The sequence below is a fragment of the Hippichthys cyanospilos genome, chromosome 13, assembly GCF_059441005.1.
Source record: "Hippichthys cyanospilos isolate Australia breed blue-spotted pipefish chromosome 13, RoL_Hcya_1.0, whole genome shotgun sequence".
Lineage (NCBI taxonomy): Eukaryota > Metazoa > Chordata > Actinopteri > Syngnathiformes > Syngnathidae > Hippichthys > Hippichthys cyanospilos.
The window spans coordinates 5394592-6465118 of NC_142381.1; the positions used below are offsets into that span (position 1 = coordinate 5394592).

At 39.6% G+C, this 1070527-nt stretch overlaps 45 protein-coding genes, 3 long non-coding RNA genes and 8 other non-coding genes across 86 annotated transcripts; 39 read left to right on the forward strand and 17 right to left on the reverse strand.

The window, feature by feature from the left end:
- Positions 1 to 8514: 8514 nt before the first annotated feature.
- Positions 8515 to 11344, forward strand: fgf20b (fibroblast growth factor 20b). The gene is made up of 3 exons (XM_088431515.1): positions 8515 to 9154; positions 9407 to 9510; positions 9854 to 11344. The coding sequence occupies exons 1-3, from the start codon at positions 8848 to 8850 to the stop codon at positions 10097 to 10099; spliced, it is 657 nt and encodes a 218-aa protein (XP_088287641.1). The 5' UTR covers positions 8515 to 8847; the 3' UTR covers positions 10100 to 11344.
- Positions 11345 to 32783: 21439 nt separating this feature from the next.
- On the forward strand, positions 32784 to 39411 carry phf6 (PHD finger protein 6). The gene is made up of 11 exons (XM_088431123.1): positions 32784 to 32922; positions 34498 to 34658; positions 35491 to 35592; positions 36319 to 36452; positions 36532 to 36578; positions 36698 to 36852; positions 36968 to 37111; positions 37768 to 37872; positions 37962 to 38095; positions 38208 to 38344; positions 38416 to 39411. Exons 2-10 carry the CDS (start codon positions 34527 to 34529, stop codon positions 38335 to 38337), a joined length of 1083 nt encoding a protein of 360 aa, XP_088287249.1. The 5' UTR covers positions 32784 to 32922; positions 34498 to 34526; the 3' UTR covers positions 38338 to 38344; positions 38416 to 39411.
- A 1072-nt stretch (positions 39412 to 40483) lies between these two features.
- Positions 40484 to 47951, forward strand: hprt1 (hypoxanthine phosphoribosyltransferase 1). The gene is made up of 9 exons (XM_088431124.1): positions 40484 to 40712; positions 43439 to 43545; positions 43793 to 43976; positions 44085 to 44150; positions 44360 to 44377; positions 44458 to 44540; positions 45282 to 45328; positions 45417 to 45493; positions 45964 to 47951. Exons 1-9 carry the CDS (start codon positions 40686 to 40688, stop codon positions 46009 to 46011), a joined length of 657 nt encoding a protein of 218 aa, XP_088287250.1. The 5' UTR covers positions 40484 to 40685; the 3' UTR covers positions 46012 to 47951.
- Positions 47952 to 49257: 1306 nt separating this feature from the next.
- pabir2 (PABIR family member 2) lies at positions 49258 to 55340 on the forward strand. The gene is made up of 10 exons (XM_088431840.1): positions 49258 to 50315; positions 50429 to 50507; positions 50581 to 50634; positions 50888 to 50931; positions 51731 to 51785; positions 52070 to 52171; positions 52277 to 52362; positions 52630 to 52694; positions 53165 to 53261; positions 53870 to 55340. The coding sequence occupies exons 1-10, from the start codon at positions 50191 to 50193 to the stop codon at positions 54009 to 54011; spliced, it is 849 nt and encodes a 282-aa protein (XP_088287966.1). The 5' UTR covers positions 49258 to 50190; the 3' UTR covers positions 54012 to 55340.
- Positions 51910 to 52011, forward strand: LOC148413580 (small nucleolar RNA U109). Its single transcript, XR_015867696.1, has one exon. It is a non-coding gene; the product is annotated as a small nucleolar RNA U109 (small nucleolar RNA).
- A 118-nt stretch (positions 55341 to 55458) lies between the features above and the next one.
- mospd1 (motile sperm domain containing 1) lies at positions 55459 to 60517 on the reverse strand. Of its 2 annotated transcripts, none has more exons than XM_088431841.1 (6): positions 60167 to 60517; positions 57326 to 57608; positions 57162 to 57237; positions 56622 to 56854; positions 56109 to 56270; positions 55459 to 56014 (listed from the first exon to the last, which is right to left on the reverse strand). In XM_088431841.1, exons 2-6 carry the CDS (start codon positions 57477 to 57479, stop codon positions 55983 to 55985), a joined length of 657 nt encoding a protein of 218 aa, XP_088287967.1. In that variant the 5' UTR covers positions 57480 to 57608; positions 60167 to 60517; the 3' UTR covers positions 55459 to 55982. The 2 variants fall into 2 exon arrangements, with proteins under 2 accessions (XP_088287967.1, XP_088287968.1); XM_088431842.1 differs by lacking the exon at positions 60167 to 60517 and adding an exon at positions 59751 to 59861.
- Positions 60518 to 60702: 185 nt separating this feature from the next.
- ints6l (integrator complex subunit 6 like) lies at positions 60703 to 75707 on the forward strand. Its single transcript, XM_088431689.1, has 18 exons — positions 60703 to 60967; positions 61092 to 61169; positions 63239 to 63388; positions 65948 to 66037; positions 66138 to 66321; positions 66426 to 66554; positions 67754 to 67917; positions 68645 to 68797; positions 68953 to 69085; positions 69342 to 69436; positions 69516 to 69626; positions 70388 to 70603; positions 70680 to 70806; positions 70905 to 71047; positions 71283 to 71514; positions 72465 to 72845; positions 73100 to 73193; positions 73705 to 75707. Exons 1-18 carry the CDS (start codon positions 60857 to 60859, stop codon positions 73805 to 73807), a joined length of 2694 nt encoding a protein of 897 aa, XP_088287815.1. The 5' UTR covers positions 60703 to 60856; the 3' UTR covers positions 73808 to 75707.
- Positions 75708 to 77202: 1495 nt separating this feature from the next.
- mmgt1 (membrane magnesium transporter 1) lies at positions 77203 to 79094 on the reverse strand. The gene is made up of 4 exons (XM_088431690.1): positions 78957 to 79094; positions 78595 to 78647; positions 78420 to 78523; positions 77203 to 77908 (listed from the first exon to the last, which is right to left on the reverse strand). Exons 1-4 carry the CDS (start codon positions 79033 to 79035, stop codon positions 77761 to 77763), a joined length of 384 nt encoding a protein of 127 aa, XP_088287816.1. The 5' UTR covers positions 79036 to 79094; the 3' UTR covers positions 77203 to 77760.
- A 358-nt stretch (positions 79095 to 79452) lies between these two features.
- Positions 79453 to 80711, forward strand: pfdn6 (prefoldin subunit 6). Its single transcript, XM_088431653.1, has 4 exons — positions 79453 to 79629; positions 79797 to 79867; positions 79978 to 80102; positions 80424 to 80711. Exons 1-4 carry the CDS (start codon positions 79566 to 79568, stop codon positions 80542 to 80544), a joined length of 381 nt encoding a protein of 126 aa, XP_088287779.1. The 5' UTR covers positions 79453 to 79565; the 3' UTR covers positions 80545 to 80711.
- Positions 80712 to 82216: 1505 nt separating this feature from the next.
- On the forward strand, positions 82217 to 91440 carry LOC148413585 (hairy/enhancer-of-split related with YRPW motif protein 1-like). Of its 3 annotated transcripts, XM_088431779.1 has the most exons (5): positions 82217 to 82456; positions 82698 to 82865; positions 90191 to 90286; positions 90363 to 90456; positions 90768 to 91440. In XM_088431779.1, exons 1-5 carry the CDS (start codon positions 82421 to 82423, stop codon positions 91385 to 91387), a joined length of 1014 nt encoding a protein of 337 aa, XP_088287905.1. In that variant the 5' UTR covers positions 82217 to 82420; the 3' UTR covers positions 91388 to 91440. The 3 variants fall into 3 exon arrangements, 2 of the variants coding, with proteins under 2 accessions (XP_088287905.1, XP_088287907.1); XM_088431781.1 differs by lacking the exons at positions 82217 to 82456; positions 82698 to 82865 and adding an exon at positions 88997 to 89176; XR_015867641.1 differs by lacking the exons at positions 82217 to 82456; positions 90191 to 90286; positions 90363 to 90456; positions 90768 to 91440 and adding an exon at positions 84197 to 84664 and having other exon boundaries at positions 82727 to 82865.
- Positions 84954 to 86220, reverse strand: her5 (hairy-related 5). Its single transcript, XM_088431845.1, has 3 exons — positions 86098 to 86220; positions 85919 to 86014; positions 84954 to 85388 (listed from the first exon to the last, which is right to left on the reverse strand). Exons 1-3 carry the CDS (start codon positions 86143 to 86145, stop codon positions 84954 to 84956), a joined length of 579 nt encoding a protein of 192 aa, XP_088287971.1. The 5' UTR covers positions 86146 to 86220.
- A 1158-nt stretch (positions 91441 to 92598) lies between the features above and the next one.
- On the forward strand, positions 92599 to 99139 carry cab39l1 (calcium binding protein 39, like 1). 2 transcript variants are annotated; one of them, XM_088432172.1, is made up of 9 exons: positions 92599 to 92933; positions 93296 to 93435; positions 93499 to 93663; positions 93807 to 93925; positions 94735 to 94903; positions 94988 to 95047; positions 95119 to 95184; positions 95253 to 95396; positions 96294 to 99139. In XM_088432172.1, exons 2-9 carry the CDS (start codon positions 93319 to 93321, stop codon positions 96483 to 96485), a joined length of 1032 nt encoding a protein of 343 aa, XP_088288298.1. In that variant the 5' UTR covers positions 92599 to 92933; positions 93296 to 93318; the 3' UTR covers positions 96486 to 99139. The 2 variants fall into 2 exon arrangements, with proteins under 2 accessions (XP_088288298.1, XP_088288299.1); XM_088432173.1 differs by having other exon boundaries at positions 92599 to 92929.
- Positions 99140 to 105302: 6163 nt separating this feature from the next.
- Positions 105303 to 183140, forward strand: gpc3 (glypican 3). Of its 2 annotated transcripts, XR_015867684.1 has the most exons (9): positions 105303 to 105855; positions 110056 to 110217; positions 140387 to 141069; positions 148225 to 148367; positions 148658 to 148783; positions 152330 to 152441; positions 168401 to 168587; positions 181200 to 181793; positions 181892 to 183140. XR_015867684.1 is itself a non-coding variant. In XM_088432181.1 (8 exons), the coding sequence occupies exons 1-8, from the start codon at positions 105651 to 105653 to the stop codon at positions 181373 to 181375; spliced, it is 1794 nt and encodes a 597-aa protein (XP_088288307.1). In that variant the 5' UTR covers positions 105303 to 105650; the 3' UTR covers positions 181376 to 183140. The 2 variants fall into 2 exon arrangements, 1 of the variants encoding a protein (XP_088288307.1); XM_088432181.1 differs by having other exon boundaries at positions 181200 to 183140.
- Positions 183141 to 187582: 4442 nt separating this feature from the next.
- gpc4 (glypican 4) lies at positions 187583 to 216986 on the forward strand. 2 transcript variants are annotated; one of them, XM_088431826.1, is made up of 9 exons: positions 187589 to 188323; positions 204925 to 205083; positions 210567 to 210964; positions 211232 to 211397; positions 212621 to 212751; positions 212841 to 212987; positions 213072 to 213196; positions 213794 to 213966; positions 214042 to 216986. In XM_088431826.1, exons 1-9 carry the CDS (start codon positions 188167 to 188169, stop codon positions 214251 to 214253), a joined length of 1668 nt encoding a protein of 555 aa, XP_088287952.1. In that variant the 5' UTR covers positions 187589 to 188166; the 3' UTR covers positions 214254 to 216986. The 2 variants fall into 2 exon arrangements, with proteins under 2 accessions (XP_088287951.1, XP_088287952.1); XM_088431825.1 differs by having other exon boundaries at positions 187583 to 188323; positions 213794 to 216986.
- Positions 216987 to 217794: 808 nt separating this feature from the next.
- brd8b (bromodomain containing 8b) lies at positions 217795 to 229599 on the forward strand. Of its 4 annotated transcripts, XR_015867670.1 has the most exons (20): positions 217795 to 217843; positions 219079 to 219175; positions 219274 to 219343; positions 219441 to 219490; positions 219599 to 219721; positions 219805 to 219885; positions 219988 to 220052; positions 220424 to 220593; positions 220904 to 221095; positions 221802 to 221901; positions 222169 to 222311; positions 223219 to 223651; positions 223730 to 223767; positions 224022 to 224221; positions 224300 to 224392; positions 224510 to 224578; positions 225642 to 225927; positions 227598 to 227642; positions 227743 to 228052; positions 228147 to 229599. XR_015867670.1 is itself a non-coding variant. In XM_088432002.1 (19 exons), the coding sequence occupies exons 1-19, from the start codon at positions 217825 to 217827 to the stop codon at positions 227782 to 227784; spliced, it is 2316 nt and encodes a 771-aa protein (XP_088288128.1). In that variant the 5' UTR covers positions 217795 to 217824; the 3' UTR covers positions 227785 to 229599. The 4 variants fall into 4 exon arrangements, 3 of the variants coding, with proteins under 3 accessions (XP_088288128.1, XP_088288127.1, XP_088288129.1); XM_088432002.1 differs by having other exon boundaries at positions 227743 to 229599; XM_088432001.1 differs by lacking the exon at positions 227743 to 228052.
- Positions 229600 to 230123: 524 nt separating this feature from the next.
- LOC148413591 (DNA damage-inducible transcript 4-like protein) lies at positions 230124 to 231836 on the reverse strand. Its single transcript, XM_088431117.1, has 2 exons — positions 231536 to 231836; positions 230124 to 230842 (listed from the first exon to the last, which is right to left on the reverse strand). The coding sequence occupies exons 1-2, from the start codon at positions 231714 to 231716 to the stop codon at positions 230382 to 230384; spliced, it is 642 nt and encodes a 213-aa protein (XP_088287243.1). The 5' UTR covers positions 231717 to 231836; the 3' UTR covers positions 230124 to 230381.
- On the forward strand, positions 231656 to 270138 carry LOC148413592 (uncharacterized). Its single transcript, XR_015867583.1, has 3 exons — positions 231656 to 232006; positions 250579 to 250665; positions 270034 to 270138. It is a non-coding gene; the product is annotated as an uncharacterized LOC148413592 (long non-coding RNA).
- Positions 239564 to 268036, reverse strand: LOC148413593 (protein phosphatase 3 catalytic subunit alpha-like). Of its 7 annotated transcripts, none has more exons than XM_088431112.1 (15): positions 267917 to 268036; positions 267527 to 267758; positions 257620 to 257820; positions 254604 to 254728; positions 253044 to 253155; positions 250790 to 250935; positions 249605 to 249744; positions 248875 to 248952; positions 247550 to 247644; positions 247234 to 247359; positions 245927 to 246004; positions 245705 to 245789; positions 245269 to 245366; positions 244607 to 244654; positions 239564 to 241655 (listed from the first exon to the last, which is right to left on the reverse strand). In XM_088431112.1, exons 2-15 carry the CDS (start codon positions 267669 to 267671, stop codon positions 241477 to 241479), a joined length of 1656 nt encoding a protein of 551 aa, XP_088287238.1. In that variant the 5' UTR covers positions 267672 to 267758; positions 267917 to 268036; the 3' UTR covers positions 239564 to 241476. The 7 variants fall into 7 exon arrangements, with proteins under 7 accessions (XP_088287238.1, XP_088287236.1, XP_088287235.1 ...); XM_088431110.1 differs by having other exon boundaries at positions 267527 to 267842; positions 267917 to 268029; XM_088431109.1 differs by having other exon boundaries at positions 267527 to 267979.
- Positions 270139 to 270563: 425 nt separating the features above from the next.
- Positions 270564 to 278953, forward strand: LOC148413594 (ubiquitin-conjugating enzyme E2 D2). 2 transcript variants are annotated; one of them, XM_088431288.1, is made up of 7 exons: positions 270564 to 270846; positions 273625 to 273688; positions 276789 to 276820; positions 276937 to 277014; positions 277082 to 277187; positions 277695 to 277788; positions 277870 to 278953. In XM_088431288.1, the coding sequence occupies exons 1-7, from the start codon at positions 270823 to 270825 to the stop codon at positions 277913 to 277915; spliced, it is 444 nt and encodes a 147-aa protein (XP_088287414.1). In that variant the 5' UTR covers positions 270564 to 270822; the 3' UTR covers positions 277916 to 278953. The 2 variants fall into 2 exon arrangements, with proteins under 2 accessions (XP_088287414.1, XP_088287415.1); XM_088431289.1 differs by lacking the exon at positions 270564 to 270846 and adding an exon at positions 271032 to 271123.
- Positions 278954 to 280761: 1808 nt separating this feature from the next.
- LOC148413595 (CDGSH iron-sulfur domain-containing protein 1) lies at positions 280762 to 283146 on the forward strand. The gene is made up of 3 exons (XM_088430563.1): positions 280762 to 280951; positions 281949 to 282151; positions 282523 to 283146. The coding sequence occupies exons 1-3, from the start codon at positions 280885 to 280887 to the stop codon at positions 282610 to 282612; spliced, it is 360 nt and encodes a 119-aa protein (XP_088286689.1). The 5' UTR covers positions 280762 to 280884; the 3' UTR covers positions 282613 to 283146.
- Positions 283147 to 285338: 2192 nt separating this feature from the next.
- Positions 285339 to 288072, forward strand: LOC148413596 (uncharacterized). The gene is made up of 2 exons (XM_088432316.1): positions 285339 to 285619; positions 286438 to 288072. The coding sequence occupies exon 2, from the start codon at positions 286634 to 286636 to the stop codon at positions 287534 to 287536; it is 903 nt and encodes a 300-aa protein (XP_088288442.1). The 5' UTR covers positions 285339 to 285619; positions 286438 to 286633; the 3' UTR covers positions 287537 to 288072.
- A 7727-nt stretch (positions 288073 to 295799) lies between these two features.
- LOC148413597 (uncharacterized) lies at positions 295800 to 318945 on the reverse strand. 2 transcript variants are annotated; one of them, XM_088430885.1, is made up of 6 exons: positions 318872 to 318945; positions 301326 to 301706; positions 299565 to 299682; positions 298880 to 298988; positions 298559 to 298790; positions 295800 to 297277 (listed from the first exon to the last, which is right to left on the reverse strand). In XM_088430885.1, exons 2-6 carry the CDS (start codon positions 301492 to 301494, stop codon positions 297120 to 297122), a joined length of 786 nt encoding a protein of 261 aa, XP_088287011.1. In that variant the 5' UTR covers positions 301495 to 301706; positions 318872 to 318945; the 3' UTR covers positions 295800 to 297119. The 2 variants fall into 2 exon arrangements, with proteins under 2 accessions (XP_088287011.1, XP_088287010.1); XM_088430884.1 differs by lacking the exon at positions 318872 to 318945 and adding an exon at positions 303279 to 303409.
- Positions 298636 to 299090, forward strand: LOC148413598 (uncharacterized). The gene is made up of 2 exons (XR_015867563.1): positions 298636 to 298813; positions 298922 to 299090. It is a non-coding gene; the product is annotated as an uncharacterized LOC148413598 (long non-coding RNA).
- Positions 304189 to 304307, reverse strand: LOC148413599 (5S ribosomal RNA). The gene has a single exon (XR_015867691.1). It is a non-coding gene; the product is annotated as a 5S ribosomal RNA (ribosomal RNA).
- LOC148413600 (5S ribosomal RNA) lies at positions 304398 to 304516 on the reverse strand. The gene has a single exon (XR_015867700.1). It is a non-coding gene; the product is annotated as a 5S ribosomal RNA (ribosomal RNA).
- LOC148413601 (5S ribosomal RNA) lies at positions 304607 to 304725 on the reverse strand. The gene has a single exon (XR_015867695.1). It is a non-coding gene; the product is annotated as a 5S ribosomal RNA (ribosomal RNA).
- Positions 305520 to 308919, forward strand: LOC148413602 (uncharacterized). The gene is made up of 3 exons (XR_015867562.1): positions 305520 to 305583; positions 308263 to 308341; positions 308555 to 308919. It is a non-coding gene; the product is annotated as an uncharacterized LOC148413602 (long non-coding RNA).
- On the forward strand, positions 312630 to 339425 carry psd2 (pleckstrin and Sec7 domain containing 2). Of its 2 annotated transcripts, none has more exons than XM_088430882.1 (15): positions 312630 to 312729; positions 318271 to 318833; positions 319809 to 320561; positions 329726 to 329923; positions 330465 to 330545; positions 331450 to 331562; positions 331968 to 332026; positions 333748 to 333837; positions 333941 to 333984; positions 334072 to 334262; positions 334408 to 334478; positions 335124 to 335281; positions 335355 to 335499; positions 336503 to 336646; positions 337067 to 339425. In XM_088430882.1, exons 2-15 carry the CDS (start codon positions 318355 to 318357, stop codon positions 337295 to 337297), a joined length of 2757 nt encoding a protein of 918 aa, XP_088287008.1. In that variant the 5' UTR covers positions 312630 to 312729; positions 318271 to 318354; the 3' UTR covers positions 337298 to 339425. The 2 variants fall into 2 exon arrangements, with proteins under 2 accessions (XP_088287008.1, XP_088287007.1); XM_088430881.1 differs by lacking the exon at positions 312630 to 312729 and adding an exon at positions 317221 to 317237 and having other exon boundaries at positions 331968 to 332028; positions 333747 to 333837.
- Positions 339426 to 341194: 1769 nt separating this feature from the next.
- LOC148413604 (transcriptional activator protein Pur-alpha-like) lies at positions 341195 to 346077 on the reverse strand. Its single transcript, XM_088430883.1, has one exon. The coding sequence runs from the start codon at positions 345991 to 345993 to the stop codon at positions 345148 to 345150; it is 846 nt and encodes a 281-aa protein (XP_088287009.1). The 5' UTR covers positions 345994 to 346077; the 3' UTR covers positions 341195 to 345147.
- A 3366-nt stretch (positions 346078 to 349443) lies between these two features.
- LOC148413605 (pro-neuregulin-2, membrane-bound isoform-like) lies at positions 349444 to 386741 on the forward strand. 3 transcript variants are annotated; one of them, XM_088431523.1, is made up of 12 exons: positions 349444 to 349992; positions 368882 to 369044; positions 369396 to 369514; positions 369819 to 369942; positions 372394 to 372452; positions 375090 to 375113; positions 378443 to 378545; positions 378828 to 378957; positions 379324 to 379451; positions 380059 to 380271; positions 381583 to 381766; positions 382908 to 386741. In XM_088431523.1, exons 1-12 carry the CDS (start codon positions 349581 to 349583, stop codon positions 383385 to 383387), a joined length of 2139 nt encoding a protein of 712 aa, XP_088287649.1. In that variant the 5' UTR covers positions 349444 to 349580; the 3' UTR covers positions 383388 to 386741. The 3 variants fall into 3 exon arrangements, with proteins under 3 accessions (XP_088287649.1, XP_088287652.1, XP_088287651.1); XM_088431526.1 differs by having other exon boundaries at positions 381583 to 381655; XM_088431525.1 differs by lacking the exon at positions 375090 to 375113.
- A 141-nt stretch (positions 386742 to 386882) lies between these two features.
- Positions 386883 to 391693, reverse strand: LOC148413606 (homeodomain-interacting protein kinase 1-like). Its single transcript, XM_088431527.1, has 8 exons — positions 391604 to 391693; positions 391323 to 391462; positions 388894 to 389073; positions 388583 to 388764; positions 388388 to 388511; positions 388124 to 388234; positions 387651 to 387755; positions 386883 to 387580 (listed from the first exon to the last, which is right to left on the reverse strand). The coding sequence occupies exons 1-8, from the start codon at positions 391638 to 391640 to the stop codon at positions 387197 to 387199; spliced, it is 1263 nt and encodes a 420-aa protein (XP_088287653.1). The 5' UTR covers positions 391641 to 391693; the 3' UTR covers positions 386883 to 387196.
- A 20582-nt stretch (positions 391694 to 412275) lies between these two features.
- On the forward strand, positions 412276 to 598560 carry il1rapl2 (interleukin 1 receptor accessory protein-like 2). Of its 4 annotated transcripts, none has more exons than XM_088431432.1 (19): positions 412276 to 412667; positions 447018 to 447129; positions 528980 to 529149; positions 529512 to 529615; positions 538785 to 538971; positions 539054 to 539207; positions 566525 to 566599; positions 576427 to 576559; positions 580609 to 580754; positions 588955 to 589095; positions 589281 to 589341; positions 589773 to 589882; positions 592312 to 592457; positions 592730 to 592807; positions 592887 to 593003; positions 595628 to 595750; positions 596015 to 596266; positions 596403 to 596433; positions 598046 to 598560. In XM_088431432.1, exons 2-19 carry the CDS (start codon positions 447039 to 447041, stop codon positions 598132 to 598134), a joined length of 2208 nt encoding a protein of 735 aa, XP_088287558.1. In that variant the 5' UTR covers positions 412276 to 412667; positions 447018 to 447038; the 3' UTR covers positions 598135 to 598560. The 4 variants fall into 4 exon arrangements, with proteins under 4 accessions (XP_088287558.1, XP_088287560.1, XP_088287561.1 ...); XM_088431434.1 differs by having other exon boundaries at positions 596015 to 596254; XM_088431435.1 differs by lacking the exon at positions 596403 to 596433.
- An 8187-nt stretch (positions 598561 to 606747) lies between these two features.
- Positions 606748 to 643956, forward strand: LOC148413608 (mitogen-activated protein kinase kinase kinase kinase 4-like). Its single transcript, XM_088431713.1, has 33 exons — positions 606748 to 606884; positions 607567 to 607632; positions 617268 to 617324; positions 619730 to 619855; positions 620821 to 620931; positions 622217 to 622307; positions 622426 to 622556; positions 623152 to 623206; positions 623315 to 623393; positions 624386 to 624558; positions 626474 to 626546; positions 626874 to 626997; positions 627369 to 627464; positions 627545 to 627679; positions 628361 to 628420; positions 630292 to 630618; positions 631046 to 631180; positions 632467 to 632601; positions 633717 to 633787; positions 634162 to 634238; positions 634844 to 634932; positions 635234 to 635328; positions 635842 to 635929; positions 636056 to 636214; positions 636611 to 636716; positions 636814 to 636969; positions 637386 to 637529; positions 637705 to 637839; positions 637943 to 638043; positions 639262 to 639411; positions 640709 to 640868; positions 641024 to 641163; positions 641620 to 643956. Exons 1-33 carry the CDS (start codon positions 606828 to 606830, stop codon positions 641701 to 641703), a joined length of 3786 nt encoding a protein of 1261 aa, XP_088287839.1. The 5' UTR covers positions 606748 to 606827; the 3' UTR covers positions 641704 to 643956.
- Positions 643957 to 646766: 2810 nt separating this feature from the next.
- Positions 646767 to 657393, forward strand: myot (myotilin). Its single transcript, XM_088432039.1, has 17 exons — positions 646767 to 646774; positions 646881 to 647046; positions 647135 to 647185; positions 647400 to 647541; positions 647715 to 647738; positions 648137 to 648256; positions 648395 to 648599; positions 651603 to 651807; positions 651891 to 652756; positions 652911 to 653061; positions 653142 to 653243; positions 653569 to 653606; positions 654079 to 654217; positions 654356 to 654563; positions 654731 to 654896; positions 655318 to 655451; positions 656258 to 657393. The coding sequence occupies exons 1-17, from the start codon at positions 646767 to 646769 to the stop codon at positions 656398 to 656400; spliced, it is 2868 nt and encodes a 955-aa protein (XP_088288165.1). The 3' UTR covers positions 656401 to 657393.
- Positions 657394 to 657506: 113 nt separating this feature from the next.
- On the reverse strand, positions 657507 to 662317 carry hdac3 (histone deacetylase 3). The gene is made up of 15 exons (XM_088431973.1): positions 662139 to 662317; positions 661718 to 661800; positions 661226 to 661368; positions 661061 to 661142; positions 660885 to 660941; positions 660557 to 660612; positions 660346 to 660479; positions 660162 to 660242; positions 659998 to 660071; positions 659697 to 659761; positions 659533 to 659622; positions 659045 to 659103; positions 658800 to 658879; positions 658553 to 658710; positions 657507 to 658463 (listed from the first exon to the last, which is right to left on the reverse strand). The coding sequence occupies exons 1-15, from the start codon at positions 662191 to 662193 to the stop codon at positions 658394 to 658396; spliced, it is 1287 nt and encodes a 428-aa protein (XP_088288099.1). The 5' UTR covers positions 662194 to 662317; the 3' UTR covers positions 657507 to 658393.
- Positions 662318 to 663626: 1309 nt separating this feature from the next.
- Positions 663627 to 663745, forward strand: LOC148413611 (5S ribosomal RNA). The gene has a single exon (XR_015867701.1). It is a non-coding gene; the product is annotated as a 5S ribosomal RNA (ribosomal RNA).
- A 90-nt stretch (positions 663746 to 663835) lies between these two features.
- Positions 663836 to 663954, forward strand: LOC148413612 (5S ribosomal RNA). Its single transcript, XR_015867693.1, has one exon. It is a non-coding gene; the product is annotated as a 5S ribosomal RNA (ribosomal RNA).
- Positions 663955 to 664044: 90 nt separating this feature from the next.
- Positions 664045 to 664163, forward strand: LOC148413613 (5S ribosomal RNA). Its single transcript, XR_015867694.1, has one exon. It is a non-coding gene; the product is annotated as a 5S ribosomal RNA (ribosomal RNA).
- Positions 664164 to 664253: 90 nt separating this feature from the next.
- On the forward strand, positions 664254 to 664372 carry LOC148413614 (5S ribosomal RNA). Its single transcript, XR_015867702.1, has one exon. It is a non-coding gene; the product is annotated as a 5S ribosomal RNA (ribosomal RNA).
- Positions 664373 to 668131: 3759 nt separating this feature from the next.
- LOC148413615 (matrix-remodeling-associated protein 5) lies at positions 668132 to 682667 on the forward strand. Its single transcript, XM_088432301.1, has 16 exons — positions 668132 to 668230; positions 668418 to 668554; positions 671476 to 671605; positions 671951 to 672189; positions 672435 to 672586; positions 672893 to 675751; positions 675893 to 676125; positions 676604 to 676877; positions 676951 to 677094; positions 677295 to 677813; positions 677911 to 678082; positions 678388 to 678648; positions 678777 to 678903; positions 679057 to 679137; positions 679383 to 680529; positions 680623 to 682667. Exons 1-16 carry the CDS (start codon positions 668144 to 668146, stop codon positions 681174 to 681176), a joined length of 7116 nt encoding a protein of 2371 aa, XP_088288427.1. The 5' UTR covers positions 668132 to 668143; the 3' UTR covers positions 681177 to 682667.
- Positions 682668 to 684776: 2109 nt separating this feature from the next.
- Positions 684777 to 691019, forward strand: rab33a (RAB33A, member RAS oncogene family). Its single transcript, XM_088431210.1, has 4 exons — positions 684777 to 685291; positions 686038 to 686178; positions 687456 to 687536; positions 687890 to 691019. Exons 1-4 carry the CDS (start codon positions 684932 to 684934, stop codon positions 688112 to 688114), a joined length of 807 nt encoding a protein of 268 aa, XP_088287336.1. The 5' UTR covers positions 684777 to 684931; the 3' UTR covers positions 688115 to 691019.
- A 607-nt stretch (positions 691020 to 691626) lies between these two features.
- fmr1 (fragile X messenger ribonucleoprotein 1) lies at positions 691627 to 703936 on the forward strand. Its single transcript, XM_088431209.1, has 15 exons — positions 691627 to 692004; positions 694754 to 694806; positions 694902 to 694995; positions 695092 to 695163; positions 695681 to 695829; positions 695945 to 696038; positions 696213 to 696329; positions 696455 to 696625; positions 697658 to 697736; positions 698041 to 698192; positions 698483 to 698569; positions 698696 to 698921; positions 699072 to 699266; positions 699395 to 699474; positions 699706 to 703936. The coding sequence occupies exons 1-15, from the start codon at positions 691954 to 691956 to the stop codon at positions 699892 to 699894; spliced, it is 1809 nt and encodes a 602-aa protein (XP_088287335.1). The 5' UTR covers positions 691627 to 691953; the 3' UTR covers positions 699895 to 703936.
- A 3911-nt stretch (positions 703937 to 707847) lies between these two features.
- aff2 (ALF transcription elongation factor 2) lies at positions 707848 to 821133 on the forward strand. The gene is made up of 26 exons (XM_088432109.1): positions 707848 to 707970; positions 747410 to 747530; positions 751732 to 752425; positions 753717 to 754105; positions 775222 to 775266; positions 778368 to 778454; positions 779222 to 779258; positions 780424 to 780484; positions 783315 to 783369; positions 790021 to 790058; positions 800099 to 800216; positions 800927 to 801032; positions 801139 to 801289; positions 801565 to 801780; positions 801998 to 802199; positions 803691 to 804710; positions 805620 to 805735; positions 807595 to 807802; positions 808411 to 808544; positions 808961 to 809024; positions 809621 to 809757; positions 811099 to 811170; positions 811896 to 811989; positions 815592 to 815644; positions 816992 to 817209; positions 818351 to 821133. The coding sequence occupies exons 1-26, from the start codon at positions 707918 to 707920 to the stop codon at positions 818470 to 818472; spliced, it is 4611 nt and encodes a 1536-aa protein (XP_088288235.1). The 5' UTR covers positions 707848 to 707917; the 3' UTR covers positions 818473 to 821133.
- Positions 821134 to 824592: 3459 nt separating this feature from the next.
- On the reverse strand, positions 824593 to 831117 carry ids (iduronate 2-sulfatase). 2 transcript variants are annotated; one of them, XM_088431954.1, is made up of 13 exons: positions 830680 to 831117; positions 830313 to 830449; positions 830053 to 830230; positions 829835 to 829923; positions 829235 to 829435; positions 828860 to 829030; positions 828658 to 828784; positions 828132 to 828302; positions 827803 to 827909; positions 826515 to 826631; positions 825795 to 825905; positions 825565 to 825693; positions 824593 to 825495 (listed from the first exon to the last, which is right to left on the reverse strand). In XM_088431954.1, exons 1-13 carry the CDS (start codon positions 830744 to 830746, stop codon positions 825415 to 825417), a joined length of 1686 nt encoding a protein of 561 aa, XP_088288080.1. In that variant the 5' UTR covers positions 830747 to 831117; the 3' UTR covers positions 824593 to 825414. The 2 variants fall into 2 exon arrangements, with proteins under 2 accessions (XP_088288080.1, XP_088288081.1); XM_088431955.1 differs by lacking the exon at positions 830313 to 830449 and having other exon boundaries at positions 830680 to 831115.
- A 335-nt stretch (positions 831118 to 831452) lies between these two features.
- Positions 831453 to 833505, forward strand: dcps (decapping enzyme, scavenger). Its single transcript, XM_088431956.1, has 6 exons — positions 831453 to 831699; positions 831985 to 832135; positions 832205 to 832350; positions 832429 to 832542; positions 832844 to 832954; positions 833043 to 833505. The coding sequence occupies exons 1-6, from the start codon at positions 831496 to 831498 to the stop codon at positions 833307 to 833309; spliced, it is 993 nt and encodes a 330-aa protein (XP_088288082.1). The 5' UTR covers positions 831453 to 831495; the 3' UTR covers positions 833310 to 833505.
- Positions 833506 to 844184: 10679 nt separating this feature from the next.
- On the forward strand, positions 844185 to 870107 carry LOC148413621 (uncharacterized). Its single transcript, XM_088431964.1, has 17 exons — positions 844185 to 844472; positions 850973 to 851022; positions 853053 to 853135; positions 856526 to 856688; positions 857407 to 857533; positions 859726 to 859866; positions 859971 to 860024; positions 863129 to 863287; positions 864100 to 864196; positions 864275 to 864494; positions 864592 to 865048; positions 865270 to 866542; positions 866898 to 867001; positions 867684 to 867837; positions 867902 to 868020; positions 868196 to 868289; positions 868454 to 870107. Exons 1-17 carry the CDS (start codon positions 844455 to 844457, stop codon positions 868906 to 868908), a joined length of 3768 nt encoding a protein of 1255 aa, XP_088288090.1. The 5' UTR covers positions 844185 to 844454; the 3' UTR covers positions 868909 to 870107.
- A 22516-nt stretch (positions 870108 to 892623) lies between these two features.
- Positions 892624 to 915375, reverse strand: apln (apelin). Its single transcript, XM_088431972.1, has 3 exons — positions 914981 to 915375; positions 899523 to 899695; positions 892624 to 896473 (listed from the first exon to the last, which is right to left on the reverse strand). Exons 1-2 carry the CDS (start codon positions 915045 to 915047, stop codon positions 899529 to 899531), a joined length of 234 nt encoding a protein of 77 aa, XP_088288098.1. The 5' UTR covers positions 915048 to 915375; the 3' UTR covers positions 892624 to 896473; positions 899523 to 899528.
- Positions 915376 to 936987: 21612 nt separating this feature from the next.
- xpnpep2 (X-prolyl aminopeptidase (aminopeptidase P) 2, membrane-bound) lies at positions 936988 to 962674 on the forward strand. Of its 2 annotated transcripts, none has more exons than XM_088431443.1 (21): positions 936988 to 937229; positions 951726 to 951787; positions 952839 to 952949; positions 953021 to 953084; positions 953420 to 953524; positions 954461 to 954547; positions 954682 to 954825; positions 955855 to 955956; positions 956041 to 956122; positions 956479 to 956683; positions 957216 to 957305; positions 957581 to 957690; positions 957779 to 957856; positions 958226 to 958297; positions 958370 to 958430; positions 958858 to 958927; positions 959054 to 959158; positions 959589 to 959648; positions 959743 to 959819; positions 959906 to 959995; positions 962124 to 962674. In XM_088431443.1, the coding sequence occupies exons 3-21, from the start codon at positions 952896 to 952898 to the stop codon at positions 962325 to 962327; spliced, it is 1860 nt and encodes a 619-aa protein (XP_088287569.1). In that variant the 5' UTR covers positions 936988 to 937229; positions 951726 to 951787; positions 952839 to 952895; the 3' UTR covers positions 962328 to 962674. The 2 variants fall into 2 exon arrangements, with proteins under 2 accessions (XP_088287569.1, XP_088287568.1); XM_088431442.1 differs by lacking the exon at positions 936988 to 937229 and adding an exon at positions 951215 to 951350.
- A 2064-nt stretch (positions 962675 to 964738) lies between these two features.
- On the forward strand, positions 964739 to 971871 carry sash3 (SAM and SH3 domain containing 3). 2 transcript variants are annotated; one of them, XM_088431679.1, is made up of 8 exons: positions 964739 to 964899; positions 966690 to 966785; positions 968323 to 968457; positions 969386 to 969506; positions 969577 to 969734; positions 969923 to 970135; positions 970311 to 970455; positions 971189 to 971871. In XM_088431679.1, exons 1-8 carry the CDS (start codon positions 964843 to 964845, stop codon positions 971437 to 971439), a joined length of 1176 nt encoding a protein of 391 aa, XP_088287805.1. In that variant the 5' UTR covers positions 964739 to 964842; the 3' UTR covers positions 971440 to 971871. The 2 variants fall into 2 exon arrangements, with proteins under 2 accessions (XP_088287805.1, XP_088287806.1); XM_088431680.1 differs by lacking the exon at positions 966690 to 966785 and having other exon boundaries at positions 964743 to 964899.
- Positions 971872 to 974874: 3003 nt separating this feature from the next.
- Positions 974875 to 994908, reverse strand: zdhhc9 (zDHHC palmitoyltransferase 9). Of its 3 annotated transcripts, none has more exons than XM_088431930.1 (10): positions 994683 to 994908; positions 994181 to 994589; positions 985928 to 986088; positions 982919 to 983077; positions 980730 to 980867; positions 980366 to 980414; positions 979546 to 979648; positions 976200 to 976303; positions 975570 to 975690; positions 974875 to 975202 (listed from the first exon to the last, which is right to left on the reverse strand). In XM_088431930.1, exons 2-10 carry the CDS (start codon positions 994342 to 994344, stop codon positions 975020 to 975022), a joined length of 1182 nt encoding a protein of 393 aa, XP_088288056.1. In that variant the 5' UTR covers positions 994345 to 994589; positions 994683 to 994908; the 3' UTR covers positions 974875 to 975019. The 3 variants fall into 3 exon arrangements, with proteins under 3 accessions (XP_088288056.1, XP_088288055.1, XP_088288054.1); XM_088431929.1 differs by having other exon boundaries at positions 994181 to 994370; positions 994445 to 994908; XM_088431928.1 differs by having other exon boundaries at positions 994181 to 994908.
- Positions 994909 to 996672: 1764 nt separating this feature from the next.
- tyw2 (tRNA wybutosine-synthesizing protein 2) lies at positions 996673 to 999381 on the forward strand. Its single transcript, XM_088431646.1, has 7 exons — positions 996673 to 996819; positions 996962 to 997109; positions 997178 to 997376; positions 997497 to 997647; positions 998069 to 998178; positions 998357 to 998514; positions 998971 to 999381. The coding sequence occupies exons 1-7, from the start codon at positions 996767 to 996769 to the stop codon at positions 999340 to 999342; spliced, it is 1191 nt and encodes a 396-aa protein (XP_088287772.1). The 5' UTR covers positions 996673 to 996766; the 3' UTR covers positions 999343 to 999381.
- Positions 999382 to 1000563: 1182 nt separating this feature from the next.
- sytl4 (synaptotagmin-like 4) lies at positions 1000564 to 1014470 on the forward strand. Of its 2 annotated transcripts, XM_088431702.1 has the most exons (33): positions 1000564 to 1000737; positions 1002169 to 1002337; positions 1002683 to 1002898; positions 1003014 to 1003123; positions 1003263 to 1003368; positions 1003772 to 1004020; positions 1004124 to 1004226; positions 1004310 to 1004400; positions 1004468 to 1004565; positions 1005152 to 1005242; positions 1005318 to 1005415; positions 1006680 to 1006770; positions 1006866 to 1006963; positions 1007187 to 1007277; positions 1007356 to 1007453; positions 1007706 to 1007796; positions 1007873 to 1007970; positions 1008783 to 1008870; positions 1008950 to 1009044; positions 1009280 to 1009370; positions 1009450 to 1009547; positions 1009913 to 1010003; positions 1010068 to 1010165; positions 1010400 to 1010487; positions 1010578 to 1010654; positions 1010771 to 1010845; positions 1011394 to 1011566; positions 1011834 to 1011936; positions 1012247 to 1012408; positions 1012898 to 1013003; positions 1013077 to 1013188; positions 1013270 to 1013478; positions 1013844 to 1014470. In XM_088431702.1, exons 2-33 carry the CDS (start codon positions 1002219 to 1002221, stop codon positions 1013990 to 1013992), a joined length of 3663 nt encoding a protein of 1220 aa, XP_088287828.1. In that variant the 5' UTR covers positions 1000564 to 1000737; positions 1002169 to 1002218; the 3' UTR covers positions 1013993 to 1014470. The 2 variants fall into 2 exon arrangements, with proteins under 2 accessions (XP_088287828.1, XP_088287829.1); XM_088431703.1 differs by lacking the exons at positions 1008783 to 1008870; positions 1008950 to 1009044; positions 1009280 to 1009370; ... (1 more) ...; positions 1009913 to 1010003; positions 1010068 to 1010165.
- On the reverse strand, positions 1014053 to 1021469 carry srpx2 (sushi-repeat containing protein X-linked 2). Its single transcript, XM_088431704.1, has 10 exons — positions 1021198 to 1021469; positions 1020632 to 1020706; positions 1020118 to 1020309; positions 1019741 to 1019917; positions 1017738 to 1017861; positions 1017540 to 1017661; positions 1017162 to 1017341; positions 1016195 to 1016328; positions 1015995 to 1016116; positions 1014053 to 1015305 (listed from the first exon to the last, which is right to left on the reverse strand). The coding sequence occupies exons 1-10, from the start codon at positions 1021241 to 1021243 to the stop codon at positions 1015122 to 1015124; spliced, it is 1356 nt and encodes a 451-aa protein (XP_088287830.1). The 5' UTR covers positions 1021244 to 1021469; the 3' UTR covers positions 1014053 to 1015121.
- Positions 1021470 to 1022203: 734 nt separating this feature from the next.
- On the forward strand, positions 1022204 to 1026912 carry tspan6 (tetraspanin 6). Its single transcript, XM_088431500.1, has 8 exons — positions 1022204 to 1022416; positions 1023419 to 1023607; positions 1023699 to 1023773; positions 1023852 to 1023947; positions 1024362 to 1024517; positions 1025753 to 1025836; positions 1026240 to 1026329; positions 1026412 to 1026912. Exons 1-7 carry the CDS (start codon positions 1022330 to 1022332, stop codon positions 1026306 to 1026308), a joined length of 756 nt encoding a protein of 251 aa, XP_088287626.1. The 5' UTR covers positions 1022204 to 1022329; the 3' UTR covers positions 1026309 to 1026329; positions 1026412 to 1026912.
- A 725-nt stretch (positions 1026913 to 1027637) lies between these two features.
- mid1ip1l (MID1 interacting protein 1, like) lies at positions 1027638 to 1029078 on the forward strand. Its single transcript, XM_088432202.1, has 2 exons — positions 1027638 to 1027804; positions 1027945 to 1029078. Exon 2 carries the CDS (start codon positions 1028005 to 1028007, stop codon positions 1028518 to 1028520), a length of 516 nt encoding a protein of 171 aa, XP_088288328.1. The 5' UTR covers positions 1027638 to 1027804; positions 1027945 to 1028004; the 3' UTR covers positions 1028521 to 1029078.
- Positions 1029079 to 1043685: 14607 nt separating this feature from the next.
- On the reverse strand, positions 1043686 to 1062287 carry bcorl1 (BCL6 corepressor like 1). 2 transcript variants are annotated; one of them, XM_088432211.1, is made up of 12 exons: positions 1062126 to 1062287; positions 1054042 to 1054126; positions 1051615 to 1053954; positions 1050223 to 1050316; positions 1049580 to 1050032; positions 1049193 to 1049380; positions 1048107 to 1048367; positions 1047870 to 1048036; positions 1047229 to 1047374; positions 1045947 to 1046024; positions 1045149 to 1045320; positions 1043686 to 1044772 (listed from the first exon to the last, which is right to left on the reverse strand). In XM_088432211.1, the coding sequence occupies exons 2-12, from the start codon at positions 1054045 to 1054047 to the stop codon at positions 1044391 to 1044393; spliced, it is 4287 nt and encodes a 1428-aa protein (XP_088288337.1). In that variant the 5' UTR covers positions 1054048 to 1054126; positions 1062126 to 1062287; the 3' UTR covers positions 1043686 to 1044390. The 2 variants fall into 2 exon arrangements, with proteins under 2 accessions (XP_088288337.1, XP_088288336.1); XM_088432210.1 differs by lacking the exon at positions 1062126 to 1062287 and adding an exon at positions 1056488 to 1056543.
- Positions 1062288 to 1070527: the final 8240 nt, after the last annotated feature.

The following is a 1070527-nucleotide window of genomic DNA, read 5'->3' on the forward strand; positions in this document are numbered from 1 at the left end:
TCCAAGGCTGGACTCGATAAAATGTCACAGGTTTTGCTAAATTTCTTTTCAATGCTCTCCAATGTTAAAGCAGATGTTTCTAAATGTCTGATCTTGATTTAAAACAATGATAATGAGTCTGCTTCCACGGAGGACTAAAAATATCTGGTGATATTTCCTGCTGCTAATTGGAGTTGGACAATAATCAAAAAGAATGATTAATTTGATTATTGACTCACTGTTTGATTATTGACTTAATCGATGCATCTCTAAATAGTAATTACAAAAAAAAGAATGTAACAAAACCTAACGCAACTTTGCTCTGACTTGTCGAGTAATAGGTACTCTTTGTAGCAGTTGACAGCTCCCACAGCGAGAACAATTAGTCAGGAAACAAAAAACATGATGTTCCCTTTTCTCCCCAAATGTGGCATCAAATAGCATCACTTTGTTTGCTAAAGGTGTTTACAAATGTTCAAAGCCATGCATCTCAGATGAATAAGCCATCCAAGGAAAGAGAGCACGCCTTCAGACAAGAGTAATCTTCTCACGCTGACTGATAACATCTTAAAAGGTGCCTTTTTACTTCATGCTTGGTGTTCCCCGCACACAAACACAAGATTTACTGAACTGAGCTGACCTATCTCCACGCAAACCCAAACAAATTTAAGGCCTACGGCTTCTGATCGTGTTTTGGGTAACAAGGTGTAATACATTCTCAAGTGATCGCTCACTGATTGGGAATTGCCGATTCAGGTTTTGTGTCATGTCCTTCAGCCGCCTTTGTTGTGTGACACGGAGATGGGAAGAGCAAGTGTCAGGAGCCATCTCGGGAGGCATGTCCCTCCTGCCTCTGAAAGCATTTCCCAAGCTTTTGTTTGCTCGGGAAGATAGAGAATCGAGCAAAGATAGTTCTGGGTGACTGCTCAGAGAGTTATTCGAAAAAGGGGGTGTTAAAAAATACTAGTTTGGGGTTTGCTGCTGGGAGACATTTACAAAATAGAATACATGAAGCTAAAAAAAACAGCCACATTATTTATCTATTTATTTATTTACTTATTTTAGTCCAGGCTGGACTTCTACAATTCCGGAGGAGAACATATGTATTATTTAGTTGATACAAAGGTCAGAGGAAGACACGCAAATGTCAAAGTTCATCTGAAACTTTGGCAGACCAACTTGTTCCATCTTCTCACCCAGCTCTCTCCCTTTGGCAGGTTTGGCCCTATAATGACAAGATATCTTTGCCTTCAAAGCCTTTAAAGCTTAGATGGGTTGAAGAGAGGGGAAAAAAATACTTTTAAGATTCCAGCCATGTCTCACCAATACCACACACCTTCACTCCTGGAGGGAGCCCCCCTCCCCATCAGCTCAGCGTCTGAGCTCAAGTAGATGTTGTTAGACAATACAGAGAATTCCACAGAAACACTTCATACAGAGTGGCAGTCCCGGAGATGTAATCCAATGCCATTCTTAGGCTTCATAATGTCCGCAGTGATCAGGGGGTGGCCAGTGGGACAAGTCTCAACATAGCTGGGTTCAAACGGCTCCCTCATTCTAGAAAGCAACGCTTTGTTCTCAGATCAATCCAGTCCTTTTTTCCTCTGACAAAGCCGCAACGTTTAACAGCAGGATTAAAAGCCCCGAATCCCAACACTAGCACTTAGCTAAAGCAACACAGGAGAGAGCAGAGAACTGATGCATCACTGGCTCACTTCACCCACTGAGCGAAAGGTGCGTGCTCAGGTAGAAACCTTAAAACCCTATTTGTTCACACCGACCTCTTTGCTTACATCATGCAACCTCGCTGGTTTGCAATTAAAAAGTCCAATGTTATTTAACAACTCACAAGTCAATGAAATCCTTCTTTGAAGTTAAAGCTTGTATCAATATATAACTACACCTTGAAGTAAGACATACAACCAAGCTCTTCCAAGGTGCTGACAGAAGTAGTGATGATTAAATGATGACCTATGAGTTTTAAAAAGAACATAACAACACATTACTGTCATTGTTTGTTGAAGCAGTGGATGGATGGTATTTCTCCATCTCTAACTTTTTGACATCTTAAGAAATCTAAACCTAAAAAAACCTGCTATTAATGAATGAATGGCTGTAGCCTGTCAAGAAATTACAAATTTTGAGCTTTGGTTAAGAGAGAGGCGGTGTAAAAAGGGCAAATAAATGCAAGACCTTTACAAGAACCTATTCATCAACGTACTGTATGAGATGGGTCAATGTGGGCACATTCAATTCAGAATATATTGACTACTCCCCCTCAAATAAAAAAGCTGGCCATATTCTACAATGGGAAATAACGCGCAGATTTTTCTGTACCACGGCAAAGACCCAACAGACCACTTGAAAAGCGGACTCCCCTGGCAGCCATGGTGGGGATCACTTATCCAACAAGCTCCAGTTTGTGTGCTTGGTAAGTACAATGTCAGATTCTGTGATGAGTAATGTTAAAATAGTGATCACTTCTATTCACCTCGTACATCTCAGACTTTCAATATAAATCTGTATATCGCCATTTGCTGCAATTCTCAGATTACTCTGCGTTAGTGAGGTGTATTAGTGATGGAGTTCAGAGAGTTGGTGGACAACTGTGGAGCAGTGCAATCACTAACATTACTGAGAAGCTAATTGTAGACCAACACAAAGAGCAAGCTCAACCTATCATCATCTTCACAGCCGAGGAAATTGAGATTGTGCAACAGTACAAGTACTTGCAGGAATACACATAATGGACTGGATTGATACGCAAACACAAATTCTGTTTACAAGAAGAGAATGAGCAAGCTTTATTCCTGAAGGATGTCAGATCTTTGAATGTTTACCACAAGGTAACAGGATGTTGAAATTTTGTACCAGTCTGTGGTAGCAAGTGCCATCTACTTGGCCAGTGTCAGAGATGGTAAAAAAGATCCATACATTCATCAATAAGGCTGGTGAAAACAAGGGAATGCAAACATTTGAGTCAGATCAAAGACCAAACTTCTCTCCATCTTGAATGATCAATCGCATCCTCACCAAAACAGTGAAGAAGCAAGTAAAGTCTTCCTCAAACAGACTTATTCAGCTTTACTGCTGGAAACAACAGTTCAGAACATCTTACACTGTTCTACTTTCACTTATATAACAATTCTCTATTAGGTTTGAGGAAGATACTACACACTGCGCAATAACATGTGACGCAGTCCAACATTTACGTCCCGCTTATTTCGAGCCTTGTGGGGTCATATAAATGATGTATTTTAATGTACAACTGATAAATGCCTACATAAATACATTGCACTTACCAAACTCTCCATACCATTTTTATTAGCGTATATTGATGTCTCCTAAAAACAGTTAGCAGTTATTTAGTGATCCATATGGATATGTTTCAGCAATGTGTTTCATGTTGTGAATGCAGAACCAGGAAATAAAAAGTGAAAACCATGTTTATGTGGACAGCAAAGCAATGCACCCTGTGTTTTGCTGCCCATGCATTCCAATGGCCAATAAAAGAGAAGATAAGACTAGGGTGTCATAAAAACACATGGCGGACATAATGATGTTGATAACACTGCCAATAACCCTGCATTGACACATTTTAGAGCCTGCATGGAAATAATGGATGGCGGTTGCTATGTGATTTGAGATGCTTGCCACCAAATTAAAAAAAAAACAAAAAACTGCTGAATGTGCCAATAAGAATAGCTGGCATGACAATGGACTGTATATTACTGAAATATAATGAAGCAAAGGAAAGGCGTCCCTTGCAAAAAAGACAAGTGAAAGTTTGCTTCAGCGACACCAATGAATTTGGTTAATATTACATTACACATGATATCTGTTAAAAAAACAAGACAGTGATTTTAAACACAGGTGACAAGAAAATAAGAAGAGGTCAAAACCCGAAATGACAACCAATCATAGTATCTAAAATGAGTCATCATTATATTTATGACAAGCCTGATGGGATTTCCTTGGTCAATGCAAATCTCAAGTTTGTTGCCACATAAATGAGCCATAAAACCGGGGTTGCTGGTAAAGATGTCTATCTTTATGCAGGTGTTATGACTGGAGCACATTAAGCCTGCACATATTGTTTGGTGACACATCCCTAGTGCTTTTTAACAAGCTGTTTTCCAGATGGGACCTAACGTGGGCAGTTTGACAAAGTTATCTCCAGTATGTCGAGCCAAAGAAAAAGCGGAATGAAGAATAAAACTTGCACTTTGATTGGATTAGCGCTCTCTGTCAGCCGTCGAGAAGATGTGAGTTTGCTTATGCACCAGACCAAATTCAAATTTGACAGTGGTAAAGATTGATCATGTAAAACAGAACAGTTTGTGCTTTTCCTCGAACCTGTGAGGTCTGACCTTTCAAATAGGAGCCACGGGATTCAAACTTCCAAAATCTTGTTTAAAGGGGTTATGAAGTGCCATCATGGCCATAAATCTTCGCAGCTGGGGGAAAATGTTGAATGTATTCATCTGCTAACTTGACTGGGGTGTGGTTTGACAAATTTCTACTGAGAACACGGTCAGTTTATCAACAGACGTTTGAGTTGTAACCCGCCTACAGCAGCTACCAGAAACTCAGTCCTAATGCAACTCTCAAAAGCACCTGAGCATGACCAAACAAATGTACACTTCATCCTCCACTATCATCAACTAGTTTAATGAAAATCAGTCCATGCAGTGTCCAATATTTTAGTTATTAAAAAAAAAAACTGGCATGTATAGAAGATATGGCAAACCGTAGACATTTACCGCCTGTTTGCAAGAAGACTATGCTATTATATGCTATACCAAATTTATTTCAAAGTTTGTTGAAGATTTATCTGAGTTAGAGAAGAATTGCAGTACTAAAATGTATCAATACCAAAATTATTGAGTACATTTTCAAGCTCAACAAAAAGAGATTTGTGGAGTGCAGTTGACTCCGTCAACAGGCAAGACCCTTCAGGTCAACAAGGTCTGTGCTAATTGTTGGGGGAAATGGGGCATATTGGTGAGCAACTGGAACAAGAATGTGAAGTAGTCATGGGTAAAGGGATATTTGGAACAGCTTGAAAAAGAGAGCATCTGGCCTTTTCATATAAATTGGATGTCTTTTTAAAAAAGTCTTTTCAACTTTAGAGACATGTCTAGTCAATGTATTTTTGATGAATTTTTCCTTTGAAAAAATGAAGCACTTCAATAGAATTTCATTATCACTGCTCTTATTGCTCTATTACTGTTTTTTATTGCCTACGTTATTATTGTGTGGAATGTAAGTCTGCTCGGGGAAGTGGGCAGAATAAGAATATCTTTGTGTAGTGTTACTATGCATATGGCAATAAAACTCTTGAATCTTGAAACTTTTGAATCTTGATGAGCTCCGTTTGCCTGAAGTGTAGATTTGTATGTGTTTAATGTTATCTCATTAGATTATCAATCTATTAAATCATAATCAGCACCAACCATTTTTCCAAGTAATATCAAGTCTCGCTGACTCAGCACAAGCACCCATCTCCATCTTGACTAAAAGGAGACTGTAAATGCGCATACACCTTCATGAATTATTGAACAGTGTTTTTTCCAAAATGCTGTGAGCTCTTTTGTGACAAAAATACACGATTGTATAAAACAAGGAAGCCTTGCTTAAATTCAGCAACAAAGTGCATGTTTTTTGGACCGTATTTTTCCTCTTTGTGCAGTCAGATCAGAGCGGGTGTATTGGTGAGGACAGAGCAGATCTCTCAGTCAGGTGGCACTCTGCCAGTTCTAATGGGTACAGAGAATGTGTTTCCCCACTGCTTAACCATTAACCCCCCTCACGAACTGACCCCACCAATCATCAGATGTCAACCCAGTGCACCAGAGTTCCTACAGCAGACGTTACTTCCAACGTCGGTTCATTTTCAACTGCTTATTTCATGTGGGATTGTGGGTAAAATGGAACCAATCCCAGCTGACTACAACCCAAATTGGCCACCAAATAATCACAGTTAGAATCAGGCATCCATTCATACTTAAATTCAACCACTATGGCATCGATCCTACGCTGGCCGCTCATAAGTCAGCATTGTGTCCACAACACCAACAGTGACCTAGTTTCAGATATAATAAACCAATTAGCAACAATACTATGGCCACAACCCACTGAGATTCATTTAACAATGTGTTTATTATTGTGTGGCAAGGAAGTGCACTGCAAAATTTGAGAGGTAGCAAACTGTCAGTAGGATTTAGTGCAGTTCTACACCACAGAAAATCAACACAATAAAACAGATTATGTTACAGAAATACTAAGTGAAAGTGTCAGATCAAACTGAGTCAAAATTTTGGCACAGTTATGTCTGCAGTGACAGGTGTGGTACAGTTCATGCTTGGTGTCTACCTATCCCAATTATTTTTTGGGTGAAGGGCGGAGTACACTCAACAGACCACCATCGATTGCCATTTCTATGGCCTATTTTCCTAATGTCTTTGCTTTTATTTGGGAAATTTCACTCTTTTTCATGTGGTACAAGGACTCATGATCGAATGGCACTCACATGTTCAAGTGGCACATATGCTCGTTTCCTTCTGAGGGATGAAAGATTTCAGGCAAGACTGATGTTTACAGGTAACGTGACTTACTATTTTTCAAACGACTCCAAATTAAAGATGGAAAAAAAACCTGCTGTGTTGCATATACGCCAACAAAGGTTTACAATAATAACAAAATCAGTGTTCACATAGCTCATGTTGCTTTTACATTATGGTCATACATTTATGGATTAAAAAACAGGTTGCATCTTTGCTTGGTTGTCTGAATAATAATAATAAAGAAAAAGATTCGGCGAGAAGCAGGTTGCAGCAGGTTGTTTTCTTTTTTCGTTTTCTAATTTTTCAATTATGGTCATATGGGTAATATTAGTGAGAAATCACAACGACAAAGTAAAGGCCAGGTTGATAAATGCCACTGTATTGAGTAGGCGTATCAGATGTTTTTATTTTCTTCTTCAACATAAATACGTAGAAATTGATTTTTATAAAACTTTCTGAAGTGCACCAAATTTTTGCCTGTTTTGATGTCTTCATCAAGACAGTTCTGTGGTGTAAAACAATAGAAACACTTTAGAGTGGTTCTGGAATCAGATTTTTCTTCTTATTATTATTATTATTTTACATCACATATGTTATGTACCGTAGTTGAAGCCATGTGGCATAGGATCTGACTGGTCTCCCTCCCAATACAGACATCCATGGTTTGAATCCAGTTTCTGTGTGGGACACATCACCAAGTGGAGAAACCTGGAGTGGGGACTTGCTTTTTACTACTGTGAAGTAAACCTTTCTATATTCTTCCAAAACATTTGGATAGGGCACTTATTAGGTCATGTGGTCACTGTGCTGTTTCAGCACCAAAGGGCAATGGACAGCGCCTGATAGTGACAACACGAAATATGAGTGCTGTACAATATTCTCCCCCACACACACACAATGATATCATAAAGCCGAACTGCATGGCGCGTCAATACTGCACTTTAATGTGAGAAGCTAGAGCGGAGTCCTGTGTGATGCTTTCAAGTTAAAACCAGACCCTGATGTACTTCTGTAGATGTTTATTTTTTTCACTCCGTCATTCTATGACTTGTATGTCATGAGTTTGACGGATCAGACTGCTCGTAGCAAATAAAGCAGCAGCTTTGGGCACTGCAATCGCTAGGGGGCAGTCAAAAGCAACCAACAGCGCTTGGACTTGTATTCATAACTTGTAAAACATAAAAATCTACATAACGTTTTCAATTTTGTGTTGACAGTGGCTTTTCCTCATCCGAGTTCAGATTTAATCGCAATAAATTCTAGATTGTTATTCCAATCGCTTTTATATTTTTAACAGGTTGAAGTGGCCATGAGTAGGGCTGTGCATATGAATTTTGGTGATGATTGGTCGGTTTTGAGACACTATGCAAAGCGAGCCAGGAAACAATAGTAACGCTGCTGTCCTTTCATTGTTGAGCAGAGGTAGGAAGTCCCCGCCCATAAATTACAACGATTGCTGAAACTTGTAGTTTAGCATTTTTTTTCAAGCACTGTATAATTCAAGACTGTTAGGGAAATTTGATTTTTGAGAAATGATACAAAACTACCGGCTCTATGAATTAATAAGTATCCATGAAATAGTTATCGCTTAGGGGAAAAAAAGTTGGTGCCTCCTAGCCTTTATTCCAATAATACTATGTAATTTATCTCTTGGAAGGTGGTGTATATCAACCCCAATCTACTCTTGTAGTGTTTTTTTTTTTTTGGTTGTGCTTAACCCCTTATGGCAAAATTCAACAATGATAGTTAATCAATATTATTGGCAGAAATAGAGGGCCCATACTCAAACTTAAGGGGCCTCATGAAGGCTTGTGTCGGGGAGGAGGGGGCGGGGGGTGGAGGCAGCCGAGCCAGAGCTTGCCTCGTGTGACAGCCCCGCCCATTCCCCCGTCTCCGCTTTTGCACCTGCTTTACCTTGCTTGCTACTTTGAGCGCAAACCTCCCAAGGAGCTGACTTACCTGCCCGCACTGCAGCTTCTGGGTATCCTTTAATCTCCCCTCGCGGACCACAGAGGCATTAAAAACCGCAGTGACCTGCAGGTTTAAAGCGTGAGAAGTGTTTAAAAAAAAAAAGGCAAGTGAGCGAGAGAGAGAGAGAGAGAGAGAGAGAGAGAGAGAGAGAGAGAGAGAGAGAGAGAGAGAGAGAGAGAGAGAGAGAGAGAGAGGAAGAAGCGTGCATTTGCAGAGCGTGCATGGACAGTGGAGAGGAACCCTTGCACAGCGTGGGTTCAACGGACAACATGGAATAAGTGATCTTAGCGGTCAGGTTCCACGCCAAGTGTGCTCCTCTGCCAACTTCGCGATGGCTGCCTCTGCTGCTGCCGCTTCAGCTGCTTCTCTAGGGGAACTTGGTGGCGTCCTGCACGGCATTGACGGTATCGCGCACGTCGGATCCCATTTCCTCCTGACCCCAATCGTGGACAGTCCGCCAACGCTGCTGGGGGAGCAACTCTTACCAGGGGACAGACTGTCCCGCAGCTCAGCCGCGGATTTAACGCACCTGAAAGGGATCCTGAGAAGGAGGCAATTGTACTGCAGGACTGGTTTCCATCTGGAGATACTTCCGGATGGCACCGTGCAAGGGACCAGAAAGGACCACAGTCGTTTTGGTACATTGACGTAGATTTTTTTTTTAATAGACTTTTTTTTTGACACATTGATTTTGACCCCAAAAAAATGAGAGAAGCGCAATGATAAATGAAAAATTAAAATGGCAATTGTAAAATGTAAAATGTGGAAAAAAAAATAAGACACACTTACCTTGTCTGTCATTGAAACTTGTCTGATTGGTTTGTTGCCAAATACTTTGAAGTCTAACATATACTGACTGCCATACGTACTGTACTATGTTATATTTCCAGGAATTTTGGAATTCATAAGCCTGGCGGTTGGTCTCATAAGCATTCGAGGAGTGGACAGTGGACTCTATCTGGGGATGAATGACAAAGGGGAACTGTATGGCTCTGTAAGTATGATGGCTGCATGGATACATGGAAGGATGCATGGATAGATAAATGTTTATTATAGATAGATAGATAGATAGATAGATAGATAGATAGATAGATAGATTTTTACTGCTCTCCAGATACACAAAATTGTAAAAATACAGAAAAATGCATGCACATAGTCAATTCCACCTTCTACTATATATTTATATTTTTTTTCATGCATTTTAAGTGCTGTGGTGTTGAGGTGCATATGTAAGTCGAAGCCATGAACCACTTGAGTAGATCCATGCTTTTTGAGGTTTTGTGATGTGTAAAAACAAAACAAAAAAACGTTTAAAAATATTTTCCCTCTGTTGTCAGGAGAAGCTGTCAGCTGAATGTGTCTTCAGGGAGCAGTTTGAGGAGAACTGGTATAACACATACTCGTCCAACCTCTACAAACATGGAGACAAAGGGGCACGTTACTTTGTGGCTTTAAATAAAGATGGGACACCAAGGGATGGGACAAAATCCAGGCGACATCAGAAATTTACACACTTCTTGCCCAGGCCTGTTGACCCCGATCGCGTGCCAGAGCTATACAGGGACATCCTGGGCCACAGCTGAGATATGCCAAGGTCTGGTCTGGAGCGGGAATAGCTGTTGCCACCCTTCACATGCAGGCAGCGAGCATCGGGATGGACGCAGGCGGCGCAGGCGGGAGAACAAGGGTCCACCCGGCAAGCATAAAGGCACCAGGGCCCCTTCTAGGAATGCACGGGCATCTCTCAGCGGCCTCAAACAGACGAGACAGTCTGACTCTGTCAGTCTACACGCTGGGCATGATGGGGCCATTTTGTACGTGTGGAAGGAAGAGCCTCAAAGTACCTGCGAAGAATTGGGAGCCCAAGCGGAAACGGCCTCTTTCTCTGGTGGGAGGCATCCAATGAGTCTGTGGGAACGTGTTTATTTGGGTGGACTTTGAAGGAAAACAGTGACTTTTTTTTAAGGAGAGCAAAAGTATACCGATTTATTTATTCTTTTTAGATACATATATTTATGTTATATATTTATTTATTTGAGAATATATTTTTACATTTAGACACATGCACAATAGAGAAATCCACTAGAAACTGTATGAGTTATGTAACGACAAACACTGTACTATTAAAATATCTTATATTCAGAGAAAAGCTCGACAGTACTGTAGTGCCACTATGAATATGGTCAGTTTAATGACATTCTTAATGCACCCTCCCATATTCTCTGCATTTTCTGCACAAGTACACCACAATTGAAATAACCAATCTGGCACAGTTACAGACAAACCATGTGTGTCATCAACAAGATCCTGTTAAAAAATTTTTGGGTCAAACAATAAATACGAAGGTGATGGTTCACTGTAAGAATCAGAGCTAGCATACTATATGTCCAAGGTTACTTCAGAAAGCACAAAGTCATTCAATTCCATAGACATATTTATACATTTTAGGAATACAAACATTTGACCCCTGTTACTTATTTAAAATTTTTTTCAAGTGCTTGGAGAAAGGAGGGTCTAAAAATGGCTGCTGCTAAATGAATAAGTACTAAAGCAACAGGTTATTTTTGGTAATTTAGTTGTAATCAATTACTTCAGTACAAACTGCAGTTGATTACATAAAGTAATCAACTACTTTCTCTGAAGTAATCATAATTACACAAAGCAACTGATGACATTTCAAGACACTCATTTAGCCAAACAATTGAAAAAAAAAAGAAAAAAATCTAAATACTGAAGTATTTCATTACTTCACATCACATTAAAATCTTTTACTTTACATCACTCATTTAGCCAAACATTTGAAAATAAATAAACACCGGGATTACCGTTTAGACCCCAGAAAAATGTAAAAATATGTCTGTGGGATTGACTGGGTTAAATGGACTTGACTGCTTGTCTTTGTCATCCACAGTTTCAACATATAAACCTGCTTACAAGATCAATGTTATGTTTCTTCATGGGTTCCATCAAGCTCAGAGGCAGCTCATATAGACACATAAAAACCTCAAAGTCCACAATGCACATAATGGGCCAATTACAATGGTGACCTCGAGATCCACCCAAGACAAGTTAGCGGCTGAATAAAAGTGAAGGTCACAGTGATAAAGATTACATGACCTCATCTTATTTTTGCAACTAAACTTTAGTTTTTTTTGTGTGGTCACTTTAACAATCATTGAGAAAAAATACGATACAGACCAATTGCATAGTCTCATGAAACCCAAGATCAAAAATCTGCATCTGTAAGAATACCATTGCTCACTTTTGATTAAATGTATCATTGTTGTTATCATTGACAGAATTATTATTTAGTTTTACTTGTGCAGCATCATACCAGAGTTAGTTCAAATATTTTTCGTCATGTCGATAAAATGGATAACCAAAATGCTAACAATGTAGTTGGAGGGTTGGTGTATAAACCCGTTAGCAGTAAGAAAAAAAAAACGAATACGTGAGTGATATATTCTTAGGTTGGCACATTCTCATATATCTATGCACTGTTTCCTCCTTGGTTGAGTGCAGATCTGCACTGATGCTTGAAAGCTCAGCCTGAGATGTGTGTGCGTGTGATGCGATCTCTGGGGGAGCTGAACCTACTGCCGTCTCTCTCTCGCTCTCTCTCTGTCTGGGGCTTTCCCACTTGCACATCTTGAACATCAACACCCCTCTGTCATCGATTAATGTCGGCGCAACATGCAACCGGAATTATAACCTGCGTGCGTGCGGACCTCCCCTGTCCGCTGTGTAAACACACGCATGCCTATCGTGATACACAACTCTAATGTGCTAATGTCACAACTCATCTTTCTTTAACTTCACACAATAGAAGTGATGGAAGGGGTGTGTGTGTTCATCATTCCTTTCCAGTCCCATCCCTCCAAGAGATCCAAACAACACAGTATCGTGCAAAAGGCTGCTTTGTTGTTTTAATGTTATTACCAGCAAACTGATTTAAAAAACAAAAATACCAGTAATTGTATTAGCATGACACATCTATTTGTTACACATTGAACTCATTTTAACAAGCAGCTGGACGTGACACTTTTGCATTCCTATTATTTCTGATGCACATTCATACTTTTTCCAGAGTATGTTTTGGTATCTACGTACAAAAACCTCGTGCTATAGCTCCTTCAGGTGGTGAATGACTTCTTGCTTAAAACACTTGAAGCGTCTCTCCCAAGCTCGACGGATGCCCCCCGACTTTCATCACCTTCTTAGCGGTGGCCTTGAAGGGCTCTTGGAAACCCAATCAAGTGTGTGCACAAGTGCTTGTGCGCATGCATGTGCGCGTGTGTGTAGCGATTCCACATGCAGGTGTGGAAATTGGTGATCGCCCACCCTGACAGGTGTTCCCGCAAGACTCTGATCTCAGACCTATTTTAGAAGCCAAGACAAGGTGGAGAGAGGAATGAATATCGCTTTATATATATATATATATATATATATATATATATATATATATATATATATATATATATATATATATATATATATATATATGTTAGATTAGAATCAGTAAAGAATTATTCATTTGATATCAGCATCAAAATGTTTCAAATACTACATGATTTATTCATCTTTTCCAGACATTCAGCCATCATTGATTTATTCCTGTATTGTACTGTATTTGAGTCCTACCTCGTATTTTTTATCAAGAAGTTGACAGCACTTGGTGGTTTGACATTTGCAAGTAATCATTTGCATTGTATATCAAATATGCTTCCACTCAATTTAAATTTCAAACTCATACTTGATTTACAGCAAACAGATAAAGAGGCAATGGAGTAATTAGGATATGTTTTATACATGTAATCAAGGATGCATTGTCCTTTTTTCAGTATCAGTGACAGGATTTTTTCTGCTAAAACATCAAAACAAAGTGATTAATAACCCCTGGATTCAAAGGAATAGATATTTTCGTTGTTTCTGACAAAAGTGATTAAATGATTCTATTTTACTAAAATACCTTGGAGAATATTTATCGCATTGCTGTGACTGATTAATGACATAAACCCTGACAGCATTTGAGCTAAGCATGTTGAAAGCTCTCACATCTGCTGAGCAAACCTGTGAGTGAATCCCTGCGGAGAACCCATGTCACCCCTTCCGCTGGCCCATGTGTGTGTCCACATTACACAGTCACAAATTAGGGCTTGACATTTGGGTGCCATAATTGCCCACCGAAAAGCATGAGGCATCAATTAGGCTCTCAGCACGGTGACAGGTTATCCCTATAGGACATAATCACCCGGCCCTACTGCCCTGCCAGGACATACACACACACACACATTCTCAATACACGTTCATCAGTTTTTATTATGTTATTACTCTCTGCATTTATACTGTTATTGATTATTAATTACAGCTTGCGTTATTAGAATTTTGTGTGTGTTCTTATATGAGCTCAAGCCATGCAGGAGAAGTATCAGCATGTCTCCCAGTGCCATTGCACTAATAACAGTGTAGCGCTCCCCCTTTGATTTCCCAACTCTGGTGCCGCCTGACAGTTTGTTCTCCCACAGGGCGTAGAGATCTTTGGGGTCAGGCAAAAGGTCAATTGGTTCATTTCCATAGCTTCCACATGAAACATTCCTCTCTGCTTTGGAAGCAATTCAATCAGCAGTGAAAACACTGGCTAGCAGAAATTACCAGCCGCAGCATTCTCCAAAAGATGGATGGATTCCTTTGAGGAATAATTTGTGCATCTGATGGGTTTGGGGAGATCGTTCAGCTGACTGTCAGACATATTATCAACATGACAGATGCCATTCAGTGCCATCTATCTATCTATCTATCTATCTATCTATCTATCTATCTATCTATCTATCTATCTATCTATCTATCTATCTATCTATCTATCTATCTATCTATCTATCTATCTATCTATCTATCTATCTATCTATCTATCTATCTATCTATCTATCATTTTGTTTGTTTACGTTTTTGTTTATATTTTATATTATTATATTACATTTTATTTGTTCATGCTAGGTAGCTAGTTTTCTTGTTTCTTTATTAGAGTGCTGTCAAGAGATTAGAAAATGAGATTTGTTAATTAAGCACTGTAATTATGATATTACTGATTTATCTTTAACATTTCTGAGAAAACCCCTGAGGTTTATTTTTGATGCATTGTGTTATTGGGGAAAATCAAAAAATGTAGATACAACAACGTAAAAGTGGATTCAGTCATTTATTTACTTAAACAGACTTTAACAGGTGCAGTTTTAATCATTTACCCTCTGCTGTATTTGAGACTAGTCCCAAGTGCTGGCTGCAACCTTTAGTTTAGCGTCAGAAGGAATGCTCCTGTTTCCTTTGGTCAATTGCCAAATAATTGGAAATTAATGTCAAAATAAATCTTCCATCCTGTCCGTCGCTGACTCACCCAAGCGTGGCGTGTTCTTGAGGTTAGTTTGGCAAAGAGCTTTGCTACGGCTCACTGCATTAGTGTCTTTGCCGCTATCGTTAGCTGTGGCTGCAGTAATAGCTGGGTGCTTTGCATTTATGTGGTTTACTAAACTTGAGCCGCTTCTACGGGAAGCGAATCTTTTACAAAGAATCACTCTCCCTTCTTCGAAAGACAGTTAGGGAGTTTTTTTTTTTTTTTTTAAGTAAAAGTTATCATTCATCAGACAACCTTCACATGCTCTTCCATTTCACGTCTTCGTTCTGCTCATGAATAGGAGCAAATTAGGTTATGCCATAAACAATGACAGCCAATCTGCGTCCACTTCAGCCTGTGGTTGACCTTTGTTTTCCAACCCCCAACAACTGAGGTGCAAGACGCTCGGTGCATAAAAGCAGATATAGCATAGAGAAACCAGAAAGTTATAGATTAAAAATGAATATGTAATTTTTTAAAAGTGCTTCAGCTATGGTCATAGTTAACTGATCAATGCATCTGTTAATATCGCATGCCTGTTCATTTATTTATTTATTTGTATATTTGCATTTATTTGTCTTAGCGGCAGCCATCTAATGATTGTTTGGTATTTAAGCTTGTGCTGCGGTTGGCTGGGAGAGAATAATCTTGTTTTAGGAATTCCCACGCAAGCCTTTTGACAGATAATGTGTGGTTTGTATTAAATGGTTTTTGTGCATGATGCAATGCAGATGCAAAGTCCATTAAAGAGTATACAGTTTCTTGCACATCTACCAGCTGTCTGTCTGGTTTCCCTGCAGTGCTGTGGATTTTGAAGGGTAAACACAAATTTGAAGGGAGTTATTGGTGAAACCATTAATTAAAAGATAAAACATGCACGTGGTGTTCTCTCGACCCTGCCAAACTAAACAGGGCGCTTGGCAGGAGAGCCATTTCTACCAGCAAGGAGACAAGAGGCGCACAAACCTTAACTCTTATGCCTCTAATTAATTAATTTATTTTTTTATATAATATGTGCACACAAAGTTGCTAAATAAAAGCTATCCCTCATTCAGCCTTGCATCAGAGATGATCTCATAGTGTGACGTAAGACTTCAGAAAGCACTTTTTGTGGCTGGAGTACATCAAGGCATTGGTGTATTTTTGGAGGATTTGCGTTGTTGCTGGTTAGACAGGACGACAGAGTGGGACTGTACACTCACCAGCTGGACTGAACAGTGGAAGTGGAAATGTGCTTTGTCGCCCCTCATTCAGGTGGAAAATCGTGAAGCTATTTGTCATTGTGTGCCAAGACGTAGAGGTCGGTCAGTGGATTCCTTCATGACAAGCTCTTATGTTTTTCCACAGCCTCACCCTTTCACACCTGCACCTCCAGGTAAAATAACAAAACAGGGGAGGGGGGGTGCGAGAGAAAAGAGGGCTTAGAAGCAGCGCGTTAAAGACAGGGCAGAGAAAAAGGATATGCGAAAAGAATTTACCATGAAATCCTGCACGTCTATTGGCCGTTGCTCTTGAGCCCGGCGTACAAGTGGAGCTCGGATTTGTGGATACTACCAATTATTCCTGCTTGTAACTATACTGGCAAACCATGTTTTTTTTTTTTCTCTCTTGGTCACAACAGCAGCTGACGATGTGAGGCAATAAATGGCACACGCAATAAAACTCTTCCAATGCTTGATTTATTGCCTGGTCAGAGGCTACTAGGTGCAATATTTTTGATTGAGTGCTACAGAAATGTCAACTGGTTGAAGGCTTGCAAAAACATATACCACAATGACCTTTCATCCCAGGTAAGTGTCTTCTACAAAAAAACATCTGAGGTCCAACGCAATCCTTTCAGAATGGTTGACCTGTGATCCGTTCAGATTTTTAAGTTCAACTTTCCCGCAAGAAAATAATCAAACTGAAACAATCTGTTCTCGGGTCAATCTTAAATTTAGGCTCATAGGCTTCTGATTAATCCTCATGTTGTGTGTTTGGCTTTTCAGCGACTGTAGATGCATTTTTTGCACATCAGTCATCATAGCAATGATTGGTCACGTCATACAAAGTTAGTTTTTTTTCTTCACACATAACACCTGGCAAATAAATGTTATTTAATGTTTTGTTTTTAGTTTGGGCACGCTAGGAGAGGATGTTGTTAACACATCCTCCTCACAGATCTCAGGTTGTGGGTTCAAATTATTCCTATGTGGCTTTTTTCAGGTTCTCTGCTCTACTTGTGTACGTTTTTTGCTGCTACTCCAGCTTCTCCCCACATTCCCCAAACCTGTTTAATCATTGAAGACTCTAAATTCTCCACGTATTATTGTCATTGTGAGTGAGTGTTTGTCTAGATGTGTCTTGCGGTGGACTGACGACCAGTACAGGTGCTATAGAAAATTGAGATGCTGAGATTGCTATTTTTAGTTTGTTTAGAGATGGGTGTTTAGTGTGTTGATTGATATTCCACTCAATGTTTTTTTTTTTTTTAAAAAGCGGCCATTAATGTCGAAACTCTTCGGTGTGCATCTATCGTCTTTATTAAGGTTTAATTGTTGTAAGGAAAGAGCTGTTAGATTTCTAAGGAAGAAAATTGTCTGAGCAAAAGAGGCAGGTTGGGTTGAGGTGCTTTTTCTGTTTAGGGATTCCCACGAACACAAGAAAGCATTGGTTCAAGTGGGCTGGATGACTCAATGTGGACTAGATAATGTCTCTGTTGCTAGGTTGTTACCAAGGGTCAGCCTACTTGCTGCAGTGGACAATTTCTAAACTAAACCCAATCGTGTATATGTGAAATTTGCACTCCTGTTGTTTTATAAACCATCTTAATCTGAAACGTGACAATGAAAATGATGAAAGATGAACTCAGAAAATACTACTAGAGTTGGTTATAGGCAACAAAAAAATATTTGCTATATATCATCATTGCTCAATGTTACAAAAGGTATGACTGTTCCAAAGTGCGTTTCTATGAAAAATATAAAGCGGATTTGGATCTGCACACAAATCCCCAGCATTTCATACTTGAGTTTCTTCCAGTCATCTCTATTTCACACACATTCAGACTCCTGGTTGCAGCAGTGTATCAAAATGTGTGCATGTACAGTATGTGGGTGGGTGGGCGTGTGCTTTTCATTTTTCCACATGAGACTTTTGCTTCCCATCATTGTCTTTCTCAAAAGACTCATTTTAAAGTGCCGCAGTCTTGCTACTTGTTACTGAATCCTTAAACTAACAGACCAGACAAATCGTTTTGCTTTCCAAGACATTTTCCATGTTTCGAATAAAGTTGAAACAGGGCTTTGTCGTAAAGCACATTAATCTGCTGCTCTCACATTGCAGCCCACTATGATTTACAGTGTAAATCATGGGACTAAACCTGGACGTGTCCCAGCAAGTAGCAAGTGATCCATCCATGTGTGCTTTATAGCACAAAAGGGAAAAGAAGAAAAATATTTCAGTCAAGTCCACGTGAGACAATACATTTGTAATCACCCCCCCCCCAAAAAATTTTTTTTTATAATAATTCAGTGACTAATTGGTCATTTACACACATTGTAGAGTGTGTGGCTAGAATGAAAGCGTAGGAGAGGTTTTCTTTTTAAATTGAGCATATCTAAAGTGAGATGTCAATATAATCAATTTTACTGTAAAATTCTACTGTAAAAGCAAACATTCTTTGTATCATTTATTGTTTTGGTCTTTTCACAAAGCAGTGAATATTATTTGGAACTTCAAAAAATGTTATGGCAGCAGAGCTGTGATCCTCCTCCACACTAATAACTTTGAGTGCTTCTGGAAGAAGGAAATCCCCTGGCCAGGCAAGACACATCACTGCATCATCAGTGCAGAAGCATCAAGCTGGGTGGTTAAAAGCAGCCGATAGACACCACCTTGAAATAACAACAAAGAAGACTGCTGTCCTCGTATCAGAGCCAAAAAACATTTTTTAAATTACACGCTGCTCCATCGGTCCAACATTTTATTAAAAAAATAGGCGTGCAATTTGCAATTTTTATTTTATTAACTTCAGTAAGGCTGAAAAAAATACTCAAATTGAATCTGTTGGTGATTATAAAGGGCAATTATGATTGGCTTCAATTATTTTTTACTATTTTAGTTTCCACAAACACTTGCAATGGAAACCTGTAAAATTTGCATCTTCAAAGGGGTCCCTGACTCCAAAAATTTGGAGAACCCCTACCTTATACTATACTACAGGGATGGTCAAGACCATGATCCAGCCTGTTTTGGATTTTTCCCATCAACCAGCACACTTTTTCAAATAATCACGTTATCAGCAAGGTGATAACAACCCCGGTTTAAATCAGGAGTGTTTACTGATGGGAAACATCGAAAACAGGTTGGATTGTGGCTCTCGATGACCCGAGTTGGCCAACCCTGCTATAACTACAACATGAGTAGGCTTAAATTTAGCTAAATTAAAAAAAAGTCTGTTGTTTTTTTCTAGTCTCTGTAACCAGTCTGTGAAATTTAGCTCCCAAGCATCTGTAAGCACATTCTCATTCTCAGTCGAATAAGCCATGCATCCGTTGCATCTTCCCAGCTGCTAATCGTGGCACAGATCTAGCAAAGAACATGGTCAATAGCCACAGGAAATATCATTGTCAGGTTCTCTCGAGTTTCACGTGAAGCTCCCAAGTTCATTTCCCATGTCATGATCAGGCAGATCTTCATGTTTTCTGCCTCATTAGAGACAATTAGCGTTTACAAGCCTGGATGGAACCTGACAGAGAGCAGGATCAAATGTTTTACGGCAGATAAATCTATAGTATTATCATCCGTTTTTTTTTTTTTTTTTTGTAACGGACATTAAATGAGTTGAATGTTTGTGTATCAAATGTTTAATAGCGCAGTTAGAGCATTAGGCCATCGTGTTGTGGTGAAATTTAATGATGTTCTGAATGATTTTACTGGAGAAAAAAGTAGTTGTTTTTACATAGGAAAAGGTAGAAATTGAATTGATCTGTTACAGTCAAACTGCACCTGGTTTACCTGCAATAGAGGTTTGAAATTTGAGAATGTTTACACTGTGAATGTGAATAAATGTTACTGCCTACCTGGGAATATACATACTAAGAGTGTGGAGAAGGGTTTAACAGCTTTTAAACATATTTTATGAAAAAAAAAACAAAGAATAACAAACACGAACAAATGAAGAGTAAAAACAGGTAATACATTCAAAAATATACAATGAATGTAAAAACTATCAATGTTAAAACAAAAGAAGATCATGATCACGAAAAAAACATAATATAAAAATGTAAAAAAGGAAAAAATACAAAAAAAGAAATCAAACAAATGAAGACAATATAATAAACCAAAAATGTAATAAATGAAAAAACAAATAATATGTAAAAAACAAACAATAAATGTTAAGACACAAAAGAAAATGACCTTATACAACACGGATTTCACTTATTGTGAATATTTTCTTGGAATGTCGAAATGTAAATGAAGGAGCGCTGTTCATCAAAATTTCTCAAGATAAAAATGTTCACTGTCGTTACCCTGGTTACAACTTGTAACCATTCTTGCTTGTGCCTCTTAAAGATTCAAGGACATTTCAAGTTCAATGTTTTAGTTTCTCATTCTCTGTGGAGGTTTTATTTTGGCGGTGACAATGTGTGCAGGTGTCATATTCGCACTTAAAAGCAGAGCCTGCACATATTCTGCCTTTATTCAAGTTTAACACGTTGTCTTGAATGTTTTCTATTAGGGTTTAGTATTTCTCAGCAATGTCTGCTTGGCTCGGGCGCTGCACTAGCCCTGGTATGTTTTTTTTGGAGCCAAACTTATCAGTGAGATGATCAGAGACCTGCTGCCAACGGGGCAGGTCAGCCTCTCAGTGTTATGAAACCAGAATGCATGGTTTAATTGCGAAAAGGGAATAAAAGTACCTTGATGTTGGTAACAGGTATGTTACACAATGCAGCGGCCAATATGACAAATTCGTGGAAGCTTCCTTTAAAAAAGGAATTAAACCCCCATTCTTTTCAACAGCTGAGGCCCACCTGCTTGGCAGGATCAAAGCGCTTGTGTGTGCGCATACAGGGGACTCACTTGAGCTGCTCCAAGTGCCACATGGATGCTAAGCCACACATTCCCCCTGTCAGAAACAAACAAAGATGCTTTTCTGGGAGGCAAATCGCACGGCGTTTCCACAACAAGCCTCATCTGCGGTGACCAATCACAATAGTCGTTCAGATCCAAGGCCCTGAAGGTAGATAGGTGAGGATTTACGCTGTCATTGGTGGATGCTTTACAATCGGGCGCAATACACTGCGCAGATCATGTTTATTTTCACAAGGACCACCTCATTCCTTTGGTCTGACCCAAAGAAATGTGACGTGTAATCATAACAACATTGATAGGGACGCGTTTAAACGTCTGCGCAGCGGCAGACGTTACACATCCGTTCAGCATGCGTTGTGTCAACAAGCACACTGTCATCCTGCGAAAAGTCTCCATTAGGAATATGCGCAGGGAATGACACGTAGACGGTGGAAGCGAGACTCCTCTCTTTAATTGCCTTTGTCTTTTTGAGTGAATGATGTCCCGTCTCCTCATTTAACAAGATCGGCGTAGCTTTGGAGACAGAAGGTTCTGCCAAAAGAAAACACAAGTGCCAAGTTCTCCAAGACAGGGAGTGGTGGCTGCTTCCTGTCTCATTTTATTTATTTCACTTAAAAAAGCAACTGCAGTCATGTGATGTCTCAAATGAAAAGTCAAGAAAAGTCAAGAGTTGATTGGACACGTAATTTCATGGGAAAAATGTATTTTTTTTTGAGCTTATCGGGTTTTCAAAATGAATGCGGTCATTCTGTAGTTGTGGTTACATTTTCGCTTATTTGTACGTAAATACAGTATATAGAAAAATAGCTAATGCTAATGCATGGAGGTTCATAGCATTTTCTATCTTTGAAAATGGCAATAAATATCACTTGTGATAGATGTGATTATTCTGAGAATAAAATGTCAACCTCTATCCTCTTCCCAATTAAAACACAAGAGATTGTTAAGAGATTTGTGCCTCGCCTCACAAGCTCTTCAATCATTAAGGGCTGAAATGCACTGCCGAAATAAATTTTCTCTGTTAAAAACTAGGGATGGGGCAAGATCTCCTACAATGAGATCTTTTGAGGTGAGAACACTTTCTCCTTTGGGTGTGTTTTTTTTTTTTTTTTAAGTACACAAGAGAATGTGCTGCTTGTTCATGCTCGGCACTGCTTGTTACTGTTCTGCATGACAGTAAAATACGGCGCAAAACGTGTGAGAACACCAGCCAACTTCAAAGTAAACCTTATCATACCAAATAATGTATGAACAAAAATGGCTTGGTATGCTTTTATCCTGAAGATGTTCCCAGAGGCATGTCAGGACAATGGTTGACTTAGTTGTTTTTGCTGCACAAACTGTTGCTTCCGGACTGAGTCACGAGTCACCACTCCCGATAACAACTTTCAATCTCCAATCCACTGTGCTAAAAAAACAACTTCATCACTCTGACATTTTACTGTCTGATGCATGTTACCAGCACCATGTCTAGCATAAACTAGCAGCTAGCCAGCAGCCCCTTACTGCTTCATATCACTTGGCAAGAGCAGATGAATTTTTAAAGGCAATTGAATAGAGGTAAATGACTGCACATTTTGATATCTGTGTGCATAATCTTTCTAGATTCTATGGTTTCCTCACACATTAAAAGAGTCCTTAAATGCCACATAAATGTCATAAATTCTCAATATTTTCCATGCAGCCTCACTAATCTAAACACTATTCATGGCCGCCCAAATTCAGAAACCAGGTGAGGAGCGATTGGTCATAACCCAAGCCCTGAGCAATGGTGTTTTGAGAGCAAGTGACAATATGGCCACCACATGAGATGGATAAAAATGCTTTACCAAGCAGAATATTTATTCCGCTAAGTCTAGGAACGCTGCATAAACCATATTATTGTACAGAAGAATTTGGTATTGAAGAAAAATTGACTGGACCAAGCTTCACTTCTGAAATAGAACTAATGTGCAAACACCTTTGTATTGATGCTGTTTTGTTGTTGTGGGGCAGACGAGAGAAGAAAAAAGCTGACGACAGGACACTTTCATGTTCCTTATCGTGACGTCCCATCAGAAGCATCTAGATCTGCCAGACAAAGTACCACCAGGTCCCGTAGCTTTAAGCAGAGCTTCATCTGTTTCATCCTATCTGACCGCCTTTACTCCTCAGAGAAGATGAGAGCTTGGTGGTCTATACTGTTGTACCGTGCTCTGAACGACAGATAAGTCCTGCTGGATCGAATGGGGGGCATCTTTGTTTTGCAAAAAAAAAAAAAGAAAGAAAAACTGCTCACGCACATACACAAACAGGAGAAGAAGAGAGAGTAAATCTCTGATAAACTACACACACGCAGTCTCACGCAACACTTTTCAAGTGGAGATAGAGAACTCAACTCTCAAACGTTCGAAGCTTCAAAGATAAAACATCAGAACGGAGGACAGCGATTAGACAAGAAAGGATGAAAACCTGCAAAGGCCAAAATTCTTCCAGGGACAAACTGTGTGCTGCACTTTGTTGCGTCGGTTTTACTTGTGCAATCCAACTGCTTTTCACATTCCAAAGGTTTAGTGAAGATCCAAGTTTTTGAAGAGTATTTGATTTTATATGCCAGTTTAAGGTTTACCCAGTCTTCTGTTCCTGGTAAACTTTACCTCGCAGTGAGTGACATTCAATGTAAACAACAATGTACTTTTTTTCTCGATTGACGTTCTTTTTTGAACGTGGATGATGAGTTTTATTCCATGTAGAGTGATGTCATCCCGACAACCAACAATAGATAGGCGATCCACCATAATACACTCATTGAGGAGATTGCCAGGGATACATGGAAACATTTTATTATTTAATCGGTATACCAAAATCACAACAGGTGCATGTCAACTCAAGTTGCTGGGGCCGGAGGATACAAATTTTACTATACTGCAAAATCGGAACAGAGCAAAAAAGGTTGGATAATGGGTGCATTGGCCTGTTTAGCGATAAGAAGATAATATTTAGCATTAGCTAAAATAATAACACAAGCACCAGTCACCAGATTGACTATTTGGTGACAAATTATTGCCCTTTTTTTTAACTAAATTGTGGTCTTGGTTTTTATTTTAGAAATGGTCATCCTAAATAAATTTCTACTGTTGAGACTTGACTGTGCAACCTGTTCCTGGCATGTATGAGTGTACCAAACTAGGGAAGCTGCACTACCTGTGACTGTGTAAGTTGTGTGGTCTGCAGGTGAGTGCAATGGAGAAATTCAAAACAGCAGGTGAAAATGAGTCATAACCATCAACTGCAGGTTCATATGCCAGAGGCAAGATTAAATTGGAGTTACACTGTGATGATTATGAGTTCCCTTTTTTTTTAATAAGCCGTACGTCATGTCATGTAGCAAATTTAACGTTCATCTTCTCGTGGCCAAGCTAGGCGATACACCAGAATCAATCAACATTAATCATAGCTGGACCAAAATGGGGCTCGTACTAACGCAACTGTTTATGTCTCGTACTCCCGGCTCAATAAATGTTGAAGGTATTTGGCAGTGACAGTATGTAATTTCCTCTTTTACTAAAGCTCCTGTTCACCGCTTATTTCTACGTGGCTGCAGGTGTTGCAGTGGGAAACCCCAGCTAGCCAAAACTCAGCTCATCTGCGGCAGCGATGACAGGTGGCCGCTTTTGACACAGCAATAAAAAAACGTGTATCTATTTTTCCATGCTTGTAATGCCTGAGCTCGAATTCCACAAATAGCTTCAATTGCGGGCTTGTCATTCTTAGCTTAGTCTCTGGAGCACGGGTGGTGGTATATTTTGGAGCATTGCACGCAAAAGTACCTGTCATCTTTGATCATGTTCCTCTGCACTGTTATATTTAGAGCTACTGTAATAGGAGCCACACAAAGACCAAAAAAAACACATTTTAAATGAGACTAATTTTAGACTAGGTGTGAGCTGCATTATTCAAAAAGCGCACATCTTGAGACGCTACCACTACCGTATGCATCATGGAATTCTTCCATGGCAGAGATAAGGACAGACTGCTCTATTTGTCAGGGCTTGGGGCCCCTTAAGGCCCTGGAGAATCTGATGGCCGCACTCTCTTTTTTCTTGTGCACTCTGACATTTTCTCAGCAGTATGAGGTTACATGTGAGGAAAGGGACATCTACATCACTAAGCCTCCTTTTTTCTGCAAACACACTCTTGTTTCTGGTGACATCCGGGCAGACGTTCCCATAAGGCCGGCCTTGAAATTAAGTCGTTTCTAAATGAGAACGGACAGAAGTTGGTATTTTTAGATGACCTGTGAATCACTCATTGTTTTTACCGACCGCCTCTATTTGGTCTACTGACCTGTGGCCCCGTGAGGTACTTACTGAATTTTGGAAGGGGGCAAAGTGCACAAAGTGTACTGAAGTACATGCCTTGAATTGCAAACGTTTTAGGCTGAGCACTTGCAACCTGCGGTGGCTGCAGGCGAGCGGGGTCACAGCCCACCCATTGGGGGAGGGTGGGTCACAGAGGCTGAGGAGGAAGTACTTTCCCAAAACGAACAGCTCCAGAACCTAAACACTCTCTCACGCAACAGAGGGAACGGGCAATCGCCAAAGCGAAAGGATGTAAATGAAAAATGAACCGTCATAATTGATTTGAAAAAAATACCTGTAATCAGCGATGGCATGATTAGAATTGTTCAAAGTTCATTCCAAAAGTCCCTCTGGAGCAAAATGTTACAAGATCTCTGAAAAGGCAGTCATTGTTCATCATCCTCAGCAAAAATGACTTGGAAAATAGAAAGGGAGAAAGACTAACCATTGGACCAACACGATAGAAGCCCCTGATAGCGAAGAGCACTGATGCGTGAGTCAAAAGCACCTTATGTCCAATATCATTGTCCGAGCAAGCCTAGTATCGTTTGATTTTCTTCTGTTTGGCTCAGGTGACATCCTGTCTGCTCTGTGTGTGTGACAGTCAATATCCTTGCATTCATTTCAGTTGCTGTTCTTTCCAAAATGGAAAGTTTACCGAGCCATTGCTTAATTTGTCACCATCTTAACCAAAAAGTCAATCACACTGCACCTTTGGGGGTGTTTTCTCAATCTCTGAGTGACCAGCAGAGCCATCATGGGCCTACAACCTACAGGTGTGCATTTGTGCATCTATCTATCTATCTATCTATCTATCTATCTATCTATCTATCTATCTATCTATCTATCTATCTATCTATCTATCTATCTATCTATCTATCTATCTATCTATCTATCTATCTATCTATCTATCTACCTACCTACCTATACAGTTATACAAGTTCAGGGTAAAGTAGAGATACAAGGTACAAGAATTTTTAAAAATGCAATGATTTTTTGACAACATAAAAAAAAAAACACACATCCAAGATTTATATTTATATTTATAGATTCTATAGCACACTTCTTGATAATGTCAGGCTTCGACTTTTGAAATATTTCAGTGTTGAAATTGTCTTTATAACCAGGCACATTGGTTGCCTTTAAAATTGCGAAGGTACGGTTTGTCTATAAATCTGCTTCCAATTTCACCTGAAAGATACAATCACATTTTTTTTTCAGCATGAAGTTCTTGGCAAGATGTTGCAATCAGATGCAATCAGATTGCAGCAACCCCATGCCCTCACCACTTCTGTTACTGAGAAGACCTGGTTGAAGTCTACCATTGAGTGGTGAACGATGTTATTACAACTTAAAACTGACCAAATATGGTAGAGAAAACATTTGTATATTTTCACATGTAATCTATCATCAGGGTGTGGCCCACGGGCTACCACTTGTCCATCCCTGGTCTAGAAATTTAGACTAACTGGCCATATTTCAGCTGTCTCTCACTAAGCCATGCCCTCTTTGGATCTTTAGACACACATTGCGCAGGCACACATTTTTTGATGTGTACTCAGGCCCCTCCTAACATGTATTATTTTATTTTATTTTTATATATGTTATTATGTTGATTAGTATTAAGAGATGAATACAGTGATCCCTGATTTTTCGCGTTAATGAGGACTGGAACCTGATTTTTTTTTTTTTTTTAACGCGAAAAATCTTCATAATATTCATAACAAACACAAATTTTATTGCAGAGCATAAAATTAATGAAATCTTAAATTATTAAACCTTATACAGTAACTGTACTTTTATATTTATATTTAAATCTACACTGTTAGATTTATAGTTAGTCTGTCTGCATGCAGGAAACCTTCATAGCACGTCTCTTCACAACATAGCTTTTTTTTTTCTAATCCAAAAAATCCGCAATACACTGAGGGCAAGACAGGCAAGGCGCAAAGTAGCGAGGAATCACTGAATTTTGTGGTGTTTTTGTGGAAAGGTTGAATGGATTAAGGGGATTCCAAGTCATTGCAATTAGACAGACAAATCAAGGTAGAACTAAACTGGTATTTTCAAGTATTTTGCAAGTTTAGATGTTAAGAAGAAGAAGTTAATGCACATACACCTGTGTGTGCTACATGCACTAAAAAGAAAGCCCCTTTTTCTGAACGGATGACAGATAAGCCTGTCTGAGAACTTTGTTCTCTAACTGGTTTCATTTTTCACCTGTGAGTACTGCATCTATGTTGTTGGGTCACTTAAGGTGAAGCACATTAAAGAGGCCAGAGTTTCTCTGCAGATGTGACACACTCACAATGAAACCTTCGATGTTTGACGCACATACAAGTGCAAGCACATGTATGTTTATTTGAATGATATTTGAGCCTGTTTACTTCCTTTGTCTTAGGCCTGTAATTATCTCCCCCAGGTGCAAAATCAAAAGGGATTTAGGTACTGCTTTCATGACTTCATGTTTATTTTTCAGTCCAAGTTGGTTAAAGAATAACTTTTCATTACATTTTGTGAGGTGACGGTGCTTAGAGATGGAAAAAAAAACTGTTCATGTTCAGAAATGCAGTAGTGACCAAGCAGCATCATATCTCTGCATGTGCAGTTTCAGCCAAAATGAGCAGAGCAGCATGATTGAAATACTTTGGTTTTTGGAGTACTCCCCACTCTAATAGGAGTGCAATTCCTTGCAATTTCACACAGTGATTTTTTTTTTTTTTTGCGCATGAATTGGGTTCATCTCAGCAGAAAAAGAAATGATAAGATGACAAAATTAAATACCAAGATACCAACGCATGCTTAAGGGAATTTTCCAAGCTTGTGTGCAATGTTGTCAAGAATGTAATGGATCACAAGACTCATGTCCTATATGAGGCAAGTAGAGTATAATATACAGTGTGTCATCAAAGTGTGCTTGTTCCATAATTAGTTGACAGTTAATGTTAGAGTTGTGAAATGGGGTGCGGGGAGTGCACTTTTTGCCGTTTTATGTGTTATGGCGCTCCTATATGGATAAAAACGGTGACGATTTACCTGAGGGAAGACTACAAATCCTGATGTGCCATTCAACAGCAGTTGGACACATTTTGTTTAGCAGGGTTCCTGTCACCCATTTGCCTCCCACTCACAGGCTATGACAAAGATACACTTCATATAGTTGTAACTTGAAATATCATCAGAAGGTTTTAAGAAGGTTGAAAATTCCTTTGGTGTTACTTTAAGTCTGAGATCTTCACTCCTGGTTCTCCAGGGCCAGTGACCTGCATGTTTTCTAGGTTTCTCTGATGAAACACACCTGATTCAAATGACTGGGATTGTTATCCATCTTCTGCAGAGCTTGCTGATGGTCCGATCATTTGATCAGCCTCCATTTGGTGACCGGAATCCCCATTTTTCTAGAAGGACAATTTCCTTGAGACTGGTTCATTAGACCACTGGGCCTTCCTGATCGTTTCTATACACACACATGAAAAAATGAAAGAGATCAATGGATACACAAAGTGCTGGAGTAAAAAAAAAAAATGCGGTAAAAAAAAAAGTAACGTGGATCTGCATACAAAGTACCCACACAACAGGAAGCACATGCAAGCTCCACAGAAGAGGACCTGAGCTGCGGTTCCAACTGGAGACATGTTGATCTGCAGCTGAGATGTGGGCTCGGTGCTGAGATGTCTGCAGTGGCCATTCTCCTGGCTTCTGGCTGGCCCGTTACTGGCGGCCTGGAAACATGTCCAGCTGTCCCATCATTCTGTCAGCGCCGCTGTCTCCCTCAGCCTCAGATTAAAAATGGCAAAGGGGCCGCCGGGAAAAGTGGCTTGCCCCTTCTCTCAGGACTTATGTCAAAAATGCTTCAGTCTGCAGGTAATTTGCTACAGTCTGGGATCCTTTCACTATTTACTTCAAAGTAGCCTGGCAAAGAGAAATGAAAGGGAGGAAAAATGATATTTAGCTATGCTTATTGACAGATCTACATTCTTGAACATTGACACGCTATCTGACTGTGGGCCTCCTCTGCTGCTGGACTGATGCTGGCTGAGTCCACAGAAGATCTTAAAGTTGACTGACTGATTTCAGAATCAAAAACGTTGTTTGTCATGGATTCTTCATTCAAAATGGTGCTGGATAAAACATAATGACCCCACTGCAAAAGAATGCAAAGTCACGCCTGCTTGGGACAACTGATAATACCATCAAGTGCTCATTTTATTGGTCTTTTAGACAAAATGTAATTGCAAGAGTCATATTTGGCTGATGGAAGGCTATGATATCAATCATTAAATATTTACTAGCAATCGTAAGAAAAGTATTTTGAAGACAAAAGAAAGAGACTGCAGTCTATGCAGCTGATCCGGTAAAGTACTTAAGGCAAAAACGTTCTGGAAATTGAACACTTTTTATGGCAAAAAAAAAAACGTTAGGTCTGTCTTCTGCTTTTGGACTAGCTTCAAACTGTTTAAGAGCTGTGGCTTGAGGAAGAGAAATCCCAACAATGCATTCTATATTCTTGAATGCAATTTAATTCTCTCTGCAATTAAAGCAGCTGTTTTTATTCTGTTTTTATTATGAATTATCAAATTAATAATTATTTTTGATAATTGATAAATACAGTAGAGATATTCAATTCAGAATTTCAGCCACCGGACAGAAAGTATCCTCAGATTTCCCTTGGTCTCTCAAATGAATTGCAATAGTTTGAATTAAAATAAGACACATGCAAACATTTTTGGAAAACATCACAGAGCTATCAGCAACCAAATTCTAATGAAAAAAATGTTACTGCATCGTCTGCCATTTGAATTTGGAAAAAACGTTTGCTTTTAATCTTATTCACATCCAAATGATAGTAGTTGCAACCCTAATTGATTGTAACAGAATGTTTTATAATTTACATTTTCCAAAGTATAGACACCTTTTGTTTTCTGTCCTGGAATACTTTCAGTTCATCTCCACGTATTTTCAAAAACGAATAGTTTGAATTTCTTGACGTCTTCATTTGTTGGAGGCCATTTGAATTTTAAGGTATTTCCATCATTTTGCCCGGCACTGTAATTGTACTTTGTTACCTCCCGGCTGTCACCAATGCATACGGGTGCATTCGCACATCTTCAACAGAGCGTGTGACATTTCCCCTGCACCAGCACATCTCAAGTTTTCTCCCAATCAGGAATGCAGAAGCACATTCATGACAAACAAAACGGCGATTAGAGGCAGTAACAGGATCAGCTCTAATCAGTGTGTCAGGAAAAAATACCAGGGAGTTTTTCCGCCATTGTCAGGTCACTCCAAAGGGTGATCTTTTTCCCCCTTTTCCCCATTAATTATCTGTGCCGTACCGCGGAAAGCATCCTTCGCAGTGTGGGCAACCTTCTCCGCTTTCATACCCTCAAAACATGTGATGAGAGGCGGTGGAGAGTCAAGCTGCTCAATGATGTGCATGCCCTCTCATTTGGCTGACAAAGAACAATGGCTGTCTCATAACTAATGGGACTCACACAGAGGAGCTTCTTCGGAGCAATGAGGGGGGAAAAAATAACCATTATCCAATGTACATGTTCTATCATGTGATTAATTCTCCTGTTCCACAGTGATGAAACTTTTACATGTTTGTTCTAGAAACGTAGTCATCATCAGATAGGGATGTGTGGATCCATTGCGGTGCTGGGAATTAAAAGAACAGAAGAATGGCAATCTGGTTTTATCACTCATGGAACCACTTAGTTTATCTTAAATGAACACTTTTATTATTAATCCCATGATGGAAGGAGGATAGTGAAAGAGTGTTTGGAACATTACCTCATAGTTTTGAAGTTGGGGGTTTAAATCCAGGCTCCGGCTTTGTATGGTTCTTCCCGGGTTCTTTGTTTCCTCGCACCTTCCCCAAACATTTTGATGGGGAATAATTGGGCATAGGTGTGAATGTCGTTCTTTTTTGTCTATAAATGATCTGCGATTGGCTAGCGACTATAGTCCAGCGTGCAGCCAGCCTCACGCGCAGTCAGTCAGATGGGTTAGGCTCCAGCACACCCTAGTGCTGAAAAGTATTGTCGAAGATGGATGGATAGATGGATGGATGGATGACAAGTCAATGATGGTTTTAGCTCAGCATCGTTTAAGAACTATGCAGTTAACGTGCGTCAGTGCTGCTCTCTGCTGGCCAACCTATAAAGGTTTTAGGCCCAAAAATGTTCATCATACATGACTGTGTAGGAGCAATGGGTGGCGGAATTGTTGGAGCCTATCGCCAGCAGTTTTTGAACGATAGGTGGGGTACTCCTGAACTGGTCACCAGACATCAAAGAGCATACATTATAATGCACTTATAGTAATAATATCGGTGTGTTTGGGATTCCATTAGTTACATGGTGTTACTTGTCTATACAACTACTACAGCAATAACTACTACGACAACAACAACTACTACTACCACTACTACTACTATTACTACTGCTAATAATAATAATGGTAATCATCATCATCATCATCATAGGCTTCATAATGGAGAGTGAGAGAGAGAGAAAGAGAGAGAGAGAACTCACAAATCACATTTGGCACATTGGCGATTTAATTTCTTTTTAAATAGGAGTTTTGTGTCACCAATATTTCTAACGAGGAAGTGAAATGTCTTGTTTACAGAACCCGTGCCTCTCACTGTGTGGCTGGCTCACCCATTTCACAACATCATCCAATGACAGCCGGCCACGAAACATCCATCCATCCATCCACCTTGACTGCTTGTTCTCATGAGCATCGCAGGGTGCTGAAGCCTATCCCAGCAGACTGATTGAAGGGGCCAAAACAGGTGTTTCACTGACATTAAAATGCAAAGACGAGTACATATACCACTCGCCAACTCCTTTCGCAAGGGCAGCAGCTTTAGCAGGGAAGCCGCGACTTCTCCCTTCCAACTCTTCCAGGGGTTTCCCAAGTCATTCCCAAGCCAGCTGAGAGTTTATCGAGTATGACCTGGAATGTCTTCGAGCCTCCTCCAGGTTGGGACTGTTCCTGAAACACTTCATCAGAGAGGTTTCTAGGAGGCATCCTAACCAGATGCCATGTTAGCATGGCATTTTAGATGGCATTTTGACACCCGGTGGATTGGCAGGTAAATTAGGAGCTGTTAAATTTCATTTGAAGTTAAAAACAAAACAAGAAAGACAATGCCAAAACATTAAGTTAAGAAAATAAGAATAAATAACTGATTTGCTTTAATAATCAATCGTGTCCCATTCCACTTTTGGAAAATCATCAAGATTTGTAAGTCAAGAGGGCACAAAAAACGGTATCGAAATCATGACGAATTTGGATGCATGCTTTCCCGCAGCGACTTGATTTTCGTATACAATGTACTGCAAGATTGTTACGTATGAACATATCATAATTCGACATTGCCCAAGACCATAACGCAGCTCGTCACCTATCCTTTTATTCTGAAATCCTTATCCGGAAGTAGAGAGTGTAAGGCCTTGGTAGCTAGCTTAACGGTAGTTGAGTGTGGAAAGCACACGATCACTTGTGAAGGACGGGGAGAAATTCAGTCGCCACTCGCCACACTTTCCCCATTCTTAACCTCTTGGCGCCGTAAGATAATAGTTGGCAGGTAAGACTTTTATATCAGGGGCTTGCGAGACAGCCAATGTGTTTCGTGGCCTGCTGTGGATCGAGGCCGTTGTGCTGGCGCCCAAGCCAAGCTGCTCTCTTCTCAGAGATACATCACGTATGGCGCTCTTTGCTTTCGAAGCGGTTTGCAAAGACCCGCGCCTGTCATGACTATATCCCTCATTTAAAGGGAAATATTCGCTGCTTTTCCGCTTCCAACTCCCACCGAAACATAAAGCTCTCTCTTCAGACCTTGGCCTTTTTTATTTTTTAAACCGGGGCCTTGTGGAACATTTCGAGGCGTTGAAACGACCCCGCTTGGAGAAAAATCACCAGTTTATAGCTAGTTTTTCGGACAAGTAGATACACACCCCCTTTAATTCAAAACTTTGTGGGAAGAAATCTGGGGGAGTTTCCTCGATTCGTTCACAGCGGCCACGTTTTCTTCACACTGGTCGCCGTGAAATATGCTGAAATGTTCGTTGATGGAGATTGTTTGGCCAACATTTGACTTTGCAATAAGGCGTATTTAAGTGTCGTTTGTTGGCTTATTGTGTGTTTGCGCGCCGCCGCAGTGAGGCGATGGTGGCTCTGCTATCATGGCAGTAATGGCTCGTTCTAGGCGTCGCAGTACATTGTTTGTCTTAAGTAAGGGGGAAAAATGTCCACTTTCGTGATGTCGTTTATTTTGAGTCTTAGCTAAAAATGTTTCTTCTTACTACATCCATCGAGCCCGCTTTGCATAGATTTCAGCTCGCCGTCCCTGAAAATAATGCACACAAATAGAGGTTGTGCTGCCCCTTGTTGACAAGTGCTTTTAATTTTCACATAAATGTATAATTAATGTGTAATATTAATTTATTAGTATATTAAACTCCAATAACATTGTAAATAATTAAATAATCAAAAAAATAAAGGCGTAACCTAAGAGATACATTATCTTAAATCTACTCATTTACCATAGAATTACATTTTTTACTGACTAAATAATTAAAAATACATGTTTTCCGACGTTTACAGGACATAAATAGTGGGTGTTTAGTGTCAGCACAATGCATTGCATCATTTCAAAATTGCATATGCGCAGGTAGTGAGCCTGCACACTGCGTAAATTTTAGGTATAATTTCATTGGTCTGGTTTTCGCCTAATCTAACATTATACTCAAAGTAATTACTTGTGTTGCATGCACAGGCCTCTACTGTGCCAATAGAAGAAAATATTACCCCCACTAAACACTGTATCTCAAGTGAAGTGGTCATTTAAGAAAAAAGTTCATTCATATTTCAGTTTCTCACAGATATATGTACTTCATTTGTTACGCAAGAAGAGATGATTCAGCATCTGTGCAGACTCCTCACACCCGTACAAGCCTCTATTATTTGGATGTACTGTTATTTTATTGTGTATTAATAGCTTTTTAGAGTTTAGTATTCTAGTCATTACAAGTTAGGTTTCTATTGTATCCTTTTCCTTTCTCTTCAGTTTTTCACCCGCACTGTGGTTGAATTGAGACTGTAAATTCCTGTTGGTCTTTTTCATTTTCATTGTTTTATTTTTATTTCATGTTTTTATTAGGAAGTCATCTGCTTTCAGCGGTCCAGATCATGTCTGGACAGAGGAAAGGTGCTGCATCTCGCTTGCCTAAATGCGCCTTTTGTCGAACTAACCGGGAAAAGGAGTGTGGACAGCTGCTAGTGTCAGAGAGCCAGAAGGTGGCAGCCCACCACAAGTGCATGGTAAGCAGACCATAGTGATCTTTTACTGGTAGCATGTGACTTGGAAGTTAACCCTCACTTTGCAAAGATGCCACATAACCCTGCTCAGAGGGTTTCTGTTCAGTCGCCATATTAATGTTATTTTTGACAAATGTTTTTTTTCTAACTTACATGCATTTGTATACATGTTTTTGATAAAGATGGATACACAATATAAATGGTAATTTACAATCTTGTTATTGATGCTACTCTGATGGATTAAAAAATAAAAATAAAAAAAAATGACACAATGGTCATGGCTAATGCCAATAACACATTAAAAAAATGTTACATGAAATGAGTTAACTCTGTCACTAAGTCTCAGTAAAAATACAGTATTTGACATCCATAGCTGTGAATGGCAATGCATGGGTTTATGTGACTTTTTTTGTGAAATGCAGGAGAAGCTATATACACATACACACAAATATATAAATGCATAAGTCACCAATTACCAAAACATCTAGAAGTGGCTATTTTGGGGCGAAACTACACTCATACAGTGTTGGTCCAAAACCAATTGTTATCACGTTGTTCTTCTTTTTTTGTTAATCTGTAATCCAAAAAATTGTCAGTCTTCTATTATTATGAGGCTTCCTTATTTTGAAATTAAAAAACAAACAAAGGAGTTGGAAAGAGAAATAGTTGTATGCTTCTACTGTATGAGACTGAAATGTCGATGTTTTTTTACCCGTTTATTGTTGTTATATTTATCTGTTTTTCTCAAAATCATTGATGATATATAAAATGGGGAATGTTTTGCCTTTTATGCTGGATGATGCAAATAATGGTGTTTTTTCTATTTGTGGCATAGCTCTTCTCCTCTGCCCTGGTCTCATCGCACTCGGATAATGAAAACATTGGAGGGTTTTCTGTTGATGATGTAAAGAAGGAGATCAAAAGGGGAAACAAATTGGTGAGTCTTTTTCAACACCACATTCACAAACAAAGATTGGTGTAAATTGAGACACCCCGGATTTGAATGTGTTACCCGTGCAGTTCTGACGGTACATGTCAGAGCACCAACACCGAGCATGAGATCAAAGGAATTGTCTTTAGACCTGCGAGACGGGATTGCCTTCAGCGGAAGGATGAAGAAAATGTCCTTTAGATTATTAGAGGGAAAATTAGAACATTTGTGAAAAAACGGTAGCCCAGACTTCATGAATTTTATGAAAATGCTGAAATTTGATTGAAATTGTATGAAAAATATGGAAGGAGATGCAAAACAAAAAGTGGTTGGAATAAAAAGAAATGATATTAAAGAATAGGAATAACATGGCCTTTAGGCCTTTACCCTTCACACAAGATTTTATGATGGAACTGTTTATTCCTTTTTCCTGTGAAAAATATAACCACCAACTTTCCCAGAACACAGAAAGCCAAATGTAACCTCTTTTTTTCTTCATTTTTTTGATTAAAACCCCAAGTAACCACTTCCTTTTAACTACTTTTTGTTACACCAGTCCTGCTCGTCAGAGGCGTTTTCTAGCCATACTTACCAGACACCATTCTTTTATTGATATTACTGTATGTCATCAAGCCCATGAAAATGGCTATCCCCATCTGTTAGTAAAATAGAAAAAGTTTGTGACGTTTAAATTTGAAAACAATAATGAAAGAGCTTCCCATACTTTCACAGATGTGTTCGTCATGTCACCGGCCGGGTGCTACAATTGGCTGTGATGTGAATACGTGCCGAAGGACTTACCACTATTACTGCGCTATAAAGGACAAAGCCCAGGTTAAAGAGAATGCATCACAAGGAACTTACCTGTGAGTTATTTTCCCAGTAGATCGCTTTAAATCCTTCTTTTCATTCAACTACTCAACTTCTATTTGCTCCCAATTGTAGAGTTTACTGCCGCAAGCATCGAGATGCTTCTCGAGACGGCGTTGAAGGTAAATTGTCATCGGTCTAATCTGTGCTCTTGACGCCACACTTGACTTGTGCAACATTTACATGAGTAAAAGCTGCATGGCCTGTTTTGAAACTTATCTCTCTGACGATTTGTTTTTAGATGATGAGGAAGGTATGGTCAATGACTCAGACTCCTCGCCGCCACAAAATAAGGGCAGAGGAAGATTTGAGAAGGGACGAGCTAAAGTTCGTGGCCAGTCAGAAGACACACACTCCACTTCCTCTCAAGCTGCAGATGAGGAGATGTCATCACATGTAAGGCGACTTGCCTGCACACAAAGATGTTTTCAGTGTGTGGAACATCGACTTGCATGGGGGCTTGATTAAATTTGGCCTCGGTGATGTCTGACTGGTGTACTGTGTGTTGCAGCGGGAGAGGTCGCCTCTTCGGGCCAGCCCGGGCGATAGCGGCCAGCGCTGCGGCTTTTGCCATGCTGGCGATGAAGAGAATGAAACAAGGGGCGTGCTTCATACCGATAATTCTAAAAAAGTGGCTGCTCACTACAGATGCATGGTAAGGTGTGTGTGTGTGTGTATGTGCATTAAGAGAGAGATCTATTGCTGCAAAGAACGTAAAGGAGCTTTCCAACTAGAATGAGCCCATGTTTTCACTCACAGTCTATAAGCAGTTTTTTTTTTTTTTCGGGAAAATGAAAATAGCTTACATTTTCAATATGATTTATTTGTTTGGGAGAAATGAGCATATACGTAGCTACCCTCAAGATGCCCCTTCTACTCTTCAGTATGCCTACGCCACCCTCTCCTCCCCCCATATCTCAGCGGAGGTAACGGAGACAGTTTGACAACTTGGTGCAGAAAAAGCAAGCCGGTGCCTTCAGTTTTCAATGGGTGTTACAATTTATGCTGAAAGTCGTCACTGCAACGTTTTTCATGGGATTTACCAATAAGCACCATATACCGTCCACATAAGAGTTAAATTCCACATTTAAGTAGATGATAACTTATAAACTAAGCCTGTTGTGCAAAACCTTGATTTCACGATTCAGCTCATTTTCAAATTGTTCGTTTTTAAAATGATTATTTTGTCAAAGTAACTCTAGTTACTGCCCAGCCCTAAGTACCAATGTTCCGCCTATTAAACATCCTCTTTAATTGTTTAATTGTTGTAAATGTGCTGTTATTGCATCCTCTGCTCTTTCTTTTTTACAGCTTTTTTCTTCTGGGACAGTTCAGCTGACCACCACATCACGAGCCGAATTCGGAAACTTTGATGTAAAAACTGTAATCCAAGAGATTAAGAGGGGAAAAAGAATGGTTAAAAGTTTTTTCTTTACTCAGTATTTGATGAATCACTGCTGATTTTGGTCTAATCAGAATCTGTGTTTGTCTTGTTGGATTTGAAGAAATGCACACTTTGCACCCAGCTGGGTGCAACCATTGGATGTGAGATCAAAGCCTGCGTGAAGACTTACCACTATCATTGCGGTCTGCAGGACAAAGCAAAGTACATTGAGAACATGGCACGTGGAATCTACAAGTGAGCACTACACTCACCCGTCTTGGTTCAAGCCTCGTAAAGGAACTACAAGTTTGCGGTGCACCAATTATTATTGTTCTCTGTCAATTAGAAATCTTCCTTTTTTTTCCAGACTATATTGCAAAAATCACAGTGGCAATGAGGAGCGGGATGAGGAAGATGAAGAACGAGAGAATCGCAGTAGAGAAAGAGCGGCCATCGACCACGGAGGAACACCGTCAATGCAAGTGAATGGCAACTAGTTACAATGTGAGTATTTCAAGTCCGTAAACAATCGTCATTCAAAATCTAGTTCTCATTACCCGCTTCATATTTTGCAGGTTTGATTGGAGTGCAAACAGCAAAATTTGTGAACAGCAATGTGTTTTTCCACAAATTCCTTAGCCTACTCTCAACGTTGTGGTTTTTAGTTTCCCATAAACTGTCCTCGACACCTTGCCTTCCCAAATACGTACGTACATGGATGCACTGCATTGAGACTATATGAGCTTTTCACGCACTGGCGGTGCCTCGAGAGCATGGACTCTTGCAGAATTGTGATGAAAAGCCAAAGCTTAACTTTCACAAGAGTTATGGATGCATCTTCAACTAATTGTGCTACTGTCACGAATAAGAGGAAGGTACAATTATCACTCCACAGACTACTACACATGATAAAACCATATTCTTCCTTTTTCATCACTGCAATATCTGTCACAAGCCTCTACCAAATCGTGCGGTTTTATCCATTTGTTTTGTCCATCATATCTTTCAAAATCTGTTAGTTAGCCTTTCTTTCTTGATATGTAATACGTTTGCTACTGTGTAATCATCATGAGTAATTTTGAATGTGTGGATTTCTGATGTTCACGAGTCCAAGTTTTACTGGCATGCACTTGCATTTGTCCACAATGGTGGATTCTCATTTTTCTATTTAGCCGCTAAAGAGCTCTCAGTACACAGCTCTTCAGGAAAGCCGGCTAGACTTTGTTTGGTGTGATGTTACATGTAACTCTACAAATGCATCCAATCATTTTTGGAAATAGAAAATGTTTTGTATTTTACATGTTTACTGAGAAACGTGGTCTTAGAGTGCAAAGAAAACAAAACTTACTTCTCGTCTAGCTGGTAACTCGGTGTTCCGCTTCCAAGAGAGGAATGTCACACCAGCCAAAGTATCATGAAGTCACTGTGTATCTTTGTGAATTTAGTTTTACATTCTTGAACCTGACTGAAGCTTATCATGCTTACCTGGAACATTCATTCTGCCTTTTTAGTATTTTCAATAAAATAATTTGTGCATTTAATTCATGTAAATGCACAGATTCCTCTTTGCATATTTGGTTTTATTCTTCAGCACTTTATCGTTCCGTTGGTTAGAGGTGATCTAAAATTGTCATAGGATAGTGAAGAGAACCCCATCATACCGATTCTCGAGCTCTGCATTTCTCAAATGGGGGTACAGGCATTTAGGGGGTATGGGATATTTTAATAGGGTTTCTACAAGTACCATTTGGCTAGAGCAAAGGTATGGCCCCTTCTATTTTTCATATTTTTATCAAAATGGTTATAAAATAGTCTCACTCTACCTCATGCGACCCTTTTGTGCATATAATCAAAATAAGAGAGTGTGTTTTTTTTTTTTTTATTGACATAAGAAAGATGCCCAGGTCAGGAATGAACTAGCTAAACAAATAGTTTGTGCTCCTGGGGGGAGTACAAAGCTAACATTAGCCTAGATTTGCAAACCTATTACCTGCAACCGTTGCTATGATACAAATTTATTTATTTATTCATTCATTCAATCAAGTAATAAAAATATTTCTATTGATCTGTAAGGTGAACTAATCAAGCCTGTGATAGTTTGTTACCTATTCTTGATGAACATCTAGCAGAAAATCAGAAAAGTGAAAGTTTACTTTTCAAGAATTTTGATGCCAAAATGTCCTCCAATGCTGGAATGACACATATTCTGATTTTAGTCATTTTTTTATCTATTCTTGTTGCAATCCTCTTATTCCATATCGCTCTCGTTTTTCAGACTCTTTTACACTTCAGGGGTGCTGGGATTTGTATTGGAGTGCTTTGAGAGCTCTTAACTGCGTTGTAAATGACAGTCACGAAGGTCACGCCCCTTAAAGTACACATTAACATCAGTGTCGTAAGTTTTGGGTTGATTACACTTGATAAAAACCTGTTTGTGTTTGTATGTTCTCTTGTTTTTTGTGTGCATGTAGCGCTATTTGTCTTCGACAAATGTAAAATACTGTTAATTAGTTGAATCAGTATTAATTTTACCTGCGTCAATTTGTTTTACGTGAAGAACTCATTTTTCCATATGCTGTTTTGAAAGGGGCGTGTCTCCCAAGTCCCGCTGTTTGATTTGCTCGCATTGTCGTGACGTCACCCAAACAAGGTTCTACCTCCTCGAGCGGAGAAACGTGCTGAAGAGCAACCGGAAAAGAGAAGCAGAAGCAGTAACCGCACAGCTAGCTTTTCGGTGTACACGTGAGCTGTCAGAGGCATCTCTAAAATTTAGGAGCTGTTCGTTGTTTTTTCTTCGTTGTATTAGGAGCACGGGACACAAAAGGGAAGCCTGGCGAAAAGTGAAATGGCGACGTCCGGCCAATGTGTTGTGGTAGGTTCCCCTGCCTCACATCACAGAAAGCATTTTTGTACTGTATATTGCTCATAGACATATTGGCGAGCTCTCGCGGGTCGTACGTGGGCGTTACGGTTTTTTTAAAGTCTCTTGTGTCATAAAAATGTTCTGTTTGTAAAGCGCTTTTCCTTAACGCTTTACTGTATATTTGTCCTCGTTTATAGCGTGGCCTGCGGCCACAATGACACGTACGCGCCCACCATGCTTTATGTACGTGACTCAGTGGAGGTTTTTCCCCTCATCACGGCCATTATTTTTTTTTAGGGTGATTATTCTTCATTTTATTTGTTTACGCCGTTGTGCCGCTTTGTGTGGCTTTATCAGTGTCAATTAACGGTATTGCGTTATCATATTTTGTAACGGTCTCTGGTATCCCTCGTTGGAAGGCAAGACTTTGGGGTTCTACCGCGTTTTTGTTTAATTCCAGGTTCGGTCCTGGATTCCAGATGCATGAAATATGACAAATACTTCGAAGTTTTAATGCAGAATATTCTGGGCACAAATGTGATGCAGGCAAAAGTTGCTCTCGAACATAAGTGCAAAGGAATACATCCAAGGCAAGTTTTTTTTTTTTTACACTCTTAGCAGGGTGGTGCCGAAATTTATCAAAACGAAACCGAAACCTAGCAACTGCTTGGGTATTTTTCAACCTGGACAAAAATCAGAGCAAAACTGGATGGAGCTGTTTGGAACAGAGTAACAAAGCAGCACACAAACATGGCTAAATATGTTATGATACAGTCTTCACTATAAATATTATGATGCAGTATTCAATCTTAAACATTCGTTTTTCATGCCTTACCACTAATATCTTGTGTTTCATACACATGGACAAAGATATAAAATAAGTCACACCGATCACTGAAATTTGTTGATACTGACCAAACTAATAATAATAATATGTGTCTCTTTTTAGATACAAACTTTGCACAACACACATTGTATTGTCCATACTTTATTCGGTACGATAACACTTATTTGAAGTCTCACTACAATTGGAGGTATTTTTTCAGTCAGAGCAGTAACAAACAATGCATTCCCCCTTGTACTGGGTGTTGTGCAGGGACAAGAAGTCTCATGGTGTCTTAATCTTGCGAGATCTTGTCACGTTAGAGCTTGTCCCACCCCTACTAGAAAGAAAAAATACTCAGTCTGCTTTCATGAATGATTTCTGAACTCATACTGCTGGGAGGTTGAAATCAGAAGATTTGGACAATTTATAGTTAAACAATAGCAAAAAACAAACAAACAAACGCTTGATTAGTTAATTAATTGGGTAATCGATAAGTTAATTAATTTTGACAGCTCTAAAAGGTAGATGTTTTGACGTGGCCATTTTATAAGTAGCTTGCATGTTTTAGTGTGGTACACATTGTGAGTACAAGCAGAACAAATAACTTATTGTCACGCTTTAAAAAGACAGACTGGTTGCAGCTTTCAAGACACCTGTGATACAAATTAGAGGACACACCTTTGGTCAAATTATTTTCAGTCTTCTATGGGCACAATCACTTTTGGTTAGGCCTATTTAATTATTTCCTTTATGAATAATGTTTAATACAAGAAAATGAGGGAGAAAAGTAAAACAAAGAAATGGTAAAAAGGATAGAAGTAATATTTACTGTACATACAAGTTACTTAGTAGTGCTCCTGTGACATGAGTTCAAGTGCTGTTCAGTGCACCGTTGCCAATCATGGAATTTTCCTGTCCAAACTTCAAAGTAGACAACAGTTCACCTCACATTATGAGGCGGGACAGAACACACTCTTGTCCCATGTGACCACGAGGGACAACTGTTGTGTATGTCACCGTTATCTGGATCTGAGAGTATTTAGCCCAAACAGATGGGCGTGTTTTTTTTGTGGCATTCGTATGTGCCTTAATTATACTCCTGTACCGCTTAACCACATTTTCCGTTAGGACACCTTACGACTGAAGCTCTTTTCTTAGATTACTTACCATAGTCGAAATGCTGACTTTACTTGTGGTGACTCGTATTATTCCCAAGGCACCTCAAGTTCCTCACCAGCATCTCAGCTATCACATGGCACCAGCTATGTGCTCTGGGTTCATCAGGCAACAGCTGTGCAGAGCTCGAGGATATTTGACAAAATACAGGAACCTTTGTGTTTGGTTTTTGAAAAAAAATGTAAAAACATGTATAAATGGATTTTTAAGATACAGACACTGTAGTGGTTGAAATTGACATCAGGTATTTTTGTGGCTTTTCAGCTATACTGAAGATCAGAAAATAAATTGCAAATTGCACTCCTCTTTATCATACAACCGGGTCAATTCCCAATAATTTAGTCAAAAAAAGCATCATAAAATAAATGCTGCTTTAGTTTTGCTAGCTTCAACACCTTGTTAGCAAGCTTTCCACAGTTAAATATATGCATGTAATTTACATTTGGCGCATTGGCAACTTAATTTCTTGTTAAATATGAGTTTTGTGTTTATATACTACTTGTTTAAAAAAAAAAAGGATGAAACATGATGAATAATCAAGATTAATAATCGTGACTTCAATATTGACCAAAATAATCGTGATTATTAATTTGGACATAATCATGCCGCCCTGATTTGAACCTTTTCATTGGAAAGTAAAGCTCCAATGACCTTGTCATCTTAACTTGTACTGCCATTTTTATCAGAGATTAATTTTAGGAAACATTCCTCCCCTTCTTTTGGTTTCTTTCAGATCACCGACGACGAGCAGGGATACGATCTGGACCTGTTCTGCATACCAAAGCACTATGCCTGTGACTTGGAGAGGGTCTACATCCCACACGGACTTATTTTGGACAGGTGGGCTCTTGCATTTAAAGAGCTTGCAAAAATATGATGGATCAGTTGCTGTTAACGTAGAGAAGAAAGTCCTCCGACCAAACATTTTCAATGGCAGTATTCAGGGATATTCTATGTTTATGTATGAAATAAATATATATATTTCACACAGTAAAATGAAAGCTAAAAATAAAAGGAACTACTGCTGACTGGAGCAAAAAAACTGGGCTCTTCATGTTCTGGTCCCATCCGCCTTATGTGCTCCCAGGACAGAGCGACTGGCCAGGGAGATTATGAAGGAAATGGGAGGGCAACACATCGTCGCGCTCTGTGTGCTGAAAGGAGGCTACAAGTTCTTTGCAGACCTCCTGGACTACATCAAGGCCCTGAACAGGAACAGCGACCGCTCCATCCCCATGACGGTGGACTTCATTCGCCTCAAGAGCTACTGTGTAATCATGTTTATCACAAGTTTAGTTTGGCTAAAAAAACAACATTTTTTTTTTTTCAGCTGTCCACTTTTCATCTGCAATGGGTTTGCTTGATTCCTCTTCTTGCAGAATGACCAGTCAACAGGAGAAATCAAAGTCGTTGGAGGAGATGACTTGTCTACCCTGACAGGCAAAGTGAGTGATACTTCAAATGATCACTTGAGAAGCAGCACTTATTGCCGTGCGCTGCTGTGGTGAACTCCCCGCGTTCTTATGCAATGAGCAGACATACTCATCATGTCAGCCTTCCTCAGCTGCATGTTATGATAAATGTTCATTCCATTCATTCGTTCACGAATGATTAAGTGTCTCCAAACCAACTCATCTCAGTCTCTTTTTCACAGAATGTGCTGATTGTAGAGGTATGTATATGCACCAGTGTTGTGCTCCGGTTTCTCCTTGAATACCATCTAATATGAGCTTCTCTTGAAATGTTTCCAAGGATATTATTGACACCGGCAAGACGATGAAGACTTTATTGCAACTCCTGAAACAGTACGATCCCAAAATGGTTAAAGTGGCAAGGTAACGTAAAGCCTTATTTTTCAAAACGAAGACACCATGTGCTTACTGTTCCATGCGCAATTATTTGGACAAGGATAATGCGCTCTTTTGAGTAGCTCCATTTTCAGGGGCTCAAAAGTATTTGGACAGTTAAGAGTTGACCAAATGCAATCCATCCCATTGTCACTTCAAGAAAAACGAAACGTTTGAGTTGACTTTCGGCAGCTGTTAACGTGAAACAAACAAAAAGTGACGAGATGAAAATTTCATGTCACAATGACAGTGGCTAAATAATCAACAATCAATACTATTACTGTATATTGTGTAAACAAAGGTGCAGATTCACGTTGCTAAGGCATTTTTAGTATTTTTTTTAAACAAAAAATATGAAGTCATTATCTCTGTGGATATACTTTTGGTACTTTGTAAACCACAGTGGACAAAATGAACATCTCAAACGTATCAACGGGAAATCTTGGGATAGTGGAATGTCAACAGCTTGAAAGTTTGCTGTGTGGATTAGCAAGTGATGAGCAAATATCACAATTAAATACCACATTTAGCACAAACTTGTTTTTGTCAATACCTTTATCATGATAAAATGTTACTTTAAGATAGAAGTGACCCGTTCTGAGTTCCTATAAACTCTTGTCTATTTCGAAATTCTTCTGGTCTTCTGGGGGTTTAAAACTATTGCCCGATATTTATTAAGTTGAGCTCCTTTGGTATAAATGCAGTCATTTGAGCTGTTTCCATCTACAGTTTGTTGGTGAAAAGGACACCAAGAAGTGTTGGGTACCGACCAGACTGTGAGTTCAAACTTGACATTTTGAAAACTGTTTTTCCATGACTTGAGCTGTCATATACATACTTGGTATTTGGTACCTGTATTTCCAGTCATAGGCTTTGAAGTTCCTGACAAATTTGTGGTGGGATATGCTCTCGACTACAACGAGTACTTCAGAGATCTAAATGTGAGTATGCGTTTTGTATACATGATATATTGCCAACGTCTGATGATAATTCAGTTTCATCTAATGATGGAAAAAAAAAAAATCTTGGTTTACAAGCATGTGTCATACTTGGTCCGGCGAAAATTCTCAGTCATAAACAAAATGGCATTTATCTCATTCTCTGCCAGCCAAACGAAATTTGGCTTTTCAATTTCATATTCTGTCAGTTGCAGTGAATGAAGTTAAGTTGTTGTCACTTAAAGTAACTGATTTACTCATCTTTGGAAAGAAATGCGGGAAGGGAGGTCCAAAGCGGGAGTACATATTTGAATGACAAGTTCGGAGTACAAAACTTGCAGGAAAGAAGGTCATCATGTTAAAATGAAAGACAGTAATGATGTGCTATACGTGCTTTGTGCATTTGAGACTAAGAAATTCAGTTTATCCTTTTACTATTCATCTAATTCTAATCGCTGGCTTTTGTGTTTCAGCATATCTGCGTTATTAGCGAAACAGGGAAGGAGAAGTACAAGGCATGAAGAGCACCTTTATTGACTGCTGCTTTTATTTGTTTTAAACCAATTATATTTTTGAGTACATCATAAAAAAAAACATTGCCTGCTTTTGTTCTCCAGGGAATGCACAAGCATTGTGACATTTGCCTATTTTCCTTCCCTCCACAATCATGCGCCACTTAACCATAAGTATGGTTATAAAGTCTATAGATAATAACTTTTCTCAAATTTGACATGGTTGAACTTGTGTAGCTGTTTTTTTTTCCATTACACAAAGTTCAGAAAGACGAGGCAGTAACATGCTGTTTTTAGTTGGTGGAATCCCTAAATTAGGATCAGTAGTTTTTGTCAGGGATGGGGCAAGGAAATTCGTTTTTTTTCCCCCTTCTTCACATTTTCGAGAACTATCAACACACATTGAGCCAAAGGGATGAGTCACATACTAATATTTCAGGGGAGACAAGTCAGCCCAGAATTTTTTTATGTTTGCCAAAGAGTAGGGTTTTTTTCTCATCATTGCTCTCCTTGAATGAAACTTTTGCAGATTAACATGACAAAGATGACAGAAGCTCCACAAAGAAAACCGCAATTTTAGCTTGAACTGGTATTTAGTTGTAGTGTGACAGTAAATTACAAAATTTGATGGCTGTTAAGCTTCCCCATTTAGCTTCAGTTCAAGGCAAACCAGAAGCTGTCAAGGTTCAATTTCAACAAACTGAGAATATGAATTAAACAGTGGTCAGATTTTGTTTTTGTTACTTAGATTAAAACTGCAAGGTTATTGGAAGTGGTATTTTTTTGTCACCTTACTTTTGGGACTGCCTCCCAATAATGCAGGAAGAGAATTGTGCATGTGTGTAATTTGTAGAAATAATATATAAAAACAGTCGATTCACACGTTTATGTTTTTTTTTGTTTGTTTTTAGTTTGTAAACGTTTTTAAATAGATTGATTTTTGAGGAGTGAATCCCATTTTTCCTCATGGCAATCGTATATTGAATTTATTGGTGTTTTTGAAGCGTTTTGGAGGGTTTAATTTATTTTGTCCTTTCCCCAATGCATCTCAATGTGCGGCAATTATTGCTTATGTTGACTGGCCTCGTCTTTATCTCCAATCAATATCGGGAGTCGGCTGCATTGTATATTAATAATATGCAGTGCTGTGCACATTTCTAATATAATTTACTTAAGAATTGCGGTCATGTCTTTTTGCCCCATAATTGATTGGTAGCTCTTACAGTATGATAAGGCTGCTAACATGGCATACAGTACTACTTCACTGTTTATTGAACATTTTTTCAAGATTTTACATACAAAATAGCATTTGTTAGTCTGCTTATACATGTCGAGCACCCGCATTTTCCACATCCGTGCATTGTTTTTACACATTTTTTCCCCCAATTTAAAAAACTATATATTTTTGTACTCCACCCATTTTCCTCTGTTTTTTGTGGCTAACATTGAACACATCTGCATTTTGGGGATCTCCCCACCAATTGTATTGAACTGGGTGGTGACTATAGACATATTGTCACTATTCTCGGACTGGTCTGGTTCCCATCTATCATGAATATCGTGCGTGTATATGTTGCACATATTCCATGTGTTGAAACCTATTACACACGTGTCATTCACTTTCTCAAGTGAATGCCAAATCAAATGTTACGTTCCAAAACACATGTAGCTTAATGAGTGCGGTTGGGTTTTTTTAATTCTTCCGCCATTCAAAACTGTTGGTCACCATGTATTATATGAATCAAAATAGGATATGACCTGTTACACATCATTTTGCTGTTAAATCACGAATATTTAAAAAAAAAAAGTTTAGATCTGTCTTAACTCAACAGACCTGAACAATTTGTTCAGCTTTACCTGTTTTTCTACTTAACACAAGCTCTCAGCTAGTGTTGTCCCCTTTATGAATTATATTTTGCTGTGCTGCTCAATAAATTTTCAAACCCTGACTTGTTTGTTTCAATACATTGGTCATATGTAGATGTCCAAATGTGGCAATTTCTTACTTCCACATGACTTGCTGACATTTTGCGTTTGTGTGCTGATTCTGTAATTTGTTATTATTATTAGATATGTGTGTTTATTGTTTCACTTGACTAGTTAGTAGTGTTTTGTGTGTGTGTGCGTGCGCGCAAGTCTTGCAATTACACTACAAAAATTAGAGTACAGTATATGGTTTTTGCGTAAACTTTCCAAAAGAAACTAAAATGCTCTTAATTTGACCTCTAAATATTTGACTTTTTGTGTCCAACCATTCATTATTTCTCAGTACTGTACTTTTTTGCACAGTACGGTGTTTTGATCTATTGGATGATCTTTAGTAAATGCACTACTTGAGAATAGTAAACACAAAAATGCAAAATCGTCAGGATGCCCGAAAGACAAGTCGTGGAAATGCATGTTTAAACAAACGCTGTAATGTTATAAAACTCCAAAAGTATGATGAAGAAAACTACTAACATCTCCCATTTACACACATGATGTGCAGTAAGGTTCATGATTTACAAGGCAGAGGCACTTATACTTCCGGAGTGTGAATAAAAATATTAACGTATACAGTATTTGTTTTACAAGCTTGTAAGTTTAAATGAATCACACTATTTTCAACAATATTAAAGCAAGAAAACAAGAATATTTGATTCATAACTTGATTCTTTAAATAAAAAAAGCACCGATTATGAAATCACCTCTATCATATCTGCATGAATGTTTTTTTCTATCAAACCTATGCGTATTAAAGTCTTAAAGAATGCAATGCGTTAGGAATAATTTATTGGCGCCAAACACAGTTTCAGTACAGTTAAATGGAAGGGCTCGCCAGTACTCCCGATTCAAGATGGCGGCTCGGTCTGAACGCCATCAACCCTCCAAGGCTCGCTCTAGTAGTTTTGTTGTCTATGTTAAGAGGACCATATTTCGAAGGAGCAATTTCGAAATGTGACAGACCTGTATGAAAGTTTACAGAGTTGCATTTGCAGATTTTAGAAATGGAATCGTTGTGCGAAAAGGGCAATTTCCGACGTTGCACAATTCCAAACGTCACTTTTGAAATGTAAAAGATAATCAGAATGATTGCGCAGAGCCTGGTGGGTTATTTCCCATATTAAGTTCAAATCAAAATCATCTATGTCCATTATGATTTTTGCGAATTTTTATTGATTTTTAACCCTCTGGGCTCGTTGATGGCGCATTCCCAACAGTGTGACAATTGAAGTGGAGGCTGGCCTGACAGCAATCCTAAAAGGGGCGTGTGAAGTTTGGCCATTAAGCTAACAAGTAGCTGCTGTGATGCGATACTGTGCGGATCCGATGCTTTATTGGCGGCGAGCTGCACAAACGGAATAACGTTACTTTAGGCCGCACATTTCCGTCGTACGGTGCAGAAGTTTGTTTCATCCAGTAGCACGTTGTCGATATCGACTCAGATGGACGCGAGGGTTGAGCTCATGATGAGTTGTAACCCGGCTCTCCGGGCAAGGCATTACGGCTATTGGCGCTAATGCTAACTCTGCTAGCAAGCTAGCCTATTTTGCTAAGCTGCTGAGCTACTGGCGGCAGTTGAATCGGCTAACGTTAGCGTGCAAAAGCTAAGCCCAACATCGCTAACTGCAGCTCCGTGTTTGGGGGGAGATAACCACGCGTTCTCCGGACGAGTTATTGTAAAATAGTTCAAATCGAATTTGACGCGAATGTTCATTGTGTACTTTGCTATCACTTGCTAATTGTAGTCGCTGCGAGATGCTTTATTTGACGCGCTGACGTTCAACGGTACCAGTTTTATTGAGCAGTCACGCTCTTGCAACTATCAGCGCGGGTTAGTGGTCATTGTGCAGCTTTTAGCCATTGCATGCTAACCATCCATCTGGAAAGTTGGTAAGCCCACATAACGCTGCCAAAAGCGCCAACTCGGACCATAATCGGATGTCCTGAATATTGCGTTGCAGGGAATTCTGGTGACAACGTTATTTTGCTCGACAACGTAACGATAGAATTGTTGAGAAGACGGGCCTCGTTGATCGCGGCGGGCTCTGGCTGACTGGAGCATTTTTTGTTGTTTTAAAATCCCACTTGACTGATTGATGGTCTTGCGTCAAAGGTGTGAAGTTGACACGTTCCCTGAGCAAACATGTAATACAGTAGATTTAGCCTTTTGGATCGCAAAAAGAATCGCAGCATTTTTTGGGCACAATGCACAATTCAGGAGTCCTATCACAAGAAAAGATGGAACTAGACCTGGACAGTCCATCTTCCTTAGTTCAGACCGAGGGGCAGCTGAGGAGATCCAACAGTGCACCAATGATTAATGGCCTAAGGTTCTTTTGTTAACTCTTTCACTGAACCTGTTTCTTCCACATATTAACTTCAGTGTCGTCAACATTGAGCTCTTGTGTGTAAGCTTTGGGCTAAGTCAAGTTTGTCGCTACAGTGATAATTCCCAAGTGTTCCAGAGAGAGGTCTTGCGGTGTCGCAGAAATAGCACAACGGTTGTCAACAGGCCCAATATGGTACAAAAGACCATTTCAACATCATTTCTGATGTTGGTGTTCCGATTGTCGTAAACGTCATCTTTTATTCCAGATCCCATCTTCACCCATCCGTGTCCCCAGCACCAGGCTTCATCAGATCAAACAAGTAAGAAAAAGCATCCAGAATAGCAGTCGTGGTAACGTCAGCATGGCAGACCACTATCTCCCTCATAAACCATGGGGATTAATGGTGCCATAATCATGCTAGAGTAACATTTTGGGGTTAAACGGACCTTCGGTCTGAATGGAATGACCGAGTGGCAGTACCAGACTCCAACAGAAACACTCATGTAAAGTCAGTAATAATGCTGTTGTTGTTAATGTAAATATTGATTGAAAACTTGTATGTGTTGTCACAGGAAGAGGGTGTGGATTTGATGAACAGAGAAACTGCACACGAACGGTAAGATGAGACAGAAGTGCTGGGGGTTTTTTTGCGCATGGAAATTTTAGTTGCGAACAAACTAAATTGAAACGTTAAAATGCATCACTTTCAAAGAAATGTTGTTCATAAACTGGTCCAATAAACCAGTTTATTGAGTCCCATGCTGTTTATAGTCTGACAATACAACAGTAAAAATGTTGTTTTAATGTTATGGTCTAACCTTACAATTTGCGCTGGAACTACAACAGGAACTTACTTTTTTTTTTAACTCAAAAGTTCCTTTTTTTGTCTCGCAGCAACTGTATGTGTACAATTTTTGCAGGATGCAACAGGATCATACACAGTTTGGAAACAGAATTTTTTTAGATTTAATGAACACAAATCATTGTTGACAGTTTTGGTATTTTGCACCATGGATATAGTGAAGTTTCTCTACCTAAATTGAGTCTAAAGATTTTGTATATGAGTGCTCGGTGTTAGGTGTCCATGTTAGAACTATACCAACCTGTTGCATTAGCGTAGCCTATGACATTCAACGATCAACTGTGGAAAAAAGGGCTGGGGAATTATTTGTTCATATTGCACTTCAACAAGGTTTAGTTTATAGCATTTACTATTTTCATCTGGTTTTGCACAAGTTTTGTTCTGGGCTCACGTATCACACTCCTGGTCAATGAGGTTTTTTTTTTTCCCCACACCTTCAGTTTACTCTTCTGAATTGTTCTCAGGCAGACAGCTCATCAGTCGTTTGGTAGAATCGTCTAGTTGTTGTCCAGTGTTAAAATGAAGGTCTTGTTTTCTATTTTTGCCTACCCAGGGAGGTTCAAGCTGCTATGCAAATAAGCCAGTCGTGGGAGGAAAGTCTTAGTTTGGTAAGGAATCTGTCAAATCACTTGTCACACACACCAGTGTCGTTTCTTGGCTACGTTTCCTCATGGCATGTTTGGACCTCTGGTCAGCGCTGCGCCTTTGGTGGGGTTAGCGTGAACCAACATGCTAGATTGAAAAATAAAATACAGTTTTACTGTAGTTTGGAGTTAACAGGGCCACCAGTCTTTCAAGGTCAGGCTGAGTTGGTAGTATAATACTCCCACATTATTTTGAAAGTAAACCACCGGTGTGACGACCATGGTTTTTGAAATGAATTTATTTGCAGAGCGACAATGATTTGGATAAGTCTGCGTCGTCGTCTCCGAAGCGTATCGACTTTGTGCCCGTTTCCCCGGCACCGTCCCCAACCAGAGGCATAGGAAAAAAGGTAGGTTTGACTTTTTTTGGCGGTTCAAATGCACCTCAATTGCCACTAAGTAGATCAAGAAGTCTGACAATGATTTTTGGTTGCTGCGTTCCTTGATGGGAGCAGCAGTGCTTTTCCCCTTCTCTTCAAATCCTTGTAAGCAGCAACGGCCTCACGCCCAGTCCGATACCAAGCCCAACCAGGCGCTTTGGGTGAGTCCAAATTGATCTCACGCCCCCCTCAGGTCTCAAGTGTGACTTCTGAGTCAATAGCAGGCTCCCTTTTGGTGTATTCTCGAGTGACATTTCAAGAAAATATTACTGTGTAGTGCCTTAAGCAGTCAGGCAATTTCTTTGTTTACAATGTTATGATGATTTGCATGAATCAGTTAGTCATTAAAGTATTAAAAACAAGTCTGAAGTGGCTTGTGGACAGTTTGAAGCAGACTTGTAAACTCTCCATTTTTTTTTTTCCCTCAGGCGACGTAGCCAGAGCCCTATCAATTGCATCAGAGCCAGCATACTCGGGCCCATGAAACGCAAAGGTAAGATTTTCAATGTTTTTTCAACTTGTTTCTTTAATAATAAAGAAGAAATGGGCTTATTACCTTATTGCCCATTTTGCACCTTTCCATCAATCACCTAAAATGTAAATGGATCTAAAGTACAGTAAACATTACACCCGCATTATAATTCATAACCGTTTTACTTTAGCTATGGCGCTATGTAAAACTTTTTACTTGAATCCAAACGATTAACTACACAGCTTCCATGCATCCTCTTGTACATTCCACAATTGTAATCCTATAACGGAAAGACATCTGTATTTTATGTTGTCCCTATATAAAATCGTTGGTAAAAGCGAGAGTCAGTTTTTATTAAAATCTGAAACCCAAATGTGTTCATTTTAGTACACCAAAAATGAATGAAAAGTCCTTTCCTTTCCAATACAATTTGAAGGGGACTTAAAGTAGGGCTTAATACAATTTTTTTGTTGTTGTCCCCTAACGTGCAGGTGAGATGGAGACTGAGAGTCAGCCTAAAAGGCTCTTTCAAGGTACTACCACTATGTTGTCGTCTGACGTCTCCAATTTGGCTGATCTCAGCTCCTGGTAAGTCAGGCTAAGAAAACCGGACTGATGATTGAACTGCATCAAATCTCACTTTAAGGTGACTGTTGTACTGTAAAAATTGCCCTGTAGGAGTATACTATATCGGAGGTGTGTTAAAAGTGGGTTTGTCCTGAGATCAGTGACCAAAACATCAAACGTGTACAATATTTCAGACCAAAAAGACTGCCTGTCATCAATGCTTGCGTCGTGCTATGAAATGGAATGCAGCCCACCAGAAGAAGACAGAAGAATAAAGAGGCGGACATAAATGTAAACAAACATGTCCGCCCAATGTTGGTTTTGTATGATTGCGTGTTCCCCAGTCAGAAAAAACAACTTTCTAAGCAATAATGTACTTTTTTTTAATTTTATTTTATTTTTTAACAAAGATGCCTCCAGCCCTCTTCAGAAATGCGTTGGTAACTTGCCACATATCTGGGAGGGTTTTTTTCCCCCATTTTTTTTGAGAGATCATGCCTGATCACGTAAGGTCTCTGCCTCAAGAGGGCTTGTTTCGATAACCGTTGCGGAACAGGATTTTTGTGTGTGCTGCTCCGTATTGGGTGTCACAGTACAACCTAACATGTTTGTGTCCCCCCCCCATGCAGCCACTCTCCAGATGGTTTGTTGGACGGCAGCCTGAGCAGCGTCTGCTCCTCCACAGACTCCCCAGGCAAAATGGAGGGAGTGTCACCGTCGTCATCCAGCAACTCTCCCTTCACTTCTCTCCAGGATTTGTCGCCCAAGTGAGAAAATGACAATAGTAATCTTCTTTGGCCAGGGAACACTTTCCCCCGCAGATCCGCCACCTGAAAAACGCCTATAGAAACGTGCGCTTTACAAAGTTGCCGGCTGTCCAGATAGGTGAAAGCCATGTTGTGTAGTGACCGTGCGAAAGACTGAGAATGCTGAGGACAAGCTGCTAGTCTTTGGATGGATGGTGCTCAGCTTCACTGGCATTAGTTCGACAACCACAGTAGCTATCAATCATATGCTTTCCCCGAAAATGGAGACGAGACATGAAGCACTGGACAAAAACCTATTTGGATTTTTGTATTTGCCCTTTGTGCTAGACCCCGTTTTTGTCCAACAGGCCTTTGTATGTTAAAGATGTCACATTGTTTTTGGAAGAAACTATTTAACTTATTGTCTTTCCGCTTCGTTTGCTATTATGTACGTATTAATAGCTTATATAGTTTAAAGTTGGTGTGATGAAATTAATGCTGACACCATGCAGCTGCAGAAAAAAAAAAAAATTAAGGAAACATTACTGTTAGCTCGTTCACGGCTACTAACGTCAGAGCCGTCTTTACTGGCCTGGCAGTGAATGTGTTATTCTGTAGACAACTGTTTCCTTGGTTAAGGTGTAAACTGTGGCTTTTTTTTTTTTTTTTTTAAGTGGCCTGATGTCTGTCACGAAGCAACGAACGACCTTGCGTTTAATTGCATACAACCCAAGGTGGTCTTTGTAGTGTTTAACACTAAAGACCTCTGTAGTTGTAGTTTTTTTTTCTTCTGCAAAAAAATGTTATTTATGGTTTAAAAAAAAAAAATCTATATATATTAAATAGATTGGTGATAGTGTCCTATCCCAAGTGAAAACGTGTGGTCATTTTAGTCACGAGTGCAGTCTAAAACGCCGGTACCATTCAAATGGAACCGATGCTTTGTTTTGTGAAAGGCTGCTGTTCCTGCTGTGGTTCATGTTGCACAGGATACCCGTGAGGGAGAAGTTTGACTGGACCTTCAATTATTAGAAAAATAAAACCGTATGCAAAGGTTAAGCCTGTACTGTGACTTTTGCACCTAATTTGTGATCAAGTCCCTCCTGTCCACCTTTAATGTACAACCAAGGATGTGATTGTAATCTTTATAAAGGAGTTGTGCCCTTTTTACTATGATGGCTTGTTTGCAGTTATGCAATTGAATGTCATATTAATTCATGGCAAAATTAGAATATGGAAAAAGCTGTCAATGCATGAGATTTTCCTTGGGCATGAATTCAATGACGTCAAATGTCAAACCGGCTTTTGCTTATTGTTTGCATTCATATCGATGAAAAAATAAATTATTTCTTTATGTGTGCTGTGTTTGTGTGCCAGCTACGCAGCATGTCGATCGCACATGCGATTGTCAACAACAAACCTGACTCCAAGCATAAGTGGGCCTCTCAAAACTAGCAATAACAACACCAGGCTGATGTACTGACACTTTATTAAATGTTTAATATTGAATATAATAGTACAATAGTGCTTTTTTTTTTTTTTTGACATGAATGCTGGGAAACAAAATGCATTCCGAACTGTACCGACCACTACATGCAGATAACTGCACTGCGTCTTCAATCTACACTTATGATTTGAAACATCAACAATGTTGGTTACAAGGAAATACAACAAAGAAAATTGGTATGGCTTTATATACATGAAGATGCATAATTTTCACTGCTGCTCAATTTCATAACGATAGACAGGAAGCACGAGGCAATCCTGCTTCTTCACAGGTCCTGCTCAGGGACAAACTCCCCGGAGGACACGCCACAGGTCTGTTTACATCCATACGCCACAAACACAAACCTGCATTTGAAAACCAAAACGGCCAAATGTTTCGGTAGCGAAGACGCATCGGGAGGGAACACCTCCTCCTACAGCCACCTCGACCGATGAAACAGTAGCGGCGCTGCAACGTCTGATTTGTTCGGCCCCCTCAACTTCATGCTTTTCATGTGCGTAGTATGACCATTGTGAGAAGTCCTGAAACGAAACGGAGACAAGGATAGCTTAGTTTTACCAAAACTGCGACTTTCGTCCCAAATGATGAGGATTGTATAAAATGTATTCGGCTCACCGAGAACATAAGCAGCTACGAGTTTCTTGTTAACACTTAAGTGGAGGTAGACAGGCACAGTGGATTCTTGCTCCCCCACAGTTGGGAGCATGAGGGCGGCCACGCACACCAGCCCAAGTAGCACCGTCAACAAACTGGGCCCTCCAGTTGCAGGACGACTCTCTGCCGGACAAACATCGGTTAACAAAACTACTTTTCCCTCCCAAACAGACTGTGATTTTACAGCTAACGTTTGCAGAGGAAATGCCAGTTTGAACAATGCGTTTCTATCAGATCAATTTTACAAGGTGCACAAAGACAAAATACATGACCAACGAATACTCGTGAACTTTGAATTTTGTGGAAATGTAATGGTCGAGTCATGGCTAAAACAATTGGGAAACATTTGTAGAATGTGTGCCTGTCTGTTAATCAATAAACTGCTTTTCTCCGTGGATAAATTGGGAAAGTCCGCTCGTATGTCACATACACGAGCAAGTAGCCCCCTCTAGTGGTCACAACATCCAGCCTTACCTGTTTGGAAAACAGTCTGTTCAAAAAAGTCGCTGTCCCCCAGCTGCTCTTTGGCCCTGCGCTCGTCATCTTGTGAGCGCAGGCCGGCCGGCTCCTGCGAGGCGGAGGGTCGCAGCGTCGCCGTGACCTCCTTGCGGCCTAAAGCTTTACGTTGACTTTGCTCCGACACCTGCAGGCGGAACTTGTCGTGCACCCCGTAGTGGCATGGCCGCACGTCTCGGAGACGGATTACACTGCAAAATGTAGTTCCACGGGGAAGGTTAAATGGCAAAACACAAGCAGGAACACCGATTTACATTTACAATCTAAATTCTATTATTTACTTCATGAAATTGCGATTATTGCCCACCTTTGATTCTCTTTATTTGGCATCGTTCCCCTTAGCGTGTCACATAAATATTTATTATGAATCTCTCCAAATAGCACACACAATAAACTCGAAAAGGTTATAGTGCATTTTAGACTTATGCTGAAATTTCACCCGTTATTATAATATTCCTAACTTTTGGGGAGTCGTATATTTTGTAAGTTCAAACTCACATGTCAACACAACACTGTGGCTTGACAGCTCCAGTGGCATCCACCACAGTGTACTTGTTTGGCGCTGTACACAGCACTGGGCAGGAAAAAAAAGGACAAAATACATCAATATTCACCGGTAAATTGGGAAATTCGGGTCCACGTGTTAGTGTGTGCCCGCCGACCTTTGAACTTGAGAGCAAACTCATAGGGGTTGTAGAGGGTGAGCACTTGCTTGTGAGACGTCTGCTCATCGGCGTAGAAGACGAGCTCAGTGGGAAACACAAACACGGGAAGGTTTCCTTCCACCAGCTCAGGCTGTCGATGCTGCTGCTGCATTGGCTCCCACTGAGCTCTTTTCCGTCCCCTGTCCACAGTCTGCCCGGCCCCCCCACCCCTTCCCTCTCTCGGCAAATTCTAGCAGGCTGTGTCAAAGAAAATGGCACTCCTGGGATCTATGGCATGGCACTGTGAGAGGACAGAGGTGGACGGTAATATTAATAAGGCTTCTTGTCATTACATTCAACGCCATAATTTGTAGCCCTATATATGCACGCAACGGTAAAAGATTGGCTCCGAGTATTTTTAGTAGACAACTCTTTTCACATTATTTTATTTTGTTCAACTGCCGATCAACCATTACTGATTCATAAAAAAATATATTCCATCCGTAGCCCACATAAATGTTTGCTACACCTGTGTTCCATTTACAGGTAATACCTCATTTCGCCACTGGGTGACGCATGTCTAATTCAAACTCAAAGAGTGGTGTGTACATACAGAAATAAAGCAATCTTCTATGAAATACAACGAGAAAATGATACAAAACACTGAATAACTCACTCACGTCATTATCTGCATTATTGTGATGAATGAGTAGCGGAGGATGCTAATTGGCGGTTGGCATGAGGCGAATGTAAACCATTCGCACAAACATTTCATGTTCCACTTTATGTAGGTACGTTTTTGATTGCTCATTGTGAAGTGTTAAGTGTTACTATTAATGCGAGGTCATTTATTATGGTTGTGTAAAAACAATTAAAAAAAAATCCTGTTGCTTTCTTCTTGTGCGTCATATCGATAATGAAGCGTTTCCAATTCTCCAAACCTCGATGAATACAGTATGTATGTGTGTTTTGAATATCACTCTGTGCAGGTCCCTATATCTCGTTGTTTTTTTCTTCCCTATTTACCTAGCCAGTCCAGTAAATGATTTAAAACATCATTGTTTAGATCAGGTCATGTTCAATAACAAATGATCAATGTTAGTGCAGTGAGTAGAATCCTTAATGTAATCATATTTTTACTGACCAGATAGAACAAGATGTTTTTCTTATTTGCCGCATAGGTTCTTCAGATTCAATTTATTGTTTTTGATCAAGTCATGTTTAGTAAAATACATGATGAACGTACCTGCTCAGTTCCTAAAATAATACAGTAAATGTATTTTTTCGCGGATGCACCAAGTTAAGAGAAATATATTTTTCCTGTTTGCAGCATGGGTTCTTCCCAAAATGTTTTCCATATGAAAGTAAAATTAGTAATGCATGAAAATCCCCAACTGAGTCGAAAATCAAAGTGAATCATGCATGGAAAAAGACCCTTACGAACCGACTCAAATCAGTTCGGGAAATTTGAATTGATACCCACCCAGCCCTTATGCTAGACTAGTAAAATATTTCCCCATAGATTTTTTTTGGCAAGTAAAAAAAATAAACATTCTGTTCACATATTTTATTTACCCAAAATGCAAGTGTGAGAAGCTATTTAATGTACACATTGAAATACTAATTATATAACAATATTTTCTTATGTTTTATTAACTGTATATTTTATTTCATACAAATAATACTGCAGTAAATGTGTTTTGAGTAAAATATTTTCAAGTGCAGCGGGATGATCAAATCTAATGGAAGGAAAATTTGCATGTTCACCAAACACTTCTGACATTTTGGGTTTGAATCTCAAACGTGTTCTGCCTCAGTTTGCGTTTCTTCCATCCACATCCCAAAAAATGCACGTTAAGTTCACTGAAAGCTAAAAATGTGTCCATAGGTGTCAAAGTGAGTGTGAATGCAAGTTTGGATGTATAACCATCTCAACCAGTCAACTGGGACCTGACCGAAGCACAACTGGGACTTAAATGAGGACAACACGAAATTTCCCTGTTGTCCTCATTAAAGTTATTTCCCATATCCTTTTTTGGAAAGGATATGGAGAAAAGACATTTAAATGTTACACTATGTTATATTATACAAAGGTCATTTGTGGATTATTATTATTATTGCGAGCAAACAAAAAAAATGCCAAATTGTGAAAAGGCCAGCTGATAATTTATTTCAGTGAATATACCCTATAGACGACATACATTGCTATTCTTATTGACATTAATTGCACTGCATTTGTACAGTTTTATTCCAAGTGATCACGGAGTGATGCTTCTAGTAAAAAAATAAAAATAATCAGCGTGTGTATGTAGAGTTATAGAGTGGTATATGCATGTTTGTGGAAGATTATATTAGGCGACAACTTGCCCCACGCGATCATGTGTTTACATGTTTTCATGTTGACCCCGAACACGAGGGCTGGTGGTAGTGTCGCAACACTTACAAACGTAATCTTCTTCGTCGTTTGGGCACCAACGAAACTTCCACGTTACATTTTATGAGTCATGTATGGAATGCTAGCTTGTAATTCTTCGTCTGTAAAAAAAAAAAGGTTCATCTTCGATGCACAGTGCAGCTTTCATCTTAATGTTTAGGTGTTCGTTTAAAGGGGTTATTTTACAAACCCTGTGTATTATACATGTCCATCACCAATCGCCAATTAACTCTGACTATTTTAAATTAGCTGACATTCCATCCGAAGATTTTTGTTGTCATATTTTTGTGAGGGCTAGCATGCTAGGACAACCCAGATGCTAACCCAAATGCTAATCGTGTTGTAAATTGTCCCGTCGCTATTGCCATACTTGATAAAAAAAAATCGTATTTTTTAGAACAACAAAAATTAAAGTGATTAATTACCTTACGTCTAAGGTCAATGTCACCACCGGGGGGTTTCTTGTGCCGAACCCTGCGCCGATGATTCTTTCAAGCCTTTTTTTTCCCCTTTTGTCAATAACAGGCTGCAGAGTTCGCGGTGCATGCCGGGAAGGATTCCGAAGAACGTGCAAAGACGTCAACAAAACGATTTTTTTCATCAGTCAAATGTTTACTGTTTACGTTCTTCACAGCGCCATGCACACTGCACTGTACACTCGAGTGCTTTTTAACTCAATTCATATACATAATCTGCAGTGCTTTGGCAAGATTGAGATTCATATAATTTTCCATTTGTACATTTGTCACAACCTGTTCGAGCTATTCACTCTGTTACTGGGCTTGACCAACATTCGTCGATCCCGGATGCTGCTGCTAAATATATAGATTTGGCACTTGAGGGGCGTGTCTATAGCACGCTCGCTGAGCCAATGACGTCGAGACGGAGGCACGGGGCGTTCCTTTCGGTTGGGAACAGAAGTTGAACAGCGCGAGCCGAGTCAGAACACTGGAAAGGCGGACAGAGGGAGGGCAGAGGCAGCGGCCCTCTTCTGGAGGGGGGGCTTATTATAACAAATATATACGCACATGTGTGACCTGCTTGGCCGTACTATAGGTCATATGTGGATAACAGTTAATTAAAAAAAAGCATACAACAGCGGCTTTCCATTTAAAATGCCTATTTTAGTTTTCCTGTTAGACACGTCCGCCTCTATGAATCAGCGCACTTATTTGGGTACGACGTATCTGGACATTGCTAAAGGCGCGGTTGAGGTCTTTATGAAGGTAACGAATGCTTTTACCCCGACTTTTTTTTCCCAGCGAGCGTGCACCGTTGGCGAGCGTCGGCTTCCCTGAGCGAAATCGGTCGAAATTAATATCTGTTGTTTTGGTTTTCCTTTTTTGACAGCTGCGTGCCCGAGACCCGGCTAGTAGAGGCGACAGGTACATGCTAGTTACATTCGATGATCCACCATACGGAGTGAAGGTAATTAGCAACTGATACAATTGTTACATTTGGCAGTCCAACTTGTTTTTCTGTTCGTGGAATTTTATTGTCCGTCTGGTGTGTTTGCAGCATTCGGTGGCCTTCCGGTAGCAAAAGAGCGGCAATTTATTTGTTCGCGCTATCCGCAGGAGCAGAGCGGCGCTGCCTCCTTACATCCAGCGGACATTTTGCTTTTGTGTAGAGAAAACTCTCGGGCGTTGAGATGGAGGCGTAGAAATTTATTATCGACTGTGACGTCACTTTCCCCCCTCACACTTCACTGTCCTCATTCGCCAAAGAAACTGGCAGTCATAATTTGCCCCGCCCCTTGCCCTATTGTCGAAATACCATTGGTCAAACATGGGCTGAAAGTTGATAAACCTCCTTCGCTGGACGTGAGTGCGATGGAACAATATATGATGATTATTTTTCATGCCGGTACCCGAGCACTGTGTTTCAACACAATCATACCCACTCTTCCCACTCTTATCTCTCTCACGCATTCCTGCGTGATGGATATTCCTAAGGGTTCATCATTGCTTATATTGACAAAATGCATTCAAATGAATGCCCAACCGTCTCCCTAAGCTCCTGCCATTTACGACTGGCTTGTAGTTAAAAAAAAAAAAAAAAAATAAATAAAATTAAGTTATAGAAGCTCTCCACCTTCAAAATACACACCCACGCCATGTATAAATATTGACGCAACCTGTGACATAGTGCAATTCTTCCAAAGCTCCATATCATGTCATCTTTTTGACATGTTTTATAACCTGACACCTGACTTTGGGTTATCAGACCAGATGAATTTACATCCTATCTGTGTTATAGTACCAGCTCAAAGAGCTTTATAACAAAAGGGCAAGACATTGAACGTAATGAAAGAGCTAATCCCGTTCAATGTATATTATGATGAGGACAACCACGTTGGGAACGTTCTGTTTGTCCAGTTTAACACAAACTTTGTGCACAGTATATTTAAAATGCATTTCATTTGATTACTGTATATACTTCATATTGCATTCATTATAGTCTAATGACTGTGTTGATATCCAGATTTGACTTTGAAAGTTAAAGACAAAAATTAGATGTACTGGTATGGGGTAGCACTTTTTCTTGCTGGGGCTTGTAGTCGCTACTCAATCGTGTCGGCTTGCGTTTTGTAACATTTGTAGTACTGTATTTCTAATTTTAGCGCTTTTAACTGTGGACAGGAAGACAGCATCTGTCCCTTTAATGAATACAGTTTGCAAAACTGAATTTTTGCATGGAGGATTGTGATGGAAAAATGTGATTATCCTGCATGGGACTACTACTCAATTGTGCAGTTACACAGGCGATAAATTGTTGATGGAGGAGAGAGAGAGGTGGGGGGGGGGGGGGTTGGGGGGAGGAAAATAAAAAATATTCTGTATTCTGAATTATTGAGTGCAAGATAGGCCTTATATGTCTCGCAGCCTACACAAGTGCGTTTCCACTTTATTATATGCCTGGCGCAGCAGCTTAGCGCTGTGGCCAAAACGGCCTAATAGCATGCATCCAAACACACTCGTTTTTTCAGTCTTACTCTATTCTTGCCTATGTTGTAAGCAAACATGGTACTGGCACGGCAAACTCTTTCCTGCTCCTCCCTTTTCAACATGGGCAGTGGTAATCTTGCAGGTCATCCTTAGATTAAGCATGAAGCTGCAGCACTGAAGTACTTGACCTCACTGGAGAAAAAGTCCAACAGCAACTCCACACCCACATCCTCTCTCATAGGACTCCATGTCTATGTCTCCTTCACAAAGAACTGGCAGCAGTGGGAGGGAGGTGTATTTTTGGACCATTTTGTAGGAAATTAGACTCTTCAGTGTGAATCCGTTTATGTGCATTAGTGCCCATTTGAAGATGTGTCATGGTTTTTGCTACGTTTTGTTCAATCTTAATTGCTTGGACGTCAGTCTGTGTAGAATAAAGTAATGCAGTGTATTTGCCAATTTCCTTTGGATTAAATTGCGCATTTTTGTTTGGATTTACTTTTATTTTAGTTACCATATTGTGTTTTACTGTGTTGAAATTCATTTTAGGCAGGGTGGAAGGAGAACCATGCCACCTTCATGTGTGAGCTAAAGAACCTTCAAGCGTCTGGGCTGACGACATTAGGCCATGCTCTCCGCACGGCATTTGACCTGCTTAACCTCAACCGCCTCGTCTCAGGCATCGACAATTATGGACAGGTACAATATGCAATGTTGACTTTCTCTTCTGCAGTGGTAGTTGTTGCTTCCAGAGAAAAGTAGAAGACGTGCACAATCAATCAAATCCACTGAGTGTTTTACGAAACAAATGCTGTATTATTTTATGGGGTGGGAATATTATATATCTTACAATTCAATTTGTTTTAGATTTTGGGGTCGCCTATTCGATCCTTTTACAGTATAAAATAAGATTAGACAAAAATAAAAATAAGGGAGAAGATACATTGTCATTTCATAGGAAATTACAATGCCAAAATTGTATGTGACAAACTGTTGCCTAAATGAAAAATATTGATATTTCTCACTTAATGACAAATAAGATATGGAAATGAAATTTTCCAAGTGAGCATCTGAATTGATAGTATGGGGAAAGCTTAAAATGTGTGCCAGTTGGTTCATCTGTGAGCATATGGGGAGTATTATAAGTCACAACTGTAACATTTTTTTCTTTCAGTAGAGACAATATTTTCATTCCTTTACATGTGAGTAATATGTGTTTGTGAATTAATTTGGAGTTTGCATGCATTGTTTTGTGGACATGCTGAGGTTTTGTGTTGCTCACGGGGTCATCACACTTCCTGTTTACACAGTTTGCGGTAAAATAAAACCATAGTTCTAAAACAAGAGTTGGCTCGAGCTAATTCACTGAAAGCTGCCTGAAAGACAAAAAAGAAACATTTAAACTCGCGGCCGCGTGAAACCGAGAAGACTGCTTTCAAGCTGCGCAAGCTTGACAATCTCTGACGGGCTGCGTGGTGACGTCATGGCACAGCGCTTAGGATGGAAACCGACAGGAAGCATATCAATTCCTGTTTTATTTTAATATCGATTTAATGACCTTTTTATAGCGATTTAAATCGTAGTAAATGCGAATTGCGATTCTGATGAAAAACGATTTTTTGGCACACCCCTATTATTTTATATATGGCTCACTACACATGCACAAGTTAATTTTGGTTGGAGTAGTGTAAAACTGGTTTTACACTTTTGATTACCAAATGAGAAGGATTAATGTATTCTTAAAAAACAAGGATGGGTAGTATTATTGTATTACAGCCTCCTTGGCTGACTGAAGGGAAGATCTCAGCTTTCTTGTTATTGTTCTACACACGGTTATGTGTGTCCTACTTGGAATAGATCCACACAAAAAGTTTTCATTTAAACTCCTTGTCAATATTCTTTGTCACTGCAAACCCTTTTTTTTAAATACTGTAATTCCCAAATCATTTCCGTTAAACTGCACCATAAACTCTGGCTTTATGGATGTCACATATGCTTTGCTGGCAATGCGTGTTGTGGCGATGCCTTCCATGTGACGTATGGGGATATCAGATGTCATAGTAAATGCAATTAACACAATCTGGTGGCAACACCCATTTTTCCTAAGGCATTAAAAGAACTGTCTATTAGAAGTGTAGCGTCCAAGCAGCCAATCATTTGATGGGCGGATGCCTTTTATCTTATTATAGGTTACATTTTGAAGCAATTGTATTAGATGCCATTAAAAATTTACAGGCGTAATTCTCAAAGAAAACACTCACATGAACATGCCTGCTCGAGTGAAGGATTTGATGAGCGTTAAAGCTTGTAGTTAGGCCTCATTCATAGCAGATATCTCACGCTAATTCTTTCCATCTGGCTTCATATTTTGTACTCCTTTCTCAAGTCTCTTCTGACAAGGCCTGGGTGGATTACTATGCTGAAGGAGTGACCAGAGTTCAGGAGTGTGAAAATCTCTTTAAGCATTCTGTCTGCGTTGCATTAAGACAAGGGTGACCTCTACAGGGCATTCGTGGCGGCCTCTGTACGCATAACACAGAGCCCAATTGTGCTGTCACAAAGCAACAGACACCATCTTTTATAACAAGTATTATGTTGTTTACATGATGCTCATATATTTGTAAATATTGTTCGAGGGGTCGTAACTAGACTGTTGCAGCTATCAAATCATTTTAGAGTCAATTATCCTATCTGCTATTCCCTTAAATATTGTAGTAATAAGATGGGTTTGCATCCCTTCAGGTGTACTAGTAACACATCTTTGCATGTTAATGCAAATGAAATTTCAGTTTACTAAAATTGCTGTAAAGTTAAACCAATAGACTAATTGAAGGCGAAAAAATAATGAGTAGTTTGCATGTAGTGCAATCTTTCTCAAATAATGGGGCGGGGCCCCCTGGAGGTGTGCAAGGCGACGCCAGGAGAGCCACGGGTGAGCCCAGGGAAAGGGCTATGTCTTTGGCAGCCTATTTTTGTTGTCATATTAGATTTTTTTCTGTAGTCCTTGTGTGGAGTTTACACATTTCCTTATGCTTGTGTGGGATCTTTCTCACACGGTCAAAGTTAGGTTAGGTTCATTAAAAAAATAGATTGCCCCTTGGTAAGAATGTGAATGTTTTTTTTAGCCTCATTTGAGTGATGATCATTTGAGAGTGTACAATGCCTCTTACTGTATGTGTTATCTGCTTCCACTTGGCTGGCATGACATTCAACAATTTGAATATGTTATCTAATGACTGTTGGATGTTTCCCTGTTAGGGCCGTAACCCTTTCTTCCTTGAGCCTTCTGTAATCATCACCATCACTGATGGCAACAAACTCACACACAGCTCTGGGGTCCCAGAGGAGGTAAAAAAAAAAAAAAAAGCACAGATGTTGCTTTAGTTTACTCTGACTCACTGATACCGGCAGCTGCATATGTAATGACCTTTATTTTGCATCTGTGTAGCTACACCTGCCACTGAACTCACCTCTGGCTGGCAGCGAGCTGACCAAAGAGCCCTTCCGATGGGACCAGAGGTTGTTTGCACTGGTGCTTCGGCTCCCTGGAGCAGCGACTACAGACAATGAGCAGCTTGGCAGCGTCCCCACCGATGAGTCTGCCATCACCCAAATGTGTGAAGTCACAGGAGGTTGACATACTCTCTTACTCTTTTGTTGTTTTCAAAGTGTCTGTATTTTGTAGTTGGGAAGTATTAATTGATATGCTTTCTGTTTTTGTTTTTTTTTTCCTCAGGACGATCATACTGTGTGCGAACACAAAGAATGCTGAACCAGTGTTTAGAGTCTCTTGTCCAAAAAGTTCAAAGCGGTGTTGTCATTAATTTTGAGAAAAGTGGGCCAGACCCGCCTCTTATAGGTGAAGGTGAGTTACTTAGTGATCCATATTTTATACTAAGTCAAAGCAGTTCCTGTCCTTGAATTATCTTATCATGTAGTAGCCGAGGTGGGCGTTTATTTTTATTTTTTTGCCGGGCCGTCTGTCATCGGTGCCCCACCCCCATTCCGTCATCGTCGGTTTGCCATTGTTTCAAATCAAAAATTGTAATTGTCGCTCACTCCCCCAACTTCCCCCAAGAGGAAATTAAACCTCCGTCATCAAACTAAAAAAAATAAAATAATAATAAACCTCTGAAAAAGTATGATTAAACAGTACTCTCTACAACTATGTGCTCTTTGGTTACTTGAATGAAAAGGCATCCTAGAATGCTTTGCTCAACTATATGCAAGCGATTTATTCATTCAAATCATATTTTAAAAGTAAAATAACACAAAAATCTAAATATTTACTTCTAAACATTGCTTTTTACTTTAGGTCTGTACAATGAATGCGCTGAGCAAGCTTGTGTGCAGTATGCAGGACAGTTCATGAACCCATGACTCTCAAATGCAGCGCAGACAATGAGAAGGAGAAAGTGTTGATCAGTGCAAAACAGTAAGGACACTTTCTCTCTTAATGGTACTTGTTGCATACTAATGCTCTAGTACTTAGCCAGTCATTCCTGGGTGCATGTACTGTATTTATGTTCGCTACCTGTACACATAGACTGTATTTACACTTCTATGCTCCAAAGTATATGACAGTTTAAACATTTCTCTGAAGTTTGGAAGCTTTAACTGGGTGAGGTGACAAACCATAACCAACAGTGACAGGTGGCTCAGGTGATTCCAATGATGGATTAAATGACAGACCAAATCTACCGTTCCGTCGTTATTAGTCCGTTGTTTTAAAAGTTAAAATGTGTTCTTCATCCGGCGGTACGGCGGCAAAAACGTCGGTGACGGACCGACAGACAGTCAGTCAGTACAGACGAACTGCCCACCTCTTGTGATAGCCATAGCAATGTTTTAATCTTCTGCAATGGAGTTCATACTGTGCGGCACCGTGATTGAAAAATGTATTTTTACTGGAACAGATTATCTATGGGACATTTTTTCTCTTCTTCATAACACCAATGGCAATGAAAGAGCTCTTGTTTCAGGAAACCTCCACATACAACACCCATAACCATTGATTAACATGCTATATTTTGACCAAACAATATCCTCTTTGATTTTTTCTAGACAACTCAGTGGAGTCAAGCCGCTCTGTGTCATCCTTTAGTCCACAGCTGTGGCACAGTTGCCACAAACTCATCTATGTGCGCCCCAATCCAAAAACAGGGGTGCCAGTTGGGCACTGGCCCATACCAGAGTCCTTCTGGCCGGACCAGAACTCTCCAACGCTGGTAGGCAAAAACTCGTGGCGCTTTTTGTTTTCTTTTATGTTGGAATTTGCCTGCTGTTCTTGCATCTGCTGAATCAAATGTGCAACCCTGGTATCTCACTGTGAGCTCTTTAATTTTTAATTTTCTTGTTCTACTCCGAGCGGCTTCATTGTTGGGTACACTGTACAGTTGAATGAGATTCTTTAGAGAGCTATTGTAAAAAAAAAAAAAAAAAAGAAAACGTTCATCACTATGAATTATCCATTTGCTAATGAGAATCTTCCCCTTCTTTAGGGCCATGGGTGCGCTGGGGTGCACCCTGTATTTGTTGCCAGGCAACTGCAGGTTTTTATTTACAAACATTCACACTAACATTCACAGTTTTCACACACTTGAGCTCTTTGACCCATTTAGAGTCTTCAAGTAACATTTTGGATAATATGAAATGTGGGGAAAAGCTAGAGTACCTAGAAAAAAAATCAAGCAAGGGAAGTAGCAAGGGAATTCAGATTCAAACCTAGAACCTCAGAACATTTGGGCAGACATGCAAAATGTCCACAACGGAATTGCCTTGGTAACATAACTCTTAGGCATAATCATGGATATCATTATGGAAGACATTTATTTTGATGCTGCGTAGTGCTCCACCAGCGCACCCTGGCCCCAAGTGCAGAGACGCCACTGTTTGTATTGTACCTGTCTTCACTATCGAAACAATTTTGCTGAAAAATCAATTTCCTGCTCCCAGCCCCCTCGCACTGCCCATCCTGTGGTGCGTTTCTCCTGTGTGGACTGTGAGCCAATGGTGATTGACAAGCTTCCGTTTGACAAATATGAACTGGAGCCCTCGCCCCTCACCCAATACATTTTGGAAAGGAAATCTCCACACATGTGCTGGCAGGTAGATAACTCATACGCATCGCTATCATATGAAGCTCAGAAACAGTGATATAGCAATCGTTCCATCTTTAAGTCATGTGATTTTATGCATAGATAATTGCCTTCCATTCCATCACGCATTCCACCAAGCATTCCATCACGTTCTTTCCTTCTCAGGTGTTCGTGAGCAGCAGCAGCAAGCAAAGCGACCTTGGCCACCCTTTTGGGTACCTTAAAGCCAGCACCACTCTCACCTGTGTCAACCTCTTTGTCATGCCTTATAACTACCCAGTGCTCCTTCCACTCCTTGGTGAGACATACAGTCAAAACCTTTTCATCCTATCCAAACTCTTGGATCAGTTTGTCCAAAGTGCTTTAGGCGATTAGGCAGCCGTTATTAGTCGTTAGTCTTGACAGATCAAATTGTATCAATTGCTGTCAGAATTGTCATACGGAACATTGTTGTAGTGGAGAAATGTTGCCATCATTCAATAAGCACAACAATCTGACTATAAGTAAGGAACTGAAGGTCAAATCGGTTGCTCGTGACTTTTTTCTTGTTTCAGATGACTTGTTCAAAGTGCACAAATTAAAACCAAACCTCAAGTGGCGACAAGCCTTAGAAATGTATCTAAAGACGATGCCTCCATACTACCTCTTGGTGAGTCAGCTTTTGATTCATTGCTATTTTTCTTGAAAATAACTAGACATCTCGAATGTTCTCTGATGTCTTTTAACAGCCTTTGAAAAAAGCCCTGAGGATGATGGGGGCACCAAATTTAATTGGGGACAGCATGGACTGTGGTCTGAGTTACAGTGTCATCTCTTATCTGAAGAAGCTTAGCCAGCAGGTAAACATAGCGGGCCCACAGGATCCCCTCGTTTCATCTCGCGGTCGTGCGAAAGCCGCTGAAGACAAGTTCGCTAATTAGAAATCAATCTGTTCGGGAAGCTGCGACACTTCCAATTTGTTTGATTTTAGATTCTCCTTTTTTCTGTAGAGATAATTAAATTAATCTGTTCCTTTAGTCAAGGCTAATCTGTGCTAAAATTGTCACCATTGTCACCAGGAGTCCACAAGATAATGCCCAAGCAATACTTTAATGTTGGACATGGCTTTGAAGTGTTTTGTAGTGGACAGGATAAGAAAAACAGAAAACTATTGTATTTGACTGCAAGATTTGTAGTCAGGTCAAGTCAAATTAATTTGTATAGCCTTTAATCACCACAGGGTCTCAAAGGGCCTCACAAGTTAAAAAAAAAAAAATCAGCGAAAATCACAAATTCACACCGGTATCCTTTGAACACAGCTTCAGTTATACATCGAGTACCCTGACACTGAATATAAAAAGCTTGAAACCCCCTTGTTAAAAGCCTAGCTTTTCGTGACTTGAAAAATAATTGCACATTGCGCACATTTTCCCCAAAATGTTACAACTTCTTCTACCATGTAGGCATACTGCATCCGAAGTGTCATTACGCGTACTGTAGTGTAGATCCAGCCAAGTTGCCTTTTACACACTGAAGAGTTTTCATAATCAATTCAAGAGTCCATTTGGTTTCTGGACACAGATCTACTGTATCAAATTAAATTTTTCTGCCCTTCATCAAGGCCAAGATAGAGTCTGAGCGCCTAATTGTCTCAGTGGGGAAAAAGGCGCCCCAGGAAACTGGCATAAGGGTGAAGAACCACTCCAGTGCTTTGTCTCTGGCCCACCGGAGAGATTTTAAGCAGATACTTCACGGAATCACTGGAGAGGGTCCACTTCGCATGGTGGACATCAACTTAAAGGAGTTTTCTGGATTCCAAATCGCCCTGCTTAACAAGGTAGGTACAGGACATAATGTGCATATATTGAATGCTCATTTTGCATGCGTGGAGTAGTGAAACTTCTTGTTCCCAGGATGTAAAGCCTCAAGCTTATCGAAATGCCTACGACATTCCAAGACGGAATCTTCTGGATCAGCTCACTCGAATGCGTTCTAATTTGTTGCGGACGTCACAAAAACTGATCAGAGGGCAGGATGAAGGTGTATTGTATCATATTTTTTTCAACTGTATATTCATATTTTATTTAACAGTTAAACATAACATACCATAACAATATTACACTGATTGTGCTTGTTAGATTACCTGCACAGCATCCCAGTGGCTCAGATGGGAAACTACCAGGAGTACCTGAAGCTGATGCCATCTCCTTTGAGAGAAATCGACCCCGATCAACCTAAACGATTACACACCTTTGGAAATCCTTTCAAGCAGGATAAGAAGGTAATAACAAAACATAGGCGTACATTTTTTGATCATCTGCATCACATAAACTTGATCTGGCAACAAATGGTTAAACTAAAAGCTACGGTTCCATATTTTTTCTCCAATATGCTTGTGCTCGGTCATGCTACAGATGTGCTCTTATTGCAGTTGAACTTTTTAAGACAGGGCCCAGGTCTGTTTTTTACTGTATTCTTGGCAGTTACTTCAAGGCTTTGTCGTATGTGTTTTCCAGGGAATGATGATCGATGAGGCCGACGAGTTTGTTTTGGGCCCTCAAAACAAGAAAAGGACAAATTCTAGTGATTCAAATGCGAACGCCACTCTGAAGAGAAGGCGGAGCATGTCACCGTTACTACGGCGGCCCCAGACGCCTCCAGCCAACACCAACCACATTCTGCTTGGAAAGAGTCCAGCTGGGGTTCAAGGGCAACAGAACCTCCTTAAAGTTATACCACAGCACAAAGGTAGGACTCCGGTGTTGACGGTGTCAAATGTTGCAAGGAATTAGTATTTTCTTTCGTGGAAATTGTACCAGGCTTTGAGGTAGGGTGACCAACCGTCCCGCTTAGCTTAAGCACATATTGTGAACATATTGTAAATTGATGTGATGATTCGCAAAATCAATGTTTGCTCAAAGAAACAAAAACAAGAAAAAAGAAAATTGGTCACAATATTGTCCTGACCCCGCGGCAACCAAATGCATCTCATTTAGCAGTTTAAGGACAGCTCTGCTGCGATACTCCTCAGTTGAACACTTGATGAGGGTGAAAGGATGCCAACTTTTTGTTGTGGTCATGACGCCATACGGACGTGCACCAAAAGATACACATAGCCTGGGGCCATATGTGTGCGCACGTTTATGAAGTGGAACATGGAGAAAGAAACTATTGCTAGGGATCCCCAACCTGGCCTCCAGTAAAGATAGCTTAGAGCCCTGAAAAGACCACTGAATGAGCATCAAAAAGCCACACTGTTACTCCCCCATCAGGCAAGTGAACAACATGCTTACAGACTCATTTTGTCAAATAGGAAGATAATGCATTGACTTGCTTTCGTACTTGTACAATTGATTAGCGGGCAGGCACACCAAAGTCCAGTCAAGTCATAGTTTATTTATAAAGCACATTTAAAAAACAACTTCAAAGTGCTGGCAAAAGTGTTGTACAGTTACAAAAATACAAAACGAAATTATCAAGCACAAATATAATAATAAATTTTAAAAAAACAGCTATCAAAATCCGTGTAGAACAAAGTTAGAATAAAAGAGATGGTAAAACGGATTACTTGCCTCGCATCAAGTAAATGATATTCAATAGGACGATGACGGTCACTTACTATTTGGAAGTCACACAAATCATACAGACTTCATAGATTTCAAGAGAAAATAAAGGCATGGTACAACTATTTTCTTTAGGGCTCGATGGCAATGTGGTGGTCGCAGAGAGTAACGGTGATGTCATTCTCGGGCCTGAATTGGCGGAGAATTGGCCAAGTGAGGAGGACGCTGTGACAGGAACCCAACCTTCGATCAACTTGGAGGGAAAAGCCACACCTGAAGCAGTGGATCGAGGGGGTGATGTAAGCCTGACCAAGGAAAAACCAGTACATCAAGACGATCAAGAAGAGCGGGAATTAGAGGACAGATACAACTGTGAGCGCCTGAGTCCACAGAGCCAATTAGAAAGTGCAGATCCTGAGCCAAAAGTGCTGGAGACTATATTTATACCGCCGCTAGATGGCAGCCAAGCAGAACTACGGACACGGGTCATCAAGGAAGTCCGCAAACCTGGCAGAAGTGAGTATAAACCAGTGAGGCATGCCCTGCAAAAACTCACACATTCTCACGAGCACTATAAAACTAATGTAATTCTCTTGAACAGCTTTATAAGTGTATATCAAATCAAGAAGAGGTTATCATTCATTTTTGGGCTTTTAGTAAGGTGGTACATTTCTCCAGATGTCTCCAACGCTCTACTGACCATCACTGTGACTTGAGACATTATTGCGGTTTGATTCAGCTTTGTTTCTTTTCTTTGTTCCTGTCAACAGACTTTGAGGCAATACTTGGACTATTGCAGCAGGTTAAAGGACCGGTCAACGTCCAGCGCTACTTTATCCAACACGCTATCAGAGAGGCCTCCAGGTAAGAAACTGTTGAGCAGCATTGTTGCCTCACAATAAGACGCTTGTGAATTCGTATCATTGAGTGTTTACTTAGTCTCTGTGTGTTTTGCACGTACAATTCCAAAAGCAAGCATGTGAGCCTCGTTAAAATTGATCGTACTGTACGTGTGATTGAGTCTGAATGGCTTGCTGTTTTTATGCATCGGTCTCGTGAGGATGCACTCCAACATTCATGTGACCATGCTCTCAAGGGAAGCAATATAGAGAATGGATAGCCGGGGCTCCAGTGTAACCACCGTGAAAATAAAACATCGAAAGTCTACACGCTGCACATGTTTTTTTAAATGCTAAGTTTTCAAGACATCAAATTTGAAAACAGGAGAAACCAATTCAAAATGATCTCTGCATTTATATAGTCTTTTAACCTGACAATTCAAGGATTTTATTTTATGTATATGTGTTTCTAATGTTCTTTGTTGAGTCCATATGAGTTTCATGTATCACACATTTTTCTTACCAATCCTTTTCAGGTTCAAGAAACGGATGCTGATCCAGCAGCTCGAGCTTACCCTCGTCAAGCTGGACGAAAAGCACGGGACACCATCACAGCTTTCCAGTGATCCTGGCAGTTAAGGAACGTCAATAGAGCTGCGTGTAGCGATGGACAACACAAGAATGAGAGGCCAAAAAAGACAAGCATGGGACCAAGGTACCTCTATGAGAACGGTCCACATGCTGTTACAGTACATCGCATCTCGTTTGGGGATTGCCTCCGAGGGGAGGCTTATCTGCACGGCACACTCGTTGGGGATGAGTAGTGCGACTTTATGGATATAATCATCTTCATACAGACAGATGACATCATTCAGAAGACAAACACTCCGCCATACAGACAATAAGCCATAAAACATCCCTAAATGGCAGCACAGATCTTTCTTCAGCTGGTCTGAAACGTGTCTCTGAGGCTCAAACCACTGTTTTGAAAACAATAATGCGTGACCTCCCATTTCTACTGCCACGACTGCTCTCTTTCCTTCACTGTTAAGGATGTGCGCTTCTGTATTTGTGTCTTGAAAGCAATATACGGTAAAACATAGATACATGTTGAGGTCAGGACAGGATATTTTGCCCTCTTGAAATTCAATTATATTGTCTGAAAGTCTCCATAAAGATCAATGCAAATGAACTAACTTTGAACAATTGGAACGTTTTATAATGGACATCCAAAGTTTCTATTGTGCAACATTTGGGCACAATGACTCAACACTTAATATCCTGTTGCACCTGCATGCCGCTTGTGTCATTTGCACTTTTTTTAGTCACACTTTCTGGCATGGCTGGTTTGAACTTACCCTGAAGGTTTTAATTGAGGTTTATTTAAACAGTTCTCAGCGATGCTGTGTTCTCTTAAAACACACAAAACTCTTAATAAGCAGCTCATTGTGATCTGATAACTTTCAATGCCAAAGCAAGACAATAGCATTAACAGTATTTCACAATTTCTGGTTACATTTTGTTGTCAAGAAACAAAATCGGAACTCAAACTTACTTAGTTTGGCTTCTCAATTATGTGTTTTGTCAATGATATATTGCATCCTTATTTCAAACAAAAATAAGGCCAAACTTATACAGTTTTTATCCACAAAACTTCAACAATTCAAATAGGCAACATTTTTTTCACTGGTAATTCCATTTTACATTTTTTTTTTCCATTGCACATTGTGACGTTAAGTTGATGCAGAGTAAATTTAGACAGTTTATGTTCCAATTATACAAGATTAGTTCATTTGCAGTAGTTTCCATTTTTAGATTCTAGATGTGCAAAAGTTCACAAGGGGTCAGCCATTCGGGCAAGATGGAAAATGAGTTTTAAAAAAGTCAGAACTCAAATAATCAGGTTTGAAAATGTGTTTTGTTTTTTTTTATCCTGAGGTCCAAATGGGGATGTGTATTCAAACATAACCTGCAATAGTGTTTTGATAGCTAGCAAGTGATGGGCTAAAGTGGTCATGTCTCAGTGTTAAAGGCTTTATGTTGATGAAATGCAGAGAGGTCCCACTCCTTTACAGCAACAGAATGTTTTCTTACTTTTGTGCAGCTGTCCATTGAGAACACACACACATTTTATAATGTCACTCTGTGAGATTAAGCAGATTTTTAGGAAATTGTCCAGGCCCGTAAGCACTGACCTACAATCGCATCTTCTGTTTTAAAAGTATGGCAAGTCATGAGCGCCAACTTCTCCCATTACGGCGTCTCCACTGACTGGCAGCGTGACAGTTTCATCTGGAAGAATTTGTGCATCTGTGTGGCCTCGGCTGACTGTTGCATCTGCTGCGTTGATGATGTAACAACCCTCCTCCTTAGTTTTCATGACCAATGTACACTACTGTTTCATGTTCATAAGGCAGACTGATTATTTTTATGAATTTGTTCATTACAGAGGAACACAAATATTTTGAAAGTCAATTTTGTAAACTTAGAGTTTTATTGAAGTTTTGTACAAAACAAATAAATCACCTCTAAAATGGTATTGAGTATTTTAAAGAAGTGTGCATGTCTACCTGCCAATGAAATTGCATGCGCATTTGGAATGTGAGAAAAACCGAGGTGGCTTTTTATTACAAAAAGCTTTTCTGGTTTTCAAACACATTTTTAGACCACAAAAATCGATGAAGTACGCTTTTCTGTCAAGGCAAACTGATGATTCTGCTCTCTGGATGGCTCACCAGTGAAGTGAGTGTCACTATTCCTGGCCTCCAAAACAAAACAATGTCAAGTAGCTCCTCGTCATTGTGGTTGCATTCCTTCGCGCAATTGCTCCACTTACTATGTAACTGATTGGAAACAAATGTTGGAATGAACCCAAAATGATTCCAGTATAAAGAACATTTTAAGACTAAAATGTGGCCTTAGTTCCCTTTCCAGGTTCTATTTTTTTCTCACGCTGCAATTTCATTCGTTTTTTAATAGTTACAAAAAGGCCTTACACGTTAGTTTCCTTGTGACTTTCTTAACTAGGGCTTTGACAAAAACGGAGCACTGGATTCAAATTGCTGCTTCCTGTGTGAAGTTTGCATGTTCTCCCCTGCGCTTTTCAGGTTTTTCTCTTGGTAGTTCAGTGTTCTCCCACACAAACGCTGGTCATTCAACGCCCCCACTTTTCCCAACTGCATAAACGCCTTTCAAGAGTCGCTCAGGCAAAGACAACGCATGTTGGTAATTCAGGAAGCTGTCCAGAGGTGTGAATGTGAGACTGAGTGGTTTGTTTTTTCATAGCTGGTGACAAGTCCTCTGTGCATGGATCCCACCACTTGCCCAGGAACAACTTGTATGTGTTTTCAGCCTGAGAAAAATGGGTAGATGGTGATGGATGCATGATTTCGTATGCATGGACGTATGAATTTGATTCTTAAAACAGATTAGTACAATTTATAAGACTACCATACCAACCAAACAAAATGTTTTCTAGCAATCTAGTTTTGACTGTTGTACTGTATTTTTAGGGCTCTCTGTTGACATCTAGTGGACAACACGAGAAATACCGGATTTAGGGAGGAAGAGAGGAATGTTTGAATGGATTAGAATTCATAGGTATCGAACTCCAGTTCTCAATGGCTAGCATCCTGCATGTTTTCCGGTTTTCTCCCCCAACACACATGATTCAAATAAGCAAGCTCTGCAGGAGTTTGAAAACGATCCCAATCATTGGAATCAGGTCTGTTTGCGAGAGAGGGCTTGAAAACCTGCAGGATACCGGCCCTTGACCACTGGAGTTTTGACACCTGTGGATTAGACATATTTTAAATTGAAAGAAGGAAAAAAGGTGATCAACCAGGAAGTAGTGATGATTGAGTGGGAAATTTAAAAGATACTCAAAAATGGCAAGTCGGGTGGTCCTGATGGCAACTCGGAAGCGTCGCTGAAAGTTGACTGTCAAATGAGCAGTTCTGAAGGTATCCATTGAAAATAAACAGAGCTTACTTGAAATGTCAAAATTTAAATATAAACTACATGGAATTCCAACATTACAAGTAAAATCTGGTTGCTTTTATTAAATTATATATTAACAAAATGTCAATGAAAACATGTACCATCATTTTTCTTCCAAGTCAACAGTAGCATGAGTGGTGATGAGTCAACATTTCCTCTCCTCCCAAGTTCCGTCACATAAATCCCAACGGGCACTTTCTGCTTGAGGAGCTGAACTTTATATATGCAAATGGATGAAATTAAACGTTTTTCATACCCTTCATACAGAGAATATTCAGTGCAAAGGGGAGAAATATCCCAAGTCGTGTCGGAAGGGACACAATGGCTAGATGCCTCTGTATGTAAGACTCCAAAGCATTTCCATACTGTATATACAAATAAACTCAAGTGTTGGCACACTGGTGGAGAGGACTACCTTAGTGTACAGAGGTGCATGTTTATACAGCATGACTGATAGATTATGTACAAATACATGATTCAAAAACTAGGGGATGCGAGTTGTGACTCTGGCCCCTCTGTCTAATGACAACAATGAGAAAAAAAAAAAATCCTATCTGACATTAGTAATTTCACAGGCAAGGAAAAGGCCAGTCTCAGTGCAAATGCTCCAACTTGCGGAGCCGTAACGGGTTGGGAAGCGCTTGCTGAGAGGACGGCTCATCTTCGACGGTGCGGAACAACACTCGTCCTCGATGGTTAAAAAGGTAAAATGAAGGATGATTCCTCAGTGTGTCAAATGTTCTGTAGAAGGAAAAACATTTACTCACATTAAAACAGGAACTATTTCAAGTTACTGTTAATAGCACCTCACTGATACCAAGCAGAGAAAGACGATAGTGCGTTTGGCTCATGCTATAGCAGTATTTCATTTCATTAGAATTACTGTATCTATGATAGTTACCATTAGCACATCTAAAACAAAACATTAGTGCGAAGATAGCAGACTTTTGTTGGATAAAATTAGGTGGTTTGCGTAAACATTTTGCTGCATAAAGATTCACTATTTGTGTTCTTTTTTTACATGTCAATTTTATAGTAAAGAAATGGGAGAGGAACACAAACAGCTTGAGGCACACATGCTTTGCCTTTTATTTGGAGAACTGTGCAAACAAGAAAGAACAGGTTTAAATCAGTATGGAGAAGGGTGAAACCAATTTTTAAAAAAAATACTATATAGTCTCGTTATTAATTTTATTTCCCCAAAAATGGGCACCTTGTGTATTAAAGTGTCCATTTTTCATGTGCAACTTACTTGTTTTTTAGCTCTGAGGAGGCGTCCATGTCTTTAAACTCCCCAGCAATATGGACAATGCCATAGCAGGTCATGACGAAAGACAGCAATGTCTGGAGCACAATCTACAAGAAAAAGCCGCAGGGTCAAATCATCTAATGTGCAATGGAAAGTGGGAGAAACCAATAAAACTCACGTCGATTGGCAGCGTTTCGTTTTCCTTCTCTGTTAGTCGCATGTAAGACCGATCTGAAGGGGGAAGAAGATTAAATGAACCCACGTCAACTAAAACGACGAAGCATTTGGACATATAAACAACTGCACACTCAAGTGGTGTTTCAAAGATTGTGACGGTCAAGGCACATAAGGAGAACCATAAAGTTAAGATGTAAGTGTCATCCTTGCGTGAGCTGATCTGAGCTGAGTTAGCATCCTGCAAGCTAGCTGTCGTCTCACAAGGCCTCGTGAGCCGCTAAATGCATTTCTGTGATCCGAGCTTCTGTCCCAAGAGCAAACTGTGCCAATATCCATGCACTCAATCCACGTAAATGAACTCACGCTGTGCCGCTGAGAAAGCTGCGTGCGCTAAGGCGAAAAGTCCAAAGCCAACGACACCTTTCCAAAACGACGAAGCCATTTTCAACGGGGCAACTATGAACGCTTGTGCAGTGCCGTAAAGTGGATCGGCGTCATAAAAAGTCGCACGACAACTATTTTGTAGTTTGAACATTGACAATGTGCTGAAGTGTTGTAAAATTAAAATAAAACGTAACTTTAGCTAATATGTCCACATATTTGTTTTATTGTTGACGATGTTTTTATTGAAGATGTTCTCATTTGGTGTTTTATGTAACCAGTCAAATAAAACAACAGAATCTAACGGAGGAAGTCGACTATTGCTATCGATGTGATGTTTGAATCAATTTTCTTTTATTGATATACGGCATTGTAAAATATCATGTTCGTCACTTCATTTCGTTAGATGGCGGTAACGAGCCGAATATCCGGTTGCTAACCACCATTATGGACCAAAAAAGAAGAACAATATCCGGTATCTGCCATCACCCTTTCCGGCACGCAGGTCCACATTCATCTTCCCCAACTGTTGTTGTCTGACAATTTGACTGAACAAACTGATCATTTGTAGATAAATAAGCAACGTTCGACATGGCAGAGACTATTCAAAAGAAACTAAACATCGAATTAGAAAAATATACTCAGATGCAGAAAGGTACGTGCGTTAGGTGGCTTTGCATGCATTTTTAGGCTATATTTGCCTGTTAGCTTTCCATATCAGGGCAGGGTGTCATCGAGGCAATGTGGATTGTGTACACTGATTTTTTATTATTACCACGTGCATACTTGATTGACTTAATACTTATTTTTTACGCTGCTTAGACGTTAGCAAGAGCATGTCAGCCCGACAAAAGCTGGAAACGCAGCTAGCAGAGAACAATATCGTAAAAGAGGTAATGTAAACTACTTCTAATATCAGTGTGATTTTTTTGGTCATATATTACACATAGATCATAATTCCAAATCCACATAATAACATGGCCGATTTGTTTTCTGTTTCTAGGAGCTCGACATATTAGACGGTGCAAATACAGTGTACAAATTGATTGGCCCCGTTTTAGTAAAACAAGACTTGGACGAGGCCAAAGCGACTGTGACGAAACGGCTGGAATACATCAATGGAGAAATGTGAGTTACTCTGGTTAGGTTCTGTTATCTTTTATCCACCCAACCGTGTGGAATGATTCAGTGCCCTTTTCAGTGCCAATTTTAGGAAGTAAAAGTGGCTTGCCTTGCCTTCAACACACATTTGTGACACCATGGTTCCACCAGATAGCGTCAAGACTTGTTGCTTTTAGCCTGATCATCACACCCAGAATTTTTTTCTTTCAAAATTTTCCCAACCTAAAATTATACAAGTATTGTAAGGTCTTCAATATGTTTCCAATCGAACACAGAATATATACTTGTAATGTGGCTTAGGTTTTCATTTCTCTGCTTTTGTTACAGTCAGCGGTATGATACGCTCCTAAAAGACTTGGAAAAGAAGTCTGACCAGCACCGACAGCTTTTGTCCAGTTTACAGCAGGAGTTTCAGAAAGCGCAAGGCCTCACTGTTGGGAAAGTCTGAAGAATTTTGATTCCTCATTGCACACATATACACTTCAGAGACACACTCGTATCCTGACAGCTCAAAAGATGGGATTGAAATTCTCATGTGTCACTGTCAGTTAAATGCAACATTACTGTTGCAATTCTCTATTTGTAACTAATAATAAACTTTTTTTTTTCATGAAACTGTTTCAACAGCTTGTGTGGTGACAGCGAGTCACACTCCAAACAAAAATGTTCTTATGGCCATGGAAAGTTGTATATTAACTGAAACCGCAACCCTTTTGGTTTTGGCAAACTTAAAAAAAAAAAAGCAGTCATCAAAAGCCTCTACCCATCCTCCTTCAGTACATCGGATTAAAATGATTGAGGTATCAGGTTTCTGCAAAGCTTACTGACGAGCTGATCATTTATGTAAATCAGGTATGTTGCTTCATGATAACATCCACGCTGGATAGGTGCTCTCCAGGACTGGGCTTTGACACCTTTTGAACATTGAGGGAAATGTGGGGAAAAAGTGTTGAAGTATTGCATGGCATTTTTACTTAAGTTCTCTCAGTATTGATTTTGCCATTTTTCTCACAAACTAAACATTAACTTATGCATCCTCCATGAGTCCATCATTTTTGCTGGATACAAGTCCATATACTGTATGCATTACTAAAGTGATATTGTACTTATTTAGCTATTCCAAGCAGTGAAAAGTTAATATTTTGTCTATAATGGATTTAATAACTATGAATTATTTTCCTGTACAGTCAGTACCATTAAAACACATACGTTTAGCCTTCTTAAATCCCAGGTAGATCTGATTGCAACAAGATCTCTTTTTTTCTCGACATAAGTTTATGTTGTTATTGTTGCCAAGCATTAACAAAAAAAAAAACACTCAGAACTAAAACATGTTTGAATTTTGTATGAACTAAGAAGAATTTTTGAAAAATAATCAGTTATTCTGATTATATGCATAACAGGATTTCGTGAGGCAGAGAGAGATATTCAAGTAAAGTTAACTATTTCATAAAAATAAGAAAAATAGAAGAAAGGACAGACCTTTCTTTTTTTAATATTTGGTCTAAGGGCAAGTAAATTTACCCCAAAACTGTATGTTTTAGTATTTTGTATGTGGAATGTTTAAAATTTGATGACTGGGATATAAAATGCCTCCCAATTCTAGAATGACCCATATCTTCTCAATAAACATTTATTATCAAACAAATTTGCACGTAGTAAATACAATGGCCAAGATGGTTTTAGTGAGGCACCTTTCCTCTTAGTATGGCTGTCACAAATGGTCTTTTGTGCCTCAAAGATGATCTATTAAAGTAAAATATCTATTTAAATTCTACTTATGTACAATGTGTAGACAATCTGACAATGTTTAGTGGTATTTTGGGGTAGATAGAATGAAATTGTAGCAAATGTTGACTAAACAGGTCTACATTTACTTTCAGAGTCTTTTCAAGCGTGACAAATTGCAAACGCACCTCTTGGTATTTAGTTTCTAACTGACCTTTCTTTTAATTAGATGTATGCTTGGGGGTTTGCTGTTTTGTTTTGTTTTGTTTTTTCAACAGAATTGCAGGCATCATTATTCTGGAGTTTTCTCTCTTTCAGCGAAATCCATGAATTCCCTCAACAATTGACGAAGCTGAAGATGATTCATACAAACGTGGTCAGAGAATGCGATGTTTAATAACCACAGCTGTCAAAACAGCAGCCGTAAGGTGGAAGTATTCTCGTAAAACGCGTGAGAGCGGTTTGGAATCGCGCTTCCAGTGTGAAGTTGACACTTTGCCTACTGGTGCGCACGAGCCTGCAAGGCCTCTGCACGTGGGTGTGAGCGATCCCACGCGGCCATTTGACGCACAACAATATGCGTGATTCTTGCACTCATGTGCCCGGATGACGCAAATTCTTCTTCTACGCAGGTAGGATGAAATGGGATTATACTTCAGGTTGTTATAATAGCGCTAGCAATATTCTTTGGTTTGTTTACGCTAAGCAACCTAGCCATAGTTTAGTTTAAATTGATTTGATTAAATTGCGTCAAATAACCACAAAGCACAAACCCATTTGCAAGTCTCGTTTAAGTGCCCGTCAATGGGTCAAGTAATCCTCCTCTGCGTTTTAGGCGAGACAAAAAAAATGATGTTTAATCTGTCTTTTTAGAGGCAGATGCCCCTCAATGAAGGGCTAATCTCATTGCTTCCATTGATGCTCCTTTCCTGCGGGAGGTTTAATCCGTCACTGAAAGAGAATTCTGGCCATGCGATCAACCCAGCGGGACTAACGCCTCCATTCAGAGGTAGCAGATTGCACGGAAATTGTGCTTTTCAAGTAAGTTCCCTACCTGCTACATAACAACATCGTGCTGTCTACAGTTTCCCCAAACGTAACTTCAACTTGTGTTACACATGGAAACTTTCCAAACGGATTTTCAACGTACATAGACAGTATGCTGAAAAGCAGATTTCTAATGCGTTTGATGCATCTACAGCATATAAATATTTCATTTTTGAAGTGAACTACAGTAAATATACATTTGTATGATGGGCCTGTTTTAGTATGTTGAGAAATTCATGAATGGCTTCGCATTTTTTTTGTCAGCAGCTGCTCTCCATTCTTGTTGAATGCTTGAAGATGTGCTTGCTTGTACTCTTTTGTTTCCTGATGGTCAATATGGTTACCCCATTAAAGTGCGCATTGTGATGTTGATAAATGAGCTCACAACGCTCTTATCTTTGAAAACAAGTGACGGGCTGTTAACAGCCGTCCCAATGGCTTCCAGATTCAAATGTCTTTAATTGTTCAACATCAAAACAATCATAAGCTTGACTAGTGTCTGCAAATGTTGGAAGCCTTAAAAAGTCTGTTCGTCTGGTTGTTCATGTCCGTGTGCGCCGCAATTGGCTGGAAAACCAGTCCAGGGGCATCGGCATCTGATTTTTTAAATTGTATTTCTATAATTTCATGAATACAGGAAGGTTTGAGGTTATTAATTTCAGTATGGCTCTTTCAACATTTAGGGTTGCCAACTCAGAACTAGCACTAGTCTAATCTACACCAATTGTCTTTGAATATTTTTACCAGATGGACTTGCAGTAAGAAAGGAGGTCAGTGTTGTATAGCAAAGTTACATCCATGCTGTGTTATGCTCAATCATATGCAGGCAGCTACTACGGTATAATAACCTAAATTTTATTCATATTTTTTTTGTGATGCATCTCACACCATCATGTTTAAAATAACATTTTATTGGTCGCTTTACGACACTGAAATCACAAGCTGTATACCGTAGGCATGGTCAAATATTATACCAAAAATGAGACCTGATTTTTGTTTTATGATCCTTATCATTAAATGATGGTTCTTTTACCCGAGGCCCCAAGAGGCTCTCTAAATACACCTCTGTGGAAAAAATTTCAGCTCACACTTAATTTTGGGGGTCTTTTTTTTTAGTATTTAGATTAATTTCTGTTCATATTTTGAATTGGCAAAGGAAAACAAAGAACAATGGAATGACAATGTGAAATGAGCAGCACCAGTATGTTTTGAGTTGGAAATCATCATGTCACTTTATCTGATTCACAATATGGCATATTGACACTCTGCGGGAGAAGTGGCCTTGCGCTTTCAAACAGAACGGAATAATCCAATTGTGTTTGTAGATTGGGTGCAGTCTGGATTGGTGGTGGACATTGTGTCAACAGGCCACTCTTGTGACCTTCTACATGTAAAAACCAACCCAACACTTCATCAGCATGTCAATCGCGATGTCCCAATGTGCATCAAGTACGTGTGAAGTACTATGCTCTTTGTACAATTTCCTTTTTAAATTGGATGACCAATTGACTGCGGAAGCAACTGGACACTGGTTTAAAAAAAGAAAATGAAAAGTAGAAAAAAAAGAAAAATAATGTAAATAAATGTAAGCAAAACCCTGGAAATCAAGTGTACACCCGATTGCATTTTTACACAGTCTACTGCAGGGAACATCAACATGACAGTAAGGACCACATGCACAGGGATTAGGCCTGTTTTTGAAAAAGCCCACCAGTTAAGGGACATTGTGATTTCCTAGGATTGTTCAGATCAATTGAAATGTAAACATTTGCAGAAATGTATAGTAATAAAGTGTTGTGCATTGATATATATCCATTTCTTCTCTTACATTTTTCAAATCATTGTTGATCACTATCAGAAAAATCAACAAACATATCTAGTTGTAGATTTTTTAGTATATATAATTTCAGGAGTGTGTACCAAACTGGTAACTCTTCATATTAATCAGTACCCAAGGAGTGATCCCATTTTCTAAAAAAAAGAAAAAAAAAAAAAAAAAAAGCTCGCCTTGGTGGGCTTGGCATGCCACATATCAAAAATAGAATCAAAAATAGAAACCACTCTACTCCATGAGAAAATTCATCACTGGGGCCAAGGCCTCCACACAGGATCTGGACTCTGAGGGCAGGCTGTGGGTGAGGAAAAAAGCTTCCTGGTGTTACAGTACTGATACTCGGCCGCCTGGTTTGGGTAAGGACAGGAGATGCCTTCCTGGAGCTGGTGCTGGCTCAGATGAAGAGGATACGGAGAGTGGACGTGTGCGGCTGGACTCGCTTCTTGAGACCCTTGGTTGGTGCCCGCTTCATCACCGGCAATAAAATGTCTGATCCTTTGCAGACATGACCTCATGCCTTCCTGGTAGTTGTGCTGCTGCTGGGGGCCAATGGGTAGCTGGCCCTTGGATGACAAGACGGGCTTTATTGCACGTTGACCTCTTTCCTCCTTCCTGTTCAACTTCAAGAATTGCACCACACTCTCCAGGATTTCAGCCTTCTCCACTTTGGGGTTTGATAATTTCTAAAATGGAGAAGGTCCGAGTTAGAAACATTTGGAAAGTATGCGTGGGGCGGGTGTGGTGGGTGGAGGTGGGGCGGGGTCTTAGTTCTGAAGATATGTCTAAAATGTACAACAACATTGGTAAACACATTTCAAGATGATTTTCCTCTGAAGTTATACTTAAGAATCACTCCCCTAGTGGTTGTATTGACCTTGCATCTATACTCTTAGATCTTTTTTATTTTAAACACTTTTTTTCTACATTTTTACGTGAAATACATTTGATCAAGCCGCTATTAAAGTATAAACGCTACATAAAATACTTAACGTGATAATTTCAATAAAATCGAATTTATTTTTTGTTTTCTGAACACATGGGCCTACTGTGCTATTATATTTGAACTTCATGGTACTCACGAGATTAGCCTATCTTTGTGTGAAAAGTCCGAGAACCATTCAGCCAAATGCTTAAAGCAGCTATACAATATTTGAAATTTGAAAGTATATACTGAAACCGAGAACAGCATATACCTCATATAATTTTACTATACCTCATCGTGTGTGTTCTCCAGCATTAAAACCCTCAATGTCTCCAGACTGCGGTTGATGCGCTCCCGCCTGCGCTTCTCCATCACTGGTTTAGACACCTTAAAAAGAGAACAGTCATTTATCGCTAGAATCAGAAACACGCATTTTTCTTCTTCTACTCATTTTTGTATCAGCGGCTTACCCTCCTCATTCTGTGCCTGTGAGCCTGCGGAGAAGTTAAAGTTTTCATGCTGACTTGCACAAGTGTAGGTCAATCTGCAAACTGGATGTTCTGCACCTGGTTTGCAAATATGTGGACGTACCCGCCGCGCCCACAAGTACTCAAGAAAAGAAGAGAGCCCAATTACATTTACATTTAATCCTCTTTGACGCATGCGTGAACGCAAAGGCTACATCGCCCGGAATGTAATTCATATGTAAAATAAGTTCTTAAACTATAAAAGTTGTTGGGCTACGTGTACCGAATTGTGCAACTACATTGTGAAAGACGAGGTACTAAGAAATTAAATTAAACAATATGTAAATTAAATAAAAAATAAAAAAAAAACACGAAAAGACATTGAAATTAAATTTACAAAACGTAAACTGCCAATATCCAAGAAGACGCAATGAACGCATCACAACATCAGATGTAGACCCCACCCCCCGAATAGGGCATTCAACTTTTGCATTTGTGGACATCACAATTAGAATATGATAGGAAATTAAAAACAGGCTATGTAATCTATATTTGGCACTGTGTATGTAAACCATCACAGTTACATTCGCTATACAGTATGTATGAAAGAAAACTAATGACAATATGACACCGATTTAGCTGGTTGTATTTTTATTGGAAAAAAAAAGAGGAAAAAGAGCTTTGTAACCACGAACACACGCACTTCTGCAGCAGACCGGATTGCTCACTTCACACTCGAGCGCCTGTGCGTGTGTTGTTTGTTTTGCCTCTAGGAGTGTAGTTGGTAAACAGTAGCACGAGCACACTTGTGCACCACAACACGTGTCATGTGTTTTGATAAACGCCGGCACACAGTATACATAAAGCGTATCATTTATTTGCTCTATACAGTTAGTAACATGCATGCATGATGTCACTTGGGGCGGTGTGCTCACTGCATTTACGAGCGTCCTGATCCCCCAAATAGGCTCAAGTGTGGAGATAACAACTGCAATGATCGGATCATGGCTATCCCGCGGAGATTAAGCGTTCTTAAGATGCGCTGATACTTCCGTTTCAAATCAAAAAGGTCCGATTAGTGGAGGCCAGGACACCACGCCGGTAACCGTGGCAACGGCCAACAAGCAGTCATTCGGTCTTTCTGTCTACACAGACACTCACAACCAGTGGACTCAACTTAACACAGCAACAATGGGTGTATGAACCACAGTAAATAGACTATATTTGCACAAATTTATAAAGATATAGAAACCACAGTTTATTCCTTCCAAAGCCTGCATATAACATTGCAAAGACACACTTATGTTACTGCAATATATTGTATTTGTATACAATTTTGTGCCTACTGTCTGAGCAAATCTTTGAACTCAAAGCCATATTTGAATCTCTAAAATGGGAAATAGGCCATATCTGATAAAAATGTGTAAATTCGTGGGATGAATCCCTACAAATTGCTGATGACAATTTCAATGTGTACTTAAGCAAGACATAAAACCCTAATTTTATTATTATTTGAATCAATACATTTACCAAAAAAAATACGCTCTTTCATCAAAGTCCCTAAATCCTCTTCCTCACCCATCCAGTTATATATCCCACAATGCATGGCGGCAACATTATGTGCTGTTCCACCTGGTGGGGGTTGTCGTCACGGAATACGCTCTGAGTGGTCTTGTTTTTGGGTTTAAGACCTGTGCGTGCTCTTTTGAATTAGAGGACATGTTGAAATGGCATTTGTGGGCCAGATTTTAAAAATGTATTGAGCCACATGTGATTCACAAGCCTTACTTTGCCCACAATTGCTGTGTATGAAATAATTGCATTTGGCACTTTGGTTTAGATTGGCATATTTTTTTGCTTTGATTTATGACATGTAATGATAATAAAGTCGATTCTTATCTATGAAATAATGATTGGGTTAAAGTGTGGGGCACTTTACATAAAACCAATAACATGCCTGTTATGGAACTAATCACTTTTTTTTTTTTTTTTTTTTTACAAAAGTACACATTGGCACCAAATGGACCGTTTACTTCCAATATGGTGACTATTTCATGCAGTCACCCGACCAAAGTGTGCGAGTGAGTGGTGTGGTTGTGGGAACGTGTAGGGAAGGCAACAAGTGGTCGTCTGGCTTGTGAAGTGAAAACAGGAGGTATGAAGCTGACCCCCGAGCAGCACACTTGACACTCGGGTGTAATCATCATCCTCACACTTCATCATCATCTTCATCAGCGGACAAACGTGCCCGCCGCCCGTTCCCATGGAGACAAACTCCATATAGATAGTCCTCAAAATCGCGTTTAACGTCGTGTTAAACGTCTATGTCTGCGCGAACCCCCCGCACCTTAAAAAATAACATGCAAGAGGACACAAATAAATTCACTGATCCACACCGTCTAGCTCGCACTCGTTTGTCGGTGTTCATCACTTAATGCAAAGTACCAAAGTCTCACACATCATAAAAGCTGAGGAGTTTCTCACTTCGTTTCTGTTCCCACGAAAAAGAAAATCCTTTCCCAGCTTCACACGTTTCAGGGGACATCTGAGGGTGAATTCCACGCATGATTAAAACCCTTGATTTAATTTCTTCAATATGATCAAATTTTCATTTGTATTTATGTGTTGTGATGCCACTAATAAAGAATGCAGTAAATCATGCTTTAATCGTAAAAAAAAATCCAAGATCCACATTCAATCGTCTTCGATTTAGCACGTAATAAAATGTGAAAAAAAACGTATAAAATTCACATTCAATCGTTAATATTGTTATATATAGCCCAATTAAGCTTTCATTGTTGTGGGACATTATTTGAGTTATTTTTTCCCCAAGACTTGATATCAAACTATTTGTAAGTGTATTTTTGATTTTGTGAGGAGGAAGAAAAAAAAGTCTTACTCAAGTTTAAGGTGTGGTCTCAGACACCTGCCAGCCAATCAAAGGCGACCCATGGACGCCTATTTTAAGCACCCCTCTCTCCGTCATCGCGATGTTCCCCATTGCTTCAGCTCTCACTTTTGGACCAACATGACCAGGAACTTTGAGAAAACGCTCGAGGAGGATAACAAGAATAGAAAAAGGGTGAGGCTAACACGTGATCATTTGCTCAAATATATCTTCTAACGCGATTTACGCAAAAAGTCGCCACTAATGAAGAATACACGTTTTGATTTAAGGATAGTTTAATCTCGTCAGTCATTTTAAGTTACTGTAAGCAGAAATCGTGAGAGGTTCATGTCACACTTGAATCGTGGTTTTATTTTTCTTTCTTGAAATTCCCTTTCCCCCCACGTGATTGAAAAATCGTACACAGCAACATTGTTGTCAACATAAATAAGCCTGTATGCAATGTATATACTTGCACTATTCGAAAAAGGAAGCTCTTAATAATTACAATTCACTTTTAGAGTTTTATGGCAGCTTATGGTCACAACTATACAGATTTGGTATTAATTAAATTACAAATCAAAATACTAGAAACAGCCCAGGTATGATGCACAACAAGACAATCAAGAAACCCAATCATAAAATACTTCTACGCGAGTTTCTGAGGACAATCTAAGATGAGAATTGTAGTCTTTGTAAAGGCTCATAAAGTTTTATATTGATATAATTGGATTCAGTGCTGGCCCAAACATTTATGGCAGAGTTTGATTTGAGTAGGCTTCCTCCCATCACCTCAAGTCACCTCTGTTTGCCTGCTACTGGCACAGGTATATTTCATTTTTTTCAATATTTGACGTTTTCTTTAGTTTACTACGCCTCAGGATTGAACATGTTTAAGGTCATGTGCACAGTGTAGAAACGAGTTTGTCCATACAATGAAATGCTTACTTTGCTGTCTACACAAATGTCATAAAAAAAGAATAAGTGCCAAGTTGGGTCCAAAACAAGGTAAAAACAAGGTATAGCAAATACCTCAAGCAGGTCCTATTAGATATTAACGGTGATATTAAGTGTTGGTGAATGTTAATACATGCAGTGTCTATAGGGCTAATAAGGTTTTTCAGAAACTTCATATTTTGTTGGATTATGTCATTGATTTGTAAACCACTTTCACCATCTACTTATGTTGCTGTCAATACTTATCTATAGATTCTCAAACCAGCTGTGGAAAAGAAGAGAAGAGACCGGATAAACAACAGCCTTGCAGAGCTTAGAAATTTGTTGTTGGCTTATACAGCTGATCCGGTGAGTTGTCAGTATTCTTTAAAAAAAAAAAAAAAAAAATGTTGGCGGGAATTGTATTGAACATTATCACCAACAGCGCTTGCAGAATCCCAAAATCGAGAAAGCGGAAATTTTGGACTTGACTGTGGAATATCTTCACAAATGGACTGATGGCAAGAAATTGAGCAATGGTACTGTATAGCCACACAATGTGCTTCATCACCTAGGCCAGTGTTTCCCAACCTTTATTTAGCTCAGGTACATCATTTTAACCCATCTGAAAATTCTTTATGGCACACCTCTAAGCAAAAACGCAGATGACCAAATACGTACATCTTCTGCCATCTAGTGGAAGAGCATTTAATTTTTCCGCTTGTCGATATACATTGCTGACATCGATTGATGATTTACCATGGCAATGGTTTGGAATCGCTGATCTAGTCATGTTCATGTCAACCTTTGCAAGACCTAATGAGGGACCTAATCCCTCTGTCTCCATCAGATGCTCCCAGTGATGCGGTAAGTCTCAACCAGAGTGGCCCCCCTAGCTTTAGCATAGAGGGTGCGGGTTTTCAGCAGTGTGTGTGGCAAATGGCCAGCTACATGCACAAGATGCCGGCGTTGCAGCGAGCCGGCTTGATGGAGGGGCTGAAGCACCACGCGGAAAAGCAGCGGGCCAGACAGCCGCCGTTTTTAAACTCACTCTCGAGGCTGACGGAAGCGGCGTCATCGGAGGCCATTTGCACATCTGAGAGTCAAGACTCCTTCAACTCTCTGCTCCTGACGCATTCCCCGCCTCAGCCTCACGCTTGCTCCACTCCGCAGCACTCCCCCCCAACCTCCCCCTGGTTCTCTACATTTGCTTCCTCTTCTCCTCCTTTCCCATCGTTGTCCTGTCACTTCACCTTCCCCCCTAGCCTTTCACCTCCGTTGGCCAACACCTCTTTTTCCACACTCTCCCTCCACACTCTTCCTGCTCACGTGACTTCCTCATCGCCCACGTCTGCTCACCAAGCAGGTCCCACGGTCTTCCACTCCCCCTCGGTCACCTCCCAGAGGTCTTCGAGACACCCCGCGCAGTCACAGAAGTCCTCCGCGCTCACGTGGAGGCCCTGGTTCTGACGTGTGGTGCCCTCTAGTGATGGATGATGTAGCCCCATCATGCATGCAACGGACAGTGGATGTACATATGAAATGGCAACTATTTTAGAATTCTTTTGATAATAAACATTTTTTTTCCTCTTTCTTTGCAATTGTGTACTTTTGCTTTCAAACTGTGAGCGATGCAGTGGCCTTCAGAAAACATTACAATGTTTATAAGTGTGAACGTCATGTGTACAAAGGTATTCACTTTAGCTATTTTGAACAGTAAATATATATATTTGTAATAATAATAATAATAATAATCAACCATCATTATTACTCGTGCACAATTAATGCTCCTAAAAAAAACAACAACATTTTGCCACTTGCTGTTTACTGAAAATGACATCACATATATTCAGGGCTGAGATAACTACCAATCACGGTTCAGCTTACAAAGGTCACATGACCAACCCCAGAAAACAGCTGAGGCGTGATTGGCAGTTACTTGAGCCTGAATATATGTGATGTCATTTTCAGTAAACAGCAAATGGCAAAATGTTTTTGTCAGGGGCGTTAAGCTGCTGTGATGTCAGTTTTACTCCACAAGAGGCAAGATCCGTTTTTAAAGCTTTTAATATGAAAACATTAAATAAGACATTAAAAATAAATGTATTTTCTTACTGCTGATAATGGCAAAAGAAGTATCCCTTTGAATGTTTTATTATGGCGTGATAATTGTAAACTTGATCATTTAATTTCAGGAGAAAATTAGAAAAAAGGTCCTCTCCCTTTCTTTGTCCTTTTATGTAGGTCCTCTGCCCTAAGCATGCTTTTAACTATTTATTGATAACGAAAAAGGGTTGGACACATCAATAATGAAAATTAATATTCAGCAAATAAAAAATGGATTCATGCTAATTGCTGAAAAGTGACAATATCGGGGATACTAGCCATCTATTTCCATGGTATCAGGTCAACTCCACACCTACTGTCCGCCTCAAGCAGACATGAGAATTCGAATGCACTACATCAAAGTTATAGCACATTGTTGTGACGTTGTCTTAAAATAATAGTGAGTTCATCCGCCCAATCGAAACGTATTAATTTCTAAAACAAATTGACGTTTTGGGGAGGCGGTTCTGGAAAAATGGGCCGTACCCTTAAACGCGATTGGCTAAAATGAATGTCAGTCATTGTGTTGAGGCAAAACATACCCACCCAGCGTCCCCAGGAAGAGGAGAGCGGAGAGGACGAGGGTTTCAACTGCGCTCTAGAGAACAGGGAAATGAAGTTGTCACTCGGGCCAGCCATCTCTTTTAAACTAGGCAGCTAGCTAGTTAAGTGACAGCCGGTCAAAAGTAGCGAGTTAAACACTTAATTAGCACCGCTAGGATGGTCGTACGTCTCAGAATATTGTAGACGCATCTTGTTACGAGTCGAACATAAAGCTACTGAGCTGAGATAAGGTTACATTTACCTAACAGTGAAGAAAAGTAAAGTAGGAATAACTTGCTAGCCTGCTGAGCTAACTTTTAGCAGCCGATCTTTTTTCGACTTTCAAACCGCACCTCGCATTTGGTAGGTGAGTTTTGACGCTTGAGAATCTTTAATATGTGTTTGGTGGGTTGGTGTGTTTACTGTTCATGTGGGTTGCTCATTTTTTTTGCCACTAGGTCACAAGCTAGCGTAACATTGGTTAATAACATTACTGTAGCTTTGACATTTTGAATTGACACTGGCGTCAACTGTTTAACTTTTAAAGTTAGGAGGAAGTCGATGTTTTCACTTTGTTGGTGTTTCGATCTGCTCTTGTGCAGTTTGTTACCCAGTATGTATTTACCAGTTGAATAAGCTAAACAACTTGGCCTTGGCCTTGTTTCCTCAGGTGTGCGTTTGGCAGCCGTTACCTGATGTACATCACCGTTGTATTTCTTTTTTTGACAGGGCTTGGATCATCTCAGTCAACCATGCCTTTTCCTTTTGGAAAGTCTCAGAAGAGTCCAGCAGAAATAGTGAGGACTTTGAAAGAAAATGTCACATACATGGAAAAGTTGGACGCTGGGGAAAGTAAAAAGTGTGAGAAGGTGACTACTCAAACTTTTTCACTCGCAAATGAATGTGTGTTGATTTAACTGTGCGCTTCGCAGGTGGCAGAGGAGGCTTCCAAAAATCTTGCTTCTCTGAAGGAGGTACTTTGTGGGACAAGTGACAAAGAGCCTCAAACTGAGGCAGTGGCTCAGCTTGCACAGGAGCTGTACAACACCAATCTTCTCATTTCACTCATCGCAAATTTGCAAAGGATTGACTTTGAGGTGGGGAAAAAGGAACCCCGTCGCTTTATCTTATCCACAGAGAGCAATAAATCATCAACTATGTTGATGCCATTCATCGATATATATATATATATATATATATATATATATATTTTATAAATATATTTATTTTTTTTACACAGGGAAAGAAGGACGTGGTTCATTTGTTCAGTAATATTGTGCGGCGACAGATTGGTACACGCACTCCGACTGTGGAATATATCTCTACACACCAACAGATTCTCTTCATGTTGTTAAAAGGGTAAGTTCCTCTTGTTTTAGTTATATATAAAAATGGGTGTATGACTAAGATTTTTTTTTTTTCTGATGCGAGTGACATCGCATTCAAATTTGAAAGCTCCTCAGAATGTGTTCTGACAACGCCCAGAGAGCGAGCTTGAACTTGTTACATTTGCTTGTGTGCTAGACGTGTAAATAGACTGAATGATTGTCAATTGCGGATGTGCAGTTAATATTAAGTTAGTCAGCTGAGGCTACTGTCTGAGCAACGGGCTCAGTTGTTTGACCTAGATCAAATAATGCAATATAATGACTGCAATAACGTCTCCCTCCCGGAAGAGTTGTTTTATTTTAATGGCCACGTTGCTGTCCGTAATTTTTCGTAGCAATTTATTAAGAGGGGAATCTTTGTATGTATGATTTTGTATTGAATAATGTCGTTGGCATTTTCTTTTTCATTTGCTGTATCTTTACGATAGGGAAAATTTGAAGACAATTAGCTTCATGTGTTGCTCCTTTTAGCACATGCTGTTTCACAATATTAAAATGAAATAGACGGCTGTGTATTGTCCTGTAGAAATAAAATGACTACATGTGCTTGGAGCCGACTTTATGTTTGGACTTGACACACATTTGAAAGTGTGCTTTTCTTATCCTCTTAAATATCCTTTGATATTTTGTCAAACAATAATTTTGTATTGATCAAATTGTACCAAGGGTAGACACAAGTGTAGCCATTTTGTTTTCTATTGATCATTACTTATTCTTTAATATGCATGTATGGAACTATGCTGATGTAAAAGACCGAACCTGATTTGTCCTCCTGTACAGATACGAGAGCGCAGAAGTGGCTCTGAACTGTGGAATGATGCTGAGAGAGTGTCTTCGCCATGAGGCATTAGCTCGAACGATACTCTTCTCTGAAGAGTTCTACTGCTTCTTCGGATACGTGGAGCTCTCCACCTTCGACATAGCCTCAGATGCCTTTGCATCATTTAAGGTACGCTCCGGAAATTTGGATTTTGTATCCTGTCTGTTTAGCCTTGCCTTGTGTTCTTCTAACAATTTGATTTCCTCCTATTAGGATCTCCTCACAAGGCATAAGCTTATGTGTGCCGATTTCTTGGAGACCAATTATGACCGGGTAAAGCCGCAGATTTCCTCAATAGAAGCGATGTTGTGATTTGATTTAAACTTCCTTTTAAAATATCTTAGGTTTTCACAGAATATGAGAAGCTCCTGCAATCAGAAAATTATGTCACCAAACGCCAATCTTTAAAGGTACGGACCTTACAGCTTTTATAATACAGTATTTGAATTTACATTTAAGATTGGAAATGCATTTTCAGCTCCTGGGGGAACTTTTGCTGGATAGACACAACTTCACAGTGATGACAAAGTACATCAGCCGAGCAGAGAATTTGAAGCTAATGATGAACATGCTTAGAGATAACAGTCGCAACATCCAATTTGAAGCCTTTCATGTTTTCAAGGTGAGTGGTCACTTTACAAAATGTTTTGATGTCAGTGAAAGTTTCTTTAACTTAAATGAGAAATTCATTCAAAGAAGGCTTGATGCATTTTACTGCCTTTTGCCATATACATCAGAAAAAATGTCATGCCGATAGTAGCAACAATTGCTAATGCTCTGCATGACAGTAAAACATGCTGTAAATGTGGTGAGAAGGCCAACCTCAAAATGAACCTTAGTTTACCCAATATTAATATATGGACACAAATACCTTGGTATGTTTTTATTTTGAAGGTAATTTCAGCAGTTTGTTGCAGTGTAATAACTTAAATAGTCTGTTCTGCAACTGTTAGTCCTGACTCTCGATATAAGCAACACTGTTGTTTTAAAATCAATCGCCAATTCAGGGCCCTAACAAATGACCTAATTATGCTTACATTGATATACGGCTCCTGTTTCCAGGGTTTAGCGGTGGCTCGAGCTGAGTTATAGCTGTGTTTAGTATAAATTAGCCGTAAGTTAGCCGCACTTGAGTGTTCCATATAGGCTGGCATGATAGGATTTCATGACTCAGCACTCTTTTGACAAAGTTGCTGTTCCTACTGATCACATTTGAACACATCATGCTGATTCAAATGTGATTTTTCAGATGGCCAATTTGTCTCATGGCCAAGTATTTATGGGTAGAAATTTTGAGACAAAAGTAGTTTTCTGCTAAGCAATGTGTTATCTGGTCCCCTGCGTTTATAGAAAATGTACATTTTTTTTATTTTCATTGAAATACTTAATTGATTCAGATTTTCTCTAGGATACCCGAATACCAAAAGCAGTCACTAGATGCATCACTAGATCAGATGTAGAGGTATGGACATCTATTATCTGCTTAATCAAATGAAATTTTCCTTATTGAAACCGGCAGGTATTTGTTGCAAACCCCAACAAGACTCAGCCAGTGCTGGACATCCTGCTGAAGAACCAAACCAAGCTGGTGGAGTTCCTGAGCCACTTCCAGACAGACCGGTCAGAGGATGAGCAGTTTTGTGACGAGAAAAACTATTTGGTGAAGCAGATCCGGGACCTTAAGAAGCCCGCAGCCCCTGAGGAAGCCTGAGGCGGATGAAGCGCTCCAGAGGTGGTAGATGGATTAGTGGCGGCCAGCATCTAAAGACATGCTTCTTTAAGCTTTAGGGTTCATTACAAAATATAGGAACAAAGTCAAGATAACTTCCATCTCCTTTGTTAGCTTGTCGGATTTCCATACATCAACCTGCGTGGGCCCAGAACTCCTATATACACTCTAGTGCTTCTTGTTTGTTGAACACGTTTGTCTGTTCTCGTAATGTTGGACCTCAAACTGTTGCCCTCTTTTATTTTTGCCAGCACAGACCATAGAATGTCAACGTCACTCTGTAAGCAGTACGTTATTGGCAGAAACCGAAAAAGTGAGAGGAGCCTTCATTTTCCAATATGATCTATTTCAACCCCTCCCTTGACAGATCTGATTCATTGCCTTATTTGTTTTCTTTCACTCGAATATTTGAACAAGGACCAGACACACTTTTGGCATGTGGTCTATATTAATAACCAAGTTTGCACATTGTCATTCCTGGTGCCTAATACGTTCTTCTAAGGCCTTTTTCTGCATTTGGAGGTTAGCAACAAGATTACCGATGCGTTGGCAAGCACAGCAAGAGAAAATCAAAACGGAAGGGCAATTAATTGATTGCGAGGTAGTTTTAGCCGGCGCTCAGCCGGGCTCGTCTGTCTGAAATAGAAACAAGGCATCAGATAGTGCTGCGGGGTAGAAGCTATTCCCGCGCCATCAACACAATGTACCAATTGATCTCACTGGGGGGACCCTGTTCCACCATGGCATTGTCACGTACATAGTAGGAGGTCCACACTCAAAGTGAATACTGTTGCTCTAAAAATAAAGCCACAGAATTCTCAGAAGACAAACAAAAATGACAAATACTTAATATTATTTGGAATGTTATGGCAGGTCTGCATCTTCTGGTATCAGCCAGATGAGTTTAGGTTTGGGGCAAATTTGACAGGAATTCACTGAAAGGATATTTTGAGTCTTGAAATTGTATTATTGCTATTCCAACTTTAGTCCTGTATCATTTCAACTTCAATTTTGTTACATTTTCACTTGTGTATTACAAAAGTATTTTTCCCCAGTGTGGCCTTTACTCTCCTCATATATCCTCTTTGAAACAATGATTAACAAAATTACTTTGTGACTGATGGCAGGTAAAACGGAAATGCTTAAAATGGCATTAATCCACCATTATTCTTATTCTTATTCTATATTTTGCTCATTCGGGAAAAAAAAGTACATTGAACTCATTCAATTCCAAAGGCTTTTTTTAATATAAGTGCAGACATTTATTTAGGTGCTTATTTAGAGATTTTTATTTTATTTTTTTCAATTTTATGTTTTTCTAAATAAGATTCTAAAAACGGCTGGTACTTGAGTGGATTAATTCAAGCTGTAATCAGTTACTTGCTGTAATTAAGTACTAAAGTAATTGATTATTTTAATTACTAAAGTATAGACATTCATTCCCATGTACTTGCCCCTCCAAGGAAAGAACCCCCCCCACACACAAAAAAAACAAAAATAATACAAGTCCCTGGTATGAATTTCAGCTCGTAAAAATATGTCTTTGGGATTGAAGGGGTAAACATAAAAACTTTGTTTTGTTTTGTTTTTTTTGGGGGGGGGGGTCAAAATTTCACAGCACAACATTTTTCAGGGTTAAATAGCAGTGGTACTTTTTTATGTATATATACATAAATTATTGTAATACGTTTGTTCCACTGTGATGCCCTTTTGAGTGATCACTTAAGAGGGATTATTTTAGAATAATGAGTGGTGAAAATATTGAGTTCCTCATAGTCATAACTATTCGGTGTAATTGGTTTACTTGGATGAAATTATTAAGATTTCATGAGGAATTTTGTGTGCTGTCAAATACCTTAAAGGTTGAACTCCTTTTGTTTTTCCTGTTTTAACCTTTCAATTTCAGTGGCTTATAAGGCATTCAGTAAGTGATCTCTATACATGGTCAAACTTGAACAGGGGTTTTCTTTGCGGAAAACATTTGAAAAACTAGTTCATTGGGTGGTGCCGCATGCATGTTACTTCATAATGAATTACAGTGTGGGACTTTGTAATGAATGATGTTTTTTTTCTTAAAAAAAAAAAAAGATTGTGGCGGTCAAGCTCATTTCAATAGTGCAGCATTTTTAAACCAAAGCCTTTGTAATTGAGGGTCGTATTCAGTTCTGATATATTTATGTTTAGTATATAATTGCTATTAGCCCAAAGACACCTAAATGCAATATATTTGGCTTTAATGTCCATTTTACACATTAGTTATGTGTGTGTGTGTGTGTGTGTGTGTGTGTGTGTGTGTGGTACAAGTATCTCCCAACTCTAAGGGAGATCCTTGTATTATTTAGCACCTTCTTTATATTGTGCTAAAAAGCATTTCATCTTTATATCCTACCTCCAATCGTGACTAGATAGACCATAAATCACTGGCAATATAATGTCATTAAGGCTTTGATTGTTAGACAATAGAGCAAGAAAATAATTTACTGTATAGTCTTCCAATTTGGGAGTTGACTGTACTATATTCTGGTCAGATTTGATGCCTTACCCCTTTTTAGACTTAGTTTGTGTGAAGTTTCTGTACATACATTTGTATAAAGAGAAGTAAAGGCATTCATAAAATAAACTTTTTGGCGCTTTAATCGTATGTGATCTTCATTTTCAAATGTACAAAATTGCAGAGGTCGTGGGGGGAGGGGGGGTCTCCTAAAAGGATGATTTAAGGAGTGCAAAAGTTCCGCCTAACGCCAGTGTAAAATGTTCTAATTATTTCCAGCACCTGCTGGACAACACAAGTTAAACTTTCATTTCATGTTCATTCCAAAGGACTATTTAGATCTTTGTGAAGTAAGCAAGCATGAATCATGAATGAACATGCAAACCCCACACTTGTGCTTGAACTTCAGAACTGTGAGACAAAGTACATGCTAAATACTACTACTACACTGTTGCCATTTTAACATCCATTGCATAAATATCTCTGAAGTGCATTGGGCAATAACTTGGTGTATTTGCTAGTAAATTCAACGTGGATTTCACGTGAATAATCGTTGCTAGTGCCATATTCATTGCATAATGCAAACATGGGTGTCTGGCTCTCCCATGAGCTTGGTCGTTTTCCACGCTGCACAAACCGGCAACAAGCAGGACGAGAATGTAGGTCAAAGTTCGAACCTGGAAGAAGGCAAGTTAGGCAACGCCGGTTCCCACAATAATGAGAGGGGCGAAGGGGGAAGGGAAGGGGGTTGCACCGAGCTGCTAACGGCTCGTGGAGGGACAAGAAATAGTAGTGATGAACTTTTTTTTTTTTTTTTTTTTTTTGGTAAGGGGTTGGGGGTATTTGTGTGCAAATGAGGCGGGCTCTTGCAGACTGAGCAGAAGGGTATGTGGGGGCAGGGTTTACAAGGGTGAGAGGTCACAAGCCTCTCCTGGGCTTTTGCTTGAACCAGCACAGATCAATGCAGCCACATTGGCGGAATAAAACCTCTTCGCTCTGTTGTCCGGTATTGGGTTAGATATACCCGAGATTGCCAAGGTGGGTTTCCCCTCGTTTGTTTAGTGTGTTTTTAAGCGTTCTTTTAGTGGGGCTTTACACCCAAGGAGATTGCGTCGTAGGCGCGACCACCCCACCCCCACAAACAGGAAAAACTACTAGAAGATGCTCTCGCGATTTCATGCATGATAAAACGTTTTGTTTGTGCCAAAAAGGGTCGTGCAGGATGCAACATCTGCTCCCGAGGCTGAGTGGACTGGACCGGAGCGAGCTTCTCTGCACGCTGGATCAAGCTTGACTTCTTTCTTTTCCACCCTCGGTGCAACCAACTCAAGGTATGGTGCTCTTTCTTTCTCACGAGTTTCCCATTCATTGAAACCACCGTGGCCTTTCGGAGCATCGCTGCACACCAAAATAATGCGATTGCATTATTATTATTATTTTTTTTTTTTACACAGAAGAATAATGTTTTTATTTTTCAACTTAATTCTTGGGAAGCGTGTGTAGAAATATTTGTAGGCTACATTAAATTCAGTATGCATTTTGTGTAAAGTGATGCGTTATAGTTAGAAATAACGTCGCTGTTTGTTCCATAACAGAGTAAACTGATGTGATCGTCACTGAGAATTATTTTTTTAATTGAGCGTCGACACACTGATCACGAGGTGCAGTTGGCGCCACTTTGTAAAAAGCTGGACACATGATCTTCGATTCTCGAGCTTGTTACCCGGCTCTCAACTAACTTGTTGCTACTGCCGTTAAGAACGAGTATTTTACAATTAATATTAAGTTATTGATAACACATAATCGGATGAAATTCCACGCATTCTAGAGTAGAAGTCATCCACTGAGTACATCCGGGAAGTATTCACATCTCTTCACTTTCTTCTCATTTTATTTGACTGTTTGTTTAGTGGATAAAGATAGTTGTGTTAAGTTGATGGCAGCATAGAAAAAGAAGAAGCTGTAATTACTTTCAAAGGTCTACCAAAATATAGAGCAAAGGCTGTGACTGCGTTTATATATGAGATTTCTTTTTCCTTGTTAATACGTTTACAAGCATTAAACATATTTCATGAAGAAGATTGAAAGGAAACGTATTTCTTTTTTTGAGTTCTAACAAAACGTGCAAAAAGTGAAACACAATGAAAACTTTATGAATGCACTCTACTTCAATTGTAGATAATTGAATGCTAACATAACGTCCCGCTTTCAAAATATGCATTCAGTCAATGATACTTGTTTTTACAAGAGTGGGGTTGTCAAAGTCATTTTAGCTCAGAGGCCACATGGAGTAATATCTTTTCTCACAATTATTAACGTAGTTGGATAAGGTGGAGGGCGGACGTCATTTGGCTGTTAGCAGCAAGTGCCTGTTGCAGCTAACAGCAGCTCGTGTTCGCTGAGGTTGTTAAGGGATTATTTTCAATCAAAGAAGCTAGCAGACAGAACCACCGTCCGAGTCCATCTTTGTTCACACACAAGAAGATTATTCCAGAGTTGCAAGGCTGTGTCCGCTGGTTAGAGAACACAGAAAGGTATTTCGTTTGACTCGTTTTTTAATTGTGGTCTTTTGGCATATAGTATGTACTGTACACATAGCATAAACATCATACACTTGGTGAAACACGGATACTGCGCAACTTCAGGTATTTCTTAACTTCAGGCTATACATGTGACAATTATTCTCTACAATCTCGACAATCTTACAGATATGGACACAAGAAAATATGAAGGGTTTCCAAAACAGATTTATACTGTTTTGCTATAGTTTTTACATTGTTGCTAAAGTATTGGTAAGTTAGAAAACAACATAATTTGACTCCAAAATTGAGAGTGCCTCCTCTACATAGTGTAGGTGTGTCTTATATGGGGAATTATGATAACTTAAAAATGATTAGTGTCACTTAAGTCGATTTGTACCATGCGCCTGGTTCCAATTCTTAGCAAATAGCCATGGCAAATGTAAAAGCTAAATATATTGTTGTTTAAAAAAAAAAAAGTCACAACAACATCACAACAACGTCACAACAATATCAACGAGCACATCAAATGAACATCGTTTCTGGTTTTAAGTCATTACAAAACCCTGTAATGAGAGCAATTTTACAGGTTGTCTCGTTTAAAATGTGTTTGCTGTTTCAGAAAAAAAAAATCACTCCACCGTTTTTAATTCATGAATAAATTCCTAGTGTGTATCTTCTGTATGCGATGCAATAAACAGTTTTCTTTTTTTCATTCCCTTTTTAGACTGAGCTGGATCGGTCTTTCCTGCAATAAAACACAACAATCTCTTGTGGCAGCCTACAATGAGCTGAAGCCCTCCAGCTAAGGTGCATCTAGTGTAGTATAGTAAAATACTTGATTATCTACTGCCCTAGTTGCTCCTTCTGGCTGGAGAGCTTTATCTTTCTCAGTTTCACTGCAAGCAACGTGTGAGAGGGAGTGCTTCACTTTTACACCAATAACATGTCGGTTAACTACTAAATTGTAAATAGCATGCAAAAAAGAAAGTGTAGAGAAGTTTCCTACTCTGAAACAAATCATACCTCGAGGTCATGATGCAAGGAGTTAATGGTCCAAAAATAACCAGATATAAGTGTTCAGTATAATACAAACACAGAAGAAATGGAACATCCAGAAGCCATTTCAATTCTATCGTCATAAAACTAGCATATGAACTCATGAATTTTTATTAAGTATCATTGATAACAGCTATTGAAGCGATGAGGTAACCACTGAAACAAAAAACAAAACATTGTAATCAGCATTTTACTATAGCTGTAAAAAGTTAGCCACCGGGGTACATCTGCACTTGTATATTGATGAATATGTGAAAAATGTATTCTAACACCCGTTGCATTGTAGATGCTGGCTCTTTCCAACTTTGTTCTGCAAAAAAAAAAAAAAAGAAAAAGGCATATCGGCACTGTTAATCCTTTTGATGTTTGCTAACAAGTTTTGTGACTCACGTCACGTGACATCTTGCATGACATCCATTTGAACTGGTGAAATATTTCACACTACAACCTCAAAGGGGCCATAAAATGAAAAGTAAACTTTTTGGAGATTTTAACCATGATGTTTGATGTTGATTTCTCACCCTTAACACCCTCAAAGTGTTATTTTCCTTCCTTGATGCATTTTTGAGCATTCTTTGCTTATTCTGTGCCCTCACACCAACAACATTCATTTATTAGCTACATCGTTTTACTGTAGAAAATGTGTGTTTGAAAGCACACAGCCGGACAAACAACGTCAGTATTAAATAATTCACCCGCGGGCGGAACTATTGTTATGCAAATTGGTTTCCCATGTGCTTTGATAGGAGTACCGCATGTTAGTAAGAGTGGTGTATTGATGACGTTTTGCATTTTGATACAGTAAAACGCCTGTTGTTGGCATATTGGGGTGAGTGCTCAAGATGATGGATGGATTCATGTGTCGTGGCCTGCCGGCATCGAACGATGTCATGAAGGGGGCGAGGCAGCCACACGGTAAAAAGTGCAGTCCCTGCAAACAAGGCGTTTTACTTCCTGGTTAGAAATATCGGTGCCATAAACTCATATTGAATTCGAAATTCAATCACCAATGTGCCAAATGTAATTTACATGCACATATTACACTGTGGAAAGTATAAAATAGCATGCTAAAGTTCCTCAGGATTTTTGAGTTGCCTTGAGTGGTTTCGCTGTAGATGAGAGAGACACACACACAAAAAACTTCATTTGCAATATTTCTGTGCATAATTTAAGTCATTGACTTGGCTGTTCCAAAGTGCTCACAGTGCAGGTAGTGTACACTTGACCTACTGCAGTTTGTGCACTTCAGGTGTTGCCGGTCACTTGGCCATCCACCATCATATGGTACATAGCGTAATTGTGTGGACTTATGGGCTGACGGTGAGTTTTGTTGGTTTGCTTCCAGCTTCTGTCACTTTCTGCTGTGCAAATCCATGCAAAGCTCTCGGTTCGTCCCACTGAACCCACCGAAGAGGTCCCTCGATCCTTGAACTGACACATAATCGCAATGGCAAGGCCAAACTATTCACTTCCTGCACTCTATTTTATGAGAGATTTATACATGAATGCTTTTGTCTTGTGGTTTTCAGGTGGGTGACCTCGCAATTCCAACACTTTAGTCAATGAAAGGAATTGCACAGTATCCATCTGTAATCCGCCAGATAATTAGAGGCCAAATCGGGAAAATGTACTTGTCTTACAATAGGACTACTAGACTACAATGTGGATATTGAATAAATCACAAATGTCATACACAAGGTGCGCTGAATTCTCTCGGACACATAATTTTGTTTCCCACCAAAGCTACATGTGTGAATCGCTGTTTTAAGATTAAAGTCTGTAGTATATGGTAGTCCTTTATTATATACACTTTGTGTTGAACTTGTGGCCTGGGAGTTAGATTTGACCTGACACATTGTTTGTGGCCCAATAAAGCAAAGAAAACGTGTTTATGTGTGTATGCAATGGATTTTTGGTGTTTGTTTTTTAATGGATGTGTTTCTTTTGTGATTTGTTTTCCTAATAACCAGGAAATGCAAGGTTTTTCCACCGAAAAGGTCTTAGTCCTGCTGATAATTTGATAATATTTTGAATGTACAATTACTAACTTCAAAAAGTACATCTAAAACCACATTTTGTCACTGAAAATGACACTCAAGGCTCTGGTAACAATCAGTCACTCTCATCTTTTTCTAGATTTATTCATGTGACATTTGCAAGCTGATCTGTGATTAATAGATCATGATACAAAAGATTAACTTGTTGCTGCTTAAAATATGTAAATATGTTTTGATTTTTAAAATACTCCATTTCATTGTGACTATTTTCCAGGTCGTCTGATTTTGAAATCCATGTATATTGTAAAAAAAAATTAAATAAATGAATGAATAATGAAAGGCAGTCATCCCTGTTTGGCTTCAAAAGCGTTTTACGCTAAATGAAAGGTTTATTATGATGTAGCCCGCAATTAAAATGTTGAGTACCCTGGAAACGGTTCAATCGGATTTCGATATAATAAACTGCTCTGCATTTTTAAAACATTGTGTTGTTGGCACCCAGACCGAACACTAGATGACACCATTTCAACTTTATTAGCGCTAAAAGCTATTCCAAATCTAAGCGCGATCTTGCTGAAACGAAAGCCACCAAAGCAGCCACGAAGTCTAATGTCTAATTCGATGTTCAAAATAAAGAGTGAACTCAAGAGCATTTTTCAATTAGAAAGTTATCACTAAATAGTTTCCATTTTGAATACACGAGCGACCATCTTTTTGGTGATCATTGCTGCACAAAAGACACGGCGGTCTTATTTGCAACATTATTCTCTGGACCGTTTATCATCACAGCTTGTGCGCCGCATTAATCGTGCACGTGCTTCGGTTCACAAAAGAGGACCCCCATGTGCACGCAGGTGTGTACAAGTGCACGCGCTTAGAAAGCGCGCGCACATGTCTGTAGTTGACTGGAGCAGTTTTCAGTGGAGTGGGAGATCGCAACTTGCCAGCGTCGGACAGAAGAACGGATGCTGCCGGAGCACGACCCGCAGAAGGATGCACCCACAAGATCGCACAGCCATCAAAGCAGCGCTGAAAAAAGAACAGCATTTTGAACTTTTAATGCTTTCCCAGATTTAGAAAAATGATTTACAACGTGTCTGCAATTACAGTTAAGTTTTGCGTACCAAACATGTTTAGTTTAAGAGTCACCGGTGCCCTTCTTCTGTGCGCATTCCTGGGGTTGTTCTCCCGGATCGGAGGACAGGCGCCGAACTGCCAGGAGGTTCGCGCTGCGTTTCAGAGTCTGCACCCGGGATCTAAGTGGGTCCCTGAAACACCCGTGTCAGGTAACTACCGCGCCCCGTGGCTTCACTTTTTTACAATGTCCGTGAATGCGCCACTGCTTGTTGGCCGGATGTGGCTTTAAATGCTCGAGTTTTCCAGTTGCACGCTTGCCTTAGTGTTGCATTGTTTAGCTGCAATTTACATAACTCGGATTAGCTCAAATCAACACAACCTGGCAAATATGCTGGTAAATTCAACGGAATTGCTTTCAAGGAGCACGCATAGGAATCAGGGAGTATTAATAGAAGCATAGCTTGGTTTCTTCCTCTACGCTTTGGTTTCGTTTGTTGCAAGTTTGAGATTGGATTGTATTGCTCTGCTGACCACAAATCGTGATTAATGTCTTTGAAACTGCTGTAATTATAGACAAGCTAGCTTTGCTGTTTAGTTGATGAAGTTCGTTTCCTATAAGAAAGGTAGATAAACAACCTTGGTTAAAGCTTGTAAACCAGAAATTCAGTTTTAGAGAGCAAATAATTATCATCAGGTGTTTTCACTGTGATGTCATCTTGTTCAATGTCCTCCAGGTGAACTGTCATACTCCCCGTTCTCCTTTTTCTCTTTGCCAGCAAATGTTCTTCCAAAACAGGAAAGAGTGGAACAAATCAAAAAAGGCTGCAACTTTAAATAGCGACGAAGAAGCGTGACATGCATTAAAACATTTTTTTTGGCTTGCCCTCCACATTTCATATTCATCTCCCATCTGTGTGTGCATGCAGCTCCAGCAATGTGTCTTCTTCATGCATCCACTTTTAATCAAACACCCTCCACCTGGGCCAGCAGACTTCTGATAGCTACTGGAGGAAAGATCCAGCACAGCCACAGACATATTCAGCCTCCACAAATCATAAAGTCTGTCTGTCTTTCACTAAGGAACCAGTTCAAGGAAGTTGACTCACCATGCAGTCATCCAGAGGACACTTGGTCACAATATGGGCATATTTTACTTTTCCAAATAACCATATCGCCAACAAGTTTCCCCGATGCAAATGTCTAATAATCAGTCTCATGTGCCCAGTTGGAATATGTACAAAATAATAATATGAAATTATGCGGTATATTCTAAAGGAAATAGAATTTTTACTTGAGTTGTTCTCATTAAGCAGTTATTTTAAAGGGGTGTGATGCATTGGCTTTGGTCACCACTTCAAACGTCAGTGAATAATACATTGTTTAACAGTGCTTGGATGCTGAATGAGGCTCCACATCAATGGAAAAAATAATTGAGGAAAAGCTTTATTTTGTTGAAATATTATTACCTCTGAAAGGTAGCATAGTAGAACAGGGGTTTGCATGTCTGAATGTTCCATTCAAAATGTCCTGGGCTTATATTTCGGCTCAGACACTTGTCTGTGGAGTACATGTTATCTATGCACAAAGAGCGTTGATTGAAAACTCTAAATCGGTAGTGGGTGTTAATGAAAGTTTAAATGGTTGTTCGATTTCATGTACCAAGCTAACGGCTGGCGTCCAGTCCATGGTGTGGCCCGCTTCTCAACCAGAAGCATCTTCAGCTCCCGCGTGACCCTAATGAGGACAAGCAGTCAAAGAAAATGATCATCTTTACTATAGTTTGTACTGTATAAATGTGGATGTATAGGACACAATAAAACCCCATCCAAAAATAGAACGTGTATGTGAAACGAGTCAAGAGACCGCGTGATGAAGACATAATGTAGGAGGACTCAAATGTCTTCTCTCACAACAACGAATAATCAATATAACATTATGCCAATGTTTCCAAAGTGGGAAGAACAATGTGAGGCGGTAATCAGGATGAAAGATATATATATATATATATATATATATATATATATATATATATATATATACCTGGCTGTGGTGCTTGATGCTTTGTTTAGTAACCTAAAATAAAGCAATTCTTCAAGTAAATATTAATCCTATTTGGCAGCATATCAATCTTAAGGTTGCTTGTAAATTGTGTTAATTGCTCTTGTAAAGCATTGAGCGAAAAGCCCAGAATCCCACAGGGCTTGACATTACACGAGTAGTTGCTCCATAATATATGCTCTTAATGAATATAACTTTTAATATACTCATATATTATTACCAGACATGTTCCCTATGCGTCATCATTAAACGTGCATAGTAGTAACCGGATAATTGGTGCAGGGAAACTGAAGAAGTCATTGTTCTGTCGCTTAAGCTTTTTAGACACGCCAGGGGTCATCTTCAAGTTCTTTTTTGCCCATTAGCTTTCTGTAATGACACAAGTTAGCAACAAGCAGAAAGGTGATTAACCGGCTGTTGTTGAGGTTGTAGAGGTAGAGGCTGCACAATGAAAAACCTTGACAGCTGCTCTGCATGTTGAGTTGTCTGACCCCCACCTCTCATTTTCACTCTATTGATTTAAAGTACATAATAAGTGAAAGGCATCACCTTGAGCTAAGATTATGGCGCAAGTAAATTGCGATTGACCTCAAGGTCAATAATGAAAAGCCTCTCAAGCAAAACAAAACCACGCAACGGTGACAAGGACTTTTAAAATAGACTTGTGACTAAAAGAGATCCAAACCTTATGACGATAAAAGCAGGTGGAATGAAAGGATAAAAAAACGTTCTTTTTTCATTATGAAGAATTCATCTGATAAAATACATTCATCATCTGCCCCTTGACATGTCTATTTGGTCAGATTTGAAAGGCAAATGAATGAATGAATGAATGAATGAAATTAATAGAATATGCATGGTGGTGCTGACAGTTTAATAATTTTCCCCTGCAGTTTGAAATTAAATTGATCTTATTAAGTGGAGACTGTTTTCTGTATTGCTTCAAGGTTCTAGCTGTGTCACTGTGTGCACAAAGGCTCTGTGACAGTTTTATTGCCTTACTCACTCATTAGACTGTGTTCCTTCAAAAGCAAGGGAAGTTGGTAGCGATCAGGAAGTCAGGTGAAGTCTTTGGCAGTGTTGTTCCTTGCTGCTCGTTAATCAGTTTGACTGACACCGGGGCGCATCTCCTCATTAAATTGCCATCCCGTTTGCCGTTTATAGTCTTGTCTGTTTCTCAGGATCAATAGCTTGAAGGGCCAATAGAGATTCGGTTTTATAAGGCGAAGGAAAAAAATTATGTCCCCCACACGACACCTCTGCTGCCGAAAAGGACTTTACACTTTGATCAAAGTATTGCTTGAGAAGCCAAGTAGGGATGCACCGAAATGAAAATATTTGTCCGAAACCAAAAACTGAAAATGAGAAATATTTGTCCAAAAACACTGCAAGAATAAACCAAAAAACGTCACACATTGCCTTGTAGCAGTCAGGTTAGAGAGTGAACTATAACGTCACATGCATTGTCTTGCACAGGTCTGTAAATTATTGATGAAACCCGAATTGTATGGCTATATTTTAATACCTGTTTAAAGGGGCCAAATTATATTTGCCAATTTGCTTGAATGCATGAACGAAAACATAAAGTTAGAACTAGACTTGTTGAAGAAAGAGAACCCGGAACAGTCGCACATGATGTCTTTTGTGCTTCGTAAAAATGCTCTTTTGGGAAACGTGCCCTTTGAGGTATGATCAGACAATTGAAGTTCTAGCACTGTAACACTGCGGTGTCGCCATAATGAACAAATATTATGGAACAGTCACACTGTCTTAATTGTCTTGCTTCCCTCTGGTGTCAGCTTATTAAATTAAAAGCAGTTACGCTACAGCTACCGTGTGGAGGAACTTCTTCGTTTTGCTTCTATCAGTATTCACTTTTGAAAAGATCTTGTGAGCCCAATTAGTTCTTTATCAATCGATGTGTAAACAACCTTGGGCATGACTTGGTAACTCCACATTTCATCCTCACCAATCATAACAGTGTTGGTGTTATCTCAGAGCATGCTGGGTTTGTTTGTCTGCAAGAAGCAATGCTCCCGGCTCCTAAACTTTGTTGAGGGGGGAGACTTTTGATCTTACTGTAGACTGGAGTGGTCCCAAAGTTTCTCTTGACCAAATTGATCTCTGTGGAAATCAGCACAGCGCAAGACTTAAAATGACTCATATTTTTAGAAGCTGTTTATTTTTCAGTAACTCTTCAGAATAACCTCAAGTTTAAAAAGGCAGGATCTGGTCTGATTACTTTGAATGAGCGTGCGAGGAAAAAGCTGTTATAAAACGACGCTTCAGTGGCAATTTGGCTTCCTGTACGCAAGACCGTTTCGCTCATGTCTCTGTTGATTTCCCGCCAGGTGCTGACCTGCAGGTTTGCCAAACCAAAGGCCCGGCCTGCTGCTCCAAAAAGATGGAGGAGCGCTATCTGTTAGCTGCTCGTAGCAACATGGAGTCCAGCCTTCAAATGGTCAGCGCTCAACTCAAACGAATTATCATCCAGAATGCTGCCATTTTTCAAGGTAAGTCCTGTGATAACAAGTCATCAAATATAGAAGTTGAAGTTCATCAAATATAGAAGTCTGAAGTTCTCAGTCACACCTTCTCAGCACAATGTTGCTGTCCCGAAAGAGAGACTATTTTCACAATTTCTTTTCGTTATTATCACCTTTCATTGTTTCTCAAAATTTTATTCGCAATGCAGTCCTGTTATTCTGCATTTTCAGATCGACTGTCCTGTTTTGTGTGAACGCATGCAAACACACACACACACACACACACACATGCACGCCGACACAGACGCACGCACAAACAGCAATTAAAACACGAGGTTTAATGGGAACTGCGGGGTTTGCGCGACTTGGTCGTCTGCAGCTAACAACATTAGAGACCACTGCACTTTCCAAGAAGGGGTTCAATACTAATTGCTTTAGCAAAGGGCTGCAGAGATCTCCCCAAACATCCCCCGCACTGAAATCCTTTTAACATCCTGGTCTTATCCTTCTCCCTCTACTTTATCTTCCTCTTCTCCCTCAGACCCTGTCATCCTCTCTCTCCATCTCTGTCTCAGTCAATCTATTTGACTTTCTCTCTTCATGTGTTCATGCTTCCAGTATTGGGAATTGAGTGCATGTTCTTTGCTGTTCGCTTGCCCCCCCCCCCCCCCCCCCCCCCCCCCAACTCACTTCTAGCACAGATCAAAGACTTCCCCTCTCCACTCGCCTATCTCCGATCTCTTTGAGTGCTCCTGCTTTGAATCACATTGTTCTTGCAGCTCCACCTGCTCTGGTCGCGTTTGCCAAGTGTCACTGTACAGCAGAGGTGGCAAAAGTACTCGCAAGGAAAACATTCCAATGAAATTCCCTAACTATAAGACGCACCCTTAAGTATGGGGTTCAATTCGGGTATTTTCTTTGTTGCCGTGGATAAGACACACCAACACCTTGGCAACAATGTAAAAACTATAACAAAACAGAATAAATATCGTCTTTATTAATATCGTAAAAACTTCATATTTTCTTGTGTTTATATCCGCAAGTTATATATTTGTTAATTTACGCGTGAGCTCACATTGTGAGCTGTCAGTGAATGCCTCGCCGCTGTAATGTTAAATGCGCTCGAAGCTGTTGTTTTTCATTTTCCTCGTGATGTGGTTACCACAAATACCCGAAGTTGCGCAGCATCCGTGTAAAACCAAGATTATGATTGTGTGTAAATGCCAAAAGATCACGATCAATAAATGAGTCAATGGAATACTTTCTCTGTTCTCTAACCGGACATCATAACTTTTACACGATCCTCTCCTTTTTAATAATATTCCTGTGGGTGAACAAGTATGGACTCGGACGTTGGTTCAGTCTGTTTGCTTCTTTAATCGAAAATAATGTTGTAATGCGAGCTGCTGTTTGCGGCAACAGGCAATTGTTGCTACCAGCCACCTGACTGCTTGATTGCCCCGTTACGGTAATTATTGCAAGTAAGAATACGGCCGGTATAATCAGATTTTTAATTTACCATTTGGAGAACGCACCCATTCATTTTTGGGGAAAAAAATTGTGTCATATTTCAGGAATTACGGTAACTTACATATAGACGAAAATGTTAATTTTGTTAATTATGCATAATACTTGTTTTAACTTGGCACAATGCTAACATTAAATCCATACTGATCATACTGAGAAGAAAAAAAAATCACTGGACAGAGCTAGTCAATTTTACATCCATCCTGCAAGACATGACTTACTCAATTGTATGGATGGCAACATATAGACACTTATATATTATTTTACTTTCTTCAATTCAACGGAGTAGCATTTAATTGTTGTGGCTGTCACGCTACGTTGCTGGCATAGTCGGATGAACAATGAAAAACGTTTGCTTCATGAATAATCATTCTAATACAAGAGGAATTGTACAATTTCCTGCATGTATGACTGGCTTCAACATTGGTCCTCTCTTTCCCATCAATAGCAGGACGTAGGTAAGATGTGAGGACTTTTTAATGGTGCATGGCTCTCATGCACATTGCCTTGTTTGCTCTTGGGCAATCTAATGAGCCCTGGCTGATATCTTGATGGCATACTGAGAAAATAATGTGCAATGGAATAATTGCAGCTTCTACCCTGATTCGTGATGGACTCAAATTTCATTTTGATTCCCATTAGCGAGATCATAATATCAACTTCCCCCGCGTGCCATGATTGCCTCACTCGTAATGGGCCGATGCTTTCAATTTAGCTCAGAATGAGATTCTGTGAACCTGTGCCGGGTGCTCATCTTTAAATTTTTAAATGAGAAGTCAAACTTGCACATGCTGGGAATTTAATTTCATAAATCAATTATTAATATTCTGTTAGAGTGTATCAGTCAGCACATGTTGCGGCAGCGTTGGCCGTGCAAATAACTTGATACACAATGTCATCGCAGCAGTCTGTGTCAATGCTGAGGGAGAAGTTGCAGATAGAATTTACAACAAAAAATACTTTGAATGCACATTCATAATACACGAATATTCAAAAGACCACTCGATTAATGTTAGTATGTACATATATAAATGTTCGACTTTGATGAGACACAAATATACTTCTGGGGGGGTCAACTAATTTTTTCTTGCCTTAAGACTATATAGTAAGTAGTCCTAGTCGTCCTTCCGCAATAAGTGTGGACACCCCCCCTCCCCTCCACAAAACGCCAAATAAAAAGGTAAGCACATTTCCTTTGATCGTCACTAAACTAAGATATGCTGAGGTTTGGTTTGTGAGTTGTGAGTGAGTTTGCCCGAAGGCAGCAAGGAGAATAGTTGCGAGCATCTTCGGCTCCGTCAGAAGAGCTGCACCTCCATCATAGAGTAACTGAAGGTAGAAACCAATTCAAACTCCTTATCTTGAGACATTATATTTGAGTGGCAGCTCTAATTGTTTACTCCCCTCATAGATGCTCTGCATCCTGCTGTGCAGCAACAAGCTGTGGATGTGATAAAAAATGTGATTTGTTTGTATTCAAAAATAGTTATAGATTTTAAATAATCTGCTTTAAATGGCTAACATCAATGCAAAGACAATAATCAGTTTTTTTATTTTTTATTATGGCTTATTTTTGGTTCAATCCCAGATGAATGTGCAGTGGAGCAGGCAGGATGTGTGTACTTGTGCTTGTACAACGCTTGTGTAAAATAGCACATCGGCAGACCTCAATGTTGTCGGCTCAGTTTCATCACAGTCCATCGCTCTGTTGCATCCGGGGGGAGCGATCCTGACCCCCGGGGCAGTTACACCCAAATCCAAGGAGCAAACCCAATTAATAAACATGAGACGACAGGATTGGCCTGGATTGTTATAATGTCATGCATAGATATCTGAGAGTGTGATATCTGCTAAAGTGGGGCAGCCAGCCAGCCCGATGCTCCAGCAGTCTCCATCATTGGGCTGCTCTCAAGGTCAGAGCTCGGATGATTTAGGCAGGGCACCTCATAGGCTAAAACAATCCAGTGATATGGGAACTTTTGTTGAATATTTATTTTGCAATCGGGTCGACTTTGTCATAATCGGCACTGAAGACACAGCGGTCGTCCTGACAAGTCTAATCAGAAAGTATATTTTGGTATTTTGCATATTTGAAAAGTGTCACATCCTCGAGGCTCGGTGCAGAGAGGTGTCTGTTTTTTACTTGGTCCCGATGTTGTGCAAGTGTAGTAAAATTTGTATCATGTGCCCCTTCAACTTGAGTTGACATCCTGATTTTAGTTTCTCAAATAAATAATCAAATGTTTCCACATACCCAATGTATTGTGCTCATGGATGAGACATTTCAGTTTTGTGCCTTAAATGGATATTTCTATTGATATTTTAGATGTCCTACTATATGATTGTTCAGTGAACGCATTTCCAGTGAGTGAATACAGTACAGTACTCGCTTCTTTGGTTTCTCAATGTAACTATGGATTGTTCGAAAGCTCGGAAAGGTCAGCTCGCTCTGCTCCGTCATTCATTCTCATGATTCTTTGACATGCAAGCGGGAAGTAGTCCTAGATCCAGTGTGCTAGGCACTGTCTGTAAAATAAAACTGTTGAAACACTTTTTAAATTGCTTTGCATAAGTCACTATGACAGCTCTGTGATTGACATAAACATGGTCCAAAGAATTGTCTTGCTGGACTTCATTTATAGCTCAAAAGTTACATTTGAACTAGTTAGAATCATTGTTTGAAACCCTAGAACATGGGCTTAAAGCTTTGTATACACTTGTTTATCTCCCACAATTTATTGTTGCCTTTCGTTGCTCATTCAGGGCTCTAAGCAATATTTGACAGAGGCAGGGGAAAGCGCACCTGTGAGAATAGCTTCTACCTTCTTCCAACCACAGGCCATCCTCTTGTCTATGTCTGAGTCTGGAACACTGAATAATTTATTGGGACTCAGTAACGTTATATACTATACGTTCGCCATTTTGGACTTCATAAGGGCGCAGGCCAGTCAGAACTGTGGGTGTTGCAAATGGTCTGTGCCAAATTGTTTGATAATATTCCCTATAATATAATAATATACCCTAGACACAACCTTTGGCAGAAATAATGGGGCTGAAGAACTCATCAGGTCAAGACACAAGGCTGAAAATCATGACTGTCTCGGTTAAAATATGACATCTGTTCTCCCTACTTCATCCAAGGGGATAACATATTTCGCGTCTTGTTGGCAGAGCCAATCAGCTTGTTCCCGTTATATTTTTTGTAAGATGGAATCCAAATTGTTAACCCCCTGTGGCAAGATGATGGTTGACCTTGAGAGGAATTTGCCCTCACGTGTCTCCAAAAGTGCATAATGGACATATTCAGTTACTTTATCCCTTAACGAAATGTAACAGGAAGTGAAAAGTGGAGAATAGGCACCAGGCTTGAGTAGTAGATAAACAGAATTGGACCTTTGTGCCCTCTATTCTCTAAGTCAGTCTGTTAGCTGTCCTCTTGACCATAAATGCTGCAGGTCAGTCTTCCAATCATCTACCTTTCTATAATACCTCCTTTGCTTCACTTCCACCATTCGGTCGTTTTGCTAACTAAAGTAGTTTCCCCTCAATAATCCAATAAAAACTGGTGGGGTGTACAATATGCACGGTGTGAGAAGTTGTTTACGTGCTGCCCTGGGCCAATCTAATAACTTAATGATGTGGAGAGGCACTTTTGCTGTGTCCAATGGGCTCCTTGGAGCATCGTTTAGCAGACACGTTGGGGTACACCAACCATTACCACATCTTCTTCCATCAACTTGCAATTTAACTTGAACTTAATTGCCGTTGAGTGCGTTTTATCATGATGCCCATCACGTATTAGTTTGTTCTCGCACTCTCTCCGGCAAACTACTGCACAAAGTGTTACTATGTTGTGGTGTGTGCGTGCTCCCTGTTTGAGCGCAGAGCTTTTGCTTGTAGTTCAAAGGAGTCACCAAGGAGCGTGTCTCTATGCAGTGAATTGCCTCAGAGAACATTTTAGAGTGTGAGTCAGAGGAACAACATAAAAAAAAAAAAGCACCTGCGAATCCACCCCAACTGTGATTTTCCCTCATTATCCATTTGTGGATTGAGTCAAGTATATCTGGTTTCTGTCCCTTGAGGCAAATGCAAAATAGATGCACTTTGTCACTCGTTTAGATGACAAATTTTGCACATTTTTTACGATAAAAAAGTGGCCCGTGTGTTTTTATCGTTGCACATCTGGTTCATCTATCATTGATCAATTTTGTGTCAAAATATATATGTATATATATATATATATATATATATATATATATATATATATATATATATATATATATATATATATAATGTCTTTGAAAGGAGTAAAACATTTCAAATTTAATGACGAAAATCACGCATGATCATACAGCTATCCTATTTAACATTTCAAAATTCCAACACCCTGAAGCCTAAATTGACTTTTACCCAGCGTTTTACCCAGATATCACTTTGTTTTTTGTTTTTTTTATTGTCAATACTTTCATTTTTCATTGTTTGGCTTCCCAAAAAGTCTTTTTTATCCCCACTGGCTTTATGTAGGTTGCCAAGCTCTCCTGTCTCCACAGGAGGCCTCGGCTTCCTTCTTAACAACAGAGCTGGCTCTGTGTTTAAAGTACATTCATAATATACCTTTTTAATCATACCGTGTGGTTTTATTTGACCAACCCAGACATGACAGCTGTCTCTCTGTTGATAATATTTCAGCCCGTCAGCGCTGCATGGGGTAAAAATTCTTCAAAAGCTGAATTATGAAAGAAAAGAGCCTCTTACGACACGCACACACTTTGGTCTTCTCATCTTATGTGTGTGCTTAACAAAGGGTTATTTCTCGTCTGAGAGCAAGCCTGTTGTGTTGTATTCATCCTGAGCTGATCCCCGGTGTTCAAGATTTTTTTTTTCCGACTGCTCGTTTTGAATACGGAGGTGAAATGAGACACTCTGGTAACAATTTGAATCAAGAACAGGTTTCATTGAAATTAAGTTTCACAATGACAGTAGTTCCCGTGTCAGGCTGTTACACGTTTCTAATCCCAAGCTGTGACAGATCTGCCTCATTAGATTCATTTATTCTCTCAAAAAAACTGTTTTTCAGCCGAATCTTTGTGTTGCCGTGGCAGACTGTTTTTCGCGGGGGAGAACACATGATTTCTGTTCATCTGTACGATTCCTACACCTCCTACCGTGCTGTGTTTTTTATGTTGATGTGACCCAAAATTGTCACGAGTGGTTTTTCAGGACAAGCCTAGTAGCTCTTGGTGTTTGAGCCACATTTTAATGATGCGCCCTGTTGCACGCCTCTCGAGCTGAATTTCATCACGGAGGAAAAACAAACAGTGTGCAGTGAGGATCAAAGTGTCATTTGAAATGCTCTCATCAAACAGAGCAGAAGGGACTGACAGCTCCTCCCATCTCCAGCTGAGAGAAGGAGCCTTTGTTTCTCAAGCTGTCTGAAGACAAGTTCATGAGTTGGGATGGAGAGCAGACAAGAGAGGGATTGCCCCATATTGACATGTGCACATGTGCAATGAGCAAATGAGCTTCCATAAATGAGCCCCCGCTATTTCCATATGTCCCGTTTGCTGCCAAATGTTTCCAGATCAACAAGCATTTGTATCATCCAGCAAACCTTTCTTTGTCTCCTTAAATGATTCTCCTGTCACAGGGAAGCTGAGAGGTTGACTGGATTAATCACAAGTCAGTTAAGAGAACAATGCCAAAAGGAATACAAATCACATTCACATAGGGCTGCACGATTAGGGCCAAAATAATAATCGCGATTATTTTGGTCAATACTGAAATCACGGTTATTCATCACATCATGTTTGGTCAAACATGTCTATTTACTGCCCTTCTTTTAAACAAGCAGGATATAAACTACTCAGACTTACTATCACAGCTACTGGCAAAACTCATGGAAAAAAAAAAAAGATTCCCTCACTTTTTTATTAGTGATTCGTATGGAACTTGGAGTCTTTCCTACGTTGAATGTGAGTTGGCTTTGTCAAATGATTTCCGATGTGTCTTTTTCTCTTCTCACCTTTGTCTCTCAACACTCCTTGTTGAGCCTGCTGCTTCCTGTGGAATAAGTAAAACAAAACAAGCGCAGAGGTAATCCTTTGATTCCCCAAGTTATGCTGAGCACAATATGCTAATGTTGCAGCATGCACGACAGTGATTGAAACTCGGAACTTTTGTACAACTTTACACTTGTGTTTTTCGTGACCATCTTGGTCAAATTCCCGATTGCATAAGGTCCAGGCGTGTTTTTGGAAACAAGACTGACCCAGAGACATCATACGGTTTTACTGACTGTCTCACAGCAAACTGTGACATGTCAATTTACCCATGTATAACTAATATGGTTCTTTGCTCTGTGAAGTCCTCATGTAAAGCCATAAACATATGTACTTATGTTATATTTACTTACTTTGCAATTGATATGTTGGAGCCGCAAAGGTTCCTGAGCCTTTTCAAGTTAAAGTCGTCGCACCTTTTCATCAAACGCGTTGGAGTTTAGCAAGTTCAGCCTCACCAAGACCATGAGGTGTTTGCCTGTCAGTCTTTTCTTTGTGCTCACTTTTTGTCAGGTTGTGATTCGGGACCTCTGCACTGGGATTTGTCTTCAAGGTCTTGTTGCTTATGAAAAGCATCTAAGGCCTTTGCAAAGTGCACTCTGATGACATTTCACTCACGCGTCTAAGTTGTTTGAAATGATCAGGTTGGAGCGTGTGTTAAAATTGAGTGAGTAACTTCCCGTCAATTGTTCATTTTAGTTTTCATGGTTCTTTCATTCTTCACCTTATAGCCTCACGGCTTATCCTCTGCCTTTGACCGTCTGCCAACAGAGTGATGTATATTTGATCGCTTCATAAAATATTTAAATGCTTATGCAATATGAGCTCAGTCATGGTCAACCGTGGATGGTTGGAGGGCCGGAGATTTTAGAGAAACAAAAACAATCCACTGAGATAATCCTCAACGTGTCCATCTCAGGACTTGGTTTGGTTGAAAAGTTGGAAAAAAAAACAAAAACTTTTCAATTGATGTTTGAATGGAGATATATACTGTATCAATCTTGTATCAAATCTTGTTTTTCTGTCGATCAGAAAAACAAGATTAGACCATCTATACATTTCCACTTCAATCAAACTGAGGCAATCAGTCACATGACTATACAAAAAATCTTGAGGTCCCCAACCACTCCACACAGAAGCGAATGTTTCAAAGTGACTAATTTGCATGGCCGTGGCAGAAATAATGGAGTCGGAACATAAGTGGCCTCACATTCAGTCTGTGAATACTTTGAAAAATAATTAAATGGTAGCCATTATAATAGAGATCAAGCCCTCTGCAGGGATAATGTTCGGTTAGTAGGTACATCAATATCATTACAAAGAGGCTGCGTAAGACCTGAGACCAGGTAAAAGCAACGTAAGTGTGTATCGCGAATAGATATAATTTCCACATTACTTTTTTCTGTCAATAAACCACATTACATTCACGCCACTCACCAGAGCGACAAGCAAAATGATCAGTTTCCTCCTCACAACCCCCCCAAGAGATGTTGGTAGGCAATGTTCCTTTCTAATTTTGAATTAGAAGGGGGGGGGGGGGGGGGGGGGGTCTCTGAGTATATCAGGGGCCTAGCTGCCAGCCAAAGTGGGCTCATTCGTGACCAGATTCCTTGCAGATATAGCATGGCCAAACACAAATAAATGACCTGGTGCACCCACCAGCCTTGGATAAAAGTAAAAGCCAGAATTGTCAATCGATCGCAAACTGAAAATGAGTTGGCTGCAGTGCTGGCCTTAGATGACTGTCTGACATGGCAGACCGAAGCACATAGTGAAGCTCTGCTCGGGATTGAAGGGGGGCTGGATGGATATTTGAGAGGAGAACAATAAGACATTAGCCAAACACAGCAATGGGGAATAAAACAAGTGAGCGCTTGACCTCATTGTAACAAAGACATTTTGGGTTGGATGCTTTTCTGTTCTCATCAATCTTAAATCTTTGTGTTGCACCCTGAGATTCTTAATGGAAGCTCTTTTTTCAGCAGAAGAACTATGTCATGACTAAAAAACAAGTGATGTGGAAATAGATGGGGAGTACACCGTTATTAACACTGCATGAACTTATGAACTCTGTCTGACTTCCGAGCAATGATACACACATTGGCAGTCGGAAAGTATAAAAGCTCGGTAAACGGAGGTGGAAATCACCATGAATGCATCACTTTAAAAATTAGCACTGCACGGTGTGAAGTATATAGATTTGTTTACAAAGTGTGGAAGGAACTCAATAAAGTCACGAAATGTATTTGCTATAAGACAACAAATGCAAAATAATGAGGGTCCCTGCGGAGTTTGGCAGGTAGAAAAACAGCACAGGGTGTCTGTGATGGATGACACAACTCTGGGGAAAGGAGACAGGTAAAAGTACGGAGACTCATAAGGATGGGTGTTGGGGGGCAAGCGGTTTGAGTGACAGGGTGACACTGTCAGCTCCTCCGCATCGCACTCTTCAGGGGGCCCCCTGAGCAAGTTGTGTTGAGTCAACTGCTGCAGTGACAAGAGTTCCTCAAATATTACCAGGGCGTGATTCACTACTCTTGTTCAAATTCCCTGAAGTGGGCCCAGTGAGCCAACATACTGCCAGTACTCGTCAGACCCTCTAAGGCCAATACAGCTCAACGGAGCCCCCCCCCAAGACTGACGCACAACCCTCTGGTGGCTCGTTACAATTCAAAACAAAACATTTTCAGACTCCTAATGAAAACGTACTAAAAAAACAGTTCATCTCCACCCACTCCATCTTGGCCATCAGGCAGGGATAAATTATGAATGAATGGCTGCTCACTTGGACAGGATCGATACTAACAAGGTCCGAATTTGCCATGACACATTTTTCTCCCTTTTTTACAGCCTTCCCCGTCTAAATGCTGGTTTTTCTCGTGTCAAAAGCTGACTGCCTATGAGTGATGGGCGTTTACCAGAATAGCAATTTTTACAGGTATAATGAAGGTTCTAAAAAGCACATATATAGCGTACCAAAACTGATGTGAGTAACTCGACAGCTCCGATCGACCCACCACTCCCAAACTCCCAGCCCGCCACCGACAGAGCGAGCGGGAATCGACTAAGGAGGGGCGGAGTAATGGAGCTTGTCGTAGTACTCCCCGCTTCACACCACTTAGCCTCTCTTCTATCTAACTTGGTTGGAGATGTCGAGGTGTGGGAGGGAGGCAAAGGTGCTCCTACGGGACTCTGCGCAAATTCCTCGCAACCCAAACATTTCTCCTCACATCAGTCACGCCATGCAGGCAGGGAAGCATGTAGCGCTTCTTTGTGCCACTTCTCTTTCTTCTATCTCACTGTGTAACCCAATTAGTCTTTGCCTGACCTTGACATCCACTCAAAATCCTGCTGGGCTAACATGGTGTCCTCCTTCATCACTCAATATTCACTAAATATAGACAAGTCTACTAGACTTAATGTTATTCCTTTCGTTTTTTGTTTTTTTTTATATGCCTCCGTGCCAAAGATGGTATTTCACAAACGTTTTCTTTTTCTGACTTAAATAAAAGTTGACCAGTTGTGTCCTATTGTGTGTAAGCATTTGTAATTGTCCTGCAAATACTTTTATACATCACGCCGGGTGCAGGTGCTGAACATTAGTTTATGATCAATTTTAAAAGAAAATGTGTTTTCATGGCAAGCCTTCATAGGGTTAGATGATGTACTTTCTGCAGTGAGAAGGCAGATTTAGCGCTAATACAAAACAGCGTCACTCATATTCATATATTTTTCAGAAGGGCACAAGATGCAGCACTTTAAAAAGATGACACACATGCTGCGAAATCAAGCCAAACCCTGTTAAAAGCCCAGGAGAGGTGTTGGGTTTAACCGCAACATTTCAGAACAAACTGGGTACAAGATCCCGGGGGTGGGATCGTGACTAGATCTGCTTACGACATGCTAGTTTGAGTGCGAGGACTTTATGAGGTTAAGAGGGTGAAAATTAGGGTTTTTGTCGGGGTTAATGACCAAATCAGGGGAAACAGTAGAAGAGCTCACACAACAAAGAGGGGAAAGTTGGAGATTTTATGAACTACAGTTTAAAATCCTAAAACCAAACTATTCCAATAAGTGCTGTCATATTTAAGTGTTAACTGTGGGAATTTGTTAAAAATAATTACCTCGGTTAACTCTTTATTTACTTAGCTTTATTTACTTTCCATGGCAGCTGAACTATGTTTACAGACGAGATGTGTGTTTGTGTAGTTTTACTACTACTACCCACTATTACACACGACTGTGCTGCAGCACAATGAGGTGAAAAAGAGGGAGCAAGTCATGCTAAAAGAAGCGTCAAGACCAAATTAGCGTTCAATTATTTGCTCAAGGATAATTCGATGAGTCATCGCCACCGTTCTGTGCTGACCTACAAGGGAGAGACATTTACCAGAGACCAGGAGTGTTCCTCACAAAATATTAATAAATGCCTCATTATTTGTAAACAGCGCACAGCTAGGGTTTAACTAGTTTATTCTTTAGAAAAATTTGTGGAGGCCAATTGTCCTGAGCCTAAACACAGCCATGGCGCTTAGACACTTGGCAACAGCAAATGAATATATCTGCAAAAATAGACGATCTCATAAGCAGAACTAAATAATCCAACTAAATAATCCAAGAAGGCTTTTGAGCACCGTTTTTGTGTCTGTTCAAACCAGCAGGAACGCACGCATCTGTATATTGAACAGAACTGCGCAGACACACTCCTTTCGTTTTTGGCTTGACGAAAAAAAGTCTTTTGTGTGGCTGCTTGTAGACAGTGACCCTGACCGTCTATTCTTGATTCCCTCTTACAGAAAGTTTGACTATTCTTTAGAAAATAATAGAAAGCCTTGGGAACATAGTGAAAGGGATGAACAAGACACGGCATGTCAGAAAATTACATTCTCTCAAAGTTATTTTGCTAAAAAGAAATACGTTTACTGTCCCCCGCTTTCGGGTCCCTCTGCAAGTCTCTTTGTGTCTGTCATAAAATAAAGTTAGAAGAAAAAAAAACACTAAGTGAATCCTCGCCGTCAAAAAGAAAGACAATCAACGTAACTGTTGCTATGCAGGGAGAGATGTTGACTGTCAATGTCATTTGAAAGTCTACAAACCTCGAATGGCAGTTGAGTAGCAGCTTCTTTGAAGCTTTTGGAGCGATACTGAACTGAGGAACAGAAATATTAAAGCTACAACACTGAGCCACTGAAGTTTTCTCCACACTTGCCTCTCACTTCTCATCCTAGTCTTCTATGCACTGCAAAACAACATTAACTTTAACTGGCTTCTGGTTATCTCACGCCACAAAACATTTCAATCAATCTGTGAGAAAAACCCTCACTATTTCTTTTCGGAGAAGCAAACTGATACGACAACAGTTAAAACTGCGCTGCGTTAAACATGATTACACCCGTTGTAGCTTACGTTTTAGGATATGAATTGGCATCTTGCCATCACCATGGTGAATAAATAGTGACAGTGAGCAAGTCTTTGTACATGTACTTTGAATGAATAATGCCCTTGTCAAAATGTGTGTGTGTGTTTGAATATAGCTTACAATGAAAAGGAGGAAAGTTCTGACCTACAAGTCTCCTGTTTGAGTTATCAGCTTTGAAAGATGACATGAAAATGTACTCTTGGAGAGCTTGTATAAACAAATGGAACTTCTGCTGACTTATTAAGTGTGAAATGAAACAGCAAATGTTTTGTGAGTGGATTATCTCTGTATAGTCATGAATAAAATCTTAAATTAATTAATAATTAATCATGAATACAAACAAGAATTTCATTGTGTAGTGTTACTGTGCATATAACTGTAAAACTCTTCAACCTTAGTGGTGTTCTGTGATCCGAAAAGGATTTTTTTTAACCTTATATTTACCATTGGCGCCTGCAGGAATAGGTACTAGGCCGGCCCATGAATGGTTAATATAACTGACAGCTGTTGAAATGAATTGGCAGGAAACAATTGCTATTTTATTCAAATTGACTGTTTAATCAGTATTTTGACTGCCAAGGATTGGCGTTAGCCTGAAAATAGTCATTTCGGTTAGGCCCGGATAAAGTGACATCGTGATCTAAATCATTCAAGTTAAAATTAATATATGATTTTTTTTTCAAGCTAAGCAAAATAATAAAACATACCAGAATTAAATGAATTAATGAGAAATCTAAATAAATAATACATTTTCAATACAAATCCCCTGTCAAGATTCTGCCCTCAGGATTCTAGCATCTTCTATATCCCTCTTCTACTGAGGGTTCATTCACATTTCAGCTGGCATTAAGTTACTCACACAAACATAAGCAAGATGCAGACAGACACATTCTCACATGCAGATGAACTTCCTCTTTCTTTGGGTCTTGCCCCTCTGTTGCTTTGGCCCACTTTGGACTGCCGCAGCAGGCTTCTGAGCCTGCCAGTCACACCCGAGGGAAGACTTTGCTGGCGGGTGGATCAGGTCGTGTTCAGGCCCCGGGTGGCGTCTCATCAAGCCATGACACTGCCCCGCCATTCGTTGCAATCAGAGCTGAGGGCTGCGAACTTCACTGTTGTACAAACACAAAGACAGCAAAATCCTTTGAGATGACACACGCTTGCGGAATAATAACTACCGTACATCGAGGAGTATTGCCTCGTGTCAAAAGGATAGTGCACAGAAAACTATAAAGATGTTTTCTTCAAATCACGCTTGCAAATCTAAATTCTTTGCTGAACGTATGATGTACGATGTCTTACATCTAATGGTGGCGCTGCCAACTCACGTTTTGCGATTGAATTAGGAATTGAATCCAGGAGTAATGGTCAGTACATCTGCTATGCAGATAAACAAGGTCCCAGGTTTGCATCTTTACTTAGGCCTTCCTGTGGAGCGTTTGCATGTTCTCTGCCTTGTTTACGTGGGTTTCTTCCAGCTACTCCGGCTTCCTCCCACAGTTCACATGTTTATTTAATTGAAGCCCCCTAATTGCCTAAAGGTGTGAATGAGAGTGTGAATAGTTGTGTTGCGTGTTGTGGGGGTTGAATTCATTGCTGAGTATTATATCCTCCATGAATTTCATCCTCAGAAATAAATGCCTCTTTTTTTTCATGGCTGTGTTTTAACGGTGCTTCGTTTTCGCGTCTGTGTTTTACCTGTGATTTGAAGATTCGCAATTTAGATTTCATTAAGGGAACCACCTAGTGAGATTGTCCTAATATTTGGTAGCAAAACCCTTGTTGGCAAGAACGACAGACGGGTTTCTTTACTAGGTTATTACACACATCAGAAGTACTTTTAGTTCACTCGTCTGCAGATCATCTCAACATCCTGGAGATTCGAAAATCAAAGCTTCAGCTCTGACCATCCATTTTTGAAGGGCAAAGATCAGAAGACTAGCGGGGCTATTTCATGATTCCAAAGTGCCACTTATGTAGCTACTTCTTTGTTCCTTTGATTGTAGTTTTGAAATATTAACTGTATGTAAACATATCTGCCAACTACTTTGAGTGCAATTGATAGTGTAATGTTCATGTTGACTTGACTAACTTTCCTGAAAGCAAAGCACTTTATCAAGAGTAAAAACACCCTTTTAATTTTGCACAACACTGTGTTCAAGATCAAGATTAATATAATCGTGTATCTTCCTCATAAATCAAGCTTGAGTAATTACCATAAAAAATGTTCTTTGTCTTTTGATAAATTATTTGTCAGAGCGTTTCCTGATCTTTAGACTTAATTTATCCTCTATTCTCACTCGTGTGTGTGCTTGCATGTGCCCTGCCATTCCTCCACCTTTCACCACTACCCACAGTACACTCCCTCTCGCTCTCTTTTCATCTCTTTCCCTTCTTCCAGCCTTTTAATGCCAAAGACATTAAAGCGCTTTCCTGGAATGATAAATGTTTTATTAGGCTGCGCGCTCTCCCTTTTTGAAGGGTAAATACAAAGAGGAAGTGAAGGAAAACTTGGTATCTGTGGCTCCCTCTTGACTTCATTTCCATATCTGTCAGTCTGTTCTCCCTCTTTGCCGTGACCTCTCATCTTGACTCGTCCCTCCTTTCCTCCCCACTTTCATCCAGCCGCTTCATTTAACCCACTCATCTCCGCATACTGGAAACCACCAGCTTCCCTCTGGTTTCACACGTGCCGAATAATCTCCACCAGAAATGTCTCTTGGTAGGAAAAACCGTGGAGAAAACCCATTTTCTTTCGTTCTTTTGTTCTGGATGCTGTGCAGCACATCAACAGCGACTCAGTAGGTGTACAAGTGTCTTTGATCGGATCTTCAAGCAGCTTAAACACGTTTAAGCGCGGGTAGGGGTGCTGGTCGGACTTAAAAAGGACCTAACTCCTCTGTTGTGCTGCTGCCGAATCTTACATTTAGCCTCTGGACTTGTCATGATTGTATTTCCTGTGCTGTAATAGCGCTGTGTCCGCTGGGACAGCGTTCGCGCGCCTCTGGCGCCCAGCCGCTGTGCTGCTGATTGCTACCTCTTTCTGGGGAAAAATGGGTCACCGCATGTGGGCTGCAACCCAACACATACCCCAGTATTCAGGCCGACTAATATATGCATGGTGCAATGTTTTGGTTTCTTTTTTCTTTCTTTCAACCTTTATTTTTTTTTTTTTTACAAGCTCTCCAAAGCACCATCCTCCCCCACCCTCTTATTGTGCACAACATCCAATCACGTCACCTTTAACGTGAGGCTTCTCGATGGCCACCTTATAACTCAATTGGCTATTGCAACTGTCTAATAACTATGTGGGCCCGTTCACGTATGTCTTTGCACACTGCGCAGAAGCCCGCAACTGTTGATTGCGATGGCCCTGGACCCAGGCCGATATCAAACAGCCTGGCGTCACAAGTTAGCTGAATTGTAATTGGCTAAAAACGCTTACCTAAAACAATACTGGGAGGAGCGTAACCAAATGTATATGACACGAAAAGAAGAAAGTATGGAGAATAATTTTACATCTACATGTTTAGTCAAAATACATTTTTCAGGTTCCTTCATTTCTCCCTGGGCTAGCCTATTATGCTTTCGGGACATGTGATTGGTATGCTGGCTAGGCCAGGGCTAATGATGCATAGCGCTGTAGCCTCTGGTTAGACGTCATGGACACTTGTGTACGCTGCAATAATCGGTCATCCCCCGAAACATTAAACATGTCAAAGAGGGTAACAGATTGGCCCAATTAGCATAGAGCTATGATGGAGAGCACACCTAGATTGTTATGGAGCCAACTTTGCCCCCTAGTTTCCAGAGAGACATGTAATAAAATGATGCATTTTAACTGCACATTGTGACCTCTGTTCTTATTGTTACCAGATTGCCGCAGCTTTTACCTCCTACAAGCACAAGAGACGTCTTTAGATTTGATGAACCCATCAGGTTATGAAAACGTCTCAGTACATTTTTTTTCAGTGCTTTTTTTTTTTTTTGTGAACCATTCAAGAGGAAGCTGTACAAAACAGCACATTCAAACATGCTATTATACTGAAAAATCAACAAAACAGAAATGCGTTTGGCTTGGTAACACTGTGACAAAAAACAACAAACATCAATGCATGTTTTTAAACACATTTACGGGGGAATTCAACATGCGGCATTGCACATTGCATTTAAATTAATAATTACATGCAATTACATGTTAAAAGGCGGTGTTCCGGTCCCCATTAACGGCAAACAACGATCGCTGTACTTTTGAAAAATCCATGAAGCTCGAAAACTCGAACCGCTTCATAGCGAGGATCACTGTATCCCTAACTATTGTCGTACAGTATATGAATAATATTGTGTTTGCAAATCAGCATGGTCTTTTAAATGTACAATTAGTTTCACCCCTATGCTTCATTATTAAAAGGAACCAAGACTAAATGTCTACGCTGTACATGAATAGATACTGCTGTCAGCAATTCATTCACTCTGCAGAACAGAAAAGCACCATTCAAGCATTTGGGAAAAAAAAAAAGCGTAGTACTTTTTGTGGTTGAGTAATTCCCTTGGCTGCAGTTTGAGGAAATGTGGTGTTTGGAGGCAATGGCGTCTCAGCTTTCTGCACCCAATTAGACCTTACTTATTATTCAGAATGGCGCTGACAATCAATTTACTCCAACAAAAGAGCTGAAATATTCTTTCACACCCTTGTCAGTTTTGCAATGGCTTTCCTCAGCCATGTACTCCATTATTGCTGATGCATTTTCTGTGTGTGTGTATGGGGGTACGCACGCACGCACGTGTGTGTATGTGTGTATTTGGTGTGTTTGACCCAGGAGTTCAAGGACAGTCTTCTATGTCCTGCCTCTGGCTGCTCCAGTCTGTACCCAAGTGGTCTTTATTTAAGGTGCTCATCTACCCTCACCACACACACACGCACACACACACTGATATAACCTTGCTCTGAGACACATCACCCCGAGTTTTACACATGTATTAATATAACTGTCTCGAGTTTCACACCCTCACATTCTGCATACGCAATATGTCCTCAAGCACACGGTACATCCTGCAGCACTGCCTCCTATCCTGCAGGATTAATTACTGTCTCTCCTGTCTATGATCCCGGGAGCGTCTGAGCCACGTTAGCCGGCGTCCGCCTTTAGCTGGTGGGCGCTCGGAGATGGCAGCGCTCACCCATTCATCACTCTGACTTTGGGAAGGGGAGGCTGCGTGGGCGAGTTAGAGAGGGCTGCCGCAGGAGTGAAGGTGAGCGAAAGGTGGTGGGCGAAGGTGAATAGAAGAAGCCAAGTCCCCTCTGAGTGAGACCCTCATTAAAAATTCAAAGCAATGGTCCAGAATGGAAGGTAAGGACGTCTGTAGCGATTCTCAGAGGATAGGAGGACAGGGTTCAAGAGGGATTTGGGGCTGCGGAAGGTAAAAAGGGGACAAAATGTATTTTTAACTTGCAATAAATAACATATACTTGGCCCTGTGTCATCACTTTGCTTTTGACCCCCACTTTCAAAACATTGTTACAACCGCTTTTAATGTGATCACTTTGTTTTTCCCTTCAAATTTGTGAGTGAGGATGAAAGTCGAAAGGATTTGGGGGGTTTGGAATGGAAAATATGGGGGAACAACAAGCCGGCACAGAAGGCGAGAGCAGGTCTCATTAATGGAGATATGTGTGTCTGTGCTTGCGTGTGTTGCTTTGATCAAACCAGGAAATTGTCAGGGTTGTTGTGCCTCTGTGTATCTCATTTGTGCTGCGGTGACTGAAACACACATTCTGCTAAACTGGCATCAACGCCAGTCGTGAGTGTGTGTGGTTTTCAGGCATGAGAGGGTTTGTGAGGATGTGGTGAAAAAAAGTGGGTGTCGTAGGCGGGGGAACACCTCAGTCTTGAAATCGGCGTAGGTATTTGTGTTTCATCTCTCACACAAACAACAAAGACTTTTCAGTTTCCCTCCCATCATGCAACTGATTTTTTTAGCGCTTACCTTTTTATAGCGCAGGTGGGAGAATGCCTTCACACTGTGCAGCGTTACTTAATTAACTTGTTTATCTATAAACTTGGCTAACAAGGTAAACATTGCTCAGATTCAAGAAAACGCTTTTTTGTGGAAGTTATGTTTTTGAATATTCTTTTGGAGGAGGACCTGAAGCAAGTCAGAATCATTTTTTATTCCACGTAAGCCTCATATGAGGCAGCATTGGATGCTTATTTAATTTAATGTAATTTTAATTCATTATAGTAGGCTATCTGTCGTGTCAGTTAACATCAAACAGCTGCAGTGATGCAAGACTTACATCCTCATTGATGTGCTTGTTTTCACTCGGTTTGATGTAATATGTATTTGCTGAGGGTTTTCTCTGGCTAGTCCAGCTTCCTCTCTACAAAAACAAGTTGGGCTAACTGAAGAATTAAATTTTATTTGGGTGTGAACGTGAGTGTATGTGCTTTGTGATTGATTGCTGTACAGTCCATTTTTTCACCCAAAGGCAAATTAATGGAATATTTTTTGCTCTATGACCTAAAATCTGTGTTAGCAAAGACGATGTTACTACCCTCTTTTGTTTGAGTTAGTTTACCTTTGCATTTCTGTTATTTTCAACTAACTGGTTTAAAAAAAAAAAAAAAAAATCTAGCGCCACACTTTAGTGGTGTTCCATTTAGGTTCCCAACCCAAACATGAGGATGCCAAAAAGTAGTACTCTTCCCATGGTGCTTGGTGGAAACAAATTGTGCATTCTTGTAACACATATTGGAGTGGGAGGTTAACACAAAACAACATGAGCAGCTGTGCTTGGACACACTGCATTCATGTACAGTATGTCTTCCGAGATATTTTCCTCCTGCCCACAGGGCTGCAGTTACTTTTTAAACCGCATTCTATTTTTTTACAGTAATTTTTCTTTGAGGCATCAAAAGTAGTACATTACAACAACATGGGTTATTGGATCAAAAAACAACAACAAGGCTCCTGCACCAGAAGCAAATCAGTGAGAAACCACAAGTGCCGTCTTCATTAGCACAAGACTTTCATGAATCCTGCAGAATGTTTTCAAATCATACATTGCCATTTTTGCGCTACTTTTTCCTGTTAATCCTGTGATCCCCCTGCCACACTAAGTTGTACAGCAACATTCTTTTTCCCCAAATGAATTCATTAAATTCAAAGGGGAGATTATGTTGCGCGCTGTAATGAGAATCCTCAGTAAATGCAATGTGCCGCGTGTCGAACTACCCTATAAAAGGGTTTAAAAACATGCATTGATGTTTGTTGCTCTTTGTCACAGTGCTACCAAGCCAAAGGCATTTTCAGGCATTTTAGAGCAATGACAAGATCCGTACTCTTCTGTTTTGCTGGTTTTGGTGCAGGTTAGGCTGACGTCTTTCAATATGTTTGAATTTTCTGCGTAGTGCAGCTTCTCTCAGCTGGTTCATAAAACGGCTGAAAATATGTACGCTGAGAAAAAGCTGAAAAAAAATCTTTTATTAGATGTGCAATTGTTTCATAAACCGATGGGTTCATCAAATCTAAGGACATCTGTTGTGCTTGTGGGAGGTGACAGCTGAGGCAGTGTCAACTATTGGAGCGGTGCCACAGTCATCAGCAAAGTCAGGTTGCATTATGCCCAACATGATCACACACAATGTGGAGACAATTTTATGGAAAATGAATAGCACAAGTAAATCTTGGTGAACAAACAAAAATGCATGTTTTACATGATTTTATTTTGCTCGTACAGCAATTTTGTTTTGGTTGGGGTTATAGTTAGCTAGTTGTCATCCTTAATATTTTAGTTGTTGACTTTGCAAGAGTATTACTATACTAACTTTGGTTTTCCATACTGTTTCAAATAAATTTCATCGGATCATGAATTACATGAACACAATCATTAAACATGAACAATGTTTTTTCTCAATAGATGAGACATTTGGAATTTCTAGAGAAAATGTGTTTGAAAAACTGAAATTTTAAATTGAAATGTAGACTGATTTTGGAAAGATGTGCAATGATATGGAAACAATTGAATGCCAATGATGAAAAAGTTTGTCTTATGTTGACATTTTGGTTAGTGGGACATTTGCAAGTTGAAAATGTGAATTGAATGAGCTGAACAATTTCAATTCCGTATGAAAATGATGCAAACGCGTGATGTTGAATTTGCTGTTGGAAAGAATGGAACGATCGGGGATGACCTCGGGGATGATCGGCGATGTCTTGAGTGAAAAAAGCAGAATTTTTGCAAAACGACATCTTTTTGAGTTAGAAAAACACCAGCCATTATGGCGTGGATTTTTCTGCAGGATCAGGGAATATTCTGCCTTTCACCCACATTCACCTGGGATAGGCTCCAACTCACCAGTGACCCAGAACAGGATAATTGGTTGAAATGATTGTATGTCCTGTTAAGGGTGTAGAAAGACATATCTGAGACCAGTATTTCACACCACAGACCGTCAAGCAGTGAAACCATCCGAGACCACGCTAACTGTAGCTCCCATCGCGCTTCAGATTGTAGCTTATTGCCTCTCAGCTGTCTGTGTGGGAGGCTTCCACCAGCCTCCTGCTCCTCTTGAAGTCTTTTTTGGCTTTAAATGTCAGTCACGGACTAAAATGCTGTAATGTTTGCAGCAGGTGAAGCTCAGCAATCTGCGTCTCATTGCTGTGTCTGATGTGCTTTAACGCCATTAGTGCGTTTAATGACAGCATCACGTAAGAGCTTAGCTTGAAATTGATTGTTACACAAGAGAGTTCTTTTGAAGTGAGAGCACTCTGCATGTTTGTTGGCGGATATACTCTCTACTCACTTGAATTTGCTTGCTCCCGCGGTGCTGTCACACAGAAGACAAAACAAAAATGTTGACGCTACAATACTGTGTACAAAAAATGTAATTATCTTGATTTGGGGTGTTTAAAATATTGATTATCTCTTCACATGAGGATAATGAACAGATCATTTTAAATGAGCCATTTCAGCTGCTTCTTTGCTCATTCCTTTATTGGTGTTCTGGACATTCTTTGTACTTGACAGTGCCATCAAACATTCTCGCAGTTCACACTTTCAACGTTCAGTGCAGTGTCTTCTTTGTCTTTTTCTGAAGTGTCGCTCTTGGATCTGGCTGCTCCGCTTGTTTCCGTTTCACACTACCGCCACTTTAAATGTCTCTCAACCAGCTGTCGCCTTTTCTTTTTGAATCAAGTAAATGTACAACTGTGTTATACGACAGGACGACGGCACTTCAACACAGAAACTCCTAAGATATGATCTTCTTACTGCTGGATTTAAAAAAAGGTAATGAGGGCACATTCTGCAAATTGCGAGTGTACACTCATTGTTCATACTGATGCCATTAGGAAGGATCCCCGAGCGAAGACGATTTGCTTTTTTTCCATGACGTCATTTATGAGCATTTGTACTTGGCCTAATATGAGTGCCGACTAAATTAATCTGATGACATGTACTTGCACTGGAAATATATGAGGCCAGGAGAGCTCTGGCGGCTCGCTATTAATCATTAAAAGAGCAAGAAAGTGTACTAATTTTTTATTAAATTCAGCTTGTATTCATTAAGGACCACAAAGAACTTTGCTCGCATCCCATTTGTCTCTTTTTGGTTTTTCTAATAAGCATACACATATAGTAAACACCGGATAAACATTAGAGACAAATATAATGGGTATATTGTTTAAAACTCATCAGTTGCATAGTAGGAAGGTATTATTTTTTTCATCCATTTTTTTTCCCAGCAAAACATCTCAATTAGGTGTAAACAGAAGCAACACATTGAAGTCCCTACCTTCTCTCACATACAGTACCTACAGATGACAGAGTGCATTAGTTGGACTCCATTACTTGTCTATGTTGATCTTTCTATTTCCATAACTATAAGACTTTTGTGTATTTGTATTAATTTTGCATGAAAAAGAAACGTTTTCCAAGCAAACAGAAAGTGTGTAGTTCTCAATTCATTTGAGTGCATTCCTGCTCGTGTTTAATGTGACATCTTAGTGACAGTGTAAGAGAGTGATGAGAACATCACCTCCTTGGTGTATATAACAAAAGCAGCAGCAATCTCGGTGACACTCTTACTGGATCCCGCCATCGTTCATAGTCTTTGTTCCTCTTGCTCAGTGTCTTTCACACCGTGCACCCGTCTGTTTGAGGAACTTCAAATAACGTGTCATCTTGTTGCCCTTTTTCTTAACTTACAGATTGTTTCTCATTTATATCCTCCACGGTGCACTTCAAAAAAGATATAATCTTCAAGCGCTTTATGAAATGTCAGTTTGTGATCTGAAACACATCTCTTTGCAAATGTATTCTCGCACATATGAGTGGGTGTGCATGTGGGAGCGTATTCATCAAACGCCACAGGACCTCCTCAGAGATACGCATTGGATGAACAAAGTGTGGCTACTTGATTCCGAGTGCGGCACTTGAGCTTGGTTGTTCATTATATGTGGTTCTAAACTGAATTTACTCACATAAATCTTTTTTGTCTACCACCAGAGCTACTGAGCGGAAATGGTGCAAACCCACTTTCAGTTCATACCACCCTCTTCCAGTACAAGTTTCTGGTTCGCTTGAGTATATAGTGGTGTAAATTGATTGTTAGGTGAGGATATGGGTTGAAAAAATTCCAACATGCTTTGTATATACTTGACCAAGGAAAGTCAACACAGCTTGAGTGTACTGCAAATGCAGTGCTGGCTTTTCATTGCTTCGCTGCGATAAAAAAAAAAAAAAAAAATACACACAAATGTGTGCTCTACATACTGTATGTTAGAGGAAAACAAGCGTAATACTGTCACATGGCTTCCTCTTAACTAACTGTGTTGCGTAGTGACGTTACGGGCAGTCAAATCCGTTCTATGTGTTTGTTCAGACTGAGGCGCATCCAGTCAAGATCAGATAGGAAACTCAAATTACTCAAATCCCGAGTGTAGCCTCAATCCGTCCCGCAAAAATTGGATTTTATGTGCTTTGTGCCCGTTCAGACTAAAAAAGAGCCCTCCAACATCAATATGCACGGGCTAGGCCAAAGTAAGGAGTCAAAAGTTGAGATGTTTCGAATGTAGGAGGCAAAAATACCTACCGCTGATTATCAAATAAAAATTTCACGTGAGGATCCCTTTCTAGAGTGGTTCATGAGTGCAGCCGGGAGTTGTGTCTTCACACTGTGAATGTGGTTGAGTTCTGCCGAGAAGTGTCCGTTGCAACTCTGGCACCGCTTGATTCTTGCTGCCTTTGAATGCAGCTTCAAAGCCTCACTCAAGGTTTCCTCACTGGCAAGATCATACAACATCCGTCCTTCTTCTACCCTCTGGCTCTTTGCTGGGTTAGCTTATGGCCTTGCGTTCACTACAACCCGCTGTGTCCTCTGCACCGCAGAAGCCTGTCCTCTGACGGAGCCTGCAAGTCGGCCCTTTTGACCTAGATGAGCACCGCAGCGCCACGGACTCAGAGTCAATAGTGAAAGTCAGAAATATCCAAAGAAAGGAAGCAGCCACTATATTTTATATCCGCTACCAAACAGCACTACTGCTTTCTGTGTGTTCCTGTTGCAACTTTGAAGAGAGGGTCATCATGGGAAATGGACTTTTATTGAACCCACGATCAATTCCAAATCGAGGGAACGAACGGATATTTTCTTGGTTGCCTTTTACTTATAAAGCAGACTCCATGTAACCAGCCCAAAGGATGCATGCACTCAGTCCTTTAATTATTTAGCGTGAAACCTAGATTCTGAACACCAGAATAGGAGTTCCGAGGTTCCACTATATTTGTTCTGGTATTAGAGGAACACTTCCCACTTTTTATGAATGAAAAGAACAATTTTATGGCATGTGACTTTCTCTCATCCTTACACATACGTCAGACCTGGCTGTCACACTTTGTGTGCCAAATGTCAGTGCACACTGTGGCCACCTGGCTCCTGTTTTGCTCTACGGGAATGCGTTGTCAATGTGTGTGTGTGCATGTGATATTTGTTAGTGCATGTTTACCATGAAGGACAGATGGAGTAACCTAATACAAATCTTATTTCCACCCTGCTGTCCACTGGCCCTCACGGTCCACTGGAGATGCTATCTGGGCGTTAGCAGCTTCCTGTCTGCATGCTTCCTGGAATCAGCCCACCAGACTCTGCTTTTCTGCCGCCATCCTCCACCTTGTAAAACCGTGGGCACCCGGACCCATCCCACGAGAGCGTTTGTCAGGTGGTCAGCTCTCAGATTACCTGGAACAAGTTGTTCAGGGCCTGTGTGTGTTCAACAAATGAGTACTTGTATAGATTTAGAACCTAATATGTACATTTTTCATATTTAACATGGGATGTTTTAAAATTAGTGGTGGGAAACACTGAAAAAAAAACCAATAGAAATGTGGGCACTAGTCAATTTAGTAAGAGGTTTGTAGTTCAAATGTTGGCTGTTGACCTTCTGTGTGGAGTTTGCATGTTTTCCCTAAGGGTTGTTTACTCCCACATCCAAAAAATATGCATTAAACATTAAGTTATCCAAAGATATGAATATGAGAGTGAATGCTTGTCTTGTTTTACTGCGTGTGTATTGTCTAACTCCCAGTCAGCTGGTCACCCACGACCCTAATGAGGACAAGCGATTTCTAAAATGAATGCATGGATGCATTTCAATCTCCATTTTGAGTGGCGCATATTCTTACCCATTCAACTCATAAATTGAAGTTGGCTGTATTCAAGATTTTAAGGGACTTTTTGTCCACTCATGCAAAAAAAAGCTATTGTATTACAGGCCGTAAAAGCTTAATGCCCCGTAGGAAATAACACAAGTTAAAAAGGTTCTGAAATTTACAACCTTTATTAGGGTTTAACAATTACACATTATAAAAGCTAACCACTGGACACTGTGAAACTCAAAAGATGCATTCTCAGTCATAACTGATGGGCAAACTTGCAGATTATAGATCTTATAGATCCAAAATACCTCTTTCCTATGGTTCAACGATATCCCATCTGTGGTGGTGTTTGTAAAGGGTAACACAAAAGAAGAAAAGGAAAGAAAAACTCTTGTGCTGTTAATCCTTCTGAATGTGTCTGCCAGTCGTCCTTGGAATGCTTGCACAAGTGCTATTTTGTCACCGGGACCAGGTGGTTACAACTTCTACATCCGTCTCTATGGCGTCTAGAGGTGACACTCCATCAGCCAAATGGATTAGTCTCATTGTTGTGGTAATTTATTGATGCCTTCCTCACACACGGATAATGAAAGAATGGCGAGAAGATTGATGAGGCGGTTCAGAGCGAGTCTGCCGTTGGACAACCACAGCCAGTGGTCAGCCAGTCTTACGAGCTACGAGCCCCGCAGCTGATTTATTTGACAAGCACTCTGATGGCTTCATGAACATCGAATATGTCTAATAACGGGGCGTTCACAGATTAGATGAAAAGCCTGTTTGGTGTCACTTTCAGTTTTTTTATGTCAGATTGAAGGGGCGTCTTCGCATTAGGTCATCTTAATGTGCGCAGCTTCGAGGCAGAGTTTGGATAGTGACAAGACAAATTGTGAAAGAAGATCTGCCTCATGATATGCTCACACAATGGAAGTGTAACATTGGTGACAGTCAGTGCCCTCCACTGCAGGGGTGCCCGGCCTTTTTATCACCACAGACAAAGCACAAATGAAAGAACTGTTAAAGGAGAAACTAAATCAGTTCCCAAACATTTTTATTTCTGATGCGATACCAGTTGATCCACGGGCCGGTACTGGGCCGCGGACCGGCAGTTGGGGACCTCTGCTCTACAGGATATCGAGAGCATGAATTTTATTTTCATGCATAAAGCAAATGAGATGTTTGAAATAGTGAAACTGGCGTCATCAATGTCTCATCAAGCCTTTTTGCCAAACACATGGCTGCAGTTATAAAAATCTTGATCCTTGGTAAAAATGTTGACATTTGGAGGGTGGAGGCGACTGAGGCAGAGATATTTCAATCGTGCGCTTTCTTTGAATGTTCTGAGTCTCAGAGGACAAACTGGTAGCCAGCTTGCCTCCATCTGTGACACTGACAAAGTAAATGTTACCCATAATTCTAATTGTGTCCCTGTCGCTATCCATCTGTGGGCTACTGGTTTGCTAATGTGTGTTCTCAACCCCCCTATAGTTGCATCCAGAATGTCACAGGTCTCTGACATACAGACCCTCTCCCTCCATTAGAGGACACCTGATCCCGCAAAGGCTTTCACTGATGAAAGTAAAACAGCAGCATGTGCAGGAAATGGGCTTGTGGTGTTTCTTACCATGACCCTGGCTACTTACAGTCATTCAGCTGCATTTATCACGAACACTCTAGCTTCTCTGTAGAACTTTACAAAGAGATGAAAGAGATACTACAGATAACTGCTGAATTAGAGGAAAATACGAGAAAAACAAAGGATACAAGAAGCTGATATTAATTGCTGTAGTTTCTCACATCTTCATCTTGTCTGCTTAGTGTCACAGGGGACGGTACTATGTCTCTCTAGAGTAGTTGCCGTCTAAAAATATGAACTGATGTTAGCCATACCGCTCACTAATCTCAAGACTGCTTGATGAAACTATATCAGTGAAACAAAGGTGATAACACTGCTTTATTTACTTTCTCCTGAAGCATTATGTTATCACAATAAACACAAGCGCATTGAATTACCGTATTATCAAACATCCACTTCAATTCATCAATAACAATCCACTTCACACTCATATCGCTCCATACCTATGCCACAAAGCCAGTTTTAAGCGTGAACAATACACACACAGCCTCTGTGAAGTGGATGAAATACTGGGTTATCACTTATGGTGTGTGTATGTGTGACATCAAGGCAGCTGGCCTCAAAGAGTGAGAACAAGCACCAGGCAAGCACCGACAGAAAAATAAATACATAATTGATCTGTTTTCTTTGACTATATTGAATTGAATATTATTTCAGATTTAAGGGCACAGTCAACTGTACATCAAAACTCAGAGTATTTGGCTGACGGATGCAATCTTCATCGAATGTCGTAAAAAACAGAGTCTAATCTTTAACATTTACAGGATGCACCCATTCTTTTGGCCTTTATTTTGGAGAAAAAAGGACACCCTACATTTGGAGAATTACGGTACTTTGGTGAAAAGCATGAACGGATCTGCACACAAATTGACAATTGTATTTTGGCACCTTGTTCGTGATGTGCTGTTTGTACAAGGGACTAATTTTATATTCAGACCCTGGGCTATTTGTCCTGGTAATGAACGGCCTTTGTGAGAAATGAGAAACCCATTTGTCTGAGTAATTTCAACTAGAGAGCTATAAGTGGCCATGTGGTGTATATTTGGACTGGAACATGTCAGACACCTGTTATTAAGACAAAGCTCAATATCTCCACTTTAAAATCTCAAGAGAAGGATACCTTGTGACCTATGTATCGATCAAACAGGGATGAGATGTCTAAGCAGGTCTACAACTCATAGATCATTAATTAGAGGGCTATGCTCACCAAGGCCTGATGAAGACTACTTTTTTAATCCGTGTTTCAAATTGAACTGCCTTTTAAGTATGCATTCATGGTATTGCTCACGGCCATATGGCATGGCTTGCATAATTGCTTGCTATTGTTGTTAATGGGTGAATAACATGTGGTGAATTTACTTGCCAACAGATACTATTGCGATTACTACAGTATTCTCTTCTCTACCGTGTAAATGTTTTACACAGAAGCTCATTAATAACTCTTACTCAAAGCAGGTGTGCATATATTTTCTTGCTGATGTCACACATTGTCTTCATTGGGTAAAAACGTTCATTGTAAAATCTGTTTTTGCTCTGCACTCGCGAGACAGATTCTCAGAACATTTTGCTGTTTTTCTAAGGGTCTCGGAGGACTGTTTGAAGCATCATTTGATGCAGAATGAAGACAAAAATGAATGTTTCCCATCAAGTCATCTCCCATGAAATCAGACATTAAAAAAGAGATGAAATAGCACGCCGTTCAAGCAAAATAAACCTATAACTGCCTTTAGTGTGGCTCAAAGCAATGCATTTCCCCGCACAAAGAAGCTGGAACTATCCTTCAAAACAGAGGTGTTGTGGACCCGTGGGGGTATAACTTCCACATCTCTTGCCTCTCTCCAGGGAAAAGCTTCATTGCACTGACTCTCAGCTCCCCGTGAAGTTTGGTAATAGTGCTCTAAATCCCTGCTGTTATTGTCCTTTCATACTATGGCTGCTGGCTGCATTGATAAAGCCCTCATCTCCTGTGCCAGCTTGGAGATAAGACGTTGACTCTTTGAGACCCAGAATGCCGCTGATTATTTTCCCTCTTCACTTGCCTTGCTCCTTGCACGCTCTTATGACCACTCGTATGGATTCTTGTATGTATATATCAACGTTGAGTGCACACATGATTGATTGTTGTGTCAGGTTATCAGGGTTGCATTGTATTTTGCACTCCAGAAGATGCGGAAATGGAAGACCTCTGATGAAGCTAGGTGCAAATATGCCGATTTTGAGCCCTGTGTCCCAAGTCCTGGCGGATTTTAACGGCCTCATTGTTTCGTCCCGTTTTTGCAAAGTCCCCCTCCTAGAGTCACTCTTTTTCGAAGCCAGTGAAGCCGCTGTTGAACTGTCATCCAAGATAGAATTTAGCATTAGCTAAAGTATTGAAACAGCCACCAGTGACCAAATTGACACTTTAAAAACAGAGATTACACTTTTATAGATTTATTAGAAAGCATAAATGAACTGCAATAAACACTGTTCATCATGGAAATGCATGACTCACTAGATTTGATATTATCGCTCTCATTTATTTAATTGGAAGAGATTCCAAATCTGCGATGTGCAAACATGGTTCAGGAAAAGCTTCTCTGCAGTTTTTGGTCAACCTATTTTTAAAGCTGATTTATCTGATTTGGTCGACTTTTTTTTTTTTCCCAGCCCTAGAATACATTCCACCTATCTGCAAAAGATAAAATTCTGTGATCCAGAGAGCCCATAAGAAAAAAAAAAACATTTTGAGGGGAAAATATTTGGTGAGCTCAAACTACTGTGAATCTGCGTGTGAGCATCTGGGTGTGAGACGTGGTCTATAGCAGCTCCTGAATGACCGTGCGCACTGTATTTTAGTCCCAGCTTAAAATAAACACCACCTATTTGCAATAATCACTCACTGTTGTTTTCTCGATGTCTTGCAGAGGCTTTTGACTTGGTGCTGCGTCATGGTCGAAACGCTACGCTGGCTATGCTCAAGTCAGAATTTCCCGCTCTCGGAAGTGGAGCTCAGAGCTCCGTCGGGCAACTCTTCCTGGACATGTCGCTCTACATCCTGGGTTCGGACACCACCGTGGATCACATGGTGGCGGTTCTTTACGGCCGCCTTTTTCACATGACATATCGCCGGCTGCTTGGGGGCAGCGGGTCCGCGTCGGAGGAATGTATCAAAGAGGCCTGGAAGGACTCGGGAGCCTTCGGCACTTATCCCAAAGCGATGATGACTCGCCTCTCCCGCTCGCTCCTTGCAACACGGGTCTTTCTTCAGGCGTTGAACTTGGGCATCGAGGTCGTCAATACCACAGACCACCTGCGACCCGGACGGGACTGCGGCCGAGCCTTGATGAGATTGTGGTACTGCCCGCACTGCCAGGGCTTGCTGGGGCCGCCGGTCTGCAGAGGCTTCTGCCAAGCGGTGATGCACGGCTGCCTGGGGGGAGCGGCCGAGGTGCAGCCTCATTGGAAGACCTACGTGGATGGCTTGGGGAAGTTGGCGGCGGCCATGAGCGGGGAGCAGGACATGGAGGCGGTTGTCCTCAGACTTCCGGCGATGATCAAACTGGCTCTTAAACACGCAGTAAATGCACGCAGCCGTCTCAGTGGTGTGGTAAGTCACACATGCACAAACACACACACATACAGAAACCACCCAAAACAATAAAGCTGTTATTAAAAGCGCTGAATTTTATGAGGGATACTGTGATTTTACTGACAGTCTCGATGGCTGTGTGATAAAAACTTTATTGGTGACCAGAAATACCAGCTCACTTTTCTTTTATACTCGTCGCTTCCCATTTTGTTATCCCCGTAAAGCATCTGGTCTCGCTCTTTGCTGTTGCTTAACATTTTTTTCCGAGATGAAGATTTTTAATTCACAAATCTACAAGCCTTGGCAGTGGGTTCTGTGTTTGATTTTTGCCTCAAACCTTCTTGCGTGGAATTTCGCAACATTCTTCCTGTGATTGCATGGTTTTCCAAATGCAGGTTTGTTTAATAATTGAAGACTCTATAAAGACTCAATGAATATTTAATATGTGACCTGCAATTGACCGGCGACCAGTTCAGGGTGAACCCCGCCTCTCGTCCAAAGTAAGCTGGTTTGGGAGGCAGCTTGCCCTTACGTTTTTGACTCACAAACTTAAAATACAGAAATTTTGAAACACAGTCCATTCCATTCATCATTTTAAATAATATTTTTGGCCTTGAGTATTATCTTTGAAATAGGATGCTTTGCAAAACAACTTGCTTTCATGCCGGTGAGCAATGTTGATTTTTTTTTTTTTAATGGTTGCTTTTGTCACAATTTGTCTGGGAATCCACACAAAAAATAAGAGCCATGTCAAACCAGAGATGTCGATAACAAGTTTGGCCTTCTCCATTGAGCAGGGATTTTGTCGCAGGGTGTTGGATACTGTACTGCATGAGTAAAATTTCAAAGATGATCTGACCTTACTTCGATTTTTATTTGATTTTGTCTCATTTCTTCGTCTAATGGGTCATGAGTCAAACCAGTCCCTTGTGTCTACCAGGCCAGATCCTTGAGCCACTCATATCTTGTCCCAAAACAAGAGTTATCCGGAGTCTTTCCCCTGGAGGAAGAATACTGTTTGATGCTACAAATCTCCCTCCCTCCTCTCACCAGGTCGCCTTAAGACTGTTGGACTGGGAGCCCAAGGTCACTCTAAGAGATCCCACATTCACAACTCTTTAATGCCCCCCTTAATTCTACCCACATGACGTGACCTGTTTAGGAGACCTAGGCACCTGGCTGCTACCAGGAGGGCTGCGTCATGACTCCCTCCCCCATGCTTCCACCACCTATATGTTGTTTGAGATGTGTGGCTTTGTCTTTTTTTGTCAGCAAATGTGCTATCCTTGCCATCTGTCTCCTTAGCCATTGTCTTGTATGTCTCTTGTGATGCTCTCTATCTATCTATCTATCTATCTATCTATCTATCTATCTATCTATCTATCTATCTATCTATCTATCTATCTATCTATCTATCTATCTATCTATCTATCTATCTATCTATCTATCTATCTATCTATCTATCTATCTATCTATCTATCTATCTATCTATCTATCTATCTATCTATCTATCTATCTATCTATCTATCTATCTATCAAGTTTTACACATTTTTGGCACCATTAATCTTATTATTCGCGATGGCATTAAAAAAAAATCTTATATATGTTCAAAGTGCGTAGGTGTACCGGTGAGAGTATATTAGAGGCTTTAAAAGCAGCATTTTCCAAGTCATAAAACGAATGTATAAAAGTGTCAGAGAACATTGTTTTAACAAGCATTTCTACTTTTTCCCTTTTTTTTCAGCTGTAAAAGCAGTCCCAATTGCGGTGACCCGTTATGTGTGGTTTCTACTGCAATAAAAGCGTCAGGTTTGTTCGAGGCCCACAAGTGAGTCAGGGAGAAGTGCTCATGAAATATGGAGGCATTATTCTGTCAGAGCGACAGAGCCGGATGTGTATTTGCTCTTGTATATCTGGTGAACTTTTCACTCTCACACCCGGAATCCCCTCAGTGACTGGGTTTCCACTCACAAGCCATCATTTATTAATTCGCAGGTTGACCTCACTTACTTTCGCATCCACAAATCGCTGATGCTCTTTCAGTCTCTCTGTGCAGGATCACCATTTAAAATTAAACACTTTTGGATTCCAGTCGCAGCGGATGACTTTAATGTGTGTTCACGGCTCAGACTGGTTCCACTATATAGGATTATAGCTGCTATGTCAGTGTTTGGCTCCGCTCTGTGACAAGGTCGTGCATGTGTGTCTGAGTGGGTTAGTGTTCCAATGTAATCTGGCTGAGACACCCCTTGCTCAGGGGTGTCATTGAAAGGACAGCAACATTGTTTCCCTTCCTGATAGCTTTGTCTCTCTGAAATGTCACTACGGAAATGAAAAGGCTTAATAGTTTTACCGAAAATAAATATTCTTCACCTTTTAACACCAAATTGAGAATGAGGCGTTTGAGTCATGACAAATGTGGCGTGCCAAGCAGGTGCAGTATATGCGGTGGAAACCTAAGAATCCAAATTGTGATTTCTCTAACTTACTACCAAGTTATTTGTACTTTAATTGAGCAGTAGCTGTTTTTAATCAATTTTTGGGGTACTAAATGCAGAGTATGTGTAGAAATATGTAGAGTCATTTTACACTAAAATTAAAATGTCTGTTTTAAAATACTGGCTTACTGTACTGTACATTTATTATAGCATTATTTTCATTGCTGTGATGTGACCAAGTCGCAAAGTAAAAGTATTTCCACCGTTTTAATTCATGATGGGGCTTAGTAACAAAAAAAACGGTACTTATTTTTACTAAGAAAGAAGAAAATATGCATGAAGTCACCGCAAACAACTTGGCTCCTCGGCCACATGAAATAAAAAGGCAGATCTCATCTGGCCCCTGGGCCTTGAGTTTGACGTATGCAGTAAACATGTTAAAAACAACAACGTAATTTGGAGGAGCATTACATTTAGATTTCAAGAGCGATACGATTCTCGCTCTGAAACGGTGACTGAAAAGTCATTGATTAAAAGCCAAAATATGCGTTTGAGTCTAGCTTGTCTTCATTTGCGATTAAAAGTTTAAACTTTGAAGGCTTTGAAAGACGAATCATTCCAAATGCACTTCATTCATTAAGTCGTAGCTCCAGTGACATGCAGGGATCGACTTTACAACAAACGCCCTCTTAAAGTCTTCTTCAGTAGTTTGTGAAGAATCCTCTTGTGGCGGCTTGTTTGGTGGTTTCCTGTGACTTCAAGCCTCTCACTTAACCTGCCCTCTAGGGATGCTCTCAGAGCTGTTACCCGCAGTGATAGACAGATTGACTGAGCGCAGTCGCCAGAAATGCGTCTCATCTGTGAACACTTTAAACGCGGACTCTGCTGGCGCTGCGACCATCAGAAGTCTGGCGACCTTCTCCCCCAGCGTGGTAATATTCATTTCTTCCTCTCGGCACGAATCCAGCATGAATCAACCTGTTCGGCGAGAGAAAGAGAGGGCGGCCAAGAGCCCCGCAGCTCCAATCTATCCAACTGTCAACTTGCCACCCTTCTCCTGGAGTTTGATGTCATCCACCTCAGTCTGTACATCTCACTCTGAACATTACACTCGCTTTTTCATTCCCTCTTTTTCTGCCGCTCATTCACTCTGCTGCGAGAGAAGATGCATGATTTATGAAGCTCTATTTTTATCGGTTACTCAGGAGAAGGAAGAGCGACAAAGACGGGGACAGAATAGAAGTATGGTGGGGGAAGAGGGGCGGACCCAAGAGGACCAAGGACAGACGAGTGCAGAGGAGACATTCATCACCCGGCCGGGCCTCGGCTCAAACGAAGACGGGAAGTCGGCCGTGACGCAAAGATGATGGATCTGTCCGGCTTTGTTGGAGATTGTCTGTTTTGTGTTGTTTCACGCCGGACGCAGCGGCGAGCGCGCTCTAATGCCATGTCTTGTCACCGTGTCTGTGACATTTGGCTTTCTTCTTTTCTCTCATCTGTTGCGCGGGCAAGTCGAGTCCGAATAGACATGCATAAGGAAACAGAACAAATGAAATGAAAAAAACAAACAATAGCCAATTAGTCTCTAGACTATTCTAGTTAATTTGTGAACCTGCAGCCATTTTTGCCACAGACACACATGCTTAGGATTTTTCTCATCCTGGCTCTCTGGCTGATTGCCACTTCACTTAAATGTGTCCTATTTACTTCACATGATGTCACTATAAATATACCGGTTGTAAATCTCAATTACACGGGATTTGCAAATGATTTATTAATGTTCAATGCGCATAATCACCTCATAATTTCATCCTTACTGGGAATTTATGGCTCCTATTTTGTGTGAAACCTATTCAAACCATTTTTGTGATTTCATCAGTATTGGAAGTGGTGTCTATAAAGGGGAAGTCAGGCCTTTAACAGCCGGACGGTTCAGAAATGACAAAATTGAGTGAAAACTGTGAAATCAATTTCCTTACGAGAACGCTCATAAACTTGCTAAATAGCAGATCTCTATTTTAAACTGCTGTGAATCGCTCGTTGACTCATCTATTTTAGTGTTCACTGCAGATAAATGACTTTAGAACTTCTTGTCATTTTAACTGGTGAGAAGACAGTGTTTTTTTTGTATGAAGGTATATTCAAATAATGATTTTACTTGGGCAAGAATTTATCAATGTTTAATGCATCAATTGCCTTTTTATTCTTTTTGACTGAGTATGAAATATCCAACTGGACTTGAATGCACCATACGTCTGCTCCCCGCGTTAGCAGCTAGCGAAGACTTGTGTCCTATCATACAATGACATCGTAACTGACAAGCGGTTTCTTAGTGTCCTTAATCCGTGATTGAATATAGTTCTTCAAAAGTGGCCTGTGGAAGTTGATAAGTGTGGGCACTTGATTGATAATGGCCACTTGATTCTCAGTTAAGCCCTTGCATGTGTTTACTTGAGGCTCACAGTCCAAAATGTATCAAGCAAACAGCGATGCGAAATTGCTTTCTCCGAGTATTGAGTCAGCTCTATTGCCAAGGTCACCCAGCATCACCGTTTGAAAAGCCCTCCCCAAATAAAGTTTGATTGCTTTATTGATTGATTCATTGATAGCTGGTCAACATGTCACTACAATTATCTCTACAAGTGAAGAGGAATCTGATGAAAACCATTTTATTCATTTATTTATCATTGTAACGGTCCATCGTGTTGATCGTAGACCTGGAGCATGCTGGTGCACACGTGCAAATCATAAAATACAGTATGATCGTGTGTTCTATAACTTGTGGGCAGATCCCGTCCCAACATCGGTTCAGCAGGCTGCTCAGTGAAGATAAAACTGTGCAGGTATTTCCAAGCGCTCCCACTGAGGCAGGCCTTATCAGCGGCTGCCCTGTAGCTTGTGTTAGTCCATCCCCGCATGACATTAATACCCCGCTAATGTGCCCTTCCTTGAAGATTCTCAAAACAATCGGCATGGGTGGACGGAGGGGCGTCGGTGCCGAATCAGTCGCTCCCACAGTCCCCCGTGGCTTCTGAAGGAACGTGCCAACAAAAAAAAGGAGCATGTTTCCAATCACATTAATCATGGCCTGTGGGAGCACCAGCGCTCGCTGCAGGCACAGCGCAGCGGGGACAATTACATGAGAGGAAGATGTCGGGGTGGAGGATGCTCTGACAGAGACAAAGTGTGTGTGTGTGTGTGTGTGTGTGTGTGTGTGTGTTTATATGAATGTGCTGAGGCATTTGTCAAGTTATGAGGCCCTAAAAAAAACTGTGTCTTTATATGAGTGTGCGTTTAGTATAATTTTGGTTACGCATGAACTCTTGTGAGGTTTAATTTTTTTAAGGGCACAAGCCTCCTATTTGGAATATTAAGTGCATGGATGTGTATTTATGGTTTTGTCGGGTATTCCAGGTTTTGAGGATCCGTGGAGACTTGTCTTGTTAGTAGGTAGAAAAATGGGTTTTTCTGTGTCTTTGTGCGTTTGTTTTTATTGTATAGCGATCCAAGAAACATCACATACGTTTAAACAAACATAGTATATGTTTTAACAATGTAACACGTGCATTGGTATGGTTTGAAGTTATTCATCTTTTTCTTTGTGTGTTAAAATGTGATATGCGGCAATCATACATTTACTTTCATTCATAGTCCCAATGACCTTCCGGAGGAAACCAAACTACTACATGGCCGGTGAAAAAGCAAGACTGACTGAGGCGTAAATATCGCCGATACAATGGAGCCTAGAGATTGTGTAGGGGGCCATTAAAAAAGGCCAGAAATAACCTTCGCAACTGAGTGAGCTTCATTTTGTTCCGTCCATTTTCTACAGCCATTATCCTCACTAGGGTAGCTGGTATGCTGGTGCCTCTCCCAGCTGTTTTTGGGCAGTAGGCAGGGGAGAGCCTGAACTGGTAAAAATACCACTATAATAATATGCCAATCACAGTGATGTCACGCCAGTGGTTTGATACCCTTGATGTGGATGATAGAATTAAGTGCATATGTGTGGATGAGTGTACATTGTGAGCGTGATTGCAGAAGTTATTGCTTCCATTTGTCTGAGCAAAGGAGAATCGGATTGTTCTCCAGTGTGCGCTACCATATTCAGAATACAGATGTCCGGTACTGACTATCATTCTCCATCATTAATATGCTGCTCCAGCACCAATCTTTTCAGTTTAAGGAGAGGGAGACACAATTAACTTTTAACGCTAGATGGCAAAATTACGCTCGGTCCAATATCCCCGCGGGAAATTAAACCACAAGCAAATCTTTAACCCGACAGCTAAACATTAACAACAATTTGCATGTTTATAGCACCTGCAAATGTGTGCCAAGTCCATTATCTCTCGGAGACAGAGAGGGACTTTTTTATTATTGTTATGTACGTCCCATGTGAAAACACAATGGCATTTATTTAGGGAGCGTGGCAAACGAGGAGCCTCATTTTATTGCTTCACATTTTGGAGTGCTGGGATGACAAACTGGGATGAGGCGTGAAAAGCTGGCGGATGATACAATGACGTGTTTGTTATGCAAATCCTCACTTTCTTCCCTTCTCCAAATAAACACACCTAAAGAGATGACAATTTGCAGGGGAGCTTAGCAGATCGCGAGCTGACAGCACCTGTGGTGGCATCATTACTATATAAAGTGACCAAAAAATGACTTCATGCGGGAGCTGGAAGTCAAATGGAAGCGCACTCACTGTCCTTTCTCTCTCTTCTGCAGGTGAGCGGGATGTGTGGGCAGTCTCAACAGCGATCCACCCGCTCAGTCGTATCGTCTCCTTTCCAGCGCCCGGCTCCCTTTGTGGCCCGCAACACTCAAACACTTCCCTCAGATCCTGATGAGACCTTAGGGGGGCTCCGCAAGTAAGCAGACAAGTCTTCTAGTTTGTGTAATTTCAGAGCCCACTCACTCTCTGATGAAAAGTTTGTTTGTGTGCTGCCTCTTTTCCCCACATAAGTGATGCAGTAACGGGCCAGAGCGCGCTTTGTAACTATCCCCCTCGGGCCCGCTGGCTTCTTCTACAGACTACCTGAATTAACGCCAATTAGGAGAAGAGACATTGCGACTTTCTCTCGCCTTTGGGACTCTCCGCATAGGCTAGCTTTCAAATTCACTCATGTGATGGGCAATTTCTTGTTTCCCCCTTCTTCAGGGACTTCATTTCCAATCTGAGGGAATTCAGCTCCTTTTACAGTGGTCTCGGGGAGTCTCTGTGCAGCCGAGAACCTGCTCCAGCTAACCACTCTCTTTGCTGGAATGGGCAAGAAATGACAGACCGGTAAGCCGTCGGCTTATCTTTTTGAATGAAAGAGCACAAGACCACAAAGGATGACGTGGGCCAAACTGAAAACATTTGATAGATTTCTGTAGTGATTGTCCTCATTAGGCTGAGCAGCGAGCTGTCCAAGGTGATCCAGGGCGAGAGACAATGCAGACCTTACCCCAGACTTCAGCCTCAAGGGGGACACATGAAATGCATGGGGGGACTAATTGCAATGCAGACCCTTCAGAAAGTTCTTAATTTGCTCCATATTTTTGATACTTCTAGAGTTGTTGTCTTATTTGTGGAGCATTGTGGTGCCCAATCTTAATGGCAAGTATCACCATTGGCAATATTTACAGTACATATGCAAATTGTCCAAGAATAAACCAAACTTGATCAGCAAATGATCACCTTCCCACATTGAACCTCCTCTCTGCCCTTGAACAAATAACCAAAACTTGCCATCATTCTCCTCTTTGTCTAATATTTCTTGTACAACCTCATCTGGTCTTCACAATACTTTATTTTACTTCACCCTTATTGAACACCAGATATTAGTTTTCGCTAACTGGCCATCCTTTCATGCCGTCATTTTCAATTTGTCTCTCATGCTTACACAAGTGCGGCTTGCCATTTGAAATTAATAGTGGAGTTTAATCTTCGCGGTGGCACATTTTGGAAAAAATGTGCTCCAGGTGAATATTTGACCTCTTGTTTAAGAGGGCAGCTCCTGTGAGGGAGTCTGCCTCAAAGATAGAAAATTTGAGAAGGAGACACGGTGCTGGCGAGGGGCAGGGTTGTCCTCAGGGGAAGATTACAAGCTGGACCAAGCAGTGCGATAGGAACGCGTAGGGAGGCTGCAGAGGAGAGTGAATGATGGAGTGATTACAATAGCTCCCGGCAAGAAATTCTCAGTGTCACCTCGTATAGCATGTGTTGCACAAAAACTGCTAAGTACATTTTTACTCCTCAATTTATACTGGATCATCTTCCATTACTATTCCTTATAGGATCTTCATCAAATCGTCTATAAAAGATCGAGTCCTGGGAGAATCAAGCCTGGTTTGTTTCCATTACTTTAGGAGTGACCTCAAAGCTAAATATAGTGCTTTTTGTCAGGCATGTTTACCATAGCGGTTTGGCTAAGATCACAGGAGCAACTTCTTTTCAACGGATCAAACAGCGTCACGCTGATAAGAAAAATATCGGAGTGGTGTGTGATCTCCAAACAGTGCATCAAACTACTTTTGCATACGTGTGAGGGATAAATGATGGGAAAGATGCTTTGTTGAGTCTAAATATTCAACCTCCATGGGAAAAGTTGGTGAAAAAATGCAAAAGATACCAGCGCATGAAAAAGATACAAAGGCTTATTTCAGGTTAAAGTCACACAATGTAAAGCATCCCGACAGTGTTGGTGTACAATAGAGTCACTACATTATTCAGTCTACATGCTGAAGAGTTGACACTGTGTTAAGTCACAAATTTACACCGAATGGGATTGTCTTTGTTGCTAGAATTATTGGAAATTAAGCTAATGATTTATTTTTGTTTACTTTAACCCCAAAAGAGGACGCTTTGTTTAATATTTATTTGTGGACAAATACAAAAAAGTTTTAATGGCATGTTTGAAGTCCTTTTTTTTTAATGCTTTGTACTGGTTAAGGGGTACTTGGCAGAATGTATGCTTTAATCCAGCATAGCATGTCAGCAAATGAAGCAGTGTATGAACAAAAGCAACAAAACACAAGAAAGTGTGACCTCCGTCCAAACAGGTTAGCTAGGGTGGGCGTGGCCCATCACGTAATGTGGAAACATTTGCACATCCGTTGAGGATCAGCCATATTAGTCGCATTCATTTTGGTTAGATGATCTGATCACATTATAGCATGAGACGGGTTTGACAAAAAAAAAAAATATATCATCTGGTAACATTTCAGGCATCTATTACAAGGAGCATGAGCTGAGTTTAGCTCTTACAATATCTGTCAGTCAAAGCTCTTCTAATCCTCCTCCATCCTCAGCGCACATTTCCTCTGATCCAATGCTAAATGGATCCCACATCTCTCTGCATTATTAATGCGATGATTAGCAGCAGGGGTGGGGGTGGATCGTGCTTAATAGGAAGAATAAATAATTAGGGGAAATGTCTTCTGAATTTAATGGAAAGTCGAAATTAGTACACAGAAAAAAAATCTGATTAATGGAAGTTAAAGGGGAAGTGCGTGTGTATCTATGCATGTGCAGATGGGAACAGAGTTACCTCATGCTTGTCAGGCCATCTCTTATTCATGACATGTGCAGACATATTACTTCAGGTGCGTTTTACCACAAAAGTTCACCAGTGAAACAGAAAATATCAGAAAACTACTGAAATGAAACATATTGATTGACACCGTACAATTCAAATTTTCATCTAAATCTTGAAACAATCATGTGACACGCCAGTAAAACTTGCAATAGCTCAGTTGAGGAAGAATTGACTTAGAATTACTTGGACTAGTTTTTGCCAAATGTACGTGCTAAACGCATTTATGTTTGAAAAAGCTGCTTAAAATTTTACATATCAATGGCGACCTACATTTAGAAGTTTCCCTCTCCAGGGGAGTAGGGTAGTAAAACTACCAATTGACTATTTAAAAATAAATGTTTCAGTGTAATTGACTTACAAATGCAGGGGAGTGATCCTTGGTTCGTGTTAGGTTGTGAATTTACATGACCTCTGCCCCCCCCATCCAAAACACAACACAACAAATAAAAACAAAACAAAAAACAAGACTATGGCTGACATTTCCGCAAAATATCACAAGAGGGCGACAATCTCCTAGTTTTGGTCACCACCAGCGCATCCTATAACGTTTTTTTTCTGGTTTTATCAATATTTTTTTCAGTTTTTAGCTTTATCTTTTTTTTTCTTTCGTTTTTCTTGTTTTTATTAATATCTCTTCTCTGTAGAGGGTTCAGTGTAGCCACAGGACAGGTGATTGGAGCTGTTTTAGTGTGTGCCTCAAGGGCCTCAACTGACATGGGTTGAAACACTTAAATACATAGTATTCATTTTCATAATTTTGAAAATGCTTGTAACTCTTTCATTGGGTTTGATAATAATATACTGATGACACGTGACATTGTTTAGTTTTATTTAGCATGTCTGTCACACAATTTTGAGATGATGGGTACAATTCTCCCCGCTTGTCCTGCTTTGAGGATATTGCATGCTCTCCATTTGCTTACATTTTTTTTCCAAAGGTTTTCTCGGCTTCCTCTCACATTACAGAATTATGCTTGTTGAATTCAGCACAACCTTATAATGTTGACAAGCACTATAATAAATAAATAAATAAATAAATAAATGGATAGATAGAGATATTCAAGATTCAAGATTACATAAAGAATTGCTGTCATAGCCGCAATGAATAATTGAAGAAAATCATCATTTTTCCAAAACAACATAATTATAATGATCAATTTTAACACATTTTCTACACCCTTGGGATGTCAGTGCCTTATGTTTAATATTTTCGTTCATCCCCATAATTCATTGTTTTGTTGCCCTGTCAGGTTTTCAGGGCCCAACCTGAAGCGCTCACACTCGGGTTCTGAAACCCGAAGCAGCAAGCCCCTCGAGCCTGTCATCAGTCAGATGATAGACAAACTCAAGCACATCAACCAGGTGAGTGTCATGATTTTTTTCTTATGTCATGGGTATGTGTAATGTCATCATGCGGTTATTTTGCGGGGGTCAGCAGATGACCATTTGTCGATTGTGTAAGTGTTAGTGGCAAGGGCTTGCAAAAACATTTGTGTCATCTGAGACACTTTCACAACAGTGGGGCCAGTGTAGGACACTCACAAGGGCAATGGAGATTGTTTTGACGTTTCAAAATTATTTGCACAGTAAACCCCAGCTGTTTTCAGGGTTGGGGACCTATTTATCATACTGTCATCGCCATGGAAACCACCTTTTGGAGTGCGGCCGGCAGGAACCAGCAATGCTCTCGCATGTAGGCTCAAAGTTAGCAGGCAGATGTATCATGCAACGGCTCTGGCCGAGTTTCCTGTTTCCTGGTGGTTGAACTTGTAGCTGTCAACATGTTGAATCGCCACAGCCCCCCCAAACACAGACACATTTGCCTAAAGTGTTCTGTGTGTGTACGCGAGAGCCTGCGGGCGCCGCGGGCCTGTCTTGGTGGATTACAATACTTCTCTCGGCTTTAAACAACCTGAAAGATCCAAAGAGCAGCTGCCGACCCTCTCGGCTCTTCTGACAAGCAGAGACTCTCAAGAAAAAAATACAGAGGCCTGTGGTTTCCGACTGTAATTTTCTTTTTCGGCATTACCTCACGCTTCGTTGTGCTGGAAAGTCAGGCTTATAACAGCAAAGTTGAAAGTTTGTTCACTCCCTCTCTGTTTTTTTTTATTTTTAACATCTCCCACTCGTGACTCAATTTGACTTTTTTATGGCAACTGGATTTTCTTCTAAACATAGGTTTTATTTTTGCCTGTCAGTATGCAGTCATTTTCGCACTAGTATATTCTGCCGCGTTTTGTGCAGGTGTGGATCCGATTCCTGTCTAAACACCCAACCACTGTTTATCCCAAACCTAGGTTTAAAAAAAAAAAAAGTTTGTGTGTTTTACATCAGGACTCCTGTGTAAAACTTAGCAACGTTCTGATCTGATCCACAGTCTCGGTATTGACTTTCATCCAGGCAAAAATGACTGTAGCGGTATTGGATTGTTTTTATTCTTTCTATTCTATCTTTTAAGATTCTCATTCTGTGCACCAAGCAGCAATGAGTAGTACATCAGCACACCGCAGAGGAAATTTTAAAACATTTCAGCATTTTTTTCGACATGTCAAAATCAGTTCTGCCACAATTTATTTTGTAACTCTTGAAGCTGAAGTATTGTTGTCTGTATTGGATGTGGAAAAAGTAGAATGGAGACATCCCTAGTTAAGACTGTGTCCATTAACTCAGCCCAAGTGACTCTTCAAATATCGCAACGATAATTCGTTGTAATTCGAGCCTCTAGCTCACCTGCAAGCCTAATAAGTACCAGTGCCTTCAAAAATGGATGTAACTATATAATAATAATAATAATTATCGTTTTAATTCCAAATTGTATAAGTTTCAAGCTGTTTGTTTGATCTTAGTTGTTGTACATCAATGTTATAATGGGCTCACACACAAACTAATATATATAATCCTTTCAACATCCCCTGCCAGGGACAAATATTTTGAACAATATGATTACAAGCAGAGCTGCTGCAGTCCATATGAACTATTTGCCGGGGGGATCACGTTTCATATTGATGATATTTGGCTTTGCTAACATGACAAAGCTTATTATGTTACAGACACGCTTTTTGTGCGTGCGCGTGTGCATACGTGTGCACGCAAACATGTAGATTCCTGAACTTTGTATCTTCATGAACTCATATTGAGTTTAAAATCCTGGTAGAACATCTAATGAAAGACCGATTTCAGATTTTCATGCGCCGTGAAACATTTTACAATCCAGCTGTCGAGACAAATATTTACGCAGCAAATGATCATTTTACTGTGGTGTACAAAATAACAGGAATGCTTTGCAAAGTACAGTAATGCAGTCCAATTTCAGAGTCTGGCATTAAGTCGGGAAGTTTATCATGTGCAAACTACTGTTTTGTAAGCACAGCTTTTCAGTCTAGTTAAGGAACATAATCCTGTGTGCGACGCATCTTATATTTCATCCACTTATTTTACAACCCTGTTAAAATCAGGCAGCTTTGAGGGGCTGTTCTGTCTCATGCTCATGAGTCCCTGCTCTCTCCACCTCACTTTATCATAATGCACTCCGGACTACAGTTTTGCCTGACCATGATGTTTGGAGGGAAGCTGAGATATGGCTAATGGTCCCTCACATGAAGTGCATCCAAGGCACCATAAGGACAATAAAAGCATGAATTGCATTCGTCACAATGCCACAGCTATTTATAACATTTTTTCTCACATAATTTTCATGTCTTTTAATTTGCAAGATAATTTGTGCTAGAAATGCCCAAGATGTCATTTTTTAAGCTATTTTAGTCGTTAAGTAGTCTTTGAATTTTCTGCCATTTTTACATGCAATAATGTTTTTGAGTGGGTGTGACCAAAACATTAGCCAAAGAGGTACAAAGGTCATCTGCTATGTTGCCCCTCACTTACCTCTGATTTCTGCTTCCCACTCGTTTTTACATGCCTTCTTTTTATCTTGATCACCCATTGCATGACAATCAACAAACTGTGACGTCAAACCATGTCACAAACTCATTTCGACCTATGCAGTGCATTAAATGAAAATAAATTTGATCAAATATGTCTAATAAATACATACATTGTTTCATTCTGCAAGTAGGAACATTGGACATTCAACCGGTTCTGACCCCGACGAACTGCAGTAGGTTAAAACAAACTCAATGTTGAACGAGAAGTTTTCTTGACAACATGCCAATCAATCAACTATCACAAACATTTTTTTTAAGAGGTAATAATTTTAAACATGCTTTGTCATCCTGGGAACTGTTTATTGACCACACAGCACATTTTACCAACCAAGCTGTTCGGAGTAAGTGTGCTGTAAACATCCTCTGGAGGAACTTGAGAAAGTGGCCTCGCTCAGTTAAAAGCAGTTTTACAAGGTCTCCGCCTCCCCGCCACTCAGCGTCGGATGATGCAGGGTTTAGAGCAAATGGACTAAATAAGCATCTGATCGGAGAAGAAGAAGATGGCTGCACCTCGCTCGTAATTACTCTCATCTGTCTCAGTTTATGCAGCATGTATGAGGAGCTGCCAACAACATAGATAGCATGTGTAAATGTCCCTGGAAATGGACCAGAGGATTTCCATGTTGATTCCACGTGGCACTGCTTCAGTCTCAGGTTGCTCAATGGGAATGTGTACTTCACATTCAAGACATGGGTCACAAATATTTATCAAGTGTTTTTCTAGATGAATTAGCGTAAAGAGAACGTCCATCTTTAGCTGTTTTTAGACTGCGTTCCAAAAAAAATGTTGAATCAGATTTTGAGGGTAAAATAAAACTGCATTTTTACTCAGCAGTTGGGACTTGCTACATAAAGACAATTAGGTACGTGACAACACCAACAGCAAAGGGATGGAAACAGTGAACCTCTGGGGAATATAATAAGGGAATGTTTTGCCAAAAATCAATTTGCTAACCATTCTTCATAGCTATGATCAATACTAGGGATGCACTGTTTTCCCAATTTGGGAAAATGTCCCGAGACAATGGGTACATTAATACCAGATTTCTTTTATACAGTTGACAACATTCTCAAAACATTCAGAATTGGATGTACTATATGTAAGGAAAGTTATAGCCTCTAACAGGCGTGCATTAGCATAGATATGAATGTACAGATTGTTTTGTTTTCATGAACAGCCAGAGTTAAGAAATCTGGTTTCCAAAAGCTCGAATACTCTATTTTATTGCATTTTCATTCAGACTATATTTGGAATGTGAATTTTTTTCTTCTTTTTCTTTCGGCATTTCATGGGCTCTGTGACGGAAAGTGTGAGAAATGCAAGTATGCGGCGGAAATGTGTCATTTTTCACATTGTCAGCATCGATATGCATATCTACAGTCACAGAGGCTATCTGGAAGGGAGACCCGAAGGAAAACACCAGCAGGCATAATATATTTTTCTCACGCTTAACACCGCTGATATCACTGCTGCGCCGCATCCAACGTTAACATGATCTGGTAACAATAAATGGATAGAGAGAAATTGCTTCCCCCTTCTGTTCTAACCTCACAAATTCTTGAAGCGAGACAAGACTTTGAGGAGCCGTGGCACATTTTTGTCGCTGTGTGAGGTCCTCTCTGTGTAGTTTGAAGTATGTCAGGGCTGACACAGTCAAGTGTCCATCAAGGCAACACATCTCCTCAGCTGCCACGATGCGAGCGCATCACGGCGCGCTGCTTTTGACGCATCTATCGTGATAAGTAGCCCAGACAGCTCCTGTGTGGGGACGAGGGCCTTCGAGTGAGAACATGTTATTTTGATGATGTCTTCTTATTCTGCGGAGATGAGCTTGTTTTGCTCCACATCTGCCGAACTTCCCAGAGTATCGGGTTTCTGCTCCGAACAACTAATCTCACAGGAGATGGTTGAGCTAGTGGCAAAATAGAGCAATTATGTGATTGGTCTTTGATTACAGAGCGTTTCCCAGTCATTTGTTGGGTGAATTTGCAATTTAGAGGGTCAGACCTCTTGGGAATTCTTCTGACAAGCTTGACTTGGCTATGTGACACGCTTTAGAGAGGTACATTAACAATACAACAGCTATTGTACACAAGCTACTTTGGCAACATGAAACTAATTCATCGCACACTGTTCAAATGCTATTTTGGCAACATGAAACTGATTCAGCGCAAATTGCTTTCTCATCAGCAGATTAACCCATCTTTGAATTTAGTGTTAAAGTTTTACAAGTTGGAGCGTTTCTTATCTCTGCTGGCTCTTAGGCCCTCTTTCCAACACTCCAGCTGTGCTGACTTGTGTGTGACAGACTCCAGCTCTGTCGCGCTTCCCTCCCTCCTTCCCTCTAAAGCCCAAGATCCCCTCCTCTCTTTCCAGCTTCCCAGGCTAATTGAAGCCAGAACCTGGGAAAATCCTGCAGGTAGAACAGGAATCCAGGGTGGAAAATAAACCAGATCCCGAGTGCCAAAAATTCCATCACACAATCTCACTTCCTCAGAGGCACCGAAGCCTGGTCAGTGTGCGTGTGACACCTTATGCAAACTTGAAGAATACACATACGTTCACTGAGCATGCTGATGCATGCCGTGTAGCTTTTTTTTTTTAATGCATGCACGCGCCTATAATTATAACCAAAACGTTTCACGTGACGCAAAACCAGATGGCTTCAACGTAAAGCGGCACTTCAAATAGCTTTTGAATTGTGTGACGTGCACATTGCATGCGCAGGTTCTAATTACAGCAGATATAAAATAGAAACTGTTTCATAAGGGTGCCGGCAGCGGCGGTCGGGTGTGCGGCTAATCAGACTCATAGACACCAAGGGTGTCAGACAGCGCCTGCTGTTTTGTAAACGTACACTTGCTCACCTAGCCATTACGCTCCCCCAAGTCAAAGCGGCAGACTTCTGTTTGATGTTATTTAGCGCGCGTTATTTAACAAACCCCCTTAGGGCCGTTGTCCTCTTGCCCTCCTCGGTTTTATGTGGGTGAAGAACGACCGCTCTTGAAGTGGAAGAGGAAGGAGCGCTTGTTATTCTGCTATATTTGTGAGTGGGTGATATGCCATGAGGGTTCTTTAAATGAAGTGTGACACCTGGTGTAAACCTCTGAGTGGCTGGGGGCGTTTATGCAGGCGCTGTCATTTCCCTTGTCAAAGCGCCACACGCATGTTATCCTTTCATGGCTTCGGGCTTCATGCTAGGTTTAGGATTGGAGGCGTTATGCGAAGTTATGCTTCTTTAACTTCAGGAATCTAACGAGCAGATAACCCCCTGCTGCCCTCCCAAACGTCCCCACTTCCCCATCGTCCCACGGCGGCACTCTTCCCTGCTGGCTGGGAGGTCAGACAGAGCATGTGAGGGACCCTTTTCCTCCCAATTAGTCTGTCTGCTAATGAGGCCCGACCATATCCCTTCTTCCACTACCACCCGTTCCTCCTTAGACTTCCATACTTCCAACCCCCCTCCAAGCCTTTTGGCTCGAGTCGGAGTCACCTCTCTGTATTCACACCGCGGCCACCCCATTGCACGGCTGTAATTATAACGCAGCAGGGTCATAACATTTCTGCTTGCACTGAAAATAAATTGGACCAAAAAAAAAAAACCCAACTTGCCTTATACAGTTAATCTGAATACTTTGTTATTAGAAGTGCAGCTAATAATCAACAGGTAACCGTCGTATTAATCGATAATTATTTTTCATAGGCAGGGTGGCTTGATAGAGCAGTTGTTAGCACGTCAGCGTTGCAGTTCAGGGACCAGAATTCAAATCCAGCTTGCTCCGGCCTTCCTGTCTGGAGTTTGCATGTTCTCCCCAAGCCCGCGTGGGTTTCCTCTTGGCACTCCGGCTTCCTCCCACACTCCAAAATTATGCGTGACAGCTGTATTGGACATACTAAATTGTCCTTAGGTGTTGCGCCAAGCCTTGAATTTGAGTTTGATCCAATCAAAAACAACTTTTGAGACAAAAAGGAACAGCAATTCAAAATCAAACTATAATTAATAATAAAAAACAACACCCCAGTGGCTATTTTTTTCTTCCATTTCTATTTTTCTTGCTTATCTTCCATTATTTCCTTTTTCCTGAGCTACCTTCTTATCCATCCGCTTCCCTCGCTATTACTTTACTGTCTTATTTCCTGTGTGGCAGACAAGCTAAATACTCAACTATCGCCCTGCCCCTGTTTCTGCTTTGCATTTAACTATAAGTGACCCCAAATACCACATTACCTCCAAAATAAGACTCACATTTTACCTTCTCCAAGTTATCTTGACCAGTTGATGTCTTTCCTTTTGTTTTGATGTAATGCCGGATGACACTCGCACTCAACCTGGTGTGACATCACATGCCCATACATGTGACCATACATGTGACATGAAAACCTCGGGTTTGATGCGAATAAGCTAATATAGTTCACTGTATTTAAAACTGTTTGTTTTTTGCAATCAATGTCAGCATAACAGATTTGAAATGGTAAACACAGTGTTCTATTAAACTGATTTAAAAATGCACTTGAGGTGTACAAAACAGTTGTGTCATTTCATCTCATGCTTGCCGCAGCACAGTGTTTTATTTTTTTGTCTTGGTTGGTTATTACAGCATTTCTCACTCTATTAGTTAGCCAAGATTGCAGATGAAGATACAAACAGCTGAGCTCTTCCTGCCGAGATTTCTGACATCCTGAGCTTGTTGTCACTGGGCGCAGTCACATGCTCCTGTGTAACAGGATCCCTCCCCCTGCAAAGAGGTCAGGTGTCACACTTCCTGTTTCCTGTCTGTGCTAGGTCATCAGAGGGTCTCCATGTGAGGGTCACAGACCTCCTCCGCCTTTTGTTTGGGGCAGTCACAGCGGAGTGGAGGCTCCTTGCTGGACCTGTCAGAGTGTTTGCACACCCTTAAGTTTTTTCATTGCCGCTTAAGGCCCCTAGCTTTTCATCTCAGCGGGCCCCCATTGCCCCTCGGGTTGCGGTAGCTTTGTAGGCTCTACCTAGTCAGACTGAGACAAATAAAATGTTAACGTGTTCTGCAAAGAAATTGATTATTTTCCAACACTGTTTTTTTTTTTCAGACCACTGTGGTGCAATTACTCAATTCCACTGCCCCAAACCAATACCAAATATCGAAACTAGTATTGATTTATAAAATTTCCTAGAAACAAAATAAAACAAAACAATGACTGATTGTTTTAGAAGCAGACCAACATATCAGAAAATACACATTTTTCTTTAACCTACAACAAATTGACAATTTCCCCTTCTAATTTCTATTCCCTGATCAACTGTCGCCACGAATAACAATACTGAAAGTGGTGCAATACACGGTATAATTTTTACTACTATCCTAAGCTCATTGCTGTGTTGAGGTGTAAATTAGATACGACATGTGCTCTCTCGTCTTCCTCCTCAATTTTTATCTCAACAGTCTGCTTTGACAAGACTTGGGGGGGTGTAAATTGTTATTATTTCTGAAGTGGTGAAAAGAAAATGGATTGAAAAAAAATGGTGCAGCAGTACAAACCCATGAAACACACTATTATGGAGCTATCCAACTCATGCTTGCTGTTACATCTTTTTTCATTTGGTTCTATCCAATTCAGTATTTATGTTTTTTTGTAAACAATCATGGATAACCAACCAGCCATGAGAAATTGCTGAAGTTGGAATTTGACTAATTAAAACCCAAATAACAGCAGTAATGTGGTTTTAATAAAAACACAATTTTTTTGCTTGATTTCAGGCATGTCATTATGATTAAAAGCATAATTCCTTAAGTCAGCTTTTGCTTATCATCCCTATCTCTAAAATACACTATTGAGTCCATATTCTAATGTTTTATCCATTTAAGAGTATGTGGGTTTCCACTAGGTGTGATCATGGGATCTTCATGCAGTGACCATCTGCTGGAAACACAGGGTTTCTTAGCAACACATGACTCTGGGAACCACCGCGATAACGTGCAAAGGAGATGAGCAGCAGACAAAAAGAGATTGTCCGAGGAGAGTAATCTGATTTTGCATCCAGCCTCCTGGACAGGAATGAGTCTTTTTAAACAGTTCAACTTCATGCAGACAATCAGTCACATACAGAGGAATGAGTCAAGATTTTCTTAGGGAATGCCTCAGAACTGTTGCAATTTGCTATACTAGATATTTCTCATCCAGGGCTACAAACATTGTTGAATCTTAATCTTCCAAAGGGTGGCATGGCAACAAATGATTTGATATGATAGCTCTAAGATATGTAAATAGCCAGAGAGCTTTATTTCCAAAGATAATTGAAACAAGAAACAGTGACTGCCAGCAAAATATAAATTCCAGTTTCAGTCCAGCTAGAGGAATCTGGAAATAAAGTTGTGGGCTTAGTCACAAAGGTGGAGTGGGTCCGCACCCACTTTTACGACCACTGAGCTGCTTTTCTTCTGTGTTTGTGTTACGACTGGAATTAACATCAGGAAATTAATCTTGTCTGCGTTAACCGTCCGACAGTCTGAGGCAGAGCGACCATTGCGTGACATACTGAGCTCTGGACACGCTACGGGAGGACAAGGGTTGGGTGGGGGCGGACTAGTTTGTGGGGCTGTCAGAAAGAAGAGAAAGAGAGAGAGAGAGTTACTTCGTTCTCTCTATACATTTCACATTGAATAAAAGTTGAATAATGAGCCACGAACAGCAGATGGGACTGCATCACTCTGTATAGAAGCTTTCCATGACTCAGAGGGTGGAAAGCGCCCGCTGTCATAAGATATGTGCCTCTCACTGTCTGACTCTCTGTCCAGCATGCACATGTCAGAATTTATGGCATAGACAGTTAATTTCTTTTATTTCCTTCATCACCAGTGCTGGGAGTAAAACTTTACAATGTAATCACAATAACTTTTGTGTAATAAGGCACACAATAAGAAGATGATATCCCTATGTGACATTCCAAATATATACTAAATAAAAAAACAGCCAATTTGTAATAAATGTGTGCCTATGAAAGGATTGTGTTCATACATGTTCAATGTGACTTCAGTTATCGGACGTCAGTGGAGAGCTTCTCTACTGTATATCAGGCATGGAAGATGTTTTTGTTATTTGCCAACTTCTAATTGCAAAGCTAATTACTTTCACAAGAGTGGTGTTCCAGACACAGTCTCAAATGATGCTAGGAGTGAATAACGGTTTTCTAAACGCGTGTGAACTGAAAACAAATACAGATTAGCGTCACATGATCATATTCCTTTGTTTTACACAACAATCCTTTGTTTTACACAACAAGTTCAAAGAAACTTGCGTCGCAGGATATGACACGATATGATGGAGGTTTGATGGTTATTTTCTTGGGCGAGGTTTGTTTTTTTGGGGGGTGCGGAGGGGATTTTGGCCACGCAAGTGATGGCGGAAGTGCCATTAATTATTGGCTGACGGACCGACAATTACAGTTTGGGTAAATTTACGAATACGACTAACAGATGATGACGGAAGGGATCCGTGTACCGACTGGATTGTAAATGATGGACGAGCAAAACATATAAAGTGCCCATCTCTAGTAACTAACTAAACCAAGTAAACCCAAAACAAAAGATGACACTTTGTGTATTTAAAACAGCCAAACAACTGACCGAAGAAAAGCCCTGTTAACACCTAAATGCTAACTGTAATTAGCACCTGTGTAGCAGTGCTTTAATCCTTCAAACCAACGGATTAACACCAAAGGTTCAGCAACAACATGTAGACAGACAAAATAACATTTTCAATGTAACTCGTTTGTGGTTGGATGAAGTGACAGAATAAGTCGAGCAAGTCGTTATTGAAAGCCCAGATATGAAATTCTTAGTCTACCGATTGGATTTCGTTTTTCAGGTATTAGCTCCGTTTTGCACGTGTCAATGTGTCAAAACCATATGGTGACCGGGTTTAGATGGCTCAAAATACATTTGAAGTTTTCCGCTGGAATTTTATAATCATCTGCTCAGGTGGCATTTGTCTGTGACTTGAGTTTCTAATTGAGTGTCATTTTCCTTAGCTTGTCTGAATGTAATGTCTGGTTGTTTATGTTTTAAGTGACTGGTCATGGGTTAAAATAGATGTCATTGAATGCAGCAAAAACGGATTGGTCACATGTCAGTGAGTGTGTGTACAAGTTTAGCATGTGGTTAGCACGTCTGACTCACATTTCTAAGGTTCTGGGTTATTTTAATACTCCCTGTGGCAACGTCTGATGATACTGTACATGCGTATATATGCAAAGGAGTTCAATCAAAAACAATTTCCTCACAGGATCACCAGGTGGTCCACCAGTGAATATTATTTCTTTTTAAAGTGACATGGGCAGCTTCTCACTTGACATAGATTTCAAAATGTTGTGCTAAATTGCAGGTCGGAACAGGCGTGGATTTAACAGGAATGACAGAAAAAAAATTATGGAGCCTGCCGACCTAGATGTTATAAATTGACCTAAAATAACTGCAAAACGGATTCCTATCATTTTGTATGGGTGGTGCAGACATTTTGATGGAAATATGGGTGAAAGTGCAGATATGTAAATTTATTTTCTGTTTTTGTAGATGGAGTGATGTTTTTTTTCTTTTTTTAACTGGTTTCAGACACATGCAAGATCAACCACGTTGTTTTCATGTGCGTCTGTGGCACTTTGACTTAGTTCCAAGCCAATGCTGGTTTTTGACATATTGTTGCACTGATGTAATGTGGATGTTTGGTTTCAATTGCATATTTCATATGACAAAAGGGATATGGTCTTGGTGATTTGACAGCTTGATGTGAATGTGTCTGCATCGCAATTACTGGAGGAATGGTTACCACTTTCCTGCTCTCTGACTACCACTTTCTTTTCTTTCGAAAAAGCGTTGCACAATAAAATTATCACAAAAAACAAAATACCCCCCCCCCCCCCCCCCCCACACACACACACACACACACACACACACACACACACGCGTCACAAGGGCACTGCGAAAGGATCCATAGCTTTGTTTTGGATAAATAATGTATTTTCGCCCCCACTGTTTAGCTAAGCCGAGGGAACTTTACTCATTAAATTGTGCAGGTATACCTAATGAAACGTCCGAGGAGGCAGTAATGATGGCAGTTTGAATGTTTATGTGCTGAGGTGTGTGTGCTGGCAGGTGGTAAGTTACACATGGCCGTGTTTGCACAAACTCCACTCCACACAGGGTCACAATTACTTTTGGTGTTCTCATTTTTCGTGTTATTTTTCTAAAATACCATGAACCATGTCGTCATGGTGGTGCTGTTCAGGTGTTTGTTTGTCTTGGAGGTCCACAACTGACCAATCAGTCTTATAAATCTGCTTATTTTCTTTAGTTGGGTTGTTTGCTGTGTAAAGGAAAATACTTTTAATGGTCCCTAACACTCGACTACCATGTCAAGGGACAACCTTGTACTATCTTATGCACAGATTTATTTACTGCGACCACCCACCGGAAAAATACTTGAAAAAAACGTCCAAAGTGTTGATGTGCCAAAGCAGTGATTGATTATGAAATTAATATTAAAGTAGAAGTTTAAAAACTTATCAGACTGAAATTATAGGCTAAGTGCTACTGTAAACATGAGCAGCTCTGACGAGGGTCCTCGTGTCAAAAAAACGAAAATGTAGTTATTAATATATTTGAATTCTGCACTTAAGCCCCTTTCACACTATACATAATATATGCAAGAACCTCAAATATCTCAAAATTGGTATTTTGTCCAACATATATAAATTTGTCATCTACACGAAACTTTATCCACCAACAGGAACTCTTTTACCAGAGTGGGTCGGATTCTGTTATTCCCGTACAACTTCATTCAATGTACTCCCTCATACTCATGTCAAGGCAATACATGGTTCTGTTTTTTTGTTTGTTTTTTGTTCCCAATTTAGGATGCGATTGTGCATTCTAAAATCTTTGTACTGGAAAAGGTCAAAACAATAAGGTGAAATCAAGACTTGAGCGAAAGCGGCTATGCGAGGAAAGCAGTAGTCTCTTGGGGAACGAGGGCCCCAAGTTGTGCAGATTAGATTTGTAGACAAGATGTGTTGACGCATTGATAGAAACTTTTTGAGCAGCGGATTCCGTCCGGGCCGAGTCATACGCATCTTGTCCAGACGTGTCCTCTGCATTGAGAGGAACATAGCACAGGACCTGACAAGGAGACCCTTTTTTCTAACATGTTCTGTCTTCATTACTCAAATGCTGTCTGTCACGTGCAACAGTGCTCATTCACTCCCTATAGACACACACGCGCAAGATGATACATGTTTCAGTTCAGTCTTTGTCCTTCCTATTTTTCACGCATCGTTATGAATGGCAAAACGCCACCAGCAAAGCAGGTTTATTTGTATCAGTCCAGGTCCACCGTGGCTCTGTTGCAGCTGTTGTCCAGCAGTGACCCTGAGTGGAGTTCAAGTTCTGTGTGGGAGGCTTTGACAGCCTTTTGGTTTCTGTGATTCTCTCCGAGTTGGCCTGTATTAAGCACAATTCCGCACAATGTTGTGTGTAGCCGCTGTTTAAGTGAGCATTTCCTTGGCATGAGGGGGAGATGAACCCACAATCAGTTGGAGGCTCATAGCTATGTTAAATCCATGCTGCCAGCTCTCAGTGCCTTAATAGAAAGCACACTTAGCAGTTCTCAAAAATGTCTCTTTTATCTGTCCCCATGCTCCATTTTGCCTTGTGTTTTTGTTTTATTTAATTCCATAAAACTCCCTGGTGAAGCAACTCGAGGTTTTGCCGTTTTGTGGCGAATCTGGAGGCGGTTTTCTGATCATGGTTCAAGCCATGCCAAAAAAGCAGCGTCACTTGTGACACAAACACACAACCCAGCCCTCCCTGCTAGCGCTGCCAAGCAGCCGGTGGGGAGAAGCCACCGCACCCTGCCACAGGGGCCCAGAGGCCCACCCCTTCGTGGAAAAGGGCACCGTGCAGGGCTACTGCTTGCTTCCACCACTGCTATAATTATGCTGCCCGCTTCTTTTTATAAAACCTGAAAAAAACCATCTTAATTCTCAGCCACTGTGCCTTGCGGGTATTTATATCTAGCATGATACTGACGTTACTCTTCTCGCGTAGGAATGAAACGAGGTTTGCATGTTATTCCCAGAAGTTACTGCTGTTTGGTCTTTTTTTTTTTTTTTTACTCGCTGTCTGGTCAGTTTAATACATTATTATCACTGCATTATTTAATGAGACCAAATCAATCATTTCTGTCATGGTCTGTGATTTTTTTTTTTCATATTGGTTTTTGATTGGATTGTTCATGTCCTAGTTTGCTTCAGTCCAGTCCCTTGTGTCTGCCAATCAGCTCCCTTGGCCACTTGGGTCTTATCCAATTGTTCCTCACTGTCTTGTCTGTTTACTTTTTTTTTTTTGTATTAGGCTTATTGGTTTCTTTCTGTCTTTGTTGAATCATTTCTTGTCACTTTTGTTTTGTGGTTATGTTCCTTGTTGATGTAAATCCATTCCCAAATTTTAGTTTAATTTGTATCTTGATTTGATGCCATGCAGCTTGAGATTCCACCTGCCCTCTGACCTCACCTCCCTGCTTCCCTGAACTTGGGTTCTCAACTTTGCAAAAACTGTGAAAATTTCAATCAATATGTCTGCCTTCAGCTGGATAATGTTCAATTTGGATGGACATTACCAGAAAAATACAGTGTGTTAGGTTGTGTCTTGTACCAAAAAACAACAAAACTTTGTGTCTAGTCAATGAGTATGATAGTGCTCAAACAAACTTTTTGAAATGTTTTTTACCCCTAACATACCCTGAAACATTTTGTCAATGTGAGATTTGTTTGCCTTCGATGGGCCACAAGGCCCCTTCACAAAGTCCAAACCAGTTGCTAGGGGCGATGAGAAGGAATTTCTCCAAGTCAGTAAATCTATGGAGGCCTCTGGCCATAGTGGACAAACAGTGTTGAAGAAGTCTGTTCAGTTCGTTTAACTCCCACTTATCATTGAGAGAATTTGTTCCCAAGTGACACCTCTTGTCTCACCTATGCATCATCCATTCTGCCTGTGGTAGGCTTTTTGTCCATTCTAATGCGTATGTGGACAGCCTTTTAAGGAATGTTTGCTCTTTTATAGTGCTCGGAAAATAATTCAAGTTTGTTTCACATGGTGGAATGAAACCGTTGTGTATTTCTCCTGTCTGAATTCTAGAGTTGTAAAACCCAGATTGATTTGTTTGTGTGGAAATGAAGGGAACAGGTTTGTTTATTCTCTGCCTGATGTCATTTTGTGATTAGAGTTTTATACTTCAGCTCTCTCTCAGTCTCTGTCTTGCTTAAACACGCACATAAATAGTCCAATCACAGATGACCGGAGACGCAGCACATACGAACTCAATTTTCTCCCACACAAAGCCCAAACAACTAAAACAACAACACAACACGCGTGCTGACGTATCCAGATAGGAAGGAACTCAATAAAATGCAACAAGGAGGCACAGCGCCGAGATGAAAGGAGGACTCGCAAAGCGGGCCGTTGGTATTTAGCACATCTGTTAGCCTGGCAGGGCTCTCAATCATGTGTGATGTTTAGGAGGCTGAAAGATGGTCAGAGAGCAACATGCGAGGTCATCTCAGCACTCACTCACATGTTTTTCACCATTAGGCACAAGAATGACCCCCCCCCCTTCATTCCTCCTCTTTCTGAAATGCTTTGCAAGAATGTTTCCTCTTTCAAGTTGTAATGTTTCACATGAATTTAATAACGGAATTACACGCTGCAATGGATTTTCACAATTCTGCTTTTATTTCTGAGAATAGATTGCCACAGTGCTTATTAAAACACTTCCGTTATGTTCAGCAAAACAAATTTCAGAGCTTCTGCAAATTTCTCGGCAAGTATCAGAATTAAGCTGTTTTTCAGCTAAGAGACTGACTTGTGCTAAGAATCTTCTGATACCTATTGAGGATGTGACACATGAGAGTGGACCTCTGAGATCATGACTGCAAATTATTTATGAACAGAATAACCCATGTACAAATCGTTTTTCATTTCTCATCCAAGTATCATTCATAATATTCATGTGAAAACTCATCCACTATGGCTTATCCCCTGTTTTTTCGGGGAGTCTTTCTATTTCCCTTGCCGTCATTGCAGCCCTGCATACACCTGTAACAAATGACCTTGTAGACAATGGTAGTGTAAAAATGGTTCTGGTGGAGCTCAGAGGCTTGATATTGTTTTTAGTCAGCCTATTTTTAAAGTCACTTTGCTGACGTGGATGACCCCCCCCCCCCCCCCCAATTATACAATAAAAAATAAAATAACGTGGCTCATTCTAGTCACTATTTGAAAAAGCTTCATGCAATGTACTGTCTTTAATGTCAATGTACTGATTGGCTTTATCATTTATTGTTTTTCCCACAGTTGCTGCGGCATGTAACAGTATCTGAGAAGCGCTGGAGGGCCCGGACACGCACAGAAGGGGTGGACGGGTGGAGCGATGAAGGCGAAGAGGGATTTCAAAGCGGCGACTGTGACGATGAGGACGAGTGCACTGGCGTGTCCGGCCTGGGACCACCGCCGCGACGCAAACGGTTACGCGTTTTTGCAGGTTAGATGCAGACATTCATTTTTTAACTTTTTGTCCATCTGCTCGAAGCACCACATGTATACTAATTCTGGTACTACTAGGTAATAAGTACAATGTGATACTGTTTCTATCTGGTGAGCTGGTTTCAAGTGTGCCGAGCCACTACAATATGGGTGATGTAAACTACACGCGATGACAAGATGACAAACACACATACTATAGTTTACCCTACCCTAAAAGTCATAAATAATTGCCTATATTAATAGTTTATACAATATACCACAAACTACAATACCAGAACCCTTAATATGCTTACATACATGTTCAAACATTGTACCCTTAAAAGTATAGTACAGTAAACAGTTTACAGCTCCTTTGTGAGCTGTTGAGCCAAAGTAGCAATATGTTCTTTAGTGTTTACTGATCTGACACTGCTGGATCCAAGCAGAAGTTACATGAACTGGCAGTCATAGATAGGTTGAACTATTTTATGGAGCTATTGTCCAAAGTAGCTGGAGATTTAATCTAATTTGGATGTGTATTGTGCATAATCCTTGTTTGGTGAAACGTTGTGCAACACGAACAATTCGAGTCTGAATCTCTGCTGAAAGATTTGTGATAGGATGAGCAAACTTTGCCTACAGACACAATGGCCTTCTGCCATCTCTCACAGATTTGTGATTAATGGGACAAATAGTTTGATGTTTTTCTGGTGTGGTTGTATGAAACAACAATGGGCTTGTTCTCAATTATAAGAGACCTTCTTTCAAATTTATGAGACAGTCTGTGAAAACATTTTGGTCACAGGCCATTAAATATGGAGAGAGATTTGTTTCAACAATATTCACACAAATATGTTCACGTCTTTCAGATCCAAAAACACAGTATATTTGTGATCTTCACATGTGCAGGTATTTTTTCAATTATTGGTGAAATTTTCAAATCCAGAAGTATATGTATGATTTTCTTGTCTTTTTTTAATGTTGTGTGTGCATTCATCATGACTTATCATTTGTAAAAAAAATCAGCTTCCGAAGTGTTGATGGCGCATTTGCAGATCAGTGCATACAGTATGTATTACTGCTGTGTGTGAACATCCTGAAATGCATGACATTTGTCTGAAAATAATATGTGTACCTATTGATCTACAAATCAACACTTCACAGGCATTATGCAATATTTAGAAATAATAAATCATGATAAATGCACAGAAAACACTGAAAAACACATGATGCATGTATTTGTGAATCTATAATACACAAAACAATGAATTCGTTGATCTTAGAAATACTTGTGGAAATACTGAATATATTTGTGGATCTGAAAGGCACGTGAAAATTATGGATGTATTTGTGTGAATAATCTTTCCTCATAACTAAATAGTTCACTCACTGTAGTGGGAACTTGAAAGGGATGGTCGACTTATTTAATCATTTCCATTGTTATTATTTTGAGAATTTTTTTTCTCAAGTAACATGAATACGTATGAAAACACATTTTGCCAGTTGCTGTCGACTGAAAAGGACCACGTGCTGAACAGCTCAGCGACTAGACGAGCCGTGATTGGTCATTACCCGAACCTTGAGCACAGGTGATTTTTATTCGACAGAAATGTGAAAATAGGGTTTTTAAAAGTATTCATTGTACATGAAAAATGATTTAGCTATCAAATTCATTACTCCAGACAAAATATTACGTTTCTATCCCTTGAACCAAACGAGAGCTTTTTGCTATAAGACACCGGTAAAGCGCACCACAAGGTTCCCACTGCAATGAGTCAAAGTGAGCACAGTCCAAACACAGGCAGAGGTGTTTACATGACTACTGTACATCTTGACACCAACGTGACACTATGAGGCGATAGACGTGAGACTTCCTCAGGTAGCCGCCTCGACTCAACCTTTTGACCTCACTGCTGTCAGTCAGAATGGTCAGACGGACCCTCCTTAGACCAAACAAAGAACAACTGAGGCTACAAACCGCTTGGAGAAAAGAAATCAAACAGAAAAAGAGGGATAAAACTGCCAGTGAGTAGGAACAAGGGAGCTCAAAATGCCGACACAAAGCCGGTGCAGCTGAGCAAACAAGGCCAAGGGAGTAGTCCTCCTGTCGGGGATGTTGTGGCAGAGATTTGGGTTTTCTGAGCAGGGAGCGAAAGTAAGAAGCAGAGGTTAACACAGGAATCCTGCAGGGCCAACACTTCCAGTGGGCTTGGCCGTGAGAGCTTCATACCCTCACTACTGGACTCACTACTGTCTCACTTCCACATCTCATTGCTTTACAAGCTGCCTATGGTTGACACCATGGGACATTAAAGCTCTTTGTATAAGCAAAGCTCCATTGAAAAATCCTGATTTCTGCTTGGTAAATTCCCAAATTAAGTGCGATACAGACATCCTGATTATCGGGCAGAATTTGACATTTTTCCCTTTTTTTTGTAAAGGTTGAGGTTCCCTTTAAATGTAAGCTTCAACTTTGTGACTGTCCTCAGGCTCTTTCGGCCCCCTGCATATAAGCCCAAAATGTTTGCAGACCTTGGAAAGTCCCTGCTCATTGGCGGGACACACAGATAGCTGCTGATAGCCCGTAATGACCCACCAAAACACTGACCTTGCATGGCCTCTCAGCCTGTTTTGGTCAAATATGAGACTGGGGGATTGGGGTTCAAAGGTCAACCTATAGAGCATGAGGCCTAATGGGCTGGATGTCTGAGCTGTGGGGCTCTTGGATGGACAGGCCAGATCTGCTTTCACAAAGCCAGGAGCGCAATGACGATACAACAGATCACACAGACAAACACGCAAACGGGAAGGTGACAGAAGCCACAACAATAAGGTGCTGAAAGGTCCGCCACGGGGCCCAGATGCCCACACAGCTTGGTTGTCAGGCTACAAACAGACAGAGAATGTTCCCAAATGTGCATAATGATTGATCTGTCCTCACTCGCTCTCAACGCAGATTCCATAACTGAGTGATTACCTTTGCTACACACATGCACACACACACTGTTTCACTCCTGACCAATCATTCCCCTCGCCTAACATTCCCAGAACATTCCAGGCCAGGGGAGCTATTCCAGGACAGGCACGACCCCCAGCCCCCTCCATGCCCTCTGTCTCGCCACAAACAGCCAAGCACAAATCAGTCTTTACTATGACCTCTGAAGATGTGCCGTGATTTCTGCTGAAGAACTGCTGAGTCGTTTGAGGCCCTCCCCCTCCCATTTTCTTCCTTTAAACTCTTTGTGATTGGCAGCGCGGTGAAATAATGGCGAGTACGTCCACCTCCGTCAGGAAACGAGTCCCTGTTGTTACATCTCCACATGGAGTTGTTTTTTTTTGTTTTTTTTTTTGTCAGTGTAACTGATTTGCCTGGCAACCAATTGAGGGTCTACCCAGTCTCTTGGCTCAATTCATTTGCGATAAGATCCAGTTTTGTGCCACCCCATCGAGAGCAAGCGGCATCAAAATTATGTGGGCAGAAGTTCTTGAGAATTTCTTCATATTTGTCACACTTACAGAACATGATCTTGTAATGAAATTGCCTCTTAAGTCTCTTGAATGCACCACCATGTGTTCTCTTGCCACTGATGTCCAAACTATAAATTCATTCATATATACATAAGTCATATGCTATGCACCTTACTCTGCAAAAAAATATTAGTGTGCATGTACTGATTGTGATGGTGTAGGTAGTGGTTAATGAAACTTGGAGCGGGCTCACCTGTGTTTTCATGACGCCTGTCCCTCAAAATTGAGTTAATGCGAGGTGACGTAAAATGGGAAATATTCCAAAGAAAGATCATTTTACTGTACAAGGCCGTAAAGATACTAGGACAAATGTACGTCATCAGAATTGCCTAAAGGGCAAACAAGTCAGAGTTCTTTTTTTTTTTTTTTTGCTGCCTGGTAACTCAATGACAGTAGCCATGTGAATAAACCTCTTGTAACAACTGTGCACTCAGATGCTTGGTCGCCTTAAGTTCCCCAAAGGCAAGCTCTTATTGTGGAAGCTACAGAGAATTTTATCAAAACTCCAGGTCACCAAAATACACGTGCAAATATAGCAATCATGTGATGCCAAATACATGACAACGTGTCTGGGGTTTTCTTCATGTCTGTCTATGTAAAATAAAGAGAAATTTGGTTAAAGGATGCAGGCGGGGAATAAAATGAGACAAAAACAAATTTAACAACGGTAGGTTGAAACACAGACAAACGTAAACATCGTGTAACCTGGATGTGAGTCGAATTAACGCCCGTACATGCTGCCAGTGCGAGAACCTGGCATATAAATTATCTGCAGCTGTGACCCTTGACTCTTGGCACCTGATAAGTGAGTCACACGGCGCCGTTACTCCACAGTAGTGTTTACCACATGTTTTCCTCAAAGCGGCCATAATCCAGACACTGCTGGTAACGCTCGTGACCCAGGCTGTATTCACTAAATTTGTTGTGCACTTGTACTTGAAGTTCTATATGCTTTCCCAGTGCTGATGATATGAGCTATTGCACATGAACGTGCTTCCAAGTACAACGTTTACGGACCATGTGCCGGAGTGTTGCATGAAACAGGAAGATGTGTCAGACAGTGAGGAAGGAGCACTTTTTTTTGACTTGACTGTAAACTGTCATTGTTGTAAGATATAATTGCACACACACTGAAAAATTTGGACAACATAGGTTGCATTTAGTTCTGTCTTCACACTACTCACATTTCTTTTCTTTTTTTTTTTCCAACCAGTTGCCAGTCCCTAGACCTCCCCTAATCGTTGTGGTATGGAAAGTTATGCATGACATTGACCAAGCAGATGAATGGCCGGGGTTGAACCGTGGCATTTTTGCACTGAGATTAATTCCAGATAGCCCCCTGCAAACAAAATAAAATTGGATGCCATTTTTCCTGATGAACCATATATATTTTTCCTTACAATCTCTGGTGGTATACTTTAATACCCCCGGTCCAATGTTCTAAACTTCCATTGCTTTTCAGCCAATAAACACCTACTGTAAAGTCAGCCAATCCTGTTCCTTCCTTACCTCTTGCACAAAAATGATGACGTTTACCACCATCTGTGTAAATAGGCTTGGCTAAGTGTAATGGTGCTCTTTGGTTCTTACTGGGTCCAGTGTGTTCTCAGCTATGTGTATGTGTGTTTTTGTGGGGTTTTGAAAGGAGATGGGAGAAAAGGAAGGACAAGAACAGAGGGAGGAAGTTACCCTCTTATTGGACCCTTGCTGGTCTTCTGCCATGCCGCCTTCTCAACTGATTCCAGGGATAAAATCCTTAAGATTATTCAAAGGCTGGACAAGAACCCCTGGCTTAATTTCTGTGGAAACAAGCAAAGATCTGACTGGATTCTCATCGTTTTCTTGAAGGGAGCAGCCCACCGGCGCTTGATTCATTTTGTAGGCTTTATGCATTTTTCTGTTTGTGTATGCCTTTCGGAAAAGCGCTTGTTTGCTCAAGAGCTTTATTTACATTCACAGGCACTTTTGGACGCACTAAATTGATTCCAGGCTCATTCCTGGGTTGTGTCCATCAGCTCAGCCACAGTCCACAAACACTCCGCACACAGCGGGTCCATTCTCGAGGCTCACTCCTCCGTTGCTTGCTGCCACATTTACACACTGCAGCCATTTTGTGGGAATCTCCTAAAGAAACATTTTGAAGGTTCGGATGATTTGCATGTTACACTTGAACACTTGACTCTCACATGCGTCTCACAAATTCTCCCTCCGCGCACGTAGTCGGGTCTCCTTCCAAGCAGCGCTCGCTTTTGATTATGCAGCTCATTCTTGAATGTGATTCAACAATGCAGCGAGCATTGTTGGAGCGCTGCTGTCGATAGACTGTGAGCTGCGGCACGAAACCGCAGGCTGACCACTGGAACCAGCTTCAAATAGTCAATGAAAGCCATCAAGTGGAGCTCTGTGTGTACAGCCAAATTGTCCCTCATTGCATTATTTCTGCCTTTCACCGGACATAAATGTAAAGAGAAAGCTGCGTGATTGTTGGCAGGCATAAAACATACAGTATGTCCCAAAATGCCTGCTCTGCTTCTCTCTCGACAGCCGTAAGTGGAGATTTGTAAATATCTCTGTTGGAATGTCAGACTCCGTCATTATTGGATGACAAAGATAGCACCTAAAGAATTATGTTCCTCAAAGGATCTTTGGCGAGCAGTTCAGGCAAAAGCTGATCCGTGAATCCGCGTGTTGGCTTTTTCCACAGTCACTGCACTCTCTATAAAAAAAGAAAAGCCTTCCAGTCACCCTTAGCCAATCTGACAGCACCAGACTATGAGTTGCAGAAGGTTACAGGCCTTTTCTGTGAGTGCAGGAGCTCCCCACCCTGAATGAGCCCCTCGACATGCCTTCAGTACAGAATCGAGTCTTTGTATGCTTGATTTGTTATAGGTTTTACCTCACTCTCTCGCTCACCCACATTACGCCTTTACAGCTCTACTAGGAATTTTCTTTTGAAATGTATGTTCGTTACTAGATTTTATTTCCCATCCAACTCTCTCAATTTCTAATTATTGTAACTACATTCACCCATAGAGGACTACAGAAACCTAGGTAGTTGTGAAACGGAAATGTCGAGTGTTTGGACAATTTTAGGTCTCAAAATGATTGCCAAGAATTAATTGTTGATTAATTGGGTAATCTGTTGTTTGTTTATTAATGGATGAATGGTTGCACCTCTAATAAAAACAATAAACATAGTATATCTAAGTCAATCAAATATTGAAAGGTGTAGTGAGAGGCCATTTATTAAAAAATGTCTCACCTCACTAACACTTGTTCCCTTCACTAATAATTAAAAGGCGCTGACTTGTATTTGTCCCCTATTAATGGTTAATACAATCTTTGGGAAAAGAAAAAACAACCCCATAACAGGTAGTTTTTCGTGTACTTTTTCAAAACGCCGTTTGTAATGTCATCAGTGTTTACAGGATTTGTCTTATTCTTTCTTTTCTGTCACATAATAACTGCAAGTGTTTAGGAGGTTCTGAGGCCAGAGTCCACTCAGAGAGCTTTGCTGTCCCATAGGCCCAAGTCACGGCCTCCACAGTGTGTCCCGTTTGTATTGGCCTAACATTCCCAGTCCCTCCGATCACCCCTGCGGTCAGCCTGCGGGTGTGGAGGCAGACGGTCACATTCCACGGACAGAAGCATCATGCAAAGCTCCCTCAGTTGCTTCTCAGCTCTCAGTCAGCAATGTCATGGGACAAATTACTCTGGTCAGGTCAGAGCGGCAATATAATTTGACCAGAGCACTGCACAACAAGCCAGTAACCACAGTCCAGTGCCTTATCGGTTAAGCCCCCCCCAATGTCCTCCACACACACAACATACACACACCACCACCACCATCAGATAGATGACAGAAAGGTAGTCCATTATAGAGCTCTGATTGAGTTTCTCCTGTAGTATTGTCCTCTTGTTGAGTTTGCAATTCCATACACTGAACAGCACTCACACAGAGAGAGAGAGCGTTAGAGAGAGAGAGCGAGAGAGAGAGGTAGACACTATCCAAATATGCTGAGTGTAACATTCACTTTATTTTGTTGACATGAGCTCAATGGTAAAATATTTGGTTTACCTCAGACTCTCTAATATCTTCTAAGATGGTAATTCTTGTTGAGAACCTAGATCAAATTTGACCCGCCTTGGCATGTTATGCGCACACCGTGTCTGCCAATGTAACAGAAATCTAAACTATCTCTCCAATTTCATAAGAAGCACCTGTGTTTGGAGACTTAACATTCCACAAACTTATCTAACCCCTGAAAAAAAAATCCTTTGTACATAGCCTACATCTACTGAATAAACTGTACTGGACCCCTCATTTGGCAATGTTCACCCCCATGTATTCAAGAAATACATTATAAATATGCCGTGCGCAATCTAAAGTTAATTACCACTACAATACATCAAACAATTTGGCGTTTGAACAGTGTTTTCAGGCCAACACACGTATAAGGTTTACAAAACATTTGTTACATAATTTACCAACATACTGGAGACATCAACACATCTCTTCTTGTTGGTCCTGAAATTAGTAAAGGCTGGATAATAAAGTCTAGATCAGGGGTGTCCAAACTCAGTCCTCGAGGGCCGGTATCCTGCATATTTACCAGGTTTTATTCCCAGACACACCTGAATCAATTGATGAGCTCATCAGCAAGCTCAGAAGAAGCCTGATAATGAGCCTGATGGTTTGAATGAGGTCTATCAGAGAAAGAAACCTGCAAAACATGTAGGACTCTGGCCCTCGAGGACCAAGTTTGGACACCACTGCTCTAGGTGCTCTGTTTTGGTGGACAACACTCGTTCGCTCTGGTACAAAAAGTTGCATTTGACTTTTTTTTTTTTTTTTTCTTGGCCAGCGCAAGCAAATTGAAAATGTTAGGGAATATTGCTGACCTTGTTGTGCCATGCTGAGCGTTCAAGCTCCGGACACACCTTAAAGTTGGATGACTGAAAGTAAACTAAACTTTAGACCAGCTGGAATTATAATTTAGTTTTTTCCTCAGATTGACGATTTTTTTTTCTTCTTTTTGCGGACGTGCTAACCAGCCCGCTACAGTTGAAAGTATGAAGCTTAAATTATGTCTATTTCCATCATGGCACGAGCCGTACAATGCTGTCTCCATTGTGGGTAACACAATTAACCTAGCCCTGTTCTCTAAAGCGTGTAAACTGAGACAAGGTTTCAGAGACCCAAAATTTTATATAACCCGACGTTAACCAGAATATTGACTTCATTTAAACGTAGCCTATTATGTCCAGTATTACAAAAAAAAAATCTGAATATGTTCATGGTTGACTTAAAACTGATTGTAGTTGTCAGGAAAATGTAGCTTTTCATTGCAGGTTGCCGTTTTGGATACATAGCTCGCTTGTTGCCACAACAGACTGTACAGAAAAAGCCTCAAGCACTGTCACAAAAAGTCCAGACTCCCATCCCCTTTAGCCCCATTTCCTTTTGCACAAACAGCCCACCACATGCATACACGCATGTATATTCAGACACTCCACCACTTTTTGACCCACAACAGGGATCCAAACAAACATCCGCTCACCCCTAAAGACCGCAATTCCCTGACCCGTCCTGCTTCTGGGGACTTGCGGCTAAAGACAACATATAGTCGGAGCTTAAATGCATCAGCGTTTGTTGACTTGCATGTGAAGTGTGTGCCTGCCTGCCTGCCTCATTGAGCCATGCACAACCAGAGCTTTACCAATCAGTGGCTGCACTACTGACCTCTCCCCTGACTTGTAACTTGAGCTCACATCGCCACAATAAAACTAGCAGGGGTACACAAGCAAGTTAGTGTGATTGTCTTAAAATTGAGGATTTGGAGGGTTGTGAATGTGTGCGTGTGCGTGTGTGTGTGTGTGTGTGTGGGGGGGGGGGGTTCTTATGAGTCCATATGGGTTACATTAATCATTCTAGGAGTGGCTTTCTACAAATCCATCTATCTGGCTAATTGTCACTACGTGTTCACTGTTCGGACTTCTTCCTCCACTTTGTGAAAAAAGCAAAACTGTTGTTGATGCACGCTGGATGTCGGTGGCTATCTTTACAAACAGTCAAGACGGTGTCCCTTGCTTTTCATGGTTAATGGGAACCAAAAAGTCCCCGCGAAAAGTGAAATCTGCTGTCGAACCCTCTGGCCCCTTTTCCACCAACCTTGGAGAAGTATTGAAAAGTACTGAAAGGCATTTATATTTTACTTATCTTTACTTTCTGCAGTACACACATTTACTTTAATATTTAATTATCAAACCTAGTTCTTGTGGTAAGAGCATTCACAGAACGCAAGCCTGTTCATACGTGTTTACCCAAAGGTGGGTACATGACCACTTATTCTGGTTAGAAAATGAGTAACTCCGGTGTCTTATTGAAGTTTTTAAAATTCCAATTATGAGCTTATTCAGGTTAGGCCACCTGTGTGCATGACAATTAAAAACATGAATATTGCCAATATTCGACTTTAAAAGGGTTAATGACTGCATGTGGACGGAGTCTGTGTCTTTTTTGTCACTCTAAATCTTTCTCTACTTTGTTATACAGGAGCACAGGTGTTCACTAATTATACCAGGATCTTACTATGTCCAAACCTGACTGTTGGGGATTTAAGTTTGCATAGTGTTCTGTCCCTGAGGAGTTGTTTTTAAAGCTTGCAGAACAAGGCCCCTCTGTGGTCCTGCTCGCATAGCAGGAAGACAGAGGTCTTTTTATTTGTATTTTTTCGACAAACACACACGATTGCAACTGTTAGTAGCTGAAACATAATGCTTTCTCATCGGAAACTTCATCCTAGAACCACTAACAGCCAAATACCAACAAACACACTTGCTCCTGCCCTCCTCCTTATCCACAGGGTATACATGCCATATTGAATTGCACCTTGAGCCTAATTGGCTTGGCATTACAGTGGACCGCTGTCGACAGTGACAAATTGTTCTTTCAGAGCCTCGGTGAATGTCCACCCGGTGCCATGTCATGAGAACCTAGGGAAAGCACACAGTTCAAGAAGAAAAGTTAATTGTCCCTCTGGTCCAAGTTAATTGCAAAGAAAATTGGAGGGGATACACTTCGGATCTTTTATATTTATTTGTGCCGGTCCTATATTTAAAACTTAATGGGAGGGCTTTGTCATATTTGTTGACTTTTTCTAACTGCTTCCGCCGATTGCATAGTAGTTAAGAGACACTCCTTCCTCCCACACAAGAAGCAGAGGACACAGATCAGATTAGACAGCTAACTCCATTTGGAACTGCACGATTTTATGGGCACAGATGTGACAGTGTGTACATGTATCCATGCCTGCATGCGTGTGCACGTCCATCTGGCACTAGCTCATTGGCATGCCAAAGCACAGCACGCCTTATTACTGACATCCTCCCGCCCTTTCTCATAACTCAACCTTCTTATTACAATACAATTACCTCACAGCTTTTCGCTAGACAAAGCATAGCTGTCAGTGTTTCCCTTTCCTACACTCACACACACATAGACATATACACATGTGCATGGGAGGGGAGGCTTCTGCTCAGTGTCAGTAGGCGCACAGCTGTGGATACGGAGCGATGCGGCAGCTGTGAGGAAGAGCTCAGCAGCAGGTGACTAAAGTCCCTGCAACATGCTCAACAAATGGACGAGGAGAAGTGTGGTGGATTCAGGGAACTATAAATCATATTTTAAATACAACTTTTAGTTACCCGAACATAGTATACAGCCACTACTATAACAGGAAAAGTAACACCTCAAAGTTGCAGAATTTATATAGTGAGAATTTCCTGAGCCGGGTAGTAGGGATAGGGCAAGACATGAATGTAACAAGAGGTGATGAGTCACGGGGATGAGGCAAGACGAGTGGAGCGAAGCCGTTTTTTGACTTGGTGATTGACTGCCTTTTCGGAACAACGTTGTGTTGTTCCTATCGGGAGTTGTTTGGGAGCAACGGTTTGTGCAGTAGAAAGTCAAGCTGTTATGCTGTGACATGCTGCTGGGAACAACTTCAAAATAAAAGCATGCCAAGGCATTGGTGTACTTATATTATTTGGTATGGTAAAGTTTATTTTGAAGCGTTGGCGATGTGTTATACTTTCATGGGGTGCATTAACAAGCGATGCATTCCTCTGTGTACTTACACCATCGTACCTCGGGAGCCAAAAGAAAAAACTAAATGTCATGCTGTGCAGGGATGAGATATCTCATGGCCTTCTCATCTCATTCCATTCCTACTGGCTAGGTTATATAGAAATAGTTGTGATCATTATCTTTAAAAATGCAGTTTTACATTTGATAAAATTATTTTTCATCTACAATCAATACTTTTAAAACCACATTTTGCTCCTTGTTTGTCAAATGAAAATGGCACATACTCAGAGCTCAGGTAACAGCCAATCACAGCTCAGCTTGGAAACGTCACATCACCAAACCTAGAAAACAGGTGAGCCATTACCTAGGCCATTACCTAAGTGATGTCATCTTTAATTGACAACAAGTGGAAAAATGTGTTTTCAAGGGCATTGAATATACATTAAAAAAAATTAGTTCCGTAAATTATGAACAAAATATAAACTTTTTACCGCTAAAGTAGCCCCTTAAATATGTTACTGTGCAGTACTGTGTTGTGTTGTATGAACTGTGCATACAAGCAATATGTGAATCATGGATTTTATGAACCATTCCAGCCCTACAAAATATGCAAGTGTTGGCGTTCTATCCAGACAGTTCTTCAATTTATAACGACGGGCGTTTGAAGTTTGGCATGAGGCGACCGTTTAAGGGTTTTGTCATCTCACCACTTTAATTAACAAGTCGACACTTAGAGTGAAATGTGTTTTGTCGCAATGTGTTTTTATTGATCTGGTTAAGCAGTGTGCTTGGGTTTTTGTAATTCTCCCAGTATAGCATTGTTATCACAGCTGTGAAAGACATCAAGCATAAGGAGGACAGACATACCACATGTTTTTCAGCTTTGTGACAATGTCGGGTCTAAATGTCTCCATCCTTCCCATCCTTTCCTGCTTCTCACATATTTTTCATTCTTTCAACCCCTTCAATCACCCACCCATCTCCTTTCTCTATTTACATCCTCTTTCCTCTCAGACCTCGCTGATAACTTCGCAATGGATGACTTCACCTTCCAGGAGCAGCTTCTGACCCCTCGCTTGGCCAAAGCTGGAGTTGGAGACATCCCGTCATCTGGCACCGCACTGCAGAGTGTCTACCTAGTCCTGACGGTCCCCGTCAGTCTGTGTTTCTTGCTTCTGTGTGGCCACTGACGTCTGTCCTCTGCACTCTCTTGCAAACGTTGCAAACCCTACAGAACAAAAGAAACACTTTGAAATGTATTATTCCAGAGGCACGGTTCCTCGAAGATTTGACAAAGCATTAGCATCACACAATACTCCATTCTCTTCGACTTTAGATTCTTTTTAAAGCACAAGTGACAAATTCAAATTATGTAAATAAGAAATCAGTTCTCTCTGCCTCTCCAACGATGACCAAATGAGTCCTGCAGCTTCCTCACTGATTGTGACGCCTGGCGCCCGTTATTACTGAGCGTTCTCAGTAAGTGGACATCGGAGGTCTGTGGACATTATTTTTGAAATGCTCCCTGTCCTTGTCGTCTCTGAAGTACTACCTTGCAGGCCCTAGGTGACATCCATGGGAGTAAATGAACACCCCCTACCTTGACAGGTAAAAACTCTCACACACTGACTGCTGTGTAATGACACACTATCTTCAAATGTCGCAAAAATGTCTCATATATTTCTCTCTTGTTGTTTATGTCCTAGAGATAGCCAAATAATTTCAGACTGGTTGCTCTTATCGGCCCTTTACAAAGAGAGTCGAGGCCCGAGAGTATATGTACAGTATGTCTCCTGCTACAAACTGTACTGTGTAAGTTTCTGTGTTGATTCCATGTTTACAAACAAAGTTTATTTGTAATGTTAAATCTTTCATAGGGCCACAGGGTGGACTGTAAAAAAAAATAAAAAATGACAGTATTTTACATGCTGTCAAGCTGTAATTACATAGAAACATTTACATGTGTAATACCTGTGAATATTATTACCGCCATGAATAACAGAGGGCAATGGAGGAGGCCTTTTTTTTTTAATATCTGTCTGTTTCGCTGCAGTTTTTATATATCTCCTTGGATTTTTGATGATGGGTAGAAGTACTTAAGAGCGTGTTCCTGTTTCTATTAATTTTGATGACAATCCGTACATTCACGATATCGTAAATAATAACGACCATTTGAAATATCTCTAAAAATAAAAGATACCTTTTTCTAACCTCATTCAAATTTTTATGGAAAAGCCATGTGTATGTTGCATTGGCTTTTTAAGTGATTCATGTTTCCCTTGTTAAACTGAAGGCCTTAGATACAAAGACATATACGTACAGTATACACTACTTCTATTACTGGGCATGGAAATAGATCCCTGTGTTTAATGTACTGTATTTGTCTATAGTGAAGGCAATGCAGCGCTTAGCTGTCATAGACATCAGTGGTACTGTTTCGGAATATCCTGCCAATGTCAGCATGAGGCAACAAAATGTTAATACAACAGTCATGGCAATTCATGTGTATTTTGTATTTAAAAATATTTTTAGTTAAATGTTTGAATGTGTGTTTTTTTTTCTCATTGAGCAAAGCTTTGCTATGATTTCTTTTGGTCCTCAAATTTCAAATACAGCTGCCTCCAAGCTGAATTTCAGTGTGAAGGTTTGCACTATAAAGTTGCTGCCACCAAAATGACTTCATATGTGGAAGAGACTGACAACACTTAACAAAAATGGCTCTTGATCATGTTGACACGCAACAGGTCAGTGTTCTGCCATTGAAAACTGCATCAGTATTGTGTATATGTCATGAGAAACCATGTCTAACAGTTTCTACACTTCTACATCTGCATTTTGAAATCCAGATTGAGAAAAGTGACATTTGATTTCAATGAATGTATTTAAAATTAATTAAGACCTATTTATTATGTAAGTAAACAACTGTTAATGTGAATAAATACCTGTTGATTATTATATTTATTTGCTATGTGTTCATAATGTACCATTTCACATTACCATTAAAAGGAAAACATGACCAAAATGAATGTGTCTTTAAGGAGGCTGAGCACATTTAGACATGTTTCACATTTGCTGATCTGCATTGTGTTTTGTCAGATGTTAATTACTGAATACCCTAAAAAAAATAAATTAAAATTGTCGACCTGAGCAAACTTTGATTATTTGATTGTGTCATAATTCCATACTCCGAACAGTGTTATGAGACATGATTGCTTAACCCTTGGCAACTCGGTGAAATTCGGTGGTTAGCAACAGGCATGTTACTGTTGTGTTCGTGCAGTATTTTCACAATACAAGTGTGTCACTGTTTTGTGGAATATATGATGGAGCTGCTCATGTTTCTAAACATGTATGATCCCCGTGTGTGATCCCGTAACCAGACAGATTGAAAACAACATTTAAAACCAGATAAATTAATTGTGTTTTATATTCTAGTGCGGATTATACTTCCTTTTTTTCTTCCCAGTAACGCTTTCGATCGGAAAAAGTCTATAATCTGCTTGCGGGAACAGTTTGAGGAGGGACAGACTGGATGTGTTTGGTATGCAAGAAGTTGGGAACCCTGACCTCAGGCCCATTAAAAATCTTTGGAATGATCTATCATACTCTCAATGCTCTCCCCAGAAGAGTGTTTTAACATCAAACGAGACAGTCTCATTTGTTGCATTGTTTCTATGTGTTAAGACCATTATTTTCGATCACTATTGTATTTTAATGGCATGAACATAGACATCATCATCAAATAAAATTGAACAATTCACAACAAAATGTACAGTTTAGGTGCTCATATTTCTGTATCAAAGAGTACAGCTTTCATTTGAGTCTTTTTTTAGAATGCTTCCACAAAAGTGGAATTTTAAGAATTGGTAAAGTATGTTTTCTAATGATGTGTATTATACTGTATTATCTTCTGTTAGCCTGTTGCTTTTTTTTTTTCAGAGATGGAAAATTGGGCTAGGTTCGCATGATACACTTGAGCTAGAGTGTAATATGCAAACACATATTTATAAAATCATAAGTACAAAGTAAAATCACAGTTTATGGTAGGTAAAATCAAATGTATTTTAGAGTTATGCTATATTTCACTGATGCCCCAATTTATCTCTTGTTTTCTACAACTTAACTTGCTAAGGGTCATTGAGTCATGAAACTTATCCCAATTTATATGCAAGCCTTGAGATTGGGCTGCCATGATTAGTTGACTGGTGACAAAGACTATTTTAATAGTTAACTATTCATCATTTATGTATTCATTCTTTGTTTTTATGCCCAAAATGGCTTGTATGTGATATGCATGCACAGTAGTGGTCTTCTGAATACGGTGGCCCTGAAGTGCAAGATATATTAACAAATTGTAAAATACTTTAATATTTCACAAAACATTTTCACAAGAGACAAAACACATTTCAGAAAACAATTCCCGAAAATCAAAACACGTTAACATTTCAGGAAAATGACCAAAAGCCAAAACACAAATCTGAAAGGGCATGAACCATATTGCTGATTGATGTCCAGACATCAATTAGTCTGAATTCGAATGCAATATTAGGCATGCCCTGCATGCACACGGTCCTTTCTAATGTATGTACATTCTGCAAATATAGATTTTAAAATCAATGAACATATTATGGTGTCAGAGCCAGTATTAATCTTTTGTAAATTGACCTGAGCCAACAAGTGACTCAATGTGACTCATTGTCCTGTGAACACATATAAACACTGTGAATTTGGGTGTTCTGGGTGGCTCATTTCTTTAATTAAAACAATAACAACATGTTACAAATAGAATGCACATTGTTTTTGCACATTTGTGTGCTTAGCAATTTCACAGAGCCACTTCAAAGATCCCTTAAGTCATAGCTTCACATGTCTGGATTCTATTAGTTCAGAAGTGTGAAATTACAGTACATGGATCTCTGTTGCTCAATCTCAGCAGATTATTCATCCTTGTTTCTACTGTAAAGCTAATACCGTGACCAGGTGACAGAAGCTTCTAACGCCCAACAATGATAAAGGCTCATTAGTCTTAATTGTTTTTCTTAAAGCTATCAAGACCAAACATATAACACGCCCACCACTGTAAACACATTTGAAAATCCTTTTTCTCCGTCTGGGTGCTCCACTGTAACTTTTCACACCCTCAGGCCCTCCGTACTGCAGATTGAGATGAAAACGCCATTGTGTTCCAGCTGTGCTATTCTCTAATGAACTTTTTACATGGAAAACAGGGGCTGATTAAGAGATGAGCAAACGCTGGCTATAGAGAGAACAGCAGCCTATCCAAGGTGTGACGGTGGGGGTGTTGTATTCTGAATGCTAATGCGTGGCTGGAGAAAGGGCAAACAGGCCTATTGAGATGCAGAGTTCATGTGTTTTCTCAGGCAATTGAGGCAACGTTGAAAACGGACACATTATGAGAGTGAAAGGTCAAATTGATGTTAGTCAGCATATACACAGAGGAGAGCTGACACTCGGGAATAGTTACATTTTCTGCCTCGCAATGAATATGAATTTCATGGTCGGGTTACTTGACAGACCATCAAACGTTGCATAAAATTCAGATAACATTATAATTCAGGTGCTTCCATGTGTGTAAGATCCCCAGGACAGTCCAGTTTGAAACAAGCTGGATGCCTAAATTCCTCTGTCAGACAGAACGCAGAAGACATGTCACGTCCCTCAGAGCTCATTCATTTCTAATTGCCGTGGCACTGCACCATTTTCGGATCTTTTGTTGGCCTATTAAGAAGAGCGCCGGGCCCACGCTCTCCCAAGCGCACGGCTCCAGCATCCTCCGCCTGCTCCTCGGCAACCCCTGCCTTCCCCTACAGCCACCTCAGTCACACGGAATAAATGCAGCCGCCTGAGGAATGTGGACACAAAAGGAGGAATGTCATTTTGCTGAGTGCTACCCCCAAACCATTGAATGTGCACGCACACACAACCCACAAGTCAGTCTTGTTTAAACATGTTTAAAAGCAGGCATATAACTTTCAAAGATGTGTGCTTTCATTTAATTAAGGGACTTTGTTAGCTGATGAAAATGCAAACTGCAATTCATCTCCAAAGCCAAAATTTATGACCAAGCTCATGGTTAAAGGGTAAGAGTGATAGTCAAGCAGCAGCAGGAGGAATTTGGGGAATTTGAATTTGAAGAAAAATATCTTTCGACAATTGCGTATGTTTGGAACATTTTTCACCTGCAAGAAAGCTGAGTGTGGATTTATTCTGACCAACAAGCAACTAAATATCAAATATATACCTTCCTCAGCCTGATCTGTGTTTGTGTAAAGTAGAGTTGGAGAATTTGGACTCTGCAATTACTGTAACACTAGCCATATTTTAAACAAACCAAGACGTATTGAATAATAAAAGCTTAACTGAAACAGCACCCCTGAACAAGAGCTGCTTTCAGTTTCATGTGATTAAATCTCCCTCAAGAAATAAATAGATATATGTATATTTAAAACTGTTAGAGCACAATATGCATTTATTTTCACATGAAGTCTGTTCCTAAGGGGTACTGAATAAGAAAAGTCACATTTTCACAGTGGTTGTGTTTATTAATTAAGGTTAAGTTTGCATCTGAACACCCTTTAGAAAATGGAAAGTTCTCCCCTTTGTTTCATCAAAATATTCTCCTTTACATGCAACTGAAAAAACAAACAAACTGAAGAATAGTAAATAGTAAAACATAACCCTCCTAAATTGCTGTTCTCGCTATTATTGATCTGTGGCGTTATATTTGCCCAAGTCCACTATGAGCAATGGCTGTGCTCGTCCTTTTTCATTTTCACATTTTTGGGTTTGTTTGTTGACAGTCTACCATTTTCATATTTTTTTTATGAGCTAATGTCAAAAAAAACAAAAACAATTTTGAGACTAATTTTCATGAATGATGACTGATCTTCTTTTGTGTTTGCAAACATCTGATTTTATTTTGGCAAAAAATAACCAAACCGGAAACTGAATCAGTATTCTTTCAACTTTCAACAACTGTTATATACTTTTGGGTTATTTTGTTAGTTTTTAAACAGACAAATTATTTATTTTGTAACCAAGGACTACGGATTTTTCTGGGAAAAAAATGTTTAAGTGAATGTATGCCGCTAAAACCAGCGCGGAAAATTGTCACCTCTTCTTCAGTTTGAGCCGAAAAAGGCCATGGTCAAGTGGTTTCAATGTTTATCTGTAGTAATATACCTATTCATACGGATCAACAGATGAAAATGCCCCAAATTAAAGTAAAATTTTGTGATAAATTTGTGAAGCTGTTGGGTTATCAAATGTTGGGCAGGTGGCAATAAGTAGCAGGTCGGATTTTTTTTCCTCCAACGGTTTTTCCTGTGCACTCCTGCTCCCTACTCCACCCCTGGTGTTTCTGCTCTCCACCCTCTTTGTCCCCGGAACTTCTCTTCTCTCCTGGGTGTCTACCAGCGCCTTCAGCCTGCATCTGGATCGCAGTCGGACCGTTTTGTAGTCCAGTGTCCCGACCCGCAGAAACCACGGCCTTCTCGCGTGTGGACATAAGGCGAGAAAAGAAGCGAAAGAATAAGCCCCCTTTGTCCCCGCCTGTGGTTTTTACTGTCGTCGAAACTGAAGAGCCAGCGTTTGGGATTCTTGTCTGCAGTCCAAAAAGTTTTTTAAACTCTTTCAAAACTTTTTTTTTGGTCTCGTCTTCGTGCTTTTACACGATTGGGGAACCCGGCATTTTTTTTCTTAGACTCTCTTTGTTAGACGGATTAAGAAAGCGTGTTTTCCAGCGGTTTGGGGTGATTTTGATTTTTGCCCCCTCTCCTTTGAGTGAATGACGCGTCTGTTGAGCTGAAGGAAAGCAACGCGTCTCCATGAGGAACATTAGCGTAGCCCATACTTAAATTACAGCACTGCAGGACAGTTTTGCAGTCAACGTTGTGGTTACGTCATCTTGTTTTTTTGTTGTTGTTTTGTTTTGTTTGTTTTTGTCTGAAACTGACACAAAATGAAGACGCTGCTGTTGCTGTGTGTGCTTAGCACGCTGGTCGTGTTTTGTGCGTCGGCCACGGCGGAGCAAAAGTCAAAAAACTGCAACGATGTTCGCGCTGCTTACAGCTCCAAAGGCTTCGACGTCAACGATGTTCCGAACAAAGGAGTTAACGGTAAATCTGAAGTCATTTGCTTATAAGACTGTTGTATACTGTGCGCTGAAGGAATGGCTCTCAATATGGGGATCGGGGCCCGCTTTTGGGCCACAAAGATTTTCTGCTGGTCAAGTTGAACATCGAACGTCCTTATTCGCTTCCGTCTACTGTGTAGACACTTGAGAATCAACATTATATTTTTAAATGTTTACTTGCTTCCGGAGCAGTTACAAATGCCATTTTTTGTTGAGAAGAAAGTCTTTTTCCAAGGCATCTCTTTCAAAAGAAAGTAGAGGCACGAGCTGCTTTGCCATTTGTGACGTGGTCTCAAGTTTAGCGGGTGGCTGGCAACACATCAGTTAGTAAATATAACATTCATTTAGGAAATACTTGAAGGCAATTCATAACAATGGAGAGGTATAATCAACTCACACAGTGTGCTCCCCATTGAAAGAAGCCAGCCTGTGTTTATTCCCAAGCTTCCTCAGTAAAACTTTCAAGCTGTCAGGGAATTAGTTTAGCCTTTGAAGTTAGTGAGAACAAGTTTTCTGGGTTTTTAAAAAATATCTACACACGTTTTCAAGTACTTTAAAGGTATTTTAACTGTGCTTATATTTGACAAAGTCAGCGATGCATTGATAAAAGTAAATAGAAAGAAAAACATGAAATGAAGCTCTGACAATATATTAGTCACAGTAAACAACCTTTCCATTACATGTCAAGTTTGACAAAATTTAGTGTATTATAGGGATCTTCAGATAGATTATGTTATTATACAAAACATTCAAGCTCAGCAACAGCGTAGATAATTGTGTGTTAAACCCAAGTCATGGAAACAAATGGAAGCAACTTTTACTGTGAGGGTTGGAGTGGGGGAGCAGAGTTGGGGTTTGAAATTCCACTGTGCCCCGCATACTTCAAATCCTTCCCTTCTCCCATTTCCTTTTTATGGTGGTTAAATGAATATGCACACTTACCCAGACTGTTGATTTAATTCCAGTCCAGTATGATTTTTTTTATTCTCGTTGCTCCATCCTTAACATGCATTTCAGTTATTGGTCAGCCAAGCATGCCACCATATTTTGGTGTCAAAAATGCATTTGCCAGTGGTTTTCATTAACAACCACCTGTATTTCCCTTTTTTAGATTTCTGGTGTGTGTCTGTGTGTAGGTATGTCTGGGCGTTATGAGCAGACTGTCTCAATGAGTTTCCTTTGTCTTAAATGGAAACGGAGACGATTCATCCTTAAAGAGCTACAAGTTCCAAGGATCATTTTTGTTAAACTGAGTCAAAAGTGTCCACAAACTGCTTAAAAAATCTGCTCTTGAGTACTGTACAATCCAAACCATAGCTTGAGACATTGTTCCAGAATAACTTTAGCTTCTTTTTAGATGGAGGGTGAAAACATGTTTGCCAGGTGCTGGATAAGTACTTCTCGAAATATTTACTGGCACTCTCTCACTGATAATAAATCAGACTGGTGGAATATGACTCTTATAGGAGACACAGGATTCAAAAACCTGCCTTTTACAACTATGGACATCTTGTGTTATTGTTGGCACAGCGCAGCGGTAGGGATGTTTGTTACCATTAATGTTCCTTTGGGGGCTTTGTTGAGGTCCGACAAGAGGTACAATAAAGATGTTGTAATGCAGTAAAAGTGAAATGGAAACCCCAATTGCTTCAGCATATACCAAATTAAGTGATGGACAGTAACAGCGGGCTCAGATTGTGAATTCCTTGTTGATCGCACTGGATCAGTCTCATTCCACATTCTTCGTCCAAGGCCTGATTTCTTATCTGTTTCAGTATGAGGTGATTCATCACAGGAGTTCAGTGGAAATTAAGACATTTGTATGGCTCATGTCTTGTCCGTAAGGCTGTGTACAAATAGGCAATGATTAGAATTATGATTCTATGGAACGTGGAAATGCAATCAGAAATTCAGAAATTTGGGAACTTGAACCAGAAGGAAGCACACTGAATCCTGGAATATTGTTGTGGTCAGACTTCAATGAAAAGGAAACTCAATATGTGTGTTCATTGGGGATGGGATGAGGTCTTGTATAACAAGCATCAGCTTGGTGGAGCAGTGGTTAGCACGGCCGCCTCACAGTTCAACCTAAGTTCTACTAATGGCCACTGTAAAGCACACTTGACTGGAAAAAACATTCCCTGATGTGATACATTTTAAAATAATGTTGAATCTTATCATTTATACCCTTAAATTATTCAGAAGGCAAGTTTATTTGAATAGCATTAGCATAAATATTGGAATGTGAGAGGAAACTTGACTACCTGGATAAAACCCTTACAGGAACAGGGAGAACATGCAAACTTCACACAGGATAGCCGGAGCTGGAAGTGAACTTCTGAACTGTTGGGCAGACGTGCCAGCCACTCCACCATTGCGTTGCCCCTGGAAAATTTATACAAGGCATTATTTTGCCTCTGTTTCCTCCATCCTCTATTTTTCCTCCGTTTAGGGCTGGGTAATATGACTGAAAATTGTATCAAAATATAAGTATTTCATATCAGTCTATCTAATTTGCAATTTCTTTCTTTCTTTCTTTCTTTCTTTCTTTCTTTCTTTCTTTTTTACTCAAACTAAGAAAGTTTGAATGAACTCGAGATAAACTACTATAAAACCAGTATAACACAAGAAATAATGCCATTCAAAATACCTACTTGCAAAATTCAATTTTGTATACAATGTATGCACTGTTTTTGTGTACGTTGTATGCAGTATAATATTCAGTGTTGTGTACATCCATGCTCCCCAAGCAGCACTCTGAATGCTATTTACTATTTGTTGGTTTGGTTTGTCAGGTGGACTGAGTAAACGAGCACTCTGTAACTCAGCAGAGCTCAAAACACGCGTTTGTGCTCAAAATGTATTCTTGTGCACTTGTTATTATGTTACAGATGTTGTCCCTTTGCTACATTTTGACCAAGATAGCATGCATACTTGTACAACCTCAGAGTCTAGTTGTTGCATTTTTTTTGGCACTATGCTCACATTTGAAGAGCATCTATATTATCACTGCAGGGTTTGATGTAATGCCTCAGTTATGGAACAAAGAGGATCATTCTTTACTTTCATCTTAATGGGTCCATTGCATAATGTCTGATACTCTTTGTGTATGCTTGCTCTAAATAAAATGGCCTCAAGGTGAAACCCTTCATATTCATACGTTTTGTGGGCCTTTTCAACCGGTTTTAAAAAAACATTCACTGGAAATTTTTACGAGAGAATTGATAGTGTCTCCCAATAGTGGATAAGGAATCTTGTGCGCACAAAGCCCGTCAAGGCCATTTATTACCCAAAGGTTAATTTTTTAGCAGTCCTTTTCAGAAGCACTTTGACCTAGTATTTTAACTCTTGTAATAATTAACTGTTAAAAAAAAATCCAAATGTTTTGTCTGTTTTTTAATGTCATTTCCATAAAATTCAAAAGACCCTCTTAAGTCAAATATAAAAAAGTTGATTTTCATACCTTGTTGGTACTAAATGTACTGAGCAATATTAGTATTTTTCATATGGGCAGCAGGTTTTCACATATTTCGGTGCAGCAATTTCATGTGAAATGACAATGTATCTTGTTCTACTTTCATATTTTGTTCCATCGTATTTTATATTTTATGTACAATAGGTAACGCTGGTGTAGAAAGGTGCTGACATGTTAAATAGATCGTAATTACCTTTGAACCTGTGTTACGTAACGAATCCTCATGCACTCGGCGCTGTGCCTTTAAACGTCACATCTACTCAGTAACTCTTTTGTGAGCCCTCGGAATAATTTAGTTTATATATCACAAGGAAGAGGTACGGGGGGAACCTGGCTTTGACTTGGGCCGTCTAAAGCGGAGTGGGAGTCCTGCTACACGTGCCTGTCAGCTCAGCTCTGTCTCTCCCTTCTTATCAGCTTTCTGTGAACACAGCAAAGCAGTTTAGACATCAGCGGCTCTCCGCAACTACTTATCGTCAACCCAGACCAATGCAGCAAATCAGTGTCCAGAAAAAGTCTTCCATAGAATTCGTATTTTTTTTCAATCTAAAGAATTGTCCGGATTAGCATGGCCTTGCTATTCCACAGGCTTTGGAAAGCACCCTTCTTAACCAGTCGAACTTGGAATGTTAAGTTTCCCCTCTTACCCTTGTTTATTATGCTTAGTGCGCAGCATCAGTTCAAGAACAGCGTATCTACTAAAAGCCTAAAATTCCATCTTTGCATCTTTCGCTTTAGCCAGAACCTCTACAAATGGCCAAGTGGGCGAGAGAGCAGTGGGGGGTGGATGCTGTGTGTGGGAACAATTGAGTACCCCCTTATATGCTGGCTTGCCTCCCCCCCTCCTCACCACATTCCACACTGGACCACCAAGACCCACACACTGGGAACCCCAGAGCTAGGAACATTTGGCAACAAAGAACTCTGAAGGAATTGACCAAGACATGAATAGAATAACTGGAGATATGATTGACAGGAAAGACTTTGGACTAGGGCAAGTTGATCTGAATGTGTTTTAGACGAAACAGTCGGAAACCATAGAGCCTAAATGCACATACTGTATTTCTCTGTGTACAATCGACCTCGCGTATAAGTCAACCCTGGCTTTTTTACTTATGAATTTTCCAAAAACCCCAAAATCTACCCCTGACTTTAGTGGTATCACTTATCATGGCTGTACAATTAAAACAAATGGTGTGTGTTATTAAAATGACTTTCCCTCTTTTATTCAGTCTTGCAAAGCAGACTGAAGTTATGTGGTGATTCTTAGCACATCAATAGATTGAAGCAGAAATCCTTTTTGCTTGAATCATTTTAAAATGGAAATTGATTCTAAAGTGAATCAGAGACTGCAAAATCGACTCATGAGACAAAGATTCCCGTTCCTAATTTTGCACTTTTTTGGGACTCCAGACATTTCTGTCGGGACCCATAGTTTTTTAGTATTCCAAATATTAACTTTGATAACTATGCATTTTCATAGGACTAAGACGATAGACTGTGACTTTTCATCCTATGACTTAAATCAACTATCCATTATCTGACTTTTTTTTGGAGTCCTTTGCTACATAAACTGTTTGGAATAGAAATGGCTCTCAGCTATCAGTGCTTCTGAAGCTTTCGTTTGTGTTGCTCTGTCAAAATTAAGGGCTGTATTGATTTGGGAGAGATTCCCCTGGGTGACACATCTCCCTTATGAAGTCATGTCATTACTGTAAACTGCAGTAACGGAAAACTCATGATTTCAGTTCTATTGGTTTGCATTAAAGCCGCTCTGGCATTGATTCTGGATTTTATGTCGGTAGTAATGATCGTGATTGGATTTTGTGTTTTGGTTGGGATTTGTATGAATTGAAAGAAAAGGAGTGTGGAGCCAATTTCTTGCCCGGGTCTTTGGGTTGAAATCTCGTGCTGGTTCCCGGCCAGACGACTTGTAATCCTTGCTAATTACTCCCAAATCCTACTTCACATCGCCCTTTGACAAGAACTTCGCTCACACTTAGCTCACTTTTCGAAACTGCAATTTAAATCGGTTACCTAATATTTGTCTAATCTGTCTGTGTCCTGCTTGTGCTTAGATTTATTCAAATATACAAATCTAGTATTTGAGAAAGGAGCAGGAGGTTTTCATTTGTTTTATATTGTCAAACACCCCCCCCCCCCCCCCCCTGCAAAAAAAAAAAAAAACTTAGGCGTGGTCGTGACTGCCTAAGATTTTTGAACTTGACTCATGAACCGATGCCATGTTTAGAGCAAAACTGAAATGTAAAACATGATGAAAACAATGGCAGGCGTCCTGCTGGCTCGAGGCAAAAGAACCTCACAGATCAAAGAATATTTTGTTTAACGACAGCTCTGAGGTTGAAAATCATTCGGTCTATGTCTTTTCTGGGTGGTGCGTGTTGGCAGACAAATGAGTTCGATGGGAACCCTAGTTGACCCGTCATGCCTTAAATTATTGTGAATGAGCGGCATGGTAAGCAGCTGAGCTGCACATAGACATTGACAACATTTTGAACATGGTGCACCATTCATGGCTGAGGTCCATAAAACCATTATGCTGTTAGTCAAGGGACAAGAAAGTCTAAACCTATCTCAGATGAGTGGTTTTCTTCCCATCAACTCAACTGGTGTCCAGTGTCGTAAGGCCCAACAGGTATATCAGAATCTTTGTTGTCTCTTTGTAGCGCCGAGTCTCCAGAAACCTAATCTTGTACCTGACCTCATTCCGCTTGAGGCACTTTGCTTGGCCATGTCCTGGAGTCTGAAGTCTGGCGGACTTCAGCTGCTTTAGTATCTTACGAATGCAGTGTATGATCATTGCCCTTAATGGCATTTTTTTTTTTTTAATGAACACAATATTTTAGTAGTTGGTGTTAAACCTTTAAAAATGTGATTTCAAAAATGGTCCTTACTTGTATTATTCTATATTTAACAAATCTCACCGTACAGTTTAACTGTGTGTATGGGTGGAGCGACCTTTCTTTTGGTGTTTTTGCAGATAATTGCAGTTAGATTGCCTTTTTTCTGGTGGTGGCAAGAGGTTGTGCTAAAACTGTAGCTAATGCTCACTGCTTTTGATATCTTGGTTCTCAGTTCAGCAGGTGGAATCAATTCAATGCACCTAGTGATTAGATTGTGGTCATGAACTGGATTGCGGTCTTCTTCCCTGCTTTTGTGTATGAAACTTGTCTTTTCTTCTGCAAATATTGAAGTTAACACTGGCTTTTTCTTTCACCTTAATACTTTGTCTCACATATTGAAAAAAATGGACTGGATTAAGAGGCAAGATGTGGCAGAAGCATAAGATCGAAGGTGCAAAATGTTTACTGTTCTTAAAAAGGCACATACCCTGAATGCAACAAATGGAAAAGGTGGAAGATCAGTTGTTGCTGGGAATCAATGCCAATTTCTCCTTTATGATTGTGTTCATTCCCATTGGTGTAAAAATTAGTTTATGAGCGTTTGTGTGCATCAGTTGCACTAATCATAAATGTTTTTACAGCAGCGCCTTTGCGTACCAGTCTTGCATGTGTTTAGTAGATCAGAGACCACATTGGCAAATGATGACTATGCTGTGCGCTGGTGTCATTGATTTTTTTTTGGGGGGGTGGGGGGGGTCAAGTAACTAAAAAATGACCCCAAAGTCATTGGCCTTTACTAACTTTACTAATTATTAACATATTTGCCAGTGTTTAGCACTGCTTTTCTTCAACTTACATACAGTGCAAAAACACAAATTTAAGAACCTTTAATTGGCACTTTAATGCAATACGGTATCAAGAATGATGTAAATCCTGCCATGCTCAATACATATCTGCACTGAGCTTCTAAATTTTCCTCATGCTGCTTTGCACATAAAGGTCAGACATTGTCTAAAGATTATTTCAACGCTAACATGTGGGACATTTTGAGGGGGGAGCAACAAAACAGTGGTAGTTCCTTTTTTATGTTTTGCAAATGCTCTCAGGGAAATGTGGAAGCAAGTTGAAATCCTGAAAAAGCAGTGACCTCGGAAGTGGTGATGGCAGGGGAGCTTTTGTGCCCGAACACAAAGCTGGAGAAGGCAACCCAAGAAGGGCGAGGGAAGCTGAGTGAGAGGCTGCTGTGATGTTGGGGAATCTCCCCAGGCACTTCTGGGTAAATGTTCATGGATGACAGCATTTGGAACACTCACAAGTGGAGAATTTTAATTGGCCAGAGGCCCCAACTGGTTTAGTAATCAGTAATGGACTCTGGTGACAACAAACTACGAATGATTTATCTAGCCATGCATTTGGATACAGACAGGCATTGTAAACAATTTATTTAAAATAAATATATATATATATATATATATATATATATATATATATATATATATATATATATATATATATATATATATATATATATATATATATATATATAATTTATTTTGCCACACTTTTAACCACAAATGTTAAGTGTTCAAAATAGTAAGTCACACTACTATGTGCCTCATACATATTGGCACTTTAATGTTTTGAAGGCTGTTGCGGAAGGGTGTTAATCCTCAATTTGTTTAAGGGAACATTTCACACTGTCATTATCCAAAACCATGCCTTCGGATCCAAATCTGAATATATTGAAATTCAATCCAGACACATCTGCTTCGCTGCACAACTTCCTGCCTTTAAAGCCGCTTTAAAGAACATTTCCATTAGCAGCCATGTCTATTTGGAGTCAGACTTTGTGTTTTTGTCTTTTTTGCCAGTTCGCAGTGTCTTTAGGCCACATCTTGCATCATATGTCTCACAAAGCTATTAATGGAATGCCAGATTAAATTCCCATTTACCATCTGAACACATATTACTATTAGGTGTGTAATATTGTCAGTCACGGTTGCCGGATTATTGCCAGGGGAAAATGACTTTTTTTGCACATATCATAAATGTGCTTTCAGTTACCTGTGATAATTAGCTCATAATGAAAAAATATGCAGGTAATGCTTATTTTTATGGGTGGTGGGTGGCAGACTGGTTAGCTTGTACACCTCACATCCCGAGGTCCTGGGTTCGGTTCCGACTCGGGCCTTCCTGTGTGGAGTTTGTTCTCCCCGTGCTTCTTGCATGTCCCAAGCATCTTCTCCAGCTACTCCGGCTTCCCCCACAATCGCCAAAACATGCGTGGTAAGTATATTGGACACTTCCAATTGCGCTTAGGTGTGTTTATGAGTGTGAATTGTCGTTTGTCTCTGTGTGCCCTGTGATTGGCTGACAACCAGTTTGGGGGCGTATTTTTCCTTACTGCTCAAAGACAGCTTGCAAGGACAAGCGGCTAAGAAAATGGATGGATGGATGGATTATGGATGGACATTGGAATAAAGATGAATATAGTTGGACTCATTTGCTGTACTGGTTTGATTCCCTAAATGCGCAGAGATCCGCTTTATAATCTGGTGTTCCTTATAGTCTGAAAAATACCGTATGTATTTTATGTAGGTCTACACTGCAGTGTGCGTAGCCTATCATTTCATAAATACAAATAAATAAAGTAGGTTTGTAACTTGAGCTGAGCTGCTGGCCCAGAATTTCAAATTACGGATAGGTGCTCTGTGTTGGCAGTGTTGGTTTGATCCCCAATCTGGGTAGATGCTGCAAGAGCAAAACAGCACCAGTTGCACACATCTGCTGCCTGGACTGTGCATCCTTGTTATCATCCAACAAACTTTACAGTTGAAATACAAGGCACACATTACTGTTCAAAGTGCGCAGGAGAAAGAATTTCTTGCTGCACAAGAAAGAATTTTTCATTTGATGTTTTATGTTTTCACCATTGAATACTATAGAACAGTGTTTGTAAAATTTTCATTTCACAGTTGTGTGTGTGTGTGTGTATATATATTCTCCTCTGCCAGGAGAAGAACATACACCGTTTGTGTCTTCTATAGTGTGCCAAATACAGTAACATTTGGTTGAAGCTTACAGTATATTACAACGTTTCACACTTGTCATAAAAGACTTTCTGTACAATTATAAATATATATTTTTTGTCTTTGGGGCGTATTGTGTTATTTTTTTTTCTTTGAAGCTGTTCACTCGTGATTGTATCACCAAGAACTTAAAGTTCAATTAATTATGCTGTATTTTTCTTTGCTCATCATGTGAGAATGACTGCTTCTCATCATCTGACTCTGCTGAATGTCTTGCTGTTGAATCAGACACAAGGACGAAACTCTTGTGTGGCTCAGTCAGGCGATGAAGTCAACTATTTATTGAGTTAATGTGTTGCTATGTGGTGTAGCTGCGTGTAATAAACAAGCAGTCATCAAAAAGTCATTCCAGTCAGTAGTTGCAATGAATCAGCAGCAGAATTCTCAATTATTCTATCAGTTACCGCGAACAAAAACAAGTGACTCATTAAAAAGAAAAAGAAAAAAAAGGGAAATTTAGTGTGTTAATGATGCAGATTTCTGTAGTTGGTGTAAAAGGTTTTAGAGTAAAACTTAAAAGTTCAAGGTGGTTTGACTACTAGTAATGAATAGAGTCATGGGACAGCTGTAAATGTGCACTAAAATTAGTTCCCTGCACAAGTCATATCTGCAGCATTTCTTTGGAATTTCTCGTTCAGTGCAAGTAATTCAGTTGAGCCAGCTGATATGCCATTTTAAGATTGGGTTATTATCATGAATATCTGCCATGATTTAGGCATTAAAGTGTAAAAATATAAAGCGTTCATCAAGAAAAATGGCATCTTGTTGGATTTTGGTTACACTAACTTTAGAGTAGGCTCTTAGGAGGCTACGAAACATTCTGTCGGCGATGCCGTGGTTGCAGCCATATTTCCTCCTGACGCCGAGCCGTGACATGCAGTTGTTGATAAGCAAGTCGGAATTCTATTAGCTGTAGCAGGCAGCACTGGCTTGCACAGGATTCTAGAAGTTTTTTATATTTTGAAGTATTTTATTTTGTTCATTTTCAACTATTCTGAAATCCCAGCTGTGTCATTTGTTATTCCAGTAGCATTTGGAAAAACGTAAGAATGTTACCCTGCTCAATAAAAATAAAACATTTTGAAATTTTTACAATCATATCTCGTCGTGGACTCAGGAGATGTCTCGTGGAATTTGTATCTCGTCCCATGCCTACCAACCAGCTAGTTATGAAAATCTAAATATTGCTCCTTTAACCAATCACGTCCTCAATTTGGGATGTCCGGAGGTACTTTTTAACCAACTGTACAATAGCTGATTTAGAGTTATGTACTCAACAATGTTTCCTTGTTTATCACAGGGGTCCAAAAATGATCGTTAATATCAGTATATCAGTATATATCAGTCAATATCAATATAAGTTGTGGTTGGGGGGTGTTACACATTTATTAGGCCATTATAAAACCACACCCAATCCCCTTACACACGCCCTCCTCACTTCATACTTTTGGTGCATTTTGGATGTAAAAAAAAAAAAAAACCTCAAACTTTGTTGAATTAATCCTTTCATTGAACGATGTCAATGTTTTTGATGTTAGCTGTACACGAACATCTGAAAGCAAATACAGTACCATGGTATATACATTGAAATGTAAGGTTGCCTTTAGGATAGCACTGACATTGAGTTAAGGGATATTTGGAATGTGCACAAGACACACTTCACCTTTCTTCAGCTATGACTGGCATGGTGCCCTCGAGCATGTCTGCGGTTGTATCGAGCGGCTACTTGAAGTGAATACGTGGGTGTTTGTAATGTTCCCCTCCGCCTGAGGCTAGCCTCCAAGGTTGTAAAATCGTCCTGCGTCAGCTCACTGCGTGAATGAAGTCTTTGCAATATACGGAAAAATAATACATCGTACATCTGTTAATACTGTGTTGCAACAAAAGATTGTAGCATGAAATTTTGGTGTGAAGTCCTGTTTCTGATGATGCAGCCATATGTTTTGACTATTATTTTGTTTACGTCTCTAAACTTTAAGGGGAGTTTCCCTCACATTCCTCTGCATAATAATGGAGCTTTTGAAACTAGTTTTTTTTTTGTCATTAAAGGTTTGGGTTTAATTTCAACTTGACTCATCCAACATGGAATGAAATTACTGCTTTTCCAAAAATGATCATTAAAAAGCTGCTAAGTAAAGCCTTTTGAGATAGTGTAAGCTCAAGCTATTTTTTGTGGGGAGAATAATGATTAGTCAGAAATTCCTGACTGGATGCCATGTGTAAATGATCTAATTTCTCTTAAAATTCCCTTCAAATTATGTACACACAGTGATGGACCACACCAGAAGTAAAGGAGATGGGGGATATAAAGAAAAGGGAATAATCCAAGAAATGTATTTTATAAAAGATTAAGGTTATTTTCCAACCTTCTTCACCTGTTCGGTGAGCCTTCAGCTTCTGGCATTAAGCTCTGACTGTGTGAGGCATCTCACAAATGCTTCAAATCACGCACATATGAATTTAAACCGTTTAGAATTTATGATGCATAATAGGATGTTAGTGTTAGGCTGCCATATCAGTGAAAATTACACCTTAAGCAAAGTTGTGGAGGTAAGAAGTGCATGTTAGTGTCTGTCAGCGTGCAGATTTTTCAAGTCTTAGTGAACAACACCTACTACTGAGATAATCAGCACTGTCCTTTGTGTGTCACAGCAAGGCATGTGTTATGTTGATTGATAGTCTTTGTGTTCCTGTTTCATGTCAGTTTCTTTACATTTGGAGCTATGGTTCACATACTACCCATTTTTTATATCCGATTGTTTTGAAAACAAATTACAGCAGAGCATGCCTCCAAGTTTAACATTGCAAACATTCCTTGTGATTTGAATCGGAATGTACATAATTTATGGCCAATTTCAGTTTATTATGTACAAATGTTGACTGTGTGGAAGCTCAGAGGACCAGTGGGTTCTAATTAGTTATAGAAGCAAACAACAGTTGTGCAACTTGAACTTATCCCATGTTTTTTTTCACAGTTTGGCGTTTTCTCGCAACGTCTTCAAAATATTATAGAAATAATGCTCAATGGGCTATTATGTCGTCCGATGGAGTAAATTGACCATGAGGCCTTTCTATTTATAGTTTTTGTTTGTGTTTTGTTACTTTTATGACTCTTAATTGCTAGTATGTTGGAGGGGGGGTATTATTACTGGATGACTGAGGTTTCTGCGGTGGGGTACTGTGTGTGGTGGATGTGCCGGCTGATGGACAAGGGGGTGGTCAGAGGACAGGACCTCTTTCAGAGGAGTGGATGTTAACCCTTGACCTCACTGGTTAAGCCTGCAGGGTGGCGGGGGTTGAGACGGAGGGTGTGCAGGCAATTGGTGGGGGCTGCTCCCTGATGTCTGACTGCTTCAGGGTTGCATGATGGCAGGCAAGGAGGGCGGCAAGGTGTCTAATCTGTTTTTTGTCTGAGGCGTTTTCACCTCCCCCGCCATGCTTCTTCTGAGAGAAGCGTTTGAGAGGCAGGACAATGTCAAAGGGAAGTGTCTTATTTTATGAGCCATTAAAAGGGGATGGTAGTCGCCCCACAAAGGAAAGCCAGAGAAGTAGTGGAGTGCTGATGAATGCCACGGCACACAGTCACGTTTGTTTACAAGGTGCTGTTCCCTTGTTTTCACCACCGTAAAGGGCCATTTTCCTCTTCAGTGACACCCCAACACCATTTTCTCTCTGTGTCCTGTTACATCTTTGAGGACTTGGGAAGCTGGTGACTTGAGAGGCCCCTCGAAGGATGATTCCGTTCACCCAAAAGAAAGACTATTCATGTCTGTGACTGAAGGAAAACGACCTGTATATGAATTAGTCACGTCGATAGCCCAGGATGATGACGACTTCTACTGGCATCCAGTGTCTCGCGCCTTAGCCTTTGTGTGTGTGCGTGTTCTACCAGTAGGCCAAAAAAATTGACTTCCAAAATATGCATGACCTAAAAACCTTGGGTTTTTAGAGACTTGAGTCTTTGAGCTAACAATACAACATTTGTTACGGACATTCCTGTGAAATATCGACCATCTCACTTTTATTTGTGTACTTTGGTAACTAGGGCTATTTTCCATGTGGATATAGTCCTTTTGAGTGCTGTGCGGCGTGGCCCCCGCTGAAGGGTGGGGGCGAGTTGAATGTCTGTTAGACCTAAAAGTTCAGTGTGTGTGTCTTACGTGTGTGCTCCCAGTGCCTCCAATCATGCCTGTACAAAGAGCCATGTGTTGAGCAGTGATGTGATGTGTGAATATGTTTAAGTTGGGGCTGCTAGCGTGCGCACATGTGAGCGTGCACGTGTACACGAACGGGGCCTGCTCGGGGTAGACGAGCGTTGGAGAGAGATGAGTTTGGGGAAAGGACTGTGAGAGAAGTCACTAGGGGATTATATAGACTTGATCCCAGACAGAGGGGTCCAGTTTATGGCGCCAGGGTGCATCCCTTCTTTAGATGCCTTTTGAAACTTTCACTCGCTTTTGGGCCTGTCTTTTTTATTTAATTTTTTTACGTTTTTGTTTTTGGTTTGCTCTGTTATGTTACAAATCAACATTTTGTGCTTATTATAACCTATTTATATTTTTATTGCAGTTTCACTTTTCTAAATGGTAGTCTACGTAGATCATTTTTCTTGAACCGCCATGCCATGGCACAGTAGTTTTCCACGACATGCGCCGTGGGAAATGATCCAATTTCACATTTATTTACGTTTTTGGGGGGAAAGCATAATGTGCTGTTGTCGGTAGTGAAATGTGATGTGTTGCGACGTAATCAACGTAATAAATACTCTTGGCTAATTGGTGGCAGCACAGTACTTTGAGACAAGATTTTAGGGGATGTTAAACAATGTTTATTTGATTCCACTTTGGTTTAAGACAGGAGTACTGTGGTGGCCCAGTGTTAGAGTCTTGGTTTTTCGTATGGGAAAGTCAAAATCGTAGGTTTGATATTAATGTACTAGTTAAATATTAAACTAAAATTTGTTGTAGTTCACATATAGTAGAAAGGTAATGAAACTGAAAAAACAGCGTTCAAATGATTTAATCCATAACACAACTATATAATATACTGTATACTCTTATGTGAAATTATGTGCTTATTGCACAGAAGTACTTGTTGTAATGGGAAGCAACACATTACAATAACCGAAATACCCCCCCCCCCCCAAATAATTGCATAATTGCAAAACTAAATCCCTCTACTGAAGCCGAGGTTAAAGAGTCTTGCAAGTTGCAAAAAGCACCTCCACTTGGGGAAAACTAAACACACCGGCATACCTGGCCTGAAAGGATGACTGTGTTCTTTATGTCAACATTGTTATTCCAACTGCAGCTTTAAAGCCATCCTTCTTTTGAATTCATGTCAAAATGTACCTTTGGAAAGCTTGACAATTTGACAGTAGTTTTTGATAAATGCATAATTGTACAGGACAGTCCTGCCTCAGAAATACCTTCTTTGGATCCATTTTAAAATGTCAGCTACATTAAAGTTCTGTTCTTGATGCCGTAATGAATTTTATCATTAATACAAACTCAGTCCTAAGTGAAGAAGACATTTGAGAGTAATCTGCATCGCCATGCACTTTGTTGAATCACTTACCTGCTGAGTGGATTAAGAGCTAATAAACTCACTTTCAAAGGGTGGAAAATTGGAGGATTAATGCAGCAATGAGTTATGACTTGATTTGTAGTTGGATGTGAAATGAATTGCAACTGAGATAATATACAATACAATAAGATAATATTTTGCACTACATGATATTTTGCTCTATATTATCAGCACCATTTTTTTCTGTTTGTTGTTTTATTGCTGTTTATTGCTATTTATGTATTTGCTTGATTATGGAATGTAGTCTGCTGCTCGGGAAGCGAATAAAATAAGAATTTCATCATGTGGTGTAATAATACTAATACATATGACAATAAAACTCTTGAATCTTGAATCTAATGTTTGAAGTGTGGATGCCAGCTGTTAGGTAACTGGCAGCTGTTGCAAGGGTCAAGGTTAGTTTCTGTATTATGTATCATACACTTTAAAAGTTTAAGTTACTTATTCAGCCATTATCAGCAGTAGAAAGTTAATCGTTTGTCTATAATTAATATGATGATGTCATTATTTGATTATTACCTTTAAAACACAGTTTGAGTGAAAATGACATCAGTGTTCAGGAGTTAGGTAAAAAAAAAAATACTCAGCTTGCAAACATCACCTGAACAAACAGAAAAAAAGTTGAGCTGGATTGGTATTCGCCTGAACCCTGAACATTTGTCAGTCTCAGCTGACTCAAGGTGCAAAATGTTTTTTTAAGGTTTTAATTGATAAATCATGAATTAATCAAATTACTTAAATTAAAATGCCCACTTTTTGCACCAGAAAGTAAAGTTTATTTTTATAATACAGTCGTGCGTCAGTAGGCGAGCCTTCACCCACCCAACTTTGATGTACTCGCGTTTACAGTATGTACTGGAAAAATATCTATGATGTCACCAGTGACTAGTCTACTTCACTTTAATAGCGTAGATAAAAAAAAAAGTGAAACCATTCAACCCTTAATGGCAGGATGAAAGAAACAATATTCACATTCCAAATCAGCAAGTGGTTGGGCAATAAAGGCTAAGGGAAAGTTGTTGTAAATGAGTAACTTGGGAATAACTAAACAAGTGCCATTCAAGATTCAAGAGTTTTATTGTCATATGCATAGTAACAATACTAAATTAAATATTTTATTCTGTTCATTTTCACGGGCAGATTACATTCCACAATCGAGCATATAATAAAGTAGGCATAAAACAAAAACAAAACCAAAAAAAAAAAATAGTAATAGAGCAATAAGGGTCGTAATAATGACCCAGTAATAAATGAATAGACTTACATTCCGAGCATATTATGGAGTAAATGGAGCGGACCTGTATACTGAAACTGCATATGAGGATGATAGTGCAAAATATCATGTTGTACAAAATATTCTGTATTTAGCAGCTTTCCTGCACTGTGCAATATTTGCACTGTAAGGTTCGCACATGTGATTCCAAATTAACTTCTTCGTTCAAAATGTATTTTTTTGGTGTGCAACCTGCATTCAAGTGTGAGAAGTTTCCCCACTGTGGAATTAATAAAGATTCTGTGGTGTTGTGACACATGATCTTATTTTTAAAGTGACTTTTTTTCTGTCTTCCAGGAGCATCACTGAAAGTCTGTCCACAGGGCTTCTCCTGCTGCACAGCGGAGATGGAGGAGATGCTGAGCCAGCAGAGTCAATATGATATCAAAGCCCCCGTCTCCAGGCTTAGCTCCAATCTACAGTCCACCTTTAGACAGAGGCACGGGCACTTTGACCGTAAGCAAGCACACGTATGCAAACACCAACCACTTTTCATGCTTCATGCCCATTTGCGGTTGAACCATCCTGGGCGAGCAACAGTAGTGCACACGCTGCGTGATTTTTGACCGACGCTCCCACCTGCCATTGCGTCGCCCCGAGCGGAGACAGTCGGTCTGTGTCCACTGGCCCTTCCACCTGTCTCTCAATGTCTCCCTGCCCTCTCTCAGCGCCCCCTTCTACCGGCCTTATTTCTCTAGAGACGCACACACTCCCAGACGGGCCACACACATCTTGAGAGTTGTGCTTCCTCTTCCTACGTGTGTGCGCATATGTGCATATGCCTGTAAATAGTGGGATCAGATTTCGCATGTGGAAGGCAAAAGCACATGGGAACAAGCAACACTGCGGAATCACAGAGGAAGTGGCACAACTTTTAGCTGATCATATGACCTTAACCACCACATATTCCTTGCCGTAAGATTATTATTAAGGGTATGGAAAGCGGAACGAACCAGTCATGTCGAGATGTTGGCTTTGGTTATGTATGCATGTCATATGTGCACGTCTGTGCATACGTTGGTCATAGAACTTCCCATCTTGTTTGTCTATGAAAGAGTGAATGATTGTCAGCAATACGGTGTGTGTGTATTGCAGCCAGATGTGAACTGGAATGTGACGTGTCGGAATGCAGTGGCAGCTCACGTCGTCCCACCCCTCGCTTTCTCCTTTTGCCGCCCTTTGTCCCCATCTCATGCCTCTCCTGACATTTCCTTTCGTCCCACTCAAATCCCTCTTTTTTCCACCCCTTTCGATTCCTTCTTCTTCACTGAATTTTTTTGGGGGTCCAAGCTGCTGTTTTGTACCAGTTGAGCTCCTCAAATTGCATGAATTATAGCATCAATAAGTTTTTAACACGTGGGCTATCCTTTCCAGGTAACTCGCAGACTCAAACGCATGGTGTTCTTGAGTTGAGTTTTGCTGTGGTTTACTACATTAGTGCCTTTATTGCTGTTGTTAGCTGTGGCTGCAGTCCAGGCAGGGTGACTTGCAGTTATGTGGTAGGCTAAAACTGAGCTGTTTTTATGGTAATCAAGCGCCATCTTTGACAGAATGCACATCACTCTACCTTAATCAAAGTTTCCCTTGAGGCGTTTTTCTTTTATTTACCATTCATCAGATTAATAACTTTTGCAACATGTTTTTTTTTGTGTGTGTGTGTTCTCCTCCCACCCACAACAGGAGCCTATTAGGTTATTCAAAATACTTTAACAGCAGATCAGTGTCTGCTTCAGGGTGTGATTGACCTTTGTTTTCCAAATCTCAACAACATAAGAACATAAAGCCGAATGCATAGAAATGTATCTAATGATCTTACAGAAAGCAGAGATATTAAAAATTTGATTAATGTGATTAAAATAAATTATGCTTTAACCAAGAGATGACTGTAATGAATTGATCACAACTAGTCTTATTTTGACATCTGTAGACTAGTTTCTGAAATTAGCTGAACTCAAACTTAAAGCACAACCCAGATTTTTTTTTTGACTTGACATCTTAAAATGAATGTTTTACTGTTAATATAAAACTCAAACATCCCATGGCTGTGTTTTTTTCTTTTCAAGGTAAATTTTTATTAAATATTTGTTATTTATATTGAAGCCAGCTTTTCATTCATTCAACCTGTGTTTAACCAGGACTATCCTATTGAGATCTGCAGATCTCTTTTAAGGGCATCCTGTCCAAAAGGCAACACTGTGACCCATCAAATTTGCAAAAAACACAAACAATAAGAACAATATCTGAATAAAATGCCTTAAAAAGAAACATTTTGAAACGGCAGCAAGTGGATTAATCCAATTTCAGGTCCTTCATGTTGGAGTCCAACTGAGATAAAGTTACAAGATTTGTCAGTTTTATTGTGCTCCGTAGAGAATTCAGTGCACAACAGTAAACATTCAAGTTTCAACAGTAAATATTCTCCAATTTCCCTAGGCCTCCATAAAAGCAGACCGGTTATCATCATGTTTAGTAAAAATAAAACATTTGCTTTTATACAGGCGAACTGCTTTCCCATTTTCTGTCATTTTAAGTACCAAATCACTAACTAACTCATGTTGGTGCATTTTATACTCCGTCAATTTGAAATACCTTTTTTTTTTTTTTTTTAAATATATATAAGGGAATACAAATGCAAACCTGCTTTTATTCGATTCACTGTTTAATCAATAAAAAAATCTACAAATTCTTAATTATTAAAGTAATGGTTAGTTTCATGCTTTAAATGCAGTATGTCTAAATGCAATAATGAGCATCATTTATTATGGAATTCTGCAAGGTATAGAGTCCACTCAAAAGTCGTGTAGTCGTCTCGGAGGAATCAGCCCAGAGCTGACACTGAAATTGGAAGCAACTAAAACTATCGTACTTTTAGTGTGCCCCCGTGACTGCAGACAGCTTGCGGCTACATTGAAACCGTTAGATGTGGGATCTTTTTACAAAGACCTGCTGCGCTTTCTTCCACTTGCACATTTGACACCAGTCACCGCTTATGATGTGTTCACATTGCTGTCCTATTATTTACTTGTTATACTCCAAGACACCCCGGAGCTGACACACAAAGTGCTTATCTTTGTATTAACTGTTCTTGTAGATGACATGAACGGTGCAAGGCCTCTGTGCATAAACGGGTTGGAAATGTTCATTAAAACAGACATGACTACATGCATTTACACACTAACAAACCCAGGAAGCGGAGTATGTGATTAGACACGCTCTCACCCTGTGCCTGGAGCTAGAAGTCATGGCCAATTAGGGAGCAGAAATAGTTCTCCCCACTTTGCCATGATCTCCGCCCGTCTGTCAACCTTATTACTCTGACCCTGTCCAGCAGAGCGGGCTTATGTGTGGAATTTAAGAACGTGGATTAAGGCTTTTAAAAAGAGACACCCATCGCCGGAGATCCAGCAGCAGGAGTGACGGAATCACATCCCATGAGAAAAGAGTGAGGAGCAAGGACTAATTGGTACAAATAGGGGTGCAATTACTTCTTGGATTGGGATTGGGAGGAGCGCAGTTTAAAGGAACACAGGTGGGGGTGCAAGGAGGAGGAAATGGGAGGATGGAGTGGAAGGTGTTAACATGCCCCGTTCCTGGAATTAATAGAGATCATTTCTTATCGTCTATTGCTCTTATGCAACATTTAGACATAAATGGAGTGAAGACTTTGCTCACCGCCCTCCTCTTCATGTCCATCAATAGCAATTGGCCTTTATGTTGTCGTGACAAATATAATATGATATCTGTCTATGATTATTTCACATTTGGTGTCTTTTTACTGAAACAATTAAATGTTTAAGAGACTTACTTTCGTGTAGTACCTTTTATGCAGTATGAAGTGGACTTTTTGGAGCTTAAATAGAAACTAAACTTATTGAGCTATTTTCCAGCAATAAAAAGTTGAGCTTTTCTCAATAATTATTTTGATAACTGAATTGTTTTTTCTGTACAATTATTACATTTTAAAATACTTTTCAAGTTGCTGTCATCCTAAACTGGCATCTCATGGGCTCAGGTAACAACTAATCATGGCACAACTTTTTTCTGGGTTTGATTATGCGATCTTCGAAGCTTAGCCCTGATTGGTTTTTACCTGAGTACATACGATGCCGTTTTTAGCCGACAGTGTGGCCTGATTGCTTGTTACCCGAGTGTATGTGATGTCATGTTTAATCAACGGTAGTGTGTTTTTGAAGGTATTAATTATACCTGAGAAACAATGTTATCAAATTAATTAAAGATAGAATATGAATTTTTGACTGCTGGAGATGGTGAAATAAGTTTAGCAACCCTTTAATATATTGTTCAAACCATTCCTTATTGAAGGATGTAACCCAATGCACAAAAAGATGTGAATAATGCGGTAAAATGATTGATGAAATTAATGGATACATACTGTATTTACAAAAACAGTAAGCGCCTATTTATTAGCGTACATACTTAATAGAATTTTCACTGGCCCAATTGACTCAGCATCAGTGAACTTCCGGTGGTCCTACATAGTTGGTCCTACATATTTATGTATTCATGTCAAACCCATGTTTACTCATGTTACTGATTTTAAACTTGTTGGTACTACGTACTGTATATATTCCCTGGCGGCGGGTGACCCTTTTCTTTTAATCTCAGTCAGTGAAGAATAGAACTTGGTTTCTTGTTGTTTTCTGTGTGTGCCTGTGCATGTGATTTGGGGGCTGCAGTATTTCCGGTTTCCTTGGCAACACAGTGGGGATTTGGAGTTAAAAAAGCCCTCAATTTAACCCACCCCATGCTGCCCTCGCTCCACCCCTTCCCCGTTTTTTTTCTTTTTAGTGTGTCAGTCTGGAGTGGAAGTGACAGCATTACGAGGGGGCTGTGTGTGTGCGTTTTGTGTGGAACAGAAGTTTTGTCTGTGCGCGGCAGCAAAGGGGAGAAGAGCTAGTGTGGCTAGAAAGGAGATGCTTGAAAGGGGGCTGTAAGCATACGCTTGCATGCATGCACGACTGAAGGCGACGCATTTTTCAGTGACTCTGTGGAATTCTCATTTTGTTCAGATTAAGAGAGTCGGGCTAAGGGGGACTGGATTATTGAGGGTAGGTAAGAGGGGGTGGGGGGTGATGGACATTCCTCAGGATGAAGTAGGTCATTGTTCCATGTCTACTGAAGAGAGATGGCTGAAGGAACTGATGAAGTGAAAGCAGTATAGGGAGGGAGATGTTGAGATGGGTAAAGGCACTGGTGCATATATAGGAGGGGAAACGGTTCTCATTATTCAGTAATCCTATTGAAAAATGCCTCTGAAGGACTGTCCAAGAGGAGCCAGGAGAAAAGAAAGCCAATGGAATGTGACAACAGAAAAATGCTATTGATGGTCAGTTTGATGTGAGATGTCTGCTGAATGGGCCGTCTGCAACACTGAGCCAGACATTTTCAGAAAGTCTCCTACATTGTATAAGTCTGATCCCTTGGCCCAGGACTTCAGTTTCAACAGCATTAGTTTACATGTGTTTTATTTGAGAATTTTTGCAAATAACAATGATTGTTTGGTGGCTAATTTTGCTAAAAAGGGCAACCAATGACATAGGGCTGCACAATTAATCAAATTTTAATCGCGATAATGATATTGGCAGCCAATATTAATTCAGGTGATCCTCTGCGATACTAACATTTAAAAGTCAAGCATTTTTTTTTCGATTACAAGTCAAATCAAGCACATTGTCATCCTACCACCAGGGGGCAATGTTTCCCACATGTATGCATGACCAAAGCCTCAGCTTTTCTCACCCTAATATATTCTGGGTATTTTTTTATATGATCAAATATGAACCTTTTATCATTAAATAAGCTAAGGATGCTTTTAGTGTTGCAATTAATGAAGACATTTAACCGTGTAAATTGAAGATTGCTTAATGATGAAACAAATCTCTCTTGTGGTGTCTTCCAATCCCCTCTACCCCACATAGAGTTCTTTCGGGAACTTTTGAAAAATGCTGAGGAATCACTGCACAGCATGTTTGTACGAACCTATGGGATGATGTACGTGCAGAACGCCGAGCTGTTCAAGAACTTCTTCCAGTCCCTGACACGGTACTACGTGTCCGGCAGCGCGGCCGTAAACCTGGAGTCAATGCTGTCGGACTTCTGGGCCGACCTCTTGGAGAGGATGTTCCGGCTGGTCAACGTGCAATATGAATTCAGCGACGCCTACATGGAGTGCGTTAGCCGCCACACAGAGCAGCTGCAACCTTTTGGAGATGTGCCTCGCAAGCTCCGCATCCAATTGACGCGCGCGTTTGTCGCTGCGCGTACCTTTGTGCGTGGCCTAAACCTCATGCCAGAAGTGGTCAACAAAGTCTCAACGGTAAGAGTGGAAGGAGATGCACTTTTGCTAGCGATAAACCTTTCACTAGGAATGTTTTCTGACTGCATATCATTTTTGGCTACGAATCCATCACACTCTGATAACATAAACCGATTTGTTTTCTCTAGTGTGACATGTTTTTTCACTCTACAGAGTGATTAATTGATGATTAGATTATACTGTTTTGTGAAATAATGTCTTGTAAACTAAATAGTCAGTGACCAAGTATGTTACTGAGTCAATATTTGTCTTGGATCTGCCCTGCAGGTCAGCGCGTCTCCCAGCTGTGTGCGAGCGGCCATGAAGATGTTGTATTGTCCCTACTGCTCAGGCCAAGTGGCGCTGAAGCCCTGCCAGAATTATTGTCTGAATGTCATGCGGGGCTGTTTGGCCAACCAGGCAGACCTAGACACAGAATGGAACAATTTTCTTGGTAAGGGGCAATAATAACACCCTGCAGACTCCCTCTGCCAATTTATTACATAGCCGTTAGTTTCCACAATTGACCAAATTTGACAGTATGGGTGGACAGCTTTTTTTTTTTTTATAACAATAACATAATTTTCTTTTACCACCATTAATGAACACAATTAAGTTTTAATTTAAAGTGTTAACTTTGGAGATTTGTTAAAAATTTTATGAAGCATTACAAAAAATCAACTGTTCTTCATACTACCTGTGGCAGCTGACCTTTGCCAACAAACTGAGAGGAGTTTCACTGGCGCAAAGACAGGCAAAGATTCTGTAGTTTTACTTCAAAAAGTTGCTTGATGGCTCATCGGAAAAATTAAAACATTTTGCATTTTGCAAAACCAAGTTCAAAAACCCTATTGATTGTACATCTTTAACAAAGGTACATATGAAAAAAAATTGTTTTAAAGGATCAAAGAAAGCTCTTCCAACGTCTAAATGAAAGTCTTTATATTTAACAACTTACTACAGAAAATGGATGGATGGATGGATGGATGGATGGATGGATGGATGGATGGATGGATGGATGGATGGATGGATGGATGGATGGACTTTAATTCCAAGCAATTAAGTTCCAACTTAATTAAGCAATTAAGTTGATTTTTTTTTTTTTTATGAAAAATTCCAAATTGTTCATAAAACGTGTCATTCCTAACCTGAGGTTCCACTGTATTTATTTGATGAGGACTTAACGCCTTGGCACAATAAAGCTTGGTAAACACTGCATTTACTCACCATAGTCTACTGTTATTCTACACTTAAAAGCTTGCTGACTGAGGTAGTTCCCTAAGTAGACACAAAGGCATATCAGTTTCATTCCAGTGCAAGTCTGCATGATAAGATTACATCCTGTTGCTATTCTGACACACAGATTTATTGAAATGTAATTTCAACAAAATAATTTCTTAGGGCGGCTTTGTGGCTTGTGTTTAACATGTACAAATTGTAACCCGATGATGTGACAAAAAAAATCATGTCGTTTTTGTTAACCGCATCAAATTTAATCATCAACTTGCTGTTGCTTGTGTGCAGTCACCTACAGTAGGATTCACAGCCTCAGACTATGCAACACATTTTGACTTTGCTTCCTCCTACTGGACATTATTCACAATACACATTTTTGAGGTGGTTAGCGGTACTGCACCGAGAATGAGTTCTGACTTTGTAGTCGTCCAATTGTTTCAGATGCCATGCTTGGTCTGGCTGAGAGGCTGGAGGGTCCATTCAATTTTGAGTCTGTCATGGATCCCATTGATGTGAAGCTTTCCGATGCCATCATGAACATGCAAGAGAACAGCATGCAAGTTTCACAGAAAGTCAGTATTCAGCCATCTGTTTGACATATGTAAGAAGTAATACACATATGATACAGTACAATAATAATACATTTTTCTCTCACTGACAGGTATTCCATGGATGTGGCCAGCCCAAACCGAGCATGGCATTCCGCTCCAAACGTTCTGCCAAGGACCCAGTCTTCACTGGTCGCTTCCGCCCCTACAGCCCTGATGCGAGACCTACCACTGCTGCAGGAACAAGCTTAGATAGACTGGTAAGCACAAAGAAAATATGAAGAACTGTGTGTCTTTTTTTTTTTTTTTGAAGCAGTCTTTGACTTGTGTGTTTTATACACCAGACAAATGATGTAAAGAAAAAGTTAAAACATGCCAAGAAGTTCTGGTCCACATTGCCAGACACTGTTTGTGCCGGTGAGAGAATTGCTCCTGGTGATGATTGCTGGAATGGAACGGCAAAAAGCAGGTAAGGGACATCCTACGTCGCATTTTATGTACAGTTTTTTCCACGGCAAATCACGGTTCATCATGCGCTCATCGCTAGTTGTTTTATTTAAAACAATATTTACATTATACAGTGCAACATCTATTCAACAGACAGTAGATGAGGTGTTGTCCATTAGAGCTAACTGTCCTTTGACTTAACGTTCTTTTTATGGCAAAATGACCTCAAGCTGCGTCACAAGGAAGAGGACAAACAACTGCTTCAAGCACACTTACCGTGCACTGGCGCTGCGTTAACTGACCGCCCACAATGTGGGGAATCTGAAACATACTTAACCCGCAGCAAATTATAATTTACGGATATGAATTCAAGAAAATAGGAAATACTCCGCATGTGCATGAATATACACGGACAATATATTCACATGTTATTATTGCATTTTATTGTTGTGTGTTGAAATGCATTTGCAAAGTGAGAAACAGTGTTAGTAGAAATTTGTGTTTACATGTGCCCAAAGCATTTGGTGTGTCTGAAATCCGCTCTGCAATAAACACGGGTTCACTGGACTACGTAGTAAATAAAACAACATTACCAACTAATTAGTCTTTTGTCACCTAGGTATGAGGCAGTCGTCATTGGCAACGGGCTGGCCAATCAGGTGTCCAACCCCGACGTGGACGTAGACATTACAAAACCAGACATTGTGATCCGAAGCCAGATCGCAGTTCTGAAGGAAATGACAAGTTGGCTGAAAGCTGCCTACAGTGGCAATGATATCTCATTTGAGAATGGTGAGAATGCTAAGATTGTAATTGCTTACCACAATGTGCGCAAATACATGACTATTTGCTTCTCTGTGGTCTCAGACGAGGAAGCCAGCGGAGAAGAGGAGAGCGGCAGCGGCTGCGATTCTCCATCCTGTGACACGGATCGGGACATCTACTTTTCCACTCCACCCAATCCGGTGGATCCCCGGGTTAATCTGGTGCACAGTGACACATCAGCTGGTGTAACCTTGCAGGGAAGCATGGCACTGGTGCTCTGCGGGCTGGCCCTGCTTGCTGCCCACTTGAGATAAAAGTATTTGCGCTGTGAGATGAAGAGAATGACTGAGAACGACGGCGTGAAGGGGGAAACTGTCAGAAAGACTTTAACAAGACTGCCTTCAGGACCTCAAACAGTACATCATTTTTTGGGGGGTAGGGGGTGGGACTCTTCTTAATATAACAATAATTTCAGTTTTAATTATTTGTTTGCATCTTTCAAGGACAACGGTGTACAACAATCTGATTCTCATCCCAAGAAAGCTACGTTTTGGCACAAAACAAATCCTCAACTCCTCGTTTGAGCTACTCTATTGTTGTGCCGGCAGCATTCGAAAAAATATCTTAAGTGTCCTGTTTCGGCAGTCTAATCTCATACTTCAATGTGTGCCTTCTTCAATGGTTGCCCATCTATAATATATAATGAACACACGGTACCTATGATGGAATGTACCGTACCTCCCTCATCATTGGTGTCCTTCCATCGCACAGAGATCTGCAAATATCATAGATTATTGTAGTTATATTAGGTCTGTGATAACGAGTGACAGTCATTCATCACTTGGTGCGCAAACTGTGAATCTCCGCCCATTTATGCATCTACCCGCAATAGCCAGTACGAAACTCTGGAAATGAAGAGTCTTGACTTGTTTCTCTCAACTTGTTCAAACTGTTTTGTTGGGCGTTTGCCTGGGAAAGATAGAATATCTTTTCAGGGCTTCAGCATTTTATCATACAAAGAGAGATTTGACATCCTTTATCAGAGGATGGACTCATTCTTTACAAGGGCTCCCTTTGAGTCACAACCTGCACAGTCTGCATCAGCGTTAAGCATAATAATCACCTCACTTCTAAGTTCCTCTTTTCAGCAGTTCAGTAGTAAGGTCATACCTCATACATGCTCTCTATGTCAGTGCAATCTAGTGATTATGGAGTTGAAAGTGACTGTTGGAGAAGTCATCTGGCTGGCGCCCTGGTGAATAGAGATCAGGCCTGAGAAGGAGCAGGACTCTACCGGTGTCACCCCCGAAGACGACAAAGCTGACAAGTCCCAAATGCCCGCGTTTTGTTTTTGTTTTTTTACTGTAAACTCAGTTCATGACTGAAGATCTGAATTTTTACAGTCTTATATGTTTGAAAGAATTGTGTTTCGCTCATTCATCCAGACAACAGAACCAAAAAAGATGGCTTTGGTCTAAAGGAAAAATTATTTTAATACAGGGTTTTTATGTCGAAGAGGTTCTGTATTTTTATAGCTATTTTTAGAAGGAAGATATATATTAGGTACTACATTGAATTCTGAATGCCACTTTTTGATGGCTGAACTGGTTCGCATGCACCGTGATTGCACATTTGTACGTACCTCCTCCATGGCCTTTTTCAGTACGTATAATTGGACTCCTGATGGACCATTTAATCTATATATCCTGACCCCATAGTCTCATCAATTCAGCTCTTTTTTTTTTATGTCGATGGGTTTGTCACCAGTGCTAAAATGAATGCAATGTCGAGTGTTGATTTTTTTAAGCCTTCATACGTTCAGTAATTAGCAAAGTTAAAAGGAACTTTTTGATTGAATTTATTTGTAACTGTTACGAATAAATTCACTCAAGGGTGTCATATGTTGTGAGCCAAAAAGCACAACATTAGACTTTCTGTTTGTTGAATTAATTGGTCTCGCATTTCCCATTTCATCTTGAAAATTGTGGTGCCTTTTGTAGCGTTTGTACAGTAACTTATGTATCCTAATGTCATTCTCCAAAACTGTCAAAGACTATCTGTAATTTACAGTATTTGTTGCCACATAAACATCAAAAAATCTTTCATTTACGTTTTGGGGTTTTACATATGCAATGTTAAGATTTTTTGTTTGTTTTTTTTGTCTTTAAGAGTAGCTTTTCCCTGTACCTCAATGGACCTTAAAACTTTTGGCCACAGTAAAGCCCAGCATAAAATACTGTACACCACCCTTTGGCCTCATCCGGCTTTGAAATTGACGGGTTGATTGTAAGCTCACATGAATATGAGTTCAAAAAAAGTGAGCAGTCCACTGATGAAGACTGAGAATGAAACAGTGAGGACGTCACTATTACAAAGCTCACTTTGAAGGAACCCCTATGCAATCAGTTTAAAACCCTGAAGCCTTAATTTGAACTCGTGAAGCCTGAGCTTCAGCAATTGGATTTGACGTCACCGTACTTCAATTTGACCGACACTGGTGTATCAATCACAAACAGTTATACAAGTCTCCACGACTTGTAGAAGAGTTGCGTTGAGTGAAGCCCCACCCCTCCTAAATCCACCCCCCCCCCCCCACCCAAAAAAAAAGAACTTTCAGATTAAGTGTTTGAGAAATGATGGTAAATGTCTGTGCTTGTGAGTCGCAGCAGCATTTTCCAGCTGGCAGGAGTTGTTCCCACTGCAGGATGCTGTGTATTTGAACCACAGAGCAACTTCGGTCTTGGGACTAATTTGGGTTGGTAGGTAGTGTTTGATCTGCCTTTGGCCTACAGGGAAACTGAATGGACTCAATCATCTCTGAGGAGAATGTGTGAACAACTGAAAAGAATAAGAGAAATGTAAATAAAGAGCAGCCGTTTTAGATGTCTCTAAAAGAGGCCGTAACATTACAACAGATTTTTACATGTCAGAGTATCTCCTAAATGTTATGGAAAAACAGGATGAGATACATGTTGAATTGTAAGAAAAAAAATGTATATTAAACAGCATTTCTTAGTCTTGTTGAAATAAAGACTGCCAATATTTAACTGATTGTGAACATCTTCATTTTGTCATCTTTGCACTTAACACTGGTTGAAAGATAGCTGATGCCGCCATAGTTAACAACAATGTGTAAAGTATGCGACAGATGCGGCATCACTTTTAGTGGTTGCAGTACTATAAAAGGGGAAGTCAAGTCAGAATTATCCTTTACAATATGTTCTATGAAACCCAACCAGCCAAAAAAATATATATATATTGTATTTGTGAAGGAATGTGACATTCACAAGCTCAACACCTTGGCTCTGTAATTTTATTTTCAGTCAGGTGATGTCATTTTCTTGTATGAAAAGGTTGGTTTTTGGCACATGTATCCAATGACAGTTGTGATGCATACAAAAATAAGGAAGCTCTGAATGCTCAGCAGTCAATGCTGTGAATAAATACAGTATATATATATATATATATATATATATATATATATATATATATATATATATATATATATATATATATATATATATATATATATATATATATATATATATATATATATATATATATATATATATATATATATATATATATATATATATGTATGTGTTATACTTTTATAGCATATATACTTTTTTATAGGGGGGTGAAATTGATCCACAGCGACATTTAGTATAGGTGTAGAATATTTAGTGCATTTTCTACAAGCAAATGTGCATATGAATGGTGTGTAATTCCACTTCCCCCACATTCAAAATGGCAGCACTGTTTACGTATTTTCAACATGGCCAAATCGTTTTACGTCTATGGCATGTGCGAATATTTCCGCTTGTGTGCCACTGAAATTCGTCCGGTAGAAGTTGGGACCTTGGCCTTGTTGTCACAAAAGAAATGGCGAGCGGGATAGGAAGTGAGTAATATTTTTTTCCCTCATTGGCCTCTTTTTTCGTAGTTTAAAGCATAAATCTCTAGAGAATATACTCCAAACGCGGTTCTATAGGTTATATCAAATGAAAATTGGACTTTGATCTGTTTAAAGTAACACAACATCGTGTAGCTGTTTGTGTCTCACGATAGTGTTCCCCCGTAATCTCAGTGCTAAGCTAACGCCGATGTTTCATTTGCAAATTGTTAGCGTTTTCTTATATTAATTCTACTATTTTCTCTGTCCCCTTTAATCAGTTACTGTCACTGCCATGATTCCATTACAAGCAATATAGCCTAATTTAAAAGGGATTGCTGTAAACTATTATCAATTGTTTAGTTCAGCCACTCACGATAAAGTGCAAAAATAAATACGCCAACTCGCCCTATTTTAGTTTTTGTTATCACCTGTGTTGAATTGCATGCTGAATGTTATTGTGTGTAATCTGCTACGGTGTGATAAAATCAATAAGGCAAAACAATCTAGAAAGCCCGAATTTCAAATAGCAACAATACTAGTGTATGTATTGTGTTTGACTCCTGATTTTTATCAAAAAACACTGTATAGCATTTCATTTCTCGGTTTTTCTTCAAGTTTGGAGCGTAGTGGTCACTAAGGATTTATTTACAAGAAAAACTATATATATTCTCGAAAATCACATAAAAGCAATACTGTAATTAGGTTACTGCGGATGATAAATTTATTCATATGTAAATGCAAATTTCATTAGATGTATTGATTGGGTAATGTTTGATAATTATTTGTACATCACATTCAATAAAACTGTGCTTTGGTTATTGTTTGTAAAAACATTGACTGTTTGGGAAACACATTTGAGTATAACATAAATTCTCTACAATCACCATTTTTCAAAAATCCTTAGCAGTCTCCATACAAACTTCTCAATCATTTGTATATCTGTTTTGTCTGATAAATGTATGATTTTGTCATTTTTTAATTGATTTTAAGATCACATTTTTCCTGTTCCAATGAGTCCATATACCTCTTCATAATTTTGATCTTTTAAATAAATTAATTTCTTCTTCATATTATTAATATTAGTATTGTTATTCTGTAATACTAGTAGTTGTAATTGATTTCATATGCAATCAATAGGTAGATGCAATTTGCTCTGAATACAGTACTTTTTTTTTTTTTTAATCATAATGCTTCTGGTAATTTCATCAGTGCCGAATGCGTCTGTCTATATTTTGTTCCAGAACATAAGATTCTGAATGTGGGGCCGACAGAGCCATGGTCGGTCAGGGAGAAACTGTGCCTGGCCTCCTCTGTTATGAGGAGTGGTGACCAAAACTGGTAGACACACTTAATAACTCTCTTCTTATGTACAAGAGAATGCCACTTTGTGTGATGTTGATAACTTAATGTGAATCAACCTCTTATAACACTTTTAGGGTATCTGTAAGTAGAGCCATCAAGCCTTTTTCTGAGCCCGGTCGACCACCTGACTGGTTCTCACAGAAGGTAAGTGATCCCAGCTCTTGTCTGCTGAGCAGATAGTATTGGATTTAATCAATGTCCTTATTATTAACGATCATTTATTCATCTTTTTATGTTCCAGCACTGTGCCTCACAATACTCTGAACTGCTGGAAGCCACAGAAGCCCCAAAGTCAGTACATAAATACACAAATACATACACAGACAACATGCCAAAACAGTGATCAATTGTCACTTTTGCCACATTTGTACTTTGTGTTAAACTTGACTTGTGTTCCAGACGTAAGCGTGGTGAGAAGGGCGAGGTGGTCGAGACCATTGAAGATGTAATTGTTCGTAGACTCACTACTGAGAGAATAGAGGAGCTGAAAAAACTACTACGAGAAACGCAAGAACAGTACAGGTAGTTACGTCGTTTTCAGGAAGTTTTAAGGATGTATGAGAGAGTCGACCTTACACCCTCGCTGTGATTCCTCCCCTCCACAGGAAGTTGAAAAAGGAAGTGGATTTGATCCAAACAGGTCACATGGACCCCCAGTTGAAAGAACTCTGGGCTGAGATAACATTGTGAGATTTGCTTGACCAGCTTTATTTTTTCTTTATTATACCATCCATATCATTCAAATAAGATTGTTTCTTTCCTTTTTTTTTTTCATTTTTCCATGACAGAAAAAAGAAGCAGGATGAGGAGGAAGCAGAGCAAAAGAGGAAAGCAACAGAAATGGCATATCAAGGTGAGAAGTGTCAAAGAAAACAGATTTAAGAGTATTTAGCTCTTACAGATCCCTGTGTTCTAACTTAAGACAAATCCACACAATTTAAAATGTAGACTTAAATTTCTGTTGTAAATAAATATTTTTCCAAGTGTTTGAGACCTGAATTTAATTGAATGTACCACAATCTAGGAAATTACCTTCATTAACAAAATATATGGGTCAGCACAGTGGATAAGCGGGTCGTATGCAGGAAAATTAGCAATGTAAACCTGCAGTAGAAAAGGCTGTGGTCATAAATGAAAATCTGCAATGAGCGAAAAAAAAAAACCCAGAAAAGAATGATCAGTGTATGAATATATTACTCTCTTGACTTTTTGTTTTACTTTCAGCTCGTCAGGCAATTAAAAACACACCCAAGCGTCTGCCCACTGTTGCTGTTCGTTCCCCTATGGGGGCCAGTCCCACTAGCCTGGACTCTCAGACAGACTCCTCAGCCCCTGCCCCCACCCCACCCATAGAACCCACAGGCATTGGCTCAGATGACGCCAGCACCCACCCTGTAAGTACATGCTAGTCTGCATTAAAGTGTATGTTGAACACGATCCATTTTCAGGGATGCTTCAATGTGTTTGTAGGTAGGGCCGTCACTAACGATTATTTCAATAGTTGATTATTCAGTGATTATTTTTTGTAACTCGTCCTCGTCTTTGTTTGCTGGTGGTCAGTTCTTATTTTTTTGTAAATAATGGGTGTTTATTTCAAAGCAGTTTTACATTCAGGGGCAAAAAACGCCATTTTTACATAATGCCAATTGTTAGCCTTTTAGTGCTGTCATGCTGAACATTTTTGATTTTCTTCTGCTGTTCCAGGTCCAAGGTGTGGGTTTTTTTCTCCCAGTGAAAGACGCTCTAGGTACAGGACTTAAAGACGGTGGCCTTGCTGCTCTTGTAGAAGACTCGTCACAGAAGAGGCTCCTGCCTCAGAAGGCTACACCCCCGCCTTCTCCCCTACTGTCGGAACTGCTGAAAAAAGGCAACCACATCTCAGCCAGCCCCCGCCTTGTGAGAGCCAGCATAGCCTGAATTTAACAATTCAAGAAACTAATAAGTCAAATGATTCGTGAAGCTAAGTTATATGCGCAACAGACAAATTGATTATTATGTGTATTTATCAGTTCGTATGGTGTATGTGAGATTGCAGTCAGATGAAATTAAAAGCAGAAGAGCTTCCTCTCAGAATAATTTTGTTAGCCTGTGATGAATGTTGTCCTAGTAAATTAATAAAATTAGACCACAACAGCAATGCAAGAGCTGTCTGATGGTCTCTTAAATAAAGACAAATCATACCTTGTCAGAATTTGTTTTCAATGTATGCTTAAAAAAAAACTTTCCGTTTGTTTTCCAAAACGAAGACCCTAGTTATCCTTTAAGATTGCTTTTCATAGATTTGCCTAAAACAAGTATTTTCCAATTATGGCAAACCAGCTTCAAGAAACAAAAGACTGGTGTTGTCATTTTTTTTTTTTTAATATATATAACTTATTTGAGATGATTTGCATGAAAAAATACTACTGTACATGCAAACTAACATCCATGTTCAAATATTCCTATTATATGATTGCGACCATGTCTTTCATATTGTGAATGATGTCTTGAAGAAAATATTACACACCTGCAACTACCTTTATTTTGGTCAGTTTTAAGGATGCCCTGGTTTTATTTCAGACTGTGTTTATTATTAGAACAACCAAAGATTGTGCTCTTACAGGTTACTGACGGAGATTCCTCGGGAAGCCTTAGCAATGGGATACAGACGGCTGCTGCTGTTGTCTCCGCGCCGTTACCAACTGGACATGATGCCTTAACAGGTAAATGTCCTCATTGTTGTGTTAAGTGAGTTTTGCTTTGCTTTGCTTATGCTACTTTTTTACTGTTAATTAAACCTTCAATGTAAAAACTCCCTTAGCAATTTTTAGATTTTTGTGCATGAAGGATGTTAATTGAGACACAATTCTTACATTTATTTTGCATTTCTTTGATTACCAGCTATTATCGGTTCTTTTGGAGAAGGTCTGTCATGTCATGTATTGATTACATTTGTTTCAGCATCATAATGTAGCCTTTATTTTTCATAGTGGGCGAAGTTGAGGCTGCAGTGAAGGCCGAGCTTGGTGAAGAAACGGGATTAGTAGAAGAGGATCTTGTCGCTGTCTCTTATATGGGAGATGAATTAGACCTGGAAACCGTAGGTGACATCATTGCCATCATTGAGGAAAAGGTACACACTTGATCTGAGTAAACTTTCTCTTTTATGGATAATAGTGGATAGTAGTGTTGCATAAAAAAGGTTTGATGTATAAATCATTATTTGGATCGCATTTATATTTGGTATGAACTTCACATCTCATTATTGAGTGGTACTGGTGTAATTATATCGTCATTGAAAAGACACTTATTTGAACAGCAGATGGCAATAGTGTGCAGTATAGGCAGAGCTCATGTCACTGCCACACAGGTTAAAAGTTACAAGTCAACAAAGATGTAAATGACGCCATCCATTTTCTACAGTGCTTGTCCTCATTAGGGTCCCAGGTGAGCTGGAGCTCAATCTTAATTTAGGCAAGAAGCCATGTGGTGGTTTATGTTCTTCATCTCAAGGGGTTGATCCGAAATAAATTAAATGAAATTAAAACACATGTCCAAAATGTATATAAACACGTAAACAATAGCAGCAGACTTAAATATAAATAAATAGAAATATTTCACATTATTGCACAATTTAGTTGGCTGATTGATTTTTTTTTTAATTGGTTTAACAAACTTGGCAATAATTTGTGTTTTTATTGTTTGCTGCTTTTACAGTAGTTTATATTTACTATAAATGTTTTTGATGTTTGTGTGATTTGATCAGATTTGCAAGTTTACATTATTTGATTGATGCATTTCAGTGATGTCAGTCACACAATGCCACATCTCTCCACTGCAATGACATGGGTGGATATTCAATATATTTTTCAGATTTTTTTTTAAATAATCTGAGCTTTGATCCAGCAACAGTTGTGTCTTAAGTGAACCATATGCACTAAAGGCAGCAAAATCTATCACTACGCTACCAGTACCTCAATTGCACAGCATTAGGCAGCAATCCAGACAAAAAAAGAAGTCATGCTTGCTGTGCTTCCTAGGTGGATGATTCGGTGGAGGCTTTGGACGCTGCAGCAGTGGAAGCTGCACTGTCTCTATGTGAAGAGGCCGTCTCAGAAGGACACACTTTGCCAGGCCCCTGGGAAACTCAGGAACTAAAGGAAACAGACCCAACACCCACTGCCCAAGTCTCCGAGCACATAGAAGAGCCTAGCGATGCGGCGGCACACTCTGTCCCTACACCCGTCAGCCCGGATCCCCCAAACCAACCTGAAACGACAGGCGCAGAGGAACAGGTCAAGGGAAATTGTGAGCCAGCTGTGACCGAAAGCGAGAATAGTCTGTGTGCCACCTCGGACGACATTGCTGCTGCAGGTGACGTTACGGAGGAGGAAACAAAGGCAGACACAAATGCAGGAGTGAAAAACGATACGGAGGAGTGGCACCACCCAGAGGCCAACCCACCATGCCTAGGTGAACAAACAAAAAAGACAGAACATGATGCACCTTTTTATGAAATAAGAGTAACAATCATCATTTCTTGGCCAACAGATTCTGAAGACAGTTCTGTATCAGGCAGAGAGTCCAAGGTAATAGACATAAACAGCATAAAAAAAATCCATTGAAAAAGATCAAAGTTGTTGATGTCCTTAGGCCACACCCTCCTTCAGTAGAAAAATACACGTCACCAGACGTGCTTATATCCAATAAGCGCTCATGTTTATGCTAGTCAAAGTTGGAAAACCTACAGGAAAATGATGATTTGGTCCAACTATACACTCTCCTAGTAATTGTGCACACAACGTACGCTACCATTGATGTTCTTGCTGCTTCTTGAAATCAGGAGGTAAAAGAGGAGGAAGCGGGGAGCGAGTGCGATCCTGAAGAAGGAATGGAGCTGAAAGAGGATTGCGGTGAGGGCGAGGGTCCTTATTTGTCCGAAGTGGAGCGGGCAGCCAGCGAGAGCGAAGACGGTTACGGTCCGCCCTCGCAACGCTACACTGCCGATTCACTGGCCAGCAGCCCCGCCTCTTCGTCCCAACTGTAATTAGCCACCCGTTCGCCGTACTCATCCATTCTTTGGTCATTTGGGTGACAGTCCCGATTTTTTATTCACACCAGATCTACATGTGGTGAGGACCAAGAGGCTGTGCAGGCCCAGAAAATTTGGAAGAAAGCCATAATGCTGGTGTGGCGAGCTGCGGCTAACCACAGGTGCTACTCTATAGAATTGCCTCATCCCTGAAAACAAATCAATACTTTCCATCATCATCATGCTCCACACTGAATGCTATCTTCAGAACTCAGCTTTCTTCAACTTGCTTGCTTCAGGTATGCCAGCGTCTTCTTACAGCCTGTTTCAGATGACATCGCCCCTGGTTACCACAGCATTGTACACAGGTGAGATCGCAGTGTGGCTGCAATTCATTCTGACAACTGTGATGTCGTTTTCAGTTGACAGCGGGTGGCAAAATGGCAACCCCTGAGGTGGATCAAAACGAGTGGAGTTCAGATCAGTTTGATCAAGAATCACAATCACACTTATAAAGTTTACAATACAAAGTTCCTTTTGCCAATCAAAAGGCGTAAAGAAAACACAGATTGCTCATCTCAAACAAGAAAAATTAAGTAGAAAGTAGTTTTCAATGTGTATGTATGTAACTCCTATTCCTAAAGTGCATCGTTAATGCAACTATAATGTTAATAAAATGCCATAATTAAACTATTGGACTAGATAAAATAGATCTGTGTGATTTTGGTATCAATTTATTCCAAGTAAATACTGGTGCCAGTATAACTGATACTGATAACGATACAGATACAGAGTACTTTTCGTTTAATTGACTCTTAGGGTATTTTCATTCACATTTTCTTTTAATAAAATTGAACTTTCTTATAAATAAATACAATTAGCATGAATAAAATATAAATCTGCAAAAAAAAATAAAGGAATATGGGGGAGGCAGACATGGAGATTAGAATCAAAGCAGGACTGCACTCAGATATGTAGCTATAAACCGATTTAAAATATGTATAAAATCAGTAAACCTTGCTCCAAAATAGTATGAACTCTATAGGTGCTTGACTTTTTTAACTAAAATTTTCCTTAAAAGGGAATAAAAGCGAATATAATAAGCGATAGAGGAATGCTGTAGAAGTTGCTTGGTGTAATATTGTTACGTTGGCACTTAAAGTGTTTAACAAATATTGAAAATACAAATGATTAAAAGAATAAGAAACCAAATAAATATGTTTGAAAGATGGGGACTATCGCTTTGCAATTGACATTATTACAATATCAACTACTTGGATCAGTCTGCACAGTCCTAGTGGCCACACGTAGAGCATATAATTGTAAAGGAAGTTTTAGACCTGGCTTCCCTTTTGATTAAAAATGCATAACTCATTGCCCTCCAAAGTCAAGATACCGCTGTAATATCCATCCAAACTCATTCCGTTACAGACCAATGGACCTTTCCGCCATCAAGAAGAACATTGAATCCGGTGTGATCCGCACAACAGCAGAATTCCAGCGGGACATCATGCTGATGTTTCAGAACGCCGTCATGTACAACTCGTCAGACCACGACGTCTATCACATGGCCCTGGAGATGCAGCGTGACGTCCTGGAGCACGTCCAGCAGTTCCTGGCCACGCAGCTCATTATGCAGACCTCAGAAAGTGCCATCTCCGCCAAGAGCCTCCGTGGCAGAGAGGGAAATCGCAAACCGGGAGAGCCAGCTGAGAAGGTGTGTTGAGCAACTTAAATGAGGGGAAAATGGCATCCTGGTTCCTCAGGTGTGTAGAGATTTATTTGAACTCGGACAGTACATTAATTATATCAAGAATCAGATTTTTTTTTTTTTTTTTTTTTTTTTTTACACATACCTAAATTATATGTGTAAATATGTTGAAGACCATATATAAAATGAAGTCCCCTAGATTGTATAAAAACTAGGGCGTATTTCTATATCTTAATTTTCACTCATGGGCATGTGGCCAAAATGGCAGGGGATTTGCTTTAGTTTACTCTGAGCGTTGAGATGTCACTTTTTGGAACACTTCCATGAGTCGGCATGCTCAAGATCTTGTAAAATGGATATATGACGGAAGTGATTCTGGCATCTGTCATAGGGACCTTGTAACACTACAGCTTGAATGTGTGTTTATCTTCCAGCAAAGTACAAATCCCAAGTGCCTAAATGATACACTTTGCCTATTCACTGCCATTGAAGATTATAGACGTCAAAGATCCTTTTTACTGGGCTGACAATGAATGAGTTGGCTTTTTTTTCCCTTGTGCTGAAAATGTACCTTTAACTACATCTGCGTCTTGCGTTGTACAAGGCAATACATTGCACAACTTGCTCAAAGTCACCACCACAGATAGACTGCAAAAGTGAAATTGATTATTTGCCAGTGACCAGTCTTTTCCAACAAATCCGTGGTATCCCAATCACCAGTATGTACAGTATAATGGAAGCAAAAACAATTACATACTGGTATACAGTATGTATCCTCCATTACCTTGATATTTGATTTTATATTCTCCGTGACTGTTGAATTTAATGTTATTATGATATACACATTTAAGAACACACTAGGCGCACACAGGAAACCTGAGACATTGTGTCCTTTTATTTCTGACCTTTATTCTGCTTGCTCACCCTGAAATGCAATGGCGCAATAATTCCTAGCAATATCTTTTCCTGCATGTGGCTTCACTTCTCGTCACCAACATTGTCTGTCTGTCTGTCTGCGTATGGACGTGCGTATGGACGTGCGTACGTGTCTTCCTGCTACTTGGCTCGGGCCATTTGTCAACTTTATATTTAAAATAACATTTCGGAAATGCTTTCCAATGACAAAATCGCTTATGTGGATTGCAGGCATGCTGGAGCCTATCCCAGCTGTCTTCGGTAGGTAGGGTACACACGAAATTGGGTTGCCAGCAGATTGCAGGGCACTCAAAATGAACAAATATTCTCACACACCATTCGCATTTGTCCAAAATCCTCACTTTTCCAAAAGGAGAGGGGGGGAAAAAAAAATCTGCACGATTGTTCAACCAACATTGCATCATCAGAGAGCAGACCGTTTGCAATACTTAAGATTGACCAATAAGTTGCGAACGCCCTCGTGAGGACTGAGCAATATTATCGATTCGTGGAAAAAGAAATAAATCAATACCCCTGCGACAGCGTCAGTCAGAAAAAAGCATAACTGTAAAATAATAGGATCGAATACCATATGTTTACGAGCGTGTGATTGTGCAGGCGTCTGTGTTCTTTTCTTTGGACGCTCGACTTTCCAAGCGCTTGCCTTTTTGCCGGACGCATCAACGGCGCTCGCTCTCTCACATGTGCCTGTGCGCGTATGCGTGTTCTCTCTCCTCACTCCAATGTGTGTCCTTCTGCAGGACATGGTCCCAATGGCCTCTCCTGCTTTCCTTCTCTCTCTCTTTGTAAGTATGCAGGTTATTGATCAGATCTCAGCAGAGGCAGGCTGTGGTCGCTTTTTGTCATGGCAGTCACCTCATCACCTCACTTGTTTTCTCTCTTCAGTTTGACATTTGTGGCATGATTCAAGTCTATTGGGACTCTTAGCGATATCAACTCAAAAGATGAGGGACGGAGCTGGGGAAGACGGTTCCATCTTTGAACACTCACTTGATATTTGTCAAGTTGTTCCAGTAAACTGGTTCCAGTCAGTCCCGGCACACTCAGCCACGCCTCTTTCATGTCTCTGTCCCGTCTGCATGGTGTAATTATTTTTTTATCCCCCTTGAGTTGAATTTTCATTCGATCATTTTTTTTTTCTGTTCTCCATCCGAGAAGGAACCCACCAACACCCCCGAGAGGCATTCTATGTACTGTGCGTGTAGGCCACCGTTACATCACCTCATTTTGTCCGGCTGATCTGCAATTGTCAAGCTAAAAAGCGAGTTCTTGTTCTTTGTTCACTACAGGATGGCGGCACCAGGGGGCGCCGTAGTGCAATGGAGGCTGACCTGAAAATGAAGAAATAGACTTGAGCAAGACCCAGGGAGGCTACGAAGATAGAAAAAAAAAAGTGATTTTGGTCGGGTAGTTCAGTAGAGCGAGTTGTTCAGTGTGTGGGCCTCGTGTATTAGCACATGCGCTAGTGCATTAGTTCTTTTCCATAGATGAGCAATATGGTATGTGCAGGCGTGTTGATGTTTCCATCGAGCGACATCTATTTTTTTATTCTGCATTTCGAACCTAGGATCCCATTCACATCTCATTTGGTGGTACATTCAAAGACATTTGGGATTATGAAAAAAAATGTTGGAAAGATAAACGATGTGAAAAACAAGACTTCTGCTGGTAATTTGTTTTCCACCTATTGACTTGAATGTTGTCGGTTTTGACACGTGTGTTTTTTTAACGTTAATTTATTTTTCTTCAAATATGTTTTGCAGAACTTGATTCGGAGTTGCTGGTGTGGCTTTTTCCATTCTGACAAATGGAAAATAACAATTTAGTACTGTTGCGTGACAATGTTGTTTTTGTACTTTGTTCAGTTCTTGACTCCCATTTTCTCTTTCATTGAATGCCCCACCAGCACAGTTTCCAAATGAACAGTTCATGTCTAAGAGCTGTGTTGATGTTCAAGGCACTTGATGAATTAGCAGTTGTAAACTAGGACTGAACGATTTTGAAAAATAATGGAAGTGCATTTTTTTCTTTGTCATCACAGTTTGAATTTTTTTTTTTTTTTTTTTTTTTTAGGTCTTTGTGTCCCATGTATTTTTAAGTCATTCAATGCTAGGGGTGTATTTTCACTAGACAGATACTTTAAGTATTAAATCAATACGAAAGCATATTAAAGGGATAGTGTGTAAGATTTAGACCGTTTTTCGTCAGACAGCAGGTATGAGCCATAATTAACAGCAACACTAAATTGCAATCTTTCAAGTGTTCACTATGACTACTTTACAAAAATACACCAAATGTGTGGCGTAAACATAAATCATTGCAAACAAATGCGGCCTTTTCGTTGTCCTAATTTAAGTCTTTACTATTGAAAATGAAGATGAAAACGATCAATCGTTCAGTCCTAGGTTTGGCACTGCAATGGCACCAACCTAAAGGAAAGCAAAAATAGCCCAGAGATGCATTCCTGCACAAAACCTCAATGGAGCAACGGTTGAAAGGAGTCAAAAGTGTCATGTCGGTTTTGCTGAACTAATATTGATGTGTCCAGTTACGCTTTAGAATATTTGCCAGAATTTGTGGCGTGAGCCGAGACAGCTTGTGTATTGTGTTCTAGATGAAAGTAAAATGACAAAACATGTTTTGTGCCCATGTGATGGACCACTTAGAGATTGTGTTTGGGTAGCAGATACATGTATCATGTTTTGTTGTACATTTGTTAAATAAAAGATTTGTTTTAAACTACGACGCTGTCCTATTTGCCGTGCATTTGCTCAAATAGAGACTACAGTAGAACAACTGCAACTCATTTTTCTTTAACTTGTTGGTCCTTCAGTGGTCGGCACTAAATCTAAACTGAGCTGATTTGGATGAAAACCTGCTGGAGAGTTTGGTTTACTATACTGTATATAAAAAAAAAAAAAGTATTAATATGGTGAGTAAAATTTTGAGCGAAGAGAAGCTTACAGCTGTAACATAAAATGTGGAATAAGTGTTGCAAAGCTTTCTTTATGCAAGCGTTTGCTTGTTGGCGTTTTACTGTATGATGTGAGCGGTTAGCACATCTACCTCACAGATTTTAGGTTCTTGGTTCACTTCTCATCTTCGGTCTTCCTGTATTGAGGGGGAAATGCAAATGGTTGTCTATGTTTTTCCTTTGTTTCAAAATTTCAACAAATTAGTGGTTGCCAAGCATGTTACGGATTTCGATATTTCATCGTAAGCGGATAGGTAGAAGGTGTGAATTGCTCACTTAAAAACTGGAGAAATTTGTACGTAAAAATGTTTTATTTTCCATAAATACAAATACAGAAAATATCAGGAATGTGACCTGCACCTTCCAGAGGGGATGCATCCAGTGTACACTTGAACATTCAACAATTTGTGCAAATTAGCAGTCAACTTAGACAAATTTACGCTTCTCAAATTCACTTATACAACTTGCATAACAGAGCTGGCGGATTTGTAAAACCTGAGCTTGAACATTCAGATATGTAACATGGGGCTACTCATGTGGTCCTCGGAGGCTACCTGGTACCCCCTGCTGGAAACTCACGGATGACCGGGCTGGCTGAGGAGTAGAGCTTCTGCTTTACCAGCTTGTACTCTGGTTTCAGCTTTAACACTTTGCCGCCCTCAAAAATGTGCTTGAGCGGCGGCCAGCCGTCTTTCGTGTCGGCTTTAAAGACGACGGACAATTCAAATGTCGGGGTGACGCTGGAGTCGGGGAAAACACACCCCAAAGACTTAAGGCCGTTCTTGGTCTCCACAAAGACCCCGATGGAGGCGCCTCGCAGCCCGCACGGCTCATCCATGGAGAAGCGAAGCACGTCGCGGCCGACCCTGGCGGTCATCTGGCGCGGTAGAAGCAGCACCTTGCACTGAAGGACGGAAGCCTTGGCCTCGGTCAGGCGGCGCTCGATGTGGCGTGTCAATTCCTGTTGAAGGACTCGCTCTTCTTGCTCCAAACCGGCATCCATGTTAAAAGCTGTGAAGCATAGCGTCAAGTTCCTTAGTTACACCATTGAAGAAACAAAAAGTGAATCCATGCTATCGTGAAGATTTTTAAATAATTTGCTTTTTTATGGCTTGAGAGTATACAGGGAAGTCCCAATTCAGATTTGTAGTACCACGTTGAATTAGTTAAGACGAAGGGATGTTCCCTTGCTACTGTTAATGAGTTCAGTTCAAAAATATGTTCAATGCGACCCCACTTGCATGAACATGGCATGCGGTGAAGTCAATATTACAAAACAATCTCCATTTCTTGGCAGCAAGATGTTAAGAAAATAAAACTAACAAACGCTATAGTACATATTTTAAAAGTGTGTTTTGAACCCTATAAATGTACATGCATTTTATTAAAGTGTGTGCGCGATGGGCGAAAAATTGGACAGGTTTTCAACTATGGGTTGTAAAACACAACTAGCTGTAAACGATTTCCCTGTGTGTGCAATTTCTTCTATTAAAATACATCATTGTCCAGTCACCAAAAGTGCGCAAGTGAACTGCACATCTCAGCATGACATCAGCTGATTCAATAACCGCACCACTTACGTCAGAAACGCGCTCGCCGAGCGCTCCTTCCGCTGGATTAACTAGTTCAACAACCCCGGGTAAAACTCATGATAGTAGTAGCATCTTAAATAATTTCTTAGAAATCACTAAATTGCATACTTACAATGCAAAGGGCTGTCGGTCCCGTCGCAGCTATCTACGCTTCCCCGCCGGAGCGAACTGCCTCCTTTTTCTTGGCGCAGCGATGCGAGCCTGAAAAAGTAAGTTCCTATCATGTCCGTGACGCTTTCTTCGTCTCCCAAGACCGGCACTTTTTTGCCAAAAAAAGCCGCGGTATAGACCATCGTGATTCCTGTTTGTACGACTCCTGAGTCTCCCCCGAACGCTCACTACGTTTTTTCTCCATATATCGCTCGTGTGTCAAGGGAGGAAGGACAACTGCGGAGAGGAGCCGGCGATCAATTTATAACGGAGGAGTTGGTTGCATCAGCTGAGGTGTCACGCCTGTGGGCGGGGCTTCGAGTTGGAGAACTTTCCCGAACCGTCTCCTGCAATTTTCGCTGGAGTTTTTTTAATTGTACAGTACTTTATTAAGCGGCACGGAGCAGGGCGAGCGGAAAATGCCAAGCACGATGTGAGTAAAGTACAGATTTTTCCAAGCACTCATTTAGAATTGCAAAGACACTTGGTGGACTCCCTGTTTTCAAGGAAATACACTGATGCAACATTACAAAAGTCAGAATCATCTAAAATAATGTTTGGGAGGATGGGTCTGTTTGAACGTTTTTGCAATGTTGACCTTTTATCTCGTCATTTCATTTGATGGTACATTTTTTATAAGATTTTTTTTTATTCTTCAAATCTGAATTTTCTGTGCACTCATGAGCCAGAGAAAGATACGCATTACGGGTCAAAAGTTTGGACACACGTTCTCATTGAATTTGTTTTATTTACTTTTATTGTAAACTCTCACTGAAGACGCCAAAACTATGAATGAACATTTTTGGTATGCACTCGTTTGGCATTCTCTCGGTGAACTTCAAGAGGTAGTCACTTGAAATATTTTTCACTTGACCTGTACTTGATTTATTCGGGTTAACTAGTTGAATTTCTTGCTTTAGCAATAGCGTTGGGACCATCACTTGTGTTGTGCATAAGTCAGGTTCATATGCAGGCGGCAAGAAACAATCAGCAACTAAAGAAAAACAAGTGGCCATCATTTCTTTCGGAAATTGACTGGGGGTGTGTCCAAACTTTTGGCCTGTACGGTATGTGTGACTAAAAAAATACTAAGCGAATGAAGTGACATTTTATTTTGGTTTGACAATACGCTGATCTAATCGGCTGGATTTGATCGGCACATAATTTGTATTTATCGGCTGTATCTTAATTTTTCAGTTGATCAACGACGTAGCATAAAAGAAAACATTACAGCAAAATCTTGTTCACTCCAAATATTCTGTGCTACCATTGGTAATCAAAAGCTTCATTTTTTTTGTCTTATTTTCTCAGAGTTTAATGTTTACTAGCAGTTTTAAGACAATTTTTAGGGTTTAATTGTTAATATTTTTTTTCCAATGTATTTCAATGAGTGTAAAATGTGCCTGTTTGTGAGCATCTTCTTCTCCAATAACATTTGTCCATCACTTTGCTTTAGAAAAAAAAAAAAAAAACTTGTTTAATTAAAAAGACACTTTTGGGATACCCAATATAACCGCGTTTGACATTTAAGGTACAAAAGTATGCTTTGGTTCTTGGTGTTTTCTTTTAATTCTAAAGCATAATTGTAATATGTAATTTTGAGTCAGATGTTAAGCATTTACTAAAAAGCTTTTGGCCTATTTGCATACTTAAGCTAAATAGAAATAACACCACTGATTCACTAACTTATACACAACAGTCAGTCGCATTTTTATTTTTACTATAGAACATTTATAATAACATATAATTGTAGATAAATGTTTTTATTTAAACAGGAACAATAAACTAAGAATATTATAAAGCTATAGCTGTTTGATAAAATGTTTTGTCAAATTATTGCCATTCTATTCTATAATCTGCCACCACACAAGATGGAGGTGAGGCTGCGTGAGCCTGCGTTACCCAAGCGGATCCGAACATGTTACGTGAATCCCACCTCATTCACAGTTGTGTAACACCTGTCTGACTCACCAATGCATTTTTCAATTACTTGTGGTGTGTATGTGTGGTTTTTTTTTCTTTTATTGTTGCTGCTGTACTGTAATTATGAAAAGGTTCCGCTTGCGTTAAATAAAGGCCACCCCACAGCCGCCAATGTCACCTTTACAACATTAGATATTTCAGCCAATCAAAAACACTCGGTAAGGAAATTATTATCACTCTAAAAGCATTTGGGTTCAAAATAACCGATTATGGGGCAAAAAGGGACTCAGCCAAGATTTGTGTCAGTATGACTTCGCTTTCTGGGTGGTTTTGTGCAAAACTTTAAAAAAACAACACCGAGTTGGTTCAAACTGACGTACTGTAAATATCCCTATTCAATCAACAGTTTTTCGAGGGTACCAACCTAACATTTCCAACAATGAGTCCAAACAGTGGAAATTGTATGGAACAATATGGGAATCACCAGAGTACTTAGTCACCAGCTGAGACAATGTTTCTTAATTTCTTATTCACCCGTTGCTCTCTACTGATGAAATAATAAACAGTTGTTTTCTTCTCAGAACTCCAATGAATATGTCCAAATCCATACATGAGCACTGGTGATGTGTCTCATCCAGTTGTAAATGTAATTTTCCCTTTTGGTATCAGAAATCTTCAAGCTTGACACTTTTTATACACGCAGTCGGAAGACAAAGTGCTTTTCAGAGTCACCGACGGGGTAAAGAGGCACGCGCCCACTCACGCAACAAATCATACGCAGAAATGTCTGGAATGAAAAAAACAAGACCCATCTGTAGCTGCCAGAAGATAGTGCCATGGAATATGTTCATGAAGGCGTGCTTAAAAAGTTCTTGACTTTGTTTTTTTTTTTTTAAATAAGAATGTTACGAGCTGTCGTTATGTCATCAAGGAGACTTTTACGCAGGCGTGGACCACAATTAACTCATTACAAAATGTCTTCACATTTTACCCAATGGATAAAACCAGTTTGCCTTTTTTTTTTCTCTCATTGATCCTGGTAATTTCATTCACAGGCTATTGAAGACCAAAGGTTAGGGTTAGAAGATCAACCACAGTTTGTGTTTTGAGATGAAAAAATGTTTTTCAAACCCCAACCAGCATCAGTGTGAAATTTCCAATCATCTTCTATCAAAAATAGAATTATTAAACGGGCTTGTTTAGTTCAACCGGGAACACGGAAAGTCATTGTTAGAGTAGAGTCAGCGTTTCAGCTGATGTCAGCTGCTTACAATGTAACAATAGGAGGAGAACAAGTCGGACCTGTCTCAATAGTCATCCCTCTATGTGAAGAGGATAAAAACAACTTTACACAACCAAATGGTCAAAACACAAGCTCTGTTCAATTAAAGACTTTATCCTTTCGGTCCAAAATGATTTGGCTAGTAAGATATCTCAGTCAAAAACGTTCTTAATATCTCAATAAATTGTTACATGTGCCCTCATTTTCCTAATCATAAAACACTCAGCATTCAAATTATATTAGATTTGTGGAATATTACTTAAGCAGCAAAATCCACCCGTTTTGTCCATCTCAAGGTTAGTGTGAGATGATTGTTATGCCTTGAGCAACTGTGATGTCATTTTCAGGCCTTGTCTACATGTAGCGGAAGTTCTTTCTGATTGGACAGAATTTGGCGACACTACTGCCACCTAGTGACTTGGAATGCTTGTTCACGAATTAAATCGCCCTGTGCTGGATTCGTATAGATGAGATTTCTTTAAAAAAACAAACAGCAACAACGACGGAGAAACTACGCTGGTTTAAATGAGTCAGTTTCACGTAGACAAGGCCTCAATCGGCAGAAAGTGGCAAAATGGCCGCCTCTAAATCGCTAATGTTCGCAGTGTAAATGTTTGCTATTATTTTTATACGCTTCCTGAAGCACCGTATTTTTTATTGTGTACAAGTTGAGTTCCATATAAGTTTCTTGTAAGTCGTATCATGTCTTTTACAAAGCGTAAACATGTTAGACATACTTGTTTATCTTTAACATTTACAAATATCAACTTTTCGTCACGCTTTGAGTGTGAAAAGTAAAACAAACTAAGTCACAAAAGAAATATAGCGTACATTGCAATAATTTTACGCTCGACAAACTCGCACAAAAGTAATTTTGTCATTTTAATAACGCACCGAGGGCGGCTCGGTGGAGCAGTGTTTAGCGCATCCGCTTCATATTTCAGGAACCTGAGTTCAAATCAACCTCGCTCTGACCTTCCAATGTGGTGTTTGCATGTTCTCCCCGAGCCCGTGTGGGTTCTCTTCTGGCACTCCAACTTGCTCCCACACTCCAAAAACATGCAAAAAATTGTTCTTTCCGCCTACTGCCTGAAGTAAGCTGGGATAGGCACCAGCAAGCCAGCGGCCCATGTGAGGATAAGCTGCTCTAGAAAATCAATGGACGGATTGATAACACACCATGATGTGTTTTAATTGGACACCCATGACATATGTAACCAATAATCGCAAGTATCCACTTATACAAGTGTTTTAGTCAAATTCACAGTAAAAACACGGGGCGGACTTAAATTTGTACTCGAAAAAATCTGGTAAATACGGCACCTTACATACCGTACCTTATAATTTGTGTGTATTATTAAAGCCGCTGCTGCCAGATACAAGTGAACTGTGGTGTCTTACAATGTACCACAACACTGAAGTTACAGTAAGTCAAGAAACAATGCTCCATTGTTTGGAATTCATCTATGTCAACGCTGTGAACAAGTATAGCCCCAAATGAGGTCCAGATTATACGTAAAGTTGGAATGACGTTTCTGATGCAACCTTTGAGAGCAGTTGCAGTCTGTCAAGCAGCTGTGGTGTCAGGTGAGGAATCAGATTACTTTTTTTGTTTCTGTTCTTTGTAACACGATGTTTTGCTTGTTATGTGTTGATCAGATTCACATTAAAAATACATTGATGTTCGAACAAATATTGCCTGAATGCTTTCTGCAACATTGTAAATGTATTAGTTTCAGAACATTTATACATGGGTGTACAAAAAATGGGCAATGGTAAATGTAACCCGTGAATCTAATGTAAAATTTAGCTGATAGTTTGAGATAAAAGAAGAAGTATAATATTACAGGTAAATTAGGACCTACACCACCTACATGATAACTGTAAACAAGGCTACAGCTTATCCTCACGAAGGAAGGAAGGAACATGTCGGTGCTTATTCCACCTATCTTCAGGCAGTAGGTGGGTTACACCCTTGAACTGGTTGCCAATCAATGCAGGGTAAACAAAGACACACAACCATGCACACTTACATAGGCACCCAAAAAACAATTTAGACTGTCCAAAATCCCTACCATGCATGTTTTTGATATGTGGGAGGAAACCGGAGAACCGTGAGGAAACCTACGTGGGTTCAAGGAGAACATGCAAACTCTACACAGGGAAGTCAGAGCTGACAGCAAACCCACGATCTGAACTGTGAGGTGGACGTGCTCACCAGGCTTCTATGTTCAAAGTGAATTTTTGACGCCCTCTAGTGCCCAGTGGCCTTCGCATCTGCCTAGATTGCCTGAAAAGTGAACCGGCCCTGCATATAAAACCAATATTGAACTCACTTAAGTGGTCCTTTCATGTCAACAAGCAATCTTTATTTTTGAATATAGGTATTTTAACCCAAAACGGAGGTTTACTGTTTTGCTGTCAGGAATTTTAAGGCCGTCAGCAGGAATTGGAATGTAACATATGGCAAGAGTAATCACCAGTGCTGGGTTCACTTTACTCAGAAGGTAAGATAAGATGAAATATACGTTAGGAATAAAATACAGCAGGTGCACATGTGATAAATAGCTATGAAAACGCGAGTGCTTTATCAAGGTTGCAGTAACGATTACCGGCTAAAGATGTCGTCGTTTAGCAGGAATTTGGAACAGATTCCTTGATACGTCTTTAACGTACCATGTGACCGTTTTACCATGTAGATGTCGTTGTCACTGCCTTACAAAACTATTTCTTCAATTATCAGATTGGACCAGTTTGTGATACTTTTGCGTAAAGGTCTGTAAGCTCTGGATTGGTCCAGTCCATCCTTGGACCGATCTAAATTTGAGGAGGTTCCAATTCCAGATACTATTAAATAAATGAAGATAAAGAGTGCCCAGTTTGAAATTAAACTAACTAACAGATGTAATTCAACTGATTATTATTACTGCAATTTCAGTTTTTTGTGTAGAACTAAAATGTATTGCACTGAGTTTTTGTTCAGTTGATCTCCAGTGTGTTGCAAATGTATTCGGCTTTCCATTAGTCAACGCCCATTCAACATTATAAAGTTCTTTTTCACGCACTTTTTCATTTTGGTTAAGATGTCTTTTCAACATTTTGAACATCTGGCCTTTTTTTTTTTTTCTTTAAGATTTCGGATACCCTTGAGTCTTTCCTAAATTGCTCAAAGCGATGGCAATTCAGTGAACAAGCATGCAGAGCTAGACCCCCAAAATGTAATGTTTGCTACCAAAGCATAGCAATGCGTTAAGGTGCTGGCATCATTGGCCAGCAGCCTGGGAGCTGCAGTGGGTCATTTCTGAACCTATTTACTTTATGTTCGAAACCTATAATGGATCATCAAGGTTTAAATTTGCCACCTGCCTGATCATGTTCTTGCAACTAATTTCTACAATTAGCTCCAGTTCCCATAAGGAAGAGTGGATTTGTGGATCTGGAAGTAGATCAAATGGAATGAGTTGCATTTTGCTCAGCACATCTCAAGTTGATAAATGTCTAGTCGAATGTTGTCAGAGGAGCTCGGTAAGAGGAAGACATCTGTTGTACAAACAGAGTCTCATCTCAGCATCAAACCTTAATTGATTCACTTTTGTTTGTTCTCTCCTCCCAAAGAAAGGGATGAGCGACATTTCTGGGTCAGTGCCAGCTAGCCAAGCAGGAGGCTCTTTTCAGTTCAGTGGAAACAAATAGATGCTGATGTATGGAATACCACACGGCGATGCAGTTGGTTAGGATGGACTCAACAATGCAGCTGTAGAAGCTGCTGAGGACATCACGCCACCAGTCTGGTCACCTCCATCCTGGAGACTGTGGGCAGGCAAAGCAGTCTTGCCGTATGTCCTCAGTCACATTTGGCCACAGCCTAACGGCCCTAACCTGTTTGACGACTGGATTTGCCTTGTGTGCATCTTTTATGATCTTCTTGATATGTTCTTGTCACATGTGGGAATCTCTAAATGCTAGTTTCATGTGGGGAGTACAGTCCTTAGATTGCACTGGTTAAAACGGCCAGCTACGATGAACTGAACCATCTGGATGTGCCGTTTCTAGCACGCTGATGATGTCATGTGGCTTGCCAAGCACAGTTGTGGAGTTGGCTCACGGAGGAACGTAGACAGCGGCCAAAAATACTGATGTAAATTCTCTTGGTAGGTAGTAGGGACAGTATTTGAGGATGTAAGCCTTCAAGTCAGGTGAACAGTACTTGTGGACCATTGCTGACTTCAAATATTACTGTCTCCATTGACTGCGAAAAATGAAAGCAAAAGCACTGTATTATCAAAGAATAATACTTGGGTTCTTAAAACAGCCTCATAGCTGATACCTTTGAGTCTGCCGCCTTAAAGCAGAAGCCATGACAAATATTTACCATAGTATGTTCAAAGCAGGCCTACTGTAGTATTCTGTTTATTAATATAGAGTTTTTTAGAATTTCAGTAATTTATCTATTCCACGGGGGGGATTGTTCATAATGCAGTGGAGTAGATCATCTTAGAGCTGTTTAAGTTTGCAATCTTAGAGACTGGTAGTCATGGTAGAAGCTGCTGACCTTCGCACAGATGGCATGGCTTCAATTCCCGGTAGGACCCAAGCTTAAAATAAAAATAGGGTGAGTGGTGGGTCAGCAAAATTTGCCTTTTGCGCGAAAACTGCGGGACCCCTGATGGGACAAGACAAAAGCTCCAAGAGCTCCAAGAGTAACAATGTGTAGTGTAGGATTGAATGGCTCAGGATGTTTGTTTTTTTTTTTTCTCCAGGAAATAAAGGCTCAGTATCAATACCAAAGGTTCATGCATACTTTATTCAAGAGTAAAAAAGTGAATCGTCCCATGGGGCATGCTTACAGTGTTAGTGACTGGGGAGTTGAAACCAAAAGAGCGGCTGAGCGAAATAGAGAGATGAAAGAGAGAGTGAGAGAAATCAAGAGAGATAATGAAAGCGAGAATGCGAGAGAGAGAAATGAAACTGTGGCACAGTCGCCATGGCAAAGGGTTGCCGGGGGGTTAGGGTTCAACCTAGCCCAAAGAATCACAGCAAGATCAACCAAGGAGCAACGAAACAGAAAGAGCAACTATCAGAGAGCTTGAATATTAATAATAATGTTCATAATAAATATAATAACCAGATCATATATATCAAATAACGAGTAATAAAGATGTATGAGAGTACACTTTTGTCCTTTAAATTGTCACAGCAATTTATTTCGGCGTATCCTGTTCAAATGTGCCTTGCTGCGTTTTGCTTATAACAGCACAATTTCTTTCTTTTTTTTTTCTTTTTTTTACCATGCAATCATGCTTTTGGCCGCCCAAATGTTTGTGCCTCTGTATATACTGTGGTCATTCGATACTAATTCGTATTTCATTAAAAACAATCGCTGTACATTGATAAAGATGTGGAGTCCACACCTTTGATTCAGTGTACCGTCATTCTGTACAGCGCTAAAAGAAACGGGAGGCAGGTGATGAAGATAATTGTGAAGAAAAATCAACGTAACACAAAGTGAATACAAAAGAAGCAAATTAACATTATGTGCAAAATAAATTATTCATTATTCCTCATATGAACCAGAGAAACAAGAAAAAAATCCTACCATAGTGAAACACAGAGCACAAATAATTCACATTATTATCAAATAACTTAACTGTGCATGCACCGATGCTTCAATATAAATGCTTTACAAAGATGTTCTTCTTCAGACTTCATGTCTTGACAGCAGAGGAGTATGTTTTTTTTTTTTTGTAAAATAAAAATGTCTACTTTTTAGGCCAGAGATTGTTGGCCATCACTGCCATTTGGTAGCAAGACTGTGGAAAGGGAATTAATTTCATAATGACTTCACATTATAACCAGCGTCCCCTCATTTACATATTGTAAAGCATTCCATATCTGCCGAGCTGCATCTTGCATCAGGTGTGCAATATAAACGTTCCAAGTATGATATTTACATACCAACGCTCAGGAGAGACTTTTTCTTCTTATCACAACTTAAGTTTCAGACTTTTTTATTTTTTCCCCGAGAGCTAGTTAGCCTGAGACCAGACGGGAAGAGTGGACCTCCACTCAAAATTGGGTGGAAGTGTTGTGCTACAAAAGCAAACAGGAATCTCCTCCCGACAATAACAGACGAGGGCTCAGATCAGTCTGCGGCTGCAATTATCGTTGTCGGATAAGCCGCCGGCCCTTCTTGGTGAAGAATTGCACATTTGTCAATTAGAACTGCATGGATACCGTTAAAGCATTATCAGGAATCCCGTGAAGCATACTCTTGAATGTTCGATTCCCGGTGGCCGTACCTTGACCTGGCTTGCTCCTGGTCAACACAAGGCATTCCGCGGACACGGCCGCATGACGCTGGCGACGGCCGACGCGCTGTAGCTGCTCCCATTCCGCTCATTTCCTAGTTACGCTCCTCTTTGTCGTGCAGGTTCAAGGGAGTCATAGTTCTTCTCTACATAGAGAAAACTTCGTAAAGTCCGACCACACTCAAGCCTTTAACATACAGCAAAGGGAAGGGGTAGATAATCATGTGAGTATGCGCGTGTTTGTGTGTGAAACAGGTATTCGAAATACTGCATTTGTGTGCAATGATTTTGCGTACTGAATATGTCTATGTACAGAGATCGGTCATGATGGTGCTATAAGGGTGTTGTAACTGCAGTAACTGCGTCCGGCCCTGCGACAGTACGCATCCATCACTGTATATTGCTGTTGCTATCGGTCCCATTGGGCTCTCCCATATTCATGCGGCCCATCGACAGGCCCACACTGTTGATGGCATCGCGCCGCGGCGGCATTCTCTCGTTGATTCGGTCCAGACCTTTGGCCTCCTCGAAACTGCTGATCCGATGCTGCGGGGAGAAGCCTCGGATGGCTGCGAAGACAAGCGGCCGCACACAAGCGTGCGTAGGCATTTATTATCTAGATGTTTCAAAGAAACGTATGGCTTCAATCTCTTTAAAGAAACCCTTTTGACTGAATGTCGGTTCGGTTTAAGTCTCAGTCTAATCTAATTCCACTTTTTAGTGATTTCATAGAATACCAGCCAGGATTAGCAGATAATTTGATCCCGTCTTTCTCAGTGAGGCTTTAGGTTTGGATAAACGGAATTTGGTCACGCTGCGCATGTTCTTGTGGCGATATCTACACACGTCAGGCTGTGTTTATCTGTTGTTCTCAGTGCTAGGCATGGATTAGCTGGAGGACCGAACTGCTGAGCCGAGATCAGTAAAACCCTAAAGAGGGCATCTGGATGAAACAAACCATAGCTGTAGAAAAGTGCTCATTCATTTTGTCGCTCAAATATAGTCGTCGTGTTTTCATTTGTTTCGCTTTGTGAAATACCTAAAAGTTGTAGCTCCTCTGTACCATCAGAAACACAACTGAGGCTGCGTGTGCGAGGTTAATACAGTTCATAGTTTCAGTCAAAATTTTGGAAACTTCAAACTCCAATGCTCTACAAGACATTAACAGGCATGAATTGATGTTATATATGTATAACAGTCAGGTTGTCAGTTAAATTTAGAGATTAATGTAAAGTGTGAAAAGAAACAGACATTTACATAATTGCAAACATTTACATAATTGGCTGACGGCTGACGGCTCATTGGAAAAATGAAACATTTTGCACACTTTGCAAAGGACATTTTAGATCTACATCCTTGGTGTAGCAAATCTCTCTGCCCAAGGGTGTCGCAAACGGTGCTGGAGTATGACGCAGTTGGAATGAACAAATCCTATGAGTACGAAGTTTTGAGAATTGTTCTTTTAGAAGACTACAAGGAAATTTCGCTGTACTGGACTTATGAGTGACATTTGGTAGTTTTGCTGAGCAGTTGTATTTTACAGGAGTCACAGTAAAGGATAAACGAAAGATATTACAAAAGCTTTCTTGTAATTTGTAATTTTTTTGATGATTCTACTTTAATCCAATGATTTTAAAGTAAATATCTGTTAAAAACGTCATAGACAAAATGAATAATGGTGATTACTCAAAGATTTTAGTGATGAATTAGTAAAAAACAAAAAAATCAAACTTAGATTAATTAGTTAAAAACTTATTTTCTCAAGTGAAATTTTCAAATAAAAACACAGTAAACCCATTTACAGATTTAGCTGCCATCTATCTAACACAATATATTAACAACAAAAAAACAACATACATGGCGACAGATACTCCCACTGAAAGCACCACTTTTAAGACTGCTACTACATTTTCCAAACATGCTGCCACTTACAAATATTCTCCTCTACATCGCACATCTAACACTAGGCTAAGGAGCCTATTTACATCACAGAACAAAACACAGTACAAGAAATCCCATAATTTATTTGTTTGAACAAATTATGGGTTGTAGTTGAGATAAACCACAGACAAAATCGACTTAATATACAAATCCAGTTTCCAAAGAGGCAGTGTGGGCAAGGATTTTTGAATGCGTTCAACTCAAAAGTTGACGCGTCCACAATTTTGTTGTGGAATTGAAAATATTTTCTTTCGCCCTTACTGTGATATCTTGGTTGAACTGTTGGATAATGTTTTGAAATCCTGGCTTTTGTACTTGCATCAGATCTCAACATTGCAAACATGTCCCATGCTTTTAAGTCCACATGTGATCATTGATATGCAAAATCTTGCTTTCCACACGTCAGAGATTTTGGAACAAGAGTTTGTACTCACTGAAACATTACAATTCATTAAAGCGTGCACTTAATAATCACAAAGCCTCTATACACAAAATACTTACACATTAAATACAGGTACCATGATGTCAATCTGTTTTCATTTTTATTCTTTTTATTATGATTGCATTTTCAAAGGTCTGCATTGAGTATGCATGCAATCTAAAGTGAAGAGTGACAGAGATTTTCTAATGCATCTCGTTACTGCCTGATAAGAACTATGAGTGTTAGATTTTGATTTCATTTATTTTCAATGATGATTAAAAATATATATTTTCATAATGAATTATTCTCATTCAACATGTGTGTGTGTGTGTTCAAACTGTTTTAAGCCATATTCACTGACGAGACTTGGTCAAGCAAATTAGTAGCCATTAGTCATACTCGTGCTAAATCCAATATAGTCAAACATATTCATCAATTATTTAGCAGTGATTTCACATGATTTAAAATAAAAAGTTGTCATTGGGCAGTGACCATGCAGAAAAGTGGTTCAAAAAAATTAAATTATATTTGTACAGTATAGATAGATAGATAGATAGATAGATAGATAGATAGATAGATAGATAGATAGATAGGGCCATGATTATATTTTTGGTGGAGTCAAATCATAATCTGTTTTCTACATGTGACAACTATTTATTTCCCCACCATCACATGTGGCTCACAGAAAGAAACTGATTGATTACATGGTCACCTTAAACAGTATCTATAAGACAGTATTTAAAAAAAAATAGAATGGCAGTAGACAAGAGGTCAAACTCACCTCATCTTCCCTAACCAATGTTCACTTCCACCCACAGCCCTGCTTCTCTGACATTTGTGTATGCATGTGTTATTTTAGAAATTGTTGGCCTTAAAAGGTGAACGTGTGTGGTGGGAGAGAAAAAAAATGTAGTTGCTGGTTGTTCAACCAAGAAAAAAGCAAATGAAGACTATGTATGTCCGTAAAAGAATGTGTTTCAATGTGGTGACCAGCAAGCTGTGGTATTCCACTGTTTTTGAGAGCGAATGCAGTTAGAAAAGCTTTGTGCATCATGGGTAAGCAAACTGATCAAGTGAGCATGGGTGGCAAAGAGCAGAGCCATGCTGCTAACCCCCACAAACGCGCACACACACGCACAGTGATATGAGTGGCTTTACCTTCAGCATCCTTAACTGTCTCGATGGCTTCTATGGCCTCAATGGTAGCTGAATGATGGTCAGACAGGTAAGAAGAGAAAGAGGGGACAGGAAGAAAGACAGATTCCGAGAGCAAAGGGAGGAGACGGAGGAGGAAAAAAAAAACGAGTGAAGGCTGAAACATGCTTCTGTGCAGTACACGTCTCTGGATATGACAGCGTTTGTGGCTCATGGAAGCTTATGGAAAATACAGCCCCCCTGTTGTAAATATGTGTCAAGCATGTTTCAGGTTGAGTCCACGTGAGGCCTGCAGAGCAACACTGAGGCCGAGGCAGGTTAGAAGGCACCTGGGGTGTTAGCGCTAGCTTTGGCTCACTCACACACTATCCCTTTCTCTCCTCTTCACTGCTATCCTCCGCCCTCTGTCTCACACTCACACCCACACATGTACAACCAGCCGTCTGTTAGTATCCTCAGCGCCGGTGAAGTGAAGTGGAGAGAGGGAATGAGTCCGCAGGCCAGGGGGATGACAGGAGATAAACAGCGGTTGAAGAAAAAAAAAAAAGGCCCTCAGTGTGCTCCGACGCTTGATGTGTATCTGTGCTTATCAGTGTATTTTTATTTATCAATTCTGGGCTAGGTTTGACGGTCAAGTATTAAAGTGTGTGTTTGCAACAACTCACCGCTCTGCAGAGTCTGTTTGCCCCCTGAGAGCACTCCGCTTGGCAGCATACCTGTAGGAGTCAATCCCTTCAGGGTCAACACGTTCTCACTCTCCTCCCTGCGGTGAGAGAGAGAGAGAGAGAGCTGAAGCTTAGAAGCACTCCTCTTTTTGCTGTTAAATGGCTCATTTCACAATGCAACAGCACGATAAAAGTATGAGGCCACTTTACTGCCACAGTACTTTTGACAGTAAAGCAGTACAGTTGGACGGATAAAGATGCTGGCACTTCCTTTGGCTGAGGTTTCACAGACTGAAGTTCCGACAACTGTACTACATTATATAAGGTGTTCATTTTTTCATTTCAGTTAATAGGACAACTGTATAAATACCTACTGTACATATGCGACAAATTGCGACAGATATACATTACCGTATATCTTCTTACATGAACTCACCGTAGAACTGAAAACATTTTAGCCATTTTTCCGATGGCGCGGATTTTGTTCTTAATAACCTCCTTCCTGGCTGCAGCTGCGCTTGCTATAAAAGAGACAAACAGCATGTCGTTACTCTTTACAAGATAAACTTAAATTTAATATGGATTCTGAACCGTGTGCTAAGTATTCAGGAATGTTCAACTGAATCAAATGTCCTTGGTGGCGAGATTGAGTTCTTACCATCAAAGATCTCATCGCCATCATTCATGAGTTCGTCATCTGAGCAGATACTCAGGACATTGACCAGCATCTCTGTCACTAAAAAAAAAATAAAAAAATACTCGGCTCACTGCAAAATGACAACGTGAAATGATTTTGTCCATTTTATGAACGGTGGCCTGGGAAAATTGTAAAAGCTTGTGGCCGAAATGGTTTTCTGGCATGTGTAGAACCATCCATCTCAGTGTGCCCACTCAACCTTTTCAAATGGGATCTTAGTATTTCATTAATAATTCATAATTTTGGGGTAAAAGCTAAAGAAGCCTCGTCAATAGTGAATCATGTTTGCGCTGAGCACTAATAGAACACATCTGCAATCTATACAGTAGATACCGCCTGTGAGATTTGAGTCTATGGATTTCATTTGCCCTGCAAACTCAGACAAGTTACATCATCGTTTTCTTTTCAAACGCTTCTAAATACCTTTCTTTCATTGCCTGGTTTGAAGTTAATGGCTGTTTCTACTGGTTATTTGAAGTGTGTATATTTTTGTTACACATTAGTTTCTTTTTTATTAGTCTTTTCAAATTGTTGTAAATTGTTTATTGTGGATTATATAGGACTGTGTAACCCTTTTTGAAAAGTACAATTGAAATAAAATTGTAAATAATTAATTTCACAGCATTATCCGATCTTTTAGCTTGCCTGAAGTTGTAAGAAAGTTGAGTTGTGTTAGCAGTGACGCTAATGCTAGCACAGAATGAGAAGTGTCCTGACTGCTCTATTAATATTGTAGATAATTCAAAAAAGTGACATACAGTCACCATAGCAATGACTGACCCTTTTTTTCCTGCATCATCCAAACAATGTAGATATTTTTTGAGCTACAGTAATGCTAAAGCTTTACAGAATTCCTTTGTATTTTTAGGCACAATCTATGTTTGACATATACAATGGAAGCATATATTTTTTTCGGATGATCACCCAAACCTCTAACACTTCAAACAGGGAATACAAAGCCATAACCAAGCACCTAGTGAAGGACAAATCCAACTGTGCTCTGTGCACCCACCAGTCTTTAATCCTCTAAGTCGAGGTTGGCCACTTTTTAAGCTGAGATAATAGCTATGTGTTATGAAGTGAATTGAGAACAATATAATGGAATGAATCGTTGCTTTTTAAGTGTGCATGTATACAGGAGAATTTCAAAGATATTAGTTTCGGAATGAATAATAACTAGACCTCTATTAAGGACCCAAAAATGTGGAGTGGTGTATATGCGTTTGATAAATGTGCATCATTATACTGTACGTGTGCAAGTGTGATACCCTTTTCCCCCACAAAAGGCAGAGACCAGGTGAAGACATCCATAAAGTTCGGCAACCAGTACGGATGAGGAGAGCAGTTGAACTGACGGATGTTCATTACGTTGTTCTCATATTTTAGAACCGCAGCTGGAAACGCAAATACAGACACATGTATACACACAATATATCTGATAATCTGATTCCTGTTTTCATATTTTTTTTTTATTGCCTCCCTACGTAACAATAAAAATTAGAAAAAAAAGTGAAGCAACGTAAAGAGTTTTCTGATGTATTGCACAGTAGATGAGTTGTGCATTTGTATTCATTTGAAATGTACCTTTGTTATTGTAGACATCCAAGTAGTTTGGAGCAGAGAAAATGGTGATGAGTGAAGGGAAACCTGTTGTTTGACTTTTTCTGTACATACGATACCTGTAATGAAATTTTTACAGAGTCAAGGAAGGAAGAATGTTGTCTCTAAAATTGTAATTTCATGCATGACATTGATCCGTATCCCTATGAAAGTGTATGACGCACAAATGAAAGAAACAACACAACTAGGCAGTTGATAAAATGTTACTAGTGGCTTCACCAAACTGGACAGAAAGTACAACAGCAACAAACAGAACAGTGCTCCCTTAATTGCTGCATTACATTGAAAGGATTTTTCCTCAGATAACAGATGCGGTGGGTGGGGGGTGGGGGGGGTTACGGGTCAGAGAGATTTTTCTCAATGAAGGGGGTAAACCCCACATGACTTTGGATGTCTCTGTTTTATATCAGGATAGCTGTTGAGTCCATTTTAAATAAACCCTCACATGTGAATAAGGTAAGACTGGTTAAATTCGCCCTTTATGGCTTAAAATGTTGATACTTGTTTTATTGTGTAATTGTTGTACTGGGTTATTTCATACAAAAATCAAACAACTTGGACCAAATAGTCCCAAATATTGGGTTTGCTCATTTTTGACACAAAATTGAGTCAACTTTGATGCAGTTTTTTTTCCGAGTGCATGATTTTTATAGACCAAATGCAAATTCAATACATGTAGGAGCCCCACGCCTCATTTAAGGGGTTAATTATTGGCCTTCTTTTGTGTATGATGCCACCCACCACAAACAGTACCAGCAATGGCAAAGAGAAAACTTGATTAAAGTTACAGGAAAAAAATAACCCAATTATACGTCAAAAAAGGACTGAGCCATTATTTGGGTCAGTTCGACACAACTTTCTGACGTTGTTTTGCTTAAAACAACTGTGAAATTGTGTTGTACTGTATAAAAGATATAAGGTCAGGTCAAGTTTGCCCAAATATTGGGTCAGCCCTTTTTTGACTTCAAATTCAGTTATTTTTGACCCGACCTTTAGAGTGTATAGACTTGTTATTTGCACATATTGGGATGTGACAGTAATAAAATGTCAAATATGCTGAGACGTAAATGTGAAACCACATTTTTAATGTAAGGCCTAAAGGAAACTGTCTAGAGTTCTAAAGAAACAGCCTATCTGTTAGTCATCCACCAACAACATATCAAAAAGTGGCCTAGAAATTTTTACACTGTCCAGCATTCTTTTGGTGGTCAAAAGAAGAAAATGTCCCGGTGCATTTAGCTTTTTAACTGAAATCAAATGCTGAACCGCACATTCTACAGTCGGCTTACCCAGCATCCTGTGCTTCATGTGCTCGGATGATGGAAAGCAAGTTGTTGGTCTGTAAAAACTCACACACTGCCGGGTAACTGGAATAGGGAAAAAGAGAAGTCAGTCAATCTGAAATAAAAGCCAAGACAATAGCGTAACATGTAATACCTGCTGTAAAGACCAGTTATACAGACTGTGCAAACGCTCTTAAAAATCCAGTTTTTCTGGTTACATTTCTTAGTTTTGAGAGTTTTATGTGCATCTTTTATCTCCTTCATCAAAACCAACACCATCATGCTTTTTCCTATGTTGCTTTCCCTCTTTCACTGTATCTTAATATCACTCTGTATCTGGCAGGGGTAGTCAGTCGTCATAGCAACAGAACCGTGCAGCTTCCCTTGGGATTGTTGGATATCGTTTCATGCCGAAACAGAACAGTGTTGCATGTATTTGTGAGCGGGCTGTGTTTATGTGTTTAATCTCATAGCCGCGTGTCTGTGTGTGACAACTGGCCAAGATTTGTGTCTCGACTGCTAATCCTAGTGATGGTTATTGGATCTTGGATCATAGGAGGAATTCTTCTCTTGTCACTATATTGCCTCAAACCAATAGTTTTGATTTGTTACTTATATTAATCATGATTTTAAAAATTCGAAGGACCGGTTGGCAATCAGGTTGAATCACAGCGAAAGCATAGAACTCGGTTGGAATTTGGACAACGCGGGCTGCGGCGGGGTCATTTGGTTTTACCTATAGAAATAGGAGCAGCCTCGGACTGTGTTGTGTCCAAAGTACTCTTGTGTCTTCTCATTGCCAAAATCTTCAAGTGGGTCTGCCCACAACAAGTCACACATGGGCCCAAATGCCGGAGGCTCCTTGAATCGGTCCAACTAGGACGCACAAAAACACGATAACATAAGTCTTCCACATATGAAAGGTGTTAGGAATACACGTGTTGCACCTCCCCCCACAAAATCAAACATATCAGCAAATCTCATATACATATATCATAAGAAAGAAAAGCAAACACACCACACATACACAAATATCGTTTCCATGGCAACCCCCATCACACAGGAACTAAAGGATGTCACACCAGCAGATTCACCATGGAAACACTGCCAATAGATGAGGAAGTGTGTGTTCTCTCAATATCTCCAGGCTCATGTGTGGAGTTTGTTTCTTGTATTTTATTCACCATGTCATATTTTATTTAGTGGTCTCTATGAAACATCCAGATTGACAACAGAATTGAAATAATAATAAAAAAAATGATTATGTGGCATTCTTGTTAACATGAAAAGTGCCATTTTTATAAAATGTATGGTACCAAAAGTCACCCAGTTACCTCAGTTCTATATACTTTCTGTGGCAGTTGAATGCTGCTAACTTTGCAAGTAAACTAGGAGGAGAGTCAAAGAAAACAAAAAAATTCACACTCTTTGCTAAGCCAAATTCAAACAATATTTCTTCTCAAAACACTGCTGATGGGCGGATATAATATTATTATGTTCTTATAGTCTTTTGTAAGAAGGTGTTTCCAAACTTTAAATATTCTATGAGAAGATGTGAATAAATAAGAATAAATGCATGCAAAGATGAGTCAGGTTTGATGGTTTAACTCAACAGTTTTATTTTACAGAAAAAGAATGATATATTGTTATTATATATATTTGTTTTGATATTGTTTCTGTGTGGTTTACATATTCTGTTTATGGTTGCAGCTTCCTCCCGCAATCGAAATTGGCAAATGTGCATCATACTTTTTGGACAAAGCCAGCAAGCATAGGATCCAAGTGACCCCAATAAAGGTAAGCACCAAAAGAAATACACATGTTCATTATTTTCTTTTTTGAAATGTTTGAAAATGGCTACATTTGATGCTACAGACGCAAACAAGTCAGAGTGATGCAAGGAGATTGTGGGCGTTCGTACTTTTTTGATGTCGTCCAGTGTGTGGATCTCTGGAGACAGGCCCCCATGCACGCAGAGAAACTGCTGGTTCATCAGGGCTGCTAGGGGCAAGCAATCAAATGCCTCCATGCAGGAGTCGTACACCTGCTCCGAATATTTAATCTTACCTGCAAGACATTTGGCGACACAAGTTGAGAGAAACGTTAAAAGGATTTCAGATGTGCTTTGAATGGTCAGCTTGTCACGCAGTGTGTTTCTCATTGGACTCGAACAAAAAGTATGAAATGAGATCAAAAGTAAGACGTCAAAATTTGCACTGTAAATCTCACGTGTCTTTTATTACGAGTTCATTTATTCTCAGATGCAAATAAATAATACCACACATATCATGGCAAGGGTGCAAAATATGCTTTCAACGCTTTATTTTTCTTTTGAGGGTGTAAAAAGTTGACCCAAATAGGAGCATGAAACACAGAGACATTGCAAGGCACTTTGTTTTGTTCTAAAAACAAATCCTCTTTTGATTTGGCAACAATATCGCTTATGACATCCAACATCTTAAAAGAACATTTCACACACAGCCCTGACAATGCGTCGCAACACAAAAACAACATCACTGGATTAAAATAGTGGAGAGGTGACAAAACGTTCAGAAAAGAAATAAAGGGGATTTTGGATGCAAGGATAAAAGGATAATAATTTCATGAAGGTAGAAGAAAGACGTTTGGAAATGATACAAAGAGCAGAAAGGACTGAGGGCAACATTTGTGGGGAGCTGGAGAAAAAGGGGTTGAGGGATCTACTATCAAGGCTTGTGTTGGAACAGTGAAGCATTTGTGTGAGCCTAGACTTGTGTGTGTGTGTGTGTGTGTGTGTGTGTATGAGTGTGTCTGCCAGGAGTGTCATTGTTATCCTTGCGCCTCGTGTATAACAAGAGATCATTACTGCCAGGTGTCAGCTCTTTTCCTCTTTTTTCTTCTTCTTGCTCTCTTTCTCTCTCTCTCTCTCTCTCTCACACACACACACAAACACACACGCAGCAGATGGTAATTGAGGGCGACCACCATTCGCCCAGAGCACCAGGGGAAATTAGCTTCCTCGTTCCCTGGCCAATCAGACACAGAGGAGGAGGTCCCAGAGCCAATCATTGTGGGCCAAATTAATTCGCCATTAATCACCCACTCTCGGACAAGCCTCACAGGCAGAACGAAGTCAGATAGAAGGCACAGACACCATGTGGGAAAGTGTTGGAAGAATGAGATGAAAAAAAAAAATGATTGGCTGAAGGACTGAGCTAGGAGCATATGAACTTTTGTGTTGTCAACACCCCCATTGACACCCTAGCGCCCACTATTGGTGAGGTGCCACAGCTGCGACTGAACATTAAAAAATAATAGTTTGCGGCAAGTTAAAGTACCAGTATAAAAAGAATAGTTTGCATACTTCCCAAAATGTTTTTGTGAACGTGTCATTCTGCATTTCAGCCATACTGTTACAAAGTAGCTAATATGTCACCCACATCTTACTTAAACACTTGGCCATAGTGAGAAGTCGTGGTGCAAATTTACAATATCTCATTATTGTTTAATTCTGTCACCTCAAGGTTCAACAATGTGACACAATCTTATTGAGTCAGCTCAGCAAATGTTTCATTTAGCAGTTAATGGCCCCAAGAAGAATATGAATGCATCGTTTCTGATAATTGCTTGCTTTGATTGTTCAATTTTAATGTACAGTTGTGCAGTACTATGAAAATAAATGCTGCGTTTTTGCTATTTAATGACCTTTTTCACAATAATTATGTTAATGTCATAAGATGGGACCTTTATGGGAGGGGAATGCAATGGATGGAAGTGCACATACCACTTGACCAGGAGTATAGATTTTTTTTTCTGTAAGGTGGCCAGCATCACTACACCTCAGTGAGGGGTAACTGGGTTGGCATGCACAGCCAAGGTTTCATGAAATATAATATTTGTGTCTTTGAAAATTTAAATGTAATATGCAGTTAATATAAATAGAAGGTACGTAGATGTCAATGGGGTCTAAGAATACTGCATGCATGTAAAAATGGCAGAAAAATCACTGTTATTAAAACATGTCCCCTTGTGTGGGGATGGCCTAAAAGGTGGCCTCGGCCACAGCTGGCCACCATGTAGCTCCACCCCTGTACTTGATTGAAAAAAAAAAAAAAAACCACTCCACATAAGTGGCAATGACACACAGGAAGAAAGATTTTATATATACATTTAGAGGGAACAAATGAATTACTCACATTCTTGTTTGAAGGTGAAATATTCCGTCAGATGTCTACATTCATGGTTTCCCCGTAGAAGAAAGAGTGTCTTTGGGTAGAGGATTTTCAGTGACCACAAGTACAGCACGCACTAAAAAAGCAAATGAATGACATTATATGTACATACTGTATAAAGGTGTGTTTATCTCGGTAGATGTTTTCTTTTGTTCGATTGACTCCTCTTGAAAACCATCGCGTGATTTTGGAGTGTGGGAGTAAGACAGAGTGCACGGACAGAACCCACACAGGCTTGGGGTGAACATGCAAACTCCACACAGGAAGGCCGGAGTGAGGTTTGAAGTAACATGTCTAAATCAATGTAAGCAAAAAACACCACAAATTACACTGAACTTCAAATGCAAATAAAATACTAGAAAATAGAAACTGCATATGCCAGCTGAGGTCCGCACCGTAATTGCTCTACATCGCTCCATCTGCCCTTGACGAGTGTAACAAAGGTGTACTAAATATTGCTCTCTGTCAATGACATAACACTCATCTCATCACGGTTCACTTGCCAGACATTGTGATCACAGAGATACCTTTATGCAGTTGCATCAGAGACAAATGGCCAATCCGTTCATTTTCAATTTTTTGGTAGCAAAATCATACAGTATGGGAATGTTGAATACGCTGTCTTGTTTATGTATGGCAAACGAAAGATGTAAATATAGCATTAATCACAGGCACTTTGTTTATGATTTTTTTTTAACAATGGAAGGCAACTTTTTACTATGTTGTGTTATGGTGACCCCCTTGCAAAATTTGCAGGCCTTCATTTTATTAGGATTATACAGACGCTCATTGAACACACCTTTCTGGTAAATAGACTTTCACCTTTACATTCGGTACTCAAAGCACTTCACACTGACTACTCATTCATCTACTGATGACTCAGCATCTGGAGCTACTGTAAGTTCAGTATCTTGGTCAAGGACACCTCAAACATGGTCACAATAGTCAGGCATTGAACCCATAACCTCTCAGTTGGAACATAACCACTCTACCACTGAGACATGCTGCTCCTGTTACATAAGCCGGAAATATAACAAATGATCTTATAAAAAGCACAACATTGAGGAACTCAAATTGATTCTGAATAAAAGACTTTCATTTAACATGGCCACTTGATTAAAATATTGCCTACACCTTTCAGTCTCTGTAGGCCTTCATCAAAGCAAGCTCGAGTGGACTGTCGTGGAACCGCTTTTATACAAGTAGGTCACAGTAAAAATAAGTATCATTTACAATTTTTTACGTCTTCATTCAAAAGAGACCTTAATCGAAAGGGATAAAGTCAAGTTAAAGTTTATGTATAAAGCACTTTCAAAAAAACAAGCTTAAAGAGCTGACCAAAGTGCTGTACACATACTAAAAACCAAACTGAATTATCAAGCACAAATATGATAATAATGAACAAAACAGAATGCTCAGGTTTATCAGACAGAATTTTCAGGTTTTGCCTACTCACAAAGCACAATTAAATGTGGTGCAAAATGTACCGCTCATGTCCTCAGTCCATTGTAATGGCGTTCTTACCTCAATGCTGAAATAGCCCCTGTCCACGTAGTCCCCTAGGAAGAGGTAGCGCGTATTGGCAGGAGAACCTCCCACTTCAAACAGTTTCATTAGGTCAAAGAACTGCCCGTGGATGTCTCCACAAACTGTGAGAATGACAAAAGAAAGAGTGGATAGCAGGGTCAGCGTTACACTCAAATATATTATTTGAATTTGCACATTATGCTATAGTTCCATTTTACAATTCAGTTGGATTTACACTGCAGGTTTAAGGGCCCACTTTTATTTTTATAACTGTATCTGATATTAAGTTACAGATCTGATACAGTGTGGTAAAACTCATGAAAAAAAAAACATAAAAGAATAAAAACTAGGCAATAACAGCACTGAAGTAAACAATAATACACAATATAAATGTGGAATACTGTTGAGCGAGCCTGGGCTGACTTAGCATAAAGTCAGCATTCCGCCACTGGCTGCCGTCAGCATTTGTTGTAGTTATTTAATGATCTTTCACCAGGTGTTTACCTGTATTTGCGTGTTTGAAGAAGGCAGTGTATAAATCAGCAGGCAGTGTATAAATCAGCAAAGTATGATGATTATGCAAGGCACTAATAAGCTGTTTTGCATCTCTGTGATATACATTTTGGACTTTGCGCTTCATGTAAAAGCACGGAACGCTAAATTGAGAATAAAGCACCCGCTGACAGTCCCAGATGGTTTTTGTGATGTGATTTTGTCATCGCAAAATTAGGAAGGGGAAAAATAACGCGTGATGGTTCCCTTCCTATGGAAATCTGTATTCTTTAGTTTCCTGCTAAACGTGACCCTTTGTATTGTGTTGTATTACGTCACACAGAGAAGCTTTTCCTCAAATATGCATGTTGCTTTCATATTCATGTGTTTTGCACTACCATAAATGAACCTTCTTGTTTGAAGCTGTCACATTGCGAAGACATCAAGACTGTATGATCTGCTGGCATGTGACTTCCCAGCCGCCTCGCTCACAATCTGTTTGCTTTCACTTCGTCAAGTTCTCCTCTGCAGCCGCTTTCACTTTAGATTTTTTGCATCCGTCTGTCCCTTAACCTAGTTGCAATCTTTCTGTCTCTTGTTTTGTATCCTGTTGTCTTCAGCAGTCAACAAGCTTCTGTAAACGGCCAAATGTTTACTGTAATTTTTTTTCCATTTAATGGAAGAATATTGAATTTATTTGCCCGTTATTATACAGTATGTACATCCCTAGCTGAACATTTTTTTTTTTGTAATTAGGAAATAACATTTGGACATATAATGAGCAATATTTGTCTATTATTTCCTTGCACAATCACTGCAAATCCTCTCTTCAGGTCACACACACATATTGCATTTCGTGTTGGTACAGGCCCTGGCTGGCCCATTCTAATTTTTTCTTCATTGAGTGAATCCATTCTTGTGTTGATTGGATGTAAGCTTTGGACACAGCTGGAAGATAAAAATCCTCTTCATCTTCAGCTTTCTTGCAGGCTCTTCACACTGCGCCAAAATTGGAACTGGAAATCAAAATGCTCTCCCCCCTTCAGACCTAGTTTGGGCGGCAAAAATGTACAATGCCAAAATGATGTGCTTCTGTCACCACGTTTTTGAAATTGCATTTGTATTGTGTTGCTTTATGCAGTATGTCTCGGCCAAACACACCCTGTCTAGCATTTTTTTTGCACAGCCTGAACTTCTTTTTTTCTTTTGTTAATCCATCCTTATCTGTTCTTTTTAGAGCTTTTCCAGGAAGATTTTCTTTTCCGTTTAGTACCATATGCCAAAGGTTGTACTAATTTGTCACAGCTTTGTTAAATTGTTACTCATCACTTTCACTGACTCAGACAAAAGTCCTTTGAGGTAGATTTGTCTGAGTCAGATTGTTTATCTGAAGAAGAACACAGAATAGCAGATCAATATTTCTTTGCCGGAAGCAATAGGTGGATAGACCTCTGCACATCTTCTATTCCATCTCTACATCTGCCTGTTTCTGAATGTCCCCGGGGAGCGGTACCTGTGAAAACCGAGCAATGTTCCTACACTGGAACAACCCACACAAATTCATCACACCACTTACATTTGCATAAATACACACAAACTGACACTACATGTGCACAGGGATTCACATACACGCATACACATAGTTGTCAATCGTCTGGATGAGTCTGAGTAGGATTGTCTTCTCATCTTCTCATTTTCTATTTTGCTCTCCATCGATCTCACTGCTCCCACCCTCTATAATCTCCTCACTTCATACTATTTTCCCTGTCAAAGAAAATACATGCAGATATTTTGAGGGAAATAATACACCCTTTGTGTCTCAGTGAAGTGCTACAGCGATTTATATTGAGTGCGCGCTCTGTGATTGGATACACAGCATAGGAGGCAACGATATGCAGGTCGAGCACGCTTATCTGTTTGGCTGTGACGATCCATGTTTCCCGTACTTCTGTAGAGTCATGTAGTCGTTTTCTGGCTTTTTTTTAAAGTGAATTAAAACATACGATATAAAATGATTAATTGCTGGAACTGAAACACACAGACAAACTGTACAAGCAAGTCAATGAAGTCTTCTTGAGCAAAGAAAGAAGAATGGATTTTGTGTTGAATTGGGAAACAGACGTTTTGGTGAATGGAACTAGTGTATTTTTTTGTGTATTTTTATATGTTTTTATAATTTTGTGTTATGAAAAGTGTGTATTGTTTTGCTGTTGACTTGTGCTTGCACGTTTTCATTTAATAGCATTATGATGTTTTTTGTTTGAGTAGTAATGTAAATATTTTCTATTTATGTTCATGTGCATGTTTTATAGTTTGATGGTGACTCATTTGCTGTACCGATTTGTATTCCTTAATTTGCAATAACGTGCTTTATAAGCTGATGCACCCTATGATCAACTCAGTGTGTCCTATTTACAAAAATCATGCATACGTTTGCTTACTCCTGATATTCATCAAGAAGCAGCTCGTGCATGGCTGTGCTCATTCTGTTCATGTGCGTTGCGCATCGATGTTCAAATACCTGTTACTGGTGCCTCAATGTCCAACATGGTGCGCTCCTGGCGCAGAATGGCGGCACCCTCATCGATGATGCGCAGGGCCACCGCCTCCTCCAATCGGCCCTCCTTGGTGAGATGAGCTTTGAGAAGGTCCACCCTTGGTCGGCCCTCGGCGTCAAACACTTCCTTCATGGTCAACCGATGGGCCAGAGGGAAGGGGACCGCTGTGGAGAGGGATCATTTCAAATAAGTGTTGGGATGAAAATAAAAGGATTTAACGTGTAAAAAGAAAGCCGGCGTGCAGAGCGGGTGAAAGGAGCACAACATGATTAATTGACGTTTCCTTCAAAAAACTCGCCTTCAAACATTATGAGCCCTCTGTGCTCACCATTATGGAGCTGCGGGCTTTGACTGCGTGAGTTATGGGGGCTAAGGCGTACTGTAATGAAGCAGGGGCTGCCACAGTTATCAGGGTTGCCTGCTCCCGTTCTGCAGTAATGTCTCCCGCCTCTGTTCTGCAGTAATGTCTTTCTTACATAATGAAGGCCCTCAGGCCGCTGCTGGAGCACGGGGGTTGACTGACGATGGGGGTGATACAGCAAGAGTGCACAGCTGCACGTGAGGAGTCACAATACACAAAAAAAAAACAAGGCACGTTGAAAACATCACAATCATAGATGAGCATGCACAAACTCAGTGACAAAAAACTAAACGCAGAGGCATAAAAGGCGTATGCGTGCATCGTGTATGGAGCAGTGGCATTTACATGACTTTCTGATTATTGTGTGAGGGACGCAGGAACACACACGAGATCATATGTAATAAAAAAATACTGTTACACAAAATCCACTGAGTCTGCGAGCCCCATCAGTGCTAACACAGATAATGGCCTAGATCACACGCTAAAAGTAGGCCTGGCGCTCTTTCTCTCTATACACACACACCCGAACACACAAACACGTTCACTCTACCACTTTGTCTGCATTGTGCACTCCTTTTGCCCCGTCTGTTTATTCCGGCCTCTTCATGATTGCTGTGCCTCTCTCTCTCATTTTGATGCTGTTAACAAGAGACAATCTCCTCTGCGAGTGTTCATACTAATGTCAGTCATGATATTTTAATGTGAATTCCACACTCCAAGAAATAAGCTGTAAACCCTCAATCACATGGGTACGTCCAGTGCTGTAACATCATTCATAATCATACCTATTGGTTAGTCGCACAACTTTTGAATGTTTGATCGGTTTACTGCAAGGAGACAGAATTGCATGTAAAGGGACTGCAGAAGCAACCGTGACTATAAGAACACAGCACCCAGAAAGACAAAATGCAGGTCAAAGTTTAGGGCTGGGAAAAAATTTGACCAAACTGGGTCCTAATGCAATAATGGATTATAACGTGGATGTGGCATACCACCACAGTACTGTACTTTGAATGTCGCTATTAAACACCATCCATTTTCGATTGACGCTTAGACTTATCCTTACTGGGTTGCTGTCGCTGTCGCGCCTGAATTGCTCTTTTCGGGCTAAAACCATGTGCAATAACAACCTATTGTTCTGGCGACATCTTGTGGCATCAGCTCCCCCAAAAAGTAAGCGATTGAGCATCTTTTTGTCCAGCCATAGCCGTGTCTAATAGAAAAAAGGGATTTGCCACCGCAAGAATCTTTGTGGGTGGGCATAAATTACTTGCTTGTTCTCTATTCCAAGCAAATAGCAGATGTTGGCTACACTGTAATTATGACTTCAAGGAATGAACAAACAGTGCACAATGAACTGCACAGTAGCATAAGATGTCGTCACACGTGCAAGAAGGCAAGCTCATTTACTGCTGAACTTCAAGTACTTGGACTGTAAATACTGTGCAAGACAACAGGCATTAGCTAGTGCATGAAGACGCACTACAACTTACAGTAATAGCACCTCATGTTTCAATAAGTAGGCCATTACGTCACCTTAAGAGTGAATACAACACATCAACACACCGGTGCACCCTGACACATCCCAGGACACCAACCGCTGCCAAACTGGAGAGTCTGTTTTCCGTCACTGTATACCGAGTGCTAAAGTCGTCTTTTCCTTTCAGGTAGCGGCTGATTAATATTTGAAAAAGTTTGTGCACACCAAAATGTCAGGGAAAGTGGAAGAGTGCAAGTTACTCAAGCATGTGAATTCCGAGGCAGTTCAGAAAAACAATAGAACAAGCTGTGATCTGTGTGTGACTCAACTTCATAGTCGCATGATGTACAGTGCTGTTCTGTGCTTGATTGCACCATACTGTTCTGTCCTAGTCCAACCAAAAAACACAAGCCATTACACATACGGTAGATGCGCTCAACAGGTGCATGTTACTGGTTTGAGGCAAAAAAAATATAAAGTCTTTGTGTGTGCAAATCATAAATGAAGGGCCCAATGTGAAAAAAGGGCAGGTACAGTATGAGACTGTACCAGACACAGATCTGGAAAAGAAGCTATACTTGGGAAAACCGTTTGCAGAGGAAGAAATCAGCACCAATAAAAATCTACCATGAATGTCCTTTTCAAACGACTGCTGACCTTTTCATTGGCACAAAACACAACGCTCTTTTTTCGTCATTGTTCCGAAAGACATAAGGATTTGAAGTTCAGGGTTGTTCTTAATCACTGCCAAGTCCTCCATTTATAATGCATATTTGGCAGTGTTGCCTTTTCTACCCACATAAAAAATGTCCATAACTCTTATCATGAAATGTCAACTTACAACTAGTTGAGTGGCACTTTTGTCATGGTAGCCTTTGTCGCGTGTTTGTTTCCACTGATCATCCATAAGATGTGCCTACGGCTTAATTGGAGTCTACTTGTTGTTAATTCTATTGATTTGATGAATTTGGTTGGTTTGGAAGTTATGAATGTCTCCTTGTGCATTGTGTGGTATTTATCCAGTATCTTCTAACATTCCAAAACCATGTTAAGTCAAGTGAGGACTCTAAATTGTCGACTTTTGCGATTGTAAGTATGAATGGTTGTTTGTCTACAGAAAAACTACTTGTATTGCTTCTAAATCGATCCGAAAATTATTTCTGAAAATATTTATAGTTTTCAATGATTGTATACTGAGCATACAAATTGCCAAATTAAATAATCATTGCAACTATGTTAAAGGCCAGTTTGACTGTTGACAAACAAAGCTGGAACAGCGGACATTGCCCCCAAATCATGTATTCAATTCATTGTATATAATTTTGAAGTCCTGGTAAATGAGTGTAAATGTATTTAAATGTAACTATGTTGTTTGCTTATTTTACATAGAAATAATGATAATTTCTCTTGAAAAGGGGGGTAATTATTTCCAACTCTTTCAGCAATGACAGATAAGACCACTTTTAGCTACTTCTTTCTGCCTCTGAATACCCTTTTTCAATCATTCATGTTTCCTGTAGTTTATGTCCTTGGGCTTACTCTCCACAACTGAACTCCCAAGTGTGGAATCTATTAAGTGAAAAAGCTGCCAGCTCAGCCCAAAATCTTAACAGCACAGAACAGAGGACAAGCCCATGACATAGCTTTCAACCAAAGCCCCTAAATTTGTTTGGGCTGCTCAAATACCCTAACTGGAGCAGAATTTGATCAGAATCCACCCTCCCATTATTTATAATGGATAAAATCAATTACGGGGGATATTTCATTAGTTTCAGCATCATAGGGCTAACGCAGCAGGACGTGAAAGCAATGGAAAACCGAGAGACGGCTGACATGACTAAAGATGTCATTTAATTTTTGTGTGAACAGAAAAAGGGTCTAAAAGCATGTCACATATTTCATACATAACACATCAAATTTGCAATAAGACATGATACTTTATGTACAACAGACAAGCGAGAGTACCTCATTGTTGTGTCTGTTGTTCATCTACGCACATCTAGCAGACTAAAAAATGTTTGTCTGTATATAAGACACTAGATGTAAGTTGCCTTCATCTCACTAGATCACACACCTTCCAAGATCCTTCAATCTGTTGCTCCGCATGAATAAATAAAATGGGAAGAAAGGGGGATGAAAGAATGAGACCAAGCCATTAAAGGAAAAGCAGAAGAGCAAAACCGGAGTGAATAAGCTGGGACTGTGTGTGTTTGTGTGTTTATCCGCCATCTTTGCCCCACATCAACTGACAGGACCATGAGCATCTAAAGGTGGTGATGGTGGTAAGGGAACAAGCAAAGAAACGTTTGAAGTCATTCAATTAATGCACACTACACACATGAAGAGCCATCTGCGTACACTCTCACACACACTCACACAAACAGAAACAACAGCTCATCCCCTAACAGCCTGCCCTCATTAGACAACACCCTTCTCGCTCTCTGTTTCCCTCTCTAACCCTCTCTCTGGAGTGCCTTCCCTATAAATAGACAGTGCCCTGCCACCCTCCCCACAGGGCACACACAGACCTGTCAAGGTATGACCCCCGGCTCACGAGACAGCACGCAAATCTGACACATTTATGCTCCTAAAATGAAGTTCACACAAGGCCTCGGGGCAACCGTGAGGGAATGGGGCAGCATGTTGCACTAAAAGGAAATATGCCCAGTGCCCCAAGCCATGCCAGAAGTGGTGGTTTGCACTTGCATGAATACATGCATGCATGTGTGCAACTGTGCGCATTAGATACCACCAAGCTTTGATGAATTGATACATTTGTATATGTGCAATTAATTAACTTTGACTAAATGAGAATTTTTTGATAGTCTAGTATTTTCATGAGTTATGCCTGGAGACATGTGTGAAATAAGTACAGAGGTATTTTTAAATTCTTAATTCTGTGTTTCACCCACAGTTTCTATCGGTCATGTGGTACAATGTACATACAGTTCTTGCTCTCCACATTTTTCTTTTAAATCAACATTTTTTGTGAAGAGGTCTTACTTCCTGGTTCATGTAGGATGTCAAGTAGCCTATATTGTGAAGTCAGCTTGGATAGGCATGAGCGATCTCAAAAATTAGCTGCATCAGCTCAAATCTAAAAGGAGGTCTGTGGGGCAACTTCTTCCACCCATTTCATGTCTGCCATACTTTCATACAGAATTGTCACATGAAGAAACCCCAACTTTAACAAGCAGTGTAAAGAGGGCTAGCAAATCTTGTGTAAATAAATTGTGTATCTCCTCCTTAAACTGGATCCTGAGCACATTTCAGTGGGTTTTCTCTTTCCTTAGTTTATGTCTGTCTGACATTCTAGCAACCCACTGCCCCAAGGTTGTGCCCAAAATTCAAATACACTTCGCAGAATCGGACCAACATTTTAATGTGCAGCTCTGGACATTAGGCAGCAGTGATTGAGCCATTTGACCTCTTCCTCGGAACCAGCAGCCAGGCTAAGATAATAATTTAAAACAATTGTATTTGATTGTAAAAATGCTTCTCTTCAAATGATTTTTGTGATTGAAAAAAAAACAGACCAAGATAAATGTCATGGGTCAAAAATGTACTGATAAGTGTGATTATATATGCATAAAGTGAAGATCACTAATGTGCCATTTGGATTTAGTTAGTTGGTTAGATTTAGCTAGTTCCTCGGGTCAGACAGCCAGTAGTCACATCTCTATGGCTGGGACTTTTGTACAGCGAGTTGAAATGATGCCCTGACTCATGCTGCCAACCATAGTTGTGCTTACAAACCAAAACATGCACTGTTCAGCTTCGGCACAGATGAATGATCTATGCCTATAGAGGAATAAAACATTTCTATTTGGCTTCCTTGCCTATCCTTGCACCTTCTTATCCCTCTTCGAGGCATTGCGTCAACTGAGCCTGGAACGACCACACTTATTTTCCTATGATGCCACAAAGCAGCTTGGTCGTATCGGGTATTCTGTTTACACTGATAAGAAATGGATAGAATACAGAATGGGCCCTGTAGTTATGGAGCCACGGCCATAAAATGGCACATTGGTGATGCTATTATTTGATAAAGCTTGCTCAGGTTTAGTTTCAACAAGCAATGCCCACATTTTATGATAGCATCATCAATCTCTGCAGCGTTGAGCCGGATCCTTTTGCAACTAAAGACATAATGGAGGAGGAGAGATTCATTTGAATGCAATCAACATGCTTTATCTCTGCTGTGTGTTCTGCCCTCTTTACTATTAACCGCTATGCATATAATGTTAGCTAATATTATTAGCCAGTTTCTTGGAATCCATCCATTCATTTTATGGTGACGGTATGATGTAATCTGATGTATGGACTGTCCATTCATTTTCTATAGCACTATTCCTCATTAAGGTTGTGGATGAGCCCAAGCCTCAGCTGACTTTATGAGAGAGTCTGACCTTGTGGTGAACCAGTGGTTGCTTGCATACAGACAAAAAATCATGCACACTCACATTCACATCTAAGGACAATGCAAATTGCAAACAGCAAGGCCTAAGCTGAGATTGAATGTGGAACCGTGAGGCAGAAAAAGCTGCCGATGTATGAACTAGCTTTATAGTATTCATTGGTTAAGGGTGAAATAGTATTTCTCAGCACTAAAACGCATTAAGAGTGGAATTGTAATTTTTGTATGTGATTCGGGAAGGTGCGAAAAGATCAATCTCCTTATTGTGCCTTGCTCCAGCAAGACTCCTTTGTGCCCTTTTCACACGGTCTCCTCTCCCTCTCTCACTTCGCCTCGCCCCCACACTTTCTGTCCATTCCTGCGGGTATGCTTTGTCCTCTGGCTCCATCTCCACACACTTCTATCTGACAAACAGCACTAAAATACATAACATGGAGACTCAGTCTACTCAACTAAGTCTAAATGACACCGTGCTGTCTTCATGACTGATGTCACCCCCCACCATCACCAGGTGTGATGAATTGCTTTGTGGTGTTGCTCTGTTTGTGAGTCAGTGTGCTTTCTGAGTGTGATTGTGTATGTGTGTGTTATGGCTAATGCATGAGTATATATGCTGCACAATTGCTCTGATTTGGAGGCAGCTGAGCTCTGGTGGCCCAGATGTTTACAACACAGAAGGAGAGTAACGGTGCAATATGGGAAAGGGAGTCAGTTAAGGAGAGATGGAATCAAACATCCATCCTTGGGTCCATTTTCTATACCATGCTAGAGTCTGTCACAGCTATTGAGGTCACGGTACATCCTGCACTCATCAGCAGTCAATCAATGTTATTTATCTACCCAAAACACCCGTAAAGTGTTATTTCCCTTCATTGGGGCAATTCTAAGAATCCCTTTCCTATTTTGCACGCTCAGCATCGGCCCCGCCTGAGCAGATAATAAGGGACTTCCGTTCTCGAGTCTCTCTATGTAACGTCACAGTGAGGAGGAGGGCCTTCGTACCGTTTCTACAACGTCCTGCCGCCCATGCAGTGTAAAAAAACCCCACATGATGCTGTGCCTATTTTTACTTTCAGTTTTACGCCAGAGTTGGAGAAAAGAGATTTTGTACAATGTTGTAAATATTTTATTTATTTATTTATTTATTACTGTAGCACATGTCGAAGAGTTGAAAGGGTACGTTTGGAAGCACACGTCAGGACCACCAGCAGGTGTTTCTGATCCCGTTTATAGTTCCTAGAGTACACTTACATACATGACAACAACAATAAACAATTATCATTCACTAACATGCAGCAACTGGTCTGATGCTGTAATACACATGTATAGCAGGTATCCACATCAATTGAGTCTGACGGAATTTTTTTTTTCTTTGCCTTGTTGTGCTGGCGCATGCCATCAATCCATTATTTGTAACACTTATACTGACGTATGCCAGCTGTCTGCAGGAAGAGCACGAAGCTGAGTACACCATAAGTTGGTCACCAATCAATCACTTGGCAGGAACAGATAAACCATTCATACTCAAATTCAAACTGACGGACAATTTAAAATAGGATAAAATTATGATTTAGTACTGATTGGTATTTCTAACTTGCAGTCATGTGATCCAGGTTCCAATCTCTGTACTAATGTTAGACTTTTGTGTACAACATTTCTGTTGATTACATGAAGACATTATTATTATTATTATTATTATTATTATTATTATTATTATTATTATTAAAAAGATCTTTTAACATTTTTTAGGGTGCTTGGATTTACTTTAGGAATGCTACGACACCTCTAAAAGGGGGCTAGACACGCCTCTGGACACGATGCTTTCAATGACGCTCGGAAAACTGTGTAGCATGTTAAAGGGGAATTTAATCGTTTTAATGTCTGTGAAGTATGAGGAGGGAGGCAGAGAGGACACCATCAGGAAGTGAAATGTAACTTAGCCCCTTCCAGAAACGCTTTCAGGGAAGCAACCACCTATCCACGATGCTGCCCCAAGGGGAAACCATTCAATATTATCAGCTTTTTCAGGAAATGCAGATTGGCTATCCCAGCACCGCCTACGCACATGCTTACCTAACCTATACGACCACATCCAGGCAATTCCAAATGTCTACGTGAAAAACTGCAAGCCCCCCTCCCCTCCTTCTGAGCTCAACGCACGTACGGAATGCCGGGGCATGCCCGAGCGACGCGTCCAGCTGTCAGATCCGCTCCTTCCGGCAGAGGGACCTTGTGACTTTATTACGAGTGGGTCGACCAAGCATCGTTGCATGTGACATAGATGTTGCGTGTGTTTGCGTGTGCGTGAAACATGTCAGCCTTGTAGTGGTGGCTACATTCGCACGACAACACATGCAAAGCTCCCTTCCTATAGCCAGGCATGCGTAAAGCACCAACACATCCTCGCTCATCAACACATTAAACATTCCATAATCCAATGATGCAATAACACCATTAGTGTGGCACGAATTGCCGTCGTCATCTTGGCGGCGGGCTCTCGCTTCTGCAGCCCAGCGCATCCTCTCACTCCATTTTGTCTCTCATTTGACCGTCAGGGAAACATGAGGGGTAGCCAAGGAAGAGACTGGAGGAGCGGCAACAAACGCAACCACTCTCCAACGCGCAGGCCTTGACGAAAAGACAAACGTGGGGGGAGGGGGGGGGATTTAAAGAGCCACGGTGGGGGTGCCAAGCTTTATAGACGCGAAAATACGTAAGGATGCTGCACATTCGGACTGGAAAAGTTTTGACTGTACCCTAGCGTTTATAAGCGATCGATCACCTGACTGTTTCTAAAAATAAAACTAGACCGCCAATGTAGGCCAGCCATTGGAATAAGCAGACACGCGCACACGCATAAACATGACGTCCACATTAACAATTCAGCATATGATAGGCAGAAATGCTGTAAAATGCCCCCGTAGCAGCATCCTTTCTTCCCTCCCTCCCTCTTCCCGTCGTCGCAACATCATCCCCGAGACCACGTTCACGGCGCACAGCAAAAAGCGCGGATTCAGTCCTTTACCTTTATGTCTGCCTTTCGCTGTCATCGTCACACTGCCAGTCGTTTCATTGGAATAAGACGCTCATCTCTCCCACTCGTTGGCTTGTGCCTCCCCTCTTATCACTCCGTGGGTGACTCTGGAGGGTATTATTCAGTAACAGCCAACCACCGCTAGGAGTAGTGCGCGTCCACGGAGCCCGTGCTTTGCAAACCCACCTTCCCCTCCTCCTCCTTTGGAAAATGGGGTATTGCCTCGTTGACGAGTGAATTCTAATAGAAAAACGAGGGGAAGACCCTTATTGTGTTGTGCGGGGTTGAATACCCCCCCCCCACCACCACCACCACCACCACACACACACACACACACACACACACACCTCTCCACCCACCACCTCTCATCTCCCGCCCTCTCCGAAAAGGTTGAGAGGCAGGCACATGCACCGTGACTTTATTCAGTGATAAGGTGCTACGATAACAAGCAGGGATGAACACAAGACAGCGTGCTACATAAGAGGAAGAGGCGGTGAGGAAGGGATAATCACAGCTGAATCAGTGTGCACACGATTTACAGTTGCCATCAGTGGCCGTGCAGCATTCGCCATGCCTACATTTGATCAGCCGGTCCGCTGGACTTGCGTTGCAGCCGGACATCCTGGGGATCGGAAGCGAGGGGGACTGTGTGTGCAGGAGGGGATTGGGGGGCGTTCTTTGATCTTCTGTCACACACTGTGTTGTCGGGTCCTCCTTCTGCATGTGTCGACGATATGCGCGGGCGCAGGCTGGTGCAGTAGCATCACTCGGCGGAGTCTTCTCTCGGTCGGGGGAAACCAGATGTTGTTTCTAAATGTTGGGGGTTGGGGAGACAGTTAGCTCGCGGCTGTTGGGGTGGCATGCTTGGTCCCGGATTTGTTTTGGGTGAAGATGCTGCGGTTTGAGGGAAAGGAGAGATATGGGTGTAGACGGTTATCGCCAGGAAGAAGAAGAAACCCGGAATCTACCTCTCATTGACGCCCCTGCAAAGAAATGATGTGCAACTGCCTGTTCAGCAACACCCCGGAATGGCGAGAGAAGGAACTCCCACGCATCTTCACGCTCACGCGGGACTACTTGCATCGACACACACACGCACACACACCCTGACTGCCATCCTGTGGCGATTTACACTTAGTACAGGGTTTCCCTCCCACACACACACACAGATCCGACGATTGTGCCTGTGCGGGTTTTTTTTTTTTTTTTTTGCCAAGTGAAATGTCTTCAGGCATGCAAATAAAATTCCAAGCAGAACCGGCAAAAGTACATATACTAAACCCACAACCAAGTTTTGCAAGGCTACAAATACACAGAAAAAAAGACCAATTTCTACTGCCACGTTTTATCCCGTTATTTGAGTAACATGTAAACATCTTGGCGTACAATTGCCTTTCTCGGACACTTGGGCTGGAGTACATCTATAGAACGAGGATTGAGGTTCGGGTGGGTAACTCACAAACATTCGTTGATTGTAATCGTTAGAGAGTAAAATGTTGCCTACAAATTTTACTGCGTGTATAAGACTGCAACTAACAATCCTTTCAATAATCGATTAATCCACTGATAATTGTTTCGTTTCGTAAATTGTCAATGTGTGTCATCTAGTGGTAAACTAAAAAAATGCAAAGATTTTGAAGCACCTGCACTACGGCCACTCAAAGAGAAACTAATACAAAAGTATACTGCTACTATTACTACTACTACTACGACGACGACAGCACTACTACGACAGCAGTCGTAACCGTAACACACATTTAATTCGCACTCTTGTCCACATGACTTGGAAAAATATAAAGATCATCACAATATGTTTTTTTTTTTTTCACACAAACTTAGAATATGTCAAACCAAGCCAGGAACCATTTGCAATCCTTGCCTTCTCCCTTCAGTGATTTTGTCTGGCTAATGTGTCAATGAAGCTTTGGGGCATCCCGGAATTCGTTGAAAGCTGACACAAAAACACCTTCAAACGTTTCACACTTAGGATATAAGATTTAGATGTTTGTGTCATCTCTTCATTTTATTGAAATATTTAATGTGTTACAAAATGTTCATGAATTTGGTGGTCCCCTTGTGGCCAGGAGGCCTCTTAATTCACATCTGTTCAGAAGTAAACATACACATTTTGATCTGCTGCTGAAAAGAGCTCAAAAAGCGTGAAACTGCGCCGGAAGGCGCTATTGACGCATCGGAGGCGACAGAGTGGGACGAGCACATTCACTCAAGTCAGTACATTTGAACTGGAAGCCACATATTGCATTGTGATATCCATTTGTGTCACATACATAATGCTCTAAAAACAGCAACAACAGAAAACACAGTATTCTGTGCAGTTACACCCTGGAGAAACATGGCTGGTTAAAATAGTTACACATTGTGATCTGTTACCACAGTCAGGTTCCAATACAAAGAAAAAAGCAGGCTTGGGAATGATGTAGAGAAAAAGTATACTGTCGGTGCATTTATCTGTTTACAGCTTTTGATTCTAACCATCAGCAAGATAGAAATAGGATACAGTATTAGCTAAAGTTTTAGCACAAACAACGACCATCTGAATGTCGTTTTGTGTGTTTTCTACCGCAGTAGCCGTGTTTAGACTTTTTTTTTTCTGTCAGAGGAGGGTTAGGGTTAACCTCTGGATGGCACGTTAATCCAAGGATTTGGTTCCTTTAGCATATGAGTGTTCTCAATATTGTTTAGCGTCATTTTCAAAACTGCAAATGCGTGGTTTCCAATTAGTACAGGGTTTGTACTTTTACTTATGTTGTAACAACATTGCTCCATGCATTATATATACCGAAACCTCACTTTCAAAAAGGTCTGCACTGTTTAAAATAAAATGTCAACTCTCCCATGACTTTCGTAGATGAATTCGTACGACCTTGCAAATATGGAATTGTGAAGTGATACACAAGTGTTTTATGTGATGCTGAATTGAATTTGTTTCCTCGTAATTGACTATGTTTACCATAAACCTCAACTGATTTCCTGGTATTATACATGTCGCTTGCTGCCTTTCTTTGAGAAAGATGCTAAATGGTAACTGGACTTTCATTTATATAGTGTTTTTTTTTTCTGAAAGCACTTTACACTGGCAACTCATTTACCTACTGATGAAGCATCATCAGGCACAACTGGAGATTCAGGGTCTTGCTCAAGGACACTTCGACATGGTCGCAGCGGTAAGGGGATCAGTCTTAACCTCTTGGTTGGGAGACGACCGCTCTACCCTCGAGCCATGCTTTTTGGATACCCGACAAGTGACCTAATAAACTCATCAACAAGCTCAGCAGAACCCTGATAATTCTATTATTTGAATCAAGTGTGTAGAAGGAGGGAAGCATATAAAACATGCAAAATGTTGCCCACTGTAGACACTAGTTTAGTAGTTTGTAGTAGTGTCCTGAGTAGAGCGCAGTCAGTGTACTGAGAATCACCCAAAGAAAAGTGCGTAGGTTGAGTCAGGAAAAGCGAAAGTAAAACGCGTGTTAAATAAGCAATGCCAGTTGTGGCAACCCATTTTGTGAGGCGTTTTCAACAAAATAAAGCTCAACCTCTGCTTTTCTGCAGAGCGGCATGTATTATTGTGAAGGGGCGCGACCGGATGTTCTGCCATTGTTCCTCTTGTATGGGCACAGGCCCGCTGTGATTTGGTAGCTGCTGCAGTAGGAGGAAGGACCGCGGCTCTACCTTTTCTATCGTTTACTTTCGACTTGGAAATCTGTAGGAAGCTCCTTGTAATAGCGATCTACGATCGTTTAAGTGTACTCTAGTCGTGTTCTATGATAATTACGTCGGTGTGTTATCAGCGGACTGATACCGATCGCCATTTTAACCGCACGTTTCGCCTGGCAGAAGCGCTAGCACAACAATGGCTCTGAAAAGAATCCACAAGGTAAGGAAGTGAGCGCAGAGGCCCTGGATTTCGCAGTTATCTCGGGAATTTTATTCCGGGGTTGCCCGTTAGCTTGTCGTCATTTTGGCTCCATTACGCTTCGCGTAATATCCCCGATGTTGTCAAAATTGTCGCGACCGGCCTGTACTTCGGAGATAACTGCCAGTCAGCCAGCGACGACAGTTGGTGGCTGGGGCAATGCGCCGCTTTTCTGTACATCTAACGGGCCACCTCGATTTACACTCAAGTCGCAGTTTGCCGTGGATGGATGTCTTTTGTATGTTCAACGTATAAACGTTTAATCGCCACCTGTTAGGCTATTTTAAGTCGTTACGGGCTTCATGTGGGAACGACATTAGGTCTGCATTCTCCCTGCTTATCTTAATGTGCCCCACTGGCTGGCTAACGACGATAAACTAAATGCTTCTTCTGGGCTAAGCTAACGCATTGACACTGAGGTGAAAATTGATTGTAGTCGCTAACATTTTTGCGTGTCAGTCGTATCGTCTTGCTAAACCTCACACGCAGATATGATTTGACAACGGTAACTAACGTTTATTTGGAATTGTTAAAAGGAGTAGCTCCACTCGCTCCTCCATTTGACAGTTGTTCGCATAGCGGCTATGCTAACTTGAGCTAAATTAACAACGACTTCTTCCGTTTGGTTAATTGTTGCCAAAATCGCCAATTTGGATCTTTTCGATAACGACTCGACTCATTTATCGTAAAACTCGGATGGATGAATTATGTTCGGTATTTTTATGTCAATCCCGACGTGAGGACGGATGTCAGCTAAAGTAGTTAATACTTGTGCTGTTTTCGTCATATCACTTTGACTATGCGCAATATCGACTATTGATATTTGACATGGTTGTCAGGTGCGAAAAGTTACGATTTGTAATTTGGTTTGTGTTTTGCCATCTACATCGGGCCCGACCGTGGGAAAGCTGGAAATGATGCTAACAGGCCCCACGCGTTGTTCGGCTGATGTCGTGTTCGTGACAGAGGGCAAGCCGCAGGACGCCGCCGGCGACACAACGTTTTTTATTTTTTGGATCGTATTAGCGGGTCGTTGTAGAATTTTTGTTCATTCGCTCGCCGTAAATCTTACTCCGTGCCGAAGCTGTACAAGTTGCGGTTGCTAACTGACGCCAAGCTAAGGTTTACACAGCTGCACCGGCTACTAATAACCAACGACAAGTTGAGCTGGATCTTGTCTGTAATTACATCGTAGTTGTGACTCGGTCCCCAAATTATCTCTATCCTGCCTTGTTTTGTTGCGGGCACTACCTGCAATACCTGGACTAGTATTGTTACATAATGGCGGTGATTCATTCAGCAACACTCGATTGCAATTTCAGGTTATATATATTGCAGATCTGAATTGATTGTGTTTGGGCTAAACCTATTTTTTTCGTCCTTTGTTAACATTTATTTTAAACCTAAGATCACCAACCCAAGAACTTGGAAAATGACAACCACGTTTGACATGGGGATGAAGGAAAAGAAAACATTTTAAATCTCATCCCTTGTTATTTATATTAAAACTGCAGTAAAACAAATACAACCCTATACTTTTGAGGAGTGCTTCTGAACATTGTTGGAGATACTGAACTGCACCAGTTTCTTATGTGCATTTTCTGAACCTTTCTTTAGTGAATGATAAAATATATTTTTCTTTCAAATTCAAGACATAGGTATATGGTTTTGTTTTGTTTTTAAACTGGTTTTACGGCCTAACTCAACATTGTAAATCATGCAGAGAATGCAGACTCCCCTCACGTTCTGTGATACACGTGAATCCACGTTGTACACATTCTTCGGACCGCTTTTTTTTGGTTTTGTTTTTATTTTTTTCCCCAACACCATAAGTGACCTATTTATTCAGGCGTACTTTTGAGTTCTTGCACTTTTTTGTTGTAGATTGAGTGTGGTAAATATATATTCAAACCCATTCAAGGTTGGCCAAAAGTAGGCTGGATGTACCAAAATGAAAATTCTTGACCAAAATATTAACACCAAAAGTAATGCTCAAACTGTCAATCAAGTTCAATCGCTAATTACTCAATTATGCTAAAATCGTTATCCACCTTATTTCTATGACTCAATAAGTCTTTAGGTGAATATTATGCACGACATTCCAGCAAAACCGCCATTTTGGTTAGATTGTAATTTGCACAAATTCACTTTCTATCTCAGTTACAGACTTAAACAACATGACAACGTGAGTCCTTGCAGCTCCGAAGAGAAAACATTTCACTTCTGCTATCTACTCATATAGTGCAGTAGAAGAGATGTGAAAAAAGGCCAGCGTCTTATCGAGCTGTTTAAAGTTTGTAAAATCTTGTTATATCCCAAGTTCATGCTTCACTCTTCATCACAACTTTATCGTGGTGTCTTCATGAAAAGTTATCCCTTTTCAACATACCTCTGAGGCCACGACATAGCACGTGCATTTATACTAGAACCAGATTGCACATAGGGTGACTCTTTTTATCAATATTAGTCATTTAACTCTGATTGCTCAGAAATCATCAGGGAACTTCTGGAGTGTTCCCAAACCGAGACAAAGCAGTCATTTTCACGAATCGGGGGTTTAAGTTTTTGTAAAAAATAAATTTGCTTTAAGCATGAAATGTGGCAAAATGTCAACGTTCAAAGGAAATTATCACTCTTGCAAAACATGCTATATTTGTATTTACTTATTGTTGTTGGAATAAGAACACAGTTATTTGCTTGCACTGACTTCTACTTTTGTCTTTTTTGGGTTTGTTTTAGGAATTGAATGACTTTGCCCGGGATCCCCCAGCTCAGTGTTCTGCTGGACCAGTAGGAGATGACAGTACGTTTATCACCGTAATACAATTTTCCAGAATCGAATGGCTATAGTTGAATCATTATAGATGAATATTGCTAAATGACTAATTTCATTAAAACAGACATTTAAAACATTGTTTAAATAAACGGGATTTCTTTTAATTGTATTTGTTGAATTTCATGTTCTAAGTCTGGAAGTTCTAATAGCGTATTTCAAATTTAACAATTTCCTTCTATTATACATGCTTAACAAGCAATTTATCAACCTAAGTGGCTGTCTTGTTGAGTATGTGCCACACACTACTGTTGTATTGACTCTGTCACCTCTATCCACTTATCTTCAAACAGAATGACCACATTTTTCATAAGATCAGTGCGATACCGTACCTACATACAGCCGTAACAAAAATGTCATAGTGTGACATAAATGGTGCCAAAGAAGAAAATTCATCCACACCAACTAGAACAACAGGAAAGACAAATGCTTCAGTCTGTATGTGCCAAGTTATATTCATACCTATGACTATATGCTGCATGTATACGGTAACGTCTCCAAACGTTGAAACTCAAAGTCATGTGCTTATCAGTTTTATTTGAACTCTTTAATCCCCAAAACATTTTTACGTTTTTAGGAGTCCAGACATTCAACCCTGGGTACTTATATGAAACTTTTGTACTTATATTTGGCTAAGAGCAGGTCTCTTGAAATGGTTTGTACTAAATGAATTAAATACTGAAGTAATCAAATACTTTTGGTAATTAAGTACTAAACAATTACTAATCAAGTAATCTGGTAAAATGTTGAAAATCCACGAAAATCAGAAATAGTTGGTTTGGCTGGGATTTCATACATAATTCTATTTTACCATCTTTTCAGTGTCATGTTTCTCTCAATTTTTGGTGTTGACACGTCACCACCTCTCTTTTCACTCACACACCAAGATATCCACACTAGATTCAGCTCAGACCAACTACTTTGAGAAGAGCAGAGCACCGAGGATGCTATTGAAGTGAATTGAATGTGCTACACAACTAAACAGAGAAACAAATTTCAGATGCATCAAGGGCATTCTGTTAAGAGTGTCTACAGGAGAAAAATATAGATCCCTCATAAGGTCAATTTTGACAGGATACGACGTTAGTTAATTTAATCTGCGAAAGACACAGCTCAAGTTCCACGATAGATTATCAGAATAAAAATAAAAACATTTATTGAACAAAAATACATTCAATATAAAATACACAATCTAGGTTGACCATGGAGCACATATGAATATCACTTTTCAAAAACAAACAAACAAAGACGTTTGTGAAGCCATTAACATTTCCTCGCCACAAAATGCAAGCTGTTTTCAACACTTGAAATTTGTCCATTTCAAAAGCGGTGACTGTCTGTACATGGGGGAGATTTTATGTCAGGCTGATTGATTATGCAAATGTCAGATCATTTTCCTGCATATTAAGCACACAGAAATTACAAATGCAGTCTTTTGAGTGGTAATCGGAGAAGATAGAACAACTCAAATCCATCCACAATTACACATGGCCAAATGTTGTTTTTAATTCAGAGCACAGAGAAATGACTTGATTCTTACAAAGTAGTATTTTTTAAACAAATATCATCCATTGAAAGTCAAAATGTTTATTTTCAGTCGTGACTCAACAACTAAATGCCTATGTAATCAATAGACAGTTTTATATACTTACAATTAATAATTTCAATGGAAATTTGTCCATCCAACCTTCACATTAGACATCACCATTACGGCCAACACTTTTGTCATGTTGTGTATAAGCTGCACGAGTGAGTGATGTAAAACACTATCAGTTGCTTATTGGTCTTGTAAATTTATCATCACTGTAGCACAGGAGATACATAGTCGACGCATACATATTATGTCCCGCTGCATTAAATCTCCATAGGCTCCATTTTTATGAATTTGTTCTTTTTCTGCTAGCCCTCAGTCTCTTCACGAAGAAATTCATTTCCTTATGTGGCCAACAGGGAGACCCTTGTTCTCCTCCCTTGGTGGTTTTTGTTTATCACTCAGAAATGATGCTTTTAATGTGGCATGGTTTTTGCAGATGTTCTCTCTCATTTTTGGGGGTAGAGGTAACATTAGTACTAGATCGGCAAGCAAAATATAGCAGAGCCTACTTTGGCATTGGAAAAAGGGGCATTAGTTCACAGACTGACAGCCTTTAGGAGAAGCTGAGCGGAAGCTAAGTACCACCACCGCATACCAATGAGTCCATGCCTAAACGGTATAATTCAACTGTCAACACACCGGGTTTAAATTGCGTTTCTTAAGCATGTGCAAAACGATGCATACTTTTTAAAATCACATTTATGTTCCATGTTTGTTTTTTAATAACTACCTTAATTGTTGTCACTGTCAAGCCTCGTAATTTAAGCTATCTTAAGTTTTTGTTTTATATTAGTTTGATTTGTTAGAGGTGTATATACCCCTAGCTTGCGTCGGTACACTACAATCAGATTGTATCAAATACAAAAACTTTGACTAATGATGCAGTTTTACTTCATAAGTATTTGGTGCTTTTTTTTTTTTTTTTTTAACTTTCTGGTGTCAAAAGTAGTTCCATGGTAAATTTTCACAGCCTTGTTAAAATAGCATGTGTAAAAATGTTAACGTGACATGTGAAGGCACTGTGTTAGGCACCATGAGTTCATTTTAGAAAAGTCAGCTGTTCCTAGGGTTGCACTGTTGTTCGAATTTTAATCGCGATCACGATATTGGCTGCCACGGTGAATTAAGTTGATCCTCTGCGATATTAAAATTGATGTTTTTTCATTGGTTTGCGCTCAGGTAAGTTAGCCGTGTTTCCCTGTGTGCCAAGTTTTTGCCATGTCCTGAGTGAATTTGTCTTATTTACTTTATTTATTTTAGTTTTATTATTATTTGTAAGTATCAAGCCTTGAAGACTCAGATACTGCTTGTTTAAAAAAAAAAAAAAGAGCAATAAATAGACATGAATAATCGTGATGAATAACCGTGAATTCAATAGTGAACAAAATTATAGGGATTATTCTTTTAGACATAATCGTGCTGCCCTAGCTGTTCCTCAACTACTTTGTCCTCTTAATCACTTGATCTCTGTTGCAGGTTTTCATTGGCAAGCAACAATAATGGGGCCTGTAAGTATTTGCCACTGAGAACATGTCCACTATCTTACTGGATACCACATACCGGTACTTTGTTTATCTTACATTTAGCTTCTTTGACGCCAAATGTTTTTGTGTTTCGCGTTAAGAATGATAGTCCCTACCAAGGCGGGGTTTTCTTCTTGACCATCCACTTCCCCACAGACTACCCCTTCAAACCACCAAAGGTATGCAAGGCGAGCATGAGTACCTTCTAAAATCGAGGAATAACCTCCTTTGATCTGTCTTCTTTAGGTTGCATTTACCACAAGAATTTACCATCCAAATATCAACAGCAACGGCAGCATTTGTCTTGACATCCTGCGATCACAGTGGTCTCCGGCTCTCACCATCTCCAAAGGTAAGTGCTTTTGTGCTACAGTACTCTCAAAACATACATCTACACTCAACTTGCGCACGCAACAATTTTTTTGCAACCAAGAAAAGCTCAGAGAATAAAGTTGTCCATCATCATGATGAATTTCCATCATTTGTGGGGTTTACGAAAAGTCATATGTGCGTACTTACATGCACTGTTGTTGATACCGCTTGTCACAATAAAGATGCCCCGAGAGCTGGAATTTTTAGAGCTCCAACATATTTTCAACATAATACCTACACACTGGGATTGTTGGAATACTTCGCCAACATTGATATGCCCGATTGTGTTTACTAGTGGAGAGTTCTCCCTGGTGGCAAGTAAAATAGCAGTTCAAACTCAAAATGAATACTTAGCATGGTCTTCTGTCTACCAATGTTTATCGAGAGGTTGCCCCCTTGTGGCTGGTGGATGGATGGAGTCTTGACTGTACAGCATGTCATTTGATTTGTTCTTATGTTTGATGAATGTCTTTCATGCCCTTTGCAGTTCTCCTTTCCATCTGCTCTCTTCTGTGCGACCCAAACCCAGATGACCCCTTAGTACCCGAGATCGCCCGTATCTACAAAACGGACAGGGATAAGTAAGTTTTGTTCTGAATGCCTCACACCACGGAGCTCAAATAACAGGTTGTAATGATTTGTGAACCGTGTCTGTGTTTTAGGTACAACAAAATAGCCCGGGAATGGACACAAAAGTATGCAATGTAGTGTTGGTGGAGCAGAATCATAGCCAACCAGTTCTATGGCAAAAATTTGGGAAGCTTGAGATGTAAAGAGAAAACAAACAAAAAAAAGAACACATACAAACAAATGAAATGTTTAAAATAAGATCTTGTTGGTTTCCATTGGAGTGCTTTCATTGAGCCACGCCTCCCCCTCACCAGAGTACCTCTGCCCCCCCACCCACCCCCCCATATGTGTTGTTTCCCCTCCTCCGTATGTTTTCATCTTTTTCTGTCTTGCTTCCCCAACCACTTGACATGCCCTCCCTCCCATGAACTAACAGCCAACTTGCAATGGTAATAAGCGCCTCTTGTTAACTGCTCCGCTCTTTTCTTCCTCACCTCTCCTGCGTTTGATTTCCTTTCCTTGCAGGTCTGGTTGTCACCGCCTCCCCTTTCTTACCCATGTTAACTCACTCATCCACCGCAGATAGTCAGTCACTTAAAGCATTCCTTTGAGCATCTAAACTTTGAAAGGGACCTCTTACTTTGATCCATTTTGGGGGAAGAGGGGCAACAAAATTGGGGGAATTTTTACACTCGGCATCCTTTGTTTCATTTTGACTTTTTGATTGCCATCTCTTGAGAAAGCTGACTGACTGAGTCGAAGGGCACTCGAATACCATCACACCCATGTTCACTCATTGTATACACATGCAGACACACGGACAACTGTAACCTAATATCACCCTCACGGCGGCCACCATCTTTTCTTCATTGACAAAGTGGAGGTTCTGGACCGGGTATTTAAGCTTTTTTTTTTTTTTATAAGTTCAACCTGTGTTTTTACCCCTTCTGCCCCACCCATCCTTCTCCCAACAACTCTTTAGGTTGCTTATTCTTTTTATTTGCTTTTTGTTAAATTTAGAGGCTAACATCATGAATGGCTCTGGGACTGGCTTGGGCTCTGAATGCGAGGAGAACCCACTCTTCTTGCACAAAACCTCTGTATATTGAATTACCTGAGAGGCTCGTTGAGCTTTGTGTGTTGATTAAACTGTGTAATAAAATCCTGTGACTCCTGTGTTGACTCATTCTAACGCCTTTTTGGGAGGACATGGTAGGAAGGACAAGGTTTATTAAATTGGCCAGTCGTGCTGGGGACTGCTTTTGAACTTCCAACGTAAATGTATTGCTGCTTTTTGCTTTTGTTGTAAATTGGGGTTGGCTACATTCACACACTAGCTGAACACGGGTGCACCTACACATGGAGAAAATTATGTTTTATTTATACTTTGTAGCATTTTTCAGTGTCACACAGTAATACAATAAAACAGGAACAACATCTTACAATGGCAACAAACTAGTCTTGTGGAGTTACAATCATTTCAGATTACCAATATCAATTTGATTCAGGACTACTACTGATTTGTGAGAAGCCTGATGATCATAGCAAGCCCTTGTATCACTGGTGCAACAGTAAATACACGCTGACCCGATCCAAGCCATTTGGTTTTGTTCTGGTTCCAAAGTTGAAGAGGAGAAATTTTGCACTGAGTCGGCCAAGTAAACCGCAACGTTTCATTTATTTGTTACGATGTTACACTGTAGAAATGCCGATGTGGTGAAAATATTAGTTTGGAGCACACAGCCAGAAAATCAACGGCAGTAGTAAATACATCATCCCTGATTGGAACTATTGTTATGAATACTGTTTTTTCATGGGACCAATTTGATAGGATGGACCGCTATTTTGCATTTTAAAGTTAGTAAGAGGCCTATTTTGGCTCCTTCATTCACTCAGCTGGGGTAGGCTCTAGTGGCCCGCAACCCTCGTGACGATAAGTGGTCAAGATGAGGGATGGATGAATGTTTTGTGGCCTGCCGACATTCAGTGACGTCATGGAGGTGGCGAGGCAGCCACACGGTGAGAGGTGCGGCTTCAGTTAACAAGACGTTTCACTTCTTGGTTAGAAATCCAGGAACCATAAAGCTCATATTAAAAAAAAATCACCAATGTGCCTAATGTTTATGCATATATTTAAATGTGAACAGAGGTAAAAAAAAAAAAAACATGATAGGTCCTTCAACACCAATAACAGAAGCAACATGCGGAGAAGGGCTCTGAAAGAAGCAGAACTATTGCCTTTACAAAGATAATTTACTTGCTTGAGTGCAATAGTAAACTTTTTACATTTACTGATAAAATTATAGTTTGCAAACTATTGAGGTTTAAATCCCGTGCTAAGCAGTCAGCCTTAAGACGACATAAACATTGTTTCGAAAGAATTGGGCGTAGGTACATAGGTGGAGGAATGGGATGGGTTGTTACTTGTTGGAAGCGTTCAAATACTACATAGCACAATTAATATGGTTCAGTACATTTTATACGTACAGGATTTGCAGGTCGCGTCAGCGAGTTTCTGTCGCCCCCAGATGTTGCGTCGCAAAATTACATCCATACTGGCAATATTAATTGGGAATTGCGTAAAATTCAAATTAGAGAGGCAAAATACAATATGCTAGTATTCAAAGCGCAAAATTACATTGATCAAATTTTGAGTGTAATATTGAAGGATCTGTGCTTTCCTAAATAAAAGGAGTCCGGATTACTCAACTTTGATTTTCTCCAAAGAGTGTACCTTATCAAAGAGGTTCCCCTCCCTACTTGTGATGGTCGTGGAGGAGGCACATGGTTACGTGAACAATATTTCCAATTGTTCGTATATGGCATCCGAACAAAGTAATTAGGATCACCGCGTACAAATATCTCCACCAAACTATATTCAAACTTGGAATTTGGAGACACTCCGGCGAGATTAAGAGCGGAAGCGAACCGGAAATGGTAAGGATGTGTATTAGTAAAGCTTGTTGTGTTCTCTCTGGTATGTCGTATGTGTTGTGGGTGACGCAAGCAGGACGAGACCAACGCTTCGCTGAAAGGACGCCGTCTGTTTACGCACAGCCGCTGGTGACCTTGCTACTGACGCCTAATAACGCAGCGTCCAGAGAAAAATGGCCACCCCCGGTTTACCCGCCATTCCGCATTTGCCAGCCAGTTCGGGAATGAGACTATCAAAAGGTAACGTGCTCAACTATAGAGGCCAACATGCTGCGACTGGCTTCGCTATGAAACTCAAAAGAATTAAAAAATTACAAAAAAATCGCAGCCCCCTGACGTTTGTTGATTTTATGGGAGTTAGTGACTTTGTTAACATAACCGGAAGTAAAATTCCCCCAAATGATTGACAAGTTCGTGGAAAGCGCTACAAGGACACGGGTTGCTCATATTTGGCTACCTATTCAAAGTTAAGTGATCCAAGAGCCATAAATAGTTTACAAGCAGCGATGATATTGAAGGTGATCCAAGCTTCGCACCGTTTCTTGAGACGGGTAAACAGACTGATCACGGGACCTGTTAAGCCTGTCAGGCTGCGCGGGCCTGGCACCCTGCAGACATCTGCTCACTCACTGCCTCGTAAAAAAAAAAAAAAGCCTTTATACATTCCTCCTAAAATGTCCTAAGTACTTTGGTGGCAGTGGTGACTATAATTGATGTCAGTGTTGAAATCTATATGCGTTTGCCAAAAATGAATCTTTTCTATATAACAAAAACTGAGCCCCACCTCTTATCTGTTATAATGGCTTGCGGTTTAATATGCCCTCCAATTACTGGTAACTATATTTACATTTAATGACCAATGATAACCTATGGCAGGTGTTCATCACCAATACAATAAATTATTATTGTTTTTTTTTTGTTTTGTTCTTTTAGTGATTTCTCTAAACAAAGAGTAAAAAGACTCAGGCACAATAGACACGTGCACTGGGCAGTAACTAAAAGATACAATCCAGAAGTGCAATGTAATACATGAGGGGAATGTGTTGACTCTCAATTTCTTCCATTATAGTAATTCAGCCTAATGTCATTGCTTCAAAATAAACTGTACCACTGTTGCAATTTCACAGATTTGTCTTTGTTACCAGACTTCATTCAGTGTGAATCCCACCCTAGCGTACACATTAAAATCCCGAAATACTGTTCAGCATGCTTCCTCGGTACACTTCTGTCTTTGCAGAGCATTTCCTGGTCGCAGTACCCGTGGCGGTTGTCGCAGCCGTAGGAGGCTTCTTGGTGAGCCGTTACCTGAGTGGGCGGGGTTGCAAAAAGGGCCCGGTGAATTTGTGCATCAACAAAGACAGTCCCAAAGTGGTGCATAGCTTTGACATGGAGGACATTGGCACCAAAGCTGTGTACTGCCGCTGTTGGAGGTCAAAAAAGGTCAGATTGCAAGTCGCTCTTTTAGTCATTGCCAAAGAGCTATGTCTCTTTTTTTACAAATGTTTTGAGCGCCACTGTTGTAATAGTCTGTTTGATGATGGTCACTATTTCAAAATCAAAATGAGGTTCCCAGTACAAATATTCTATTTTGCGGTCTAACATTGGCCATAAAGTGTTTAATATTGTAAAAGAAACTGTCATTGTTTGAAATAACAAGGACTACCTGCAAGTGTCATGTGTTAAAATGACTTGGACATTTAATACTGTGACAAAAAGATAAAATCACAGCCTTGATTAAAAATCCAATGAATTGTATTGATTGAGACTACAACACAAGCCCATGTACGAGCTTTTTTTGTCTTCTCACGCAGTTCCCTTACTGTGACGGCGCTCACAGCAAACATAACGAGGAAACGGGTGATAACGTGGGCCCGCTCATCATCAAGAAGAAAGACGTTTGATCCAACCAATCCCAACTTGGGCGCTCCTTTCTTCATGCCTCCCGTTTGTCCATGTGCTGTTATGGCGTCACAAGGACAGTTTAATGCTATTATGTTGTGGAAAAATAATCAAATCACACATGCCTCTGTAGAATCTGCTAGCACAGCAATTTGAATGGGCAGAGGTGATGTGGTGGTGTTAAACCTCGGCCCACTTTAGAATTTTGTGTCTGAAGTTCCACTTGACCACATACAAAGGAACTCAAGGCCTTAAATGAATTCTGTTCCAAGAAGCACTACAAAGACGATTGTTGCATGTTTTATTTTTTTTGTGCTAAGTGCTTAAGCTAAGAGCTGGATGTTTGTCTTAATCCATCATCTTCGATCCCGAGACATGTTGATCAGCTATAACCAATCACTGCGGGAACTCGTATGTCCTCAAAGCTAAACTTTGCTTCCCAAATGCTACTTTGTCTTTAGCTTTTTGACTCTTCTTTTGGATTCCCTGGTTTGTTCTTATGTAACATGTGAATTAAAAACTTTTTTTTTGCCTGAGTTGAATAAGCACACCTCATTATTGTTGTTTTAACTTGGCTAAGTCCTTTCTTTAAAATGACCAGAGGGGTATTTAAGAAAAAAACTGCATCGAACACTGACCCACGCCAGGGCGGTGGCGGAGTTGTGTGCGTGTGCTAGATAAAATGGGTGGCGGGGCTGCGTTCTGCAGTGTCCACTTCCAGCACCGGTGGCCATTTTAAGACGCGTCAGTATGTGTGGTCACCACTAGAAGACGCTGTGTTTACACGAGCTGTCGTGTCCAGAGCGTGTTCACGAGTGTTGGTGGGGGCCCCTGCTGCTATAGTGACACGCGCGCACGCACACACGCACGGACGCGTGCACAGGCTTATGTGGCTGCGTGCCAGATGCAAGCAGGACTCTCGCAAGAGGTGGAGTGGACTTCGCGTCTCGTGAGGAGTCACCTGCGAAAGCGGCTTGAGTCTGTGGCCATGTTTATTGTGTGTTCAAAGGAGGACAGCCTGACCCGGAGCTTATGTTGCCTCAACGTTTAGTTTAAACTATTAATGGTTTGGACGGGCTGCAAGCAGCAGAAAAAAAGCAAAAACAAAACATTGGAGTTGGATGTCAGTTTAATAGATCACTGTCAATAGATCTATGCCGATGCTATATTGTATGTTATGTCAACAATTTTAATACAAACTCTCCTTTGATATGCAGTATGGTACTCGAGTTTTGCACACGTCTAATAACGGGGTGTTACATAATTGTTAAAAAGATAAACCTAATACGAATGTATTACATAATTATTAGGGTCACTGATCTCTCATAAAATGGAATATCAAACATCCTCTATACACACACACACACACACACACACACACACACACACACACACACACACACATATATGTATATATATATATATATATGTATATATATATATATATATATATATATATATATATATATATATATATATATATATATATATATATATATATATATATATATATATATATATGTGTGTGTATAAAGTGTTTTTGATGCTTAAAACTTTTCATACACACCTCTATAAACAATGTTTGAAAGTTTGTTTACATTATGGGATTTCCCTTTTTCAGAATTGATTAATGCTTACTGATAGTACTCACAGTACTTAGTACTGATATCTCATAATTTTGATGACATGAAACTAACACAATGTTTTGTCATCGTCTTAAATGAACAAACTTTGTTTCTTCAACTGATGATTGTCACGTGAAACTGCTGCAGTATAGCGCCAACTATTGCTGAGAAGGACTTACTCGGTCAAATTTTCTTTCCTTGAAGTATCATTCTTAGTATTGGTACCTTTCATAAGTACTTTATACCTAAATATTTTCAGCCCAGTAACTGGTATTGATATTCACCCAACTCTAATGTAGAGGCCTACTCTTTACTGCAGACATTTTGCAAACATATTTCAAAAATAGGTAGGAAATGTCTTTTTATTTTTCACTATTGCTGTAATCATTCCGATGTTTCTCAGCTGTTAATGAGTAAAGGCACACATTTTACATTTGAAAATTCATATGGCAAATTAATAGGACAAAAAATGCATTTCCTAGCCTCTAACCCTAGCCATCAGAAATGATTGCATAACTTAAACCTCACTTTAACACTAACACATCTCAACCCTATACCAGAAAAGCACATCTTGACCCCCCAAAAGAGGTCTGTTCATGTGAGGAGCAGCCTAAATGTCCAAACTTCTCCAAAATGTCCTGACTTATGGGGTGGAAAAAAACATTATATTATTGTAATGAGTATTACAAAGAGCTACCAGTTTGAAACACACTTCTGAAATGATGAATTTGCTCAAAGTGTCTCGTAATGTTTTTGTGATTACTAATCACAATGTAATCATATGTATTCATATGTCCATATGTTGAATGAATATGACATATGAATATGTCCATATGTACATATTCAATGTAATCATATGTCACTAATCATATGTAGAGACATATGAGAAAAATGTATACATGAGTAAATATTTCTTCTTTTGGGGGTCACCATTTCTTCTGTGTTGTATGAATTGCAAAACAAGAAAACATTAACATTAAGTGTTTGTTTTTGTTTTTTGTTTTTTTTCTCAAGAGCTGTCCCGCAATACATAGCAATAGTTTGATGACAGCAGGCGGTCCGGTGGAGTGTGTCACGTTTGTATAAGCGCCGTCATCCGTCCGCACGTCGCAGCGTTTTTGTGCATTTTAGCGGCTAGTCGTGACCACAACGATCGCCACGCCACGGCGTTGTCGGACTGCCGCCGCGCCGTCGAGTCCACTTCGCATTTTGAGCGACGCCCCCAAATTCCGTGCCGAGTGTTTGCAGACCCTCCGGGACGGAGAGGTGGAGGAGGAATCGGCAGCTCGGCCGTCTGTGTACGCTCCAAGCAGCACCAACGCCATTAGTTCATGACTTCATCGAAGCCTTTTTGACAGCGGCGTTCGAAGGAGCGTTTTAGAAGGTAAGTGGGGACGTTTCCACGGCACTTCCTGGTTGCTTCGGACTGCTTTGTGCCGTCGCCTTCCGTGCGTGTCGCAGCGACCACTCGGACTGTGGTCAGCGCGCCGTGGCGTCGGCCGAGCGTCGTCTTCTTAGGTAACCTCAACTCGGCCAAACCGGCCGACAAGCCTCGCCGTTCTACGCCTAAAACGGTCCGCCGTGCTCTCGGGTCACCGCTACGCGGATCCGACGCTCGACGAACACGGCATTTGTCCATAAACGTGTCCGCGGAATATAGCCTGCTTGTTTTTTTTTTCCCCCCTCTATCCACTGCCACCGCATCGTTGCGCACCTCGCCGCTGCTCGTCGTCGATAGCAGACAAAAGACAGCCTTGTTTTCGGACGCTTCTGTGTTTCGTGTTGCCCCGGAAAGCCACATAAGCATGGCTGGCACACATAAGAGCAGTCGTCAAAATGTATTTGAAAAGCGCGCTCCACATTTGACCTGCGCATATGCGCATATCTTTGCATATTGTTGTCGCTCTGTTATTGATTGCATTGATATACCGTGAAATTCTTAAAGGGATACTCACCTCCTGTATGCGGAAATCAGTGGCAATACATGCGCTCATGCTCACGGGGGCCGGTTAGCTTCCCTCGGGGAGTTTTATTTTCAAACAATTGACATTATGACGATGACGATATTGTTGTTATGCATTTGTCACATTCTAAGCACCGCTTGAGCTCTGCTAGCCTGCTGTGTTTACTCTGCGTTTTTCTCCCCCAACATTTCTATTCTTAACCCTCCTCCCTTCGCCCTGTTCATGTGTTGCTCCCCAGGACTCCACGGCTGCTGCAGAGAATGGGAATAGGGACACAGGCCAAGGCTTGCCATTTTGGCTGAAGGAACAGGACAGTTGTCAAGCCCGCGCGCCGGCGTCAATCCCTCTCCCTCACCTCACCTCTCCTCTCCTCCTCTTCTTCCCCCCCTCCGGCGCACACACAAGGACACAAACCGCCGCCCACATTCACGGCTATGTCCACAGCGGTAGACATTGCTGGCCCTTCCTCGCCAGATCAAGCCAACAGCAGCGCTAAAATCCCCAACGAGCCACTGAGACCCAGCCTCAAGCGCTCCAGCCACCCCTACGGCGGCGGCGGCCTGTCCCATTACATTGCCAGCCCTTCCCAAGGCATGGACGTCAAAGGCCTGATCCAGCCCTCCCCGACCCAGCAGCAGGCGGCCCCGCCCGGCCCCACCAAACCTCGCCGGGCCCCCTCCTGGCCCGACATGTGGGAGTCGCCCAGCGGGCTCCACCTGGCCCACGCCGCAGAGCTGCTGATGCGCGCCGGGCTGCTGGCGCTGACCCCCACCGCCACGGAGCAGGCCGGCGCCGGCGCGCAGAGCAGCCAGCCGACGAAAAGGGAGGCGGCGGAGGCCAAGGGAGGCAAGGGGGACGGCGAGGGAGGCGGATCCGGGCCAGATGAGGAAGAAGAGGACTCGCCCGGGTGCAGGACAGACATCCAGCCCTACTTGGGTGCCTGGTTCCCCTTCAGCCCCACTCTCTTGCCTCTGGCTGGCTTTCAGATGGGGGGAGGCCACTGGAGGAGCGCGGCCATGGGGGCCGAGGGCATCGAGGGCCTGGTGGCCGAGGGTCATTCTCCCGGCTCTCTGGGCGGGGGCAGCGGCAGCAGAAGGAAGAGGAAGCGGTGCGGGGAGTGCGTTCCGTGCCGGCGTCAGACGAACTGCGAACAGTGCAGCAGCTGCCGCAATCGTAAGAGGGGACACCAGATCTGTAAATACAGGAAGTGCGAGGAGCTGAAGAGGAAGCCGGGAGGTCCCGGGTTTGAGGGCAGAGTGTCCGCGTTTGACCTCAGAGGCTCCGACTTTTCTTTGGGCCTGGCGCAGGAGAGAAGCGGCGGCACCTTGGATGGATAGTGATGTTTGCTGCGTTATCCTACTTGGATGATTGTTGAGGGGCTCAAGTGTAAAACACACACACAGACACACAAGACACACACTGGACACCATGTTGGTTCAAAGACGTGGACATGTTTAGCACAGAGCTGCACCTCTGTTCAAGAATGTTCTCACTCGTTCCCATCCTTTCTTTTGACAATCAGTGAATTGGAGAGGAGAGAGAGAGAAGGACGCCAAGTTGTCACTGTATCGACTATGACAAAAAAAATAGTTGTAAATAGACTGTATATATTGGGGGAAAAACATTATGTCTTTTTTACATCCCTTTCCAGTTTGGATGTATTGTGTTGCAGCCGTTTAAAAGAAGGAAAAAAAAAGAAGAGCCAAATGTTTAGTTTCTAACGGGACTCTCAATTCTGTTGTCACCGCATCATCAGTAAGCGAGTCGTCTAAATTATTTCATGTGCAACTTGTACTGTATAGATCTGTTTGCCCTTTTGAAATAAAAGAAACTGGCCATGCGCGTTTGTCTACACGCTTGCACTCATATTTAATTGGGGGTATGTGTTTGTTGGCCACCGTGCTTCCGCTGATACATGTGCACGCATGTGCGTGTGTGTGTGAGTGTGTGTGTGTGTGGATTATGAGTCACCTAATGGCGTGGCAGAGAGCCTTATCACCACCCCACAGACACACACACTCACACAAGCACACCTACACGCTGCTTGGCGAGCGCACCTAAGCTGACACACATCACAAACAATCTCCATTCACGTCCACGAACACACTGTGACGCAATGTGCTTTTTATTCACAACTCCGCGCAAGAAAGAGCTCTCCGAGCAAGCTGGGCCGTGTGGGTTTTTCGCTTGTTGCCGTAACGATGGCTGATGTGATAAGACCTTCTTCCTCAGCGCCACACTCCAGGGGACCTCAGGGAAGACGTAACCATGGCAACGGTCGGCCTGAGGTGTCACGCTATAATTGGGCCACGGCTGCACTTCCTGTGCGCCTTCAGTCAGGGGGGATCGCAGAGGGACTGCGTGTGTGTGTGTGTGCGCGCGCGTGTGTGTGTGCGTGCATCTGTGGGGGTGGGGGGTTGTGTGTGTGTGTTTGTCAGGCAGGCGAGAGAGCGAGCGAGAGAGAGAGAGAGAGAGAGGGAAAGAGGCGCAGCACGCCAGCCAACGCAGGACACTGCCAACTCATGGAGAACAGCAGCGAGCTCCAACATCATGCAATTACAACACTCGCTCTGAATGACAAACACGAAATCTTCCACTGAAGTCCTCGCACTCGTCTTTCTGCAGCCCTCGCACAAGAGCAACATTCTTGGAGCCGCAGCTTTTTCTTCTCTCCCCCCTCGTCGGTGCCTTTCTAGTGATTTGGAGCCTAATCCCCCCTCCCCTTTTTCGTCACGCACGCACACATGCGCACATACGCACACACACACCGGAAATCTGTGTCACCCGCTGCCCAGCAGGTCCAGTGACTCCCTGAACGCCTGCAGTCTGGCTCCACTGGCCTGCAAGATGGCAGGAAAGAAAGGGGGAGGAAAAGGGATTGAACAGGGGACAGGGAGGGGGTGGTGGGCGAGGAGGGGGGTGGGGGGTGGGGGTGGGGGGTGCGGGTCGAAAGCGGATCCAGGGAGAGGGAGAGAAGGTGGAGGGTGAACGGGGGTGCTAGGGGGGCTTGAAAGAGACTTGGTGAAGGGCAGAGAGGGAGGAGAAGGAGGGAGGGGGGGGGTGTATGGGAGAGGGTGAAACTGGGAGGGATGAAAAGCAGGCCACAGGAGGGGAAAAAAGAGAAAGAGTGACACGCAGGGAGGAGGACGGGGAGACGGACAGCAGGGGATGGAGATAACGTGGACCAAACAAAGAAAGAGAAGAGATGAGTGCGAGTTCCTGAGAGTGGAGTGATGAAGGTGATAGAAATGCATTGAGACACCGAAGCGCGTGACCGCGTGCCGGGCGCAATGAATGACGGCCGCATCGGTCGGTGCGTGCAATCAAGCAACCCCGTGGCGCCTACATATGTTGGCAGCGACTACTCTCGCACTGCAGTGGAGCACTCTGCCAGCCTGCTCGTTGCAACCTGCGCTTGAGGCAGGGCGGACCCCCACTTGTCAGCCAGACCTCTCCGGTCCTGGCCACTGCGTCTCATTGTGTTGCAAAACACGACCTAGCATCTTTTTAAACACGCCATCAATTTTCTATGGCGCCACCACCCGCCTATTCCATCCGACTTTGGGCGATTCGGCATTGAAGCGCGGACGAATCACCCGAAATCTACACAGGAAGGCCCGGGTAGAGATTTGAACCCCAATCCTCGGAACTGCGAGGCCTAAACACTTTGCCTCTCACGGAACCAGAGCGCTGCGGTTCACGTCTCCCCTTCCTTGAAAAGTTCAGGCTCATCTGCTCTCTGGTTGTATTTTGGTGACACTGGGGTCAGAGGGGACATTTGACCTTTGACTTTTTAAGCTATTAAAGATGGATTTAGAAGAGGCCAGCATCTAAAAACAGCTTCAACCAGCTCAAAGAAAAAAAAAACGAACAAAAATAAAAGCACCGATAAAATAGTCAGAATGAATGGACGTTCTTCTTGTCAGATGTTCTCCAAAAAGATATTTTACTATTTCTTTTAAGTACTGATTTACCAAAATGAAAATGTTTGGACAAAACCAAAAATAACATACGCTTGCCCAAAAACCAAAACACCTAAAAAAACAAAACAAAACAAAACCCCAAACACATCGCCTAATGGCAGCCAATCGACTCATCGCACTACAACATCACAAGCAATATCCCGCATGATATGGCTCTGAATATTTGTGATAATGGTTATATTATTTATACAGAAGAAAGATATGTTATTCTTCATTTTTATTCATTGACTTACCAACCACTAGAATGGGAGACAGAATCCTAGTTATTTGACTAGGTATTGTAAACAAATGACAAGATGGTCCATTTATTGTAATCAAGTAAAATATCAAAGAAGCCATTCCTCTTGATAAACTCAACTCACAACTCTTGATAAACAAACTCAATAGCGTCAACTTTTATAGATTGATGGGAATCCAAGATTATTTAGAAATTTGATGGCCTTTTTTGTGTCTGAGTTTGAAATGTCCAACTGCACTCAAACGCACCAAATACATCGTAGTTGTTATGCTGAAGACTTGTGCCTTTACATTTAACACCAGCATAATGATCAGCGGTTTCTTAGCATCCTTATTCAGATTGAATATGATTGTTTTAAGGGTGGTATGTTGATGCCTAGCTAGCCATTCCAGTAGCACAATTATGTAGGCCAACCTCAAAAACCTTTGTCTCTGCATATAAATAGATGAAAAGAATGTTTTTCGTGTGTGAGGACAATTAGTTGATTTTAATAAGATGCATAAGGTACTTGACAGCCAACGACAATCACGTTGTTAAGCATTTTGTACAGGGTATACTTCTCAATCAAAATAGAGCCAGTGAGTGTTATTAAACTGAAAAAAAGTAAAAGTATAAACAGGACATATTATTAAAACTCACTCCTCTGTTCTGAGTTTTAAGATTTGATTCAGGGCTCTGATTTGAATGTTCTCATTGTGTTATTTATCAATTTATAAACTAATTTGATGCATGTTCATTGAAGAAACTGTCTTTAATGGTGAATGTGAGAGTAAAAGTTTGATTTTTATATGTGCCCTGGTTTTGGCTTGTAACCAGTCCTTTGTGTGCACCACCTGTTGCACAAAGTCAGCTGGGATAGGTTCCAGCTCCCCCATGACCCTAATGGGGACAATTAGTATAGAAATGGATGGCTGGTTCTCTGGAGCACCTGTCTGGCCATCGTGTGTGAAATTAAATGAGCACGAACATCTTTTGTTATTTGCCTTTTAAAGAAAAACGTCTGCAAATTCTCTACTTCCGATCACTGTTATATAACAGTGGGTGCAGTGCAAATAACCCCAGCCACAATGAGTTTTTCAGGCTCCATGACATGATTGGCTCGCCAAAAAAAAAAAAAAAATCAACTTTTGAAAGACGGTCAGTGTCTGGCCACTGGACAACACAGTTTGAAACTCGATCACGCAGAGGCGCTTCCACTGTTGGGCGTAGCGTTGTTCCAAGTAGTGGCATGGCTAGTTTAACGACATTCTCTGCAGCGTGGTCGTCGTGGCCTTGTTTTCAACATCAAATAGTAGTCGTTGGGCTATTGTCGTGATCACATTGTGCGGCGTGTCCGCAGATGCTACATTTCCCCGGGCATTTATTGACCTTGAGTACATCTCTTTTATTTGACGTCACAAATGTACCCCCTGGAGACATCTGCCCTGGACGGTGAAGAAAAATGCATGGGATGAGAAGCGTTACCGACTCTATTTTTGGAGGATGTGAGCAAAACTAGCTATCTAACTAAGCTGTAGTGGTAGAAGTGAGCCTAGTAATCAGTGTTGGGCAGGTAACTTCAAAACTGTAATGCATCATTTATTACTTATTACTGTCATTCCAAAGAAATTGGTTACATTACATTATTATTGTATTTGAAATGTAAGGCATTGTATTGTATTACTTTTACATTACTCTCACCAACTCACCTGGAAATATTACACATTAAACAATTACACATCCAGTGAAATGATCTTAGACTTAAGGGGAATTGCAAAAATATTACAGGGTTAAGGAGTTTTTTTGTGGGCTATATATTATAATGCATTGTAACGTGTGTGACTGTCATTTGTACCGAGTGAAATATTATTACTTTTTGGTGTGTAATGCCTTACACTACCGCATTACAGCAAAAAGTAATGCATTACAGTAATTACATTACTTTTGTAATGCGTTGCTCCCAACACTGCTGGTGATAAATAGCATATTTTCCGCACTATAAGGCGCACCGGATTATAAGGTGCACCCTCAATTAAAGACATATTTAAAAAAAATTTCACTCACAGTATAGTAATACTCAAAGTAATAACAATAATAACTCTAATAATAACTCCAAACTCTCAATAGCATAATAACTCAATGTCAATATGACCAACCTCGTTCAACTGTAAACACACAAAAAAAAACAGGTAAAGCTTACTTTATCAGTTCATTCCCCAGCTACGAATCTCAATCTCAATATTAATCCACATATAAGCCGCACCTGATTATAAGGCGCACCATCAACTTTTAAAAAAAAAATTAAGGCTTTTAGGTGCGCCTTATAGTGCAGAAAATAAGGTACTGAGTAACTCATAACTGGACCATGCAATTGATAAAAATCTCGGTCCTCTGTTCTTATGGTGCATCAATGAGCTCTGTTTTAGCCACACCCAAACATCAGGAAAACTGATACAATGAAAAATAGTTCCAGTCTGCATAGTTTCAGATCTTTGAGCTTTGTCAAATTGTTATCTTTCAACATGTACTCTATAATGTATTTTGAAAAAAACCCTCTGAATTCACTTGAGAGCATTTTTAACAAGCATTAGCTTTGGATAAGCTGCTAATACTTGCTGGTTTTGTGATGCTATTGACCGCGGTAGTCAATATTTATGTATTTAGGTTGAGTGCACCACATACACACAGTGTAGTATACCGTCTGAAATCCTGCCTCCACAAGTAAATCGCTTTTAGCGTCTGGCCCTAAAGTATATACAGTAAGATGTTGCGGCAAGGTTTGATTAGACAATTATGCCAAACTGCAAATTTAGATATAGAAGATATATTTATACGGAGAAGATGTATGCATCAGAATACTCGATCCGTACAGTATTTTGCGAAAAAAGTCACATCCAAATTATTGACAGATAGTAACAGATGTCTCTGTTAAGCTTTAAAAATCATTTTACGCATTTGGCGGCCATTTTGGGCAAAGTCAGGTGGCGTTCTCTCTCAGAGGTTTTGTGTGCACAAAATTCTGTTAATCTTTAGCCTGATGCTGGTTTCAGAAGGGAAAAAAAGCCACCGTGGCTCCAGGAAGTTAAGCAAAGCACGCTGATAAAGTCTGCCTGCCTGCAGGGATAGTTCATCACGGCCTCTTGTCACGCCATCTCATGATGCGGAATCGATTGTTACCACCGAGGATTCAGCTTGGAGCGTCCTTCGCTCCACCATTTGCATCAGTGTCAACAGCATTGCCTTTTTAACACAGTGATAAATCATGATTTGAGCTGTTATTTTGCTTAATTTGAAATAAATTATATAATGCATAAAAATCTTCATTGTGAAAATTGTGATTTCATCAAAAACGCTTTATTCCCTAGTGTTTTTCTCGGTTTGATTGGATGGCAAACAGTTCGGGGTGTAACGCGCCTCATGCCCCAAGACTGCTGGGATAGGCTCCAGCATGCCTGCAACCGTCGATAGAATAAGCGGCTGAGAAAATGGTTGGATGGATAAATAATTTCCAGAAATGAAATGGAAAGGCTGCTTTTTTAATATGTAAACCAGCTTACTTGTTTTCAATCGTGTGAGAGTAATCATCTGTATCTTGAGGCGCTGTCTGAGCTAATGCTAATAGTCTAAACATAAATATTTGTCATGGACAAGAAAATGGAAGACATAATGGACATCTAGGTGGTTTTGTTTTGTACATTTTTATTTCGTCAGAATTTTATTTTGGTGATGGGAACGCTATAAAAAAAATGCACTCAATTCGAGGCTTTGTAAAGAATTTAACAGAATTATTTGGCACAACGCAACTCGCTTTTGCCCAAAGTCAATCGGGAAAGCCCCTAAACCAAACTGAAAAGCATTTTGAGGTGGTGAAAAATCAAATCAAAAGCAGACCCTTGAGATTATTGTCTTACTATTGAGACTATTGTCAAATTCTCTCATACTTTGTGTTTTAACTTTTATTTTGGTATTTTTTGCGGTAGCTTTATGCTAATTGATTATTAGCATCCTCTTCTACTCATTTATCAGAATATGACACAACATATCAACATGGATATGAACGCCCACAATTAAGCTTGGTTTTAACACATTTCTTCAACAAATTGCAATTTAGCAGAAAAAAACAATGCCTTTTTAGAGCATATTAGCATTGAGGCCTTGCATCTTAGCAAGCAGAGGCCTAGCGTAACAGTCAAACCGCTCTTCACATCATTATACACACACTTCATTGACCTAACAAGCAAGCAATTGGTTAGGTATAGACATAAATGAGTTTATCAATGTTTTTTATGTTTGTTCCATTGTATTTCATTATGAGATTTTGCTTAGTCACATCTTACGAGAAGAGTCTCCTTGATCATGCAGAGATGTGCCACCTTGTGGCAAAATGAAGTATTACCTCAAAGGGCATACGCAGGTTTAGCAACCATACGACTGGAGCAGTTTGATAATTATACTGTAAGTTGACACAAATACGTGTTAAATGGAAAAACATCAATTCTGGTTCATATGACATTTCACTCTATGAATGAATTTAATATCTTCGTGTATTCTGCATCGGCATATCATTTTCAACATCGCTGAAAAACAAGGTGTTACGTCCAATGAACTGAGAGCCGCAACTCCGCAGTCTGATCTCCTGTTTCTCAACAAAGACTTCATTGTAGAAGGAAATAGTCTCAGGTGTCCAGCATGTGATCTTTTGACAGGTTCTTTGTCACAGCAGCACACGAGAAGTGTCCCGATTTCTCCTTCTGTGCCAGAGAGGCGTAAAAAAGCACCTGCATTCTTGCCTCTCACACTTGATATGATGTGCACTTTCTTGTGCGGCAAAGTTGACCACTCTCTCCACAATGCCTGGCTGGGAAACCCTACACTGCCCTGCTAAATATAGTGGGCCTTTTCACACTGCGTGCGTGCGTCTAGTCACATGATCCAAGATATGGGACGGACGCAGGCAGACGCACACGCACACACAGACGCCAAATCCTGAGGCTGAGGGTGTGGAGGTGGTGAGGGAATGCTATGAGGAGCTTTAATGAGTCGACTGTGACGTGTTGCTTCCCCGTGACCCAACTCGCATTTGCTCCGTCTCCTCGAGCGTCTCGCCCTCTGTCTCTGCGTCTTAACCACATGCTAATCAGCTTTATGTGCTCTCTGTTTGATCTCTGGTGGGCTGGTTTCTTGCTGAATAGATAATCATTGTGCGAGCCGGCCGCTATCAACAACCGCCTTGTCTAACGCTGCCCCCCCCCCCCCCCCCCCCCCCCCCCCCCCCCCACACACACACACACACACACACACTGCAGACACACTACTTCAGGAAAATCTCAAATTAAAAATTGCATTGCCGTCCATTCATACAAACCAGTTTGGTGAAAATAGTGAACAAAATTTCAACCATTAGAATGCGACACAATGCTGTATTCATTTCCGGTTGCTCAATGGCTATACTACAACAACTTGTTTGGAGGTGGTTCCCTAAAGGGACACAGTGCAGTTTGGTTTGTAAATATTTGACGTGGTTTGACTCCTGGCTATGCTCACCAGTGCATGTGACAACAAATGAAACTTGATGTGAAGTTCCAACATGTGAACTCTTAAGGCAGGGGTGTCAAACTCATTTTCACTCGAGCGAGTGGAGGAAATTCTGTCCTCAAGTGGGCCGGACAGGTAGAATCATGCTATATTCCGTAAAAACAGTGTGGATTATATGTACATTTTTACTCTACTTGCCAGACTGGTCCCAAATTCCTCACGAATAGCAGGGGGAAACTTTAAATCATATGTTGAAAATGTAATTGGTCCCTCTCACAACATAGCATTTTCCTGAAGTTGCATGGAATGAATGGACAATTAAATTTGCACTTTTTTTCTCATTTGTTCATATATTATTATTTTTGATAGAACACACAATAAGTTGAACCTAAAAACAAATAAATACAACAAAAGTTTCCAGAGGAAGAAAATACCCCAACCAAAATCTGCGGTTAAACAGCTACTTTGCAAGGAGTGCAGTGAACTGCAAAGAAATGAACAGAATAAAATGAGGCTGTAGTGTCTTATTTTGGACACCAAGTGGCATTTTACTTATATCACTTGATTAGATTTTGTTCTTCTGGCTTTGTGTCATGTAAGACCTGCTTTCTGGAAATAATACAAAACAACTTATTTAACTATCAAAAAATGAAAAAGTAGGATAACACTGACGTGATTTGTCTTGTTAATTCAGTGTACTAAACATCCAAACACAAAATTATGCTTTTTCAGATCATTATCAAAATATAACATCTTTGGGTTCCTTGTGCCAAGTTTTGTGAAAATAATTTTTTCTTGTTTAATCCCATTTGCTGCTTCTCTTCTAAATATTCTTTCATAGTTACAAAGACAAATCAATCAACATTGTGATGGCAGAAAACTTCTGCACAGTACGATAAAGTTTGTATGAATCCACCCTAAACACGTGGCATAATCCCATTGAAAAAAGTCATTGGTTGATAGATTTCATTTCAGTGTTGTCCTAGTTGTGCCTATATCTCAATGAAAAATTCACCTTTAGGGTTTGAGTCCGGGCCCTGTTTCATCTTCATATGACCTGAGCCCAAACTACAAATGTCTTGCGTGTATGGACTTACTCTCTACATAGTAGCTACCAATGACATGATGCAGTCCATCAGTCTCTTAGCGATCAAAGCATTGTTTTAAAACAGGCCTAGCATCATGCTAATAAATCAAGGGTGTGCCGTGGGTCAGTAGATGAGCAGGTTTGGCAGGTAAATGAGGCCTGCTTAAGCTGTGAGGAGAATCACATCCAAAGGCTTTCCTGAGTTGGGCCACTCTGCCTCCGTAGTTTGACTTATTCGCTTGGTTGTTTACAACATCTGAGAAAGAAAGCGTGGATTTAATTAATTCATGACACTATATATATAACAAATAAAAACTGAATAAAAAGGTTTGCCACTCATTATCAACTAATCAATTGAAGTAATGTATTCAAACTGAAAAAAGATGTTTCTTTCTAGCCCTCTTTTTTTCGTTAGTGTACAATTTCACTCCTTTTCAATATGATGCTCGCAAAATAGTCAGGACAGGATTACCACTGTGTTTTCTTATGCAAAGTCAAGTCGAAAATTCGATCTACAAATAGTTGTTTGACGCCGCACCAATCACAATCAAATCACTCACACAATCAAACTCAGAAAACAGGTGAATCGGGAAAAGGAATTGCAGATTTTTACCGTTTGGTTATGTTTGAGTTTTACACATCGCAAGTTTATTGCAATTGTGGTTTTTGATGAATAAACACTGCTATAGGCCAAAGCATGATTGGTTTTCATGTCTGTTGGTTTAACGTATGCATGACAATGGCACAATTATATATTTTGTTATCAAACAACAAGTATTGGTTGATGGACTCAGTGTGGATGGATTGAGATGGACTTATATATGTAAATAAATAAATATGTATTATTCATTGTTGTTTTTTCTTTTAAATTGAAAACAATACATCAAAAGTCTAAATAACCATCAGTTTTAAGTTGATGCTTCCAAGACAATGAATGGTAAACATGAAAAGCTTATGTGTGTGTGTGTTTTTTTTTCTAAAGTTTTACATGCAACACTGTCAAAACAACCAAGTTCACAACTGCAGCATCGACTTTTGTGTTGCTTCGAGGACATGGTAAGTAATGAGACTACGTGGGATATCGTAGCACTGAAGTAACTGCGCACGTTGCAGGCCCAGGTGAAACAATAGCCCTATTGTCTTCCATTGTGTCTGATGCTTAGCAAGGAAAATAGGCTTCAAAATGCTGTTGGTATGTAGACAAATGGTCAGAATTGCACCATTTTTATACGCCAAAGAACCTTGTGCTGTAACAGTAGTCTTAGAATAGAGGAATAAGACTATGATTGTATATAAAATATGTGCAATGTCAAGGAAACGGCATAAAAATGGATTGTGTGGTTTCACAAAGAGGCAATGACAATTTTGAGAAAAAAACCCTCTTATTAGTTATATTTTAAATAGGTTCACAGTTAGCTTGTGAAACAAAAACATTTTTGTTGGATTTATTCACCTTAATCAATTAGTATTTTGCTACTGTAACACAAGTAAACATTGGCAATTTGTTTTCACCATCAATCCTCTCTCAATTTCTCACCTCTGGCCTGTGGGCTGACCCTCTCTGCCTCGAACAGCTGGGCTTTCAATGCTGCTTTGTTGCCATGACTACCAAGATGGGGCCTGTACAGAGGAGCCCAGTCCCCGAGGTTGTCCGAGCTGCTGCCTGATTCATTGTCACTGCCGTCGCAAGGGTCCTTCGGGTCGTCATCTGCGCTGCAGGAGTCCGTCTCATCTTCGGACGATTGACTGTTTTGCGAGCAGGGGTCAGACTTCACACAAAGAGAGCATGATGGTACAATCAGTGAACGGTTATCACATTCTTCTAACTTAAACAGCAAACACAAATGCATTAACTCACGTCATCAGCGAAGGTTAGCTGGGTTTCTTCTTTAAATCCGAGGTGCTGAGCCTCGTTTCCTGCCTGCATTTCTGCTGTCTGGATTCCATTCATATTATCAGAAGGGAGCCTGCGGGACAGTCAGCAGACAGTCACACCAGCCTTTGAGTCACTCCTCAAATTACTCATTTAGCAAATAAGTCGAATAATCCAATAAATGAGTGGATGGCAAGCTCGCTTGATTTTCCTGTTCTTGATTTATCAGAGACTATTGTGTTGTCACGAGGTCACGTGAGGAGTCTAATGTGGCATGTTGTCACGTGCTGACTGAGTTTCAAGAATCAACATGACAACAAACAAGTTGTTTCTCTAAATTGAGTCGCTTAGTGATGTCGTCACAAAGGAGTGGCCGAGAGTTTTTTTTTTTTTTTTGTGGACGAGAGTTCCACTGGCGATTTATGTTCTGATGTACGTCATTTCCAAGAGAGTAAAGGCAGTGCTGGAAAATAACAGGAGCCACACCAAAAATCTCACACTCTGAGCCCGATTTGGAGGTTTTCACTTAGGCGTCTCCGCACTTTTGCTCTTAGTGGTTTAGGTCTGTGTTTTGAGTTATTATTAGAAAATCAGCATTCACAAAAAAAATAAAAAGAACTGTTGATCATCAGTCAAATGACTGTGTGTGTAGGTGTGTGTGTGTTTTAACCTGTTATTGAGAAGGTTCTGAAGAACTTTGGAGGCTCTGAACTCATCCACTTCGTCAATCACACGGACGCACACATCCCCATCACGACCGAGGAGCCAGCTTACACGCTTACTGGTTGCTACAAACAACGACAAAAAAATTGCTATTTGAACACCATGGATTGTTATGAAGTCTTATGTCCACAAGATGGTGCTGTCTTACAAGTTTAATCCTCTGGCGAACTCTTTGTCCTTGCTTGCTGATTAGTTCTGCCCCTTTGGACTTTCAGTTGCAGTATTAACGCTCTCATTCTTTGTTCAGGGTGCTCTGAAAGGGCCAATGGATGCGGGACTACTTTTTAAATAAAATTTCACCAGTAGTTGAGGCTAATTATATCATATCCTGGCTAGTTTTAAGCCAAAATAAATGCATTTTAGACCTAACAACCACAGCTCATGGTGTTTGTGAAATAGTGATGTCCCAATTTTCTTTTTTTTAAATTGTACACCCCCCGTTTTTTTAAGTAAAAAGGAATAAAGATTATTTTAAAAGTTATCATGACCTTTTAGAATAGTGCTTAAAGGTTACTTTCCCTAAAAATGTTCAAATCTATGTAAAATGTTTCAAATATGAATAAACTATTATTGCTACATATTGCTAACAGAATATCTTGATGACTTTTTTGTGCCATTTTCCAGTCGCACAACCCTTTAACAAACAATATTCCACTTCAATCATAATCATAACCTCATCAAATGTTTAAATCCTTCAATTTCACAATTACAATCAATATACATGCAAACATAAGTATTAAAACAACAGGGGAAGCGCAAATCAAGCTATTTTTAACTGCTGCTTGATAAGCGACATCACAGTACATGTATGGCCAGTATGACAATAAGAGAATACAAAGTAGCTTTTTTTTAAGCAGGCTTGACGAATAAATGTATGTACAGTATGTACAGAAAGCATTATGAAATAAAAAAATAATAATGGTAATAATGTATAGAATTTTTTTCAGAATGCTTTCTATACATGCTTTTTGTACCTAAAAATCCAATGACTAGATTAAAGGGAGTCTTAATTTCCTTGTGAAGTTTTAATTATGTTTTCAGATGTTTGTCATGCACAGCACAAGCAACAAAAGGTACGTGTTGTATAACACAAACAGACTTGGTTGTCTCTCAGGTAACATGGCAGAGATTGGGTAAACAAAGACTGTAATTTAATATATGGTTGAAAACCACAGGGGGTTAGTCAATCTTACTCAGGTGCAAGCCAGTAAACCAAATCGACTCATGCTGATAGAGACTGTCAGTCATGCGTGTACACACATATACACATAGGTGGACCAGGAGAGCCAGGTGACGCTGTCTTCTGAAGTAGAACTAAATAGGGATTTATAAGAGGAGGTGTGTGAAGCCAAAAAGCCTGAGAAGACTGGATGCATTTCTTTGGGTGTAACTTAAACACCTTAATCAGATTGGTAATTTGAGCCGCTGTTACTCCACGTGTGCATGTGTGTGTTTGTCATTGTTCATGTGTAGTCAGGTTTGAAGGAAAACAGCAGGGGAAATTTGAAAGTTAGAAATGAGACAAATGGCTTATTTTTCTATTGAGTCGTACTGCTGAATTAGGACATGGCTTTTGGATAGCAGTACTTTGAATAGTGTCTACAGACGCGTTGCTGTTATAAGATGTGCGGTATTTGTCAAACTGAATTGTTTTCCTCTGCCTTTTTGGTATACAGATGTCACTCGGTCAGTTACAATAAGCAGTTACCTTTTCTTGGCCTGATGCTGATTTCTTCTCCTTCTCGCTCCTCCCTCTCCCTCCAACGGCGTACTTGCTCTTCTCTCATCTTGAGGAAGAGAATCCTCTTTTGTTCCTCACTCAGGGCCTCCAGAATCTCTGGCTCTACCCACATATCCTCCAAGATTTTAGCCAGCATTCTGACGCTCTTCTTCAAGCACCAAGATCAGCTGTCACTGTGGTGGGATTCCAGAAGTTCTTGTTTGAGCTTGTTTGTTCTCAGGCTCAAGTTTCCCAACTCTGTGAAGGATTCGGGTATCCTTTGGCTAGAGTTTCCCCTCGGAGCAATGACAATATGTTGGACTCTCTTCAGATGAAGGTGCAGTGTGTCTTGATCTAGTGCACTGTATGCTGATGAGAAAAATGAGAAAGAAAGATGGTTGCAACCTCAGTGATTTCACACAATAGCTTTCACTCTGCAAACAAAGAGAGCGCATTGGGATAAAAAACAAACAAACTAATACATCCATACATCCATCCATTTTATATTGTCAAGTAGGTTGGGGACAGCCTGAACTGGTTGTCAGCCAACTCACACAGGCATAGGGAGGACATGCAAACTCCACTAGAGGAGAATGGAGCAAGCTGGAATTATATATATATATATATATATATATATATATATATATATATATATATATATATATATATATATATATATATATATATATATATATATATATATATATATATATACACACACACACACACACACACACACACACACACATATATCATTGCAAGATACAACAAATGGGAATTTAGATTCACACAAATTGTCACTCAAAAATACAAACACACATAGTTTTAGTAGCTTACCAAGACACAAGATACTGGTAGTCATTAACAGCCCAGTTAGTTATTAATGGGGGAAGTCCTCCAAAAGCACATTCCCGGAAAACGAGGCTCTTCCGTCAAAGTGTGAGTGTGTGTGTAAACAAAGATTCAAAAAGAGCGACTGAGACGTATCCAATAACATTTGAGCTGTCTGATAAGGCTCAGCCAATGGCTTGTGAAAGGAGGTTGTGTCGAAACAGGTGAAACATCAGGCCCAACTTGTGAGCTTCAGGTGAGGCCACGTGTGAGCCAGATTTGGATTGAAGCATTAAGCTAAAGCTTCCAGCGGGCATGAACTTGAACATCTGAGGGCCTCATTGAGTGGAATGCTCATTATTTTATACTCAGGTAAACAGCTAATGCTAATTTGTATGTTCATTTACAGTTTTCAAGTGAACTCCAATCACCACGCTCAGAGACAATGTGATGAGATGTCTTACAAAGATGTAAAAAACAATGCATGTTTTTAGGATGTGGGAGGAAACCGGCGTGCCCGGAATTGAACCTTGAGTCTCTCACCTGTGAGGCGGATGTGCTAACCACTCTTTAACCGTGCCGCCCAAAACATAAAAAACGGATACATAAAATGTATAAGATGATTAAAAAAAAAAAACAGTATCTCATGCTACGTCGAAAACCAAAGAATCTTGACTCTATCTCTTTGATGTCTGTAAGGCAGGTAGTAGTCTCCACCTGCATGCTCGCCCTTATAATGAACCGTGCACAGTCAACAAGGTTTCAAGAAGCCCTTAAAAAGAGGATCAACATTCACAGGCCTAACTCTGTTGTTCCCGTATAAGACAAAGCTTGCTTCTCTGGCTGAGCTCCAACATGCAAATAGGCTCAGACTTTACTTGTGCCTTAGCTCACATGCGGAGAAAAGGAAGTGTGTGTGAGAGAGGAAGAGGCTCAAGGTGTGTGCAAGGCATACTGAATGAAGAGTTTGAAAAGCCCCCCATGCCAAAACACAGCGCTTGTTTTCACAGTGACAGAGCAGAGTGTGAGAGATAAATGAACTGAGACGGGCTTTAGAATGGCAACGACAACAAAGACGGACGGACGGACGGAGAATGACGGTGGACTTACTTAGTGGCTGCCGGCCGCCAGCATCCGCTTCTACTGGTCCGAGTTTTCTTAGAGTGGTATGATGAGTGTGTGACGTGGTGCATGGAAGTGTGTGTGTGTGTTTGTGCGTGAGTGAGCGTGTGAGGTCAGTCGTCAGACGGGTGGAATGCGGTCTCAGCTCTACGCGGCTGCATTTGTAGTCAGCACGAGTGGGATGGTCCGACAATAAAACCGATATCTTTTCCCTCCTCTTTCCTCGTCACAATAAATGAATCATAGTCACATAGAACAAATAAAACATATATTTTCTGATGCGTGCGATTTCAAATGTTCTTAAAGGGTAAGCAAATTAAAAAAAGAATCTTCACAGTAATGCAGCCCCACGGGATTCAGATTAATATTGTGGTTGCGGGATAAGAATTAAACATCTGAATCCACCTGATTTTATCCATTTCAGGAGGTGGCCATTTTGCTGCTTGCTGTTGACTGAAAATGGTATCACAGTTTCCTCATTGACAACCAATCAGGGCTCAACTTTCAAACTTCACAAGGCCAAGTTTGGAAAACAGGTGAGCAAAGATTACCGTATTCCATGTTTTGCTGTCCAAAATCCTGCCCATGGGAAGCAGCAAATGCTGTCAGCAGGGGAATTAGAGCATTGCTAGCCAATGTCCGGTGCCTCATAAATTCTAGAAATGTTCCTATTCATTTTTACTTCAGAGAATTAGAGCATTTTTTGCTAGCCAATGTCCAGTGCGTCATAAAGTCTAGAAATGTTCCTATTCATTTTTACTTGCGGGACTTAGTCCATGTTTTGCTGTCCAAAGTCAGGCGCGTCCTATAGTAAATTCAAGACCTGCCCATGACAAACAGCAAAATGCTTACAGCAGAAACTGGAACATGGAAGTCAGGCCCATGACAAACAGCAAAATGCTTACAGCACCTGGTATTCCCAGGCGGTCTCCCATCCAAGTACTAACCAGGCCCGACCCTGCTTAGCTTCCGAGATCGGACGAGATCGGGCGTTCTCAGGGTAGTATGGCCGTAAGCGATTGCACTTTTCCGTACGTGACTTTTTCTAGCTGCCTCGCCAGGCCTGAAACTGGAACATGGAAGTCAGGCCCATGACAAACAGCAAAATGCTTACAGCACCTGGTATTCCCAGGCGGTCTCCCATCCAAGTACTAACCAGGCCCGACCCTGCTTAGCTTCCGAGATCGGACGAGATCGGGCGTTCTCAGGGTAGTATGGCCGTAAGCGATTGCACTTTTCCGTACGTGACTTTTTCTAGCTGCCTCGCCAGGCCTGAAACTGGAACATGGAAGTCAGGCCCATGACAAACAGCAAAATGCTTACAGCACCTGGTATTCCCAGGCGGTCTCCCATCCAAGTACTAACCAGGCCCGACCCTGCTTAGCTTCCGAGATCGGACGAGATCGGGCGTTCTCAGGGTAGTATGGCCGTAACGATTGCACTTTTCCGTACGTGACTTTTTCTGGCTGCTTCGCCAGGCTTGAAACAGGCGCAAAAATTTCATCTGAACAATTAGACACTGTGCTGTCATTGTTAGTCCATAGCAAGTGAAAAAATGACCTCCACCAGATATGGATAGAACTGGGTGAATTTTGGTACTCAACACAGAAATTACCAAAATTTTAACGGGGTCTCATACTATTGTAAAGAAAATATATGATTTGACTTTCTGTTTGTCACAATCTTCTACACAGGAATACATAATTTCCTGGTGTGATTGCATAATGTGAACGCCACAAACAGGAACAGGTGGAGGGTTCGTTCTGCATGATTTTATTCATGAACAATCAACTGGTTTGTCGCGCTTGGGGCTTCTTCCGCTGTTTTCTTCCTGCAGGAAGTCCTGCTGGCATTGTGTGAAAGCAGTAATCAAAACAGCACATGTGCAGGGAGGAATGTGCGCACTTAAACTAAGCTGATGACAGGTTGCTGGCACGTTTATTTAGTCGCCCACCTCTCATTGTGTCTCTCGGTCCCGCACTTCACAGTGCCACAAAATAAGAGTCCAGTTGACTGGGCGGTTGTCATTTTCAGGCTCTTGACTGATTATAGTCATTTCTACACACTGGACACTTCATTAGGCACACGGGTCCAGTTCAAGAATCCTTCTGCCACAAAGATGCTGAGTTGTGTCTGTGGAGAATATAAAGCTCCAACAATCAACAGTTCTAGTACACTTTACATACCCCATGTTTTTGTCTTTCTGAAATCAGGCCATCTGGGAGGGAGGCCGTGCTCCTTACAAGGCCACTAGCCCTCTTTCCACTCCGCATACAGTACCGCTGGGCCAATAGTGAGTATGGATTTTGTTACCATGACAACCGGGGGCAGAGCCAGGGGTGGCTGCACTTAACTAGCACCTCAAAACAGTAGAGCTGTATCACACTGAGAGCACACAATATTTGTTTGCTACTTTATTTAGTTCCCTGAGAGCATGGTGTCTAATAAATAGCACAGTTAATCAAAACTGATAGTTATCATCTTTGCAAGTGCAAAGACAAATACAGTATTTTTACAGTAACTTGTTATGTTTACTTTATGGTGATGCACATGCACTCATTGTTGTTGCCAATGTTTTATTCATTCTGTTGACATCTCCTCCTGACCCCGTTAGCCCAACACGTGTGTGACCTACTCTGAGACTCTGTGTAAACACATCAACAAAAACTATTGATAACAACGTTACGGCAAATGAAACTTCAAGCAGCAATCAATACAGATGGTTTCTGCCAAAAGGAGTGACACCTGTTTGTTTTTCACTTTGTCACTAGTTAGACAGACGAAAGGTCATGGTTGACACATGGGAATTTTTGAGCAAAGGCAGAGTGAAGTCTGTCGTCTTGTGAGGAACAATGAACAAAGTCCAGCAAACCAAATTCCGCTTTCCATTGACTTTTTCCTTATTGATTATTCTGAAGCGATTTTCTCCAACAGATTAAGAGAGAGAATATCATTTAACATAAAGTTGAAGTGACTGTGTCAACCAGGAAGGAAATCAGCACTGTAAACCATAAATATCAGGAGACGTTTAAAGAAAAGATGAGTCAGGTGATGATAAGGACCACTCCCTTTCATCAATTGCGGCGGAGAAATTATGAGGAAATCGTTTCCCACCAGGAAACACGCCATATAATCCCTGTAACCACCTTTTATTTGCATTTTCTTTGGTAAACAGTACCTCGGAAAAGTCCCTTCAATTATCCGCACAGCGTTATCGACCACGTGGCCAAGATAAAAATTTGAATGCAGAGCACGTTTTAAAGGTATTTTTGTACACACAGTGACCTCTGCTGGTCAATAGGGACAATGTCACACTAATATTGCACCAAGCGTTTTTATGGACAAACAGACTTTCATCTCTGGAAAATTGAGTTTTCATCGATTCTAACCTAGCCTGAAATTGTCTGACAAACACTTTGAGGTGTGCCCCAACTCTTGCCTTGAGGCTAGCAAGATTGACCTAGCACATTCTTAACCTTAAAAAGGAACATATAAAATAAAAAAACTATACAGAAGTATAGTGGTATACTATAGTAGGCTACACGTGGAGCACATTTATCGAGCAAAGTAATAAGGTGGATTCTTTTCTAAATACTCCAAACCATAAACTGATGATATTGATGTATCATAAATTTTGTATTTTTTTTTTTAAGCCTTGGCCATTTAATATTTGCAATCCTGTACAATGGGTTTGGTTACCTGGTAAACAACAACAGTTTGAAACTACTGGATTATATATTTTGAAATGACTAATTTACATTATTTGTATTGTGTAACTACAATAACAGGCACCCAAACTCATGAAGTAAATTAAAAGGAATTAAAAATGAAATCTTATTCATATATTCGGCACTATTTTTTGTAAATACATCTATATCTGAGGCATACATTGAGTTACGCTGTCACATGGACACTTTACATCTTTGTTGTTGTGATTTAGTTCATATTATTCTTGCACTGCGCAGACGGGATTGTGGGTTGGCGAGCAGAATCAAGTGGCCTCTCACGTGCTGCTTAATAACTTTATCCTTGCCTGCTCTCCAATTCCAGAGGCAGTCATGAAGAATATGCAGCAACATTTTCCACACTCCTGAACCAAAATATGCATCATAGGGCGGAAAGAAAGAGGGGAACAGTGGAGAACAGAAAATAATATTCCATCTGAACCCTTCCCTTTACCCTTCTGATTTTTGCAAAGAATAAGAAAAAGGACAGGCATTGAAGATTGGACATCTTAATTGTGCAGCGTAATGATGAATTGTAATAAATTCAGGTAGAACATTAGAGGATGCATTTAGTAGTTAGTAATAAACTAGACTGGCAGATTCGTATTCAGGTGTGTTAAAGTATGGCTCGTTGGTCATATTCGTTTTTCTTTTTTTACAGCCTGGAACACATTCTAAAAATAACACGTAATGTAGCATGCCCTTAGCTTGTGATTGTCTGCATTGTACTTCTCATTTTCAACACTGGGTGGCCACATATCTCACTATTGGTAAAAATCAAAGAAGTGAGTAGGCTTAGTCATTAGGAAAATGTTACTGGCCTGCTTGGAAAAAGACGATCAAGGATGTCAAAATGATGTCACTGTATATTTAATTAATACGTAATGCTGTTATTGTCGTGATTTAAGACTGGAAAGACACAGCAAAACATGTTGCATCAACGACAGAAGATTAAGCAGATCATCTCTCGCGTTTGACAAAATGTTTCCACACCAACAAATACATGAAGCGGTAAAGCCATTTTATTGTGCGCTGGGATAATGTAGAGTCAAAGTAATAATCTGTATGACATTGTGAAATTCGGTGCCATTGTAAATCACCAACAATATCATCCGGCATATTCAGGGGGCTGACTGGCAAATACTGTGTATGTATAAGTGGATATAAGTGGTAAAGAAATTCTATGTATGGATGCTAGTTGTAATATTTTTTCTTGTTTTTTTTTTTTTTTTTTTTTTTTTTTTTAGATGGAAAGAATCCACCAGCATTCCTCTGTGGCCCTTTATGCAAAGTGGATGACACCACTACATGATATTTGTGGTTGAGGTTTGTGGTTAAATTCGTGGTTGCAGTACATTTCTTTACATATCATTCAAGCAAGCTGGAGCCAGAGGCTTTATTTAGCACCACTCTCCAAAAGCATTTTTTCACTAGATATATTTCACAACATCTTATGCAAAAACAAACCAGCAAACCGTTTTGGAGCAATTGGACATCTCTAGATGCTAACTGAAAGGCATTTTTTTGTTACGTTCACAGGTTAATTGTTGGCGTGCAGAACTGCAATCGGTTCAACTAAAGCAGGATTCATGACTCAAGCATTTGATCATTTATTTAGCTTTTTTTTTCAGTGGAGAGAAATGTGTCTAAATCATGGTTTTGTCAAGTTCTTTAGCGCCAAGCTATGGGGGCCAAAAATGGTTGCCTTTCATACAGCTGGATCAACAATGAAAAAAGAAGAGTAAAAAGTGCGACCGGAACACCAGCTTGAGACGCCCTTCGAAAATGTAGAGTGCCGCCAAAAGTGTAGTGAGTTTGTGTTGGCTTATTCTTTGGAAAGAAAACCAGCGGAGAGCTATGCATTCTATTTCCTGCTGCAAGTTCTATTAAATGATGCACTGTCAGGAGACTGTTTTTTCTGGAATTCAGTTGCAATTCACATAAAAATGGAATATCACATTTAGGACAATTTAAGTCAGCCTATGGAAAAAAGCCGATGGAGACCAACTCCACCCGTGTGTCGGCTACTATTTTTTTGTCCCCTTGAAAATGAAATAGCTTCTTTTAAGTCCATATTTACAACTTGGCATTAAAGAGGAACTGACTGTGTTGTTGTTGCTGTGGCAACGTGTCAGTCTGTTGACCTGGCTGTGTGGCAAAATCATAGTTGGCACGCCGACCGCAATACACAGAGTGAGTTTCAAACACATTGCACACACTGTCATGATGTTGGCAGACTGTCCCATGTTTGTCTGGCTGGCTGTCTCTCAAACACACAATCACATACACACACAAATACACTCTACAGAAAAAAAAATGGACATTTTTCAAGGTGCTAAAGTTTCAGCTCCATGTGGTGAACAAGTGGTCCCAGGTGGACGTGATGGAGACCTCTTCAAAACCCACTTATCTGGGGCAATGTGTCATTCTTCTTTATGCCTGTGGACATGATGACACACACAAACACTCACACACACACACACATGCACACAGACAAAGTCCCCTTCCTCCTCCATGACAAGAAACTGTTATGACTGTAGCCTGAATAATGTCAAAAAGGGCCTTTCCTTTGAAATGCCCTACATTGAGGTCATTGTCATGCTGATAATGCCACATTGCCACTCCATAAAACTGTCAAATGTGAAAAAAAGCAAAACATCTTGGATATCACTGAAGTGTTAAAACGCAAAACACGCTTTTGTACAAGTCACATTCCGTAAGCACAACCATATATGCAGTACTAGCTTAGCTTACAAATTTTGCCACCAACAACACCAGACTTCTGTAGCGGCATCACGGGGGACCACCTAACCCCGACCGACCAAGCTGTTATCTTTTTTCATCACCCAACAATAACTTCGCTCTGCCTCCCTCCATGCCGTTGTCACATCAGGGATTTCCAGCGTTCCCAAAATGTTTCCGCCGTCATGGTCCAGCAGATGTCACTTAGCAGCAGACGCACTCCTTTATTTCACCATCCATCCCTCCGCCTCTCCAGGGACTCCAGCGAGGGAGCAGTGACTGCGCTTGTGTGTATGTGTGTATGTCTACAGGAGGGGGAGGGGAGACCAGCAGGTTAATGAATTAGTAATTAGGATTGACATCGTGTCTGCAGTAGGTTGCCCCGAAACTATTTTTTCAATCTCTCATTCTCTGGTCAGCTGTGCATCTTCTCTTTTGTCATCTGTACACCCCCGCCCCCACACGCCTCATCATGTCTCTCCATCTTTTGCACAAGAACATCCTCTCCAACCGCCCCCTACCTGTCTCACAGTGGGCTTTGCATGTCTAACCTTCTCCTCTCCTTGTCTTCAAACACACATACATGTCTCTTTTGTTCTGCCCGCACCCCCTCACCCCCTCACGACTTTATAAACCCTCTTTTTTCGAACACTCCAGCTTTTTTCTATCGCCCTCTTATGCGCTATTGATCACATGAGATTTCCCCCATTGACTAAGCTTCTCAATCCATAAACACTTGACAGTAAAGTTTGAGTTCGTTATCCCGGAAGGAAACATTATATATACTATACATAATATATAGAGTTATATATGTATTCAAATATTGGTACACTCAATTTCACACATTCGAATGGAATTCACCCAACATTTTCCACAAGCACTGACCTTGGAAATCACACAAGGTCAAACAATCAGTGAGTGTAAAGTCCATCAAGACAGCAGGAAATTTGATGAGCCCTCACTGGCGCTCAGTTCAACTCTGGAGTAAAGTAAGCCAACGCACGGAGGGAGCAGTCAGAGTCCAGTGTGTCTTTATGATGTGTCCAGCTCTGCCGTCTAAAGATGGTGTGATCCAATCGCAAGTTTAGGTTGGTGGTAGCTGGTGTAAAACATTTTTTGCTGGTTAATCCCAGGGACCTGAATTTTTAACCTTAAATAACAATAATGTATTATTATTATTATTATTATTATTATTATTATTATTATTATCAATATGTTCCCAAAAGTACCTGCAGAAGTGAATGGTTTTGGTGCCATTTTTTGTTTGTTTCTTTTCTATAAAAATAAAGAAAAATACATAAAATCAATATTTTTTGTGTCTGGTGACTTGGAGGAAAAATGTAAAGAAAAATACTGAGGCCAACCTTCAGTAGGGTCATAGTTGAAAGTTTGAGTAATAGAGGCTGATTATTGTATCCATTGTATCTGAACTGTTTTAAAACAAACAAAAAACTACTGATGTTATTTTAAAACAAGAATCGGTATCAGGGTTGAGCCTTGTTGAAGACATTGCCGACAATGAACAGAGAATGCACAGGTAAATAACACTCTCTTATTTGACAGACACAATGCGGCCACATCATCACATTTGAGGGCAGACACCAATTGCCTCTTGACAGCACAATCTCACTCTTTTCTCTAATATGTGGGGGGAAATCAATTCCTCATTCTGTGAGGATTGCTTTCTCAGAGACACAATGTCCACTAGTCAACAACTCATTTTCTCATAAATGAGTATTTCGCAAAAGGATGTCAACTGACACTGAGTGCTATTTGTCTTTGTTCTCCAGGCAGCTTAATTGATTTGCTGCATTTCAATGTTTTATTGCATATGTCTTATAAGAGTAGGCTTTAATTTAATTGACAATGCTCAGCGGTCAGAAAAAAACAAACAAGTGATACATGTATCTTAAATAGATACATTTGAGAGTATTCTGTTGCTAATCAAACTTTAGACACATCCGCAGATTATTAATTGTACCCGCTGAAGAATTAGTTTCAGTTCCCCGACATATAGCCATGTTTAAATAAAAAAAAATGTTTTTTTTTTTTTTATGATGTTCATCTATCTACCAGCAAAATAAATTAGCAGGCAAAACAAGTAAATGTTCTCACACTAAAAGGCAAAATTGTTTTCAATGAGACTTGTTTTATTATTTGCCAAATGGTACGAATGAAGTTGGAAAGCACTTTTTCAGACTCATTCGCTGGAGATTTCCTCCTTGACGTGAGTATGGCCATGAATCAGTTTCAGATTGCTCGGTTTATTTATCCTGCAGTTGGCCGAGAATGTGTAAAATCAGACTATTTCATCTTGTTTTCCAAAGCAGACATCAATGTCCTATCTAAAGCAAACTTGCGTGATGAATGCATACGCCTGGATATAACATCTGTGGTACTTTAGACATTGGACAGAACTATTTAACTGGCTGTAAATCATCTGCATGCTGTGCTTTTTTTCGTCTCACTATTCCAAATTCCCCCCCTCCCATTCACGACTCATGTGATGTCAATACTCTGTGAAATAAATAGGCCAGTGCGGGTTGAAGAGGAGGACATATTCAGTCTTGCATCGTCTTCCAGTATTGTACATTTAATACATTTAGAGGTTTTAAATTGATCCCAGCTCTGGCGCTCATCTGCCTTGCAGACTTCACCGGTCGGAGTGACAGAGTGGCGGTGCTCCGGAGCATCTCAGCCGCCCACCACACACTCTGTGCGGCGTTGTGTGGAGGTGGAGACGGGCCGCCAGTTCGTCCATTCAGAGAGAGGGGGGGAGAGAGAGAGAGAGAGAGAGAGAGAGAGAGAGAGAGAGAGAGAGAGAGAGAGAGAGAGAGAGAGAGAGAGAGAGAGAGAGAGAGAGAGAGATTTGGGAGGGGGAAACGCAGCCGTCTGCTCGCGCTATTCCCCGGTGTGGATGCACGGAGAGACGGACGGCGGAAGAGGAGCACCGCCACACTCTCGTTTTACCGGTGAGTGAAAAATATTCATCTTCGATGACTGCGGTTATCGTTTCATAATGATGGCGTTGCATATCAATGGAACCGAAACATGCATTTGGTCTATTTGGGTATCATGATATACGCGCTGCTTTGACGTGCTGTTTTTCTTGCTAATCTGGGACCAAAATATCAGGTCTAGACCTGCAGCCTGTTTGGCTAACGCAACGAATAGGTCGTGGGATTTTATGACAGGTGTGCTCGTATTTTTGCGCTCCTTTTCTGCCTTGCTTGGTCAATCCGACGACACGTTGCTTTTTGAAACGTTACGAAGGTCTATTTTGGAGGAAAAGAAAGGCACCGGCTTCAATTGAGCTTGAACCAAGTCTCCCAGCCATCTTGTTGTCATGGTTACTGGCTCGAGGAGGCTGGGAGGACATCTCTCTCACGCTCTTTCTCTCTGTCTCTCTCTCTCACACAGAACACACGCACTCGTGCGCGCGCGCACACACACACACACACACACACACACACTGCAAGACAATGAGCCCTGTCTATCTAGTTTGTTTATGTCATTTAAAGTGTATTGGGGGACTCTGGGAAAAACAAGCATGGGACAAGCACGTGTTAACAGTCAGTTGGGTGACACGATTGTGCATGTAAGGATTATATAACTAGACAACTGCAATGCAATTTTTTTTTTGGGGGGGGGTGCTTATAGTGGAAAAGGGCTTCCTTGAACGAGGCACCAAATGACATCTTAATTAGCATCCGCATTAGAAAAGGGAGAGTTTTCCTAATTATACACATTTACATGTCTAGTCAAGCTGCCTTGCAATTCACAGCCCTGAGATAATCACACAGTGCTTCTCTGGAGTATTAATCTCGAAGTAAGGTGTTAGACATGGAAGCACTCCAGCAGATGCATCAGGCCTCACTGTCTTGCACTTTATTGGTACAAGTGAAGATCCAGTAGGACTACCACTGCAGAGGATATAACATGTAAACACTCTCAAGATAGATCATTTGAAGAGTTGTCAGCAAACTATGTATATTTATTAGATTTTACATAAGAATAATAATATTGTAGTTCATCCATTGTTCCAGTCCTCAAGACACAATTCTCTTTTGAGAATAATCCAATAATAAAATAAATCCATGCATTATGTATGCGATATGGACAAGGAGCACAGAGACACATCTTCATTAATTAATTAGTCAGGGGTTGGGCTAGACACTTTAGTTTTCTACGAATCTTAATGCACAGTTAGGATCACTATATTCTTTCAATTTGTGGGATTTCGGTGGGGAAGGCTGTGACTGGATAAAAAGAAGTCGATTGATTCGTCTGTCTGTCTGTCTGTCTGTCTGTCTGTCTGTCTGTCTGTCTGTCTGTCTGTCTGTCTGTCTGTCTGTCTGTCTATCTGTCTATCTATCTATCTATCTATCTATCTATCTATCTATCTATCTATCTATCTATCTATCTATCTATCTATCTATCTATCTATAAGCATATACTTGGATGAGTAATCTTATACCACTACCTTTCAAAAAAACTTTGCTGGTGGACCAGACCAGGAACAAAATCATTCGTGGACATCACTCCAAAATTTTGCAAAAAGTACTTCAGTGAAGCAAAAGCGGTTCTCAGTTATATATGTAAGGGTATGGGTTATAAGGAAACGGCAGCAAATGTTTGACCCTGATGTGATAGAAGTGACATATCAGGGTGATTTGGGGGAGCTGTTCTGCTCCACTGGAGGCTGACTTCATGCTGGACATAGTAAGCAGGCAAATACACTCTCTGGATTTCTTCCAACTTTGTATTTTTTCTGCCTTCCTGTCTCAGGCTGACAACCAGGAAATTATTTCTTCCCCCATCTGTATGCATGACACACACATACATTTTTAAAAGGTGACGCTAACACTTTGGAGTGTGGCTGCAATGGCAGTGCCATATACAAGCAGCGGTAGTTTAACAGGGTCAGTGGGTCATTCTGTGGGAAGGCGATATTTTTTAACGTGTCTTTGATATAGGAAAGGGGGGTGGACTTCAGATCTTATACTCGTTGTTCATTTCATCCATGTTCATGCAGATTGTGTTCTCTTTTGAATACTGACTGGAAAGAAAGAAACGCATTAAGCATTCACTGCATATTGAATACTTGACTTGAAGAGAAAAATAAGTCATATGTGAAACTAAATTACCAGTGCTTGATTTTGCCATCCTACAAGTAGAATTGTCAAGAAAAGCTGAGGCATGTCATACTTTCATACATCCTTTTTCTACGCTCTAGGAAAATCTGAGGTATTCTTCCCCTGCTATTTTATGCTCCACTCTCAACAAATGCATTATTGTTCACTTGCCTGGGATGACGAGTGACTCAAATATTCATCCATGGCACAAGTGAATTATATGCATTGCGCGCATGAAGGTCAGTTTAGAGGTCAAAGTGTATAAACAAGCAATCTACAATGTCAAACACATTTTGGGGTGTTGCTCCACTGAAAACATTGTTTTTTATTTATATTGGTGATTTAAATGAATATTTTATCATTTCTTTCTGAAGGAAAGAAAGTATCATGCTAAAATGTTCCTGTTCAACCTTTGGTTACTTACTTGATGGTTGTGCAGTGTCAAGAAAAGGAATGGTTTTGGTCTGATTTTGAGGATCTGGTGATACCGAGTCCCGACACGATTTTTCAACTGGCGCATGAAATTAGTTGCGTTAAAGCCTGCTCTACACATAATGCTCAATTTGTGTCGGCTTTCAATTTCAAATATTTCCATATTACAGATCTTAACATTGTCACATTACACTAGTTTGATGTTTGCTTCCTGCGACTACTACTAGAATGTTCCCTCATTGGCTCCATCAATTTCCTATATATGTTTGGATTGTATGATGAAATGGCAAGGTGTACATTGAATTGATATGGCTTGATTGCAATCTTTAAGTGGATTGTGTTAAATGTGATTGCTAACAAGTGAGTCTGTTTAATTCCATTCTGATTGCATTAGAAGCCTTGCAGGGATGTCTGACAGATCCCAATCATGGTTATCTGAGAGCCTCCCAGCGGACCCCGATTGTGTGTCAGAAGGATCAATACGTCACACCATAGCTTACACAATATACAGATGTGTGTGTGTGCATTAGTGCGTGCGTGTTTATGTGTGTGCCTAAGTGGGTCTGGAAAACAAAGGAGTTCAATAAGAAAGGCATAAGTGACATTTTATCAGTTGTGGAGCTCACTGCTGGCTCGATGGTTTATTTGTCTGGTGTGTATTCACATGATTGGTGGGCTGTCCCAGTGCAAATAATGTAGTTTGATAAGGGTTAAGGGTTTCAGCGTTCTGCTGACAAAAGCGGAATTGCAACAAGAATCGCGTAGCTGTTATATAAACATGCACACGCACAAACACATGCTTAGACGCTCCGTCTATCCTTCTGGTATGTTTGAGTGCACATCTGCTTTCCTCAGTAGTGGAAATCACAAGGAAGCATAGTGGCTGTACTCTTTTTCTAAGACCTATTTAGCTCAATTAGTTGAAAATGAGAGTCTGTCAGTGGATTTAGACAGAGATATTAGGAAACATAATATGGAACAGATGAAGAGGAGAGAAAGGAAGAGAAAGAAAATACTGGAAACAGACATGGAGAGAATTCCCACTTTCCATGTCGGGTTTCATAAGCATTCAGCGTTTCCATTTATGGAGCTCTGTCACTGTTTTGCTTGGGTATGTGCTCACATTTGACTGTGCGTTGATATGTGCAAATGCATGCTTATGTAGCTGCATAAACGAATGCTAATAGTCCTTGTTTGAATATGCTTGGTAATTACTAAAGCTCCACCGTGTACCACATTATAGTTTAGGGCTATTTGGACTCAATTATAATCAGTAATGAAGGCTAGTGGGCTTGTTAGTTGTTTTGACAACATTCAAATTGTGTCTTTAAATGTACATTTTTAGTGTGTTGCAGCTCATTGAATTAATTAAATAGAATTCAGGGCTTTTATCTGCTTCGGGTTTGGCGTTTGCAGATGGACTATATCGACAACATTTGGTAAATAGATTATGCTTCCAATTACTGTGGCCCTGTGAAGAAAATGTGATAGCCAATTGCAGCGCTCAGCTTCAGAAAGAATCTGCTGAGGGATCATTCAGAACGTCCTTTGAGATCAACACATGACAGTGAGAGGGATAAGAGGACGTCAGCAGAGACGCAAAGTGCCTGCCTGCAGAAAAATCACAACCGAGTTGTCTTTTATACTCCCTTTTGGTAACGTTTCCGTTTAATTCAAAGACAAAATATTTTTATTCTGTTGTAACTCTGCATTGATATGACACTTCAGAATCATTCAAATTAAATCTGCCCACACTGCTATAATTTTCATTTAAAAGGAGAAACACTGTTTTTTGTGGCAGAATTTTTTTAGGTAATTGTTCCTGTGTACCAGGGACAATCGGGGTAACAAGGTAGCAGAGGAGGGTTTTGATCCATCGACTTCTGGGCCCAGCACGCTTCCGCTGCACCACAGTAGGTTACATACATAAAAAGTCAAATATCCCGTAACGGAAACAAAGCAACAGAAGTTGGTTTCAATCTATCAACCTCTGGCTTATGTTGCCAGCACACTTCAGCTATGATTTTTTTTTTTTACAATGATTTTCCTTTTAGTGAAGCTAACTTAGGATAGAGTTTCATTTAAATCACTTCCAGTCATGAATTGGAGGACCTCAACATCATTTGTTTGTTTCGACTCCTCCAAGGAGGATATCTTTATATCACCATGGCGATAAAAACTTTTTTATAGAAGCGGAAATGTCCAGTCCATTAGCTCATTAAAAACCTGTTCTGGCGTGAACAAATAATACATCCATTGAATCATAGAAGATTTGAGCAAAATATATGTATTCCATACTACCAGAAGCTGTGATCTCCAGCCAACTTCCATCTGGATTTTATTTAGCATTTCACAACAAATTTTAACATCTGAATTCAATAGAACAATTGTTCAATTGCTAACTGATATTCATATTATTTTGCTGTTAACCAAATATAACTGAGAATGAATATGTGTGCCATATCAATCAGAACATCTGTCGTAATTGGTCTCTGCTCAAAAATAAAGTAATTACAATTCACACGAATGATGAGGGATGAGCCCCAGAGGTCTTGGCTGCCAGCTGAGCGCAACACTGCACCAATACCAAAGAAACCATGTTCATCTCACATTATGCAATTTTCACACAACACAGTGCAAGCTTGGAAGGGAACAGTGAGTTGTTATTCAGCCGTATAATATCTGCAAAGGCAGAGAGTACGGAAGCTCACTGGATCATTTTGACAGGATTCGGCCGGGCTGTATTAAACAGAGCTACCATGTGAAATATGGCAAAGCGATTCAGGAGTGCAACTCCAATTGCAACACATCTAATTAAAGGCAGTAAGACCCTGTGTGGCCTTTGACTGACTGAAAACAACTCAGTGACTGTCTACTACTCCGTATTGACAATCTCTCAGGTGCCCTTTCTGCCTTTATAATTGACTTCTCTCATTATGCTTGCAGCGCATCCTACCCAGCTGCCAATCTGAAGCTCTGGTCCTCCTCCCTGACCGGAGTGGACAACTGCACCCTGACGCGAAGAGCAACATGACCCAGGAGGGGCAGGCTTTGCCGTCGCCCACCCCATCAGAAAACCCAGCCGAGCCCTTCCCAAGTACCGACGATCTACCTACTGAGGCTCTCGACCAGACGGCGCAAGACGAGCCTGGTGCAGACGCGAAGGGAGACACAGAGCAGAGAAAAGAAGAAGAGAACAGTAAAGGAGAGGGGGGTGCACAAAGGGAGGCATGCTGTAATGAAGGGAGGGCAGAAATAAAGACAGAGGGAGGAGATGATGATGATTGGGAAGAGAGCGCTGTGGTCCACGATCAACCGACAGACGGAGGGGAGGAGGAAGAGGGAGATGCGGCAAACGGGGACGGATGCAGAACTGATGAGGTGAGCTCAACAAGGGGGGAGGAAACACATGCCGCAGATGAGATGAAAGAAGACAAGGAGGGGGGAAAGGATGAAGACGTGCAACCGCACACAGAGGACGAAGCAACTCAGCCGCAGCAAAGTGGACGGTCAGTTTCACAGCTCATCACTTTGTCCCGATAATTACCCTGTTTCAATGTGAAGAGGTTAATGCAAGATGGATGGCATACATGGCTCGCAGTTCCTTCAACTTCCTCTGCTTGGGTCATCTGAGGCTTAGTGCACTGAAATCACCACAACCGAATCTGTTTTTGGCAGAGCATCCACTTGCACAGAACATCGCATAAGCAGTTTAGCAACCCTTTTATCAGCTCTAATAACATTAAACAGGACAACAAGCACATACGCTGTATACAGTCGTATTGTTTTGTGAAAAACATTGGTTAGGTTTATGAAATGCTTTAACTAGCGCTGTCAAGAGATTGTAACAAATTGAGAGGTTAATTACAAATTGTGGTTCATTTCTTTGAAAAAAATGTCATTTTAATCTCAGTTAATGTTTCAAAAACTTTATTTTTCAATAGTGTGTGTTACTTTAGCTGATCACAAGATTGGCATATAATGAGAAAAAAGGCTTCAGTTATTTATTTTATTTAACAGACTTAAAAAAGATGCAATGACAACTGTTTCACTTCACAATGCAGAAAGCATAAAGTTAATAGATAAGACATTAGATTAAAAAACAACAACGAACTAACGACAACTGTTATCAATTGATTGCAATTAATCTGTTGTGTTGACAATCTTACTTATAAACTTGCCTACCATGACTCTAAGGGCAAACATTTTTATTTCTTTTATCCTTTTAATTCCATTTAATAAAGAAAACAACAAAAAGCCCCAAGACCAAACAATGCTAACAGAAAATAAACATGTGCTTTTTTTTACATGGTTTACATGGTTTCCTCATTTTTCAGTGTAGCCATCCAAGCTGAAACATTTGTCTCGCATGTGTATGTGTCCTCACTACAAAAAGATTCCAGCCCTGAAAAGGAATGATCTAGTCTGCTTTATGATGAAATCAAATGCACAAGATGATTTTTTTTCTCTTCTTTTTGATGCAGATTAACAAACGGCATAAACGGGACTCAAGACGATGATGAAGGTGCCGAAGGGGACTGCCAAGGATACGATGGCGGGCCTCATATACACTTAGACACTTTTAGCTCTGACTTTGAAACCACTGTGGAACAGGCTGACACAGAAGTGGAGGAGGAGGAGGAAGATGTGCCAAAAGAAGGAGGTGCGAGAAGAAACCAGGACAGTTTCAGCTCAGCGTTTGAGCAGATTGTTGAGCAGGTGCAGGAAGAAGAAGAGGACGAACAGGAGACGGGCTTGGAAGAAGACAGACAGAAAGGTCAGGTGGACAACAAAGATGGCTTCAGCTCCACGTTTGAGCGCATCGTGGAGTCGGCCTTGCTGAGAGGCGGGACCTGTTACAGCAGTTTGGACTCTCTGGACGTGCTGTCGCTCACCGACGAGACTGACAGCTGCGTCAGCTTTGAAGCGCCATTGACACCGCTCATCCAACAGAGGGCTCTCTTGCAGGGCCCTGAGCCTCTTGAGCTGGAGCTGGCAACCGTTCAAGAGCAGGAAGGGGCTGAGGCTGGACCTGATGCCCCGAGAGATGAACCCAGGGATGGGGATGGAGCTGGGGCTGTGGCAGGAGTAGGAGGAAGCCCACTGAGGACCACTATACCAGGAAGCAGGTCAGAGTTTGTTCTGAGTCAGCCTGGACGCTGGGCCATCCCGAATGGATACCATACGGAATCCCAGGAAGCCGTGGAAACATGTGGAGCCATGCGCAACTCTGTCAGGTAAGGAAAAGCTCTGCTTCATAGTATCACGAGTACTTAAACAACCTACAGAGATATATGATGAATGCGCAGGCAATCCAATTATAATCGCCAGATTGAAAAAAACAAGCATGCTTTTTTTCCCTAAAATCTTTCTGATGGATGTAACAATGTGGTGAACTTTGTGCGCTTTGAAGGGTACTCGCCACAACAACAACTTTCATTGCTTTGGCCTTGCTGAGCCAGCAGGGGGCGCGAGGCAGCATGGGAGGCAAGGTGATGGGTGATTGGGCGCTAGGAACGGGCAACCATTATTTGATGTTACTAATAAAACATAAAACTTCTGATATATGAACTAAACCGGTGGTTGGAATGGTTGGAAAATAGACAGCATTTTCTTGTGTATTACTTTATAGATTACTTTTGGAGCGCCTGGTGTCATTGAGTTGTTACTATGTTTTTTTTAAAGGACACTTACCAATATAATGGCGTCACATGTTAGATAAAAGATACAAAATGAGGTGCCTCCTTCAAATATACATGGTCTGACCATATTTTTATGCTGCGTAATGCTTTTGTTTTGACTGGAAGAAAACACATTGACCAACTAAACCAAATTTAAGTTGTGCACTCTCTTCATGAACTCTTAAAGAGCAAATTGCCTAATTACACGTTCTGAATTTTTAACTCTCACGATTTATTAACCCATTCCTCTTACAAAGTAAAAAAATATGCGTAACCATGCACTTTATAGCCTGGAAAATGTGTCTTTTAAATTTGACCCCAGGCGAGTAAAAATGAATATATTTTTTTTAATTAATTAACAGTGTTTATAATACACTATTTTTGTACCCAGGTGAATAATTATGGTTAGATAAGGGCAAGATTTTGGCTCTGTATTTCCATAGTTTTCTGTTTAACCAGTCCAAATAAATTTGTGCGACCAGTGCCCAGAAAGGATTGAGAACTCCTTGATCATGCAGTTCCACTGTACATTTTTCCCAGAATTCAATCAGATATCCAGATATCTGTTGGTATAGATAGGCAAGTTTTATTCTAAGTTTGGCGGGTTTTAAATTCTCCTGTCTCCATTCAACTGGTAAATATCTACTGTATGGTAATGATGGTAATCAATTCACATCTTCTGAGTTGTCATGTTGCTCTAACACTGTCAATGACTTACTGTATGTGATTCAATGGATGTATCAGATCTCATGCAAAAGCCCCAAGGACCAGTGAGGACCACTTATTTAATTTTAATTACCGTAACAGTATCAACCATGGCCGAAGAACACAGATGAGTGCTACTGAAGGGAGCGGTGGTAATAGGAACCATATGAGAAGAGCCATGTAACCTGAACTGTGGTAGCACGTCTGTTTGATTTGCCTGCACATTTTAGTTCCCCACACTGCCCCCACTAGCGTCTCTCCAGTTACAAATGGACCGGAATGCCAAATAGATGCACAGACCTTTGACATGATCTCCTCTGCTAACTGCTGGGATTTGTTCTTCAGGCTCTGCTGGTGTTTCCACAGCTCACTAAGCTTTGATAAGATGATGTGGGTCCAATCCGCTCCATCTACAAATGTTGTGCTTTAGGCACAGGCTTGCTTCCTGGCCACCAGTGCCAAACTGAAAGCGCTATTGTTTATGCAATGACATCATCGTCTTCAGCTTTCCTCTGCCCAGCGGGCTCTTAGTGAGTGTGTATGAGAGATTATTGCCCCTACGTACAAGCTGCCTTGCCACACATTTGACCAATTACATCTAGAGTGGTTACATCTGGTGGGGCAGTTTTCTTTCACTCACTGATAGAAGGTTCAACAAAGGGTTTGGGATATCAAAGAGGGATGTAAACGTGGCCAACTAATATAGTGCAAGTCAGTAAAATCTTTTTCTCTTATAATGGTGGAAAACTGGAATCTTTTTGACATATTTTATGAAGCCAGTCCTTTTTTGGGAGGGAATTTAAGACGCTAATGAAAATGTTGGCATTGTTCTTTTTTGTGACTCACAACATCTGTAAAGCAGATGTTGAGTACAAGCAAATATGTCCCCTGCAATGTAACTGCTTGTTCTCCTCCTCTGTTCTGACCACAGTCATCCCATTGGATAGTCTGGCTCCCATCCGGGGTCATTAAGATAAGTGGTCTTTACTGAGGTGAAGTCCATCTATAGAACAGTTCAGTAGAACTGTTGTAATTAATCGTCTCCCGAGTCCCAAATTCTTTGTTCTAACTTTTTCACTGCCAAACAACATTTCCTAGCTTAATGAACAGACCAGAGCTGCTCAAACATTTTTTTTCTCATTCAAACCCCCCCCAAAAAATAATTGACATCTATTGAGGTCGACGGTGCCCCTCCATATAGTTCCTGTAGTTGTTCTTTAACAATGGCGCTCAAAATGTGAAAGACATGCAATAAATATTTTTTAACATCATGCAAGTGGTTTACTTGCTTGCTAATATTTCAAATTTATGTATCATGTGGCTCAGCGATAATATCGACTGGATTAAAACTATGCAATTTTAATGCAGCTACATAACATGCATTTCAAGCAGCGGTGGGCAATTTTGATTTGGTTTTGATGAACAAGCACCATAGATCCTCCTCTATTAATTGTTCTTACCAGGCTCATGTAGTCATGTGGACTGAAAGCTCCCTGGGCACATATAAAACACTGGCAATCTTTGCAGATGTTTTGTAGCGAGCTTTCCAACACAGAGTGAAGGTTACATTTTACGTTTGAGCCAGTAAACTACAGACAATGCTGATACAGTTAAAACAATGCTGACACAGCATGCTACTACGAAATACTACACTTCGAAATTCGTCACGCGTGAAGCTACTATTAACCTGTGCATTTGCGCCTTGAAATGCGGTTTATCCGCATGTGTATTATGTGTACAGCATCTGTGGCTGCATATTTGGATGCAAGGACGCTTTCTACAGTAATTTTGTGCCGGAGACACACTGCGAGTGTGTTTCTTCCTTTTGTGTTCAGACCCACCAGATCTAAGCCCCATGCACAGGAGATAAAAGCTGGGCCCATTTGATTCCATATCAGAGCAGCCCCGCCTCAGAACTAATCTCTTATACTATCTATGCCGCCATGTGAAAGCACATATGCTCGAATCATGCAGTGTGTGTGTGTGCAAACAAAACTGAATAGTGACAGAAATGTGGTTTCTCATATCTCTTGATGTGCTGAGTTTTTGTTTTTCACCCTGCATATTTCCATATGACACTACTGGAATAAAACCTTTAATGCGATTCTATAGCATGGCAAAACCATCCTGCAGATTATCCCCTCCTGGTTCTCACTAAGGTAGTGATATAGAAACACACACACACACAAGCACACGCACACTGACAGGAATAGCTAGGCACTCATACACAAGTAGTAATACATTCAGATTCTGCTGCATCCTCCCCACAGGCTCTCTTTCTCTCTCTCACACACACGCGCGCACACACAGTCGCTGAATCATTTTAGCACTGACAGATTTATTCTTGTCTATTTATAGCTGCAGTCTGTGTATTCCACACACATCGTGAAGTCTCACTGTAACAACAACAGGTTTAGCTGAGTTTGGCACTTCAACACAAGCTTCTCTCTCTCTGTCTCGCATCTGATGAGTCAAAATTTTGCAAGAGATTTGTGTCCTCTTTTTAGAAATCTGAGTTTTCTTTGCATTAAATTCACACAAGAATTATTGCCTCCAAGAATTTAGCTGTAATTCATTTATCTGTGTGTGGGATGGATTTGTGTTGGATTTGTCATTATATTGATTCATTATAGTTATTTATTTACTTTAGACTGTTGTTAATTTGTGTTCATTTTGAAAATTTGTCATTTTAGTTCATTTTTAAAATTTATTTGAGCATTGCAATTAGTATTACCGGTAGTTTTTTTTAATACATGATATGTTTTGTCAAGTGCAAGATGAAAAAAATAATTAATAAGTAAAATAGTAAACTACAACTTCTGTCTTTTGTTCGCAATCGTAAAATAAATACAATTATATTAACCCTGAAACAAAAATGCAATTCATTACAACTGCAGACGACCAGGCCTTTAGGACTTCCTGACACTGCGCTCGCTGGCAGTCATGGGAAATGTAGTCTTCCTTCAGCAAAACAAGTGCTGTGAAAATAATCATTAGATTATATTATCTATGAATATCAGTTGTATTTTTCAGCACTGCCTTTATGTGGCCTTCTTAAGAACGTTTAAATATAACCTTTTTTAGAATGATTTTCTTATGTTTCACATTACATAATCTATAAATACACTGGATTCCAGTGGTCCCGATCAAAATACGGTTGAGGTTTTTGATTTTTGTTTTTTCAATGCTCAGATCCCTTTTCCCTGTTTAAAGCTGTTTCTAATAAAGTCGCTGGATAGAGTGAAAGCTTTGACTAATGGAGCCTTTCCTGTGGGCCCATACATTAGCGAGCTGCTAATTCCTCCTCTGTTTTAGCTGCCACGAGACGATCACAGCTGTGTAGCGCTCAGTGTTTGTGAAAAACTTGAACAAATGACAAAGGTTATCCTTGAGCCACGGAACTTTGTTTACAAACTGATCAAAGGCCATGCTTAAAAAAAACATTCCGGTGTTGGTGTGTGCACTTACAATATTTATCGGCAAAACACAGCAAGTCATGAAACAGGTTGCTACTCTGTACAAATGTCCTTTATCATTGGTCCATCTCTGTTCCTATCTACTGCTACAGTACACTTCTTCCAGTTGCTTTTCTGTCATCTGCTTCTTTTTTCTATTCAATCAGAAAAAGGAAGAGGGGCATGCGATGGTGTGTCAGAATGTTTTCCTGTGGATGCATTAGTTTGAATATTACATTTGGCCATATATATACTTATACTATATGAGCATTTACTACATTTGCATTAATCACTACAGAAACATGACTAATGCTTTAGTATTGTCGCAATGTTGAGGCAACATACTTCCCAGCACCCCTTGTAATAGATGTTTGTTACGAGCGTGCCTTTGATGATACCAGACAAGGGGACAAAACAAGAAAGGATAGTCTATACAAAAAAGCTTGGTCGACTGGCTTAAGCGATGAGTGAATATGCAGAGTAACTGGGCATAAGGTGTGGCCAACAGCAGCTCTCCAGTAACTCAGGTGTGGAAATGAAGCGCCTCAATCGCCTCCACTGTCCTAAAGCCAGAAGATGTCAAAGCAATAGCGTACATCTATATTAGGACTTAAATCTGGGCCCAAAAACAGCAAACAGGCGAGTTTTCAGTTCAATGAATTTGTGGAGACCAAATTGAAAGAGGAGCAACACTGGGCTCACATTGTAACATTTCCCCCCCACTTTGCAAATACAGTAAAACAAAACCAAATTAAAACCAGAACGACAAGGAGCGACATACTCCAGGACGTGCAGGACTCCTGCACTGATGTGCAGCCCCAGAGGAAGTTGAAGCAGCAGCCATTGTACATAGACCCACCAAGGATCGGACTTCGCACAAGGAAAACTCTCCGCAGCTGCTCTGCTCCGCCCCTACATCCTCTCTGCTGCAGAGTTTTCAGACAGGCAAGAAACTTCTAGGAAAAAGTCCAGATTTATTCCCCGCCCGTCAAGAGTATGGCGGAATAACACAGCGACGTATCACTCGTAGGCTGTACTTATACGAGAGCGGACTTCCGCTTCACTACACTAACATTCGGACTTGGCTCTGCGTGAACTAACCAAGCGGACCCATGCAGATTTGACTGAGAGCCGGATGATGTGTCGGTCGGACATCGCGCCTATAACCAGTCATTTTCCAGCTCTGAAACGATGTGGAAAGAGGAATATGATGCTCACTTCGATTTTTTGCTACAACTGCTGTAAGTTGATTCTCTTTCATTTCGAGAGCAATGGAGGCGTTTACTGTCGAATAAGTGATTTTGTTGCGTGGCTAAGTGGAAAGAGTGAGCCGTTATGAGGAATATCACAACTACTCGAAATATTGACTGAACATAATTTTCCTGCATATCTTTTCATGACATTTTGGACATTTCTGTCAGCGTCTTTTGCCCATCGCGTGCAGCCCAGCAACATAGAATTGTAAATAAATATATTAAAGTGAGCTCAAAATTCAACTTTAAACATGCTCTCTTTTTCTTTATGCTCAAGAATGACCCATGGGGGGCACGAGTTTGATAATATGAGCTAACCTTAAACAAAAAGTACCCTTAGTTGATGAAACAGCAGCCAAATTAGACAGTACACATTATTTTTTGTGCAGATATCATATCTGCAACCCTCATCAGATAAAACATTCTGAGGGACACAATAGCACATACACAAAAGCTTTTCTCTGCGTACCTAGACAAACACGAAATCAACAAGAAATGCCGGAATTTCCTAATTTTTGATTAACCCTCTATGTCACTGGATTAGTTACTGTCCCACTCACCCGCACACGCGTAAACATACCTTGGAGGCAGACAAGGTGTTCGTGCACCGCCAGAGATTAGGTGAGTCACTGGCAAGCACCATCATGTTCATTGTGTCTATCACTGGCGCAAACATTTCAAGACAGACTGGTATCTTCAGTTAGCAGGCGTACAGCAACTAAATGGCAAAATATTGTATTGTTCTAATCTAACATCTCTTCCATGCTGTTTGCATATAAGTGGTCGAACTCATGCGAAAGGTTACCAGTTGGATACACACCTTTGGATTGATTGGAAATTTGCAGGAATGCAGTTTAACTGTGTTCTTAACTAATTCACTGCCACTGCCGTCTATGGATGTCAGAGATTATTTTTTACTTTATAAATTAACTCATTTACTGCCTTGGGTAACTACTCAAGTCAAAAATCAATTTTAACTTGACTGGCAGTGAATTAAAAAAATGTATATAAATAAAGCTGTGTTGTATTTTTTGTGATGATGAGCGCATTGGGAAAAATCGAGCAGCAAGTTGGCCGTTGGAAACAAATACTGACTCAGAATGTTCCTATTCGACTCATCGCATGTTGTCATCAGGGAGGAAGTGTTTTTGCACATTTTAGCCAACTAATGAACATTACATTAAACTGTTAAGTTAGTCAAGGTCATCTAGGCAGTGTATCAGTGTCATTCCTTCGCTATTTGTCTCATATCCTACATGAAGGGTGTTTGCAAAGCTGGAAACTGGACCGTAGAATTCCGCTTTTGTTGGTACTACTCATTTGGTCCACGGGGGCTACCATATTGCTTAACACCTGGCCAAGCACAATTCTTTGCACCAGAAATGTAATCATCTGAATGATTTATGAGAGTTTGATGATTTATGTATTTTAGGTTCTCTTTTTTTTGTACATGAAAGCTCTGCCCAAGTTTTTTTTTTTTTTTTTTTTTATTTCTGCAAATGCATTCATCCTCCTTGCTCCACAGGAAGCACCTTAATCGTATTCCCCCCCCCCCCCCCCCCCCAACCAACTCCATTGGCTGCCCTTCAACACATAACTGTGCTAATGGTTTCACACTTCCGGATATAACAGCTGCCCACCCTGTCCCTAAGGATGAGCCTTGAACTCTCTACATGAAAGGAATTTTGGCAGATAACAATCTGCGTTTTAATTCGGGGTAGTGAGCGTCCCTGTCTTACATACTTGATGGATTAGGTGACAATCTCTGAGTTGTGTTGGTGAGGGGAGTATCTCCTAGCATTGTAGCCAAGCGATATTTGGTTCAAGGTCATATGTAGTACGGAAAATAATTAAGGTCTTACTGAATCAGCCAAGAAAGGAGAATACACCCTCGGATGTAGCAAGATTGTCAAGAGCCTCGCATGAGGTCACAGCAAAGGCTTAGTCAGCTTCTATAGCCTGCAGCATGTAAAAAGGAGGCATAGGAAATATTTGTATGCGTATTTGTCGCTAGGTTTTTCATTGTCAGTCTCTATTCACATAGCAGTTTTTGACGAGCTGCACAATTGAGCCTGGCAGCAATTGCGACTTCATGTAGGACCCGGCGCTTGTCTTCCGCTGTATCCACGGTAACTGGCAAATCCCAAATGATAATGGCTGGTAATAAGTAAGGGTAATGCAATTGGATTGATCTGATTATACAAAAGCGTACCTTCTGAATCATCTGGATGGAATGCTGACATTACACTGATGCTCACGCTGAGGAAATGAACAAATGCCATTTTAATTGATGGATGGAAATAGGAATAAGATATGCTGTGAACCATATGCAGTTTAATGTTTCATTTACTCATCCCAAAGTGGCAATTTAGGCATATAATATTGTGCATAGTAGCAAAATTTGCATCGATACAAGGTGGTACAGGATAGGTTGATGACCAAGAGTCACTTAAAATGTTCTTTAACTCCGTAACCACATGTACCGCCGTAACTGTTTAACAAATATACAAACAGCACAATTGTAGGGTTTTGCCAGCATAAGAAGAATGCTATTTGTCCAACTGACTTTATTGATTTAGTCAACTTGGTCGACTTTTCCCCCTGCCGTAATGTGAATAACAATCAATCAAAGGGTACAATTTTCGTGAATTTGTGAGCGGAAACAAAAGCCTGATTTCATTTCCTTGACAATTTTTAAACTACTTCAAATTGGGCTTTGTTGTTATTATCACTCATACTGTATATGTGCTATGCCAACGGGATGAGATGTTTACAATTTACAGAGACTTTAACTGTTTTTCATCTTGCATAACTGCTCCTAATAGGGGTGACTAAGTTGCGTATATCCAGTCCTAAAAGGGATCAGAGGACTCTGTCTCAGTGTCACACACTTACATCCATTATTTGACGGATCTGCAGCTAGAGAGCATGCGATAGACAATTGGACAATTTAGTGGTTCAGCTGAAGCTCTTTAGCTCAGGGGCAACTTGTAGGACCAGTGAGGACACTTCGTGTTCCTTTTAAAGATCTTGAACACAATAAAGGCTTAGTTTTGTTGGGTCCAAACCACATTTTCCACTGGGTTAGGGTAAGGTGAACCCTGCCTCATTTTGATAATCTGTCAGCACACAGAAAGAGACATTCATTAGATGGAAAATTATGTCAGCATTATTCAGTGTGACTTATTTTTTTTAAATATGTGTATGAGATTAGCTTGTAAATTTCTGTTGCATCCAACTGAGCACCTTACTTGTGTGTTTTTTTTTTTTTTTAAATCAATCAATGTGTTTGCGTTCCTCCCAACAGCGATGCCAACCTCACAGACGTGCTGTCTGACTCGGACGAGTGTGAGTTGGGCAGTCTGGAGCATTTGGATCGCGGTAGCACCGATACTCTGGCCAATGGCTGCCGAGTCGACAATGAAGCTGCCAAGAGGCTCGCCAAGCGCCTTTATCACCTCGAGGGCTTCAAGCGCTGCGATGTGGCCAGACACCTGGGCAAGAAGTGAGCACATGCAAACATGAAAACAACTCACTAAAAAAGTTATCTTCTCATAAAGTCAGATTAAGTTCATTCACCTGAAAGCCAAGTTTTGTCAGTAGTGTATTTTACCAGTCCAGCGTTTGGAAACACTTTCTAAATCAGTTTTTTTTCCTTCTTTATTTTAAAAATACTTAATTTTCGATAAAAACAAATCGTAATTGACATTGTGAAGAAATATTGATGGAATTTTGGAGGTTGGTAAAAATGTTGAATCAGAATCAACACGGAATATGTTTTATAATTTCAATTCAATTCGGCACCATTTTCCGAGATAACAGTTTTGCACATCATGGTATTTTGTCGGTCATTTTATATAAATGGATGATGCTTAATGACCTGTCATGAGTTTCTGTACGCAACTGGGCATTATCAAGAGTTAATACCACGAAAGGTCGTAATGTGACTGAGACTATGTGCATTTGAAAGTGTTTCCAAAATTTTGACTGATGCGCTATGTGCTGTATTTGTCATTGGTTCACTGTTGCCTTCTTCATTCCTGCAGTAATGACTTTAGCCAATTGGTGGCGTCGGAGTACCTGAGTTTCTTTGACTTCTCTGGCTTGTCACTGGATCGGGCCTTAAGGTAATGTACACAGCAGCTTTACACGGTATATCTGCTGGTAAGGCTTTTGGATGTCACATTCGCCCTTCACAAGGTCTTAGCTTTGTGCTAATCAGGCTGTCGTCTTCACTGCCATTAGCCAGTAGAGATGACAGCTGGCAAGCGCATCACTTTCCTATAGCTGACCCGTTGGTGTTCCAACACGTCAGCCCAGGAACAAGAAGCTCAGGGTGCTTCAGAATGTATCACTGCTGTGTCTAACAGCAAACATTTTCTTGTTTATGTCAAATGCCTCTAAAATAACATTTTTTTTGTGGGGTTTTACCAAAAGTGGTTGTATTTTTCAAATTAGTAGAGGGGGCAAGAAATGGTTACCTCTGACCCTAATGAGAAATTGATATAGAAAATGGATGAAAGGATTGGATTGGTAGGTGGCATTTATTTTGAGAGAGTGAAATATTCTTCTTAAAATGTGCAGTTTCTGTCTCTATACTGACTATTACTATTAGAATACCAAGTTGGCCGACAGAGGGCAAACACAGCAATTTGCAGAACAGATAAACAAGGCAAACAAACAAATAAAAAAACAATAGCAGAACAAAAATGCCAACAAGACAGGTTGTGCAAATACAATATACTGTATTTCTCTATGGGGATGATAATACAATGCGGAATGAACCTATGTTGTAGTCTTTTGTTTCTTTTTTGGGGCATTACAGCTCAGCAACAGCATCTTTCAGCAGTCACATGCATTCTGTTAAAAAAAAAAAAATGCAATAGCAAATTTTTGATGGCATCATGTGCTTTTGCAAATGCATGCTTGTTCATATCTATGACTTCACATTCTATTTGCTGCCAAGCGTGATAAATGTGCATGTTTTGTTGTGTAACTTCTGAACTCCAGTTGGCCTTTTTTGTGTGACAGGAACTTTTTAAAAGCCTTTCCGTTGATGGGGGAGACGCAGGAAAGAGAGAGGATCCTGGTGCATTTCTCCAAACGCTTCTGCCACTGCAATCGACAAACACTCACCTCCGAAGGTAAGAGCAATGATGTTGCTGGTTTGCTTGGACAAAACAAGCCTTTTCATACCATAGTTGCTTTGAATAACTTGATTATGTAATGCGTTTTCATGCAGGGACATAGTATATGCGAATGCATCTTGATTTGGCACAAAAAGGCATGCTGAGTTTCCAGTTCATGTTCTGATTAATTTGTTAATCAATTAGATGTCTATTAATCGATGAATCCACTGCAAATTATAACTATGGATACCACATACAAATCTGGTGTACCTCATTTTTAGCCAGCGAATGGCAGTGAACTTGCACAGATGTCTGAATGTGTCACTCTTCACTGTAAGGGAATGCGCTGCATTGCGTGCATGTGTGCGTTTGTGCAAGCCATTTTTTTGACCTCCGCTTTGTGTGTCGTCCCTCTTGCAGATGGAGCCCACACATTAACCTGCGCTCTCATGCTGCTTAACACAGACCTACATGGACACGTATGTGTTTTTGTTGTAATGAATTACACATTATCTAATCCCCCCGCATATTTGAAAAATGCCACCAAAACAGGCCTTTTCCATCAATGGCATATCCTACTTTAGATCTACATTCTTCTTTCCTGTCTAAAGTCCCCCCACCACACCTCCCACCCTCCTCACTGACTCTCCTCACACTTGCCTCCCAGTCTAATTTTTTTTGACCCGTTTCTGTCTCCCTTGTCCTTAGATAATCTCAAGTGTTCATTTTTAACTGGAGCATTGTGATGCAAACCACATAGCACAATCAGTAGTCATCAAATGTCCATGTTCCCTTAACTGCACACATCAACCCTGCCCCTGCTAAACACTCGCGTAGTGAATAGCTCTCCTTTAACTAACATCCTTTCTCTCTTTTTGGTTCCTTTTCTTCCCTTTCAAATCCTCCCCCTGCTCACCACATCCGGTTTCCTGGCCTCTCTCTGTCCCTGCAGGTGGTAAGTATTCATCTGGTACCGACATTAGAATTGCTCCTTGTACTGTAATGTACTCCTTTTGGTTTCCCTAATAATGTCTCAAATTTGGTGCTGATGCTATTTTAAGCTCTTAATCCGCAGACAAAGCTGTTATCGAATGACAGCATTTTTCTGAAATAATACTATACTGTACTTCATTAATCGTTACATAATGTATATATATATATATATATATATATATATATATATATATATATATATATATATATATATTATTTTTTTATATTTATATATATTTATATTTATATTTATATGCTTGCATATATAATGATATATTTACTAAACAATAATACTAATAACAATGAAAGAGTGCATAGCACGTCAGTCTCACAGGGCAAAGGTCGTGGGTTCAAAGCTGGCTCCGGCCTTCCTGTGTGGCATTTGCATGTTCTCCCTTTGCGTGCGTGGGTTTGCTCAGGGCTCTCAGGCTTCCTCCCACATTCTCCAAAAAATGCGTGGCCGGTATATTGGGCCCATCAAATTGCCTTTAGTTATGATTGTGAGTGTGAATGGGTGTTTGTCTCTGTGTGCCTTGGAATTGGCTGGCAACCAGCACAGTGTGTACCCCGCCTATTGCCTGAAAACAGCTGGGATATGGCTCACCAGTGAGGAGAAATGGCTAAGAAAATTGATGAATGGATAGATTGAGATATACAATACTGTAATAAACAATAAATCACGAAAGATGAACAAAAAAAATAGAGCTACACAAGTGATAGCAATATTAATCGATCAATTATTTCACCCGCAAGAATATTGATTGTGTAAAATCAATAAGTAATTCATAATATCTTAAAATGACGGAACCAAATGTAGTACTTGAATCTGAGGAATCATTCGAGGTACTGTTGATTAAATCTTTGGTAGTTATTCATTCTAAAGAACAACCATACATAAGTTACGCAGTTCAAAATGTAGTTAAATGTTGTCCATGCACTCCACCTAAGAATTACTAATGCTTTGTGAAGGATCTTGCCCAGATAGGAATGTGCAATATCAAAACCGAATAGTCATTTAGAATCATCATATACTGTACAAGTGTGAGGTATAGGAAGATATGCACTGCCACCTAGTGGACAGATTCACAACTGCAATCAATTTGAGCCTTTTCAAAGCAGTTGTACAAATAGAATATTTGTCAACTTTGACGTATTTACACAAAATTACTTATTAAACTGTTACATTTCAAAATTGTTCTTTCCTCAGAACATTGGAAAGAAGATGTCTTGCCAACAGTTTATCAGTAATCTCGATGGCCTCAACAATGGCAGCGACTTTCCCAAAGACTTATTGAAGGTACGCCACTCTTTACCTGAAAGTATGCAGCTACCTCAAAACAGATCTTGCGTTTGTTTAAAGATTGAGTCACGCCATTGTTCTTCTTTCCTTTCCTGCACAGGTCTTGTATAACTCAATCAAAAACGAGAAGCTCGAGTGGGCTGTGTGAGTATGCTCTTAGTTCTGCTCAAAAAGAAAAGACTTCACTTCGGGATGTGCATCTCCTGCTTATCTTTTTTTCGCTGTGTGCAGTGAAGAAGAAGAACTAAGAAAGAGCTTGTCAGAGCTGGTGGAGGAGCAGTGTGAAGGCGGGAGTAAACGTGTTGCCAGGGTAACGGACAGCAATAACCCTTTCATCGCCATCCCCATCCTCCTCAACGCTGTAACCTACAAACACGGAGTGCTGACTCGCAAAAGCCATGCTGACATGGACGGCAAACGAAGTGAGAACATAAACATCACCTTACTGATCCATTTGGCTCTTCAGTCAGTTTAATTAACATGCATATTTTTGATTTTATTAAACAATATGTCTGGTGAATCATTGAGAATATCGTTTCTGATCTCACTTCCATTTCCACAATCCAGCCCCAAGGGGTCGCCGTGGTTGGAAGAAGTTCTATGCGGTTCTGAAGGGAATGATATTGTATCTTCAAAAGGTACTGCGTCCCACCCATTTTTCTTTGTTGCCGTAGGAACATGCGCGTGCGCGCACACACACACACACACACACACACACACTACTGGATGTCACTGATTTGCTAGATGCTGTACAGTCATTCTACTGCACTGTGTTTTTTTGTGTCTATGAATGAGGCAGAGGTGCAATGACACCTGGAACTGGAGTGTGGGGTTGTCTCACTCTGCTGGTCATATGGCTTTATTGCAATATAATAAGGGAGAAAGGTGTACCACTAATTGTTGAAGTAAAACGCTTTGTACACCTGCCTCACAGTTCTGAAGATCCAAGTTTGGATTTCAGCTGTGGCGTTCCTGTGTGGCGTGCATGTTAGCTTAATTCAAAACCCTAAATTGTCCACAGGTAAAAATTTGAGTGTTGAATGGTTGCTGACTCAAATCTCTACGCAAAGTCCGCCGATGCTCACCCACGAGTAGATTGATGGATATATATATATATATATATTTTTTTTTTATTCCATTAAATTTGGATGGCTTGAGAATCAGCCACACCTCAAATGCTAGACACATTTTTAAATGTTTACGGATTTTCTTTTCTGATATATGAAGCTTAATGTATTCGTTTGACCCTAAAACAAACCATATGGCCCATTTGTCTTATTTAGGATGAATATAAGCCGGATACTGACATTTCAGAGGTGGACCTGAAGAATGCAGTGCGGATCCACCATGCTTTAGCCACTCGCGCTACTGACTACAGCAAGAAAGCTAACGTACTCAAGCTCAAAACGTCCGACTGGAGAGTTTTTCTACTCCAGGCCCCGTAAGTAAACTGAATAGACTTGTTTGCCTCTCCCTAATGTCTCGTCAGCTCATGGCTGCGGTCTGCCTCTTAGGAGTGAGGAGGAGATGTTGTCATGGATCTTCCGAATAAACCTTGTGGCAGCGTTGTTTTCTGCTCCAGCCTTTCCTGCTGCCATTGGCTCCATGAAAAAATTTTGCCGGCCCATTCTTCCATCCTCCTCAACAAGGCTCAGTCAGGTAAAGAGTATATGGTATTGCTACATACTAATTATGTATAGTATATATCACAGATCACCAACTGCTATTGGGCTTATTTTCATGCCAACCCACCTTCTATGCAGCTGCTTCATATGATGAGCAGGAAGCTCTGCAGGAGCCTGATAACGATCCTGATCATTTGAATCAGGTGCAGTGGAGGAGGGTTACACATAGAAATTGCTGAATAGGTGTCCTCAAGGAGTTGGTGACCCCTGGTATATACAATTATGGATATCAGGCATGGGACGAGATCAGGATTCTGAAATTAAAATGCCATAAGCTTTCTCATCTCTTCACGACCTGTTTGTGAGATCTGTTCTCGTTGGTAGTTTTTTTGGCCTGTTGAGCCAGGATTGCAATAGAGAGTAGGAGAAAGCTCTGCTTGTTAATGACAGTAAAACACGCTGAGAACAGACTAACTTCAAAGTAAACCATACCACATACAGCAATGCCATTGCATTCATTTAATTTGAAGTGTATCCCAGCAGTGGGTCGTGATTTAATGAGTGACTTGACTATTCTGTTTCTGTTGGCCCAGGAATAAACAAAACAACAAACGTTGTTCTGGAATCACTTTTAATCACTGTTTAAAACATTAAAAAGTCACTTATTGTAAGTACGCCGATATTATATTATAACATGCCTGTTGCCAACATTTAGACCTTAGGCTTTAGTGTTCTAGAAACACTTACCATAAAGCTGATATGGTCAGTCCCCATTAACCGCGAAAAACGAGGGAATGCTGTACTTAATATTATAAATTTTGTTCCATCTCCAATTCATATGTATGTATACACACTATGTACAAATATGTGTGTAATGTATATAAAGTCACATCTTTATTATATATTAGCAGAATAGTGTAAGGTAATTTTCACCTCAATCCTAATGAAAAAGCCCCATCTTTTATTAAATTCCATACTTATACATATTTTATGTTTTGCGGGTCTTCTGTTGTTTGCGTGGCGTGTGATTGGTGCAGGAGGAGCAGCTGTTGAGTCACGAGAGCAAACTGAAGCAGATGAGCCTGGAGCTGGAAGAGCACCGGAAAAACCCGCCCTCATCTGACCCCAAAAGCCGCGAGTGGGAGGAGTATCGGCTCAAAGAGCACTACCTCACGTATGAGGTACTGTATATTTCACATTGTTATTCATTTTACACAATCTATTGTGTCATTATTGCTGTTGGTTTATCGGTAGACGACTTTTTCAATTGTTTTCGTGGTTGTCAAAAAAAATTGTAATTGCCTATTGGTGCCACAAGAAGGCAGCAAAGCAATTTTATGTTAGACAAGGCTATGGCTAGATTACATGATGCTCATGCCGTCTGTCCTTAGCACCAGTTGACAGCATCAAATAAATATTTTGATAATCGTCATAGCTTTGGCATAAGAACAAAAACAATGGGGGAGGAGAAGTTTATCTATAATCCGTGTATTCATCAATGGCTCCTTGACATTATTTACCACTAGGAGGCATTTCTTTCTTTTGCTTGACTTAATATCTATCCGTATACCCTCTTCCCACTCTCCTTTCACCCTGAGCAGAAGACTCGTTACGAGACTTACATCAGCCTCCTTGGAGCCAAAATCCGCACTGAGACAGATGATCTGGAGAAGATCGAGGCCAGCGTGTTGGCCGGCCTAATGATGGAAGGCGTCGTGGCCGGCCGCGACTACCACCTCCGCAAGACGCAGTCCTCGCCGTCCATCAACCAGGCTCACAGTGGCTTGAACGGAAAGGGCGCTGGGTGCACTGCCGTGGGACACATGAGCTGAGGAGGGAAGTTGACCACGGAGAACATTGGCCTAAACATGACCTCCCTCAAAGCCGAAACCAGCGCCATGTAACGCATTGGGTTCCCAGCTCGTCGTGTTTACCGAAATCGAAATCCTTCCGCGAATTGATCAACCCTGGTGAACGTTTCCTCCAGCAATAGAACACCCTCCTTCGACACAGTGACTGACCCCCCGCCTCAACCTCCGTACACTTGCACATTGAAAATGATCTGAACTGTGATCGCTATTTATTACATCATCCGTATTAGTCTTTAAGTCGAGCGTGACGCGGTGAAGAATGAGCAGAGAGACCGACCGACGCCAGGCGACGGCAAATGATGTTCGAGCATGTGCGGTTCCCTCTCTGTTCGGTGTCTCTGCAGGCAGCGGCCAAGATAAGAAAAAATGGAAACGGTACTAGTGTAGCATGTCTGCTTTTGCGTTTCACACTCACCTGTGGACCTACATTTTGGGTGGAGTGGGATTTGCAAAGGTGACGCCACGAATCTGTTACAGAAATTTCAAACAAGCTCAGAAGGATCCTCCCATGTCGAACATATTTATTTATTTATTTAATTCATAGATGAAGAATCTGTATTGCGGCGAGTGAACTCACCCTTTGTCCTAACCGTCTCCTTGCACACGCGTAGAAATCGACGCCCTGGTGGAACTGTTTGCCGGAGGAGCTTGGAGTTGAGTGCCTTACCCGCGGCACCTTGACACCAGCGAGTGAGCACACGGTCAACAAGAAGAACTTGAATCAAAATAAGACTTGAAAAAGACACTTGCTTGAAATCTTGCTCCGTGCTTTGAAAGCCGCCCTCTCCCCTAAATGATGACATATATTTCAATATTTTTTTTTCTTTGCGGCTTCTCAGAGGAATTCAGCATGGAAATAAATTCAAGCACTATGCCATGTTCTAACCGCCACCTTTCTTTTCTTGAAAGACTGCACTGGTAATACAGTAGTTTGGTGGATTTTTTTTTTTTTAATATACTGCCAAAATTCATTTGAAATGACTGTGATTAAAAGGTAGACTTAGCTTTAATTGAAGTCATTTTAAACATATGTCGTTTACCATGCATAAATTGTGGACATTTTATGTAGAATATGTCCATTTTCAATGGGTTAAAATGATGATTTTTGATTTTCATGAAAAATGGACCTTCAGAGTATTATGTTTTTCCCACTCGCCTCTTAAAACTGCAAATGTACACTTCACTCACATCCTAGCAGTGTATAAAGGTATGAATTCACGGCGTTATTGTTGAAATACTTCTACTGTTAGTTAGGGAGAAAATGATGTAGCAGGGTCTTGCGCTAGATGAAAATGTTGAGCTTTCAGGTGAGGAACAATCACCCAATGAGACATACCACCATCCTAATCAAGCTTTCTCATCTCAGAAAAATCTTCTTGTGAAATGACAGACAATATCAAAATCTTTTAGCGTGATGTTTTTCATAGTGTTTTTTTTTGTGTGCCCTTGGCCCATTTGGGCAAATGTAGCAGCAGGACTGTTCCAATTTGGCACACAAAACACCAATAAAAGTGTCAGAAGGGTGGCTGGAAAACAACTCCACTCGTGGAATATCCATCAAAACAACCTCCACAAGGCTCACTTTGAGCGTTACGAAAGATTTGTTTTCGAAGAAGCGAATGGTTAGGTTTTCTCAGTAAGACCTGGAAGGCTAAGCAGACATCCAGCATAGATTTAACACAATATCGCATTAAGGCTTCTTCTCTTGGAACTTGCATAATATGAGGACATTAGCGTGTTGAGCGAGTGGCGATGGTACCGATGTTTGCGAGCACCTTATTTATTGATCCCACCCTAATGCATGCACACACGCACACAACTTCAAAATAATTTGCTTATGACACAACTGTAGAGCTTAGAACCCTTGACTCAAACTCAGTGAGGCATTTGTTGACTTTTTACCAGAACTTTCCATGTCCTCATCAACTGTCACGTCTTTCTTGTGGGGTCCAGCTTTCCTGTTGCTAAATGGACAGCTTAGAAAGTCATTTGGGGACTGCACTGGAAACTTGGATTTCCAGCTAGACAATGCTAAATGTAGAAGGCTGTATTATATCAGGATCAATAACGTTTTTTTTTTTTTTTTTTTACACAGACTTCCCCTTGTAGTCAGTTTGGCTGTTGTGCTAACCGATGTTCCCAATGTTAGGGTAGGCCTGTGCTGTAAAAACGGACTGTGACAAAAATATTTGTTGATTGGTATGTTAATTAAAAAAAAAAAAAAGACAATTTAGGCACTTTGACGTCAGCATAAGACCTGTCATATTGCTTTGTATGTTTGAACTGTTTTTTTTCTGATGTTCAGACAGTGTAAAAAAAATATTTACTGAATATTTAGACTGTGCTTCATAAAGTAAGGTTTTATAGAGAAGATTGTAGTTGTGATTTATTAATATTGGCACCAGAACAATGTGCCACTGACATCACCGATGTACTGTACATATTTCTTTGTACTCTATAATAAAGGCATTTTAGAAGAAGAAAAACAATTTCAGAAGTTTCTTCATTAAAATCTAAACAAACACAGATTTTTTTGGTAGCAATAAATATGTTGTATGAGCACATACGCTAAGTGGTCTTTGTTGAAGTTCAAAAGCACTGACTAACACGCAGCATGTGAAGTAAACGGAGGATATTGGACTCCCTTATATATGTTCAATACAAGTAAAATGCACATACAGTACTAGAAATGATTTATTACTCTTTCCATGATCTCTTAACTTGCCATTTTTAAAAGAGATAAGAATCCCATTTTAGTTCAAGCATTCTGAATGAGTGATCACCAGTCAACCGATGACTTGAAATATATTGGTCATGATATACATTATATGGTCGTTTGTGTATTTCCTGTGTGACCCTGTGATTGGCTGACGACCAGTCCTGGGTGTGCCCAAACATGCACCCTTTCAACTCAGATAGGCTCCAGCTCACCGCTGAAGTTGTGTGAAAAAAATGGATGAGTGGGAATGGTTGCTGTTAGTGTAATATACATGTAATGGTATGAAGTGTAATATACATATTAACGTTTACTTTTACTAGATCAATATCACCAGAGGGATACCCTTATGCTTACATTACAAACATGAATTTGTCTTTCATAATTGGTATTTGTTCAAATTTTGTAAAAAAAAACCCAACTGATTAACATTCAAGAAATATTTACAAATTGTAACTTTGCAAGTCACTCCCTGTTTTATTTTTCTCTCAATGCCTTGAAAGTTTCAAAAGGCAAATAATTTAGCTTGCTTTTGTTTTAAATATACTCGCTGACTTTCTTTTGCGCCTTTCAACTTGAGCTAAGTGACCATGAAGATTGGTTCTCAAGTTGGACAAATTGGCACACAAAGGAATCAAAGCAAAGTACACTTAGACCTTGGTGTTTGAGATTTGGCTTTTCGAGTCAAATCTGCATATTTGCCTTCATAGTTGAACATGCATAATGCCTGTAGTAGCCTTTTACTGAATATGTCCTAACACAAGCAAGATTCATTTTGTAAACATAAATAATTAAGATATCTATCTACAACTAAATGTACAGTTGAATAAAAATCAATTAACTTTTTTTTTAACTATCAGGACAAAAGGCACAATTAATCTGACCAAATAGTATTGATAGTGCAGATTTACCAAGTTTGCAGTTTTCAGGCCAGTACAAAATCCATTATTCACAAATGAAGTGACTACATTGTGGATATAAGGGGAATACTAATATCCGTTTCTTTATGCTACTTTTAAATATATGGAACGTTACACTGTTTGAATGAAAATCATGTGTGGCAATACAGGAGCGCTGTGCTTGTAAATAAAACATTAACATCCATATATGTAGTGTTGATTTAGGTGTGCAGTGAGAGGGACACATGGAATGAGCTTTTATTGCATGATTAACCATTTTCAGACAACAAGACTCCCCCAAACATTAAAAATAAACAGCACTGTACAAATCAGCACACTTTGTTTTTTCTTTTGCCATCAACAGAAATTTAGGTGATGAATGATGTGTAAGGACACGAATTTTGATGTTATTGAAATGTACAGGATGAGCTTGATGTCAAATTCAAAGTATAAGCACCATCGTCATGTAGTAAGGAAAGGCCATATTTTGACAGGAAATACTCGAGAAAGGGAAAGAGGAGCTTTAACATACAATAGGGTCGTTATCACAGTTCTCAGACGTTTTTACCAACTTAAAATAAAAGAACAATATTGGTGTATAGCACTATTTTATCATGCAATTTACTTCAGTAAACTTTCTGACACACAGACAAAATATACTTCAATAGTAGAACTCAATACATCTCTGTCCAGCAATAGTCACAAAGCCAGTAATTTATATTCTTTTAATTAGATCCCTATCAAAAATAATATGCAGATTTGTATTTTTCTCAATATATCTAAAGTGCAAGTAGGTATCCATTTTTATTCAATGCTTTCTGTAAGTATAAATATACAAAGCAAAAGAAAAATGTGTTTTTCCCGTTTACATGATATTTTTTTGAAAGGAGGCGCATCATATATAACAAACCATATATATTTTCTTTTCTCTATATATATTATAGATACACACACGGCACAGATAAAATATCTTTGAAAAGTACAACATATCTCATATGGGATGGTAAAGGGCTTCAGACTCAACGGTGACATGGGATATCTTCATTGTGCATTGACACCCTCTTCCCGCACCCTAAAATCTACGTAGGATCCATTTCCCTTCAGAACATCTATACACAACAGTGGCCTATACAATCTGCCAGTGATGGACCTGACAGCTGATGCACTGTGGCTCCAGTCATGTGACCAGAGGCTGCTATTGGTTGTGTGGTTAACCAAGGACTCTGCATGGACAACATTAGACACTAAAATCTGGATGTGCAACCTCTTTTTGATGTCCAGTTTAGTAAATGGAAGGCCACCGCTCACATTCCGGGCAAGGTTGCCGTCTGATGTTACGCCTGCGCGGTCGTCTCAGCACGCTACCGATGATAGCCAGTTGAAATTAAGGGGCTCCTAAAAAGACTGGCTTTGATAAATGTTCATGGAAAATCCTGCTGAGTGCTCATTGTGTTTTGAAATGACATATGCATCACATTTGCAAACACTGTCGCCGACAGAGAAAAGGAACCGGGCAGCTAACGGTAACAAGTGCCTCATGAAGAAATAAAATATAATGCCAAGTCGGAATAGAGGACTCAAAAAATGGCACCACCGTCATTCTAGATCTATGGAGAGTTCAGATGCTGTCAGCTGACATTCTCCCTTGCTACCAAATACAACACCTACTGTACAACGTATGGGTTTTGTTTATGAGGGGGCTTGGACTCTACCCAAAACTATACAGGCAGTTCTATTGCAAGTTTGTTAACATGACTTTCTGTCAGACACGCAGTGGAATTCAAGTTGATCCAAATCACGGGCCAACGTAAGAAATCAATCCCTTCTCAAGACAGGTTATCTATCGTTGGCGGCATTTCACCGACAATTCAAGAGAAAAACCTTCTACCTTTTCTAGAAAATGATAAGCAATCAATTTTTAGCTCCTTGACGAACCCAAATATTAGCTCAAGTGAAAACATCAAATCGGGACAAATCAGAAAGTCATTCCTATGATCATTGGTCTCAGGTGAGAAAGGGGGTCAGACTCAGTCCCAAAGCACCCTCCTGGATTCTAATGAGAGGAGGCCTTGTTGGAAATACTGTGGAGGCCTCCCAAGCACTCCAAAAGCAATATGAGGCCTCAGCAGGGGGGAGGCCGTGTGCGTTTAAGTGTGTAAGACCCCAAAGTGAGTGCAAGCCACAGCAGAGGGTTGACGAGTCCACATTGAGTGTGCGGAGCAGAATAAAAGAAGAGTGGGCTGTTCATAGTGGACTAGCAAACCAACACACGTATCCAAGTTTTATAGAACGTTTTTCGAGCTGAAAAAGAAATAACATTACATTGTTAAGTAAGCACATTGCCATGCTTTCAAATGATCATATACTGTTCCTATTTATTGTTGTTTTGTGATAACCATACACGTGACACTACGGCATGATCGGCATGCATGTAATATTGCACACTAAAGAGAACTGTCCCTCTCTTGTGTATAGCTCTGCCTCCAACTGGGAGGCAGAAACCCGACACGATTTTGGACAAGACAAAGCGGTAAGAACTCGGGGGGGAAAAGGAAGGGGAACGATGACATAAACGTAAAGTGAGCAAAGGAGCAATGGAGGGGCTATAGCACCATAATGACATATACTACCTTGGCCCTGCACCGATAAAAAGGTGCAAGGACACCTCGCCTAGTTCTTTAACAGCTTTTGCCTCCCTCGCACTGACGAAACCGTCTCGTCGAGCCTCTGCAGATTTTTTTATGTTTCCATTTTTTTTTTCTTACATCCTGCTGTGCGCAAAGCCACCAGCGTCATCTCGAGAAGATTTCGGCTGCCGCGCAGCATTCCGAGGAGTGAGAAGCCACAAAGAAGTTGGCGACCGCCGCGCTGGCTACCTCGCAAGGCCTCCCCCGACTCTCAGCAGCGGAACACCTCGATTTCTGTGTCACCGCCCCGGATCCGCGCACCCGTGTCAGCAGGTGTGCGGATCCAGCCGATCTTAGTCGGTATGGAGGATATATCTGCCCGCGTAACAGCGCTCATAAATGAAAGTGGACAGAGGTCACGGACCATCCACACGAGGACACGTAAACGAGCGGAGTGTATAAGGCACGGGTTGTAATGACGTCAGAAAAGATGCCTGCACTGCGCGGGCATCTCCCACCCCCCTTTTAATATTAACCTTTGCACACCCCCGAATGGACCCTTTGCCTTCGTCCCCCCTCCCTCCCAGGAGGTTCAAAGCGACAACAAAAAAAATTCCCCCACAAAAAACGTGGGTATCTTAAGGATTTTTCTTTTTACAGCTGATTCACAAAATCATAATTAGTACATCTAAGTTAGCACTTTTTTCACTGAAGTTTCCATGGAGATGGTGGTGCGAGAGGGTCGGATTCTTATGACAGCACGGAGATAGATTTATCCCATTTGTTGAAGTGCGTAAGAGCTGCATGTTTTTTTCCCTTATAGCATAATAGTAATGCTTTAATTAGATTGTGCATTTTTAGGTCAAATTAAAGACTCTAGCCTACTTTACCAAACCTCTGCTCAGAACACAAACATACAAGCATGCAGACAGGTTTTTTTTTTTGCCATTCTGCAGGTCGCACACTTGTAGAGCGCTTCCATATTCTGTCTGCGTACCTTTATATTAAACGATACATTCGGGATATAGTTGATAAATACTCTCTTTGTGCTGATGTCAAATACGCTTTTGATGAGAAGACTGTTATTTTTATATAATAGAGCTTTGTTGTGATTTCTGGTGAAATCTTTAGTATAGTTTGTTTTTTTTTAAAAGCTATTTGACGTGTGCAAAATCTTTCGACAGAGCTATAAACACTGTTCATCGTCACTGAAATCAAGTAAGTTGAAATGTTACAGTTAAAATTCCTTGATAGCAGCGCTTACTGTGACATGGTGATAAAGTGGGTGACATCCAGTCAAATGAGCGAGGAGACAGCCCAGGTGCTGCCTTGTCTGTGTGTGTGTGTGTGTGTGTGTGTGTGCGTGTGTGTGTGTGTGTGTGTGTGTGTGTGTGTGTGCGTGTGTGTGTGTATGTGCGTGTGCGTGTGGAGGAGGGAGTGGGCTTGCGGGGGTGATTCCCTTGGAGATCTCTTTTTTTTTTCCAGTCAGTCACTTGACACTGTTAAGTCTCATTTCGTCGATGAGTTCTCAGTTGCGTTTGGCGTCCCATCCCCGACAGCTGATGTCAGTCAGTCGTCGTCGCCGTCATCTGGGCCGTGAGGGCCCTCGGGTAGCAGTTCCGAGGCCCGCTTCTCTCGACTCCTCTCCTGGATTTTGCGCATCTCCTCCGCGTATTTACAGAAGGTGTTGCCAAATTTGGACCAGACTTTGCAGGGAACCGTGATGGAGTTCCGGTAGGTGGGCTTTACCTCGCTGACCCGCATGAAGACGCCGTACTTGTTGGAGCCCACGTCGAAGAAGAAGCGCTTGTTGTCCACCGTGAGCGAGGTGCCCTCCGGGAGCTCGGCCGGCTCCTCGTCCACGCCGTAGTCGTCGATGAGTTTAGCCAACGCGTCGCGGAACTCGATGAGCCCCTGCGCCGGCAGAGCGATGGTCTGGCCTTGTGAGCTTCCCAGCCCCGGGCCCCGGTTAACGGTCTGCCGGATCCTCAGGAACCGCCCCCTCTGGTTCTCCTTCAGATCCATGTAATATTTCCGATTCTCGCGCACCAAGAACTCGCTCTTGAGCGCCCGCCGCGGCTCATCCTGCACCAGGTCGGGGTTGCTCGGGCCCAGCTGGGCGTAATGCTCGATAAAGTCACCGAGGTAATCACGGAACTCCACGGCCACCGACATGGAGAGCGTGAGGCGGCTCTTGTTCCCCCCAGCGCCGACCTCGGCTATCTTGAGGAAGCGTCCTTTCACATTCTGCTTGACGTCAAGGTAGAATCGCTTGTTCTGGATGTCGACCCGCTTGGAGGCGAGCTCCTCGGTGTCGTGCTGCAGCCGCGACATGGCTCCCATCGCACCAGGCGGCAGCGAGCCAGGGCCTGCGGTAGGGCCTCCGTGGTCACTGCCGCTGTCTCTGTCCGCCATGATGCTGCCTTCCCTGCTTTACCTTCCTTCCACCGCGTCTCCCTCTGCCTGCTGCAACCTCGACTGCCTGTCAAAACGGCTCCGGCGAGCTATCGCGAGAAGAGCGTTCGGGAAAGGAGGGGGCGGTGGGGAGTGAATAAAAGAGGAAGTGAACTGTGGTTACTGTAGTTCCATGCGAACCGGCACGTTAGCGACCTATGCACTTATATGCACAGCGGGACGCGCTTTACCGTGTTGTTGTGATTCCCGACTAATCATATAAAGTCTTGATGGACGCCTATGCTTGTGTGTGTGAGTGTATGCGTGTGTGTTTTTCTTCCGGTCTGTCCCCTCTCAATCCGCTGTATGCCTGCGTATCCAATGGTTATCCATCTCAATACAAACGCAGAGACAATTAAACACTGATGTCAAAACGAACATTTGTTTTATTAAGAAAAACGATAGACAGACAGACAGACAGACAGACAGACAGACAGACAGACAGACAGATAGATAGATAGATAGATAGATAGATAGATAGATAGATAGATAGATAGATAGATAGATAGATAGATAGATAGATAGATAGATAGATAGATAGATAGATAGATAGATAGATAGATAGATAGATAGATAGATAGGTGCATGCACATTTTGTGAGCTAATATGCAAAATGAAAGTTCCCCTCTCCCATCAATACCCTTTTCCTTCGCACTGATTCATCCCTATGAGACCATCAATAATACTCCTTTGAGAAACAGTCACACGCAAGTCCAATCACAGTGCAATGATTCATAGAGTTTCACCTCCCACGCCCGTAGTCTCCCACTGCAGTTGTTCATTCAAAAATCTCTAACAAACCCACCTTATGCTCAGAACGACGCACTTTAAGCGGACCACGTATAGATTGCTGCCGTCGCTGTCCGCGGTGCTGAAACGCTCAACCCAGGCGTCCGTCGGATTGGGCAATTTGCCAGGTTAACCTTTATCTATCTATCTATCTATCTATCTATCTATCTATCTATCTATCTATCTATCTATCTATCTATCTATCTATCTATCTATCTATCTATCTATCTATCTATCTATCTATCTATCTATCTATCTATCTATCTATCTATCTATCTATCTATCTATCTATCTATCTATCTATCCATCCATCCATCCATCCATCCATCCATCCATCCATCCATCCATCCATCCATCCATCCATCCATCCATCCATCCATCCATCCATCCATCCATCCATCTATCTATCTATCTATCTATCTATCTATCTATCTATCAATCATGTTGACTGGGCATGCTTTAATCAGGTGAATTGAGTGCAAGAGTTTTTCCCTACCTGACATGGTTCTGCCATGGAGTTCTTTGCGCAAAAAGCACTTGAGCAGCACGTGAGCAGCTGAGGGTTTACCCTAACCATTTATGAATAGGTCCCTCCATCCAACTTAATACGAATACCATGTATAGTGGGGATGTGGCGAAAGAAAATTTCAGCTCAGATTTAAATATTCCTATATTGGGAGTAACATACACTAATCCTGGCCCACATGTTGACCATGTAATATACAGTACATGTTATATCTGTAATACTTAATAATGATGCAACCAACCTTGCTTTAGTTTTTAGTTATGTTTAACAGAGTTAGTAAAATGAAATTAAATTCATTATAATTAATTATTGAATTTGATATACTTTTCTATTTTTCTTTTCTATTTTCTGGGTCTGCATTATGAATTGAATGTTGCAATAGGACTAGTTGCCCAGAATAGAAGAATGTATTACTGTTAAGAAAATAATGGGGTTGACTACCCCTTTAATACGAGTAAAAACTGTACTCGTGGCTGCACAAGTGAGGTTTGCATTGAATACATAACAGACTACATGGATGAAGATGAATTATTCGTGAATGAGTAGACAGTTGGGTGGAAAGCAGAGGAGGGGCTGTTTCACTAACCTGATTTCGGGAACTGGAGCAGCAATCACAGTAATGTGGCTCTCATTTAATTAATCGATATTTGGTAGCATTTTAGGGTAAATTGTACCACCAAAATAGCTTTGTTGATTGGATCTTAAGGAGGGCATACAGACCGTCATCACACGCAGTGATGTTCCTAAAGTCAATGTTGGGTTGGTGCATGTGTTAAATCCGTCCAGCTATTTCAGACCTCTGGACAGAAACCCTGCTCTGATGTGAACCTCTAGTTGTGTTTGTGAACACAAATAAAATGACCTTTGCTGCGATTTCCTCATGCGATCTTTATGACAGTGAATTCATTCTTCTCGGGGTGAACATCAAGAGGCCTTCTGACCTCTAGTGAAGGGCGCTTGGCTCTGGACAGCCGATGTCATGATTGATGGGCGCAGAAAAAGGATGTAGTTGTGCCCTCATGATCCCCCATAAAATACTGTGTGTTTTGAATGGTAAGATATTTCACGTTGCTTTGGTTTCAATTGTGCTTTAACCTAATCGTGCAACACCACACTGTGTCTCAGCTGCTGCGGCGTCTCTCTCTGTACATCACACGCTGAAGCGAGGAGCCCATTGAAAGCATTTCGCAGCGTTACTCATCGCAACCGCAGTGTGTAGCAGGGAGCAACGAGAGCCACACTGGCCAGCTAAACGAGAGGCTTGGCAACACGCTATTGTGTCTGTGCACTGCGTGATCCCTACTGCAACCGGGCTTGAGGAAAGGATTGGCGACACATGAATCAGCGGTGCTTTGCAGCGGTTTGTCCCGGATTTTAGGGTGTTTGCGCAGGGAGCGGCGAACCGACGCTAGTGACCGGGCAGGTGATGCTTGCTCACGTAAGGCGCACGCGTGTGATGAGGGACGCAGGGGACGCGGCTGGAGGGTGCGCGCCACTGTTGCACCGCCTCACCGGATAACCGCTATCTCATCCAGTCCGGTCTTCCCCGGGTTCCTCTCTACTGACTAACGGATTTACCGGACAGAGATTTTTTTCTTTGCCTTTTTGGGGCTAGAAGTGGATCAAGGGCCCGAGCTTAAGTGGAGTTTATCATTTATTGCGCCCCCCCCCCGCACGCTTTTTTTCCCCACTCCGAGAGGCAGTGCGCCCACCCATGCGATGCTAGCCTATTAGCCGGAGAGAGGGAAAGAGAGAGAGAACGCGGGGGGAGCGAGAGGGAGAGGTTTCAGCCGTGGATTCAAGAGAAGACTAATTTACGAGCCTTGCTTTGCCTTTCAGGAAAGAGAAGAGGCGGAGGGTGGGTGGTAAAGGAGAATGCAGCAGTCACATTTTTTAAGAATGCGGGAGAAGCGGGCTGTTTCCGGTTCCTAGGCTAGTGTGCGAGAGCGAGTGTGCGTGTGTGTGTGTGTGTGTGTGTGCGCGCGTGCGTGTGCGCGTGAGTGAGTGTGTGTGAGTGAGCGTGTGTGTGTTATCGAACGTGCGTCCCCCCATACGAGGCCAGCAGCCGTATGGGGAAAGCGGCGGCGCACACAGATGGCATGGACACTTCCGCAAGGTCCGCCACTCTGCCTCTGCCCTGCCTCCCCTGCCGGAGCCCGTTCGCCGCCGCCGTCTCTCTCCTGCAGCTCCCTCCGCCGCCCAGCAGCACTGCACCACAGCACAGGCTGACGGTATGAGGCTTGATCCAGTGCATTTCTCCATGCTGGTCATCGGGGTCTCGTTCGCCTGTTACGCCCCGAGTCTCAACTCCCTCCAAGACCAGGCGTACCGATCAGCTGTGGTCATTGAGGGCGAGGTGCGCTCCTCCCCGGAGAACGTCTCCTCCAGGGAGCCCTACAGTGTGAATGTCAAAGTGCTGGACGTGTGGCCAGTCAACAGCGGCGGCCTCGAGAGAGAGCAGCTCGTTACCGTCGGGGACTTTAGTTCCGAGGCCCCATGCACCACGGTGGAGAAGGACCATAGGTACATCTTTTTCATGGACCCGACCGGGGAGCCCTACGTGTTCAAGGCGTCTTACGCCCCCGTGGACGCCAGTGAGCCGGAGCTCAAGAAGGATGTGGAGAGAGTGTTGTGCGAGGACTGCGGTAAGTTCCAGGCGCACATGCACTGTTGGGATCGCTAGAACTGATGTGAAAGGAGACGGGCTCGCGCGTGCGCGTGTGGAGTCAATACAATGTCTGCGCGTGCGCATGCGCGAGGCGATTGACACTTCAATCCGCCATAACCCGGTCACCCATAATCAAATGAGAAGCATGGTAGAAAATGTGTGTGTGGGTGTGTGTCATATGGATGTGTGTGCGTAGAAACTGCCCCCCCCCACCCCCCAGCAACGCCCCCCTCCCTCCCTTCCATCCACTGCAGACTCCTGCTGACTGGTGATCAGTGCATTCCGACTCTTTGAGCATCGCCAGCAAGATCTGCACCATCACAGATTAGAGTGGAGCTCCTGTGTGTGTGTGTGTGTGTGTGTGTGTGTATGTGTGTGGACAACAAGCTTGTGTTGAGGTGACCTTTGTGTCTTGTTGCTGAGGATTGTTGCCAGGGGCCAGTATATCAGATGTCAAATCATGACATGTCTCACAGTTGTGACTGCAGTGACCTGTGAGTGGAGGGTTCAGATAGGCCATCCCGTTCCCTGGGTATCCAAAAGACTTTTTTACGCTCATAAAGTGCACACACATCTGTTGCACTTTTAGCTTTTATCATTTTGGATAATACTGAGATGATGTGCCGGGCCAGGGAAATATTTACAATTTTCTGCTTTTAACTTTGTGTTAAAAGTTTAGAGAAACACATTTTCTGTTCTAGAATGCATGAGTGTGAGAACAAGTGCAGATGAAGAATCTGAGAGCCCTGATAGGTTCTCAAACTTTTTACACAAAGTGCCATTATTATGACCTATAATGTTCAGGAATTACGCAACTCTTTCATTCCTGGCAGGACCAGACAAGACTTTGAAAATGTGGTTTAATTCAGCATTTCTTCATTATTTACAAACTTGACAAAATTGTAGATCAATATTGATGTCATCTAATTAAATCAATCAATCAATCAATCAAATTTTATTTATATAGCCCTAAATCACCGAAGTCTCAAAGGGCTTCACAGAATGAAAAGAGGTCATACAGAGACATCTTTTCAATGTAAGGTACACAACAGCATCCCCTGTCAAAGCTCCCAGAAGGGGAAGGAAAAACTCAAAAACCCCAATTTGGGGAAAATCAGAAACCTCCAGAAGGGACCACAGGTGGGAGGAGCCCCCTTCCAGGCCCACAGGTTGAAGTGGATGCTGCATGTACCGAACACAGAAACAATATAAATTACAGAAAACATATTGTGCTATATAGTGCAGTGATGTCTTGACAGCAGGCAAAGCCATTGGGCAGGAACCATCCCGCATTCCAGCCAGGTGGACCGCAGACGGCTAGACTCCTAACCCGTGATGGTCGACCAGCGCAGGACCCAATGGAGGCGGTCAAGTCAACCCTCACCATCTAGCTAGCCCCCTCTCCCGGCCGGAAGAGGGGGGCAGGAAAAAAGAAGAAGGCTGCAGACAGGCTAATTTAACTAAATGCTTTTGAGTATAGATGTGTTTTTAGTCGGGATTTAAAGATTTCTACCGAGGTGGCTGCGCGAACTTCCATAGGTAGGGCATTCCATAGTACTGGCGCGCGAATGGAAAATGCCCTTGATCCCGCAGACTTCTTTTTAGCCCGTGGGGTCGATAGCAAACCGGCATTTTGTGATCGAAGTTGTCGGGACGGAACATAAGGTGATACTAAGTCGACGAGATAGGAAGGAGCTAAACCGTGTAAAATTTTATAAGTAATTAACAACACCTTAAAATCACATCTCACGTGTATTGGAAGCCAATGCAGTTCAGCTAGAATCGGAGTAATATGATCAAACTTTCTCGTCCTTGTCAATAGTCTCGCCGCTGCATTCTGTACACACTGCAGGCTTTTAATGTGAGACATGGGAAGGCCAGAAAACAAAATGTTGCAATAGTCTAGGCGCGACGTAACAAATGCATGAATTAATGTTTCTGCATCGCTAAGAGAAAGAATAGGGCGAATTTTAGCTATATTGCGGAGGTGAAAAAACGCCGTTCTTGTCATGTTATTAATATGTGTTCGAAAGGAGAGAGTTGAGTCAAATATCACGCCGAGATTTTTTGCAGAACTACTTTGGGAAATAATACAGTTTTCTAGGTTCAGAAAACTCAGTCAATTGATAATAATTGATAATATGAAGAAAAAATGTTTATGTGTTATAATTTTGATTCTTCGTAGGCAACTTTTTCCCCATTTACACCTTTGCACATCTTGGTATTTTCTCAGTCCGCTTTATGATGTGGAATATTCTTCATGAGCCGGAAATACTCTGTTCACATCTGTGTATTTTCAAGAGTTAGCTTGAATTTCCTGACCCCTTAATCCATTTTATACCATGTGAATTTGAAGGCACTTTCAAATGCTTGACTGATACAGTATATTTACTGATACTTTCTATGTTCCATTTCCTTTCAGCAGCTTTTTAGCAAGTAATGGCACTTTCCTTTTCTCCATAAGAGATTTCCTTTCATTTTTTGTTAAATAAGCAAGCCTTTCAGCGCATATCACTCCAAATGAAACTGTGCAGTATGTCATCTGTATGCGTGTGTATTTGTTCTTAAATCTGCGTTCTCATTTTCTACAAAGTATTACTCCATCTGCCATAAAATAGTCTTTGCCACCTTTGATTTCTAAACCAAATTCAACTTTCCCGTTGTGATATAATCATCAACAAATTGGCAAAAAGAAGACATGTTGTAAATGGCAAATGCCTTGAGATAACTTGTGTTCAGTGCACACTTTATGAATCAAATCGAATTGAATGAAATCCTGAGAGGAAGTTGGAACAGGAAGGAAGTCAAACGTCTGTACAAAGAGCTCATCTAACAGCCCGGCTAACGATGTGATGTTCTATTTTTAGCCCTGTGACATGCTAAAATGGTCGAGTCATTTATTTATGACACGGCTGTTGTAATCAGGCTTCAGTGTAGAACATATTTTCAGGCAGCGATAAGTGGAAACACAATGTGAAGTGAGAGCCCATCTAAAGCCTGTATTAACATTATAGATGGCTAAGTAACCAATGAATGTCACAGATGAAGGCAAAACACATTTCATTCTCAAATGGACGGTGTTTTCTTTATTTTTTTTTCAACAAATAGCATTTCTTCATGGGGTTAGTCCGCATAATATTGATCAATATCTTCCATGCCCCCTCAAAAATAAAAAATCCACACCTGGCTGGGTTTCAGCTGGGAGCAGCTCAGTGGTTCTCTGCAGACACACATCCTGAGTTTAACCAATCCACAACTGGGCTCAATACCATTCAGCCAATCAAAGCTATTCTGGAACACGCACTACAGCCCACACCCACCGGTTTCAACCTATCTGCTTGACATTTTGGTTTTGCCTTTGGCTTTAGGAATTGATTTGTGATTGATAATTTGTAATCACAAGAAGCATTTGTTTGGTGTGCATAAGACTTAGGGGAAAGTGCATCTTGTAGTCATGCAAACAAAACCGATTCCCCCTTCATTTGCCCTTTCTACTTACTGTAAGTTGGTCTCTTGAATGGAATCAAATCTATACCTTTAGTGAAACAAATCATTTGCCCGCAAACTGTAATAATCCGGTGCTGCAAACTCTTCCATAGCACTTGTTAAAATGCCGTATTTTTTCTTATTACATAGACAGCATCATGAAGGCTATGCAACTGTCTATTAAATGTTGACATTTACATCATCTGCAGAAAACTCCAAGGTACAAATCACTTGCAGTGACAAAGTCATGAGACAGCAAATCCTTAGTTTTTGCAGTGTAAACAAGCAGTGTAAAGTATATTTAATGGAATGCTTAAACAAATCCTGCACTCTTGACTGTTTCTGCATTGGGTCTTACCTACCATCTCTGCCCCCATCCAATACCCAAGATGACCTTTATGACTAACAATAATAATACACGCTAATCCTATTTCTATCCAGTTTAGCTGCAGGGTTTGAGCTGAAACTCATGCTGATGGTCAAATTTAATGAAAATAAAATCCAGAACATATTTTGTACACATGGAACTGTATTCAAATGGAACTCTATCTATCAGTCAGTCAGTCAGTCAGTCAGTCAGTCAGTCAGTCAGTCAGTCAGTCAGTCAGTCAGTCTGTCTGTCTGTCTGTCTGTCTGTCTGTCTGTCTGTCTATCTATCTATCTATCTATCTATCTATCTATCTATCTATCTATCTATCTATCTATCCATCCATCCATCCATCCATCCATCCATCCATCCATCCATCCATCATTGGGAAAACCTACAATGAAGTAAACCAACCATGCAATTATATACCTTGCTTTTTACAATGGGGCACAGTCATGCTGGAACAGGAAACCGTTCCAATCTTGCAATCAGGAAAGCAGACAATCCTATGAAATGTCTTGGTGAGAGTCAGTATATCCAGTAACAGGTCAAATCCATCCTCTGAATAGGATGATGAAAGAATCAGTCAAGCGATGTCTCAGTGCTAAAGTCAGTTCAGTTGTGGGCACATTGCTCACACATCCCATCTTAAAGCCTAGAGACGTCAATCCAACGTTGACCAAATGTGACCGACATCTACCCCCTGTGGCATTGACCCGACTGTTGGCACGTCTTGATGGAAAAAGGACGGGAATTACACAGTCAAACAGCGAGGCTGACTAATAAGTACCTTATGTGCGTGGCTAAGAAGCAGTACCCCTCCATACCATTGGTGGTGGTGGTTATCATATCCAACTGTTGAAAAATACCAACCAGAAAAGTGTTGATGGGGTGGGATATAAAAGAGTAAACAATACATACCTATATTTTCCCTCGATTACAATTTATCCGCGTTCGTCATGTTCTTGCCTCTTGCGCTGATGCACTGGCTACGTAATAGCCAATCAACCTTCCCAACGCCGTTACGCAATGTCAATTCTCTGACATTATGAGGGTGTTTTATAAACTAATCAGATGCTGCATACTGATAACCAGGACTCTTCCAGACTTGCGACTTTGAATTGGTGTATCTAAGGCTTTACAGGCAGCTGCCTGACAGAGGTCTGTGATCATTGTTGTTGGCATTCCTTTTGAGATACATTGACAGATTCTTCTCAAAATAGCTTATCTGATTACCAAATGCTTCTGTCACTGATTTTGTGATGCACACCACTCTCATGCTCTCTCCCCAATTTTCTTGCCACCTTCCCCTTGCTCTAGCTGGCGTGTGTTTCGATTTAAGACGGACAGGCTGTTAGGAAAATTGAGGAATGGAATAACCGAAGGATGTTGGAAAATCTGTTGCTTTGGCATGACAAATGCTGCTATGATTAATGTTATAACGCTGATAATAGCCAATGTTTTATCAAGAGGGTAAATAAAAAGCTTTAGGCTCATGCTAAAACATGTTGCCATGAGCACTACAACAGGGCAGATGTGAGTTGTTAACACGACCAAAATTTTGGCCCACTTTTCCGGAGCAAACTGCTCAAGTTGTCTCAGGAGGGTCCATTCTCCAGATGGCATGTTTCAGATTTTTCTACAGATGTTCAGTAGATGTTTACAGTAGATCGATGCTCACACAATAGAAGGCCACAACAGAAAAGTTCTCAGTCATTCTCAGGTGTTTTTACTGGCACTGTGTTTACGGTCATTATCCTGTTGCAAGACCCTTGACCTGCAATTGAGAACATGATTTCTAACACTGAGAGCACATTTCTCTCCAGATTAACAATGATAGTTTTGAGATTTAATTGTATCCTTAACAAAAGCAAAGCAAAACTTAACAGAAATTCCTCCATGTTTTACAGTAGGGATACTGTTCTTTTCTTGGTATGTTTCATTTTTGTTTCTGTGAAAATGAGCTTATGTGCTGTGCTAAAAAGTTCCAGTTTTGTCTTGTGTTTGTAGGGTATTCTCACTGATGCTTTGCGGATCATTAACATGCAGTTTGACGAACAATGGAGGATGGTGCAGGGAGTATGGCTAAAGTCCACGGATATTACATTTCTGACCTCATGCCCTTCACTTCACCTCAGACAACCAGAACTTAAGAACTTGTGTATTTTTATTCAATACACAAAAATACAAAATTAAATAAATTACATAAATGGAAATGATTCAAATAGAAGAACGATTTATCTTTAAAAGGAGTGCAAATGCTACTTATTAGCATTCTGCTTTATTTATAACCATAAATAGTACTTTTGTAATGTCACTACTCACATTCACAACTTTTGTGTAAAACGATAAACAAGAATCACTTTGTAGATAGGCATCAGTCCAGTAGTATAAGCAAGTTTAAGTACAAGTAAATACACAATCCTCCACCCATTGTCTTACCGGAGTCACTGAGTAGCGTCCAGCAAGTTCGATAGTGGTGTCTGCTAATCCATCGTGTGGGCATGTTTCCATGACACTGTAATCTATGAGTTTCTTGTGTTGTGTAGTCCGAAGTCTTAAATCTTGCTCACCAATGACGGCACATTAGCAAGGAAAATGCTGGGTAGCCTTAGGTATTAGCTTTAGCCTAACCTCCGTGTTTCCCACAATGTCCAAAATCTACTGATGGGTGTATGATGTAAAATCCAAGCTGTTCAGTGTGAACAGACCTGAAATGAGCAGAAATATCATTGCTATCTTGCAAACACAACGTCAATTATTCGTAAAACCTTGTTTTAAAGTCTTAGAATCAACATGTGTTTCTATATATTTCTTTTAATCTCCCTCAGCAACTGTCTCCTTCACTTTCTCTATTTAATGTTAAAGTGTGATAACCAAAATATCATCAAACTGTATGGTGACTACTTGTCACCCTTTAAAAAGCTGACTGATTGCTCTACAAGTTTGAAGAGACATGTGACGCTAGTTACAAGACACATCTTGGTTGACCACTTTCCTATAATCAAATTATTTTCAATCTTTCCAAGGGGTATCATCATTTTTTGCTTCAAAAGCTTGTAATTGTTATTGAAGCAAAATCCAAAAGCAATGTCTGATTTTCATTGGTTGATTGCCATTAAAAATGTATTTACAATAATTATTATTCTTCCTTTACAGAGGCGTAACAACAATTTTGTCCATGTGCAGATGATGTCAAATTAAAGTGATTTCAACCAAGCCTGCAATGTGTGCACATATTGAGAGCAGGTCTTTATGCTAAAAACTGATGCTTTCTTAGCTCAATCTTGCATCAGTTTAACAACCACCTGGCGGGCAGAATCACTTTGGCATTGATCTCAGAATTAGGAAAACTCTGTTTCTTTTGCAGCAGCATGTCAAGACAATTTTTGCTACAGGAGTTGTATCCAAGACCACACCCTAGACCAGCTTTCGTTAGTATCTTCTCTCCGCGCAAACACATTTTGGGGAACTGTTGTCTACATCTGGTAGCGAAGAGAGACGATGTTACTGAAAAAGGAGTTTCTGATTTATTAATAATTAATTTGTTACAACACTCAGTCCGATGGCCATAGTGAACATTAAAGGGAATATAAATATACTAGATGTGTGTGTGTGGGTGTGTGTGTGTGTGTGCTTTCTGGAAGGCTTGTCACATGTGCCTCAACAACGTTGCGTTATCTGTGCCTATTTCAGACACTCTGTTTCTTTCTCTTCCTTTTCTATCTCCTTCTGCATCTCATACTGTCCTTCCTTTAACAGAGCACAATACCCCCCCCCCCCCCCCCACACACACACACACACACACACACATACGCTGCCATGCCAGTCAGCTGTTGCTGCTGTGCTGCAGATGCCCTAGTGTTGTGTCATTAGCGGGGAGATCTGGGGCTGCTATAAATTATGCACACGGAATAACAGAATGCTGAAGATTTCGCCCTTCGATTGGGTTTGTTGGTGTGTATGTTGGTTTGACAATCTGGCCACTAGGTAAAGTGCATATTATATTCCTTATATTCCATCGGACATTATACCTATCACTTTATACTACTGCACCTTTCTGTTGCTCATTTAGGTGATGACTGCCTCATGTTTTTGTCCTTGGTTATCTTGCGTGTTAAGACTATGTGTGTGTGTGTGTCTGTATATCTGCGTGTGTGTGTGTGTGTGTGTGTGTGTCCTTGGTGGTGAATAATGTATCGGCACTCATCTTTTTCCAAGTCAGCCTCGGTAGAAAGCTCATGCCTCTTAAAGGGGCCGACTCAGTGCCACATGGCTTAGTTTGTGAATGAGGGAGGTCTTTGTGAAACCATTTGAGGGCATGCACACACACACACACGCACCTACACACACATATGAACATACACACCCATGCGCACATGCACAGTAGTGCTTTTGCACTGCACACGCCCACTCACACACTGATGCAGCAGGTGCCTCACTATATCAGCAAAGTGCATCTTTTCAGCCAAGATGGACTTCCTCCTCACTCTTCATTTAAGATGATTTTTTTTTTTTCATAGTGGAAGTGCACACTACATTTAAACTTTAATAAACAGACGTTTAAATGTAGAAAGTTACTATTTTTGACAGAGCATTTAAAAGTACTTTTCTTCTGGAAAAGATGCATATGCTTTCATTGGAAAATGGCCTCAACGCCTGGCATACAGTGTGTCACGTGGCACAAAATAAGTTTGGCTTGCTTTAAATGACGTTAATGCAGTAATATAGCATGAAGTTACAAAGTGATACTATCCACTGCTTCGCATGTTTAATCAAGGCTTTTAACTCATGCAGTATGCTTCCGAGGAAAATAAATAAATAAATAAAGTGAGAGAAGTCAGGTAGGAGATCTGGTGTTAGCCAGTCCGAAATACGAATGCAATGGATTTTTGTCTACATAAAAGGGCAAAAAAAAAAATGCATTTTCAGCTTTCTGCTGAAAGACAATTAAAACCAAAACAATAGGTCAGAAAACGGATGTTCTGCTCCATGCAAAAATAGTAAGAGTCTCTCGGAATTATGAAGACCCATGCATGTATGGGGAAAAACATGCAAATGCCACACAGGAAAGCCGGAACCTCTGAACTGTGAGGTAAATGTGATAACCAGGTTTCCACCATGCCACCCCAAGATACAAATAACTTCATAGCTAAATTGGCTTGGTTTGAACTCAAAACACTGTCAGTCACTTTTATTTATTTATTTTTTTACGTAAATATTTGTGGACTGTTGTGAGAATGTTTGCATCAAACAACAAAAACAAACAAACAATGCAAGAAATGTGTAATATTTCATGGTATATGTGCCCTCAAATTTGACAACATTCACAACACTAAAGAAATTAACACTAGACAGGACCCTGAGGCACATCACAAGATTTGTATAGCCTGTTAATTGGACTCGCCCTTTGCAGCAGGATAATCCACTCGCCACTACATACTTTTTAGCCTAACAAAAGGTCAATGGGACATTTTTTTTTTTTTGGAATCCCACCATTCACTCCCTAGGGAGGACAGATGTGATCAACACCTCAATTACGCATGTTAGCCTGCTTTACACGCCCGTGTCTAATGGTGTATATGCGTGTTTATATGCGTCAGGAGTGTGCGCATGTGTGTGTGTGTGATGGTGGTGATGGAAGAGGGGTGGAAATGAGAGGTGAGAAATGGCTGGGTGAGAGGTGGATCAGCGTTGCAGTGGGGTGCGATGGTGGCAAACCAAGAAAGCAGGATGGATGGAAACAGGAAATAAAATGTGAGAGAGGAAAATCTATCCATCTATCTATCTATCTATCTATCTATCTATCTATCTATCTATCTATCTATCTATCTATCTATCTATCTATCTATCTATCTATCTATCTATCTATCTATCTATCTATCTATCTATCTATCTATCTATCTATCTATCTATCTATCTATCTATCTATCTATCTATCAGAATGGCAATCAATTAATCTGTATGTCTATCTTACTTCTTACTGTTTTCTCAAAATGAGAATTTCAGTCTGAATACTTCATATACTGTATCACGAGGGGAAATGGCAAATCGAGAAATAATTATCAGTCATCACGCATGAATGTTTATAAAGAATATATCTAGTATAATATGTGCAGTGTTGGTGTTGCTCTGTGTTTTTCAACCTATTTTCAATGATGTGCTCCCTGTGATCATCCAAATTATTATGTGAAAAAAAAGAGTGCTGTGCCATTGGAAGGGGCGGCTGAAAGAAAGTGGTGACCACGAAAAGGAGAGTGGTAATATTCATACCTAGATTTCTTTTGTAATAAATTGGAATTTCAAGTGTAAACTCTGCTTGTTATCACGTTTGGTCAGCTACAGGCTTCACTCTAATTAAACGTCTGTGTGCCGTTAATCCGAGGGCAACTGCGGCTCTCTGTGATCCTAACTACAGCCAAGGAATGTAAATGGGAAGGGATAACAGTGTTATTCTGCACTCTCGCACCCGCCTTGCTCAACCACTGTGTACTACAGTCGTTTGACGTCCGAGGAATGTCTGTGGCATGTGTATTTGTCTGTCTGGCATGCAGGGAACCTTCACAGTGCGTCTCTCCACAATATAGTTTTTTTTTTTTTTTTCATGAAGAGAAATATCTGAAATGAACTGTGGGCACGATATATGAGCCAAGTATTGAAGTAGCGAGGGGTCACTGTATAACAACCATATTTTATGTTCCAATTCATTTCCTTTTAATTTGAGAAGAAAATGCACTGATCCTGGCACAGCATTAACAAACCTTAAAGTACCTTTTCTGACACCTGCAAAAACACTGTGAAAATCTCACGTACAGAGTGAAGGCAAACATTTATTGATAATCACTCTTGCAACCTTTAACTGTTTTGTACAAATTAACTTATGATTTTATGAACGGTGATTGTGATTATAAATACTATGCCCCAAAAATGACACGGTCATTTCAGACGTGTGGAGGGCGACTCTTCTGCTTGTGTTGCTTCTGTGCAGAGGTTAGCTGGGCGACACCGCATGCAGGCCTTCTGTGGCTGTTATCCAACAACTGACACACACACATCCTCTTCTCTCTCTCTCTCTCTCTCTCGCTCGCTCGCTCTCTCATTCTCAATCTCATTTTCCCTTTTCTTTCTGCCTTACATCCTCTATCTCCGGCTCCCTCCCTGGTTTCCATGGTGACAGCTGTGCGCTGCAGAAATCACACTGATCGGAGAATGAGATAAGAGCGGCTTCTCTCTTTTATACATGAGCAGAGACACAGGCATGCTCGCACACTTAAACGCATATTTGAAGGGTGCAGGTAAAAATCTAACTAATCGGGCTCTCCAATGACCTAACATGAATGCATCAATGACCAGTGTTTTTTGGGTATTTCTCAATGACGGTGATGCACATTCAACCCAGACTCACAAACGCACACGTTCATCCATGTTTACATAGTTAGCCATGCCTTCACATGATGCCAAGTCTGAACCAAACAAACCCTGGTATTTGCCAGCGAGCCTTATCTCGCCTTCCCTCATCTTCCACATAAACCCCTGACACTGCATGATTCCTTGCTAGAAATGGCAACAAGATATCCCTTTTGTTGACATCCGCTTTGCTGGGTGAAAAAAAGGGGTCGGGGTAGAGGGGAAGGTGGTTCAAACATCAGCTGACCTTGAGAAAAGGACCTCTTGATGGATGGCTGATGGGACCGCTGGTCATGTGTGATTGGCTAGTTTGGAAGGCCACTCATATACTATTGGCTGCATTCTGCTGTCCGGTTTTGCTTCCCCACAACCCTCCTGCTGCTCTTGCTGAGGAATCCTCCCATCACTCAGTGATACAGAAGGCTTGGATCAGCAATTTTGAGTGCTTGAATGCACTCACACTGGCACACACACACACACACACACACACATGCACATGGATACAATGGACAAGGACAATGAAGTGCACATTTGGACATACTAAATGTAGTCATTTATGTATATAACAAATATTCTCACATAATGAACAGCTCTGGTGTTTGAGCAGCTCCAAAAAGTGCTGAACATCAAACGAATCTTTTCTAACCTGAGTCCCTGCAAAATGTCTTTACTCTAATCTGCCTAATATTTCTCAGTGCACCTGAGCAATGGTGTGCCAAAAATAGATTTTTTGACAGGTGCTTAGGAGAGATTTTGACAGAGTTCACAAGATGGATTTTCTTTTTATTAATCACTCGGCGGTCTGAGATAGAAAATAATGTTCCTCTAAATTCATAATCAAGTATTCATATTCAAAGGTCAGCCTCACTCAGTAATATATTCTAGGGTTGTGATGTGGTCATTGTAAATGTTTTGTTGCGGGTGTGTCGAAGTTGCTTCTTATTGGTGTTTAAACAAAGGGATTCTGAAAAATATAAAGGCTTTGATTGAATGGGTAAAAGAAATGAGAAGAAATCAGTCAGTCCATTTGTCCCACCTTTCTAGGTTGTTTAACTCAAAGAGTTGGGTTATTCATTTAACCCCTAAAATCCCATCCATCCATCAATCAATTTTAGTCAATTAGACTAACCCTAAAGATATACTGTATTAATCTACCCTCCGATAACTGAAATTAATGATAGGTTTAATTAGTATATATTGTTAGTTTGAGGCTCCTGCATTGAGACATTTTCCTGACACCAAATATGGCAGCAGCTTTGACTCTTCAAATGAAAGAGTTGCTCGTTGGAAACAACATAGTGTATTTGCTTGACAAAAAAAAAAAGAAAAAATAAATAAATAAAAATATGCCTTTATCTGAATTAAGTCATTTGCTTTCCACACAGATTATTGATCAATATCAGACCAGTCTCTTAAAATTTCTAGTTATCATTCTTTCCGAAGAATATGACTAGTGCATTTCATCAGCAAAAATAACCCTTTTTAGGTTCACTTCCTGTATGTATAAAATGATGTGACAAGCTCCTCACCTGAAAAGTTCATGAGCAAAATTGAGATAGATGTCAATGATTTGAACAGGGAGGAGGAAGAACATTGTAAAACTACCACAAAAAATACAAACTCATTGATTTAACCTAAATCATATACGTCCAATAATTTGCAACACACAATAGTGTACTGTGGTGCATACGTTACATAGAATACCATATACACTAGTATGGTTTTGAATGGGGTAAAAATGAAAAGGGTCGAAATATACCCTTAATATATCTTTGTTATTCTGTTGCAAATAATTTTGGAATCACAATTACAAAGGTGACTTAGTGCCCAAAAAATTGCCATCAATGAAGATGGAAAAAAAAAAAAGCGAGGGTTATATAAAATGACTTCATATCCACATGAAATTCGTAAATCATATCCATGAGGGTGATTTTCCCCTAATTTTCAGCTAACATTTGCCGGCTGACAAATGCATCGCGGTGCCCCGGAAGACGTATCCCAAGAAAGGATGAGCTCATTCGTAACCAGGTTCACCTCCTTTTCCAGCTGCTTTATTCTCACTACTTTTCATTTTCACACTCATAAAGACATAAAAGCCTCCTCTGAATGACTGCTTAGGGCAGCTGTAGCATTACACGTACCTTTAAAAACTAATCTACTAGTGCTGTTGCAGAATGATGTACCATTACATTTGGAAAATTGTCGGCACGCTTGCTCATTAGTACACAGTAAAGATATTATTGTCATATCAAATGACATCATTGTTGTAGGAAAGTCTATTACTATAAAAATGCCAGACAATTCTGTAAGTGTATTTGTTTGAATTTTTTTTAACCCTTTAGCAAACAAAAGACAAGCACTTTGAGTCTAAAGAGGGATAAAATTAGTGAAAAAAAAAACAAAACAAAAATAACATGCTTGCTCGTGCAGTTTAAATACAACCAGACTGCTCTAAAACGCTCTAACACAGCAGACATTTTGCTTCGTCTCACAGAGAAGTGTCCCAAGTGCCTAAGTGTGAAAGATGCAGGCACACACACAATTTACTGTAGCTTATCAGGAGCAACCGGGGTTCAGTGTCTGTTGGGGACTTGAGGGAGTCAAAGCAATGACCTCTTGCATACGAGACTCTGAACTAACAAATATGATTGAGGAGACCATGACAAGGCTTGGGCAGTCTGATGGACAGGAGAATGGACTGTCCTGTTGACATGGAGTGCTGAAAAAGTCGTTGTCCTTTTTTTCACCTCCTCTGGTTCATAACCTCATTTGTGTCTAACTTTAGGGCAAGGCTGAGGTATAAACCAAAGCCTTGGCGATGAAATCATATCTTAAAGATGACAGTCGCATGAAGAATCAAGGTTGGGTGAGTAGAGGCTCATTTGTGTGAGATAATACCCTCCTTTCAAAATAGCGAAATTTCATTTCCTTTCTCAAAAAAGGGTGAAATAAGCTATAATCCTTGGTTGTTGGAGTATTTTGACAAACAGACATGTTCTCAAGACTGCTGAGCTCCATTTATGTGTATAACAAGACGTTACTTCGATCTGATTGGCTGGGTCACGATCGGCCAATTTTGCACAAGATATTCGGCTGTGATGACATAATTTGTTGAGTGTTTAATGATGTCATTGATCGGTTACTCAAAATTTATGTTGTATGGATGTTTTGAGGGACAACAATACTTTTTATTTGCACTATTGTTCAGTTTCGAGAGTGATAGAAATGTTTACTATGGTGCCCTTATGTGTAAAGTAATTTATTTGCGATATAGTAATGGAAGTACAGTACATTGTTGCATACAGCAATCCTGTCTCAAGTTGTTTTTGTTTCACTTTATGTCTGGCCAGTTCTTTAATGCCTTCTTTTACCTATGCATCAGTTTTGCGCATGCAAAGTTTGTTAAACCAGCTTCAATCTTACAGAAATATTTTTGTCAACGCTCTATTGCTCTAACTCAGGGGTGTCAAACTGATTATAGTTATAGTTTCTGTCAGAGGGCTGCTATGACTGTGAAGTCAAATCAATTTTAAGTGTGTTCGTCACACACTTCAAAGTCAAAACAGCACTTAGCGTGCCACATAAAATGATGTGGCCGGCCGGAGCAGACCTAAGAGTTTTGATTTTGATACCTGTGCTTTTTCACTTTTTCCCATGTTTTTTTTTTTTTTTTTACACCCTCATTCAAAATTGGGTTAAATGAATTAGCTCAAAATTTGACACACAATACCCTGATAATGACAATGTGACAAAAGTTTTGAATTTGATAAAAAATTCAAAACTAAGAAATCATATTGACATAAGTATTCACAGCCTTTGCCATGAAGCTCAAAGTTAAGGTCAGGTGCATCCTTTTCCCACTGATCATCCTTAATGTCTTTCTAAAGCTGAATGAGTCCACCTTCAGTAAAGTCAGTTGATTGGACATGATTTGGAAAGGCACACACCTGTGGATTTAAGGTCTCACAGTTGACGGTGCATGTCAGAGCACAAACACCATGCATAAAATCAAAAGAATTGTTTGTAGACCTGCGAGACATGATTGTCTTGAGGCACACATTTGGGGAAGGATAGAGAGAAAAAATATTTTGATTTGAAGGTCTGAATGAGCAAAGTGGCCTCCATTTTTCGGAAATGGAATGTTTTGTTTACACTTTACAAGTTTATTGAAAAAAATAAAGTTAAAAAAAAAAAGCTCGTCAAGATTGCAACATTTTACCGTGGAAAATGTCAGCGGCAGAAATGCGTGTTTTGGGGCACATCGGCGGACATTCAATGTCAGTCACCCATAGGCGGAACTTTGTAATGAATACTGAGTTCCCACAGGGACTGATTTGATAAGAGAAACGTGTGTCACTGTGTGTGATCTATAGTCACTGTTTTGCATTTTAATGTCAGTTAGACGCCTGTTATAGGCTCCTTTGTTCACTCCGCGACTATCGTGAGGATGAGCTGTTTAGATAATGACTGAATGGATGTTTCACGGCCGCATTAAATGACATCAAGAAGTGGGCGTGGCAGTGCACTTCCTGCCAACGAGACTTTTTACCTCACCGTTAGAAATCTTAGTACCATAAAACTTATATTTAATAAGAAATTAAATTGTCAAATGTTTTTTCCAAGTAACCATTACTCCACTGTTTTTTACAGTGTACAAGAAAAATAATTTGGCAGGCCGCCATTTAGCTATTTGTGTTTGACCCAAGACTCAACGTTGGATTTATAACCTTCATTTTACATTTTATTTGTTTATGTCGTCCCATCTGTTTTATTTGTTGACATTTTGCTTGACATACAATGTATTGTTATAATTTTTAATGTAGTTAGTGACGTCTTAATTCACATTTGAAAAGTGCAAAACAAAGATGATTATTCTCTGCCTTTTCTTTGTCACTGTGCTGTCTAAATGTCACATCCTTACTGCCAGGGCTGTTCTAAAGTCTCCTCTGCCACAACGACATCTCATCTCAACCCTACATACGGTACATAGTTATTAGATCTCAGTCTTCATGATGCCCTTATTGTGTCCTGCCAAATAGCCGGGCAAAACATGAGATGAAAGCATCAGACGATCAGCCCAATGTCATTTAAAGAACAATTTGTCTTGAGAAGATACCAAATTGCAATTGTTTATTGTGGAACAAGATTGCCAACACTGGTCTGGTAGTCAGCGTTAGTGAAATACGTATAGGTAGATGATACTTTAAGAGGTTCTCTTTAAAATATGTATCATAGAGGTGTGCAGCATCTCTCCAATAAAAGATGATTTAATAAATATTCAAGGACAAATTTAAGGATTCATTTTGATTCACTGCGATTACGTTTGGGTTAGATAAATTACGCTTCAGTTTGAGAAGGTATGATGCAATGACTGTAAAGGTGGCATTTCCTTCATTGACATACTTCTTAAAAAAATACAATTAGATATTTATCTTGACCAACAATTTGATTCTAGTAAATTTGATAACACCACGCTCACAAATTTTGTTTCCTTCTTGCCTACTTTGATACATAAAGTATTATGTTGGTTGTTGATAAAACATGCTCTGAAAGTTTATTTTCACCTGTTTGATGTTTTTTTTTTCCTCTTTCGGCTGAATGAGAATAAAGAACCGGTACACCTACAGGACTTTTTTTTAAATCCTCTGATAAATTCATTTGGGTCAATACTGATCTGCGTCTTTTTTCAAGCGTCAGCCTCTTTTTCGGCTAAGACTTTTTCTTTCACCAGACTCCAAAGGCTTGTTTTTTAATGCTGGCTGGCACCATGTTTGAAGTAAAGTTGCAACTCGCACTTGTAGGTGAAAAGCTGAACTCTGACTGCACTCATGCACATTTCCACTGCATCTGATTGATTAAATTAAATTGAAATATGTTGGGAAACCTTAGGGCATGGGTAGGCAACCCCAGTCCTAGAGAGCCACTATCCTGCATGTATTCGACGTCTCCCTTCTATAACCCACTTGATTCAAATGATCGGGCTTCTGCAACGCTTGCTGATGAGCTGATTATTTGAATCAGGTGTGGGATATAGGAAAGGGCGCTCAAAAACATGCAGTTGTGTGGCTCTCCAAGACCGGAGTTGCCGGAGGTTGATGAAAAAAATGCGTAATATACAATACCCCGAGAGGAATCAAATTTTAATAGGTTGAGGTTTGAAAAGTTCAATAATATTGAAGTTTTGCAAAAAAACAAACAAAAAAAGGCATGCATACAATGTGTGAATTTTGATTTTGTCTTGTTTTTTCAAAGCAATTCGTGTAAAACTACCATTTTATTCTATCTTTAAAAACTTCATTGTTACTTCAGAAGTTATTTCTTATCTTAGCATAAATTGTAGAATTGAACTGAGATATATAAAGCTAATACCATGACAGCGCATGAGCATCTGGACTTGCCGTCAAGTAAATATTAAAACAGCAAAAAAATCACTCTCTAGTTGAACCACCTCTCAATATGACAGCAACGATGTTCTCTTCAACAGTACAGCTCATTTCAAGGCACAAGCCATAAATAGAGGCAGCATCTGTTCATATTGAAATGATTTACTTTGGCTTTTGACTGGGAATTATACATCACTAGTGTCTGCAAGAAAATGACTTTTTTCCTGGGTGGAATAATGTGTTGCAAATTTTACAAATATTGTTAAGTTCTGTAATTATGGTTGGCTCCTGATTTTTGTTACATGTGATAATAACTCCATTGGAAAACAACAGCTCTTACTTATACATTTTTGTGCTTACTGCTTGTGTGAGAAATGTTTGTAAATATACACACACACAAATAGTGTTTTTAAAAATGGATATTTGCCATTTCTTTTTTTAGGATGGAATATTAATAATCTTCTCCCTGCAGCCATCAACAAACTTAAAAAAGAAGCCTTCAACTGAGTCAGTATTAGGATTTAAGAGATTCTACTGTGCCACGAAGCAGCCTGCTTTTTCAGCTCATGTTTTAATCTGTTGTACAAAATACACTTGCAGCAACCTGCCTTAAAAGTTTTCATGTTTTTTTTAAGTCACTAGAAAGAAAAGGTTTAGGTTCAAATATTTAAACAAAACACAGTACATCATACTCGCCATAGAGCAGACTAGGGTTAGGGTTTGACTATTAAGTTTTAGAAAAATTATGTCAGCCAAAACCCTGTCCCCAATGTGGACACATTTGAAATGTGATTAGTTGAAGAAGCAATTCTTTTGCTAATACAGTTTAAGTTATACTGACCAGCATAATTTATCCTGGAGCATTTTGTTCAGATTGCATTGACATGGTAGCGCAAAGATGATATCTAGACCCCCCCAAAAAAAAAAAAAAAAAAATCCAACATGCATATTTCTGGGCAGCAGTACAGCCAAGAGAAGCACGCTAAAATCAAGAACGTTTACTCTTGTGCCCAAATACACATATTTCATCAAATAAATATTTGAATTTAGTTTGTAAATGTGGTTCATTGATTCCGATCGTGTTTGCCCCTTGACACTGAAACTCAAACACACACACACACACACGGGGTCACTTTTACTCCGTGCAACTGAGTAAGAAAGTATTTAGTGTTGATTCAGTCAAACAAAATGGTAATCAAAATACTATATATCTTTTTGCTCAGCCTCTGTTCCTAAGCTGCGACTGATGCAAGGCCAGTCCCTGATGGAAGGAGACAAACTGTACTTGAAGTGTGAGGCGTCAGGGAATCCAAGCCCTTCCTTCCGCTGGTACAAGGATGGACATGAGCTTCAGCGAGGGAGGGACCTCAGAATAAAAACCAACAAGTAAGTCTGTCAAACTTACTTTAAGTGATGTGTTCAATATATTTGTGTATTTTTAACTTCCACACATCTCATCACTCACATTTTTAAAACAAAGTTGCATGCAAAACTTTGTAACACTTTCACATTTTGGGAAAGGAACCCCAAAACACGCTTGAGGCAGTTAGAAGTCGAGGCCAGTTATTTATTAATTAAAATAAATCAAGAGATTCAAACGTTTTTATTGTCATATGCATAGTAATACTAGTAATAGGAGCATTATGTGTTTATGTGTTTAAATTGCCTTTTGATTCACCCAAATGTGCATTTGCTGAGTTCATGCTTCTGTCTTTACCATCATTTCTTTTGAACTAGAAAAAACTCCAAGGTGCTGATCAGTCGAGTGCGTGTGGAAGACTCTGGAAACTACACTTGTGTTGCTGAAAACTCAGTTGGACAAGAAAACGTCACAAGTATAATCAGCGTACACATCTGTGAGCAATTAATAACTTCAACTTGTTTCCAACCTTTTTTCTTGAACATTTCACACATTTCTGCTGTGACGCGTAAGACTAGATGGCCTATTTTATACCTTAAACAATATATTGTTCAAGTAAAGTGGATCTTTGATGTCTATAGCCATTAATGGCAGTGAAAAAGTTAATTATGCCTTGTAATATATTTGTGGAGGATTCTTACATAAGTAGTTAAACTGGCGGTAGGATGTCCAGCATAATGACTCTCTTTTCAAAGCTTTTCATTGAAAAAAAAAATATATTTGTTGTTTTTGCCGAATAGTAACCACCACCACCTTGTCCCTGGGTGTGAGTCATGTGAGGCATTGCAACGACACAGAAAAGGCCTACTGCATCAATGGTGGAGACTGTTACTTCATACATGGTATTAACCAGCTTTTTTGCAAGTAAGTTGACTTGTCTTATGTACTTCATGATCTCAAGGCAGTACCTCCTTCTATGTCATTTTTCCTTGTCCTGTTATCTATTTGTGTACGGCCCCCGGCTTGCTTTGTGTCGTTCTTTTCTTTGTCCTGTGTCCGCTAGTTTAATCATGCTTACGAATTCCTGCGGCAGGCCCATTACACTGATTGTATTCAATGCAGTGATGCCTTGAGATACGTCATACAAGTGACCTGAAATACAAGTTTTTGAAAATTAAATCCACTTTCAGATTGCTTTTTTGATGCTTTTAACTTGAGATATGGCCATTTTATGGTGGCAGTAAGCTATTTTTAACTCATAATGTATCCCTTCCCCTGAAAAAGAGGCTTTTTAATGCCTATTTAACCAAACAAAAAAGACCCTTTAACTTAGTTCTAATATACATTCGAACAACTGTGCATTTAAATCTTAAAACTATACATTCAAACATGACTCCATTTGAGTCAAAATGTAACATTTTTGAACAGTTTTTAAAGGCATTATGGAAACTACCATTGGCATACTAAAGGTTAGCATTAATAGTTAAAATATTAACGCCCTGTAAAGCAGGGGTAGGGAACTCCGGTTCCTCAAGAGCCATATCCTGCCTCTTTTTGACGCCTGCCTCGCCTTTCACACCTGGTTCAAATAATCAGCTCATCAGCAAGGCCTGTGGAAGCCTGATAACGATCCTGATCATTTCAATCAGGTGTGTCGAAAGTGAGACACATCATAAACAGGCAGGATATGGCTCTCGAGGAACCGGAGTTCCCGAACCCTGCTTTAAAGGGATAGTGCATTTATTTAGCCAGCTTTTGCAGTAAAAAAAGTAAAATTTTGTCTTTGATTTATTCCATAACTATATTGTTTCATCATGTACAATTTATGCTTAGAAAAACACATTTTTCCACTAGCTTTCACATTTTTGTTTAATATGTCCAGGTTTTGTGTGATATGGTGAGAATCTCTTTTAAGTGGAATTTTTTTTTTTCAGTTATTCAGTTTGGTTTCTTATTTTTATGGCAGATGCCATGAATCACATTAATTGTGTCATTCAGCTGTCTGCTCGTTCAATGACATTGATAAACATCCAGTTTTGGACTTCTTTGACTAATATTTTTAGACACGAAAACACCATTAACGTCTAGGTGAGCCAACACAATCGACCAACTTGAAACGGTGACCAATAGCAATGCTCGATCGATGCATTCAAGAGGTAGATTATTTTTTATTTTATTTTTTTCTTATTATCATTTGCTCTTTATTTCAGCTGTTAAAACAATTTAAATGTCATGTTAGCTGTTTGCAACCACATTGACTATTTGACTCACTCGTCACATGTTTATAGAAAAACACAAGTCTGTGAAATTGGAGACCACAATCTGTTATGATTCAGTCAACAATGTTATTATTCCAAGCCATACAACCCAACCCTGAAACTACTTATGGCATAAGAGCCAGAAAACAAACTGAATCCATTATTGTTGTTATGACACTTTTTTGCCATCATATTTTTAAGCTGCTGTCCAAGAATCCAAGAGAAAGCGAATGACAGCTAATCTGCTGACAGACACTTGCACAATAATGAATTGCCAAATGAAAAACTCTTCATTCATTTTTCCTACACAACAATAAGATAGGGTTTGTGCTGCACATTTGGGTGACATTGATAACACCAAAAAAGTACCAAATGCGGCTAAAATTTGGACATGATTTATATCTTGACGTTTTTCACACAATCGTCTAAAATTTCCCGTCAAATTGACATTGCCAACTACTCTTCTTGTGTGTATTCCACAGCGCTTTCAGTCATTGTCGTAGGTGTGTATGAATGGGAATCATTGGTCTGTATGTGAAACTCTGATGAATGGTTCTTGATTTTAATTTTGTGTTGTGTAAATGCAGTCAATTCATTATCACCAATATTGCACCAATGATTTGAGGGAAATCAGCAACCATTTAAAGTCATGCTTGTCAAATTTGTCAACCAGAATGGACACCTTACTTTTGGTAGAATTTGTTTTACTCATTAGGTTGTGCAATGTACCTAATGAAGTGCCCGTTAAATGTCTCTACATGACATGTTAATGTGTGTGCATATGAACTTTAAATGTAGGGGTTGGGTGTTTGCAAACCTTTACTTCCCAGACTACCATCACATGACCGTTACTGTGATGATGGCCTTACTGTATCACAGGTGTCATGTATGGATTGCGGCAATGTGACAGTATGCAGGCCATCTTTTTTCTGTATACTTGGTAGATCGTGTTGTTTCTAATTCAACACTGTGCTTTCTTGTGTCTCCTTCCTCTCCCGTTTCTCCTCCTCTCTCTTCTGTCTTTGTTTATGTTTTACTCCTAAATTTTCCTGCTAAACGTCCCTCTTACCCCAAACCGTTCTCTTTGCCCCTCTGTGTCTTGTTTTCCCTTCATCAGGTGTCCCAATGACTATACGGGGGACCGCTGTGAAAACTCCGTCATGGCCGGTTTCTACAGTATGTTCATTTGCTCCTGTCTGTCTCCTTCCACTGAGATGCAGCATGTTACAGGGGTCGTTAGAGGGGTTGGACATACTGTAAATACAGTATACGTGTGTCTGCATGCTGTGTGCTCTCTTGTTTCCCCGCTACTACTCTGATCAACATTTTCATTTGTTGTATTTTAGGTACATCTCAAATTGTTTCCCGAGTTTATAATGGATAAAGAGGATTTTAAATGGTACTTTAAAGGTAGCTGATCCATTGGTGCTACTACACAAATTAATCAAAGCAAGCATCATACTGTATGTTTTCTCACATAGTGGCCAAAAGGGGGTTTATTCCTGTTCACTGGAAGTGTAATAATTTTGAGTATGACTGTACAGTATACTGCCCTGCAATTGGCTGGCAACCAGTTCAGGGTGTCCCCCGCCTACTGCCTGAAGACCACTGGGATAGGCACCAGCAAGCCAGCGAGCCTAGTAATGATAAGAAACTAGAGAAAATGGATTGGTGAATGTATAGTTTACACTCTTATTTCATTCAAAGTTTTTATCATTCATTTATTTTTATTTTGGAAAAATGAAAGCCAAAAAGGGGGTTTTGGGTTCTTCTTTACCTGTCCAACTAAACGATGCAGCTGGCTATTAACTGAGTCTTTATAATATTCCAGAATGGAGGCCACTATTTGAGGAAATGCAGTATTATTGCTTCATCCTGTGCAATTGGACCAGGAGTGTCAATTCAAGTCTTTATATGGTGAACAATACGCTGTCTTCTGACATTGTTTTGAAAACCTGCCAGTCACAATTGCTGTGGGGGCAGAATCTCAGACGTTGGTAAGTGAATTAAACTAAAGTGGAGCGCTTTAACAAGCCAAGTTAGGTAATGAGACAAAGAAACATCATCCATTGTTACTGATGAGGGCATTCCCCTCTGTGATAATGTACCGTGTATTTTGAATAGCGCTTGAATGAGGATAAAGCTTACTCTTGTGACTTGTTTTCATCCGCCGCATCAATGTGTCATCTCACACATGATGTTACATTTTCACAAAGCTAAATGGTAAAATAATGTTGAATGGGTCAATTAAAACAGCGGAGAAAGATGAGAACACTTCAACCAGCCGCTGCTGGCTACGGTGACTGAGAAGTGCAAAACGAATGAACAAACTTGAAAACACTCACATTTATTTCATCAAACAAATTTACATTTCAGAAAACATATGAACAAAAGCGATATATATACTCTACTATATCTATCTATCTATCTATCTATCCTCTTTATAGAGTTGCAACCATGCATGTATCAATAATTATTACCAATCTTTGTGTCCTCTTTCCTTGCATGACAACACTGGTAGCTAGGTACCTATTAATATTTAGCCAATGTTGGATTTTGGATAGACAGCAGTACTGTTCACAAGATTGTGTGAGTTTGAATTTTGCTGGTCAAGCCCAGTTTTTTTTTTTTTTTTTTTTTAAATAAAAAGACATGGGATATCTTGGCATCAGATGTTTTTTCATGTGCTTTGACTTGTTTTTGTGCATGTGCAATATGTAACAGGCATATCACGTTTTTTGCCCAGACAAAAAACGATAATGAAAAATAGGCAACATATAACCTTTCCTAACTTATTTACGTGCCATTCATCAAAGGTAAGCTTTGCTACGCAGTATATTGTTTTTGGTTATAATGACTTGGATTACATTTGCCAGTGTGCAGGCATCTATGGTTTGATTTTAATTTATAGTTCTCATTGCTAATCTGTGATCACTCTGTAAAAACTACACACCATCAATTCTGTTTCCTGAGTACTGTATATTTGATTTAATCAGGATTTATTCATGCTTTATTCTTCTGTTTCATTATTTTGCGTTGTAGTGTTCTTTCAATCTGTTTGAAAGAACACATTCTGCTCTTTAAAGTGCTCATTGATCCCCTACTGTCTTATACAGTGTTCTGAATGCAAAGCCCTTTCAAAATGTAGATCAGGCTTGGGTGGACCAGAACATCTTTTAAAGTACTATTGCATGCAAAGCAAGCGAAACTCATAAAAACACTTGAGTAGATATGAAAGCAGTAGATACAGTATGCTTAGCTAAAGTTGTCATTAGACAAATGAAATTCAGCATCAACTTCATTGTCTGTATATTGTCATCTGTACTCAGCATTTATGTTCGGCACCATCTCACTGCTTTTCTTCTCTGTTATATTTTTTCTTTGGTGTTGTTTTGTTTCTGTCCAACGTTCTATAAATAGGCTGTATTCAATACGGCAGTAAGTGATGTGGCTTCTTGTCTTGCTATCTTTGTCCACGAGTCTCTGCATGCACTTTCCCGCCTGCTGATCTCTCGTACGTCCTTGATTTCTTTCATTTTCTCCCTTTTGTGTTTGAGTTTTGTGTGCTTTTGTTTTCTTTCCTGACATTTCTGGGGTGTACAGAACTGAGGCTGTGTGACTTGTCTGTCTGTTACGGGACGGCACATTTGTCAGTCAGCATGACTGACAGATTCCGAAGCACTAATGAACTTCCTGGTTCAGCGTATACAGGGAAGGAACATAATATACAGCAGATCCTCTCCAAAGTGGACGTTACAGCTGACCCGTGTCTGTCTCTTTCCTTTTTTTAACCACAACTTTCTGTGCTGGCAGAGCTTCTCAGAATTGAATTTATGGGTATGGAATATTATTATTTATTTTGCTGTGCTTTAAGCGTTTGCCAAGATTGTGTCACAGTCACACATTATTGTGTCACCTTTTTTAAAACCTACAAGCCTGTCCCTCCTTTTCTTCCGCCCACTAACCTGACTTTAAGACTTGCAATCCCTCTTCCCCCTTCTCTGCATGCGCTTTTCTTTATGGACTAACTTGGTTAAGGAGGAAGAAAAATGATAATTGAGACGAATACCTTAAATCCACACAGCGTACGGATATTTTTAAGGGCATGTAAAGAGCCTGGGATGAACTGGATCACATGGAAGAGTAGATCCAATGGCGGTATGAAAAAAAAATACAGTTTTGCAAGTGTTGTAGAGAGCTAGAAAACCGTGAGCGCACTGTTTGCCCTAATTATTGTGCCCTTGATTGAGACAGTGTCAGAGATAAGACAAAGTGCGGGCCTGTCCTAAATCACAAATGCTTTTGGCTCCGCTGTGCAGGAGAGCTTGCCTTCCCAATTCCCTCGGCTTTCTGTATCAGTCCACAATGATACACGGACAATGCGGGGCCAAGGCTGCTGCTGGCTCGTCAATTCCCACTCAGACCCTTTATTTAGAAACTCTAACACATCTTGAAGGTGAAATGATAAGTTGGTAAAGATGACTTGGACTTGTCTCTCTATTCACATAGTAGAGGTGTTTGTTTCACTAGCGTGATTTTTATGCACTGAGCAGCCATTACGTTATGTCCACCTGCACAGTATATTAACATATGCAGTACCAGTCTATAATATAATTCCATCTCTAATTCAGTGTTGAGTCATTATTTTTAAAAACAAAACAAAACAGCAGCTCTGGATTGATATTTAATTCCTACATTTTTTTTTAAAGGAAGTATGATGGAATTACAGTGCTGTGAAAAAGTGGTGCCCCCTTCCCAAATTCTGTTTTTTTTTTGCGTATTTATCACTCGCAAAGCTTTCATTTAATCAAACCGGTATCAATATGACACGAGACAGCCCAAGTATAGCGTATATAGAATGGAGTTTCTAAATGTTTATTTTATTTACCATGGGGGGTACATAGCTATCGGGTATCTATGAAAAAGTAGTTGCCCCTGAACTTAATAGCAAGTTCTGCCAACTTTGGCAGCAATAACTCAAATCAAATGTTTGTGATAATCGGTGATACGACTTTCTCACCACAGTGGAGGAGTGTGGGACCAATCTTCTTTGTTGAACTGTTCAACTCTACCTTAAAAGAGGGTTTATAGAATCTTAATTGGATTTAAACCTGGATTTTGACTGGGCCCCTCTAAAACCTTAACCCTATTCTTTTTTAGCCATTCTTTTTTAGTCATACTGAGGTGTTTTGGATCGTGGTTTTCCAGCGAAAACAAGCAGAATTCTTTTTTCTATTGACCCTCACCCATTGGAGATATTTATTACATAAAATACTTGCAATATTTACAGTTTTTTTTGGATAATATATTGTGCAAGTGGTTGCAATCTTGTGGCTTATTAGTGTGTATGACACTGCTGGCATTTTTGACTGCATGTGCCAATTTGGACAGATTCAGATGAGATATTGCAACTGAAACATCTGTTTCAGTTTGTACATGATATTGAAATCTTACAGTAGTAAACTAGGGCATGACCGACAAGCTTTTAAAGTCAATTTTAAGTTGATGAAAGCACAGTATTATGTTACAGCTTCTGGGGACCAATTTCACCCTCTTCAATGCTCCTGTCTCCTTATCAACCCTACTCCTCCTATTCTCATTATATTTTTTTTCCCGATGCACCCTTAACATTCGTTCCCCCTTTCCTCTCTCGTTCCCTAGTTCGTCCTTCCATCTTTGTGTTGTTGCACTTGCATTTCTCAGTTTTCAGTGTCACACCACAGTAGGGCAACTTAAAATCTAAACAAGATCAATTTCAGTAATCTAGAGGGACTCTGGGCAATTTGAAACAGCGTAATCTCAAACTTGGTTCAGCATGACTATTTGCTGTTTTGCAGGGTAACGTCATCTAAATATAGTACACTCTTGGAACGAAATAATACATTTCCCATAATGAGGCTTTTCAACATATACACACAACTTATTTAATCGTTTTACAGCCCTATTACGTTTTTCGTGGTTGGAGATGAGATGAGAAATTTCTTGGGTCCACTGTGTCCCCTCGTGTTTTGCTTTTGGCAATGTATTGGCCTCACTTCCCAAATTATACTCTGCTAACTTGCAAGGATGATTTTCCTAAATCAAGGCATCAGCAAAAAAAGGGCCAACACTAATCGAATGACAGACTAGTACACATTATTGACTGCGCCCAGACAGCGCATATTTTCAGCAAATTTTCTTCAAACCTCTTTGAGGGATTTCTTATTTGTCAAAGCAAGAGTACAATTCATTATTTTAGGTCTCCCAAAACATGTTTGTTAATAAAGAATGGCCAGAAAGCATGCAGGTGTGAGCAGGTGATACAAGTGAGCTGATAGGGAAAATAAAATGAATTATTTCGATAAATTCGGAAACGTTTTTTCCTAACAAAATCTGTAATTAACTCCAAACAAATGGAAAATGAGATTATTTTGTGGGGGAACCCAGAATTTATTAAGCTTTGACTTTCAGAACATTCAATGCTATTATTGTGGTGTAAACACTTATTCACGTTGAATTTTCTTTTCGATTTGCATTAATGTATGCATGTGTTCCTGTCTGTTTCTTCTCATAAGCGTCTGTAAAATGTTGTCTTAAGTGTGACAGAAACATTATATAAGCAGTACGCATGACTGAAGTGCATTACAAACTAATAACCATTTTGAACACACCACATATAGACATATTTGACTTGCAAACATCTGAATGTATTTGTATGTACATTCACACATACATGCAAATACACTTGAACATGTTTGCAAATACGTTCTAATGTACCTGTAAGACTGTAACGCTGAAATCATAGCATTTTTTTCCGATAATGCCATAGGATGTTGACTTGTGCAAGTTAAAAAATAAATTAATTAATGAAAGAAAATTGGCATTTTAGCTTTTGGCGTACATTATACCAGTCCTTATTTTACCTCTGAAAACTGTTGAGTCCCAGAGACTCGCAATACTAAAAAAGTATGGGTTCCGACAGAAATGTTTCGGGTCCCAAAATTGCGCAGTAAAAATGACAAAGTAAGTCCAATGTGATAACATAATATAGTGTGTGTCTCTGTGGGGATGTGTGCTGTGCATGATGTGTGCGCCCGCATTGTGCCTTTGTGTCTGCAATGCATAAATGTGTGTGCTGTGTGCAAATAAACGTGTGTATATGCACGTCTGTACGTTTTCTGTCACAGAGGCCGAGGAGCTCTACCAAAGGCGGATGCTGACCATCACAGGAATCTGTGTGGCCTTGCTGGTGGTCGGCATTGTTTGTGTGGTGGCCTACTGCAAAACCAAGTATGCCCTTTTGAATATACTGTTCAAATAAACCACTTATGTTAAGTTTATATATAATATATGACATTACATCGATGTATATTTTTATGAATGCATGGTTTGTTTAGTTCTCTCCACTCCAAAAACTTGATCAAAATTGATGTTAATCTGACACACCTAGCCACAATTTCAGGGTTATAACGGGTCAGAATCACAGAATCAGATACTGTTACTCAAGGACTTGAACAATGCATGAACCATGTTACCAAACCAGTTATTGTTTCCCCATTATTTAACTTACAGGAAGCACAGAAAGAAGATGCAACGTCACCTCCATCAGAACCAGAATCAATGCGTGGAGCAACCCAATCGCATGTTGGCTAATGGGCCCAACCACCCTGGGCCTGGTCCTGAGGAAATTCCCATGGTTGATGTAAGTCCAAATAGTAGAAACATGCAGCAGAGAAAGGCACAGGTAATTCTGATGTCAGAATTAACTAATAGACATGTTGCATTAAATACACACGGACATAATCAATACAAAACATAGACCAGAGTTTACAGGCCCAGACCCTTGTCTAGTACAGTTTGTTTGATAGAATCCACACTAGGAAAGAAGTGCGGTCCTCTTTGGTCAAATACTTCCTTTCCACATCTCTCTCTCTCTCTCTTTTAACCAAATGATTTTTATTAGTCCAAATGCCCCTGATGAAAATAGAACGGCTTTGACAACTTCTGAAGCCTTCGAATATTTCAGATCCATTTTTCTTAGTAAAACATGTATGCGTGTGATTTCCAGTACATCTCCAAGAGTGTTCCGACCACAGAGTGTGTCATCAGCCACGGAGCTGAAGGTGCTGGCAACTACGCAGGCAGCAGAATGTCTACCCGGTCACATCACTCAACCACTGCCTCACATGCATCCAGGTAGCTCTTACATACACATCTTCTGTGCAAGCATGTTTTATTCATATGCTTCTGCCCCACAAAACAAACCAATCAGTTTATCGAAGACAGAATACATGTATGGACAGGTCAAGTCTGACTTAAGCTTCGTTTCTGTCTCCTGTCTCCTATGTTATCTTCTGTACTAGTATTATAATGTTAATCAGCATACCGTGTTAAATTACTGTTAAGTTTTTTTTAAGTTTCATATTATTGCTGGTATATAGTTTTTCTTCATTATTATTTATTTATTTTCAATGTAAAAATGTCAATGTAAATAATAAGGACCTCCAAAATGCCTCCTAAAAATTGCTGCAGTGGCTAGTCAGCTATGCTAGCTAATTAGCAGAGGGAGTATCCCAAAAACTACACGAAAATTCACACGCACTTTCCTACACTTGTATGGTTTAATGTGTAAAAATGTAAAAAATATCCTCATGTCATCACCTGGTAATACGTTTTCCTTATCGGAGTTCACGTTTGCCATCAAAAGATTACTTTTGATGGCATTACTTTTCTCCTTTATGTTCTTTTTGCCTTGCCAGTGCTGTGGTAAGCTTTTCAAGTGCTTCTGTACTTACATCTGCAGACACGAGGAGCAGACGTGGAGCATTGAGCGAACAGACAGCATGAATTCAGACTGCCAGTCAGGTGGCCTGTCCAGCTCAGTTGGAACCAGTAAATGCAGCAGCCCAGCTTGTATGGCAAGGAGGGCCCACTGGGGCTGTACGAATGTTTCCAGTCCAGGAATGCAGTACGGCGATTCCTACGATTCACTAAGGGATTCACCTCACAGTGACAGGTAGCAAAATCGCCTTTGTGCATGCATGCTGTAACTCGATCTCAAAATAAGAGATTTGAACTCTTTTCCATTCCTTTTTCCAAAACTAAAATGATCTATCAGATCTATCAAATGATCAGAAGTGTCATTTAAAGACATTATAATATAGCACAAATTTGCTTGCCTGTCAAATTGTCATTTGTATTGACCTAACCACAAAGTAATATACACTTGAAAACTATAGGGGGTGCCTTTGAGTGCGAAACTCCATTCATTCTGTAGGCCTACTGTCTCTTTAAAACGTTTGAGAACACAAACTCTATTTAGTTTTTGACGACACCAAGTGGCAGAAAATATGTACAATTTCCTTCTATAGTCTGTACTAGAAGTCGTGTATACAAGTTCAAGTTGGTGATTTACAGCCACATTTTGAATTTTAACCCCAACAACACAAACTTTGCATGTTACAGTGAAGGTCAAAACTTGAATATTTGATTTGGAAGCAACTACATTCTAATATTTTGTTGCTGTATTGAAGATTTTTCTGGCACGTGTATTTTACTTGTTTATTTTTTTCTATTGGATTTTTAATTTCTCTCCTTTAATTTATATTGCGATACATTTGATATAGGAGTTAAACTTTTATTTACTTTCTCTAACGATGTTTTAAGAACATTTGTGTTGTATTCTGGTAAGCCTCTGCTGATACTTCAAACATGAGCAGAACAAAAGGAGACATTCCTTTTGTGGTGTGGTCACCCTGGATGTGAACCAGAGGTCTCTTCATTGCCCAGGCGAACAGACCTCTGGTGGATTTCTCACTGGCAACAAAAGGGGGACACATAACTTGAATAAACATGTGTATAGGGGGTAGGAGGACATGAGATTTGTTTTTGTTGTTTTTCTTGGGCGGGGGGGCTTCCTCTGACATCAGCTGTATAATTTACGTATAAAGTAATTTTCCATCCAATGTGGCAGAGTCAAGGAAGTCTTAATTTTCATATTTCCATCACCGATCTGCCAATCTGCTTTGCCTGGTGGCAGCTCCGGAGCGCCACTGGAACAGACCCACTTCACAAAGAAAATGACACTTCACTCTAGAGTGCCTCACCTGTTTTCCGCGTTTGGTAACGTTCCTAATCTTAGCCGTTGGCTGAGCAATTGTGAGGTAATTTTCAGTTGACAGCAATTTTCAAAATGCTTTTTCAAAGGTATTAGTTGTCCGTGAAAAGTTATGAAATTATGAACACAAGTTTTTACTGCTGAAAACAACGAAGTAAGTAAAGTATCGATTTAAGTGAAAAACGTGCTGACTGTCTTGTCTCCATGCAGGTATGTGTCGGCGCTGACCACACCAGCTCGCTTGTCTCCGGTGGAGTTCCACTACCCGCCGCTGCCACCCCAGGTTCCTACCTTCCACATCACATCACCTAACACAAGCCACGCCCTCTCCCTACCACCTGCCGCTGCAGCCTACCACAGAGACGACGACCAGCCGTTGCTAAGATGCCCTGATGTGTGTACAGAAGCTTTCTATATAATCTTCCCCCTTATTTATTTGTTTTTGAAAATATTTTCCCAATTGGAAATACAGTATTGGAAAACGTTAGTTCCCAGATTAAAATGCCGCTTCATAAAAACAAATGAATATCAATTACAGTAAAAAAGGAAAAAAAACCAGCATGTAATGTTCATCAAAGACGTGAAATTAAAACTCAGCAAATTATGGCCCATTGGTTACATCCGACCCGCCCACAGGCTGTCACCAGGCCTTGCAGTCTTCATCAAGTCAAAATCAAACATGAAGTACGCAGTGCTTTTACTTGATGTGCAAGTGTGTAGGCGGTAACAGCGGGCAAGAGCAATGACTTGTGTCTTCAGTGCTGCTGACTTTGTGACTTTTCCGAACCCCTCGAGCAACTGCTTTGCAATAAAGCGACCAGCGACGATGTCAAAAGTTGTCCACATATTGCCGAACCTCTTGCAAAGTAAAAAGAATACACCCTAGCAACATTATACAATGAGACAAAATGAGCAACTTATTAAATCAATGCATTTAAAGCTTCACATACATGAAATCATTCTCTGGCAGCCCGCAAAAAAGACGTCTTTGATGTCTATAGCCAGCATTGACAGTGAATGAATTGAATGTTCATCTGAGAAATGGCAGAAATTCAACTTATGTATTTACCTCAAGAAATGCAGTAAATAACTAGCAGTGCTGACAAATAGAACGGCAGACCCATTTGGAAAAACAAGTCCAACCCTCAATTATGCACTGCACATGCCCTGCAGTTAAAGAGCATCCAGTCCAGGTTGTACAACTCTAATCTCAAAGTCATGTGGAATAGTCTCCAGTTTACCTACTGTTAACTACAGTTTACTTACTGTACATTACACGGATTCCGCTAATTGGCCCTAATTCCGTCAATTACACACCCCAATCAAAGTCAGAAAAGTTTTGATTGCACGATGTCCTTAATTTTGTTTTTTCCTCGTCACGTGGCCTCTCTCACACTTTAAACATCAGTTATAACGTTTCAAATCGGTACGCGATCACCCTCGGTTAACCCCTTCTCACGTCGTGAGAGACAGCATGTTTCAAACGGTGTTTACCGGTGCGGCAAATAACCGGCAAGCATTCTTTCATGTGGCAGGACGGCAGTCTGTACAGGCAACCTCGACGACCGCGTCGACCCTACCTGACAGAGAGCACAGGAAGTCTCCCGTCCAGCCCCTACCGTCTACCTGATGAAGAGGCCTATGAAACCACGCAGGAGTACGCCTCCTCAAGGGAGCCCATCCGGAGTCGACGGCGCCCGCGACGCAACCGGCTCAACGGACACGTATCTCAGAGGTCAGCGGGCCTACGGGACTACAGGTCACAGAGCTTCAGCCAATCAGAGGAGGACGAGGAAGAGGAGGAGGAGGAAGATGAAGCTCAAGGGGAGCGAACGCCTTTCCTCAGTATGCAGAACATGAACATGGACCTGCCTTTATCCGTGCCGGGTTTCCATTCGTCGTCGGGGGCCGACGCACGGACTCACCGCGGACCGAGTCGGCCGGGGAATCGGAGCAACGGGCAGAGTCGCGGCTCGCAGTCGCAGCGCTTCAAGTCGGACAACGTGCCCCTTTAAGACTGCCGCCGACCTCCCTCCTCACCCGACCCGCGCAACCCTCCCCCCCTCCCACGCCACTCCACCTCGCACACGCCTCTTCCTTCTTTTGGACTAGAGACCTGCACCAAGGAGAAATATTTTTATTTTGTATAACAGACAGATATTGTAAAAAAATGAAATATTTATTTTCATTTCAGCAAAAATTGTCTACTAGCTAACAGCAAAGACTTTTTTATAATGGGGGAAATATTTATATGTCAAGGTTTTTTGATTTACAGCGGTATGAGAGATGAAATTACGAGAATTACGTGCCAATTTTTTCACAAGTTAGATAACTAGAATAATATTGTGGTGCCTTTTGCTGTATGCTGAAGTCGGAGGTCCCATTGAGTTTTGTAGCCTTTCTTATAAAGACTTCTCATTTTTATAGAGACCGATCCTCTTCCTTACTTTTGCTTTCTTTTCTTTTCTCTGATTTGGGATCCTCCTCTTTTTCAACTGTGACCTGATTATGTCATCATGCAATATTGAGTCCTTCTGTGTACAAGGTGTCTGTTTACATAGTTTCGATTCACGCAAAGCGCTCGCCTCACGGAAACATTAGTCACTGACGCGTTTGGGTGTGCCGGCTAGTTTTCTCACTTTGGATGAATACGCGTCGTTCATTTACGTCTCTGCTCACTGCCTGATTTATTTATTCGGTGAGAAGTGGAATTGTGAATGGGGATACATTCTCATGTACGTGATCAGGGTGCCTCCATAACTCGGGTTGGTTCTCAGCGTGTGTGTACGGTACGCCTGCGCCTCATGCCGTTGTATTACTCGCGCGGTCCTTCCACTGATCCTCATGCTGCCAGAAGCTCCATTGCACTGACCCTTCCCTCGTGAGCAGTCATTGGCCAGGGAGCCCCCCCCCCCACTCGTCCCCATCAAAACCCGCCTGTCCAAATCCAGCCTGACTTCGGCCTCCTGTGGACTGCCAAGCCCACATATTTCCTATGCCAGCAGCTTAGAGCCGCACTGTGTCTCAGGACTTCCCCATCACATCGCAGCCAAAAGACTTGAGCGGAGAGAGCTTGTCATCTCAACAGCCTCTCAGTTCGCGGGCCAGAATCACCCCCCCTCCTCTCTCTTTGACCGAGTCTGATGCGTTCAGGTCAGGGCTGCGGTTGAGGATGTGTGCAAGAGAATGCAAGCGAGTTCCATCCTTTGTTTTTTTGTTGACATCTAGGGGTGTCCCGTACAACCTTTTCACTTCTGATACGACATCAGCAAGAACGATACACGCCTTTATTTTTTAAATATGGCATTTACGAGAGTGATTAGGGCCTCACAGAGCGGAGGTCGCGGGCTAGATTCCGGTCTGTGCAGAGCTTGCTCTCTCCGTGCCCCTGTTACTTCCACATTCCCCAAAACATGCAGGTTATGCATAACGGCAGAGCTGGGGAAATCCAGGTCCAGGAAATAAAAATCCGGCCAGAGTTTGGCTTTAGCCACAAGTGCTTCTAATCAACTTGTAGTCAAATGGGCTCATTAACTTATTTGTTAAGTGAAAGCACATATGGCTAAAACCAAACTGTGGCAAGGTATTTACTTTTCGGACCTGATTTTCCCATCTCTGCAGATCGGACACAACAAATTGTCTTTGTAAGCGTGAATGCTTGTTTGTCTCTGCGTTTCCTGCAACCGGTTCAGGGTGTATCCCGCCTACGGCCCCAAAACAGCTGGGATAGGCTCCAGCACGTCTTCAATTGACAATTGATATGAATTCCTCAAACATGACAATGCACTGCACTTGAGAAAAATACAGAACAAATTAATGGGGCAGTGCAGTAAAAGTTCACAATTCAGAGGTCGTGGGTTCACTTTCGGCTTTGACCATTCCGTGTATTTTGCATGTTCTCTTCATGCCAGCGTGAGTTTCCTCTGGCTGCAGTACTTTGGTTTCCTCCCCCATTTCAAAAACATGCATGGTAAGTACGTATATGGGACGCTCTAAATTGCCCTCAGATGTATTTGTTTGTTTGAATATTTGTCTTTGCATGCCCTGTGGTTGTCTGGCAACCATCTTAGGGTGTACAGCTGGGATAGGCTCCAGCGCAGCTGCAGCCCCTGGGAAGATACCACAAAGAAAGTGCATGGATGGATGACTTGGAGGACTTTAGAATAAACCCTAATAAAGTACAGTGTATGTTGTATATGAGTGCTAAAATCTGGGATTTTGAATTGCTCAATGTAATCCAGTATTGGTTTTTTTACCAACATCTATATTGGAACGGGACACCCCTATTTACATCCAAAGGTTCTCTGTTTCAAAGTGACCACTTCTGATGCAGGGGCGTAGCACAGAATTGCAGGCACCCCTTGGGTTTATTTTTTAGAAATGTTTGTGAAACTGCTCTCATGTGAAGGAAAACGATTGACATCAAGGCAAGGCTGGCTTTACTTTTCATTTAGCTCAAAGCTAATCGCCGGTGTTAGCGCATCCTCGATATGTGTTTCAATTCTTTTATTGGTAAATTTGTGTTGCTTGGTCATATCGACTGAATGCTTTGTTATACTTGTCTCTGCCGACCCCTTCCGCTATCCCGCATTCACACACATTCATGTCTTTATTTACCCCTTGGAGATCTTCAGAAGCATTGGTGAATCAAGGCCCCATCTTCAGCACAGTTACAGTACGGTGACAAAGCCAGAAACCCCTACATTTCAGATATGTACAGCGCATTGGGACTAGAAGCCCTCCAGGTTCAATGTATCAAATACAGTACAATAATATTCCCACTCATATTGTTTTCACACAAGAGATGCATGGATCACAGTAAAAAAAAACAAAAAAAAAACGTATTTTTAAAAGGAGCAACCCCTTCAATCCAGGGGGGATCATATTAGAATTATATATATATATATATATAAAAAATGATTTGCCTCTGTGGCTCTGAGGTCTGCCTAGTTTTGTCTTATTATCACTGTAATCAATCTGGGACTTGCAATGTGGAAATACTTGAGGGTAGTGTGCTTCTAGAGCTAGTTGAATTGTTAACACTCCCAACCTATTTTTCCTCACACTTTACCCTTCAAACCTCGACAGATGTTACACAAATCGCATTCACAACCAAGCACATACACTAACATATACAAATACATGCAACACCCTTCCATATCTGTGTATGTCACGCAGTTTGGCTCTATCATGTTTTTTTTTTTTTTCAACCAAATCCCTTTCTTCTCCTCTCCCCTGCATGTCCTAGTGGTACTGGTAGTTGGGTGCATGGATTAAGCAGTCAGCAAACTGTTTCGTTATTTCCACTTGGTGAAAAAAAATTAATGTGTATTCATTTTAACATTCAGCAATAAATCCCCTTATCTTCATGTCCATCGTTCTTGGAATATGCTAGATTTTTTTTTTTGCAAGATTTATCAAAAAAAGAAAACCATGTATAAGACAAGGAAAGTCCAAACTCATTCTATTCATATGAAAAATAAAACTTTATTCCTATCATTTAAAAAAAAAAGCCCTGACATCTTTATGAAAAAATAAAGATGACTCTCGTCACTGTAGTTCCTACAGTCTCATGCAGTAAAATCAAGTCCACTATAAGAAAATGTTCCTTATTCAAAGGATCTGGTCCAAGATGAGGTAAACAATAAATCCTGGTAGTTGTCCACTTTGAAAAATATGACATATACAAACTAGTGATGGGCGTAGCTGGGATGAAAATGTAAAATCTCCTTATTTACATCAACATTTTAGGCATATTTTTTTGCAATGGACGTGTTTTAAGTCCACATAAACAAAGGTCAGAAGAATGTCCGGGCTTTGTGTCTTACTGAATCTTCGCTGCACATGCACCATCAAGCAGTAAGAGTAAAATGCTTTTCTTCATCCGGGTAAATAAACGTTTCATACAGTGCATACCCTTAGCCTTCGAAGGGTGTTTTTTCCTTATAAATGGGCAAGATGGAGAAGCAACAACACATCTGCAGCCCAGTTTGCCGCATTTCATGGGGCTATGGTTGGTGACCGCTTGTAGGGCTTGATGAAGTCCCCGGGAAAAGCAAAGGTGGGAGTTGTTGTAGATGTAGCTTCGAGTGATGAAGGGATGCCTGAGAATTTTGCTGGGTGTAATTCTCTCTCGCTGATCCCACTTGAACAATGCTTTTAACAGCTCAAAAAAACTGTCAACCTCACTGTTTTTCTCAGGAAACATCTGAATAGTTTGCAAACGAATTTAGTCAGACTTTTGGAAACGTTAGAGCGTTCAATTTGGGGTGACCAACCTTGATCATTTCTTCCATAGAGCGAACCTTGAAGCTCACTTTGCGGTTTGACTCCACTTCACCTTTTTGTTGTGTCTTTGACTCGACATCATATTCCTGTCGCGCCTGAAGGAGGGAAGATAAACTTTTTTTGAAGAATGAGGACATTTTACATGGAGATGGAACGATCCTATGACGCTGAGCTCAAAAGAAGCCACTCATGGTAATTGTATTGTGCTATCAGCTCAAGATAACAAATTTAATTCTTCATATGCAAGCTTAAGCAAAGTTTTCAACCAAGTAATAAATAATGCATTACAGCTTTGAAGTACTATGCCCAACACTGTTATCAACAGTATCGATCATGGGCCTGATGCATGGTACATAAACAGTATCAGTTGCAGGGACAATTTGAAATCAAGTAGTTTGATTGAAGATGTAAAGTTAAGGTTTAAATAATTCTACAATATCTAAAAAAAAAAGTTCTATTTTACCTTGAAAGTCCACTGACCCAAATCGATCTTGTCGAAAAACTTCTCTGTTAACCTTCCGGCTTTGAGGACGTTTTCTGGTGGCAGCCCGAGGACACCAATCATACATTCCAGCTAGACAGATAAAACCAATACCATTTCAAGACAAAGTAAACCAAAACATTCTCAAGTGGAAAATGCTGTAGCTCATCCCCCTTTGTGAATATGATGTTAAAACTGAAATTTCGGAGGGTTCGATAATCATTCCTTATCAGCCCTATACCTTACCAAGTCATAGTCTGTGCTTCCCATGTAGGGGAAAATGCCCAGCACCATCTTTATGATTACAACACCAAGGGACCACATGTCAATGGGCTCAGCATAAGGAAGCCCAAGGATGATTTCTGGAGCTCTTGGAAAAAAAAACGTTTCAATAACCAAATAAAACATGAAACTAGCAAAAATTGTTTCAAAATGACTTACCTGAAATAAGCAACCTGTCTCATTACGACCTTCTTGGTTTCAGGTCGACTGAGAGCCACACTGAAGTCAATCAGTTTCACTGTGAACGGCCGCTTTTTCTGATCCACAAGCATGATGTTGTCCGGTTTAACGTCACCATGGATCACTCCCACAGCTTTAAGTGCATCAAACGCTGTGGCTAGCTAGATGGCAACAATTAGTTATTTATAAAGAAAAATGCTACTTCTGATATATATATATATATATATATATATATATATATATATATATATATATATATATATATATATATATATATTTTCCATGCTCACTTGCTGAATGATGGGTCTGATTTCCTTAAGTTGCATAGGACCATTTGTCTGCAAATACTGAGACAGGCTCATATCCAGCATTTCAAAGACGAGATACTTGTCAGTGGAGCATCCAGCATAGTACTTAACAATGTGGTCCCGATCCAGTCTAATGTCCATTAACAGCTGTAGTATGGATGCCTGGAAACACAAGTTTGGTGATGTATAACATAAATCTGTGTAGATCCCAAGGTTCCTGTTGTTAAAATGGGACAATAAGAGGGAAGTTGTACACAACTTTTACCAAACAATTGTGATGCAAGTTTTACAGCAACTGTTTGCACTACTGGAACTCAATGTGAATGAGCAGCAACACAAATAGTGGCATGCATTGTAACACTGCTTTTCTACAAATCTGCAACAATTTCAGAAAAAAAAAAAAAAACTTTCGAGAAGGCTAGTACCAGATGTCCTGACCTGTTATTGGAATTTACCATCCAGTGGTCATTTAACACTTCCTGAAAGTTTTGGCTCATGTCTTTTTCCAAAGGTAGTCTGCTTTGTACATTTGAAAGAAGAATGTGCCAAATCTTCAAAAAGCATTTTTTGTCAGAACTAGGGATCCCAACTTGGCAACTTTCAAATTCCTGTAACTTAGACAATTTTTTAACTGCCAACATATCGACTTAAAGAGAATTAATGCATACAATTAGAATATATCAGTATCTTTGTGTGAGCAGGTGCATGAGGGAATAAGAAAGAATGACAGCACAAGCAGAGCCTTCCCATTTCAGAAAACTTGCATTGCATGTGGATCATTCGTAGTGCTCGACCTGTGGGGAGAGTTAGTGGCGCTTGTCACGCTCTGATGCACTGTGTGTTGTGTGTTATAAAACTGTAAGTTCATCAAACTTGTTCTTGTGAGTCTCATCCCCTGCAGATCTCCTGCGACCCCCCCCCCCCCCCCCCAAACTAAAGCTACACATCTATAAATTACCATAGTAATTAGCCATGTGCACATTTTTTTATATTGGGTGAATACAGTAGCAATGAATTAATATACTTGTTTTTATTGGTGAAATTTTTGTCTGCATGGTGAGCTGGGCAGCAGCCAAGGACGGGAGCCTTGGCGCGTCGAACCCCAGCTACAGAAGCTAGCTCTTGGGACATTGAATGTCACCTCTCTGGCAGGAAAGGAGCCTGAGCTGGTGTGCGAGGCCGAGAAGTTCCGACTAGATCTAGTTGGACTCGCCTCCACACACAGCTTGGGATCTGATACGCTCAAGAGGGGCTGGTCTCTCTTCCGCTCTGGAGTTACCCAGTTGCATCAAGAGGTGCAAAGCAGGAGTGGGCATACATAATGCCCCCTCAGCTCTGCAACTGTACATCGGTGGTTACCCCGGTGTACGAGAGGGTAGCCTCCTTCCACCTTTGGTTGAGGGGACGGGTACTGATTGTGATTGTGCGGCGTACCGGGCATGTCCCACAGGGAGGAAGGATACACTGGAGGGAGCGTGTCTCTCGGCTGGCCTGGGAACACCTGGGGATCCTCCCGGAGGAGCTGGACAAAGTGGCCGGGGAGAAAGAAGCCTGGCTTCCTTGCTCAAGCTGCTTCCCTCGCGACCCGACCCCGGAATACAACGGTAGAAGATGGGCGGATGCATGGATGGATGGATGGTGAAATCTTTACCGGAGCAGCATGTGCCCCAACTCCTGGAGCAGGAACCGTAGTAGCATGTGTCCCAGTGAAATGTGTCTGGTGACTTGGCAGCTTATAAAGGAAGTCATAAAATGTTTCAAAATAAAACATAAGCTATCAAGTAAAGTATGAAACGAACAACATTGGGACAATTTTATTTTGAAGTTACTCCTGGGCGCCACAATGATCTAGCATGGGCGTCACAATGATTTAGTTATCATTTACCTAATCGTCGTTATGCCATGAGGATCAAGATGTGAGCAGCATTCACTGAACAAAACTATGTTCTTTTTTTCTCGATAAACATGCTTTTTCCGAGAGATCAAACGTATGTACAAATGTCGTATGTACATAAATCGGGATTGCTGTAATTGGGAGCACCCTAATCTGAAAGTCAATTGAATTGTAACACTGGCACCAAAAAGATGATGAGTCAAATTTTAACGCTGGGCGTAGTCAGCAAAAAGAGGGCCCTACACATTCACAATGTGAGCAATGAAAACACACAAACTGAACTTAGATGTTGAACGATAGGTATAATTGTATTGCTGATTACAAAGGTCTTTAAGGAAAATAACTAAAAACTATGTGAATGTTTGGAGTTCTATTTATCCAGCCAGGTAAGCAAGGGATACTGTCAAGGATTTTAGGACTTTTCAAGACAATAGCATTTTCTTTTGCACTTAGAACCGTCTTCACTTTCGTTTGCTCTTCTAATCACCGGTAGTAAAAAATGAGCAGAGCAACACACCTCACGCTGGATGTTCCTCCCCGGCCTGGCAATCTTTATAGCCAAACTTTCTTTTGTCTCCCGGTCCAAACACTTGAGTACAACTCCATAGCTGCCTTTTCCCAAGACTTTGATTGTCTTATACTTTTGAGGAAGGATTTCTGAAATGAGGATGAACACAGGTCAATGTCAAGAAAATTCCTGTTGCAGGATTTCTGAGATGTTCTGCTGCCTTTTATAATCTAGTGCCATTTGCATTATAAAATTTTATTTAAAAAAAGTGGATAGCTCAAAGTGTATACCTTTAAGTTTTAAATTAATCACGTTTTTTTGGGTCATGTTGAATTTGTATTCGTCATTTTAATTTAGGTGCACTAATTACATTGTTTACGTCTTCCTTCACTGAACAAAATAATTGCGGAAGCAAGCATGTTTGAAATTAAGTCTATGAGTGATATCTTACCTTTAAGGGTCTTTGGTTTCAAAGTTATGCGATGATGTCATCAAACGTGATGTTCCTGATGTCGGATGGATGACACCTTGTTTGGCGTGAATGTTGTGTATTGGTTAATTCTGGTAGAAAATAATAGAAAAAGAAATCTAATTCATAACTGATTAAGTATGCTCAAAATTGAAAAGACGCACTTGTCTAAATAAGGTTCCACAGGTGAGTGAAGGGCTCTGCAAACGAAAGGGGCTCTGTACCATCGAGGGAGAAGGGACCCAGCCAGGGATGTGACCAAGATTTCGTTCACAGCTCCAGCATCCCTCCGTAGAGAAATGAGAACCTTCCACAAGGACACCATTTCTGAAGCACTCCACCGATCAGGCCTGAAAGTTACTAGAAATAACCGGTCCGTTAGGAGTTTGCCAAAAAGCACTTGAAAGACTCTTAGACCATGAAAATGAAAGTTTTCTTGTTTGATGAGACAAAGTGAGATCATGGGTGTCTCCAAGCACACTATTAACTTACTTTGTTCGTTATTTATTAGTCTTCTTAATATTGGTATCATCTACAGCAACTGCAAGAAAACATAAGCACCATCACACATTGAAAGAAACCCATTTTGGCCACACCCAATTTCACAAATCGAAGTCCATTTTGAAGGATCTAAATTATGGGTATCAAGATTAGCCTCATTGATTTGCAATCCAGATCAGGATTGTTTTACATTTTAAGATAATTTCGCAATTTTAAAATGCGCAAGCTGGACTGAATGAATAGAGAAAGCACATGTACAATAGTAGAAGCTGAGTAAACTGTAAGTACACATTTTCTAAATTGAAAACATCCATCTTTGATTTTAAACGTCTTCATTTTTTACAGCAAGCCAATGGAAATGATGGTGTAATACAATAGTTTGACCACTGGATGACAGTAGAGCATCGCAAAGATGAACTAGTATATTGAAGGAAGAGCAACGCTCAGAAATGGCTTCATTGCATAAAAGTATGAGACATTAATTACCCCAATTGGATTTGATTCCAAACGACAAAGTCTGATAGTCCTGAGAAACACACATTTTCAATTCTGGAATCGAAGTGGTGGGACCAGTCTTTTTTTTTTTAAAGCTGTGTTTAAAGTACTAATGTAAAATAAATAAACAAATACATGAATAAATAAATAACAAATGTTCCCTCTAGCCTGCCTGTACTCGAAGCTCCCTCGGCTATTTTTATAATGAACATGTCATTCAACACAGCATCTTCTTGCAGGGATTATACTGTTTGGCAAGCACTACTTTAATGCAGAGTGACTGTTCCATAAATTCAATTATTTTTCATTAATTTCCCTTGTGGTAAATTATGTTCATCCAGCCATGTGGCTACAATGAAACTTTATGAGAATAGTCCTTTCAAGTAGCTCTGAGGTCACTAATGTAACAAGATGTGGTGGCAGGGGGTAACTAAAAAGATGGTGGAAAGAGACCTATGGGTAATGTATTAAGATAATGATGGATGAGAGAAATCAAATCAATACACTAAAAGTTTTTTTTTTTATTAAAAAAGGAAAAACAAACAGCAAAAGCAGAGCATATTAGCTCTGAAAGTGCAACTAAACTCAACTGCCAAAAAAATGGAACACTTTGAATGGCCGCAGTAACTGCAGAAGTATTGGGACACCAATAAGTCTTTAACAGAACTATTTTTTCAAAGCAAACCATCAAAAACACGCTCATACAAAAAAAGCAAAGCTTTTTTCTGTGACTTTTGTTAACAGTTTGCCTCTTCTCTCGGCCATTCACTCTATACCAGACAAGTAATTTTGGCTCTGCCTGTTTTACCTCCCTTTTTTATTCTAACTCTGCTCTATATTGATTTTGTTACTGTTTTACTATTATAATTGCACGTGATAACTTGTTTTGTATTTTAGTAATTGTGCAGCACTTTGGTCAGCCCTTTGAGGTTGTTTTTAAATGTGCTTTATAAATAAACTTGATTGGTTTGCATTCTGAGTGACATTCCAGTAAAATATGGTCATAGCATTGTCTATGAGGTGATAAATTATAGAAATGTTGTTTTTATTTCCCCTTGAACAATTAAAGAACTGCAGTGGATATTCAGTCCAACATTAAAGATTAAAGTTGCAGAGATCAGGTAGAAGCAGACGCTTTAATTAGCTGTCCAAGAACTGCTCATAGCACCGTGAATCTGCGTGTGTGTGCATGCATCGAACGCGTGAGCGTATGTATTTGATGGCTGTAATTAGCTGAGAAGTGAGAGCAAACCGACAAATTTACCAACGTTTCTCGACATCCTTTTAATGTGTCACAACCACAGATTTTGATTGGGACATTTTCCTTCCTCTAGATACCTGTGATTTGTTTGTTTCTTTGTTCATCTTTTTACGTATTTTTTTTTAACAAATGGAAAAAAGTCACAGAGGTTGATTTCCTGTAACTTAAGGAAAAATGCTACATTGTGATACATAGGGGACCAAAAATGAAGTTATTTAACTTCATCCTTAATTTTTTAAATGTATTTCCCAGCAAAAGCAGGACAAACAAAAAATTACATACAAATGACACCAACTGTTTTAAAGATATATGACAATTTTATCACTTGTGAATAGATTTTCCTCCATGCAGCTCTTGAGCTAAAAATGACACCCTTGATATGGGGGTTAAAGGACCAGGAAGGAAAGACACCAACAGCATAGGATGTTTGCTCTACTGTACTGTATGCTGACCTATTATAAATCACACCGTGCACTTCCCACACAAGATGCCGATGTTCTGCAAACCCAAAATCGAACTACGAGTGCCCTCCAATGGTTGAGCAAGATTAAAAATTTATTGGCAATCTGAGATATAAAACTGGATGAAATAGCACATTGAGATGAAACCAATACTGTAGTTCTTTTACTGGAAAGGTGTGGAAAGATACATGGCAGTAAGAAAGGTGATGTAGGTTGTAGAAGTAAAACAAGGACAAAGCAGAAGTTGAATATGATTAAGTGTGAATACTTTGCGTGTGTGTTTGTGATAAGGGGAAAGGTTGACAGGAGTGTGATGTCATCAGGTGGCATTTAGTTGACAGGGGCCATGCAACAGATGGCCCGCCAAGATGAGAATGAAAGTTGGTATGTCTTCATCTTATTCAGGTACTGTATGTGTATGTGTGTGTCACTACTCAGGGACACCTTTTGTTTCAAAAGTGATGTGACGGTAATTGGTCCAAAAGGTCCAAGGTTCACGTTAACACGCAATCATGTGGCGAACGATCCCATTTTTCAGTCTCCGTCTGCTTGTTTTTACAAGACTGTCCTTGAGTGTTTTTTTTTTACTTGGAATAAGAATGAGAGCGACCAGTTTGAAGGACATGGAAATAGAACAACAAGAACTTCAGCATCATAAAGCAACATAAAGGTACATTATTGTCAATGACAAATTGGATGAATTTCCAAAAGAGTTGATGATAAGTCAATCATAGTGCGAGGTTTAATTTGTAGGGTGCAGGACATTGTATTTACTGTATAATATATGTATGTTATCCATCTAGAAAAAGTTGTAAGTACCCTTAAGATTACATGTCGAAAGTAAATGACACCTTGACTAGGTGTCTGAAATGCATTGTGACACACAAGGTTGTGGCTACAGACTATCTCATTTGATTAGCCTTCAGGAAGGACACACCTAGGGGTAAATGAGAGTTGAGCTGAGAGTTGGGGTAATTTCTAGTGCCTGTGTGCCAAAATATTGCAATTTGATTTCCATTTCAAAGAGGTTACACGTTTGGCATTTTTCCACCTCCGTAAAATTGCAAATATCAGAATAATACTCTCAGCGTGGGATGCGAAAGCTTAAATTCATGCTTTTGGGCTATCTCGATTTGATTACTGACATTGTTTTATGTTAGGCTTGCCAAAAGAAAGTCTTAAGGTCTGCAGCTTGTAGAAAATGTGGAAGTTTGGGTTTTAACTGGCCATGAGCATTTTACATAAATATTGGCATTTGTCCATCTTCACTGGATTCCAGTGCCATTACCATTTTAATGATTTTTTTCAGCACTGTTGTATTGTCTGTATTTGACTGCACTATATACTAATTACACTAGTTAGAGAACAAACGTTAATTTCTTTTGGAAAACCTGCTGTGTTGCTATTTACAGTATATGACTGAAATGCGCTGGAACAAGGAACAAAAGTTTGCCAAGAAGGCTTGTGTTTCTTCCTCATCTGACCGAAGGAAAATCTCATTTCATTCAGTTTAATTCCAGTTTCCCTGGAGAGTTTATTCTGTCCATCCATATAATTCCAATGTCTTATATTTGCAGTACTAGGAACATTGTGGTAGGTAGGCCTGAGAACATTTACAATTATTGAAGTCAGACTCTAATCTTGTGACCTTTAGGATGTGTGGACGAACATTAATTATCTTGAACCCAACTGAACTTGCAAGGATGAGCACAGCTAGTCTCCTGATGGTGACACGCCGTGACGCTACTTATCACTTAAACACTTCTTTGAGCCATATAAGCCTGTTAATATTTTTTTTACCCTATTGCCATCTCATCTAGCCTCTAGCATCATTAAAAATACCAAGCAAGTTTTCAGTTGTTTACTTCAGAGTACTTTTCATTAGCCAAACACAAATGTTCCTTCCCTGTGGTTTGCAACTTGCCTCCAAGACTTATTGCCATTACAAAGAATATGCTTATGTTTACTTAATACGCGGCACTCCGGGAATCAGAAACATAAACACTTTGAAAACACGGAACACTGGGTGTCAACTAATTATCGTAAAGGATTGGGGATAAATCACTACAAATTATTGTCACACTGATATTTCACACAAGACATGCAGGGAAAACAATCAAGGCATTAGCAGAGTTATTACTCTCTTCACTGGCGTCAGGACGCATTCAATTTTCATCATTACTTTTGCCATCACTTTCTGCAAAGTTTCAAGTCATTTCCCTTCTTATTCTAGTCTACGCTATATTTTTGCTATGATGCAGTGCTTAACACTGCAGTCCAATATCAAGAAGATGATGCAGTTAGACATTTCTATGTGGAGGTAGTGGTCCACCAATACGCCTCAAAACAAGAATATTATTCCACTTTTGCCCCATTTCAACAGCGTGTGCTTTTTCCTCAAACATCTAGGTTCAATTACAGCTGAATCATCAGCCTGAGGTGCAGAAACACACGCTGTCAACTTGGATGAAGATATAAAGTGACAACACACACACACATAGAAACCAACGTGCTCTAGACCGCCGTGACTGTTTGACCACTTTGACACCTGCCACTCTCTTACGATATGTTTTTTTCTCTTTCATTTACTATTGCAAAACATGAACATCCTTCAAGTGGTGGGAACCTTAACACATATGCACTCGGTTTCGGTCAGTTCCCTCACTTTAGTGTTCTCTTGTTTTATCAATGTTCTTTCCGTGTCTTTTGATTAGTATGGACGTCTGCATCAGACGAAAACCATTTACACCCCGATTTTAAAGGCCTGTCTCAAAAGCATGGCAAGCATGGAGGCGGAATACTCCGGCAATTTCAGTTTTGATTACAAAACTCAAACAGTCCTGATTTTATTGCTGAAGCTAGACGATTGTCTTTTTGCCATTTGAGGCTAGATGCATGATTCCTTCCACTTTGCAATCAAGACTACTGCACTCTTTCACATGTTTTTATAATATTCCTTGTCATTCAGGAAGTGGACTGCCATCTACCGCCATTTGTAATCTTTAAAATGGATCTCTTTGCTTCAGCCCAATCAGTATGACATTTTGATGTGATTGCATTTTCTGTCATTCTTAACCATGTAATGATTTAACACCACTTGCAAACTATTCCTGACATCACAGAATAATACATATAGTCCAGAATGCTATTGTGAAGACAATGTATTCCTTACTCTGTATAACACTGCTCCAATTCTCACTATACCTGCAAAAGTCAAGTCCAAATGTAAAATTGGATAAAGATGATTAGATGTTTTTTTTTTCTTAAACTGTAAATAGCACTGCAATATATTTGAAACAGATTGATAGTCAAAGGACTCACAAGGTTTACTTGGGGTTTTACAGGTATTCAGGTCCTTTCTGTCCAGGGAGACTGTGGCTTCTCTCACTTGTATATAATGTACTAGGTAACAAGGTGGTTGTTGCCAGGAGTTGTTTGTCAGCAACTGATTACCTATAGATGGTCGACTTACATTGTGAACACATATGCAGAGATGTGTATTCTTGTTTCAAAGAAATGCATTGGGTTATATACATTTTTAGAAGCATATTTTTATTTGTGGATATTTAATGTGCGGTCTTAAGTTTGACTAATTGTGCAAAATCTCTAATGGGGCAAAACCTTTGCAAGATAATAGACAATTTCTGCAAGATCTCCCAAAAGTTATGGTCCCTCAGAGGCTCCATGCTAAATGGATGTTTTTTTTATATTCTTGAATTTAAGTGGTGATTTTTGTCTGCCTTTTGTTGTAGATTTCCCTTGTGTGCTTTTCTGTCTCATTATATTTTTTTATTTCATTCACTTTTCTTTTTGCCCACCTTTGTGTCGTCCTTCCTCATGCCTGCACCGTATGGGCCATTGGTGGGTGGTATGACATCTTATTGTGTAATGATTGATCTCAAACCTAAACATAAGACACATCCTCCACATTTTAAGAGCTGATAGTCTTTAATCTTCTCGATTAAAGGCAGTCTGGTCTCAAGATGAATATATTTCCCCTGTCCTATTTGGGCTGCCCAGACACACAATCTCTCAAGTGACAGACGCAATAATGAGCCCTCTAGCGCCGTTCTTGTGGACAAGACACATTTTTTCTCACATGTAGTCATATACAGTAGCTGATACCTATAGGCCTACAATGGTTTTTTTTGACACATCCAATGTACATGGCAATCTTTTTTTTTTAATGATATATTGTACATCTATGAAGTTGTAGCTTAAAAAATGAGAGGACTTTGCAACTGGTTACAGCCCAGCCATATATTTATTATCTGTACTGCAACCATTCATTTTGCTCCATCTGTTTAGCTCTATTTAATAAAACTTGCTCGTTTTCCACTTCCGTGTCCTGTATGCTTCTTGGTCCAAACTCTCTTCCTCACGTGCTTACTGAGTTTTAGTTTCACCAAGTAAAGTAAACTATGCTGTCAGCACATAGCTAAAGGGGTGATTTCACAGTGGTCAGGTTCAAATGAAAGGTAAAAAGACCTGGAGGTGTGGGGTAAAAATTAAGGGATTGAAAAGAGGGAAAAATCGGCACTGAATGTGAATTAGGTGAACATAATAACCATATATGAGAAGGATGGAATTATGCAGATGAAGACAGAAAAAAAGATAGACAATAAAGAAAATGAATGGCAGGGAGAATCAGTTTGGCATAAATTACCGATGCTAAAAACTAGTATGTGTGTACATGGTATCATGATCATGTTTGTGCATGTGTTCTTGGCACTGCAAGTCACGCACGATAAGCCCATTTCCCAGAGCTGGGCTTTATATACACAACGCCATCCAAACACTTCAAAAGAGGATAGCCATGCAATATAACAATTGTGGGGGAGGGGTGGTAGTTTGGTGCGAAGCAGAAAGAGCTGGGTTATCAGGCAAGATAGACTCCTTACAGCCCAATTGTGCATCATCCCAAGATGGTTGGATTTGGAGAGGGCAGGAAAGAGAGATAGGCCATAAAAGGGAGGAGAATAAAGGAGGAAAAACTGAGAGGAGGGAATTTGTTTCACATAAACAAAGAAAAAAACACACCCACATGTTGAATTTTAATCTGCTTTTATGTGAAATGAACGTGTAGCGTGTGCTCAGGCTGTTACACACACATCTGCTGATTGAGAAAATATTACTAGTACTGTAACTTAAAAAAAAAAATCAAAGAAAATGCACAATGCTGAATTTTATTTGATTAACGCAGTCCTGATCTTGTTACTTTAGTCTCGATGTTGTCTTGGGCTCAGGTGCCATTGTTTTGATCACTATACTAATATACATTTGAATGACCTCCCATTGTAATGTAAACTTGCCGCCATCTTGGCTAGGGCCAATTACTGTGGTGTTGGTGGATGAGATGAGGTGTAGACCAAATACATCATTGTCCATTATTGTTTTTATAATATACTAGCACTAATTTTATTGCCAGTAAAAATGTTATATTAATCTGACAAACACACCAGTGGTCTAAATGAATGCAATCCAATTATTATGAATTCTTCTATGAAGCAGTTTCATCTGCACATTACTCATTACTCATGTTATATTCTAAGGTACAGCGTATAATTGCCACTCTACATTCAAGCCCCAGGTGCATTATCTTCTTTTGCTTTATTTGTTTACTGTTGGCATAGTGATCTGAAACAGGATTGGTTGCTAGAGGTGTCAAATTGTGCAAAGCATAGATTACAGGATTGCTTTATGTAACAATTAAACACAATCACAGGATGAAAGAGAATTGATGAAGGCGGATGGGCAGACAGAAAGAAAGAAAGAAAGAAAGAAAGAAAGAAAGAAAGAAAGAAAGAAAGAAAGAAAGAAAGCACATGTGCTCTATTGTATGTCTCACATGATACAGAACACAATGGCATTGTTGATCATGTTTCTCCTTTTTGATCTAAGTGGGTTCTGAGACTCTTACCTCTCTTTCAATTCCATCATCTTCAACATACATCACCAACATCATGCTTGCTTCACTTTCTTGTGCGCAGCTTGCCAATAAGATCGAACTCTTGTCCACGACATACAATGTGAGAGGACATTTGGTGTGCAATTGTTATGTTTGCTTCTACTCTTTTACCTTTTTCTAGATATTCTGAGTAGCATTTTACATATAGCAACAGTATCCCTTTGAAAACACAGCCTTGATTATTAACAATTTGTGTCATGAGTTGAGGAGAATTTGGACCCAGACGAACACGGAAGTGGAAAAACAGGAATTCTTCGTATATTAAAAAAAAAAAAAAAATCCAACATAACAGCATGCGTTGCCTCTGTCATGTTTTCAAAATAAACGTTGCTAACAGAAACAGATTAGGAGTTATGGCAATTTGTAGAACATGCAACGCTTTCTGTCATCGCCAAAAGGTCTGTCTTCAGGGTTACTGTAGGTTACACTTTGGCTAATGCTAGCATGCTAATGAGCTAGAATCAAAAATGTTCTTATTGTGAAAGAACTGAACTATGATGAGTTATTCCACACATTTAAATGCAGAGTCCGCGATCCAGCAATTCCATATCGTAGTCAATCGAAGCAAACAAAAAAGCAAAACAGACACACTTTTAGTATTATTTACTGTGCCACGTTCTAAATGAAAGTTAAAAATAAGGAAAATCAGTTGTTGTTCTTTGCTGAAATCCATAAAACAACTTATATTGGCTGTTATTTTCTACTTCCAACTGCTTCGATATTCTCATAAAGAGCAACTTGAGAAATATGAGCAATAAACAACAGAAGACATCTTTTCATCAGCTTGCACAGTTCTGAGTCTCTTGTCAAATCTCTTCACCTATGGAGGAGAGATTATTGTTTTGATACAATTTCCCCGCAGGAATCATTTAAGTTGATTTTTTTCTAACCTCAAATGCCTCTGGTAAAACTCATTGTGACCTGCTGTTTTTCCCTGACAGTTTTTGGCTGACAGCAGGGATGTCAAAGGTCTGTTAATGGCTTGACTTCCAGCTGCTGAAGTTCATCCCACATGTCATATCCTTCTCACAGGAGTGAAATAGTAGAGTCATTAAAGGGCATGACTCACTTTTATGGCGAAGACATTCCCCACTCTAACTAAAATGTTTACTGCTTATGTTGATCATATCAAAGATTTATATGAACTTTTGCCATGTGTGGTAAAGCAAAAATATTACACTGTGAGATACTAAAGGGAAAAAAAAAAGATGCATACCTCCAGAATTTCCTTCGAGATCAATAAAGCGAATTCATCTAATCTTTTTCTCTTCCTTTTGCTGGGGCCAATACAAAGTGCCTTTGCGAGTCATGGAGTACACTTAGATCTTGAGGTCCCTTCAATACTTTTTCATTCCAAATTGAGAACAAAAATCTGGATTGTCCTTCCTTGCTTGTTTACACAATCTACACCATTGGCGGCAAAACAGCTGCAATGTATGTATTTAGATATTATTTAATAATCTATTCATGGTTTGAAAGAGCTAGTTTAGTATCTGAGACTTTCTGACTCCATTCACCCAATTGGAAGAGTGAAGATACAGAATGAAGAAATAAAGGTGGAGGATTTTAAGTATTTAGGGTCAACAATCCAGAGCAACGGAGGCTGTGGAAAAGAGGTCAAAAAATGTGTGCAGGCAGACTTGAATGGGTGGAGAAAAGTGTCAGGTGTGTTATGTGATAGCAGATTTTGAGCTAAAATGACAGATTAGGTGCTCAAGACTGGTGAGAACAACGATGCTGTTTGGCCTGGAAACAGTGCCGCTGAGGAAAAGACAGAAGGCAAAGCTGGAGGTAGCAGAGATGAAGATGCCGAGGTTCTCTTTGGGAGTGACCAGGATGGATAGTGTCAGGAATGGATACATCAGAGGGACAACATGTGTTAGAGGTTTTGGAGATAAAGTCAGTGACTGTGATGGTTAAGACATATCCAGAGGAGAGATAGTGAATATATAGTTAGAAGGATGCTGAATTTTGAATTGCCAGGCAGGAGGCCGAGAGGAAGACCAAAGAGGAGATTCATAGATGTAGTAAAAGAAGACATGAAGGTAGTTGGAGTAAGAGAAGAGGAAGCAGAAGATAGGCCTGGATGGAGGCATTGGATTCACTGTGGCCATTCCTGAAGGGAAATTTACCCTCTGGACTCTTCCCATTCACACACATACAGCAAATGTCTTAAAGACATATCTTGTTACAAGTAAAACAAGTTGCCCTGTTGTTTTTGAACTTTTATGGATTTAAATGCTCAGAGAAAAGCACACATTTGGCAAAATATCCACGGGCCAACAGCTTTGAAATTTTGAAAGATGGATCTGGAAGAATAAAATCCTGTTTACTCATGAGTCTAGTTGGATTAGTCATAGTGATCATTTTTTTTGTTGGTCATCCCTTTGTTAATTTTTTTCTTTTTTTTCTATAAATCCTGATTGAAAAACCTGCATTTTTATACCCTGCCTCTGCTCTTCACAGCTAAATGTGCAATCACACCAAGACACAAATTCTTGTATTTGCCTGCTTGATCACATTATGTAAGATTTGCAAAGCATGTGCTTCTCACATTACATGTCAGAGATTATGTAAAAAGCTTCATTTAGATGATGCGGTGGAGAATGGGACACAGAGTGGGAAGGAAGGGGAGGAGTTCGAGGAGTTATTAAAATGGGAGGAGCATTTTCAAGTAACACTTTTACATGTCCCTGGGATCAGGCCAATACTTGTGTCTCCAAAATCAATCAGTTTTCAGGAAAGACCACGTGACAAGTTTGTTCAACCGTTTTCATTGCATTGTGAAACAGCAAGTGAGTTTCAACCTAGATTTGTCAATTATGTGTAAAAATAACACACGTGTGGGCTCATCCACACTATGGATTTAGAAAAACAATCTGAAAGTCAACAAATGATTCATGATTCTATTATCAATTATATGTCATTAAGATTATTTTAAAACAATGTGAGACTGATTGGAGTCTGGAACGGAAGTTTTAACTTGACTTCCCCTTTAATGGAGATATTTGTGGCAGTGGCTGGGTAGAAGCCTCTTGAAAAGAACATTAGAATTAATTTAGGCCTCAAATAGAATATGGCCAGCAACCAAGTTACTCGCCAGACATTTTCTGTCATTACCCCTGTGCAATTAGGTAGTTAAAAAAAAACAATTTCTTGAGCTAAATCCATAGCATTGAGGACCATGATATTATTTCAAGATTCTAAAGCAAGTTGAAGACAGATGCTGGAGACATAAAATGGCACAGATTGGTTACACAAGTGCACTGTTGCTAAGTGGTTGTGCAGGCGAGATGGAGGAAAAAAAATCAAACCGTTGGATCAAAAGACAAAATGTAATTTTTCCTCTGTTTCAGATCACTATTTGTGTGTATGCGGCCTTATCCACACATAGGAAACCAGTGTGGGCTGTAAACACTCAGGGCTATTCCGGCTTTCCTCTTGTGTCGGTACCATAAGCGTGTGTGTGTGTGTGTGTGGGTGTGTGCAATGATTTTGTATGAGAGTGTGTTGTGGTGTGGGTGTTTGCCAAAGAGAGGGGGTGTGAATAGGTCTTTTCTAAAGGAGGGGGAGAATAAGAGATCAGGGGAGTGTTAGTCACAGAAAAAGACACTGCAGATTCACCAAAGCGTATTTCACAGACATTACTCCTATTATATTATACACAGGAAATTATGTAAGTAAATAATTTCTCAAACGACTTTGCAGGTTATTTAAATTACGATTGTATACATTATTTACTGTATATGCTCCAGCGTATGAGTTTTATCTTAAACAAACTGTTCATGTGGACGTGACCTATTTGATGAACCACTGAGACACGATGATGCAATATGCAAATGCAGAAAGGATTTCATAATTTCAATCCAAGGCATGAAGAGGGGAAACTATTCAAATGATAGAGGTTATCAAGAAAAAAAAAGGAACTGAAAATTTAAGAATTGATGCACAGGCCCCAATCGCAGAGAACAAAATGTAATTATTGATAATGAGAGGTGGCGCATTAGCAAATGGATAACAGAAAGAGGGAAAAAGCAAGTTGCATTAGACAGGAAAGCAATGGAAGAGTGGATGTAAATTGCAGCAGTGTATGGCGGTATTGAAGGAAGAGCAAAAGCTTTTACAAGAGCCATCAGGGATGCACTGGATAGATCCCTCCTTAACAAAGCAGGATGAACAAGTGGGAGAAGAATTGCACTTCAAAGTATTAACTCATCTGAGAGCTTTGTGTGTGTCGGAACAGATTGCACACTTGCAGCCAGCTTCATTAGGTGCTGGAGCAAATATGATGTAATCACATCCAATACAGACAGAAATCTCCCATTTCGGTTTATCATATATACGTACCCACCTTAAAAAAATGAGCAGTTTGACAAGTTTTCTTAGCGGGAATTTAGGAACTCTGAATGCATATATATATATAAAATTGTATGCATCACAACTGTCATTGGATACATGTGCCGAAAACCAACCTTGTACATACAGGAACATGACATCACCTGACTTTATGTGTATATATATATATATATATATATATATATATATATATATATATATATATATATATATATATATATATATATATATATATATATATATATATATATATATATATATATATATATATAAACAGAAGTGTTCATAAGCAGCATTTTAAATACTTGCCGCTGAACTTCATTAGAGTGAAGAAATTATTTTTTTTGGGGGGGGGCAAATGCATCTCAGAATATATCAACGGCAACTATAATAGAAAGACATTTAATAAAGCTGCATTTTATCTGTGCAAGCTAGAAGGAGCGATTTAATAAAGCCTTGGCTCCCCATTGTATGTGAAAATATCACCTTATGAGTCTATGTTTTCTATCCAGCAAGGTTGAGCTTTCATGTGTATGGGTGAAAATATGTCTCCCAGAATATTAAAATGAAATGCTATTGCCTCAACAAATTCATTTATTTCACATTGCTAATAAGATACTCTGTGGTGTGTGTGCGTGTGTGCGCTATCTGGCAAAGGATATTCCTCGTGTGTGACATAAACAGAGACTCTTTCAATTGGAAATGAGTGTTGTATTTTATGAATCACATGATGAAAGAAATTATATGCATAATTTAAATGTGTATTTCCTGCAATAAAAAGAAAATTAAGAAAAAAAGCTCCCTGACAACTGAAAACAATAACATTAAGGTTATTGCACTCAATAAATTTCATGTCAAATATTTGGATGATTTTCCACTGCAAATCTGAAACAATCAGATGGCTAAACTCAGATTCAAGCATCTTCCAAATGTCAAAATTTTAATTCAGTATTTAGCAATGTGAGTGCAGTGTAAACAGACATCGATTTAAAGTTGGTCCTGGAAACAGGTTTTACTTTTGCTGTGTGATGTGTACTTCCATTTTCAAGACACTTGTGAATTGTCAAAGTCAATTTCTGTGTGGGAGTTAAATACTTTTAAAATTGCTCTCAACAGTTTTTTTTTTTTTCTAAATCACATTAATGATTGATGTGATTTAGAAAAAAAGTCAGCACAATGTTTGATACCTTTTTCTTTAGATTAACTAAGATACTGATGCCTCCGCACTAACCTGTATTTATACTGTACAAAGTAAACCCTGTAAACAGTTAACATTTGTTGTAAGTTGATTTGTTTTGTTTTTCTTTTATTGTTAGTGGTTACTTGAAATCGGACATGCATTTCTTCGCAGGACTGCATTTGTTCTCATTTCCTTTCTATTTCTTCTTTATTGTTGTTGTCCTTTGTTTTTTTTTTCGTATACAACCACATACAGATCCCTCACCTGGCTGACGGCCTTTGCTTTTAGGGGCATGCTGGAGCCCAGTGTAGATAGAGGCTTGATGAATAGAAAAGGAAAGCAAAATAGAAAATGGATGACAGAGCAAAGTGAGCTGAAAGCTAAAACAGCAAGTTGTCCTTCTGGATAGCTGAGCTTGCAATGGATAGTAAAAAGGCCAGCAAAGTGCGGGAAAGTAGATGAAACACTTTAGAGGAAGTTGAAACCAGTTAGGTGGAAAAAGGGATGGAAGGAATGTTAAAATTGGAATTATACTTGAAGATATATGAAATTCAACCATAGGTCAGGCGTACATAGTACAGAAGCCAACAGGAAGCGGATCGATTTTTTTTTTTAACTTAGAATTTTGACTTAGTAAATGAGAATCACAATTTTTATGTCAATCAAATGTTTTGCCACACCGTTGTGCCCAAACAGAAGGACATGGAGAGGAAACTAGACCCATCAAGATGAGAAAAATGCTACGTGATATTGTCTGCAGTTATTAGCCTAGTGTTATTATTTGAAATTGAGTATTGTCTGGTGATGTGAGTGACCAACCTGATCATTTATCCTGCTGGCGCTGAGAGCATCTCCGGCGGAGCGGTGACATCATGCATTTTGGCATCTTATCATCTGATCCTGCAACGGCTGGACAAACATTGCTGCTTATCTGTCCGTAGAAGTCCGACTGGATGCAAATGACTTGTTCATTCTGATCCTCACCCAAACAGACAAGGTTGACATTAGAGTTGCTACAGACAAGGATCTTGTTAAAGCCTGTGAGCACTGTCATGTCAATTTTGTCTTGCCTCTTTTGAAGTCACCGTTTAAGGAGACTTACCATGAAGGTTGTGACACCAAAGATGGGCATCAAAATGCCATAAGAAACGGCGGAGCACCGCTCTTGCAGATGGAGCCACACCTCTTCTGGCAATCATCTAATTTCCAGCGGATATTGCCAGGGAATAAAGAAATACAACGTTGATCAAGTGGCTTACCTGGAAGCGGGCAAAATATGCTAAGTGCTGCTCCAATCCGCTACACAACAGGTGTCAAGTTCCGGTCCTCGAGGGCCTGAGTCCTTTGTGTTTTCCAGGTTTCTCTTCTCAGAACACCTGATTCAAAAGATTACCTCATCAGCAAGTCCTGCGGGAGCTTGAAAATTATCCTAATCATTTGAAATAGGTGTGTTTGGGAGGGAAGCATCAAAAATGTGCAGGATACCGGCACTCGAGGACTGGACTTTGGCATCTATGCGAGTCCCCAAGGACGGCCAAGTCCGGTCCTCGAGAGCCACGAGAGCCTGTTGTTGATGAGCAAATCATTTGAATCAGGTTTTTTGGTTGAGGGGAAACATCATGCATGCTTCTACCCTTGGAAGCAGCCATGATAAAGAAAATCAAGTTTCCAATTGTGATAATTGGGCATTAAAAAAAAAAAAACATGCAAAGAACTATATTTGTTTCATCCGTCTGTTGAGATGCCAAACTTCCTCACATTTTAAAATGTTCAAATCTCAGATTATGTCGTATGTGGGTTTTACACCAGGCTGTGTTGAAGTTCTCAGAAATGGTGGTGCTCCAAACCACAAGTTGGGAGTAGTTGGCATAAGTGCATACAGGCCTTTGGATCAAAAGTGAATATGGAGTAAGAAATCAAACCATCTTCCCAACTCTTTGCAAAATGAGTGAGCGTGAGAGAGAAACATTTTGTTCATGTGTGACATGAAATGTCTGCACAGATTCACCTGGAAACATTCCATGATTTCAGCAACAATTCCCAATCACATGGCATCTGCATCACCCACCTAAGAAAATTTGTGACCTATGCTTACACTGGGCATGGTAAAACATGACAGATGAGTCTTAATAAAATGAATGCAACCTGAGTAAAATAAATGTATTTTCTGGATGGAAAGTGGATTTTGAAAAAGAACATTTTATATTGTCCGAGTGAATTTGCTGTGTAGTATGTGAGCATTGCAGCATTATCCGTCCAATTTGATCCTCATTTTATTGCAGCTGCATGTGCAGTGTCTTCTTGCAGTCGTACGTGCTTTCGCCCTATGCTGTTCGAGGCAGTCAGAGTGGAACAGAGAGGACACGCCAGACTTCTGATGTCAAAGCTGAGATGAGATAAATTCTGTTTTACAGGTGCATGGTGGGCTTGTGATGACAAAATAAATACCAGACTTTGCTGATGCTGGCGATAAGACTGATCTCATCAGCATCAGTATACGCCAAATACCAACTGACAGTCTTTGAGAGCAGCAGCATATCTTTGTGGTTTTTTTTTCCCCCACCGCAACAAATGGGCAATACACGTTTTAAATTTGCAAAATAAAACCAATGCAAACCTACAGGTGTAGTAAGTCAAAACGTTCATACTAATAAGCTTCATGCGCCTCCACTGGTCTAAACACAGTCGAAAGTTGAGAACTTCAAGGACAACTTTATTTTGTCTGATTAACTATTTGATGACGGAATTGTTTTTCATGTACAATTTACACATCTTCCATTTGTTGTCCAGTAAAAATGACATCAAGTAACAATTATTTCAAGAGTATATTAATCTTGTGAACATTTTGTTAACTAATTGACAAATTGGATGAAAAAATAAGTTGAAATTTCACAACTTACACATGATATTATGAGGAACCACAACATGGTACTGTTTAATTTCTTGTGAACTGGTACTTGGTAGTGCTGACACAAATTGGTCGGTACCCAGGAAGTAGTGCGGTTTTGATTCCCTAGTAATGTTAGTAAAACACAGAATCTTTTGCAGCGCTAAACGCTACTCAACCAAGCAGTGCAAAAATAGAAATGTTTCCTTCAATTTAAAAAAAAGAAGCTTGAAAGCTAATGATCCCACGTCATTATCAGACATCTGTCTTCATCGGTTTGGATCTACTCCGTCGCCTCGAGTTCCAAGGACAAGATCCAAAGTGTTTTCTGCATCGTTGAGTACTTTGGCTGTCTGCTGGCCTCCGTCAAGGAACAGCGTGACACCAGGGTGAAAAAAAGGGCAGCAAATATTGCCAGTGACCCTTTACATCCACTTAGCCATCTGTTCAAGAGCTTTTTAGGTTTGAAATGACGTCCGGAATCATTTGCACGGGCTGCCATTTTTGTGTATTTTTGCAACCTGTTCTTACCGTGCATAAATTTTGGTTCTTTGCAAAGATCACTGATAATTATAATTTTGATTTTGTCTCGCATGCGTACCTGCGTACCACTTATGTGCATCTGTGGTTATCATACATTTTATTGAAGATTTGACTTCTCCTTATCCAAGAGTGATCTACTTTTTGGTCTGTACAAAAAACATCAGGCTTCAATTCCTCAAAGGATATCGATATTTTGTTCTTTGACTTTCTACTGCGTTTACGTTGTTGTGGAAATTTACAGTATTTACATTAAGGATTAATGGCGACCGGAAAACGCCCATGCTAAGTGAATTCCGCAAAGTAGCATTTTCCTCCACAGACATTGAACGTACATAGTAAAAAGTATGAAACATGTTTAAGAAAATCTTACTCACCTTTCTATCCCATGTCCTGTGATCTGATCCTAACCTTAGTATGTCCAATGTAAATTTTCTTAAAGGATCAGGCTCAGCCTATTTGTCATTATTATTTTCTCATGCATCCCCAACATTGGTCAATCGATCACTCAACAGAGGTGATTTTTCAACCTAAAGTATTTTCTCACAGTATAAATAGTTTGGAGGTGTTGCCTATTTCTAATGTAGTAAAAAAAATAATGGTTAATCTTGGAAGTACACAAGCCAGGATTTCTGATTTGTCATTGCAGTGTCTGAAGTAGTGCCATTGTTTTTGATGGGCAAGGGCAAAGCCATAATTTCAGAAGTGGGGGGTGGGAAAATAATTCCGGAGTAAACAAACTTTTATGAGCAGATAATCACCCTCTCACATTCAACTGCTCTTCTCCGTAATGACCAAAATGTCAAACAATGACAGAAAAGCACAAGTAGTAAGGTAATTAAATGCCCGATGTCAACCTCGAGGGAAGAATCAAATAAAATACATTTGGTAAAAACGATGTTGTTGCCAGCAAATGCCATGCTCACAAAAAGAAAGTGTAAAAAAATTGTAAGATGTCTCACAATATAGCGTAATATTGTGCAAGTACTGTAATTGAATACGACAACATTATTACCGCTGTCCTTTTTTATTAGGAAGTGAACAGTAAAGTCAGCCAAAGAAAATGGTCATCTTTCAGATTGAAAAGAAACCTTTTAACATAGCCAAATAACTGTCTTTATACAACATGCACTGGTTTTTAAGTTGTTACGGGCAAGTAGGCCGTGGCGCTCAGCCTTAAATGCCTATTTTAAATTCCTTAAATTATACTTCACGACGGAACAGGATTATACAAATAAATTGTACTTCACAATAGAACAAGATTACAAAAAAAAGCATGGGTTGACGCTAAACTAGTCCCGAAATGCTCCAACAATGGGAATCTCAATTTATAAAGATGTTTTCTTAACTCATCAGACTCATAATCCAAAGGGTAATTTTGTCGTACCTAAGCCGATTTGCCAGGAGTGGGGTTTTTCACTGGGTCATTTTTTGCATACTGAATGTCACGTGACGACCACAAAAGACCCAAACTACCAAGTTTGCTACCACCAAATAGAGTTTCAAGTTAGCTTAAAACAGAACAATTACATACGATACCTGAGCATTTCCTCTAACAAATCCACTGCGAGAATTTCTATCTGTATGATGATTGTGTCAACATATATGAAGCAACCAAGTTTTACTTTGGGTAGTGCGAAATGATTCATTGGTGCTCACTTCAGCTCGCAATGTAGTACTGTTTTTTTCTTCTTAGTCTCCTGAGGCCCTCACCATATAAAGGTAGAAAAATGGTGCTCCACTTTTTCGTTGCGCACTTTAGTGGAGAAGATAATAGCAATGTGTGAATTTCCTTGTGTGACAAGCCCTGGTTTTACACGTCTCCCCTCCAGGTAGTGCACTTTCCTCAATTCTCACGTCGTTAATCTTTATAACCAAAAGGGGGCAGCACAGCGGCGCTTTTCATGCTAAAAACCCATCCTCTTTCATATCCCCTCATTGAGGCTTTTGGAGCCAAATTTATGAACATTTATCATTTTAACTAACGACAAACAGGAAAATGTTCTGAGTAGATTTGACTGTGCTGGTTTGGGGAGCTGGAAAAAAATGGTGGTGGAGATGTCCCTTTGTTTCCAATTCAACATTTACAGAACGTAAAATTTCGAATACAAACCCTCCTCACAGTTACCACTTTTCTGCAGACTTAAATTTAGGTTTGGATCTGAACCTACTCTAGGGTCCGAGAGGGAGTAGGAGGTGGACGGGGAAGATTAGAAAGAGGAGGAGGATGCGGAGGAGGAGGGAGGCGCATTCCTCCACCGGGAAAAGTGGAGTTGATCTGTCACATAAGCGTAGTAGCCCGTTCCTCCGATCTTCTCTCTCGTTCTCTCGTCATCCCGTATGGTCCGCACGGTCGAAAGCGAAGACATCAACCCTCTCTTTTAACAACCTCATCCTTTTTTCTCCAGTCTTGGTTAGGAGAAGGATGCAAAAGAAGTAACTCGTAACCGGGGTTTCCCTGCTGGTGGTTATAGACGCCTGCAAACGCAGTGAAGAGCAGAAGACTGTTAACATTTTTTTAAACCTTTCTTCCTGGATTTAGGAAGAAAAACACCTTTAAAAATGCTGACAGCGCGTCTAAAGCGATAGAACTTGGGGATTGTTAAAGTTGAACGCATTTTTTGGAATGCTCCGAGTGATATCAGCTTGCACCTTTGCAAATTTCCCTGGAACTGCATTTTGACATGTTTGGAATACAAGCGAATGATTTGACGACGCCAGTCCCAACACATTGGTCATTTTTTGACAGTCAATAAGCCTGTCAATAGACTTCAGATGAGGACTCCGTGATAACAGTCTCACACTGAGAATGACCAGCTCAAAGTTCTTTACTCCCCAAATTCCCATCATCAGCGCTCCGTCTGATTATTCGTTAATATTTTTCGCATGTAAAAGCCTCCCACTCGATGCATTTTGGATGCGTAAAAGTGGACTGGCTGCTCCAGAGTGATGTGCGGGCAACGAAGGACTGACCGGTGCTAGTGTCATATTCAAGAGAAGAGTACAGAAAACGGCAAGGCTTTTAAATGTATTTTTGGAACCCGTAAAGTTCTCGCTGAGTGACGCTCTTGCCAGAAAGGGACGAGAGGACGCGACCTTTTGGAGAGGAGAGGTAATTTGGCTGCAGCGGTGAAAAGACAGGTTGGATTATTCAAAAACTGTGTGAGACTGCCCTAGGTCAAGATCCCATCATTGGCATCCGTTTGGAGACTCAACTTGTGGCTTTCGCATAGCAGGTAAGAGGCTATCACGTTTCTCTTTTGCGTCCGGTTCATAGGCTACTTGACAAGTTGCGTGTGCGCGTCCTGAGTGATAATGAGCGATAAAGTGAGCATACGTGACAGGACGATTTGCATGTGTGTTCGTCGACTCGTGTGTGCATTGCGGGGAAACCAATGAACCAACAAAAACGGCAGGATTTCACACCTCAGACTGGTGAAAGCAATGTTTTCCAAAAGATGTATGTAATATTTTTTTTTATTAAATTTCTCATGACCATATTGTACCTGTGCTCCCCTTCTCGCTGATAATGCATCAAATTGAAATGCTCTTCAAGCATGTTGGGGGCCCCTGTACCCCCCCCCCCCCCCCCCCCCCCCCCAGGGGCCTAGATTTAGGTGCGTATAGCCCCTAGCAAAATCAATTTTTGTATGCTTACCAGCTGTATACTGCACTGCATCACAGTGAGATCTGTTCCTAATATTTTGCCCGTTGTGTAGTTATGTACATTAGACCCCCCCCCAAAAACAAAACACCTTTCAGTATATTGCAGTGCAGTACTGAACTAAACTACAAACTTCTCACATAAAAGAAATCTTTCGCATGTCAAACAAAACAGACTTTTTTCTTTTTTTTTTAATTGATGCTACTCTTCTGTCTAATACTCTGGATGTTATTGATAATTATAGTTGAACAGTACACAGTACCTGCACAATACATTTTATGTAATTCTATATTTCGTGACCTCTACGAACATATATTAGGTAATGTTGCAGAAAAACAACGAAACAGTCTGTTTGTGCTGTTTCACTCATTCAACCAACAGTGAGGACAAAGCAGCTTTTTGGGAGATCCACTGTATAATTTTGCCATTTGTTCAAGTCTTCCGAATACAGACACTGTTTGTCTGAGTGCTTTACAGCCCAGCAGGTGTTTTCTCTTCCTCCTTCCCACTCTTTTCGTGTCGTCTTCTCTGTATAGGCAGTAGAGGGAGTTTCTGTTTAGAGAACAGAAAGAGAGTGTTGGTCATGCAATGGTGTGTATACATGTAAGAGCATAGATGAAGACAGATGTGTTTGGTACAGCCATGTGAAAATGCTACGGCTACACACACAAGGGTTAGGATTCATAGGGTTGAGCAATCATGGCTGTTTAGCAGCAAGGTGCAGTCAATTGTCAGCGTGCAAGTGCGCCCGCAGGCGACAAGGCGTGTGTGATTTAAGTTAATGTCACTAGGGGGATACACATCCATCCATCCATCCATCCATCCATCCATCCATCCATCCATCCATCCATCCATCCATTTCTAGAGCCGCTTATCCTCACAAGGGTCGCAGGCCAGCCGGTGCCTATCCCAGCTGGCTTCGGGCAGTAGGCAAGGAGCACCTTGAACTGGTTGCCAGCCAATCGCAAGGCACATAGAGATGACCAACCATTCACGCACCCAATCACACCTAAGGACAATAACATAACATAACATAACATAACATAACATAACATAACATAACATAACATAACATAACATAACATAAACATAACATAACATAACATAACATAACATAACATAACAACATAACATAACATACAGTAACATAACATAACATAACATAACATAACATAACATAACATAACATAACATAACATAACATAACATAACCATTGTGGGGGTCATTGCTATTTTTGCAACACAATAAGTAAAAAGAACTCCACCACTTCTAAATCTGTTGTTGCAGCAAATGATAGTAATGTTCTTAGGGAGTGTTCTGGCGCCTGTAGGTCAGTTCACAGCAACGTGGAGGACAAGCGGAGTTCAGAATGGAGCCCCGCAGCTGATAAGGACTTGGTGATTCAGTATATTCTCTGTCAGGAGGGTGGCTGTGTGCTGACAAAGGGTTTGGATGACGCTCCTGCACTTGAAGGTTGATTAATGTGAAGCGCTGATTCATTCTTAATGATATATATTTTTTTTTCCACTAACATCCGCGTCAGTGTTACTTGGATATACTTTGGTTGTATTGTGGCCACCATGCAATATACAAAAGCCGTCGAGGCACCGCTAACACAGAGTGGGAGGTGTCATTTAATGCTGTCCAGCTACATCACTTTGTGGATACTCATGGCATCCTCGACAGTAGATGGGCTTCCTGGCATTTTGAGCCTTCTTGGCGGTCACGGTGTCTAGACTGCGACTATTAACTGTCCTTGTGTTAGTCATTCTGGTCACAGGCCTCTTTCTCAATTTACTTGACAAAAGAGGAATTGCGCTTAAATGCGATTGAATCCTTTAGTGCGAGCACATTTTTCATCTGCATCCAGGGTTAGAGAATTCGCAAAACCTTGGCAATGGAGCGGAACACCAAAGGACTGTATCTTGCTGGTGGCTATTTCAACTTCAACTTTTAAACTTACATTCTTTTTCAAGCTGGAAAGTGTACTCATCGACATTGAAACCTTGTGCCAATTGAACCCGGAATCTCTGAATTGTGAGGCAGACGTGCTAACCAGTCTGCCACCATGCCACCCCCTCAAGATTTCTTTTTTTTTCTGCTCAAATCAGGTTTATTGCTTGGTTGATTGTAGCAACTACGATCCTACACACTGCCACTTATTTTTTTTGTAAACATAGAATTGCATTTTTTCATGATCAGGTGTTGTGATTGTCATGCCTTTGGTTTAAAGTCATCCATCAAAGTACATATCAGTACATATCAGAACAGTTAAAATATTAATACGTTCATAATTGTTCATAGAAAAGAGTTTAAAAGCCACGGAAAAATGATGCAAGTGAGACATCTTGACGTGGATGGTTTGTTAACGGTAGGAGGGGTAGAGGAGCAGAGTGAGTCTTATTATGTTAGAGACAATCTTTGACATCGCCGTCTTGGTGGAGTTAAAAAAAAAAGTAACAACTAACGAATATCGTGAGAACTGCGTGTTATGCTTTTTTGGACTGGTAAACGTTCGAACTTCAAGAATGCATTGTCTTTGTAAGTATTTTGTACAAGCACTACATATAGGGAAGCTATTTTTAGAGTGTTCAAAGATCGGAAGTTCATTGAATGTTTCATAGCTGTATTCGTGTATTAGCCTACTGCTAACTTTAGCATAACTTTATGTTCGTAAGTAGTGTTTGTTTTATTTTCCTTTTTATCTCAGTTACCATACAAACAAATAATTTTGTTGAATCATAGTGTCTTAAAGTGTATAACATGTATAATCACGATAATCTGCTATCGAATTTGGAGCGTGCTTCAGAGATTCAGTGTTAAGAGTTTGCATCACTACATAAAGCACCCAGGAATAACTGGCTGTGTGCTAGAACATTAGTGCGAAGCATTTACCATTAAGAGAATTATGTCATTATATAGTGCAATATATTGCACTAAGCAACAACTTATTCTCATTGAAAGCAGCCAGAATGGCTGGGATACCAATGTTTGCAATAAATTTCAGAGTTAAGGCTTCTTGAACTAAAAGGCATACAGCACACAATCCAGCTCAACACGTTCATTTTACAGGCCTAAAGTTAAAAGCTATGTTTAGAATTAAATATTAAAATATTTTCCTGTCATTATGCTTTTTAAATACGATTTGAATAAATAAATCACTTGCATATAGTTAAGTAAAGCATCCTTGGATGGCTTTCCATTGGCAAAGAGGTGATGTCATTCCACTAACCAATGGCCACAAAGTGACACTCAGGCTCTCAGTCCGGAAATTCCAATTAAATGGGAAGAAATTGTTTAAAAGTCATCATCTAGTTAATTAAAATCAGCAAAACCTTGCTATTTACTTGTAATGTAAGTGTCAGATGATATCTATTGCATGTCAATTTCATTTTGTCGACATCAAACTTTAGATAAGTCTTTAGATAAGAGACAAGTCTGCCAATTACAATGTTGTGTGTATGAGCCCTAGTGGGCATAGTTATTGCAGTTTAGTGCAATTTATGAATAAGTTAGACCGCCTTAAACTTTGCTGCTTCGTTAGGATGATTGAAGTGAACACTGTAAAGTTTAGTTTCCGCCTTTTGTTAAAGGATACCGTTCAATAGTTTTTTTCAGAGGTTTAAGTATTTTAATATTATAGTAGGATGGCGAAGGTTACTTTTTTGGGAGTTGGGGGGGGGGGGGGGGATTCGAGACGGACTGACGATTTGGTTAGACGGGCATATAATTACAATTTTCAACTTGAAAAAATGGAGGACCAAAAAAATTGCGAAATGCCCACCTCTGTAAAGCTAACGCCACTTTATAAGAAATGCAAAGGTCTTTCCTTTATGTGCTCTCCCTCCTCTTCATCACTGTGACTCTCCAGTACACCCCTCAGCAAATCTACCAGTGTCTGTAGCCTCTTCTTAGTTGACGTAACATTCCCTGACAGGCCAGTCCCTATGGATTGTGATCAAATGGAGTAATAGTGTACACAGCAGCAACAGTGCATTCTCAGCTTGCCACAACATCAGCCGTAATATGGCAAAGATCAGCATATTATCAAAATGATATGACATGTTTCTGTGCTGATTCTACTTCATTACCCAGAAAAAAAGCAGAGACATCGGTAGCACTAAAGTGCAGGACAGTTGAGCTATGTTCAAGAATATAGTTGAACAAAACTTTGTCAGAAGTACATAAAAATACTCCTCACAACTTCATGGTATTTTTTTGTGCTTGTACAGTATTAAATATTGAGTTCTCAGTTACAAACTTTATACAGCCATTGCTGAAGACATTGTTGAATCATGGTTTTATTTTAACATATAAATATTAAAAACAGTATAAAGCAACAACAAATACGAGAGATGAAAAAAACATACATAGTTGAGCACAGTTCTGTCATGTTTATCCTGGGCCAATCAAAACAACAAAAAGCTGTGAGCTGATTTGACAAGCAAACAGTGTTAGCCAGTTTGGAAAAGTAGGAAAACATCACATGAAATAAGACAATATTTTCTTTTATTGTAAATCAGTACAATCAAAATCCTGGACTTTAATCTGGATGTTATGCTTTGTCTCTTAGTCCTGGGCGTAACCCGCCACTCACCCCAAATCAGATGGAATCAGGTCACCCAGGACCCTTATGAGGACATGCGCTTCCCAAAATGAATAAATGGATATTGCAGTAGGTTTCCATTATGGGTGCGCCTTCAATTAGCCATTGTTCTATTCTTGCTAGCAGTTGGATAACAGATGCAGATGACCGCAGTGATTTCCACTTGGTCAATTTATGAATTTTGTCATGCAGTCACTGTAGTGCTTAGGCCTTGTTCCCCCAGATCAGGCGGGCATAATGACATTTTGCTCGATTTTCTCAGTCACCCAGAACATATGCCACTTTATAATCACTGGATGTTTATGAGCAATTCAATGCGTCTTGAAATGGCTCCAAATGTTTAATTGTATCTCTTAAAGCTTAATCAACATCTTGAGGTATTGGATTTATAAGTTTAGTGGAAAAAAGATGTTTGCTTAGCGGATTATCATTGCCAATAATGGTCACATGTGGTGTACTGATACTCGCCTGACTTCGATACAGGCGTACGGAGGTTCTGTTCTCAGGAACGTGTGAATGAGACAGTGAAAGGCAATCCAGGGTGTAGTCGGCCTTTGGCCCAAAGTCAGCTGGGATAGCATCTAGCTCGTCTGCAACCTGGAACAGGATATGCAGTATTGAAATGAATGAATGGACAGATGGACAGATCACCAATAACCAGCATGGTGTTCAGCAAGCTAGTGAAGGAGTGGCATGCACTCTTACAGTCCTATCTCAAATTACTTTGGACTTGATCAAACTTCTCATGACAAAGTCAAATCTGCCATTCATGACGGTTGGAAGTTTGCTATTTGTATTGAGAGACCAACTTTAAAATATAATCAGACTATGGCTATTGCAATTCGTCCAAATATTAATTTGTGTGTTTTAGTATGTTTATTTTGAAATTCTATTTTTGCAATGTGAATACACAAATAAAAATATGAATATTGTCACATCCATTGCACGCACAAATTAAAATGGATGAAATTTCCACCAGTGCACATCATTAAGTTGGACATATTTGTGGGTGACTCCATTCCAGTGGTGATCCCTGCATACAGTACGTGGTAAGGGTTTACGTTTACAACAGTTTGATTGAACCAAAGTAGCAATCGCGTTTAACATTCGCAGTATTTAGCATGGGCACCGGATTGCCACTGATGAAGTGGAAGCGCTTGAGGGGCTCATACTTCAATGAAAAAAAGGAAGGCGCTGCAGGAGAATAAAAGTGGCTTGCGCATAGTCCCAGGAAAAAAGTAGAAGCTCGGCAGAAATGCATTACAGAGGTATCCAAACTTGGTCCTCGAGGCCTGGTACCCTGCATATTTTTAAGTTCTTGTCCTTCAACACAACTGATTCAAATGATCAGCAGAAGCTAGACAAGAATCCTGATTACTGAGGCTTAGTTCGACAAACGACCTCATAATGACATCAAACAAGTGTTTTAAAAATGTATTAGATAACATTTTTCAAGTATTACATTATATTTCATTTTCAGTATGTATGTATCTATGTTTGTATGTGTATGTATCATTGTATGTAATTATTTATTACCTAAAAAAAAAATAAACAATACATGCCACAATCTGAAGTTTAGGAACACAGGGAATGTTAAGGTGAACTTCTGAATGGACCGATGAACTGAGAAGTTTGGGTTGGCATTCTTAGGAACGTCCCAATCCGATGACCCGAATGACGGTGATTGTGATATCAGATCTTGGTTATTTTCACACTGACAACGTCTCACTGCAAGAATCAGAATCTGAACTGAAGATGCCGAGCAGACCTGAACAAAGGTTTTACTACTTGACACATTTTTTTTTTTTTTTTTGTAACCAGCAGTTTTACGTCCCACTTGATACAACTACAGCTACATTTAAATCATTAAGGATTATGGCTGTCACAGCCTGTTTTCAATGATTTAAAATCAACAGCGGGGGAGTTATCGCCAACAGGCACGAAACAGCCATAGTATGCATATTTATGCGTCCTTCCAACTGGCATAAAAGCCCAAACTATAAATAATCTTACTGAATGCAAAGAACAACATCATTTGTGGCTTTGAAGTTTGATTTGCAATATACAAATTGCCAGTGCAAAGCTTTTAGTAGATGTGCGAAGTGTAATTGGACAGCCAAAAAAGTAAGTGACATTATAATCAAAGTCAGAGTAGACATCAAGGGCAGCATTTACACAATATAGTGCATCATCAGTTTACTCAAAATTTCTCGGCCACTGAAGCAAAGGTTTTGGTTCTTTCAAACGATGATGTGGCACAACGAGCAACTCAAATGGAATTGTCCAACTGGGAAATGGGGAACATGTAGCCGTTGCACAGTATATACCTTGCATGGTTTTACTCTATGTTTTACCCAGGTGAGTTATAATTTAAATGAATTTGTTTTCATAAGGGCAGGCACCTATTCCAATCCTATACTTTAGGTGTATGGGGGTGGTCTTAAACACTATCTGTTAACCTCTTTGTCCTTAGAGGAAACTCTTTTTCAGTCTCTTTATCGAACACAAAATAAAAGCCCTGTTTGGATGTGTGCCTGTGAAAATCTGTAACAATGGAGACCTCTTCTATCCCCATGCATCCCACTCTCCAGTTCTTTCTTCTTCCCTCATTCCTTTCTTCTCTTTCGGCTCTTTTCCCATTAATCTCTGTCAGCCTGTGTTCATAGTAGCCATGGCTTTATTAATGGAGAGAAAGAGAAGGTACGTAGTTGCCGGCTACCTTACAGAGAGTGCTAAAGAGATTCATGCGTTTTCTGTGTAAGAAGGAAAAATAATAAGTCATTTGTAAATGTCACACTGTGATATACAGTTGTGGTAAGAAGAATGAGAAATTTGGAAAACAGGTTGACGTGCGTGGCTGCACTGTGTTGCTGCAGCTGGAACATTATCATGCTGAGCAGCACCTCCATTTAGGCCAGCTAGTCCACAGTGGCACGGGCTCTGCAACTGCCTGAATAAGCCTATAAGATTGTGTCTTTTCTTGCCAGAAGGTGCACACAGTGCTCAAAGGGGTTTCCATTTTATGTTTTGCCAGAGTAGAATGTCTCGGATCAGCGACACACTCCACGCGTGTCCCTGACCATGAAAATGTTCTTGCAGAACCGTTTTTCAACAACTGAGGGCCAGATTCACTAAAGGGTTGCATGGCCTTTGCATGCTGCAATGGTGCAAGTGCATTTGGTGGAGAAATTGCCATCCTCTATGCAAATAAGCTTCATTGAGGAACAATGTCTAATTAAGTGACATGGACGCAAATATCGAAAGGTAGTTTTGTGATAGCTATTAACATGAGCCCTAAGAGCCCAGATTTGCCGCATATGGTTTCTGCCATGGAGTTCTTGGTGCAAAGCAAGCATTTTACTTTGCCTTGAGTAGTATTGAGGGGGAAGCCATTGCAAAACGCACTTTAGCGCAATATCTGTTATGAATAGGTTGTTAAGATGGAGAAAACTGGGTGTGCAAATAAAGTGAAATTAAAGGTGCTGTGAGCGGCTGCAGTATTTGCTCGATGAAGTCGGCCTTGAAAGTTTGGTGATATGCTTGATTGGCTTCCGGCACAATCAAAAATTATTTGCACCTTTCGGTTTGAAAAGGCAAAAGAAAATGGTGAAACACTATTATGGTGATTGAAATAATACCTCACCACTTCACGTTTTATTAAAGAAGACCCTCACTTTACACACTAATTTTCTGCTATATCAAACTTTCCCAGAACCGATGACACATGAAATTTAACAAATGAATCAAATTCAATTCAATTAAATGATGAGAAAATATTGTTACTTCTGAAAAGGGCTAAAAAAGTTTAGTATCCCTTTAACAATTCAAGTTTGCAGGCCAAGGTAAAATGCTGATTCAGGATTTCAATTCCTTCCCATAGCTGTGGACCCCATTTACTCAGTTTGTCAACTCACTCGGGTTCATTTTGTTTTGCTGAAGGTACGTGTGTGTGCTTGTGAGTGTGACACACATTTAAACAAAGACAAGGGAGACTTCTGAGGGAGATTCTGGAAACTGAACGTGAACATGTTTATGTAAATGTGCTATCAGAACTAAACAGCAGAAACATGGTCTTCACAAGCAAACATGGTGAGGTAATCCCACCTCTCTCAATAGATTTATTCCTGGGAATATGACACACATCGAGAAATGAGGCCGCTTGTAATTAAGTTCTACATGTGCAAATCTATTTGTGAAGCATTGCTTATGAGATCCGCTGTATAATCACATAACCCCAAAAGGGAGACTGCTTACTTAGCATTTAAATAGCTTCCTTCTCCCAACAAATGCGTTTGTGTGTTTGTGCATTTGCGTGTATGTGTTGATTCAGGACACATCTTGCATGACACTATTTTCTTTATGCTTGCCTCTCGCTGTGTGAGATATAGGTAAGAATGTTTCTGTGCATGCAAGAGTACTTGTTTGTGCCATAATGTATTGCATCTGTGTGTGTGTGCGCATATGTGAATGTGTGAGCAATAAATCTTGCCTTTAAGTTATTTTTCAGGTTTCCCAGTGGACTATTGTAGTGTCAATAGAGCAGGTTTTAAAACGGGTGCAGAGGGAATATTAAGGAAAATTAAATGCGTATGAATGTGTGTGTGCTTGTGTGTGTAACTAATGCATTGCCATGGAACCAAAACTGATGAAGTATTGGTTTAATGATAAGGGATAAATTCACAGTAGATTAATATCTGTCGAGGCCCAGTAAATCACCATGTTGGTCATTGTAAATGTGTGTACAAGTGAGATCTCAATGTTCCCACTGGGAAACAGCCTGCGTCACACGGGCATTATTATTGAAATGAAACATAATGTCAACTTGTGCCCTGGAGCTCATCTCATTTACCTGCGCCGGGGATTTTGCCCATATCATCTCAATTGTTCCATTCTGTTCCGTCAATGTTTATTTTACTCAATCTCGACCCTGAAAGAATGGGCCGCAATGCCTCCTGCAGTTTCGGGGGAATGTGACTGGTTGGGGAGATGAAACCTTTATGGTGCCACAGTGAATTTGAAGGTGTTTCCATACTTTTGACTGGTACTGACATGCAAGATCTAAAAATGTTAAAAAAAAAATACAAGCAGCATAATTACCATAATTACCATTATATTTGGAAAACAAAATGGACAAATTTCAATAAAGTCCTCATTAATTTCCAAAGTTAATGAGAACCACAGAAGAAGAATGAAAAGGTCACATGAAGCTCAGAAATAGTAGGGTTGCGGACCCTAGTCTAGGGACATGGTGCTAGTCATGGTGTTTGTCATTCAAATAACACCAATTATGTCAGTCAACATTAGTGTTATAAATAAAGCATTTCAAACATATTAAAGATACAGTAAATGCATAAACATTCATGTCTGGTTCATATATTGTCTAACTTTTTTACTCTACAAAATCAAGACACGTTACTGTGCATACTTCTAATTCCTTTTAAAGTGTGGGACTACGTACTTGGATTAAAACAATCTTTTGTGTAATATATTTCCAAATCTTACATCACCATATATCTTTTGTTCTGTTTCTACCTTCAATTTCTATTCCTCCATAATTTTGAAACTCAATAAAAGCCTGAAGGATTGTGAAATGCAGTATCTGCAGGAGAAGCTTCTCTTGTATACAGTTTGATTTTTGATATAAAAATAGCATTGATACTACATTGTTTTAATGATGATTATTTTGAAGTAGTTTAGGCTGCATTTCACAGGCACACTGAATACATATACACACATCACGTAAGTGTACATTGCAAGCACTTGTTAATACATAAATCTGCTTGTGTGGTACTGCTTTCATGTTTTCGCTGTCTGTGGTCGGGTCAGAGGACAAAGTATACAACTCTACCAATTAAAAGTGCATTTTGCCTGGCATGGCGCATTGACCTCCGCATGCCTTCTCAAACTGTGTTGCTCACACTCAAGTGAAAGAAATTCATTGCACAGGCTGAAGACATCTTATATTGATTGACTCGTCTTCTATGCCTGCAATCTTATTTAGCCTGTGGAATAGTACTTTGCCCCCCCCCCCCAAAAAAAAACAAACAAACAAACAAAAAACAATCATCTAAATAGTCAGATTAATTGGATCCAGAAGCGACATAAACATTTTTGGAGGATCTGTATCAAATCCTGTTTCAAAGGTGCTATAGTTACTGCCCAAAGAGTACATTTGATCCCTTACAATGTGGACATACTTGTATTTCTAAAAAAGAACATGACCATTAAAATTAGACAAATGTTAGTTTGCTTGGAAAAAAAAACAAAAAAACTATGCAATGTTATTTAGAGCCTGCTCAATAAAAATAAATCATTTTGAAATTGGAAAAATTATATTAGCAGTCTTATTTTTTGTTGACAATTTAGCAAAAATCTCATATCTCGTTCTCGCCCACTCAATCTCGTGAGATATCTTGTCTCGTGGGATTTCTATCTCGTCTCATGCCCAATATCTAGTATACCTAAAATTGTATCTTTTTTAACACTAACAAAAGTGGAATACAAAATAAATAAACTTTCAACAACTTTTAACTACTTTTTACAGCATTTTTACAGGTTACACAGCAAATTAGTTTAAAAGAGGAAGAATTAACCAAGTGCATTAAAGTGCCTGAAAAAAATCAATAAATAAAAAGATGCCAATCCTTACTTTATTGCAATTACGCTTCAGAACAAAGTCTTTTCCCTGGGGCCATCCACCCCATTCAACTTTGCAAATCAGTTCACAAACAATATAACAGCAAAAGCCTTTCACCATAAACACTTTACAACAGTGCGTCTTAATTATTTTTCGTAATTCCCCCTTAATAGAGACAACATTTCACGCACACCCATTCATTGTTCTTGACTATAAATAAGATCATTATCTATAAAAAAAAAAGGTATATCAATCAAGCATCTACCGGTGCTTATTTTTTACAGGGTTTATAAAGGTTATTGGTTAGACTGAAACAAACAAAATTTCATACATCTCGTTTGCTGAATTAAAAAGATATTTCCGTCCTTATTTAAAGGTGAAACATTGTTGAGCAACAGGACCATTTGATGCTTAAAAATATTAAATCAATGAATAATAAATGTAAATTGATTGAAATTGACCCAGTTTATTATGAGGAGGCGTGCAATTAGCAATTTTTATTTTGTAAACTTCAGTATGGCTGAAAAGAAACACATATACTTGTTGTCAAACTGAATCTGTTGGTGAATAAAAAGGGCACTAAAGTTTGAACTATTTATTTTTGTTTTGTTTTGTGTCTGCAAATATTTGCAAGTAGGGTCCTTTGATAAATTTTGTTCTAAAAGGGGTCCCTGACTGCAAAACGTTTGAGAACCCCTGTTCTAAACATTTTAATCTCAATAAAAATATTTAAAACTTTGAACTGATTGATTTTTAACACATTCATCAATAATGTGATATAGAAAAAAAACTTTTGCTGACCACAATTTAACACATTTTGTGTAGGATCCTGCACAGACTTTGACGACAACATGCCACTGACTACGTCAGGAAGAAATATGTAAACACCCCCAATTCAAGTAATAGATCGCTAAACAGATGTTGCTCAATGCCAAATGGGTCATTACACCAACTACACTCTGCTGGGTGTTTTCCTTGGTGTTAGTGTGTCTTTGTGTGATTCAGCAGACTGTGTGTGGTTATTTGTTATGCATTTGTATGTTTAATTGACGAGCACATATGGTGTTTCCATATGGGATTGTCATGACTGTTATGTTTCACTCCTGCGACCTGAAGATTGTTTCTTATAGTAATATATCTCTAGTATACCACACTTGTTTTTGTCTTTTTTTTTTTTTTGTGAAGATCTCTTTATATGTGGGACATCACATTAGTGAGCATTTAGATATTTGGTCATTCATTGCTTTTTTATGATTTGTATGAGACCACTGCAGATAAGTAACATTGATGGTTATTAAGAGAAATTTGAAAGTCATAAACTTTTTACTGATTATCACACATGTACCGTATATCACTGTGTACGATTTTTTTTCCCCTCAATTATATCCCCCTATGGGGTTTTACTCATACTCGCATAACTCAAAACCAGACCTTTTTCCGCATATCTATGTTTGAATAATATAAATCTGAATGTGAAATAAGTAATATGCCATTTACAAGGCTTAAAAATGATTATATCTCTAATTTGATATTGTATACATCCATTTTAGCGTCTTTGTACTTTCAAATGCGCTTTCGTCAACAACGAGGTGACGTGGGTTATTTTTCCGGTGAACTTTGACACATTAAAAGGAAAAGACAGATTGACTTGTCTCCTTTAGCCATTGGACATGTGCTTTATTAAACAAGCAGGCATGGAAACAACAGAGAGCAAACTTCCACGCTCTGACCCCACAAAAGTCGTCACTTGGGTAAAGAAGTAAGATCATTAGCAAATCATCTCCAAAGACCTCCATTTCAATACCCGAATACAACTTGTACACAGAGAAAATACGATAGTTTTTCAATGCACCTCGTTAACCAAATGCGATAAAATGCAAAGGATTAACCTCAAAAAGACATACAAGAATATTCCAGTCACATTGTTAAGATGGATGTACTCCGCTCACTGTAACTCAGCCTCCCTAAGACATTTTACAAGTATGCTTACACGCACCCGGCATTGTATACAGGCATTATTATGGTCTGAAAGGCTCCGTGCTGAATGTGATGTTATTAGAAGTGGCATAATGGTGCCATATTGTGTCACTTTTCAGCCACACACACACACACTAAGACACTCACATTAAGGCAAACTCAAATCACAGACGTTACGCTAACACATGCCCACAGAGTAAACTCATAAAATCACAAACGTGAAGGTTGAGACAGATGAACAATGCGCTCAGTCATTTTCTTTGTATCCTCCCTTTGTCTCGATTGATGTCAACTTCCAAATATGTATCCAGCGTGTCAACATTTTTCTTTCAGTTTGGTCTTTACCATTCATTCCTCTGCTTTTAGGTGACCTATCACGAATCAGTGACAATTCCAAGAGAAAATCCATTCTTATTTCACATCACTCGGCCCCTTGCAGAAAGAGTCCACGGGATTGTATCGGAATACGATAACCAGCTGAACAGAGCAATGGGGGATCGTGGAGAGGTTAAATTAAAGACACACTGGGCTACTTCAGAAATATAAAAAGACATTTAGAACTTCCACAGATTTTCTCTACATCTTAGTTTCGTATGTATTATTCATTTTGTTATCCGCCCCGTGATCCTTATTTATTGAAGGGTCTGCTTGGATCATGCGATTTGAAGTGCGGTGCACTAGGATGATGTCACGAAAAGGGTGCGGCAGTCTTAGGTGAATTCTATTCTATGCTATTGCAGGAGAAAAAGTAGTATGGTAGACTAGTATTGTTTGCTCAGTTCAACAGGAAAAAAGGCTTTATTTTCTAGATTTCTTGCAGTGTTTCTATAAATATATGTCTGTGCCCTTTCGCTCTCTTCCTTACTCCCCAACTTTTGTTTGTGTGTGCTAGTGTTTTGTTAGTGTGAGCAAGTTTTGTGTATGTGTGTGTAAATATTAGAGTGTGAAACCTCGGTGCTTGGAAATGTCAAAATGTCATTTCAGAGGTGTTTATAAGCACAGCGGGTTTGGCTTTACAAAAATAGTAAGGTACACTAGAGTACAGGGTGTATGTGCGTGTGAGTGTTGATGTGCATAATTATTGATGCCAAACAAAATCAGGCAGCAGCTACTGTGATTAATTTGACATTAAAATACTGTATTTCTATGTTTTCTGCCATCAATACTCATTGAACTCGACTGTTGAACTTGGCTCGCCCCCTCTCTCTGCGGTGCTGTTCGTACAGTTATCATTACATTAATTTTTTAACTTAATCTCATTCCACATTTCTTGTCCTCCATCCCCTCTAACATCTTAAGCATATATCAGTCTCATTTTCTCATTTTTAGTCGATCTGAACGAATGACAAGAGGAAAATACGGCACAAGGAATCTCCTCATTTTGCTTATGTTGAAAAACAGAAGAAATACCAGCGTTGTGAGTTTAGTAGGAAAAGACAACAATGCCCCTCTTGCTGACCTACTAAATAGTGATTACATTCGCTAAATGCTGTTCGTCTCACCAGGGAAGAACAATTGTTGACCGTATGCAGGTTCGTGCTGTTGAAGACTTGAAAGGAGGGGAAAAACTGCTAAGCACCATTTTAAGGGCTCCGCAGTAAAATGATGATATCGGGAGTGAAAAACAGATCCTGAAGGCATTTTTGATGCTGCAATTAAATATTTTTCAAATATTTTGAAACAATCTTGCACTTTAAAAATCCCACCTCTGATAAAAATGGCAATAAAGTAAAGCAGGTAAAGCAAAGTTTAGTGAATACGGGCCAATCTCAGAATTTAAAAAAGCTGAATGACTGATGCAACCAGTTCATAGTTTACGTAGAGGTTCTCAGTCTCTTCGTTTTCTTCGTTTTTCGTCACGAAAATCCTCGGGCCATGCACGTCTTTAAAATAGCTTCCCTTGATGATCCCCTTTGGTTTGCAAAGAGGAGGGAAAAAATCACATTGAGCCAGGAGAGGAGACCTGAAATTGCACATCAAGCTGGGAAAAAATTCCACCGAAAAGCTTCAGCAACTGGTGTTCAAGGTTCCCAAACGCTTTTTGAGGGTCGTCAGAAGAAAAGGTGATCTGACACAATAGTGAACATGCCCCTGTCCCAAATTCATTGGAACGTGTTGAAGAATCAAATTCAAAACAGGTGGAAGTTTATCAGTTGAAACATGAACGTGAAATGCACCGTGACCGTCACTTTATCCAACTGAATTCAGGCTGAAGAATTTTCGCCAATCATTTTTCTGTTTTTATTTACATTTTACACTCTGTCCCAACTTCATCGGAATCGAGGTTGTAATATTATATATGTACCCATAATATTTGACTGAAAACAATTTCTGTCTGTTTCATCTTCTTCAAATCAAATAATCTTAGTGGTGTCTACATAGCCAAGCTTCAACAAAGAATTTGTGGCGTTGCAGAAGTTTTCGAAGTATCATATGTACTACAGGTTGGCAATGTATATTCCTCTATATGGCAACAGCCTGTTTTTTTTTTTTTTAATTAACAACCAGTCATAATTTTTGTCCATCATAATGATGATTATTATTCGATCTGTCATACACCTCATTGACAGGCCATCTAAGCTCGCCTTTGTTTAGCTTTTTCCTGGTTCCAGGTCATGTGGTTAAGTGACCAGCCCGGGAAGGGTGATTGACTTCGACCAAGTAATTTGCTGCCTTCCGACAGGTTATCAGAAGAGTAACAGAAGTGAAAGGCCACCAAGCGCAACTCGAGTGTGGGTTTTAACACCCAAGACTCGTCGTCCGTGCCCCTTTGTCTTGAAAGTAATTTCCACGGTCATACCGAGGTCGCCTTGCTGCTAATTGTCAGGAAGCGGCGTTTTGTCTCAAACTATGTGTAAGCTAAATAAACTCGATGGGTCGTGTCCGAACAGGTGAGTAAATCCCAGCTCTGCAATAACGCCTCTGATGTGCCAATTTGTGGGGAATGCACTGTGAAGGTGGCCCTGTAGTGTCTTTATTGTGTAAACATGCATCAAACGTTGCTTCTCTCTGTCCTTTTGGCAGGGTTCCAACTGCAGCCTGAACTGACCCAATTGTTTTGCCCCTCTGTATCAGATCTTATAATGGCAGTGTGGACGACAGAGAATCAATTTTTTCAAATGCGTCCCAGGCTACTTTGGTGTGCGGTACTAAGTCGGAGACGTATCCAATCTTTTGTCGTGTGACTTCAGTCTGAACAGCCGGGTCGCATTCACCCGCCTCGCACATTATACGCAACTTACAAACGTCACAAATTCTATGCTCAAAATGTGGGAGCCGTTTTAAATAAAACAAAATCGGATGAGCAAAAGGGAGAGTGAGGTGTTATTTGTCACTCTCTCTCTCTCTTTCGCTCTCTCTCTCGTCCGCTCGTTCAGAGCAAGCATGAGAGAGAGACGTTGCTGGCACTGCACAAAATGCCATGGCAAAAAATTTCACCCGTTCCCTCAATGTGATTTACTCCTTAAATTTAACAGAGTGAAAATGTTCTGGCACAGCCATTTAAACATCGCCAGGTCCTTCTGTAAACACGAAGGTTAAGCATGCTTGCTGCGTGTGACGTCAGTGTCCTCAATGCGCATGCGGGACATTTAGGCTGTTGTGCGCTCAAACACGGGTCACATTTATTTGGAAATGTGAAAAATCTCACAAAAAATTCTATTTTACTAAAAATAAAACTGTAATTGGAACATTTAACCCTGCAGTGTTAATTTAGTGAGTTCATCAATTTTTACCCCTGGTTTCTTTCATGCACTAGAAAATATTTGAGAACTTTGTTCAATCAAACATGATTAGGCCTGACGGACGTGGATTCAGTGTATGTATCTTCAGGCTCATCGGAGCTGTTAACTCATCAGTTTCACTGTGTGAGTGTGTTTTGAGTCTTAGAGTTAATTTATGTCTGTCATGCCAAGCTAAATGACTTGTAGGGCATTAGATGTGCCAGTCAAAAAATTGCGTTGTCAGACTTTAATGTGGGTATACAATGTCATCTTGTTTTTGTCTTTGTGCATGTGTGTGCAATTTAGCTCATTGCATTGTTTTACAGAGGAATGAATTGATACACATCATCATGTCAAAACAAAAAGAAACTCATTGGTGTCATGTTTTGGGTTCTTGTTGGCTTATTCGGGGACTAACTCCGTCACCCATCCATCCATCATCTACTGCTTTAGCCAGAGCCGCGTCACGAGGGCAGCAGATTCTCTCTCTGACTTCTACCGAAAGGATTTTGGGGGGCTTAATTTAGACCGGCCAAGTCAATCTCCAAAGTTGAACCCTGTTAAAGTGCGGGCTGAATGGAGTAAGAATAGAAGGCTGCTGTTAAAACCCTCGAAGAGCTTCAAAAAAGAATGTAAAAAAAAAAAAGTTCTCTGGCATGCTGTAGCGTAATGCAACAACGTGATCTTTCATTGCAAATAAAATTAACTTTTCACTTGTGTAACAAATGCAGATTTAAATATAAGGAAACAAAACCGATGAAAACTTAAGTTTCATATCCACTTTTGATGTCAAACCTAAATATTTTCATTCTAAAGCAAAAACAAGGAAATTATTTTCAAGGGATGTACTGTGTACCGCAATAGTTATAACATCTTTAGCCATTCCGTCTCTGCCACATTTTTTGCTCTTCTTTTCATCATCCCTGTTGCTTAACATCATTATAATGCAACATTAATTCCTAATGAGTTACCATCAGTGCAGATCAAACACTGTCTAGCTGTATGTTTTTACATTTTTGTATTTACTTGTACTAAAATAATCAGATGGTCTCAAATCACAAAGGCACAAAATATGAACTCTGGATGTAAGGCGTTTCTTTATGGCTTTAAACATGATGAGAACACAACTACTGAGATAACAAATCTCCATAGATCTCAACATACAATTGACTTTGTGTTTTTCAGTCGCGTCAGTGGGAATCTGTATGTTGACATGACATTACAGTTAAATGGAAGGGACAAATCCCCCATCTTGTACACGGCCAGAGGAGACAGTGGTAAATGTTCAGCATTATTAAATCTGACTGTTGAAGTCAAGTTGTGAGCTGTTGTGAAACACCTGCTAAATGCACAAGTCTGCCTGCATACTGGCTGATTTGGATATTCATGTCACAGCAGTGACTTGGGCTGCATGACGGGAGCTTGGTGGCGTGGTATCAAACTTTAACCTGTGCGCACGCACTGTCAAAGGACATGGGAAGTCCGGCTTGTTCAGAGAAGGAAAGTCCATCTGTGTAGTTCACTTCTTTATTTGAGTCATCATTTTACAGACTATAATAAAATTAAATTCATACCAAAGCTGAAAATGACATGAGGTTATTAAAAGTGCCATTAATCACATCTTATTTGTATGTAGGCAAAACCCATAGCAAAATTATATGAGTCTTCTTATTATAAGTGGATTTAAAGATAGGGCTATATCTACAGTATATTATTTTCTTTTGTACAAAAAAACAGGGAAAATAACTTTAAAAATCTGCTTCGCATATGCACAGGCTATGTAGCATTGCATAGAAAGCACAAATATTGTAAGTATGAAGGCTGTTGGGAAGCCTTGTTTGGAAATGCTCCACAGCACTTTTTAGTTTGTTCCTCCAAAAACAAGTCAAACTCAGCAATTTGCAGTTAGTGTGGTCCTCTTTTGTGATTTCCTCTCACAGGCACTGAAAAAAAGGTCTTGGATAAATATTGCATGAACAAGCTTCAGCATCACAGTCTCAACTGTGGAGGTCGATTCAAAGCCGACGGTGGAGCAATTTGCTGCAAATTGTCATTTTAAAGATTATGCATGTAATAAATAACTGGGCTGTTCCCTTTAAACAGGCAATTTGTCAGCATATGTAAGCCATTCTGTCCTGAGATTTTTTTTTCCAGAACAGTAAAAGAAGATACTTTAGAAAATCAAATGCATCCGTAAACGTGTTCTGCTCCGCTTACAGAATTTATTCCCTTTATGGACAGAATTTGCTTTTTGATGGTCTCAGTTTTGCATCTTTGCTTGATTTGGATGGTGTGGTGCTGTTGCAATCTTCAAGCCATGATTTCCAACCCTTACTGGCACGGTTTCCAAAGCTGAGACCACGGTCTTCAATCATAAAAGGGTGGAGTGCCCTTTTCGGGTCGGGGATGAGATCCTGCCCCATTTGGATGAGTTCAAGTATCTTGAATATGTGAGAGTGGGATGGTGAGGGAGATTTCTCAGTTGCAATGTCTGCAGTGATGCCGACTCATATCTGTCTAATGTGCTAAAGAAGAAGCTGAACCCAAAGGTGAAGCTCTCAAATTACCGGTCAATCTACATTTCACTATTTACATTTCTATAACAGTCCAGTTTGTTATGCAAGACTAACATAAATATTTATGTGTGCACGTAAATTAGTGGTTACCTATTTTTTTCACTTGTATAACCTTTCCAAAAATTCAAATGTTTCTTGTTTTAGTACACTTAGCAAAAGTTCAATGCCGGCGACACTCTTGGATGAGAATATTTATATATTCATGAGTATGGAAAATAGCTTTGACATAACCTTAAAAGAAAATTGGGCACAGCATATTTATCCCTGTGATAGTAGCAGACCGTGCACAATGAGTCTGCTAATTTTGCACCCTGCATTACCCTTTGTTAACAAAGATTGATTTGTTTCCTTCAAATGTTGTTTGATGTTCGATGCAGTTAATCTCTTTCATCAACTACGACATACAGAGCCGCAGTTAAATAAAATAAAAAGAAATGCCGGCAGTTTAAAGTTGGAACGTGACGCAAGCAGGGACTAAAGAGAAATTGTTCATGAGTATAATAGCTTGCGATACAAAATCACATAAACAAGGGGTGACGTACATAGCTAATCAGTAGGACGTATAATACATATGACCCAGCTTTTATAAAGTGTTTCCATTCATGTAATTGCATTCTGATCTGGGTTCCTTCCCACACTTCATCTGGAACATTTTTTTTTTCTTTTTCAGAAGTTTGCCTTGTTTAACACTGTCGGTAGTCACACTGAATTGGATTATGCTAATTTCTGCACCACAGAAGCACAGTCAGGGTTGAATAATTTGCCGTAGATACTATTTTGCATGTTTCATTTTATAGTTTCATATCATGCGAGAGAACCATTTTGTACCACCTATTGCTGCACATCAGTGCATTAATACTGGTCTACTGGTACAGGTATGTAAGAAATGAAAAAAAAAAGTCTCCATTTCGGTGCTCAAAAAAAATAAAATAAAAAAGAGCTTTAAATAGCTTTAAATAGCGTTTAAAGGGCTAAATCTGTGGTGCATTTGTTCTATATTGTTGTATTGAAAACAAAGGTTTAACACCACAGTAATATGAATGTTTACATACTAAACAACATAAACTGGAATTTCTTTACTGCTTATATCAGTTTTTAATTATTCACTATGAATAATATGCTTTACCTTGTCATCCCTCATCGATGAGTGCATTGAGGTGTTTTGCTACAGCCAGATATAATTACATCTTTTAGAATATTGCCTGAAAGGTATCACAATTATGGAGCTTTTCGGTTTGCAGCTGCTTGCTGTGGAAAACCAAGTGCTCAATGAAGAGACCAGTTTGCCGTGTGCTTTATTGCTTTTCTGTAGCCACACAAGCATACGCCTCATCATTGTAAAAGGAAACGCATACATTATAATGTTGGTATATATCTGTCAATGACTAAATCGTAGATTACTTCAAGAAACATTTCTTCCTTCCGTGATTGTATTATTTTCATTGTGAGAATGACACATGGGGCCATTATTGTTTATGCAGTGGCTCCCATCATGCAGCTACAAATGGGCTTCATTCCTTATCTATGCACCATCTAGCCCCTCGATATTTTGATTGATGCCGAGCGAAGGAACATTTAGTATGTTTTTCTTCCTGTAGATTCAGTTTGACGTGTTCATGTGCGTGGCCTACCTTAACCTAAAACTTATTCATGATCTATGCCATGACAGATTTGGTGTTAAATTGAACTTTTATGCGGTGAATGGGCAGCAGCAAATTGTACAAGGAAATTAAACGTCTGTATTCAAAATCATGAATGCTTCTCATCAAAACTGGCATCTTCAAAGTTATGAATTTATTGTTAACTACAACCTGGATTAGTGGTTATCAAAATACGTGACAGTGAGCCTGCATTCTTCATTTACAATGGCTTGGGCCTGCAAAACCTTTCACTAAACATGGGTGATATGTGTTTTAGAAAGAATCTTTGAAGTGAATACACAGCTGCGACCCAAATGCAACACCAGTAAGGGGTGTACTATATAAATATAAAATAAAATGCATGGAACATATTTATCAGGCAATGTTGTAATACAATACATGTGTATGCACGCGAGCTCCCATGAGTTCAATTTAGTACTCTTTGTATTCATTTTTTTTTTACATTCATTTCTCTGATCACAGACTATTACACTTTACGCCATACAAACATCAAAGAAAGCTTGAACTCTGGGATTGTGTGTTGTTTGTACTGTCATTATATGACGTTTTTCTACGGAAGATGCCGCTTGAACAAAAAAATAGAGCATTCAGCATGTCAAACTAAAAAAAGTGAAGTGCCTTTCATGTTCATGTGGTCTTTGTAACTCATACAAATAAGGTAAATTGGTGGTTTCCATGCTTTGAAATGAAACAGTAATGTGTGTGTGCGCATGTGTGTGTACGTTTTTGACCCGTTTAACCATAAAAATCAGGTCATAGAAAAGTTAACGTGAACACACTGTGGATGGTACGGAAGAAATGTCAAATTTTCAAATGCCAACATTTTCATATAAGGGCCAGCTGTGTTCTTACAGCTTTAGACAAGTCCAGTGATATTTGTCAATGTAACTAAATTCAGCTCCGTTTTGTTCCATCTTGGTGAGCGTTGTTGGGTATCGGAAAAAATAAAATGAAATACATTCCAGCAGAACTTATTTAACTCACTGTAATTTAGCATACAACGATTCTTACCTTCAACTTCCACCCCTAAAAAAATCATGGAAAAACACCACACAAAATTCACAGTGTAACTTTAAGTCATTTCGTTTTGGGGATATTCACCTGCCTGATAAAGAAGCAATAATGATTGTGAATCAGTTTATCCTGTGATTGCCTTTAGCTAGACTACCATTTAATAGTCTTAACTGAATTCAATTACAGTATGTGTGCCAAGTGTGTCATAGAGATGAGAAGCAAAGAAAAGCAGCAGAAATATCACTGCATGTTAACCACCAATCTTAAAGTCTATATCATTATATGCCCCAAAAAGGCCTACACTAACTTTTTCCTTAAAGGGACAGTGTGTAAGATTTAGACCGTTTTTCATTCAAAAGGAATACATTTAATGATCGTAAATTTCAAAAACTTGCAATTTAATGTGTTCTTAATGACCAACTGTACTGTATGTTTTAAACATAATTGTTGCTCTAGTTATCATTAAATTATATTACATGGTGGGTGACACCTCTCTGGAGGCGGCCATGTTTGTTATAGCTACAAACAATGGTAAATGCGGCGCCTGCAGCACCTCCTGCTGTCCGTAATGAACAACTGTCTAAATCTTCCACATTATCCCTTAAAGAACGGTGGGTCTCATTTCCCTGAGTAAAGTTTGCTCAGCTGCAAGCTTTGGGGTCAGAAAATACTTGTACGGCATGGTTGTGGGAGTCATAATAGGGCAACAACACAGCAGCGGGACTGCAATTTACTCCTTCGTGCAAGAATGCATCAGCAGATTACTGCCAGAGCCCAACAAATTGACCACTAGCAGGCTACACGTTTGCATGAGTTTATAAAAAAATACTGCTAGGAATAGACTGACAGAGGCTTGAATCCCTTACTTAAATGTCTTTACATTTTATGTGAATTTGAAGTATCAATAAAGCTTTGCAACTTACAGTGGTGGTCTTGACTTTAAGTGCACCCGGTGTGAGACTTTGAGTTGAGAAGAATGTAAATAGTTATACTTTAAATTATAATAGCGTAACAACCACGTTTTTTTTTAAAATAGAATTGATCACTTTTCATGATATTGTGATTATATTTAAACCATTTTGCTTGAGTTCTCTCAACTTTTTCCAAGATGTGCATGTGTCAGAAGTGCGCAAGAAACACGTGTTAGGATGTGACTCACTGTAAATGCTAGTATGATTATTACAAGAGTTTCTTGTGCAGATTCTCAGATAAACTAAGTTATAAAACGATATTACACCACAAAGTGGTGCTTCAAGGTCATATTTTTTGTTGTGTACTATTAAGCACTGTTCACATGCTAGGTATGAAAAGACGCATGTAAATATGGCCCAAAATCCTTATTTTACTATATGTGTTTGTATGTCTGACGATTTTCAGTCATAGGCTGCATCAATTTTAGCTCTCTGTGCATCTTTTCATCTACTACTTCTGTTGTAGCTGCAATTTATATATCAACAGTTGTGCGCGAGCAAACACTTAATACAGTAGAAAATAATACTTTTTCGTGCTGAAATAGGCTTACATAACTGGCAGATCACAAGTGCTTCTTGTGTTTGGGTATTGCCAAATTTGAGCAGTGTGTTCGCCTTAGGGCCGGCTCACACATCACTAACTTCTGAGGTTGTTGCTAACAAGAAGTGAAGTGCCAAATGTGTCTAACATATTGCTGTGTGCACTGCAAGCCCGTACATCAAGGAATTCTATCAAAAGTTATTAGTCAAATGAATATTCAAACCAACTCATACCTAAATTTTGGTCTTTTTTAAAATGTTGAATCCTAAATGCATACGAAGTGCAGGACACTTTTTTACTAAAGCGACTTTATAAACGTGAACATGAAAGGACTCCGTTAAAATCACTGAAAATATTTGTTCAGTAAAATAGCTTGTCATTTTGTATACTGTTATTTTAATACTGTCATTTATTTCATTGTAAAATGCATTCAAAGGCTATAATTAATATCAGGGTATTTTTTTTCCACTTAATTTGTGTTCTTTCCTGATTGTACAACATTGCTCAGTAAAATGTAAACCATTATTAGCCAGCAAAGAATAAAATAACCTTATTTACAACAACTATTTTTCTTTAATCAAGACAAGCATGCTTCTAACTGTAAGCCACTGCCCCGAATACCCCCAATAGGACAATATACACAGGGCTCTGTGATTCCATGATGAAAAGTTGTGACCAGTACATGACCAGCTGTGAGCATATTTATTCAATCAGACATGACGAAATAAAGCATGACTTCCGCCAAGCTTCTCAAAACAGGAAATAAATGGAAATAAAGGAAACAAGAAAGTCTCTAAACAAAATGATGATTATGTTGACAGAAGGACAGACACATTGATAGATACTATATTTTATTCCCTGTGGGGATATTTAAGATGTCACCCTGGCGTAAAGTATACATAATTGATAATCCTATGCAAGTTATCTAAATCTCTTGAGCTCTTTATTGACTGTTTTTTTTTTTTTTTGCGTTGCAAACACATCTGCTCCTCAACCTTTCATTTCCCTTTTACAAGCTACCTTTTCTCCTCCTTCGTTTAACCACCTTAGCTTTCTCCACACTTGAAAGTAACTGGCGCTCTCATCACAAGAGATGCTGTTAAATGTTGAATTAGTGAAGGTGTGAGGGTAAGGATGGCTCACGGCAGCGTCGTCTCTTACCTGTTTAATGGTGCTGTAACCGTGTAAAAGTGAGGAAATGGGAATCTGTTGAGAGCAATTAGATCATTTACTGAACAGGTGGTACTGCATTCATTAGCACACACCTCATGCTGTGTATTTCTCTGTGCATGCATCCATAAATGTTGATGTGTTTGTCAGTGTCATGTAGCTTCGTAACCCTACTGTGAAAGACTAAAAGACCTCCTTTTAAATCCCCGTGCACCCATGCTCTCGCTTCCACAGAGAACAAAATTTGTAAATATTTATACTCATTTATTATTTAGTGCCGCTTTTTGCACCGCTACAGTGTGGCCATAGGAGACTTTTGTTTAGTATGATCACATTCAGGGCTCGATATTCATGCCTGGCACTCGTCTAGTCGTGGTGTGGCGTATCAGAATAGCGCTAGGCGAAAGTCAACTTTCCTTTAAGGCAACAACAGGATGTTTTCCTCCTTTAAAGGATGATTCACTTTTACACTTTGTAGCGAATATGTTTGTTTATGTATTTAATTAATTAATTCAATCAATAATTGCATTTCAACTCATTTAAACTATGTTTATTTTTGGATCAATGTTAAGTGACTTTACCCTCTGTTTATATCCGAATCCAGAGGAGAATTCAAAACGATAAGGTGCTAACTATAGGTAAAAGAGTAGCAAAGATCGCAAACTCGTTACATCAGGATGAAATAAAGTACCGTTTTGCTCCATGTACAAGTCAACTTTGCTTGGATAAAAACAAAACGATTATAGTGGATCAGGCGAAAATATCCTGAGGGAAAACAAAGTGCATTTTCTGTATGCATGTGTGTGTCTCTCTCCTCTTGCTCGCTCAGAGCGAGCTGCTCGCTCCAAACGTGTGAGGGAGACATTGCTGTCATGGCACAAAATGTCATGGCCGTATATCGCACCTTTCCACCTTAAATGTAACAAATTGAAAATACCGTGGCTCTGGTATGACAGCCACTCAGCCAACCATTGTGGTACTTCAGTTAAGCACGCCCGCTGTGTGACGTCACGGTGTCGTCTGCGTATGCAGAACAATTTTGAGCTGTTTGGCATCCACATACAGGTTCATTTATTTGGAAAATTGAACGACCACGAAAAAAATCTGAATTCACCAAAAAATTGGAATTGAGCATTGAACCCAAGTGGGCGGGGCGGGGCGTGTGGAACATGCTCATGATTGATGCACCCCCCAAAAAAACTGGGACCTCCACTTTTGGATTAGTATGATATGAAAAAATCCATGCCTCACATGCATAGGCTGACCGGCCAATTGACTATAATCCTACCCGTTCCAAAGTCTCTTAAAGATCTGCTCATTTGTCTTGCGGCGATACACACAACCTTGGAGTTTGTCTGTGAAATCACCCAAAACAACCACATGGCAAATGAGCCAAACCCCTCCTTCCTTCTTTTCCTCTTCCACAGTCTGTTTACCAGCTGTTCCGCGGCTGCAGTGTGCTTGTGTTTGCGTGCGCGCTTGTGTCTGATCCTTGGTGTCAGAAACGATTCTTCGTGCTTCTCAGAAATGGCTGTAATATTTGAGTGGTAATGCCTTGAATTGTGAGATATTTGAGTCATAAGCAATTGCGGTCTCCGGGGCACTGTGTGTCAGCTTGATGAGGGATGTCAGGGAGAGTTGTAAGACTCACTCGGCGTATGGATAAACTATCTTGACAGTGGCGGTCAAAAGGGCATCTTAGCATGCAGAGGTCGAATATTCAAATCAGTGGGCTTAACAGAATACGATTATACCCACCTGTGGTCTTTTTAGTCGGTAAGCAAATGCTAATAACCTTCAGTTGAGATGTACTACGGATACTGGATCAAACTATTTGGTCCGCTGGTGGTGGTGGGGTCATAAATTGGCATAACGATTACAGTTTGGTGCCAGACGTTCCCACTGTGCACGTGGTGATGATGCGTGAAATATGTCCTTGGCATGCATTGGACTTCATCGGCGCCAAGCATAATCGTGTTTTGCCTTGCAAAGAGGGAGACCAGGCGGTATCGCTATCCAGACAAATCCAGTTTTGTTCATGATCAGACATCCAACACGAGTTACGGGTTTGCCTGAATAAAAAAGTAATCTCATAGAACTTTTAACAAAAAATCATTTAATGATGCAGACGGCAATCAGCACTGCCCAGAAAATCAATGCCTGCCCAGGATGACATTTACCAGCTCTCGCTACTTGAGCAGAGCAAGGAACGTAGTGAGAGACACAACTCATCCTCGTCATCAAGCTTTCAAACTCTTGCCCTCTGGTCAGTGCTGCAAGGCTCAAAACAGCCAGAAAACAGACTCGGAGAAAGCTCTGCATAACAACAAAACAAGAACACACTGAAAATAAAAATTGCACTATGTGTACTTTTTTTTATTCCATAAGTTATTTTATTTATTGTTCATATTTATTTAATACAAGCTATACAATGACAATAAAGACATTCTATTATATTCTAATTTGAGTTTTTATGGCATCAATGCCACCCATCCGCCTTACAATCATAATAATCTAATAATTATAAAACAAAGAAACAAACTGGACTATATTACAATATTATTTTTTCACTGTCATTCACAGCGTGTGAATTGTGGAGGTAAAATACAATATGTGCCTCCTGAGTGACTTTCAATTTAGATCAAGTTAGTATTGTGTTACTAAAGCAGCAAATCACATTGTGAAGACTTTGCCCCAGTAGTCTATGTATTCAAGAGATTTCTGTATTAACCTTGAAGAATAAAGCTTGATCCTGATATTTTGCTGGTATAACTGGTAAAACCAATCTGCTGATAAGCACACAGATGTCATTTAGTTACATTCCAAAAGTCCTTTGTTGGATGAAATCAACATATTCTTACAGGAGAATGTGTGCATAATTGGCCAGGTTTTTAAGTATGCACCATGTCTTTTAAATTAAGGGATGCAAATGGAATGGTCACAACTTTTGTGACTTGTAATGTTGCATTTTCATGTACTGATTTTTTCAGCTAAAAGGGTTTGCATAAACACAATTATGAAATAAAGTACTCAATTTGAGTTACTTATTTTACTTATTTGACATTCACTGAATGATGTTTTCGTTTGCAGTTTTAAAAGTTGGCAGTTTTTGCATAATGTGACTTGTAGGTTTACATGGATAGACAGATGTTTATAACATCTACTGATTTGATCGCGTTTACAAAAGCTATCACTCAAAACTGCAAATGAAAAATAATAACAATACTGTCCACGTACATGCTACCAAACTGCCCGACAGACAGCGCGTCAAAACTAAGCGTTGTCTCCTTTGTAAATCAAAGAACTGAACTGGATCTAAACTGGAAAAATCCACTGAAACTGTTTCGCTGTCACAAATGAGATTACACAGTGTACTACAACACTGAAAAAGTCAAACGCATTAAATAAAAATCCTGAATGTGAAAACCCTGGTGTGCACACGAATAGACGGGAGCGTTTGTCAAAAGAGCAAAAGGAAAGTACTTAGATATTAGACATCGCTCAACCTCAAAGTAATACACAATTTATATCTAGCCTAAATGGAGTACGACACATAAATCCAGATTCAAACTAATTACGCATCCTGATGAGCAGATTAAAAGGACAGATATCACATTTTTCATAATGATGACAAGGCGGCTTATGCTTCCATGTAAAACACAGACTGCTTCTGTAACCAAAACAGCATGACTCATGCAGTTTGGAAGAGAAAAGATAGTGTGACAGAAAAGAGCTGGAGGCTGTCTTTAATATTGGATGTGTGGCTGATGCACCCTAATGGCTTAGCATTGGTCTATTTGAGACCGGAATAGCTTGCTATCTGGGCTCGTACAAGTGTGTGTGTGTGTGTGTGTTAACAAAAGTATGCCTAACTGTTAGATTCAAACTCAAAAGAGATCTAAATCTACACATTGTACTCATTTGAAATTAAAAAGAGGCTTTTCAATGCAAATTCCAGATGAGATTCACTGTCAAACTAAACACAAAATGGAAAGAAATGACACAGTTTAGAACCGTAAAACAACCTCCTTAAGATGGGCCCCACCAGCTAACGCTGATTAGCATCTATATTAAAGTGCTTTAACATTTTATGCACTGGACTGAACACAAATGTGTGAGCAACACACAAAGAGGTAAGACCCACCAGGACTACATAAATAGAATTTCTATTCATCTAAATGGAAAAAGATAGTTTGAGAAACAATAGTTTTTCAATTACGAATGTTCACCGACAAAATCAAACTCATGTCTTTCTTTTGTGACCTCCAAATTCTCAGAAGCTTTTTTGAAATACAAACGGATGTGTGACTTGTGCTTTATTATCTGTACAAACAATTATTAATATGTCACATCACTCACCTCAAAACAGACGTATAATAAAAAAGCAAAAATGACACTTCATAAGATATAATATTATAGAAAAGTAGGCCTCCCAAACACACACTCTAACCCAAAATAAAGCGGAGCACAGAGCAAAGACCGACAATTCTAACAACAATAATGTGTGTCTATGTATCGTGTGCATTACACACACTTTGACCCTGTTAGATCTCTCTACGCTCGTGTGTTGGCATATTATTATCAGAGACAGACAGAAAGCAAACCAACAGAGAGGATGAAAGATATGAGGATTGTAATGCTCTAATAGTATTTGTTCTCCCCTCTCTTTTCCTCAGTCTGATTTCTGCTCTGTGTGTGTGATTGTGTGTGCGGGTGTGTGAGCGAGCGAATGTGTGAGTGAGAGATGAATGGGTGCTGATGGAGGAATCACAAGGTAAGATGCAAAGGGTTGTGCTTTGAGCTGTATAACAATAAGTGTGTGAAAGGTGTGTTTGAATGTGAAGAATAGTAAGATGAAGGATGTGTTTCTTATATCATAAGTCACTTGTCTTATGCGTAAATATAATGTGCCTGCTGAGCCACGAGTCATCAGTGTAATTAAAGTCAAAGCAGGGAAAGTTTTATATATATTTTGATATGAATATTCCTGTCATTTTTAGCATGTTTCACGTAATTACCAGCACAGCATTTAAAACAACCACAACTAAAGCTATTTAAGAACAAAGCACAGACGTCTAAAAATAAGCAAACTAAATTTACTACGAAAAAACGCAACAGCAAAAAAATTAAATGTGCTTCATGAGAGCTCATTAATAGGTTTAGGTTCTGATTGTGGTGTTTTGATTTGATTCTGTTACCTAATGATGCTCAATTCTGACACACGCACACACGAAGAGCGGTAACCAATGTTATGCTTTGCATGGAATTGTGTTAAATCAATTTTGCTTTCAATAGCTTCTTACTGTTTAACACTTAACCCTTTAACCCTTCTAAAACATGTCAATATCAGCCTATAAATTGGTCTTTTTCATAAGAACCTAACCTAAAAAATGCTGAAAAATTAACCAGTTGATTCATATCAATCTATAAACTTGCTATGTTTTGGAGAACTTCAACCAAATGCCGAAGATTATAAGACAAAGATTGTGCAAAATAGTCGTACACAACTGAATGTACTCTATGGTAAAGTAAACATCATTAGCCAATTTTATACAGCCTACTGCTGCTAGTTAGAATGGAATTGGAATCCATCCACAGGTGGTCAAGGAGAGACACAGCTGCTGGTGCACTTTCAATTACTTGATTGAACAAACAGCAAGAAAACAAACAGCCGGTAAGCACATTCATCTACAAGCTCCATTTTCCACAACTCTACACTGTATGTCGCTGTATGTGAGGTCAAATTTGAATCAAACGCGAATCAAACGCCCATTAAGAGTCCCAAATTGTTTTTGAATGACAGTTCATTTGTGTTCGAGAGTACCAGATTTCATTTAAACCGAGGTTAGTACAATTGACATCATTTAGGCCGTACAGGGTTCATGATTTGCCCGTTGGAAGAAAATGTGCGCTTTCTTGTAAAGGCTCCTGTTCAATTGACATTGCACCTTTACTGTCGGAGGAGGAGCAGAAAGAGTCGGAGGAGTAGTCAAGCGCAGCAACGATGTAATGTAACACGCCACAAAGGCTAAGCCGACTTTCAAATAAACACAACACGGACATCAATGCAAAAACCTTATCGGGCTTTTATCTTGAAGTTTTGATCTCAGAAAGGTGGTTGCATCCCGATTAGTTTGACTCATCCCTGCAACTCCATCCAGCCATCCCATTTTCTATAGTTTCTTATCCTCACTAGGGTCACTCGGATGCATATCCAAGCATTACACTTCCAATTTGGCGAAACATTTTTTTTTAAACAGTATCCCTTCATGATACTAACAGAAAATCAGAAGTCAAGCGTTATCCAAATAGTGCACTCACTACTTGAGTGCCAAAAGTGGTGTTGTACAGTATGTTGGGATAAGAAGCAGTGCGTGAGGGAGCAACGTTAATTAGACAAGCTGGGAGCGTTGCTATTTGAGCCACGGGATGACAGTGTTCAGTTGATCCATGGCCTCGTGCTCCGATGATGACTCATACACTGTCATCTAGTGACATGATAAAATTTATGTAACAAAAACACAGTATTGTACAAACAAACCGTTCTTTCTTTCCCGAATAAGTGTACATTTTTGAGCTTGGTAAGTGACATGCCATTTAACCAGGGTAAAGCCACTGTTAAAATTGGATAAATAGCTATGAATTATTATTTGAAGGTAAAAGCTACTAGTTCTTTGGCCCAAAAAGAGTACAGATTTTCTTCATTCGGTGTCACTAAAAGGAAACGGGGCTCATTTAAAACCATTTTAAGGAACAACATTTCTTTAAGTAAGCACTATTATCACTCTTTTGCATTTAATCTTTTCTACCCCCCCAAAATATTTTTGTAAAGCCATTAAAGGGTTGTTAAACTTAGTCATTTTCAGTGATAAATATTTGTCTATAATTAATTTGTTAAAAATATTTTTCACTGATAATTAATACCATTCATTTTTTTTATTTTATTCACTCACTGTTGACTTAGAATAACAACACGTGTGCTCAAGGCTCAGGTCACGACCAAACACTGCTCAGTTGGTGAAGGTAACAACCTTGAGCACATGTAATGTAATTTTCAGTGGACAACAAGTTGAAAATGTGCTTTTAAAGGTATGAATTGTACATGAAAAACCTTTTAATTTTCAAACTATCTTGACAAAAAATTTGAATCAATCTAAAAAACTCAATACGAGGCCTACAACCTGTACACAATGATTGATATTTCACTTCTGAAAATGGATGAGTAATTATAGTATCCCTTTCACATTCCATTAGAAATGACCAATCGTATGGACCCGTGGGGTAAAATATGTATGAAACGGACCAACTTTTGACATAGCAGGTTCCAACTTGATGCCAGTGATATAATGCACTTTCATCGAATGGCTGTTTGTCCTTGAAGATCACACAGTCAGTACATGATCTGCCAGTCAGTGATGTGTGAAGCAACGGTGGTGATGAATGTCGGAAACCGATCGTCGATGGGGATAGGGGTTCAGACAGTAAGCAGCCAGTCGAAAACAAGGACGGGGGTAGGAGACTTTTGCTGACAAAATATGTCCAGAAAAGTGTGAACTTTTTCCACAATTGGCTTGAATCCACATCCACCCTGGTTTTAGATGCGCTTCTAAGTTGGCCCCATCTTTGCCCACCACTGCATCATGTCACACGTGCTGTCATTTTTTCTTTATCTCCATGCTTTTGCTCACCGCTTTTCTCACTTCAGTGTAGGCCCAAACACAGGCCATGTGTTGTTGTTTATGTGCTGTGGCTTTGACCTTTGCTCAGCCAGAACTAATTGGACTCTGTTAGTCACTGGTGATATGCTGCTGTGATGATGTCACTACAGCAGTGTTCCCAAACCTTTATTGAGCCAAGGAACATGCTGGGCATCGGAAATATCTCACAGCACATAGCCAAACAAAAATGTAACAAAAAACACTGTGTACAGAAAGAATGATATAATTTACTGACTTATTTTCTCACTCGGTGTAAAATCAGTGTGGTCTGTTTAGTTGAACACAAGATTAACTTGCAGGAATAGAAAAAATGACACATTTTCAAAAGCATGCCATGATTTATTCTGAAGTATGAATGACAACAGGTCAACAGACAAGACACCTGGCTTCCAGTAAGGAGTGTTAATTGGAGCACCTCAATTAAAAAAAAAAAAAAAAAAAAAGCTCATAATAGTGTACACATCAGTAAAAAAATATCAAGCTAAACACAGACATGACAGTAGAACATACCATAAATGCAATGAAAAATCCAACATAAAATATGGAGATTAATGCCTTGGCACACTTTTATTTTGAAATTGTTCCCGAAAGTTGCATCTAGCATAAATCATTCGCTAATTACCAGCAATCAAGCATTCCATGCAGGCTGATGTGATAGAAATAAATGACTCTGCACATTTTGATGCTGACAGCCTGCCAGTTGCTATTCCCACTGATCATACTGTATTTTAAGTGATCCAGTGGAAATGTGTTATTTGGTCTTTTTGCGTTTTTAATTATTATTAACCAAGAAAAAAAAATGTATTTTTTTATTTGTATCTGTATACTCAATATTACAATTGTATATTCAATAGTTTTTCGAATACCGAAAATACTCAATAGCTGCCTCCCTACTTCCAGGTATCCAGTGGGAGACGACTGATTTTTTTCTGCCTGTTGAATTATATCCCTTTCATAATTGGTATGTAACTTATAAGTAATCAAATATCAGGTGATTTTGTGTTAATAAGGTTGAGAAATAATTGACTGAAGTATTGGTTCATGTGTTGTATTGAGGCAGAGCTTTCAGAACATTTTAATAAAGTTCAATCGTTATTAAACCCAGACTTTTATTTCTATTCATTTTTTGTTGAATTCTTTGCCTCCCCGAAGCAAAGCTGGCATTTTCTATTTCGAGGCTCAAACAATGCTTACCTCAATCAATTATATATATATATATATATATATATATATATATATATATATATATTAATTTCTTGTTGGTTAAGTGACAGGATGATGCATTGCATGTTATGTGTGACAACATTTCTGTCCTGTTTGTTCTTCAGGTCCCAGTGGAGAGGAGAGCAATGAAGACTTTACCCTTCCTTTTTCTCACCCTTGCCCTTCTTGCCTCAGGAATCAGCGATGATGTCAAGTACATCTCCAAGAGGAACTCTGGTAGGATGGAAGCTTTCTATTGGTTGTTGTCCTTGGATCATCTGTCATAAATTTCACCCCGTGTGTTAGTTTTGTTGTTTCTCTCTATGCTGTCATCGCAAATATCCATCGGTCTTCTCAGTGCTTTATTCTCTTTTTTCTTCTTTTTCTGGTCAGTCTAATCATCCCCCCTCTCATGTCTCCATTCTCCGTACCTGTTTCTTGACTTGAAACCATGGCAATAGTGCCGTTTTTGAACAATTTCCGGTATATTTCCACTCTGGCTCTCGTTCTCTCAATCAAAGCTGAAAGGTTCTTCATTCTCCATCTCTGGCTTGGTAGTGGAAACACAAAAGACCTACGGCACGGCTGTTTTCAGCGATGATGTTTTTTCGGAAAATGTGTTCATCAATAAGCAATTGATGATCTTTGTATTTAGGATTGATTTGCTAATAATGATGGTGGGGTTGCCTAATTAAGTCACATGATCTCGACTGTGTGAATTCAATAACGCAGTGTATGATAATGAGCCAATATAGCTGAGATGTCAAACATGTTTGAATCACAGCATACATCTTCAGGGGGATAATGATGGTGATGTATAAATTGATTTGGCGTTACAGTACATTTCCAAGTAAGAATCAATTTAGCACAATTTTATGTCCAGTCAAGTAATACTATAGGTACATGATTTCTTATATAAATAACAAGGGGCCCTCTGGTATTTAACGTAACAAAATGCATTATGTGAGCATTCCAATTAATATTCATAGCTTTTACATAGCATGTTTTGTTTTAATCATTTCGCTAGATATCGTGTTTGCCCGGTAGAAGCTGAAGTTACACCTCTCTGTCCCATGTCGCCCCATCAAATTACATAATTTCCGCTGCATTTGGTTCCTATCCTTTTCATGTTCCGTATTGAACAGAATTCAACAAAAATTGAGGCAAGCTTTTCAGGCAACTTGATGTGGAGGGTTGGCATGTGTGACAGAGTATGAATTAAAATTGGATGTTTTTGGATGTTTTTTTTTTAACCCCCCCCACACACTTAGTGACTGGAAAGCTTCTCTGTATAATTACAGCAGTATTACAATTGTACACCCTCCCGCTGAGCCTCAGAAAAAGATGAAAGCACACACACGCACACACACACACAAAAAGATTCAATAATTTTGCAAATGCTGGCCGTGCAATTAAATCAATCTAGTTAAAATTGATTCCCTGTAATGTAATCCTTTCAAACAATTCTGCTTGTTAACCAGAGTGCTCTTCAATCACGCAGAACACATACATGCATAGTGGAATCACACTTGCAATCGCAAACTTAATAGTAGGCTAGTTAAAAACGCTAGTTTGACACTTAACAAAAACTTTATCGGTTTAATAACTTTAATTGTACCCAAAAGTATTTAATATACAATTATATTACTCATACATCTCTGTCATTATCATTCTAAACTGAGCATCACTGTATTTGTGAAAGCAACATTTAGAGCATTTAGCTTGTGTGGTATCTCTTTAAATGTGTGGGTGCTGAATACTGTACCTAATAGTGAGGCTTACAGACTTATGATTCCCCTTAGATGGGAGAGGTTTGTCAGCCAAAAATGCACATTAAATATACCCCTCAGGACGTACAGCGTAGACGCGTTGGAGTTTTTGACAGACTTTCATTCGCTATCGCTTGCAAAATATTATTTTCCCCCTGCTTCCTCTACAATGTCAAACGTCAAATTCGAGACCTTCGTAGAGTCCGACAGGGATGTAAATGACGTGGAAACGACACTAAAAGGAAAGCTTGAGCTGATGCTTCTAATCTGTTTCACAAACGTAATATATAGTGCATAATACTACTTTATCTGCTAAGGGACACTTGACCTTCAACACGTACGCCTCCTCTGTATGAGTGACATTCTCTGTGTGGTTGACTTACTTTCTTTGTCTTCACCTTTTCCGTTTGTGCGCTTGTGTGGCTCTCTAATACATTCACAAAAAGAATCGACTGTGTAGGCGGTGTGCTGGTAGGACTAGTTTGGTATTGTCAATATGTGTTCTCATATGATCATAGGCCTACCTACATGGTACCCTGTGCATGATTTTGTTCACGTGTGTGTTAGGAGTAGGGGTGTGGAGCTGTGGAGCGTGTATTAGCTCTGCATGCTTCCGTGTGCTCTTTTGAATGTGTGTTTTGATGTGTGTGGGTGAGGTGTGCACAAAGCAATTATGTGATCAGAGCAGAGCCAAGCGGACATTTATGTGGGCGACTGCTAGTACATGCAGCCAAAGATAGGCTGCGAGATCTCCTCTCGCGCACTGCTTGCAAGTTTTTAACTGGACGCCATGTGGACAGGAACTACAATTTCCTGGCGTCACTTTCTCTGCTCTGCCATGATGCAGCAAGCTTTGCAGCTAAAAGGCGACACACTATGAGAAGAAATAGGAAGGGTTGAAGATAGAGAGGGTGGACAATAATACAAGAAGATATTTTGAGTGTTGACTAGCAGTGTTATACTAAAAGTATTCAAGTATGCAAACCAGGAAGTGAACGTGATTGAATACTTTGAATACCTTCCTTGTGTCCATAGTTTTCCACTTTAATCATAACTGTGTGTCCATCATCACTTCATCTTTACCATAAACAGTCTTAGTTCTCCTGCTCAAGGCCAAACCATAACAGTTTCATCACTCTTCACAAAAGCAATCGATTATCTGAGACGGTGAGCACAGATAAGACTTATCTTGATCCAAGCAAGGACAGGAGGGCTAAACACATTCAACCACTAACTAAAGTGACACCGCAAACATCCACCAAAACTTAAAAATACAAAACATGTGCCAGCAGGTACCACTCGACATCATATTTTATTGTTCCCCAGCATTATTTGTCTGTCAGATTAATCCACGCCCTTATCCATGTTATCTGTTCAAAATCTTGGCCAGTGCTCCACCCCTCCTCTTCTTACTTGTATCATCAAATGTACCCAAATGATATTTTTGTAGACCATAAAATAAAATGAAAATGAATTCCAAAAATGTCAGAGAAACGAAGCAGCCCCTCTGGTTACACTAGGCGGGATAGAATATCTGTCATATCATAGCAGCTCTCCTCACACAAAACTGTGCATGTGTGTGTGTTTGTGGGAGGGTGCTCACCCACCAGCCGCCACACGCTGCACATTTGTTGCCTCTCTAAGCCAAAGATGACAGGCTGTTTGTGTGAAGTGGGTGTTCTTCAGCTCACTAAAGAACTAAAAGAAACATTAGCAAAGGCTCGTTTGCTAACCGGCTATTGTGCGGACTGATCTGCTACGTAAACAATTCTTACTGCCAAGATGACATTTTCCTTGTTGATGTCCTAGCACATAATGCAAAGCTCTTCTTTTTTACTCTTCTTCATCAGTCTTCTTTTAAGTGCTTCTTATAAACAATTTTTAACTTTTCATACACTGCTCGTAGCTGTCAACCCCCCCAACAATAATAATATTATTATTATTATTAATAATAATAATCAATCAATAGCAATGCTGTAGAAAATACTCCATAGTCATTATTTCTTAAACAATATAAAGATTATACAGTGATCCAATTAGTGTGTAACAACTTTGTGACAAGAGAATATGAAACTATAGGCCGACTTGCAGCAATGTACATCCCTTCTCAACACCACTTTGTCCCGCTTCCTGTCACTGTCTCTCTTTTTCGTGTTTGTGTCGAGTTCCAAGGTCAGATTAAAGATTCATCCCTTCTCTTGTTCTGCATTCAAATATTGATAAAAGCTGACATGGCGTTGACTTCCTACACCGAGGGATTCTGCTCCGCAAGCAGCGCGTGCACACACATACACACACTCAAACACACACACAATTCTCAATAAAGACCTATACAACTGTACATCTCTTAAAGAAAAAAAAAAATGCTGGTGGCGTTAAATTGCAGCATGCTTAAAAAAAAAAAAATCTAGCAGGGCATTTACTTTTTAATTACTCACTCAATTGACTCTCTGTGGCCCTTGTCGAGTCAAAATCTCTTACCAGCCTATTTCATGAAATGTGCCATAACTCCCCAAATATAGGACGCATCTATGTATTGGACAATATTAATTTTAAGGTCAAATTCTGGTCATTTCTATGTTAACGTGTATAGGATACACCAACAGATTGGCGACAATGTAAAAACTATAGAAAAAAATCTCATCTTTGTAAATTCTTCATATTTTCTTGTGTTTGTATCCGAAAATGATATATTTGTTGCAGGTTAGTTAATGTGTGTTTCAGATTTCCCGCATTTTTAGCAGTCAATGAACACAGCAGCATCGTATGTTGAATGCGCTCAAAGCAGTTCTTTCTCCTTTTCATCGTGACGCAGCTTGAGTTAATTTTACCATATATACCCAAAGTTCCTTTTGGTATTCCCTAATCGTTGCACCCTTAATTGAATCAGATGGAGATATTGTAACTTTTATATGGCTCTTTCAGTTCTAGCAGTATTCCTGTGTGTGAACAAGGATGGACTCGGACGGTGGTTCAGCCTGCTTGCTTCTTTTATTGAAAATATTACAGTAACAACCTCAGCTAACACAAGCTGCTGTGCAACAGGCACTGGCTGCTTACAGCCAATTGACGTCACCCTATAATTCGACCCGTTACAGTAATTATTGTGAGTAAAAATACAATAAGGTCAATAGAGTCAGTGAACAGCAAAATCACACAGTAAAAGAGTCTATTTTGACTCAAGCATTTCAGATAATTTATAGAAATACCTGTGAAAAAAGGTATTGGACTCAATTAAAAGTTGCAACCCAAAGTGTATGCTAAAAAAATATAGATATGGTCTATTACACAAATGTAAATTATTTTAATGTTCACGTCTTTGCCACAAACTACAAAGTTCATTATGAGTTGCTTTGCCTTTGTAATGGTGCTTACAATTGTGCTTATCATTGTTGGATGATCTGTGAAATAAGTGTAGCTGCCACATGTCTATGTGTGTGCGTTTGAGCTTGATTATTTCTGACAGTTTTAATGTGGACAAGCGGCCCCAGGAAACATGACAAAGACAGGCCTTATTAAGTACTCGTTCAGCTCTAGAAATGCGCCTCGATTCTACAGAACTATCACAAAATATGTTGCTGCTGCGTGATGTTTGGAAGATGTAACAGTGTTATGGAAGTAAGTGTAACTAGAGACAGTATCATATGTTATATGCTAATGAATGTTTTTAGCACCAGCATAAAAATGACAGAAATAAAAAAAAAAGTAAAAATTATATTTATTAAAAAAGTAAGATTAAATGGAAATACATTTCCTTGGAGCAAAATATTCTCTACTATATGTGGCATTAAATAATGAATGAAGGATGAATAAGGATTAATACGTACCTTTGAAACTGAGTTGCAATGAAAATGCTTTAGACACTTACCTAGCGTCAATAATAATAAATATGAATGGGGAAAAAGAAATTACTTTTTGCAGGACAAGCATTAGCTCGCAAGATGTAAATAAAACAAATAATGCAAGCGTAGATCACACCGATGTTGACACCTACTGAGTGGGTTTAATCGCTACAAATGATCCATAAAAGTTAAAGCCCCACATGCAGCCCAGCAACAAAAGTATAAACCTGGCTGTTTAATAAGCACACCACGTTGAGCCTAATCCCTCCGAAGCAGCGAGCCTTCACCGACTTTAATGGCGAGGGAGGATATTTGCTATAATTTGGCCCGATTATAACTATGTGTGGAAAAAAATGATGCAAGCAGATGAAAAATGATTGTAATATACTAGTTAAACAATGTAGAACAGAGTATAGTTGAGGTGGCAAAGTGTCGAACTGGTTTGTGTGCCCTGTGATTGGCTGCCAACTAATTTTGGGTATACCCTGCCTTCTGCTTGGATAGACTTCATTACGCCAAGCATCGTGCAAAACGTCTTCTCCCCAAATCCGATGTAAAACCAAAAGTAAAATAAGAGCAGGGGTGCTCAGATAATGCGGGTGTGCTTTTACGCTCCGCTGGTGGTACGAGGGTTGTGTAGAGACAATACGAGGACCTTCCTGGGCAACTCCCACGCCATCATAACCCATGCAAGTCATTTTCATCCGCTTGTTCTAAGAGTGCAGAATAAGCAAGGGCTTCTTAGAAAGGCATCAATGATGAAAAATAACATGTTGGGGGTTGTGTATGGTGAGAAATTCAATTTCTGTAACAGGGGCCATTTATGGAGGTAGAAAAACAATATACAACTAACAGTCATTCAGTGCGGCTAATTGAAATCTAGTAACTTGAAATCATTCAATAATCTTCAAAAGAAATACAGTACTTACCGTATATATATATATATATATATATATATATATATATATATATATATATATATATATATATATATATATATATATATATATGTCTGTGTGTATATATATTGTAAGCATGTGTGTGTGTGCAAAAGGCAGCCGCTGACACTATTTGCTCCAACAACTTGAATAAGCATGAAGCCACAATGTGGAATAAATGGTTTAAGAGGGAGCGAAACAATCTGGAACAAAAAAAAAAAAAGTTAGAAAAATGAAGAAGATATGGCTAAGTGTTGGAGGGGGTGGAGAAAGACAAAGAAAGAAATTACAACACTCGCACATAGTCCTTTCTGTCAGCTAGTGTGTAATTAAGTTCTGCACTTTGTCACGATTGCTCTATACAGTACAGCTGGTAATTTAACTTAGTCTGAGCCAGGGGAGCAGACAGAAGGACAGGGGAAACAAGGCTGCTAGTGGTAAATTACAAGAACAGGAGCCGCAAAAAAATTAGGAGCGCCTGTTTCAGATGTGTGTTCAAATACATAAATAATAAGAACAACAGTGAAAAGAAGAGAGACCGTTCAATTCAAATTTGTCATTTGATTTGCTGTGCAGGTACATATTAGAGATTCGTTAGAATTTAATATAAATCTAGTCGTAAAAAAATAAGCGCAACCTCTTTCCAAGGTCAATGGAATTATTTAATTATTGCATTACATGGAGTTCAAGATCGCAAGCCATGTTAGCTAATGTGGTCGATGTTAATGACGGTATAGCCGATTTGAACTGCGTTCTCAATTGCCGGCATCAGAAATCCGTCGGAGCCGCCATTGTCAAGCACGGTCTAGCTCGGTGCATTTGAACTTTGCACTTGGCTGCCAAACATGACAGAACTGAAATAGTGCTCTTGTATGTCATGAGAAAGAAGACGTCAAGCTAACACTGTTCCAGGTCACCACAAAACCTCCGCGGGTGAGCTGCCCTTCTCTTTCATGGGTCACTACTCATTTTTTTCATATGTCTAGGACCAACCTTCCCTAAAATACTTGGAATTATCTTTTTATATAGTATCTGTGGTATGCTGTTTCATATCACTACAGCTCTTGTCTCACATGCATCACTAATTAATAATGCCTTGAAAAAAATCAATTCAAAAACATGCAAAAGACAAGAGACAACAAAGATGGATTCAAGGTGAGAGGTTGAGTTGAAAAAAGAGAATCTCAAAGAGTTGGAGATAGGATAAATGGCTATTAAATTTTCAACGCTCTTTGGATGGAAGGAGAAAAGAATTGTGGGGAGCAACTGCAAAAGAAAGAGTGTGATCCCACATTGATGAACCCACTCCCTAGTCTTTGACCTTTGGAGAGAGAGGGAGAGCAGAGTGAGAAAATATATAAGAGGATGGTGAGCATGTTGCAGATTTTTGCTGCAGGGAGCCTGAATGGACCAATGCACAAGTGGGACTGTATGTGTGTAGTGGGTGGAAAGAAGAGCTAAAGTATTTGACTGAAGGGCAATTAAAGGATAGTGTTTGTGTATCCGTTAAGGGGAGGGCCACATTGCTGTGTATTGACAATATAATTACCAGTGAATAATGTGGGACCAGTTGTGTGTCCATTCTTCGGCTTGTTATAGGCACTATAATTAGACTGAATGATACGCCGTTGAAATGAATGCATAAATGGACTTGGTGCTGATTGTACCATATTCTTGCGTTAGCCCTCCGCCATGTTGACACCATTTTCCCTTCTTCATGGCAGTTGCTAAGTAACTGATATTTATAAGATTACCCTATCACTATCAGTCTACCATATGACTCCAATTATATTCATGTTGCCTTGCTCTCATTTTTTTAAATGCTTATATATACAATAAACAGTGTGTCTCAGAGTAGTTTTTTCCTCATTTTCAACTCCAATTATTGGGGGGGTGGACTTCTAACTGCATACCTCAAAACCTTTTCACATATGTGTTTGAATAACATTAATTTGAATGCAAAATAAGTCTTAATATCCCAAGTAAGATGATCAGCAAGTAATTTCTGATGACCTCTTTTTAAATCAATTAAATGGGTCTGAAATGACTACCCGTGGAAGAGTGACGAGAAATGCGGTATATATATATATATATATATATATAATATATATATAATATATATATAATATATATGTGTGTGTGTGTGTGTGTGTGTGTATGTATGTATTGTGTAAAATAAAACACAATTTATGGTGTCAGGGCAAGGAAGCGTGGGATGTTGTGGACTCATGTTAATACTATTAAGAAAAACTAATTAGGAAATCAATTGTGGAAAGTGTTCTTGCATCTCTCATTCAAAAAAAAAAGTAGTAAAAATGAGTTGAAAAGCATAGTTAATTTGATCATCAAGAAGGCAACAATCAGGGGTGTATGGGTTGGCGGCGCATTGAGATGCATGTCACATTGGCTCTGTGATGGAGATGCACACTGCCGTATCTGGCGTAATGTTTCAGTAGGAGTTTCCTGTCGCCTGCCCTTCCATTCTTTACCCCCCCCCCCCCCCACACACACACACACACACACACACACACACACACTCACACACACTTTTGTGCCTCCTTCATTTACAATTGAACTTGGCAGAAAATCATTAACTGCATAATGAAAAGCAGCAGACCAGTAATATATACCATCACTGTCTATTGCAGATCCTTAGCCTTAGACCCTGAATGTAAATGAATCCATATTATATTCTGGTAAAGTGTTAACGTGCTGATGCAAACAGCTCACTGTTGTTTTCATGCACGAGAAAGCTACGAATATTTTCTCAAGTGTTTGGCAAATGAACGCCATTCACAATATAATGAATCCAAGATAGTGTTTAAAAATGGTTTCATGAATTCATGCAGGATTATCAATTCAGCAACATCCACTCAACACTAACAAGGTGACACAAAACAGCTGGACAAGAACAACAGGCAACAGGAAGCTTATTGGTTGACACAAAGTGGGCAGGTAAACACTAACAAGGACACACACGAGGGGAACATAAACATGAACTTCGAAAACATATACAAAAACCCACAAAAACAGAACCTCGAAAACCCCGAAAACCAACAGCAACAAAAACAAAACAAATCCCAACCGAATATGACAGTTGTTAAATTTCTCGATTTACAATCTGTTGAATTACCCCCAACTTGTGTGTTTTCTCTTAATGTTTGCGCATGTGCGTGAATGTGCGTGTGTGTGTATACTCAGTTTCTTCCTCCGAATTCTCTTCTTGTAAATCTGCCTTTCCAGCACCAGCCAGTTATTGGTTTTCAGTTCTGATTACACACCTCCTTCATCAAGGTTTCCGGTGCTCTTTGAACCACTTCTTCCCTGCTCGGGGCCATGCGCAAAGTACACACACACACACGCACACACGCATGTTAGGTGCTGAAAACACTGCTTCCCTGAAACTCGGTTGATGTGAAGTGCTAGTAAACCTAAATCACTAATTCAATGGATAATTTGATTTTGTGGCAATTCATTGTGTATTCCCAAAAGCTTATCTTTTTTTTTTTTCACTGACATTGGCGTATTTTCTATGTCATCCATCTTAATAAATGAAAACAACAATCCAATCAGTGAAATAATTGCTAATTATTTTTATCCATTCTACTTTGAAAAGTTAGAAATCATCCCAGGCGCTGGCACTGAGCTGCTTGGCTGATAAGTGTGAGTAACAAGCCGAAATCTGCGAGAAAAGACTGATGGACTGCAAGGAATTACAGTACGATGTTCAATCCACCCCAGTATCAAAGTGAATCCAGGACAATCATGTCTTTGCTGCCAAAACATATACTCCAATCTAATTAGCATCACATACACTCGCCGCAATTGGATTCCCACCCTCCCTCCGTGTTTACTTGACATAAACTGATCATTTACTTTCAGGATGAATGATAAACTAGAGAGTAGAAAGCTGTTTATTTCTCCGTCCCCCATGGCTCACTTGGTCTCTTGTCTGCCTGTGTAACGAGGTTTTCTCTAATTACATTTTAATGGACTGGGAGCTACTTTTAAACACTCTCCGCTTATTTCCCTTTGAGCTTCTTTGCTTTTATGTTGAAAGCTACATTTAAAAGTTGAGATGTAGACTATCTGAAAGTCTTGAATGAGCACTATTTATTTGATCAGAGCACAATTCGAATGTGCGTCCCATATATTCAGGTGTGTCGTGAATGTGGATACAAATCTGATAGTAATCAGTCTTGAGCGGAAATGTTCCAGTAGGAAGCCCCAACCGCCGGTGCCGGAGGATCAACTGGCACCAGACCACACCCAAAATAATCAACTATTTCCACTTTATATGTTATCTGACTCTGAAAGATATTTTACTTTGAAAAAAAAAAATTGAAAACTGATTAGATTTTCTTCGATTCATTTCAGCCACTTGAGAGACAAATTTTGCCTGCAGAGTTCTGTATAGCAAAATGGATAAGACGTTTTTGGAAAATTTCTTTGGAATGACGAAAAAGCCCTGCAAAGTAACAGCAGAAGAGACAACAACTTGGAAGAAAAGGAAAGCTTTTAACAGGCCATACCAGGAGTAGTAAATGTTTGGCCCTGGAATTTTCATTTTTTAACTTTTTAACATCTTCCACACATGATTTTATGCGCTTTGCATGGTGATGTCCTAAGAAATTTAAATTAAAAAAAAAAAAAACACTCTATAGGTTTTAAGAACTAACCACCTTTTACTGCAAATTCCTTTCTTACTATTTTGTATTTTCATTACACTGATTCTGCGACACATATTCCGTGTTATAGGTAATTGCAATAAATAATAAATAACCATGACATTACTCAACCAGAAAAAAAACTGTCGCTTGCACATTGTCGTTGATATTAAACCTTAGAGAATCTCACATGGGCAGATCAGATCACTAAGTGCATTTTGCTTGCAAACCTAGCATCCGTTGTCTATTCTCCCCCTGAGCTTTTTATCTGGCTGTTAAATAAAAAATTCAGTACCCGACTCCTCGGCTGTGCTTATCATAAAAGCTGGTGAACAAATTGCAGATACAACTGTTTGTTGTCAGCTGTTAAGACTTCCACAGAATGGAGGCGGTTTTGATGATCTTAATTAGATACTTCAGGGAAAAGAATAGTCTGAAACGCCCCAGAGCTATTAGCTGGCATCGATTGGGTTGAGGGAGTGTACGTAAAGCAGAGAAGAAGGTAGTGAAGGAAAGAGTGTGAATGTGGGAACTTATTCACATAATAAACTTGTCGTGTAGATAAAACTATGGAGGGATAGTAAGGGAGACACTAAAATACGCTTTTACTAGGACTTACTTTTACTACTAGTTATTAAGCGCTGCGCTCATGTTGGTGCAAACAAATTGTACTCTACCTATACTCTGCAATCATGTTCCATGTTCATTATCTCCGGTGAAGATTCAGATTAACCCTTGTGGAGTATTTTGGTCATTTTTAGGTCATTTTCTTCCATATCGTTCTCATATTTTACCAATGGTAACACTCCTAGTAGTGTGATTACTGAGCAGTTGTGCCATGTTGAAATTTGGCTCGCTGTTACCATCTGGGTGAAATTTCAGCTTCATAGTGTCTTGGCTTTGATATAAAGATCAAAGGATTGGACAAAGTACCGCATACGTGTGCTCAACTCACTTTTTCTTTCAGACTTCATACATTTCAGTAGAAGCTAATTCAATTATTCTCTTAATCCACACCTAGTATACCTGCTGAAAATTCTCATAATGCAGTTTTGCGTACAATTACGTCTCCTGACATTTGTTTTTGATAACCTATTAACCATAGTTTTCAATGGTTTTGATAATCCGTGTTCGGATTAACGGTTGCCTATTCATGCGGTGCGTCGGGTCACGGAGCTCTGATAAAGATGGCAAAGTACGTGTGTGTATCGCACTGGCTCAGTTCTGGTTGTGTGGGTGTATGTATTAGGAAAGAGTGTGTCAAGGTGACTGTCTGGGGGTTAATAACTAGCGACCCACGGAAGAGAGCAGATTGGGGGGGCTTAAACTACACACTCAAATAGACTTTTTTTTTATATAATACACAAAGTCATACACAAAGTCTCACTTCATTCCCTCATTTTAAATGACCCCTAAAGTAGCCTAAAACAGTTGTGACCCAACCAAATTGATTTTGTTCCCAGCAAAGATTAGCACATAACTTCGGGGACTGAGTGTATGTGTTGATAACCTAATCACACAGGTGCTATTGGGAAAAGTACTGTCTGACCTTCAAGTTTCCCCACTTACTTTCTGGGTATAACTTTGAGATTCTGTCTGTTTTACCTGGACAAGTGGCAACAAACCACATGCTGGTGATTTTTACATTTTATTTATTTATTTATTTTTTAATTATTATTCTGCTTGGATATTTCCGTATAATCAATAAAATATATTTAATCAATTTTATTTCCTGTAATCATGACTCTGCATGATTACACATGAGAAACCACAGAGAATTTGTGCCACTCTTGCTTTTCCACTCAAAGGTTTATTTATTTATAGATCTGTTTTTGAGCAGGCATGTACAGTATTTAGACAGGCCAAGATTGCGGACTATCTACAAAGTGTATATGGACAAAATAACAATGTAATTAGGTATATGTCATAGTAGAAGCTTTTCCTTCTACAACTTCAAATTCAGTTTAATACTGAAAATAGCTGCAGGTTAGAAAACTAAAACACTGACCTCTGTTATTGTGTGCGCATTTAAAAGAAGGCACTGTAGTGAGTAAAAGCGAATCCTTTGTAGGTTTTTGCCCCACAGTCTAATTGAATTTTGAAGGAGCTCTCATTCCGAGATACAAGTCCATCTGTGTGTTATCCAACAGTTTTGTTTTTGATGGAAAATAGTCCAACCATCCATCCATCCATTTTCTGTAGCTGCTTATCCTCACTAGCGTCGCTGGCTTGCTGGTGCCTACCCCAGCTGTATTCGGGCAGTAGGAGGGGGACACCCTGGACTGGTTGCCAGGCAATTGCAGGGACAGCAAAAGGTGATAATCCATTCCTCTCACAACCCAATATTAATCTACCAATTGTAGAATCTAACAATAAAAATGTGATGCTAATATATCCTCCATTTATCTCCTTCCTCTCTTCCCTTTTAACATGCAAAAATAGTGACATTATGAATAACCTTTAATAAATGGTACATTTCCTTTAATTAGCATTTAATTTATCTCCTAGGTGTGGTTATTTCAGGCTGCAAAAACATCTTATAACCCCTTTATATTTGAAAGAGTCATTACTGCAGTTGTTCTTTAGATATATGTGCTACTTTAAGGGAGAACATGCAGGACATAATGGCTTTGTGTGACCTGGCCTCCAGGCACCTTCATACTAAAAACAAAGAACAAGTCTGCGATTGAGTGGGTGTATGTCATCAGAAAAGGTCAACATATATGACATCTAACATTTTATTTAAAATTATGAACCGGAAAACAACATTTGGAGTTTATTTCAGAAATTATACTGTATGTTTTGTTGTCAGTGTCAAGATTTGGCCTCCATATTAGTGGGAGTCGACATAATTCAAAACAACAATTTTTTCCACATATTGTGTTTGAGTACAGTAATTCAAATGTGAAATAAGTAATATAATGTAAACGATTCGACGCAGACTAAAAGAAAGCTGAGAAATAAATACATCTCAAATTGATGAGACAAGGAGCACCTGGATAAGAGACAATTGATAGAGAGAGCTGATTGGTTAATACTAGGGAGCGGGTAAATAAGGACAGGTGGACACAATCAACCGAAACAAGACATATACACAAATGGCAAGAAAACATGAACAAAACCAGAATCCAAACCTAGAACTAGACCATGACATAAACGCAGTAATAAAGACATTAAACTTGTTGCACTAGTTATTCATTCACCATGGTCATGTTTATTAACTTGCACTGGTACGTAATAAATCAAAGTATGAAATAACTAACAACCAACACATTAGTTATTGTTAACTAACTAATAATCCAGTTCAAGAAAAGTGCATTTATTTTTGTGCTATTTGTCATGTAGTTTTTCACCACAGAATCCAAAAGGAATATCAGAATAAGATACCTGGTGTCATTTTGGTTACTGACAGTGCAATTACCAGTTCTGTTACAGAAGCTATCGAAATACACATGGACACCATCGCCCATTTTCGTTTGAAAAAGAAGAAGCCTGTTCAGGGTAAAGCTTTAAACGTTTTCATCTTATATATTGTATGGTTTCAGTTCACCAGCAACAAAAGTAAACATGTGACAGTTCCTTGTTGCTATTAAATGAAATGCCATACTGTGATATCAAAAGAGGTTTGGGCATTAATACAATTCTAAACCATTGTAAGAAAGTCCTCAAACATCATAGAAGGGCAATGAGCTGTGTGACAGCACTGCCACGCAGGTACACAAAGCCATTAAAGCAGCAATTTTTTCCTGTGTTAAATGCACCATCACAACAACGGAGAAGCATTGGATTGAAAATGAAAATGTACATCTGGAAAACTTTGACAAAGTCACTAACCCTTTCATTTATTCTGTCACAGTTAAGCACAAATTTCACACAGATGCACATTTGGACTTTTCTTTATCCATTCTCTTTAGCGCTGAAACATTGTATGTTTTTGAAAAATAAAACCTACGATGGTGACAAATGGGACTCTGACCTACAAGACTCTTAGTAGAGAGAGAGAGAAAGAGAGAGGGAGAGAGAGAGGAGGAAAAAATAAATACTAAAATAAATAGTATGTCCTTTTAGCAGAGCGAGAATGTGTCATCCTTGGTAAATAACAAATGCTTACAAAGAGGCGGAACGACTGAGAGACCGCAAAAAAGTGTAAAAACATTGATGAAAGGAAATGGAGGCAGGGACTGAAAAAGAAAGAGAAGGTCCCTGGGTGTTTGCTGTTGAGTCGGGGCTAAATTGTGCACACCCATGCACAAGCACTTATCGGTGCATTCTTTGCAAAACCTCAGGTTATGATGACACCTACCGAGGTGTTGCTCTGACCTATAAATCTTGAGCGGAGAAAAAAAAGCATCAGTCACATTTCTCCCTCACTCTGGTGTCGCAGATGGAATGAAATAAAGACACAATGTGGAAAAAAAAAAAGAAAAACAGAAAAGGTTAAAAAGTCCAGGACACACCAATTAAGTTTTACAGGTTACTTGTTCTGAAAAGAAACTACACGGTCAATTAAAAGTGGTAACAAAAGTAAAATCCCGAGTGCTTATAAAGCAGCTTCGTATGTTCACAGAAGCTGTCTTCTCTGTGCTTAAAAGGAAATGTACCATACCTGCATCAACCCAGGTGCTAAATAATAAAATGCACCAATGAACTGCTTTGGCTGTTAAAACTATCAAAACAAAGAGGAAGCACTTAACAAACCTTTGTTAAGAACTTTGAAAAACACACACGAATAAATGAAAATACTTGAAAGGTTTTATGATTAATAGTGATGTTGTACTTGTTTTAGACAGTGTTCAAAAATATACATTTTAAGTTGATGTTTTAAAGTTGCATAAATGTATACCGTGGTTTTGTTGGAATAGATTTTCCTACATACGCCCGCAAGCTTAAAAGAGTTTGACACCCCTGCACTGGATAGTGCAGTGGTTCTCAAATGGTCTACTTTCAGAAGGAAAACTGTTTTTCCCTAACATCAAGTTGAGAGCCAAATTTTTAAACCATTCACATTTATTTCACAGAAAAATTGCACAGTGGACTTGTCTGTTGATTTAAAAAAAAATAGTGTCTGTGACAAACTAAACAAACAAAAACTCAAGGTAAAAAGCATACTTTTGGATGCGATATGAAGAAGATGATGATGGACGCTACATGTAAGTTCATTCTATTGTAATCAATTTTACTGGGACATTTTTAGTTTTTTAATATTGCGAGTCCGTGGGACTCAGTTTTCAGCGTTAAAATGAGCACTGCACACTACTAAAGAAATTCCTGAATACATGCTGACCAACATAGTGACCAAGCCTCATTCCACATCCCACCCCTGCACCACGCTCCTGTGGTCTCTCAGGGAAATATGCTATCACCCAGCGTCTCCCAAGCAGGCATGCTTTGGGGGGAAAGAAAGACAAATACACGGGGACCTTGTTAAAATAGTGTTGAAAATAGAGGGATAATAGTGTCTAAATCAATCCCAAATTTAAGGACTTGCAACTAATTGGTCCGCTCCATTCATCATTGGATGAGAGTTTATTGAAGCCCTATAAACGCAATCAAAATGATAAACTTATGTAATGTACTGATTGTTGTGCGCTCGGTCTACTTGAAAGGCTAACCACATCAGCCACTACATCAGCTTAGCTTGTGTATCCCTGAGGCTCAATTAGACTTTCAAACTGGAGGCGGATGTAGTGGCAGACATATTGGGGGAGTTATGAGGCCAGCATACACAGATGATAAGGGAGGTGATGCATGGTCTCCAGTGAATTTAGTCGAGTCAGTGGGAAAAGGCTAAAAAAGAAATACTTCCTCAGTGGTTGTACAGTTTCATGGCTGATTGAACTAATAGAGCATTTTCTTCAGTAAAACATATATTTTTTTTACTATTACTTAAACTCTAAATGTCAGCATCGGCTAATGGTATTTTATTATTTTTCATTAATTATTTTATTTAACATGTAATAAGCAGATTTCAACATAGAAGAACAAAAAAGCAAATAAGGACATTGTCAGTATTTATTGCAGTTCGATGAGGTTTATATTTTCAAAAGGAAGCAGGAAGGCGTATTAAACGTATGTCCTACTCCTCGTGTTCTATTTACTCATGTTAGATATTATCTCAAATCACAAAGACAAAACTTTTCACACTGCTTTTTAAATAAAGCTATATTTGGGGTGATAACATAATTAAGTAACAACTATTAGCATCAGATATCATATGGACATATTCACTAAAGAGTAAATATGACAAAGGCAAATAAAGACTACGTAGAATTTAAACTACTTAGAATTGAATTACATGGTGTGTGCTTTGTATTGCTGTTCATGTTGATGTTGAGATATTATTCAAGCTAAAATACACACAAGACACTGAATGTCAGCATTTCTTGCCAAAGGTCACCCATTGATTCCTCAGTGGATAGATAGCTGGATGTTTTATGTTTGTTTTTTTTTAGTTCATATCTGCTAATTTAATAGCAAAAACACTGTCACTGTATGGATCTGTGTGTAAATTTGATTCAAATGCTTGTACTGTATATCAAGCGCTCGTCAGCTATATGAACCTCAGCACAGGTAACTGTTGAAAGCCCAAATTCAGGTGTGGCAATGAGACCTTTTCTGAACATAAGTCACTTTTTCCATTTCTCAAGAGAATGTCATGGCTAAATGCCAAAATATAGTGGTATAGGTTTTATTGGCCGTTCAGGGTAGCTAAACAAGCAATAAACAACACATTTAATCTCTTCAACCCGGGCAACGTTTTTGCCTCATCAGCCTTTCTTCTAAAAATGAGTTTGGATGAACTTTGGGTGTTTTAAGAAATATAACTTTAAAGGTACTAACAGCCATTAACACATCCATAGATCTATTGGAGCAATGATACTTGAACACACACTACGTTGTGCCTTGCAATAATGAGTTAAATCAATACTAAATATTCAATTAGCCGATTGCACAAATTATATTCATGTGTTCTTTTCGGAGCAAACCGTGTCAACACCCAACAGTTTTTCACCAACATAATTGAAACAAGTGATATTGGAGGCGTTTACCAATAAACTACGATAAAATCTCAATTGAAGATTATTTTATGACTTTTGTAAAGTCAAATGGCACAATCCTTAATTTGAAATGCCCCAAAGCGACAAACTGCATTGTTAATATTTCAGTGACAGCATCTTTGTCTTGGCTTTTCAGCTAGCATAGCAATTATAACTGGAGCAGGGGGAGGAATTTAGGTAATGTAATTATGGTGACAACATCCACTTGGGGGAGATCTGGAAGGATGAATAGTTTAACACACATCTGGCTTTTAAATGAGAGGCGGAAAGCACTAATCGGGATCATAACGCCCAAATAAAATCATGCGCTTGTTGTTGTAAATATGGCAATGGAAATTTCAACAACAAATCTTTCACATTTCTTGGAATCTAAAAGTTACAAGAAATAAGACATTTTACCAATTTGTGAGTGTGTTTTACTAGCTCTCTTGAACATGCAGTACGACCTTGAACTGAAGCATGTTTGCAAGTATGTAGGAATTTATGCAAATATCACCAATTTAAATCGCTATATTTATTTTTATCCTCTCAAAATATTATAGGATGTTATGTCATGTGCATCAAAATCTTTTTTGCCACCAGCCTACAAAAGAACCTGCAGCAAAACAAGATATAAACATATTACACAAACATATATATTTTAAATGTATATGTGTGGTCTATGTATACTATATACACTATTTCTTGTTCTGGGTGAATATGAAAGCTTGGTTGTTAAAAAATTGGGTGTATGTCAAGCAAGATGAGCAATCAACATTAGGGAAATTATTTCTTTCCATCTACAAACTAATAAGAGTGTTGCTATCTAGAGTGTTTTTTTTTTTTTTAATGTGTGTATGTGTGTGTTAAATTGAACAAAAGTTGGCAAGGAGCCCGTTGGATCTGAGAAGAGGAGTGGACCTAGCTTACACTCTCAGTGGGGGCAAAAGCCGTACTGTGAACATAACTCCCACACAAATACAGGCAGCACATACATGTGCATTTGCACATCGAGCAGAGCATGTCTATTTTTTTTTTTAAATCTGTTTCTTACAGATATCAAACACATTGATCACTGCACATTACCGAGCATATCTGTGGAAAACATCCATTGTTCTTCAAAGTTCATTGGTTGTTTTCCATGGGGAAGCCAGCAAGATGACAGCACTTCCAAATGACAGGAGTGCAACTTGGAACAATTGTGCCCAAATGAAGGGATGGATGGATGGATGGATGGATGGATGGATGGATGGATGGATGGATGGATGGATGGATGGCAGTCATCCTTCTTATAATGTGCCATTAAGTTAGTCGTTTTCAAGACACACAATTATCCAAGCTGAAGTGGGCTTTCAGCTGTCACATTGCACCAAACACATTGAATGCCCTTGGGTACATTTTTTTTAATACTGACATAGACACTACACAGAGAAGCACACCGCACACGTCACCGTGTTAATTTTAAACCACACGTCCATGGAATCAGTCACAGTATTTTGAGTTTGTATGTGGGTTGGACGTATCTTTTCTCAGGGACAGGTGCACTAATTACCTCGCTCTCATCTTTCTCGTCTGCATTTTTATGTCTATTTTTACCTGCATCTTGCCCTGTATGGACACCTGCTAATTAGCCATGTGCATATCCTGTGAAAGGAGAACGAAGGTGCTCTGTTGGGTCCATTGCATTCTGCGGAAGTTTGCACGGACGCATGCACACACGTTTGTACACACACACACAAACACACACAAACACACAATTTCAACTAAAAGTTAATAAGCATCATAATTAAACCTAATGAAGCTAATATTTAGGAAAATATAAAAAAAAAAATATGCATGCCCTTGTGCTCAGAGGATGAGGCACTAAACATTGGGTGATCTGTGTGTGGGGAGATGTGTCTCTGGTTTTAATACATTTAAACAAATGACTATTTGTTTTTCTTGACATTGTTAGAACGTCAAGCTGCTTTCTTTGCCTTCTGCATCAATCCAGCCCTGCTCTTTGTTACTTTGAAATTCTGTCTACATATATTCAGCAAAATGATGTACAAGAACTTTTTCTTTTCCACTTTTGTGTGCTGTCTTTTCCTTGGTCCAAACGGTGCTCCTCATCTGACAGAAATGTTTAACGTTGAAATTTAGAATAGCTTTTCAGGGAAAACTTTGGACATGTTCAACATTTTATCGTGGCCAAAGAAACTATTAGAACTATCTGGTGAGTCTTTACAATAAAAATATTTAAATAAATAAAAAGACAAGACATTTGTCTGATTTTAAACTATTATGATGAAGACTTCCGCTAAGAAAAAACTAACCAAAAAGCTAAAAAAACAAAAAAACAAAGCTTAAAATAGCCTTAATGACTTTGGTATCAACTGGTTCATTGGTCAATGGTTAATTTTTGGTCATGGAAAGGGGCAACATTCGCTACCTTTGCTGGCAAAAAAAAAGTGTCCCTCAGTGGCATACAAGTGCACTATCGTTTTTGTCATGGCTCAGCAAAATAATTTTAACTAATTCATCTACAAATGAAACCTTATGCCTTTTTGTACTCTGAGCTGTTAAAATATAATCAAGACAATGCATAGTATACATACTATTAATGCATAAGCACACATTTTGTTTCCTAATGAAAGTGCTGATGTATTTTAATTAGCCCCACATACTTCAATATTGCCTTTGTTAGTATGGCAATGAATGAAAAACAGTTGTTACTAATTTCATTTTACGTGATTTATTGGGTTCATTACATCAATGTAGCTGGCTGGATTTAATGAGGTGAATTATCGATCACGGGATGCAGCTGGCACAAGTGGTCGGGTCAGGTCATAATGTGTGAGGGAAAATGTAGGTTCTATTTTCATCGCAAGCAAGGGAAAGGCTTTCTTCCATTGGCCTTTAGAATACATTTACAGCCATTTAGTAAAGGTCTTTATTCAATGACAACAACTTTGTGCATGTAAGCTTAATCGATCCCCAGTCCACAAACAACGCTTACAAATATTATTGTGAAGATTTGGGGAGGGCAAAGCGGGAGATATCTCATGTTGTTTGCAGATGATACTTTGTAATACGTAGACAAGCCCTCATAGACTCCTATCCATCCATTTCCAGACTGCTGCCCTTTCCTCCTCGCTAGATCGCCTCTGTCGATCGTCAAAGGTCATATTGAATAACTGCCGCTGATAAATGAAGTGCAGTAATAAAACAACCAGCAAGTAAAACAGTAAGACAAATCTGTCTGCATGTTTACTGTCAGAGTGAGTTAGAAGAAAACAGAAAGAGAAACGGTGAGATTGGCATTTTCATTTTCTTACAGACTCTTGAGTGTCTGAATGGCGGTAATGGACAATAAACTGGCTGCGCATGTGCGTGCACGCACACATGTTTGCTCTCTCTTATGCACAGACACACTCAATCACAGAGAGATATGGCATTTAGCAGTCATTGTCTTTTATAAGGAGAGTAAATCCCGTTCATGGACCGGGGTACGACAGCGACCAATGTTAGTTTGTCATCCAAATGTCGGCCGTCGAAATGTAATATGCAAATGTTCCGGAGGTTCTCGTTGGTTCGGTTCCATGGCGTCTTAAGAAATCATTGCTAAGCCAGAGACAGTTGTTCACTTACTGAAGGACACCAATCAGGCGTCGACAGTATGGCCGACTTTTCGAACGGCTGCTAGGAAAGTGCGACAAATCAAAACGCGCAACAGCGACGAGACAGCATAGACAGAGCGGATCACAAATCAAAGATGGAGGGTCAGATCACATTACAAATCAAGCCTACTCCAACGTGCGCATGCCCCCTCATACAAATCATGCGGACGCTGTCTCATGTGACATGCGCCCCAGTCGTGGAAAAAAGTGGGAGGAATAAAAACAAAGACAGACCGGTCAAGGTGGCGATCATTGGCACAGAGATGGAAATGTAGAAAACGGAAAAAGATGCCTCTCTTCTTGTCTATTCACCAGTTTGCCGTGCGCGATTGATCAATTGGTTTCATTGCTGATGTGTGTGCCATACGAGTTTCCAAAGTGCATGTGTGTCTGCTTGAGCATGTGTAATGGTATTCCAATTGGAAGGCAGCCATGTAGAACCAGAGAGTAAGTGCCTGGGAGATTCTCAGCTCGACATGCAGTCGATGACAAAGAGAAAGAGAGACAGCAATTGTTTGTAGAAATTCTCAGCCATGGCTCTAAATCTCTCCTCCCTTCATCATTGCTCTGGAGCCTCCCTGTGTGCCCTTGTTTAAGTGTGAATTCACCTGTGAAATGTCTTCTTGGATTCCAACAGCATGCTTGACAAGCTTCACGGATAGAGATAGCGAGATTGGAGCTGATGACCCCTTCTTGCCTTCATGTCAGTCAGAGTTGCTACATCAGACAGCGGAATTGTTTCCGCCAAGTAAATGATGCATTCAAAGGGAAAATACAAGATGGAAACGTTTTGAAGGCTTTTGAAATTATCATTTTTTTCATTGATGTTGTATACATTCTTCTGTTGTTGGTCTTGTTGTTTTTGTTACCAATGTCACAAAAAAGCCAATGGTACTCTTTAGGACTAGTCCCAAGTCCAGATAAGTATAAAGTCAAGAAAGGAATTTGGCATTGCATTGAAAAAAAAAAATGCAAGTGACCCGCTGTTGCGCTTCGTCATGGGAGAAGCCAAAAGTTACAATCCTATTCTTTTACCAAAAAAAAAAAAAGCATCAAAAAGTCTTTCCTCGAAAGAAAATGGCCATCAGTAACCAAGTCTGGACTGGCCATCTGGCATACAGGACTGATGCCCGGTGAGCTGGCGTATTTTAGGGCCAGTGTGCTACTGTGTAATAAATAAATAAATTAATTAATAAATTTCTTCTATTTTACCTCAAAAGACCGGAACAAAATGTACTGATCCATTTCCAATGTAAACTGCAAAGCTATGTGGTAGCCAAGAGTCAAAAATGCCAGAGCTGCCCTGGCATTCACTAACAGCAAAACATTCACCCAAATGATTAATTTCATTTTTTTTCACACCCTTTTGCTACTCAAGATGTATCTTAAATCTCGAATGAATTAGACCATGATTATTGCATGCAAAAAAAAAAGGCGCCATAGTCTCGCATAGAATATTTTTCTTTACTTGCATGGCCTTGCATTGCCTTTTTCATTACATGAACTTTGATGCTTTAATTGAACTTTTTATAACTTGACACAAACATGCAATGACTCAAACTTTAATTTCCTAAGAGTTCTAAGCAGAGCAGGTGGGCTTACAGAAGGCATGTGAATCACACCTACATTCGATTGGAAAAAGTCCCACGTTTTAAAAATAAATTATTAGATTTTCGAATGTGTCACAGTTGTGGAAGGAATAGTGAGGGCAGGGGCAGCCAATTGCAGGGCAGCAGCCAAAAATGCTGGTGGTAGCTGGCGAAAGAAAGTTTTCCATTGTAACTGGAAGTTTCATGAACTAAAACAACGAAAAAAAAAACCTAATGTCCAAGAAAGCCGCGACTGAATTCAAACAAAGATTTGGCATACAAGTCATAGTTAGAAGTCAGTTATTCTCAAACTTTTAAGATGTGTGCCTTTGATTTTTTTTTCATCCAATTACCCCTTTAATTTAAACTTTTTCGGATTTAAAAAAAAAAAAAAAAAAAAAAAAAAAAAACTTCAAACAGAACGCTGTGCCATCTGTGCCTTTTTTTTATTAAACTTTGTAGTGGAGTCTGTACGAATATTTTATTCAGCAGCTTCAAAAGATTATATGATTTGTTTTATTTCTGGCTCATCTGCTGGAGAATTGTGCCACTAATGGCAAATATCCATATAAAACCTAAAGACTTGCAATGCTTTGCATAGGAATCATTTTTAGGAGATTTAGCAATATGTTGATTCATATTACAAATAAGTTGTTCTTAATTTGAAATGAAAACTACTCTTCCAGCCACAGCATTAAAAAAGCATTATATTTACACAGTTTTTACTCTGCACAGTTCAAGAAGACATCATTTACTGAATAAAAACATGATTGTGTAAACTGAGATCAAATGTATGATGATGATGATTTTTCAGTTGTTACTAATTCTGTATAATATAGCACAATCTTGATTAGTGTATTCATGATGGTATTAATTTAACAGTGTATTGATTATCATTAAAAAAAAACCTAATATGTTGGACTTCATTACAAAATCTGCTGAAACATTTTGATAAATACATGCCTGATTGGCATTTAATCTTTGTAATGGCAGAATTTATTATGACACCGTGCAAACAGTTTAGTTATGTCGGCTATGTTGAGCCTTAAACACATTTGTTTTTAAAAACCTTTTCATTTTCATCTTTATCGCGCAACATAGTCAAAGTCAATAAGTTATCGGATATGCTGTAATGCTTGAATAAGCTTTATGGTCCTAGATTCCTTTAAAACTGAGTAGCAATGTTTGTCAGCATTCATTTGTAATCTCTTTTTATAGCATCCATCATTGTCACAGTCAAGCACCTTGGAGCTATTATGGCACCAAGGGTGCCATGACATCAAATTCAGATGAGGGAACTAATAACTATACTTTCCATGCACAATCACTGATAAGCACCCTCTAATATGGTTTAGCGGGTGTAAATCACACATGCATTATTTAGCTATTAAATTGTTAGCAGTGGATTAAGTGTCATTTGCACAACGGTGATTGTTTACATATAATATGCCACAAACATCCTCACAGCCTGCAACTTGTCACACTGTCTCCCACACATATGCCACACTCCTGTCAAACCCAGTGTGCATCACAAAAAGCACACGAGACGAAAACACAGCTGTATTATTGGACAAAATCCAGTGGAGAGAAATCATTTCTTCTACTTTATTTACACATTCCACTGGATGCTGAAATACAATAAAATACTGGAATTTTGCACTTTAAGTGTGTTGCCTATGCAAAGCATACATTTTGATCAACATGTTTACTATGTTAATGTCCTAACCAACATTATTTTGACATTTTTGAAGCATCGCTATCAGTATTCAAATCTGCCCAGCACAAACACAATATCATTATGACGAAAAAAAAAACAACCTGTTCAGCCTTCAAGTTGAAGGCAATCAATATGTCCTTTGAAAAGGTAATAAGGCCACCAGACATTTTGGGCCTAATTTTTAATGTGCATATTTTATCGTGGCACCAGGAGTATTTTGGCTTTCGTCCTGTTTTTTTTTTTTTTTAACTTGTTTACTTCCCTTGACTGGCAGTTGCTTTCTCTCTACCAGTGAATGTGTAGTGGTCAGTAAAAAGCTATCAGTTCTCTAATTGAGAGGTAATGCATCCTTGCTTTATTCGTCACTATAATTGTTCATTCGCATTTTTAACACAGGAGCACTACCATTAGCATTTGTACCAAACAAAAGTCCCTTAGCTTAATGGCAACATACAATGGGTAGCAAAATGACAAACTAACGGAAATTAGCATTGTTGCCGAGGAAATTCTAAACCAAACAACGTATGTGTAATGGACTTTCATCAAGCGGAGGCACTCAAAGCGTTTCACACTAACAACTCATTTACCTACTGATGGTGCAGCAGTCGGAGCAACTGTGGATTCAGTGTCTTGCTCAAGGACACTTTGCCATAGTCACAATGGTCAGGGAATCAAACCCAACAACATCTCAGTTGGGAGACGATGACTCAGCAACAAGTTGAACACAACTTAAAAATTAAAACTTGTACATGATAACTGAAAATTAAATCTGCAATGAATTCTCACTCAAAACTATTGATTACAAATATAATCACCAGTCAATTTGGTGACCAGTGATTGTGTCGTTACTTTAGCTGATGTTTAATGAAATCGACAGCTTTAAACAGCACTCACCTTAATCCAATATTTTTTGCTTGCTTCATGCGTTGTTCCGGTGTTCCAGAAAGCTGAACTCGCTCTTGTCTGACCTAATTTCCCATGATTCTTCGACATGGAAGAAGGAAGTAGTTTTGCTATGGGAACAGTGTGTTTCACATATGCATGGCCCAAACAATTAGCTTGCTTAATTAAAACATTTTTTTTTAAAAAGCCACAACTGTCGGGACACAAGACTCAAAACTGATACCGCCCTGGTTAAAATGGGTTTAATATGTACAGATTGTGTAAATGATTTTCTAAATGTTTAGTGGGTTTCTCTTCAATACTGATGTGTGCTCTAGGCAACATTTTATGGTACTTATACCTTAAAATGTTTTGGCCTTCTCACAAGCAAGTTTAAATTGAATTTTTACTATCTTGACGTTCCAGTAAATTCCCCCCTATAGCTTTATTTTGAAAGCATATTCAAATGTTCTCGTTAAATGTTAAAAGAGCAAGCTGAGCAAATAAAAATGCTTTCACTCTGTCATCGTTCCCCAGCTGCCTCTGAGGCACGCATGCCCCGGTGTGCCCCGCGGTCTTCCCTCAGTCATTCATGCTCAGAATACTGAACGCTATCAACAGCGACTCCTCTCAAAGTGATACAGCGCGGGTCATTCCAAACTGCTGAGTCCTTCAGTCTATCTGGCTGAGGCAGTGCAGATGCCCCCACAAGTAACCCTTGCTTGCAAAGGGTAAATGTCACTCGACATGCTTTATGCAGTATTCCCTAAAAAATAAACTATAATTCACACATTGTGTGGAATAAACTTGTGATAACAGTGATAAAGGTGTTTTCTGCACCATTTTGTTCATCAACATTATATGTGCTATCCCTAATATAATTAATTAATGTCTCTTTAAATGCAAAACCATCTGGTGTCATCAATCGATTCACTAATTTGTGTATTGGTCAGAACGTTGCTCAGAATAAAAATAAAGTAGTTGCCGAGGGAATATTCACTTCTAGTTTACCGTTAAGTTATACTGAAATAGTGTAAACAAACATAATTTGGTCCTGTTGTTAATGCCTGTTGTTAATTTTTATGTTTATCATTTGTGTTTAAAAACAAGCGAGAAAGTGTTGGATTTTTGCCATGGAGTCCATACTGTGAAGCGCTTGTGTCAGTCATCATGCGTCGATGTTGATGGACTTCCCCCTTCTGGTTGTGGCCTCTTTGTTTATGTCAGTGGATGTCCAGCGTTACTAACCAATGTTGACTTATATTTTCACAAGTTTTGTGGATTCCGCGCCATTGTGCGCTGAATCCAATGGCGAATTATATTCCTATCCGCCCGCTCTCTCGCTCACTTGACGTATGCTTGGCGTATACCCTTGTGAATAAGTGCTTTTGATATTTTATGATACATTGAATGCATTATCATTTTTACGTGATCAATTTGTGCGTCTTTTTTCTGCCCTAATTTGTCACTCTTCTGCTTGTAATATTTTGCATTAAATGACTGGCACGCGACAAATGTGCCCATTTTTCTTAACGACACAGTTGTGAGAGTGGAATTAGCTTGCTTCATTTTCCTGTTTGCATCTTGTCCGTCTTTGTCTCACCCTAACTTCATCTCTTTCAATCTACCGCCTGTCCTTCCTCTCCCTTCCATTTCTCTTAGTCCCCTCGCTCCACCCCGCTGTTTGCTAAAGATGACTGCGATATGATGGAGTATTTCCTGTCATGATTATGAATTAGCCTCCCCGTACACTCGCTAATACACACTGCTGCAAATGCGTACACAAGCGGCAGTACACACCTCAATAGGCCCATGCATCATAGCAAGGTCTCTTGAGTCACTTGAACAGTGATGTCATTGATCTCAGTCGGCTTTCAGCGAGGAGACTTGTACACAGAGTGGCAATGGCACACTCATAAAAGAAGACAAAATGATGTTTTGCTACTTTTCCATCGCAGTGACATTATTGATATTGTCTGGGCACCAACCAATTAGGGAGGCTACATATACCAGGGAAGTGGCTTTTGTACTATCACATTTTTATATTTTCAGGTTTTACAGCAAACAACAATCCTTCGTGATTAATTTCTATCAAACAATCACCAAATTGTGGCGATTATCTCTCTATGAAGGCAATTTTTGCTCGAATGTCTTTTTTTTCTATTCTTTTTTTCAGCTGGTCTGGACAAAAACACGTGTGGCAACTTGATGTTAGAGCAGAGTTCAGAGCGCTCAGTCATATTTGGCCCATAGGCCACTGGAAACAGACTGAGCAGCAAACTAGGGGGAGCAAGGGTTAACGTGTTCCCGGACAGATAGCTAGCAGCAAATCAAAGTCAGATGCAGTACAAGTGGGAAACTGCTTTTTCAAAACATTTTTTTTTTTTTTGTATCTTAGAAAAATATTCATTGCACCAGCAAAGCCCCACGAGGCGTGTCAGATTAACTCCATACTTTCCGTATACACAAAAGCATCCCCCTGAACAAAGCTCCCAGATGGAGAAGGAAGAACTCAAAAACCCCAATTGGGGAAAATAAGAAACCTTCAGAAGGGACCACAGGTGGAAGGAGCCACCTTTCAGGCTCAACAGGTTGAAGTGGATGCTGAGGGTTTAAAACACAATTTCTTGACAGAAGTAGAAAAGATGACACAGCTGATATTTCTAATGTTACACTGATATTAGTGCTGGATTTGAATTATTCAAAAAGAGCCTGACAATAAATAAATAATATCATCATCCTGGATCAAAAAATAATTGAAATGACTGAAAATCAAAAACATTCCTTTTATTGTTAATGTGTGTATTGTGTGAATGACTTGTCGGCCCAAATGTGGCCGGATTCAAACCAACAATATTTGGTTTTTATAATGCCTTATTCTTGACCATTTTATTTGTGTTCATCCTGTTGTAATTTTGTCCAGCACACATCATATGGCAAGAGTGTTGGCAGGTACCATTACAACACTAATTGAGCCATTTACCATATGAGGGCGCACTCACACTGGGCCAGAAAAAACTAATGCAATGCCACGGGCGTATATACAGTAAGTCGCCCCCAGGGAGTCGATGAATTACCCTCGCATTACCATGTCATACATGATCACATGCATGGTCTCTCAACGAGAACATGCTGCAAACACAACACAGTCATTCTCTCTGCCACTTATTGAGAATAACCACCACCTTGCAAAGTTTGAAAAACAACTCTCAATTATGCATGTGAGTAAAGCCTATTCTTTGCTCACCCATGCAGTTGTACACTAAAGTGTACGACACTGACAGATTGTTTTCATTAAAGTAACTGTTGCTTCCTGACAGTTAATAATCAACACCACATTGCAAAGGGATACAAAAAGATGTAAAAAAAAAAAGAAAAAAATACCCCGGGTAAGTCGTAAATCAATCAGGAAGGGTACAGTGATGTGTTCTTATGTTTCTATATGTACGTTCATCTAAAAATGTTTATAAAACAACATTAAGGCTGTAATAAATAGTACATTAAACTGTGAGGATTTTGTCAAGTGGAAATCACTTTGCAATTTAGTTTAAGGAAATCATTCAGGCTCACATTAGCCAAAGACTTTGGATCTCAAAGCAAAGTAACAGCACAACCGTGTCATTCAAGCGTAGCATGGTGGAAGCTGGATGGAAGCTGGAATGTACATCATCTGTTTTTGTGTGTGTTTGTGTTTAGATGATGTTGCATTTCAAGAAATCTAAACAAAAAAGGAAGATGAATGCAATGAAGTTTACCAAAATTAGGACAAGAGAAAAATCACAATCGAGGGGAAAATGAGAAAATGTAAGGTTGTTTTATGGGAGACCAATAATTGGATTGTTTTAAATTCAAGCAAAGTAAATTAAATACATGGTAATAAAAAAAGGGGGGTGGGCTATCTGTGTTAACCGACACAGTCTTGCAATTACAATTTAAATGATTTCACTGCAGTATTCTAAAGAGTCGCACACATGTATTTTCCTAAAAAACACACATGCACAGATGTGTTCCATCACTTTGCTGATGGTGCTAAGTGTACTATTTTCAGCATGACCTGGCAACAGGCTCTCTTCACACATATCAGTCTTGCGTCACACACTCGAGTCTTTTTTGTGTCAAAAATGCTCACAGCAGTGTTGTTTGATTGAGTGGGCCCATGCCTTGAGCCAAAGCAATCCCAAACCCCTGGTATGCAAGTCAGGAAACTGTGCAAAAAATATTGAGCTATATGAATTTACCTTTGTTTTAAATATATAAATGAAATAATGACATCCATATTGTTCAAACTACCATCTATTGAGCTTTCAAATGTGATCTATTAAAGAGTTTCTGGAGGTTTTGGATTGCAAAAAAAAAAACATTTGAGTGAAAATAATTCTTGACAGCCATGGTTACAGCTTGAGCTCACTATCTTGTAATCTTTTATATTCACCCACTGATTGAATTACCATGCAGTTTATTGGGCTAAGCATCCATTTATGAATTGGTAATTTGTCACATGCGGTGGGGTGACACCGTTGTGCAGAAATTGCTCACGTAAGACCTGTTTGAGGGAGATGTTTCTCTGTTCATCTCAGCTGTCAAAAACCAAACACGCATTTGTCTGATAAACAGTGGAGATCTAAGTGACAAGATATTGGGAAGACCTATACAGTGGAATCTCAAAATCTGAAAGCCTCAGAGTCATGCCTAAGAAACACATCAATATTTTCAGGAATAATCGCTCAGCAAATTAGGCAGTGAAATAATTCATGAATAAATGCATGATTTTCTTTGTCCTTGTTTTTTGTGTACGTATTTGTGATGCCCGCACCGTAGGGTAGCAAAGATTTAAAAAAGATGAAAAAGACTGTGAATCCAGAAATGGAATTCAAAGCAACATCGGAGGATACATTTTGATGTGACCAGTTAATCCTGCACGCATTCAACCACAGCTTCTCAGTTGTTTAATTTTACTCCCCCCTCAGAAAGAGAACAGATTATAAAAGAATTTGATGGAAAAATGATCTACCGAACATTTGAATTGTGGTGTGTAGACTTTTTATATCCTCTGTATGTGCATACAGATTTTATTCAACCATCTGTCACTGTTTAACCAAATTAGGTGAGAAAATCCATGGTTCTCCCATACCATGTCTAAAATCTAAAATCTACTACAGCAGGGGTCACCAACATGGTGCCTGCGGGGATCACAAAAGCATTCTACAGCCCTTTTCTACAAATAGCTAACAAGTGTTAAAGCATTGTGATTTTGTAGGAATTTTACAAAACGGTTATACATATTACATTTACATTACATATTTGACTTGATTTAGATATTTACTACAGCTCTTCCTTAATTATTGTGAGAAATAAACTGGTAACCCTTCGTATTACTCAATCCCAAAGAAGTAGCTCTCAATTTATAAAAGGTTGGTGATTCCTGTACTATACTGTGAGTACCTCCACCCTAATTTCTCAAAATGAACACATTTTATTTATCTAATTATTGCTTAAAATAAAACAAATGAAGATGAGCCAACGCTTTAAAGTGACACTGTATAAGATTTAGACTGTTTTTCGTTACAAGTGAATACATTAAATTATCATACATTTCCAAAACATGCAAATAAATGGGTTCTCAACAACCAACAGTATGTTTTAAATATAATCATAAGTCTAGTTATTGTTAAATTATGTTACATGGGCAGTGGCACTCCTCCGGAGGTCGCCATGTCGGTTATAGCTACGGATAGCTGCAGGAGGAGTGTGTATTGCTGCATTTACTGTAATAAAGCTCCCACGGGTGCATTTGGGAAAAATACTCCCTTTAAGCTTTGGAGCATTGAGTTCTTATCAAGCGGTAGCCACGCTCAAAGAAACACAGCCCCAGGCTTAAAGATGTGATTTTATGATTGCAAGATGTATGAAATAAATTAAACATGTAAAGATCAACACAGCACTAAAGCTAAACAATTTTTTTTGTTAGTATTATTGTTGTTATTATTAGGAGAAGGCGTATGCGAGCATGGGGAGAACATGCAAACTCCACACAAGAAGGCCGAGGCATTGTTGGAATTGAACCCAGGTCTTCTGAACTGTGAGGCAGATGTGCTAATCAGTTTTCCACCCATCACAATATCTAAAAAAAAAAAGGAAAACCAGCCTCAAAATGGAGGTCATTTCACTTCCTCGTCAGTCAACAAGAGCCCTCTATGTTGGTTTCTATGGTAACAGCTTTATCGAAGTGAGCCATCAAGTTGAGGGTAATTCCAACAAGCTGAATAGTAAACTTGGCGTCCACTTGGGATTCAGGGACGAAAACCCATCGATCGTCACACAAATATGCCCGTCTTCCGAACATTGGATTGGCGCTCGGCTATGTTTACAAATACCGCAGTTATACGATTCGCATGGCTTTGTCGCGTACATCATTCGGTAATCTCCTTCAAAGAGTAATTTAAGGGTGTCACCTTGGATCACTGCCATATAATACAGACCTTTTTTATTGTTTCAAGAACAATTCATCATCTCAGAAGAATTGTTTTTGGTTTGTTTTTTTTACAAATATAAACTACAAATTGCATTTTCTGTTGCAATGACAAAGAGCCGAATCCTGTCAAATTCTAAGCATATTTTGTTTGACATATAATTTGCAGTATACAATTGATTAGTGATTTTTTATTATTTTTTTTCATAAATTAAACTAGGGACACTCCAATCCGATCCACAGCATAGTATCGACTCCGATCCAAGCAAAAATGAAAGGCAGACACCTTTTTCCTCTTGTACTTTTTTCTTCTGAATATAAGAAGAAATGATATACTTGCACAAGCCACTGTGATCAGTCTTTAACAAAAAGGTTTTGTAACATGCAATCGCATTATGAAATTCAATAAGGCATTACTCATGTATGGGTAGTCTGTGATCTTCACCGAAGAAATGACACATAACGTGGGAACGAAAACTATTAGGTAACTATGCAAATGACTCTGTTTCATGTATGAAGCTATTACAACCAAGCAGGTTGTGAAGGAGGAAAAAAAAAAAGGGAGGCTGGAGGGGGTGTTTTGTTAGGTTAGAAAACAATTGATATGTTGAATGTTTTGGGGGTTGACACCAGAACATGTAAGAGTGCTTAGTGTAATAACTAGCATGGATTTAAGGTACGGCCAAGGGGATTAGCGAGATGCACATATCTCTGCCCCCTCATCAGCCTTTTGTATATTGTTGTAAGCACCCCTTAATCCCCTTGAGTGTGGGCTTCAATGACAAACGGACTTTATCATTTGAAAGCTATGGTTGACTATTTGGAATTGACATTGTAGATATCCACAAAGTCTGTCTAGTTTGTGTTTTTGTGACGAGTTGATTTAAGTTTTGCCAAGCGAAGCCTTAATTAGAGACGTGCATCTTAATTTCAACTATTGCATACTGTAATAATGTCGCTTTGGATTTATATGCCTTTGTGGTTTCTCTTAAAGGATATCCATATTTCCGCTGCAGAAATCTGTGACTGAAGCAGCGGTATTTGAAACTAAAAAGCTAGCTATCTGTAGGGCCATTTTAAGAGCCATTTTAACTTGTCATTTTGCCATGTCATTTTAACTTTGTCATTCCTGTCACAGAAATCTACAGTATGATTTCACCTACTTAAAAGTTGATGTAAGAATTTCAAGGAGGGACATGGAGAAACTATCTGCATTTGAGGTGAACTGGCATTATAACTAGCCAGAATTGTATTGTAGATATCACAAAGTGGATTTACAGTTTTTTTTAGATTGACATTTGCAATTACAACCATTAACTACAGTTTATATATCACTTCATATAATTCTCGCTTGGGCCAATTTTAGCACTGTCCCTATGTGCCAGCAGAAATGTGAGTAATATGTACTTTTCACCAAGGAGACCCTTTGATCCCCCATGCTAATGCCACATACTAAAAATATAATTTCTTGGGCCCCTGTTAGTTATTGGGTCCTTAAAATCTGTCTCCCAGTTGTTATATTATAAGTTAGATTATGGTCAAATTGATTTCAATTTCCCAAGGAACAGGACAAAGCTGTGTCAGCATGTAAACATCAGCTACAAACAGGAATTCATTTTCTCTCATCTTGGACATTGAGTAACACAATATATCAACAATATCTTCTGTGAGGAGTTGGTGGAAGTGTCAGTGCTTCTCAGAATCAAAAGCATCTTTTTACTACAAGTGCTCCGTGTTAGAAAAAACAGGATTTATACAGCGGTGCTCACTTTATTTTTGTAAATGAACAGGTATACAGCATTCATATACGAAGTAAGGTATGCAAAACTGTTTAATAATAAATATACATTATTATTTTAATTATTAACTCGCTTTAATGAATAGGATTGTGATTAATGATCCAATGATGTAATTAAATATTTGTTCTATGTAAATTCTATATATTATTTACAATAGATTAAAAAAAATATATCTACTTTGATAAATAAACTAAAAATAATAGTACTGAATAAATACATTTTAAATGGCAAATCAAAAAAAAAGCTTGGAGAAGTTGCGGAGAGAATTGATTCAATCAATTACCCTGGGGTACACATCACTGAGCCTATGATCAGTCAGATTTTGCAGTAAACTTCTGAGGATCCTCTCCTAGTCTATGATAGCACACTGCTTTGTAGCGATGCGTTCATAGGACGGCATCAAGGTTTGTGAAATCAAGTGCCAATAAGAATGTGAGGAAGGACTGCACTGTGGACAACCTAGAGACTGCGCTAAAACAGAATGAAAGGCATAATCAGGGCCATATTGTAAAACACATTTTACCTGCTCTACAATGAGCTGTGGCAGATGGGCAGCTAGTTGTGCCTCATTCCACGCAGAAGCAGAAGCAAGCGCCTCAGGTGCTCTTTGCCCACCTCACATCACAGCAGTGTGGCCCACAACTCACATACTCACTGTCTGCTTTTATCTGTTGCTCTGTTTTTATCTACAACTGGGAAAAAAAAAAAAACATACATCACACTTTGTTCTGCAAAATGATTTCCTTACTTTGAATTCTTATTCATTTTGTTAGAAGCTGTTGGGCATCAATAAAAGATTATTATGCAAAAAGCAAGTGAGGAATGAAAATGTGTAATGTAATACTGATGGAATGGTGTCTAATATTATCGCATGGTGTCATTGCTCTGATTAACGCAGTGTTAAAGGCACATCACGTGCAATTATGGCAAAATGTCAATGCTACAGGGCTAAATGCAAAAATACAGATACATCAAAGGTATGCAAAATGCTGACAATGTGTCAGTGCTACAGGTGTTGCAGCATTAACGATGGAACAGAGATGTGTACCATTATGCCAACGTGTCAGTGCACCGCTGAGTGGTTAGCACATCTGTCTCACAGTTAAGGAATCCGAGTTCAAATCCACCTCACTCTGGCCTTTCTGTGTGGAGTTTGCATGTTGTCCCCGAGCCCGCGTTAGTTCTCTCCAGGCACTCCAATTTCCTCCCAGACTCCCAAAACATGTATGGCAGGTGTATTGGACACGCTAAAAATGGATGGACGTCAATGCTCCAGAGACGACTGGATTAAAAATGCTTGCCTTTTTCTAAGCAATGAGATGAAATATAGTTTTGAGTTAAGAAAAAAAAAAGACAGAAGGAAAAGAAAAAAAATGAATGAGACCTTGAGGTTAGCCTACGTTTCCAAGTTAGGTACACATTTGACATCCGAAACATTTAATAGCTCAAAAGAACCTTTTTTTTTTTCTCTTAGGTCAAGGGTGGGCAACCCAAAATGTTAAGAGCCATATTGAACCAAAATGAAAGCCTTCTTTAAGCCTTATAATGAAAGCAACACATGCTCTGAGTGTCTATCTACATTATGTTTAGCTATATCAGCCTCCTATCAAAATGGCTAGAGTACAATAAAGAACCTTCATGATTAAATGTTAAGTCTCCCTCAAGCGCATCTTAGAGAATGACGCACAGTATGACAACTCTGCATACAAGGGTGCTTTAAGTTAAATTATAAAATTATAGAAATAAAATAAAGAACTCAGATTTTTGTTGTCATTTTTAGTTTGAGGATTCAAAAAATACGATGACAAAATAGAACACCGTACTCAGACCTGAGCAACAAAACATAATAATAGTGTCATCACAAATATATTCCAACCACCTATCTGGCGCCACAAATCTGTTGACAGAAATTATTAAATTTAGTGTTTATTTTAAATTTTAGTGTTTTTAGTCTTTTAGAGGATACGCGCAGATCATGACCATTAACAAAAGTGAAGGTGCAATACTAACTAGCAGATCGAAAACACTAATTTGCAGGATGGCAAATCCAAAGTTCACTCAAACAGTACACAACAATGTAGTTTTAAACTTTCATGGACTGGCAAAACAAAGATTAGACTTTACCAGAGTGACAGAAATATTGAACTTATTTTGGAAATATGGGAAAGCTTGCTGTGTGGCTACACAGTCCAGTGTAATAATTTTCAACATCTCAATATACAAAAAGGCCATTGTAAATCCTGTTTGAAGATTTCACCACAAGACTGATAAAATGCACAGGCAAAGTAAGGAAATCTGTTTCATCAATGTTGCGCACACATGCGTGCAGTGAGCATGAGTCCAGTGGGATGCTAGTTTACTACTGGGGAGTCTGTCGGGGCTGTCTTTGTCAATCAGGATCCAGCTCCACTGCTAAACTGCTGACCTAATCATCGCGATGACAATCTAAGGTGGTCAGAGAACTGTGCTTAGATAGCATGTTTTGTACTCGGCCTGTGTGTGTGTGTTTGAGTGCATCTCTGGGTGGTAGGTGTGGGGTGTAAATTGCAACATATGTATGTGTAAAAAGTTTCAGTATTTGAATTTAGCCCTCTAACCCCCGCACATGGATTTATTTATTATTTATTGTAATGCCAGTCATATTGGCATGGCCTGAATACCGGCCTACTTTGTAGGAAGGATTCTCTTAGAACAATGAGTGGCAGTCAGTGCCTTATATAGTGAGCAAGGTGTAATTTCATTGTTAGATTACCACCATCAAGGAGGCTTCGATTTTTTTTTTGTGTGTAGAGCCTCCAGCTATAGTTCTTGCTCTGTAGAATGATCATGTAGATATTGTACTGGTTATGGATCCACTATTCTGTTCAGAATTCCAGTGCAAAAGTTGAAAAGGAAAGTATGACTTTTTATTGAGTCACTTATATGTAGACTCAGAATCTGCATTGTCAGACTAGGTCTTTTTTATGATGTGATTGGCAAAATAAATACTAAAATACAGATAATGACAATGGGATTTTGGGAGGTTAAATGGTTCATATGAAAATGTAGTCCTGAATAGAAAGTGAATTGACTATCAACAATGATCGAAAAGTGCCTAATTACAGGATTTATAACAAAAAAAGGCAAATGACAAAAGTGTTCAACACTATTAATTGCTCAGTGTAAGCTGTTGTGAATTAAATTATTTTTAAAATGAAAATACAGTGACCCTAAAAATTTTGGACTGAAGGTTATGCAATTTATAATTGGGTTGTGGTGTCTCACGCAAGAACACTTCACTGGTTGTCTAGTTGCAGATTAGCAACTCTCCAACAACAACGTGCTATATAGCTGAAGCACAAAGGATTTCAAAGCATAACTTCCACTGTTCCATTATATTTTATGAACCGTTTTGAAACAATTGCTCAGAAAACTGAGTAAATTATATGGTGGCCAACTGCCTAGAACAAATGGTTCCTAATGTTCGAGATTTATTATTGGAGTACAACGTAAATCTCATTTAGCATTTTCAGGAAACGCCGTGGATTAAACTGCCCAAACGAGAAGCACGTCTTTGCGAGCCCAGGACAACCTGAGGCCATCGAGCGGTGTTTTCACCAGCGTCTGACCTATTTTTAATCATCCAATGTCTGAGATCTGAGTAACTAAAAGCTGGCAAGACAATCCAGACTGGTTGTTTGCGTGTATGCATCCGATCTATTTTTGTTTGTGCGAAATAAGAGGCAAGCACCGTTCTTAATGCAAGCATGGGACAAAGACAAATCTGGGCCTGGTGTACTGTTATGCCTGCAGGCACATCTTTGATTCAGTGTGAACCCTTTTCATTTTTCTTCCTCCAAACATCTTTGTGCCAAATAGCATGATAAAAAGGCCATTTTTTTCCATGACACTTGGAATGCCATTTTCTTAATCTGCCTGACAATGTACAGGAAGTATACCTGAACATAAGCGAAAAATACTATACAGCTTTTTGCATTGATTTGATTTCTATGTTAATGTATAATTGAAGCAAAAAGAGGCGAAGAAGAGAAGTCTGTATGAGTAACATTTTACTTTTTTCTTATGACTGTTTCCTTTGTGACTCACTATTCCTTTACGGTACTGGAAACATCAGTATCTGATATTTAAACAATATTTCAAGACGTTCTATCAAGAAAAGTTAATGTTTTGGAGCCTTTAACCATGTTACGATGTTGATTTCTCACCCTAAACACCTATCGTGTTATTTTCCTCCATTGATGCATATCAAAGCATTTCTTGCTTATTCTGCACCCTCACCCTGGCCCCGCCCGAGCAGAAAAACACGACCTTATCCAAATCCTTTAGTTTCGTTTTAGTTATGGAGTTGAGGAGAAATTTTTGCACCAGCAACGTTTCATGTATTGTATCATGTAGTTTCAACGCTTTACTGTAGAAAATGCTGAAGTGGCAAAAATGTGTGTTTGGGAGCACACAGCCGAACATTCAATGTCAGACACCCGCGGGCGGAATTGTTGAATTAAAGATGATTGATGTGGCTCGCCGTTAGTCAGGAGCTTAAAGCTCAAACTCAGGTGAAAATTTTCATATTCCGTCAGATATTTCTTAGAGACTGCGGTCTTCCATCGCCACTTCACGTTTCACTATTTGTGGCTTCAGTGCTTTGCGTTTTTCTGTCACTTTACAGACGCGCCTACTCAATGTATTGCAAAAACACTCCCACAGTCAGTCATCGACCGCGTCATGGCATTATATGCGCGTTTTGTGCAAGAGTTAGTGGCAGCTCACCCCTCTCTGACGCATTGTGTGTTGTGAAACAAAATGAAGTCTCTGCTCAAAAAAAGTACATTTGTGCCTGTCCAACCTCCATACTTCGGTTAGGAGATCACTGAGCATGGGAAAGAAAAGGAAGGCAAGGTTTTCATACCCTTTCACACAATTTATTTTATATACGTACAATGCCTGTGCGGGGTGGAGACAATTCCTACTTAACGGAATCCACTCATAACGGACCCCGTTTACCACAGAAAACTAAGAAAGATGTTCCTGAAAAATTGTGTTTGGGTATGGTCTTAAACATCCAGGCTTTACAGAAGTATCGTTTAACAATGAATTCCTTCGAGTTTTCTTAGTTTGCACAAGTTTTTAAAATGCTCCCAGACACAAAACCGCCCTCCTCAATACAATAACCTCTTCTCTAGTCCCTCCTATCCCAATATGTGTTTCCCCAAAAGACAGAGGCGAGTAAAACTGTCAAATCCCAGTGATGTAGGGTTCTGTAGGGCAGACTGGCGAAGAGCTTTAGACACAGCAAAAACACACACACAGACACAGACACACACACAGAGTGCAGAGGTAAGCGGGTATTTGACAGTAGACCTTCAGGGAGATGGAGGAGCTGCTGTTGCCCTAAGGGAGGGAAGTGAGTTAGGAAGAGTGAAACAAGGAAATCAAAAATGGAACAGGGCTTGAGAGGATAACAGATGAATCACAAACCTCTCTATAGAAATGCTTGTCGTTGAACCGCTTACTCAGTATTATTCAGATATCAAATAAGGTGTGAAAACCTTTATTCCCTCTCAAGTATATGTTGATGGCCATTTTCTTTAGCGGTGGATTCTGTGTCTACTTATCGCATTAAGGAAATAAAAAAAAAAAGATCATCCGGAAGCTTTATAACTTCTAATACTCACAAATCTTGAGCTCCATCAAGCCCATATGCTTAAAATCCTCCACTTAACACATCAGTCTCTGGAGGATTTCTCCATACTGGATGTGGCTACACTAGTTGACTATATAAGCGGCTGCCTCAGTAACATTCTATGAAGCTTTCTGTGAAACCTTAAAGACTTTGATGATCAATCGATATTATAATTGCTTTTGGACTCAAAGGTCATCAAGTAAGAAGTAAAAAGTGGATTGCCTGATACGTGTGTTTATTCTTAGTTTGAAGATATATATGATGACATATAATGTCATCAGTTCCAATACCAATTACATTGTTCACCAGCTATACAACAACAACAAAGGCATTCCATTTTATAATACAATAATGGGTTTATGGCTTGTGACGAAGCAGTTCTATGGAAAATGAGAGTAAAAAGAACAAATATAATTTCCTAGCTATATTTTAATCTCAATCTGCACCAATCATTGGCAATTCTTAGAAAACATCACCAAATACTTAGGAGAATATCTGAAAATGGCACCTCCCTACAAGGAAAATTTCACTTTCCGTGGTCTCGCTAAAGACTAAACAATAAACAATGGCCACTCACAAAGTCCTTATGCATAGTGAACTGGGCGTTCTGTAACAAACACCGAGGAGCAAAAGTCACATCTTAAGAGAAAAAGCAAATGTAAATGCAAGAGCAAAGTTATGAAAAGGTCATCTGTCACATCTAGGGCCACTCAACTGCAGCTGGTTGTCATGTCACAGTTCAGAACTTCAAAATTCCTTTAGAGTTAATCTCACACACATGCATATGCACGCACACACAGAAACACACACACACTATTCTCTTGATACTCCACTTTTGTTCATACTATTGAAATATATTTTATGAAAGAAACCGGTCGTATGATATGTTTGAATAGGGAATGATAACAAAGTTGTCCTCCTCTGACATTGCTTTGTTCGTCAATTCTGTCATCAAGCATGACATCCCACTTGTAGGAGACCAAATAACAAGGAGGTTAACAGGCTCGGACAAACAGTATTCGGAAACACAATTCAGTGGTTCAAGGAGAGTGTGCGAGGTGCTGCGCGTGAGAGTGCGTATGGTACAACCTTTGTTTTCTGCCCTCCACCTGTGTGTCCTGAATATTAATGCAAATACTGGCTTTGTTATAATGCCGAGCATGCCGTTTGCATAGCCATGCAAATACGGAATTATAGTACATTAATTACAAATAGCTAATGTTGTTGGTAGCACACATGCAGTCTAGACAACTAACACAAGAAGGTTGCACCGACATTCAAATCCATCAGGCAAACGCGACCATGACCACGCCACTGTACTGCTACAAATGCATAGATTTCCATTGTTGAAGATTTTAACCTTCCTTTGAAATAGCAGCAGAAAATGACAGATGCTTTATGTCATCTGGAGATTTCAAATTAAGATCATAACTCACTCTTTCCCATCACATTTTTTCTTTTGTCTTCCTTTTTGGCCTTTTACCATGCAGCAGTGCGAGACTTTTATCCTCAAGGACTTTATAGGTCTATAAACTCTGTCCCATCACATCAAACGCACACTCACACACACACAAACGCACACACACAAACATAAACAGGTCCACGCCGTACATTTCTCCCTGCCGCTTTATGGAGCTATCCAGCACTCTGTCCAATTCTGAGACTCTGTGTCTCGTGTGTGAGTGATGGAGGAATCTACTCATAGTGGGTGGAGGTGAGCAAGGTCAGTCAAACGGCTGTGTTGTTTTGACTCAGTACTTCTAAAGACATTGCTACTACAATTTCTATTTTGGAAAACAGTGCAAAGTGGAAATAAATCACAAGATCTTGGTTCTGTTAGAACAGGAGAATGATGTGTGCGTATGAGAATAAATGTGTTCTGTCATCATATCGCATCAACATTTTTTTGTTCGCGGTAAACTCGATGCTAATTGTATTACATGGGGGGGATTTTTTTTTCGACAATATTTGAGCGAGATTGCATCTGTGAACCGCGTAAACTGCGTTATGATGTACAGATGCACATTTTACATATTGGACGTATTTTTACCTATGGTAATACGGTAACGAGACGCGCTAGACTCGAGGCAGTCTGTCGGCTATTAGCATAAATGCTCCTCCCGCTTAACGAGACGCCAGGCACCTTTCTCTCACTCGCTCGCCCACTCACTAACCTGCAAGTCACCTGCTGTCACTGTCAGCATGCACCATTCCCAAAACAAATATTAAACTTACAAATGCAAATACAAGAACATTTGATGAAATAACCTTCATCCAAAAATGGGATTTATTCTATTTTGCTAAAGTTTTATACATTGTCGCCAATCTGTTGGTGCATGCTATACCAATAACATGGAAAATACCAGAATTTGACTCTCGAATTCAGCGTCCTATACACAGGTGTATCCCATATTGTGGGGAATACGGTAAAACCAAACCACGCTCTATATTCTCCTTAGTTTTCGTTTTTGTCCTTGTCTCATTCATTCACCCATCAGCTGCTTCTTGTTCTAGACTACCTTCAAGCTATTTCCAGGAGAGTGACACAAGACAAAAGTGGCACATAAAAATCATGTATTTTTAGCACATGCAGGCCAATGCATGCACACACGCACACACAACACACACACTCCAACATGCACGCGAGACTACTTTGAAAATAAAGCATCTACCAGAGATGCAATTTGTGGTAAGAACTATCAAAATGGATTATGTCATGCAGTCAAACAAATTATGTTTTATTCAGATGTTTTTAGCTGTCAGGGAAAACCACACACAAAGATGATCTGGACACAAATGTGACTACATAAAGTAAGTTAACAATAGGCGACTGGGAAATGTGGTCCATTGCAGTTTATTAAATGAATGTTTCTAGCTTGTTTTGTGGTGGAAAGGCAAAACAAAGCAAATGCTTTCCCTCAAGAGGAATTGCTGTTGGCTCGTCCTCTCTAGCACATTGTTCAATCATTTAATTTGAGGATGGAAGGGGCGGGGCACTGATGCCTGTCGGCTCAGCAAATAAAAAAAAAGTAACATGCCCACCTTTTGGTCATACATGATTTATAGGTTAAAAACTCATGGTACCTGCCTGTTATACAAACACATCAGCAGTCATTTGAAGTTTAAAAGTTAGCTAATGTTAAAGCTGTCACTTTGAATTAGCTATTAAAGTTTTGTATCTTATGTTTAATGCACTAAAGGTGCTTATGAGTGTCAAGGAAGAGAGCCGTCTACTCTTAAAACCACAAAGATAGACATGTTCTCGCTCTCATCAAATTATAAGTGCCCGCGCTGGCAGGGAGGGTGCACTTCTTTCGTTTAAACTAACGTTCAAGCCCTTCACTGCCGCTTGTAAATATAATCACACACTTTACAAGGTCTTGAATGGAAAGAACTTTAAAATCCAAAGGCCAAACGTTTCATAGACACAAATAATTTAAAAACTAAAACAAACATATGATAATGTGAAAACACTTTAAATGTTTTTAAACTGCGAATTTATACCAATCACTTTCTGAAGAAACAATATTGAGCAAGTCCAGATGAGCAAAAAGTGCATTTTTGGTAACAGACAAAAAAAAAAGAAGAAGAAAATGATTTTTTAAAAGCGTGTAGCGTCCCAAGTCTTGGTTTGCTCAGCGTTTACAACAACCTACGACAAAGCAGAAATATACCACAGCGGATATTGAGAAAATCTGTTACCACACACAGTATACTCAAACAATTGGCATAACAATTCATTTTAATGTACTGAACAATTGGAATCAGTTAAAAAAATAAAAAGATCCCTCGCTTTTAGCAGTTAATGGGCACCGGAACCTGCGATACGTGAATCCTCCTTTCAATTGTATTTAACATTTTTGCAATTAGCTTCTGGTTAGGATTCAAGAAACACAATTCTGGAGATTTTGGATTTGTTTTAGAGAATCTACTATAGCCTATTCCTAATTAGTTTGGTAGTGTTATTCACCAGTTTGTATATGTGTTCTTTTTGCTAAATGCGTGCTCGTTTCAAGCGGACGTTTATTAGGTTGTTTGCATACTCTAGGTCATTGTCTGTGTCATTATGCTAATGGCCATTACATAATTTAGTACAAAATGGGTTGCGTGTGTTTGCGCAATAGTCTTTGAAGTGGTTCTGCCCAGCTGTTTGAAAACACTTGCCAAAGCCAATAATTTCAACACACTATACATAATCACAGTCTGAAGGTTTCGTCCAGTTCCGTCCACGTGTTAGCATATTCAATACCTTAGATAAAAGTGTATCCTACAACTGGTTTCCATTGTGGGGATGATGCATTTCACGCCTGGTAGTTTTCATTCCGAGAAAGTAAAGTAGAGGTCATTTGAGTTGAATTGAAAACACAATTTAAATGTATGTTTCATGGAAGTGTTCGCATAAACTTGGCCACCGTTTTTACTTATGTTACCTTTACAGGAACATTGGCTAATTTGGTTGTTTCTGATTTAACTTGTCTGCTTTCTCGCTCTTTCCGTCTTAACTGCATTTCCATTTCTTTATTTGCATCTATCAGAGTTCCAACTCAAATTGTTTGTGTAGATAATCGCTTCATTAATGTTTTCATTCCCAACTTCCAAATGAATGTACCCAGTCTTTGTTGTTTTCTTTATTCACGGTTGGCCTCTGGGTTTTCATTTACACCCTCTTTGCCATTGCTAGCCAGCTCGTGTTGTTTTGAGATTCTTTATATAATCAACCTATTTAGCTGGTTCTATCTAAAGCCGATTGGAAGTTTCCCTCTTAAGATTATTTATAACTGCTCTCTCACGTTGTTCTTCGTCAATTTCAATGCATATTTTTAATCTCTCTGACATGCTGTATTTCTCTACCTATTGTCTGTGTATCCCTGTCATGTTAAACAGCTCACTCGATGATATGCATCCCCATGGAAGTCAGTATGAACTTAGTGGCAAATAATTAAACATAATTCCACATAATGTGCAATTAACAACCTGTCTGTTCTTTCAAGTGTTATTTCAATTACTGAGACTTTTTTTTCTTTTTTTTTTTCTTCCAATGATGCCCTAAAGGACACTTTTGTTATCCATTCACAGAAAGTAGCAACTGTTCTGTTTCTGTGCAATATAGGTCTCTTTTTTTACTGCCTGTATAAAATCCTCTGGGGTGTATCGATTATTAGCACATGACATGGCAAAGATTGTTGTGTTTAGTGACTGAAACCACTTTCCTGAAAAAAAAAGTGTTATGGCACAAAAAAAAACTTAAATTTTATTCTCCTACGACATGCTGCTGAAACTATTTCAATCCACCTAATAGGCCTTTATTTTGTATCAGCTAATCTGATGGATACACGCTAAAGTTTGATGAGCATGTACCAAAATTTGTACAGGAAGGAAAACATTGCCTCTATGGTTGAGAGTACCAGGAGGGACCTAACAAACAGCTATTAGCTTTAGCTAATAGCATCTGAAAAGCACATTTACATCCCGTCAATAAAGGGTAGACAAATCGCTCGAGCTGGCACCTTGTCTGTGCCGTCTCCTCAAAGCCCCGCATCTCAAGCCCCATACTGCAAAACACGGGAGCAATCGCCGTGTTCGTTGTTGTCTCATTAGTTTGGATTGTATGTTTTTTCCTGTTTCCTTTCGGTTCTCGTCAGGTCATTATTGTTGTCACTGAAGTTATTCTTTGTGAGTGGCATTTCTGTTTTGGAATACCTTTTCAATGTGACCCTCCCAAACCTGTAGATCAGTAACCAATTAAATGAAAACAGAATTAAAATAGAATTAATAATACCAGCAATGAATAAACCTCCCTTAATTTAGTCAAAATATCCATCTGCTCGATGCATTTTTTCATGGGTAAGCGCAAGGACAATTCAAATTAGATGAATGCACCAAACTACTCTGAGTCAGTAGGAGAGGGTGTTCAAATGGAAGCAAAAACACCAACAAATAACACAGATCATGTAAGCTAATAATTTGCACTTTATTGATCTGTGGTATGTCAAGACAATTCCCAATTACAGTGGAACTGTAAGTGAAGTTCATTAGAATATTGAAGGTATTGGTTGAACTCAGAGTTGTAATCTGAATCCAGCATTGATTCTGAAGTAACTTTAATGAGAATGGTGTTATTGATTATTTAATAACTGTGACTGTAGTCGAGGGAGGAATGTATCGATTGTGCATACATTAAAAGAAAGAAAAAATCCCCAAGAGTCTGTCACCTGGAGCAGATAGCAATGAGGGATGAAACTAAAATTAATGGATTTTATGTGGCTAAATTAAAAAGTCCAAACTGATGACATGATGAACCGATATAAAAAAAAAAAAAAAAAACTCAAAGAATCTACATTTTGGATATACATAAATTCGCTAGTACCCTGTGGCTGGACAAGAAGACCCCTTTTCCGACTATTAAGCCCAGGAACTCAGAGTTCCCGGTAGCAGGGCGTCCTGATCCGAGGTTTTGTGTGTGGCCAACAAGTTTGCGTTCACTCCCAGCGACAGCGTGCGCAGTAGTTTAATCAAATCGGACAAATGAGGTGTAGCAGAGGGGCTAGATAACTACATTACCCGTCCTGTCTAACAAGTGCACCAACTTAAAAAAAAAAACAAAACAAAAAAAAATGAATGACAAAAGCAGGATGATGAACAAAAGAAGTGTCGTCATTTGTTGCCACACACAGTGGAGCCAAATGAGCTTTTTCTTTGCCTATCTTCAGCTCTGTTAGCTTTATACTAATTAATTGATTTCGATTTTTTTTTTTATGATGAAAACCTTTAAATAATACACAGAGTGAGCACCAACTGTTGCAGGTTTCACATCATGATCGATGGGATGTAAATCTGCTTCAGTCGACATTTGATCTTTGTATTTTTTGAATATTTTTCAAGGTTTCACCGCATAAAAGTGCTCCTGAAAGGTGTGAGTTCCATCAGCGACTCGCCGATTCTCATAGTCGGAGAAAATTGGCGTCCCTGTAAAGAACTCAAACCGTAATTAAAGACAAAAGATTAGCTCTTGCTTTTTGATTTTCTTAACTGAGCCTTTAAGATCAGGAAAAATGTTTATATTACAAAAAACATTTTTGACCTCAGTGAAATAAATTAGTGCAAATAGTTAATTATTTGCTAACTGTTTTTTTTTAGACTTCATTAGGTCTGTTTCAGAGAGCGAAAAGAACAAAAATTCCTATGAATGTAATTAATGTCAAGAAAGTTTAAAGCAGTTCAACATTTCATTATCCCAGTGGACACAAAAGAAATGTTGTACTGCCAGAGGAAGACATCCACACACTAATTCACATAATCATGCAGAATGTGTGCTTGCATTTGCTTTCTAATACTTTGATGTCAAATTTATTTGTTTCCTTGCTCACTAATTTCAGCTTTCAAGTGTTAGGTGCCCATAGAATGTCAACAATAACTCCCATCCAAAACATCACGTTACATCTATACTACTGGTGAGGGTTTGTCCTTGCACAGAAATCAACAATATCACAGTATTTTGCCAATATTAATGTTGAAGGCATCGTGCAATCTTCAAAATATTTGATATGTCTCACTTCATATCATATCTATGCAAATGGCGATTTGAATCATTGTGGAAACAGCCCTCATGCACATAAAATGACAATTTGCTACTAACAAGCAAATAAGAATTATTTCCATAATCGCCTCGTGTTCCCAATTTGCTGTATTTTATATTATCTTCTATCACTGATTGTACTTTTTTTTCAAATTTAATATCTCTCCCTGTCTGTCATATTATCCACTCTTTCCTTTTCCTTTGATTCAGAAAGAAATCATGTGCCGCGCCTGTCAATACGATAGCTACCCACGCTCAACACTATATATAGTGCTGTCTTCCCACAAACCCTCCCAACCACGCAACCGCTTCTTATCCTCTGCCACCTCCACCTCTACGATTCAGCTTGCCATCAGTAACGATCCAAACTAAAGTGCTCGTGAGATGAATAGAAGACGTTTTAAAGAACATAGATATATCTGCAAAAGAATAAGATTGGGCCAAGAGGAAAGAGAAGAAAGGAAATTGAAAATGGCCCTTTAGTCAAACTGACTGCAGCAGCTTAGCTTCTCAGACCTGAACTCACATGTTTTCAGTCAGATCATTTGACAGATAAATGAAAGAACTTAGATGTTCTCTGCAATAGGCCTCAGAATTAATGACGATATTTGCACTGACATTAGCCTACTAGGCAGATGTCACTTTTTTTTTTTTAATTCAAACAACAGAACTAGCACATGTGACTGTAGAAACCACACCCTAAAGTTGCCTTTATATATATATATATATATATATATATATATATATATATATATACTACAGTATATATATATATATATATATATATATATATATATATATATATATATATATATATATATATATATATATATATATATACTACAGTATATATATATATATATATATATATATATATATATATATATATATATATATATATATATACTATATATACTATATATAGTGCTGTCTTCCCACAAACCCTCCCAACCACGCAACCGCTTCTTATCCTCTGCCTTCTTATCCTCTTCCTTAAAAGTCCGAGAACCAATGCTGGATTTTAATTGGAATACTAATCAGAATTCAGAAATGACCACTGATGATGTTGCGTTGTCGCTCATGTTATGCAAATTGAGAAAACTATACGTCAACAAATATGGTCATGCTGTTTCTTCCCATAAAATTGCACAACCAAATCCTTTGTAAAGCAAACAGCTGAAAAAGTGGGTAGCAACAGTGCTGCCAGTGCAAAGTGTGCGCTCCTGATGTGTAATTCACTACCGTTTGCGTATTTGTCCTGGATTTTCCACAGTACTATTTCTGCATTGTGTGTGCTTTTCATCTTTTGCAAGGTCATTGTCATGTTAGTTTAGAAAAGGCAATGAGACTATGATGCATAATGGATGAAATATTTCATAACACAGTTCTGGCCCTTAAAAATGCTTACTTACTAGAACTCACATTTTGAAGCATAAACATACACAGAAAGAAAACAAAGTTTCGCTAGTGGAGGTCTTCAAAGCTATTTCTGGCTAAATTATATCAGTTGTGTAGCAAGGGAAAATTAGCATGTAAGCTGTTAAAAGTCCTGTATACTGCCTATTGAATAGTTAAAATGTGCTTTACGTGGCATACACAAATAGGAGGTGATGCATAAGTGTTTTCAAAAACACAGTCTTAAGTGCTGCAATATTTCCTTTAACGTTTCTGCAAATGTTGTTTATGCCCTTAATGTATGCGTAGTGAGCTTGAATGAATTTAAAATGTCTAAGCACTTCCGAGTTGCCAGGCACCGGACTGTATCGACAATATGGGCGGATATAAATAAATAATTGCCCTTCATTTGTGTGAACCTGTTTAAAATTGAATGTCAAGACCGATGAAACATGCATTGCCGTGACTTGCACGTGAAGAAAAGATGGAGTCAAACAAGTGGAAAGATAAATGTAGAAGACTGCAGTTTCATTCCTGTTCTTTAGTCACCTGTTTGAAAGCACGTACAGGTAATATACAATTAGTGAATTGAATACATTTTTATTCTATCTGTTTGATACATCATATCAGTATTAGATATTTATATTCCATATTATGTCAACACAGTAGACAAAGCAACACAATTGCTATAGCTTAAGTATTGTTAAGTGATATACTGTTGCATCTTTGCATGCTCTTTTTACATATAATGTATGGCCATGATGTCATGGGAGTCTCAGCTGGGCATGTTTCCATTTGTCAAGCACATACTGCACAGAAAGGCAATTATCATGTTTGTTTCCATGCATAATAGAATGCACAAGTGCAACTCTTGCGAGATCTGCCCCGTGAGAGTGTGATAAAAGCTGCAGTTGTCACCCTATTTATGCCATCAACGTATCGTGACAAGCAGAACAGTTAAATGCCCTTACACTGGATGTTGCTTGGTGGTGTGCCTTTAGATTTTTTGGGCTCAGTAATGATTAGTTTTGGTCAAAAAGTTTTTGCCCATCTCGCTATTTTATCTTGCTGAAGTGTTGCATATTCTTAAGTGCCCTAGATATACTATTATAGGTGATAGGTGGGTTTTAAGGGATAATAGAGGATAGAGGTATTTTTTGTCATAGCGTCTGCACTGTGTGTAGCCCCACAGGTATGCCTGACATCTAAATGCAGATAAGACTCCTGTGCCAAATAACACAGTCTGTGTTATTTTAGCATTCACAAATGAGACGTTGTTGTTTGTGAAAGAAACAGTTGCACTCTGCCCTGAGGTGTGCAGATGACCCAGATAACCTTGTGGCTGCCGGTCAGGTACAAGATCGTCTGGGAAAGCTTTCTTATTAGAGTTCAGGAGCGGGACAACAAAATGCAATCAGAAGAATGATTTAGTTACGAGGTTGAGTAGTATCAAGTCGAGCTATGTCAAACTGATAACCAAAGACCCTAAGACTTCACTGTACTGATCACTTTTTTTTTCTTTTTTCTCTCACAGTAGAGGGTTATGACTTGATCCCCGTTTGGCCACGGGCTTTTATTTGGGTCATAAAACCACAAGAGATGAAATGATTAGATTGAAACAGTGTGGTTAAAATTAACTCCAAAATGAAAAAACACATGTAAATATAAGCAGGAAATAAACACGTCAAATAACTGAGCTCGTACAGTTGATGAAAAGTGTTGACCTGTTAAACACTTTCTAGCTGAATTAATTTTATTTCGCTGCATTTGGAGTAAAGGTGGAGGTTACAACATTGCTTGGAAGCTTGTGTTTGTCGATTTGTCAATGCGCGACAGTGAAAAAATGCTTCCAATAGTAAAGATAAGCAGACTGCCTCCATTAACACTCGCTAACCTATCAAAGTGAATGAGGAGACAATAGCTTTCTTCTTCAATTCTGTTACTGCTGTCACAGCTTTTTTTTGCACGTTTAAATAGGTTTGGAAAAAATATCAAAACAACGTGGACAAGGAATAAACCAAAAAATGTTGAACGTTATGTGCACTCATGTCTGAAGGGGGAAGTCTTCGAAATTTTATCGGATAACTCTTCAAGCTAATTTTGTTGCCCAAAAATAATTGTAATTCTTGCTATTTGCTCTCATCATTTTGCTTTATCGTTGTTGACTTGTTACAAATACCTAAATGCAAACGTACGAACCTAAATCATTCACTTGGTGGCGACATAGCGGAAAAAACTCAATGTTTCACAACTTCTCATGTAACTTGGCCAGTTACGTTAAACAAAAGCAGCATATGTTATTGTAAAGAATTTATTTTCAAACACTGAACTCATATTGAGCACTCTGTAATTTTTATTATAGCTGCACTGCCATCTGTTATTATCTGTTTATCTGCTTGTGCACTCTTCATTGCTGGAAGTATGTACAGTATGAACGTATGGAAGTGCGTGTGTATGCTCGAATGCGTTTGTGTGTTTGCGCTACTGTCGGGAACGATCATTATTCAGATTTAGAGAGAGCAATCTTGCGTCTTCGTGTGTCACTCACATACACACAAAGACAAACTCATTGCAGAGCCGGTTCTCAGTTCATAGACTAATGAGGAAAAAAACAAGAGTCAAGCTGTGAATTTAGGAAACAAGGTGCAGACACATCGAGGTCTTGCCAAGTCTATAAAGCTATCAAGCTGTTCTGTGTATTGCGGTCTAATCTTAGACGCATATACACGGCTATACTGCTTGTAGCACTGGATGGCTTCAAAGGTAGTCCAGAGTGCATTTCGTTTTGAGTAGTCTCTCTTTCGTTTCCTTTTGTTGACTGCGGTTTAGACTCAGAAATGAAAGGATCTGTCATCCTTCTAAATGGCTCATTTTCCACTCAAAATCCCACTATTTATTTTTTTGCTTCGGAAAATACGCCATTCCTTTTCAATGTACATTCTCAAGCTATTTGTAAAGAGTGTTATGTCAATTGCAGAAACGAGCAAGAAATATGCTGGTGTGGACATAAAAGAAACACAACACTAGATTGTCAGGAAAAAGGTGTTGAGCAAGGGACATGGAGCCGCCAAAAAAGAGAAACAAGAAGAAAACATGGTTTGCACGTTAAAGTCAAGTGACAGTTTGAAACAGTACAGTACAGTGGACCCCCATGTTACAGTGTCCCTTGCTCATGTTTTTTTTCATGTTCCGACGTGGAATACTGAGTTTTTTCGTCCCTTCTTTACGGTGTTTTTCCGGCTATGCGACAAAATCCACGGTCATGACCCTAGGGGTTGGCCGTATTTGTGTTGTTTTGTCTCCATCTGCAGGCATTTTTAGGTGACTGCACTTTTTTTCTGTTGCCTGCGATGCCTCCATGCAATGCGTGACTACAATGTTGGTCTGCCATTAATCTGCGTCTCCTCACAGAGATGCTGGTCTGCTATTGGTCGGCCTCACTCCTTTCAAAATGGCGGAATGGTAAAGCTTTGTTCCATCGTTAGTGGTTACCAAAACCATATTTAGAGTGCATTTTACTGCTTAATTCAAACTTGAAACGGTTAGCCATGTGTCCCAAGGTTGCTAGAGAGAATTAAGAAGATGAATTATATGGAAACGAAGCTGGAGATAATCAATCTCGTAACATGGGGGAACCACTGTAATTTTAAGGATCCAGCTTGAAGCACATCCAAGAATTTCGACCCCAATGAGCTTATTTGTTGATATTTTTGGCAAACCTTGTCAGCTAATCGAAGAAGGGGTGATGCCCACAAGTTTGAGAATCCAGGCCCTCATTAACTGCAAAGGACTGGCAACAAATTATTCCCAAAGTGACAATTTGATTTATGATTGTTAGTTTGGTGAAGGCATGTCTAAAATCCATTTTTTTTTGACATTGCTGAAAAGCTGAAAATGGTTTCAATGTCAAAATATTTATAGACTTGATTGTAGTCTGATGGACAGTGAGGAGGAGCCATTGACATAGTTGTGCATCACATCTGACAAGAGCAGACTCTCTGAGCCTGTAAAGCGTGAACACAATGTTTCAAGGATCTCTTATTGGATCAATACTTGGAGTGGGTGTGTGATCAATAACCAATCTGATTATGATGAATATGGGATACAGTTCGGAGTAAGTGTGATGAATAAATGCACACACAACTGAATGTGTGGGTCTCTCACCGGTGGTTTTTTTTTTTTTTTTAAAAAAAGGGTGTAAATAATCTCGTTCTACTACACTCATACTTTTCAATGACTGTGAAAACATGTTTAGCTACTTTTAAGCAAAATCTATATAAAAAATAATCGTAATTAGTCGAGTATTAATAAAAAAAAATAGTATAGTATAGTAAAACTATTACAATGTTGTAAAGTATAGTAAAACCATTAAAATAATAAGTGACCGCCCTGTCATAGTGACAGTCAACATAATATCCTTGTAAATAACGTTGTTTTTTTTATTTATTTATTCATCAATTTTCCTGATTAACATTACTTTTTTCGTCTGCCTTTTTTTTTTTCATAATAACTTAAGAACAAATGCATCTAATGAATCCATCTACTGTGCACTATAATGTGATCATCATGGCCAACTTTACACCGTCCACCCATGGCCGTCCACCTGCAGTTTTTTACAAACGTTCTTTACATCGCTTTGATCTTATCTATGGACTCCGCCATGTTAAAAACTTCGCCTCTTCTGCACCAACTGTAAAGGGGAGGAAAGAAGCCACTTCCATTGTCCGGTAAGCAAAACTGCTGTGTTTACGCCTACAAGGCCAGACGTGACCTTCAAACGATGATGGTCTTTATGGTACTGACTTTTCCGCTGCTCTTGTATCAATAGAGTTTGACTTGTGTTGCGTAACTGGCACAATTCCAATTGGCCAGCCTTGGCGTTCAACTTTGCATTATCAAAACAATGAAGCATAGCTCGCCGAAGCATACGCCACAGTCGAGGGGTCTCTCCACCAGATGACAGCGCTGCTGCCCCCTCGTCCCTATTCTTATCTGACTGCAATAATGAGCATGAGAACCCTTAGCAGAGGCATAGTGACTCACACTTTGACAGTTCTAGTTTTTGTCTTACTAATAATGAGTTCTGACATCCAAACTCTGTTTATATCTGCACCGTCAGTATTTATAGTATAATGACGCTTCCCAGTTTGTTGAAACTGATGACAGGTGGAGACGTTTTCTCTACATCCGACATCAATATACACAATTATCACACAAATATTTGGATTACTTTTTAGATGATTTTATGGATCAATGTCGCATCAGAGCTGTTTTTCCTCATTCACACCTTGCCGGTTCTGATCATCAAAGTTTGTTTGTGAAAATAGCAGGGTTGTTCTCCATTGTTGAAAGAACAGAATGTTGAGTGCAAGTTATTTCACAAAGTGGAAAAAGTCATTATATTGTTTTCGCCGTTAACAAAGATAATTCCCATATCTCCTCTTGCGCGGGCTTGTGTTTCTCCATGACTTAACTAATAAAAAAATATTGTTTTTGTGCACTTTATCTACTAGAACTTGTCACTTTCAAATCATCTATGCCATTAAAATTATATATATATATATATATATATATATATATATATATATATATATATTGAGCATTCCACCATTTTTTACGGTTAAATGGGACTGGAATAAACCCATGAAAAGTTTCTAGTTATCTAATTTAAATGTAAACTAATTTGTTTACAAAATTAAAGTGAATTCAAACAAAGCAAAAGTTTACACAAACACCGATCACAACAGGGACCCAGCACTTCCCTTTATCCGGGCATGGAACTGCGGCTGGGTATTCAGACACTGGCTTTGACTCAATGACAATTTGCGTTAAAGGCAGAAGCTTGTTCTACTACATTGCTAGTGCTTCTCTAAATGAGTATTTTAATGAACCAATGAATTGATTGTATTGCTCCGTTCTTATTTATAAGTACCATCGAGCATTACTTCCTCCTTGTCTCAAGGAGAGCTCGGGGACCACTTTCCTTCATTCACTCAGAGGGCTATCACTGTGGCCAGAATGTGGCTTATCAAAGGAATTTTAATTACTATACTTCTCACAAATGAGGAAGAGACTGGAGAACCCCAAAGAAAGATATGCCTCTAAAAGCATACTTTATAAAGAAGAATAATGAAGGATGCAAGTGAAAGTTGAATTTCTAGCTTAACTTTTTGACTTGGCAGTATGTCTTGAAATGCATGAATAAGCACACACCCAAAAAGGAGAATGTGAATGTCGAGTCAAAGGTTGGAACTGTGAGGCTACAGAAAAGATGTTGTCGGTGATAGTCTGAGATAATAAAGTATGCAGGTCATGACACCAGTATTCTGTGAATCAATCTCTCTCTCTCTCTCTTTTTTTTTTTTTTTACTTATTGGATTTGAGTCTCAGTCGGATTCCACGTTCTCTGACTGTAAGGATCGGTGACTAATTGACTGGCTAACTTGTACTAGACTGCTGATGTGCTGTCTGCCTGGTTTTGTTCTGGCTCAATGGACAATAGATGATGAATGCCCGATCCTCATGGAAGCATGTATTAATGGATAATGAGAAATTAAAAGCATTGTAAATCAGTAAATTGAGCAAATGATTGAACACATCCAGTATTGCCTGGAATCTAGTGAAATTCCCCTGATCTTTTCTAAAGGTGAACCAATCAACAGACAGAAATGGTATACTTTGAATGAAGCAACTAAAGCGGATCTTTCATGCTCCTACGCTTTTGATTCAAAACATTATTAGTCATTTGAATGGATGGTATAATTCAACTGAACCTATTTAGAGTTCGTTCTTACTAACCGCTAAGAAGGTCATTGAAATTGATTTACTTTGATCTATTCCAGGACCAAACTGTTGTCATTAATGTAATATCGTATTTATATATTATTGCATGTTTAGGGTACATATTTCTTTTAAGAATGTTATCCAGAATCTAAAAAAAAAACTGTTATATATAACATTGTCTTAACTTGTACATAACGATGCCTTATTTTACATGATTGTTAACCATGCGGGCTCAGTGACATCATCAACACAGAAAGAAAGGTGTCTCCATTTTTCTGGATAATTTCCCTTTGACTTTGCATGGCCTCCAAAACTGCGTTCAACTGACACGGCGTTACCCCTAATGCATTGAAAAAGTAAACAACGCTCTGCTGCAGTTGTTGGGTTTGCGGGATGTCAGTCAGCTGCAACAGCAAACTACTTTCTATTTGCTGGAAGGTGATTGTGACATTCAAGGACAAAAACAAAATAACTTGGAAAATACATTTACTGAGGCAGAACACATTATCATCTATGAGTTTATGATCTCCCTTCTGGAGTAAATAGCAGTAGGTTCCTTTTTTTTTAAAGATTGGCTGTAACTGTCCAAGCAGAGGGAGTACATTATCATCTGGAGAATTCCCCAGTATAACAATACTTTCAATTTTCTCATAATAATAGGGGTGTAGAAAGTCAGAATTTGGTGGTTGTTTTTACACAGTGATAGGCCACATTTGAACTGCAGATGTTTTGCCTAAATTTTTTTACCGATCATGTTACAAAAACCAATGTGACTTCTCGTGTGAACAAAATACATCAACAAAAGTCTTAAATGAATTGTCTTTGTTTACTCCTATAAAACTGCACTTTTTATTTTATGTTTTTTTTGCACACTCACTCTTTTCTCTGCTGTTTTTAACGTTTTTAAACAAATTAGTCACTTTGCACTTTGGTCTTCTGAATTGCAGAAAAGCTGTGTGGTCATGTGACTCTCTGGCTCTATTTGTTTAGTAGATGTGTGGCGAAAATTGATTTAAAAAAAAAAAAAACATGTCACAGCAGTGGCCATAGTATAATTTTATTTTAAGTTGGCCTTAGCAGCAGTGCATGTGTCCAGGTAGCTTTACTCCTCCTCACAACTACGTTTTCATTATTCACATCACATTTCAACCGACATCAACCCGCGGCCATTAAAAACAAAACAAAACACACTTTCCTGTATAATAAATATGTCACAAGTCTCCAGCTTTAGCCCTAGCTGCTAACTATGTGGTGCATTCAAATACAGTTTACTACTACAGTTTACATTACTTATTAATAATTGCAAATACCTAAACAAGGTGGGTTTTCATCTATCTATCAATCAATCTATCAAGCTGTAAAAGTTGAATAACAAAGTAAAAGTACTTTGATAATTTAAATAATTCCAATAACTGGTACCTCAAGTTATGAATGTTTATAATACCTACCTGTAATCAAAAAATAAGGATCCCATCATCTATTCTCGTAGCTGGTGCGACTTGTTAATGTGTATCATTTTTTTGATTTTAGTTGACAAATTAGAATCACAATTAAAAAAAAAAGATTATGGAGTTATATTTGGGATCCTTCAACAAACATAATATTCTTTGTGAATGATGACTTAAAAAATGACTTCAGTGCCTCGACCAACTCAGTTCATTTAGAAAATATTGGAAGCTTTGTCAGGAGGTAAAAAAAAAAAAAAGAGTCATGATGAGGAGGTCAGGTAGGTGAATGAGAGTAAATTGTGTCTGCCTGCTATGACTCACAGTGACACATTTTCATCCCTAGTCTGATTTAGCATCAATCTTCGGATGGCAAGGTTGGCCCATGAGTTTCATTCTCCATGAAATATTACAACACTCACAAATCTAGCAGGTTATGATTTCTGCTTAGAATAGAACCCTTCATTGGCTATGACTTTGCTTAATTTCAGATTACATTTTGGAGTGTCAAAAATAGCGCTTTCTTTTGTTGAGCATTGCGCGAAACAAGACTAAACACATTTTATTTCACCGGTAAACACACAAAATAAAGAAATAAGTACAACAATACCTGTATTTTTAACAATTTTATACATGGTTTTGGACTGACGTCATACCAGTAAATAATTACTTTGATACTCACTATACAAATGAAAATTTACTCTAACCACAATAGTCAATCATTTTCTAATTTACTCCCAAAGTAATTTACGTGGTAAAAAGCCCAAACAATGCAGTCCTGGCCTGCGCTTTTATTATCAAAACTCCGGGTCACTTTACACACGAATGTTTTCCGGTGGGAATTCTTTGAAATGAGAGAGGAGTGAGCAGATAAAGGCCAAGGACTAAAAAAAAAAAAAACCAAAATGACTGAACCATTCTCCAAAGCGCTTGAACACTGACACCGTAACTATCTGATTAAAAAGAAAATGTGCTCATTATGGCCACGCTATTGTGTATTTTTTTTTAGAGCTCTTCCTACTATCTGGCACAAACACTCACACTCACACAAACTGTATTGTTAAACTACATAGTGCAATGTCAGCAGTAGTGACATGTTATTAACTGGAAGAAGAGAGCCCGTTGGCATCCAGCCACGGCTGCGTGTTTGCCTGGGTTCCATAGTTGCTCGTAACAAGACTGCTGCCGTGAAATCCGCAGCTAGCCGTGTGTGCGCGCACATTGCGGTTTGCATAATCCATGTGTTATGACAGAGCTGCATCAAACGACATTATTAAAGCGGACTGATGAAGCATGTGGACAGGTATAAAATCAGATTAGATGGAAGAGCGCGGGTGATGATCATGATGGCGGAGGGGACGTTGCAAAGAGTACACCTGCAGCCAAGTGAGCGTGAGTGATAATGGTTACGGGTTGATCATTACCACTTCCATAAATGTCGAGTACTGCAGTTAGTGTAGGGGCCATCGCCCATACTGATGTTAATGTTAAGTGCTTCAGTCATGCTAATTCGATTGCCCCGACAGCTATGACAGAAGTCTGGAAGAGGAGAGTTTGCCGTACGATAAGTGACTGTGCTGACACCCTTTTGGCTCGTTAAAGAGCTCTCCATTTTATTTAATTAACGGTGTTGACGGGGAGTATCATGTTGGCACTCCGGCGTGGCTGCCGAATTCTTTCATTAAGGTAGTGAGGAATATATGTTTTACAGTGTCTAGAGCAGCGGAGGTCACATCGATGACGTAGAGACAAAAGGGAAATTTTCTATGTATTTTTCAGACTAAAAAGTACAAACAAATCAGTACAAGGATAGGTCAAGAGTCAAACTTCAACATTTATCACCATGCGAGAAGAAAAGTTGTTCCTACTTTAAATCTCTTGCATTCTATTTTTTTGTGTAAATGTTATTTACAATTTAAAAAAATCTCACTGCAAGAACAGAGGGGCTATTTTTACAGAGCAGTTTTTTTGACTATTCAAATTTATGCAAGATTGACAGTAGCCGTTTTCTCGTGATGGCATTACAAGCTTTCATTTTTATTTAGTTTTGTCTGTGTCCTCCAACAGACTAGGCAAACGCTAATATTTCAACAGGTGGAGCAGAAACATCCCAGTGGGACTCTCCAGCATGACTGGGCTGTCAGAGAAAGAGACTTGAAGTCACATTGACAGCACTTACCACAAACCACTCAACATGCTGAGGTCTTCTGCGGTGCACCCCAAAGAGAGGAATTCTCTCAAAGGGACTCTGGAGTATTTCACATGCATGACCTCTTGAGTCTCATCCATTCAGATTGACAGCAGGAAAACAAGCATGGTAGTAAGATGACTGACTGACCGCCAGTAAAGCACTACAAAGAATAGTCAATCATATTATCTGGTAATTCCCATCTGTTGTGCCTTTTAGTTTAGCAGTTTATTTTGCTTGAAATGCCACGTGTCTGTTGAAGATAATGAATTTGAATTGTTTTTGTTTATTTGTTTGTTTGTTTTTTAAGATTCAATTTAAGTTTTATTGTCATATGCATATTAATAACACACAATGAAATTCTAGTTCTGTTCACTTCCTTGAGCAGACTTCATTCCATAATCAAGCAAATGATAAGGTAGGCAATAAAAAGAAAAAACAATGAGGGCAGTAATAATGAACCACTAATAAATGAATAGATTTACATTCTGAGCATATTATGGTGCAAATTGAGTGAAAAGACTGTATACATATAAACATGTGAACAGTCCAACATTGGAGTGTAAAGCAGTCTTGCTGCCCGAGGTGAGCACATGCTAAAAAGAAAAGATAATTGACGGAACAGGTGGGAGATTTCATTTGTTTGCTGTCAATATGTATACAACCACATTCTGATTTACATCCATCTGTCCAAGATGAATATCCTGTTGAATGGTTTGATGCCTCCTTCAGCCCCTATCCCATTGAAGGGCCAACATTCGCTGTAGAAAGTGACTCTTATAAAAGATGTATATATTTGTTTCCATATCTACATTTGATGGTACAACTGTAGTCGAGCTAGATAGTCTTCAAGAGTTTGATCTATGTGGGCTCTTTCTGTAGGTTCCAGTGATCTACCGCATTGATTGACATGCCGTGTTGAAATCGATAAAATTGAATGCCAATAGCTGTTGAAATTCTAGACTTTGCTCAATTGAATTTCTCAGTGTGAAAATGTGCTCAGTGCAGGTCTGAAGACCCATTTCTCTTCTCTCAGTTTTGAGTTAATTACAAGCATCTTTCTGCTCAGTAATGGAAAATTCTTTCCCTGGAACTGATGGCTCTTCTCCTCTATTTTCCTAAGCTTTCCTTTTAGCAATTATTTTGGAACACATTTTTCAATCTTGCCATAGTAATACCAACAGGCACCAAGTGACAATTGTAAGATGACAACAACAGCAATCAGCAAAGCCTAGCCTATTTTAAGTGTTTCCTCTCCACAGACACACCTTGTTGAAATGATCAGGTCATCAACAAGGTTTGCATTGAAAACAGGCTGGATGGTGGCTTTTTTTTTGAGGGAAGCAGGTGGGGGTCTGTTCGATTTGATTTGTGTATAATAAGCAATAGCCTATCTGTACTTGGTATCGTATCAGTGACAACTCAAGAGATCAGTACTCATACTGGATTTGGTCCAAAAAAGTGGCATTGAGGATCCCTACTCTGCTCTTGAACTTAGATTGTTGCTAACTAGGTCTATTTTTTTTTTAATTATATTTTTTAATGGTTGCTAGAATGGTCAGAGACATCAATAAATACAATGAGATCTTTCGGTCGGCAACAATGAAGAAGTCACCACTTACTCTTGACGTGAGCATATCAAAATAAAAGCAAGACATAATTGATGTTTTATTCCGCCTGCATAACAGTTGCAGGAATCACTGACAGGCCGGCTATGGCTCATGGGTCATATTTTACCAAGATGCTGTGTAATTCTTCAAGTCCATCCATGAGATTGATGGGCTGGGGAAAAAAATAAAACTAAATAACCTCTGGTGCTCATTTAAGAACCACACCAAAAGGGTTATGTGCACCGTGTCTGTATGATGAAGAGTTTATATGTTAATAAGGCTTAACTGAACCTCTGAGGGGAACGGTAATTCTGCTGTGGCCCACAATGAAATTGAATTCAACAACCCTGTTTTGCAAAATCAAGTTCAATTTCAGATGATGTATCTGTTATTATGAGCCTTTTAATAGAAGTTTAAATCTTTTTTCTAATCTTGTTTTTCCAATATTGAGCACATGTGATAAAACATGTTTTTTTTCCAGTTGATACTGTAGTTACTGTCAATAATTTTTCATGGCAAGTGTACTTCTCAATGATGACTCATTAGTTCATTTATTTTCCTAACCAATTGCTTGCTATCATTTTTTGGTATAAATTGATTGCAGTTTGTATTTATATCTACGGCAGCAGCCTGAGGCCACCAGGCCATATGCATTAAACAAGTGAGCAGGTGTTAAATGGAGTCTGGACAAAAAGATTTTGACCTTTGCACTCGTAGCCATCTATCACATTCATGCACACACTTAAACACACACGTGCTTGTGTGTGTGCACACATGCAAGTGATGGATAGGTGTCATCATCAGGTCTCCTTTCTGTTTTTAGCCTTTGTGTGTGGGTGTGTGTGTGTGTGTGTGTGGAAATCCTGCACAGCAAGGCCCAGTAATGAGCAACAATATGGTTTATTCCAGAATCCCACCTGTCCACTTCATTAAAATGTCATAGGTCCCAATGTTATTATCTCCCTATTGCAGCTAAACACAGTGGCATTTCACACCTGTCCCCTAATGTTCTTGTAAGTGCATGCTTTGTTTATATGTAGTTGTTCGATTTGGTATTTTTGAAAATATTATTCATGTTGCAAAGAAAAAGCAAAAAAAAAAAAAGTTATACATTCAGCAGAAGTCTCGCAGTTGGTGAATTTATATACAAGCAATAGAGAGGCACAGCATGTTTTCTCTGCATCCGTAGGTTCATTTAGCAAAGCAATTCTAAGGAATGACATAAATATTTATCAGAGGGTAAACTGAATAACTAATTTCTATCTATCAACAAAGATCTAGTCGTGGAACAAAAATGATAGGGCTGTCAAAAAGCAAATAAGATGACTGTTAACATTCATTGCATTTTATTATGATTTTTTTATTTACTAACGTCAATAATTAATAAATTTGCAATGACCGTTATGTAAAGATGTTTCACAGACAAGAAAAAAGCTGAGACAACAGGCTCACAGTCATCCTGAGACGTCCTAGATACCAGGTGGTGCAATTGCTGTTATTTTATGTCATCACACAATTTTATGACGTTTACTTTCTAAGTTATATGCTAATAATTGGCGATAACGTTGACCATTTGCATGTGACATGTTTGTCATGTTTTGAGCTACACTCATGCAGTCTGATCTCAGCAAAGGTATAGCGAGTCTTGCTCACAAATGATGAAAGAATGAATCGGGAGATCGACAGGAGGCTCGATGCAACAGCTGCAGTGACGCCGACTTCATTGCTCTGTCATACTGAAGAAGGAGCTGCGAAAAAAGGCAATGCTGACGTTTACCAGTTGACATACGTTTCCAGCCTTACTTCTTGTTTGGGTCACGACTGTAAGGACAAGATTTCAAAAAACATAGAGTGCCCGGTCATTTAGGAGGACCGCCATGTATGGCAAACCATGTTTTACAGTATATAGCACTTATCGTACACAAGTATGAAAAGTAGTTCAAAACAAAGGAGACCTAAAAACAAAGTAGGGGAATTAAACAGTATGGACACCAGAACCTCTCAGCATGTTCACACGTCTAAATTCCAACTACACACTTGAGCTTTTGTTGACCCTCAAGCAAACGGTTTGTATCTCTACACTTTCATTTCCCTGGAGATTTGTCCGTAAAAAGGGTTTATTTCTGTACATACCATTTAGTTTGGCCTGGATTGACTCTCTCCTCTGAAAAGACAGCTAACCTCCTCATTACTTTACAGGCTGCTACAAACATTTCTGTATCATATCTGATGGTCCATAAATCTCTAAGCTATTACTTCAGTTGTGATTTATGATGGATGTCTTTGTTATAATTGTGCATATGTGTGAATGTGAATGTTTTGTCATGTCCTCTATGGATGGCAAAAGGCAGCTGAGATAGAGTCCAGCTCATCAACGCTTTTTAGACTGACCCACTTTTAACATTGAAATATTGGAAAAAATTTTGTCACCAAACCTTAAAATAAATTTTGACCATAGTTAAATTATTTCCCCTAGAGTCTTATTTCAAAATGGTTTTGCCTCCATTTGTTTTGTAGATGTCCAAATAAAGTGAGGCGATAATGAATTTGTAGAAGGCAATTTGATAGCACTGATCTAGTTGGTTTAGGACAATAACATAGTATTTAACCACAACTCATTTCATATTTCCTTAGCATGAAATAATACATCTAAATATTAACATTTCTTAAGATATTTGAGTGGGAGTCAGTTTTTATTTTCTTCTAAAGTATTGTACTATTAGTGCATATTGTCATGGTTATATAACATGTTTGTATTATAATTAAAATTTAAACTGGTAACTTAATGAACAGATACGCTGCAATATTGAAGTCTCTCGCCTCTCAATTTGGCGAGAGGTTTTTTCGATCAATATAATATCCCAATGGATGTCCATCAGTTTAACAAAGGGGGAAAGAAAAAAAAAACTAATTATAATCGGTCAAGGGTTACTTTGAAAGATAAACATCACCAGAACAGTATCGTGTAATTCCCTGGAGATGGACTACATTGTTCAAACAATGCCAATGTTGATTAAACTAATCTAAGAAGAGGATGTCCTCTCTTTTATGTGGTTGCCACCGCCCGTCTCATATTTCCCTCCCACTTTCAAGCCTTGCAATGTTTTCCTGTCATCGGGGTAGTAAGTAAAGTTGTGTATACTTGAACATCCACACAAAATGTTCTATTAAAAACGGATATTGGAAAAATGTAAATGAAACGCACGGTAGTCAAGAGGAGTCTGCCACACATTTCGAGGTTCAGGATTCGAACGTCAGCTGCAGGTCCAACATGTCCTCCCCGTACCTTTTTTTTGTAGGATTGACTTGTACACGAGAGATTGCAGATGTAGGGAAACAAAATCGTTTAGGACATTATAATGTTATCGAAAAATCTCCGCAGTGTGTTTCTCTGTTGCCCAGTGTCAAACAGATTGGTCAAGTCACCGAAAAGTAAATATGTCGCACGATTAGTGAGGGCTGCACATTACTACGGCTAATGCCAACGGCACAAATTCATATCCTCATGTCTGCTCCGCCGCATTCTGGGATAAAATCCTCTGACCTCAATTTAGACTTTGTGTCTTGAGCTTAGTCTGTACACGCATGCACACCCTCAGCCCCTATAAGGTCTTGGGTGGGCGTAAAGTGGGTAGGAATTTAAAAGAATTTAACTGCACTTTTATAGTTTTAATTCGTTTTTCTCTTACACTGAGTACTTTGTCTTACTTTGCATTAATCAGCTTTCAAAAACACTGTTATTGTTTATCCATTGATACCAGGGTTTTTGTTGTGCATACAATACTGACCTTTGAACTAGAGTCACTTAAATGTATCTAAAGTAAAAATAACACCAACATATATGGAGTTTTGTGGAAAGGGTGCTCGTTTTTCTGTCTATATTTCCAATCTTCGATTTTCAATTGTTCTGTGTTCCAGCATGGTTTATTCACACAGGGAGTACAGTAGTTCTGCAGCCTTAAGCCTGTCTCTTAGTGTACAGTAAACTGTGTAATCCTTGGGATTTTTTTTCCCTGTGATATGACAGTCTTTGTTGTGATTTGACATTTTTTTTTGATAAATTGATTTTACTGTAGGATAACAGGTACTAACTGTAAAATCCCAGGCAGCTGTAATTTACACAGGTATTTATTGTAATATTACAGGGGTGTTTAACTACAGAAAATTACTGAAAATTAATTAAGGTAATTCTGATAAAATTCTGGTAATTTTTTACAGTGTGAGCGAGTGTTTTACCTAATTAATCTTAGCTACAATTCAATCTCCACAAGCTCCTAAAGTGTAATCAGAGTAAATAATCAAAATGATAATTTCACCACAATAAATAATTAACAGTCTAATTGTAATCTTATAGACAGACTGTCTGTATGTGTTTTGAGGGTTTAAGCCTCCAGGTCAACCAGTGTCAGTGTGTGTAGCATTTAATCCATGTGTTGAGTGAAGGGTGACCATGCTTGCTTTCTGTCTCACACAGCATTGACTCCTACTGTAAGCCGCTTTTCACCCCAATTTAACACCAATCGTCCTTTTCACAATGCTGTCTCTACATTCCAATGTGACCTCTGTAGCACATTTTTTGAGAGCAACCAAACCCGTCTGCCTTTCTATCTGCTAAATCTCTGTTAATAACGCATGTTTTTTTTCTGAATAGTTGATCGCTGGAAAACGTGATTTTCCAACCGAAGGAAATCTGAAAAAGAAAAACTAAGATAATCAGTTTGCAAATGTCACATGACCAAATGGAGCAACTGACCAACAACTGGGCCCTACGCAACTATTATGTCATTTTCAGTCAACGGCAAAATGACTCTCTGCTCAATTTTTTTTCTACTTAATTCATATTCCATGAATGCAACATTAATCGGAATTTATTTGTTGAGTTGCTCAGAATCTATTATTGGAAAAACAAATCTTTAGATTGATTTCATCTATTAATTTAAGATGATTGTAGGACAGAAAAATAGTATGGTGTGCACGTAGTAAGGTTAAATATAGTCTTGATGGTTGGGGGCTTAACTGTTAGCGTTTGTGAGTCTATAACTGTGAAGGCTGTGGGAAGTGTGTTGCCTCCAATTTGCCACTGTAACTGAGTTTTCTGCAGCAATTTGAGCTGACCGCTGCTGCATTCTCTTGCGCACACACAAACACAGATAAGGCTCAAATTAATGATGACAATAATGTGACAGCAGAAACAATCCGAGTGACAAAAACAGAGAATGAAACAAGAACAGATGAGAGCGTATTTATTGATTTGATGCCGTGTCACTCCCTCTCTGTGCAAATTTCAATTTGAAGTGGTAAACAGAAAGTAATAAAGGGCAGAAGGGAACGTTGAATATTTAATTTCAAAGCATATGTGATAACGTCTCACTTTACTTTGGAGGTGTTTTCATTAACTACATGAACTTTTTGTCACTTTGAAATAAAAAGAATCATCCTGGTGGGTGAATAACCCACATATCAGATAAACAAAGATTTGAAGCTCTTAATACTGCTCATTCAATCCTGCCTTTGCTGATTTGTGATCATGTATCCATATATTTGGATACAATTTATTAATTACTTGCAATTATGCAAGCATATTTGACACACAAATCTGTGATTCATCATTATGGTCATTCTTAAATAGGTGTATTGATTAAAGAAAAAAGAACCTTCTAAAACCACATTATTTCAATTAATCCAAAGTTTCACTGTTTGTATCGGTCCTTTCGCAATCCAACTACTACTTTTTAACCCATGATTCTCAGACTAATCCAGTCATTTTGGCCTGGATAAGAGGTTGAAACCGATACTGCGGATGAGCTCACAACATCCCAAGCACACACATAGTTAAAAATTACTTCATCAGATTTTTTACCACTTTCATGCAACATTTCTACATGCTCCCAGTTGTGCATCATTAATAGTAAATAGCTTTATTTATTTATTTATTATCTCTAATTTGTGTGTTGACCCTATGTGACATTGTTTGTCCTAACTTTTAACTCGTTCTGTAGCTATCATACATGTTTGTTGTTACATTTTATGGCCAATATATGTCATTTATTATTGAAAACGCAAGTGTTCATGCAGGTGTTGAACTAGTCCACGAGTCTTATTTGGCACGCAAGCTCTTTGAAAGCTGCGTTCCGAGATCAACAACATACTGTGACTTTGTCCGTCCACACAAATGGAGTGCTGCTGCAGCGGTATGCAGTTATGCAGAAAAAAAAAAAAGGAAGGTTTTCCCCAGGTGTTGCAACCCTTCCGCACGAAAACAAATACAGCACCCACTCATTCATGAGCACATGCATCTTTGCCTGACCTATTTAAATGATCAAACTCACGCCTGCTGAAGAATGTGGGGGGGGGGGGGGGGGGGGGGGGGGGTATTTACAGAAAACTCGAAGGAGCTATGAGTGTGAATTTGTGACTTTGGGGCTAGATTCAGTTCCACCTCACGAGAAACAACACTACTTGACTTCCAAAAGCCTGTTTGAGGGGTAGGAAGACAGGCTAATAAGATCATCATACAGGTGGATTAAAATGTATAGTCACTGAACACTCAGAGTTCAGGTATGTCTGTTGTGCACACTAACTACATGTTTCCTCTTCATTTAAAAGGCCACGCAGCTCTTTCATGCATATTGCATATGCGCAGAGAAGGAAATGCATGCAATCCGTATTTGCACACATGTGCATGTTTGAATGCATGCACACTCAATGTGTTTATGTTTGTTTGAATGCTTTTACTCATAATCACTGGTTGATCACGTTTATATTTGAATGAGCGCTATTATAGAATCCTCACAGTTCAGTTCAGAGACCCGAGTTCAAATTCACCTCGCTGCGGCCTTCCTGTGTGGAGTTTGCATGTTTTCCCTGAGCCTGCTTGGGTTCTCTCCGGGCAATCTGGCTTCCTCACACACTCTAAAAACAGACATGACAGGTGTTTGGGCGTACAAAATTGTCCTTAGGTGTGATTGGGTGCGTGAATGGTTGTTTGTCTCTGTGTGCCCTGCAATTGGCCGCACACCAATTCAGGGTGTACTCCACCTACTGTCCGAAGTTAGCTGACCTACAACGCTCGTGAGGATAAGCGGCTCTAGGAAAGGGATGGACGGAAGCAAAATTAGTTGCATGACATTAATTTACGCCACTGCTAACTACGTCGGCATTGGTAAACTCATTGTCAGATTCATACAGTGTCAATCAACATTGAGATTTATTACCTTTATAAATGTAGAACGTTTGCAGCAGTACTTGTTTTGGAGTTTGTTAGAATCTCTGAGCAATCATATTCTGATGTAAGTGTGTGTGAGCAACACAGTTGGCCTTTTCAGTCCACTTTTATGACTACTAAAATGGAGACCGTGTTACATTATGTACCGTACTTGGTACATAATGTGACATTTTGTGTGAGAGCTTTCGCATGCATTGGCCAATTACGCTATCCGAACATTTTTTTTTTCTCTGTACATTTTCTCCAACAAGTTCTTCGGTGCGTCTCAGTTATTTTTTTTTTTTGCAGTCGTCATAGCACCTTCTCCTATTCGTCCCTGGTCTGCAAATACGACATAACTCAACTTTATTCATAGGGCACACAACAAGGTTAAGTAATCTTCCTTTTATCCAATTGTATTGTTGCTAATTCCGTTCATTTCTTGTCGTTCCCCTCCATTGCATCTCTCATTGCAACTTTTCGATCCTCATCTGCTCCGTTCCACTCCGACCACCGCCGTTGCTACTTTTCCCATCCCCCTCTCCTTTCCTCTATTCTTTATCGTTTATCATGTTTGTATGCTTTTGCAGCTGTAGGGAAAGAGTGTGTGTAATCGCTGCTGTCTGATTAGATCTTGCTCTCCCATTGCTGAACCATGAGATGATTTATTGATTATTTGCAAGCGTGTTCTGGAGATGAGAATGTCTTGATTTTATCCCTGATTTAACTAGGCAACTTGGGGATTAACAGCTGCTTTCATCTAAACCATGCTTTAGGGCTCTGTTAAAAATCAAAAACTCAAAACACTTTAACTTCAAGTGGCATATCACTTTGCTAAATATTTATGGGTCACAAACTAAAACGTCTTGGGATACATTCCGTTTGGAATGTTAAATAAACATTATTACTTGCCGTAAAAGCCAAAATCTTTGTCATTTGAGAGGCCCAAGTGTATGTATAAGTTTAAAGTGTGTGCAATAGTTTCTCCAGTCGAGATGAGATGAGATAACATAACGCCCTGATCCCACTGGCGCATGTCAGTGATGGTAGTCTCTTGATTTTTTTTCAGATTCCATGAAAGGTTGCAATCGTTCTTAAGATGTTCTTAAGGCAAGGAAATTTTGAACATGCATAAAATGTGTTAAGAATGTCTTAAGAATATTCAATAAACAATTCAAATGCCTAAGATGTCAAATATTTGTCTTTATACTGTAAATATTTTGCAGCTGCGCTTTATCATTTTTGCGAGATTTCATCACTTCCCCAGTCTGAAAATGATCAAACGAGGTGTGGATTTGAGAATTGAGATCAACAGGATGGACTCAGGCTAACATTTCAGCATTTTCAAGCATGTAGTCTTGGTAAAGGTAAAAATTTAAGGAAATAAATGTTGCATTTGGATTAATTTGTCAACAATGTGCTAGTCACCATTCCACATCCCACAACTCGAAATCATTGTTTGTTCCCAGATGTCCTGCCAGCTGCCTGATAAATGAGCCGACGCTAAAGTGAGAGCCCCCAAACTAAACCTCTTGTATTTTGCCCCCGAAACCGCCCAAACGTTAATGTCCAGTAGGCCATTTGTGTTCATTGCAGCATTTCAATCTGACAGATACATACACACGGGACGAGATGTCGCTCAAGATAGATGTTTAAGTTGGACCAACATCCCATATGGCACCGTCATTTTTCTGTGTGCACAGATGCAGTGTGTATGAGTATCAGAGGGAGCTCATCCCTCGGGCTGTGCCATTGAATTTTCCATCGTTCACCTCTGCTGCATTCACTCGGCTGAGTCGGATACACAGAATGTATGTGAACATTGCTAATACCAAAAACAACAACAACCAAAACAATCCGTGGAGGATATTTTGAAATATAGCTGCAGGCCTGCGCATCATCAGCTTCTGAGTTGGCAGACGTTTGGACTCCGCCGCTGTAAAATCGCGTGCTTTTCCAAAGGGAGTCTGGACTAGAAGAAGAGAAGTCTGACGCGTTGCTGAGCTGTTGACTGAGACGATTATCATTGAAACTTCCCTCTGAAGCACAAAGTCTTCAGAGTAAATTAACATTTTGTTTTGCAATCCAGACTGCGGTTCCCTGTTGGTCTCTGTGGCTCTTAAATAGTCGGCTATACTAAAGATTTTATGCAGCTTCGTATACTTCTTTCTTTTTATCATTTTGTTCTTTCTGACTGCGGAAACCTTTGGTTTCCTTTGAACGTGATTTAAAAGAAACTTCGGTATTCCAGATCAAACGCTCTTATGTCAAATCCAGATCTTATCTGTCTGACACATTCTATTTAATTTAACAAGTGCAATCCAATTAACTGTGTCCAGTAGATCTCTGTCAAATCTCATCATATCAGTTTTAATTAGTTGTGCTTACGTAGAATCTTATAACATTTTCACTGCTGGAGTTTTAGAAAAGCTATTTCTTTTTGCTATTAAGATTTCAGATAGCTGCTATCAACCTATCAAATGTGTAGACAACAAGTTTTTTTTTATGGATTTGTTTAAAGAATATTTTTGCAGTAAAAAAAATGTGCTGTACTGTATAGATATGATCAATAGATATTTAGCAATTGTGTAAAACTAGTGGTTATAATATCATATTAGACGATTGAGCAATGGCATCTTTTTTTTTTTGGTGAGGGGCAAATGTTTCCCTTCTATTTTCTGTTTACTGAATGTTTATTGTGGTTTCGTGAGAATCATTGAGTTTTTTTGTTATTTTTTTAAGTCCATTTTTGGGTCATGTAAAACCTAATATTTGTCACTGAAACTAATGGCATTGTCACTGAATATATTTGATGCAAATTACTACTTAAATTTGCCCCACGGGGATATAAAATATATACTGCAGCAGTTTGCAGTTCTTTAGTAATCTCAGCACATACTTCATTTCACTTCTAGTGCTATTATGTGAGCCATTTTAGGCATTTGAGAGGTTTTGAATGCCTCAACATTTTTGACTCAAGGTTTTCTCCCTTAATTTCAACGCAGAATACATCAATGTGCAGATCCGATCTTACATCCTTATAAATTATTAAAAATACACTTGCTGTGCGTCAGCAGTGATTTAACAGCTTGTGTCTCACACTAACTCATCAGCAGAGTGACACAAGCCACACACACTGCTGCCCACCCACTCGTACAGTGCCGTGCTGCTTATACACGTGCCGTACTTTTATATGCTTGCACGCGAACACTCTCGCACACTCAGGAGTGTGCACTCAATGTGCCTAAACGCCCCCACACATACATTGAGTTTAAACCTTGATGACTGAGGCTTTTCCTATCTGATTAGAAGTGCAGCGTCTGCAACTTTTACACGGTCCTTCTGAGAATCACTGTCTGCTCCTCTTCTCCGCTGTCTCTATGCATCTGTTCAATACTGCTATGAAAAAAAAAAAAAACTTTTTCCAGGGAAAAAAAAGTGCAAAAGTAACAGTTTAAGATGCTGCGCTGTCTCTCCGAAATGGGCCCTATAAATTGGCAAAGCAGCTGACAGTTGAAAGAAGTTCGGTGATGAACAATGCCGATGTCAACTGGTGTCTCTGCTCTCAAGCGGCACATGGGGAACGGGAATCAGAAATCTGATTTTTTTTTTTGCTATTGAACTTTTGTATTGGGGAATAATAAATAAATACTGTATGCTAATACCATATCAGGTTCATACTTGATTTCAAAGCAGAGCTATCAGAGAGCACATTTTTTATCTCTACCAATTAGTTATCATTGTCTGCCAAAATGACATAAAAGTGAACTTAGAGAGATGCAGCATGAGCCAAGCAAAAACCCATTAAATTTTGTTCAAGATAAAGATTCATGAAGGCTTTATGTTTCATTATGTTTCACTATTGGGCAGTCAACCAACAGTTCCAGCAGGGAAAACAAAGCTTGCTATTGCCACTTACAGGTCTGGAGTGGAATTAGATGTTCTTAATTTAGGCTTTTGTTTGTTTGTTTTAAGTACGCATCACATCAATGCAGTTGATGTGAGATAGTGTATGACCAAAATTCTACCTGGGAAAGCTCAACTCTACTCCTCCAATGTTAGACTACCCTTACCTCCTTCATATTAAATAAAACTAAATGGGAAGGATTCAAAGCTGGATATACTGACGAAAAAATATATATAATAAGCATGGTTATCTGTTCTAAACTAATTTGTAGCTACTTCTCCTTTTTGTCATGAGAATTGATTTGTGTCTAATGTGCACATTTTATTTTGCTCTTTGCTTGCTCAGTCTTGAGGGAAACAAGGTTTTAGTTTTGAGTATAATGATACCCCTGAATGTTTATCCGTGCCCGACGGAGTAAGTTGATCTATCTGATACTAGGTGAGAAAAGAGCTTCGCCACTCTTGGCCATGATAGATGTTTTTGCTGAGATCCCCCCTCATCATCTGAAAATACAACCACTTCTCTCAAAACAAGCCAGTTACAAACTAATCTGTATCCTTCGGAGTGCCGAGATCGAAGCTTTGCTGTCCACTGAAGTGATGGTGTTTGATATGCACCTCATGTTTGCTCGTAAATTCAATACAGTACAGGGCACACTGAAATCATTTAAGTGTTGAAAACGGGGGCGCTTCCTGTCTGGGTTCCAGACAATACCACACTTAATATTTTGGAATGTCATTGACATATATTCAACTCTGCTTGTGACAAACTAAGTTGCAAACTAAACAAAAACACTTTATCGGATGTTGTTTAAATTGTGCTAGGCCAAAATACAAAAAGTCAATCATATATGAACATTTATACAGTACACAGAGATGATCTTGGAGTTTAATGCAACACATATCAACATCTAATTGCTCAAGAGTGTAATCCATGCAGTAATTTTATTAAACCGAATTGATTGATTGTTAATTGCAAAATAGGTTAAAAAAATAACTGGAAAACCTGCGAGGGTACGGTGGGCTGCAGCCACCTTTAAATTCGATCACTTGTCAATTTAATTGCGTCAAAGCTGTGCATTTGTAGACAAACAAACGCGCCTTGTAATGAGCGCATACATTATTAAACATTTTTTACTGTCAATTACTGGCACATCATTAAATACCAATGATAATTTGTGCCGCACTTCACAAAACAAAGAGCTTGTGACAGTGGGGGGTGCTATTAATGGAGCAACGAGAAAGCAATGATTGGATCTGTGCAAACACAGATAAATCACCTGTGCGCCTTAGTTAGATTTCCCATCTGCTGACAATGTGTTGCTATCGAGATGGGGAGATCCACTTTTAGCACTGTGAGAGTTCTGTCCTGCATTTTGTGGCGTGGAGGTGGATGGAGAGTGAGTAACCAACCCAACCCTTGAACCTTGACCAGACAAAAAAAGAGGTTTGCAGATTGGGTGGCTTTGTTTCCTCCTAACTGTAAAGCCAGACTTCAGAAGAACTGTCAGAAGCAGAAACACCCACACAGGGAGCCCTTTTGCAGCTGCCATTTGCCACTTCAAAGCAATTACATTTTATTTATAGTGGAAAATCACTGTCATAGATTTCAAAGTGCTTTTTCATTTCCTGTGAAAGAGGAAAAAAAAATACAAATGATTATTGTACCTCCCGAATGGATAAACCTGGAAGGCTCCAGAATGAACTTGAAACAGTAATTTCTCATTGGAACATTTCAATTGTAATTTCTAGTGTAATTTATTTTCTTACTTGGTATGTACCCTTTACATAATGCAACTAACTGCATGTCTTCAACCTGGTACGCACGCACACGCACAAAATATTTTAAAAAAAAATTCTAAGAATTACAAACCTTAAACCTTATGTGCTACAAATATAACAAAAAGAGAAGTACTATTTAAAGATGGTGTTCAGTAGATTTTCAATAAAACAGTACAATTTATTCATATGCCATTAGATAATATGGGCTAACAAGTGGACTTCATTTGAAGGGGTGATGAAGCGGTGACAGTCAGTGTAGAAAACAAGAGCCATTTTTTTCAGGGTTGAAAGAAGGCATTTGTGAAATTTAATTCCATCTGGTTTTGGATTTTAATGGATATCATTGAGAAATATGACCACACTAAGAAGTGTTTCATTTTCAATGACACTGAGGATATTCTTCAGTCCACATCTACCTGTAAGTGTTTTTGTACGTGTCGGGGCTTGCACATTTCATCTGCGCATGTTCTCCGGTTTCTAACACATTCAACGTGCGTTAGCTGAGAATGAGCACAGACACACAGGAGGTGTGATTATTTACAGACATCCTAGGCTGCTTGGAACTCCTTGGAGTGTGAAGTTTTTCTCAAGACTTGTGTAAGACTGAAAAAAGTACTTGAATAAGTCGATGACCTGGCTCCACAAAAGGCTTGAGACAATTTTTCTTGTCCCAAGAAAATTGAATGCACATATCAGGAAAAATATGTCAAGCAAATCACAGCCATAATTGTTCATGCTCTGCATGATTGTAAAACTCGCCACCAGCATGATGAAAATCCAAATTTCAAAATAAACGGTGACAGTATCAGTTCAAATACAAACCTCAAAATCCATAACTTTCCATAACTTTCAACAATTAAAATTAAGCGCATTATTGAAAGCCCCGGTTTGGACAGTTCCAATAGCATAGAAGTAATAAGATGACTAGCAGCCAGTTAAGCTGGTGTAGGGCTAACTGGGACCAGATAGGTGAGGTTCAGTCATTCTTGGACAATATCTATGGCTGAGGAGGATGCAATCATGAACTTTTTAAGTGTTTTGTTAATTGCATCAAATAATCGCAAAACGATCAGATAATCTAAGACAGTTTCTTCATCAAAAAAGTTTTTAAATTAATAATCGAGTCAAATGGACTAGCTTTCAATGTTCTCCGAGCGGTACACCCAATCTTGCAACTCTTAATTGTATCAGCTTGAGATATCATAACTTTTACATTATCTTCTCGGTTTTAGGAATATACCTGTGAATTAAAAAGGATGGACTCGGGCGTTTGTTCAGTCTGCTCACTTCTTTTATTGAAAATGATGCCGTAAAAACCTCAACTAACTTGTTTGGCTGTTAGCTACAACAGGCACTTGATGCTAACCCTCTTGTCCGCCCTCTTGCTCGTCCTACTACAGTAATTATTGCAAACATGTTTGTGTTTAATGTGCTACAAACACATTAGTACAACACCGGCCGATAGAAAAAATGCACATCTGTGCGTGAAATCTCTTCTTATGAAGCCGACGGATCAATCTTCCTCGAATAGTGTCAAATAAAAATTAAAAAAATCTAATTTTTAAGTTACTGTTTATAGGACGCACGCATACTTGTATTTAGCCTTCATTTTTTAGGGAAAAAAAGTGTGTCTTAGATTTGGGGATTTACGGTATACACGCCTACACTGTATCCTACCTCTATTTTCCATTTTCTTTCTCTGCTGGGTGCTGTCAGTGAGCAGGTGTGCAGGAATTTCTTTATTAATGACAGGCATGATGAGGGCCTGTGGGACCCTCGTTGTGTATGTGTGTGTTTTTTACTGCTGTAAGCCCCAATGACATTGTGACAAATGGAACAGGGAGGAGCAGTTTCCATAGAAAAACATAGAGGATTACAAACATGCTATAAGCCTTTTATAGTTGTGTGGCGAGGAAGTTTTCAATTGTGTTGTAAATTCTTTAGAAATTGTCCATTTGGCCAGATAATTGCATATGTACTGTACAGTATTTTCATTATGCACCTGTAATTTTTCAAAAGCTTGAGGCTTTTATCTACTTTATTTTTGCTCAATTGCCCTTATTTACTATTGCCTAAATCCATGATGATTATGTTGATTAACACAAAGCTCCAAAAAGTGTGACCTTTTAAAAAAAAAAAAAAGTATTTATTTAATAGCGTCATTATATCGCTAAGAAATTGCTCAAGTACTTTCACAAAACAAAGCTCCAACTGCAAATTAACTGGGAATGCAGCCAAATGTGCTACTTTTAGTGGTTAAAAAGGCATTAAAAACCGTATTAAAAAAAAAAAAAATCATGTCGAATGTGTCAAGGATTCATCAGGAAGATTTGCACGGACAAAAAAAAAAAAATCCAGTTTGACTGGCACTGTCAGAGTGGTATTATTTTAAAAAAGTGAATTCAGACCTAATTTGGTTGTGGAGCTGTACCGCATAGAACTAATTAAATGTTAACCTTATAATCAACACATTTTTTTTCTCATTTATGCAGACTTTGTATAATCCTTGCATTGGATGGCATTATCTAATCTGGATGCAGACAAAAGTGTGTTTTGTGTCACCGGGCAGCAGGACTTGTTTCCATCCATTTTTGGGCCGCAATACTCTGCTGTTCATTTATCCTTGTCCGCTTTTGCAAATGTGTCTTCCTGCTCACAAGCCTACACACTTCCGTGCCAGTACCTAATCCAAAATTAACAACCACCCACATTCTAAGATAGACATTACTAGAAGTTGGCCTGGATGTGGGGATGAGAAGTCACTACAGAATGCAAGTTACCATTAAATTTTAAAGAATGCAAAATTTGAGCTGGTAATTCTTTGTTACCTTTATGTATTATCTGCTTACTGTGAATAAAATGCAATAAAGTGAATAAATAAAGCCAGATTCAGGTTTGTACACTATTGAAATGCATTTGCAACTATACAATAAACTAATGAGTTAGACTATGTAAGCAGATATTTATTTTGTGAAGGAATGATATAATTCACAGAAGAACAAAAATGATTGCACTTATATCAGTGATTATTGCACATTTGCCCCATGATTGAAATTGTGAAGGGTGTTTGTACTTTGCTGTAGCCACAGATAATGCATGCTTAATCAAGAAACTGTTTTAATTTCAGAAATATTAGGCTTGAGTTCTTTATCAGTAAGACATGAAATTACAAACAATCATGTAATCTTGTCAAATTGATGGTTAGTCTAATATGCAAGAGCTTATCATGGCCTTATTAAAAATGTAGTCAGGTGCACTTGTGACAAATACACTCTAACAGGATTACTGGGAAAATGCAATATATTTTTCTCTGCAACAGACATGCGCTCTTTAGATGGTTCGCCTTTAAGTGTCCATAGTTATATGCATTGTACATATTAATTCATTTTAGAATGAATAAAAAAAAAAAAACTTTTAAACATGCGCTCTTTAGATGGTTCGCCTTTAAGTGTCCGTAGTTATATGCATTGTACATATTAATTCATTTTAGAATGAATAAAAAAAAATACATTTTAAAGTTCAAGTCTTTGCTCTTTTGGGCTTTCAGATTTTTGTATCAAAGCTTTCGCATGGGATCTGCACTTTTACTTGGTCTTTCAACATTAATCATGCATGGAGTTTCAAGGCAGCATTTTTGACGGAACTTAACAGCAAAGCACAGTGTGTTTCTGCTTTTATGCTGTCATGTAATGCAATGATTTGATGTAATGCAATGATTTGAACGTGCTTATTTCAACAAGAATCAAGAGAAGTGAACGGGATGTCCTCTAATTTCCGTTTTCTGGGGTTTTACATGTTTTGGGAGCACTCAAGTGGGTCTGAATTTTATTCCTAGGGAAAAATTGGGTTTTGTTATACATTTCCTTACACCTAGTTGGAAATATAGAGTGACTTCTTTTAAGCTAGCCTTCTTGCCATATGTTGTCAATTATATTTAGTTGAAAAAAAAAACGGCAAAAACGTTTTACATACTTTTAGAATTGTCGCCAAATTCAACTACATCCAATGTTGGTGTGTGAATTTTTATGGATAACAAAGAAAGAGGTGTTTGTATCAAGGAACTATATTTTATATATTTTCATCCTCTCACCATTCGACGAGCTGGTTGAATATCATGAAAACTCTCAAATGATTGAATTTGGGATGTGCTAGCTCAAAAACTGACAAACTGATGGATGAAGGACTCATTCACTACAATTTTTAATCACAAAGCTCCTGTCTGCGTCAACTGCCGAAGGAGGGCATGGCGCTGCTCCTCGCAGTCAGTTAGAGATGAAGCTGAAGTGACAGATTTTGCTTGAGTCAACAATGTGACGCTCTCTAAGTTTTAGGGGTAAAAATACCTCAGGTGTTAAGATGTAAGGAGATATACGAGATTTCTAGTAGTGTTTATTTGTTCATTTGCCCAACTGGAAAGCAAATTTAAGCCGTGTGTGCACATGTGTATAAATATATTGGGGATTTTCATATTTAGAGCTGTCGCAAGAAATTGTGAGACCTGTGAAAGGACAAGCACCAAACAACAACCAAATAACACTTAGTGGTTTCAAAGTTAAAAGGGAATCTTAATACATATCCAAGTGCACTGTTCTCTTCCAACTTTTTTGTAGCTATGCACAAAATGAGAATATTTCAGGTGCTGAATAAGATCCTGATTTGCTGAATATGTTATGGATATGCTGATAAAGATATGTTACGTTAAAGTCACTTATTTCTTATTCCATAAGTAAACTACAGGGGAGCTGCTTGTTAGCTACTATAAAACCTCTTTCGATACATTCATTTCCTCCATTTTAGCGCCTGTTTCTAACCATAGCATCACTATTTGGAATATCAGTAAAAGATTGTAATCTGAGTAAATATTGTGCAACAAGATCAGTATATGCAATCTTTCAGCCAGTCTGCAATTTAGCGCCCGCTCTTGTGGAATGTAGTGTCAGTTCTAATTTGTTTTCAGAGAGGTATAAAGGTGATAACAAATTATGTACTTGAAGACGTACTATCACATAGAGTTATGTCAGTATCTCGTGTATCATTATTTAATGGTCTTTTAAAAATGAAATGCGGGTTTCATTGCGGCATAGCAAATGTTAAAGAGATATTTTTTTTTAGCACAGCATTATTTTAGTTGTGTCACGTAGAAACATCCATATACAGATTGGGTTGCAGGAAATTATTTACCTTCTCATTCTAAAACTCTATCCACAGATTCAAGCACAGCTGTGGCCTTCTATGCATTCTTATACAATACCATGACAGGAAAAAAAAAAAAAAAAGCACAACCTCTTGTAAACATGAGAAGAAGCCCTGGTAACAAGTACAATTTGATTCTACTTTTGTTATGGCTTACAGATAGAGCCTACTTGCTACCATGTCTCAGAGTGAATGATTTTCAAAGCATTATCATATGTGCATTTGTGTCTTGTCTGTTTCTATCTGACCCATGGCAAACCAACAAACAGCAGTAGTCCAGCAGGCCCAAATCATCATGCTCGGGTGTCAACACCTTCAGTTCTTGTCAGCTCATTAATTCATAATGGTCAACTCTGGCTGGCCTCTATTAATTCTGCTATTTTAAAAGCACTTCCACATGCACATCCACAAACACACACACACACACACACACATTTTATGGCTTGCAAGCTCATAGATACACAATTGACAACACGTAAAGGATGATTTATACCTTCGCCAGGGAGGTTTTACTTTTACGTGTGTGTATGCGCATACACGTGTGTATGTGTGTCTTCTTGAATGTTGACTGTTACACAAAACCTGTCAGGTCGATACGGGTCAAAATGGGTGTCGAGGTGCAGTAAAGGCCAAGAATTAATTCATTGAATTCGTGTGCACATCTGTTTAATAAGCCATAAAACTGCAAATGTTTTACCTTTGGGGTTCCAGAGGTCTGGATTCTTATTGCTTCACTATGAGTGCCATTGAAAAACAGCCACTGTTCAAAAGAGAATTCCCTTCGGAGCCACAGTGTTATGAAACCTCTAGTCTGACAGACCAACACTGCCAAATGACTTAAGGATATACAATAATAAATGTAAATAGTCACTTTAACCCGCTAGCAAAGACCAACCTCACTATGCGCATTCTATGTTTAAAAATATGGAGAAAACAATATAAAAAAAGCACATTAACATACTCACTGAGGTATAATTCAAGGTGTAAAGAATGTATAATGCTTCTCTCCTATAATCTGATATAGACTACTGTTTGCTTATACTGAATGGATCTTTAGAGGAAAGTAAATGTTGCCGTGCAAAATTTGCCGTGTAGATGGTTGACTTGGTAATTGCAGCCAAGGTGCAATGTACATCCGTGGATAGATCTGAAAAAAAATGTTGAACCCGCAGTCTCTTATTGTGGAATGCTTGCTTGCTCCCTCTGAAGATTTGATATGATGGAGCAAGCAAGTCAGGTAATAAAATAATCTAAATAGATTTCACCCCAAATCGCAGAAAAGACCAGAAAGAGACAGAACATCACATAAATTACACAATGACATGGATGAGCACTCGCACTACAGTCCTTTGACAGATTTTGTGAGAGTGACAGAATTAAATGGAGCCAGACTAATGGCAAAAAAACATACAAAGCTCAGTGGAACACATGACCAGGTACACAGCCCACACACAAGGGCCAGGATGGAGATTCCAAGGCAATGTATAACATAAGTGATAATTAGACATACAATGACTAATAACAATTTTTGAATTCATATGCAATACGTATATAATAACTGGTGCTGTTCAAGAGGTTTTAAAAATGAGATTTTAAATAGTATGGGTTAGGGTTGGTAAATAATGCTTTAAATGTGACTGTAATTAATTGATCGCAATCTGTTAATCTCACATACTGTATTTAATGTGCTTGACACAGTCACAGTTGTAGCAGTGTTGGGTGAGAAGAGGCTCAAAGAATGAACAAGTGCTATTAAACTCTGCGTGTTTGAGTATGTGCATGAGTATTCTAAATCTCCCCTGACTTAATGATCATTGCTAAATCTATAAATGTAGCCAATTAAGTATAGGCCCTTAAATTTCTACAACAGTCTCAAACAAATGAAGTCTTTAAATCACTGGCACTGACTTAACTGCACATACATTTAATTGAATGGAGTATATGGGGTTATACCGCTAACATTGAATAGCATCAGTAGTACAATGTAAACCGTTTGTGGTTATGCATCATCTTAATGTGTTTACAATGACAACGCTATTGGTAAAATACTAATCAGTAAGTGTATCAAGTATCAAGTTTTAATACTGGATTCTAATAATGTGCATAGTGAGCGGTTAGCAGAAATACAGCTCATTCTGCTTTTCCATGAAAAGTGTCAGACGGAACCATTGCAAATGTTACCCACTATATGGCATCAATCAAATGAATCATTTTCTCTCCCTCAGTCAGAATGTCTATATTCACGGGGGCTTAAAGTCCGTAAATTTCATTTTAAAAGTTCTCGCTTTGCCTGTGTCAGTCATCTATTTGAGTTCTTTTTTCCATTTCAATGGTCCAATTTTACCTAAAATGACTTATAAAATGCGATCCAAAGGGCGGGCATTTTGTTACTCATCAATCATCAGACATTTGTGAGGAAATACAGACAGCTGCTTTGCATTGTGCCCCTTGTGTACGCAAGTCAGCTGTGGTCGGTAAACAAAGGGGATGGGAACAATATGGATATGAAGCTGTTGGCGTATTTTGGGGTGGATGGCTTTTCAGGGGCTTTATCTCTTCCAGACAGGAGAGCTTTAATTCAAGGCCTCGCAGCAAGTACCTGTGGCCTGCGCTTTAAACAGAAAACATCCATCTTAGCCCCAGACTAAAAAAAAAAAAAAAAAAAACGTTTAAGTCACAGCAGCCTGTGAAGAAAGAAAATACAATATGGAAGAAAATTCCTCGCTGACCTCTACATCTTACTTGCTACCGGAACTTGTTTCTGGTTCATTGCGGCTGACCAATTCTCACCCCAACAAATTTCATCGCAACGCATTTTGTGTTTTTGGCTGTTGTGTCTTACAAGCTGTATACAAGAAGGCATTTCACAAAGTTTTGAGAGCAAAGATAACTTTTCTTCAGGTGGTTCTTCAGTCAGTAGATCATGAATATGCTTTTCTCTTTTTCTCCTTCCTTAGTTGATGGGTGCATCGACTGGTCAGTGGATCTGAAGGAGTACCACGTTCTGGCCGGGGAGCCAGTCAGGGTGAAATGTGCCTTGTTCTACAGCTATATCCGGACCAACTACACCATGGCCACTAATGCCAAACTGCGCCTCATCTGGTACAAGAACAAAGGGGATGCTGAGGTAAACTTTTTTTTTGAGCAAGTGTTGCAGATCCATAAGGAGTTAACAATATATACATACAGTATCATGAAATCGCATGTCCGCAATGTGCGGGACAGTTTTGTGCCGTCTGAAGTTCACACAGAGGTCACATACATTTACCTTTTATTTGGAAGTATGAACGACCTCACGAAAAATCAGATTTCACAAAAAAATCGGACTCGAGCCTTAAGCCCTGCGATGTGAACCTAGCCTAATATAATGGGCGCACAAATGTGCACTGATAATTAAAGGCACCCTGAATTAATGATGATAAATTCAACTGTGAGAAAGCATGTTTTTCTCATTCTCTTCTTACAATACATTCATTCTGCAACATCCAGGAGCCCATCATCTTCTCAGGCCATAGGCTGAGTAAAGAAGACGACTCCATCTGGTTCAGGTCTGCTGAAATGGAAGACAATGGTTTCTACACCTGTGTACTAAGGTATTGTGTGTGTGTGTGTGCGTGTGTGGTCTTATTGATGTTTTTATGTTTCATGAACTAAAACCAATTTGGGAGTCTAAATTTGGAGTGTGCATGCTCTCCCCATGCCCACATGGGTTTTCTCAGTGCACTCCGATTTCCTCCCACATTCCCCGAATCATAGAAAATGAACGGCTGTAATACTAAATTGCAGAATTACCGTATAAGCGAAGATTTCATTTCCCAGCTACAACAGCGACTGTGAAGCAATCCTTTGGAGTAGTAACAGTGACAAACATCCTCGACTATATTTTGAAGTGCATCATCTTACTGAATTGAATCATGTCATATGTGCAACACCAACGTTGCCAATAACCTCAATTATTAAGTAGCCAAGGGGTGTAAACAACATAAATAGGCTTGTAGTAGTATGAACGATGGGTGAATTGGAATGCAGTCATAGTCTACCTTTGCTTTGCATTATAAATCAAGACCACCATCCTCTATGTCTACTTGATTCTTTTTTGGCTTCCTCCTCTACACCTTCTCCTGCCTCACCCCCATTCCTTCCTCCAACTCCAGATTTTGTTTCTTCCACACAGAAGCCGCTTTCCTTTATCTCACCAACTACCTCCATCTTCGCGTCGTCTGCTTTTTCGTTCAGTGCATCTTTCTCGCTGGGCCGCCTTCCTCTGGCTCTTCCTGTCTTCACCAAATTCCCTTTCACACAACCATCGTACTCCTCCACGCGCTCCGCCCACCTCCCACTCCTGCCAGAGCCTGACACCTATCCTCCTTAATAGGCCCCCCCACCACCACCGCCCTTCTCTTTCTCGCCTTCCCTGCTCTCCCAGCATGACAACCTAATTAGGGCTTGGTGACTGTCATTGTCTGAGGGTTTGTTATTAACTCTCACTGCCTCCTCTATCTCTCTCTCTCTCTCTCTTGCTTTCACTCGCACACCAACACAGTCTCTCACTCTCGCTCTCGCTCTCTCTCCCTCCCTCTCATGCACACACACATGCAATAATTCATACACGGCAAACTGCAATTCTAAAATGTTCATGCATTGGTGTATTGTTTAAAAAATGCTATGGGAAATATCTCATGAAAATCAGTCACTATTCCAATCACTATCAATGACTATTATAGGAGATTAAAAGAATTAAAAAATGAAGGTAACTTACCTAACTATCCATATTATACCAGTAACAAGTGCTGCCGAGAAAAGTGTAATAAAATATACCTAGACAAATACAAATGCAACCTAGACAAGGGTTTCGCAAACATTTTGGAGTCAGGGATCCCTTTTAGAAAGCTAATTTTCAATTGCAAATGTTTGCGGATACAAAACCAAACAAAAAATAATAATTTAAGCCAAATATAAGTGCCCTCTTCATTCAGTAACATATTCAATTTGATAACAAGTATGTTTGTTACTTTTCAGCTATTCTGAAGCTAAGAAAATAGAAATTGGAAATTGCACGCGTCCTGATAACAAACCGGGTCAAATTACCCCAAAAACGTTGCTGCCAATTATTTAGTCAAAAACAGCTTATCTTTGCTGTCTTCATCGCCTCGTTAGCAAGCATTTGTCGACACAAAACACATTTTGACATATTTAAAAATGATTTAATTTTTTAAAAAATATATTAACCTGGTTGAATTGATTGCGTGATTGAAGTCATGAATCCTTTCACAATTCAATATCAAATAAAATGAACACAAATATATTTTTTGATTGTAGATAAAATTGCTCAAATCCAGGTGCTTAAAAAAGGTTGCAAAAAATATGGCTCTGCACTGCATGGTCATTGTACTTTGAGTACTTGGTGGCAAATTTAAATTCTTTAGCTTCCGTTCAATTAAGTCAAACCTACATAGCCTAAAAGCCAGCTTAATACATAATCATAGCATGTGTTATCCTCAATCACTTTGCGCAGGTATGGTCCACAAGAAGGTAATCCTTCCATCGCAGTGTGTTTTGCTCTGTTAGGGTAAGGACAGATATCCAGACGAAAAGGATCTATCTAAAGACACTATTATGAAGCCAAAGGTGCTCAGGTGAACAAGCAGTTAGTTTCAATCCCTCCCAGGGGACTGGAAAATAACATTTTCTAAGACCTAAGCTGCACCAAAAAAGGTTTATATAAGACAGAAGGTGAAAAGTAATACATTCTTGAAAGCAGAAGAAGATAAGAGAGAAATGCGGGAGATGTGATAAATGTGAGAGAGTAATTAGAAAATAAAGGATGCAAAGCTGTATAGAGAAGGTAGGATTTTGTAGAGAGGCAGTGGGGAAAATAAAAGCGCGAGAAAGAAATGAAACATTCATTTCCTTCAAATGTCTGAGCTCCTCAGTCAGGGGACAGACTAGGTCTTAGATGAGGTAACACAGTGGAAATTGAGCTTCCTTCATTAACATAGAAAAATAATACCAAAGTAAACAGAGCATGCAGGCGAGAATAAATACGCTCTCTGAAGTGCTGCATAGAGAGAATGGGCTCAAATCTTATGTCACATCCCCACAAAATGGGCTCTGGAGGCTCTATGTGTGTGTGTGTGTGTGTTTGCCTAAAACCGTGTCAAAATGTGATTGATAAAATGAGAGGGAATGAGTGGATGAATGAAAGAGGACAATGAAAATGGTTGGGTGGCTGCATGATACTAATGGCTACATCGTTTAGTGTGCAGGATAATATAGAAAGTAAGCTAAAGACAGCCGCGGTTGCTAACAAGCAAAGGGCATTATTTTTGTTGCATTATTGAGCTGTTAGTTGTCAGCATCACATTCAAGATAAACCCCCACTTCTCACGTCTACCTTTCACAAACATCAATTCAACGCAGCATGTGTCTCCAGTACCTTGGCAACTATTTGAATGCTGGAATCTCCATTATGGATGTATTTTTATACAACACAATAAGAGATGATATTTCTTAAACAGGTGTTGCTCAATTTGGTACATGCACCCTGGGGAGTACAAGAACTGGGCCCCTGCTGCTTGAAGTCAATATAAACAAAAGAACAGAAACTGACGACAAGGCTTAAGAAATATATTTATAATCGTATTAAGATGATCTGGTCTATCACATTAATAGAAACGGTGAACTATCAATATAATGTTTCAGAAGAATTGTTTGTACTCAACATATAATATGTACTTCAGAGTGCAAACATTTACTCCAACCCACATTTTATGTGACTTTCTTTCCATTTTTTGGGACAATTATTATTCTTACATTCATGAAGTAGGGCCATCTGTCCATCCAATTATAAAATGCTACCCAGCAGATTGACGTGCCAATATTTGACAAATAACCCATATAGTGTGTCCTTTGGATCGGCACTGATGGGTATAAACATGCAAACAGTTTGTAGTTGGTCCCTCATTGTAGCTTCTAGGAATGTATCCATACGCAGAGCAACATTTGGCAGTACATATGTCAGTGATTATGAGGTTGGTTAATATTCTCTATTGCAGTTGCCAAAGGTGTTTGACTGGATTGTGATCAGAGTTCCAGACTCAGTCCCAGCCATGCCTTGTTTAAACTTGTTGTACTCTGGGAATGGAAAAGGACATTCCCACAAAGCGTTTCCATTATATTGTTCTAAGGATATAAGTGTTCAAATAGCTTAAATTAAACAATGCGTCACTTCTGTAATGTCACTGTCATTCTCACTCATAATTTCCCGAATCACTTTCGCCATTTAGCTTTTGTCAATGAATTGGAATGAACAGCTGATTTATGTTTGCCATCTGTTTCTTTCAAACGTGCGCTCCTCTGTAGACTTCTTCTATCTCAGCTGCTCCCCGTGGTCTTTCTCGTAAGCTGAACCACCTGTCTTCCTGTACGAGATAATTACACTTCCATGAATGCTCGCACAAAAGAAACTCACACATAGTCACACAGGAGTGTTTTGTGATGCCAGGTAAATAACCTTTCTCCTCAGATTTTGGAGATAAAGGCACAAGCCAACACAATGACTGCGAAAGAGGCAATAGAGGAGAGAAGGAGAGCGCGGTCATTTGAAGTGTCTTTGGCAGTCCTATATGACTTGGCAGCCATTGAGTCAGAATCACTCTCATGCCAGTTTGGGCCACGTGCCAGTTCATGCCAGCTTGAGAGCTTCAGCATGCTTTTGAGAAACGGTGAAAAAAGGTTTAATTGCATTGAAGTTCAATCCTTTTTTTAGGGTGCTCTGAAATACGGTACAATCTGAGTTTGAGTGATATGAAGGAAGGCTTAAAGACAAAAGAGCGCAGAGAAGAAGGCCCCCTGCGGTGAGGTCTACTCTTACAGAGATTGCGGTGTATATAATGAGACTATTGATGAGGTTTCCACAATGTTCGAAGTAGACCTACCTGTACATTTCTGTGAGGAAAAAAAAAAGGTCTCAATCATTAAAAGTAGAGTGGAAATGATTTCCTTTTGCTAAAGCAATTCATTATCTTGAAATTGTAATTTGCCTCCTTAGTTGCAGTGACCCATTACTTGTCAGTGTGGTCCACTTAACAAAGACCTCTTTCTCTTTGGGAGGTGTGAAAACAAGCTGTAGATATGTGTGACTCGAGTATAGGGAATGTTTAAACCCAGTTGAAGAAAAATCAAGACTCAGTTGAAGCTGAATATTTGAAGTCAACATCCTAACCTGAGGGTTTTTTTTCCCATGAAATGCCAATATTTTTAATGCTGATATTTAAACCTCCTCACCCCACTACCTGCGTGAATAATAAAGCTTCATAGCGGAAAGGCATCTCTGAGTCCCTGCAAGAAAATTCTATGTGCTACATGCCAATTTTCTGGCCCAACTTTCAAAGCCTTCCTTTCCACCTCATTACATGAAGGACATGGCACTTATTGCACTGACAGTAATTTTAGGCCTTGGCTGTAAATGATGAGGTGCAGAATCGAATGATATGGACTTAATCCAGAGCAATGTTGCAGCACTAGTGCCGCATTTTTCTTTTTTTAATGTTCCCGTAGCCACTATATTGTCCTACTTAACTTGGTCTTTTGCCGTCCTTAAATTTAATGAGAGCTTGTTGAAATGCATTTGCCTAATGTGAAGGACAGTAGTTATTGCATCTTAATGAACTTAGCTTCAGTGAAGGTTGCATAATAATTTGTATACACTCTCACACACACAAACACACACAGATAGATAGATAGATAGATAGATAGATAGATAGATAGATAGATAGATAGATAGATAGATAGATAGATAGATAGATAGATAGATAGATAGATAGACAGACAGACAGACAGACAGACAGACAGACAGAAGCCGTGTTTTATGACTGCCACGTCAGTCATTCAAGTGACTGCAAACATATTGATGGGGCGATCACCACACTAACAACAAATTTTCAAAATTATTGACTACATTGACACCCACTAAGAGTAAAGCATCAGCATTAATGGTCATTGTCACTCAATAAAATGCATGTTTATTGATTGTCTTGGTAACATAAAAACGGTAGAGGACAATCAGTGAGTCATGTAATGGAAAATGCAATTCATAAAATCTTGCACAAGCAACATTATGGCAAGAACTATATTGTAGTTTAAGTGTATGTGCTTTTCTGTGTAGATGCATCAGTGTGCGCAGGTGTCATCCTCCCCCTTGCTGCCTGTTAGTTAGATTGATAGTCAAATTAATCTGCAGCTCCATCCAGGTATAAACACGCTGCCTGCTGGCCAGGATACATCCCCTTCTATTAGCACCATAACTCAATGTGCCCTGCAGCAGCCTGGCTTGATCAGTAGAAGGTAATTGCAAGGAGAATATTTGATTTATTGACATGGTTGATATGATGTATTACAAGATGATTTGGAGATTAATTCATTTTACATGTTGGGCAATTTGTTTTTTTTTGTTTTTTTTTGGGGGGGTGAATAATTCTGCCAGAACATAAACACACAGAGGCATAGTTTGAGTGCAGTGATCAACGCTTTTTGGAATATACCTGAGCTTAGCTTTGTGTACAGTCATTTTAACTTTCCACCATTCAGTCTTGCAGTTCGGCAGTATGTTTAAAACTGTTGTTGGTTCCAGTTTCTACTTATTTTGGTTTGTGATGTGACATTTGCATAAGAAATTCTTCTCCATTCACTCCTTTCAGAATGATGGAAACATTTGTACATATGGCCAAACATAAGTAACTAAGGTTACTTGGGAACACACTTAAAGTGAAATTATGTTCATGCTGTATAATTGAAATACAAATACATAAAAAATAGACCACTTATTAACTTGCCTTGCAAAAGATTCAGAATTGGAAGAGAACAGTGACTTGGAGGTACTGTAATTATGTGACGACTAATGTGGACTTTAAGTTTATAAAAGCGGAGTTGTCGTTGAATAATCAAGATCATTGATAAATCAAACATATTTGTGTCATTTTTTTGCGATTTGCAGTAATGCGGAAATTTGCAGTGATATGAAAAACAAGAGCTATGATTTCAACTTCTGTCATAATGCTCTGTCAAAACTGGCCCTTTTCTTGTTTTTCAACGTCATTTATGCACAATGTATCCAAGTTCACCTCAAAGACATTGTTCTTAGTAAAATCCAAAATTGGCCAGGGAGTTTCTCAAGGAACACTGTTCTTCTCTAGTCAAGAAGAGTATTCTCTTATCTGCCAAGAGACTGAGCCCTTGAGCACTTTATGAGCGAATGGTAGCTAGACTCAAAATCATTCATCAATTAGTTGGATGTGAGGCTTTATCAGGCATGAAAGCTGCAAAGAATGACAGCAAAAATCATGAGCAGATGCAGAGTGCCCAAAGAGCTTTCTAAACAGCTCTCAATCCATTCCAAGCAGAGTCAACGAGTCTAACGGCGCTAGACTCAAGGAATGTTCCACACACAGCTCTGGCAGCAATGGTGGGTACACATCACCAGTTGACAATAAGAAAATTAGTTGCCATCACTCATGAGGGGGATCGAGAAAAAGATTTCATGTTCAATCTCTCATCCAATCGTATAGAATCACATTTTTATATATTTTTACAAAGCGGAAGAAGACCCTCCTACCTCGTTTGAGCCCAAACACATTAAACTTCTCTCTCACACCCACGGCTCACCTTACCACTATTTTGCTTTTCTGTTAGTACATGACAGGACCGCATGAAGAAGTGTGGCGTTGCAGCGAAGACTTCAAAATACTTTCTGACATACTCCCATGTATTATTACTGACAAAGACTTGTGAAACATTGTGACTTTGTGGGAACAGCACGTTTTAGAAAATCCGATATGTCTGCAGCACAGTTCAATGCCCTTCATGCTTGCAGCTTGTTACAGTCCCTAGTTATTTGTGTGGAAAGTCTCTCAGAGGTTCCCTTACATCAAGGGGCCATTTCCTAAAGAAGTGTTTAGTGTGGGTTGCTTCTGTACTTGTCAACAGGCAAGATGTGAACAGACCTAACCTACCTAACAGTGTGAGCAATGAGACAGCAGGCAATATTCACATTAGCTTAAAAGCCAATTGTTCTGTTCCATCCAATGTAATGTGCATCCATATCCTGGGTTGCACCATCTGTTGATCATAAGAAACTGTACAGGCTGCTTACCTTTTTATTTGCTGCCTATTCTGGTTTCTTTGTCTGCTCTGAGCATGTGGCATAGCCCATGTTAGCATTTTAGATGTTGAACCACAACACATTTTTCACAACACATTGGGTCGAAGTCCTGACAGCGAAGAATTCGAATTCTTCAAATTTGTCTCTTGAAAGGACGTTGTTTCTGATTTAATTTTTTGGGGTATAATTTTGGTGCTCAAGTAATCGAAATATATATATATATATATATATATATATATATATATATATATATATATATATATATATATATATACAAACATTATGTTAACTAGGTTCGCTTAGCTACGCAAAGCTTACATAAAATGAATGAAATGTGTACTGCATGAGAAATACACACCCACATGCAGATAGAAGCAATAACACAATTTACATTCAGAAAGCAGGCATAATACGCCTAACACGCTTGTGACGTATTGTTAAAGGTTTAATTTGCTATTCCATGAGATCCATACAAATGTAAAATACATATTATTAGCTAGAGGATGTTGTCACTGTTTGATGACAAAACGTTGTTGGGTTTAGCTGGGTTTAGGAGGAAGACCATGACACACGATCAGAACACAATAATTTCAATCAACGGGGTTTGAATCACAGCTTTCTAGCTCCACATAACTCAGGTTGGATCGGACGCAAACAAAAACATCAAAGCTTCAAGATTTCTAAATGTGAAGCGTGAATAATGTACTTGCATTTTTTTCATTCTTGTGTTTTGTTTTTATTCAGTGCATAATGCGAAGATCTTTTTTTCTCTCTTTTTTTATTTACTTTAATGCATATGACATTAAGTTAACTAATCCCCCCCAAAACATTTAAAAGAGGTGGTAAAACTGAGTCATAGAATAGAAATTGCTCTTTGATATTTTTGTACATATAGTATATTAAAAATAACATTTTGCCATTAGATCTCCACATAGGTCAATAAATATAAAGGTTCACTGATGACAGAGTTTTTAAAAACAGACAGACAAAATCAGAGGAGCCTGCTGCTAAAGGTAAGTGAATCACTGGAGGAGAAAACAAGATGCTTTAGGCTAGAGGTGGATTGATGAAGGGAAGACAAACTGAAGGATAGATGGATGAAAGGTTTTCATTCTCCTTTTTAATGCTCAGTGCTTCTGTTTAGGTCGATGACTGGAAAAATCCCTGTGAGTGTGTGTGTGTCTGTGTGTGTGCGTGCGTGAAGTGAGAATAACAGGGATCAATGAGGTCTTTTGTGTCTAGAGGTGAACTTGGCACAAAGCGCACATGAGCACACACACACTCTCTTACACGTTCACAAAACGGTTACAACAACAGAGAGATTTTGACATCCAACAATGTGTTGAATCATTGCATCATACAAATCACAGCCTGAGTTTGCATAATTTTCATATATTTTCACCAAAGAAAAAGAGCTGCTTTCTCATGTAAATTTCAAGTGTTTACTGTTTCCTGTTCTATTCCTATCCACTGTAATTTTTCGTGAGACCAATTGAAAAAGTGATACGTTTCAGTCTAACAATATTTTATTAGAATGTGCGGATTGTCCGTCAAGCCTGAGTTTTAGTGTTATCATTAGGTCTTGATGTTTGTTGCCTTTTTAGGAACTCTACATACTGCATGAAGGTGTCTATGTCCATGACGGTGGAGGAGAGCGACGAAGGGAAATGCTTCAGCAGCAACATTCGCTACCTGGAGAAAGCCGAGATAACGCACAGCAAAATGATCACTTGCCGTGATATAGATGACTATTTGGCTCCATACAAACAACCGCAAATGACCTGGTACAAGGTATGTCACACAAACACACCTGAGATGATAGTAACTCACCTTTTCTCTTGCCGTGTAATCAGTGGGAAGTGTGCTCTGTCAGGAATGTGAGCGGGTTGAATGGAGAAGTTCAATTATAGTCAACAATACGCACATCTGGATCCCTGAAGTGGAGGAGGAGGACGGAGGCAATTACACTTGTGAGTTGCAATATGGATCTAGACTGGTGCGGAGGACAACACAGCTCAAAGTCACAGGTAGGACACAGACCGCCATGGATAGATGTATGGTCAATAGTAAGACGAACAAAAAAAAATCCTCGTAGGTGTGGACAATGTGCCGTAATTTTGTGTTTCATCCCACAACAAACACACGTCTGCGCTCAATTCTGGCTGTGCAAAGTTAAAGAAAATACCCAAAGAAAGCAAACTCTACCTTAGACTGCTCTTTGCGCTAGACTTGTGCTGGGCACAAAAATAGGGCCTTTAATGTCATGAAGCTAATATAGAAAAGAGCTGTTGCTGGCCATTAGGCTCCGTTGTCATGGGGATCACTTCTCTAGTGCTTGTGAGGGTCACGGTCTCACAACTATTCAAATGTCATGAAAATGTATTTAGTAATTCCCGCGATTTATAACTGCAGCATCCATTATTGGACAGATGCAGACACTCAGTAATACATCATGATTAGCTAAAGCCCTTGGAAAGTTTACTTTTGTAAACACTACAAAACGTTCACACTTTTTGAACATCACTAGCTCGATTTCTGTCGTTGTAATTAGTGCCTTCGTCAAATTCCCGGATGAGACAGGCATAGTTTCAAGCTTCATTGGCTCTTGACTTAAGTCTGAGTTGGCAGTAACATCTGCCTTCCTTTTGCAGTTTTGTGCTTGGTATAAGTGAGAAAGGGATAAAGATTGCAGTGCCTACAATGGAGTGCATGTCTGCTCGTTTTTTGTTTTTTTTTTGGCTTGTGCAATTTGAATGTTTTGCCTTTGAGCAATGAAAGCCCACTGTTATATATTCTTTGGCATAACTTTAAACGGAATCTTGTCTTTGTGCTACAGACAATGTGACATTATAGTGGAACCTCAACTTTCTGTTATAAAAGTTGTAAAATGCTGGACTTGTAAACCAAAGTGCTTGTCGGGTGGTTGCCACCATGTGAATGACTCAGCAGAAATCTATGAAGTGACGTTTATTACTGTTATTGTTTATTTTATTTTTTTTCAAAATGTTTTTTCCCCTTTTCCATCAGTATGAAAGAACTCTCAGAAAGGTATTTTTTAAGCTTAGGAAATTTTATTTGCTTTTTCTCTCTCAGACATCTCTTGTTGCTGTTCAACAAGAAGCAGTATGTGAAGATTTACTGTATACATGCTGCATTAGTATCTTTTGGTAGCGCCTGACTAGGTTCCTCTTAGGGCTGGCACTAACAATGATTTCACTAGTCAATTAATCAGCGTTTATTCTTCGATTAGTTGACTAATCACAACTAAGGGGTGGGGGGGCTCTGATGCAGATTCTAAATAACTTCATGTGCCCTTTACTTCACCTCGAAGACAATATAGTATATTTATTTACACACTTTACTTAAAAGATGGTATATTTTTATCGAATAGACAAAATAAAAGTTTAAATAAGCTACATCAATGAAAATTATTCCGCTCCTGGCCGCTGATGATATTACATACATAGTGAAAGGATGATGTGGTTTTTAGAGCAGCCAGCAGCCTTTGTCAGTTAATATCATTCATGAGCTCCTGGATTTCATTTGAAATGTTATTTTGGTATGACTGCTCATGCTGTGCCAAAGTAGAAGGAAGATCGAACGGTTGTTTGACAATTGTTTACTTTATTACACAATAAGTTACAGATGTTTGTTATCTTGCACCTGACAAACGTCAAACTACAAGTAATATAACAAAAACATAAAAAACTCCCTCAAATAAAACAATCACACAGGCGGTTTCAAGTCTTTAACCATCCCAAGAAATATGCTTTTGAAATGTGGGAGGAAATACCGAGAGAAAATATATACCCAATTCTAACTTTTCGCCACAGAACCATGAGCTATGATGTTGTTGCTACATATAGCTTTAACTCCCAAGGAAGACTTTGGGATTGTTTATTTTAATTTTTCTTTGGTGTATTTCAACTCACTGGAATTCTATTAAACACTTTGAGACAAGCCTGCAGAAAATGAGGAAATAGAGGATGCCAAGGTTTGTCGCTAACAACTAATTTATAGACATGCTCCACCTTGCAGCCATTAATCATACTAACTGCATCACTGACACATGAGAGCCAAAGGCCAGAGATGCAATCAAAAAAGCCGCTTGCTGAATTACACTAGTCAGCCAACATAATGGTTTGTCTATTGCCTAATGTTACAGTATGTAAAGTGTGTATGTGACTTCCATTTTGTATTTTGAGAACGTTCACGCAGTTTTCATCCGGCCTTTGTACAATATGCATCAAATCTCCTTCGATGTTCCTTAGCTTTCGTCTTTTGAAGAGCAGTGCTACGATCATGCTTTGTTTTGTATTTGAAAATTTTACTGAGAAAAAAAATAAGAAACATTCACTCTGCAGCCTGAAGTAACCCAATTCTGCTTTTTTTTGCCCCTATGAGACCTGTATCTGATCTTTTAATGGCAGTGTGAACGACACAGATGTGAACGACACAGATCTTATTGTGGGGGAATATGTAATGTAAACTATTTGCAAAAATTGATTGAGAAGCACTGGTCTAAAGCCATTCTTTAAATAACAAAATCATATTTTGTGTGTTTGTAAATAATCAAATGTTTTGGTGCAAATGAGATGCCCTTTTTGGTGCATTACAAAGAAAAAGATGTTAAAGTTCTAATGTAATATTGTAACTGCATAGCAGTGGAACCTACAATAAAAAAAAGTCCCCAAAAATAACTGTCAAGTGTCCCAATCCACTGTTATTATTATTATTAATCTGGGAGAAAAACACGCTAGCATGCCTTTATATTTTTGGGTTGCGGATAAACTTTCCAATTTAACTGCTGCTGTCGTGGTTCATCGATGTAATACCATTCATTGCTTCAATTTTGGAGTCTGGCACCAAGGATTTCATTTTGGTACGTTCTGATGATCTTATACTTAACTGAACCAGCCTGTAGGACATCTGCCAGTGTGTAACAAGACTCAACATCCCTATCCTTGATTCTTTAGTTGGTTGTGTGTCTTTTGGCAGTAGCTTTTAATCGCTGCGCTTTCAACGTTAAATAAAAGATTGAAGAAGTGAGAGTAAGTGCCTGTAGATCAGCTGGTGGCTATGATGTTGATTCTTGCAAACACTTGGTCTGGAATGGTTTGCTGGAAATAGTTCCAAAGTTGTGTAACCTCAATGTGTTTGTTAATACTTAGCCCTGATTCGCTTCATCCTCGTTCGCTTTTAATTAGCAGCTGTGCCTCAAGGAAGTGGGCTAATCTCTTGTGTTTGCAATAGTGTCTACAGTGATGTTGATTTTCCGGAATGTCTTACTCTAGAAAATACACAAGAAGGAATTTCAAAGGATTAGACTCCAGAAACATGTGCATCATGTCATGTTATGTTTTAGTTTTGTACTTGCACGATAGCTTTTTTCACACTTCTATTGTCCATTTGCCACTTAGTTTGTGAACATTTGGACATTCAACTCGCAATACATTTTTAAGACACAATATTATGTGACGCAAATGAAGTTAGGAGCTGCAGAGACTCAAACATTTGGATATGAACCTTTTATAAGCCAGTTTTCCTTATGTCCCTGTTTAGTCATATTCCATATGCCATTCTCACCCCATTAATCATTTACTGCCTATTTTGCAATCACTCATGGGCAACAATGAAGAGGTCTCAAAAACAATTGGAATTAAAAAAAAAATCAAAAGCCTTCCCACAATCAGCAATCAGTTCTCTAGGATCTGAAGTAGGCACTGTTAAACATTTGCACTTCGACTCCCTTTGGCCATCCAGTCACACCTTGAACATGACTCACATGATGATCGAATGTCGCACTCATGACCAAAGTGACTTTTTGACTTTCGCTTAGGCCCTTTTGGTACAGCTCGCTCTGCAGAAACAGGTTGGCCACTTTTCAACTTTGTCCAATTGCAAGTGGACTGCAGCGAAACATTGAAAATCGATTGTATTCGCTCGCTATGCTCAAGCTCATTACAAATGGATTCAATTTTGAATCCTCTATCTTGACCTCTCGAATTGTAGTCTCTATATCAGAAAACAAAACAATTACTCGTAAATGTTTCACCAGAAAAAAAGCTTCTTTATCACCTATAGTACAGAATTGTGTATACATGTTGCAAAGAAATAGAACTTCATTGCATTTGCAAAGACTTAAAATCTTAAATTTACCTTTAATCCTGTGAAAATTTGTCATTCTTCTCATATTTGAACTGACTTTCCATCCAGACTCATCCCACCCTCATTTTCCTCCATGAACTCAGATGTTCTATCCCTCATTTTTTGACGCATTCTCTTCACGTAACCCATTTAAAAATACCCCCCAACAAAACAAACTAAAACATTCGCATGCATTTTTCATATCCGTCTCTTAACTAAAATGCGCATTGGTGAAGTATACGTCATTCTGATTTAATGCCGCCGAGAGTGCCTCTGTTGTAGCAAGCAAGGGTTTGCATCTATTGATAGGGTGACAGTCAGAAGGGATTACAGCGCCGTCCAAAACGTTCTAAAACATCACTGGAATATTTTGAGCCTTTTGCGACATTACACACCCACATCCACCAAGGTTCCTTCTCTGCAAATGTCTTCCAGATCACTCTGTCCATATATATTAACAACTCACAATTTGGCTCTTGATTACCCGCTTTTCCACCTTACCCTTTTCTTTGATAGCATCCCCACTTTTGGTCTTCTCTCTGATTTCTATTTCCTGACTTTTAGTTTTGTCATTCTTTCTTTGACTTTTCTGCTCACGCTCCTTCACTTGACGCTTTAGCAATTGAACACACTATGTAACTAGTGTGCTTGTGTGTGTTTGCGCGCACACTTGGCCTGTGACCTAGTTAGAGACTCACCTCCTAATTCATTGTGAAATTGTCTCTGTTCTCCAAAGGCAGAGGATCACAAATGAGATTACTACTCTCCCGATGTCCCTGTATTTTGTATTTTTCATTCTTTCACTTTCTCTCATTCTCTTTTTTCTCTCTCCTCTCTTTCGCTCTCTCTTTCACTTCTACGTACATGCACGCTGACACACACACACACACTAACTTGAGGCAGGAGAGGTCCAGAGACAAACAACACAAAGAACAGAATATTCTGTCATTGTTTGGGATGTTATTGTAGCTTATTTAAAAGTAAAGAGCTCCAGGGTTATTCACGCCAAGATTTTAAAGATGCATAAAGCCAATTTTAGCATTCCTTGTCAGAAGCTGCCTCATAATTCCTGATTCTTCAGTTTAGGGCCCAGTTGTTTTTTTGTTTTTTTTTTCAAGAATGGAGATTGTATGAATATTGTTCAAAAGAAATTGAATCCAAGTAACCAATGAATGATGAATAACACATTTAACACTTTTTTGTTTTTTTTAATTAGATACAAGTCTTTTTTCCGTCCATCAGTGCATGCGCTCCTGAGGGGCTGACTGGGCAAAAGGCAAGATAAACCCTTGACTGGGCACCAGCCAATAGCAGGGCAAATAGTCAAACCTGCATTCACACATTTCTAGAGGAAGCCCGATTACCCAGAGAAAAGCCAACGGCAGCATGGTGAAACCACGCTTTCATGAAAGACAAAACAAGATTCAAGCCCTGACACAACAGAGCGATTAGCAATTGCTTGTGCTACATTCACACGCTCTTAGCTCTTTTCCATCCATCCATATGTTTTCTATAGCCATTTCTCCTCACTATGGTCGCTGGCTTTAACAAGATTGAACGCTAAATTACGAATGACAAATTGTTTAATATAAGAATATCATTGTATTTCTTTACCATTAATTGAATATGAATGAAATAAAATTACAAAAACATATTAAAAATGAAACAATAAATCAATCAAATGCTTTACTCACCAAAACGACTGGCCCCCACTTTTTCAATACAAAATCCATTCTTCTTTCTTTCTTCTGAAAGATACACACTCATTCGAGGTGAGTTGAGGCCATTTATGTGTGTGTTTTTAGACATGATGTTAAAAAAAAACAGAAAAGTCAAGAGGTTCGTTTTGCACACATTCACACAAGATTAATTTGTCTATTGATGGTGAACATACACACATTTTGTTTTTCTACCTTCTCAGATGGCATGTGCATGCACACACAACTTAGAAATCCCAGAGGTCAAGTTAATCGTATTCGCCACACTTCTTCTACGGACCCTTCTGCCTCTCACACATCGATACCTCTGCAAGGAAGTTAAGCAGAGAACCACAAAAGTGCAGCAAAAACAAGTTTAAGGGAAACAATTGGAGCAATTATGCAAATGCATGCACACAATGTTACTCTCGACTTTAAAAACAGCCGTTGACCTCAGGTAAACTTTTTTTTGTGTCTGTGTCTTTCAGACAGTATTACATGTCTGCCTGTTCGCTTCTTTCTGAAGCAAAACAACATCTATAGAATAATTGATCAAGCAGACTGCAGGGTCGCGCTGACTTCATAATGTAGTCGGGGAAAGTTTTTAAACGCATTAATGGATAATGGGTTGAGATGTCACGATAATATCATATAATAAGGGTGAAATGCAACTTGAAGAATAATTCATAACTTTTCATGCATATGTTTATTGTCTTTGTAATGTTATTGTAATTGGAATGTTATGTTCTTTAATTAAACACTCAAGGTACAACATTTCGAGTTTCCTCTATCTGAGAGCCAGGCGAACTAAAAGCTGCGTTTTGAAAATATACCTTAACTCATGACAGCTGTTCAATGTTGAACCTCACAGTAGATGCATATTGATGGTCAATAAGTTACTGTACCTATTATTTACTGGCAAGCGAGCAAAGTCAGTGACCGAGCTTTAAGGGACGGTTCTCAAACTCACGACCCATTGTTCAAGTGCAAACATGGTCTCACGGCCCAAGGTCCACTGTCAGCTCACAGGAAGGAAAATCCAAATTTAATGTTAATGCGGTTTCCGCATTTTTTGCCGTGTCATTGCCCTGGGCCCTTTGTGTCTATGTGTGCGTGTGTTCACCATTTTTATTTAATCACTTAGGGGCATATTCTCCAGAGTCGGGCAACACCGCAGCACCGATGGACTGTCTGTCTGTCGGCATAGGTTAAGATTGAGACGTACTGTACATTTTATTACAAGATTCCACTATTTCATAATTTCACTTCAACAAAGTGTCCGTCAGTATAATAATTATAAGTGGACATGAACTCCATTGCATAAATATGCACAAATTAATCATTTTTTTTCCCGTCCCATGATCACACTCATTACTGTTGTTACTTGACTGTTAGTAGTTTGATGCTTTGCTTAGGGCACTTTTGGATACCACCAAACATCTCTCCAACATCCAATGAGTTCAGTAGCATTGCTGAGAATTTGTTGCGTGATCACCAGGTTAGTTAATACAGTAAAAGCGAGAATTAAATATGTTTTCGCCTTTTCAGGAAATACGTTTCAAGACATTGAAAATACATTACTGTTAGAGTACCAGAGTAAGTGAAAAAATGTGGGTGAGGGGAGAAATAAGACGAAGTAGAAGGGAGATGAAATATGACATAGGTCATTAAACGAGACTTAATGAAGCCTGTTTTCCTTGATAACCACCCATTTCATTAACTGCGCCTTTACAACACTCAAACACCACACAGTCACGTGCACACACATACACACGCACGCACTGCCTATTGTCTGGGACCATGGAGTGAGACATTAGGTTAGACGAGAATGTGAATAATGAGCCAACAATTAATTATAGACAATTACAAGTACCTCTCACTGTCTGTGTCCTGTCTTCTTTTTTGGCTGGTTCATCTCTGACTTTTTAACACAGATCACATGAAGAATGGAAGAACTAACCTAAATTTTAGCTTTGTGGTAACAACCCATAACTGCTTTCAAATAAGTGCTTCATGAAACAACATTCACGACGCACACATTTCTAATTGAAGCATGTGCTGCGATATCCTGGATCCTCCGATCTACGTGGGAGTGTTGGCATACATCTCAGCACCAATATGTTCGTGTAACTTGCATTGCCAATGAGCCAGTATCGCACAATGCCGCAAAATTAGCAGAAGTTCAGTTTTGTCCTCATCTGAGGAAGCGAACCAGTCGGGGAAGCAAAATCCGGACAGTAGCTGCCGACAGCCAGTCCCAAGCGCGTTTCCAAATGTTCATCATTTAGGCTGGAACGGTACGTGGACTTAATAGTCTTCATGTGGGAAAATGCTGACACAAAAGTGGAGCCAAACAATGCATTCAAAAAAGGTAGCACATTTCCACATGTTGGAGGATTTTAGCTCTGTAAGTTGCAAAACTGTCAACTGTCAACTCTCAACGTAGGCTTATAATGTTATAAGGGAAAAAGATTGTACGCTAAATTGCAAATCGCAGTTGAATATAAGAACTCCGTGTTATTTATTCACCATCAATTGAATATGCTGCGGAGAGAGAGAAATCTATATTGTAGCCAAGGAGGCTGCGTTGGAGCAATTCATCCACACATGTGAGCGGTCCGACACATATGACTGGGGCTGTTAAATTTCTCACTGAATGAAACATTCTACTGTACTGTATGGATCGTGATCTTTTTTTTTTTTTTTTTTTTTGGGGGGGGGGTGTCCTTCTCCATCTCTATAGAGTTTATTTAGTTCCCATTTACATATTTCATGATTTCATTGTTTAAATAGGTGTTGTGCTATTATTTTATATCCATATATATCCTCACCCATTATAAATCATTCACACAAAAAAGAGCTGAGCAGAATAGCCGAATTGTTGGATACCTATTGCATCATTCCGCATCAAGTAAAAACAGGAAAATGTGAAGGTGAAATTATTATATGGTGACTAGACTATGCATTTTAGACAGTACCTTCATTAAATTTAGTCATGCATGTATATAATTGGTGCACTAAGGTCAAGCCCCTTCACATGAGTTCGACTCTGAGCTGCAGCTTTGCCGTGTGGAATTTTCATGTTCTCCCGATGCCTGCATTGATTTTATCCAGGTACACTGCTTCTCTCCCACATTCTCCAATATTTCAAAAACATGCATTAACATTGGCTTAACTGGATACTCTCAATTGTCATTGTGTGTGATTGTATGTGAATGAATGCGTGTTTATAAAACAGGTACCCTGAAATTGGCTGGTAACCGTTCCATGGTACTCCCTTGACTTGAATGAGGATAAGCTAAATCACTGTTATGGTATCATTTGTGTTTTATTTGGAACACAAAGATACTAAGTATGTGCATGATTCAGGGGGTGTTGGCGCTAGGCGTGCGACAAGATGAATTTCTTATTTGGCCTTGTCTCATGTATCAGATGAAAATGGAACATTCAAAAGATTTTTTTTTTCAAGTCCAGCAAAGAAAGCAGAAAGAGACAAAATAGCGTGCGTGCACAGTTGTTGCTCCAGCTGCTCTCATCCACATGTTGTTTTCGATCAGTGTGTCAGGCACTGACGATGGAGAAATTCTGACACCATTTACAATTAACTGCCAGCTTGATACGGATCAATTTATTCAGACGTTTGCGAGCAGTACAACAAACGCAGCAGGCAGAAGCAGAAAATAGTGAAATTTTGACTTGGTATTGACCACAGTTAAAAGGATGGTGTGCAATTGATGAAAAGAGCCATAACACATCTTTTCTGTGTTTAGTTACTGTGTTACTTTCCATAATGAAAAGCGGTTCTATACATGTGAGCTGTCATGTAAAATAATAGATTAATAATGACTTTGAATGAAACCTTGAATGATTCCTGCAGTCGAAAATATCGTAATTAGACTTTTTTCTGTCATTTTTAAAATGTTACTGTGATTAAATTTGGAAATTCGCTATTTGCCAACATCACAGTGGGAGCTAAATTTCATCATTTGCGGAAAGAGCAACTCAATACATCAGTTGAATTTGAAAGTATTGACCTTTCAACCTATCACAGACTGTAAGACTCATTAGTTTCAAAAAGTCAAATATTTATAGCAGTGCTGGGTCAAATATGACTGATGCTTAACCTGCAGAAAGTCACATCTGCCATAAAAATCTGAACATGGTGTAACACAAAGCTGTAATCATCCATGTTTTGGTTTTCATGAGAAGGCAAACCTATTTGACTTTGAGAACTTGTATTTTTATAATATATACATGGTAAACATACAATCGAACACGTTTCACATTTTTATTTGTTTATTTGGCTGTCATTTGTCAACATCAGTCGGCCCAGATTGGCTCCCCATATTTTATCCAATTATTGCCATTCCACTTTATCCTTTGAAAAGTGTATGTTGCAGAATGGGCCTCTTTAAAAATGATTCAATGATTTTTAATACAGGAACATGAACAAATCTTGGCAGGAAAAACAAACCTTCACAAGTGCAGTAAATGAAAAAAAACACACATTTTAGAAAGGGTATTATCGAGGTCACAAGTTGTGAACCCATTATTAGTTACATTACAACTCAAATCTATGTCTGCAATAAGGATACAGTCTTCGAGGAGAGTGGTGGAGGACAATACCCCTGGGGGAGTTAAAAGTAAGCCAGTGAAATTAAACGATTCTTTTCATTTTGTAGTCTTGTTTTCCCAACTAAACAATTTTAGAACTCCTCACAGGCCTAACCAAACTGTAGGTATTTTTTTCCATCTGGTTTGATTGGAAAAAAAAGACATTCTTTATATAAAAGCAATTTGGCCCACACAGACAGAGCGACACAATGTAACATTACTGAGTTCGCATGTTTGTGCTACGACTTTCCAAGAGTGGCTGACTAATAGCAAATTGTTTTTGCTTAAGTTCAAAGTTTGAATCGCAGGTCTGTTGCTGAACATTAAGACATGTTTTCTCTGGTCATTATCATAGACGTCACTGTTAGACTTCACTCACACAGTCTGTAAATGGCTTTCTTAGATTGGAATCCTGTTTAAGCTGGTGTTGCCTGCGACAACTAATAGCATCCAGAATTGCATATCAACGACTCTACGTCATGTCTCGGCCTCCAGGCGCCTCCAACAGAAAGTTCCTGTAGGCTCTAATAACGCCAGTGCAACCAAAATACAATTGGATGCCATTTTTTTTCAGATGCACTATTATGTTTTTGTCCAGAGGCACACTTTATGCTTCCCAGAACGTTTGCACCCGCCGCTGAAAATAATCCTAGAGGAAACACTGTCTTTCACTTTTTTAGTTCATGAAATGTGTTATTTTGAGTTATAGCTTTCACTGCGCTTGTGAGGAAAACATAAAAGAATGGACCCAATGTGGTGTTTTCCACTCACATCTGTTAGATCTTTGAGTCCTCCATTTGGCAAACTTTCAGATCAAAACAGTAGTGAGTACAAGAACAGCAATAGAATCATCCAATCTGAATTTTTTATCAAGCAAGGACTTCTTCACTGCCTCCCCGGAAAGTTACAGCATACTTTTGATTGCTGTTGTGAGCACATCAAAATGATGCAAAAGTTTCCAAGTGTTTGTTTTTGTCAGTATTTCTGAGTAACTTTATAGTAGTGTAAAAGGGCTTTTAATCTATTAAATCTTTTCACTTGGGTGAAATATTCAAATCCAGAACAATTAGAGTAAATAGTTTGTGATGAGCAAATGCTTCCATAAAATTATACTTTACAGAGGGGAAAAAAACCTCACTAGAACAATTTTATAGACCATTTTCAGATCTCAAAACTCAGAATGAATCAGAAACGGTGAGTAGTTTGTGATTTTCTACATCTGTTACAATATAAAGCTGAGTCTATTGTACTTTATTTTTGTGTGGAAACCTCTAAATCAAATAGCCTGGGTCCTTTTGGGAATCAGTATGGTTACGAGATAAGTGGAACTAAGGCCCATTGCCTCATACAAGCCAAGTCAAATGGTCAAAGTTGTGATCTGTTATTTGATTTACATCAAATACAATTATGTCCATAATAAGTTAATTACCACTAAGAGGGTGTCATGAAATGCTGCAATTTACTGCTGTAACGCAGTATTCTAAATATAACTGTAAATATGAGATAAGGCAAGCACCTGCATTATGCTTGCAAGATTCCAAATGAGATATATAGTGTTGTTGAAGCAAAGTAGGTTCAAGAGGGTAAAATACTTCATTCAAACACCTTCTTGTAAAGCTTCACCAACATGTTGTCCTTGTCTTCCTCCATCCCACGTTTGCTCCCATTATATCCCTGTTATGAATGTCTTCACATTTCTCTCCACTCTAGGCCCTCTCCTCCCCTCAGGGCCTTTGTGGCTGCAACCGCCTTATTCCCTTGTATTATACTCCACCATTGTATCCCTCTCTCATTGCGCTGGCGCTGGCTTGATAAATGTTGGACAGATTTTATGGAGAAGTCATGCTTTGGGTTGCCTAACTAAATACGGGGGTTGTGTATTCGCCTCTATGTGTTGTCGCCCTAGGTGGCTTTCAAATACAGGATGCGAGAGGAAAAATAAAAATGCCCCGAGTTGTTTCCAATAGATGTCCTGCCCAGCTGCAGCCGTGTGGGTGTGTGTGTGTTAGTTGCTGTTAGTTTATGCTCAAAGCAGAGCAAGAAAAAAATTACCATCTGTTTAAAGCGTGTACATACAGAAGATATTTCCTGATGCATTTCTGATCTAAATTACTGCACATCTGTATCAACATGATGCACACTCACTGGGATTCATCAGTTAAAAAAAAAATCTTCCTCTTCTCGTACGTACAGTATTTTGGAATGCTTTTACAAAGCAGGGATTTATCCATGCAATATTCATCAGTTTGCAAGTGACTTGTAGTGACATGGCCAAAATGTGCATAAGCATCTACTACTTTTCTGCACGATAAGGCACACGTGAAAGCCCTAATAATTCTCAAAATTCGACAGTGTGCCCTATGGTCCGGGGCCTCTTTTGTGATCATAGGGCGGCACGTCAAAATACAACCGGATGAAAGTAGCAAGCGAGTAACAAACTCGAGGGATAGTAAAGATATGTGGAGAATACTCACGGAATCCAAAATGACAACCGAGGGAAACAACAAGGAGAGCACGCAAACATAAACAATTTGATAGAAACTTGGAAAGAATGTAGGAAATGCTGGTAACTGCCAGATGTTCAGAGAATAATCCGGCGGCGGCGCCCTGCCCGGGCTGCGTTTACATTGAGGTGATGGGCAATGAGAACAGCCGATGGTTCCGCCCCTCACTCAAGGACTGCCCCCCCCTGCAATAAAACATAGTTCCACCTGGAGGACATTGAACAGATCACGACATGTTGGACCATTTCCAGTGGAGACAGGACCCTAAAGGATGGACTACATACACTGACTAAAATAAATGGGGAACATTGCATAATAATTGTGGATTCTGCAAAACATTTGTCTAAGGATCTATGAAAATTGCATACTCAGCCTGGGCTATGGTATCTGCTTTAACTTTTGTCAGAGATTTCACAAAATCTTACAAAGATTTATTGCTAAACGGTCGATCGTTCACAAGATGCCGACAATGCTAAAAGGTAACACTGCATGCTTGATTGCAAAACTGTTTGATTCACATACAGAAGAGAAAGACTTTGACAGATTTTGGAGAAAAATGACTCAAAATAATTGTAAGTGCCTTATAAGTACCTAATTTAGCTCACATTGTTGTCATGGGTAAAAGTTAGGTGGGTAACTCGCAATGGTGACTTCTGTTACGCATGTGTACCTTCGTACAAGTTATATGCATACCTGGTTATAAGGCACATTTCTGCACATTAAGGGAAGCAAATAGTACAGTGAATAAGTCCATTTTTGTTCAACATCAATGAACATTCATGCAAAAGATGCACCTAATTATAAGGCACTGTCCATTTTTGATCAAATTAAAGGATTTTAAGTGTGCCTATGCAGCAATTGCCTGGAAACCAGTTCAGGATGTCAGACAGCGGTGATAGAAACCCTAGTGAGAATAAGCGCCTATAGAAATTGGATGGATGAAAGTTTGCCAAAGGTAAGTTTTGATCGTAACGCAAACATGATAACAGGACAAATGTAGTTAAACATCACGTACTGTACCAAACATGGCATGTAAAAGATCTACTTGGATTTCAAAACATTGAGTCTCTTTTACGTCGCTGCTTTCCTGTAGTGCTCATCTCTGGAAAGTCAATGTTTTTACCTTATTGTCCCCTTTTTTGAAATCACTCAAATCTAATTTCCTGTGCCTAATTAGAGTCTGTCTGAATAGCCCCTTCATAAGTATTTAAAGCTTTTTACAAAGTGGCCTTATTCACACTCATATACACACACTTGTTATTAGGGATGTCAGGAGCAATTAAGGGTTCAGTAGCTTGCTCAAGGATGCTCCAACCCATCTCTTAGGAAATTAAGTGTTCACTCTGCATCCTTGTTTTTACGACATGACCCGTGAGTACAGGTTCAGTGAGAGTTTCTATTGCTGTACTCCAGTCACTTGTTGCCGCATTTTAACCTTCACAATAGAAAATAGAGTGTTTTGAGGGTGTAACTCAGTGTCTGTGTAGTTCCTGTTAAAGAGTCAGTACCTGAAGTTGTATCATTATGCAGCCTTCAGTCATCATTGAGGTGATGCAAAGTGATAAAAGAATAGACCAGTTAACCTTTTTTCACATCTCTGTAGTGCACAGGAGTAAACTCTGGTTACGTGTGATGGACAGCAAACTTTAAACAGCCACACACCTGGCTTCTGATGCCTTAATTTGCCTTGTTCCACAATAAATTAAAGGGCATTCATTTGATATACGTGTGTACTCTACAAAAGTATTGGAAAATCTCAAACCCCCAGAACAAACAAACTACCAAAAAGAAGTAAAACTCATCAATTTAGACTCCCTGATAACAATGCAATTTATCAAATAACAATGTCAACGGCAGGTTTTCTTGCTCACTCTCTACCCAATGTAGGCTGCAGTCAGGCTGGGCATCCTTTGAGCAATGTTAAGTAATATTGGAAAGGGCCTTTAGGGCGAACACAATTAATTTTACAACTCTAATTTCCCAGTACACCCGGAAGGCAAAAAAATACATATATTAACACATTCATAATGACACACAATGCAATGCATACACATGAGTCCATTGTTATAGGGAATTAGCCATGCAATATTCATGTAGATAAAATGTTTTACATTTGCATTCTTATACAACAATTCAATCACATTTTCATAAATGCACATTGATGTAAAAAAAAAATGCACTAATCAAAAAAATAAAAACACATTTATTGGCAGAATGTTTGGCAGTGTTAATTACTTTCTTTAACCTAATTCAGTCTCCTCTGAAGGCAGAATTAACCACAGCTTTGCATGTGTGTGTCTGTGTGTGTGTGATGCTTATTGGATCTCAGAGCATTTTACATCTCTGTTTGCATTTTCCCTTGACACATAGCACTGACCCCAATGAAAGTGCATTAAAAGGCAAAATGTTAAACATGAAATTTGCTTGCAGCCAAATATAATCTTCTATTAGGTATGCTCCTTTGAAATGAGCATATTATCGAGCTTGATAAGAGCTTCATTGTGAAATTTCTGGCAGATAGTTAATATATTTCTTTCATCTTACCTTTATTATAGCGTTTTTATAATATTTTTTTTCAGAGGCCAGTTCTGATGACATAAGCTATGTCCCTTTGCATATCATGTGTTTTATCTGATATATGCCATCACTCTAAACTCAACGGGTTTGTTACAACTGCTGTGTAGCAAATACTCATCATTTATTTGAAAGGAAACTCAGCCTAATGTTTCTGAAAGCAGTCGCAGAAAATAAATTTGCTGATATTACTGATGCTGTAAAAACAAAACATCAATTGTTTGTGATAAAACTGATCTGGTAATGGTAGAGGAATAAAACCATGTTGCGAGGAAGCAGTCAGCTTTCCGTTGGAGACGAGGCTTCACTCCCTGTTAACGCGCCGGCTGTTTACTACACCTCTTGGTTTGTCCGATTTGTAGGCGAGTCACCTTATGTTCTCCGCAATGATCAATATAAGGAATGCTTGAAATCTCCTGTCCTTCTTCATCTTCTATCTCACTTTGGCACTGGCTACCTTACTCCGGTGCATCCCGCGCCGTATCAACTCCAGTAGTGTGTACGCTGGCCTCATAGTTCGGGCGGAGAAGATAAACATTGTTTAAAGAGAAAAAAAGTCTGCTATTACTGATAAAATTCTGTAACAGCATACCCAAAGTGGGTGCACTATGACACGAAATGAATACAAATGATATAAAGCTACAATACAAAGAATAGGAAGTGGAAGGCAGTGATGGAATTGAAAGTGTTAGTCAGAAAAGTCAAAGTTACATGAAGAATACTTCAACACTAAGTTCAGGGACGCTAAGACCCGCACTAAGCCATCTTTTGTTTGATTGAACTCATTCCAAGTGTGTGGAAAAATAGCTGTACTGTATGCGGGAGCCATGCGCAATGTTGCATTTAAAACTTAGGACAGCAGACTCACAAATGTGCTCTGCATGCTGCTGTGTGCTGAAATGACCCAGATGCAAGCAAATTCAAAAATGAAAAGAGCTTTGTCATAGAGGATTTTGTCATGACTTCTTCTTGGAATTGCCAGTCCAGTCCATGCCAGTCATCAGATCATTCAAAAGCGCCAAAATTGCACTACTAAATAGACAATGTGTTGCAGTAAAGTTTTTTTTTGTGTTTGCGTACAAAAATGAAAAACTTCTGCCTGAGACGATTGACAATAATATAACTAGAATATGCCATTGCATCTAATGTATTGTTTTTGTCATGTGATTACAGAAAGTGCTGATGACCAATTTGGAATTGTTTAGTCAAAGTGTGTCAGATCTTGTGGCCAAAGCGTGTACATTGACATTAAAAAGAATCTACGAATTAGAGCGTGAGCCCTCAAAAATGAACCTGCTGTTAAGATGTTCCTGTCGTAGATCCATTCATTGAGAAATGTGCAACTGCCTACTTCCAGACCTTGTTTGCTGGTGATTCATTTTATTGCGTCAAGCACATATTTTTGCGCTCTTGGCTAGAGTAATAAAATTTACAAAGAGGAGATTTACATTCAACCTTCTGTGGATTTTTTTTCCACCATTATCTTTGCTGTGGAATTGGGAAATACTGTATCTATTTTAGTGTTGACTGGTTGGCCTATCGCAGTCTTAAATAGGTTATTGGATTTTAGAATGTTTCATCGTTGTTGCATCATTAAACCGTGTTCCTGTTACAGAGCTTCAAATTTAGCCACGGCCGCGTGTCGTACCTTCGTCACATAATCCCTCGAGAACTTTTAACAACTAAAAAGTAGGGGTTTGCGTGTGTATTCAGATTATGTTGAACTTGCATAGAAAAAAAGTGCAAAAAAGGGTTGGGATCTGTTTGGATATTTACGATGACATTTTTTCATGAGATTTTCTTCTGAAAATTCCAGAATACTCTTTAATTGATCAAATTTTAGACAGTTTTCATAGTTGTGTCCTCATTATTATAAATCTATCGTTTTTTAGAGCACCTTTATATTGCGGACCGGGGGGTGCTGTTCTAAAAACATCATCCTTCTCACTATGTATGTACTTTCTTATTTGATCTACAGGTGGAAGTGCCAAGAAGCTCAAACCCCTTTAGCAACCTTCTCTGCAATATGTTCAATTTGGCTTGCTTAATAACATTTTTTTTCTTACAGGTACACCTCAAAGACACACATGCAGTATGCTCACTTTGGCTGTTTGCCTGATATGTGGTCCTACTTCATTAGAGCACCAACAATACACATATGCAATTGAAAGCGCTGGAGGGATAAATGAACCCGAACTTAATATTAAACTCATATTCACATGCACAACCACAAACACACTCACATCCTTTGGCACCATAATTAATACTGTAATTATGTATTGTTTGTTTGTTTGTTTGTTTTTTGGCGGTTCAAGCCTTTTCATACAAATAACAGTTTTCCAATTAGATTATGATGCATTTGTAGATGATGGATGGGTTGCATTTGTACCACTCATACGTCGAACAGAGTGAGAACTGATTTCAAAGTGTCGGTGAGTGATTTAAAGTGTTTTATAAGAGGGACATGTGCATAACGTGATGAAATATGGAGCAAAAAGCTCACGAGTAACCACCTCAATTAGCTAAAATAGTATTCTGAAGTAGTACATGAGAGGGGGAGTGAGAATAGCCATTATGTGGTTGACTTCAGCCAGTTTGTGAATGAGTTTGGCTCTATTACACTCCAACCAGGTTTGGCCTAGCTGTAAAGACAACAGAGAAACTGGTTGGAGGCCAGCAGCTCAAAGGACTATGTCTGTGCCACGGTTATTGAGCCATGACAAAGTTTACCTTCTCCTCCAGCCAGCAAAGTTACACCAAACTTAGTGTGACACACATACATGTAACCAATACCTGAGTTTAGCTTCATTATTATGTTACAAAAATGTTCAAAAACATCTCATTTCTCATCTCATTCAGTTAGAATTTTGCTAACTGTTGGTACACTTTTCAAATGGAATTTGCACAAGATAAATATGAAAAATTCATGAATGTTGAATTGCCTTTCTTTTATACTGTATTTTCATACACCGTTTCATCTCAATGCCCTTCGGCCAGTATAACTGTAGTGCCACCTCAAAGGTCAAATGAAGATTTTATCACACTGGTTCCTGTCCTTAAAACGAGTTGTCAGTTCATAGAGCTCCTCGATTATGGAATGTAGTCTGCTGCTTGGGGGGAGTGAAACAGAAGTGGATTTTCATTGTGTGGTACAACTATACATATGATAATAAATCTCTTGAATATTGGATAAAAATGTGCATCTATTGTATAGATGACACAGATGGAGTTTATATTCACATACCTTTTGTGGAGTTCAAACATATATCAAAATACGTATATAAATATGAATGGTCAATAGTTAGTTATCTTAAAACAGTTCTGATACATTATGAGTGATCTTTTCACTGGTTTTGGGTGATTTTGGGATGGGGGTCTGGATTGTTAAAAATTTAAGCTGTGTGATTTTGTTTGTCATGTGAATTTTAAAAACGTCCAATTTTAATACAAAGACCGTGGACTGTGTCGGCTAATAAAGTCAAAAAGACATTAGTATGACAGTGTATAATAATAATAACAAAAACAATCTATTTAAGATTATCTCTTGTTATTATAGCTCTTACCATTTTCCCAATATTTATACAGTTTACTTCTATATGGGTTTTGAGGCGTTTTTTGTGTTCTCCTAATGAACTTCATCACCAGGGAGGGCGCATACAAAATCCCAATTCTCATATTGTGTCATTATGGTGTTTAGAGCAGCAGTGGGACTGAGCCCTGAAGGTGAGACTAAGTTTGGACTTGATCTATTATGAAACAATCCCTCAAGAAGCCTGTTGGGAAATGGGAATGCTCATCATACAGCTGTCACATCATCCCTCTTATACCGTCACTTCCAACCCCCCCCCCCCCAAAAAAAAAAAAAAGAAAATGCAGGAAGCTGACAGTGTGAAAACAGGACAAGCCAGTTTGATACAAATAGCATTTACATATCACTGAAGTCATTGAAATCTGTGAGTGTCTGGAAATCCCCACAACAGAATATGTTCCTCAGGGTGGTGGTTGATGTTGGATAAAAGGAAAACAAATTGAATTTTGTAGTTGTTAAACAAGCCCTCCTTGTCTTCCCCCGACTCTGCCCATCAAAAGAATCCCCAGTGCAATATAAGAAACAGCGAAGTGTCTGGAATCTGTAATTGTGCGGGATACTCAAAGCAGAGGAGTAAGTCCTCAAATTGAATTTCAATTTGACATGGGAAGTCCTGTTAAATACACTGACTTTGACATTGCAGGTATTAATCCAGGCTCATCCAATTCTATCCCGATTGAAAAGGAACAAAATGTCAAAGGTGTGCTGCTTTCACAGGTCCCCTAACTGGTTGGAGACCCCTTTGTCGTTCTATGGAGACCCCTATGTCATTGTATGTATCCCACAAACAAATTGATATTGTTTCCATTAATGGTTAACGCATATATCCTCATCAATTCTTGGTTCGTGGCCTTGGCATGTTCTTTGATAGAAAAATGTATAAGTAACCTCAGGGCCGCATTTAGCCGCTTCCGATGGAGCTACGGACAAGTTGTAGTGTCTTTTTGTTGATGTATGTATGACGATTTTTATGACAGACTTGAGTCACGCCCAATGCTTGGGGCATGACGAAAGACTTGTTCTTTTTTTTCTCCTCCTTCAACCCCTCATGTAACCTTATCTCTGCTAAGTTCTCGGAGAACTCAGTGCAGCGCATCCCCACAGACCTTGCCGTCTGTCTCCCCCCCCGTCAGTCAATTGTATTGTATGTTTCTGTGAGTGTGAGCTAACGCCGTTCCACCTTTGCAAAAGATATGTTTTTACTCAGAGACCTTGCCTATCACCCAAAGTCAGCAAGGTTGGGCTCCAGCTCAGCTGAGACCGTCCTGAATAAGGAATATTTCCCTTCAGAAAATGGATATTTCATAATGCTGCTTTAAATACTTCATCTGTGCATCGATCCAGACAGTTCACCATGAACTAAGCACATTTTTCCAGGGCTTGTGAACAGAAAACAATGTGTGCATAGAAATAGGTATTGCAGCAAGTATAAATGAAATAACAAAAAAAGATAGTAATTACAATAAAAATGTTTTTTCCCCAAATAAAAATATATATTAAAAAAAAACATAAAAAAAACATAATTGATACGTTTTTGTTCGTCCTTAAAATGTTGCCAAGGTGTCACATCAGGACTCGATATTGGCAGATATTAGTTTACGATGAAAAGACAACACCTTTTTTTAAAGTAGTACAGCTTTTATGGTTAAATTAGATGTTTCTGAACATTTACAACATTCTGAATAGTCATTAATTTACTTGTTTTTCTTCTCACCTGATCACTCCAGTAATTGAACATGTGTTACTCATCTGTTGCTTGATAAGAGAGAAACCAGTCTCCACCCTTCAGCTGGAGCACTCCATGCCACTTTTTTTCCCTCTTTGACACTTGGTAAACATTGACAGCTGGAGGGCCAGATAGTGCAGTCGATTGACAGACAGATGGAGAATTTGTCCATCACTCATGTGTGGAAAGGGCAAATCAGGAGAAATATACAAGAAAGTCACTTGTGAAACCATACCGAATACTGTGTGGAAAATTGCAGCGATTGACAGGAAAGTTGAAATCATTTGTCTCTGTGTAAGACAAAGGACAGCATGCATATGCATTTAGAGACTCTATATAGTTGGTTCAAATCACTCTCACCTAACCGCTGCTGGCCCCATTGACTGCAAGGATAGGAACACACTATTTCCAGTACAGAGGCTTTAGGCGACCAAGGCATCCATAGAGATTAAGTTAATTATCTTCCTAGTTTCTACATTAACTCAGAGCGCTTACTCCCATCTGTGTTGTCTGTCACACTATCCTAGTGTGCAGTTGGGGAAACTGTCAGGATGTTGGAAGTGTCAAGTGACCCATTACCTTTTCCAACTGCTCAGTGTGACAGTCACCACAAACAATAAAGTAATAACATCAACATGGGCATGTTGGTAAGGCTTCAATGTTCTTAATTTAAAACTTTTGTCGGGGAACTGCAGCTGCCTCCAACATTAAAAAAAATGTTTGATCAATTTAAGACTAAACGGTCTTTAGGGACTATATTAGCAACTGTTGATAAAAAGCGCAGCAGAGAAAAAAAGGGGGGATGAAATGCAACTTGCATGCTAATTTGGATAGCCTTGAATAAATTTGATCGACTTTCGATCTGTGTAAAGTCCACCATACACACACACACACACACACAAAAAAAATAAAACTATCCACCATCTTCAACCGAGCAACAGATGACGGAACGTTCTAAAAACGATCGTCCGCCATTGTAATCGTCGGAATAGACATTCTGTCAGATGTCGGTCAGATGACCAGTGGACATGACTTTCAATTACAGTCTAGTCACTGCCTATGGCCTACCTCTACCCCCTCCATCCCTGTGTGTGACTTTTTTTTTTCGCTTGCTCCAGAGCTAAGGACCCAGTTAACAATCTAGCGCAAAAATTCTAAGATGGTGTGCTCTCCAGAAGAAAAGCGGGTGGGCGGGGGAGGGGGTGAACGGCTCTTTACAAAGTCTCGAGTCCTATCATTCACAGTCAAGAGCTGTTCGAAAGGCAGTTTGTAAACGTCAAATCACCACTAGTCAGCTATTTTAAGAACAGACCCACGGGCTACTCATGAGGTACTTGGGAGCTACCTAGTGGCTGACTTGGCAACCCCTGCGCTTCTGACAATTTGGCTTTTGCCAGGGGAGTGGGATATACCTGCAATTTGTCTTCATTTGTATTCCCTCTGTGCTTATTTCTATTTAAAACAGCAATAAAGTTTGCATGTTTTGGGACGACCAGGTAACTAACTACCTACGACCTAGTAAGATCCTTGGGCGTAATTTTTCAAAAAGAGTCCTACCGCAACGATGTAGATTATGATGAGAAATGCATATAAAACACCGGGCATGGACTGAGGTTGTGTGTGAATGTGTGAGTGCTCCTGCATCTGCTGAGAGGTGATAAGACCTTTAATAATGAGTTGGTTTTTCTGTCATTAGTCAATGCGGTGTCACTGTCTCGACCATATTCTGTTTTCATTTACACACAAAGACAATAACAGAGAGACCTGAAAGTGCACTATAGGAACAACGATAGCGGTTTACCATTGGCGAGGTAGCGATAAAGTCTCTCATTTTGTTCCACGCAAATATATTTCCGAGTGAGGTCATACTCATTAAGTTTAACAAGAGCACCTACATACCGTTTTGACCGTGCACACACGTCATCATCATCCATCTTCAGGATGTGAGATTATTTTTCTAATATAGATACCGCTTCATTTCCGAAGAAAGAACTTTAATGATGAGAATGAACGTAAAAATATTTCTCTCACATGATTGATTGTGGGGCAAGGCTCAGATAAAGGTGCAGCGCTGGAAAGGACCTGGGGCCACAACTTGCCTTTGGGGTATTGATGATCAATGTCATCAATTCGCATTAGCTCTCTCACTTTTTATTTTTACATGAGCAGACTGAAAAAATGGGGTCAAGGACTGACCCTTGATGAACCCCACGTGTCATTGCCATTTAATCAGATTAAAAACTTGCAATAATCACAAAGTAACTCCTGCGTTCCAAGTAAGACTTCAACTATGTTATGACTGTACCAAGTAATCCCACCCAAGTTTTCAACCTGTTCACTAATATATTTTGATCAACTTTACCAAACATTGCACTGAGATTCAGCAAGTTTAAAACCGACACCTTCCATTCATCATTAGTGCCACTAAAAATCGATGGACGGATGTATATACTCTTGAATTTGATACCATATTTGGTTTTTAGCAAATGGCTGAAACATGCACTGCGAATCCATATTACTGAAATCGGGTAAAAAGCACAACGTTGGCATATTAGCCATATTACACTACAACAGAGATGTAGGCGACAGGAACTGATATAGAAATGCACACGTGCATTTTCTGATTAATGGATTCTGTTCCCTGGCTTACCTTTGATGCATGCTGGGTAGTTATTCAAATCGTAGCAATTACATGAAAAAAAGGCATAAATTCCATTAAATCCTCTTTGTGCTAAACGGTCAATTCATTTTTCATTAGGAAAAGTGTGTTTGAAATAGAGAAACATCGCTTTATAGATACCGCGACAAACTACATAATGCTTAAGCTGGTTCAAATAAGGGGGTTGTCATAAATTAAATACATTCATTTTATCTGACTATATTCATTGTATCTCCTTGTCCAATTTTGGTGCTATTTCCCTGTCTTTATTTTCATGCTTTCATCTTCATCAAATCTCCTCCGTTTGCATTTTTTTCTGCCTCGTGCCTATGGAACATTTCAGCCTCCAGCTCAGAAAGGGATCACTGGGGTCATGGCCAAATGGATTTGTCATTGTTAGACTCTCAAGATCAATTCATCCAGAGAGAATCATGAGCAGCTGGCTTGAATTGCCTTTATTATTTGAAGCACATTTGAGTCTGGTCAAATTTGATTCAAAATTAGATGATCCGTTTTATGGATGTGTCACCAAACTTTTTCATCGTGTAGTTATATGGTGAAAGGCCTTAGGGTCGTTAGACAATTTAGACGCATCGTTTCAGATGAAAATGAAATCAAATATATTTAATTTGCCATCTACCCGAGTGTCAAAGAATGCTAACTATTTTTAGAGGAATGCAATCATTCCCGTAATGTTCCTGTTCCATTGTTGCTGTACCTGTATTCGGAAATCTCAAACCAAATTTTAATACCCCTCACAATTTCAATCATACACAGCTACCAAATTGGACATACTTGATGGCCCCTCGGTTCTTATTCACACCAACCATTCATATCATGTTCCATTCTTTTCAGTAGCTTTAATCCCTCCCCTTTTAACCTTTAATTTGCATTGCGTGCCTTTGATCCGCCAACCGTGCGCGTGTGGAGCAAAGAACAGCGACGGTCTTCTTAATCAGGTTCTCCGGCGGTTTGGTCCTTGGTTAAAGCGGATGGGTGACCAAGATCATCTATAATACATACCTTATGCCTGTATGTCTGTGTGTGTTTTATCGTGTATTAACAGAGGTACACCTAACTCCAGTTTTTCTCACGTCAGCATTTGTGCCGTGCTCACATTAATGCCTCAAACACACATTTGCTTTATATGATTTGAAACACCCTCAGGGCTCTTCAATTTGTCTCCCGAGAGTGGCTGTTATGTCAGAACTATGCTAATTTTTATTGCAAATAACACCCAAATCTTCATAATAACATTACCTTTTGAGAGGGATTTGCATAATCAGTGCCGTGATTCAGCCCTCTGTTCATCAAAGACTTTTTAGCTGTTTTGAATGACTCATCTATCAGATATTCTTGGCACATGTTCACTTGAAAGAGATCTCTGGTGTCAAGGCAGCTTGGTAATGATTTTTTAAAGAGGTTCATTCAGTGGCAACACTACATTAGGGACAGAAGGACAATGCTTTACCAAATTAAGCAGTTGATGCTGTATTTTTGTTTTTCAATTGCAGGACGGATATGTAATGTTTTCACAAAATCCGGTATTTGTTACGCAAACTGATAGGCTGTAAATTGAGAAAACAGATTGGGTGGTTAAAATCTTTGATTTTGAGATTTTGCCAAAACGAGCCTTCTTTATTTTCATTTCCTAGCCGCCCAAAAGTTAAAATTGTACTCAAAATGTATGAAAATTAGGCAATAGTAGACGAAAGTGCAGGATTGATGAACGTGTTTTTAGCTGAATAGCCAGCTAGCACATCCCTGTGAAGAGTTTATTACCATCATTTTACAATTCCTTCATATAATTGTACATAGTAACCAATAAAAGCCACAGTCACGTCACAGGTTTTCTGCAGGTACGTTCACATCAAGAACTTGCACACAGACACGGAAAGTTTTGGCAGAGTATTTTTTTTATTTATAATGCTGTTAAGATCGCTATAAGCCAGCATCAAAACAATAACTACATTTCGTTGAATTGTTTGACCCTAGAAGACAGTTTGATTAATTTTGTCTAGTCAGAGCCCTAAAATAGTTTTTGATTTGCATTAGATGCTAATTCACATGGACTTGAGTGCAATAAATAAATTATATGTATGTACGGTCCAATACTTATTTTGAGCTATTGAAAAAAAAAAGTCATGAAAGAAGCTCAAAAACAGTGCGAAATATGTTTGTGTGCGGCATCACTAATGTCATCTTTTAGCATTCCTCCACCTCACGTAACACAGTATTTGTCAAAGTATCACTTTATCTCGTCTGAGTGCAAATGTTTCCTGGTCCTGACTTGTTTTTGACATAAGACGATAGCAATGCAAAATCCCCTTGTCAAAGAATTTAAAAAGTCTGATCTGACAAGAGTCAGAAGGGATGGTACATTTAGTTTCATTAAATGTCAAGTGGCAGAAGGTCAGAAAGAAAGAAGTGTTAATTTCATTTGCAGTGGGAAACATTACATGTTATTGAAGATGAAGATTGAATAATTAACATCATATTCGGGAAGCTGGGTTTAGGGTTTTGAATATTGTTCAACTTTAATTAATGCCACACACACGCACACAAACACTTTTTTTTAAGGCTTCCATCCTGAGTTGTTGAAAATTAAAATATGGAAGGAAGCTTACATATTCAACATAGAAAATCTATTTGAAGATGCAAATGCAGCACAAGATAGTTTGTTTGTCTCTTTGGAGTACCCTGTGTCCTCTTAAGTCACATAGACGTAACTTTCTGTGTTCTAAAACTGCCAGGCACTCCCATTTTGGAATCAGAGGACACACAGACGCACACACACCTTCTTCACAACATGAATTTGAAGAGGAAAAAAAAAATCACATTTCTATATTGCAATGACTGCTGTAGAAGCTGAGAAAGCAGACGCTGGTGATTATTGCTCTGTCTGACCTTATGTGCCGGACTTTTCTGAGCTGCCTGCATGGAAAAGGTCAAACTTGATTTGACAAGCAAAGTCCATATGAAGTAGAACTCTCCTGAGAGATTTCCAACCCAGTTTTAGTAATTAACTGTGCTGGTCAATAGATGCAATTAGGTAGTAGATTACATGAATGTCCAAAGTTATCAGGGAACAAATACAACATCGATAACATCATATGTTGATTTGAAAATGGACTTAATTTGCCTTTGGTATAAATAGGTAGGAAATATAAAATATTTCTTCGGTGCATGAGGGCTGTAAGATGGCACAGACATCTTCTTACTGCTCCTCACCTCCTGAACAAGCAAAGTAAAAGTACAGATCAAAAGAGAATATTTACAATTAGTTTTGTTAAAAAAAAACAAGGAGCCACAGCAGTTGCAGATGAAAGAGCAAAATCTGGCGCCTTGTGTTTCCTCATGCTGAATTAGTGCTGCACTTGTACTGCACATGGGCTGACATGATTTGTTTCAAAGGGGTTGCCAATTGTCTCAGTTGTTTAACCTCCTAATTTATTAGATTACAGTCGAATTTAATGGGTTCTTCTTTGGCCCATGTGACACTGTTATCCAAGGTAAATAATAGACCAGTCATCCAACCTTAGATGAAAACTACATTTTCAAATTATGTCTAAATATATCTTTATTTTCTTCCTTACTATTTTACCATTCAAATAACAGTCTCTAAATACTCCTGAGAAAATACTCATCATCATCATCATCTTTCTTTTTGAGCATATACTTCTTAAATGTTATGTAGGTCCTCAGTCAAACTCCCAATATTTTAACCTCATTCAAAATGTTATTTCGATAAGCATAAGAAACTTGTATCATCATGTTAAACATACGAACTGAAAATGCTCACAAAGTTTATAATCTCTGTCTGCTTTCCTCCAGCTCTCCAGACCACCCAACCACCTAAAGTCCTTTTCCCACCGGAGAGACAAGACACTGTGATAGAAATCACACCCGGTAAGTACCAACTCCTATAAAAGTATTAAACACTACACACTTCTCACTTTCAGTTTGAATGGTATCCATTAGAGTTGTGCCTAAAAATCAAACCACAAAAGAATCAAGATTCTCACTGACTATAAAATGTCCGATTTTCTAAATCAAAAAAACAATAAAAGAATCTGCTTCCCGTTAGCCAGTCACGTATTGCCAACAAGAGACAACAACATCATGTCACACATCAACGGCACGCTGCAAAGGACAATCTCAAAGTAACCACATAAAATACATGCATGTCAATGCAATGGTTGTCATATGCTTTTATTTTGAAGTTTGCAGCGGTGTTTGCTACCAACTACCTCTACTCCTTCGCGCTACTCAGATTTTATTGCTATCACGTCACGTCTCTCCAACAGAAAGACTTCGCCATTAAAAATCATATTCAAATTCTTTCCCTACAATTAGAAATGTCTTGATTAGTCCTTCTATCAAAGCACTCTATGATACAAATAATTAGTATGAATTAAAACCTCTTGAAAGGAGTTTAAATGGTGAGTAAACTGCAGCTAAGGAATGTTTTATCTGCCATCTTTCTTGCCACTCCATTGTGCAATTTCAGTGAAATGATTGCAAAAGAAAAGTAAATCTATTTGACCGACACCCCTTCAAATAAATTAAATCACTGGTGTCAAACTCAAGGACCGAGGGCCAGATCCGGCCCGCCACATCATTTTATGTGGCACGCAAAATGTTGATTTAACTTCAAGTTTCTGGCTAAAATACCGAACTTGTCTTAAAAAAAACAACAATTTTCAGTTCCCAACCTGTCTTTTGAAACAGTTACCGGCCTCTGATTTCAAAACTCTGTAAGTTTATGGCAAAAACACTTAAAATGACAAAAACTATAAATAGAATGTGGACCACAATAAAAATGAGTTTGACACCCCTGAGTTAAATCCAATTGTCTAACAAATAAACCTCTTTTGTTGGAAATCTTACGGTAAGAGTGAATTTCAGAAAAGCAATTTGAGGTTGGCAATTAGAGTGAAAGAAACACACAGGAAGGCTCTCATTAAGTCTGTTTCAGAGTTGCTTGTGACTAAATTGTATGGTGCGTCTTCTCCAACACCGGATGACTGATTGCGCTTGTGTTGTGTGCGTGTGTGGATCACATGCTGTGCAATGGAAGTTGCTTGGATGCGCGTACTAGTATATGGGTGTTTGTGTGTTACCATTAATTCCACATCGACGTAGTTGCAAGCAAATAGGCCCTGAGGCCCCTGTACACTGATTACAGCTGGGACATCTTTTAATGGGAATCATGGTCCCACCATCACCCCACACAACTAACATTAGTTTAAATACTCATTCACACACACACACAAGCTCGCATACACACTCTGAAATATCTTGCTTTAACCCTTGAGACATTACGCCGGCAAACACATTTACATTGTTCATTTTGTTCATTTGCATTTTATTTAATCTTTTACTTACTTCAACCATGTTTGTAATTACTTCAGTTTTCCCTCCTCCATTCAGGTTATTCCTCTATTTTTCTTGTTCTCTGATTCTCCCCATCTCCTGTTTCAACACTTTTCGCTGGTCTCCATCACTTCATGTGTAATCAACACAATTCCTTGAACTCATGATTATCTCAATAATGTGGGCTAGAGGCAGATGAAATACATAATTAAAGATTGATTTGAGATAGGAGTACACTGAATTTTCAATGAAAAAAAGATAACTGAATAATGAAGGTTGCTAGAGGAGTTCGAGGGACATCATACATTACAAAAACACTCTGCTGTTGCCTGAGCTGAATTTGTATGACAATTTATTAGCATCTTAAAGAGAGTGAACATGGTTTTGAATGAATGCGTGTCTTGCAATGCGGCTAAGGAGACTGGCTCAATTGAAATATTATTTTTATATGTGCCTTTTTCCTGGGTTAGCAGGATTATACGGAGCCCCTCTGGTGAAATAAGCAATATTTGCACTAATCCGTACCCTGAGTTTACTAATCCGTGCCCTTAGTTTCTGGCAAAAAAATTTTTAAAAAATAATTAAAATGTCAATTTCAACAAAATTTCAAAAAAAAGTGCACCATGGTGAATGTCATATCTTACTTGTACCATAAATACAGTTTATTTTGAATTTGCTGGCTTCCTCACACCATTTGGCTTGTATCTGATACAGTGGCTTGACAGGCAGCGCATTGTCCCGAATGCATCTTTGCACCTCTAAAAAAAATTAACTAGTTCTAGTGTGTAAAGCACAAAGTCAAATCCTCTATTCCTGACTTGACTCGAGAGTCTTGACTCTACTTAGAGAGGACTAACAAGATTCATATGAGCAAAAGAACATCATGTACGCACAGCTACTTGCACTTGATCATAGAGTGTATCAGTATCAATATATGATGCAGCTTGATCAATGTTGATCTATGATATATATGAGAATTTTTCTAGTTTTTTTGCCTCCTCAGTTATCAATGAGAAAGACCTTTGTTCGGTCATTTTTTTCAGAGAACTTACAATCCCGTCCAAATTCAGAAAATTTGCAATACCAGTTGGTTCGATACATGCTACATCTGGCAAGTTGGACAGTTGTTTGCTGGCAAAGTTCTTTGTGTGCGTGTGTGTGTGTGTGTGTGTGTGTGCGTGTGTGGTGTCAGAAAGGTTGAGAACAGATTATTCTCCCGGCTACACAATAAGCACTTTATTTTTCTGGGGTCACTTAAGCCTATTTCTCAAGTAATGTCTGTTGCTACTCCCTCGGGACAAATTCCTCTCTATCCTCACCCTCTGTCATCGTTCCATGAAGTATATCGAAGAGGAAAATAACACTCACACACACTTAAATCACATTCACACTCACAATTGTAAAAGGCACCAGTGAGAGTTTGGCTGTGAAAAACGGGTGAAGATAAGGTGGTATATTTTCTACCCCCCAAACCACCACCGTCTCGGTTTTACCCCCAATGCATTTATCTCTGCGTGTCTGTCTTCTGTCCTTGTGAGGTGTCTGCTTCTATCTCACTTTAGTTTCATCTGCCTGTCTCCCATCTGCTGCCGCCGCTATCGAAAAACAGTTGCACTGTCTGCCTTTCAGCTCATTCTATCTCCTCATTCACATCCTTTCGACTCGTTACACCCGTGTCAGTATTCCCTTTCAAATTGTCAACTTGAGTGGTTTGCATTGAACTATTCCAAGTTGGTTTCATCCTTGGCATTGGTTTTGTTTGCATTTGTCACCCGCAAACCCTTAACTCAGCCTTTGTACCAAATTATGGTGAATAGACTAAATGGACTTTCACTAGCACTAGAATTTAGTTTGGAGAAAGCCTCTTGGTCAGTAGCGCTGTGCGACACAAACCTTCATATTTCATATTGTTTTTAAGTTAAACCTTACCAAAATTATAAGCGGTGATATACTCCAATATTTAAGTTACTGTACCTTTTTTCTCAAAATTCGACAATGTTCTTTATTCATTGATTTATTTTGCAAAGAAAAGGTCTTTCAAACATACGCTATGATTCAGTACAAAACAAGTAATGCAAAGATATGACCTAATAATACTTTATATTAAAACAACATATGATAATAATCTAATGTGCCTACTTTGGAAAAATAATATGAGGTTATACAGTGTTTGTTAAATTTCTATGTTGACAACTCTTCTCAAAACACTTAACTAAGGAAAGTCCAAGGAGATTTTTCAGTTTTTTGCCAAAGTTTCATTATGTATGTAATTCAATTTAGGAACCAACAAATCTGAATTATCGCAATAGTTTTCTCCACAAGTTATTTCAGAATCTTTAATTCTTGCACTGAGACTCAAAACTACTGCCTTTAAGCGTTTTTGGTTCTCTGTGATATCCATATCTCAGTGTCCAATTATTTTCATGCTGTCTATCCTCTCATTCACTCTCTTTTTCGAATGGTGACTTTCTCTGCAGGATAACAATCCTGTGGAGTCGAAATCAGATTTTTATTAGGCAGTAATCCCCTGTAAAAATCCATCTAACCAGGATGTGTGTGTGTGTGTGTGCGTGTGTGTTGGGGGGGTCAGAAAGAACTAATGAATTGAATGTGAGCAAGGCTGTGCAAGGTTGGATATCTGCCATACATCACCAACAACACCCAGAGCAACTGCACAGGCTTGACATATGTTGCAAGTATGCATGTCAGTACTTGTTATATCATAAAACTTTACAGCTAGACACTGCTTGCTCGCCTCTTAGTTTGTCTCCCAGTTTTTTCAAAGTCTTGCACATCTTTGTTTCGAGTATACAGCATAGAACACCGTTTATCAGTCAGTCTGTGTGTTACTGCTAATGAAGGACATCCAACCTAGAAGTTACTTAACATATGACTATTATCTACAGTAAATATGAGGCATATGATCTGTTAATTTTACAGTTGTGGTTATATGCTAGTTTGTAACAGATTTGTGTGTTCAAAAATGTGTGGAAGTTGCAATGGAGCAAAAAACATCTCTCTCTACTCTATCTGCTCTTAAACTGTCAGTTTAGATTTTACAAAGCCCTTATGACTGGTCATTTAATTAACCTTGTCAAGCATATCGCCACTAATCTCCTTTCTAATTTCATCTGTTAATTTAAAACACTTTTAACGAGGCCAGTCCCCTAGCCAATCAAATGTCCAGAATAGGTATGTAAGAGCAAGGAACTTTTTAATTAGATCTGTCGGGGAAATAACCAAATATGGGCATAGAATGAGAATTGATTATCTTTCCTGGGGGGGCTATTAAGAATCACCTCGGGTTTTGAATATTTTTGCTGCAAAGAATCAAAACGCTGAATATGTGTTGGAATGATAAAATCAAGGATAGACAGTATGGTAGAATAATGTGGGTTGAATAGTCAAATCTTGTTTTCCTGCTTTCTGGCAGTTTCATTTCCTGTTAGAAAGAAATGTTTTAATATTTGAAATTATTCTCCATCACATACGTATTTATTAAATCGTATCACTCCAACAAGACTGAATTGCCAAATATTATTGGATATCTGAGCAGCCTTTCCACAGCTAGATAACAGTCTATAACTATGATGAATTATGCATGTTTATGCTTTAGGCAGAAACCGTGCATTCCACAATCGCACTCTCGATCCACCGCATAGTTTATTTTCGCTGACTTCACATTACGATGGCGTCTTTTTATATGTTTTGTCAAATTACTGGTGCTATTTGGCGACGTGGACAGCTCTTTAGGTGTCACACACAAAGTGCACTTAACTATATCCATCTCGTGTTAGCACTGTCCATATTTAACATGTCATCTGCTGCCGCCACACTCTTCCAGGAAGTAAACATTTTGCCCCGGACTTTTCTTATTCGATTTCGCTGTGTTTTTGGCAAATTTGGAGGGGAAAGACCACTTCAGGTTAAAAATGCATTATAATGTATTGCATTACTGTCATTTGTAGCGATTAAACTATTACTATTTTTTTTGTGTGTGTAATGCCTTACAATACTGCGTTACAGCAAAAAGCAATGCATTACAGTAATAACATTATTTTTTTAATGCGTTACTCCCAACATTGGTCATTACAGGTGTGAGGAATTCTTGTTATGATTTTATCATAGCTTGAATAAATTAATTCAAGTATTCAGTATTGTATATTGGAAATGCACACTTGCAGAAGCAATAACACCACTACTCAAAATTACACACTGCAACAAGGCAAAAGGTTCAAGTGAATATATCAGAATAAAAAGAAACAATAGTGGCAGGGAGAGATATGTTTTATAAAAAGTCCATAGTCACTCATAACTTAAATAGAGCAACAACAAAAAAAATGTTCTAAAAAGGATTACCGCTGATAATTCTGGAAGCTGCAGTTGGCAAAAATGATGTGATTTTGGAAAGGTGTCACTGCCACGTACACAGAAAGGATTTAATACTGAAGTATTTGCGGATAAGAGAATAAGAAAGGATTCACATTAAATTTGTTGGAAGCAGGATATAAATGGATGAAATGAATGTTGTCATGCTCCCATGGAGCCCAAGACCCAAAGCTCAGCTTTTATCAAAACAACTTACACACACACACTCACATGCAGACATGCGCACACAGACCTACAACCATGCTCACTTTCCAAACCACCAAATGTGCACCAGCAGATGGACAGAATTTGCACATAAATCGTTGAAGAGTGTTTGTCTGTAGTTCTGCACATTGAATGCACAGAGCAAAATTGCGTGCAGTAAGCAATTCAAAAATGCAGCACAAACATTGCCTTCCCAGACATGCACAGATGTTTTTATCAGAAAAAATTGTTGCCTGGTGTAATTCTTTAAGGACACTTTCTTAATTGCATCTGCTGCATACTAACACACTAGCATTGAACAACGGATTAAAATGGCAGACAAAATATCCTGTTCTGTCAGGCTTAGTCAGCAGTTTATAAAACATCAGAAATGGAAATGGACCTCTTATTGCAGTTGTTTTTGTGGCTACGTCAGGGCTGTCTGTATACATCAATACACTGCTTAAGCACTTATGAGTGGAAAGGTTTTGAATATTTAGTTATGTCCACTGGTATGTCCAACCACCTTTAAGAATGCAAACAAAATCAACTGCAGGAAGGGTTTCATCCTTGTAAAGAAAAACATGTTTAAGTTCGCTTGCGTTAGACCTCATTAAAATGTTTCCATATTAGATGTTATTGTTGTCATTGTTGATGCTATTTGGCTCGCAGGATTCATCATTAAATTAATCCATCAGAAAGACAAGAGCAACTAACTGTTAATCTAATGGAAATGGGCCACTTCATTAAAATGAATCTAAAGCCATCAACACATGAATCTAAAGTCATAAATAGCTTATAATATTCTAGGTTCAGAGTTTGAATTTCTGCCAGGGTGGCAGTGTGTGGAGTTTGTATGATATCTAAAATAATACATGTTAACTAAAGACGGTAATTGACCATAGGTGTAATTGTGAAGGCATGTTTGTATTAAGGTGTCCTGTGATTCAATGGCGACCAGTCCGGCGTGGACCCCATCTCTTGCCCAAAGTCATTTGGAATCGGCTCCGACTAACCCCACAACCTTAATGAGAAGAATGTAAAATAGAGCTTCCTGAAGCCTGTCATGAATAAGCCAGCTGCCCTCCACATCATTATTCACTGCTTTATCTGCTAGCTTCATGCCTTGTATAGCCATCAGCCAAAATGCAAAATTGATAGTTATGGTAAAACTATTGAAGTAAAGGAGAATATTGCTATAATTAAAACGTACATGTTTCTACACACTTTCTCATAAGCCCCTTGATACGGCTGAATTCTTGGGGAAAAAAGGAAAATTCAATAATATAACCATTATTTAATGTTCAGCTTGGTGATAAGTAGGTCATGGAGGAGTGGAGGGGGTGAATCATAGATTACGTGAAATAAAAAGAAATTGAATGACAGTGGACCAGTGCCTCACAGCAAGAAGGTCTGAGACATGAGTCGTGGCTCATGCCTTTTGTGTGTGAGTGTGCGTGTGTGCGTGTGTGTGTGTGTGTGTTTGGGAGTTCGTACAGTCTAATAACATTTTGTAAGTGAAATCATGGCTGCTGCGCGCAAATTTAATAAACATGCAAGTCAGAGGGAAATCTGACAATGACCAAAACGTACAATTTTGCAAGCGAAATAACAAAACAGATGGGAATGTCTAATAACATCACTTTCTCATGCTTGGATTGTGACAGTCATTAAAAAGCACATCCGTAATGATGCTCACATTCAGGTGCTTCTTTGTATGCATGTCAGTCAGGCTTAACTAAAGCTACTGAGATTACATTTTTTCAGATTTTTTTTCACTTTTATAACATGAACCAGTACCGGCTCAGTTGAAAACACACACACAAAGAAGATGGACGTCTTCTTTCAATGATGTAATCAGCATCAGTGTGAAATGATGATGCGCCAGCTTGGTTTAAAATGCCTAACATGAACGACAGCAGCATCCTTTCATGCAAACTCTTTTAAACACACTTTTATTTCAGGCCCAAAAAGAAAATGATGACTCAAATCACTGTGTAACTGGCACACCAAATTTCATAGGTTGAAATTTTGATTAGACAAACAAGCCGTAGCTACTCAAGCATTTGACACACGCAAGGAAAGCAAGTAATATGATTTCAATCACCAGAACATGCTGAAAACACAAAAATATCCTCAGGGTGCTAATCAATTATGAAAGTCTAGAGTCTACACTAACATGCACAAATATACAAACCTTAATCACTGTGTTATTTGGATTGTACAGCATTTTAAATGCATATAGCAGTATGGTCCCAAAAAATGTACACACACCTTCTAGAACAAGATCTCCAACAGCACTCTCCAAACAACAGTAAGCTCCATGAATGTGGGTCAAGCCAATAAATTCCAATTAATTGACTTAAAAACAAACAACTAATGTTATTTTTACTATGTTTTAAAAGAGCGTTGAATGTACCACAACTTGCTTTGACTTTGTGTAACAAAAGCTAAATTCATTTGCTTTCCATAACTGTCCCTGACCCATGAAAATGTATTTGATGCCTGTATTATAGACTAAGCCGCATATGACAAGATCTCACCACATTAGAATGCCACAAGATGTCTCATCCATGCACAGCATGAGTTTTTTTTTTTTTTTTCTTATGGTTGTTTTTTGGGCAATATAGTACACAGGCAAAGGCATAGCTTGTTAATGATCTGCACGTCTGTTACTGACAGTAAAAGCTTCAAAGTAAACATTAGCATTTCAAACAATATACGGGCACGAACAACATGATAGTATTTTATTTTGAAGCTTTTCCAGAAAACATATTGCAGCAACGCTTGACTTGACTCTTTCAACTGCACAAACTGTTGCTCTTGGAGTGAGTCGTGAGACTCCCGATATAACTAACAAAATATTGTTCTGAAATCACATTCGATCTCCAATTCAGGACGCTAAAACAATGACTCAATTACGCAGGGCTCGAGAGCTTTATAGTGCTTTTCAGAAGATATACACTACAGCTACCAGCATGTATTCTGTTAAACTATTTATTATTGAGAAAAGATCTCAGCTGTAGCTAAATTGATAAAGATAAAATTATATTGCATGCTAGGTCGTAATCGTGTTTTTTTGCAGTCTTAAAAGTAAAAAAGAAAACATTTTGAAAACTGGAAAATGTATTTTTGGCAAACTTGTATGAAACAAATCTTGCAAAATATTGTCTAGTCTCATTTTGTGTTTCCAATCTCTTGAGATGTCTCATCTCAGGTTTTTTTTGTCTTATCCCTTCCTTACTTACACAAGCACAATTATAAAACAACAAAACAACATATAAAATAAAATCACAATTTCTGTATCGCATCTGTATCTCTCTGAAGATGGGCATGTTTTTTTTTTTTATTATTATTATTAAATAGCTTTCCTCAGGCTTCACTCATCGCATATTTCTTACTATTACCTTAGACCCTAGATCAAGGTGAAAAAATATGTATACCGTACTAGATGACTCACCTTTAACTCAGCTTCTCTTCAGTGTTGTTATTCCACATCTCTAAGAAACTTGTCAAAGTCTCCCACACTTCAAACTTATGGTTGAAGTTGGTTCGGTAAGAAAATAAGGACATTAATGATTACATTGTGGAAAATAAAGCAAATCATCTCTAGTTCAAAACTGGCAAGCAGAGTGAATCAGTATTATTACTGGAGGTACAACAGACAAAGTATTAGCGAGAAGCAAAAAATAAATAAATAAAAATATAAAATATAGTTGTATTTTCACCCTGAAAGCTCCTATGTATGTCTAATATTCTGTGCATATTTGCCTTTTTGTATTTTACAGGAATGCCTCTCAGTCTGGACTGCAAGGCATTTTTTGGCTACAGCGGAGAAAACAGGAGACCTATCATCTACTGGATGAAAGGAGAGAAGTTTGTTGAAGAACTTGCTGGGCACATTAAAGAAAGTGATGTCAGGTACAGTAATTGCAATCATTATCTCACATTGAGAAGTCACACTGTACAGTCAGTCATTGTAACAAATTGCCCGTTAGTGAGTGTGGGTGAAGGTAGCAGCTTTTTTAAGCTCATTAGGGTTCATGAAGGGGCGGCGGCATGGCTCGGAGGTAGAGTGGTTGTCTCGCAGCCGAGAAGCTGTGGGTTTGATCCCCTGGCTATCGTGACCAACATGAGTGTCCAACATGCCTGCCGTGAGGGTTTTTTTTTTTTTTTTTTTTAATGTCGTGGGAAACCAGAGTAGCCGGAGGAAAAAAAGCATGCAGGCACAGGGAGAACATACAAACTTAACACTGGAAGGCCGGAGCCAAAAGCAAACTCAGGACTTGGGCTACCTAGTGCCGCATAATGTACAGTGCAAAGCGGGAATCAAACCACTGAACACTTGATCACAAGTGACTATCCATGGAAATCCGTAATTACCCTCAAATATAAAAATCATAACGACAAAACATTTTTAACTGTTCACAACAGTAAATGCTGCTTTTTTACGAACGTTGACACCTGCTTGTAAAATGAATGAGCAAGCTTATGGGTATATGTGACTCAGACATGATAGTTGCATACCATGGTGTGAAAGTAATGCCTTTGCAATTGATATTGACTGTGGGAATACAAGTTTCGTTTGAAAGACAGCTTCATTTTAACCATACGATGAAATGAATTATAAATTCAAGTTTTAAAAATGTATTCAATATAAATAAATTACGCCAGAGTATCAAGTGATCAAAGTATTTTGCATCCATGTGATACAATAGGAGCTCACCGGGGAATTTTCAACGTGCTCCAGATGTGCCACTCCAGGTCTGCGTATATGGCGACATACTATGTGATCCGCAGCAATTTTAGTTGGCAAACGACACTGACCTGAGAGAAGCAGACTTACACAAGCCTGTAAAAAATATAGAGACAAATACATTTATGACTGATATTTGTAGAACGGTTGAAAATCAATTTATCTTTGTAATGTAATGACAAAATTCAACCCAGTGGTAAGTGGGATATGTATTTTAACCTCAATGAAAAAATACTTCCAACACTCGTTTTCACATTCTTTGTCAAGGTTAACTCTAGTGTCTTGTTTCATTCTTAATAAATTGGGGCTTGAACCTATCGGCAGGTCCTTATATTTGGGAATGGACTCCATACTAAGCTAGTGATTGGCCTCAGAAGGTCTTCTGTCTCAGGATAGTAGTGAAGAAAGAAGCAGAGTATTTAAATTTGAAACTAATCATGCCCTGTGGTATTTAATTAACCTTTGCCTGATGAGTTCTCCATCTTCTGATCTAGTCCTCTGGCTACAAATGATCCAATCATCTACTGTTCCAAATCCGACATATTACATTTGTTATCGAGAGATTCCTGCTGTGATGTTGAGATCCCACCACCTTGCTGTCACACTAGTTGCTAGTGTGTGCAGTATTTACGTTTAACTGCGTGAAGTTGCTGAAATTATTTCAATATAATGTAGAAGTATTTTATATAGAACACCATTGTCAACAGCACACCAACAAAAGGCCTCCACTTTTTCAGTTCGGCACGATCCAGCTTCTCTAAATTTTTGCAGCTCAGCATTCTCATTGTTCATTCATGTAAACTGAATTATAATGTTCATATGCATATGGGCCGTTGCTTCATTCATTCATTCACTTGGTCTTGCAAGGGCAAACTATCGCCTTTTTTTTTTTTAACCCCCGTGAAGTTTATAGCCACTGAACTACCCATCTGTTTTCTAAACCCACTCTTTAAACGGGTGTTTATGATTCATGATGGTAGTAAGATATTCATGCAGTTGTTTTTACTACAATGTATTTTCCATTAATAGTTAAAGGTGGATTAAAAATACAACACACAATGTCTTTCCATATCTCTTCCACTCACACACCCACTAAGGAAGTCAGGAGGTGCAGATAAAAATATTATTCATGTTGTAGACGCGGTAGGAAGGATGTGCTGAGTTTTTAATAAAGATCTTATATGAACTTAATGCAGTGGCACTGAGAACTAAAATAATTTTAGTCCAGTTAATTTACAGTGTATTCCAGACATCTATTTATAGGCCTATTTATACATGTACTTGTATCATTAAAACATGTTTAAATTGCTCAGGATGTTATCTAGTTATTACTTTGTTACAATAATATGAGAGTGTATTGCACCGAACCGGCAATGCCTGCCAGACACAACTAAACCAAAAAAAGAGTCTCAGTCACAATCAAATGTGTATCTAATCATACTTATCAAAAGGGAAGACTTTTGTCAACTGCTTTTGCTCTTTTACACAACCGGTTATTTTGCAGGCCAAGCTAAAATATAATATTGCAGGCTGATGTGCTTGGGTCAATTGTTTTTGACTCCAACAATACAGTTGCTGGGCCCATGGAAATAGAGGCCATGCCTGCTCCACATTTTTCTAACAGGCTGTAGAGTTTTGAGCTCGGTCTTCTATAGTGGCAGTTTCACCAGGGTGCGTAAAAAAGAGATTAGAAAAGCAACAATGTCTGTGTACCTTGCGTTCATTCTATTTCCGATACTGAAACACAAATAAAAAAAACAAAAACTGAGCTTTTTTCTTTTTTCAATCATTGTACTATGTGTAAAATACAAAACAAAAGCCATTTTCCATGAAAATACAATGACATTGGATTATGTGTTGTACAAAGATCCAACGAAAACATTTTAAGATTTCTATTCACATTTAAGTCAATAATGTGAAACAAAAATGGTTAATTGTGATATCTTTGTGTTAAATCTAAGCGTAAACGTTTTGATTGTGTGTGTTTACGTGGGTTTAATTACCTGTTGTAACAACTGAAATGGCGTTGCATACTGTTAAAAACGTTTATATTGTTTGAATTCTATTTTTTCAAATCAGCTTCATTCAGCGACATGCTGCAACCACTTTGCAGCCCATGATTTTACGATGCCGGTCATCCCGAGCCATCGGGGATACAGGTGTGGGGAAATCATGAAAATCTCATTGAAATACAGCCAAGCCGGAATCTAAACCAAACGTTGTCTTTATTGCATCTAAAATACCGCTATTAGGGTCCTAGATTAGTACAAAAAAAATATATACTGTATATCTCTCAGAGTTCCGCTGACAGAAGTCGGCGTCTCTTTAAATCCATCAGTATTGCTCCAGAGGATGTTATTAGAGATACAAAATCTATCTTAAAGATTCCTCTATGCTTGCATGCTGCAAATACCACACGGTTCAAATGCAGTATTCCTACATTAAAAGAACTTGTGCAAGCCATGTATAGAAAATCTCCTAATTAAGTAAATCCAAAGGTTTTGAGGGGTTTGTGTGTGTGTGCGTGCGTTTGTTTTGTTTTTTACAAGTGGAGGTGTTAGAAGTTGGCAGGTAATGTAGCGATCAAAGCTTCTGGTTTCTACAGTAACAGTGATTCAGAAAGCTATGCTGTTGGCGGTGTGGGACTTTGGGTGGTTTCCTGCACCAAATGTTGTCTTGTGCGGCTTCTGATTGCGGTGGAAATGGCTAAGGCCGCCCCTAAATCAGATTCCAAACGGCGGGTCAACCCCTGAGCCTGTTCAGTCTGCCTCCTGCCATCCTCCTCCTTGCAGGCTTATGCAGTATCTGACCTCACCATAAGGACAGAAGCTTTTTGCACCTGCTGCACTGTTTTCTACACATGCCTCCTTGCTCCATCTGTCCTACTTTTTAATGCACTCTACTCTGCTGCACTCAACTCAACTCCATTTTTCTATGCATCATTTACTCCTTTCTTCGTTCTTGTATCATTTTTCCTCTTTTGTCCCCCTCTGTTGCCTATTTGTCTTCTTCCCTTATGCCTCCTTGTTTTCAAAATTTAGCAGAGCAATTTTGGGAACACGGACCTACAGTACCAGTCTCCAAGTTTTACACTTAGAGAACATCCCATTCGTATTCATTGCATTCTTTGTCTACACTTTCCATGAGCTCAGGTCAAGGTTCACAAAGTCACGGGTGATCATGTAATTTTCTATTTGTGCGTTTGCTTATCCAGGATCTTAAGGGAGCATTTGGGCGAAAAGGAAGTGCAGTTATCCTTAACTTTTGATGCACTTGAGGAGACCGACCTGGCTAATTACACCTGCTACGTGGAGAACCACATAGGGCGACGCCGAGGGAGTGCTATACTGCAGAAGAAAGGTACAAATACACTGCCCTTGTCTCTCTCCCTCCCATAATAGTCTGACATTTGTAAAACTTGAAAATCCAATTTCAAACCCTTGTGCGGTAAGGTCCAATCCTTTGATATTACATCCAAAGGCATTTTACATAAAAGAGAAAGCATTGAAAAATGACACCAGGTAGCTGAAATTTCACCTAAATGTTGACCACATTTTAAATTTCAACAAGGCACAACCACTTACCATATTTTCTCAGAGTACGAGTCAAGTTTTTCTTTTCCGCATTTTCAATTCCCGTAGTAGGGGGTGTGGACTTATAACCACAAAAATCAAAACCAGATCGATTTTCTCCACATATCTGTGTTTGAATAACATTCATTTGAATGTAAAATAAGTTACATCATGTACAGGGCTTAAAATGGTTATATATACCTCTAATTCAACATAGTATGCATCCGTTTTAGTGTGAACAGAACATTGCAAAAATGCACTCTCATTAAGTGCCGCCTAATTGCATCTTTGTCAGGCTGCGTGGCTCATTTTTCGGTGGACGTTAACGCTTTATGAAAAGGAAAAGACAGCTTGACTTGTCCAAGACAAAAATGCGAGAGCAGTTGGGGCGGAGAAACACAATGGAAGGCAACCTTCCACGCTTTTATCTCGCCACAGTCGTCACTTGGGTAAAGAAAGCATTAGCATAGCATTTCTGGAGACCTCCATTTCAAGCAAATCGGAAGGGTTACTTTATGTTACGTTGCTGTACTGCAGGGGTATCAAACTCTGGTTCCTCGAGAGCCACAGCCTGCCTGGTTTTGATGTATCTCACTTTCGATTCACCTGATTGAAGTGATCGGGATCGTTATCAGGCTTCCACAGCGCTTGCTGGTGAGCTGATTATTTGAACCAGGTGTGAAAGGCGAGGGAGTCTTCAAAAATAGGCAGGCTATGGCTCTCCAGGAACCGGAGTTCCCTCCACCTGCTGTACTGTATTACTTTGCGTCATCCTTTGCTCCGCCGTGCCATGCTAGCTATGCTAAGTAGTGTTATATTGTCTGTCGGAGTGAAAAAATCATAATGAAGGATATTGTTATAATTATTGGAACTAATGGAAGTATTAGAAGCGGCAGCAGTAGTAGTAGTACAAGACAAGTAGTAATAGTAATATGAAAGAAAATACTGTAGTCCCCTCTCGCAAGGTTGTGGATGCCACATTGGACACTCAGAGAGGCATCACGGACTGACAGGTGTTGTCAAGAAAGTGCACACCCAAGCAAATAGTGTCTGGAATGACCGAGGAATAAAAAATAAGAAAAACATGATCTCATCATTGCCACTTTTGAGATTCAACTGAAAAATGCATGAGAGTTCCCTGTGTAAAACATTTACGACATGCCTTGTGCGGTCACAAGCCAGAATGCTCGAGAAAAAAAAGAGATGCGATAGTGACACGGTGCAGGGAATGGGGAATTCTCTCTTACCTCGATTTCACTGGATAACAGGTCTGAAAAATTGTGTGCGATTGGATTTAAGTGGGCAGGGGCATGGTTTTGAGAATAAGAATAAAATAAACACAAATTGGAAAAGAGGAAGCGGAGAGCAACATGAACAAGAAATAGTTATTAGATACGCAAGGCAAAGGTGCAGAAGTATCGAAGACAAAGAGAAAAGAGAAGAAAAACTATAAGAGAAATATGAAAGTGAGATGAAGGAGGAGGCAGTGAACTGAAAACAGAGCCTCCTGTTTTTTTTGCCTTGGGTGTCAGATCTATCTTAGTATACTTAACTGGCACCCCAGAGACTCCAGGATGCATGCACACATGTTCACGTGAGCACATCCAAGATCATACTGACTCACTCTTTCAGTGGGGGTCATCAGGGTATGCCATGATTGCTTAACGCAGTAATAACTAGGATGAATAGAAACGTGTTCGTGTGTAGTATGGGGGCAATAGCGCTCTTGGGCATGACGATGACGCAGTACTTGAGGAACACACAGATAAATGAAAACATACATGCAATATCACAAAACAGAGTTAGTGTCTATGCAATACGTAATGGATGCGATATTGAAAGCACGTTAACGAGGTCCAATCCAACAAGATTATAAGAAGAATATTTGGATGCAAAGGTAATAAGTCTTAGGTTTGGTTAATATGAATTTAGTTTGCATTGCAGCTGACTGAGATTTTAACATTATTCCACGTGAGACGAGGTTGCAGAGAAGACAAAAGCACAATAGTAATAATAAAAAATAATAACAGAAAGAGAACAACCGGATTGATCCCCTGACAGAATCAAAACTGAGCTTTATTATATTTATTACAGCAGCATTCCTTATATTGTTTTTCTAGTAAATCTGTCTTGCATGCTTCATGTGGCCAGAGAGTGTTTTTTATATATTGCCTTTGTACAAAAAAATCATAAACTGATATATATAAAAAAACAAAACAGCTCACAAAATTTGGAGAATCAGACATTGTGTCTCACAACAGCCTGCTTTCATAAAATGTTTTCAATAACATTCATGTGACCCACTGACCATCAGTGCATTTCATCATAGTTGCTGAAAAAAAAAAGCATCGTGCTCAGTTTTCGGCAACATAAACAGTGCTTGTAAGAACCAACTTTTAGTAAGTCAACTAAAATAGCCGGAGTAGTAATCTGAAATAGCGGCACAGAATTGCTGTTCAAGTATTGCTGCCAATAACCCTAATATATGGATTGAAACTAAAACATCAATATCTATTTTATATCTATCTATTTATAATGGAGTCATGTGTGGGGCTATTTCAGCCTAATACACAGACAAGATGTGCTTTGTGATGTTTTTAAATAATTGTGGCAACACAACAAACCTTGTGAAATACCACAAAGCAGAGCATGAGACATTTATGATGAGGGGAGCACCGACTCGGTTGATGTCGCTCACCCTTTAGACCGTCGGCAGGTAGGCACTATTCAATAAAAAAAATGCAAGCTTTGACAAATAGCTGCATGAGTCCAGTTTGATCTAATGTGTGTCACTGATATAATCGCATGCAAATAAAAAGCCAAGACTGGAAATAAGCAATTTAAGCGATAGCTCAAAAATTGACAAAGTTTCAGCATTTTAAAGGTTGCCAAGTTGAAAGCCCTCGTTTTGAGAACGATGCATTTAAAGTTTTGACACACTCGTCTTTCAAATGTTTGTCACTTTATGCTAATATCTGGAACGTATTGTATGAGATCAAAGAAATACATTTCTTCAACTCTATATTACGCTCTTTTCCAATTACATCACTTCAAACGTCATTTTGCACTTGTGCTCTGTAAAACTATTTTTGTAAATATGGCATTCTCCACCTGACTTTAGCACCTGTTGCACACAGCAGGCACAATCTGTGAGTGAAGATGTAATTTAGCTGCCACCGTTTAACATCTGAGGAAAATATTGCAATCTTAATGCATAACATGCCCACCAACAGTGCGCGCAATCTGTTCGGATGAGTTCACAATTTTAGGTATTCTTTTTGGGCTTTTATTAAAGAGCCTCTCTGATGAGTAGTCAACAGCCAATTTCTGTAACTCCAGTCCCGCCATCATCAACCACGTTTTACGGCTGACAATGGCAGATGGAAATCTACGTTGCAGGTACAGGTTAAGGAGAACACGCCCGTATACTCGGGTTCGCGTCTCAGAAGTCCTGCACGTTAAAAGCATTTGTGAAATTGAGGAACACGATCCTCAAAGCGCAACCGTGCTTCTTTAGGTGGAAACGAGTTCAGTGGAGGAGGAGAATGACAGCATGCGCTACTCCAATGCCAGGCTGGTAGGCGAACTGCAGAGGGTCCGTCTGGACACGCTGCCTTCTTGAATCTTTTTCTTGAGCCTCCGTAGCTCTTTTCTCACCTGGTTGGTGGAGAGGAACAGATTGGTGTCGCAAGAGGGGGGCTTAAATGAGACAGCGTGTCGACCAGGGCCGCAGCATTGTCTGTGTGGTGACAGGGGCGCTTGTCTGATCAGACCTATTGAAGAAAAGGTTCAGCTCATTCGCTCAGTGCCTCTCAACCATCGTGTCCAGTCATTTCTGGTTGGAGATTGTCTTTGGGCTATCCCTCTGCTCTGGGTGTTCTGCGGCTTATTTCATCCTCCTCTTTTAGGTGGCCCCCAAAATACCCTCTCTGATTTTCCCACCTCTGAGTAGTCAAGGAGAGCTTTTATTGTCAGGAAGAAAGCCTCTATGATCGGAACAATTCAAAGCAGTTCCGCCTATAGTGTGGGCTGAATTTTTTTCAAAGTTCAGCAAGCTCTCTTTCCTTTGTCTTCTGGTGCGGCGCCTCGTAGCAAGGTCATGTCAGAGCGCCGGAACGCAACACGACAGCCGAAACAAAGCACATGTTGTGCTAAGTTAGCGCGCATTATCAAAGCTTGATTTCACACACTATGTGTGATTGAATTATGAGTGCGCTCTAGCAGTCACCCAGTTGGTAATTGCCAAATGCATCTATGTTTTATGTATTTTTCAGACACACATGCACACACACACACACAGGCTTTGTAGTTAAGCAGAAAGCATTGCCCTCAGCCAACACCATGAGTCTTACTAGAAAGAAAGAAAAAAATGTCTGCAGAGAGAGACACTGACAAAACAGAGGAGCAGTCTGGGAAATGTTAAATATTTCCAAGACTTTTATTCTCTTTTGCTTTATCTGTAATTATAATGATTTGGATGTTATCTTTTGTTTTCTCTTTTTGTTTGTTTTCCATCGTCTTTATAGAAAGGTATCAATGAAAGCTCAAATTAAGACAGCAATCTTGATCATAAAGTGTCATTTGTTTTACATTTTTACATTTTAAAATACAAGAAAAGTGTGTTTTTCCATAATAACAGCATTTGGACCACAACTGTATTATCTTGTATTTTGATTCGTCGACATGCCAACCACTAGAATGGAAAATGGAAGCCTTGATTAGATATTGCCAAGATAAGTGATTTTTTTTTTTTTTTTTTGTATTTAAGTAAAATATCATTTTTTTTATCTCCCCATCATTGTTCTTGATGTTAGGTGTTGTATGTTGATAGAAAGTCCAAATTATTCATATGAGTGCCGTTATTAACATTCAACGCATGGACGTTTTTCATCTTTATGAGTTTAAAATGAACTGCATTTGAACGCACCATCTCCTGAGCAGCGAGCACTAATGGTGTCTTGAGCCGAATCGTTCAATGACAACATAATTGACTAGAGGTTTCTTGGCATCCCAAATTAGCTATATTGAATATGAATAATTGTGGTGAATTGGCAGAAAATAGTGGAAAGGAATGCGATGTGATGGCAAATGGTAGAGCGGAGCAGCAGATCTGCCACAGAGCTCGAATACATATGAGTCGTTACAGGTTAGATTTGGGGTTCTTTTTGTTTTGGGTTCATTTTGTGAAGTTTGTCTTTTTTTGTTGTTGTTGTTTCCCTCACGTCTGTCTTTAGTATGATTTGTTCCACCTGTCATCCTTGTGTTTCAGCCCCGTGTCTCAGCCAATTAGTTTCCGCTTCCTCTTGTTCGCTCACAGGTGTTGCGTATTTTCCTAAATGTCGTGTGTGTATTTAAGTCCCAGTTTTTGTCAAGCTATTTGTTGGGTCATTGTCATACGTCGTTGTATTTGCCGTGGTTTTGGTTTTTACTTCTGTTGTTACTTTTTATCCTGTGTTTTTTGTGTTTCGCCAAGCTCCTGCGAGTAAATAAATTCCTTTTGTTGAGCACTCGTCATCCCAGATTCCTTGTATTTTAGATCCACCTTCCCACACACCTCACCACCATTCCCCGTAATTTTGACAGATATTTGTGAACTTTTGTCAATAAAATGCAGATGCCGTGTATATACCCATGGTAGCCAATGTATCAAGTACTCTGCATGTTTATATTTACCTATGTCCGAAAGGGAACAAAGTTCTTGAATTCTTTTTTGTTGCACCTCTCCATGACTCAAATTGAAGCCATGTTGAAGCAAAAATTCCAAACATGCGTAATGTACTTAGAATATTATGGAAGAATTCAATTTCAAATGTCCTATAACTTACATTTAGAGTGACACCAATTGAGATTTTTAACTAATCCCAGTGTTTATTTTATGAATAAAACATTGATGTTTCAAAAAATGTAAAGAACATAAAACAGCCAGCCTTGTGAAAGGGATGTTTAATGAACAGCCTGTAAATGAACGGTCCCCTCTAAGAGCCAAAAGTCCCATCACTCTTCTGTACTCCGAATGTCCTGTGTGTGTGTGTGTGTTGAAGTCAGCTATCACAGCGTAGGAGAGACGTCTACTGGTGGAACTTGGTAATATTAATTCATGTGATAGACTTGTATGCATAAAATGTCAGCTGGACTAAAACAAATCAGGACAGAAATACTTATCTCATGAAGTTTCATCTACAGAGTCAAAAGTATTGGGATGCCTGATCATTACAGCTGTAGGAAGTGAAAATTGATGATTTTGCGTTTTTCTTTCCTTTGTTGCTCTACCCATTGGATCACCATCTAGGTGTAAGGCACTTGATCATGCTCATGGTGTCCCTTTAATGTAAATATACCGTAAGTGTGGTGATTAAAATCAATGATTTTGAACACTTATGTATTGCTCCCCAAAATACCGTATCCGTTTTTTTCTGTCTCTGTGTCAGTCCGATGGAAATAACTCATCAAAAGAAACCCCCAATGCATGCGCTCTTAAACTTCCACATTTGCTTAAGCCTCCTCCAGACACATTTTTAGAAATTGAAATGTCCCTCAAGAAGGCATGCTGAGATCAATTCTTGGGTGACAGGCAGGAGGTCGAAGCCGGCAGGAGAAGAGGAGGAACGAATTAGACATTGAAAATGACCTCCTTTGAATTGTTCAACAGCCAAGACTACTAATGAGAGAAGCACATTTGGCCATGTAATAGGAGACGTAATAATGTACTTGAATAGATCAAAATTTCCTTATCTAACTTCAGACAAGTTGAACATCATTCCTGTGGCCTCGTACCAGTAAAAAATAAAAATTGTAATATACCCTAGAGCCTTAATAGTGAATTCAAGCATTTCCCGCAACTGCTCCCCGAGTTTAAGATGAAATGAGATGTGTGAAAAGTTGCGCAGAGATGGGGAGCTCTGGTAAAATCCCCAAGTGCCTATGAAGTTTTCAAAGTGGTAAGAGTAGCTGTTTGTGTGCTACGGAATTTGTGTGTGCGTATGTGTGTGTTTGTGTTCGAGAGAGAGCAAGATAGTAATAGATCACATTTACAATGGTGTCATTCAGCAAGCATGTTCCATCAATCTCCCATCCACTCCATACCGCTCCTTTCTATGATAACACTATCATTCAAACTCGCACGCTTACAATTCTAAACTTGAGGGAGTTTTGTATGCAGTGGTGCAATATGCTGTTGGGAAGTCTTCGGTCACATATAATAAAGGCAACTTTTCATGTGCTGTGGAATTTAAAACATCACATTCTTTAAGATTGGAGCAAATGGGTACTGTATATTAATGCATGTTATAATTTAACTTTGCTGACTTTTGAGGGCCAAGGAACATATTTAACATGAGAAAAGTCTACAAAATGTAAATGGATTTAAAGGAACATGTTTTGTAGTGAATACTAAGTAAATTTCAGATCAGTGAATCTGCCATTCCACTCTTCATGGTTTGGAGTCACTTGTCTAACTTATGACTTAAAGTAACTTTTACGATACAATGAACTTCAGTGTCTCTTTGCCAGATCACCACTCGTGTTGAGCTCCATTCTTTTGCATCTTTCCAGTTTTTCATTTATGCATCCTCTGCAAAGGAGTTACAATAACAAAATTGAGTTGGTTCATTTTCCAATTATTTTGCTATCAATTTGAAAAGAAAATTGCACTGTTCCCGCTATAGCATTATTAACAATTACATTGGAAATGTTGAAACCTGCAGAAACCTTGTTAAAGTCGGCAATACTCCCTGAAGTGCCTTCTTGTACCCCAAGGGTACTTATACCTACATTTGCTAACCGTTACGACACAAAACCACACATGCACACACACACACACACACACACACAAGGATAGGGGGTCCAGGAAACTAGAAAAATAATGTAGTCACACTCGAATCTAGTTTAAAAGCTGAGATTTTGTTTTATTTGACTTAGTTCATGATTTTATCATTTTATGAATTGAATGTTTTCATTTCCCTCCCTTTGGTCTCGGACTTTGACTGCAGATATGTATCGTTTGGAGTTGGCTGGTGGTCTAGGTGTCATATTGCTGCTGCTGGGAGTCTTAACAGCCCTTTATAAATGCTACAACCTGGAAATTATGCTCTGCTACAGGAGACATTTTGGTAGTGATGAAACTGAAGACGGTAAGTTTTATATATTATCATTGATTTCCAGTATTACATTTACTTTAATAAGCAAATTGTGAAATACTTGAAACTACCAAATAGTGTCTATGCATTTGTAGAGGCCAGTAATATTTCATCCAAAAAAATGCTTTATGTATTCTGCTATAAACCTACTGTTCATGTTGTTATCTGTGTCTGATTAGATAATAAGGAGTATGATGCTTATCTATCTTATACCAAAGTGGATTTGGACTCTTTGGGCAGGTGAGCACACATTCTGTATTCATGTATTTTCTGGTACCTACTTTACTGGTTATGTGGGGAATAGGTTAATCGATTGAACTGCAAGCACATCTGCTTTACTGCACCTTTTTTTTTTTCCTAAAGTCAGCTTATTCCTGGTGAAATAGGCATCATATCTAGGGTGAATTGAGTAAAAAATTGACAGATGGACAGGTTAGCTAATCATTCAGTGAGGTGCAAGCTTGCTTATGAAATATTACTTTGTTGTGAAACCATCTACGGTTTTCAACATAGTGTACATATTATTTAGCCAAAGCAAGGTGGTGCTATGATATGGAAGTTACATTAATATGCCACATCACATGCATGCTCCGTGTATATTTTATGCACCGTTTGTGCAGGATTTTTCATTAAAAAAAAAAAAAAAAAAGTCTTGTTGCTTTTGACTGCAGAACTAGCAGTGATGAGGAAACTTTTGCATTGGAGATTTTGCCTGACGTCTTGGAAAAACACTATGGATACAAGCTGTTTCTTCCAGACCGAGATCTCATTCCAAGCAGTAGTAAGTAGCCATCAGTCATTTTACAATAGAGAAAGTCTCTCTCTCCTCTCCTCTCCTCTCCTCTCCTCTCCTCTCCTCTCACTTTCTCTTTCTCTCTCTAGGGTTCTTGCTCTCTTTTCCTCGCTCCCTCTCTCACACACTCTATCCAACGCCCAATCTCTAAAGCCTCAAACATTCGGATCCATCATTATGTCACAATGAATAAGAATTTATCTTAAATACATCTTAAATCACAGTGCATTGACACATACTCAATGCATGTATGTATGTGTACTGTCACAATTGTACGTCATGTAAACCATAGCATCATTATTCTAACTTCCCTACCCAACCTCCCACATACAATACTGGTACACAAGCATACAACATTTGTCATCATTTCAGAGGTTTTGTGTCACTCTCGGTCCAACTCAAGGGGGAAATGCAACCAGTTATTGCCCGATCTGTCAGTGCTCTGACCTCACTCACACATAAACATTGTTACGGATACACGGAATGGAGGTACCGCCGTCTTTTTCAGGATACTAAAACCTTTTCACATGAAAATATTTGTCTCTGCTTGCAGTAGGCATGATCATTCTTGTATGTGTCCATTTTGCACTCGAATGTTTTTCTGTGTCATCTGACAAACTGTCTTTGCCAGTAAAGCTGTTAACATGGCTGTTGTTCTACGCTTCCCAACTGACATTTTGAGGACATCTTAGAAACGTGAAGAACAAGCTGCCAGAAATGTTAAAAGTAAAAACGTCTTGATAGCCCAAAAGCCACAGTGACTGTTAGATTGATGACGAAATTTTCCTATGATGTTTTTTTTTAATTCTATTATTATTTGATTCATTTGCCAATGGTTAAACGTCAATTAGAGTGATAAGTATTAAAACTGCTCTTTTGATGATGATTAATAAGCTTTATGCCACATCTGTCCAAATAAATAGCAGTGGTAATCATCAAATTAAGTAGCATATTAAATTAGAAAATCTGTTTTGGAAAATATTTTTTGCAACAATGTTTCTTGATAATTAAATGTAAACTTGGAGGAAAGCCATTTTCTGCAGTAAAAAAAATATATATTATTTACTTCTTTGTTTTCGCTGCGTCTACTGCTCACCTGCTCGTCGTCTGACGCAAAATCAAACAGCGTCACGTTAGACAAGATTGTAGTCGTAGAAGGGAAAAATAATATGTGCTCCTGCTTCCTTTATCCACTGCCAGGATGATCTACTGCTCCTTTTTTTCTTTTCATGCTTTGACTTGTGTCGTAGGCTTTGCTTGTTTAATGCAAAACATGACACTAGTTGTTATTTTAAGTGGCAGTTTTTTCGATAAAGTTGTTGAAAAAAAGATTCTCTACTGCTGCTTAATGGCTAGGAATGCTAATCTTTCTTTATTTACATTTAAATGTGTTGCTTACATAGCAACAAACCCCCACCATTCACCAATTGATTTTGTCATCATTAAGCACTTGGAAAAAAAATGAGAAAGAAATCCACAACACAGCCAATCACGGAGTGGTCCAAGGGTCATTGTTTCTGTCATTTTAATATACTCATTCACGTTACACCAAAAATGAAATTTGCAATCGGGAGTTGGGAATAGGGGCAGAGCAACTCTTCAGCCATCCCAGTGGCCGCCCTCATTTCTAGGGAAAGATTTTGATAAATGCCACTGTCGTATAAATAATTAGTTCCACTTGAGTGGCATTTCCACACTGTCATGGTGGTGCTTTATAGAGTGGGACCACTCGTGTTGTTTATGTGGAGCCAAATTTGGAGTGTGGCTATTCGCCCGATCCAAGACACCTTGACTGGCATAATGACCTTTGTGAATGATCCCAAATATATATAAATATATATATATATATATATATATATATATATATATATATATATATATATACACATTAAAAACACCATTAAAAAGTTTGGCTCCTGGTTGGGAATGTTAATTATTAAAAAAAAAAAAACACTTCTAAAAATAATATAAACAGAGAAACGAGGGGAAAAAAAGCTGGAAATTAAAAGCAAGCATACCTAATTTTACTAATGGTCTGTGTTATTTGTGCCAATTAATTACTGAGTGTGAAATTGAAGTGAGTTTGCTGGAAATGTTATTATTTTACCAATTCATGCAAATCTTGTTTTAATTAGCAGCTTTAGGGGTCTAGTTTTTTTAATCAAATAGGAATGTCACAAACATCACGCAAAAAAATGGATATTTTAGGAAGGCACCTCCCTCAAATTAGTTGAATATAATCTAGATAGACAGACCTTTCGAAATATTTTCTGACGCTAACTAGCAGGTTTCTTGTGATAAAAATATGCCATATTAAAATCATATACTCCAGTATATATATATATATATATATATATATATATATATATATACTCTCATATACTCTCTCTCGCTCTCTCTCTCTCTCTCTCTCTCAGCCTACATTGAGGACCTAGCTCGTAGTGTGCTGCAGAGCAGACGGTTGATCATTGTTTTGACGCCAGAGTTTGTGGCCAAGAGAGGTTGGAGCATCTTTCAGATAGAAACACGCCTTCACTCCATGCTAGTAACAGGGGAAATCAAGGTAAACTTTTCAACGCATTCAATAAAATTTGGACTTCTTGCTGTATTGTACATTGAACCCTTCGGCGGGAAATTGTGACCCGGTGCATTGATAGCGGACTCGTATTTAAGAGTCTGTGGATACTCAGCCTTAGTTTTTGTTCATTTTTTTTTTTACATTGAATGAGAAGAATCGAAATAATAATGTAGAGAATGTAAATCAAATAATACATTCCCCTAATTTATATATAGTCCTACTTGTCATTCTCCTCTGCTACCTTTATTTGTGCTTAGGTAATCATGATAGAATGTGCAGATCTGAAGAGTGTGATCAACTACCAAGAGGTGGAAGCACTAAAACATACAATAAAGGTATTCAGAGAGTGGCGAACAGAGTAAAAAAAATAATCTGATCATAAACTACGAAAGAGTAAAATATGCCTTTCCTCAGGTTTTATCGATCATCAAATGGAGGGGTCCGAAGAGCAATGAACTGTCATCAAAGTTTTGGAAACAGGTGGTCTATGAGATGCCCGCTAAACGAAGAGAGACTTTGTCCAGACGTCAGGTAAAATTGTCAGTCGAATTGATAAATTCTCTCCAACAATGGCTGTTGATGTTTTAGAAACATAGATGTGTTTTAACATTTAACATGTGGAGCTACTTGAGCCAGGATAAATCGAAACGCAAAAGCACAAAGTTGTTGAGCGGGAAAAATTTAGGGTGATGAAATCAGCAAGTTTTAAACCAAAAAAATAGATGAACCGAAAATTTTTTTTTTTTAATTTTGATAAAAAAAATTGCAATTAGATTTTTTTACAAAATCACTCAGCCATATACGGTACAATTACAGTACTTATAAACACACAATGGTCTCAGCAGCACGGGAGTTGTATTAATATTACATGTAGTTGTTTTGTCTATTATTGCATTATTGCATTATTTGTGTTCAAATATACGTTGCTTGATGGTGAACCCCCTAAAGTTGTTGTTAATTTTATTTGCGCATTCATGAAGTTTGGTACATTAGAATTAAAGTAATAGGCATTGGTATGTGAATTTTTTCAATATGTTTATTGTCACAATACATTTTTAATGAAAGTGAGTATGAGCAGCTGGAAGGAAGCTATTTTTTAAAAAGAATTGTTCACCATCTGTTAAACTGCTGATTATTGTGCACCGCCTAACACGAGGAACTAAAGTACTTGCTCACAACTCCGAAAAAGCTTGCAATTTGAAAAACTCCTGTCAGGTCACTTGTAAGTCAAGGTTCTACTTAATGAAACCTACAATATCGTCATTGCTTTTGAAGAATTGAAAGGGCATGTTTCTCTGCACCTACATGGGTATTATGTTAGAACATAATACGTGAATTTTACATGAGGTAATAAATGAAGGATAAAGAGACTTAAACAAGTGTAGACTTTTTATGCTCATTTACAGCCTACGGATTCCTGCATAAATATCAAACAGATGGCCCGTAAAATGTCATCTAACTATTGCTAATGTAGTGTATGGATTACTGTGTGAAACTGGGGCAAGATCCTCTGATAAGAAAAATGTTTTCCTGCTGCTTTGTGGAAAGGCGAAGGGTAGCATCCCTAATTAGAGCAAAACAGTAGCGTATAATAAATAGCAATGTGTCATAAGCCTACACATATGACAGAAACACTCAAAAGTGTTGTTTGTAACTTTGATTTTCCAAGAATCCACTTTTTAGCGATGACAAACTGTTGTGTAATTGCCTTATTTCCATATCATGAGCAATGCAAAATGGTGCGTACACTTTTTTTTTTTATTGAAGCATGTTGAAAGTGACTAACGCATACATGTCCCTGAAAAGGCTCATGACAATATAAAATAAATGGCATCTGATTCGTTTTGTGTTTGTTTTTTGGGACATGTTTATGAGCAATGGCATTATGAAAATAAAAAGCACTATAACAAAGTGCCACATTAATATTTAATCATTACATTATTATTTTGAAAATGATCTCATATTTTCGCTCTACCATCACTGGTACCTGACAAAATATGCTCAAACTTGAGTGGATGCGTGGAAGGAGGGAGACCCAAAAGTGCAAGAAACTAAGAGGGATGTGGCTCAAACAAAGGTTTCATGAAAACAGAGGCAAATAATACAAAGTAACAACAAACACTTAATTGAAAGGAACTCACGGGAGGCAGCAGGGAACGGAGACAGGAAGGTAGGAATTACTTGGGGAAGATGGCGGAATTGGACAAAACGACAGCATGACATTAGACAATAACCCACAGCTAAACGGAACTAAACTGGAACTTAAATCCACTCGAAACAGCTGGACGACACGAGAGGCAGCGGAAGCTGATTGGAGGACACGCGGCGGGGGGCAGGTAAACAGACAGGTGGACGAAATCAAACTAACGAGAACCAAGACAGTAAAGCCAGACGCGAGTGGAACTAGGAACATGAACAAAAAATAAACTTCATGTCACCAAAACAAAAAAAAAGGACCCCAACCAAACATAACAAAAGTTTGGTCAATCCTTGTGGGAAAAAAATGAGGAAAAGCCTTGTTCACTTCAGCATGTGAACTCTGCTTTAACAGCATGAATAAAAAAATAAAATAAAAACCAGAAGCTCCAATTTATGGGCCAGTGAGCAGCCAAAGCTCAACCTCTTCATAATAATACTGAACATGAACCATTCATCTTGCTCAGTAACACAATGTAGACTGAATAGCAATAAGGTGGATTTGCTTTAGTCTCAATATTTTCACTCCAAGAAAAATCAGAAATACAATAATGGGAAAAAAGGAGGGATTAGTGCCTTTCTTTGAGTTCCACTGCAGGCAAAAGAAATTCAGACTAGTTGTTAGAGAGCATTTGTCTTCACCCCCCTGACAAATGTCGAGGTGCCCTTTAGCTTGGGACTGACCCTCAATCCCATCACTCTCTGTGTAAATTGAATTTCCCCTTGAATTATTAGAATGGCTGTTCCAAATTCATAATGAAAACATGATTCATCACAAAAACAATGAGCACTGCAATTCATCTGCATCTTATCCAACAATGACTAAATCATACTTCTTTTAGTTCAAACTAAAACATATCTATTCCCAGTATTTCATCACATTGCTAAACAATCCTTGAATTCTGACTCAATTCTTTGCCTGCTCTTTTATATGGATGAAAAATGATCCGTGGTAACAGGTGATGGACTCGGGTGAGCAGGGGCTCTTTGGAAACCTGCAAACATCCGTTTCCACCATTGCCATGACAACCACCTCAGGATCCCTGGTGCCTCCAAGTGAGAATCGGCATGGACATCATCAGGTCAGCCGTTACAATTAAAGTAAAAAATAAAAGATATCTTTTATAATTGCTTTGGAGAGATTGTTGTGGTTTCTTTTACTTCAAAATGCTCCCGTAAAATTACTTCTGAACCTTTATAGACTTTCTATAGATCCTGCTTGGTTATAGTCTGATCTTGAATGCAATGCCCAACAAAACCACTTTGTCACTAGGTCAATTTAATTGCCATTTTGAGTCATACCACATGACAAAAGTTCAAAGAACGTTCTGATTTTTCCTCTGTAGGTTTCCTTGGCAACAGAGATCCCCGACTACAACCAGATGACCTTGCCTCTCGGAGGGGGTCACATGGCTACCGCAGCCCAAATGAGGCATTTTTGCCGGAGCTACGAGTTTCATCTTCCCCCACAGCCACCTGCCCTGTCGCCTCCCCTCCCACCTCCATCCACCATGCAGTTCTCCACTCTGGGCCCTGGGGGGCGCCATGTCTACTGCAACATCCCGATGACACTTCTGAATGGACAGGTGGGGGAAAAGGTACTTCCACTGATGTGCGTCAGTTGGTAGTTACCTTTTAGCATTCCGATCCCGTTTTTCAACCCTTGTCTGAATTTTGTGTGCATGTCCCCAGACTTGAAACCTATTTCAACTAAAACCCCTCTTTTCTCCCCAGGGGTTCAGGGCAGTTGACTGGGGAAGAAGAGGTCTGTTTGAATGAAAGAAATGTAGAAAAAGATACACTTTTATTTATTTGTATTGCTGATAGACTGGGGTGTAGACATTTTTATGTCATCTTGTTATCACATACAGTTTGGTCCAATACATTTGGGAAAGGGCCGAATAATTATGATTTTGTCTTTAGGCACCACCATAATGGATTTAAAAAGCAAGAAAAAAACGGGTGAGATGTGATTGAATATTTCTTCAATGCGTTTTCAGGGGCTTACAAGTTAAGTTTGACGACGTTGGTGTGCTCCTCAACCAGTTTCCTCTCACCATCTCACCACTGCACCCATCATCATTTTCTACTTGTTTGTGGTACTTGCTGTCTTTAGATTTGTCTTTAGTAATTGTAGCTCTTGTTGTGTTATGCGTTGGGTCATTGACTTCTCTATACATTTCTCTTACTTGGAAAAAAATATCTATTGGCTAAAAGAGCATTATTTCAGAATAGTGGGGGCTTTTTAGATCGTTTTAGATGTTTTCCACATTCTTATGTTACCAGTGGTTCTTGAGTCAAACACTGTATTTACTATACAGTCATGAAGGCTCGTCTTAATTGCGGAATTTGCCGTTGATAAATCCTCAAGAGTGTTTATGACTTTGGTTAGTCATTATTGTTGATTTTTTTTTCTTCCCAAAGCAAAATAATTTACCTGTTTTCCAATAAAAGTAAGTCAGTGGCTTGATCTTGCCAAATATGGTTTGGTCATTGAAGGCAAAAAACAAAAAAGGAGACACAAACAAAGTGGCTATAGTGAAGTATAGTGAAATCTGAAAAATATTTTTATCATTTATTTGCTTTCACTGTCACCATTTTACACCACCTGAAAATGTCTATATTCCACATTCAAGGGGACAATTTTGTGGACATTTTAATTTCAATTTTATATATGCACTAGTAGTGGAGTTTCTGTCTAGCTTGCCCGCCCATAAAGTGTGATGGTGTGATTATGTCAAAGGACCAGCACTCTGTATGTGCACAGAGCCATTAATTAGTCTTTGAATGTCTCCAATTAATGCCACAAAATGTCACTAGATTTGTCAACTTTTTTTTTTGTTTGCCTTTTTTGTTTTTAAGTATTCACTACAAGTCGGAAAAGTCACTAATAATAGCAACAGTTGCGAATTATCGCCCTAATTTCGCCGCCAACTACCATGGTATACTTGCCGTTTGTATTGCAACTGAAGAGCCCATCACCAATGCAAGGTGGTATGAACCAGCATGTGACAAGTTGTTAAGTGTGCTGTAATTCTCTATCCTTCACATTTTGATGTAAGGTCATAGAACTCATATTAAAGTACAGGAAATATATTACAGAGCAAACAAATGACACGCAAAGCTTATTTCATTTAATCTCCTTTTTCATTGTCTTATTTCACATCCATTGTGATGGTGTTTCAAGGCAAAATCAAGAATTTTCTAAATCCTTCTAGATGTAAAGGTAGATAACATGATACACCCTTTGCTTTGTGTGTATTAATTATCCAACACTGTGATAATTTTCTTCTTTAAGGATGCACTATAGATTAAAGCCAAAATTCTACTTTGAAGGTGATGATTGCTTAGCACTATATAATGTTGTGTGTCCCCAGGTTTCTCAGAGCAGCACACTTGGAAAGAAGCCGGATCTTCACCTGAACAGCACCTTTGTTCCCCTCACCAGCAGAGAACTAAGCTCTGACATCTGGTAGAAACCTTGCTCCGCTGATACGGGAATAAACACTACCGGTTTACAAAGAAATTCTCACTGACTTGGGACAAAGGTTTTTGGACCTGTCATAGACATGTGTTGGGTTGTCTTCAACACAGCTTGTCGACAAAAACTGGGCTCTAATAATTTAAACCATGTAGACCGGACAAGCTCTGGACTGCTTATGGACCAACTTTGACTGACTGATTAAACTGATTGTATATTTTTACTGAGCCTACCACTCAATTGCAAACTGTAGGATTTAAATAGACATGTATGTTTGCAATACAGGAAGATATGTCACTGAAATTTTGCAGCCTAATAAGAAGCATGAACGTTGGACTTGTTGATGTTTTGATTGGATGGACAATGTTTAGTTATCCACCAACCCTGGGTTTGTTTTAGGGTCACTCTGAAAAAAAAAAAAAAAGGGGGGGGGTGGTTTATATATATATATATATATATATATATATATATATATATATATATATATATATATATATATATATATATATATATATATATATATATAAAATGTGTGTGTGTGTGTCATAAGCAGTTTTTACTGCTATTTTAATGTGCAAATTAAAATTTCCACACAACGCAAACGCCACTGTTCGCCACTGTCTTGCAAGTACAAGATTTATACTTCTAAATTCACTAGTAAATTGTAATATTCATGTCCATCTCTATTGTTATATTTTGACTTTATCCTGTCATTTTTTTTCCTTCAGTATGAACTTACCGGAAAGTATTCAAAGCACTTCACTTTTTCCAACATTGTCACCTTAGAGCCTTATTCCAAATGGTCTTAAATTAGTCTCCGACCTGAAAAATGCTACACACAACATCTCAACAAATATGACTATGAAAAAGGTTTTGGGGATATATTTTGATTTTTACTTACCATAAATATTCATCGCCTTTGCTTAGTACTTTGTTGATCCACCTTTGACAGCAATCACAGCCTCAAGTATTTTTTTGAAAATGATGCCACTGGTTTAGCACACTTATATTTGAGCAGGTCTGCCCATTCTTCTTTGCAGTAATTTTCAAGCTTGGATGGGAGGCATGTGTGCACAGCCATTTTCAGGTCTCTTCAGAGATGTTCGATCGAATTCAAGTCCGTGCTCTAGCAGGGCCAATCAAGGACATTCTTTGAGAACTTGGCTGTGTGCTTTGAGTTGTTGTGCTGCTGAAAAATGAAACTTTGCCCCAGTCTGAGGTCGAGACCATGGGGTTCTATGTCATCTCCCTGACTATGGCGCTTTTCCCCCTATTGCTCAGTTTAGACAGACATGCAACTCTCGGTAGACTCCCTGATGGTTCCATACACTTCCGTTTACGAATAATGGAGGCCACTGTGCTCATTGGGAGCTTCCGAGCTGCAGAAATATTTCTGTATCCTTCCCCAGATTTGTGTTTCAAGACACTCCTGTCTCGCAGGTCTACAGATCATTCTTTTGACTTCATAATTGGTGTTTGGCTCTGACATTCACAGCCAACTGTGGTACCTTATATGGACAGGTTTGTGCCTTTCCAAGTCATGTCCCATCAACAGAATTTACCACAGGTGGACTCCATTTAATACAGGTAAATACAGGTCAAGGATGATCAGTGAAAAAAAGATGCGCCTGAGCTCAATTTTGAGCTTCATGGCAAAGGCTGTGAATACCTATGTAAATGTCATTTCTTGGTTTTCTAAAACTTCACATTGACATATTTTATTATTGTGTGTAACATTTTGAAGTACAGTAAGAATTTAAATTACTATAATTTGGAATAAGGAAGTAAGACACATCTTTCAAACTCAAGGCCCGTGGGTCAGATGTGGCCCGCCGCATCTTTTTGTGTAAAATGTATAAAAAAAATAAAAAAAAGTATAAAAAAGAATGTGGCCTACAATAACGATGACCTTGACATCCTTGCAATAAGATGACAAAATGTGGAAAAAGTGAAGCCTGGGAATAATTTCTGGAGACATTCTAATACTCATTTCACTCTTTCATAATCTTGGACTGGGTTTTATATATATATATATATATATATATATATATATATATATATATATATATATATATATATATATTCTCAAAAAAAAACTGTCCCACATGGTCAAGTCACAAAATTAATGACCTCAAACAACATTTAAATGTGATATATTGGCTACATTAAATATGGACGGGAAGTCCATTTATTCTTTTTTTTTTTCTTTTTTCACAAAAAGTCAAGCTTGTGTATTAGTCCACCACACTCATTTGAAATAACGCAAGTCTTAATTGTTTCATTTTAGATGACTATGACAGAAGGGAGCAGGAATGAAAAACCATTTTACATAATTAGAATATCATGACAAAGTTCAACGTAGAAGGCTCCCCCTGTTCCGGCCTTGTATGCTAATTAAGGCAAAACACCTGCAGAGATTTTCCTCTGCCTTTCAATCCTCCCCGTCTGGCTCTTCAGAATCATGGGGAAGCCTGCGGATTTGGAGGCGTTGGAGAAAAACGTCCATGAGAAAAGGTCTCAAGAGGAAATTACAGAAGAGGCTGAATGCTTACTGTATCAAAGTGCAGTGACATGAAATATTCTAATTTTGTGAAATAGTGGGTTTGAATTTTTTATGCGTCTTTCTTTCATGAACATCAAAATTAGCTGGAAAAATATGACTTTGTGTGGTGGACTAATAAATGAAACAAGTTTTTAAACACACTTGAAATAAGCGGACCTTCTCTTTATTTTGGGGGGGCAAACTTGCATTTCCATGGAAAACATCCACTGATGAAATTAAGAAGCAAATGATGGATGCAGCGGTATGATCACATATGATCACATGTTCTTCGTGTGTCTGTATGGGTTTCATCAAATCTTTCCCACATTTTATAAACATGAATGTTAGGTTAATTGAAGATTGAAAATTGGCCTTGCCCTGCGATTGGCTGGCCTCCAGTCCAGGTTATTCCCCGACTTTTGGAATAGGCTGCAGCACACCCGCAACCCCATTGTGGATAAATATAGAAAACGGATGGATGGATGATAGCTACAGCTGTACGTCCACGTAATTTATTTGTTGAGAAACTTCAGTGTTCAGCTGGTTGAACTGGTGAAGAGATGAACTGGAAAACCTTTACCCTCAAACCACAGTCGTAAAGGACATGGCTTTTTCTATTTGCATGATCACCCGTTTGGATATATATAAAGAAAAAAAAAGATATTCAAAAAATAGGTAGATGAAGAGACACAATCATTTGTCGCAACTTCTTTTAACATGAGGGGTGGTGTGGTGTTGATGGGGTGACAAATCGAAAAAAAGGGAGTGGTTCTCCTAAATGTTGAGATTTTTATTTTATTTTATTTCCTTCTTTAACTTTGGTGAGAGTTTTACCTGGCTTGGTTTTCAATGTTGTTTTGTTACAATAATCTCTGTATAGCTTCAATAATGTACACATATATATCTATACTGGAGTGATTTCCTCCCTGCAGTTTCTGTTTCATGTCATGTTGTTTCTCTTTCAAGATGGACCACGAATCGTTAACAGGGAGCACCACAGGTTTTTGTGAGCTTTAAGAAAAAAAGAAAGATTATTACTCTCAACATGATATTTAAGCAGAGAACATGTTTTGAATTTATGCAAAAGTTCTGTCATTGTCCTTACAGTAATAGAACCAATGAATTCTGGTTATTTGATACAATAATTATCATTTAGCTGTCATATCCTATTGCAATATGACGTCTAGTTGTTGTTTTTTTTTATTTACATTTTTTTTCTGAATATTCTTTGAATATATTGGTTGGAATAATTTAAAGACAAATAAAAGTCATATGGGTTGTTTTATATATTTTGAATCGCTCCTACTACTATTGTAATGCTCTTTCCAGCTCTATGGATGCTGTGTAACCATCGTGATCATCGTCGTCTCCTCTTCAACTGCATATTTTATATCATCTGCTCTCTTCCTGTCTTCTCCTTCCTCTCTCATTCATCATTTGGAAGACCTAACAATAATGTTCCTGGCTGCAATGCTGCTAGGTTCAAGAGTCGAGTGATTGCCTCCTCATATTTAAGTTCATACCCTGCAAATTCTTTTTTTTTTTCAATTACAGGGCAAATTGCTTTTCTTTCATGGATGTAAGCGCACAGCCTCCTTGCATGGCAAGACGTGAATGGACACAGAACATTCAAACACGCTGAACAGAAACAAAATCCAATAGGGTAAGACGAGGACTATATTTCAAATATTTTTCAGGTATTTGCAAAGCAGACCTTGCATTTGGACTCACTTTTTTAATAACAGAACTGACTACAAGGGAAATAAGCACCATGGTAATATCACCATGAGGTGCTTTTGAGCCATCCCAATAAATTACCTCAATATTTGTGCCTATTCACAGGGAGGACAATTTTAACTAATGAAAAACTTGATGGCAGAGCCTCGCATGATTTAGTTAGCAAGAATACTACTGTCTAACAAATACATTTCAAAGTTCTAAAATTTGCCTTGCTTAACATTTCTCCTTGAGAAGACTTGTTAAGCTTGACATTCACCCACAAACAAAAATGAATTAAAAAAAAAAAAGAAACATGGCAGCGATCCGCAATGTCAACCAATTTAGAAAACGGGCAAAATGCGGAACGTAACAATACCTCCGAAACTGCTAGAAGGTTTTCTAAAAGGGAAGTGAAACAAAATGACAGAGAGCGCATAGATTTCAGAGGCAGACGCAACATGTTAAATATGAATTAAAATATACATGATTAATATGATTTGTTTTTTTAGTATGAATATGGCCACACGGTGTTATTTTTAGGATAGCAATATGCGGGACATGCACAAATCATGAGGGGACGTGGTAGAAATAAAAAAAAAAAAAAAATAGAAAGAATTGTAGTATGGTCATTTGTAATAAAACAATCTTGAGGGAGTCATGTGAGGGCATCAAAGGCACTTATTAGCTCAACAACGTCCTCTTGTGGTGAGTGTAAAAAGAAGTCATGAAAATACATAGTTTTAACATATCATGATTTTTTGCAGTGCTGCTGTATATCATTCGACTTCGTGGACCAGCCTTTTATTTGACCACGAACCAATTGTAAGGGTGTTCAACATGTTTGACTATGGAAGCACTTCTGTAGAAGTTTGAAATTGTGCGAGGTCTCTCAACTAATCAGCTGAGAAAACGATTGATTAAAAAAATCCAGTACCTTGCAAGTAAAATTAAGAACGTTTTATGTTGTGACGTACGAAAACGGTTAAATGGTTATTCTGGCTGTACTTTCAATTTTTGAATAAAACTTCAAACGAGCACAATTGCATGGCAATAAAAATAATAGGTACCACTTTAACAGTGTAAAGGTTAAACGCTCTTTTTTGGGTTCAGCGCAGTTTAATGTTCACATGAAGTTGTCTTTCCTCTGGTTTTGTCCGAGACTTGATGGTAGTGCATGAGAGTTCAACAGTCTTTCTGAACAGGGTTTCTGTAGCTATCAGCAAATTGAATTTAATGTCATGACACGAACATAACTGCTTTCTTTTCGGATTAAGAGCACATTAATTGGAACATGAAGCAACTTATGGCTGTGTTCTGGAAGAAGAAGCAATTTACTGCTAAATATTTTTAGTGACTCCATGGCAAAACGCTTCATCGCTTTATTTTGTTGTTTTACACAGTTTTGCATTCTCTTTAGCGACGCAATTTTCCAGCAGACGAACCAGAAGTAAAAGAGATGTAATATATGTTTTTTTATATTAACATAAAGTTTAATAAATCATACAAGGATGGCATAGCACTCTGTTTTTAGGTATTTTTCTTCCATTCCAAATTGTTTTGCTTGCCTGAAAAAAGATTTCACAGGGTATATGGCATTGAAAAAATTTACTTATCCAGGAAATTGGCATACGCAAACCCTCCTCACTTGATCGACAATGAAGGTGTGTCCGTTTTTACGCAGATCACGGGCGCCTGTCTACAAAAATAGGTCCCTAAATGTTTGATGTACTGTAGTCTCATTAGATTATGCTGGTGTGTCCATGTTGAGTGAATTTATAATTTATGTATGTCAGAGGACTGATTATTAGCCCTCGAAGGCATGTAGCTTAGCACCGGGCAGGTCCTGGTTGGCTCATTATATGAAGATGTAATGACAATTTAGAAATGTAACGTTCATTTCACGGCGCAGCAGCTCGTGAAATTCATTGCTGAAAATCTCTGAGTAGTCCACAATGGATACATGGCCTGCATATTTCCAATTTGTCACACTCAGGCTCAATTTTCTAAGCGTCAGTGCAGCATCCTCAAACTCATCTTCTGTCAAAAATGATCAATTTTCACTGTGTTTTTAGCAGTACTGGCCATGAAATTGGTACCTGGGCCTTCAGTGGAGATTTACCTACAACAATCCAGTTTTTAATACCAACATTTTCTTATTGCGTCCATTACTTTCCGTTCGTCAGAGATAAAGACAAGACGAATATAATAGTTAGGTGCTTCAAGAACCACGTCAAATTTGCAGTTCGGGTCACTCGTAGCTTGAGTCTGAGCATTGGTCACTCGCTCAATGACTTCAAAATTGGCTCGCAGCCTCTCCTCCAATCCATCTGCACTGACCTGTCCAATTTGTCGATACAACAGAAATCCCTGTGATCAAAAATCCAATGATGTAGATGTCCTCCACGTCCTCTGTCTACATACAAGATCGACAGACAAACAACCCTCTACTTGTTCCCTGGATCGTTAACGTAACGGGGTGAATGTCCCGGACGGGCAAGAAAGCTCCCTTCAGTTGCCCTTCTCGAAGGAAAAAAAAATTGTGGATTGAGTCAAGAGCCCAGCTGACCAGTTGCATCAATATTGAGTTGTACTAAACGCTATGCTATTAAAAGTTGTGACGCATTAGAGTTCCAGGACTTCTTCAGGCAGAGTGCATTGATCTTTTAACCCATCATAGACTGTAAGACTCAAGATGAATAATCAATTGAATGTTTTGTTTGTTTTAGTTTGTTTAGTGTGATAGGTACCATTTAGAAATGTACTAGTATCAGTGTACCCTAAATATTCTTCTGTTATTTTTTTTTATAGATAGAAGGAAAACCCAAAGAAACTGTGCTTAGATAATAGGTACTGTCCTCGTGGACAAATTGTTGGTACGCCTTTTTCACAGGTTTAATTTTTTATACTGGATTTTCGCAGTTTTTACCACCAGGCGTTCCGATACAAGACATCGCGGTCTACCAGGAAGTGACATCAATGTTTTTCCCATCAGTCGGCACTCTGCTTTACTCTTTTATATTGGATGCATTTTCTGATGTCACCATGATGGCGCGCTCAAGTTGAAAATGTTTCAAATCAGGACTATTTTTATAAACACAATTCAACAAGGAACTTGTGAATTGTATTTTTTTTTTATTTTGCTTCAGAGGAAATAGTTTTAATGTCATAATGCACGGACTTTTATTCAAAACAACTTTCACGTGAATTACCTCATACAAACCTTTTGAAATCTGCTTGTAAATCCTGTGGTTTGGTTCATCATTTGATGTCGTTTGGTCCCCTGTAGAGAAATAAATAGTCAAAATAATAGCAACTCTGTTGGAGCAACACACAACAATCAATCGCTGGGTGATTGTGTTGATTGTTGTGAAGAATGCAGTGTAGTTAAAATTGACTTGCTGCAAAAACTGTGATGATGCGCGTGCACGTGTCCGTGTGTAGGCAGCTGACACTGGGTGTGAACAGGGCCACTATGTGAGACCACAGAGGAAGCATTATTCACTGTGACACACACGTGAGCTCACAACCGCACTCGCGTAGTGCGCTCATAAGCACACAAGCACTCAGACAGTTCGAAAAAGACATTTGCTGTATTTTGGCCATGATTCTGTGTTCTTCCAGGCATACAAACAAAAAGGCACATACAAACTGTGCACCACATAAAGACTTAATTATTTTACCGTTCTGACTCATATGGGTCATGAGACGTTTTTTGAATCACTCATATTTTTTGGAGTGCATTGCATCTATGCATTAAAAATACAAAAATAAGTAAACCATTAACTCAAAAGCGTATTTTATTGCTCTAGTTTGCATCTAGGATCTAGTCTAGATGATACAACCAGAGTTTTTCTTCTATTTTTAGCACCATTTTTTTAAAAAACCATAACAGTTTTTTTTTCGGGGGGGGGGGGGGGGGGGGCATCAACGTTTTTAAATTGGGATCTTGTTGGCAATGAGGTTTTCAGCCGTTTTTCTTGGCGGTCTATGACGGAAATAAAATTGTTGGTATGAGAGCAATAGATCAAGTTAGATCACGTATGAGTAACACAAATTGAAGCAGGCGCATTTCAAATAATGGATTAAAAGAAAGTTCAGCGAGGGAATAAAGCGTGACATTTGAAAAGTAAACTTGATTAAAATTAAATATGAATAATAGTGTTATTACCCAGAGTGTAAACCAGACGCAAGTCTTACAAAATGTGATGACCCACTTTCGTAAAAGTTTTTAGTACTGCCTTTAACTGCATTATTGTGAAAGAACCTTACGGAAACAGTGCGCTTGAAACGGAAGCTTGATACTGTTGGTACAACTTGAGAATGGACTCAAGAGACAAGTCCGTTAGTTTGACGAGAAAACTGGATCGTCCATGACTTGACCACAGAGATCAACGCCCTAACAACATTATTGGCAGCAATGTCGAGAGAAAATACCACTCGAAGTCTGGATAGCATAGATCTTGCTGCGCTGAGAGTAAGAGCAGACACAACTTCTCCACCTTTAAAATGAGACGTTTTATGCAAACATTTGGGTACTGTCAAAATTAACAACAAAATTAATTTGTTGTTGCTGTTTTTGTCACTGCCAACATCGTTTTGGTGGTACTAACGTCGCGTTGTACGTAATGTTTCAAAATGCTGCATGTTGTCAACCTTGTAAGTCCTGTTGAACTTTCTTGTAGAGGTTGTTGTTATTGTCAGCCGTGTCACTTACATTCTCTTGCGTGACTATGGTATGTGTACAGCATTTCTTTCAGGGAAACTTTGGATACTTTGAATAACTGTGCACACTTGATGCGCTGCATACAATTACGCCACAGTGCAAAGAGAAGCATTTTCATGCACACTAGCAGACAAAAACAAAATAATACTAAACTCAGATGTTACATTTTTTGTCATGGTATTTGTGTGCTCTTATAGCTGCTTTAATAACCCCAAACACGTTAGATTGGAAACGAAAAAAAAAGGGGGCTAAGTAAGTGTGCGCATAAATGATAATGTCATCCAGATTTGCAATTCCGCTTCCCCGGTCACCCTCGGGAACAACTGAATTGTGCAATATGAGTACAGTACACAATTTATTTAATCTCAACTTTGTTTGGCTTTCTTGATGCAATCCACTTATGTTTGATTTTTCTTGACCCTATTTTCTGTAGGATCCCGCAGGTATCTTTGAGCTGGTGGAGGTGGTAGGCAATGGAACATACGGTCAAGTGTACAAGGTGAGTTCCACAATATTTTGCTTAGCTTTGTTACTGCTGACTGGTTCCAGAGGTCACGTTAATGCTATTCTATGCAAATGTTCTCCTTAAGTATGCTCAAAGCAATTTTCTCACAGTGACGACCAAAACACTTAGTAATCGTCCAGTAACAGTGCACAATCTATTAAGGTGAAACCTTAATTGGACATTTTGCAAAGCATTGAATGACTGTATGGATAATGATGTCATCATTCTTAACCAAAAACATATTAAACTGATGGTACCATAACTGAAAGCAAGAAATTGAATACTCCCTCATGATGAATGGCAATGAGATGTACATTCCATTTTTCTTTTGTTGTTGTTGTTGTTGTACTAAGCAAGCAGGATGTTTTACTTTAATTACACACTGATTTGTCAAACACCCAATTTTTGTGTGACTCTATTGTTCGGTACTTCCTCAAAATGTTGGCTTGGCTAATTTAAGTATGAAAAGAGTTTGATTAATACCCTCATGATGTTGTGGAGTGACAGTGCATAGGCCAAGCAAAGCGCTATCAATATTTGCTTCAAATCTGATAAAGATTTTCACTGTAGTGCTGAAATGGGTTATTTTACAGAGTATCACTTTGATTCAATTTGAAGTAAACAGAACATTTTGATTCATAATGAAGTAAACAGAAATACCTTTTGCATCAATAAAAACGGCAATAGTGTGTTTCAGCACTTGGTAGTGCATTTGGCTGTTTTAGCTAAGGTAAAACCTGACATAATTAATTTCAGGAATAATACTTATTCTGTGCTTTTGTATAAATGCCAGCTCACACAAGAAAGCCCTCTCATTAAAGTGTCTCAAGTGACCTTTAGAAACAATCATAGACGGGTGTCTTGTCAATGCATATCTGTGGACACAAGCTTTGATACATTGGTCAATAAGGCTTTGAAAAAACACTCCAGATAAGTACCTGTCAGGTCTAACAGTGTATGTTTGTGTGATGTCAATAAATGGTCAGAGTCTATTAGCTTGGTGTACCTGCACAAGCTGAGAAAGCATAGAGCAGGTGTGTCAAACGTATGGCCAGCATGCCAGTTCCGGAGGTTTCATCTGGCCCGCAAGATGATTTCATGAAGCATTGAAAAAAAAAGAAAAAAAAAATAAGCCCAAACCTTTGAGTCTGCTGTCTATAATACGGTAATGCCCTTGCGTGCGTTAAGGAGTCACTCAGCCCTGGTTCTCTTCAATCGCTTCTTTTATTGAAAGAAAAATAGAAAAAATGGTTAACATGCGTGTGGTACTGAGCTGCTGTCAGCCGCAACTCATGCTCAATAACAATTAACTGATTAACAGTCATTCTCCGCAGGCTTCCTCGTGCCTAACAACGAACATTATAAGTCAAAAAATGATTTCTTTTACACGCAATGCCAAGATCAGCACTGCAACTTACAAGCGCAAGTGGCCAGTCGCCATGCTTGTGCCAAATAGCCTGCTGATCGCTTCAGTGACAGAAAGTGGAACTTTTATATTAGCATTAGCATCTAGCTTTGTTGTGCTACTGCTCAGTGCAAGTAAAACCCTTTGATTGCCCGAAGATAGTTAAAATGGGCAAGGGTCGCAGCATGGGCCATTACCAGACATTCGGCTTAGATTTGTGATGTATTATGAACAATTCATCTTGTATTTGTTTTTTAAATGTACTTTATTTTCAGCTCAGCAGTTAGCACATAGCGCCAATGTATTTGACATTACTTTATGACTTTTTCTTCCTGAGTTTTTTAACGTATTTTATTGTGTACACTTTATCATTACGTGGGTCCCACCCAGTATCCAAAATGAAATTGAAATTGAATTTTTTTTTGCAGTTCGCTGCACTGCTTTTTCCAGCATTTTCCCTCTTCTGGATAGTGTTTTATTGTATTTATTTGTTTATTTTTAGTGCTTCTTATTATATGTTCTTTACAATATATATACTGTATCATATGAACCAATGGAAAAAAAAATGATCATTATAAATTTCCATTAATTCCATGCAACTTAAGGACAAATGCTATGTTGTGATACATAGCGGACCAAAAAGATAGTGATTTTATTTTGAATCGTGACCAGGCTGGTTCGTAGAGCAAAAATCTACATTTGATTGACTATTTTTAAGATATAAAGCATAATTTTACCTGTCCTTCCCACTTGAGGATTGATTTTATCCCCATGTAGTTCCTGAGCTAAAATGAGTTTGACAGTCTGCTTGAGAGCAACCAGTTGTATTTTGAAAAAAAGGTAGGCGTGTTGAGCAGGTCCCAATTCAAGTTCACTAATAGGATTTACTTGGAAGAAGTGTCTGGGGCAAACAGTTCACATCGAGTCGGCAGAGCGCAGGCAGGAGCAGAGCGTGTTCTTACGGGAAGGGTTGGTTTTAAAAGGATCACTTCAAATTACAGTATACATCCTGTTTATGCAAACGGATTTTCAGAATTAACAAATGTATATGTATAAGTAGATGGGCTAGATGTCTCATGAGACTGAGTAAATGAGATTTAAGCAAAATGTGTGACATAAAATAATGGCCAATATAAATTTTACACTTTTCAAAATGTTCTTTTTATTCATCAGACTGCAAGAAAATTTCCTATCTAGCGTGCAAATGTAAATTATAAACAGGGGGTCATTTTTATCATAGGCTTATTTTTTTTCAGCTGCGCCTGAGCTAATTTTACAAAATGCATGCAGCTCATGTTATCTTTGGTCGCTTTTTTTTTTTTTTGCTGTATTTACAAACTGTGTTTTACATGCCAATAATTTACCATTCATTTCTCCTAGAAAACCAAAATATTGTCACACTGGTGATTGGAAAGTACATTCATTTTAGTCTACTGTATTGAACTGCCTCTGAAAAATAATACTGCTTTTGGGCGCACTTAAGCGCCACTATCCAGCAGCTGATTTATTCTCGATGCTGCGCTAAAAGCCGGCAACAGTCGGCGTACAATTAAATGTCAGCGCGATTAAGTCCAAGAAGGAAAAAAAGATTTTTTAATTCGAGAATAACTTCAAAATGAAAGTGTGCCAAGAGGTTTGTGCCCATACAATATTTTGTATGGTTTATTTTAAAGCACTGTGTGGCCTTATGACCACATTTGGCTTAATTAATCGTTTCATCCCTGAATGACTTTATCTCAGAAAAGAAAACCGTAATAACTTTTTTGCTTCAATTCAATTCAAAACTGGTGGCCGTTCTTGGAAACTTCCTGTTTGATTTAGAAACCATCTCATGACCGACCAGCTGTCTCAGCACAGACACACGATGGTTAATAACACAATATTCATGTTATTTCCAGTAAAACCTGCTTGAGCTACTTCCGTTTGCAACATAGGAGACATATGTAAGCTTTGTACACCATCATTGGCTTGTGCAGCACATTTTAAAGGACCCGAGTTTGATTCACTTCCTTTTTACAATGTCTGTGCATGCATGCATGAGTGTCACGGTTTGTGGTCACAGCCATATTTAGCTCAACGCTATTGGGTGGGTGTGTAAATCACATCACTTTTTGAATCCCGTAACCTGCATGGTTACAATATACAAATAACTCTATATATACTAATAATGACTAATAATATACTAATAAAGTTATAAAGTTGATAAAAAAGGAGATAATATACACAAATGTCAAGTGTTGCTTAATTGTTCTGTAGATTATGACATGACATGCACAGTACATCAACTTGGACTTTGCAACTGAGTCTTAAAGTTCCACAGCTTTTGATTAGCTGGCATACAATTTAGATAGACCAGCCAACCAATCACAATAACCTGTATTGATGGCATGTGAGAAATCCTTCCACAAGCGCAAAGTTACCTTCGCAGTGTCGCTGAGGCCAAACATCAGCCGCTCCACTAATAACCCCCTAATCATCGCCTCCATAGCGGCGAATAAGCGATACTTTTGACAAGTATCGTCAACACAAAAGGACGGCCATATGCATTCACCAGGTCAAGGGAGGACAGAGCTACGTCATACTAAACTGGGTCTAAGATCACCACGGCCAGTATAACTGATTGATGCTACATTACATTACAGTATTCACATAAGTCGGATTGGAACCGCATTTGTAGCAGTGTAGAGCCTCAGTTAATTGGACATTTGCTCATTTGATACTTTATGATAATGATAAGCTAGAATAAAGACTTCAGCTGCAATAACTATTACTGTAGTTACTGTATATTGCTTTGCAGTTGGTGTAAATCGACAAGAAGTTGAGAGTTAAAGAATGTTGACTGTATGTTCACTGCCACTTACACGTCTATATGTGGTGTCAGTTTGAATGTGAGAAGTTGGATTTGAGTCATGATTGCGTCTTTATTTCCTGAATGTGGCAAAAGAAGCACAGCGAGGAATGTGTACACTCACTGGCTTCTCTTACACAAGGGTAGAAAAGTCCGGATTTTTTCTCATGACACAAATTCATTGATTTCTCAACTCGTAAAAACAGGAAGCTTGGCCACAGGAATCGATGACATAAAAGGGGGAAAAAAGGACTGATAACCTCTGCCCTTAGATGTATGCAATACTTTGTTTCTACTTGCCATCACATGAATGGAAGGGGTTTCTTGGACTAAATGTTACCATTCTCATCTCCATTAGTCAGCATTGTTCTATCTAATGTGATAGACCGCTGTGGCATGTCCAATTCTGAAGACAATGCTCATCTTGAAGCAACCAGTCTTCACCGGAATTTTCTCTAATGCTAAATGTCTCAAGGTCTTGTTGTGTGGTATTCACGCTTCATTTATTTTGAATGCCACTGGATCAGTGTAGTCATATTTCAAATGCGTGGTGGTGTTATCCCTCTGTGAAGTGCCAACTCAAATCATCCATTTTAAAGACCATGGTTGTTGCTGCAGTTATAGCGCATTAATTATGCACACATTTATAATCTTTGATTGATTCGATTTTTTTTTTCAACGCCTGCATCCAAAAGTAAATTGTAGATAATACAATTGCACAATTTTGATAACAGCCATAATAGGATGCATTCTTCAGCTTGGTTTTGCACTGCGACTGCAGAATTCTAAATTAGTGCTTGTGTCTGACCATTTACCATTTCAGAACCTTCCATTCCTTTGATGCTTTAAGATCAGATTTTTCAGGACAGAAAACAGTGTTGACATGGTCAATGCTTTACTGCCTTTGAAAACATAATCGTAATGATAAAGGATAATCAGTCCCTGTTTGGATTACATTTCCTGTTAATACCACCCCGAGAAATGGTGCAGTCATCCCTGTAAACTAAGCCTGGAACATAGCCAACAATCAATAGCCTCTTTTTGTTTGGAAACGCATACACAACTCCTTAACAAAAGTCTAATTGTGTGTTGGATTGACTTGAAGGCAAGCGGCGCTTACAAAGTATCGCTCGGCTCAAAGATCACCCTCCTCGGCAACGTTTGCAGCCTTCCTCTAAAATTAGCCTTCATTAATAAGCTTTGAAAGACATTCACTCTAAATGAACTTTTTGTTGTGCACAACATTTGCAAAGAGAAGAAATATAACTCAAGTCAAGTTTAGCTTGATTAAAAAGGCAGGTTTAGAAGCTCTATAAAAATCCACCATGTGATCAAGACATTCGTTTTGCATGCAAACAAGAAAGGAAGACACCCACTGTGCTAATCAAAATTGTCACACTATCACTAATGTGCTTTTCATCGTTGACAATGGTACAAAAAATATGAATGAGATAAAAGCATTAATCAACCACACACATTTTTTTAAGGAATGGGAATAAAAAGCTTGGAAGAAAAACTGAGAGAAAGGCATCAAAAATATGTTTTTTAAAAAGTATATTTAAAATTATTTATTTAAAATCACATACATATGTGTATTTTGTCAATGTTTTGCTTATGTTTGATAGTGCAGGACCATTTTTACCCGATGTATGCAGGAATGGCAGTTTTAAATTGCCAAATGAATGGAGGAGTTTCAGTTGACCATAGAAATTGAAATGGGTAATCGAAAAGTGAGCTTAATTTCATGTAATCTCTAATCAGTAATGGTGACATCTTAAGAGTTGAGTACTCATCCTGGTATCAGTCTGAAAAACAGATATCGAATTCTCAAAAACTAATGACACACGCTGTGCAAAAGCATGGAGTTTTTATCAGTGTGCCTTTTAAAGTTTGCCACTGTGTCAGACCCTGATAATAAAAAAAAGTAATGAAAATCATTATCATCATTATCATGGTAATGACATTTAAAACACAGATTTATATACTTCTTGTTACGGGACGTAGAAGACATTTCTCCTTCATTTTCCAAAGTAGACGCTGACCTAGTTCCCCTGTGACTTCTTTTTCATTTTTTGCTATTACACATTCACACAAGGCATGCACCCATGCCCCTGCCTCCCTGCTGTGTGTTTAACAGGAACAATCACATGGCAGAATTTGGACAGATAGGATAAAGAACCTTCTTATAAAACTTTGATAGTCTTCTTAGAAAAAAAAAAGTTACTTAACAGAAATAATGTAACTGGAGTTCTGTTTCAGTCCAGTATTATGGACTGCCTTTTTTTCTTTGATAAGTCAATAAAGTGAGTGCATGGTATTCAACAAACGTAAAAAACAAAACGCATAGGATGAGTTATAATAACCAACCTAATTCTGTATTACCTTAAGGTAAATTGTGCCTGTTCTTTTCACTCGTCGTCTAGTCATCATTTTATCTCATTGCATGCTTGCAAACGTACATACACACACACAGGGCGTTTCCTTGTTTGCAAAAGGAACTTCCCTTCCGTGCAAGTCATTTCAGTGCTGTGAGTGTAAGACACTGTGTGTATGCACTGTATGTGAGTGTGTTTTTGGTTTTGCTCCATAGTGGGGCTCGTATTCTAGGTTTTTGCTTTTGTTGGGACCTCTTGTCCTTGTGGGGCGGTTTTGTTGTTCCCCACTTCTCTTTTTGAGGGTCAAGACTTGGATTTGAAGTTTAGGTTTGAATTGGACGCTGGTTGAGGTTAGGGTTAGGCAATCAGTTGTGATGGTTAAGGTTTGAGTTAGGGGCAACATGGGGTAGCCTCACTGGATACTAAGACAAACCTGTGTGTGTGTCTGACAATTTGTGAAAATACTGACTTCACCAAAGTGTAGAAGACACCAATGTTGCACCCCTTTGCTGGTTTGAGCTTAAAAGAGCTAACCTATATATAAAAACATTGTTTGACTTTTTGGTATTTATATTGCAGGTGATATTCAACACCCCAAAATAAATGCATGCACATGATAGAACATTTGCGTTTAGTGTTTTTTTTCAAGGTTTTTTTTTTTTCTGTCAAGGGTCACATGTACAAGGTCGAATCATGCTGCACCCACAGCTGATGTTTCACATTATTGTGACATATAGACGCACAGAGTCAGACTGTACTATAATGCAATCAACATGAATCATTTATGCTTCCCTAAATCTTTTTTGTTTCAAAATCTCAACTTCCTCTCTTTTGGGGCCAAACCATAAGGGGACTTTAGGGAACATCTTCCGAGTTTTATTTCTGTTTGCAAGGGGCACAAAAGAAAGACTTAGCGGTAAGTGGAGCCATGGGAGCACGCAAAGCAGGATAAAGGAAGGAAGACAGAGGTGAGAGGCAGAAAGTCCAAGCACAGGGGAGGAAGGAAGAGGTAGAGAGAGCGATGAAAACTAAAGAGGAAAGCAGCGAATCACCCAAGTGTGTGGCTGACATGGTTGTCACAAGTTTACTTGTAAAACGTTTCACAGTGACCTCCTACAGTCATAGGCCGTAACCAACTTTCCCAATACCTTTCTGAAACATAACGTTTTAGTCAAGACATTTGTGCAAAACACTTATCGTAATTCCCCAAATATAAGACAATGCTTTTTTCCCCCATAAATGAAGGCCAAAAGTATGGCTGCCGTCTTTAAACGGGAACTTAAAAGATTTGATTTTTATTCAATACCATTTGAGGAAGATTGAGCTGTCAGCCATATGAGCTGAGTTTTGACGCACAGATGTGCATTTTTTATCAGACGTATACTTACTTACAGTAATTACTGGAATGGGGTGAGCTAGAGGGTGGATATCAGTTGTTCTGCTGCAACATATATATATATATCAACATATATATATATATATATATATATATATATATATATATATATATATATATATATATATATATATATATATATATATATATATATATATATATATATATATATATATATATATATACACACAATGAATAACTGCCCCTATTTTCATAAAATTTCAACCTAATTAGTTCAGCATGTTAAAACAATGCTGGCATGTCACATGTTGTGGGGTGTAACATAGTCACTCAGTATCACTCAGTATCTACTGTACTTTGTACAGTATATAGTATGAGGTTATTTAACTCCAGGTTGTTACAGTATCTTTTGAAAGAGACAAAGGAAAGATGAAGGCTGTGGTACAGTTTCACACAGACATTGAAGTGAGGAAGTCATTGTTATTTTGTCTGTTTGCATTATGTCATAAATGCCCATAGTGTATCTAATTAAAATACGTATGAATATATTATAATAACCTTTTCACTGGCACAATATTTATAGAGCACTGACACATGTGTGTGCTTGTTTGTTTCAAGGACACCATTTTTTTTTATTATGCCATGTTGGTGTGCACGTCTGATTTCTTCAGCGTTTCAAATGTGGGGCGTAAGTCTGTGTGAGATGTATTGGACACTGTCAGAAAGTGCTTGTGCTCATTAATTCTTGCTCTGTGTGTGTGTGTGTCGGTGTGGCTGTGTCAGTTGTGCATGCTGTTAATAAGTAGAACATTTCACATTTATAACTTGTGGTGGCAGCACGGTTAACAGACACCATTGTGACAGGAAAGACAGGAAGGCCATTTCCTTATTTATCACAGTCATGCTCATCTGCCAAAATTCCGTGCAATTATTGAAATAATGTCAAGGATAGAATGAATTAGGGTTTGTTGGCTTGACAGTACCTCACACTATATATGCTGTACCATGAGTGGAATAACGGCTCTCTGTCATAGTGTGTCTTTAACAGCTACCGATTCAACACATTGTCAGTAAACTACCAGTGAACCTGTGTTATACCATAAAGGTACTACCATGATACGAGTATTTCATACACTGCACGCTTGGTGGGTACAATCACTAATTTTCAGTTATGATGATTGTGTACTTCTCCACCATTGCCTCATATGAATTATTAATCATTACTTTTCTCTTTTGTTTCTGTGTTTTACCTTGGGGGGAAATATAAATACATTGTACATCGTTTTAATATATTGTATGCCGTTGATATTTCTGGGCTCTCTTTTATTGGGATCATCACATCTGATTTGAATAAGGGGAGCTGTGTTTCATCTGACAATGGCACACGACGCCCCCTTCTGTGTGCAGTGGTCAATCAAAGTACTGAAAAAAAGAAAACTCCATCCATGGGCACTGTTAGGCTGCACTATGTGCAAGACTTGCACTGGGTATAAAAACTGAAGAATTCAAAGGAAAACACATTACAAAAACTTGCCTATTTATACATACGTTGCCGCATGTACGTTTACTTGTTTTGCTTGATGTTTCTACATTGTATAACTTAAATACAACCATGCTAATGCCATTCATCATGTTTTCTAACAGGGTCGACATGTCAAAACAGGTCAAATGGCAGCTATCAAAGTCATGGAGGTCACAGAGGTAAAGTTTCATTTCATCTTTAGTCTTTGATAAAAGGACTTAAATATATATATATATATATATATATATATATATATATATATATATATATACACACACACACACATTTGTATTTGTATTTAATGAGGGGGCACAGAGAAGAGTAATTTGCCGTTCTGGGATTGAATGTTGTGAATTCTGGCTCAGACGGTCCTATGTGTTGTCTCTATTTTCTTGGGATATGTTTCCTCCCATGACAAAAATCCTGCATGCTTGGTTTATTGAAAATTGTCAATTTGTGACTTTCAAATGGTAGGGTGAGACACCAGTGTCGGCAAGAGGTTAAAAAAAATCACATGGAATCTTTTGTTTAATCGTTTTGCGGTTTCCAATGGTATGAGATGAATTTTTGCGTTGTGCTATAAGCGGCTATGGAAAATGAATGGATGGATGGTGTTAAGAATGTTGTCATGTGGCACATGAAAGCATACTTAGTTGCACTGTAGTTATTGTTGGGATGTTTGTACCATGTTTGAATGAACGTACTGTACATCATTTTACTTCTAGGCACTAGTAAATGTGTGTCATTCGGGTAATTACTAGCCATCCACTTCAAATTGGATTGCTGTAGAGATTACACCCAACATATGCTGTAGCTGTTCCATCAGGAGATGCTCTGATATGCTTTGCTCTATTTTGTGATCTTACAGCTGCGTGTTGGGACAAACAGGTGAGGAAAGACTAACTTGAGTGCCGTTGAAAACTTATATTTTGCATTTCCTGGTCAAGAGACAATCAGAGAAAAATGCAAATTGGGTGCAGACCAAGAAAGCGGGGCCACCTGCAGTGGAAAGGCATCCCAGAATCAGCAAGACATGTCTTCATGTAAACCATTTAAAAAGCAAAATAACACACAAAAAAAAAATCTTGTTCCACTTAACACTTAATTAATACTTAATTCTAAACATTACTTTTACTTTTGGTCAGCGAGATTGTGTATGAGTTTTGGTTTTTGAAACCAGAAGTAAAAAAGGGAGCAACTACAAATGAATCTCTGGTAAGGTAAATGGTGCATGATAAGCAGTGAATTGAACCAATCCCGTTTATTCTCTCAACTGAACATGGTTCTCCGCTGCTTGGTGATGCCCTAAACTGACCATTTGTCACATTGACTGCAGACTCTTTGCAGTTTGTACTATAAAGATGCCGCAACTTTACAGATTATCATGCAAGTCAGTTGAATCATAATTAAGACTTTATCTGATGTCATGTTTGTCCTGACGAATACAACGACGGATGAAAATGACACTTCCGACATGTTAATTCACTGTTTTTTTTATTTTTTTTTACATTCCTGTCATTCGTCGGCAAAACGGGCGTCCGTCGGTGGCAGACTGACGGATAGTCCGTCAATGCTGATCAAGTGCCCACCTCTGCTCATTAGCATGCTTTGTCTCGACATACACACTCACTCACACACATGCCCATGCACACTGCAGACACAAGCAGGATGGGCTGTGTTTGAGAAAGGGGTGAAAGTTCAACTTCTACCGTGTCATTCTCTCCCCACTGTTCCTGTGGCGATTGAAAGGAGGTCAGCGAACGATAGAAGCGCCCAGTTGTTTCCTGCTATGCGGTTAACATCCACATCCAGCTTCTTTGCCACTCTTCCTCTGTCAAGTTTGGATTTAGGACTTTAAAATCAATATTGGGATTGGGTGAACAAAAATCATTCCTGCTGTGGTCAATACTACTCTCTCGACCCACCTTGACTATGGACTTCTGGTTTAATGTGCAAGAAATGTGAAAGGTCCTACTGAATTTCACCCTTGCAACCAATTGGCAAGAGCTCACTCAAGATAGCATTTAGAAACATATTTCTTCAACAACCTTATTCATTCACCTTATTCAACAAAGTTATAACCTCAAATCATCATTTTAGCTTGTTATGTTTCTGTTCCACCGTGACCCAGTACCAGAAAGCAAGGACCATAATAGCATGCTTGTATGTGTTTGCTGTGGAAGAACTTAACTACCTTGATTTCAAGTATATCTTGAATGAACGTGAAAGAAAATTGTAAAACCAGGTTGAATGAACAAAAATGTCAACAGGCACTCCAATATGCTATAGAAATTCTGGTTCTTGCTGAAACCTGCTGAAAATGCTGAGGTATAAATTTCAAATACATTTTAGTATTTTTTTCCCGTAACTGTTCGTAGTTACTTTGTAACAAGAGTGACAGCTTTTCTTTTAATGGCCTTTTTTTTAAAAGGAAATTAGAGAGAGGTTGGTCAGATAAAAATGGTAAAATAGCCTGTCCTTCCTCCTATTTTTTTTAACTTCAACCACAAAAGTAGGTCGTACGTTTTTTCTCAAACATTTGTAAAGACAATGCACATATCTTAATTTGTCCTTTTTTCTATAGGAAGAAGAAGAGGAAATAAAGCTTGAGATCAACATGTTAAAAAGTTATTCCCACCATAGAAACATCGCAACTTATTATGGAGCTTTTGTCAAGAAAAGTCCTGCTGGACAGGATCACCAGCTCTGGGTTTGTTCCGTTACTGTACAGTTTATATATTTGTATTAAGAAACTCGCTTTTACGGATTAAATATCAAGGCTTGAAATAATCGCTTTCATATCACAGTTTGAGAGTAAAAATGTACATTTTGCACCACAATCAAACACAATGAAACTTCGTTCCACAAATGATCAAAGTGCTGTGCAGTTCACATTACTGTATTTCTCCGAGTACAAGTCGACCTCGCTTATAAGTTGACCCCCCCCCCCCCCCCTTTTTTTTTTACTTTAACTTGGGTGAATTTTACAAAAACACGATTATAAGTCTAACCCTGACTTTAGTGGTTGCATAGATCATGGCTGTCCAATTAAAACACTTGGTGTAGGTTATTAAAATACAAAATTACAGAATGAGACAAAACTACAAGGCAATGTACGGGTGCGCTTAGACGCAAATGCTAAAACCGTTACAACAATAAAATGATTTCAAGTTTCAATGCTTTATTTTTTGAGACAGGCCTAAAAGGCCTAAAAGTCATCATCATTATCTGACGCGTCAAAACAGCTTCTCCCAACATCCTCGTTACTCTTCCACGGGTAGTCATCTTGGGACCCGTCCAATTTGTTTGAAATGGAGGTCTTCGGAGATGATTTGCTGATAATCTTACTTGGGATATTATCCTCAGCTTTAATCACCCAACTGACGACTGTTTTGAGAGCAGAGTGTGGAATGTTGCCCTTCGCTGCTTCTCCCCCACCTGTCGACATCCATGTCCTCGAGTTGAAGGAGACAGTCAAGCCGTCTTTTCCTTTTCATAATGCATCAACGTCCGCCGAAAAAATTATCCACATTATTATTATCCACATTACCTTATTTTTCGAATGACGTCGCCGATTAGCAAAAATTTTTCTCAAAGAAATTATTTCAAGCCTTGAATACATAGTTTATACATGCATGAAGTTTCCGCAACTTCTGATGGCATCTGTCTTTCTAGTTGGTGATGGAGTATTGTGGAGCTGGCTCAGTGACGGATTTAGTAAAAAAAACAAAGGGGAACTGTCTAAAAGAGGATTGGATTGCTTACGTTTGCCGAGAGGTTCTCAGGGTAAGGTAACACAAGCACACAAGAGCTACAAACTCATGACTTTAAATGTTAACGGAATCAACATTTCTACAGCTTTGTTGTGCATCTGTTTTTAATGTACTGTACATTGTCACTAACCAAGAGCAAAAATGAATTAATGGGTAGACGAATGAATGAATGATGGATGAACTACATCAACAATTTACATTCTGAGCATTTGTACTTCCATCTTGTCTTCGAGAAATGGCCGTTCATATTATAAAACATTCTGTATGATGATTTTTGACATCAAGATTATATCTGATGCATCATAGTACAATTTTATCTAATCTGTCCCAAAGATCCCAACTCGTAATCAGTCATTTTGTAAATGTCACATCATGGCTCTGTGCTAACTTTTGCACTGGTATCACTGATGCTATGAACTGGTTCGCACTCATACAGGATTTGGTCACACACTTTTTGCTTACGTCATAATGACCATATTTTGGGATTTACTTCTCTCGGGCCATCACATTCTTTACAAGGATTTCATATATATGATGATGAAATCAATATGTACTGGCTTTTTTATATGCAAAAAAACACCGAATTCCTCTCAAAGTCCTAAATGGTGCACAAATGTAAAATATCTTTTGATAAATCACTGAAACTTGTCGTTTTAGATCATAAATATTTCGGCTAGTACTGTTTCTAATGGGGCCACCACAATGTAACTCATGTCAGCCCCACAGGGCCGCCACACTGTAGACCTTGGTGTTGGAATCTGTAAGGTGTTTATTTGTAGTCTTTTCAATGTTGTGATTAGAATCATAAGGGATCACAAGGCCCTGAGAACCACTTTCTCTATTAAACAAGTGGATTCATAAGCATGGCGGTCAACGAGGCCTGGAATGTTGCCAGCGTTTCTTTTCTGCTGTCGTCAGCAACGCTGTCTTCTTATTGTTTCAACATCATAACACAAAACCACACTAGAGACTCGACGTTGCACGGTGAAGTCATTGTCAGAATTAGGACTCACTTCCTCTGTTTATTTAACCCCCTTTGAAGAAGTGAGAGTGCACAATCACACACATGCAGGCGCAGACACACACACAAGCACACTTTTGAAAATGGTGCTACTCATTAGGATCCTGTTCTACTAGGCTCTACCACTTAAGCTAATAGTCTCTGGTATTTTTTTCCTGAAGGGGAAAAGCATCTCAACAAGCTTGAAATACTGTTACCCTATTCAGTGAATGTTTATGACCTCATTTGTCATCTGACTGTGTGCATGTGTGTTTTTTTGTGCATGTTTGTCCTCCAGGGTCTTTCCCATCTCCATTCCCATCATGTGATTCACAGGGACATTAAGGGACAGAATGTTTTGCTTACAGAGAATGCCGAAGTAAAACTTGGTATGACACATGAACACATGCACAGTGGCATCTTGACCACATGCTGATTGCTGAAGGCACAACAATACACTGCATCACATAGTATTTAATGGTGTTATATTACGGCCATGTGTTTTAGTGGATTTTGGGGTTTCCGCACAATTGGACAAGACCATCGGTCGAAGAAACACCTTCATCGGTACTCCCTATTGGATGGCTCCGGAGGTCATTGCCTGTGATGAAAATCCTGAAGCCACATATGATTACAGGGTATTAAAAAAAAGCTTGTTTCAGACTTCAACCATTTTAAATGTCCTCTATTTGTATATGTACCCTATATTAATGCAACATGGTGAGATACTGCTTAGCGCGTTCGCCACCCAATTCTTTGGTTCAAAATTCATTCCAGGCATGTGTGGGTTTTTTTCTGGCTTCCTCCCACATTCCAAAAACATGCTGGGTTGATTGAAGACTCAAATTATTCGTTGCTGTTTAGATGAACTGTCTGTCTCTTGTATGTTCCATTCGATTGACTCGCAACCTGTCCAAGGTAGACCCATCTTTTTACCCAAAGTCAGCTGAGATAAGCTCCAGCTCACCCACAACCCAAATGATGATGTATGTTACAGAAATTATATAAATAAATAGCAATTATATACATAAAATAGAAATATGTATTGTTATTATGGCTGTCCCGATTTCTTTTTCGTTATCTAATGTTAGTCCCCTTTATGGTGACTCATCTATTGATGTACAACCACTGTTTGCAAGTCTGTTCACATACAATAACGTGATGTGGTGTGCTCATTTTGAAGTGTGTGTATGGACACCCGACTTAAACTATTTTTCCTTTCCTTCTTGTCAGAGTGACCTCTGGTCTTTAGGCATCACTGCTTTAGAAATGGCAGAAGGAGCCCCTCGTAAGTCATATCAAATTACACCTTGCTTTTTATCAACTGTATGTTCACATTCAGCATTTATCTTGACGAACATATTTTTTTTTTTGCTTTCTCCTGATATGTTTCTAGCTCTCTGTGACATGCATCCCATGCGAGCGCTGTTTCTGATTCCACGCAACCCTCCACCCAGACTTAAATCCAAAAAATGGTGAGTTTGCATATGCATATACATACACAAATGCTTATACAATTTCCAATTTCTGTTGAAAGTTTCAGACTCCAAAAAAGGCAACATCAGTCTTATTTTCTATACCGATTGCCACAACAATTACAATTCCCACACAGTAAAAAAAAAAGTCTGCTTCTTCCGTTTTTGCTTCTTCCCTCTCTTACGTCATCTCCTTCAGTCCTTTGCATAATTAATATATGCCTCAGACTGAACTGGTAGTTGAACCATACTGTCTTTCATTTACTATTAATGTCATAAGAAATTAAAGTTCATAGGACAGACGTCAATAGCTCTAAAGGTGCAGTTCTCTCACTGCCCAGCTTCTCTGCAGCTTCAGGCATTAAATGTGTTCTAGGGTAGTGCTCGGCCAAATTTTAGGCACGGCATCCATCAAACGTTGCCAGCTTTATTTCCTACATTGGAATCTTACCTGAACAAAAGAGGGCTCATCAGTTGAATGTTTCTTAAGGGATTTTCTTGGTGGATGTTCTTGTTAATCACAGGTGAGTTGGAAGATCTCTGACAAAATACAGTTTGCTGCAATCTAGGTGTAAAGTGTAAACCTATCTAGACTTTTTGTGTCTCCTTGCAACACACCTGATTCAAACGTTCAGCTCATCAGCAAGCTTTGTGGAAGCTTGATAATGTTCCTGATCATTTCAATTAGGTGTGGTGCAAGTTCCCCACCCCTTGTTTAGAGCATGCATGTGATGTGTTTGTATTTCAGATTTTGCTTTGTGTGTTTTTATTCTCATGTTTGCTTTTTCAGTGCCATTCATAGCAATAGTATCTTGCAATATCTCACTTGATGCGACCTTAAATTGCCAACAGACCAAAACGTTTCTTCAATACCCTCATACACAATGTGAACAGGAGCTGAAAGCCTCTCTTCGGGTCAAATATGTTTTGAAGTCACATTCTTTCACATATTGTCATCCATCTTTTCATTGGTGTTTTTCATCTTTTCATAGGTCCAAGCGCTTTCTGTCGTTCATCGATAACTGCCTAGTTAAGAACCATCTGCATCGGCCCACAACGGACGCACTGCTGAGACATGCCTTCATCCGTGATTTGACTAATGAGAGACAAGTTCGCATTATGCTCAAAGATCACCTCGATAGAACCAGAAAGAAAAAAGAGAAAGGTAATTGGGTGTTGTTTGTCCACAGACCCTGTTCACTTAGTTGGTTTTTTAAAATTATTTACTGTGTTTTTTGCTCACTAACACAGTTGCACAACCAAAATCACATGTTTTATTTACTTACAGCAGTGATTCGCAAATGGGGGTATATGAAAGCAATGCAGGAGATTCTGAGATTTTAACAGGTTTTCAGGTTCAGGTATCAGCATACATATATATATATATATTTTTTGTCTAAAGAATTGAACTTCAAATTGTGTAATATACTTGTCTTAGTCACTGAATGATGAATCCATTGTGATCCGGAAACTCTTTCAGTCAGCAGAGACAGAAAATGAGAGTATAAACAAGGAATTTGAGCGAGAAATGCTGGGGGGTTGGAACAGGGAAACCATCTGGTTTTAATCTGTTAGCTTATAAAACTCACTAATGACTGGTAAAATGTCTTTTTGCATGAATGAAATACTAGTCATATTAATGTGTGGGGTGGGAAAAACAGCTTTAGTTTATTTAAAAAAAAAAGATTAAATCAATAAAATTATGCTGTTCAAATGTGTGGTTTTATAGAAACAAAAGGTTCCTAATTTTTGGTCCCCTTAAAATTTTCTTTTATGTCACCAGAACTTGGCGTTAAACCATGTAGTTGTCGTAGAAAGCTACTTTTGGCTCACATGTCAATGGCATGAGCCCAAATGACGTCGTGGCCAGCAGAGATCACGGCAAAAAAAATTCTCCATCCATAGCGCATGGGAATGGATCTTCTGGCTTCTCTTTATATAAACACCTGTATTCAGCAACCCTTCCACATGTCCATGTTAACATATGGCGTCCCAGTTAAATGTTCATGTCTTACCAAGATACTTCCATACCATATGTTGGCCCAAATGTTGTTTTACGTTGCCATGGCCCATCTTTCTTTCCTGCCCAGTCAACAATATGTTTTCTGGAGCCACCAAGGGAGGGTTGAATTGTTTTCATGGGAAATGCAAACAAGCCTCTACTGATGAATACAAATATTTTTTATACAGTAGTACATGGCATTTTTGGGGCCATATGGCCAAAAAATAAAACAACAATTTTCACCTGTCATTCGAGGCAGTCGAATCAGTTGTAGTTGAAGTAATAAACTCAACAATCATCTTGAGTTTTAATATAAATAAATATTGTGGAAAATATTTAGACAATGATGATGTATTCGGATTTAAATCCGTTTGAAGAACACAGCATCATAGTTTGTGGATGACTTGTTTCAATGCCACAACTAACTCATTCAATCTCAAAGATGTCATTTTACTTATCTCTCATGGGTTTAGGCATTCAATCCTTTGTATTTATTTATTTATTTTTGGGTGTTAGAATAAGGGAGGATCAGAAAATGTCTGGCACTGAATGAGTTATTTATTTAGTAACTCTCATAAACATGTCTTATAAACCTCCCCTCCAGCATTTACCACTTTTGCAAAAACATCAATTTCATGATTTAGCTCATTTTCAGATCTTTGATGTTTAAAGTGATGAATTAAACAAATGAATTACATTCAGTTCATACTAGTTTCACTATCAATAATGAGGCATTTTGGCAATAGTTTAAATACAGTAAACCTGCAAAGATTTAATGTTTTTACTTCTCTTCCAAATACTAGCCTATACCAAAGATTATTTGTTCAATTCTGCAAGTCGACTTGAATAAACAAACTGCAGTATTCAAACACAAGCTGGCAGCTGAAGAGAATTGGGCCACATGCACAATAACTACAAGTGGATCGTGAAGTCTGATGCTGCAGTATTACACTCTGTAGGATACAAAAATGTATATACTGATATTCCAATTCCGAGCCTTACTTTTTGGGTTGTGTGCCGTAAATAATGAACTTAATGTTAACATATGTTATCTTAATTTTCCCACGGTGCTTTTCAGAGGGCCCAGAGTACGAATACAGTGGAAGTGAAGAGGAAGAAGATGAAGTTGCAGAGGAGGAAGGAGAACCCAGGTAAGACCCACTAGTATCATGTTGGATGATTTTGTTTTTAACATCAGTCAGATTGTAGATTGCATAACATGTTTTTTATGTTTACATTCGAGACATAGATCTGCTATAGTGAAAAGTCCCCTGTAGTGAAAAATTTCTGTCTGCAAACATTATTTTGTTGTAGAGGAGTTATACTGTATATAAGGTAAAAAAAATATATATTAAAAAAAACATACATCTTTGGGATTGAATGAGTTAAATATGATGTGATGAATTCATAGGTTTTTCTTCATATTGATCTGATATGATAAAATTTCTGTCCATCTCACTCTACATCATTTCTTCTAGCTCGATAGTGAATGTTCCTGGCGAATGGACATTAAGACGGGAGTTTCTACGTTTACAGACAGAGGATCGAGAAGAGAGCCGAAAAAAGGGCCACCGAGTTGGTGGTGATCAACAGAGACAACAGGTACATACGTTGATTTTATATCAAACCGTGACATATAAAATGAAATAAATCAATATCCAGTATAGCAATAATATATCATGTTGTGTAAAGTGGTTTCTTAGTAAGTGATTATTATAATTTGCATTTTTCATTTGACACAACACTCACATTTTCTTGGGGCTACCAACATTTTATTAAAATTATACTAGTACCTCAATGTAAGAGTGTGAGGATAAGTGGGAATGAGTGTTTCTCTGATTTCCCATACCGAAATATATATCGGTGGTCGCCAATGTATTACCATTAGGAGACGTAAGACAAGATCACCCCCCAAAAACACATAAATAAATAAAAATGTCTTTTAAATCTAGATCTGTGCCATGTTATTGCAGCAAATAGCAGAGCAGGAACAATACAAACAGCAGTTACTGGCTGATCGACATAGGAGGATCCAACAGCAACACGAGAAACGTCAAATGTTAGAAGATGTAAGTGCTCTGTTTGATTTGTCACTTGTAACTTTCAACAGCAAAAAGAAAAACAATGTGATTTCTTTGGAATGTTTCAGCAACAGAGGCGACAGCTGTCGGATGTTGCCGTTCAGTGGGCAGAACTACAAGAGTTAATGCTTGGAGAGGAATCGGAGAATCGTGAGAAGCGAATCCTAAAGAATGACAGATATCAGAGAAATGAGAGGAAACAGGTCAATAGTACATTTGGACTATTTTTGTTTCTGTTTTTGTGTGAAAATTTGCAACTGACAAAGTAGTTAAAAAGTGATTGCTTGAACTGGCTTTTGAAGTTCCACTACCAAGTCCTTGGTCACATTCCATCGTTCAGACGCACAACTTTTCTTCCTGTGACTTGCTAGCAAAACTATTTAGTCATTTATCGACTATTGTTGCAACATGCCTGTCGCAATGTTCTGGAGCATGTTGTTTAAAGCCCTTTCAAATTTGCACAAATCTGTTGTGCATCCAAAATTATTTTGAGAAAAATTATTGTCAGTCAATGCTGTAAGCATGTTGAGTGGCCAGTATTTGATTCAAAGATTCACGAACAAATTTTTGGGGCGTCAAAGGAGTTTTCCTTAGATTTTTAAAAAAAGGACATTTTAAAATATTTAGTGAAGTGTGTTAGCTAAAAGCTGCCCACCATCTAGAAATCTTTGAATATTTTAGACGCACCTCTCACAAGTCATCTTTTTTATATTATCGTAATTATTTTGTATGTTGTGGGCATGGTAGTGCACGGCTGTGCCTATGTGTATGTTGAGGGAGGGTCTTTATGATTGCACTTAAATTACTAGTAATTTATGGTGGCTAAATATGTATCAGTCTACTGCGTATGCATTAAACGTGTGTGCGTTTCATGTCTCAAACAGGACAATGCAGACAGACAGTGGAACGCTGATGTGTCTATAATGCCTCTGGACTCAAAGCAGGTAATTCATTTTCGACAGTGATTTTTGTAGTCGGAGCTGTGAGCATGAAAAATGTGGCTTGCCTTCCATTCGGATGTTATACGGCTAATTTTATGCTTTGAAGAAAGATATGGAGCGGGTATGAGAGACAGTTGCTACATGCCAATGAGTCTACACCAAAATGAGAAGAAAAAAAAGGGGGCTGCCACCGTGAGTAGTTGTGAATAGAAAACACTAAAAGGAAAAGTGTAGTTCAGCCATGGAATTGATTTTGTAGACCCCTGGTTGTACAGCCCATATTTATCATTTTGATGTGAAGTGAAGGGAAACAAATTTGTTTTTAATTCAGGATTTGAGAGATTCCTGTTAGGATTGAGTGAGAAGGCCATGACATACACAATGCAGGAGCTGGGATGTTAGATTCTGACAAGCTTTTAAGCCAATGTTTATCTCAGCAGGCCCTACGTTTTTCTTTTAAAGCCTACTCTCTCTGTCTCGACTGTTCGCTGCATGTCTTCTCTTCCTTTCCTTGTTTTCTCACCGCTGGCCTCCTTCTGGCATTCACAGCATGCGTCCATCTTCTTTTCTGCTATTTCTCTTGTTCTGTCGCACAGCGTTCCTTCTAAAATGTTGCGATTAATTTCAATAGGTTGTCAGCAGCATGTCTCTGTGTGCTATCACTATTGTCTTTCAGGAATGGAGGCTCGAGCTCAACTGTACTGTATACTTGTAGTTGTTGTTCCTCAAGATGATAGTCTACACTCAAATGAAACATTTTGGGAACACTTTGAAATACAATTGAAATATAAACAGTTTTCCTTATTGTTAAAGTACGATGTCGTTGGTGACACTTGTCTCTCTTTTCAGGGTTCTAATTCATGCACAACTATTACTTCTGCAGTGTATATACCATCATGTGCCCTTGGACCAAATTGTTTTTGTGGGGACCTCTTGCACTTGTAGGGACCATTTTAGTGGACCCCATAAGTTTTGACCTTTTTTTTGAGGGTCAACACTTGCTTTTAGAGTACAAGTTTGAATTGGATTTAGGCTGAGTTTTGGATAAGGGTTAGGGTTAGTCAATCTGTTGTGGTGGTTAGGGTTAGGGACTAGGGAAAGCTTTATGTCAACAGGGTGTCTCCACTACGATGAAAAAACCCACTGGTGAATCTGTGTAAATAAATGTATATAACTGATGCCTATGCATCAGGTAAAATATGGTGTACCCTCTATGTGACATACACAGTCTGATTTGTTTTGACTCACTTCTGCATAGCTTGACACAAGGTAATGTAAAATGGCCCTGGGTGTTTGTGACACGCTCAGTAAAAGGTGTTTTCGAAAAGACTTTGTGTTCAAAGCATCCATCATGTTGACACTTCTAGCAGTTACATTTTGACTATTTTATGTAAAATATGATTTAAAGGTCACTCCAAACCACTGTCCGTTCTGTGATGATTCTTTACTCTTTGTTCAGTGTCGTTATTGAATAGTTTAATCTTTACTGACAATACAATACAAATTGAAATACAATGAAACTTAGTTGTTTATTTTTTTTAACGTGCAAACGTGCTCTAGTAGAGCCCTTGTGGTGATTGGGCTGAACATGCCTAAATACTGGACTAAATATGAAAAGTGCTGGTGTATGTTTGGCATTGTTGATTTGCATTCCAGCAACCTATCGAGCATAGTATCCAGATAAATACTGTTATCTATCTAGAAATATGCTAATTGGAGGTCTTTCACAATAGTCGTTTACCATGAAATCCAATTACAGGCTGCTTTCAAAATTTGGGGGCTTTTTACCAATTTTACTGCGCACACATATTCTGCTTCATTTCGCTTCCTGGCATTGTCTGTTTCTATATGTGCTTTCCGTGTTTGTTGCATAGGGAGCTGTGACTCCAAACCAGCTGCTTCAGCTTAAGGCCAAGCACTCGCAGCCTCATCTCCAGTCACCAAGCAAGCCCCAACCTCTCAGCCAGAATCAGCAGCCTTCGTCAGGGAGGAGATCACACCGCACCCTTCCTAAAGACCAAACGCAGCTCCTGTCCCTGCAACACGACAACAAACACAGGGAGGGAGAGCGCGAGAGGCAAAGAGAAAACCTCGAGGCATCTGTCCAAAAACTAATGGCTCACAGCGGGAACACGGGCACCCCTGCCGCTACCGCCGCTGCTTCCTCGTCCAGCTGCCCCGCAAACTGCCAGCGCTCAGCGGTAAAGCCATGCCTTCCTTGGCTATCAAACACCTTTTTATCACTGCCATTGCCCACGTTGCGTTACAGGCTGTCTGTCCTTGGTGTGGCCTTGTCCGTTCACAAATCACTGAACTTCTCTTTTGATGCTCTTGTTTCCACCTACGCTCCATACCCCCAACCGTACTCCTCCATGTGAAGAAAATAAGTGTAACGTTTGGTAAAATATGCCAGAGCCTTGGAACTAACTTTTTCTGCTGCTCAATTTGTGTTTCACACAGCGTGTTTGTTATCGTTAACTAGTACGTCGAATTTCAGGTGCACGTGGATCGCCGCTTATTTGGAATTGCCGGAGTTTTCTCCTCCCACAGATTTTAACAATACAGAGTCAACGTGATTCGACCCATTTATACAACACGCTTACACGCACGATCTGTTCCATGTTTTAGATGGATTACCAGGGCTCAAATATTGCCAGGATGCTCTTAGCTGCCGGCCTGCCCAACGAGATGCACCCAAGGCTAGCTTCTGGTAGCAGTTCAAGTCCTTGTACCCCAGCTATGCAGAGAGCTCACATTAGCCAGGTATTTCACAGTCATCATGAAAATTTATTGGAGTGTAATGGAACTTCCAAGGACAATCTATATAACATTTCCAGAGAGAAAATGTTGATACATAAACAGAGGTGCATTTTCTGGCTCTCAAATGATCCACAGGTTGATTTATTTATTTATGTTGGTGCACATTTATTTCCTCGTAGATGATTTTAAAGGCTAATGGTATAAGCTGATAAGATAGGGCTCACTGGCCACATCCAGCCCGCTCATAGCCTCTGCAACCTTTATGAAATCAAAATGTCAAGTAGGCATTGCTTTTATTTTGATGTGCCCCCATGTCAACAGTGCAAGTAAAGAAAAGCAATGTCTGTGTTGACAACTTCAAGGATATTGGATTCAGTGACCTCTCCGATCATCCATCCATTTTCTCTAGCTGCTTATCCTCATTAGGGTCGCTGGTGCCTATCCTAGCTGTCTATTGCAGTTGGCAGAGGAATTTTCCCTGTTAATTATCTACAATCCTAAGAATGGAAAATAGCGTGATTGGTGCTCATTGGTGCTACACAAAGGTGTAAAGCAAAATGAATTATGTTACACACTTGTTTGACAGGTGATGATGCACATGGTAATGCTTGACTAATGCTCGAAGTATTAACACACAGCTTCATTATAGCTGCTTTGACGGTGCATTTGAGAAATATATCGCAGTTCATTATTCTTTGTCATGTCCAGCAAGCCAGCCACTTGAGTGAGGATAAGCGGCTAAAGTAAATGGATGGATGGATGTCTTGTTCTTCTTTTGGGATAAGTTACTAAGTCAAACTGTAAGAACAAAAAACATTTGCAGTTAATCCTTTGACGCTTGCTTGTTGTGTTCAAATTCTGAAAACTTTGTGCCATGGCAGTCATCTTAGAGCAGCGCTTCTCAATTATTCTTTGCAAAGCCCCCCCACTTGCTTCTCTGACTCTACATAGGATTGTTATCTCTAAAGGTTGTAAAAGTATACATAAAATGGTATCTTTTTTGACATTAACAAAAGAAAAAAGCAATATATATCCAGGTTAAGGGTTAGTCTCATACGGGGAAAAAAACAAGTGCATCAATGTGCCTGAAATAAAAAAGAAAAATGATGACAATCGTTATTTTATTGCAATTACACTTCACGTGGCAAAAACAAAGCCTTTTCCCTGGGGTCATCCGAGGGGGTCCGCCCCACTTTTTCAGAAAGACTGACTTAGAGGTTCCACTGTACAGCGCTAAGACTGCATAGTTTAACATCAGTTTGTGTATTTTTTTTTTTTTCCCCCCCCAGAATGCCAATTTGCGCTCAAGTCGAGTTGCCCCTCACAGCAGCTCAATGTCAGATATGGCTATCTCAGCATTGGCACCTTTCACGCCCATGTCACCCTCCAATGATGTCTTCTGGGATTCTGAGACGCCACCTAAGGTAGTATTTGTCTTTTTTGACCACCCAGGCAGAAAGCACACCAAACCTATTGTAGACTATAATAAAAGCCTAGGGCATAGTTTGTTGTGTATTCTTATAAATAAATGTGTTCATGTGACAAACTGCCATCCAGAAGAGAAAGGCTTTGTCCCTTTAGTGTAAATCCCTACACATTGAATAGTGTTTTTGTGTGTTCTAAGCATCCTATATGTCCACAGTCATAGGATTGGTATGAGTTTGAATTTACAGAAAATATGTGTGCTTTGGGCGGGTGGAGACATTTTATGTTTTACTTCACGGCTTTTTTGTTTGTTTGCTTGTTTGTTTTCCAAACAAAAACACCTCTGTGTTAAATGCACACCACTCCTGTTCTCTCTTCGCTGTTCTGTGTCTAATATACCCGCTGTTCTCTGCCTGGTCATAACAAAGCAAGCCATTAGGTGTATTTACTAACACAACAGCACATGGATTTAATAGGACAACAAATAATGACAAGAAAGGCAACAGGAGGTCATATGGAGTCAACAGAGCAGTTAATAACTCAATCTTTCCTCTGATTGCAGTGTAGCTTTGAACAAGCACCGACAGTGTCACGCAACCTGACAGCCTTGAGTATGTGTCAGACTGGAAGAAAACAAAAATCTTTCTTTCTTTAATTTCAGTCTAAATTGGTCATAAAATGTTGTCTGATCTTTGAAACAAGAATAAAATGTCTGCTTCAAATTCTTCCTCAGGATTCATGAAATGTCTTGTGTAACTAGCTTTTTTGAGATGATGCTATAGCATCTTAATCCGGTTGAGGTCATGACTCATGACTAGAGACTGACCGATTTGGAATTTTTCACGGCCGATACAGATTATTAGTAGTATAGGAAGGAGGCTGATATATAATATAATAACTGATTATAAAGTTGAATGAAATAAAGAGCTTTTTCCATAGAAAATAGAGTAAAAAGGGTTAGGGTTCTATAGTATATATTGTGTATATATGTGTATATACAGTGGACCCCCGCCATACAAAATTAATCCGTTCCGGAGTTGGGTTCGTAAGGCGAAATCGTCATATACTGCATGATAGAAACCTATGGTAATTAACCAATTAACCAAATTTCCAGGTCCCAGAACGCACTACTTCGAAGTTCTACTGTAGAGAACTGGTGAAAGGACACACACGGGCTGCTTCAAGGTAGTAACACCATTTATCTACAATTCCACTATATTCTTGACATGTCTGAAATGAGTCGGATTAAAATTATTGCCATGCCCCTCTAGGTTTTTTTAAGGTGAAGCTTGTCTTTGATCACTTATGTTACCTTTTTTTTGTTGTTTAAATACATCAGTGGTACTTCTAAGACATTGAAACTTGAGAAAACATTTTTCCACATGTAATTTTTAAGTATATATGCTACAGCATTATTGATGGTTATCCCCGACAGCAAATAATGTGTGTTGTATCAGTTTCAGAGCTATAAATGAAAAACTATATGTACTTGTATATGTAACTGCAATCATGTTCCATGACGCCCTGTTTCCTATCTGTGTGTCTCTGTCACCATCTAGTGGCAGTCCTGTGCTTATGACAGAGAAATGTTCAAGGTCTGTGTCTCACGGGTTATCCGTCAGCAGTAACCATTCAGGTCAGTGTCTGTCTGAGATTTATTTTTGGAAGTTAAGAAAAAATACTCCAAGAAAAAAAAAATCACAGCACAAACATACATGCAGTATATTAATTGGGTAATATTAAATATTTCAAGCAAGTTACACATGCTAAGCATGGTCAAAGATTATTCTTTGAGTATAACCATTACCATTTCATTAATTAACAAATTCATTGTTGTGGTTATCTGCATAATTAGAAAACTGCATAGTATTAAAGTGAAACCTTTTTTGCAAGAGTTGCCTTCTGTCTGTCTAGTTAAACCGACAGCTGGAAATAAACTTTGATCGTCATATTTTCAGGCCCTTTTTTGAAGCAGCATAAAATTTTACAGGGTGTTTCTGGAACTTTCTGTCATGCGTATTTTATCTACTCATATAAATATTTGTTTCAGAAATCTGCACTTATTTGAAAGAATGGTTGTAATCGTACTAAATCATCACAGTTGGTAATTAGATAATGGATTAATAAGAACAATCTTAGAATCCCGTCTATGCCAACATTCGTCCAATCAAGATTTAATTGTCATAATTTTCAGTTTTTCTCCTACCAGAACTTTAACTAATATGAGTTATTGTGTTGTAGATCACTTCAAGTTGGCTAGTCCTCGTGCGCAGCAGCGTCTTCAACAGCACAGACGGCAAATGAACGACATCACCGGCCGACATGCACCAGTAAGATTTCTTTGAATGTATTGTTGGTAATGACATGTCTGCAGACTATCACATTGCCTTGTTTAAAAAGAGATTCTCAGCGTTAAAGGGGAAAAAAACTGAATATCATTAAAGTCCATATGGCACCATTTCATCTTGGTAAAAAAAAAGTATCCCATCTTTATTATCACAAACACTTGCACTCACAGATGCATTCAAAAGAGCAATGTTTATGTCGCTAGTTGTCTGGTCTTGTTTTTTTTTGTTTTGGTTTTTTTTCCTTAAACCCGCTGAGCTTGTATTTTTCCTCACCTGTTTGCAGGGTGTCAAAACTGCTCTGAGCCCATTTAACAAAGCCACAGAATATTCCTCCTCCAGTGATGAATTTGGGAGTAGTGATGAAGAAGAGAGGAACAGGTGAGCTCTAACTGTAATTCATAACTACAAAGAGATTTGTATTTGACAAAAAAGTATCACACGATTTGTAATATTTTAAAAACATTCTTTAACAACTTCTATACCTGCATAAGATATGCCACTGCAAAAAGTTAAAACATCAGTTTAAAAAACTGTAGAAAGTTACAGGATTAAAAATATATATTTTTTAAATTGACATTTTTTAAACTCTAGAGCAATTGAACACAAAGAAAGTCAAATGTAAACTCTCTTATGACTTTGCTTTCGAACTGTACCAACTCTAGTTAAGCCGTAACAGACTTGATGATAGTGTTAGTTAATTTGTGCAGTATGACCTATGTAAAGTTTTGCATTTGATAAGTTTGCAATCTTTTTCTGGATATATGATCTCCCTCAGTGTGAGCGAATACCTTTAACATACCGTTTTTAATTGCTTTTATTCTTGGAAGTAGATTTGCCATCATTAATTATTTGGGTGTTTTGTAACTACTTCACACCTTTCTACCTTTCTAGTTGTGGTCTCCCCAATGGAAAGGGAGAGAAATACTTTAAACAAATACCAGATGGAATTGTGCTGCAGCCTCATCACAATCTTAACCAGGTTTGTACGCAAACACACACACGTCATATGATAAAACAGCTAGTTTATTTGCTTCAACTCTTGAGAAGTCATATAATAGTCATAGTATAGTTTATGGTATTCAATTTTGCTCATCAAATTTCTCAGATAACATCAGATGGTACCTACATGCTGCCGGACCTTCTGCAGAAAATATCTTCATCAAATCCTTCTCGAAATGCACTGAACCAGCAGCAGCGAACACGAGAACAGAATTACACACAATCGCCCACGGCATTGCGATCCGCCACACACCAGGAGTTACATGTGAGTACACCTAGTGACAAATAACACAACCTCTTTATTTTATTTGTTTTAATAACAAAAAGAAGCGCCATTCAAGTAAACACAGAAATCCACCCTGTCATCTTGCGCTCGCTCTTTTGCTCTCCCTCTCTCATTCGCTCTCTCACTCTTTCTAGCTCTCTCACTCTTTCATCATCTGTCTGTCTCTATCTGTCTCCAACGTGGCTGTTTTAGGAGTTGCACTAGTTTTATTTGTCCACTAGAGGGAGGTAGTGAGAGAATTATCAGCAGTAAAGCGAAATACTACCACAATTGCTTTGTAATGAACTCACGATAATTAACATTCTGATTAATAATTGTGCACTAAATCTGTGTTCAGATCACTACAGTTTTTCCTCCTTATTCTTTTTTCGTCAGGCTCTCAGCAGTCCAACCAGTCAAAACACATCATCATCTTCTTCCTCTTTCTTCTCCTTTATCGACCCAAGATTGATCCCTGTATCTTCGCCACCGCAAAGTCCAAGTGAGTACACTTCCCAACAAACATGCTTACTTCGTATAAAGTATTTTCGGTCATTTATTATCAGGAGGCTGAGTGTCATGAGATAAAATGTTTTCAGTATGCACTAAGGCTGAGCCAATCAAAAGAGAGAACCACAGGAAAGGCTCTGTGGTGAATGTGAACCCAACCAATATTCGACCACAGAGTGACAGTCCCGAGATCCGCAAATACAAGAAGAAATTCACCACTGAGGTTCTCTGTGCTGGACTTTGGGGTTTGTAGTCTTTTTTTGCTTCAAATGATCACATTAAGCAATATCAGTATCGCTGTGAATTGTTTTTGTTGCGCTTATCAAAATTATTCAATCACCATGCAAATGTACCAAAATAAGGAAGTTGAAAGTTTGAGGTCTCATTATAACTGTCCAAACATTTACACATGTACAGTGTTTTCAAATGTTTTTCTCACATTTTATACTTCTTTTTGAACGTAGAGGAATTCATCCTATTTTGCATGTGTCCCTGAAATTCTTGTCCCCCTGTTGTGATGGGCTAGCTGTCTCTCTTAAAGAAGCTCTGTGAAGAAATTAGACATTTTTGGGTATACATCGCATGATAGATAGGTTGTACTTTCTTACAAAGTTTTTGTAGAATAATACAAGTGTGGTGTTTTGATGGGTTTGCTCTGCAGGAGTGAATCTGTTGGTGGGGACAGAAAATGGCCTTTGGCTGCTTGACCGAAGTGGTCAAGGGAAGGTTTACTCACTCATTAGCAGAAGAAGGTTTCAGCAGATGGATGTGCTGGAAGGACTCAATGTGCTCATTACTATATCAGGTAAACATGCCGAAGGAGTGTCAGGTGTCTATTATATTTTATTACCCATAGCTGCATTGAATATTGTACAGGGTAAAGACGAAAAAAATATTTGAAGACGTTTTCTGCAAAGCCAGCTAACTGTATATTAGTCCGTTTGTGTAAAAATGGTGTTGATTTTTGTCTGTGTTTTAAGGTAAAAAGAACAAGCTCCGCCTTTACTACCTTTCCTGGCTAAGAAATAAAATCCTACGAAATGACCCGGAAGTGGAGAAGAGGCAGGGTTGGACATCAGTTGGCGATCTGGAAGGTTGTGTCCACTATAAAGTGGGTAAGTAGAACATTTTGACTTTCTAGATGTTGCAAATCAAGGTAGGTTTCCATTTTAGTTTTCTGTATATTCTTTTTCACGGAATTTGTGTCTCTTTGTACAGTGCGTTACGAGAAGATCAAATTTCTTGTGATTGCGTTGAAGAATGCAGTAGAGGTTTACGCCTGGGCGCCCAAGCCCTACCATAAGTTCATGGCCTTTAAGGTAGGTAACATTTCCATGTATTCAATATGCCTTTCACGTTCATTCAATATTTCATAGTCCTTAAAAACAAGACTCAGGTTGATAAGGTGTCATACAGCCTGAGTAACGTATTTTGTATTTTATTTGTACATATGAGGAGTCCAGCTCGTTCCCACCCAGTCAGCTGGCATAGGCTCCAGCATGTAGGAGTGCACATGGGGTTTTCTAGATGTTAAAATGCCATCGCCATCGTGCTTAATATAGCTAAACAATATTTGCTCACACCTACAAAAAGAGAATGTAGGTGGTCTAAACACAGATTGAGGTCAGTCTGCAAGCAAAGCTTCTATCACTGACCCATGTGATACATTCAGGCTGCGAGACCTGCACTCTCAGGAGAGTCTCATTAGAGCTGTGCCCCATTTCTTTTCATCCACTGTGGCTTGAGCTACTTTTATTTCCTTGCTCGAAAAAGACTATGAATATACAGTGTTCCCTCACCACTTTGCGTTTCAACGCATATGCCACGACACGCCCACAAGACGCATCATTGGCTCCTGGCGCAACATAGGCCAATGAGGGCAGGAGCGTGTTTCTATTCCTGCCTTCATTGGCCGATGTCACACCAGGAGCCAATCACGTGTCTTGAAGGAGTACCTGATTGACCGATATTCTCGGCAGTCTTGTCCAAGCTGTTGACTGTTGAGGACAATGCTTCCAGACAAGTATGGTGAGGACAAAAGAGAGCGTTGGGAAGGTGTTACAAAGAGTTCCTTTGTAATGAATTGGAATTCCGAGTGTAAACTCTGTTCTCCCGTTATAATGTTTGTTCAGCTACGGGCTCCACTCTCGGTAGACGTCTGAGGGCCGTTATGCCAAGGGCGACTCTGGCCCTCCGTGTTCCCTGACTACGGCTAAGGGATGGAAAGGGGAAGGGATAACAGTACCATTACTTTATAAGTTTAAAGAATTAAAGATTTAAGTAAAAATGTGTGTCGCAGTAATCTTTATGTCAAATATGTAAAGTATAAATACTTTCAAAATCCATCATTTTAAAAATTCTGGTACCCACATACACATGCACGAAAATGTCCGGGGAGGGCTACTTTGTGAATTTCACTTTTCGCAAGGTGTTTTCGGGCCCCATTAACTGCGAAAATTGAGGGAACACCGTACTGCAATTTGTATGACTGTATGCGCCCGATTCGTGTGGGTCATCACATTCTCCCGTCTTTTCAGTCTTTCAGGTCTTTACCACAAAAGCCATTGTCTGTTGATCTGACAGTAGAAGATGGCCAAAGGTTAAAGGTCATCTACGGTTCCTCATCTGGTTTCCATGCAATTGATGTAGATTCCGGTACGCCGTATGACCTCTACCTGCCCACGCATGTGAGTATCTTCCGTACGATATTCTTTGTTCCGTAGCTTGTTTATATGATTGCTTCTTGGATATTTAGCGTAAAATCATTATAGAATTGTAAATACACAACATTCAACCGTGTTCTACTTTGAGTTATGAATGGGGTTGTGAGGTAAGAGCGGTACAGCCGGTCGTTCGGAGAAATAGGCTCTAAAAATATACTCATCCTGCCCCCCCTTGCGTGTGCACATTCGTGTGTGCCTCTACAGTAGCATATTGAACCAGTTTTCATCCAGCTGTCTACCACATTTGTGCCTTAACCTTTCAGCTTTCCACGCCAATTCCCACCTTTTTACCGTTTTTTTCCCTCTTCAACTCTCACACACAAACACACACAGTTAGACATAGGTCCCTAACTTTGGGGACTCCTGAGAACACTTTACACCCACACAAGCACCAGCACACACAGAGACGGACACAACACCTCTCACCCACACAAAAGAGGAGAAATTACACACACACATACACGTACATCGGCGAATCATCTGAGGCGATTTGCATTAGCGATGTAACAATGCTGATTCCGAGGCAGAGGATTAAGATTGCGTTGCGCCTGTGGATGCCGGTGCTGATGCTGAGGATTGTGGCGGCTCATCCTCTGGTGATGTATAGACTGTCTTCACTCGCCTGGTTAAGTGTGCATCTAGCTGTCTGCTTCTCATTGATATTGTTCTGGATTGCTGAATGTAAATCACCTTTGGGTCGAATTAATTCTACCACAATTTATTTTTGTTTTCTACTTCTGTCTTTGAAGTAGTTCTTAAGACCAGATTTTATTGTCTGTAGGACTTTGTTCTTTTTCCAGAGGTATATTCATTTTGTGTACATCCACTTGACAAACATCTGGTTTTGTCCCCAGTCACTAACAAAAAACAACAATTCTATATTTCTTTTAGCATTTCTTTTCTCTGACAATGTTAATCTTATTCGTCTTAATAACGTCAATCAATTGAACCCATAGTGGCTCATTTTATAAACTAATTTATTGATTCCACTGGAGAAATGCTAAAGTTATATTAAATATTTGTGATGCTGGGAGAGATTAAAGCATAATAGAAAGTAAGCCATCGATGTTTGACTGCAAGAAGTGTATATAAATAAATGATGAAAAATAGAGTTATCTGCAGATGTGAACCAATACTTGAATACTGTAAATAGATATTGTACTCCGATGTCATATCTTTGTTCATGAGGAATACATCATGTTACATCATGTAAACTATATTAGAGTTCCCTTATGTGTGTGACTTTGCGTGTGTTTCACAGATCCAGGGTTCCATCCATCCGCATGCCATCATTATTTTGCCAAACAGTGCCGGAACAGAGGTGCTTGTTTGTTATGAAGACGAAGGCGTCTACATTGACACTTACGGACGCATCACCAAGGATACCGTCTTACAATGGGGAGAGATGCCGGCATCTGTCGGTGAGTTGTTGTTGTATACCTTTTCTTTCTTTTTTTTTTGCTTCACGAGCAACTCAATGCAGAGGTTTGACACTAATCTCAAGAAACATAACATTTCATAGAATGTGTGTTGTATATGTGTCTATACATTCATTTCTACCTGCATGCCTGTCCAGCTTATCTCCAGTCCAATCAGGTGATGGGTTGGGGAGAGAAAGCCATTGAGCTCAGGTCTGCCAACACGGGAAACCTAGAGGGGGTTTTCATGCACAAAAGGGCCCAGAAACTCAAGTTCTTGTGTGAAAGAAATGACAAGGTATGCCAGTGCTGCACATTCCACAGACTCCTCTAAGATATATATTTTTTAACTGAAATACATGGTAGCAACTATTATCCAAAATTTAAATAACAATACAAATAATAATAGGGCAGTACATCTACCTCACAGTTCAGAATCCCTATTTCAATTCCAGTTTAAACCAGACTCCCTGTGTGTAGTTTTCATGTTCTCCCCTTGCCCGTGTGGTTAAAGTTCAGTCAGTAAAAACAAAAAGCAAACCGAGATAGAAATAACTGATGCAACAACTTACTGTAATTAAAACCATTATATTATAATTAAAATCTAAAACACAGAGTAACAAATACTCCAAGTAAGGGATTGACACGACAGCAAACAGTGGCATAAACAGTGGTGTTGTGGTCCCTTGAGAAGTGGGATACTAAACAAAATTTTCCTACCGTAATTTCTAAAAAACATGCTTGTCTCCTGTAGGTCTTCTTTGCATCAGTGCAATCAGGAGGCAGCAGTCAGATCTACTTCATGACGTTGGGTCAGAACGCTCTTTTCAACTGGTAATAAACTGGAAACGTGGCGCCAACACCGGATGCTTGTGCAGGCGTTCATCATCTCAGCTTCTCACGCTCGTCTACTGTTTTTGACACATGGTGGATGTGACATTACACTAAGAAGAGCTCTCCACGAAACCTTATGACACTGACATCATTTTGGAGACGCTTTTGCCTACATCTGAAGCTTCAGTCCAACAAATTCACTGGATTTTGCTTTGTGAAAACTGCAGCTGTTCTGCAGTCAGCTCATCATGGTCGGATCAGTCCCTTTGGGTATTCTGTTCCAGGTGCGTTCCAAAGTCCTGCTACAATGCTTCTCACAAACAACATCCAGGTAATGGAGTCAAAGGTGGAAAAATAGGAGCTTTACTATCCCTTCTTTACGCCATTGAAATCATCTGAGTGCATCATAAAATCGCGTGTGAAAAAATTGGACCCTTCACATCAACGAGCGGGTCGCATATTTGATCCCACACAACGTACTTTCATCACATTCCAGCTATCAGAACGCCACACGGAGATACGTACTTAAACGCTGTGGCTTCTGTGAAACGTTTAATAGAAAAAGACCTCGGCGAAAAAGAAATAAATATCCACCCCCAGAATTGTTCAGTGGTGTTGAACCTATTCGCACTTTAAGTTCCTTCTTCATACTTTATTTTTTATCTGTTAACTGATTTTCATCTGCACCGTCATACATTTTTTAACTGATAGGTTGCGTATCACAAAATAGAGCAAAATTTACCTCCTGTCTTCGGGTAAATTAAGACCATATTAATATTAATATTAAATAGGTCCCCCGAACAGAGGTTGTGGCGAAGTCTCGCGGCATTTTAATCTCGTCCTACGAGATATCGTCCCATCTCTACTCAGGCGTCAGAATTAACGCACCATAAAATCAACATGTTCTACTGTTTGAAACAAACACAATTTAGTGATTATGTAAAAATGCACTCCAACAGTATTTCCAGGCTTTGTGTCTTGGTGTTGTACAGATTGACGTTATGTATGTACTGTAAATGTAAAACATGTTGTATAAATGCCGAGTTATTTTGTTTGAAATGACTATGAAGACTGCTTGAAGATAGACTTTGTCAAGTAACACTCAAAAGCAATCGCCTTTCGAATGTTTGAGTTGCTTTACTCGCGAGGACCAAGAATGTTGTAGTAAACATGGATCTTTAACTGGCTATGAAGGATTTCAAATTTATGCTAAAATGACTTTTTCATCTGTTTATTTTGTGGTTATTGGAGCAAACGTGCACCAGATGCATTACATACGTAAAACGACGTCACAAATGAGAGAGCCTAGCACACTTCCACCTACACGTTTACATCGCCCAAGTCTCCACCAAGAAGTGTTTTCATTTCTTAAGTACGAATGGAACCCCATTCCCTTTCTGTCCACACCCTCCTCCACTCCACTTTCATCTTCCTCGAGCTCACATTCCGCTAGTGTTTCCCAAGTGCTGTTCCTTCTCTTTTCCCACTCCATCCACCCCCAGCTTTGCTGCAGAAATCTGCATCTGCATCACTTAGCTTCTGGTGTTGTTGCTAAATGCAGTCCTGTCACGATGTGTAATTTTTGAGTGCTGCGTAATACTTCACTCATAAATTTGACTTTTGTTGCTGGGTGTATCTTTTCCTGCATTTGCAACATTCACAGTACATTTTGAATGTCTAATACATAGCTGTACATTTACACAGTGACAGTCACAAGTGTGTGTTAGCCACTAGAATTGTATGTCTTCTTGACAATTTCACGGAAGTGCGTGTTAAAAAAAGAACGGCAAAAAGTAGACGGAAAAGAATGATGTCGCTGGTGGCGGTGAAAAAAAGGACTTTGAATGTTCAAAATAGATGTATTTTTTTATGATCAGAAATGTTTCAGTAGAGGGCGCTAAACTGCGGAAATGTCTGCTTTTCAGGAGATTTTTACAAGCATATAAGATGTCAAAGATGTCATGTTGAGATGAAGGCAGCCTGCAGCTTTTAGACAATATGGACTTGAAGACATTTGCAGTATTAACACAGAACGGTTGTGTGCTTGGCATTGTGTCTCAATTCCAAGAGCCAATCGAGATTGAGTATTTTGTGGGTCAAAAACTCTATTTCTCCTTTTTCCAAACCCTGTATATGCTCAAAATATTACATTGGTTTCTTTTTCGCACTGGATTTGTGTTTGTTTTCTTCCATTTAATGTCATGCTTACATGTATATATGCACAGTGGCGGCGTACAACAATAAACATTGAACTGATTTTTTTTTTGTTTTTATATTCTGGTGTCTGACTTTTTTTGTTATTATTTGTCAGTGGTTTTTGTTTGTGTTAATATGAAAATGAAACCATCCCTTTCGAAATACAATTTAAAAAGTTAAGTGCAGAAAATCAATCGAATCATATTTCAAGGACTCGCCCTACTCACCAAAGTGGAACGCGGGCCCACCCGGAGGGACCACCCCCATTCAGGCATCCAGGGCTTTCCATCGCATGGACCCCGTGGGGAAAGTCACCACCCCCAGCCTGTCATCAGTGTGAGTAAGCGACAGAATGTGTGTTTCACACTGGTACACATCTATAGCATTTGTCACATGTAGAAGAAATGTGTTTCTATTCAAAGCAAATGAGACATTCAATTTAGTTGTTTCGGTTGTTAAAAATGGTCAGATCCGCAAATAAATTTGATTTCAACATAATGTGTTTATTATAAACAGAAATGTGAACGTTTTACTTTTTGTGAATGTGTCTTTCAAACATCCACCGAGGAATATGACATGAGAAAACGGCAAAAGGTGACAGAGGTTTGCAACATGCCTTCATGACGCAGTGGTTCCCCTCAGATGTGATTGGCAGGGTCATGGGATCCGGTGACTCGGTTCAAGCTAAATCTGTCCTCCCCACTTGACAAGTTGAGTAGCTTGGAAAAATCAAGGGTGGAGGGTTCTGCGTCTTTGCAGTGATGCAACAATGAGAATGCAGAATATTTTCCAGTCCAGTAAAGCAACAGAACATTTTTGCTGAACTTGGCTCGGATCGGAACGGCCTCACAGTTCTCAGGTTTGAATCTTAGTCCCGGCCTCCCTGTTCAAGTCTGCATGTTCATTTATCTGGTTAGGCTTTCCTCCCCCCAGGTTTCCAAAACATGCATGTTAGTATAATTAAGGACTTAAAATTTGTGTATAAATGAGTGTGAAAGGTTTCTGTCTATTCATGTATTTGCACAGCAGTTGGATGGCAACCAGCCTAGGGTCAACCCTGCAGTAAAGTAGGCTACCACATGTATCAAAAAATAACTTTGGTAGAAACAAAACTTACCTTGGAAGGTACTCGATTAAAACTGCAATTATTTGTACCAAAAGTAGGGCCGTTTTCTGATCAATTGTGCAAAATTGTTGAAGGTAAAAGAAAAGTGACTACGTTATCACCTTTTTAGCATTTTAACTTTGATTATTTGCTGGTTAGTTAACTTCAGTTGTGTATTTAAAGTTCTGCATGTGCACTAATGAGCAAAATTAGCCATCTTATTTTAGCTGCGCCTTATAATCCTGTGGGCCTTATAGTGCGGGAAATATGGTACTTTTTTTTTTTTTTTTCCAAAAAATCTTTCAAGTGTCTGGCTAAAAGAAGGTCTTAAAATGACTGGTACCAAATGAGTTAAGGAATAAAGAAATCAGTAACTGTAGATACAGTAATTATGTATAAGATAATCAATTACTCGATAGATTACTTTAGTTGATTTTCAATTTATGATAACAAAGAGCCAAAGTAGTTCAGCCAAAGTAGTTCTAAAATATTTAATTATTTAGGTACCAAAGTACTTAACTAATGTATTACTTGTGTGCTTAATTTCGTATTTTAGAACATTGAGTAACTGATTACTGAATTACTCTAAGTAATTGATTACTTTTTATTTTCTTTTACTACCAGCCATTTGCCACAAGCCAACACTTATTTCTTTTTATTTCTTTTTATTTTATTTTTTGACAAGAACATGAATAAGCACCTGGGACTGAGTGTCTGGACTCTTAAAAAAAAAAAACCCTCACCAATGTAAGGTTGCACCCTAAACTAATCCTGTGGAATAAATCGTTTGTTGTTTTCACTTTTTTTTTAATATATACTTTTTCTTCTGTAATATTTATATTGACATATAGATAACGCCTATAAAAATGACATTCACGTTTGATGAAGCAATACCAAAATGAATAGAAGCAATAAGTAAATAAGCGAAACACAAACCAGAAATTCCAAGTAATAACCATTAAAGAAGTGATTTTGAAATTACCAAATGTGGGGCCATCTATCGAGGAAGGCCAATTGGTTTGACTAACAACGATGGCTCTTTCTCTTCTGTGTTTTTATCATGAGCATGACATGCATGTGGATTTTGCAGCGTACGCATATACATTGTCCATGTGGTTTTAGAAAACGTTGGCCAAAGTCCAAAGACGCCGATCAATTCCATCCATGGCCATCCAATTTATGTCATGACAAGATGCACTGCAATACATAAAATGTGTCTACTGTCCAGTGGTGTTGGTGTTGGGTTAAGGCTGGAATTACACTGCAGGTAGCTCCTTCAAACTGACTTGAAACACTTAATGGCTGCATAGAAATCGGTGGAGTTTTATTTTGAGACTTTTATCTCTGCTCACAGAGGCTCACTTTGCTTTGGGTGTCACAGTTTAATTTAGCTTGGAAACCTGAACCACAGTGTTGTCTGTCACTTGCCTCTCCGGGCTTAAAGCTGAGAGCTTCACACATACGTTTTGTTATTATCAAACGCATGAAGGTAGCTCATAGGTGGACAAATTTACAGCAGTTTCAATGTTGCCAAATTGTAATCCCGAGTTTAGACAAAGTTTTGTCACCGTCATCGTTCGGTTGTGCTTGTTGTCTAATCCCTTACGCTCATACATTTCAATTCGGATCTGAACCTTTGGGCTGCTGAGAAATGTATGTATGTGTGTGTGTGTACTTCACCTGACTTCTTCATATCTACTTTGATTGTATTTGCAGAGATTACGAATCAAAAGAGCGCAGTTACTGCCTCCTGGAACGCCTGAAACATGGCCCAGTAAGTTGCACAACATTGTGTCAAATGTGCCAGATACACTATCAAAATAGTCATATTTTAAAGACTGGTTTATGTAATTTTGTGTACATTTGTGCGCGTTATTACGAAGGATCCAGAGAGTGCAGAAGAAGACCAGCTCCGTGTGTCTGACTATCGCCTCCTCATCTTCTGCATCCACTGGAGAGCTATCATCCAGTTCAGCTGCGTCTTCCACTTCAAAACACTCCAGCCAGGAGCAGCAGCCTTGCGTTAGCCCTCAGATGGTAACTCCAGCTGACTACAACACATCTGAAAAACATGTTTTTTCAAACTACTTAAGTGTATTGTATACTGTACTGTGTGATTTTGTTTCTACTGTAGACCATCTGCAATGACGATTCGGGAAGTGGAGTAGCGGCAACATTTGTAAAGGTAAAATAAACTTGATGTCATTTTCTAATGGACACCCAAACGTTTGAGAAAGTCTAGATTAGGAAAACTAGAAGGCATTGTGCAATATTATTAGTAATAATTATGTGCCAATTCGGGAGGTATAGAGGGAATAATGGCCTGTTTGTATGATTGGTTTGAACCAAAAACTGCACATATTATTTTCAGTTTTTCTCTCGTTTCTCACATTTTCTAGAGCCTCCATGACGTGTGTGCACTGAAAGGCCAGTTAGTGGTCTTGGAATGTCGAGTGAGAGGGACTCCACCCCTGCAAGTCACATGGTACCGAGAGGACCAGCAACTTCTGGACTCTGATGACTTCAGGATACTGCGTAAAAGTGAGCGTCAGTTTGGTATCGTGATAGTTGGATGATTCAAGCAGCAAGGTAGAAGAAATAAAAGAAATCGCTTCACAGTGATTCTTACTTATAGACGGAATGACAAGAAGCGGTCTGTATATGTCAACAAAATTAAAGCGTTGTAGCTTACTTACTTTTTTCTTCCTTTCCAGAGGCAAACTCAGCATCAGTGCCAGGTGAGTGTACAATATATAAACCAGTGTTATCATTGCCACTGCTTAAGGGCAGTTAAAGAAATGCAAAAATATCAGAAACATCTATTGTGGTAACTGAAAACAAAGCTAATTAAAGATCAATCCATTTTCTATAGCCACTTATCCTCATTAGGGTCGCTGGTGTGCTGGTGCCTATCCCAGCCGTCTTTTATTTTTGTTTTATTGCCTACCTTATTGTTTGCTCGACTATGGAATGTAGTCTGCGCTATTACTATGCATGTGACAATAAAACTCCTGAATCTCGACTCTTCGGGCATGAAAAATTTTAAATGAAAAATGTTTTCATGCAGACCCATGAACTTAAATGTGAAAATGGAATATAGTTCAGTACCTAAATGCTGTTTTGATGCTGTTTACAGAAGAACTTTGTACATTGGTGATATCTGAAGCCTTTCCAGAAGATTCGGGTGTGTTCAAGTGCATCGCCCATAACTCCTTTGGCACAGTGTCGTGCTCTGCCATGCTGGACATTTACAACAGTGTGTTTATTTTTTATCTTTCATTATTAAAATGTATTGCCCTTTTGAGTTAATGTCTAAAAGTGACACGCCTATTTTGTATAAATGTCAAATTAACGTGCTAACTCTACCCACAACCTATCAAACTCAACCATGTAGACCTCGAGGAGCAGCTGGAGATGGAGGCTATTGACCAGCAGGAAGCCGAGTGCTTCGAGGAGTCCAATGAGGCAGAGTTCCAGCTTGAGAGCGCTCCTCTGCATACTTGCGAAGACTTCCCCACCGTGCTTCCTGACTCTCTAATTGTTCCCTCGCCCGATAGGCCAAGCAGCTCTCTTCAAAACGATGTCACAAGTCAAGCAGGGTGAGTGGATCTTTTTCAATTAAACTTTGAACGTATCAGTTTTAAAAGCCATGTTTTACGACTGTATATATCCATGGTGAGCCCCAGACACAGTAAGGCCTGATCAAAACGCACTACTTGTACTCTAAAATACATAAAAGATCTATTATCGACGCCACATTTAACTTTAACTGTTAGAGTGTTATACCGCCACGAGAGGGCGGCATCGCTCAAACATTGGTGAAAACGCAATCAGGTGGAGCTTGTGCTCCTTGCAAGTCGCTTTTCGTCTTTAGTCGAGCGTGCGAGCTCGGCCCCACTTGTCTGTCTCTGTTTCTTGCTTGTCTTCGTCAATCGTTTTGGGAAACTAACAATTACAAAACTTCACCCCCCAAGTGCAATCACGAAGGTCCAAAGACGTTTCCCAAGGTAAGCAATATGTTCCCGTTTTGATATCAATAATACTTAATGAAGTGTGGTGACCTTAATTAAGGACGCGCGCTGCAAATGTGGATGGATGGCCAATGTTTTTGTGGCGTTGTTACTTTCCGGAATTTTTCTATTGATGTCGGAAACAGAAACACTTCAAGCCTAGATGTTTTGAGAGGGTGGAAAGTTGATTTTTAAAAGGAATGGCAGGTGTGCATGCTGCTACAGTATAAAGGTGGGCACACCTTGTACAGATATTGACTTGAGTGAATTCATTGAAACTTCTTGTGCCATGCGGATAGTTTGAACATTTTATTTTAAGTGATATTACTTGTCATTTTCATTTTTCTTGATCTAAACAGAAGGCCCATTTATGAATGTCCTGTGTGCAGACCGCATGCCGTCCGGCTCATATTGAAGCCAAGAGGTATCCTAGAATAAATTATGAGCTCATTTGACGCTGGTAATATTTCCCTGCCTGCATGCTTGACCATCTTTGCCAAAGAGTTTCCAAGAAAAGTTTTTTTTTTTTTTCTCCACTGAGATTGTTTCTTATCTTGTTTGTTTTCAAAACAAATGTAAAAGTCTAATTTAAAATGGTTATGTGGGTTTATTTCCATCTAATGAAATGGTATGTGGTCAATAACATCAGAGAATGCCAGCAAAGCTACTTTGGTTTTTTGCTAAGGGTGATAATGTCCAACGTATGTTATTGTCTCCTGAGGTAGACTCTCATCTGTCGAGTGAAGTGTGGACATGGTGACTTTGTCCTCCGGAGCCCTCTTGCAGCTCAACATTTGTTTACAGTTGTGCTGTATACGGGTTGGCAACAGTCTAACCTTAAAGGTCATGTTGAGGTTCACTGGCTAAGTTTGTAGCTTTTTTTATTTTTGTGAGTTCAGTATTCTTGTTAAAAAGAATAGATGATAAACACAATAACACTAGAGGCTGATACTTAACTTGTTAGCTACTCAAGCTTCCTCGCTTTTGAGCATGAGTTGGGGTACAACCTGGACTGGGTGCCATCTAGTCACAGGACACATAGTCCAACAATTACTCAGATGGACACCTGAGGGCACTTCAGTCTTCACTTGACCTTGCGGGCATGTTTTAGGAATGTAAGGAATGCCAAGCCTTTTGGGAAAACCCATGCAAGAATGGCGCAAACATGGAAAGTCCATAATAGAAGGCCAAAGCCTGGATTCAAACCCCAAACCTCCGCAATGTGAGGCGGCTATGCGTAACCAAATCTGATTTGGTATTAAATTAAAAAAAAGTGATTATATTGGTGAAATATAATATAATCATTGTTTTTACTTAAATGCAAATATCAAGGTGCACATATGTAATTGACGAGGCAATTGCGGCGTAAAGGGACAAGATCTAGTTGGTTTGCGTCTATTTTTGAGGTAATGTTGACTGCAGATGCCAGAGCACAATGACCACATTTGTATTGTTCACTTTGTCGTTGTCAGTCACAGAGGACGAAAAGGATAGCGCAATCTTAGCCAGGCCATGCAAACGTTGTGCGTTCGCATGCATGCATGTGTGAGTCACCAGTTGTACGCCTGCACCTGCCAGCTGATGTCCAAATTCCTTGACCAATATAGCTTTGCTCACTTAATCTCTTTCTCCCTCGCGCGCAGTCTGCAAGGCCTCAAATCAGCCAGCATGAACACTGGAAATGATATGATGATTCTGAAATGAATGTAGAAATATACTACGGTAAAGCTTCCTTGTTTCTTTTTTCTTCTCTTAAAGACACATTTAGCAAAGAATAGAAATTGCAGTGATATTTAATCATTGAAATTGGATGGATGGAATCAAATTAAAATATTGTATACCAACATTTTCTTTATCCATGTGTCGTAGTACAAATTTTCCTCTGTTTTCATAGTCAGACGAAAGTGCCTCCAGCCCTCGTCTATTTGACCATACCGCTGCGGCCTGTAACCCAATGAAAAAAATTGAAAAGGCTTGCGGAAACATTTCCCTGAAGAGTGAAACCTGTGTGTGACTAATGTATTTGTTCAAATAGTGCACACAATCCAGGTGTTAAGCATTGTCCATTTCATTTTAAGGAGGGTAAAATATTTGACTGTGGCCATGTGCATTCCATGAACATTATTATGTGATTGTTTCACGGCTTTTCCCAGTCATTCTGCATGATTTATGATTTTCTTCAATGTAATCCAACACACATTCATTTGAAGGTTTGATTTATTAAAAAATAAATCAAGGTGTTCCGGCAAGAAAATCTGTCTTAAAACAACTTAACACTTAACATTCACAACTTATGCCACCAAAAAGAAAACACACACACAATAAATCATTAAATAAATGACTGCTTGCTTAAATAATACAATTGAGTAGTTAGTAACTACTGTAAACTTATTGCTAATCATTCATCCAGCATTCTACCGCTTGCGGTCGAAATGAGAAATGAGTCCGTACGAAGCGTACTTTACCAGATACATAAAGCAACTGTTTATGTGAAAGTCATTTATGTATGAGAGCGAAAAACACTCATCCTTGAATTTGAATGTTGTTTTTGTTCTACCCTGAACCGGTTATATTCGAAACTGTTTCACCCAGGGTCCAAGAGCCTCTGCTAGTCAACCACTCATCCGAAGATCACTTCAGTCATAGCCAAGAGCAGTTTTCTCTGTGCTCAGAGGTCCATAAGTCACCAGAGGTCACAGTCTTTTCGCCGAGCCCTCATCCTCCATCGTCACCCCTTCCACCTGCGGACGTCAACGAAAAAGTCAAGCTCTTCACTCCAAGCAAGCTCACTTTCAATGTAAGAAGTTATTCGGAACTCGATTTAGCTGCTTCCAGTCTGTCTATCCTTCAATTGCTGTTCATATGCGCTCTTCTTTTTAGTCCTCCCCTTCAGGAGGCAACAATATGAACCTGTCAGATCTGCCTTCTTTTAAGCCTGGCGCCTTCCCTCCCAGTGCCTTCAACTATGCGCGACCAAGACACTTTATTCAGTCGCAGTCAGCCTTCCAGGCACCCAGCTACGAAAGCGTCATAAGGGAAGCTGAGGAGAACCAGAATAATTCCCAGGAAAACTCAACGAGTTCTAAGCATAGTTCAAGTATCCAAGTTCAAAGTCGAGCCAAAATGACTTCCCAAAGCCAGGCGGTGTCTCAGACTCAGTCGCAGTTTCAGTCGCTGAGCCTGAATCAGAGTCAGGCACAACCCAACGGGACAGGCAAGTCGTCCCCATCCTCGTCCAGTCTCAGTTCTCCCGTTTCCACGTCCTCTGCTGGTCCTCTTCACTCCTTTGTCGCCCCTCCCTCCACGATTCCGTCCTCCTCTTCCTCACGCGTGACCATGCGCTCGACCATAACCCTCACCCCTCGCGTCCCGAGCGCCAGTGGTCTCGGCAGCGCCACCCTGCCAGCCAATCAGGACACCATGTCAGCTCCCGCTGCCTACCTCTGCTCCGTGTTGCCTTCCCAGTCCTCTTTCTCCGCGTACTCAAAACTGTCCCCGAGTTCCACTCCTCGTTCCGCCACCTCCCCTTCCCGCTCACCGCTCAGCCCTTCGAGCCCTCACCTGCCTATAAAAGAAGGCTCTCCTTCCACCCCTCAGCATCCTCACCCGTCGTCCCCCTCCTTCCCCCGCTCCAGCCTGTCCCCCAACACCTCCACGCTGCCTTGGCCCAACATACCTGATAATCAGAACAGAGAGCCGCCGGCTGTGGTTTCTCTGCCCGCCAACTACAAGGGGACGCCCAGCACGTGAGTAAACGTCGCTTCGCATTCACACTCATGTCACAACTCCATCAGCAAATGCTTAATTCAGCGGCGGGCAAAATGAAAGAGACTGGAGTTTGTATTATCAAACACAATTCCTTCTTATTGACAGAATTTTCATTCTTTTGTTTTATCCCAGTCTTCCTAAGCCTGTTGTCAAGAAGGCTGTAGTTTCTCGGCCATCTTCCGCTCGCTCCACGGATGAAGAGATCCAGGGCTCCAAAGATGCTCTCATCCAGGATCTGGAAAAGAAGCTACGTTCAAAAGAAGTGAGGAGAAAAAACAGCCAGGTATGGACAGACCAATCCTGTACATTTGAACACGCATAATACACACATGCTGATTAACGTTCGTTGTTGTTCTCCAACAGAAGCTTTCTTATGAGGAGCGCATGGCTCGAAGGCTGCTAGGTCCGGACAACGCCAACAACATGTTTGACCAAGACAGTCTTTCAGATTCACAACTTGATCAGGTGCTGTGTCAATTGCATTGGGGTAGTGCAACATTTCAGAGTGTTTGCTCGGGCTGGGTGATTATGGAAAAAATATGGTCTGTTGAAATTACCATCACTGAACATTGCTCACTGATGTTCCAACTTAGTTGGTTCAGCTACTAAAACTGCGCGTGCCTGTTTAGAGGCATCGTTAACATATTTAGGAAAAAAAGAGCAAACAACAATGTCTTAATTGTACGTTATTATAACTTGTTTTGCACAGATTAAGAGGCATAATTGTCATAATTGTTTGGTTCATAACGAAAACATGCAATTCAATTTGAACTGAATTCTTCTCTTCCAGCCAGATTCACCTGAAGGAAGACACACTGGTGGCCTATGGTAAATATGTTGTAAAATATTTTGGAAACTGATGAGGTAGTGTTTGGAGAAGATTGCTGTTGTAATGTAATGTACTCAATTGCACTTGTGTATGGCCTGGGTGCAGAGGAAGTTAGGAAAAGTAGTTTGAGCTCAAATTGCCGAGAAATAGCAAAAATCTGAAGAGATTGGCTGTGGTTATTGTTGCCTCTCAAAAAACAAGAGAGCTCAAGAGTGAATGAAAACATGAATGGTTGTCTGGAGTTAAAATAAAGGTCAGCCATGTGATAATGCATGATTTTATTAGAAGATAAATTTGCCAAATAGGGTCAGCTGACTGAATCATCTGATGTGGTGTTAGGGTTGGGGTTAACACGTGTGTAACACGTGAACAAACACAATCTTATCAAGACAGCAGCTTTAAGAAACTAAAACAAATTTACCCTTTGCGTGATATGGCATTGTGTTGATATTTTTTTTTTTTTTTTTGCAGGGGCAAGCATCACAGTGGCACAGATGAGCGGGGTAGTGAGGGATCAGCTATCCAGGAGAAATGTTACGCCCCTCGCTTCATGCAGATCCCGCAGGACCTCACTGTGGAGGAGGGACGATTCTGTAGAATTGACTTCAAGGTGAGGCATACAAACACCCACTGAAAGTGTCACGTCCCATTGATGCTGGATAAAGTCTGGACCCAACAATTAAAAAAAAAAAAAAGTTTATTAGCAGCTGTACTGACGTGCAAGCAAAATGCTCTTCATTCACATTAGGTAGGAGGCCTCCCGACACCAGATGTCTGCTGGTACCTGGATGGTAAAGCAATACGTCCGGACGACTACCACAAGATGTTGGTGTGCGAGAAAGGGATGCACTCGTTTATCATAGAGATTGTCACCGTGCACCATGCTGGTGTATACGAGTGTGTGGCCAGGAACCGTGCAGGAGAAAGCAGATTCACTTTGAGGCTTGATGTCATAGGTAAAATGTCATTACAGTCCCAAGTATGCAAAGAAAAATTCAACCCAGTTAAAAAATATATATGTGTGTGTGTGTGTGTTGGATAGTCCAACTGTTTTATTTATACATTTACACTGTGTAAGAAATGGCATGATCTCAGCTGTGCCAATTGTTTTTGCCCCGTGCAGCCCAAGAGGCTCTTCGTCCACCCACCTTTGTTCACAAGATGTCAAATTTTAGAGCTCTCGAAGGTGACACTGTGCGGTTAGAATGCAAGGTGGATGCCTCACCTCCTCCCCAACTCTTCTGGAAGAAAGATAAAGAAATGCTACGCATCGACCCAACCAGAATGAGGTGAGCTCTTTCAGTACCTTCTTACATATTGTACTTCCACACGAAACCTTTTACAAACTGCCCCAGTAATGGTACTCTTTTAATCTCTATTGATCCAAATATTAAGGTGTATTGTAGGTGTGTGTGTGTGTGTTTTTCTTAATACCTTTTATTTATGCACGTGGAAGCATTTCATAAATTTACAGTGTATATTAAGGTATTAACAATCACATATTTCAATATTGTTTTGTTTTTTTAAAGAACTGTAACACCTTATGTATAGTAAGGTGTTAAAACAAAAAACAATAACCATGTTAAACAAGGCTTTTTTTTAAATGTTAATTTTGTTAAATGTCAAGAAAGCTTTCAAAAATGTGTATTGTAATGTAAGACTTTTTCTATTTTGTTCCCAGCACTATTTTCACTTGTTTGTTTTGTGCAGCCTTTACCAAGACGGCTCGGGCAGACAGTGCCTCTTGATCGAGAGGGTGACCAAGTCCGACGCAGGATGGTACACGCTCTCAGCTATCAATGAAGCCGGCATGTCGACATGCAACGCCAGATTGGATATAAGCGGTAAGTCCACCGAGCGTTCTTCTCAAATCGCCACTGCGGTTACCAGAGAAGCCCAGAAGGCAGTAAAATCAAACAGCGGATGGAGGATGTCCTCGTGCTTAACGCCAGGCTCAAACAAACGCTGCATGACGGCAGCAGACAGAAACCTGAGGCGCACATGATCACAAAATGCTGCATGTGGCTTAAATGTAAACATTAGGACCAATCCGCTGGAGAGAGACGGCTGGCCGGAACAAAGTTCAAGGGGGCTATTCGGTTTCTGCTCGATCACGTAACATTGCGCTCCATCTGCTCTGCGTGTGGTGGTTGACAGCTTGTGGAGAAAGTGATCTGCCTTTTGTCAGACGTGTATCAAATGTCTTTTAATAGAAATTGAGTGAAAAACCGCTCGCATTGATATACTACAGTAGGACCCATTCTCGGATTAAATTTGTTTTTTTTTTAAGTTGTGATAATGATAATGATTTTTTTTCGCCACGTAATTTTGTCTTTGACTGGTGTCCAACTGTATCTTAGTGAACAATACATTTGATATTGGTTATATTAAAACTGCGGTACTCGTTCTGAGGCTTATTGTGACCATACTGTACACGAAAGAGGGAGTCGAGGCGCCGAGTTGTATGTTGCGTGGAGAGGGTTAGGGTTGAGTTATTTTCAGGCACCCGGCATGAAGGGAATGTTAACTCCTTCGGTGAATCCTCCATCTCTATTGGTCGCACGGAAATTCCTCGATAATCACATGTTTAAATGACTAGCGAGAGAACTTTTGATCGCGTTTAGCCAATTTATTTTATTTTCCTTGCCAGGCCGAGCAGTGGCACCCATGAAAACGGCGCCCCCTGGCTCCAAGGCGTTGAAACTGCTGTCAACTCTGAGCCACGTGCCCGCCGTGACAGCCGAGCCCCCCAGACAGCACACCGCCCCTCTTTATGAGAGCGAGGAGCTGTAGATCCTTTTAAAGCACGCTCACCTCAAAACTGTCGAAGCACTGATGCGGTATTTTAGAATTGTATGTGCGTTACTTTTTAAAAAGTTAATCTTCACCCTTTGTTGTCCGCGACAGCGTCGACCGTGTCAGGCTGCAAAGCTCATGTTGCCTGTAATCCTTGCTAGCCGTCATGGCGCCTCGCAGCAAAACTGTGCGACGAGGTCATGACTATAAGCGTATTCGTTGTTGGCCCGGGTGCTCCTTTTTGTCCTGGGAGCCAAACAGAGTTTACTCGCAAACATAAGTCAGCATCATCAAGCATTTATTGCATGGATTGTCTTGATTAAGAAAAATTGTAAGGTTCGACCTGGGCCTGTTGTCAAGCTTATTGACACCCTCTGTCTGGAATGGGAACACTGGGCCCACTCTAGACAGTAGCTACAGACAAATCATCATTGATGGAATATATTACGGTACTGCACTTTACCCTTGCCTTCGCCCAAAATATTTACTGCGTTTTGTCGTGTGACTGACGCAAACCTCTGTCACAACCATCACAATTCGGCATATTCAGTATTGTTTTTAAAGTTGGTTGCTACAGTGGAGTGTATGTGAATGGCAGTATTTATTATATTAGTATCTGTGTTGCCTCTCTTCCTGCATTTTAACATTGTAATGTCGTTGAGAAAGCATAACTAGAGCTAACGTTCAGACCTTCCATATTCTGAAGCTCAAAATACCAGGGGCCTGACATCAATACATAACTCTTGATTGAATCCGGTATGGGTATGTATTTGGACTGCAGTCAGCAGATTAATCACCAATGTTTTTTTTACACACAATATACCAAAGGTAAACTCCTCTTTTACTCTAGCGGCAAAATGAGGCCTCAGAGTAAAAAATGTTAAGCTGCAGGCAGGGGTGTGTTTTTTTCTTTTCTGTTTGTTGTGTTAATTGTTTAGCATATCGATGGGCGAGTGCGGAATAAAGTCAGTATCGAGGTTTGGACTTGTGTTGTGGAATATGTTCTATGCTGTTTTGACACTCTGCACCCCATCAACAAATAATTGACACAAAGTGGGGTAGATAGTGCGAGACCAATTCTTAATTAAAGGCTTGACGAGAACTCAGGTTATACGAGTTGTTTATTTTAAAAAAAATGCTGCGAAAATATCAAAAGCAAGAGAGACTAAAAAAACAGACTGAATTGCTTCAGCCAAGTTACGCAGTTTACAAGCATGGGATCACCGACTTAGCTTAACTATTACATACACTTGTAGTCCTGACAACAAAGTATCCTGTATCATTGTATTTTAGTGACATTCACTACAGTATAAATTCGTGCACCAAATGGAAGGTAATCAAAAACCAATAAGAGAAAGGCACACAACTGTTTTCTTAGAAGGGCATTGAAGCTGTAGCTTGATTTGTATTGTACTGTAAATGCAAAGCTTTTAACGCACTGAATGGTGCTTTGAGGCGGCACAGTGGCTCGAGGCCCTATGTCGCCCACACAGTGCAGAGGTCGCCGGCTCACTTCCAGCTCCTATGGATTTTCTCCAGGTACTCCCACGTTACAAAAACAGGTGCGCTAGGTATACTGGATGCTCTAAATTGTCTTTAGGTTTTCGTGTGTGTATGGTTGTCTTTTTAACAACCACATCAGGGTGTACCCCTCTCACTGGTGAAGACACCTGGGATAGGCTCCAGCACGCCTGCGACCGATGTGAGGATATGTGGTCTATGGTGCTTTGAACAGCATACTGTGCATGATCTTACAAGATGAACGAGACCAAAGTTTTCCTCGACAATTACTCCTTGTGAAGGTTGTGCCCAAACCTTACAGTTAATTAAAAAGACATTTCAGGGGACAGTCTTGAAATAGAGCAAAGACAAGATCACAAGAAACCTTTAAAAAACGACTATAAACAAACTCCAGATACGTTCAAGTGAATATTTATAAATGTATTTAAAAAAACAAAACAAAACCGCATTCCAATCAAGTCCTTGCTGGTCAAATTTCCACGTCGCTTTCTTTATCATTGTCATGGTCTCCATCATAGAACTCATTTGCTGCTTCTGGCCTGTGGGAAAGGTGATGCCAGGAATTTAATGTCAAATGAGTATTTAGTCAACATACATTCATTGTCGTGGTTAAAGTCTATATTCTGACCGTGTGTAGTTTTCCTCGCCTCCCCTTTCATCAGGATCGGGCTCGTCGGTGCGTTCGTAGCTCAGCATGTCCGATGGGACGTCGTGGATTTGAACGCTGGGTGCGTGGTTGAGCATTTTCAGGTTCTCAAACACAGTCTGCCGGATCTGTTCCAAATACTGCACCGCCAACGCATTCAAGAGGAGCTGGTTATGTGCGTTCAATTTGTAGCTAACAACAGAACACAACAGATGCAGTGGGTTGTCACCTGTCTGGAGTTCTGATTTTCTATCCTGGTACTGACGTCGGGATGCAGCGTGAAGTCAGGAGCAAAGTACTCAAAGTACTCTGGGAAAAAAAAAAAAAAAAACAAGGAAATGTTTTGACAAGATTAGATCACCTTGTTTCAAAAATGTCAACAATGAATACATGGATTGCCCACCAGATGGCACTAAATTCTAAAAGATACCAATAAGATGCATTGCCGTTATTTGAAATTGGAGGATAACTCACCACTATAAGGCAGCTCATCACTGATAGATTCATCCAATAATAGAGACGTCTCAAAGGTCCTATGATGCAATGAAGCAGAGTTTGAGTGACTCTAAAAGAGATTTTTGCTCATTTATTATGCTGTGAGGTACCGTATTTCTCAGAGTACAAATCGAGTTTTTTTAACCTCCATATTGGGGGGGTCAACTTACAAACGCATAACTCAGACCAATTTTACCACATATTTGTGTTTGAATTACATTAATTCAAATGCATCCGTTTTAGAGCGTTTGAACAGAACATCGAAATTTCACTTTCATCAAGCGCCGCTTGTCAATTGCCTCTTGGTTGGCAACAAGGTTGCGTGGCTAATTTTTTTCAGCGGACTTTGACGCATAATGAAAAGGAAAATGCAGGGGGGAACAAAATGCGAGAGGAATGGCGAGACCGTGAGTATTGTGAAAATATTGTGAACGTCATCTTCCAAGTCCCACGTGGATCAAACGTACCAGCATCGAGCCACGTTCCTAACGGTGTAGCCACCACCTCCAAGGACCAACAGGGGAATCTTGAAGCTTTTCACAAACTCTACACACTCACTGCATGAGACAGAACACCCCAGCTTATAATAGGAAAACAAAAAACTGCAACAAAAAAAATTTACTATACAAACCCATGTCCTCGTATACTGAGGTTAAAGCAGCCCAGCCTGTCACAGCCCAGAGAGTCTGCTCCGCACTGAAAGATGAAACATATCAATTTTAGTTCTGCTCCCACACTACATAGACAAAATCAATATAACCTTAGGTATTCAACCACGAGTTGCATTGAGACTTCTTAGCATTGCAAATGTTTGACAAAGATTTTAAAAAAACATTTTTAAACCACTAACTTTATGAGGTCAAGTGTAATTTCTATTTTTAGGATAGAACATTTTGGTAACCTTGTGAGACATTAATAAGTGTTTGGCCCACCTGTAGAACAATGCAAGTAGGCTGGTAGAAATCCACCACCTGCTTAATAACCGGCTGGAAAAGCTGCCTGTAACCTAACACATACCACACACATTCTCACACTGTCAAAAGGTGTAACGATAAAAGTCAGATGTATTTATGCCGGCGGAGGGCGCCTCACTCACTCTGGTCATCAATGCCGTCCCTGAGAGGGACATTGAGGCAATAGTAACGCCCACTCTCTGCTCCAACTTCATACATGTCACCTTCGACAACACACACATGCCATGGTTATACACTATCACATAGAAAAAGCGCAGACCCGCCTGAGCATAAGCTGTATACAATCATATCCCAGCGCTCGCTCACCTGTACCAGGGAAAAAATAATTGCCATATTTGTGGAAGGACACAGTCATGACACGATCAGTAAGGTAAAAAGCTTCTTGCACGCCGTCGCCATGGTGAATGTCGATGTCGATGTACAGGACCCTAGGGTGGTATCTTAAACATACACACAGGAGTGTAAGTTGCGTAATATACTAGAGCAATAGGCAACATTGTGTTGAGTGTCATCTTACTTGAGAAGCTCCAGTATACTGATGACTATGTCATTGACGTAACAAAATCCTGACGCCTGCAAACACAACAGAAACACCGATAAATAACTTAGATACAATAACCAAGAAAACATGTCGTAACTGCACTTACATACATGAAAGCCATGTGAAAAAGTCTGACATTACATAATCATGCTCTTTATTTAATAATAGTAATCACATAACAACAAACAACTTTGTCTTGTTAATGAATCACTTTTGACACTCATCAGTAAAAAATTATATATTTTTTTTAATCTTCTCAATGGCAGAAAACCAGATAAAGCTTTTTGTGCTCATGTATTCTGACCTCAAACTTTTTGGCATGGTGCAATCCTCCAGCCCAGTTGATTGCTATATCACAAATCTGGAAGATAACATAGAACCACCACTAGTAAACATGATTGAAAAAAAAACACTGAGGCAGATAAATGTTGATGAAATAATGCCTATTTATGAATTTTATTTGGAAAATGTGTATGCCACCTTGTGGTTGAGTTGAGTGGCGCCCTGCAACGAGGCTCCTGTATATCGAGAGCAGAACTCAAATAGACCTGGAAAGACCGGACTGAGACACACAAAAACAACAAAACCTTAAACTAGAAAACTGAGTAGAGGAACATTACAATTTTTAGGCGTGTGAACACCCACCAGTCATCTCCCACATTGAAAGTGTTGAGGCTCTTGGTGAAGCCCTGCATGTTATTGGGGCTGACCTTCTGCAGGAAATCAATATAGTCTTCAGAATGGAAGCGACACATGTCGTGCTGTGAGGCTTTATATGGCTTGAACACCTGCAAACACAATGTGCTTTCATATTACTAAAGCATTTACACCGACAGATTTAAACAAGCAGCAGCTCTTAAATTGGATTTGGTCCTATAGATGTTTTTCCCACAACTTCAATACCTGCAGAATTATATGAAACTCAGGTCGCAAAGACAGGATGATTTGAGAAACAGAATGGTTATGGGCCTAATATTAGGCAAAAGTAGTATATATATACAGAGATAAGAAAAATAATAATAATTAACAGATGTCAGTCTGGAACTTGGCATGACAGAGGAACAAATACAGATCACGTAATCAAAATATATCTATTCTGGACGTATATATTGTGGCCTGTTCGTGTGTTGACTTCACCATCATTTTCTTATAAAGTCCATAGTGCAGCACCAGGCTGTGAGTCAGAGACAATCGGTGAGGCTTCATTGGATGACCAGCACCTTATTTCGGGGGAAGAAAAACGCAGTTCAGTCATACAATAAAGGTTATGGGGGTAAATGGTTCAAGTTTGGACCCAACCGGGTTAGGCTTGGTGTTAACATACATCGACAAACTAATATAAAACGTACCGAACAGTAGTGAAAATAACCGTCAATGGAACAAAGCTTATGTCGGGATTCAAATGAAATAAACGCGTGAATAAAAGCTCGAAAAAGTTAACAAAATCTACACAAACTCGCAGAGAATATGCAAGATAAACAAGCGACTAAATAATAAAGATGTGAGCATCCATTGCATTAATGTAGGCCCGCTAGCAAACACAACCATCGTTACTCACCATAATGAAAGTTACCCACGTCGGGATCATAAAAATACGACGTCCTGTTCGTCATTCTGAGAGATGTGGTGTTTTTCTATTTTTGTGACCGCCTTTACTGATATAAAAACCGCATTTTTTCTTTCAGGTAGCAGAGCTAGCCGCTGCCAAGGTTCAAAATAGAATGAAATACGTCATCACGCAGCGACAGCTACGACAGAGCAGGGCGGGGAGAGTCTACGGCGAGAAGGGGCTTTCTAAAGAGATAATAATAATAATAATAATAATAATAATAATAATAATAATAATAATAATAATAATTAGGGAAAAGATGTGATTGTTTAATATTTGGCCAACAGCAAGACTGGGCGATTCAAGCTCCTCATGTGTGACGGGTGACTCATGCCAAAAGAATCAGAAATAAGGAAAAAAGAAATGGTGAGAGTTTAACATCTAAACACTGTCCCTCAACTATTATGGATGGCACTGTCCCCAGTCTTTGCTTTTGTTTTCAGTAAATAACATCAAACGTTTGGATTCAGAAAAATCCATGGTTCCTGATAAATTTTGATCAATTCGCAACGGATGATGTACAGGTATATGCGAGTCACTGGGAAGGTTTCTCTGTACTTTTATTCTTTGGGCCTAGAGTTGCAAATAACACAAGCATAGTATGTCTTTTCGCTCCAAGCTCTGACTTTCCTGCCCTCGTGGTCTGTGTGGCCACTCAGTCATCCCCATACGCAGTCATCACATGGCTGGCTGGCCGGCTTTCAGCGACTGGCGCTGTCGCGATCGGCTCAGCTGTGTGACCAGCGGACCACACCGACAACTCAGGTTTCCAAGAATGCCTGTCAGATAGTACCCACAGGACAAGGCATGCACACCAGAATGCTGTGCAAGTCTGGCTGTTTAATTCTATTTAATTACAACATGCTCTTTTATACTGTATTTATTTTTTTAAATAAAATTTATGTTCAAATATTGAATGTTTAAACAGGCATTACTACTCTATGTTTCATCTATTGTGTGTGGAATTACATGTAAATAAATTGAAGGCTCCAAAGCACTCATTATATCTCGCTTAAATAAAACTGTCATTTTGAATTGTGAATCACATGTATGCACTTGACAATTATAAAAATATTTTGCTTTAGAAAAAATTAAAGTGCCAGTCATGGATTTTAGTGTGACTCTTTTCTTGTCGGTATTATTAAAGGATTAGTGTATAGATTACGTGCATATCACACCATACCTTGACAGCGATTTTTTTTCTCTCCTTTTGGACAGTAAAACATGGACTAATACCCTCAAGTAAAAATGAACAGGAAAATGTCTAGACTTTATGAGGCGCCTGACTATGGCTCGCAAAAAATGTTCTAATTCTCTCAAGTAAAAATTAATAGGAAAATTAAAAACATTGGTTCAAAATGCACACCGTTGGAATTTCTGCGCGTTTATAACCCTGGCGAGGCAGCTAGAAAAAGTCACGTACGGAACAATGCAGTCGCTTACGGCCATACTACCCTGAGAACGCCCGATCTCGTCCGATCTCGGAAGCTAAGCAGGGTCGGGCCTGGTTAGTACTTGGATGGGAGACCGCCTGGGAATACCAGGTGCTGTAAGCATTTTGCTGTTTGTCACGGGCCTGACTTCCATGGTCCAGTTTCAGGCCTGGCGAGGCAGCTAGAAAAAGGCACGTACGGAAGACTGCAGTCGCTTACGGCCATACTACCCTGAGAACGCCCGATCTCGTCCGATCTCGGAAGCTAAGCAGGGTCGGGCCTGGTTAGTACTTGGATGGGAGACCGCCTGGGAATACCAAGTGCTGTAAGCATTTTGCTGTTTTTCACGGGCCTGACTTCCATGGTCCAGTTTCAGGCCTGGCGAGGCAGCTAGAAAAAGTCACGTACGGAACAATGCAGTCGCTTACGGCCATACTACCCTGAGAACGCCCGATCTCGTCCGATCTCGGAAGCTAAGCAGGGTCGGGCCTGGTTAGTACTTGGATGGGAGACCGCCTGGGAATACCAAGTGCTGTAAGCATTTTGCTGTTTTTCACGGGCCTGACTTCCATGGTCCAGTTTCAGGCCTGGCGAGGCAGCTAGAAAAAGTCACGTACGGAACAATGCAGTCGCTTACGGCCATACTACCCTGAGAACGCCCGATCTCGTCCGATCTCGGAAGCTAAGCAGGGTCGGGCCTGGTTAGTACTTGGATGGGAGACCGCCTGGGAATACCAGGTGCTGTAAGCATTTTGCTGTTTTTCACGGGCCTGACTTCCATGGTCCAGTTTCAGGCCTGGCGAGGCAGCTAGAAAAAGTCACGTACGGACAAGTGCAATCGCTTACGGCCATACTACCCTGTAAGCATGTTGCTATTTCCCATGAGCAGGTCTTGAGTTTAGGACGCGCCTGACTTTGGATAGCAAAACATGGACTAATTATATATTTATTTAAATTATTCTTCATAATTATACTTAATAAAGCACCAAAGACAGACAGAGCGTTATGGCTGAGGGTGGAGGTCCTCAGTCATACACTGGTTAATACACAATAACATGACTGTTCACTGAACTTCCAGCAAGCATGATCACAATAAACATACGATATTGCAGTGTAGTGTATTATCAAAACAAAAATATTTGAAGATGGATGATAAGATGTGATGTTTAGGCACATACTGCATAAGAATATAGACATGTGCTCCAACAACAGCACTTGCCCGTGGAGAACTTCTGTCAAAACAGGATGCAGAATTATCTTGTGTGCAATTCACCTGTATATGAAGCTCACTTAAGTAAAAATCTTTACAGTAAAAACTTCAGATAAAACGTTTTAGTGCTCACCATTTAATGAAGCGAGAAGTGAATTTAGGTTTGTGGCTAAATTAATTATATTGTAGATTTTTAAAAGCACAATTAGGTTTTAAAAGATAGATTTTTGATCTTTTTTTTTGGATAAGTAGATTTTAGAGTAGTGGTTTAGCTCTTTCAACCAAGAGCAGATGGATACAGAAAAAAAAATAATATAAAAAATCTAAAGTAAAAATTTGGACTGAGTTTGGCAACATGTATTTTCGCACAAATGTAATTTCTTGTTCAAGGCTTTAAAACAAGGCAGCATCTAAGGTCATCATGATGATGAGTTGATGACGAACATGCATGTGTGTGTATGTGAGAGTGTGTACCCAAAACAGGTGTGGAGAGATAGTGTTGAGTGATGCACAGTTATCTTCAGTTTAATAGAGCTGAGAATTAAAAGAATCATTAAATCATGCTACAAATCTAGCCTACATCTAACAATGCATGCCATTTATCAAGAATGTTTCTTTATCAAGAACAGTTTCGACACTGTTTTCTAATTAATTAGTTGTACTAAGGTTGTGAAAATCCTCTTTGTCATTTTGTATTTTGGAAGTCATCTTAGAAGCAAGGGAAAATATTTGCATGAGAAACAATGTCTTAAATTGTGATAGTTGGCAAACAACAAGCCGGAAGAGTAAAAAAAGAAAGTGGAAAAAGTGGAAAATAATACTATAATGTTTTCAGCAGACTGATGCGGGGAGAGGGAGGGGAGTTTTGGGGAGGTGGCGGAAAGGAGCGTAGGTGTACAAGGGGATGGTGAAGTAGTGCAGCATTCCTGTCTGAACAGAGCAAACGGGACCAGAAAGGAGGAAAGAAGCTAATCTGAAATCCAGATGCCTGAAGGACCAACAGAGGGTCAAACCAATGCAAACACACTGTTGTTATTCATGGACTTTTACAAATCAGCAGGCATCATTCAGACCAACACATCAACTGGATACTTTTCATTCCTGCTTTTTTTTAAAATAAAGATTTCAAGACAGTAGTTGAAGCAGACAGAAGTTTTTTGGGGGGGTTCTTCATTTCAAACAGTTGATTTTGTTTGATGGAGGAATTTAAAGGTAAGAGCATGAAAATGTGTTTAACCTTTACTTATGCTTTTTATTCACACCTGATTTTGAAGTTGATGTAATAACTGTTGAAATGTTTTTTCTGGCCCTTTGAAGCGATGTATCGCTTTTCCATTCAGAACTTTGATTTGTTTGAAAAATGGCAACGAGTAAAAAAAGAGAGATGATAAGGAAAATGGTTTAAAAGAACAAGTTTTGACACTTTTTCATGTTACTGTCCAGCTACTGTATTTTGTGATAGATAGCTAGATAGCTAGATAGCTAGATAGCTAGCTAGATAGATAGATAGATAGATAGATAGATAGATAGATAGATAGATAGATAGATAGATAGATAGATAGATAGATAGATAGATAGATAGATAGATAGATAGATAGAACATGGATATTCATTTCAGGGACAACATGTTCTAACTGAAGATGATCAACATTTTAGGTAGTTAACTGTACATGCATATTGTGGTACTTGAAACAGATATTTGGAGATTCAAAATCATTTGAATCATCATTAATGTGAAGGTTAAAGTCTTTTAAATTGTAATCATGATTTTGTGCGCCTGTTTGTGATTTATTTTGAAAGAAAAATCGATTAATTCAAATTTGCTTAAAGTGGTTTCGGGGTTTTAAAGGTTAATGAATGTTTATGAAATCATTTCAGCAAAAGATGTTATGTAAACGAGTATTTTCACATGTGCTGGCCTCACCTTAAGTTCTCAGGCAACATCCAAACAGAAGGGGCGGAGATAAAAAAAAAAAAAAAAATCAGTGAGTGGGGGCCAGTGCATGCTTGTGTCATTTTTTTTTTTTTTTTTGACAAAGAGTGGCCACCCCTGACCACCGCGTAGCTCTGCCTCTGACAAATAACACCCTCAACACATCTTATTGATATATACGACAAGGGCATTAAAACATGATATACATTATGTGGATAAGGAGCTGTGCAGTGTGGGCTTTCCTATTCCTGTCTCTCCTTCTGGAATTCCCCAAGGTCACCCTTAGTTGCCTAGAATAAAACCCTTTAAGAGAGCATGTTCAGCTCAGTCCGTAAATTCATCTGCACCCTGTGCGGCCGGGTTAACTGCTACCAGGAAGTACAAGGTTGGAGTGGTTGCATTACACAGGAATGTAAATGTTTCAGTGTCAATAATCATGTGGGTCATTTACAGTATAAAGCATTTCTATTGACAGATATATTCACAGATAGATTGTTAAGTAAGAATAGTCACATTTTAAACATTGTCAGGATCATAATAGAATGACTGTTAGGGTGTGTTTGTGCTCACCCTTTCCCCTTTTTACTTCAATGTTACCCTTTTTCAGATCGCATTTTGTCCTCTCTATACTCTGGCAACATTTCTGTTTTTTTTTGTCTTCCATTACTTCTGTCCTCTCCCACTGTCTCCAGAGGAACTGGTAAAGTCATTAATGAGGAGGACCACATAGATATGTAGCTTTGACCCAGAGAGACAATTTCAGACCGCTTTATAGTGGGGGTAAATTGGGTTTTTATTGCTCTTTTAAGTCATGGTACCATCAAATGGTACCGGAATCCATTCGAGGTGAGGGTGAAGCTGACGAGACACTAATGACGAGGCGATGGGGGACTATAGCCCTGACACAAATATGTGTGACCCCAGTTAAGCTCCCCTATATAGGTTGAAAAGAATTTGCAAAAAAAAATTGGACTTGATTTTTCTTTGTTTAGCACAACGTCCCAAATTCATCGGAATTTGATGAGGAGTTGTGGAATTAGTTGACAAAATTATGTGGATGAATGCTAAGCACTTAGAGGAGCGAGTTTGTTTTGATAACTGAAGATTTTCCTATATGAAATGCAGTACACACATCCAATTTTCACAATTTTCTAAACAGTTTACTCTCTTCAGACTCTCTACTTGAAAGTTGGTCAAGTGAATCACTACTTTCTGTTCGCTGCTGTCTACCTACAGTACCTTGAAACAAATGTTTGTGTTTCGTATATGCATGCATCAGGTATCAGGTTACCTCTGCCTATTTAAATATGGTGCTAATCTGTATATTTCTCACTTTCTACAGATTCATTAATTGCGTGGAATCCTCAGTGATCCAGTTATGGCATTGTTGTGGAGCACTAAAATCGTCCTCAGGCCATCGGCAGTGTGCTTTTCCGTTCTCTTCTCATCATTCCTATGGCTAATGGTAAATACTGTGTTTAACTACTGCTTCAAGTTTTACCTCATGTCTAATTAGGATTAGCTATCAGTCACTGTTACTGCAAATGTATATACGACATGCAGCCCTCAAGATGTTGAGTTAAATCCTATTATTTAACTTTCTCTCTGTATACTCTTTGACCATCTGTGCTTCCACGCTTCTCTTATTGCAGATCTTCCCTGCACATGCTGCACCTTCCTGTCCGCGGAGTTGTAGCTGTCCAAGTGTTAAAGATGTTCACTGCACGTTCAGACATCTGACAGCTGTACCCAAAATGTTTCCCAAGGACACAGAGAGACTCAACTTGGGGTAAGACTTGGCCACATTTAAAAATTGCATTTCTGGAAAAACTGTTACTCTAGTTGGGGTATCCCTTACCATGCTGCAGGAAATACTTGGGAATATATAGAGAGCTATGTCAAAGAAAGTATCTGTCCATTAAGTTGTTTAATTTACACCTTGCTTTATATAAATCTAAAAACGTTGTGCATCCTAGTCTCAACATGAATGATCTTGAAATATTGCCGTTCGTCTAACCTCTTTTAAGATCCCCACAACTGTAATAATCAGGAAAATAGCCAACCCGTAACCCATTGTGCATTTAATATGACAATGTGAAAGCCAGGAGCTAAGGTTTCAGCACCAGCATGTGGTCGCAAAAAGACTCTGAAGTGGGGCAAAGCTCCTAATAAGTTCCATGTGGGTCTTTGCATAATGGATGAAGCTTTCAGCTCAGTGGTCTAATACAATAGATAAAGAACACAGTTACAGTTTGGGGTTTAACACTGCAGTCTCACCATAGGCTATTAACGGTGTATTTGTTTGCATCAGTTTTATAGTGTGTAGATAAAAGTTCTATTATTGTTAGCAGAAAAGTAATTTTCACAGGAGGCTCCAGCGAGAATTCAAGCACTCATGTGCTTCCCTTTGTGTAAGAGAGATCCACAGCACTCCAGATGATTTCTGCATTCACAAAATCATGAATATGGACAGGCCAATCTTGTGTTCAGCAGAGCAAAGTGTAACGTTGGGTAAGACATGGTCAGAATGATCAATAATCAAATTCAGACACACCGCTACTCAATCTTTGTCAACGGTATTGGACATTCTCCATATTGCAATTACTCACGACTTGGCCCAGCTGTCCGTAGTGGAAGCATGACATTCTCATGGAAAGTTAGGTTCTCTCCAGTTCAAAGAACACAATGGTTCATTAACACCTAGGGTTTTGTATATTCAGCCATAGCAACGGTATCAAAATCATGGTGAAACACATTGGTCATTAGATAGATTGAAAATATGAGGTTAAAACCATGAAATAACGTTGGACGTTTGGGAAAACATAATCAGGGCAGAAAGGTGGTTGATAACTTTTCAAGGCAGCATTTGATCGGGCTCAGACTTTCAATAGACATGACCAGTACCAGTACTTCTACTGCAGGTGTTATAAGTAAGGAAATAACATATTAACAAAAAAGATAAATTAGCTTATGTAATATCATATAGCTCTTGGATTCACACTGAAGCAATGCTAAAGGTTAAATTGAATCATCTAACAGTGACTGACTCTCACTACAAGGAAGTGTTTAATGGTAAATGTATTTTATTCATGTGCTGCATGTGTGTTTACATGGTGCAGAGTACAATCGTACAGGACCTCTTGAGCACATCAGCAGACCAGACATCTGGAGGGGGACCAGACCTTCAGGGAACTGACATAATCCACTTTCACAACACCAGACCACCCACTTACCCATAGTTCAAGTCATATTCTGTGGGTTTTATTTACATTTTGGGCCTGTTTTGTTTAGTTTTATTATAGTCTGACTTTGTTGTGGAAATACACTAATAAATAAATGCAGCTCTCAATATTTACAGTATCTTGTCAGTGAATAATGCTGAGGATCATATGGAGAACTACCATATTAAGAATAGAACATGGCAAAACAAGTTACTATCCAGTGTGTCAACTTTATTAGACCGAGTCTACACATGAATTGAAATTATTAATTAACTAACTATTTTATAGATTGTCTTCAGTGACAATCACAGGATGGTGTGATCACATAAGACATTGCCATAATATACTGTATGGTCATGGTGTTGCTGCCCATTGTGTGAAGGAAAACCAAAGTTATTTAGTTTTGGAAAAGTCACGCTTGTCTTTCTATAACAGAGCAGGTCACATTTGTCAGATTACAGATCATTACAGTAGGGTTAGGGTTAGGTGTTAGGGTTAGGGTTAGGGTTAATAATACAAATAATACTGCACTTACCTTTAACAAAATGGTCATTTCACACACATACTTGTTCAACCAATTGCTGCACTTGTGATCAGCGCATGTGCGTACCATTGTGAAATAGTTAATGAAAAAAATGAATGAGTGAATCAGATTTTCCATTTGACCGCAGGTTGACTGGCCTGGTTCTGTGATGGCATGTGAATATTATCTATACACTTTACTTAGGGTTCTTTTCCCCAATGTCATTGATGTTGGTAAAGATGACAAAAAGACTGTCTCCTTACAGGATTGATTCCATTTATTGATTCCTTTGACTATGGGCTTAGGTTAACTACAATAATCTTACTGTCATAGAAATAAACTGAATTCTGGAAGACTTGGCTATACTGCTGTTAATAGAAAGTCCCTCTTTTTTTTTTTTTTTTTACCGTTAAGTTAAGTTAATAATCTATAATCTATTTGACGCAGGCATCTGCTGTTATGTGCTGTATTTGGCATCTGACTGACCCTTGGAAAGATAAACTTATTGTAATGTGCTGAAAGCTGTTGAATACATGGCGAGTTTTTCAATAGCTCTTTGTATTTTAACTACGGCTATGAATATGTGCCAAAGCTCTATTCACACATGCTCCTGCTGCTTTACAGAATGTTACCACCACTAACACGAAGCAGAATGAGCCAAAATCCATGACTACAGAAATGGCTTTCACTTACTCTGTATTGTGGTAAACATTTTTAGTAGGGATTACCAATTGGCAGCCTTCAGGCAACATGCAGACCATACTCGGAGTTCTCCTCTGTTAATTTCTGAAAACACACCCACTGTTTACTATAGGTGAGCAGTCTTAAGTTGTAATAATCATCACAACATGGCAGGCAGCATTACAGGAGTTGGGAACAATGAAACACATGGATGTAAATGAGATCACCTACTGCCATCATCCTGGTATCATGTAAACATTTATGTTTCTGCTCTCTTGCTTGCAGATATAATAGCTTAACAGAGGTGCAGGCATCAGAATTCAGGTCACTACGGAAACTGGAAATGCTCTTGATGCATGGTAACGACATACGGACAGTCCACCCTGGAGCTTTTTACAGCTTACGATCACTACAGGTATGTGAGTGTGTTACACTATTGTTTTACATATTTTAGTGAGGAAGAAACTAGAAATAACCGATCAGAAACTGGACTAAAATTATTTGTATCAATTATTTACCCACAATCAATCTTATGAGGCGGTCTGACAAGCATATATACATTTTTTTCTTCTTCCTGTCAACACTTCGTGGCTGCATGGTCAAGAAAAATGAAAATGTCAGGCATACATCTTCACCAATAAAAGTTCAAAGTGTGCTTGTTTTTATTTATTTATTTACAGCTAGCTTTGTAGCTAGACAATTACTCTGTTAACTTCCCTTTTAGGTCACATGGATTCTGTATTTTTTTTTTTTTTTTTAGATATTGAAACTGAGTTATAACAAGCTAACAACCGTTAAACCTGCACTGTTCGAGGGTCTGGTGGGTCTGGTACGTCTGCATCTGGATCACAATCTCATCAGCTTTATCGAGCCATATTCTTTTTCGGGTTTGACTTCCCTCAAACTACTACAATTGGAGGGTAATCTTCTCAAAGAGATCCATCCTCATACCTTCATTACAGTGTCCCTACTAGGGAACTTTTGGACGTCTGGACTTAGGTAAGTAAAAAAAAAAAGCCTGACCTTTGAGCTGTTTTCAAAGTTTTGATGTAAAGACGGATGAAAATTAAATAATAGATATTATCACTTTAGTGGCACACAGTAATACTTACAGTTTACATATAAATTGTATCAACAAACAAACTTGTGGTAGTTTTTGGTATGGCCACTTTAAATATTCATGATTATTAAAGATCTTTCCTGATCATAGCACTTTCCACTGTTTTTTTTTTTTTTTCCTCAAGACACTTACACCTTTCAGATAATTTGTTGGAACAGATCCATCCAGCTATACTGAATACATCTCCCAGACTAGAAATTCTCTCTCTTCATGGTAACCCTTGGACCTGTGATTGTCAACTTCACTGGCTGGTACAGTGGAGCTCTACACATGAAGGTATCATATATAAGATCTTCATGATGCCCATTGAAATTTTCCAATCTGCAAAATGAGCACAAAACAAACACAAAACATACATTTAATAGAGAGCTATAGCTATGATAAATATTTTATCTAAGAATACTGTTTGAAGTTTTATCTGGCTATCACTTTTGCACCCATGTGACAAACAATAAATATGTGTTTCAGCATGTTAGTCTCTCAATGACCACTGTTGCATCGTTCCCTTCTCTCATCCTCCTAATATTTATCAATTGTTCATAGTTAAGAAAGTTGATTGCTCTGTCCTTTTCTTATTTCCAGGAGTTATAAAATGTAAAAAGGAACGTGAGACAAGCACAACAGAGGTTTGTCCTCAGTGTTTCTCTCCTCAACCCCTGAATGGGACCATATTGCTTGGATTAAGTGAAGATCAGCTCACCTGTGAAAGACCAACTGTTCGTTCTTTCCTCAAACTGCGGGACAACCCTGTGTGGTCTGAATCTGACACAGAGCCCGACCTCCCATATACTCGGGACTTTGAAAAGCCCTTAGGCCACCTTAGCTTTGTTCTCTCAGATAGCCATGGAAATAATGCTCATGTGGACTGTGATATGCGTCACCCAGGAGACAGTTCTCATATCAACTGGACAGTGAGTCCACGTTCACTTCAAGGACTTTCTGTCAATGTATCTTTCGCAACGATCCTGGAGTGTGAGATCGATAGAGAAAAATTACAAAATCTATGGCAACTGGTCGCGTATTACTATGAAAGTCCTGCTATCCTTGAAAGAGGTCAAGAAAGAGTTAACACCAGCAGAGCTACCTTTCAATATTCCCAAATTGCAAATGATAATTCCCCTTATTTCACAGACTTAAAGGGTTATTTGGTTGCAGAACCAGAATGGCTGCTTCAACACAGAGTCACGTTAAAGCTTAATAGACAACAAACAACAACTAAGAAACTGGTTTTGGATTTTACAACCACGGTTAACAAAATATTTAACAACCACAGAGGGCAGCAGGATGATAATGACCTTTTTTCCTCTTGGGCAATGATTCAACGTGGTAATACATGGCGGGTCAATACTGCTCTTGAAGGGTCAAAGGTTTATTTAAAGTGCAGTGTTGTCACTTCAGAGCAGCAAGTGAAAGTGACGTGGATGCTACCAGATTTGTCTGTCGTGGAGGGTTTGACTGAAAAAATGCAAATTGATGACAAAGGGGATCTTGTGATCATGAATGCATCACAATCGGACTCTGGTCTCTATCACTGTATGATCAGAACAAAAGCAGGTGTAGATTTGATGTCCTTGAGGCTTACTGTTAAAGAACGATTATCAAGCCCTACCGCTTTCAATGGCCAGAAAATTATAGTTGGAAAGGGAGATTCAATCTCCCTCCCATGTGAGGTGACATCAACACAACCAAGTCAAACCGTATGGTTCATACCCACAAACAAAGTACTGCTTCCCACACAAAAAATGAGAAATGCAGTAGTGATGGAAAATGGTACATTGGTGGTGAGGAAGATAATGGAAGAAGATTCAGGGGAATACAGTTGTTTGGCCTCAAATCTCTATGGTGTTGACATGCTGTCACACATGGTGGAAGTGACAGGGGGAAAGGTCTCTTATAACGCCGAAGAACAGACAAAAACAGAGCAGCAAAATTTCAACACTGACATGGAAGAGGGTTCAGCAGAAGTTTATCAAGAAACCATACACTCTTTTACCACACAGGTTCCTACAGTAGAGCACACGCAAAGGAATCCAGGTTTGTTCTCAAACAAAACCCCAAAGAAAGAGTCTAAACGAAAACCAACCATTGTTGTAAAGACATTGGATCCAAATTACTGGGCACAGGTTTTGGCTAAAGCCAATGCTTATTTACCTATTGCACAGGCCACAGAGTTGACGTTACCAGATTCTACCACTGTGATTGTCCCAGTCAGTTTGTCCAATCCTCCAACTACTATTTCTTCCTATACGGAGCCAACAGCAAAAGAAACATCATCCCAAAGTTCACAGTTTCTATTTGTCAGAAGTACAGAGCCGTCCCTTCAGCATGTCAGTTGGATTACAGAAAAAAACAGTGGTGTAACTTCAACCGTCAGAACCCAAAGTGAAAAATCAGAAAACCGTAAATATGGTTTAGACAACAGGAAATTTGTTCCTGGTCGCTCGAACCGAAGAAGGCCACCTTTTAGACGGAGAAAACCACCTCTGAGAAGAATTCATCCTGACCTCAAATCAGTTCTCCATTCATCAATCATGCTCAAATCTACAGTTCCTCCAACAATAGCCACAATTATGGCTACCACCACAGCCATCACTATGTCTCCTTGGACAAGACCTGAACAAACTATTGGCACTGCTGCTTATTATCAGAGAGAGAAAGTTGGAAGTAACGAGCATAGTGGAAGCACGAATGAAAGAAAAGAATCAAACTCTGAAACACATCATACCCTTCAGGACCTTGAAAGCAGCCATACTGATTTACAGTCAGTTAAAGAAACAAAAGCCAAATTCGAGATTTCTTCAGACATAGATGTTTATCCTTATCCAAATATAACTATTGTTCCAAACAAAGGAGTCCGTTCCTTTTCAACCAAAATGACTCCTGTACAAATGGAGCAAGAGATCTCAAATAAAAAAATACCAGGAGGGAACAGGATGGATATGATGGAAGGAAAAGATGAGTTGGAGAGAAGGTTATTGAAAAACATTAGAAGACAAGAAACCCAATCAATGAACACAGAGCTTGAGATAGTGAGAGAAGAATCTAAAAATGAGTTGGTCACACAGAGCTACAATATGCCTCATGAGATACTTTCAACATTCCAAACCTCAAAACCAAATAATCAACCTTTGCCAGAACAGGTCAACATCTACAACAAAAACGAAGACGAGGATAAAGCAGGAGAAAATCCTGAAAACCCTTATTTTCCTTCCTCTCCCATTCACCCATGGCTGCAACGACACAATCAAGGAAAAGAGCAACCAACCTCTGCTCAAGTGTCACAAATACATCAAGAAAGAACTCCAGATAAGTCGGCTGATGTGAATCTCAGCAGGCCACTGCATCCTCACATTGCCCCAACCTCCAACTGGCCTTCAAACCATCATCATTTCCCAATCTTTCCTTGGCAGAAGCGAGGGTCATTCGCACCTCCCAAGCAAGGTAGGTAAATATTGTATGTTATGTCTAAAAATAAAGTAAGTAGTTTATTGTAAGTCAACTCTTCTTAACTGACCCTAAAATATTATATTATTTTGGATTTGGTTGTATGTTTTGATCACAGGCGTTTGCCTTCTCTTCCAGGTACTCTGCCAGATATTTTGCCCACAAATGAAACATGGTTTTCCCCTCATGGAAGGGCTCAAAGCCCAGTTGGAACCAAAACACCACAGATCACAACTAGAACAGTGAAACCCTCAACCAACATTCTGGAACCTACAAAGATTAATTCTTCACGTATAAATGATCCGTTTGATGTCAGGACTCAAGTGAGAGATCAACTGTTTTTATCAAAGCTGAGGAACAGATACAGACAGGTAAATCTGTGGTGGTTTGTAGGTGTAAAAACATTCTGTTAGTCTAGTCCACGTGTCAAAATCCGGTCCCCGAGGGCCATAGTTCTTCGTGTTTTCCATATTCCTCTCCCTGGAACACCTGATTGAAATGATAAACCCATCAGCCAGCTCCACAAATTATCCCAGTCATTTGAACCAGGTGTGTTTGAAAGGGAAGCACTGAAAACATGCAAGATTGGACTGGACTTGAGGACTGGACATTGACATCTATGGTCTAGTCCCGTACACACAGTAAGGCTCTTGGTAGAGGTCTTATTTAATCAGTACCATTCTACTTAGCTACGTATGTATATGTTTTGATTTAGCTTTGCTGCAACAACAAATATAATGGTGGAATTTTGCACAGTCAATATAATTGCTAATGGTGCTTTTGATGAAGCATAGTCAGGTAGAAATGAGTTTGTACTAATTGTCCATATACTGTACATTTTTTTTTCAGGCATATATTGATCGTCTATCCCAGCTAGGAAAGATGGTGACACTCAAACCTCGCACAAACTACAACAATCGTCAAAACCCAACTCAACCTAGTGTCATAACTCTTACCAGACCTTCCCTCCTTAGATTACTAGTACCAACTCCCCCCTCTACCCAAAGACCTACAAACTTTGTTAAACCAACAGAATCCGCCTTCTCTGGTTTTAATATAATCCCTCACACTCTCTATCCTACCATTTCAGGATTACAGCACGGTGTTCAGTCGCATATTCGAGGTATGCAAGAAAAATTGCAAAATGTTACATTGAAAGATGTATCAAGTATTTTAATTTGAAATGATGCTGTTAGGAGCTGGTGCCAGTGGTGCCAAACCTCGTATCACTACCGTGAACAAAGCGAGTGTGTCAGTCCTGGCAGAGGATGATGTTGTTCTACATTGTAAAGCAACAGCAAATCCTGAACCAATCATCTCATGGACGAAAGTATCCACAGGTAAAAGGTTAAAATAATAATGGAATGAGTTCGGCAACGTGACTGGAAGCCATTTGCAATCTTTGGAATTTGAGAATTTGGGTTCACTTAAGCAGTTGAATGCAAGATTTTTTGCAACTTAACATGATCATAAACATTGGATTTGTCTACATGTGGTTGATTCATTCTTTGACTGATTCTTTCTTTGCTTTCCCTTCAAGGTGCCACCATTCCAGCAAACACCAAGCACGGATCCCGGTTTGAAGTCTTCAAAAATGGAACTTTTGTGATTAAAACAGTCCAGCTTCAGGATAGAGGCCAGTATCTTTGCACTGCCCAGAATAGTTTTGGATCAGATCGTATGGTTATTACCTTAGCGGTTCGGACTGAAGCTCCTAAGATTCAACCTCCCAGGTCAACAGAAATCGCAAACTATTTAGGGAAAGGTGTAATGCTTGACTGTCTTGCTTCTGGAAGACCCCCAGCTCAAATTTCCTGGATTCTACCCGATGGAACGTTTGTTCGAGAAATTGGGACCGTTCATACTCCAATCTCTCCAATGTCCCTGCTTGAGAATGGGACGCTGCAAATGCAGTCAACCAATTTCTCCAGTAAAGGAGACTATAAATGCATTGCAAGTAACGCAGCTGGTGCAGATACAGTCACTTATCATCTGCATGTTGCAGCTTTGCCTCCAAGCATTAGTGAAGGTGCAAGTGACACTGTGATCATCCCGACAGGTATTTCACACAATCAATGTCCATAAACCATACACCTTGTAGCTTGATGAGTAAAGAGACTGTCAATGCAATTTATCAACTAATTACATTCACCCAGGGAGGGACGTATATGTGCATTGCTCCATGAAGGGAGAACCTTTGCCCTCTTTGAAGTGGACACTTCCATCAGGGATCCATGTTAAGCCATCGCAATTCCTGGGTCACAAGCTCTTTGTCTTTCCCAATGGGACACTATATTTCAAGAACATTTCACCAACTGATGCAGGGAGGTAGGAGATTTATATACTGTACACATATTTCTAAATATTCCAATGTATGCACTTGTTGTAATATTAGTTTCATGCAGGCATTGTATTGTGAGCAAGTTATCAATAATAAAAATAGGAATTCAAATTAGAAGCATATCCTGTAAAGTTTGTCAGATTTTTTGTGAAATTGTATATGACTACACAGTGGTCAAGTTTAGACGATTCTATGTTTACTATGGATTTTATGAAATGTTGATGGTTATTTTGTAGACTACAAATATACTATTTAAAAGTAAAATTTCAGTTGTTCACTGTCCTTCAAACAGGTACGAGTGCTTAGCCACAAACACGGTTGGCATTGCGAAAAGAACCGTCCATCTTGAAGTGCGTCAAGACTCCTCCTCGCATTTCCGTCATCCACCTCTTCCTTTCCCTTCTACTCATCATCATGCAGTGCCATCCCGTCACCACTCAGTCTCAGCTATGTATGGTTCTGCTGTCTACTTACACTGTCCAGAGTCAAGCGGATCCCCAAGAGGGACCATCTGGCAGCTGCCTTCTAAAACCATCATGGAGCATCACAACAGGTTACAGAAATGCTCACTGGAAAACTTGATAAATCAATGCAATAGTGTTGAAATGATAACAAATTTAGTTATTAGACTTAGATACATTATTATATTTTGAGTAATTTCTCCTCTTGATTTTTCTCTAGCCCGGAGAGACCCATTAAAGTTTTCCGAAATGGGACTCTGAGGATACTTCAGCTAACAGAGCTGGATGGTGGAAATTATCTGTGCTTCTTTCAGCGACCGAATGGAGAGGACATGGAGGTCATTCGGGTATGAAAAGGCCAGATCACTTTAAAGGGCTGTATATTTATGGATAATTACTTGGTGTCTACATGTTCTCTCAACAAACACACATGCAACAGCAGTAGACAATGAAGAAAAATGTCATCTCCTTCTTTTATTTATGACATATTTTTGTATTAGGTGGATGTCTTGATGACCCCGCCGAGGATCGAACATGTGAGAACAACACAACAGAGAGTCAACCTTGGCGAAAAAGTTCAGGTATCTATGTTTAACATGTGGAATGATTCAGGAATTGACATGATCAGGATTTTCGGGGCCAATCACGATCATAAAACAACTGATAATTGCTCACCAATTTAATCACAATACAACTAAAATACATAGATAATATTTATCAAAGAAAATATTGTTGCCATGTTTTTAAACAACCAAAACGAAATGACCTCTGTAAGACATTCAAAAACTGGCCTGACATTAAATATTTGTGTTTGGATCTTTCTTAGGTGGACTGCGTTGCAACAGGTCTCCCAGATCCAGAAGTCTCTTGGAGCCTACCAGATGGAACACTTATCAACAACGCCCTTCAGTCTGATGACAGTGGCTTTCGCAGCCACCGCTATGTTATTTTTGGCAACGGAACATTACTTCTTCAGCAGATGGACAAAAAAGATGAGGGTGATTACACATGTTTTGCCAAGAATAAACTGGGTAAAGATGAAAGAAAAGTTAGTGTCAAAGTTGGCCCGAACACCCCAAGAATTAGTTTCAAATTTCTGCCGCTGGTCACAGTAAAATATGAAGAATTAGCTCAATTGAGCTGTGAAGCTACTGGTGAACCTACACCCCAAATTTTTTGGATCTCGCCACAAAATGAAGTGATTCCAATATCGTCGGACAAATTTGAGATAGCGGCAAACGGCACGTTATTCATTAAAAAAGTAACACTGGCCGATGAAGGGAAATATGCTTGTGTGGCACGAAATTCTGCCGGTGATGATATTAAAAATGTCATTCTTGAAGTTGAATCCAGAGAACCCTTTATCAATGGCAACAAAGGGAAGAATGTTAAAAAGATTGTAGGCATTTCTTATCAAACTGTACTGTTAGATTGCAAGGTTGAAGGGAAACCTGAGCCAAAGGTTTGGTGGCTTACACCTTATGGCCAAACACTCCAACTCTCCTACCTTAGTGGTCGCTTCCAAGTCCATCAAAATGGGAGTTTGGAAGTGAGAGGAGTGAGAAAAACAGATGAAGGGAGATACATATGTCTGGCTAAAAACAGCCTAGGTGAAGCATCACTTTTAATTGAGCTGGATGTGGCACCGATAGCAGAAAAACCAAGTTTTGCTGTTCCTAATATTGAATTCATATCAATAAAACAAGATGGTGGGGAGTTAAACCTGCAGTGCACTGCCCGTGGAAAACCAAAGCCAGAATATGTATGGGTGCTACCGAATGGGACAATGCTAATGCCTGGTGTTAGACTACAACGCTTCACCCACCACCATAGTAACGGAACTCTGTGGATCTCTCAGCTGGCTGCAAGCGATAAAGGAGTTTACAGGTGTCTAGCAAAGAATGTGGCAGGTCAAGCAGAGAAGCGTTATGCACTGGAAGCAGGAAGGAAGCCCGTCATCAGGGGATCAACAAGTACAGTTTCTTTTTCACTTTTCATTCATTATCTTCTTCCAAATGATCCAAATCTTCTTGTAGTACTGATTTTTGTTTTTATTCATATCCCAGGTGGAATAAAGATCACCTATGGCCAAACTCTCAACTTGCATTGTACTGTGGATGGCTGGCCGCAAGCATCGATCACCTGGACCCTACCCAATGGCTTCACTTTGGATAAACCTCAGTCTTTTGGTCGAGTGACATTTCACGCCAATGGGACACTGCAGATGAGACAGATTGCTACATTTGACAAAGGCACATACATCTGCAAAGCCTCCAACACTTTTGGAACTTCGACATTGTCGTACCCTATCACAGTAATGGTTCATCCACCACGCATCACCAGCACGCTGCCCTCCATCACAAGGGTGAACAGGGGATCACCTGTTAGATTAAATTGCGTCGCTACAGGTGTACCCAAGCCGGAAATCTCCTGGACTCTACCTGGCCGTACCACGCTGGTTCCACATCACCGCTACATAGTTCAAGGAGGGATTCACATGACAGAGGAGGGTAGCCTGGTCATACAGAATCCAGTGCTCATGAACTCTGGTATCTACAAATGCAATGCTAAAAATGCTCTTGGAACAGATTTTAAATCAACATACCTACAAGTGATCTGAAGGACATGTTGACACGAATCCAATTTCAGAAGCAAATTTGTTAAGAAACACTCCAAATATTCAAAGCTGCATGAGGAGTGGTCCATTAGGAAGAAAGCGGTATCGAATATACAACGATGAGGATGCCCTAGAGATAAGCCACTGTAACTGGAGGCAGCTTCATACTTATTATTTTTTTCCTTGAGTCATTATGGCTTTGTACACACTAACTCTAGCACTAACACACCTTCACATGATCACAGATGCTGGTTTTTGAACATTGAGTTGATAACAATCCTGACAGTTGTTTTCCACTTTGGCCCGCAGGACACCACGTCCATAAACATTTTGAAATGTTGACTTGTCAGACCACACCTAAGTTGTTCATTTTGTGACTGTTCATATCAGATGAGCTCAGGACCACTAAAGCTGGATATATGGCTTTTGCTTTGCATGATAGAGTTTTAATTTGCATTTGTAGATGTAGAACAAAAATGTTAACAGGGTTTTTTTTTGATGTGTTCCTGAGCCCACATTAATGGCACGGTGACGTTTTGTAATGCAGTGCTGCTAGAAAGATCAAAGGTCAATGCAATTAATTTTGCTTTTCGGTGTTGTTGCTTACATACCAATATATCTCAAGATTCTCCAAAATGTCTTGGTATTAGAGATAATAAATGATGGAATCCCTAACTTCCGTGGCTTTGTATGTTGAGAAACACTAACTGTTGGAATGTTTACTCAAATGTTGCAGACATGAAATTTTAAATGAGACTCTACTGAAAAAAAAGAGAATAATGTATGTACATTAAACACTATGTATTTGATGTGTGTTCAAACGCGTTACGGATAAGGATTTGTAAATCATTGTAATGTCTTTTTATTTACAGTTTACATGGTGCACCAACTTCAATGGAATTGGGGACTGCATATGCTATCTGATGACTTTGTTTCAAATTACGGCATGAAGATGAAAACTGCCACTTCTCGTAAATTCTATTAAACGTGTTTGAAGATGAATTCGTGCTACGCAGAAAGAGCCTTCTAATTTTGGCACTTATCTCATTCGCAGGCTGTGGGATAAAGTAGACCATGCCCCCAACCATTATTTAGGATACTTTGTTGTTTTGTTGTGTTACTTTACTTTTCATAACAGAAATTCAGACAAATTTGCAGTTTCAAACCTCCTAAATATTTGCTGGTGAATGATGCATGCAGATACCTGCTGATGGTCCTAAGTATTCTAGAGCAGTACGTCTTATCTACTCCTTTAGCACCACTTAGAGGTTAATGTATGTCATTCAACCAAAAATATTTTTCCTCATTTATCTAAGTCAATATATTTGTGAAATAATCACAACCATTTACTTCATTTTTATACTGTACAAGTAAGAAAAAATACCCCATCAACAAAACCCGTGTCAATTGATTTTTTTTTTTATCATGCTAAAAAAAAACATTTAAATGATTAGGGATTTTAAATTGTATTTGGCTGAAGTTATAAAAGAAAAAAACTCAACTTACAACTTTATATCGTTTGGTGTGTGTTTGTGTGTGTTTAACTATTCTAGTTGTGCTGATTTCACTGGAAATTGGTGAAAATACATTTCGCCACAATTGTGTCCACATTTATTTGCCATTTACCACTATGATTCTTACTGTTTTCAATACGAAAGCTGAATGAATCAAAGTGATGCGTTGTATACAAATGTGTGTTCAATTTGACTTTTCACTAGAATGTGAATGTCTCTCTGTCTCCCTTCCAGACAAATAATTCTTTGAGCATGGAAGAAGGGAGCTTTGTCAGGAAAAAAATGTTAGGACTGTTCTTCACAGCTTGTGTGAGTGTTTGCTGCGTGCATTTGTGTGTTACAGGCAGATTATGTTGGTCGCTTTGAGAAAGAAAGGGTCTGTCAAAAGAGATTGTGTCTGTCTAAGGGATTGTTCACAGAACGTGTGTGTGCCCTTGCGTTTTTCACAGGGTAGGGAGCAAATATTGGATTTTACTGTCTTTATAGGAACCTCTTGCAACAATTTTGGTGGACCCCACAAGTTCAAAGCTCTTTTTGAGGGTCAGGACTTGCTTTTAGAGTAGATGTTTGAATTGGATTTTGGATGTGGTTAGGGGCTAGGAAATGCATTTGTCAATTGGGTGCCCCCACTATGATAGAAAATGCCCTTGGGTGAGTGTGTATGTGTGGTGTGTGCATGACAAAGACAGTGCCATCTTAACAAAAAAAGGACAGTAATCTGCAGTGTGTGTATGGTATTAAATCCAAGTGTCAGAATTAAAGCAAAGCGGCTTAAATGTCTGGTGACATTTTTTTTAGGCCTACTTTTTTGTAACTGCTCAGTGGCACAGATTTTCTGTCTTTTACTGATACTGCATTTGGTTTCAGATTCATTACAAATCCTATACATTTTTTTTTAAAGTTATTCATAACATTGAGGGTTTAATTGGATCGCCTGTAAATTAGCTTTTTCTAAGTCATCATCAAATCAGTAGCCTAATGATAAAATCTCACATATAAATAATATGCATTGGTAATTATCTTTCATATTTCATACCTAATTAGAATTTTTTTTTACAAAATAAAAGGTTGAATAAAGGCTTACTAATGCAGTCTCTGTTTCTTGTTGGCTTTTGGAGGTGGAGGCTGGTAATTTATTGTTACCGTCCTAAGTATATCTGAAAACAATATTTTTAACATAATCTAAGAACATGTACTGTTCGGTTTTCATAAAGTATTTTCTCACTGGAGAGTATTGAATTGGAAACCAGTATGTATTAATCAGGTCTGGAATCTGACAACGCAGCAATCCTGTGCATTAAGGCCATGTTACCTTCATGGAATGTGATGATATGCAGATAATCAGATCACATGATTAGTGTGGGAACTCATTTTGCACTTTCAAAGACTTTTTTTTTAAATACTTGGCTAAACAGTTAAAAATGCATCGTTAATAATTCAGTTGCCTGGCTCGCATTACATGATTGATTTGATTTTACTCAAGTGCGGTGCACACATGGCAACTGTCGACAACATCCCCACACAGTGAATACATGTAATAAGAAAAGGAAAAAATGGAAACTGTTATTGGTATGAGCAGTTCTGCACCAGTGTCCAGAAATTAAAATGCTTGACGTGCAGGGGCGGATAATGACATTTTTCACTGGGGAGGCCATGGTGACACAACACCTCAGTGATTTGTATCTAAGATACTGTTGTAGTTTGCGTCAATTCTATATTTATTCTTTAAATATTAAGATAATATAAATAACTTGGGGTAGACTATAAAGTTTTTTGCTTCCTGGGGAAAATGACAACAAAGAACAGATATTTTCACCTAAGTGTTGAGGTGCTGTGGGCACTATGGAGCTTCTTAATATCTTTGTAAATGTTCTAAAAACACGATTTGGGATATTTTAGCGTTTGTGCAGGCTGAACGATCTCGTTTGCTAATGCATGTGTTCCTAATGAAGTGATGAAGGTACAATTTACGATGATAATGATGATGATGACGATTAAGAGTATTGTGCGTAAAATCCCGCATCCCGTTGTTTTTGTTTTTGTCCATCAAGTGTTGTCTGCGCTCTTGTGTTTTTCAACGTGTCCTTTTCTTGCTGACAAATAATCTCGCAGCACCGCACATCAAGTCTCCTCCTTCTTTCCTCCGTTCTCTTCCGTTTCCCCTCCCTTCAGTCCATCCACCCATTCGTCCATAGCTACCCGACTCTCACGCATCCCGATTTTTGCATCGCCTCCTCCGGCAAAATGACTAACGATTCCCCGGAGGAGGAGAGCCGAGGAAGGAGAGTGACAAGGCCGAGCCGAGCAGACGATAATGTCACCATCCTAACGTCATCCATGGATGTTTACAGAAGCCGGAGCCGAGCCAGCAGCAGCAACGAAGCAGGCGCCAGCTTCACATCCTCGGCGGACTTGAGCACCTCCTCTCTGGAGCTGAGCATCCAGACGCGGATCTTTAAGATCATCGTTATCGGGGACTCCAACGTGGGGAAGACGTGCCTGACCTTCCGCTTCACTGGTGGGAGCTTTCCTGACAAGACCGAGGCCACCATCGGAGTAGACTTCAGGGAGAAGGCGGTGGAAATTGAAGGAGAGACGATCAAGGTAACATTCAAGCTTGTGTGGATGTAAATCGGAGACGTTTCCTTGTCCCCTCCCCCTCATCCTCCGCTTACTAGGCCTTAATTCGGCAGAAAATGCTATCATACACGCATTTCATCAGGTGTCTTCTTTACTGTAAGACAAGTGACTGAGAGGAAACCACGTGTAATAAAGGCAACTGTATTGGGGAATTCTTCAGAAAGCTCAATTGTTGAACATCAAAACAATTGTGCGGTGTGTGTGTGTGTGTGTGTGTATATATATATATATATATATATATATATATATATATATATATATATATATATATATATATATATATATATAAACTGTGATGAAACTGTTTTTGTTATTCCGCAAAGGACACAAAAAAAAACATTTGTTGTTTGTAAATGTGACAGATTAATTGGTTGTAAAAAAAAAATAAAAAATTCTAGATGCAGTTACAGAGTTAATCATTTGCTTTGCTGTTTTCTGAACTTTTTACCAATACGTTGATGTGTGTAGTGGCTGTGTAACGTCCAATGTATTTATTTTGTAGTAAAACTATATAAGTGTATTGTCCACAAAATACGGTCTATCCATCTATCCATCTGTTTTCTAGAGCTGCTTTCTAGTGCCTATCCCAGATGGCTTCGGGCAGGAGGCAGGATGTTTTGGTTTTTTTTCAGAATCAGTTGTCACTATGGAAACCAAACTGCTCATACATTTCTCATGTTCAGCTGTAAACAGACTCATCTCACCTCCAGGTGCAGGTGTGGGACACAGCTGGCCAGGAGCGATTTCGGAAATCCATGGTAGAACACTACTACCGTAATGTCCATGCGGTAGTGTTTGTTTATGATGTCACCAAAATGACTTCCTTCCGCAATCTGCAAACATGGATAGAGGTGAGTTAAACAACTGGCTATTAGTCTACTCTCTCAAAGATCCAGCACTATCTCTATTTTTAAGACTAGGCTGTGGAGGGTGATGAAAGGGGCGGAGCTGTCAGCTGATCACCACCTTGTGGTGTGTTGGCTCAGATGATGGGGGAGGATGCTGGCCAGACCTGGCAGGCCCAAACGTATCGTGAGGGTCCGCTGGGAATGTGTCAGAGTCCCCTGTCAGAAGAAGTTTCAACTCCCACCTATGGCAGAATTTCTCCCCATATCCCATTGGAGGCGGCGGATGTTGAGTCCATGTTCTGTGCCTCCCTTGTCGAGACGGCTGATCGGAGTTTTGGCCAAACGGGTGGTCGGTATCTGTCATGGCGGCAATCCCGAAACCTGCTGGTTGACACCAGTGGTAAGGGATGCCATCAAGCTGAAGAAGGAGTCCTATCAGGATGCGGTTCGCATCCGAGTGTGAAGCGGCTGGGATGAAGATCAGCACCTCCAAATCTGAGCGCATGATCCTCAGTTGGAAAAGGGTGGAATGTCCACTCCGAGTCAGGGACGAGGTCCTGCCCCAAGTGGAGGATTTCAAGTATTTGGGGGTCTTGTTCACAAGTGAGGGAAGGATGGAACAGGATATCGACAGGCGGATCGGTGCAGCGTCTGCTGCAACGCAGACTCTGTGTTGTTCCTGCCCTCACCTATGGTCACGTGCTGTGGGTTGTGACGGAAAGAACGAGATCCCGATATAAGCGGCCGAAATTAATTTTCTCCGCAGGGTGTCTGGGCTATCCTTTAGAGATAGGGTGAGAAGCTTGGTCATCTGGAAGGGACTCAGTGTGGAGCCGCTGCTCCTCTGCATTGAGAGGAGCCAGTTAAGGTGGTTGCTCCATTTGTTTAGGATGCCACCCAGACGCCTCCCTGCTGAGGTTTCCGGGCATGTTCCACCGGAAAGAGGCCCTGGGGACGAGGTCCTGGAGGAACTATGTTTCTCGGTTGGCCTGGGAATGCCTGGGGATCTCCCCGGAGGAGCTGGACGAAGTGGCTGGGGAGAAGGAAGTCTGAAATCTATCTTACTGTAGTTGACACAAAAAGACCATGATAGCTTTTTAAAGCAGTAACAGCCACACAATTACACCTGAATCTAGAGACAGAAAAATTATTCAGATATGGTGATAAGTTAAAAGTGGACATTAATACCATTAAAACAATTTTATGTTTAATGCTTGATCATTCCTGGAATTTACCTGGACATTTTATATTAATGAATTACGCGTTTCTTTTTGTTGCAGGAGTGTAACGGTCATAGGGTTTCTGCATCAGTGCCTCGAGTCCTTGTGGGGAACAAATGTGACTTAGTGGATCAAGTACAGGTCAGTAAACTGAAGATGGTATGTACTTAGGCATTCACAACACCAGAGGGTAGAAAATAAAAAATAGGTGGAATATTTGAAAAGACAATCAGCTGTGAGGATTTTATCTAAATAGTCGGACATCCTCCCTTACCACAAAAACATACAGTGTAGGAACTGAAGATTCTAACTTGCCCAATGCTGTGAACGTGAGTATTAGCAGTTGTGTCTATCTGTATGCAATGGTTTCTGACCAAAACCGGCTGTTTCCACCTCTCACTCAAATTCATCAGTGATGGGCTATTCACCTGTTCCCCAATGAGGACAGGTTATGTAGAAAATAAGATGATTAGTCATGATCATTATTTCTCCAGGTTCCATCAAACATGGCATTGAAGTTCGCTGATTCCCACAATATGCTGCTGTTCGAGACATCCGCAAAGGACCCAAGAGAGAGTCAGAATGTGAACTCAATCTTCATGTCACTGGCCTGTCGACTGAAAGCCCAAAAATCTCTACTCTACAGAGACGTGGAACGTGAGGACGGGAGAGTGCGACTCACACAGGAGACTGAGACAAAAAGCAATTGTCTTTGTTGAGGAAAAATGCAATTGGTAGATGTATCAAAATAACGATGCATGTCAAGGAGGGGGAGGTTAGTGATGATGGGGGTGCAAAACATGAAACTTTATGTACGTTTACTGGTTCAGGAGCAAGTTGATGTTTGTGATTGACCGAAAGCAACATATTTGACAGAAGACAATGTGAGGCAACATTTGCTCTGGAATTTAGCGCAAGGACAGAGGAAAAAATATGCTCAAGATGGAGTTAACAATGAATACCAAGATGAATACGATGGTTACACAGCTATTATGAGTTGATGAGCCTGCTTTGTTTTACTTTGATGAACTTGTCGAAAGGTATTTCCTCAAATCGTGGCCTCCGCTCATGCAGGTGCCTACACATGAAGTTGGTGGAGAAGTATTTGCCAGAGGAAGGAATTAGGGACTGGAAAAAACAAAAGAATTATGCAAATGCCACGCTTCATGGAAAGAGAGGAAAAAAGTTCACAAAGTTGGACAAGCAGACAGCATTTAGAGCAATTTTATTACATGAGTCTGTAATATATAGAATACATGCATAATACATAGAATACAATTCTATACAGTACAGTATAGAATATGTAATACATTTATATAGTATTATAATATTCATACTATACATATTCTTTTAATCAAGCATTATTCACAGTATTTGTGAAAATCATAGGATTCTATTATTTAATATTATTTGTACAAATACAATGTAGACATCCCCCAAAACACACAACCTTACCCCAAACAAACTTCTGTTCTAGAGTAATCAAACCCCTGGCCACTATATGAGTAGGTAAGATACAGTATATTGCACATACTGTACAAGATGAGTCAAAATGACTTGATGAAAGGCTGTTAACAAAAACCAATAGCGGCATTGTTATTAACTTTGGTAGTTTTTTTTTTTTTTTTTTTTTTTCAGATTTTGACCTGAAAAAAACTTATCTCCCATGTTCTTTATGCCTAATATAATTGCCTTACTGATGCATCTTTGAGTTTGAAGCGGTCAGCTGACAATAGTACAGATGCTTCAGATAGTATCAGGGTTTACAGTATATCAAGTTTAGCTTTCAAAAAGGTTGACTTGCCTAAAATCACTGTGAGCCACACATCTAAGACACAGTAAATGTGGACCACACACCACGGGGGAAATATGTTCTCCTTTTTAGCATAATGTACGGAATATACTATATTTCCATAGTGCTTTTCCCCATTTTATTGTGGCTTATTCTCTTTTGTCTTCATACAAATGCAAGAAAACCCAAATGCAATGCGACTTTTAGTCCGGCACAATCATTCCTACGTTTTCAACAGTTTCTCTCGTACAGTAGTGTGTGCTGCGTCCTTGCCGCCATTTATCTAAAGGACAGCTCAAAAACTGTACAGACAAGGTTACAGACGTGATTCTCTATTTACAGTCCACAGACATGTAATATGGTTGACATTGACATAGCTGTTATGGGTCAAGGGACACAGGCTGTGATTGCTGTGGCTCATATGGACATAATTCAGATCACTGAGCATTTGAGTCAGGCCTCCAAGATGAGGATTTGCTACAAACTGAGTAAAACATAAGAACTTTTGGACGGTACTGACTTCTGCCATTGCAAGCTTTTCTTCTTCATATTACTACTGTAGCATCGTATTTGTTGTTCTTTAGTTTTAACATATTGTAAGACTGACTTGAATTGAGGGGTTACATGTACTGCATATTTGTGCGTGGAGAGGTTATTATGACCGGTGTTGACCTAATTACCTAAGATGGGCGGACAATGCAGCTGAGCACCAATATAATAAATGAATAGCTCCTCTTTTGCAGTGTTATCACTAAATAAAGAGAAAAATGACCCAAGCAAGGTAGACATATTTACCGGGCAGTAACTAATAGGGATGGAATCTGTTTTTTGTTTTTTTAGCTTGTTGGGCCAGAAGTGCAATGGAATAAATGGGGAGAACACGCTGCCTGTCACTCTACTACATTATAGTAGAGCAGCCAAACATTGTGAGAAGACCAGTAAATGCTTCAAAATAAACTGTACCTTTTATTTTGAAGTTTTACCTGGGAGCATGGTCCCGACAACTGTCTACTTGATAATCTTTTGTCCGGGAGACAGTAGCTCCCAATGTAAACAACACAACACAGTGGGTTCTTTATTTTTTAGTTGGCATTCTTTTTTTCGTCTGAATTTTTTTTTTCATGTGGTGCAATGTTTTACAGTCGATCAACACTACCTCAGCGTTCAACCGCGATCGACACCCCTGTTCTAAGGTAACGTTTTTCAATCTTTTTTTCAATTATGTAGTCACCGTCAAGTCAAAGTTTAGAATTTATATGATTTTTTTACATTTATTTTTGCTATTATTAATTAAAGTGATTATTTTGGGGGGTCAGCAACCCCAGACATTTGTTCAGTCCACTTTACTAAGAACATAAGTAATCTTTTTACCATGAACTTTTCCATATCACATGGTTTAATCATATGTAATACATCTGATTTGGGTGACGGCACGGTGGCAGACAAGTTAGCACGTCTGCCTCTATTCCCTCTATGAGATTAATTTCACCTTTCAAGGGTGATATTTATATGCTGCTTTTGTATCAGTTTCCACGAGTCGTCTATTTCTCTGTATTTTGTTCATTTTTACTTTTTACCATTTTTAGAAGTCTAATTCAATTCTGTGCCTGTACTGTATGTTTCAGTTTTATATATTTTGCCTTACATTTCTCATGTCTGCTTACTTCACCTTTCAATATCTACACATTTGGTTGGTGGAAACTTTGCAGATGCATAGAACAGACTATCTCAAGTAGATGTGAGGTAAACCATTATCAGTATTCAACACAATGATTTGTAAAACAAACAAAAAAAATCCAGTGAAGTTGCTAATAAAGAGTTTTACAACCATACATCCAGTGTTTGTCACAATTTCACTCATAAAAAGCATGGTTGAATGTACTGTATGTAAATAACTTAGGAAAGCTGGGGAAAGGCTCAGTTTTTCAGGAAATTCCTAAATGAAAGAATCTCATCAACCTGGTCAACACCCCCAAAGAAAAAAATCATAAAAACAAGTAAAACATATTTTGGATTCTATTCAATACAATAAATTAACGATGAAAATAATAATAACGTCTTGATGAAATGGGTTTCTGCTCTGGATGCTGACCCCCGTTAATTTGGTGTGCTTTCCAATGGTGGGATGCTCTTGAGGACATTTCGTGTCAAAAAAAAAATCAATGTTTAGTATGAATCGTGTTGCAAAGTGTAAAACGTGAAAGGGGGAGAAATACAGAATCTATGATCACCAAGACGTGTTATCTATTCAATTCATTTAATTACACCAATATGTAAATTCGATCATTTACTTGTCCATTTTTTATAAACATTTCCGATATCGGGTGGATCAGGCGATCTTATGGGTAATCTAAGGACAGCAGCACCAGCCTTTCCTGAATGTGAGCAGCCACGGATCTCAGTAGAGGAAGAAACCGGAGACGTCACATAGATGCAAGCAGGAGTAGCTGCCTGACCACTAATCACACAACACTAACTACCTACTACGAGGGAACCTTGCTGTGGTCTACATGCTTCCTCTTTGATCCATCGTCAATCTAAATCTGTAGGCTAGCATTGAACCAAATAGAGACTTAACGACCTCGCTGCACTGGGGATCGTGTTAAGGTTCCAAATATTTATTTGCACCACTCGTCTTGCATCCTGCTGGCAGCCTATTTTAGCCAGCAAGAACACTGCCTGGGCTAGCGTCAGGCTAGCCAGCTAGCTAGCTACTCGTATCGCTAACGGTGGTTAGCTAGCTAGCGAGCTGTGGTAACTTGCGTCATGGATGAACTACTAGTAGAAGTGAGGGGAACCAGTGGTGCCTTTTATAAGGTAGGTTGTATTTCGATCTTTCTATGTAAGGCAAAACACCAAGTATACAAGCCAAGTTAGCCAAAGAGCAATCGCCCAGTTAGCATTGATTGGGGTACCTGCCCCGGCCTCCGTGCTCTCCTCCACCCTGCGCGGCCGGGACATACTAGCGGAAAAGCTGTAAACAAAGCTAAGACTGAGGCGATTTGAGATCCGTGCTCAGATCAAACCTACTCTCATACTGGATCGTACCTTGGCTGTGGTGAAGCTCGACCAGTAGAATCACGAGTGATGCTGTACCGAATGGAATGCACTATTGAAGCTGTCGATCGGCCGCTCATAGCTAAACATTTTATTATGGGGTGCTTGAGTTATTTGGGGTTCTTCTTTTGTTGACATCGATTAAAATGCATAAGGCTGCTTAGGTTTTTGGTTTAAAGTGATAACTATGAATATGGTGACAGCTGTTTAGTGGTAATATGGCCATGTTGGTTGCTAACATACTGCGACGTTTGGAATTTATACAAAAGAACCCAAATTGCAATGTGGTCTCTTTAAAGAGGGCTTTTTCTATGGCCATTTATATTATGTTCATTTATGTATTAATGTAAGTGAATTCCTTTGTTGGAGAAGTCAAGACAAAAATTTCCTTTACAATAACTAACAGCAAAATCTACCCGTTTCTATCCGTCTCAAGGGTGGCCATTTTGCAATTTGTTGTCGACTTAAAATGACATCACAGGTGCGCAAAACTCAGGTAATGACCAATCATGGCTCAGCTTGTCACATGACCAAACTCAGAAAACAGGTGCATTTTTCTGTTTATTTTTTACATTCCACAAATGCAATACATAACAGAACGCTGTGTTTAGACTAGTGGAACACATATGCAACATAGTGTAAAGACTTCTGCTTTAACTCGTTTCATAAATTATAAAGGTGATGTTATAGTTACAATTGTGTTAAAATCTGGTTAGGATGTTTCCCTCACAGCTGAGAGTTTCTTGTTTCAGATCTTCAGAGGCATTTGTACACCGACAACATTTTTGGTATCCCACTGTGAATGAAAGAAACCCCATTAATAAAGAAATCAAATTCACCAATTAAGATCAGACCACACTTATGCATGGTTATTCAACAGATTTATTATTTCGACACGATTTGGTGCGAAAAACCAACTAAGGCAATTATTGCAATGATAAAAAACATTTTGGTCCTTTCTTGATGAGCATCGTTTCCTATATTTAACCAGGTAAAACTCATTGCGATGTTTGCATACATATTTGAAAGGATTTAGATCAGGACTCATAGAAAGCCTCTTCAGAAGTCCAATATTTTGTGTTTGCTTGCGCTTGGATTTGTTTAGCTATTTGTTTGAGGTCATTGTTGTGGTGCAAAACCTGCGAATGAGATTTAAGTTTTCTGACATGTGGGCAATGCATTTCTCTCCAGAATATATTGTTGATAGTCTTGAGATTTAATTGTACCCCACATTGATTGAAGTCACTGTGCAACAAAGCAGCCCCAGAATATGATAAACTCTCATCTGTTTTACAGGAGAGTCAGTCTTGTTTTGGTTTTCTTGGTGTGCTTAATTTTTTTTGTGCCAAAGAACATAAAGTTTGATGTGTCTTGCCAAAATGTTTTGTTGTGCAAAAATACCCGTGTGAAAAAAATCCATGCATTGAAGCCTCTTTCTCACTTCCCCATACAACGAAAAATCCCCCCGTTGCATTATACGAAATGTTTTTTTTTGTCTGCATTTGCGTTGCACTAAAATTTACTACAGTGAAAACATGCCTGCAGCAAAAGTCTTGGTTGGTTTATTCTTGATGCGCCGGCATGCGTTTTGCAGCACTTGATATTTGGAGCGGCTTTTCCTCACAGTCAGACGATATTCTCCCAAACGATAGGTGGCAGTAAATGGACTCTACAGCATACCAACACCATTGCTGTATAACAGAGGTAGAGAATCCTTGAAGATTTTAATAATCTAAATTCTTCTAAGCGTTTTTAAACATATTCCTCATCTCTCCCCAACACTGTTTATGCTATTTAGATCACGGTTTTCCTTTTCAGACGAATCATAAAGGTTTTTGCACCAGCGAACTTCCATAAGCAATCGTGGTTGCCTAAATAATGTAATTTTGTGGAGCCGCGGGGAGCTCGCGGACGCCTCAAGCTTAATCCCAAACCAAGTTTAAAACTTGAAGACAGAATAAAAGTAATAAAGATGGATGAAGCAAGGTGAAACATTATGCAAGAAATTGATGTATGAAAACGAATGCTTATTGTAGATTTGACTCTCTTTTTTCCCTTTTTTTCAATGTTGGATGGTTTTGTTTTTAACTTTGTTCTTATGTTTACGCCAGAGAAATAGATTTGCTATTGTGAAGAGTCGCCTGTTGTCAAAAATTTCTGTCCGCAAACATGATTTCGTTGTAGTGGAGTTTCATTGTACCTTTAATCGTTGGGGATTTTAGGTTGCTCACCTTCTCCTTTACCTTGGCTTTCCTTGCATTTGTTACTTACAGTTTGTTAGGCTTTTGCAACACAGAGGCAAGCCACTTTTTCCTGTGTCCTTCAGGGCATGGTATGGCCTACTTTGAACATTTGATATGTACAAATCTAGAGTGTTTACAACTTGAGTGTTCAGCCATGCTGTCTGAACAGATTTACTCAGGCTAGGGAAACAAACAATTTCAACCTAATTTTGCCACTAGAATATTAACTTATTGTTTGTGAACATCTTTGAATATGCTTCTTTTAGGCATTTGTGAAGGATGTCCATGAAGGCTCAATCACAGTTGCATTTGAGAACAAGTGAGTAATGTCATGGTATCAATAAACTACAGCATTACTACTATTATTACAGTATTAGAGCATCAAGTGATCCAATAAATGTGCTTCCATACCAGTTGGCAGCCGGAGCGCCAGATCCCCTTCCAGGATGTGCGATTTCCTCCTCCAACAGGGTTCTGTAAAGAGATAAATGAGAGTGATGAGGTTGAGGTGGGCTCCTTAGTGATTCTGTGTACATTTTTCACTTTTCAGTTACACGTTTTTTTATATATATTTGATTAATCTTCACTGTGTGGGTTTGGGCAGGTATATTCCAGGGCGAATGACAAGGAGCCATGTGGATGGTGGCTGGCCAAGGTTCGCATGGTTAAAGGAGAGGTAGGATTCAAAATTTTCTTTTTATTGCGCAGTCTGCAACAACATGAACACATTAGTATGCAAATGTTAACACAAAGAGGAGTCGCTTTTGTTTTAGGCTAATTTTTCATGAGCTAGTTTAACAAAGATACACACAGCTCGTGTTAGCTGCCAAATTGTATTTGTCTGATAAGCCAGTATATATAGCCACATTTTAAAAGTTCTGATACCCACATACAAATCCATGAACATTCCGTCGGGGATTTCACTTTTCGCGAGGAAACACATGAGCTCTCAAACTTGCAGCCATGTTAGCAAATCATTTTAAAACTTGATTCACTGAAACGCTTGTTACACCAAATCCTTGCAGTGTATCTACATTTAGTCACTTTTATAGGTTGATATATGCATTTTGTCTTTATCGGGATCATATTTACATCACATTAAAGAATATCCACAAATTGCCTTTTAATACCTTGCAATTTTCTTTCGTTCCTGTAGAAATATTTGTCATTGATTTGTGTGTGTGTGTGTATAGTTTTACGTTATAGAGTATGCTGCATGTGATGCGACATTAAACGAGATTGTGACGCTGGAGCGGTTACGGCCGATCAATCCCAACAAACCAGCCACCAAAACTACCTTCCTCAAGATCAGACTGGATGTCCCTGATGATCTACGGCAGATGTAAGATATTTGTATACATTGCCTTAAAATAGTATTTGCATTCGTAAAGGTAACGTTTTTCAAATGTATTTATTTTGACAATTTTCACATCTTAACTTTGACTCCTTGCTATCAGGTGCTCAAAAGAATCGGCACACAAAGACTTCAAAAAAGCGGTGGGAGCGTTCAGTGTCACCTACGACTCTGAGAAGAAGCAGCTGGTCATCTTGGTTTGTGTTGTTTTTTTAAGATATTGTCTCATTGTTTTTTCCAAGGAACATTCTTGATATACTGCAACAATGCTTACTAGCTCTGTATCTGTCTCCATAAAACGATTCAACTTCTCTGCATCTACAAGTCTTCCAAGGTAGACCTTTGATGTGAGCATTAATCTGTTTTAACAGTCAGTGAATGAGGTCACAGCAAAGCGGGCCAACATGATGAGCGACATGCACTTCAGGAGCCTCCGCACCAAACTGTCTCTGATGCTGAGGAATGAAGAGGCCAGCAGACAACTAGAGGTACACACACACATACACGCACACACACAAAACTCTGTTAACATTTGAATATTAATTGCGTTCCTTCTGGCCAGCTAAAGTACAAATCCAATCTGTTTACGTTTATTTTATTTTTTTTCTCGCAGAGTTCCCGACAGCTGGCATCCCGGTTTCATGAACAATTTGCAGTGCGTGATGATTTAATGGGGCTAGCCATTGGGACTCACGGCGCCAACATTCAGCAAGCCCGCAAAGTCCCTGGAGTCACTAATATAGACCTGGATGAAGAGACGTGCACCTTCCATATTTATGGAGAGGTAAGATAGCCCAACTTTCTATTGAGCAACACTTTTAATTACTGTATTTTCCACACAATGATGTGCACCTTCAATGAATGGCCATTTTTTAATTCATATATAAGGCGCACTGGGTTATAAGGCGCATAAGTGTAGCGTAAAAGCTACAGTAGCGGCTGCGGTTACATTATGCATCCACTAGTTGGAGTTGGCATTTTACATCCACTAGATAGAGCTGCATTAAAGGGAATGTATTAAAAACAATCAGCTACGTCGTCAGAGTTTATTCATAGAATACAAACTTTATTAATACAATATAAGCATTCTCATAACTCCCAAAATGAATAAACAGCTGTTTTATTTTAGTACTATCTGAAGAATGGGGAAAGACTTCATTACATTAAAAGGCTTTTTAGATAAATGCCAAAAACGAATCAAGTGTATAAATATGTTAATCAGATTGCAACCAAAAACCTTAAAATACATTGTTTTGTTGATTAGGTATGGCGTTGTTGAATTTACACACGGATTAGATTAAGCAGTCAGCATCCATTGTCAGCCTTATTTTGGAGGTGCAGTCAGGAGGTCACTGTGTGTTAAGGATAGCATGTAGGCCGTGCTCATTTTGATGACTCCCTCATTCAGGACTCTTTCGAAAGCAGTTACTGTAAGTCTGCGTTTTTATGTGTTTTGGACATCGTTGTTGCCACATGCTTCGAACACCTTTTATATGCATCATACTCTTGCCAACGGCTGTTGTTATTGTGTAAATCAGTTTTTTACAGTTTTAATTGGTAATTTTGTTACCCTTCATTTTATTTTAAGGATAAGCTGAATCCAAATGCCTGGTGAGAGCTGGGAACAGAATATGGCAGCAGTCACAAATATATGTTTTGTTATAACCTTTGTTTTGTCCAACCTTTTGGCCTGTACTATGTATAACTAGATGCACTATATAGTCGGCATACTCTAGAGCAGAACTATCGCACTCTTCAAGATACACTTGTTACGAACCGATGTTTCAAAATGTTTTATGTTCGTTGTTTATCTAAGGACCAGGAAGCTGTTCGTATTGCGCGAAGTTTCCTGGAATTCTCTGAAGATGTCATCAAAGTTCCCAGGAACTTAGTAGGTGAGAAATTCACTCCACCAATAAGAGAGCTGTGTGGTATCTGTGCCAGAGGGGTGATGTTCCACCAAGTGTTTATTTTTTTTCTAATTTGTTGTTTGGTAGTTTTAAATTTAAACAAATTGACTGACCCGCAGCCATAAATTTGACGTAAATTCAGCTGGTCATGTACCAGAAGCAAGTGCAAAACTCAGATACTTTATTCAGTATTGAAAGTAAGATTTCAGCATTTTTTTTAATTTCCCGAGATCAGCCTGTATACAACATGCCTATTGTGCTCATGATGTTACTTTTTTTTTCCTTTTAGGCAAAGTGATTGGGAAGAGTGGCAAACTGATCCAGGAAGTGGTTGATAAGTCTGGCGTGGTGCGGGTTCGTATTGAGCCAGAAAATGACAAAAAGCCTTCTGTGGCAACGACATCAGTGGCAGCAGCAGCAACAGCTTCGGCGACAGATGATGTGAGTCTGAAAAAAATTTTGATTAGTTGTCATTTACATTAAATTCAAGGTTTTTGGAAAATGATACTGGTATGTGATTGACTTGTGAAAATTTGCCTAGACATAAGTGATTTTTTTGTGGATTTTTCTGCAGATACCATTTTTAAGGCTACAACTATAAGTGTCAATATTTGAACCATTAAAGAGGAGCTTTAACTACTATAGATTGCATCAGTGGAAAATGAGTCCTAAGGGTGTGTAAAAATTGGGAAAATACTTGAATGTTTCTATGTCAACAAACTTTTTCATAGGGAATGGTGCCCTTTGTCTTTGTGGGGACCAAGGAAAGCATTTCAAATGCAACGGTACTGCTGGACTATCACCTCAACTACCTTAAGGTACACATAAATGACACCGTGTCACAACTGATGACGTTATCATGTACATCATTATCTATTGTTCTTGAAATTTAATGAAATGGGTATTCTGTGGTTCATGTTAAAAATATTCCCCAATATCTACAGGAAGTAGACCAACTCCGTCTGGAGCGTCTTCAGATTGACGAGCAGCTGAGACAGATAGGCGGCGGGGGTGGTGTACCAGGAACAGGCCCACGAAATCTTAAAGACAAAAGCTATGTGTTTGACAATGGAACGGGCCTTGGGAGAGGTGCGGGAGGAGGAAAACCCTACGGAGGAGGGGGAAGAGGCGGTCGAGGGCGAAGAGGAGGTGGTGCTTCTTTTGCCTCAGGTGCTGTTCCGTTGCTACTCTAGTCTTGTTTTTTGTTTTTCGCTTTATATGGTTCTCTGATAATCAGTCTGTTTTGAAACCTTTCAACATTTACACAGGAATCAAATGAATACAGAGTTAGTGTAAAATGATTTTTTCATTGCCCACTAGGCACCAACTCAGAGGCATCCAACGCCTCAGAGACTGAGTCAGACCACCGAGATGAGCTCAGCGATTGGTCCCTGGCTCCCACCGAAGAGTTAATGACAGGAGGCGGGACAATGCCAAGACGGACAGATGGGCGCAGGAGACCGGGTGGCGCAGGACTTCGAGGGCGAGGTGGAAGAGGACGAGGGGTGTATAAAGGTAAGTGGATTATTTGTCTTTGGCTGTCATATTTGCAGCTGCTTAGACTGAAGAGCTGAAATAGAAAGTTCTGACTGAAATGATTGAAATAAGTTGACATACGTATTGTCTTGGACTCCCCCGTTTAGGTGATGATGTACAGTGGAGCGACCCACGGCCTCGTCATATCAGAGAGCCCAAGACCAGAGCACAGGAAGACACCCTACAGGTACTCTTCATTATACATATAAATAAATATACTATATATTATGTAGTATATACTACTATACAGCAATGGTTACATACAGGGCAGCAATATATATCATGATGAAAATAAGAATATTAGCTAGCATATATACCAAGTTGGGAACTACCAATCTTCAAACATTCTTCTAAATGTCTTTTGGTTCACTGCCATTAGCTGCTGTATGACACGATCCTTGCTTCTGTCACCCCACAGATTCGTGTGGACGGAAACAACGAACGTAGTGTGCAGCATTCCTCAGGAGGGCGAGGAGGGCCTTCATCACAGGGTGGGCACAGCTCCGGTGTCGAGGGCCCCCTGCGTCATCAGCAGCGACCCGTCAGAGACCGAGGGATGAAGAAGGAGAAGCAGGACGCACCCCCTCTGGTGAACGGAGTGTCGTAGATGCATCACTGGAGGACCATCTCACATGCAGAAACGAACCCACACTCTTCACGCACATACAACGACAACTCATTAACCATCCACACTTCCCTCCCCCCTCACTTTCTTTTTTCATTTTTGTCAGTTGCAACCTTAGACATGCGCTTCCATCAGCGTGGAAGGCTCTAGTGAGTATTTGTAGTGAAGACCACCGCTACATCCGTGTACGGCTCAGTGTAGTGCAGCGACATAGAATGGGACCGAATGACATAGCGATGATGTTTCTTGACGTAAAAGCAGCCCCCTGTCCAGCAAACTTTGTACTTCAATGACAAAACGCATCTCAAGTTCAGTTATGCACATTGCTTTTCTCCATTAGCTCATGAATATACATAGTTACAGCACATGCTATCCTTCACTTTCTCTGCATGGGGAGGTTCAACCTCGATCAGAGACTTGCTCCTGATACGTTTTGAGACTGCGCCTTCGACCATATGATTAGGACACAATGAATGCAACCACCTGAACGCTGTTGTGGTATCACTGCAGCCTAAACATAACGTAGTCCATGACCCCAGACTAGCCGGTTGATAAGCATGTCTGCAAAGCCTTCGGCTAGGGCAAGATGTCGTGTGTGGGCAACACTTTACATGACACATGACAATATCATCTTGTCTGTTTCATTGTGCAAATAACGATGAGCGGCACACTAACAGAATATCCCCTCATCTTCAAATCATCCTCCTCGACTTCGTTTAGTGTCTTTGGCTCAGTGCTCTTCGGTCAATTAGTCAAGAGCGTTTAACATCTGATGTTGGACAGTAAAACCCCCGCACCTCACCAAACTGCTCATTCACAACTCAGTTGGAAATGTCTTTTCTCCTCTTAACTGGACTCACTCACTTTGATATCCCAGTTTAGCTTGTTTTTGTTTTTTGTTTTTTCGCATATAAGCATGAAGCCTCACCAAGAGATTGTTCCCTGCTTTTGTTAACAAGGCAACACAATGTTGAGTTAACTAATATGAGGGAATGTAAAGCCTTTATTGAGTTTCAGATGGTAATTACAAATTCATATCTATCCAATTCAATGAACATATTCATGCATTTTCAGTCACGAAAGCACCATGTTTCTCCCGGTAACTTCTCTAGGAGGTTTGTGTAATGCAGTGCTACTTCCTGCCTTGTTCACTAATGACATTCATCTGTCAGAGTCATTCTGTACCTGTGATATTATTTATGTATCGCAGCATCTTCTGGCATCATGCAGCTTACAGTTTAGCTTCTTGGTGTGTTTTGATGAGTCAAGCTGAGCTCCCTTTCCCGCATTAAAAAAAAAAAAAAAAAAAGAAAAATCCTATCTACTTGTCACAGAAAAACCTAACGACATTTTAATCCAGATCGTACAATTCATTTGGGTGATGTTGAATCAAATCTGAAGCCCCTTTAACGCTTTTAAAAGGTTGTTTCCATCCATCAGGTTGCCCTTTTATATGAGGACCCGACCGATTTGTAATTTTGTTCCACCTTCTTACGCCCATGCAACAGACTTGTCTGTGCCACACTCTGGATATTTACATGTCTCATGCCCACCACTTGGTTTCTGAGGCCAGTATTCATTTTTGTTCACTTATACAGAAGTATTAATGAATTGTGAATCTTTTTCACTAATCTTAGGCATTCACGCTGCAGCCAGGCTGCATTTTTAAAGTCTGCAATGCATTCAAAAAGCGGTTTGAGGACAAATAACCTTTTTACGTTCCATAAAGCCTCAACAGAGAAGGAAGTTGTTTTGTGTTGTTAAAAAGAAGATAGGGTTGCATACTGTATATAATGATGTCATAATTTGTCTGAAAATGAAATTGTACTATTGTTTCAAATGTGCACTTATCCTTATTTTCTTTCTTTCGTTGCTGTTTGATATCAGTTAAATGCTAGATCTCTTGATAATAAACTTGCTGTAAAAACGTTTGCTCCATAGCACAATTGAGTCACATTGATAGTAAAATGTCCTTAGCACTGTTGCTGAGGTCCAAAACTTCACACAAATTGATGACAAGGACCGAAACATTCCATATAGTAAAGTGTGTCCAGAGAGAAAACTATTACTGCAGTCATTTGACAACATCCGTGATACAATCACCTAAATTTGGATTGACTTGCAATTGTTAGTCTTTCAGCTGTAGGTTTTTTACTTCAAATATGTAAAGGGCTTTGTGTTCTTTTTTTAAGTTGTGGGGGCTAATAGATCATACCCGCTTTAATTGCTGAGCCTTTAAAAAGTTCAAATTGTTTTTATTTTTTGCAAGTCTGCTTTCATGAATTTAAGATTGTTCTCATAGCGGCAGCCCTCATTTAATTCTAAAATATGAGATGCACGCAATCCTACTTGATTTATCCTTTGAGAAAACTAGTGGAGAAATTGCAAAAAGAATCTTTGTTTAAAAAAAAATACACTGTTGGAATCAAATATTTGTTTTGCTGTACATTATTTTCTGATTGTCAGCATAGAAGCCGCAAATATCTAACTAACCTCTAACTCTATTTCATCATCTATCGATCAGAAGAATTATATGGTTCACTCTAGCAAAGCGTTTCTTACACCCAGAGAAAAGATTAGGCCGAGACGATATTAGTGTCAGGTTGGATGCTGGATCCTGCCAAAAACAAACAATAAGATACTTTTTTTTTTTTTTTAACGCTCAAACCTTTTCAGCAGCAAGAAGTTAAGTTGTGTGCATTGTTGTGTTTGGGGGGGGGGTTAATACTAACAATTAGCGATTTAAAATCAGATTGTACTATAATAGAAGATGTACATTGAGAAGGTGGGATACTGTTGCATGCTGCCCATGTATCGTCTGTAAGGAACTGGTGTAGTGGAATTATCTGTGCTGAAAAAAAGTGTCATCATTCTAACGCTCGTTCTGACAAGGATTATACTACTGTGTCAATGACGTAAATGCTAGAAACAAACTTTAAGATGAGTAAACGGGACCATGGCCAAATGAAACCCCAAGAAGCGGTACTAACAGTGACAACAGGATTTTTAAAATGTTGAGTTTTTGAAATGCAACACAATTGTCTTTCGGTTTGTGTGTTGTTTTGGTAGACCCTGTGGAATCAGCTTGATTGTACTAAAACTTGATGGTTAAATCGCATTAAATGCATCCATGCGGGATAACTGTGGGAATCAAGACTTTGAGAGAGCATTGATGTAATTTGCAGAATGCATGTTGTATGTAAATTTTCCCCTTAGACTAATAGCGACAACCTGGATCAGAGGTGTTATGGCTGTCCCCTTCTAATAAAACTATTACAAATATTTTCACTGGATATTGTAAAAAAATAACCATAGTTTTATCATGAGGCAAATGTGTTAGTTTGACTTTAGGCAGTATTACATAAATGCTTCTGTTAAGTTGATGGTGTAAATGGGATTGAACATGGCCGTTTAAATCCTGTTTAAACATAGTTTGTGTGAATGTAGATGATGTCTATCTGCAAAATGCTGCTCCTAATATGAATATTCTGAGGAGTAACATTTTACCCATGCCACACTTGGTTGCAAGACGAATAATTCAGACTTAAGAGGAAAAACAACAAAAATGTGCCGTAATGTATGAAACTAATTTGAACCGTTTAAAATGACAAAATTTAAAAAATGGATAATGCAAGATCTTGAATTGCAAATCTCACTGAGCAAATACGCCATTTGAGGTTGCAATACGTTTTCAACAGAAGGTGACCAACTTTGACTTTTTCTTGCTTGCCACTGCAGCAAATGTCTCTTACACCAGAATGTATAATGCAACAAATGCTAACTTGACACATTGCTGGCTGTTTTAACAGAGAAGCAGGAAGGCAAGAAGCAAGGAAAATTTTGTACATACTTAAACCAGGGTAGTCTAAAAAGCTGTAAATCTTGTGAGCACTTTTGGGCATTTTCCCCCCTTTGTAAATACTACTTACTAGCATTTAAAGTGTCTGGGTTTACATGTCTGGTTATAGTGCAATATATTTTGTATGCAAGCAGTTTCAATAAACAAAAATTGATCTTCTGATAACTTGTCTCGTTGATTTTTTTTATTTTATTTTTTGCGAGGGAAATTTTCTTTGGTGCACACTGACATGTCGAGGAAATATTTCAATGCTGCTATGTGTTACCATACTCCGTAATGAATGAAAACGAACCGCGCAGTATTGATTAAGAACCGCATGGGGGAGTTGTGGTGCCGTCTCTTTATTAAGTCTGGCCTGAATCTCCATTTGGAACTGTTTGAATCCGTAATGTTTATTATTATTGTATTATAAACTCCTTTATTGCTAAAAATAACAGTCGGTAAAACGAAAAGCAGCAATGACTGCGTCGGGATTAGTTCAATTGGAATGAAGGGTTTTAATCATATCCTTGTCATAATAGTGTCTTTCGGGCTCATTTTGTCATTTTATGCACCACTAACTCATCCTGCAATTTCTACATGAAAATCTCATCACTTTGCAGCTTTCTGTCTCGCTCTCTCTGTGTGTCGCTCTCTCACTTTCTCTTTCTCTCTCTTTCCCAGTCTCTCAAGGTCTGACCTAGTTTTGGACAGCCTCCACACGCGCACGCAAACACCTACACACAGTTTGATACTTAAAACACTAGATTTTTTTTTTTTTAAGCTAGTGTGAAGTTGTACTTTATATCAATGAGAGGGCTGGAATGTATAAAGGTTGTGGCGACAATGCTTCCCAAGGCACACTGGGGTGAAATGACACACTTTATCTGAGGGAAGCAGGACCAAGCAGCAGAGATGTGAGGCCTAAATTCGGCCGTGTTAAATAAGATATTGTTGTCTCGACCTTCTCATGCTCTCTGTTGGAGCCTGCTGTTTGTACTTGAGTGTGATGCAGAGTAGTGCTGGCATGTTGCCTTAGACCACACACACATACACTCGTACACACATCAAAATACACTCCTCTTGGATGCACACAGTGTGTACCGCACACTGCCTGCAGCCCATCCTCAAATGTTATTTTGTGTTACATTTTGACGTGTGTGTGTGTTGAACTGCTGTCGCCTTAAAAACATGCAAGCTTTTGCGTGGGAGACGGTGATGTCACACAAAGAAGCCACAGTTAGAGCACCCGCCACCACACATGCTGAGTGAGACGTTTGGACCATCTGGTCAATCATTTCTCAAGGCAAAGGCGTAAACAGTAAAACGTGCTGCTGGGCACGTGTCGCGGCAAGCGCATGATGGCTGTGGAGTCAGGATGGTCATCCACAGACACTTGATGACAAACTTGTGCCTGGCCTGCTCTGAAATAAAGATGGACGACACGCAATGATGTTTGGGATCTGACTGTATACTGTATCATAGGCTTTTGGCTCGATGCTAAGGTCATGAATTGAATTGTACATTTTAAGTAATTCCACTCCCACGTTTATGAAAAAGAAGCATAACTTTTTTGGGTTATGGGCATCCAATCAAGTTAGCTTATCAGACAGCACCTCAATTTACACACATGACATGAGGTTAGCTTATTCCAAGTCAACAGAAGACCACTTGAAATAATTCCTGGCTGGAAAAAAAAGCATCAGAGAACTCCTACCTAACAACATGAACAACGGACGATTACATTTAACGACAACAAGGGATTGCAAATGATAAAAAAGCGCTAAGGTACCGAATAGTAGAAGGTAAGGGCACTTTAACATGTCCTTTTTTAAAGGCCCCTTCACATGAGGGCACCTGTGGTTAAACACACCAAAATATTCTATCGTCACATACATGTCCGAGTATTGGTATCCGTAGTGCAGATCATTATTGTAGAACGCAGAGATGAATGTAGATTTTATGTATGCACATGGATATATTTTCACTGAAAAACGCTTGCTTTAATGCAAAATAAAATGGGCAGATGAGTTGCTCTTTTGCATCTTCAGTTCAGATTGTTTTTGTGTTAAGGTAGCCTAAGTCAGGAATTTACTACTAACTTGACTGTATTTTTTGTTCTGTATACGTCTCACTGAAAGGCTGCATATTCACTCTGCCAGATGGAGAGAAGAGGTGAAAGAGACTGGAGGGATTACACCATTTTAGGGAGTAGTGGAGTTCTGTTTTTTTTTTTTTGTTAAAGATTATTTTCCATTTAAGAACTGGATGGTACCATACTTGTCTAAATTGTTTAAAAAGAACACACGTTGGGGGAAAAAATAAATTATCTCTTGAATTTGAGAGGTTCTGATATTTAATATAGGGGTGCTTGAGCACCCCTGAAAATGGGCTACAAACGCCCATGATAAGCTTCATATTTCCTGTTTCAGAAATGTTGTGTGTGAATTCATATGCACAGTACTAATAGTTTAAATGAGGCTAAATCAGAGCATATGCTGCACATTTGAAGCATTCATAACCTAAGGAATTCAATGAAAAAGTTGCGCCCAAAGTATTAACTTTTGTTATGATTGCCATATACAAGAACTGTGTTCATTTTGGGTGTACAATCCTCATTTGAATACAATTAAATCATATCCTAGATTGATTAGCACACTTTTCTTGAGGACAGCTCGAGGATGTTTAATCGAGTTTGCTTTTCACTCCCCCCCCAAGCACTTCCCAATGGTTGGCCTTTTACTCAGTATATAACCTTGCCCTCCACGAGCCTGCTTGATTTGGACCTCCAGGGAGCCAGCCACCATGAGCTCCACTTGCAGCAGCCACAGAGGGAGCCTGCTGCTCGAAGTGCTCTCGGGGGGCCTCTGGTGGCCAAAGTTCGTAAGCTTTTAGTAGGCAACTTGCTTGATTTAGCGTCTAAATCTACTACCATGGTGCCCCTTCTGGCCAGGGGTGGCTTTTGGTGAAGAGAAAACTCTTTCACTAAAGTATTATTTTGGAGAGGAAAAAAAAAACGACGGACTAATAAGGTTTTGTAAAGTAAAAATGCTGTGAACTGACTAACAGAAATGCTTAATTAGCTAATGATTAATGAAAAACACAAGCAGAGAGGTTGCGAACACCTGAATCTATTTGTCACAATTGGCCAATAGTATAAAAACATATTTTAAGCAAGTACGGCCATTGATGGGGAATATTTTGATTATATCAATCTGTTTCATCATCTTTACTGCTTTAAACTTTTTTAACATTTTTTTTTCCCCACGTGAACAATCTTCAATCTACAGACCGGTGGATGCCTAAAGACAAAATGTTACCACGTATTGACAACATGACATGGTAAAATATTATGATTTATAGCTATATCAGCGACGTTGGAGCATTTCTACGAGCTGGCTTGAATTTAAGCTTTTAAAAGAAATCTGGGCTTGTGCACAGACTCAAACAAATCATAAGACAGAAAAAATATCTCGGACGGTGCATGAGGGGTGAGGGGTGGTGGAACTCAGATATTTAAAATGCTAGCTTTGGCTCTGCCACAGAGTTGAGCGAGATGAACAAAGACTCCTCTCATTTCAGCCTCTGAGCTTTTATACTTTGTCACCACTGAATCAGAAAGATCCACTTACTCTTTCTCACGATGTGGAGACGAACTAGAAAAAAAAATAACCTTTTATGTGAGTATATGCGAGGTGACTCATCAGACAATCGGTGTGTAATCTTGAGAGTTTGTAAGAGTGTTTATCAGATGATGAAGGTGCACGAATTCAACTGTGGTTATTTCATTAAATCTCACACACGCTTTTGTTCACCATTGACATGAGTCTGTACTCTTTATTTTTGCAGTTTGTGCCTGTCTTATGTGCAGCCTCATTCAGCGGGCGCGCGCGCGTGACCGTGCGTGCGTAGTGTGCGAGTGAGTGTTTGTGTGTGTGTGTGTCCCTCCCTCCTCTGCCTCGCTGTCAGCCTGCCTCGACCACGTAGCAGATTCCTGGCAGAGGCAGCCGCTTGTGTCTACGCTCTTTCTCACTCCCTCTCTCTCCCTGTCTGTGTCTCACACACTCGCGCGCGCGCACGCACATCGCGCGTGTCACTTGCCCATGAACCACGTAGCACCAGCAGCTTTGGATTCTCAGCAGCTTCACAAAGCCAGCCGGAGCTGTCATGGATCTTTTTGAACTGGACTTTTTCCGCGACTGGGAGCTTGAACAACCATGGTGAGTTCTCAGTGTCTTTTATTCTGTCTGTGTTTATTTGAATACAACGTGGACACGAAAGCGCCTCAATGTCAAGACTTGCCATGTGCGTTGTCTTTAACGAGTGGAGATGAAGCCCAAAGTGGGTCTCGATCAGTGTCGCTTCCTTTGTGTCACCGATATTTGGCAGATCTAAATGCCTGCGTGCCCACGCGTGCAACGCCGGCTTTTGGATATTGTGCAATGATGGAATTTTGGCAGCATAGCCACCGTGCACTGATTGTTAACAGGTAGCAGGAAGTTCTACAGCGTCTGCTTGCGGTGGCTTCACTGTTGCCAGAGTTGCATGCGCGTCTGGGTCTATACGTCCGGTCATGCACGCGGACCCAACGAGTCAAGTTGCAATGGAAGGATGAATGGGCATCATTTGTGTTGCGAGCATGCTGCAGCCTTGTGCATCTACCGAGTAGTTCATTGGGGTTGCAAAACTGTCAAGTGTCCTCGAGAAGTCATTGCAATAGTCATGAAAAGATTCCAGAGATCCGCATTTGAAAACGTGCTGTGTGAAAATCCGTACATAACGCCACCTGAACGTGTTTGGCAAATGATGTAGAAAATATAACTAGGCTCAAATACAGCATTAATTGATATATGATTAGGCTATATCATAAATATCCTTGTTGATACCGGTTTACTGCTATTAATAGGGCACACTTTCAAACAGATTTGCATGATTTCAGATTAATAACCATCATCACACGACATTTCTGTCACGAAATATTAGGATAATATGATTCAGTTATTTTCAGTAAGACCTATAATAATAATAATAATAATACATAATCTTTTCCACCCATCAAATAATAATATTAATAAATAATCAGAATAAATCTACCAAATGTTACCCTATACAATTAAAAGATGCTGTCTTTGTAAATATTTCACTGGGGTAACCAGCATCTTAAAATATCTCTCAGTAGGATGTGCTATAGCCACAATAATAAATGTGCTATATTGTTACCCCTCTGCAACAGACGATAGAATTACATCTTTGTAAAAGACAGACATTTATTATAAAATTACTCTTTTTGGTACAAATATTAAATGGCATAATTGCTCATAAATTTTATCGTTGGTGAATTTTTTCAGTTAGTGTGTTTGAAGAAACAAAACATCTGATCATATCAATGAACAAGACTGGCTGCTTCTTCAGAGGTTTTGCATGAATAAATATGCCTGACACCTAGACGCTGGAGCTAATGATTTAGCGCAGTCCCAACCTGTTAGCACAACATTCTAGACAACAGCTGGTTTATTGTTGGACATAAGAAAAAAAAAAGAGGCAGTTTAATGTGGCAAGACCAACCGTCATTATTTAAGTGTATGCATGCTCAGCAATTTGCAAGAAATGAAATAAACCCCTGCATAAAACAACGCATATCACTCAGCTGAGTTTTTATGTCACCTGAATGCATCTGAAAATTTGTTAATTGACATTTTCAAGTCCCTCAAGAAGAAACCCCTTCAACAGTTCACAATGAAATGCAGAATGAGGAAAGCTCCATACATACTGGCTTGGCCATAATTTTAGATACTGCGTTTCGTGGTCTTTGTGTCTAGTCAAGAGCTCAGTAGAAGGAGCGCCGTGTTCTTTATCACCACATCTCCAGGTCAACCATGTGTTACAGCGGGGCCACAATAACTTGGCAACAGTGCCGCTGTTTTGGCTGTGTGTGTTATAGCTGGAAAATCTAAGCGGGGGGAAAATGACACATGCATACCCACAGTGCTGTCCCTCAGCAGCCACCATGGAAGGCCCTGGAGCAAGGTACTTAACCCCCCACTGCTGGAGCGGAGCAGCTCAGGGCTGAACAACAAGCTCAGGGTGTCTACACGTTGCCCTCGCTCTGCCACCAGTCCATCACACAGCGGCTGACAGCTGCTCCTGATGGGAAACGGGGCTGGCACAGACAACGGCTTTATTCCTGGAAAGAGAATATGGAAATGTGCACAAATGAGCGGTCTGAATAATGAACCCTGCTTGGCTGTTAACGTGTGGGTTAAAGTGTGTCAGTCACAAGTGCATGATTGCTTGAGCGCTGCGTGACATGACAGCATGGACAGATCACAGTCGTGAGTCATGCTTTGTACACGATGCTCCATTGAAATGTCCTCGCTGGGGCCAGAGAAGCCAGGGAAGTGCAGAAAATGACATTCCGAGGAGAATATACAGTGCATCGGCAACGTATTCACAGCACTTCACTTTTTCCTTATGTTGTTATCTTACAGCCTCATTGCAAACGAGGGAACTCGTTCCAAGCCAATCACGGGGCACAGAGGGGTGAACAACCTTTCGCGTATCCAATCACAGCTAAAGACAAATTAATATGTGCCCAAAATATTATATTTACTTAAGTATTCACAGCCTTTACCATGAAGCTCAAAATTGAGTTCAGTTGCATCGATTTTCCTCGGATCATCTATGAAATATTTCCACCGCTTAATTGGAGTCCACCTGATTGGACATGATTTGGAAAGGTGCACACTGATCTATATAAAGTACCGCAGGTGACTGCATGTCAAAACACAAACACCAAGACTAAAGTCAAAGGTATTGTCTGTAGATCTGGGAGGCAGGATTGTCTTCAGGCACAAATCTGGGGAAGGATACAGTAAGTTTTCTGCCGACTGGAAGGTCCCAATGAGCACAGTGTCCTCCATTATTAAAACAATTACAAAAATGATTTAAATGATAAAAAAAATGTTTGCAACGACTTACATTGTCTAATAATCCCTCATTTCCATATTTTTAGAGAAATGTCAAAACAGATGCTTTTGTCCACACGATCATATTTGTCATTTACATGAAAATGTATTCGCCGTGATGGATACCCTTTGGGTCGCGTATAGTATGTGTCTTAAAAACAACAACAAAAACAAAACATGTATTTATTAACCATTTAATGAGCTCCTGTTCCAATTCGGAACTAATTGTCATTTGTGATGATGGTAAGGTCAAGAGCCACCCATAATCAAAGAGCAATCAATGGAGATTGACTATCAAATAGAAATAAAAAGATAAAATTTCATCGTAATACAATAAAAGCACATGCATTTATAACATGCAGCTGCAGAATGATCAGGATGTCAATTTAAACAGATCATAACTTATCATAACTCATCCGTACTTACTTTGTTTTAGCTGCTCCATTCACTGAAGGCTGCCTCTCACTCCAAGGTTGGAATGAGAGGCAGCAAAATGAGGTGCGGGCTTTTAAGCACAGCAATATATGGAGCTGCACACTCTAATAAGAGCCTATACACGAGGCGTACCGCAAATTCTCCCTCCAGTGATAACTTGAAATGCACTCAGCAGAGCACAGACATCCACAAAAGCTGAACTATCCTGAAACATAAACGAAAAATCAACAAAGTCGATTTTTTTCGGTACAGCTTCATCTGATGACTATGGTTGCTCCATTGAAAGTGACCTGGAATGTTCAACGTTAGAAGTGGTAGGCTCCCATTAATTGAGGAAGACAATTGAAAGGCATGTGGCTACAAAGAGAAAATGTGTGGAGCATATTTGATGCTTGGTTGCTGTGTGAAACAGGATGCTAAGTGTTAATACGCATTAAATGCTGGGTTTCCACGATAAGAGTGTACTTCAAAACATCAGAGGCATCGGCAGTAGCATGGTTGATAATAGGGGCAACAAAACTCAGAACAAAGAGAATGATAGCTGTTCTTTGTTTTACCTGCTGTAACTGCGGCTAGGTTTTTATTTATTTATTTATTTTCTACCCGAAGCGGCGTGTTTAGTTCCGGCATTGTGGAGCCAATCAGCTCAATGAATTGTAAATCATAGTTCAGTTTTCAACACTTAATTTTAATCAGTCATGTTGAGAGCGCCCTGATTTCATATTTCCATCGATATAATTAGATTTTTGTCAGTCTGTTAGGCTCGCGACTGAACGACGGGAGGTTTTGTCGATGTCCTCCAAAAAGCTTGTATCTCTAAATGATGTGTTCATTTAGAAATTTGTTTTCGTATCTTCCTGGGGGGACTAACCATCTGAATTCGGTGCGTCCAGTTTTAGATAAGAGTTAATTGCAGCATCTGCTCTCCAAACCAGTTAGCAATAATGCGCCTAAATTTCACAGCCTCAACAAAGAACATGAAAAAAACTTCAGAAGTTAGACAGATGATTGAAGACCCATTTTAAAAATAGGAGAAAAAAAAGATACATTATTGGCAGCTCCCTAAATTGTTTCGTTAAACATTTAGATGCAACTTACATCCATTTTTCACAATAGCATAGATCTTGAATACCTTTAAGCTGTTTTATACAAGATTATAGAAGATATTATGCAAGATTACCTCAGGTAGTTCTAAAAGTTCTAATTGACGCTTTGTTGAACAAGCTATGGCTTATCTGCTAAAAAAAAAAACCAAACAAAAATAATCCAAGAATTTTTTTTTTTTTTTTTGCTTTTTCCTGTCGAACCAAACCTTTTCCGAACCAAACTGTTCCTTGAACGTAACACCCATAATAATCACGGGGACACTAATTGATAGTCTGGCTTGATACAGTATTTCTGTCGGCTTTACAATGCATGAGTGACAGAGCGCCACATTCCCACAATGATTCACATTACCTGCTAATGTGCTATGCGCAGGGAAACAATGCATGCATATAATCTACTGTAATTTACCTCTAATTGATTACAGGCACACTCTTAACTGTTTACGCTCTTGACACATTAGAAGTGTATGAGGTTAAAGAAACATTTCCCACAGATGCGACTCCCTCATTAATGATGCTCAAATGATGGAACACAGAGAAACACAAATAATTCTCCACAGATTGTGACAGTCGGGCCAGAATGGAAGGAGAAGCCAGGACAGTGAGCTGCATAATTGTTTCAGAAGAACTCGTTTGCTTGGTCGTCTACTCTTTGATAAATTAGTCGCATACAGAGCCTTATAAACCTTCACTAAAAATGTTATTTCACAGAGAACACTGAGCAAAACTTACAAGCACCGCCCGACACTTTGTATAACCAAGATGTGAAAGAATGAAATCTATTAAATGTTGCTAGATCATCCTAAAGGATTATAAGGACTTTAGCTCAGAAAATGAGAATGAGGCTTATGCGATAAAAGTTGAACAACAGTCGACTGAAAACACACCTCTGTCGCGTTAATAAGGGTTTTATTATGGCAACAAAGTGATCATGAAACAGATGAATGCAGTCGCCTCTGTTATTTCCTCTAAAAAATAAAATGGAGCTGGACAATAAATCAGCTTGAAGTTCCATTGTGGGTACCTTATTACAGGTTAGCATTTACAACTGCATATGATTGTAATTTTTAAACTGGTTTACTTTATAATGCATTAAGTGTGGACGTTGTTCGACTGTCATTATTTTAATTATGATCCAATGCAATGATTGGAAACGGAGCTCTGTCTTAGCTCTTTAATCTTTTGATGTTGATAAGTCAAGGACAAGGTTAGTAGATTGTAAAATGGACTGAAATGTAGAATGTCAAAAGGAGATTTTTGTTGCCACTCTGATGTAAAATACAGACTGAGCTTCGAAACTGTTTTTCCAACAGTGGAATGCCATCAGGACCTTCAAGAGCCTTTTTGCTAGCCTAAAGTTATATCAAAAAGCACTGACCTGTATTTAAAACTTTTATGAAATATTGTATAATTTATTAATGTGCCGAATAATAGTTATAATTTATTTATTTGTGTCTTTTGTCTTTATTTAATCATATTTGTTTTGGTTGTGTAGCTTACAGTGGTATGTGGCTTACATTCATTTTATTGTTATTCCTCATTTTTAAAATGTGTACCTTTATTTTGTTTTATATGGAGCACATTCTCATCAGTGATGCAATTTGTATGAGCAAGAAGTCAAACAGATGATGTTAGATGATGCGTGATTGTGTTAGATCATAACCGGGCACTGTGGCCATTAGTTTGTGAGTGAGTGAGTGATGGAGTGAGTGAATGAAGGCCTACATCTGAAAGGCACTTTTGGGGAGAAATCACTCGCATACTGCATTAAGAAGTCTCTCATTCACATTTGATGTGCGCTTTACACACACGTTTGGTAAATGTGAATGAATTCAACAGTGTAGGTCCCTTCCTCACCGTTCTCCTTTCAACTCTTCTTAGATGCACTTGCTCGTCTCCTCTCATCTCACTCCGAGTCTCATTGTCTTGCAAGGGGATCTGAAAGCTTTGTATGATTGCGAGAAGGCTTCCATTCTACGTCACCAGCTTCTGACATCATGTAGCTGACTAATTGCAGCACAAAAATCAGGGGGAGGTGGCGGAGGATGTTAATTGATGCTGATTGTGATATTCTGTACAAATGAAGTAGGTAATTAGAGAATTGATGTCATATAAACTCACCATGAGTTCGCAGCTGGGCATTTTGCAGCCTAAAAGTGCAATCTGCATGAAAACGCCCTGATTACTGTTATTATTATGGCTCCATTTAATTGTTTGCCTTATCGTTTGCACATTTATTAGTGAGAGTAGAAAAACATATTTCACTGTCTGCAGCCCTAAAAATGAAGGGATAAGGCTATAAGGCTTCAACATAGAGGCAATTTCATATGCATGTATTCAGTGTTCAGTCTCACATTCCTACATTCAATCTGCCTTTCAACGCTCCCGAGCTCTCAATCAGCAGTCACACGTGCGAGCTTCAAATCATTCATCACATTGAAATCTGCACCCCCGCTTCATGATCAGTCCCCGTTTGCCAAAACAGCTCCACTTGATGCTACTTCACACTAACATCATCAGCGACTCAGAGGTTGTGAAAAGAAGCTGTGTCTCATCCCGTAACTGCCAAGAATCCCCAGACAACGCTAAAAGAAGGTTCTATCTAGAAGGGGGGGAAAAAATGGAAATTTTGTCTCTTACATACAGTGAGCATCACCTGGAATCCATCTTGGGGCGGAAATCTGGAAAACACACAGTATATAAATGAAGACGCCCTGATGGACCAAAAGTATTATTCCGCGCTACCACATGTCTTTCTTCAAAATATTATGAATCACTGCAAGTTCACCTACTTTGTGGACAGAAGAGCAGTTACAAACATTTGCCCAAATGGTTGACAATAAAAAAATTATTCAGACAATGTCAGAAAAAAAAGTTATTATCATACTCCATAACAGGAACTGTTTGTTATGGAGTATGATAATTGAGATCGCCCAATCCGCTTGCCTGCTTAATACGGGAGTCAGATCTCAAGGATAAAGGAAGTGTATGGACACATAATTAGAGCCTCTCTCACCACGTTGCCATCTCAATGGACCTCCTCACAAGCATGGAATAAATCTGAACTGAATGCTAATGTCAGAATGCTCATGATTGCAATGTAAATGTTGCCAAATCGTTGACGAGTATGAAACAATGATTTACATGATTTACGTGTGTGTGTGTATATATATATATATATATATATATATATATATATATATATGTGTGTGTGTGTGTGCAGTGTCTTCATCGCTGTCATTTACACTGCAGCTGGAAAGACCATTGTGCTTTATGCCTCGTGTTCCCAGAGCTCGCGTGTTTCCTTGAAAGGAGTTCACACATTGTTAGTTGCATGACAGCGTCTCAGCACGGCGACAGAATGAGTAGATCAGTTGTCGCTCTTGCCGTGTTAAACTTAAAACTGTTTTATATATTTATTTTTCTCAACCACACTAAGGTTCTGTTTGTACAAGATTAAATATATGTAATCCATTCCAACAATCATTATGATACAAAAATAACAACTGAGGAAGGAACAATGGACATTTATGGAGCGAATTAAATAAAGTGGCGTCAGTAATCCTGTAATTGTTGTTCACTGAATATCAGCTGTACTCCAGCACAATTGGATTTTATTATCTGCAAATGCTACTTAAATCAAATAAAGAACGCATACTCATATTCATGATAAAACAGTGTAGGCCTATTACCCAGTGACAGTTTGAGTGTGTTATTGGTTGTACGTGCCCCGCGACTGACTGGCGACCAGTCCGTGGTGTAATACGCCTTTTTGCTAGAGTCTACCGGGACAATCTCTACTCACTGCGGCCAGGAATAAGATGAGCGGTATATAACATGGATGAATAATTCAGCATAACTCAACATGAGACTGCACAGTAGCTTATCGAGTTGCCTTTAAAATGATTGCAACTAATGAAGTGGATCATTCTGATGAACAAAGGCATTGCGCTATGGCTAAAGACCTGTTTAAATCATTTGTCAAGACTGACATTTTTATTTATGTACAAAACTGTAATTGCTTAGTCAATAGATGTGACTTATAGTCTTGTATTTCATTTGACTAACAGCTTGGAGTGTTTCAGAACTGTTTGGGTCACTAATTTCCAACCGAAAGCCTTGGAAGCCATTGTTTCCCGTGTCATTTATGCTTCCGATTTTTGCTAACTTTCGGACAGACATGAAGAACCGTTTGGACACCAAACATCTGAAAATTCTGCATTGATTGTCACTTTTAAATCCTTATTGCTTCAGAGGTCTTGGTGCGTAGGCATCACACCGCAGCACAAAGAAAAAACATCTAATGAGCTTAAATTAATTCAGTCACTTTTTACACCAGATGCTAAGGCTGACTTTTTCACAAATGCGCAGTAGAACAATACTCAAAAACATATTGAAAGTAGGTACAAAGACTCAACACAAATGTAAAGGAAAACAGGCTCTTAATGTCTATCTAAAATCCAAGAATTAGGTCTGTTTGTATTGCATGATTTCAACATTACTTAGTCTACACATGCAGATATTTGCACATGATCTTCGTTTTAGGAATAGCATGAACATATTTGAAAAATGAACTTTTCAGACAATTGCTTATAAACACATCTTTTGTCAGATCATATTAACAGATTGGATAATATTTGTTATGTTATTACGTAAGATCCTGAATGATTGATTTTCAATATGATCTGTAATAAAATTTCATGTCAAGTATTACAATTCTTACTGACACCTGAATGTTGGACGAATCCTGTCACAAAAAAAGAATGGGGAAAAAAAAACCTTACATTAGTTTGGATTTTTGACGATTTTTGAACTTTTAGACGGCGGTTGCTGTTCTGTGAGGCTGCAATTACAAATCCAAATTTAGCTGTTATAATTTACACATTTTTTTCCATAATAGTGTGCGCCAATTTATCGAGAATCAGTATAATAATATGTAGCTTACTTTTTTTGTATTTGTTTTTGTTTTTTTAGGGTGGCTTGTTGCTTTGTGCATTTCCAACCTAACAAAGCGGTCATGCAGGCTTGCAATTAGTATTCCAACTGCAAGGCTCTTCTAATTCAATCTCCTCATTATGAGCCTTGATAAGGACTCATCGGATGACGAAATAAACAGTGTGCCTGGTCCAGTCGGGGGTAGTCCCGCTACTTAGGGGTCCAGCTCACTCATATTTGCCTTTGGATAAAAACTGATGAACGTTTCTAACATTGGGCTATTGAAGCCCACGTTTGAAGCTGTTGCTGAAAAGTTGGCAGACATACTCCACTGAATGTCGAATAAAGTCAGTTGACAAATCCCATCATGATCCAATGAAAAAGCAGATCACTCACAAGCAGAGGAGTCTCCCACTGTACTGTTTGACTCCACCACTTGAGAAGAAAGACATGGGGAGCTAGAGAATCTCACAGGACTGCACAGATTAAACAGAGTTACAAATTAAACTGAAATAATAAAAGTGAATGTGAATGCGGCGAGACAGCCAAAGAAAAGCGGCGGTGACACAGAGACGGCGAGAGGCTAATGACGTAGCTTTTCTAGCCGGAGCCAATTTACTGTGAGGTTTCCAAAGGTCATCTCCTACATGGAGGCCTGTCTGTGACAAATTACATTATTTACACCGGCCAGAAAGCGTCAGAGAAAGACGGAGAGTCGAAGAAGAGAAGGGGAGGGCTTGTGGGGATGGGGGTGGTATTTGACACTAATTGTTCCACACGGTTAACATAAGAACCCTCCAGACATTTGCCAAGATTCTCCTAATGATGCTCCTCTCAAACGCAACAGCCACATTTCTGACACTGGTCCCACACACCTCCAAGATGTTTCCATTCCAAACAGGAAAAGTTTCATTTTGGGCTGCACTTTCCTGCACTCTATACCTTTTCTATTGCAAGTAGCTTAGCAAAACTTTCTGATTCACTGCTATATATATTTTCTCGGGGGAATGCACATAGAATTGAGAGGCTTAATGATTCCCATTAATTCAAACTAAAGACAAGCAAGAGTGTCTAATTAGTACACAGGGAAAAAGAAAAGCGCACGAGCCTCCGAAAGTCAAATTCTACGGAGACTGGAATCTAATTAAATGACGGACTCATTGTTTGATTGACAGATGCTCTCTGCAAGAGCATCACTGAGATTATTTGATTGACAGATGATCCTTGAAAGCAGAATGCAAGGATGGTAGTGAAAACGCAAACTAACATTTGTAATACTTTGGAACGCTGCATTGTTTGTTTTATCCTGTATTATAGTTTGTGTAGTTTGTGTTGCAACATTACATTGTGTTGTTTACATATTTGCTCGATTTGTTGGAGTGTGCTTGCCTGAAAAGAATATAATGATTTTTTTTTTTTTTAATTCCCCTGAAGGAGTAAACCCGCTTCTCCAAAGACCAGCTATGTACAGTGTGTTTGTGTGTGTGTGCGTGTGTGTGTGTATGTGTGTGTGTGTGTGTGTTTGCGTGTGTGTGTGTGTATGTGTGTGTCCTCTGGGCTATTCAGAGAAGGAAGAGCTAAAGGGATTAGTTCTTAAATGGTTTGGGATTTTGGGTTTAACAGAAATATTAATATTTAGAAAAGTCCCAAATGAATAAAGCATGATATTTTAATAACATCCTTCTGTAGTCAACTGAACAATAAATGCAATTTGTGAATAATAGCACTGTATAAAGCATCATGTATAGCATCATTATTTACTAAAGGAGTTTTCATGTCATCATTTAAAATCATTCATGCTGGTGTCATCGCGTCATCACTAGCGGTTGATGTATTTAATCGAATTTTTCTCAATAAATATAGCGACATGTTACATGACATCACCAAACACAAGTTCAATTTAGCCAAACATTATTATGACATTATTACGGAGAACACCTGCTCTAGAGACATTTGTATGTAAACCTTAAACAGCATTTTTTCTCTTATATGTCCGCTTTATTGCAAATAGTCGTCATTATTATGAATATTAATATTATTATATAGTAGCTTCTTTATATTCAATGTGAATGAAACATAATTTGAGGCGATGAAAACGTAATTTTATTTTTATTGTCCCAAAAATATTACGTAGAAAAACAAAGCAAAATACATTTTATATGATATAGATTAGTATAGCCAGTTATTCTATTAGCTTATTTATGACAGTGGTGCAGTGCTATTATTCTCTTTTAGCACTCATATTTATGCACTCATGAATATTTTCTATCAACAGTGGAAAAAAAGCCAACCGACTGTGAAAGTGAAGAGGAACATTAATGGTTCAACTCTATTGGCTTCACCTTTTTTTTTTCTGTCCACCCATCTCAAATCTCCCATCCTTTATTGTAGTGAAGCTCAAAGTTTTCCAAACTTTACTTCAGTCGGGACGCAGACTAGATAGTAAGAAAATTCTCATGGTGGTCTTAAAAACATGACGTCACTTAATGTTTTGCAAATCAGTCAAATTACAAGATTAGAGAGTAGAAATTTAATTGGAAAAAATGTGAAAATGTTATCATAATAAAAAATAGAATGGAAAAAATTAGTACAGTTAAACAAAAAAACAACGGGAGAAAGAAATTCACGTATCTGTGTGATTCTTCTCAACAAACAATTCTTGTAACGTTACCTTAATAGCATTATGACCCACTTTGGTTATCTAACAGCCTGACTAATTTCTTTGATTTGTAGCTTTATTACTTCTCTGTATTTTATCACTCACTTCTGTGTTACTTTGATTGTGTCCTAACACCGATTCGTGGCAATTAGTCAAGACTTGATTCAGAGTTTAAAAGACAATTATATAGATGTCTCTCAGTAGTTAAAAGTAAGTTGTGCATCCAGCCAAGCCACGGCATGAAAAGTATACTGTACCGGTACACATTTGTTGCAGTGATTTGAAAATCTGTCTGAGCCAAAGCTGACTGCTTAGATGTAGTGGCAGAGGAATAAGTATGCGTGCATATGAATTTTGTTACTTCCTTTTCATATTTGCAATGCATTTATTACAGGCCTTCTCCAGCCTCACTAGTCTCATCTATCCAATGGCTAAATGAATTTATTCTGATGGAGAGTAAATAGGACCGTAGTGCAACAGTATTAAAAGAGTCTCATCGCCAAGTCATGGCCAATTGAGCTGAAAATTAGCCAATTTATCAGTACATCCTGGATAAGCCTATCAAAGTAGTCGATTGTCTTGCACTGAAAACAAAATATCGTTTTTTTGTACGTGGAGGTGATCCATTTCCTATAATCAAGATATTCATTTGCTATTGCGATGCTTCTGTCTTTCTCTCTCTGAAGTGTACACATAGTACCTTTCTCAGGTCATTTATAATAGTTCTGTGACATTCTGTGCCAGTCGAGAAATTAGTCATCGTTCCCTTTCTTTACTTTTTTTCAGGAGCTTTGCAAAACATTTTTCATCAATCTGTTCTTTCAATAAAATGCAACTTCGGTACTCCTCTCAGCATACTAGCCACTCGTATACGCTTCCTGGAGGTTTACCATCTTCTTTTTCATATTGATGTGTTTTTATCTTTGTATTTTCAGGGTCACTCTTCAGCCTCACATGTGATTATTATCTGCAGAGAACCAGTATAAAATCTAGCAGCGTAAAGATCTTTTTACTGCAGTCATTTGTAAAATGGTGGCTTTGTTTCTTTGCCTTCGCAGTGTATTAGGGTGTCTGCTTAGGGCTTAACTATATGTCCAACATCGTCATCAGGGTTTTCAATTTAAGTCGGTTTGAGTCAGTGGAAGCAGACCTGTTCCCACAGATGAGCATGCCCGCCCACCAAGATGCTTGTACAGTACAAGTTAGAGATCTGTTCACAAAAATCAATCTTTGACTTCATTATCGATAAATATTTGTCCCCCCAAAAATAATCAACATTAAGTGTCAGAACTCTTCTCAAAAAGAAATAATTCTAAATAAATATAATAAAAATGTTCAACTTTAAGTGTCCTCTTTTGGGATCATATTAGATATGTGTTCACAAAAATAAATCATATTTACACTTTATTTACATGTTTTTTTTTTGTTTTATTTAAAATCTCGAATACCCCCTGAAGTTCCTTAAAGTACCCCCAGTGGTACTAGTACCCCCATTTGAGAGCCACTGCTGCAGGGGATGCATGCGCTGGGTTAAAGTAATCATTGTTGCTCTGCAGCTAAGTAAGTCAAAACTTTAAAAAAACAAACAAACAAAAAAAACTTAGTTGGGCCTCATTAAGCAGCAGATGGATGACTGTGGTCTGAGGAGGATTGCCTGTAACCTGTAAGCCTTCACATCAAGCTTGCCCAGAAAATGGCAAACGGAGAGCTCGATCAATATGCTAAGTGTATGTGCGTGTGTGTGTTTGTGTGACTGCACACTTGGATAATGTGTGTCTGTGCATCTTTAACCTCACACGGTGTGTGTACACAGTGTGTATCGATCCTGAAGTGCTGTCTTGTGTATCTGATGGTCTACTGTGTTTTACTTTCATTAACTTAGGCTCACACTCTCTAATGATGACAGATGACTGAAGTTTGATTCATCAGCCCCCCTTTCACAAGGACATTCTTCAATTGTCTTGACTCGATGCATTTATGGTCACTGTGAGGACAACCAGTCTTCCTTATCTTACCTTATATTTGGACTGATATATATATATATATATATATATATATATATATATATATATATATATATATATATATATATATATATATATATATATATAATTATTCGAGTATCTTGTCCTCTGGTGTGCACACAGTGCACTTAAACATTCTTGTATTTTCTATGTTTCCGGATATTGTTTTCCATTGATCTTACTTCTCATCTGAACAAAGAGCAGGTTTGTCTTGTTTCGCATCGCCTCCTGAAATAATTAAGCTGTGTGATCGATGATTTGTCACACTCAGCCTCCTGAAATGACAAACTCTTTGCCGCTCATCGACTGATTCCTCGAAGTAGAAATGGCAATATTGTGTGCCAATCAATGCAAGGAATAAAAAACTTTGAGAGAACTCTGCTCTGGTTAGATCTTTAGTTATTCTTGGTTTGGATTAATGAGAGCTGTTCTTTTTTCATTGGTAGCTAAATACTAAAGCCTCTTAAAGACACACACACACATATATAAGCGTTGGCGATTGGCATGTGCAATTAACATTCAAGTTCGCATGTATTTACTCCAGATGCTGTGTCTCTAACTAGTGATGTGACATTTGTGAACAAACCGAGTCATTTGAATGTCTCTTTAATGTGTTCGATGGGAACTACCGTAATTCCCCAAATATAGGAAGTACTTTTTCCCAAAAAGGAAGGCCAAAACTGTGGTTTGGATTATATAATCCAATTTGAGGAAGATTGCGTCCGTCACCCACTTAAGCCGAATTATGACGTGCAGATGCACAATTTTATACCAGATGTTTTCTTTCTTATGGTAATTAGGGTAACGGGACGAACTGGACCAAAGGCAGTTAGCAGCCAGGGCAAACAACCTCGCCTAACATGAGATTATTGGCTACAACTGTTGCATTTTGTTCAGTAAAAGAAGTAAGCAGACTGAACCAACATCCAAGTTCATCCTTGTTCACACACAGGAATATTATAGTAGCTTTCAAGAACAAAGTGATTCCTATAGTGTAGCAGGTTAGAGACCATGAGACTGCCACAAGGCTTGGGCTAACGGCCCTCAAATGGCGAACTAGAGCTTAGCCTGTAGCCGATCAAACAGGATAACGAGGAGGTGGGGTTTACTTTTATTTCAATTGCACTCTGAGTGACAATTTCACAGACGCTCTCTTGTGCCCTCAAATGTTCCTCCCGCTGCGTGGAGCTTCTGGGCTTCTTCGCTCACTAGCCTGCTCACTCACTCACCTGCAAACCACAAAGCTGTCAGCAGGCACCATACTGCAACAAGTATATAATTTACAAATATAAATAAAAGCAAATGTGATGAAATTACAAAGATGACATTTATTATATGGCTAAAGTTTTTACGTTGTTTCCAAACTTTGTGCATCCTATACACGGTGACAAAGATAATATCGGGATTTGACCTTAAAATTAAGAGTGTGTCCTATACATGGGTGTGTCTTATATTTGAACAAATATGTTAAGTCTGTAAAAAGACCCCACTCCCCTCCATTGGATCTGGAGGAAGCATCTATTTATTTTTTTAGTACTATGTGGTTATGAGTGGCGCTTTACCCATGGAACAGGCGCAAAAAAACAAAAAACAAAACAAAAAACACCTCCAAAAAAACACCACTGCTTACTGCTTTAGTGCCATGGAAGGGAATATGTTAGAACACAGCAAGCCACAGTGCGAGTAGAGGAGGAGTAAACAACCCCAGTTTGTCGCAGCTCAACCTGGCGACTGAGTAGAAGTGAGTGGCTGCAGGCCGACAGCTGTGATAGCTTATGTCAAAACATCTCAGGCATCTCTTGCAGTCTACGCATGTGTGCTGGCCAATGCATGTCAAGTGTTCTATATACAGTAATTGCTTGGTTCTAAAAAACTAAAAAAAAAAATCAAAAGTTTGATACTTTTTCACATCAAAATAAAAACGATGTTTGGCACGATTACCAATATGCCTATGATATGAAGTCAGCTCATATGTTATTAAAACTTACAATACTTTAGAAGAAAACATTATTTAATGTCCCACCAATTGAGCACTCAATTACAATGTATCATTCATCCCAGTTTTTTCAGTATATTATGAGCAAAACAGTGGTTTTAAAATATGAAAAAACAACAACTCTAAAAGTATTTTAAATGGCTCTTTTAAGAGAACAATCCTGCTTAAACGGTTCCCTTTAAAGAGTCCCCACACTTGACACGCTGACTATGAATTTGAATATTATCTATGATAACTGCATATATTGTCTACCTAAATTGGCATCTTTTTTAACATTAACAAAAGAAGATAGCCATATAAATCAACTCCAACAACTCTTAATTATTTTTACCAGCATTTATACGTTACAGCTTAGTCTAAAATAGAAAAAAATAACCAACTGCATCAAAGTACCTGAAACTACAAAAGAAAAGGATGAACTTTATTGCAAATATACTTGACTTAAAAAAAAAAAGCAAAAGCCTTTTCCCTAGGGTCATCAATGCCCCCCCCCCCCCCTCCCCCCCATGGGGGCCCCCCCTACTATTTGAGAAGCACTGACTTAACTCAATATTTATAACCACCAACGATAGAGTAATGAAAATAAAACTACTTTCACAGTATTTGCACATCATTAGACATGTAACAGACACTCCCCGGCCCTCAAGAGAGAATTGCCAAACAGCAGGAGGTAAATAAGAAGGATAATAAATGTGAACACATACAATCGTCTTTCAGTCTTTGGGGGCTTGAACCTCAAAAGAAAAAACTAAGAAAACCAGGTCACCTTGTTAACGTTACTGTAAATAGCATTAAAGATAAACACAAAGCCTGACTTACACCTCCCGTGTGTTTACTAAACACACAGTTTCCATTTTCTTTCCATTTAATTTGTTACGCTCTTTTCTTCTCCTCAAAATCAGTCTCACACACACACACCCAGGATCAAAAGTGTTTTTTCAGAGTCATTTAAGAGAAACCTTCTGCCCTCACTGGTATTAATATAATTTCCTCAATTATCTTAATGGGAGCTATGCTGGTTTTATCAAACCAAAGTGTTCTAAATAGTTAGGTCTTTTGTTCAAGTACTCACCTTAAATTCTGCAGCTTTCTAACCTTCGTCACTTGTTAGCCAGCAGCTCACATTTCCTATTGATGCCTATTCAGTTTGTAAGATAATCATGTATTAAAATGCTCGCAATTGGCAGTCTTGCGTTGCGTGTCAAAGCAATAAAATTTTCATCTTTTCCTCGTTCATATTTGCAAGTATGATAATCAGCAACAAATCCAACTTCTCCTGCTACCGCATTATGACCTTGTCTGTTTTGTTCATTCAAGAAGTTAAGTCTGTAGAACACACTCTTTCTTGGCATAAATTTAACATGGCGAACAATCAGGTGATAATCCTTAGAGCAAGGTTGGCCGTTTTCATCTTTATGCATGGCGGCGCTCCTCACAAATGGAAGGCCGATGTGTGCCTGGTGTATTGACCGGCTGCCTCAGTCCTGCTAAACACTAGCAGTGTTATTTCGCTGTGGAGGGGAGTGTGTCAGAGTGCAAACGCCACATCACCAGCAGACAGCCTGGGCCTGTGAGGGGATGACAGCTGAAAACCTATTCCCGGTCACATCTGACGTTTTCACTCTGCCAGAGCTCGACTTCTGTGTGAATCAGCTGAAGAAAATCATTCTTTCCCAAGTGTAAGGAGCAGGACTTTGTGCAGGGCCTTGATGCTCTGCCATGTGGGGAAAATTGGCCTAGAAAACATAGGCCGCCCTCTCCTCCAACCCTAATTCTAAGATGCTGTAAAAACGAAAAAAGCATCAAAGAACAAGAACATACACTTATGTGTAATCTGCTGGGATCCATCAATTTCATGTTTGGATGAGTTAAGATACATATCCGTGTCGGGATATCTTTAGAGCATTGGTGTCAAACATGTGGCCCATGGGCCGGATGCGGCCCGAAAGGAAGTATGGTCCAGGCGTTCGGCTTTGGTCGATATTGTTTTATAAACAGTCTAACGCTCAGCCTCTTAAAAAAAGAAAAAAAAATACCAGTGAGCACACAGCGCTTCCTTATTTGTCGTTGTGAGTTTTCAACCTCTCTGGCATTCGTGTCATTATATAGGCGACGCCCAAAATGAGACACTATAGCACCAATATCCATCTATTTTCTTAACCACTTGTACTCACAAGGGAATGGATAGGCTAACATAAAATTTATTGTCTTTGCATGATCTTGTGCAGTATTTTGACCAATTTTGGGTCATTATCTTCCGCATCGGTCTTTCAGTATTTTAGCCAAGGAATTGCACACTCCTGGTCTTGTACTCATTAAGTGGCCATGCCATTTTGAATATTCACATGTTGTGACCATCTGGGTGAAATTTCAGACCCCTAGTTTCGTTTTTTTTTTTTTCAATGCTTTTCCTGTTGATGTAAAATGCCTTTGGGATTGGCCAAAAAACTGCACAAGCGTTCATTTGTTTGTTCTGTTTTCTGTTAATGCCCTTTAAATTTTATTTGTGACAGTTAAGGGCATTAAAAGGTGACGAGTTCAGGATGTATCTTGCCTCAAGTCAGTCAGGTGCGGTACAATATAGCTCATTCATGGGCAGTCCTACAGAAAATTGAGGAGGAGATTTATTTGGGCAAACGTTTAACTTTTGAAATGATTAATTTATTTTCCATTAATTTCAATATGAGGAAATGTTGCCCTGGTTGAACAGTCCCGGGTGTCGTTTGTCTTTCGCCCAAGAATAACTGGGATAAATGAAAAACAGGATAAATGGCATAGAAAATGGATGGGGAAATAGTTTCGACATGTGAGGTTCTCCAGTAGCCACCATGAACAGATTGTGTTTGTTTGTAAATGTCCCACTTCATAATGCAGCTCATAACACACCATGACGTAGGGAATGTAATTATTTCTTCCGTTAGTGTAATTCAGTAACAAGGCCAACACTTGTAATGGCCACTTATTCAGTTTTTATAACCACAGATGAACTCCCTTGTCACATTTGCTGGCGCTTCCACAAAGTCTATAACCGCTTCTTTTGTTTTGGATGCGTTCACACGGAGGTGATTGCTTTTCCTCCAGGAGGAAAACCACAGGTAGAGCTCAGGAGCCTCATAATGCGTCCAAGATTACGATGTCATCTGAGCGCGAAAAAGGGAACGCATCTGTACTCCTGCAGTCATATGTATGCATGGTAAACAGCCCCACTGATATAAACGAGCCCGGAGGAGTTTTGTGGGAACTAGATCTCATCATGATATACTGTTTAGAGTGTTCATTGCAACTGACCTGCTGTTAGGGTAGAGACAATCCCCTGGAAGATCTTTTGCTTAATATTCATTTGTGTTAGTGTGTGTGTGTGTGTGTGTGTGTGTGTGTGTGTGTGTATATATATATAAACAATGGTGATGAGTCACACATTTGCTTGCTTAAAGCGCCAGCTTTGTGTCACAGCCTCTCTGAGAAGGTCATCAGTGCAGATGTCAATGCCACCGAGCCACATTGCTCTTGTCAGGGATCAGACTAATGACTGGTGATATTCATGCACCTGTAAGTGGTGATGAAAGTGCATACAAAGATCTCTGATGGCTGTTGACAGTTGAGCCACTTTTCAAAAGCCTGGCAGCTTTTGCAGCGCAGTCATGCGTGCGCTTTTGGGAAAGGTTAACCACCTGCTAAGATGCTGCTGTCTGCAGCCAAAAGAACCCTGCTGATTATTGATGCAAACATACGACCTAATCCGTCCTAGTACTTAAGGTGAGAGCCTAGTATCTTCAAAGACACTTACTGTACATTGTTGACGGATATCTTAATGATGACAGGTTGGACTCTTTACTACCTCAGATTTGTATTTATTTGAGGTTCATGTTTTGCTTGTAAGCTATTTTCAGTGCGGGCATTTCTTTGACGGAACCCGATGTCGTAAAGTTGTGAACCAATGACAGGAAAAAATGGCAGCAAATTTGCAAGAGACAAGTAGTGTTGAGCGAAATTATCACTCTATCAGAAAATCAATTTTATGCATTTGTCCGAACATTCATTCACAGGTACTTATAAATTTTTTCAAAATGTGTCAAAAGTAATGTAATAAAAGGTAAATAATTAAAATAAGGTGTGAAAATGGCTGGTACTAAATAAATAAAATATATGCATATGCTCCTGTATTTTCTGATAAAATGTGTTTTTCGGTCCAAATTAGGCATACATTTCATTTCATTGATTTATTATCAATTTCAAATGGCCTGAACTTAGTCAATGAGGAAAAAGGAAATGATTGAGTCAATAATTCCTAAGAAATGATCTCATTATGGCTTTTAATTTGTAGAAGTAAGGTGAAAGCGACAGCAACAAAAATAAAGCTCTCAATTAATGCATACACGACATCCTCCAAGGAATTTGTCACCGTCGATATTAATGAGTGAACAACTACAGCTTTGGGGCTGCATGTCACTGTTGGTTTAGCCGTTCCACTTCAGTCCTGTAAGCTGCAAACTTATTTGTAACTGTCAAACAAATTAAAAAAAAAAAGATGAAAATAAAATAGGTCAGCCACAGGGTTCCTGACTTACTTTTTTTGTTTTTTGTTTTCTTTACTAAGAATACTGTGGCCGTAAAATTTTGAGGCGTGAGTAGGAAAAAAAAAATACCATTACGGGACAGTCGGAAAAGGCAACCTCGAGAGTACCTTGTAAATTTAGCATTTTCACTCAATCTTTTAAGGCGGCAGAATGTGTGCTGTGTCTATGCAAACATGGGTGGTATCATATGAACGATTGATTTCCATTCCTAACTTACTTTTAATATATGTGTTGCATGTGTGAAAATACTGCCATCCAATGGTCACAGTTATCACTACAGTCCTCAATTTGCTGACTATGAGCTAGGCACTAGTCAAGGGTGTCCGTTACCCTCCATAAAAATATGTTTTATGTATTTTTATTACTATTTTAAAAGATGAGATGATCTGTGGCTCTGCAAGAGTTAATGCGACAATCTTATAATGAGACAGATTATGTCTCATTATATGGCAAATTGTGCTTGTAAAAGACTCTCTTCAAATGTTTTTTTTTCTTTACTCATTTTTTCCAGCTTGTAGGTCTTTTTCCTTTCTGTTTAGTGTGAATGAGATGAGGCACAGGCAGATGCACCTGACTTTTTTGTTAACACTCATGATCAATAAAACATTTTGTGTTCAGTCTCAATGTGCGGCCCCATACCAAATGGCCTATTGGACCACTTCCTGGTAACATTGAATTCACCCATCCAATTTCTATAGCCGCTTCCTCACATTGGTCGCAGGCTTGCTGATGCCTATATCAACTGACTTCAGGCAGTAGGTGAGGAACGCAAACAGGAGGGAAATCAGGAGCAGAATAGGATGATGCTTCCACTATGTTGGCTCAACAGTGTTTAGTGCAAATGTTTGGTGGTAGCATTTTACAGGCGCATCATGTAGCTGTGGGGACTTAGTTCCACAATTCCCAATGGGAGGTCTTTCACATACGAGTGAATGTCGGCTGCACACGTGCCCTCAAAATGTTGTCATGCTCTCACACACACAGCCTTATTAGATGAATTAAAGCCTGTTGGCCAAATCAAAGATGTTACTGAAAATAAAGTAAGTATTGTCACAACCAAAGCAATTTCATCGCCACAATTAACAGTCTCAAAAACTGCCTGTCTAGACATATTGTACCTGTAGAATTCTTGCTCCAACTAAAAGCACCACTAAAAATCACATTATTGTCACTTGCTACATGGTTAGTCGCATGAGTGACATTTCTGCCATGTAATGTGTGAGTGTGCATATTTGTGTCTGTCCGTGCGTGCGTGTACTGAGATGTTGTTAAAGCAATTTGGCACAATGGATGCAATAACAGAATACCATTTCAAATAGTGGGCATACATGTAACGTGACAGAATGGTCCACAGCAATTACAGGCTAGACCAAATGGCTTGAGGTAAATTCTCTTTGCTACAGATAGCACGTTATTAACCCTTCATGTGCCACCAGTGGATAATTGGCTGAAAAAGCCTTTGTGTGAGAATGAGAGAGAAAAAGGTGGTGGTGGTGGTGGTGATATAAGCATGTTTGCTGTGTGTGTGTGTGTGTGTGTGTGTGCGCGTGTCCTGAGGGGACTCTCTATCCATCTTTCTTGCGCTCACTCTCTGGTCCAGAGCTTGTTACTATGGCAACATAGAAGAAGAGGTAATGCCGGAGTCCCAAAAATTGTATTATCTTTTTCAGACATACTACATGCACACAGAGACACACACGTATCAGCCTGCCAGTTTGTGTAAGTGCATGATAGACAGAGAAGTGAGTGTGTGTGTCTGTGTGTTTATCCGGCTGTGCCCAGCACAGCTTCTTCATGCTGCCAGGCAGTAGCAATCAGAGAGGGGGGGGGCAGTTTGAAGGAAAAGCAGGACGAGGGGAATTTTGCAGCAGAGTAGACAAGGTCATGTTCGAACTGCTGGATAGGTTATTTATGCCATCTTAGGAGGGCAGTTACTTTATTTTTAGTGGGTTGTTTACTGAAACAGGTAATTAAAGCCCTGCAAGATGCCATTAAATGCCTGCTAAACATACCAAAGGATGGTTGGGGTGTTTATGAATATAATTGGCTGATGCACAATCGCAGGAGTAATACTGTATGGACTTTAGTTGATCCCATGGAGCCTATCTTAAATTACTTTGTGTAGGAGTAAGGCATAAAGAGAAACATCCATTCATATTTGTGTGTGTTGCGCCATGACCGAGGGAGGTCCTGCAAATTTTGGACTGTAGGCCGGCAGGAACAATTGAGCATGAAAATATTTTTTGTCATGGATAAGCCGCAGGTCGTAACATCAAATATTTACAAGTATAGCATAGTAAAGTATATATAATTTTTTAAAAAGTATATAGATTTTTTAATTTAAATCTGCCTGTTCCCAGCAACTTCCTACTGAACATACCTGCATGTTTCGTACCAACATATTTTAGATATAATGACAGACTATTGCAGAGTAAAATCAATACCTTGATACCGTCCGTCTTTAGTGTCTCCCCGTTCGATTGATTGATTGTTTTATTGAACATATAAACACATTGCACCTAATTCATACATACAATCATATGTAAATGTCACACTTAAATGACACACAGTAAACTTTTATAAAATTCAACTTCAATTTTTTGGTATTTTTAAAACTTTTTGAGCACAGTCATTCACACCTTCTCATTTCTATTTCACAGTTGTTCCATAAATTGACCCCTTACACTCGCTTCGCCTTTCCAGTGGTTAAATGACCCCACCCTGTCCCCTTAGGAAGTTTAATGACTAATGCTCTTATCTTTAGATTCATGGCAAATGCACAGCACAGAAAAATAAAAAATGATTTGGGGGCCACATTATTTTTACTGTACCTTATTATGTTTTTTTTTAAAAAAAATCAACAATGTAATTACACATTGTCTATATTATGCATTTAATTTTAAAAAAGTCAATGCGTCCTTTTTAAGACGATGAGGCAGTTTTTATTTTTTTTCACATTTGAGGCTGCTGAACATCAAACATTTTTTTAATTACTTAAAACAGAATTGCAGGCCCATGAGGGACATTGCCAATTCTCGCTATCCGAGCAGAGCGAGGAAGATTGTCAGACACAACTCATCCTGGTCATCGTGTTTTCAACATGTTGCCCTCTGGTTGGCAATACACAGCTCAAAAAAGCCGTAAAAGCAGACTCAGAACAGCTCTCTCCCAAGAGCTATCAATGCTCTAAATAAAAACAAAACAAGAACACACTGAAAATGATTGCACCTATAAAAATATGATTCATTTTCCAATGCATTTACTCTTTGTTTATTTATTATTTGATTGATATATTTCATATCATAAATATGCAATAGGTCACGTGTTGCCAACAGGTTAAATGTGTTTAAAGCATGTGGGAGGGTAAAACTTAAAAACAAAAAAAAAAATGGAACATGTCGACTTTATATCACAGAATTTGCTTCTTGGGCAGTTCTGGAATGTATCCCCGACGATATGGTTCACTGTAAGTATTTTTACGACATCCATCTTCTAGTTCATGTTATAATTTCTTTATATAAAATCATAAAATCAATGTGGATGTGAAATTAAAAATTAGTGACGATGTTTACGATGTTTTATGTCTGTAACTACTCCATATGTGATCAGCTTCACATTGACCTTCGTTATTGTACAGTCTGTACTACATGGCTATTTACGCTCATGTAAAAGGGCATAATTACCGTTTGACGATTGCATGCCTCTCATTTCATTAACATTTTCAGAATCTCGTAATTCCGCCACTGTGCATGATGGAGGAAGCACAAGTATTGTGCGAGCCGATGCTGGCAGCTCTGACAAGCATGTGACACCCATGCAAATGTCTGAGACAAAGATCAAAAGCGTGATAATGGCCGTGATTATCGTGCAGCTGTTATGTATGAGATGACACATCTGATTAACATATTGACCATCTTTGAAAACATTCATAATTAGAAAGGCATAAAACGTACAAGGGATGAATTACAAAGTTGATTCACCAATATAATACCGTTTACTAAGGAGAGCGTGAAATGCGCCAAACATTTGTTTTTGCATACGCACGGTGCAGACGTCAACATACAAAATGAGACAAAATTTGTCTCATCTTGAACTGACTTTCTCTTGGGAGTAGTGCATGCGCACGCGCGCGCACACACACACGCATATACACGCACGCGCGCGCAGGGATGGTGTCTAATCTTTCTCTGTCTCATCCTGCCCTTATGATAAACTGCCTGTCTAACATTGTTTTGCTTATCAACTGTGTGTGTGTGTGTGTGTGTGCGTGCGTGCGTGCGTGTATCAGCCAGACCACGACTGGCAAACATTAACATCTCCACACGCCTTCGTCTGAACCCCCCCTTCTTCTTCACTCCCTCCATCTTTTGTCCTTCCCTCTCTAACCTGTTATCTGATCACTTGGCCGTGTCCCTCCTCCAGTTTTCATTTCACAGCATACAGGATGTAGTTAAGTGTGTTCATTCATTACCTAATTAATCAATTTAGCATGCACTAATTCTTTCTCATCAGCTAATAGTTAGCATATTAAGTGTGGTGGCGGGAGTCGGTCTGTAAAAGGAAGGGGGCTGTAAGGTTTTCGTTTTGAGTGTGTGTTAAATTATTAACCCTCATTATTATCAGGTGAAAGTCATGAGATAAAGAAAGGCTCCATCGCTGATCTGGCAAATGAGAGTATAATCACTATTCTTTTCAAAAGCCAACGTTGCACAATCAGTATTTTGCGCACAGCATCATTTCTAATTTGCCGTCGTTTATTGTGCTGGCAGCGAATGAAAAGGCATGTAATCTTTCAGGATTAATATAGTATGTTTCCAAAACACATTCTTTCCCAATCATCCACAAGATGATACAGTATTTTCCCCGTTTTTCTTGCAATTATATTGTCACCGGGCTGGCAGACCTGGAATTTCCATCCGAAGCAGAAAGCAATCTTTATATGCTATTGTAGTGCCACAATATGATAGCAGCACAACATCATTGAGACGCGTTCAGTCTTTGCTGATGACAAGTGGTATTTTGGAATAAGCGATACATTTATCATTTGGGGGCAGCTGTGAACAAATGCAAGAATGCTGTGACCGCGGGGGCCCCGAGTTCGATTTCCCAGAGCTGAGAGCTGCCCATTGCTCCAGCGTGTCACTAATGGGATTTGCTTGCTGTGTTCACTACTGTGATGGGTTCAATGCAGAGGCGCAATCCTTGGCAATGCATGTGAAATGTGTTCATCTAAGATAAAAGTCTTAACATTCTCGGTGTTGTGTGCTTTTCTCTGTGCAGGGATAAAACATCAACAGTTTTAAAAATACCTCACCATTACTTCTTATATTGTCGTTTGCGGAACGCAGGGCGAGCAGTCTGAATATCATGTCGACTCCTGTCTTTGATTTAGAATTCACATTTCCCAGCTGAACCGCATAGGCCAGGCACTCCGTTTTAGGGCACTTGACAACCCTGTTTTGATAACCTTTCAAACATTCTCCCACAGATGGTAATGCAAATATAAATACATTTGTTGGAGCATGAGCTATGGCCATCAAATTCATACTTTTTCAAGATGCAAGCAAATCTGAAGCAATCCATCAAAGTGTAAAATTAGTGTGGTGTATATTCGTTTAAGTATATTCGTTTTGCAAAGCCCGCCCCAGGAAAGAGAAGACATTTCGCCCCCCCCACTTGCCACGCCGACCATAAATAAGATTACGATCTATAAAAAGTGTATCCGTATCTGTATTTTACAGCATTTATATCGGTTAAAGGTGTTGCAAAGCCAGGGGGGTCAAACATATGGCCCGCGGGCCCTAAATGGGTTTAATTCGGTCCGTGAGATGATTTTGAAAAGTATAAAAATGAGCTTTTTGAATGAAATTACTTGAATTGTTTTATGAGTATTAGTAACGTTGATGTGTTATGATTAAGAGTGATGTGCTGTTATTATTTTGCACAGTAATAAAAAATACCAATAATTTGGAAGTTGTTGTTTTAAAGTTATATACATATATATCATGATTCTATTGCTCTGGCCGACTTGGGACGAGATTTTAGTCCACTTAAGTCCATTTAAGACCCACAAGCTAAAACAAGTCTGACACCCCTGGTAACCGATAACTTAGTTTTAATCGTGATATTCATGGAACCTCTCACAGTATAAAAAAGTGATCATGAGTCAGAGTTGGCGAAATGTCTCCCAGCTGAATCCTTGTCTCCACGCCTTTGACCCCAGCTGAACCATTTCGACTGCTTCTCTGATGCGCTTGTTGGGTTGCTTATTCATGTTCACCTACCCACAGTATGAACCCATTGTGGAATCAAGAAAATGGATGGATGGATATTACACACTTAATAATGATTCTTTAGGTATCGTTACTCTGAAAATTATTTGACTTTTGATGCGAGACGCTGAACGCTCACACAATGGCATTATTTACAAAGCTAATCAATTTTTTTTGGAGGGGGGAGTATATTTAGTTATTATTAATTAATTCTTCATCAATGTATTAATTTTGCATGATTAAATATTTAAATGCTATACTAATAATTATATTAGCTTATCTGCTTCGGCTCTGCTGGCGCCGCTTTGTTGTTCAGTAATCCACGGTCAACACTTCAAAATCCATTTGTTTTCCTTTCCTGCTGCCATATGCACTTACTGAGCTCAACAAAGACTTACATTTAAATTTTATTATCAAATCAAGTCGATATAAATACAGAGGAAGCAGCAAAAAAGCAAAGTTTCATGAACCAAAACTTGTGAGATTTACTTCTTATTCTTTAGTCATATTGTAAGTATGCAAGAACACGGAGAAGGAATTTTAAAAAAGGCACATATTTGCTAGAGATAGATCTATAACTTTTTTCGGCCAATGCCGATTATTATAAATCAAAATAAGGCAATAATCAATATTTGGGGGCGATACTCATTTCAGTACATGAAAAAATAGCATTGGCAATTGGGTATTGCAATACACGCAAATACAGCAAAGGTGTATTGCAATAAAAAAAAAAAATCTTCAATGGCATATGGCATAAAATAAAGGAAAAAGATTGGAGTTTCAACCTTTCATGAAGGTTGTTGAATAGATAGTATTCTAAACACTGATTTGACTACCAATGCAGTAGTTACCGTAATTACTGACTTTCTTTTATCTGTATCTACGCGTTCCTCCCTGAAAGCGGATGCCATTCTTTTGTCTTGTGCTATTAAATTAAGCCCAAGTGCTGGTGGGCCAGTCCCATGTGAGGCAAAGCTGCCCGTGGTCAGTAGAGATTTTTGTTTTCATGGTGGTCTGTTTTTAAATTCATCAAAGGAATATGAGAGTCATGATGTCTAAAAAGAATCCACATTTCAAAGACGTAGAAGTGGATGTTCTGGTGGAGTGTCTCAGAAGGCACCATGCAGTTTTGTTTGGTCAGAGAGTGCAGCGATGGCTGACTCTCGCCCAAAAAAACACTATCAGGGACATAGCTGCAAAGGATGTCAGGAGGTGCGTATGTACCGCCACTGAGGAGACGAATAAATGACTCCGGAATTAGATTTTCTCGAAAAACAAAATCTCTGCGTACTGGCAGCCTCAACTTGCCCCGCAGAGGGACAAGAGGTGGCCTCCGCTTAATTTAACTGCACTGGAGGAAGAAGTGGCATCCTCGTTCTACACTGTGTGCCAGAAGAGGAACGTGGGGGGAAAATATCTATCTATCTATCTATCTATCTATCTATCTATCTATCTATCTATCTATCTATCTATCTATCTATCTATCTATCTATCTATCTATCTATCCATCTATCCATCTATCCATCTATCTATCTATCTATCTATCTCCATCCATCCATCCATCCATCGAAAAGAATTTTCAATGTGGTTCTGGCCACTGCACAGCTGCACCTCACACAGCCACTAATAGGACATATATTCTTAATAAAAACACCAAGAATCTTTGCACCTTAGCTGTGAATTTTCACACATCCTTTCCAAGTCTCTTTTTTTAGAAAAGGGAATAAAGTCATCTTCATCAGTGAGGTGGTGAAGATCGTTATGGTACTGTTTAAACAACATTGTTTTGTATTTCCTGATGTTGCCACATTTTAAGGTGTGACTCTATTATAATGTTTTGTTTTATTATTAAAAGTAGTGACAGGCTTTTCATGCATTAACAATGAATTCAGGGATGTGCTGCGACGTCCTTTAGAGACACAGGAGTCCGTGTTTGCTCTGACAATGATTCTGCTCAAAAGTGTTTGCTCTCGGAAATGTGTCTGAGTGGCCTGTTTTCATTGTGTCACACACACTCGAGAATCTTGCCCTTCTGATCTCTCCTCCTTATCGCTCTTTCCATTCCCTTTATTCCAGTGGTCCCTAAAAGCCATTACTGTATGTCTGAGTACTCACAATGAAGCAAGCACATCATTAAATATGGACAGCACACTCATTTAAATCGAGCACACACACACGCACCCACACACGCACACAGACCAAGGTTTTTAGTGAAGGTTTGAAAAGTATTTTTGAGCATATAAGGGTGATTTTATTGGTAATATTGTTCAACGTGTGTATAATGTAGCATGTTGAGTGCGTACTTAACAGAATTGAGTCTAAAATAATGAAAAATGTGAATAACCAATTCCAGGGCCAAATCTGTTTATTTGGCAATTTCGGTGGAAAACTGCAAAATGAAACCCAAATTAAAAAAGGTAAGCTTCTCTTCGATAAGGTGGGCATGCATTTACTGTTGCCCAGGCCACACGGGGCCGGTGTAGAGGCGGTAGGAGGCACTATCATTGTCCCTCGGATGGGGCTGGCGCTGAGAGCACGGAATAAGCAAGGAATTCTTAGAAATGCATCCATAGGGAAAAGTAATACTTTGGAGGTGTTTAGATTGGGAATATAACATTGTAAGATGGTTTAAAGCTCCAAAAAGTTCAATATCCATGATACGAGCAATTTAACAATCTTCATGTGCCCTGAGACATGTATTACCATGAAAAAGTATTCTATCTACCAAATATTTCATCTGCTTTTCCTCATTACAGCCATTGGATGTGCTTGAATTGATCGACTAATCACTGTTCGCACCTAAGAAGATTTTGAGGGTCTGTAATGAACCTAACATGCATGTTTTTGAAATGTGGAAGGAAGAATCTACAGAAAACAAATAACATAGGATAACATACAACTGTTGCACTCAAAAGATTAAAACACCAAGGCTCAGAAGCTTATGGATGTGATAACCAATTACTCAATGTGCCACTCATACATTAATATGCATATAGTTTTACATACATCACAGAAGATATGATCTCTACAGGCGCCCAGCAAGTGACAGCAAGCACACATAATTGGTGACATGGTGACGTGGGAGTTGGCAGCTATATATTGGCTGAGGAGCAGTTGCGGTGCCTTGCACAAGGGCCCCTCAGTCATGTGCGCAGGGGCAGGGGGTCTGGTGGTACAATTCTAGACCATCTGGGAGCGCAATCTACCACCTGACTCATGAGGGCAACTCCGTGCAAGCAGATGGGACAGTTGACTACAATCCAGATGATTTCAGGGAGCCTCTCACAGTTCGGGATAATGGACTGACTTCTTGTTAATTGCGTGCCAATGTGAGAAGGCATTAGCCAAATAATTTAACCGTAGTCGACAATGTTTGATACTCAGTAGGATACAGCTACACGTGTACATGTAAATTGTTTACAAATGCATAACAGTATCAACTGGTATGGGAAAAAATGGACTAACATTCTAATATATATCTCAGTCATCTATTCTCATAATGTAATGTATATTCCAATGTACTTTAAAGTGCCACTTTAAGGTAAGCTAAGGTTTGTTCTCGCAAAACCCTGTCAAACATGAGCCCGTATAAAAAAAGATTGCTTGGGAGGAATGATGCCAGGAGGGAAACAGTTTTAGCATTTGCTGTATTATATAAAAATTATATGATTGAGAAAACAATCAGCACAATGTTTTAAACGTTTTTCTTCTGGTGTTTAAGATTTTGGTGTTTCTGTGTTATTGCAGAGCAATTGACATTTTTTATTTACTAGAGATTTGATTTTTTTTTCAGTGTCAAACAGTTCAGGTTTCTAATTTAAATAAGGATTGATTTTTTTTTAATTTAGGCACTTTGATGCTGTTTTTTTCAGTTTTAGACTAACATGTCACCTGTTATAATTTTGTAAAAAATAACGTTAATCTTTGTTGAAAGTTTTTCCTTTGTTAATTTAAATAAGCTACAATTTTAGGTATACTTATTCAATTTTTATAGCTAATGATCTTGTCTATAGTTACTGTGGTGAGTTACTTTTCTTCTAACAACGAAGAAATTGCATTAAAATGTTCTCAATGTACTGCATTAAAATGCTCTCATATTAAATGATGAATAGCTTTTATTTATTTGCAAAACATTTGCTTAAATACAACAAATAAATGGAAAACACATGTAGAAAATCACACAATAAGATAAGACCATTGTTGCGGAATCTCTCGCTAAGAAGTGTTTCTTTGAAGTTCTGAAGGAAATACCGAGAATTCTTAGCACAAACTAAAAGGGAAATAATATAGACACAAATCAAAAAGGCATGCAGATGAAAAAAAAGTACATTAGTGTATATCGTGTGTCGCTTTGCTCATTTATGATGTGATGCACAAGTGAAAACCAGAAAGAAGTAGCCTCCCCCTATTCCTGGCCCCTATTCCTCGCTCTTGGTCTATTTATCCATCCATCAGTGTCAAGCACACGCGCTTGTGCGATGGGCATGGAAACAAAGCCAGAAGGTAAAAATGTGTTTGAAGCCTGTGTCTCATTATGATGCCTGCTGTGACGTGTAACACATCCATACACATCCACAATTGTGAGATTTTTGATATTGTTCATCTTTACAACAGAGGAGAAGTACAAGCTGTATATTTTCATGTTGATGGCATTGTGGCGCATCCTCTTCTTCTCTGTGGGTCCAGGAATGCCTGCTGATATTTCCTCTGATGTCTAATGCCTTCAGAATGAACACACAAACCGGCGAAAACACACACAAACACACACAGACAAAAATGTGTCGTTGAAGTGACACTTCAAACAAAGCTTTTGTCTGCTGCCTGACAGCTATTCCTCTTTCCTTCCCCCGCTCCTCCCCCTCTCATTATCCCCCTCACTCCTCCCTGTCATTCCAAAGCACTCCTACAAGCCGCGCAGGCACCCCCTTCTCTCCACTGCATGAACACACACAGTGAGCACATTTGAGGTTTTAGACTTAATTGAGCCGCTCGGCTTAATGCAGGCTAAATAAAATGCAAAAACTGAAAGTATGAAGGGCTTTTCATAACACCACTTGAGATAAAGGTATAATCATCAGGTGCATTTCATCTGTTAGAAGCGCAAGGTGGATTAATGAAATGATTTAGACTAAAAGACGTTGAGAATCCCTCGTTAAAAGGTGTTATGTAGGTGCTAATTTTAAAAGTCAAAAAGTGTTTCATCACTTTTGATGCAAGAACAAATTGAGCTTTACCGATGGAGTTTTTCTCTCATTCAGTTTTGCTGTTTGCACACCCAATTATGTGTGTGTGTGTGTGTGTGTGTATATATATATATATATATATATATATATATATATATATATATATATATATATATATATATATATATTATAAATACATTTCATTGCTAGATTAGGGCTGTGATTCTTAAAATTGATAATAGATATTAGTTGTATAATTAATTGCATGTTTTCCATAGTAAACCTGCAATTAATCACAAATCAATTACACATATATCTCATGCTATGATTTTTATTCTATAATGTTTTCTATTTATTGTTCATACTGAATTTAGTTTATACTGTATGTACCAATTCTGTTGTGTATCAGCTATATAATGACAGTGAAGGCATTCTATTCTATTCTATTCTATTCTATTCTATTCAGGTGTACAAAATTTTTCTCCATTTTTTCATACACCTTAATCAACATAAACGTGGACACATATTTACATCACACACAATACTAATCTTCTACTTCATTTGGTTGTCATTTTTAAGTAATTAGATCCGCTGGCTTCCTACAACATAAACAAGGGGAAATTTGGTTCACTGAAGACGAAATTGTCCATAGGTGTGAATGTGATCATGAATGCATGGCCCATGGTCAGCTGGGAAACAGCTCCAGCTCACCAGTCATGCTGTTGAGTACATAATACAATGAGGGGTGTAGAAAATGCATGAATGAATAAGTACAACACTTGTTCAGTATTTAATGTGTGAACAGCCAAGAGCCTTGCACAATCCCAGTGCCACTTCTCATATGCTTGCAGGACATAAGGGAGAAATTGACAGGAAACCAGACCGACTCATCGGGTGTTCCTACTGTCAATTGACCTTGTAATATGTGACCCCCTGTCCTGGCACGGCTTAGCCGTGTAGTGTGTGATCATAATGATTATCTGTTCACGACGGCAGGTTGTATTACACCAACTCAATAGCAGTTTGGTGGAAAATGGAAGTTTTCTTTCGATCTAGTCGTAGGCCCTCTCTAGGTCTTAAAAGGAAGATGCAATGATGGTAAAGTTATTGTTATTACAAAATAGTGAGGGTGAAATGCGTCGATGAGATCATCATGTCATCGCATCGCCTCGAAGCACTTAGTAATGCCGCATAGCTGACATTTCTGACCATCGACTATTAGATGTGCACGGGAATGCCACTTGAAGTCACAGGCAAAGCAAATGTATTGCCATTTTAACCAAGAAACTGCAATCCTAATGATAATTACCTGGGATAATTTGTGAGTATACTTAGATTACAATGATCCAGTTAGTTTCTTTGAAATTCTGTAAATTGTTAAAAACAGAAAACGATATTTCAAACACAAAAGAAAACAATTGTCATTTGTAAGTATCAGTACCACACGTGTCTTTACTCTCATCCCGCTCTCCTGCACCAATCTACAGGATTTATATTTGGCTTGAGAATTTGAGTTATGAGAGTAATGTGTTTCCTCTGGTCACAGTTAAATGTATGTTGCTGGAGACACACATGCACACAATTACAGCCCTCTGTTCCACCAATGCTATTTTGATTGTGATACAATTGTTTTTACAAACCTAAAAAAATTGACCTTTCCATCTCCAAACCACTGTTGTAACCGATTGACAAAAGTCTCCCGTGAACGGCCACAATTTCCTTCACCAGCAAATGGCACCTTTATATAGTTGCACTACCTCTGATTGTAAAGTTGAAATAAGAAAGTTTTGTTTGTCTATGCGGTGTTTCTGTGTTGCTGAACTACAAAAACTAGAAATATCAATGTGTATAGATCCTCAGTGATGGCGGTCAATCATAGGTGGGTGTTGGTCATTTACAATGGTAATTTGTTACATGAACACATGATGACAGACAAAAGTAATAGAAAATATGATATATTGGAAAAACAAAACAAACCCCCCCAAAACAAAACAAAAACAAAACAGAAATATCTAGTCACTTTATCGCAATTGAGAGAAATAAAAATGCTGTTTCACAAATAACGTTAGGAGAGAGCACTGCTTCAATCATCTACTTAATTTATTTGCTGTTGTTTTAATAAATACTGTACTATACTTACGTACTGGACCTGAAGCTGCTACAACCACACAAAGGAAACAATCGCTGATCAAGGGATCCCAATTTGAATTGTGCTACACCGTGCTGCTTGACGGAAACCTGGCTTTGAAATAGCGTCATCCTCCTCAAAGCGCTTGTCTTTGACAACTCTGCAACAAAATGTATCAGGATGCACAAATTTCCTAAGGGAAATGCTTTTTTGTTTTTTGTTGATATTATGCAATTTGTGTTTCTTGAGGAGTGTGTGTCTGTCTGAAGGCTGTATTCCATCATGTTGCTCCAGGCTCTGTTGACTACCACGACATAGTGGGGAGCCTGAATGGAAAACAGCCTCCATTAATGGCTCAGTAACACCTGTGCCTTTCCTACTGTGTCATATCATCCAATCTGCTCTGAAAAGAGCTCATCAGGACTGTGGGAAGCATTTAAACATAAAAGCCTCCATTTGCATGTTTTCTCATTTAAATGAGCAGAGCTGCTGCGTGCTGTCAGTGTTCACTGTTATAAATGTTTTGCTTCAAAGTGTTTCAATAAATTGGCTGTTTTTGCTAAATTATAAAGTGTGTATTTACAAAACATAGTTTCAGTTGTGAGATAAATGGTGATATATTCACTTGAGCCGAAACAAATGCCTTTCTTCTCCAGGGGAACACTTCATTGCACTAACCGTGCCAGAATGTGTGCACAGGCTCACTGAGATCAGATGGCAAAAAAGAAAGGAAGAAAAAAAAAAAAACTAACCCTTTGCTCCAAATGTCTGGATGGCTTTAAATTAGTTGAAACATATTTCAAGTGGTTGCCTTGAACTGTTCTGACAGTTCTTCCCATAAGACACAAATACTGCATGAGTGCTCAGTGATGTGGACCCAAAAACTCTTGGTGACATGCATAAGCTGCAACCTTCTTTTTAAATAGCGACGGATCACACACAAGTTCAACACAGTTCATAGACCTGCTGCATCGCCTGGCGCTCAAATACTTCCATGCGCGGACTGTGTTTCAGAAACATTTAATTCTGACTTTTAAGTTTTGTGGAATTTTCCTGGCCAGCTGCAATAGCACAGGCAACTTGATGGGGCCACTTTCACGATATAGACTTTTCTGTTTTCAGTGTGTCTCTGTATTAAGAGTTGTATAATCCAGACAAAAGTCTATATACAGATACAAATAATTGTAAATGCCAATTGCCAATAATATACAGTACATACTGTACAGTAAAACGCCTCTACAATAAAATCATGTTTGCAGCCAGAAATTTTTCACAACAGTAGACTTTTCATATAGCAAATCTATGTCACGGATGTAAAGATAAAAAAACATGTTGAGCAATCTACAATCTGACTGTAGTTAAAAACAATCCTGTTCTTTTTGTTACGTAGCCGAAAATGGACAGTGTTTTTATTCGCATTATGAACATACGTGTTTTATGAATCCAGGGAAGCAGATGCACAATTCATGAAGACAAACTGTCCTCTATTGTCTTCTTCAGTGTTGCAGTATTGCAGAGGAGGCCAAATCAATAAAAGAAAAGGAAAAGAACTAATCGTTGGATATTTGCACAATCCCACACACCCACATTCGTTACACAGGCAGGTTTCATTGTAGATGAGTTTTACTGTGTGTGTGTGTATATATATATATATATATATATATATATATATATATATATATATATATATATATATATATATATATATATATATATATATATATATAATATTAGTTTTATTCTTGCACAACATCACAACCGCACTGAAATTGTCATTTTAAGACTCCAATCTGACTCGATGGCCATGCCCTCTGCAAGTTCAATATTGTTGGTTGAAATGCCTTAAAAGTATGCTGTGAATGTGCAAGAGAAGGCAATAATGTGCTTGTGTGCGTGTGTGTGTGTGTGTGCATGCGTGTTTGCGCGTGTAAATGAATGAAAAGAGTGTGTGCGAATAGTTATCAGGGGAGACCAGCATAGCTCTGTTGAGATTAAATTCCCAGAGCTTACTCTGGCTATCAGCATTACTTCAGGACACACACACACACACACACGAGCAGACGCACACGCACAGACACAACAAGCAGAAAACTAACTGCCACCATTTCATTCATAAAATATTAGCAAAAACAATATGCTCCCTCCTCTTTCATTTATAAACAATTGAAACAATTCAAATCAGTTGATTTCTATAAAAAGGTCAAACATTTTTGCAACAAAACAAATTGAATATAATATATATATATATATATATATATATATATATATATATATATATATATATATATATATATATATATATATATATATATATATATATATATAATTACACGTTAAAATAGAGCTGCCTGCGATTATATATGTGATTATACATGGCTAGCTGGTGGTGTCATGTGCACATGAAGCTGCAAGAAATGAACGCTGACTCAAACCCGAGGCCTCTTGAGGCTTCACCTTGCCATTACTACTTCCACCTCTCTTGGATGATGATGGGTAGTTTTCAGCAGCCATATCTCAGCAAGGTTAAAGATCTTGGCCAAATCTTGTATCTTGAGAGTTTACAAAGCATAGGTGTCAGGGTGAAAGCAGAGCTAGATATCAGTCATCGTACATCATGGTTTTATTGATTGAAGACTTGTGCAGTTTTACTGTAAACTACACAACAGAATAACTAAGCCACAAATTGTACAATGGATGTGAGAGTAAAGCAGTTTTTTCTGTTTTTGCACGTTGATATTCTGATGCCACTATCAAAGTATGGGAATATCTGTATTGACCTTTGCAACACAATGAAGTACTCACGTGACGGGGCAGCACAATGTGAGCTGCCCATTAACATCCGATCACAGCTCATGCGTGAAAACCACAACTTTTAATATTAGGAATAGAATCTAGTGCCTTTGTTTTTAACATTATGTTAACTTGTAGCACATCTTAATATGCATGATCTTTGATGTATAATGATGTATCATAACACTGACGGTGTGTTAAGATGCTTAACTCATTTTCTCAATGATGAAGATACACAGTAAATCCGGAATCCTTTCTGTGTGCACAGTGCTTGTTCTGTACATTTGTGTCATGTGCCTTACTGAGTTGTCACTTATCTCTGTGTACAGACGGATAATGAACATCGACAGTGCCACATATGGAAATGTATACACACACGCACTCACTCTCGCTTTTTCTCTCTCTCTCTCTCTGTCGCTCTTCATCTCTCGCGCACACATCCAGGTTCTTGTCAATCATTTTGCTGCAATTCCCATTGCTCTCTGCTACTTTTTTTGCTCCTGCCTTCCTCTCATCCTACTTTCCTGTCCTCATCCCTATACTCAGTCTTTCGTCACTCTCTTATTTTCTTTCCTTTTTAAGAAACAGTCAGTTGCCCTGTATTTTTTTCCATCTTCCCATGGGCCTCTATGACCCCCTCCTTCCCCTTCTTCTTGTTGCCACTCTCCATTCTTCCTACCTCCCACTCACAATCTTACTGGGGGATTAAATGTCGGGAGGAGAGGTCTGGTGCAGAAAAAGAGAATGTCTCTTTTAATTGTGTTGATGGCTAATTAGGCACTCTATCTCCTCTCTGCGCAGTGCATTGGGTAAATCATGCCCTTTCCTGGGTCAACAGGCCACGGGCGTGCACGTAGCATGCGCGCGGTGGTACGCACGCTAAACCCCCATGAGCTGCTTGTAGATTTCTCTGTGGACTGCTGGACCGCAGCTGATTGAAAAGCTTTGGGTTAGCGTAGTAAATCGTAGGTTTTGCTTAAAACTAGACGGCAAAATGTGGGAAACAATCAGCACCATTACTATTCTCCACAGATCGCTTGTTCCAATTAATGCTTCCAGCTGTTTTACACAGGAAACGTTGATGAATCATATACCCAGCAGCACTCATGGGTGAATTATAAGCCAAGAAAGAGTCCTTCCCAGAACGTGATTAAAAGATCACTTGATTACGTTTTTGTCAAAGACACCATGACAGGACATGAAGGTAACGCGGTATGGCTCACTAGATACATTATGTCATAAACACGAGACAAGATTACACACCCAACTCCCACACAACTCACTAAAGTTAAAGATTAATGAAAGTTCCCGTCTGATACCATACTTAGGAACAGAAAAAGAGGTGCCTTTGGGATCTACCATTTGTAATATTTTAAGAGAGAGAATTATTATACCATTTTTTTGTATATAATAGCTCTTGAATATATTTTTTTCATGATAGGTCTCCCCTTCTGGTGCATTAGCACTTTGGAAAAATAGTCTTTAATGCACAGCTGTGCAAATTTGTGGCATTTTCCAACTAGAGTGCTGGCTAAGAAGAAATGAAAGAGACCCATGCATACAGTATGTGCTTCAGGGGCTGAAAAAAAGTGAAGTGCATGGCTACTCTGATGAGCAAACTTTTCATTTAGATTTTTTTTTCGAAATGTTGTTTAAGCTCTGAGTGGCGGGAAAAACATCAGCAGAGACACTTTTAAACATAGTCATGAGAACCGCTGTGACATCCATGAAAATTACCTATAAAAATGGCAAAAAATGATTTTCAAAACCACATTTGTATGATAGGGCCTCTTGTTAATGTATATTTCATGATTCTTAAGGATGCATTAAAAAAAGGTTTTCTGCAGTTATTTACTTACATAAAGACAACAAGTAAAAACTGCACTTTTCACTCATAAAACCCTATGTAATGATTGTATAATGTGTTTGTAGGAGTTTTTAATACGTAACCATATGCAGATGCTTTCATAATACAACATCCAAATACCTTGAGCAATCTATATGTAAGTCATTCTGTAGCATACATTAAAGTCTCATTTCCTTTTCCAATGTCAGGAAAATAATATTCCATCCTGCACTATAATACAAAAAGAAATACTTTAAATGGGACCATTTTTTGTTAGAGTTAGCGTTATTTCTTATTAGATTTAAATTTGAGCGCTTGATATAAAGTTATTTTGGTTCATTTCATAATTGTTATTGATCCTTGGACATTTCCAACAAAAATGTGTTGTAGTTAAGCAAACGAACATAATGACACCATGCAAAACTTTATGTAGGACTAATACATTAATATACAACAGTTTATTACCTGAACTTGAACTCAAAATCCAGCTACGTACATTAGAACCCTATCTTTAATCCATCACGCCTTTCTTTGTGAAAATTAAGTGATATCTAGCTGTTGTTTTTTCAGTTTTTCAAGGTCAGAAATGGGCGGTTAGAGGATCGTCTATGTGCCATCATGCTTTTATTTGCCATTGCTGGTGCTCGATATTGTCCACGTCAGACATAAAATGACAGTAGTTTCCGCCAGTGTATTGTTCTCAGTGGGCAACACTAATGAGTTTTTCTCTTGGTTCCTTTTAGCCATTTGGAGTCAGAGCGCAGTGTCCTGAAAAGGAGAGAATGGGAGAGGAGGACCCAGGAGGTCCAACAAGATGAAGATTTGTTCTCCACTGGATTCAACCTGTTTGGGGAACCTTACAAAGTAAGTAAGAGTGACTAATTAGAATCTCCTTACAGTTTTGAACTACAGTCACAGTACCTAACACGTTTGGAGACGTGTTGATATATTAAATACAAAACATTTTGTAGCTATATGAGAGGCAGAAAAATGCTGTACATAAAGTATACAGTATATACAGTCTTATTCAGACATGCAATATTTCTACAATTGTGTCAATTAACATTTTTTTTATGGCCAACAGGGTGTTGGTCTTTATTAAAAAAAAAAAAAAAAAACGTTTATGAAGTAAACTATTTTTGCCAAACTGGGAAAAAGTCAATTTAGGACAAAAAGTTGAGCAAGTCAAGCTACATAAAGTGTTTCATTACTAGACATACTGCTGCTTTTTAGACAAGGGCAAATGAGACATGCTTGACATCAGGTTTCCATTGAGATAAAAAGGATGATTTTACAAGATCTTAACGATTGAGTATGAGTCATTTTAAAAAGAAACTGCTCGGCTTTGTGAGTCAGCGTCATAATTCAAGTCAATCGGCTAAAACTTGCAGCAAAGCACAAGTTAACCTTAATATTCTATACATTTTAAAATAGCAGACTGTCTGACCTGAAATAATCATTTAAGTTCAAACTCAGTCAGGACCTTTGTAGGCTAATATTATTTCCATTTTCCATTGTGACTATCCTCAATCCTAAATTTCTCTGCAAGCGCCTACTCGGAACATGTTGAGTCATGCATCCAAGTCTATGGCCACCCACTGCCCCCTGTGTATAAAATGGATTCAGAAGATTTAACTCTCATTCTCTGCAGCTAAGCACTTCACTTGCTTTTGCTGCCAAGTGTGTCGACCTTGGGACAGGCCGGCTTTGAATCTTGACAGAAAGCGTGTGAGTGCGACTGTCAGAAGGCATAAGAAACACGGCGGGTTGTCTACTGTTAGAAATGGCTCAGGGTTCATCTTTAAAGGTGAGAGGTTGCGTGAGAATTGCGCCGATAATGAGAACGCCTCCAGGCCTTCATTAATTGTTTTCACGTCATTATATGTGCTATGCCCGGGTCAGGATATGAGTGTAAGTGTTTGCCAGAATGACAGGGTTGCTGCATATCAGCACTTCTGATGAAAAGGTTAAGTTGTTGAACAATAATAAGAACGCAAGGGAAAAAAAAAAACAACAAATAAGCTTCTCTGATCAGGGCAGAATATGTTATAAATTCACTGTGTTGTGCAGCCTGTTAAAATGTCTGAATTCGACCTCGGATATGTAGCAACACTTGGCATAGCAGTATAGCTATACCCTAACAGTGAACTTCATTTTAGATGGATCTGGTAAGGCAGGCAAGCAATGAGGAGAGGTCAAAGAAGAAAGTTCATGGTCATATTGCCAAGTTGTAAAAACACAGAAATTGTTTAGTTGATACATAATAGAAATCGTCACATCCTCAGCACTTTTTATTTACAGGCTCTGTGGCCTCGCAGTAGTGGGCTTGCCTTGAGACTGGGAGGTTGGGACACAACAAAGCCTTTAAAAATGGGAGCCATTGTCTCCCGGTTTGACACTTATCAATAAAGTTAGAATTTGTTGATTCATCGTTTCTCTGGGTAGACGATTGTTTCATTCCTGTTAAGTGTAAATACCTTTTTTCTTATTCTTAAGGATACATATTTACCAACATTCATTTTTCAAATGTCCATCGCAACCAGTTCCTTAGGAAAAAAATATTAATACGAAAATAAATATTGAGTTGCAACTTTCAGGACATGTTAAATGACTACTTTATGTGGCACTTGTGCTGCTGTTAGATTAATAATGCATAATTGGACAAATGAAATGTCTATAATCCTTCTCAGTATGCTACAGCACAGTTGTAAGTCACTATTGGTGCAACTTTTGGGTTGTGCTGGTCTACTTACTGCTATGACCATTTAGGAGAAAATCCGATGATGGATGGGGCATTTTGCCAGCCTTGAGGCCAAAAAGCTGACTTGACCATCCGCAGGGGTTTATGTTTATTTGCTTCATAGTCCTGTGTTCCTCCTCCGTACAATGCATGCCCTTGCTGAATAGCACTTACTGCTGTGACTCGTGACAAATGGCTCGGGCATACTTTGCTACTTGGCTCTGCTGATTTATTTGTCCTGCTAAAGATTTCAGTTTTTACTGATAGTGCTGCTTTACCGATACATACAATCATTGGGCCTGCTCAATCTCACAGCCTACTCTCACTCACTCAATGGGGAACCTTCGAGATTTATATCTCTTCGTTATCACCGGGGATTTATAGAAAACCTTCTTCTGGATTGTGTTTTTTCTTTTTATTTTATTTTGTCTTCTATCGCTCTGCCTTCATATCAGTCTGGTGTCTGTCACTGTCTGACTTTCTCATTTACTTTACTTTAGCTAATCCCCTCGCTAATCCTGTTAAAAAGTGATATGTTTTTAGCGGATATTTTTGGGTGAGCTGGTCACACACACATATACACATGCAAGTCACAGCACACCGAAGCAAAAATGCAGGTATTCATCCCTGTTTCTGTTTTCCATTTTGCCTCTTTGTGAATGTGTTTTCTCATTCTTTTCAGCCACCAGATTTTTATTCATGAGGTGGACTTGGAGAAGAAAAAAAGCTAATTTATTCACAGCTAATGAGCTCAAAATGGTTTGTGTCGTGTGTCTATAGAATAAATGTACACTGTGTGTGTATATATATATATATATATATATATATATATATATATATATATATATATATGTGTGTAATTCTTACTGTGTGCTTCTCTGAAAATATCCAGGAAACTTCCACCAATGCACACAGTTAGAACAGGCTTTGCGCTAAACCTGCGCTGGGCATGAAAAAATAAGGAAAACTAAATGATATTGTAACAATATTGAAAATTACCTCACGCGTATAATTAATTGTAAGGCCTGTATGCCCCTGTATACATAAATGAGCTCTTCCTCTTTCTGTTTGTGGTACCTTCATCTGTAAGCCATTTTGTTACCAATTTATTAGGCTCATTTGCTTATTGATTTATTTTAAACTCACACATTTACTTTTTATCTGCTCCATACATCACTTTAACTGACACAGAATGGGTAAGATAGATTTAAAATTTAGTTGAACAGAATTGGCTATGTGAATGTCTGACCTCTTTGTGTCATTTATGGGACAATGAATCGGCAAAGTAAGTAAAATAATCCACAAAATAAATCACAGTGTAACTGGTGTGTTGTTAACCGGCGGGTCTGTGATCCGTGACTTTAAGCAGAACCAAAACTATGCCTGATGTTGAAAGGGTAACAGTAATAGTAATAATTAGCATTCAGTGTTTAAATTGTATTCAGCTGAAACAAATCGACGGTGGGGATAATTTTCAAACCTACAAGCTTTATATTACACACTCTTGCAAAATTCCCTCCTCAGCTATAACATCTCTCTGTGGATCATTGCCCATTATTACTCGCTTTGATTGTTCACAGAAACAAAACCAACAAACACACAAAAGCACTTGAGTAAATTATTCAAGAGTGTCCTACAAACTTGTTGAACTAATTAAAAAGTATCACTAACACAGAGAATTGTGGATAGTTAGTTGGTTAATTAGTTGGTTAGTTAGTTTATTGTCTGGAATTTGTCCGATTCTTCACAAAATTATTAACGGGCCCCATAGTTGTATTCGCTTTTGGCACATGATTAATATTTGCATCACACTGTTGAAAAGACACGCGAGGGGATTAGGGAACATCTTCTGCTCTTTACGTCTTTGCCTTTCTGGAAGGATCTCGGCAGAAACGGCGGATGATGAAATGGTGTGGTTTCATCATTAAAGAACCTGTCAAAGACTCTTAACTATTCCGGGGAACATCTCAGCATGAGCACATAACAGCTGAAGGGGCTTTTGGATCATAAATCAGTAGAAGCCAGACTGTCCTCCTCGCGATGATTGCTTGAGAACCTGAGGTCAGGCTAATAATGATTCCTGCTCCATTAGTTTTACTGCTCCAGCCTGGACTAGACCCTCTTAAGGATGGCATGTGTTTAATTAATCATCTCGTCCGGGTGCCTGGTCAGTGGTCACCCGATTCATCTCTTCCTGTTCCTCTCTGAATGAGTAAAGAGGGCTTTTCATCAACGTGCTTAGAAATAAAACAGAAAGATGGAAACTTAATTAATACTCCTGTCTGTCTCTTTTCTTCCCCACTGTCCCTTCTGCCTTTCTTTCAGACTAATAAGGGGGATGCGTTGGCGAGTCGGGTCCAGAACACACTTGGCTCCTATGAAGAAATGAAAGATCTGTTAACCAGCCATTCAAACCAGAGCCACTTAGTGGGAATCCCCAAAGGCAGCGGTGCCGCCAACAACAACACCGCCGCCACCGCCGCCATGCAAACACCGACCACTTCAGCGAGTGAGAGAGCCACAATGGAGTCGCAGCTTTTCAGTGAGACCCTGAATGGAGGCGCGGGAGCGGAGGGTGGGGAGGTGGAGGGAAGTGGCGACAAAAGGATTGCGAGTACATCCTTGGCATCCTCAAATTCAATGCAACCTCCTGCATCAACAACAACAACAACAACGTCATCATCAAATGGGCAGTCATTGCCACATCGGAATTCCAAAAAGTCCAGGAGCTCCGTTGAGTGGGCCAAAGGAGGCCATGCGCAGAGCAACCCGGGAACGGGCCTCCATCTGGGTTTGGGGCAAGGCCAATGTCAGGCTCCAGGAGCTGCAAATGGAAGGAGCAAAGTCTCCATGTTTGAAGAACAGCAACTCCAAAGGCACGATGAGCTTTTCGGTTCACTCAAAGACGAATTAGGTCTGAAAAGAGATTTGAGCCCTTCTTCGTCATCTTCATCCTCCTCCTCCACCTCCTCTGCGCGACGCCATTCTTCACACTCCACTAAAACTCTTCCTCTCCCAGGTAATTCCCCACAGTAGTTCACGCAAAAAGCTGTTCTCTCGTATCTCTCGAGCCTAGTATTCTGTGATTACATGTTGATCGGCAAGCTAATTAACGAAATAAGAAAATAACTTGTACACCACCCAATTAATTGCATGACAGTGACACAGGAAAGTAAAGTGCAGAACAAATGCAGTGAGGCATCGTACATAAGACAGTAAACACGGTGGGGAAGAAAATAAACAACAAAAATGATGATGGCGGTTTTGTGTGACATGTCAATCACAGACTCTGGTGATGGTTTTGAAATGCCAGAAATCCTGCGTTACAACATAGTCCAAATAAATTAAACAATGAAATAAAACAGAAACAAGCCACCTGTGCAAATTATAGGAAGGTTCCAAAGTGGCTCGATGGCGTCTTTTTCTGCTTGCTCAACGGGGGAAGTCCATGAGATTCTTAATGTGTGTTCATTTGTCGGGAAAAAACGTTAACTGTCTTTTGAAGTATGCTCTGAAAATGTTCCCCGTTGGACGAGCGACAAAAGCAAACCAAAAACTATGTCATTAAGTCAAGGATAATACATTGTGTCATAAAACATTTTCACATGTGTTTGTTTGTTTGAAGTATGCTGATCAATTTTGGGTCATTGGATTCTAAATCATTCTCACAGTATTATAACCAATTGGTGAAATTTCAGCTCCCTAGTGCCTTCTTTCACTGCTTTTCCTTTGATGTGAAATGCGTTTGATCCAAAAATCAAATGGATTGAACAAAATACCACACAAGGGTGCTCTATAAATAAAGTTGGCTTTAGTTAAGGCTGCAGATCATTTTGGGCTTTCTAACAATGTCTGGACTGGTTTGACATTTTTGGAATTTAGTCACAACTTAGTCCCATTTCTTCTTTGAAGTTCAAAACCCTGTCTTGAGTTTTGACACCACTTTGATGGCACATCTTTGCCTGAAACAAGCCACAAGTGTGGAAGTCAGAACTTCCAAAAAGTTTGTGCCACCAATTATTTGTCTTGAATTTTTCATATATTTCGATTCCGAAGAAGACCGTTTTATCTCCTTTCATTTTCGGTTCACTTGCTAATCAAAAAAATGACTGAAAGTTTAGGTAAGAGACTGTAAGTGGATGTTGAAAAAAAATACTCATTGTTTTTAACATGTGTGTTCATTCATTGATTACACAATTTCATTAATTTGCATTGGATGTCTGACCAAATTTATTAAGTGCAATATAGCTCAATATTCTCCCAAAAATGTTGTTACTTATTGTTTTGTCTTTTTTCTTACACACTTGCAGATGGTGGAAATTTTCGATCTTCCACAATAGATGCCGGTCATTGCAAATCGTCTGGCTCCCCGTTTGAAATGGAAGCGAGCTCTCAGCTCTCCACATCCTCCTCCCCGTTGGCTTCCACATCACTTTTGTCAGCACCTGTACCCGGCCTCACCACTCCCACGTCTACATTCCCTCTTGGCGGCCTATCGGGGAAGCCGATTGCCGTGCAGCAGAAGCCAACGGCCTACGTTCGCCCGATGGATGGCCAGGACCAGGCGCCCATTGACTCTCCTCAATTAAAACCACTTCTTGCGGCTCCAGAGGGGTTCAACTGTGGTCAAACGTACGGTGGAAATTCTGGGAGCATGAAGAATAAACTGCCAAAACTGAGTCTGAGCCACACTGCGGAGGTAAGCATTAATGTCATTACTCTATGTAGATTCCTAGGCTGCTAAAACCTGCTCAAAACGGGGATAAGGAACAAAAAAAAAATACTTGTTGATTGCCCCAAAATTTGTAAAAGTTGAAGAGAACATGCAAAGTTGGTATTTTAGCCATAAACTTGAAGTTATGATTAGCATTTCTCGAGCCATGTGGAATGTCATTATCGTTGAAGTCAAATAAAAGAACGCACATACATCTATAACGTCCCCAAAATTTGGTAAATAGTGAATATATGCACAGATATGTGTTTTATTTGAGGTTTCTTTAGTAAATGGACACATCCTTGTATTGTATCGACAAGATGAATGTTCCGTCTTTTCCCATTTCCAGGATTTGGATTGTTGCTTAGTTATTGGTTTGTAATATTGTCATTATAGTTGTCACAATGATGTGGTCATTTCAAGTTACAAGTGGTGTTTAGTGTCTATGCAAAGGTAGGAAATAGTTCAAGTTTTACAGATGTAGTTAGTTTATTTCATCAATGTTTCTAAACCTTTTTTTAAGCCAGGTCTTATGTTGAAGATTGGTTCTTAATTTACCCAAATCTGTTTTACTCAGTGTAAAATGCAGGCTAGTTTTATCGAACACAAAGCTGACACGCTTGCAGGCGGATACAAACATTGTTTGTTGTTATATTCTCTGCTTTTCAAATCGCTTGCCTCGAATGATCAATAACAGCTTATTTGTAATGAATAATCAATGTTGCTTGAAAAAATAAATGACATAATGATTAAATAATAATAATTAATATCCTTTAGCACCCCTGACGATTTTTCATAGCACACCGGTTGGATTTCATCGCCTAACATACAATATCCTGTTTATCAAAGTGTATTCTCTACGCTTAAGTCCACCGCTTTAGTCATGCAGCTCTTGTTCTTTTTCAAATTGAGTTGTACTTCTGCTACTTACACACTGCGGATACACATTGAATATAATTGGACACAATTGTATTGTCAACTAAATTGGACCACACCAAACTCCTTCCAGTCTGCTCTCTCTGACTCTCTTACTTCAGCCTGCCCTCCATCTTTATCGCTCTCACTTGCCTTTTCAAAACAGCACGAAACATCCAGCTTGGTGCTGTGTGTGCGTGCTTGTGTACTATGTGACAGGAGAGTAGTCATCCCTATCGAATGTAGCAGCTGTTCCCTTGCTTTGATGGAGCTGGTGCGTATGTGCGTGGCTTTCTAAATGAGCCCGAGATGGAGCTCGCAGCATATGGCGCTGAGAAGGAGAAAGGCAGTCAGATGTGAGGAGACTGAGGAATTCAAATTTATCCCGCAAAATTTATTATGGAATTGTTAGAAGGAGCAAGTGAAACCAATCTACCACAAGATGCTTCTTTTATGTTTTTCCACCCACGTCCCATTGCAGGCTTAACGACCTTTGCATTTCTTCCTACCTACACGGGTCCAAAAGTTCAATATTTGTGGTTGTTATTGTTTTCCCCTGAAATATTGACATACAGATAGGTAATTTCCTGTAGTCTGTTTTTCTTTCATTTCTTTATTATTTTTTAAAACCCACATTCTTTGTAACAAAATACACCTTACAGTATTGTTGCAGTTACCTTGAAAAAGTTACTAGAATAGTAGCCGATTACTTATTTGAAAAAGTAGCTTAGTTTTCTGATAATCAGCTTTAAAAAGTAAATCTTGAACTTCCTCCACGTGGAGACTTTTCACACCTTGTTTCCCACAAATTGGTGTATCGGAGACAAAACGATGATTTACTTGATTTACTCTTGTCTCTAAGACAGAAGCTGTGGAGCAGAAGTGAGCAATGGTGCGCGCACACAGTACTTTCAGATAATTAGTCAAATGCAGACGTCAGCGGCAACAACTTGGAAATCACAAAGGTGTTCAATACGTTAGCAGTGCAATTTGGGTGTTAAATTTAAAATCCGGCTTAGAAGGCAACTCTTTGAGCGGTCTTTGATTCCCAAGGTTCCACACCATTCAGCCATTCATTTCCAACAACTTCCCCTGTTCAGTGCTGCAAAGTAGTTGCTGACTTTGCAAAAAAAAAAAAAAAGTAGACTACGCCATGTGAATCACTACTGTACACTAATGTTGACTAAAAGAGAAGACATGTCAAAAATGTTTTTTACAAACATAAGCTCCGTGCCTCCACCAGTCTAAATGACATCCTTAACATGAAATAAGCAGCAAAATCCACTCAAATCCCCTTCAGGGACTGCCCATTATACAACTCGCCCTTGATTGAAAATGACATCACAGTTGCTCAGGACTCAGGTAACGCCTAATCGCAGCTCACCCGCATTCTGAGTTTGGTCACTTGTCATTCTCAAGCTGAGCCATGTTTGTCTATTTACATATACACGTTGTAAACATCTGTTTCTCCATTCATACACACACGTAATGCAAACATCTCTTTCAATGGGGGAAAACAATTACATAGGTCCAGACATTTAAGGACCTCCAAATTAGCTTCAAGCGTAAACACCGACGCCAGCTTCATGAGCGCAACACCAACAAAATAACCCCTAAGGACTGGAGGTACAGACCAGTAAATCAACATCATTGATTTTGCATGTTACAGTCTCCGAATTAGTTCAGGTGCCATGAAATAGTTTAAGATAATCAATAGTGGTGTGACAGCTCAGCGTGTGTGTGTGTGCATGCATGTGTGTGTGTGTGTGTGAATGTAAGTGGTAAGCCTTTAAACTGCTGTGGAAGCTTTCTGTTAGCACTATAGAATTATTGATTAGTGCCTTTTACTCCCAGCTGTGTGTATGTGTGTGTGTGTGCGCGCTCTGTACACGTGTGTCTGGGAGTAGAGTTAAGTCTACTGTAACCACGTGAGGAAAGGATCAATTCTCTTCTCTTACTCTCACATATGCACATATACACACTTGCACACGCACATTCCTACAAGCACTCACAGACAAACACACACTCTCACATTTACACCACCACACACAGTCGGTCAGCAACACAGATGATATTTTACAATACTTAACTCATTCAATCTCAAAGACTTATTTTTATAATTTTCTAGTCTGTAATTTTTTTTATTATTATTTTTTTTTCTTTTTTTTTCAATGTGTTTAGCGAAAGAAAGGTATTAAGAATGGCTGGTACTGAATAAAATATGTACTAAAGATTTCAATGACTTTAGATTATTGTTCTTCACCAATCAATCACTTTACTACCTAAAGTAATTAATTGCTTTAGGTAGTACTAAGTACTTTAGTATCTTAAGTAATTGATAACTTCACTATTTTAATTCTAAGGTACTTCACTATTCAAGTAATTGTTTACTAATGTAATTAGTTCATTAGTAAAGTAAACAATTACTTTAGTCTTTAATTTCTTCAAGTAATCATTTACTTTATTACCTGATATATTTTATTACTTAATTTATTCTGTACCAGCCATTTTAAGACTCTCCTTTAGCTTGAATTTTGTATTTATTTTCAGATAAATTACTCTTAAAAAGAAACGTAAAAACATGTCTTTCGGATTGAATAAGTTAATATTGTGCACTGTTAACAAGTGAAACAGTAGTAAAGTAAATACTCTACAAGATAGGAAATTCTGGTGGACATTTTGATGACTGAGATTTGGCGATGAAAGAAACTTCCTTGTTATTACCTTACTTACAATAACAATTAGCACAAATGATATTGCTTCATTAATAGTTTAGCTATAGTGATTTACACTAATTCGGAATTCGACCAGTAAATGATACTGGGACTCCCGTTGTTTTAATCCCTTCCTTGCATATGCAGCCTTCATAACATCTAAGTATTATGTATCATTGAAATAAAATAGTATGCATACATATGCAATCTAGTAGTACACTGTGTGGCAGTATTTTCCTTTTCATTTAAGGTAAAAGTCTAAACACATAGAAGGGTATTTATTCCCCCAAAAGGCACAGCAGTACATAATGTTCATGTTAGTCAATTCTGCGTATGCCTGGTGAAAAGACCTGATTTGGTTTCCACCAACTCCTGAGGGAAATATCTGGATTTAATTGCTCTTCTTTCTTCAGCGGCGAGCTCCTAAGACTGTCTTCCATGTGAGGCTGATGGGAGCGGGGAACAAACAAAGCATGAAGGAAACGGTTGTTAAATTGAATCAATGAGTTGAAGGATCGGAAAATGCTCTCGAAACTTGGGAGTGGGTACACAGTTAAATCCTTGCCAAAAATGTCATAATAAAATGAAATTATATGACGTAAAGTGTCATAAACACTGCATCAACATTTCAGTCTCACCGGCAAAGATTCTCTGTTTCACTAATTCTCCATGTAATCCTCCAGATTTCTTATCTTTGTGTTTAATTAAAACAATACAACTTTACTTCGAGACAAAACTTATATATATATATATATATATATATATATATATATATATATATTATTTTTTTTATTTATTTATTTTTTTTTCTGACATGTTTTGGGCCAAAATAGTTAAATCTTAGTTTTGGTTTATCAATTGGAAATTTCCTATTTTTGATGAAAGAAATTGATGAATCAACAAAATCCACTTTGACCTATTGGAAAAAGATCGTGAGACATTAAACAAAACGGCACAAATGAATACATCTTGTTAGCCTTGATCACAGGAAGCCTTAAATAGAAGAAGACCTTCCCATAGCATTGTGTAAAAATAGTTTCAATCATTTTCTAGAACTCCTTATCCTCACTAAGATCGCAGGCTTGCTGGTGTCTATCCCAGCTGGCTAAGTGCAGTCGGCGCTGAACTGGCTCCCAGCCAATTGCAGGGCACACAGAGACGAACAACCATTCACACACCCATTCACACCTAAGGACAATTTAGGATGTCCAATACACCTGCCATGCATGTTTTTGGAGTGTGGGAGGAAGCCAACCAGGCTTGGGGAGGACATGCAAACTCCACACGGGAAGGCCTGACCAAGGTGGATTTGAACTGGGGTCCCTTTGACTTTGAGGCGAACGCCAGCGTGCCGCCCACCGTCATTCATTCATCATGAATTTCAAAGAAAGGCAACGTCTCTTAAACCAAGAAAGATGAAAGGAGACCGTCAAAGACCACGTTGCTTTACTGAAACACCTAATGTGAGGTCACTGCTCTGTTACTGACATTTGTGTGAAATACACTGGTAAACAACACTCGCGTATTTAGACCTGTGAGCAAGATGGCAAGAAGGTAAACTCTTAGCTGACAGGTGACATTTCCAACAGTGCAGTGACAGGTTTCATTTCAAAGTAGTTCAAAGAATAGAGCTGAGGTAATTTCACACTGATTTGAAGACCCGCTGGGGCATTTCTGTCAGTCGCGTGTAAACGCACACCCTGCGCCTCGCCGCTAATGTAGCGGTAAATAAGAAGCAGGATGGACTTAGACCTCCAGTCAGTAATCAGCGTAAGGCTACACCAACCAAATATATTCTGCTCACAGAGGAGGCTTTCATTTATGCCTTTTTGCTTGAAAAAGAAGGACCTCATATGACACTTCAGTCTGATAAAAGAAAATCGACTCTGATAAAAACTGACATGAGTAATAAAAGCTTGGCAAAATCTCTATCATGTAAATGGCTTCCTTTCGTTACATTTTACTTTTAGCCCTCTGCTATTTACAGAAGATACCTTTGGGTCAGATTGGTTTTTCTCATCAACGTCTGAGCCGAAACACACACGCGGAGCGAGCGCGGAGGATCTAAAGAGAAACGCTGAAGTCAGAAGAGGACATCTCGTTAATGACGTGTCTTACAGTATTTCTTTATTTTGGCTGGACTTTTTTTAGCAATTTTGCAACTAAAAACATTGAGTGCAACTGAAAGAATTCAAGTCAAGATGCACTCTTGGAGGACAACCGTTATTACATTACATGCTTTGGAAAGAGCTTGACGTTATAGATGAATCTTGTTGGGACAGGCTGATCATATTAATCAACAGTTGGTAAGATTATAAATGAAATATCCTAAAAAGGAATGTGTTCCATTTAAAATATAGCTGTGACTAGAAGCTAGGAAACTTTAAATTTATTATTTTGTGCTCTTATTTAAACATACCCTTCAGTTTTAGCATGTAATTCAAAACAGCTTCAAGTGACATGTGCAATTTCTTAACCATCAATTACATCAAATTTATCATTTGATGAAATGTAAACTACTCAAATGTTTTAACCTTGTGTTCAATCAAAGACCAAACTCTGCTTCATAAAAACAAATAAAAAGAGAAATCATGTTCATGAAATTTCCAATGTCAATTTGATAAAAAAAAACCTGTAACGAACATATATATATATATATATATATATATATATATATATATATATATATATATATATATATATATATATATATATATATATATAAAAAACAAGAGGGCTGAAAATTCAAACTTGTTTTTTGAAAAATCCAGTTCATAATTAATTGAAAATGTATTTTTGAACACGTTTTTTTTCATGAAATATATCTTTTTATTCACTGTCAGGGACACCGAGGCAGCATTCTACGTCCACATGATGATTTATGGACGAACGATTATTTCCCTTCATTAAAATGATAACTGCTATGGCTTGTAGCAGCAGTGATGAAATTGCAGATGTTAGTTTTTAGTCTGCGTAACAGTCCGCTCACTAGAGTGATCAATATTTTTATGCTAGCGATGGATCAAATGAGTTTGCGAAACGTGAAAGAGGTCATTTCAAGCGGCCAGCCTACTGAGAGTTATCATCCACACACAGCAGCTCCACAGAATGTTTTATCATCTGCCAGCTGACTGTTCTGCGGGCCACAACTTTACTGTTTTAATTCACTCCGCCGCTCTTATCTTTGAAAAGCTCAGATAAACTCACTGCGCGCTCTTAAAAACCTCAGCGGCGAGGCTGCATCTCTTCCTGTCCGCTGAGGTCATAATTCCTTTTAAGTGGCGACGGTGTTATTAGCAGCAGGAAATAAACGTACTAACTTTCTCTAACAAAACACCATACAATCAATTATGATGGCATTAATTATCCAATAACAAAAGTGTTTTGATGCAAGTTTCTATATAAATAAAGTTAATGATGACACAGCGTCTCTCTCGCCTAAATAAACCAACTCCTCTTTTTATTTAGCTGTACACGATATAAATGTGTGGCTTTTGGTTAAATAATTAGGAGCACATGATTATTTGGAAGAAAAACTTTGAGGTTTGGTAATGTTTCACCATTCATTTTGTCCATCAAAAATGTGCTTTGCAAAAGTCCTTCATACTTTGTCATGTTCACCACAACTGGTTTTAGGAATATTTGCCATTGCCCAGCATTTATTACGTGCAAATTTCCGTAAAGAAAAAGAAGGTATTATTTGTAATGTTATTGATAAACATGCCCACTGCTTCAATGAGTGGCTGCAAGGATAAGCTATGACACTCAACATGGCCATTGCTGATGGAAAACTGCGGTTCAAGATCCTCATTGAATTACCCTCTCCTCTTGAAGATGTCAACAAATGTTTAAGTCAAGTCAATTTGATTACCATAGCGCCAAAGAAAATTATGAGGAACAAGGAAATATTCTGTCAGGAAGACACCTTTATCGGAAGCTTTTTACTGTTCATTACGATACAAATGCAAAACTTCTTAGTCGAGAAGCATGGGTGTCAAATAAACGTGCTTTGAGATGCCTTCGCTAAATTGGCGAGGCATTGTGGCAACAGGGGAACATGGGGACACGGTATTCGCTCAAATGCAGCAGTCTGCCAATGCAGCAAACAGCTGGCCTCATTTGCATAATATCCCTCAGGCTGTCAAGTCACGACCAAGACATGCACACAACTACATGCGCACATGTGAAACGATTCATTATACCCACGCCACCTGTACCTTTTAATAGGCGCCGCAGTATCGGCTGGATTTTTCTGGGGTGTATACTCAAACGTGGACGGACTTGTGTTAAGGCAAACAATGAATGCAATTAGACTGGAATGCTCAGTGGGTGCTTGCAGGGCATTGAAACTGTGGAATCAAAATTTAAAGCGCTCATGTCATATTGGAATATGATAATACATAACCCAGTGAGCTCCTTTCTCCTTCCCTATGACAACACACTTGTATTGTGTCATGTACTGTATTGTAGGGATGCACAAGCGGTATGACTAGAGAAGGCATGTCACAAGTGTCTTGCTTTATTTCTCTAAACATGACTGTTTCATGGACAGACTAAGGCGGTTTGAGACAGCAGGACTAGGGTGATTTATGACATCGGTTATTTAGCGCGGTACACACTGTGACTAAGTGACTAACTGTTTACCCCGGGGATTACCGTTACAGCAATGGATTACCTGCAATGATCAGCATTGATTGTTGCCATCACTGCGAGTCTAAAGGTGTGTATTATTGACCCTCAGAGAGCTCTCATCCCAGCTAAACCTCCATTTCACATCCTCTGGTTTGGACTCTCAAGAGGCGGGTCAGATAAAGCGACTGTTATCGCACTGCTGAATAAGAGGTCGCTGGATCAAGAAGAGGCAGGGCAGAGCACTCGACACTCCGCAGCTCCCGGTGATGGTGGTCTTAGGGGTCACAGTAGTAACTCTGTGCACTTTCACTGCAGGGCCCCCGCTGCTCAATATACCTGATGTAGTACAGTACTTGAAAAAGCACTCGTATGCTGTATTTTATTGTTCTGATGAATGGCAAAACAGATGGCAAACATTTCTTGATCATGTAATCACCAAGCATTATGGTCATTTGGGGCTGATTTATATTGTGTGTCTGTGTGTGTGTGTGTGTGTGTCTGAGTCTGTCTGTGGCCCATTACCAACTAGGCCCCAGAATGGTGATTTGGGAACACTGATTTAGAGTAAACAAGGCAAAGAAAAATATTTTTCTGAGTCCACTAGTTTGTAAGTTAGAAGGCTATGTCCTTGCAGATGATGTAAGTAAGTCCCAGAGGAGCTTCAACAGGAACCACAGGGTCAGTGTGGGAGTGAGACTCCATCCTATTCTGGAGGATTGAATCCATAACCTTGCGCCAATCTCAGCCTTTGGACCGAGTGTAAGATTTGAATCTGTATTGTGTAGAGGCTTTTTTTTTAGCTCGTTTTCTGTGGCTTGATTGACACTTTTCCCTACACGGCATTTAAAATGCAGGTGTTCACTTGTGAGCATTCCTTTAAATGTGTAGGTTTAGATTGTTGCATCACGATCCCATGTGCACGTCCTTGTATTTATCTCAAGATTCATAATTGACCTAATTTTTAGCATCGTGTATTCTCTTTTTTTGTTGGATTCTTCATGATTTAAATTTACACTGCTATGCTGCATTAATCAAATAACCGATTGATATTGCAAGCAATTACACACTTCCCATCTATTAATATTAATTTCCCTGGATATGAAGGTAATAAAACATCACATTTGATAGTCTTGACTGGTCAAATATGATACATTACAAGGCGACTTCATTTGAGACAATAAAACCAAGTCCAAACGGCTTGTAAAATATCAGACTATTTCATAACAGCTTATGTCTGGTGCCCATAAAAACATGGTTATAAAAATCTTTATTGCTCCTGGCATTACAGGACAATTCATGGAGAACCCCCTGCTGCTAACGCGTTCATATTATTCATTAGGTCCTGATACAGACCAGTGGTTGCTCCCGACTTTGTGTATGTGGTAGGGCCTCTTAAAAAATACGCCCCGCTGGACTCGGCATTGCCAGTTTGCCAATCAGAGCGTAGCTGTGATATGCAAATCACGCACACACACACAGGCATACACACATGGGTATAAATACACACCACAGAGAAAAAGCATGCATGCACATACACACAGTGGGAGAAGGGCTGTTTTGATGTAGCGGGGCTATTACAGACATTTTAAAATCCTATGAATATAAAGGAGAAAGAGTCCGAGAGAGAGAGAGTATTAAGAGAAGGAGATGCTAAAGATGAGTGAGGATGGAGCGGAAAATGGAATGAATGCAAAAGACAACAATCACTTTTTTTACTCTTGTGGCTGATAAACTAAATAAAGTAAATGGATATCTTCGACTTTAATTTTGTACGCTCATGTGATTATTTATCTCATATTATAGTGCCGCTCTGCATGCTGCTGCCTTTCGTGAAAATGGTGTGTGTTCGATTCCCGGTCAGTACTCCCACCCAGGCTCTGGGGCGCTTTCAAGTGCTGGTGGGTGGGTTGCGTCAAGATAAGCATCTGGCTTCAAACCTGTGCCAGACAAATCATGCGAAAGACTGGCTGACGACTCCCCTGATGAGAAGGTCCCCAAAGTCAACTACTACCGTTACTTACTGGCACTGTTTTGAAAGAGAGAGACACATCTCATTTTAAAAGTCAGGCGTTTTATTATTTTAATGTAATGTTTGCAAAGTGAAAAATTGAAGGCGATAGGTTATGATTTTGTTGCATTCGTAATTGCAATTCATTTTTATGATGCTGTTTTTCACAGAATTGACAGCCGTGTCACACTAAAGAGACGGCTATGTTTATTTCACTTAGCTCAGTGCGTCTCAAATAGTGGGGAGGCCCCCCTGGGCGGGCAGGAGGGGCATAAGGCTTTGTTTTTCTGAAGTGAAGTGTAACTGCAATAAAATAAGAATTTTCATCACTTTGATGCACTGTTTTTTCAGTTTTAGATTAAGCTGTAACCCGTATGAACAACCATTGAAAGTTGATTTATTTAACTTTTTTCTTTCGTTAATGTTAGGAAGGATACAGGCTTAGGTATATTATTATTTGTATCACAAATAATCTTATTTATAGTCAGCGCATTGAGTGGGGGAGGGGCACGATCAATTTTCTCTTTGGAGGGCTTGGCAAAATATAAGTGAGAAGCACTGACTTAGCCCAATGCTCATTAAACTAAATTAAAGAAACCTTTTTCTGCTCTCAACTGGTAAACACACATCCGTGTTATTGTCTCTCTCCTGCTCGCTCTCTCTCACACACTCGCTCGACCGCTCGCTTTCTCACTTTCAGTTACCCAGCTTCTCCTGCAAGTACCCTAGGTGATGAATATTCAGGAGGAAAGCTTGGGCGGTTTCATTGCTCATGTGACGTGTTCAGTAATTTCATCGGTCAGATGTGACGAGATTGGGTGGATGTATTAACTGCTTGAAGCTCAACAGTAAAAAAGAAGAATTTAACTGCATGACATTAAACGTCGCAGGGTTCAATATGTGGGAAAAGAGTAATGGCTTGTAGTCTGAGATTTACTGTAAACATTCCCCAAACTCAAGTATTTGAAGTATATCGTGAGGTGCTCTCTTCTAAGAGAAAAGCTGAGGCGGCGAATGGAGTGACTAGGAAATGGGAGGATTGCTTTTGGAAAAAAAAAATACTTGTATTTGATTACCCTCCTTTTAGGAGTTTACGGAGTACCAACTAGTGGTTTACATCACAGCTCCTAACTCCTCAAATCCCACGATTCAGACTTTAAAAGGTGTGTGTGTGTGTGTGTGTATGTGTGTGTGTTGGGGGGGGGGGGGGGGGGGGGGCGCTAAAAAAATGAAAGAATAAAGTTGAGTTAATGTCTAGTAATGCATGAAATTGCGTACCCTGGATTAGGTTTATTGGTAAAATTATTTGCACTATTGCTTTGTTGTTGGTGTATTTTTGGTCATACATGAAGTATTATTCCATATTACTTGCCAGCAAGCTTTAACAGAAATCATTCCATAAGAAAGAAAACCTTGATTTCAGTTAATATAACATTCGATTGTTTCCGACAAAGAAATGTGAGAAAATGTGACACAAGCTCATTGGTGGTCCCGTGATAATGTCTACGTATAAAGTACAACATTATTGCTTTGAACATCAATTTAAACACTCCCAGAGCGCAAGTGAAGTGACGCTGTCCTTAGCGCTCCGAGTTTATTGTCCTGCCTGAGTGCTTTGCTGGCACATCTGACACATCTCTGATTGTCACCTATATGTTCAGTGCTTGTTCTACCCTTTTTATTGCGTTTCTTTGGCGCAGTATCAAGGATGGCTCTGTGTATTGATTAAAGTTGAATAGGTTATTGATCGTAATGAATTATACAAATGGTGTACGGAGACCTCAGGCTTGCATTGACCGGCTATATCCACTCTGTTCATACTGCATTCACATGACAGCTATTCAATACACATTGGATTTTTATCCAGATTTGAAAGAGGCCTGAATAACAGATGATATCTTATTACGTTTGTCTTTACGCTTCCATGGCACGGATCGGAATTGTGACACTGGGGAGCAAAAAAAAAAAGGATTTGCGTCACTTGAGTCAGGCAGCGGAAATCAAGGCAGAGTGACAGGACATTCCAACTGCGCCTCTGAGGGGTTCTGCGCCTTGCTCAAGGGCATTTCACATTTGTAAGAATGCAGACTAGCATAAATAAATAGTTTGTACATACGTACAGGTACTGGATTACATATTACAGAAATCCAAAAAGAAAAAAAGATTAACAAAATAAACACATTATTTCAGCTTTTGGCATACACATTACTTGCTGGACTAATTATTTTTTTGTGCACCATATGACCAACTGAAATGTTTTTCTCTCCCTCCCAATAAAAGGAATACATGAGAGATGCTGAGATTTTTGCTTTGTGGTTATTTGGCTTTTGATCATTTTTAGCAAATTTGGAGAAAATATTTGGAATATTCTCAATGTTATGACTTCAAGGGCTTTTAACTTTAGAAGCTCCGCAGTACAAACATTCTGGACAGTAAAAGGTTGGGCCCATGAATAATACATGTTTTTATTTTATTTTTATACTTGCTGTAATGAGACCTTTTGCATAAGGCATCTTTTTAATTAAAATGGTTGCTAACACAATATAATGGTACTTTGTAATTTGTAGATTGGTTTGTAGTTTTGGTCTATGTTAATTACATGTCACATACAATATTGTACAAGCAACATGAGCAACGAATCAAGCAATAAATCCCCTTAGTTTCAAAGTCAGATCCAACTCAACAATCAATCATACAGCATGAGACTTGCTTGAGAATTTATATGAAATGTCAACATGGTTCATTCCGATTCCCGCCGATCGTTACCTCATTCCTCGATTTGATGTTCAACCACAATATTCATGCATCACACAAACAGGCGCACGCAAGTCCAGGGTGAATGATAATTTCCTAATAATTGATGGCAAATGCACCCTGTGTTATAGTGAGAAGTATTTGAAGTCAGAGTTGATGAATGTGAGCGAATAAACAAATATAAACTGGTGTCCTATTGTACTGCTGACGACCCTCATCACCCACCCGCTATCCCCCTTTCAAGAGGCACTTATTTAGTTGGTAAAAAGGCATCATGCTGAGAACCACACACAGAGAGACCACACACGCACACACATTCTGCCAAGAGTACAAATCAAATACGCTGCATTTTCCTGCCAACAGAACAAATCATATATACTCAGCTTGAATGTTGCTGTGCACACACAAACACAAATCTGTCCATCATTGCCTATTCACTAGTCTCTACTTCAATGCCATTTGGTTGCTTTGTGCATGTGTCTTTCATGCTGCTTTTAGGGGTTTTTTGCCAACCAAAAACAGAGGCACCTTTGGGAAAGTGCAAAAAAAGTTCATGCTCGTGTTACTGAATAGGAAGGAGTGTTCAAACTCTTGACGAGGAGGGATTAAATGGCTAAAGATTTTTTTTTTTGTCATCAACTATTATGTGATGAAAGTTGAGTTGGAGCCTATTAAAGACATTGTTGATATTTTTCAGGAGGGTATGGTGAGCCCCAAATAGTGAATTCGCTTTGTGTAAAGAAATGTTTTGATGGAACAGCATAAGAGAAATTTAATCAAATGCTTCATGATGCAACTTTAAATGATAGCATCGTAGCTATTGGAACAAAGACAAACATTTTTGTTTCAATGCTTAGATTTTATAGTTCTTCCAATTTTAGAGGCCTATTTTGCCGAAAATGTGAGTCAAATGTCGACATTTCATTGCGTGGATAAATGGTTCTCTCCGTTTGCTGACATTCAAAGTAATTCATTCACAATATTTTGTTCTAATACCTAAACTGATATCATGCAATAACTACAAATCTAAATTATACTTTTAAGCATTTTACATCACTTCATACATATATTACACCATAGGTGTCTAACTTCAATCCTCGAGGGCCGGTATCCTGCATTTTTTTTTTCGGTTTTCTTTCCCCAACACAACTGATTCAATAGAGTAGCTGGAGGAAACTGGACTATTTGAACAAAGAAGTTGCATGTCATCTTTTACACAGGAGTGATTGTGATTGAAGTCAATTATAATGAGAACAGACTACATCATGCATGTGATTCTCATTTCAATATATTATATGTATCACATGTAAATGAGTAGAAGGTGTGTATTAAGCAAACATTTTTTTCCACTTCATCTGCTGTATAAATGTACATTTGTTGGGGTCACATTTAAACAGACTGAAGTATATGGTGTAGCTAACTTGTTCTGGGCTGTGATTCACCACAAAACAAGGCTAATTAATGTATTCAACCTCAGTTCAATCTCGATGCAATTATCTGGTCCAATGGCATCGATCACAGTTTCTCTTCATTCTGCCCTCCTCGCTTCTTCGCTCATCCGCATTTAACAGCCAGATAATGTTGAAAAAGGAATTATGAAACTGCTTACAGATGGAATTATTAAATTTACACTTTAAACGAGACACATCATGTTTCTTTTCATCAATTTAAAACCAGTTCTAAGTATCCTAATGATTTAAAATACCCCAAGGTTGAACTAAAATACAAGCATCTTAAATGCACATCCAGCAAGTGGTGAAATTGGACATCTCTAAAAGCATTGCATTCCAAGGAAAACAAAAAAATGACTGGTTTCAACAAATTTAACACTATCGCCTATGAGAGCAAGTCATTTCAACATTTCATAATTAAACCCTACTGTACATTTGTTACCCATCTAATAGAAGCATATCACACGCATGCAAGCTTACAGGAAGAGAAGTTAGCGTGAAAAATGTGCACAAACTCTTGAGTTGGGGGCATTGGGTCGCTGCCTTGTTTTTGTGCAACTCAATCATAGCTATGAAGGATAATTATTTCACATGACTGAAAACTATGATTGTCAACCTTTTAACATCTGAAGTTGCGACAAATGAAGAAGCAATTGTCGGCAAAGTTTAGATACATTTATCCTCAATATTGCCTAAGGAAAATATACATTTGAAACATATATCCGTAGAGACAAGCTAAAGAAAAGACAAAAACTTTATTCTACCAAAGCTTAAAATACCAAGACATGGAATTCAGTCTGAACTTAAAATGAACTCGTTTTTACTTACACATAATTATAAATAAACACACACACACACACACAACACCTTGCTCACACTGTAGTGCATGCATATAGTAGATCAAGTCCAATCAGCACAGGGCTAAAATGACAGACTTATTTGAAGCAATGTTTCAATGTCGACATTTAATTGGACAGTACATCAACCGCTTATCTGCCTCTTTGCAGCTTGGAAAGGAAAAAGCAAGATGAAGGACAAAAGAGAATGGAGGGAGAGCAAGAGCTAAATAAATGGGGGGGGGCAGGAAGTAAGCAAGAGGGAAACAAATGAAATGAGAAGAGAGAGGACAGGAGAAATTTGGTGTGCAGCAGTGTGTTAAAGTGTACGTACATATAGTGTGTGTCAGTGTTTTTGTGTGGGGGTTGTTGATATGTAACATTCGACCAGAAATGTTCAATAGTTCAGCCTAGCGAGGGAAGCCTAGCCTAGCCCAAATTTCTTGATAATCTTCTTCAGCTTCGTTTCCATACTAATCATCTTCTTATTTCTCTCTTCAACATCATTAGCAATCTCGGCTAACTAATTCAAGTTTGAATTAAACACTAAAATGCACAATAAATATGATATTGGAAGCACTCATTCAATATCAAGTTTTTAGCATGTCGGCATCTTAGTGACATCATCTTACGGACACTGTGACACTGACCAATAGCAGACCAGCATCTTAGTGACATGTTGCAGCACAGACAATTTGACCTGAACAGAAAAAAAAGATCAATTACCTTAAAACGCCTGAAGAGGGAGGAAAAACAAAATAAACACAGCCAATCCCACAGGTCATGACAGTTCTTAATGCCGTAAAGTAGGAAAAATGCCGTAAAAAGAGGATGAAAAAAACGTCCTTTTCCACTTAGTAACGTGAAAAAAACGTAAGCCAGGGACACCCTGGGGTCCACTGTGCTCAGATTTCTCAAAGGCTTGTTCCATCCTGAGAAAATATGTAATTCTGGGAAAATAAAACATTATTATTTGACTGATAGTCATTCAGAATAGTGTCAAACTTTAAAGTTTAAAGGGTGGTAGAATGTCAGTCAAATGAATGGCATTTTTTTCTTTTTTAAAGTGGTATGTCCAAATGTGTAAATATTACCACTTTAGAGAATCTTTTAGAAAAGTTGTGCAAGAGGGGCTATTTCCACCACAATCCGCGTAACAGTTAATGCAGAAATCCTAAACACAACACAAACATAACACAAACATCCTCAATTGCTCGCTCACACACAGGTGAATGTGCACCGCAAGCACACAGGCAGACACACAAACGAGAGGGTTTTTCTATTACAGTAGGGACATTCCATAATACAAGACATAATGCATTTCCAGGCCCCTAGCATTAACCATCACAACATATTGCCTAACCAAAACCTTGACCCTCAAAAACAAGTCTGAACTTGTGGGGTCCATCAACATTGTTCCCACAAGTGCAAGAGGTCCCCACAAAGATAGGATTTGCTCTCCACTATCTAGCAAAACCAAGGCAACACACACACACACAAATATGCACACGTGCGTGCACACACACCTAGACACACACATACACACTATGAGTAGAACTTGTGATCTATCTCGCACGCTGGTAATCCCAGCGATGGCGGTCAGTGCAGCTCTGTAAACAGCTGAAATATGGATGATAACAGGAGCACATGAAACTGAATAAACAAATAGTCTCTGAACAAAAAAAACAAAACAAAAATCCTTGAAGATTTTCCAAACCCGGCTGGACCTCAATCTTCCAAAACTTCAATAGCACCAACTGGTTGACTGACAGTTCACTTTCACACCATCCCTTTTTTTTCTTCCTTGACATTACCGCAACAGTTTGTCCGTGTGCCACAGTTTGGCCTCTCTTAGTGTTGACAGCGCTCACCTACTTCTTGTAATTTCTGAAACAGTATGAGCCTTTTCCTTGTCAGCGTCTGACAAGAAATCCTGAGAAATTACTCTGAGATCTAACAGAAATCGGAGCGGGTGAGTTAACAACTCTCCGAGGACACAGAAGGGAGGAAAAAAAAGTTTGCATGCATTAGACAGCAGATTTGATTCTGTTTGTTTCTCCGTTTCACATTTCACATCTCAAGCACAAAAGGAAGTTTTCTCTTTGTACATATAGTATGCTTTTAATTCATTTAATCGCATTACAAAAGAAACAAGAATCTGCTTATTCATTTGCGCGTAATGCCGTTAACCACTCTGTAGGAAATCTCACATTTTTATGACAAAAGGTTGATTTATATAACATCTTCGAATGTTATGACAGACAATAAGTTACATAATATTTTAGATGCGTCACAGAAAACAGTAATCACACCAGAAAAACAGTCTGTATTGTGGAGTACATAGAAACCGCACTCACATAGTAATCAAACTATTTTCGGTGCTCAGTTATGCTTTTTCTCACATTGTGTAAATACGTGATCTGTCTTTGTTTATTTTTTGCTCTAAATTAGCTCTGTGTGGCTCCAGTGGTAGTGAAATTATCTCGAGCCGATCGTTGGGTAGATATACATAAACAAACCATTACAGGCGACTCACATGTCCATTTCTTATGAAATATTTTAATATTCAAATCAAATGTATTAAATGTTTGTTTAAAACATTTCTGGTAATCACTGTTCACTTCTTTCTCAGTGGAAAATAAATGTTTTTTATGTGTGAAAACGTGACTGTTTTACAGTTTCTGTAAGTCGACGAGTTCTCCCCCTCAACACACGAATTGATAAATAAACAGTTTTAGCCTTATTATATGTATTTTCCTATAGTTGTACTTTATTTCTGAAATGTGATTATTTCTTTTCTATGCGGCGCGGCTTTAATACTCTTCCATAAAGCGTGTGTGTGTGTAAGTAGTAAGAACGAGAGCGACCCATTGTCGGGTTGTTCATGTGTGTAGACGTCTATCATCTGAGCCGCTATTTCAGACAGAAAAGGATTTCTGCCTCAGTAATTGCCTTGGTTATATTTTCCACCCAACTCACTTCTTACTCTTTTTTTTTTGTTCTTGTCATTCTTAGTTTCACCGCTTTTCCTCCAGCAGCATTTTTTTTATATTCTGCATTATACTGCAGTCGTTTCTCCGCGCTCAATATTACAAACACGCTCATAAACTGCAACTGCAACACTGGCGTAACCATTCGAATCTATTACAGCTGGTTACTATGCACAGAGCTTGGATACTGTTGTGGGAGAGGTATGTCTTTTGTTACAATGCGTTCGGTGTGCCATCCTGTCTGAAGTTGGATGTAGCCAAGTGGAAACAAAGACCAAACACCTGCAGCCATAGTAACATACTTCTCTGACAGCTCTACATATGGAAAAATATGAGCGGTTTCATTTGTGATATTTGTTTTCCACTGGAAAAGACCTATTTTCAAACCCAGCTGAAGTTGCAATGCAAGCAGGTAGAAATGGGCGTTTGCATCATTGTGGGAGTGAACACAGCCAACTTAATCCCCAAGATTGGCCCATACTAAATATATCTATAAGGAAGCGCGAGAAGATGTGAAGTTGGCACCTGTGAAGCGGAAACCCGAGACACCACCTTCCACCTCGATCGCTCGTCGTATTTGATTTCCGATATACGGAGAGGCGTGACATACTGCCTGCTAAATAGTAAGCCTCTTCTGGCCTTGTAATCCAGTGGTTCTCAACCATTTTTCAGTGACAATTTTTTTTTCCCCCTTAATCAGTGCAAATTATGTTTTGGGTCTTAAAAAAAAGACTTAAAACCTGTTATCAGTCTGAATTAATATACTTTAGAATCTTTCAAACTTCAATTGTATTGGTCAACAAAAAAATAATCAAAACAAAGTGTAGTCGTTTGCATCATAGAAGATGATGTCAAAAATAAGAATAAACTTAATTATCAATAAATATTTGCTCACAAAAACTAATCAACATGATTTGCTAGACCCATTCTCAAAAAGAAGTAAATATAAATTAATATTTATCCGCAGAAAAATATTGAACAAAAAGCGTTCTTTTTTTTTGGATTGCACAAAAATAAATAATTCATTATTAATGTCTATAAAAAAGAATCAACAAAAGGTCTTAGACGCGTTCTCAAAAGGAGATCATTATAAATGAATATTTGTCCAATAAAAAATATTCAATTTAAAGTGTCCTCTTTTGGGATCATAGTAGAGATCTGTTCGCAAAAAATCCTCATAACCTAACATGTAATGGCATGGCACAAGTTGGGTCGAACCATTCTAGCACAGGGGAGAATGTCTGTTTTTAAAATAATTAAATTGAATAAGGTACTGAACATAGAATTTGTTTTTTGTACTTATATTTTCCTGCAACATTTAATTAATCCAACATTTCCTTTTATCGGATTTCTGCACGTTTGTTTGTTTTATTTAACATCTTGAGTACCCCCTAGAGTTCCTAAGTACCCCCAGGGGTACCCGTAACCCCCATTTGAGAACCACTGTTGTAATCCAACACTATCAAATGCGTATGCCCTATTTTTAAAAGAAACATCGCCAGTATTTTTTTTTTTCACTTTTAACGGTCAAGTCTTTTTTTGTTACATAGCATATGCCAGTGTCCCTTGTAGTTTCATTAGCTGTAATTGAGGATGAGGATGATGTCATCGTCATTATCGCGGGCACTAAATGTTTCCTGATGCTCGTGTTGCTGCAGTTAGTGATGTTGTGCGACAGACGTTATGGTTATGGAGGGATTTGCTCTCCTCTCCTCCAGCTGCTCCTTTATCCCTCACTCCTTTTTTATTGAGCCTGTCAGGCAGAACCGAGCCAGGAACTAGTCCATCACACCGTTTTATTTTGTTTTCAAATGCTTTTTGGAAACACTCATTTGGCAGTGGCATTTATACTTGTGTGGGGTACATTTAGCTAACAATGCAGCCAGCGTATCCAGCAGAGACAATAATGATTTGTTTCGAATAATGGAAGAAGTACAACATGCACTTTGGCTGAACTGACACAGCAAAGAGCAGCTGCTCCAAGAAAGCCATTTGTTTGGCTTATGCTTTCATATTTATGGGACACGTTTCATTGTTTACTTGGATTTTGTTTTGAACATAACTAAAACTCAAGCATTTGGTTAGTTGTGCCACTTTTCCAAATCAATCAAGTACTGCTATAGACTTTGTGGACCGTGCCTGGCATTCATATATTTTATTGCGGTGTGACTTCCAAAATCGTTACAGATCTCCCAGACCACTAGAATGTTTTTTCTCTTTGCTCAGCGCAGTGACTCAGGCGATATCTGGTCCAAAATACTGCATATGGTCAGGTTTAATTATTATAATGCTTATATGGTTTTATATTATGGGTTCAAAGAATGACCCGTGAAAGATGTTAGTTAGTTTGTGCTCGTACGCCAAAAACAAAAATCAGCACTGTTAATTTAAACGCATTCCAGAACGCGCGTATCAGCAAGAAACCTGAAACCAGGACGAAGAAAGGGAGCAACTACAAATCGGGATGACAAGTGGTGAATTGGACCAACTCGCTTTATTCACGCAAGTGAACAGTATAAATGGCCATTTTTCCTGCATTCCTGTCATTTATCAATCCGTCGGCAAAGCTAGCATCTGTCTTTGATGGAATGCTGATGAAGTGCCCACCTCTGCTTATTTGTGCAGTAGTTCACCTAGCTGAAATTTATAGCTGACATTAGGTGCTGCAATATGGAAATATGTTTGGATGCATATTTAAATTTTTATTTTGTTGGATGTAGCTGAAGTCATGTTACAGTATGCTTGTCACCAATCTTTTCTTGTAATAATGACCGTGTGATTTTCTTGTTTGTTTTCTGCAGGTCAGCCTTCCAAATGACTCCAGCTGTGTAGAAGAGATCTTGCGGGTATGATGTGCTCACACACGCACACACAGTAATTGTAATAATCATCAGCTGTTTTTAGTTTGCTCACATATTTTTTTCTCTCGCAGGAGTAGAACAGAGTGTAGCCAGGAAGGAAAAATTGGAGAAAGTTAAACGCAGGGAAAAGGAATAAATGTAATATGAGTTCTGTTGGCTTTCATAAACAATAAATGGGTTTTTGCACAATTGTAGTTACATCATGCCGAAAAATCTCATTCTTTCTACCCTCGTTTCCTAACTACACGCCTTTATTTTCTGTTTGTTTGGTTGCCTTTTCCCAAAGTGAGGTGAAAGTAGAGTTGTCATTTCACCAAGCAAGATTGCTGCAAACCATCAAAACAGCATATCAGATGATGTGATATCAACTTTTCGCTCACTTTCCTCCGTCACCCATCACCGGGATTGTCTCCGTCCTCCGTCTTTGTGACGCTCCTTTTGTGTGCCTGTTCATCGCTCTCTGCCCTCTGTCATTCACCTCTCGCAAATCAATGAGCTGGTCAACTGTCTGTGTGACAGATCGAGGGCCGCGAGCTGCATGAGAAGCCTTATGTCAATAAAATTGGTGCGCTATTGAATTCAATCTGTAGTTTTAAGCTGTGTCAAGTGGAAAGATGAGCAAATTCACGATGTGAAGTGGGGTTGCATTGGAGCAAATGATTGCAGCTGGTTTTCCTCTTCTTTCCCAACGCAGCAATCGGTCAGACGATACACAAATATTGTCGATTTGGGTGTGAACTCCATCCTCCCATCATTTTTGTTGTGCTTATCTCAATAAGAATTGCGGGTTAGCTGGAGCCTACCCCAAACAACTTCAGGTCTTAGGCAGACCAATCGCTTTTTTTTTTCTTCAAAAGGAAAAGGAAGAAGCGTTTCTGTACTGAGTGCAGTTATTGTCACCATAAAAGCATAATACACTTCTTTCATGTTCCTTCAAGTGCCACTTGCATGCGCTACTTCCTAGTTATTCCACTGGGAAATCACTTTTTTTTTTAAATATCCCCTCAGTTATGGTGGCATGTCACCCATATTTTACCCTTGACCAAATGAAATAACAGACTAGTAAGATGTGAGCTGCGAGAGACATACCCTAATAGAATATCCAGGGAAGTCAAAGGCTTTTGCTTTGTGTAATGAAAAAAAGCTGAATTGTTTATGGTACTAGATGAATAGAATAACACAAAATCACTTTGATATACAGATCTGTGAATGCACGAGGGAAAGAGAAAGCGAGCGAGAGGATTTGTGACTCACTGGGGTAATCACTCAAATGAACTTTTATAGAAGCAAATACACATCATTAAAATACACATAGCTACATAATCAGGAGCCCTGTCTGTCAGTCATTCTTATAATATGCACGTCAGAGATGCCTGGCGACACAATCTGAATTTGCCGACATACACTTGCGCACGTTCCAAGTCACACACATGCATACGGCTTTATAAACATGACTCATCTGATGAGTCATCTACTCCGCTGAGAAAATGCTTGATGATGAAGCTGTGACGTCAGTGATCTTATATAGACCTTTCACACAGTGACCCGAGTGCGACAGAAGTGTCTTTAAATCGAAGTGCAATGAGATAACTACCTCCGACAACAAATGATCTCGGTGTTGCTTGAGTTGAGCAAAGGGGGTTTATTAGAATGCAATGAATGGCTGTTTATTTGTTTAAAAAAGGGACGGTGAATTTCAATGAATATTTGCATGTACGTATGCCAGATTATAGCCATTGGATACTGTCTACCGGTAGTTGTCCCTTGGCAGGCATTTTACACCATAAAAATGTGGAGTAATAATTACTTTAAAAAAAAAAAAGAGTTTCTCACAACTTTTATTCACGCAGAAATTCAATGAAAATTCCAAAAGTCACATTTTTATGGAGATTTTATTTGCTTATTAAAAATTTTTTACTGAAGGTTGAGGAACAAATTCACTACCAGATTAGGAGCCGGCCACTCTGTTCAGTGTCCATCATCCATCCTTTTCTTTTTATTAATATTTTCATCAATTAGAATAGTTAGAAATGGGTGCTATTGCTTTGAGTTAGTAAACAGCTGACAGATATCATCCAGTCAACTCATTCAGTGCCTCTTAAACAAACACTTGAAAACAAATGTGAAAAACGACAAACAAAAATAAATAAGTATGCAGGATTGAATGCCTGGGCCTTAAAAATAGAAAAAATATATCTTTGGAATTTGTTCGTTTAATTTTCAATGAATTATTATTGCATTGCATCCTGCAATAGTTTTATGATAACATGTTGACACACGAGGAATGTAGTATTATAGAAAAACTGCCTTTCTACATCACTGTACAAGAACAGTAATCACACTTTGTTAATGTTAGGTATCCTTTTTTATTAAATATCCTTTATTGTCACTACCTGTAGTACAAGGCAACAAAATGTTGATTTACCCAATGTAATCCCTCTTTGAGAGTGCTAATCAAATCTGAGTATTATTGACTTTGCGTTGCACCTTGGATAAAAGACACTTATTATGGTGTTCTTAGTACATTTTACGACATAGGACTTAACTTCCTTTCGAATGTTGCGTTCTGGAGATTCAGTAGCGCAGCAAAGCTTACGCACATGTACAAAGGCGGGCATACATCAGATGATTATTCGCTTAGCTAATTGAAAATCCCACATATTGAGGCTGGAATTGAAAAGAGAGAGAGACTGTGTAATTAGTAATTAAATCACAATGTTGCAGCTCTGCTGGCATTTAGCTCTTAATGCAACTAGCTGGAGTCAGCTTTTAGTTTGGACACTGACACTCTACACTTATTTTGTGCTCAGATCCCTGAGCATGCTGCCAACTCCCAATACACTTCTCACTTTATATTGTGAGTTATAATACAGTCCAGTCAGGTGTGTGTGAGTCTACAAAATCATAACTGAATGTACTTCAGCTCCTCTGCATCTAAGTGGTTGTACATATAAGGCAGAATTGCAAACTGAATTGTTGTCACACAGTTATACAGAGTTGTTGCACTGTAAACCGGATTATCTTGAAAGATCAAATACCCTTAATAATACGTATTTGTGTCTGTGTGTATATCTGTTAAAATTTAGGAGATGACTCACTCCTGGCCACCCCCTCTCACAGCCATTCACACTCCTGGAAAAGCCGATCAAACCAAGTTCCCCATTCCAAGCAAGGTTAGTAAGGATTTGCCTCTCTTACCTTTGCGAATAAAGACGGAGATTATAGGAACAAAAATACAAACGGCAGAGTAGATAAGCAATGCATGCTGAATGAAATATCCCTAAGATTATACAATACATGTGTATATAGTATTCCCTACATATTGTGAATAGCAGTGATAGTAATATAGAATAATATCATCATTATCATATTAGAGCCATGATCCAGTGTGCCATGACATAATGTCATGAGGGGTGCCACAGGTAATTTCACCAACATTTCTCAACATTGTTATTTATTAGTTACAAATACTGACTTTTTAGTGTTTAGTGACAGTGAAATCTTAGCTCTTAGCTCTTCTATTAGGTTGATGCATCTAAATAATTTTTTGCAACACTACTATTTGAGAAGGACTTCAATAGACGGTCAAAGGTACATTAGATTTTTAAATTCACCTATTGCCATTCCTACAAAAGAATTCAATACTGTATATGTTGTACTGTATATAGCAAGACCAAGGACTTAAATCAGCTATGGGTCTGTGGAAAAAACTATGTATGATGGCACATTATAAAACACTAGTAGAAAGGTGCCTACTTGTATACTTGGGCAGCTGAGCTGAAAACATGCACAAACACAAACAAACGTCTGCGTTATGATGTGGATGGAAATAAATAAGTGGACTGCGATCAATCTAATTCTGTGAGATCATTTATGACCTTTAATAGTTTTATCCTTACACACATTTGCCACTGTTTTCATTCATTTTCTCTCACCCTAGGAGCCTCAGCATGTGACCTCAAGCTACAACAGCCAGAGTAAGTTTCCTTGCATCAAAGGTTCCCACTGTGCTGGCTGTAGTCATCAGTATTTATCAGTTTTATTATGGATGGTTCGGAATTAATATTTGCCACTGGTATGAAATGAAGTGGGTATGTTCCCCTTTTCAGGCTGCAAGGTCTGTGAGGTCATTCAGACTTTTGGGAAATTATTTGCAGAATATTTTATTTCCTTATAATTGTTAGAGAATTGAGAGTTATCCTATTATGACCCTTGCCATGACAAGTATGCAAAATATTTACTTTAGGTGGAACAAAAGACTAATATGCTTCCTCTCTAAATGCAAATTCAAAGCAACTAGACACTTTTAAGAGAGGTCTAATGGTCTATTTACCAAAATAATCAACTTCAGAGTTGGAATAACTTGTTAGAGCAAATACAATGACGGCATTTTAAAATAATAATGTCACTGTCAAAGAAGTATTATTTTAACATCATTGTCTCTACCACTAAATCACACAGCTGGAAACATCTGTTCTTTTGATGCAGTGCAGCTAGACAAAACTACAGCAAACTTCAAGTACAATGTTGCAGTAACATATTTGATGTACATGTCACCTGTCAAGACCCTTCCTTTTCTAATTCAAGTATTCATTTAAAAAGAAAGAACCGATGCACAAAACAGCAGGTTTTGGTCTGTGAGTCACAACAAAATATGTCTCTGAGGCACCCAGGAAGGGAATTGACTCATGTGGATGCCACAGTCAGCAAAGGAAATGTTTTGTTGTAACCTGGGGGAGCAAAAAGAGCTGGCAAAAGCAATATCCAGGAAGAAAAAGAAATTACACAATAAAGAAAAGAAACACCAGGGAATAAATTCACGAAGGAAATCAACTGGTGAAAAAAAAAAATCTTTCACTTGGTTGGTTTATTCTCTGAAAATCTTGGCAATTATTGTACTTGACAGTAATGAACACTTCTTGTGTCACAAACATTACATAACGTCAAAACAACAACAAAAAGAAGGAATCGTCCCTGGAACAATTTCTGTTTTCTCTTTTTTCTGAAAACAAACATACACATTACCGGCAGATTAGCATGTTTTGATTTGCAATAAGCACAGAAAAAGATTCATGTCTGGCTACCTGTCAAACACGTAACAGCAAGCACAACAAACAAACACTGAATTTTAATGTTTTACAGAGCGATGTACTGTATCAGCTAGCAAGCAAGCTGTGAAACCACCTAATGCACCTCAAAAGTCGTAAGTATTCCTCTGTCTAAATACACACATACATTCATACAATTTCTGACCCGATGTTGTGTTTCCCTAGAGGTAAAATTAAGTTTGACTCTTGGATGAAATGCAGTGCTGGTAGGAGAGAGAGAGCGAAAAAAAGATTATGTGGATCAGAGCGGGAAAGTGCAGCTACATTAATTTAACGTGAGCCAGGGGCATATTGCAACATCTCGGGCTGCAGCCCACTCCACTTGACTTGCATAGCAACACAGCAGGATTCATGGCTGGGTAGGATTGGAAAAGCAGGGATCGCTGCTTGTAAATCTGCCACACAGGCATAATGATTTTGTTTTACAAAATTAATGCACGCTAAATCCACAAAACAGAACATGTCCAACTTTGGAATTGTAACCTATTAGAAGTCTATTAACATTCAGGTTACGCGCATATTAAGGTGGAAAAGTCCCATATTTTTATCTTCCTGCAACGAGGCCATCAATAACAAATCTATTGTCCTTTTTACATGCATCTGCTAGTGAGGGATTAATTTGATAACATTTTCCCGTTCATTAAGCAGTGTACAATAAAACATTTATTAACTGTACAGGCAACATACTTAATGACTACACAAGTTTGTACACTTGAAGAAGTAGGCATTGTAATTTAATTAAAGCATTAAAAGACTCCCTTTAAATGTTCTGACAAATGAGAGGGTATTAAAAGTCAAGCTACAAATTATGCTAGTTACATGAGTGTAAAACCAAATATACTCTCTCTTCCTTTAATCAGTGAAAAAATATATATTTTTGTCATTTATCAAAAGATAGTAAGCACGCACATAATGGGCTGACGTGACGTGAGTTATTATGGGGCTAGCAAACAGCATCTCAATGCGTTTCCACAATTAATCATTATTTCTATGGAAAATGTCATGCTCATCTTCCTCTATTGTTACTTTTGTGAAAGGTGGAGCCATACATGTTGACATTTGTTTTAATCTATGGAATCCATTAGATTACAAACAAAATATGAACACATCATAGTATGTTCTGAAGTAAGATGAACCATCACCGATCGGTAGTCCCTTTTTCACATCGTCAAAGAGTAGGAACAACGATCGAGGACTAAATAGAGAGCTTGGTCTTTTTCTCAGCTCCTTCTTTCCCACAACAAAATGATACAGCGTATGCATTACTGCAGACAGCGCACAGATTTGCCTGTCGCTCTTCCGTTCCATCATGCTCTCACTTGTAATCAAGATACTTGAACTCCTCCACTTGAAGCAGGACCTCATCCCCGACTTGGAGAGGGCACTCCACCCTTTTCTGACTGAGGACAAAGTTCTCATATTAGGGAGTGCTGAGTTTCATCCACCGCTCCAGTGAGAATTGGAGATGGTGGCCTGATGAAGCCAACAGCACCACGTCATCTGAGAAAAACTGAGATGCTTTACTGCTTTACCAACAGACCGCTTTACCAATCCATTCCTGTTTTGTAATGTCTCGCGTTCCGTAAAATGGGCCTCCCCTCCTGCAGCGAACCCGTTATATACTTTTCACAAATACGTACTTATCATACAGCTTCTCAAGCTTCTCTGGTCGTTCGTAAGCAAGTCATTAGCCATCACACTTTCATTGATGTTGTTTACGTTAGCATCTGCTTGATGGAATTCATTTGCTTTTGTATTGGATATTGAATCAATTTTATTACTCGTGTTGTACCGAGCGGCCGGATTACTTGTCAGAATAGTGTCACAAAAAGCCATTGAAAAAAAGCAAAACTCAATTGTCAAGTTTAATCCGTAGCTGTAGATAGTCACTGAACTCAAGTGTGATGATGAAATGCTGATGAATTCCAAGATTATTTGACTCTGAGGTGTATTTAACAGCCACTTGCCAACTACGGTGTAAGATTAAATGCTCTTTCTATATTTGATCCTTCTTGCCTGCATTTGATTTCATTTTACATCCTTCTGCTACAATTCAGCCTCCTGGGTGCCTGCCCTCCACTTCCCCCGTCATTATCATCTCCATCTCACCTCCCTATCTTACGCTACCCATCTGTGCCTTCTTATGAAATAAAGTGCGGCTCCATTTTTCATTCATCCAAATATATCTATCATCGCTTGTGAGCTGCACTGCGCTCTTATCTGTGAAGCTTTTCTCATTGCGCTTCACTCATTCACGACTCACACGGTCCCATCTGAAAACACCACAACACTGGGGAGTGTTTTTTAGTGGTGAGAGCAGTGAAGAGAGGAGTTCGCCATGCGGTAAAAATCTCTTTAGGGGATTCTCCTGTCATAACAATAGCAGGGCCATCTTAAAATAACCGTAGCGTGCGTGGATGGTTTATATAAAGCAATAAAACATTGGAACTTGCCAATGCACAGCACATAAATACAAAATAATTTGCTACTGTCATCTAACATGCAAGGGCGAGTACATGTTGTGTTTTTCACATCTATTTATTTTGCTGCAAAGGGAAGGTAAAATCAACTGGTACTGATTCAAAGTTGAATTTGGACTCTCTTCCCGGTGTACCCTCTTGTTACCAAAGAATTCTTGGCAGCAGGTCAGAACTTGTCAACACAGAACGTTTCCAGGTGAAAAAACAATCTGGCTTCTCTCTCTCTACTCAACATCTGGTTACTTTTCTGCACCGCTATGTCTCATCCACTACTCTTCTTTGAGCCCTAACATAAGCCAGCGTTACTTTGCCAATACAGTTAATCTATTTGCCAGGACAGTTCTTTAAACGGGAATGGCAACTAACGGTGTGCTGTATTTGATCTACTTGAAACAGATGTTGAAGTCAGGGCTGCAATTAAACATGTCATTTTATTTTTGTGCAGAATGCTGGAGGATGACCTAAAGATCAGTAGTGATGAAGAAGAGGCCGAGCAACAGGTGAGTTGCTTCTAGTTTGCAGTCTATTCACTTATCTGTGCTATCCATCACCTTGGCCTGCTACCATTTATCTTTCATTCAATTACAAGCAGTTCTTTGGACTGATTTGTTCATCAGTCTCAACATCTGTTTAATTAGTTTAACTGAAAGCGTTCATCCACAATTAATTTTAATTTCCTTTCTCCTGTCGTCAGTTGAATCATGCATACCTTTGCAATCGGCGTTTTAATTTGCTAACATTTATGAGTACTGGCTGCACAGTGTCAAATATGCCCTGGGATTTTTTTTTTCCCTTTTTTTCATCCAGAGGTCACTGAACCTGGCCCACAATCTCTGTTCCAACATGGGGTTTAGCCTCTCAAATTATTCACTGGCAAAGTCATGCTTAAACAGAGAAGCAATGATGTGCAAAAAAAAACAAAAAAACCCTAACCTTCACGTGCATCCCCTTTAAATAGGTGTCAAAACAGTGAACAAGAAAATTTATAACAATGTATATTTACTGTTCGCTCCTAAAGTTGATTGGCTGCTGCAAGGTGATGTGCAAAATAAGTTACTTTATTAATTTATTTATTTTCTATGATTTGCTTTTCAGCCAAGTGTTTTTCATTTTCATGAATCCCTAGTCCCATCGTTTGATCTTACACCATAACTGGCCTCTCACACAACATACAGATGCATGCAAATAGTCTGTTGTAAAGACACTTATATAAAAAAATAACATTCAGCTTCAGGAATAAATCACATTGTGTCATATTGCACAGGATTAGTAGATGTTTCTTTTATCAGATACACACATAATCACATTTCACACACAATCAAATATTCAATTGCCAATGGATTTTTCACATTCATTCAAAAATAACCTGCTGCACACAACACAAAAAAGAACTGAATTATGTATGAGAAATGTCATAGAGGCTCACTCTCCACTAATCACAATCTTTGTGCTCTCATGATGCCAGTGGGGGGTCAGTCCACTGTCCCTCCCCACTCACATCAGTGCTTGCCAAAGAGTACATGAAATGCTAATGAAAGTATAGCAATTCCTTTCATTCTTTTTTAACTGCTTCTCTGATTGAATAATTACGGGATGGTCGAGACTATAATTATAAATGCTGGCAGGTTGTATTTAGTGGTTTTAGTTTTTTGTAATCACGTTGAAAGTGGATCTTTTAATTACAGAACTGTGGCAAGTGGCTTCCATAATCACGTCATCTATGTATGCTTGATTACAGTAGAGCCCAAATGCTCTTATGTCGTCCCCCAAGTTTTTTACGAGCATTCTTGCGCCACTTTTGTTAAAATGGTTCGGGTGGAAGTATAACTCAGGTGGTTCCGTGCTATAAGTTCCAACAGGGTGTGAGTCAGACAATTGAATGTTATTTTTATTTTCAGAACTAGAGGCGCTTGATATATCTCCTCCCACTTTGCATCTACTTCTATGACCCACTGACATTATATGCAAATAATTTCCTGCTTTGCCCTGAGAAATAAAGTGAATATCTTCAAAGTTAATGAACTATTGCTTAAAGCCTCCAGCAGGACAGCGCAAGATGGATAAGGAAAGAATAAACAGAATAGAAAGCAAAAAGAGGAACCGGTGAGACAAAGACGGAGCAGACATACTGATAGCAGTGCAGACAGGAGGAGATGAAGAGAGGGCAGGATGCTAAGACGCAAGAGAGAGGCTGACATGAATCCAATGGCATTTTTCTGCGCATGCACTTAATAGGCTTATGGCAAATGAGTGCATGGTGTATTATCAAGCTTTTATAGCCTCAAGTAAAGCACGACGCACACATACACGTACATTCATAATCAAATACACAGATGCTTGTGTGTTGTGCAAATGTTGGCAGCCTCTCGCACACAGACACACGGTCATTAGTATTCTGTGGCGCGGCACTGTGAGGGCAGCAGAGGAGTATGATGAATATGTTTTTGCACCGAGCAAAGACACGAAGGAGTGCAGGGATTTGAAAGAAGGAGCGGAGGAAAGAGGGGTTGATAGAAGGAGAGGAGAGGAAGCACGGAAGAGAGAGAGAAAGAGAGAGCGAGAAGGGAAGAAGAGAGATGTTCCTGGTGACTTTAAAAGCTGAAAGAAAAACACCAACCCAATTACCACTGCACGGATGTCCTTTGTCTCGAGCTCCTCGCACATTTCTCTCCGTGATGACAGATCACCTTGGTCAAAGCAAGGTCACGCTATAACGCTCGGGCTTTCTATAAAAGCCGAATCGCTGCTGGAAGAAATATCCACCACTCGAGCGAAGTCTGCTCAAAAATCTGCCCGATGCAAAATAGACTCTCCCAAAACTGCACTGTATCAATATAAGGTCGTCATATTTTATTTATTGTGATTGCAATAACCATTAACCTTGACTGTCACTTGGCAATAGCAGAGTTGCAAGGAGGGGTAAAGCTGGTAGCAACCATTCCTGCAAAAGCCAACTTCATAATAAAAGCATATTGTATCCAGTGCATTAACATATCGATTTTGAGTTTTAATACATGTGAGTCTGGATTCTGTCCTGAATCCATTTTCTCACACACATCCTGTTGGTATCCTTATCACCGGTGCCAATAAAAATGTTTACATGTGAAATTAGCCTGCTCCCAAGCAAAGTCAAGTTCCTTTGTGTTCATTCAGCTCCTTTGTGGTCATAACATTTATTATGTATAATGCTCCATGTATTGCCCATCATGCCCATATCGCTAGTTGCATTAAGAGCCACAATTTTAACAATGCCAGCTTCAAAATTATTGGCTTCAATAGCTTGGACAAACACCTCAATAGCAGTGTCGTGGTTCACAAGGTTTATTTTCATGTGACTGCTCTGGGATCGATTCCCTACTCAATGACCCATTCGCAGTCACCCTGTGATTGAGTGGTATCCAGTGCAGGATGTGGTCTTTCTTTGGCCCTGAGTCAGCTGGGATAGGCCTCGGCCCCTGCCGTAATCCTTTACAGGATAAGTGCTATAGAAAAAGATGTATTGGACTGGAAAGAAAATAGTCCCTAATCAGCTATTTTTGCGGTCTAAGGTTTTGGTGCACCAGCTTGGAAAACGTTCTTCTGTTGTGTCAACATGCTGATGTTACGTTTAAAAGCCGAGTTTTCTGCACCCTAAAATATCAAACACTTACTTAAAAATATGATTTTATTTGGAGTAAAAATAAATGCTTGTATTGGATTTATACAGACCGCGACGGCCAAAAAACAATTCACGAGTCTTTTACTCTGTCATTAGGAAGTAAAGACAATAAATACGCTGTCTTTGCCGATGTCAGCCAAAGTAAATACAGGTTACGGCAGCTTAACAACATAGAATTGCACCTTCAGAAGGATTTTGGAATGGAGATGAGTGCCTCTTTAATTGACCTTGAAGGAGAACTAACTTGTAACAGATGGCCAAATTGAGCTTGATGGTCAGCTCACACTACAGCAAATGTGAGTAATGTCTCGAAAGGCCACACAACCGATGAGTTCATTGGTTTGAGCCGCAAATAGCCTGTGAAAGTGACTTGGTGGGCCTCAAAGCAGGTGTTGAAATACTTTAATCTCCCATATCTTGGTAGACATAGGAAAAGAAATACATGCCACTACTGCTTAAAGTCACTAGGTCAACACTAGCTCTCTTGTTTTGATTTTTTTTTTTTCACTGTAGTCATTTTGTCATTATAAAGATGTGGGACAATAATTAGGGTTGCATTGCGTTGAACTCTGAGGGAAGCCAATTCCCTAAACTTTGTTGTGCAGTTTTTTGAACGAATGGTACTAATTCCACTGTAAGTAGTTAATATAAGAAACAATGGATTTGTTTATCAATGCAAACATGGTATAAACATTAAGTCAGACCTGAAGGAAAGTGAATCATTTCAGTTATAAAATGCAGGTGAGTCATTGTTGCGTAATTGTTCAAGTCAAGCTGTTGAAAGTGAAGTGATGAATTGTAACCACAAATATGTGAAAAATTTTGTAAATGTTGGAAGACTGTATTTAAGTACCAACTTATTATCCTTTAATAATGTTATAGCATTAGGGTTAGTGATAGTGATAGTTATTCATCTCACTTGAAGTTTGCATTGGTGTAGAATCGCATTGCATCATACTGAAAGCTCCTAAAAAGTTTCACAATGGGGGTCTTGAAGAAACAGTGCAGTTCTACACAAAAGCCATTGCATTTTATAGTAGTAAAGAATCTTCGATCCATCCACTGTGTATACTCCTAATCCTGATTAGCGTTGCAGGGTGCTGAAGTCTGTTGCAGCTGAGTGTGGTTGAAAAGTAGACTATCATGGGCTGGTTGCCAGTCAGTCTCAGCGCTCATAAAGAGAGAGACAGCTCTTCACACTCACATTTACACTCTTACTGTGTGGGAACTCGACCCATGTGGTCTTCGCTGAAGAAACACCACACAATCAGTGACTTAACAAAAAATATAATCTAATGGACAACAAAAAATAGCATGACTTGACCTACTGTATAAAAGTAGTTTATATTTTTATTACAGTAAAATACTGTGGATTTCTACTATGATTCCAAAAGAGGATACTTTATGTTGAATATAATTCTGTGGACAAATATGTATTCATAATTATTTGTATTTGAGAACAGGTCTGAAACTATATGTTGATTTTTTTTCTGGTTAAATATTCATCACTAATTAATTCAATGACTTATTTTTATGAACATATCTCTAGAGGATACTTTCTCTTTAATATTTTTCTGTGGTCAAATATTTACTTATACATATTTCTTTTTGAGAACATGTCTGACACTTTATGTTGGTTATTTTTTGTGAACAAATATTTATTAAAAATTAAGTTATTCATTTTTGATAACATCTCTTCTATGATCCAAATGAGTACACTTTATGTTGTTTTTTTTGTGGAGCAATACAAATGAAGTTTGAAAGGTTCTAAAGTCTTACAAATCAGACACTGATGGCATGTTTGAAGTTTTTTTGTTTTTTTTTGTTTTGCATCGGTTGAGGGGTTCTTGGCAAATTTCACAATGGTGCACAACAATCGGTTTGGGAGTCTGGATTCAACACATTTGACTTCACCCACCAAACACAAAAGAAAATCACCAGCAAAGACACCGCAATACAACAAGAATTTACTTTTGAAAAAATGGAAAAAAAACAGCAGCTCTAGTTTCCTTGTACCGCGCACAGCCCGCTGCAGGGGCTGTGTTGTTGCCAGTTGTTAATCCTTGTTTGCCTGGATCACTGCCCTGCATTGTACTTGACTGGTGAGAGTTGTTTGTGTTTAGAAAAGTGTGAAAGTGTTGGATTCTGGCCATGGAGTCCATACTGTCCAACACTTGTGTCGGTTGTCATGTGTCAGTGGCAATGGACTTCCCACTTCCCACTTGATTATGTCTGCGGGTAACTAATTCGTGTTGACAAGTCCGGCCCCATTTCATTCAAAAATAATGATTTTCAGAGATCATTTTCACACCCATAATACAACCCAAGGGCTACCCCATACTGTACTTCCAAATATCATAGTATGCATATGTTTCATACCACGATACAGTACAACATTTTCTGTATTATCCCCTGATACACCCCCCACTATTTGAGATGGATTGGTTTACACTAACAGAACACATGAAACAACAACAATGTACCATATCTACACCGTAATTAAATGTCTCCGCTTTTGCTGTACAGTCATTTAGATTTGTGTTAGCTCTGTGCATGTTTCGCTCAGTTATCGATTTGCGCACATAGTATTAAGCTCACATTGATGAGACATATCAGATATACAGTATGCATTTACGCTGCATTTGCCTTGGCAGCTAGCCAATACATATTGAATTTTGATTTCGATTCCAATCTGCTATGAAGCATATCGAAATTGTGCCACTTGAGAGCAAATATCTCCAGTAGACTAACTTGTCATCCATACCACAACCATGTTTTGGAGATCAAGTGAATAATTGCAACCCGTGTTGTTCTTTAAACCCCTGCGGGATAAATTCCCACACAGATCCTCTTCATGAACCTTGCAAATCTCCCTGAGCCACAGAGCTGACAAGGTTTATTATTCAAGACTGTAGCTCAACCTCAAGCTATCAGAACCACAAAACCGCTGGTGCCGTTAATCACATCATTCCTTGTGAGAAAGGGAAGTGACGAAATAGGAATTAATTTTAATTAACAGATGAAGATGAATAAATGGTAAAACCGAATGAACTATTTTTGTGTTTTGTTATTGTCACTGAAGTAGCCATGTAGAAAATTGACTGATGGAGATGATGTGGCATAATGAAGGAAAAGCGTCGCTGAAATGTTTGAATATTTTCTTTCGCCCACTCAAACTGTGTGTACTAATTATTTGCCTGATTGCATATACTTACTACATTTGAGTGTGTTCATATTTAAAAGCAATTATTTGACAGTTACATCTAAGCATAATGCATTCACTTTATATTAGATTGTTAACAATTTTAATTCATCATTCAACTTGTTTCTTGTCTATTGTTTGCACGCACTCACACACGCACACAAACATGTGCTCACACGGTTGAAAACCATGCTCGTACTAAACAACTGCAGGCTTTCATAAACTATATAAATGTCATCCTACATCCTGGTAATACAATGCATGTTAACATACATCTACGTTTGCCGGCAGGTATCCGACAAGCCTAAAGTCCGATCAACGGCCCTGAGGTAAGACAAACACTCTTCTGTTGTTCAATAATGTTGTTTGTTGCATGCACTTTTTAGAAGTAGTTTCAAGGTTATTGCGAACACAATCCCCATCAGGCAATCTGGAAGCAGAGTGGCTGTAATTATCTGCAACATCTGCAATGCCGTGTGCTCTGCGAACTTCACTCAGCATTTTGCACCAACACAAACATTCTTCACAAGGCAGCAGGTGTCATTATTTGTTGGTTCATGCATAAACCACAGCGCATATGTCTGCGTGTACCCCGTTAAATTCTGTTTGTGTGGCTGTCTGGATTTTTGTCAGCGCGATTATTGTCTGATTACCTCTGACTAAAATGAACACTTGCACTCCGACCGCTCAATTTCGACCGCTCAATTTTGATCCCTAGTCACAAGACATCGAAGATTGAGTGTGACAAGCGCATGTGCCACCGACAATTTCATAGCAATCAAAAAAATAAATTCATATATAAATATATACATAGGGAGAGAGAGAGAGCGAGCGAGAGAGAGAGAAACTACATATAATATAGATATAATATAAGCTACATACCAGTGAACTGTCCATACTTTCCAAACAAGCAACTGTAAAGCTGAGCAAAACGGGAAATGGAGACTGGTAAACTATCTCATAAACACAAGTCATAGACAATTGAAAGTAATAAAGGCCAACTTGGTTGAAAGAAGAAAAACAGCATCAGTTGTGACAGAAAAATTAAATGTTTGTGACATCAAGCAATAACTTCCTGATGGCCGAAGGGAACGATCATAATATAACGTGTGCACACGAGATAATGCCCCCCGAAAAACAAACAAACAAACAAAAAAAAACATAAAGAACAAGAATAAAACATTAACAAGAAAAAAAAGAAAGCCTTAATATCTTCAAATGAACACTCTACAACTAAAAAATTGGCACTGCTTAGCTATTTTTAAAACAGGCCTGTGGGCTACTCAAGTGGTCCACAAGCAGCAGGTTGGTGACCTTTGCTGTAGAGCATTCATTTTTGTTTTTGCAGTGAAAAGCATTCCCAAAGAACTTTGCAAAGGTTTGGGGATGTCAGTGGCTCACGGGCGTGATGCAATTATTACAAGCAAAGGAATTACAACGTTGGGATATTTTAAGGTTTTTTCAATCCTACTCTTCTAACAATCTATTTTAAGTCCTCTCTGGTCTTCCCTTACACCTATTTTTTGTTTCATTCCAAAAGTACTGTTGGCTTGTGTGCTGTGTATAATACAGACATAAATACCTAGATAGAAAGTTAACATGCTGACGTTTTGTCTCATAATGATCTTGATGTCAAACCCATGTGATGTCAGTCATATGCTGGAAGTCTACAAGGAAGTCTACACGTAATTCATCTGTTATTCCTGTCAATGCTAACACACAATTACTGGAATTTTGACAGTAAAATATTAACATCCACAAAAAAAAAGTTACATTAAAATGAATGTAATTATTAGCAATACAACTTTAACTTCAAATGCAGCACTTTGGCATTACTTTTTCTTCGTTACGTGAGCTTTGATACAAATATTGTGTAAACTTTACTACATGACATGATATTGATTAAACGCTAATATTTTGATATATAGAGAGATTACATGAGAGACTAATGTGCTGAGAGAAATGCAGTCTGTCTGTCATTAAAAAGTCACGCTCCAACTAGTGCATAAGAATGTCAAAATACTTCACAAATTAGGCTTGTGTTCTCAGTGTGTGAATGTGTATCCATGTGTGTGTGAGTGTGTGTGATAGAAAGAGAATGTGCCATGTTTCTGTGTGTGCCCCAGGCCATGTGTTACTTTTGCTGCTGCTAATGAGCCCGAGCAGAGCGGGCACACACACAGACATGTATCCACAGGGATGCTGCAACTGAAGTTGCTACAAGCGATCCATGGGCTATATTCAATAGAAACATTCATACACATACACAAACACACGCACACACACATTTCTAAATATACAGATTTATCCTGCATATACAGTTATTGTTCTTATCTAAGTTTGACAACCTTACTCCTACTAATTGTATTTGCCGCCATACATAACACCACCTCCTATCCCATTCATATACATAATACAGATGATACTTAAAACGGTTGACCGTTCTTATTTCAGTTCTTAAAAAAACTGTTTTTGCTTCTCATATTTTTCATCTTATGGTTCCATGATGTCTTGATTGAGTTTCATGATTCAGCTTGTATTATGGCAGTTAATTTAGCACATTTAGTCAAAGACGGGAACAGAATGGGAACCTTTACATTGCTGTTTAAAATTTAACCGAAATGATCTGTAACCTGTATAATTGCTGTAAACAATTAATTAACAGTAGTTGAAAGGTGAGTTATACTGTATTGCTTTTTTTCTTTTGTTAATGTTAAAAAGGATACGGTTTAAGGTATACCTTGATCGTTTTTAGAGCTAATAATCTTATATATAGTCTGGAGGGGCATGGAGGGACTTTTCTCTTTCTGGGGGGGGCTTCACAAAATATAATTAAAAGAACTGTCAATAACACCTCTCATTACTATCTTTGTCACGGGAGACAATTTGATACAGCTCAATTATATTGTGCAAGTAAAAGTAATGTTGCTGTTATCTGTTGTATTCAGACATACTGTTATGAATACATAAAACGTTTGAATAAAAACAAGATGCCCAAAACTAAAACAGTATTATTTCAAACATCAAATATTGTGTTCATAGGGCTATTGCCATGATAACAAAATGAGCGGATGGGCTATGTTTAATTAAATATTTTAAATAAGCCCTGTCATGCGGAACCTGTATCTAAATTTGCTTCTTTGCGTTTATTAGAATGCCCTCATATTTGTAGGTAATGATGCTACTACTAATCTCAGTCAAGTTTATCAAGTGCGATACGACTTTTTGTGCACGCTAGTTCGCCTGTGCTACAGGGGTACATTGCACTACACATGTAGGAAGGGGAAAGCTATTACAGCCTCTCCCACAATATTGCCCAAGGCACACACGAGCACTTTGGCTTGGCCCATGATGAATTAATCAAATAGGAATTCAACACACACATGATAATCCAAACGAGTGAAGGTATGTTTATACTACTGCAAGTACATAATGAATTTGACAGTGGTGCAAATACATACTGCCGATACACTCATGTATTCATAGATGGTATTGGCTAATTGAATCAATTTGCTCGGATCTCAAATGGTGGCTAAAACACACAATATGCACAAGCGTGTGAGGTTGATTTAAAGGGAGACTGAGAGGAAGATTGTTGAGCCAGCTGTGCAGGGGAAACTCTGCCAAGTGGAAGATGATTTGATGACAGATGAACTGAGTCCAGATGGCGTCCACATCTTCACTCAAAAGTCCCAAAATACCACCACGACTCTTCGACTTTCACAGAGCTCTTTGGCCAATTTAAAAGACTATATTTACCTTTGACTTCAACTGTAGTTGTGAAGCTGTATCCTCCTGTGTCACACTTTGCTACATCTTACTGTTTATCTGATCCACGGACCGTCTGGCTCTAAGCCACTCAGTTCATTGATGTCAGCGTCTAATCGATTTAGGCTATTGCGGAGGTGATTGGCGGAAGGAAGAAAACGATTGACTGTTGACTGTCTTTTGTATCGTTTATTCCTGCTGGGTAATTGACTCAATGAAAGCACAATCATGCACCAAGTAGCCTGGAGGCTTTAATCATATCCTGAAAGAACAACACCAAGTCGCTATTATGACTGTAAGGTCAAGAATGAGACTGTTTTACGTAGATAATTTAACAAATTAGTAAACAAACACACTATATGATTGCTCAGCCCCACCACTGACAGGACCTAAAAGTGATAGATGTATAATTCATAAATATTAATCCTGTAAATTACACTTATATACTTATATATATATATATATATATATATATATATATATATATATATATATATATATATATATATATATATATATATATATATATATATATATTACACAAGTATCAAAGATGAGACATAACAAAACATCAAACAAACTCATGTCTTTGTTTTATATTTATTTTGACATAGATATGTTTGTAAGCCCAAATAAGTGCTTTATAGGGGGGCTAACAAACTCAAGAATTCAACGGCTAAAGAGCTCGTTTCAACAGCCACCCCCTTTAAGCATAACAAGCCTGACTCAATAGAGCTTCCAAAGGAAATCCATAATGTTTATGACTACAGCATATATGAGCCGTCATGTAAATCAACATTATTTATAATCCCATCTCAAAATTGAATGATTTTCCCTTTTGAAGCCATCCACATTTTAATCACACGCTTTTGAATGCTTTTATGACGTGTTGAATTCAAAGCAGCCAGTGTACATTTATCTGCAATTAATTAAGACTACATGAACGATGTTGAAATGTGGCAGAGTGTAAAAAACAGGAAATTATTAGAAAACACATCACAAACTGAAGTGAGTTGTTACGTTGTAATCAAGTTTTGTACAAATTACGGCGTCTTTGCCAAAAGTTAAGTTTTTCTTATTTATGCACATGAGCAATTTGTTATGTTTGTTTTTAATTACTTGCCTTGGTGGAAGCCACTACAGCTCCCTCATTACAAACAGCAATTTTAAAACAAAATCATTATCTTGCATTTATCACTTTTTGTTCAAAGCTCGGTTATTATTCATGTCATTAGTTTTAGGTACGATCGTTTGACCTCCCATACAAAATTCAAATAACCACAGGTATGCTATAGCTTTGTAGCCTCTTATCTGTGGTGCTATCACTCGTTTAACGGCAGCCTTTGAGGATCATGGGATTCTTGTGAGGCCCATTGGGCATATCAAGCCAACAGCTCACTTTGTCAGGGCTGTGAGGCTTTCATTTCCCCTGTTGAGGATGATTTTATCATACAAACCAACAGGCGCATACCAAAGGCTTGGCTGCACTCTGGCAACCTGACAAAGGATTTTGTTTTTTTTTTCTTGTGCAACACAAAGGCAGAGACAGAGAGTTCTGTGTTGCAAATCATGTTTTACTGATAGCAAAAGAATTGTTTAAAACACTGAATAAGAAATGCTCTTAGATGTAGTTTGTCCTGAAATGATCACAATGTTTTTGTAGTCCATTTTGTGCTTAGACACAGATCAGAGTACATTTTATTATGCGAATGTGATTGCCTCTCTAATTACCCATGAATGCAGAGATATGCAAAAACAAAGGGGATCACTAGTCATGTTTAATGAATGACAGCACATCGTTGCAATCTCCAAGAGTGTAATCTGATTGGCTGTAAATGCAATCATCTTTTTGTAATTCCATGACATTGCATTAATGTGCCATTTCTATAAAGTCTTTCCTCATTAGAGTCGTGGGAGAAATATTAATATCTGAATGGGGGGGTATTATTGTAATACGTCTCCCAAGAAATATATAATTTTATTCATTGAAACACTATGTTTCCATAACTATTATTATTTTTTCCTTTCTTTGCTAATTTTTCACTAGAGTGGCTCTCAAATAGAGGGTGCAAGTCCCCCTGGGGGTATGCACTTCAAAAGATTTTTGCAGGTGTCAGCAAATCAAATTCAATGCCTTTTAATGGCCTGACAGGTCTAGTCCATTTTCCATTTCAAATTAAAAGCAAAATCAAATGGAAAATGAAGCACATTTCTGAATCGTGTTAAGTGACATTTTTCAAACAATGTATGTCTTATATCTATATACCGTGACCACCAACTCTCACTCGATCGGTTTGCAGCCGAGTGTGAAGCGATGGGGGAGGAAGATCACCACCTCCAAATGTGAGACTATGGTCCTCAGTCAGAAAAGGGTGGAATACTCTCTCCGGGTCGGTGGACAGGTCCTGCCCCAAGTGGAGGAGTTGAAATATCTTGGGGTCGTGTTCATGAGATGGACAGGCGGATCGGTGCAGCGTCTGCTGCAGTGTGGACACTATACCGGTCTGAGCCAAAGGGCGAAGCTCTCTATTTACCGGTCAATCTACGTTCCTGCCCTCACATATAGTCACGAGCCGCGGGTCGTGACCGAAAGAACGAGAGAGTTTCCTACGCAGGGTGTCTCTCTTATACAGAGGGTGAGAAGCTCGGTCATCCGGTAGACCTCAGTGTTGATCTGCCACTCCTCTGCATTGAAAGAAGCCGGTTGAGGTGGCTCGGGCATCTGGTTAGGAGTTCCGGGCATAACCCTAACCTTGAATGATTATCCTGTGCTTTGGTCGAAGTGTTTTTATTTTTTTCCCATGCATGGGGAATGTCTTTAAAGGTTAATATTTTTTCAGTATTAACATTGCAAGTCCTATATACTGTATCTAGTTAATGCAAGTTTGGCCAGGAGCCAACGACTCTGTGATTGTTACAGGAAATGGGACAGTAGCCAATTAGGAACTGACCGGAGGCTCACGCTGTTGCTGTACACAAGTCGAGGAGCAACGGGCTGTGTTTTGTGTAACATGGCTCATAACATTTAGTCATTCACCACAAAAATGCCCCAAACAGTTGAAACCACAGTGTTTTGACTTGATATCCTACAGCTTCTTCATTTTATTCTTGTCTTTGTGCTTGTGATTTGCTGTCGGTGATGAAAACAGTAGCAAGCACATGCATACCATTTTTTTTTTTTCTAGTCATGTATGGGTTCGCTTGCATTTTAATATCTATAAGAATTCATACGTGTCACCCACTTTAAGGACTACAACAAAAAGAAATCTGAAAATGCCCATCGAATGAGTCTATCCTAAAATAGGACACAATGCTGCAAAGTGCTCGAATTTGCCCCCGGATGAACTGAAGAGTGTATCTTCATTTAATACCTGACATCATGGAGATGTATTTAAAGGTGTCCAGTGAAACGCTTGCCTGTCAGATTGCACCAGCTGGTACCGCATTTCAATTTGGCACAGACAACTGTGCTAAATTATGTTTGACGGCTGATGCCTGCCTGATTCCTGAGGAGAGTAGAGGGAAGCAGGCCAGATGTAATACTTTCACACATGTATTCAGCTCCTTTCATCTTGTTCCTGCAACGCTCTTGTTTACGGTGCCAGAATAAAATGGGCTGGAGAGTTCTCGGCTGAAGGTCTCTTTGAGCTGCAAATGTCCTCCCATCAACTTCACATGATGCTATTTATACAAAATAAAATGCATCAGCATTCGGATACAGAATTGATTTCCTATTTTAGGTGACAACAAAGAAAAACTAAGATAGGCAGATAGGTTTATTTTTTGTCCCGCTTGTTACATAACCGATTGGCTGACATGCCGCAATAGTTTGTTTCACATAAAATTGCTGCCCATATTGTATTTAATACTTTATTCAATTCAGTCATCAAATTAATGTGACATAAGTGACACATTTAAATGAGGTCAATCTCTTCAGTTAACATTCTGTTTGAAGGAAACTGTCAGAATATGACCTCCTGCCTTTTTTTGTTCCTAATTAAGGGATGAACTTGTCGTAACATCCATGTGATACGCTTGTTGCTGCTCAGTTGGATGCCACTGTCCCTTTACAGCATTATGACCACTTGTGTCATATTATGATGTTAATACAAGAGCTGGATCAAATTGGGGCAGAATTTTGTCATCTAAAAACATCACACACAAATTTATTATAGTGCTGTAATGACATTCATCTGCAAGTGATGCTCTTCCATTTGTGCTTAATTGGCTCATTCTTTGTTGCAATTATTATATTTTTCAATCTTGCTTGTTTTCCTTTTGTTATTGTTTTGAATTATAAAGAGATCATTCTCAGAAAAATATACATATGTATGATTCATTTAAATATGGATGCTCAAATTAAGTCATTTTCATCGAAAAACAAACTAAAATAGGTCATGAACCTCAAAGAAACATCACTCCTAAGTCAATCCTGAAGCTCATATGTTGAAATTCTGTATGTTTATCATGCAAATGACTATATTAATACAACAGCTAAACATAAACCAGTGTGAATGAAAAGATGACCTTATTTGCCCACTCAGAATTTTATGAAGTATTTCTCAAAAAATAAATCGCAATTGAGGTCATTATACTGAGCTTGGAGCAAAACTAAAATAAGAATATTCTGGAGTGAAATTCATCAGTTGAGGACGATACAACTGCGGAAGACACTAATAGTGAAAACTGAGAGCAAAATGTATTAAAATTGAAAGAGAAAAGCAGGAGCGAGAGACGAGAGAAGATGAGAAATGATAGAAGAAATCACAATTCCCGCGTGTGTGCGTGCATTAATGTGTGTGTGTGTAGGTACGCCTGTGTGTGTGTTGCCTGAGGAACAGTTGATGGATTTGCTGCTTGACTGCTCACACAGATTGGTGCCTGCTGTGACGGCAGCCTTGGACTGAAATTACACATACACACACGCTACACACTTTTGCTATTTCTGCGCGCGTGTGTGTTTGTGTGTTCTCAAGTTGTGTCAGCGCTTGTGTTGCCTCTAGGAGACCATTTCAAAGGATTGTGGAAGGACGGATGAACCAGCAAAAGCACTAGAAAGACATAATTGAACTGGTTCAAAAGGCTGCATTTCAGCAATTATCACTCGATATGTGGTTATATATATTTTTTTTATCCATGCTTAATGTTGGGTGAGGCTACTACTGGATGAAGTCTTGTTCTGCTTTTTTTTTGTATTATTGTATTTGATTTCCCAAACAAAACATTGCGTACAAATCAAATATCAATACCTTTGTATATTTTCTGCAAAAGTTTGAATTTATACCAATTTGACATAGAGGAGGATTGTTGCTGCTTTCTTTTTTTCAAAGGTCAAATAATTAGAAAATAACATTCAAATAAAATATTGTCCCTCCAGTCCATCACAAACTTGATCAAATTGTTCAATTTAGCTCGGAAAAAAAGGTATGCTATATATCCTGCATTAGTGTCTTTCTTGCTATCTTTAGCTACAGCAACAATCACAGCTGGGTGCTTTGCATTTATGTGGTAGGCTAAAGATGAGCTGCTTCTGTAGTAAGTAATTGCCTTCTTACAAAGAATGCATATCACTCTACCTTTATCAAAGCGCTGTTTTTTTTTTAATTAAATTACCATTAATCGGACGGTCAACTCGCACACGCTTTTCCATTTTCATCTATTCCTTCTGCCCTCTCACCCACAATAGGAGCCTATCGTCTTATGCCAAATACAATGACATCTAATCAATGTCCACATCAGGGGGTGACCTTTGTTTTCCAACAGCCAACAACTCAAGCAGCATAACCTCAATCCATAAAAACAGAGTTAATTAGTATACAGAAAGCATAAAGTTAGAGGGAAAAAATGATTGATTAAAAAAAACAACAACATTTTAACGATCTCTGGAATGAATTGATCACAATTTATCTGCTGTTAATCTGACAGCCCTATAAAATGATCCATATTACCGCGTTTTACCCATAAAAATAACATTTGCAATGAACTGTGGTCGGGTTTTTTTTTTTTTTTTTTAGCACACCATTGTGTTGCCTTTTACCAAATATACAGCACTGTACACATGTTCCTTAATGTAGTCATCAAACAAAAACTCCTGTCCAGCTGCTGTATACCGTACTACTTCTTTTTAGTTAGTTGCTATGAATACAGAGGATGGATGCAAAGCAACGATCATTTTTTCTTGACTCTATGGGTAACAAATGTCGGAGTTGGAATTTTTCTGTCCTTTTTTTCAACCTTGAAAATATGCTAAGTATAACATATGAATACCAAATGTGCGGTTGATTACTCAACATATTGTACCATAAAATGAAAGGTGGCAGTATGACAGATGACATGAATAGACTGAGTCACTTTTAGTTTAGAAAGCATTTTGTGAATGACGTAAAGAATCATTTAAACTTACAAGCGGGTGGTTTATTTAGAGAGGACACAACACACGGGAGAGGATGAGTGAATCTGTTTGTGAATCATGATGTAACCTTGTTAGCAATGTCAGACGACATGAATGAGCTTTGCTTGTGTCAAGCGCATCAAGCCCTGTCTATTGTTTTGCTACTTTGTGACATGTCGATTAAATCTGTCTACTCTGTATCCTCTAAAGTGGTGCATCAGGGACCAGCAGTGAATCAGAGAGCAGCTCGGAGTCGGACACAGACGAATCAGAGAGCAGCTCCAGTGACAGCGAGTATAACCAGGCCACTCGCACTAACTCCCCTGAGGTACCATGACAAGCATGTCCGTGTTAACAATGGGTTGCAAAAACAATACATATTGACAAGCATTGTCCCCTGACCATATGGGGTTGTATTCATTTGATATTTTTTTTGTCATGTTCCATAAGGGCAATGATAAACGTGTTATGGCTCTAAATGATGATTATTTTAATAAGTGATATTTTGGACAATGAATTAAAAAAACGATTGATCGGTTTATTGGTACTGAAGATTTAGATAATATTAAAATCAATATTTTCTGCTTTGCGCTTTGCCCTCATGAGCTTCCGTAGCTTCCGCGTTGCTCCTTTCCTTAACTCCAAATAGATGACTAGCGCAACAAGGTTACTGCGAATTACAGCAATCTGTTTGTTTCCAAAAGACAAGAGTTGTATTGTCAGTAGTTATCTACAAAAATAGTTATCTATAAAAATATAAAAAGCATCACAACAAGACTGCTTCAACCAGCAAACTGTCACTAAAAAGCAGCATATTTGTGGTTCATTTTGCATTTAATACTAAGGGAAATATAAACGTTAAAAGCGAGCTAAAATAAAAATAAAACTTGATTTGGATTTCCTCTTTCTGATTCATTATCATAGCACACCACATACACACGTTGAAATTCTTTTGCATTTTATCTCAAGTTATATGTGCATGTGGACGTGCTACTATGGATGTGCTACTATACGTGAAATATTTGTTGCTACCTGTAGCCTGAGCCATCCTCAACTAACAAGTGGCAGCTGGACAGCTGGTTGAACAAAGTCCAAGCTCAAACTAAACCTCTGGTGGCCCCTCCGCGAGATCATCATGGCACAGGTTGGTTAAAATGTATGAAAATGTCAAAGTGACTGTGTCTAACAGCAGTGTTTTAGCTCCCTTGGTTTAATCCGGAAAGCCTGTGCTTTAATTGTCCACTGCCCAGGTTCTGTCAACGACAGTCAGGAAATGTTCTCACAGTGCAGCGAAGCAGCAGGAGTGGGTGCCGCAGCCAAGTCCAAGCCCTGTGGGTCTAGTGGCGCTGCGGGAAGCGCGGCGCCAGCAGTGGAGCACAAAGATGTCAAGGGAACATTCTGGTATCAACTAAATCTGTTTCTTTCAAAATATTACAAACACTTTGAGTCTGTCTGTGTGTGTGTGTGTGTGTGTGTGTGTGCGTGTGTGTGTGTGTGTGTGTGTGTGTATGTATGTATGTATGTATGTATGTATGTGTATATATATATATATATATATATATATGTATTTATTTTGAGATTTGTATTTAAAGTTTATTGTCATTAGAGATCAAATTTGTCATGCCATGTTTCTTAATGTTCTATCCATAAAAAAATCAATAATGTGTGCGCCTCAGCCCAAGCAGGGAGAAAACGAAGGCCAAACTCAGCCAGAAGGCATCAGGGGAGGGTCAGAGGTCAAAGATGAGGCTGTCGCCAGGACAGATGTCTGGAGCAGAGGTCACCACACCGAGGAGGACCACGACGGGGAAGAAACAGCCCAGACGGGCAGAGAGGTCGAACAGTGTGGAGGATAATCAGAGTCAGACATGGAGCAGATCTACCCAACAAAGGTGAGGGAGAAAGGACACTACGCTAACACTGATGAAAAACTTCCATGAGTGTCCCAGTTTTTTGACAATAGCCATGGCTCGGCAAGAACAATCAATCAGTAAATTAAATATGATAGCTTCCATCCATCCATCCATCCATCCATCTATCTATCTATATTTATCTATTTTTTTTGTACATAGTTTGTTTGCAACTTCTCACAATTTCTCTCGTCTCTAGTCCTGCAGTAAGGGAAAAGGACCTGTACCCTCCGTCCTCCCTGGAGCATCACAATGCATCCAGGCCGAGAACCAAACCCCCCAATGGAAAAACAGCTCCTAGGAAAGAACCTCGTAGTTCCGCCAACTCAATTAAAACAGTTGTGCAACCTGTAGCATTACAGCAAACCACTGTGCCAGTACCCACTGTCAGTGTAAACCAGGTTAGTTTTGCATGTGTGTGTGTGTGTGTGTCTTTATTCTGTACATCTGATGGAAACAATGGCCAAAATAAGTGTCAAGTCACATTATCCAATAAGCATATCATCTTAGCCTTCAGACTGCATTAGTACAAGTCTCGATCAATATCTCCTGGTTTTAAAGCACAATTGAAAGACAGCGGGAGACTGAAATAAACTGAGAGATCAAGTCAATGTTATTTGTTGTTGTTTATGGATAAATCATAGCAAGCAAAGAGGTTGAAATAAAATTTTGATATGCTCGGGACTGAGTAGCAGCCTAAACATGCAGCATTTAAATATTCAATTCATGAAAACTCATCTTATAAAACCCCTCAAGTGACGGTGACTCATCAAAGCAATCAATACAAGCACCTTTAAAGGAACACAGGAAGTAACGATCGCTTCACGCACCACTGATAGTGTGTTGTGGTGTAGCTCACCTTTTGTGCTTTGTGTTTGTTGCCTTTGAAAAAGAACACAATAGCGCATGAGACAAATACAAATAAAATAGGCAGAATTCAGCAGCAAATGAAAATAGTTGACCTCATATTTGATCTTAACGAGCAAACATGCAGAAAATGCCAAGCATAACCATGACATCTTCCACTTTTACTGAAAGGTTTCATTCATTAAGCAAGCGGAAGTTGGACCACAAACCTACATTATACATTAGATACCGTTTTTGTTTTCCAAAAGAAGCAGTTCACAAGGGAGAATATCCAAGTTCAACAAATTATTTTTATATATTCCACTAAAGGCTTGACCTGAGTTAATGAGCATGGCTTATTTAGTAAAGGTTAAAAAGCCCTAATTTGTATTCTCGGCTGATCTTAGAATGCAAGAACTTTAAAAATGAAAAAAAAAAAATGTCAAGGCTGTACAAGTAGTTCAATATTTCTCAAGGAGTTTTGTAGATGGTATGATCTACTGATATAAACTGTAAAGTCTGTCAATGGCAATGGACACCATCTTGCCCTAATTTGCATGTGACAGACATCTTGCATGTGCTCAATTGTGTGACATGTGTGCTGTGAATATCACTGACATTCAAACAACTGATAGCCAAAACAAAAATGGTTCCATAGATCAGTAAACCACATCTGTCCTATTTGTATTACATCATCACTATCGTCTATAGTAAAAATATATATTTCTATATTTTCTTGGCCAGGTTGCACAGCAGATGGCATACTCCAATATATAAGCGCAAACTGGGAGAAGCGCAAGATTGGCAATTTTTCTGTGCTACGAATTATATTATTTGCAAATTGGATAGAATGACGAGTCAGTCAGCAGCATAAGTCAATAAAAGCAATAAACTCAAATAATTGCGGGCTCATCATCTATTCATCTGAGCTCTTTATTGGCTTAATCTGCGCACAGTTGTGAAATGCTGCAAAATGTTATATCAATAAGAATGATCAATCCTGATTCATTGTTCTTTTTTATATGCCCCGGATTTGTCAAAAACAGGATAAGAGAAAGCACAGAGGCGCCAGTAGCAAAATCACGCCCAAGTCCAGAGAGTTTGTCGAAACAGATTCATCCTCCTCCTCCTCGGAATGCCAGTCGGATTCGGAGGAAGTCATGAAAATCCCTGCTTTGCCGCTTCAGTCAACACGTGTCGCAATTAACACTCAGCCTCAGTCCAACTCGTACACCCCCCCTCTTCCCTGTTTTGGCTCGGCCAGCGGTCTAGGAAATCTGGGAGTCTTCGGAGGGAAGGGACTTTGCGTCCGAGATGGTAGCAGTGTAAACGCCAACGTTAGTAGTAACACCGGTAGCATCGGCGCCGGCATAGCGAGCATAAGTGGTTCATTTGGAACTTCTGTTCCTGATCCTGGCGGGTTAGGTGGAACGTGCAAGACTCTGGAGTCAATGTCACCGCACTTCAACGCGGAACAAGATTTACCCCTTTCCCCGCTCACGGAATACCATGAGACCCCGAGTCTATGGGTGAAAATTGACCTGACCTTGCTCAACAGGGTGCCGGGACAGTGCTTTGGTCAAATATCCAGGGTGGGAATAATAGAACAGGACGCACTTGAAGTTAGAGAATGCGAGAGACCCGTGGAAAGGGTCATGGTGTCTGACAGAGAGAGACAAAAACAGGGTGACAGAGAGTGGCAAGGGCTCAGGGAAAGACCAAAGTTACCTAAAGGGGAGCAGCAGAATGAAGAAAATGAGCCATTAGTGCAGGACAGTGAGAGGCAGTGTGACAGCAGTAGATTAACAGAAAGGGACAGGCAGGCGGATAGAGAGGAGAGAGAAAGGTTCAATTTAGGAGAGAGAGACAAGGTGACGGAACGAAGAGAAAAGGGATGTCAGGGGCTCAGGGTTCAGGACAACCCCCCTGTGCAGGAGAAGAGTCTTCCGCGGCTGCCCGGGAGGACGGAAAGAGGAGAGAGTGGAGGAAAACACAAGAGGCAAGCCACTGGCAACGTGGTGGTCCCGACAGAGAAACACACCAGCAAGAGCAAGAGGAAGCACAAGGTTAACATTGTTTGATTGCATGCAAACTTTGTCTTGTCCAAACTCCATGCTTGCTCTTTCTATTAGAAAAGGGGTTTACAAATGAAAAAAAAAAGATGTATCAGAGCACCAACCACTTAAGTGAGATATATACCATGAAAACTAAATTATGCACGTGAATTTCTCCTTTTTTGGCAATGTTGTAAATATCACAACATTAAAAACCACAAAATTGAAATTCAACCATAACTACCAAGCAGGCTCAGTGGGACTATTTCAATTCATTTTGATATGGTATGGGCTCCATTTGAGTAGCTATGATCCAATGATTTTTTATTTCTTTTGTCATTTTACATACCTTTGAAAAGGTGTTAATACTATGCATTTACCATTTATTTCTAAGATGGAGCTGTCCAATAAGATACAATTTGATCTCAATGTATCTTATTAGTTTTGTATCAATTTGATTAGGTCATACCTTTTTTAAAAATCTGTGTAAAGGCGGCTTTTCTTACATATTAGTGTCAATATATAATAATCACACACATAATTGCCTGGTTAAGTCTCTTGTTATGAAATGCTAAAACAATTGTTAAAAGAAAATAGTATTTTACTCATTTTTCCAATAGATAGATAGATAGATAGATAGATAGATAGATAGATAGATAGATAGATAGATAGATAGATAGATAGATAGATAGATAGATAGATAGATAGATAGATAGATAGATAGATAGATAGATAGATAGATAGATAGATAGATAGATAGATAGATAGATAGATCATATTCTGGCATTGTGGAGTGGCGCCTCACCACCCTCTATTGACAAGCCGCGACTGCCCCCGGCTATTAATTTATTTCCTCATCCTTGTCTGTGCACAGTCCCTGTCGCCCTTTCCCATACCTGTTTGTCTTCTTTTTATTCCCAGTTGGAGCACACGGAGCCATCCGGCAACAACAATAAAAAACTACAATTGGACAAAGACTGTCAGCTCCTTCCACCTTGTATCTCTCCAATACACAACCACAAAAACAATTCGATGGAGTAAGTTCTGCCATTGAGCACTTCTCAGCACGCACGCACACACTGTAATGTTCAATGTTACACTACATGAGTCAGTTTATTCAACATACTGTACATGCAGCTGGTGGAACAATGAAAGGACATGAAATTACAGAGAGTGTGGGCAAGCTTGCAAAATGGTTAAAACCTCTAGCGTCCTTGCTTATATCCAACTGACTACTAAAGATGATGAAAGTTTAAAGAGACACGTTTAAAAATCCCTAAACTACATAGAAATTTAAATGAAAACGAATGTTAATTAACGCAGTGGGGAGTAAAAATTTCACTGTGACACTAACGACATATGATGCCCTCTTTGCGAAATTCTGAGAACAGATGAAGCTGACAGTCCCATTGCATAAAAGTCAACGTGGCGTCTACTGAGATTTACTAAGCATCTCATCACAATCGCAGATTATATGGCTAGGAGGAAGGGAGGGAAAGTTGGGGTGACCTGGACTTGAACCCTCGACATTGTGCACTAGACGCCTCAGTGGGTGGAGCGTCTGTATTTCACCCAAGAGGCTTTTTATAGTAGCTGTAAACTGGCTGATGTGATTACCCGACTCAGAGCCTTTCACCATTTTCTAATCTGTGACTTCTGACAGATTATCACCGCTCAGTCGGTGAAATCATGACGATATAAATTAATGGCTGAAAATGAGAGATTCAGAAAAGCGCCTTTACAATTTTGAAAGATGGCAGTATCCACAACGGGCCAAGTGACATTTCATAAACTGCGGGAGAATATTTGGCTGCTATCATGTGGTCATTTTGTGCTTTTACATTGATAACGTGTCACCCGAAAGCATGCTCGAGTGGATTAGAAAGCACACACATACCAGCATTCGTCTATAAACAAGACACATGTGCATATTAGCATAGATGTGCATATTGCTCCCCTCCGTTATTCCGTTCACACACAGACATACCACACAGACAAACACACACTCGGCTACTAATTAGTTTTGTCTCCTAGGTTTTGTGTATTATCTCTAATGTCTAGGCCTGGGGTGCGGTTCTGCGAGCTCAGCAAATTTTGCATTGCATCAACCCCCAGGAGCTTTTAGGGAGAGGAGAAACAAAAAATATTATCTATGGTGTTGCAAACAATATGAGTCACAGGAGCAACAATAACGCAAGTGGGGGATTTAATCCTGTATTAGGTAAAGAAACGAAAGGACCGTGTACATTGTCTAAACTATCATTCAACTACAAATTAAGTCTATTGACAGAAAATATACTCTCACTTAATTGCATACAGTCTAGACAGGATATACTGTAGTCACCAATGACTACCTTTTAATTTTACTTTAAAAACTCTAATTTTGTTATTTTTCGAGTTCAAAATCAGCCTTCTTGTGTGGAGGGTGACAGAATGCTGGTTTCTGTCCTGGAAGCACAAAATAACTTACCTTGTAAATGTAAGGCTGCTGAACGAGTAGCTTTTCCCTATTTTACCAATGTAGGATTAATTTTTTAAAGGAATATTTCTGTGTTCTGCTACACACAGGAAAACAGCTTGCATGACTAAGCAATATAAAATAAGTTTACTGTCACTAGGTTGATATGAGAAAAAAACAATGCTTATTTGTCAAAACAACAACAACAAAATCTATGAGTCATGCTCTTCAAACACAGTTGTTTACTAGAGACTATTAAAACATATTGTAATCATATTACACAAAAACTGAAAGTGAATCTTCAATGAATATGACAGCACAACATAATAAGCATATTGAGCTCATTTTGACACAAAAACCTCAAACATTATGGCACACATCTCATGAGATCCACTTGTACTTTCATTGCATGTGTAAATGTGTGTGTCTGTTCTTCAGATCACTAAATAGAAAACAGTCCCGGCGGCAAGATGAGAAGCTCCTTCCTCCTTTACTGTCCCCCCTTTCCGAAGAACCCCCTCATAAACGCGCCTGTGAGAGCAGTTCATCTCTCAGCCAGGATAGCGGTGCCATCACCTCCTCGACACACAGACACAGGAGAGAAGAGAGCAGAGGATTATCACATGCCAGAAATGTTGCTACAAGTGTAAGTCCTAACATGTGCCCAATAGTTAGCTGGAGCTATTACTCAGTGTAGTGATTCATTGCAGAAAACCTATTTCGTCATTTTCAGGAGGAAAAAAAAAGTTCATATTTGGTCTTGAATTAAATTCGCAAACCACTCGCTGCCAAGTGAAAATGATGTCACACCTACTCATGGCTCATGTAACAAGCAATCATAGCTGTTCATGGAAAATGACATCACAGTTGCTCAGGGCACATGTAATGGCCAACCACAACTCAACTGTTTCCTTAATTTGGTCATGTGATGTTTGCATGCTGAGCTATGATTGGTGGTAACATGAGCTCTGAGCAACTGTAGTCGTTTTCATTCCACAGTAAGAGGCAAAATGGCCGCCTCCCTGGGATGAATGAAACTTGGTTGATTTTGCTGCTTAATTCATATGCCTTAAATGAAATATCAATTAGACTTCCGCATTTAGACTAGCGGGGGTGTATAGAAAATGTTTTTGTAAAGAAAAAAAATGGATTTGATTTCTCATTTAAGTTTTATGTTCTCTCTTTACTCATTTTTTTTATGGCATAAACAATGTACATTGAATCTTATATAAATCAATGACCTCGCTTCTGCAGCTAACAGATCATCATAGCAAGAAGCCCTGTGCAGACAGTTTCCATGCCAACGGACAGTCCAACTCAGATGCGTGGTCAGAACCACTGACAGAACCTGCAGAACCTCCTCGACCAAGGCTGTCTTTTAGTGACTCGTATGTACAAGCACAATGACAGTTACAGAAAATACAAAGCCAACACCATGATTACTGTTTATTTTGCTGAATGCAGATGATGTCTGCTGTAGGTGATTCATGTGATTTAATTGCAGTGCTGAGTCTGTTCTAAGCTAAAATAAATAAACTGAGTCTTGTAGAACAGATCCATTTCAGAGATTTTAACCAATGTAAAAAAAAAAAAAAAATCCCTGAAGTTTTTTCTCCGTTTAAGATTCCTGCATTCAAATGTAAAACACCATGCCATCCTGCCAGAGTTATATTTAGACCAACCATGTGGACATTTATTTCGTTTTCACATCAGCATGAAGAACAGTTTATTTTTTTGGGTGAATGACTTGTCTACCCACATGTACTGTTTATGCCTATTTATACGTTCTCTGTGCTGTATCCAGTGTTCACAGTGCGGACTACTATATGCAGGAAGCCAAAAGGCTAAAGCACAAGGCTGATGCTTTGGTAAGTTTATCTGCTATCACTACTAGATAAAGCCCTTACAGACACATGCATGATGACACACATACACAAACTGATGCAAATAGGTACACGGAAATAGAACAAAAATGATTTACAGAATTTTTTACCTTTCGCCTTACCCGGTATGCCTTATTGTACAATATAGATGACATATTACATTTGAAGTTTAACTCATCTGCTGTAGTGCTTTGTTTCCTTTAATGTGCCGTAATGCACTTCATAATGCAGTGTGCTTTATTATCCAGTGTGCCCTATATGTGGAAAGAAAAAGGCCTAAACTTTACTTTACAGTGCATTTAAAAAAAAAATGGTAAAAATATGGCTCTACTAGCTTGGTTGCGTACATCAGTTCTTATTACTTCAAGAACTATATTGTATAATTTAATTGCTCAATTTTATCCATTTGAACACTGCATTCACTGATGATGCCGGCTACATTACACATTGTCAAAATATGTATCTGATTGCTTCAAATAATTTAATCAAATGTAATCAACTTTGCCGCTTACTGGGGGAATGCTAGTCAATGTGTTGGTGTCTAATTGTATTTTTCTGCTGTATGCCTTCTCTGGGTGTAGATGGACAAATTTGGTAAAGCAGTGAACTATGCAGACGGTGCCCTCTCTTTCATTGAGTGTGGAAATGCAATGGAGCGTGATCCCCTTGAGGCCAAATCTCCATACACGATGTACTCGGAGACTGTCGAGCTAATCAGGTATGGGCTGGTATAAGTCATGTTCATGAGTGAAATGTACTAAAATAATGGCCAGGGAAAACAACAAAAAGATGTTCATTATTTTGTCAGTTTGTGAGCAGAGAATCAAGGTGTAGCCACCACAATAGTAACTTTTACAGATTCATTATTACAGAACATAAACTCCAAAAGAGATTCATGTCGTTTCTACCTGTAACAAGTCTATTACATAGGTAGAGACAATGACGTCTTAGGGAGTGATGTTGCTATTTTTTGGGGGCTGGTTATTTTTCTAACCTTAACAAGTGCCAGCGACTGTTAAGTCATAGAAGCCATGTCTTGTATAAAATACAGCACATACCTCAAACAAACAAGTTGAAGGCAAGGGAGTCTGAACTGAAGGACTCCAGTTCAATCTCAGAAGTGTCCGTCAGCAAGACATTGACTCTGTTCCTTTAGGGCTGTGAATGAGCACCTTCGGTCTTCAATTGAAGGGAATAGGAGGAAGGTCACGGATTTTTCGAAAGATCAGCGAAGCACAAGTTGCCTACTGTTATTCACCAGTCACTTCTGAATTTCGTAAGACTTATTAGCAATTTCAAGGAATGATCGTGCAAAGCTGATTGGGTCACTGAGGGCAGCAGACACCATCAGACGCTCAAAGTTCTTTCTTGGAAAAAGGAAACGATCAAGAACCGAAACGTCAAATGTGTCATTTGAAATATATTTTTCTGCAAAAAAAAAAACAATCAAACAAAAAAACAAAACAACAAAATAAGTGTCCATATTTACTCAAACCTTGACAGGTGGTGAATCGTTCTTAAGTGTAATGGTTAGCATAGTGAACTTCTGTATCAATATTTGCATTTAATTTATTATATTCATTCTTTCTTTTTTTGGTATATTTCACCCTCTGCACACATGCAAGTCTGTACTTGCCCACTCTTATGTGCCAAACTCATGCCAAGCATGCTTTCGCTCTAGCCAGATAAACATGTGGAAGCGTGACACGGAATTGGAATCAAAATAGTCTTGAAATTGTTCGGTTCAACTGAGGATGTGTTGAGCGCACATGCAGTCTTGTCCGCAGCTTTGCGTATATAAAAAAGATAAATAAGAAAATGATTCTGGTGTCAATATCGGCATGGCCCAGTGAATACTTGGAATACTTGAATCAATATCAAAATCACTGGTATCACTATTACCAAGAGGTTAAGGTTCTGGATTATCGCTCTTGGCAATGCATGTTCTGCTTTTCATATTTCACCCACACTCATAAAAAACATGTATGTTATCTTAATTTAGGACACTTCATTGTGAATGGTCGTGATTGTTTGTGTGATTTATTTTTTTTCTCTGTAGGTACGCCATGAGATTGAAGAACTTCACCAGCCACTCGGCCACTATAGCTGAGAAGAAACTTGCTGTGTTGTGGTATGATGCCATTCTCCATTAAACCTTATTTTAATTATTATTATTTGCCCATTTTTGATATTGGGAACCTCCATTCAGTCAGCTGCGACAGGCACCAGCAAGTCTGCCACCCGTGTGAGAATACAGAAAATGGATTCATAGTTTAACAGAATAATTTTCTGTTAATATTTACAGATGTCACAGACAGCAAGGTGACTCACTCACCTGTCTTTGGTACAGGCACTGTGGGCTCAATTCTGACACCTAGTTATGAATGTAAAATAATGCACAGTTCTAATAAAACTACTCTGGCAACATTCATACTCATTTGTTTATTGGCCTAAAGAAGTTAAAAGCTTTAGCTGCCTCTGTGTATTCACCGGATTCTCCCGGGTCTCCTTGTTTTTCAAGAAGCTGTATTGGAAACATGCCAGATGGATATGCGAGATTACAAATGTACATTTTGCAAGTCTATCAGCCTTACAAGGTTAAGTCCTTGTATGTTACAAGTGCTTTTTCACCTCTGTTCTTCTTTCCCTAAAGGGTTCTGTTAGGAAAATAACAACTACACAACATATTATGTGTTTTTGCCTTTCATGTGCTTCAGAGGTGCTCATTTGACTTTGTGATGTGTGATATCTGACTTTTGTTGAATGACATAAAGATAATACAGCATTGAGGATGAGGCTTTTACGGTGAATTTGTACAGAGGATTCATCTGCCTTCTAATGGTTTTGTTTCCATAGTAACCGCTGTCTGTCTCTGCTGTATCTGCGGATGTTCCATCTGAAGAAAGACCATGCTGTCAAGTACTCGCGTTCACTGATGGAGTATTTCAAGGTAGCATACACACACCCACACATACACACACCCAATAAGATTGCGACTTTATTCCTCGCTGATTTTCCACTGTATGGGTGAGGAAGATGCAAAGGCAATTACAACACATTTCATATTCTTTTTCATGGTCCTGTGCATTAATTTTGCATGGCATTATTAAAATCCATGCTTTCTCTTTGATATTAATGCATTAATTAGCTCCATCAATCATCGGCAAGGATTGTAAAGTTTAATGTACTTGTTTTGATTAATTATGTGTGGTTTAATTAATTACTGAGGATGTCATTATCACAGTGCCACATTTGCAGTGATGGGATTGGATTTCTAGAAAGCAGCGGAATGGGAATTGGTGGGAGCTCTGTGTGTGAGTGTGTGTACATGCATGCGTGCTCAGGTTGTATACTGGAGTTTGTGTTGAGGAGGTAAAAAAGCTAATAAAAACACAGTGTAATGAAAGAAAACACTTTACTAATGTAGTATATAAATATAAATACAAACCATATTAAATATACATGTATGAAAGTATAATGTAATAGTTATAAGGTAATGAAATAGTAAAAAGTTAACGTGTGCAATGTTTTTTTTTTTTTTTTTCAAGACCTATTCATAGGTTTCACAATTTCAGAAGCTTGAAAGTCGCATTGCTGAATATATATGTATATCCCTCATTATTTGCGGTTAATGGGGACCGGTCCGCGAAGTGGGACGTACGACCCACCCCACGGACATTGTACGTACATAAATAAAGTGTATGAAATACGTTTAGTAAAACGCTTCCTACCTTCCTTCCCCATGCCCACTGATCTCCTAACTGTAGTATGGAGATTGAACAGTTTCTTTTTGGGCACAAATCTGATCTTTATTTTCAACACATAGCAGAGAGCTTCGGAAAGTACTGAGGTTCCTCACTAACTCTCAACTCAAGCTGCAGCACATCTATCTATCTATCTATCTATCTATCTATCTATCTATCTATCTATCTATCTATCTATCTATCTATCTATCTATCTATCTATCTATCTATCTATCTATCTATCTATCTATCTATCTATCTATCTATCTATCTATCTATCGTATACTGTATATTTATTTATATGTACAGAGATGGGCATCTGAGATTTTTTTTTTTCGATCATTTGCCGTAGGTGCACCCCCCTTCCGCCCCGCTCATACAAAATACTGTTGTTCTACTAAAAAATAAAAATATTCTAACGTCTGAAAAACTACCATTACATTACCAAAGGAGTTCATTCACATAACTGGACAATTTATTTTCCTGACAGTGGAAGCAAGCAATGCAGTAAACAAACACGCAAAACAGTTGGCTTGTAATTCCGTCTGCATCAGGGAAACGTCGGCGCTACAGACATCTGACGAACGCCTATCCCAATGATTACATCTGCGGAGCAAAACACACCCTTTCTGACAGTCTTGTTCTGTCATTTTTATAAGCGTTCCTATCACTCAATGGTCGTTTGACAAAACAGGCTTCAGTCGCTGACAGACCGACTGGCACTCTGTCGTTGCCCACCTCTGAATGTCCATCCGTTTTCTATAGCCCATGAGTATCCCAGCCATCTTTGGGCAGTAGGCGGAGACACCCTAGACTGGTTGCCAGCCAATCGTTGGGCACTTAGAAACAAACATTGACACTCACAATCACACCTAAGGTCAATTTGGAGTATCCACCTACCATAATACACCTACCATGCATGATTTCAGATTGTGCGAATCCCCTGAAAAGGCCCACGAGAGCATGTGGCCAACATGCAAACTCCACACCGGATGACATACTTACATACAATGGCAGCCCGATACGCAAGTGGAACAGATAAGATAAGGGTACAGGAGATAAAGAAGGTGGAGGATTTTAAGTATTTAGGGTCTAGAGCAATGGAGAATAGAGTGTAGTAAAGAAGCGTGTGCAGGCAGGTAGTGAAAAGTGTCAGATGTGATGTGTGATAGAAGAGTTTCAGCTGAAATGAAAGGAAATGTGTACAAGACTGTGGTGAGAGCAACAAAGCTCTTTGGCCTGGTCCTAGGAGGCACGGCTGGAGGTAGCAGAGATGAAGATGCAGAGGTCCTCTTTGAGAGTGACCAAGATGTATAGGGTCAGGGATGAACACATCAGAGGGACAGCACACGTTAAGAGTTTTGGGAGATAAAGTCAGAGAGGCCAGACACAGATGGTTCGGACATGTCCGGAGAAATAATGGTGTATATGTAGGTAGAAGAATGCATAATTTTTAATTACCAGGCAGGAGGTCTAGAGGAAAGAGTTTTATAGGTGTTGTGATAGAGAACAAGAAGACAGCAGACCCCTGAAGGGAAAAGCTGAAAAGAGAAATAGAAGATAAGGAGCAGCACAGTGGCTTTTTTCCACATCTGCCTCACATGCGAAGGCAGTCGGTTAGATTCCGACTCTATACTTCCTGTGAAGAGTTGACATGTTTTCCCCGTTCTTGCAGTGGCTTTCTCCGGGTACTCCAGCTTCCTCACACCTTTTCAAATGTATGTGGTAGTTATATTGGTCACTCCAAATTGACCTTAGGTGTGTTTGTGAGTGTGAAGGTTTGCTCGCCTTTGTGTGCCCTGTAATTGGCTGGCAACCATTAGAGGCTGTACATGGCCTGCTGCCTATAGAGAGCTGGTATAGGCACAAGCAAGCTCATGACCCTTGTAAAGAAAAGTGGTAAAGAAAATGGATGGATAAGTATATGCGTTTTCTCCCTTGTAAAAACGGCTGGGAAGCAAAGTGACTACATCTCGAAATGAAAACCTCTACACGGAGCATAACAAGGCTCCCCAGTATCATGTGACTCTTTATTGTTTTTGTATTGGAATCTTACTTTTGGCACTTTGACGATTCCATTTCTTATGAAATATGAGTTTTTTTGATGACTATATTGTATTTCTAACCAGGAGGTGAAACGGTTGGTTCCCTTAAAGCATACTAAGTGTCAAACTCCAGTCCTCAAAGGTCGGTATCCTGCATGTTTTCCAGGTTTCTGCACCCTACACGCCTGCTTCAAATGATTAGCTCATCAGCAAGCTCTGGGGGACTTGAAAATTATACTAATCATTTGAATCAGTTGTTTAAGAGAGCGACGCACTGAAAAAATATAGGATAACAATCCTCGAGGACTAGGTTTTGACACCGATTCCCTAAAGCCTGCCTCTCACTGTTAACTGCTATGAGAGTGCGGGCATGTGTTTAGTCTGCTCGTGTGGCATGGGGGTGATGCGAGGGTTAGTCCTCGGTTAGTGATGTCACGAAGTGAACAAAGTGAGGACATAGTGGGGCTAGAAATGAGAAGGAATTCTCAGATGAGACAATAAGGGTAAATAACACTTTGGGTTTGTTTAGAGTGAGTAGTTATCAATGTAACATGGGTAAAAACGCAAAAAGGTTAAATTACATGATCCGTTCTTTAAATTTAGAAATATGGCACTCATACTCTCTCATGCTGCTCTTTGGAAATGTAATGCTGGCAAATACGTAAGTCTGTCGATCTGCAAAAAGAATTGAAAACATAATATTACTGTGTCCCCTCTCAAGATGGACCTCAGCATGCTTACTTGCGTTTCTCTCTTTACACCAGAACTCTGCCAAGAGCTCCCATCAAGCACCCTCTCCCTGGAGGACAAATGGAAAGTGAGTACACATTCACCCATGCTTGGGCTCACGTGGATAATTTTGAACTTAGAATTCACTGGAGCTCCACTGCAAAATCCCGTGGCGTCCTTAACAATCTTGTAGACAAACAAACCCCTCAGGAAGCAAAGCGAAGGATTGATTTGCCATAGATGTGAGCATGAGAAGACTGGAGGGGCTGTCAAGTGCTAGCTGAGGTGAGATGGAGTGGGTGGTGATAGATGGAGGAGAGGCATGGAGGGGCTGTGGATGTGAAGCTAATGAGTTTGAACAGCTCTGACGCTGCACAACAGCAGGACCGGGCGTCAGAGTGTGTGCGTGGCTTGTGCGTAACCGAGATAGGCAAATCTGTGGAGTTGCAAGGGCCGACCGACGTCATAATCACAGACATCGCGTCGGTGTCAGAGCCAAACAGCCAGTGTGAAGCTGCAGGACGTTTTTGAACTTGAAAACTTAATGTCACTTCACTGTACAAGCAACACACCAGGGTCAGAAATTTAGGGGTGCCGATCTCCTGACCAGGATTGATGATTTTTTTTTTCTACCATAATTTCATTGTCAGATTCAAGAAAGCGAATCATAACATTTTTTGTGGCTAACTTGACAACTCGTTTGTCCCTTTTCTTTTCAGAGGACAGTGGTCCTCAAACCTTTCCTAACTAGATAAAAAAGTCAGCTAACTCCGAGATACTAAGTGGTAAAAGCTATGGAGCTCTATTTTTAGATACCAACACTTGCTATACTGTCAGTAAATCATTTGAAGGCTCCATATTTTCAATGAAAATTGGTTGAGTAAAAGTGTGAGACATCGGGCGGAACAAGCTATATATATATATATTTTTTTGTTGAAACAGTGTTCTTTAACAAAATGCCGTGTCAATACGCTAGATTCAGCACGTGCCTGGATTCAGTTTAGGGGTCTTAGAACCCCCCCAAATATGTGCTAAATGTGCCCATGCAACACAACGCCTCACGTTTTATGTTTACCGGTGTAGATATTAAATTATTCATATTTAATTATTCCGACTTGGATATTAATGCAAAGGGCCGAGTTCTTTACAGGTAGGCCAGACAGACACAGAGATGGAAAGGAAGCTCTGCAGTTTAGGGCTGGGTCTGAAGTGGGTCCCATTTTTAGTCCTGGAATTGAACAGCACAAATCCAAATCTAACAAAGTATTTCATCGTGTATCTGTGTTGTATTTGATTTGAATGTTCTTACATGACACTTACAAAGCACAAGAGTTTCAAGCGACACAGTTTAGTATACGAACTACAGCGCGCTTGTGTATTATTGTTTAATTCTCAGGTGCTTACTCAGGCCTAACAGCCGCTTCGTGTATTGCAGGATCAACGGGACTCCGTCCCCACTCTCTCTCAGCCTCTCCCCGGCCAGTGGCGGCATTGGGGGAGGAGTATCAGGAGGTGGATCAAATTCATCAGGCAGCATAGCGATTCCGCAACGCATCCACCACATGGCAGCCAGTCATGTTAACATCACCAACAACATCCTACGCAGCTACGAGCACTGGGAGACAGCTGACAGATTGGCCACTGGTAGTCAAGGTAGTACAATGAATTTATTTTCTAAAGTCTATTTTGCTTTGATGTAACTGATTACTCTGAAGACCTTTTGTAAAACGAGAAAAGAAACTCAATGATTAACACTGTAATTTGGGCAAAGTTGTTATTTCGGAAATGTGTTTCAAACTGGTAGCGCTTTGCATTTATCAGTACCCGAGAAGTCGCAGTCAAATTGTTTCAGTTTCGAAAGTTGCTGACCCCTGTTGTACGTGGTTAATTCAGTCTACGTTCACTGGCCTCGATAGGGTTTTTGTACATTTGTTTGCTGTCAAACTGCAGTGTTTATCACTAGATTTGTAAACTTACATTTTTGTTTATTGCAAATTTTGCTTAAACAAAAAGCCAAACACATTCAAGGGTAATCGTTTGCCGCTGTCAAAGCAGAATCAGCTGGCATTTGATAATAATAACCATAATAATGCTCTGAATATTCAGTACTTCCTGTGATTTCATTTCAATCAACCACTTCTGTTATGTTGTTTTATATGTTGTATCAATATTAATTCAAGTACAAATTGTTTAACAGTCTGGGTCAATTTAAAAAATATATATATATTATTTTAGATGTTTTATTACTCTACACCAGTAAACAACATTCTTGAGGACTGAAAGATAATGTTCACTTAATAATGATGTACTTTATTTTTGTTCTAATATCATCACTATATGAGTGGCATTAAAAGAATAAATAAATAAAAAAAATAGTGAAAATCTACATATAATTGACACTGATTGCATTGCATTGGGAGGATGCTATTTTATTCATCATAATTTTAGAATCAATCACTGGATTAGTTGGAAATTGTTTTTCTGGTAAAAATCTGCCTAAATCAGTCAAAGAATCCATATCAGTTAGGCCCTTCTGTCAATGAGAAGCATTGTGTGCATTTGCATTTGAATAATCTACAAAAATGTATTATTGTAAAACATTGTGAGTAGTAACAGAAACATCATACTCATTTTTTTTTCTGACAGCCTGAGCCGTTTGACTTTTCCCCGCAACAAATGAGACTGTCAATGTTGTTTAACCCTGGTCGTTTGCTAATGTTCCTAGCCATATCGGTGAAAGAAGCTCAAGTGTAGTCGAACGTTTCAGTCGGACTTTCTCCTTGTTTCCCTGCAGAGTTCTTCCAGGAGCTGGACTTGGTGATGGAGCCTTTGAGTCAGCAGAGCAGCATGACGGAGTTGGTCCGTTACATCAGACAGGGGCTGCACTGGCTTCGCATTGAGGCTCACCTGCTGTAGGCGCTGGACCAGAGCCTGCTATGTAACAGGAAAATCCTAAAACGGGCCTGGGAGCTAGAACTGGGATCAGTGAGATGACACACACAGTGACGCTTTAGTCCCTGCTGGGGTCCTTCAAATGACTCATCGTGCAATCATAAAGTAATGGCATTGACTAGCTAGATTAATTTAGCAAAAATCAATCAGCACTTAGGAATTAACAGTAACTACATCATTTGAATGTGACTCACTGAGAACAAATTAGCATAATTAAATTGGTGTGGCTCTTTGGAGAGACAACAATTACAGTCGGTTTATATTCCTCCCTGAATAGGAATATAAGTTAGATGTATTTTTAACAAGATGGGATCATTTTCAAAAGGAAATGTTGAAGCTGAATGTGATTAAAGAGTGTGAACCTTGGAAGGAAGCTCTTTAGAGGCTCCAAGAAACATGCTGTCTGATATTGATCCAGCTTGTCCAATACACCAATTAGATAAGGGGCAAGCAGGTAAAGGCAGGCTCTCTTATAAACATTACAAATAATTCATTAACAGAAGACTAACATCTGTCACTCGAACGTGCCGGTCTTCTTAAACTCTTAATTCTTCTGTGGCGGGTCATTGTAAAGTCATTTGATCTTTCATGTGAGATGATGCCTTCTTTGCTTCATGTTTTTGTTTCTTTGAAAATGAATCAAATATAGTTGCATTTTCAGCAACTGAACTGATCATTTCTGGTTAACCAGCTTTCTTTTGGCACTTTAACGTTTTGCTTGCAATTGTAGATAACCTTATAGTATTTCAAGTTGATGGCAGTTTTATTGCTGCCATCTAAGGTACGATGATCAGACGTTCCGTTTTAATTTTGTCCCGGGTCCGACACATTTCGCCAGCCGCATCCTTTGGTTCTGGTCATGTGTGTGTCAATCACATAGTGATTTATATGACAAACCAGTTAAAAGGAAATTGAACTGTTTATTTTCATGTTCTACTGTAACTATCTCCTGCTTTCTTGTTGAGTAAAGTTGAGTTATCTTGCTCAACTTTCTTGAATCAAGCAAGGGGTACTTGGAAATCTTTTATTATTTATTCGACAAACCAAAATCAGAAAAGCCGCATGTCAACTCATTGGCACAACATAGAAACCAAGCAAAAATGACCAGTTTAAGCACTGTTTAACCATCATCCAAGATGGTATTTAGCATTTGCTAACGTATTAGCGCAACAGCAGGTCTCCAGATAATCTAGCGATTAAATTTGTTGTAAATAGTTTCTGGTGAGAATTAATTGCATATTTTCATTTTCTGTGATCTTGTCACAGTTTACATTTTTGATAATCTGCTTACTCTTAGTCTAAGGAGTCCTAGATGGCATATTTACATACAACTAACTTCAACTTTTTTGTTATTTTTATGTGGCCTTTGCACTAAATCTTGATCACAATCATTTGCTGACAATGCCTCTTTTAAACTTTGTTTTATTCATTTCTTTTCGTTACCTCATTATTGTTTCTAAATGCTGAACTTTTTTTTTTTTTTTACTATACTGACAAAACTCAAGACGTGAACCAAATATCCAATCTTACCTGTGGAGATAATCAAAATTTGCTCGGGACCGTTCTTTCTATGTTCTAAGAGAACTATTTCACCAAAGAATAATCAGTCAATCAATTTCGGCACGCAAACATTGACGTATTTTGGTGTTCCTTAAGTTATTCAGTTTCAAGGCCTTAGTGGTCATATTTAGGGAAGTTGGCTCAGTTCTGGCTCCCACGGTAACCCAGCGACCCAGCAAAGTTGGGTATAAAACACAAGACTCCGCCGAACCCCTCAACAAACAGTGCAACAATGGCAACATTGCACAAATTTGGATCTGATCAAATCATAACTGGACATTTTGGTCGTTTGTGTCATCGTGTGTTTACGTGTACAGCTGATTGTGTCGAGTCTTTTGAAAAACGACTGGACAAAAGTGAATTTTGTGCTCCGCAATACTGGGACTGTGATTCCTGCAAACAGTGATGTTGTTGTGTTCTTGTTGTTGTGGTTGTTTGTGTTAGTTCAAAGTGACCGAACGATGGAATGATGCGAAACAAGATACCGAACATCTATATTCTGTAACGTGTGTGCGTGAATGCGATAGAGAAATCTGGAGTTTCTGGTGGCATTCGCACGGCAACAATTCCGCCACGTGAAAACTCAAAGCTTTCTCCCTGTGCTCTTTCTTTTGATTTCATTTGGATCGTATTTATTTTTTGTCGTCATGGTCTCCAGCTCATCATGACTGAGCGTTTCGGTTCTCAATCATGTAACCACTGCTGAATGTGTATGGAAGACAAAGCGGATGTGGAAAGAACATTGGACAAAAAAAAAAAGGAAAAAAAAAACTTAAGTGCCTCTATTCGTGCCCAGTGGGAATTGCTCTATTTATTTAAGAACAAATACTGACTCTAAGTGATTTTCCATACCATATTGGTACAAATATGAGATTGTTTTTTGTAAAATCAAATGTTTCCATAAGCTTTTTACTAGCATTTACTGTATGATGACGTTGGGGTTCGTCTTTAAGAAAAATATGTGATTCAAAGTGTCACGTTTCCATTGTTCTTGTTCTTGATGTTTTCAGGATTGCCTGAGATGAAAAACGTTGCATGCAATAAATGGTAGCGTCAGACAAACAACGTCTTGCGTCCTGTGTCTGAAAGTGCTGGAAAAATCAAACTTACAAGCATCCCATTTATGATTTATGATCTTTTTTCATGTCCGTTCGTTTTGCGTATCAAATCAGCACGCTTCAGAGCTTCGATTTCAGGCACTGTGATGTCAACTTCAGGTGACACCAATTGATTATACATTTATCAGTATAATTTTTCATGTATCTGTGTTAAGTAGGTGTTGCAGAAAACAACATTGGAAAAAAAATGTTGAGTTTGGCTTCCCCTTTAACTTTATTCAGATCCACATGCAAGTTTAAAATGAGAAAATGACTCGTGTGCATTGGGAAAATGATTGTGGAAGGAAAATCTACATAAAGAAGAAAAGTGGAACCTTGAACTTGTGCAAAGCAGGAGCACATCTGAAATCTACAGCTACTGGTGTATTCATAAAAAGCACCATTAATGGATACTCATAATTAGAGCATGTTATTAATGGATAAAACCTCACAAGTACACTCAGCAAGGTCTGTTATATCCATTAAAACAGGCGTGTTTATCCTCTTCAGGCTAATGGATACTTATTTCTGCATTCATTCAACTATTATCCTCCTTTACAGCAAATTTTTAATTTGTTGGAAGTAGCACACATTATCAAATAAAATAAAACCAGGAGAAGGCTAAAAAAGCCAAAAAGGAAATTAGCTGATGTGAGAGGGACTCAAAATTCAACATCATAAACTTAAACTTTTGAAGTGCATGTAACTCGCCTTTCCTATTTAGCAAATTTAACACTGTACATCATTGTGATTTATTGCTCACCCCAGTGATTTGCATCTTCATATGCAATCAACAGATCAAACATGTATCATAACGACAATTAACCTGTGTGGCGTTGTTGAATTTTAAATGAGGTCTGATCCATTCTGTCCCTCAGGAACAATTAAACATTCGGGATCTATGTCTCCATGCAAATTTTAAGGTTTATGCAGGCTGCTTTAATGACTTGTGAATTGGCTGCATTAAACTGGTCAAATGTATTTTTGAATCATATTATACTGCTGTACACATGCAAACTATTCCACCTGGACCTTTAAGCTCAGGTCTTGGAGGTTGAGGGTTCTGCGCAGGATCTTAGCTATTTCCATTATTGTACTCTTCTGCATGGGGATGTCAGCTGTTGTTCCTGATATCTGCTGGAGCCATCCATCCATCCAGCTTGGGGGTAACCACCTCCGGTTTCCAATCACTATTGGTAGCCTCCACATTTTTTCAAATTATTCCTTCAACCGCTGGTACATGACAGTCCATCTGGCTCCTTCTCCTTACTGTTTTCTGAGGCATTTACTGAACAGGTCATCCAAAGGCCATCATCTTGATATATTAGTGTGATTGGGGGCATGAATGGTTGTTTGTCTCTGGGTGCCCTGCATTTCTGGGTGTCCCCCTCCTACTGCCCGAAGTCAGCTAGTATTGGCACCAGCAAGCCTGCGACCCTTGTGAGGATAAGCAGCTCTCTCTCTCTCTCGCTCTCTCTCTCGCTCTCTCTCTCTCTCTCTCTCTCTCTCATATAATCAGTCTATTAGCAAGATTCTTGGATTGGGATGCCAGCCAAAAACCATATATTGTATGAAAAAATCTTGCATTTGTCCTATTTTCAGTTATTTTTTTATTTGTTTTTACAACAATCCTACGGTGTGAGGTGAATAGTACATGAAATTTTACTCAATAAAAATCTATGACTCATTTCCCACTGAGGTGAAGTTAATTGTCGAAAGAGCGGAGCAAATAGCTCCAAAAAATAACAGATTTACTGTGTATTGAAAGGATTTCATGACAGAAAATCGACATTTTATGGGACTTATGTAGAAAGTGAACAGCTGCACATACGCAAACTGTATACAGGTAAGCACACATATAGTTAAGAGACTAACTCAAGGCATTAGGAAGCTGAGCTAAGCTTTTTCACACACACACCCACACACACATATGCGCGTGCGCGCCAGCACTCCATCTCTGTAATGTAATTGTGCATGTCACCAAAGTTAACAGAAAGGCAGGGTGACCTGTCAGGCTATGAGCCCATAGTGGTAATGTGATTAGCAGTGTATGAATCATAATGTGAGTGTGACAAAGACAGAGTAGCTGGAGGAGAAGGGGCAGCTTCATGTCACACTGCGAACAAAAAGGAGGCAGCAGGTAAACACTAACGTGATTGCCATAAGATCAATGTGATCATGGTAAGAAATCACTGCTCAAGATGATAAATATTGATCGGATAAGACCACTGAGGCGTGTTTACAGACTGACACAAGACATAGCCACAGCCTGGTACTTTATGTTCATTCAAACAACATAAAACTGAAGCTGAACTGCTGAGAGCCAAACTCACTCTCGAACGAAATACCTCAAAAATGTAAGCATAAGTCTGGCCCTTACTGTGGTCTTCACTTCCCTTGAGTATGCAAATAAACTATGAGAAACCCTGCCCGTGATTGGTAGATTGGCATCATTTCCGTTCCTAGTTGGTTGCAAATGGCTTTATCATTTGGTGCAGCACTTGATCTTCACATGCAAATCTGTGAACTCCAGTCCCTGATTTTGTACTTGTTCCCGGTTGGCTGGTCAATCAACGATCTACACCTGCCGGGGGTGGGACCAATACAAGTGCTGCTTTTCTGCTCCTCTGGACTGTTGGCTGGCCTGAATCTTTTTTTTTTTTCTATTATCGTGAAAAGCCGGCATTATGGAGCAAAATGCAGCTGCCACATGGCAAACACGAACATCGCATAACAAGTGAGTAAATTTTGTTGTAATAGAATTCAATTCAAGGACATAATTGCATTTTTGCTGGTGGAATGAATCTCGAAGTTGTGTGGGGTGTTTTCATTTTCCCACATGCATAGTGTACCTCTCTTTTTGTTTAAAGTTTGCTGGAATGGTTCACCTGTGACCCAGTGGGAAGAAATCACTGATGTTCTCGCTTTCAAACATTGCTGCCTAGTGTCGTATCGAGTAGGGATTTTCTGCACCTTTGAACTGCAGGCTCATGTGGCATGATGACAAGTAGAATCTAAGCCACAGTCATGTTCACTGTAAGACATTTAATTAGATGACATTAAAGTGCTTAGCTGAACACATGAGAGCTTGGGTTGCTGAAGCATCGCTTTCAACTGCTTCCTCTTGCAATCATGTCTGGCAATGGGGTGTGGCAGTAGGATGAATGAGATGAAGTATTTGTGCCACACCAGATAAAACCCACTGTGATCACCCGGAGTTTGTAGACTGCAGCCTACTTCACTTCTCCATCCATCTTCTTCAGCTCATCCTAAATGCATTTATCAAAGATGACTGACCAACTCGGTAGCGATTTTTTGGGGAATGGTTTTCATCGATTCGTTTATTTGCCGGCATGGTTAAGGGACGTCAGGCTGGGATTACGGGACAGGGTTGAGAAATGGTGGGTGTTAAGTGATTTTAGTCAGGTGTGTTTGTCTTTATATTTAGGAACACATTTAGAGAATCATATGGAGAAAGACGCGGCATAGCACCATTAACTTGAAGCAAATGTGGGGTCAATAAATATCGGTAAACATGCTCACATGCATGGTTCTGTGGAACTTCAGGTTGTATGGAGACAGTTCATTGGACAGTACTATTACAAATGACAAGTAGGCACAAATTCAATTCACTTGTTCACAAAGTGACAGAGAATCAGGAATGTCCTTGTTAACACAACACCTTTGAAATATTTGACGTGTTCAAAATTCAATACAAAATATTCAAGTTTGAGTGACTTGTCTGATCATAGAGTTGACATTCCTTGAGCGCAACTCCATAGTGGATACATCACAGAATGCACCTTATAATCCGGTGCGCCTTATAGTGCAGAAAATTAAAAGCTTAAAACTGAAATTCATGGGGGTAGTGAACGAACCATGTCAAAAACGAATTTGTCAATGACGTATGTGCATGGTGTCATCTGTAGTAGTTATGACATTGAGGAGTGATCAAAGCATTAAATTCTTAACATCATATTTTTAGAGTACACGATCACACAAAATGCATATCAAAATTATCACACTAAATCCAAACTCTGTGCCAGTGGGAGGGACATACTCTCCTGTAAATAAACTTCTAATACCCCCCTGACACAACAAAGGGCATGAACGAAAGTATACATTTCAAGTAGAAATCAAAGAAAAGCATTGTGTAATGGACAATAATGTGTGTGTAGATATATACATCCATGATTTTCCCTTTTCTCGATTTTGAACCGTGTGCTGTGTGTGGAACAACCATCTGTTATTATGCTTTACTTCTACTCTTCTTCATTCCTGATGTTAGGTAGAGGAGCTGCAGCTTCATCCTTGTCTGTATGTTTACACTCTATAGAGAAAGTAAGCCAATGAATAACACTGATGTAGAATCTAAATTAATGGACGTAAGCAGACTTACAGGAGGCATGTTCTTCATCTTCCTCATCATCATGCTGTGCTGCTCATTGTCATCATAGACATTGTTGTCCTCACTGGGGTCATCCAATAGCATGTACAGCTCTCCGGCATGAACATCAGACATGTTGACCTTTCGAAGTTGAAAGAGGCAAATGTCAACCACATAAGACTGATGATCAGTCATTCTCCTTGTGAATGCTGTGTGGTTATATTGGAAGAGTAAAGTCCAACCTGATACGTTTTGGGGTCAAAGCCCAACCATAGAGTGAATCTGTAGTCATAGACGCGCAGAGAGTAGCCCATCACCTTTATATCTTGGAGGTCAGGGAGGTCTGAGTCCTCCTAATACATGATGACAATGTTTACATTGCAGACGTTTATCTGTACAGTGGACTTTTTAGGACACCATCAGTTGTCCGAGCAGGAGTCAGATGTGAGAAGAAAAAAGCGTCAGGTCCCAAAATCCTGTCTGTCTAGTTTAAGGGGATGCATTGTAGTGTGAGAGTCACCAAGCTGTCAAACTTTAGAGAAAAATGTCTCAAACACTCAGTATGTCAAGTCCACTGTATTATTTCCCAATTTTATTGTATTCCTGTGTGCAATGAGAATCAAGGCATCCTATTTTATTCTATTAGATAAGACACAGACGTAGGTAGGACAACCATGGTTGTATTTACACGGTAGCTCCAGCACGAATTCCAATTTAATGCCTGTATCTGATTGGAAAAAAAAAAATCTAATTTTACGCAACAAATGTACAATATGTCTGTGTTTACATATAAAAGACATGAATGAACGTACTTGCCAGATGCCAAAATCGCCTTTACATGACTCAAGCTGGAAGACTGCAGTGGCATAATCAGTGTTTCAGCACGTGATTTCCGTGAAACAAAATAAATAAAAAAATAGAAAGACTGCCTAAAAGGTTGGCAACTCTGAGCGTAATAGTACCTGTGGTTTATCAGCAGGTCGTGGATACTGGCTGAAGGAAACTGCCTCTTCGTTATTTTTTTTCTTTTCGGGTTTGAATTCATGTGCCAAATTCCTTCCTTCTGTACAAAACTCCACCTGAAGAAACAACACAGCTAACTACACATCTTGGCTGCAAATTGTTATATCATTAACACCTCGTTTTAAAGTTGCTGCAGGATTGGATTGATCACTTTTCAATTGTTAAAAAGGCTTACATTTCAAGACCGTGAGATAAAAAATCTGTGAGAGTCAAAACCCACAAAATGTTGTATGAGGAGTTGAGTAAAAGTACAATTTTTAATTACGAGATGGATGAAGGTTTAAAGGTACAGGCATACCAGCGTCGTGTTTGTGACATGCCAGAAGTGTGGCATTAGGAGCTTTGTGAGTCCCATTTGCTGCGGGTTGCACAAGACATCAAGCTGTTCACATCATCAGAATTCTTTTTCAGACAATCTACTTCTCTGCGTGGGCATTAATAATTTTCACTACACGACCAAGAACACAAACTGGTTTGGTTGATTTTTTTTTTTTTTTTTTTTTAAGAAAAGCCTCCAACATTGCGCTGCTTTCCTGGTCCAATGTGGATTGCATTGCTGGATTTAGAAGTGTTAGGCTTACACTTATTTATTCAACAATTTGTCAGTGCAGTTAATCGTTCTCACTGGGAGCACTGGTATGCTGTTCAGTACTATGTATTTAACAATATAAAGAATAGAAATTGATATTAAGGGGTACTCAACCCCCAACCAGACAGAGATGTGACATTGAAGAACAAATCTAGTCTTTTCAATGAATATTCACTGTGAATGATAGAACTCCAGTTTTTGTAAGGAGTCGCTAATTACTGCCTTCACACCGCCCCATCTCCACCTATGCCATTCATTTCTGTAGAGTGCGTCATCTTGTCATATTAGCAACATTTTAAGTGTTTTTAGCAAGCTCTAAATTTTTTTTTTTTTTAAATTGGAGTGGAGAGGTAAGGGAGAAAGGGGCAGAGGTGGAGCGAAACAGCGGAGGACCTTACAGGATCTCGCAACCAAGTAGATGTGTTTATAACCAGGCTGACAGTGATTTTTCTTATGTGATCATTGAAAAAAAAAAAAAATCGTTACGTGAGCTCATTCATTTTGGCCAAAAATGTTAGTGCGACATTTTAGTCTGAGTGAATGATGTATGATTCTAACATGGAAAATGTATCTAAATGATTTTGTATAGTCTTGTAGAACTAAATGTAATGAATTATTAAAAACTAATTAATAAATACCTGCAAAGAAACTTCAGGACAAGGGGCAGGTGTTTCCAGGCCAGCCAAGTGGGCGACAGTTGGAAAAATAGACACAAGCTCCACCACATTTTCCACAACTTTGTCACCTGGAAAAGACATGAGTCAATCTATAGTCTCAAACTAAGGAAAATGTTTATGTAAAGCAACTATGCTTAAGGTTATAAATAAACACATTCTGACAATGACATATTGTGAAACTGAGCATTGTGAATGTATTTATGTCATCAAGTGTGTTTTTTTAACTCAAGTTCTAATCCACCTAAAAGTGACATTTCTGTTGTGGTGTAGTGAGAAATGTGGGTTCTTACATTTGAATATGAACTTTGATTGCCTGAAGACATCCACAAAGGGAAAGGTGGATTTTTTCAGCCCTTTGTATGGTGCCGGGGGCTCGGGTACATAAAACATGAGAGGGACATGTGTTGCCACGTCAAAGTTGGAGTACTTTGCCCATTCACCATGCTCACCTAGAGACCAACCTGAAACCAAATTAAATAAGGATAAAGAGCTGTCCAAAAAGAACATTTTCCTGCCTTAGCCGTTTATTGGAGTTAAAAAAAAAAAAAAAAAAAAAAAAACCTTGGAGCTATAATTCGTGCATCATTTTTTTGTGATACATTGTTTTCGCCTAAACCAAAACAGCATCATTACTATTGCAACACTACCCTCTGGTGGCTGGATTTCAATAGCAGCCCTTAAATAATGTAAAACATGCCCAACATACAGTATAAAAACTTTGCTGGATGCTAACCACAAACGAATCTGCCAAAGCAATCATGTTTTGAGTAAAACATCAGACACAAACTATTTTCAAAAGCACAAGTCATGACTAACCATGATCGGAGGTAAAAACCACGATTGTGCTCTGAGCCAGCCCCAGGTCATCAAGGGCACTCAGCAGTCTTCCAACTTGGGCATCCATGTAGGATACAGCAGCATAGTAGTGCTGGCGGATCCGCAGCTAGAATAAAATGACGTAGTGTTTAAAAATTGAGGCACAAGGTCATGTTAAAAAAGGTTCAAGGGTAAGATATACTTGAAAGTCTTTAGGAATGGGTCCATAAGGGAAGCTAATATTGAGCTTTTGGACATCGTCCCTCTTTCTAATGTCTGTCCAAGGATTGTAGGCCACAGGGGGAAGGCGTTTTGGAACATTTGGGTTAGGCGCCAGAGTCATTTGTTCAATGGGGTACAGATGCAGATATTCCTGGAATACAAAAGAACAGCATCCTTTCATCATGATTACAACTAGATTTTAGCCAGATCTCTCAATACAGCACATATATATATATATATATATATATATATATATATATATATATATATATATATAATATGCTGTATATTAGTATGAATAGTAAAGAGTTTAAAAGAGTTTTAAAGGGTTTTACTGAGTGACTTAATAGCATACCTGTGGTATCCGGAAAGGAATGTGGGGTTTGTGTAAGCCAACAGCCAGGAAGAAAGGATCGTCATCAGTGGCCCGAGTCTTCAGAAGCCGCACCGCCTCATCTACACTCTCCATGTCAGGTAGCGTTCCTCCAGGTTGCTCCGTGATGTTCACCGCACACAGCAGGTTGGCATGGAGGTGTCCATCTTCTCCTTTACACATCTGATACGAAAGGTTAGTAATGATTTTATTTAGACATAATCTGCAAACTGTATTCACACATGTAATAAGATTGTATAATAATAACATTTGTAAGAAATGGGCTAAGCAGTGTTTTTTACCACTTTGTTGAAGAGAAAGGAATGAATAATTTGCTTGTTTGCAGGACCTGACAACCTGTTGCACAACTTCAATAAAAGCATCATAAGGCTCACATTCAAATGTTGGTACTATAACTTAAGATGCTTACACACAAAATGCCAAACATAAAACTGTAATTTAATTGTAATTACAGTGACATATTTACACTGTCACATAGTTTATGATATGTATTGTCATCTGATCTCGGCGGTGTAATTACAAGTTTAGTACTATCCTATAAACTTTCATTCATGGTTGTACCTTTTCTTTCTCAAATCTGAATGAAGCAGGGTGGTACGCAGGAATAGACCAGCTGTAAGGATAGTCATCAGTGTGGTTCGATGCGATGCCTGCAGACAAATACAACATAACTATTGTTCCCAACATTCAACTGGAAACAGGAATGACGAAGCAGATTGTGCATGAATGCAACAGATTGAAATAAAATGGAATGCAATTATCTCATTAATTCACTTTACCTGGGTGAAAAACTTTGCCCACAGACATTGTAGCATAACCTTGAGATTTAAAATACTGTGGAAGAGTAGTGTAGTTTCCGGCGTGCACTCTCCAGTAGGATTTGAAATCATACAATCTGGTTGTATCCGGTCTTCGACTTGTTAACATGGATGTTCGACTGGGTGCACACACAGCTTGCTGCAGATAACATCACACATATATAAACATTCAGGAGTGTAAGTATATGAGTACATTGACTGAAATATCAGAGTTGGCTAACCTGTGCAAAGGCATTGAGAAAAACATGACTTTTAGATGCCAGTTGGTCAACGTTTGGCGATTTTACTGTTAGATCTCCATAACAGCCTAACGATGTCCTCAGGTCGTCAGCAATGATAAAAAGTACATTTCGCCGATCTATGCAACGAAAAAAAAAACTTGTCATGCCAACAAGTGAATCGATGAAAATGAAATTTAAAAAGTAAAGACGAAGTGATAGCAAAGTGAAATATACAAATGCTGATATAGTTACAGCTTAGTGGATAACAAGCGTGTAATTGCCACAAATCGCTGCTAAATTAGATTAAAAGACTTGAGTCGAGGTTTGCCATTACAGCGTAATCATGTTACAAGCGTTGAAGGTTTACCTTGTTTGGCAACGACAGCAATCGCGCTAAGGACGACGATAATACATCTATGTAAACTTTTGCACATGTTGTTTTGACGTCCAACTGTCACCTTGAGCCATCTACTCAAAGTTAAAGCAAAAACGGATTCGGCATCAGATCTTCCACAGCTTCAGTCCCCTGCAACCACGCCCCATGAGCCTTTGCACTTCCACTTTGAACCGAAATCTGCAATTTGTTTACATTGGGTTGACCAACGTGGGAATGCTAGTTGTCACATCGTAAAAGAGAAACATTGCGATCAAGCGTCCTTTTTTTCATCTAAAAGTGGGCAGCAATATACTAGCACATATTTTTGTTGCTTTTAGTTCTCTCGGTTCAGCGATGTGGTCATCTCAAACGCTCAGTAACAGTATCTCGTTGTAGGTAAAAGAGTCAAGTAAATCCATAAGAATTTGCTTTGTCTGATTTGATTGAATTAATATAATCTGCTGGAATTGAGTAACATCATATCGGGTCCGAGTCTGTTTGTGTGGTTGGCTGTGGGGGGGGGGGGGGGTAACTTTCCATGGGTTTGACAGAACATACAAAGAAGCCATGGTTTTAATTTAGCCAGCAAATTCTAAAACTAAACCATATGTTTTATTGTTTTATGAGTGTGCAAATAGAATAATTGTGACATTTTTTATTATTATTTAGAAAAAAATGAAACCAAAGAAACCCGCGCATGCGCACTTTTCCATTCGCTCGCACGATTTTGTCAGTTTTGTTGCGGTTTGGAGTGAACTATCTTTCTGTTGCAAACGATCTTTGAGCAGTGAGAAAGCGTCGTTAAACATGGCGGACGATTTAACCAAATGTGAAAACAACGAAGAATCATCCGATAGTTTTTCTCCAAAGACTAAGAAGACAAAATTAGACAATGGAAATGGTCGAGGAGAAAATGGAGAGGATTCTCAAAAATGTGTCCTGTTTGGCTTTCAAACTACTACTGTGTTGAATGATTCTGCCAGGGACAAGACTATCTTCGTCCACGGAAAGGTAGCCCATATAAGTATTTTGCTACTGATTTGTATTTGAAACCGCTATTTTTCAACCTAGTTTTTATGCGTCTAGGTTTCCTCCGGTTTAATGATAAATAGTCTGTTAACCTATTCTTAACGTATTCGTTAAGTATTTTCCTTAGATCTATAGATTAAAAAAATACTCGCGGTGTAGAGAATGGATTTATATGAAGAGGAGTCAATAGTAGAGTGGGCCTTAAGAATTATGTTTAGAAAAATATTTTTATCTGGAATTAATGTGAGCTTTTTATACGATCATCAGCTTGCTGGTCAAGATGCTGTTGTCATCCTGGAGAAGACTCCTATCAGAGAAGATTCTCTGTCGGAAATATTCAGTGCATCAACCCTGAAGCTAGATTTAAAGAATGACATCTACAGCACCTACAGACTCCAGGCTCCACCTCACCTTAACGGTAAAGATGCAGCGAGTACATCCAAATGGAGAAGAAATGTTGAATGACTTGTAAATTTCTGATTTTCAGAGATGAAGGCAACTGTAGTGTGTCCAGCCACTGAAAAGCATGTGAAGAAATACCAGCGCCAGGAGAGCTTCCTGGTGGAGGAGACAGCGGATGACTACCAATCCATCACGCTTCCCTTCATCCAAAAGCAGAGTTTCAGTGTGCAGGTGAGCGAGCCTATAAAGACATCAACACTTTAATCCCATGTCTGTGGCGATGTTCTTGACATCACATTTGTTCCTCAGTGGGTATACAACATTCTGGAGAAGAAAGCTGAGTCTGAGCGCATAGTGTTTGAAGATCCAGATCCAAATGTTGGGTTTGTTCTCCTCCCGGATTTTAAATGGGACCAGAATCAGGTGAAACATAGATGAGACATACTTCATTTAAGAACACATATTGAGTACTTTTTTTACAGTTTAAATCACCCATTCTCCAGTGTCATAAAATATCTCTCTTGTTCCCCCACTATTATTGTAGCTTGTTAACACCTTTTTTTTTTATCTATAATGAGAGGATTTATGTTGTGTAGTCCGTATTGTAGATTTTCTCAGCAGCACAGTGAATGTTGTTTTAAGACTGTGTTAGTGTGCTTGATAAAACTGCCAGTGAATGTTTAATTTAGTGTTTCTGTGCTTCATAACCTATGTCCCCTTTCAGCTGGATAATTTGTACCTGATTGCCATCACACATCATAGAAACATCAAAAGTTTGAGAGATCTGACAGATGAGCATTTACCTCTCCTGCAAAACATTTTGCAGAAAGGAAAGGTGACACCAAACCCACTTTGTTGAAGCACCTTCGACTTACTATATTTCTATTATGACATCCACCTAATCGTGTGTGTTGTACCATTAGGAGGCTGTCCTACAGCACTACAGCCTCCCAGCCAGCAAGCTGAGAGTCTACTTGCACTACCAGCCATCGTATTACCACCTTCATGTCCACTTCACCAAGCTTGGCTACGAGGCCCCGGGTTGCGGTGTGGAGCGCGCCCACCTCCTCACAGACGTCATCCAGAACCTCCAGTCCGACGCACACTACTATAAGACCAGGACCCTCTGTTTTCCCCTGCGGGCAGATGATGGATTGCTCATTCAGTTTAAGGAAGCTGGGAAGTTATAATACTCCTTCTGCAGGTGACAAGTCTATTTTTGTATAGTGATTGATTTTGTTACAATGAGTTTAATTACAAAATGTTAGCTTGCAGGTGAGGTTTTAGGTGCAAACAAACATGTTTTATTGTAGATGTTTTGGGAACGGTGTTATGTTTTGCAACCTAAATCATTGAATAAATTGTTTTTGTGTCTGTTTTCCACAATTGCACTTTTTTTTTTTTTAATCCTTGTACCCCTGAACCATTCATCCATCCATCTTCTCACCCGCTTGTCCTCACGAGGGTGGCTGGGATAGGGTGCCTAGCCTAGTTCTTATATTACTGACCCACACTGCTCCACACAATACATTTAAGATTCTGGTGTAGAATTTTATGAGAGCCGCTGAAAAGACCATTGGTACCTCTCTCCCTTCTCTCGGAGAGCTGTACACCTCTCACCTCACCCGCAAAGCCCTCTGCATCGCGAGAGACTCCACCCATCCGTCACACAGCCTCTTCAGCCTGCTGCCATCAGGCAGGAGACTGCGGAGTCTGCGAGCCAGAACAAGCAGACTAAGGGACAGCTTCATCCACCAGGCTGTCAGGATGCTCAACTCTCTCCCTGCTCTGCCCTCGCTCCTCACATCCACTCCACCTGGACTCTGACTTCCCAGTCCCACTCCACTTCATAAGCAACAGTCACTTTACTCACAGTCACTTTACAATAGGCACTTTATAACAGGTACTTTATAGTCACCTATAACAGTCATTTATAAATAGTCATCTAGTCATTTTATATAACCATCCCCTTTTGCACAACCATGCACACCTGTTTTTATTTTGTGTTTTGTTCATAGATATTGTCAGATTTTACAGTTGTCTATTTTTATATATATTTACTTTTCTTTAGCTCATTTTTACTTGCCACTAAGGTTAGAGAGTCACGAAATTTCAATTCTCTGCCTGTCCTTGCACATGTGGTAGAATTGACAATAAAGCAAACGTTGAACTTTGAACTTTGAACTTTATGCAAAAAATAAAAACATATTCTAATGTCACAATGGATTGATCAAACCACCGCAGCAGAAAACTTTAGTTTTCACCTTTTGCTACCATTTCCAGTTCTTATGATGTGAGTTTTAATAAAGTGACATAGAATATGAAACAGCCTATATTATGTCACTAACACTACATTGAGTACAGTATGCAGGAAAAAGAACATAAATGAGTATAATTGACTTCCAAGTGCATTATAAAACACGTTGTGCTTTGTGCAGAAGTGACCATCTTCAGTACCACAACCATGGCTTTCTGCATCAAAGAATCCTACCCTCATTTTCCTCAAAACTTTTAAGGTTCGTGGGCGAAGGGTCAGTAAATTTTGCGTTCAGAAATGAACAGCAGGTGGCAGTGTTTAAGTAATAATATTGTATACAGTAGCTGACATTCATATTGCAAGTTGATTCGATGCTTGTAATTGTGTAGGTATTTAGTATTAAAAGTACATTTTATTAATCAACAATTATGTGCTATTTTCACTTGAAAAACATTTTTCCATAAACCAATTAAAACAATATATTTATCAATTTTCGAGATCTCGTATCCTCTCGCAAGGGTCGCAATACTACAGACAGCATCATTTTCGGTTTGAAAATGATTTGATTTATGATCTAACTTCGATGTGTTGCGGAGAAAACGCCTACGGACCCGTAATGTTTATATTTCACCTAATATCAGTCGGCTCTTTACGAGATTGTAAATAACAGGTCCGTTATAGACTTTCCGTAACACAGAAAAGCAAATATAAATTGCGGATATTCTGAACTTCCATAGCCGACGATACTGCACAATTAATTATGATTTGTGTTACGCCAGTTTCAGGTTTGACTTATGGGACTGTTTGTGTTATTAATGATACCAAGTGATATCACGTTTTTATCTAAGTTTGAGCAGTGTAAGAGCAATAGCTTGGCCATAAAACAAAGTAGACAGTCTTGCCATAAATCCATTTTGTTTTTGTGAATGAGGAAATTCCGCGATGTCCTTGAATGCAACGCAAGGGAGCCGAGGAAGCTGGGCAGGACTGAGACAAATAATCCAATCATTAGTCCACCAACATCGCTGATGTCTTGGTTTCACTCACTAAGAGATGACTTCACTCTGAGGCCGTTTGAGATCCAGGAAACAACGTAAGTCTGTTTTGTTCTCCTAAACCTGCAAAACAATAACTTTGGCTGTGCGTGCGATGTCAACTTTGGCTGAGTTTGTGAGCCGCAAGGAATAGTGATTGGTGATCGATACATGTGGTCCATTTAGTGCTTTGTTTTCCTAGTATTTCAGTCAGGAACTGGACCATTTCGTCCATAGTCACTTGCGTAAAAGACGCTTCTCTGCACACCATTAAATTATACTTTTAACGATTTCCCCTCTTGGAACCTTCCCAATCAAATGTGTATGACGTGTATTTATTTACCTATTCATTTGTGTGTGTATATATATGTATTTATTTTAATGCAGATTTGAAACTATTATTTGCTGTTCTCAGTGTTTATCTCTTTGGAGACGATGGCATCACTTGTCAACATAGTTTAGTCCATGTGTACAGTGACAGTGTTTGACAGACAAGTCAAGGGCGCTCTAGATTAAACCTTTTATCTTTAACTGTGATGGAACTACGTACTGTAATCCTAAATACAGACGAAGGGATTCTCCTGCACGCCTGTTGCTTTGTGCTTGTGCGTCTCAGTGAAAGGGCGTGAACTATGGAGCTCCTGGTCCTTATAAGGAAATAACAATTTGCGCATTAATTCGATATTCCTCCTTTGTATGATGAATTGTCCACGTACTCATAGGTTGTTTTCATCCTCACCAGTAAGTCATCATTCTGCACTGTAGAACGACTGGGATGCACTGGAAAACGATTTGGGATTTTTTTTTCTTTCTAGTTGCTCCTTTCCACTATTGCGGATATGCAATTTCTGCACACAAATAGAAAGATGCACTGGCAGTAGATGACATGTACCAAATGTTACAAGTGGGGCAAGCTTGTATTTGTTGACATCTATGCACTATAAGTAGCTAGCATGCGGTTGGAGACTAGTTCTTCTCTACTGGGAACATGTGGTCATTCTACTAGTGTAAACTAGTAATTCTACCATGTCAAAAAAATAGCAAGAAGTTAAGATAAACTGTCTCACATGTGACAACAAAGCACATGCTTGTACTTGGCCAATTTGACACGCTCAAAGGACATCAAATAAATGCTTCAATGGCTTCTTGTAGGCTCTTGGGATATGACAAAGTTTTGGATGGGGATATGTACATTTAAAAGCTTCAAAGCTGGTAATCTGACTGATAGGCTTGGTGAGTGTGTGTTTGTTGTCTGTGTGTTTGCATGTGTTTGTGTGTGGGTGTGTATCTCCAGGCATCCTGATTAGAGAGTCCTGATCAGGTCATCTCTCACTCGGTCATTGGACAAACCATGTGAGAGCGTGGACAGAGATGTCACGTTCAGTCCTCTATCGTGATCACTCACAGTACATCAGTAGACAATTCGATGCTTGTTTTAACTCACTCTGACATGTACGCTATGTCGTCATGGAAAGGTTCAGCTCCACCATTGATTGTTCCTCGATGAGCACAGTTAGAGCTGCTCACACATACGGTAATTGTTCCTGTGCTACATGCATACATACATTGTATGTGGCACAATACGTTAGATACGTAGGCCAATTTAATTCCCCCTGCATCTATGATCAAAACCACACCCTTTATTGATGTGACTGTGCATATTTATAACCGCTCTTAGCCACAATTGCTACATTGCTAACATGACTTATTCACCTTAGAGTGTTATAAAACACAAAGGGCCCTATTTTCATGACTGGTGTAAATCCTGTCCGCAATGAGGTGTAACTGCAACTGCATGGGAGCAGGGTAGACCTAATGTTGGTAATATTGTAGACTGGCGAGTGGATCTGCGAGAGGGAGGACTGTATGCTGTGGGAGTGGTCACAGCTGGTGAACATGAAAACTCCTTAGATGAGAGTGTGAGCCAAGATTTGAGCGCAGAACCTCTCCACTGTGATGCAAACATTAGTTGTAATCCTAAAAGATAGAATACATGTTTTTTTTTCTTTGTAAGACACCCTTAACCTTCTTTTACAATCTCTTATTGTTTCAATTCAAATAAATTCTGGTCCTGTACATGAGCAAACTCAAGAAGTGTCTTTCTAAATACACAGACAAATACACTCTTTTGGAGAGCCTTCTTTTATACACAAAATCAAATAAATGAATAGAACTCAAAATACCCACTGAGGTTGCCATTAATGTTTGGTGGTCGTTGAATCGCATAATTTTGCCACATTTTAAACGTTGCCTTGATGTTCCCTCACTAGAGATATTTTGAGATACCACATGATCAGAGATGATGTCATATGCTTATGAAGTTTAGTTTACACAAATCTTTGCATAGAGAAGACACTAAACAAGGCAATGATATATATATATATATATATATATATATATATATATATATATATATATATATATGAAAAAAAGAAAACATGGGGAAGAAACTTAGCTTCTCATCAGACAGCTCAACTTCAAATCAAATCATGTAACCCTTTGAACCTCAAACCCAGGAATGTAAAGTGGTTCCAAGTCAGTTTAATTTATATACATGAACATCATACAAACCCTTTTTAGGGAACATTATGTTGGCAAACTTATAATAACAATAACAAACTCGACAGATATAGTACAAATGTTCATGAAAAATTTGAGCTGCATGACTGTGATGCAAATTAAAGATAAAGGAGAACATGTTGTGTGTCACCACACACACACACACACACACACACACACACACACAATTAACAGAATTGCTGAAGATTGTTTCATTTTTAGCTCACCATAAACCTCATCTTTGGATGTGAGAAAGAAAAAGATGCTCTTAGATGGAGTGTTTTCCATGTGAAAACATACACGCACAGCATGGAGGGTGGCAAACGGAGGGCAGGAGTATGATTACAGGGTTATTTACATTACAGCAGAGAGCTACACCGAAAATCTGAGAGTGTTTGACAAATCAAGAGAGAAAGAGAGAGAGAAGATGGCTTCCAGATGTGAGGTGGAATTCAGGGCGCCAGAGAGTAGAAGCAGTGACTCCTCCTCCGCCTCCTCTGCACATGAAGATACAGAATGAGATCTGGAGAGGGGATGGGTGAAGCCAAACCACGCAATAAAAAATAAGGAAGAGATGATGTCAAAAGAGGAATGTGGAAATCTTCAATGGTAGCTTTCTAGCATGGCTATTGATAATGAATCACTCCAAAAATTTCTCAGTTTGATTGGTCAGGTAAGGCTAATCTGTGTGAGCATTTGCTTTGATAAACTTCAGTTCTGATCTACACAAAGTATATAAGTAGCTAGAGCTTTTTTTTTTTTCCCGCATATTTTCTAAGTGTGTTATTCTTTAGTAAGTAGTAGTCTGATTTTAATAACAAATATCTGGAAAGAAGAAATCACAAGAAATCTAAACGTGACATTTGGTTTTGCATTTGTCTACTTTTGACAATGTACCTATAATTTAACCTGAAATTCACATTAAGGGACACATCAAATCTTAATGACACAATTACAGAATATGGGGCTTAATTGACAACCACTATATATAAAAAACTGGAGGAGTTTTTCTTGTCATGTTTGGTGAAATTTGAATAGCGTACCGTCGCGATGGTAAAATGAAGTCTCAAGATCCTTCATGAAGCAGTTGCTATTTTGTGACTCCTCTCGATGGCTCACTCGGGACCCGTTAAGAACAAGCAGTAAAGTTGATGGAAACAAATGCATCGATTAATGTCATATTTGATCATTCACTTTATTCTGAAGAAGACTCAATAAATGAGGATTGAGCTAAGTATTGTACAGTATATATACACACTCACACACACACACACACTTTTTTTTTAATTCAGAACTGTAGCTTTGTGATGACGTAAATTTATTGAATATTATTGAATATTGTTTGGTTAATCTAGTCTACAATATAAAGCAGTGCATTCCTACTCTGCAAAGTACTAGCACGATGATAAACATGGAGCTGCACTGAAATCCATTCTAATTAAAGGTGGTATCAGTCTAATCTCAAACATTTCATTCATTAACGCTTTAACAAATGATGATAAGAAATCCAAAGTGGGGAATTCCAGCATTTTGGAATGTCTACCTCGTGGTATGTTCAAAACAAGAGTGCTTTGACCTAAGTGACCACCCTGCAGAAGATGAGTTGAAGGCCTAATGGTTTAAGAGCAAGGCTTGCCCTGTTGGAAAAGTGCAAGGAGACAAAGTGGGTGTTCTCCGGTCTTGTTCAGGAAATACCAGTATCCACTTTTTTTTTTTTTCCTCCAAGGGAAACTCACTTGACCGACATTCCTCTTGGCTGAATAAACAGAAATTCACATAATTGATAAATATGTATCCTCACACATATTTCAGAGGAACAAGCCCTCTTGCTTTTGGTAGTGATTTGACATGTTTAATGCTCAGAAAGTCAACACTTGCACATTGGAGACATTCAAAACGACACAGAAAGGATCCTTGTCACGATGCTCTTACATGATTTTTTTTTTTTTGAATAGGAGGTAAGGCTGTCAGTCAAATAAAAAAAAAAGATTGACTATTAATCAAAAGTGCAATCACACGTGTGTAATCTACTAAGGTTGAACATGAGTTGAAGTGGTTAAATCTACACATTTTTTTTTTCTATAATGAATTTTTAGACACTGACAAAACCTGTCTATACTAACCGGTTAGCAATCGTGATTAGCATTAGCAAGCTAGTGATTGCCATTCAAGGCCAGCAAACATTAACTTCCATTTAGTTTACACATACATAATGCTAAATACACATTACAAATGTCATGGTGTGACAATGCTTCAACAATATTCCACCAGTAAACATGCTAGTCAAGCTCCGTGTGAGCTTTTGTGAGGTCAATAACTTCCTATTCTTCTTAACGAGCAGACTGAGCACGTTTCTGGCTAAACAGCCCCCTACTGGTTAACATATAAACACCTGAAACTGAGACACTATACTCTTATTTCATTTTTAGTGACAGTTTTAATTGTCTAGTAATACAACCCTAGTGCTTTTTGGAAAGTTCTTTATTTTGGGAAGCCCCATGTGCTAATATTGTCTTTAATGAAAGCCTGCTTTAAGCACACAAACAACATCAGTGGTGCATCACAAGAAGCAATGGCAAACGGTAGTGTGAAATAAAGGCATAGGCAGTGGGCATTGTGGTGCAGAAAGTATTGCATTGATTTTCCTAATGGAAATAATGTCAATAACTCCCTCTTAACTGGACTCGTAGTTTCAACATATTTCAAAAAAATACTATACTATACTATAAATGGGAAATCATATAAAATGAGCAGTCAAGAATATGCTCAGTTTGTTCTATGACTCAACCTCATGTTTTTTTTTTTTTTTTTTTTTTAGAAGGTTGCACCCTCTCCTGTTGTTGGTGCAACTCAATACATGAATTTGACCCAAATTCCCATTGGTAGGAAAGTCCACTGTACATGACTTGCTGGCATCCCATGAAAAAGGGACTTTTGGTTTTCTCTAACCACAGTCAGGTTATAGTATATGATTTTAGTAGACCTCATCGCAAGTTTAAGTACAAAGTTCAAACATTTGAGGGCACCAAATGACTTTTAATGACACAGTCTGAAACGTTGCTGTGATTATTAACCTGTATGTTACTGTGCACATTACTGTCTGGCAGCAAAGCACCAACTTATTGTGACCTACTTTCCTTCTTTTTAGTTAACTTCAAGCCAGGCTTGAATCTAGTTTACATATCATTACATTTTATTTGAAACATTCTGGTAAGGTACTGTCTATACTGTTTTAGTTACAGAGCCACATGTATGTTTAGGTGGTTATTAATCTTGGGAAAGGTCTTCTTTTTCATATGGTGCCCGTCTGGTATGGTATTACATCCCATCTGGAGTCAATAAAGGGGAAAGGCAGCATCCAAGATATCGACTAAGCAGGAGACGTTAAATGTGTAAAGCATTTTTGACATTCTGTCAGAATACAAAAGCAAGCAGACTCATTTTGCTGCTCATCTTTTCATCTTGAAAAGTTATTTGTTTATTTATTATTACTCTAAATGTGTAAAACGTTTATAAGTGCACTCTAGGGTGATGATTAGTTAAAACATGTTTAAGTAAAACAATGATCGGACAGCTATGAATTAATGTACAGTTCTCAGTTCTATTAAAGGGTCCGTCTCATGCAAATTCAACTATTTGGAGCTTAGCCATGTTAGAATGATCCGAAATAGCCTACAACATAACTCATAAGTCATAAGAAATTGAACAGCCATTGTGACAAATTTGATTTAACCAGACATACTTGTGGAACTGTGCAAAGTTGAAAATTGTGTGATAGAGGCCCTTTACATATTTATTTTAACATAATATGCATTATATACAGTATTGTAAATGTAGAAATGCGGGGGCCCTTGATTTGACTCACTGTCACTGTCCATTTATGTTGCTTTAATGTCAACCAGCTCATATTTGCGTATTATGCCAGGATTTGATATTTTTCTGTCTTGATGTTTTAACTGGTGTCTTTTTAAATATTGGAATTGTGCACTGTCAGCATGATATTTCCTCTGCATAGTTAAAAAAGGGGGGGGTTTGCACTAAATTTATTAAATTTTATGTCTTCAAGTGGTTGCATTTGAATAAAATAATCTGAAACTAGACATCTATTCAAAATGTATTGATAAACAGATTATTTTATTTTCTTATCTTGATGTAATAAATAGGGCAAATTAAACCAACTTTTTGGTGGAAATTCCATTTCTAAGGAAAAATTTGCAATGTTGGCAGGGGCATGCTGTAACACACCTTTGAGATTGTGCCCTTGAAACACATGCACATATTTTATCATGAAGGAATGACGCAGACACGATTAAGTCCAAGCGTGTTAGGATTGAGATATTTGCTCCAACCTAACGCTAATGTTAATATTATTCACGTTGTTCCAATTCCCAAAGCTTTTTCACATCCAGAACTGTATTTTTGTCAGTAGACCAAGTTTGATGTGCCGTTGGTCGGCTTTATTCCGCAATCTTCTTTCCTTTTGAAAGCACGTTAATCCTCCAATAGCATACAAATGTTGACCCGCCATGTTGGAATTTGTCTCTTCCAAACCAAAGCCACCCTATAATAAATTCAATAAACTTGCCGGTAAGCTCAAATTGTCTGCTGAGAAGGACATTCATACATCTGAGAGGATCCACCTTGGGAGGATCTAGCAACAGGCCAGCTCAGGATCAAGCCTCATGTCACCTCGCAGCCACACACGCCGATAAGCCTGTGGATCTGGACTTGCTGTCGGTATTTACTGTAAGCTCCCTACTTACTGTGATCAGCTGCAACGGGCCGTTTGCAGTCTCTTGGCCCCCTGCTTAGACAGATCAAATGAGTAACATGAGGACCGTCAAGCGTCCCTTGTCCGCGTTAAATCGAACAAGGTTGAATAGACTACACCTTCGGCTCATTCCACTTTGGTTCTTTTTCTGGCAGCGGTGAGGCAAATAGCGGCTGCAAAATGAATTGAAGACATCTGAAACGTTTAGTCGTCAATACAAGCTGCGATATTGATTTTTGTACCCAATGGAAACTCATTTTTTGAAAATGATGCATGACAGTGTAGCAGGGAACTGCTAAATCCCATTCAATACGCACCAGCAGGCAACAGCATTATGATCCCTTGCACGCTGTAATGATATCCAGTGGCATATCAAAACTGGAGAAACTTATCTTTGTCAAGGCAAGTTTATAACTGGTAAGTGTGACGCAGTAATGTGACACGCATTTACTGATGCATTATTATCAAGAATTTGTAAAATTTTGGCACGCATCTGCGGGGCCCAAAATGTTGGAAATCCCAATAAATGTAATGCAATGCCTTTCTTCGCATGCATGCATAAAAACACAGTCTCCGATGTTAGTATTTTTTTAATGCTCTTGGATCGGATGATATTTTGCATGTGCAACTAATGTTGTAAACCAGTAGTTCTCAACCTTTTTTTCAGGGATGTACCCCTCATTGAACTATATTTTCAGCTAGGTAACCCTTTAACACTTAAAACATGCCATCAATGTGTGCTTTAATAAACTTTAGACCCTTTCAAACTTCATTTGCATTGATCCACAATAAAAAAATAATCAGCCCAAAGTGTCCTCTTTTGGATAAAAGAAGATATCAGTTACCAAAACGGCATAACTTAATCATTAATAAAAAAAATCCCACCAAAAATTAATCAATATAATGTGTTAGGCCTGCTCTCAAAAAGAAAAAAATAAATATTTGTCAAAAGAAAAATATCACCTTAAAGTGTTCTCTTTTGGGATCATAGTATTTTGAACCAACTTTTTGAATCCTAACCATTAAAAAGCCAATATTCTATAAAATGTAAATTTTCTTTTTTTCTTCATTTTCATGTTAAATGAAACGGAAGGTAGTAAGCCTCTCTAAATAAGTACCAAGCTGTGAGAATATGTAACATACACATATTGAGAAGACAGGAGAGTAGAGTTGAGGAAGTTAAATGGGCAGTCTCTCCTCCTCCGGCAGTCCCGCTTCCCCCTCCCTCTGCAGCATTACCATCCATGGTGACCCGGACGAGAGGAGCGAGGCATGCTCCACTCAGCCACTTAGTCATGTAGTCAGTTCACAGAGGATTGCTCGCAAGCTATCGAAGAAAAAGAAACTGACAACCTGTTTTTGAAGACCCATAAAATCCTGACTCATTTAAAAGGAATCCACATTTTAGTGGTATTTCTGCCCCCCCCCCCCCCCCCCCCCCCCTTCCTTTTATTTTTTTGCCAACATTTGGTTAAAGGGAATTCTGTCTGTAATTTGACTACAGTGAAGTTCCATAGGTGGGAGGAACCTCAGAGAATGGGTTGACTGAGTCGAGAATGATCATCTCACACAGAGAGACAACTTTACTTCAAGACAGTAAGGGGTGATCGTTTCTCTAAAGTTGAAAGGAAAATTTACAGTTTTGCCACAGGATCGTATACATTTTTTTCCGATCAAGATTTAAGTCATTTTATAGCACGGCTGGAATGTATGGATGCTTCAAGAGCAGAACGTAAGTTTCAAGTTTCTTCTGTCAAGTCTGTTTTTCAATTTATCCGAACAAAACGTGTGACTTCTTAAAGGCTACTGGACCATTCTCATCCACATTACACTTTAAGTGGCCGTAGATGATCAGGAGTGTTCATGGAGATAATTATATGTTTATACTCTGCTGCTAAAATTCCAATTTATTCATCAAAGTGTGCTAGTTTTAACTTGCATGGCACGTTGTGACCCCACATAAGTTGAATCTGTCTTTTGTTCCTGAATGCTGGCTAATGAAGCTTTTGTTTGTCTTTGTTTATTGAGACAGTTGATGACTTGTAGTTGGCACTGACAGTCAGCTGGATGATTCAGAGCTGCAGGACTGACTTTGTTTTTTGTTTTGTTTTTTTTTACACTGTGAGTAAATGATTGGTCACACAATTTCAGAAATGAGCCTGCTTATTGTTAGTGGTTGTTATGCAAGAACATTAGGATAAAGATGACTCAGCATCAGTCATATTGTTGCTCAATTGATGGCTGGCTTTGAATCTTGCTCACAGTGATTTACTGTTTGCACTTTGAATTGGTTGTAGAGTGTATATATATATAGCACTTTACTGAGCTTGGCAGCGTGATTGGAGTGCAGAGGTTTAGTATAATGACCACTTTAAGCCAGTAAGGATAGTCAAGCATCGTTTTTGTACGAGATGTGGTGTGCACTGCTTACCAGTTTACATTCTTTATTTTGCCCTCAGTATGGCAACAATGTTAGCTTTTAAGGTTCATTTGGCAGATAGGACACAGATAAACATTTGTTTTAATGTAGCTCACAGTTAAAATGCCTGTTTAACTGCGAAATAGCTCCATTGGTTGCTTAATACCCATGAATTATTTTGATTGTCAGAAAATTAATTTTACTGTTTATTATGTGTGTGAAACAGTCTTCCAAAATGAAACATTCATTGTTTTTACATTATTTAACCTGATAGGTTTATGATTGGTTTAGACAGCAGAAGTCATACAGTTCAGAGATGGTAATTTAAGTATATTTCCTTGTCAAAGAAATGGAAAAAACATTCTGGACAATGCAACATTGGCGCATTAAGCGGTATAATGCTATCCAAACAATAAGACTGTTGCAAAACTGCTTCAGCCAGGCAAACAGAAAGCTATTTTACTTTTCCGAATTCTCCACTAACGCAAAAAAGTTGTGAGCTTCAATTTGTTCCCCAAATAGACCACAAAAATCAGCTTAAAATGAATTTCCCAGAAAAATCTGCAATGAATGAGGCTGCTCATGCCAGTATTATTAATTTCTACATAAACAAGCAAAGCTGCTTAATGTGTTTTTTTCTGATATGGTGTGAGTGTTTTTTTATTTATTTATTTCAATAGAGATTACATCTGTAACACTTTATAAATGATAAAAATGTACAAACAGAAACCAACGGGTGCAGCATTTGGCCCAGTTTGTTTAGTAGGAATTGTGATGTAGATGCAAATGAATGTAGCGTCGATAGGACAGTGACTGATGGCAATGTTTGGTCAGGTTCCATCTGGAGTCCTTGTAAGGTCCGTTGCTAAGAACATTCACATTTCATGGAGTGGAGTGTGTGTGATGAGGGGTGGAGTTAGTCCGAGAAGAGAAAGTGCCCAATGAAAAACGCCCTAACTTAAAATGGTTTGTAAATCCAATACAGCATTGTAAGTTGTAAGTGTGCATTTTCTCTTCAGATAAGAGCAAGGTTTTTTATGAACCAATAAGAGAGTAGTAACAAAGGTTCAAGTGAATTTTGAGTAAATGCTCATGTTATTGTTCCAGTGAGAAGTAGAAATACAGTTGAGGATATCCTCTATGACAAATTCCTCAAATTTCCAATTGAGTGATTTCCCCGCAGCTATTCAGGCCCTAACTAGTTCACTTTGTTGCAGGCCTTTTCATTTGAAAGACGTCACTCGTGGCCAAGCTGCCTTGTGACTTTTGGATTATATTTGTTAAAAAAAAATCTAATCTAAAAAAAAAAAAAAACAATCTTTTCATAGCGATCGCTCTGATCTTCCAGCACAGTTGAACTAATTATTTGTCTTGACGTTTCTCACAAAACTACTACTTCAAGCGTTAAATATGAAAAATAGTTTAGTCCTTAGTCACTGTCTGCAGGAGATGAGTGTCTGAAGAGGAAACATGTTGGCCACAGAGTCCTGTTCCCAAGTGAGACAGGAAAGACATGAGCATACAAACAAAGAGGCAAGATGGTGACATAATGACTTGTTTGGACACATCCATATTGCGTTTCTGTCAAACCAATGTTACAACACTGTATAACGGTAACAAAACTGTATAATAGCAGCCAAACTAACAAGGTACAGTAAACACAAGCACATTCTTGGAGAACCAGCTGATGGCCTCAACGGACGTCAACACGCAGAGTTGCTAACCCTTTAGCCATTTAGTGCTAGCCAACGATATTCTCACTCACTGATTTCCATGTCACAGATACTGTTCAACATTGAAGAACGTATTGCCTGCTATATTACATGCAAATACTGTACTATAATATTATTACATGTAGGTCACTTCAAAAGATCTATAAATAACAAAAGGAATACGTATTTGGTCACTACTTTGTGGTTCAGTCGGTTTGAAATGTAATACCCAGGATAATTGAGAGATTATTGTATGGGAAACAATGATCTCATCGTCATTTATTTTCACTTATTGTAAGAAAAGGTCATTGCTTAGTTGTTTACAAAGCTAGTCCTTGCACGGACCATAATTTATTCTGTGAATAATTTCCTGTGGCACATCTGATGAGTTCTCATGAGACACTAACGTTTAGCAGCCCAGTATTTGGAAGTCACTGATTTAATGTGTGGAATCTGTCCTGTCCATAAAGCAGAGTTTGGATTTAAATGAAATGAAATCTGCGAAATTGTTTTGTTTGGCTCTTTTTGTATAGAAAGTAACCATGCTTTTGGAGGCTTATTGTTGGAATCTAGTCACATGATGGAGGTTGATGAGTGTTGCTATACCGAGTCTTCTATCAATAAATGCCAATTTGCTATGGAAGATCCAAGATAAGTACCAGATGTCAGAACTCGTGTCCCTTGAATGGAGCTGGCGTGGCATTTATTTGCTCGTTTATTCTCATAGCCTCATATCTCGGTTCTTTCTCAATTCCCTTGCATCTATCTCCGCCTCTCTGTGTAAATTGAAGGCCTGTGGTTCATCATCGAGTCACCAACGTCGTATTATCAAACTCGACCCATCTGCACTTGCTCTGCTCTGCTTCTCATCTGACCTTGCTATGCAAGGCTACAATTTGTGGTTTGTGGCTCAAATGCATCGTGAGGAAAAAAAAAAAGCTTACTTTTTTTGTAAAAATTCAAATTCAGATAACTATTTTTAAAAAGCTTTATTATGGTGTGAATTGGGATACAAAGTTGTTCAATTAATTAATTTAAATATTTTTTTATTATCATCCTGCAGTTAGATCATTAGTTGCGTGACTTTGTCAGGACATTACAACTGGGCCAATGAAAACAGAGTGCGTGTCAAACCTTCACATGCTGTCATGCCTTTTTTGTGGTTTGAGTACGAGCACCAAAAGTCGAATATTGCTTGGATGAAGGGAGTGTATAATGTAAGCCTTGTGCTGATATCATTGGATCACCAGGGTTACCTATTGTTGTGACCAATATATCCTAAAGTAAATTTAGCGTCTTCCCCTCTTTTAAACAGTTCTATAATATGTAGTATTTTATGAAAGCATCTAAGTCACAGGGGCTCTCCACATCATTGCACAGCAAAGGTTTCCAAGGTTAATGTTTATCTTAACTTTACTAAAGGTTTTTATGAGACATTAGGGAGCACTGGGAAAAATTGGGAGCCCCGGGCAATTGCATTTCTTCATAATGATAAGCCCACCCATAATTTTACAATACACTCTGAAGCCTCATGTTGAATTATTCAGTAGTCTGATTTAAGGTTGTCAAGCTTTTTTAATTTAAGTTTAGATAAAGGGAACACACTTCCTGTATAGATAGCTTTTGGTATAACTCAGGGAAGTTAGATATTGCGGGGTAGCGGTCATCTTATTGAGCCTGGAAGTTGTTGATTAATAAGTGGCGTGCAGCTTTGGTGCAGTGAGTCTGGTGACACTGGTTTCATTGAGGAATTAAGTCGAATTAGACTGGATTTGCGTTACGTCATCCAGGCAGGGGCCGTAAGAACAAGCTACACCCATTTTACTGTTTGTTTGCACAAATCCTTCTGTTTTGCAGTCACCAGAACTTGTGTCGAACCTCAGCATGCATTTTGATTGTTCGTTTAGCCCTCTGTTTTGTGTCAAACTGTTATATAGCATGTTTATAAGGGAAACTGATGTTATTTTATTTGCCTAATAAAGGCAGGCATTTATGTGCTAATCCATTGTTATGTAAGGTTTCTGGCACAAACACACATACTCACACACACACATTTTCACTTGCACAGACGTGGACTATTGTGTTCTAGCTCAGCAACACCATGTTGACACTGAAGTGGTTTTATAGGCGCATTGAATTTATTTTTAATTAACTCCAAGTTATTAGAACGTCATCTTGGGGAAGCAAATGAGAACAGCCAGGTGCATAAGTATGCCTGGTAAAATGAAGCAGTTAAGGCCTTTATGTGGCATTTGAGGTTTCACATTTTATAGCTTTGGACAAAGTGAACGTGTTGAGACTTCCAGAATGATGAAACTTGTTAGCGTGGTGAACTTAAGCTAAAGGGGGCATGTTTCAACATGATAATAAAGGATTCTAATACATTTGTAAGAGTTTTGGCACCTTTTCATGTTAATCTAAAGTTTAGTTTTTTTCTGGTTTGTCACCATTCAATTCTGAGTTTTCTTACTTTGTCTAGGTTAATTCACAGCAATACAAAAGGGAGTCTTTAACACTGCCTGGTGCATGACAATCTGTTTTACAGACATATTCACCCAATCATTCTTTAGCAAAAAGAAAAAAAAGTTCTCCCTTTGTTCTGAAAGACTGTATAAACGTTGTGATGTCTGGAGGAATGTTTGCTCATTCAGAAACACATTTATTTGAGGCAGTGATTTTTGTTCTCCTTCTCACCAAAAACCCACCAAAAAATCAAGTGCCAAGTCACACGCTCTTTATAATTCTTATAAAATGTAGCGTGCTGATGTGTGGTCAGTTGCATAGCATGACCTACTGGTCAGCTCAACACCCTTTGTTGACTTCTGACCGTTTTAGGTGGTACATCTCTTTTAACAAGCAACACGTAGTCAAACTCCCTAAGCACCACGGCCCAGTGGTGGAACAATGGCTCCCAAGTGTTCTGTTGCATGAGCTGAGCCTTTCCTGTGTCTATCTCAGTGACACATCCTGTGTGCTTGACTCCATATACCCCCTAGTTGATGCCCCCTTTTATCCTCTCTTCCTTTCTGCCCCCACTCTGCCCACCCAACCAAATCCTCTTGCTTGGGCCTTTGACGTGCTGTATACTCCTGTATCCCAGTATCTTGCTTTTATAGGTTTTTATGTGATGTGTGCAACTTGACATATTTTAGTTGGCTAAATGTTTTAGATATTATAGAAGTTGACCAAGCCTGGTAAAGTACCATGGAAATTGCCAATTTTAGTGAATTGAATTTTAGTGGATCTACGTTGATGATCCATCGATCCATTTCTATATTGACACAGCTAGATATTAATTTGTCTAAAAGTCTTCATCAATATCCGACACGCTAAATAGCTCCTCCCATTTAACTCTCAGACATACTTATCTTCCCCCTCGTCAATTGTTCAAACATCCTCTTTACTCTTCCATGGGTGGTCATCTTCGGACCCTTCCAATTTGTTTGAAATGGAGGTGGCAGAAATGCTATGCTATGCGAGATCAGAGCATGGATGGTTGCCTTTTGCTTTCGTCTCTATGTTGCTGTAGTCTTGTTTCTTTTCTTTGCCGTCAGCTTCCATAAATAAACGTTGTTGCCTTATAGTCCAGGCACCAGCAAGCCAGCGATCCCAGTAAGGATAAGTGGCTATAGAAATGAGATGTATGGATGTTCTTCCCAATTGTATAATGACTGTGATGTCTATGGCTTCTTCAAGAATCTCATCTATAGGTAGATGTACCTTACTGTATACAGAGGTTTCTGGAGTAATAAAAAGACTGGTCAGTGTGGAAGGGGCTACAGTGGGCTTTTTGCCATGTTTGAATAAAAAAAAAAAAAAAAAAAGAGAAGGGCTCTTCTGTTTACTGTAAGTCTGCTTTCCTTCTCTTCTTCCTGATCATCAGTTGATCTAACTGCCTTTTTTCTCTTCGTGTTGCTCTTTCCCACAACCCCATGTGTGACCTCTTCCCCTCTTGTGCTCTTTCTCCCTTATTTGTTCCCACTGTTTTCTCATGAACTCGCTTTCTGTCCTTTGCTTCACTCTCCATGAAATGACCTCATCCCGACTGCTCATCTTTTCACTTACGTCGTTCTTCTTCGCTGTCCCCCATCGTTCGCATAGATGAAGCGGAGGATGTCGCCATGGGGAGCCAGCTTTGGAAGTGGGCGAAGGTCAGTCATTTAGATCCACAGCTCATTGACGTTTCCATCAAAAATAGGGATATAAAATCTTGTGAAGTTCTGGGAGTGGACAGTGCAAATGACTTTTGTGGTTTACCAAATTTTAATCCTATTCCAGACATCCATCAATCTGTTTTCTTTTCACCTCTCTTCCCTTCCATTCAACTTCCATTTAATGTGTGTCGTTTTCTTGATCACATTGTTGTAATCTGAGTCACTTTCATCATTTCTTTGGGACTGCTTATTTTTCCATTGGCTCAGTGGTTTAGTTTTCAGTAATATACCCCTTGCAAAAAAAAAAAAAAAATCAGCCAAGTATCCCCTAACCAGCGTAAAGCATTTTTGGTTAGGAAAAAAAAAAGACTTAAAAAAAGACAGAACGCTGTGCCGACCTGGTCTGTTTATTTCAAGTCTGTAACTTTAATAGTGGGAGAAAAGGGAATAAGCAAACTTATCAGTGAGCATAGTAAAACATTGTCAATAGTGATTTGTTATAGTCATACATTCATGTACCCAAACACACCTAAGGACAATTTATTGTGTCCAATATACCTGCCATACATGTTTTTGGAGTGTGAGAGGAAGCCAAAGTGCCCTGAGAGAACCCATGCAAACTCCACACAGGAAGACCGGAGCCAGGTGGATTTGAACTCGGCGCTCTGAAATGCGAGGCGGACAGTCTCGAGCCTAAATCGTCTGAGCTGGATCAAAAATTTTCGGTGCAATAGATATATTTGTCAATGCCCCTTGAGTGGCAAATAATTTTGATCCAGCTGCAATGACTCAACTAAACGGAGGCTATGGGGGGTCTTGGCTACGCTAGATGATCTTTTCAATCATTGCCTTAAGATTAGCAGCTGTTACTTTATTTCACATTCCCACACTTTTTAGCAAATCTTTTCAACGGCTTCAATCCCTGGAAATGCTGTACAAGACATTGCCTTGTATCTAGTCGTGACTTCTCTGTATGAAATTTTGCCACAAATTGGCAAATCATTAACCTAAAGACAAAAGACTAACCCAAAATGAAATCTTCTTTGAATACTTTCACCAAGGCTTACATCAAATTTGAGTACATCATATTTCATTATTTAAATGCTTTCCCTTTTCAATGTTTTGCTGCTTTCAAAAGGTACATCATTCTAATCAATATCATTGCATTGTACTGTATATTGTTTTACACAATGTTTTTCTCGCTTTATATAGCCTCATTGAATTAATTTTAACTTACGCTTCTGCTATTGAGAGTTCACATGGGTTTTTGCTGAAAATATTGTTTCCTGTTTTCACCTCTATAAGGAAGTGGTTCCATCACAAATTTTGAGATCATTACAGACCTAATGTCTCTGTGACATGATAAAACACTGGCAACAAAATGCCTCATACTGCAGAGATTTTTCTGTTCTCAGCGATGTGACTGATGGATGTACATAATATAGCTTTTAATCACATTTTCACACCTTGGTGATTCATTATTTTATGAATGAGCACCTTTGGAAACATAATAATAGGTAGCATGATAACATATCATTTTTCATGACATTTTTGGACCACACTCTTACATGACTCAAACTCCCTGTTGTGAGATACATCATTATTATTTAAAAATGATCTACAGATTGATTGAATATGGATATTTTTTCCCCGTTTTCAATTGAGCTACATGGGCATCAGGAGCAAACGATGGTAAAAATAGCTCAGATGTCTCCGTGGGATTATTTGAAGTTGATTGTGCAGTTTGTTTGAAATTCTTTAGCTGGAGTAAAAATAGCTCCTTGTAATAATCTGAAAATAAATTTGTCCCCTTTCAGTCACAACTACACTCTACTAGATAGGTTGTGTTTGAGAGATCGTGAAAATTGAAAAGAACTCATTCAGACCTAGCAGAGTAATGTTTATCATACTTTTTCTTTTCATTCCCATAACATGAAATACAAGCTATACACTGATTCAAATACTTAAATTTTCCCTAAATAAATCCCTGCAGTAGTGTCGAGGCTCATCATGTTCATCTTTTCCAGCAGTGACCCTGTAGCCATGGCATCAGGACCTCCAGATGTGATGACCAACCAGGAGACAGCTGAGGTTGCAGAGGAGTGCTCAGGTATGTGTAGTTAATCAACACAACATATTGAAGTTTTACGGTACCTATCCCAACTGTGTTGGGGAAAGAAACCTGGAAAACCTGCAGGATACCAGCCCTCAAAGACCGAGTTTGGACAGCCCTGCTCTACATACACTACATTGTAACTGGTATTTTATATGCATTCTTACAAAAGTCAGTTCTACAAAGAAACCTGATGTATATTCAGCTATTTTCGTGCTACTGTCGGTAAAATCCTCCAAATTGCCCAAAATTTGTTCCATTGATGGATCATAAGATTACTCATAATATTACACTTGCAAAATTCTGAAAAAGGTCCATTAGCGGGAATACGTAAATTGGAATAAAAATGGAATTTTCAATTTGATGGTTGGCTCTTGATGGGTATTCGATTAGACAAGGTTTTAAAAAATCTAAAATTAGAAGTAGATTTGGTTTAGTTGTGAATACCGTTTACACTTTCAATGCAATGTAAAGAGTAAATACGCTGATAGGCTCTGTGCTACTTTGTACGGATCGGCAGAAAAGATAGCAATGTTTGCTGTAGGATATTATATGGAAATAAAATTATGTTTTGTCAAACATAACAGAGATTGCCAAGCTACTGGAGATATTTTGATGGCCTTGCTGTTGCTGCTAGCAGGAAATGAAGAAGCAGAGAAACCTAAGACTATCTCACATGCCCAAGCACGTCACATTGTCCCGCAGATAAATAACACACGCTGATAATATGATTGTAACAAGGAAGCAGTGTTGTGTACTCCTCTCACATCGTGCTCTGTTGTGTTCAGCTTAGGTCATCTGTGCAGTACTGGAACTATCTCCCACTGAATAGAATGTTCTATGCTTTGATTGGATCTGCAGAATGAGATGGTTTAGAGTCGTGGTCTCCAGCCTCCGGTCTGTGGGCTGACCATCTATTACATAAACAATTAGGATTTACAGGTATAGAATGTAAATGAAGCGCTAGATGTCTTTTAGACACAGGCATTCATCCATTCATCTGTTAATGAATTTTGTATTCAGCTTATCAATGTGTGGACTTTGTCAAAATGGAAAATACACTGTTGTGTAATGAATGTGATCTTAAAGAAATTAGTGTTCATTTAGAACTCGTGAATCAATAATTGGCTTTTTTCCTGCTGCTTGTTTATTTACATTCCGTCCTTCCACTTTCTTGAAAGTCATGAAACCAACTTCTGTTGGCTACAACATGACCTCATGCTGTAGTTTCACTCCTAACACATGCTACACACGCAATGTCAGTGTTGATGTTCTGAATTTCCCCTTTCCTTTTTCTCCACTGTCAAAGGTCACTGTTTTCCCGCTGCGTGCGCTATTGGTCAATTCCCAAGACGCTAAATGATAACACGGAAAATATTTTACAGGGTAAAATATCTGGGGTGCTTTGTCTTACAGTTTGTCACTCTCTTACAGGCTGACCTTGTAATTTATAAGCGTTCCCTGTGTGCAAAACTTTACTGCCACATTGTTCCTGAAATAGCACAATGAAAGCTTCAAGAGCACGTTGAAGCTCTTGAAGTGTAGCTAAAGCTGTTCACTTTGTTGTTTCAGACAGAGGAAATGAGAATTCATTGCCAACATTTGTACACACATAGACTGGGAAAAATGCATTCCTTCATTTTTGGCAAAAAAGGTTGCAATTAGGGATAAACTGCGTCAAATGGCAAATGGGGGCTTATCAATCAACACGTGCACCTCCTTTCCTCAAATTCCAAACATATTTGAACTGTAATTTAATTCATTTGAGAATTGAGTGAACGCTCAAGAGTCCTTTGCTAAATGACTAAGACAAGTCAAATTTAATTCACTATTTTGTAACCCCGACATAATACCCAAATTGTCTAAATTATGTTTGCAATTGACATAGATTTGAAAGGGACCTTTTCTGTTAGAATTAGATCCCAAGATTCCTAACCATGAACCAAGATTAAATGTCCTCATGACTGAGTTTTCCAGAAAAAGAACTTTCAGATCTCGTGTCTCTTTAGTCTCTTCAAATAATACATAATTAGGAACGGAGGTTGGCTGTGTTTGACCTAAATTCTTCTCCAAAATTACTGGAACATTAAGGGCAATTCCTGTTTTTGTTTTCTTTATTTTGTTTTTGGGGGCTGCACATTAAAAAAGTAATATGAGACAAGAGGATAATAGGTTGATTACATCTGTGTCTGATACAAAACAACTTCATTTCTAACAAAGCACACTTTTATTTCCAAGTCAGAAAACGTTAAACAGACTTCAACTAGATTGAAGTGAAACAATTCTATAAATAACAAAGTTTAATATCATCAAAGTTATGAGCTCACCACAAAACATTGGGTTTTTGATTACAGTTTGGCTTCTTTCACTTTTACATTTTTAGTTTGGAAAGTTAGGCGTTGCACACTTTTGTTTTCCTTTTAGCAAATAAAATGCATGCTCTGTAGACTAGATACCCCTACAAAATATGAGCTAAATTTGAAAGCTAACTGAAAATCTCTTTACAGTGACGGGAAATCAAATATTCTCCATGTCTTCCCATTGTACGTCGAAATGCAGAGAGTGAGGTGTGCAGATGAGCAGAATTGTCATGGCATTCCCTCGCTTAATCTTCATCAGCGTTCATCACTTCCTGTTCTGGACCTGTGTGCAGATTCGCTAGATAACAGCCAATCAGAGTGATCAAATGTGACGACATTTGCCAAAAACGCTAATGGCTCCAATGTTTCAACGGTATTTTCTAAACAAAATCAAACGGGGCACAACTTCCGACAAGTCCTTCCTTCTCCAAACTGTTGCCCAACGTTTTTCTTTGTGGTGTTGTTGCTCTTATGGTGGAATCACTCTCAACCGGTATTAAGCTTAACCAGTTAGATTTTGACTGTCCACGTAATGCTTGCTATTTTGCAAATAATTATTGATTCGTTAAATTATCTGACGGCAGCACCCTGAAATGGCCACTTTTCTTATTATGCTCTAAAATCATAACTTTATACCCCCCACACACACGCACACACATTTGCGCCCTTCTGACTAAAAGCTCTTTGTAGCTGTTTAAAAAGTCACAAAAAAATTGTTGAGTTTTCCACAACAGTGCTAATGGAGCTCTAGTCACTTGGGAAAGCTTTTACCAGCATGTGTGCTTAACTGTGTGAACACGCATACACTTGTGGTGTTTTTTCATGTGGTTACCTGGGCTATTAAAGCCAACAGGCAAATTGCGAGAACTGCACTTCATATGTTGGCGATGTATAAAGATGACATGTTTGTAATTGCCTCAATAAAGTAGCCCGGCGGTCTTCGCTTGACTGCGTTTGGAGACGGCCAATAGGAGAGCCAAAATCTGCAAGCGTATATACAATATGCTCCTCTCATGTGTCCCTACAGGAAAGAAGAAGTCCAAGTTCCAGACTTTTAAGAACTTCTTTGTCAGGAAGAAGAAAAAGGAGGCATCGGGAGATCACGCCGAGCTTAAGGGCAGCCAGTCGAGTGACAATGTCAGTAAAACATCCGAAAATAATGCTCTCAGACGCTCGGAAAAGGACAAAGGGTAAGGTCATGCTGGAACATAATTACATTGCTCATATGGCTTTGCAGTCAAAATTTGACAAATGCTATAGAGAGTGGACGGAAATAAATTTAATGTCTGCTAGCATATAATGTTTTTGTTCCCGTTTCAATAGCATCTTGCATAACATCACAGTCACATGTGTTGTCTTCATTTAACACTCTTCCTAACAACATCTTTTCCAAAGGAAATTGTAATTATACATTTGAAGGGACACATGGTTTACTTTCTCCTGTTGTATTCCATCTGCCTAAAACCAACTAAATTGTTCTGGGATTTTTTATTTTTATTTTTAGGATTATTCTATCTATATATCCTCATAAGGTTCATGTTTTATGTTTGTGAAGGAGAACATGCAAAAAGAATCACCAAGTGAAGTGTTATTTCCCTACTACTTGACTAAACATTGATTAAGTGTCACATCTCCTGACTTTCCAGTCACACCACAATGGAGGATTGCGTTTTCCTGTGTTTGTTTTATGTTGTGGAGAATCTCTTCCTTGGAACAGTCCCAATTTCCTTTATTAAAAAAAAAAAAAAAAAAAGTTTGTGCCACTTCCTGTTGTGGCTCCAAAATATTTTTGCTGGAGAACTACCCCACCGCTAAAATGGAAGAACACACTGTGTTAGGAAGAGATGTTACTTAATACATGTAAACTGACTACATTTTTGTTTGTTTCCCATTTCCTGTTTTCCAAAGGTCAAAGGTTAGCCTGGGCAGCAAGGCCTTGTCGCACGACTCTGTCTTTGTCTCGGACTCGTCTGAGGCCAACGAGGCTCTGGGGGCTTCTCAGGACAGCATTCATGGGAAAGTGAAATCTCTTCAGGTACTCGTGCGTTTATCACTTCACCACAGTGAATAACTGCAAACAAGTCAGTGATATGCTGTGAAGTCATAAAGAATATTTCGCTCAAAAAGGCCATTTCTGCACCAAGTGTCTTATTCAGGCTTTTCCATTCATAAAAAAAGGAATTATTGTAGGCATAGCTTTAAAAAAAACAAGCCCTTTCATGTTGTTGTGATTATGCCTCAGGGGTGGGAATGTAGCAAAATAACCAGCATACCAGTAAGCTCGCTTATCTAAGAGCGTGTTTGTATTTTGCCAGCATCTCGATGTCCTAATTGTATTGTACGTAAATTCCAAGCAGTCTGAGTTAATATTGGAGAAAGTGTCCAAACAGATTGTGATGATGGTAACAAAAGCAGACTGACAGGACAGTGTGCGTCACTGCAAGTGGCTTCAGAAGGAAGACGTAAGACTTAGAAAGATTGAACCCAAGTTCAACTGTTCCTCTAAGCTGTCTGCAAGACAAAGACTACATTTGACACTGAAGAGACGTTCAACGTTTCACATTGTGTCTGTCATAAAGTGTTTTGCAGAAAAGAAATTACATTGCAACATAATTATTAATAAAAAAAAAAGAGATCGGTTCATTTGAGAAATAATTTCACAATTTCCCCAAAAAACATTTATTATTTGATCAAGAAATCTTGACCATGAGTGTAACTCTGAACTCGCCTGTCATTTTAATACATGAGGAGCCAAATCTGGTGTAAACGTATTATGTAACAAGTAAGCTGCACATTGTGTAAAGATTGCACATTTTGCCACCCACATCGTAGCCTTCTTTCTGAATGTTTGCCCTGCATCCCACCACATGATCCAGGTCAAAGTATTATTTGTATGGGTGTGTTTTGAAGACTATCATGTCACGTCCCCAATCATGTATCTTAAGATATTTTGTCAGTTTTATTTGGATTGCATGATTGAGCTGTTGTGCACTTGTGTGATGAAAACTCAACCACATAATATTCAGGTGCCTGGACCTAAACAATACATTTTTAGGAAATGAAAAAAATATATGGTTTAATTAGCACATAATTTTAGGTATTTGATGAAAAATGTTTGCACTTAATAACTAATACTGTATGCTCATATCACAGCTCTGATTTTTTTTTTGGTTGATCATGTGACATTTGTAAGATGAGCCATGATTGGTCATTGCATGAGCCCTGAGCAATTGTGACATCATTTTCAGTCTAACAAGTAGCAAAATGGCTGCTCCAGGAAATGTATAAAAAAATGGGTGGATTATGCTATTTAATTCATGTTTCACAAACGCAATATTAATCAGAATGTATAGATTAGTAGGCTGCATAGTACATTTTACTATAAAGAAAATTTGGGGGATGACTTCTCTTTAATATTCCAACAACAGTTAAAGTGATTAAAAAGTAACATGCAATGCTGGTGTTGCACCTTGATAAATGAGTCACTGACTGACTATACCAGAGTAGTATGCAGCAAACAGATCAAGTAGGCTTGTTTCAGTTTCTGTGAAACAACTGCAAAGAGGCTTGCTCACACTGCCAAAATTAAACACTTACCCCTCTGTGAGGACTGCATGAGCAAGTTATATTCTGTTAATCATACTCTACATCAGTGAGACTACGCTATGTAAACATAGGGAGAAACGCTCAAACAGTCGAGAAAACCCCCCCACCTATTTTCAGTTTGATCAATTGATTTTGCATGTTCATCCGTGATTGGTCATTACCTGTGCTTACCTGAGGCCGTGAACATCAGTGATGTCATTTTTATTGGACATCAAGTGCCCTCTGAAATGGATCAAAACGGGTGTATTTTGTTGCTTAAGTCATCATTCATAAGCATAATATTGTTTTTCTGTAATGCGAGCCAATATTTTTTTTTTTTAAAAACATAGTTAATGTCAATTGACATCAATGACACTGGTAAAGTTTCCATCGACGTCCTTTCATGTTAATGGCACTTCAAAGTGTTAATCAGAATACTGTATTTTTGACTGTTGGACCCAAAAAAATAAAATCACTTAACTTCCCTTTTACAAACAGTAAATATCTCCTTAACTAAGCATGCTTGCACGATAACGTTCTCGCGGCGCTCGGCAGACTACTCCTAATTTACAGTATCTTTGAAAAGTGGACACTGAGCTTGAAAGCCCAAATAAAGCATGTGCCAATTGCATGGAATGGCAGCTCCAGCTGAAGCAAGCCATCCGACTGGGCTCCCCTCCTTCGCTGATGTGTGTCAAGAGGACAGAAGATGCTGGAACCATGTCGGAGGATGACGGTCTTCCCTGCAGTCCCCCTGAGTATACTTCATCTCAAGCAGCCATGGTAACATAGACACCAGCGTCTCCCTCCGTTGTCCACCTAAGTGCCAGAACTTCTCATACATGAATACATTTGTTTCTCCCCACCTGTGTCTTTCACTGAGTCAGGCTCAGAGGAACAGTTCTGCCAGCTTGGAGGGAGGAGACAGCGATGAAGACCAGGTAACCGTAGAAACTGGACCGGACACTCCTGGATAGAGGGGCTTTTTTAACATATGGTTTCACGTTTTTGTGCACGCTTTAAATGTGTAGTAGCATAAGAGCAAAACAAGAAGGCATGTTTGGTTACCATTGTACTGACTCGTTTTCATTTGAAAGTTTCGTATATCTTTTAAAAGTGGTTTTAAACCATACATTTCTTGAAATAATTACTATTATACTGGCATAGTTTAGTAATTACTGTCTGTTCTGGCTTAGATGTAGGGTTACACAAAAAAGGAACTTTTTAACCACAGATTAAAAGCAAAAGTGTTGGAAGAAATATATTATTGGAATTGAAACCTTAAAACATGCTATTTAAAAACAATGATGGCATTTTGTTTGTTTTTATTTTTTAAATCGCAGCCTTTAGATTGAAGGAAGGAAACTATGAGGAACTTCATTCAAATTGTGTTCGGATGTCGGTTTGTGTCTTGTCTTATTTGTATTTGTTGGCTCTCTCGCTTGCTCGACGTGGTCTTGCAAAGTATGGTTTCCAAGAAACTGTAGTGCACATGCTACGCCTGCAACATGTCCATGCACCCCTCTAAATATTACACATTTTCTCCTTTAAGGTTTCAATTACTATGAAATAATTTTCTGCCATCACTCTTTGTTTTATTGGATTATTTAAAAGTTAACTTTTTTGGTGTCACCTGTATAAACATCAAAACCGTTGAAACAGAACCCCACCAAAAACCAAGAAGCCCCAGTCGTAGATGATGTGCTCTAAAATGGCAGTTTGCACTTATCTGAATCTGGATGGAAGACACCATTTGAATGCAGTTAAATGCAAAGTTTTCCAGAAAATAAAAAATAATGCTTTGCAGAAAGAAGTCCGATATTTCAATGTAGGCCAGGAAATCCGTCCAAGCCAGCGGAGTAAGATATTCATTGTGATTTATGAAAGTCAGGAGGACACTTTAGGCTGTGCGGCAGAGCTCTGTATTATTGAGATATTTCCCATGTGACTACGACGGAAAAAAACATCTCACGATTCAGTTGAATCACTTGCGGTTACTCTAAAAGCCCCCTTCATGTGTTTTGACCTCATTCTCTCCAGTTCCATTTCACCACCTTGTTCAGACGTTTTTAAATCAGTTTTGTCTTGAACCACACACTTTTTACATCATTTGTGAGTCCCTTGACTTGCTGTAGTGCTCATTGTTCAGCACTTAAACAAACCTGATGGGCTGAACAAGCTTTTTAGATCCATGGCAAAGTAAAATTCCCCATTCGAGACGGCTGACAAGTTTACTGTCTTTAATGTACACCAAAAGTGCAGTCAGCAAATGTTTGTTTAATCATATACACTTTGAACTATTTTAGCAAGTGTGGGCTTTCCCTGCTTGTCACAACCCCAAATGATGACTTACATAAATGGATTCAAAATTCTGGGGGAGAAAAAATTCATTACGTTTTAAATGCTTCTTTTACACGCAGGAATATAGGAAAAGACCACCATAACTTGAGGCAGATGTTAGGGATATCTTCCAGAGCATTTTAGGGCGTTTTCGCCTTGGCCTTTTGAAATATGTCAGACTTGTGTGAGGTTCCGCTCCCTCTTCTGGCCATGCTGTGCGTCTTCATGACCACTCCTTGCCTCCCACAATGTCGCCAAGACATGAGTATGCATCAGCGTACTGAAATGGCTTCGATGGAGGTGCACTTGTTTGAAGAGGGTATAAAATGAATTTAAATTATGTCGAATATTGCATGTTTGGAATGCGGGTGCCACATGACAAAATGGGGAAAATTGACATGGTTAAATACAATGTGCATTTGAAGTGGGAAAGTGAATTCCCTACATCAACTTTTTTTTTTCTTGAAACTTTTCCAAATCTAAAATATTCTCTTGATAGAGCAGAACACATACTCCACAGTAAAATCAGCATCGTAAGTGTTAGTGCCGTGTTTAAAGCACAGCTAATATTTATACAGCTGGACACACTCTCATACAGTGGTGCTCTATTTCCTTTTTGGTTTGCTATCTGCAGACTTCATCATTCAAGCAAGAATCTTAACTTTTCAACACCAACTGACCATCAGGTCATGGTTTGAAGTTTCCTTCTCAAAGCCACAACAAGTCAGTGACTCATGTGTGAATGTGAGCTGCACTGTCTGGAACTAATCTTCTCAAACAATGGCAGACAAGGTTGTGGTTGTGGTTAGGGCTCAAGATGCTGGTTAAGAGTTTGTTTGTTTGTTTTTAACTGATCATCCCCCATGTACCGTCACAGCACTTAAGTTGTAATTATTTTATGTGAAATAAAGGCAACATGGTGTGCTAGCATTTAGCATGTCTGAATCGCAGTTGAGAAGTTTCAGGATTGAATCTAAGCTGTTTGGCTAAATGTGCACTATGATTGGCTGGAGAACAGTCCGCAGTATCCTCCAGGGAGTTGGTATTGGTTTCAGCTCACCCATGACCCCCATGAGGACATGCAGTATAGGGCAGTGGTTCTCAACCCTTTTTCAGTGAAATATTTTTTCATGAATGGCGGCAAATCACCTTGTAAAGGAGTCACTATAACACAATTTAGCAAGATGTTGCTTCCTGTTGCAATTCATTTGCTCTTAATTTGAAGTGGAAATGGAAATGCTCCTGTCATGGCATTACAAACCATTAAATTAGATGTGCTGATACCTGCAGAAAGTCTATTAAAATCTATGTGATTGATGTTGTGCTTTTACTATTATACACAGTAATAAAAAATACTAATACATCTGAAGTTATAGCTTTAAAGCTATATAAATATAGACCATGATTTTACTGGTCCGGCCCACGTGGGAATAGATTTTCCTATATAAGACCCGCAAACCCAAGTGTATCAGAGTGCATGAAAATATGATGCCAATTCTTATTTTATCACAATTGCACTTCACATGGCAATAACAAATTCTTTTCCCCGGGGTCATCGGCGCCCCTCCTGGCATAGCCTCCCACTCCCCCAGGGGGCTCGCCCCGCTATTTGAGAAACACTGCCCTAGAGGTACTCATACCCCAATTTGAGAACTGCTGGCACAGATGATGGAGTGAAATATTTGTTTTCCTGTTCTCTCCCCAGTTGTCATGTGTCGCCTCCAGCAGAGCAGGGAGGCTCCCGGTGGTTGTTCCGGGGGATTTTAGTCAGCCTGCGAGCCCTTTTGGCTGTCTGGATAACTCTGCTGCCAAACATAAGCGGGGCCTAAGAAACAAGGCCTGCAACAGGAGGAAACCTGCCAATGTAAGTACACAAGTACTGTTTATAGCGTGTATTTCTCATGCTGCTGAAAAGTGGTCCATTCCTGGCAGCCAAAGCGTTAAAGCATCGACATGCTGAAAATGATGCGTGCCTAGCCTGCTTGATGATCAATTAAATAGCTTTCAGCATTTTTACTGTGACTATCAGCTCACCAATAAAAACCTAAGGCCCGGTTTTAGCTCCTAACACAAAATTTGAGAAATTTGACCCTGCATGATATTGTTTGTTGCTCCAGGTTGCATAGGCCCACCTTTCACAATGTAGGCAAAATTGTGGACTTGCCCTGTTGGTCATTGCTTTGTTCAATAACACAGTCAGGCTGGAGTATAAAAGGGACTTTTTCCAAAATGCCCCCACTTACCAACCAAGACCAACCTCCGACTGATGAATTACTGTTCTTTCAGGGTGTTTCCAAAGACTTTTCTTTCAGGAAAGTCCACCGCAGTAAACAGCAGTTAATCTTCTTTTCTTTGTTTTAAAGATCGCATTACATTATGGATGCAGTGTACTTCCACGACATGTTTTAGCATTCCTAGTAAAATGAAAGTACTTCTTTGCTATCTTTTGTCGTTTTATTTTTAAACAAACCAGCTAGATCATCCTGTGAACCTAATAGTGACTATTAAAAAAAATATACAGGGTGCAGTACATATTTAGTATCAAATAATGAACACATGGCTACTGTGTATGTTGACAGTTTTGACTTGCATCTTTCCTGTTTTACTTTCACACCGGACCATTAGATACCTTGTGCTGTGCTGATTTTACTTTTACTTTGTGTCTGGTCCACGCAGAGACTCGAGATTAAATCAGAGAAACACAATGGCATGGATGGATCGCTGAGCATCCCATTCCCAGAAGGTTTAGAGGCACAAGAGGAGGAGAAAAGAGGTTAGTCCTCCCCCACCCTATTTCTTCTTGCTGTAGACCGCTATTGTATCTTTGATCTGTGCGTGCTTCTTTGTCCAGATACAACTGTAGATGCACTAAAAGAAAAGCTGGAGGAAGAAGAAGGTATGAAGAAAGAGCTGCCCTTGTTGAAGGGAGTGGAGGGACAGGAGTTGGAAGCAGAACAGGATGTTTTGCTCTCTCAGGACACTTCCTGTCCATCAGAGGTGGTAACAGCTGACACTCAGCCTCCACCCTCTCCTGAACTCAGTACCAGAAGCTCCTCACTGGACACTCCTAGGTGATTAAACGTCATTTCCTACATCATTTCCTTTTGCTTCATTTCCTAATTGTTGTGGTTTTTGCTCCTACTAAAACTCCACCGTTCCTAACTTCAGAGTCACCCCGGAACCCCCTGCAGACCACGAAGACTTCCTTGACCGTTCACTGGTCAATGGAAAAGAGGAGAACATAGATGGGCTAGCAGATGGTCTAGATCTAGAAGAAGACAGACTTGGAGAAGCTGTGGAGGATGATAGCTCCTTTTTACAGGAAGTGCTAAGCTCCCTGAAGACTTCTTGCTCCCCGTGTGTGGACTCTGATGATGTTGTCCTCGAGATGAAGGATGAAAACAGGGAGACAAAAGATGAAATGAAGGATGAACCTGCATTTCATGAAGTTGCTCCTTGTGATGCTATCCTACCGCTTCAGTCCAGTGAGGAAGAGAAGAAGGACATAGACACTTTGACTAGTCCTGCCCTACATTTTGATGAAGAGGAGGAAAGTGAAGATGAGAATGAAATAGAAGAGGAGGAGGAGGAGGAGGAACCTGTTGTGGAAATATTCACTCAGCATGTAAGTTTTTTATATATATATATATATATATATATATATATATATATATATATATATATATGACAGTAATCTGTTCCAGTTGTCTTTATAAAGGCCAGACTTCTTTAAATAATTAAGTAAATAAATACACAGTCCTACATCCTGAATCCAATAAACTCAAAGTGTAGCTTGTGAAGATGGACATGATACTCACTTCATTGTTTATGTTTATTTTTTTTCAGATGCAGTTAGCGGATGCTCCATTAGAAGTCAAAGCAGAAGAACAGCACGACTTGCACCAAACAGAATCAAACCAATGGGATGAACATGAAACAGAAGCAAGTGAGGAAGAGCAGAAGCTAACAGATGTTGAAGTGGCGGGAGAGGGCCATGACGTGAGGGTAGATGAGGAGGTCTGGAAAAAGCAACAATGGATTGAAGCAGGAGAAGATGAAGATCAGGAAATGCGTCCTGATGTAACATGCCAAGAGGTTTGCAATTTGTCCGTGTTGCATGAGCAAAGGGAAACTGCAAATGTCATTTCCATGGAAAACACGCAATCCACAAACGATGTAAAAATACCTTCAGAGGTATGTGATCCAATAGTCCATGAGAACCAAATGTCTCCTGATGAAAACAACCTAGAAAATACAGCGAGTCAAGGGGAAACAACAGAAGATGAAGATTTCATGCAAACAGAGCTCCATTTAGAAGCACGGGAAGAGGATGAAGATGTGGATCAGGAGGACTTACTGGAGAGCAAAGATGAAACAGAAGTACAGTCATTTTCCTGTTTGCCTGTTGAATCTCCTTTAAAAGACAGTGAGACCCTCTCCATCAATCCCTCAAGTGAGGATGACCCTCCCATTGAGACCATCACTCAAGAGACCACTGTTCCCACCGAGACCCTCATCCTTCATCCTGAGATCAACACTCCCACCGAACCCATCCCTCCCAGTGACACCAACACTCCGACTGAGACCATCCCTGACACAGAGACCACTGTTGTCCACATGAATCTTGTGTCGCCACATTCAATGTCAGGCACCTTTGCCTTTCAGCCATCCCCAGCTAATGAGGATTCTGAAGTGGCATCCTTTTATTCAGCAACAGAGAATCATGCTGATGAAGAGACCGCTGACACAGTCATAGAAGAAGAAGAAGAGCAGGTGACCTTGATTAGTAATAGAGCTCCCATGCCTCCTTCTCCTGAGGAGGAAGTCATCAACCAGATGTGCGAATGTCCCAATGAGAGCAAAGTTCGCTTCACTATCGCCCCCGCCTGGCAGAGATCTCTCTCTGGGGGGGAGACCAAGGACCTTTCTTCTTTAGCCACAGTCCCCAATGAGGAAGCTGAGAGCACAGAGGAGACCATCACACAGGAGCCACAAGTTGAGGACCGGATGGAGAAATTGGTGAAAACAACTGTTACCGATGGGCCTGCTGTCAAACCCCCCAGTCCTGTGATCCAGGACCCTATCAGAGCACAAACCTTAGTTGCTGCAGCCAAAGAAGGTGATCCGTTTGGTGTACTCAGTCAGTCCTTTCTTATCTTTTTTCCACTGAAAATCTTACTTATTGACTATTTTTGTGTAGTATTTGTTACCATGACGGCCAATTTAGCAAATAATTTTGTAAGCCACGTTCTGACCCCTTTAGGCCTTTTTTTTTTTTTTTACACTTCTAGAAACTATATATCAATCAAGACGCCAAGTGAAGGGGGCATTTTCATGTGCCAAACCACGATTGGCTAATTTAACCAAACATCCCTGCGCCAATCATGACATCACACATGTCATTTTTCCATAATCGTTTCATCTTCCAGGCCTAGAACTTAAAAGTACATGTTATCCTGCATTTCTATCTGCAGAGAACGCTGTGGTGATGGATGGGAACTACAACACTCCATTTGGAGTTCGGCTGAGGAAGACAGCAGTTCTGCACCGCTTCAGCTCCGAAGAGGAAAACACAGAGGTGAAAAACAATCTTTTATTCATGAAGTCTTCAGGGGTTCATTCTTTTATCTTTGTTTGAATTCTGGGATTGTGACATCTCAAATCTTATAAAAATGGGAACTGAGGGATATACAGCTAATATAATGCTCCTGCCATCTACTGAAATACTGTGTCAGTTTTCTTTCTTAGTTGATGACAAATACAGTACTGTAGATAGACGAAAAGTGAAGCATTATGTGTAGTAAATAAGTATTATATTTTTGGTGTGACATTTGGCAAATTCTTGTGCTTAGTACCAAACCACTCAATTAAGCCACTAACAACTTTCAGTTGAATTATTTAACTTAGTTTTAGTCCTCACCACAAAACATTTTTTTAATGCCACAAAAACAGACACACAGATATCCTGGAATCACATAAATTTACATGAACTCTTTCTGAAGTTATAACACCTATAGCACTGAAAAACGTTTTATTATGAATAAATAATTCTTTGGGAGCATCTTTTGAGCATCATATTATCTAGTGTCCCGATTTATTTAGAAAATGTGTGCAGGCCGGTTGTATAGGAGAGAAGACGGCTCATAATTGTGGCCCGCTGAAATGTTTCTAGTGTTTATCTGGTGACTCCTAGTGGCCAAAATAGGCTATGCAGCTTTGAACGTGTACCTGCGACTGCATTTAATGTGCCCTCATTTTAGGCACCTGTTGAGCCTCCAGCGCAGCCTGCTAGTTGTAAAGTCGAAGTGACCAGTTTCAAAGCTTCCATAAGTCAACCGCTCAGCACCAAACCTGCGCTTCCCAAAAAACCCGATGTCCATGGGGAGACTGGAATGAAAACTAAGCGGATCTCAGGTGCATACAAACACTCACTCAAAATTAACATGGAGCAGTGAAACTAACTCTGTTGCTGTTTTAGAGCCTGCTGCCGCTGGTGCCGTTTGCGCTGGATCTGAGGGTCCCAGCTGGATCTCCGTGGCCAGACAGAAACAGCAGATCTATAAAGACAATTCACTGGATGAGATGACCATCAAGAAAGTAAGATTCCGTTTGAATCGTTACCCTAAAAACACAATTTAGATCTGAAATGTACTTTGATGATTGTCCCTCCTGTTTTTGTTCCCCTCTCGCTGCAGATGCAAACATGAATGCTGTCAACTGTACATTGTGAGTTGCTTGTACGAATAAATGTACTTCTGTCATTTGTCATCAGGAGGAACAGGACAGGAAGTCTTCACTGCCTACCTACATCAGCTCGGCATCAAAAATGGAAACTTGCGTGAAAACACCCGAATTCACTGGAAAAGGTGTGAACACACGCACGCGCGCACATTTATACTGTGGTATTTATTTGTATGTATACAAATCTACGTCTTAGCACGTAGTAGACTGTCGTTGACCATGCCATCCTGTCCCCATATTTTGCCTTTTCTTCCAAATTGCTCACAAAGAATCTTTTTCTTTCCTCTAGTGAGCTCATCGGAGTTAAGTAAGCCTTTGCCACCTGCAAAAAACGAGACCAGGAAGTCTCTTTCCCCTGTGACCCCGGTGCCACCTCAACCCTGCCCCGTAGCGCCCAAACCAGCGCTTCCGTCAGCCACCTCCAAGCCCGCACCCTCCCATCGATCCCTCCCGCCACCTACTCCTGTTCCGATCTCCATAAAGCCTCCCGGCTCCGACCCGGCCAAACCTCCCACAGAACCCAAGCCGGCGCAGACCCCAACCGCCCCACTCACCTCACCCACGTTTTCATCAAGAATCAACCCTCCTCTGCCAGCTTCAAGAGCTCCCGCGCTTTCCAGTCCATCTGCAGCACCTCAGCGCGGCCTCCCATCTCCGTCTTCGCCCCAGGACGAGCCGCCATGGATGGCTCTGGCCAAGAAAAAAGCTAAAGCCTGGAGCGAGATGCCCCAGATAGTCCAGTGACAGAAGGGGCGGAGCTTACAGAAGGTTTGGTACTCCGGTCCAGCGTGGCCCAAAAAGCTCATATTTGATAACTTGACTCTTCTACAAAGAGTCCGAATGGACCATAATGCATTTGCACATTATTCAAACGTTATTGTTCTCTCTTGCTTTCTTGTTTTTAAGCATGTCTCACACAAACTCTTTGTCTATATGTTGTACAGCAATTTGACAGGGTAAACACCTCCAAATTATAGATGTAGATCTTACTTGAAAGGTTTATCCACACGTGTGCACTTTTAGTTTGTTGAAAAAGTGCCTGTTTGAGACAAAAAATAAGGTTAGGGATGATACTTACAAATGATGAATTATGACTATTTAGACAAAAATGTAAAACTTAGAAATTAAAAAGAGAAGCTCAGTTACATGAATGATCTCGGAATCAAATGACAAGAATTAAATTCTATTTTGTGAAGGAAAAGAAACACCATCAGAAATGACTACAAATCATCCTTCAGACCTGTTACGATAGATATTGATTAAAACCAATATTTCTGATTCCAAGGTCCTCACATCTTAAAATATACAACCATCCTTGGGGGGAGGGGCTATGACTTTACAATTTACTACTATTATTATTCTTGTCAAACACACAAAAACAATCTGAATTTTTTATTATTATTTCAGTGTTGTCATTTTTCTTTGCTGTTTAATGCCCTAACATGTTTGTGAGAGCCCAGGAGAAAGTGCTTATTTTAGAATTCAATACAAGGACATTTTTTTAAAGAATTAAATTAACTGACCAAAGTTGTGCTGGTGTTTCACCAAAACGTTGTCATCTGCATTTCCTTAAGGCGACACTATTACCAAGTCTTCTTACAGGAACATGATTTTAAAATGTTTAGTAAATAGTCTTTTTAATTGGTTTTTTTTTCTGCATTATCATATTGATAGCCATATGAGGGCTGTTAATTTTTTAAAATCACCACCAAGCGTACAGTATATTAATTTTGCAGAAAATTGTATTCAGAAGCAGTAAGTAGCCATTTGGAGATTGTTCTGCTAATGCAGAAAATCATTAAAAAAGACAAACAACAGATTGCATTGGGATCACATTAATCTCTCTCACAATGAGTTTTGTGTCTGTATTATTTTGTCTTGCCTTTTGAGTATTTTTGTGTACATATATGGTGCAGTAAATATAAATGATATTTTTTTCTGTGTTTTTGTCTCTATGTATTGTGTGTTACTTCCTCGCTCATATATAGTGAAAAGTCACACTTTGTGGTGTTAGCCTTGGTTTTGGCATTAGTATTCCTTGCTCACAGCAAGAGTGTGTCGGGTACATGAAACAGAGGTAATATTTATTTCTTTGAAGAAATCAAATCAAATCACTCGATCGATTCATTTTGGCAGCTCTAAATGGTTGTCAAAACACGACCTGATTCATGCATATGACCTACAAGAAGAATACAATGTGGAAAACACCTGCGATACCAGGAGGTTAACTCTTGCTAATTCATAGAATTCAGTCGTAGAATTTGACCAAATGGTCTCTTCTTCCCATCGCTGCCTTGGGGACTTTGCCTCTGCTGTCTCTGTTGCATCTGGGTGAAACCATCGGTAGCCCAACAACAAGCAATGTTGTCAATGGTTTCCATGTGTTTACAATTACGATAATCTACTGGGGGCGGCATGATGGACGAATGGGCAGCACGTAAGCCTCACAGTTCAGAGGTCATGGGTTCGGCGCCGACATTTCTGTGTGGAGTTTGCATGTTCTCCCTGCTCCCAAAAACATGCCCGGTATGCAGAATGAACGCTCCAAATTTGTCCCAGTTTGTGAGTGTGAATGGTTGTTCGTCTCTGTGTGGTCTGCGATTGTCTGGCAACCAGTTCTAGGTGTATCCCATCAACTGCCCCGAGACAGTTGAGATATGCTCCCGCAGGCCCACGATCCAACTGAAGTTGAGCGACTAAGAAAATGGATGCATGGATTAAATCTTACTAGTTTTGTACATTTACCTACGGAGGGGAGTCCGGTGGTCGACAAAACAATGTCATCCACGAGAGGGCGCAGTTTCACCAAAGCACGCAAAAGCCAAGGCAGACTAATGCTCCTTAAATGATATCTTTATATTAACTATCTGAAAACTGAAATTGTGGGAAGAGAATAGATAATATTAGAGGGCAAACTTAATTGCTGAGAATGGCTGTGAAAGAAATCGCAGATCACTGCATAGTTCACTTACAACGGCGCCATTCGTCCAATGGGTTGGGCAAGCAAGAGGGTGTGCGACTTCCATCATCCAGCAGGGGAAAGCATTGCACAACATACAAGCGTTTGACTGACTAAATTGGTCTGAAATATTCGTGTTCCTGGAATTGCATTCTGCATGTTTTCCAGGTTTCTCCTTCAACACAACTGATTCAAAAATTTAGCTCTGCAATTAGCTCTGCCGAAGCTTGAAAATAATCCTAACCATTTGAATTAGGTATGTTTTAGAGAGGAGCACCAAATAAACATGCAGCACACATGCCCTCGAGGACTGGAGTTTGAGACCAATAGAGCAGCAGGTGGAAAACAACATACCAACAAAGGGCAAGTCCCACATAAGAGTTGAAAGATGTTGTAAAACAAAAACAAATATTCACAAAATATGCTCTGGCCTCTGCCAACCATACAGGTACACATTTTTCTGTTAGGTTAGGTCTTTTTCTTTTAAACCAGAGGTCCCTAACCACCGGTCGGCGGCCTTGTACGGGTCCATGCATCAACTGGTTCCTGACCAAATTTTGCATTGAATTTTGCATTAAGTTGGCCAAGTAAACAGTCATGTTTCGTGTATTATTTACACGGTTTAGTCCAAAGGGCAAAAGTGTGTATTTGGGAGCACACGGTCGAAAAAATCGATTTCAGTAAAACGGCTGTTTTTGGCTTCATTTATTCATTTATTCTCTGACTTCCATTACTAATGGCTCCAACGTTAGCTTTTCAGTTGCAGTTGTTTTGTCAGCTTTGGAACAAGATCATGAATGGAGGGCATCGTGGTGAGAGGTGGGGTTTTAGTGAGCAAGCAGTTTCACTTCCTGGTTAGAAATAAAGCCACCAAAAAAACTCATAATTCATAAGAAATTCAATTTCTAAAATGCCAAAGGTAAGATCATTTGTATGCTTATACTTCACTGTGGAAAGCTTAAAATACTTTCATGTACTTTAAGGACTTGTGGGTTAATTGCCCTTGGTGTTTTTGTGTTGGCAAATTTAACAAAACGTTTATTTTTGTAAATAATGCTAGGAAAATACCTCTATATTGTTGAAAATGATAACTAAGATTTTCGAAGAATTATTATTGTTTTGTTTGCGTGTAAAGGAAGTGGTTACCACACTTCCGGTTTGCAAATCGTGTTTCCGTTTCCGGTTTTGGTAGCGTACTAAAGAGCAAATGGCCGTGCACATCGTGCGGTTAAATCAATTAACCGACGCTATTCGGGTTGAATTAACAGGCAGGGACGCCTTAAGTTACACTTTATTATGATTTACTTATGTGAATGTCGATATTAAGATATATTTTCGTCAAGTTGTTCTTGTAATAAGATCGATGCTCTTTTTGTTTCTGATTTCACCAGCATTCACGTTGAAAACACTACAGTCTTTAACGTGCAGCTTTTCTTTGGCTATTCTACCCCTCACATGCATATACACACTCACACACACTTACAGAATACTTCTTCAAATAACAATATGGAAATAAGGCCTTATATGTTGTTGTTCGTCTCTGTGTGCCCTGCAACTGTCTGGCAACCAGTTCAGGGTGTCCCTCGCCTACTACCCGAAGCCAACTGGGATTGGCACCAGCAAGCCTGTGACCCTTGTGAGTATAGGCGGCTCTAGGAAATGGATGTGGTTCGGAAGGGTCCCCCCCCTTCAAGCAGTTTGGTTCCAATTAGTGTGGCATGTATCACATGGACCACCTCTCAGCTCTGGATGGTTTCTTGTGTGATGGATGCCTCAGGTCTGTATCCCCCTGCATGGCCAAACAAACACTGTGGTGGAATCAGCCCCCTGGTGCTCAACTGTATATAATAAAGTAAGCCCTAATGGGTTGCACACACGTACACAAATACACTCCACCATTCAGTCGCCAACTGTCATGCCGAAAAGAATGGAGGAGTCTTGTTTGTGAGGAAATGAGGTTGTCAGGCTGGTAGGCTGTTATCAGGCAGCGAGAAGCAACTGAGAGTCTTCCTCGCCTCACATGATCTCACTGAAAGATGACCTGCACAGCTGCAGGAACCCCATCTGGACGCCACAACTAATTGCTCAACTTCTGAGATTGCTGTAATTATTCACTCTCACACAAACACACACACACACACAGAGGAAAGGGTAGAACGTGACGCTGCATTTGTTTAATTGAAGAGAAATATTTAGCTAGATCCTTAAAATGAAGTTCTACAGACACACAGCCTTGATGGTGTTGTCAAGTTCAAATTTCATCTCAGTACAGAATAATACAGTAACAATTTAGCAATGGAATTATTGTCTTTAATCAGGAGCGACCAACCTCACTTTCCCCACTCAAATATCTGTGGCTTTGAAAGGTCAGCCACATGGGGGATCAGACTATGGACATAATCGGTCGTATACGCTCCTACAAGTCATTTTTATTTGGAGTGGTGCAGAAAAAAAGATGGTGAGCACATCCCGAAGGAATCACAGATGGAGTCCTGGATGAGGCATCACGGTTTGGGCTCAAAGGGAAGGTTAAGGCTTATTAATTTGCTCATGTTACCCACATTACACAGTGTTTATACAAAATGTTTCACAGTCAATGACCTTCATTACTATCTTCCCCTTGAGAGGTTCAGGTGTTAAAAAAAGGCTTGCAGACATGAACCTGTGCTTGATTGATAATGTCACATACATCTTGGTACAATTAGATGAGAATACATTAGGAAACTGTGGTCCGATTGTTAGGGATGAACTGGAGATGGATTCTCATCATGATGTCTGAAGGTTTTCTATTTCAACCCAAACATCGCACCAGGCCACTTCACTGATGCGCTGGTCCGCTGTGATTAATGGTGCTCACGTCGTGACCTCACCTACTGTTGTTTCTCATTACAATTAAAAATCATTCAGACAGCATGACATTAAAAAAGCGTATCCCTATCTCAGCTGAAACGAAAACAGACTTTTGGTGCACCATTGAGTGCTTTGCTCTGTTTAAGTGTCAACGGGAATTAGAAGTGATGTCAGGATTGTGGCATGATTTCATTTCGATTAAATGAACTTCACTTTGTGTTTATTTTCTACATTCTTTCCATGTGACCAAATATTCCACTGCACATGATCTGGAATTGAGATTTGATCAACACCGTCATATAGGTGCCGTTTACCGTTCTCATGGTTTTAGTTTTGTGTAGTTTACGGTAGTGGGTCCAATTCGTGGTATCGATTTTTGAGTGATAAAGATTTTTGAGTGGAAAGTATCATCAGTCTCATTGTTGTGTTGACATCACTTTTGACATGTTTTCTTCACAAAATGCCTGACATCACCACACACCAACAGGAAACAGCTTCAGAGTCTGATGCTGCTGTATTTCCTATGAGATAGTCCTTGTTATTCCATTCTTCTATTGAACTTTTTTTTTGAAACCATCTGCTCTGCTGGTATGTGAAGTGACATAATTCAGTACGCACTTCCGTCACGACCCCCAGCGATTCCCCCCCTGGTCTGCCCCTGGCCTGAGACCCCCCTAGCCCTTGGAATGGATACCGGGCCTCTTCCAGGATTTTTCCACAGCTTGTCTTAATGTCACCCCCTCCCGCTCATCTGTAGCTTCTCCACACTTCAAAAACCCTCTTATTACCCCACAATGAGTCTGAAAGTAAGTGACATACAGATGCTCAAACGGCGCCAACTCTCTCTTTATCTCCACCAGTTCTTTTCTTTATTTACTGGCTGTTTTGTCATCCGTGATTAAAATGGTGAATACCAAGTGGAAGCGTGGTGGAAGCAGTGCTTGTTTATTCTCCTCGTGTCTGCACAGCAGACCTTAATGACCCCTGAGGTGCCATTACTGTGCGCCTTATCGGCCGTGAAAGCATCTCAGATACTGCCAGCTTCTTCTTCTCACCATTAATGTAGGCCGCATTACAGTGGTAGGCGGCAGTAAAATCACTCGGTTATTCGTAAATGAGCAACAAGTTGCTCATATCTAAAGACATTTATGCTGCACTCATCCCTCAATTTAAAAGCCACAACTACAACCGCTGCAATAAAGCTCTAGTACTTCGAATTATGGGAGGAAATGACTACAATCAATGTTAAACGAGTCGCATTGTTCCATCCCAGGATATTTTTAGCAATACAGAAATGTACGTTTGAAGTTTTCACACCCTTGTTCATTGTGATATAAAAAAATGAGCCCAAGATAAATTATTACATGGAAGATTTTTAATTGCTCCAATTATCTGGGAGTGCACAGGTAACAACAATGTGTTTGATAATGATTGCATGGTGTCATACCTGTACATCTGCTTCAGGAGTTGAAATTTGAATAAAAAGGTGTCAAAGCGTTCATTTTTCATCGTTTCCTTTGTTGAGTCCTTTTTGGCCCTGGCTTCAACTTCAAGCATCTGAATGTACTTTGGATTTAACCTCAATAAATCAAACGTTTCTCGAGATCCACTGTATGATTTCTTTTGTGGATTTGAGACTTACGTGCGAGCCACTGGGCTTAAGGCTTTACCCTGGCTATAAAACTATGCAAGGAGTGCAGTGATTAATGTCGAGTGATCCCGCTTGCATTTATCTTCGTGAGATTTGAACTTTCCTTGGCTATTAATGACCTCCGAAGCTCGTTAGCACCGCCGTAAAAAGGATGGTAATGTATCAAATAAGATTAGCGCGCAGTCAGTGAACTTGCGGTTACAGTAGGTGCGTAATAGCTCGAATGTCTGGCACTGTACTGGGTGGCTTGTTTAATTGTCCTGACGTGAAACATGGATGACTTGAGAGGAAGCCTGGAGTTTGTTCTCGCCGTGCCAAAATGCTAAATCATGCAGAGTAGATATACAAGATCTTATTACTTGAGTACTGCTCTACGTACAGTATTAATCTGTCTAATGAGAGTCAGTGCAAGAGCTGTGCCAGAAAATTCAATCTTTACAATGATAGAAGTACTCATTCATTCAGCAGTAGGTTTATTTTTGCAGTTTTACAGAACAAGGCCTGATAAAATAACCTATCCAGCTGAGAATTTTTTTAGTTTGAGAAAACGCATTGAACTTGGTTTTCTTACTCTACAGCATCTATGGTTTATATAGATGTTTTATATTTTTCCAACACGGAACGGTTTTATTGATACCCTGAACTGGTTGCCAGCCAATTGCAGAGCAAACAGAGACGAACAGCCATCCACGCACCCAATCATACCTAAGAACATTTTATTATTTTTAATACACCTGCCATGCATGTTTTTGGAGCACTCAAAGAGAACCCACAAACTCCGCACAGCCAGCTAGATTCGAACTGTGAGACGGCTGTGCTAACCAGTGCACCACTAATATATATATATATATATATATATATATATATATATATATATATATATATATATATATATATATATATATATTAGTAAACCTCCATATTTTTTTTTCAGTCGCTTTCTATAATGCAAAAGACTCTTTCAAAGGTTTCTGTGACCGAGTTGGGTGACCTCAACACTCTGCTATTTTGTGGCTCTCTTCATGAGTTACTTGACAAGTGAGAAAAATGCACATTAACCCCTCAAAGGTGCTCAGTGACACCCAGTGGCCTGAGGCTGCACTATGGCACCTCCTACTCCTTGAAGCCGGACAATTTGATTTCAATGCACACACTTTCAAAGGCTGGTCATGGACCAGCGCCTCTGCAGCGCCATGGCCTTTTCATACCTTAAGTAAGCCTTGACGGTTCCCGCGGACCAGCGTGGCGAAAGCGTAGGGGGAGGGAAAAATACTGACAAACAGCAACAAACAAAAGAAATGGCGAGGGTCCCTCTAGAAAACGTTCGGTGTCAAACTCAACGTTTTGGGCATGACTTCACTTGATGCTTTGTTTTTGCAGAAGGGAACCCATTTCAAACAATGTGTGTAGTGGACATAACATGCTATTAATTTCAGACAGTGCTGGAATGCCTTTTCTCCAAGAATGGCAGCTCAAGTCTATCAATTATGACACCCAAGCCGCTTGTATCAGTCCAAACATCTTCAGCAAGCGACAGGGGAATGCGTTTGAAGGCTTGAGGTAACGCAAGCCAAGGTCAGCCTGTCGCCCAAACGTAGGTATCGCCAAAATAATCGTATGCCTTTAGGTTCACCTACGCAAATAAACACTCGTCCCCGTTGAGCCTTGAGGTCATTTATTAAAAACGTCGGCCGGTGACTGGCGAGCCGCCGTTAAGAAAGCAAATAAATACGAGAGGACAGGAGGTGGAATCGAGGAAGAAACTAAAAAGAGTAAAAATATACAAATGAGAGTATCTCTTAACAAATTATACATTGTGGGGGCCACTCGAAACAGGGCTGATGCACAAGGGCATACCAGGAAGTGGGAGTCTTAAAACATCAGGAACCTTTTTGTTTAGCCTTTTATTTACATTTTTTTGGGGTGGGGGGGTGGAAAAACCTACTTGTAACCTACTTTATAATGCATACATCTTTAGATAGCATCATTGCAACCTCCAAATTGCCTCCATCACATCATCACTGTAACCGTTTCTTCCCCTTACCCACCCGGTCAACGCGCCTCATATCTACAGTCCCACTTGGCCGCTATAAACGAGAGGCTGCTGACAACCATGACCTCACGTTTACCCCCTCCTTGCACTCACGTACAGTCCCAAAGCAGGTGCTGTGAACCACCAACATCAGCCACTATTCTGGTATCCCCGGGCTGCCATTTTGATTCTTTGTTCCTCTTAATTTTAGCTAATAACATAGCCTTTAAAAATCGCTATTCATACCTGTGCTAAATTCCTAATGTAGATGTTTTGTTTGGTGACTTAATGTGTAATGAATTTGCTGTTTAAAGCTGTTGGTTCTAAGTGAATGACGCCAATCTCCTCTTCATTTCAAGTGAATGGACCTGCTGATAAACAATCAAATTATACAGAACATCTCCCACCCTTAGATTTTCACACTTGGCAGAGAAAATGAATGTTTCTCTCCTGCTCCTGAATGTTCACCAAGATGGAAGCAGTAGTATTTCAAGAGCAAGTCCAAGCAAGATCTGTGCAGGTCTTACTTTAAATATTGTGAGAGTAGATAGTTAAGTGACAGGTTGGGATTTACAGTACATACGTCTAAGGAAGTGGATACTTGCCATTTTGGATTCTTGGCAGAAGGCCGCCATGGGTCTTGGTCACCAGTGAATTTAAATCGCACATTGTCTATCTGCTCATTAAATGAACTGACTGATCTCTGCATTACCTAATGCATTAAGATTTTGGCAAAGGTGCAGCGGGTTGTGGTGGATTTGAACATATTACTTTGCTGTATACTTAATACAAATAACACTACTACATTGGTAATGATGAGCCTAACATGAGCCTTAAAAAAATCAAACCAAAAAAACAAAACAAATTTTAATTGTTTTGGTTTATGCATTTAGGTACGTTACAATGTAGTAAGAGGTTACACACTGTTATCAAAATAATATGCTGCAGGACTATATAGAAGAAATAAAATGTTTACACAAACATGTTCAAACATCAGGTTTTTGACATTTTTTCTGCTCATCACCAAAAGAACTTTACACCAAGAGTGAAGCATGGAGAATCATGTTTTGCAGCTTTTTTTTTTTTCTTCCCAGATGGAACTGGGGCCCTAGACAAGGTGGATGGAATTATGAACAATTCCAAATACTGACTACTTAAATACTTAAATCATTAAGAAGGTCATGCACTGGATAGGTAATGCTTCCTTTCTCATTTAAAATCAAGCCACTTTAAAGCCTCTATTAGCATCTATTGACTTATTTGAGCTTGTGTCCCATTTCTCTTCCTGCTGTGCTCGGAGCCAAGAATGCTTGAGGGAGTTGCAAGCACTCATAATTCAGCTGGGGGTAAAAAAAAAAAAAAAAAAAAAAAAAAATCACACATGTCACGGTTTATGTCGGCAGTAGTAGCCTGGAGGAGCGGCTGCTTTAGAATTTGCTGCAAACAACCTAATCATTTTCTCTTCCATTGTCAGTCATTCATCTTTTTCACCCAGATGCTCAGAGAACTCGCGCCTGCTTCCTATCAATCTGATGACATGCAGGTAAAAACAGTTGCCAAGGCCATGTAGATTTTACAAATTATACCATGCAGCATATTTTTTTTAACCTGATAGGTTGGTACCCTCCCTATGGTATATGATATCATTATTTGGAGACTGCATCTTATATATATATATATATATATATATATATATATATATATATATATATATATATATATATATATATATATATATATATATATATATATATATATATATAATATATATATATATGTGTGAGTGTGTGTGTTCTCTTTATTTTGATGAATATTGACATTGAAGAGTTTCATTAAAGACATCAAAAACTAAAAGGTAAAATCACTGAAAATGTTACTAATTGTCTGTCTCTGTTCAAAGATTGGGGGGGCGGAGCCACTGGCCGCACACCTGCAGTTCATTCCAATCGAGGGACTATTTAGGTGTGGCCAAAGCAGGAGACTGTTACACAGCATCCCGGTACCCATGACAGTCTCCAGTTCCTTTTTTCTTGGTTTCTAAGCATTTTTGCCTGAGTAATTTTGTTGTTGCCACCTTCAGTGTGTTCCAGGGTTTACTACCTGTTTGTCTTGCTTGCAGACATAACAAAAAACATGTTTTATATTCTAATTTCTTCAAAACAGCCATTCCTTGCACTGATTACTGCTTTGCACACTCTTGGCATTCTCTCAGTGATCTTTAAGAAGCAATCACCTGAAATATTTTTCACTTCACCGGTGTTTCTTACATAATTAAGCAATTCCTTGCTTTATCAATGGAGACCTTCTGTTTTGTTGTGCAAATCATGTTAATACACAATCAACAGCCCTATTGGACAACTGTTAAAATTCAGATCATGCCAAGAACTACACCTATTAATAATATAATATTAATAATAATCTGGAGTAAGGTATTTCATAGTATTATCTCTTAATGAGACACAAACACATAAACGTTCGCTTTAATCATAATCTGTCAATTTCCTTGAGTGAGAATTGAAGAGAATTGCGTTCCGCCGTGTTTGCGTCCAAGTAGAAATACACACACACACTCACACACACACAGCTACCTTGTACCGCTTCACCGGCAGAGCTGTCAACCCGGCCGATGTTTTACAGCTTACTTTGCAGACAAAACACCTCAGCGGCAAATCCCCTTAAAGACATCTGCTGCCAATTTAAGTTGAAGCATTCCTGCAGCCTGCTTAATATTCACAGGGGTTAAGATCTGCTTGGATGGGGATGGTGGTCTGGAGTCCAAGCGTCCAGACTGTTGAGAAATGAGGGGTTAGCAAAGAGTGATCTGGAGCAGGGTTCTGTCTGAACCAGACTAATTTGCTGGGATAATAATAGTGTTCATGCCAGGCCAGACTGCACAACCACACAGAACGTTTACAACATGGCACCACCAAATCAAAATGCTTTCAATCATTATGAAGACTTGTTTTTGGAGAATGCCTGATCCAAACCCCTTAAGAGTTGTGAGTGTTTGAATGGGATTTTATTAAAACGTCAGAGGTGCAACAGCTCCTTCATTTACCCGTAGCCTTAAGTCTAATTATTTTCATATGAAGCATTGAGCTGCTTGTAAACCTGGATGCATTTTGACATCAGTAGGAAAAACCACAATTTTTTTAGGAGCACATGTGTGCATTTAGGAGGGAATAACAGGCTAATTAATTGATCGTTAAACCAGAGGCCCTTTTTAATAGGCCCACACAAATGCCCTTGTGGATTCTTGTGGAACCCGCTATCCTAGGTTAGCAGCAAAGGAAGCAGATTTTTTCACGGGTGCATTTATGAGAAATGTATTTCATAGCACGTGGCGTGTTTGTTTAACCCAGAAGGAAATAAAATACTTAAACTCACCAAATCTCCAAAGACAGATATGGTTATACTTGCTTTCAAATGGATGCTCTTCTCAATCATGGGAACATTTATCTTCCAGCTTCAATAACTGGCAATTCATGTAAAAATAAATGGAGTCTATCTTTTACATTATATATAAACAAACCCATTCCATATTTTACATGACACGTTCTTATTCCCACACTTGACAAGAAGCTCCTTGAACAGTTGACCCAGTCGAGAGGCGACTTTCCTGAGGAAGAAATGCCTCCGCTGCGCACTGTTGCCATAGCGACTGCATAAACATGCCTCTAATCATACGTGGCTGCCGTTTGTTATGTATAACACGCGTTTGCATATTATGCCGGATGACGTGGCATCATAGTTGATATTCATACCAAGCATGTGCTACAATGGGTGATGTATGCGTGAGTAATAACAACAGAGTCCTTTTTGACAATAGTCAAGTCAGAGTGTTTATTATCATGTGTACAGTGTTGAAACAAGACTCTCATTGACTGCTGTTCAAGTGAAGCGTTTCCTTGCAAACTTCAATGAAACGCTTCATTTTACAATCCTTTGGTTGGTCCATCCCATTTGTTCTTGATCCGTTCATCCATTTTCTAGAGCTGCTTCTCCTTACAAGGGTCACAGGCTTCCTGGTGCCTATCACAGCTGACTTTGGGCAGTAGGCGGGGGACACACTGAACTGGTTGCCACCCAAGTGCAGGGCACACCAGGACAAACAACCATTCATGCACCTATTCACACCTGAGGACAATTTAGTGTGTCTAATACATGCCGTGCATGTTGTTGGAATGTGGGAGGAAGCCGGAGTGCCCAGAGAGAACCCACACAGGCTCGGGGAAAATATGCAAACTGCACACAGAAAGGCTGGAGCAAGCTGGAATCGAACTTGCGTCCCCTAACTGTGAGGCGGACGAACCACTCGTTCATCCAGCTGCCCCATTTGTTCTGTTTTGCTTAATTCTTTGAGTTGCATGAGAAAATGAGACGTGAACAACTGCGTTCGAGTGGTGTTGTTCCAACATTGACATCATCGGGCGCTTGAGTTTCTCAAGCTGAGAAATGGCCGTTTTAAACACCATTGAATACGTCAGAAAACAAACTTATTTTTACCCCTGACATCAATTTCAAACCCAGAACAATTGAAGTACTAATGTTCACATCATTCCTGGGGTCCTTCACCATGTTGACTTTGATGGCGGGTGACATCATCATACACCAACAGTGACATACATATTGTTAGCTTAATAGCATAATTGCATATTATGACATTACCAATCAAGAATTCCAATGTGATCACCCAAACTTTTGTTTGCTTTTTTTCCTTATTGTCTGTATAGATCCTTAGTCATCCAGATAAGTGTCTGGAGCAATTATGCCATGACGTTAATAATATGCACGTGTCTATTTAGGCACATGCTACGCATGGATACATCACTATGTGAGTGAGGAAGCCTCTGGCTCGCTTGATAGTGCGCATTTGGAACGTACAAGGAAGTATGGGAAGGAAACAGTCTATCAAGAGGAGGTCATGCGCCGCTTTTGAACCCTTGATGACAGGAACACATGCAGTTGGCCACCAGCCATGCATATCCAGGCACATACACACACATGCATGATTTATCGCTCAACTTAAGTTAAGAATGTGCCACTGGATTTCTGTGTATCTCTGTTAAGCTCCATGTGTGAGGCATGTACATATTTGGGGATTTAACATGTAGTCTGGTTTTACAAAATGTATCCCCTCGAGCCGTTTTAACTTTTGTTGACCTAACAAGGGTCACCTTAAACCTCTGCTCTGATGCTCAAAAGAAGATCCTATTTAATGCAGTGTCATTGTGACATCAATATTTGGGTGTTAGCAGACGCCCACACGGCTGACCAGAAAAAGTCTTATCAGCCGGAGTTAGCCTTTAGCCTCGTTGTTGTTCTGCCTCCTGATTGGCTGGCTGGCAGAACCTTGACGTAGGCCATCTGCCTGATTGTTTGTTTCTTGATCACACAATCATTTGAATGCAATAGATCTTTTCAAACTTGGCAAATGTTTTCAGAATCCACCACATCCCAATTTCAATTAAGTTAGCACAGTGATAGTAATTTGCATTGTTTGTTAGCATTGAGCTCAGTAGACACTTTGAAAACTTGTTTGCTTGTGTGTTTGTTTTAAAGGGCCCATGTCATGAAAACACAACTTCTTGGAACTCTTAATCACATTATAATGTGAATTTTTCATCATAACCACCCCTAAAGTGTTACTCTCCTTTGCATGATGTATGTTGTTATTTTATGATGTTTTATATGAGTGGCAATAAACAGCTTAAAGCATCTTTTTGATTGCAATATTTGCCAAACTGCTGCTTATTGTAGTATTATTGTAGTACCGTTCTTGGAATAAACTTGCACGCTTGAGTTCATGAATCATCTGAATGAAATTGTCTTCTTTTATCATCTTGAAAAACGTGTAAGATGGGTTACTCGTACCTCAAGGGACACCTACTTATTCAAAGTATTCATAGTCGGTTCTCTGCTAGTTTCTGATGATGTATGGTTGCCTGAAAGAAACCCATTTGTCTGTTTTGAGCTAGAAAAACAAATGTAAACAAAATGTCACTATATAATCATACCTGCTGGGACATATAGTTTCTATTATAGTAGTATATTCTATTACTGGTACTATTTCTATTACAGTAGTCAATTTTCATGTTGGGGTGCCCATGTTCATCATGTTAAAAAAAAAAGGGCGCCTAAAGAGAACAGTTTTGCATAGTGACCTAGAGACTGATGAATGAGATTATTAGGTTACGTGTCAAATTAAAGCAGCATTTGCTGTCTGCAGCATGAACCCGCTGCACCTTTGCCATGCTTGGCACTCTGCAGCCATCCTGACTCATCCTCACTGCGTCCTCTTGGGGGTCAGCGGATCCCGTATATCTGCTGCATAATGCTGATGTTTGTGCACACACTGTAAACCAGAGATAGCACCTAGTGCACACACACCCAAACATATGCAAGTGTTACTGAGGAGGAAATCAACCATTATTATTGGAAAAACAACTCGGTGCAGTTAATTATGTGATAAGACACCACTTTGATTAACTGCAGGGACTATCGCCTGCGAGCGCAGTCTCCTACCGATTAGCATAATGTTGAATTTTTAATCAATTAGCATCCTGAAGGAGAAAGGGGAAGGTGTCGAGACGCTCCAATGGGAATGTGTAGCCAAGGACAATCTGTTATTTGCATACGGCTCTTGTTTGCACTCTTGTCTACATTTCCAACATGAACACGACGGTCTTTTTAAATGTGCTTTATAAAGAAACTTGACTTGACTTGACCAACACTGACAAAACTTCAACAAACTCATGTTTGGAGTAAATCCACATGCAGACTGAATTGCTCCTACGTCAACACCTGGCAGCCACTGCTAGGGCTGAACAATACGTATATCATTTGGAACCAAAATTACGACCTTAGCACGATTTTGACATTGTTTAAATTGCATTTTTTTCCAAAGGGTGTTATGCTCCGAGCTCACCTGTCAGTGACATGCTACAGGTCACGTAAACCTGCTCCAAACTGGTTAAAAAAAAACATAGGGTCTTTGTAACTCTGTAGTGTGTCGTCCCGGAAGCCATGTCTTCAATCCTTGTCGTAAAATAGCTTGTTTGGCAGCAGCATGGACTTCGTATCCGGTATGTTATATGTAAGTTGGCTGGCAACCAATTCTCGGTGTACCCTGTCTATCTTTCCGAAGACAGCTGGGATAGGCTCCAGCACGTCCTTGACACTTGTGATGATATGTGGCTAGTATAGTGAATGACAATATGTAAGTTCACGTGCAGCAGCAGCAAAAAAGCTGCCTCATGTGGAAACTACCATACTAGCGAAAGGCAAATGAGAGGTTGCTAAGCATGCTAATTGCTAATGGGAAATGCAGAGTCTGGTAATACAGGAAATAAGCGCTTCAGTGTACAATAGGACGACGGCTACATTAGCAAATTATGCACAAGGTCCTCGAGGTCAAAAGATGCAGGTACATACAAGCCACTCATTTTTTAATTTTCTTTTATCGGGCCACATTGCAGTATCTGCCAGATGGCTGTCAAATAAATGTTAAGTTATGATCGTCATACATTTACATATTTTGAAATCAGAGGCCACTAAAAACTGTTAAAAATGGAGTTTGATAACAGAAAACAAATATAAAGGTTGAATACAACTTGAAAATTTGGTATTTTAGCGAGAAACTTGAAGTCATAAGTAGCATTTCGTGGGCCACATAATGTGATGTGGCGAGTCAGATATGGCCGCGGGGCCTTGAGTTTGCGTGAGAATCTGGGGACTCACAGTCAAACCGCTGCTCCTTCTCATGGAGAGGAGCCAGTTGAAGTGGCTCGGGTATCTGGTCATGTTGTCTCCTGAACGCCGCCCTGAAGGCGGGGAGGAGGCCGTAGGGACAACCCAGGACACACTGAAGTAACTATGTCTCTTGGTTGGGAATGCCTGGGGATCCCCCCCGAGGAGCTGAACAAAGTGTTTGGGGAGAGGGAGGACTTGGTTTCTCTGCTGTCCACACAACTTTATTAACCCGGATAAGCGGTAGAAAATAGTTGGATTGATGGATGGATGTGGGTGTGATGTGATTGTATTTCCAACCAATTTTTCAAGGGGCTCAAATGCACCTGCCTACTTCTGACCACTCCGATAGTTGGCTGAGTAATTATGCTGCTGAAAGCTTGGCAGTGGATGCGCGTGTGCTTCTCAGCTGTGTGAGCAGATAAGGAAACCAGCAGAGGCAGAGCTGCTGATTCGGGTTTTTATTCTGAGCAGCTGCAGGTCTGCAAGCTTGACCTGCATTAAAGACTTCCCAAACTGCCTCATGGCTAATAGCAACACTTTTGCAGAGCATCCTCAGATGCCTGTTAAACGGTGGAGTTTGGCCAGTGATTTAAAGGAAATCTGCTATTATGTTTAAATAGACTTCGCCTAATCTGGGCCGGCACATTATTCATTCAAGTCTGGATGCGACCCAAGTGCTTTTCAGTTAACTTTCCCCACATGATTGTTTGATTTAGACACGCGCAAATATTTTTTGGGCGGCCGTGATCCCGTGGTTAGAAATACAAGCACGTTTGATTCCCTCAAACATCAATAACGTTTTGGACTGATGTACCCTCGAGCAAGGCAACAAATTCTTTCAATTGCTCATTGGAAAGCTGCCCAACAATTCAGTGCAGCGCTACTATTCCCATGCTGTGTTTATTAATGGATGCCTCAAATATACCTTGCCATGCTGGTAAAATGTGTCTAGGATAATACAAAGATCTTGACTTGTTTGTTACATAATTTAAAGACATTAAAAATTACAAACATTTCTTTGTTCAAGACTTAAAGACGATAAAATTTAAAGAATTTAAAAAAAGTACTTCCGGTATTTTGACATTTTAATAGCACAATATTAACTAACAAATAATAAAGTACACAATCAAATACAAATAGATCTATTAGTTGTCTTCATTAAGAATTCAAAATCATTATATTAATTATAATAATAACACTGAAAAAGTACTTAACTTTCATTTGAATGTGTTAAACTAACCATATTGACCTTATTAAATACTGTAGTAGTACACTTATGAAAATAACAGTGAACATATTTTATTTAGGTTATTGTTATTCATAATTATGAGGGTTAAATTTGTAATAAATATCGTTCTTATATTTTCAGTTCTCTTGATATACGCTGTTAAAGAAATACAATAGGAAAATACCATTTTAAAACATAACTAAACTCATATAAATAATATTTACTGCCTACTTTATGATATTCAGTAGACAAAAGTCTACCTATTCCAGCACTACTCTACCCACTTTGTGTTTCAACTATATTTCAAATCATCCTTCACTTGCTTTTCTTTTTTCCAAGCTTCTACTGCTGATTGGAGAATCACTTTGATTTGGAGTGAGCTGCCAGTGGGCATCTGACAGCCATTTGGTGATCCCGCGCAATTGCAAAACAGCCCTCATCCCCCCCTTTAGGGCCACGGGGCTCTCAGAGAAGCGGACAATCACTGGCCTCGTGTGTAATTAAAGGTCAGCTGCGGTCATTTGTTGTCGTCCATTTCCATTTTTTGTCTTTTGGCTTCCCATGCAATCAATCGAATGCTTCCCTGTCTTACTCCAAGTGTGACTTCCAGGCACACACGTGGAGTGAATGCTTTAATAAGGGAGCAAAAATTAGTGACACCTAAGGACCATTTAGTATGTCTAATACACCTGCCCTGCATGAGTACCCGGAAAGAACCCACGTGGGCTCGGGGAGAACATGCAAACTCCAAACAGGAAGGCCGGAGTGAGCTGGATTTGAACTCGTGCCCTCTGATAAGATGCATTTATTTTTAAGTATTTAATTTTTGCCCTTTTCAATGTGACTCAGCTTTCACACTTTTCTTGATGAGCCACTAATGAATGTAACACACATATTTTGGGAATCTGGAGAAACCTGAGACAGTCCACACATGTACTGATTTGAACTTGGAATCCAAGAACTGTCAGGCTGATGTGCTAACCACTAATCTACTACAGTGCTGCAAATACAATTACAATAATAACCAGTTTTGGTTGAATCCGTATGGCGCTCAAAATTGCAGTTGATGTCATGTTTCTTGGTCGATCTGTCTGCGGCTATGAAAATTGCATTAAAGTAAATGTCAGAATTTTCTTTTAGTTCATATCTTTGCTGACATTGAGAACTCCTTTGACTATAGTTTTTTGCAGCGTTATATATCTGATCAAATTTGCTTGTACTATATTTACTCAGCAGGTCTCCTTAAACACTAAAAGTCTTTTTGTGTGTTTATTTTCGGGCTAATAACCTATTGGGTACCTGCGTTGTTTATGACTTTGGTTGTAGGCTCTAACAAAACACCAGTACGTTTTCACAGTTTACTTTTTCAGCCTGAAGCGAGACAAAAACGATCAAATCAGTGGTGGGACCGATGTAGCTGACTGTTAATGTCTTCGTGGTTCAACAGCAATATGATGCCCTCCTGACAGCCTGGGCTTAGCCCTCAGAGACACTGTCAAGATAATCACTGGAAAGACCCCCCCCCCCCCCCCATCCAGACAACCTTTCCATCATTGGCAAATTGTCTCCGGCTGCAAAGTAGCAAAGCTGAGAAAAACGATCATCTTCTGGAAACGATGCCGACGAGGTTTCGGTTGAAGATCGCTGGCCTGCTATTGGTCGGCGCGATGAGGTCATGAAGACAATGCACGGCCCAACGTTGCAAGGATATGTACATGATTCCTGGATGCTGAAAATGTCCCAGTTCTTGCATGGCCAGCATACTCACCTGACATGTCACCCATTGAGTATGTTTGGGATGTGTTGCGTGGAAGACTTTTACATAGCTGAGCCATTCTGTGCAATACTCAAAAAAAACAAGCTCAGGGTTTAATTTAAACCCTAACCCCTAACCCTAACCCTCGCCACAAATGAAACTGAACTTCGCTCAGAAATGGATGGATGGCTCAAAGTTCTGTCCTCTGGGCTTTGCTTGTTTCCTTCAAGATTTTTAACCAAAGGGGCTCGTGTTTCTTCATTCATACTTCTCCTTGGAGACTCGTGTAACTGTAGTCGGTCACTAATGTTTCCGTATTTCAGGGGAGAGGAAGTTCCCAATAAGAGGACACTTGACTTGGGACTCGAGGGACATTTAGAGCTTTACAGCGTGGGGCTATCTGTCAACAGGGTGTAATGTCGTTATAGTAAAGTTAAAGGCTTATGGAGTTAGCCTTCAGCCCTTCCGAAGTTGAGCATTTTCCTTTGAGCTGCCCTTTACCATCTCCTTTCTAGGTTTCTCTTACCCCTCCCCCATATCTTCATTTTACGACCACTCCGGGAGCCCTCGTCTCTGACGAAGCTGCTGTCAGACACAGCTGAGGTGCAGTACACCAGCAATTTTTAAAAGAATTATGATACACCTCTATAAATAAATGAGACTAATTTGTCTGACTAAAAAATGCCGCTGTTCCTTGAGATATTAGTGAAGCAACTTGAAGGTTTTTCAAGAGGAGAGATTTAATTCTGCAAGTTGCTTTGACTTGTGAGCGCATCTTGAGATACGAGTGTTGTAACCGTGATGCACTGTTTATTAATCTTCCAACTAAAAAAGAGAGTTAATATTATTTGAAGGACATGATTATTACGGACCAACTAAGCGACCCTGGTCTCTCCCAGACTACCTCAGCTTTGCTCAGTAATCAATCGGGCGATAGTGGTTTCATATGCCACAGTGATACCACTTGTCTAAAACATAACTTCAGAGTGTACTGTGGAGTGATGTGCTGTTAAGGTTCCCTGCATACCAAAAAGACAAGTTAACTGTAAACGCACATGCCATGGGCACTCTTCAGAGATCTACTGTACCTCCTGCAATAACAACACATTTACTCAAATCTTAAATTATTAAACCTTATAGTAGAAGTATTAACCGCTTTCTTTCGTCCTCACTGCTCTTCTTCAGCCGCAGCCGCGAGTGATCTTTACTTGGAGAGTGCTCCAACTACTGTCCTGAACTGACTGGCCAGGCAATCCGTCAATCAGTTCATGAGCACTCCTATAAGACACGTGATTGTCTCCCAGCGCGACCATCAACCAATGAGGGCAGGAGTGGATTACAGCATGATTTGAAGTACATGTGGTTTTCTAAAGGTGAACTCCCAGGCTTTAAATACTGTAATAAAACAAGTTCAGCACAAATAGTTTACACCTTTAAATACATTCCAGTACAGTTTTACTAGTTTTGTGTAAAGCTGTGTGATAATTTGGAGGATTTTGATTATTACTAGTTATCAAACAATGCCAATGTATCTATAGTCAGAAGGAGCGAAGCACCCATAGGCTGAATATCTTGCGATGATTCCACTACAACAATGACATGAATAGAACCAATAAGAGAACTGCCTACAACACCTGCTGATCATTATGTGACACATGGGTTTGATCTTCGCAGGGCTTGTGAACTTTCACTGTGCAGGTGCTCCACTAGCTCCGTAAAGTACATCAGTGAGAGTTCTTTTTAGGGGTTTCTTTGGTAGTGCCATGGGTGAGCCAACAACACTAAACGTTTTTATGATGTGGCAGGAGCTGATTCCGGGAGTCACCGCCAAAAGCCTTCCAGATGTTTCTTCTTGCATCTGTTTCAGCAATACACTAGCACACACACACATACATATTGTACAGAAGTAGTACATTTTTTAAATACAAAAATAAATAGTGTGGATTGCTCAAACAGTCAACATACCAAACTAGATCAGAACAGCTTAAATATTTTTTTCTCAAACTGGCACTAGTTACTAGCTATCAGGTTGCCACTGTCATATCAGCCAATGAATTACCCAGCACTGTAATGATTATGTGACCAATATATATATATATATATATATATAGCTATATATATATATATATATATATATATAAAATTTATAAATTAATTTTAATGTTTAATCCTTGCACTTTATTGAATGTAAAACACACAGCAGTTGCTATTACAGTAGAACTAATACTTTCAAAGCACTGTATATACGTCAACAAATGATGGCATGACTGAAAGGATCTTAAGGAAACTGGGGAATAAATCTCAATGACAATAACAATCATAGTAACAAGACACTGGTGAATCACAAATCAATTTGCAAGAGTGCTACATTTCGGCGTTAAAAAATAAAGACTGAAAAGAGCACTGTCGATAAAGTTGTCGTGTGCTATCATTTTGAACAAACTATGTTCAAGTGGTGAAACGGCGAATTTAACAACTTAAATCAGCAACAAGCATGTTCGAAGTAGGGTCCAGCAAAGCAGACAATACAAGAAGCACTACTGGAAGCAGGCAGCAGTCAAGTGAGTCAACCATTCATAACGTCTCGTTTAAAAATTAAATAAATAACAAAGAAGTATCATGGTAAGCCAGCAAAAAAAATAAAATAAATTACCGTAGCTGAATATATCGCAATTCGATTTCAAGCCGCAATCCACAGCACTAGTAAACAAATAGAAACAGTGCTGACTTGTTAAAGTTAGTCAGGAAAAAATGTTGTAATGTGTCAAAAGTCAATCATTACAACAACCCAACTGTCTTAATTCTGTGTCTTATTATCTACACTCTAGAGGACCGAGTGTTTTATTTTTGTCTTCCAGCCAACAGAACATGAACTGCCGAGCCATCCTTTCCCTCAGCAAGTCAAGCGGCTGACAAGCGGCGACACACATTCCAACGGTGACAGTGAACAGGACCCGAGCCACAATGCCAGATGGACCTTGAACTCTTTCAAGGGACGTCTGGCCTCGCAGCAATGCCCCTCTTCCCCCATAGCGCCACCCAACCCTCCCTTCCCCAGACCACAAACAGTAACCCTATAGCTTCATTGTCACGCTCCATATCCTCCCGCTGACCCCGGTCACAATTATATAGCCGACCCAGGCTGGATGATATAACCTTGGGCGTCTTTTGGGGGCTGCTGGGGATCAAGGGGGTCCACCTCTTGTCTATCATGACGTGTCAGCTCTGCCTGTGCGTTAACCAGACACTTCCCCAAGTGGGCCCAGTGGGGGTTATGTTGAGGAATAGCGGCTCCAAAGCGAGGCTCGCTTTGTTGCAACATATTCCCAACAGGGCCTTTTTACAACAACAATTTAATGATTAAAGAGGGGCAATAGTCATTCTTGTTGATTCTTTGATGATCACATGTATTCTTTTATTCAAAAAAGTATAGCACATTACCACATATACAGTACCACATTATATAATCTAGTTTAGATTGTTGTGTGTCATTGAGAAGCTACGCTTAGCTTGGTTGTTTAAAAACGTTATAGACTTATGTTAATGTAAGCACATCTCTGGCTCTGAATCGTGCTTGCAAATACAATTTGTCATTCTTCTTCTTCTTCTTATTATTATTATTTAAAATATTTTGGGATCAGAGTTTGTGATATACAGTTTGAAGTAAGCTCAGGTGAGTTTCATTGGCAGGTTCCGTACAGGGCAAAAGTCAGTGGTGTTTGAAGGTATTGGGTTCTTTTGGATATGGCTGATACCACCTAACAAATGGCGGACTAAGAGAAATAAGGGCTAAATTCACTTGAGATATTTGGTAATAAATTGCAACAGTTTGCCAATGGATCATCATCTGTGTCAGGAAGAAAGGTTTTGTTCACAATGTTATGTCCTTGTGCTGAAAAAAATGACATTCAAGCAAAAGTACGACAGGTTTCAGTTTTCTTTATCAGTGCGTACTCAGAGTGAATTTTAGCAAAGGCTTTGTCTGGAAAAAAAAAAGTGGGATTAAAAATCTCTAGTTTGAAGTATTCATTTATGCTATCATTATTTTCGTTTTAACAGCTTGTTTTGTATATTTTATTTGCTTTATCAAAATGAAGTTACCCTGTGAGAGGTGTCACACTTAACAATGGGGAAAAAATTAGAAGTGTCTTCAAATCTCATGCCTCTTATTATGACACTTGATTACATCCAATATGACTTGAAAGTCAGCCAAAAATGACTCAACACCATGTTTTCTTAAAATAAGATATTTAATATTACTTATTATCATAAAGATATATTTACACACTTTACAGAAATAGAAAATAAAAACACAAAGCTACGCATGAAAGGAAAAAAATAAAAGTACTCCAAGAGCTAAAGCTTATCTTTTATAAATTACAAACCAAAAGTTCAAATATGTACACAGTATTTCAACCATTTCTGATACACTTGTTTTATTTTATTAATGTCATTTATTTTTGCCCAGTTCAACATCAAAACAGAGACAGGGGACTGTACATTTGGCCTGGTGAGTAATATTGAGCACACACCTTAAAACAGAATATAGGAGTAATACGTCGTCTTTCTGTTCAAGACCTAGTAACACTGTAATGCCAGCCCGCAAACCTCCCCGCGTGGTGGGCGCGATGCTTTTCACGTGGATGGAGAATGTGTCGATCGGGGCAGGAGGGGGGCCTCTGTGCTATTCTAGGTGTAGGCAGTCTCATTTGCCAAACGCCAAGATAATGTCAGATCATAGTCGCTTCCCACGGGAGAAAAAAACCTACTTATCCTTTTGGTGGCCCAGACAATGGAAAAAACACATGACTGAAAGCTGACATGATCTATTTTGGAAAAATGATGGAACGTCAACTGTGTTGACCTTCTCTCTCAAATGTCGCATCGTTTTGGACATCAAAGTATAAAACGATACTGGTATTAAAGCAAATCTTTTTGTGAAAGGTGTGTGTCCTCTCCAGTAACACCCACCTACTGTAACTTCTCACTCCCAGTCAAATGCATATGGACAAAACAAACCAACAAAAAAACATGGGGGCAAGGTGTGAGAACAAACATTTTGTAGAAGGAAAACATGCTAACAAGTGCATAGGAACATTACTCAGGCCTTGCGATGGTCACATAGATGAAGAACCAGAGGAAACATTGAGAGGAGAGGAATACTATCTCTTGCGTAAGTCTTGCTGGAAAAGACCATTAGGGCAAATGGTTTCGCTCCTCGAGTATAATGTATCGGTTAACCGTTTCAGCCCTAGCCTGAACATGCTTGTCCTTCCACACCACGAGGCTCATTAGCCTGATGTGCTCTAGGCTAACATCTAGAGAAAAAGAAGATGCCTGAAAGCTTTCACGTGTCCATGACATATTGTGCTGCAGACTACTTTTCTATTGTGTTACATCTACAAAAGATACAACGTTTCAGACTGTAGTCAAAAAGGTAAGCTTTGGACAACCAGCTAGACATTAAAAACAAAAAAAAAAAAAGAAAAATAACAGACTAAATTGTCACAACACACTGGAAAACCATTTCAAAGCAAGAGACTTGTTTCAGGGTGTATTTTTCCAGCAGCATCATGTATTTGCAAAAGTGCAGCCTGCTGAACCCATGCAGAGAGGCCTTGGAGCAAAGCCATACTTACTTGTTGAGATTACTTCAAACCGGATACTTTGGATCAGTGGGAGATTTGTCTTTGAATTTTGAATTCAGCAAGATTCCAAATGGGGCTGATGTCGGTTTGCTCTGGTCTCTTGAAGGGCAAGCGCGGCTGGTGCGGATGGTGAGGATACATTCATGAAGAACAGTGCGGGTACAGACATTCAGCTCCATTTATAATAACTTTCGAGATGGGGGGGGTGGTAATCAATACGAAGCCCTCATTGTGACCCAGTCTACTTGCAACATCAGACCTCCTGTCCCCCAAATATCTTCCCTCATCATAGACAACCTCACACCAGAGCGTTGATGAAACCTCTGTCTGAGAGGATATGAAAAAAATAATAATGGTGGAACTGGAATTATTACGCTTCACAGTGCTCGGGGATTTAATACATTTTTAATCAAGGTATAATCTAGCCAGCGTTGACTGTGATTTTTGTTGCTTTCTGATTAAAGGCTTGGAAGCCTCTTCATTTGATTAAAATATTTGCATGAGAAGCGGCGGCAAAGGGCAAGACGGGTGGGGGGCTTGGGTTTAGGTTAAAAATACATGCTCTATCACAGTTTGCGCTTTGGTCCTCAAGCTTGACAAAGGGCGGTGGACGGTCTTAGTGTTTCACGTGGTACACACGAAACAGGCCTGACTATGGAGTGACGGAGGGCGTTGAGGTTGGCGGAGCGGGAGGCCGGAGTTCCAGTCTAAGCCAATTTAACCATCGAGCTGAGTCTACGTGGCCCGGTCAGCCTCGGGGAGATCCATCTGAGAAAGATTAACAGCGTTTTAATGAGGGTAAGGATCAAAGCCTCGACCACCTGTGCAATGGAAGAACTGGCGGACTGGCAAGGCAACTGTACTTGACTTATAGAAGGCAAAAACATAAAAAAAAATGCCACTGGAAAGGGTTTTGATGTGGATACATGGTTATTTTGTACTGCACGCATGAGAATACCGCTGTTTATGAAAATATGTTGCTATAAGCTTTAAATGTTGCAAACTCTATGATTGTTTTATATGATAGACTGCTCTAGTACAAGCCTCTATGCTAGCACCCTGAGAAAAAATAAAGACTTAAACACCAAGACAATAGATAAACAGTGATGTACTCCAGTATGAAGGAAAGGCATATCTTATGGTCAAAAGGTTTAAAGTCACTGTAGGATCAGACAGCAGGGCCATTAGTGATGGACTAGATTTATTTTGGGCATGAGCCAAGGAGTAACTGACAAGATGTGGGCGTGGCTCCTGTGAGATTTCGCATTTCTGACACTTACTCTTAAGTAATGCAGGTGGACAAATCCAGGCATCGAGGAGTTGACTAACTGGGAAGATGCATAACTCAACTGATCCAAACTCGGAGTGGCCAGTGGTGTAATGCAATTAAAGTTATTTTGGTCCAATTGAAATTACACGGATCAATCTTGATTCACCCCTTACTTCAAATGTGTGTCAGAGATTCAAGACTTTACAATAGAGGTAACTTCTTCAGCATTTGTGGCTCCTTATTTGGCACTTCATTAAAAGGCAGGCCGGGTCTGACAATGACGCAGACCATCGCTGCCTGTTAACAGTCGTGTGGCAGAAAGGTGATGGGGTTTGGGAACGAGGACTGAAAATGATCATTTTGGGTTTAAAACTCATTCCATTTGAGATGGGCTGCTACAAAGACTTTGAGTGCAGTTCCAAACACCAAACTAGCTTCAGATGACAAAATTCCCTAAATATAGAAGATGTTCTGCCACTTCAATTGATTATTTGGACAATATGTGTGCAATAGGATGACATGTAAAGCACAGTCAGATGCAAAAACCCTGCCTTTCTCATCTAGCATGAAACTGTTGACTATTTGAACCAGTAAAAATCCAGACTATCAAATGATGACAATAAAAATCCAAGACCACCATATGATTAGCGCCTTCTTCCTTTACCAAGGCCATTAAGCTGCTACACAGTGACAAATTCGGGGGCCACTGTAACCTTGAACTCCATTGACAGAGAAACTACACCGTGAAGTGACAGATGTTGTAAGAGAGAGAGTCCGAACCATGTCATGCTAAATGCGTAAGACTCTCAAGCAGACTGCTATTAATTGTGTCTAAAAACAAAATGATATAAAAATAAAAACAACATTTGGGAGAAGACAGAGATAGATCAAGTCATTTAGGGTGACAGGAATAGAATCAGATAGCTAGGGGTTCAATAACTCCCCACCCCCCAATCATTGCCCTCCCTCATTCCTCCTTCGAGCTTAGGGTTGAGCGGCTTGTCCTGAATTTTTTCTTGTGGACAGAGTTGCTTGAAGAACCAGCAGGTGCTATGGACATCACTCTTCAGGCTGGGCAAGCATAGGCCCTTAGCAGCAAGGCCCCCCATGGCAAAGGAAGAGCATAGAAATCAGAACCTGGGGGAGGGTGCTTAAAGCAGTGCCTAAAAAAACACAAACACAGAAGCAACATCAGCATGTAACGTTTTTTTGGTTTGATTTTTGTTTTTGTTCACGAGGCATGCAGACATTTCAATTTCCTGTTGGGTAAAGGTGAGTCCTTGGGCCACGTCAAACACAACTTTGTGCGTGTGGCACCTTGTCTTCTTGCATTTGAAAAAAAAAAAAGTGACGTAAAGCTTTATCTGAACATGTCAACCAGATTTCATGGGGATTTGGTAGAAAAAGCATTCTGCAATATATGTCTTATGTGGAAGACAATCCCAACATTATGCTCCACCTGGGGCACAGGATCAGCACTTGTACAAAAGGATATCTTTTATCTTCTTTTAGTGTTTTATCTCCCCCCAGACTGCGATCATTTCCCAAGATTCCCCTTATGTTTGAGCTCAGTTGCCCTCACTGATAACGGCTCATTCATGATTCAAGTTGGCATAGCTCAGCAGTCATGTAATGCCCAGTGAATTGACACGCATATATCTGATCTGCAGGGTTGTATGTCTATTTTGTTTGCTAAGTCCTCAAAAGGATCTTACTATCGTGGCATGAGGTCATACTTATTCGAAAAAAGGAATGACAGAATTACTCTTCTGTTTATGGTGGTAAAAAAATCATTGGAGGGGTTCAGCTCTAAGCTTTCGCAAGTTGGGTTCTTGAGGGGCTTTCTAAAATTGCCCGTGGCTTCAAAATGTGTAATATCCTGTTCTCTCTTTGTCTTTTAGCGGCTTGGCTTTTATCGTTGGCCTAACAGAATGTTTGATTGCGATGGCATGCGATCAAGAAGATGTCTTTCATCTCACATCTGGAACATGTCAAGAGGAGGGGTCCACATTGCCAGTGGCGTCTTGAGGAATAAAAGATGATCTGTCGGACTATGGGATGGCAAGATTCTACCAAATGACACTCGGCTGGTGGATGGTAACTGCCATCTGCTGTCACCGACTGTACAGGCAGAATTTTTGTGTGCTTGAAATAATAATTTAATATGGCGCCAACAAATCTAACCAAAGTAAGAACTCCAAAACCGGGAATCACATACTACAAAACACTTGGAAATATTCCTGGGAAAAACAGTCAGGAAAACAACAAAAATAGGTGACAGTGACAGACACAACAGACTACAGATACAATGACAAAATCAATATCATCAATGAACAAGAACTTAAGAGAAACGGGAAACTAAATATACTAAAATCTGACAAGACAACAAGGAACACCTGGAGACACAATTGGAGCAGGGAACATGGCAGACACAAGTGATGCAGGTTGACGAGGACAAGTGGACGCGATCACACTAACAAGACAATGACACAGGGAACCCGAAATTTGAAGAACTAAGAACCTGAACAAACCCCCACTAACAGGTCCAGAACATGAAAAATCAAATATCGACTAAAGTTAAGAACAAAAAAGAACAGAAAACCAAAAACAGAACAGAAGATAACAGTGGTTGTATTTGGAACCAAGTTGTAGTTAAATGGCAAGTTCTATCGTTCCCTTTTCAGTGGTTTGCCTCCAGTATGATTTGTCGGCGGAATTGAACCACCGTTAAATAGAGCCAAACTCCTGGCATTATAGTCAATTTAACAGACGTTAGGTCAACTCTGGGATGCTGTTCAGGAATACTCATGACTTGACATCCAAAGCAACTGAGCATTGGTCTCTTTTGCACTACTTGTTACAAATAGTTGTGGATACTACCGGTTCACTTCCACACCCCTGCCCCAGTCACCTTACTTTTCCTGTGACTTTAAACCAGAAAGCCTTTGAAGCGGAGATGGATGTTAAATGATGTTTGCAGAGACAGCATTGTGATTTACTGAACCATTCCATTTTTAAAGCCACTTCCTTATTGTGCTACAAACACTGAGCACTCATGTTCACTCATGTGCACAACATGTTCAGAGACTTCTCTCTCTTTTTATTGTTCAAGCAAGAACACTGGGTGACCAATGTTCTGTCAAATGCATGTTACTTTTCAATGTCATTCATTGCTTGCTATTGTTTTGCGTCCTTGAGAGTCCTGAATGGAAGTTTCAATGATAAACTTAAAAGGAAGTGTAACTAAAAAATAGAAAAACACAATAAAGATCATAATTCTCTGCGGATCGTAAAACCTCTGTCTCGCTGTTCATTGTGGGTCTTTTCCTTCCAAACTGATTAACCATGCCTTGACATCCAAAGGCTTCAACCTCATCTCACTTGGGTTTGAATTTATGGCGGCTCTTTGCAGGTTAACGTCTGCATGGCACCTCCTGAGGAGGATATTGTGTCTGAGAGAGTTCCCTGTCTCTAAGGATGTTTGGGATGGATACCCTCATGAATCTTGTGTTTTTAAATCCGTTCATATGAATATGTTTCTGTTGCTCTACATTGAGACTTTGCGCGATGTGCAAATATTAGCAAGTGCATAGGCCAAACGTATGTATACATTAAACATTTGATCACGTTGCCCTAGCATGTTTTAGTTTTCTCAGTGACGCCTCATGTTTTCTTTTGAAATACAGTGAAGTTTGCTTTGGTTAAGCCCAGAAAATCAAACTGTGAATAGGTGAGAAGTAAAATATTGTCTCAGATTTGTGATAAAAGATTTTTTACACAACGGGTTGTTTGACTTGACAGCAAAGTAAACATTCTTATAAGCAGTGGAGGTTAATTTGAGAAATCCCACTCCAGAAAGTGTTATCTTTGTTTAAGTGTTTTATTTGGGTTAATCAGATCAACTGGACTTACTGTATTTATTTATTTATCTGTATTTATGAACCAAAAGGTAAAGTTTCTAATAATACAGATCTCCCGTATGGTCAAATGAATGACGTCGCTGCAGGACCCACCTCTGTTGTACAGTACAATAAAGGAATGCAAGTTCATTAATCTGTTGAGACGTGCTCTTTCTTTTAAAGTCAACAATAGCATTCTTTTATTGAATACAGACTTTCCGCTACTTTTGTAAGAGTTTCGACATTTTGACTCTTTCATCAACAGAAACTTTCAAAATGACTCAACCCCGTCAAAGATTTGTTTGAACCTCACCTTGCTCTAGAACGGCATTGGCCCCTTGTGGGAAAGACGGGGCCGTGGGCGTCTCCTTTTCCAGCCAGCCGGTCTGTGGCTCTGACCGCCCCTTGAGGGGGTTTGCTGCACCAGCTTCCTCATCGGAGCTGCTTCCTCCAGCTCTCTGCCATGTTCTGTGGAGGCCATTGGACCTGTAAGAGCCAAAAACAGATATCGGTAAACCAAAAATGTTTTATCAGCTGGTATAAATATCTTATTTCGACAATGGATAAGAAGGCAGTTATTCATATGTGTTAGAGGCCACCCAACATCAAGTGTGTGTGGCGGCAGCTAATGTAGAGCAGATTTACACAGCCAAAGCAAAGAAAGACCCATCTCTTGTGTTTCATGTCTCGGTCACTCTGCCTGTAGAATCTAATAAACACCTCACGGTGATAGAACCTTGCCGAGGTGCATCCTATCACTTTGCTTGGTGCCAAGATTAGAGATGAGCCTGTGTGTGTGTGTGTTCGCGTGAAAGCGTGTGTCTGTGTGTGAATACCGACGTGTTTGTGAGTAACCCCAGATGTTCTCAGTTAGCCATTTCTGAAGTCTGGCCTGGTTCATTTAAGTGTGTTTGGTCAAAATGTCTAAGTCCACAAATTATTAGGAATACAATCATCACTGACTCCACGAAAGCCTGATGCATACAGTTAAAGGCGAGTTGATTCAGTGACTGATGCTATTCTATTCCAATGTCTAAGACCCTATTATTAGAAACCAATTCAGTCCTCTCCATTTCCTTGTTTTCATTTGAATTCACCAATCTCTTTTGTACGCCCTAAGACTCCTTTGAAACAAAAAGGGAAGAAACACCAATTCCCACTGGGCATGGTCAAGAGCTGATTGAAACCACTGACACGGGGTCATGACATTCGAGTTTGCTCACAGACACTGGCACCATTTTTAGAGTTCCCCAGAGTGACCTTTGGAAGCTTTATAAGGGCTTGCTTGAGGACACAGCTTGAGATAAGTCACAGGGTGGACTACAGAGGTGAGCCTGGAAAAGAAACAGCGACTCAAATCACTAAAAAAGGTCAGCATGAATTTACATGCAAAAAAAAAAAAAAAACCTGCATTTTTGCAGAATTGATTTTGTCCTACCCAGTTCTACCCACATTCTCCATTGCTCGAGAATGTCGACCCTAAATACTTACCTAATACCTAAATCCCCTTTCTTCTTTAGATCTCTTTGCCCTGCTTCATCACTCTCCAACTTGGGTACCCCTCATACACACGCACACACTCTGACCTTCATATTCCAAAATAGTCCAAATTTTCACGCAAGTATTTTGTCCTGCATGTCATATATGACAGACAGACAGACAGACAGACAGACAGATAGATAGATTTAAAAAAAACATAAAATTTGCCAACTGCTGAAAAAAACCTCCAAGAAAGTAAACACACAAAGAAGATGGGTTGATTTAAAAAAAAATAAATAAATAAAAAAACCCACCCAAGATAAGAGAAAATATTTAAAAACCACTATTTTTCATTTTCTAAAAAGCCTTCACTAGGTGACTCTGCGAACTATGAGTGTGCACGGCTACACTGCAGTATAGGAAACCGAATGAATCCAACCTAAAAAAAAAAGGTTGATTCATTCATTTGATCATTTTTGATAGTAATCGAGGAGCCACATTGTGACTGGGGGACGCCTCTTGTCCATTCCTCTCTTTTGCTGTAAGTTGATTTTGGTGAGAAAAAAAATTGCTTTCTTACTGCAAGTGTAAATTATTTTCTGAGCACACGTATTTTAACTGCATGTGTGGTTAGAAGGCTGTGGATCCATTTCCTATCTTTAGCCACACCATCTTGAAAGAAATGTCAAAAGAACAACTGACAGAGTTTGAATGGCATTTGTGAACTGTATCACTGAGCTGGTTCATTGAGTGTTTTCGCCGTGTTATCCCTGAAATGCCAGACATCTCGAGTTCCATTTCCACACTAATCCCTTTTAGCAAGCACATTACACGCTATATTTGTGGCAGAACACTAGGCTAATTCATGAACCGGGAGAAAAAAAAAAATCTGTTGCATATTTCCACATCTAAAGCCCATCATTGCCGCAAGGAGCTTTAATCTGCTCATTATCCTTTTGTTATTGTTCCTCGATACAGAGTAAAAGAAGGACGTTCAAACATTTTTTAAATATTCCTCTCATTTTTGTCCAATCCAAGTGGTTGAAGTTAATGCATGTTTTGTTTAGGTAAGTTTTAGGGCAAACTGTAGCATCCTGGAAGGATTTAGCCTTTTTCAGGCCACGAGACCCAGTATTTAGGTTAAGAATGAACTTTAATAATTCAAGCCTCATGTTGAAATCACATAGACATGCATTCACTAATGTGAAAATTTTAAGGTGCATAATCGTTCCTAATAAATACATTAAAAAAATGAGCCCTATTCCAACATTTAAACATTTGGCATTGCACAAGGATCTGTGAAATGACTTTGCTGCCAACACAATTAGATCTGCAAAACTCATCTGCTGCCCCAGTTGCTGACTGTCACATCCCAGGTCCACAATGAGACAATTTAGATGTCCGCCACCACAGTGGCCTGTAAGCAACCAACGGTGCACTGGGAGGAACATCTCAATCAATCCATTCTGTCAAAACAGATGGAAAGTGTAATGAACTGCTAAAATATCCTGCGGCCTCGTGATAAGAATGGCAGTATAGATTAACTCTTGCAGCCAGGAGGGAAAGTGTTGCAGTGTGACTTATATGACAGACAGCAACGTGTCAGCTCTGTTTATTGCAGAAAATGTATATATCTCGCCTAATGCATATTTTATCTCCATAAACAAGGATATCTCAGCCATGTTATTGCCCCGAAATTGGAAGCAGTCCCTGTAGTATCTTCTTTAATCTTTTCCCAGGAGAGATACCCGTGTTTCTCCTAAGCTGCTGAAGCACAAAACTCGCAGGATAACATATGTCTGAAAACAATAAACCCCTTGGCGCTTCTCTCTGGTGACCTTGGAACCTTCTTCTCTCTTTGCACCAAATCTGAACTCTTATCTTCCCGTGGCTAATTGTCAAATTAAAGTTTAATATATGGAGAATTTAAAGAATGTCTGGATGCTGTTTCCGCTGGATGTAGTGTGTCGTGGTAGAATGCAAATTAAGTTAGAGTTGAGTGGGGAATAGTTGTCACTCGAACGTTTGATATTTCGCCCCGGTTTCCAAACACATCCCGTTGTGTTCCTTCGAATGGCTTTCTGTCTATCACGGCCCAGGAAAGAAGAATATATTGACAGTTCGTCCATGTCATTACTACAACACCCCGTCACCCGCACTGCAGCTTTTAGAAATATAATTTATGTCTTCCAGGGGATAAAAATGTCCATTCTCCGGTTTCAAGCCAAGTTCATCAGCTGCCCTCATGGCAGGCGAGAACAAATGCACATCCCAAGTGCTGCCAATGAGCCGGAGGTCCTTATGAATAGTCGTAAAGCTGATTTGTGTGAACCGACTGCCAAAACAACCACACAATAAATGTCTGCGCTTGTAGATGGAGCGACAACACAGACTTTTCTGTCGTTAGAGGAGCAAAGATTAACTTACACAAGCCTGCTAGAGAAACAGTAACTTCAAGCACACTGGGGCGCTGCATTCAGAGCTTATGTCGCAGCAAATATAAATAAGCACAGTCAGCCGTGGCCACCGACATATAATCCACGTTCAATATCCTCCAATTGATCGACTCTCGGATACTAATGGCCGTTTGTTTGCCAGTCGCGCTCGTCGCTCATCTGCGTCTTGCCAGCTGTGAATCAACCGTGTCGCAATCACATTGATCAAATCTCATGGCCTGATGAGATCCTCACAAGCGTTTAATCTCTCCGCTGTGTTCATTTTGTCCGCTCACATTGCTTATCTGACAACTCTGTGACACACACTGCAGATTGCACAGATGTGTGAGTAAACAAACAGCTCAAAGGAAGGCTGCTATCAGAGTACATTTTATTTTATGTGCTTGTTTGTTGGCACAACCACCATGAAAAAAAAGCTTTTGACAAATGTTTGGCTATAATGCCTAGTCAATGTGTGATTTGGCACTTGCACAAACTTCTTCAAAATTCCATCCATTGTGGAACTTTAGACGAATCACGAATCACTAATGGGTTGCGCAGGGCTGAAAGTAGCTGTGTGAACCACTGCATTATAATCTAGTCATCCATACATACATCTATTACACGCTTACAAGGGCATGTTAGAGCCTGTCCCACCTGTCTTCAGGCAGTAGTTGGGGTACACCCTGAACTGCTTGCCAGCCAGACAAACAACCATTCACACACACAAACCCACCTAAGGACAATTTAAAGTGGCCATGTTTTTGGAATGCACAGGAAGTGGGAGTACCCGGAGAAAACCCAAACAGTCATGGGGAGAGCATTCAAATTCTACTCAGTAAGACCAGAGCTGGAAGCAAACCCACGACCTCTGCACTGTGATGCGGATGTGCTAAGTACTCCTCCACCATGCCACCCAGTTAACAAATTTAATGGTTTTCTACCATTTAATCACAGTTGTTTTCTACAGCATACAGAAAACACTACTCTGAAGCAGAGGTAGAGAATCCTAGTAGATTATAACAATCTAAATTCTTCCAAGTGCTTTATTATTTAACAGCCTCCTCACAGGAAATTCTGGAAGGTACGCGTTGCAGATAAGCTGACACGCGTGGAGTCCACACGAAATAACGTCATTTTGACGGTTGAGGCCGCACGGATCTTGCGGACTTGTCAAGCTTAAATAAACCAAGCTTAACACTTGAAGACAGGATCAAAGTAATGAAGAGGAAAGGTGGCTGAAGCAAAGTGAAAGACGTTATGAAATAAATTGATGTAAGTATGAAAATGAATCATAGATTGGTAGTCAAATGGTAGATTTGTCAATTTCTATCTTTTTTATTTATTTTTTTCAATGTGGCCTGGTTGGATGGTTTTGGTTTTAACTTTTTTTTATGTTTATCTCTGAGACATATATTTTCTATCGTGAAAAATTCCTCGTGAAAAAATTCTGGCTGCAAACATGATTTCATTTACTGAGGAGTTTTACTGTATTGTGTGTGAACTCATTGACTGAGTGACACACCATGAACATAAATCAACTCACTTCACAATGAGCAGCTTTGGCAAATTGTGAGCAATTCTCCAATGATGCTTCTTCCTATGCTCCCAGTTAGAGTAAACATAAAAGTGAGAGTTTTTCAAGTGGTCTATTGAAAACGAACACACATAGTCATTAGTCCACCTCAATGCTACTGGGTAAGGGCCATGTGTATAAGCATCTAAGCATTATATTTGCCGGCCCATTTACACATTCATATTTACATATTCAATATAGCAGTGCTCCCACTCTTGCTGGTGCTAGATTTACTAATTTATTTTTTATGTTCAAATACATGAATAATGTGTTTTAAGTGTTTTAATGTGTTTGAGTAACTTTGACATGTTTGCAGAAAGAAAATTACAATTCAGAAAGTATTAAGTGGTTTCATCCTGAAAAAAAAAAACAAACATCCTAAGAGCATCCCAAATGAGACTCACATTTTGCTATTTGATTGACTTTGAAATCCCTTTGAGCGAAGGATAAAAACGGGCAGTAAAAGTGTCTATTTTGGTCACGCAATAGATTTAAGTGTCAATGATTGTCTCTTTGCAACCGCACAGTTACAATATGTTCCTGACAACTATGGTCAATAAAATACAGATAATAAAAAAATAGAATAATATGCTCTATGCCCGCAGCCTATTATATTGACAACGTGCAAAGCGTCCGGGTAAGCAAACATCATTTGTCTTTGCTGCGGAGAGGAAGAATGAGATCCCTGGAGGGTGTAGCCATGGTTATCGCGTGACGTCGGAGGAGCAGACCCGCTGTCTCTACTGTGCGTCTTCCCTTCTTCATTAACTAAAAGGAGACGAGTGGCATTAGGTGGCAAATCCACGCCGTTACCAAAGACACGCTAACCCGCACGGCCAGACGGAGCCGAGATGCTTGCCACCGCATAAGCACATTAGCGGATCAGGATTATTTAGCCGGGATGAAGTGTTAATTGTGCTAGAACAATCCAAACATTCTCATAGCCTTTAATAATCGCTCTTACTGTCACAGCATCACACTGAGGGATTGTCAGCTCTCACCATTCACGTTCGTCCTGCACATATGGGAAGCTGTCTAAACAAGTAAGCGGCTCTTCACAATCCAACATTTAGTGTCAGATATGATGATCGTCACATAGCCCAGCCTCCCTCGGTAATTCTGGGCCTTGGCAAAAAGTGGTACCAATTAATGACTTTCAGACCAGGTTACCATGGCAGCCACCATGAAGGCGCTCAGTTCGGAGGAAAATCAATGATGCTGTCGGTTGAAATCATCCAAGTTATAATCTAATGGTGTCCAAACTAAAGCCTGTGGGCCGTTTGTATAATAAGTGACCATATTTGGATGCTTGTGAGCGTTCTGCCTGACAATGGCGGTAAATTTAAAAATAATAATGATTGCCCTGTGTATCTTTGCCTATCCTGCCCGACAAGTAATAGCGTGTTTAAGATGAAGAATTTTCACGTGGCCCTTTCATCCTTTGATTTTTTTTTTTTTTTTTGTGCAGCTCTGGAGGAAAAAAAAAACAAAAAAACCCATCCCGGTTCGAAACGCATACATTTCATCAACATACCAGCATACCCTACCGTTAGAATCAATGATAATCTTATCTGTGATGTTAAGCCTTCTCTGCGGCCTCAGGGGGGTTTGTTTTGTGCCGTCTTTGATTTCGGCTGGGGGCTGTTTGATATGCACCATTGTTGCGCCGCCATAATGCTGCGCTTGTGGCCGAGCAGAAGGCTGCCTTTGTCCATTAGGAAACCAAAGTGCATGAAAAGTTTCTCCTGTTTAATGCAGCTTTCGAAAGCAACCCCCACCATTCACTCAGAGTGAAGGTTCAGAAAAAAATTAAGATAAAAAAACCCAGCAGCCCGCTACTTTCTACAGATGTCCCTTCGAGTCAGCCTGCATGCCTTGTGCCCGAATTAGAGAGCGTATGAAATGATGAGGTGTGAGACGGCGTGCTCTCCGATGATCAGAGCGCTGCCAGTTCAAAGGCCGCCGGCAGCTGCACCGAGCCGGCTAATGAACCTCTTGACTCCCCTTGCTACTTGACTGCCTGTCTCTTTATTTGCAGTCACACTTTAGTTGGAAGGGTGAATTTGTGGCTACAAGGTTACTGTGGGTTGGGTGCTTCCATACTCCGGCAGCCGGACTACGTACCTCCTCAAAAGTTTTCTCTGACTAAAAGTAGCAACAGATTCTGAAGTTGCCAGCCCAAATACAATGGATCTAGTCTCCGAAAGAGTATTTTTCAACCAAAAGAAAAAACAGTACCGACGAAGACGGCAACCATTCATTGCTGTTATGCATATGTAATTTCAGAGTGCCGTTGAAAGTTCTCCGACAATGTCTTCCCTCGTCCGTTTTACGCCTTGATGAACGGCAGAGCTGGTCAATCCGTCACCGAAGCGACCTGCTGTTGATTGAATGCCCTCCTTCGATGAGTGATTCCGCAGTTTCAGTGTGTGCTTCATGACGCGAAGCCTTGAAAAAAAAATACACAGACCGAGCAGTGACCAAAGTGGGTTGACATCCGTCGATCTGGGTCAGTACAAACGGTCGTTTTTCAGGACATGTATTTTTACAAGGCTTACTATTATAAAGCACTTGCTAAAAGTGCGGGAGCACTTACCAACGTGGAGTCACTGGCGAATTGCCCAGATATGATGAAAACTCGAATGTCTCTTAAAGTCCATAACAATGGGCAAAAAATGAATAGGATATAGGAAATTATCATCTATCCCTGAAAAACCGTAAGTTGGGACAACCTGAACTGGTTTCCAGCAGATATGTCTGCATATGTGGCAAAGGCTCCACCACCAACACGGCCTAAACTCAGCTAGTCTCCAACATACCAAGATATTAGTTTCTCAGTTTATATGTATCACCGCAACACACTTCCATGACACCTATTGTATTATTACCCTCTTATCGGGCAGGACTTTGGGGCCATCCTATAGCATCTACAGACATAGGAGGCAAAAGAAGAGGTCAGTTTTTCACAGACAAAATGTGAATAGGCCAATTTGTTTATTCGCCCAAGATGAATACATAACACCAATAAGTATATTTTAGGCCATAGATATTCGATTTTGAAACCCTCATAAGTTGTGTCACTCGTATATCAAGGCTTGTACAAGAGTACAAGTTTTATCCTGAGGAAACCAATTGCACTCCCGTATTGTGATGGTGACTGAGAGGCCAGTATCCTTAAAGATGGCACGTGAAGGCCAAAGGGAAACACAATTCCACCCTCTCCCTCTCTCCTGTGTCGTCATCATCTCACCTCCCCCTGGGCTGTGAACCTGCCTTCTCCCTTTTGACAGGCTGGAGGAAGAGAAACAGGAGGGAAATGTCACTATGCAGGGGCCTTGGCTCTCCCCACCGCACACTGTATATACACTTGTGATGACAGGAAATAGCAGCCGCGTTGCATCAGACTGCAATACCAGAGGAATATTGTTGGCTCTGATGCTTAACCTGGCCACAATAGGTGTAAGATTGTTTTTTTTTTCTTTTTTTTTTTGGGGGGGGGGCTCTTTGAAACATAGCCCTGGATTTAGGTGCACTTATTCTAAGTCTGAAGCCAATTTCCTTGGGAGATCATGGTTAACACTATCTAATCTAAATAACAGAGATGGATGCGAAATTGAAAACTAATCTGAATAAGGACAGATGGATAGAGATTGACGATTACACCAGTGATAGCCACCAGTGTTGCAGGTGAACCACAAGGTCTGCCTTGGAATAAACTGTTTCCATTATATGGATAAATGTTTATAAATGGTTTTGCTAATTTTATAAACATCTGTTTCCATTATCCCTAACCCTGGCAATGGGCCTGCACTGATCCAGGGGAACTGCCTGCGCGTAGACTATACCTCCACTTATTCAGTGGCAGGTCATTTGGCTAACAAGTTTTAAATGTGCGAAATTGTCACCCGACAAACAGCGCTACATGCATTGCAATGTCACAACGAGTGCAATGAATAATGTATGATTTCATTCTCCAAGTGAGTGATCTCCAGTTGTGTTAGCAACCAGAGGGATGTTGTGATTTTCAAACATTGTGTTCAAAGTGAGAACATTGCGAACATGACAGTTTGAAATCACTTGAGACGCTCGACAATAGCTTCGTGATGGAAACATGTTGCCCAAAGCTCCCTGTCACACCACAACCCCTTTAGGGGAAACTATAAAAATTGAGACTGAATCGCATCACTTCAACACTCGGATATTTTTTCTTTGCAGGCATCTTCAGTGTAGTCCCAAGTCGGACTCAGAACAAGCAGTTGTGTGTTGCTTTTAGCCATTTTTAATTTGTAAATTAGAATTTTGAATATGTAAGCCTCAACGTAAACTACGTATGGGTTTCGGCAGTCTTTTTAAATTTAACATGAAAGCAATTTAAATACCTGCATTCCTAAAGAGCACAGTATTTATTCTGTAGCCTGACAGCTTGTTAATAAAAGTGTCCGCTCAGCTCTTGATCAGGAATTAGCTCAGGCAGGGCTACTGCTTTTAAAATATAACCACTTAATGTTCTAACAGAGGGTCGTAAATAATGTTTTCATTGGGCACTGGTGGAACGCTGCTAGTGAATGGACTATCTGGCTCTAATTTGGGGGAACAGCAGGTCCTAAGAAAAGTTCTGACAATCGAATGAGGTCTGCTTAGCCACAAACTGGACGCCACTTCTATCACCTTCCATCCACATCATAAATCTGTATGTAACATGTTTGTTCTTTTCCCTTCAGGGGGCGTAACAGCAAAGCCGATGTTTGCATTCAGGCCTGTCTCTGCATCTTCTTCTCTCACACCAACTGGCTTCATGTCCTATTTCACTACATCTATAAAACTCCTCTTTGGTCTTTGTCTCAGCCTCCTGCCTTGCAATTCAAAACTCATCAGCTTTCTGTCTATGCATTCACTATCTCTGCTCCGGACATGTCAAAAACCGTCTCAATCTGGCCTCTCTGAATTTATCTCCAGAACAAAGTGTACAATGTTTTACTTAAATGATCAAGCAAGGCCTTGTTAGAAAAACAAAGATGTAAGTTGGGGAACTGTGCTCCTTTTTAAAATTATTCTCACGCCATGTTTTTGTGAAAATACACCAAGGGTAAAGAGTCGTAGCACCTTTCACTCCCTACTTCAATGATGCTGCGCCGCTGAAAGCATTTCTCATGCAAGTGAGTGACTCAGCCAATGAGGAGTACAGATTTGGTTGCCAAGATAACCAGGGCAGGTTAGGAAAAGGATTTTTCCTCATGGTGCTGAAAGAGCATTGATTAATTGGTGGCAAATGGAGAAATTGTTCAATTCTTTTACAGTCTATTTAATCATGATATTACCTTTTTTATATAAAGTACAACACAATAATGAGCTTTTTTCTGTATTAAAAAGGAGCATGTATATGACACATTTTGGTAAGCTTCGGAGACGATCAATAGATTTTCCAATTATTTCAAAGGGGAGAAATGATATGCACCACAAAAAATACAAATTTTGAGTGTAATAATAGGACACATTAAACTTGTATTCTCAGTGTACCACTGTATATTCTGTAAGAGTGTGAACTGCACCACATAACCACACAATGAGTGTCGGCTTTCTGCTGGCTATAACCATCTGTGAGATTTTCAATGAGAGAACCCTCCAAGTTCTCATAAACCTTGCTCCCAGTCCACCCTTTTATTTTAAAGTCCTCGGCTTTTCTTTTACTTGTCTTTGCTCTTTTTTTCTTCTCTCTGCTGCATCCGCTCTCCAGGGAAGATCTAAGTGAGTAGATTTATTCATTCAAAGAGTTCTGAATAGCATTATGGCAGCCCAACGCTCACATATGCCAAAGTCTTCAAGAATCTCCAGGGTACGTTGGCTCAAAGGTTAGCCTTATATCCCGACCAAATGACTTATGATTTTTCTCTAAATTGCTTCCTACACTCCCACTTGTGGGTGCCATTCACTAAGCGCATGTCAGCCAATATTATACAGGCGTCTGCATGTCTTTAAAAATGTGCTCGTTTGAACCCAGAGCTTCTCCATCGGGAGACCATTCTTCGCTTCAAACAGTCGGCCATACTATGAGGTAAACCTGGTCTATATCCCCACGAGATCCAAAGTAAGACTTGGTGAGCAATCTTACTTTTAGAAGGACAATGTTGATAAAGAGTAGAATGAATCGTATCTCACCAGCAAAACATGGGGTATATTTAATGTTGTAGAATTTTTCTGAAAATAATCCTAATAACACAATTAGAATGTAAAGAATTAAACACTTTTAATCATAATTTCATGCTTCAACTAAGGTCATTATGCTCCTCCTTCTGGTATCCTTGGCCAGGAAACAGTATGGAACCATACAGCCATGCATGAAAAAAAAAGTGATACTACCACTTGTAAGTGGCTTAATGTTATGCTATGATATTAGTCATTTTTTCAGAGGACAAATGGCTGTGAGTCTTGTGGTATACAATAATATTTTTTCTGTGTGATGCTCCACTAAATATTTTCTGTTTCTAAAACTACGACCATCCATACTGTCATCATGTTAATGGTGTTTTGCATTGTTTGTTTACTTTAAGATAAGAAGACTTTCCCGAGATAAATCTATGAGAAGGTTATAAATGCACAATATGTGATTGTGTCATATTTGTTTTATGATTTGAATGATAGCAAACCTAAACTGGGAGTAGTGTTTTGTTTCTTTTTTTTTTTTTATGAATGAAATCTTTGCCAAACTATTGCACTTGTATCTGAACTTCTGAAGTAAGCTAACTCTTTTTATGTGAAAATGTGTGGTGGCAAACCAACCTGCAAACAGCTTTTTAAAAGCCTATGTTGCTGGTGCTAATTTAAGAAAATCATATTATTCTTGAATTGGACTAGTTGTGTCCTACTGTGTTTATTAGTGACATGATAACTAGTGCATGTGTTTCTCAGCACCTTCATTTCCCCAATAAGCCCATGATAACATTCCTCCATACAGCCTCATTCCTTTCATACACTTATTAAGATATTCCATCTGGGAATGTTTAGCTGCGTTTTTTTTCTCCCCTCAATTTCCGTAATCGCGTCCAAAGGCACAAACACCTTCTTTGCATTAGCATGCCCCGCATAATGATTTGCAGTTGTCAATCAGACCAGACCATTTGTGTTCTGCCCCCCTCTGACATACCTTACTTCCTGTTTTTGACTGTAGTTTGACCTGTAACACTGGGTTGAGCAAATGAACACGCTGCAGTGCAGTGGCTTATGCGTTTGTGCAGCCCCAACATTACATCAAAGTTTCATACAAAATAATAGCACCGCTGAATGTCTCACATGATATCGCCCGCTTTCCAGGCAGTCGATTTCTCAGTCAGATAAAAAGCAGCGCATCAGGGCTGCATGACAACCTCACCTGTGTAACCCAGCTAGAACAATTACATCTATGTGTGGGTGTGTGCCAAGTGTGTGTGTGTGTGTGTGTCAGCAGCCATTGCGTGTTGCTATGGGGTGCAGAGAAATGGATGGATGCTCATGCGACAGACACAAGGAAGGACTGTTTATGTCTTGAGAGTCGGAGCAAGAAAGAGTGATCGGCCTCGGGGATGAATTATGGATACCACATGTCTAAAGCTGGAGCCCACTCTTGAGCCAGAGTGCTTTTCAAGGATGGGTAATTGAAGTGCACAGCTAGAGGATGGCAGTATTATATAGAGAAGGCTTCCTTTTTTTGTTACTTGATATTGAATTTCACAAGGTGCTCGGCTACTGTTTCCACAACATCAATTTCAGGTGATTTTTTTTTCTCCTTACAAGTGTCTTTTTGGCCATCATTACGCATGGCAATAGTGTTTTGGGTGTTTTTGATAGGGGAATGTTTGTCAAAAAGCATAAGGTGTATGTGGGCACTGGACAAGCAAAAAGAGTGGAAAAGAAGACCACAGTGCTATTGCAGCATTTGTACTGTACTGAGTCTACTCAAGCAAAGTGTTTTTTTTTTTTCTAATCATTAATTACTTGTGGAGGATGGAACACTTGTCATTGCAATGTAGCATAGCACAGGATCACATATCATATTCTCATTTCTGTTGATTTTGTATATTTTCTAACATAAAAGTTAACACTCTTGCCAAAATATTGAAGCTATTCTACTCAGTTTTTTTCTCTATGTGAAGCCCGAAGGTATTGTGCAAACAATGGCTGCTATATGGAACTGTTCATATTTCTCTTCAACTGAGGACAAGCAGCCCATATGCATGACGCTGTCATAACCATGCTACACCAAAAGTATGGTGTTCTTCCTGGTTTGATTGTACCATGAAACATTTTCCCAAATGTTTTTGGGTGTTTTTGTTACTTTTAATTTTGAACCTTTTTACCTCAAGAAGGCTCTTAAGTTACTTTATTCTGCAGGCTAGCTGAAGCAGGGCATGTTTTAAAGTGATTGCCATATGCTGAAAAAATATTGTTTCTTGAAATATAATCAATCACTAAAGAGTTGTCCTCAAAACATAACTAAGTGTTCCTTCTCATGGTAAAATCTCTGACTATAATGCTTGGAGCGTTTTCAATTGTATTTGATTTTTTTTCAGGGCCGTTTGAATGTATGCCATGAATGAAAATGATTTAGTCATGAAAAGTTTCCAGTGCCTTCAAACTAGAGTGAGTATACGAAGCTAAAACTCAAGTCTTTCTTCATTATTCAACTCTACAATCCATTGCATACAGTCTCACCTCCTTGCACATTTCTGCCCTATTTCCCAGATACACACACACACACACACACACACACACACACACACACGGCTTAGACAGATGCCCAATAAATCGGAAGAGCATTTGTCTCAGGATAAAAGACTTCACACCCACTGCCTACACGGAAGAGCTTCTTCTGACACCTTTCCGCGACGGCGCATGCAGCTTGTGCCTAGCAGACACACTCCAGCTAGCATCCCTCTCCACACCCATCACCGCCGCAACACACTTGCCTCCCTTCATCTCCACCAGCTCCCTTTTTCCTCCCTTCCTCCCCATCAATGGAGCTCTGATACTCTACAGTAGCAGCACAGGTTTAGGAGGGGCAAGAAATGGGAGGCACATAAGCGGCATGACTGGAACAAACATTAAGGAGGATAAACTGTCGTGAAAAGCCTTGTTTTTTTTTTGCCTGCGGGGCAACGCGAGGCGGCAAACGTGGTTCGCTACACACAGGGGTGCGAAAAACGACACTGACTGTGATGCTAGATAATTGCTTTCCATTAAGTCGTGCGCTCAGTAGCGTCGGACAAAAATAGCGTGTCGCTGTATGCCAACTGTGCAGGGAAGCATGGGAAGTGGATTGTGCCGCGCCGGTAGATCGATACGCAGAATGGCCAGCACCCTGGTTACACAGCCTCTCTTTTCTACCTGAGTCTATAAATCCAGGCATGAACCCTCATCACTGCAATCAATATGGACTCAATCGCAGCTCACAGCCTATAGAATCCCGAAGCCTGCGTCTGTCTTCCCAGCAACTGTAGTTGGGAGGTAGGTGATAATCCTAAGAATGGCTTGGACGTTTACACAAGGCCTAACTGTTGTTTTTTCACACCACGGTGTTACCTGCATCACATCTGCAGGCTTGGACCATCACTCCCCTCAAAGAAGCCCTCCCAGGGCAATATTAGGCTTCACAGGCATCCACGTATAGTATAACAATGAGTCCGGTGGCACTTCACAGAAATTTACTGTGACGCGACGTCAACATCGAATCCCAGGAGAGAGCATCAACGTATCTAGAATGTGTGTGTTCTCCTCACCGACCCATCCAGCAATTACAGTCCTCATTATGATCACCACAGGACGCTTCTATAGGTAGTGCGTCGCTCCGCTGCACAATCAAAGTCGCGGAAATCATCATCATGCATCGCAGGTCAGATGGAACGTCAATTCGTTAGATTCCCTGCCTGGCTTGTGAAACATGTGCCATGCATAGGATACATTTCATAACAACAGTCTGCTATGCATCCATCACCCCGCTCACGCAAGCTCTCAGTATTCCATTTGCAGCTTGGCTTCACATCAAGGTGAGACAGGGGGATTCATGAGGGGATGATAATAATGCACCTAAGCCAGGAGAACAACATTCAAGTTGAAGCCTTTTGAACCACTGCAGTGCAGTACTGTACCCGGCCAGGTGCTTCTATATTCCTGCTGAGAGCCCACACATGCTGGGTAACTGATCAACCACAAATACAAACACAGATCAGCCTGCATGAGCACAGACAGGACAGAAATAGAAGGAGGGAAAAAGAAGAGAAGGTGCACGAGCGGTGCCTCACTTCTACTTACCAGCACTGGCAGAACACAGCAGAGACACCAGGAGCACAATCACCAGCGTCAGAATCTTCACATTCATTTCTGCACTCCCCTCTGGCTCACTGCTAGTCGCTCGCTGATATACTGTAGTGCTGTGTGTATGTGTGTGTGGATGGGAGGGAGGAGAGAGAGAGCAAGTGAGAGAGAACCAAAGAGACTGTTTGCTCTGCTCTGTGTGTGTATGTGTGTGTTTGTGTGTGTGTGTGTAAAAAATGAACGTTGTCTGTTTGTGTATCTGTGTGTATATGTGACAGCGCCACTCCAATGACTGGAGGCACGTCTCTATCCGAGCTCCCCCACAGAGAGCATGTGTGTCAGAAAATGAGCAGCCAAGTTCAGTGGAGCTGTGAGTGTCTTTGCGGGTCCTGCTCGCCTCGGATAAGGAGGCTGTCTGGTCATGTGGCTTATGTATCTCAGACCCACTAGGTCACAGAAAAGCCACCTCCCCTCCCGAGTCGGTAAGTGTGCATGGGCTGGGAGTTGGTAAAAAGAGAGGGAGGGGTGTGAAGAAGAAGGAGAGGGAGCATGAGGGTGCGTGCAGGTTTATGATAATAGCCCAACAGATGCTCTTGTTGGAAACTCTTTTGAAATTGCAAAGCGGGGCGGCACGCCAGGAATTTGGGGGCATCAAAATAAGCTAAGGCCGATGAAAGAAGGGAAGGTGCGAGATGCGCTTCCTGCTTTTGTATCTCTAACCCTCGCTCCATTCTTTTAGCGACGGGCCTCCGGCTAAATAGGTATGGATGGCTTAAATCACCAAGAGGTGTTTGAAGTCGGCCTCCGTGGCAGTTTGGGGAGTCACCGCAGGAAAAAACCTATCAATTAGCGCCCCCTCCGCTTTAAACCGAGACATTTTTGTGACATTTATTATTTTCTTTTAACAAACAAAGGCCGATAAGAGAGCAGCTTATCTCATTTTCGTTTGTTTACCGCACAATAAACAGGAAAGGTTGATTTCGATTGCAATGAATTGTGAGAATCGGGAGTTTCCTTATCGTGGCGAGCCATGTAGCGACATCAAGGCGACAAGCTTCTATTGGGACTTTTCTGTTTCGGGGAATTTTCAAAATATGAAGAATACGTAAAACATTGATTAAAGATCTGGTCTTTAGGTGCTGCTGCAGTTTTGAAACATGATAAATGTTGCCAACTTCCAGGATAACTAATTTAATGCTAATCGATACAAGTATTGATAGCGGGTGCTCGTAGGATGACAACATAACTGTGCCCTTTGATAAATGATAATGAGTTTTTTTTTTAACTCATTTATTTTCTTGACTTCCACTTTAAAAGGCTATATAAGTTTTAGAATTAGCATTAAACACAAACTAAAGGCTAATCTATTTTTCCAGTTTTTTTTTAACGCAATTATTTTAGTTTCTTGTTAAGTTTGGGAATGAGTTTCCATTGGTAGAATCATTTAAGAAAAAGAAGCATCTCATATGAATAATTGTAAAATAAGCAGGTGAAGATGAGGCATGTGCTCGCAAGGCATTCAAAAATATCACCCAAATCATGGCACACTACTTTAAAAACATGTAGGTCGGATCACTCTTATCTCAAGGCACAAGTTTTCAGTTTGCACGAGTTTGAATTTGAGCATTATTAAAGCCATGAAGGTTTTGCATTGGATGTCACATTGTGAAGGTGTACCTCGGTTTTTTGAGCCAGCGGAGTGGCTCGAATGGCATGTGCTCACATTTGAGGTTGTATATCAGAGTCCCCAAAGGCATGCAGTGACACATGATGGATTGGCTGCCTTTGGGTCCTAACTCACAGACCCTCGCGCCCCTCTCAGCGAGGCTTCTCCTTTACGTTGTCACTAAACAGTCACACTTTAGTGGCGCGGACCTACGATGAGGGACCCTGTGACCCACAATTCTCCAACTCCTGTCTCACAACAGCACAGCCATTGTCTTTACAAGGGCCTCAGGTCCCAAAGGGGCAGCCGTGTCAGTGTCACCCACTTGAGATCCAACAAGAGGAGCACCTTCCATTTTTACATGCAGTACTCGAAGGCCTCTCCTGTTCACGCGGAGCACTCCGCTTGGCTCCCGGGGCCGCTAAAGATGCTTATCCAAACCCCTTTTATTAGCCAAGAGATAATTAGCCGGCTTGCTTTTAGAATAATTTGTTCACGACATCTTCTCAAATGTGCTCACTGATCACTGACAGAAATCCTTCCCAATCGTCTCTAATGGCAGATAGATGGGGATTACGGCGCCATTACCAGCCCACTTAGTATATGTAGTTAGGAGTAATTCCAAATTCAATTTAATCCAACATTGGGGAAGGATTGCAAAGCGAGCCCGCAGAGATATTTCAATTGAACAGTAATGTGCTTGAGAAGGCTATGAAACAGTTGCGCCCAAACCAGGTGCTTGAACCCTCCCCCCGCCATCTTGGTAATTCATGACCGTGGCTTTAACAGTCATTAAAAAGTCATATGGATATGGATGGGAATATGAACGACATTGTAAAGTTGGCAGTACCAGCTCAGACATTTGCACTCTATTAGCTTTAATTGTCTTAGCTCGGAGCAAAGCCGTGTAATGAAACTGTAGCAGATGGCGTTTCCTCACCGTGTGTCGGTGGACGTTTGCCATGACGTGAACCCTAAGCCAGGGGATGACTGCACGTTTGCATGCGGGGGAGCTGGGCGCTTGGGGTCAACAGGACACGAGATGAGGTCGGAAGGCAGCAATAGGGCCAAACATCTGCCACAACACAGGAAACACTTGGCTGTTTACAGGAAGCGCACATGAAGGAATGTCGCGTATGTCTACTTTTGATGATCTTTCCTGATTCCTGACTTCTTAATAACAGGCAAACATTCCTCAGATAGTGCGTACTGTATGATGCGATTTTTTTTTTTCTCTCCTTTCCGATGTCAATGTCCGCACCAGGTATTGTCAACAGGTGGCCTCTTAATTATAGCACTGGATAGGTTAAGTACATGAGCCCATGATTGTTCGCAAATAATTGAGTTCTCCTGTTTATTTTCCGCTTCCTTATAAACCTATTGATTCCGGAATTGCTAATGAAGCATTCGGATGTTTGTTTGTTGTTATTTTCCTGATTCAAGATGAACGTTGAAGCGGTTGCTGAGCAAAAGTTAAAAATCTCCACCTCCATTTGCGGAAACATCAAACCCTTGAAGACTTGGCATCAGGTCCATAATTGCTCTTTTTGATAAATTATCATCAGAGTCCAACTACGACTTCTTCATTCGGATGCTTGAAATATGTCCTTTTTTTTTTTTTCTTTTCTTTTCTAAATTAGATCAGGGATTCTTTTGAGGTGTTTGCACTTCTGAGATTGTAAATTTGGTCCTTCCCTTTCATTAAGCTATGAAATGTCTTGGAGGACAGTGAATGCTCTAAAAGTCATACAAGTGCCATTTTAAACTTTTGTGAAAATATTTCTCCAAAAACTGCAGAAGAACCTGGAGTGGGTCTTTCCAAAATCGGAGGACATTTGGGCTTCAAAATCCTTCAAAAATCAATCTTCACTTTTCTGATTTTCAGCCACATCAAAGGCTTATTTTTAGCTCAGCTTACACATCAATGATACAATTTTTAGAGTTCAGAATTTTAGAATTAGAGTTTTAGAATTTTAGAGCTTATTTTATTTTCATATCCTGCATTGCCCCAATGCTTGTGTTAAATATCCAATGCTTCTAAAACGGCAACTTTTGTTGTTAGCTGTTAGCATGCCAATGGCAGTTTGTTTATTACCATTTAGCTTAGCAGCTTTTACTAAGGCAAAGCTTGGAGGTTGTTGTGAAAAAAATCAAGAGTACTTTTCCCTGTTTTAATTACTTTGACATTAAACTTCTACTGGTTTTCAATAGTTTAACACTATTTGCATGTCGCTTATTGTGAAGTGAGAGGAACTGCATTCAGTGATACCATACAGCGCTCATATCCCAAGATTGTGCTCATAGGTCCAAACAAAAGACATCCACTAAATTGTGTCACTCGTGTCTCAAGGGACCACTATTTTTTAAAATATGTTTGTCCACCAACCCCTCACCGCATCTGGCGGATGACTAAATACTCCCTTGACCACCATACTATGGCAAGCACATTTCAATACCACTACATTGAGCATGCGCGAGACCTGTTGCAGACCCTCATGAGCGTGTCAAAGGAAGATATTACAGAACAACAAATAGCCACTGAATCAGTCTAATCAGAACTCGGGATCTCTCAGTGGTGTGTGTCCAGGTGCCAGGTGATAGCAGCGCCCTCCTTTTCCTCCGCTACCGTTGATTGCCTCTTCACTTGTCAAACCATCTTAAGTGTGGCCTTTAACCTCACCCGTGTGCGTCGGTATGTGTGCTGTGGCGGGGACCCGTCCCGGCGTCAAGGAAAACACACCAAACTCTCGCTTCCCTCTGTGATCATGTCACTGTTTCTCAGCAGATAGCCTGACAATCCAGCCTTATTTGTCATCGTAAAATGCCGTCAAACACAGTCAAAACAAGCTAAAAGCAAGGAGGTGTTGTCTCCAAAGTAGCACTCTCTCTCTCGGTCTTCAATATTGTTTCTCTTATCAGAAGCATGATCAGTTTAGAAATGGCTGATTTGTTTTATGTGGACGCAGTCTGGCAGGCTGGGGGCTGAGCGTGCCAGGGCCTGGGCTCGCCAACTAAGGCTGGGACGGCGAGATGTGATGTGACGGATGAGAGATAAGCAAATGTTTTGTAGGCAGGGGATTCGAGGAGAGACTACAGCTGCTGAAAAGAGACATGATGTGTCTTTGAAAGAGATTTTGCGCCATTCAAGTGAAGGCGCTGAAGAAAACAGAGCTCACTGAACCTTTCACGACATCCTCTAAGGCCTTCCGCCTTCACCGGTGAGACAAAGGCTCTTTTTATGTTTCAACTTAAAACACAAGAACCTGAACTCTTAAACCCTTTTAATGTCAAAAATGGTTTTGCTTTTGCAGATTTGATTTTATTATTCTTCATGATTACTTATCACTTACAGGCATATTCAGGCATTTTCCTTCCACTTCGGCATACTCTACTCATGGTCTGTGCTCATAGATATCAACATAAAACATTAAGTATTTTTTTGTTTTTTCATTCTAGGAGTGAAACGAGTCCTCGAGTAATTCGAGTACATTTGTTAAAAAAATGCTAAAAATGCTTTTCTTTTTTTTTTGCCCCTGACACTGGCCTATTAGTGTACACTTAACAATAGCCTGTGTGACTGGAAAACACATCGAAACCAGCGCGAGAAGGCTAATTTCAAAAGAGACCTTAGTTTACACAATTCCACAGTTAAATATATTTATATACATTTGGTGATTTACTTTCTTATTAAATGAGAGTTTCTAACCAGGAGGTAAAGTGTCTTGTTGGTGGGCCATGCTTCTCACAGAGTGGCTGCCACGCCCACTTTTTGATTCTAGGCCTTTGGCTTCAAAACATCCATCCAGCCATCATCTTGACAGCTTATCCACTACTACAACAACACTACACACATCAAAACATCTGCAAATCTTTTACAATCAGATTCATTTGGGAATTGTGAAATGTATTGAGTTTTTTATGCGTTACCATCCCAACCGTTTCGCCACAAAGCTGGGTAGCTACGTACATGTTAGCTTTACTAAACAGAGTAGCAACGTTTTTTTTTTTTTAAAGCAATAAAAATTACAGTGAATTCGCATAAGCAAAAGTAGAGGGTTATGTGAATTACACAATATATCATTTATATGTAATAGTTGTCACAATAATTTTGGAAAAGGCATGGAAATGCTATATGTGCTGTCTCATTCATCGCAAAAGGATGGTATTTAAATAGAATTATCTAGATTTTTTTTATATCCACTGTATGTCTTCCAAAGGAGTGACAATGAAAAGAGCAGATAATTAAGTGGAAAAAAAAACCTCTGTTTTCAGACTAAATCGATAATATCACACACAAGAAAAAAAAAATCAGTAATTTTAATTGTCTACACTGTTAGAGAACAAGGATTAAAGTTTTCTTCAAGTCTTGACCAAGCATAAGAATGAACAAAACATAACTAGCACTCGTCATGAGCGCTTTCAATCAAGCAAGCAAGTCGAGGGGAAAAACGCTTTCCAAGAGAACAAAGTGGGTTCTTTTGTCCTTTTGTCTGCTACCTCGCTGTAAAACTTCTCTTTGTTTTCTTTGCTATTGTGAAATCTCATCGCTCCCTCGCAATCCCGCATTTCAACATCTCCCTATTTTTCCCCTCTAATATCACGTACGGACAATGAAGTGCACTTATTATTCAAGCATTCTCTGACTAGAAAGTAGAAGCAGCATCTAGTGGCTGTTTCATTTTAAACTGCCTTTATGGGCACGGCACGGTGTATTCATTAATGACACATTAGCTTTTATGTGGACTGGGCTCAGTTCGTTGCTTTTTTATGACAGTCATCCCAGCTTACCTGCCTCCATTAGCCAAGATGAGAGCCGTTAAAGTGACTTTCAAATTCACCTGAATGAAAAACGTGAGAGGCACCTGACTGATGCTGGAATAGTACTCCAATTCATCTTTTTATTCTTGTTTTATTTGACAAACTGTAGAATATTGATGGATTTTCCTCTTAAAATAAGGAAATCTGGTTATCTCGTTATTCTGCTGGCATTACAAGAAATGCATATCCCACTGTGAAAAGAGTTTGGGGAGGGGGGGAGAAAGACAAATAAAAGGCCGCAAAGGATATGGTGTCCTTTGCATTTGACATGTTGCTTGATGAATGGATGGCTGTGAAGCAGTCACGTTTCCACAGTGGACGTTTGACCTCCTCGCCAACCTAGCAACCAGCATTTCCTCTGGAATTTTATTTCAATGTTCTTTTTGCTTTTTTATCTGGCAACGCACGACATCATAGATAAACATTCAGACAATGAATAAGATGAATAAATGAGACTTTAAATTTACATCAAAAATTTAAAATGATTTATATGTCATTCGACATTATTTATTATTAAAATGTTGTCATTCATACCGTCTGTTATTATCTTCCTTTGGGTCCTGATATAGTGAAACATTGTTTTTGAGATATGTACAGTCTGACCAATTTTTGGAATGATACAGTAGGAAATGGCACATACTGTACTGACACATTCACTTATAAGTACGTAAAGTGACAACAAAAAAGTCATTGTAATTGTATCATAGCCATGCCATATCGGATGAAATCATAATCAAGACGAACCGTTCCACTTTCAAATAGATTTGAAATTGACTCCTCACTTACCGAAAACTGTATGAAATTGTCTTTTGTGGAGCGATGCACACCCCTAGTAAAAAGTGAACAATTATTAAAAAAAAAAAAAAAAAGGATTAAAGCTGTTTTTTGGCGCTCCTAGTAGTTTAATGTCAAACTAGAAAGCAGAGAATCACAGTGTTCTTTGAGGAGACATTTTCATTTTCACTTCACAGAAACTTTAATTAGTCTTTTTATGAAGGAATGAATTTTAATTCCGGATCAAATAATATAAATTTATTTCAGACAGGAAACGGTTATCGATTGCATCTGAAAGGATTGTGTTGAACTTTTCCGCACAACTGTATATGGCTTCTCTTAAACCCAGGCGTTGTCTTTTCTGTCACTCGATGACAAACACACTAAATGGCTAATGAGCGCTAACTCACATAAGTGCATGCACACATCAACACAGGGACGCTGGAGTGTTTCATTCTGTAGCACATTTTTCACTGTTGAAATCTTTAAAAATGTTGTCTGGTGCTTTATTGCAGTAGAAAGATACACATGCTGAGGCATCTGTTAAAGCAAACTTCCAGATATGTTTCATGTCATTCCAATTCCTTGACTTTGATTCAAATGCTTCAGTGTACCAGCCAATGTAATTATGTGAAGATGTTTGCAGTTGTTATGCAGCGCAGATTAAAGGAGTTCTTTATTTACTTTTGAAAATATGACGCCTTAAATCAGCTGGCAACAAATCCTAACACCTATTTCATTTAATTACTACTGAGCAGGAGGAAATAGACACACGGTATGCATTGAGAAATGAGCTTTTGTTTGCTCATACTTTGTAAAAAAAAAAAAAAAGTCCCAAACATCTGTATGCTTGCATCTTAAGAGTTATGAGTGTCACTCTGCGGACCCAAGGGCAGTTTATATCTCTCTGTGGTGCGTTATGGATCTGTCTATGTTGCGTGTTGTCTGCTTCACATTTAGCATTCCCATTGAAGCGTTACAAAAGCCCACTCAGCTTCCCATGATCGTCATCCACCAGCCCAGTGCTCTTCAATCACGGTCAAAGTTTAGAGTTCAACAGGAACAAGTGAAAGGTTAAATGGTCAACGAAAGCAAGAACATACTTGTCTTCGAAAGGGAAAATTAGAAACAAAAATGAATTTTTCAGGGACCGGTGGGCAAATGAAGCAGTCGTGCTAGGTCACAACATCAACAATAGTTTTACCAAAGAAGCTCTTTTTTAACCAGTTGATTCAACAGGATTAAAAATAAACTTCTCAATGTTTGATGCCCATGAACGCCAATGAGTGTGTTCTAAACATATGGTATACACTTGCCGGAGAGATGACGAGGCGCGATCTGCAAAACATCTCTAGTTGAAAGCTTAGCTGCCGCTCCCAGTCGTCATAGTAACTGAAGCCAGAGTTGCCCCCCAAAACCGTCCGTATTTCTGTCAGACAAGAACTTGCGTATTGTCATTGCTGATCCTTTGTGTATTTTGACAGGTCACCATCATATTAACACAACTGGGAACGATTGAAAATGATGGAAAAAGCAAAATATGACTCCTACAATGTCTTTGTAAATAATGCATGAATCTTCACGGTGAAGTCGCCTAGTATGTTGTGGTTTCTGATCTGGATATTTTGACGGATTTAAAGTCTTTACCAACTGAGGTTGTTCTCTAAAATTACAAGTTACACTAACACCTAATTATCTGTTCACGAAGACTTTCAAATCCTCTGTTTGCCTGCACTCACAGACTGTCTGCATTCTCGCATGGCAGAGCATGTGATCAAATTTTGTCTAAACTGCTCTGCACTCTCAACTGAAGCAGTTTATGCAGTTTGATAAAACATGAATAATCTAGTGATTAAATTTTATCAATATTCATGGCCATGCGGCTATGTATTGATGACGTTGTTAAGACATTTTATAAATTCAATGTCTAATATCCTTATAGAACTCTCAATAAGTAATGATAATAATTGAGCATTAGATTTACATTCATACCTGAATGTCAAATTATTTTTATATCCTTATACTAATGTCACATTTTGCTATGGCGAATGGCAGTTAAAATGAGGAAAGATTATTTTCACATTAACAGTTTACATTTAGACGAATTCAAGCATCGTCTTCGGTGTTTGGTGCCAAGTCCCTTTACGCATCCCCTTTCCAGGAAATCCAGTCAGATGTGAGTGAGCTTTTCACAGCTGGATGCAAAATTGAAATGTGAGACTGCATAATTGCAGATTTGATTGCCTCAAATGTGTGCTGGGTGCAATTTTCCCCAAAGCAAATCTTTTAATTTACAAACTGCCAACTGCTGGTGGTAAGAGGGAAAGAGCGTGCACAAGAGTGGCCACCCTTGGCGTCGACTGAAGATGTGCCACCATGAATGAACATCCAATTTTACGTGAGCGTCACAGAAGCAGCTGTATGGTTGGAAAGTGCAACACAAATTTAAACAAGAACATGTTTGAACACATTCATTTGCTATTGTATACTACACACTTATTCCTGAAGTTAAAAATATTCATGCATAAGATTTTATGCCACACTTTTTCTTTTACTCACTCAAAGTACTGTTAGGGCATTGTCTGCTTTGACAGGCAAGCACACACAGATAGGAGCACTTTAAACTGGTAGTGAACTCAGCTCACTTGACAATTAGCATGCTTTGGCGAGAAAACAACAATTGTTGACAAAAGAGACTTCAATCTTTTCATGCCTCTCTGTCGGAATTTACTGCAAAACCAAACAAAAATTGGAAAGTTATGCATTGTGTACTCTATTTAAAACAGTAGAACCTAGACTATGATCAGCTATCTTCATGTTTATGCTAACATAAAATGAAAAACATATCAAACAATTTAAGTAAATGAATTGTTTGATTTAACTAACTAAGGGTGATGATGTAGGATGTTATAAATGGCTTGATGGTATCGTTTTGTACTCCAAATTTTGCATTTCCAGCAACCCAATAGGACCTCCTCTCATTGCTGGTCTCAATCTGTGCATATTTGCTACCAACACCCCAAGGCCAAACAAGTATGGAGGTTGCACACGGTTGGTCAGGGCCATCTGTGTGCTATTTAGTCCAGTCCCAGCAGTCCTGGCTGCTTAACTCCAAAAGTGCCATTATGTGCAGGCCATTGAAAAGCTTCAGATTTCATTAGGGCACAGGAAGGGCCACATTACCCTCTGGATTAATGTCAACTTTGGTGGTTCAGAGTCGTAGGATTGGATGGCATCTATGTGACTGTTTTGACCTGCCTGTTGAAAAGAACCCTAAGTCGTTAGGCTCAACACAGAGCTGCTTCAGCCTTTAAATAGCTCATGAATTGTTTTTTTTTTTTTCAAGATGAATATTAGTTAAAGCATGCAGGTCTCAAATGAATATCCTATAGCCTATAAATGATTCCATCATTTTGGATTGTGGACCTCCATGTGAGGGGCGTTATCTTCGCTCTTCAAAAGCAACATTGCATCATCACTGTCTGTTTCATGGCAACGTGTGCTCCACTGTGGTGATGAGATGTGGGCTGGTTATGTCTTATCATGTCGAGAATTGTTTTCTTAAGAAAGTTGCCACGCAAACACAGTCATAGGGAGACATTGGAAAACCAAACGGGAAAACTAAACTAGTAGGAAAATGAGTGATGCAAAGACCTCCACCAAGGCTTTACAACATACACGCAGTCCTTCTCCATTAAACAGAATTTTAAATGAAGATGAATCCATAATAGCATGAAAAAATATTGAATAAGACTGAGTGGGAATCGATTTTTCTGTTACACACACCTCTATCAACAATCTTATTTTTGCTCTGTACGTCTTCTGCATAGTTCTGAAATCCCTTGGACCAATGTAGGCCTATTATCCACAGAGACATTTGGAAAAAAGGTTTAGGAATATGCTATGGTAAAAAAAAGAGCAATGTTAGCTGCTACAATGACAGCTATTTGTAATTAGGCATCTGACAAGGCCAAATAAATTATATTGGCATCAAATGCACACCATCATAGGCCCCCTCCACTTTGAAGGATATATGTTTGAATTAGCAAATTGTGGTTTTGTGCATATGCCATTTATTTTCCATCTGAGTTTCCAGAAGTCTAGAATAACACCACAAAAAAGTAAACAATGAGAGTGAAATAATATCATCACATGCCCTAAATACAACCAGGCTGTCATGGTAACAAAAGGGGTACAAGACCCCCCAAACATTATGATTTAAAACAGTGTCACGAGCAGATATTGCATGCTAAAAAAATGTATCCTCAGTGAATTTGACTGACAACTGTTGAAACGTTCTAGTTCTTTAGAAATTAAGAAAAAAACACAAACAAAACTTTCACAGCATTTATACTTGTTGTGGCTTTCCCTCTCTTAGCCAATATTTACCCAGACTAGAGGGGGCACTGATGAGGATCTAAAAACTAACCAAGCTGATTGCTCTTTAAGATAATCATCTGCTCATCAGCTGTATTTTTTAATTTCATATTCCACATCTCTCTGCCTGGACAAACACTGTAATGCACAAAACGTCTGGTGTCCTTCCAAGGCTTCGCTGCCTCTGTCTTTTATCAGCATTCTCTCCGGGCCCGCCACCAACTGTGAGAACTTTTGAGGTTCTTCATTACAAAGTGATTTGGAGCAGCAGTGATTCATGGACCACACGGCTTGTCACACTCTTGTATGCTACAGCCTACCTCACCAGAGGTTCATGCACTGTTGGGATCTGATTTCATAGTTCGTTTTCTGCAAGTTGGACTCCGAACATCTCAAGAGGCTGTCCAATCTAAATGTTAACATATCATTCTGTAATAGCTTTCTAAGTGGGGCTCATAATAATATACACCTAATGCCCAAAACATTAGTTAAGACATGCACAGACAGAGCAATAAGTACCATTTCCAATTCCACCTTTTACAAAGATAATGTTAATACAAATTGGTGCTGAATTACCAGTCTGTGTTTTGTTATGTTTGTTGTTTGCAGTGCTGCATAAATGTTGCTCACAGTGAAGTTTTATTGAAACAGAATAACATGTTGAAATTGAAACATCTCCCCCCTCAGGACTAGTTAAAGAGAATAGCAGAAATCATGTTGTGCTCTCTTCTGTGATTTACCTTACATGTCACCTGCTGATAGACTGGGAAAAGACATTGCATGGACTAAAAACACAACCTTGACCCACTTTGAACAACAACGCTGTGCCGTGGGAAAGGAACAACACAGGCAAACTCAAGGAAATCCACCTGAAATTTGAGAGAGACAGAGAGAAGGTCACTTACTTTTTAAGAAGATGCCATGACGGCATTGTGTGTACAAATACTGTTGACGGCACAGTGGAAAGATCCTCATGATGACTATGAAGGATGCATTGACTAAATTTCCAATAGGACGCCTCCCTGGAGCATATTTTGGAGCTGCGCAGCCCAGGCGCCAATTACCAAGCCAGTCCCAGTCGGCTGGCGTCAAAACTACAAGCTGAAAATTAGATAGAGAAAGTCAGTGAAAGGAAGGTGAGCTAGGAAGGTGTAGCTAGGGTGCAACTTGTCACATAAACAATGGAAAAAAAAAAAACAGCAGTCAATAATCATTACTAGACTTGAAATTGTTCCTTCTCTCTTTTTTCTCCAAATTTACAATATCTTTGCAAGGAAAAGTTGGTAGGCTATTGCAGTGGTAGGGTGACTTATTGGTGGTGTTGCTACAGCACGAAACATTAGTCTGAAGTTTCATTTCTGTTGAATGTCCAAATAATCCAGGATTAAAAAGAGGTGGTGATCCGAGCCATTGGGCAGAAATTCCTTGTTTTTTCTCATTTTTGATGCAATATGAAAATGGATATTCCACAATAATTTTAGCACAGCGACTCAAGCCCAATGTAACAGGCAACAGCAAAATAGTGAAAGGCCCACTGTGAATGTCATCTTCTGTCCCTTTTTGGTTGCTTCTTTGTGTGGTGGTTTCAAAGAAATCAAATTAGAGGGATAAAATGGGGCCAGAAAAGGATGTTTTTTTTTCACTAATGTACTCCAGTCAGCTCACATCATTTGAAAACTTCAAGCTTCGCTTTAAATGTGTCATAATTATGGAATACATTGATGACTTTGCATTGCCACACTTGCCCCAAATCTAAAATCTGAGTAGCTGACTACACCTGTCATTCAAGCAAAAAAAAAAAAAAAAAATCATCTTAATTTGTGCAAAAGGAATGGAGCTGCACTTTCAATTGTAGTTATCAGGTAAAGAAATAAACTCTCAAACTTATCCTTTGGCTTCAAGCACAGATGCTTCTTGTAAAAGATCCGTGTTTTCCTCAATCGCTAAGCGCTTGCAGTCCATAACTTTTGCCCTGTCCTCCGCTGTTTTGACGGCATTTCTTTGTTTCTCAAGACGGACAGCTTGAGAGCTCTCGGGAGGTGGGAGATGGATAAGAACGCAACGTTACGCCATGTGACAATATGACTGTGTTCCTTGTGGGTGCACATATTAAACAAGTGGGAGATCGGGGAGGAGCGCCAGAGCTGCGTCCACTTCTATTCAGGGCGCACAGGACAGCTGCTTTGTTCATCACTTAAGTCTCTGAAAACTGAGTGGGAATGATTGCCCTTGCTGGAAAACTCATGTTTACTGGGCACTTGCTACTTTTAAAAGAGAGCGAATGCTCTTGTAATGGTTACGATTTTGATTCTTGTCCAGGTTCAACCAAAAAAAAAAAAAAATCACTGGACATTTCATTGCACAAGCTATTTCACAAGCTAATGCTCTCCAAAACATTCAGTGAAATATGTAGGAAGTCAAACAGACAGTATCATTTGTTATTCAGTTTTAGCGGCAAAAGTTGTAAAATGGCAAAACGAACAAATGACAATGACAAACATAAGAACATTTTATCCCACAGTTTGGCTTATAAACAATCATAAACAATCAAAATCAAGAATTTTGTATCATTTCGTATCATTTTTATATCGGAGACAGGAGTCTAATTCTCTCATGAGTCACACGACACAGCATGCATGGAAAACATTTGGGAATATAATCCTCTCTTTAACAGACTGAACATGCCTGCATATTTTGTCCCAACATTACATTCATTGAAAATGGATGGATGAATATTACCAGCAGAACACTGCAGAGTTAAATATCAGTTCAAAGTCGAAATCAATACTTCGATAGCATTCTGTCTCCTGTTGTTTAATTGATAGATTATTTAAGAGAACATTGCACACACTGAAAATAAATAATATATATAATCATAAATTTATAAATAGAATCATATATACTGTATACCGTATATCAAATTTACCTATCACAAAGTTTTATACAAGATCTTATTCAATTTAGACATTTTTTTAAAATATTTTTAATAATATATTTTAAATCTCTTTTTGAGCACAGTTCACATCCTTTATTTTCGGAATTCACATCTTTTCAGTTCTATTTCATAGTCGTTCCATAAACTGACTCCTCGAACAGAGATTTGCTTGACCAGTGGGAAAAAGCAGCAGATAAGCCGCACTGGACTATAAGCCGCAGGGCTCAGATCACGAGGAAAAAGTTGCGGTTTATAGTCCGAAAAATACGGTAATTTCCATGCCAACAATAAATTCCCATGTTCTTCAAACTGAACAACATTTTTATGACAGCGCTGTTTTCAGTGCTATTTAACTGTAACATACTGGGGAAAACCTTTGTTTTCATTCAAAAGAGGGAAATATTCTTGTGTATATTTCCCATAGTAATAAAAAAAATAAAACAGCTATCATTGAGTTTATAGGTCAGTGTTTCCCTGTTCAATCCATTAGCAGGCAACATATTTCACTGCGCGTTTGAGTCGTCGACTCGCAACAGATGTGCTGACACTTTGATGAGTCATTTGTCATCTTCCAGTGCATGTGTCTTCTTGACAAGTTTAGCTTTTGCTACAGCAGAATGCTTTACGGTGCCTGTGAAGGATTCATTTGGATGTGATCCTTTGCATTGCGACAACTGATCTATTTATCTTTTTGTCTTGGCTGCAAAGTGCGCCAGGGGTTTGTCTCTCGTGGGTGGACGTGTTGTAAAATGGAACATGCATTGCAACATTTAGGACTTGGAGTTTGCATATAGATGGCGAACGGAGGTCACCATCACTCACTGATAACGTCTCTTCTGAAATGATGCATTTTCTCATTGGTGGGTTGAGCAAGTGATACCTACATTCAGTAGGAAAATACATGATTTAACCCTTTATTGATAGAATTCTCTGTGTCGTTGTCTTAGGCTAGCGTAACAGTGTTGCTCCCTTGTTGTGTTTGCAACTTTACCAATGTTTTTTTTTAATGGTAAATGTAATGCTCATATTTCTGTAGCATTACTTTTGTAAAGAAGACGCATGTGGATGATTTAGAGATCGACAATCCTTGGAGCGGCACATATTGAAATTTGTTTTGATTTGTATAATCATTTGTATTACAAACATTTTCCAGTGTCCAGATTTCATGATGAAATTTATGTACAGTGTGGTCTGATGTAAGATGGGTTAACAAAGAGTCATCGCTATCCTCCATGTTTGAATAATAATAATAATAAACTCATAAGAAAGCTCCAGCAGCCATGATAATGATCCCGATGATTCGACTCAGGTGTGTTGTAGGACGGAAACAAAGTTTAAAATAATTTTCACTGAGTTAAATAACATGACTAAGACACGCAACAGTTGAACAATAACAGAGTTGCTGATAACTGAATGTACTGAGGTGTGTTTTGTCAGCAGAGGTTTTGCTTCTATAAGAGAATGGAAAAATGCCAATGTCATTGATGACCAGTGTTTTGTGGCGCTGACACTGACATCTGATCAGTGAAAAAGTCACTTAGTGTTTTGCCTCGGACGACACTACAAAGCACATTAAATTGTTGTGGCAGTACAGAGACTAATATGTCAACTAAAATCCAAAAACCACATGCACAGGAAACAGTACAGCCATAAGCTCTATGAAATGAAGAGAACTGACTGTTGAGTGCGTACAGTAGTGGGGCATACATAATTCACCCGCGGAACTGTTGTTGAGAAGAGTAGTTCCATAGGGAAAAGTAAGACTAAAGAACAACTGAGATAAAAGAGCTGTTATGCTTTCAAGTAAACTTCTTTGATGTGCGTGTGCGCTGTTGCTTTGAGATATGAGTAGGAACGTCATTAAAAACACCGTTGTTGTCATCTCCATTGACTTTTTCTCAAACTCTGAATAATGACCGCTACAAGTGTAAGTTATTCCAATTTAATGAACAAAGAGGATCATTTTGCTAATAAATTTCGATCAGTGCTTCTGATATGGTCAGGCAAGCAGAGAACATCTTGATGCCGTCAACCAGCCATTACAGCTGTTTCTTGATTGCTCTTTGTTATCTAGGAGTAAGATTTGAGTTGCCAAGGTCACCTTTGGTGGTCTGCTGATGGTTTTCAGTGGAGCTGGTGATCGCGGGTGGCATGACGGTTAACACGCAGGGACATTAGACACTGCAGGGACTCATGTCAAGGTCCAGAGGAAAGTAAAATGTCATTCGGGGCTTTTGTGAATTTTGCAGCGCATTGAGCCAGTCTGAGAAGGTTCAAGCGTCAAGTCAGAAGTGAAAGTGGCAGCCATGAATATGAATTGCTCATGTTAACATATACATGCAAGATTTAAGCAAACTGCTGAAGCTGCACTGGGCTCCTGTTTACCCAAGCTAACACCAGGGGTCATGTTTTTATCCGTGTTTTTTTTTTTCTGTCACAACCTCCAAATTGTTTAGAACTGTGCATCTTGGGTATGATTAAAAAAAATAATTCTCTGAAACTGGAAAAAGATATCAATTTTGGAATACAAACCACTCAAAACGTGGTGAGCAGTTTTGGATTTGTAGGCTCAACGGGGGACCGTTTCCGTCTTACCAATTCGAATTTTACCGGCTTTGGTGTAACAATGAGCTTACAGGATGCACTTCTAGCTGAAGCATTACAATATTCTTTTTATTACTACCTGCTTGCTCTTAGGAGTAGCAACCGCATTGGTTATTCATACAAAGCTGTAAAGCATATATAACCAAACCTTTAGATAACATAATGGGCCATTCTCACTAAACAGGATTTCCGGTTGAAAAGAGTATTAACCCTGTGTTCAAATAAAGCGGTTTTCATAATCTGCCTTAACTGAGGCTTTTCCTTATGACCTGTTTGGCGGTCAAAGTGATTATATATCCTCACTATTGCATTTGAGTACAAACGAGAAAGCCACGCTGCAATGGTTGAGTTTTGTTGGTTCTTGCTTGTTGGCTTTGAGGTTGTCTCTTCAGGTCCAAAAATCTATTAGATTTTCAGATGCTTTAAACTGTGTCACGTGACTTCCTGCCAGTCAGCTTGAAAAGTGCTGATGATGTGAAAGATGGGAAATATTAAAATCACTACACGGGAAGCAGCAGAGACCGTCTGTCTGGTGCTGTCGCAGAGGTGTGATATCATGCCTCATTTCAGTTGTTGAACTAGAGTGGGCCTCATAGAGCACAAAAACCCACTACATAAACCACCTCAAAAGCCACATACGTTTGTTGAAGTTGAATGATGAGGAATTCGACCACAATTTTGAGTAAAAATACTTCCAAATCCTCTTAAATGATGCTTTATATTAAATGATTGATTTTGTGAGCAAGAGTCTTAATGAAAGGCTGATAAACTGGTGATATTATAATTATATAGACGACCACTGAGCCATACCTTCCTTCTTGTAATCACGAGGACTGTTTCCAAGCCTTAGAGGTTTTCAACATTTTAAAGATGTATGTTTTACACTTGTATATCATTTTTTGAAACAATGTTTAGCAGAAAAAATAATGCCTGGACTTTTGAACATTTAATCCCTCTGAAGTTTAAATTCCTATAAATTTTATATAATGAAGGAAAAGGGTGGATGAATCTGGCAGTTACTTCTAGTTCCTTTGAGAACCTGGGCAGGGTCAATTGTTTTATTGATATGCCGCTAGACTAGCACTGCTGTCCCTCTTTTGACCATTTATCTTTTTAGTAAGGTATTCTTTTAGAGAGTGGTTCTTTGTCAAAATGTTTTCAGGCTTTGCCATGGGGACAGAAGGGAAACTTGTCTAAAGAGATTGTATGAAAAGATACATTTCTTTGTTTGGAGGAGCCCTTCTCCAGAGAAAATTCAAATGTGTTGTTTTCCCAAGCAAGAATTTCACCTGCGATCAGAACTTGTTCAGTTTTAATTTTGTCTCTTTTTATACGCGGACTGTTTTGAGCTCCATACAGAAGAAGAATTTGCATCCACATGTAAGGATGCAATCAGTTTGACAACATTATGTTCACTTCGTAATCTTTATCTAATCCAAAGCACATCGGCATTTCCTATTGGCTTTAATCTAACTGCCGATTGAGCCCTCTTAACAGGTTAATTGTCTAATGGTTTAATCCAGAGAGTGAATAAGTGGGCCTTTCTTAGTTTTAGCTCTTGAAGGCCTCTCATGTGGGCAGTCTCCCAATCATCTGTCTCATTGTCCCAAACCCAAAACATCCACTGAGCGCAAATGGACTCGTAGTCAAAAAGGACAGATAATGAGGCCGGGCTGTCCAGTCAGTTTCACTCATGTGTGTCCCCTAATCTTCTGATGGCTCTGGAGAGGATTAGTTTTTAGAGATTTAGGAGTTGCTGCGAGCTTGCAGAGCGCTTGGCGGAGACCTGGTCCGAGATCTCGGTGTTCAGGGTGGGTGTCGGTGTTAGTGGCGGCCATCTGTTTCCCAGGCGGCGTACCAGGCGGAGAACACTTGATTGTGAAGACATTTCATTGCATCTCTGACTTGTTTTTGATAGGTTTGAATTCAGATGCCTGTGTTCAGATGAGATTCCTGTGAGTGAGATTCCAGCCAGTGACTCAGAGGGTCGGTAGCATACGTCCAATCACCCACTCTGGAGATTTTCCAATGTGGCTCTATCGAATATGAAGTATAATTTTTGATGTGATTTCCCCACCATTGGGCCAGGTGAGGTCTGCTGAGTTGTGGACTCAGAGGAAGTTGAGGCTTTGCACTCCCTCCAGCAAAGCGGTGGGCTGTGTGCTCAGTATTCTTGATATTCCTGAACTCCATGTTGGTCTGTCTTGTATTTGTTGTATTCAGGTCAAAACTATTGTTTTCACACCGCCGTCTGAGATCCTGGACTTTCTTCCTGTCGGCTGATGATCGTTGTCCCTGATATCTCTTACAAGGTGAGCGTTGAAGGGGTGAACAGGAGAGCCCTCATGTGTAAAGAGGGATGAAGTAAGACGTTCTTTTTTATCCTGATATTTTTATTCTAGAAATTCAGTATCCACGTGCACAGTGAGCTACTGATGCCCTGGTTGCTCAGCTTTGTAACCAATTTTAAGGGAACAACTGCATCAGATGCAGAGCTGGAACCCACAAAAACCTCTGAAAGTGATAGTCATTCAAGCGGCTCGCTGTGTTTTTCTTAGGTACTGGGACAGGGGTGGTTGATTTGAAGAAGGTAGGGATTATAGACCACAATCATGAGAGGTTAAAGATGGGAGTGAAAACCTCTGCTTGTTGGTCTAGGCTTCTGTTAAGCACTGAAATGAGAGAGCAACAAGCTTTGCTTTACGAGAAGGAGCCAAGATCCCTATCGTCTGGGGATAGTGTGAGACTACTGTGCGTCATGTTTTCGGACAGCACAGTGCCCTAGTGGTTAGCCCTTCTGCCTCACAGTTCAGAGGTTTTGAATTTGCATCTCAAGTTCAGGTGTGTGTGTGTGTGTTGGGGGGTCCATGGCAACAACCTAGATGCTGTTTTCCTGAGATGAAGCTGTTGTTTTAAGGTCAAATTACATTATATTGTTTTGCTTTAAATTACAAAACAAATGCAATTGACTTTTATTTGTTTGCATTTGAACTTTTTTTCCCATGAAAATGTTGCTAAAGACGAACAGGACGGAGAGCGGTGAGAGTGTTTTGGTGACACTGGCGAGCGAGTTAGCACAAGCTGCGTATCATTTTCTATTTGTCTTTGTTAGCCAAACAACAAAGGAATGTTATAAGATCAGTGGGGTCTCATCACTCAACCTTTTTTATGAGAGGACCCCACAAAGGGGGGCGAATCACTCTTTCTAGCTGTCTCTGCTGTCACCCTCAGGAAAAGGCAGCAGGCCGTAAATCACCTTGGCAGCTCTGTGTTTCCAAGCGGCCAGTGTCATTTTATTGGGGTTTTTGTGCACCCTGTTCCGTAACGAGGCTTCTAAAAATCACGATATTTTAAATGTTGAGACTCCAGCTTGGCGAGAAAAAGACAACCTGCGTTTATTAAGGAGAGCCTCTGTCCAACCTTTGTCCAGTGGCTGAACCTCGTGGAATCCAGCTAATACTTTTGGTATGGAAAGTAGAGGCTTTGTTGCATTTTTTTCAGGAAGTAAACCTCAATATAATTGGGTACTTTAAAAGAAGAGCTTTGTTTATGATGCTGTACTTTCTGTATGGACCTAATGTTCCATACATATACTTAAGCTGGTCCATGTATAGATTTTTAACTTTTGAAAAATAACGGCAAGTGTGTAGCGTCACGGTAGTAACAGTAATAGTAGTAGTAATAATATTAAGTGGCAGTAGTAGTAGTATTAATAATGGTGGTGGTGGTAATAGGAGTAATAGTAGTGGTAGTAACAGTAGAAGTAGCTAGACGTAGTAGAAACACGAGAAGTAGTGGAAGATTAGACCAAAAAGCAATACATTTTATAAGCGTCCTTATGAGTAGAATGTGCTTGCACGCATAGATCTGCACAAACCTAAAATCAGGCAGCTTGTCAAATCTAGAAAAAAAAAAGAGAGCAGGATTATTTCTCCCTGATGCCCTTTTGTTTGAAGAAAAAAGGTGTTGAGTGACAGCTGAGCTCGCAGACTCGACTCAGCCAGGGTTCAACGGGGATGTCTGGCTAATGAGCTCCACCGCAGGGATTATAATCAGACGGGGAATATTAGCGCTCTCGTGTGTCACTCAAGACGAGGGCAAACTTGTCGTTTCAAAGTCAGCTTTCCCAGCATCTGACTGGCTGCTCCGTACCACGCAGAGTTGTGTCATAGGGTCAATAGTTTCTGGCTGGCCATTGGTTTTCACAACAGCCATGTTTTTCCTGACTCAAAAAATGAAAATGATGCTCAAATTAACACCATGCATTTGGAATCTGATCGTGGTGAGATGATCATCTCTAGAGGGAGAACTCAAATGCTTAAATACTGCCTCAAACATTTTTGTTGTTGTTGATTGCTCTTTTTTTTAACATACTATTTTATAGAAGCCTGGCATGGATATTATATGGATGGTAGTCATGTTGTTTATGTGTTTTACAAGAGATTGTTTTGACACATACCTTTTAAAATAAGGAATAATAAAGTTGTTGTAATCAAGGAGTTATGGTGAGAAATCTCAGCATGGCTCCAGCTTTGAGACCCCAATAAACACAGAGGGCGCTACAAAACGTACAAATTATCTTCTGTCAGCTATTTGCCTGTAAAACGTGTCCTGACTTTGACCTCCTACCAATCATTTAGAGTAAAGGTGTAGGCATCGGGCTGAGACTTTTTTTTTTTTTGCTAGAATTAATCGCCATCATGTTTGACCCACGCCAACCTCACCAGCGTTCACCCCCTCCGGCCCCCTCCCCATCCAGCTCGGAGCTGTTTAAAGAGCGAAACAGAGCGAGGGATGAAAGATTGAAAGAAAAACATTCAAAAAAGTGCACAGGCTCTCAAGGGCCGGGTGACATATGGAAGCCATCAAAGGTCTGCACGGACTTCCATGTGTGTCGCCAGTCCCCATGCAGGATGCAAATAATCCAGGATCCGTGGATTTGTCGCAGACTCCAACCCTCCGAGATTTCTTATATTGTGGGTGAAAAAATGGCAGTCTTGGAGCCAGGAGTTCGGTGCCGAGCAGAAAACAGGTGCTGGGCAACTCAGTAGGCTTTGGCTGGCTTGAATGAGGTACGCTTTCTCACATATTTTAGTTTGTGACTGAAACATCCTCACATCAGCGTGTAACTGAGCGTAAACGTGACACATTCCACGGCTGTGAAACTTAAGAGGATTGTAGCGAATGTGCATATCCATTCCTTGCAAACCCAAAGATCCACTTGAGCGTTTGAGCGTTGACCGTTTAGTGAGTTCTCCTTAAACATGACAGGTTTGAATTAAATATGATCGTACAGCGTCCCGGGATTGTCACTTTGGATCCCGTGAGTATTCTCTGTGTATCTTTTGGTTGCTGATTCCTCGAGTTTTTCTCAGATTTTTCTCAGTTTTTCTCTCGCTTTACTTTGTTACTTTTCCGAAATCTACCCATCTCCCATTCTCATGCGGTGGCCATTTTGCTACCTGCTGTGGGCTGAAAGTGACATCACAGTTGCTCAGGTAACAACCAATCACAGCTCACCTGTTTTCTGTGTTTGGCTGTGTCTTTCGCAAGCTGATCTGTGATTGGGAGGGCTTGAGAGGGGCATGAGGATGATAACAGGCCCTCATACCGCCTTTTTATTGCCCTTAGAAGGAATGGGCGTTATTGTGTGTAGTCTCTTGACGTGTTTTGCTTTGTTGGATCTCCAGTTCATTTTTATTTCAGAAAAACGCCTGTTTTGGCCTATTTCATTCACTCCACTGGGATAGGCTCCAGTGCCTCGCAACTCTCGTGAGGATAAAAGATTAAGATGACGTTATGGTGTTCGTTGGCCGAACGTCGTTCAAATGATGTCAAGAAGGAAGTGCGGCAGCACCACGGTGAGATGTGTGGTATCAGCCCATGAGAAATTTCACTTCTTGGTTAAAACAAAAATAATAAATCGCTAATGTGCTAAATTGAAATCATGATATTTGAAACATTCAACAGCATAAGGGCCCGATAAGTGCCCTTTAACAAAGTATGAACGAAAGCCTTTTGCAGCAAAAGCGGAGTGCATGACTTCCCAAGGTGATCTCATCTTAATTTACATATTTGTTTTGTTAAATTAGCGTAAAGGAATGGATTAAACGTGTTGTTTTAGGCATGCAAGCAGTGCAGCGAGCTGTGATGCATGAGTCTCCTGACCCACATTTGTTGGTTCACGCTTCATTTTTTACCTCACTGCCAATCTGTTCAGGAAGTTCAGCAAATGTTTTGTTTTCTTTGTCTAAAAAGTAAAATGATGAAATAGGCCACCTTCAATCAGTTATAAATTATTACATAAAAATGCATAGAGGCTTCGACATGTCCTTTGCTGAGTGGCACACGTTTTGGACAATGAAAGATTTAATAAAAAGTGTGATCCATTTTTCATTTAATCTCAGTGGTTGTTGAGAGGTCCACTGCTTGCAGTAAAACTTGCCCACCTCTGCGACAAAGCATGACAACAAGGCCTTTTGCAGGAAGCGTGTTTGTCACCCTCGCTGTCAACCTCATGTCCGTGCTGCTAGCTGCAATCAAGCTCTTATCATCATCAGGAAGTCCTTCAGCGGGAGACAGCTCACGTTTGTTTGTTGGTTAGTTTGTGTTTAAACGTTTTCATTTCCTCACAGCAACACTGCTTCCTGGTGATTTTGCGGCAGCGTCGCGTGCTGCTGGAGGGTGACGCAGCATGCGGCGCGGTACAGTAATAGAGTCATCCATCAACAGGCCCTATTAAGACACTTTGACAAGCCAGCTGAGGCCGTTGCAGTGGCCATGGCGACCAGACACCAGACATGTAGGATCCATTAGATTTGCTGGATCCAAAATAAGATCACCTCATATAAAGTGGATATAAAACTTTACACATTGTGATTAATTGCCAGGGTTTTGTGATCAATTTCTTGTTTATTTTCTTAATAAGACAACATACGCCAAATTACAATTTCAAGAGGGTGTTAAAGATAAACAATGAAGATAATATGGTTACATAACATAGTGCCAACATCTTGAATATATCTCACCTTGAGGCTAAGGAGTGTGTAGTTGTAACAAACTCTGGTCCCTTTTCCAAAATAATGGGACCACTACTTGGCTCTGCCAATCCAGAGACAATGTCCTCAATGTCCACCTGATGCCAGGTTGAACTTTCCTCAGCAAGAAAATTGGTATTGAATATCATTGGTGCATTGGCTCAATCAGTGAACACGGAGCTAGCGAATATTAATATTATACACATGTTTTTTCACCTGGTTCAAATAAATGTCTTCCCCTGTTATTTATTTATTTTCCCCCCTTGGGCCTGGTTATTTGCAGAGAAGTCACTGAGGCTCAGGCAAGGCAATTATGAGCAATTTCAGCTCTCCAGCCCATCTTCCCTCAATCACCATGGCGATATCTGAAATGTGCTTAGCACTTCCTGTCTGTCCGGTGTGTGACTCTAATGTGTTCCCTTTCGTGATAACAGCCCTGTGTTCTCTGGAGCATCAACCAATTTCAGCACAAACGCGTCCTTCCCAGAGTCCCTTTTCACCAACTTAATTGAGGTTTTGCTTGACTTCATTGTCCAATTGGAAAATTGTTACGAGCAGATGATTTTGATATCGTCTGCTTGAATCCCTCAAATCCTTTCGAGGGTTTCTCGTTCTGTGGCTTGCAATTGTATTGATTTATAATGCCGGTCCTGCTGTAAAACCCTTCGCGTAGCCCTTCGGTATGCTTCTTCTATCTCCGAGTGCTGCTCAGGATCCTATTATTCAGATGAGCGTATCTGCTCCATCTTCAACATGAACAGTCATCTTCCTGCATTCCATTGCTTTTGTTTGCAGACGTTTGCAGGGGGAAGAACATTCCTTGTCTGCCATTCATTTTACATCCTTGGAAAGTCCATCGACGAATACACCTCACACCTGCGACCTGAAAATAAAAAAATGTCGGATTCTCTGTGGGTGAGGTTTTGATGTCGGATGTGCCGCCTGGAAACTATGCAGGTAGCTCAAGGCCTTGGAGGCTGCGCAGCGTGCGTTGAGGAAACGGCACAGATCCTGAACGGCGCGTCCACATCCAACAGGGCAGCCAAGAATGCAACCATTGTTTTTCTTTTTCGAATCTCATATTGACCACCTGCGGACATAATATATTGAAAGACCCCTTGAGTTGACGAGTGTTGGGGCAAAGGCCAATCTACTGTTATTTGCAAGAACTATGTTGCTGTTGTACTTAAGCAAAGTTTAATCCTATGCAAGAGTGTTTATGTTGTAACAGCGTTCTGCATTTTCATGCCAAAATCAATTGGAGTCAATTGAAGTTTACATGCAGTCAAATTAAACATTAAACAAAGACAATTATACGTACATTTACCTTAAGGTCCACTAGTTTAATGGAAAAACACAATGCAAAATCCCATTCATAATAAATTCCATGTACTGACAACATAAAAATAAAGTCACTTGCTATAGAGAGAAGTCAAGCCACCTGTTGCTCATTTCTTAGCATTGATTTATCCGCGTAGTCCCCAATGACGAAACTTGCTACTGCCGTTATATAGAGCTTCAACTTTGGAGTGTGGGGGAAACCAAGAACTCGTTAAATGGAAATTATGTCTATTTGCGTCATGATATTATCCATATTACATGGTCTGGATTGGGGGTAAAACAATAAACCCTATTTGCGAATGCATGTAAAGGGACATATTCCAAAAGTTTTCGGAGCCCAAATTTTGACAGACCCCGACCTTAATCCAAATATCGACTGCATGTAAATGTAGCCAGTTTCTTAATGGATTTTTGTTATTTGTGACGAGACTTGGTCCCTATCCCCCATTTGTAGCAGATCTTCGCTACATTTAATCAAGGATAAGATACTGAACTGATAAATGAATGTGATTGGCTGGCAACCAGTCCAGGTTGTCCCATGCCTGCTGCCCGAAGATGGCTGGGATAGGCACCAGCAAGCCCGTGACCCTGCTGAGAATAAGCAGCTATAGAAGATGGATGGATGGATGGATGGATGGATGGATGGATGGATACAGCTTAGCACATGTTCCTAAAGTCGTTCAAAAACAATGTCAGATATAAAACCATTTTGGGGTGTTATTGATAAATGATAGAGGCTATCAGCATGTGAAAAAGTGCGTGACTCAGCACATCTTTAAAAAGTATTTAAACAACGCTCCACAGACACTTGATACAGTGTATCTGGAAGCACTTAAACCTCCATAACCATAAGGCCCATCTTATGAACGCTGTTTTGGCCATGCAGCCATTGAAATGAAGCACTCTTTCCGCTTTTATGAAAGATGAATCTCTAGATTTAGTGTAAGTCCAGAGGTGCTTTGCTATAACGTGTCTTTCCATCTAATTCAAGCTCATGTTGTCATAACATGAGCAGGTTGCCTAAAGGTTACGTATCCAAGCCAGAAATTCCCCGTGATGGTGTGCTGCGGCTCAGCGTGTCATCGCCTTCCCGCAGTTTCACGACTTTGGCCTGCCTTTTTTCTTTTCCGTCGCCGTGATCCCCAAATTCCAACTTGAAAAAGTAATTGCAGGCATGCCAACCTGCATCTAGGGACCATTGACAGATTCATGGTGACACTTAGCAAGGATGTTGTGATCCTTTCAGACAGGTAATTAAGTATTCATGTTTTGATGTACCGTATGTCGCTGTGTTCAAAATTCAAACACCCCACAGAACCATTGCAGTTCTGGCAACCTGATTTTCTGCAAACTTGATTGGTTTTCTACCAAAACCTTTTGGTTATCCCAAATGTCTGTTTAAGTTCCTATAAATTCTTGTTAGAAGCTCAATTTCCCATGGAAAGTCCCCACAATTATCTGCACAAGTAAGTCTGCACAATGTTGGAAAAAAAAGATTGCTCGCGGCTTTTTGAATGCAAATAGAAATTGTTCTAGCATGACTTATATTGACAAATGCATATGGCGAACCTCTGTAACTTCTTGTATGCAGCCAACAAATCAGTCTTATTTTAATTTTAAACACATTTACATGGCGGTCCAGCAACATTTCAACATATCACGAAACAAGCCATTTTGTTCTTTACTTCTTTCCACAATTACATGTAGTCTTATGCTTGGCTTGTCAACGTTTGGCAAGTGTAGGCCGCTTAAATCATTTTAAATAGTAGATAAGAGCACACTAAAAAGAATAGAATATCAAAAGCACAACACTGTCTATAAAACAACACAATCCAAAAGAAAGTGTTGCTAACAGGCAGGCCTGGATAATGTGGCATGACTTTGGAAGTGTCTCAAGCTTTGTTTCTATGTTCTCTTTGAAAGGACGTCTTAAAATTTGAGCCGAAAGCTCTAGTTTGGCGTGACATGATTTAGCGGTTAAATGTGCTCGTTGCACTTATAGCTTTCTAAAACCTGTATGTAATATCTGCCAGATCAGATTTTTCCCCATTAAGATCAAGGGGTATTGCTATTCATTGAAAAAGTGTCAGTTTATGTGACCATCTAATTAAATTAGGAATGTTTTTGATATGTTTGACTGAAATTGCTGGAATATGTATGTCAACCTTTTGGCATTAGCAGTTTGCAAAGCTAAATGTTGTATTATCTGGAAAAAATTGTGTTTGAAACATTTTATTGTCCTTAATGGAAATGGGTTCAGTACAGTTTAATTACATTTAACTATTATATATAAGACACTTGAATTTAATCCAATGAAATTCTTATCAAACACATATTATGTCGGGGTTTTTTTTTCCATTGAGCAAGTGTGCAATAATTTTAGTTGAATCTTTTTTTCCTCGTTTTAAATACAGAGTTAATGTTGGTAATGATGGTATGTGAAGAGATTAAGTGGTCTTTGTTGCAAAAAAAGTAGTTTTAGGGACATTGAACAAATGTTTCTTTGATTGGAAGACAAAGGAAGTGCTGATATTGTGGCCAACTATTGGTACAGAATGTGCATGAGCCTTTACCGTCTCATACTAGCAGTGGCGATGAATTTATCAACAAAGGAAAATTATGAGTGGCAGCACTTTGACTCTCAAAGTACAACCCCAGGTTTGAAATCAGGAGCCACGTCTGGTTGGTCAAAGCAGCTCATGGCCTTTACGTCCTGTCAGACAAGCACTCTGGGGCTCCGTTTCACTGTTTTCCGGCTTTTGGCTTAACCTCCCGCTGACTGGCTTGTTCTAGTGGCCCAAACTGACTGGTCGCCTTTGACATGTGCTGCTCCCTTTGTCATGAGGTGAACGGTTTACAAGTGTCAGAGGGAAAGAGGAATTTGCTTCAGCGAGTCGAAGGTGACCACTTTTTTTTTCCTCTACCCCCCTGTAAGCTATAGTAGTGGCTTGTTTTGAAAGGCCAAGAGGTCAAGTTAGGCACTAATCCCCCTCTCAAGCTGCTTAAGAACTTCTGAATGTTCGCCCAACACTTACAGTCATAAGTTGAACCAAAGCCTCTCTTGAATCTCCACTAAATCTGGAATGCTTGTTATCATTTTACTTCTTGACTTTGTCTATTCAACCAAACACTCAAAAGTAGCAACAGTTTGTCTGAGTGTGGAGCACTTCAAGGAGGACTTGAACTTTGGCTTAAAAGGCCTGTGTCCACTTGTCTTGATAGGAGCGGACGTTCCATCAGGGCAGTCCTTCACAAATAGTGGGGCAGGCCCGCCTGAGGGGGTGCGAGGCAGTGCCAGGGGGGCACGGATGACCCCAGGAAAAAGGATTTTGCATGTGAAGTGTAATTGTAATATACCTATACAATTCTATAGATAATAATCTTATTTATGGTCGACATGGCAAGTGTGGGGGACGTGAAATGTTTTCTCTATTTGGGGGGCTTTGCAAAATATAACTGAGAAGCACTGCACTAGGGGAAAGTTGAACTTTAAAATATGGCTGCATAAATCTTCTATACAGATTAAGCAATGTAAAATTGCTGCTGACGCAAAACAGTGTGCCAAAGAGTGGAGAGCATTGCGACATTTACTAGTAATTATTTTCAATAATTTAGGGTGAGAAGAGGTCCTGGTTTAACTGGGACAGTTTCAGTTTTGAGTGTTGTGTCACAAGTCCAATGGAGCCCAATTTTTAAGAGGGTTTTAAAAGGTATGACATTGGAATCCTGAAAAACCTCAACAAAACTGAGTATTTAAACATTTAACAACTCAGCCCCTATGATAATAAGAAAATGGTCTATATAACAGCGGAACCTGAACCAATTCAAGTTCTTCAAATACTTACAATGTGTCTCAAGTAATGTTGGGCATTACTCACAATGCACTGTCAACTTGAGGAGCAAGCAAGTGCATACATTAACAAAAGGTAGTGTTTCAAAGCAACTGCGCCAGCTGTCAGCGAACAGGTGGCCTGTTACCCCAGGATACTGGATTTATGGTTATGTCCTGTAATTTATTGTCAGTGCAACAAGCATGGCATTGGGCAGCTTCTCCACACTTGTACCTTTTCATTTCCATGAAGTTGGTAGATTTCTGTGAAAACAGCTCATCCGTATGAGACTTTGAAGACCCCTTAGGGGTCAGGTGCAGTGTGAGCTGGGTGGCGCCCAAAGGCGCTGCACCATGGCGCTCCGATCACCGGCTGCAGAAGTCAGCTCTTGGGAAATGGAATGTCACGTCTCTGGCAGGGAGCCTGCGCTGATGTGTAAGGTGGAAACGTTCCAACTAGATATATTCGGACTCACCTCCACACACAGCTACGGCTCTTGGTCCTCTCAAGAGAATGATGAAATCTCTTGGGAGGAACGCCCCGCCCCTCGCAGGCTGAGGAATGCATGTGTGTTTTAAGTGCGATAATTACATTCATTGTGCAGGTCGGTGGACACAAAGCATTTCTACACATACAGAATACATTTCATTATTTTATTGAAGCAAATTCTTCAGTGTAATTGATTATACCAGTTATTGATATAGCACTGTACATATAAGCTGTGATAATGTCACACACGTGCATGCATGCACACAGACACACACGCATACAAAAGGGATATCCGTCAATGAGGAAACCTTATGAATCGATAGGAAGCAAAACATAGCAGCGTCTCCCATGTCCCTGAAGGCAACACACTCCTGAACCAGGTGCTTTTCCTGTTTACTGGCCTCCTCATTTGCGTGTTTTCTTTAGGTCCCTCCCGTCAACAACTTCCTCTGCAGCACATTGCTCTTTTCTGGCCAGGAAGGGAAGTCGGACGAAACCCCTTGACAACGCATTGTTTGTAAGCTGAGCTCATTGCAGTTTTTCCTATTTCTGGACTCAACTGAAGTAAATTCAGCCGCATATACAAACAATCCAGTTCCTAATGGCTTCCTTTGGTTTACCAATCATTTGGGAGCATTGCTGTGCATGACGCTATACAAGACTTGAGCATTTTGCCTACACTTTACTCTGGACACTCATATTGGAGTCAGGGTGATGATTTTTGGCGAAAAGCGCCATGACTCAATATAAAATGTTTTGGTGCCACAATCACACTTTTATATCCTCATCTTTGTCTCTCTTAATATGTTATCAGGAAAACTGCAAAGCCCGAGACTGCAAAATCGCACACAATTAAATATCCAGCATCTGTTTTTGTTCACACAATCACAAAGATGCTTTCATCTCAACCCGAGGCAAACATTTTGATAAGCTGATAGCAGCTTAGTGGATCTTGTGCAGAACTGATCTGCTGTCTTTAACTCACACTCTCTTCAGACTTTATCAAGAATCCAGACACTTTTGCCTACCATGTTTTTCTGCTGATACCCCAAGCCATAAGATCGCCTCGGCCATTTGGAATTCAAAAGTGTGAGACGCGTCATCCTGCACGGTTAGTGTCCCAAGCATCATGGTGTTGGAAGGATAGTGGTGTCTCAAAGCCAGGACGCACACTGTTCACATCGACGGGCTTTGGACCAAACTTGATCACCACCATCAATTGCAATTGCTCTGAAAGCGTTTGTGGTACTAGTGACAAGTGTGATTCAAATCTGTCAATCAGAAATACCCTATCATTGTCACTTCCATGACAATTTTTGTCAGAAGTAGGTCGGTTCCCTCAGAAGCTAATCATTTGCGGATGCAATGGACCACTGAATTATCCTAAAATGTTGTCACTGGACTCAATCTAGCATTTTATCATCGCGGACTTTTTAAGTTCTGTCTGTGGTTTCAAGACCATTTCAAAGTTAAAGTTTTCACTTACTGTTTCATATATATTGCTAATCTAAAATGCAAGCCATGACACTCCAATGCCAATCAAATTGCCATTTCCACAAATGCGTTTTTTGAGTCTTTCCTGTGGCGCACTTCAAGGAGCATAACAATGCTGCGAGCTTTTGCAAATTTCTTTAAGCGGGTTATCCCATAGCCTCAAAAGTTGATTCAATTATTGGAGGCAAGCTTTGAGGGATTGCAGACTCGTTTGTTCCCCAGAGGTCTCCGTGCCGGTGTTTTACAGTAAAATGTAATATGGCTGCATTAATCTTGCTGATTGGAGCTCGGCCCAGTAAGCAATTTGTGTCGGAGTGTGTGAACGCATGCTGATGCAGTATGTGCACACATCTGTTTTAGTGTGCATAGTGCATACACAGTGGCGAGGCTGAATTAGGGGAAGCACCGCAGTTAATAAGATCTACATGTAGTTTATATTTACCTAGAAGTAATTCTCTGTTTCAGCTAGACAGCGTAGATATAAGCGCAAAGGTTTCTGTAGAGCGTTTTTTTTTTTTTAACCACATTGCTGCGGCGCAGTGTTCTGCGAGAGTTAGTCAGGGGTGCATTGTGATAAATACTCCTCGCCAATTAGCCGTAGCACAGTACTTTGAAACCAGATTCCGAGGGGTCACTGTGATTGGCGGGGCTCACATAAGTCATTCCTGCTCATCACCGCCACCTTTGGCTGCAACCATCTTGTCTCAAAATACCATGTCAGTGACAGTGATGGAGGAGTTTTTGAAGACAAACAAGGCTAACTCTGAATTGGACTCTGAACAAAATTCTGAGCGGAAAAAAGACCCTAGTATGATTAGAGGTTCAAAAAGTAAATACAGCGAGCTTGAGTAAAGCCTGCGGCGAGAGGCAATACGACAAAAACTAACTTTCGTTTGTATTTACTTTCACCGGTGATGCAACTGTACCTCTACCGAACCATATTATTCTTTCTCTCACAGCCTTACAAAATGTGTTACACGAAAAGCACTTACTTGTCCAATTTGTTTCAATGTTCTACTCAAAAGCTGTGCTGATCTAAAATCCAAAGCACACATTCACACACACACACGCGCACACAAGCACACTATGTTTTCACATAATCATGTCTCTAAAAATGAAGACTGTATGAGATAATAAGACTGTTATAATCCTCTACTTTATTCGCTGGATACAGTACATTTAATACATGAAGGTTGCTAAAAATTTGCAGTTGAAATATCTAGTTGTGAGGAAAACACATTTTATATATATATATATATATATATATATATATATATATATATATATATATATATATATATATAAAACGGACTGCAGAGTGTGTTTATTGCCTTCACATGGTAGAAGTCATGCATTCATCTCATTAACCAGCAACCGACCCTCCAGTAATCCCCCGTCTTTGTCACTATCAGCATCGCCATCATCCCACACATGCATGACCTGCCACTCGCAACAGAGCTACCCCCTCCATCACTCATTTGTCCTGAGCAGTCACACACAAGACTCCATCATCAGCTACCGGCCACAATCAATGTTGGCTGCATTCCCACTTTCAAGTCGATTATGTGTCTCCCCCAGCGTAATATCACAGTGGACCTCATTTGTCCTTTTCTGATAGAATGAGAAAGAGAATGCAAAGGCTTCATTTTGTTTGTACTCTGTTTACCCAAGAAAGATTTCACCATAGGTGTTGAGCCAGGAGGCTCTCAAGCACCCCAAAATTGAATCCCCTTTCATAAATGTTGGAACTAAATTGCATTAAGATGTACAGAGGATTCTGAATGGCCAGAAGCTCAGCACCCCTCAACCCCTAATCCTTGTTGGCCCTAAATCAAACCATCATCCGTCATGACTTTTAGCCAGATAAGTCCCAAGTCCTAAAACTGTCTTCTATCACGTCCAGCTAAATTGAAGCAAAGTGACTTCAGTATCCCACAATTCCATGAGAACAATCAGCTGAAGTCACAGTGAAAATATGACACGCGTTACATCTCGCACAACACATTGCCGGAAAGGGTGTTTACTAACAACCAAGTTTCCACGAAGTGTATCTGCTTTTTGCAGGCTGATGTTTACGAGTGAGCAAGCGCTCACTATTTACTCAATCATGCACTATCTAGGAAGGTCACCAAAGTTTTGATACTAGTGTCCATCATTGAACTCTTGTTGAACATTTATAAACTTTAACCCTTTCTGGCCGTGAAGAGGGGCAGGTTTGCTCTTAACTTGAAAACTCCTTGTTAAAATATGAACAAGCACAAAAAAAAAAAAAAAAACTGCGTCATCAGCGGCCTTTTTCATTAAAAGGTACCCATGTAGGTTTCTCAGTGCCGGTTGCTTTCCTCTGAATGAGCTCTGACTCAGTCACTCTTCGACCCCGTTGCCACGGATACCGTTTATTAATATTGATCTTTAACTTTGTGCCTCATCACCCAATTGCTGAGTAGTGACGCTGCCTCACACGCACACCCACACACGAAAACCAGGCTCAGGGTCCAGCTGATTGTGAGCTCTGGTTTCGAAGAACGTCTGTTTAATCGGCATTATTTTGGCAACAGTGAACTCTTGTGGTGACAAAGTGTCCATTACACAATTTACGTACAGTACATTTGTTTGGACTCTTTTCAATCCATCACTTAGGTATTATTATGATCAAATAACATATAGGCTATTACTGTACTAATACAATTCCGACTATATTGTTGTTATTAAAATATATTGTTTGTAATAATAGTTTATATATACGTATATTATAATTTTGTTTTTGTGCAAATACAGTTAGTTGTATTTGAAAACGGATGAATGTTCATGAATGTTCAAGAATATTTCTTTTGAATATTCCACTGGCAAAGAGATTAATTGGAAACAGGTGAATAAAAAAGATCTCATTTGAGATCCGTTCCCAAATAAAAGCAATGGCTTGATATCAGCTTGACAAAAGATACCCGTTAGTAATGTGAGTTCAATGATCAACTACGTGATCACGAGTGCCCTTTATCTTATTTCATTGTATCGTTGTCATTGATGTTGCAAATGATCATCCTGGTTATGTCATCTTATTTTCCAAACTACTGTAGTTGATAGAGTTCATAGTGCTCAGTCATAAAATCATACTTCGACAGTTTTCTGGTAGTAGGTAGATTGGTAGGTATGTTTAGGCTTATGTAGTGTTGTGCATCATTCCTACTTCATAACAAGGCGCCTGTTGTGTCACAATTCTATTTCACTTGACCTTGGTTGCATCTTTTGTATTTTTAATACTATTTCAAATTATATTTTTCTCCAAGAGTGTCATGGCTGACAAAAGCATTCCAGGAAGTGTCTGCTGATGGTATTACATGAGTACAAATGCAACATGAATTATTAAAATTAAAATTTTCCAGAGTGACATCAATGACTTTCTTCCACGTTTTATGCACCAATCAGAATGAAGGGGTCAGACAGTTTTTCTATGTTCTTTTAAAACGTTGGATGATGTCCTCCAACAAATATGCATTCTATCTCCTTTTGCTCGGCTGGTAAGCCGGACAGCAGCTGCATTGACTTCCTGTTACAATTTATGTACACTGACTTGCCAATTTAAGCCCCCGCCACAAACTGCAATAAAGTGTGGAGTACAACCTCCTTCCAACTGATAAAAGAGTTGTATATGTAAGACGACATGTGTTTTTATTCAATCCAGTGTCTGACATCTGTCTAAAATCATCATAGTTGCAAAGAATTGACATGAACACTTGTTCATACATGAGTTTTTTTTTTCTTTCCAAAAACGTATTACTCATTTTTGATTGTAAATGTCAAGAATCTGGCAGCAAGTATGATGATAAAAGTAAACTTCTACATTAGGTAGAAGGTTTTTCTGATGATTGTGGTGTTTTTAAAATATTAGGTTAAACTAGAGTTGGCAAGCAATTCAAGTATATGAATCTCTGTGGAATTTGTAAATAATGTTGACTTATTGCTATGCATAGGCAAAAGAAAATAACACATTTTAAGTATCAAAGATGACCACAACACTGTTAAATTAACTTCAACAAAGTAAGAAACAAAAATTCAGAAATAAGACTAGACTCAAAATTCATGAAAACACAGGAATATAACTCACGAGGACAAAGAACTGACAGAAGGAAATGACGTAAGACGGCGTGATAGAAAACAGGAAACTAAATACCCTCAAAACTGATGACACAACAAGAATCACCTGGACAAGAGACAATTGGAACACAAAGGAAGCCAACACAAAGGAAGCAGGTTAACACGAACAGGTGGGTGCAATCACACTGACAAGACACTGACACTGAAGACAATTAAAAAAAAGAACAAAACAGAAAAACGCAATAAAAACCCACAGAACACAAATACCAACAGAACATAACAGTGACATGAACACATGCATGTTCATATACAGTATTTAAATTCTCGTGGATTCAAAATGTATTTACAGCGATTTTAAAATTTAACATTTAATTGTATCTTGTTAAGACAAGTGAGTGGCTCACTTAGACAACATATCCAACCGACGAAGTACACGACAAACAGCAAGGAAAGATTGACTATACCTTTCAGAATATTTCCACTATCCTGTCCTGCGTATTCAAAGCAAATCCAATTTACTTTAGGACCTAAAACAAACCACTTGGTCAAGAAACCATGAATTTCAAATGCCATTTAGGTGGCAACACATTCTGTTACAATATTTGAAGTATGGAGAGCAATCATAAAAAGAAAAGATTACAAGATTGCTTTCAGGGGACACCTAAGTTGAGACAGGAGGAGGAAGGGGAGTGTGAAGCAAAGTGGATGAGATAAAACGGGAGAGAGAAAGTAAGAGAGGGGGAAGCGGCATATAGTACATACGCCTCTTACCACAAAGCCACATTGACTGGGGACAGCGGTGCACCTGCTCCAATCAGGCCCGGCCCGCCTCAGCCACTCATTTTCTGGATTTGTGTCAGAGGCAAGATGCTTTCCATCTTGGCTCTGCTTCTATTTCTCCATACAGGTATTTTTTTTTTTTTAATTCTTCTTTATCCTCATTTGAGCAATTCTGCTTGTCGGCTCACTCGTGAGACACAGCGGCAGCTGAAAGTTCAATGTGCCCGTTTTATTACATGCGTCTCGTTTAGAAGATTGTTGTGGTGAGATTTCAGTGAAGTAGGGCTTGCAATCTGTTTTCATTGCATTTCATTGCATAAAAATGCGTCAACAGCAGTACTTTATTTAATCAGGCTGCATGTTGGGATTTATTTGCTCACCAGCTTTGATTGTGTAGGAGGCTCTGCCGGTGTTTGCGTCTAAGGAGAAACCAACTCGGTACTAAACAAAAAGTGCTGACAGAGTGCTTTGGCTTACTTTACAAGGTCTTCTCTCATTGCAGGAAATGTCAGTCGCGCGGCTTTGTTTGAGGCCACTGAGAGGAACTGTTCACTGTCCCCACCGGTGAGAACTCTGCATACCACAAATGATTTTTTTTGTTGGCTTTTATTTCATCTTCATCCTGAACGGTAAATACCTTCAGATGCATTTAATAAATAAATAGATATGTTTTAGCTTTGTTTGATGCAGATTTGCATTGAAGTGAAATTTGTTTAGTTTTTTAAAGATACATTTGTTTGACATGTTTTTGGCATAGTTTTTCAAGTTAATATCAGACGGATATTAATATATGTATTGATGTTTGACAGAATGATTTTTCTTTTACAATCAGAATCTTTAAAAAACATTTTGCCACTGGATGTTGACTGAAAATGGCATTTCATGTTCTCAGGGTTCAGGTAACAACCAATCATGGCTTAGGTTGTAAATGTCACAAGAGCAAATCAGGAAAACACCTGTCACCTGATGCTTGGAATATGTCATGTCATTTTCAGTCAAAAGTGGGAAAAAAAAAAAAAAAATATATATATATATATATATATATATATATATATATATATATATATATATATATATATATATATATATATATATATATATATTTGTTTTTTTTAATATTTGGGTATTTGGGTATTACATTTTAACTTTTTTTAAAAATTTTAATCGTATTTGCTCTTAAATTTCTATGTATTTTCATATTTTCTGAACAACTATTTTTAAAGAAATATTTATGCTGTTTGGAAATTGCATCAGCTTGAAATAACATTAAAGTACAAGTACGAATTGAATAACATTATTTTTAACTTTTTTTCTTATGAAATGGTGGACAAGTGGTTAGCATATCTGCCTCACAATTTACTGTTTGTGCATACCAATTTGGTCTAGGGATTAAGAAAAATATTAGGAGACCTCAAACTACATCAATACATTTGTAAAAAATCAGAAAGTGTAACAACAACCATTAAATTTCTGAATACTCTGAAAGAAATTATTATTGTGACACAAGTTGCAATTGCTTCAGTTGCATACAGTTAATGGTTACAACGAGAGATACAGGAAACGATGAGTCAGGAGATATTCATTTTGTTAAATGGTGTGTGTATGTGTGTGTCAGTACATTCCCAGCACAGCTGTGAACAGCAGTCTGCGGTTGCACGAGTTGCGAGAACGAATGCTCTTCTCCAACATCTCCGCCTACATTATCCCTGGCACAGATGCCCACCTGGTACCACAGCTGCCAATCATCATAAAATACAATTCCTTTTTGTGTGATGACTAACAGTGTTTTTGTGCCAGAGTGAATATATCGCGCCACGTGACGCAAGGAGGGCCTTCATGACGGGCTTTACGGGCTCTGCAGGTAAAGTCTTCCTCCACCCCCCTCTCCTCCTTTTCTTCGTCCTTCCAATGACTCAACATCCCACATCAGAGTTGCTTTTATCTTCCTCCTAATAGCCTCCCCCTCACCAAAAAAAAAAAAAAGATGATTACTCAGGATTAATTATCCCACAGCTTCGGCAAACTTACTTCATCTTTCCATGTGGAATAGTGAGATAAAAGATGGCAATAGTGAAGTCTCGCTTTATTAGATTCCTTCAACCTTCCCATGTCCCCTTTTGCATACATTAGACGAGATTAGCTGGATTGTGCTGCATTCACTGCCATCTGCAATTTAATTTCCCCGCCTGTCTGCAGGCACAGCCGTGGTCACACCAGGGAAAGCGGCGCTGTGGACGGACAGCCGCTACTGGGTTCAAGCGGAGAGACAGATGGACTGTAACTGGGAGTTGCAAAAAGATGGTGGGTGTGTCAATGTCAGCCGAGGACCTTCCACTTGCCTCTGAGACTGAGCAATACTTTATAGACAGGCGTCGCTTGCTGGTGTTGAAAATGCCCTATGCCAGATTTAGCAAGAATATAACTGAGGCTAATCTTTTTGACAATGCTTTGGTGATAGGGATGGGATTCCTTGACCTTCTCATGATTCAATTTGGTTATGATTTTAGGGTCTATAATTCGATTCATTTTCCGTGGGCTTTAAGGATTGACTCTTAAAAATAATAATAATAAACATTTTAGTTTATTATTATTATCAAGTAAATACATAATGATATAATAACATGATTAATAATTATTAAGTAAGTAAATAATTGTTTTAATTATTATTTTTAAAAAAGTAATAATTAAAACAAATCCATGCAAGACATGGCAAAAACTTGGCACACAGGGCAACACAGCTAACTTACATGATGAGTGCAAACAAATGAAAAAAATGAAACGTTTTTAGAACCAAGCATATACTACAACAACGGGCCTGTAATAACACCTACAACAATCTTAAAGTTGTTTTTTTTTTTTTTTTTTGCAAGAAAAAGCTGTACAAAAGTAGCAGAATCACTCCTCATGAGTATGGACTTTGCAGTCAAAATGTCCTTTTTGGTCATTTCAACAACCCAATTTCTTCCAACTTTTGCTAATCAGATTTTCCAAAATGGTCTCATTTTCGCTAACAAGGTATATATTAGGAATCAGGTGAGAAACTCGCCATTTTCATACCAGAATCACTCGAAGTCAAGCAAACCTCTTGCTGCTTTTACAAATCCCTAACCTGTTGTAAGTGGAGAACCATTGTGACCACCATTGCTATTGTGAAATTGGAGCTTGCAATTGATTGATTTAAAGTCTAAGTGCCAGGGATCAGCAATAACGCTGCCATGTCATCCGTGTCATCCACAGTTTCCATAAGCAGCATAGCCGAGTGGCTCATCTCAGAGGTCCCGCACGGCGGCAAGATTGGCTTTGATCCATTCCTCTTCTCTCTCAGTGAGTCTTCATCATCGCTCCCGTCAGTGCTCGTTAACATCAGCGGAGGCCGCTGACGCCGCCCTGACAGTCAGACGCTCCCTCGTGATTGATTGGTCTCAGAGAGCTTCATCGTGTGCCATTTCCTCCATTAGAAACACAGAAAGAATATGAACTGAGTCTGGAGTCGAGCAATCGGAGCCTCAAGTCGATGCCTGGCAACCTGGTGGACCAAGTGTGGAAGGAGAGACCTCCCGTCCCGCCGGATAGTCTCATCCGACTTCCGGACAGAGTCATACGTGCGTTTCCCTCCCTGTTTCTGGGTGCTGATGGATGCTAGCGATAATGTGGCCTTGCCATAAACAGCCCAGTGATGTTTTTATGGTTGACAGGTTTAATGCTGACTTTGGGAGAACCAACCAGAAAGATGTTGATATGGCGTCCACCGGGCTCATTGCCTCTTTAGTCTTTAAGGTCAAACAGGAGGCAAATGAAGCAAATGGAAAGCGTCATAAATTGAATGTTTGTGCATGCATTTGACAACATATCTGGATAAGGACACTTAATCCAGATAGGATGCGTCATTGCTGGGATTTTTATGCCTGTGTAAATTTACACATAATCAAAGAAGCATAATGCTGTCCGGGTCAACTTTCCGGCAATTTATATTTTGTAGAATGACTGTATTATTACTCGTTCAGAGAGTAACTTGACCACGAAGTATGCTTAAAAAACACTTTATTTGAGCATTCACATTCTCATTCAAAATAAATGGCTCACATTTGAGCAGAGTTTTAAAATGTGCGTTGGACTGTGCAATTTTAACCTGGAATAGGCTGTTCCACGGCTTTGGGGCGGCCACAGTGAAAGCTCGGTCCCCACGAGTAGCGAGCCTGGATCGAGGAACCTCCGGGACCAACTAGTTTGATGACCCAAATGCCCTGGTCTTTCATTGGAGATGATCAGTTGCTGCACTATAGTAGTCCCTTGTTATGCTCCAGGCCACCTATCTGATAGATAAAGCCAAAAAACGAAAACCTGATTTATTATTTGTTTATATTTCAAAGCTTCACACATAATTCCAAGATACACACATTCCTGATCTATACGGCACTGTACTGTACTATTCAGTCGCCTAGCTGTGAATGAATGTGTGTTATTTTGTTGTAATTTGTGAATGAACAAGATTTTCAGCAAATTGAGAGCTAAGCAACATAAAAAAACAAGAGATATTGAGATACATTCCGAATGGAAATAATGAACATTTTTAGCAACACATGTAACGTACCATTTAATAACTGACTAATGTAAGACAATGTCATCAACAGAAAGGTCCTGGCAGACGAAAGTGGAGCAAATCCGAAATCTGATGAAGGATAATCCTTATGAGCCCACCGCTCTCTTGCTGTCAGCGCTCGATGAGACCGCATGTAAGTTGCTTCAAAGTTGTACAACATCTTCATCCTATTACCGACAAAGTTTTATGTACAACAGACTTTTTTCTTATTTTCAAGGGCTGTTCAATATGCGCGGAAATGACATCCCATACAACCCTTTCTTCTACTCATACACACTACTGACCATGGATGAGATATGGTACATTCTTTATGGCTCCACATGAGAGGCCGGGAAAGATATCATTCTGATTACCTCTCACACATACTATTGAGATGCTCACATACGACTAAAATCCTCCTAAACCACAAAAGAAATACTCTCACAGACATCTTACTTGAAGTGTGTTGATATACAGTGTAAAACTGAAACAATGTCACAAACTACTGAAGCACAGTAGTGTAAGTGAAAAATAATTCATTTTTGTGCACCAACGCATTTCACAAGCGTGCCCATGAGAGGTAATCCTAAATTGTATGTTTGCTGGGCCCCTCATGGTTGGCCATGTGTGCAAGTATGCGATTGCATTGATCAGTATCTTAACTCACATCTATCAGGCTCTTTTTGCACACTGAGAGGGTGACGGAAGATTTGAGGGTGCACCTGAATGCTTCATGCGGTGGGCCTTTCTGCGTGCAACTGAAAACCTACGACGCCATTTTGGATCACCTCGAGGAGTACGTGAGCACCCAACAGGGGGTCAAAGTGTGGATCGGCACAGAGTATACTAACTTCGCTCTTTACGAGGTCATAAAACCGGAGGTATGGCACTTTCATTGCTTTCTTGATGACCAATTTACATAATATACTCAATGTTCCAAAAAAAATGTGACACCTGGGGAATAAATCTGAATAGATGCTTGCGGGTGTCTGTGGAAACTGAACCCGAAAGTATGCTGCACTTCAAATTCCTGTTCCAACGGAAACCCTCTCACACATTAACAGAAATGTCTGGTACATGACTGAAATTTTCTGATACAGCGTACTGAAATTCTGTCATCTATTATAGTAAAATGCTATGATGTAAAACTAGAATGCGCTCATATATGATACTGAAAGCATTCACACATTCTTAAATGCTCTCATGTGATGTCCTCAATAGTTGTACATATTGGTTTTGCAATCATCCAATTTTATTCTTTATTTTTAATATGTTGTTGACTTATTACTTGCCCCACTGACTTTGGTGCAAAGATATTGCTTAGGTACAGTATAATATGAAATTTACCATTTGTCATATCTTTTTATAATATCATTTGTCTTAATGAATTTTTAATTTTTTTGCATTCCATAGGACAAACTAATAAGCAGTCCCTATTCTCCTGTGCTGACCACCAAAGCCGTGAAAGATGACACAGAGCAGCGCATCTTGAGGGATGCTCATGTATGTCATTCACATGCACAAAAGAATAAAATTGCCAATAGGGGCAAACATTCTCCATCCAGCAGACTGTGACAAACACAATAAGGACCCCCCCCCCAAAAAAAAAAAAAAAGTGCAAACCAAAACTGCAAAAGTAGCCAAAAAATATGCATTCACAAATCAAAGAAACAATTCCTCATGTATATGTTTTTTTTTCTTTTTTTCCTGCTTGTCACCACTACATTTGCATTTAATGTCATACTCTTGCTCAGCAGATCGTTGTGACTTCATTTCAGGTGCGGGATGCTGTCGCTGTCATACAGCTTCTCATGTGGTTGGAGAAGGCGGTGCCGACAGGAAAGGAGACGGAGCTGAGTGCCTCTGCGTATGTCAATTACTGTCGCAGGTCAGTTTCAGTACTGTGCGTACAAAACACGAGAACCGGAAATGTGTTAGGACATGAATGTATTAGAAGAAAAAAAAAACATTTTCAGCAAACAAAAGGACAACAGGGGGCCAAGCTTTGAGACCATCTCGGCAAGTGGACCTAACGCTGCACTGGCACATTACAGGTAAATATTCTCATTTGTAATTACAGTAAAATTGTGCCTTCAGAAATGCCTTTTTTTTTTATTCCGTTTTGAACAATAAATGAATACCATTCATCAGTTACAGTCTCGCAAAACTGTGATTTTAATTTCAGTACTGGTAAACCTATTGCATAAACACATTATTTTCATAAGTATATCTGTTTCTATTCCTGTTCATTTTGCTTCAACTTCGTGATTTCTTCATTTCTCACTTGTTTTTTAAGAATGTACCTATTTTGTTTGGCTAATAAAGCTAAATAAACTAAATAGAACCACTCAATAGCCCATTTTCACTACATGATAGGTGTTCTCGTGTCGATTCGTTCTCACAATGTGCTTTTTGTGCTGCAGCCCAACAATTGAAAGCAGCAGGAAGCTGACAGTGAATGAAATGTACCTGGTGGACTCTGGCGGCCAGTATTTGTTAGTAACACACACGCGCACATGCATCACTTATTGTTGAATTGGCATCGTGACTTCTCTCCACGTCGCTAGAGACGGGACCACCGACATCACTAGGACAGTCCACTGGGGGACCCCCACAGCTATGCAAAAGGTAACTTTTTGCATCGGATCTGTAGACATACAATACAGTGGTGGCTTGAGTTATTACAAAATCATTTTTTTCCATGACCTCACTTAATCTATTCCAGCCCCCCCTCCAAAAAATGGCAATGTTTTGGTTTTCAGTTAAGGAAAAAAAAAATGCACCCTATATAGCACTTAATGATAATAATTGAGTGATAACATAGTAACATATACTGTAATGTAAAGAATAAAACATTTTGCACATTACTGGTTAATCCTGCAATCTGGTTAAAAAAAAATGTATTTAGCCGTTATAAGCATTAAGATGATTTGATGACTATTTTTTTTTCAGGCACTCCTGTATTAAGTCACCACTGTATGGGAAATCGTCCGCCATGTTGAGACCTTTTCAAAACAAAATAAACTTAAGTTTACTCATCTGTGTCATTAACTAGGAGGCCTACACCAGAGTTCTAATGGGGAATATAGAATTATCTCGAACCATTTTTCCTACAGGGACCAGAGGTGGGCAATTTCATTTCTTAACAGTTAAAAGCTGAAATCTTACTGTAACCACTAGATGGTGACATTGAGCTATTGCCGTGTTAGCAGCGGGCAGTCTGAGTGTGTAAACTGGTGCTCTGTCCCCAGGTGTAAACATGGAGATGCTGGCCCGCAGAGCATTGTGGGAAGTGGGCCTCAACTATGGCCACGGCACAGGACATGGAGTTGGCAATTATTTTGGGGTTCATGAGTGTACGCCTGTTTTTGTCATATTGTACTTGCACAGAATATTGATCCTTCAGATTTAAACACTAACTCGGCTCTTAAATAAGGGAATAATGAGAAGTTGTTGTTTTTTTTAATTATATGCTGCACATTTGATGAATAACTTTGCATTATACAAATGTTGCATTATTTTTCACTTGATTTCTTTCTTTGTATCATTTTGTTCTAATATTTCTGTATGTGTTGTATTCTTTAATATTATTCCAATGTTTTATTCATTGTTATTTGTATTTTTAAATTACATTGTATGACAATACTCTTTACACTTACACCTTCTACTATATTTTTAGCTTCATATTTTTAAGATCTTAGTTTCATTATTTTATCCCGCTTATTTAGTTTGACTTTTATTTGTATTTTTCTTTAAATGTAAAACTAATGAACTATTTTCATTTAGGGCCTGTTGGTTTTCAGGGTAAAAACATTCCCTTTAGAGAAGGCATGTTCACTTCTATAGGTGAGACTTAAAAAAAAAAAAATCATCAATTGCAAATTTGAATCAAAATTCACATGAGAGTATTTGGGGGTGATGAACTCGATTTTGTTCACAGAACCTGGATATTACAAGGATAATGACTTTGGAATTCGTATTGAAGATGTTGCAGTGATTGTGCCCGCTCATACAAAGGTACTTAAGCCAAGACATTATTGAACATTCAGTCATTTATTATTGATAAGCAGCGAATGGTAATTGACTGTGTCCTCCTCCTACAGTATGGTCATAACTACTTGACATTTGACACCGTGTCCTTGGTTCCATATGATAAGAAGTTGATTGACGCCTCTCTTCTGAGCCCGGTCCAGGTAATTGTATGATTAAATATGTATACTGGTTGTTATAATAGCATGAAACGAATCGGTGCTGACTCAGACTGAGTAGCGAATTGACTGATGGAAACGCCTGCCAAAGCTGAATGTTCTTATTCGACTCAATAGAATATTGTCATCAGACGTTGAAGAAGTTTGTACACATTTTAGCTGACTCATGAGCATTATATTCAAATGTAAAGGAGTCGGTCAATGAAGTCTATCTAGGCAGTGTATTAATGTTTTTGTCGTTGCTTTGCTCTTAGTCCGTGCTCGCACGAAATTCGTGTGCAAACTTGTATGGTGCACTTTAGGGACCCTCATTTGTTAGCCTAGCGCTATCTAGATGGCACGGCATGGGCGACATGGAAAGATTTAAAAGTTTATTTTTTTAAATTAAATATAAAAGCCATACCATAGGTATACTTGCTAGAGTACAGGTGGACGGTTTGGACACACCTTCCCATTCTTTTTTTTTTTTTTTTAAACGTTCATGTCTACAATATGTACGTTGTAGGTTCGGACTGAAGGCATCAAAAACATAAATGAAGAATTATGGCGATATGTAGTCAATAAAAATGGTGAAAAAACTGAAACCATGCTTTATATTGGAGTTTCTTCACAACAGTCACCCTTTGCTCCGATTTGTGCTTTGGTTTTCATTTTATCGTTGTCCCTTATCAGGGTTAATTCCTTGAATTTCTTGCTTCATCAATGGGGTTGGGACCTTCAGTTATTTAGACCCATACTGTTAAAATTCACATGATGTCAACAACTAATAAGCTAACTAAAGAAAAATGAGTGGTCATCATTACCTTAAGAATTTGAATGAGAAGGCGTGTCTAATATTTTGGCATAAACAGTATATAGGTTAATATGCCATAAGCTGTTTTCTCAAGATTTGATCAGTTTCCTCTTTCAAGGGTGTAATCAACTTTCTTACTGTGCAATATCTGAGGCGTCATTTCCCTGCTCTTAAGACTGCTAATTTTCTTCCAAAAAACCCACACTTCCTTTTCTTCTCTCTTACTGAAAGACGAAAGTGTTTTTTGAAAAAAAAAAAAAATATATATATGTCATTTTAAAAGAAAATGCCACACTTCCAATCACAAAAAACAAGTACGCCAAATATACTATGCATGTGAAAGCACACTTTACAGAATCCAGGCCAAGAAACAAAGGAACCATCAAACTTGTTTTCGCTGCAAAGTTTAATATAAAAGACCTCTCTATTGGTGCCCATGCTCAAATCATAAGATTCCATCCAAACAATGTTTTCTTTTGCGGGACCATCTCATCTTATTTCAGCATGCTAATACCAAGTCATATTCTGTACAGCATGGTACAACAGTGTACTTGGTTAATTTAGTTAGTTCCTCTTTGAGGTGCATTGAACAAACTAAATGTTGAAAAAGATGTTCAAATTATTGCTTTTTTTCCCACTTTATGCAATGTTTCAACTTTCTTAACATTACGATCTGAGAGGTTAAGTTGGAAGTGGCCCTCTGAAAAGAATTTTCTGAATTAGGAAATCTACAGGATATACTCAATAACTTTCACTTTTGAATTGAATATGACATTGAGGAATTTAGTGCTCTAACATAGCATATAAAGATGTTGATTGTTATGGTGTTTCCGTCAGTGAAATACCATAACTGCTTAAGAAAAAATTTGAGCAATTTCATATCAGCCATTTCATTGAAGTGTGTTGCTATATTGAAAGAAGTTTGATTTGCTCTACCACCACTCTTTTTAGCACTGCATCATATGTTTGTAATGTTACCCATTCACCTAGCCAAATCAAGGAACTAAAACATAAAAAAAGCCCTCCAGTCTTTTGCATTAAAATTTGACACCACTGCAAATACCCAGAGCAATAATAAACAAGCTAAAAACTCCACCCTGACGTGTAAAAACTGTCTCATAACAGAATTCATACTAAATGTAGTAACCAGCGATTATAAAATAATAATACATTATAAAGAACTGACTTATTTATCCAAGTCAATCAATTACAAACAAATATTCACACAGAGCAAAAGTGGCTCTAGTAACCATCCCTGTGGAACACCAGATGCCAGTTTAGTTGTAGTTTTAGAGAATGTACTTTCCACTCTCGCTCTAGGTGCAGTGGTTGAACAAGTACTACAAGACCATTCGGAAGCTGATGGGCCCCGAGCTGGATCGTCAGGGCCTCAATGAAGAGAAGAGCTGGATGTTAAAACACACAGAACCCTTTGTGGAGTCTGGATCTTCTTCTTCCATCTGCTCCTCTTCAACCATTCTGGTCACTTTGGCTTTTGCTGTCTTGAACATTGTTTTACTCTAAACCTTAATTATGACTATGCAGAATATGTAGATATAGATCAGGGGCAGCGAGGCACTGAAATTACTGACATTTTTTTTCCATGTTTAAAAATGATCTTTTGTATAAGGTTAATGGTATTTAAACTATTCATGTAATCTGAAATCATAATTTATTTGATTTGTCATATTTAAAGTCTGGATTTGGAAAGCACACTTGGTCCTTCCATTTTGTCAGTGGTGATTTTATAGTCACACACATACGCACACATGACATCAATCTCTATTCATTATTTGTACCCGACTACTGTTTATTGTGTTTACTTGGAACTCCAGATTCCTCAATTAAACTTAAATATGTTTCATGTGCAACTGGATTTATCATTTCTTGATTCTACCAAGGAGAAGTGGAGAAGTAAGGTACTTTACAGATTTATTTCATGTATTGTATGGTGGTCTGGAAAGAAATCCCAGCGACAATTTTAAGGTATAAAAGCTGAAATCAATCCCCGCCGACTTCAAGCAAGTGGCAGGATAATGTAACACAAACCTCAATTGTAATAATAAACTTATAAATATGCTAATAAATATCTAACAGACAAAACAAAGTACTTTGACATAGTAAAGGTACATTTTTAATGATGCTTTTGGATGTCATCGCTTAATATTGTGTACTGTACATAATAGTGTGCCCAGTGTTGAGAATGTGTTGAGAAAATCTAAAAAGTGGTCTAAGTCAAATCTATTTCCATGACACGCCAGTGAAATGTGAACAGCGAGCTGAAGTGACATGAGAGGAAGCCGAAATGGGGCATCCGTTCCTCATGTGGTTTGTAAGCACACATAAATAAATAAAAAGCTAGACCCGGCTTGTTTTCTACCCTTTCTGCATTTAACTACTGAAATCACGCAAAACATTTCAACATTGAAAATGAGATCAATTACGATTTTGCCTCATCTGAGTCAGGTGATGATCACAAGCTGAGCTGCGATTGGCCATTACCTGAGTAACTGTGATGCAATTATATAATATATTGACATGAAAATGCCTGCTCCCTGAGATGGATAAAAAAAGATTATTTTTCTGTCTAATTCATACTCTAAGAATGCCATATTTAGCAGAATATCCTTAGACTGGTAAAGATGCATAAAACCTTATTGGGAAGAAAATATTTAGGTTGACTTTCCCTTGAGGAAAATCATATTTCTAAATATTTGGAACACTGTTTTCCTGGTTTTGTGTTTGGTGCTCCACTGTTTAGTAAAAAGTGGCCACGTTTCGGACTTGCTAACATGGATTTAAAGAAAATGTGCTGAAAAAGCATAGTGCGGAGATGTAAGCAAAAGCTTTAAAAGGAGCTCGCGTGATTCACACTGTGCTGAATGCTGAAATAGGAAAAAGAAATTGCAACAGTAAGTGTCATAAAGTGTACTCCATTGAGGAATACTCCAAACTTTCATATTCCTGGTTAAGAAAAATGACCAGTGTTGCTGCAAGGTCAGGCGAGTCTTGACTTACGGGTAAGTCCCGACTTACAAGATATCTTTTTTAAGATATCAGACGTCAATTGGACGTTTTTTTAAATGTATTTTATTGACTTGCAAGCACAATTTCAAGAAACCAGTACTGTGTGGTGGTAGGTTACTCAACTCACACCACACTGTGTAAAGATTTTTCTGAAAGACTTGTCTCAGCCGAAAACGATTGTCAAATTACACATAAAGAACATTACACTGTGTATAAAAGAATCACAAAGCTTTTGCTCGTTACCAACATTGTTAACATCTATGTACGTGGTAGAATCAGTACAAATAAGCTCAAAATGAGCTTTTTCAGTTGACTCTCTCAAAAGAAGCAGCGTATCTCCCCACAAATGATTTCCAATGATATCCAATTCCTTTGTTCCGTCACGCCTAGACAACTGTCTGTTTATTTAATGTTCTTGACCAGTTAGCACTCGACCGTTTAAAAAAAATGGTCAGAATGCAGCTGCCTGTTAACTGACTAAAAAATAAAAAGCGTGATCACATTAGGCCTAATTTGAGGTTCCAGTTCTAAGTTTTTTGGTCTCTGTGTGCCGTTCGATTGGCTGGCAGGCAGTCCATGGTGTAACAGGGTGTACCCCCAAGTCAGCGAGCCTAGTGAGGATGAGCGGCTAAAGAAAACTGCTGAATTTATGTTTATTTTCTGGGAAACTGGAATGCAATTATATTTCTATTCAATCCAATGGGGAATGATATTGTGATTGTATTACAAGCATGGTCAAGGAACAAATTGGACTTGTATGTCAAGGCAGCAATGTACTCATTTTTGTTGTGTTTTAAAGAGCTGACAGCAGGTTGAAGTACGCTGTCGTTGGTTTGTTGTCATGCGGTCACGCACTGTGACTTCCCCTTAGCGTGTGCTCGTTTCAGCAGTGGGGGAGTGCACACACTCACCTCTTCCGTCTGATCTCTTTTCGAATTTGTCGTCTCAAACCAAAGACCAGGACAGAAACTTGATTTTTTTTCCTCGTACCCTACGCGCCAGAGACGAGAAAATGTTGAGGCGAAAGCCTTCCAATGCCTCGGAGAAGGAGCAGGTGCAGAAGAAGAAGGTAAGCAAAGCCTTTTGATTGTTATTGCTTTTAAAAGTGAGTTGGCATAAGCAGAAGTATGATCCTCCTAAATTTAACCTTAACTCCTAAACGCATAAATATATTTGGTATAATCTATTCTATCATGTTTAAAGTTTTAACAGGGGATGTTCAGACCCCCCTTTTTTTTTTTTACTTTTTTCAAGAAGGCTTGACTATGTAAGCGAAAACCTTTGTGGTTAAACTGATCTAACCTATGTGCACGCTCACACGCACACACACACGCACACACACACACACAAACACAATGTGCATGTATGAGGAAAAAACATCTAGTTCCTCTATTCTGGCAGGGTGAATCATGACAGCAGAAGTAGTTTGCGAAAAAAAAAAAAAAAAAAACTACAGCAATGCTTCATGTTATGCCCTCATTAGTACAGACGCCTATTACACTGGAGTCGTAAGAACACATCCAATTTAATCTTATATTTTTTAGAATATTTACACTTTGTAATTAATTTTCTTTCTTTTTAATGTACTGTAAAACCCTGGCTGCGTATGTGAATCAAGATTTAATTATACCAACCAAAAACTATAGTGCTGTGCCTTTTGTTGTGCTTGCCTTTGCCACCAAAAGGCTTGAATATAGAATAGAAACATGTAGAACAAGCATATAATGATGAACGTTTTCTTTAATTACTTTATGTAATCTTGTATACTTCTGCAGTAATAGTCCTTTTTTGGAGAAATTAAGACTATAAGCCTGCAAATACACAGTTTGTGTTAAAAAATAATGCTTCTAAAACCGCGCCCGTTGATGAAAACCATTAGCATTATTTGTTAGCATTTAGCTAAGTGCTCGGTAAACTGCAAAGCTGTTTCAAATCCATGTCTAATTGAATACAAATCATTTTCAACATACAATGATCATATTTCAAGACGTCATAGTATTACAATAGTGGCATAGAGCAACATTTTCAACAATTTATTCAGTATTATCAGATGCCACACTACCAGGTCCCCCCAAATAAAGCCACACGCATGCACGCTTAACTCTCGGCTTCCTGTATGCTGATTAGATGTGCTCTCATCGAGCTTCATGTGCTTCACTTGTTGGGCAGAAGGAAGATGTGAAAGCAGAAGAGCATGTGAGACGACTTGTCATGAATTTGAATGTAGAATATGCCCCGTCGGCACACTTAAGAAGGAGCGGGCTTTCCGCTGAAGAATCTTAAGTTTAGCTTACAACATAAATGCAAAGCACCCAAGCTGTGAGTACAGCCACAGCTATCAATTACAAAAAGGTGCTTGTACAGCAGGCCGCAGCAAAGTGAATTAAACTAAACATTTATATCAAAGTTTTTATCTGCTATAATAATTCTAACAATTTAATCATTTCTAAATAAATAAAAATAAACTCTAGTTAAGGGTATCTCTTGAAATTTTTAGGTGGGACTAAAAATTAAATCATTTAATTATATAATAAAGTAATCCCTCAATTTTTAAAATCTCTTGACAGCGCTAGTTTTAAATGTTTTTAAAAGTTCAAATCTATTTAAAGTGTGTCACAGGTGTAAAACTATTTTTACAAAATGTGGTTTATGGTTGCCTCAAATAGCAAATTGCTCATATATTTTCAACCTCTTAATAAGAAAAAAAAAAGCAGTGTCAAGTCACGTCACTTCAGAGAAACTCTCCGCCTTCGCACAATTGTATTTGTGCATGCACATTTTTATATCTTTTCTATCTTTTCTTTTGATTGATTACAGTAATGGGCGATATAGATAAAAACGAAAACTGTGTGTTTGCAGCTCACGCTGCAGAGATCGAGCAGCTTCAAGGACTTCATAAAGCCCAAAGTCACCTCGCCCGTCATGCCGGAAAAGGAGTTTGTCTTAGATGAGACCGTGAGTCTGCCTGACACGATATCACAAAATCGATTACGTGATTTTTGTGTTTTTATTGATTTTTGATTGAAGTCAAGCGCTTGTGTATATATCCTCCCTACTCGATTGAAAAGTGGAACTTCTGGTGTTACTCCAAACAAATATTTATACTCAGAACTCAGGTCATAATGAAGTCTGATCTTAGCAGAAGTGCAAAACTTCCTGATTTCACACACCGCAATTCATTGGAAGAAATTAATGAGCGTTCTGTCATCGTCGAGTGCATTGAGCATAAAATGCAGACAGGATGTCCTTTGCATGACAAGAGGCAGTCAGGCAGAGAGCCGCAAGTCTGTTTGACAAACAGTTCACAGACGTTTCACTTGTTTTTTTCTCGGAAGCGCTCGATATTTTCGCTTTGGCTTGCGCTCATGGTCAGTGTAACTAAACCATTTGGGTCACTGAAGATTATTGGTCTAACTCAATATTTAGATTTATTTTTTTCAAATGTGGAATTGAATATAGAAAAAGAATCATAACTTTTGGAGTACTAGTCGAAATTCATGTTTAGCTCCACTTTTTCTTTTTTAAATGGAGAATTCAGTCAGAGCAGGGGTCAGTCGTCATCAACTTTTTGACATTGAGTGTTTTGTGTTGGGGACTTTTAAATACTAAAGGGCTACTAGTTTGGAGATTTTGTAAACTGGATCAAATTACTTTAAAATATAAATGATTAATTGTAATGTGTTTCCACAATGTCAGGCTTATGTCTCAGAAAATGAAAGTTAGAAATCTAATTCTACACTTGATTCCTTTTGAAATTACATACAATGTATTATATGCGAAGGTAGCTCCAAAAAGGACGAGGTTACAATTTGAATGTTGCCAACGATGTTGAATGTTCCCTACTTTTGAGAAATTCATGAAATTAAATCCATGCATGTGACAACACTGATAAGGTCTCACTATTGACCAAAAGTGATTTAAGGACTAAAACAGATTGATATTAATATGGTTTGTTTTTCTCTTGAAGTTATTGCAAAAGGTTACATTTTCAATTAATTACGTCTCTAACATTTTTAGGATAATCGCAATGTTACACATCAGTGAGTTTTTTCAGATCAAGGCTGCTCATGTGTTGTTTGGGGTCACCAATTGGGTGATTGTATACCATTTTTCACTTTAGATCTAATTGGTGTTTGGACATTGAAAAAATTGCATGATAGTTTCTTAACCCCATTTTTTTTAACTATTAAACAACATAGATGATTCATCATGTGGATAAAAGGTTAAATTTGAGGAAAACAAAAAAAAAGCAAATAAATCTACAAGGCTCTAGTGTACAACTTCCATATTTATTCTCACTCTCCCACAAATAGACAAACATTGAGTTACAGTAGCCTTTTATTTTTCATTGACTAATTATAACTCACCTTTAAAAATTGTGTTTCAGCAAAAAAAATTAAACCTCCCACAACACACAAATGTCACCAAAATGATCTCGATCTTCTGTGGATATGACTCTGCAGTTCTCGTTTAACAGTTTGTTTCTTTTCAGGTGGAATATGTCCCGGACACAGCGGAAACAGGGAAAAGCCACGTCAAACTGGGCAAGAAGTGGCGCAATGTCATCTCCCGCACAATGACCCGAAAAACCTCCAAGATGGTGCAGAAGGTTCTGGCTGAAGAAGATGTAAATATAATTTGAGGATATTACACAGGTCTTAAATGGATGGTGTGTAAGATTTAGAGACAGCAGGAGGCGCTGCATTTACCATTGTATGTAGCCATAACAAACATGCTGCCTCTGGAGAAGCCCCCCCCCCCCCATGTAAAAATAATTCATTGATAACTAGACCTATGATTATATATAAAACATACTGTTGGTCATTAAGAACACATAACACTAACCCTTATTCCTTTTTAATGAAAAAACGGTCTAAATCTTACACTCTGTCCCTTTAACAGTGCACTGTGTCTCACTTGGGACTGAAAGGCGTCAATTTTCCATATATTCGCAATGTCTCCATTCGGTGGTGAAATATATGTACTGCACGTATAAATTTCACGTTCAAAAACAATTTCAAAAGGTAAATTTACGATAATTAAGGATATTAACAACTTGTATGTAATAATGACATTTTAAATGAGGAATTTATGTAAATAAATATGAAAAATAAAGTAGGGAAATAATTAATTAACATTAATAAAAATAATAAAAACTTGAGTAAAGTCAACCCAACAATGATTTTTGTTGTACACAAATTCTCGCACGTCCAGCTGCAGTCACATAGAAATGCCAGAATTGTTGCATATTGAAATTTTACATGTTATAATCATTTGCTCCCTAGTGTTTTTCCCATCTTTTACCCATTGATTCTTTTATGATATCATAAAAAATCAAAGGAATTTGCATAATTTGTGACATAATACCACAAAGGTCAATATACCTGTATACAAAGATCCACATGTATTTATCCAAAGTACTATCACCTTAAATTATTTACAATTTTATAGTTTTGTTGTATGGTTTTAATTTTGTGATTTGGGTTATTTAAAATAGTCAACCGTAAAAAATGATAATAATAAACTTGACATCACGTGGGTCTTGGCCTCTTCAGGGGGACAACTGTGAGACACTGGCCCCTAACGCCACCAACCGGGGCGGCCAGAGGACATCAACATGCTCCACGAGTTCAGAAGACACGGTTACCAGTTCGGTCACATGTCCATTTTCCAACAGTAAGTCTTTTTCAGCATTGAACCTCTTTGCCGTCACGCATTCTGCTCCAAACGTGTCCTTCCGCTCCAGACAGCGACAGACAGAGTCTCGACAGCGGTTACTGTCAGAGGGACAGCATGAGACTAGAGGAAAACGCGGCCTCATTCAACGGACCCTTCTGTGGCCGTGCGGTGGTGCATACTGATTTCACTCCCAGTCCATACGATGTGGAGTCTCTGAAACTTCAGGTGAGTGCACCAGAGGATGTGTTGATTAACAAAAAACTGGAATGGCAGTCGTTTTGCATCCCAGAAGAGTGAATAGCTTTGAGGAACACCTTAAATTTGATATTGTCAAACCAGCTTAGGTTAGTTAGGTTGTTAGGGTTTAGCTAAGTTGGATGACGTATCTTGACTGTGTTTCCTCCCTTCTCCAGAAAGGAGACATCATCCACATAATAGAGAAGCCCCCTGTGGGCACCTGGACGGGAAAACTAAACAACAAAGTGGGCTCCTTTAAGTTCATCTATGTCAATCTGCTGCCCGACGAGAGTCCACCTGCCAGGCGAAGACGTTGTGACAGCAAGACAAACAGAAACAAGTCCAAACCATCCACCCTGGAGGAGGTGCTGGACTGCATTGGTCTGATGGTGCGATTACTACTCATTGGTTGTACTAATTACTAGGCCCTCGTTGATTATTATAATCATTAGCCACAAGCTAGATGTTCAAAACAATAAACGGTTCGCGTCAAATGATTCAACGCTAAAAACAGTGTCAGTGATTTGTGAGCGCATATGGTAATTGACTTCTCTCCTGTTCCAGGAGTTGTCCTCTTTGCTGTCCATGCATGGATTTCAGAACCTGGAAGACTTCACGGGACTGAGGGAGTCTCACCTCAATGAGCTGAACATCACTGACCCGGATCAACGCGCCAAGATCCTCAGCGCCGCAGACCTGCTCCGAGACTGTAGGTTTAGTAATCCTCCTTAACGTCTCTCTATCCATATAGTTCAACCCAAATCGCCCTGGAAAGATTCCCAATGGGCGGGGCTTGCCATGCGGGCCACATTTACCTTTGGCATGTATTTGACATGACATTCTGACTTCTTCTTCATTAATTTAGTTTTTCAAGTATATCATTTAATGGATAACACCCAGTGTCCAGAATGAGACACTCCAGCATCATTTTATTCTGTTAAAACAATAATAATACATAAAATAGATGGAGCACATGACCCTGTGCTGTCAGTAAGAAAGTTCTCTTGTATTTTCTCTTACACAGGAAGTGCCTGTACCAAAACCTTTTATGCTAGCATCTACTTCTCTGCCTTGGCAACATCATTAAAAACTTTTTACTGCTCTCTTAGGCAGCCTTACACTCATTCTTGTGTTCAGTCTATTGTAAAACATCTTGATATTTGAACTCATCTTGCCTCCGCACACTTTTACATTTTCTCCACACTAACCCTGAGGTTGCAATGAAATGAAATGAAATGCAGTATCTCTCTGCTACCCAGAGCAGAAAGTTAAAAAAAAAGAAAAAGTTGAAAAGATTGATCACAAATCCAGCATGTACTGTAAAATGTTCAAAACCTTGTGAAGTCTGCTGATGAAAGGTACAAATAATTGTAAAGAGCCATTAATAGACTTTAAATCATCCTTCGAATCATCCTGTTTTAAACATGTAAAAACATTTGCAGCGGATGACGAATCCAGTACACAAGAGGAGGAAGACGGGGAGGTGGAGGATGACCCCGAGGAGGACACCAAGGAGCCCAGGGATTCGGGATGTTTTGAGAGCTCGGAGCAGCTGGATGCGAGGCCTGGGGAGGACAAACCTGATGAAGAGTTTCAGGGGAACAAGTCCAAAACCAGCAAGGATTCCCAACAGAACACGATCGATGATGTCCAGCAACACCTGCAAGAACTGAGCGTGCAAAAATCCTGTTGAAAGCTCCAGAGTGAGTATTGTAAATGTTCTTTTTGTGTTCCTGGAGTTTTTGGACAAAAGCAGTGGGAGCTTTGTGTTGTGACACCAACAGTCGACTTGCCATCCAAATCTACTGGACTGTTGTAAACACAATACGCTTGTACTATTTCCTAGGATGTGGCCTTTTCCATTTGTCATTATCTTCTATTATCTTCTATTTTAATCTTCGGTGGTTTTGTCTTCATGCTTGTATCCGGTGATGTATTACTTATATGTGCTGTATATAGTTTATAAATAAACCTTGAGCATTTTCTGTAATGTTTCTCATTTGTTCATCTTCATGATAGTCATTGTAATAAATACAACTTTAAGTTTGCAAATTCCACTTTAAAATGATGATTCTTGGTCTTTTAACTGCACATAATTTAATAATTAAAAGGATTAATGCTTTAATTGCTTGCTTGTTGCTTCTGTTTGAATTTTAAGTAACGTGAATGGCGCTTTGTACCACCTGTGGTTACAGTATTTATAAAATTTAGTTTCACAAACACAACAAAGTAATAATACAAGATGGTTTATTTCCCAGACATATTGATCATGTAAAAAGTTGAGTAACTGTAATGAAACACATAGAATCACAGTGTTAAGACCAAACAAAGTGAATATAAATAAATAGTACTGTATCTGTATACAAGATGTCATAGATATATATTCAGAGCATTCAGATCTGATCGTGGCAAATGTATCACTCAAACAGAAAACAAAATCATACATAAAACTGAAAGCAAAATAATCTGCTTGGATACTGATATAAATAGAAGTTGCATACATTCACTCTTTTCCAAATCGCTTCTTTTTGCCTCATATTGAAAAGAAACATTTAGGGTTCATGAAAAGGCTCCAATATCTCTTCCCATTCCTTAATATTTCCACATTAAAAAAACAAACAAAAAAACAGCTGCCAGGAATGCCCCAAAATTCCTTCACTTTGGCTAGAATTAAAAGCAAACAAGCAAAATCAACCGTGACTAATACACTAGAAATGATCACGTTTGACCACATCTATCGGCAGCGTCTGATACTTATCACTTCTACGCACATATAATTCAATAACACTTCTTTCTTGCGTACGACACAACGATTCACAATCACAAACTCGCTAACATCGTTTGAAACGCTAAAAATGAACTTGCCTCTCAGCACATTTTTCCTCCAGTGACTCCAGGCATCTCTCGCGCTGCCTCGCCTACCACTTCCCTTTTTATTTCCTGCATAAAAGATGCTGGGGGATGATTGGCTCGTGTGTGATATTTGGGTTTTAGGTGATGCTTGGGAACAATTGAAAAAAAAAGTTACCACACTTCTTTTGCCTCTTTCATTCCCTCCACATTATTAAGTATATGTACAATCTAACGATGGCTTTATTTTTTTTGCTTCTTACTTACATCCAGCTAGCACTCATCATTACAAATTATAAGATTGGGCTCTTTCCCTGAAAAGTTCAAGGACAAGCAATACTAGTTCAAGAAAATATTTATTGTTTGGTCTTCTCAATGAAACTTGAGGATTGTGTTATTCTTGTTGAAGTCGTTTTAAGAGGGCTCACACAGGTCGATGAGATCGTTTTATCTTCATGGATTGACAGCGGAGAACTTGTTTGATATTTGTACGTCAGTTAAGAATGCAACAAAATAGTAGAACTGCCTGTTTTGTTAAAAGGTCTTCAGATTTGTAATTTTGTTTGCATTATTTACAACAGGGAAATTTTCAAACAAATCCACAGCATCTCAGATAGGATCGTGTTAAATGTTATTTTCTCACAAACGCTTGCAGTCTTGGCAGTTTTATTAAATTGACTCTTTTTTTTCGTCAAGCTTTTTTCCTTACCCCAAATGAATGCTAGGCTAAGCTGACCATGGTTACCAATTTGGAGGACATGAATGTCAGTTCATGAAGTAAAATATGAAGCCTAATACACAAGTTAAAGTTAGAAATATTCTGCTTTGGGGAAAATTCCAAAATGTACAAAAACCCTACAGGTGGTTCAGTGAGAATTTGTATTGAATCTTAATGTCAGAGTATCATAAGCAGGTTGCAATCGTGATTCAGAGCAAATGGAAGCGTCACAGAACGACATTGAGGTGAATTTCCTTGTGAATTGTATTTTAGAAATTTCAGCCAAAGCTATATGAATATATTCAATTTCATGTTCTAATATTTTTTCATACATGTGTTTTAATTAGGGAAAATGTGTTGTCTAAAACGTTCATTTAGAAAACGGGTTAGTAACATAAAGAAGTAGGATGTCAAAAATGAATCGTGTAAGCTGCTAATATCATTGTGCTGCTCCTACTGGTGTACCAGCCCTTGCCACCGGCATATAGAGTGTTGTCACGAATGAAAAATAGTATCTGAGTTTACTGCTACTGTAAGTGACTTTGTAAGATGCTGTAAAAGTCATTGTCAATGTCATATTGTCATGTTATCTGTATACATATGTTGCTCCACCATTTGTGTTCAAATATCAGTTGCTTTTTCTAAAATGGCAACACTTGTGCCACTGGCATTTTCCATTACAGCAGGCCATATTTAAGGCAACACTATTTTTGTTGTTTTAAATACAATGCGTAATTCTCTCAGTTTGAAGATTAGCTTACTGGAAGTCCTAGCAGCCACTTTTCTGATTAGCTGTTATCGCTTAAGTTTGTGCATATAAGACCCAAAAAAAAAAGGCAGAATGATGGCATGAACTGGAAAAATCTCGACCTTATTGTATCTCATGTCACCACTGTATTTGTGAGTAGCGCCTGTCTGCCTTCGACAGTTCAAATGTTGGCATTTCAGATTTAACACTGGGATGTTCTTGTTTGCGGACGTCCGTTGCGTCCATTATAAGGCACGATTGCTACGAGGGTCTAAGAACGTCAAAAGCCACGCGTGCACGCACACACACACCCAAACACACAAATGGTGGGACACATCCCGGTGAAGATATTTTGTGTGCGTAAAGAGAGTGCCACAGAATATAATAGGCATCCTAAAAAGTGAAGGAAGGAAGGAAGGAAGGAAAGACAGGCGTTGCCATTGCTATAGTAACAGTACTGAATGCAGCAATTAACAGAATACAAGGTAGATGTTTAACTTGCCTGGTGGAACCCTTTAGAATATACCAGATAAACACAACACCGCTCATCCAGCCTTGCCGATTTGCATAGAGCATGTCATGTGTGCACACGGGGGGGAAAAAAAACGAGACTGTTCTGATTGACAATGTACAGAAGCATCAATGTCTTTGCCGGCCTCTTGCTTGGAGTATATTGGCCGCTCACATTTAGTTAATACAAGGTTTGGAAGAAAAGTCATCCTGTTGGAGCTCCAGTCGATATGCCATGCACCTGTTTTCTTTTCTGCCTCCGTGAGAGTTACCAAGACAAATATTCAGGAGCCTGGAAGATGCTGACGTTCCACTGAATAATACCTCTCCCTGAAGGAGGACGTGTGTCTCACGTGTGTAATAAGGAGAGAAAACGAGTCACCTGCCCAAAGTTGGACTTGGGATATTGTCAGAGTTCCTGACCGGACAGGACTCGGAGGAGCGCGGCTAGTGGCTCCCGTCCTTGGCCACGGAGGCCTCGGCGTCGGTCTCAGGGGAAGCCAGAGGAGGAATGAAGGAAGGAGGAGGAAGATCGTCTTCGGGGGAGGAGTTCTGCTTTGCGGAGGCGCAGATGCTCGGCTTTGCATCGTCGGGCGTGTGCTCGTTGGGGATGAGAGGCGCCGTGGTTTTCTGGAAGCAAAAGACAACAAATAATCACTGATATGACAGTACGAGGGCCGCCGTCATTAGGCAACTAAAAAAAAAAGCCAGAGTGCATTTTAGCACAAGCACAGCCGTGCATTGCCGTTTGTCCAAAATGTAGTTAAAATCTCAAGAACTACAAAATGGCTGCAAATCTTGATTGTCAAACATAGATTCACAGATCATGAGAAATGCTCCCCACACATTGCAAGTTTTCTCTCACTTTTTCACCTTCAAATTTCCCTGCTATTGCTTGGATTCAGTTTTACGTTGCTCTCTCTATTCAGACAATTTAGTCGGATAGATGTGTGAGTGGGGGAGGGTAATTGTGAACGCATGTGCGTGTTATGCTCACAGTGGTTGGCGGCGCTGGCTTGCTGCTGTTGGAAAAGGATAAAGAGGAGGAGGAGGACGGTGCAGCAGACGATGCAGAAATTGGTGAATCTTCGTGCATCAGGCCCCTCCTGTCCAAGACACTAAAAAGCAACATACAACAATCAATCAGATCACAAAAGTGCATGTTGAACAAAGCCACCCACTGTGGAACCGAGAGCAATTCTGCTTGCCTTACTCTTTGACAGTGTCAAAGCGGAGACAAAAATATTTTCATTTAAAATACAGTGGCACCTGAGATACGAGTGGCCCGACTTATGAGCTTAAAAGCTGTCATTTGCTTTGGCTTGCAAGCGCAAACCTGAGATGTGACCACCATATGTTGGGAGTGAACTCAATTTGACTTACCGTATTTCTCAGTACAAGTCGACCTCGCTTATAAGTTGCCCCCCATCCCCCTTTTCTCATTATACTGTATATCGAGTAACATATTGTTGCATGCATCTTGTTGTTGAAGGGGAGGGAGTGGATCGTAAACAAAACCCGACTACGAGGCAATGTACTCGTAGATGCAAATGCTGACACTAATGTTGCAACAATAAAATGATTTGAAGTTTAAGTGCTTCACTGCATCTATTATATTGGGCCATACCTTGGATACGTGGGCCCACAAAGCACCTCGCAGCAGTTTTTGAAGATGTTCTTATGACTGTAGGGGTTCTGCACACGGTTCTTCCCCGACCAGGATCCTTTAATCTGTCAGAAAAAATAAACAAAGACGATCGATACAGAATTAGCCCTCCACTTTATAATGATTCATTGTTCGCATCCCTACTGGGTGAGACTGATGTCTATGCAGTGGGAAAAAAAATTAACACACTTACTCCACATTCACACCTGAGACTGTAAGACCTAATGAGTCACATTACCCCACAAAGGGGAAAATAAGCAATTTGGGCCTAATGAGGAGATTTTCACTTGGGGGCGTACTCACTTTTGTTTATTGCCAGTGGATCAGTTATTTTGAAAGAACAGTGAAGTTACTGATACCCAAGCTATCTACTGAAGAGTACTTCATATTGTAAAGCGAAGTGTTATTTCTTAACTTAAGTACGAACATAATGAAATACTTTCAAAAATCTTTCTTAAACTACTTCATGCCCATGAGTACAGAGGTACCTTGAGATTCGAGTGGGCTGACTTATGAGTTTTATAAGACTCAAGCCGTCATTAGGCCAATTTTGTGATGATACAATTGCTATTGACATGCTAGTTGGAGGTTTGGAAGACTTCAAGCAATGATTTTTGAAGACAAATGATGGGGTAAAACATGTAGGCAGACAATCTCACAAAACTATCCAGTATTGTTTTTATTTTCTTCTAAATCAACATGGAACATCATTGTGGCTTGTTGAGGAACTGAGAGTATTGATAATATGTGTAGACCAATTATTTTTTTGTTTGTTTTTAACATGATTTGTCTACAAACCAGATTTTCGCTTATGGGGGTTGGTTCTAGAACGTATTCCCCGTAATAAACAGGGGTTAACTGTAAATGCCAAATCCATCAATCAACCACAAACAGTCAGTGACAGTGTGCGTCTCGAAAACTGGCGCTTGGCGGCCCATTTCAATACATTTTCTCCTGGCTTATACCTTATTCAAAAGGAGAACTCTATTTTTAGACGCTGTTCCCAGAGGCTAGGCTTTGACCTACTAAAAAGGATCTCGTCAAGGATTTAATGATTCCTGCTTTAATGCTACAACGTTTGCAAAACAAAACATGCATAGAACAGCCAATTCAATCATTCATTGAGAAATATTGAGAGTTGCCAAGCAACTCTTCAATATGACAGGTACACCATCACGTTACCTACTAAGAGCCAAGGAAATGATTTATCTTTTACAGTTTACACTCTCCTATTTCATCTCTCATTCCGCCTGTCCCCAACCCCCACTCCCATCCCTCCAACAGACGGAATATTTTGGCAGGCGTCCCATCACCTGCGGGTATCAATGAATCAATTATTATTTGGCTGATTTCAGCGATGGAAAAGGAGAAACAGCTGGGCTGATAGCCATTGTTGAAACTCTTGGAGTAATATCACGTCTACACTTCAGATGCATATTACACAGCTTCATAACCCATTACATGGCGAAAAAGTAGAAGGCCAGCCATTTCTGTGTAGAGTAAAATAGAAATGGAGTCATGAATTAATCATTAACGCAGAAAGGGAAAAAAAGGAGTGCACTCGCTTGCTTTTCAGCTATCCAGAACCTCACCCTTCATCAATGTAGCCCACAAATACAACTTTGATTTTATTCACACAAAGTTGAATTATAATAGATGTGTCATCAGGGTCTCAAGGGGTTAGTAACTGGCTTGATTAAAAAAAACACACTTATTAGATATTACAATGATGCATTTCTGCAATATTAAATTCATTTAAAAAAAAAAAAAACTGTTCAGTAACAACGAGATGGTAACAACAAATGACAGGAAAAGCCTACAAGGTTATCAGAACTTGCTAACTTTCATTCAATTCAGAGGCACTTTAAGTGCCGGTAAGTGTATGCTGACTTACATTTAACATAATTGGTCATTTTGAAATAAGCGACTTCCTCTCAAACAAGTGCGAGAAAAAAATATTTTAATTTAAATGTCACAAACTGTGGGAAAATTTGCCTCATTTTTTTTTTTATTAATAAATATATCAGCAAAACCTGACATTTAAACGGGTGTGGAGAGACAATGTTTCTAGACAGGCTTGCTTGTTTTTCTTTCACCATAGTTGGACGCATAATGTAAAACAAATCAGAGAGAAACATAATGCTGCATTCTACCTTAAAATAAGAATGCAGTACACGTTGACCCAACATTATTGGACGAGCACCACTTGAAGGATCCATAATGTGTTGACCCCTAAAAAAATCTTTTTGCATATTTAACTGCAGCCTATCAATAATGTATAACAACAGATAAGACACACTTAGCCGCATTGATCGTTTGTCCCACCCCTACTAAATCCATCAATAAATCTCCACATTTCCTCCTCATAAGCTTCTTCAAAATGCCATATACCAGACGGGTGTGCGTTTAGTTGTCCCATCAGTTCGGTTGTACTTCAGTAAGCGGAGAAGATGCTTCTCCTGCTAATGTTTATATCGCCAGGTCGCGTCTGGCCTCGTTTCAGGCTGTTTTTAGCTCCCAAAGTGCTTTGCAGCCAATTTGTCACATGACTCAGCTGCTCCATTGGCAATCGTTCTTGTAAAGATGTTCATGGTCTCTGTGCGAATAAAGTGCTCAACGCAAGGTAAATTAAACTTAAAAGGGCTTGCAAAAAAGATATTAAATGGTTAAATGGCATATTATTGCTTCATTAACGGCTTTGAAGATAACAGAAGATTGAGGATTCAAATCTAAACAGAACAAATATGAATATTGTCATTATGTATTACTGACTAGAGGAAAGCTGAGTGTTTTGATATTTGAGTTTGTATTGCTATTTTTTGATGATTTATTGATGTTTAACAAGCTACACTTTGACTACCCTTTGTCTTTCACTCTTGAGGAGGCAGTGCTGTCGTCATGGTAACAAGCGCAATGATCTTTACAAATGGCCGCGTTTATGCCCCGTCAGTGTTTATCCTTCCAGGCGCGAGCCGCACATGCACTGGATACAGTCTTTAAATTTCATTTTAAAAAAAACAAACAAAATCGGTTGGTTTTCAATTTGATGCTAAGATTGTTTAAGTTCAGCATTTACAATGACCCCCTAAAAATTGTGATCTGTGGTTGTAATTGACTTGAAGGATTGCCGCGTATTGTTCAAAAACATGAGCAAGAAACGCACAGCCCGTGCATGCTTTTGTGATAAATGTAAATAATGGTGTAAAGTACAGTCACGCTGTCAATGTGTAGTCAAAGGTGGTTTGACCGGAATGGACCGGTGACAAGCAATAACACTTGGTTAGCATAGTAAGTTTTTGCGACTTACATCCTCATTGGTGGTCTGGTTGAGCGAGATCAAGTAGGTGTGGAAGCCGGTCAGACCGACCACAGACCACAGCGTGAAGAAACACACCAGCACCTCCAGCACCGTGAGAGCTTTGAGTCAAGGAAATATTAACAGATGATTTAAACCTGACGCTACTCAAAAAGCATGCGCGATGACGGAAACAAAATTCCAGACAGTTAAGTAACATGAGTGGGGTCAGAAACAAGATCATTGTTGAGGCTCTAATAGACAAATGGCCATAAATCCAGATAAATTAAACGAAAAAGAAAACTATTTTATTGGATTTATTGGATAACGTGACATTTTGAAAAGTGAAACTTCCATATGCAAACATAATTAATGAAAAATAGCACTTTAAGAAATTATATATAATTAAAAGAAACTCAAACAGTTTTAGTCCCATTGCTTCAATTGAATAGCCATTGTGAGGTCTGCTTTGGCCACCTCGGTACAAAATAAGACAAACAGAAGGCTAAATTGTTCATTGATGTCTCTACTCCTCTTCAGCTAATCGGCACAGCACTCATTACTCATCCCACAAAGATAATACCATCGTGAGTAGTGTTAAAAGCGTCTGTCTAGATGTGTTGCTGCACCATTTGTGGAACTTCCACCGGAGCATGGATGCTATTTACTGTAGGCATTTAAATAGCAGACTGAAAGGCACTCTATGTGGTTGGTTTAAATAAACAATGTGTAATAAAAGGCATGGTCCAGTAGCTGTGGTTTAGTACTTTGTGCACAAATCACATCTACACTGCTGTCACAATTGAAAAAAAGAATAGTTCGAAAAGGATATGTTCCAGGTGTTTCCTTCAAAGCACTCAAGAAGCCATCATCCACTGAACCTGTGAATAGAGCAACACACGAGTGAAAAATTTTGTGCGCTGATACAGAGGGAAAAAAAAAAAAGCAGAAAAAGGAGAAAAAAATGTGTCCTCATGTGTCATGTACGCGGGGTTAAAAAGGATGTAGCATGTGTAAAAAAAAAAAATCAATCACATGCACATCATGCTATCCCTCTGTCCCAGCCTCAGTCGATCTTTTTTTAGGTCATAGAGCGTGTGTTTGTCGGTAAAGCTCGCCCTTCTCGTCTTGTCACATTCCTTCCTGCTTTGACACGCCTCCTCATCCTCCCCCCTCCATCGAGGCTGGATACTCACGCATGACCACGTGGACGATGTCAAAGGTGAAGATGTAAATGGTGAGCAGCGAGAGCGAGAGCGTGAACAAGTAGAAGTAGCGGTAGTTCCTCTTGCCCACGCAGTTGCCCACCCACGGGCAGTGGTGATCAAAACGGTCTGAGGGGACACAAATCACAACAATGGTGAAAATGCGGAATGCAAATCAGCCCGTTTTGGAGCAATGGTGATCAGTAGCTAATTCTTCAAGGGTGGCCTTGTGCAGTTGTTTCAAACCGGGGGTCTATATTTAGTGTTCATTTCCTTTTTCCTCAGCTCTTCAACGATTAGGAAGAAGCCAGATGCAAAAATGTACAAAAGATGAAAATGCATTGTGAGAGAGAGCGAGAGAGAGAGAGAGAGAGAGTCTGACAGGGAAGAAAACAAAGAAAATGTACTACATCACAACATTGAATATTCTGCAAAATTACTTATCAACATAAATGAATAAATACATTTTTGAAACAATGACAGACCACAAAATACTCAAGTCGTCATACAGAAAGTCTACACTCCATTATATCTTCAGTGTTTTTCCATTTCAAATTTATTGTCTAGGTTAAAATCATAAAGCATTGTTCATTGCCCAAACATTCCTACTGGGAGAAGGTCTCAAAACAATTGATGGCAAACACAGAGGCAAATGGTGCACCAGCGGTATGAGGCAAGATTAGTGTTGCGAGGCGAAGGTACCAGGCACTGCAGTTTGTGAGAGATAAGCTTCATTTTCAGATCCTCGGGTTTCACAGGGTGTTGACATCCATGATGGCAGGATACGAAGCCTTTGATTTCTCTGCCAAGAAGGCTTTTATTATGGCCAAGCTACAAGGTTGCCTAAAATGATCGTATTTGGAGGGAAAAGCTAACTAATTACAGAAGTGGATATTAGAAATAATTATTTTAGTTCTTACTCTTTATTAATGTTGACATTTTGAAATGAAAGAAAATTAGCTTCAAGGTGAAGTTTAAATAATTGTGAAGATCTCATTTACCACTCCACCATCTGCACGTTTGAAAAGTCAATTCATATTTGAATCAAGTTGATTGGTTCGATATTAATAGAGTGGATAAAAAACAGTCATAATGCATCAAAAAGAAAGTTAATAGAGCTGTTCAACTGATGTTATCCAAAACTAAGCAATTCCATTCATCTTAACCTTGGGCTGGCTAGACTGACCTCGGTGTCACCTCCTTACCAAATTATGCGTGATTGGGTGAAAACAAAGAAGTGAGAGATATATATTTTTCTCTTCTTCTTTCTAACGTTTTCAGCAATGCCCCGTCAAAAATCAGAATTGAGGATCACTTGGAAACAGAATTGAGGAAGAGGAACTTGAATCTGATCCAGAATTGTTCAAACTCAAACAATGTATAATTCTAGTATCCACAAGGGGGTTTGAGAGGAGTATTAATTACCTCATAATAAGTAAATAACGTCATGACTTATCAAATTAAGCATTATTTATTAACATGGAGCTGCCTGCACATTTAACAGTCTTATTATAGAAACTGTTTTACCCTGAAAGATAACAATTCTGTTTTCACAATCTTCTAAAATGTCAAGAATTAGTTTTTTAAAATGTATGCACCATTTTAATTTACAACAAAACAACTTAGTGTTCTTCTAATAAGAGTAATACTGAGTTAACTTGAGTTGTATAAATATATGTGCAAAGGTTTCCTTGAGAAAACATTTTGGTGGCCATGTACCGTAAATAGACACTTTGTGTACTTCTGAAGATAATTTCATTAGATTAGCATGTGCTTAAAAACTAATAAAAAAAGAGCATGATGAAGAATTCTGGCTCTTACACAAACAAGCATTGAATGTACTCAATAAAACGGACACAATATGAAAACAGATTGTTTAGGCCAGGTTACAAAAGCCGTCATTGTCGACTGCGGGCTCGCGTGTTTACAAAATGCACTCATGATTCAAGAAATGAACAGAAGCACAATTTTTCATTTCTGCGGGGGTTAGGGGCAGTTTGTGTTTTGGTAAATCTATTTATAAAGCTGCAATTTGATGTCACCAGCGTGAAAGCAAAAAGGAAACCGAGATCACGCTGGCTATTTTTCGCCACGCTTTAATCGAAAGCAATGACTTGAACATCAATCTCTTCAACAACAAAAATAAACCACTTCAATGAAGCCGATCAGCTGATGCTTACCAACGCAGTTGTCGCAGATGCTGCAGTGGGACGCTCGCGGCGGACGGAAGATCTTGCACGTGTAGCAGTACTTGAGCTTGACAATCTGGTTGTTGATCTCAACGTTGCGGATTCGAGGAGGCGGCCGCTGCCCACTGGGGACGTTGCCGTTGGCGGCCTCTGCGGAGAAAGTTTTCCATTGAGACTGCTACACTTGCATAAAAACTACAGTAATACCGTGACTCTGTGACAATATTCGATTATATTAGATTCGCATTCAATTTTTAACTGTACCTAATGCTGTGGCCATTGTGTGGGTTTCTGTTCTATACTGCTCATCTATTTATCATCTGCATCCTCTACTCCCAGAGCAGTTTCAGTAAAGCAATTAAGTATTTGGAAGATATTACAGTGGGGTGGCATAGAATACAGCAGCGCTGCACTGAGGACAAACCAATAGAGAATACATTAAGTGATTGAATCACAGGAAGTGTGCCACTCCCTTGAGGCAGCACAGCTCAGTCTGTGTGCAGCATCGCATATTGCAAAAGGATGTCACTCCCATACTCCATATTAACCTTCCCCCTGGGGTCCATGCGCTATTACACTGACAAAGCACCAAGGCTGGAAATTTAGCAGCGATTTTTTATAGTCGTGCTACCGGCAGCAGTATTCACAAAGTCACATTTTAAGGGTTTTTTCTTTATATTTTCACATTAAAGGGAGGACTGTGTAAAGAAAGGGGAAGCAATGTAAGGCGGTACTCAGTATCAAATAACGTTGTTGAATAAAAAGGGTGTGGTGACTGAAAAATCCTCTTTCCAAATGCTTGTATAGGGAACATTTAGCCATTTTGACGTAAAAGCAGTAAAACACAGGGGTGTTATAGGCAAACATAAAGTATCCATTCCATTAAGGTTTTAGAGACAGGCATACATTACGGTTGATCTATTTATTTTTTCCATTAATCATTTCTTTTTAGATCATTAACTTCATTTGTAATTAGCGGTCCTGTTCCTAAGGTACATTTCAATGCAGGCTGACCTACGTATGTATCTGACAACAGGGGCAGAGCTACATGGTTGCTAGGATGGTCATGAGCTCCCCTTATCATTCTGCGGCCAACCCTTTGGACAGCCCCCACACCAAGGGAAAAATGTTATATGTGATTTTCTGCCATTTTTATATGCATGTAGTGTTCTTTGACCCCTTTATAGCTGCCAGTTATTTATATTGACAGCATATCTACATTTGTATCATAAAATAAATGAATTTTACTTCATAAACCTCCGCACGCCACTCCTTACTGAGTGTGTTGTGACGCCCTGGCCAATCCATAGAAAAATGTCTGGGTATGCTCCTGTTGGACAAATACCCGAGGTGTATAAAAGGAGGGCACACAAAATACTCACCCCTATTATCCATACATATTCTATACTAAAACTTGTCTATCCCAGTACTTTAAAACCCATTTGAAAAAAACAACAACAAATGATAGCCGTTGCTATAGTTCACAATAATGTATACTGGATGGTATTTTTATAGTAGATCACTTCATAACGTTCTGCTCCATTTCTTAAAAAAAATGCTGAAAATGCAGGAGCTTATCATGAGAGTAATTAAACCATGTTTTTTTTTTTTTTTTTTTTTTTTTTCCCATGCGGTGAGCTGAATGAGTCACTGTGCTGATGAGAGAGGGGAGTGCCGGTTGCCAGCTGTCCCTCTCGGAGGAGCAAGTGGCTGAGGGTTGCCTTTAACAGCCATCTCCTATCACGAGTCTCCACCCGAGACAGCTTTTGCGAAGCGAGATGGCTGCTGAAGGATGCTGTGAATCTAACACAAAGACTAAGCGGCCTCATGTGCATGCGTGTAGCAGTGGGGTGGGGGGGACAATAAGGACTGCTGCAGAAATACTGCGTCGTGGTTTATTTCATCGGTCATAAAGCACAGTCGAAGGAATGAGCTATAGAATTATTTGGAGGTATGAGAATTAGGGTTTATTTGTTGAGTATTTGTTGCAATTACAAGGCATGTTACAATATTTTTGGGGATGATAAATGTTCTCTGAAACGATAATAAATGATAGTATTTTGACGTCTTTTTTTTTTATCCCACTGAAAAATTGATGTGAGATCATAATTCAAGTACTCAATACCCTTTTTAAAAGCAACAACCTTAAATTTCAAGATTGTTGAACATTAACATTGAAATGTACAAAAATATCTACGATATGTAAATAAAATAGACTCATGCTCTGTTTTCAAAAAGCAAATATTAACACATACAACCGCATACCTGTGGCAGAGTACTGAGAAATGTCTTATCTTACATCGGTGCACAATCCTGGAATAACTGTGAAATTATTATTTATTATTTAGGAAATTTGAAGTGCCTATTAAGGTCAGCATTTCAAATCGGAGTTGAATTGTCTTGAGACAATCAAAGAGTCCCACCCCTAACTGTATAGTGGCTCACTTTCAGGTTTTCAAATTTTAACCAATGAAGGTAGTCGAACACAAAACGTCTGCTTGCAAAGAAGAAAAAGAAGGAAACCAAGAAAAACAGGAATTCATTGACTTCATAGCAGCTAACAGGCAGCTGGTTTGTCAACAACGTTAAATGACTGCTGCTAGCTGGCACTGCATCATTTTGCACTGCCACATTTATATTTGCATTGTTGATCAAATAGACTTTGAAGTTCGTTGTGTTGCAATTTTCTCAACAATACATATCATCTCATCGATGTAAAAAGGCCAACCGCATTCATTTGGCTTGAATCTAAAATGTTGCTGCTGATTTTGGAACGTATTCCAATTATGCCGTTCAACTTTCTGTAGCTGTACAACTAGAGCCTTTGAAAAACAGAGCTTCAAGTATAATAGCACTCTCTGCTCAACACATGTCAATTTGTTGTAATAAAAGACAATTTATCGAGGTGGCAGAGCCATCAGTCATTTATTACCCCCAAGTAACTATATTGAGAAAAAGACTTATGTTTAAGTCAAGTGTTTAAAAGCCCCATCAACTCACCGATCTCCATCTCAATAAACGTGGCCTCCTCTGGGAGAGCGCGAGGAAGGACTCCCGGGTCACTGAAGCTGGTCCTCAGAAGCATGGCCATGACAAAGAGGAAGAGCACAGCGGCGAAGACTGGGATGGCAGCAGACAGGTGGACAGCCAAATACGGACACCTACGGGAGAAAAGAGTAGAAACGGAGCATTAGGCTTTTTCCTGCTCTCGATAAAAACAAAGCATAAAATGTCAGGGCACCACAGCACAATGCATATTGTCAACTGCTGTTCTGGACATGAGGTCGTAAACTTTGACAGCGTAAAGTCAGAGCCTGGAATAAATAACATGATGCCACACTGCCCTCACAATCTGGAGCACTGGTGACACATTAGCATAAATCACCAGGCAGCGGACCCTCAATGAATCAATAAAAACTGCTCCAGGATGATGATTGCCTTTTCTTAAGGATTTCAATATTCTTAACTGTTAAACAAGTGCAAAATGGGAAAAAAAACACTGTTCAATACAAGGCAGATGCCTGGTTGCAAGTTGTTTTTGAGGCCAATGTGATGCTTTTTACAGTAATCATTCTTATCCACCTGTTTACCCCAAGAAACTAGCACACAAATTAGGGGGAGAAGAAAAGGTCAGTGAAAGCCAATTGGAACATTTGAACAATATTTGGGGTTAACCAAATTCACTTTATCACTTTTAAGTCAAATCTTTCTTAAAGAAGGATATGCCTCATCTTCAGTTAAATTGTGTAGGTCAAACTTCCCATTACTGGTGGGATTGTTTTTTCATGGTTTATCTTAGTCTCATTCTTTCAATTGTTGTATGAACAGGTGTGTGTTGACTTTTTATAAGCCCTGCATATACAGGTCATGTATTCACTTCAATAAATGAGATTTTACTGTAAATAAAAGGGCATTTACAAAAGCTGATAGTCAGCAAACCACAACGAAAAATTCAAAGTCCACCAGTTTGTGCTGATTAACAAGATTGTTAGAACAGCCTCATACAGTACACACACCTGCAGTAGTAGTCTGATCTATCTCCATTTTCCCACAATAGATAACTAGCAGCAGAATTTAATCAAAAATCGCAAGTCATTTCCTCAGGATTGAGCGTCTAAATGACATGTGGGCCATTTCTCAGAGCAGATCGTTTGTGAAGCTTAATGCCCGTAGTTGAATGGTGGCCATTCGAGTCACACGCTATCATCGATTCCCATCAGGCATGAGCTTCTGCCTGGACGCCAGCGTTTCCTAGGGAGCCGAGGAACAGGCTGATGATGCTACAGTGACACTGTGAGGTCATCAGGCATTAAGAAACTGAACTTAATCACCCACTCAATACCTGAGAGGGGATGATTTCATCTGCAAGGCTTATTGATCTGATCGCCAGTGAATCTTTTTCCTCGCTCATCTTTGCTAAGACTTTGTTTGGGGCTCTAGCGCATAGTCGCATGTATTTCACCAATTTATCAAAGTGATTGTTCAGAGTTTATTTTAAGTCTTTAGTGGCAGATCTATGATGAAAATTACTTGTGATGAGTCATTTTTAAATATTAGGTTGAACAGAAGATAAACGTTTTACGATGAGATTTATATTTTGCTTCCTTCACCTTTTTTGCAATAATGCAATAATGCATGTGGCAATCAATTTTGTTTTGCTACTATTTAGGGCTACGACTACAGATTTTCGATAATTGATTAAAATGTGGATGAATTGGATTTAAAAATGCTCTAACATATCTTTTGGATTGCTAGCTAACTTGCCACAAAACTGTCTAAAATATTAGTCAATGCTTTCCAAAATATAAGGAGACATTTGTAAATGTTTTTTTTTTGTTTTTTTTTTATCCAAAACAAGTGATAATGACTGCTTTCATAGAGGACTAAAGAAATCTGAGAATATTTACTACTGAGGCGCTGAAATTATGAGGATTGATTAGTGGTTATTAATCATTGCATCTACTATCTTGTAACAATATTCTAACTTGGACAACTGTTTGGATTACACACACAGCTTTATTTACTCGTTTGAAACTATGATGGAGAACATAACAGTATTTTCCATACCTGTTTAACAATGACCTACTGTAAACTTTGAGTAATGTTTTGAACTTTGCAAATGATTTCCTATGACATAATACTATGTGTGATGAATGCCACTTTGCTGGCAATCCCACAATCAGCTGTTTATATTGGAGCCATTAAAGCCATATTGGACACATCAAACTCATTCCTTCCACGTGTTTTTCCGATTGTGGTTAAGGTGTGTCAACCAAGGACTTTGATCACGGTTCTTTTTGAAAAGAAAACATAAAAACCCACAAAATAAGATACAAAATAAGGTAGAATATAAGTAATTAAAACCACTCACTGAACCCAGATTTAAAACACATTATCATATTGCAGTGACTCATAAACCTTTATTACTACTGCACCATTGCAAGTGGTGCTTGCCTTGCCCAAGTCATGCAAGGTGATACATAATGCAACAGGCTGTGCCGCAAGTTGAACACAACGGTGTCATATAAACATCTGTACACTCAGACTGACTTCTTTTCTAGGGCAGAGTCTTCAATAAAACGGGAAGAAGAAAAAAAACCTTCACGTACTGTCTCATCGCAAATGCACCTTGGTAAATATATGATGAGAGAGGAGCATTTCGCACTCACAGCAGCTAAAACCTCACACAACCTTTGCTGGCTCATTTGAACATCGCCTTCACAAATTGTAAAAACAGCTATTTTAAAGTGATATGACATTGGGGTTGTAGCTATCAAGTATTTTTGATATTCAGATATCCTACTGAATATTTTAATTGAATATAGGGTTTATAGAAGAAAATGAAAAATATATATTTAGTGCTTGGTGAAAATCAATTACAAACAAAAAAAAAAGACCAAATACTGTAACATTTTTACTTAAAGAGAAACTTTCAAAAATCTTTAATTATCCTGCTTTCCTTTCTAGAAACATTCGATTTTAGGCTAGGGTGACAAAACTTTCAAGAATAAAAATTTGGGACAGGTTCACTGACAAATGTGCAATTAATTCTCACCAGCAACTATTTATAACAAATGTAATCGCTAATCATTCTAGTGACCAGTGCTTGTGTTATTACTTTATCTTATACTCAATGCTATCTCCGATGACAGTTCAACAGACCTAATCTGGTAAATGCATTAACCATAATCCAAAACTTTTTTGCTTGGTCCTAGTGTTGTGCCACTGTAATAAAATAAGTATCCCCTGCTGCTGTAATTTGAGCTGACATGCATCTGATTTGATTTTGGTTTGTCAAATACGGTAAATAATAACAGGTTTGCACCTACTCCTTGCAATCCTATTTGGAACACTTGTGTGCTGCTAGCTAGCAGATAATTTATGTTAGACGCAGCTATAATAGAGCCAGAACCAACAGTAAACACCGGCAACAGGTCCACCATGGACTAGTTCAAGGTACATCCAATATTTCACAGACAGGTGGGGTTGAAAGGGCTTCAAACCATTTCATTTCAAATGTTTCAAGACATAATTCACATTCAATTCCTCAAAATACTCAGAACTGATGACTATACCCATCCCTAGAGTGGAACAGCAATGCTTTAAAAACAAGCATTGTATCTGGGAAGATGCATCTCTTGTACTTGATTGCAAAAAAAAAAAAAAAAAAATCCAAATAAAACACCTTGTGAGTGGTTATGTTAATGCATCTATGGAACTTTGGAATTCAAAGAACGTGGAAATACCTCTGTTAAGCAGGTTCAACTTATGAAATGATAACACTGTCTTTATCAAAATAATTTTATCAGGTTTTGTTGCGTGAGCTCAGGTGCAAAGGTAGTGCAAGCAATGCGAAAACCGATAATGGTCATCCAGCTTTGCATAAAGGCACCCTTCAAAACTCTTTGAAAACCTAATCCAGAGTATATGAAAGTAGGTACAGTAGTCTGCTGCTAGAGGATGTACTCTATTCTCCCGGTTTAAATCCATCTTCCTGGTTATGCAATGTTTAAATACCATATGATAGCTATGACAAATGCAAGGCGGGGTCATCCGCATTTTACTAGGATTAAATATAGGATTAAAGTCATTGCATCATAAGAATAATGATCAGTTAATATGACCCACGTCGGAGAGCAAAAATGTTACGTTTTCTTTTCAGTGTGGAAAGCTGCGCTCAATGTGACTGAAAAAGAAAAAGATTGGAATAAAATTACAAATGAAACCCCCAAAGGAAACTGATGGCAAAGCCTGTACATGCGTGTCAGATAACTGGAGCATGGACTCTGAAGGGGGGGTGAATCAAGTTATTGCTAAATTGGCCAAGACCAGCCACCTCTTTGCTAATGGCCGGCTGAAAAACAGGGTGGGGCTGGATGCTGAGGGAAGCTCGGGTGTCTGTTACAAGATCCGCAGCCTCTGCGGGCTTGGCTATGAATTTTTCCTCTTCAACCTTCTCCTCCTCTCTTTTTTTTTCGCCCAAGCAACAAACCCCAATAAGACAGCCGGACACACCAAGAGCTTCCGCCCAGTCTGCACACAATACAATGCACATGCTCTGACGTCCTGGGGGACAGGCATATGATGGTGTTCTTATGCTCCTTTTTCTTGATTCTTGCGCCAAGAGCTGTATGCGGCCATCAGCACATGCTCGCTAAATGCACAAAGCATATCAAGTGATGGTGCGCTTGCTTTAAAGTCTAACATCACAACGCATCACTTGCCAAAGCAAGCACCACTGATGCTGCATTCAGGATTGCTAGAAAGTAGGAAATATCCCACTTGGAGATAATAAGGTTTGACCTTGATTTAAAGTCAACCGTGCATGTGTTTGAAATTACAAAAGGCCAAGAGTATGTTTAATTTGAGTAAGAATGCCAAAACATTTCACTTTTTTTTCAGGTAATTGATGAAAGTACAAATACAAGCAGTATTCAGCAGTTAAATTACAAATGTTGACTAAGTAGTGAGATTTAACCAACGATATACCCAAATAATTACTTGACTCAAATTTCTTGAAATTTAAATGCCAAATGTTTGTGACAAGTGGCAATATTTGTCATTTTATGAACAATCTGTGATCGGCTGTAATGTCATAATGTATAATGCTGAATGATCAATGACTTCGATGATCGATTTCACAAATTATATATCGTACGAATGTTTCAAGGTCCTAGCATGTTAGAAAAGTTTGCTGTACCATCAATTCCATATGTGCTGAAGGTATGTGGTGCTGTAATTTAATTATAATATCGTAGTTTAATTACATTAAGTTATTGCACCCGTTATTTCTGGTCAAGATGCTTTTGTTTTACCTGACTGATCTTTGACTTCATGTCTGACCCATTCTTAAAACATGGCAATTATGCTGTATTTTATCCATTTGATGTTATTTTTTAAACCGTATGAACAGCATACATTTATATGCCTCATATTGTAACAGGCTCGATCGTCGGTTATTTTTAAACTCAATGATCAGCCCTGAAAATCCGCATCATGTGAGCTAAATAGATTTGTGGTATTAAAAGTTGATGTTTGTAGCAAGAAACAACTGTGTAAAGCAATTTTGCAATTGTGCAAGTACGAACTCCATTTTTCTCAGTGAGGGATCTGATATTTGAGGCTATCTCATGTTTTTTTTTTGTTTGTTTGTTTAAACACGGTAATCTTTCAAAGAAAAGGATGGACATAATGCCAGCGCATATAAAACAAAGCATTTAAGCCCACAAGAGCGCCAGAGAAATCAATTCTTCCCACAAAGCAAACAAACAACCTGGACCCGCCTTACCAATTTGTTTATTCGTTGCGAATAGCTCAATTTAGCTTGTGTACTCGACTGTCTGTTTCCACAATTTAACACTAGCTAAAGAGAGGTTCCCTTACAAACAGGGCCTACAGCTGCTGACAAAAGAGACACGTCGGCTTGCCTGCGGTTGGATCAAAGCCAGTCAGAGGACACCGTCGGCTCTGTTCTGCTGTTCTTGGCCCACTGGGGCTCTTGGCTCAACTTTGGACAAAATATGGTGATTTTGCATTGCAGAGCCATACAATAAATGCCCTCTGGAAATTGTTGGTAAAGAAAAACAACCTGAATGATCGCATACTATACAGTAAACACAGTGGTGCCATGAGATTATATGTGACCTGATTTATAGGTTTGACTAATTGACAGTCAATTTCTGTATCCTTTGCAAGGAGTTAAGGGACGCTGAGATGATTATATTGTCCAGTTATATGTGTGTATTTATATATCCATCTGCCTGTCATACTGGCACAATGTGACCAAAGCGGACAGCAGCACTGTGGCTGTTCAATGTAGTTGGTTGAATGTGTGACAAAAACTGGGTACGAATTCCTTTTAAATCTATCCAGTTTGCTGTATGTTTTTATATAAAGCATAATAATACAGAGTGCTATTTTTCTCAATTGAATAACATTGCAAAAAGTTGTTTGTTCGTTACTGGCGTATCCATTCACTTCAATGGGGAAATATAAACCTAGATTCAAGTAATTTGAGTTAAGATCCGTACAGACTAAACTAGTGGGTATAGCTGACATGCGAAGCCTGGGGTGTTTTGATGACTTCTATAATTACACCCACCCAGGTCTTAATATTCATCCCTCCAACAGAGATAATTATGCAGGGTTGTAATATGAATGTGGCATACTAACAACTCTCCAGTCATTAGGCTGTGCCCACCCTTGCCCAGTCAGTGGGCAGCACCATCATCTTGTGTCTTTGCATAAAACAGATTCCTATGTCCACGCCAAAAATACATGCAGTATATTTATGGTTTCTAATAACCCTCTTTCAACAATTTTAGGTTCACGTACAGCATGTAAATTGATTGACAATGTTAGCGAAATCTAAAAAGCCAGTTGAGATTTTGATCTTTTGTTCAATAACAACCTGGTCACACCTCTGTTTACATAGTCCACATGAACTGCTCCATCATGTTTGTGAAATCGAAACATTCATGGGACGCTGCGATTTTTACAGAACCTCGTGAAAGGGCTAAGATTTGTTTGGAGAATATTACAATACAGTTTGGACATCAACATTTTTGACAGGCCTTTGTTTTATGGGGAAAGATAAATCTAGATTCAAGTCATTTGAATTTGAACGTTGCTTGTTTTATCCAAAAATCCCAATAATAAAAATAAGAAAATTGACCTTTCTGTTCAAAAACACCTTGGGTTTTTCATATTGTGTCTCCTTTTTGGGTAAAATCCAAGAATCCAATTGATACACCATTCATCTTTGTAAAGACAACATGAGAGTTCATAGACTGCTGTTTGAGGAAAACATTATTCCACCATGTTAGAATGGAGAAAATATTCAAATCAAAGTCCAGGTTTTCTGTCTTACAGGAATGTGATTAAATATTTAACACTTCAAAGGAAGCCTTCACTATGAGACTGAATTTGGTGCACATGCACAATTAATCCAGCGCATCACTTATCTTTTGTCGACAAGGAAGAGCCACGGAAAATTGAGAGAAAAATTTAACATTTTAACCAATTTTAAAGTGTAAGAAGCCTAAACAGGAGTTGGACAGGTTCAACATTTAGATTTATGGTTTGTCGAACAAAACAATTTTCCAGACTGTTAGGGGAGGGAAAAATACAGTTAACTGACCCCACACTACAGCCTAATCAGTCATGACCATCTTTCAGAGGCATAGTCAAATAACTTTCAACAGATTTAATATTTCCAATTGCCAGTACAGACCGTTTTTCAAAGAGATAGAGTGGGGGATTATTTGAAACACACCTCACACCACAATCTTATCGTTGTAAGATGTGTATCCTTGACTAATTTTGATCACAAGGAAGAGAAAATGCAAAATTTGACCAAATTGTCTGTACCTACGTGTACATTGCTTTGGTGAGTGCTCAGACAAGCTGAAGGCATTTGTGCAGAAATAGTATTCTATTTTGGGTGTAAATATTCTGACCTTGCTATCTTAAGTGAAGAAGCTTATAATTTTTTGTTTGTATAGGAGGCCAAATTGCAATTCTTTGGCGGGGTAGAAAATTGTCAGAGAAATTCCAGAAAGGAGTAAACTAAGTGCTTAATTACCCAATAAAGTCAATCGATTGAGTTTATGAGGCAAATACGATCTTTTATTTTTTTTTTAGAAAATTAAATTTAGAATTCCTCTCATTAGAGAATTGACTGGACCGTTGAATGGGAAAAGGGGATATGGAATAAATTAGAAAGTGATGTTTGAAAAATGACTAGGTACTTACTCGAAACCGAAGAAGAGGGCGCATGTCCCGACGATGAGGAAGAGGGTCAGGTAGAAGACTCCCTTCTGCCGGGCCATCATCACTCGTCCATCGCAGCAGAAAGTGTTCTTGCCTGGCAGCTTCTCCCATTTCCGCACCTTCTTGCTTATCATCACCGCCGACATGACGCCGCTTGACAATCTCACTTGAGCTGTGTAAATTTGTTTCCAATTAAACTGCAATGCTACTCACTGAGCAACGTCACGCATTTCTGCATGTTCTTACGTTAAAATAAAAAGGACCGAGCGAACGACCGGTGGGTCGCAGTCACATTGTCATCAGCAATGTTGATTTCCACTTTGCGGTCTTTTTCTGCGGCAGCTCATTCCCACGACGACGCGAAGATCAACCTCGGTCCTTCACGCCCTTGCTGGAAGAGATTAAACGTTCATCCGCGGGAGCTCGCTGCAGATGTTTCCCCCGCCTCTCCACAAATAATAAATCCACCCGTGAAGAAGCGAACCTTGACCCTTTTGACTCGTCCACGCTTGACCAGACAAGCGGCTTCCCATTGATGGAAATAAGAAGAACAAAAAAAACCTTCAATCTTCAGTAAACAACCACTCTCCTCTTATTAAAATATAGGATGAAATACTTGAAATGTGTCGATGTGGAAGCGGAAAAATAGCAGCTTTGGTGTTCTTCTCAACCCGCAGGATGCCAGATTGACTGCTTGAATCAATGGCAGCAGGAAACACGCCTAGATTGAAGTGTCTTCCCTTAAAGGGGCAGCACAGGTATACAAAATGGAACAAAGGATATGTGCTTGGCCACACTAATAGGAATACCTGCACCGGCTAATGTGCTTTTATTGCACTGGTTCTCAACCATAATTAAGCCACGGCACATAGCAATATTTTACGGGAAACACCAAGCAAAATGTACATTGGTGATTCCAGAATTTGAGAATATTTTCTGCCAGCCCAAAATATCATTGCGCATAACAGTATGCGCAAAAAATGCTGAAACATTCAGTTGTTGTGTATAAAATATTCCATTTAAAGTTCTCTGACCTGTTTAAAAAGGATACACAATTAAAATAAAACACGTATACTATTATTATTATTATTATTATTATTAGTAGTAGTAGTAGTAGTAGTAGTAGTAGTAGTAGTAGTAGTAGTAGTAGTAGTAGTAGTAGTAGTAGTGGTAGTTTTGGAGGGCTACCAGTTGTTGATCCGTTTCTCATTACAATATCTCATGATTTAGTTAGATCACAATTTAGGCATTTAAAGCGGCGCTCTTTATTTATTTATTTATTTATTTATTTATTTATTTGGCAAGGAAAGAGAAAACCTTACCCCACTCGCTAATGTGATTTGTAAATTAGATCATCATCAATAAAAATGTCATTAGTATACGCAAGTTCGTATCGTTTTGGACATTAACAAGAAAGAAAAAGTAATATGAATCAACTTTCAACAAATATTACCTTCACGTTTTAAAGGGTTTATACCTGTTACAGGTTCATCTGAAACTGAAAAAAAAGTCCAAGTGCCATAAATAAATAAATATGTCAATCCTTGTTTAAACTAGAAACATTTTGACCGTTTGATGCTGAAAATGATATTACATCACTAAATGCTAGCACTAAATGTAAATTTATCTGGAACATTAAAACAGGAAAACCAGTATCTTAAACCTTTCAAACGGGTATAAGACATACAGATGTGTTTTCTAAAAACATTAACCATTAAAGCGATTTAGAAAAAAGCAGTGACGGTAATTTAAAACGTTTATAGCTTCTGCGCAGTCTTTGGCAATGAGAGCGCCGCTAATGCAACCGTGGATGTTCAATTACACTTCACTAGGTACAAACAAAGCCTATTCCCATAGGATTAATTTAAAAGAACGGTGATTAACTTTTAGTGACATCTAGTGGTGAAGAAAAAACATTCATTTTAAAAGCTACAATAAAATTCAATAATAAAAAAATAAGTTCCTTCACATCAACTAAAACTTCAGTAATGTTTTAGGCCCAAGTATTTACCAAAAATGACGCAAAGATTTGACTTTTCTTATATACAGTATAACTGTTTTAAATTTTGAAACTGCCAGGCAAAAGGTCGAGCTGAAGACCAATAGATGTAGACATAAAAGTAACTGAAGTGAGAAAAGAGTATGAAGATGTGAGTATATTATAATAATATTTTATGTCCATCGTGTCGAAGTTGCTCAATTGCACCCATTTACTCAGGGATGTGCTATTTTCCGCTCTCTATCGGCAATTATGCGCAACTGGTTCGAACCACGGCGTTTATTTTTTTTGTGGGGGGGGTTAACTGATTTGTCGGAAGTTGATTTGTAGCGAATTTATAAATATTGTATGCATATTATTTTCTTATTATGTTGCCCATAAAATTTACTAAGCAATGATGTTGCTTCCAGGAAAATTAGCACAGGTCCGTCGTTTGTAACCGTCCACCTGGAAACAAGAACTCGGTTCCCTAAGCTTCCGCCTTACGCGTGTTTACATTTTTGCACATCGTCATATATTTCATTTTCTGAATATATATTTACTAAATATTTTTTTTAATATATTTTTTAATGGAAGGGGTGCCTTTCCTCCGTGTGTCTCATTGCCGTGCACAGAAATTAAGGTAATCTATCGCAAAATAATTGCTTACAGTTGTTATAGCTTAGCTTGACTAGTGAGCACATGAGCGATCAATTTGCTTTTAGACTGATTTCAAAGTTGTTGTTGATGTGCTTTTGTTTTTATTTTTTGGCGTATGCACACAGGGAACACCTCCAGTCCCAAGGTTTCCTGGACCGAAGTTTATGTATCGTGAAAGAGCCAACTGGCACTGTCCTTGTGCCTATTTTACGTTCATGTTTACCACAACTTGAGTTAACCTTTCTCAAAGATGCGACAGTTGTTTGGTGCCAGGTAATGAACAGTCATTTAATTCAACAAAATTATAAATATTTTAAACTCGGCGTTAACATTGTCTACAGCCTCCTGTGTTGTCCAAGAAGGAGAGAGGCAGGATGAGGGGTGACAAACTAGAAGATGTCCTCCAGGAGTTGTTAGAATCTCATGGAGAATGTTGGACGAACGTGATGAGAGATGATCTGCCTCGCAGCTTCCAGCGACATGGAGATTTAGTCTTGCTGGGGAGCAACTGTTTCTCCCTGCCTCTATGGAATAAATTAGGTAATATTGCCAGATTCCAGTGTGCGTATTGGTTTATATAATACTGTATTGCCAGATTCCAGGTTGGTTATTAGCTAATGTCTGGGCTAGTTGAATAACAAACATTTCTATTTATCTTAGATCAACGGTTATGGCATGCAGTAGCCAAAGGCCTTGGAGCCAAACGACTAGCAAGAGTAAGCCGAATATCCAGCGATGGCTTCCGATCTCCACAAGTGACAATGCTGTTGGGAGAGCAGACCTGGGTCAAACATGTGGACAATGGCATCACGTGAGTCTCCTTCCCACTCTGTGTGGATTAACATTTATTCCTGTTTTTTTATGGGTGGGGGTCATGCCTATGAGTGCTATGCCCCCAAAACATTAGGTACACCATCACAACACAACTTGCTGTTGACTGAAAATGACAAGCACTCACAACTCACCTGTTTTCTGAAAGTAGTCACGTGATGATTGCAAGGAATGACTGGTCGTTACCTGAGTCCTGAAAAATTGTGATTTCATTTTTTCAGTGTATAGCAAGTAGCAAAATGGCCACCTGTTGGGATGGGGAAAAACAGTTGTAATTCACTATATAATACATATTCCACACAATATTACTGTCTTATTCAGAATATTTTATTTAGCGGGGAAGCATAGTATCACTTTTTTTTTTTAACTTGGTATGAACCTAAATGTCTGTCTAATTGCAGATATGAGTTTGATGTAACCAAATGCATGTTTTCAACTGGAAATATAACAGAGAAACTGCGGGTTGCTGGATTTGACTGCAGGGGTGAGACCATTGTTGATTTATATGCAGGTAAGGAAAATTTATGATGAGTGAAATGTATTTTATTAAACACCAAAGTCTTTTTTTTTATCTTTCCTGTCTTTTCTGTTTTTTTCAGCATTGTTTTTATTATATGCAGCCAGCTCCATTAAATGGCAAGAAAACTACAGTACATGATTTATATTACTTGTTTGTTTTGTGCTGTTAGGTATAGGATACTTCACACTTCCATATCTGGTCCACGCGGGTGCAGCACATGTCCACGCCTGTGAGTGGAACACACATGCAGTCGAGGCGCTGCGTAAGAACCTGGTGATCAACAAAGTGCAGGATCGCTGTACTGTTCACCCAGGGGACAATCGACAAGTAATGTATTTTATATTTGCTCTCCTGCCTCATTGTACACTACCGGCGCACTATCTACATTTATGGTTGCATCAAACTCACTGAACACAAAGCTATTCATGTCTAAATTACTGGCAACAAAAATGGGTATACCCATGAATAAAAAGTGTCCACATTAGGCACAAATGGCTGCTTGTTGGGGTGGGTAGTAAAATTACTGTTATACAAGCTTTGCACTGACCTACATTGTAACAAGTCGTATTTTCAATTCTGTTGTCCCATGAAGATAAAATATTTAGAGAAATATGGGCAGTGCATTCACTTTTGTGTGCTGTAATTGGGCCAGTTGGCCTCTCACCATTAGTCAGCCAGGATTGGCTCCATCTTACTCAAGACCCACAGTAGATAAACATTATTATCAAGGAACTGCATTTTTTTTGACTGAAAGTACTATGAGAGTTTTTATTTTTATCTCAGGTCCAGCTGTGTGACATTGCAGACCGGGTGAACCTGGGTCTCATTCCGAGCTCTGAAGATGGCTGGCCAGTTGCCTGTCGCCTGCTGAAGAAAACTACCGGTGGCGTTTTACACATTCATCAAAACGTCACATCAGCAAACGCCGTGGCCTCACATGCAGTGAATGATTCAGAATTCAGCATATCCGGGAAGAGAGCAGACAGAGCGGCGTCGCAGGCCTGGGCTGACGATGCCGCAAATCGCATTGCGTGGCTCTTAAAAGATCTAACTGCTGCGACATGGAAAACAAACATCCTACACGTTGAGCACGTGAAGTCATACGCACCTCATGTACATCATGTTGTGCTGGACTTGGAGTGCAGACCAGCCTGAACCAAGATAAGAAAATACATCAATAAACACTGAACTCTACTCCTTGGGTTTAACGTCATTCTAGAGAGTATACAGTTACACCTGGATGGATATCATTATTAGAAAAAGCGACTTAATGTTTGAACACAAACGGTGCAGCAACACCGTTTTCAGCATAACATTACTCAGTCATATATTCTTTAATTGCAAGGAGATGAGTTGACTGCATAACCCAGATGTCCATGTAAATTCAAATAAATTGAGTTGAAAAATAGCCATTAACATATAAGTGAAATTGATCCAACTTTATGAAAGATTTATGAAATGTGTGGCGTTTTTAAGTGATTATTTTTTACTAGATAACCTAAACATTTCTCAAGTTGAGTCAAATTGACCCAAATATTGTGTTGGTCTTTTTTTTTTTTTTGTCCTATTATGTTGGTTATTGTTGACAAGTGTTTTTAGAATGTATGTTTGAAAAATGTGGCAGGGTTTTTACTTTTCGGACCTGCTTTTCCCATTTCTGTACTGGCTGCCTGACACGAGCCTTAAATCTAGAATGTGACCTTCATGTGTGGAGTTCGAATTGTTCCCAATGCATAAGTGGGCAAAGTTGATGTAATATATCTCCTGTGAGTAAATGTATCTAAAAATACAAGGTTATGATGGCTGGTGCAGTTTGGTGATAAATTAAAGATAAGAACTGAATACTGTGACGACAAATGGGAGGTAATTTATGACCGATCTAGTTTATTTCTCATGACCTTGAATTCGATGTATAGAAATGGAGTTAACATGTATTCAGTCTCAACGACATCTATTTCCTATACTGCTTACCCGAAAACCTGTTTTTAAAAATAAAAAAAAGAACACTTATTGCGAGTTAAAAAAAAAAAGGAAAAATTATCATTCTCTTCGTCACATAATGAATTAACATAACATTGTGATGAGTGCACAATTTCAACATGGTGTTAAATATGAATAATAAAATGACTAATGGACCGCTTCTTGCAGATTTCATCTCTCCTGTGATTGTCTGAAACTGAACTATTTAGGTGCAAGAGTTTTCAATATATATTCCAGTTTTGTCTCACTATTTCAAAAGGTTTTAGCAATTAATAATTATTATTTTTATTATCAATTTAACTTCACAGTAGGTGGCAGACTACTCGGTGCAAAAAGTACGATAAGCACTGATGCATGATGTAAGTCAGCACATTGCTTCCTGTTGCCAGTGGAATGAACGTGCAGTGAAAACGCTCACAAAGGTGTTAAAGTGTCCAATCTTCCTGTTTGCTCACTTCCTAGCAGCACTCATGCGCTTCGCTTTTTCTTCTCAGTGGATGTGCAGGAAGAAAGCTGTTATGCGCCTGCACTAGCAATCGGAAGGGTCAAGAGGTGTAAAACTTGTATAAGGTAATGTTTTTCCATATTTTTTCTTTGGAGGACATTAACAACTTGTCTTTGTAAACGGTGATGACGTAACCTTGACTTTTCGGCAACAGGTGTATGTGATCGGCCGAGTGAAACCAGTTCTCCTGCGGTATTTAACGTTTTGAACAAACACGTCTTTTTCCTTTATAAACTACTGTCTGATGACTGAAATGTGAGAAGTAACTTGAAAATTGTTTTTTAGTTTGATGACGTTACCTTGTCCTGCGCTCTTTTTTTTACAACTTTAATGATCATACATCTATGAATTATCGCATTCTGTCATACTCATTCTTTATTAAATGCAATATGTTTGATGTTTATTCAAACCGCGGAGTACCTCTTTTAATAGATGTAAAATGAATATTTAGTTCAGTCAAGAGAATTTTGAATGTACGCTAGTGCGCATGCGTTGCCTCTTTCCTTCGTTCAGACAAGTTGCCTTGCAGGTATTTTTATACCTGATGTTCACTGCCTTTATCTGTCTAGTTCTTCAAATACCTATACATGTCCTGTAAAAGGAGCTTGTTTTGAGGGAATTCAAACGAGCCATGCATTTTCAGACTGAAATCTTGATGTCTGCTTTGAATGACTGCTGACCTCTGTATCTTTAGAGGGTGGGAACCCAAGTTGATGTTGTTTTTGGCTGTCCTATGTCACACAACCTTTCGGCAGGGCAGAGCCCTCAAAATATCGCATCCTGGTTTGCTTCCTTTTAATCATTTGTCATTGTAAGTAAAGCTAGTTCCGCAAGAATGCTCTACCTGTGTATCCCGAATCATAGTCACATGACACTCAGGAGAGGCCTCTAATTGTCAGAGGTGTTGTGGTTCACATTGTCAGAATTGATTGTGAATACTTATGTAACTGTTTTGTCGCTGATCCATTTTGTCAGGTTGTGACTTGACTTTAGTTAAATCTGTTGGTTTTAGAAATGGATCATATGAAAGCTAAAACCCTCGCAAATAGTAAAATTAAATACATTAACATAAATTTGCCTTTTGTTCAGTGCTGGTTTCTGGGCACTGATTTGATCGTGGAGGCCATGTTGAGCTCCAACTTTATGAGGTTTTCTGGTTGACACATGGACTTGGGGTGACCAGGCCTGGTGGAGCTCTGCTGCAATAGAAAAGGTTCCTCCCGAGCAGTTGTCTACCAGATATACGCTCGTCAAAAAGACTTTTAATTTTCTTCAGTCTTTTTTTCTTCTTTTTTTTTGGATTTTGAAGACTCTGGGCAGATTAGGCTGATTTAGAGAGTTTGAAATTTCAGAGGGGATATTTATCACACACATTGATGCAATCATTAGTTATAAAATCGATATTTTCAGTGCCAAATTCACAACAGCTTAGAAAATGATGCATTTGAGATTTTGTTGATATAATTCCTTGTACTTTTGTCCCCCCACCATACTAGGCAGACTGAATGTAAAGCACTTGAATTTGGTTGAGCCACCTATAGCCATCATGCCTCAGCCCTTTGACAATATTGACCTGGACTTCCTATCGGACTCCGAGCGGGATTTGATCTTGGAGGTGTTGCGTCGGGACGAGGAGTTGAGGCAAGCCGAGGAGCAGCGCGTTCGGTAAGGCGTTTACTTCTGACATTTGTGCACCTTTTCAACACTATTGGAAATGTGCCATAGAAACCATTCTGCTGTAAAATTACTGATTAAAAAAAAAAAAAAAAAAAAAAAGGCATCATTAAGATTGTGCTATAATTTTAAGTTGTAGCTGGGCATGGAACTAAAATATGATTTGAATGCAATCTTAGATGCAATCTTGTACATACTGCACAAACAGATAAGCTGTGCCGCCTACTCCCGCGCCCATTTTCAACAAACTGTTGATAGTTCGCCATCGCGTTTTTTTTTCCCTGCTCCGGAATACTTTGGCCCTGATTGCTTGTTGTTTGCCCCTTTGTGCCACAGGAAGCTGAAGGCAGAGTTGCTTGAAATTAAGAGGAAAGGGGCGAAACGTGGCAGCAGGAGATACAGTCAGCGGAGTTGCGCCCGATGCCACGGCTCTCTAAGTCTGCTGATATTCAGTTCCAACCAATGTCGGCGCTGCCATCACCTTGTGTGCAGCAAATGCAGAGCCAGCCTCCCCGATGGGTCCTGGCTCTGCAGCGTGTGCGTCAAAGAGTCGTAAGAGAATGTTTTAATTACCTCTTGCTAATTAAAACCCAGTTGGCAACATTAAAAGTTGGCAGGAGTTCTGTTAAACTAATAATCTATTAAGCACTTTTACAATGTCTTTCAGCGACCTAAGGAAGAGTACAGGTGACTGGTTCTACAATCTGAGGGTCAATCGATTCTCCACCATGCCTGGCCACGAGATTGTGAGAAGCAGCCTCAGAAAAAGGCCCGTGGGTGAGTGCAGGAAGAGGAAGTGGGTCTCGACTTTTTGACAAGGAATGTAAACAGCGCACCGAAGGGGCTGAAATACAGTCCTGGTCAAAGAGGAAATAGCTCGGCGTGTGATTCACTGACTCTTGGTCTGTTTTTTAAGGGAAGAAGTATGTGACAATGGGAGATGTTCTGCTTAGACATTCGGAATCCAGCCGAGGTCCACCCGTTCCTGTCCCCAGGCAAAAAGTCATCGACACCAACAAACGGTGCTCAATTTTTACCTCCTGTCAATGTACTATGCACAAAAAGTCAAAAACACTGAGCTTTTCCATTTTTTGGGGGGGGGCATGAAGTTGGGTTATTGCCCTGGGCTATTACATATAAATATTTTAACTTAATCAACATTTTACTAATCACTGAATTGCAGATTTGGGCTGTTGCATGTCAGCAAAGTTTCTTATTTATTTTTAAGTTCATCACCATTACAGTCTGCTTTCAGCAAGAACTTAAAAAATTTGAACGTATTTACTGTTGAGAGGATGTAAACAAACTTAGTCTCCAAACTTCTTTATTAATTATAAAAAATGGTCATTGTTGTTGTTGATTATATTGTTCATCTCTAGAGTTCAATGTTGACAATTGCAAAACATTCCAATTTTTCTCTCGCAGACCTTTGAGTGAGAACTCTGGCTCAGTTCCATCCACAACATCTTTTGATATGAAGGAAGATGGATTTTTCGATCATGGTCCTACCAGTGAGTACTCGGGGTCTGTTTCTTCAACAGCATCTTTTGAAAGGAAAGGGATCGACGGCCTGTCAAAGCCGTCGCAGAGTGATACTGAGTCAGCAGAAATCGCCAGCCTCACTAGCAGCAAAACCGGCACCGAGTCTGGTCGCGTAACCCCAGAAATGCCCAGGTAAACTCAAGACTTTTTCTGATGTCAGAATATTGCATTAACAAGGGACCATATTACGTTTTTGGATACCTATTAAGTGACATGGCTTCATGATGTCATCCAGGAGAGCGCTTCTTCCACCACATTACAGCCAGCCCAATGTTTCCAGCGTGACTCTCTTACCAGATGCCGTCAGCATTCATAGCTATAGCTCAGAAGCCGATGCTGTAAGTGTGTTGACATGTTTATATTTTTCTTTGAGCTTAATCACTCAACTCCCATTTGACAAAAATAACATACGTCCTAATAGGCCCCACAAATTAAGCAAACCAATCCAGACCCGGAGTTTGATGTTGACAAATTCTTCAAGAAGAGCATTAAAGTGGTTCAGAATGTTCCTGGTAAGTCTATTATTTTTTTCCCACCAGGCGCAGTGAATTTGATGACAACTCATCATTTTAATTACAGATTTTGTCAATGATGGGTTGGATGCGGACAAGCAACCTGGCTCGTTTGACGTTCCAGCGGTAGTTAAGAGCCCAATTGTAGAGGTTTTGGACACTCGGGTACGTACACTAATAACCTCAGGGGACATTATTACCTCCCCACACACACCCACATGCACAATTTAAAGCATGTAATTAAAACACTTGGGAACTGTCTGTAACATGCTTTCATCAGAAGACCTCATCAAGAAGTGTAGTGCTGTTTTCAAGTCGTAATTCTTATCAAGTTAAAAAGCTCCCCTTTATATAAGCTGAAACTTTCTTATGCAAGTCGGCGTTGCATATCTCACTCCTTCTTCGTGACCATGACTTGGACAGAAATTTGGATGTTCCCATGAAGACAATAGCACTTGTAGTCATTTTCTCAATGAAGCAGCACCTCTTTGAGCTACTCTTCCTTTGACTCTTGCGCAGCATTTGGATTATTTGGGGGTCATTTTCTTCCACATCATTCTGGCAGTATTTTAGCCAAGGGATGGCACACTCCTAGTAATGTGATAACTATGTGGTCGTGCCATGTTGAACTTTGACATGTTGTGACCATCTGGGTGAAATTTCAGCTCCCTAGTGTCTTCTTTTAAATGCCTTTGATGTAACGATCAAAGGTTGAACAAAATACCATGATTAGTCATTTGTCCTTGTATAGGTCACAGAAATAAACCGGGACAGTCTAAACCCCGACTTTGATGTTGATAAACACTTCACGAAGAGTGTAAAACACATTGAGAACCCTGCTGGTAAGTCCAATATGATACGAAAATTGTTATACCACAGTGCAGAAAGAATTTGCTTGTAACTCATGTCCATGACAGAATCTGTCAATTATGGACTGGATTTTTCTCATCAACCCGTCTCATATGAGATCCCAGTGAACATCGAGAACCCATTTGTTAAAGCTACGGACACACATGTAAGTAGAGCAGTAATGCACTTGATTAGTGTTGACTTAGTTCAATAGATAAAAGCAACTATTTTTTTACATTTTTGAGCGTAAGTGAACATCTATTGTGACACATTTTGTGACATCTGTCCCACTGCTTGGGTACCCGTTCTGCTCATTGTAGCTCACCTTGACTAGGAATGGGACGAGACACAAATCCCCCAAGACGAGATGTCTCACGAGATTGAGTTCACCAGGATGAGACGAGATGAGATTTGAAACATCCTTTAAAGTAATCTGAATGCTCTTGAGAGCACTTGTGCTGCTAACTAGCTAATTCATACTGAAGCTGCGATAAACGCTGGCAACAGATGCCATACATACAATAAACTGGCAGTTTAATTAATTTTTTTATTAGTGCCCAGACTTGGCAATTTGAACACTTTTTCAGAAAGTGTTGTTTATATTGAGTGTCAGGACTCACTCCGGGGGCAACAAATTGTTGTGCAATGACGAGTCAGTCAAGTTAGTCATTGTCGCGACATGCTGTCGGGAAAAACTTCAAATTAAAAGCATACTAAGTCATTTGTGTTCATTTACTGTTTGGTATGCTAAAGTTTATTTTGGAGTCTGTTGGACTTCTCAACATGTTTGGCAACATGTTTTACTGTCATGCAGTCACGTTACATTCTTTTGTAAAAAAAAAAAAAAAAAAAAAAAAGCACTCCCACCCTCCTGCCCTGAAAAAATGCTTGTAATTTGCAGGTAAGAGCGTTCAAGTCTCGCGGGATCTCGTTTTGTGAGATCTCGTCCCATCCCTACTATTGACACTTTTTCAACTGAGAAAATACTAGGTCATTTTCTCATTTAGTCACTGGGGCTTCCAGGCGTGCTAAGCTGGTATCATTTGGGGGATCTGTGCATAATCCACTTTTTTGCCATTGTTCATTTTCTCCTTGTGTCTCCTTGAAACTTGAATGCAGCAAACATTTGTCTTGCTTTGACTGATATGTTGTTCAGTCTGCCGTGGTCCTTGCAGTTTTAACTGGTCCAATATTGAAACTAGGACAAGCACAGCAGAGCTGAGCCAGTTCTGATCAGTGGAAATGTCAGGTTTATCCTTTGCCATGTTTTTGTGTTTTGATGATAGAGCTGGGAATGATGCCTTCCTGCAATTGAGTTAATGATGAGCTAACGCTGCTAAGCTGCTGCCAAGTCTCCTGGATGTCTATCTCAGCTTTTCCCATCCACTGCCATTTGAACACCATTAGCATTTTTTTCCCTTGTACTTTAGGTCCCAGAAATAAAGCGGGCCATTCCGAACCCAGAGTTTGACATTGACAAACTTTTCAATAAGAGCATCAAAAATGTTGAGAAACTTCCTGGTTAGTTTCTGATTGCGCTACTATTGTTTTTGCGCTACTATTTATTTCCTTAAGTACAGAAAGAATTTGGTCATAACTCATCATGTTCATTACAGAATGTGACAGTAAGGAGATGGATGTTTATGATCAATTTTCCTCATATGAGAACCTGATGGATTACAAGGAAAAATATGTCCAAGATTTGGACACGCAAGTAAGTAAGGTCGCACTTTAGGGGCTGGCTCTTTCTCATGCAAATCAGACGCTTTTTGCTCCATATAATTCTGGGTCAATAAAGAGTCCTGATTTGTTTTCGTAAAGAACTCCGAATGTGTGGGGTCTGAATGCAAGAAAGCATTTAATTTGAGGAGCAGCATTTCATACTCTACTATACTCTTCATACTCTGTAAATATGATTAGACTTGTGTCCTTTTTAGGTCACAGAAGTAAAGCAGGCCAATCCAAGCTCAGAGTTTGATGTTGAGAAACCCTTCAAGAAAAGTGTCAAACTTAGTGAGAATCCTCTTGGTATGCCTTCTATTGTGCCACATTTTTTTTCCCGCCACAATATGGATAGAATCTGTTCGTAACTCGTGTTTGTTACAGAATGTGACAAACATGGGCCAGACGTTAGTGATCACCTTGACTCGTATCAGGTCTCTGTGGATGACAAGAGCCCGTTTTTCCAAGGTTTAGAAATACAAGTAAGTAAGCCCTATTTTTAGGGGCGAGCTCTTTCCCACTGGGCAATTATTGACAGGCCGCCACATACACAGTAGTTCTCCCGTGCTAGTGGTGAGTCCGGCTTTCATCATCATGCAGATTGCCTCATGCATGATTGTTGGGGGAAAAGCAATGTCTGTAAAAAAACAAAAAAACAAAGAAGAAGAAGCAGAATTGCATACATTATTTTATCTGCTTCTCTTTGAACTTCGTTAGCTTGTTTGTCCTAATAGGTCCCAGAAATAAAGCAGGCCAATCAAAACCCTGAGTTTGATGTTGAGAGCTTCTCCAGGAAGACTGTTAAACACATTGAGAATCCCTATGGTAAGCCCTACAATTGTCCTGATAGTGTTTTCCCACCATGCAGGAAGAATTTGGTTGTAACTCATGTTCATGACAGAATGTATCAAACATGGGCTGGATATTTGTGATCAGCCTGACTCAAATGAGCTCCCAGTGCCTGCCCAGAGACAAATTGTTCAAAATTTGGACATGCAAGTAAGTAGATCAGTAAGTTACTTCATTTGTAGCGATATCTTTCTCATTGCATAAGTACCCATTCTCCTTAAAGGGAAAGTCAGGTCAAAAATGTTCTTCACGATAATGTTCTGCGCAGCCCCAAATGTCTAAATATGGTATTCTGGTGTCAAAATGACGGTCCACTAAGCTGAATGAAAACTGGTGGATTTTGGCTGTTAGTTCATATTCCACAAACACAATATCAAATGAGTACTGTGTTTAGAAATAAGGGGCGCATATAAAGTTTTAAAGAATGTTTGTGACCTGACTTTACCTTTTAAATTGGCTCTGTTTGCTAGTAATGTCTTTGCTTTGGTAAAAGCTGTGCTAGTAGGTTTTGTCTTGTACCTGGTCAGTGGTGTTTCTAGGGATGCTGAACTCATATCATTTGGGTGATATAAGCATTGTCTATGGTTATTGTCCATTTTCTTACTGCTCTGAGTGTCCTCTTGATTGTCTTCTTAGGAAGTAAATGCAGGGAACCCTTGTCTTATTGTGACGGATGCTTTCAATGAGGCATGTTTTTAGCAGTTTTAAATTAGAAAACAATCAGCTCCCACTGTAAGACAAGTATAGCTGAAATAGTGCTTCGCAATGGAAAAGTCAGGTTCACGCAATGCCGTACTGTGGGTTGACTTAAGGGCTGGAAATATTTGTGTCTTCCCACTCTGTCGTTCAAGAACGAACACTCTTTGCTCTTAAGAAGACTTGGAAGTATTTCTGCTTCAGCTTTTCCCATCTACTTTGTACTTCTCGTTGAGCATGACTAGCCTTTGATCCTCATACCCAAGGTCCCAGAACTAAAGCAGGCTACTCTAAGACAAGAGTTTGATGTTTACGGCCTCTTCAAGCGTGACGAGAACATTGAAAATCCTCCCGGTTAGTCCCTTTTATGTCTTGCTATTGCTTTCCCTCGATGCAAAGAGAATTTGGGTATAACTCGTCATATTAATTACAGAAGGAGTCTATTGTGAACTGGATTTTGATCAATCTCACTCATATGAAAGCGTGATGGACATCAAGAACCAGTTTGTGCGAGGTTTGGCTGGGGAAGTAAGTAAGTTATGTTTTGGGGGGCAGGGTTTCTTATGCAAGTGAGTGATATTGTATCCCACCCCATATTCTGCTTGTTGGCCAATGACAAGTCCTCCTTTCGTTACCGTGAATATCTCAATACGTAGGGGAGAAAGTACAATAAAGGCCCCATAAAGCAAATAAAAGCATTTTCCTCGAGGAGGCAGTTCCATCTACCCTTCTTTGAACATGATTAGCACTGTGTCCTTTTTAGGTCACAGAAATAAAGCAGGTCAGTCCAAAGCCAGAGTTTGATGTTGAGAACCTCTTGAAGAAGCGTTTTGAACACATAGAGAATCCTCCTGGTAAGACCCAAATAGTGCTGATATTGTTTTCCGTCTACAAAGCATGGTGAATTTGATTTATAACTCATGTTCATGACAGAAAGTGTTGAACGTGAGCCAGATGTTTCTGAACCACCTGACTCTTATGCTGTACCAGTCCCTGCCCCAAGGCAATGTGTACCCAGTTTGAACACACAAGTAAGTGGAGCAATGTAGGCTCAGTCCTCTCATGGTTCCAGTGTTAAAAGCTTCAGAATGTTAAAACGGCAAGTTGGCTGTCATATGCGGTGATATTTCTCAGTGCATGGTATATGCAATTTCCCCTAGTATTATCATTTTGAAGTAGAAAACTGTGCCAGAGTGAAGCGGGTAAATCTGTGGACTGCGCAGTGGAAAGGGAGTTTTGCTTTGACAGCAGAACTGGCAAAGAAGTTTGCTATTCACTCTTTTGGTAATAAGCAGCTAATACTGTTGAGGAGCGTTCAAGGAGATGGGTTATTTCCGTCTCAGCTTTCTTCACCTACCCTTTCTTGAACATGATTAGCCCTGTATGTCCTTATTAGGTCCCAGAAATGAAGGAGGCCAGTTCAAGACCAGAGTTTGACCGTGACGATCTCTTCATGAAGAGCGTCAAAATCATAGAGAATCCTCCTGGTAGGCCTCCTATTGTTTGCCCTCAATGGGGAGCAAATTTGGTCATAATTCATATTTATTACAGAATGTGTCAAACATGAGCCAGATGTTTGTGATCAGTTTGGCGTGTATGAAACCCTGCCTGCCATAACCAGCCAATTTATACAAAGTTTGGACTTGCAAGTAAGTCGAACAGTGAGAGCCATTTAACGCATCATTTTGCAATTTAAAACAGTTCCCAGGTGTTTTAATAATTTTTAGGCAAAGCTTTGAAAAAAATGACTCAAGGGTGAAAAATAAACCAAGACAAAGATGTTATTCCCTCTGAAATGTTTGTGTGTTTGACAGTACCGGCAACCTTTGTCTAGTGTTAAAGAGCAGTCAATTGAGCCATTTTGCTTTTCAATACTGCTGTAGGTCCCGGGAAAAACACAAGTGGGCCCCGGCCCTGAGTTGGATGTGCAGAAACTTTTCAAGAAGAGCGTTACTCGTACTCAGAATTCCGGTAAGCATCTTTGTATGTTTTTCCCTCATAGCAGCACGCATAATGCGTGATCCCATGTATGCTCACAATAATAATTTCCATCAACATTAGATTTGCATGAGAATCGGGACACATTGACTGTACCAATGGGGAGTAGGAGTAAATCGGTGCCAGATTTAGACATGCAAGTGAGTATGTCCACAATATGCTCAAATTATACATGTAAAAATTTTAATGATGTACCTTATTAGCAAACTCATGTCAATGAGTGTAGTGACGCAATTGTTTGTCTATACTTTGACAGGAGGATGAAGAGGAGGACATTGACAGCTTGGTTAACTCTCATAGAAATCTGATGGCCAGTTCTGCAAGTTCAATAGTAAATATTTTATGTTTGAATGCAATGTGTTTATCGTTTGTGCTTGTACGATGATGCTCAAAGTCTAAGATCATTTGTTTGTATTCTTTTTATTGATATTACAATTACTAAGAAAGATTGCTGATGAAAATTTGTTTGGGAGTTGCACTTTGGGTTAATTTTTTTCAGTCACATGGAATCAAAGAGCACTTATTCACAAAAGAGTCTCGCAAGGTTCACAAATCCACAACGTCCTGTGAACCGAACTTCCAGAGGTGCAGGAGAAAAAAAAACAATCTAGAGAAAAATAGAAAACCTTGAGAAGGAGTGGGAGGGGATTTTTATTTTTAATGTTGTCACATCATTTTGAGTTCTTTGAGGTGATATTCTGTTTTATAATTAAAATTTAAACTGTTATTATAAGACTTTGCAAGCATTTCGGGGATGATGGGATTCAATTACTCACGGGTTCTTGCAAATCGTGGCATGAGTAGTGGGATGTATTTGTAGACTTAAGACATGAATATCTTGAACCCGAATTGCTTAAGAAACTCCTGTATTGCCTCCAGAGCGTGAGCATGACGAGTATTTACAGCGACTCGGGAGACAGTTACAGCGTGGACGTGAGAGGGGAGGTGGTCTTCTCCATGTTCTACGACGAGCCCAGCCAGAGCTTGCAGGTTTTAGTCAAGGAGTGCCGCAAGCTGGCCTTCGGCGATAGCCTACGGCAGTTTTCCAACCCGTAAATATGACATTGTTTTCATTTCATTCCACGAATGCAACCATTCTAATGTTTGCTTTCAAACATTTGAGACGGCTACGAAAGGAACGCTTTTGCTCTTATGTACACATTCGGTGGAGATGAGCGGCTGCTGGCTGTATTTGCTATGTGTTTAGCTCCACGAGGTGTGCTGCTCAGGAAATTCAATGTCAACAAACATGTTCAGAGGTGCAGTCATGTGAGAGGTTTGCAAGAAGAAAACTGACTTTTTCCCAATGTGTTTTTCAGTTATGTCAAATGTTACCTTCTCCCTGACAAATCTCGTCAGAGCAAAAGGAAGACTACCATCAAGAGGCATACCTGCGACCCAGTCTACGAAGAAACATTTAAGGTACACTTGAGTCAAAGGCTTCCTGTTCTCCGGGTTTAATTAACACTTTATCTAGCTGACTACCGGTCACCACACCTACAGAGAGGGGCTTCTCGGATAACTATTGATTTACAGTAGCACTTGTCAATGTTGACTGTTCCTGAAAAGCACTGGAGAGTGTCTTTGAATTAGGCGGTATAACACAAGTGCTGACAAAGACCTAAAAATAAAGTATTTTCCCTCTGTATCCAGCTCATGTAACGCATGGAACATAGACTTGGCAAGCAATGCATTACAAACTGTTTAAAATTCACTTTTCTTCTTTTATTAGTATTCCATTCGCCGCAGTCAGCTGTTAACTCGAACCATGTTGATATCAGTGTGGCATCACGGTCACCTGGGCAGCAACACTTTCTTAGGAGAAGTGGAGCTTGCGCTGGACTGCTATGACTTGGACTCTCCACAGGAGGAATGCATGCCCCTCATGACCAAAGTAAGCTGTTTGAATTCTTTCAGTAATTGGTACTTAATCATTGGCTAGCCTCGTGCTTCAGTTGTCTGATTTTTTTTTTTTAAACTTCTTTTCCACTGTCCCCAGATGGCTCACCTGGGCACATCAGAAACAGCATTTTATTGGCAATCCGTGTGATACAGTGGCTTTTTCATTATTTTTTTATTACTGTATGATTTTTCTTAAGTATAATTTTACGGTTTGCTATTTTCTCCCTCGTTAGACGATACTTTTTTTGGTCATTTTTTTATGGGAAGACTAACAGAGTAATGGCAATTGCATTCATTTCAGTTAGAAACATCATCATGAAATGAATTAAGCTCAAGGCACCACCATATTTAGTATTTTTAATCAATTTAATACATTTTTGAAAAGGTCTGCAGTGTGCTTGTAAAGGTTACATCCAAATCAAATCTACCTTCACGGTGTAAAGAAATAACCATAATGTACTTGGAACATTCTCCTTTCAAGGCTCCGTGCTGCATTCCAACCTCGGCTTTCACTCAATTCAAAGGAGAGCTGGTGATCTCCTTGAAGTATGTCACACCTAAGGCACCTCGAATTCAGAAATTCAAAGGTAAAGCTACGGAGGTCATTTATAGCCACGCTTTGCTGCTCTTGAACTCCAAATTGGGTCTCCCTCCTCGCAGGCAAAAAGGTAGTGGAGGTGGAAGGTGGAGAGCTTCACGTCTTGATAAAGGAGGCAAAGAATTTGATGGCCATGAAGGGAGGAGGAGGCACATCTGATAGCTTTGTGAAAGGGTACGATGGCAACCAAGTTCCAAAGCATTGCTGCGTTCGAAAAAGTTTTTGAATACCCCTTTTTTTGCTATTGTTTCACAGTTACTTGTTCCCATCTAAGTCCAAGACCACCAAGAGAAAGACGCCAGTCATAAAAAAGAACTTGAATCCTCACTATGGCCACACGTTTGTATACAAGGAGCTGACGCTGGAGCAGCTAAGGACCATGTGTCTGGAACTGACCGTTTGGGACAAAGAACCCATGTTGAGCAATGAATTCCTCGGAGGGGTCCGTCTCAGCTCTGGTGAAGGTAAAATGCTGACAAATCCCACTGGACTTTTCTGCAAGTGCATCTCAATCAACTGAAAGAGTGTGGAGAACATAATCTAGTTCCATGTGGTGGAGCCTTTAGATATGGCTGACTAGACTTGCAAGTTGTTGTTTTGCCTTGAAAGAATCCTATCGAATCATTGATAATGATGCTAAGAAACAGTTTGTCAGTTATGGTGTCATTGTATGATACGACACAAGTCCCAGCAATCTGCCAATGTGACGATGAGATGTATGGTGCATTCGGATGCAGTCAAACATTTCTACACAATCGTCAATTAATGCAGAAAGACCTTGGGTGAAATTTGAAAATGGTTTTAAAATGCTCCCATTTTCCCCCTTTAGGTACTGTTAAAATGGGAAACGAAGAAGTGGAGATGGATTCAGTTGGAGAAGAGGTCAGCTTGTGGCAGAAGATGATGCAGTACCCAGACTCTTGGGCAGAGGGCACTCTTCCATTGCGCACAACCATGAAGAAGAAGAAGGGCAAATGAGGACATCTGATGTCTGTCTGTGGACGTTTTTTGAGGGAAAGAAAGAATGATGGTTCGGAATCAGTTTGATAATCCATTATGTTTATTTTGCAATAGCAGATACTCGCCAAGTGACACAGTGGGGCAAGCGGCTACAAAAGAGACATGCACTCCGGGTGCAAGTTCAGACAATGGGTTTTGATGAGTAATGTGCCAGAGTGCTTAAATACTGGAGTTATTTTAGGAACACTCACACTTTGGTTTTTAACTATAGCTACACAAAACAGACATTGTGTCAAGATGTGTCAAAGCAAATTATAATATGTACAAAACTTAAGATCACCCAAATATTTGACATAGTTATTCCTGTTTGTAGTCACTATTGTATCAAATATATTTGTGTAAGTCTTTGTTGCAGATAGAGATTTTTAACTTCTAAGATAACCTTAAAGTTGTCTCGACTGTCCTTTTCAGCCAATAAAAACTGACCTAAATGATAGCATTTGTTTCATTTTATGCCATTTTATCTGATATGAACTTGCGGCATTAGTATAAGTTTTATTGGTATACTGTTCAATGAAGAACATTTTCACATCAGATGTGACTAGAATAATAAAGTATTAAATAACTGTTCTTTTTACCAATTTCCATTCAATTTTGAAAGCGCTTGAATGTGAGGCTGCCAGAGCCTTTGTGTGCTGTCATGTGACTACCTGTTAGTTCAATTGGATTGGTGAAAACCTGTTGGCAGCACCCAAGGCAGAAGTCTGACAAACCAAAATGTATGAAATAAAATAGATGAATAAAATAGTGACCCTTTCTCTGTGACAAAAACACTGTACTCTGAAGTAAAAAAAAAAAAAAAAGTTTCAATATATCAATTCAGATGAGTACAATTCATCCCAAAAATTACTTAAGTGAATGTAACTGGAGTAAATGTGGTGTTACTGCATACTTTTTTAGGGTAAAAAGTATTCATGATGATGTATTTGGGCTGTATTTTGTCAAGTAGTCTTGCATGGAATGTAACGTTCCTCCACCCGAGTTCATCCAGGCTTTCTCGGCCATCGTCACTGACCCTATGAGCTCCTCACTTTGTCAAAAACAATAAATAGAGCAGGCTCTTTTTATTACTTTTTTTCACTTAATTTTATGACTCGCAGAAGTCTTTGTGGCGTTCCAACTTCTCCCTTTCCTCTTCATCCAGCAAAAAGCTGTCAATGTAGGCAAAGAGCTCCTCTGATGCCATGGGAATGATGAAGCGCTCCCGATCCAGTCCGAGCTTGTCCACCAGCACCATGCTAAAGTATTGCCTGGAGATTCGGAATGTGAGCCTGCGGGTAAAATCGTTAAAATCCAGTTCAAATCCCTTATTAGGTGTTATATACACTGAGTCAGATGTATGTATGAGTGTGTCTTGTGGAGCAACTCGATGAAAGAATTTTCCAGTTTGGAAACTGAGCCGTGCCTTCACAGAAACCGGACTGCCCGGTGGAAAATCTACTGTATGTAATTGCATCTGTGAGATGAATGAGTGTCTTGTCTGGTGTGGTTGTCTTAATAAGTGGTGCTGGGGTCATAAAATTTGCGTAAAGTGTTCCCTCACCATTTCTCGCTTCACTGTTTGCGGCCTCGGTGCTTTGCGCGTTTTCTGTATTTTTTTTCCAAAGGGCCGTCACTTCACAGCAGCGCATGATGCACTGCAACATACCCACGCTCAGTCCTAATATGAATTCTGAAGCAGTCTAACAGTTCTAATACACAATCTTATGTTTCTGCTTGTGTCTGACATGTGCAGAATTTACATGTGGGGAAAGGGGTTGGGTGTGGGCACATTGAACCAAGTGACAACACAGACACTGAGGCTGGCCCTTTAGGAACAGTTGCAATGCAATGTGGGAATGGGTGAGGTGGTGGTTGTGCTTTGTGCTGCCGCGAGAGTTGAGAGTTAGTGAGCGGCTCTTCACTAAACACATTTCATACACTATTTATGTGCATACAATGAACTTTCCAACAACTTTACCTTAATTCATCAATGACTAGGGAGGTCAAGTTGTTTTCCTTGATGCGTCCCGTCTCATGTGGCGGCGAGTCCAGCAGCTCGATGAGTGTCACATGGCGCAATTGTAATCCGCAGTCTGCTTTCTGGGGACGGGACACAAGTACCATGAGCACCTTAGCAAAGGGGCCAGCAGGTTGCGGCACGAACAAAGCTCTCCTCACTTGTATCATGATGTTCTGTAGCTGGTAGTCTGGGTCGGTGATGTCGGGCGCAGATAGAATGAGCAGTCGCCTCTTCTGGAAGAATTGACGCAACAGAGCCGAAGCTGTTTGCACGTTTGACTCGATCTCCATCGCTTAAAAGACACAAGATCACAGTCACTTCAATAATGCTTGTATCATTTGGACTAATGAGTATTTAACAATCCAAGACAATGTCATTAAGGGATGACTTTTATTTAAGTGAAAGTCACTATTGTTATTGACAACTGACATGAAAATGACATCACAGTAGCTCAGATAACGACCAGTCACAGTTCAATTGACCAACCCCGGAAAACAGGTGAGCCATGATTGGTCGTTACCTGAGCAAATGTGATGTCGACAGCAACTGGGAAAATGGCAGCACCCTAAGATGGATAAAAAAAAAAAAGGGGGGGGGGGATTATGCCACTTAATTCATATCCCACAAACTTAATATTAACCAGAATATTGTAATTAAACCGGTGGGGGTGGAGATAACATTTTATGGTAAAGTACATTTTTACTTCCTCTGTAAAATAAAAATCTGTATTACAGGCAGAATGTTACTTTTTTTTTTTCTTTAGTAATACTTTGACCCATAGTTCAACTTTCAAATTTAAAGGGACACTGTGTAAGATTTAGACCATTTTTCAATAAGAATGAATAAATTAAATGATTCTAAATTTCAAAAACTTGCAAATAAATGTGTTCTTAACGACCAACAGTATGTATGAAATATAATCATAGGTTATCATTAAATTCTATTACATGGGGGGTGGCACTTCTCCTAAGGCGGCCATGTTTGTTATAGCTACAGCTAATAGTAAATGCAGCACCTCCTGCTGTCCGTAACGAAAAACGGTCTAAATCTTACACAGTGTCCCTTTTAAAAAGAAAAACCTTCCAAAAACAAATCACAGCTTTTAACTGATCTCTTGGTACTCACGAACGCACTCCACAGGCTCGTCACTCCAGTTGCGGTCGAGCTGGCAAACCCGACTGGCTACGCCCCTGCGCTTGTACCCGCCGTCACAGTGGTATTCACACACAGCGCCGTAGTTGGTGACGTCCGAGGAGCAGGTGAGGGAGCCGTGCAAAGGCGGAGACAGGGCCGGGCATCTCCTCACTGGAAGCCAGCGTTGAAGAGTATTCACTAATTATTTCTGCCAAACTGCCGCTTGTTGTGAAGTGAGTTGTGAAGGCGCCACTGTACTTTTAGCAACTTTTTGCTAAAACTTCTAATTCTTCAAACGGCCTTGGGTCGATGAAGGTTGGGAAATGCTGGTTTAATTCAGAAATCTGACATGCTCTGGCATCTTCTTACCTTCAACACGAACGATAAATTTGCAGGCGGCTCTGTTTCTGGCTTGATCGTACACTTTGTAGCGTATAATATTCGGTCCCTCCTTGAAGTCAGTGCCGGGCTCCTGGCCCACAAGGATCACACTACAAAGGCAACAAAGCTGAACTTGTCTTTCCATTTGAAACAGGAAAAAGGTCCTAAAGTTAAACAGGGACATACTCGAGTGTTTTATCAGCTGTGTCTGTGGCAACTGGCGCATCCCAGGTCACTCTTGCTGTCAGTTTACCAGGTTCCGCTACCTTGACTCTGGATAGCGGGCACCTGATTTTTGGAGGTTCTGTGTCTGAAAACAGTTGGAGATCCACAAAACATTTTATGGAAAACTAACCTTTCATTGTAGAATAATATATTATGTCCTCATTTATTACAAGGGTTAAATCCCAGCTCACCCCCACAACAAGACAGAACCCACTAGGCAGTGACCGTGTTTAAATATTTTAAAGCTTTATGCGTAATATCAATTCTATATGCATGTGAGATGAGGTGTCAAAAGTTGTCCATTTGGTGTCATCGACAGCTCAAATATAATCTGATTGCTGGTCTAAGATGTGTCTGGCTGGTTCTCCTTATGCACAGTCAAATACATTTTGGACCCGCAACAGGAAATATCATCCGCTTTATGCAACTGGTGCCACGTAACCAGAGACATACTGCTTACAACAAAGTGATAACCAATATCAGAGAGAGGAGCATGGGTCTGGTTTTCTATTCTAACCCTAAAATGAATATTGTATTCTAAGATTCAAGATGCACTTTATCATTAGACTAACAAGGTACACAGATTTGCATTCCGAGGAAAAAAAAAAAAAAAAAAAAAGTCTTTGGGCCATGCCCCAAATAGAGCATAGTACAAGCCTGGAAAAAAATCCTCAAACATCCACGAAAAAAAGACAATACCTCATAACTCGAACAACATAGCCAGATTCCAGCGCTTCTGCAGCAGGTTGCATCGCGTGGGCAGGAATTCAGAACTAGCGGCGTCGTTGAAGATAGGCTTATTTATTGTGCATGTGTGATATCTGTGGATGTGTGTGCGTAAGGGATGTCCTTGAGCTATAATAGGGGAAGCGACTTTCTATAGTCTTTACTTAGTTCAAACAATTCTTTTGTCTTGGCTCCCACACCTCAATTTCAGAACCTCTGTTTCAAGGAAACATGAAGACTGAGGGACTGCAGCTTTGGATTCCATTAGCAGCGTGGGAGGAAATATGTTTATTTTGGTGAAAGTAAGCCTCTAGAGAGCTGTGCTTGTGAGAAAAAAAAAAACAACTCAGCGAAGCAGATGGACTGAGTTTAGCTCCAGTTTACGGCTACAGATTGAACCGATCAAATGTCAAGAAATTCCTCATTCACTGTGCGTTCTTCATTGTGTGTCTTCTGGACACTGCATAAGTTTGTTCAGTTATCAGTCAGTACTGTGTGTTAAGTACTGTGTTTATTTTTCTGACACATTTTTACTCTTCAGGCATTTTCACACTGCTGTGTACAGTGGAGCATTTTTCTTTTCATGTCAACTTTTTTGTCAACTTCCACAGACGACAATGTGACTAAGTGGGGTGAGATACAGCCAACTAAGACTGAAACAGTTCATTGAATAACTTGAATAATTAGACTTAGCATATAATCGACAGTGAAATTGTGTTTACTTTGTTCTGTGGAGGGAAATTTCAATGATAACAGAGACAGTGTCAGGCCATTTGCTAACATGCCATCCTGATTGAATCACCTTTGGTTCCACCACATGAACCTGTTTTTATCATTCTCAAGGGGTGACCATTATCCCACTTGCTGTCAACTGAAAATGACAACACAGTTGCTGGGGCTCAGATAACAACAATCACAGTTCAGCTTGGGAATGTCGTCAGAAAACTCAGGTGATTGGTCATTACTGGAGTCATGACTGTGATGCAATTTGAAGTCAAATATCAAGCGGTAAAATGACTGCACTCTGAAATGTTAAGAATGGTGGATTTTGGAGATGCATAGATCATATTATTGCAAAGAAAATGTTGGGGTAAAGTACATTTTGCAATTTGTAACATTTTTACTACAGTAAAAAAGTTGATTTCCAATCACTGAGATTATTTTTTAATCCAAATATCTGGACATCTACTTGAGTACAGATTGTGAGTGTGTTTGCCACCTCTGCTTCTGAAGAATACCTGAACAAATGGGCTGCGCTCCGCTCCATGTCCCTCCATGCTGACACGTGCGGCTGTGCTCCCCCTCGATGCGATGTCCGGGGGTGCAGGTGAAGTCGCACCTGGAATCCACCACGAAGCCCTGAGTGCATGTGTATCTGCCGTGCGGAATGAGGGGCAACACGCTGCATCGCATCTCTGCGGAGAAAGTGAATATCGGGTTGATATCGGGTTGATTGTGTACATGCTATTCGAATGATGTTGACGCTCAGTGATGCTCTGTGCTTGTGGGATCTACGTGTGATTAAAAACCCTTTTTAAAGTAGAACTAAGGACACTTGAAAAAAGTACGATGTGTACAATATACTGTGATGTCTTTTACAGCAACTTTCACCTACTGCGGCAGACGGCAGTCCCCGACCAGCGGCGGTTGGAGAGACACTGGATGGTGCTCTGACCAATCAGGCGGTAGCCCCGGTCGCAGCTCATGCTGCAGCGGGTTCCCTGGGTGGTCCGGTACGCTCGCCGTTGAGGGGAGTGGCAGGTGAGCTCGCCGTTGACGAGGCGTGGAGAGAGACACCAGTGAAGTTCTGATGAGCAGAAGAAGCTCTTTGTGATAGCACTGTACAATATATTGCAAATATATTATAATTGTGATATTTATATATGTTCAAAAAAATATATACATTTGCATTTACATTGGAAACAAACAAACCACTTTATCGTAGATTGTATTAGTATACTATATGGTTATAATTGTGTTGCAATGATTTAGAAGCATAGGCCTTTCGTTTTACAAATGCACTTTTACAAAGCTTTTTTGTTCATGTTTGACAACAATACTTGTATACTGTGATTACAATTATTTGTCTGTATTCCATGTGAACTTATCCGTGTTATTTCCATACATACTGATGTAGTCTAGCTGGTCATCGTCCTCCTCAGCAACTTCATCATAGCCGCCATCCTCTGTGGTCCCACACACAGCTGGAACAAAGAAACATGGGAAAAACATTTCTAAAAGACTTCAGATGAATGTGGGTAGAGATGATCCCAGGGGCAGGAGTGGACAGGGCGGAACTGTCAATCAGGTTGGGGACACTGTCATAGAGAAATCCCACACAAGCATGCGTAGAACACGGAGACTCCAGACAAGTGACAGTGAGGCAGATGTTCCTATCGATATAGTAGACAAAAAAATATAGATCTTCACTTTTTTTTTTTTTTACATCATTTTTACTGGTTAATTTAATTACTGTCGCTTCTGATATGCTGGGGAATCCCAAATGTCGCTTTGGTGAAATAGGAGTGGGGACTTAAAAATATTAACCACATCTGTATTTAAAGCAGATGTTATTACTCACGTCAGACTGCCAAGACATTTGACTGACATTATCCGATAGAGTCCATGTCAGACCATTCACAAGCAAATAGGTAAACTCTTTTTTATTGTCCACATAAACACTTCAAAAACTCACCTTTCAGATATAAGATCAACAAAAAGAGAACCGGCGTACGGGACATCTTCAAACCTCTGGTCAGGAAAAAGGATGACACTACTGGGAGGGGAAAAAGTTGTGCGCAGCGTCTCGTTGACGTTCCAAGTCGGACTCCCAACAATGTCACACAAAATCTTGAAAAATTACACCAAAACCACTTTTACAAAGTCTCGCTGATTTATCTCCTTTGGGAAATAAAAGGTTTTTTCTAGTCTTGTCTCGGAGCGCACGGTCAAAACTGCTCCTCGATACTTGAGGGTGTAAAAATCCACTGGAGGGCGCTGTTGTCTTTTGTCGCTCAATGACGTTACAGCGCATTGAGAAGAAAAAAAAGTGAGACTTGAAATCATTAAAAGTATTGATTTGTGCTTTACTGTTTAAATATATTTTCAGTGAGTAAATCAATTCTTGATTTTGTATTAGTGACGAAATTGTCTGACAGTCATATGCACTGAAATGAGCGAGCGCCCCACAGGGCGTTTGAAATCCTTCAGAATAAAATACTATGCTCAAAAAAGAACTGGTTCAATATTAAAAGTTTAAATTGTAAAGTTTTCAATGGCAGCCATTACTTTAGTGCACAGCATTTCAAAGTTGATCTCATGTATGAATAAAACTTCAGAAAAAAAAACAAATGATGTTTCTAAAATTTGTGCATGAAAGGATTGAAAACATTTTCATTCTTTGGCTTGTTATTCAGCACGAGGCACAATTGTTTTGGTTAAATTGCATTTCTGCCTTTTTAACGTTCTCCTTTCAACTGTTTGAACATTATTGTATGCCTGAGTTATAAAGTTGAGTTAAAATGATTTAAAATTAGAGCAAACGTATCGAAAATCATTTGTCTCTATTTCTTTCAGTTTTCACTCCTTAATTCATCCTGTAATTGTGATTACGTGAATCAAAGTTTATTTGCTGACTTTTTTTTTTTTTTTAGGGGTCGTTCCCTCTGGGAAAGTGAATCTGGATCGTGGCGTCACTTCCTGCTTGCGCTTTGCCGAGGACAAATCCCCCCCACCAACTTTTTTCTTCTCTGAGGCTGCTCTTTAGTGAGTGAGCTTTTTTTTTCTCCCCGTTTTTTAATTTTACAACCAAACTAAAGAAGCCCAACATGTCGCCGCCTTCACGCCGGCTTCAGACGAAGCCCGTCATCACCTGCCTGAAGACTTTCCTCATCTCCTACAGTTTGATTTTCTGGGTGAGTTGCGATCATGTCGATGTGGATGTGGAAGGGGGGGGGGGGGGGGGGGGGGGGGGGGCGGGGGCAACAAGCTAACGGCAACAATGGGCTAAAAAGAGGCTAGCAAGCGTTAATTAGCTCGTACTGTATCTGTACACCTTCGGACGTCCGTGCTTTAAAGTAAATTTTCACTCGTCCAAAAACTAAGGTGACTTGCTCGCGGTTATTTGAGAGCACCAGCAAATCAGAGTAGATTTAACACGTCATGACGTCACTGGTTACGCATGCAGTTCAAAATGCATCACTCTAACTTTTTTATTTACGGTTTAAACTCAATATGTATGGTTATAATGAATTTACTGGCAGAAAAAAATAAAATATCAAAGGAAATTTACTTTACTATTTTTACTGTCACTTTTATGTTAAAGCGGACACAGCAGATTTCAATTATATTATTCTGAGCTCTCCTTGAATGCAGCGCTTATACCCACGCAGGAGATACTGTAATGATTTGTTGCTGCTGGTTTTATCTTTGAACGCTGTAAACAGCGGCCTGCGGCCAACACAAAGTTCACACTAATGCATTTTATCTGTCCTCTTTATGGCTTTTGGAGCCAGCAGTGAACACCCCCACCCCCACTTAGCTTCCCTCTAGGGACGTGACATGTGACAATAAAAGACAACAATGACACCTCAACTTCAAACTGACTTGGAAGTCGGGGTGCACGAAATACATTTTTCAAGCAGCAAGAATAGCAGGCTTCGTGGTTTCTTAACAAATCGATTGTACAAACTTTCAATTTTGCAAACATTTTAACCTTCTCATGCTCAAATTAAGTTTTAGTAACAGGAGGAATCAGAAAATTGATGCAATTCTGGACCTCTGAGCTGTTTAAACTTATACCCGCCATAAAGTAGTGACACAAAATCAGTCTCAACAAGTAAGGATCCAGAGTGTGTCATAATCACATAAGCTACCGTATAATACAATGATGGCTGTTGGCTGCTGCTGTTCCCCAGTTCACAGGCATGATCCTGCTGGCGGTGGGTGTGTGGGGGAAGGTCAACCTGGAGGCGTACATCACGCTGGCTTCCGACGAGACCACAAACGCGCCATACGTCCTGATCGGCACTGGCGCCGCCATCATCATATTTGGCCTTTTTGGCTGCTTCGCCACATGTCGCGGCAGCCCGTGGATGCTCAAACTGGTTAGCGGAGAATGCTCACCTGACATCCACACCCACAATGTTTTTAATGTTCTCCACAACCCTGTTTTACACTTTTTCTTCTTTTGAACAGTACGCCATGTTCTTGACTATGGTCTTCTTAGCTGAGCTGGTGGCCGGAATATCAGGCTTCATCTTCAGGCATGAGGTCGGTTATTGTTGGCCAAAGCGCTATGTGAGGTACAGGACGAGTGTAATCACTGTTTTTATGTTTGGATTTTTGTAGATAAAGGCAAAATTGGGTAATGCATACAAAAATGCAGTGAAGTCCTACAACAGCACAGAGAGCAGCAGAACCGCAGTGGACGCCATCCAGAGGACTGTACGTAGTCGTACTATGTCATTAAATTTGGCCCAACAGGAATTTCCATTGTCAACATTCCTGTACTATTTGTTACTATTTGTATTTGTTATAGCAGCTTGTTTTTTCTACAGATTGAATACAGGTTTTAAATTAATTTATATTATTTGTTTCTATTAAAATGATTATTTAAACAATAATTAACATGATTATATATATATACATATTAATTATATACAGAATATTATACATGTATAATTATAAAAACAAAATACTTGAAAATAAAATAAATGATTAAAATAATTTTAAAAAATGCAATTTCAATATGATTTTATTATTAAAAGAGTATTCAAATATTTTTCATTGGAAAGTCCTGCAAACCCACACTAGTAATACATTAAATTATTATATTTTTTGTTTTCCCCCCACAAACAGTTGCAATGCTGCGGTGTGACAAACTTCACTGACTGGGCCAACACAGACTACTTCAAAGACCAGGGCATCCCAGCCAGTTGCTGCAAAGTCAACACCAACTGTTCTCCAGAGACCCTCAAGGACCTGGACAAGGCTCAGAGTGAAGTATACAACACTGTGAGTTTCCACTTCCACTAAATTGTGTCGTCGTGTTAGTCCAACCAACGGAGGACTGCGCATGTGTCACCACTTGTTTGTGTGACGTGTCTCAAAACATCTAATGGGTTTGGAACTTTCAAAATAACAAGAATCCAGAAAATAACACGGATCAAATATAGACATTTATCTTTAGCTTGCATCACCCCTTGAACATGTACAACCTCCAAAATACACGAGGAACACACCACTCTGCCAAATAGTGGACTACATAGGATCATGCAACTTGCTGAAAGGGCTGCTGCCAAGGAAAAAAACAAATAAAGATGAAATATTCATATCATACAATGTCATTTCACTACAAAAAAAACATTAAACTTATTCTCTTAACAATTAATGATTTGAAAATTATGCTTAGTTCCATTACTTTACATTTCCTTAATAGGTGTAATTGCAAAGCCCCCTATAGATATGAGAATACACAGTCACATATAGTTTGAAACATGAAAATATATAGCACGCTCAACGGTCACCAACATTCCAATATTGCTACATTATATTGCCAAATTCACTTACTTTCAATTAGGGCTGCACAATTGTTCGAATTTTAACCGCGATCACGACATTGGCTGCCATTAATATTAATAAGCCAATCCTTTGGCAACGTTAACACATGTCAAATCAAGCACTTTGCCATTCTACCAGCTGGGGGCAATATGTCCCACATGTTTGCCTGACAAAATCCTGTGCTTTACTCACCCTAATATATAATTTACCTGTGTGAAATGGTGTTGAGTTTCTCACCTTATTCCTAATATATACATTGCTAGCTTTCAATTGAAACCCAAAAATGGAACATAGATTTGCCATAGGAGATATCCTAGCTGCAATCATGAGCTATTTTTTTTTTTTCATGGAGCAGTTTGATAACAAAGTCTTTCGAACCACACGCCCCAAGTTAAATGTTTATTTTCTTATTCGACGTATTCTAAAATAAGGTGTTTGTTTAAAGAGATTTTTTCTCAAGTATGAAAACTGTCCAGCCTTGTGCCATACTTGGACCTGAATCGCTTGTGCCCTCTAGTGGTTGCATGTGGGAAGTAGCGTCTCAGCGTTACAGTTCTGTGGTTCAGGTCCAAATATCCACTCTAACTTTCTGGTGTACAATTTCTATTTTCTCTCCTTGTTCTCTCCTTGTTTGCATTAAAGCAATACTTAACAAATACAAATTCTAATCTTTGCTGTCTCGTGTGCAGGGTTGCTTCTTACTGGTGACTAACGTGATGGAGTCCAACCTCGGTATTGTTGCTGGGATCTCCTTCGGAATTGCCTTCTTCCAGGTACTTGCAAATGATAGGTGGCAGCACTCCGTGAAATTAGTGCAGTCAGTGATACCTTGACTTGCGCACGTCCCAGCCTAGAGGTTTTTCCAATTATGAGCTGTGGTTTGATGGATTTTTTTAATATGCGGGCAAAATTCGAGTTACAAGAATAACACGGAGCAATAAAGGTAACGTAATCACAAAGGGAAACGAGAGCCACAGTTGCAGATGCGCTTGCAGCTCTACATTGAATGGACAGTTTGACTGATAAACAAACAGCACAAATTTAAAATGCAAACATTGACAGAAGCGATTCAGACGACAGATGACAAAAAAAAACCATCAGAGCACACACATAACTAATGTGGATGTTGTCAATGTTAATTAATCAATTAATAATTAATGTTAATTTTTTGCTCAGCTCATTGGGATATTCCTGGCCTGCTGCTTGTCTCGATACATAACCAACAACCAGTACGAGATGGTGTAAGAGTGCCACTGCCTCGTGCAGGTAAAAAGACCCCTATTGCGTCCAGTTTGAACAAATAAAATCCAAAATGTTATAGCACTTTTTTTTGTTGTTGTCTTTTCAGGTGACCCGACATGCCATCCCCTACCCTAAATGACTGACCGGCTTGTGATTTTTCAACTTTTTAGAACTCGCTGCTTCTTTTTTTAAATCCACTTGTTTGACATGGCAGAGGAGCAGAAGGGAATATTGCAAAGGGAGTGTGAAAGCAAAGTGTAGTTTGATTCAAACATTTCAACTTGTTTCTTTTTTGGAAAAAAAAAAAAGTTAGGCCTAGACATTGTGTTGATGTTATCGCTTTATTTTCTGCTGAAGTGCTCGTACACTGTGTCTATGTTCTTCGTCTTCAAATAGTGTCGTTGCCTTATTTTATAATATTGATAATGTATTGTGTATTGGTAAGATGACAAACTGACAAGGGATTGTGCGTGAGGTTATTAGAGAAGTGAAGATAAAGGGCCAACTACAATAACCCACATTTTCATATCAAAGTCATTAGTGTTTAAATGTTTTACCTCTGTGGATGCATGTAAAATATTGATTAAAAAAAAAGGAATTCACATAATTTGTGTGCCCTCGGTATGTTTACACATTAATTAAAACCTGTACGTTCGGAAGATATAAAAAGGTTTGTAAGACTTTGATATCTATCCACTGTACATGCACATGCACTGACTTGATGTCTATGTCTATGCAAAATAACACTACTAATTTGAATATCAATCACAATGATCGTTTTAATCATTGTAAAATTTAAAATGAAACTGTCAAAATATCTGCCTTTATAAATATTCGATCATAGACCGATACATTCTTTTCATTGAAATCTGAGAAAAGGCAAAAACGTTTCAACCTTTGTTGCGAAATTAAGTGTCGCTTAGGTTTAAAGTTGCAACGTTAAAACGGCATGCTAGCAAACGAACACCGGGTGGCGCTAGCAGCCTACAAAAGTAGACGTGAGCTGTAACGTTAAAATGATACTGCGAAACTTATCTGATAGACCACTGTGTGACAGAGGCGTTAAATGTCAGCACTACAAATTAAAAAATAATGAATGATTAAAAAAAAAAAAAAACGCCAATGTCGCCCAGCGTTGGATTTGACGTTAAAAGAGGCTGACGGATAAAAGCGCATATGAAAGACTTTTTGACGGACAACGGATCTGGTGATTTACGATTGGCCCAACTGGATCATACGCTCCGAAGGCCCGCCCTTATCTATTTCTTTGGCCAATGGGTTCGCGGAAAACAGATGGATGGGCAGGGTTTGACTGTCCGCTTTGCAAACCGCCGGCTGTGAGGTATATAAACCGGATTCAACCGTTTGTCAGACGAGGAAATTTTGACGTTTCCTTCACGGCGGGTGGTCACCGGAGCCCCACTTAAAAGACTTGGATTTTTTTAAAACCACTGTTCCATCATTCAACAAGCAGTTCATCAAGCTACCTCGCAATCGAAGTAAGTCCTATTTTGTCACATCGAGTAATTCATCCTAGTTTGTTTGATACAGGAAGTCAAGGTCATGCTACACAGTGAAAGGGATTAATGTCAGTTTTGTTCGCCATCTGATCCATACTGCACACCTACCTCCCTTACAGCTCAAGCCGTAACGCCACCTGCCCAGCCACGCCGTAACCAAGCCTTAAAAACCTTCAGCCATGATGCAGATCAGCAGCGACTCGGCCACCAACAAGCACTCCCTCATTAACGTCATGCACCGCTTCATCGCGGCTGCCAACAACATGGACGAGACCATCATGGTGCCGAGCCTCCTGCGAGATATGCCCCTGGAGGAGCAGACGACCAGCCACATCGAAGCCAATAACAATCACCATCCAGACAACGACGAGGTGCAATGCCCCAGCAAGCAGCAGAGGGACATGTACGAGCACTACCTGCTCCTCAAGTCCATCAAGAACGACATGGAGTGGGGTCTGCTCAAGAGGGAAATGAGTAGCGGCACCAGCTTCCTGGAGATGGCTGTCAAGCAGGAGGAACAGCAGCAGAAGCCCATCATAGCGGGTCTGCCCCTGGATGACAACGCCGACCTGGAGCGCCAGTTTCACTTTCATCTGCGTGGACTCTTTGGGGTTCTATCCAAGCTCACCATGCAGGCGGACGACCTCACCAACAGATACAAGCGAGAGATCGGAGGCGGAAACTTCATGAGATAGAAAGCCATTCTTCCCCTCTTGGGACTGCTTGACGTGAAGGGATGTGTCATGGGAATTCTCTTGGCAACGGTACCGTTGCCGTCAGCACTCCGCGTCCTCCCCGTCCTCTCCCTCCCTGACTTAAACCGGTGATGCCTGCGGCACGTCGTCGTCCTGCCCGAGCAGGACTCTTCAAATTTCCAGTGCTTGGTGGAGGTTTAATTAACCAACTGTCCTGATGAAGCACAGCAGCTCTGCTTTGTGTCCACTGCAGATGTCACCATGAATTTATTTGTGTGAATAAAAGATTTGACTGTAGGAGACATTGAATGCTGGTTATTCTGTACCTCCTTTCCTGTTGTTGTTTTTTTTTTTTTTGTTTTGTTTTGTTTTAATTCTGTTTTATTGCTGAGCTGGAAGGGCTGTCCACTTAAGTGTTGCTGTAACTTGGCGTGCCTTGACTATTGGCCCTGTTCATTCTCATCCCGTTGTCTAACTTGGACATGGTCTCATGGCTCATCGTATGTCCTGAAAATTTATTTTATATTATGCAATTGAATAAATAAATAATTGGAATTATTGGCTTGTGTTTCTTCTTTACCAGAATCAATCTTTGACCTGCTGTTTTAATTGTATGCAATACAAGTACAGGTTATTTTCTTTACACAGTGTTAAAACTGGATCATGGCTTACAGTCATTTTGAATACACATACCAGTGTTCAAATCACATTAAGTCTTCACACACTACTGAATTTTAATGTTGGTCATAACTATGGTACTTGGAGATACAAATTAAACAGTGCTTGTGTTACATTTCCAAATCACTGATTTAGACCATCTAACAAATTGTGTAAAGTGCTTACAAGGTGTATTATGTGGGGCAGGTATAGCAGCTTTGTGTGACGCTCATCGGGGATTTAGCGAGGATTTACAAGCAGGAAAGGATGTCTCCTAATTTAGCACGCTGATTTAACTCCGTTGGCAAGTCGCTTTGGAAGTGGAGGATCTTAGACGTTTCATTAGATACAATGTTAAGTTAAAATCCAATCGGTTGGTCCACTCTCAGCAGCGGCAACTTTAAAGTGTTAAAAGTCTTTAACATCTCCGTTGTGATAGTTAGAACCACTCTTCAGGATTTCATTATTCAGCAACCCTTGGAGGTTTTCAAGCATCAGCAGACTTTTAAGTTAAAGTGACAGCGTTTCAACCGTGTTTCAAGTTTACAGACTTCCTTCATTTTTGTTGCTTCTGTTCTTGATGTTTAAGTCAAACAAAAGCCAACTTGCTGATGTGCTTTGAATCGTTATTCAACTGCAGAAATTCTAACAGGCTTCACCTTGAGGTCATAAAACGGATAGGCAAATATTCTCCCTGGGGATTTTCTGGTAAGAAGCGTAATTCATGGTTCCATCATTTACTGCATGTTGTCCAAGTTATGAAGAAGCAAAGCAGCCCCAGACAATTTCACTCCCACTTCCATATTTGATTTAGTATGATGTCATATTTCTGAGAAGCCAGACACACACACGCACACACACACACACATATTTGGCATATCGTTCCATAGAATACCCCCCCCCCCCATCTTGTGCCATATGTTCTTTTTGGTCAGCAGTGGTTTTACCAAGGGAAGCAAGTACCTTTATACAAAAGGCCACATAGCTTTGATTTCTTTTCCTCTCTGTAATAAATACAGCATATAAACTGCATTTTAAATTTACTTTGATTATCTTTGTTTGATTTTTACATGTGATTGATATTAAACATCACTACTCTACACTACTTAAAAAAGGAATACATTGTGCAGAGAACACGGCACTGTGTTTGCACAGTACTTTTTTATGGTTGTAAAACTAAATTTGGATTAATAAATAGAATCAAGTTGCAAAATTATGATAAACACAATCAAATACCTCAAGAAAAGTTTGTTTTTAGAACCATGAAAAAAATTGTCCTCAGTAAAATCTGGTTCTGTTTTAGAAGTAATCTGGTAACTCTTTTTTAAATTAAAATAGTAATGAAATGGGTTTAATTCTGTGCCAATGGGTAAAATCAAGATTGGCACATGATTGTTGTTTCTGACAAATAAATATGACATGATAATTACAGTTTGGTAACCAACATAACAGTCCTCCATCAGGGTTAACGTTTTCAAGGCAAAATCTAGTCTATCGTATTCAATCTCATTAGCTTGTTACAACATTTCTTTAACGTTATGGCTAGCATGTATATTTGCAGAAAGATACTTTGATGTTTGTACTGTGGCCTCCGGTTATTCTTTCATTCTAATAGAACTCCTTTCAAAGCAGCAAGTCAAATATTCATTTCTAAGTTCTTTCCCCGCCTTAATCCAACAATCCGCACTGTCATAAAGAGCGAATGCTTCCACACGTCAGCACTGATAACGCTTTAATTCGCCACTGCAATAAATTGGTTTACAAATGCTTTGCTTGTGGAGCGGTAAACATGACCTTTAATACCTCCTAAAGGCAGCCTGACATTTTGGTAGTTGTGAATCACCGAAATCTGCCCCTTTATCACTGTAAGGTACCCTACACGCCCAATAATAAAAGATAAGTGAAATTGATGAAATAGGATGAATGGGGCTGAAAGTGCCTTATGCGCCGATACATCACGGCCTCCCTTAGCAACAGCTTCACCACAAACAACCAATCCGCTCGCACAGGGCTGCTTTGCCCCCTTCTAAAAGGGTGACAATGACAACTGTCCGATGAAGGTTGGTCCAGAAATGAAGACGAACATTTCTGTTGACTTTTTTCACCAACGCTGCTTCATTGAACTCTACTTGCACCACAGGATTTCTCTTGCTGGCTTGCACAAATTGCAGCTTGGCAAAAAGGCTGCGCCAGTCATGCCCCCTTGTTCGGGTTAACTGGGTCACACAGGCGAGGGACGGCTGGCCCGCAAGTGCACAAGAACAGAGATGCGCTTTTGCATTTTTTTCACAATATTCGACTAGGTTAATGTTGCAGCCACCAAAACTTCACAACACTTTTACAAAATGCAATTACTGAAATTCAGGCTTGGGAAATAGCTGGCTTACAGGACGCAGCACACCACCAGATAGCGCAGTTTTTCTCGTACGTATTAGACGCCTAATACTTACAAAATGTTTGATTTACCATTATAAATCAGAATTTTTTATCCAAAACCCCAAGTGAATTGGTGCACAAATGAACCCACTGCCTTCTAAAAGGGAGCAGAATCTCCACAATTCTGTTGTATTTATTCAAGACTTTCATTTTTAAATTAAAAAAAAAAAAATCCATTATATTCTTCTGCAGATAAAGCGGTTTTACCATCTAATTGATTGCAACATTTCGAAAAAAGTATTTATATTAGTCGTTTTCCTCCTGTTGGAACTAAACCCATGTTTAGCTTTTAAAAACACAACTGTCGCTTTATGAGAATGCGCATCAATCCCCTACATCAATCCCCTACATGCCCAGACAAAATAGGCCTCCTATTACACGAGACTCCCATGCTCATGTCTTGAGAAACCCCAGAGCAAACATCAGCCGCTGATTTGCAACGCAGCAATAGCAGCAGAGTGGAGATACCGGAAACAGACGCGTGTTTCCCGATGTCCCTCCGGCACACTCGCAGTGGACATCGCAATAGCCCTGTTGCAATGGCTTTGGGTTAGATGTGTCCGCTGTACTGCATGGGGTTGCATGATCGCACACTTGGCAGACAATGTCACCGTCTGGTGTCCTTTTTCTCTAATAGTGGTGCTTTTAAATGGTAAAAAAAAAATGTGTGGCATCGGGGTATGAGTTAAGTCCATGCCCAGTTGCGAGATAGACCATGCCACACAGATGGCAAAAATCCATGCACTCCGTGACAAAAATTACACAACAGCAATTAAATTGAAGCAGATCCAGCTGAGGCAGCAATTGAGATCACCTGAATTGCTCTGCACTTTTCCTTGACACGCTGTTTGCATGATTACTTGTTGCCAGAGGGACATGTTATGTGCATGGCCAACAAAGTCTGATAAAACAAAGTGGCACACCAAACACACTTCCTTGCCACACTAAACAGGCAAGGGAGAGGGCAAGTAACAAGTGTGTGTGCCAGTAACAAGTTGCTGCATAGACAAAGACTAAAAAAATCTTCCAAGACTCAAATATTTACTTTTTATTATTTATTTTGGAGAAATCCACCCACATTCCAAAAGGCATGTTAGGTTAATAGCAGACATAAACTGTTCATAAGTGACTGTGGACATCAATTATTGATTGCCTATTTGACTGGTAAACTTGTTTGAGGTGTTTTGCACTATACATTCCTCCTGCAACAAAGCATTACAGCAGTCCATTTTATCTGCTTATCCAGATGTATCTAAGCTCATGTTTATTTGCTTCTTATTCTCTAACAAACATTGTAACTTTCACTCTGTATGCAATAAGATAAATATTTAGGGTTGTTAACCTTACCATTGTAATAGCAATAGTCTATAGCAGTGATGGGATTTCTGGCTTTTGAAAAAGGAATCATTTACAAATCTTTCACTAAATGAGCTGTTCAAAAGACTGTCTCTTTTATTTTTTTATTTTTTGTTATTTGTTTTAAAACAATGTTTTCCTCATAAAATCATCATAGTAAGGATCTATGTGTTCATGCTTTTTTGCCCTTTGCGTTAGTTTGATTGTGTCCACCTGTCCTTGTCAACCCGCCCGCTTTTGTTAACCTATCAGTCCCTTTGCTCCAATTGTTTTTTGTCCAGATGTTCCTTGTTGCCTAATTAGTATGTGTGTATTTAGCTCCCTGTTGAGTTTCAGAGCTTTCCAGATCATTATCTTTTCATGGACACTTGCCAGCTTGTTTTTTCTTGTCCAGTTTACCTGCCAGTCTGTAGTTTACTTTCCGTCTTGTTTTTTCCCCCCTGAGTCCTGTTTTTGCTCACCCTTTTTATTAATTAAATATGACCTCCTGCACTTACTACTTCCCTCTGAGCTTCCCTGCACTTGAGTCCACAATCTATACAACCACTTCAGCTTTGAATCCAGCCACGCCTGCCTCTGACAAAAATAAACACAATAAACACATCTTTTAAAATAGTATAAGTTGTAACTGCATTAGGCATGCTGGGAATCATGGCTTCATTTTGACATATGGAGAAGTAAAAAACAAACATTCAAAGACTTCATGTCCTCTTTAAAACATAGTTAATTTGAAAAGTATTCACAGCACTTTACTTTTTCCACATTTTGCCATCTTACAGCCCTTTTCAAACACATTAATCTCTTTCTTCAAAATTCTACAAACATTACACAGGTTTTGGGGAGTATTGCTTGCAGTGACTGAAAATGGAAAACTAAGAAATCACATTTATATTAGTAGTCAGTATTCACAGCCTTTGCCATGAAGCTCAAAATAGGGGTCAGGTGCATACTTTTTCCACAATCATTCTTGAGTTGTTTCAACGGCTTAAATTCAATTGATTGGCCAAGATTTGGAAAAGGATACACCAGTCAATATAGTATTTCAGACACCCAAAATGATGACAAAGTGTAAAGCAAAGGCTGTGAATAATTATGTAAAGGTGATTTCTTTAATTTCTAGTTTTTAATCAATTCTAAAAAATGTTTTTAAATATTGTCATAATGGTTGAATTTTGAGGTTCGGGATTGATTTAGGAATGACGGTGTGACATGAAAAACCGTGGAAAAAGTGAACCACTGTGAATAGTAAATAGTAAAAATAGTAAATAGTAAATCTAAACATGCTGAACACTTTAGACTTATCGGCTAGCATATATTTAGACATTGCAACTCAAATATTTTGACAAAAGCTATTGGATTTATCAAATCCATTTTAAAGGGAACTTTCAACTGTCTGTCTGCTTCATTGCCAAAATGCCCATCCAACAGAGCAGCACAGTTTTTATATGTCTTGCCTAGGTAAGAGAGCATAAAAATTAGCAGTGGTCGATGAGCAAAATGGTTAGCTTTGTTCTATCTAGGATTAGGTCTCTCTGCTACACTGGACATGGTTAACCACAAAAGACGTGTTAGTTTTCAATCCCAACTGAAAAGTTGTCGCGCTAAGTCGTTGCTGCATCAACGTGATGGAATTCGAGACTGGATTTGATTTGGGCAAATACGACTTTTTCGGTCAGTTCAGGTCAACCTGCTGCACGTGTGTGTAGCGATCAATACCTTTCGAGAAGTCAGGTTTACTCGGCGGTCGCATTATCTCATATTTATCAGCCTGGGTCGCTCTGGTAACAACCTGTACTTGAGTAAACAACACGCCACTGTGTGGTTTACTATACAAGCATGTTTAGCAGTTGAGCCAATGTTGATTTGCAGTTATTCCAAAGTCAGTTCACATTCTCATGTTTAGTAATAAGTACAGTGCAGGCTTGCAGCAAGGTCAGGCCCCAATGGTCTCATAGCACGGAGGAAGAACGTGTCATTGTGCATGCCCAGGCCGTACAATACGCCGCCTTGTGCTAACTAAAACCGACACTGATGTCGTTAACGCTGCCGTGTTCCACAGTCAGTCCCGCACAACCACAAAATAGGCTTGAATCTAATGCGCCAAATGACTAATGCACTTATTAGATTACGCACACAAACTAATGATGCCCTTGTCAGAATATCTGCCTGAGGATAGACTTCTGCCAAAGCAGTACGAGGAATCGTTTTACTTGTTGGCTGCACAAGGACACTGAGGAAGGTAGAGCTCCCTCTACTGGATCCAGTGAGTCAATGCACCATTTCCATAGGCGCGAGCTAACGATGGAAAGTAACGAGAAGTTCGTGTACCCTGTCTTTGTCGGTGCATTATAATATATCACGTTCTCGCTGGGAATTTCAAGTTTTGTGGAAATTGGTTGGACAGATTTTGTTTAATGCTGCCAACAAAGGACGGGTAAATCAACTGATCAAAACGATACATTTTATTCTCCCGTGTTTGTGTTTGGTTGAGGTGTTTCAGGTTAGGTAGCTGAACAGGTCTTCAAGTAATCAGGCTAGGGTGTGGTGACTAAAAATGATCAGAAAAATAAGATTAGGTATACTAAATTAATAATTTAACAACGAGGCAAGCACTTTTTTTCCCAGTGTCAGGTAGCTTCAAATAGTTTTTTTTTTAATTAATAAATCAAATCACACATTTAAAATCTGTGTTTTACATTTAGATAGGTTATCTTTGTTTGGTCTTTAAAATCAGTGAGCTGTCAAAATAACAGAGACTCGGAGAACAGAAGAAGGATGCTAATACTTTTGCAGGGCACGGTAAAACATTGGCTTTTTGTATTTGTCTTTACTGTGCTGTGTATGGAGTGTGCATCTCACAGCTGTTGGAGAATGCTGGAACATTGTGTTCCCCACCATATTGGCGAATCCTAACGGTACCGCCCCACAGGCTCCAATTTTGACATGATATTGGAGTGGCTGGTATGTTGATGTTGTTTTGTTTTTTGGATAGACAGAATCTATCTGTACTACTAATTGGATACTATCTAGGATTGCGGTGGGAAAACAAGGTGGCCATTTAGCTTGTTCCTATCAGTTTTGCAGTCATAAAAAAAAAGGAGCCAACATCATCTGATCCTGTGTGGTGCAAATGCCTGGGATCAGTACAGTACATTGCATTCAGGACATTTGAGGTAAGAATGTATACGGTTATGTAAGAACCCCAGTGGGCGTGGGGTCCATGCAGTCTGAATGAGAGCTGGACCGTCGGGGAGGCTTTTGGACGCGCACCCAGTCTGCATTCTGTTTCTGTGTGAGTTTCTGTAACGGTGATCATGCGTTGTCAGAAGAAGTCATGTATAAGCACCGTCCCAAAGGTCACCATAGGACAATGGCCTCCTCTCCATGGCAGCTGCACACTTTAATCTAATATGCAGCAACAATGGGGAAACAATGGCGCGACTTTGTGTGGGTGTGGGTGTGAATGGGCACTTGCATGAATGCTAAGCCCTGTTGTGTTGCTGAACGAACCACACCCATTTTGGGTTTGCTGCAAGTTAGCTTCAAACTAGTCCACTACAAATTTGTGGTTCACCATTCACAAATTCACCTAGTTGCTTCTTTTGTCTGGTTGTTATTGTACAATATGTATATGCCCATCTGTTTTCTGAAATACTCATATAATCTTTCTTGAAGAGTCTTAAAGTAGGTATGCGAAAGGTTTTTTTCTGTTGAATACTTATTAGATTTTTCTTTTTATATGTTTTTAGTTTTACAGTAAACTCCAGCTGAGGTGTTAAACATTTTAAAGGATGTTCAGAGAGGGCTGAAGATCACAGTGCATTCTGGGCATATTTGTAGTGTAGGAATTTGCTTTTTAACATATTTTCCTTTGATTGTAATATTTTTATGATCGTGAACAATACAGTTTGATGAATTTCTCAGCCCAGCCATAGCCCTTTCTAATGGCAAAGTAGTAATTGGTGTCAAGGAAGTCTTTTTGAAGTCAAGCATGTTGACTGAGCGACAAGCTTTTTGTGTCAGGGAACAGCTAAATTTAGCCTGGGTTGTTGAAGAAATGCATGAGCTGCATGTGCGTATCCATTTGCATTACTGGTGTTAATTTTCATTTGTTTGTTTTTCAAATAATCTGTAAAACATTTATTTGTAATGGTTATTCTGTCAAATTATGCCATAAAATAAATTTGCAGAAATGAGCAGGGCAGAATTGAGTGCAAACCAGCTGCACATTGTGTTGACTGAATCCATCCATCCATCCATTTTCTATAGCTGCTTCTCCTCATTAGTGTTGCAGGCCTGCTGGTGCCTATCCCAGCTGACTTCGGGCAGTGGCCGGGGAAGACCCTGAATTGGTTTTCAGCCAATTGCAGGGCACACAACTATTCGCGCACCCAATCACACCTGACTATTTAGTGTGTCCAGTACACCTGCTATGCATGATTTGGAGTTTGGAAGGAAGCCGGAGAGAACCCACAAGGGCTCGGGGAGAACATGCAAAGTCCACACAGGAAGGTCGGAGGCAGCTGGATTTGAACTCGGATCCCTTAGCTGCGAGGCTGAGGTGCTAAACACCGAGGTGCCTTGACTGAATCCAAATGGAAAAATGTAAAAAAAAAAGAAGGCCAGGACATGTTATTGTTGTTTCAATGTAAGTAGCGAACAGTAGTAGTACATGTTTGACAAAAATGTTATGACATTTCATTATGTAATCTGTATTTGGTTTGCAACCATTCCAGGATGTACCTAACATCTTCACAAAGTCAGCTGGGTCAGGTTCCAGCTCGCCCGCAATCCAAATGAGCACATGTGATAAAAATCATGAACTTAAAATTTAGAAGATTATCTGGTCATGCATTTTGACTAAGTTGAAATGTAACTTTTAGCAATAGGATTTACTTTTAACATTAAGACGTTACAGGTTGTAGATCATTTTTTTGATCATGATGACACTTGCATAATGACGAATGCTTTCTGCGGGCATTATGCCATCGTAGTTCGTCGGGGCTAAGCGGTTCCAACCGCGCACCAAAAAGTCACTGTGTCAACTGCGTTGTTTGTAAAAGGTCAACTCGCCTTGTTGTAAAGGAGAGCATGACAAGGCGTGACTTTGGTGGTCTCATGTTTGACGGGGCAATATCGTATTTAGATGCGTGAACGTCAGGCGTCAAAAACAGCGAGAGATTCCACACCATTAGATGCGCTGACTTTGCACAAAGGCAAGACATTAATCGTGAGACTGACGCGTTTGATTCATTAGTGCGTGTTGATGCTGCCAAAGAGCAAACATGTCAATGGATGCACAAAAGTGCTCTTGGAAAGCAAGCTGAGAAGAACCTTTTCAATAAAACTCCCACGTTTTTTTTTCATCCAGGTTTTTGTTGTCGCTACCTTAGCATTCAGCTCAGAACTCCGTTTTAAAAAAGAAAGATCCAAGCAAGGGAGCAGAACTTCCCCTTTTTCTTTTTCCTTTTTTCCGAGCTGGCTGTTACATAAGCCAGTCGGAGTGCCGTTAACAGATGTCCCTTGTGAACTCTGCTCACTAGAACACACACTAGCACACGCTATTTAAGACAGGGCAGAATGCTCTAAATTATTCTGTGCATTCGCATAACACAAAAGATAGTGCTCTCTTTTTAACATGTAAGTGTGTTTAATGAGAAAAATAGCACCTTTATTATCCTTTATAAAATCACAAAGCATTGCACATTTTTTGTCACGCTTTCTCATTCTAATCGCATTGTACTGCTCCTTCTGGTGCATGTGCCTTAACCACCTGAAAGTAGTATTAAGTCAATTGATATTTTTCACTTTACTGCTTGCATACGACAGGCAATCCTATTGAAATGGATCCGTTTCTTCAACAACCTAAGTTTCATATTGTCGTTCTTTGAGTAGGACAGATTCTGTGACTTTGTGAAGCGTTAAAAAGACAAAAACAGGTCCAAACTCATTAGTCCGTTGTCCATAATGAATAGACAAAAATTCTTTTACAAGCAATGCCAATAGGAGCACTGCACCTTACAAGCGGAAGTGAGCAATTGCCACACTTGTGCGAAATAGCTTGCTGATGGCTTCATCGACAGGAAGTTGGACACTATATTAGCATTCGCTTTAGCATCAGCATCTAGCTTTGTCATGCTACTGCTCTTGTAAACAATCAGTCTTGTATTTTTTTTTTAAATTTACTTTATTTACAGTTCAGCAGTTAGCACACCTAGTGTCCAAAATGAGCCAAACAGCACCATTTTGTTCTGTTTAATTTTCTTCACACTTCACTGTACTCCTTGAAAAGAAGTTGTACAAGCGCGCATTTTGATTGGGGGATTTTATTTATTTACGCATATTTTTCTTCATTTGTTCATTTAAGTTATTTATTTGCTCATTGATTCATTTATTTATTTTAACGAAGTATATTATTTTAGTTCATTTTATTATGTGTTCTATAGAAAATATGTATTAATGAACAAATGGAAAAAAAATGTATATTTATTATACAACAACGTATTTAGAGTTAACCGCCACGATTTAGGACCATGCCGGCCCACATGCAAAAATACACATATAAGTTACACTAATTGTTTTTCAGTTATATACCATTATTATTATTCACCAGTATGGCCCTTTTGAGAATAGATTTTTCTCCATGTGGCCCCTGAGCTAAAATTAATTTAATACCCTTGGGTACAATAATAAATACAGGATAGGGCAGTGAGGTTTTTTTTTTGTTTGTTTCTTTACATGTGTTACTGCTCGGATTAGCAGGGGTGTCAAACTCATTTTTGTCGCGGGCCATTTTGTAGCGAGAACTTCCTTCATTGGGCCGATATGTTGAGGAAACCAAGTCGATTTTAAACGATCTCATAGTATTATAACCGTACACAACAAATTGATGGCTTAGTTGTTTTGCAATCAGAAGTAAAGCATTCTAGTTTGTTCATTTATTGTTTATATTACTGTAACAGAACAAACCAAAAAAATCTCAACTTTATTTTTCAATAAACACGACAAACTAAAGTTAAAGGGTCATGGAAACTTACATGATTTGCTTTTGCGGGCCACATAAAATGACGTGGCGGGCCGGATTTGGCCCCCGGGCCTTGAGTTTGACACCGTGCCTTAAAGGATTTAAACACATGCTAATCATTGCCTATAGCCTTAAGCCAGTCCTTCTCAAAAAGGGGCGCAAGCTAATCCCCAGGAACAGGTTTTGCCTTTGCCGTGTGATTGTCATTGTCAAAGTCTTTGTGGAGTTTAAAACTTCTTAGATGGCTCTCAACATTTTTCTTCTAAATCACATTAATATCAATGGAATTTAGAAAATAACCACAAGTTTTATACCTAAAATGTTTAAAATAGTGGTGCTTCTGTGTTAATGTTCCAGAACAATTTGCATTTATTATTATTTTTTTTTCAGCATCAAATGCTTTGCTTTGTTTCTGGTTTAAGTAAGGATTGACATTTGTTTTTATTTCAGTCAGTTAATTTTTAGTTTTTGAGAATAATCTGCGTCCTCTATAATACAAACCCTGTAAAGAGTATGGTTATCACTTGCCAAACGTTGATTATATTGCTTTTTTTCTTTTGTTAATGTTAAAAGGGATTCAAGATCAGGTATAACTCTACTATCTTTTTAGATAATTATCTTATTTATAGTCACCGCAAGGAGTGGTGGGGACACAAATTGTTTTTTCTTTCCTAAGACTTAACAAAAAATAATAAGCGCTTTGAGCCAATAGACTAAAAACAAAAGAATTGTGTATGATGGCCCACGCCGCTTATGAATATTAGCGGTTAAGATAACGGATGCATGGATAGTGCATGATGTGTGTATGTTGTGTTCATAATTACCCACAGTATAAATGGAACTCGATTGATATACATAGTTACAGTATTTGCAAAGGAAATAACTTTCACACAATGGAGCTGTGGGTTTTTTTTTGTTTTGGTTTGGTTTTTTTAACGTATTGCATGGTTTGGTCCAAAATTTGTACTGTAAAAAATAACGACTTTTACTCGGAATAAGACACACATTACGCCGCGTCTATAGTTGACATTTGACCTCCAGCATATGTACATTGTGCTCAACCTTTTGTTCTTCCCTTTGTGTGCCCGTCGAAGAAGGAGGGAGCCATAATAAGAGGGCGGCCTCACTCTCTTCTTCATGTCAGTCTGCCAGTAGGTCCTGTGCAGACTTGCCCTCCTTTTTAGCCAATCGCGCAGCCGCCGGCTCACATCAGGCCACCAATGAGCAAGCGGGCCCGACGGGGGCTGGGCGAGGAGGAAGCGCAAACCTCGCATGATGTAATCTGGTCTTAATTTACAGGATAGGCGCAACAAGGAGTAGGCCCAAATAATCCCGAAAGGCTTAAATTCTAAAGAAGGTAGATCCCTGCACCAACACCTCCATTTAGACGACAAGCACAAATTTGGACGGTTGATCTTTCGAACCTAACGTTAGGGAGAAAAAAAATGAAAGCAAATACAGCCGATGCATACACAAACACCGAAAAGAGTTTCAATCTGGCAGCATGTTATCGGTAGAAGATAAAGACGTGTCTGCACTGAAGTAACCTTTTGTGTAAAGGGAGACCTGGGGGAGGTAGTCCATGTGTTTACAGTGTGTTTAAATGCATCTGTACTTTGATGACCCGGTGAAGCTGGACTCCATGAGTATGTCACGCCAGCGTCCTACACGGAAATATCTCGCCATCGCTTTTTGACACTGAGAGGCTAAATAGTGTTGCCAACTTTTATCGGGCTCCACAGATTTGTGTGGAAACTCTAGTTACTGCATTGCAATCCCCCAATTCTGATCTTTGTGCACAGGGAAACGGATGAAAAACAAATTGTTTCCCCTTTCATGTTCAGCACTGTATCAAATCATCTTTTACACTTCCATTGTCCTCTTTTTTTCTGTTCAAGCAATTTATGAGGTTTAGATGAGTATGTCCCACCTGTGTACTATTAATGTCAGCATCATACTCACACCTAGATGTCGAACTGTGCTTTCAAAGTGTTCATTGTGTCAGTCCCTCCTATGTCACCCTTTAACATTAAAAATGGCCTCAGCAGGTATATCTCTCTTGTATAATACACTAAAATACTGTATCCAATGTCACATTTTCACACAATGGCGTCAAATTGCTCCCAAATGAATATCTTTAAAGAGCCTTCATATGTAATTTTGGCTTCCAAGAACTCATGTAGGGTACATAAACAATAAAACACCTGGGTGTGTCAAACTATGCCACTGAAACGCTCAATAAGTCATGAAGGACTTTTGGATCTTGGGAAAAATATTCATGGTTTATCAGGAAAAATTGAATCCATTCATATTTTGGTTAAACTAAGGCAATCTTACAAGAGCCTATGGAAACTTTCTGTAATAGAAGCCATGGTGGCAGTCGTATTTGCTCCCTCTTGGCTCCTGGAGGCTGAGCCGTGATGTAGAGTCGTTGATAGGCAAGTCTGGATGCTGTTAGCTGTCGCATGCAGCACCAGCTTGCACAGGACTCCAGTCTATGAATGCTATAAACGTGCAATTCAAATTTTACGGGTGCCCCAATAATAAAAGGAAAAACTAAGACAATGGGGCACTTAGTGAAATCGCATTCGTTTGGCAGGAATTCTGTAGTTTGCGTCGACCACTGTCTTCATTTTTAACAACAAAACAGTAAAAAAAAAACCTTGAATCAGTTTATATTCAAACCCACCTTCTGTGTCAGTTCTTAACTTTAAACAACAATGAAAGGGGTTTAATGGCATGGCACACAGCAGTACTGTACTTCGATGTGTCAAATTGTTGGCATACCGATCAATGCCTCTTGAAATCATTTTCCAACAACCGCAAAATTTAAAGGGAGAGCAATCCACATGATGTATTTCATCAGTGTCTGGCTCAGCTGTTCTTCAGGCAAGAAAAACGTGAGTTTGCAACATCTCACATGATGCAACATCCAGCTTGGATGCAACCATCCTCTTTTTTTTTTTTTTTTTAAACATAACAAGAATATACATTTTCCTTCATTCTAAGAAGCCCGTCACGCTACGCACATGTAATCAAAAGTGGTAATAGTAACCACAGTGAAGATTTAGTGCCACATGAAGGGAAAGAAGGGGAGCTGGTGGAAAATAGCTTGTCATTGGCTCGCTCTAGTGGACAAAATGAAAAATATCACAAGTTGTTGTCGTTTCCAATTTAATACCAGTCTTTCTTTGGCATATCATGATTATTCTAAATAGTTAAATTATTTTGTATACGTTTAAACCAGCTGTTCCTTGTGTCTATGTTTCTTGTAGTTAAATGGAATATACTTTCTTCTTCAGCTTCTCAATGAATATACAAATATGAAAGTCAGAGCTTAAAGGTCATAAATATATTGAACACTTTTTTAAATGCTTCATTTACTATTTCAGTTTGGGTCGATCTATTATTTTATTTCACTTTTCAAAAGTATGTGACAAGCTCTTGAATTGATTGTAAATCCTAAACTGCTGTTAAATTATTTACTATTTATTAATTTATTTTATTTATTTTTGTTTATTGAAAGCACAGTAAAAGCTCTGAAAAGATTTTATATATATATATATATATATATATATATATATATATATATATATATATATATATATATATATATATATATATATATATATATGTATATATATATATGTATAACCAACCAATACATTGTAAAAATAATAAAAAATAAAAAGTATGATTTACAATCATGCTTTATTTTTGATTTCTTATAAAAGAATCAAATAAAAGTCTCTGGTGACACACCCTATCCTTGTTCCCCTCTTCGACCAAACTGGACTTTCTTTACATCTCTTATATATCTTTTTTTTTTTTTTTTTAAGTTTTTAATTCCAAACCAAAATGTCATTGATTGTCAACACAAAAAAAAAAAATCTATTATAGCACCAGTACAATAAAACTGTACTTTTGCTTGCTCAAATACTGTTCTCAAACCAGGGTCTTGGGGAATAAAGGGATCCTAATAAGTATGTGAAGCACCGACCATACAAAGCAACAATTCAATCATACACAAGAGGTCAAATATATTAAGGTATATTAAATAAAGCACGACAAAACAAGGTGTCGATAGATGCAAAGAACACGGCCGCATCTGTCCGCTCCTGAAAAGTTCCCCAAAAAATGGATTCAGTGAGAGAGGGTTGGCGGGCTGTGTCGTCGCAGCTCTGAGGTCCATCCACCGTGAAGAAGATAAGGAAAGGGATGGTGGAGTGAAGGCCTTTAGGAAAACGGGAGGGTCCAATGTCAAACTACTGTGCGGCGGTCTTGTCTATGGAACACCAACTCCTCTTAAAAAGCCTCGGATCAAGATAAGTTAGGAACCTGAAAAGTGAGTGCTTGGACGGAGCTGTCTGAGTTTGTCGGATGTGGGGGCGGGGCTGCTACCGACCTCCTGGCCTCTCTTCCTCCTCCTCCTCCTCCTCCTCCTCATCGTCGTCGTCATCATCTTGCAGGATGTGAATAGAGGAGCCGAGCAGTCTTTGGAGCTCTGGAACGCACCGCACCAAATCCACCAGCCCTTCTTCCTTGTCCTCCCCCTCTTCGCCCTCTTCCTCCTCCTCTATCTCCTCCTCCTTCTCCTCGTCCTCTTTGTCCTTGCTGGGAGAATCCAGAGGTGAGCCGACCTGACTGACGAGAACCTGCCTGCTGAGTTCGGCACGAGACAGGCTGGCCACCTCCAAATGAGGGTGGTGGGAACGGAAGGTTCGCGCAGACATCTTCAGACGCTTCAGCACATCCGATAGTAGAAACCAGTTGCAAAAGCTGCAGGGACGATAACCAACAACAAAGAACATTTTTTTTTAGGTGGAAATATTTTTCCCTATATAAACTGAGCATACAAATCGTCTTGTCATCGCATTTTTTTGTTTTTTTGCTAAATATTTGAGATAAATTATTTAGATGAAAATAGCTAAAAGCGCCCAAATTGGAAATGTTCACTTCATGACAAGCAGACTCGACCCTTATTTTACTACTGAATAAGCAAGGAAGAGTTGGAAATGCATCAATGAAGGAAAATAATGTTTTGGGGGTGTTTAGGGGGAGAAATTAATTTTGTGACATGGTTAAAAAAAAAAAATGCTGGATATCCATGATACGGGCCTTTTAAAGAGCACAATGGGACACCAAATTAACTTACCCTTGCGTTACAGACACCTGCACATGATAGCAGGGCAAAAGGGGCTCAGAGGAGAACTCAAACACCAGGCTGTCTTTGGTGGATTCCTCGTCCGCATTGCCGCTCTCACCCTCTGCAGACTCCTGGCTCTTCTCCGACAGCAGAAAGTCCCAGCAGGGCTCCTCGCCCGTCTCTGCGAGGAGAAATGTTGGATGACAATTAAAAAAACAAAAAGTCAAACAAAACTTTGGCTTTGTGATGACCTCACAAGAGACCTCAAAAGAAGGAGCAGCCACATTGGTGGAAGCCCATGGGATTCTGAGAGGACATAATAAAAAACAATGCATAACACACAAAACTCTACTATATACAATAGTTCAAAAAATGTCCTCCAGTGGGAAATGAAAGAATTACATACTGTATATACATTGTTGTGAGTTCCATAAATGTGCATGTAGTCTTGAAGAATCTTGTGGTTTTATAAAGTTACGTACACTAACTTTTCTGCGCAATACATTTTCATTGATTAGGTTGATATGGTTGTTTTGTTCACCTGCAATATTCAAACTGCGCAAAGGTACAGTGGTGCAAGTATATTTGAATATTGGTCATGGTGGCACTTGAAGAACTAATGAAGGTTACTTGGTGTAAAGGTTTGAGAAGCACAACTCGTCTAATGCGCAACAAGTAGAAACTGAAAATGAAAGTTAGTCTCCTGCTTTTGTTCCACTGAACAGTTCAATTGTTTCAACATTCCTCGTGCATGATTCCCACTCCAGCAGGCCTCAACACGTCTCCCTCACACTGAGCAGAACTTACCGAACAAGGAACTGCTGTAGAAGTCCCAGTGCAAGGTGGGATCCTGCTCACCGCGCCCTTCCAGGTCAGTGAAATACTCTAGAAGAACAAGGGTGGAAACAGCGTTGTCATGCCAATGGAATATTGGATACAGATAAGTACAAGTATGGGGTAGTAGCTGAGGTCCTGACATATGAGATGAACTGCAAAATCTACTGCAGCCGAGATGAACTGCAAAATCTACTGCGGCCTGAGCAGAGATTCCAAGCCTTGAACGTCAGGACTGTGTGAAGCAGATGTGCTAAGGACCAGAAGACGGTGTATGGCCGCATTGTTATTTCAGCATTATGTACAGGAATAAATATCATGGACATTAGTGCGTGTGCATCCTTATTTTAGCATGCTTCCATTTCAATGTGTTGCTTCTTTTGGTGTGCCCGCTTTGCCCACCAGGAGGAAGTACAATACAGTAATACATACACAAAGAGGACTACAATTTCAGTATACGTACAGTATACTTCTTTTATTATCACAGTTGGGGCAAAGGTGACTCAGTAAGATGCTGTAATACTAGATATTTTCCATACATGATAAAGAATAAAATGAGTTGTTCAAAATGTTTTGTTACACCACCTATGCCAACTGCACCTCACGGAATTTAGGATGTGCTGCTTTTTGTTCATCATGCAGGCCACTTTTTGTTACTAAATTGTCAGATGTGCTGGGAGAGCGGCCTCTTTGTGCGCCGGCATGCCCAAAAAGGTGCAATGCGGTCTACCAAATTCCCAAATACCGAAAACTAAACATGTGCATGCACGAAATTGAAGATGTACCAGTATTTAGATAAAGCGCACATGCGCCTATCTACTACATTAGCACCAACAGGGTTCAGATTCCTAGTCACAAAAAAATTCAACCCATATTTTTGATTTAGTGACATGAAAAAAATTCATATACATAGAAAATGGTTTTATATGTTACACAATTTAGACTCCGCACTATTTATAAATGATCATCCAGCAGTATTTAGCCATCCTTTTCATTTATCTGTCTACTAACTGTTGTCAACGTTGCTAATTTGGCTTGCTGAGGCCACCTGAAGTACAGACGTAGAGAGTGGAAGGCGGCGACTTTATGACGTGCAAGAGATTGAGAGTGATTTGCTGTAAACACCTTGCTGTTCCTGGTATTTAAGATATAGTTAAGTTTCACTTAACTGATCTAAAAAAACAAACATATCTATGCCCCCCTCAAGAAAAGCTTAAATGTCATTGCGGTAAAGTAGAAGGCTGGTGGCGCTCACCCGTAAGGAAAGTCTTCATGGTGTTACTATGGGCTAGCTTGACCGGTGTGTGTCCCGAGTACGTGGCCAGAGTCGGATCAGCGCCGTGGTTGAGGAGCAGCCATACAATGGCGAGGTTGTCGCTAGCCACCGCATCATGAAGTGGCCTTGAGGGGGGGGGGGGACAAAAAATAAACCAAAAATCAGCAAATTAGATTTTATTGGCAGGCAACCAGTTCAACCGCCCGCTCGCTCCCTAAAGACGGCTGGGATACGCGCCAGCAAGCCTGCGACCCTAGTGAGGATAATCGGCTAGAGAAAGTGGATTGATGGATGATAATACTGAATCTGGTGACTTCAAGCTTATTGCCTCAAACTGATACTGGTGCAGTTTTGACTCCGCTCCAAAAAAAAAAATGTTTGCTTAAAGTTGGTGATTTTGTGAAGCATTAAAAAATGCAAGAACCGAATGCAAGAACAGGACTGAAAGTTTAAAGTTAGTGAACCCTCATTAAGTCTGTGAACAGCTGGTGCCCCCTCAAAAAAAGGATTTATAATTGCATCACAGAGAACAGTGATAGGGTGTATATGATGAACAGCAACATACAGTTAGGTAGCAAGGGAACACTGTCTCACTTTCTTTTCATTTGCCACGCCCTTACCGTGTTCCATCCTGAGCACTGCAGTTAACATCGGCGCCATGTTTGAGCAACATCTGGACAATCTGAGTCCAGCCACGAGAGGACGCCTCATGGAGGGCCGTGTATCCCGCGTTGTCTCGTCGATTGACTTCCCTGATGTCCTTTTCGAGACAGTACTGCACTACTTCCTGAGAAGACAACCCCCCGAAAAGGTCAAATTACTATTAAATTTAATACTGAATTGAATGTGATTTTTACCTGATAGCCCAAACGGGCGGCGCGTTGCAGCAACGTCTCCCCGGCATTTTTATTGACAATCAACCGCCGCACCTCAGGAGGGATTGGACGTTTGGGAGGAGACTCTGGACTGCTAGTTTTCCCTGACAAGCTTATTTTGCCCGACGGCAATGACGGCATGCTCTTTGCGAGGGGTGGGGTGCTACTGCTCTCCATGGTTTCGTCCTCATCCGGAGCTGCTGGGACACCACGTTTTCCCAAGCTGCCACGCTTGGTTTTCGTCTAAATAGAGGAGAGAAATGACTCAAGTCAAATAGAACACATTGTGATTTTGATCAAGAGCTGAACCCTAACAAAGGAACAAAATAAAAAAAAAAAAAAAACAAACAACAACAACAACAACAAAAACAGAGGCAAACAGATAAGCGTTGAGCCACAGGGAGGCACTGTTGGCTTATATACTGTAGTCATCAAACTGTCTTATATCTTTATTAAATGATACGGCATTAAAGCTCACATTGTGAGAAAAAAAACCTAAAATAATAAAATAAACTCATGATATTGGAAACAAAGCAGGATACATTATTGTGTTTTTGTACATAATAACAGCAGTGACAAAGAAATAGGCTTGGCCAGTCATTTCATTGTTATTTTGTTTCTCTTACCTCAGCAGCGCAAACTATTGTGATCTATGTAGATGACAATGTTGTGTTTGGCTAAAGCGGCTAAAAAGTAATGTTTTTGATGGAGGTATGATGCTTTTAAGATCGTAAGGAGACATCGAGCGTAACGTGGAAATTTTAATTTATTGATACATCCCACATTGCAGGCACCACTGAGGTTTACCGAAAGAGATGCTGCATAATTAATAGCAAGAAGGGGCAGAGAGGATCCCAAACAAATATCCTGTGTTTACCGTTGTTGCTAGAGATGTCCCCAACATATTTTTTGCACCCGTCTGGGTCATTTGATTTTGGGGGTCTGCCAATACTTTGTACTTTTTCTACCATTTATTTTAGTGTCAGTGCTGCAGTGGGTGTTAGTAATGGCATCTAAAGGCAACTCGACCTTGGAGGCCAAGTTGAAAATATAATCAAACTAGCTCACCTTTTGCTCATCGCTGTCGCACAAGTGTTTGCTTTTGAACTTCCTCTTCCCAGAAGGCTTGTCGTTGGACTCATGCGATACATTGCAAGCCTGGTAGCGGACCGAGCCCGAGCGTGTGACGGAGGGCCTTCGTGGTGTCAGCTCTGGACTGGAAGCAGCAGGACCTGGACACTGAGTCTTCTGTGAATCTGCAACGACCAGGTTTGGTTTCCATTTCAAACATTTTGTTGGTAGGGATCCCTTACACACATCTTGCATTGACTTTTAAATGGGAGACTCAAGAGAAAGAAAACAAAATCTCAATTGATTTGACTAGAAATGACCATATGGACTGATGTGGTGGCAGGTGCCAAACACGCTCATCTCAAAAGTAAACAATGAACATACCCGCTGTGATTCCACAGTGTGACTCATCAAGGTGCTCTCCTTCCAGTTTGTCCTTCTCAGTGATGTAGTCCCCCGTCTGGTACTTTCTGTTACGGCAGTGCCGCCTCCTTTTATGTGCCGGGGCATCGTTCTCCGCTTCGCCCGCCTTGCCCTTGTCCCGGACGTCCTGCTCAGATACTCGGTTGGAGCGGGGCCTCCCTCTCGGACGGCGCACAGGCGGCTGCGGGGGTGAGGGGGAAGGGGCCCTCTGTGGGGGCGGCAGTGGTGGTGGCGTTGTCGTTGGCGGAGGGGGGGAAGGCGTCGCGAAGCCCCAGAGGTCCAGTCTGGCCTCGTCTGCACGCCGCCGTCCTCTCCTCAACCTCGGAAAGGAGGTCTCTTTACCGGCGGCCTCTTTAGCGGCCGCTGCGGACTTCAAGGCACAAGTCTCTTCGCCCTCGGGACTGCTGCCACCATCTGTAAGTGATTAAATGAGATTTAACTGTTACTATCCAACCAGCTCATGTGCATACAGGTGCGGGTGACACATCAAATGTATTCAAATTTTCACTTTATCAATTTGAAGAGTAAGAGTAAGCAGTTCAATAAAAGGCTACACAAACTAAGACGTAATTAAATCTGACAATTCAAAGAAAAAATACAATACCAGTTTTGTTGCGGAGTTCTTTGTCTTTCTGAGGCTGCTCTTTACTCTGCGAGCAAAGTCGTTGCTCCAATTCTGATGTTTTTTGTTTAATTTGCTGTAGGACCCAGAGGATGAGATGAATGTTAGTGGGGATACAAAGGGCAACCTCATAAATTCTTGCACAAATATACACTACTCATGAAAACTTAGGGGTTTTGGCTTTCGGGTAATATTTTCAGAATACACTAAAACCAACTTTTGAATACATACGTCCGACTGTTGAAGGTGTTTAAGAAATGAAAATTTACGAAGACTCTATGCCTTCCTGCAACTCTTTCAATCCCTGTGTTGCATCATGCCGATGACACTTAAATTCGCTGACCACTTCCCTCTGAAAAAAATCGTGGTTGAAGCTTCACTACCGACTAATGCAATAAAATGAAACTTTTTGTCCGAAAACAAAAGCCAATTACGAGGAAAACAAAGCCCAAAACCCAAAGACAGATTTATTCGAGACTATCATTATCACACATTTTTTTTTAAATTCCAGACATAATTAACAGACGTGGAAGTCAAGAAAAAAGCACTGTATAATTCGTTAACATGCATAGCATTTTACATATTTGTCGTTGATAAAATTCATTAAATTCGAGTTGGAAACCAACTGGTCGACCAATTTACTTCAAAAAGTCTAGAAAAAGAACAAATGTTGCTTTTGGATTTGAATAGCTGCCTCACTCATTTAAAAGTTTGTCAACTACAAATTTGGGAAACGTTGACCGAGACTTATACAAGGACTTTCTTGTTCAAGAAATTTCGCAGTAGGACAAATGTACATAATTATTACTGATACGTAGCGGTAAGATGAAATGCGAAGGCAGTGAAACACAGCAAACGGCCGTGCCGCCATCACCCAGTGACCACGTTCCAGCGGTATTCTGCAGCGGCTGCACACTAAAAGCAAGCTCTCTGGTTCTTTCTGAGTTCTGCGCATGCTTTCACGGTTGCCGTGAAGGCAGTCCTCGGCGGCCAGCCTGCCTTTTTGCCTCAGGCCAATGGCCGTGAGCCACGGCGGGAGAATTTTGAGCTTGTTTTCTTGCCACCCACCTCTGCTCATTGAGCTAGCAACAGGCTGCAGCAAGCACCAGAGTTTTACACTGTCTAGCAAACAATGATGCCAAACATCTTCTGCACCAATTCTAATTGAACCAGGAAATGTATTGGTTCCTTCAACAATTAAATACCTTGTGATTTTTGCAATTCCTTGTTACAAAACAGCAAACTGTGCCAATTATACCATAACATTGAACAACTTGGCAAAAGTTCTGTTGTATTTTAGGTACATTTTAAAATAAATAAATCACCCACACTCAAAATATAAGTTAAAGAAACCCCAATGAAAATATACTTCACCTTTTTGTGGGAGGTTGGTGTGACATCTTTTTCTTTCTCTCGCGCAGTCTTCTTCGCCGACTGCGCAAGCGACTTCTCGTTCGTGGGCTTCTTAGGACTACCTTTCTTCTGTTTAACAACTTTGGTTGGCGACTCCTCTTTGGTTCCATTTGTTTTCTTCTCATCACCTCGACCCGGGGAGCGGCCTGACAGAATAGATGCAACTAAACCGCCCAGATTTTCATCTGGGTGACTGTGCGACTCTTTTGTTAACAACTCTCCCTCTAGCACCTGAGCCAGTTTGCTCTCCAGCCTGTTGCCATTTGTGGACGCATTGCTACTAAGACTATGAGACTTTCCGAAAGATTTTGAGAACACGCGCTTGAGTTCTCCCTCATTGCTGCATATCTCTGCGTTATTCTCCGAGGTCTCAGTTGGTTTCAATCTTTCCGGCCTCTTTCTGGATGGAGCCAAGCCCCCTGGAGACAACACTCCAGGCCACTTTTCCGTGGCCCAGTATGCCGGGGGTTCATATGTAGAAGTCTTTTTGGACGGCGTGTCTTTGAGAAGAGTTAGAACATTGTCTTTTCTTGACATAGCGTGAGCGTCCTTTGCCAGTGCAGCAGTTTCAAGGTCTTGCTGCTTCACAATGGACGTGAGGTTAGACAGCGGAGATGACTCTTCTGCAGGTGTGGATGGGCTCTGATACTTGGAACTTTCCACATTTCCTTTGGGTGTCGGGGAACCTAATGAGATTTTTCTCTGAGTCAAGGATGTTTGGTGAGGCGAACGAGAGGACTTTTGCCACGCCGAGTAGGCACCCGCTGCCTTGCCGGGTTTCAGATGCGTGTTGGTGGTGCTTGACAGGGCCGTCATGAGGGCCCCTTTAGCTGGACAGTTCTTGGTGATGGCTGTGCTCGTGTTTTTCACATGCTTGACACTCTGGGCATGCTTGAGCGAGGGGGGCCTCTTTCCACCCGAGTTCACTTGTTCTCCTTGGTCGATTATCGATATGAGCTCCTGCTTTGCAAAATTCTGGAATTCGTCTGCAAATGTCCCTTTTCCATCTTTGCCTCGAAGCGTCGAGGCCAGTATAGGACTTGCTACACCTACATATGTGCCTGGGATATTTTTAATGGGCTCTTGTGAAGGTCCCTTGCTCCACGCTGTCTTAAGTTCAGAGACCTGGTGGTTCTGTTGTCGGATTGGCTGCTTTTGATGGGATCCATTCCTATGTGTATTGGGTACCCTGGGGTGTTGTCCAGCTGCACCATACGCCGTAGATTGCGTCCTCTTTGAGTTCAGAAAGTCCATTTTGTTCAACTCGCTCTTCTGAGTTTCCTTTGTTGAAACTGGAGGGTCGTTTGTGCATTTTGGACGTTTCGATTTAGCGGACAAATCCAAGGGTACGTCTAAGCTGTGGCTCTTTTCCGCGTGGTTAAGAAGTCTACTCTGAGAGGCGATGGTGGCTAGTGCAGAGCCGCAACAAATGGCTGCAGTGGGAGACAACGTGTAGTGGGTGGGTGCTGTGGAGTTCAGCGACGGATGCTGCAGTGGGAGGGCGATAGCCGGCGAAGCTACCACCGAGGCCAGGGACTTGTGCTCCCCGGCAGATTTGGCGTTTTTGCTCGACGAATGGTTGGACTTAAGTTTCGAAGCTTTATTTTCGGAAGCCGAGATCCGGCCCATGGAAAAGGGATAGTGATAGGTCCGCATGAGGGGCGTCCCTACTACACCTGAGGTTTGAGGTTGAATGTCTTTTGGAAACTGGCTGGCGGTGGCTTCTCTCAGGGCCGCGATCTGCCCCAATGCTGGTGGGAGAGTGATTTTACAAAGAGAGGAGGAGAAATCTGTGGAAGGCAGGAAGGCAACTGGCTGGGCTGGTTTGAACAAGGAACACTGTAAACCAGGTGGAGCAGATGGTGTTTGCGCATGTGATTTCTTGCTGTGACAAGGATTGGCCGAGTCCTCCCGGATGACTTTTATGCCGCTCGACCGCTGAGGAGCGGGGAAGGCCGCCGCACCGTCGGCCTTGATTTTAGCGGCCTCTACCGCTCTTTTGTCTGTTCTCTTCTCAGCGCCGGCGGGGGCTGAGCTTGACATTGGTTCATTGTTGAGCTGCCGGGGTGGAGAAAGCTCCGGGCTGTGGTTGTAATTACTGGTGTCCGGGCAGGCTCGCGCTGTCTTACAGTCTGTTGTCGGCGTGGTCTTGTTTTGCTGACCAAGGGTAACGTCGCCTCGAAACTCGAGGGGCAGCGTTTGGGGAGGATTTCCCACCATGCTCGTGGACTCTTTATTTGGAGCACTGATCTCTCTGCTCACCGTGCCTCCATCCCCTACATTCATTAGTGAAGAATCCACCTAGGTAATAAAGAATAGAGTTCAAGTGGGCCATTTTAATAAGCTATTCCCATACAGTAATCCAACCGCATGAAAAGCAACGCATACCTGCATAGGTGTTTCTTTAACACAACATGCCTCAAAGGCTAGATGAGTCAGTCTGATGAGAGTTTTCCTTAAATGCAAGTATAGGCTGCAAAGAGAAAACCAATTCATGACCATGTACTATATACATACACTATACAAAATGTTTGATTCAGAAAGATAAAACTTCCTTTCTTCTGTCTTGCCTTTGAGGCCAAAAATGATACATTTCCTGACACCAAGGAGAAATTCACATGGATAGAGAAGAGAAAATACAATCTGGATAAAGTACAGAATGTTTTTTTCACGCAAAAGGGGAATGGCTGTGTTTTTTTTTTTTTTTAATCAAATCTTCACGTTAAAAAGTCAAACTTCAAAATGTGTGTTACGTTTTGAATGGCTTGTGATGTGGGTTACTGAAGCCAATTAGAATTAAAACGGACAATGAAATCTGTTTTCATTTTGTGTCTCCATACTAACAGACATACATTCTCCACACCATTACTCACAATCAGGACACTTCTGGATGAAATTGTTTGATCACTTTAAAAACAAGGTCTTTTTGGCTATGTTTCTGCGCTCCCTTCAATGGTGAAAAGTAGGTAGCCTCGGGTTTCTCTACACTGATGAAGTCTTGTATGTAAAGTGAACAGATGTATGCAAATTGTCAGAAGGTTACGCAGTATTGCAAATTGCAAGCAAAGACATTAGAGCAGTGATTTCAAATCAATGTCCTGTGACATTGAGTGTCACGGGACACCGGCCACAGGAAATCAACAGGTATGCAAGGGTGTTATTGATGTACTACAAATAATGCATCTTTCTTCACCTGCCTACATGATCAACATATAGTGCGAGATTAAAATATCATGTTTTTTTTCCTGGATATAAAGTTTGGATGCGGTCACCTCCGACTAATTTATTACCACCCCAATCTCTAGAGGGCTATTCGTGAAAACTGTCATCTGACCAGCGTTGCACTAGTTGGATGTTATTTTTATCTTGCAATTGCAGTATGACATCGCACAAACGGGCGGCAAAGTCCTGGAAACAGATGGAAGTCTCCCCTAAAACCGTCAAAGACGAGAAGACGCAAATTTGCCATGCAAATTCTGTGAATTTCCCAACAGGTAACTTGTTTCTTTTGAGACCATGCACTTTTGATTTCTCAGCTTCTCAGCTTCATGCCTCTGACTCTTTAGAGCGGTCTCAGAAAGTAAGCGGATATTTCTCATGACGAGGTGAAACTGGTTCTTTCAAAAAAAGCAATTCAATGAAGAACAAAAGCTCATGCATGCTAATGACCACAATGGTCCAACCTTTGCCTCAATTTGACCCAAGAAAATGCCCGAACATGCTTCTTACTCAAGATAGCTCAAGGTAGGCTACATAATGAATGTGTGTATCCACTTTGTGCCATACAGTATTTCTTTGGTAGCGTGGTTATACGATTTAGTCTAATGTAAAATGCATTGGCTCATTAAAGTTTGGAAAACGCTGCATGGGGGAAAAAGAGCACCATAAGCATCACAAAGAGCAGGTGAGTTCAGAGAGCAGTTCTGCACTAGAACGGGACAAGGCAAGAAATCTTTATCGAGGGTGAGAACGATAAATACATAACCTTGGGGGTCAATCAATAACAAAGGAAATAACATTAAAACAAAAGCAAAAGACACCATCTCCACTATACTGTATATACGCGGCTTAGTTGTCCTCTTTATGTGGGCCAACGTGCACACACTGAACGGTGCAGTTGATTGCGAATGCAGTGCGCAGCTTCGCAGCCTACTTTCGGCTTTCACTGTCCAGCAGGAAGGACGCGAGCCCGGGCAAGTGCAGTTGGAACCTCCTGATGCTGCGAACATCAGTCAGAAGTGTGATGAGGTGGACGGCAACAGCACGGGGCAGATTGTAAAGGGGGGTCCCGCACTTCCTCCAAAACGGCACATCTCGATGCCACATGAAACCCCAAAACAACAAAAACTCCTCAATATCCCAAACGCCGGTCAGCATATTATCGATATCAAAGCCAAGGGGGATAAAGGATAAAGTCTGACAAGGGGAGGGGGTGGGCGACCCAAGTTAATGCGCAAGCAAGCCTGTGTTCCGGAGCGGTCACCGCTGTCACAGAGGAAGGAGGAGCAGCGAGGACGGAGCCCGACAACTCCGCGGCCGGAGCAGGGGCGACTGCGACCGATCGTTTGCCCAGCCGGCTCGCACGCAGAGCCGGGTTGCTGTTACGTATCCTCAGTCGACCTAGCACGGAGCGTCGGGAGCAGCGGCGGGTGTCCCGTCCTCTCTCGCCACTTGCGAGGCTTCCGTACGCGGACCCCGACCCCACGAAACCGCCTGCTACCACCGCCACCACTACACCCCCCTCACCACACGCTACCCCTCCACCTTATTTTTCCTCTCTCCCCTTCAGAGTCGCCACATAAAAGATGTCCAATGACAAGAGCAGCCCGCTCACCCGGATGGTGCTTGAACGTCGCAGGGTGGACGGCGGATCCGTTCCGCGGGTGCCTCTCCGGCCTCTGGCGGTCCGCGGCTCCTCACTAACCTCGACGGTTTTCGGTTCTCAAAGTCCGGGGAGGGGGGGGGTGGTTAGGGAGGGGGGAGGGGGGGGGGGTCGTCAAGACTGTCCGTTCCGTATCTCCAGTCTGGTGGGAGCGAGAAAGCGACCGAGAGGTGAGGAACGCGATGGGAAATGTAGTGCACGACTATCCACGCCCAGGATTAGAAGCTGGAGAAGCATGGAGGGATGAGGACTACACACACCGGCATGCACCGCGGCGTCACAGCCGCTTCTGGAGGCACGAGGGGGGATCGCAACCACAGCGTAACGGCGGCGGTGGTGTTGGTGGTGCGTCTTAACTGAAAAAACAAAATTGGCTTTTTGCGAGCGGGTCACCGGGTCATAAACTGTCACTTTAAAACCAAGGGGTAAGACAGGAAGCCGAAGGGAGAGTGTAGTAAAACGAGGAAATAAGTATAGGAGAGGTTTGGGTTCGTTGGTGAAGATGAGGAAGCAAGTGCGTGCAGAGGAAGGAAAAGAGCCCATGCGCGTTTTTATTGAGGGGTTCCAATCTCATGACACGTAAATTGTGATTTGATGTTAACTGCTGTAAATTCACTCAAGTCCAAATGATTTCACCAATTCATTGTTACTAGGTTTATTAGACCTGGCTTCACTCAACTTTTTCAGCTCTAGACTCAAATTTAAAAAATGGTGCCACACAATAACATTTTGCAATGTTCTTATCTGATTCACATATCTGCCACACAATTCTGAGGTTCTAGGTTTGAAGCTGGCCATCTTGTGTGGATTCTCAAGTTTGCATCGACTTCTTGCACTTGTGTTGGGTTTTCTAAAGGCCGTTCATCCCACATGCCAAAACGTGCACGTTAAGCTTTTTAGTCAATAGATGGGTCTGGGTGTCAGTGTTTGTCTATTTGTGCTCTTGTGCGATGACCAGCCTAAGGCCACTTATTCAATGTCAGGTGGGATAGGTAAGAGCGTAAGTGTGACCCTAAGAAGGACAAGCGGGCTAGTAGATGGATGGACAAATTAAAACAACAGAAAACATACATTGTAATAACACATACTGCATTTTTGATCATAAATAACACAATTAAACATGTAACTGCAAGCTTGACAATGGATATGAAAACAAGACAACTATTGACTGAGGCCTATTTTGGTTACGGACCCCAAAGACCGATAGAAGTCTGGATTTAAAAAAGATCCTTCAAACACAAGCACCCAAACATTTTCAACACTACGCTGACAACCACAACCAATTTACTCCAAATCTTTGTCTTGAAAAAAATCTCACTTTGAACTAAAATGTGTTTGTTCATCAAACTGAGCTGTGTGATATCACACACCCTGATTTCCAACCCCTATTATTTTTTGGAACTATTTTTGTCATTGTAAGTTTATCAGCGAGCGAGCATGAGCATCATACATAGAGCATGCACATATTCAATCATCACAGGAAAAAAGTCATGAATTCTGTGGTGTTTATCATTAGTTTATGCACAGTAATTTGCAAAAAGTCAATGTTTTTCAATCAAATGGTTTCCCACCTGCTGAGCAAAAGCCTCAAAATACCAGTAACAATCACCATCCTCATAATTCCACTTAGGCTACTTACTATTTTCTGTGCTTAAAAGGGGGTGATGACTGTTTTGCACAATTATTGCGGCTGTCATTTGCAGTGGTGTAGTTGCCAATATTTTATTGATAGGTTGTTTTTTTGTTTTGAAAAAAAAAAAGATTTTGTTTTGTATTGTTATTAATATTAAAGCATTAATACAATTAGTCTGATCAACCTCAATATATGAACCTTTTACTCCTGGAAAAAAACCTTTGTGGCCCATTAAGAGTTGTATTTTGAGTAATATTGCATTTAAAGTATCTCTCAGTATGGTGTCGCTACACAATTACAAACTCCAAAAACACAATTTGCTAAATGAAAATCTTTCTTACAATGTCAAACTGAGTAGATCCATCCATTATCTGTAGCCGCTTATCCTCACTAGGGACGCTGGCTTGCTGGTGCCTATCCCAGCAGTCATCTGGCAGTAGGCGGTGCCAGCCAATCGCAGAAACTGAGAATACGTACTTACATTTTAAAGGCAGATACAGCTAGGGGTGGGCAATCAAGCCAATAAAGGAATTCTTGATTTGTTTTCAGTCATTTTGGACGGTTATGAATTTAAGCGATTTTAAGTGAATAAGACCAAGAAGCACTTATTTGAAGATTTGATTGATTAAAAAAATAAATCTTGTGCAAAAGGTTAAGCCAACAAGAATGTATATTGACTTTAAATCAGTTACAATGTAAATTTAAAATTCATAGCTTGTGCAAAAAAAAAAAAAATCAGCTATTCGCGGCTTGTGCATAACTTACTTAAATACCACAATTTAGTAGTTAGTTGTAAACGCTTCTAGTAAAACACCAACCTAGCATTTGCCACGTGCAAAACCTTGATTTAAAGATTTGGCTGATTTTCAAATTGTTGATTTTTAAAATGACTAATTAGTCAAAACAATTACATTTTTTGCCCTGCCCTAGATATGGCTCGTGTGAGATATCTTTTAATAATGGTGATGGCCCCAGGCCAATATGGCACTAGCACGATCTTCTTTTTTTTTAACTCTAAATATTTTGTGTTTAACCACTTAAATGGATCAATTATCACAGAAACAACAATTTCTTAAAGGCATAAATGTTGCAGTATTGAGACACTAAATATGAAATAACCACGACATTACATCATGAATACTGTATGCTGTGGCAGTACTGACAAGGAAACCACAACAAATATTGTCCATTATGTGTGAATTGTTGGGATTTGTCTTGTTAATGTGCTGAAATTATCACTGAAACTGATCTAAATGATGTGTATGGATGAGAACGGAGCAGAACTGATTTGACTATGATTTCAAAAGCTCAGCCCTGCTCAAACTCAGGGTCACATCTCAAAATAGGGTCCTGATCCATTTGCATTGAGTGACTATTGTTGAGATAGATGCGGTCATGTTTAAAAGGTCTATTTTAGTTTCTATTGAAATCATACCGTACATGGGCTATAATAAGAGTTGTGCAATCTTGACAAACATGATTATGAGCCTCTTTTAAGCACTGAAATGTATATATCCCTCCCTCTATTTTCTACAGCCCTCAGCCTGCTGATGGTCGCAGCTGAGTAGGAGCATACCCCAGTTGACTGGAGAGAGGTGAGGTACACCGTGGACTGGCCACCAGCCAATCACAGGGCACAGATAAACAAACAACCCACTCTCACATATGGACAATTAAGAATTACAATTGCCCTATTAACACAAGTTTCCCCACACAAGCACAGGGAGAACATACAAACTTCATAGAGGAAGGCTGAAGCCTACATTTAAATGCTGAACCCCAAAAGTGGGAGGCAGGAAAGCATTCTAGCTGTTCACATTCTTTGAAGTCAATTCGACTATGCAACAAAACATTTGTGTGCAGTAATGCCCCATATGTACATTTGTGCTTTTTCTGAAAGGCCATAAGATGTCACAAAGCACTGTCTATTTAGAGTGCCGTATATTAAATATGCTAAAGTGATAGATCCACTGAGAGTGAAGTTTAGCCTGGGTTGTTGATAGGGGAGACAGGGGATCTGTTGTTTTTTTTGTTTTACTGTGCACGGAAGGGTGGGGGATTGCAAAACGGGATATTATCATCGATTTGCATAATTTCAATTGTTTTCTCTTGAAAATTCCAATTCATGGATAAGCGGTTGGTTCCCTTCATACCTCAGAACTGTGGCAGACATTCTATCCTTCCATTATAGGGGAAATCCACATCCAAGAAATTCTTTATAATATGTTCTATCCATTCTCGCCAGTCTAAACATGGCATTCTGATTAATAATGCGGTAGCGGAATACGAATAAAGCAGCAAAATCCACACATTTTTATCTATTTACCGCTTATTGTTGCCTGTGATGTGATCACAGTTGCTTAAGGTTCGGATAATGACCAATCAAGACTCACATTGTGAATGTCACATGACCAAACAACTCAAAAAACGGGTATATTGTTTTGCTTAATTCATATATTCCACAAACAAATATTAATCAGAATAAATATCTTTGACAGAGAATCCCTTTCGATCCATCTCATATGAATTTGTGAATGTTGCTAAGTTATGACAGCAGGTCTGCAACACACATCTGGAAAAAAAAGCAGGTTGCCTTTCTTTCAAAAAAATAATCATCATAATAAAGGCTATCATTATATGACCATGCAGTCATCTCCCTCCATAATCACATTTTGTCTCTGTGGTTAAGCAGCCCTCGCTGTAATTAGGCCACTTGTCTTATTATACTAAAGGCATGGATTCGCTTCTTCAAGGCATTTCCTACTTTCTCAACATTTGTGTTTGGAGGGAACTAAACAAATAGACATAAATGTACTGTATATACGCGAGGGGCTGATAGGGTGCTCAGGTGTTATTTTGTCCTCGCATCCAGCTTGGTATCTAGCCGGTGCATTTGGCGGCGGGTAAGGAGCAACACTCAAGCCAGCGGTCCTGGCTGAAACTATTTGGCTGCGTGGATCATCGGCATGTGGGAGCCTCTCCGACATGCCCTTCGTCATTCGCCCAGTAATGGCTGCACACAAGTGGCCACATCGCTGACAGATCGCCCAACGTCAACATGGCAACCCTCGCTTTTATGATCAAAAACAAAAACAGGAAGGGACATTTATAAACAGAAAAGGAGGGTGCGACGGAGACAGAAAACCCGAGGCGTCGTTGAGTGCCACACAGTTAGACGCACACAAACACATCACGGATCGAGAGCTCCGCCGCCACCGACCCGGGAAAGCGGCGGCACTCTTCCCGGTAGCGAGCGGGCACTCGGGGGTTTGGACGATTGGATGACGACGTCGCAAGTGCAAATAATAATGATAATAAAATAGTGTAATTCAGCGTTGATGGTGTTTATGGATAAGGGCCTATGTGTGTTTTGGGGACAAGACACTCGCTTTCAAAGTGGTCACCCCCCCTCCCTCCCTCCCTCCCTTTTGGGGATACTATTTTAGGCCGCCATGGTTTTACTAAACGAGGATGTCCCGTCTAAGTTCACCTGGGGGAGGCGGATGGATATCCATTTTGGCTCAAGTCATTAAATACATCAGGAAGGGAAGTTGATGTTCTGGTTCGCCGGGGTTAACAATGCATCGCTCGTCCACATGTCAAGAAAAAGAAGCTCGGCACCTGAATGCATCACTTCTCGTGTAGTTTGGGTAACCACCCTTACCCCACCTAACAGCGTATCTCCCAACGCAATCGCCTTTGCGGACGCACGCCGTGTCATCCCAACTTGCTCGCGTGTGTGTGTGAGCCTTATACACACAATGCCGCGGGATAGCAGCGAGACGTCGCCGGGGAGAAGAGAAAAACCGGGGGGGACGACGACAGGGAAAACACATCCAGGTCAAAGTTTGGCAGAGTTTGGCTCGTCCTCTATCTCCTTGTGCAGTGTGCGCCCCCCTCCCCTACACGTAACGCCTTTGTTATTAGTAATCGCACGCGATTGCGCCGTCTTCTTACCTTGGCGCTCCGAGCTGTGTGCAGCCGCAAAGCCTGCGTGTGCACACGGCGCAACAAGCGAGCCGCCGTCCACGGAGGGAGAGAGGAGGAGGGGGCAGCGGAGGGGGGCGCGCCCGAGCCGGTGGTCCCGCCGGGGTTGCTTCTCCGCCAAGAATAAATAGCGGCGGTGTTTCCCCCCAAAATGTTTTTTGTTGTTGTTGCTGCGTGTCCTCGCGAGCTCCGCTTATTGCCCGAGCTTCGGGTCTGCAGCAGCTGGAGATGAGAATCGCGCACCCAGGGTCCTAGCGCCGGATATACGCCCTACAGGTGAATCGAACAAATAGTCTGGAGCTCGAAGGGTTTCTATCTTCATGCTCTCGGAAGGGGAAATCCCGTCACGGTGGACCGCACGGGCTTGCAAATTTAGTATTACCTGATTTAACCTGACGAGAAGTCCGCATTACACTTATTTGGTCGTTTGGAAGCCTGAGTGAATCCCGAGTGGCTGACCCAGTCATGGTGACATCTGTATACTGCAAAGATGTTTAAAAACGTGATTTTGAGAACAGTCTATTAAGACTATCCAGCCGGGATGGTCCATTTGTAATAACAAGCTATGCACTAACATTTGGATGTCATTTTTTAAAGGCAGGAATATAGCTTTCATTTTCAACTTATTGCCCAGTTAATAACCAACAACTTCTAAAACAAATCAACCCCAAAATTGTTTATGACACTAATGAGAGAAATTAGGACATGAATATGGGTGTGCTGGCCATCGAGAATTTTGTGAAAATGTGTGTATTTTCACACACGGCCCATCTGTCCGCATAGGTAGGGACGATCTATCCGCAAAAAGTGCTGGGACGAAAAATATAAAACAGATCGTCACGATATTTTTTTGTTTCCCCATCGAAGCTTACATTTACTGACGATAAAATCCAGAAATTTGTGCAGATCATTTTATATTTGTCAAAGGCTGAAATGGCACCCCTTCGTGAAAAAAAAAAAAAACATTTAAAGACCATGCTAAATGAATCCAGTTATGAGTTTCAAAATATGTGAAAACAATTGTTGAAAACGTGCAGATTGAACGTTATGTGGTACAGCAACTTACAAAATGCATCTGCACATGTGTGAGTCAATCAAGTTGAAATGGCTTCGAAACAAATTTGCAGTCATTGAAATGTATGCTAGCAAAAAGGCGTAAGTCGAACTCTAGTATCACAGGTTGCAAATGTCACATGACCAAACCCAGAAAACAGGTGAGGCAAAGCTATCATCTTTTCATCTTCAGGTTTCATCTCTTTATCCCTCATATTTGATTTACATTTCATCTCAAATATCCATCCATCCATTTCCATAGCCGATTGTCCTCAAAAGAGTCACAGGCTTGCTGGTGCCTATCCCAGCTGACTTCGGGCAGTGGGCTGGGGACACCCTGAACTGGTTGCCAAGCCAAACGCAGGGCACACCAGGACGAACAACCATTCACACACCTTATGACAATTTAGTGTGCCATGCGTGTTTTTTGGAGTGTGGGAGGAAGCCAGAGTGCCTGGAGAGAGCCCATGCGGGCTTGGATAGAACATGCAAACTCCACACAGGAAGGACAGAGCCAGCTGGAATTGAATTTGGGTCCTTTACCTGTGAGGCAGACATAGTAACCACTTATCACTGGGCTGCCTCATCCAAAATAAACAAGCATAACAGTGGAAATATGTGATGGTAGTGATAGCATGACACAGACTGAATTTGTCTGTTATGTGTTATCATGTGTGATAAGTGTGTTGCAGGTATTAGTTTTGAGTTATTGACAAAAAAATGTTATTTTTGGACAGAAATGCTCATTTTTGGATTCCTGGGATCCCTTGGAAACAACATACTTGAAGCCGGTATCCCGGCAAACACTGGCGCGTGTCCGCAAAAGTAGCGGCTCGTTTGATCTTCTCCTGGTTGCCAGAGGACACCTCACTGTCGCCAGAGGTTGCTAAGGATGTTACTCTACTCACAAGGACATTTTAACACATTCGCCCCTCAATGGGATACCAGTTTGAGATCTGGATTTTCATTTCTAATTTTCATCCAATGAGATCCCTCTAGCACACCCCGGTAAAGCTGTAAACAAATAAGACGGGAGATCCTTATCTCTTTTGTTGTGGTGAAACATCATCAGTGATTGTCCTGAGATCATTGGGTGTATTGTTGATTTCAAACATCAGACAACCTCACTTAGGCAACCTAGATGAGATTCATGACACTTTAGCTTGTCTTCTGGCAGAATTTCACCATTGGTCTTAACCTGTTTATCCAGAGCCACCTAGAGGCTTTCTTTGCTGCCTCTGTTGTTGAGGTGAGCTCTTCTACTCTCTCCGGTGATGCTGAGTGCAGTGTAGGACAAGAGACTGTCCTGCAAAGCCTCTGCGCCTTACTTCGTCAGGCAAGCACCTAACCTTCCAGCCTGGTATGTGGCATTCACTGAGTAGGCCATCATACCGCGTTCAAAGGCCTCCTCCATTTGCTCTTTCCTCGGCACAGGAGGTTCCAGCATGACAACGTTTTTTTGTAGGTCTGAGGGTGGTCTTAAAAAAAAAGACATTCGCTTTTTTGCCTTTTAGCATTTTTTGTAATGCTTTATCTTTGATGTATCAAGACCAAAGGCCCGAATTGTGTCAAATTGACACCCATGGGTTAGAAGCAACCTGTGGATAAAACCATGTGACATGGTAGATTCACAGCCGAAACAAATTTCCACTTCATGCTTAAGTGAGAAGCAATATGAAATCTGAAAATGAAAGGTAATTGTAAAATCATTCTCCCTGCCCCATAATGCAAGCAGTGCAATGTCATCCAAATTTTATTTGGAAGTCACCAACCACCTTTTTTTTTTTTTTTTTTTACAATGGACCAGTACAGCTGCATCATGTGACTCATTTTGAATCACTTGTTATTATCTGACCACATCTGCTGGGAATACTGGGCAACGCTGGTCAACGCAAACTTTCTTTTCTTTTAATGCACCTGTTCTAAACATGCATTCAGTCATGAGCACAGAATTCTGATTAAATTACTGTTATTGGATTTATTGAAAATAGAATACAAAAACACATGCTTTCAGTAATTTTTTCTCAACTGTCATTGGTGACAATTCATGTAACTTTTGCATTATAATATGCAAATTCATTCCACATTTAAAGTGTTTTCCAAATAGATATCTATGGAATTCCCATTTCCTGCAAGAATCTCCAAGCGGCAACAATTAGGGCAACCGTAACTAGGAATTTTTTGTGCTGTTGGAAATTTTGACGTTTCAAGGGCAACTGAATGTGATAAACATTTAGAATTTGTAATCAGAACAACGTGGCTATGTTTTGTTGAATTTGTCATTGAAAATGAAAAGGAGATTTTCTTCACATGGAAAAATATTGAATCGTTGGTAAATCTAAGTTTTAACCTGCAAATTGAATGAGGTGAACGTTTTGAATTTTAAATGGGGATAAAATGAATCAGTTTGTTGAAGGTGTCATTGGGAATGAGCTATTGTTATGAGTACTGTATTGTAAAATTGAAAATGTTGAATCAATTTTTGGCAAGTTAAAAAAAAATATTCCAAAAATGAATTGAAAGATGAAATGATTCACATTCCGAATAGGAATGACGTAAATGTCAAATGTTGAGTTGTGTCATTTCACCGAATTATAAACAATCAATTAGGGAAACCTGGGGGAAAGCAAGTAAAATACATAGAGAGTTGGGTAAGAAAACTTTGAATTTTGGAATAAACATTCATATTTGAAACGTGATAAATACTTGCACCCATGGTGTGAAACAGCAATGATATGGACATGAATAATGCCAAAAATATGAGGAACTAAAAAAAACAACAAAAAACATTAACATATGTATGAAGGCCTTTACTATTTATTTTACCTACATACTATTTTTTCCCCCCAAAATTCTGTCTGTTGTCAGTGAAGTGGAGCCCTGGTTTTAATATTAATAATGGCCCTGATCTACCCACTCAGTTGAGATACTTGAATTGCGCAAACACTCAAGAGAAAGACCCCACAAGTGAAGCAGCTAAATGGAATTAGGCCATCATTCATTTGATTATTTACACCAAGGCCTCTCTCTTACAGTGACATATTCAAATATCCTTTTGGCACCACGATACATACCAATGAGAGGAGATAAATAGGAGACATCCACCCGTGCACATATAGAAGTATGCAAAAAAGAGAAACAAACTTTGGCAAGGGTCCTCTATAGGTATTTATATACATAGATCTCTATCTATCTATCTATCTATCTATCTATCTATCTATCTATCTATCTATCTATCTATCTATCTATCTATCTATCTATCTATCTATCTATCTATCTATCTATCTATCTATCTATCTATCTATCTACTAGTATGAATTTATATATATATATACATATATTTGCGAGGGTATGTGACTGTGCAAGGTTGCACACGCTATTTTAACTGGGGAATGTGGCTGTGTTCAAACTCAACCAATCACATTTGTTGTCATGCTAAAAAGGAGTCATCACACACCTGCTATCATTATAAGTGGCTCTGAATAACCTCAAACAAGGTGGCGCTATTTGAGTAGGTTGATTCCAACATTTTTGCAAACACTTCTATATATCTTCGCATAGGAACAAATGGCACTTGAAAAAAAGTATTGAAAAAGTATTTTCAACTGCTGGCGACATATTAACACAGTTAAGGGTAAGCTTGAAATGAAAAAAAATGTGGACATGCTTCTATTTTTGAAAAAAAAAAGTTAATTGTGTACTCATAGATGTCAATGAAGTGTGGCTTCTTAGTAAGAATAAAGAGGATTTGTCTACTCTAATAAATTCCTTCAGTTTTTTCAGTTATTGTTAATATATATGCCCTAGACTTTTTTTTTTTTTTTTTACAAACATTGCCCCATATACGGTGATATGTATCGCAATACTGTACACTTTTGCTGTATATCACCATATATCGCAATACATTTTAAAGACACAATAACCAGCACAATAAAATAGGTGTTATTTGTACAAAATGTTTTGAGAAATAATCATACTGTTTCAAAATTTCAATTCCGATCTGAAAAATGAGCTGTAACTGAAATGTAATGTATGAACAGCAATCAACAAAAGTGAGCACACATTTAAGTGAAAATGTCTAAATTGGGCCTAATTAGCAATTTCCCTACCTTGTTTCAAGTAACTTGTTAGTGTTATATGTTACTATTTTCAAGTGTGAGAGGAGAGCAAGTGTGTTAAATATGGTGTTATCCTTTTCACAGTCCCTCAGACAAAAACTCTACTGCGCATCACCAAAGCCACAAAAACTACTGCATACATACGGAAAAGGACATCATATCCCTGTTTACTCATATTTCCTGAATGATAATTTGGGCCTGTTCAATCTAACATAAAGCTATTCTGTTATACGCATGGCAGTAGGTGGATACAAAGATTATTGCCAGTTTATACATTACATTATACACAATACATTATTTATGTCAAATAATGAATAGTATTTGTATCAATGTTAGACATATAAAGATATTTTGCAAAACAAAAAATACGCTCATTTTCGACTGTAAAGTGGGCAAGCTATTGTTGATTCACCTGTACTTAGCATTTACAAATGACTTTACAGATGTCTGTATTGTTCCCAGCCGCGTTTCTTGGATGCCAGCACATGGCACGGAAGGTCAGGACATCTTGGCAATCTGTTAAAGTGGCTTAACCCTGCTGAGCAAATCGGGGCTGCTGTGTGTCGAGCGCAGGCTCAGCTTTACATCACATGGGTGGAGACTTAACTCGTAGTGAGGGAAAGTGCACAGTGGATGTAAGTATGTTGAAAAACAATAAAGGTTGATTTTCTTTGTAATGTGCTGTAACGCAAAGATTGACGCGCGCACGGCCACACAAAGCTCATGCAGGTAAACAGGATGGCATTGTTTCGCAAACACCCGTGGTTGATAATGGTAACCCAAAAAGTGTTTTGCTTTGAAAGCAAAATGTGGTGTCGCTCAAGGACTAAAATTGTATTATTACTAGAATGTCTTTGAGTTGAGCAGATACCTCAGCAAAGACCAGATTCTTAAGTGGCGATAATAAATTGCATTTGTTAGTTAGCTCACAGGCTAAAGCAATTCTTGCCAAATTGGGTTTGAGTCATGTTTGTTAGAATGTGTCATGAAGATAAAATTTTTTAAGAGGACTTAATATGCTTCTCTGAGGTACCCCACACTGAGTGAGCTGAAGCCTTTCCGGAGTTTGGGCATTACACCTGGACTTACATCCAATCGTACGGCTTCTGTATGGGAAATTTGTGCCCCCTTGTGGGGTTGCCCTTCATAAGCAGAAAGACAAGACGGGGGTTTATTCACAAATACTGTACTGTGCATATTGTTGGGTGTTTGGTATGTTTTCTTTCCTTCTTACGTCCGTCAACCCTTGGTGAGTCTGCTGCTTCTTTTGCAATAAAGCAAAAGCCGTAGAAATAGCAAAATACACAAGCACAGTCAATCCTTTGATGCATGTTGGATTGAGGTCTCATGAGGTACACTGGATTTCTAAGTCAGGGTTTTTTGAAACGTCTGAGCTGGATTTTTTTTCTGGCAATATTAACAATTTTACAACTTCAAGGGGCAGTCAATTTTACAGGTTCTTTTGGATTATGCACAGTTCGATGACTCGAATAAAACCGTGCACAAGAGTAATACAATCTATTAAGAGGGCACTAAGTGAAGTGTTTCCATCCCCAAAAATCCAAGTAACCTTGAAATCTGTCTTTATTATACCATACCTCTTTCACTCCTCACCTTTCATCTCAATTATGGTCACCTCTGTAATATCCACCATATAAACAAGTGGCCGCATGTCCATGGAAAACACTATTATATGGCATAGCAGCATTACTTACCCGTATTTTCAATCATATTTGCGCTCTAGCATGCCTTGAATTTTGATCAAGCTCATACTATACTGTATGTGAATCTGTCTGGTTGCCATGTTTCAGTCCACACACCATCATGCAGTTTCATCACGGGAAGCCCCCGATCACTCTGAATGGCTACTGGTTGCCCTATTTGGAAATCACGTTTGTTTGTTTTTTCTCAATTTCAGCATATACAAAAATAATGACTGCATTATCTTGAGGAGGAATGGGGGAAATTTCCTCCTCTGCTGATTGCAAGCTGGCTCCATTTCGAGTCAACTGCTTTTCAACACAAATGATCACCCGTCACTCGCATACAATTGACCAGATTCATATTTTAATCAGTTATGTTTAGGGCTGTAACTATGTTTCGAATTGAGTAGTCTACCAAGTAGCAATTTAAAATTTAAAAAATATTTTGTATTATACTAATGCAAATTGTGCATGTGAGGTGCTGGTGTCATTTTCGTCAGCATTGATGTGTTCTACACTGCATACGTGAATTTAAATGTGCATGGCTTTAAAAGACTGGAGTCAGTGAATGGGGTGGATTCTGTATCTGCAAATGATAGTGCATTTGTGTGTAGCTGGCTCATGTAAAATATTAGTATATTAACATGTTTCTTTCTTTTGTTATTCTGTCTTAAATTGAGTGAGTGAAATTTGCATGCATCTTTGACTGTTCACCGCTCTTATTTGCAGTAGACACATTCCATTTAGTCAATTTCTTGTGCAAAATGGTCCAGGATTCAGGTCTTTTTTTTCTCTCTTTTTAATCTGGATTCATTCCTTCTGGCTTCACAGCCATCACACCAATTTATTTCTACTCTGAATGGGTTGTCCATTAGTCTATGTAAAAAATGATCCAAGTGATGATTCGAGGCAGAGATTTGGCTTTGTCTTAATTCTATTAATTGTTTTTGTCCTCATTAATTACATCCCACCTCTTGAGTATGACAGCAAAAAAGTGACCACAGCTTTTACATGCTGAGTTCCTCAAAGATCATTTAAGGACTAATATGCAAGTCACACATAAATTGCTTATAAGACCCATATTATTCCATTTTAATTAGTATGAAGGCTTTTTCACGCCATGCTTAAACACGTGGTGGAAATGAACCCGACCATCGTGTATGTCTGACTCTGCAGGTTTAAGGACCAGCCAATGAGTGAAACATAGCCAAAACTGTGGAAACATCCAAGAGTTAGGCTACTGTTGTCAGAAAATGAACAAAGATCAGAGGTTAGCTGCAAGAATCTCTTCCTCACAAGCTAGGTGTCCTGGGTTCAAATAGCCTTTGGGCTGGTGGAAGGGGCCTTTGTTCAGATAAACATTACGGATGTGGAAACACTGGATGGAAGCAACAACATAGCCTACGCATATTTTCAATAAGTAGGCAACGCCTGTCTTTAGCTAAATATAAAGTTGGTCTGAAAAAAAAACCAGCCACAACATTCTCCATTAATATGT

What these genes read in the sequence shown, in the direction of transcription:
- fgf20b (XM_088431515.1), top strand. Translation starts at nt 8,848, where the DNA reads ATGGCTGCCTCTGCTGCTGCCGCTTCAGCTGCTTCTCTAGGGGAACTT. An exon ending in AAAGGACCACAGTCGTTTTG is followed by an intron (nt 9,155 to 9,406) that starts GTACATTGACGT and finishes TTATATTTCCAG; the next exon opens with GAATTTTGGAATTCATAAGC. An exon ending in AAGGGGAACTGTATGGCTCT is followed by an intron (nt 9,511 to 9,853) that starts GTAAGTATGATG and finishes CTCTGTTGTCAG; the next exon opens with GAGAAGCTGTCAGCTGAATG.
- phf6 (XM_088431123.1), top strand. Translation starts at nt 34,527, where the DNA reads ATGTCTGGACAGAGGAAAGGTGCTGCATCTCGCTTGCCTAAATGCGCC. An exon ending in TCAAAAGGGGAAACAAATTG is followed by an intron (nt 35,593 to 36,318) that starts GTGAGTCTTTTT and finishes ATACTTTCACAG; the next exon opens with ATGTGTTCGTCATGTCACCG. An exon ending in ATGGCACGTGGAATCTACAA is followed by an intron (nt 38,096 to 38,207) that starts GTGAGCACTACA and finishes TTTTTTTTCCAG; the next exon opens with ACTATATTGCAAAAATCACA.
- hprt1 (XM_088431124.1), top strand. Translation starts at nt 40,686, where the DNA reads ATGGCGACGTCCGGCCAATGTGTTGTG. An exon ending in CGTCCGGCCAATGTGTTGTG is followed by an intron (nt 40,713 to 43,438) that starts GTAGGTTCCCCT and finishes GGTTTCTTTCAG; the next exon opens with ATCACCGACGACGAGCAGGG. An exon ending in TTCGCCTCAAGAGCTACTGT is followed by an intron (nt 43,977 to 44,084) that starts GTAATCATGTTT and finishes CTCTTCTTGCAG; the next exon opens with AATGACCAGTCAACAGGAGA.
- pabir2 (XM_088431840.1), top strand. Translation starts at nt 50,191, where the DNA reads ATGCACAATTCAGGAGTCCTATCACAAGAAAAGATGGAACTAGACCTG. An exon ending in CCAATGATTAATGGCCTAAG is followed by an intron (nt 50,316 to 50,428) that starts GTTCTTTTGTTA and finishes TTGTCGCTACAG; the next exon opens with TGATAATTCCCAAGTGTTCC. An exon ending in TTGTCAACAGGCCCAATATG is followed by an intron (nt 50,508 to 50,580) that starts GTACAAAAGACC and finishes CTTTTATTCCAG; the next exon opens with ATCCCATCTTCACCCATCCG.
- mospd1 (XM_088431841.1), bottom strand. Translation starts at nt 57,479, where the DNA reads ATGCAGCAGCAGCATCGACAGCCTGAGCTGGTGGAAGGAAACCTTCCC. An exon ending in CCACAGTGTTGTGTTGACAT is followed by an intron (nt 56,855 to 57,161) that starts GTGAGTTTGAAC and finishes TACATTTTGCAG; the next exon opens with TGTAATCCGTCTCCGAGACG. An exon ending in CGTAGCTGCTTATGTTCTCG is followed by an intron (nt 56,015 to 56,108) that starts GTGAGCCGAATA and finishes GTTTCGTTTCAG; the next exon opens with GACTTCTCACAATGGTCATA.
- ints6l (XM_088431689.1), top strand. Translation starts at nt 60,857, where the DNA reads ATGCCTATTTTAGTTTTCCTGTTAGACACGTCCGCCTCTATGAATCAG. An exon ending in ACCAGAACTCTCCAACGCTG is followed by an intron (nt 67,918 to 68,644) that starts GTAGGCAAAAAC and finishes TCCTGCTCCCAG; the next exon opens with CCCCCTCGCACTGCCCATCC. An exon ending in CTCCACACATGTGCTGGCAG is followed by an intron (nt 68,798 to 68,952) that starts GTAGATAACTCA and finishes TTTCCTTCTCAG; the next exon opens with GTGTTCGTGAGCAGCAGCAG.
- mmgt1 (XM_088431690.1), bottom strand. Translation starts at nt 79,035, where the DNA reads ATGGCTTCGTCGTTTTGGAAAGGTGTCGTTGGCTTTGGACTTTTCGCC. An exon ending in AGCTTTCTCAGCGGCACAGC is followed by an intron (nt 78,648 to 78,956) that starts GTGAGTTCATTT and finishes TTCCCCCTTCAG; the next exon opens with ATCGGTCTTACATGCGACTA. An exon ending in TCCTCAGAGCTAAAAAACAA is followed by an intron (nt 77,909 to 78,419) that starts GTAAGTTGCACA and finishes TTCCTTCTACAG; the next exon opens with AACATTTGACACACTGAGGA.
- pfdn6 (XM_088431653.1), top strand. Translation starts at nt 79,566, where the DNA reads ATGGCAGAGACTATTCAAAAGAAACTAAACATCGAATTAGAAAAATAT. An exon ending in AGAACAATATCGTAAAAGAG is followed by an intron (nt 79,868 to 79,977) that starts GTAATGTAAACT and finishes TTCTGTTTCTAG; the next exon opens with GAGCTCGACATATTAGACGG. An exon ending in GAATACATCAATGGAGAAAT is followed by an intron (nt 80,103 to 80,423) that starts GTGAGTTACTCT and finishes CTTTTGTTACAG; the next exon opens with TCAGCGGTATGATACGCTCC.
- LOC148413585 (XM_088431779.1), top strand. Translation starts at nt 82,421, where the DNA reads ATGTGCCCGGATGACGCAAATTCTTCTTCTACGCAG. An exon ending in CAAATTCTTCTTCTACGCAG is followed by an intron (nt 82,457 to 82,697) that starts GTAGGATGAAAT and finishes CTGTCTTTTTAG; the next exon opens with AGGCAGATGCCCCTCAATGA. An exon ending in ACGGAAATTGTGCTTTTCAA is followed by an intron (nt 82,866 to 90,190) that starts GTAAGTTCCCTA and finishes ACTTATCTATAG; the next exon opens with ATTCTCAAACCAGCTGTGGA.
- her5 (XM_088431845.1), bottom strand. Translation starts at nt 86,145, where the DNA reads ATGAAAACTTTAACTTCTCCGCAGGCTCACAGGCACAGAATGAGGAGG. An exon ending in ACAGGCACAGAATGAGGAGG is followed by an intron (nt 86,015 to 86,097) that starts GTAAGCCGCTGA and finishes TCTCTTTTTAAG; the next exon opens with GTGTCTAAACCAGTGATGGA. An exon ending in TGGAGAACACACACGATGAG is followed by an intron (nt 85,389 to 85,918) that starts GTATAGTAAAAT and finishes TCTCCATTTTAG; the next exon opens with AAATTATCAAACCCCAAAGT.
- cab39l1 (XM_088432172.1), top strand. Translation starts at nt 93,319, where the DNA reads ATGCCTTTTCCTTTTGGAAAGTCTCAGAAGAGTCCAGCAGAAATAGTG. An exon ending in ATGCCTTTGCATCATTTAAG is followed by an intron (nt 94,904 to 94,987) that starts GTACGCTCCGGA and finishes TCCTCCTATTAG; the next exon opens with GATCTCCTCACAAGGCATAA. An exon ending in AAGCCTTTCATGTTTTCAAG is followed by an intron (nt 95,397 to 96,293) that starts GTGAGTGGTCAC and finishes TGAAACCGGCAG; the next exon opens with GTATTTGTTGCAAACCCCAA.
- gpc3 (XM_088432181.1), top strand. Translation starts at nt 105,651, where the DNA reads ATGATTTACAACGTGTCTGCAATTACAGTTAAGTTTTGCGTACCAAAC. An exon ending in GCAGCCGTCTCAGTGGTGTG is followed by an intron (nt 141,070 to 148,224) that starts GTAAGTCACACA and finishes TCTCTTCTGCAG; the next exon opens with GTGAGCGGGATGTGTGGGCA. An exon ending in GGGCAAGAAATGACAGACCG is followed by an intron (nt 148,784 to 152,329) that starts GTAAGCCGTCGG and finishes TTGCCCTGTCAG; the next exon opens with GTTTTCAGGGCCCAACCTGA.
- gpc4 (XM_088431825.1), top strand. Translation starts at nt 188,167, where the DNA reads ATGAAGACGCTGCTGTTGCTGTGTGTGCTTAGCACGCTGGTCGTGTTT. An exon ending in TGGTCAACAAAGTCTCAACG is followed by an intron (nt 210,965 to 211,231) that starts GTAAGAGTGGAA and finishes TCTGCCCTGCAG; the next exon opens with GTCAGCGCGTCTCCCAGCTG. An exon ending in AGAATGGAACAATTTTCTTG is followed by an intron (nt 211,398 to 212,620) that starts GTAAGGGGCAAT and finishes CAATTGTTTCAG; the next exon opens with ATGCCATGCTTGGTCTGGCT.
- brd8b (XM_088432001.1), top strand. An exon ending in CTCTGGGCTGAGATAACATT is followed by an intron (nt 219,886 to 219,987) that starts GTGAGATTTGCT and finishes TTTCCATGACAG; the next exon opens with AAAAAAGAAGCAGGATGAGG. An exon ending in CGGGAGAGCCAGCTGAGAAG is followed by an intron (nt 225,928 to 227,597) that starts GTGTGTTGAGCA and finishes GTCCTTCTGCAG; the next exon opens with GACATGGTCCCAATGGCCTC.
- LOC148413591 (XM_088431117.1), bottom strand. Translation starts at nt 231,716, where the DNA reads ATGGTCTATACCGCGGCTTTTTTTGGCAAAAAAGTGCCGGTCTTGGGA. An exon ending in GACCGACAGCCCTTTGCATT is followed by an intron (nt 230,843 to 231,535) that starts GTAAGTATGCAA and finishes TATGCTTCACAG; the next exon opens with CTTTTAACATGGATGCCGGT.
- LOC148413593 (XM_088431112.1), bottom strand. Translation starts at nt 267,671, where the DNA reads ATGCAGAAGGAGGACCCGACAACACAGTGTGTGACAGAAGATCAAAGA. An exon ending in AGCGGACCGGCTGATCAAAT is followed by an intron (nt 257,821 to 267,526) that starts GTAGGCATGGCG and finishes CCCTCTCCACAG; the next exon opens with CGGTCCCCTTCCCTCTGGCC. An exon ending in GGATGTCTACAATAACAAAG is followed by an intron (nt 247,360 to 247,549) that starts GTACATTTCAAA and finishes TTGCGTTTCCAG; the next exon opens with CTGCGGTTCTAAAATATGAG.
- LOC148413594 (XM_088431288.1), top strand. Translation starts at nt 270,823, where the DNA reads ATGGCTCTGAAAAGAATCCACAAG. An exon ending in AAGCAACAATAATGGGGCCT is followed by an intron (nt 276,821 to 276,936) that starts GTAAGTATTTGC and finishes TTTCGCGTTAAG; the next exon opens with AATGATAGTCCCTACCAAGG. An exon ending in GGCTCTCACCATCTCCAAAG is followed by an intron (nt 277,188 to 277,694) that starts GTAAGTGCTTTT and finishes TGCCCTTTGCAG; the next exon opens with TTCTCCTTTCCATCTGCTCT.
- LOC148413595 (XM_088430563.1), top strand. Translation starts at nt 280,885, where the DNA reads ATGGCCACCCCCGGTTTACCCGCCATTCCGCATTTGCCAGCCAGTTCG. An exon ending in GGGAATGAGACTATCAAAAG is followed by an intron (nt 280,952 to 281,948) that starts GTAACGTGCTCA and finishes CTGTCTTTGCAG; the next exon opens with AGCATTTCCTGGTCGCAGTA. An exon ending in GCTGTTGGAGGTCAAAAAAG is followed by an intron (nt 282,152 to 282,522) that starts GTCAGATTGCAA and finishes CTTCTCACGCAG; the next exon opens with TTCCCTTACTGTGACGGCGC.
- LOC148413596 (XM_088432316.1), top strand. Translation starts at nt 286,634, where the DNA reads ATGTCCACAGCGGTAGACATTGCTGGCCCTTCCTCGCCAGATCAAGCC.
- LOC148413597 (XM_088430885.1), bottom strand. Translation starts at nt 301,494, where the DNA reads ATGCTGGCTAAAATCTTGGAGGATATGTGGGTAGAGCCAGAGATTCTG. An exon ending in CAGCATCAGGCCAAGAAAAG is followed by an intron (nt 299,683 to 301,325) that starts GTAACTGCTTAT and finishes CGTTGTTTGTAG; the next exon opens with CAACCAGTAAGCGTGTAAGC. An exon ending in CAGAACCTTCTCAATAACAG is followed by an intron (nt 298,989 to 299,564) that starts GTTAAAACACAC and finishes ACTGTCCCGCAG; the next exon opens with GCTCCCTTCTGATAATATGA.
- psd2 (XM_088430881.1), top strand. Translation starts at nt 318,355, where the DNA reads ATGACCCAGGAGGGGCAGGCTTTGCCGTCGCCCACCCCATCAGAAAAC. An exon ending in ACAAACACTCACCTCCGAAG is followed by an intron (nt 331,563 to 331,967) that starts GTAAGAGCAATG and finishes TCCCTCTTGCAG; the next exon opens with ATGGAGCCCACACATTAACC. An exon ending in ACAGACCTACATGGACACGT is followed by an intron (nt 332,029 to 333,746) that starts ATGTGTTTTTGT and finishes GTTCTTTCCTCA; the next exon opens with GAACATTGGAAAGAAGATGT.
- LOC148413604 (XM_088430883.1), bottom strand. Translation starts at nt 345,993, where the DNA reads ATGGCGGACAGAGACAGCGGCAGTGACCACGGAGGCCCTACCGCAGGC.
- LOC148413605 (XM_088431523.1), top strand. Translation starts at nt 349,581, where the DNA reads ATGAGGCTTGATCCAGTGCATTTCTCCATGCTGGTCATCGGGGTCTCG. An exon ending in ATTAACCAGCTTTTTTGCAA is followed by an intron (nt 369,943 to 372,393) that starts GTAAGTTGACTT and finishes TCCCTTCATCAG; the next exon opens with GTGTCCCAATGACTATACGG. An exon ending in CGTTGCTAAGATGCCCTGAT is followed by an intron (nt 381,767 to 382,907) that starts GTGTGTACAGAA and finishes TTCATGTGGCAG; the next exon opens with GACGGCAGTCTGTACAGGCA.
- LOC148413606 (XM_088431527.1), bottom strand. Translation starts at nt 391,640, where the DNA reads ATGACCCAAAAAAACGTGATTAATTTAAAACTTAAAG. An exon ending in TCAGACCCATCATTCAGCAA is followed by an intron (nt 388,765 to 388,893) that starts GTGAGCATGGAA and finishes GTTGCCATCTAG; the next exon opens with CTAGCCACAGCGTTTGATGC. An exon ending in TGGGTCAGTGGACTTTCAAG is followed by an intron (nt 387,756 to 388,123) that starts GTAAAATAGAAC and finishes TCCCTCCTTCAG; the next exon opens with GCGCGACAGGAATATGATGT.
- il1rapl2 (XM_088431432.1), top strand. Translation starts at nt 447,039, where the DNA reads ATGAAGACTTTACCCTTCCTTTTTCTCACCCTTGCCCTTCTTGCCTCA. An exon ending in AGACTTTGTCCAGACGTCAG is followed by an intron (nt 593,004 to 595,627) that starts GTAAAATTGTCA and finishes CCGTGGTAACAG; the next exon opens with GTGATGGACTCGGGTGAGCA. An exon ending in ATGGACAGGTGGGGGAAAAG is followed by an intron (nt 596,267 to 596,402) that starts GTACTTCCACTG and finishes TTTTCTCCCCAG; the next exon opens with GGGTTCAGGGCAGTTGACTG.
- LOC148413608 (XM_088431713.1), top strand. Translation starts at nt 606,828, where the DNA reads ATGTCGAGAGAAAATACCACTCGAAGTCTGGATAGCATAGATCTTGCT. An exon ending in AAGCCACATATGATTACAGG is followed by an intron (nt 622,557 to 623,151) that starts GTATTAAAAAAA and finishes CCTTCTTGTCAG; the next exon opens with AGTGACCTCTGGTCTTTAGG. An exon ending in TCACCGGCCGACATGCACCA is followed by an intron (nt 634,933 to 635,233) that starts GTAAGATTTCTT and finishes ACCTGTTTGCAG; the next exon opens with GGTGTCAAAACTGCTCTGAG.
- myot (XM_088432039.1), top strand. An exon ending in AGACACACTGGTGGCCTATG is followed by an intron (nt 653,607 to 654,078) that starts GTAAATATGTTG and finishes TTTTTTTTGCAG; the next exon opens with GGGCAAGCATCACAGTGGCA. An exon ending in ATCGACCCAACCAGAATGAG is followed by an intron (nt 654,897 to 655,317) that starts GTGAGCTCTTTC and finishes TGTTTTGTGCAG; the next exon opens with CCTTTACCAAGACGGCTCGG.
- hdac3 (XM_088431973.1), bottom strand. Translation starts at nt 662,193, where the DNA reads ATGACGAACAGGACGTCGTATTTTTATGATCCCGACGTGGGTAACTTT. An exon ending in CGTGGGTAACTTTCATTATG is followed by an intron (nt 661,801 to 662,138) that starts GTGAGTAACGAT and finishes CCCCGAAATAAG; the next exon opens with GTGCTGGTCATCCAATGAAG. An exon ending in CTCAGTATACGAGGACATGG is followed by an intron (nt 659,623 to 659,696) that starts GTTTGTATAGTA and finishes TGTCTCATGCAG; the next exon opens with TGAGTGTGTAGAGTTTGTGA.
- LOC148413615 (XM_088432301.1), top strand. Translation starts at nt 668,144, where the DNA reads ATGGCATTGTTGTGGAGCACTAAAATCGTCCTCAGGCCATCGGCAGTG. An exon ending in TGAGGAACAGATACAGACAG is followed by an intron (nt 676,126 to 676,603) that starts GTAAATCTGTGG and finishes TTTTTTTTTCAG; the next exon opens with GCATATATTGATCGTCTATC. An exon ending in ATCATGGAGCATCACAACAG is followed by an intron (nt 678,649 to 678,776) that starts GTTACAGAAATG and finishes ATTTTTCTCTAG; the next exon opens with CCCGGAGAGACCCATTAAAG.
- rab33a (XM_088431210.1), top strand. Translation starts at nt 684,932, where the DNA reads ATGACTAACGATTCCCCGGAGGAGGAGAGCCGAGGAAGGAGAGTGACA. An exon ending in TTGAAGGAGAGACGATCAAG is followed by an intron (nt 685,292 to 686,037) that starts GTAACATTCAAG and finishes TCTCACCTCCAG; the next exon opens with GTGCAGGTGTGGGACACAGC. An exon ending in ACTTAGTGGATCAAGTACAG is followed by an intron (nt 687,537 to 687,889) that starts GTCAGTAAACTG and finishes TTATTTCTCCAG; the next exon opens with GTTCCATCAAACATGGCATT.
- fmr1 (XM_088431209.1), top strand. Translation starts at nt 691,954, where the DNA reads ATGGATGAACTACTAGTAGAAGTGAGGGGAACCAGTGGTGCCTTTTAT. An exon ending in AGTTCCCAGGAACTTAGTAG is followed by an intron (nt 697,737 to 698,040) that starts GTGAGAAATTCA and finishes TTTTCCTTTTAG; the next exon opens with GCAAAGTGATTGGGAAGAGT. An exon ending in ATCACCTCAACTACCTTAAG is followed by an intron (nt 698,570 to 698,695) that starts GTACACATAAAT and finishes CAATATCTACAG; the next exon opens with GAAGTAGACCAACTCCGTCT.
- aff2 (XM_088432109.1), top strand. Translation starts at nt 707,918, where the DNA reads ATGGATCTTTTTGAACTGGACTTTTTCCGCGACTGGGAGCTTGAACAA. An exon ending in AGAGCAAGAGGAAGCACAAG is followed by an intron (nt 804,711 to 805,619) that starts GTTAACATTGTT and finishes TTTTATTCCCAG; the next exon opens with TTGGAGCACACGGAGCCATC. An exon ending in AGGCTGTCTTTTAGTGACTC is followed by an intron (nt 808,545 to 808,960) that starts GTATGTACAAGC and finishes TGCTGTATCCAG; the next exon opens with TGTTCACAGTGCGGACTACT.
- ids (XM_088431954.1), bottom strand. Translation starts at nt 830,746, where the DNA reads ATGTGCAAAAGTTTACATAGATGTATTATCGTCGTCCTTAGCGCGATT. An exon ending in GGGCAAAGTTTTTCACCCAG is followed by an intron (nt 829,924 to 830,052) that starts GTAAAGTGAATT and finishes ATTTGTCTGCAG; the next exon opens with GCATCGCATCGAACCACACT. An exon ending in GACCTGCTGATAAACCACAG is followed by an intron (nt 825,906 to 826,514) that starts GTACTATTACGC and finishes ATCATGTATTAG; the next exon opens with GAGGACTCAGACCTCCCTGA.
- dcps (XM_088431956.1), top strand. Translation starts at nt 831,496, where the DNA reads ATGGCGGACGATTTAACCAAATGTGAAAACAACGAAGAATCATCCGAT. An exon ending in CTATCTTCGTCCACGGAAAG is followed by an intron (nt 831,700 to 831,984) that starts GTAGCCCATATA and finishes TACGATCATCAG; the next exon opens with CTTGCTGGTCAAGATGCTGT. An exon ending in AGCAGAGTTTCAGTGTGCAG is followed by an intron (nt 832,351 to 832,428) that starts GTGAGCGAGCCT and finishes TTTGTTCCTCAG; the next exon opens with TGGGTATACAACATTCTGGA.
- LOC148413621 (XM_088431964.1), top strand. An exon ending in GAGACAGCGATGAAGACCAG is followed by an intron (nt 860,025 to 863,128) that starts GTAACCGTAGAA and finishes TTCTCTCCCCAG; the next exon opens with TTGTCATGTGTCGCCTCCAG. An exon ending in TGGAAATATTCACTCAGCAT is followed by an intron (nt 865,049 to 865,269) that starts GTAAGTTTTTTA and finishes ATTTTTTTTCAG; the next exon opens with ATGCAGTTAGCGGATGCTCC.
- apln (XM_088431972.1), bottom strand. Translation starts at nt 915,047, where the DNA reads ATGAATGTGAAGATTCTGACGCTGGTGATTGTGCTCCTGGTGTCTCTG. An exon ending in GCTGTGTTCTGCCAGTGCTG is followed by an intron (nt 899,696 to 914,980) that starts GTAAGTAGAAGT and finishes TGGCTCTTACAG; the next exon opens with GTCCAATGGCCTCCACAGAA.
- xpnpep2 (XM_088431442.1), top strand. Translation starts at nt 951,311, where the DNA reads ATGCTTTCCATCTTGGCTCTGCTTCTATTTCTCCATACAG. An exon ending in ACTGTTCACTGTCCCCACCG is followed by an intron (nt 951,788 to 952,838) that starts GTGAGAACTCTG and finishes TGTGTGTGTCAG; the next exon opens with TACATTCCCAGCACAGCTGT. An exon ending in GGGCTTTACGGGCTCTGCAG is followed by an intron (nt 953,085 to 953,419) that starts GTAAAGTCTTCC and finishes GCCTGTCTGCAG; the next exon opens with GCACAGCCGTGGTCACACCA.
- sash3 (XM_088431679.1), top strand. Translation starts at nt 964,843, where the DNA reads ATGTTGAGGCGAAAGCCTTCCAATGCCTCGGAGAAGGAGCAGGTGCAG. An exon ending in AGCAGGTGCAGAAGAAGAAG is followed by an intron (nt 964,900 to 966,689) that starts GTAAGCAAAGCC and finishes GTGTGTTTGCAG; the next exon opens with CTCACGCTGCAGAGATCGAG. An exon ending in AGTTTGTCTTAGATGAGACC is followed by an intron (nt 966,786 to 968,322) that starts GTGAGTCTGCCT and finishes GTTTCTTTTCAG; the next exon opens with GTGGAATATGTCCCGGACAC.
- zdhhc9 (XM_088431930.1), bottom strand. Translation starts at nt 994,344, where the DNA reads ATGTCGGCGGTGATGATAAGCAAGAAGGTGCGGAAATGGGAGAAGCTG. An exon ending in CATCTGCGACAACTGCGTTG is followed by an intron (nt 980,868 to 982,918) that starts GTAAGCATCAGC and finishes GTGTCCCCTCAG; the next exon opens with ACCGTTTTGATCACCACTGC. An exon ending in AGCCAGCGCCGCCAACCACT is followed by an intron (nt 975,203 to 975,569) that starts GTGAGCATAACA and finishes TTTTGCTTCCAG; the next exon opens with AAAACCACGGCGCCTCTCAT.
- tyw2 (XM_088431646.1), top strand. Translation starts at nt 996,767, where the DNA reads ATGGAAGGGGTGCCTTTCCTCCGTGTGTCTCATTGCCGTGCACAGAAA. An exon ending in TGCCGTGCACAGAAATTAAG is followed by an intron (nt 996,820 to 996,961) that starts GTAATCTATCGC and finishes GTATGCACACAG; the next exon opens with GGAACACCTCCAGTCCCAAG. An exon ending in CATTGTTGATTTATATGCAG is followed by an intron (nt 998,179 to 998,356) that starts GTAAGGAAAATT and finishes TTGTGCTGTTAG; the next exon opens with GTATAGGATACTTCACACTT.
- sytl4 (XM_088431702.1), top strand. Translation starts at nt 1,002,219, where the DNA reads ATGCCTCAGCCCTTTGACAATATTGACCTGGACTTCCTATCGGACTCC. An exon ending in TCCAAGATTTGGACACGCAA is followed by an intron (nt 1,006,964 to 1,007,186) that starts GTAAGTAAGGTC and finishes TGTCCTTTTTAG; the next exon opens with GTCACAGAAGTAAAGCAGGC. An exon ending in TGCCAGATTTAGACATGCAA is followed by an intron (nt 1,010,655 to 1,010,770) that starts GTGAGTATGTCC and finishes ATACTTTGACAG; the next exon opens with GAGGATGAAGAGGAGGACAT.
- srpx2 (XM_088431704.1), bottom strand. Translation starts at nt 1,021,243, where the DNA reads ATGTCCCGTACGCCGGTTCTCTTTTTGTTGATCTTATATCTGAAAG. An exon ending in GGGGACTGCCGTCTGCCGCA is followed by an intron (nt 1,019,918 to 1,020,117) that starts GTAGGTGAAAGT and finishes CTTTCTCCGCAG; the next exon opens with AGATGCGATGCAGCGTGTTG. An exon ending in TACAGAACATCATGATACAA is followed by an intron (nt 1,016,117 to 1,016,194) that starts GTGAGGAGAGCT and finishes TCCCGTCCCCAG; the next exon opens with AAAGCAGACTGCGGATTACA.
- tspan6 (XM_088431500.1), top strand. Translation starts at nt 1,022,330, where the DNA reads ATGTCGCCGCCTTCACGCCGGCTTCAGACGAAGCCCGTCATCACCTGC. An exon ending in TGGACGCCATCCAGAGGACT is followed by an intron (nt 1,023,948 to 1,024,361) that starts GTACGTAGTCGT and finishes CCCCACAAACAG; the next exon opens with TTGCAATGCTGCGGTGTGAC. An exon ending in TCGGAATTGCCTTCTTCCAG is followed by an intron (nt 1,025,837 to 1,026,239) that starts GTACTTGCAAAT and finishes TTTTTTGCTCAG; the next exon opens with CTCATTGGGATATTCCTGGC.
- mid1ip1l (XM_088432202.1), top strand. Translation starts at nt 1,028,005, where the DNA reads ATGATGCAGATCAGCAGCGACTCGGCCACCAACAAGCACTCCCTCATT.
- bcorl1 (XM_088432211.1), bottom strand. An exon ending in AGAACTCCGCAACAAAACTG is followed by an intron (nt 1,050,033 to 1,050,222) that starts GTATTGTATTTT and finishes AATCACTTACAG; the next exon opens with ATGGTGGCAGCAGTCCCGAG. An exon ending in ACACTGTGGAATCACAGCGG is followed by an intron (nt 1,049,381 to 1,049,579) that starts GTATGTTCATTG and finishes TGGTCGTTGCAG; the next exon opens with ATTCACAGAAGACTCAGTGT.